The 1,153,433-nt window shown below is 43.2% G+C and overlaps 1 protein-coding gene across 2 annotated transcripts; it reads right to left on the reverse strand.

Moving 5' to 3' along the window:
• Window positions 1-271,867: 271,867 nt before the first annotated feature.
• WSCD2 (WSC domain containing 2) lies at window positions 271,868-845,323 on the reverse strand. 2 transcript variants are annotated; one of them, XM_040416044.1, is made up of 10 exons: window positions 844,943-845,323; window positions 741,116-741,205; window positions 626,215-627,170; window positions 459,711-459,825; window positions 433,430-433,614; window positions 405,515-405,636; window positions 367,953-368,127; window positions 357,010-357,174; window positions 350,679-350,879; window positions 271,868-272,802 (listed from the first exon to the last, which is right to left on the reverse strand). In XM_040416044.1, exons 3-10 carry the CDS (start codon window positions 626,594-626,596, stop codon window positions 272,450-272,452), a joined length of 1,698 nt encoding a protein of 565 aa, XP_040271978.1. In that variant the 5' UTR covers window positions 626,597-627,170; window positions 741,116-741,205; window positions 844,943-845,323; the 3' UTR covers window positions 271,868-272,449. The 2 variants fall into 2 exon arrangements, with proteins under 2 accessions (XP_040271978.1, XP_040271979.1); XM_040416045.1 differs by lacking the exons at window positions 741,116-741,205; window positions 844,943-845,323 and adding an exon at window positions 676,176-676,257.
• Between the last annotated feature and the right edge of the window lie 308,110 nt (window positions 845,324-1,153,433).

A 1,153,433-nucleotide genomic window follows, 5' to 3' on the forward strand; every position in this document is an offset into this window, starting at 1 on the left:
GGACACAGTACAGTCTGTGAGCCTGCAGCCTCTCACTGTCTGGCAACTGCGATTATATCACAGAGAAAAAATAAATTGGCTTTTTTTTATCTGCAAGGTATTGTGACACCCTGTAACGGTATGAGTGGTGGCGTGGCCAGTGGACACAGTACAGTCTGTGAGCCTGCAGCCTCTCACTATCTGGCAACTGCGATTATATCACAGAGAAAAAATAAATTGGCTTTTTTTTATCTGAAAGGTATTGTGACACCCTGTAACGGTATGAGTGGTGGCCTGGCCAGTGGACACAGTACAGTCTGTGAGCCTGCAGCCTCTCACTGTCTGGCAACTGCGATTATATCACAGAGAAAAAATAAATTGGCTTTTTTTTATCTGCAAGGTATTGTGACACCCTGTAACGGTATGAGTGGTGGCCTGGCCAGTGGACACAGTACAGTCTGTGGGCCAGATACTCACTGTCTGGCAACTGCGATTATATCACAGAGAAAAAATAAATTGAGACACCCTGTATGAATGGTGTGCACACAGTACAGTCTGTAAGCGTGCAGCCTCTCACTGTCTGGCAACTGCGATTATATAAAAAAAAATAAAAAATACTTTTTTTATCTGCAAGGTACTGTCTGTGACACCCTATATGAATGGTGTGCACACAGTACAGTCTGTGAGCCTGCAGCCTCTCACACACGGGCAGGCAACTGCAATATACACTCACCTAAAGAATTATTAGAAACACCTGTTCTATTTCTCATTAATGCAATTATCTAGTCAACCAATCACATGGCAGTTGCTTCAATGCATTTAGGGGGGTGGTCCTGGTCAAGACAATCTCCTGAACTCCAAACTGAATGTCAGAATTGGAAACAAAGGTGATTTAAGCAATTTTGAGCATGGCATGGTTGTTGGTGCCAGACGGGCCGGTCTGAGTATTTCACAATCTGCTCAGTTACTGGGATTTTCACGCACAACCATTTCTAGGGTTTACAAAGAATGGTGTGAAAAGAGAAAAAACATCCAGTATGCGACAGTCCTGTGGGCAAAAATGCCTTGTGGATGCTAGAGGTCAGAGGAGAATGGGCCGACTGATTCAAGCTGATAGAAGAGCAACGTTGACTGAAATAACCACTCGTTACAACCGAGGTATGCAGCAAAGCATTTGTGAAGCCACAACACGCACAACCTTGAGGCGGATGGGCTACAACAGCAGAGGACCCCACCGGGTACCACTCATCTCCACTACAAATAGGAAAAAGAGGCTACAATTTGCACGAGCTCACCAAAATTGGACTGTTGAAGACTGGAAAAATGTTGCCTGGTCTGATGAGTCTCGATTTCTGTTGAGACATTCAAATGGTAGAGTCCGAATTTGGCGTAAACAGAATGAGAACATGTATCCATCCTCTGATGGCTACTTCCAACAGGATAATGCACCATGTCACAAAGCTCTAATAATTTCAAATTGGTTTCTTGAACATGACAATGAGTTCACTGTACTAAAATGGCCCCCACAGTCACCAGATCTCAACCCAATAGAGCATCTTTGGGATGTGGTGGAACGGGAGCTTCGTGCCCTGGATGTGCATCCCTCAAATCTCCATCAACTGCAAGATGCTATCCTATCAATATGGGCCAACATTTCTAAAGAATGCTATCAGCACCTTGTTGAATCAATGCCACGTAGAATTAAGGCAGTTCTGAAGGCAAAAGAAGGTCCAACACCGTATTAGTATGGTGTTCCTAATAATTCTTTAGGTGAGTGTATATATATATATATATATATATATATATACAACAACAAAAAAAAGCAGACTGATGTACCAGCCCTCAAACGTGCCTTTTGGGGTGCTGTCAGGACGCTGTCCTTACAGCAGATGAGTCTGTGGACACAGAACACTGCCCTAGCTAACGCTTTCCCTATTAAATCAGCAGCACTGTCCCTCCTCTCACTAAGAATGCAACTTCCGAATGAATCTAAAATGGATGCTGTCCAGGAGGTGGGAGGGTCTGGGAGGGAGGGTATGCTGCTGATTGGCTGGAATGTGTCTGCTGACTGTGAGGTACAGGGTCAAAGTTTACACAATGATGACGAATAGGGGGCGGACCGAACATCGCATATGTTCGCCCGCCGCGGCGAACGCGAACAAGCTATGTTCGCCGGCGAATAGTTCGGGACATCACTAATAACCACCCTCTGTTTTCTATCATTGAGCCAGTTACTTACCCACATACAGACGTTTTCTCCCAGTCCGAGTATTCTCATTTTATATACTAACCTTTTGTGTGGTACAGTGTCAAATGCTTTGGAGAAGTAAAGATATACGACATCCATTGATTCGCCGCTGTCAAGTCTAGAACTTACCTCCTCATAGAAACTGATTAACCCCTTAAAGGGAACCTGTCACCGGGATTTTGTGTATAGAGCTGAGGACATGGGTTGCTAGATGGCCGCTATCACATCCGCAATACCCAGTCCCCATAGCTCTGTGTGCTTTTATTGTCTCAAAAAAACGATTTGATACATATGCAAATTAACCCGAGATGAGTCCTGTATGTGAGATGAGTCAAAGACGTGACTCACCTCAGGTTAATTTGCATATGTATCAAATCGGTTTTGTTACACAATAAAAGCACACGGAGCTATGGGGACTGGGTATTGCGGCCATGTGCTAGCGGCCATCTAGCAACCCATGTCCTCAGCTCTATACACAAAATCCCGGGGACAGGTTCCCTTTAAGGACTCAGCCCTATTTCACCTTAAGGACTTGGCCATTTTTTGCAAATCTGACCAGTGTCACTTTAAGTGCTGATAACTTTAAAACGCTTTTACTTACGCAGGCCGTTCTGAGATTGTTTTTTTTGTCACATATTGTACTTCATGACACTGCTAAAATTGGGTCAAAAAATGTAATTTTTTTTGCATAAAAAAATACAAAATTTACAAAAAAAATTGGAGAAATTTGCAAATTTCCAAGTTTCAATTTCTCTACTTCTATAATACATAGTAATACCTCCAAAAATAGTTATTACTTTACATTCCCCATATGTCTACTTCATGTTTGGATCATTTTGGGAATGATATTTATTTTTTGGGGATGTTACAAGGCTTAGAAGTTTAGAAGCAAATCTTAAAATTTTCCGAAATTTTCAAAAACCCAATTTTTAGGGACCAGTTCAGGTCTGAAGTCACTTTGCGAGGCTTACATAATAGAAACCACCCAAAAATGACCCCATTCTATAAACTACACCCCTCAAGGTATTCAAAACTGATTTTACAAACTTTGTTAATCCTTTAGGTGTTCCAAAAGAATTAATAGAAAATAGAGATACAATTTTAAAATTTCACTTTTTTGGCAGATTTTCCGTTTTAATAATTTTTTTCCAGTTACAAAGCAAGGGTTAACAGCCAAAACAAACTCAATATTTATGGCCCTGATTCTGTAGTTTACAGAAACACCCCATATGTGGTCGTAAACCGATGTACGGGCACACGGCAGGGCGCAGAAGGAAAGGAATGCCATACGGTTTTTGGAAGGCCGGTTTTGCTGAACTGTTTTTTTTTACACCATGTCCCATTTGAAACCCCCTGATGCACGCCAAGAGTAGAAACTCCATAAAAGTGACCCCATCTAAGAAACTACACCCCTCGCGGTATTCAAAACTGATTTTACAAACCTCGTTAACCCTTTAGGTGTTCCACAAGAATTAATGGAAAATAGAGATACAATTTCAAAATTTCACATTTTTGGCAGATTTTCCATTAAAAATTTTTTTGCCAGTTACAAAGCAAGGGTTAACAGCCAAACCAAACTCAATATTTATGGCCCTGATTCTGTAGTTTACAGAAACACCCCATATGTGGTCGTAAACCGCTGTTACGGGCACACGGCAGGGCGCAGAAGGAAAGGAATGCCATACGGTTTTTGGAAGGCCGGTTTTGCTGAACTGTTTTTTTTTACACCATGTCCCATTTTAAGCCCCCTGATGCACCCCAAGAGTAGAAACTCCAAAAAACTACGGGATAGGGTGGCAGTATTGTTGGTACTAGTTTAGGATACATATGATTTTTGGTTGCTCTATATTACACTTTTTGTGAAGCAAGATAACAAGAAATAGCTGTTTTGTCACCGTTTTTATTTTTTGTTATTTGCAACATTCATCTGACAGGTTAGATCATGTGATATTTTTATAGACCAGGTTGTCACGGATGCGGCGATACCTAATATGTATACTTTTTTATTTATGTAAGTTTTACACAATGATTTCATTTTTGAAGCAAAAAAAATAATGTTTTAGTGTTTCCATAGTCTGAGAGCCATAATTTTTTCAGTTTTTGGGCGATTACCTTGGGTAGGGTATGATTTTTGCAGGATGAGATGACGGCTTTATTGGCACTATTTTGGGGTGCGTGTGACTTTTTGATCGCTTGCTATTACACTTTTTGTGATGTAAGGTGACAAAAAATGGTTTATTTAGCACAGTTTTTATTTTAAATTTTTTACGGTGTTCATCTGAGGGGTTAGGTCATGTGATATTTTTATTGAGCCAGTCGATACGGACACGGCGATACCTAATATGTATACTTTTTTTTTATTTATGTAGGTTTTACACAATAAGAATTTTTGAAACAAAAGAAAAATCATGTATTTGTGTCTCCATTTTCTGAGAGCCATAGTTTTTTCAGTTTTTGGGCGATTATCTTAGGTAGGGTCTCATTTTTTGCGGGATGAGATGATGGTTTGATTAGCACTATTTTGGGGTGCATATGACTTTTTGATCGCTTTTTGTGATGTAAGGTGACAAAAAATGGTTTATTTAGCACAGTTTTTATTTTTTATTTTTTACGGTGTTTATCTGAGAGGTGAGGTAATGTGATATTTTTATAGAGCCGGTCTATACGAACGCGGCGATACCAATTATGTATACTTTAAAGTGTAACTTTCCATTAAAAACACTTTCTACATGTCATAGTCATGTCACCACATACCTCTTACATCCAGGGACATCTCCTGTCATGTGGACCTTCTCTTTCCTCTTCTCCTCCGTTTGACCCAGACCGCCATGACAAATTCTTTCAGCCGCATCTCGTCTTTACAGAGTTTGTACCACAGAAATGTTAGATTTCTCAATTTTTCGATCAACCTCCCCATCCTAGTGCTCCCACAGTGTCATCCTGCTGCCACCCCCAATACTGTGCCCATGGTGCTCCCCAATATTGATGGACGAACATCTGCCGGGACAGTTCGCGAACACGATCAAATGTTTGTGAACCGCAAGTTCCCATTCATTTTAATGGCAGGTGAACCTGAAAAACCTTCAGCTCATATTTGCAGCCAAGAAATAATTACTAGAAGTGCGCAAATAGTCCCACAACATGGACACTGACATACCAGATGTATTATTCGAATTTACGATCTCCATAATTTTTTTTTTTCAATGCAAAATATCGTCAATTCAATTTTCGTGTACGCGCATGTGCAAATGCACTATACAGTACCGAAATGCATTATAAAGAAAGTATATTGGTATATATCAACCCGCTTCAATCTGTTTTTTTGGGGGACGACTGGTATATCACACCAGTAGAAATTATTTGTTCCAATAACGCTTGTCCCTCTATATACATGCAGTATCGCAGCAGAACAGCACACAACTGCCGCACAATACAAATGCACTATAATATACTTTCTAACATAGAAAGTATATTATAACATTGTACAAGGAAGGCAATCCATTAGAATATACATGAAGATAAAACGTAACCTTTAATAATTTTACTATGAGGGTCCATTCACAGGTACGTAAGTGTTTTGCGGATCCGCAATGTGCATTCTGCAATTTGTGGACCGCACAACGCCGGCACTATAATGGAAAATGCCTAATCTTGTCTGCAATTGCGGACAAGAATAGGGCATGTTCTATTTTTTTACGGAAACGGAAGCACAGATGCGGAAGTTGCGGATCCGCAAATGCGGATGTGGATCCGCAAATGCAGATGTGGATACGGAAATGCGGACAGCACATTCCGGACCCATTTTACGGACGTGTGAATGGAAAAGATATCCCTCAAAATGAAAATATATTAAATTATTAAAATTAACCAAAAAGCATAGATGTGGTAGGCAATAACAAGTGCTCGGCGGCACTAAATCAGGTGCTCGGCGGCACCAAATCAGAAACCATATGTCCTACCACAATCCGGGGGGTTCCAGTGCACATCGATGAATCCAGAAGGGAAAGCAAAAAAACATCCATCCCTGGGCTAGATGATGATGTGGTATTGAAGGACAGGTTGGGCAAAGAACTGTCCCTGATATTGCCCTACAGGGGGGTGCTATTCTGGCCCTGATAGCCTAACCACAGACCACCCGCCCTGATAAGAGCGACGTCGTCCGGAACCTTACCCTATATAAAAATGGCCCTAATAAGCCCCTAGCCCCTAGGCCCCAGGTGATCACTATATAGATCTATGTGTTTTTGACTCATTATAAAAGTATATTATAAGTATATCGCACCCCTCTGTGTATCACACATATCGATAGCACACCTATACTAGTGCTTAAAATGACTTTTGTGGCCCTATTAGCTAGTGTTTGGTGTCCCTAACAGCCTGTCCCTGCTCCACACAGCAACCTCTCCCTACACTGGCAAAACACTGAATGTAAAATGGCGGCCAGATCAGGTTCATTTATAAAGTAGGGGGTACGTCCATGTGCTAAAATGTCTCAATTGGCTGTCCTGTACCACCTGATGGATGTGTCATGGGTCAAAGTTCTTCCCAATGTAAAATAATATGGCGGGCGCAAATTTCTCCATATGTTCGCATGTTCGGCGAATCACGAACACGGAAAGTTCACCGCAAAACGACCGACGGGCAATCCGCAAGGCCATCTCTACTCCCCAATGTCCCAGGTACTATACTGCTGATTAAATAGTGATCCTATTAGACATAATTAGGGTCATTTATCAAACTGGTGTAAAGTAGAACTGGATTTCCAAAAGAGATGTCAGAAATGAAAGGTGAGATCTGATTGGCTGCTATGGGCAACTAAGCCAGTTCTACTTACACCAGTTTGATGAATTACCCCAAATGTCCCTATACTGTCCACAGCAGCTATAATGTCCCCTAGAGTGCGCCCAGTAATAATAACACCCTATATTGTGCTCCAGGTAATAATCCCTATATAGTGTCCCCAGAAATAATAGAATTGCCCCTACAGTGCCTCCCCAATAGCAAGGCCCCCCCATGCTGCCCCCACATAGTAATGCCCCATAGTAATTTCCCCCACATAGTCATTTCCCCCGCACTGACCCCCATAGTAATTTGCCCCCCACACAGTATTATCCCCCACATAGTAATTTGCCCCACACTGCCCCACACAGTCATTTCCACCACACTGCTCCAATATAGTAGTTTGCCCCCACACAGTAGTTTACCCCACACTTCCCCCACACAGTAGTTTACCCCTCACTGCCCCCACCCGGTAGTTTTCCCCACACGGTAATTTACCCCACACTGCCCCCACACAGTAGTTTCCCCCACACTGCCCCACACAGTAGTTTACCCCACACTGCCCCCGCACAGTAGTTTATCCCACACTTCCCCCACACAGTAATTTACCCCACACTGCCCCCGCACAGTAGTTTCCCCCACATTGCCCCATATAGTAATTTGCCCCCACATAGTAATCCCTCCCATAATAATTTTTCCCCACATAGTAATCCCACCATAATATTTTCCCCCCACATATTAATTTGCCCCCATACTGCAATTTCCCCCCGATGTACTGTCTCTTCACATGTCCTCCTGTGTGTCCCCCCCATGTCCCCCAAAGTTGGCACATAAAATAAAAAAATAAAAATAGAAAATAAAAGCTAAATACTCACCTATGTCCGGGCGCGCACACTTCACTGTACTGCGTCCCGGCACAGGCACGCGCGATTACGTCATCGTGCATGCTTGCGCCGGGATTTCACTATCGCATAGGCCTCAGGCCTACTAGGCCTGAAGCCTATGGCAGTGATCGGGGGCGGGGCAGGGAACTATGCGCTCCCATGCCCTGCCGCAGTATGTGGGTGTTCAGGTCAGCATTGGGCACCCTAGCGCTGCTGGGCCTGGGGCTGCCGATCAGAATGTCATCCGCCATGGACTGGAAAAGGGCCCCTTTGGTGACGGGGCGCAGGGCAATTGCCCAGTTTGCCCCCCCTAATGCTGGCCCTGTGTACGGGTGTGGCTCTAAAGTGGCACATGGCAGCTACTCTAACGGAAAAGTCTATTCCCACCATCAGGGGCCCTAGTGAAGTCCAGGTAGCTGCCTAGTCATGCCCCTTCTGGGTACATACCATCAGTATTACAGTGGGTTTTCACTAGTGATGAGCGGCAGGGGCAATATTCGAATTTGCAATATTTCGTGAATATTTGGGCGAATATTTGCGAATTCATGATCTCTAGGCATTATTTTCTTGATTGCGAAAATTCGCATAAAATTCGCCTAAAGAATTCGCAGAAAAATTTGCATGAACTGGTATTATATAAAAAAATAGAATATTCGCGATTACGAATATATTTTCTGATATTCTAATATTCGCAAATTCTCAAAGTGCCGATATTCGCGATTAAAATTCACAATTCGAATATTCGTGATCAACACTAGTTTTCACCCGCTGATCTGTGCAGTACTCTGCGGCATGTCTGTCATTGTCATGTGTTTCTGTTACCTTGCATTAAAGTTTCTGTGTTCTATAGCCTGTTTTGCCCGTGTCCTGCCTTGTCTGACGTCTCGGGGGTTCCCCGCTGGATCCCCGGCACGTTACACATATAACTACACCGCTGAAAAGGAAAATAATATATTTTTTTCCACTAATACACACCAAAAAGGGCTTTAGAATATATAACTGCACTGTTGAATGGCAAATAGGCCCTTATTTTTTTCCAGTTAAAAACTCCACAGAAGGCTTTAGAACATATAACTGCACCACTGAACGGCAAATAATATATATTTTCTTGATACTAATACTCGCTAAAAAGGGCTTTAGAACATGTAATTGCACCGCTGAACAGCAAATATATTTTTTTGCCACTAATACACGCCAAAAGGGGCTGTAATTTTCTCACTTCACCACACAACTGCAAACACTTTTTTTTTGTGCCACTAATACACCAAAAAGGGCTTTAGACATATAACTGCACCACTGAACAGCAAATTATATATATTTTTTTGCCACTAATACACGCCAAAAAGGGCGTTAGAACATATGACTGCACTGCTGATAGCAAATAGACCCTTACTTTTTTCCACTTACAGGTGAAACTCGAAAAATTTGAATATCGTGCAAAGTTAATTTATTTCAGTAATGCAACTTAAAAGGTGAAACTAATATATGAGATAGACTCATTACATGCAAAGCGAGATATTTCAAGCCTTTATTTGTTATAATTTGGATGATTATGGCTTATAGCTTATGAAACCCCAAAGTCACAATTTTGAGGTACCCTTTGCTCAGGGGGTATGGATTAATTAGCTGACTAGAGTGTGACACTTTGAGCCTAGAATATTGAACCTTTCACAAAATTCTAACTTTAAGCTGCATTCATGCAATTCCTTTTAATTTGCATTACACTCCACAAAAGGCTTTAGAGCATATAACTGCACCGCTGAAATGCAAATATATATTTTTTTGCCACTAATACACACTAAAAAGGGCTGTAATTTTCAAACTTTACCATACAACGGCAAATACTTTCTTTGTGCCACTAATACATGCAAAAAAGCGCATTAACTGCACTGCTTACCGGCATTTATATATTTTTTTGCTACTAACAAGCCAAAAAGGGCTGTAATTTACTCACTTCACCACACAACGGCAAATAGGGCTTTAGAACATATAACTGCACTGCTGAACGACAAATAGGCCCTTATTTTTTTCCACTTATATACTCCTCAAAATGCTTTAGAACATATGACTGCACCGCTGAACGGCAAATAATATATATTTTTTTGCCACTAATACATGCCCAAAAAGGGCTTTAGAACATATAACTGCAGTGCTGAACGGCAAATAGGCCCTTATTTTTTTCCACTTATACATGCCACAAAAGGCTTTAGAACAGGGATGGCCAACCTGTGGCTCACCAGCTGTTGCAAAACTACAACTCCCAGCATGCCCAGACTGCCTACAGCTATCAGCCTACAGCAAGGCATGGTGGGAATTGTAGTTTTACAACAGCTGGAGAGCCACAGGTTAGCCATCCCTGCTTTAGAACATATAACTGCACCGCTAAACGGCAAATATATATATTATTTTGCCACTAATACACGCCAAAAAAGGGCTGTAATTTTCTACCTTCAAAGCACAACATCTAATAAGCCCTTTTTTCCCACTAATGCAAGCCAAAAAATGCTTTAGAACATATAACTGCACCGCACAAGGGCAAAAAAAGACAGAAATATTTCCTTGTAATAAACCCCACTAAGCACTTGCACCCCAATAACAAGAACAGTTGCTGGAATTACAGAGCTGTATAATGGCAATTTGGATCCATAGACAGTGCAGCAAGGTGTAATAGGATTGTTCTTATTACCTCGGTTGTAATCTCTCTACTGAACCCTGATCTGCTTTAATAATGTGTAATAATTCCTCCCTATCCTTTCCCTACACTAAGGCTTATTGCACATGACAGTATATTTTCACGGTCCGCAAAACGGGGTTCCGTTGTTCCGTGATCCGTGTCCGTTTTTTCTTCCGTTGTGCTTCCGTGTGTCCGCGTGTCCGTTTTTTTTGCGGTCCGTCTAAAAAAAAGTTATGGTGCAAAAAATGAAATTTGATTAGCTCCACCCAAGATACTGGTATAAATCAAGGACACCTGAGTGTGGTTTTGTGGCCATTTTCTGTAGTCTTTCCAGAGTATAGAGGTTATTTTGGCTGCTTTCTCTTTGCTGTATCACCATGTCGGATTCAGAGGAAGAGGCTTAGTGCATTGGCTTGTTTGTCGCCGATGGGCACAGCGCCCTCCTTTATTGGCTGAGGAACCTATTAGAAGGCGGCGATTTTGGGTCCATCCGATTGTTCTCAACGTTACCGGAAAGGACACTTCCATACCCTCTACAAAGATCTGCGGCTGCATCCAGAGAAGTTTTTTTCCTACTGTCGGATGTCACTCGCTACCTTTGATCACTTGCTGGCGTCTCTACGTACTGTCCTTACCTTCATGGACACCAATATGAGGCGCAGCATTTCTCCTGAGGAAAGGCTCATTGTCACGTTGAGGTAAGAAGTATTTTATGTTTAATTTTTCCAAAGTAATGTGCTGTGCTTCTGTCTGGAGGAACATGTGTTAGAAAATGGCTGGTGTTAGACATGTGCTCCTGTTTGCTGAAGAAACCTTTCTTTGGCCATAATTTTTGGTGTGGTGTTTGTTTTAATTTAAAAACGTAAATCCCTGACACATCACATCCCAATATGAAGATTGGTATATCATTTGTGCAATTTTTAAACTTTAGGGCAGCTAACGTCCTAGAGACACTCCAATAATCCTCAGCACTCTCCAGCGTTTGTGAAAAATGGTGTTTAAATTAGTCAGTCAGCCAGGTACAGCAGGCTGTAACCTGCCTGTCTGAGTGAATAACTCTAAATTTTACCAAACTACTGGTGAGTGCTGGGGATTATTGGAGTGTCATGGCCAAATTGGGACCCTCAGTCGGATCCCTATCTGCGTGCACCACCCGGCTTGAAGCCTATATACCGGTCAGTATCCTATTTTGGTGGACTGTGGTGCTGCCTACCCCTTCGTTTTTCAGCTAACATCATCATCAAGCATAAAGTTCACATAATTATGAAGTTGCACATAACTTTCAGCATTTCAAAGGGGCAAAACGCAGTTGTTGCCACTTAGTTGTGTTAGTACTGCCCACACCCCACTAGCTGTAAGTGTTTTGCTCTTATCCGGAAATTCTAGTTTTGGAATTTCGGTTTAGTCAACAATGGACAGAAGGCAGGGATGGCTTGGCCGTAACATAGTGAGTTTCAAAACTTCCACACTAAACCCACATATTTCGGACTAAACGGCAACAAGGCTATTTATCCAGAATGCTATAGTCCAATAGAGTTTCTCTGCCATGATATTTAACTCTAATAGTCTGTCTACATTCAGTGCTGCCTGTCCTGTTCATAGTGTGCCCTGTGCTGATGAATGGTATTAAAAGTCGAAGTTATATTGCTACACCTTAGACTTTTAATAGGGTGCGTGTGCCCACAGTCAGGGCCCTAAGTGCCGCCTCTGGCATCCATGACATAGGTTAACCACCACTGACATAGGGTGTTTGAATCAGTTGTTGTTTCCAACATTATATGTGACTGATGTATCTGTTGTTCCCTTTGTTTTTTGGCTGACTTTTTTATTTTATTTCCTTTTTACGCAGATTCCTTGCAACTGGGAACTCATTTTCATCCCTGCATTTTGAGTTTCTTTTAGGAACCTCAACGATTTGTCAGATTGTACGTCACACTTGTCAAGTCATCTGGCTGCAACTCCAAGAGACAGTGATGCCGCAGCCCAAGGCGGACGATTGGGTTCAGATTGCTGAGGGCTTTCAAATTTCTGCGCAGTTTCCAAACTGCATCGGGGCAATGGATGGCAATCACATCCGTGTGAAGAAGCCTCCTCACTCAGGGTCCCGATTCTTCAATTATAAACAATATTTTTCTATAGTGCTGATGGCTGTTGCTGACAGTAACTATAAGTTTATAATGGTTGATATCGGGGCCTATGGAAGCACTGCTGATGCTCGCATCTTTAGTGCTTTCTAGAATGGGTGAGCGGCTTCGTGCCAACAGCATGCCCTGCCTGAGGCCAGAAGACTGCCCGGATATGCAGGTCCGCGGCTCCATTTGTCATCGTGGCGGATGAAAGGGTTTGCATTAACTCCCCATGTTATGCGGCCCTTTCCAAAGCGTGGTTTGGATGTCAGGAGGTGTTATTTTCAACTACCGGTTGACTCGTGCCCGTCGGTATGTTGAGTGCGCTTTCGGGATACTCCTCTGGCAAGTGGAGGGTGTTTTTGTCATCCCTACAGATGAATCCGGAGAGAGAATGCTACCCTGGTGATTAAAGCATGTGTTGTTCTACACAACTTCACCAGGATTCACGAGGCTTCCTCTTCTGTTGAATGGATGATCTTCTACGTCATCAGAATTGGGTTTGGAAAAGGACCCTGCATAGACGACCTGGGACTGCAGGCATTGCAGTTCGGGAACTATATGCAGACTACTTTTACAGCCCAGAGGGGGTCCTTGCCATGGCAGAGGACGCTATTCGTGGCAGTTTTTGAAATCTTCTGACCTTTTTAGTTGTTATTATTTTGTAGATAGTTTATCAAATTTTACTGTGGTAGTTGAGTGTAGGGACTCGCAAGAGACTGAGGACCCTTGACGTGGGCTTGCGGGATGAGGTTTGTGGTTTGCAAATGTAAAAATCCATAATCGGAATATAATTTTTTTTAGGCTGGTCAACTTTTAGCAAACATTTTGCGGGATTTTTAAATATGCCTCCATTAACCTTCTAATACCTCTTTAAATATCAATTTGGCCGAAAATAAGGAGCCTAATAAAGTGTCTGTACTTTAATTATTGTGTGTTTATCTGTTGTGAATAAACTGGTTAGAAGTGATCCATGTGTTGTGTAATAAAAAGGCCAGAATTTTTTGCACTTGGTAAAATATTTACTGTAAAACAATAAACCATCTTTGTGAAAAAACTTGGTATGACACATTAATCCAAAAGCACAACCAACATTTGGATAACATTACAATAAAATTATAAAAAATTATAAATCAAACAAGTCTCTCGTGAAAGAGCCAGGGGCGTAAGAAGAACCATGACGAACTTGGGCGGGTTCTGGAGCACCAGCAGAAAACATGCCCACATTCATGGACTGGCAAGGGGAGTGCTGTGTTCTTGGGACCCCTGGAAAGATGGTCCAGCAGAAGGTGGCCCATGGGTTCGATGTGTCGCCTGTTGAAAGGTGGTAGTCGGTTGGGTTGAAGCCAATGTAAGTTTTTGCAGCAACTGGTTTACTTCAGAAAGAATGTCTCCCTGGTATTGGAGTGTAAACATTTTCAAAACCAGTGCAACGGAAGGCGATACAATGGTGATGGTTTTGGGGGGGAACATGCCTCATAAGTGGCGCAAGCCCTCTTAACATAGTTTCTTCTTGTCCATCAGTCCTCCTCTGAGCTAGGAACTGGATGAGTCGGGGCATCGATCATTTCCCGACTAACTTGCTCAGAGGCAGACTGACGGACATTCCTCCTTCTCCTGGGCTCCTGAGATGTTGGGGCCTTTCGTGTTCCCCGCCACCCGTTGCCATGGGTGGTTCTGTTGGCTCCACTGCTGTTGGTTCTTGGGGGCTTGACTCCGGGGAAAAAACAGCTGGCGTTTCTTGCCCCCCCAAATCGGACTCGTCAGTGTCCTCTAAATTGTCCTCACTCCTGTCGTTTTCCAAAAAAAAAGAGAATATATTAATGTTTGGCCAAATATCTTAAACAACATCCAACTTCCTATTAAATTGGATATAAAATGATATGCCTACTATATGTAAAGGCCATGCAACATATATCCAAAAAGGTGCCCGAAATCCCCCAAAAAAGTAACTAATAATACAAAAGGACACATGGCCTAATTTAACCATTGGCTAACCTTTTGTTTTGTACTGTGTGGCAATTGTTTTTTTTTTAAAAAAGGGGGGTGCTGGTTGGTAGGCTGCTTCGAAACTTGCAGGTTTTGAGCTAACCAACTGCCGATATTCAGTCCTTCTAGATGTGACCTACTCAAACAATGTGGCTCCATATTTTTGAACAATGTAACTCAAGCATGTGCTAATAGCAGGAACCACTCTAGACATGGTGGTAGTTTGTAGTTTTAAGGCAGCCTGAGTGCGGCAGGATGGATATCCCTGACGTCATTTAATCTGCCTCCACAAGAGCCAGGAGGAACTTTGATTTTTTATAAAAATAGAACAATGCTGGGAGTGCAACCCTGGTTGAATTTACAAATGGCTATTGATTTTTTCCTTTTTGGTGGGAGTACTTTTCAAATCTAATTTTGAATAATGTGTACATTTTGAATGGTGTGCCAAATTGAAAACCCTTATTTGAAAGAGTTAATCAGTAATGGAAAGATTTCCAAACTCTGTTATATGTTAAATAAATATCATCTCTGGTACATCTCCAATTGAACTTTCGAAATTAAAAAAGGTGTTTTAGAAAATACTCACACAATATCGCCTTATTGCTCGGATATTGGCACATTATCTGATTATTGTGTGTCCCCCATGCTCCAACATCAAAATATTTATGGTGGTCAGAGCACGGAGTCCCTGTTTTGGGCGGAAGACATATTTACAGGGGCCATTCACCACCATGCACTATTCCCCGCCTCGACCATAGAAGTGAATGGGAGGGTGGCGCACATGCACGACCCATGCCCCCCTTCATTTATATGGGTCAGACTCTGTAGTGGAACATGCAAACAACTATTTTAGGCCTCCCCTTGCAAAAAATACTGGGATTTTGCACAAGATCAATGTGGCCTCCTTCTCTTTGATGGCTACGGTTGAAATATAGGTGCAACTCCCAGCGGTTAGACGTGGACCTGAAAGACAATGGCTGCATATCCTATCAATCTGGTCCCATTTGATGAGATGAGTAAAACCCTTTGGCAAACGTCTTCAAATAACTTCCTACAATGTGTCTGCATCATTTGAACATTTGCCTCAAAAAAGGATTTACAACAAAGGTGAGTTGAGTTTCAGACATAATTTGCATATACATTGGTAGATCATGCCATACAGGCTAAAAGCCACCAAAACGAGCCGAAATACTCCAGCAACATCATATATAGCAGAACACACTTTGAATAAAGGTCTAATATATATATTTACATTGTGTGCAATGACATATACCGCTAAATAATTTTTGGACAAAATAAAGACGACTTACGGTCTCATGTCCATCACAGGACGTAAAAAACTGAGCTGTTCAGTATAAAGGTATGGCCTTTTTTGGGATGCCCCATCTCCACTGCGGCCCTTGACAGTAAGCTCCCTCCGGAACTGGTCCCTGCAGCTATTCCACCGAACTTTGAGGGTTTTAACTGAGAAAACAAACCAAAAAAGTTTAGATATGATTTCACTGTCCAAAAAAACCTAAGTGTTCCTAAAAATATCAGCAAAAAAAGTCAAAAGAATACTGGACAGGACAAGTGCAGTCGGGCAGTTGTGGGTGTAAGATAATGGTTGACAAATACTGGAAGGCGGATTTTGTTTGAATTATAGCTTAATAAATTGTTTTTTTTCGGATATTGGAAGTAGACAGATGTTTCATCATGTATTCCAACATGGCACATGTGTCCAAGCTTCCAAAAAAAAAACAGCCACAGTATACATTACAACCGATGGCCATAAGGAAAGGTCCGAACAGACATTAAAACATGTGTGTCCGTTGAAAAAAGGACATGGAATTTGCCCAAAACATAGACACAGTGGCATACAGAGAAATGACTGCCCACAATGACAACTGTTAAAAGGAGGCCCCCATACCACAGAAATTAGTTTGAAACACCTTAATTTCAAGCCTCCTCCAGTCCTGAGGCTAGTAAGGAGCACTCTCATATCTCAGGCCGCAGTTTCAACATGTTTACACACTGTGTATACTGTTAGTGTATATATAATTGTGCTAAAACTGTTGAGGGGTCCCTGTCCAAGTCTTTAAATCCTCCTCCTCCCGGATAGGGCACTTCAGGGTTCGTGGCCAAAAGCAGCTGCTTCACCTGCTTCCCCTATAGCATGTACATACCGCTAGAGCAGGGATGCTCAATGTGCGTCCCTTCACCTGGTTGCAAAATGACAACCTCCAGCAGGCCTACAGCTACAGCAGGGCATGGTGGTAGTTGATGATAAACAACAGCTGGAGGGCCACATGTTGAGCATCCCTGCAATACACAATTAAGCCTTGCCTCAAATGGAACATGATTCTGCAGTTTCTGAAGTAATTCACTATATCATAAGGGACAACACAACAACCAAACCACAAAACGACATTGCTTGCACGTACCTAGTTCTGCACGCCCTCGGTGATCCGCTCTATCCCATTCTCGTGTCTTTAAGCGACGGGCCACTTTCTCCCACAAAATTTCCTTCCGCACACGGTCCTGATACGCAGCGGACCGTGAGTCCCATAGCTCAGGCCTTTATGGACCAGAGAAATTAGTTTGTCAACATTCCATTTGGGCATTTTGAGCGTCACAGGCAACTTTCTAAAATATGTGCTGGGAAAATATGTCTGTGCCAAATCACCTCACATACGTAGGCTTGCCAATCGTCTAGTTTGAACTTCCTGTCTTTTTTTTTTTTATTGCTCAAAGGACTTGGAGACAGGTTTCCAGGCAACCGATCCGCAAAAAAAACGGACGCGGATGACCAACGGAAGGCTTTAAGATGTGCATCCGCTATTTTCGCGGACCCATTGACTTGAATGGTCCGTGAGCCGTTATCCGAGAAAAAAATAGGACAGGTCATATTTTTTTCACGGACTCAAACTACGGATCACGGTCCAAGGATGACAAACGGTGCCTTTTCCGAGTATTCCACGGACCCATTGAAAGTCAATGGGTCCCGCGAAAAAAAAAAAAAAACGGAACAACGGCCGCGGATGCACACAACGGTCGTAGTGAAAGAGGCCTAATGCTCTTTCACTGAACTTCGATTGAGCAAAATATACTTTTCAAGTCCTTTCCTAGCACGGTCCATAGCGCCTGCTGACGTCTCTCCCTGCACTGAGTACACTGGAAAATGCTGAATCCAAGATGGCTGAGGCTTTTATAGGGCTGTGACTAGAGTTGAGCGGACACCTGGATGTTCGGGTTCGACGGGTTCGGCCGAACTTCGGAAAAAAGTTCGAGTTCGGGACCGAACTTGACCCGAACTTGACCCCGAACACGAACCCCATTGAAGTCAATGGGGACCCGAACTTTTGAACACTAAAATGGCTGTAAAAATATCATGGAAAGGGCTAGAGGGCTTCAAATGCCGTCAAAATGTGGTTAAAAGCATGGCAAGTGCTCTGCAAACAAATGTGGATAGGGAAATGACTTTAAATAACATAGAATACGTAAAAAAAAAATCTTTATCTAGGAGGACCAGGTCCATATGGAGTAGGAGGGTGAGGAGGCAGTGGATGTGGCGGTGTGGGTGGAAGCGGCGGTGGAGGAGGAGGTAGCCTACACTGGTTTTTGGTTTTTGGTTTTAAATTTTATTTTTAAAATTATGGTACACCCCAAAACATTGGGAAATATAACCTGTGATAACCCCCTCCAGTCATGCTAAACACACATTCAGACAATACACTGGCTGCAGGGCAGGTCAGCATCTCCAAGGGGTAAAGAGCAAGCTCGGGCCATGTGCCCAATTTGGAGACCCAGAAGTTGCAGGGGCTGACCTCTGTCAGTCAGTTCTTGTAGGCGTGTGCACACTTACTGCCCCACCATGTCGCACGTTCTCGTGATGTTCACGATCCAATTTGATATCTGCTCTATCAACTTTTGATGTTCTTTTATGCGCCTACCATGGTGATCACGGGTGGCGGGGAATCAGGGTTCCAGGCCAGAGAGGAGCGTGAGAAAAGAGACAACATCCAAGGGAGGATTAAATTTTCAAATTTAAAATTAGAGTTGAAATATGGAGAAATTATTAAAGCATAAAAGTGTGACAACTTTTCAAAGTTTAAGCATTGAATGTAAGGATGTGGTGGCATTAATTACTTAATAATTTACAAAATTTTATTCCCTATTCACCTATGCATAGCAGCTTGTTTATTCACGTCTAAAATTGTATAATGTCAACCCAAGAATGTAACAGAAAAAATAATTGAAAATTTATTAAGCTGTCAGCTATTCCAGACAACAAACATCTGTTCCTCCTAGATTACAGCATAAGTTCCACCCCGATAGGCCTGTCCGCACTACAGACCATACAACGGTTATTACACCTAAAATGATTCCCCATCCAAGCTTAAGGTGAAGCCCTCCACCGTTACCAGTATTATTGATCCTAATGCCACTTCCCACAGATAGAGAGACCACAAACCTGTATCCAGATTGTGGATAGCAATGTAGGATCACCTCCGCTATCTCTCTCACCCCCGTCCGAGTATCATCAGCCAACAGGGTATCAGCGTTTTTTTTCCCTCTGTAACGGTAATGACGGAGAACCATCTAAAGGACCCCCAATGGAACACCCAGCAGATTCTACACTTAACTTCTCTATACACTCTACATCCACCACCCATGATGATCTTTTTTTAGCCCTCCCAAAAAACCTGTCAGAGAGCCCTTTCTTAGGGAAAATAACATCAGATACCACCTCACTTCCCCCGACACCACCGGCCAGACCCACATTGTGCAGTGTCCAACAACTCACTCCATTTCTTACACCAACAGGTCCATTACCCTACAGGGTGACATCCGATCTACAGAGTCACAAGATAACCCAATTCTTCACCCCGTTATCCCAAACCAGAAAAAGGCGAAACGTTCTAGAGGATGCCGTGGAGGCAAATCTAAATACACCCGAAAAGAAAAAAACTAAAAACAAAAACGAATTATCCATCGTCCCAATAGACACCCGGCACCATAGTGTGGCCATACTTTCACCTGATATTACTCCAATGGACCACAGTTCCCTCTCGCCTGAGTCTAGTATTGCTAAAGGTATTTTTAACCTCTCCAAATACAGTCTGTCGACCGATGAAACAAAATTGCTCAGTAAAGGGCTATCCTTCTGCCCATCCAATCCACCAGATCCCTTTGAACTCTTTGTGGACCTGAATAAATTCATTCGAAACCTCACCCTTAACCCTTCAGGACCGGGCTCATTTTCACCTTAAGGACCAGGCCATTTTTTGGAAATCTGACCAGTGTCACTTTAAGTGCTAATAACTTTAAAACGCTTTGACTTATCCAGGCCATTCTGAGATTGTTTTTTCGTCCCATATTGTACTTCATGACACTGGGTAAAATGAAGTCCAAAAAATTATTTTTTTTGCACAAAAAAATACCTAATTTACCAAAATTTGGAAAAATTAGCAAATTTCAAGTTTCAGTTTCTCTACTTCTGTAATACATAGTAATACCCCAAAAAATTGTGATGACTTTACATTCCCCATATGTCTACTTCATGCTTGAATTGTTTTGGGAATGATATTTTATTTTTTGGGGATGTTATAAGGCTTAGAAGTTTAGAAGCAAATCTGAAATTTTTCCGAAATTTACAAAAACTTTGTTTTTAGGGACCAGTTCAGGTCTGAAGTCACTTTGCGAGGCTTACATAATAGAAACCACCCAAAAATGACCCCATCTAAGAAACTACACCCCTCAAGGTATTCAAACTGATTTTGCATACATTGTTAACCCTTTAGGTGTTGCACAAAAGTTATTGGCAAATAGGGAGGAAATTTGGAATTTCATTTTTTTGTCTAATTTTTCATTTTAAACCCATTTTTTCCACTAACAAAGCAAGGGTTAACAGCCAAACAAGACTGTATCTTTATTTCCCTGACTCTGCCGTTTACAGAACACCCAATATGTGGCCGTAAACTACTGTACGGCCCACACAGCGGGGCGTAGAGTGAAAGGTGCGCCGTTTGGTTTTTGGAAAGGCTGATTTTTATGGATGGTTTATTTTACACCATGTCCCATTTGAAGCCCCCTGATGCACCCCTAGAGTAGAAACTCCCTAAAGTGACCCCATCTAGAAACTACACCCTCAAGGTATTCAAAACTGATTTACATACGTCATAACCCTTTAGGTGTTGCACAAGAGTTATTGGCAAATGGAGATGAAATTTGAGAATTTCATTTTTTTGCCTAATTTTCAATTATAACCCATTTTTTCCACTAACAAAGCCAAGGGTTAACAGCCAAACAAGACTGTATCTTTATTGCCCTGACTCTGATGTTCACAGAAACACCCCATATGTGGCCGTAAACTACTATACGGGCACACAGCGGGGCGTTAGAGTGAAAGGTGCGCCGTTTGGTTTCTGGAGGGCTAATTTTGCTGGACTGTTTTTTTTTACACTATGTCCCATTTGAAGCCCCCCTGATGCATCCCTAGAGTAGAAAACTCCATAAAAGTGACCCCATCTAAGAAACTACACCCCTCAAGTATTCAAAACTGATTTTACAAACTTTGTTAACCCTTTAGGTGTTGCACAAGATTTAATGGAAAATAGAGACACAATTTCAAAATTTCACATTTTTGGCAGATTTTACATTTTAATATTTTTTCCAGTTACAAAGCAAGGGTTAACAGCCAAACAAAACTCATTATTTATGGCCCTGATTCTGTAGTTTACAGAAGCACCCCATATGTGGTCGTAAACCGCTGTACGGGCACACGGCAGGGCGCAGAAGGAAAGGAATGCTATACGGTTTTTGGAAGGCAGGTTTTGCTGGACTGTTTTTTTTGACACCATGTCCCATTTGAAGCCCCCCTGATGCACCCCAAGAGTAGAAACTCCATAAAAGGGACACCATCTAAGAAACTACACCCCTCAAGGTATTCAAAACTGATTTTACAAACTTTGTTAACCCTTTAGGTGTTGCACAAGATTTAATGGAAAATAGAGACACAATTTCAAAATTTCAAATTTTTGGCAGATTTTCCATTTTAATATTTTTTTTCCAGTTACAAAAGCAAGGGTTAACAGCCAAACAAAACTCAATATTTATGGCCCTGATTCTGTAGTTTACAGAAGCACCCCATATGTGGTCGTAAACCGCTGTACGGGCACACGGCAGGGCGCAGAAGGAAAGGAATGCCATACGGTTTTTTTGGAAGGCAGGTTTGCTGGACTGTTTTTTTTTACACCATGTCCCATTTGAAGCCCCCCTGATGCACCCCCTAGAGTAGAACTCCATAAAAGGGACGCCATCTAAGAAACTACACCACTAAGGTATTCAAACTGATTTTACAAACGTTGTTAACCCTTTAGGTGTTCCACAAGAATAAATGAAAAATAGAGATTCAATTTCAAAATTTCACTTTTTCGGCAGATTTTCCATTTTTATATTTTTTTTTCCAGTAACAAAGCAAGGGTTAACAGCCAAACAAAACTCTTTATTTATGGCCCTGATTCTGTAGTTTACAGAAACACCCCATATGTGGTTGTAAACTGCTGTATGGCCACACGGCAGGGCGCAGAAGGAAAGGAACACCATATGGTTTCTGGAAGGCAGATTTTGCTGGATTGTTTTTAGACACCATGTCCCATTAAAGCCCCCTGATGCACCCCTAGGTTAGAAACTCCAAAAAAGTGGCCCCATTTTGGAAACTACGGGATAAGGTGGCAGTTTTGTTGGTACTATTTTAGGGTACATATGATTTTTGGTTGCTCTATATTACACTTTTTTGTGAGGCAAAGTAACAAAAAATAGAAATTCAGAAATTTCCTCTCCATTTGCCATTAACTCTTGTGGAACACTTAAAGGGTTAACAAAGTTTGTAAAATCAGTTTTGAATACCTTGAGGGGTGTAGTTTCCAAAATGGGGTCATTTTTTGGAGTTTATACTCTAGGGGTGCATCGGGGGGGGCTTCAAATGGGACATGGTGTCAAAAAACCAGTCCAGCAAAAACTGCCTTCCAAAAACCATATGGCGCTCCTTTCCTTCTGCGCCCTGCCGTGTGGCCATACAGCAGTTTACGACCACATATGGGGTATTTCTATAAACTAAAGAATCAGGGCAATAAATATTGAGTTTTGTTTGGCTGTTAACCCTTGCTTTGTTATGGGAAAAAAATGAATTAAAAATGGAAAATTTGCCAAAAAATAGCTGTTTTGGCACTGTTTTTATTTTTTATTATTTACAACGTTCATCTGACAGGTTAGATCATGTGCTATTTTTATAGAGAAGGTTTTACGGACGTGACGATACCTAATATGTATACTTTTTTATTTATTTAGGTTTTACACAATAATATCATTTTTGACACAAAAAAAAAACATGTTTAGTGTCTCCATAGTCTGAGAGCCATAGTTTTTTCAGTTTTTTGGCGATTGTCTCAGGTTGGGTATCATTTTTGCGGGATGAGATGGCGGTTAGATTGGCACTATTTTGGGGTGCACATGACTTTTTGATCGCTTGCTATTACACTTTTTGTGATGTAAGGTAACAAAAAATAGCTTTTTTGACACTGTTTTTATTTAATTTTTTTTACAGTGTTCACCTGAGGGGTTAGGTCATGTGGTATTTTTTTAGATCAGGTTCTTACGAACATGGCAATACCTAATATGTCTACCTTTTTATAATTTATCAGGGTTTTACACAATAATATTTTTGAAACAAACAAAAAATCATGTTTTAGTATCTCCATAGTCCTGAGACCCATAGTTTTTTTATTTTTTGGGCCATTGTCTTATGTAAGGGCTCATTTTTTGCGGGATGAGGTGACGGTTTGATTGGTACTTTTTTGGCGTACATGCGACTTTTTTGATCACTTTTATTACCTTTTTTGGGAAGTAAGGTGGGCAAAATTTCAATTTCTTATAGTTTTTATTTTTTTATTTTTATGGCGTTCACCGTGCGGGGAAAGTAACATGACTGTTTTATAGATCAGGTCGTTACGGACGCGGCGATAACTAATATTTACTTTTTTCACTTTTTTTAACTTTTTTTTTTTACCCAGACCCACTTGGTTCTTGAAGATCCAGTGGGTCTGATGTCTGTATAATACAGTACAGTACAATATATATTGCACTGTACTGTATTTTACTTACACTGAACAGATCTATGCTTTTAGCATAGATCTGTTCAGCACCATGGACAGCATGATGCCTGAGAGGCGTCCTGTTGCCATGGGAACCTTCCCCGTCTGCTCAGTACTGGTCAGAACTGCGCAGACGGGGAAGGGTAAGCACAGGGCTGAGGGGGGCTCTCCGGGGGCTCTCTCCCTCTCCCATCGGGGGGCTGCAAAGGCACAGCAGCCCCCCGATGGGAGAGGGAGGGAGCTCCCTGCGCTGTTAACCTTTTCCATACAGCGGTCCGTACGGACCGCTGTATGGAAAGGGTTAAACGGCTGACATCGCATCGCAGATGTCAGCCGTTTATACCAGGGTGCCAGCAATGTGCTGGCACCCTGGTATCCCCACTAGACACCAACGATCATTGAAGGGGAGGCGGGCGGGGGATCGCGATCCCGCCTGCCGCACCGCCCGCCTCTCGCAGCTTACCGCACCTCCTGCGACACCCCCCCTGCACCACCCGCCCACATAACATCATTCAGGGGTGCAGGGGGGTGAAACATCTTTATTTTGGGCATACTAAAGTTTCTGATCCCCGCGGTCAGGGACCGCGGGGATCAGAAACCGCAGAAAGCGCTACAAACCGCAGGTCTGAATTGACCTGCGGTTTGCAGCGATCGCCGACATGGGGGGGTCACAGGACCCCCCTCGGCATTGACCTAAGGTGCCCGGCTGTGTGTGACAGTCGGGATCTCGGCGCTGTCACCATGTCTGCAGACATGGTGACAGTTTATTCCATGACGTGTATACTCGTCATGGAGCGCTAAGTAGCAGTGCGCCATGACGAGTATACTCGTCATAGGTGGGGAATATTTTCACACTTTCTCCTTCTCTGATCGCTTCCCTGACAGGAATTGGGGCGATCAGAGAAGGAGAAGCACATAGTCCCTCCCTAACCCCCCCTTACCTGCCCCGATGCGCTGCGATTGGTCCCTCTGCAGTAATGGACCAATCACAGCGATCGTGGGCGGGTCAGAGCTCCAATACAGCTCCTGCCGGCTTCTCTGGTTGCCTAGCAACCCCAGCACGCCGGCTTCACTGGAGCTTCAGCGCTTCGCTCCCTGCGCTGACAGTGAAACCCGATCACGTACATGCACGAGGGGATGCGGTGAGGGCACCACATTCCCCCACGTACATGTACGTGATGTTGCGTGAAGGGGTTAAACGCCATTTTAAAATTAAAGAACTCACCAAAACAACCGTCAAAGCTACCACCACAGAAACTACACGGTCTATCTCTGACCCTCTCACCTCGATATCTGACAAACCAGCTGCCCACCCCCCTATAGGCCCCACCCCCATTCGGTCCAAACTTTCTATGAAATCCACCTTCTACCCATTAGAGAGTAAGGGTCCTCATCTCGAGAGCTATTACAATATGGTCCTCGATGAGTTCAAAACCCTTACTACTACCAGTAAGTTGTCCTCTGGCGCTAGACCACACAATTTGACCTTCAAGGAGAAAAAATCTCTAAAAAACCTTAGTAGTAATAATGGAATTGTCATTAAGAACGCTGACAAAGGAGGGGGAGTCGTAATCATGCATACTGATTATTATCTTAAAGAAGCCAATAAAATACTTACAGACCCAGAATACTATAGAACCCTAGATGACGACCCTACAGATGTTTTTAAAAAGTCACTTACATCATTAATAGAACAGGGTTATTCCTCTGGGATCATAGATAAAAAAGAAAAACAGTTTCTTATCCAATTCCATCAGGCCACTGCCATTTTTTATTTCTTACCAAAAATCCACAAAAACGACAAGAATTCCCCAGGCCGACCAATTATTTCAGGGATTGACTCCCTCACCCACCAACCTCTCAGCCTACGTGGATTCCTTTCTTCAAAAATATGTACAATTACTGCCGTCCTATCTAAGAGACTCATCCCACTTAATTAATCTCCTGAAGAATATAAAGTGGCAGGATAATTATATTTGGGTTACCCTCGATGTGACAGCACTGTATAGCAACATTAGACATGATTTAGGTCTAATGGCAGTCAAACATTACCTTGAAGGAGACCCATTACTACCTAATGAACAAAAGGAATTTATCTGCAAGGGGATTGATTTTATTTTACATCATAATTATTTTACCTTTAACGATAAATTTTATATCCAACGGAAAGGAACCGCGATGGGGACGAAATTTGCGCCATCCTACGCTAACCTCCTTATGGGCCGCTTTGAAGAATTACACAACCTTCTACATAATCCTAAGATTAAATTTTACCGTCGTTATATAGACGACATCATTTTTATTTGGGAGGGTACTGATGTCGAACTTTTATCTTTTTTTAATGTTCTTAATACCAATGACTGGGGCTTATGTTTTAGCATTGACCACCACCCATTAGAAGCCATATTCCTAGATATCCACCTCAATTCCATCAATACGACCATCCATACAAAAACCTTCTTTAAGAAGGTGGATGCAAATAGTTTTCTTGATTTTACTAGCTGCCACTATCTGAAATGGAAAAGAAATATTCCTTTCAGTCAAATGAAACGCTTGAGAAGAAACTGTTCTGACAATCAGATCCTTAAAAGACAACTAACCCTTCTGAAAAATCGTTTCAGAGAAAAAGGTTACCCTAAACCACTTATAGCAGGATCCGAAAAACGGGTACTTTCACTTGACCAAGTAGAGTCACTAAAGCCTAAGAATATTGTTAAAAATGATCGCTGCACTGAAAGGATGGAAACCCAATCCTATCTGGTTACCAGATAAAATACCGAACACAAAAAAATTAGGGAAATTTTAGTCAAACACTGGCCCATCCTACAGAAGGACCCTATACTGGGCAAAACCCTTCCACCTATCCCATCACTTACCTTCAGAAGAGCGCCTACCTTAAAAAACATATTGGCCCCCTCGTGTCCTAAATTGAAACACAAACGTACTCCAACGTCCATCTTTGGAGACCCACTAACATCTATGATAGCCGATAGTCCGGGCATCTCCAAATGCTATAAAACCAGATGTAAATGCTGTAAGATGATTGCACATGGTAGGAAGACAATAAATATCCCAGGTACAGATGAAATGTTCACCCTGAGACATCATTTAAGCTGCAGCTCCACAAACGTGATATACCTGCTGGAATGTACGTGTCAATTAAAATACATAGGTCGGACCACCCAAACGATCAGAGAGCGCATGAATGACCATCGGTCGAACATTAAAAGAAAGGTATTAACACACAGTGTTTCCAGACACTTCTCAGAGATTCATGATGGAAACCCACAATTTCTCTCTGTCACCCCACTTGAATGGGTCCCATCCTCATTTCAGAACCTGGCCAGGAAAGAGATGTATTGGATTTACCGTATGAATACACTAACACCCTTTGGCCTCAATGAGAGCCTTGAGTACACAAAATACAGATTTTTGTGTACCCATATTTATTTATTTATTATATTTATTGTATTTTTAGACATTCTATTTCCCACATACATTTGTTTGTCTGTGTATGTGTGTGTATGTATATATATATATATATATATATATACATGTGTGTGTATATATATATATATATATGTATATATGTGTGTATAATTCTTGTATTATTATTATTTTTTTTATATATATTTTTAATATATATATATATTTTATTTTGTAATATTTTACATTGTTTCAATTTTTACTTCCATTCCCTTTTTTCATATATTTATTATATCTTTGTTATGTATTTATTATATACTTTTTCCTTCTCCTAAGGGCCTCCTCACTGATTTTTACCCCGCTTGACATAATCATAATTATATTTGCTATTATTATCATTATATTCTTCTAATGGGTATATATATCTATATGTACAGGTATTTATTACATCATATGTCCCATTTACTAAGCCCTGGCTCTCTTAGTCCACAATTTATTGACATGTAGGCAGCTCATTTCCCCTAGCACGATCCCCTGTGGTGATGCGTTCCTGGCACCGGAACTTCCGCTTTGTACATTTTCCATATTTCGCCCCGATTCGTCCATTTTCACTTCCCCCCTACCTCTATAGTCCCCATCTACACCCCATCACTCGTTATATCTTTTGTTGTACTGTTATTTTCGGCCCCGACCTGTCTCGTATGACGGGCTCCTGGAACGCACTTCCGGTTGTTGCGTTCCATACACCGGAAGTTCCTTCTGCTGGGCCCGCATCCATTCGGTGATCCTCTTAGGGCCGTCCACACTCGTACCAGACACCATTAAGACTACGTGAGACGGTCACACAATATTATAATTATACACTTGTGTCTCTCCATGTTTCTAATATTTGTATTATTTATATGTTGTGTATTTGTTACTATTGAGGTCACTTTCGGAAGTGACACCCACTACTCCTTTGGCGCCAAACACGCCCTTTTCTCTATTATGACTCTACTATTTATAGTTGTCTGTTCATTCTAATCCTCTGTATAAGCCTATTACTTACTCAGCTCCTGAGGAAGGGGTTTATATAACCCTGAAACGCGTTGAGCCCACCTGATTTATTTACCTATTAAAGGGATTATACCAGAAGACCCTCGGTGTGGACTGCCGTATTTTCCTACTATTCTACATACGAACCAGGCGAGGGAGGTGGTTGTATTGGGTGTCTTAAGCTTTATCCCTCTACACCCCTCCCTGGTGAAGTGAGTTTTGGTGTTATTTCACCTTTTACTTCATGTTTTTATGTATTTTACCTTATATATACTAACTGCTCTTTGTAGCCCCATAGGGGCTTTTAATTTATATACATAGCAGCCGGTATACATACATCTATATAAATATTTTTTCAGTTTTTTTACACTGTATCACCTACTACATTTGAATAGCGGTAGGCGCCATTTGGTGATTATTTTTCTTTTTTACCTCTCTCCTGCTTGACTATACTGCTCCTTGCAGATAGTTTATCACCAAGGCTGCCCTGCTTGTTGTACTTTATTCTTCCTTGTTTAGCAGAACCTATACCTAACTATCCATACTTTTTTTTTTTTTTTTCCCTCCCCATTCCACTGTGTTCCTCTACCTCTGGCGCCCTGTGTGTTCATCCCATATCTCCTATCCTAGGAGTACAGGATTAACCCTCTCTTTTTTCTCCCTAACTAGGTAGAGGAGGGGTATATTACACCCAAAAATTGGTGAATTTCACCCAAAAATGTAACTGACATATTTTTTTTTTTTGGTCTACTAGGTATAGGAGTGGTACATCACACCCAAAAATTGGTGAATTTCACCAGAATATATGTGACAATTTTTTATTTATTTTTTAACCTGTCTACTAGGTATAGCAGTGGTACTATACACCCAAAAATTTGTTTATTTCGCCAGAAAATTTAACTGACAATTTTGTTTATTTTTTTTTTACAGTTCCACTAGGTATAGCAGTGGTACTAAACACACCAAAATTGGTGAATTTCACCCGAAAATGTTAATGACAAAGTAGTGAAATGATATAAAATAAAACACGTACAAAAAAAAAAAGCATTTATGAGGTGGAGTTCCATATGGAGTAGGAGTTTGAGGAGGCTGTGGACGTAGTGGAGTAGGTGGAAGCGGCGGTGGAGGAGGACGGGATAGCCAACACAGGTTTTTGGTTTTAATTAAATTTTGTAAAATTAAGGTACACTCCAAAAGCGTGTGAAATATCCAAAATACAAACATGAGCAATTGCGCTGCAGTATAACAATTGCTGCTTAGTGCCGGTATACATGTCTATTCTGCACAAGGTACGGACAAGTCCTGAGGGATCCATGCCTGGTTCATTTTAATGAACGTGAGCTTGTCCACATTGGCTGTAGACAGGCAGCTGCGCTTGTCTGTGATGACGCCCCCTGCCGTGCTAAACACATGTTCAGATAATACACTGGCTGCAGGGCAGGCCAGCACCTCCAAGCCTAAAGGGCAAGCTCAGGCCATGTGCCCAATTTGGAGACCCAGAAGTTGAAGGGGGCAGACCCGTCATTCAGTACGTGTAGGCGTGTGCACACATACTGCTCTTCCATGTTGGTGAAATGCTGTCTCCTGCTAAGACGTTCCATATCAGCTGGTTGTGCTGGTTGTTGTCTCGTGCTGACAAAGCTTTTCAACATTTCTGCCATGCTAACCCTGCCTTCTGAGGTGCTGGCAGTGCCCCAGCTGCGTTGGCGACCTCTTCCTCGTCCTCTGCCTTCGCCTTGTGCTTCCACTGTGCCCCCGCTGTCAGGTGGGAATGCCACCAGCAGCGCGTCTACCAGCGTGTGCTTGTACTCGCGCATCTTACGATCACGCTACAGTGATGGAATTAAGGACGGTACGTTCTCCTTGTAACAGGGTTCCAGCAGTGTGGCCACCCAGTAATAAGCACAAGTTAGAATGTGGGCAACTCAGCGGTCATTGCGGAGACACTGCAGCATGTAATCGCTCATGTGTGCCAGGCTGCCCAGAGGCAATGAAAAGCTGTCCTCTGTGGGAAGTGTATCGTCTGTGTCCTCTGTATTACCCCATCCACGCACCAGTGATGGCCATGAGCTGGTCTGGGTGTCACCCTGCTGTGAACATGGTTCCTCCTCCTGCATCTCCTCCTCCTCATCCTCCACCTCCTCATCCTCCAGAACTGTGCCCTGGCTGGACAATTGTGTACCTTGGGTTTGTGGGTGCAGGAACCCACCCTCGGAGCCACTTGGAGATGACTGGCCGGAAACCCTACAAAATGATCCCTCTTCCTCCTCCTCCTCCTGTGCTACATCCTCTTCCATCATCGCCAGGAGCGTTTTTTCAAGGAGGCATAGAAGTGGGATAGTAACACTGAGAACGGCGGTTATCGGCACTGGCCATGTTGGTGGAGTACTCGAAACCGCGCAACAAGGAACACAGGTCTCGCATGGAGGCCCAGTCATTGGTGGTGAAGTGGTGCTGTTCCGCCGAGCGACTCACCCGTTCGTGCTGCAGCTGAAACTCCACTATCGCCTGCTGCTGCTCGCCCAGTCTGGCCAGCATGTGCAAGGTGGAGTTCCACCTTGTGGGCACATCGCATATGAGGCAGTGAGCGGGAAGACCGAAGTTAAGCTGCAGCGCTGACAGGCGAGCAGCAGCAGGGTGAGAACGCTGAACGCACAGACGGCCCGCACTTTATGCAGCAGCTCTGACATATCGGGGTAATTTTTAAGGAATCTCTGCACCACCAAATTCAGCACATGCGCCAGGCAAGGGATGTGCGTCAAACCGGCTAGTCCCAGAGCTGCTACGAGATTTCGCCCATTATCGCACACCACCAGGCCGGGCTTGAGGCTGACTGGCACAAAGCACTCATCGGTCTGTTGTTCAAGGCCGTCCACAGCTCCTGCGCAGTGTGGGGTTTGTCCCCTAAAAAGATAAGTTTTAAAACTGCCTGCTGTCTTTTACCCCTGGCTGTGCTGAAGTTGGTGGTGAAGGTGTTACCCTGACCGGATGAGGAGCTGGTAGAGGATGAGGAAGCAGAGTAGGAGGAGGAAGCAACAGGAGGCAAACTGAAGCGCCCTGCAATCCTTGGTGGTGGAAGGACATGCGCCAAACTGCTATCCGCCTCAGGCCCAGCCGCCACTGCATTTACCCAATGTGCTGTTATGGAGATATAACGGCCCTGACCGTGCTTACTGGTCCACGTATCTGTAGTCAGGTGCACCTTGCCAGTTGGCACCTGTGTTTTGTCATCATCCGAGACATGCTGCGATGGTCCTCCCATGTACTCATTTTGAAAGATAAGTGGTTGGGTATCGGTGCACTCAATCTCTTCCACTTCTGGGGCAGGGCTAGGTGGATGGCCCTGGGAAACCATGCTAACAGAGTCATCAAAAAGCAAAAGAGACTGCTGCATGACTTGGGGCTCAGACTGCTTGGCTGATTTGCAAGGGGGTGAGGTGAAAGACTGATGGACATCGGCTGCAGGTGCCAACTGTGGTCTTTCAGCAGGAGACTGGGTCGGAGACAATGTCTTTCAAATGCCTGATTCAAAACCCTGTATGTAGAGGGAGTATCTCAAACGGTCTGAACCACTGTAGGCCTGAAGTAAATATATCTTTGCACAAAATGGCTGTATTTCAAATGGCTGTATTTCAAATGCCTGATTCAAACCCCTGTATGTAGAGGGGGTATCTCACACTGTTTGAACCACTGTAGGCCTGAAGTAAATATATCTTTGCCCAAAATTGCTGTATTTCAAATGGCTGTACTTCAAATGGCTGAATCAAACCCCTGTATGTATAGGGGGGATCTCACACACCCTGAATCAATGTAGGCCTGAATTAAAGATTTCTTTGCACAAAATGGCTGTATTTCAAATGGCTGTATTTCAAATGGCTGAATCAAACCCCTGTATGTATAGGGGGGATCTCACATGCCCTGAATCAGTGTAGGCCTGAATTAAAGATTTATTTGCACAAAATGGCTGTATTTAAAATGGCTGCATTTCAAATGGCTATTCAAACCCCTGTATGTAGAGGGGTTATCTCACACGGTCTGAACCACTGTAGACCTGAATTAAATATATCTTTGCACAAAATGGCTGTATTTCAAATGGCTGTATTTCAAATGCCTGATTCAAACCCCTGTATGTAGAGGGGGTATCTCACACGGTCTGAACCACTGTAGGCCTGAAGTAAATATATCTTTGCACAAAATGTCTGCCTTTCAAATGTCTGTATTTCAAATTCCTGAATCAAACCCCTCTATGTAGAGGGAGTATCTCACACGGTCTGAACCACTGTAGGCCTGAAGTAAATATATCTTTGCCCAAAATTGCTGTATTTCAAATGGCTGTACTTCAAATGGCTGAATTTAACCCCTTTATGTATAGGGGGGATCTCACACGCCCTGAATCAGTGTAGGCCTGAATTAAAGATTTCTTTGCACAAAATGGCTGTATTTCAAATGGCTGTATTTCAAATGGCTGAATCAAACCCCTGTATGTATAGGGGGGATCTCACACGCCCTGAATCAGTGTAGGCCTGAATAAAGATTTATTTGCACAAAATGGCTGTATTTTAAATGGCTGTATTTAAAATGGCTGAATCAAACCCCTGTATGTAGAGGCGGTATTTAAAATCTCAGAATGTAACCCAAATGTATTAAGGGTTTATCTCACAATGACATCTACATCAAAGGCTGCCAACTTAATTTTTTGTACCCAAACGAGTGTTTGTTTAACAACTGAATTTGACAGCAGTATATAAGCCTGTCATTTTTACACGTGCTGATGCTGCAAGGCCTGAATAAAGTGTTTTTTGTCAAAAAAGTGTATTTTTCAAACCCCAAAAAATGATGGGTGTATTTCTAGCTTAAATTGCACACTGACTAATACAGATGTTGTAGATTGCCAAAAAAGTATTTTTTTGGTAACAGAATATGAAAGCTGTATATATTAAACTTGAATTTAACAGTTGCAGATCTGGAAAATACTGTTTTTTGAATAAAAAAGTGTGTTTTTCAAACCACAGAAAATGATGGGTGAATTTCTACCTTAAATTGCACACTGACTAATCCAGACAGGGCCTGGCCGACACAGAGGCTGGGGAGGCTCCAGCCTCAGGGCGCAGGCCAGCTCCCCAGCCTCTGGGCGGCAGGCAGGCCACTGAGTTAGAAGATCCGATGGTATATTCTAACCCCCAGGCGTTCCCATGGTGGCAGGGACGCTTGCCTGGGGGTTAGAATATACAGGGTCACGCTGCCCCCAGGAGCACATATATATCAGTAACTTTAACTTTATTAAAGTTGCTGATCTCTTTATTAAAGTTGCTGATCTAATCATCGATGATCTCTTTACTTGAATATCTTACTCTGTCTTAGCTCCGGTAATAGCAGGCAGTGCAGGGGGCGGCGCTCACTCACTGACGTCACGCGCCTGCTCCTCCCACTAGGCGGCGCAGGCACGTGACGTCAGTGAGTGAGTGCCGCCCGCACGTACTTACTGCTGTTACCGGAGCTAAGACAGAGTAAGGTATCCAAGTAAAGAGATCAGCAATGATTAAAGTTACTGATTAGTTTATAAATGTACCCCTGGGGGCGTCGTGGAGGGGGATCTGTGGAGGGCACTGCTATGGGAGGGGGATCTGTGTATGGCACTGCTATGGGGAGGGGGATCTGTGTATGGCACTGTTTAGGGGAGGGGGATCTGTGGATGGCACTGTTTAGGGGAGGGGGGATCTGTGGATGGAACTATTTAAGGGAGGGGGGATCTGTGGATGGCACTATTTAGGGGAGGGGGATCTGTGGATGTCACTGTTTAGGGGAGGGGGATCTGTGGATGTTACTGTTTAGGGGAGGGGGATCTGTGGATGGCACTGTTTAGGGGAGGGGGATCTGTGGATGGCACTATTTAGGGGAGGAGGGATCTGTGGATGGCACTGTTTAGGGGAGGGGGATCTGTGGATCGCACTATTTAGGGGAGGGGGGATCTGTGGATGGCACTGTTTAGGGGAGGGGGATCTGTGGATGACACTATTTAGGGGAGGGGGATCTGTGGATGGCACTATTTAGGGGAGGGGGATCTGTGGATGGCACTGTTTAGGGGAGGGGGATCTGTGGATGGCACTATTTAGGGGAGGGGGATCTGTGGATGGCACTATTTAGGGGAGGGGGATCTGTGGATGGCACTGTTTAGTGGAGGGGGATCTGTGGATGGCACTGTTTAGGGGAGGGGGATCTGTGGATTTCACTATTTAGGGGAGGGGGAATCTGTGGATGGCACTGTTTAGGGGAGAGGGATATGTGGATGGCACTGTTTAGGGGAGGGGGATATGTGGATGGCACTGTTTAGGGGAGGGGGATCTGTGGATGGCACTGTTTAGGGGAGGGGGATCTGTGGATGGCACTGTTTAGGGGAGGGGGATCTGTGGATGGCACTATTTAGGGGAGGGGGATCTGTGGATGGCACTGTTTAGGGGAGGGGGATATGTGGATGGCACTGTTTAGGGGAGGGGGATCTGTGGATGGCACTGTTTAGGGGAGGGGGATCTGTGGATGGCACTATTTAGGGGAGGGGGATCTGTGGATGGCACTATTTAGGGGAGGGAGATCTGTGGATGGCACTATTTAGGGGAGGGGGATCTGTGGATGGCACTGTTTAGGGGAGGGGGATCTGTGGACGGCACTATTTAGGGGAGGGGGATCTGTGGATGGCACTGTATAGGGGAGGGGGATCTGTGGATGGCACTGTTTAGGGGAGGGGAATCTGGATGATGATTAATAACAAACATACATATCTAAATGGCGGCGACGGAGGGGGGGGGCGCACTTGGGCAGCTCAGCCTCTGTTGGTGGTGGACCTTGTCCCAGCCCTGAATCCAGATGTTGTAGATTGCCAAAAAAGTATTTTTTTGGTAACAGAATATGAAAGCTGTATATGTCAAACTTGAATTTAACACTTGCAGATCTTTAAAATATTGTTTTGTTTTTTTAAATAGTGTGTTTTTAAAACCCCATTTAAAAAACACACTACCTTAAATTGCACACTGACTAATGCAGATGTTGTAGTTTGCCCAAAAAAAATGGTGATTTGCAATGTCCCAAAAGCTCAGATGCAGTGCTGGTGCACTGAGCTTGCATGAAATGGCCGCCACCGCCACCCACCTAACTAACAGAATTATAAAAGTTTTTTTTTGGTCAATGGCCTCAGGGCAGGGTAAAACGATTGTGTCCTGCACCCACACAACTATTTCTAGGTAGATCGCTGAGTTAGATTCTCTCCTATTCTCTCCCTGAAATCACAAGTCCAGCAGCATCCTCTCCCTACACTTGTAACAGCAGAGTGACGTGCAGCGCTATGTGACTCAAGCTTATATAGAGCCTGGGTCACATACTGCTCTGGCCAATCACAGCTATGCCATTAGTAGGTATGGCTGTGATGGCCTCTTGGGGCAAGTAGTATGATGCTTGTTAATTGGCTGCTGTGCAGCCTTTCAAAAAGCCCCAAGAAAGCGCCGAACACCGAACCCGAACCCAAACTTTTACGGAAATGTTCGGGTTCGAGTCCGGGGTCCAAAAATCCTAAAGTTCGGTACGAACCCGAACTTTACAGTTCGGGTTCGCTCAACCCTAGCTGTGACATCACAGGGCTGGCTGGCTGCTGATTGGCTGCATGCATGACATGTGGGTGATCCCTCATTCCCAGAGTTCCTTGCTTCATGTCCTAACAAGTGCAGAAGCCATTTTAGGCTGCTTTGCAATAGTTCGATGCGATTCGTTACCACGAAGAGTGAGGAAATTCGGATTCGGTGAAAATTGAATTTTTCCTGAAATTCGAATCGAATTCCACTTCATCAACTTCGATTCGCTCATCTCTAACTACAATGTATTCTATGCCTACAGACAGGAATAATTTGGTTATGTATTTGAGTTATCATGACCTACATACATTCAAGGGCTTACCTAAAAGTCAATTTATACGTGCATGATGTTAGCCTGGATCAAGACTATGAAAAACTTAGTGAAAAATTTGTCATTTGAGGGTATTTCCAAGGATTAGTAAAAAATATTGTAAAAGAATCAGTTCCCCCAAAAAATCTTCTTTTCAATAGACCAAAAAAAGAGAGCAAAATGCATCATGTATATAGGCACCTATGACATGCTCCGCTAGTGAAAAGAACTATTTTAAAATATTGTGAAAAATTTAATTTGCACACAATAAAAGAAAAACAATAGATACCATTATGCTACATGTGCAACCAAAAATTGTAATTTATGGTGATTGTGTATTTTTTTAAAAACAACCGTTTAATTTTATTACAAAAATTCAATTTAGCACAAACTAATATACCTAAACTTACGTATTGGTCTGCATCACAACTTCCATATGTCATAATAGTGGACTGCTGTTAGTGCAGTTTGAAAATGTATATCAGAACTAGGGCAAGCTCAGGTGGTGGGAATGGTCCTGAGGTCCCATGTGGTCATTTGTCTCCAGAATACTGGAGTTGATTGTATTGTCCAAGTGCCATATTTTTTCTAAAACATTAATAAAAATTGTCTACCAAAAAGTATGTATCAGTGTCTTGTGTTTGACCCCTAATGTACATTGTGTTGGATTCTGTCCAAATGGCTTTTGTTTCTAAAACATTGAAGGGGTTCTCCAGGAATTAAGAAAATTAAAATACTTAAATATTACTTTATTAAAAATATATTCCCAAATACCTTTAATTAGTTATAATGGCTCGTTTTGTCTATGGAGCAATCATTAGGAGAAATAAAATGGTCGTCGTCCTATTAATACACACAAAACCTGTCCTAGTCACACAGCAGGTGTATGAACAAGACAGACTGTGGTAATGTGGGGCTGTGGTAATGGAGACTGCATACAAGTGCTGCTCCTCATTATCCACATCCCCACCTCTTCTCTGTACTTTATTTCTCCTCATAAACTCTATTCCTACAGAGATTCAGCTGAGGATCTTATGACTTATACTCAGGTCCATAATCCTTGAGAAGTAGGAGAGGAGGATTATGCATCTCTTTATCTTAGTGTTGTGAAGTAACTTGTCCTGTTGTGTGATTAGGACAGGTTTTGTGTGTACTAATAGGACAGCGGCCATTTTATTTCCCATAATGATTGCTCCCCAGACAAAACAAGCCATTATAACTAATGAAAGGCATTTGGGAATATATTTATAATAAAGTGATATTTAAGTATTTTTATTTTCTTAATTCCTGAAGAACCCATTTAATGAAAATCGTCTACCAAAAAGTCCTTGTATCAGAGTTATGTACCTGACCTGACACATATTGTGTTGGACTCTGTCCAAGTTTTCTAAAGAAGTAATGGAAATTGTCTTCCAAAAACACCATGCATCAGTCGTGTACCTGACTCCTAACATACAATGTATTGAACTCTGTCTGATTCCAATTTTTTTTTCAAACAAAATAATGAGAATTGTATTCCAAAAAACCATGCATCAGAGCCATGTGCTTGACCTATTGTACCTATTGTGCCTGACATATTGTACTAGCCTTTGTCCAATTGTGAATATTTTTTTCTAAAAAGTGTTGAAAATTGTCTTGTTTTCCAAAAAATGTAAATGCCTACATACCAAGTCATTGCCAAATCATCACCATCTGCAAGATCTGCATCCAGAAAACAAGACATATCCATTTAGGCACAAATATTGGTACTATGGCTCTCTAACACGAGTGAGCATCACAGGCTCACATGGGAAAATCTATCAGAGTTGTGTGCCTGACCTAACGTACAATGTATTTGACTCTTTCGAATAGAAATTTGTTTTTCTAAAAAAAAAAAAAATGTCTTTCTAGTCATCTAAAAATTGATAAAAATTGTCTTCAACTTCAAGGTTTTCACAAGTTATTTTGAATTGTCTTTCTTGTCCTTTAAAAATTGATGAATGGTAGGTTCATGTGTGACTGATTAGCTGTAGAATTTCAGACTGCAACTCATGCAGCCATGTGTGGATATAGTGGGAGATTGTCTGTGAGTTCCTTGTCTACACCAAAATTTATAAAAATTATCTTGTATATAAAAAAAAATCTATTCTCTCTAGTGAGCTTGCATATACCAAACCATCGCTGACTGCAAGTTCTATTTTGTCCAATTAAGAATCTTTTTTTGAAAAATAAATGTACTTGTCTTGTCCAGCCTCCGGTGAACCGTCAGAGAGGGTATTTAGAACTTCAGGTGGTGTCGTCACACCAAAGCAGACAAAATTGTGCTATGGATCCATGAGGATTTTAACATACTGAGGCCAAAGGATAGATCTACCATTGCTGACAGTGGCTATTTATCACTGACCAAATCATGCCACAGATACTGTTTGCCTGTCCATCATTTTCCATACTGTATTGCTGCAGCTGTTGCTCCCTCTTCTGCTATTGCTACTACCCCTACACAACTGTACATCTTCATGAGGTATCACATTCACACTGTACTGCTGCTGCTCCCCCCCAAAATTAACCACCTCAGCTCCCCTAGCTTAAACACCCTTAATGACCAGGCCACTTTTTAGACTTCTGCACTACACTACTTTCACTGTTTATTGCTCGGTCATACAACTACCACCCCAAATGAATTTTACCTCCTTTTCTTCTCACTAATAGAGCTTTCATTTGGTGGTATTTCATTGCTGCTGACATTTTACTTTTTTGTTATTAATCGAAATTTAATGAAATTTTTGCAAATAAATGACATTTTTCACTTTCAGTTGTAAAATTAAAAAAAAAAAAAACGACATCCATATATAAATTTTTCTCGAAATTTATTGTTCTACATGTCTTTGATAAAAAAAAAAAAATGTTTGGGTAGAAAAAAAATGGTTTGGGTAAAAGTTATAGCGTTTACAAACTATGGTACAAAAATGCGAATTTCCGCTTTTTGAAGCAACTCTGACTTTCTGAGCACCTGTCATGTTTCCTGAGGTTCTACAATGGCCAGACAGTACAAACACCCGACAAATGACCCCATTTCGTAAAGTAGACACCCTAAGGTATTCGCTGATGGGCATAGTGAGTTCATAGAAGTTTTTATTTTTTGTCACAAGTTAGCAGAAAATGATGATTTTTTTAATTTATTTTTCTTACAAAGTCTCATATTCCACTAACTTGTGACAAAAAATAAAAACTTCCATGAACTCACTATCCCCATCACGAAAAAATACCTTGAAGTGTCTTCTTTCCAAAATGGGGTCACTTGTGGGGTAGTTATACTCCCCTGGCATTTTAGGGGCCCAAATGCGTGCGAAGTAGTTTGAAATCAAAATCTGTAAAAAATGGCCGGTGAAATCCAAAAGGTGCTCTTTGGAATGTGGGCCCCTTTGCCCACCGAGGCTGCAAAAAAGTGTCACACATCTGGTATTGCCGTACTCAGGAGAATTTGGGCAATGTGTTTTGGGGTGTCATTTTACATATACCCATGCTGGGTGAGATAAATATCTCGGTCAAATGCCAACTTTGTATAAAAAAAATGGGAAAAGTTGTCTTTTGCCAAGATATTTCTCTCACCCAGCATAAGTATATGTAAAAAGACACCCCAAAACACATTGCCCAACTTCTCCTGAGTACGGTGATACCAGATGTGTGACACTTTTTTGCAGCCTAGGTGGGCAAAGGGGCCCACATTCCAAAGAGCACCTTTCGGATTTCACCGGCCATTTTTTACAGATTTTGATTTCAAACCACTTCTCACGCATTCGGGCCCCTAAAATGCCAGGGCAGTATAACTACCCCACAAGTGACCCCATTTTGGAAAGAAGACACCCCAAGGTATTTCGTGATGGGCATAGTGAGTTCATGGAAGTTTTTATTTTTTGTCACAAGTTAGTGGAATATGAGACTTTGTAAGAAAAAAAAACAAAAACAAAAAAAACATCATTTTCCGCTAACTTGTGACAAAAAATAAAAAATTCTAGAAACTCGCCATGCCCCTCACGGAATACATTGGAGTGTCTTCTTTCCAAAATGGGGTCACTTGTGGGGTAGTTATACTGCCCTGGCATTCTAGGGGCATGTGTAAAAAGACACCCCAAAACACATTGCCTAACTTCTCCTGAGTACGGCGATACCAGATGTGTGACACTTTTTTGCAGCCTAGATGCGCAAAGGGGCCCACATTCCTTTTATGAGGGCATTTTTTGACATTTGGATCCCAGACTTCTTCTCACGCTTTAGGGCCCCTAAAATGCCAGGGCAGTATAAATACCCCACATGTGACCCCATTTTGGAAAGAAGACACCCCAAGGTATTCAATGAGGGGCATGGCGAGTTCATAGAATTTTTTTTTTTTTGGCACAAGTTAGCAGAAATTGTTTTTTTTGTTTTTTTTCTCACAAAGTCTCCCTTTCCGCTAACTTGGGACAAAAATTTAAATCTTTCATGGACTCAATATGCCCCTCACGGAATACCTTGGGGTGTCTTCTTTCCGAAATGGGGTCTCATGTGGGGTATTTATACTGCCCTGGCATTTTAGGAGCCCTAAAGCGTGAGAAAAAGTCTGGAATATAAATGTCTAAAAAATTTTACTCATTTGGATTCTGTGAGGGGTATGGTGAGTTCATGTGAGGCTATAAGGCTCCATTCAGATGTCCGTATGTGTTTTGCGGATCCGATCCATGTATCCGTGGATCCGTAAAAAACATACGGACGTTTGAATGGAGCCTTACAGGGGGGTGATCAATGACAGGGGGGTGATTAATGACAGGGGGGTGATCAGGGAGTCTATATGGGGTGATCACCCCCCTGTCATTGATCACCCCCCTATAAGGCTCCATTCAATGTCCGTATGTGTTTTGCGGATCCGATCCATGTATCCGTGGATCCGTAAAAAACATACGGACGTTTGAATGGAGCTTTAGAGGGGGGTGATCAATGACAGGGGGGTGATCAATGACAGGGGGGTGATCAGGGAGTCTATATGGGGTGATCACCCCCCTGTCATTGATCACCCCCTATAAGGCTCCATTCAGATATCCGTATGTGTTTTGCGTATCCGATCCATGTATCCGTTGATCCATAAAAAACATACGGACGTTTGAATGGAGCCTTACAGGGCGGTGATCAATGACAGGGGGGTGATCAGGGAGTCTATATGGGGTGATCACCCCCCTGTAAGGCTCCATTCAGACGTCCATATGTGTTTTGCGGATCCGATCCATGTATCAGTTGATCCGTAAAAATCATACGGATGTCTGAATGGAGCCTTACAGGGGGGTGATCAATGACAGGGGGGTGATCAATGACAGGGGGTGATCAGGGAGTCTATATGGGGTGATCACCCCAGTCATTGACCACCCCCCTGTAAGGCTCCATTCAGACGTCCGCATGTGTTTTTGTTGATCCGATCCATGTATCAGTGGATCCGTAAAAATCATACGGACGTCTGAATGAAGCCTTACAAGGGGGTGATCAATGACAGGGGGGTGATCAATGACAGTGGGGTGATCAGGGAGTCTATATGGGGTGATCAGGGGTTAATAAGTGACAGGGGGGGTGTAGTGTAGTGGTGTTTGGTGCTACTTATTACTGAGCTGCCTGTGTCCTCTGGTGGTCGATCCAAGCAAAAGGGACCACCAGAGGACCAGGTAGCAGGTATATTAGACGCTGTTATCAAAACAGCGTCTAATATACCTGTTAGGGGTTAAAAAAATCGCATCTCCAGCCTGCCAGCGAACGATCGCCGCTGGTAGGCTGGAGATCCACTCGCTTACCTTCCGATCCTGTGTGCGCGCGTTCACAGGAAATCTCGCGTCTCGCGAGATGACGCACGGATGCGTCCAGGAGGAATGAATCGACCGCCTCTAGGACGCATCCGTGCGTTAGGCGGTCGGGAGGTGGTTACGAATGTTTAAAGGCTTGTTCAGAGCAAGCTACTGCTTCTTCTGATATTACTGTGTGTGTGAATAAATATAGGCAGGCACCTGCTCCTGTTATAGCATACTTTTTTAAATTCTTGCTTGCTCTGAACAAGCCACAGCTTCTTCCAATACTACTGTGTGTGTATAAACATAGTCAGTCATCTGCCCCTGTTAATGCATACATTATGGACTGCTTGTTTAGGACAAGCCACTGCTTTTTCCAATACTACTTTGTGTGTATAAATATGGACAGACGTATGTCCCCAATACCGGACAACTTTTGACAGTGAAGTGTGTTTTCCAACATGTTGTTTGTTAATACTGTCAGCCATGCATTTACCAAAAGTGTTACTCTGACATTATTACTATTGCTGTCATTGCATTAAAGAGCTTGAAAAGGTAAAGACAGAGAGAAAACTATTCAAAAAAGAGAGAAAGACAATATTCAGAAAATAGGAGATCTCTGAGTATTATACACCAATTTCCAGGCGAATTGAGGCAGTATTAATTTTTTCTTATTTAAAATTGTAAATCAACCAACTATTTATTTTTAATGAAGGCGTTTGGTTTAAGGTCTCATTATGAAGGGATCTTCTCCGGAGTCTGATAATTTATGCACCTAAATTATAAACCCCACATAATTATCCTCCAAATAATTTTTGGGCCTGGAGTCTGATAATTTAGAGGTCAGCTTTGGGATCTGATAATTTAGAGATCTGGGTTAGGATCTGAAATGTATCTTAGGGGTCTGTTAAGGGTCTTATAATGATGACATTTGTGGTCTAACAATTTTGAAGTCTAGGGTCTGATGAATTTAGGATTCTCAACTTTTTTGGTTTTAAACAGGATCTGTTCTGACAAGTCTCTTTTAGTAACTACCTGCAGTCCCCATGTAATAACAATTTTGCTATAACTGTACATGAAATGTATGAATTAATTACAGTTTACAATAAAGGTCACCAGATGGGGTGTGTCCCTGCATACTTTGACACTCTCAACTTTCACACGTCCGTGGAACACGGTCCGTGTGATACCGACCTGGATTTGTTGCTATGACGCCATGCGCTCCCTGCTGCTGCCGCAGTACAGTAATACACTGGTACGATCTATACCAGTCTATCACTGTACAGCGGCGGCAGCAGGAAGCGCACGGCGTCATAGCAACCAATGACGCCGTGCGCTCTTGCACTCTGAAGAAATCCAGGCCGGTATCACACGGTCCGTGTTCCACGGACGTGTAAATGCAGCCTTAGTGCTGCCAGTGGCAGACTGTGCAGGGCATACACCCAACTGGTAACACTTGTTTATTGCACTCTGCTGACACCTCATTCATAAACTTGTTGTAGGGATAATTTAGGAAAGCTACAACCATGAGTTATAGCAAAATATACTCCAGCATTGGGGAATTCAAGTAGATACAAAGATAGACGAGTCAGGAAAGGTAACAGGTCCTTTGTTCATCATTGGAGCTAGAAAATGGTCTTGCTTGAAAGGGGAGTCATTTAAAAGTTGGCTATGGGGCAAACCTTTTTCTAGTTAGAGTACATCCCTGCCCTTTTTTCAGAACAAGACAAAGAATCACAGAATATTTTAAAATTACAACTTGGTGTTGCTGATATTTTACCAGCTTCACATTTGCATAAACATGACAACTTCTTTCTTATAGACAGGAAGCCTGTAGCCTGAAGATAAAGTTTTACCTGATTTTTTTTTCTGGCTATGATTGATATATAATGGAGAGCAGCTTCCTAGCTATTCTTTAAGTCATAATCAGTGAAAAAATAAGGCACAGAAATGCAATACACAAGCTAATTCTCATTTCTCATAGAAGCGGACTGTTAGAAGTAGGACAGTTTCAACATGCGCTTTTATTTCTTCTTCTTAAATAAACTATGTTAGACAAGCCAAGATAAGGGAAATACTTGCTCCAAAGTAGAGGGATATAATATAGCCTGTGAATTGGTAAATTACAGGATTTTTTTTTTCCAAAGTAATTGCACTTGTTTAATCTTAGATAACAGAAAGCTTATTGTTTATCTACATGAAATGATGTGACACAAATGCATTTCTCTGGTTATTTACAGTAGTTTACATTTGATCATCTTTCATTGCAATTTAAGCCATAATGACAGACACAGTTGTAATCTGAAGCTTCGGTGTCACAATCCAAATTTTATAACTCCCCCCTCCCACATGTCACTTTTAATCCCTTGACGACCTGTGTCATATGGTTGAAGTGGTCACTTTAAATATGGTGCCTGCTGGCAAGTGCTTGGACGTCATAGTCATAGAGTTTCTGCTGTTTTAGACAGCAGAAGTCTGGGGCTATTGTCTAAGTTTAAATAACCGAACCCCAAAAAATAAAAATAAATAAACAATTTAAAAAAAACAATCATAGGCATCAATGAGTCCAATAAACACCTGTACTATTAAAATATAAAATATTTATCCCGTATGAATAGTATAATGTTGTCCAGCTATTCTCTCTATTTTCTAGTATATATCACCGTCTCACTCATTTTCTAATACACTCACCTAAAGAATTATTAGGAACACCTGTTCTATTTCTCATTAATGCAATTATCTAGTCAACCAATCACATGGCAGTTTCTTCAATGCATTTAGGGGTGTGCTCCTGGTCAAGACAATCTCCTGAACTCCAAACTGAATGTCAGAATGGGAAAGAAAGGTGAGTTAAGCAATTTTGAGCGTGGCATGGTTGTTGGTGCCAGACGGGCCGGTCTGAGTATTTCACAATCTGCTCAATTACTGGGATTTTCACGCACAACCATTTCTAGGGTTTACAAAGAATGGTGTGAAAAGGGAAAAACATCCAGTATCCGGCAGTCCTGTGGGCAAAAATGCCTTGTGGATGCTAGAGGTCAGAGGAGAATGGGCCGACTGATTCAAGCTGATAGAAGAGCAACGTTGACTGAAATAACCACTCGTTACAACCGAGGTATGCAGCAAAGCATTTGTGAAGCCACAAAACGCACATCCTTGAGGCGGATGGGCTACAACAGCAGAAGACCCCACCGGGTACCACTCATCTCCACTACAAATAGGAAAAAGAGGCTACAATTTGCACGAGCTCACCAAAATTGGACTGTTGAAGACTGGAAAAATGTTGCCTGGTCTGATGAGTCTCGATTTCTGTTGAGACATTCAAATGGTAGAGTCCGAATTTGGCGTAAACAGAATGAGAACATGTATCCATCCTCTGATGGCTACTTCCAGCAGGATAATGCACCATGTCACAAAGCTTGAATCATTTCAAATTGGTTTCTTGAACATGACAATGAGTTCACTGTACTAAAATGGCCCCCACAGATCTCAACCCAATAGAGCATCTTTGGGATGTGGTGGAACGGGAGCTTTGTGCCCTGGATGTGCATCCCTCAAATCTCCATCAACTGCAAGATGCTATCCTATCAATATGGGCCAACATTTCTAAAGAATGCTATCAGCACCTTGTTGAATCAATGCCACGTAGAATTAAGGCAGTTTTGAAGGCAAAAGGGGGTCCAACACTGTATTAGTATGGTGTTCCTAATAATTCTTTAGGTGAGTGTATAATGTAATTATCTATATGGCCCCTATCTTCAGACCATGAAGCCAGTCACATTACTCTTGTATTTATACCCCTTGAATTTTTCCACATATTTTCCCTTTAGACCAACAACCCTCTCTGCTTCTTCTGATGATTTTGTGTTTACTGGCTTGCTTCTGCATTTTCATGTTTTTTATTGGTCCCAGCTGCATCCCCACTCATCTAATTTACATGGATGGAAAGTAGGTGACATCATCAGATCTCCAGTGCTGGCACCAGATAATGCATGAGATCTGTTAATGCTGCCTATTCCCTGCCAATGTAAGCAAACCAATGGCATCCCCAGAAGAAACACAGAGAACTACGGACAGGGTCAAGTGACTAGCATCGTGATCTAAAGAGGCCATACAAGTAATAACATTATATTAGAAGTTACAATATTAATTGGTTCCAGGACAACTATTGTATGTTGAAACCATTGTAAGTTGAGTAATCGGTTCCAACGCCCCAAAATGTCATCCAAGATAAGAGAAAATGAAGATTTAAGAAAAATAAGCAGATTACTAACACAGATAAAACAAGTCCTTACATACAGGTGAAACTCGAAAAATTTGAATATTGTGTAAAGTTAATTTATTTCAGTAATGCAACTTAAAAGGTGAAACTAATATATGAGATAGACTCATTACATGCAAAGCAAGATATTTCAAGCCTTTATTTGTTATAATTTGGATGATTATGGTTTACAGCTTATGAAACCCCGAAGTCACAATTTTGAGGTACCCTTTGCTCAGGGGGTATGGATTAATTAGCTGACTAGAGTGTGACACTTTGAGCCTAGAATATTGAACCTTTTCACAAAATTCTAATTTTAAGTTGCATTAATGCAATTCCTTTTAATTTGCATTACTGAAATGAATGGACTTTTGCACAATATTCAAATTTTTCGAGTTTGACCTGTATAACAGTCAGAAATAGCTGCTAACTAGCAACTAATCCAGCAATTTTACCAGAGAAGAGGCCTTGATTGGTCGGAACTTAGTCTGAGACATTGTATGTTGAGTCTAGTTTCAACTTACAATGGGTCAGAAAATACCATTGTATGTTGAAAATATTGTATCCTGAGGCCATTGTATCTTGAGCGGTCACTGTATATGAGAAAAGATTGCAAAAAAACTTTACAAACTCTTTCATACAGCACTTCCCCATGCCAGCTGAAGATGCCACAATCACCATAGACTGTATTATTGCATAGCATGGTATAAGCAATCCAATGACTGCATGTTCAAGTTCCCTAAAAACAGAAGTAGAAGAAAAAACGTGTTTAAAAAATATAAAGTCTTAAAAAATAAAAATCACCACTTTACCAATTTTACATGAGGGACATTTACTAACCTTTACACCATTATTATGACTTAAAAAAGTGGCAAATTATGGTCATATGTGCACCATATTTTTAAACTTTTTAAGCTTCTGGACACTTTTTTAATGTGGTGAGAAAAGGGTGCACAGCTTTGCAGCAGGGGCCAAGGCTTAGCATGGCCCCCGGATTTACTATAACTTATGCCAGAAACTGGCATGAGCTACAGCTGTACTTAAAGACAGCCCTAGGTGGCTTAGTCCTCAGTTTCTGGCACATGGCAGGGTGGTGTCACGAGGGTATCGAGAACCACGCCTGACTCCGTTATACCCGGGGTCAGGAAGTCGCAGCGGTTGGCTGCACGCTCTATTTAAGATAGGGCTGTTTTCCTTATGGTAGCTTTCTGGGTTTGCTTTGCAAACCCTTTTGGCTCACTCAGGGATCCGTAACTCCTTCTCCTCAGCTGTTCCTTGTCCAGCACTCCCAGACCTCCTTATAATTCTCTCTCACACTTCTCTGGTTGCCAGAGATAGAGCTTCCTGCCTGGACATCTATTCTGACCTTCTAGAGCTGTGTTGCTGCGTTCTCTGGTAGTTGGTCCAGAACGCTACCCTCCGGATCCCTGTTGGACCTTTTTGGTCTATTGTGGTCGCCCACCTGGGTGTATGTGTTTGTCTGTTTTGTCTGTCCTCTCCCTGGTGTTTCCCTCTTAGTGATAGTGGTGCGGACTAGCGATCCCACCGGCCCGTTCACTATCTAGGGCTCATATTAGGGAAAGCCAGGGTTTAGGCACGTGATCGCCGCACGGGTGAGGAACCCGTCTAGGGACGTCAGGGCAGTCAGGTGCCAGCCGCAAGGTGAGTTAGGGGTCACCACCTTTCCCTCTCCTTTGGGCAAGGCTTTCCCTGTTTTCCTCCCTGTGCGTGACGTCGGTCATTACAGGTGGAGATGTGCCTAATTTATTAAGAGACATCTCCCTCTTAATAAATTAGCTGCATCTCACTCCAGTGCAGGTACATCAAGAATGGTGTATGTAGGGGTGGATTGGGAGTTTAAAGTGGCCCTGAAAAAAAAAAAAAAACAGTGGCCCCGTGTTGTAAGCGGGTCTAATTTAATAGAAGGCAGGGCCCAAATTAGTAGACAGGGCCAGTAAGGCTGTAGTGCCATTCCGGCATAAAGACCTTATCTCTGCTAGGTGAGTCCATGTGTGTGGAGTACATCGCCCAGACTGGTTGTCTGTTTGTCATGATACTAGGCTATGTTTAACTTGTGGATAGGTTGGTATACATTTCATCTATAGTATTCTCTGTACTTTACATGAGGACCTTTGTTGGTCCACCCCGTCCCTCCTCTCATGCCATTGGTGCTAAGGTCTCACCCCAGAATCTATATAGATGGTATACATCTGATTGATGAATTTCTGACTATACATGTATTTTATTGATGTTAACTTGTTCTCTGTAATGCCAAGATGGTGTTTTTTCTGCCCCTTCCCCCCTTTCTTACGGCAATATATGCAATTATTATTTTGCAACAATAAAGCATTTTTTATAATTAGTTGTTTAGCAGCTCAAGTCCTTTTCTTGTCTTTCTAACTAAATATACAGTGCAGCACAAAACTACCACAGCATTAAAACTCTATGACTATCCTGAGGACGGCAATACAGTTGAATGCAGCAGTGCCATTTCTTCTGCCAGCCAAGTGCATAATCACCAGACAGTCCTAGAATTTATTAATGCTCAGAGCATCAGATTGTTATGTACCCGACCAGCTGCCATAAAAATGGCTTGGGTGGACCCCTGTGCATCAACCCACCAGGAAATTTCCCTATGGGGTCTATGGCCAGTCCACCCCTGGGTGTATGGGTACGTCAGTCTTGATAAATGTCCTTCATTGTCATTTTTAGCTCACAGTGAATGCTGTCAAAATGAAATGGCAGAATTGCATTTTTTTTCTTTCAGTTTTGCCCACAAATAATCTTTTTTCCAATTTTTCTATAGTATGGTAAATTAAATGTCACATCAGTGCAACAGGAAGGAAGAGACCAGAGGGGGATTTAAATGGTGGGTTCTCTAGATTCAGCATTGCCAGATACTGATGCCTGCCTGCCAGACCGCATTAACTAAAATGAGATCCAGCAGAAATCTGCCCACTACCTAGCAAATATACAACTAATAAATCTACATCCCCATAACAATGTCAGGCATGACATACTTTGGGGGACATGATGATGTATTATCCTCAATTTATCATTTTTATGCTACTGCCAAGACAGGTTTTCCTGCCTTGGCTTTCTAGATAGCTTGGATAGATTTTTTGCGACTGTTGTGTCACAGTCGCAGCATGTCGCAATGCGACACCATTAGCTATTATTATAAAAAATGTTGTGCAACTTTTCTGCCACGAGAATATGTGGACTATGTCACAATGTAGCCCTAGCCTTATATCTATCTGTGTCACAAACCAGTGGGTGTGAACCTACTGTGCCACATGTCCCACCTCCTCTAAGGGCGTTGTCTAAGTGTACCCCTGGATTCTTCACAGTAACCCTGATGGTGGGGATAGAGTTTCCTGAGGGGAACACCAGGTCGCTATCTCTTGAGGAGGGAAGGCACACGAGGCAGCTGGTCCAGGCGGACCAGGAGATACCTGGGTAGGTACTGGAAGTACAAGCGTAGTCAGGCAGGCAGGGTCGTTACCAGGAGCAACAGTGCAGGACCGAAGGATGAGTCAGATGCATAGTCAGACAGGCAAAAGGTCAAGGCAGGCAGCATAGGAACAGGTCAGGCAATCCAGATCGGCAACAGGAGAGTCAAGTCAAGCAGGCAGGGATCAGACGAGTAACAGAATCCAGGAACAATGTATAAGTCAGGAGCACATGCGAGTATCAGGAGCTAGCAAAGACAAGGACATTGACACTGAGGCATCTGGGAAGGGGGGCTGAGCCACTTAAGTACCTGCAGGAAAGCCTGGGTTGGTCAGCGAGGTCACATGACCCAACCTATACAGAGTAGGGAGTAATGCGCACAGCCCCTAGGGCAGTGTAACACGGAACCAGCAGCAAGCATGCTGTGGCCAGGGCTGAGTGGAACCTGTGGAGTGGAATCCTCAGCACCACAGCACGTACAGCGACAGAGCCCAGGACTGCAGCAGTGAACGGAAGGATCACAGCTGAGCACAGCGCCCAAGACCATGGCGGTAATCAGGGGAACAAAGGCGTACAGCAGCCGCTGTTACAATCTGAAACTTAGAGACAACCCCCATAGGCCTTTAAAGGTGTTGTCCGGGTTCAGAGCTGAACCCGGAAAAAATTCCATCTGCGCTCAATCACCATGAATCAGTGGAGCAGCTCCCCCTTTCCCTGTGCTGAATCATGCAGGGTAAGTGAATTTTTGTGAGATCTGATGACCTACCTGGCTCTTCATGGGCATGCTAGGCAGAGGCATCCACCTAGCAGTGAGCCTGGAGTCGTCACCTCTGGGCGGGATTTAGCACTGCCCTAGCCTGTTTTTACAGGCTAGGGCAGCGCTATATCCTGTCCATTAAAGCCGGTAACGTCACCGGGAACACTGCTAGGCAGAAGTCTCCACCTAGCAGTTTCGAAAAGGAAACAAACAGCCCTTGCCCTGTACTATTTAGCATAGGGCAAGGGAGAGCATTGGAGCTTAAAAAGCTCTGATGCTCCACTCATTCATGGCGAAAGAATGCCAAAAGTTTTGTAACCCCTTTAAAAAAGACCTTTCATGAGATTATGTGTTAGCCCTCCGTTCCAGTGGTGTGTCCCCTGCTGTTTTTGGCGCCTTAAATGTTAATTTATACCATCGGTACAGGGAGAAGGAGACATTTGGCTTTCTCAATAGGTGTCTCCTTCTCCCTGGCTGTAGCGCGGTTCAATTGCAGCGGAGAGCGTCACAGCCAGGAAGAAGGTGAGCTGTTTTTTCTCCCTGGCTGTGACACAATCCACGTGGACCACGCTACAGCGCCCATTGAAAAAAACAAATGCCTCCTCCTCCCTGTACCGATGATCTAAAATAAAAGCGGGGGACACAGCCCTGGGAACGGAGGGGTATTTTAGAAAAATGTTTTAAAAAGTGCTTGCATTTGTAGGGGCCACCATATCTGGTAAGCATACCAGTTTGTAACACATAATCCTCAAGCACATGAACGTATATAATTTCCGTGTCCATTTCTTTTTTTTGCGGACCATATTTGAAACCAATCATTTCAATAAAAAAAACGGAAGTTACTCCGTGTGCATTCCGTTTCTGTATGTCTGTATTTCCGTTCCGCAAAAAAATAGAACATTTCCTATTATTGTCCGCATTACAGACAAGGATAGTACTGCACACGGACGTCATCCATATTTTTTGCGGACCGCAAAATACATACTGTCGTGTGCATGAGGCCTAAACCTGTAATCTGTTCTGGATGGAAGGAGTCTAAACATTGTGATGACTAGTGCCAAAAGAATGAAACCTTAAGGATGTATAGTAGAAGAGTCTGCAGTCTTCCCTCATTCTCTGAGAGCTAAAGGAGGTACTCAGGACTAACATAAGGTGCATCAGGCTGCAAGCTGTAGAAGTTTCTAAATGACACAGCTGGTCTGAATGTAAATAGGCTGCATCTTTCATTACGCCTGGCCCAAGATTTTTGTGTCATTATCTGTAGATGCTCTAGGCCAGGGATGCTCAACCTGCGGCCCACCAGCTGTTGCAAAACTACAACTCCCAGCATGCCCTAATAGCTGTAAGCTGTGCAGGGGGGGCCGCAGATTGGGCATCCCTGCTCTAGGCACTCTTGTGCTTTTACTGATTCTGTGCATAAACAGCTGGCATAGTAATATTTAGAGTGCAGGAGAATTGTGCTGCATTTAACCTTGCATTCCAACTTCATTCTTTTCTTCAAAAGTATGGACAACTCTCCTGTTCTTGCCTCTGCTCTCTCTTGCACACTGAACTATAAAATGGCTTTGTAGAACACACTGTATATAGTATAAATGAATTAGTACTCAAAATTACATTCAGCCATTAAAGATTATGGCAAAAATATGACCCCAAAATATCGGACTGGGCTGCCTAGGGCCCACCAGTAAAATTTATTTTGGGGGCCCACAGTATGGATACATTCAAATATAATAAATAATCTAACAAGGTGGAGGAGCTGTACACAGAATATGTGTATGTAGTGCAACAAGTGTAATGTTATGTGCCAAGTGTGCAGGGGGTGGGGGGCTAGGGGCCCACCTTGCTCAGGGACCCACCGGGGGATTCCCCTGTACCCCTGTGGACCAGTCCGAGCCTGTATATTAAGGTTAAAAAGATTCCTCTTGCTGAAAAGGAAAATTATTTCCTCTTTGGCTATACAGAAAAAAGATTTATTTAAATTGGAAAAAAAAAGCACAAAGAAACAATTTTGGGTGAACTTTACCTTAAAGGGGTTTTCCAGAATTACTATGGTTTTTAATAGATCTGCTCATGTAGTTGCTTACCTTATGCACATCTTCCCCATACATTTTTTTTCTCAATTTGGACAATCCTGACCTGTTTTCACCATGTAAGCCTGGTTTGTTCTCATCCTGTATGTAGAGCTTTCTGTTGCTATATCCAACCAAGCCCATGATGCACTTCCAGGGCCGTCTTTAATATTGATTGGACCCTGGGCAAAAATTTACTTGGGCCCCCTGGATCCCGCCTTCCCACACCTTAGCAGGCAATCACGGCCTCCACCACAACACACACACAAAAAATCCACACATCTGGTAGAGTACAGTGAATGACTGTAAATACTTCCAGTTCTGAAGACTCCAGCGGCTCAGGATCAGTGCTCTGGGCAGCTGGGCTCAGGCTGGAAGTGGACACTGCTCTGCAGGAAGGAGACCAGGGCTCGGCTCACCCTAGTGTTACAGTGCACCCCAGCACCCCACAGTATGCAGTATAGCACCCTATAGTATACAGCACCACACAGTATGCAGTATAGCACCCCACACTATACAGTACCCCACAGTATATAGTACAGCAGTATAGCAGCCCACAGTATACAGCACCCCACAGTATACAACACCTCACAGTATACAGTAGAGCAGTATAGAACCTTACCGTATACAGCACCCCAAACTATACACGATACAGCACCCTACACTATACAGCCCCCCACAGTATACAGTACAGCAGTATAGCACTACACAATATACAGCACCCACAGTATACAGTATACAGCCCCCCACAGTATACAGTACAGAAGTATAGCACTCCACAATATACAGCACCCACAGTATACAGTATACAGCCCCCCACACTGTACAGCCCCCCACAGTATACAGGCCCCCACACTATACAGCACCCCACTATACAGCACCCCACTATACAGTAGTTTACAGTATATTAGCATAACATCCCCGTCACCTTTTTCTGATGTAATCTTCACAAAAAAAGCTCCCCAGTTAAAGGATAACTGTCACACTTAGACCCTAATTTCAATTTTCATATATGTAGTTACTAATAACATGATATTCCAGAATCATTTACTATTAGACTGACTTACCCCATATTTAATAAGATTCAGCCCTTAGGAACCAGTCTGCATAAAACTGCAATCTCACTATTCAGTTAAGATGGCAGCCACTGCCCTCACCCTGAGGCTAATCCCGCCTGCCCTCACTAGCCAGTAACAATAGCCCCCCAAAAGTGTCAGTAACCAGAGCCCTCCCCCCTAAAGGGTTAATCTCCTGCAGCACAAAGGGGTCCTCTTACCACATGTTGCTTTCATTTAAACACTGAGCAGATGGCAGATCTCCCTTCCCTGCTCTGCTGCTTCAACTCTACTTCTCCAGCTCTGCTGAGTGAGGGAGCGTCTGCCAAGCGCAGGGACAGGGAGAAGTGCACACAGCCCAGGCACTGTTATCAGCTGCTGGGGAGGACCTGGCTTTAATCATTTACTTACAGTCCCTGGCTGCCAGTAATGTGACCTTGCACGCAGCCTGCTTCTGCGTCCTCCGTCCTTCAACAGATAGACAGACCATGCCTAGCAACCCTATTTTAAGAACAGGTAAAAGTAGGCAGTACAGGGAACAAAAATGTGGAATTAAGGGGTAATTGAATACACAGTGAAAAGTTGAAATAGGGCCACCAAGGAGATATTAATCACCACAATCCAATACTCCAAAAAATATATATACGACAGTTATACTTTAAGGCAAACTTCAACTGCAACACTCCTGGTAGGACCTTGATGACCTCATAGCCATGTGACCAGTAATAGTAATAGTAGGTTACTGGTCACATGGTGATGATGTCATCTAAGGTCTTAGAGAATCACAGCTCTCACAGTATGCTGCCTGGAGTGTCGGCAGGCATGGCATGGCAGCAGCCCCTGTGTAGCTGACAGCCTGACACCCGGGGCAGTGGCTAGCAGGGCTCAAGAGGCAGCTGCCTTGGGCCCCCCAGGAGCAACTAGGCCCGGGGCAGCTGCCCCTTTTGCCCCTTGTTAAAGACGGCCCTGTGCACTTCTCTTTTCTCACCCAAAGCTCCATCACTGTCCCTAACAACACACAGCTAGTTTATAGCTCCTCCCACCCAGCTAGTTACATAGACACTCCACTATCACTGCCCCTAACAACACCCAGCTAGTTTATAGCTCCTCCCACTGAGCTAGTTACATAGACACTCCCTTATCATTGCCCTTGTATGGAAATCACAGGAAATAAGAAAGAGCTACATGGACACGGTCATGTGACCACTATACAGAATGGAAGACAGGGGCAATAAAGGTAAAAAAATATGCATTGCAAAATTCCAGCTAGCTTCAAAAATAATTATTTTAAAGGATGTTGATGCACACTGTAAAATCTCTTTAGGCCTCATGCACATGAATGTATTTTATTTCCGTGTCTGTTCCGTTTTTTTTTTTGCAGACCGGATACGGAACCATTCATTTGAATGGGTCCGCAAAAATTTACTCTGTGTGCATTCCGTTATTCCGTTTCTGTATATATTTATGTCTGTTCGTTCTGCAAACAGAACATGTCCTATTATCATCCACATTACAGATAAGGATGGGACTGTTCTATTAGGGGCCAGCTGTTCCGTTCCGCAAAATATGAAATGCACACGGATGTCATCCGTATTTTTTGCGGATCCATTTTTTGCGCACTGTAAAATACATACAATCGTGTGCATGAGGCCTAAGGTGTATCAAACTCTCAGCCAGAAGTTACCATATTTTTGCCCTATAAGTCACACTTTTTTCCCTCCATTTTGAAAGTGCTCATTAGTACAGTAGGACTGGAGGACAGAGGGAAGCTTTGAATGCAGCACTTCCCGGACTCTGTACTTACCTCTTCCTGGTCCACTCGTTATGCTGCAGCGGTGTCTGTAATGACCCGGAGTGCCATTACCACTTCTGTTGGTGCCTTGCTACCATTTCCATGTGCTAATTTATAACACCTAATGTATTTCCTATAATGTGCATATTTATTCCTACAACCGTTATGTTCAAGTGTAATAACTTGGTCCACCAGCAGATGGTGGCAACAACATTGGTAGTATTACTTCCCTGGAGAGGAACCTTTTGGGTTCCTCCCAGCCCTCTGTAGCTAGAGGGAGGAGTTTTAGTTAGTTAGAGTCAGTGTCTAGCCACCCTCTTTAGGGAGAGGTTGTGTGCTGGCTAGTAGAGCACTGCCTGCTCTGCTAGGCCCAGAGGCCCTGCCTGTAAAGTCTACATGGTTGCTTGTCCCCTCCTGGGCTTGTCTCCTTCCAAGCTGGGCCGAAGCTTGAGGTACTCTAAAGCCAGGACAAGAAGTTCATAGGACTATAAGTAAGAGATAGAGCTGAGATTGTTGCAGAGGAGCATTTGCCTGCCAAAGTTAAGCCAATACCTGCTGATGACCAAGATAACGCTTGAAAGCTGTTTGGATTACCAATTTATGCCAAGTAAAAGCAACTGTTCAACGTTACTACAAAGTCTGGACTTCATTTATTCCACTTGCTCATCATTCATGTGATCTGAGGTCTAATTGGGGGTCTTATGAACATTAGGGGTCTGAGCTAAGGTCTGATTAACATTGGGGTCTGATTGTGGCTCTAAACTGAGGTCTGATTAACACTGGAGGTCTGATTGGGCTCTGAGCTGAGCTCTGATGAAATTATTTTTTTTTTCTTATTTTCCTCCTTATTTTCTTATCTTTTTTAGGTTTTGAAAATGTAGAGTTTTTACAGGATGCAAGATGCAAGGGGGACTTTCTTTCCTAACATGGGAAACTCAAAGTGAGATAGATATGTCTTTTGTCAAAGAGGCCTCAAGGTGGCACTGGGGATTCCCTTCATACCATACAGAAAACAGCTAGCCCAAACACAGCACAAAGGAGAAGAAGGAAACATTTATTTCTCCTTATATGCCTACAGATCAAAATTGAAATTTCCCAATGTTTTTATAGACGATTCTACAAATACAGTAACTCGGTCGATACCATAGAAAAAAGATGACTTTGAGGTAAAATATATATTGTACAAACTGAGTAGCAGAACAAGGCTGCTTTCACACAGTCTGAATATGGCTGCATTTCTGTGTCCTTATTATGACCACAATACACTAACCTACAATTGTTCTACACAGAGGTATAACTAAAAGATCCATGACCTCAATGCAAAATCTGCAGCACCCCCACCCCTACTATGTGCCATTTAGAATACTGGTGTCCTTATATGGCAGAGGGACATATGGGCCCAGGTGAGACTGCTACCTTTGCACCCCTTATAGCGACACCTCTATTCCTATTGAAGCAGACTTAGGCCTATTGCACACGACTGTATGGCTTTTTCAGTGTTTTGCGATCCGTTTTTCACGGATCCGTTGTTCCGTTTTTTGTTTCCGTTGTGTTTCCGTTTCTGTTCCGTTTTTCCGTTCCGTTTTTCCGTATGGCATATACAGTATACAGTAATTGCATAGATAAAATTGGGCTGGGCATAACATTTTATAGATGGTTCAGCAAAAAACGGAACGGAAACGGAAGACATACGGATGCATTTCCGTATGTGTTCCGTTTTATTTGCGGACCCATTGACTTGAATGGAGCCACGGACTGTGATTTGCGGGCAATAATAGGACATGTTCTATGTTAAAACGGAACGGAAAAACGGAAATACGGAAACGGAATGCATACGGAGTACATTCCGGTTTTTTTGCGGACCCATTGAAATGAATGGTTTCGTATACGGCCCTTATACGGAACGGAAAAAACGTCCAGTAAACGGGAAAAAATGTGGTCCCACAATAATTGTGCCAAGTGCTTCATTTTTCGCAAATACCAAAATCAAGTGTGTCTGCACTGAATAAATCAATATGTACATAGACCAGTGGATCTACTTGACATACGGAAGTTGAGTCACTATTTTATTACTCGGGAGCAAAAATATCATTGGTGACCAGCGCTAGGGATGAGTAAATCAATTCTAAATTAAACGAATTCTCAGTGAAAAAATTTCTCAAAATTTAAGTCAAATCCGAGTTTTTGGTGATTTCATTTACGCTTATTTCTAAACATTGTGTCAGTCATTTTTTCAGATCAGAAGACAGGAAAGATGAAGAAGGAGATTCACATGACCCTAGGAAGTATTTGTATATAAACACCAGAAAGCAGGCTTGGAGTGATCAGGGGATTCACCTGTTCCCCTGTGGGCCCCTGAGCAAGGTGGGCCCCTGGTCTCACACCCCCTGCAGAAGTAGAACACAACACAGTAGACTGACTATACTACATATAGATAGGCAGTGTACAGCACCTTAAGAAGCTACCCAGTGTTTTATTATAGACACATCATGGGTACAATTTATTTATAAGTACAGAGGCAGGACAGCCAGTATCCTCATTTTCCAGGGACCTGCCTTTCAAAGTTGCTGCAAGGGACCACATATTCAATCACCTTGTAGTGTCTTGCTGCTGTGTGAGCAGGTAATATTTGTATGTATCCGTATGGTGGCCCTCCAAAATAAATTTTATTGGTGGGCCCTAGACAGTCCAGTCCAACACTGCCAGGAGGCATTTGCTGCCAAAAAGCAAACATTTCTACAGTGCAGTGTGTTATTAACCACCTGCCATCTGGGCCATTTGCCCCCTTCCTGACCAGGCCAAATTTTGCAAAACTGACATATCTCACATTATGTGGTAATAACTTTGGAACGCCTTTATTTATCCAAGTCATTCAGAGATTGTTTTCTCGTGACACATTGTACTCCATGATAGTCATAAATTTGAGTAAAAATATTTCACCTTTATTTATGAGAAAATCCCAAATTTACCCAAAAATGTGAAAAATTCACAATTTTCTAAATTTCAATTTCTCTGCTTTTAAAACAGAAAGTGATACCTCATAAAATATTTATTACTTAACATTCCCCATATGTCTACTTTATGTTGGCATCATTTTGGAAATGTCATTTTATTTTTTTAGGACGTTAGAAGGCTTAGAAGTTTAGAAGCAATTCTTCAAATTTTTAAGAAAATTGCCAAAACCCACTTTTTAAGGACCAGTTCAGGTCTGAAGTCACTTTGTGGGGCCTACATAGTGGATACCCCCATAAAATGACCCCATTGTAGAAACTACACCCCTCAAGGTATTCAAAACCGATTTTACAAACTTTGTTAACCCTTTAGGCGTTCCACAAGAATTAAAGGAAAATGGAGATCAAATTTTTAAATTTCACTTTTTTGGCAGATTTTCCATTTTAATCAATTTTTTTCTTTAACACATCGATGGTTAACAGCCAAACAAAACTCAATATTTATTACCCAGATTCTGCGGTTTACAGAAACACCCCACATGTGGTGATAAACTGCTGTATGGGCACACGGCAGGGCGCAGAAGAAAAGGAACTTTACATGGTTTTTAGATGCAATGTCCCATTTGAAGCCCCCTGATGCACCCTTACAGTAGAAAATCCCAAGAAGTGACCCCATTTTGGAAACTAGGGGATAAGGTGCCAGTTTTATTAGAACTATTTTTGGGTACATATGATTTTTTGATCATTCATTATAACACTTTATGGGGCAAGGTGACCAAAGAATTGGTTGTTTTAGCACAGTTTCTATTTATTTATTTTTACAGCGTTCACCTGAGGGGTTCAGTCAAGTGACATTTTTATAGAGCAGATTGTTACGGACGTGGCGATACCTAATATGTATACTTTTTCTTATTTATTAAAGTTTTACACAATAATAGCATTTTTGAAACCAAAAAATTATGTTTTAATGTGTCCATGTTCTGAGAGCTATAGTTTTTTTATTTTTTGAGAGATTTTCTTATGTAGGGGCTCATTTTTTGTGGGATGAGGTGACGGTTTTATTGGTACTATTTTGTGGGACATACGCATTTTTGATCACTTGGTGTTGCACCTTTTGTGATGCAAGGTGACAAAAATTGCTTGCTTTGACACAGTTTTTTTTTTTTTTTTTTTACGGTGTTCACCTGAGGGGTTAGCTCATGTGATATTTTTATAGAGCTGGTTTTTACGGACGCGGCAATACCTAATATGTATACTTTTTTTTATTTGTTTCACTTTAACACAATAATAGCATTTTTGAAACCCAAAAAATGATGTTTTAGTGTCTCCATGTTCTAAGAGCTATAGTTTTTTTTATTTTTTGAGAGATTTTCTTATGTAGGGGCTCATTTTTTGCGGGATGAGGTGATGGTTTTATTGGTACCATTTTGTGGGACATACGCGTTTTTGATCACTTGGTGTTGAACTTTTTGTGATGCAAGGTGACAAAAATTGCTTGTTTTGAAACATTTTTTTTTTTTTTTTACGGTGTTCACCCGAGGGGTTAGGTCATGTGATATTTTTATAGAGCTGGTTTTTACGGACGCGGCAATACCAAATATGTCTATTTTATTTTATTTTTTCTATTTAAAAATTTTTTTTTTCATTCCTTACTTGGGGACTTTTTTTTTTACATGTGAAACTTTTTTTTATTTTTTTATTTTTTCATTTTCAACCTTTTTTTACATTTTTTTTTATTTTACACTTTTCGTCCCCCATAAGGTCATACAAGACCTCTGGGGGACATTTACCTTACTTTTTCTTTTTTTTTTCACTGTTGATTTCTCCTGTAACTGGGGCTGACATAGTAGCCCCAGTTACAGAAGAAATGCACCCCCTAGAGAGGCTGTACAGCGTAATTCTGCGCTGTACAGCCTCAGAGCAGGGCTGATCGAGGTCTGTGAAAGACCTCACACAGCTCCTGCACTCTCCGGTCACAGCGGTCACATGACCGCCAGGCCGGAACAGGAAGCGCATAGCGCTTCCTGCTCTGCATACACAGCGCTCGGTGAGCGCTGTGTCTGCAGCGATCTACAAGGAAGGGACACCTGGGCACTGTCCCTGCCTTCTCTAAGGGTTGCCCTGCTGTCACTGACAGCGGGCAACCCGATCAGCAGCTGCAAGATTAGCGTGCAGCTGCGATTTCTGAAAGGACGTTTTAAAACGTGATTTCAGAAATAGAGGTCCACTCATAGGACGTTTATATCCTATGGGCGGTCGGAAAGTGGTTAAACAAGTTGTTTGTTACTACCAGCAGCCATGCATTATCCATAGTCATATACTGCATGTAACTGTTTCTTTAAGATCACTAATGCTTGTTACAATAGCGTTTTTTGGCCAAAACAGTCTGTCTTATGCTCACAGACACCGGCTTTCTGTAAGTGAATTAGGGCTATTGTTCATGTATACTCACAGAAATAATATAAAATAATTTCTATTTCTATTGATAATCAATTTACCTTAGACAAAACTTAATTTTAAAGGACATACTTATCATAAAAATTGGCCTGAACTACCAGGTCTATTTTTTGTCTCTAATAATAAGTATGCAGACATCTACATGGAGAGGCAATATGTCCAAGACTGTATGTCATTTTTGACTAAATAAGGGCTCATTTAGAACACCGTATTTATGTGCCCGCATCCCTTCAGACCTATTTATTTTAATGGTGCCTCAAAAGATGCGTACAGCACACCGCACACTTATGACCAACATCACAATAAATTAACCCTTAGGTTAGTAAATCTTCATATTCTCAAGGCGTTTCCCCAATACTATTGGTTCATCAGGGGTAAATAGGTGCAGATTGCCAAATATAACTGCCATTAGCAGAGTTTAGACAATCTAGAATAGGGGTGCTCAACCTTTTCTGGTTGGGGGCCACATTGTCAGCCTGAACCAATTCCAAGGGCCGAAAATAAAACTTAAAGGAGGTATTACCAACTGAAATACTGTATTTATGGCATATTAACCACCTCAGCCCCCAGTGCTTAAACACCCTGAAAGACCAGGCCACTTTTTACACTTCTGACCTACACTACTTTCACCGTTTATTGCTCGGTCATGCAACTTACCACCCAAATGAATTTTACCTCCTTTTCTTCTCACTAATAGAGCTTTCATTTGGTGGTATTTCATTGCTGCTGACATTTTTACTTTTTTTGTTATTAATCGAAATTTAACGATTTTTTTGCAAAAAAATGACATTTTTCACTTTCAGTTGTAAAATTTTGCAAAAAAAAACGAGATCCATATAGAAATTTTGCTCTAAATTTATAGTTCTACATGTCTTTGATAAAAAAAAATGTTTGGGTAAAAAAAAAATGGTTTGGGTAAAAGTTATAGCGTTTACAAACTATGGTACAAAAATGTGAATTTCCGCTTTTTGAAGCAGCTCTGACTTTCTGAGCACCTGTCATGTTTCCTGAGGTTCTACAATGGCCAGACAGTACAAACACCCCACAAATGACCCCATTTCGGAAAGTACACACCCTAAGGTATTCGCTGATGGGCATAGTGAGTTCATAGAACTTTTTATTTTTTGTCACAAGTTAGCGGAAAATGCTGATTTTTTTTTTTTTTTTTTCTTACAAAGTCTCATATTCCACTAACTTGTGACAAAAAATAAAAACTTCTATGAACTCACTATGCCCATAACGAAATACCTTGGGGTCTCTTCTTTCCAAAATGGGGTCACTTGTGGGGTAGTTATACTGCCCTGGCATTCTAGGGGCCCAAATGTGTGGTAAGGAGTTTGAAATCAAATTCTGAAAAAAATGACCTGTCAAATCCGAAAGGTGCTCTTTGGAATATGGGCCCCTTTGCCCACCTAGGCTGCAAAAAAGTGTCACACATCTGGTATCTCCGTACTCAGGAGAAGGTGGGGAATGTGTTTTGGGGTGTCATTTTATATATACCCATGCTGGGTGAGAGAAATATCTTGGCAAAAGACAACTTTTCCCATTTTTTTATACAAAGTTGGCATTTCACCAAGATATTTATCTCACCCAGCATGGGTATATATAAAATGATACCCCAAAACACATTCCCCACCTTCTCCTGAGTACGGAGATACCAGATGTGTGACACTTTTTTGCAGCCTAGGTGGGCAAAGGGGCCCATATTCCAAAGAGCACCTTTCGGATTTGACAGGTCATTTTTTTCAGAATTTGATTTCAAACTCCTTACCACACATTTGGGCCCCTAGAATGACAGGGCAGTATAACTACCCCACAAGTGACCCCATTTTGGAAAGAAGACACCCCAAGGTATTCCGTGAGGGGCATGGCGAGTTCCTAGAATTTTTTATTTTTTGTCACAAGTTAGTGGAAAATTATGATTTTTTTTTTTTTTTTTTTTCATACAAAGTCTCATATTCCACTAACTTGTGACAAAAAATAAAAACTTCCATGAACTCACTATGCCCATCAGCGAATACCTTGGGGTCTCTTCTTTCCAAAATGGGGTCACTTGTGGGGTAGTTATACTGCCCTGGCATTCTAGGGGCCCAAATGTGTGGTAAGGAGTTTGAAATCTAATTCAGTAAAAAATGACCTATGAAATCCAAAAGGTGCTCTTTGGAATGTGGGCCCCTTTGCCCACCTAGGCTGCAAAAAAGTGTCACACATCTGGTATCCCCGTACTCAGGAGAAGTTGAGGAATGTGTTTTGGGGTGTCTTTTTACATATACCCATGCTGGGTGAGATAAATATCTTGGTCAAATGCCAACTTTGTATAAAAAAATGGGAAAAGTTGTCTTTTGCCAAGATATTTCTCTCACCCAGCATGGGTATATGTAAAATGACACCCCAAAACACATTCCCCACCTTCTCCTGAGTACGGAGATACCAGATGTGTGACACTTTTTTGCAGCCTAGGTGGGCAAAGGGGCCCATATTCCAAAGAGCACCTTTCGGATTTGACAGGTCATTTTTTTCAGAATTTGATTTCAAACTCCTTACCACACATTTGGGCCCCTAGAATGCCAGGGCAGTATAACTACCCCACAAGTGACCCCATTTTGGAAAGAAGACACCCCAAGGTATTCGCTGATGGGCATAGTGAGTTCATGGAAATTTGTATTTTTTGTCACAAGTTAGTGGAATATGAGACTTTGTATGAAAAAAAAAAAAAAAAAAAAATCATCATTTTCCACTAACTTGTGACAAAAAATAAAAAATTCTAGGAACTTGCCATGCCCCTCACGGAATACCTTGGGGTGTCTTCTTTCCAAAATGGGGTCACTTGTGGGGTAGTTATACTGCCCTGGCATTCTAGGGGCCCAAATGTGTGGTAAGGAGTTTGAAATCAAATTCTGAAAAAAATGACCTGTCAAATCCGAAAGGTGCTCTTTGGAATATGGGCCCCTTTGCCCACCTAGGCTGCAAAAAAGTGTCACACATCTGGTATCTCCGTACTCAGGAGAAGGTGGGGAATGTGTTTTGGGGTGTCATTTTACATATACCCATGCTGGGTGAGAGAAATATCTTGGCAAAAGACAACTTTTCCCATTTTTTTATACAAAGTTGGCATTTGACCAAGATATTTATCTCACCCAGCATGGGTATATGTAAAAAGACACCCCAAAACACATTCCTCAACTTCTCCTGAGTACGGGGATACCAGATGTGTGACACTTTTTTGCAGCCTAGGTGGGCAAAGGGGCCCACATTCCAAAGAGCACCTTTTGGATTTCATAGGTCATTTTTTACTGAATTTGATTTCAAACTCCTTACCACACATTTGGGCCCCTAGAATGCCAGGGCAGTATAACTACCCCACAAGTGACCCCATTTTGGAAAGAAGAGACCCCAAGGTATTCGCTGATAGGCATAGTGAGTTCATGGAAATTTTTATTTTTTGTCACAAGTTAGTGGAATATGAGACTTTGTATGAAAAAAAAAAAAAAAAAAAAAATCATCATTTTCCACTAACTTGTGACAAAAAATAAAAAATTCTAGGAACTTGCCATGCCCCTCACGGAATACCTTGGGGTGTCTTCTTTCCAAAATGGGGTCACTTGTGGGGTAGTTATACTGCCCTGGCATTTTCCAGGGGCCCTAATGTCTGGTAAGTAGGTAAATGACCTGTGAAATCCGAAAGGTGCTCTTTGGAATGTGGGCCCCTTTGCCCACCTAGGCTGCAAAAAAGTGTCACACATCTGGTATCTCCGTACTCAGGAGAAGTTGAGGAATGTGTTTTGGGGTGTCTTTTTACATATACCCATGCTGGGTGAGATAAATATCTTGGTCAAATGCCAACTTTGTATAAAAAAATGGGAAAAGTTGTCTTTTGCCAAGATATTTCTCTCACCCAGCATGGGTATATGTAAAATGACACCCCAAAACACATTTCCCACCTTCTCCTGAGTACGGAGATACCAGATGTGTGACACTTTTTTGCAGCCTAGGTGGGCAAAGGGGCCCATATTCCAAAGAGCACCTTTCGGATTTGACAGGTCATTTTTTTCAGAATTTGATTTCAAACTCCTTACCACACATTTGGGCCCCTAGAATGCCAGGGCAGTATAACTACCCCACAAGTGACCCCATTTTGGAAAGAAGACACCCCAAGGTATTCGCTGATGGGCATAGTGAGTTCATGGAAATTTTTATTTTTTGTCACAAGTTAGTGGAATATGAGACTTTGTATGAAAAAAAAAAAAAAAATCATCATTTTCCACTAACTTGTGACAAAAAATAAAAAATTCTAGGAACTTGCCATGCCCCTCACGGAATACCTTGGGGTGTCTTCTTTCCAAAATGGGGTCACTTGTGGGGTAGTTATACTGCCCTGGCATTCTAGGGGCCCAAATGTGTGGTAAGGAGTTTGAAATCAAATTCTGAAAAAAATGACCTGTCAAATCCGAAAGGTGCTCTTTGGAATATGGGCCCCTTTGCCCACCTAGGCTGCAAAAAAGTGTCACACATCTGGTATCTCCGTACTCAGGAGAAGGTGGGGAATGTGTTTTGGGGTGTCATTTTACATATACCCATGCTGGGTGAGAGAAATATCTTGGCAAAAGACAACTTTTCCCATTTTTTTATACAAAGTTGGCATTTGACCAAGATATTTATCTCACCCAGCATGGGTATATGTAAAAAGACACCCCAAAACACATTCCTCAACTTCTCCTGAGTACGGGGATACCAGATGTGTGACACTTTTTTGCAGCCTAGGTGGGCAAAGGGGCCCACATTCCAAAGAGCACCTTTTGGATTTCATAGGTCATTTTTTACTGAATTTGATTTCAAACTCCTTACCACACATTTGGGCCCCTAGAATGCCAGGGCAGTATAACTACCCCACAAGTGACCCCATTTTGGAAAGAAGAGACCCCAAGGTATTCGCTGATAGGCATAGTGAGTTCATGGAAATTTTTATTTTTTGTCACAAGTTAGTGGAATATGAGACTTTGTATGAAAAAAAAAAAAAAAAAAAAAATCATCATTTTCCACTAACTTGTGACAAAAAATAAAAAATTCTAGGAACTTGCCATGCCCCTCACGGAATACCTTGGGGTGTCTTCTTTCCAAAATGGGGTCACTTGTGGGGTAGTTATACTGCCCTGGCATTTTCCAGGGGCCCTAATGTCTGGTAAGTAGGTAAATGACCTGTGAAATCCGAAAGGTGCTCTTTGGAATGTGGGCCCCTTTGCCCACCTAGGCTGCAAAAAAGTGTCACACATCTGGTATCTCCGTACTCAGGAGAAGGTGGGGAATGTGTTTTGGGGTGTCTTTTTACATATACCCATGCTGGGTGAGAGAAATATCTTGGCAAAAGACAACTTTTCCCATTTTTTTTATACAAAGTTGGCATTTGACCAAGATATTTATCTCACCCAGCATGGGTATATGTAAAATGACACCCCAAAACATATTCCCCAACTTCTGCTGAATACGGAGATACCACATGTGTGACACTTTTTTGCAGCCTAGGTGGGCAAAGGTGCCCAAATTCCTTTTAGGAGGGCATTTTTAGACATTTGGATACCAGACTTCTTCTCACGCTTTGGGGCCCCTAAAATGCCAGGGCAGTATAAATACCCCACATGTGACCCCATTTTGGAAAGAAGACACCCCAAGGTATTCAATGAGGGGCATGGCGAGTTCATTGAAAAAAAAAAAATTTGGCACAAGTTAGCGGAAATTGATTTTTTTGATTTTGTTCTCACAAAGTCTCCCTTTCCGCTAACTTGGGACAAAAATTTCAATCTTTCATGGACTCAATATGCCCCTCAGCGAATACCTTGGGGTGTCTTCTTTCCAAAATGGTGTTATTTGTGGGGTGTTTGTACTGCCCTGGCATTTGAGGGTCTCCGCAATCATTACATGTATGCCCAGCATTAGGAGTTTCTGCTATTCTCCTTATATTGAGCATACGGGTAATGAGATTTTTTTTTTCCGTTCAGCCTCTGGGCTGAAAGAAAAAAATGAACGGCACAGATTTCTTCATTCGCATCGATCAATGTGGATGAAAAAATCTCTGCCAAAAAAAGAAAAAGGAGGGGAAAGGCGTCTGCCAGGACATAGGAGCTCCGCCCAACATCCATACCCACTTCAGCTCGTATGCCCTGGCAAACCAGATTTCTCCATTCACATCAATCGATGTGGATGAATAAATCATTGCCGGGATTTTTTTTTTTATATATACAAAGTGTTTGCCAAAGTATATGAACACCGCCACCTCCTCAGCTCATATGCCTCGGCAAACGTATCTTTTACTGCAGAGGAGAAATCTCGTCTTGCAGCGCCGCATACACCGACTTGCGTGTAATCTGACAGCAGCGCAATGCTTCTGTCCGAATGCACATCAGTGCTGCAGCTAGTCGATCGGTTGGTCCACCTGAAAGGTAAAAAAAACAAAACAAAAAAGAAAAAACCAGGCCGCAAAGCAATAACTTTATTAACTGTTGAACAGAACATAGAAACTTTTTTTAAACTTTTTTAACTGAACATTTAACTTTTTTACTTACCGGTATTTTTTTTTTTGTTTAGTTTTTTTTACCTTTTATAGAACAAACCTCTCCTTCCCCATGGGACAATGTGCAAAGCGCAAATCGCCCAAAGATGTGGCGAAGTACATTATGCACTTTATCCCAGGTGAAAGGAGAGGTTTGCAGCAGCTGTGAGTGAATGGGCCCTAATAGCCCTGTGTGCCTGTCCTGTGAGATGTGATCCCTATGCTAAGTGTACCTGTGTGTGGTACTTCCGGAAACACTCTCCATAGCATAGGGCAGGGTGGTCAGCACAGTCAGGACAGAAATAGCGGGTGTCACGCCTTATTCCACTCCTGCTACAGACACGACATCTTTTTCGGGGTGACGGTTGGGTTGAGGTACCAGGAACGACACTGGGGAAATGTCGCTCGTGTAGACGGCTAACTACACTGGTGGATGGGGCCACGGAACCTCCTGGGTAAAGGAGGTTCTCGATGATCTCTTCCTGGAATTTGAGGAAGGATCCTGTTCTCCCAGCCTTACTGTAGAGAACAAAACTATTGTAGAGCGCCAATTGAATTAAATATACAGACACCTTCTTATACCAGCGTCTGGTTCTGCGGGAAACTAAATACGGAGACAACATCTGGTCATTGAAGTCCACCCCTCCCATGAGCGCATTATAGTCGTGGACACAGAGGGGCTTTTCAATGACACGGGTTGCTCGCTCAATTTGGATTGTCGTGTCTGCGTGAATGGAGGAGAGCATGTAAACGTCACGCTTGTCTCTCCATTTCACCGCGAGCAGTTCTTCGTTACACAAGGCAGCCCTCTGCCCCCTTGCAAGACGGGTGGTTACAAGCCGTTGGGGGAAGCCCACGCGACTAGTTCGCATGGTGCCACAGGCGCAAATCCGTTCTAGAAACAAATGCCTAAAGAGGGCCACACTTGTGTAGAAATTGTCCACATAAAGATGGTACCCCTTGCCGAATAAGGGTGACACCAAGTCCCAGACTGTCTTCCCACTGCTCCCCAGGTAGTCAGGGCAACCGACCGGCTCCAGGGTCTGATCTTTTCCCTCATAGATCCGAAATTTGTGGGTATAGCCTGTGGCCCTTTCACAGAGCTTATACAATTTGACCCCATACCGGGCACGCTTGCTTGGGATGTATTGTTTGAAGCCAAGGCGCCCGGTAAAATGTATTAGGGACTCGTCTACGCAGATGTTTTGCTCAGGGGTATACAAATCTGCAAATTTCAGGTTGAAATGGTCTATGAGGGGCCGAATTTTGTGGAGCCGGTCAAAAGCAGGGTGGCCTCTGGGACGGGAGGTGGTATTGTCGCTAAAATGCAGAAAACGTAGGATGGTCTCAAATCGTGTCCTGGACATAGCAGCAGAGAACATGGGCATGTGATGAATTGGGTGCGTTGACCAATATGACCGCAATTCATGCTTTTTTGTCAGGCCCATGTTGAGGAGAAGGCCCAAAAAAATTTTAAGCTCGGAAACTTGGACTGGTTTCCACCGGAAAGGCTGGGCATAATAGCTTCCCGGGTTAGCGGTTATAAATTGTGTGGCATACTGGTTGGTCTCTGCCACGACTAAGTCCAAGAGCTCCGCAGTCAAGAACAGCTCAAAAAATCCCAGGGCCGAACCGATTTGAGCCGTCTCAACCCGAACTCCAGACTGGGCGGTGAAAGGGGGAACTACTGGTGCGGCTGAAGTTGGTGACTGCCAATCAGGATTTGCCAGCACCTCAGGGACTCTAGGGGCTCTACGGGCCCGTCTTTGCGGTGGCTGCGACGGGGTAACTATTGCACGTGCCACCGTACCAGCTTCAACTGCCCTTCTGGTGCTCGCTACTTCACCAGGTTGTACGGCAGTGCTGGTACTAGGTCCAGGAAGGGCTGCGCTGCTGGTGTATGCCTCACCACGTGATCCGGCAGCGACAGCCCCACTCTGCTGCTCTTGAAGCGGATCCTGCGTAACCTGTGGTCTAGCGACATGGGGCCGGGTACGCCTGGTGCTGCCAGGGACCTCCACCTCCTCGTCCGAACTTTGGGTCAGAGAGCCACTGCTTTCCACAGGTTCATATTCTGACCCGCTAGATTCGTCAGATGAGGGTTCCCACTCCTCATCCGACTGGGTCAGAATCCTGTAGGCCTCTTCAGAAGAATACCCCCTGTTTGACATTTTGGACTACTAAATTTAGGGGTATTCCCTGAGACTACCCAAGAAAAAAAGCAAACCTGTCTTACAAAGGGGAGGCTAGCGAAGTACCGGAGGCTGCTGCGGTTGATAAAAAATATCAAAACTGATTTTTTTATCGCCGCAGTGCGTGTAAAATGAATGTGCAGTGATCAAAAAATAATAATTTTTTGTCACTGCGGTGGGGCGGGCGTGGGTGAACGCACGTGTGGGCGACCGATCAGGCCTGATCGGGCAAACACTGCGTTTTGGGTGGAGGGCGAGCTAAGGTGACACTAATACTATTATAGATCTGACCGTGATCAGTTTTGATCACTTACAGATACTATAAAAGTACAAATGCTGATTAGCGATACGCTAATCAGAGAATCAGTGACTGCGGTGCGGTGGGCTTGGCGCTAACTGACGCTAACTACCTAACCAAGGGGCCTAAACTATCCCTAAAACCTAACAGCCAATACCAGTGAAAAAAAAAAAGTGACAGTTTACACTGATCACTTTTTTTCCTTTCACTAGTGATTGACAGGGGCGATCAAAGGGGTGATCAAAGGGTTAATTGGGGTGCAGGTGGGTGATCTGGGGCTAAGGTGTAGTGTTGGTGTACTCACAGTTCAGTCTGCTCCTGTGCTGGATCCAACCGACGAAAAGGACCAGCACAGGAGCAGACAAGCCATATAACAGATCATATTTACTAATATGATCTGTTATATGACTTTGGATTGGATTTTTTGAAAATCGCCAGCCTGCCAGCCAATGATCGTTGCTGGCAGGCTGGTGACGAACTTGTTCTTTGAATTTTGCCGGCCTGCGATGCGCATGCGCGGGCCGGCTTGGAGCGAAATCTCGCGTCTCGCGAGATGACGCGTATATGCGTGACTCTGCGCAGCGCTGCCACCTCCGGAACGCAATCCTGCGTTAGGCGGTCCGGAGGTGGTTAAACATACAGTATATATCATTAATGTCTGGTTACACTTCTAGTACTCCCAGCTAATAGGAAAATACATGAAAGATACATGTGAGCAGACACAAGACATAGACATACATATCTGTTACCAGATGGTTGGCGGCCGCAAAGAATGGTATCGAGGGCCGCATGTGGCCCCTGGGCCGCAGGTTGTGCACCTCTGATCTAGAACATACAAAAAAGAAACAAAGAAACAAAACAAAAACAAAAAAGACATCTCAATATGACCCAAAGTAATAGTATAGTTTGATTCGTAGTTCATAGCTTGCATCATTCTCAAAGTGCAGCATTTCTAAGTGCACTTGAGATATTCAGGAGACTAGATGTGCCAAATGGTTCTTATCTGCCGACACATTCTATGTTTCTATGTTTCTAGGTTGTGATAAATATTCAACCTTAACATAACTCTTCAGTACATCAGAGAATATGTATACAAGCAGGATATGCAGTAAATATACAGTAGGTGCTACCAGGGCCGGACTGGGGATAAAAACCAGCCCTGGAAAAAGTTGCATACCAGCCCCACAGCATTGCGTGGTTATTTACTTGTTTATAATAGGAGAAAGCATTTATTTTAAAACACGTGTGTAAACACGAATATGAACTTTGCCCCACGATAGCTCTTTTGTAGAACCCCAATTGTTCATATTATCACAGTGTTTTTCCAACCAGGATGCCTCCAAGTGTTGCAAAACTACAACTCTCAGCATGCTCAGACAGTGTTTTACCACGCCCTTTGACCCACCTCTTTTTTGTTGGCCACCTATTTAATGATTGTTGCATGGAACATTTTACTTGACCAGCTATTTTAGATATTCTACGGCAGTTCTGTTACAATCCCCCCTCCCCCCAATGAGCCTTTCGACCAAATAATAAAAATTGTTATAAAATCTCACCCATATGCTGCAAAAAAAATATTAAAATCTGCAATGTAAAATCGATAATAAAGATCAACTACAAACATAAACATATTTCACATGAAAACTTACAATTACTTGGCTTGGCCCTTGGGGATATCGGACAACACTTCAACACTTTGGCCGTGGGCTCGGCGGAGCTGATGTTGTGCTTTATCCTAATGAGAAAGATTTCATAATAAGGATTTAGAGAAGGGACAGAGGGATAGCAGAGCAGGGAGAGGCTGTGCTGCTACTAGGGGGTCATACCATGGGGGAGTAATAAAACCCACCATAATCCCCTCCACCCAGTAGTAATAATTCTCCTTATAATGTGCAAAATATACCCCCTTGTAATGCCCCAGTTGAGCTAATGTTCCCATAATGTGCCAATATAAAATACCCCTTCTCAGTGTCCCCGTAGATGACCCCATAGTGCTCCTCCCCCCCTTCCCCATAGTACCCACCATAATGTGTCCTAGTAGAAAATGCCCCTATACAGAGCCTCCCATATAAAATACCACTTCTTTTTAGCCTCAGTAGATGCCCCTATAGTGCCACCCAATAATCTGCCAGTAATACGTGCCCCAATAGATGCCCCCAATCATGTGCCAGTAAGATGTGCCCCCATAGATGCCCCCCAATCATGTGCCAGTAAGATGTGCCCCCATAGATGCCCCCCAATCATGTGCCAGTAAGATGCCCCCCATAGATGCCCCCCAATTATGTGCCAGTAATAAGAGCCCCCCAACCATCATGTGTCAGCAGCCAGAGCCCCCCCATATCATGGGGCAGAGTGTCCCCCCTATCATGTGCCAGTAACCCCCCTTATTATGTGCCAGTAGTCCCCCTTATGTGCCAGTAGCCCCCCTTATCATGTGCCAGTAGCCCCCTTATCACGTGCCAGTTGCCCCCTTATGTGCCAGTAGCCCCCCCTTATGTGCCAGTAGCCCCCCCATCATGTGCCAGTAGCCCCCCATCATGTGCCATGCCAGTAGCCCACCCATCATGTGCAAGTAGACCCCCTTATCATGTGCCAATAGCCCCCCCTTATCATGTGCCAGTAGCCCCCCCATCATGATCCAGTATTGTACCTATATATAAATAAACTGGATTTTAAGTGCCGGTCCGGGTTTTGGCAGCATCTGGCTGTCCTTAAAAGACAGCTGGGCTCAGCAGCAATGTCTGTGCTGGGATCTGAGGCTTGTGCCAGGCTGGAGGGCTGAGATCCGTGTGTAGGGGAAACAGGCCCCCTAAAGCCTGCTATAGACTGCTAGAGGCAGAACTGCCAACAAGGTGATTTTTGCTGTATGCACTTCCCATTGTGTGTGATTTAACACCAAGACTTCAAAGTGAAGTTTTTGTTGTATGAACTTGTCTCATGTGTGAATAAACACTGAAGTTTGATTTAAGAACTGGTAATTTGCCTCTGTACTGCGTCCGCTTACCCTGCCTACCAGAGCGAATCCCCACAATTGGAGGAGGATGCAGGCAAACGCAGTGAGGCTAGCATAAACACTGAAGTATTTTTGTCTTTGCATTTTCTCTGTGCACGGTTGTATGTCCTGGATCAAACCAGCTTAATTCCAACTCGTGTCACTCGGCAAAATGGAAGCAGTAATGAATGCCCTCGTGAGGCTAACCTGCAACAGTGGGAGTCTAATAAGCAGCAGCAAGAAACAAACCAGCTGCCGTTACAACATGTGATGGCTTTACAGGCTGCAGGAGTGTCCCAGAGCGTCAGCGATGCCCGGAAACCGGTCCATTCTGCGATCCCCAAGATGACCTCCTCGGATGACATTGAAACCTATATGGCGGTGTTCGAGAAGGTAGTCGTGAGTGATAAACTACCCCATGATCAATGGGCTGAGGTCTTCACTCCGTTCTTGGCATCCGGACCCCAGCAGGTGTATTTTGACTTACTGGACGAGCAAGCGGCAGATTACGAGAATGTTTTGGTCCGGGCCCAGTGGGTGCCTCAGTGGGAGTTTAACCTGGCTGAGCCGGCAAGACCCCAGTATTATAATTTGCCTATAGTCCTAAAACAGTTTTTTCCTTATCTTGATATATGCCTTTCACTCCCATAAAACTTAAGTTTTATTACAGCTGGATCATTACTGACCATTAAATCTACCCATTTAAAAACTATCAGTTGTGTTGCCTATTTTTTGTTAATGGATCAATTTATACTCAGTTCACTATCTGGACTGTAATTCAATAAGAGGCTGGAAGCAGGGCCAGCAGTAGGAGTGCCACTTCGGTAGAAGAGGGGAGACAACCTCCCTAAGTGTGTTGGTGAGAGACATGTAGGACTTGCCGCCGGGTCCTGAACTGGCAGACCTCAATGTCTCCGGGGAAAATTTCGGTATAGCACAACATCGGGATCCAACACTATCCCGAGCCTGGGAGAATGTATTACTAATCGATGGTGAACCACAAAAACCTGGGGCCGAGTCGGTGTTTCCCCATTTTGTGGTTCATCAGAATATGTTATATCAGGTAAACCCACTACAGGGTGAGCATGTTGAACAGTTGGTGGTGCCCCAGGCTTATTGCAAACTCGTGTTATAACTAGCCCACAACAACACGTTTTTAGGGGTCACCTGGGGTTGCAGAAAACACAGGACCGTATACTACAGCAGTTTTACTGGCCCAGTATATTCAGAGAGATGGGCGAGTTTTGTAAGTCTTGCCTGACCTGCCAGGTAATTAGCCCCCAGCCCCATTTCCGTAGTCCCCTAGTACCGCTCCCAATCATCAAGGTTCCGTTTGATCAAATAGCTATGGATCTCATAGGCCCAGTGCCAATGTCCGCCAAAGGCACCAACACATCTAAGTCATCCTAGACTACGTCACTCAGTACCAGGAGGCGGTGCCACTGCGACATACATTGGCCAAACTCTTAGCTAAAGAGTTAATGGAGATGTTTTCCCGAGCAGGACTAACTAAAGAGGTTCTGACTGACCAGGGGACCCCTTTTATATCCAAGGTTATGAGGGAACTCTAAATTACTGTACATAAAACAGCTAGGGACGTCTGTTTATCATCTGCAAACAGACGGTCTGGTAGAGAGGTTTAACAAAACTTTAAAAAACATGTTAAAAAGAGTGTTGTCTAAAGACGGGAAGGACTGGGACCTTTTTCTGCCCTATCTCCTGTTCGCTGTGCTTGAGGTGCCCCAGGCCTCTACTGGGTTCTCGCCCTTCAAACTGCTATATGGCAGACATCCTAGCGGTTTGTTCAACGTAGCCAAAGAGGCATAGGAACAGCAACCCACTCGGCATAAAAGTGTCCTTGAGTACGTTACCCAGATGCAAGAATGGATAGAGACAGTATTACCTCTTGTTAGGGAGCATATGGAGGCAGCTCAGCAAGCACAAAGTCGGGTCTATAATCGGGAGGCTTGGCTCCGGATCTTTAACACGGGTGATTGGGTTTTGGTTCTGGTACCGACGGTGGACAATAAGTTCCTGGCTAGGTGGCAGGGGCCCTACGAGGTACTCGACAAAGTTGGAGAAGTAAATTACAAGGTACACCAGCCAGGGCGGCGAAATCCGGAGCAGGTTTACCATGTTAATTTCTAAAACCTTGGAAATGTAGGGAGTCCTATACTGAAGACAGCCCGCAATCCGTTTTTCTAGGGGTAGAGGTTCCGGCCCCTCTGTCTGATGCAAGGGAAGCGGTTGCCACAGTAAAAATTGCTGACGGCCTTTCCTCTAAACAGGCTCAGGAGGCCAGGGAGTTCATTAGTCGGAACACGGATGTGTTCTTGGACCTCCCTGGACACACTTCCACAATCCAACATGACATTGTCACTGAGCCACAGGCGAAAGTCAGGTTAAAATCATACTGGCTGCCCGAGACTCAGCGATAGGCCATCTCAGAGGAGATGCAGCTAATGCTGTGAATAGACGTCACTGAGGAGTCTAAAAGTGAGTGGGCTAGTCCTATAGTATAATGATTTTCGTAAGCTGAACGAGATATCTAAATTCGATGCATATCCCATGCCCCGGGTGGATGAGCTAATCGAGAAGTTAGGACAAGCGTAGTATTTTTCTGTTTTGGACCTCACAAAAGGGTACTGGCAGGTGCCCTTAACGGAGGCTGCCAAAGAGAAAACTACCTTCATCACGCCTGAGTGGCTATATCCGCCACTTTTCAACGTCTAATGGACATTGTGCTTCATCCACATCGGCGGTATGCTTCAGCTTACCTGGACGATATTGTCATTCACAGTACCGAAAGTCAGCTGCCCAAAGTTAAGGCCGTAGTGGACTCCCTTCGGAAGGCTGGATTAACCGCTAACCCAAAGAAATGTGTGATAGGGTTAGAGGAGACTAAATACCTAGGGTATGTCATTGGGCACGGAGTCATCAAACCCCAAGTAAACAATATAGAGGCGATACGGAATTGGCCCTGACTTGTCACCTCTAGGCAAGTAAAGTCCTGGGGATGGTGGGTTATTACATGAGGCTTGTCCCCCACTTTGCTACGATAGCCGCGCCATTGATAGTGCTCTTGAAGGGACATAAGTCAGTGATGGTTCACTAGGATGATCGGGCAGAAGAGAGGTTCTCTGCTTTGAAGTTGGCCCTGTGTGGGTCCCTGGTTTTGGTGATGCCTGACTTCAAGCTGGAATTTATAGTACATACAGAAGCATCCGAAGAAGGCCTCAGTGCTGTACTATCCCAGGAAGTCAACGGGGAGGAGCATCCCATTGTCTTCCTCAGCCGTAAGCTCACCCCAGCCGAGACCAGGTACAGTATAGTAGAGAGAGAGTGCCTGGCTATCAAGTGGGCACTTCTAGTCTCTCCGCTACTATTTGTTGGGGAGAAAATTCTGCTTGGTGACCGAGCACTCCCTTCTCAAGTGGATGAGCCAGGCCAAAGACAGACTGGGTCACCCGATGGTTCCTTTCCCTACAGAACTTTAAATTTACAGTGGAACACAGCTGATGTGTGACCATATACACATACACATATAGAGGATCTATAGTATATGCAGTTAATAATCCCTCAAGTGCCACACAGTTTATAGTGCCTCAGTTGCCAAAAGGAATGTTAAATGTCCTAGGTACTGTAAGGGATCAGCTCTTTTTCGGCGGTCATTCTCACATTCTCATTAGCTTCACCACAGCCGGATTGCAGGTTCAAACGTGAGATTTATTTTTCAGGCTGTAACAGAGTCCAGTACCTTTGGGGGATTGTGGCCTAGATGTCCGCCTGACTCTGGCCTAGCGTCCGTCAATTCCCAGACCTCGCTGAGTCCCCCAAAGCTCAGGCTACCACCTAGCCCGGTGGCCCCTCAGCCAGCCCGGCTAAGACCATGCTTCCAGAACCTCCAGCAGGCCTCTGTTGCACCAAGACTCTCTCTTTGACTTAGAGTCTTGGCTGGGCTCTTATCCCATACTGATTGTGTCACCTGGTGTGCCTCAGACCTGACGACTGAGGAGGAAGCCACAAACTCCTGCCATGAATCTCCCCTAGCAGCAATGAGGCTTGTCACTGCATCACATACCCTTCCCTCTTTGTTCAAGCCTGTAGGGGTAAACACTAGCATCAAATCCAGATGCTTGTGAATGGGCATCGACCTGGCATACAGTCTTCCCCTTATTCTGCCAGAACCAGGACAACAGTGCTTGGTTTGTCACCCTCATGAGTTTATTACAGAGCCGATAAGACCTATGCGATTTTCTTGCCCATCTCATGAGCAGGTACTCTCTTTCCCGGGTGAGTGTGATGCTTTCGCATCCTGGTCTCTCTCTTTTCTTTTTTCTGTTCCTCTCCACATATGGCATTCGGTTTCTAGAACTTCTCCCACGAAGATGTTTTTTTACGACCCAAACCCTAACCTACAACCAGGCATGAATGTGTCATGGCCATAACTTGGTGGCAGCTTTGGAGCTTGGCAAGCTGACACACATCCCATGCCTAACCCACGCCTTAAACTTAGTGGTTCAGCGGTTTCTCAAAACCTACCCCAATTTGCCTGAGCTACTGGTGAAGGTGCGCCACATATGTGCACATTTCCGCAAGTCATCAACAGCTTCAGCCGGTCTGTCAGCGCTGCAGCAGCACTTGAAACAGATGGTGAGCGGCGATAACGCTATTATCAGCGTAACCATCCCACTTTTGTGTCTACTCAAACGCTCGCTGCTTACAATTAAGGACAATGCTTTACATGTGGAAGAGGTGGAAATGGGGGAAGACATTAGACAGGGTGATGTTAGACCACCCTCAGTTCATCTTCTCAGCGCAAATTGGACAATGAAGAGTAGTAGGAGGAGGAGCAGGAGATGATTGCCGCCGCTACAGAGGGTAGTACCCATGGAAGTTTAATTCCATCTGTTCTGAGTGGGTGGGCAGAAGATGAGGATGAGGAGATTGAGAGTGATCCTCCCGATGACGACAGTGAAGTCTTGCCTGTACGTACTCTGGCACACATCGCTGACTTTATGTTAGGCTGCCTTACTCACGACCCGCGCATTATACGCATTTTAGACAACACGGATTATTGGTTGTTCACCCTTCTTGACCCCTGCTACAAAGAGAACTTCTCATCTCTCATTCTTCTGGTGGAGAGGACGAGCTAAACGGTGCAATACCAGAAGGTCCTTGTTGAAAAATTGCTCCAAAAATTTCTGACAATGCTGGCGGCAAAGTCCGTAGTTTCTTGGGCAACCAAGGATGGGGGACAAGGCGAACACATAGCAGTTCCAACAGAGGCAGGGCAACACTACATTCGCCTACATTCACAAGGAGGGAAAAATTTGGTGAAGGTGTACATAGCAGACCGTGTTAGCGTCCTCAATGATCCCTCAGTGCCTTACAACTACTGGGTGTCCAAGCTGGACACGTGGCACGAACTGGCGCTCTACGCCTTGGAGGTGCTGTCCTGCTGCCAGTGTTTTGTCTGAGTGGGTATTTAGTGCTGCTGATGGCATTATAACCGATAAGCGTATCCACCTGTCAACTGAAAATGCTGACAAGTTAACTTTTATAAAAATGAACAAGGCCTGGATTGCCCCTGACTTCTCGACTCCACCAGAGGAAAGCGGCTGAACATAAAGGCTCTTTAAACATGTTTTTTATAATGTACTGAATACACTGTATTCCCATGCACCCCTTCCACCACAAATAAGGGTATATGGTTGAATCTTCCTATTCTCATCCTCCTCTGCCTCTTCCATCATATCAACATGCTTATTCGTCGCATATAATGCCCTCGCATATATACCCTCGCATCTAATGTTTTACGGGGTCAGCTCACAGGCAGGCCCTCGCATATCATTTTTTAGAGGGTCAGCTCACCAGCAGGCCCTCAACTACAATCTTTTACAGGGTCAGCTCACCTGCAGGTCCACGCATATAATGTTTTACAGTGTCAGCTCACCTGTAGGCCCTCCCATATAATTTTTTAGATGGTCAGCTCACCAGCAGGCCCTCACCTACAAATCCAGTCTCACTATCCAAGAGTCTGGTCAACACAATCCTCTCCACTGGGGGTCGCGTAACTAGTTATCACGGAGGAGTCTAGTTCGTTATCGGAATTAACCAGACAAATCGCTCCACCAACTAAGAATGTCTATGCACCACCACCCACAGAATTGAGAAAGAGCTATCACTCTTTCAATCCTTTCCGTGTCGGGGCCGGGTGAGGTTTCCTGTGTTGAATCAGATTAAACCACAGGCTCCACTCCTGTTGGTGCCCTTCTGTCAATTCCTTTAAGTTTAAGCTTTGCAACCATACTCCCCCCGATACCATGGGAATAATGCCGCCGAATCACCAGTCGGCATCGTTTATGGTCGTAACTATGACGGTATGTGATCGTCTTCGAACCTCCGACTTTCATTTTTGATTAATGAAAACATTCTTGGCAAATGCTTTTGCTTTGGTTCTTCTTGCACCGGTCCAAGAATTTCACCTATAGCGGCGCAATATGGATGTCCCCATCCGTTTCTCTTAATCATGGCCTCAGTTCCGAAAACCAAACCAACAAAATAAAACCGGAGTCCTATTCCATTATTCCTCGCTGAAGTATTCAGGCGACCCGGCCTGCTTTGAACACTGTAAATTTTTTCAATGGTCAGCTAAGCAGCAGGCACTCTCCCATCATTTTTTAAAATTGTCAGCTCAGCAGCAGGACCTCAAACATAATGTTTTAGAGGTTCAGCTCAGCAGCAGGCCCTCGCCCCTAATGTTTTAGATGGTCAGATCAGCAGGCCCTTGCTCCAAATGTTTTAGAGGGTTACCAGCAGGCCATCACTCATAATTTTTCAAGGGTATGTATTATGCCCTTCTTTATGTTTAACAATGGGTGGGAGTGCAGGTTCCTTGTAATTTTTGTCAGCCCTTTCTCTTAGTGCATAGGCTTTATGAATGTAGGAGTCCCACTACCTGAACAATTGTACCACAATGTGAATAAGGCCCTCCTTTATGTGATATACAGGTTGTATCGGAGAGCCTCTTCCTTGTAATTTTTGGTAGAACTTGCACTTTATATACAAGTTAATACAAACCGGATTCCAAAAAAGTTGGGACACTATACAAATCGTGAATAAAAACTGAATGCAATGATGTGGAGGTGCCAACTTCTAATATTTTATTCAGAATAGAACATAAATCACGGAACAAAAGTTTAAACTGAGAAAATGTACCATTTTAAGGGAAAAATATGTTGAATCAGAATTTCATGGTGTCAACAAATCCCCAAAAAGTTGGGACAAGGCCATTTTCACCACTGTGTGGCATCTCCCCTTCTTCTTACAACACTCAACAGACGTCTGGGGACCGAGGAGTCCAGTTTCTCAAGTTTAGAAATAGGGATGCTCTCCCATTCTTGTCTAATACAGGCCTCTAACTGTTCAATCGTCTTGGGCGTTCTTTGTTGCACCTTCCTCTTTATGATGCGCCAAATGTTCTCTATAGGTGAAAGATCTGGACTGCAGACTGGCCATTTCAGTACACGGATCCTTCTCCTACGCAGCCATGATGTTGTGATTGTTGCAGAGTATGGTCTGGCATTATCTTGTTGAAAAATGCAGGGTCTTCCCTGAAAGAGATGACGTCTGGATGGGAGCATGTGTTGTTCTAGAACCGGAATATATTTTTCTGCATTGATGGTGCCTTTCCAGACATGCAAGCTGCCCATGCCACACGCACTCATGCAACCCCATACCATCAGAGATGCAGACTTCTGAACTGAGCGTTGATAACAACTTGGGTTGTCCTTGTCCTCTTTGGTCCGGATGACATAGCGTCCCAGATTTCCAAAAAGAACTTCGAATCGTGAATCGTCTTCCATTTTGCCACACTCCATGATTTCCCCTCATGATTTCCATGATTTCCTTTACAGTAGCATTCCTGTTTGTGGTGCAGTTTCCTTTAAGGGCCCGGAGATCACGGGCATCCAGTATGGTTTTACGGCCTTGACCCTTACGCACAGAGATTGTTCCAGATTCTCTGAATCTTCGGATGATGTTATGCACAGTTGATGATGATAGATGCAAAGTCTTTGCAATTTTTCGCTGGGTAACACCTTTCTGATATTGCTCCACTCTCTTTCTGCGCAACATTGTGGGAATTGGTGTTCCTCTACCCATCTTGGCTTCTGAGAGACACTGCCACTCTGAGAAGCTCTTTTTATACCCAATCATGTTGCCAATTGACCTAATTAGTGTTAATTGGTCTTCCAGCTGTTCGTTATGCTCAAATTTACTTTTTCCAGCCTCTTATTGCTACTTGTCCCAACTTTTTTGGGATTTGTTTACACCGTGAAATTTTGAATCAACGTATTTTTCCTTTAAAATGATACATTTACTCGGATTAAACGTTTGATCTGTCATCTACGTTCTATTACAAATAAAATATTGACATTTGCCATCTCCACATCATTGCATTCAGTTTTTATTCACAATTTGTTTAGTGTCCCAACTTTTTTGGAATCCGGTTTGCATACACGAAAGAATGTTTCTTAACAATTTTTCTTCTAAAATCTATTTTATCTTTGGTTTAGTGCATTTTATCGTCAGTCTGTAAAAGTGGCGTACTACTTGGACAACATTGTTCCCAGCAGCGACCTGGGAGTCCAAGATGCATCCAGACATCCTCCCCAATTCAGTGGTGTTTCCATCAATTTCTGACCTTTTCCTATGAACCAGGCACCCTCCCCTCTTCAGAGCAAGGGGTGCCTGGTTTAATGCTCTGGTTCTCCCATGGACTTCCATTAAACTTGGGTGCTCGGTAGAGCACCAGAGCATCCCGATGTGTTCAGCCAGCAAACCCGAGCACTTTGGTGCTCGATCAAAACTACTCAACACTAGCTTCTACCAACAAAACTAAATAAAAAAAATTACCTTTGATATAAATACACGTAAAATGTATATTAGTAGCTCATCCTGAGTGTCCATCTAATATTTCATCACCCTATAAAATCCATCTAGTCATCTGATGACAAATTCATGCAATGTCCTGTGCTAGAGATGAGAGGATCGGTTCTAAATTTATTCAATTTGAACAAACTTTTGTAAAGATTCAAGTTGCTTTATTTGAACCAACTTTTGCAAAGATTCAAGCTGCTTTTGGTTGCAAACTTTTCATCATTTGAATTGGGCGAATTGTGAAGAGAAAGAGATTTTCAGGCAGATTGGAGCACTCTTGATTCGGGTAGAATCAATTCGGACCTCAATTAATCAGTTAACGACTAGTGTTGGGCGCGAATATTCGAATAGCGAATATTAATCGCAAATAACGTCACTTTGAGAATTCGCCAATTTTTTTAATAAAGTGATATATATTCGTAATTTCAAATATTCTAGATTTTTATTTCATCAGTAACCTCCCTTCTTGCTTGTGGGCCAATGAGAAGGCTTCAATGTTTTTGTCTGAGCTTAGCAACATCCCTAGCAATCAATAGGAAAGTTGCCTACCACTTACTGTATAAGAACCTCCCCAGCAGCCCTTGTATGCAGTATTTTGCAGATCTGAGAGAGACAGCAGTGTTATAGCTGTGCTCTCTGCTTTCCTGTGTCATTACATTAGATAGTTAGTTAGTTAGTTAGTTAGCTAGTTAGTTAGTTAGTTAGCTTATATACAATACAGACCAAAAGTTTGGACACACCTTCTCATTCAAAGAGTTTTCTTTATTTTCATGACTAATCAAATTGTAGATTCACACTGAAGGCATCAAAACTATGGCATCCACACATGTGGAATTATATACATAACAAACAAGTGTGAAACAACTGAAAATATGTCATATTCTAGGTTCTTCAAAGTAGCCACCTTTTGCTTTGATTACTGCTTTGCACACTCTTGGCATTCTCTTGATGAGCTTCAAGAGGTAGTGTCCTGAAATGGTTTTCACTTCACAGGTGTGCCCTGTCAGGTTTAATAAATGGGATTTCTTGCCTTATAAATGGGGTTGGGACCATCAGTTGCGTTGAGAAGTCAGGTGGATACACAGCTGATAGTCCTACTGAATAGACTGTTAGAATTTGTATTATGGCAAGAAAAAAGCAGCTAAGTAAAGAAAAACGAGTGGCCATCATTACTTTAAGAAATGAAGGTCAGTCAGCCAGCCAAAAAATTGGGAAAACTTTGAAAGTAAGGCTATTTGACCATGAAAGAGAGTGATGGGGTGCTGCGCCAGATGACCTGGCCTCCACAGTCACCGGACCTTAACCCAATCGAGATGGTTTGGGGTGAGCTGGACCGCAGCGTGAAGGCAAAAGGGCCAACAAGTGCTAAGCATCTCTGGGAACTCCTTCAAGACTGTTGGAAGACCATTTCAGGGGAGTACCCCCTTGAAGCTCATCAAGAGAATGCCAAGAGTGTGCAAAGCAGTAATCAAAGCAAAAGTTGGCTACGTTGAAGAACCTAGAATATGACATATTTTCAGTTGTTTCACACTTGTTTGTTATGTATATAATTCCACATGTGTTAATTCATAGTTTTGATGCCTTCATAGTCATGAAAATAAAGAAAACTCTTTGAATGAGAAGGTGTGTCCAAACTTTTGGTCTGTACTGTATATAATACAGATAGTGGGTAGAGTTGAGCGAACCCGAACTGTAAAGTTCGGGTTCGTACCGAACTTTAGGTTTTTCGGCACCCGGACCCGAACACGAACATTTACATAAAAGTTTGGGTTCGGGTTCGGTGTTCGGTGCTTTCTTAGCACTTTTTAAAAGGCAGCCAATCAACAAGCGTCATACTACTTGCCCCAAAAGGCCATCACAGCCATGCCTACTATTGGTATGGCTGTGATTGGCCAACTGCTGCATGTGACCAAGCCTCTAATTAAGCTGGAGTCACGTAGCGCCACCCGTCACTCTGCTCGGATTAGTATAGGGAGAGGCTGCAGCTGCTGTGAGGGAGAGATCAGGGAGAAATCTTATGAAGAACTGCTTTTTTACTCAGCGATCTACAGCAAATGTGTTTAGTGGGTGCAGTGCACAATTTTTTAAAGCCTGCCCTGAGCCAACTTCTTCTGAAAACAAACTTTTTTTTACTTCAGTTTGTCAATATCAATACATAATCGGCAGCCATTTTATGCAACAATAGTGCACCAGCACAGGATATCTGCAAGTCCAGAAATACGGCTTTTTGCTTACTGGGATTAGATGTGCATAAGTGAGTGTCGCATTAAGGCCAGATATACAGCTTTTTGCTTACTGGGGTGAAAAAAAAAACCATCTGTTTCATATAGTGCACATCTGGGATTAGACATGCATAAGTGACTGTGAAATTTAGGCCACAAATACAGCTTTCTCATAGTGGGGCATACTGAAGTGAAAAAAAACCCATCTGTTTCATATAGTGCACATCTAGGATTAGACGTGCATAAGTGAGTGTCACATTTAGGCCAGAAATACAGCTTTTTGCTTACTGGGGTGAAAAAAACCCATCTGTTTCAAATAGTGCACATCTGGGATTAGACGTGCATAAGTGAGTGTCACATTTAGGCCAGAATTACAGCTTTTTGCTTACTGGGGTAAAAAATACATCTGTTTTATATAGAGCACATCTAGGATTAGACGTGCATAAGTGAGTATCACATTTAGGCCAGATATACAGATTTTTGCTTACTGGGGTGAAAAAAGAAACATCTGTTTCATATAGTGCACATCTAGGATTAGACATGCATAAGTGAGTGTCACATTTAGGCCAGAAATACAGCTTTTTGCTTATTGGGGTGAACAAACCCTCTAATATACTGCACATCTGGGAATAGACGTGCATAAATGACTGTGAAATTTAGGCCACAAATACAGCTTTCTCATACTGGGGCATACCAGGGTAAAAAAAAACATCTGTTTCATATAGTGCACATCTAAGATTAGACATGCATAAGTGAGTGTCACATTTAGGCCAGAAATATAGCTTTTTGCTTACTGGGGTGAAAAAACCCTCTGATATACTGCACATCCTGGATTAGACGTGCATAAGTGACTGTGAAATTTAGGCCACAAATACGTCTGTCTCATACTGGGCATACTGGGGTGAAAAAAAAAACATCTGTTTCATATAGTGCACATCTAGGATTAGACGTGCATAAGTGAGTGTCACATTTAGGCCAGAAATACAGCTTTTTGCTTACTGGGGTGAAAAAAAAAATCTGTTTCGTATAGTGCACATCTAGGATTAGACATGCATAAGTAAGTGTCACATTTAGGCCAGAAATACAGCTTTTTGCTTACTGGGGTGAAAAAACCCTCTGATATACTGCACATCTGGGATTAGACGTGCATAAGTGACTGTGAAATTTAGGCCACAAGTACGGATTACTCATACTTGGGCATACTGGGGTAAAAAAAAACATCTGTTTTTATATTGTGCACATCTAAAATTAGACGTGCATAAGTTAGTGTCACATTTAGGCCAGAAATACAGCTTTTTGTCTACTGGGGTGAAAAAAAACCATCTGTTTCAAATAGTGCACATCTGGGATTAGACGTGCATAAGTGAGTGTCACATTTAGGCCAGAATTACAGCTTTTTGCTTACTGGGGTAAAAAAAACATCTGTTTTATATAGAGCACATCTAGGATTAGACGTGCATAAGTGAGTGTCACATTTAGGCCAGATATACAGATTTTTGCTTACTGGGGTGAAAAAAGAAACATCTGTTTCATATAGTGCACATCTAGGATTAGACATGCATAAGTGAGTGTCACATTTAGGCCAGAAATATAGCTTTTTGCTTACTGGGGTGAAAAAACCCTCTGATATACTGCACATCTAGGATTAGACGTGCATAAGTGACTGTGAAATTTAGGCCACAAATACGTCTGTCTCATACTGGGCATACTGGGGTGAAAAAAAAAACATCTGTTTCATATAGTGCACATCTAGGATTAGACGTGCATAAGTGAGTGTCACATTTAGGCCAGAAATACAGCTTTTTGCTTACTGGGGTGAAAAAAAAAATCTGTTTCGTATAGTGCACATCTAGGATTAGACATGCATAAGTAAGTGTCACATTTAGGCCAGAAATACAGCTTTTTGCTTACTGGGGTGAAAAAACCCTCTGATATACTGCACATCTGGGATTAGAAGTGCATAAGTGACTGTGAAATTTAAGCCACAAGTACGGATTACTCATACTTGGGCATACTGGGGTAAAAAAAAACATCTGTTTTTATATAGTGCACATCTAAAATTAGACGTGCATAAGTTAGTGTCACATTTAGGCCAGAAATACAGCTTTTTGTCTACTGGGGTGAAAAAAAACCATCTGTTTCAAATAGTGCACATCTGGGATTAGACGTGCATAAGTGAGTGTCACATTTAGGCCAGAATTACAGCTTTTTGCTTACTGGGGTAAAAAAAACATCTGTTTTATATAGAGCACATCTAGGATTAGACGTGCATAAGTGAGTGTCACATTTAGGCCAGATATACAGATTTTTGCTTACTGGGGTGAAAAAATAAACATCTGTTTCATATAGTGCACATCTAGGATTAGACATGCATAAGTGAGTGTCACATTTAGGCCAGAAATACAGCTTTTTGCTTATTGGGGTGAACAAACCCTCTAATTTACTGCACATCTGGGATTAGACGTGCATAAGTGACTGTGAAATTTAGGCCACAAATACGGCTTTCTCATACTGGGGCATACCAGGGTAAAAAAAAACATCTGTTTCATATAGTGCACATCTAAGATTAGACATGCATAAGTGAGTGTCACATTTAGGCCAGAAATATAGCTTTTTGCTTACTGGGGTGAAAAAACCCTCTGATATACTGCACATCTAGGATTAGACGTGCATAAGTGACTGTGAAATTTAGGCCACAAATACGTCTGTCTCATACTGGGCATACTGGGGTGAAAAAAAAAACATCTGTTTCATATAGTGCACATCTAGGATTAGACGTGCATAAGTGAGAGTCACATTTAGGCCAGAAATACAGCTTTTTGCTTACTGGGGTGAAAAAAAAAATCGGTTTCGTATAGTGCACATCTAGGATTAGACATGCATAAGTAAGTGTCACATTTAGGCCAGAAATACAGCTTTTTGCTTACTGGGGTGAAAAAACCCTCTGATATACTGCACATCTGGGATTAGACGTGCATAAGTGACTGTGAAATTTACGCCACAAATACGGATTACTCATACTTGGGCATACTGGGGTAAAAAAAAACATCTGTTTTTATATAGTGCACATCTAAAATTAGACGTGCATAAGTTAGTGTCACATTTAGGCCAGAAATACAGCTTTTTGTCTACTGGGGTGAAAAAAAACTATCTGTTTTAAATAGTGCACATCTGGGATTAGACGTGCATAAGTGAGTGTCACATTTAGGCCAGAATTACAGCTTTTTGCTTACTGAAGTAAAAAAAACATCTGTTTTATATAGAGCACATCTAGGATTAGACGTGCATAAGTGAGTGTCACATTTAGGCCAGATATACAGATTTTTGCTTACTGGGGTGAAAAAAGAAACATCTGTTTCATATAGTGCACATCTAGGATTAGACATGCATAAGTGAGTGTCACATTTAGGCCAGAAATACAGCTTTTTGCTTATTGGGGTGAACAAACCCTCTAATATACTGCACATCTGGGATTAGACGTGCATAAGTGACTGTGAAATTTAGGCCACAAATACGGCTTTCTCATACTGGGGCATACCAGGGTAAAAAAAAACATCTGTTTCATATAGTGCACATCTAAGATTAGACATGCATAAGTGAGTGTCACATTTAGGCCAGAAATATAGCTTTTTGCTTACTGGGGTGAAAAAACCCTCTGATATACTGCACATCTAGGATTAGACGTGCATAAGTGACTGTGAAATTTAGGCCACAAATACGTCTGTCTCATACTGGGCATACTGGGGTGAAAAAAAAAACATCTGTTTTATATAGTGCACATCTAGTATTAGACGTGCATAACTGAGTGTCACATTTAGGCTTGATATACAGTTTTTTGCTTACTGGGGTGAAAAAAAACATCTATTTCATATAGTGCACATCTAGGATTAGACATGCATAAGTGAGTTTTGCATTTAGGCCAGAAATACAGCTTTTTGCTTAGTGGGGTGAAAAAACCCTCTGATATACTGCACATCTGGGATTAGACATGCATAAATGACTGTGAAATTTAGGACACAAATACGGCTTTCTCATAGAGGGGCATACTGGGGTAAAAAAAATATGTGTTTCATATAGTGCACATCTAGGATTAGACATGCATAAGTGAGTGTCACATTTAAACCAGAAATACAGCTTTTTACTTACTGGGGTGAAAAATAAAACCATCTGTTTCATATAGCGCACATCTAGGATTAGACATGCATAAGTGAGTGTCACATTTAGGCCAGAAATACGGCTTTGTGGTTACTGTAGTGAAAAAACTCTCTGATATACTACACATCTGGGATTAGACGTGCATAAGCGACTGTGAAATTTAGGCCACAAATCCGGCTTTCTCATACTGGGGCATACTGTGGTGGAAAAAAAACATATGATTCATATAGTGCACATCTAGGATTAGACTTGCATAAGTGGGTGTCACATTTAGGCCAGAAATACAGCTTTTTGCTTACTGGGGTGAAAAAAAACATCTTTTTTATATATAGTGCACATCTAGGATTAGACTTGCATAAGTGAGTGTTATATTTAGGCCAGAAATACAGCTTTTTGCTTACTCGGGTGAAAAAACCCTCTATTATACTGCACATCTGGGATTAGACGTGCATATGTGAGTGTTACATTTAGGCCAAAAATACAGCGTTGTGCTTACTGAGGAAAGAAAAAACATCTGTTTCATATAGTGCACATCTGGGATTAGACGTGCATAAGTGAGTGTCACATTTAGGCAAGAAATACGGCTTTGTTCTTACTGGGGTGAAAAAAATACATCTGTTTCATATAGTGCACATTTGGGATTAGACGTGCATAAGTGAGTGTAACATTTAGAACAGAAATACATCTTTGTGCTTACTGGGGTGAAAAAACCCTCTGATATACTGCAAAACTGAGATTAGACGTGCATAAGTTAGTGTCACATTTAGGCCAGAAATACGGCTCTTTGCTTACTGGGGTGAAAAAGCCCTCTGATATACTGCACATCTAGGATTAGACATGCATAAGTGAGTGTCACATTTAGGCCAGAAATACGGCTTTTTGCTTACTGGGGTGAAAAAACCCTCTGATATACTGCATATCTGGGATTAGATGTGCATAAGTGAGTGTCACATTTATGCCAGAAATACGGCTTTTTGGTTACTGGGGTGAAAAAAGCCTCTGATAAACTGCACTCTGGGATTATACTTGCATAAGTGACTGTGAAATTTAGGCCACAAATACGGCTTTTTGCTTACTGGGGTGAAAAAAACCCTGTGATATACTGCACATCTAGGATTAGACATGCATAAGTGAGTGTCACATTTAGGCCAGAAATACAGCTTTTTGCTTACTGGGGTGAAAAAACCCTCTATTATACTGCACATCTGGGATTAGACGTGCATATGTGAGTGCTACATTTAGGACAGAAATACCGCGTTGTGCTTACTGAGGAAAAAAAAACACATCTGTTTCATATAGTGCACATCTGGGATTAGACGTGCATAAGTGAGTGTCACATTTAGGCCAGAAATACGGCTTTGTTCTTACTGGGGTGAAAAAAATACATCTGTTTCATATAGTGCACATTTGGGATTAGACGTGCATAAGTGAGTGTCACATTTAGAACAGAAATACATATTTGGGCTTACTGGGGTGAAAAAACCCTCTGATATACTGCACATCTGAGATTAGACATGCTTAAGTGAGTGTCACATTTAGGCCAGAAATACAGCTTTTTGCCTATTGGGGTTAAAAAACCCTCTGATATACTGCACATCGAAGATTATACGTGCATAAGTGAGTGTCACATTTAGGCCAGAAATACGGCTTTGTGCTTACTGGGGTGAAAAAACCCTCTGATATTATGCACATCTAGGATTAGACATGCATAAGTGAGTGTCACATTTAGGCCAGAAATACTGCTTTTTGCTTACTGGGGTGAAAAAACCCTCTGATATACTGCACATCTGGGATTAGACTTGCATATGTGAGTGTTACATTTAGGCCAGAAATACCGCGTTGTGCTTACTGAGGAAAAAAAAAACCATCTGTTTCATATAGTGCACACCTGGGATTAGACGTGCATAAGTGAGTGTCACATTTTGGCCAGAAATATAGCTTTTTGCTTACTGGGGTGAAAAAACCCTCTGATATACTGCACATCTAGGATTAGACGTGCATAAGTGACTGTGAAATTTAGGCCACAAATAACGGCTGTCTCATACTGGGCATACTGGGGTGAAAAAAAAAACATCTGTTTCATATAGTGCACATCTAGGATTAGACGTGCATAAGTGAGTGTCACATTTAGGCCAGAAATACAGCTTTTTGCTTACTGGGGTGGAAAAAAAAATCAGTTTCGTATAGTGCACATCTAGGATTAGACATGCATAAGTAAGTGTCACATTTAGGCCAGAAATACAGCTTTTTGCTTACTGGGGTGAAAAAACCCTCTGATATACTGCACATCTGGGATTAGACGTGCATAAGTGACTGTGAAATTTAGGCCACAAATACGGATTACTCATACTTGGGCATACTGGGGTAAAAAGAAACATCTGTTTTTATATAGTGCACATCTAGAATTAGACGTGCATAAGTTAGTGTCACATTTAGGCCAGAAATACAGCTTTTTGTCTACTGGGGTGAAAAAAAAACATCTGTTTTAAATAGTGCACATCTGGGATTAGACCTGCATAAGTGAGTGTCACATTTAGGCCAGAATTACAGCTTTTTGCTTACTAGGGTGAAAAAAACCCATCTGTTTTATATAGTGCACATCTAGGATTAGACGTGCATAACTGAGTGTCACATTTAGGCCAGATATACAGTTTTTTGCTTACTGGGGTGAAAATAAAAATCTATTTCATATAGTGCACATCTAGGATTAGACATGCATAAGTGAGTTTTGCATTAAGGCCAGAAATACAGCTTTTTGCTTAGTGGGGTGAAAAAACCCTCTGATATACTGCACATCTGGAATTAGACATGCATAAATGACTGTGAAATTTCGGACACAAATACGGCTTTCTCGTAGAGGGGCATACTGGGGTAAAAAAAATATGTGTTTCATATAGTGCACATCTAGGATTAGACATGCATAAGTGAGTGTCACATTTAAACCAGAAATACAGCTTTTTACTTACTGGGGTGAAAAAAAACCATCTGTTTCATATAGTGCACATCTAGGATTAGACGTGCATAAGTGAGTGTCACATTTAGGCCAGAATTACAGCTTTTTGCTTACTGGGGTGAAAAAAAAACATCTGTTTTATATAGTGCACATCTAGCATTAGACGTGCATAACTGAGTGTCACATTTAGGCCAGATATACAGATTTTTGCTTACTGGGGTGAAAAAACCCTCTGATATAATGCATATCTGGGAATAGATGTGCATAAGTGAGTGTCACATTTAGGCCAGAAATACGGCTTTTTGGTTACTGGGGGAAAAAAAAACTTTGATATACTGCACATCTGGGATTAGACGTGCATAAATTAGTGTCACATTTAGGCCAGAAATACGGCTTTGTGGTTACTGTGGTGAAAAAACCCTCTGATATACTGCACATCTGGGATTAGACGTGCATAAGCGACTGTGAAATTTGGGCCACAAATCCGGCTTTCTCATCCTGAAGCATACTGTGGTGGAAAAAAAACATCTGATTCATACAGTGCACATCTAGGATTAGACTTGCATAAGTGGGTGTCACATTTAGGCCAGAAATACAGCTTTTTGCTTACTGGGGTGAGAAAAAATCCATCTATTTCATATAGTGCAAATCTAGGATTAGATGTGCATGAGTGAGTGACATATTTAGGCCATAAATACAGCTTTTTGCTTACTGGGGTGAAAAAACCCTCTATTATACTGCACATCTGGGATTAGACGTGCATATGTGAGTGTTACATTTAGGCCAAAAATACCGCGTTGTGCTTACTGAGGAAAAAAAAAACATCTGTTTTATATAGTGCACATCTGGGATTAGACGTGCATAAGTAAGTGTCACATTTAGGCAAGAAATACGGCTTTGTTCTTACTGGGGTGAAAAAAATACATCTGTTTCATATAGTGCACATTTGGGATTAGACGTGCATAAGTGAGTGTCACATTTAGAACAGAAATACATCTTCGTGCTTACTGGGGTGAACAAACCCTCTGATATACTGCACATCTGAGATTAGACGTGCATAAGTGAGTGTCACATTTAGGCCAGAAATACGGCTCTTTGCTTACTGGGGTGAAAAAGCCCTCTGATATACTGCACATCTGGGATTAGACGTGCATAAGTGAGTGTCACATTTAGGCCAGAAATACGGCTTTGTGCTTACTGGGGTGAAAAAAATACATCTGTTTCATATAGTGCACATCTGGGATTAGATTTGCATAAGTGAGTGTCACATTTAGGCCAGAAATACGGCTTTTTGCCTATTGGGGTTAAAAAACCCTCTGATATACTGCATATCTAAGATTAGACATGCATAAGTGAGTTTCACATTTAGGCCAGAAATACGGCTTTGTGCTTACTGGTGTGAAAAAACCCTCTGATATACTGCACATCTAGGATTAGACATGCATAAGTGAGTGTCACATTTAGGCCAGAAATACGGCTTTTTGCTTACTGGGGTGAAAAAACCCTCTATTATACTGCACATCTGGGATTAGATGTGCATAAGTGAGTGTCACATTTATGCCAGAAATACGGCTTTTTGGTTACTGGGGTGAAAAAACCCTCTGATAAACTGCACTCTGGGATTAGACTTGCATAAGTGACTGTGAAATTTAGGCCACAAATACGGCTTTTTGCTTACTGGGGTGAAAAAACCCTCTGATATACTTTACAGCTAGGACTAGACATGCATAAGTGAGTGTCACATTTAGGCCAGAAATACAGCTTTTTGCTTACTGGGGTGAAAAAACCCTCTATTATACTGCACATCTGGGATTAGACGTGCATAAGTGAGTGCTACATTTAGGCCAGAAATACCGCGTTGTGCTTATTGAGGAAAAAAAATACATCTGTTTCATATAGTGCACATCTGGGATTAGACGTGCATAAGTGAGTGTCACATTTAGGCCAGAAATACGGCTTTGTTCTTACTGGGGTGAAAAAAATACATCTGTTTCATATAGTGCACATTTGGGATTAGACGTGCTTAAGTGAGTGTCACATTTAGAACAGAAATACATCTTTGTGCTTACTGGGGTGAAAAAACCCTCTGATATACTGCACATCTGGGATTAGACGTGCATAAGTGAGTGCTACATTTAGGCCAGAAATACCGCGTTGTGCTTATTGAGGAAAAAAAATACATCTGTTTCATATAGTGCACATCTGGGATTAGACGTGCATAAGTGAGTGTCACATTTAGGCCAGAAATACGGCTTTGTTCTTACTGGGGTGAAAAAAATACATCTGTTTCATATAGTGCACATTTGGGATTAGACGTGCTTAAGTGAGTGTCACATTTAGAAGAGAAATACATCTTTGTGCTTACTGGGGTGAAAAAACCCTCTGATATACTGCACATCTGAGATTAGACATGCATAAGTGAGTGTCACATTTAGGCCAGAAATACGGCTTTTTGCTTACTGGGGTGAAAAAGCCCTCTGATATACTGCACATCTGGGATTAGACATGCATAAGTGAGTGTCACATTTAGGCCAGAAATACGGCTTTGTGCTTACTGGGGTGAAAAAAATACATCTGTTTCATATAGTGCACATCTGGGATTAGATGTGCATAAGTGAGTGTCACATTTAGGCCAGAAATACAGCTTTTTGCCTACTGGGGTTAAAAAACCCTCTGATATACTGCACATCTAAGATTATACGTGCATAAGTGAGTGTCACATTTAGGCCAGAAATACGGCTTTGTGCTTACTGGGGTGAAAAAACCCTCTGATATACTGCACATCTGGGATTAGACGTGCATATGTGAGTGTTACATTTAGGCCAGAAATACCGCTTTGTGCTTACTGAGGAAAAAAAACCCATCTGTTTTATATAGTGCACACCTGGGATTAGACGTGCATAAGGGAGTGTCACATTTAGGCCAGAAATACGGCTTTGTGCTTACTGGGGTGAAAAAACCCTCTGATATACTGCACATCTAGGATTAGGCATGCATAAGTGAGTGTCACATTTAGGCCAGAAATACGGCTTTTTGCCTATTGGGGTGAAAAAACCCTCTATTATACTGCACATCTGGGATTAGATGTGCCTAAGTGAGTGTCACATTTATGCCAGAAATACGGCTTTTTGGTTACTGTGGTGAAAAAACCCTCTGATAAACTGCACTCTGGGATTAGACTTGCATAAGTGACTGTGAAATTTAGGCCACAAATACGGCTTTTTGCTTACTGGCTTGAAAAAACCCTCTGATATACTGCACATCTAGGATTAGACATGCATAAGTGAGTGTCACATTTAAGCCAGAAATACAGCTTTTTGCTTACTGGGGTGAAAAAACCCTCTATTATACTGCACATCTGGGATTAGACGTGCATATGTGAGTGCTACATTTAGGCCAGAAATACCGCGTTGTGCTTACTGAGGAAAAAAAATACATCTGTTTCATATAGTGCACATCTGGGATTAGACGTGCATAAGTGAGTGTCACATTTAGGCCAGAAATACGGCTTTGTTCTTACTGGGGTGAAAAAAATACATCTGTTTCATATAGTGCACATTTGGGATTAGACGTGCATAAGTGAGTGTCACATTTAGAACAGAAATACATCTTTGTGCTTACTGGGGTGAAAAAACCCTCTGATATACTGCACATCTGAGATTAGACATGCATAAGTGAGTGTCACATTTAGGCCAGAAATACGGCTTTTTGCTTACTGGGGTGAAAAAGCCCTCTGATATACTGCACATCTGGGATTAGACATGCATAAGTGAGTGTCACATTTAGGCCAGAAATACGGCTTTGTGCTTACTGGGGTGAAAAAAATACATCTGTTTCATATAGTGCACATCTGGGATTAGATGTGCATAAGTGAGTGTCACATTTAGGCCAGAAATACAGCTTTTTGCCTACTGGGGTTAAAAAACCCTCTGATATACTGCACATCTAAGATTATACGTGCATAAGTGAGTGTCACATTTAGGCCAGAAATACGGCTTTGTGCTTACTGGGGTGAAAAAACCCTCTGATATACTGCACATCTGGGATTAGACGTGCATATGTGAGTGTTACATTTAGGCCAGAAATACCGCTTTGTGCTTACTGAGGAAAAAAAAACCATCTGTTTTATATAGTGCACACCTGGGATTAGACGTGCATAAGGGAGTGTCACATTTAGGCCAGAAATACGGCTTTGTGCTTACTGGGGTGAAAAAACCCTCTGATATACTGCACATCTAGGATTAGGCATGCATAAGTGAGTGTCACATTTAGGCCAGAAATATGGCTTTTTGCCTATTGGGGTGAAAAAACCCTCTATTATACTGCACATCTGGGATTAGATGTGCCTAAGTGAGTGTCACATTTATGCCAGAAATACGGCTTTTTGGTTACTGTGGTGAAAAAACCCTCTGATAAACTGCACTCTGGGATTAGACTTGCATAAGTGACTGTGAAATTTAGGCCACAAATACGGCTTTTTGCTTACTGGCTTGAAAAAACCCTCTGATATACTGCACATCTAGGATTAGACATGCATAAGTGAGTGTCACATTTAAGCCAGAAATACAGCTTTTTGCTTACTGGGGTGAAAAAACCCTCTATTATACTGCACATCTGGGATTAGACGTGCATATGTGAGTGCTACATTTAGGCCAGAAATACCGCGTTGTGCTTACTGAGGAAAAAAAATACATCTGTTTCATATAGTGCACATTTGGGATTAGACGTGCATAAGTGAGTGTCACATTTAGAACAGAAATACATCTTTGTGCTTACTGGGGTGAAAAAACCCTCTGATATACTGCACATCTGAGATTAGACATGCATAAGCGAGTGTCACATTTAGGCCAGAAATACAGCTTTTTGCCTACTGGGGTTAAAAAACCCTCTGATATACTGCACATCTAAGATTATACGTGCATAAGTGAGTGTCACATTTAGGCCAGAAATACGGCTTTGTGCTTACTGGGGTGAAAAAACCCTCTGATATACTGCACATCTGGGATTAGACGTGCATATGTGAGTGTTACATTTAGGCCAGAAATACCGCTTTGTGCTTACTGAGGAAAAAAAAAACATCTGTTTTATATAGTGCACACCTGGGATTAGACGTGCATAAGTGAGTGTCACATTTAGGCCAGAAATACGGCTTTGTGCTTACTGGGGTGAAAAAAATACATCTGTTTCATATAGTGCACATCTGGGATTAGACGTGCATATGTGAGTGTTACATTTAGGCCAGAAATACGGCTTTTTGCTTACTGGGGTGAAAAAAACCTCTGATATACTGCACTTCTGGGATTAGACATGCATAAGTGAGTGTCACATTTAGGTCAGAAATACAGCTTTTTGCTTACTGGGGTTATAAAAACCCTCTGATATGGTGCACATCTGGGATTAGACGTGCATAAGTTAATGTTAAATTTAGGCTGTCATATAGAGTTTAAAAACAAATAAATGAGTGAAATACTCTACATCAGGGTTTTTATTGGCGGTTAATTATTTTTAACAGACTTAACCACATTTTACTTTGTTTGGTAATCTCTAACTATGAGGCAAACATCTAATAAGAGACGCGGTCATAGTCGTGATGGTGGTGTTGGTGGAGCCTCTGGTGCAGGGAGAGGAAGTGGCCGTTCTGCCACAGCTACACATCCTACTGAACCTTCTACGTCAGGTCCCAATTGCCGCCAGAATCTACAGCGATATTTGGTTGGGCCTAATGCCGTTCTAAGGATGGTAAGGCCTGAGCAAGTACAGGTGCTAGTCAATTGCCCATCAGTCTGTCACATCACCCCCGTGCATATCGGTGAACCTGTCTGAGCCTCAAGTCCTGCAGCAGTCTCTTATGCTGTTTGAAGATTCTGCTGGCAGTGTTTTCCAAGGACATCCACCTAGCCCTTTCCCAGGGGTGGAAGATATAGAATGCACTGACGCACAACCACTTATGTTTCCTGATGAGGACATGGGAATACCACCTCAGCACGTCTCTGATGATGACGAAACACAGGTGCCAACTGCTGCGTCTTTCTGCAGTGTGCAGACCGAAATGAAGGTCAGGGAGACAGACTGGGTGGAAGACGATGCAGGGGACGGTGAGGTCCTAGACCCCACATGGAATGAAGGTCGTTCCACTGACTTTCAGAGTTCGTAGGAAGAGGCAGTGGTGAGACCGAGCCAACAGCGTAGCAAAAGCGGGAGCAGGGAGCAAAAGCAGAGCAGCCATCGCCAAAAAAGTTTGCCTGCTACTGGTCACCATGGACCGAGCACACCAAAGGCAGCTTCAAGGAGTTCCCTGGCATGGCACTTCTTCACACAATGTGCTGACGACAAGACCCGAGTGGTTTGCACGCTGTGTCATCAGAGCCTGAAGCGAGGCATTAACATTCTGAACCTTTGCACAACCTGCATAACAAGGCATCTACATGCGAGACACGGGCTGCAGTGGAGTAAGCACCTTCTTCTGCTGCTGCCTCGGCCTATTCCTCCGCCTCTGGAGGAACGTTGGCACCTGCCGCCCTGCAAACAGAGGATGTGCCACTAACAACACCACCTCCGTCACCAAGCATCTCCACCATGTCACACGGAAACGTTCAGCTCTCCATCTCACAAACTTTTGATAGAAAGCGTAAATTCTCACCTAGCCATCCTGAATGCCAGCATTTCTAAACTACTGGCCATTGAAATGCTGTCATTCAGGCTGGTGGAGACGGACAGCTTTAAACAGCTCATGTCGCTTGCTGTCCCACAGTACGTCGTTCCCAGCCGCCACTACTTCTCCAGTAGAGCCGTGCCCTCCCTGCACAACCAAGTATCGGATAAAATCAAGTGTGCACTGCGCAACGCCATCTGTGGCAAGGTCCACCTAACCACAGATACGTGGACCAGTAAGCATGGCCAGGGACGCTATATCTCCCTAACTGCACACTGGGTAAATGTAGTGGCGGCTGGGCCCCAGGCGGAGAGGTGGGGTGAGAAAAAAAACATCTGTTTCCTATAGTGCACATCTAGGATTAGACGTGCATGAGTGAGTGTTATATTTAGGCCAGAAATATAGCTTTTTGCTTACTGGGGTGAAAAAAACATTTTTTTTATATATTGTGCACATCTAGGATTAGACGTGCATAAGTGAGTGTCACATTTAGGCCAAAAATACAGCTTTTTGCTTACTGGGGTGAAAAAACCCTCTGATATAATGCACATCTGGAAATAGATGTGCATAAGTGAGTGTCACATTTAGGCCAGAAATACGGCTTTTTGGTTACTGGGGGGAAAACACCCTTTGATATACTGCACATCTGGGATTAGACTTGCATAAGTGACTGTGAAATTTAGGCCACAAATACGGCTTTTTGCTTACTGGGGTGCAAAAACCCTCTGATATACTGCACATCTGGGATTAGTCATGAATAAGTGACTGTGAAATTTAGGCCACAAATACGGCTTTTTGCTTACTCGGGTCAAAAAACCCTCTGATATACTGCACATCTTGAATTTGACATGCATAAGTGAGTGTCACATTTAGGCCAGAAATACGGCTTTGTGCTTAGTGGGGTGAAAAACATACATCTGTTTTAAATACTGCACATCATTGATTAGACATGCATAAGTTAGTGTCACATTTAGGCCAGAAATACGGCTTTGTGGTTACTGGGGTGAAAAAACCCTCTGATATACTGCACATCTGGGATTAGACATGCATAAGTGACTGTGAAATTTAGGCCACAGATACAGCTTTCTCATACTGGGGCATACTGTGGTGAAAAAAAAACATCTGATTCATATATTGCACATCTAGGATTAGACTTGCATAAGTGGGTGTCACATTTAGGCCAGAAATACAGCTTTTTGCTTACTGGGGTGAGAAAAAATCCATCTGTTTCATATAGTGCAAATCTAGGATTAGATGTGCATGAGTGAGTGTCATTTTTATGCCATAAATACAGCTTTTTGCTTACTGGGGTGAAAAAAAACATATTTTTTATATATAGTGCACATCTAGGATTAGACTTGCATAAGTGAGTTTCACATTTAGGCCAGAAATACAGCTTTTTGCTTACTGGGCTGAAAAAACCCTCTCATATACTGCATATCTGGGATTAGATGTGCATAAGTGAGTGTCACATTTAGGCCAGAAATACGGCTTTTTGGTTACTGGTGTGAAAAAACCCTCTGATAAACTGCACTCTGGGATTAGACTTGCATAAGTGACTGTGAAATTTATGCCACAAATACTGCTTTTTGCTTACTGGGTTGAAAAAACCCTCTGATATACTCCACATCTAGGATTAGACATTTATAAGTGAGTGTCACATTTAGGCCAGAAATACAGCTTTTTGCTTACTGGGGTGAAAAAACCCTCCATTATACTGCACATCTGGGATTAGACGTGCATAAGAGAGTGTCACATTTAGGCCAGAAATACCGCTTTGTGCTTACTGAGGAAAAAAAAAACATCTTTTTCATATAGTGCACATCTGGGATTAGACGTGCATAAGTGAGTGTCACATTTAGGCCAGAAATACGGCTTTGTGTTTACTGGAGTGAAAAAAATACATCTGTTTCATATAGTGCACATTTGGGATTAGATGTGCATAAGTGAGTGTCACATTTTGAACAGAAATACATCTTTTTGCTTACTGGGGTGAAAAAAACCCTCTGATATACTGCACATCTGAGATTAGACGTGCATAAGTGAGTGTCACATTTAGGCCAGAAATACGGCTCTTTGCTTACTGGGGTGAAAAAGCCCTTTGATATACTGCACATCTGGGATTAGACGTGCATAAGTGAGTGTCACATTTAGGCCAGAAATACGGCTTTGTGCTTACTGGGGTGAAAAAAATACATCTGTTTTATATAGTGCACATCTGGGATTAGATGTGCATAAGTGAGTGTCACATTTAGGCCAGAAACACGGCTTTTTCTCTATTGGGGTTAAAAAACCCTCTGATATACTGCACATCTAAGATTAGACATGCATAAGTGAGTGTCACATTTAGGCCATAAATACGGCTTTGTGCTTACTGGGGTGAAAAAACCCTCTGATATACTGCACATCTGGGATTAGACATGCATAAGTGAGTGTCACATTTAGGCCAGAAATACGGCTTTTTGCTTACTGGGGTGAAAGAAACCCTCTGATATACTGCACATCTGGGATTAGACATGCATAAGTGAGTGTTACATGTAGGCCAGAAATACCGCTTTGTGCTTACTGAGGAAAAAAAAAACATCTGTTTCATATAGTGCACATTTGGGATTAGACGTGCATAAGTGAGTGTCACATTTAGGCCAGAAATACGGCTTTGTGCTTACTGGGGTGAAAAAAATACATCTGTTTCATATAGTGCACATCTGGGAGACGGACAGCTTTAAACAGCTCATGTCGCTTGCTGTCCCACAGTACGTCGCAAGGCAAGGTCCACCTAACCACAGATACGTGGACCAGTAAGCATGGCCAGGGACGCTATATCTCCCTAACTGCACACTGGGTAAATGTAGTGGCGGCTGGGCCCCAGGCGGAGAGCTGTTTGGCGCACGTCCTTCCGCCGCCAAGGATCGCAGGGCATCATTCTTTGCCTCCTGTTGCCTCCTCTTCCTATTCGGCTTCCATCTCTTCTTCTACCACCTCCTTATCCGGTCAGCGACAAACCTTCACCACCAACTTCAGCACAGTCAGGGGTAAAAGTCAGCAGGCCGTTCTGAAACTGATGTGTTTGGGGGACAGGCCCCACACCGCGCAGGAGTTGTGGCGGGGTATAGAACAACAGACCAACGAGTGGTTGCTGCCAGTGAGCCTCAAGCCCGGCCTGGTGGTGTGCAATAATGGGCGAAATCTCGTTGCAGCTCTGGAACAAGCCGGTTTGACGCACATCCCTTTCCTTGCGCATGTGTTGAATTTGGTGGTTCAGAAATTCATTCACAACTACCCCGACATGTCAGAGCTGCTGCATAAAGTGCTGGTCGTCTGTGCGCGCTTCCGGCGTTCTCATCCTAACCCCGCTCGGCTGTCTGCTCTACAGCGTAACTTCGGCCTTCCCGCTCACCGCCTCACATGCGACGTGTCCACCAGGTGGAACTCCACCTTGCACATGCTGGAGAGACTGTGCGAGCAGCAGCAGGCCATAGTGGAGTTTCAGCTGCAGCATGCACGGGTGAGTCGCACTGCAGAACAGCACCCCTTCACCACCAATGACTGGGCCTCCATGCGAGACCTGTGTGCTCTGTTGCGCTGCTTCGAGTACTCCACCAACATGGCAAGTGACCATGACGCCTTTATCAGCGTTACAATACCACTTCTATGTCTCCTTGAGAAAACACTTAGGGCGATAATGGAAGAGGATGTGGCCCAGGACGAGGAGGAGGAAGAGTAGTCATCGCTAACACTTTCAGGCCAGTCTTTTAGAAGTGGCTCAGAAAGAGGATTTTTGCAACAGCAGAGGCCAGGTACAAATTTGGCCAGCCAGGGCCCACTACTGGAGGACAATGAGGAGGAGGATGAGGAGGAGGATGGGGATTAAGCATGTTCACAGCGGGGTTGCATCCAACGCAGCTCGGGCCCATTACTGGTGCGTGACTAGGGAGATACGGAGGACGCAGACGATACGCCTCCCACAGAGGACAGCTTGTCCTAACCTCTGGGCAGCCTGGCACACATGAGCAGCGTGAGCAGCAGAGTTGCCCACATTTTAACGTGTGCTGACTACTGGGTGGCCACCCTGCTGGATCCCCATTACAAAGACAATGTGCCGTCCTTAATTCCCTCACTGGAGCATGATCGGAAGATGCACGACTACAGGCGCATGCTGGTAGACGCGCTTCTGAGAGCATTCCTGACTGACGCCGGGGGACAAGTGGAAGCACAAGGCGAAGGCAGGGGAGGAGGAAGAGGTCGCCAATGCAGCTGTGTCAGCGCCAGCACCTCAGAAGGCAGGGTTAGCATGGCTGACATGTGGAAAAGCTTTGTCACCTCGCCGCAACAACCAGCCCCAACTGCTGATATGGTGCGTATTAGCAGGAGGTAGCATTTGAACAACATGGTGGAACAGTACCTGTGCACAAGACTACACGTATTGACTGATGGTTCTGCCCCATTCAACTTCTGGGTCACCAAATTGTCCACATGGCCAGAGCTTGCCCTGTATGCCTTGGAGGTGCTGGCCTGCCCTGCAGTCAGTGTACTCTCTGAACGTGTACTTAGCATGGCAGGAGGCGTCATTACAGACAGACGCAGCCGCCTGTCTACAGCCAACGTGGACAAGCTCACGTTCATTAAAATGAACCAGGCATGGATCCCTCAGGACTTGTCTGTACCTTGTGCAGAATAGCCAGTTCTAACATCCTCAACCATCCATCCTTGTACTCAAGTGCACTTATTCCTTTTTATTTATTTTTATATGTCCTAATATTTTGGGGGATACCCCTATGTAAAAATGCATAATAACACACATCTGTGTTGGCTACCTATTCCTCCTTCGCCGCCGCTTCCTCCTAGACCGCCACGTCAGCCTACACGGCCACATCCACCCATTCACCGCCTCCTCAACCTCTTCCTCCTACATCATTCCTAATTTTTTAATTTTTAAGGTCTTTTATGTTTTTTTTTATTAATTTCCCTATTCGCATTTGTTTGCAGAGCATTTGCCATGCTCTTAAGCACATTTTGCTGCCTTTTTCAGCCCTCTAGCTCTTTTCATGACATTTTTACAGCCATTTTAGTGCTCGAAAGTTCGGGTCCCCATTAACTTCAATGGGGTTCGGGTTCGGGGTCAAATTCGGGTCCGAATTTTTTTTTCAAGTTCGGTCGAACCTGCTGAACCCGAACATCCAGGTGTCCGCTCAACTCTATTAGTGTGAGATAGTCAGTGTAGGTTAGATATTGATATAGTGTAGCTGATAGGTTCTGCTGTCCATACATACATGCTACATACATAGTGCTGTATGTATGTATGTATGTATGTATGTATGCTACATACATACATACATAGTGCTGGGATGTCACAAGTTCACAACAATACTTAGTGCACCAATCACTAATAAGTAGTCAGACCTGTTAAAATGTGAAGTTGCACGTATTGTGCCAAAATATTCGCATCATTAGTGACGATTTCGCAATTGCGAATATATTGGAGCACTCTATCTACATATAAAGCTATTGTAATGTTCTGCTGTGCCAACCATTTTCTCCAGTCTCAGGAAACTTCTAGCAGCTTGAAAAATTTAGCTATAGTGACCCACGCCAGTATTTTGCACGCATGATGCAAATATTCAGTATGACAGGAAGATGCGCATTAAGGAATTCAATGTATGGCTTGGTGAATGGTGTCTGAACCAAGGGTTTGGCTTTGTGTCTCATGTTAGCTCTTGTTGGAATGAAAAAGAACTGTACAAGAAAGATGGTTTGCATCTTTCTCTCAAGGGAACGAATGTCCTCGGTGAACAGTTCCAAGTATATGCTAAGGAGCATTTAAACTAAGAAAGGGGGGCAAAAGAGTGATAACCTAGTAGTCCAACTGCCCCCCGGAACAATGCCAAAAGATGCCAGTAGCACAAAGGTTAAGAAATGACAAACTCAGATTCTTGTCTACAAATGCTCGCAGTTTAGGGAATAAGATCAATGAACTTGAGGCTATAATGGCATCTGAGAATATAGATGTAGTGGCTGTTACTGAGACGTGGTTCAAGGGGAGTAATGACTGGGATATAACAATACCAGGGTCCCTGGTCCCTATCAGATTGGAACAGTTTCATTGGAGTCCAGGAGAAATGGGACTACTTAAAAGTGGCACTATTGAAGGCAACAGAAAATTGCATTAGGCTTGTCAGTAAAAGCAAAAAAAGGAAGAGACCACTGTGGTACTCAGCAGAAGTGGTCAAAATCATTAAAAACAAAAAGATAGCATTTAGGAATTATAAAAAAAAAAACATAACGAGGATGACAGGCAAATTTAGAAGATTAGGCAGAGAGAGGCCAAACAAGTTATAAGAGCTTCTAAAGCACAGGCAGAAGAGAAATTAGCTCAGTCAGGAAAAAAAGGCGATAAGGCATTCTTCAGATACATAAATGAAAAAAGGAAATTAAAACAAGGAATTACTAAATTAAAAACAAAAGAAGTAAGGTATATGGAAGAAGATAAAGAACTAGCTGGCTGCCTCAATAAATACTTCTGTTCAGTTTTTACAAAGGAAAATGAAGGAAAAGGACCTCAGTTAGGAAAGAAGACTAATCAATCTTTTGATGCATGTGTCTTTACAGAGGAAGAGGTTCTAAGTCAGCTGTCTAAAATTAATACAAATAAGTCACAGGGGCCTGATGGGATACACCCAAAGCTATTAAAAGAGCTCAGCGGTGAACTAGCAAAACCATTAACAGATTTATTTAACCAATCACTGGTAAAAGGAGTCGTCCCAGAAGATTGGAAATTAGAAAATGTTGTGCCCATTCACAAGAAAGGTAGTAGGGAGGAATAGGGCAGCTATAGGCCAGTAAGCCTGAAATCAATAGTAGGGAAATTAATGGGAACCATACTTAAGGAGAGGATTGTGGAACATCTAAAATCCCATGGATTGAAAGATAAAAAACAGCATGGGTTTACTTCAGGGAGATCATGTCAAACTAATCTTATTGATTGTTTTGAATGGGTGACTAAAATAATAGATGGCGGAGGTGCAGTAGACATCGCTTATCTAGACATCAGTAAGGCTTTTGATACTGTCCCACATAGAAGGCTTATTAATAAATTGCAGTCTGTGGGCTTGGACTCCCATATTGTTGAATAGATTAGGCAGTGGCTGAGGGACAGACAACAGAGGGTTGTAGTCAATGGAGTATATTCAGACCATGGTATTGTTACCAGTGGGGTACCTCAGGGATCTGTTCTGGGACCCATATTGTTTAATATCTTTATCAGCGAAATTGCAGAAGGCCTCGATGGTAAGGTGTGTCTTTTTGCTGATGACAAAGATTTGTAACCGGGTTGATGTTCCTGGAGGGATACACCAAATGGAAAAGGATTTCGGAAAACTAGAGGAATGGTCAAAAATCTGGCAACTAAAATGTATTGTTGATAAGTGCAAGATAATGCACCTGGGGCATAAAAACCCAAGAGCAGAATATAAAATCAGTGATACAGTCCTAACCTCAGTATCTGAGGAAAGGGATTTAGGGGTCATTATTTCAGAAGACTTAAAGGTAGGCAGACAATGTCATAGAGCAGCAGGAAATGCTAGCAGAATGCTTGGGTGTATGGGGAGAGGAATTACCAGTAGAAAGAGGGAAGTGCTCATGCCGCTCTACAGAGCACTAGTGAGACCTCATTTGGAGTATTGTGCTCAGTACTGGAGACCATATCTCCAGAAGGATATTGATACTTTGGAGAGCGTCAGAGAAGAGCTACTAAACTGGTACATGGATTGCAGGATAAAACTTACCAGGAAAGATTAAAGGACCTTAACATGTATAGCTTGGAAGAAAGACGAGACAGGGGGATATGATAGAAACTTTTAAATACATAAAGGGAATCAACAAGGTAAAAGAGGAGAGAATATTTAAAAGAAGAAAAACTTCTTCAAGAGGACATAGTTTTAAATTAGAGGGGCAAAGGTTTAAAAGTAATATCAGGAAGTATTACTTTACTGAGAGAGTAGTGGATGCATGGAATAGCCTTCCTGCAGAAGTGGTAGCTGCAAATACAGTGAAGGAGTTTAAGCATGCATGGGATAGGCATAAGGACATCCTTCATATAAGATAGGGCCAGGGGCTATTCATAGTGTTCAGTATATTGAGCAGACTAGATGGGCCAAATGGTTCTTATCTGCCGACACATTCTATGTTTCTATGTTTCTATTACATTGCCGATTTTTTGCCATTAAGAAAATAATCTCGAATTTGCGAATATATGACGAATATTCTACCAAATATTCATGAAATATTGCGAATTCGAATATTGCCCCTGCCACTCATCACTATTAACGACTTCGGCCGAATTGAACCCAAATAAAAATTTTAGCGGTTCACTCATCTCTATTCCGTAAAAATGATGTAAAAGTCCATATATACAAATCACGGAGGATATTATTCAAGCTTTTTAAAATCTTTTCAAACTATGTAGAAAGTTACCTAATAATATTTGAGCTAATGAATGGTTGCCATTTTTTGTGAAAATAACTTGATCTGTAGGTCAACTAATGTTGGTGGCTTAGTAATAAGCACCGCTGCAGTTCTGGAGCCTTAATATTGATTCTGACCTACAATGATCTCCTCCGTATGATGTTGTATTCTCTTGAGATCCAAAAAGTACAAGTAGATAGACTCACTCCTAATTTAGCCTCGCCTTCGGTGTATTTAAGTGGCAGTAATTAACTGCATAAGCAGCAGGTGTGCATCATTTACACTATGCAGTTATCTTTGCTGCATATGATCACACTAGAGGTTGCATGCTGTATTAAATATTTAGCTATTTTTTTCATTTTGAAAATATAGTTTTTCTTATTTCACAATTTTACTGGGAAGTTGTATAAGTGCCCAGGGATTGTATGGAATAGCAGAGGTTAAAACTCAGACTTTAATCATACGTACGTATGTATCCAGGGTACAGATGTTCTGAGCTAAGTTGTGGCAAATTTATTATTTGACAATGGATTCAGATCTGACAGTTTTTTGTCAGGTATTGAAGGCAACAGGATTTAATTTGCAATTTTGCTTCATGAATCATAAGTAGGAATAATAGATAAGGTGCTTCATACCATATTTTATGCAGTGACCTGTCACGCTACCTGATGAGTCCGCAGAAGTCCCAGCGCTATCTAGTAATACTGCTCCGGAAACACTCAATGCAGATGCCTTTTTGACAAGACACCTACATTTAGTTTGCAATGAATTTATTAGCGTTATCAGCATAATGGCAAATGTATAAATTAGTAACAAAAGGACAGTTCAAAAAGAAAGTCACCGCTGGCCATGTCTGTGTCTACATTTAGCACATGTGCTGCATTTATTTTTAATGTACAGTGCACAGACAATAATTGTGGTGACAGGTAAGATGACATGTAAGAACTGCTTTTAAAGATTATAGTACTGTTACATCACTGTCACAGCAACAAAAAACACAACTGCAAATACATATTAACCGCATCTGGACCGCCTAACGCAGGATCGCGTTCCAGAGGCGGCAGCTCCAGGCAGAGTCACGCATCTATGCGTCATCTCGCGAGACGCGAGATTTCCTGTGAACGCGCGCACACAGGCGCGCGTGTTCCAGGATCGGAAGGTAAGCGAGTGGATCTCCAGCCTGCCAGCGGCGATCGTTCGCTGGCAGGCTGTAGATGCGATTTTTGATAACAGCGTCTAATATACCTGCTACCTGGTCCTCTGGTGGTCCCTTTTGCTTGGATCGACCACCAGAGGACACAGGCAGCTCAGTAATAAGTAGCACCAAACACCACTACACTACACCCCCCCTGTCACTTATTAACCCCTTATTAACCCCTGATCACCCATATAGACTCCCTGATCACCCCCCTGTCATTGATCACCCCCCTGTCATTGGTCACCCCCTTGTAAGGCTCCATTCAGACGTCCGTATGTTTTTTACGGATCCACGGATACATGGATCGGATCCGCAAAACACATACGGACGTCTGAATGGAGCCTTACAGGGGGGTGATCAATGACAGGGGGGTGATCACCCCATATAGACTCCCTGATCACCCCCCTGTCATTGATCACCCCCCTGTAAGGCTCCATTCAGACGTCCGTATGTTTTTTACGGATCCACAGATACATGGATCAGATCCGCAAAACACATACAGACGTCTGAATGGAGCCTTACAGGGAGGTGATCACCCCATATAGACTCCCTGATCACCCCCCTGTCATTGATCACCCCCCTGTAAGGCTCCATTCAGACGTCCGTATGTTTTTTACGGATCCACGGATACATGGATCGGATCCGCAAAACCCATACGGACGTCTGAATGGAGCCTTACAGGGGGGTGATCAATGACAGGGGGGTGATCACCCCATATAGACTCCCTGATCACCCCACTGTCATTGATCACCCCCCTGGAAGGCTCCATTCAGACGTCCGTATGTTTTTTACGGATCCACGGATACATGGATCGGATCCGCAAAACACATACAGACGTCTGAATGGAGCCTTACAGGGGGGTGATCACCCCATATAGACTCCCTGATCACCCCCCTGTCATTGATCACCCCCCTGTAAGGTTCCATTCAGACATCCGTATGTTTTTTACGGATCCACGGATACATGGATCGGATCCGCAAAACACATACGGACGTCTGAATGGAGCCTTACAGGGGGGTGATCAATGACAGGAGGGTGATCACCCTATATAGACTCCCTGATCACCCCCCTGTCATTGATCACCCCCCTGTCATTGATCACCCCCCTGTAAGGCTCCATTCAGACGTCCGTATGTGTTTTGCGGATCCGTGGATCTGCAAAACACGGACACGCAGATTTTTTTTTTCGTACAAAGTCTCATATTCCACTAACTTGTGTCAAAAAATAAAATCTCACATGAACTCACTATACCCCTCACGGAATCCAAATGCGTCAAATTTTTTAGACATTTATATTCCAGACTTCTTCTCACGCTTTAGGGCCCCTAAAATGCCAGGGCATTATAAATACCCCACATGTGACCCCATTTCGGAAAGAAAACACCCCAAGGTATTCCGTGAGGGGCATATGGAGTCCATGAAAGATTGAAATTTTTGTCCCAAGTTAGCGGAAAGGGAGACTTTGTGAGAAAAAACAAAAAAAATCAATTTCCGCCAACTTCTGCCCAAAAATTTTTTATGAACTCGCCATGCCCCTCATTGAATACTTTGGGGTGTCTTCTTTCCAAAATGGGGTCACATGTGGGGTATTTATACTGCCCTGGCATTTTAGGGGCCCTAAAGCGTGAGAAGAAGTCTGGGATCCAAATGTCTAAAAATGCCCTCATAAAAGGAATTTGGCCCCCTTTGCGCATCTAGGCTGCAAAAAAGTGTCACACATGTGGTATCTCCCATGCTGGGTGAGATAAATATCTCGGTCAAATGCCAACTTTGTATAAAAAAAAATGGGAAAAGTTGTCTTTTGCCGAGATATTTATCTCACCCAGCATGGGTATATGTAAAATGACACCCGAAAACACTTTGCCCAACTTCTCCTGAGTACGGCGATACCAGATGTGTGACACTTTTTTGCAGCCTAGGTGGGCAAAGGGGCCCACATTCCAAAGAGCACCTTTAGGATTTCACAGGTCATTTTTTACACATTTTGATTTCAAACTACTTACCACACATTAGGGCCCCTAGAATGGCAGGGCAGTATAACTACCCCACAAGTGACCCTATTTTGGAAAGAAGACACCCCAAGGTATTTCGTGATGGGCATAGTGAGTTCATGGAAGTTTTTATTTTTTGTCACAAGTTAGTGGAATATAAGACTTTGTAAGGAAAAAAAAAATAAATCATCATTTTACGCTAACTTGTGACAAAAAATAAAAAGTTCTATGAACTCACTATGCCCATCAGCGAATACCTTAGGGTGTCTACTTTCTGAAATGGGGTCATTTGTGGGGTGTTTGTACTGTCTGGCCATTGTAGAACCTCAGGAAACATGACAGGTGCTCAGAAAGTCAGAGCTGCTTCAAAAAGCGGAAATTCACATTTTTGTACCATAGTTTGTAAACGCTATAACTTTTACCCAAACCATTTTTTTTCTACCCAAACATTATTATTTTTTATCAAAGACATGTAGAACAATAAATTTAGAGAAAAATTTATATATGGATGTCTTTTTTTTTTTTAAATTTTACAACTGAAAGTGAAAAATGTCATTTATTTGCAAAAATTTCATTAAATTTCGATTAATAACAAAAAAAGTTAAAATGTCAGCAGCAATGAAATACCACCAAATGAAAGCTCTATTAGTGAGAAGAAAATGAGGTAAAATTCATTTGGGTGGTAGTTGTATGACCGAGCAATAAACGGTGAAAGTAGTGTAGTGCAGAAGTCTAAAAAGTGGCCTGGTCATTAAGAGTGTTTAAGCTAGGGGGGCTGAGGTGGTTAAATATACAAATGCTCCAAAATGCAATCTTTTTGGAGAGAGGTTTTTGGTTCTCTAAGTGTAGAGTCCCTAGTATCCCTCCCAATGAAACCAGAAGTGGCTGTTTTGGGCAGTATCCCATTGTTAATTAGGGGGAAAAGGAAAAAAAGGGTCTGGATGAGAGGTCTTATGGCGGCAAGAGTGATTATCGCAAGAGAGTGGTGCTCCAAAAGAGCACCCAATATTATTGAGTGGAAAAATTTAATGGCAAGGATTGAGAGATTTGAGGAATATGCAATGAGTAGTGCAGTTAGTCGCTGATGAGCGGCGCCGTTGCTCATTGGAGGGGGGTGGTGGTGGGGAGAGGGGAGAGAGATGAAAAGGTGCCAACCGAGATAACCATCATGGGGTGGGGGGACTGGGGGGGGGTTATATTAAGGTTGGGGATCAATTGAATAGACAATGTGAGGTCTGAGTACAAGCAATATGGTGCTTAGAGGGGAGTCTGGTAGCCCCCCCTAAGTAGAACAGATTATTTACAATTTTTGTATTGTTTTTGTATATAATGATCTATAGTGTATTGTAATGATTGTTCTTGCAGATGACTTATTGATGTGCTCAGATTTTGTATTGCCAAACTGTATTGAAAATTTTGTATTGTGAATGTAAGCAAATAATAAAACATAAAAAAAAATATACAAATGTATTTACACTGAATAATGTGTACCATAAATTATACAAAAAAAGGCAAAGACAAACACCTACCAGTATGTGAAGCAATGTTTAACTTTTGCATAAGACCTGTGCTGTTTCCACCATTTAAGTCCTCTTTCCCACAAAAATGTTAATGATGATGCCCATTAAAGCAGACCTGTCACTAAGGAATGCAGTACAATCTTCATGAAGCATGTTATAGAGCAGGAGGAGCTGAGAAAATAAATCTATATATTTTTGAAATATTCAGTAAAACTTATAATTTATACATTTAAACCTCTGATCTTTCGATATTTAAGACCACCACTGTATACAACTATCAGTGACAGCTATCTATATATACACACTTGTATAGGGAAGGCTCATAATCACTGATAACACCTCCCCTGTGTACAACTGTCAGTGACTGACAGGTATGTATACACAATTACACAGAGAATGCCATCAATCACTGATAATACCTCCCTGTGTGCAGCTATCAGTGACTGACAGCTATCTCTGTATACACACTTACACAGAGAATGCTATCAATCACTGATAATACCTCCCCTGTGTATAACTATCAGTGACTGACAGCTATCTATCTATACACAGTTACACAGAGAATGCCATCAATCACTGATAACGCCTCCCTGTTTACAGCTATCAGTGACTGACAGCTATGTATACACACTTACACAGAGAATGCCATCAATTACTCATAACACCTCCCCGTGTACAACTATCAGTGACTGACAGCTATCTATATATACACACTTACACAAGGAATGCTTTCAATCACTGATAACACTTTCCCTGTGTACAGCTATCAGTGACTGACAGCTATCTCTGTATACACACTTACACAGAGAATGCTATCAATCACTGATAACACCTCCCCTGTGTACAGGTATCAGTGACTGACAGCTATCTATATATACACACTTACACAGAAAATACTATCAATCACTGATAACACCTCTCTGTGTACAACTATCAGTGACTAACAGCTATCTATGTATTCATACTTACACAAAGAATACTATCAATCACTGATAACACCTCATCCATATACAGCTATCGGTGACTGACAGCTATCTATATTTACACGCTTACTGTACACAGAGAATACTATCAATCACTTTTAACACCTCCCCCATGTACAGCTATCAGTGACTGACTCTATATATATATATATATATATATATATATATATATATATATACATACACAAACTTACATAGAGAATGCTATCAATCACTGATAACACTTCCCCTATGTACAACTGAAGTTAGAGCACAGATTTAACCAAATTCGGTGCAAACGTTTCTATTTTTTGGACGACAGTCGAACGACAATTTGGAAAATGGAAGCTGGCCGCTGACACATTGCGTGTGTTATAATGAGGGATATCAGACACAGGTTTTCTGATTCTAGATTTAATTTGTTTCGTCGTGCAACCAACATATTGCAATTTACAGTACCGGCAAGTAATAACATAAATGGTATGTTCATGTATTGCAGTTCATGTATTGCTGTATTAAGTAGCTAGATCCATTTGCTGTAGAAGTGACGGTTTGTGAGGGGATGTGAGCAATTTAATTAATTGGCTTGGTCTTTATCCTTGCTTATAAGAAGGGGACTCAGTCCTTTATTTGTATGTCATGATGAAGGACCTATATATTAACAGAGAAATTGGGCGATACGCACCAGTCTCGCTTTCATCCTTATCTTTTTTTAAGACAAGGGTGATCACTGCTTCAGACAGAGATGAGGAGAGTTCCCCAGTCTGGTACGTATTATTTAACACCTGTAATAGCATTGGCAAAATTATCTCTCCATGTTGGCGATAAATTTCAAACGGGAACCCGTCAGTCCCTGGAGATGAGTTTCCCCGAATAGTCCTGACGACCTCAAATAGTTCCTTTAAGTCTATTGGACGATTTAGTATTTCCGGCTACCTTAACAGAGACCTCCACAGCGACTGCCCCTTTAACAGTGACTGCCACACTACCCCAATCCCTTAACAGTGAACTCATAGTACCCCACTGCCTTAATAGTGACCTCACAGTACCCCGATGCCCCTTTAATAGTGGCCTCCACAGTCCCCTCCTCCCTTAACAGTGACCTCCACAGTGCCCCCCCACTTAACAGTACCATCCACAGCGCCCTCCGCTTTTACAGTGACCTCCACAGCGGCCGCTCCTTTATTAGTGACCTTCACAGTACCCCGTCTCATTAACAGTGATTTACACAATAACTCACCCCCTTAACAGTGACCTCCACAGAGCTCCGTTACCTTAAAATGTGACCTCTATAACACCCCACCCCTTAACACTGACCTCCACTGTTCCCTGCATCCTTAACAGAGTCCTCCATAGCACCCACCTATTTAACAGTGACCTCCACAGCATCCTCTCCCCATAACAGTGACCTACACAGCGACCTGCTCTTTTAACAGTGACCTCCACAACGGCCGTCCCTTTTTTAATGACCTCCACAGTACCCAGTCTCCTTAACAGTGATTTCCACAACACCCCGCCCCCTTAACAGTGGCCTCTACAGCAATCTGCCCCTTAACAATGACCTCCACAGCGGACCGTTTCCTTAATTGTGGCCTCCAGAGCAGCCTTCCCCTAGGGTGGCTAGAGGTACAGTTTTAGGCAGGACAGTCCGGTTTTCAGACTCCTTGTCCTACGTCCGGTGCAGGGCCTGGACGGACACAGGGATGTCCTTTTGAACAGCTCACTTTCAGACAGCAGCACTGTGCTGTCTAAGAGTAAGCTGCAGGGAGAAAGTCACTCTCGCACCCACCCCTGCAGCTGACAGAAGTTGATTTTTACCTTCATTTTTTCAATCCGCGTCAGCTGTGGAGTGGGAGAGGGCATGGCCTATCTGCATCAGGCGCGAGGCTCAGCGGGACCTAAGGGAGGAGTTTTTAAGTCTGTCTTTTGAGAGTGGTCTGAATGACCACCCTACCTGCCCCCTGAACTCTGAGCTAGACAGAACTTCACTCCCTTAACAGTGTCATCCACAGCACCCTGCCCCTTTAACACCTTAAGGACCCTTGCCGTACATGTACGTCACAGCTGGACGTGAATTAAGGACCAGTGATATACATGTAATGTGGGCTGATCGGGTGGGTGCAGAAGCTATGCCTGCCCGATCAGCGGCACGGACCCGGCAGTCACTGACAATGGCAGAGAAGGCAAGCCCGATGCCTTCCATAGGCATCGGGGCTTGCCTCCTTTGGAAACCTGTGAGATCCAGCCCTTAGACTGAGTGTCACAGGCAGGCTGTCAGCATAAAAGCCAATACATTAAAATATAGGTTGTATTGTAATACATTGCAGAGGGGACAAAAATAAAAAGTAAAAAAAAAGTGTTTTTCATAATAAAAATAATAAAGTTTCAGGAAAAAAAAAAAAAAAACTCCCCCTAAAAAACACAAAATTGTGAAAAAAAAGAAAAACAGACAAATTAGGTATTGCCGCATCCGAACGACAGGCTCTATAAAAATATCACATGATCCACCCCCTCACCTGAAGACCGTAAAAAAATTAAAATAAAAACTGTGCTAAAACAACCATTTTTTGTCACCTTACATCACAAAAAGTGCAATACCAAGAGATCAAAAAGGCATATTCCCCCTAAAATAATACCAACCAAACCGTCACCTCATCCCACAAAAAATGAGCCCCTACATTAAACAATCGGGCAAAATAATAAAAAAACTTTGGCTCTCAGTATATGGAGACACTAAAACATGATATTTTTGTTTCAAAAATGCTTTTATTGTGTTAAAATTGAAAAAAATAAATAAAATTGACATATTAGGTATCGCCGTGTCCATAACAACCAGGTCTATTAAAATAAAATAAAAAATTAAAATGGTATCAAAAAAGCCATTTTTTGTCACCTTACATCACAAAAAGTGTAATACCAAGCGATCAAAAAGTCATATGCACCCTGAAATAGTACCAATCAAACCATCATCTCATACCGAAAAAAATCAGCCCCTACATAAGACAGTCACCCAAAAAAAGAAAAAAATATGGCTTTCAGAATATGGAGACACAAAAAAATCATAAAAAAAAAATAATCCTGTATTATTTATAACTGAAACAAACAACCCAAAAAAGTAGTCTTGGTATTGTCGTGTCCGTAACAACCTGCTCTATAAAAATAGCACATGACATGATCATGTCAGATGAACATTGCAAAAAACAAAAAATAAAAAAACGGCGCCAAAACAGCTATTTAGTTTATACTTTACCTCACAAAAAGTGGAATATAGAGCAACTAAAAATCATATGTACCCTAAAATAGTACCAACAAAACTGCCACCTTATCCCGTAGTTAGCAAAATGGGGTAACTTTTTTGGAGTTTCTACTCTAGGGGTGCATCAGGAGATCTTCAAATGTGACATGGCAACTTAAAATTATCCCAGTGAAATCTGCCCTCCATAAAGCATATGGCGTTCCCTTCCTTCCATGTGCCCGTACAGCAGTTTATAACCACATATGGGGTGTTTCTATAAACTACAGAATCAGGGTAATAAATATTGAGTTTTGTTTGGCTGTTAACCCTTGCTTTGTTACTGGAAAAAATGTATTAAAATGGAAAATCTAACAAAAAAGTGAAATTCTGAAATTTAATCTCCATTTTTCTTTAATTCTTTTGGAACACTTAAAGGGTTAACAAAGTTTGTAAAATCAGTTTTGAATACCTTGAGGGGTGTAGTTTCTAAAATGGGGCAATTTTTGGGTGGTTTCTATTATGTAAGCCTCACAAAGTGACTTTAGATCTGAACTGGTCCTTAAAAATTGGGTTTTGGAAATTGTCTTAAACATTTTAAGATTTGCTTTTAAACTTCTAAGCCTTCTAACTTCCCAAAAAAAAGAAAATGTAATTTACAAAATGATCTGAACATGAAGTAGACATATGGGAAATGTAAATTAATAACTATTTTAGGAGTTATCACTATCTGTTTTAAAAGCAGAGAAATATAAATTTATAAAATTGCGAATTCTTCCAAATTTCTTGTAAATTTGGTACTTTTTAATAAATAAAAATGAACTATTATTACTCAAATTTACCACTGTCATGAACTACAATATGTGACGAGAAAACAATCTCAGAATTGCTTCGATAAATAAAAGCGTTTTAAAGTTATCACCACATATAGTGATACATGTCAGATATGCAAAAAATTGCCAAGGTGAAAAATGACAGGGTCCTGAAGTGGTTAAAGGAAATCTGTTGCCAGGATAATCACTATTGAAGTAAAGCCATAGTCTAATAGCACTTAGTACCTTATTTCTATATGTGCCTTTGTTTCAGCAATAGATGTTTTCTATCTTCTGAAAATCCAGTTTATTTGGAATGCAAATGAGCCAGTAAGGTGCCCAGAGGGGCGTCACTCTTGCAGGAAGGAGCCCAGGCACGCCTCTTGCTAGTGCCCAAGCTCGCCCTCATGCTGGGAGCAGGAAAAAGAGGAGCAGAGTTATAACTTGAATGTGATGTAGGAGGGGTGGGTGGACACATTGTGGCAGGGGGCGTGCCTGGGCTCCTTCCTGCAAGAATGATGCCCCTTTGGGCACCTTACTGGCTCATTTGCATACCAAATAAACTGGATTTTCAGAAGATAGAAAACATCTATTGCTGAAAAAAGGCACATCTAGAAATAAGGTACTAAGTGCTATTAGGCTATGGCTTTACTTCAATAGCAATTATCCTGGGACAGATTTCCTTTAAAGGAATTCTGTCAGCCAGATTTTCGATACAGAGCTGTTCATATCATCATAACAGTCATTTTTTCTGCAGAAAGCTGGCGCATGCACGATTCCCCTGGATGAGGCTGCTGCCAGGACACTGCGCGGGCCCGGACTTGTGTAACATTGGCGCATGCGCGATATTACGGAGCACTGAGGAAAAAAAAAGCTGAGGAGAGGAGTGAATATTTAACAGCGGGGTTGCACTGGGCTCCAAGATAAGGGGCGCGGCTGGACTCCAACGGCCAGAGGGACAGTCCCTTGGGCATCTTATGAAGGTAATTAACATATAAATAAAAGCAATTTTTATCAAAAATGAAAGGACAGGTGGGTGTGAAGCTAGTATATTTTTATTTAGATAAAGGAGACTGATATGATGATATGAACAGCTCAGTATCGAAAATCTGGCTGACAGAATCCCTTTAAAGATGACCTACAGCAGTGAAGAAAAATGGCTCGGTTGTTATGGAAACCTGGTGTAAAACTGTGTGTATGTGGAAAATAGGCGCCCGTGAGCTTCTATTGTCTGATAAGGGTCATGTGACCAGGCTTCTATTGGCTATGCATTTTTTGGAAATATCTCAGGAACGATACATGCTAGAATGCTGATACCCTGAGACTGCAGCAATACCCACGGTGTGGCAGCAAATTGAGCATCACGCCTTAATTGTCCATTTACGTATTTTCAGTTTCCACATGGTCATCACAATTAAATTTTTTATTTTATTTGGGAGGTGTTTTCAGTTTTATTAAACAGCATATATATGATTACTGCAGCAATACCCATGGTGTGGCAGCAATCTACCTGTGTGTGTTAAGTTGAAGTTGAGCGTGAAGCCTCAATCATCCGTTTACATATTCTCAGTTTCTATGTGGTTGGAATTAAAAAAGAAATTGGGGATTGTTAAATGTTATTAAACCTACAAATATACCTGTATGTGACTACAAGAAACCAGGTATATCAAAAATAACATAAAAAGATACAAAACATTATGCACAATATAATAACTAAATATGCGGATGTACATGGCTACATTTATAAGGGAAAAAATCATGGAAAATAATGTACTGACACAATAGATGCAAACATTATATATAGACTAAGCCATCATTCTGGTATGATAAAGACTCTCAGACAATATATTTTGATTTAAACACATCTGTGCCCACCTACCCACGCCAAGGTGGCAGGTCCTACTGTAAACATACCTATGCCATTGGGCATCTATATTCAGAAGAGCATTTGGAAAATGAAAGGTAGAATCTGATTGGTTGCTATGGTGCTTTTCACTAGTTTGATAAATGACCCTCCATGAGTCATAGGAGGCTAAAGGGGGTTATATACCAACTTTCAGGGCAATTGGAGCAACTTTGGTTTGGCCTGAATCGATTCGGGTCTGAACTGAACTTTTTTTTAAATTCGGCAAACTAGACCCGAAACCAATCTCGACTGGTTCGCCCATCTCTAATTCATACTAAGAAAACTGTTACCTAAAGAGGTTTAGATAAGAGGTCTATCAGTATTTAATACCAGTTAACAAATATTTCCAACATGTGAATATTCTCTTATAAACTATGTTCTATGAAACTACACTCACCTAAAGAATTATTAGGAACACCTGTTCTATTTCTCATTAATGCAATTATCTAGTCAACCAATCACATGGCAGTTGCTTCAATGCATTTAGGGGTGTGGTCCTGGTCAAGACAATCTCCTGAACTCCAAACTGAATGTCAGAATGGGAAAGAAAGGTGATTTAAGCAATTTTGAGCGTGGCATGGTTGTTGGTGCCAGACGGGCCGGTCTGAGTATTTCACAATCTGCTCAGTTACTGGGATTTTCACGCACAACCATTTCTAGGGTTTACAAAGAATGGTGTGAAAAGGGAAAAACATCCAGTATGCGGCAGTCCTGTGGGCAAAAATGCCTTGTGGATGCTAGAGGTCAGAGGAGAATGGGCAGACTGATTCAAGGTGATAGAAGAGCAACGTTGACTGAAATAACCACTCATTACAACCGAGGTATGCAGCAAAGCATTTGTGAAGCCACAACACGCACAACCTTGAGGCGGATGGGCTACAACAGCAGAAGACCCCACCGGGTACCACTCAGCTCCACTACAAATAGGAAAAAGAGGCTACAATTTGCACGAGCTCACCAAAATTGGACTGTTGAAGACTGGAAAAATGTTGCCTGGTCTGATGAGTCTCGATTTCTGTTGAGACATTCAAATGGTAGAGTCAGAATTTGGCGTAAACAGAATGAGAACATGTATCCATCCTCTGATGGCTACTTCTAGCAGGATAATGCACCATGCCACAAAGCTCGAATAATTTCAAATTGGTTTCTTGAACATGACAATGAGTTCACTGTACTAAAATGGCCCCCACATTGACCAGATCTCAACCCAATAGAGCATCTTTGGGATGTGGTGGAAAGGGAGCTTTGTGCCCTGGATGTGCATCCCTCAAATCTCCATCAACTGCAAGATGCTATCCTATCAATATGGGCCAACATTTCTAAAGAATGCTATCAGCACCTTGTTGAATCAATGCCACGTAGAATTAAGGCAGTTCTGAAGGCAAAAGGGGGTCCAACACCGTATTAGTATGGTATTCCTAATAATTCTTTAGGTGAGTGTATATTGGAATACAAGAAAATTGTTACCAAAAAGTTCCTCTACAAATAACGCTTGCTATGTGGATCAAGTAATTATTTGTAAAGCAGTCTTAATATGTCAGGTTCTCAAGACATGCTATTTTGAAAAACTCTTTCCGCTTGCTGTCACTTGCAAAACAGATCTGTGCTACCAAACCCAGATAACTTACCACCTGAGCTTGGATCGAAGGATAAATATATCCTCTTACTAAATCTTTTTGCAGCAAAGGTGTCTTTTAAGATGACATTTCCATTGCTACTTTCAGTAAAGATGAAAAATTGATTTACACTGAAAAAAAAAAAAAAAAGAAATGTGATAAACGTGCCATTTATATAAGAGTAAAATAAAAATGGTCCAATCACTCAAACACCGTTTTAAGGAAGCAAATTCCAGATTGTGGTTATTAACTCATAACAAAACAAGGTTTTTCCATTAGTTTTACCTTTCATTTTCTTGAAAGCAGAGAAGTCATTTAACACTGGCAATGATAATGCACATGGAGCATTTAAGATAAAAAATAAAAGTAATGTCTGCTTCTCTTTTCTATTTAAAAGGAACCTGTCCTTATGAAAATACAGTGCAATATGTGGACATGTAATAGAGCAGGAGATGATGAGATGAGCAAATTGATATATAGTTATAGTTTCTACTTTGCACACTGCAAATAACTTACCGTGCAGTAAAAGTAAACTCTCGAAAAAAAAACAAGACTTTTCTAACAATCTATAATTATTCACTGGGGAGTTCATCAGACACATGCATATTTACTTTATCCACTGCATGTGCTGGAGGTGAGTACTGATTGGGTTAAAGATGAAGAGCAGGTAAAATAGGCAACTGATGAGGGTGCCTTTAAAGCAAGGTTTTTAATTGGTCTTTCTCCTTTAATTCTGAACAAATGTAAATAGTTAGAGATGTCCGATGCCTGGCCGCATTTCTGCAGTATTAGGTAACTGTTCATGAGTAGAGATGTCGCGAATGCGAATTTCCGCAAATGTTTGCGAACGGGCGAACCGCCATAGACTTCAATAGACAGGCGAATTTTAAAACCCACAGGGACTCTTTCTGGCCACAATAGTGATGGAAAAGTTGTTTCAAGGGGACTAACACCTGGACTGTGGCATGCCGGAGGAGGATCCATGGCAAAACTCCCATGGAAAATTACGTAGTTAACGCAGAGTGTGGTTGAATTCGCAATGTGATTAATATAACCTGTATTAATCGCTTTGCGATTACAACTTAGATCTGAGTTCCTAATGGTTGTATTGCTAGAATTGACGAATATAACGAATATAGCACTATATTCTCAATCTTCGTTATATTCTAGCAATACAACCATTAGGAACTCAGATCTAAGTTGTAATCGCAATGAGATTAATACAGGTTATATTAATCGAATTGCGATTACAACTTAGATCTGAGTTCCTAATGGTTGTATTGCTAGAATTGACGAATATAACAAATATATATTCTCAATCTTCGTTATATTCTAGCAATACAACCATTAGGAACTCAGATCTAAGTTGTAATCACAATGCGATTAATACAGGTTATATTAATCGCATTGCGATTACAACTTAGATCTGAGTTCCTAATGGTTGTATTGCTAGAATTGACGAATATAACGAATATAGCACTATATTCTCAATCTTCGTTATATTCTAGCAATACAACCATTAGGAACCCAGCTCTAAGTTGAATTCGCAATGCGATTAATATAACCTGTATTAATCGCATTGCGATTACAACTTAGTCAAATTTGTGATACTGCAGCTTGAGAATGAATCTAAGATGGATGCTGTCCTTGCTTTTTGATAGGAGGTGGGAGGGTCTGGGAGGGAGGGTATGCTGATTGGCTGGAATGTGCCTGCTGACTGTGAGGTACAGGGTCAAAGTTTGCTCAATGATGATGTATAGGGGGCGGACCGAACATCGCATATGTTCGCCCGCCGCGGCGAACGCGAACAAGCTATGTTCGCTGGGAACTGTTCGCCAGCGAATAGTTCGGGACATCTCTATTCATGAGTACTGACCTTTAGGTGGGCCTAGGAGGGGCAAGGAAACTGGAAAACACTTACTGTAGCTTTGGAACAGAGAGCTCGGCTCCATTGAACACATTGTCAGGATAAGACTATCACCTCTCTTTGTATCATATGGGCATCGACTGAGAGCAATGTTGGGCGCTGGTCGAAGTGGAGCTCGCTCATTTGTTTGATGGCTCTGACTGCTACTTACTTTCTCAAACTTCAGATACAATGGTAATACAGTGCTGTTCATCAGGAACTGAGAGGGGTGCACAATTTATGGATAAAAAACAAAATAACTCATCCTTAAACTTTCTGCAACTAATCAGATGTAGTATCTGAGCTCCTGATTTTGCTATGCATGCTAGTATTTGATAAACCTTTCTTTTCAATGTAATGGTAAGGGAAAGGTGACTGCTACACAGGTGGCTAAAATAGTCAGTCAGTGCTTTCCTAAATCGGGAAGCAGCTGATTGAAGTCAGTGAACACTGGACAGCACTTAGCCACCCATCCTTGCATTGGGAACTGCATATGTGTGGACAGGATGTGGCTAGAGGGAAATTGAGAGTATCTACTACAATTAAAATTCTCACGATTGATAATGTGTAAAGACATGGTACAATGAAAGGAATGATATTCCATCTGACAGCTATACAGCTCTACATAAAGGACAGAGGTGTGGGTAGGTGTATTCTGAAGTTCCTGCCTTGGGCATCATAAGGGCTTGCCATTGAAGTAATACTTTTCTGTAGACTTTCTAACGGAGCACCAGGAAGATGGATAAAACTTGCTAGTGATGGACAGGGGCATTGTTAGGTCAAAACATTCGGGACTTGAGCCCCGGATATTTTGTCCAGTGCCCCGAATGTTATGCTGGTAGCATTTTAATTTTTTGGGCTATTCCAGGGCCCTTTAATATTGATTGGACCTGGGCAACCCACCACAGATCATCCCCCCACCCCCCTTGTACTTGTTCAGTTGATCTGCTACTTGCGGGCAGCGCGGGCATGAGTTCAGTCACTTCGGTGCGCAATTCCGTCCTGCGACGTGTGATTCCACGAGACCCATCACGGGAGGTCACAGTGGTGAGGAAACAAAACATAACAGATATTGGAAAGTTACCGAATGTTGTATTATGTAATAACTGTAGTCTGCAGTACTGCACTTCATTTGCATAAACAAGAACACCCCTTTAAGCATGCCTTTAATGTGCAATTTTAACACAGTGGGCCTGTGCCCCGGAGGTTTTCAGACCCTAGCAACACCTCTGGTGATGGAATAAGGATATTTTAGTCAGAAAGTTCTTTTTTTCCACCATGTCTGGGGATTGATCTGACATGAAGCATTATGCTAATTACCTACTTAATTTATGGTACATGGAACCATTTATTTTTTTGGATAAAATGCCACTCAGACAATATACTTTTCTTATATCAGTGAAGCATATCCCTGTCCGTGCCTCAGTTCAATTGGTGTAGTCCATAGATGTCTGTTATGGACTCAATATGATGGCAGTATCATGACACCCACCTCATGCAACCTTGGTTCATACAAAAGATGCATCTCTAGGATAACAGACTAGGTAAACCATGGAGCCGATCCTTGCATATTATGTGACCTCAGAATTTGTTCAGAAACAGGATTAAATGACATAGGATGTGCAGGGTCAAGCGTGGTGCCATGTTTAGAGCTATTCATATAGCCCATATGTGCATCCTGCAGTTTAGTTGAGTTGCATCTGTATCACCATCGGCTTCTTTAATTATCTAAGTTTGAGGTCAGGTAGTTAGAGCTAAAATGCAGTCGTAATGCAGCCATCTGTAGCTGGCTGATATGAGATGGAGAGGAGCAGACTATTTAAACTTCATTCCTGTTGGTTTCGTTGCTGGCTTTTCTAGGCTTCATCTCCACTGTTTCATTGCATAGTTATTTGATTACTGTTTGACTTCTCGTTTGCTTTTTACCTCTGCACTGCCTACTTGACTCTCCTACATCATCATTACAGACCCTAGGCTCACTTGACTTCTACTGCTCTACCACATAATCAATACTGTTTGACTCCTGTATCCCAACCCTTGGCTTCCCAACCATGTTTACATCTTACCACTCCTACTGCATCCATGTCTGCTTGACTCCCAATGTATGGTAATTTCTGACCATTATTCAGTTCTCCATGTTATATCCTTTCACAAACATTTAAAAAGGCTTACATTTGCTGTGCCTCTTATTACACTAATATATTTATGGTTCCAGAAAAGTGAAGATTATCAGGAGAATTAACCTCAAGAGGCACAGAGTCCTGGGGCAAGCCAAGAACTATTAACCTAACCAAATTTGTGGGAAAGAGGGGTTACATAGGAAATCAAACTAACACAGAGAATAAAATTATCATGCAAATTATTCCATACAGTGAACACAGTTATAAAAAGCTATTAAAAAAAAACACACAATGACCGAATTGTTGTTTTGGCTTATCTGCCACAAAAAAAATGGAATAAAAAGCAATCAAAAAGGTTATAGGTCTTGAGATGTGATGCTGCAAAAACATTTTCTTCTTTTTATAAAGTGGTTTTATTGTGCATAAGTAGCAAAACTTAAAAAGCAAAACTATGCAAAATTGATATCGCTGTAATTGTACTGACCCACAGAACAAAATTATTATGTTATGTATGTTGCAAAGTGAAGATCGCAAAAGTTAAAATGTAAAAGTAAGGAAGTGCTGTTTTTTTGCTATTCTCTGCCATAAAGAGTTAATAAAAGTTGATCAATGAGTTATGTGTACCCCAAAATTTTGCCTTTAAAAGATAACCTGTCCCACAAAAAACAAGCCATCTACATCAATGGAGAAATAAAAAAAGATATATCTGGGAATGGGAAAATGCAAATAATTGCTTGGTCCCTAAGCCCCAAAACAGGCTAGCCACTAAGGGGTTAAATTATCAGTAATGAGAAAAGGCATTCAGTATTCTACTAAAGTTCTCAGACTTTTATTTCAGAGTTGGATCCTTTTATTTACACCTCTATTAAATTACTCTTCCAGTGACTAAGATGCATCAGCAACTATCTGACAGACAGAAATGTTTTTGAGCATTTATCAGCATTCTTCATATTGAATTTATTGATTATATTGCTGACAGCTGCTTCTCTTAGTAACTTCACTTCCCTTGTAGTTGTCCATTGTCGATTAAAATCTTTATTGAAAAATGCTTTAGTCCGCCGTATGACCTAACAGATATAAGAATGTTTCTTGAATAACAAGAGAAGCTTTTTTACATCTGGGTAAGGCACTCCTTCCAAAGTACGGGCTTATGAAAACTGCCAAATCAGTGTACGGACTCTGTACAGAAGCGCACAGAATCCCAATGGGCTTGTATTACAAGAAGAGTAGGCACTCTGTGTGCTGCCATTGGAAGCCTCCATGAGCATTGCCTCTAGGGGAGAATACGTGTGTGAAGCAACATTCGATGGAGCATGGCAAAAAAAAATAAAAAATTACTGTACATCGGTACAAAAATAGGCAAATAGAGGTATAGCATGGTTCTATAGCAGAATATTGCCATGAAAACTGCCCAGGTTGACCATTTTTTGCTAAACGCTTGGTTGATAAATAAGTACAGAAATGTCTGGTGGGACTGCAGACATACCAAATATAGTGGCAGAGCGGTGTATATAAAGCAAATACTAATGAGCACTTCCATTATGGAAGTGCTGATTAGTATGCAGGAGCCACTGGGAGCTGTGAGTATAGTGCTGGCTGTTTTCTTCTGGTCTGATCTGTGTCCTGACTGAGAATAGCGTCAGGACGTAGTGCATGTGGACATGCACTATGACCTGGCACTGTGCAACGTCAAGTCACAGTGCAGCGCTGGCAGACTAGGGAGCGGTAAGTGCAGGAAGAGCAAACCATCCAGAGCAGAAGAGATAAATTATTTTATTTATTTTACTATCTGATCTGATGACGATTGGAGGTCAGATTAGGGGGTCTGATGTGGGGTCTGATAAAGATTAGGGCTCTGATGAATATTAGGGGTCTGAACTGAGGTCTTATGAAGATGGAGGGTCTGATCTGAGGTTGAATAAAGATTGGGGTTCAAATTTGGGGATTTGATGAAGATTTGGGGTGAGATTTGAGGTCTGATAAAGATTGGGTGTCTGATCTAAAGTGGTATAAAAGTTTGGAGTCTGATTTGGGGGTGTAATCTGAGGTTTGATAAAAATTGGGGGTCTGATTGTGAGGTTTGATCTGAGGACTAATAAAGATTGTGAATCTGGAGGGTCTGATCTGAGGTCTTATAAAAATTAGCGGTCTGATTGGGGGCATGATGAAGATAGGGGATCTAATCTGATGAAGATTGGAGGTCTAGATTGGAGGTCTGATAGAGATTGGGGGCTGATTTGGGGGTCAAATGAAGATTGGGGGTTTGATTGAGGGCCTAATCTGAGGTCTGATGAAGACTGGGTGTCTGAACTGAGGTCTGATGAAAAATATATACACACCGGATTCCAAAAAAGTTGGGACACTATACAAATCGTGAATAAAAACTGAATGCAATGATGTGGAAGTGCCAACTTCTAATATTTTATTCAGAATAGAACATAAATCACGGAACAAAAGTTTAAACTTAGAAAATGTACCATTTTAAGGGAAAAATATGTTGAATCAGAATTTCATGGTGTCAACAAATCCCCAAAAAGTTGGGACAAGGCCATTTTCACCACTGTGTGGCATCTCCCCTTCTTCTTACAAAACTCAACAGACGTCTGGGGACCGAGGAGACCAGTTTCTCAAGTTTAGAAATAGGAATGCTCTCCCATTCTTGTCTAATACAGGCCTCTAACTGTTCAATCGTCTTGGGCCTTCTTTGTTGCACCTTCCTCTTTATGATGCGCCAAATGTTCGCTATAGGTGAAAGATCTGGACTGCAGACTGGCCGTTTCAGTACCCGGATCCTTCTCCTACGCAGCCATGATGTTGTGATTGATGCAGAATGTGGTCTGGCATTATCTTGTTGAAAAATGCAGGGTCTTCCCTGAAAGAGATGACGTCTGGATGGGAGCATATGTTATTCTAGAACCTGAATATATTTTTCTGCATTGATGGTGCCTTTCCAGACATGCAAGCTGCCCATGCCACACGCACTCATGCAACCCCATACCATCAGAGATGCAGGCTTCTGAACTGAGCGTTGATAACAACTTGGGTTGTCCTTGTCCTCTTTGGTCCGGATGACATGGCGTCCCAGATTTTCAAAAAGAACTTCGAATCGTGACTCGTCTGACCACAGAACAGTCTTCCATTTTGCCACACTCCATTTTAAATGATCCCTGGCCCAGTGAAAACGCCTGAGCTTGTGGATCTTGCTTAGAAATGGCTTCTTCTTTGCACTGTAGAGTTTCAGCTGGCAATGGCGGATGGCACGGTGGATTGTGTTCACTGACAATGGTTTCTGGAAGTATTCCTGAGCCCATTCTGTGATTTCCTTTACAGTAGCATTCCTGTTTGTGGTGCAGTGTCGTTTAAGGGCCCGGAGATCACGGGCATCCAGTATGGTTTTACGGCCTTGACCCTTACGCACAGAGATTGTTCCAGATTCTCTGAATCTTCGGATGATGTTATGCACAGTTGATGATGATAGATGCAAAGTCTTTGTAATTTTTCACTGGGTAACACCTTTCTGATATTACTCCACTATCTTTCTGCGCAACACTGTGGGATTTGGTGATCCTCTACCCATCTTGGCTTCTGAGAGACACTGCCACTCTGAGAAGCTCATTTTATACCCAATCATGTTGCCAATTGACCTAATTAGTGTTAATTGGTCTTCCAGCTGTTCGTTATTGTCACGTACCGGCAGGACAGGTAGTGGATCCTCTGGACCAGAGAGGCGATGGCGCGGGTTGTACTAGAGGACCGGTTCTAAGCAGTTACTGGTCTTCACCAGAGCCCGCCGCAAAGCGGGATGGATTTGCTGCGGCGGTAACTACCAGGTCGTGTCCCCTAGTAACAACTCGACCTCTCTGGCTGGTGATATGGCGTGGTACACAGGGAGAAGGCAAGAGCGAAGTCGGACGTAGCAGCGGTCAGGGCAGGCGGCAAAGGTTCAAAGGCGAGTGGACGGTAGCAACAGGTACGGCAACAGGTAAGGCAAACTAACATAGAAAGGAACGCTTTCTCTGAGGCACAAGGCACAAAGATCCGGCAGAAAGCTGTGGGAGGAGAAGGTATAAATGGGCAGTGCACTGGTGCAGCCTAATTAAGTCAGCACTGCCTCTCACAACCTTAACCCTTAATAACCCCTTTGGACCAGGCACCAATCACCGGTGCACTGGTCCTTTGAATCTAAGAGTCCCGGCGCGCGCCCCCTAGAGAGCGAGGACGCACACGCCGAGACGCTGGAGTGCTGCCTGGGGGCATACGCTGTGAGCGCTCCGAGGCCAGCAGGGGACCCGGAGCGCTCAGCGTAACAGTAACCCCCCCCCTTTGGTCTCCCTCCCTTTTTGGTACCGAAGAATTTGCGGATGAGACTGCGGTCCAGGATGTTCTCCTCCGGCTCCCATGACCTCTCCTCAGGACCGCAGCCCTCCCAGTCGACCAAAAAAAATCTTTTCCCCCGGGAGATCTTGGTCGCCAAGATCTCCTTGACAGAGAATATATCGGAGGGACCAGCGACAGGGGTGGGAGAAACAAGCTTGGGAGAAAAACGGTTAAAGACAGCAGGTTTAAGAAGGGAGACATGGAAGGAGTTATGAATTCGGAGGGAGGGAGGAAGATGGAGCTGATAAGAAACTTGATTGATACGACTCTTAATTTTATAGGGTCCCAAGAAACGAGGGCCCAACTTGTAACTTGGGACCCTAAATCGGATGTACCTAGAGGAGAGCCACACCTTGTCACCCGGGCGAAATTCCGGTGGAGATCTGCGTCTCTTGTCAGCTTGAACCTTCATACGGGCGGAAGCTCTGAGGAGAGCAGCATGGGTTTCTCGCCAGATGGAGGAAAAATCCTGTACAAGACTGTCAATGGCAGGTACAGAAGAAGGAGTGGGAGACTGCGGCAGAGGTGGAAGAGGATGACGGCCGAAAACTACAAAGAAAGGAGACTTGTTAGAGGCAGAGGATTGTTTGTAGTTGTAGGAGAACTCCGCCCAGGGAAGTAGATCAGCCCAGTCGTCATGGCGTGAGGATACAAAGTGACGCAGATAGTCACCCAAAATCTGGTTCACCCGTTCTACTTGGCCGTTAGACTAAGGATGGTACGAAGAAGAAAAGTCCAATTTGATCCCGAGCTGAGCACATAGAGCCCTCCAGAATTTGGAGACAAATTGTACCCCACGATCCGAGACAATATGTTTGGGAAGGCCATGGAGACGGAAGATGTGTTGGAAAAATTGTTTGGCCAACATGGGTGCAGAGGGTAGACTGGGCAGGGGTACAAAGTGAGCCATCTTGGAGAAGCGATCCACCACGACCCAAATAACGGACTTGCCATGGGAGGAGGGAAGATCTGTAATAAAGTCCATGGCGATGTGAGACCAGGGAACTTCAGGAACAGGTAGAGGCAAGAGGAGACCCGCTGGTTTCTAGCGAGGCGATTTATACAGGCCTGGACGAAGTCCGAGACATCTTTCTCCAGAGAACGCCACCAGTACCTTTGGGAGACTAGTTGGAGAGACTTTAGCACCCCTGGATGACCGGCAAAAGGGGAGGCGTGGCCTCACTTGAGGATTCGCAGCCGCTGACGTGGAGATACGTAGGATTTGCCAGGAGGAAGAAGGCGCAGGTCCACGGGAGCGACTGTAATAAGGCGTTCTGGAGGGATAATATATCGAGGTGTTAACTCGTCGCCCACCACATCAGAGGAGCGAGACAGAGCATCTGCCCTAATGTTCTTACAAGCCGGACGGAAATAGATCTCAAAGTTAAAGCGGGCGAAGAACAGAGACCAACGAGCCTGACGGGGATTTAATCTCTGAACAGACTGGAGATAAGCCAGGTTCTTGTGGTCCGTGAAGATGTACACAGGATGTGTGGCCCCCTGGAGTAAATGTCTCCATTTCTCCAGTGCCAATTTAATAGCCAGCAGTTCCCTGTCCCCAATGGAGTAATTTCTCTCTGCGGAAGAGAATGTTTTTGAAAAGAAGCCACAAGTTGAAGTTTTGCCCCGGGAAGACTTCTGGGTGAGGACAGCTCCGGCTCCCACCGAGGAGGCATCCACTTCAAGAGAGAAGGGCTTGGTGGAATCTGGTCTAGAGAGAACGGGTGCAGAGGCAAAGGCGGATTTCAGGGACTGGAAGGCTTCCTCGGCTTGGGAAGGCCAGGATTTGGCGTTAGCTCCTTTTCTAGTGAGAGCCACGATAGGAGCTACCAGAGTGGAATAGTGAGGGATGAATTGCCTGTAGTAATTCGCAAAGCCCAGAAATCTTTGTATGGCTCGGAGGCCAGAGGGACGTGGCCAATCCAGAACCGCCGAGAGTTTGGCTGGGTCCATTTGAAGTCCTTGGGCTGAGATAATGTATCCCAGGAAAGGCAGGGAGGTCCGTTCAAAAAGACATTTTTCAAGTTTAGCGTACAGGCGATTTCTCCTAAGACGAGCAAGAACTTGTTGCACATGGACCCGGTGTTGATCCAAATTGGAGGAAAAGATGAGGATATCATCCAGGTATACGACCACGCAGGTGTAAAGTAAGTCCCTGAAAATGTCATTGACGAATTCCTGGAAGACAGCAGGTGCGTTGCAGAGGCCGAAGGGCATCACCAAATACTCAAAATGGCCGTCCCTTGTGTTAAAGGCGGTCTTCCATTCGTCTCCCTCACGGATACGGATCAGATTATAGGCCCCTAGAAGGTCCAATTTAGTAAAGATCTTAGCCCCTCGGAGACGATCAAATAGCTCAGAGATTAGAGGCAGAGGGTAACGGTTCTTGATGGTAATTTTATTAAGACCTCTGTAGTCAATGCAGTGGCGGAGGGAGCAGTCTTTTTTTGTCACGAAGAAAAAACCGGCCCCAGCAGGAGAAGAAGATTTTCTTATGAATCCTCTCTGTAGGTTCTCACGTATATAGTCGGACATGGCAAGAGTCTCAGGAGGAGAGAGAGGATAAATTCTGCCCCGAGGTAGAGTAGAACCGGGTATCAGGTCGATCGGGCAATCATAGGATCGGTGAGGAGGAAGAACCTCAGCTTGTTTCTTGCAGAAGACATCTGTGAAGGAATGGTATGGCTTGGGCAGCCCAGAAGGCGGAGAAACTTACGGGTTCTGTTTGACCAGAGCAGGCTTGAGACAGCGGACCGAACAGGAGGAGCCCCAACGCAGGATCTCACCGGTGGACCAATTCAGGACAGGACTATGACGTTGAAGCCACGGCAGACCCAGGAGGAGTTCGGAGGAACAGAAGGGAAGGACAAAGAACTCTAAAGTCTCGGTATGAAATATTCCGATGTCCATCTGCAGAGGCTGGGTACGGAACTGCACGGTGGCAGAGAGTCTCTCACCGTTAACAGTAGAGATGAAAAACGGCTTGGGTAGATGGATTACTGGAATACGGTACTTGTCAACCAAGGAGGCGTGAATGAAGTTGCCAGCTGAACCGGAATCCAAGAAGGCGGCTGCAGAGAAAGAGGACTTGGAAGAGATGATCAGCTGCACGGGTATGATGAGACGTGGAGAGGAAGAATCCACACCTAGCAACGCCTCTCCCACGCTTACTAGGTGCGAGCGTTTCCCGAACGCGGTGGACGGAGAGGACAATCTCTAAGGAAGTGCTCGGTACTGGCACAGTACAGACACAGGTTCTCGTTTCTGCAGCGGCTTCGTTCTTGCGGAGTCAGGCGTGACCGATCCACCTGCATGGCTTCCGCGGCCGAAAACCCAGTAGCGGGTTGAGGTGGATGTGGAAAAACGGGAGCCAGACGAGGAAAGCGTCTAGGACGAGCTTTTTCCTTTTCAAGGAGGAGTTCCTCTTGTCTTTCGGCGAAACGTTTGTCTATCCTAGTGGCCAGCAAGATGAGGTCACTAAGAGGAAGGAAGCTCACGTGCAGCCAGAACGTCCTTTACTTCACTGTTAAGTCCTTTCTTGAAGGTGGCGCAAAGGGCTTCATTGTTCCAGTTCAGCTCAGAGGCCAGGGTGCGGAACTGAATGGCATAGTCTCCCACGGAAGAACCTCCTTGGGTCAAATTTAGCAAGGCAGTCTCTGCGGAGGTAACCCGGGCAGGCTCTTCAAGAACATTCCGGAACTCTAGGCAGAAGCTCTGGACGGAAGTGGTGGCAGGATCTGCGCGGTCCCATAGTGGTGTAGCCCACCCGGACAGTAAACTGAGAATAAAGGCTACCTTGGCTCGCTCAGAAGGAAACTGGTCGGACAGGAGCTCGAGGTGGAGAGAGCACTGCGACAAGAACCCACGGCACTGCTTAGGATCTCCGTCATATTTGTCTGGTAGGGACAAACAGATTCTGGAACCGCTGGTAACTGCAGGCGGAGGTGATGCAGCAGGAGCAGACGGAGGAGCTGGCTGACGCAGAGAAGGCAGGAGCTGCTGCAACATAGCGGTCAACTGGGCCAGCTGTTGACCCTGCTGGGCCACAATGGTGGTGAGGTCCTCCAGGCTTGGCAGGGGAACATCACCGGGATCCATGGCCGGGTCTTACTGTCACGTACCGGCAGGACAGGTAGTGGATCCTCTGGACCAGAGAGGCGATGGCGCGGGTTGTACTAGAGGACCGGTTCTAAGCAGTTATCTTCACCAGAGCCCGCCGCAAAGCGGGATGGATTTGCTGCGGCGGTAACTACCAGGTCGTGTCCCCTAGTAACAACTCGACCTTTCTGGCTGGTGATATGGCGTGGTACACAGGGAGAAGGCAAGAGCGAAGTCGGACGTAGCAGCGGTCAGGGCAGGCGGCAAAGGTTCAAAGGCGAGTGGACGGTAGCAACAGGTACGGCAACAGGTAAGGCAAACTAACATAGAAAGGAACGCTTTCTCTGAGGCACAAGGCACAAAGATCCGGCAGAAAGCTGTGGGAGGAGAAGGTATAAATGGGCAGTGCACAGGTGCAGCCTAATTAAGTCAGCACTGCCTCTCACAACCTTAACCCTTAATAACCCCTTTGGACAAGGCACCAATCACCGGTGCACTGGTCCTTTGAATCTAAGAGTCCCGGCGCGCGCGCCCCCTAGAGAGCGAGGACGCACACGCCGAGACGCTGGAGTGCTGCCTGGGGGCATACGCTGTGAGCGCTCCGAGGCCAGCAGGGGACCCGGAGCGCTCAGCGTAACAGTTATGCTCAAATTTACTTTTTCCAGCCTCTTATTGCTACTTGTCCCAACTTTTTGGGGATTTGTTGACACCGTGAAAATTGGAATCAACGTATTTTTCCTTTAAAATGATACATTTACTCGGATTAAACGATTGATCTGTGATCTACGTTCTATTACAAATAAAATATTGACATTTGCCATCTCCACATCATTGCATTCAGTTTTTATTCACAATTTGTTTAGTGTCCCAACTATTTTGGAATCCGGTTTGTATATATTTTTTATTTTCCTCTTCTAAAGTGGTGCATATCATGATCAAGTGCATCTTATAAGTGGAAAATACAGTAATTGTGACTTACTGTAGCAAGCACAAATTATATGAATTATTATTGTAGCCCAAGAATGTATGATCACTTTCATATGATGATAATCTATAGTGTTGATCAAGCACCAAAGTGCTTGGGTGCTCTGGCCGAACACATCGGGATGCTCGGGTGCTCTACCGAGCACCCAACTATAATGGAAGTCAATGGGAGAACCCGAGCATTAAACCAGGCACCCCCTGCTCTGAAGAGAGGAGGGTGCCTGGTTCATAAGACAAGATCAGAAATTGAAGGGAACACCACCAAAATGGTTTGGGAACAGCATGGGGATGATGTCTTGATGCATCTTAGACTCCCAGGTCGCTGCTGGGAACCATGTTGTCCACGTAGTATGCCACGTTTACAAACTGACAATACGCACAAAAAAATTGTTACAAAACATTCTTTCCTGTATATTTACTTTTATATAAAGTGCAAGTGCTGCCAAAAATTACAAGGAAGAGGTACTCCGATACAACCTGTATATCACATAATGGAGGGCCTCATTCACATTGTGGTACAATACTTCAGGTAGTGGGACTCCTAAACTCATAAAGCCTATGCACTAAGTGAAAGGGCTGCCAAAAATTACAAGGAACCGACACTCCAAAACACCCTTTGGTACACATAAAGGAGGGCATCATACACACCCTTGAAAAATTATGATGGCCTGGAGCAGGGGCCTGCTGATCTGACCATTTAAAACATTAGGGGCGAGGGTCTGCTGCTGCATTGCTGACTCTAGAGGGGCGATCCATTTGGATGTCTGCCCTATCAACTTTCGATGTTCTTTTCTGCGCCTACAATGGTGATCACGGGGAATCAGGGTTCGATGCCAGAGACGGAGCCTGAGAAATGGCTACCACATCCAAGAAAGGTCAATGGCTAAAATCTGATTGGCTGTTGTTGCCTTGACCCTTTTTTTTCCTAATTGTAAACCACCCAGAGAGGGTGGGTCAAGTTATTAAAGCACAAGCGTCCAAGGAAGGCACCAGGCACACTGCAATTACCCACTCCCGACTCGGGGAGGTAGTGACGATAAATAACAAGAGTCCCTGTTATTGGAATGAGTGCACCCATTTTGCCATCATGGTGAGGATTGTGTTGAAAAGACTCTTGGCTACTGAGACTGGACTTGTAGGTGAGGTCCTGCTGCCGCTTTGTTGACTCTATATAACTTCTAGGCGATCGGACGTCCGTGTGACGGCGACGATCCATTTTGATTTCTGCCCTATCAATTTTGGAGCAATTTTTCAACAAGGACCTTCAGATATAGTACCGTTCTACGTGTCCTTTCCACCAGAAAAATGAGAGATGAGAAGTTATTTTTGTAGAGGGGGTCGAGAAGGGTGAACAACCAGTAATCTGTGTTGTCTAAAATGCATATAACGCGCGGGTCGTGAGAAAGGCAGCCTAACATGAAGTCAGCCATGTGTGCCAGAGTACCAAGAGGTAAGACTTTTCTGTCGTCATCAGAAGGTGAGCTGACCCTGTAAAAGATTGTAGGTGAGGGCCTGCAGTTGAGCTGACCCTGTAAAACATTATATGCAAGGGCCTGCAGTTGAGCTGACCCTGTAAAACATTATATGCGAGGGCCTTCAGTTGAGCTGACCCTGGAAAACATTATATGCGAGGGCCTGCAGTTGAGCTGACCCTGTAAAACATTATATGCGAGGGCCTACAGGTGGGCTGACCCTGTAAAACATTATATGCGAGGGCCTGCAGGTGACCTGACCTTGTAAAACATTATATGCGAGGGCCTGCAGGTGAGCTGACCCTGTAAAACATTATATGCAAGGGCATATATGCGAGGGCATTATATGTGACAAATAAGCACGTTGATATGATGGAAGAGGAGGAGAAGGATGAGAAAAGGAAGATTTAACTATATACCCTTTTTTGTGGTGGAAGGGGTGCATGGGAATACAGTGTATTGAGTACATTAAACAACACATTTAAAGTATCTTTGTTCTATCGATTTCCTCTGGTGGAGTCGAGCAGTCAGGAGCAATCCAGGCCTTGTTCATTTTTATAAGAGTCAACCTGTCAGCATTTTTAGTTGACAGGCGGATACGCTTATCTGTTATAATGCCACCAGCAGCACTAAATACCCGCTCAGACAAAACGCTGGTGGCAGGGCAGGCCAGCACTTCCAAGGCGTAGAGCGCCAGTTCGTGCCACATGTCCAGCTTGGACACCCAGTAGTTGTAAGGCACTGAGGGATCACTGAGGACGCTAACACGGTCTGCTACGTACTCCTTCACCATCTTCCAAAACTTTTCCCTCCTTGTGACACTAGACCGCGCATCAGGGTGAGGGTGCTGGCGGGGTGTCATTTAACTGTCCCAGGCCTTGGAGAGTGTTGCCCTGCCTCTGTTGGAACTGCTGTGTGTTCCCCTTGTCTCCCCTCCTCGGTTTCCCAAGGAAGTACGGACTCTGCAGCCAGCATTGTCAGATGGAAATTCTTGGAGCAATTTTTTAGCAAGGACCTTCTGGTATTACACCGTTTTGCTAGTCCTCTCCACCTGAGGAATGAGAGATGAGAAGTTCTCTTTGTAGCGGGGGTCGAAAATGGTGAACACCCAGTAATCCGTGTTGTCTAAAATGCGTATAACGCGCGGGTCGCGGGAAAGGCAGCCTAACATGAAGTCAGTCATGTGTGCCAGAGTACCAACAGGTAAGACTTTGCTGTCATCATCAGGAGGATGATTGTCCATCTCCTCATCCTCTTCCTCCTCTTCTTCCCACCCACGCTGAACAGATGGAATTAAACTTCCATGGGTACTACCCTCTGTAGCGGAGGCAACCGTCTCCTACTCCTCCTCTTCATTGTCCAATTTGCACTGAGAAGACGGATGGAGGGTGGTCTGGCTATCACCCTGTGTAATGTCTTCTTCCCCCATTTCCACCTCTTGCACATGCAAAGCATTGGCTTTAATTGTGAGCAGCGAGCGTTTGAGTAAGCACAGAAGTGGGATGGTTACGCTGGTAATCGCGTTATCACCGCTCACCATCTGTGTTGATTCCTCAAAGTTTCTTAAAACCCCACAGAGGTCAGACATCCATGCCCACTGCTCGCTTTTGATTAGCAGAAGCTGACTGGAAGGGCAACAACCATGTTGCAGCTGGTATTCCACTACTGCCCTCTGTTGCTCACAAAGCCTGGCCAACATGTGGAACAGAGCGTTGACAGACCGGCTGAAGCTGTGGATGACTTGCGGAAATGTACACACACGCGGCGCACCTTCACCAGTAGCTCAGGCAAATTGGGGTAGGATTTGAGAAACCACTGAACCACTAAGTTTAGGACGTGGGCTAGGCATGGGATGTGTGTGAGATTCCTGAGCTCCAAAGCCGCCACCAAGTTACGGCCATTATTACACACAACCATGCCTGGTTGTAGGTTGAGTGGCGAGAGCCACAGCTCAGTCTGGTCCATTATCCCCTGCAACAGCTCTGCGGTGGTGTGCTGTTTGTCCCCTAAGCATATCAGCTTCAGCACGCACTTTTGACGCTTCCCCACTGCAGTGCTATACTGCTTCCAGCTACCGACTGATGGCTGACTGGTGCTGCACACGGATAATTTGGAGGTGGAAGTGGAGGAGGAGGTGGAGGAGGAGTGTCACGAGTTGGAGGTCCCAGGAGAGACCTCCACGTGTTCAAGCAAAAACATACAGCAATACGGTACAGTCACAACAGAGTTTATTGCACAAACAGAATCCAAGGAGGGAAACACAGGAAAATTGAGAGGTCTATGTACCGTCCGCACAGTGGGAGGAAACCCCCCACTGCGCCACTGTCTAGCAATACTCCAGAGGGGCGTGACTAAGCAACTCCTGGTATTCACTAGGGCCCCAGATGGTAGGGTTAGGCTTTGCCAAAGGGAGTTGCCAGGGTCCACTCTGGAGCGTGAACTAGACAGTGACAACAGGAGCAAACGGACAACAGGTAACATAGTAACATAGTACATAAGGCCGAAAAAAGACATTTGTCCATCCAGTTCGGCCTGTTATCTTGCAAGTTGATCCAGAGGTAGAAGCCAATTTTCCTCACTTTAGGGGAATAAAAAATTCCTTCCCGACTCCAATCAGGCAATCAGAATAACTCCCTGGATCAACGACCCCTCTCTAGTAGCTATAGCCTGTAATATTATTACTCTCCAGAAACACATCCAGGCCCCTCTTGAATTCCTTTATTGTACTCACCATCACAACCTCCTCAGGCAGAGAGTTCCATAGTCTCACTGCTCTTACCGTAAAGAATCCTTTTCTATGTTTGTGTACAAACCTTCTTTCCTCCAAACGCAGAGGATGTCCCCTCGTCACAGTCACAGTCCTGGGGATAAATAGATGATGGGATAGATCTCTGTACTGACCCCTGATATATTTATACATAGTAATTAGATCTCCCCTCAGTCGTCTTTTTTCTAACGTGAATAACCCTAATTTTGATAATCTTTCAGGGTACTGTAGTTGCCCCATTCCAGTTATTACTTTAGTTGCCCTCCTCTGGACCCTCTACAGCTCTGCTATGTCTGCCTTGTTCACTGGAGCCCAGAACTGTACACAGTACTCCATGTGTGGTCTGACTGATGATTTGTAAAGTAGTAGGAATATGTTCTCATCACGGGCATCTATGCCCCTTTTGAAGCAACCCATTATCTTATTGGCCTTGGCAGCAGCTGCCTGACACTGTTTTTTGCAGCTTAGTTTGCTGTTTATTAAAATTCCTAGATCCTTTTCCATGTCAGTGTTACCGAGTGTTTTACCATTTAGTATGTACGGGTTACTTGCATTATTCCTTCCCATGTGCATAACTTTACATTTGTCAGTGTTAAACCTCATCTGCCACTTATCTGCCCAAGCCTCCAATCTATCCAGATCCCTCTGTAGTAGTATACTGTCCTCTTCAGTGTTAATTACTTTACACTGTTTAGTGTCATCTGTTAAAATTGATATTTTACTATGCAAGCCTTCTACAAGATCATTAATAAATATATTGAAGAGAATAGGGCCCAATACTGACCCCTGAGGTACTCCACTAGTGACAGTGCCCCAATCTGAGTATGTACCGTTAATAACCACCCTCTGTTTTCTATCATTACTTACCCACTTACAGACGTTTTCTCCCAGTCCGAGCATTCTCATTTTATATACTAACCTTTGATGTGGTACAGTGTCAAATGCTTTGGAGAAGTCCAGATATACGACATCCATTGATTCGCCGCTGTTAAGTCTAGAACTTACCTCCTCAGAGACACTGATTAAATTATTTTGACATGACCGATCCCTCACGAATTTATTTCACCATTCAGCATTTCATCTGACAGTTTATATTCCTCAGTGAATACACTGGAGAAAAAATTATTTAACAACTTTGCTTTCTCCTCGTCGCTCTCTGCGACTCCCCCCTCATTACTCTTTAAAGGGCCGACACCTTCAGATTTATACTTTTTAACATTTATATAATTGAAGAACATTTTAGGGTTAGTTTTACTCTCTTTGGCAATTAATCTCTCAGTCTCTAGTTTGGCCGCTTTTATTTGTTTTTTACATGTTCTGTTTTTTTCCTTATAGTTTTTCAGTGCTTCCGTGCTACCCTCCTGTTTTAGTGTTTTATACACTGCGTGCAGAATTATTAGGCAAATGAGTATTTTGACCACATCATCCTCTTTATGCATGTTGTCTTACTCCAAGCTGTATAGGCTCGAAAGCCTACTACCAATTAAGCATATTAGGTGATGTGCATCTCTGTAATGAGAAGGGGTGTGGTCTAATGACATCAACACCCTATATTAGGTGTGCATAATTATTAGGCAACTTCCTTTCCTTTGGCAAAATGGGTCAAAAGAAGGACTTGACAGGCTCAGAAAAGTCAAAAATAGTGAGATATCTTGCAGAGGGATGCAGCACTCTTAAAATTGCAAAGCTTCTGAAGCGTGATCATCGAACAATCAAGCGTTTCATTCAAAATAGTCAACAGGGTCGCAAGAAGCGTGTGGAAAAACCAAGGCGCAAAATAACTGCCCATGAACTGAGAAAAGTCAAGCGTGCAGCTGCCAAGATGCCACTTGCCACCAGTTTGGCCATATTTCAGAGCTGCAACATCACTGGAGTGCCCAAAAGCACAAGGTGTGCAATACTCAGAGACATGGCCAAGGTAAGAAAGGCTGAAAGACGACCACCACTGAACAAGACACACAAGCTGAAACGTCAAGACTGGGCCAAGAAATATCTCAAGACTGATTTTTCTAAGGTTTTATGGACTGATGAAATGAGAGTGAGTCTTGATGGGCCAGATGGATGGGCCCGTGGCTGGATTGGTAAAGGGCAGAGAGCTCCAGTCCGACTCAGACGCCAGCAAGGTGGAGGTGGAGTACTGGTTTGGGCTGGTATCATCAAAGATGAGCTTGTGGGGCCTTTTCGGGTTGAGGATGGAGTCAAGCTCAACTCCCAGTCCTACTGCCAGTTTCTGGAAGACACCTTCTTCAAGCAGTGGTACAGGAAGAAGTCTGCATCCTTCAAGAAAAACATGATTTTCATGCAGGACAATGCTCCATCACACGCGTCCAAGTACTCCACAGCGTGGCTGGCAAGAAAGGGTATAAAAGAAGAAAATCTAATGACATGGCCTCCTTGTTCACCTGATCTGAACCCCATTGAGAACCTGTGGTCCATCATCAAATGTGAGATTTACAAGGAGGGAAAACAGTACACCTCTCTGAACAGTGTCTGGGAGGCTGTGGTTGCTGCTGCACGCAATGTTGATGGTGAACAGATCAAAAGACTGACAGAATCCATGGATGGCAGGCTTTTGAGTGTCCTTGCAAAGAAAGGTGGCTATATTGGTCACTGATTTGTTTTTGTTTTGTTTTTGAATGTCAGAAATGTATATTTGTGAATGTTGAGATGTTATATTGGTTTCACTGGTAAAAATAAATAATTGAAATGGGTATATATTTGTTTTTTGTTAAGTTGCCTAATAATTATGCACAGTAATAGTCACCTGCACACACAGATATCCCCCTAAAATAGCTAAAACTAAAAACAAACTAAAAACTACTTCCAAAAATATTCAGCTTTGATATTAATGAGTTTTTTGGGTTCATTGAGAACATGGTTGTTGTTCAATAATAAAATTAATCCTCAAAAATACAACTTGCCTAATAATTCTGCACTCCCTGTATGCTTTCTTTTTGTCATTTATTGCTTTCTTTACAGTTCTGTTTATCCACATTGGTTTATTTTTGTTCCTTAACCTTTTATTCCCATATGGTATGTACCTCTCACAATGAGATTTTAGGATGTTTTTTAAAGATATCCCATTTTGTGGCTGTATTTTTATTTTTGAGGACTTTGTCCCAGTTAGTTAGGCCTATGGCCTCTCTTAGTTTGCTAAATTTAGCTTTTTTGAAGTTTGGTATTTTTGTTCCTCCCTGTAGAAACGCTCTTTTGAATGATAATTGGAAGGTTATTACTTTATGGTCACTATTTCCCAGGTGTCCCCCAACCTGCACGTCTGTTGTTCTGTCAGGTCTATCGGTTAATATTAAGTCCAGTATGGCCGTCCCTCTAGTCGGGTCCTGAACCAGTTGGGAGAGATAATTGTCTTTGGTTATTGCCAAGAATCTGTTTCCTTTATGAGATATACAAGTTTCAGTTTCCCAGTCTATATCTGGGTAGTTGAAGTCCCCCATAATAACCACCTCATTATGATTTGCCGCCTTGTCTATCTCATTTAGTAGTAGATTTTCTGTGGACTCTGGTATATTAGGTGGTTTATAGTAAACTCCTATTAGTAATTTATTGTTGTTTTTAGCTGCATGTATCTCTACCCACAGTGACTCCACATGTTCATGTCCCTCACTTATATCTTCACGGAGTGTGGGCTTTAGACAGGACTTTACATAAAGGCAAACCCCTCCCCCTCTCCGGTTTTGACGATCCTTTCTAAACAGACTGTAACCTTGTACATTAACCGCCCAGTCATAGCTATCATCCAGCCATGTCTCAGTTATTCCCACTATGTCATAGTCCTCCTCACACATCACTAATTCCAGTTCACCAGTTTTATTAGTCAGGCTTCTGGCATTAGTATACATACATTTGAGAGGTTTATGTATATTTTTTACCCTACACCTTTCCTTCTGAACTGTTCTAGTCCCTCCTTCCATTCCTCCCCCAGTCCCACTACCTTGCCCCCGGTCTCTATCTGCACTATCTTCCCCTTCTATAGTGTAATTACCCTCCCCCCCAGTCCCTAGTTTAAACACTCCTCCAACCTTCTAGCCATCTTCTTCCCCAACACAGCTGCCCCTTCCCCATTGAGGTGCAGCCCGTCCCTACGATAGAGCCTGTAGCCGACAGAGAAGTCGGCCCAGTTCTCCAGGAACCCAAACCCCTCCATCCTACACCAGTTCTTGAGCCACTTGTTAATTTCCCTAATCTCCCACTGCCTTTCTTGTGTGGCCCGTGGTACAGGTAGTATTTCGGAAAATACTACCTTTGATGTCCTTGCCCTAAGCTTTTGACCTAAATCCCTGAAATCATTTTTAAGGACTCTCCACCTACCCCTAACTTTGTCATTGGTTCCGATATGGACCATGACCGCTGGATCTTCTCCAGCCCCTCCCAGTAATCTGCCAACCCGATCCGCGATGTGTCGAACTCCAGCGCCAGGAAGACAGCACACTGTTCGGCGATCACGGTCTTAGTGACAGATTTCCCTATCTGTTCCCCTAATAATTGAGTCTCCCACTACCAGCACCTGTCTGGCCTGCCCTGCTCTCCTGGTCCCCTGCTTACCGGAGCTGACATTCCCCTGACTGGCAGAGGAAGTGTCCGGCTGCGGCAGTGCCGTCCCTGGACTGACATCCCACTCATCTTCCAAACGTGCAAACTTGTTGGGGTGTGTCAGATCAGGGCTAGCCTGCCTGGCACTCTTCCCTCTACCCCGCTTTCTAACTGTTACCCAGCTAGCTACCTCACTTTCCTCAGCCTCCTCTCTGTCACCCTCCCCCTCATCTACCCCAAAGAGTGCTTGCTCGGTGAGAAGCAAACTTTTTTGCAAATTGTCAATGCCTCTCAGTGTTGCAACTTGCCCATTTAGAGACTCGATTAGCGATTCCAAACGGGTAATTTGAACGAAGATATACACCCTTGAACGGCTGTTCCAGGACTGCATACATCATGCAAGATGTGCACTGGACTGCGTTGTCAATTGTGCAACTCATACTAAATGGGGATTACACCACAAAAGCAAAAAATACAATACAATGTAGTAATAAGATACAGGCTAATTGCAGTCCCCTACTGAAGTCCCTGAATCTAAAGTTACTTAATCTTAAGTCACACACTTACGCAACCACACTTAATCAACCACGCGTCGCGGTCAAACTCGCGTTATATTTCTCCTTATATAAATATAAATGCAGCTCACTACACCAGCCTGGTATGTTTCCCCTCTGGATTCAAAAAGGCTGTGCTGCTCTTACTGCTGAGTTTTTATAGTCTCCTAATTAAACAGCCACACCCTAATTGCTCACCTGTGCAACCCCTGGAGAAGAAAAAAAAAAAATAGTGTTATCACAGCACACAATACAGTCAAACACAGCCACTCATCAATGTTCACAAATAATTTAGCTCTCAGATACTCCCTCACTTAATCTTAAGTCACACACTTACGCAACCACACTTAATCAACCACGCGTCGCGGTCAAACTCGCGTTATATATCTCCTTATATAAATATAAATGCAGCTCACTACACCAGCCTGGTATGTTTCCCCTCCGGTACCAGAAGGTACCGATGGTACATAGGCAAACATAACAAACAGGCAAATACAAGCAGGCAACTAAAAACACAAGCAGGAGTTCACGCAAGGGAACAGGAGTGGCAATGAGCAGAGAAGGACTAGCTCCACCAGTGGTATACTGCGTGGCCTTGCCCATAGCACTCTGCAGCAAGGCACGCTACAGCAAGGGCTTGCTGAACAGAGACATATGGATACACATAAGGTGACTCAAACATAACTGGCAGAACAGATAACAGAAACACAGGAAAGAGGACAGCATTGAACAAGTAGGAAACCCACAGATCACAGACAGACACGGATCCCATGGGTCAGAAGCATGGGAGAGTGAGTACAAACAAGGAGCAGGACAAGACAACACACACCAGGAGAGCTGACCCAGAACTGAGAAAACCTCAGCCTTATATACAGGTTCCATGGGTGCAGCAGAGAGGCCACACCCATGGAGCAGACAGAAAGGATTAACTCCAGATAGGAACACAGGGGAGTTAACCCAAAAAGAATTACAAAGAACACAGAGAAACAAAACTGCAGCGAGGAGCGCCGAACGAGCAAGGACGGAAGGTCACAGCCAGAGATAGTGGCTGTGACAAGGAGAAGTGGGGGTTGGAGCCTAACGTAGGTGCTGGCTGAAATCCTGATGGAATTAGGGCCCACAATCCTCTGCGTCGATAGCACCTGCGCCATCCCAGGGTATGACTAACTCCCTGCCTCCACATTGTTCACCCAGTGTGCCATCAGGGAAATGTAGGTATTTGCGCTTGCGTTCAAAGCCTGAGGTAATGACAATTTGGACGCTGCGCTAGGACAGGTAAGTGTATGTGGTCGCTGATGGTTGCATGTGAAGGTCCAGGTGCAGGGCGGGAGGCATCCTCGCCTGCGCCTTCGACAGCCGATTGCCAGCATGTACCATAGGGGAAGAGAGTGGTGTGACCCGCAGTACACAGTATTGTGGACCCAGGTGTTCGTCCCACTTATTACGGTGCTTGGATGCCATGTGGTGGATCATGCTGGTGGTGGTGAGGTTGCTAGTGTGCACGCCCCGGCTGACGCTTTGCATGTGGAAGAGGTGGAAATGGGGGGAAGAAGACATTACACAGGGTGATAGCTAGACCACCCTCCATTCATCTTCTCAGAACGACTGGACGATGAAGAGGAGGGAGGAGCAGGAGACGGTTGCCTCCGCTACAAAGGGTAGTACCCATGGAAGTTTAATTCCATCTGTTCAGCGTGGTTTGGCAGAAGAGGAGGAAGAGGATGAAGAGATGGACAGTCATCCTCCTGATGATGACAGCAAAGTCTTTCCTGTTTGTATTCTGGCACACATGGCTGACTTCATGTTAGGCTGCCTTTCCCACGACCCGCGCGTTATACGCATTTTAGACAACAAAGATTACTGGTTGTTCACCCTTCTCGACCCCTGCTACAAAGAGAATTTCTCATCTCTCATTCTCTGGTGGAGAGGTCAAGCAAAACGGTGCTATACCAGAAGGTCTTTGTTGAAAAATTGCTCCAAAGTTGATAGGGCAGACATCTAAATGGATAGTTGCCATCACAGGGACATGCGATCACCTAGAAGCTATCTAGAGTCAACAAATCGGCAGCAGGCCCTCACCTACAAGTCCAGTCTCAGTAGCCAAGAGTCTGGTCAACACTATCCTCACCATGATGGCACACTGGGTGACGTTGTGGAGGCCGGGAGCAGGTTGGCTGCTGGCACCAGACTTGCCCTCCAATAGGATCCTCGTAACGGGAGTGTACTCATTACCAATAACAGGGCCCTTAACAGTGCTGTTTTGTCATTTATCGTCACTACCTCCCCGAGTCAGGAGTGGGTAATTGCAGCTCGCCTGCTGCCTTCCTTGGACACTTGTGCTTTGATAACTTGACCCACCCTCTCTGGGTGGTTCACAATTAGGAAAAAAAAAGGTCACAACAGACAATCAGATTTCAGCCATTGACCTCCCTTGGATGTGGTAGTCACACCCTCTCCGGCACCCTCTCCGGCATCGAACCCTGATTCCCGTTACCCATGATCACCCATGGTAGGCGCTGAAAAGAACATCGAAAGTTGATAGGACAGACATCCGAATAAGATCTTCGCCATCATGGGGACGTGCAATCGCCAGAGGTTATCTAGAGTCACGAATGCGGCAGCAGGCACTCGCCCCTAATGTTTTAGATGGTTAGATCAGCAGGCCCCTGCTCCAGGCCAGCAATCATAATTTTTTAAGGGTCTGTATGATGCCCTCTTTTATGTGTAAAAAAGGGTGTTTTTGAGTGCCGGTTCCTTGTAATTTTTGGCAGCCCTTTCACTTAATTCATAGGCTTTATGAGTGTAGGAGTCCCACTAACTGAACTATTGTACCACAATGTGAATGAAGCCCTCCATTATGTGATATACAGGTTGTATCGGAGTACCTCTTCCTTGTAATTTTTGGAAGCACTTGCACTTTATATACAAGTAAATATATAGGAAAAAATGTTTCTTAACAATTTTTCCTTTAAAATAGATTTTTTTTTGTTTGTTTTGTGCGTATTATTGTCAGTCTGTAAAAGTGGCGTACTACTTGGACAACATGGTTCCCAGCAGCGACCTGGGAGTCCAAGATGCATCGAGACATTCTCCCCATGCTGTTCCCGAACCATTTTGGTGATGTTTCCATCAATTTCTGATCTTTTCCAATGAACCAGGCACCCTCCCTTATTCAGAGCAGGGGGTGCCTGGTTTAATGCTCGGGTTCTCCCATTGACTTCCATTATACTCGGGTGCTCGGTAGAGCACCCGAGCATCCCGATGTATTCGGCCAGAGCACCTTAGCACTTTGGTGCTCGATCAACACTAATAGGGATATTACGGATTGTACTAGCTAATGACAGACATTTTTAATACTAAATAATAAGCCAACAGTTTAAGAAGGACTATGAATATTGAGAATTGTCATAGACATCTATCAGAATAAATTTGCATTCCTTACCATTGGGTTTCCACATGTCTTTCCAACATAGGCAAAGTATTTCAGGTAATAAAACTCGGCAAGTAATCTCTAATATTAGTCTCATTCTTTCTTAGTCTAATATTTTAGAAATGAATTTGTTGCTAAATATTTCTGAGCATTTCACATGTTAAAAGTAGGCATAAACAATGGGTTACGATGGGGGCGTGGCCGTGACGCCGAGGAGTATGGCTGCTTGATTCCAGAGCTCCCGCTCCAGTTCAGCGTTTCAGCCCAGCAGAACCTTAATTTAGCACTTTATCCACTCCTTCTGGTGCGGTTTGGCATCGGAACCATCCCCGATGATGACTAGGGGGAAAAAAAGCATAAAAAACCAGGGGAAACTGGAGTTTTTCTTCGGCCCTGAGCAGAGCAAAGATGGCGCCGACGCACGAGGCAGACATACAGGGCCTGGCTCCAGTCCGGTATCCACAAGTAGCGGAGGATCTCCCCGTGCTTCAGAAGATGGATGCTCGCAACAGAGCCTTCGTGGATCCCCACAACTACCCCGGTCGGGTAAGAACCAACTTAATAATAAAGGGGACTTAACTGAATGCGACTCGGTACCTCTGAGGGCCGCGGCGCCACAGCAATCGCCCGGTACAAGTCCGTCTAATCAAAGACCCAGAATGGAGGAACAAGGGGTGAATGCCCAGGAAGCAAGCGGCAGCCACGGCTTGGCAGAAGCCGACACCTTGTCTGACACGCTAGGCAACTTCCCCATAGATGACAAACCAGCGTCTAGCTTGTTGCTGAAGGACATGCTTTTAGCATTCAATCAGTCAGTTACCAGCCATATATCGCACGTAATTGCGCCGATTCAGGTGTCAGTAACAGCCCTGGGCAAGAGAGTTCAACATGTGGAGCAAAAAATGGGCGAATTTGCGGATTCGCATAATAACCTAATAGACTCTCATGGCTCTCAATCGGAGGAAATCGCTTACCTCCGGGCGAAAGTGGCGGACCTGGAGGACCGATCCCGCAGAAACAACTTAAAGCTGCGCGGGGTGCCAGAATCGGTCTCAGCGGCAGATCTGCAAACATACATCAAAAATATGATTAACTGCTTCTGCCGGACTGTACCGAGCAAGACCTCATCATTGACCGGGCTCACAGGATTGCCAAGCCAAAGCAATCTGCCTGATGAATGTGCTCGAGACGTACTAGCCCGCCTGCATTTCTTTCAGGCTAAAGATGACACCCTAGCCGGCAGCAAGAAAGCTAGGTACATTACCAGAGTCCCATATCAATCTCTGTAAAGCTTTTTCGCGATCCTCTCTATAAGCTACCCTGCAACCTCAGACGCCACGTAGGCCCCGATCACCATGGCCTTTGAGAATCACAGTCAGTACCCATACCCGTTGGGGTTACCCTATAAAGCTACTTGTGCAGAGGGACGGGACAATGTCTGTCATTCATCACAGTCGAAGGAGGGCCATAGCTGTTCTAGCAACCTGCGGGCATCAAGGTGTCGGTGGTTTATACAGAAAAGCATCAGCAACACCCTGGAAGAAGATGGAGAGTGGCAGCAAGTGGAGAGACGACGCCAGAGAAAACATCGGCTGAAGGTTCTTCCAGAGTGTCCTGCGTCTAATAGGAGCGGGATTACGCTCTTACTGTGAATCCTCATGGTGGTAGCAAGACTGTCTTCCCCCAAAAAGATCACAAGGGGATATGCGATCTAACCCTTGTGCTATTCCTTTACGTCCCTTTCCCAGGGCGGTCAGTTCTGGTTTATATTGATAATGTTTTTTCCTTTTTGCATTTATTTTCTTTTTGTGCCATGTCTGTATCTAACCATTTATCTGATCGAAATGCAGGGTATCGGTGAGTGTCTCCTTCCACGTGGTCCGAGTGAGTTCCTATATGCAGCCTCTTATGTGACAAGATGGTGCTGACAATTTGTTCGCTAAATGCAAGAGGTTTGAACAGTCCATACAAGAGGCGGATGATGTGGAGGGAGGCACTCTCGAACAAATGTGACATATTTTGCGCACAAGAGACACACATATTGGAGGCTGACATAGGGAGATTGAAACACCCTTCCCTTTCCGACCCTAATACACTCCCATAGTACTGGTAAAAAGAGGGGGGGTTTTATTAGCAATAAGAAGTTCGGTAGCACACACAGAAAGAGAACGATTATTGATTCAGGGGGCAGGTATGTTATTCACATATGCTCTATAAATAATATAATCTATACCTTAGTGGGGTGTACGCTTCCGAATTTTCGTCCGGTTAAGATTCTCAATAAGCTCTTTAACAAAATAAAGACCTTGAAGGAAGGCAGAGTGATCATCTGCGGTGACTTCAACGTAACACCTGACCCGTCACAAGACTCTTCCTCTGTATCGAGATCAAATGCAATACCCCTCATACCATCCTTATTAGCCATTCCCTATTTGATGTATGGCGCATTCACCATGCGTCGGAGAAGGGATTTTACATATTTTTCTCCAGCACATAGAACGTACTCCCATATAGATCTGTTCCTTGTAGATAGAACGTCACTGAGTGTTTCTACAAAATCCTCAATTGGGACGATTACCTGGTCGGACCACGCCCCGGTGACCTTGGAAATTAGGGAGGACTTCACAACTCCCCCTAAACCCTCTTATGGAGAGCCAATGATTTCATATTGGCTAATACCAAATACCAGGCTGAAATATCTGCAGCACTACAGGAATACTTCCAATTTAACGCTGACTCTGTTTCAGACCCCACCATAGTATGGATAGCTCATAAAGCGTTCATAAGGGGAGTTCTGTTAAAAATAGGCCATAAACATAAAAGGCAAAGGGAAAAACTTCAAAATGATCTTATATTGCAAATACAAACTATAGATGCACTGAATAAATCTTCCCCATCTTTGGAATTATCGGAGAAGCTGAAAGTTCTCAGATCACAACTCAGAGAAAGCTTTTTGCACACATATGAGTTAGCATTGAAAAAGACTAAAGCTACATACTACTCTCAAGCTAACAAAGCAGGGAAACTGCTGGCAAGTCGGGTTAAATCAAGAGCTGTGAAATCAAAAATAGTGTTTCTCTGGGATTCTTCCAAATCTTATAAGCTGTTTGATCCAAAAGCTATAGCCAATCAATTTAGATCTTACTACTCTCAATTATATAATCTACAGGAAGAACCTGGCTTTGTTCCTGCTTCCTCTGGCGGCATTGAGGAATTCCTGGGATCCCTAACGATACCCTCTTTAGATAAGAGTCAAAGTGATTCCCTTAGTGCTCCTGTTACTCAAGCTGAAATTTCTAAGGTAATAAAAGGTTTGCCATATCATAAAAGCCCTGGTCCAGATGGACTTTCGAACTCTTACTACAAGACCTTTTCCGAATATTTGTTGCCACATCTCCACGCGTCCCTGTCCCGTGCCATGGAAAAGGGCAGTATGCCTAATGAAATGTTGGAAGCGGTCATAGTGACTTTACCTAAGCCTGGAAAGGATCCTTCCATTCCTCAAAATTTCCGCCCCATCTCCTTACTTAACACAGACCTTAAAATTTATGAGAAAATTTTAGCTTCCCGCCTAGCGAGCATAATTCCAGCTTTGGTGGCCCCTGACCAAGTGGGCTTTGTCCAGGGGCGCCAAATCACAGACAACTCAAGAAGGGTTTTGAATTTAGTTGATTTTGTAAATAGAGCCAGAATCCCAACAGTCATGGTTACCCTGGATGCAGAGAAGGCTTTCGACCGAGTTAACTGGTCGTTTGTCTTCTCTGTACTCCGCAAGATGGGGTTCCCAGAGACTACTATACAAGCGATAAAGGTCCTTTATTCTAACCCATCAGCCCGAACGGTGTATTGTCAGACCCATTTAAGCTTTCTAATGGCACGAGACAGGGATGTCCCCTTTCTCCCTTAATATTTATCTTATCATTGGAACCATTGGCACAGGCGATCCGTCAGTCGACTGAAGTAACGGGAGTAAAAATCGGAAATAGGCAACATTGTATATCTCTATATGCGGATGATATTATTCTGTCCCTTACAAATCCCAGGAAGTCCTTAAAGGCAGTGATGGACATCATTCGCTCTTATGGGGCCTTATCGTACTATAAGATAAACGAAAGTAAGTCCCAGGCTCTATCGTTGGGGATCCCAGGAGCATGCTTGTCCCAGATGAAAACAGAATTCTCCTTAGATTGGCAAGAGTCTATGGTTCAATATCAAGGTTTTAAAGTGACAGTCACCCCACAGGGTCTATATAAGGCTAATTTCCCTCCCCTTTTGCTTTCACTCCAACCGGAATTAGATAGTATGGCAAAAACAGAGCTATCTTGGTTAGGACGTATTGCTGCGTTTCAACAACATGTACTGCCAAAATTATTATATTTATTCCGCACTATCCCTATTCCAGTTCCAATTTCCTTTTTTAACCAAGCTAACAAGATGCTAAACGCTTTCATTTGGAACAAAGCTAAACCTAGAATAGCGAGAAGCATCATGTGTAGACATAAGAAATGTGGGGGCCTGGGTATGCCTAACTTGTTCGATTACTATTAAGCCTCCAGAGTTAATCAACTTAATGGCTGGTGGAGAGGGGAAGTCGAAAAACATTGGGTGCATATTGAACAATCACAAATTCCAGGGAGGAATCTACATGCCCTACTCATGGCAGCGTTGCACGATGGCTATTCAGGACTCCACCCTGCTTTTTATGTCTATACATCAGTGGCCCTGTGGAAGAGGTATCATGACTTAAGCCGAGCAGCCCCATCATCAGTGGCACACCTAACACCTATAGATTCTCTTCAATATCTGGTTCCTGATTTAAATGTTAGGGTATGGAAAAATAGCGGTCTTTCCACTGTGGCAGACCTGTTGTCGGGTTCAGTATTAAAAACCTTTAAAGTTATTGAGCATTCTCACAACATCCCTCAACAGGAAGTGTTTTCATATATCAAGATAAGACACATATTGTCAAATAACCCGTCGTTTGTTCTCAAGAACCATACTCAACTGATGGTTCAATGGTCTATCCGAGGTTCCGCTCACAAAGGGATTAAACCTTTATATATGTTTCTGGGGGACAAGGATAGGTTTTCAAAAACTACTCCATTTCTAGCATGGGAAAATGAGCTTAAAACAACCTTCTCCATAGCCCAATGGTCAGTAGCAAATAAGATAGCTATCTCCACTCTTAAATGCTCCTCACACCTAGAAACTTTTCTCAAAACAACGTTGAGGTGGTACTACACCCCTGTTAGGTTACATACGTTTTTTCCAAACACTAATATAAACTGTTGGAGGAATTGTGGACATAAAGGTACACTGTTGCACATACTTTGGCAATGTCCTGGAATTTACTCCCTCTGGGATCAGGTGTTTTCTAAAGTGTCAGAGATAGTGGGACATTCAATCCCTCCAGATCCAGCTCTAGCTTTGCTTTTGGTGGAGCTAGATAAAATTCCAATTAAATATAGAACTGTTGTTCTACACCTGCTAATAGCTACTAAATTCGCAATCACAAGAAATTGGAAAAACACTAAGATCCCGGATCTGCAAGAGATCGTTAATGCGGTTAATACCACTAAATCATATGAATATATACTAGCTCATAGAACGTTTCAGGTTGAAAAACACAATTTGAAGTGGGATGTCTGGAGGGATCAAGGTCCGGAGGCCCGGAATAATGTTATTGGTAGAATGTGAGTGGATACACACATGTAGAATGGATTGTCTCTGTAACAAATTGCAAATGCATACTAAGGTATAATGAAGACGTGGCACAGATTACTGTATGATTTATGATATGATTTATTGTATGATTATAAGTTTGTTAAATTTTCTTTTTAAGACAAGATTTTGCTATTGGAATTTTTCCTGTATGTATAGCTTCATTTTGTATTTAAACAAAATAGGAGTACTGTGCTCAGTGACTCATTGTCACGGATGGTGTACAGGAAACAATATGATACAAATAACAAACGATGACTAACTGGATCCACAACTAAGGAACAAAAGGGAGACCCCTGCAATCGACCTGCCGCTCTCCCTTATTGCTCAGCCTATGCGACCACTCTAAAGGTGAATGGGCGCATATCCACGTACCTCGGCTATCTTAACCTGAAGGCCCTACAATAGTGAGGGGACACGACCACCGGCTCCCTACACAGACACGGAGGGAGTCAGGGTCACCTGGATCCAGACAACAGAAAATCATAAATACTAAAACAGCACTTATCTGCAGACGACTGTGAACTGAGAACTGGTAGCTGGAAACTGGGAGCTGATCTGCAGACGACTGTGAACTGAGAACTGGTAGCTGGTAGCTGGGAGCTGAAGACAGCATGCACACTCATTCCAGGAAGTTGTATCAGCCACACCCAACTACCTTATGGGGGAGAATATAAAGGGAGGTAATGAGTCTGACTGCATGACAGCTGAGATAGCCTAACGAGGTGAGGAGCAGAAACCAAAACAAAGAAACTCAAGGGGGAGGATCTGAACGGCTCCTGTCAGAGCTTCTCAGCTGTCTGCTTGTGACACTCATATTACTGCTTGTAATTCACATGTTGTTTCATTTTTGGCATGAGCCAATACTCTGACAATAAAAAACTATTGAAAGTAAACAATGGGTTACTTACAGGGCCGGGCCGACACAGAGGCTGGGGAAGCTCCAGCCTCAGGGCGCAGCCTGGGGTGGGTGGAAAAACAAACCTCTTTTTTTTTTTTTTTTATCACTTACTTGCTGCCGGGCGCCCTCCCCTCCCCGCCTGCTGAGCGGAGCGGAGGACAAACAGAGCCAGACTGATTCATTCTGAGCGGATCCGCATCCACTCAGAATGCATTAGGACTGGACGGATCAGTTCGGGGCCGCTTGTGAGAGCCTTCAAACGGAACTCACAAGCGGAGCCCCGAACGCTAGTGTGAAAGTAGCCTAACACCTAAAGGGATTTTTTTTAAAGCCTGCTGTTTCTCTAGGTGACCTTATGCTGATAGTAGTGTTAATAGAGTCTCAAAGGTCTGTAAAAATAGGGTAACTGCTTTTATAGACCCTTGAGACTCTATTAACACTACTATAAACATAAGGTCACCTAGAGAAAGAGCAAGTTTTTTAAATTATCTTTTTCCTTTAGGTGTTAAAACATAACTTATTTGATTGCTTGAACACCTAAAGGAAATCAAATAAAAAACCTGCTGTTTCTCAAGATGACCTTATGTTGATAGCAGTGGTAATAGAGTCTGAAAGGTCTATAGAAGCAGTTACCCTATTTTTACAGACCTTTGAGGCTCTATTAACACTACTGTCAACATAAGGTCATCTAGAGACACACGGCAGGTTTTTAAAATGATTTTTCCTTTAGGTGTTACAGCAATCAAATAAAAGTTATGTTTTAACACCTAAAGGAAAAACATAATTAAAAAAACATGCTGTTTCTCTAAATGACCTGATGTTGATAGTAGTGTTAATAGAGTCTCAAAGGTTTGTAAAAATATTGTACCTGCTTCTATAGACCTTTGAGACTCTATTACCATGACTTTTAGCATAAGATCATCTGGAGAAACATCAGGTTTAAAAAAAAAAAAAAAATTATTTAGGTGTTAGAGCAATCAAATGGAGGGGGAGAAATGTGACATGGGTGAGGATGGGGTTACATGATGGGCCGGAGACAATGTCTGTAGTCTGTCTGTGCCATGGACGGGGAGAAATATGACATGGAGGGCTGATGGCTGACATGGGGGTCTGATCTGAGGCATTGGGGCTGTGCTTGTGAGCTGGGGTCTGATGGCTGGTCTGACCTGAGGTGGAATGAAAAATATTGTTTCCTATTATCCTCCTTTAAAACCTAGGTGCGTCTTATGGGACAAACCTACATTTTGGCGCACCCCCCCCCTTCCCCCAGGTGAGCTGAAGGGGGAGGGGGGGTCGGGGGCGCCAAAATGTAGGTTCGCTTGTGTTGGTAAAAAACCTTGCACCGGCCCTGGGCGCAGGCAAGGGGTGGGGGGGAGCACTTGGGCAGCTCAGCCTCTGTTGGTGGTGGACCTTGTCCCAGCCCTGGTTACTTACCTTGCTGCAAAAAATGTACCCCTCCTTGCATGGCTGCTAACGTGCTGCCTCTTGTAGGGCTGGAATGTACTAGGTTTAATTATGCTCAAACTATAGCTGAGCACATATTAGTATTTAAACCTACCTTTGACACTCTAATAGTATGGCCACACATTCAGGATCCTTGATGTCATTTTGGAAGCCCAAACCAGGAATGAATTGAAAGGAGAGAAGTGGTATCTCTTATTTATACTTTCTCCACTTTTATGATTCACTCCTGATTTTTGCTTCTAAAACTACATCAGGAAACTTGACCATGTGGTGGTATCCTAACCTACCTGAGCAAAAGGATTTCTTGGTGCATATTGGTGTGTAAAGGTTTTATTATGTTTGCCACTTTTTAAATTGACCAACCTGTCTCAAACTCTATCTTTGTCGCGATCTGCACATACTCTGCCAGCTCTGACCTCGCTCTGACCTGCCTGCTCTGACCGACCCTACGATCATGCTTCTGTCTGATGATCCTGGTACCCAGCCATCATTCTTTACTATTGGAGACTATCTTAGGATTCCTTTTGCAAATTCTATACTCAAGTGAGGGGTATTTTAAAGTGAAAATCAAATGTTGCCTTAGGCTCATATCTTGGTTTTAGCCAGAAGCCGTATGAAATAATGATTCAGTGGGTTCATTGTCTGTCCAGAGACTTGACGATGACAGGCATTTGTAGACAACAAGGTCTGCCTACATGAGTGCACATAATGAACAGATTTGCTTTTTTTAGATTAAAATAAAAATAAAAAAACAGACAAATGAAAGGGATAAAGTCAAATCGCAATTTATAATTTGTACCCAAGACAAGACTTCGGAGACATGATACAGTCAAGTCACATTTTGCTGCATGAATTGTGAGAAGTATGAGGTTAAAGGCGAATTCTGTAATTTGTCGTTAGTCACTGGAAAGCAGAATGGAGAGTGATAAAAGTATAAGTAAGTGTGTAGCTTCTTGGTGTTAAATATTTATTTTTCCAGTTCAGTAATTCATATGTCATACAGTGTAGATAGCATGGCACAGGAATAGCAGAGCTCTTTTCTTAATATTATAAACCACATTTCTATGTCACTGTAAGATGACACATGTAGCTGACAGGATGCAGTCTATCCTTATGTTTTTTTGATCTCACAGGTCAAATTGATGTAGAATCCCTCTCAAATTGTAAAATACATTGCGTTTGGTGAGAGTAATGTTCAATGACAGCATATATAGAAGTGACAACTACATTTATCATGAATGAAGGACAAAGACCCTGCTGCATCATGCTATTATTTTTTACATTTTGTCCCCAATAAAATAAAATAAATAACAATATAGAGATGAGCGAACCAGACAAGATTTGTTAAAATTCAACAAATATTTTGAGGGGTGGGGGCCTGGGGGGGTATTGGTTGAAAGAGAGTGTAGCATCTGTTCTTATGCATCTAGAAGGTTTAGTCTGGGCCTTAGGATATTGAGTAGAGAACTAGTGTTGAGCGCGAATATTCGAATCACAAATTTTAAGCGCGAATATCGCCACTTCAAGTATTCGTGAATATTTTGAATATAGTGCTATATATTCGTATTCACGAATATTCTAATCGTGAATTCATCGCAAATTTATTGTGAATTTATCGCAAATATCGGCACTTAGCAACATCCCTAGCGACCAATAGGAAAGTTGCCTATAGGAGTAGTGTTGATCGCAAATTTTCGTATCGTGAATTTTAGCGCAAATTTATATACGGTTGTGTGTAGTGTTGAGAGAAGTTTAAAAAACTTCGATTCAGCTGCTTCACCAAATTTCAGAAAGAAATTCGCTTCATGACGAATTACTTAATCAAAAAGTGCATTTCTTTGTAAGTAACAGGCGTAATGACAGGGAAAGACGATTGCACAGCCCCTTCTTATTGAACCCCTTCATCACTGAACGCGGCATCTGAGATAAAACTTTCAGAGGGCTTTCAGAGGTTAAAAAAAAATGAAATAATACTCACTTTATTCATTTGAGCAAGAAGAGATTGCCGTGGCCATCTTGGTTGAAGATCCCGTGCGAATTCTCGCACAGTGTGTGATGACGTCATCGCTCTGGCCAGCATTGTGACATCATATGTACATCACTGTGGGCAAGATTTCGCATTGGGATCTTCAATCAAGATGGCCGTGGTGGCCTCTTCGAGCTCAAATGGATGAGATGAGTATGTTTTTTTTTTATCTACCATTTCAGGGAAAATTGATTAGTTACCAACAAGGAAATTTGGCTTCGCAAATCCGGATCAAATTCCACTTTGGATACTTTGATTCGCTCAACCCTAGTTGTGTCATATACTGTATAACAATAAACTTAATGATAGCAAAAGTATTAATGTAATCTTTTTGTAGTTATGTGTAGAGAGCTATATGAGGGCTCTTTTTTTTTCAGGGTGATCAGAATTTTGAAGTGTGTGACTTTTTGATAACTTTTTATACATTTTTTGGATGTTAGGTGAAGTGACAAAAAATGGCGAATTGGCCATTAAAAAAAAAAATTCTGTATCGCCATTCACTATAAATATTGTTAGATTTTTATAGTACGGAGCATTTTCCCATGTATTTTAATTTTGATTTAAACTTTTTATTTATTTTTTATTTTTGGGGTGACTATAACTGGCATTCATTATATTGCCCATTGTGTTCTGTGATGGCTATATAGCCATCATTGAACACTTATTTTAAGATACCAATGCAGTGATGCCTCCTGCTGACCTCTATTGGTATATTGTAGTAATAGTTATGGCACATAACAGCTAGCATTTAGTGTTAGGTTCCCGTCTTAGGCCTCATGCACACGGCCGTTGCTTTGGTCCGCATCTGAGCCGCAGTTTTTGCGGCTCGGATGCGGACCTATTCACTTCAATGGGGCCGCAAAAGGTGCGGAGGACTCCGTGTGCTGTCCACATCCGTTGCTCTGTTTTGTAGTCCGCAAAAAAAATATATCCTGTCCTATTCTTGTCCGAGCTTTGTGGACAAGAATAAACTGTTATATTAACCCCTTAGGGACCCATGACGTACCGGTACGGCATGGTTCCCAAGTCCTTAAGGACCCATGACGTACTGGTACGTCACCTATAGTTCCGATCACCGCCGCCCGGCGGTGATCGGAACATGGTGCCTGCTCAAATCATTGAGCAGGCACCACGGCTAAATGCGCGGGGGGGTTCCGTGACCCCCCGTGTCGGCGATCGCCGCAAACCGCAGGTCAATTCAGACCTGCGGTTTGCGGCTTTTACCTGGTGCAGCGGCGGTGGTCGGCGGTGCCATCGGGTCCCCATGGGGCTGTGGGGGGGACCCGATGGATCTCACAGGCCGGAAGCTGTATGAGTAATACACACAGTATAAGGCCTCATGCACACGACCGTATTTTTTCACAGTCCGCAAAACGGGGTTCCGTTGGTCCGTAATCGGTGACTGTTTTTTCGTCCGTGGGTCTTCCTTGATTTTTGGAGGATCCACGGACATACCATCGGATAAGAGTTTTCTCCAATCCGATGCTATATTTTAACTTGAAGCGTCCCCATCACCATGGGAACGCCTCTATGTTAGAATATACTGTCGGATATGAGTTAGATCGTGAAACTAATATCCGACAGTACATTCTAAGACAGAGGCGTTCCCATAGTGATGGGGACGCTTCTAGTTAGAATATACTACGAACTGTGTACATGACTGCCCCCTGCTGCCTGGCAGCACCCGATCTCTTACAGGGGGCTGTGATCCGCACAATTAACCCCTCAGGTGCTGCACCTGAGGGGTTAATTGTGCATATCATAGCCCCCTGTAAGAGATCAGGGGGTGCCAGGCAGCAGGGGGCAGACCCCCTCCCTCCCCAGTTTGAATATCATTGGTATTGAATATCATTGGCCCCCACCCCCGGCCCCCCTCCCTTCCTCTATTGTATTATCATTGGTGGCCAGTGTGCGGCACCCCCCGCCCCCCTTCCCTCCCTCCCTCTATTGTATTATCATTGGTGGCCAGTGTGCGGCCTCCCCCGGGCCCCCCTCCCATCCGCTATTGTAATATCATTGGTGGCCAGTGTGCGGCCTCCCCCGGCCCCCCTCCCTCCATTTATTGTATTATCATTAATGGCCAGTGTGCGGCCCCCCTGGCCCCTCCTCCCTCTATTGTAATATCATTGGTGGCCAGTGGGCGGCCTCCCCTCTCCCCCCCCTTCCGATCATTGGTGGCAGCAGAGAGTTCCGATCGGAGTCCCAGTTTAATCGCTGGGGCTCCGATCGGTAACCATGTCAACCAGGACGCTACTGCAGGCCTGGTTGCCATGGTTACTTAGCAATATTACAATATTAGAAGCATCATACTTACCTGCTGCGCTGTCTGTGACCGGCCGGGAGGTCCTCCTACTGGTAAGTGACAGGTCTGTGCGGCGCATTGCTTAATGATCTGTCACTTACCAGTAGGAGGAGCTCCCGGCCCGGTCACAGACAGCGCAGCAGGTAAGTATGATGCTTCTAATAAAGTAACCTACGGCCACGGATCACGAACGCGGATGCCAATCTTGTGTGCATCTGTATTCTTTCACGGACCCATTGACTTGAATGGGTCCGTGAACCGTTGTCCGTCCAAAAAATAGGACAGGTCATATTTTTTTGACGGACAGGAAACACGGATCACGGATGCGGCTGCAAAACGGTGCATTTTCCGATTTTTCCACCGACCCATTGAAAGTCAATGGGTCTGCGAAAAAGAACGGAAAACGGCACAACGGACACAGATGCACACAACTGTCGTGTGCATGAGGCCTTACTCATACAGCCAATGCATTCCAATACAGAAGTATTGGAATGCATTGCAAAGGATTAGACCCCCAAAAGTTCAAGTCCCAAAGTGGGACAAAAAATAAAGTGAAAAAAAAGTTGAAAAAAATAAAGTTTTCCCCCAAAAAATTAAAAGTTTCAAGTAAAAATAAACAAAAACGTAATTTTCCCCAAATAAAGTTAAAAAAAATTGGTAAAAAATAGGATTTTTTTAAAATATATATTAGGTATCGCCGCGTTTATATCGACTGGCTCTATAAACATATCACATGACCTAACCCCTCAGATGAACACCGTAAAAAATAAAAACTGTGCTAAATAAACTATTTTTTGTCACCTTACATCACAAAAAGTGTAATAGCAAGCGATCAAAAAGTCATATGCACCCCAAAATAGTGCCAATCAAACCGTCATCTCATCTCTCAAAAAATAAGATCCTACCTAAGATAATCGCCCAAAAACTGAAAAAACTATGCCTCTCAGAATATGGAGACACTAAAACATGATTTTTTTTTTTGTTTCAAAAATGATATTATTGTGTAAAACCAAAAAAAAGTATACATATTAGCTAGCACCGCGTCCGTATCGACTGGCTCTATAAAAATATCACATGACCTAACCCCTCAGATGTACACTGTCATCTCATCCTGCAAAAATCATACCCTACCCAAGGTAATCGCCCAAAAACTGAAAACATTATGGCTCTCAGACTATGGAAACACTAAAACATGATTTTTTTTGCTTAAAAAAGGAAATCATTGTGTAAAACTTACATAAATAAAAAAAAGTATACATATTAGGTATCGCCGCGTCCATATAGACCGGCTCTATAAAAATATCACATGACCTAACCCCTCAGATGAACACTGTAAAAAATTAAAAATAAAAACTGTGCTAAATAAACCATTTTTTGTCACTTTACATCACAAAAAGTGTAATAGCAAGCGATCAAAAAGTCACACGCACCCCAAAATAGTGCCAATAAAACCGTCATCTCACCCCGCAAAAATCATACCCTACTTAAGGTAATCGCCCAAAAAATGAAAAAATTATGGCTCTCAGACTATGGAAACACTAAAACATGATTTTTTTTTTCTTCAAAAAAGAAATCATTGTGTAAAACTTACATAAATAAAAAAAAGTATACATATTAGGTATCGCCGCATCCGTGACAACCTGGTCTATAAAAATATCACATGATCTAACCTGTCAGATGAATGTTGTAAATAACAAAAAATAAAAACGGTGCCAAAACAGCTATTTATTGTTATATTGCCTCACAAAAAGTGTAATATAGAGCAACCAAAAATCATATGTACCCTAAACTAGTACCAACAATACTGCCACCCTATCCCGTAGTTTCTAAAATGGGGCCACTTTTTTGGAGTTTCTACTCTAGGGGTGCATCAGGGGGGCTTCAAATGGGACATGGTGTCAAAAAAAACAGTCCAGCAAAATCTGCCTTCCAAAAACCGTATGGCATTCCTTTCCTTCTGCGCCCTGCCGTGTGCCCGTACAGCTGTTTACGACCACATATGGGGTGTTTCTGTAAACTACAGAATCAGGGCCATAAATATTGAGTTTTGTTTGGCTGTTAACCCTTGCTTTGTTACTGGGAAAAATGGATTAAAATGGAAAATTTGCCAAAAAATCGAAATTCTGAAATTTCATCTCCATTTGCCAATAACTCTTGTGGAACACCTAAAGAGTTAACAACGTTAGTAAAATCTGTTTTGGATACCTTGAGGGGTGTAGTTTCTTAGATGGGGTCACTTTTATGGAGTTTCTACTCTAGGGTTGCATCAGGGGGGCTTCAAATGGGACATGGTGTCAAAAAAACCATTCCAGCAAAATCTGCCTTCCAAAAACCGTATGGCATTCCTTTCTTCTGCGCCCTGCCGTGTGCCCGTACAGTAGTTTACGACCGCATATGGGGTGTTTCTGTAAACTACAGAATCAGGGCCATAAATATTGAGTTTTGTTTGGCTGATAACCCTTGCTTTGTTACTAGGAAAAATGGATTAAAATGGAAAATTTGCCCAAAAAATTTAAATTCTGAAATTTCATCTCCATTTGCCAATAACTCTTGTGGAACACCTAAAGGGTTAACGACATTTTTAAAATCCGTTTTGAATACCTTGACAGGTGTAGTTTCTTAGATGGGATCACTTTTATGGAGTTTCTACTCTAGGGGTGCATCAGGGGGGCTTCAAATGGGACATGGTGTCAAAAAAAACAGTCCAGCAAAATCTGCCTTCTAAAAACCGTATGGCATTCCTTTCCTTCTGCGCCCTGCCGTGTGCCAGTACAGTAGTTTACGACCACATATGGGGTGTTTCTGTGAGCTACAGAATCAGGGCCATAAATATAGAGTTTGGTTTGGCTGTTAACCCTTGCTTTGTAACTGGAAAAAAATTATTAAAATGGAAAATCTGCCAAGAAGTGAAATTTTGAAATTGTATCTCTATTTTCCATTTATTCTTGTGGAACACCTAAAGGGTTAACAAAGTTTCTAAAATCTGTTTTGAATACCTTGAGGGGTGTAGTTTATAGAATGGGGTCATTTTTGGGTGTTTTCTATTATGTAAGCCTTGCAAAGGGACTTCAGACCTGAACTGGTCCCTAAAAATTGGGTTTTTGAAACTTTCTGAAAAATTCAAAATTTGGTTCTAAACTTCAAAGCCTTGTAACATCCCCCAAAAATAAAATATAATTCCCAAAATGATCCAAACATGAAGTAGACATATGGGGAATGTAAAGTAATAACTATTTTTGGAGGTATTACTATGTATTATAGAAGTAGAGAAATTGAAACTTGGAAATTTGCAATTTTAAAAAAATTTTATAAATAAAAATGATTTTTTTTTACTTCATCTTACCAGTGTCATGAAGTACAATATGTGACGAAAAAACAATCTCAGAATGGCCTGGATAAGTCAAAGCGTTTTAAAGTTATCAGCAATTAAAGTGACACTGGTCAGATTTGCAAAAAATGGCCAAGTTCCTAAGGTGAAATAGGGCCGAGTCCTTAAGGGGTTAAAGGCTTTCTGTGCCGTTCCGCAAATTGTGGAACGCACATAGACGCCATCAGTGTTTTACAGATCCGCGGTTTGCGGACCGCTAAACACACAACGGTCATGTGCATGAGGCCTTACAGAGATCGCCTTGACGTGTGGCAGACAGGCCCAAATAATTTTGTGCAAAATTTATTTGCCAAGAATTGCAGATTTACTAAATAAGTGTAGCATAAGCACCAAAATATTTTCTATTACTACAAAATGAAGCTTATTGCCAAAAAAAGCCAGAAAATGATTGAAGTTTTTAAAACTTGTTTTTAACAATCACAGATGCATCAAGGGCTGCAATATTAAGTATTTTGCAAAAAAAGGGTGTTTTTTTTACAGAACAGAATATGAAAGGTGTTTTTAAAAACCCAGAAAATTATAGCTGTATTTCTAGCTTAAATTGCACACTGACTAATCCTGCAAAGGCACCAGATGTTGGATATTCCCAAAAATGGGTGTTTTTTCAAAGCCAGAAAATTATTGAAGTATTTAAAATTTGTTTATAACAATCACAGATGCAGCAAGGGCTGCAATATTAAGTATTTTGCAAAAAAGGTTTTGTTTTTTTTACTAACAGAATATAAAAGCTTTATATAACGCTTGAATTTCACACGTGCAGATGCAGCAAGGGCTGTAAAATTGTGTATTTTGCCCAAAAAGGGTGTTTTATTTATAGCAGAATAGAACCACAGTATCTAAAGCGTGTATCTCACACGTACAGATCCAGACTAGGCCGTAATTAAAGATTTTTGTGCAAAATTATCGTTTTTCTAACAGCAGAATAAAACGACAGTATGTAAAGGGTGTATCTCACATGTACAGATGTAGACTAGGCCACAATTCAATTTTTTTGTCCAAAATTGTTGTTTTTCAAATAACAGAATAGAACCACAGTATCTAAAGTGTGTATCTCACACGTACAGATGCAAACTAGGCCGCAATTAAAGATTTTTGGCCACAATTGGTGTTTTTTTTAATTACAGAATATGACAGCAGTATATTACGCTTGAATTTCACACGTGCAGATGCAGTAAGGGCTGTAAAATTGTGTATTTTGCACAAAAAGGGTGTTTTTAAAAACCCAGAAAATGATGGCTGTATTTCTAGCTTAAATTGCACACTGACTAATGAGGCAGAGTCCCAAAATGAAGGTTATTGCCAAAAATAGGTGTTTTTTCAAACCCAGAAAATTATTGAAGTTTTTAAAACTTGTTTTTAACAATCACAGATGCAGCAAGGGCTGCAATATTAAGTATTTTGCAAAAAAAAAAGGTGCTTTTTTACTAAAAGAATATGAAAGCGGTATATAATGCTTCGATTTCACTCGTGCAGATGCAGCAAGGGCTGTACAATTGTGCATTTTGCCAAAAAAGGGTGTTTTTAAAAACCCAGAAAATTATGGCTGTATTTATAGTTTAAATTGCACACTGACTAATCCTGCAAAGGCACCAGATGTTGGATATTGCCCAAAAAGCTTTTTTTTTTAAAAAAACCATATTATTATTGCCGTATTTCAAGCTTGGATTTGAATGTCACAAATATATGCAGTGCTGGTGCACTGAGCTTGCATGAAATGGCCGCCGCCGCCCCCTAACTAACAGACGGATAAAAGTTATTTTTCTCTGTCACTGGGCTTAGGGCAGGGTAAAAAGATTGTGCACTGCACCCACACAACTAAATCTATGTAGATCGCTGAGTTCAATTGGAGTTCTTATAACAGATTCTGTTCTGGTCTCTCCCTCACAGAGGCATCCTCTCCCTACACTGAGCACAGCAGAGTGACGTGCAGCGCTACATGACTCCAGCTTATATAGAGGTGGGGTCACATGCTGCACTGGCCAATCACAGCCATGCCATTAGTAGGCATGGCTGTGATGGCTTCTAAGGTCACACAGTTAAACACTTGTAGATTGGCTGCTCTGTAGCCTTTCAAAAAGCTCCAAAGAAAGCGCCGAAAACCGAATCCGAACACAAACTTTTACTGAAATGTTCAGGTTCTGGTCCGGGTCCAAAAAACCGAAAGTTCAATACAAACCCGAACTTTACAGTTCAGGTTCGCTCAACCCTCGTATAGAGTGGACTCAGCATGCATGTTGGTACCTGCATCCCCTGAATTTAATGGAGGCCATTTTGGCACCAAAAATGATAAAAAGCAGAGTGGACCCAGCATGCATGTGGAACCTGCACTCCCTGAATTTTATGGTGGTCATTATAGTGTTAAGTTCCCGTCTTACAGAGATCGCTTTGACGTGTGGCAGACGGGCCCAAATAATTTTGTAATTATCTGCCATTGGGATGTGCTGACTGACCCCCTTTACCTTTGCGATTACAATACAGATGTATTGTAATGCATTGCAGAGGGGATCAGACCCCCCTAAAGTTAAAGTCCCAGAGTGGGACAGAAATAAAGTTAAAAAAAAAGCAAAAAAAAGTGTTTTTAATAAAAAAAATTAAGTTTCAAGTGAAAAAAAAACACCCCTTTCCCCTGATTTTATAATAAAAATAGGAAAAAAACATATTATATATCACCGCGTCCATAACGACTGGCTCTATAAATATATCACATGATCGACCCATCCGAAAAACACCATAAAAAATATATAAAAACTGTGTAAAAAAAGAAATTTTTGTCACCTTACATCACAAAAAGTGCAAAACCAAGCGATCAAAAAGGCATACTTCCCACAAAATGGTACCAATAAAACCATCACCTCATCCTGCAAAAAATGATCCTCTACATAAGAAAATCGCTTTAAAAAATAAAAATAAAACTATAGCTTTCAGAACATGGAGACACTAAAACATAATTTTTTGTTTCAAATATGCTATTATTGTGTTAAAGTGAAAAAAAGAAATATACATATTAGGTATTGCCGCATCCATAACAACCAGCTCTCTAAAAATATCACATGACCTAACCCCTCAGCTGAACACTGTAAAAAATAAAAATAAAAACTGTTCCAAAAAAGGTTTTTTTGGCACCTTATCACAAAAATTGCAACACCAAGCGATCAAAAAGGTGTATGCTACCCAAAATATTACCAATCAAACTGTCACCTCATCCCGCAAAAAATGAGACCCTACCTAAGATAATCAGTCAAAAAATAAAAAAACTGACTTTCAGATAATGGAGACACTAAAATTCGATTTTTTTTGTTTCAAAACTGCTATTGTTTTAAAGTGAAATAGATAAAAATATTAGTTATTTCTGCGTCCATAACAACGAGCTCTATAAAAATGTCACATGACCTTACCCCTCAGATAAACACTGTGAAAAAATAAAATAAAAACAGTGCCAAAATATTTTTTTTTTGTCACCTAACATCACAAAGTGCAGCACCAAGCGATCAAAAAGGCATATGCCCCCCAAAATAATACCAATCAATTTGTCACCTCATCCTACAAAAATGAGACCCTCCCTCAGACAATCGTCAAAAAATAAAAAAGCTATAGATCTCAGAATATAGAGACACTAAAACATCATTTTTTTGGTTTAAAAAATGCTATTATGTAACTTAAATAAATAAGAAAAAGTATACATATTAGGTATTGCCACGTCCATAACGATTTGCTCTATAAAAATGTCACACGACTTAACCCCTCAGGTGAACGCTGTGAAATAAATAAATAAAAACTGTGCCAAAACAACCACATATTTGGTCACCTTGCCCCATAAAGTGTAATAATGCATGATCAAAAAATAATATGTACCCAAAAATGGTACCAATAAAAACAAACTCTTCCTGCAAAAAAACTGCCCCTGCACAAGAAAATGGAAAAACAAAAGCATTTTTTTTTTAAATGCTTTATTATGTAAAACTGAAACAAACAAACAAATAAAGTATAGACATATTTGATATCATGGCATCCATAATAACCTGCTCTATAAAAATAGCACACAAAGTAATATAGAGCAATTGAAAATCATATGTACCCCAAAATGGTAGCAATAAAACTGTCACCTTATCCCCTAATTTCCAAAATGGGGTCACTTTTTGGGAGTTGCTACTGTAAGGGTGCCACAGGGGGCTTCAAATGGGACATGGCATCTAAAAACCAGTCCAGCAGAATCTGCCTTCCAAAAACCTTATGGCGCTACTTTTCTTCTGCGCCCTGCCATGTGCCCTTACATCAGTTTACGACCACATGTGGGGTGTTTCTGTAAACCGCAGAATCAGGGTAATAAATATAGAATTTTCTTTGGCTGTTAACACTCGATGTGTTAAAGAAAGAAATTTATTAAGATGGAAAAAATGCCAAAAAAGTGAAATTTAGAAATGTAATCTCCATCTTCCTTTAATTCTTGTGGGGTTAACAAAGTTTGTAAAATCAGTTTTGAATAACTTGAGGGGTGTAGTTTCTACAATTAGGTCATTTATGGGGGGTTTCCACTATGTAAGCCCCACAAAGTAACTTCAGACCTGAGCTGGTCCTTAAAAAGTGGGTTTTGGAAATGTTCTTAAAAATTTTAAGAATTGCTTCTAAAATTCTAAGCCTTCTAACTAAAAAAATAAAATAACTAGAGATGGGACGGGGGATTTGTCGAATCCACGAATCCATCGAATCTTGCTGGATTCGTGGACTCGAATCCCGACGTCATTTCCGTAATTTGAATCCGACAAATCCCGCCGAATAGGGCTGAAACGATTATTCGAATAACTCCATTAAATCGAGTCAAAAAAAATAATTAATCGATGCAGTTTCCCTGCGGGAGTGAAATTAAGCGTCTCACTCACCGCTTCCGTGTCCTCCGGAGGCCAGAGAGGCAGGACTTTGCGTAATGCGCAGTTGCGCTCATACATCGTCATCACGCCGGCTAACGATGTGTGTCTGACGTCACGTAAGGTCCCAGTGCATGCTGGGATGAAGACGGTCTCGGACGCCATGTGTCTGTGGCTGCGCCCTCCTCACTAGTGCCAGTGCCATTAGGTAATTTAAGTTAACAGCACTTGAGGCACGCCAGGGGGGAATCGGGGGCACTGAGTCACTGTAAATTGTTATTGAAATGAAAGGCAGATGGAGAGAGAGTGGTTAATGGAGGCTGCAGGCACCACCTTGGCATATATAAAGTTATTGCTTTAGAGAGGGGTTAATGAACGCACCTCCAAGGTGCTTTCATTAACCCCTACAAACCAATAACTTTATACATGCCTAATGCCAAGGTGCTTCCATTAACCTCTCCAAACCCAATGGGCATGTATAAAGTTATTGGTTTGGAGGGGTTAATGGAAGCACCTTGGCATTAGGCTGGCATGTATAAAGTTATTGGTTTGGAGAGGGGTTAATGGAAGAACCTTGGCAATAGGCATGTATAAAGTTATTGGTTTGGAGGGGTTAATGGAAACACCTTGGCATTAGGCATGTATAAAGTTATTGGTTAGAGGGGTTAATGGAAGCACCTTGGCAATGGGCATGTATAAAGTTATTAACCCCTTCAAACCAATAACTTTATACATGCCTATTGCCAAGGTGTTTCCATTAACCCCTCCAAACCAATAACTTTATACATGCCTAATGCCAAGGTAGGATTCGTAGGATTCGAGAATCAAAAGATTCAAAAGATTCGAGAACCTTTTCAGATTCGGATTTCAAAAAAATTGGATTCGTCCCACCTCTAAAAATAACATTTACAAAATAATGCCAACATAAAGTAGACATGTGGGGAATGTTAAGTAATAAATATTTTATGAGGTATCTTTTTCTGTTTTAAAAGCAGAGAAATAGAAATTTTGAAAATTGTTAATTTCTCAAATTTTTGGGTAAATTTGAGATTTTTTCATAAATAAAGGTGAATTATATTGACTCAAATTTATGACTATCATGAAGTACAATGTGTCACGAGAAAACAATATCAGAATGCCTTGGATAAATTAAAGGGTACCAAAGCTATTTAGTCGTTACTTATTTTTCTTTTTCTTAACTGATTACCCCCTGAAAGCTCTCATTTTTCATCTCAGATGCCGCGATCAGCGATGAACGCGGCATCTGAGGTGTTCAATGATGGGGGCACAGGTATGTAAACCTCTTTTATGTGTACAGTGCTCTGGTATTATTGGTGCTTTAAAATAAATTATAAGTGTTATAATTGAGAATAATAATAAGAATAACAAAACTGCATACACCTGACTTTGACATGACTTTTGGTTAGAGATTGGCAGTAGGTTTCGGATTTTGGAAAGTCAAGACAATACTGTAGCTGTGTAAATAGAAAATGATGGGGGACTAGGGGCAGACTGGGAACTTAAAGGCTTTGCACACCTTTAGAGACAATATTTTTATGATTGCATTTTACTCATTTGGGGCTAAAAAAATATTTTTTTTAATTGGTCTTTATTTTAAATATTGAGCCGTTCTATCACAAGTGATAAACTGTTTTTCTAGCTGTGTGCATCCTACATTTACCTTCATTTTGTGCCGGTCATCTAATAACACTTATTTCTAATTTACAAAAAGGTCATAAACACTTATTTACGCCACATACTTATCATTAAGATAAGGACTGAGCTTTGATGAGTGTTTATAAGGTTTGAGAGCAGAGATAAGGAGCCCCTTAGCTCGGAGCATAGAGAAAATTCTGATCCTGCTAGTAGAGCATGTCAGCTTTGTACAGAGAAATGGACTCCATATTTTTTTTTATAAAAACTAATTCAAAAATATATATTTTTAGCTCATAATAAGTATACTGCACTAATAAAAAAATTGCCTCCAAAAGATGTACATAGCCTAAAAGTGTCCCCAAGTTGTAGGCGAGTCCAAATTGACAGGTAGGCGGGGCCAGCAATGCCGTAGATAAGCACAAAATACCACCCCAACATAACCAAATACCACAGTGCAGCATAAAATACTGAGGATGATGAATTCAGGATGGCAACTGCATCTGCTGGGCAGGCGCATGAGTACCTGATGCTCCTAGCATTAATTAATGCTGAGAGCATCAGATCATTATGTACCAGGCTTACGACTCGAGTGCCCCCTTGGACATCGGCTCACTGGGAAATTTCCCTGTAGTATACATCCCACCAATATGGGGGACCACCAAACTAGAGAAACCGGATTGGCAAGGGATTTAATTGGTGAGTAGGCTGCTTTTTGTCATTTCTTTATGTAAGCAGTTGCAATTTTTGGAACATTGTCGTATACACTGGGGATTTTCCCAGCTTACGTGCCAAATGTGTATTATAGATGTATGAATTAGGCATGACCATGAAATGAGCGTTTCTGATGATATTGTCATGCCCCGGTTATTATTTGAAGGGAAGACTGGCACTATACCTGATAAATGAATAATCCTATGGAAATGTATGAAAATTGTCTTTTTTGCTCATAGCAGCCAATTACAATGCAGGTTCCATTTCTTATAGTGCTGTGGTTGGTTGCAGTTTTCATATAACACCTTGTGTGTGTGTGTCTTTATCAACATATTTTCCAATGAACAGTACTGAGCAGCCATTTGTCCTTTCTGAACAGATAACCACATGAAATCTACTTTGTTTATTCTCATAAAATGGGGAATATTAGCAACATCTGAGTCCATCTGAGCTCCACTGACTAGTTCCTATGGAAAGCTTTTGTCTTTCTGTGTGCAAACTATATGGAAGAAGAAGAATAGAACACACAGGCTGTTGTAAATATAGAAAACATTTCCAATAATGAAACAAAAGCATAATACACACACTGCGGAAGAAAGAAGAGCCTGGAGTCTTTGTAAATATGCTGGCACTTGAACTTTGCAAAGCTAAGCTCGTCAAACACTTCTGTTTCATAGACCTCACAAACAAATAGCATCTGGCCTCACTGAGGGTTTTGTAAAAAGACAATAGCATTGCAGCTTTATTTTATCTCCCAAAGAGAGCAAACTGCATTTCAAGGTAGCATCACAAAAAGATTTGACTTGTCCTTAAAGAATATCGGTACGGGCAGATGAAACATGTCACTGTCTTTATTCATATAACCTGACTGTCACAATGAATAAGAAAACACAATTATCACTTATTAAAAAAATAACTGGGTAGATGATAGTTTGTGTGACTACTGTATAACTTATGTAATCTAGATATTTACTTTCTCAATTGCACTAGAACCGCAGTCAAATCTAGAAGTCGGTCTAGATTCCATGTATAGGGTACAAGTTACCCTCTCTCTGGTTGTCTAGGACTTAAATTTTCTCTGTTATTTAAAGGACATAAGAGTGTTCTATACCAATTTACAGGGCAATTGGAACATATTTGATTTGGGTAGAATTGATTCAAACCTAAATCAAAGATGATATCGTTAGTCCTATGCTATCTACGAAGAAGTGGTTTGAACAGGTAAAAATTATTTTAATGCCTAGGAAGTCAAATGTGAATGCACTTACTAATATACAGTCCTGATCAAAAGTTTAAGACCACTTGAAAAATGGCAAAAAATAATATTTAGCATGGCTGGATCTTAACAAGGTTCCAAGTAGAGCTTCAACATGCAACAAGAACAAATGGGAGTGAGACAAAACATTTTTTGATCATTCAATTTAATGAAAACAAATTAAGGCCCTTACTGGTGCTGACTGCAGCCCCATAACCATCAGACGGCTTCTGAGACTGAAGGGCTTCAAAAACAAAAAACGTCTTCAAAGACCTCGTCTCCCTGAACGCCACAGAACTGCTCGTTTGGACTTTGCAAGAGAGCACCAAACATGGGACATTCAAAGGTGGAAGAAAGTTTTATTCTCTGATGAGAAAAAATGTAACCTTGATGGTCCTGATGGTTTCCAATGTTACTGGCATGACAAGCAGATCCCACCTGAGATGTTTTCTACGCGCCACAGTGGAGGGGGTGCCATAATGGTCTGGGGTGCTTTTTCCTTCAGTGGAACAATAGAGCTTCAGGAAGTGCAGGGGTGTCAAACGGCCGCTGGCTATGTCCAGATGTTGCAGAGAGTATTCCTCATGACTGAGGGCCCTCATCTGTGTGGTAACGACTGGGTTTTTCAACAGGACAACGCTACAGTACACAATGCCCGCAGGACAAGGGACTACTTCCAGGAGAATAACATCACTCTTTTGGCCCATCCTGCGTGTTCCCCTGATCTAAATCCAATTGAGAACCTTTGGGGATGGATGGCAAGGGAAGTTTACAAAAATGGACAACAGTTCCAGACAGTAGATGGCCTTTGTGCGGCCGTCTTCACCACTTGGAGAAATGTTCCCACTCACCTCATGGAAACGCTTGCATCAAGCATGCCAAAACAAATTTTTGAAGTGATAAACAATAACAGCGGAGCTACTCATTACTGAGTTCATGTTTGGAAGTTGGATTTCTGTTTTGGGGGGTTTAGTTCTTTTTTGGAGGTGTGGTCCTAAACTTTTGATCAGCTGAAAAACAGCCTGTTTCAGTTTATTCGTTGTTTTCATTAAATTGAATGCTCAAAAAATGTTTTGTCTCACTCCCATTTCTTCTTGTTGCATGTTGAAGCTCTACGTGGAACCTTGTTAAGATCCAACCATGCTAAATATGATTTTTTTGCCATTTTTCAAGTGGTCTTAAACTTTTGATCAGGACTGTATATTAGACCCAATGTCCAATTTCAAGCGGTAGTCCCACCACACTTCCAGTTTTGTTCTGACAAAGAAAGAGAAAGCTTTTTTCCCCTCTCTGCACTGCCACATCACTCTAGTTATATGATTGAAGGGGTGACTCAGTGCAATAGCTAAGTCAGCCCCCTTCTGTCTCTGTGTCAACTGAGCATGCCGTAGGACCAGCTCTCCCAGAAGGACATCTGGGCACCTATGCAAGTTTTTATGACATATTCTCTGGATATCCCATTTATGTGTGATATGAGCCCAGGAGAGAAGGGAGAGGATGGGAAAAGTAGTTGTAAATACCCTGGCACTTTTCCGGGACAATGCAGTGATGAGGAAGGGCACATCTTACTTAGGGGCACTCCCTGTTGGTGTTTAGGGGTGCCCTTGGTGTTAACAGTTTCTGCGACATGCAAGGCAGGGCCCTTCTTGTCCTTTAGCTATGATGGGGAACCTGAAGCTTGTTTCCACCACATGCAGAAAAAACTATAGCCAGAGTGTAGGCAGTTACCTTCTCTGACAAATGCTTTGCAATTTATGCCTATGAAGGAAGAAACTCTTGAAGGTGTCCACATCTGATATGGTAAAAAAAAATGTTGTCATTAGCAGTGTGATAATACATTTCTTGCTAACATGCTTTAAGAAATGTCCACAGGTAGGGACAAATTGTGTCTGTCCATGGGCTAAATCCTTTCAGTGTGTCATCACATAGCTGCAATATTAACTCTTTCCTGACCTCTGCCATAATAGTACAGCGGAAGTCAGGTCTTTAAAGATGGTGCCTGCTCCAGAGAGCAATGGGCACTATAGCCACTGAGTTTCTTTTGTTTCACACAGAAGAAATATGGGACTAATATCTGAGATTGGTGATAATGCCAGTCTCAGGCATTTAACCCCTCAGGTGCCATGGTCACTTCCAGGCCTGGAACGGCTTTTCCATGAGGCAATTGGGGAAGCCGTTCATTGTTTGTGAAAGGCTACAGCCTGCTGGAGGCTCTGATGCCTTTCACAAGTATATGACAATGTAGGCCTGCAGGGACCCACACCTATAAAACAATAGGGGCATATCCTAGTAATATGCCCCCATTGTCTGAGGGTCGTGTAGGCAATATACATGAATTACCTATCCTCAGGATAGGTCATCGATTTCCGATCGGTGGGCATCTGACACCTGGAACCCTTGCCAATCAATTGTTTGAAGAGGAGGTGGTGCTTCAGGCATGCACTGCTTCCTCTTCATTACATTGCCTGTCGCCTCCCTTGCAGCGACAGCGTAGTGCAATTACTAGTACTCACTCCATTAATTTGTAATTACACTGCGCTTTCGAGATGACGGGCAGTGTAATAAAGAGGAAGTAACACTCGCATTGAGAGCCTCTGCCTCTTCAAACAGCTGATCGACAGGAGTGCTGTGTGTCGGACCACCATCGATCAGATATTGATGACCTTTCCTGAGGATATTGCCTACACAACCCATTTAAAACATTCGCCCCACTATAACAAGGTATCACCTATCCACAGAATAGTTAGTGTTTGATCGCAGAGGATCTATAGCCCATTGGTAGGACACACTTTAGATCATAAAGATAGGGGTCCTAAGTCCTCTAATTAAATGCAGTGATGGTTATGATGCATCCTGCCATTTCATTCATTCTTAAAATCAATAAACATGAGCAAATTTCTTAACATTTTATTTTAGTCTGATTTGGCTGAATAAATTCTACCCACACTAAAAATCCTATGATTTCTTGGAAAACTCTCTTTCTCTTCTTTTCCCTTTCTCATTCTCTCTCTCTCTGTCTCTTTGTTGATTCCCCTAAACTGACTTTCAGGTCAAATATCTGAATTTCAGAATTGATTCTCTCTTCTCTAATAGTCAAACATTTGCTATCTCCAGCAGTCTCATAGAGAATGAACAGAGTAGCAGTGCATCTGTGACCATCGCTTCATTTAAACGTGGGACTCAGGAGCCTGATTGTCGTGGTAATCAGTGGAGGTCACAGCAGTGGGCCCACAAGCGATCACATACTTATCATTTATACTCTGGTTAGGTGATACATTGTTATGCTCTGACTCCTTCAAAAGGTATAAGCATAATTTGCTGTCAGATAATGTCCCTAATCCCTACATTCTGGGAAAGCTTGGATTGATTTGTTTGAATAAAATATTAATGACATGAGCTGAGGAATTGTGATGGACGGCTGAAGGCTCTTTAGATCTCTATAAACGAACTTCAGGTAGGCAGGGTCATATCAAGATATGACCATATCCAAAAGATTAATTTAACAATTTGAAAGACTACACAATGCACACTTGAATTGAGACTTATGTCATTTTATGGCATCATGCACATTTACTGACCCACTGCCTCATTACTGGACAATCTTCTATAATGGAAGGCTATATGTTTCAACCAGCTTTACAGTATAAATGCCTCCTGAACATTATAAGTCAGTCCAACCTTTGTACTTGCCTGATGAAAAATGATATCCTGCATTTGACTTTTTTTTATTTGATTAAACCTCCCCAAAGTTTACTTGGGAAGCTTTATTAATTTATAATACCTGAACCAAACTTGCAATATAGGTAAATCCAGTGCTTAGAATTAGAGATTTTAGACCAGATCTCAGCTCTCTAGGACATACTGTTCTTGAGATATTCACACAAAAAAGCAAATATGGAACCATCGCATGATCTGTGTTAAAGCCAATAGAAGCTCACAGGTCCTTCATTCTTTCACTAACTGACATACAGTCGCATGACCAATATTGGCCAATAGAATTTCACAGGTAGGCTTTAGCAAATCGACCTTTATAGATCCAAAGTTGATTTGTTCGTCCTTTAAAATGTATTGGCTTTGTGGTGCCAAAGTTTGTTTCACCTTAAGTCGTGCATGACTTCAGTGAATTACTACTGCATTCATATCTGTGTATTGAAAAAAAAAAATCACTGTATTTTTTGCCCTATAAGATGCACCAGCCCATACAACACACCTAGGTTTTAGAGGAGGACAATAATAAAAAATATTTTTCATTAGATCTCAGATCAGACTAGCAATCAGACAACAAATGTTAATAAGGCCCTCAATCAGACCTCAGATCAGACCCCCAATGTTAATAAGACCCAAATAAGACCTAAGATCAGACCCACAATCACACCTCAGACCCATAATCAGACCTAAAGTCATGCATGACTTTGGTGAATTACTACTGTATTCATATCTGTGTATTGAAAAACAATGTACCATATTTTTTAACCTATAAGATGCACTGGCCCATAAGATGCACCAGTGTATTGGCTTTGTGGGGCCAAAGTTTGTTTAATCTGAAGTTGTGCATGACTTTGGTGAATTACTACTGTATTCATATCTGTGTATTGAAAAACAATTTACCGTATTTTTCGCACTATAAGATGAACTGGCCCATAAGACGCATCTAGATTTTAAAGGAGGACAATAAGAAAAAAATATTTTTCATTAGACCTCAGATCACAAATTACTACTGTATTCATATCTGTGTATTGAAAAACAATTTACCGCATTTTTCACCCTATAAGACGCACTGGCCAATAAGGTGTGTCTAGGTTTTAGAGGAGGACAATAAGAAAACAATTTTTTTCATTAGACCTCAGATCAGACCAGCAATCAGACCCCCAATATTAATACGGTCCTCAATCAGACCTCAGATCAGACCCCCAATGTTAATAAGACCCCAATAAGACCTCAGATCAGACCTACAATCAGACCTCAGCTTAGACCCCAATGTAAATGACCCCCAATCAGACCTCAGATATAAATAAGACCCTCCATTCAGACCTCCAATCAGCCCCCCAATCAGCCCCCCCATGCCTCCAGCCATAGATCAGCTGTCAGGAATCATCCTGCTACGTCTGTTTAGTTCAGATTGTCTTGCCTTCAAGATCTCCCTCAGTTAAGATGGTGGATTGTGTCTCAGCTGGGTGCCATCTTACTTCCTGTTTCACATTTAAACCTCTCAAGCCTGTTACTAATTTCTTGAGTATTGTGTTTAGCTTCTGCTCGTGCAGTCCTCTTGCTTGGAACTAGCTCTCTGGTTTGTTCCTCCTATTTGCGGTTTACCCTGCTACTTTGTGAGATCCTGCTACCTCCTGTTGCCGTCCCGGATTGCTTGACTACGTTCCTGTGCCACCTGCCCTGACCCATTGCTCGTCTGACCTCGGCTCTGCTGCATTCTTCAGTCCTGCACCGTTACTACCGGTAATGGCTCCGCCTGCCTGGCTCTGCTGCATCCTTCAGTCCTGCACCGTTGCTACCGGTAACGGCTCTGCCTGCCTGGCTCTGCTGCTTTCTTCAGTCCTGCACTGTTGCTACTGGTAACAGCTCTGCCTGTCTGGCTCTGCTGCATCCTTCAGTCCTGCACCGTTGCTACCGGTTACGGCTCCGCTTGCTTGGCTCTGCTACATCCTTCAGTCCTGCACCGTTGCTACCGGTTATGGCTCCGCTTGCTTGGCTCTGCTACATTCTTCAGTCCTGCAACCTCCTATTCACGACTCCAGTGTTTCCTGTGTACAGGCCTTGTCCCTGCCATTGGATTCCAGCAGTATTCCACTAGTATCGTGACAGAATACTCAAGCCAAAAATGGAATCCGCCATGACTGGGAGTTCAGAGGATCGCATTAAACAACTGCAGACTGCTATGGCTAATATGCGCACCGAGATGCAGACTTTAAAAAATAAATATGACGCCTTTGAAGGACAGACTTCCCACAACATCCAAATTTATGGACAAACGATTCATGAGCTACGTGGTACAGTGCAGACATTATCCGACCGGATAGTCCACTTGGAGAATCAAGTTTCTGTACCACCCGCTATAGTGCCTGCAATGACCCCTAAGTTACCATCATTCAGATTTGGCGAAGACCGCAACAAGTTCCGGGGGTTCCTTAATCAATGTAGGCTATATTTTGATGCAAATTCAACTCAGTTTCCTACTGATAGATCTAAAGTATTATGTATTATTATGCTGCTGACACATAAAGCCAATGCCTGGGCTAGTCCATTTATTGAGACTCAAGATGCCTGGCTAAATCACTTACAGGACTTTATAGATGCCATGAGTCAAATGTTTGATGATCCCAATCAAGGTGCTACAGCTGAAGCAACATTACTAGCATTGCACCAGGGCAGACGCCCTGTCACAGAGTATGCAATGGAGTTCAAGAGGTGGGCTGTCGACACCAATTAGAACGACGCAGCGAAAATGTATTTTTTTAGGAAAGGACAATGCAGCGCATTAAAAGATGAACTAGCTCGTGCAGAGGCCCCTTTGGGTTTGGATGGTTTTATTAACCATTGTATTCGAATCGATACCCGGCTTTCTGAACGACGACAAGAGAAATGGGCTACCTTGAATTATGATACTAAGCAGTCTCCATCTTTTCCTGTCTCCACTTCCAAGGAACCCCAAGGAAAGATTTATAGAGAATCAGGAAGTAAGCCTATGCAAGTAGATTCCATACTAAGACGTGAAAACGTTGATTGAAGGGAGCACAGGCTTCGGGAAAGTCTATGCTTTTACTGTGGAAAGTCTGACCACTTCCTTATCAACTGGCCTAGCCATCCGCGGAGGTTGGTGGCAGCCATTACAGATCCTGACTTTTCAGATGGAGAATCAATTGCTTTGGAAACAGAATTATCTGAGAAAGCAATCATCCATTCCATTTCATCTGTGGCCCCTCATATTAAGAAAGAGAATAAAGACTCCCATTGCTTCCTTCCCATTAAATTCTTGATTAACTCTCAGTGGATATCCACCTCTGCTATGGTGGACTCTGGGGCTACTGGCAATTTCATGGACCTTTCTTTTGTGCAAAGGCATGGGGTTAAATTTCAGAAAAATACTCTCACCTGTGGTAATGGAGACCATAGATGGATCCCCACTGAGCTCAGGGCCGGTGGATCAAGAGACAGAACCACTTGAAATCATTATAACACCTTATCACCATGAAATCCTATCGTTTCTATTGATTTCTTTTCCACATTTTCCTGTTATTCTTGGCCTACCCTGGTTGCAAGCACAGAACCCTGTTATCAATTGGTTGACCAAAGAAATAAGCTTCCCAGCCAAGGATGTTCTTGTGACAGCTCAGTCTGAACAAGGCTCGGAAAATCCGGCTCAAGATAACAAGGCAGTAGAGTTACCCTCTGCATATAAGGAATTTGCGGACATTGCGATAAACGAAATACGGAAAAGCTTCCCCCACACCGACCCTACAATTGTCCTATAAAATTACTTCCTGGTGCACCTATACCTTTTGGAAACATCTACCCTTTAGCCGGCCCTGAACTAAAAGCCCTTAAGGACTACATAGAAAAAAATCGGGCTAAGGGGTTTATCCGCCCATCTTCCTCACCGGCCGGGGCTCCCATATTCTTTGTTAAGAAGAAGGACTGTTCTCTAAGACCTTGCCTTGACTACCAAGAACTTAACAAAATTACAATCAAAAATCTTTATCCTTTGCCATTGATCCCTGAGCTTTTGGAGAGAGTGCGACATGCAAAATTTTTTACCAAGTTAGACCTGCCTATAACCTGGTCCGTATCAGATCTGGAGACGAATGGAAGACAGCTTTTAGGTCATGATATGGACATTTTGAATATCTCGTTATGCCTTTTGGTCTAGAAATGCCCCAGCCACTTTTCAACATCTTGTCAATGATATCTTCAGAGATCTTCTGGACCAGTTCGTAGTCATCTATTTTGACGATATCTTGATCTTCTCTAACTCTATGGAAGAACATCAGAGACATGTGAGACTTATTTTGGAACGTCTAAGGAAGAATCAACTTTACATTAAGATTGAAAAATGTGAATTTCACCAGACTGAGATCCAATTCCTTGGCTATATAATTTCACCTCATGGTCTACACATGGAATCTAGCAAAATTAAAACAATAGTAGACTGGCCTACCCCAAGGAGCATAAAAGATTTTCAATGTTTCATAGGATTTGCCAATTTTTATAGACGCTTCATTAACCCCTTAAGGACTTAGGACGTATCGGTACGGCATGGGTCCCGAGTCCTTAAGGACCCATGACGTACCGGTACGTCATAACTTGAAATCGGTATTCCGGCGCCCCAGGGGTTAATCGGAACGGGATTTCGGCTGAAATCATTCAGCCGGCATCCCGTAACAATGCAGGGGGGGGGTCATTTGACCCCCCCGCATTGGCGATCGCAGAAAATCGCAGGTCAATTCAGACCTGCGGTTTGCTGCGCTTTCTGCAGTTTCTGATCCCCGCGGGCCCTGACCGCGGGGATCAGAAGCTTTAGTGTCCCTAAAATATATATTTTACACCCCCCCTGCACCCCTGCATGATTTTTTGCCGGTGAGTGGTGCAGGGGGGGAAGTTGTGGGCGATGGGGGCGGTGCGGGAGGCGGGCGGTGCGGCAGGCGGGATCGCGATCCCCCGCCCGCCTCCCCTTGAATAATCGTTGGTGTTCAGTGGGTATACCAGGGTGCCAGCAATGTGCGATGATGCGATGTCAGCCGTTTAACCCTTTCCATACAGCGGTCCGTACGGACCGCTGTATGGAAAAAGTTAACAGTAAGAGGGAGCTCCCTCCCTCTCCCATCGGGGGGCTGCTGTGCCTATGCAGCCCCCCGATGGAGAGGGAGAGAGCTCCCAGACAGCCCCCCGACAGATCCCCTCCTTACCCTTCACGTCTGCGAAGTTCTGACAACTACTGAGCAGACGGGGAAGGTTCCCATGGCAACAGGACGCCGTCTCAGGCATCCTGCTGTCCATGGTGCTGAACAGATCTGTGCTAAAGGCAGAGATCTGTTCAGACAAAGTGTAAGTAAAATACAGTACAGTACAATATATATTGTACAGTACTGTATTATACAGACATCAGACCCACTGGATCTTCAAGAACCAAGTGGGTCTGGGTCAAAAAAAAGTGAAAAAAAGTAAAAATCAAAAAACACATTTATCACTGATTAAAAATGAAAAAAATAAAATTCCCTACACATATTTGGTATCGCCGCGTCCGTAACGACCTGATCTATAAAACGCATGACGTTACTTTCCCCGCATGGTGAACGCCATAAAAATAAAAAAATAAAAACTATTAGGAAATTGAAATTTTGCCCACCTTACTTCCCAAAAAAGGTAATAAAAGTGATCAAAAAAGTCGCATGTACGCCAAAATAGTGCCAATCAAACCGTCATCTCATCCCGCAAAAATCATACCCTACCCAAGATAATCGCCCAAAAACTGAAAAAACTATGGCTCTTAGACTATGGAAACACTAAAACATGATTTTTTTTGTTTCAAAAATGAAATCATTGTGTAAAACTTAAATAAATAAAAAAAAAGTATACATATTAGGTATTGCCGCGTCCGTATCGACCGGCTCTATAAAAATATCACATGACCTAACCCCTAAGATGACCACCGTAAAAAAAATTAAAATAAAAATGGTGTAAAAAAAGCTATTTTTTGTCATCTTACGTCACAAAAAGTGTAATAGCAAGTGATCAAAAAGTCATATGCACCCCAAAATAGTGCAACTCAAACCTTCATCTCATCCCGCAAAAAATGAGACCCTACTTAAGATAATCGCCCAAAAACTGAAAAAACTATGGCTCTTAGACTATGGAGACACTAAAACATTTCTTTTTTTTTTAAATGAAATCATTGTGTAAAACTTACATAAATAAAAAAATTGTATACATATTAGGTATCGCCGCATCTGTGACAACCTGCTCTATAAAATTACCACATGATCTAACCTGTCAGATGAATGTTGTAAATAACAAAAAAAAAAAGTGCCAAAAAATCTATTTCTTGTTACCTTGCCGCACAAAAAAGTGTAATATAGAGCAACCAAAAATCATATGTACCCTAAACTAGTACCAACAAAACTGCCACCCTATACCGTTGTTTTTAAAATGGGGTCACTTTTTTGGAGTTTCTACTCTAGGGGTGCATCAGGGGGGCTTCAAATGGGACATGGTGTCAAAAAAAACAGTCCAGCAAAATCTGCCTTCCAAAAACCGTATGGCATTCCTTTCCTTCTGCGCCCTGCCGTGTGCCCGTACAGCGGTTTACGACCACATATGGGGTGTTTCTGTAAACTACAGAATCAGGGCCATAATATATGAGTTTGGTTTGGCTGTTAACCCTTGCTTTGTAACTGGAAAAAAAATATTAAAATGGAAAATCTGCCAAAAAAGTGAAATTTTGAAATTGTATCTCTATTTTCCATTAAATCTTGTGCAACACCTAAAGGGTTAACAAAGTTTGTAAAATCAGTTTTGAATACCTTGAGGGGTGTAGTTTATAGAATGGGGTCATTTTTGGGCGGTTTCTATTATGTAAGCCTCGCAAAGTGACTTCAGACCTGTAGTGGTCCCTAAAAATTGGGTTTTTGTAAATTTCTGAAAAATTTCAAGATTTGCTTCTAAACTTCTAAGCCTTGTAACATCCCCAAAAAATAAAATATCATTCCCAAAATGCTATAAACATGATGTAGACATATGGGGAATGTAAAGTCATCACAATTTTTGGGGGTATTACTATGTATTACAGAAGTAGAGAAACTGAAACTTTGAAATTTGCTAATTTTTAAAAAAATTTGGTAAATATGGCATTTTTTTATGCAAAAAAATTTACTTTTTTGACCCAATTTTAGCAGTGTCATGAAGTACAATATGTGACGAAAAAACAATTTCAGAACGGCCTGGATAAGTCAATGCGTTTTAAAGTTATGAGCACTTAAAGTGACACTGGTCAGATTTGCAAAAAATGCCCAAGTCCTTAAGGTGAAATAGGGCTGAGTCCTTAAGGGGTTAAAAATTTCTCAGGAATAATTACTCCTATTACACAGTTGACTAAGACAAAAAATGCTTTTGTCTGGTCTCCCCAAACACAGGAATCATTTTGTCTCCTAAAACCCAAGTTCACTACAGCCCCTATATTACTAGTTCATCCTGACCCAGAACTCGCCTTCATTGTGGAAATAGATGCTTCAGACTGTGCTATAGGGGCTATTCTGTCTCAAAGAACAGGAGAGAAGGGTTTATTGCATCCATGTCCTTTTTTCTCCCAACGTTTATCCCCTGCTGAGAAGAATTATGATGTGGGGAATAAAGAACTGTTCGCTATCATTGCAGCTTTTAAGGAATGGAGACATCATCTTCAAGGAACCTCACAGCAAATAATAGTTCTGACTGATAACCATAATTTGGAATTAGTTAGATCTGCCAAATGTCTATCCCCTCTATAATAAGGACTTGCTTGAAGAGATAAAAGAGGCTTATGACACCGACTCCTTGCTGTCTCGACCACCTGATGATGTGCATTTGGTGCTTAAGAACAAGGTGTGGACCTAAGGGCAGCAGCTATATATACCCGAAACAATAAGACTGAAAATTCTAAAATTAGTCCATGAGTCTAAGATTGCGGGTCACAAAGGAGTGCAGAAGACACAGGAATTTTTATCCCGTTTCTTTTGGTGGCCCAGTTATCAACAGGATGTAAAGAAATATGTCATGTCATGTGACCTTTGTGCTAGATGTAAGACTCCACGTTCTTCACCCATGGGTTTATTACAGCCTTTGTCTGCCCCCTCTCGTCCCTTTTTTGGTAGTAGTTGACCGGCTCTCCAAGGCTGCACATTTCATTCCATGTACCAGCCTACCCTCTGCTAAGAATACTGCTGACCTTGTAGTTCAGAATGTGTTTCGTTTTCATGGAGTCCCTGATGAAGTAATCTCGGATCGTGGGGTGCAGTTTACATAAAAATTTTGGTGTCGTTTTTGCATAGCACTTGAGATTGATATTAATCTATCAACCGCCTTTCACCCACAATCTAATGGACAAACTGAACGCACAAATCAGACTCTGGAACAGTATCTTCGATGCTACATCTGCCATTTACAAGATGATTGGGTCGATCTGCTTCCTGTGGCTGAGTTCTCTTACAATAACTCCCAAAATGCTTCCACCATGCGAACTCCTTTCTTTGCAAATTTAGGGTATCATCCAAATATTCTTCGCGGAAAGGATCTCTGACTTACAGAAAAATTTTGAGGTACTAAAAGGAGCATTAGAGAGGGCTCAAGAAAATTACAAGAAGGTGGCAGATACATTTCGTAGACCAGCACCAATGTTTAAAATAGGCGATAAAGTATGGCTTTCCACTAGGAATTTGAAACTTAAGGTTCCTTCACCAAAACTTGGACAGAAATTTATTGGGCCTTATAAGATCATCCGGATAATTAGTCCAGTAGCTGTTCGGCTCAAGCTTCCACGATCTATGAAGATTCAGCCTGTTTTTCATGTGTCCCTACTTAAGCCTGCCATACCCAATCCTTTTCCGGAAGGTATCCGTCCTCCTCCCGATGCTGTGGAGATAGATGGGCAACAACAATTTGTTATAGAGAAAATCCTGGACTCTATAATTTCCCGGAACCATCTACAATACCTCATTAAGTGGCAGGGTTATGGGTCTGAAGAGAATTCTTGGGAACTGGTGGATAATATTAATGCTCCCCGACTGATCAAACAGTTTCATCAAAGACATCCTGGGAGACCAAGTCAGGTCTCGTCCGGAGGCCGCTGTTGAGGTGTGAGTAATGTCAGGAATCATCCTGCTACGTCTGTTTAGTTCAGATTGTCTTGCCCTCAAGTTCTCCCTCATTTAAGATGGTGGATTGTGTCTCAGCTGGGTGCCATCTTACTTCCTGTTTCACATTTAAACCTCTCAAGCCTGTTACTAATTGCTTGAGTATTGTGTTTAGCTTCTGCAGTCCTCTTGCTTGGAACTAGCTCTCTGGTTTGTTCCTCCTACTTGCGGTTTACCCTACTACTTTGTGAAATCCTGCTACCTCCTGTTGCCGACCCCGATTGCTTGACTACGTTCCTGTGCCACCTGCCCTGACCCATTGCTCGTCTGACCTCGGCTCTGCTGCATTCTTCAGTCCTGCACCGTTGCTACCGGTAATGGATCCACCTGCCTGTCTCTGCTGCATCCTTCAGTCCTGCACCGTTGCTACCGGTAACAGCTCCGCCTGTCTGGCTCTGCTGCATCCTTCAGTCCTGCACCGTTGCTACCGGTTACAGCTCCGCTTGCTTGGCTCTGCTACATCCTTCAGTCCTGCAACCTCCTATTCACGACTCCAGTGTTTCCTGTGTACAGGCCTTGTCCCTGCAATTGGATTCCAGCAGTATTCCACTAGTATCGTGACATCAGCCCCCCATGCCTCCAGCCATAGATCAGCCCCCATGCCTAAGATCACATAAAAATAAAAATAAATGTCAGTGTTATGGGCTACTGTGGATGTCCGAGTTATGTGGGTGCTGTGGATGTCACTGTTATGGGAGCTCTGTAGATATCACTGTAATGGTTGAACTTTGGATATCACTGTTATGGGGCACTGTAGAGGTGACAGTTATGGAGCACTAATAATGTCACTCATGGGGCACTGTAGATGTCACTGTTATGGGGGAACTATAGATGTCACCATTATTGGGACAATGGATGTAACTGTTATGGGAGCACTGTAGATGTAATGGGGAGCACTGTGGATGTGACTCATGGGGCACTGTAAATATCACATATCACTGTTATGGGGACACTGCAGATGTTATGGGAGCGCTTTGTATGTTATGGTTATGGGGCACTGTAGATGTAATTCTTATGGGAATAGTGTGAATGCCACTGTTATTGGGGGGCACTGAGAGTGACTGTTAAGGGAGCATCTTGGATTCGCTATTATAAGAACACTGTGGAGGTCACTGTTATGGGGGACGCTGTGAATAAAATGTAACCACATACACAAACTACAAACCTGTGCAAAGCTAGGTAATTATGCTAGTTCTTTTTATAAAATAACACTTATTTCTTTAATGATGCTATGTATGGATCCTGATGTAGTTATCAATATGTCCTTATGTAAGAGGGGGGGGGGGGGAATCCATCTTGGCTCAATTCATGTCAATCAACCGTAAGTGTTTTGTGGTCCACAAATTGCGGATCAGCAAAACACAGATACTGGACAAGAATTTGGTAGATATGTGCATCTGACTCAAAGACGCAGAATTTACTTCTTTGAAATGTGAATAAACCTAGTGTCTGTTAGAGTACATTTAATGTATACGTCAACCTTGCTTTCAAGGTAATCTTCTAAATTATGAGCTGTGAAGCAATGATGCCATAAAAAATGAATTACTAATCAATGTGGATCTATGCCATGCAGAATCAGCACAGATACGTTTGGGTTATAGCAAAACATGCATTGAATAGCTGATTTCTATATTGTAAAGTGCAAATCTTCCTTTTAACCGCATGTAATAATTAGTATTTTGGATTATTTGCTCACTTACCTAGTGTTATATCCACCTTCGCAGATATTTGTATTTTCTCAGTGCATATAAAATGCATGGGAAGCAACTTTGTCATAGGTGTTAAAGGGCTTGTGCCACCATTAAATGTCATTTTAATATAATTCAGCAGGAACTGCTATATTTTTTGCTTTATAAAACTCACTTCCCCCCCCCAAAAGTGGGGAAAAAATAGCTGTGCGTCTTATAAAGTGAATACTAGAGAGCGCTTCCATATGGAAGCACTCACTAGTATCCATTGGGAGCGGGGAGCGAAGCGCCGCAAGCGCTTGTGATACTCACCCTCCCGGTCTTCATTCATGGGGCCAGCGCTTCACTGTTCTGCCCGGGTACAGTATAACGATGTAGTCCGCCTACTATGACCTGACACTGCACGCAGTCAGGTGACAGAGCTGTGCAGGCCAGGAAGACAGGGGAGCATGACTTCTGCCGGCGGTGGAGAGGAGCTGCGGCACAGGACAGATGAGAGAAGTTTTTTATTTTAATATGATCTGAGGTCTGATGGGGTCTCTCTATGGGCTGATATAAGGTCTGATGTGGGTCTCACTATGTGGGCTGATCTGAGGTCTGATGGGGTCTTACTATGGGCTGAAATAAGGTCTAGATGGGGGTCTCACTATGTGGTCTGATCTGAGGTCTGATGGGGGTCTCACTATGGGCTGATATAAGGTCTGATGGGGGTCTCACTATGTGGGCTGATCTGAGGTCTGATGGGGTCTTACTATGCGCTGAAATAAGGTCTAGATGGGGGTCTCACTATGTAGGCTGATCTGAGGTCTGATGGGGGTCTCACTATGGGCTGATATAAGGTCTAGATGGGGGTCTCACTATGAGGGCTGATATACGGTCTGATGGGGTTTTGACATGAAGGGCTGATGTGATGTCCTGATAAGGGGGTCAGATGTGATGTCCTGATATTTATGGGGGTCTGAGCTGATGTCCTGATATTTATGGGGGTCTGATCTGAGGATCTGATAAGAGGTCTGATGAAAAAAACATTTTTTCTTATTTTCCTCCTCTTAAACCTGGGGTGCGTCTTATTATTGGATGCGTCTTATAAAGGGAAAAATACAATAGTTACTTTCATAATTTACTTTCTGTTCCAAAAATGCTCCAGTTGAAAGATATTCTACTAACTTCATTATAATAGTTCCCCCTGTTGTTTAATACGTATAGTAATGTGCACGTCCACCTACTGAGGTGGTCACAAATGCTCAGTTCCATCCTTTAACTGCCACCAGCCGTATCTACTGTTAGATGCTGTGAGAATTACAGGGTTTGAACTGCAACAGAAAGGACACGTCCCTGACAAAGTGCCTGAGCTTTCAACCTGAAGAGAATCATGTAGAGCAGGGATGGCCAACCTGTGGCTCTCCAGCTGTTGTAAAACTACAACTCCCACCATGCCCTGCTGTAGGCTGATAGCTGTAGGCAGTCTGAGCATGCTGGGAGTTGTAGTTTTGCAACAGCTGGAGAGCCTCAGGTTGGCCATCCCTGACGTAGAGTCAGGGGCGTACATAGAAATCACTGGGCCCCATAGCAAGAATCTAAATTGGGCCCCCATTCCCCTTTTATAGCCCCTCCCACTACCCATTCCAGGCCTCTCTCTTTGTTCCATGAACTATGTTCGCTGCTGTTTTATAATTTATGCCATCAGGGCCAGATTGGGATTACAAAACAGGCCTGGCAGACAAAAGAGGTATAATAGATGCAGTGTGTACAGATGTATAGTGTATACAGCAGTGTACTGATATGTGAGGAACATGGTATAATATATGCAGTGTGTACAGGTATATAGTATATACAGCAGTGTATTGATATGTGCAGTACAGGGTATATTATATGCAGTCTGTACAGATATATAGTATATACAGTAGTGTAATGTGAGGTACGAGGTAAAATAGATGCAGTGTGTACAGATATATTGTATATATAGCAGTGGACTAAAAAAACCTGACATGCAGTAATTTTAGTCCGGCGGCCTTTCGCCGTGCACCGCCGTGCTGCGCCGGAGCTCCGCCGGAGCTCCGCCGGAGCTCCGCCCCCGTCCCCGTCCCCATTATAGTCAATGGGGACGGAGCAGCGGCCCGGGGGCACGGCGAAATAGCCGCAGGACGGATCTGACATGGTGAAGAGCATGTCGGATCCGTCCTGCCGCAAGTGTGAAAGTACCCTAAGACAATCGTCCAAAAACTAAAAAAATATGGATTTCAGAAAGTGGAGACACAAAAACATTTTTTTTCAAAAGTGCTTTTATTATGTAAAACCAAAATTAAAAAAATGCCCATATTGGGTATTGCCGCATCTGTAACAACCTGCCATATAAAAATATCACATGATGCAACCCGTCTGGTGAACGCCATAAAAAAATAAGCCATTTTTTATAACCTTACATCACATAAAGTGTAATACCAAGTGTTCATAAAGTCATATGTGCTCCAAAATGGTACCAATGAAACTGTCATCTTATCCCACAAAAAATGAGACCCTACTTAAGACATACATCCAAAAAAATATATATATATATGGCTTTCAGAAAATGGAGACAAAAAAACATGATTTTTTTTCCCCAAAATTATTTTATTGTGTAAAACCAACATAAAATAATTTTTTTTTTTTACATATTAGGTATTGCCGTGTCTGTATGACCTGCTCTATAGAAATATTGCATGATCTACCCTGTCAGGTGAACATTGTAAAAAACCAAAAAATAAAAACTGTCCCAGAACAGCCATTTTTTGGTTACCTTGCCTCACAAAAAGCGTAATATATATATATATATATATATATATATATATATATATATATATATATATGAGATCCAACAACAAATCCAGGACAATGTAAGAATAAAAAAAATTTCAGCACTTTCACAAAAAATGAGTGAAAAGAAAAAAACTTTATTCACTCCTGTGGTCACAAACTGTTGTGCGAACTTGTGTTTTAGTGTTGATCAAGCATATTTGGCTGAAAACCAGTTCGGCTCAAGCATCTCGATGCTCGGCACATGGCGGTATTCGGCCGAATACCGCATGTGCTCAAGCGCAATGCTCACGTGACACGTGTTTCGCTCAGTGTTAGTCAGGGAGAGCTGTGCTGAAGAAGGGAAAGATAGTTTAGGGAGTGAAATTTTCTTTTTTTTCAATAGAAAAACTTGTCAGAGACCCAAAAGTCCTTTTAAGGACTACTGTTATGTGTGGCAGCAGCAATATATATTTTTAGCGCAACCTGTACTAAATTGCTAAAACTTTACAGACCCAAAAGTCCTTTTAAGGACTGTTGTGTGTGGCAGCAATATCTATTTTTAGCACATCCTGTGCTAAATAGCGTGCAATAGTTAGGCCGCTGCAAACAGCGGCATTACCTGTGCTACATCTCCTGTGTAATGTGTGCACATCCAAAAAAATATCAGTGACATCCAATGTACTTTTTCCGTAGACGGTATCCGCTGCGGACAGTGACATTATCTGGGGTACATCTCCTGTGTAACGTTTCCACTTCCCAAATACCTGTGATATTCCCTGTAATTTTATATTAGCCACTGCTGAAATCAGCAATAGTTAGGCCTCTGCAGACAGCGACATTATTTGCACTACATCTCCTGTGTAACTTGCGCGCATCCCAAAAATATATGTGACATCTAGTGTACTTTTTATGTAGGCTGTGTCCGCTGCGGACAGTGACAATACCTGGGGTACATCCAGTGGCATAACTAGGGGGGAGGGGGGGTCCACACCAGGTGTCAAGCTGTCAGCTATACATGGGCGTGCTACCGTGACTGCCTGCCTCCAGGCAGGGAACTCTGAGCAGCCTCTGACTGAGAGTCTAGCGGTGCAAGCGCATCCTGCCAGGAAGGAAAGCAAGGAAGGAGAGCTGTGATTCTCTTAGGAAAAATGAACTTTGATGACATCATCACCATGTTACTGGTCACATGGCTATGAGGTAATCAAAGGTTCTTTCTCTTTACCAGGAGTGTTGCTGCAGAAGTTTGCCATAACTGTGGAGCTTTTTTTGTGTGTGAAGATTTCATCAGGAAATGGTGACAGGGGCTGTTATGCTATTATACTGTGAGCTACTGTATAGTGGGGTGCTGTGTAGTGTGGGGTGCTGTATACTGTGGGGTGCTGTATACTGTGGGGTGCTATACTGCTCTACTGTATACTGTGGGGTGCTGTATACTGTGGAGTGTTGTATACTGTATATTGTGCGGTGCTATATACTGTGGGGTGCTGTATATTGTGGGGTACTGTATACTGTGGGGTACTGTACACTGTATACTGTGGGGTGCTGTATATTGTGGGGAAGTGTATACTGTGGAGTGCTGTATACTGTATATTGTGGGGTGCTATATACTGTGGGGTGATGTATATTGTGGGGTTCTGTATACTGTGGGGTACTGTATACTGTATACTGTGGGGTGCTGTATATTGTGGGGTAGTGTATACTGTGGGGTGCTGTATACTGTTGGGTGCTGTATAGTGTGGGGTACTGTATACTGTGGGGTGCTGTATACTGTGGGGTACTGTATACTGTGGGGTGCTGTATACTGTGGATTGCTGTATACTGTGGGGTGCTGTAAACTGTGGGGTACTGTATACGGTGAGGTGCTGTATTTTGTGAGGTGCTATACTGCTCTACTGTATACTGTGGGATGCTGTATACTGTATACTGTGGGGTGCTATACTGCTCTACTGTATACTGTGGGGTGCTGTATACTGTGAGGTGCTATACTGTATGCTATAGGATGCTATACAGCATACTGTGGGGTGTTATATTATGTATTGTATACTGTGGAGTACTATATACTGTGGAGTACTATTTACTGTGTGGCGCTGTACACTGTGGGGTGCTATACTACACTCACCTAAAGAATTATTAGGAACACCATACTAATACGGTGTTGGACCCCCTTTTGCCTTCAGAACTGCCTTAATTCTATGTGGCATTGATTCAACAAGGTGCTGATAGCATTCTTTAGAAATGTTGGCCCATATTGATAGGATAGCATCTTGCAGTTGATGGAGATTCGAGGAATGCACATCCAGGGCACGAAGCTGCCGTTCCACCACATCCCAAAGATGCTCTATTGGATTGAGATCTGGTGACTGTGGGGGCCATTTTAGTACAGTGAACTCATTGTCATGTTCAAGAAACCAATTTGAAATGATTCGAGCTTTGTGACATGGTGCATTATCCTGCTGGAAGTAGCCATCAGAGGATGGATACATGTTCTCATTCTGTTTACGCCAAATTCGGACGCTACCATTTGAATGTCTCAACAGAAATCGAGACTCATCAGACCAGGCAACATTTTTCCAGTCTTCAACAGTCCAATTTTGGTGAGCTTGTGCAAATTGTAGCCTCTTTTTCATATTTTGTAGTGGAGATGAGTGGTACCCGGTGGGGTCTTCTGCTGTTGTAGCCCATCCGCCTCAAGGTTGTGCGTGTTGTGGCTTCACAAATGCTTTGCTGCATACCTCGGTTGTAACGAGTGGTTATTTCAGTCAACGTTGCTCTTCTATCAGCTTGAATCAGTCGGCCCATTCTCCTCTGACCTCTAGCATCCACAAGGCATTTTTGCCCACAGGACTGCTGCATACTGGATGTTTTTCCCTTTTCACACCATTCTTTGTAAACCCTAGAAATGGTTGTGCGTGAAAATCCCAGTAACTGAGCAGATTGTGAAATACTCAGACCGGCCCGTCTGGCACCAACAACCATGCCACGCTCAAAATTGCTTAAATCACCTTTCTTTCCCATTCTGACATTCAGTTTGGAGTTCAGGAGATTGTCTTGACCAGGACCACACCCCTGAATGCATTGAAGCAACTGCCATGTGATTGGTTGACTAGATAATTGCATTAATGAGAAATAGAACAGGTGTTCCTAATAATTCTTTAGGTGAGTGTATATACTGCATACTGTGGGGTGCAGTGTATACTATAGGGTGCTATACTGTATGCTATAGGATGCTATACTGCATACTGTGGGGTGTTATATTATGTATTGCATACTGTTGGGTACTATATATTGTGGGGTACTATATACTGTGGGGCACTGTATACCGTGGGGTGCTATACTATATATATTTTTTTCTGCCACTCAATATATACCACAGCATGTACCATACACACACACTATATATATAGATTATATTTTATGTCCATGAGCTTTCTTTGTCTGACCGTAAATATTTGCTGGTTCATTTAGCGTTTCCCAAGGTGCACCACAGGGAGGCTAACCAGCATTGCACGCCATACCGTACCGTCATTTCACTAGACAGGTACATCTCTGCTTAGCTGGCCAATATCTGATTGCTCAGACCGTACATAGAAACATAGAAACATAGAAACATAGAATGTGTCGGCAGATAAGAACCATTTGGCCCATCTAGTCTGCCCAATATACTGAATACTATGGATAGCCCCCGGCCCTATCTTATATGAAGGATGGCCTTATGCCTATCCCATGCATGCTTAAACCCCTTCACTGTATTTGCAGCTACCACTTCTGCAGGAAGGCTATTCCATGCATCCACTACTCTCTCAGTAAAGTAATACTTCCTTATATTACTTTTAAACCTTTGCCCCTCTAATTTAAAACTGTGTCCTCTTGTGGTAGTTTTTCTTCTTTTAAATATGCTCTCTTCCTTTACCGAGTTGATTCCCTTTATGTATTTAAAAGTTTCTATCATATCCCCTCTGTCTCTTCTTTCTTCCAAGCTATACATATTAAGGTCCTTTAACCTTTCCTGGTAAGTTTTATCCTGCAATCCATGTACTAGTTTAGTAGCTCTTCTCTGAACTCTCTCTAGAGTATCTATATCCTTCTGGAGATATGGCCTCCAGTACTGCGCACAATACTCCAAGTGAGGTCTCACCAGTGTTCTGTACAGCGGCATAAGCACTTCACTCTTTCTACTGCTTATACCTCTCCCTATACATCCAAGCATTCTGCTGGCATTTCGTGCTGCTCTATTACATTGTCTTCCCACCTTTAAGTCTTCTGAAATAATTACTCCTAAATCCCTTTCCTCAGATACTGAGGTCAGGACTGTGTCAAATATTCTATATTCTGCCCTTGGGTTTTTACGCCCCAGGTGCATTATCTTGCACTTATCCACATTAAATTTCAGTTTCCAGAGTTCTGACCATTCTTCTAGTTTTCCTAAATCCTTTTCCATTTGGCGTTTCCCTCCAGGAACATCAACCCTGTTACATATCTTTGTGTCATCAGCAAAAAGACAAACCTTACCAGCGAGGCCTTTTGCAATATCACTTATGAAGATATTAAACAAAATGGGTCCCAGTACAGATCCCTGTGGAACCCCACTGGTAACATTACCTTGTTTTGAATGTTCTCCATTGACTACAACCCTCTGTTGTCTGTCACTCAGCCACTGCCTAATCCACTCAACAATATGGGAGTCCATGCTCAATGACTGCAGTTTATTGATAAGTCTTCGCAATACAATACGATTTTATAACGGTAACATTAAATCTAATATTTCCCCTTCAAAGACGTAACTACTTTTTGCTGTTTTGTTGAGGATTTTTTTTTGAAAACTTGTATTTAAAAAAATTTGGATTATATGCTTGCATCTTTATTCTGCAGCGAATGTTGGTTCGGGGGTATGACATGAAAAGAGAGGAGAAGCAGGCCATCATCAGGGCTCTCCGTTTTGAATTATGTCAAAAATTTGAACTGAGGCACAGAAAGAACGCCGTCCAGAAGTGGTGTGATCGTAAGCGCTTTCATTCTGATCGGATTAGAGAGATGAGTCAAAGATTATGCCCAGGTACAATGCTTACATGACTTTCATATCTCTCTCTACAACACTCTGTAATGTATATATTCAGTTATGCTGCTAATCCGTACAGATGTAGTAGGGTTAACACACAACCTCTTAACTCATCGCGTTATCTTGAAACAAAGGCCCTTTAAAAAAAAAATAGCTTAACGCATTTAGTTGCATTTAGTGTACATAACACGTCTCATAAATCATGTGTGTTAACCCTGCTACATCCGTATTTCATCCCTTTAAAAATGATTACTTAATACCTGGTGTGACACGTACAAAATCATCCGGTTACATCATACATCTCTACCTCGTTGTGAGTGTATATATTAGATTTTATATATATATATATATATATATATTAGGGATCGGCCGATTATCTTTTTTACCAATATTATTGGCCAATTTTCAGGATTTTTAGAGTAATCGGCATCTATTTAGCTGATATGCCGATAACAAATCGGGAACAAGGATTGCGCTGCTGTCAGTGCGATCCCTGTTCCCTCAGCAGCACAGGGGAGAAGGAAGCAGTGTCTCCCTGCCCCCTGTGCCGTTGCCACCAATGAAAGGAGAGAGGAGAAGAGGAGGGGAGGGGCTGTGGTCACTGCGCCACCAATGATGTTAACTCACATTATTCAAATTCAACAGGAGGCGAGTGCTGGCTGCAGAATCACATAGCCGCACCCGACCTCTATGACAAGTAGCTGCGATTTGCGGCAGTTAATCTCTGCCGCACCTGAGGGGTTAACTGCCGCGGATCGCAGCTTCTGCTCATAGAGGTCGGTGCGGCTATGTGATTCTGCAGCCAGCACTCGCCTCCTGTATATGAATTAATGGGCGAGTTATCTTCATTGATGGCGCAATTATCTTCACCGCTAAATCCCCCGCATGCGCTGTTCAACATAATCCTCGGAACTGCATTACCCACTACAGGCAGAGGCAGGCGAGCGTTTATTGCACATGCGCAGGCGCGGGATTTAGCAGTGAAGAGATGATGGAAACAGAAGAACCTAGGGCGGGCCAGAGGGGTGAAAGGGGAGTGGTTTGCTTTGAAAAGCGCTGAGGGCATGGACACCGGATGCATCAACTCCACCCCTGGGAACCTATAGAAGCAAATTAGCATATGAAATAAAAGCGTTTTTCACAGAATACAGGCGATGGACAGCAATATGAAAGGTAAGACTGTAATAGGAGGAAGGTAAGGGAGATCATGATGTTAGTGGTGTAAAATGATGATTTTACGTGAAAGACTCCCTTTAACCACTGAATAGACCAGCGATAAACTCTGCCTAAATAGCATATAAAAATCTAGTCCGCTCGCCACCTATTGGCAAGCGACTTTACCCCTCCTTCTAATAATAAAGTGACCGTGACAACTAAAATCAACAGGGAGGGAGAGCGGGCTGGCAGCAAATCTTGAAAATGCAGTTTGGCAGACAGAATAATGCTCGCAGCCACAAAAAATGATATACCCAACAAAACACCATCTAATAACCCCTTATCTAAGTTCCGATCTGTTGCTTGCTTTCCCTAAACGTCAATAACCTAGCCACATTACCCTATAGAACACCTTCCTAACAAATCCCCTGTTACCTTATCCTACCTTGTAATTTAGGCTACAGTTGTTTTCAAAATTATTCAACCCCCACTGAAATTGAGTGTTTTGGCCAGTTTGACATTGATTTTGATCATCTCAGTCATCTTGTTTACAATTAAATCAAAGAGGCACTTGTAAGTCAGACAAATATAACATAACATTTATAATGAAATAACCACAAATGTCTTTTCTGTGCTCACATCATTATCAGTTTTATTCAACCCCCAAGTGACATTCAATCTTAGTACTTAGTACAACATCCTTTTCCAGTTATAACAGCTTTTAAACGTGAAGCATAGCTTGACACAAGTGTCTTGCAGCGATCTACGGGTATCTTCGCCCATTCTTCATGGGCAAAAGCCTCCAGTTCAGTCACATTCTTAGGCTTGCGCGCTGTAACTGCTTTCTTTAAGTCCCACCAGAGGTTCTCAATCGGATTTAAGTCTGGTGACTGCGATGACCACTTCAAAATGTTCCAGCCTTTAATCTGCAACCATGCTTTAGTGGACTTGGAGGTATGCTTGGGATCATTGTCCTGTTGAAAGGTCCAACGTCTCCCAAGCCTCAGGTTTGTGACGGACTGCATCACATTTTCATCCAATATCTCCTGGTACTGAAGAGAATTCATGGTACCATGCTTCACAGTAGGCAAGGTGTTCATTTCTTCATAGGCCTTGTTCTTCCTCCTCCAAACATAGCGTTGATCCATGGGCCCAAACAGTTCTAATTTTGTTTCATCAGTCCACAGAACACTATCCCAAAACTTTTGTGGTTTGTCCACATGACTTTTGGCATACTGCAGTCGACTCTTCTTATTCTTTGGAGACAGCAAGGGGGTGCGCCTGGGAGTTCTGGCATGGAGGCCTTCATTACGCAGTGTGCGCCTTATTGTCTGAGCTGAAACTTCAGTACCCACATCTGACAAATCTTTTTTCAGTTCCTCAGCAGTCACACAGGGACTTTTCTCCACTTTGCGCTTCAGGTAGCGCACAGCAGTCAAAGTCAGCATCTTCTTTCTGCCACGACCAGGTAGCGTTTCAACAGTGCCCTTTGCCTTGAATTTGCGAATGATGCTTCCTATGGTGTCTCTTGGTATGTTTAACATCTTTGCAATCTTCTTATAGCCATTGCCCTTCCTGTGAAGAAATCACCTCTTCTCTTGTCTTCCTGGACCATTCTCTTGACTTCACCATGTTTGTAAACACACCAGTAAATGTCTAGAAGGAGCTGAGTATCACAGTCCTTTTAAATCTGCCTAATTGGTGCTTATTATGCTTGATTGCTGCTCCTTGACATCCACAGGTGTTTTCAATACCTGATCGAAAACACTTGAATGAACCTCTGTTCTTAAGAGTGGTAGTCTTTAAGGGGTTGAATAATTGTGTCAATGAAGAAATCACAAAAAAAAACATTTAATACTGTATTACAAAAACAATTGATGTCATTTTAGTTGCATTTGGTTCTTTAAAAAGTCCTTGTGAGATTTCATTCTGAACACAATTACAAATGTACACTAAATTCCCTAAAACCCTTTACAGCATTGGGGGTTGAATAATTTGGAACACAACTGTAGTTTTACCCATCTGTAACATTGGTTTTGGCATGTTATTTAACACCAAAATGAGGCAAATACACCATGGTGATAATCATAATCCGATGCAGATCCCTCCATATACAAATTTTTGGATCTTTACCTTTGTTATGATTTCTGAGTTGTTTGTCTAAATTCTTAACATTGTGTGATTACAGGTGTTACCGTTCCATCGGTCAGCCACTGAAGATCCAAAAAGGATTTGAACGTGGTGGAGGTCTGCACGCATGAGGAGGAGTCGGAGGAGCAGGCGGAGGGAGAGCAGCCCGTCCCTCCGATAATGTTGCAGCCCCTCCCCCACCTGATGTTGGCGAAATGGTGAAGGTACAGACAGAGCAGCCCAGACCCTCCCAGCCACGGGATACCCTCCCACCACCTCCAGAAGAGGAGGAGGATGTCTACAACCCCCTCCAGGAGTGTAAATATGTGCACACATCAATATAATTCGGTATACATAACATATTCACAAACATCCCATGATCCCCCCATCACCCTGCATCTCCAGAGCTGCAAAGCACATGTGTAAGGAATCCAAACAATAGCAATCCTTAGTTAACATGTCTGCCTGTTTAGCTGAGCAGCCTTTGCACCCCGGTTCCCAAGTCATTATGCCTGGGGGCCGGGTGTTTGTTGGTCCATAATAGTACGTCCCTGTGCGTCAAGACAACAGAAACTACAGTACTAGAAAACAATAAAACTGCACCCTAACTTTGTAAACTACCTAAAAACTATTTACTAACCAAATAATTAATATTATACTCTATCCGAACTATCACTAAGCAAACAACACTATAATTAACATAAAGATCTATAACTACTGAATTTAGATGTAAATCGGTAGTGTTTAAACACATACTCCACGCAATGCACTAATTGTCTTGTAACCTAAATTGCAATCATTTTTTTTTTTTTACAAACAGTACTCAAGAAATGCATCAAACACCTGGCCCAGTTGCAGCGTGACCACCTAAATGCCATGCAGGATGTTAACAAGCTGCTAATGCGGGTTAACAAGAAGGTGAAGCACATTAATAAAATGCACCTTCAAGTGATGCAGGAAATGGGGGAGCTACTTGGAAAACTGAAAAAGTTGACCTAGAGGCTTTTTTTTTTAATTTATTTTGTTAATAAATAGTTTTTGATGTGTTATAATGCATGCTTTCGTTTTTTTATAATGTTATGTTATGGTGTAATTTTAACTGATAACTTAGTTGTAAGGCCCCTTTAGTCCAGGGTCAAACTTATCTGGATCAGGATAGACAGCAGTAGGTACATGGTTACACTGTTGTATATGGCCCACACATAACTTGTAATGGTATAAAGCCCACACATAAGTCATCAGGGTCAGGACAGACAGCAGCAGCAGGTAGATGGTAACGGTCGAGTATAAGGCCTACACATAGCTTGGCATAACTCAGCAGGACAGGCAGCTGCAGGTTCTAAGTGTGCACTGTGCAGCAGGAATGTGGGAATGGGCCCCCACCAGACCAGGGCAACAACAAAAATAAACTAAGATACCTCTGACATCAGCAGGTTCTAAGTGTGCAGCAGAAAATGTGTTCCCAGGAATGAGCCCCCATCAGACCAGGGCAAAACCATAAATAAATTAAGACACCTCTGACAGTAGCATGCTGTAAGTGTGCAGCAGGAATGTGTTAACATGCCCAAAAAAAGCACAATTTGACATTATAAGAACATTTTTACATTATTTTTACTTTTTGAAACCACATTAAAAATGAGTGCTAAATTAGCTAGACACGCCACCTGCATCGGTCTGCTATCAGTTTCCATATCGGGCACATTGAGTCTGTGGCAGAACTCTACGGTAGGGCAGACAGCCTCACTGTGTGCTGATTCCTGCAAGCCAGAGGGCAGTAGGAGTGGCGGTGCTTTGCAGCGGCTCTCTCATTCTCCTTCTGTCTTTGAGGAGGAATGGGTACCGCCACTCTCCCCACCCATACACAATCAGCACAGCACACACGCTGTGCTCTGGCCAACGGCAAAACCCATCTGTCCTGTTGTCCTGTGCTCGTCTGAGCACAAAAGGCAGTCATGAGCCAGCTTGCCTCGGCCAGAGTGTGGAAGTGTTCCCTGCTCATGTTGTGGAATAAGCCTTTAAATGCGAGGCTTGTCTACACCCGGGGGGGGGGGGGGGGGGGGGGGTTTGTAGTGTCACACAGCCTGGGGCAGACTTCACCAGGAAGGGGCTGACAGGCAAAGTGGAGCACCTACACTGTCATTCTGCAGAGCAGAGTATGAAGTCTGTTCTGAAGGCACCATGCATGTGTTCTTGATTTACATAGAACTGCCGGTAAAATGTCCCCACGAATGAAGTTGTGCTTCATTTTGGTTGACTTGAAATAGAAATTCATAATTTTTTTTTTTTTTTACATAGTACACATCATTGTGATGTGTACTGTGTAAAAAAATAAAAAGGAATATTCGTCATTACGCATATACTGTATAGCACTATATTCAATGAATATAGTGCTATACTGTATATTCGTAATGATGAATATTGCTTTTTTTTTTTAACAGTACACAGGCAGACACTGATCCCTCCCTTCTTTTAACTTGTGGGCGAATATGTAGAATATAGTATATTCTACATATTTGCCCACAAGCAAAAAGAAGGGAGGGATCAGTGTCCGGCACTATCTAATATATAAAACTGAGTGTGTGTATGTCCGCTAAAGGAATCCGCACCGTCGCATTTACAATCATCAAATTTGGCATACAGGTACATCAGGTGTCCGGGAAGGTTTTAGAGCAGGTCTCAGCTCTCTGAGACGTACCGTTCCTGAGATATTACAATTTTTTTTTTTAATGCATTAGCCAATAGAAGCTTGGTCACATGACCATTATCAGCCAATAGAAGCTCGCAGGTCCTTCAGCCTCCACATACAGTTTTACTCCAGGTTTCCTTAACAACCCAGCCATTTATCTTCACTGCTGTAGGTCAGCTTTAAAAGAAATCTGTCACCAGAATAATCACTATTGAAGTAAAGCCATGGCCTAATAGCACTTAGTACCTTATTTCAAGATTTGCCTTTGTTCCAGCAATAGATGTTTTTATCCTCGGAAAATCCAGTTTATTTGGTATGCAAATGAGCCAGTAAGGTGCCCAGAGGGGCGTCACTCTTGCAGGAAGGAGCCCAGACACGCCCCCTGCCACAATGTGTCCACTCTCAAAAGACGAACTTAAAACCCTGCCCCCAGGTCCCGCTAAACCATGCCCCTGATCCTGTTAGGCCACACCCACTCCTTAGCCGACAGGGATTGAAAAAATGAAGTTAAAAATCAACTTCTGTCAGCTGCAGGGGTGGGAGGGAGGGTGATTTTCTCCCTGCAGCTCACACTCAGACAGCACAGTGCTGCTTTATGAGAATGAGCTGTTCAAAAGGACATCATTGTATCCATCTAGGCCCTCTGCCAGACGGAGGACAGAGAGTCTGAAAGCCGGACTGTCCGGCCTAAAACTGGTCCTATGGCCACCCTAGGGGCAGACTGCTGTGGAGGTCACAGTTAAGGGGATGGTCCGCTATGGAGGTCAGTGTTAAGGGGCAGATTGCTGTAACGGCAACTGTTAAGGGGGTGGGCCCCTGTGGAGGTCACTGTCAAAGGGGTGGTATGCTGTGAAAGTCACTGTTAAAGGGGAAGGCTGCTGTAAAGGCCAAGGTTAAGGGGGTAGGCTGCTGTTGAGGTCCAATTTTAAGGGACAGAGCACTGGGGGGGGGGTCAGTGTGAAGGGGTTGGGGGCTGTGGAGGTCACTGTTTTGGGGGTGGGGTGCTGTAGGTGTCACTGTTATACTGGATAGTGTTGATATCTTTTAACGACACACACAAACATAAAATTAAATAGATTAAATATACCTGAGCAAAGCCGGGTCCTTCAGATAGTCTAATATATAAAGCTGAGTGTATGTGTGTGTGTATGTCCGCTAAATAATTCCACACCGTTGCATTTACAATCACGAAATATGGCACACAGATACATCAGGTGTCCGGGAAGGTTTTAGAGCAGGTCTCAGCTCTCTAGCATGTACCGTTCCTGAAATATTCCCAAAAAATGCATTAGCCAATAGAAGCTTGGTCACATGACCCTTATCAGCCAATAGAAGCTCGCAGGTCCTTCAGCCTCCACATACAGTTTTACTTCAGATTTCCATAACAACCCAGCCATTTATCTTCACTGCTGTAGGTGAGCTTTAAAGGAAATCTGTCACCAGGATAATTGCTATTGAAGTAAAGCCATGGCCTAATAGCACTCAGTACCTTATTTCAAGAAGTGCCTTTGTTCCAGCAATAAATGTTTTTATCCTCTGAAAATCCAATTTATTTGATATGCAAATGAGCCAGTAAGGTGCCCAGAGGGGCGTCACTCTTGCAGGAAGGAGCCCAGACACGCCCCCTGCCACATTGTGTCCACCCTCAAAAGACTTAAAACCTCGCCCCCAGGTCCCGCTAAGCCACGCCCCTGATCTGGTTAGGCCACCCCACCTCCCACTCCTGAGCCGACAGGGAGTGAAAAAATGAAGGCAAAAACTTCAACTTCTGTCAGCTGCAGGAGTGGGTGACTTTCTCCCTGCAGCTCACACTCACTTAGGCTCCACTACACTTAGGCTCCATTCAGACGTCCGCAAATTGCGGATCTGCAATACACCCAGCTGGCACCCCCATATAAATGCCTATTCTTGTCCGCAATTACGAACAAGAATAGGACATGCTCTATTTTTTTCCGGAGCTGCAGACCGGAAGAGCGGGGCTGCGCTCCGGGAATGTGGATGTGGACAGCACACTATGTGCTGTCCGCATCTCTTTTGGCCCCATAGAGAATGAATGGGTCTGCACCTGTTCTGCATAATTGCGGAATGAATGCGGACCCATTCTACGGACGTGTGAATAGACCCTTAGAGTGAGCTGTTCGAAAGGACACGCCCCCGATCTGGTTAGGCCACGCCCTCTCCCACTCCTCAGCCGACTGAGATTGAAAAAATGAAGTTAAAAATCAACTTCTAGGTCACGCCCATATCCGGTTAGGCCATGCCCTCTTCCACTCCTCAGCCGACTGAGATTGAAAAAATGAAGGTAAAAATCAACTTCTGTCAGCTGCAGAGGTTGGGAGGGAGGGTGATTTTTCCCCTGCAGATCACACTTAGACTGTACAGTGCTGCTGTCTTAGAGTGAGCTGTTCAAAAGGCCATGCCCCTGATCCAGTAAAGGCCACTGTTAAGGGGGCGGGCCCCTGTGGAGGTCACTGTCAAGGGTGTGGTATGCTGTGAAAGTCACTGTTAAAGGGGAAGGCTGCTGTTGAGGTCAAAGTTAAGGGGGGGGGGGCTGCTGTAGAGGTCCAATTTTAAGGGCGGGGTACTGTGGGGGGGTCAGTGTTAAGGGGTGGGGGGCTGTGGAGGTCACTGTTATAGTGGATAGTGTTGATATCTTTTAACAACACACACAAACATTAAATGAAATAGATTAAATATACCTGAGCGAAGGCGGGTCCTTCAGCTAGTATTACTATATATTCGTTTTTTAGAATATTCAGAATATTCTAAAAAATTTATATATACCAATATATAGCGAATATTCTAAAAAAACTAATATATAATATAGTGAATATAGTGCTGTATTCGTTTTTTAGAATAGTCTTTTTTTTCCCCATCTCAACATGAACACCTGATTCCTCCCTGCTTCTTGCTTGTGGGCCAATCAGTCATTGGCCCACAAGTAAGAAGCAGGGAGGAATCATGTTCAGATGGAAAAAAAAGATGAATATTCGTCATTACGAATATACAGCACTATATTCTAAATATTCGCGAATTCTCGAAGTGCCGATATTCGAGATTTAAATTTGTAATTCGAATATTCGCGCTCAACACTATAGCATACAAGTAGCTGAGAGCTGTGCTATGTAAGGCTGCGTTCACACGGGCGAGTATGCCGCGCGGGTGCAATGCGGTAGGTGAACGTATTGCACCCGCACTGAATCCTGACCCATTCATTTCTATGGGGCTGTTCAGATGAGCGGTGATTTTCACGCATCAATTGTGCGTTGCGTGAAAATCGCAGCATGCTCTATATTCTGCGTTTTTCACGCAACGCAGGCCCCATAGAAGTGAATGGGGTTGCATGAAAATCGCAAGCATCCGCAAGCAAGTGCGGATGCGGTGCGATTTTCACGCATGGTTGCTAGGTGACAGTCTATTCACTATATTATTTTCCCTTATAACATGGTTATAAAGGGAAAATAATAGCATTCTGAAAACAGAATGCTTAGTAGGTGATCAATTGAGGGTTAAAAAAAATAAAAAAAATTAACTCACCTTCTCCTCTTGTTCGCGTAGGTCCCGGTCTCTTCTTTACTTCTTTAAAAGATGAACTATGGGCTAAAGGACCTTTGGTGACATCAGATCACATGCTCCAATCACATGGTCCATCACCGCAGACCATGTGGAGAAGGTGAGTTAATTTTTTTTAATTTTTTTTAACCCTCAATTGATCACCTACTAAGCATTCTGTTTTTAGAATGCTATTATTTTCCCTTATAACCATGTTATAAGGGAAAATAATAACATCTACACAACACCGAACCCAAACCTGAACTTCTGTGAAGAAGTTCGCGTCTGGGTACCACAGTCGGTTTTTTATCATGCGCGTGCAAAACACATTGCACCCGCGCGATAAAAACTGAACATCGGAACGCAATCGCAGTCAAAACTGACTGCAATTGCATTCCTACTCGCGCGGGTTTGCCGCAACATACCGGGATGCATCCGGAACTAATCCGGACACGCTCGTGTGAACCCAGCCTAACAGGATATGGGGCGGGGCAGCAGATCTTGTGCTGGTGCATGTGAAATCAACAGGAACGCTCACAGAGCCTCAGTAGAGATAAAAGTAGTGAGCAAAAATAATATCAGAGCATTTCTGAGAGCACATGAAGCAAAGCTGATACCAGTAAAGAAACAAGGGCAATTTTATTATGTGCTGCATTACGGTAAGATATGGGGTTATTGATTTTTAGTGCACAAAGGTGTCCATAGCCTTTAGGCCTCATGAACACAACCGTTTTTCGGGTCCGCATCCGAGCTGCAGTTTTTGCGGCTCGGGTGCCGGACCCATTCACTTCAATGGGGCCGCAAAAGATGCGGACAGCACTCCATTTGCTGTCCGCATCCTTTGCTCTGTTCCGTGGCCCCGCAAAAAAATATAGCATGTCCTATTCTTGTCCTTTTTGTGGACAAATATAGGCATTTCTACAATGGGCCGCCCGTTCCGCAAATTGCGGAAAGCACACGGGCGGCTTCCATTTATTGCGGATCCGTGGTTAGCGGACTGCAAAAAACGGAACGGTCGTGTGCATGAGGGCTTAAGCTCAGTTTAGTTATTTGGTCAGTTATTCTCATCATTTATTTGTGAGCCAAAAGCAGGAGCGGGTCAAACCACAGAAAAGGTGTAAATCTATTTATGATACCTAATCCAAGAGTAGGCTTGGCTCACAAAAGCTGATGGAAATAACTGACCTAATACCTGAAGTGTGAACTAAGCCTTATAGAGCAATGTTAGCGTCAGGTCTAATTTATCACCATGGAATGAACCGTGCAGTGGTCCAAGATTCAAGTAGTGGCCCCGTGACAGATTGGGGATAGTAGTTAGGTTGTGTTGATGTCACTGTTCATTTTCCCTTCTTCTGATCCGTCAGAAGAACAGCCAAAAAAAAGCAGATCCTGTATTTTGAACATCCGCCTTCACACGGTCAGTATTTGGTCAGCATTTGATCAGTATTTGTAAGGCAAAAACAGGAGTAGGTCCAAAGTAGAGATAAAATCTGATGGAAATATTTCCATGTGTTCTGTGTTTTGGACCCACTCCTGCTTTTGGATTCCAAATCATGATCAAATCCTGCTGCAAATTACTGACCGTGTGATAGAGGCCTTATGGATACTTAAACGACTGGACTCGTTTATTTATTTATTTTTTTAAGTTCTTCTGACGCTTAAAGGGTTTCTGCCACCTCATTTGGACCTAATTAGCTGTCAGACACTAGCGATCTGCTAGTGTCTGCTCTACCTAACCATGCTATTCTAAGACCTTTGTGTGCAGCCGTTACACTAAAAAACCAACTTTTATTGCTATGCAAATGAGCCTCTAGGTGCTATGGGGGCGTCTTTTCAGCACCTAGAGGCTCCGTCTACTCACCCTGTATTCCGCCCCTCTCGTCCATCCAGCCCGCCCATCTCTAGATTGCCAGCCTCCATCTCATTCATCGGCCTTATTCTCGCGCCTGCACCGTGTGCGTCTGTATTCGGCGCAGGCGCAGTGACTGTCTGATCGGCCGGGCATCATCTAATCGGGAGCGGTCAGACAGTCACTGCGCCTGCGCCGAATACAGACGCACACAGCGCAGGCGCGAGAATAAGGCCGATGGATGAGATGGAGGCTGGCAATCTAGAGATGGGCGGGCTGGAGGGACGAGCGGGGCGGAATACAGGGTGAGTAGACGGAGCCTCTAGGTGCTGAAAAGACGCCCCCATAGCACCTAGAGGCTCATTTGCATAGCAATAAAAGTTGTTTTTTTAGTGTAACGGCTGCACACAAAGGTCTTAGAATAGCATGGTTAGGTAGAGCAGACACTAGCAGATCGCTAGTGTCTGACAGCTAATTAGGTCCAAATGAGGTGGTAGAAACCCTTTAAGAAGAATGGAAAAGTAAACATTTATGTCAATGTGGCCAAACATGGACACTAGTGGCCTCGTAACAGACTGGTTAGGGTTTTAACAACATTAAGGCCTCTTTCAGACGGGCGAGATTTCCGCGCGGGTGCAATGCGTGAGGTGAACGCCTTGCACCCGCATTGAATCCGGACCCATTCACTTCGCAGGCCCCATAGAAATGAATGGGACTGCGTGAAAATCGCAAGCATCCGCAAGCAAGTGCGGATGCGGTGCGATTTTCACGCACGGTTGCTAGGAGATGATCGGGATGGGGACCCTATCATTATATTATTTTCCCTTATAACATGGTTATAAGGGAAAATAATAGCATTCTTAATACAGAATGTTTACTAAAATAGGGCTGGAGGGGTTAAAAAAAACTAAAAAATAACTTAACTCACCTTAATCCACTTGTTCGCGCAGCCCGGCTTCTCTTCTTTCTTCTTCTTTGCTGTGCAGTGGGAAAATGACCTGTGGTGACGTCACTGCGCTCATCACATGGTCCGTCACATGATCCATCACCATGGTGATGGATAATGTGATGGACCATGTGATGAGCGCAGTGATGTCATCAAAGGTCCTTTACCCAGGTCCTGAAGAAAGAAGACAGAAGAGAAGCCGGGCTGCGCGAACAAGTGGATTAAGGTGAGTTAAATTATATATTTTTTTTTTAACCCCTCCAGCCCTAATTTACTAAGCATTCTGTATTAAGAATGCTATTATTTTCCCTTATAACCATGTTATAAGGGAAAATAATTACATCTACACAACCTTGAACCCAAACCTGAACTTCAGTGAAGAAGTTCGGGTCTGGGTACCACATTCAGTTTTTTATCACGCGCGTGCAAAACACATTGCACCCGCGCAATAAAAACTGAACAACGGAACGCAATCGCAGTCAAAACTGACTGCAATTGCGTACCTACTCACGTGGGTTTGCCGCAATGCACCCGGGACGCATCCTGAGCCAAAACGTGACGCCTGTGTGAAAGAGGCCTAAGAGTCACAAAAGTGGTCCCGGAAGAGAGTGGGGAGGGCAGTAACAGCACAAGATTGTGGCAGATCACAGTAGGAGCAGATGGCATCAGACGGGTGGCAACATCAGAATAGTGGTAGCACCACGTGGCCAGAACTAACGGGCCATTTGTCACAATGTTCCAGTGTGGCAGCACACTACAGTCAGATCATTACTGTTAGAATGATCTAGTTTGTTGCATCAGGAACCAGTGTGTGGAAACCCTGATTGATACACAGCTGATTCATCTTTATAAAGGTTAGTCTCTCAACATTTTGTGTTGAAAGGCGAGTTCTTTTTGGGGTAACTATGCCATTCGCCACCCTAAACTCCCACTTTGATGCCACACTACTGGCCCAGGGCAAACTCAGCCAGTTGCGGCCATAATTAAAGCTTGGCTGCCAAGTAGACCAGGGGATCTTGGATCTGAGGTGACAGGCTGTAGTCCAAGTATACCACAATCTGCTGGTTAAGGTTCTGCTCCATGTCCTGCTGCTGGTGGGTGGTTTCTTCAGTAGGCAGGTGAAGAAAACTGCTTATCAGAGATTCAAGACTTAAGTTGCTGCTGATGGAGTTGGTACTGCAACTGCTTCCCCCAGCAGTCATGGGAGTGGAGCGTTTTCTTAGGTGGTCCCCCCAGGTAGAATTTGTGAGGATGGATAATGGCACACTCACACTAATCAGCTAATCAGCAACCAACTGACTACAAAGGATATCTTGATAGTAGTTGAGTTCCCCCCCCCCCTCAGAAGGTGTAAAAAAGGCCCGCTTTTTGGACTGGTAGTGAAGGTCTAACATTGTGGAGAGCCAGTAGTAATCCCTTTGCCGAATGGTGATAATGCGGCCATCACTATACACGCAACTCATGCTTCTGGCCATTTGCACAATGGACTCAAAGGGACTCCCTGCCTCCATCTCCACTGCATACTGACATGGTCTGCATACGGACATGGTCTGTAGGGTCATCTGCGTCATCTTCGTTGTAACCCTATAGCTCCTCCTGCTCCTCTTCTGCTGCTTGGGCAGATAAACTACCTGGTTGTGCTTAGAATTCCTGGGTGTTTATGTCCTCATCTTTATCCTCTGTCTGTGCCAGTTCAGCCTCCACAGGGCTCAGGTGGCCGTGAGATGTAGGCACCACGTCTTCTGTCCCGTCGCTGTAGTTTTGGCAACTGACAAATAAAGTCACCTACTCAAAGGGCCTCAGCAAACGACAGGTGTCAAGCATGAGCTGATACTGTCTAACGTTGAAGTTACACTGGAGAGTAGTCCTGTCTGTCTGCATCATCAATAAATCGGTCATGGGTTTCCTTTGCTCATACAATCGGTCTAACATGTGGAGTGTGGAGTTCCAATGTGTGGAAAAGTTGCATATGAGGCGATGTAGAGGAACACCATCCTGCCTTTGCAGCTCAAGGAGCATGTGTTTTGAATGGTAAGAGTGGCTGAAGTGCATGCACAGTTTCCTTGACATTTTCAAAGACATCTTGCAGTTCGGTGGAAGACTTAGGGACCGGGTGACAATCAGATTGAAGATGTGTACCATGCAGGGTGCATGGATCAGTCCTTCCTGCTGCACCGCAGACAGAATATTCTTCCCATTATCAATGACCATGGTTCCTGTTTCCAGTTGGCGAGGAGACAGTCAGGATTCAATTTCTTGGTTGATGATGGAGAGCAGTTCCTCCCCTGTATGACTCTATTCACCCTGGATGATCAGGTGTCGAACTGTGTGACAACGATGTGCTTTGCATAGGTGGTATGCTGGAAGACCACTCTTAATTGTGCCTACAGTGGAGGCTGAGAACAAGGTGGAGAATGAGAAGGCAGAGGGGGACATTGGTGCAGAAATCCCACAATTATAACGCCTAGGTGGCATTGCCAACACCTGACCAAGTTGCTAGTATGCCTTGGCCACAACCACATTTACTTAGTGGGCTGTAAAAGAGATATATTATTCTTTACCATAGTTACAGCTCCACAGATCAGTGCTGGCATGAACTGTACCAGACTGCGACAGGCTCAAGGACTGGTCCACCTTTTGTTCAACATACGTACGTGTGCAGAGCTAGTACAGCCTTTTTAGAGAAGTAATAATGGCTTGGGACTCTCCACCTTGAATGGGAACAAGCCATCAGTTCTCTGAAATGTTTAGAGTCCACAATATGGAAAGGGAGGGACAGTAGTAGCAGAAACTTGGCAGGTTCAGCTTCTGTACCATTGGATAAGTGCATGCATTCTGTTGTTTTTTTTCAATCGCCTCAGTGATCAATTGCTGGTGAAACACGTGATGAGGAGGAGCATGAAGAGCAATAGATGAAGGGTTCTGCTGAGGTTAAGGAGCCCTGACTGCTGGAGAAGGGGTGCAGGCCGCTGGGAGATGCAGCGGTTCCTGTGTCAGGCTGTACTCCACTATAATAGTGCTATGGTTTCCCAGGCCACTTTACGGTGATGCTCCATGTTTTGATGTAGGGCTGTGGTGCCAACATTAGCACCCTGACCGCACTTCACCTTCTGCCCAAATATCCTGCATACTGCCATGCTAACATCCTCAAGTGAGTTGATAAAAAAATTACCACATTGCTGAGTACAGCATTTTACCCCCACCATTCCGTGCTGACTGCCTGTTGCTTCCATTATGAACCTGTGCACCGCTAGTTGTTTCCTGACAGGTACAGTAGGCTCCTGAGTAGCAGACAGTCGCATTTGGCTACAGATCTATTACTGCTTCCAGTCTGCTGTCTCATTGGCACGCTGCCACCCTGCTGCTGTTTCACATGCCTCCTGCCACCCTCACCCCCGATGATGAAGCCCTCTCTTCATATGGCTCCCACGTGTGATTGGCTACATCATCATCCACTACTGTCTGGTCGACACTTATGTCACCCTCACCAGTCTCATGGCCACGTCCCTGATCACTCGCAACACATGCTCCCACCGGACTGTCATTATCATTAGTTGCATGCCTAAAGGAGGATGCAACAGACCTCTCCTCCAAGTCTGTGCTGGCCTGTAGCTGCTGACTGTCCTCACTAAGCTCGTCCTTGCTGAAATTCTGAGCAGAGCGGCAGCATACATTACTTCCCAAGTAGACGGAGAAGGAAAAGAAAGAGTCAGTTGCAGGACAGGTGAGGGCACAAAGGTTGTTCCTGGGCCATGCCAAGTAAGTGTTGTGTCAGAGGAACCCAACGATTCCTGGCTGTGTGTATCTGACGTCACTTATGATTATGTTGAAGAGCGAGTCAACCATTTCAGTACAGCTGGATTGTTGGTCAAAACACAACCACTGGATGACAGTGGCAGCTCTGGACTGTTGCTGTGGCTGCTGCTACTTGTGCTGGCTACAGCAACATTTTTGCCACTGCCCATTCCTTTTGATGGCCCAGGCAACTGTCTTCTGGCCATAGTGTATACTAAATGAATAACTAATGTAACTATCCAACTATTTATGAATGGGGCAGCAGGTGAACAAGATAAATACGCCTACTGTATATATTAGACCACCTGTTGACACTGAGTCTGACGCACAATAAGTGTATGTCCAACAGAACAGATTAAGTATGGATGGTGCAGCAGTTGAACTAGATAAATTTGCCTATATATTAGACCGCTGGTTGACACTGAGTCTGACACACAGTGGGGGAGATTTATCAAACTGGTGTAAAGTAGACCTGGCTTAGCTGCCCATAGAAACCAATCAGATTCCTCATTTCATTTTCCACCTTCCTTGCAGGCTTAAATTTAGACTATTTTCTACACCTAAAACAGGCATAGAAAATGATGAATGTAGGTCGCAGATCGTGGAGAAAATAAATTTTGTGCCACAATCTACGCCTGAGATATGCCTAACATAGCCATATTTCTGTATAGTAAATGACCCCCTAAGTATCAATGACACAACAGGTGAACAAGATGCAAAGGGTGATTTCACTCAGTCTGCACTGTTGTTGCCACCAAGCGCAAGTAAATTCAGATTTGCTGCTAATAAAAATTTTCCTAAACTAGTACACAGAGAACAGAGGCGGATGTGCACTGCCACATCGACACATGGCCCTAGATACACGAACACAATGTTCAGCAACTAGCCAACATAGTATACAGGGGCGAACAGTGAACAGACATGTAACAGTGGCCCTAGATACACAACCACAATATTCAGAAACAAGCCCACACAGTATACAATGACAAACAGTGTACAGAACAGACATATAATAGTTCTCCCTCCTCACGGCCCTTCCTCTGGATGACTGACACATGCAAGCCCCCAAATCACGGTGGGCCAAAAGCATGCTACAATCTCTTACCAAAGGTTATGAACAGGGAACTAGGCAATGGAATAACAGGAAACCCCTGAGGCCACCAATCTTCAAAGGTAGAACACAGGGCCGAAGGGTTGAGACAACCCACAGACCCAGAACAACAGGAAAACCCCTGAACCCACCCACCTCCACGAGTAGCCCATAGGGCAAAAGTCGTTGAAACAATCCACAGACTCAGGGCTCATTCAGACGCTTGTATGCTGTCCGCAAAAATGTGGATCAGTTTTTTTGCGGATTAGATACTGTCCCATTCACTTCTATGGGACAGCTCAGCAAAAAAATGAAACATGTCCTATACTTGTCAGTGAAAATCAGGACATGGCCCTATTGAAGTCTATGGATCAGCAAAAAAACTGAATGCAATCCGTTTTTTTGCGGACATGCTGAACTGTCCGCAAAAAAAACAGATCTGCATTTTTTTTTTGCGGACAGCATACGGCCGTCTGAATGAGCCCTCGGAAGCAGTAATGCACTGCAAGGCACAATTCACACACTGCAAAACATAGACTAAGACACCATGGTACACAAAGGTACAGTGAGTTCCATTTGCTATGCAGACACAGATACAGATTTTATGGAACCATTGTGCCTCAAACTAGAAATAAAATCAAACCAGGGTTGAATCCAAATTGAAGGCAGCTGACCTACAGGACAGGACAAACAGAGACATAGGGTCTCATTTATCAAAACTGTCTAAAGCCTCATTCACAGGTCCGTGTCCGTGCTCAGATCCGTGAGCAGGTGGTCAATGATGCATCCGTGAGGCTGTCTGTGAAGAATCCGTGTTGGGTCCGTGTGTCCGTTTTTTGCTGTCCGTGTTGCATCCGTGTTTCACTGACACTGAACAGCTGAAAAATAATTTTCAAAGAATCTCTTCTTAATGATCCATGAAACACGGATGCAATACGGATGGCATCTGTGGTTTTCACGGACCCATAGACTATAATTGGCGTGATGGATCCGTGAACACGGACAAAATAGGGCATCTGTGCTAAAAAAAAACTGACCCACAGACCCTGCTAAAACACTGATGTGTGAATACACACATTAAAATTAATGGGGACATGTGCTGTCCGTGGAGAACACGTGCAACACACGTCCGTTAAACGCTTAACAGGAAAACTGTCTTAGTTGCCTTTTGCAACCAATCAGAGCATAACTTTCATTTTTTCAGAGCCCTTTGGAAAATGAAAGGGGAGCTCTGATTGGTTGCTATGGGCAATTAAGACAGTTTTCCTGTTAGACAGTTTTGATAAATGGAGCCTATAGACATGGAACTTGTTCACACTTGGATCACGTCTTCTGGAGCCAAGACATACATAGACATGGAATTTTAACCTGTTCACACTTGGATCAAGACTAGAACACAGATATACAGAAACATGGAGAGAAATTTATTAAGCTAATTACGCCACTATTGTGGCGTAAAAAAAGTTAAACATTACGGCGCATGCCACATGTGTGCCATAATTTGTGAGTTTTTAGGCTTCTCCCCACTTTAGAAAAGAGGATGGGGCCCACCGCATTTACTATAACTTTCGCCAGAAAGTGGCAGAAGTTATAGCTGAAGTCTACACAGTCTGTAGCTGGCATAGACTTCAATTTCTGGCAAAAGGCAGGTCAGGGATGCTCCTGATTCGTTAACAGGGTTCTGCCTCTTAATAAATTAGTCACCTCTCTCACCTGTGCAGAGAGATCAAGACTGGCATATGGATGTGCCAATCTTGATATTTCTCCCCCATAGTCTTGGAACTTGTTCAGACCTGGATCAAGATTTCAGAAACCCAGAAAAATGGAAGACCAGTAACAATTGCAGGAACCAGTTCACACATGGCAGTAACTTCTGGAACCCAAACATACCAGAAATAGCAAGCAGACATGAAAATGACTTCTGGAACCTAGACACACTAGGCAAGAATGGGGAGAAACAAGACAAAGCTTAAAGGGGTTCTACAGGAGATAGATCATTAGCATCTGATCGGCGGGGATCCAAAACCCGGGACCCCCGCTGATCAGCTGTTTGAGAAGGCAGCGGCACTCCAGCAGCGCCGCGGCCTTCTCACTGTTTACCGCTGGCCCAGTGACGTCACGACTAGTATCAACTGGCCTGGGCAGGGCTAAGCTCCATTCAAGTGAAAGGACCTTTTATGACGTAATCGCGCTCGGTGACGTCAGAGCAGGTCCTGCTGAATGAAGATAGAAGATCCTTCTATCTTCATTCAGCAGGACCTGCGCTGACGTCACCGCGCTCACCACTTGGTGAGTGCGATTACGTCATGAAAGGTCCTTTGGCAGGTTCTGAAAGAAGAAGAAAGAAGAAGATGCCGGCTGCGTGAACAAGTAGATGAGGTGGGTTATTTTTTTTCTTTTTTAACACCTCATGCCACATTTTAGTAAGCATTCTGTATTAAGACTTTATTCAATTTACTAACATCATCTCCTAGCAACCATTCGTGAAAATTGCATTGCATCCGCACTTGCTTGCGGATGCTTGCCATTTTAATGCATCCCCATTCATTTCTATGGGGCCTGAAAACCGCAGAATATAGAACATGTTGCGATCTTCATGCAACATACAAGTGATGCGTGAAAATCACCGCTCATCTGCACAGCCCCATTGAAGTGAATGGGTCCGGATTCAGTGCGGGTGAAATGCGTTTACGTCACGCATTGCACCCGTGTGGAATTCTCGCCCGTGTGAAAGGGGCCTTAATGCATTTTGCATGCGCGTGATAAAAAACAGAATGTTTGCAAACTTCTTAGCAACCATTTGCTTGCGGATGCGATGTGATTTTCACGCAGCCCCATTCACTTCTATCGGGCCAGCTTTGCGTGAAAATCGCAGAAGATAGCACATGCAGAGATTTTCACGCAACACACAAGTGATGCGTGAAAACCAACGCTTATGTACACGGACCCATTGAAATGAATGGGTCCGGATTCTGTGGGGGCGCAATGCGTTCGCATCACGCATTGCACCCGCGCGGAATACTCGCTCATGTGCAAGGTTCCTTACTTTGAATGAAAGTTGAAAGCGAGCTCAGTTTACTTAAAATGTTAGTAACAAGGGGAACTTTTGACTGTCTGTGTTGTGCTGAAAGTAACTACTAGACAATTGGGTGTGATATAAAAATGGCTGAGTTGTCAGCCTGAGTGCTATAAATGGCACTTATTGCTGCCAATGCTTTTAATATAGAAATGCTTAATGGCTGAAAAGTCCGTAGGTATGCTCCACAGAAATCTTTCATACTGTATTTCACTCATGTAATCGCCATAAACTCAATGGGCCAGATTTATTATTAGCTAAAGTCAGAATGATGGAGTGAAAAAGTCGCAAATTTTTGCGCAATCGCTAAAACTGCACAAAAATGTACGACTTTTATTGGCTCTGCGCTATGCTCGCCAGTTTTCTGAAAGTGGGCGTGTTTTCTTATGTAAATTAATCTCTAGACAGATTTACTATTGCAACAATTTAAAAAGTCCATGTACAGTCATGTATCATCCATACAAGCATACATAACTGTATATTGTCCTATCAGAGGCCCCAGCTGGCATACGGTCAGTGACGTATGGCCTGAAAGATGGCACTTCCCCTGGCTGCTCCTGTGAATCTTGTATTGAATGGCAAATTGATGTGTCAGGCGCATGTGCAGATACAGGCAGCAGAATCCCAAGTATCTGCACATGTCCCAGATGCATCCATTTGCATTCAGTGCATGTGAAGAATACAAGGTTCCCAAGAGCGAGCAGAGGAAGCAGTCACCACCATTTTGCAAGCCATGAACACAGTGGGTGACAGGTAAGTATGGGGGCATCTACCAGGTCACCTGGGAGTGTTATATGCTGTCATGTATATTTATATGGAGCATGCATGACTATATATGATATTTTGACAAATGACATTAGAAATTGGAAAATGCAAATGTGATCGCACACTACATCCAGCACTCTGCCCTCCATGCTGGATGAGACATTGGTTTATATTTTGGCCAAAGCATAGTAAGCCACTCACCGCGTCAAGGTCGTCTCACTTGAGTGGTCCCTAACTCTTGTTCCTACCTGTTTATGGGCCATGACAGCCACATAAAATCCAGGGAATGCAGGTCAGCATGCAAGCCAAGTACACTTTGCTTGTAACCCCGTCCGGTGCCATTACAGCTTTCATCGGATCCAGGGATGCAAGTACCAACATGCATGCTGAACCCACTATATACTTCTCCTGGAGCCAGATGGCTAATGGTAGGTTCTATATAAGCAGACTCAGTTTTATACTGACTTTAAAACCAGCCTCCAGGACAGATTAACTGGTCAGGTGTGCAATGACTCCAAGGAGATCGCCACGCCTCCAATATATACTACAAAGAAAAAAATAAGGGGTTGGGTCAGCACAACCTGCCTGTAGGTGCAGATCGCTATGGCGAAATACATATACAAACGGAAAATGCAAATGTGATCGCACACTACATCCAGCACTCTGCCCTCCATGCTGGATGAGACATTGGTTTATATTTTGGCCAAAGCATAGTAAGCCACTCACCGCGTCAAGGTCGTCTCAATTGAGTGGTCCCTAACTCTGACATTAGAAATTGGTTGACCCTTTCAAACTGTTCTAATCAATTACAAATTTACAAAAACATCAGTGTAAAAAATATGCAACAATGGAAAAAAAGCTAATTATTGAATAAATGTAATTTTAAAATAATATCACTGAAGGTGACAGTTCTGATTCTGGGACTTGACACCCCTATTTAGTCAATTAGCAGTGTTAAAAAGAATTACAATGAAGTTAATGCAAAATGACAAAGATAATGGGAATTGAATGAGTCACATGTCAGATGCCATTTCAATACCTTAAAAAGAAAAAAAAAAAATACAAATCATTAACCTTCTGCAGGGTCAAAAATGAAATGTTAGCAACGTGTTTGTGTCCCCTGCTCTGGTTTATGAGCTCAGTGATGCATGTGTTGAGATGTATATTACTGGGGCAAGTATATAGCGGATTACTATGGATTCATGATTTATAAACTTCTACATGTTTTATAAAGCAAGAGCGATCAAAAATGAACCACTGGACTGGAAAATGTAACTGACCTTAATTTGATGGCGAACCCTTTCTGAGAACAATCAATTAACACCCAGACACATAAATTGCACCGCTAAAGTATCTGCCGGTAACACAGCCTTCAGCAGGTAGTTGAAATTACCAGTCTGTAAAATACATAATCAGAAGGGATCTCTCCTGTGTTGCAAATGTGACAGATGGATCGAGCATTTAAGCATATGGTCCATTCCCTTGAGAGCTCTGAGAAAAACGAAGGAATTCCACGTGCGCACTGTGGTGAACGTGCACATTATCCACCCTGGGTACAAAGCAGCCCATATTTACTAAGCAGTTTTCTACTTCAATGCTTAGATATGATGATGAGCTATGATTAAAGTATTGTAATCTAATACAGAGAATCTTAATACAAATAGATGTATAGTTACTATGTAGCTACGTATATGTATTAGTGATGAGCGAATTGGTTGGTCCCACTACGGACAAATCCGATTCAATCATCACATTATCTTTAGTGTGGCCGAGGGACTGTCTTTATAGCAATTTTAATGTTTCTGATAAGTTTACATTAGGCCACCGGTCTTCCGAGACCATCTTAATCTTGCGTATGCACCGTTACTCTGGATAGCGAGCCAAAATCAATTTAAAATCCAGGTTCAGATTCGTTATTGAGTACATCCGCGCACGCACCACTATTCACAGTAACAGCGCATGTACAAAATTAAGATGGCCTTGCGAGATCAGTGGCCATCTCAATCTGGCCTCATCAGAAACAATACATTTTAACAAGATTATAAAGACAGTCCCTCAGGCACAGTAAAGATATGTTTGAAAAAGACTTGTGCTCGAGCCCAAAACGTGTCACATGCACTCACACCGATGCATTGTTAAAGCTTTAGATTGCATGGAGCATGTGTCGGTCTTTTTTTTCTTCATACAAGTGGAATTGGGATGTCTTCCTTAGGCTACTTTCACACTTGCGTTGTTCTTTTCCGGCATAGGGCTCTTTCATACTTGCGTTATTGTCTTCCGGCATAGAGTTCCGTCGTCGGGGCTCTATGCCGGAAGAATCCTGATCAGTTTTATCCTAATGCATTCTGAATGGAGAGAAATCCGTTCAGGATGCATCAGGATGTCTTCAGTTCCGGAACGGAACGTTTGTTGGCCGGAGAAAATACCGCAGCATGCTGCGCTTTTTGCTCCGGCCAAAAATCCGGAACACTTGCCGCAAGGCCGGATCCGGAATTAATGCCCATTGGAAGGCATTGATCCGGATCCGGCCTTAAGCTAAATGTCGTTTCGGCGCATTGCCGGAGCCGACATTTAGCTTTTTCAGAGTGGTTACCATGGCTGCCGGGACGCTAAAGTCCTGACAGCCATGGTAAAGTGTAGCGGGGAGCGGGGGAGCAGCATACTTACCGTCCGTGCGGCTCCCCGGGCGCTCCAGAGTGACGTCAGGGCGCCCCAAGCGCATGGATCATGTGATCGCATGGATCACGTGATCCATGCGCATGGGGCGCTCTGACGTCTTTCTGGAGCGCCCCAGGAGCCGCATGGACTGTAAGTACACTGCTCCCCCGCTCCCCGCTCCTACTATGGCAACCAGGACTTTAATAGCGTCCTGGGTGCCATAGTAACACTGAAAGCATTTGGAAGACGGTTCCGTCTTCAAATGCTTTCAGTACACTTGCGTTTTTCCGGATCCGGCGGGCACCTCCGGCAACGGAAGTGCATGCCGGATCCCAACAACACAAGTGTGAAAGAGGCCATAGAGTTCCGTCACAGGGGCTCTATACCGGAAAAGAACTGATCAGTTTTATCCCCATGCATTCTGAATGGAGAGTAATCCGTTCAGTTTGCATCAGGATGTCTTCAGTTCAGTCGTTTTGACTGATCAGGCAAAAGAGAAAACCGTAGCATGCTACGGTTTTATCTCCGGCTAAAAAAACTGAAGACTTGCCTGAATGCCGGATCAGGCATTTTTTCCCATAGGAATGTATTAGTGCCGGATCCGGCATTCAGAATACCGGAATGCCGGATCCGTCCTTCCGGTATGCGCAGACTGAAAAAAAGGTGAAAAAATAAATGCCGGATCCGTTTTTGCCGGATGACACCGGAAAGACGGATCCGGAATTTCAATGCATTTTTTCGACTGATCAGGCATTTTTAAGACTGATCAGGATCCTGATCAGTCTTACTAATGCCATCAGTTAGCATACATTTTGCCTGATCCGGCAGGCAGTTCCGGCGACGAACTGCTTGCCGGATCTCTCTGCCGCAAGTGTGAAAGTAGCCTTAGACAAGGACACAGCACAAGGTATATCGTAGTGCCGACTGGAATACAACACGAGCGTTGCGGGTGAGGGCCGGTTGCGTTGCGGGAAACCCGCGCGAGTGCGCACGCAATTTCAGTCAGTTTTGTCTGCGATTGCGTTGCGTTATTCCGTTTTTTCCATGCGAGTGCAAAGCGTTTTAATGTGTTTTGCATGCACATGATAAAAAACTGAATGTGGTACCCAGACCCGAACCCGGACTTCTTCACTGAAGTTCGGGTTTGGGTTCGGTGTTCTGTAGATTTTATTATTTTCCATTATACATTATATCATGGATATAATGGAAAATAATGGCATTCTTTAATACAGAATGTTAAGTAAAATGTCCATTAAGGGTTAAAAAATAATAAAAAAATTACTCACCTCATCCACTTGATCGCGCAGCCATTATCGTCTTCTTTCTTCTTCTCGCAAACCTGCAAAAGGACCTGCCCTGACGTCGGCTCAGGTCCTGCTGAATGAAGATAGAAGGCCCTTCTATCTTCATTCAGCAGGACCTGCGCTGACGTCACCGCGCTCACCACGTGGTGAGTGCAATGACGTCAGCGCAGATCCTTTTGCAGGTCCTGCAAGAAGAAGACGATAACAGCTGCGCGATGGAGTGGATGAGGTAAATAATTTTTATATTTTTTTTAACCCTTAATGGACATTTTACTTTGCATTCTGTATTAAAGAATGCTATTATTTAATATTCTAGCCATGTTATAATGGAAAATAATACAGTAAGTGGACTTCAATGGGGTCCCGGGGCTTATCTCATCATCTCCTAGCAACCATCCGCGAAAATTGCATTGCTTCCGTACTTGCTTGTGGATGCAATGCGATTTGCACGTAGTCCCATTCACTTCTATGGGGCCTGCGTTGTGTGAAAAACGCAGAATATGACCTCATGCACACGACCGTTTTTTTTTGCGGTCCGCAAAAACGGGGTACGTAGGTCCGTGTCCGTTTTTTCTTTCATGGGTCTTCCTTGATTTTTGGAGGATCCACGGACATGAAGGAAAAAGTAGTTTTGGTGTCCGCCTGGCCAAACGGATCCGTCCTGACTTACAATGCAAGTGAATGGGGACGGATCCGTTTGACGTTGACACAATATGGTGCAATTGCAAACGGATCCGTCCCCCATTGACTTTCAATGTAAAGTCAGGAGTCCCTATTATACCATCGGATCAGAGTTTTCTCCAATCCGATGGTATATTTTAACTTGAAGTGTCCCCATCACCATGGGAACGCCTCTATGTTAGAAAATACCATCGGATTTGAGTTAGATCGTGATGGGGACGCTTCAAGTTAGAATATACTACGAACTGTGTACATGACTGCCCCCTGCTGCCTGGCAGCACCCGATCTCTTACAGCGGGCTGTGATCCGCACAATTAACCTCTCAGGTGCCGCACCTGAGGGGTTAATTGTGCGTATCATAGCCCCCTGTAAGAGATCGGGTGCTGCCACCTGCAGAACCACTCCTTTATTGGGGGTGTCTTGCTAATTGCCTATAATTTCCAACTGTTGTCTATCCTATTTGCACAACAGCATGTGAAATTGATTGTCACTCAGTGTTGCTTCCTAAGTGGACAGTTTGATTTCACATTGTTTGATTGACAGAATTGTGTTGTTTAAGTGTTCCCTTTATTTTTTTTGAGCAGTGTATATATAGTAAGCTGCGAGAGCTCCGCATGATTTTATAACTGTATTGTTCTTATATTGCTACTTGGCACATCCATGTCAGTACGGTATATGAGAATGTATTATTATATACATGAGTGGCTAAATACCAGGCAAGTCAAGGCCTTATGGATGCTCCAAAGACCGGATCCATTTTCATTTTTCGGTTCTACTGACGGATCAGAAGAACGGTAAAATAAACTGTGATGTCAACAAGGCCAAACAGGGACACTAGTGGCACCAGAACAGACTGCTGAGGGTAGCAACAACATGAAGTAATCAACATAGTTGCCCAGTTACATGGTGGAGAGGGTGTCAATAGTATGAGGAGTCAACATAGTGGCCCAGTCACAGAGTGGGGGTGAGCGACAGCAGTGGCAGTAACAGCACAAGATGGTGCCAGTAAGAGAAAATGGCAGCCGAGGCTGCAGGTGTGTTGCATTAGGAGGCTGGCAGCATCAGAACAATGGCTGAAGAATGTGGCTAGAAGTAACAGGCCATATTCCACAATGTTCTGGTGTGGCAGCACACTGCAGTGAGAACATTACTGCCAGAATGTGTGTGGAAATCCTGGCTGATCCATGCTTGATTAATCTTTATAAAGGTTAATCTCTCAACATTTTGTGTTAAAAGGAGAGTTATCTTTGGGGCAACTATGCCCACCGCCGCACTAAATACCTGCTCTGATGGCACACTACTGGGCGGGCAGGGATGCTTGTCCAGGACAAACTCCACAAATTGTGGCCACAATTCAAGTTTGGCTGGCCAGTAGTCCAGGGAATCTTGGATCTTGGGTGAGAAGGTGCAGTCCAAGTATGCCACCAATTGCTGGTTCAGGTTAAGCTCCATGTCCTGCTGCTGCTGGCTGTTTTTTTCTGTAGGCGGGTGAAGAAACGTGCTCATCAGACACTCGAAACTCAAGTTACCGCTAATGGAGCTAGCTGGTGCTGCTCCTGCTCCCTACCCCCACTCCTCCTCCAGAAGTCATCCCTCTACAGAATTGTGATAATGCGGCTGTCACTAAGCAAGCAACTCGGCATGCATCTGCCCATTTGCGCAAGGGAATCTGAAGGAATCCCTACCTAAATCTCTACTGCTTAATGCAATGGTCTGTTGAGCTCATCTGTGTCGTCTTACTCATTGCCATCCAGCTCCTCATGCTCCTCCTGTTCCTATCCTGTCACTTGAGCAGATAAACCGCCTATATCTGTATACTATTTCTGTGTGTTAATGTCCTCCTCCTTATCCTCCACCAGAGCTAAGGTGGTTATGAGATGTAGACGCCACGTCTCCTGTCCCCTGGCCAGCAAAATTTATAAACATCTGCTCCGGGACGTGAAATAGTGGAATGACATCATTCATCCCGTAGTCCTGGCGACTGACAAATAAAGTGGCCTCCTCGAAGTGCCTGAGAAAATGGCAGGTGTCAAACATGAGCTGCCACTGGCTACCGTCAAAGTTACACAGGGGAGCACTCCTGTCCACTTGCATCATCAAGAAATTGTTCACGGCCTCCCTCTGCTCATATAGTCGTTCCAACATGTGGAGGGTAGAGTTCTAACATGTGGAAACATCACATATGAGGTGATGTTGGGGAATACCATTCTGCCTTTGCAGTTCAAGAAGGGTGTGTTTTACAGTGTAAGAGTGGCTGAAGTGCATGCAAAGTTTCCTGTTCATTTTCAAGAGGTCTTGAAGTTGGGTGGAATACTTCAGGAACTGGGTTACAACCAGATTAAAGACATGTGCCATGCAGGGCGCATAGGTCAGCCCTCCTTGACACAGCACCGATCTTCAGTTGTGTCACGGGGAGCCAAAGGCCCACTCGTCTCCCATCAGCCGCAGACCTGCTGCTTAGCTTCGGGAGCGAGGATCTGTGTTTGGCCTTGTTCCCAGGGCGGCTTTGCTAGCTGGGAGGCTCCCTGCTCCTAGGTCTGCCTTGAGCGCCGAGCTGATCACTCGGTGCTCGACTTGTCTGTCTGTCGGTCATGTGACGCTGGCCACGTCACATGACCCTCAGACCCCACTATAAATACAGGCAGCCTGCTGGCCACAGGTTGCCTGTTAATTCTAGGTTCCTGGCTATTTGTTGGACTACTGAATACTCACCTGATCCTGTTCCCTGACGATCCTTTGCCGGCTCCTCCTGTACTGCGCATCCCTCCTGGTATTGTGACCTCGGCTCCCACCTGACTACTCTTTGCGGACTCCTCTGGTACTTCTCTACTCTACTGGTATTTGACCCCAGCTTCTCCTGACCATTCTTTGCTTAACCCTTTGTACTGCGTAGCTCTCTTGGTTCTGACCCGGTCCGTTCACGTTCCGTATTTTGTCTTGTCTGTCTTCCCTGCACATATCCTAAGTAAGGGACTGTCGTCTAGTTGTCCCCTGTCATCAGGACTTGTGAGGCAAGTAGGTAGGGGTGAGGGTGGAGCGCAGTGGTCACTATCCTTCCCCCTGTGTGTGTGTGGACGTGACCGTTACAAGTTGCCAAGGAGACAGCCAGGATTCAATTTCTTGATGAAGGACACAGCGCAGTTCCTCCCCAGTGTGACTCCGTTCACCCAGGCTGGCCAGGTGCAGAACAGCCTGACACCGCTGTGCTCTGAGGCAGAGGAGGATATTGGTGCCGGAATCACAGCATGAGAATGCGGAATTGCCATCACCGGGCCAAGTTCCTGGTGTGCCTGGATCAGAACCACATTTACCCAGTGGGCTGTAAAAGACATTTATTGTCCTTGACCATACTTCACAATTTGGAGCTACCATGAACTGTACCAGACACTGACAAGCTCAAGGATTGGCTCACCTTCTGCTTTATTTACACATGAAGGGCTGGCACAACTTTTTTTTAGAGAAGTAATGGGACTCTCCACCTTGGCTCAGCACAATCCATCAGTTCTCTGAAATATACAGAGTCAACCACATGAAAAGGAAGGGACTGTAGTACCAGCAACTTCGTCAGGAGCACATTCAGCTTCTGTACCGTTGGATGATTGCACTCATATTGTTGATTCTTTGCAATCGCCTCAGTGATCGATTGCTGGCGAAACGCGTGACGAAGAGGAGGAGCATCAGGACCAGCAGACGATGGGATGGAAACACTGCTTACTTTTTCTGAGGTGGTAGAGCCTTGATGGCTGGAGAAGGGGTGGGAGCCGCTGGGAGATGCCTCCAGCTGTCCCACAGCATTAGCACCACCTAGGCCACTTTATGGTGACACTCCATGACGCTCGTGTTGACGTAGGGCCGTGGACCAAACATTGGCACCATGGCCGCACTTCACCTTCTGCCCACAGATCCTACATATGGCCACGTTCAAGTCCTCAAGTAACTTGATGAAAAATTCCCACGTCAGCGAGTATGGCATTTTACCCCCACTACTGAGTGATGACTGCCTGCCGCTGTTTCCAGATAGGTAGGCTCCTGAGTAGCAGACGGTCTACCCGGGGAAAATTTGGCTCCAGATCTCCCACAGTTGCCACCCTGCTGGCTCACGGCCATGCTTACACCCTGCTGACTCAGCCGCGTGCTGTCACCATGCCCCTGTCTCATAAGCAAGCTGTCACCCTCACCCCCTGATGATAATGATGATGCCCCCTTTCCATCCGGCTCCCACGTGCGATCGGTTACATTATTATCTACCACTGTCCTCACTTATGTCACCCTCACCAGTCTCATTGCAGCGTCCCTGACCGCTGGCAGCACATGTGCCCATGCGACTGTCATTGTGGCAACTTGCTTGCCTACAGGAGGAAGCAACGGACCTCTCCTCCAAATATTGAATGGCCAGTAGTTGATTGTACTCATTAATATCTTACTCACTGTAAAGCGGAGCAGAGCCAGCAGCATACATTACTTGACTTGGCAGAAGGGACAGCAAAGGAAAGAGGCAGTTGCAGGACAGGTGAGGGCACACAGCTTGTTCCTGTGCAAGGGCTATGGGGGGGATCGTTATACTATATGTGGGGCCACTGATGTTCATTATACTGTATTGGGGACAATGGGGCTCATTATACTATATAGGGAGCGCTAAGGGTCATTATACTCTATGGGGGAAGCAAAGGAGGTCATTTTAATGTATGGGGTGTAAGGGATTACACTCTCAGGCAGGGCGGCGATAACAGATTCTCTTGCAGACCATAGGGTTAAAGTCCAAATGTTGCTTTACGGTATTTTGTTTTTATAACACTCCGACAATACAGGCAAACCCAGTTATAACTCACTGGGTAAGGTGAAGGTCCAGCACCACAAAACATAAACCAAACAAAATAAACAGTTGCCCGTCCGGGCTTTACGTAATACACAACGGATATCCCTGGCTCACCTATTAAACGCAATTCACATCTTTAATATGACCTTCTCTAGCCAGCAGGGCAGCCAGTTTCCTAGACTTTTCCCAGGCATCACTCTCCCCAGACCGACAACCTGGACTGTGTTTTATTTCCCCTTAACGATCCCAGCTGAAAACCTGCCCCGGAATGGGGTGAACTGGGGAGGTCCCTGCAACCAGTCCAATAAAATCCAGCCCATAAACGTAACAAAACTGTCTCAGCAACATACACATTGCTGAGACCATTTTAACCTTCTGGATTTTATTTACCTCACCCAGTTGAGGAAGCTGGTTGGGATATACACCCCTTCCAGGACTTTACCATATACTTTTCTGTTCACCTTACCACAGGGGGACATATAAATGTAAAAATATTTTCGTTTTGTATTGGGGAAGGGTGATGTGCCAAAGAAAAGATCCACCCTGGGTGTAGAATACCCTAGGTACACCACTGCTTGTTATTTAAATGTTACACATTGTTCTGATGTATGTATTTCAACCTACATACAGTGGGGGAAATAATTATTTGACCCCTCACTGATTTTGTAAGTTTGTCCAATGACAAAGAAATGAAAAGTCTCAGAACAGTATCATTTCAATGGTAGGTTTATTGTAACAGTGGCAGATAGCACATCAAAAGGAAAATCGAAAAAATAACTTTAAATAAAAGATAGCAACTGATTTGCATTTCATTGAGTGAAATAAGTATTTGAACCCCTACCAACCATTAAGAGTTCTGGCTCCCACAGAGTGGTTAGACACTTCTACTCAATTAGTCACCCTCATTAAGGACACCTGTCTTAACTAGTCACCTGTATAAAAGACACCTGTCCACAGAATCAATCAATCAAGCAGACTCCAAACTCTCCAACATGGGAAAGACCAAAGAGCTGTCCAAGGATGTCAGAGACAAAATTGTAGACCTGCACAAGGCTGGAATGGGCTACAAAACCATTAGCAAGAAGCTGGGAGAGAAGGTGACAACTGTTGGTGCGATTGTTCGAAAATGGAAGGAGCACAAAATGACCATCAATCGACCTCGCTCTGGGGCTCCACGCAAGATCTCACCTCGTGGGGTGTCAATGGTTCTGAGAAAGGTGAAAAAGCATCCTAGAACTACACGGGAGGAGTTAGTTAATGACCTCAAATTAGCAGGGACCACAGTCACCAAGAAAACCATTGGAAACACATTACACCGCAATGGATTAAAATCCTGCAGGGCTCGCAAGGTCCCCCTGCTCAGGAAGGCACATGTGCAGGCCCGTCTGAAGTTTGCCAATGAACACCTGAATGATTCAGAGAGTGACTGGGAGAAGGTGCTGTGGTCTGATGAGACCAAAATAGAGCTCTTTGGCATTAACTCAACTCGCTGTGTTTGGAGGAAGAAAAATGCTGCCTATGACCCCCAAAACACCGTCCCCACCGTCAAGCATGGGGGTGGAAACATTTTGCTTTGGGGGTGTTTTTCTGCTAAGGGCACAGGACAACTTATTCGCATAAACGGGAAAATGGACGGAGCCATGTATCGTGAAATCCTGAGCGACAACCTCCTTCCCTCTGCCAGGAAACTGAAAATGGGTCGTGGATGGGTGTTCCAGCACGACAATGACCCAAAACATACAGCAAAGGCAACAAAGGAGTGGCTCAAGAAGAAGCACATTAAGGTCATGGAGTGGCCTAGTCAGTCTCCGGACCTTAATCCAATCGAAAACCTATGGAGGGAGCTCAAGCTCAGAGTTGCACAGAGACAGCCTCGAAACCTTAGGGATTTAGAGATGATCTGCAAAGAGGAGTGGACCAACATTCCTCCTAAAATGTGCGCAAACTTGGTCATCAATTACAAGAAACGTTTGACCTCTGTGCTTGCAAACAAGGGTTTTTCCACCAAGTATTAAGTCTTTTTTTGTTAGAGGGTTCAAATACTTATTTCACTCAATGAAATGCAAATCAGTTGCTATCTTTTATTTAAAGTTATTTTTTCGATTTTCCTTTTGATGTGCTATCTGCCACTGTTACAATAAACCTACCATTGAAATGATACTGTTCTGAGACTTTTCATTTCTTTGTCATTGGACAAACTTACAAAATCAGTGAGGGGTCAAATAATTATTTCCCCCACTGTAGCTTTGTATCGGTCAATTGGTCAATCCTGACTCTGCCCCTGTATGAAGCTTCATGATGGGCTTTGGTCTTCCCCTTGTTCAGTGCAGTGTGTTAGCTGAGGAATTGAGAGGAGCTACATGTGCTCACTCCTTGGAGCTATGCATCAAGAAAGCCATTTCTACTTTTACAGTACTCCAGAAAGAGAGGGGAAATAAAAAATGTACTCCAGTGCTCAGCCATGCAGATTCTGGACCTCCTATCAGTAAGGCATTCACTGTTTATGGCTGATAGAGATTTTACTGCAATGAGAGAAACATTGCTAATACACCCTTCCACACTTTGGCACAATGCTGACCAGCCAAATCTTAATCCAGTACCCCCTAGTTTCATGTTACAGTTTTCAAGAACCTTATTTCCAGCCTTAGATTCTGCAGAGAGAGACTTTGTAGAGATAGAGGAAGGGAGTTCTACAACTCCTTTCCTTGCTTACATCCATGCATTGATATCTGGGAAGATCTGCACTAGGAATTGCTTGGAACTGAGTTTGATACAGTTGGATGTACTACAACTCCCTTTCTGCACTTCAGTAAAGAGAGACTTATCTATTTTCTGCAACTGGCCTGGTTAGGCTACTTTCACACTGGCGTTTGGGTTCCGTTTGTGAGATCCGTTCAGGGATCTCACAAGCAGTCCAAAATGGATCAGTTTTGCCCTTAATGCATTCTGAATGGATAAGGATCCGCTCAGAATGCATCAGTTTGCCTCCGTTCTGCCTCCAATTCCGCTTTGAAGCGTTTTGGTGTCCGTCTGACAAAACTGAGCCAAACTAACACACAATGTAAGTCAATGGGGATGGATCCATTTTCGCTGACACAATGGATAGAAAATAGAAAACGGATCCGTCCCCCATTAACTTTCGATGGTGTTCAAGACAGAGCCGTTTTGGCTATGTTAAAGATAATACAAACGGATCCGTTCTGAACGGATGCCTGCGGTTGTATTATCTGAACGGGTGCATTTGTGCAGATCCATAACGGATCCGCACCAAATGCGAGTGTGAAAGTAGCCTAACTGTAAATTACTGATTCCTTTCTGACTGAGACAGCCTACATTTGATATTTGAAAGTAGCCTTAGTGAGTCCAGCACTTAAGTCTACTCCCTTGCACCCATTCAATACTCATAACACCAAGAGCACCCCAACTACTATCAGACAAGTGCCCGAACATCAAGGTGTGCCTTGATGGCTCCTGTCACTGCCTGGATAAGGATCCGCTCAGAATGCCTGGATCAGTGGCGTAACTACCGGGGAAGCAGTTTATTTTCAAGTTATTAAATATCGATTCTTGTCTTAATGTTCAGGGACCCTTCACAGCAGCGGCGACTGACCAGGCCCTCTCGCTAATGTGATCTAATCTTACTGTCTCCTGATGTGTCTGGGATTCGAACCAACAACCTCCAATGTATCAGTGTATCAGAGGCAAAGCATTTACCCACACAGCCATAAAAGCTGCATTACAACTGATTGAAAAAATATGAGACTTCTACTGTTATAGCTGGCTAAGTGTACATCTATTCACATGACAGCTGCCCCAACACACCCATCACTGCTATATCTCTATATGACAGCTGTCCCAGTACACTCAGCTCTGCTATATCTCCATATGTATAGATGTACACTTAGCCAGCTATAACAGTAGAAGTCTCATATTTTTTCAGTCAGCAGCAAGGCAACTCTTATGGTCTTGTGGTTAAGTGCTTTGCCTCTGATACAGAAGGTCGTGGGTTCAAATCCCAGCAGAAATTTTTCTGAAATACAAGCACTGACTCCATATATGGACATACAGGGCGGGACACAGGAAGAGGCTGCATCGCATCGCTGACATGGAGGTAAGTAGAAGTGTTTATTATTATTTTTTAATACCCGACTGTTACTGCCATGGGGGGAGCGGGAGGCACTTGATACTGGCACATGGGATGGGGGGGTTGGCACCTGATACTGGCACATGGGAGGGGGGGGTTGGCACCTGATACTGGCACATGGGGGGGAGAGAGGCACCTGATACTGGCATATGGGGGGGAGAGGGGTTGGCACCTAATACTGGCACCTGGGGGGGAGGGAGGGTTGGCACCTGATACTGGCACATGGGGGGGGAGGCACCTGATACTGGCACATGGGGGGGAGAGAGGCACTTGATACTGGCACTTTTTTTGTGGGGGGCGAGATGGCACTATGATACTGGGACATGGGGGGGAGGAGAGAGGCACTTGATACTGACACCTGGGGGGAGGGGGGTTGGCACCTGATACTGGCACATGGGGGGGAGAGAGGCACCTGATACTGGCACTTGGGGGGGAGGGGGGTTGGCACCTGATACTGGCACATGGGGGGGAAGAGAGGCATCTGATACTGGCACATAGGGGGGAGAGAGGCACCTGATACTGGCACATGGGGGGGGGGGAGAGAGGCACTTGATACTGGCACTTTTTTTGGGGGGGGGGGGAGATGGCACTATGATACTGGGACATGGGGGGGAGGAGAGAGGCACTTTATACTGGCATGTGCGGGGGTTGGCACTTGATACTGGCACATGGGTGGGTTTGGCACTATGATACTGGCACATGGGGGGGAGAGGAACTTGATACTGCCACTTTTTTTGGGGGGGAGATGGCACTATGATACTGGGACATGGGGGGAAGAGAGAGGCACTTGATACTGGCACATGGGGGGGTTTGGCACTATGATACTGGCACATGGGGGGTGACTTCTACTGTTATAGCTGGCTAAGTGTACATCTATACACATGACAGCTGCCCCAACACACCCAGCACTGCTATATCTCTATATGACAGCTGTCCCAGCACACTCAGCTCTGCTATATCTCTATATGTATAGATGTACACTTAGCCAGCTATAACAGTAGAAGTCTCATATTTTTTCACTCAGCAGCAAGGCAACTCTTATGGTCTTGTGGTTAAGTGCTTTGCCTCTGATACAGAAGGTCGTGCCTTCGAATCCCAGCAGAAACTTCTCTGAAATACAAGCACTGACTCCATACATGGACATACAGGGCGGGACACAATACAGGGTGGGACACAGGAAGAGGCTGCATCGCATCGCTGACATGGAGGTAAGTAGAAGTGTTTATTATTTTTTTTTAATACCCTGCCATGGGGGGAGCGGGAGGCACTTGATACTGGCACATGGGAGGGGGGGTTGGCACCTGATACTGGCACAATGGAGGGTGGGGGTTGGCACCTGATACTGGCACCTGGGGGGGGAGGGAGGGTTGGCACCTGATACTGGCACATGGGGGGGGGGGGGGGAGAGAGGCACCTGATACTGGCACATGGGGGGGGAGAGAGGCACTTGATACTGGCACTTTTTTTTGTGGGGGGCACTATGGCACTATGATACTGGGACATGGGGGGAGGAGAGAGGCACTTGATACTGACACCTGGGGGGGAGGGGGGGTTGGCAATTGATACTGGCACATGGGGGGAGAGAGATACCTGATACTGGCACCTGGGGGGAGGGGTGTTGGCACCTGATACTGGCACATGGGGGGGAGAGAGGCACCTGATACTGGCACATGGGGGGGAGGGAGAGAGGCACTTGATACTGGCACTTTTTTTGTAGGGGGGGAGATGGCACTATGATACTGGGACATGGGGGAGGAGAGAGGCACTTGATACTGGCATGTGGGTGGGGGTTGGCACTTGATACTGGCACATGGGTGGGTTTGGCACTATGATACTGGCACATGGGGGGAGAGGCACTTGATACTGCCACTTTTTTGGGGGGGAGATGGCACTATGATACTGGGACATGGGGGGGGGAGAGAGAGGCTCTTGATACTGGCACATGGGGGGGTTTGGCACTATGATACTGGCACATGGGGGTGGGAAGGAGAGAGGCACTTGATACTGGCACATGGGGGGGAGATGGCACTATGATACTGGGACATGTGGGGGGGAGGAGAGAGGCACTTGATACTGGCACATGATGGGGGGGCATCTATGGGGACACTTACTGGCACATTATTGGGGGGCATTATGGGGGACACTAGGCAGGCAGACTATCAGAGGCCGGACACTGAGGGGCATCTACTGGGGCACTATATATGGGGCATTTTATACTGGTACATTATGGGGGGCACTAGCAGGAAGGGGGGAGAGGAGCACTATGGGGGAATTTACTGGGGGCACTATATAGGGGTATTTTATACTGGGACATTATGGGGGCACTATGGGGACATTAGCTCAACTGGTGGCATTACAAGGGGGTATTTTTGCACTGTCACATTATAAGGAGAATTATTACTACTGGGGGGGCATTATAGTGGGATTTATTACTCCCCCATGGTATGACCCCCTAGTAGCAGCACCAGCCTCTCCCTGCTCTGCTATCCCTCTGCCCCTTCTCCAAATCCTTATTATGAAATCTTTCTCATTAGGATAAAGCACAACATCAGCTCCGCCGAGCCCCCCAGCCAAGTGTTGAAGTGGTGTCCGAGATCCCCAAGGGTCAAGTAACTGTAAGTTTTCATATGAAATATGTTTATGTTATACACATATAGCATCCACTGTGCCACACAATATACAGTATACCACTACACTGTGCCCCACAATATACAGTATGCCGCTACACTGTGCCAAAGGAGTGGGGTTTACACAGGAGGAGGGAGGTGCGAAGCGCGCTGGAGGGGCCCTTACAAATATTTGCTGTGGGGCCCAGTCACTTCTAGTTACGCCCCTGGCCTGGACCTAGGTAGTATGTGAAGATTGCCACTGTGAATTACTGTTCCAGCCAGAGCCACTACCACTCCTGTCCTCCACTCTACTCTTCCAGGGCTTGTGGAACATCCACCACAAGTGGGGTCAAGGTCAGGTTCCAGATCAGAGGAATATAGTCAGCAAACATTTGCTGACGAAGGCTGGATGGGCCGAAACGCGTCCAATTACTGTAAATATTGATGGAATAAATATCAAGCATATGAATTGAAGAAGCCGTTGTCCGCTGGGATTCCTTAGTTATTAACTTGGAGTTCGCTCTTTCCCGTGCGGAGGATAAGTCGAGTGCCGATCTTTCCCTCTTATTCTGCTCATGTGGGCACAGGATTTGTACCCACACAATCAACTTGGCATCCTTGCTGTACCTGACAGTGGAGACTCCACTGCAACCGATAATAATTGTTCATTTAATTCCTTAGCATCTGCAGCATATAAGGGGTTGTGAGAGTAACACTACCATTGCCCCATTATGTTGTCATTTGTGCTGAAGCCTAGTAAAGGCTTCAGGTCTGCCATTTACAGAAGTCTAATGGGACTAAGGAAACTGAAAATGTTAAAAAGTAGTAAAAAACAAAACACAAACATTCCCTCTTCCTTCATTGAAAATTCTTTGATATGTCACAAGAATGTGAACATGGGATGTTTGCATTGTGTGAAAACCCTTTTAACTATTATATCCTGTGTATACTGACTCTCTTTTTATTTGAGAGAATCAAACCTCTAGAAGACCATAGTTCACTAAATTTTTGGATAGTTATCTCAAGGAGATCTGTAGTTTCCTCACACATTAAAAAGGTTAGATAGGGAATTGAGATTGAGAGCCACATTGGGAAAGGGGATTGAGATTAATAGATATTTATTTTCCTTACATAATGCCAACATATTCCTCAGCACTTTACAGACATTATCATCATGCTGCCCCCAATTAAGCTCACAAATTAAATTCCCTATTAGTATGTCTTTGGAGTTTGGGAGGAAACCTACACAAACACAGGGAGAACAAACAAATGCCTTGCAGATGTTGTCTTTGGTCTGATTCAGACCTAGGACCCAGCGCTGCAAGGCACCAGGGCTAACTACTGAGTCACCATACCTGCTAGATAGGTCTGATCTGAGGGATGGGGTTTGATCTGAGGCATGGGGTTCTGATCTGAGGCATGGGTCTGATCTGAGGCATGGGTCTGATCTGAGACATGGGGGTCTGAATTGAGGCATGGGGGTCTCATCTGAGGTCTAAATGGGGGGTCTTATTTATATCGGACCTCTTATATCTGAGCACTGATTGGGGGTCATTCACATTGAAGTCTGAGCCGAGGTCTGATTGTGGGTCTGATCTGTGGTCTTATTGAGATCTTATTAACATTGGGGGTCTGACTTAAGGTCTGATTAAGGGTCTTATTAACATTGGGGGTCTGACTTAAGGTCTGATTAAGGGTCTTATTAATATTGGGGGTCTGATTGGGGCTGTGAGCTGAGGTCTGATTGACATTGGGGTCTTAATGATGGTCTGATCTGAGGTCTAATGGAAATATTTTTTTTCTTATTGTCCTCGTCTAAAACCTAGGTGCGTATATTGTACAGTATATTGTACAGTATATTATACAGTATATTGTTTAAATAAATTTGTATTGCTTTAACTATAGCAACCTTGATGGCATTTTCAGTATAAAATTATTAAAAATAATTACAGCTGTTTCCTTATGCTGACTGCTATTGAGAACTGTTTCTTTTTCTTTTGCTCTATTTTTTATTTTTTTTATAAGCCTCTCCAAATGTATTTTTAACCAATAAACATATAATTTGACAAGCAGAGACACTGTCCTAATTTTCTTGCAAGGTTTTTCTCTTTGTAGCACAGTAGGTAGAAAGTTGAAAGACTCTGCTGTGGTTTATTTATAGGAATTCTTTCCACACCTTATGTAACCTACAGTTTTACTGAAGGTTAAATGTCTCAACAAAAGAATAATAAAACTCTGAGTGTTTGAAGTAGTTTAAAGTCTGTGGTATCTCTAATAACAAAGAGGTTAATCCAGCAAGAGCCGAGGGACCTAAAGCACATGGCTCTGTAGTGTATTGCAGATCCCTTATGGCCATGACGGTTTAATAAAAATGACTCAAGATCTTCTTAGCTGATATATAAAATGAATGGAAAACTGGGAAACGAGTGCTGAATGAAACTGGCTGATTAACATCCCAATGACCTTTCAAGGGCCAATGTACACAAAATCCACCAAAATATATTTTGCTATATTTGGAGAAATGAATAATATAGGTAGACATGAATACACAATTTATAACATATAATAACAGTAATAATAATACACAATATATAGTACCGTGCAAATGTTTTAGGCAGGTGTGGAAAATAATTTATAGCTTATTTTTATCAATTAACAAAATGCGAAGTGGGTAAATAAAAGAGAAATCAAATCAATATTTGGCGTGACCACTAGAGTTGAGCGGACACCTGGATGTTCGGGTTCGACGGGTTCGGCCAAACTTCGGAAAAAAGTTCGAGTTTGGGACCCGAACTTGACCCAAACATGACCCGAACCCGAACCCCATTGAAGTCAATGGGGACCCGAACTTTTGAGCACTAAAATGGCTGTAAAAATGTCATGGAAAGGAAACAAATATGGATAGGGAAATGACTTAAAATAACAAAATACGTAAAAATAAAAAAATAATAATCTTGATCTAGGAGGACCAGGTCCATATGGAGTAGGAGGTTGAGGAGGCGGCGGATGTGGCGGTGTAGGTGGAAGTGGCGGTGGAGGAGGAGGTAGCCTACACTGCTTTTTGGTTTAAAATTTATTTTTATTTTTTTAAATTACGGTACACCCCAAAACATTGGGAAATATAACCCTCCAGTCGTGCTAAACACACGTTCAGACAATACACTGGCTGCAGGGCAGGCCAGCACCTCTAAGGGGTAAAGGGCAAGCTCAGGCCATGTGCCCAATTTGGAGACCCAGAAGTTGCAGGGGCTGACCCCTGTCAGTCAGTTCGTGTAGGCGTGTGCACACTTACTGCCCCACCATGTCGCACGTCCCCGTGATGTCCACGATCCAATTTGATATATGCTCTATCAACTTTCAATGTTCTTTTATGCGCCTACCATGGTGATCACGGGTGGTGGGGAATCAGGGTTCCAGGCCAGAGAGGGAGTGTAAGAAAGAGAGACCACATCTAAAATTAGAGTTGAAATATGAGAGAAATTATTAAAGCATAAAAGTGTGACAACTTTTCAAAGTTTAAGCATTGAATGAAAGGATGTGGTGCGCATTAATTACTGAATAATGTATTACATTTTATTCCCTGTCACCTATGCACCAATAAACACGTGTTTATTCACGTCTAAAATTGTATAATGTCAACCCAAGAATGTAACAGAAAAATTATTGAAATTTATTAAGCTGTCAACTAGGTAGAGGAGGGGTACGCCCCGTTGAGGACATTGAGGTCTAGTAACTCTGCGAATTTTAACATCCCGCAAGTTAACAAGATCAGACGTGGAGGTAGATCCTTTTCGGCTCAATGGGCCAGATTTTGGAACCACCTACCTCTGGCCCTGAAAATGATTCCCAGTCTTCTCTCATTCAGACGTGCACTGAAAACCGTACTTTTCAAACAGGCGTTTGATCTTTCTATATGACACTTATTTGGTTTATATAATTGTAGGGTTTTTCTTAAATCTTAGTCTATAAATTCACAGTAGGTAATGTTCTTTTATTTTAAAGATACTTTTTCCTCACGTTTTATTAAATTGTTTTCTTCACATTCTCTATATCTCGTCTGAACCCTTTGAACCTTGAGATCCCTCTTCCTTCCTCCCCTTTTTCTTGACTCTTCATTTGATAAGTGCTAGGAAATTGAACTCTGGAATAGGTGCCTTATTCTCTGCCTTTGTGGCCCATGGTATTCTTTTTTTCCTCCCTGTTGAATTAGTCAGCTAAGCGCATCGAGGTCCGAAGGGTAAGACTGCGTGTACACAAAACTATACATCATCATCATCATATTACACCCCAAAAATTTGTGAATTTCACCCAAAAATGTAACTGACAATTATTATTTTTTTCGGTCTACTAGGTATAGGAGTGGTACATCACATCCAAAAATTGGTGAATTTCACCAGAATATATAACTGACAATTTTTCTTTTTTAACCTGTCTACTAGGTATAGCAGTGGTACTATACACCCACAAATTTGTTAATTTCACCATAAAATATAACTGACATTTTTTTATTTTTTACCAGTCCACTAGGTATAGCAGTGGTACAATACACACCAAAATTGGTGAATTTCACCCTAAAATGTAAATGACAATTTATTTATTTTTTAACCGGCCTACTAGGTATAGCAGTGGTACTATACACCCAAAAATTTGTTTATTTCGCCAGAAAATGTAACTGATAATTATTTTTTTTGTTTAACCTGTCTACTAGGTATAGCAGTGGTACTATACACCCAAAAATTTGTTAATTTCACCATAAAATGTAACTGACAATTTTTTTTTTTTACCAGTCCACTAGGTATAGCAGTGGTACTATACACACCAAAATTGGTGAATTTCACCCGAAAATGTAAATGATAAAGTAGTGAAATTATATGAAATAAAACACATACAAAAAAAAAATAGATTTATGAGGTGGAGTTCCATATGGAGTAGGAGTTTGAGGAGGCGGTGGACGTAGCGGAATAGGTGGAAGCGGCGGTGGAGGAGGACGAGATAGCCAACACAGGTTTTTGGTTTTAATTGAATTTTGTAAAATTAATGTACACTCCAAAAGAGTGTAAAATATCCAAAATACAAACATGAGCAATTGCGCTGCAGTATAACAATGGCTGCTTAGTGCCAGTATACATTTCTAATCTTCACAAGGTACGGACAAGTCCTGAGGGATCCATGCCTGCTTCATTTTAATGAACGTGAGCTTGTCCACATTGGCTGTGGACAGGCGGCTGCGCTTGTCTGTGATGACGCCCCCTGCCGTGCTAAACACACGTTCAAATAATACACTGGCTGCAGGGCAGGCCAGCACCTCCGAGGAGTAAAGGGCAAGCTCAGGCCATGTGCCCAATTTGGAGACCCAGAAGCTGAAGGGGGCAGACCCGTCATTCAGTACGTGTAGGCGTGTGCACACATACTGCTCCACCATGTTGCTGAAATGCTGCCTCCTGCTAAGACGTTCCATATCAGCTGGTGGTGCTGGTTGTTGTGGCATGCTGACAAAGCTTTTCCACATTTCGGCCATGCTAACCCTGCCTTCTGAGGTGCTAGCGGTGCCCCAGCTGCGTTGGCGACCTCTTCCTAGTCCTCTGCCTTTGCCTTGTGCTTCCACTGTGCCCCCGCTGTCAGGTGGGAATGCCACCAGCAGCGCGTCTACCAGCGTGCGCTTGTACTCGCGCATCTTACGATCACGCTCCAGTGAGGGAACTAACGATGGTACGTTGTCCTTGTAACGGGGATCCAGCGCAGTGGCCACCCAGTAATCAGCACAAGTTAGAATGTGGCCAACTCAGCAGTCGTTCCGGAGACACTGCAGCATGTAATCGCTCATGTGTGCCAGGCTGCCCAGAGGCAACGAAAAGCTGTCCTCTGTGGGAGGTGTATCGTCTGTGTCCTCTGAATCCCCCCATCCACGCACCAGTGATGGCCATGAGCTGGTCTGGGTGCCACCCTGCTGTGAACATGGTTCCTCCTCCTCCATCTCCTCATCCTCCACCTCGTCATCCTCCAGAACTGTGCCCTGGCTGGACAATTGTGTACCTTGGGTTTGTGGGTGCAGGAACCCACCCTCGGAGCCACTTAGGAATGACTGGCCGGAAACCCTACGAAATGATCCCTCTTCCTCCTCCTCCTCCTCCTCCTGTGCCACATCCTCTTCCATCATTGCCAGGAGCGTTTTTTCAAGGAGGCATAGAAGTAGTATAGTAACGCTGAGAACGGCGTTATCGGCACTGGCCATGTTGGTGGAGTACTCAAAACAGCGCAACAAGGAACACAGGTCTCGCATGGAGGCCCAGTCATTGGTGGTGAAGTGGTGCTGTTCCGCCGATTGACTCACCCGTGCGTGCTGCAGCTGAAACTCCACTATCGCCTGCTGCTACTCGCACAGTCTGGCCAGCATGTGCAAGGGGAAGTTCCACCTTGTAGGCACGTTGCATATGAGGTGGTGAGCGGGAAGGCCGAAGTTACGCTGCATCGCTGACAGGCAAGCAGCAGGGTGAGAACGCTGAAAGCAAGTACAGACGGCCTGCACTTTATGCAGCAGCTCTGACATATCGGCGTAAGTTTTAAGGAATCTCTGCACCACCAAATTCAGCAAATGCGCCAGGCAAGGGATGTGCATCAAACCGGCTAGTCCCAGAGCTGCTACAAGATTTCGCCCATTATCGCACACCACCAGACCGGGCTTGAGGCTGACTGGCACAAACCACTCATCGGTCTGTTGTTCAAGGCCCGTCCACAGCTCCTGCGCTGTGTGGGGTTTGTCCCCCAAACAGATAAGTTTTAAAACTGCCTGCTGTCATTTACCCCTGGCTGTGCTGAAGTTGGTGGTGAAGGTGTTATGCTGACCGAATGAGGAGGTAGTCGAGGATGAGGAAGCAAAGTAGGAGGAGGAACCAACAGGAGGCAAACTGAAGTGCCCTGCAATCCTCGGTGGTGGAAGGACATGTGCTATCCGCCTCAGGCCCAGCCGCCACTGCATTTACCTAGTGTGCTGTTATGGAGATATAACGGCCCCGACCGTGTTTACTGGTCCACGTATCCATAGTCAGGTGCACCTTGCCACAGATGGTGTTGCGCAGTGCACACCTGATTTTGCCCCCTACTTGGTTGTGAAGGGAAGGGATGGCTTGCCTTGAAAAGTAGTAACTGCTGGGCACGACGTACTGTGGGACAGCCACCGCCATAAGGCCTTTAAAACTATCCGTCTCCACCAGATGGAATGACAGCATTTCAAAGGCCAGTAATTTTAAAATGCTGGCATTCAGGGCTAGGGATCGCGGGTGGGTAGGGGGGTACTTCCTCTTTCTCTCCAGCATTTGGGATATGGAGAGCTGAACGCTTCTGTGGGACATTGTGGAGATGCTTGGTGAACCAGGTGTTGGTGTTGCTGGCAGATCCTCTGTTTCCGGGGTGCCAGGTGGCACTGTCACTTCAGAGGTGGATGAAGAGGCTGCGACTGCAGCAGAAGAGGAAGCAGGAGGAGCCAGAGACCTTTCTTGGTTTTTGAGGTGTCTATTCCACTGCAGCTCGTGCTTTGCACTTAAATGCCTGGTCATGCAGGTTGTGCTCAGGTTGAGAACGTTTATGCCTCCCTTCAGGCTCTGATTGCACAGCGTGCAAACCACTTGTGTCTTGTCGTCAGCACATTGTCTGAAGAACTGCTACACCAAGGAACTCCTTGGAGCTGTCTTTGGTGTGCTCGGTCCCTTGCTGCGGTGGGCAGTAGCAGGCGTACTGTCTGGAGGACGGCCGCTCCGCTTTTGCACCCTGCTCCCTCTTCTGCTGTGCTGGTGGCTCTGTACGACCACCGCCTCTTCCTCCGAACTACATCGGTCACTCGCATGACCTTGATTCCATGTTGGGTCGAGGACCTCATTGTCCTGCACATCATCTTCCACCCAGTCTTCTCCCCTGCCTTCCTTGTCGGTCTGCACACTTTTGAAAGCCCCAGCAGTTGGCACCTGTGTTTCGTCATCATCCAAGACGCGCTGCTATGGTCCTCCCATGTACTCATCCTGAAAGATAAGTGGTTGGGCATTGGTGCACTTCCACTTCTGGGGCAGGGCTAGGTGGATTGCCCTGGGAAACCCTGCTAACAGAGTCATCAAAAAGCAGAAGAGACTGCTGCATGACTTGGGGCTCAGACTGCTTGGCTAATTTGCAAGGGGGTGAGGTGAAAGACTGATGGACATCGGCTGCAGGTGCCAACTGTGGTCTTTCAGCAGGAGACTGGGTAGGAGACAATGTGAAGGAACTGGATCCACTGTCAGCAACCCAATCTACTATAGTGTGTACTTGTTCAGGCCTCACCATTCGTAGACCAGCATTAGGCCCGACCAAATACCGCTGCAGGTTTTGTCGCCTACTCGCACCTGAGAAAGGGGTTTCACTTGTGCGTGTAGCTGGCACAGATCGACCACGTCCTCTCCCTGCACCTGGGCCACATTCCTTATTTGACGCTCTCCTTATATTTTTCGAATTTAGGATCTTGCCCTTAATGGGTGTTTAATTAATAGTAGAATAGAACGACAGTATGTAAAGGGTGTATTTTACACGGTCTGAACCAGTGTAGGCCTAAAGTAAATATTTCTTTGCTCAAAATGGCTGTATTTAAAATGGCTGTATTTCAAATCCCTGAATCAAACCCCTGTATGTAGAAGTAAATATATCTTTGCACAAAATGGCTGTATTTCAAATGGCTGTATTTCAAATCCCTGAATCAAACCATTGTATGTAGAGGGAGTATCTCACAGGGCCTGAATCAGTGTAGGCCTGAAGTAAATATTTCTTTTCCCAAAATGGCTGTATTTCAAATGGCTGTATTTCAAATCCCTGAATCAAACCCCTGTATGTAGAGGGAGTATCTCACAGGGCCTGAACCAGTGTAGGCCTAAAGTAAATATATCTTTGCACAAAATGGCTGTATTTCAAATGGCTGTATTTCAAATCCCTGATTCAAACCCCTGTATGTAGAGGGGGTATCTCACACGGTCTGAACCAGTGTAGGCCTGAAGTAAATATATCTTTGCACAAAATGGCTGTATTTCAAATCCCTGAATCAAACCCCTGTATGTAGAGGGGGTATCTCACACGGTCTGAACCAGTGTAGGCCTGAAGTAAATATATCTTTGCACAAAATTGCTGTATTTCAAATGGCTGTATTTCAAATCCCTGATTCAAACCCCTGTATGTAGAGGGCGTATCTCACAGGGCCTGAACCAGTGTAGGCCTGAAGTAAATATATCTTTGCACAAAATGGCTGTATTTCAAATGGCTGTATTTAAAATCCCTGAATCAAACCCCTGTATGTAGAGGGAGAATCTCACAGGGCCTGAACCAGTGTAGGCCTGAAGTAAATATATCTTTGCACAAAATGGCTGTATTTCAAATGGCTGTATTTCAAATGGCTGTATTTCAAATGCCTGATTCAAACCCCTGTATGTAGAGGGGGTATCTCACATGGTCTGAACCAGTGTAGGCCTGAAGTAAATATTTCTTTGACAAAATGACTTTATTTCAAATGGCTGTATTTCAAATCCCTGATTCAAACCCCTGTATGCAGAGGGGGTATCTCAGATGGTCTGAACCAGTGTAGGCCTGAAGTAAATATTTCTTTGCACAAAATGGCTGTATTTCAAATGGCTGTATTTCAAATGCCTGATTCAAACCCCTGTATGTAGAGGGGGTATATCACATGGTCTGAACCAGTGTAGGCCTGAAGTAAATATTTCTTTGACAAAATGGCTGTATTTCAAATGGCTGTATTTCAAATCCCTGATTCAAACCCCTGTATGCAGAGGGGGTATCTCACATGGTCTGAACCAGTGTAGGCCTGAAGTAAATATTTCTTTGCACAAAATGGCTGTATTTCAAATGGCTGTATTTCAAATGCCTGATTCAAACCCCTGTATGTAGAGGGGGTATCTCACATGGTCTGAACCAGTGTAGGCCTGAAGTAAATATTTCTTTGACAAAATGGCTGTATTTCAAATGGCTGTATTTCAAATCCCTGATTCAAACCCCTGTATGTAGAGGGGGTATCTCACATGGTCTGAACCAGTGTAGGCCTGAAGTAAATATTTCTTTGACAAAATGGCTGTATTTCAAATGGCTGTATTTCAAATCCCTGATTCAAACCCCTGTATGTAGAGGCCAGTGTAGGCCTGAATTCAATATTGGTGCACCAAATGGCGGTATTTAAAATCTCTCACAATGACATCTGCATCAAAGGATGCCAACTACATTTTTTGTGCCCAAACGAGTGTTTGTTTAACAACTGAATTTGACAGCAGTATATAAGCCTGTAATTTCACACGTGCTGATGCCGCAAGGCCTTAAAATAGTGTTTTTGTCAAAAAAGTGTTTTTTTTTCAAACCACAGAAAATGATGGGTGTATTTCTACCTTAAATTGCACACTGACTAATCCAGATGTTGTAGATTGCCAAAAAAGTCTTTATTTGATAACAGAATATGAAAGCTGTATATATGAAACTTGAATTTAACACTTGCAGATCTGGAAAATACTGTTTTTTGAAAAAAAAAATGTGTGTTTTTCAAAGCCCAGAAAATGATGGGTGTATTTCTAGCTTAACCACTTCAGCCCCCAGTGCTTAAACACCCTGAAAGACCAGGCCACTTTTTACACTTCTGACCTACACTACTTTCACCGTTTATTGCTCGGTCATGCAACTTACCACCCAAATGAATTTTACCTCCTTTTCTTCTCACTAATAGAGCTTTCATTTGGTGGTATTTCGTTGCTGCTGACATTTTTACTTTTTTTGTTATTAATCGAAATTTAACGATTTTTTTGGAAAAAAATGACATTTTTCACTTTCAGTTGTAAAATTTTGCAAAAAAAACGAGATCCATATAGAAATTTTGCTCTAAATTTATAGTTCTACATGTCTTTGATAAAAAAAAAATGTTTGGGTAAAAAAAAAATGGTTTGGGTAAAAGTTATAGCGTTTACAAACTATGGTACAAAAATGTGAATTTCCGCTTTTTGAAGCCGCTCTGACTTTCTGAGCACCTGTCATGTTTCCTGAGGTTCTACAATGGCCAGACAGTACAAACACCCCACAAATGACCCCATTTCGGAAAGTACACACCCTAAGGTATTCGCTGATGGGTATAGTGAGTTCATAGAACTTTTTATTTTTTGTCACAAGTTAGCGGAAAATTATGATTTTTTTTTTTTTTCTTACAAAGTCTCATATTCCACTAACTTGTGACAAAAAATAAAAACTTCTATGAACTCACTATGCCCATCACGAAATACCTTGGGGTCTCTTCTTTCCAAAATGGGGTCACTTGTGGGGTAGTTATACTGCCCTGGCATTCTAGGGGCCCAAATGTGTGGTAAGGAGTTTGAAATCAAATTCTGTAAAAAATGACCTGTGAAATCCGAAAGGTGCTCTTTGGAATATGGGCCCCTTTGCCCACCTAGGCTGCAAAAAAGTGTCACACATCTGGTATCTCCGTACTCAGGAGAAGGTGGGGAATGTGTTTTGGGGTGTCTTTTTACATATACCCATGCTGGGTGAGATAAATATCTTGGTCAAATGCGAACTTTGTATAAAAAAATGGGAAAAGTTGTCTTTTGCCAAGATATTTCTCTCACCCAGCATGGGTATATGTAAAATGACACCCCAAAACACATTCCCCACCTTCTCCTGAGTACGGCAATACCAGATGTGTGACACTTTTTTGCAGCCTAGGTGGGCAAAGGGGCCCATATTCCAAAGAGCACCTTTCGGATTTCACAGGTCATTTTTTACAGAATTTGATTTCAAACTCCTTACCACACATTTGGGCCCCTAGAATGCCAGGGCAGTATAACTACCCCACAAGTGACCCCATTTTGGAAAGAAGACACCCCAAGGTATTCCGTGAGGGGCATGGCAAGTTAATAGAATTTTTTATTTTTTGTCACAAGTTAGTGGAAAATGATGATTTTTTTTTTTTTTTCATACAAAGTCTCATATTCCACTAACTTGTGACAAAAAATAAAAACTTCCATGAACTCACTATGCCCATCAGCGAATACGTTGGGGTCTCTTCTTTCCAAAATGGGGTCACTTGTGGGGTAGTTATACTGCCCTGGCATTCTAGGGGCCCAAATGTGTGGTAAGGAGTTTGAAATCAAATTCTGTAAAAAATGACCTGTGAAATCCGAAAGGTGCTCTTTGGAATATGGGCCCATTTGCCCACCTAGGCTGCAAAAAAGTGTCACACATCTGGTATTGCCGTACTCAGGAGAAGGTGGGGAATGTTTTTTGGGGTGTCATTTTACATATACCCATGCTGGGTGAGATAAATATCTTGGTCAAATGCCAACTTTGTATAAAAAAATGGGAAAAGTTGTCTTTTGCCAAGATATTTCTCTCACCCAGCATGGTTGATCAATGACAGGGGTGTAATCAATGACAGGGGGGTGATCAGGGAGTCTATATGGGGTGATAACCACAGTCATTGATCACGCCCCTGTAAGGCTTCATTCAGACGCCCGGATGCGTTTTGCGGATCGGATCCATCTATCAGTGCATCTGTAAAAATCATGCGGACATCTGAATGGAGCTTTACAGGGGGTTGATCAATGACAGGGGTGTAATCAATGACAGGGGGGTGATCAGGGAGTCTATATGGGGTGATCACCACAGTCATTGATCATGCCCCTGTAAGGCTTCATTCAGACGTCCGGATGCGTTTTGCGGATCGGTTCCATCTATCAGTGCATCCGTAAAAATCATGCGGACATCTGAATGGAGCTTTACAGGGGGTTGATCAATGACAGGGGTGTAATCAATGACAGGGGGTGATCAGGGAGTCTATATGGGGTGATAACCACAGTCATTGATCACGCCCCTGTAAGGCTTCATTCAGACGTCCGGATGCGTTTTGCGGATCCGATCCATCTATCAGTGGATCCGTAAAAATCATGCGGACGTCTGAATGGAGCTTTACAGGGGGTTGATCAATGACAGGGGGGTAATCAATGACAGGGGGGTGATCAGGGAGTCTATATGGGGTGATCAGGGGCTAATAAGGGGTTAATAAGTGACGGGGGGGGGTGTAGTGTAGTGGTGCTTGGTGCTACTTTACTGAGCTACCTGTGTCCTCTGGTGGTCGATCCAAACAAAGGGGACCACCAGAGGACCAGGTAGCAGGTATATTAGACGCTGTTATCAAAACAGCGTCTAATATACCTGTTAGGGGTTAAAAAAAACACATCTCCAGCCTGCCAGCGAACGATCGCCGCTGGCAGGCTGGAGATCAACTCTCTTACCTTCCGTTCCTGTGAGCGCGCGCGCCTGTGTGCGCGCGTTCACAGGAAATCTCGGCCATCGCGAGATGACGCATATATGCGTGACTCTGTGCAGGGCTGCCACCTCCGGAACGCGATCCTGAGTTAGGCGGTCCGGAGGTGGTTAAATTGCACACTGACTAATACAGTTGTTGTAGATTGGCAAAAAAGTATTTTTTTGGTAACAGAATATAAAGCTGTATATATTAAACTTTAATTTAACACTTGCAGATCTGGAAAATACTCTTTTTTGAAAAAAGTGTGTTTTTCAAATTACAGAAAATGATGGGTGTATTTCTAGCTTAACCCCTTAAGGACACAGCCCTATTTTACCTTAAGGACCAGGCCATTTTTTGCAAATCTGATTAGTGTCACTTTAAGTGCTGATAACTTTAAAACGCTTTTACTTACCCAGGCCGTTTTGAGAATGTTTTTTCGTAACATATTGTACTTCATGACACTGCTAAAATTGGGTCAAAAAATTAAATTATTTTTGCTCAAGAAAATACCAAATTTACCCAAAATTTGGAAAAATTTGCAAATTTCAAAGTTTCAGTTTCTCTACTTCTGTAATGCATAGTAATACCCCCATATGTCTACTTAATGTTTGTATAATTTTGGGAATGATATTTTATTTTTTGTGGATGTTATATAGCTTAGAAGTTTATAAGCAAATTTTGAAATTTTTTATGGACCAGTTCATTTCTGAAGTCACTTTGTGAGGCTTACGTAATAGAAACCATCCAATAATGACCCCATTTTAGAAACTACACCCCTCAAGGTATTCAAAACTGATTTTACAAACTTTGTTAACCCTTTAGGTCTTCCACAAGACTTCATGGCAAATGGACATAAAATTTAAGAATTTCGATTTTTTTGGAAAATTTTCCAATATAATCAATTTTTTCCAGGAACAAAGCAAGGGTTAACTGCCAAACAAAACTCAATATGGGTTGCCCTGATTCTTTAGTTTGCAGAAACACCCCATATGTGGTCGTAAACTACTGTTTGGCCAAACGAGAGGACATAGAAGGAGGGGAACGCCATGTGGTTTTTGCAAGGCAGATTTTGCAGGACTGGTTTTGTTTATACCATGTCCCATTTCAAGCCCCCTGTTGCCCCCCTAGAATAGAAATTTCAAAAAGTGACTCCATTTAAGAAAGTGCACCCCTCAAGGTATTCAAAACTGGGTTTACAAACTTTGTTAACACTTTAGGTGTTTTACAAGAGTTAATGGCAGATGGAGATACAATTTTGGAATTTAAATTTTTGGGAAAATTTGCCAGTTTAACCCATTTTTTCCAGTAATAAAGTAAGGGTTAACTGCCAAACAAAACTCAATATGGGTTGCCCTGATTCTGTAGTTTGCAGAAACACCCCATATGTGGTTGTAAACTACTATTTGGCTAAACGGCAGGACATAGAAGAAGGGGAACGCCATATGGTTTTTGGAAGGCAGATTTTGCTGGTCTGGTTTATTTACACCATGTACCCTTTCAAGCACCCTGATGCACCCCTAGAGTAGAAACTCCATAAAAGTGACCCCATCTAGGAAACTACAGGATAAGGTGGTTGTTGTTTCGGGACTATTTTAGGGTAAATATGATTTTTGGTTGCTCTATACTACACTTTTTTGAGGCAAGGTAACAAAAAATGTAAATTCTAAAATTGTTTCTACATTCGCTATTTAGTTTTGTGGAACACCTAAAGGGTTAACAAAGTTTGTAAAGTAACTTTTGAATACCTTGAGGGGTGTAGTTTCTTAGATGGGGTCACTTTTTTGGAGTTTCTAGTCTAGGCTACATCAGGGGGGGCTTCTAATGGGACATGGTGTAAAAAAAAACAGTCCATCAAAATCTGCCTTCCGGAATCCATATGGCATTCCCTTCGTTCTATGCCCTGCCGTGTGGCTATATAGCCATTTACGACCACATATGGGGTGTTTCTGCAAACTACAGCATCAGGGCAATAAATATTTAGTTTTGTTTGGCTGTTAACCCTTGCTTTATTATCAGAAAAAAAGGATTCAAATGGAAATTTTGCCAAAAAATAGGTGTTTTGGCACCGTTTTTATTTTATATTTTTAACGCTATTCATCCGTGGGGTTTGGTCAAATGTTATTTTTATAGGGCAGATTCTTACAGACGCGGCAATACCAAATATGTCTACATTTTAAGATTTATTTAGATTTTACACTATATTATCATTTTAGGAACCCCAAAAAATTATTTTAGTATCTCCATAGCCTGGGAGCTACAGTTTTTTTTATTTTTATTGGGCGACTATCTAATGTAGGGGCTCATTTTTTGCGGCATGAGATGGCAGTTTTATTGGCACTAATTGGGGGTGCATATGACATTTTGATCGCTCGCTATTACACTTTTTGTGATGTTAGGTGACAAAAAATGGCTTTTTTTACACTTTTTTTTTTTAACGCTGTTCATCCGGGGGGGTTGGTTTAAATGTTATTTTTATAGAGAAGATTTTTACAGACGCGGCGATGCCCAATATGTATGGCTCTCAGACTTTGGAGACACTAAGCAGGCATCCTCAAACTGCGGCCCTCTAGATGTTGTAAAACTACAATTCCCACCATGCCCTGCTGATGGCTGTAGGTTGTCTGGGTATGCTGGGAGTTATAGTTTTACAACATCTGGAGGGCCGCAGTTTGAGGATGCCCTCACTAAAACTAATATTTTTGAAAAAAAAAATTGTTTCCGTGTCTCCAAAGTCTGAGAGCCATCGTTTTTTATGTTCTCTAAGGGACTGTTGGGGATTATAAAAATTTTGTACTCCATGGAAGTGTGATACTCCCTGAAGCAATCGATAATGCAGAGGCCCGGATGATCGGGGCAAGTGTCACATTGAGTGGTGGTGTCCTTCCGTATCCCCCTTTTGTGACACACTCTGCATCTTTTTTGGGTTCGTCCCTTCTTTCCAGTATGGGGGACCACACCTAGAAAATGTTGGCCAGGGACGATCCGGGTGCCTCCAATTTCCGAGGTACTCCGGCCTGCTCTATCCCGGTCTGAAAAAATCAGGTCCTTGAGGACTGCCTCATAAAATTGGAGGAATGTCCTTGTGCTGCCAGCGCTTCGGAATAGTACAAAAGCGTTGTACAAGGTAACCTGTACCAACTTTTTGTACCATGCCCGGGTTTTGCGCATGGCATTATATGGCTTGAGGACTTGATCAGAGAGATCAACTCCTCCCATATACCGATTGTAGTCGACGATACAATCGGGCTTGAGGACCATTGCCACGGTACCTCGCACAGGGACAGGGGTGATGCCATTACCGTGGATTGTGGACAGTACAAGGACATCCCTCTTGTCCTTATACCTGACCAGCAACAGGTTTCCACTGGTAAGGGCACGGGTCTCACCCCTGGGGATAGGTACCTGGAGGGGGGAGGCAGGGAGGCCGCGCTGATTTTTCCGCACGGTCCCACAAGCGAACGTGGATCTGGCGGCAAGGGACCTGAACAATGGAGTGGCGGGGGGGGGGGGGGGGTCTAGGGTCTCAAAGCTAAAAAAACTATAAATTTAGATAAAGTGTTTTTTTTTTTTCCTAACTAACTTTTCCCTTCTATCCCTGCCTAATGGTGCCTCTCCCTCACTGACCCTAACCTACCTGGAGGGTGATGGGTGCAGGAGAGTGATGGGTGCCGATGGGGGGATCGCAGGAGCCTGGTGAGGACGGTGCTGGACGGTGCAGGTGCTGAAACAGGAAGAGGATGTAATGACCGGCGTCACGCAAAGGGAGGAAAATGGGAAGGCCCTGTCCAAGGGAGAGGGAAAGGTGGTGACCCCTGACTCACCTTGCGGCTGGCACCTGACTGCCCTGACGTCCCTAGACGGGTTCCTCACCCGTACGCCGATCACGTGCCTAAACCCTGGCTTTCCCTAAGATGAGCCCTATGTAGTGAACGGGGCGGTGGGATCACTAGTCCACACCACTGACACTAAGAGGAAAACACCAAGGAGAGAACAGACAATACAGACAAACATATAATCCCAGGTGGGCGACAACAGCAGACCACCAAGGCCCAACACGGATCCGGAGGGTAATGTTCTGGAACAACAACCAGGGAACACGGCTACACAGCTCCAGTGGGTCAGTATAGAAGTCCAGGCAGGAAGCTCTATATCTGGCAACCAGAGAAGTGAGAGATGGGAATATAAGGAGGTTGGGATTGCTGGACAAGAAACAGCTGAGGAGGAGAAGCTACGGATCCCTGAGTGACCCAAAAAGGATTGCAAGGCAAACCCAGAAAGCTACCATTAATAAACAGCACTGTTTTTAGACATAGAGCGCGCAGCCACCCGCTGCGACTTCCTGACCCCGGGTATAACGGAGTCAGGCGTGGCTCTTGACACCCTCGTGACAGAGGAGAAGAGAGAGGAGCGCCGGGAGTTTGAATCTCCCGCCTCTCTCCAGCACCAATCAGCACCCTGGACAGCAGTCATCAGCACCACGGCCAGCACCGCCTCTCCCAAATGCTCGGACTGTGATTGGTTGTGTGTAATCACACCACCGATCACAGTCCTTTTCCGGTTCATCGGGTCACCGGAGACCCGAATGGACCGGACCTGAGGTTTGCTGCGATCGCCGATCCGGGGTGGTCACATAACCCCCCCCCGGCGTTGTGACAGGATGCCCGCTGAATGATTTCAGCGGGCATCCTGTTCCGATTAACCCTCGCCGCGCCGCAATCGCGTTTTAAACCCATGACGTACCAGTACGTCATGTGTCCTTAAGGACTCCGGAAACATGCCGTACCGGTACATCATGTGTCCGTAAGGGGTTAAATTGCACACTGACTACTACAGATGTTGTAGATTGCCCAAAAAATCTTTTTCTGGTAACAGAATATGAAAGCTGTATATATTAAACTTGAATTTAACACTTGCAGATATGGAAATACCTGCAAGTGTTTTAAAAGTGTGCTTTTCAAAGCCCAGAAAATGATGGGTGTATTTCTAGCTTAAATTGCACACTGACTAATACAGATGTTGTAGTTTGCCCAAAAAAATTGTGATTTGCAATGTCCCAAAAGCTCAGATGCAGTGCTGGTGCACTGAGCTTGCATAAAATGGCCGCCGCCACCCACCTAACTAACAGAATTATAAAATTTATATTTTTTTTTGGTCAATGGCCTCAGAGCAGGGTAAAACGATTGTGTCCTGCACACACACAACTATTTCTCTGTAGATCGCTGAGTTAGATTCTCTCCTATTCTCTCCCTGAAATCACAAGTCCAGCAGCATACTCTCCCTACACTTGTAACAGCAGAGTGACGTGCAGCGCTACGTGACTCAAGCTTATATAGAGCCTGGGTCACATGCTGCTCTGGCCAATCACAGCCATGCCATTAGTAGGCATGGCTGTGATGGCCTCTTGGGGCAAGTAGTATGACACTTGTTGATTGGCTGCTGGGCAGCCTTTTAAAAAGCGCCAAGAAAGCGCCGAACACCGAACCCGAGCTTTTACGGAAATGTTCGGGTTCGGGTCCGGGGTCCTAAAATCCAAAAGTTCGGTACGAACCCGAACTTTACAGTTCGGGTTCGCTCAACCCTAGTGACCACCTTTTAATTTCAGTCCTTAAGGACTCATGCACCTGAACGTGTGCAGGCCGGGACATGGCTGCGGACCGCTAATTGCTTGAATGGGGTCCGCGATCTGCATCCGACTGTCCGCACCACAAAAAAGAAGTGAATGCACAACTTTTTTTTGGTGCGGAGGCATGGACAGAAAACCCACAGATGCACTCCTTAGTGCTTCCGTGGACTTCCGATCTGTGCCTCTGTTCCGCACGACACTGCATCTCCCAGATTGCGGACCCATTAAAGTGAATGGGTCCGCATCCATGATGCGGGGTGCACACTGCCGGTGCCTGTGTATTGCGGACCCGCTGTTTGCGGGCCGCAATACGGCCATGGCCTAAGGCTGAGAAATGCAAGAAGATACTTACCCTTCATGCAGTACCATCAGGGAATCATCTGGGTGACTCGAAATTAATTCTGCAGCAGGATAATGACTTCAAACATACAGGCAATGGCATTATGAACTATCTTCAGCGTAAAGAACAACAAGTCCTTGAAGTGATGATATGCCCCCTACAGAACCCTGATCTCAATGCCATAGAGTCTGTCTGGGATTACATGAAGATACAGAAGGATATAAGCAAGCCTACATCCACAGAAGTTCTGTGCTTAGTTCTAGAGATGGCCTTGCGGTTCGCCCCCGGCGGTCGTTTTGCGGCAAACTTTTCTCGTTCGTGGTTCGCCGAACAGGCGAACATATGGCGATATCTGCCGGCGCCATATTCTTTTGCATTGTGCAGAACTTTGACCCATGACACATCCATCAGGAGGGACAGGACAGCCAGTTGAGATGTTTCAGCACATGGACACCCCTCCATCCTATAATTAAACCCAATCTGGCCGCCATTTTACATTCAATATTTTTCCAGTGTAGGGAGAGGTTGCTGTGTGAAGCAGGGACAGACTGTAAGGGACACCAAACGCTAGCTAACAGGGCCATAAAAGTCCTTTTAAGGACTAGTATAAGAGTGCTATTGATAGGTGTCACATACTGAGGGGTGTGATATACTTATAATATACTTTCTAACATAGAAAGTATATTATAGTGCATTTGTATTTTGCAGCAGTTGTGTGCGGTTCTGCTGCGATACCGCAGCTATACAGAGGGACAAACGCTATTGGAACAACTAATTGCAACTAGTGTGATATACCAGTTGCACCCCAAAAAAACTGATTGAGGCAGGGGTGTAATATACCTATAATATACTTTCTATATAGTGCATTTGTATTGTGCAGCAGTTGTGTGCGGTTCTGCTGAGGTACCGCAGCTATACAGAGGGACAATCGCTATTGGAACAACTAATTGCAACTGGTGTGATATACCGGTTGCCCCCCCAAAAAACAAATACTGCTCTTCTATAGAGACTTTGTCACAGAGTCATTTTGAAAAAGACAGGCAGAGGAAGAGGCAGGCCATTCCTCAGGGGTCGGGCAGGTGCACCAGGCCAGAGCCTGTGGGAAGTTGGAGAGGGCGCGTGAGATTACGTCAAAGGATGCACCATAGTTGGTTGAGTGGCCCACTCAGCCTTCTGCTACTGCACCCTCCTCATCCTCTGTATCAGCCATTCTTGGCATCGGATGAGGAAGAGGAGGTAGCAACGGCCTCCATCCAGCGATCTGACGACAGTACCCAGATCAGCCCAAGGAGGGTGGTTCCCGCTGTTTCTGCCTACTCTGAGATCCCGCTGTTTCTGCCTACTCTGAGATCTCTAATGTCAGTGGTGGTGAAGGTGATGATGATGACGTGTCTATGGACGTCATGTGGGTGCCCACAAGAGAGGGAGAGGAGGGGAGTTCAGAGGAAGAGAGGGAGCAGCAGATAGGGAGGAGAAGCAGGCAGAACTTGCAGTGCACAGGAGGCAAAAAGCAGACTGCAAATGTATCTGGAGCGAGCCATCCACCATGCACGGTCACATCTGGTGCTCCCAGGACGCAGGCACATGGCTCCGCAGTGTGGGATTATTTGAAATGTGTCAGCTGCTGACAATAGTGTTGCCATCGGCAGCCTGTGCTGTCAACGCATAAGTTGCGGTAAGCCCAACAATCACCTAGGGGTGACCACCTTAAGAAGGCACCTGACCTCCCATCACCGAGCCCAGTGGGAGCAACACTGTCAGAACCCACAAAGCCACACTCCCGGCGCTCCACGTCCTGCCTCTTCTCCTTGTCCTCTCTCCTCCCATTTGTCCCCTCCACCGTGCCATCGTCGTTAATCTGGCAAAAGGCCCAAATGTTCGAACGTAAAAAGTTGATGATGCCGGATAACCCTCTTGCCCAACGGCTGACCGACAGCTTGTTGGAACTGCTAGCCCACCAACTATTGCCATATTCACTGCTGGACTCGGAAGCCTTAAGAAAATGTGTGGCCATTGGCACATCGCAATGGAAGGTCCAAGGAAGGAAATATTTCTCCCAGAAGGGCATCCCAGAGCTACATGGTCATGTTCAGCAGCAAGTGAATGTATCTCTGGCACACAGTGTGGGTTCCAAGATACATCTGACCACAGACACGTGGTCTAGCAAACACGGGCAGGGAAGGTACATAACTTTTACTGCCCACTGTGTAAGCCTTCTGACGACTGTCAAGCATGCAACCGGTGGCAGCCCTGTGGATTTGGTGTTACCTCCACGGATTACATGCAGGCCTGCCTCTTCTTCTCCTCCTCCTACTCCATCCTCCGTCTGCTCCTAGGCTGACTCCTCCTTTTCCACTGCTACCGCCTCTTCCACTGCACCCCCGAGCTCCCCAGAACCTATTTGACGTGCCAGGTGAGACGTTGACATGCTGTGCTGCGGCTGTTGTGCCTGGAAGCCAAGAGCCACAACATTCCTGCACTGCTTTCAGCTCTGCGGTCACAGGCCGATCAGTGGCTAACCCCGCTCAATTTGACAGTTGGTAAAGTGGTGTGCGACAGCTGTGCCAATCTGCTGAGCACACTGAAACAGGGCAAAATGACACGTGTCATGCATGGCACATGTCCTGAACTTAGTCGTGCAGCGATTCGTTGCCAAATACCCCGGGGTCCAGGACGTCTTTCGGCAGGTCAGTAAAATCTCTGCCCATTTTAGAAGATCTTACACGGCCATGGCTCGCCTTGCTGACGTTCAGTGGCGACACCATTCGCCCATCAGACGTCTTATTTGTGACTGCCCTACGCGCTGGAACTATATGCTTGATAGGCTGCTTCAGCTGCAACGTGTCGTTAACGACTACCTGTATGAACTCTGCAGCAGGACAGGCTCTGGGAGCTTGGTTTTTTTTCACCACGCCAGTGGCTGCTCATGCGAAACGCATGCAGACTGCTCCAGCCATTTAATCAGATCACCAAACTGGTCAGTCGCTTCCAGGGCGCCATCAGTGACATTGTACCTTACACCTTCTTTCTGGAGAGTGCATTGTGTTGTGTCATTGATTAAGCCGTCGAGGAGCAGGAGCAGGATGATGAGGAAGTCGCAATTCTGAATGAATTTCTAGGGAGGGCTACTCCATCTGAGACAAGTCAGCAGGAGTCTGAAGAGGAGTCTGAGGAGGATGGTGCCTCCTCTTACTCCTCTTCAGAGTTAGAGGGGGAGGGTGCCTGGGGGCAGGAGGAGAAGCAAGAAGAGCAGGCTTTAAACTTTTCTGGGATCCCTGGTGTTGTCAGTGGATGGGGGGTGGAGACTGAGGACGACATTCTCCTGGTTGATGAGCAGGAGCCAGGCCGCTCCACCGATTCCAATTTAGTGAAAATGGGGGCCTTCATGCTCCATCGTTTGAAGAGGGACCCCCGTATAAAAAGCATAAAAAGCATAAAAAGCAAGGACCAGTACTGGGTGGCAATGTACTTAGACCCCCGGTACAAACACAAAATGGCGGACATGTTAACAGCATCACAGAGGTCTGTCAGAATGCAGCATTTCCAGGCCTTGCTTCGAGAGATGCTGTATTCTGCTGTTGCGGGCGATGGCAGAGGAATTTCAACCCACAGAGAAACAGCTGCGGGTACCAATTCTACATCGCATGCAAGAAGAGAACGGTTTGAAGATGTGTTGGTCACTAAGGATATGAGATCATTCTTGCAGCCAACCCATCGACAGCCGCCCTCCGGATCCAGCCTCAGGGAACGCCCAGACCGACAGGTGTTCGACTACATCAGGTTAAAGGCCGATGTGGGTGCTTGGAGAAACGAGGAACCCCTTGACTACTGGGTGTGCAGGATTGACCTATGGCCAGAGCTAGCACAATCTGCCATGGAACTCTTGGCTTGCCCTTCGTCGAGTGTCCTGTCCGAAAGGACGTTCAGCGCAGCAGGGGGGATCGCGACCGATAAGCGCACTTGCCTAGATCACGACAGTGTGGACTACCTCAAATTTAAAAAAATGAATGAGGCATGGATCTCGGAGGAATTCAACACCGCCATCACCCAGAACAAAGAATGGTCCTTGTCTTATGTATATACAGCGGCATAAAAGGCCTTTTCTGTCAGGTGAATGCCTAATGTTTGGGGCCTATACTGGCCTACAGTAAAATTGTTATCCATTGACCGCCTAATATACCTTCAGCCACATAATCACTTGTTATTTTCTGTCCGGTGAATGTCTAATGTTTGGGGCCTGTACTCCACTGGCCTTCAGTAAAATTGTTATCCACTGACCGCCTAATATACCTCCAGAGACATAATCACTTGTTCTTTTCTGTTCGGTGAATGCGTAATGTTTGGCGCCGATACTCCACTGGCCTGCAGTAAAGTTTTTATCCACTGACCGCCTAATATACCTCCAGCCACATAATCACTTGTTCTTTTCTGTCCAGTAAATGCATAATTTTTGAGGCCTGTACTCCACTGGCCTACAGTAATATTATTATGTACTGACCGTCTAATAGACCTCCAGCCACATAATCACTTGTTCATTTCTGTCCAGTGAATGCATAATTTTTGGGGCCTGTACTACACTGGCCTACAGTAAAATTGTTATGCACTGATCGTCTAATATACCTCCAGCCACATAATCACTTGTTCTTTTCTGTCCGGTGAATGCCTAATTTGTGAGGCCTGTACTACACTGGCCTGCAGTAAAATTGTTATCCACTGACCAACTAATATACCTCCAGCTACATAATCACTTGTTCTTTTCTGTCCAGTGAATGCATAATTTTTGGGGCCTGTACTCCACTAGCCTACAGTAAAATTGTTATCCACTGACCGTCTAATATACTGTACCTCCAGCCACATAATCATTTGTTCTTTTCTGTCAGATGAATGCATAATTTTTGGGGCCTGTACTCAACTGGCCTACAGTAAAATTGTTATACACTGACCGTCTAATATACTGTACCTCCAGCCACATAATCACTTGTTCTTTTCTGTCAGGTGAATGCCTAATTTTTGGGGCCCGTACTCCCGTGGCCTAAAATATTTTTTTTCTAGGCTCCAGTAGGGCTCATTTTTGAGAGCTTCCCTTTAACCCCTTAAGGACCGGGCTCATTTTCACCTTAAGGACCAGGCCATTTTTTGGAAATCTGACCAGTGTCACTTTAAGTGCTAATAACTTTAAAATGCTTTGACTTATCCAGGCCATTCTGAGATTGTTTTTTCGTCACATATTGTACTTCATGACACTGGTAAAATGAAGTCAAAAAAATTATTTTTTTTGCACAAAAAAATACCTAATTTACCAAAAATTTGGAAAAATTAGCAAATTTCAAAGTTTCAGTTTCTCTACTTCTGTAATACATAGTAATACCCCAAAAAATTGTGATGACTTTACATTCCCCATATGTCTACTTCATGCTTGAATTGTTTTGGGAATGATATTTTATTTTTTGGGGATGTTATAAGGCTTAGAAGTTTAGAAGCAAATCTTGAAATTTTTCCGAAATTTACAAAAACTCAATTTTTAGGGACCAGTTCAGGTTTGAAGTCACTTTGCGAGGCTTACATAATAGAAACCACCCAAAAATGACCCCATCTAAGAAACTACACCCCTCAAGGTATTCAAAACTGATTTTGCATACATTGTTAACCCTTTAGGTGTTGCACAAGAGTTATTGGCAAATGGGGAGGAAATTTGAGAATTTGATTTTTTTGTCTAATTTTTCATTTTAACCCATTTTTTCCACTAACAAAGCAAGGGTTAACAGCCAAACAAGACTGTATCTTTATTGCCCTGACTCTGCTGTTTACAGAAACACCCAATATGTGGCCGTAAACTACTGTACGGCCTCACAGCGGGGCGTAGAGTGAAAGGTGCGCCGTATGGTTTTTGGAGGGCTGATTTTTATGGACTGGTTTATTTACACCATGTCCCATTTGAAGCCCCCTGATGCACCCCTAGAGTAGAAACTCCCTAAAAGTGACCCCATCTAAGAAACTACACCCCTCAAGGTATTCAAAACTGATTTTACATACGTCGTTAACACTTTAGGTGTTGCACAAGAGTTATTGGCAAATGGAGATGAAATTTGAGAATTTCATTTTTTTGCCTAATTTTCAATTTTAACCCATTTTTTTCACTAACAAAGCAAGGGTTAACAGCCAAACAAAACTGTATCTTTATTGCCCTGACTCTGCCGTTCACAGAAACACCCCATATGTGGCTGTAAACTACTGTATGGCCACACAGCGGGGCGTAGAGTGAAAGGTGCGCCGACTGTTTTTTTGACACCATGTCCCATTTGAAGCCCCCCTGATGCACCCCTAGAGTAGAAACTCCATAAAAGTGACCCCATCTAAGAAACTACACCCCTCAAGGTATTCAAAACTGATTTTACAAACTTTGTTAACCCTTTAGGTGTTGCACAAGATTTAATGGAAAATAGAGACACAATTTCAAAATTTCACATTTTTGGCAGATTTTCCATTTTAATATTTTTTTTCCAGTTACAAAGCAAGGGTTAACAGCCAAACAAAACTCATTATTTATGGCCCTGATTCTGTAGTTTACAGAAACACCCCATATGTGGTCGTAAACCGCTGTACGGGCACACGGCAGGGCGCAGAAGGAAAGGAATGCCATACGGTTTTTGGAAGGCAGGTTTTGCTGGACTGTTTTTTTGACACCATGTCCCATTTGAAGCCCCCCTGATGCACCCCTAGAGTAGAAACTCCAGAAAAGTGACCCCATTTTAGAAACTACGGGATAGGGTGGCAGTATTGTTGGTACTAGTTTAGGGTACATATGATTTTTGGTTGCTCTATATTACACTTTTTGTGCGGCAAGGTAACAAGAATTAGCTTTTTTGGCACCGTTTTTTTTTTTTGTTATTTACAACATTCATCTGACAGGTTAGATCATGTGGTAATTTTATAGAGCAGGTTGTCACGGACGCGGCGATGCCTAATATGTATTACATTTTTTTAATTTATGTAAGTTTTACCCAATGATTTCATTTTTAAAACAAAAAAAAGTTTTAGTGTCTCCATAGTCTAAGAGTCATAGTTTTTTCAGTTTTTGGGCGATTATCTTAAGTAGGGTCTCATTTTTTGCGGGAGGAGATGACGGTTTGATTGGCACTATTTTGGGGTGCATATGACTTTTTGATCGCTTGCTATTACACTTTTTGCGATGTAAGATGACAAAAAATTGCTTTTTTTACACAGTTTTTTTTTTTTTTTTTTACGGTGGTCACCTGAGGGGTTAGGTCATGTGATATTTTTATAGAGTCGATCGATACGGACGCGGCAATACCTAATATGTGTACTTTTTTTTTATTTATGTAAGTTTTACACAATGATTTCATTTTTGAAACAAAAAAAATTATGTTTTAGTGTCTCCATAGTCTAAGAGCCATAGTTTTTTCAGTTTTTGGGTGATTATCTTAAGTAGGGTCTCATTTTTTGCGGGATGAGATGACGGTTTGATTGCTACAATTTTGGCGTACATGCGACTTTTTTGATCACTTTTATTACCTTTTTTTGGGAAGTAAGGTGAGCAAAATTTCAATTTCATCATAGTTTTTTATTTTTTATTTTTATGGCGTTCACCGTTCGGGTAAAGTAACATGACCGTTTTATAGATCAGGTCGTTACGGACGCGGCGATACCAAACATGTGTAGGGAATGTTATTTTTTTAATTTTTAATCAGTGATAAATGTGTTTTTTGATTTTTACTTTTTTTTCACTTTTTTTCACTTTTTTTTTTACCCAGATCCACTTGGTTCTTGAAGATCCAGTGGGTCTGATGTCTGTATAATACAGTACAGTACAATATATATTGTTCTGTACTGTATTTTACTTACACTGAACAGATCTATGCTTTCACCACAGATCTGTTCAGCACCATGGACAGCAGGACGCCTGAGAGGCGTCCTGTTGCCATGGGAACCTTCCCCGTCTGCTCAGAACTGCGCAGACGGGGAAGGGTAAGGATGGGATCTGGCGGGGGGCTCTCTGGGGGCTCTCTCCCTCCCCATCGGGGGGCTGCAAAGGCACAGCAGCCCCCCGATCGGAGAGGGAGGGAGCTCCCTCTTACTGTTAACTTTTTCCATACAGCGGTCCGTACGGACCGCTGTATGGAAAGGGTTAAACGGCTGACATCGCATCACTGATGTCAGCCGTTTATACCAGGGTGCCAGCAATGTGCTGGCACCCTGGTATACCCACTCTACACCAACGATTATTCAATGGGAGGCGGGCGGGGGATCGCGATCCCGCCTGCCGCACCGCCCGCCTCCCGCACCGCCCCCACCGCCCGCAACACCCCCCCTGCACCTCCCACCGGGCTAAAATCATTCAGAGGTGCAGGGGGGGTGATAAAAATATATTTTCGGCACACTAAAGTTTCTGATCGCCGCGGTCAGGGACCGCAGCGATCAGAAACAGCAGAAAGCGCAACAAACCGCAGGTCTGAATTGACCTGCGGTTTGTTGCGATCGCGGACATGGGGGGGTCACGGGACCCCCCCGCGCATTTAGCCGAGGTGCCTGCTCAATGATTTGAGCAGGCACCTTGTTCCGATCACAGCCGGCCGGGCGGCAGTGATCGGAACAACACATGACGTACCGGTACGTCATGTGTCCTTAAGGACTCGGGAAACATGCCGTACCCATACGTCATGTGTCCTTAAGGGGTTAAGACGCATAAAAATGGCCCCTGATTAAAATACATATTTTTTGTGGGAATTTTTGCCATTGATCCCCCTCTGTTATGTTGCTGTGCATGTTGTGGGACTATTTGTACACTTCTAGTAAGTATTTGATGGCTGCAAATATGACCTGAAGGTTTTTCAAGTTGGCCTACTATTAAAGTGAATGGGGCTCGCCGCGAACATGCGGTTCGCGAACACGTCCCGGCCGATGTTCGTCCATCACTAGTTATATGTTCTAAAGCCCTTTTTGGCGTAAATTAGCGGCAAAAAAATATATATTACTTGCCATTGAGCGGTAAAGATATATGTTCTAAAACCCTTTTTGCCATGGCACAAAAAAAGTATTTGCCGTTGTGTGGTGAAGTGAGAAAATTACAGCCCTTTTTGGCGTGTATTAGTGGCAAAAAAATATATATTTGCCGTTCAGCAGTGCAGTTCTATGTTCTAAAACCCTTTTTGGCGTGTATTAGTGGCACCAAAAAAAGTATTTGCTGTTGTGTGGTGAAATGAGAAAATTACAGCCCTTTTTGGCGTGTACTAGTGGCAAAAAATATATATTACCCGTTCAGCGGTGTAGTTATATGTTCTATAGCCCTTTTTTGGGGGTATTAGTGGAAAAAAATTATATTTGCCGTTCAACGGTACAGTTATATGTTCTAAAGCCCTTTTTGGCGTGTATTAGTGGCAAAGAAAATATATTTGCAGTTCAGCAGTGCAGTTATATGTTCTAGCCTTTTGTGGCGTGTATTAGTGGAAAAAATAAATCCTAAAAATGGCCAGGAAAACTTTGCATGCACTTCAGCCACTCGTACACCGCAAAGCACACCCTCCTTGAGCTGCAGCGGCAGAACGGCATCCCCCAACATAGGCTGATATGCGACGTTTCCACCTTTTGGAATTCCACCCTCCATATGTTGGACTGACTATACGAACAGAGAAAGGCCATAAACAATTTCTTGTTGATCCAAGCGGACAGTACTCCCCTTTGTAACTTCGATGTCAGCCAGTGACAGCTCATGCGTGACACCTGCCGTTTGCTCAGGAACTTTGAAGAGGCTGCGTTCTTTGTCAGTTGCCAGACTATGGGATGAACGTCATTCCACTGCTTCATGTCCTGGAACAGATGCTGGTAAATCTGGCTGGTCAGCGGACTGGAGACGTGGCGCTTAGATATCATAGCCACATGAGCCCTGTGTGGGCTGAACTGGAGGAGGAGGACATTGGAGCACAAGCAATGTGTAGCAAAATGGTTGGTTTTTCTACACAGGTGACAGGAGAGGAGGAGCAGGAGGAGCTACAGGGCGATGAGGAAGATGAGGCAGAGGACCCAGACACAGTGTGGCAGTATGCAGTGGAGATTGAGGCAGGATGTCCCTCCGAGTCACTTGCACAATTGGCCCGATTCATGCTCACTTGCTTCCGTAGTGACAGCCGAATTGTCACCATTCGGCAGAGGGATAACTTCTGGCTCTCCACCTTGTTGGACCCTCGCTACCGGTCCAAAATGGGGGGCTTTTTTACACCCGGTGAGAGGTAGGATAAACTGAACTACTATAGAGACATACTATGTAGTCAGTAGGCCGCTGCCTATCTGCACCATCGTCCATTCTCTCGCAGGTCTGACCGGTGTGGCCCCCTGTGCTCATGTTGCTTTGCTATGGCTGCTGTGGCAGGGTGGGGTGGCAGGAGCAGTACCAGCTCCATCAGCAGTAGCCTGAGTTTAGAGGCGCTGATGAGCAGCTTTCTTCACCTAGTGAAGAAACTACTCACCAGAAGCAGCATCTAGACCTGGAGAACCACCTGAACCAGCAGGTGGTGGCATACTTGGACAGCCCCCTGCCATCCCACATTGAAGATCCGCTAGACTACTGGGCAGCCAAACTAGATTTGTGGCCGTGACAGAGTTTTCCTTGGAAAAGCTGTCGTGCCCAGACAGTAGTGTGGCATCATAGTGGGTGTTTAGTGCGGCGGGGGTTATAGTTACCCCAAGAAGAACTCGCCTGTCCACCCAAAATGTGGAGAGACTGACCTTTGTCCAGATGAATCAGGTCTGGATCAGCCAGGATTTCCACCCTTCAATGTCTAATGCATTAGACTAGATCATCCATGGTGCCACACCAACACTTTCACAAAAGAGACCTGCTACCTGCCTACCTTCAGGCTACCTGCCTCAGCTACTATTCTGATGCTGCCACCTGCCTGATACCACACATCTGATGCCAAGTGCTTCTTTCACCCACCATCTTTAGCTAGTACTGGAATTGCCACCTACCTCCCCACTCTGTCACCGGGTCACTCTGTGGTCTCCTGATGCTGCTGCCACCCCCACACTATGTTGCCTTGCAACTTTGTGGTCTCTTGATGCTGCTGCCACCTCTACACTATGTCACCTTGCCACTCTGTGGTCTCCTGATGCTGCTGCCACCTCCACACTATGTCACCTTGCCACTCTGTGGTCTCCTGATGCTGCTTCTACCTCATTAGGCTGCTTACACCTCCACACTGTCACATTGCCTCTCTCTGGTCTCCTGATGCTGCTGCCACCTTCACACTATGTCACCCTGCCACTCTGTGGTCTCTTGATGCTGCTGCCACCTCTACACTATGTCACCTTGCCACTTTGTGGTCTCCTAATGCTGCTGCTGCCTCCACACTATGTCACCTTGCCACTCTGTGGTCTTCTGATGCTGCTTCAACCTCAACGTTATGTCACCTTGCCACTCTGTGACCTCCTGATGCTGCTGCTGCCACCTCCACTCTGTCATTGTACCACCGTTTCGCCTCCTTCTGATGCTGCTGCCGCCGCCAACATACTCTGTCATTGTGCCACTCTTTGGCCTCCTGATGCTGCTGCTGCCACCTCCCCACTCTGTCATTGTGCAACTCTGTGGTCTTCTCATGCTGCTGCCACCTCCACATTCTATTATTGTGCGACCCTGTGGCCTCTTCCTGATGATCCTTCTGCTGCCACGTCCACACTGTCATTGTGCCACTCTGTGGTCTCCTCATGCTGCTGCGGCCACCTCCACACTTTCATTGTGCCACCATGTGGCCTCCTCCTGATGCTGCCGCCACCTCCACACTCTGTCATTGTGCCACTCTGTGGCCTCCTGATGCTGCTGCTGCCACCTCCATACTCTGCCATTGTGCCAATCTGTGGCCTCCTCCTGATGCTGATACAACCTCGAGACTTTGTCAATGGGCGACTGTGGTCTCCTCATGCTGTTCCCACCCTTCCCACTTCATGACTGGGCCACTATTTTGCCTTCGTAGGTCCAAAGTTGCTTCAGTAAAAACTTAATTTGAATGATTTATGGATATCCATCTCCGTACAGCATTCAAATGTATGAGCTGTGCCGAGGCGAAATTTATCTCTGAAGTCTCTGAGGTAACAGATGGTACCAAAGCTGACTTTGGTTTCAAGTTTTAAAATGGTTTTCAAGTTTAAAAATTGATGGCTGAGGTTATTCAGCAAAGTCTCACATGACTTCGGAGATCACGAATTTCACCTCACCGGAGCCCATACTTTTGAATGCTGTATCGAGACGGATCTCCATACAGCATTCCTTCAAGGTTTTGACCAAAGTGACTTTGGATCTATGATCCGAAGCTCGCTTTGCTCAACTATTATGATTTTAACAATGTATCCATTTTTGTTTTCTTTATAATGAGGAAGAACAGGAACCACAATCTCACACAAGTTTTAATTTAACTTTATTTTGACTTTTGAACAATAAAATTGGAAAGAAAAACTCAACATTGTTTAGAAAAACACTAAAATATCCAACAGGCATTTCCAGTGTTCCTTAAAAAAAACTAAATACTTCAATCTTCTCCCACAGACATTTTAGAGCTCCATTCTAAGTACTGAGTTGAAAGCTATAAAAATTATAACAATCATAATGAAACATCTTCTTTGTTGTCCATTCCTATCTTGATTTATTAGACCATAGAAAAATAAACCATTTTCTTTTTTGTTTTGTTTTGTTTTTTCAATTTTTTTACTAATCATGTTTGATTTTCCTTTGCTTTCAGTTCAATATATATTCTAGGTGTGTGTACTTTTTCCTTCAAGCTTTAAAAGCCTACAAGAAATCACTATATAAAATAGGCTGTTCACAATTTATGGCTTTAACTTCTATGTCTAGAGAATGTGCAGCTTTTTGTTGATTGCACTGGCTGTAGCCAAGGACTGATCAAATGGAAATGAATCAATATCATAATTCAAACTCTGCAAAGTGCTATGAAGATCTTCCCACAATGTCAATGTCACAGAAGAGTAGTCCAAACACAGATAGTCCGCATAACAGGACAAATATGGAATTTGGTTAGTAAATATACTACATATTTTTTTATTTTACTATTTGTTGTAGGTTTGACCTATCTAATATTTGAAAACCAGTCATTTGACATAATTAAATATGGCGTACCACTGAAGCTTTAAAGGGGTAATCCAAGAATGAATAATAATGACATATCTTCAGGATAGATCATCATTATCACATCGGAGGGGGTCCAAATCCCGGCACCCCTTCATATCATTTGATTCAGGGAGTTGCCATGCTCACCAGAACTCTGGTGAGCACAGCTGTCTCCCGGCAGTTTTCCAAGCACAGTGCCATACGTTGTATAGTGGCAGTGCTTGGTATTGCCGCTCATCCCCATTGACTTGATAGGGGCTGAGCTGCAACTAGGCCTTGTGACCGATATACAGTGGTATCACATGGCCTAGGAAGAGGCCACAGTGCTGACAGACCGCCAGCCTCTTCCAACAGCTGATTGATGGGGGTCCCAGGAGTCAGACCCCCACCAATCTGATATTAATGACCTATCCAGAGGATAAGTCATCAATATAAATTCACAGATAACCCCTTTAATCTAGAGGGTTATCCTTAGGGGAAACAGATTATTTTTTTTGTTTTGTTTTGTTTTATATCAATATCAAAATATCAATCTTAATGCTGAATTCAGAATATGATTTTGTAAAAAAAAAATGCTGCTTTCCAATAACATACAGAGAGGATTTTAATAGCTTAAGGCTACATGCACACGACCGTATGTGTTTTTCGGTCCGCAAATTGCGGATACGCAAAAAAAAAAAAAGATGACATCCGTATGCCATCCGTTTTTTTTTGCGGATCCATTGTAACAATGCTTAAAACGGACAAGAATAGAACATGTTCTATATTTTTTGCGTGGCTACGGAACTGACATACGGATGCAGATAGCACACGGTGTGCTGTCTGCATTTTTTTCAGACCCGTTGAAATGAATGGGTCCGCACGCAAAGAAAACGGAACAGACACGGAAACAAAATACGTTCGTGTGCATGAGGCCTTACTGTGCCTCCAAGTTCACCTGTGAAAGACGCATATATTCTAGCGCTCATTTTATACAATTGTCCTTGCAGTTGAAGCCCAGAGAATAAAAAGAACTGCCTGCTCATTGGTGATCTTACAAGCAAAATTGTGCAAAAGTTTTAATATAACGTATAATCTAAAATAATATATACCACTGTGTGATTTCTGCTATTCCTTCTTAATTTATAATCTACAATGTAAACCATTTTATAAGGACCTTTCTTACATAACATTTCTCCTAGGCTCCTAAATTCTGACATTATACCTTCACATTTGCTTGAGGTAATGTAAGACCTGGTATAATAAACCACTGCATAAAGTATAATAGAAGAACTGAAAAATTTTAGTCATATCTAAAGGCAAAACAATGCCATGCAACTGTAAGTATAATTACAAAATCTAAGATCACTGAGTTACACATATTTAAACATTTTTTTATTTTTTATATTTAACATATTTGAACTCATGTTTTATAAAGTGGATGTTTGGGGTTTAGTGTATGAGGTTTAACCTGTAGGAATAAGGCTATGCTTAGGTAAAGCTCAGGTCCTCTTTGATATTTCCTTTTAGATTTCTTGCGTATTATCAAAATTGTGTACTATCAATGGAGGAGATTTATCAATACTGTCAAAAGATGTATGAATAGTACAGCTGGTACAGCTTCCTTGGTTTGCTAGACAAAATTCTGTTCTTAAAGTTACTTCCTAGTTGGCATACATTATACTTTGCCAAAAATATAATACATTTAATGAACTGTATAACTTCTTTTAGCTTTTTGCTAGCAGTTGTTGAGGTTGGGTCAAAAAGAGTCTAAAATGCATAATTAATGTGGGGCATACTTTGTACTTAAATATTAGAGCACACAATGTACTGCTATTTTTACAATGTATTTTTAGTTTACTATTAGAGATGAGTGAATCAATTCTAAGCAAATCAAAATCTGACTTGCGTTTTCCAAAAATTCAGGTCATCTGAATCCCAATTTTTGGTGATTCAATTTAGGTGAATTTCTCAAAAAGGTTTCAGCCATTTTTCATATCAGAAGACAGAAAAGATGAAGGAGGATCACATGATCCCAGGCAGTGTGTGTGTGTATACACACCAGCAGGCATTTGTCGGCAAAAGCAAATGTTTTTCAGACCATTTAAAAAAAAAAAAACACATAAAAAATACTTCAGTCCAGTGTGCTCATAAATAGGCTCTTTGTTACCACCAGCACCCATATGTTTAGCCAAATGTGTCACAGTCACTTTAGGATTACTAATGCTGGTTAAATAGCTTGAAATGAGTTGTATAGGGCAATTGGAACACTTTAGGTTCGAGTTGAGTTTATTCAGACCTGAAGACAATCCAAATCGAGTTTCAAGAAATCCACTCATTGCTATGTATTAGAATTAGGGCTCATTCAGATGGCCGTATGCTGTCAGAAAAAATGCGGATCATATGCTATCCCATTCACTTCTATGGGGCCTTTTCTTCCATTGCACAGGTCATCAAAACAAATTAAACATGTCCTATACTTGTCAGTGAAAATCAGGACATGGCCCCATTTAAGGCCTCCTGCACACGGGCGTTTTTTTTTCCTGTTTACTGGCCGTTTTTTGCGTTCCGTATACGGTCCGTATACGGAGCCATTCATTTCAATGGTTCCGCAAAAAAAAAGGAATGTACTCCGTATGCATTCCGTTTCCGTATTTCCGTTTTTCCGTTCCGTTTTAACATAGAACATGTCCTATTATTGCCCTCAAATCACTTTCCGTGGCTCCATTCAAGTCAATGGGTCCGCAAAAAAAACGGAACACATACGGAAATGCATCCGTATGTCTTCCATTTCCTTTCCGTTTTTTGCTGAACCATGTATTGAAAATGTTATGCCCAGCCCAATTTTATCTATGTAATTACTGTATACTGTATATGCCATACGGAAAAACGGAACAGAAAAACGGAATAGAAACGGAAACACAACGGAAACAAAAAAACGGAACAACGGATCCGTGAAAAAAAACGGACCGCAAAACACTGAAAAAGCCATAAGGTCGTGTGCAATAGGCTTAAGTCTATGGTTCAGCAAAAAAACGGAATGCAATCCGTTTTTTTGCCGACATGCTGAACTATCCGCAAAAAAACGGATCCTAATTTTTGCAGACAGCATACGGCCGTCTGAATGAGCCCTTAGTGTGACAATACTTTCAATAAAAATAATGTATTTCTATGGAAATTAAGATCACTGCTGAGTGAATAATTTTTTAGGGTATTTGTATATATTATTGTGGCAGACCTCTCTGCCTTTGGATTACTATATAAAACCTGATTCGTCTGATTGTTCAGCGGTTGCTGATTGTTCGCCCAGATCAGCGCTATCCAGCGATGTATAATTTATGGGGGATATATGTTGTGTTTTTGGGGTGTTTTCTGTGTTTTGGAAAAATGTGTGTTCTCTGTCTGAGAGTAATTAAACTAGCTCATTGTGTTTGTTAATGGTATCACAGGCAGATGGAAAATGTGGGTTCTCTGTCCGTGAGTAATTAAGTTAGCCCATTGTGGTTGTTAAGTGTATCACAGGCAGAGAGGGTGTTTGTGTACATTTACTGGGAGTGTCCCTTGCTGGAAGACCTGCATAAAAGGCTGAAATGTAGCCCCATTAAAGTGTTCCTGTTTTACTCTCAATACAGAGCCTCGTCTCTTACTTGGGGGGGGGGGGGGGGGATAATTCGTATGATTCCTGTTCGACGCCTAGGAGTGTTCGTTAGCTGACGTCATATTCGGGTATAAGAACAGCTTTGGCGGTGTTATCCCGCCATAACAATTATAGAATCTTATTTTGTGAAAGCTGTTGCCCTGAAGTGTATATTTAATGATGTAAAAGGTCTTATGTGGCAGATGAGGGTGATCACAAAGTTTTTACTTATATATTACTAAAGATTACAATGGGTCAAAGCCTCAAAGAAGATACTGGTGACTAGAAGAAATCTGACCACAATTTGGAGCCCATAATATATCAACAGATATTTAATATGGACATCAGTAAATGTCAAAATTGTTAACTTTTTACAATTGTGTGTCTATTATTTTAAAACATGAATTATAGGCACTAATTACTACATGAGTTAGACATACTACAGTGTATTAACACACAGCATGTAGAATAACGTACAGAAACATACATTAGATAAATTGGCCAAAGTTTGTTTTTGCTTGTGGCAGTAAATTATGTAAGTAAATTTATGTTATTATTCCAGAGGAATCTATATGTTTTTCACAGTGGTTTAGCTTAGGCCTCATGCACACGACCGTTGTTTTATTCCGTGTCCGTTGTTCCGTTTTTCGTGATTTTCTGCGGACCCATTGATTTTCAATGGGTCCGTTGAAAACTCGGCTAATGCATCGTTTGTCATCCGCGTCCGTGATCCGTGGTTCCAGTCTGTCAAAAAAATATAACCTGTTCTATTTCTTTCACGGAAAACGGTTCGTGGACCCATTCAAGTCAATGGGACCATGAAAAAACGCAGAGGCACACAAGATTGTCGTCCGCGTCCGTTTTTTTCCTATTATTTGCATGGCAAACTTGACTTAGACTTTTTTTTACTTTCCTTCATGTCTGGTGATCCTCCAAAAATAAAGGAAGACACACGGAAACAAAAACGGAAATGGATCACGGAACAACGGAACCCCATTTTGCGGAACGGAACACAACAATGGTCGTGTGCATGAGGCCTTAACCAGGTATTTCTGCAATGTACAGTGTGAGCTTAAATTCAGGACCTAGGAGAGCTTCACAATGTCTGCTATAAGGTAGACAGTGATCTCTTTTCTGATGACATGAGCTCATTATAGTTTACACAGAAAATAATAGATTTATGAATCTATTTAAAGGTGGCCTGGTCCTTAACACATGTCAGTGTTTGAGGAAAATTTAAGGGCCATTTCATATATGTAGAGAATAGTAGTAAACTCTCAGAGAAGCCAGTTCTGTTTTATAATTGCATATTACTCACTTTGGGCTGAAAATATATATTTTTAATTATTCTTTATACCAATTTTTCAACATGATCAACATTTTTGTTCTACAAGGTTACATTTTAGTCTGCAGAGAATCTTGTTTTCAGTTTCCCTCTGAACTGATCAGGTTTCTACTCTGATGGCTCAATGGATAGTCCTTATCGCTGAAGTCCTGACAGCTCATAAACACTTATTTAAGCCAAATTCTTAAGCCATCAGAGCAAGAACCTGATCGGTTCAGTGTCAAACTGAGAGCAAGATACTCACAGACAGACTAAAATATAACCCTGTAGAACTGAAACTGTTGAAAATTCCTAATAAAGACCAATTGAATATTTTTTAGCAGAAAAAGTGAGTAAAATGCGATCATAAAAAAATTGTCTCCAAAGATATTCATAGCCTTGATAAAATTATATGGTTATGAACTTTGATATTGATATATTTATAAATAAAACAATATCAAATGTATAAATATCTCTAATAATAGCCAGCATGCTGCATATTGGAAACTATGTCATGAGGACACCAGAAAAACTCGACAAACAAGCGCAAACCTGGAGCAAAAGAAAAGTTGAATAGTTTTGGTAAATCTCCTTCATTGTGTGTGCAGAGTTTTTAATCTTCTGTTGACTAGCAACAAACATTTGGCCTCTGTTTTTGCAGCAACAGTCAAAACACAGCAAAAAATGTCATGAAAACCTGCTCTAGCGGTTGTGTGTGAATTCAGCCTACCTCTTATCTTTTTTATGCAATTGTCTTTTCCTAACAATGTGATTAGCTAAAGCTAATTTATTCCCCTTGTCTTATTTCCAGTCCATATTTCTCGCAATTTCTAGAATAATTTGTCTAAAAATGCCATGTACTTTCATGCATGCATGTAAGATGACTTTATCCTGTCCCCAAGCTCTCCTAATGGCCCGATGATTTCTCAAGTGTCAGTAAAGTAGGCATATAATCTGTCCCACCCACACATCCATGGCCTGCAAGAAGGAGCCAACCACTTCTTCCAGCTGCTCCGAGAAGCTTCTATTATGCACAGGCACTGAATGGTAAATAGATATGTCTGGAGAATGTGCAGATAAAGGCAACAGAATTCCCTGTGTCTGCACATGTGGCATTCGTATCCACTTGCAGTTTAGAGCCTGACCAAAACAGATAGTTCTCAGGAGAAGCAGCCAGAGGAAACGATCAACTACCATCTTGCAGCCCATGGACGTGCTGGGTGACAGCTAAGTATGTTTACTTCACTGACCACGGGGCAACTGGGGGCTTCCTGTAGATTAGCTGACGGACAGTTTAGTGATGTAAGCTTGTAAGGAGAATACATGACTGGATATGGCTTTTCAACAAATCACATTATAAATTGGCCAACCCCTGGAAGCTTTTAAAGGATTTTTTTTATGTATCTGGTTTAGGCCAGTTTCACCCAATGACTTTTATGCACCCATATTACAGCCGAGTTACCCGGAATGACAGCAGGTCTACTGATCCAAACTGGACTCAGCATAGTTATCAAAAGTGCTCTCATAACTATTATAAAATTATAAACTATTCTGATACTGTATTTAGAACTTCTAACAACTATAATAAAAATAATAATAACATAAAATTTTATTTTTTATTTTACTAGTATAGATTTATTTTTATTTTTTTGACAATTAATTATCAAAACTACATTTACATCTAGGCAATGGAAATGTATGTGCAATAGGGGCCCATGACCATAGTAATTATAATCTTCAATGTTCAGAGCTATCAAGGAAATGTGGAGAGGAATGTAGAATGATGGCCAGTTTGGCATTACTAAAATATTTCTAGGTAACTGTGACTTTGGTTCAATAATTAATTTGCTAATTCATTCAGGTACTTAAAAGGATTGTTCCATAACTAGATATAAGTATGTGATCACTGAGGGTCTAACTGCTGGGACACCCACCAATCACAAGTGTGGGGGCCTCATGTCCCCTGTTTGAATGTTCTAGCATTTGTGTAAGCATGCTACCAATCTATTCAAAGTCTATGGGATTGACAGAGATAGAGTACAGAACCAGTTCAAGTGGCTTTGAATGGAATTGCAGGGCAAATGTACAGCTGCCCCTCTATTTAAATTTAAATGAAGGTGATTGTGGTAGGTCCCAGTAGTCAGATACCCAGTAATCTGACACCTATCCTGTAGATAAGCAAGTGTTGATTATGGGAAAACCTGTTTAGTCCATCAATTTCATGTTGAACTATAAAATATATAAAGAAGCTTCATACTGTGCACATCTCCAGAGCCTTTTGAAATTTTCAGTGGGATAACTTACCTGGAACAATTCAGTTACTGCTCTTTATAACCTAAAAACCGTACCTCAAAAGAAAGTGGTAAATGTTCCAAGAGCTTAGTTTTCTCTGTATACAATATTTTATTCAAATTCTTCTTAAATACTTCATATAATCTAAAAATATGTCCCATTTATAATAGTGCAATCCTATATTTCAGTTCTGTATTTTAAGTAAGTCTAAAAAAAATCTTATCACAGTTCTAGCTTCTTAAGGAGATAACAATGCTGAATTGCATGAAAACTCTCAAAAAAATAATAGAAAACTGGGATTGGTAAAAGTTGTAATTTAGAACTCTACAGCACAACTGGGTGTTTTCCTTCCCCACAGAGAAGTCAAACTTTCAGAAGTTAATTGGATCTGGAGGGAGGACAGTGAGTAGTTATTCGCTTAGGCAAGCCTAGGGCAGCAGTACTCAGTAGGGAGCAGAGATATGTTTTTGCTGTTGGCTTGTCTTATACCCATTTATCTTTTTACAACCTATTGCTCACGATAACAACTGTGTAGACATTTATGTTTTTAGGCATTTAAATTTATTCAGTAAATCTCATTGCCTAAGAATCAAGCAAATGTAAATACAAATTTGGGACCCCACCAGAAGTATATGAGCTCAGGCTCAGGTTTCTTTATACATAAATTATAATACTATAAAATACAACTTACGGTACTCTCTGTAATGAGGCCAGCTATGTATGGAAACTAAGTGAAAATGGTCCATGGAAAAATAACATGAAAACAGGCATCTCCCAGGGAAAGAGAACCATCTCGTTAGCGGCACCTTTTGGAAGTGGGTCCCTGAAACAGCTGTCTGCAGATGAATACTTGGCTTGGCTATTTTCCTTTATCATGTTCCAGGTCTTGTTAAAAAGCCACTTCCAAAAGATGGTGCTAGCAAGATAGTTCTCTTTCCCTGGCAGATATCTCTTTGCAACAGTTAGAACGCAAAATGGAGAAATGCTCTTCCTCTTCCAAATTGCCTTTAAATGATGTATGTTAGGAAACCTAAAAGGCACATGCTTACCAAATTATCCTTTCTCCAGGTCTGGGCAGAAAGTACCAGCAAGAAGTATCACACATCTTTCACAAAGGTGTAGATAGAGAACAGGACGAGTCTCCCACAGGCCATGCCTACATTTCTTAAACAGTAATCTGGATACACGCAAGCTGTTTTTACAGACATTAGGGCAACACAAAGATTTAATCAGTGAACAATTTGCAAATAATTAACTGCAATAAGAAACTCAGTCTTACCAATTTCTTAGTCAAGTTCATTTAATAGTGTCTGTAAATCAAAGGCTGCTACTGAAATGTATAAATCTATGAATTGTGGCTCTAAATTGCAAAATAATAAGCTCTGCAACATATTTACTTTACCGATTCTGTCTCCTCACTACTGGTCTTGTGCATCTCCAGTCTTGGAGTACAGCCCAACTCCATTGACACTACATCCAAGAGGACATCATTATTGTCACTAATATGCACTTATTTGATGTATCGGCACTATGGACGTCACATCATTGCACAAGAAGGAGCAACAGGAGACCACATGAGACAAGCAGTAGAAGAATCATCAATTTGGTATATTGAGCAAATGTGTTACTTTACAATTTTGAGCCCAAATTGCTGCAAACCTATTTAACCCTCTATTGCCAGCTAACTGTATGATAAAGGTGTATTGGCAATTGTGACATCACAGCAGTCATTCATTGCCAGTGACATCATTATGAAAGCTATAACTAGAAAAAAATGGATTTTAATAAATAAACCATGAAACCAGTATAGTCATTTTTCATTGCAGGCTTTGTGCTTTCAGTCTAAGAAAAGTCAGAAACATCACTTATATGCTCTAGTCAATTCTTTGCTTTGGCATTTTATGAGATTGATTAAAAATTATTTTTAAGGGGACCAGCAATGAACATCTTTTCTTAGAACTCAACATTTTATAGTTCCAGTTAACACCCAGTTGTACCACGAAAAAGTAGTTGTGAGAAGAAATTGTTAATTGAATCATACATTTCCAGGAAAAATAACCCAATAGTAACACAAAGTACAGTTTGGATCAATCAGGTTTGCTAATCTAGCCTCTCTGGTCCCTTTAAGAATAAGGGAAGACACAACACAGTGTGCTAAGAAAATATGGCCCTGCACTGTTATTTCATAGGGAGTACACACATACAGTATACTCAACAAGACATGCCAGGATTGCTGACATATATCCTTAGGGTACACTCACACGTCAATTTACACGGCCATTTTTTTTCATGGCCCATAAATTATGGGCATCCAAAAATTGGATATATTCCATTTTGTCCGTTTAACAGACAGACAGCCCCCATACAATGCAGGGGGGAGGCTGTTTTTTTATGGCCATTTTTATAATTAAACATTTACCATTTTTCTTGTTTTAACAGTTTTTTTACATAGTTGTGTGAATGTAGCCTAAAGAATAGCAGAATCAGGTGAGTTGGATGTTGTATGCTTTCTTACTTATCAGATCTGTGTCTAGTCTAGATAATCTTGGGGTAACCTATACGTTGTAGATTTGGTACTGTTTGGAACATATCTCATCTCTTTTGTCATGTAAACCAGTATTTAATTTAGTTGTAAAGGAGGAAAAAAATGTATAAAGAGCATGTTAGGCAAGATTTTCAGGCTTCAGCACACATCGGTCATTCAGCAAGACCGAGGATTGGACTTTCACACCCTTTCTCATGCATACAGTTTGGGTAAAAATCTGTTGTGCATGGGCTATTATTCAGAGGCACTAATACATTTTTCTTTTAGCTCTAACTGTGCAATCATTATTTTCTATAACAATGGAGTGCTCAAGTTGTTCATAATAACAGCAGAAACTGCCAAATGACGAGTAGGAAAAAACTTTGCTGACTTTAAAGTTGTATGTCTTGGAATTTCCAATTGTATCAATCAGAATGTACTTTAATCCATGCAGAAAATCTGCATTAAGAAGACAATAACTGAACATGTCTAAACTTCTTGCCAAATATTTGAAGCGCTGTTTGTTGCTCATATTTCATGCACATAAGAATCTTTAACAGTTAATAGCAGCAGAAAGTCTTCAAGCCACCCACTGGGTGGAAGTAGCCATCAGCTGGGAACCACTGCCCCAGAAATATTCTCGACAGAGCAGTGTCATCATCTTGGATAGTAGTCTTCTGGAACTCCACTGAGATTTCTTTGCTTCAGGGCTGCATCTACTGTCCTAATGTAATTGCTAATCATTTTTCTCATATCTGCAGTGTAAGGGTCATACTCCAGCTTTCTGAGACCTGAGCGCTTGAAGTTTCCATCCTTTTGGCCTTCAACACACAGGAGTCTATCCGCTAAGACTGGGAGTCCCAGGAGGTTAATCATTCTCTTGAGTTGAAAGAATAAATCTTGTTTAAGTTCTTCAAAATGTACAACCAGCACATTTTTTCCATACTTTAGCCAGTCTAGTGTATGTGTAGCCCACCACGGTGCATAGTTACTAACAAATTCAGGCCACTCTGTAAAGAAACAAAAAACATTAGTAACAGCTAATATAGAAATAGTTTAAGCAAATACATGATAATGTTAACAATTTCAAATTTACTGCATAATATTCTGTAATTTCTAAAGGTGGGTTCACATAACGTTTTATGCCTCTGTTTGATGTATATGTTTAAAAAAAAAGGATACAAAAACATAGCACAATACTTTCTTGTATCCTGCACAGTCCCGTAAAAAAAGTATGTTTTTTTACAATGGCAAAAAAAAGTATACGTTTTTATTTACAATAGAACTCTATGGTGAACGGATGTGACTGTATGCATCAGTGTGAGGCATCCATTTAATGTGTACGTTTTTTGTATACATTAAACAGATGGGAAAAACAAGATGTGAACTCAGCCTAACATGTTTCTAATAGTTGAAATATATCAAAATACCTTACTTTACCAATCATATAGTAACATGGGCCAAAAAGTACATTACTGGTCATCATAGTTCACTTATTATTGTCTTGTGCACAGATGTCCAAAACTGTACAATAAAGGGATATTCCAGTGACAAGCCCTTATCCAGATATACTTTTAGCTCATACACCTTGATTTAAAATTTCAAAGCATTCGCTGTCTTTTGGTACCCTAGCCTCGAGACCAGAAGTTGTGCAGTTATTTGTTTCTCAATACAGCAGAAAACAGCTTTTTTTCCCTTCGTGTTGAGACGTCATCTAATCAGTTGACCAAAGGCCCCTTTGGTCCTTCCCCTCATGTTATTTCTTTTTACTTCCCCCAGCTGCATCACATATCATGTGACTGCAGTTATCAGAGACTATCCACACCTCTTGCTGGTGTCTAAAACACATCTTTAGGGTGCATTCACAAGACCGTAAGTGTTTTGCGGTCCGCAAATTGCGGATCCGCCAAACACGGACACCGGCAATTTGCGGACTGCACATGGCCAGCGCTATATAGAGAATGCCTAAGTTGTCCACACCTGTTTTGCAAATTTGCGGAATGGATGCAGATCCATTTATACGGTCGTGGTGTGAATGCACCCTTATTCTAACATGAAAAAAGAAGCATAGATCGCACATCCACATGCTATGCATTGATCTATTGCTTCTCAGCATAATTCATTAAGAGTACATGAGGTACTTTCAATACCTTTTAATCAAGAATGCATAAGCTCACTCAGATCTTGAAAGTGGTTGGATACAGTAGTAGACCCCAAAGTGTCATATACAACCTTTTAGGACAATTAGGGCACTTTCAATTCAGGTCAAATTTATTAGAACTAGAGATGACCAAATCAAAGCTGACGAAGTGGAATTCAATCCGAATTTCAGGAAAAATTTGATTCGCACTGAAGCTGAATTTCCTCGTGCTTCGTGTAAACAAATCAATTTATCTTGAGGTAGTGTAAAAAAACTAAAAATTCTAACTTACCGCCTCCATTTGCGTGCGACGGGCCGACAGTCACCATCTTGCTTGAAGATCTCGGCCTAAATCCCATGCAGCGTGAGATTTTAACATCATGCCGGCCGGTGTGATGACGTCATATGTCACCACGGCAGCCGACGTGAGGACATAATCTCGCGCCGCACGGAATTTTGGCCGAGATCTTCAAGCAAGATGGCGGCGGCCGACCCGTCGGTCAAATGGAGGCGGTAAGTTTGATGTAATAGTTTTTTTTGTGTTAAAAACAGTATAAAATTACACTCAGATGCCGCAATCATGTATGAATGCAGCATCTGAGGGGTACAATGACGGGGGCTGCGCTATCGCAGCTCCCTGTTATTGCAACCACTACGGTACTTACAAAAAAATGCGCTTCGTGACAAAGTAATTTGTCACGAAGCAAATTTTTTTGTAAAATTCGGTGAAGCAGCCAAATCGAATTTTTAAGAAATTCCCTCATCTCTAATTAGAACAAAATAAACTTTGTTAGCTGATTTGACCAAATTAGACCAGTAACGGCACATTTATCTTCATTTGTGCCAGCTTTCTGCCATAGATTTCATTCTGGCACACAGACTGCCATTGGATGTGTCTATATTATCACAAGGCATGCGTTTTGATAAATCTTCCCCAATACATTCATGCTTTACTATCGGAACATACTGATGTGCAAGTTCAGTGGAAGAAATGACTCCCTCATGGGCGTCCGCAATGGGGGGCAAGTGCCCCCCCCTGGGGCCCTGGAAATCTGTGAACTTAGTTCTGCCTCTGCTCTGCAGCACTGGCGGATCCAGGGGGGGAAACGGGGCAATTTCCCCCCCCCCAAACTGCTCAGAAGTGGGGGGGCGGCGGCGGGGCACAAGGAGATGAACGCTCCCATTGTGGAAGCGTTCATCTCCATAGTCATCTATATCGCCGTCCTCAGGACAGCGATACAGATGACTGTGCTGAGGCAGGGGAGGGAGAGGCGTGTCCATTTCCCTTCCTCTGATAGGCTGCAGGCACTAGGCCGGTAGCCTATCAGAGGCCGCCTGAGCCGTACAGCGTGGGACACAGGCCGGAAGAGGCCTGCATCGCATCGCTGCCAAGGAGGTAAGTATAAGTGTTTATTTTTTTTTGTGTACAATACTGGTGGCTACTGGCACATAATGGGGGTCTCTGGCTACTGGCACATAATGGGGATCTCTGGTTACTGGCACATAATGGGGGTCTCTGGCTACTGGCACATAATGGGGGTCTCTGGCTACTGACACATAATGGGTGTCTCTGGCTACTGGCACATAATGGGGGGGCTGTCATTACTGGCACATAATGGGGGGGCTGTCATTACTGGCACATGATGGGGGGGCTGGTATTACTGGCACATGATGGGGGGGGCTGGTATTACTGGCACATGATGGGGGGGCTGTTATTACTGGCCCATGATGGGGGCTGTTATTACTGGCACATTATTGGGGGCACTATAGGGGCATCTACTGAGGCCACAAAGAAGGGGGGTTTTATATGGGGGCTCTGTACAGTAGAATTTTATACTGGGACACATTATGGTGGGTACTATGAGGAAGAGGGGAGAGGAGTACTATGGGGTCATCTACGGGGGGGCACTAAGAAGGGGTATTTTATACTTGCAAATTATGGGGGACACTGAGGGCATCTACTGGGGCATTTTATATTGGTATATTATGGGGGGCACTAGGAGGAAGGGGGGTGAGGAGGCATTTACTGGGGGCACTATATAGGGGTATTTTATACTGGCACATTATGGGAGCACTATGGGGACATTAGCTCAACTGGGTGCATTACAAGGGGGTAATTATTGCACTGTCACATTATAAGGAGAATTATTTCTACTGGGGGGCATTATGGTGGGCTTTATTACTTCCACATGGTATGACCCCCTAGTAACAGCACCATCCTCTCCCTGATCTGCTATTCCTCTGCCCCTTCTCCAAATCCTTATTATGAAATTTTTCTCATTAGGATAAAACACAACATCAGCTCCGCCGAGCCCCCCAGCCAAGTGTTGAAGTGGTGTCCGAGATCCCCAAGGGCCAAGCCAAGTAATGTAAGTTTTTATGTGAAATATGTTTATGTTATACACATATAGCATACACTGTGCCTCACAATATACAGTATACCTCTACACTGTGTAGTCTGTTCTATAAGCACCATTGTTTTGTGGCGGCGGACAGAAAATAATCTGGAAGTGCCCATCCCGAGACCAGGCTCTGGATCCGCCACTGCACAGCTTATGCGTTATTATACTTTGTGATAATGAATATGCCCCTCCCCTTCATTACATTCTCAGAAACAAGCAGAGCATGGATGTCAATAAAATTATGCCCCCACGGAAACATTTCTGCGGACGCCCATGGACTCCCTCTGCTCTCTCTCTGTCCTGCTCCCTTTGACTATCATATCTCTTCCTATACACAGAAAGGGCAGAAATTATTGTAAAGACATATCAGTATATCAGATGAAACACTACAAAAATGAAACAATAGAGCATGTTGAAAGCAGAAACACAACATGCAACATTTTCCCTATGTACTGTAGGTGGTACTAAGGATCATTTTAAATGATAACAGAATATTATACCACAATACAGTGCCTTAAAGGGAGTCTGCCACCTCAATTAAGCTCTTTAAACTGCATTACTGCAGGAGTAGTACTGCTGACACAGATTCCGGAGATCAATGCTTTTTATGTCTATTTACTCCTCTGTTCCCCCATGGTGCTACCACAAAGCTCCCCTGCAGCACATTTAAGAGTAGAGATGAGCTAATCGAATCCCACAAAGTGGAATTCGATCCAAATTTCAGGATAAATTTGATTCTCCCAGAAGCTGGATTTCGTCGTGCTTCGTGTCAGCGAATCGATTTAACCTGAAATAGTATAAAAAAACAAAAAAAAATCAAACTTACCGCCTCCATTTGCTCTTGACAGGCCGCCAGCCTCCATCTTCCTTAAAGATCTCGGCTGAAATCCCGTGTGACGCGAGATTACATCATCACGCCGGCCGTATAGTCTGCATACAAAGTCTTTAGAACCCGTATTCACACTTTCTGTCTGGAAGAAATTGTGTGTGTATGGGGGACGTAGAAGAGAAAATTTACATCAGAGGAACAGAGGCTGGAAGTAAGCCGATCAGAAAGAGCATTAGAAGCCAGAAGCTCTTGCTGGTTCACTGCAATGTTGTAAAATGTGAGGAGGTTCTAGAGGTTCTCTGACTGTTCCCCTTTGCCAGTGCAGCACAGAAAAGAAAGAAAGTTTTAGGGAAGAAAGAAGAGGTAAAGGGGGAGAAAGTGTATGGCGCTCCAGTGCATAATATTAAGTATATAGTATACATCTCAACATGACCATTATCCATGACCACCCTGGCAAATTAGCATTTAATATTCACAGGCCTGACAAGAGTACAATACCAAAAACCTCAGTGTTCTTTCAGTGGATCGCTGGGATCCTCATGGTGAGGGGATCGTGTAGACCCAGTTACGGCCACACAGTCCTGCCTTGCTCACCTCCAAGGACCCCAAAGTTTAAGGAATTTGGAATGATTCCTGGATTCCCAACTAGCAAGCTCCTCTATTAGGCAGATCTGATCAACATTGGCACACCACAAATCAATGGTGGGTGGTGTGTCGTTTAATAATAGTTGCTGTCTTAAAAAAAAAATTTGTTTTACAAATCAATAGTAAAGGTGACTATAACAAACTTTGTAATATATGTTATCAAATAAAAATGTTTTCTCCCTTTATCAGATTTCTTTCTTCCTTCCCCTGCATCACCATCAATGCAATTTTCAAATCCATCTTCTGTAAAAATGAGTTAATAGTTCATATAATTGGTCAGAATACATCTGCAGCCCTTATAAATCTATGGAAGCAGGAGGGGTATGGCAAAAAGTGAAGAGCTGCTTGAGAAAGGCAGAGACAGAGAGCCACACATACCATGCTGCTGGCTAATAAGTGTTTTACTGTCTTAGTTCTGCTGTGTAATGCCCTCCATTACTGCCTATAAAGGTGAATATAAACCTATAAACAAACTGCATCAGACAACACACTCAGAAATGATATTAAAATGTAAATCTTTATTGTTAACAAATAGTTAAAATGCAGAATATGCAAATATGGAAGCAGCATTATCCAAAGGGTGGGACAAGATCCGTTTATACAAATAATTATACCATCCATAATTATATGAAACACCTTTGAAGAAAGCAATGGATAAAACGTGCATTGGGGCTGGTGGCATCCTAGTGGTGGGAGACATTATGAGTTATATTGGCTATTCCAGCAATTGGGAACAATATGATCTATTTATATGGTTTTGTGGACCCAGGTATCTATAATATAGATGGTATATATGGGGCATTGGCAGAGATTCCTTAACCGCACTTTATGTATCTGCAGCTTTGTATAATCATTGAAATAATTGGCTTCACATTACCATGGGCGGTGTCATTATTGGTATAGACAAATCTTGTCTCGCCCACCCCTTTGGTGATGTCACTTCCATCTTTGCATGTTCTGTTTTTGAAGTTTTTGATTTTTTAACTATTTGGCAACAATAATTAATGATATTTATTATAACTTATCACTGTGTTGTATCGTACAGTTTGTAGGTTTATATATACTTGTGAGGCGCTATACTACATATGGAATAATATGTTGTATATGTCCCAATTAGAGATGAGCGAATTTCCACTTATGAAATTCATTTGCGATTCGTTTACTGGTAATAATAAAAGTCTATGGGGAGTCCTCCCCTGCATAACGGAAATTGGACGGATCCGTTATGTAGCCCATAGACTTCTATTATGACAGAATGAATAATGGAATGCCTCTAAAGGAATGCCTCAGTTCTATGCATTCCGTCATAAAATTGCCTTATGGTCTGTGGTAACGGAATCCATAACGCAATTCTGCTTTTACCAGTAAACGAATGCAAACTAATTTCAAAATATGAAATTCGCTCATCTCTAGTCCCAATTAATATGTTGTACTCCACAGTGAGTTTACTTTTACTTAGTGTAGGGGCATATTATCTTGTGGGTAATAATCATAAAGGTGTGCACCTGAGGGATAGGGGGCAGAATCACCCGTCTTCTCCATGTGTAGTCTGTGGGAGGTATCAACACAACCAGTTTGTACCCACTAGGTCAGGAAAAACTAGTAATTAGAGATAGAGCCTGAAGAGGGGAAAACTGCTAAAATGCAGATTACAAATCATATAATAGCCAGTTATAGTGTTATTTCTCAGGTACCCATGATAGCTTATCCTGAAAAGTCACCTGAAACATCATTTGTACTTCATATACCTCTTATTATAAATCTAGAACATTTTTTTATTACAGGAACATTGCAGTAAATGTATGCAAAAATATTGAAATTAAGAAAAAAAAAAAAACAGGTACATTACTATTGACCTAATCTGATGTTTTCTAGGCTTTTCCTTCAATTAGGGTCATTATTGTTCACTTTCGGCAGTCAAGTTATATCATACATAAAAAACTGATTGACTGAAAACTTGCAGAACTGTAAAACTCAATACTAGAAGTAAAGGCTTTTGTATCTAAAAAAAGTTAGAGGACATTAGCAGCAGACAATGTGAGTCAGCGTCTGTAATTTGTGAATTGCCTGATTAATGTTTCTGTTCTCTGCAGGGAATAAGTCAATTGGGAGATTTAGCCAAATGGAAGTTTGAAGTCTGCTCATTTATTAGGGCTGATAGGGGACAGGCTAAAGATGCTTCTCTGTGCTGGAACACATTTAACCCTCAGCACAAGAAAATGTCAAACCACCAAACCACAAGTTGTAGCAATGCAAATATAGATATGCCCACTATTGCCTTAGTTCTAATTTTGTTGAGGACTTCAATGTCTCAGAAAACAATGCAATATAATATTGAGACAAGCTAGCTTGTCAGGCTGCAATTCATAGGACAACCACTGGGTGGCCACAACTAAACACATGTTGTTTTAAAAAGATGGCGATCTCATGAGGAAGGAAGGACACATCTGTACCATATAGTTATTCATATTTTTATCCACTTTATTTAGTTGCAAATAAAGATTTGTACTGTGCAGCTGGCCAAACCATCTGCTCTAATCTTCCAATAGGATGTCTAAACACAGTGGAAAAAATTATCCATACACACCATGGTTAAAAGTATCAGCCCTTTTATTGACTCATATTGCATTGAACTCACACTGCCAGGCTCCATCCACCCATGGAAGCCAATGACAACACAAATGACCATTTGCATTTGAATTGCACAGCGGTTGGCCACTGCTGGTGGGCAGGGCTTGGCCATGTGTATTCAACTGTACTGTATGGTCATATCCTTATTGTTAACAAGTGCATACAAACAAGTATTTAGCAAACAATGAGCATTAAAAAGGATCAAGGGCTTAGCGACGTTCAATGTGGCACTGTTAAAAATGCCAACTTTCCAACAAATCCTATGAAATGTATTGCAGTGTAGTATGTAAGCATTCCAACAGTCACATGAGCAAGTGCCTTAGTAGACTTTCTAATCCAGTGGTGCCCAACCATTTTTCGTCTGAGGGCCGCACTAGACTTGGTATTAATTTTTTTGCGGGCCGGAACCAGGTAGCTTTGCCAGAAAGAAATGCAAACGCTGTGAGGGGGCACATGTGAGCATTACTACTGTGAAGAGGGCACATATCTGGCATAACTACTGTGAGGGGGCACATATCTGGGCCTAACTACTGTGAGGAGGGCACATATCAGGGTATAACTACTGTGAGGAGGGAACATATCAGGGCATAACTACTGTGAAGGGGCACGAGTGAGAATTACTACTGTGAAGATGGCACATATCTGGGCATAACTACTGTGAGGGGGCACATATCTGGGCATAACTACTGTGAGGGGGCATGTGTGAGTATTACGTCTGTGAAGAGGGCACATATCTTGGCATTATTACTGTGAGGGGGCATGTGATGTATACATGTGTGTAATGTATGTAGTGCCGTATGTGATGATCACACACTGCACTACATACATTACACACATGTATACATCACATACTGCGCTGTCACCTTCTTCTGCAGGTCTACCTTGATGTCTGGTCTTTAGGCTTCAGTCAGATCCTCCACCGCCATGCTTGCGCCATGTGCCCCACACCACCAGGAGCTGGCCCCTCCTCCTTTCATCTCCCGCTGACTTCTCCTAGAGCAGGGCGCTCTATCGCTCCAGTGCCCGCCCAATCTTACCAATCAGGGGCGTAGCTAGAAATGACTGGGCCCAATAGCAAAAAAAATTATGCCCCCCCCCGGACCTCCCACCCCTTCCAGAGCTCCCACCCAAACACCCCTCCAGGACCTCCCAACCCAACATCCCCACACCCCTCCCTAGATCCCCCTTCAGTGTCTTCCACAGATCCCCCCTTCAGTGTCGTCCACAGATCCCCCCTTCAGTGTCGTCCACAGATCCCCCTTCAGTGTCGTCCACAGATCCCCCCTTCAGTGTCATCCACAGATCCCCCCTTCAGTGTCGTCTACAGATCCCCCTTCAGTGTCGTCTACAGATCCCCCCTTCAGTGTCGTCCACAGATATTCCCCTTCAGTGTCATCCACAGATATCCCCCTTCAGTGTCGTCCACAGATATCCCCCTTCAGTGTCGTCCACAGATATCCCCCTCAGTGTCGTCCACAGATATCCCCCTCAGTGTCGTCCACAGATATCTCCCTCAGTGTCGTCCACAGATATCCCCCCCAGTGTCGTCCAAAGATATCCCCCCCAGTGTCGTCCACAGATATCCCCCAGTGTCGTCCACAGATATCCCCCTCAGTGTCGTCCACAGATACCCCCCTCAGTGTCGTCCACAGATATCTCCCTCAGTGTCGTCCACAGATATCCCCCCCAGTGTCGTCCACAGATATCCCCCCCAGTGTCGTCCACAGATATCCCCCAGTGTCGTCCACAGATATCCCCCCCAGTGTCGTCCACAGATATCCCCCAGTGTCGTCCACAGATATCCCCCCTTAGTGTCGTCCACAGATATCCCCCCTCAGTGTCGTCCACAGATTTTCCCCCCACAGTGTCGTCCACAGATATCCCCCCTCAGTGTCGTCCACAGATATCCCCCCCACCCAGAGCCACTTCCTAGCTAATTTATTCACTGCACTTGCCTCTGTGAAATTGAAGAGAAGCGCCGTAATCTCGCACAGGCGCACTGGCAGAGGCCAGGAAGACGGTGCATGCACACTTCTGCCAGTGCGCATGTGCGAGATTACGGCGCTTCTCTGTAATTTCACAGAGGCAAGTGCAGTGAATAAATTAGCTAGGAGGCGGCGCTGGGCGGGGAGATTGCAGGCACAGGCAGCATCGCTTTGCTGCCTGTGCCGTTCACAGCGCTCCCTGCGCTAATAAAGTCCTGTCACTGCGCGGGCCGCATGACACTGCTTCGCGGGCTGCATTTGGCCCGCGGGCCGTAGGTTGGGCATCACTGTTCTAAACTATAAAAAAGTTAAAGATTTAATAAATATATAACGAAAGTAAACAAAAGAAAAAAAAAACATAAAGAAACTCTTTAACCCAATACAAATAGCTTCATTAAGGAAAATAAGATTAAAAAGAAGTATCACCCCAATTGTAATGCCCCAAACTATAAAATTAATATGTTATTTATCCTGCACAGTGAGACCAATAAAGGAATAAAAGCTAGTCAAAAAACTCCTTCCACCCAAAACAATACCACTGAAATTATATAACTTATGAATGGATTATGAAGCTCCACTAACGTTAAGAAAAAAAGTTTAAGAGAGATTGTGTGCAAAATTAGTAAAACAAAAAAAATACATGCAATAAAGATATCATGTCATATATACAGCATGAAAAAGGCAATAAAAGTAATAATAATAATTTAAAAATTATGGTGGAAACGGAAAAAAAAAGGCACTTCCTAAAGACCCAACCTAACTGTATTCTAAATGAGGAAAAAAGAGTTGTGTGTCTTTTTTTAGTAAACCATTACCTTTATACTAATAAAGAAGGTCCTATCAGCATGACATACACATTACTGACACAATATATCAGAAATCTAAATTCATAGACTAAATGGCATTATTGAACATTACATTAGTAATCATTTTTTATGTCATTTAAAGAGTTCAGAAACATGAAGACATACTGAAAAAAATCCAAATTTGAGCGTCAGATAAAAAAGAAAACAGCTGCTCATTTCTATCTTATTTGGCAACGTTGTTGAAAGGAGATGGTATTTCGTACAAATCTTTTTGGCTTCCAACTGCTATTAATCTCTGCCTGTTCTATTCCATGCAGGTATTCATCAATCAATATTGTGGGTGTCCTCATCTATCCATAGTTCTCACATACATAATCCCTTTGCTTTCTTTAGCAGCTTGTTAACAGAATCAATTTCTCTCAAGGGCACATATGGCGTAGGGGTTTCAGCTCCATAAGCCATTCTCACATTGATACATTTCAGCAGCAACTGCATTTCTGTAGGACATGGTCGTAAATTCACAGTCATTTTGCTTGAGTCATTATTTTTGTCTGGCATTATGACTTGGCTGTAATTGTATGTTTTATTACATTAACTATGAACTGTTTACATAATGTCATTTTCACGTTGTTCTTTAAAAAATTTAATCTACCCTCGGATTATGACACTTCACGCACCCTGCTGCCATCTGTAAGGATCAGCACAATATCTCAAATTTATACTCAAATGCACAATTTTGCATGGATCCACATTAACACATCAAAGTCATTCATACTGAAATGTATAATTTTGCATGGATCCACATTGACACATCCAAGAGGAATAAATAATTGGTGACATGACACTGATTCAGCTCATACTTTCTATCACCCTCCACATACAGCTGTTTACAGCATCCCTTTAGTAACACTTGAGGCATTTTAGGAAGTGTAGATGACTTATGCACTTAACATGTAGTATCTTCATGTATAAGGATTTAGCACTTCTAGGCCTTCCAATGACTTTATTATAATGAGTTATTTTTCAGAGTAATGCTGGCCTTAGATCTACACCACTGCTAAAGTTCAGAATGGGATGAAAGCTTCTGCTCCTGAATTCTAGCAGGATCATGTTTGGTCCTGGACCCTATGAGTAGACAGAAGTAGCTTATAACAGCTTCTGTATTCTTTTATTCTAGCCTACAAAGTACTCAATGAAAACTACTGTATGTAAGGCAGTGGATGTGGACCTACTGTGCCACTGAATAGAATTTGGTCTGCTCGTGAGGGCATTGCCATGGTAGTCCCTTGGTATTTGTGTTTTTCTTCCATATGGGGAACTGGCCTTTGCTGCCAGCCAGGGCCCACCAGGCTGTTACCTCTAGGAGTAGCCTCCATTTAGAGGCTGCGGACCCAGGTGGGTGAAGAGACAACAATACGTGGCCTTAAAGGGGACAAGCAGAAATGTGGTCAGAGGGCAAGCTGAGATGAAGACAGGCAGAATTTGTGCAATGTGTAAAATAGGCAATAGGTTAGGGTTGTAGGCACAGAATCAGTCAGGCAGCAGTGAAGCAAAGGAGGTCAGAACACACAATGGCAGCACATCTAGATAAGCTAGAAATATAAGAAGAGATGCTGGTGGGCACAGACTGTGAATAGAGGTAATGCCAAAACAACTGTTTTTTTATTAGATGCGGTATTCAAATGATTACCGGGTTCCCTCTGCTTGGCAGAGATCTGTTTCTTGGCAGGCCCAGCTTGGCTACTAATGTCACTACTGATATATATATACTGCCTGGCCCAAACAAGTCACCACCTGGATTTAAATAATCAAAGAAGTAAGAGCTTCCTAGTTGGTCAGGTCTAGGTTCAGCAACGTTATGTGCCCAAAGAGGTCAGCTGACTACCTGAATATACTGATCAACCAGGTTATTACATCAGTGGGTTTATTCTTCTCTAATGGCATGGGCATATGCCAAGATGACAATACCAGGATTCATCGGGCTCAAATTCTGAAAGAGTGGTTCAGGGAGCATGAGACATCATTTTCACACATGGATTGGCCAACAGAGTCTAAACCTGACCCCATTGAGAATCTTTGGGATGTGCTGGTGGTACGCAGTGGTATAAAATCTCCCAATACAAGATCTTGGGGAATAATTTATGCAACGCTAGACAGAAATAAATGTGATATTGCAGAAGCTTGTGGAAACAATGCCACATTGAATGTGTGCCGTAATCAAAGCTCGAGGCGGTCCAACGTAATATTAGAGTTTGTGACTTTTTATTTTTGGCCAGGTAGTGTGTGTATATATATATATAATTATTATATATATATTAGAGAGAGAGTGTTTAAGAGAGAGAGAATGTCCCTCAGAGGTCTTTTATAACCCCTGAAAAAAAACCATATTTGCTAAAATATATATATACAAAAATAAGTAATAAAGTCTAATTACAAATAAAGAAAAACACAATACTGCCCATGCCCAAGGCAAAGCTGCTGCCATAGCTGCTTTTTTGTAATCCGAGACTGTAAATTCTATATATCAAAGCAACAAAAACAAAATAGGAAACAGTCTTATACTTTATTGCGGAATAAATTTTGCTAATGTAAAAAATAAGTAATTAGAGATGAGCAAATTCAAAAAAATTCGATTCGGTCGGTTCACCGCAATTTCCACAAAGATTTGATTAGATCCGAATTTTTTTTGTGGTGAATCGTATTAAAAAACAGCTACAGTTGCAAGAAAAAGTATGTGAACCCTTTGGAATGATATGCATTTCTGCACAAATTGGTCATAAAATGTGATCTGATATTCATCTAAGTCACAACAATAGACAATCACAGTCTGCTTAAACTAATAACAAACAAAGGAATTAAATGTTACAATTTTTTTTTTAACACACAATGTAAAACATTCACAGTGCAGGTGGAAAAAGTATGTGAACTCTTGGATTTAATAACTGGTTGAACCCTCCTTTGGCAGCAATAACTTCAACCAAACGTTTCCTGAGTTTGCAGATCAGACGTGCACAACGGTCAGGAGTAATTCTTGACCATTCCTCTTTACAGAACTGTTTCAGTTCAGCAATATTCTTGTGATGTCTGGTGTGAATCGCTTTCTTGAGGTCATGTCACAGCATCTCAATTGGGTTGAGGTCAGGACTCTGACTGGGCCACTCCAGAAGGCGTATTTTCTTCTGTTTAAGCCATTCTGTTGTTGATTTACTTCTATTCTTTGGGTTGTTGTCCTGTTGCAACACCCATCTCTGTTGAGCTTCAGCTGGTGGACAGATGGCCTTAAGGTCTCCTGCAAAATGTATTGATAAACTTGGGAATTCAATTTCCTTCGATGATAGCAATCCGTCCAGGCCCTGACGCAGCAAAGCAGCCCCCAACCATGATGCCCCCCACCACCATACTTCACAGTTGGGATGAGGTTTTTCGATGTTGGTGTGCTGTGCCTCTTTTTCTCCACACATAGTGTTGTGTGTTTCTTCCAAAACAACCTCAACTTTGGTTTCATCTGTCCACAGAATATTTTGCCAGTACTGCCTGTGGAACATCCAGGTGCTCTTGTGCAAACTGTAAAAGTGCAGCAATGTTTTTTTTTGGACAGCAATGGCTTCCTCTGTGGTATCCTCCCATGAAATCCATTCTTGTTTAGTGTTTTAAGTATTGTAGATTCACTAACAGGGATGTTAGCATATGCCAGAGACTTTTGTAAGTCTTTAGCTGACACTCTATGATTCTTCTTCACCTCATTGGATCAGTCTGCGCTGTGCTCTTGCAGTCATCTTTACAGGACGGCCACTCCTAGGGAGAGTAGCAGCAGTGCTGAACTTTCTACTGTACATTTATAGACAATTTGTCTTACCGTGGACTGATGAACAGCAAGGCTTTTGGAGATACTTTTATAACCTTTTTCCAACTTTATGAAAGTCAACAATTCTTAATCGTAGGTCTTCTGAGAGCTCTTTTGTGTGAGGGCATCATTCACATCAGGCAATGATTCTTGTGAAAAGCAAACTCAGAACTGGTGTCTGTTTGTTATAGGGCAGGACAGCAGTAACCAACACCTCCAATCTCATCTCATTGATTGTGACTCAGTTGGCTGACACCTCACCTCCAATTAGCTCTTGGAAGATGTCATTAGTCTAGAAGTTCACCTACTTTTTCCACCTGCACTGTGAATGTTTACATGGTGTGTTCAATAAAAACATGGTAACATTTAATTCTTTGTGTGTTATTAGTTTAAGCAGACTGTGATTGTCTATTGTTGTGACTTAGATGAAGATCAGATCACATTTTATGACAATTTTGTGCAGAAATGCATATCATTCCAAAGGGTCACATACTTTTTATTGCAACTGTATTTCCTGGCTGCAGAGAGCCTGTATAGTAGTGTAGAACACTGTGAAATGCAGAAACATGCATTGGGAGCCCACTGTTAGAATCACTTCACACTTCACTTATTTGGTCAGTTCCGGGGCCAAAACTGACCAAATAACTCAAGTGTGAACTTATCATTACAGGTCAATGTTATTTCCAGGTATAAAGAACTGTGCAGAGGCCCAAGATCCTACTATAGCGTGAAAGAGCGTACTCCTTTTACATAGTCTTCAGCTGATTCCACATAGATTTCTACAGAACGTGTTCTATTAAACGTTTATACAAGTAGAGCCCCCCCCCCCCCCGAAAGAGTGGAGAGGGTGTGCAGCAGTAAGTTTGTGTTGACGTCACAGATTATTTTGCCCTTCCTCTCATCCGTCAGAAAAAAAAAACCTCAAAAAAATTGATCCTGTCTGTCAGTAATGCTAAAGCAAAAAAAAAAACAGGAGTGGATCCAGAACAGAGATGACACGTGAATGGAATATTTGCATGTCTTCAGTGTTTTGTACCACTCCTGCTTTTGGCTACAAAATCATAAGCCAATTCTGATGCTAAATAGGGAACATGTCATACAGTCCTTACAGCTGCTACATGGATCAGTTGTGCGTCTCATTTTACTTTCCTTCTGACAAGATCAGAAGAAGGGTCAAATAAATGATGATTAAGTGGTGAGGGTGGGAACAGCATGAGAAGTCCAAAGAGTGCCCCAATGACAGAGTGTTGAGGAGGCAGCAGCATGAGGAGACCACAGAGTGTCACTGCGACATAGTGGTCAAGTGCAGCAGCATGAGGAGACCACAGAGCGGCCCAGTGACATAGTGGTGAGCTGGCAGCAGCATACCAAGACCACAGAGTGGCCCAATGACAGAGTAGGGATGTGGCAGTAGCTTGAGGAGACCACAGAGTGGCCCAGTGACATAGTGGTGAGCAGTGTTGATTGCGAATATTCTAATCGTGAATTTTTATCGTGAATATTGGCACTTTGAAAATTCACAAAGATGTAGAATATAGTGCTCTATATATTCGTAATCACGAATATTAAAGATTATTTTTTTTTCATCAGTACCCTCCCTTCTTGCTTGTGGGCCAATTGAGAATGCTACAAAATCTTTGTCAGAGGTTAGCAACATTCCTAGCAACCAATAGGAAAAATTGCCTACCCTTACTATATAAGAAACTCCCCAGCAGCCATATTCTGCTGTTTTTTTGCAGTTCTGAGAGAGAGAGAGCAATGTCATTGCTGGGCTCTATGATTTCATCTGGATCCTATTCCTTATCCAATTACATTAGATAGTTAGCTCATATATATAATACAGATAGTTAGTGGGAGATAATCAGTGTAGGTTAGATAGTGATATACAGTCCTGATCAAAATTTTAAGACCATTTGAAAAATGGCAAAAAATCATATTTTACATTGTTGGATCTTAACAAGGTTCCAAGTAGAGCTTCAACATGCAACAAGAAGAAATGAGAGTGAGACAAAACATTTTTTGAGCATTCAATTAATTGAAAATAACGATTAAACTGAAACAGGCTGTTTTTTTAGCTGATCAAAATTTTAGGACCACATTCCTTTAACCCCTTAAGGACTCAGCCCTATTTCACCTTAAGGACTTGGCCATTTTTTGCAAATCTGACCAGTGTCACTTTATGTGGTGATAACTTTAAAACGCTTTTACTTATTTAGGCATTCTGAGATAGTTTTTTTTGTCACATATTGTACTTCATAACACTGGTAAAATGGAGTAAAAAAAAAATCATTTTTATTTATAAAAAAATACCAAATTTACAAAAATTTTGGAAAAATTTGCAAATTTCCAAGTTTCAATTTCTCTACTTCTATAATACATAGTAATACCTCTAAAAATAGCTATTAGTTTACATTCCCCATATGTCTACTTCATGTTTGGATCATTTTAGGAATGCCATTTTATTTTTTGGGGACGTTACAAGGCTTAGAAGTTTAGATGCAAATCTTGAAAATGTTCTGAAATTTTCAAAAACCCACTTTTTAGGGACCAGTTCAGGTCTGAAGTCACTTTGTGAGGCTTACATAATATAAACCACCCAAAAGTGACCCCATTCTAGAAACTACACCCCTCAAGGTATTCAAAACTGATTTTACAAACATTATTAACCCTTTAGGTGTTCCCCAAGAGTTAATGGCAAATGGAGATGACATTTCAGAATTTCAATTTTTTGCCAAATTTTCCATTTTAATCAATTTTTTTCCACTAACAAAGCAAGCGTTAACAGCCAAACAAAACTCTATATTTATTGCCCTGACTCTGCGGTTTACAGAAACACCCGATATGTGGTCGTACACCACTCTACGGCCCCACGTCAGGGCGTAGAGGGAAAGGAATGCTGTGTGGTTTTTGGAAGGCAGATTTCGCTGGACTGGTTTATTTACACCATGTCCCATTTGAAGCCCCCTGATGCACCCCTAGAGTAGAAACTCCAAAAATGTGACCCCATTTTGGAAACTACGTGATAAGGTGGCAGTTTTTTTGGTACTATTTTAGGGTACATATAATTTTTGGTTGCTCTATATCTTTTGTGAAGCAAAGTAACAAAAAATAGAAATTCTGAAATTTCATCTCCATTTGCCATTGACTCTTGTGGAAAACTTTAAAGGGTTAACAAAGTTTGTAAAATCAGTTTTAAATATCTTGAAGGGTGTAGTTTCTTAAATGGGGTCACATTTTGGAGTTTCTACTCTAGGGGTGCATCAGAGGGGCTTCAAATGGGACATGGTGTCAAAAAACAAGTCCAGCAAAAACTGCCTTCCAAAATCCATATGGCATTCCTTTCCTTCTGCACCCTGCTGTGTGCCCGTACAGAGGTTTACGACCACATATGGGATGTTTCTGTAAACTAAGAATCAGGGCATAAATATTGAGTTTTGTTTGGCTGTTAACCCTTGCTTTGTTACGGGAAACAATTGATAAAAATGGAAAAATTTGCCAAAAATACCTGTTTTGGCACCGTTTTTATTTTTTAGTATTTGCAACGTTCATCTGACAGATTATATCATGTACTATTTTTATAGAGCAGGTTGTTACGGACGCAGGGATACCTAATATGTTTACTTTTTTAAATTTATTTAAGTTTTACACAATAATATAATTTTTTGAAACAAAAAAAATAATTTTAGTGTCTCCATAGTCTGAGAGCCATAGTTTTTTTATTTTTTGGGCGATTGTCTTAGTTAGGGTCTCATTTTTTGCAGGATGAGATGACTGTTTTAATGGTATGATTTTGGGGTACATACAAATTTTTTGATCACTTTTATTACCTTTTTTTGGAAAAAAGGTGACAAAATTATGGTTTTTTTTACACCATTTTTATTTTTTATTTTTACGTTGTTCATCTGAGGGGTTAGATCATGTGATATTTTTATAGAGCAGGTTCTTACAGACACGGCAATACCTAATATGTGTACCTTTTTTATTTATTAAGGTTTTACACAATAATGTCATTTTTTAAACCAAAAAAACTTGTTTTAGTGTCTCCATAGTCTGAGAGCCATATTTTTTATATTTTTTGGGCCATTGTCTCATGTAGGGGCTCATTTTTTACGGGATGAGACAACAGTTTAAATGGTACTATTTTTGGCATACATACGACTTTTTTTATCACTTTTATTACATTTTTTCTTTGGTAGTAAGGTGAGCAAAATTTAAATTTCATCATAGTTTTTATTTTTTATGGCGTTCACCGTGCGGGGAATATAATATGACAGTTTTATAGATCGGGTCGTTACGGACGCAGTAATATATAACATGTGTAGGGAATTATATATATTTTTTAATCAGGGATAAATGTGTTTTTTTTATTTTTACTTTTTTAAACTTTAAATTTTTTTTTTTTTTACCCAGACCCACTTGGTTCTTGAAGATCAAGTGGGTCTGATGTCTGTATAATACAGTACAGTACACTATATAGTGTACTGCACTGTATTTCACTCACACTTTGTCTGAACAGATCTCTGCCTTTAGCACAGATCTGTTCAGCACCATGGACAGCAGGATGCCTGAGAAGGCGACCTGTTGCCATGGGAACCTTCCCCGTCTGCCACAACTGAGCAGACAGGGAAGGGGAGGGAGGAGGGCTCCCTCCCTCTGTCACCCCATCCTGTTCGGGGGCTGCAAAGGCACAGCAGCCCCCCGATGGGAGAGGAAGGGAGCTCCCTACCTCTTCACCTCTTCCATACAGCGGTCCCTACGGACTGCGGCATGGAAGGGTTAAAATGGCAGACATCTGCACAGATGTCAGACGTTTGAATCGGAGTGTCAGCAATGAGCTGACACTCTGATTCAACCGCTCGGCCATCCTGAAAATAAATGGGGGGCGGGCGGAAGATCGTGCACCCGCCCCCCACACTGCCGCATGCTTCCCGCACCGCCCGCAATCCTCCCCCCCGCTGCGCCCGCAGGCACAAAAACACAGAGGGCTGCAGGGGGGGTTAACTTTAAAAAATATGGGCACTTTGAGGTTTCTGATCTCTGCGGTCACGGACCGCAGGGATCAGAACCTTGCATAAGCAATAAAAACCGCAGGTCTGAATTGACCTGTGGTTTGCAGCAATCGGCAATGCGGGGGGGTCACAGGACCCCCCAAGGCATTGTCACAGGGTGACACAGGAGGTACCGGTACGTCCTGGGTCCTTAAGGACTCGGGAAACAGGGCATACCGGTACGTCCTAAGTCCTTAAGGGGTTAAAAGGCCAAATCTGTGCAAAGATGTGGATTCATTGTCATTTTCTGTCAGGTAGTCACACGTTGTGATTGCAAAGGCAAAAAAACTCCCTTTTTGAACGTGGTCGGGTCGTTGAACTGCATAAGCAGCGTCTCTCACAGCGCACCATCGCTGCTGAGGTGGGACGCAGTAAGAATTTCTTAAATGATCCTGAGGGTTATGGAACAAAAAAGTCAAGTGGAAGACCCAAAAAAATGTCATCAGCACTGAGCCGGAGGATCCAATTGGCTGTCCGTCAAGACACTGAACGATCCTCGACCCAAATTAAGGCCCTTTCTGGTGCTGACTGCAGCCCCATAACCATCAGATGCAATCTGAGACTGAAGGGCTTCAAAAACAAAAAACGTCTTCAAAGACCTCGTCTCTTTGAACGCCACAGAACTTCTCGTTTGGACTTTGCAAGAGAGCACCAAACATCGGGCATTCGAAGGTGGAAGAAAGTTTTATTCTCTGATGAGAAAAAAATTTAACCTTGATGGTCCTGATGGTTTCCAACGTTACTGGCATGACAAGCAGATCCCACCTGAGATGTTTTCTACGCGCCACAGTGAGGGGATGCCATAATGGTCTGGGGTGCTTTTTCCTTCAGTGGAACAATGGAGTTTCAGGAAGTGCAGGGGCGTCAAACGGCCGCTGGCTATGTCCAGATGTAGCATTCCTCATGACTTAGGGCCCTCGTCTATGTGGTAACGACTGGGTTTTTCAACAGGACAACCCTACAGTACACAATGCCCGCAGGACAAGGGACTTCTTCCAAAAGAATAACATCACTCTTTTGGCCCATCCTGTGTCTTCCCCTGATCTAAATCCAATTGAGAACCTTTGGGGATGGATGGCTAGGGAAGTTTACAAAAATGGACATCAGTTCCAGACAGTAGATGGCCTTTGTGCGGCCGTCTTCACCACTTGGAGAAATGTTCCCACTCACCTCATGGAAACGCTTGCATCAAGCATGCCGAAATGAATTTTTGAAGTGATAAACAATAAACGGCGGAGCTACTCATTACTGAGTACATGTTTGGAAGTTGGATTTCTGTTTTGGGGGGTTTAGTTTTTTTTTGGAGGTGTGGTCTTAAACTTTTGATCAGCTGAAAAACAGCCTGTTTCAGTTTATTTGTTGTTTTCATTAAATTGAATGCTCAAATTTTTTTTTTGTCTCACTCCCATTTCTTCTTGTTGCATGTTGAAGCTCTACTTGGAACCTTGTTGGGGTCCAGCCATGCTAAATATGATTTTTTGCAATTTTTCAAGTGGTCTTAAACTTTTGATCAGGACTGTAGTGTATCAGGACTGGGTCCAGTGCAGGGTGTTAGGTAGTGTGATAGGAAGAGTTTCTCTGCTGTCCATACATAAATGCTACAGACATAGTGCTGTGATGTCACAACAATACTTAGTGCACCAATCAGTAATATCTACTCAGACCTGATAAAATGTGAAGTTGCATGTATTGCGCAAAAAATATGCGGATTATTAGTGCCGATTTGCGCAATCGCGAAAATAATGACTGAAGATCACGAATTCTAGAATTCACAAATTTATTGCGATTATGCGAAAAATTAACGAAATATAGCGAAAACGAATATTGCCTATGCCGCTCATTACTAGTGTTGAGGTGGCAGCAGCATGAGGAGATCACAGAGTGGTGATGTGGCTACAGTAAGAGGAGACCACAGAGTGGCCCAATGACAGAGTGTTGAGGTGGCAGCAGCATGAGGAGACCACAGAGTGGCCCAGTGACATAGTAATGAGGTGGCAGCAGCATGAGGAGACGACAGAGTGGCCCAGTGACATAGTGAAGAGATGGCAGCAGCATGAGGAGACCACAGAGTGTTGATGTGGCAGCTGGAGGCATATTTCCTATTAATACACCTCGTAAATAACTGAAGTACAATGTAACTTCCCCGCAGAACGGCAATTAAGACTTATTCTTTTTTCTAAACCATAAATATTGTGACATCAACACAATTCTACGATTTTTGGCTCTATACACCACCACAATGGATTTGAAATGACACAAACTAGATGTGCTTTAACTGCAGAGTGTCAGCTTTAATTTGAGGGTATTAACATCCAAATCAGGTGAACGGTGTAAGAATTACAACAGTTTGCATATGTGCTTCCCACTTGTTAAGGGACCAAAAGTAATGGGACGATTGGCTTCTCAGTTGTTCCATGGCCATGTTTGTGTTATTCCCTCATTATCCCAATTACAATGAGCAGATAAAAGGTCCAGAGTTCATTTCAAGTGTGCTATTTGCATTTGGAATCTGTTGCTGTCAACCGTCAAGATGAGATCCAAAGAGCTGTCACTATCAGTGAAGCAAGCCATCATTAGGCTGTAAAAACAAAACAAACCCATCAGAGAGATAGCAAAAACATTAGGCGTGGCCAAAACAATTGTTTGGAACATCCTTAAAAAAAGAAACGCACCGGTGAGCTCAGCAACACCAAAAGACCCGGAAGACCACTGAAAACAACTGTGGTGGATGACCGAAAAATTCTTTCCCTGGTGAAGAAAACACCCTTCACAACAGTTGTCCAGATCAAGAACACTCTCCAGGAGGTAGGTGTATGTGTGTCAAAGTCAACAATCAAGAGAAGACTTCACCAGAGTGAATACAGAGGATTCACCACAAGATGTAAACCATTGGTGAGCCTCAAAAACAGGAAGGCCAGATTAGAGTTTGCCAAACGACATCTAAAAAAGCCTTCACAGTTCTGGAACAACATCCTATGGACAGATGAGACCAAGATCAACTTGTACCAGGGTGATGGGAAGCGAAGAGTATGGAGAAGGAAAGGAACTGCTCATGATCCTAAGCATACCACCTCATTAGTGAAGCATGGTGGTGGTAGTGTCATGGCGTGGGCATGTATGGCTGCCAATGGAACTGGTTCTCCTATATTTATTGATGATGTGACTGCTGAAAAAAAAACAGCAGGATAAAGTGTTTTGGGCAATATTATCTGCTCATATTTAGCTAAATGCTTCAGAACTCATTGGACGGCGCTTCACAGTGCATATGGACAATGACCCAAAGCATACTGCAAAAGCAACCAAAGAGTTCTTTAAGGGAAAGAAGTGGAATGTTATGCAATGGCCAAGTTAATCACCTGACCTGAATCCGATTGAGCATGCATTTCACTTGCTGAAGACAATACTGAAGGGAAAATGCCCCAAGAACAAGCAGGAACTGAAGACAGTTGCAGTAGAGGCCTGGCAGAGCATCACCAGGGATGAAACCCAACGTCTGGGGTGATGTCTATGCATTCCAAACTTCAGGCTGTAATTGACTGCAAAGGATTTGCAACCAAGTATTAAAAAGTGAAAGTTTAATTTATAATTATTAGTCTCTCCCATTACTATTGTTCCTTTACCAAGTGGGGGGCACATATGCAAACTGTTGTAATTCCTACACCGTTCACCTGATTTGGATCCAAATACCCTCAACTTAAAGCTGATAGTCTGCAGTTAAAGCATATCTAGTTCGTTTCATTTAAAATCCATTGTGGTGGTGTATAGAGCCAAAAATCTTAGAATTGTGTCGATGTCCCAATATTTATGGTCCTGGCTGTATTATTAAACCCCCCCCAAAAAAGTAAAACAATCAAAATTCAAAGCAGAATGGCTAATAGGATGTACTTATCTTTCCTATTAATACATCCCGTAAATCTCTGTAGTACAATGTAACTTCACCTCTGAATGGCAATTATGACATTTTTTTTCCTTTTTTTTTTCCTATTAATATACCCCTCCAAAAAAATTAAAAATAAATAAACAATCAAAATTCACCGCAGAACAGCTACTAGGACAGAAGTACATTTAATAGTAAAACACCCAGTAAATAACTGTAGTACAATGTAACTTCACCGCAGAATGACAATTAAGATGCATTCTTTTGACTATTAATGACCCCTTAAAAAAGTATAGCATTCAAAATTCCCCACAAAATAGTGATGGACGAACATCTGCTGGGACGGTTCGCAAACGCAATCAAATGTTCGCGAACCGCAAGATCGCAGCGGGGTCCTATTCATTTTAATGGCAGGCGAACCTGAAAAACCTTCAGCTTATATTTGCAGCCAAGAAATAATTACTAGAAGTGCACAAATAGTTCCACAACATGGACAGTGACATACCAGATGTATTATTCGAATTTGCGATCTCCATTCATTATTTTTTTCAATGCGAAATATCGGCAATATAATTTTCGCGTACGCGCATGTGCAAATGCACTATACAGTACCCAAATGCACTATACAGTACCCAAATGCACTATAAAGAAAGTATATTGGTATATAACACCCCGCTTCAATCAGTTTTTTTTGTGGGGGACTGGTATATCACACCAGTAGAAATTATTTGTTCCAATAACGCTTGACCCTCTATATACCTGCAGTATCGCAGCAGAACCGCACACAACTGCCGCACAATACAAATGAACTATAATATACTTTCTAACATAGAAAGTATATTATAACATTGTACAAGGAAGGCAATCCATTAGAATATACATAAAGATAAAAGGTAACCTTTAATAATTTTACTATGAGGGTCCATTCACCCGTCCATAAGTGTTTTGCGGATCGGCAAAACACGGACACCGGCAATGTGCATTCCGCAATTTGTGGACCGCACATTGCCGGCACTATAGTAGAAAATGCCTATTCTTGTCTGCAATTGCGGACAAGAATAGGACATGTTCTATTTTTATGCGGAAATGGAAGCACAGATGCGGAAGTGCGGATCTGAAAATGCGGATGTAGATCCGCAAATGCGGATGCGGACAGCACATTCCGCCCCCATTGAAAATGAACGGGTCTGCACCCGTTCCGCAAAATTGCGGAACAGATGCAGACCCATTTTGCGGACGTGTGAATGGAAAAGATATCCCTCAAAATGAAAATAAATGAAATTATTAAAGTTAAGCAAAAAGCATAGATGTGGTAGGCAATAACAAGTGCTCGGCGGCACTAAATCAGGTGCTCGGTGGCACCAAATCAGAAACCATATGTCCTACCACAATCTGGTGGGTTCCAGTGCACATCCATAAATCCCGGAGGGAAAGCAAAAAACATCTATTCCTGGGCTAGATGATGATGTGGTATTGAAGAAGGACAGGGTCCCTGATATTGCCCTACAGGGGGGTGCTATTTTGGCCCTGATAGCCTAACCACTGACCACCCACCCTGATAAGAGCGACCTCGTCCGGAACCTTACCCTATATAAAAATGGCCCTAGTAAGCCCCTAGCCCCTAGGCCCCTGACTTCCAGGTGATCACTATATAGATCTATGTGTTTTTGACTCATTATAAAAGTATAAGTATATCGCACCCCTCTGTGTATGGCACATATCAATAGCACACCTATACTAGTCCTTAAAATGACTTTTGTGGCCCTATTAGCTAGCGTTTGGTGTCCCGAACAGCCTGTCCCTGCTCCACACAGCAACTTCTCTCTACACTGGCAAAACACTGAATGTAAAATGGCGGCCAGATCAGGTTTATTTATAAGGTAGGGGGTATGTCCTTGTGCTGAAATGTCTCAATTGGCTGTCCTGTACCACCTGATGGATGTGTCATGGGTCAAAGTTCTTCATAATGTAAAAGAATATGGCGGGCGCGAATTTCTCCATATGTTCGCATGTTTGGCGAATCGCGAACACGCAAAGTTTGCCGCGAAACGACCGCCGGGCGAACCGCAAGGCCATCTCTAATGGCTAATAGGACGTATGTATCTTTCCTATTGATACACCTCGTAAATGGCTGTATCACACAGAACTTGAACCCCAATAACAAGCAAGGTTTGCAGGAATTACTGAGCTATCATATAGTGCAAACAACCTAAAAGCAGCAGTATGACACCAATTTGGATCCGCAGTCAGTGCAGCAAGGTGTAATAGAATCGCTCCTATTACCCAGGCTGTACACTCTCCTATTGCACCTTGTTCTCCTTTCATAGTGTAGATAATGCTTCCCTATCCTTTCCCTACACCATGAATAATCTTTCCCTGAACTACTAAATCGATTTTTCAGCACAATGAAGTCTTTCCTAACACTGTCCCTAGCGCCTGCTTACGTCTCTCCCTGCACTAAGCACACAAGATGGCTGAGGCTATTTATAGGGCTCTGACATCACAGGGGCTGGCTGGCTGCTGATTGGCTGCATGCATGGCATTGTGGGTGATCCCTCGTTCCCAGAGTTGTTTGCTCCACGTGCAGCAGCCATTTTAGGAAAAAATGTGATTCGTTACTATGAAGCGTGAGGAAATTCGGCTTCAGTACGAATTAAATTTTTCCTGAAATTCAGATCGAATTCTACTTTGTCAACTTCGATTTGCTCTTCTCTATAAGTAATGATATGGTTTATTATAATATTTATTTTGTACCTTTTTATATACTTTATCCCTAACAAAATAAGTTTCTATAAAAACATTAAAACAGTCTTAAGTCTCACTTAAAAAAAGCTCCAGAAATTTTTGGGGGTACCCAAAGAAATTAAAAAAAAATCTGGACTATTAAACCACATGCTCACAAAATCGCTAACTGGTGTCTGGTCATTTAGAGCCAAGACACGCTGATCATTAAGGAGTTAAACTGCTACTACGTTGTATAGTAAGTTCACCAGTTTTATTAACTATAGTCATTCATGTTCCTGTGCACTGCAGGCATTGTAAAATATGTTCTCCAAGTGCTCCTTTACAACTTTCAATCAACCAAGCATCTTCTCTAGACTACAGCTTGGCATCTCTCAGCAGTATGAGTTACGTCTGCTAACGGCAAAACAACCATTTCCCTGTGGCCGTCATCTCAAAATCTTCCCCTTCTGAGGTTCAAGACATATCCTGTATGACAGATACTGTCCTTGGCACCACGAGCAAACATTATATGAATGATGTATGATGTAAGTCAAGAACAAGACCCCACATTGATTGTATTAGTATTGGTTTTCAAAGATAAAGCCCATGTTTACTAAGTGTGCTGTCTGCCAGGAAGCCATTCATCAAATTAATGTTTTTTTTCATGAAACATGATTTAAGAATATATCCCAAATAATTCAAGCAACTTGTTCTCAAAGTTAATACACCAATGTAGTCAAGAATATTTCTTCCTATATTAATTTTAAACTTTATAACAAGTCCAAAAGTTGCTCACAATTTGTAATGTATAGTAGTTGCTTAACCACCACAATACAGATAAAGGGTGTTCGTGCATTTCAATACAAGGCATATCTCAAAGCCGGCCCGTACCCTGCTCTGTAATGAACCATAAAACAGCTGCCTATAGGCAAGTCACTCATTTTTTTTAGAAGAGTTTCTGGTTTGGCTGCTATGAGCTAATGCATACATCCATGTAGCAAAGATATATACATTTTGGCAATATTCACAATGTGTCCTGATATCGTGATATGTGTCCTAATATCTTGACATGTTCTGCTATCTTGAGATATTTTTCAGGATGAACACATGACCACACTTTAAATGTTCATTGGCCTGTTATGGAATATTGAGACAAAATGGATACTTGCTTGTTGAGAACTATACTTTAGCTAAAATGGCGGCCAGGCACCCAGCCAACGCCTAGAACAAGAATCTTACTTTCATGCTTCATTATGTACCTCAAGACAGTTTCTGTTCATCTCAAGCAAGCAGCTTCTCCCATCTAGAAGGGGGAGGTGGGGGGAACTTCCTCTTGCACATAAGATGTGACAGAAAATACAGAGTTTATAGCCAATAGAAAAGATATTAGCCACCTTACACCCACCACTCCTTCCTGTTCTATATTTGCTGTCTTATATACTGTCTGCTGTTCCGCAATAAACCAGAGATCTTGCTTTGACTCCCAGCTGTGTGTGTCGCAGTTAGATTTTTCCGTGCACGTATTCATTTAACATTGATTTGTACTGGCAGTTTGACCAAATCGAAAACAGGCCAAACCAGTTGACATTTGTCAGGTAAGACAACCATCTAATGTGTATGATAGCCTCTTGATTCTCCCAAACAGCTGAAATTAAGGGGAGAAAAGGATCAGCACTAGTGTTGATTGAGCATGCTCGGCCGAACACCAGTTCAGCTCGGGCATCGCGATGCTCGGCACATCACGGTGTTTAGTCGAATACCGCATGTGCTCGAGCTTGATGCTCGAGTCTCCTCCCCACACATTTGTTGGCTGCTACACAGCCAATAAACATGTGGCCGAGTACTGCCACTTACTGTAATGCCGTAGACATGTTGGTTACTGGCATTACAGTGATTAGCTGGCCGGGAACACTTTATAGCACCCGATGACACGTGGTTTGTCCAGTCTTAGTCAGGGAAAAAAAATATCTGTGACATCCAGTGTACTTTTTCAGTAGACGCTGCGGACAGCGACATTATCTGCGATACATCTCCTGTTTAACGTGTGCGCATACTAAAAATATCTGTGACATCCAGTGTACTTTTTCCGTAGATGGTGTCCGCTGTGGACAGTTACATTACCTGCGCTACATCTCCTGTATAACGTTTGCGCTTCATAAATATCAGTGATATTCCCTGTAATTTTTTATTAGCTACTGGTGACAGCAGGGAAATTACCTGCGCTACATCTCCAGTATAACATCTACGCATCCCAAAATATCTATGACGTCTAGTGTACTTTTTCCGTAGACGCTGCAGACAGCGACATTATCTGCGATACATCTCCTGTTTAACGTGTGCGCATACTAAAAATATCTGTGACATCCAGTGTACTTTTTCCATAGATGGTGTCCGCTGCGGACAGTTACATTACCTGCGCTACATCTCCTGTATAACGTTTGCGCTTCATAAATATCAGTGATATTCCCTGTAATTTTTTATTAGCTGCTAGTGACAGCAGCGACATTACCTGTGCTACATCTCCTGTATAACTTTTGCGCATCATAAATATCTGTGATATTCCCTGTAATTATTTATTAGCCGCTGGTGACAGCAGCGACATTACCTGCGCTACATCTCCAGTATAACGTTTGCACATCCCAAATAGCTGTGACATTCCCTGTAATTTTTTATTAGCTGCTGGTCACAGCGACATTACCTGTGCTACATCTGTATAATGTTTGTGCATCCTAAATATCATTGACATTCAGTCAAATTTATTTCTCTGCTGGTGGAAGCAAAATTATCTGTGCTACATCTCCTGTATAACGTTTGCACATCCTAAATATCAGTGACATTCAGTTTAATTAATTAACACTTACAAAACCTGCGCTACTGTACGTGTGACATAATTGCAAGCATATATACCATTTAATATGCAGAAAGCGAGTAGTAATGGACGGGGAAGTGGCCGTGCTGCTGATGGTGCACTCAGAGGTCATGGCCCTGGGCGCAGTGAAACTGTGCCTGATGCAAGAGCACAAGAAACACACTCATCCACGATACCTAGCTTCATGTCCCAGTTTGCAGGGCGGCGCAGGACACCACTCTCAAAGTCAGACCAGTGCGACCGGGTGGTCGGTTGGATTGCAATAGATAATGCATCCTGTCAGTTAAGCACCACCCTATCTTCCACAAAGTCCAGTCTCAGTAGCCAAGAGTCTGGTCAACACAATCCTCACCCTGATCCTCCTTCCTCTTGGCAAACAAGTGATTCCACACTTGGATATTCTGAGGAGCTCCTTTCATTGCCAATCCTTGATTTGGGCCTCTCGCCAAGCACGTTTGAAGAAGGACATGAGGAGATCGTGTGCACCGATGCCCAAACTTTTGAGCATCCACAGTCACAAGAAGATGACGGTGGGGAACGGCAATTAGTGTTTCACAAGGTGGATGATAATGATGAGACACAGATGCCAATAAGTCAACAGCAATTAGTGTCTCAAGAGGTTGATGATGAGGATGAGACACAGTTGTCAATAAGTGAGGTTCTTATTAGGTCAACAAGTCAGGAGGATTAACAGAGTGAGGAAGTGGAAGAGGAGGTGGTGTACGATGAAATCACTGACCCAACCTGGGAAGGTGGCAAGCTGAGCGAGGACAGCAGTACAGAGGGGGAGGGATCCGCATCACCGCAACAGGCTGGAAGAGGCAGTGGGGTGGCAAAAGAGAGAAGGTGGACCACACCAAACAGGCCTGCAACTGTTCCCCGGAGCACACCCTTGCGCCAATATCCCTTGTCAAGTGGTAGGTGTTCCGCAGTCTGCTGCTTTTTTGAGGAAAGTGCGGACGATAGAAGAATTGTCATTTGCAACCTGTGCTGTACCAAAATGAGTAGGGGCGTGAACAGCACCCGAATAGGTGGGCCGAAAGACTAAGTCCACAATCAGTGTCTGCGGTCACACCACTGCCTCCTCTTCCCCTGTGTTACGTGCTGGCCAATCCCCTGTCCAAGACGCAGGCCTGGATGATGGCTCCCGCCCTGCACCTGGACCTTCACAAGCACCATCAGCTAGCACATCCTCTTCTGTGTCCCAGTGCAGCATACAGATGTCCATACCCCAGGCCTTAGAATAAAAGCGCAAATACCCAGCCACCCACCCACAGGCCATAACACTAAATGCACTCCTTTCCAAGTTTCTGGCCCTGGAAATGTTGCCATTTAGGCTTGTGGACACTGTGGCTTTCCGCAGCCTGATGGCGTCGGCAGTCCCTCATTACTCAGTCCGCAGCCGCCACTATTTTTTCCAGTGTGCCATCCCCGCCTTACACCAGCATGTGTCCTGAAACATCACCCGTGCCCTGACCAACGCATTTATTGGGAATGTCCACTTAATGACTGACACATGGACAAGTGCTTGTGGCCAGGGACGCTACATTTCCCTGATGGCACACTCGGTGAATGTTGTGGAGGCCGGGAGCGAGTCGTACCCTGGGATAGCACAGTTGCTACCGAAGCGAAGTATTGCGGGGCCTACTTTCATCAGGATTTCGACCACCACCTACATTAGTGGCTGCAACCCCCCCCCCATTCTCCTCCTCCACCTCTTCCTCCACTTCCTCTGAATTATCATCTTGCAGCACCAGTCAGCCATCAGTCAGTAGCTGGAAGCAGTGTAGCACTGCAGTGGGGAAGCAGCAACAGGCCGTGGTAAAAATAATATGTTTAGGTGACAAACAGCATACCGCCGCAGAGCTGTGGCAGGGTATAAGGGACCAGACTGAGCTGTGGCTCTCGCCACTCAACCTAGAACCAAGTATGGTTGTGTCTGATAATGGTCGTAACTTGGTGGCAGCTTTGGAGCCTGGCAAGCTCACACACATCCCATGCCTAGCCCACGTGTTCAACTTAGTGGTTCAGTGGTTTCTAAAAACCTACCCCAATTTGCCTCAACTACTGGAGAAGGTGCGCTGCGTGTGTGCCCATTTCCGAAAGTCATCTACAGCTGCGGACGGTCTGGCAATGCTGCAGCAGCGCTTGCAATTTCCAGCTCACCGACTCCACGTTCCACATGTTGGCTTTGTGAGCAGCAGAGGGCAGTAGTGGAATACCAGCTTCAACAGTCTTTCAGTCAGCTTCCGCCCTTCGCAATCGACGAGTGGGCATGGATGTCTGACCTTTGTGAGGTTTTAAGCAACTTTGAGGAATCAACACAGATGGTGAGTGGCGATGCCGCTATTATCAGCGTAACCATCCCACTATTGTCTACTGAAACGCTCGCTGCTCATAATGAAGGAGGACGCTTTGCATGTGGAAGAGTTGGAAATGGGGGAAGACAGTACACAGAGTGATAGCCAGACCACCCTCCGTTTGTCCTCAGAATGAATTGGATGATGATAATGAGGAGGAGGAGGAGCAAGAGACAGTTGCCTCCGCTACAGAGGGTAGTACCCACAACAGGTTTATTCTATCTGTTCAGCGTGGATGGGCCGCAGAGGAGGAAAAGGAAGAGGAGATTGAGAGTCATCCTCCTGATGAGGACAGCGAAGTCTTGTCTGTTGGGACTCTGGCACACATGGCTGACTATATGTTATGCTGCCTTTAATGCAACCCTCCCGTTATACGCATTTTGGCCAACACTGATTATTGGTTGTTCACCCTTTTTGACCCCTGCTACCAAGAAAACTTCTCATCTTTCATTCCTGTGGTGGAGAGGACTAGCAAAATGGTGCAATACCAATTTCCAGCTGACAATGCTGGCAGCAGAGTACGTAGTTCCTTGGGCAACCGAGGAGGGGAGACGAGGGGAACACACAGCAGTTTCAACAGAGGCAATGCAACACTCTCCCAGGCCTGGGACAGTTTCATGACACCCAGCCAGCAACCTCACCCTGATGTGTGGCCTAATGTCACAAGGAGAGAAATGTTTTGGAAGATGGTGAAGGAGTAAGTAGCAGACCGTGTCAGCGTCCTCAATGATCCCTCTGTGTTTAACAACTATTGGGTGTCCAAGCTGGACACGTGGCACGAACTGGCGCTCTATGTTTTGGAGGTGCTGACCTGCCCTGCCGCCAGTGTCTTGTCATAGCGGGTATTTAGTGCTGCTGGGGGCACAATAACTGGTAAGTGCATCCAACTGTCAACTGAAAATGCTGACAAGTTGACTCTTATCAAAATGAGCAAGGCCTGGATTGCCCCTGATTTCTCTACTCCAGGGGCAATCCAGGCTGAACATAAAGGCACTTTAAATGTGGCTTTTATGATGTATTGAATCCACTGTATTCCCATGCACTCCTTCCACCATAAAAAAGGGTACAGTATATGGTTCAATCTTACTTTTCTCATCCTCCTCCTGCATCATATCAACATGCTTATTAGGCTGCCCTCGCTCCTAATGTTTTAGAGGGTCAGCTCAGCAGCAGGCCCTCGCTAATAATGTTTTAGAGGGTCAGCTCAGCAGCAGACCCTCAACCATAATTTTTTCGATGGTCAGCTCAGCAGCAGGCCCTCAACCATAATTTTTTCGATGGTTAGCTCAGCAACAGGCCCTCGCCCATAATGTTTTAGATGGTCAAATCAGCAGCAGGCACTAGCCGCTAATGTTCTAGAGAGTCAGCTCAGCAGCAGACCCTCACCACTAATGTTTTAGATGGTCAGCTCGGCAGCAGACTCTCACCTCTAATGTTTTATATGGTCAGCTCAGCAGCAGGCCCTCGCCCCTAATGTTTTAGATAGTCAGCTCGGCAGCAGACCCTCGCTCCTAATGTTTTAGAGAGTCAGCTCACCAGCAGACCCTAAACCATAATTTTTTCGATGGTTAGCTCAGGAGCAGACCCTCAACCATAATTTTTTCAATGGTCAGATCAGCAGCAGGCACTCGCTCCTAATGTTTTAGAGAGTCAGCTCAGCAGCAGGCCCTCAACCATAATTTTTTCGATGGTCAGCTCAGCAGCAGACCCTCGCCCCTAATGTTTTAGAGGGTCACCAGCAGGCCCTTGCTCCTAATTTTTTTGAGGGTCACCAGCAGGCCAGCAATCATAATTTTTTAAGGGTGTGTATGATGCTCTCCTTTATGTGTAATAAAGGGTGTATTGGAGTGCCGATTCCTTGTAATTTTGGGCAGCCCTTACACTTAGTGCATAGGCTTTAGGAGTCCCTCTACCAGAACAATTGTACCATAATGTGAATGAGGCCCTCCTTTATGTGATATACAGGTTGTATCGGAGTACCTCTTCCTTGTAATTTTTGGCAGCAATTGCACTTTATATACAAGTAAATATACTGAAAAGAATGTTTCCTAACAATTTTTCCTCTATAATCGATTTTATCTTTGGTTTTGTGTGTATTATTGTCAGTCAGTAAAATTGGCGTACTACTCGGACAGCATCGTTCCCAGCAGCGATCTGGGAGTCCAAGATGCATCGAGACATCCTCCCCATGCTGTTCCTGAACCATTTCAGTGGTGTTTCCATCAATTTCTGACCTTTTCATGTGAACCAGACACCCTCCCCTCTTCAGAGCAGGGGGTGCCTGGTTTAATGCTCGGGTTCTCCCATTGACTTCCATTGTGCTCGGGTGCTCAGTGGAGCACCAGAGCATCCTGAGGTGTTCTACTCGAGCACCCGAGCACCTTGTGTGCTCAATGAATCACTCAGTGCTCAATCAACACTATTCAGCACGTTAGAATCAACCGATGCCAGAGGAGTCTTGCAGCAGCCTTCTGCCCTCTCCTCATTCGCTACATATGAATGCTTAGCCAAGCCGAGCATGTATATTTATGGAAGGATCGGGAAAGGCAACCGTCAGCCAAAAGATTATTCAGCCAACATCTATCTAATGTGTACTGCCAGCTTAACTGAGAACTACAAAGCTTCATTAAAAGGGTTATGCCATTAATTGATGTAAAAAATAAAAAGCAGACATCATATAAAACATGACAATACCTTTCTAACAAAGCTAGAACCAGCCCTGTAGCTCACATGGGTCCAGAGATCTCCCCATTCACTGCTCCAATTATCTTCAGATTATCTTCAGCCGGGCAGCTCAATGAGCATGTCCTTTTTGCTGCAGTTCTCTCCCTGTCACTGTCAAGGCTTCTAAAAGAACATATGGTTGGTGATAGTTGAAGATTTAAACTGAGCACGTTCGACCAGCCCAGTGAGACAAAAAATAAGGAAAAGAACAAACAGCAGGTGGCGCTATACAGATACATTTTCTTGAATAGCTCAATGGCTATGTTAAATTTTTTATTATAGCCCAAAAGTATAACCCAAAAGTATTCCGATCCAGGTGCTGGTTTGAACAATGTAGCATATGCTTTGTGACACAACACTTTTAAGTCTGAGGGTCTCTTGCCAAAAGATACAACCATACTTGAATGAATACATATATTATAATGTTGGTCTTAGTGGCTTTGAGTGAAAGTTTAGTAACCAACCAATTATCCTTTTTCACTTACAATTTCTGTCCAAAGTGATCTTCATTTAGTCCTTTAATTGACATACAGGTAGTAAAGTATGATTAGACGCCACTAATATTTACCATGCACTTTTTTTAAAACCTTTTCATGCCAAGTCCCCCTAGTCACCTAGTGACATGAAGTTCGAACCGAGTACCCCCAAGGAAGTGAACAGGGATGAATGTTAACAAAAGAAGGCTATTCTCACGCCACTATAAAAGGTACTGTTGGCAGTTCCTTAAGATTTGACAAAAAATAAATAAAAAAATAGAACAGTAAAGACGGCAATGCAGTTTAATTTGGAGTGGCCCTAACATTCAGCAATTAAATATTGCTGGCTGTAAAGCCATTTCTGCGTACCCCTTGACTCCTTGGGGTACGTGTACCACAGGTTTAAAAACACTGATACAAAGCATATTACAATAAGGCATATGTCAGGTCATGTGTTGCTTTATGAATGATCTATGCTGGGATCATTGCAACTCCCTCCGCTGGGTCTCAGGCAGCTCAATGATGTCATATTGCCAGGACGAGGTGAGTTGACTGCAATGGGACTCAGGCAACGCAGGCCGTAAGAGGTTTGCTTTGCAGATGGAAGCATTGAGTGTGAGAACATTTTACTGGGGGGTTGGCACTGTGGGGTAGGTATAAGTACAGGAGGCATTATAAGTACTGGGTCAATATAGGAGTAATTATTACTACTGAGAGAACAATAGGGGGCATCATAACTACTGGGGGCACTACTGGGGAGCATTATAACTACTGGAACATTATAGAGGGCATTATAACTATTATGGGCACAGCCAGGGGACATTATAACTACTGGGAGCGCTACAGGAGCATTACTACTAGGATCATTTTAAGTGGCTTTATTACTGCTAGGGGGCACTACAGAAGAGCCTTATTACCACTGTGCTCACTATAAGGGAACATTATAAATACTAGTGACCACTACGGGTGAATTACCTCTAAGAGCACTTCAGGGGACCTTACTACTGGGGGCACTACAGAAAAGCCTGATTATTAGGAGGGCACAATTGAAGGGCCTACTGGGTGCACTATAAAGGGGCCTTATTATTACTGGTGGGGGGCTTATTACTTATGGGGACACTTTAAGGGTCCTTATTACTACCGAAAGCACTTTAGGGGGGCTTATTACTACTGGGGACAATTTAAAGTATTAATTACTACTGGGAGAATGTTAGTGGGCAATATTAATACTGGGATCTACAGTGGGGCCTTATGGAGGGGCCTTATTACTTCTGGTGCACATTAATGGCCTTATTACTCCTGGGGGCACTTAAAGAGGCCTCATTACTATTGGGGGTGCTTTGTGAATCTTTATCACTACTGAGGGCACTAAGGGGCATTATTACTAATGCGGATACTGTGGGGGCCATTATTATTATTGGGCACAATATGTAGAGTACTACTGCTTACGGGCACACTAATATATAGCATTATCACTGTAGTAGGCACTATAAGTAATGAGGGTACTCTGGGAGAGAATTAAAATTGGTGGGATTTTTAGGAGCACTATTATTATTGGATGTGGGGGGACTATCTGTATGGTACTGTTGTTTCTTTGGTATAGTTTTTGGGGAGCATTAAGAAGCACAGCGGGAAAGATATTGAGAGTAGCAGCAGGATAACACTGTTGGGACACCAGGAGGGGGAGGATGATGGAAAAGTGAGGAACCTAAGATATCTGTGTTGCACACTCTGCAGAGACGAGATATTTCACATTCACCAAACAGCACGTGGGCCTGTCTGATTAAAAATTCCAAGGCTGAATTTCAGTCCCAGCCCTACCCTACAGGGTGCCCAATATAAATGGAGCAGCGGTCAACTGTACATGCTATTATTCCATTCATCTCCATGGGATGGCTAAACAGAAGCTACAGATGTAGCAGGGTTAGCACTCAAACTCTTAACTCAAATTTCTTAAATCTTTGTGTTATCTTGAAACAAAAGCCATTGAAAAGCAATTGAAGGTGTTTGCTTAGTTTAGATAACACATCTCAGAAATCTCAGAAAGCATGAGGGTAAACTCTACTACATCGGGGTAAGTACAGCACTCAACAATCTCCACGAAGATACAGAGACTCATTTTTTGTGATCTATAGGAGTCCTAGTGTTTGGACCCCACAGATTAGACTCCACAGTATAAGGGATAAATATGAAACATCCAACTGACCTTTACGTTTAGCTAAAAGGGTTTTCCAAGTTAAAGAAAAACTTGGACAGCTCCTGTAAATGTGCTAAATTAATGAACAAAGTCATACTTATCCCTTTACTCCCTTGCCGTTTCCAGTGATGTCCACCCCGCTTCTACACAGGTCATCATGCAGTCAATCACTGGCCTCAGTAGTACACAGGATGTCACTGCTGAGATCAATGATTGGCTGCAGCTAAAATCTGTGTGCATGGAGCATCACTGCCGCAGACGCAAAATTAAACAACTGGAGAGCAGTGCAGAAAGGGATAGGGGAGAAAATAGGTAAGTAACAATTATTTTGTTATTTTAGATGATTTACAGGGGCTGTCCGAATTGTTAACTCGGACAACCCTTTTAACAATGTACCTTCATGTCTCTTTGCTTATGCATTGTACTGTCTGTCATTATGAAACAGAAAGATGCCACTATACTATCACTATTGACCACAGCAACAAACAGGCTAAATGATTGGGATTGGAGCTGGTAATCAGGCAGATGGAACTCATTCATAGCATCATATACGTACATTAACTTTATTACACTCACATCATAAATATATGGCATCAACATGGGGTTAAAGAACAAAATGGCAGTCTTCAGAGTTAAAGTCTGGAAAAAATAGGCAACCCCCATAGCAGCCGCAACGATAGCTGTAATTTCCTTCTGTCAGGTAGAGTAGGTTTTAGAGAATTAAAAAAATGAAGGATGAGAATAATTTCAGGGCATGTATAATACACAATTACTGACAATTTATTCTTTTATTTCAGGTAGAATTTTTCTGTAAAACAGCAAGCAATGAACACTAGACAACATCTTTCCGATCACACGGAGCCTTATTCAAAAATGCGCTTAACAATAGCATATCTACCAAATGGATGGTTTCTAACTGTACAAATCTTCCAGTAGGCACACAGTATAATAGCAGAGAGATGTTGTCACTGTCTGATCTCCATTCCGGATTTAAATTAACAATGTCTTTTCTAAGGCAGTATAATAATGAGGTCTGAATTCTAAAATACTTTTGATGGGGAATTTAGATAGATGAGAGATTTTAGATCATAGAAGTCCATAATTCAACAGCTTCACAGAGCCGCATTTGATTTGTGGGTATTTTTTGGAAATGTAATGGTACAGTGCTGTGTGATGGATTAATTTAATATCGGAACACAGTGTCTGGGTTATGCCCTTGTACACTGCAATAAAAGCAGTTCACTTCCTGTTTAACAGGGTATATGAGTTAATTATACTACCGGCTTCCAACTAATTGTTCTCTATAATAAAAATCATGCAATAAGAATGTGAATGGAACATAAATAATCAGCGGCGATCTGACGAAGCTACGACATCTACAACCTATTATGAGAGGAGAGAGCGTGGAATGTGAACTTCTTATACTTAGAGGGCCATGCCTAATTAATAGTCTAAATCCACTGAATTCTCTAAAGAACCATTAAATAAAGTATCTATTTCATTTAACAGATATTATACCATTCACCTTGTGTAATCATACTACATAAAGCTTTGCTTTGGAACCACTCCAAGCAAATCATAAAACTAATGCCATGGAACAAAATATAGATTTTTAGCAAAAGATATCCAAGAAGCAAAAGTGCAGCGGAGCTCAGAATCGTACATATCTTGATATATTGCATATACATGTACTACAATGTAGCCACTGTGGGGATTTGCTCTAGTAGACAGGCTAGCGGACGCAGTATAGAGGCAACCACAAAGTCTTTAATAGAGGTGGGATGACAAATTTGTCGAATCCACAAATCCCTTGAATCTTGCTGGATTCGTGGGATTCGTGGACTCGAATCCCGTCATTTGGTAACGGGATTCGTTGTCGACGAATCCCGTTATCGAATAATCGGCCGATTCGTTGCTATGCGGGCGGGCGGGAGCGGGCGGTTTACTTTAACTTTAAATCAGCGCATCTTTATTACCTTAGCATAAAGCTCCAGTAACAGGCAGAGCGGGCGGCGGCGTAACGTCACTTACTCACGTGACGCGCCTGCTCCGCCTACTTCATTCATAAAGCGGGAGAAGCAGGCGCGTCACGTGAGTGAGTGACGTTACGCCGCCGCCCGCTTTGCTTGTTACTGGAGCTTCATTGTAAGGTAATAAAGATGCGCTGAACCTGATTTAAAGTTAAAGTAAAAGTTACTGCCGGGCCGGGGCTTTTATGTGGAGGGGGATCTGTGGCTTTCACTGTTATGGGGGATCTGTGGATGGCGCTGTTATGGGGGGGATCTGTGGATGGTGCTGTTATGGGGAGGGGCATCTGTGGATGGCGCTGTTATGGGAAGGAGGATCTGTGGATGGTGTTGTTATTGGGGATCTGTAGATGGCGCTGTTATGGGGGGGATCTGTGGATGACAGATATAGCATAAGATGCTATATAATGTCATCCATAGATCCCCCCATAGCATGGTCATCCACAGATCCCCTCCATAATAGTGTCATCCACAGATCCCCCTCCCCATAACAGTGCCATCCACAGATCCCCTCCATAACAGCGCCATCCACAGATCCCTCTCCCCATAACAGTGCCATCCACAGATCCCCTCCATAACAATGCCATCCACAGATCCCCCATAACAGTGTCATCCACAGATCCCCCATAACAGTGTCATCAACAGATCCCTCCCATAACAGCGCCATCAACAGATCCCCCATAACCGTGTCTTCCACAGATCACTTTGTTTCTTACACCGTTCACACAATTCTTATGTACAGGATTGGTAGGATTGGTAAGGCTGAAAAATGACATCTGTCCATCCAGTTCAGCCTGTTAACACAGACCAACATAGCCCAACGGGAGCATCAGAGCTGTAGCCCTGGGATGGTGAGGGATTGAGCAGATGAGTAAGTCTTCTATTTTTATTTTAAAACATTCCTGGCCTTTACCACAATTTATGAGGTCTCGCGAAACCTTCTTTAAGAAGTAAATTAGTTGCTTTTAGAATACAAAAACCTGTTAGGGTGAGAAACTTCAAAGAAAATAGAAATAATTTAGCCAGTACAAAACAAAGAAGAATAATAACATGTCTACAAATATAAGTAAATAGCAAAAATAAAAATGCAATGCATTAGAAAGATACATTGTGGGAAACATTTTATTGTAACTGCACATTCCTGAATAGACCACAATGAACTTAGTTGACTCAGGCAGCCATAAGAAAGATCCTGCAGTACTTAAAATGCTGCACAGGCAAGAGCTTACATTGCTGGCGTCTTACAACTGACATCCCACTGCAATGGCCAGGATCACAAGCACCTCTTTACATGGGCAGACTTCCTGCGTGGAACTAGTGCTGATCAAGGATATGGCAAGTTAATCAGAGCTCATTTTACTTTATTAACATGAAGCAATCATTGTGACCATATGTGACTGAATGATGGTTAATGCGATAAGATGTCCCCATACAACTTAATTCTTGGCAGCACATCCCCTTAAATGAAGTGATGTGATGCTAGCAGTTAGTGATGGACAAACATCTGCCGGGACGGTTCGCGGCGGGTGCCATTCATTTTAATGGCAGGAGAACCTGAAAAACCTTCAGCTCAGATTTGCAGCCAAGAAATAATTACTAGAAGTGCACAAATAGTCCCACAACATGGACAGTGACATACCAGATGTATTATTTAAATTTGCGATCTCCATTTATAAATTTTTTCAATGCGAAATATCGGCAATATAATTTTTGCGTACGCGCATGCGCAAATGCACTATACAGTACCCAAATGCACTATAAAGAAAGTATATTGGTATAAAACACCCCGCTTCAATCAGTTTTTTGGGGGATGACTGGTATATCACACCAGTAGAAATTATTTGTTCCAAAAACGCTTGTCCCTCTATATACCTGCAGTATCGCAGCAGAACCGCACACAACTGCCGCACAATACAAATGCACTATAATATACTTTCTAATATAGACAGTATATTATAACATTGTACAAGGAAGGCAATCCATTAGAATATACATGAAGATAAAACATAACCTTTAATAATGTTACAATGAGGGTCCGTAAGTGTTTTGTGGATCTGCAAAACACGGACACCGGCAATGTGCATTCCGCAATTTGCGGACCGCACATCGCCGGCACTGTAATAGAAAATGCCTAATCTTGTCTGCAATTGTGGACAAGAATGTGGAAGTGCAGATCCGCAAATGCGGATCCGGACAGCACATTCCGGCCCCATTGAAAGTGAATGGGTCTGCACCCGTTCGGCAAAATTGCGGAACAGATGCGGACCCATTTTGCGGACGTGTGAATGGAAAAGATATCCCTCAAAATAAAAATAAATAAAATTATTAAAGTTAAGCAAAAAGCATATATGTGGTAGGCAATAACAAGTGCTCGGCGGCACTAAATCAGGTGCTCGGCGGCACCAAATCAGAAACCATATGTCCTACCACAATCCAGGGGGGTTCCACTGCACATCCATGAATCCTGGAGGGAAAGCAAAAAACATCCATCCCTGGGCTAGATGATGATGTGGTATTGAAGGACAGGGTGGACAAAGAACTGTCCCTGATATTGCCCTACAGGGGGTGCTATTCTGGCCCTGATAGCCTAACCACAGACCACCCACCCTGATAAGAGCAACCTCGTCCGGAACCTTACCCTATATAAAAAATGGCCCTAGTAAGCCCCTAGCCCCTAGGCCCCTGACTTCCAGGTGATCACTATATAGATCTATGTGTTTTTGACTCATTATAAAAGTATAAGTATATCGCACCCCTCTGTGTATCACACCTATTGATAGCACACCTATACTAGTCCTTAAAAACACTTTTGTGGCCCTATTAGCTAGCATATGGTGTCCCTAACAGCCTGTCCCTGCTCCACACAGCAACCTCTCCCTACACTGGCAAAACACTGAATGTAAAATGGCGGCCAGATCAGGTTTATTTATAAGGTAGGGGGTATGTCCATGTTCTGAAACATCTCAATTGGCTGTCCTGTACCACCTGATGGATGTGTCATGGGTCAAAGTTCTTCACAATGTAAAAAAAATATGGTGGGCGCGAATATTTCCATATGTTCGCATGTTCGGCGAATCGTGAACAAGCAAAGTTCGCCGGGAAACGATCACCGGGCGAACTGCAAGGCCATCTCTACTAGCAGTGTCCACACAAAAGATTCGATCAATGATGAGTTTTTGCTCATTTGTTGGTTGACCAGCGACATGTTCACTCAGGGCAATAATCAGGAATGAATGTTTGTTATTCCAATCATCAACCCTTGTAAAAGGGTCTTAACACCTTAAGACTGCCATTAGATATTTCAAAGCATTATAAAAGTGATGGAGTTGCAGCCTTCAGCCCTTAGTACAATAAAAAGAAAATAATTATGTTCCACAATATTTAATAGAATGGAGAAAAAAACTTCATTCAAGAAAAAATGTAAACATTTAATGAAAAAAATTGAAGTGTCTGTGGCCTCCTCACAACATACCAAGCACAGCACCATACATTATATGGCAGCTGTGCTTGGTATTGTAGCTGTGCCTCCACCATGTAAATGATGAACAAGACATCAGTGGTATAGGGAGAGGGCGTGGTGCTCACAGAAAAGCCATGGCCTCTTCAAACTACTGATCGGCAGGGGTGCCAGAAGTTGGGCCCCCAATAATCAGATATTGTAGACCTATCCTGAGGATAGCTATAGGGCCCTGGAACAAAGGTGCTTTGGATTATAGGCATTTATGGGCATTTTCCCCTATTGCTACTATGCAAGGCCATCAACTAACTACTTTATTGCACTTTGAAGGGATTTGCACTCTGATGTATGCTGTTGTATGTATTTATGCTGTTTCATATTGCTCAATTGCATTTATATGTTTATTGCAATATATCCATTTGCATTGTTATTAAACTGTAGCTGCACTGTGGAAAGGGTTAATGCACAGACAAATTATACTGAGAGACTTATGACTTTCTACTTATACAAAGAATAGGAGGGGGGAAAAAACAGGCACGCTGACCTTCTGACTGGTTTAGCTCTGTTCATTATGTCTAAAGCCTTGTTTATGCCTGGAAAAAAAGCTTATTCATTCCCATATCACTTGCATTGAAGCTCATTACAAGTCTATGATAGTGTAACGGTCCCTCCCATGACAGAGGTGAGAAGATCTGAGAGACTGGCAGCATGTGAGGTTATCTGACAGTCCCTCTGTTCTCACCTTGAAGTGTTGTTGTTTAGTAATTACCACACCTCTTGTCAGGTGCAACTTGTGGTCATCACTGAGGCTATTTAGTCCTGACTCACACTGCTTACCATGCGGTTGATATTTCCTGCTTGGTGTTGGTTGAGCTGGTATGTTGTTCCTTTGGATCTCCTGCTCCTCCATTCTTCTTTAAAGATAAGTGCATTTAGTTTTGCATTTTGTTGTTTGCTTGAGTGTTTGGTTTTCTAGGCCTCAAGGAGATGCTGGTTCCCTCATCTGGGAAGGAACCAGTAGTCTCATTCCCTGCCACAGTTCCTAGGGCTTCCAGGGTCTTCAGGGCTAAGGTTCCGGTGTATGAGTATTTCCACCTTCAGGGTCTACTCATACTGGCAGGAGTCAGGGAGAGGTCTAGGGATTCCTAGGAGGCCACCATCCCTCTTCCTTAGCTTTGAGGCCTAGACTCTGGTCTATTCCCTTCTGTGATTATTCTGGTGTTATCCCCTCCCCATTACGTGTGACAGATAGACAGAAATTGTAACAATGTTTCTGTTTAGCTGCGCTTCTCCACTCCACCCCTCTAACTTGAAGGTTCTAGTTCAGCTAGAAACTGTATATGAGGAGAACAGTCAGAGCTCCTAGTTGGCAACAGTGCTTACTAGGAGAGACTCTGCTGCTCTGCAGATAGGGGCCAATGCTTAGTAGGAGAAACTTTGCCAGACTTCATGAGTAACCAGAGGAAGACGCCGGGATCGGGATACTGAGTCACAGAACTTGGATTTTTTCTTCCGTGGGTCTTCCTTGATTTTTGGAGGATCCACGGACATGAAAACTGAAAAAAAAAACTAAGTCAAGTTTGCATTGAAAATGATAGGAAAAACGGACACGGATCACGGACACGGATCACGGACGCGGATGACTATCTTGTGTGCATCTGTGATTTTTCACGGACCCATTGACTTGAATGGGTCCGTGAACCGTTGTCCGTGAAAAAACAGGTCATATTTTTTTCACGGACTGGAAAAACAGATCACGGACGCGGAAGCCAAACGGTGCATTTTCAGATTTTTCCACGGACCCATTGAAAGTCAGTGGGTCCGCAAAAAAAAAACGGAAAACGGAACAACGGCCGCGGATGCACACAACGGTCGTGTGCATGAGGCCTTAGTGAGAGGAGGGACAGTGTAGCTGCTGCTGATTTAATAGGGAAATCGATAGATAGGCTAGTGTATTCAGTATCCACTCCAGTCCTGAAAGACTCATCTGATCTCTGCTGTAAGGATAGCGTCCTGACAGCACCCCAAAAAGCCCTTTTTAGGGCTCGTACATCAGTCTGCTTTTTTTTCCCTGTGTAATCTAATTGAAGTTGCCTGCCAGCGTGTGTGTCAGGCTCACAGCGTATACTGTGCCCACTTGCCGAGTGCCACCACTCATATCTGGTGTAACAGTAGCTTGCATTTAAAAAATAAAAAAAACTTTTTGGACTGTAATATAATAGCAGTCAGTTGCCTGCACGCGTGTGTGTTTCAGGCATGCTGTTGCCACCACCAGAATGCCGTCATTGCAGAGCTCAGCAGTGTGGCATTTTTTTTGTGTGTCTGCCTCTGACAACAGCGATGCCATTTGCAACCTGTGCCAAAAGAAACTGAGTTGTGGGAAGTCCAACACCCACCTAGGTACAACTGCTTTGCGAAGGCACATGATCTCAAATCACAAATGCCTATGGGATCAACACATGAGTACAAGCAGCACACAAACTTAAAGCCGCCATCATCCTCCTGGTCCAGCATCTTCAGCCATGTCAACCACTGTTGTCCTCCTTGCCCCCTCTCAACCATCCGCCACTCAGTCTCTCGCCTTGAGCAGTTCCTGCTCATCTGCCTACAGTCAGGTGTCTGTCAAGGACAAGTTTGAGCGTAAGAAGCCAATGTCACAAAGTCAACCCCTTGCCCGGCGTCTGACAGCTGGCTTGTCGGAACTCTTAGCCCGCCAGCTTTTACCATACAAGCTGGTGGAGTCTGAGGCCTTCAAAAAATTTGTAGCTATTGGGACACCACAGTGGAAGGTACCCGGCCGAAATTTCTTTGCACAAAAGGCAATCCCCAACCTGTACTCGATTGTGGAAAAGGAAGTCATGGCATGTCTGGCACACAGTGTTGGGGCAAGGGTCCATCTGACCACTGATACCTGGTCTGCAAAGCTTGGTCAGGGCAGGTATATCACGTACACTGCGCATTGGGTAAACCTGCTGACGGCTGCCAAGCATGGAATGCGTGGCTCTGCAGCGAAGTTGGTGACACCGCCACGACTTGCAGGCAGGCCTGCTGCCACCTCCTCTACTCCTCCTACTCCATCCTCTTCTCTAACCTCCTCATCTGAGTCCTCTTCTGCTGCTGCGTCTTGCTCCACATCAACTGCACCCCCCCCCCCCCCAGCTCCCCAGGGGCTATTCCACATCCCGGATACGACAGTGTCACGCTGTCTTGGGGTTGACTTGCCTGAAAGCAAGAAAGTCACACTGGACCAGCACTCCTGTCCGCCCTGAACGCACAGGTGGATCAGTGGCTGACCCCGCACCAACTGGAGATCGGTAAAGTGGTGTGTGACAATGGAAGAAATCTGTTTGCGGCATTGAATTTGGGCAAGTTGACACATGTGCCGTACATGGCACATGTGTTGAATCTGATCGTACAACGCTTTGTGCATAAGTACCCAGGCTTACAGGACGTCCTTAAGCAGGCCAGGAAGGTGTGTGGCCATTTCAGGCGTTCCTACACGGCCATGGCGCACTTTTCCGATATTCAGCGGCGAAACAACATGCCAGTGAGGCGCTTGCTTTGTGACAGCCCGACATGTTGGAATTCAGCACTCCTAATGTTCGACCGCCTGCTACAACAAGAAAAAGCCATCAACGAGTATTTGTATGACCGGGGTGCCAGGACAGCCTCTGCGGAGCTGGGTATTTTTTTGCCACGTTACTGGACGCTCACGCGCAATGCCAGTAGGCTCATGCGTCCTTTTGAGGAGGTGACAAACCTAGTCAGTCGCACCGAAGGCACCATCAGCAACATCATCCCATTTGTTTTCTTCCTGGAGCGTGCCCTGCGAAGAGTGCTGGATCAGGCCGCAGATGAGCGTGAAGAGGAAGAGTAAGAGTTGTGGTCACCATCACCACCAGAAACAGCCTTATCATCATCGCTTGCTGGACCTGCGGCAACGCTGGAAGAGGAGTCTGAGGAAGAGGAGTCTGAGGAAGAGGAGTCTGAGGAGGAATGTGGCTTTGAGGAGGAGGAAGACCAACCACAGCAGGCATCCCAGGGTGCTCGTTGGCACCTATCTGGGACACGTGGTGTTGTACGTGGCTGGGGGAAGAACAGACCTTCAATAAGATCAGTGAGAACGAGGAACGGGACACGAGTAGCTCGGCATCCAACCTTGTGCAAATGGGGTCTTTCATGCTGTCATGCCTGTTGAGGGACCCTCGTATAAAAAGGCTGAAGGAGAACAACCTGTACTGGGTGGCCACGCTACTAGTCCTCCGGTATAAGCAGAAAGTGGCTGAAATGTTACCGAATTACAGGAAGTCGGAAAGGATGCAGCAGTTCCAAAACAAGTTAAAAAGTATGCTTTACACAGCGTATAAGGGTGATGTCACAGCACAACGGGAATCTAACAGGGGAAGAGGTGAAAGTAATCCTCCTCCTACCACGACCACACCGGCAAGGACAGGACGCTTTACAGACGTGTTGTTGATGGAGGACATGCAAAGCTTTTTAAGTCCTACGCATCACCACAGCCCCTCGGGGTCCACCCTCAGAGAACGACTCGACCGACAGGTAGCAGACTACCTCGCCTTAACTGCAGATATTGACACTCTGAGGAGCGATGAACCCCTTGACTACCGGGTGTGCAGGCTTGACCTGTGGCCTGAGCTATCCCAATTTGCGATAGAACTTCTGGCCTGCCCCGCTTCAAGTGTCCTGTCAAAGGACCTTCAGTGCAGCAGGAGGTATTGTCACTGAGAAGAGAAGTCGCCTAGGTCAAAAAAGTCTAGATTACCTCAACCTTTATTAAGATGAATGAGGCATGGATCCCGAAGGGACTGACAGTGGGGGATACATTTGACTAAAAAAAGCCTGATGAGATGCCTTAGGCTAAAAATGGTCCCCACGCTGCTGTATTTAATCTCTGCATGCCGGATGACTTGTGTGACTTCTCCGTCACCAACTAGGGTTCAAGCCGCAATGTTTTAGTACACTTTCTGCCTGGAAAACATAAATTTTTCCGGCCGCTGCTACAGCAGCTGCTGCAACAATACCTAATTTTTCAGGCATGTGTACATGCCAAATTTTTCTGGCCTCTGGTGCTGCACTGTGGCTGCAAAAACAAAACAAAATAAAAGGCACATACATGTGTCAATTCCCCTTCGTGATCGTTACATTGTTGTGGTGAAGGGGGTTGCGTATCACAATGAAGCGATCACCTCTATGAGTGTGTTGGCAATGTTGGCACACCCCAGATGATAAGGTCGTTGCTTGATTGTGAACAGACCAAAAGCGATCGGCTGGATAATTTTTCGGAGAAAAGACATTAATTTTCTTTGTGATCATCTAAGGTGATCATTAAAGCCTACTAGGCCAACAATGGGCCCACACTGCAGAATCATTGTTTTCTGGGTCACTTAACTGTCACTGAACTACCTCAGCATGACCATAGGCTTTGAAAAACCGCCATCGCCTGCAATCTCCCGAACGTGCGCACGAGCACAGTCATCACTACACCAAGATTGACGCATAGAGGAATGAAATTTATGTCATGAGTGTGTCAACTATTGACAAATCTTTGCAGTTGTTTGTGGTGCGTTGAACGGGGAGTTTGGTCTGTCAGAGTTTGGTCTGTCACTGTGAAGCGGACGTAACCCTTACATTACCTGATCGATACAACATCATACCTGATCGTATACACGCACTGGATGTTTTAAAGCACGTTATTCCAAACAATTTAGGAATGTTAGGTGATTTATGCCCTTTATGGATTAAAACCTGACTCTGCGTCAACTACGTAATTTTCCATGGGAGTTTTGCCATGGATCCCCCTCCGGCATGCCACAGTCCAGGTGTTAGTCCCCTTGAAACAACTTTTCCATCACTATTGTGGCCAGAAAGAGTCCCTGTGGGTCTTAAAATTCACCTGCCTATTGACGTCTATGGCGGTTCGCCCTTTCGCGAACATTTGCGGAAATTCGCTTTCTCCCTTCGCGAACTGAAAATTTTATGTTCGCGACATCTCTAATACTAGGCATCAAATATAGAAAATACACTAGACCACTATAAGGGGTTTCACAAAAGGTAAACTGCACCGAGATGTTTTGCCAAATGAAATCAGTAAATAAAGTCAACTAATTTAATTAAGTGGTTCCATCTGCTTATTACAGAATATATACTGTCAAAAATGAACTTATAAGAAGAGGAACTCTGAAAACTACTGTATATGCTGATAGATATGCAGCATTCTCCCTTCCTCCTCTTCTTATTCATTTTCTGTACTGCAGTGATCATGAAAAAAGATTAATAGACCACACCTGAATGCCAATCGCAATGAAAGCAGTCTTTCTTCACAGCACAGTTTCATAGTTATTGACAGAGCGATAACTCTGTAATATTAGGTTCTATATATCTCAGCCTTGTGGGGCCATAAAGTACATTTTCCAATTTTGCAGCAACATCACACTTGTGATGTTATGTTCAAGCTCATGGTTATACGAAAGCATTTAGAAAAGCCTTTCCTGAATCTCCATTATTTGCTCTGTATCAAGTCACAAATAGGTTTCAACATTTTAGAGAAAATTGTATGGATATGCTGTACATCATTAATTGATCCACAAAGTGCTAAACGTGCACAACATATACTTAAAGGCTATGTACACCTTTAGGGGCAATTTTTTTAATTATTGCATTGCACTCATTTACAGCTAAAAAAATAAATAAAAAATTTGTCTTTATTTCATACATGGAGCCCTTTTTCTGTACAGGGCTGAGATGCTCTAATAAAGTGATCAGAATTTTCTCTCTGCTCTGTCAGCAGTCTAATCTGACAGGCTACTTATCTCTGCTCCTTAAACACTTATTTTAGCTCAGTTCTTAACTAAGTGTTTATGACTTCTTAGTAATTCAGAGATAAGGCTTATTAGACGACCAGCACAAAGTGAAAGTAAAAAGTACAATTCACACAGCTAGAAAAATAGTTAACCCTTTGTGACATAATGGTTCAATAATTTTTTAATAAAGACTAAATGATAAAATTTATTTTTAGCCCAAAATGAGTAAAATGCAATCATAAAAAATTGGCTACGAAGGTATGCATAGCCTTTAATAGTCAGTCCATATAAATAGTAATCTTTATTTCTGGCCCCCAAAAAGTTTGTAATTTTCAATTTTTTGGCTTATTTTTCAATCTCAGTAAATTATATATTTTTTTTATCTTAATTTATTTTACATCATAAAATATTTGGTCAGCTCAATGCATTATTACCGTATATGCATTTCATAAAGTATGTCATAAGATGCATTGCCCTAGAGTGATTTGGCCTATCTACGCAAGAAAAACGCCTGCAATTGTATACTATGGTTCTTGTTATAAAGTACTGATACAAGTCTATTGATCTTCAGTCTACCTCAATATGTTTTTAATTTCATACTGAGATTTTTCTATTGGATTCTGTATAACTATGAAAGAAAAAGACTGACATTTTTCATAAGATGTTATATCATAGATCTCTTCTGCCCTGGAAATTTTGCTTCTAAAGCAGTATAACATCTAGAGCTCTATATGGTGGAACACAGAGACCTAATAGTTGGATCCACAGGGCGTGCAGATCAATGACCCTAATTTATACCAGATTTGTAGGTTAACTTTCCATAGTATAAGTACATTCAGAAGTATTTATTGGATGCTTTAGGAAATCTTGCAGAAGACATGTCCCATAACACCACCACCTATAACTTCTCAAGTCGAAGTGAAATCTTGTGTGTGCACAATTGTTCATTTTGCCCTGCTTTTAATGATGTTTGTTCCCTGTTCTGAGGAATGTCAATCAAACCAGAAGGAATGGGATTTGGGTATAGAAGGTCTTGATTTCTCTCGGCTCCATCACTTTAGAGACTTGTTTTGCATACAATGCATCCATGTTATTTTATACTATAAAAATACATCTCTTTGGGCCAATAAATACATACATGGAGTCTAGGAGTTACCTTAAAATAGTATTTTTTATTAAGTAACACAAAAAATAACAATAAAAGGTGCCTGAAGAAAACATACCCTACATGAAAACTATTGTGTATCTTTTACTTATGCTTTGTAGTCTGTCACAGACAGTAGACAATTTTAAAGGGAGCCTATAGACTATGAACATCACCAACTAGCTACAGTATAATTCATTACCAGAATAACATCTACCAGTTGTTCCATATAGAAAAGACAACAACAGCTCTTAAGTGGAGTTCATTTCACAACATTAAGTAACAGCAGTAATAAGGGATTTCTCCTGTACACAAAGAGCATTCATAATGTGCATCCGAAAAAAAAGCTAATATAGTGAACAGAGGCCCACTGACAGATCACCTTTAAAATGGGCTATATAGGGCGATATTTATCTAGATCTGTTGTCTTGTGGTCAGGATGTAACACGTTTATTGGATTTGTATTTGTGTACAGAAAAGGGCATAATCTCACTACCGCACAAAGCAGATCCTTAAATATTAAATGATGTGGAAATTATAATCAATGTCTTAGCTACACAAGTCGATGCTTTGCTTATTAACCTTGTGTTTCAGCAGCTGGGCTCAGCTGCTAAGCAGAGAAGTACATGAAAACTTTCAGTGCAGTGATAGTTTTGTTAAAATAACATGATTGAATTATATAATCATGTTCCACATGAAATATGTTATTTTCATCATATGTTCACAACACTAGTCGTCCTGTGTCTCTGAATATTAAAGGGATATTCTTGTTGTTTAAAGTCATCCCTATTCACAGAATAGGGTATAACTATGACATCAATGGGTGTCCTACCACTGGGACCCTCACCGATCACGAGAATGGGGGCCTGTACCCCATGCAGCTCCCCTGAATACCATGGAGTGGCTAGTCTTACATGCAGGCGGCTCCATTAATTTCTATAGGAGTTCCGGAGATAGTCAAGTACAGCGCTCAGCTATCTCCATAACTCCATTAGAAATTAATAGAGAGGCTGCGTACATGTGTGACCAGCCACTCCATTCTTTTCAAGGGAGCTGCAGCGGGTACAGGGCCCCCATTGTTGTGATCGGTGGCAATCCCAGCATTAGGACCCCCACCCATCTGATAGTTATGTCCTATCCTGTGGATAGCAGATAACTTTAACTAACCAGAATACCGCTTTAAGTGTAGTGCAGTGGGTATGGACCTACTGTGTCACTGAACAGAAATAACTTAGGGCACTGCAGGGGAACCACCAGGTCACTACCTCTTCAAGTAATTTTTGTTCAGTGACAGATGACCCAAGTGGGTTTAAAAACATGAGTGCACAGCACCAAGAGGACAGAGAATACAAGGAGAATACAAAGGACAAGCCAATGTAAGATTATGCATAGTAAGTTCAATTCGATAAACAGGCAGAAGGTCAGGGCTGGTAGCACAGGCTCAGTAGGGATAATAGGGATGTCAGACAGGAGTCAGGGCAGGCAGCACAGGATCAATATGGTAAACAGCAAGAAGTATGACACGTGGGGTCAGAACTTACACAATAGACCACTGGCTGCGGACCAATTAGGCTGCAGGCTGGCCCTTTAAGAGCTAGGGAAGCATACAGTGGCATGCAAAAATTTGACCCCTGGTCAAAATTACTGTTATTGTGAACAGCTAAGCAAGTTGAAGATGAAATGATCTCCAGAAGGCATAATGTCAAAGAAGATGTATTCCCTTTGTATTTTAAACACAAACTTTTTTTTTTTCATCTTTTACATTTTCATAACAACAAAAAAGCAAAAAGGCCCGAAGCAAATGTTTGTGCACCCTGCATGGTTAGTACCTAGTAGCACTCCCTTTGACAAGTATCACAGCCTGAAACACTTTTTGTTGTCAGCCAAGAGTCTTTCAATTCTTGTTTGAGGGATTTTTATCCTTTCTTCCTTGCAAAAGTCTTCCAGTTCTGTGAGATTCCTGGGCCGTCTTGCATACACTGCTCTTTTGAGGTCTATCTACAGATTTTAAATGATGTTCAGATCAGAAGACTGTGAGGGCCATGGTAAAACATTCATCTTGTGCCTTTTGAGGTAGTATATTGTGGATTTTGAGTTGTGTTTAGAATCATTATCCATTTGTAGAAGTCATCCTCTTTTCAACTTCAGCTCTTTTATAGTTGGTGTTATGTTTGCTTCCAGAATTTCCTGGAATTTCATTGTATCCATTCTTCCCTCCCCCTGTGAAATGTTCTCTTGCCATTGGCTGAAACACAACCCCAAAGCATGTTTGAGCCACCCACATGATTAAAAGGGTTGTCCGAGTTATTTTTTTATTCTTTGAATGTTTCTATCTAAACAAAAGTAATAGATTTCCAGTTAATTAACTTCTTCTACAGTGGCAGCTCATATTTCAGAGTGTCACTTGGCCTGTCATATCAGCTTCTTTGCCTGCTTTGATGACGTTCTGTAGACCAGCCTAGGGATGCAGGAGAGAATGTCACTGAAATCTGATCTGTGAGCTGTGCTTGCTGAAGAGACAAGCCATATCAACAACTTATCCCAAATTCACAGACATCCAACATTTCTTTACGGACAAACTGGTAAACCATAATGAATGATAAAGATTACAATAATAAATGTTTATAGCTCAATATATGGTAGCACCTTGTTAGTGGTTTTCTTCAGGCAGGTTTATGCTGGTATAAGATGAGGCATCAGACCTCCAACCCGTGAATATTTCCCTGTGCAACGAATATCCCTTTGCTTCTGATCAGAGAGATAAATATCAGCCCAGACCAAACTTAGGTTGTTAAATATCTGACATCTTTATTTTTCATCACATACTTATAGGGCTTTTTGGGGGTGGGCGCATATTGTTTCTCAAGGTCCAATTGGAACAATCCTGGTATTTCTAAAGAGGCTCTGGGAACATGTGTCACCAAATTACAGTTGAAACTTTGTTAAACAATGCTGGTATCTGCTGTATACAATACTTGCAAAAGAGCTATTTTACATTCAACAGGTTTCCCTCTATATGCTAACAAGGTGCATAGGCTATCTTAGTTTGTTTCATTGTATGTGAGGTGAGATGTTAAATAGCTCCTTTGTTCAGAGATGCTGCTATTGTGTCCAGCACTGGCAGAGGGTGTGTTACGTGCTAATTTGATGTGCTGCATGCATCAGAGATGAGGCTTGTATAATATATGTCTTATCTGTAATGTATCAAACGATTTATGAAAAATCCCTTTCACACCTGATAACCAGCATTTAGTGTGACCTGTAAAATGATAATAATTGCCACCAAAATAATCTATTCAAGTTCCACCAGTCTCAAAAAAAAAAAAGAACGGACATGTCTATTTTTTTCACGGACACAGGAAAAAAGTCTCCTATTTTTACGGACTGTCCAGAACTTTCTAGACAGTTGGCAACCGTGTGCACGGGTCATAACTACTGATATCTAGAGGCTTATCTGTCTCATGCTGGTTCCATCCTTAGCTGAGAGCTGTCAGGCATGTCCAGTCCATTTAGAAGTCATCATCATAGAGACTTGATTGTCTGCTGCAGGCAGAGCTTGTCAGCACGAAGCCATACCCCCTGCACATTACTGGAGGCAGAATGGCTTAGCATTAGCTTTTATAACCCAATAAGCAGAAGAGGAATTCCAGGCACAGTGAAAGTTAACGATGGGGGGATGGTTTACTTGACTGGAACTGGTGAAATACTTTGCCTGTATCAAATGGAAGAAGCAGCAAGATGTAAATGGCCAGGAGAACAACCAGAAGAAAGAATGTCTGTGTGAGGTCAGTGACTACTGGGAAGAGCTGCAGCATGAGAAGAGCCATCTGTGTCAGCTAAGAGAACCAAGACAGTGCTGGGAGAAGTAAAAGGCAGTCTTAGCTGACACCCACAAACATTCATGAGAAGAACTTCCCAAAATGTTGTTTCACGCCCCCACAGCTCTGCAACTGCATGTAAACAAAGGGGCCAGAGCAGTACTAGGCATGTGTGTAAATAGCATTTTTATTTTGCTAGACCTCACTTATCTAATGTGTATATTCCTGATGCAGGAGAGGTTTTCTTCGGCTGACTCTTTCATGGAGGCCATATTTGTACAGGTGTCACTGAATAGTAAAACAATCTACCACTACTCCAGAGAATCTACTTCAAGGTGGGGGGGGGGGGGGGGGTTAATTGCTTTTCTAGCAATCCCACAAGCAGCTTTGAAATTTGCATCACCTGGCCTTTCCTTATGATCACTGTGAAGTTTTAACTCTAAGAGGCAGTTTAATGTCCTTGGTCAAAGTTATCTGAGTGCACAAATCTCCCAAACTTTTTCATGTTACTCCTTTAATTTTTTCACTCTTTATGCCTTTTGGAGATCATTTCATCTTCAACTTGCTTAACTGTTCACAGTAACATTAATTTATGAATGTCACTGTATGCAAGAGAAATATGTAATGAGTGGTCAAAATTAAAACTTAACATTTAATTTGAAAATTTTTGAAAATAGGTCCCATAATAGTAAATATATAAACATATAAACAAGAAGCAACGCAGCGGTTTGCCACACAGGTGGTAATAGTGCACAAAACCAAGTCATAAAATGGAAAACGGTGCTCGGCGGCACCAGAAAATAACCAGGTGGTCCTACCGCTCTGATGAGATGCTCCTAAGACAACAATTGTCTAGCCGGTGTTGATAGATGAGCACACCGTTGCTAGCGACAATCGTATGAGACAGAGTAGTATGTAGTGCTGGCTGGCCCTAGTGATACCCTAGAGCCCTACAATGGCCTATGTGACCGGATAACGGTGACCCGCCACCAGTCACCTACAGGAACCTCACCCTGGAATTAGTGCGCCCTAGAAAACCCTCGCTTACCTGGTCCCTACACGCATGTTTCGCTAGAGGAGATGAGAAACAAGCTCATCAGGGGAAACACGGGAGCTTGGGCTGGACCTGTGCAGGGTGCACTGACAATGATGTCAGATGTGCGCTTTGCACAGAGACAAAGTTTCACCACGATCCAGATATAGATCCACGTGGGCAGACTAGCTAAAAGGGAAGAAGGGGATTAGGATAAACAGCCCCTCTCCTAATAACCAACTCAGACGCATGGGCTGATGTAGCCTAGGTAGCGCAAGAAAAACGCTACCTTTTAAAGAAGGAGCCAGCCTCAGAATGAGGCTTGGCTAAGACACTCCTACCTAACTCGAAGAGAGCGGTGCACGCCCGCGCATGCCCGGAGCGGTAAATCGCATAGAGAGAGGGAGGTCAGTGGGCGGACGTGAATGATAGAGGTGACGTCACCGCGTCCTGTCTCGCTGATATACGCGAGATCACGCGACGGTTGCCAAGCAAACGGGATGCTGTTCCCAGGCACCGTCGGACCGCGAAGCTCCAGATTTGTGGCTGTGCTCAATATAAATATGGTATTTAATGGCGAAAAATGAAGCAATATTAGAATCAAGAATATGTTGGCAGTCTATGAACACATATGAAGAGGAGAAGGGATGATGTTAACAAAGGAAGGGGCAGGAAGGCAGGGGGGAGAGGGAGAATAGGAATTAAGGGAGACAAAAAGGGGAACAGCATGGAGACAAAAAATGAATTAAGAAGTACATAGGCGAACTGATTGACTAAATGAAACAGCTATAATTGAGCTGCTCATTAAGTCCCGTGGGTGAGACTGTACCTAGTGTGTAGATCCAGCGGGATTCTCTCTGGAGTAACACACGGTCCCAGTCTCCACCACGGGTTGAACGCACGACTTTCTCAATTCCCATTGCCTTAAGGCAATTTGGATTCCCCTGATGATGGTCATGAACGTGCTTTGACACTGCTGTGTCCCTTTTATTGGCAATATCGCCAAGATGCTCACCAAGGCGCCTGCGCAGCTCACGTCTAGTTTTTCCCACATATTCCAAACCGCAGTCGCAGGTGATCTTGTAAATAACGCCCTGCGTCTTGCAATTAATAAAATCCTTAATTGGGAACGTTTTTGACAGATTAGAGCTGAAGAAGGTTTTGCCTGTTTGAATAAAACCACAGGCTACACAACCACTGCACCTAAAACAGCCCGTGGGCCTACGGTCAAGCCTCATTCTGAGGCTGGCTCCTTCTTTAAAAGGTAGCGTTTTTCTTGCGCTACCTAGGCTACATCAGCCCATGCGTCTGAGTTGGTTATTAGTAGTGTTGAGCGCGAATATTCGAATATCGAATTTTTTTTGCGAATATCGGCACTTCGCTAATTCGCGAATATTTCGAATATAGTGATATAAATTCGATATTTCGAATATTCGTTATTTTTTTTTTTTTTTTTTTATTGTTATATTTTTTTATTTTCCACTTCCCTAAAGTTGTTCTTACCTGTCCTTTGGATTCCTGGCTGCTCCAGTCAGTGCCCGTTGCCGCTTCTGCCGACTTCCGTGCTCATGGAGCGTCCCCATCACCATGGGAACGTCTCCATATACTAGAATGTACTGTCGGATTTGAGAATTACGTGAAAAATCGCAATTCGATTATTTCAAGTTATAATAATCGAATTTCGATTTTAACTTAGCACTGCTATATTCCATATTAGGCTATAGAATATAGCAGTGCTAAGTTAAAATCGAAATTCGATTATTATAACTTGAATATTATTATTTTTTTTTTTATTGTTATATTTTTTTCTTTTCCACTTCCCTAAAGTTGTTCTTACCTGTCCTTTGGATTCCTGGCTTCCTGGCTGCTCCAGTCAGTGCCCGTTGCCGCTTCTGCCGACTTCCGTGCTCATGGAGCGTCCCCATCACCATGGGAACGTCTCCATATACTAGAATGTACTGTCGGATTTGAGAATTACGTGAAAAATCGCAATTCGATTATTTCAAGTTATAATAATCGAATTTCGATTTTAACTTAGCACTGCTATATTCCATATTAGGCTATTATATTAGGCTATTCGATTATTATAACTTGAATTAATCGAATTGCGATTTCAACTTGGACCTAGTTTACTATGGTTGGCTTGGTAGAATTAGCGAATATGACGAATATATTCGTTATATTCCACAAAACGAATATAACTAATGTATTCGTCATATTCCACAAAACGAAGATAATGAAGTATTCTGCATCTTCGTTTTAGCTACCTATTCATCAACTTCGCTAATTCTAGCAATCATATAGGAAACTTTACTATAGAGACAGCTAAGTTTAATTCGCTATGCGATTATATTACTTTGCTTTTTTTTTATAAATAGAATAATTATAATAATTATCAGGTATTATAATTATTCTATTTTTTTATTTAAAAAAAGCAGTCATATAATCGCATAGCGAATTAAACTTAGCTGTCTCTATAGTAAACTTTCCTATATGATTGCTAGAATTAGCGAAGTTGATGAATAGGTAGCTAAAACGAAGATGCAGAATACTTTGTTATCTTCGTTTTGTGGAATATGACGAATACATTCGTTATATTCGTTTTGTGGAATATGTTGAATACATTCGTCATATTCGCTAATTCTACCAAGCCAACCATAGTAAACCAGGTCCAAGTTCAAATCGCAATTCGATTAATTCAAGTTATAATAATCGAATTTCGATTTTAACTTAGCACTGCTATATTCCATAGCCTAATATGGAATATAGCAGTGCTAAGTTAAAATCGAAATTTGATTATTATAACTTGAAATAATCGAATTGCGATTTTTCACGTAATTCTCAAATCCGACAGTACATTCTAGTATATGGAGACGTTCCCATGGTGATGGGGACGCTCCATGAGCACGGAAGTCGGCAGAAGCGGCAACGGGCACTGACTGGAGCAGCCAGGAAGCCAGGAATCCAAAGGACAGGTAAGAACAACTTTAGGGAAGTGAGAAAGAAAAAAATATAACAATAAAAAAAATAAAAAAATAAAAATTATTTTTATAATAATCGAATTTCGATTTTAACTTAGCACTGCTATATTCCATATTAAGCTAGAATTAACGAATATGGAATATAGCAGTGCTAAGTTAAAATCGAAATTCGATTATTATAACTTGAATTAATCGCATTGCTATTTCAATAGGAGAGTAGCCTTTTAAGTTAAAATCGCAATACGCGATTATTTAAATCGCATATTAATCGTGACAACAAGAATAATGACGAATATTCGATTTCGACGAATATAAAACGAATATTCTATCGAATATTCGCGAATTTCGTCGAAATCGAATATGGCACCTGCCGCTCATCACTAGTTATTAGGAGAGGGGCTGTTTATCCTAATCATCTTCTTCCCTTTTAGCTAGTCTGCCCACGTGGATCTATATCTGGATCGTGGTGAAACTTTGTCTCTGTGCAAAGCGCACATCTGACATCATTGTCAGTGCACCCTGCACAGGTCCAGCCCAAGCTCCCGTGTTTCCCCTGATGAGCTTGTTTCTCATCTCCTCTAGCGAAACATGCGTGTAGGGACCAGGTAAGCGAGGGTTTTCTAGGGCGCACTAATTCCAGGGTGAGGTTCCTGTAGGTGACTGGTGGCGGGTCACCGTTATCCGGTCACATAGGCCATTGTAGGGCTCTAGGGTATCACTAGGGCCAGCCAGCACTACATACTACCCTGTCTCATACGATTGTCACTAGCAACGGTGTGCTCATCTATCAACACCGGCTAGACAATTGTTGTCTTAGGAGCATCTCATCAGAGCGGTAGGACCACCTGGTTATTTTCTGGTGCCGCCGAGCACCGTTTTCCATTTTATGACTTGGTTTTGTGCACTATTACCACCTGTGTGGAAAACCGCCGCGTTGCTTCTTGTTTATATGTTTATATATTTACTATTATGGGACCTATTTTCTAAAATTTTCAAATTAAATGTTAAGTTTTAATTTTGACCACTCATTACATATTTCTCTTGTCTGACTTAGGTGGTCATCCATTATTATCTAATTTGTCATTAGTGTCACTGTATGCACCCTACAGATTCAGAGATTAGCGAGCAGGAGGCAGGGAGGCCAAAAGAGACATACAGCATGGAACAAGAAGAACCACGCACACACTTCAGTGGCCAAGCCAGTCCGGGAAGGAGCAGAGGGAAGCCCCAGCCACTTACTGCAGGCAACATAGCAGTGCAAAGGGCTTGAGTATTTCAGTGGTTGTGCCTGTGGGCACAAACTGCTGATGCTATATCCAGATGTATGGTTTTTGAAAAAGCATTAGATATATTAACAATTCATGTTTCAGTAAGCCATTTTGACCATTTTAATAGCATAATACCTCTGGGTGTAACAAAAAGCCAATCTGGAATTTAAAATGATTTTTGGGCCACTTAAGGGAACATAAATTATACCATATAAATGAGTCTAGATTATGTGCTGTGGTGAATAATAAATGAGGAAAGAGTTGTAATGGCAGGTGTGAAACGTAGTAAAATGTAGTTTATAATCAATTTTGCATGCATAATAACTGTAATTTTCCATTAATACCATTGCTAATTCTGAGTTATATTAAAATTGTATCAAAACATACTAATTCAACATAGATTTTATTAATTTTCTCCCAGCAATAATCATGATAAATTAGAATTCGCTTGTCATCTGAGACATAAAGAGATGACAGTCTAAAATTGTACAAAAAGTGCAATTCCCTGAAAAACATGTGTCTCAATAGAGCTCCTGTAGAGCTACTCATGTTACTCCTACATTGCAAGATAGATATAGGGCTCTCCACACAATATTAATCAGTTGCATTCACAGATGAAGCTTCATACTTATTACAAGCCCCGTTCTGTAGGAAAAGAGATTTCTATCTGCCAGTAATGCATCCAGCCGGTTGGTGGGCAAAATAGTTATGGTTTGGTGGGACAAGAAGATAAAACAATGGCCATTAGGTTCAACCAGTAATATTTTAACCACTGTATTTTCTAGAGGTTTTACCAATGTTCAGCAAAGTATTTTGCATAAACTAGAAAAGCCTCAGCGAAAATTTAAATTTCTAATGTGAATTATCACCATTTATCATGATGCCTGATTTCACTGCTATGCATGTAAACTTGTGCAAAATTTAAATTTCAGATAGAATTTACCTCGGCTGTTTCATAGCGACAATACAGGAATGCACTAAATGACAATCTCAAATTTGCTGCACATTCTCCTGTTGTCACTGAATTCCCCTAGATTCTTTCCAATGCCTTAGGCTAGGGGCCATTTGAAATGATCTTCATAGTAAAAGCGCCTACTAACTATAATATAGGGTGAAGGAACGAAAAAAAAAAAAAAACGGCCGCGCTGTCACCTTAGAAAACTCCAAGGGACCTTAGCATCTAGTCCATTATTGTAAAGTGTTTCTGGGATGTCAAAATCCTCCTCTTCAGAAAATGATAGAGGATACAAAACAATGGAAGAGTATACAAAACAATTTAAATACATACAAAGGTGCAACACCCACTCCTCAACAGGGGGGGGGGAGTGGACTGCTAGTAGTCAATGTGAAAAAAGGTTGAAGGTTATCTCTACTCATCAATAAACAAGATTAAAGGGGTTGGCTCATCTGAGACAATGGGGGTATATCGCTAGGATATGCCCCCATTGTCTGATAGGTGCGGGTCCCAGCTATATTGAGAACAGAGCCAGCCAAAGTGGTGGCTGGAAGATTCCGGTCCAGCCAGCACCAAGCGCTCTCCCTATAATAGTGAATGGGGAAACACTGTGCATGACCGACCACCGCTCCCATTCACTTCTGTGGGCTCGACAGATATAGCTGGGCCAGCGCTTGGCTATTTTTGGCTGCCCCATAGAAATGAATGGAGAACGTCTGCGCATGTGCAGTGTGCCCTCCACTACTTTCGGGGTTCCGTTAAGAAGACAGGTGTGGGGACTTGCACCTATCATAGAAACATAGAAACATAGAATATGTCGGCAGATAAGAACCATTTGGCCCATCTAGTCTGCCCAATATACTGAATACTATGGATAGCCCCTGGCCCTATCTTATATGAAGGATGGCCTTATGCCTATCCCATGCATGTATTCACTGTATTTGCAGCTACCACTTCTGAAGGAAGGCTATTCCATGCATCCACTACTCTCTCAGTAAAGTAATACTTCCTGATATTACTTTTAAACCTTTGCCCCTCTAATTTAAAACTATGTCCTCTTGTAGCAGTTTTTCTTCTTTTAAATATTCTCTCCTCTTTTACCTTGTTGATTCCCTTTATGTATTTAAAAGTTTCTATCATATCCCCTCTGTCTCGTCTTTCTTCCAAGCTATACATGTTAAGGTCCTTTAATCTTTCCTGGTATGTTTTATCCTGCAATCCATATAACAGTTTAGTAGCTCTTCTCTGAACTCTCTCCAAAGTATAAATATCATTCTGGAGATATGGTCTCCAGTACTAAGCACAATACTCCAAATGAGGTCTTACTAGTGCTCTGTAGAGCGGCATGAGCACCTCCATCTTTCTACTGGTAATTCCTCTCCCTATACACCCAAGCATTCTGCTAGCATTTCCTGCTGCTCTATGACATTGTCTGCCTACCTTTAAGTCTTCTGAAATAATGACCCCTAAATCCCTTTCCTTAGATACTGAGGTTAGGACTGTATCACTGATTTTATATTCTGCTCTTGGCTTTTTACGCCCCAGGTGCATTATCTCGCACTTATCAACATTAAATTTTAGTTGCCAGATTTTTGACCATTCCTCTAGTTTTCCTAAATCTTTTTCCATTTGGTGTATCCCTCCAGGAACATCAACCCTGTTACAAATCTTTGTGTCATCAGCAAAAAGACACACCTTACCATCGAGGCCTTCTGCAATTTTGCTGATAAAGATATTACACAATATGGGTCCCAGAACAGATCCCTGAGGTACCCCACTGGTAACAAGACCTTGGTCTGAATATACTCCATTGACTACAACCCTCTGTTGTCTGTCCCTCAGCCACTGCCTAATCCATTCAACAATATGGGAGTCCAAGCCCAAAGATTGCAATTTATTGATAAGCCTTCTATGTGGGACAATATCAAAAGCCTTACTAAAGTCTAGATAAGCGATGTCTACTGCACCTCCTCCATCTATTATTTTAGTCACCCAATCAAAAAAATGAATAAGATTAGTTTGACATGATCTCCCTGAAGTAAACCCATGCTGTTTTTCATCTTTCAATCCATGGGATTTTAGATGTTCCACAATCCTCTCCTTAAGTATGGTTTCCATTAATTTCCCCACTATTGATGTCAGGCTTACTGGCCTAAAGTTGCCCGATTCCTCCCTTCTACCTTTCTTGTGACTGGGCACAACATTTGCTAATTTCCAATCCTGTTGCCAGTGATTGGTTAAATAAATCTGTTAATGGTTTTGCTAGTTCACCGCTGAGCTCTTTTAATAGCTTTAGGTGTATCCCATCAGGCCCCTGTGACTTATTTGTATTAATTTTAGACAGCTGACTTAGAACCTCTTCCTCTGTAAAGACACATGCATCAAAAGATTCATTAGTCTTCTTTCCTAACTGAGGTCCTTTTCCTTCATTTTCCTTTGTAAAAACTGAACAGAAGTATTCATTGAGGCAGTCAGCTAGTTCTTTATCTTCTTCCATATACCTTCCTTCTTTTGTTTTTAATTTGGTAATTCCTTGTTTTAGTTTCCTTTTTTCATTTATATATCTGAAGAATGCCTTATCGCCTTTTTTCCCTAACTGAGCTAATTTCTCTTCTGCCTGTGCTTTAGAAGCTCTTATAACTTGTTTGGCCTCTCTCTGCCTAATCTTATAAATTTGCCTGTCATCCTCGTTTTTTTTTTTTTTTTAGAATTCCTAAATGCTATCTTTTTGTTTTAAATGATTTTGGCCACTTCTGCTGAGTACCACAGTGGTCTCTTCCTTTTTTTGCTTTTACTGACAAGCCTAATGCAATTTTCTGTTGCCTTCAATAGTGCCACTTTTAAGTAGTCCCATTTCTCCTGGACTCCAATGAAACTGTTCCAATCTGATAGGGACTCTTATACCACTAATTTAATTTTAGAAAAGTCAATTTTTCTAAAATCTAAAACTTTTGTTTTTGGGTGGTGTGACTCAGTCACTGCACTTATAGTAAACCACACTGACTGGTGATCACTAGAAACATAGAAACATAGAAACATAGAATGTGTCGGCAGATAAGAACCATTTGGCCCATCTAGTCTGCCCAATATACTGAATACTATGGATAGCCCCCGGCCCTATCTTATATGAAGGATGGCCTTATGCCTATCCCATGCATGCTTAAACCCCTTCACTGTATTTGCAGCTACCACTTCTGCAGGAAGGCTATTCCATGCATCCACTACTCTCTCAGTAAAGTAATACTTCCTTATATTACTTTTAAACCTTTGCCCCTCTAATTTAAAACTGTGTCCTCTTGTGGTAGTTTTTCTTCTTTTAAATATGCTCTCTTCCTTTACCGAGTTGATTCCCTTTATGTATTTAAAAGTTTCTATCATATCCCCTCTGTCTCTTCTTTCTTCCAAGCTATACATATTAAGGTCCTTTAACCTTTCCTGGTAAGTTTTATCCTGCAATCCATGTACTAGTTTAGTAGCTCTTCTCTGAACTCTCTCTAGAGTATCTATATCCTTCTGGAGATATGGCCTCCAGTACTGCGCACAATACTCCAAGTGAGGTCTCACCAGTGTTCTGTACAGCGGCATAAGCACTTCACTCTTTCTACTGCTTATACCTCTCCCTATACATCCAAGCATTCTGCTGGCATTTCGTGCTGCTCTATTACATTGTCTTCCCACCTTTAAGTCTTCTGAAATAATTACCCCTAAATCCCTTACCTCAGATACTGAGGTCAGGACTGTGTCAAATATTCTATATTCTGCCCTTGGGTTTTTACGCCCCAGGTGCATTATCTTGCACTTATCCACATTAAATTTCAGTTTCCAGAGTTCTGACCATTCTTCTAGTTTTCCTAAATCCTTTTCCATTTGGCGTTTCCCTCCAGGAACATCAACCCTGTTACATATCTTTGTGTCATCAGCAAAAAGACAAACCTTACCAGCGAGGCCTTTTGCAATATCACTTATGAAGATATTAAACAAAATCGGTCCCAGTACAGATCCCTGTGGAACCCCACTGGTAACATTACCTTGTTTTGAATGTTCTCCATTGACTACAACCCTCTGTTGTCTGTCACTCAGCCACTGCCTAATCCACTCAACAATATGGGAGTCCATGCTCAATGACTGCAGTTTATTGATAAGTCTTCTATGTGGGACAGTGTCAAAAGCCTTACTAAAATCTAGATATGCGATGTCTACTGCACCTCCACCGTCTATTATTTTATTCACCCAGTCAAAAAAATCTATAAGATTTGTTTGACATGATCTCCCTGAAGTAAACCCATGTTGTTTTTCATCTTGCAATCCATGGGATTTTAGATGTTCCACAATCCTATCCTTTAATAGGGTTTCCATTAATTTGCCTACTATTGATGTCAGACTCACTGGTCTATAGTTGCTCGATTCCTCCCTACTACCTTTCTTGTGAATGGGCACGACATTTGCCAATTTCCAATCTTCCTGGACGACTCCTGTTACTAATGATTGGTTAAATAAATCTGTTAACGGTTTTGCCAGCTCACCACTAAGCTCTTTTAATAATTTTGGGTGTATCTCATCAGGCCCCTGTGACTTATCTGTCTTCACCTTAGACAGCAAACTTAGAACATCTTCCTCTGTAAAGATACATGCATCAAACGATTTAATAGTCATTCTTTCTAGTGGAGGTCCTTCTCCTTTTTCTTTTGTAAAAACTGAACAGAAGTATTCATTAAGGCAGTCGGCTAGCCCTTTATTCTCTTCTACATACCTTCCGTCCTTTGTTTTTAATTTAGTTATTCCTTGTTTTAATTTCCTTTTTTCATTTATATATCTGAAGAATGTCTTATCCCCTTTTTTCATAGACTGAGCTAGTTTTTCTTCTGCCTGCGCTTTAGAAGTTCTTATAACTTGCTTGGCCTCTCTCTGCCTAATCTTGTAGATTTCCTTATCTTCATTGCTCTGGTTTTTTTTTTATAATTACAAAATGCTAGCTTTTTATTTTTAATGATTTGGGCCACTTCTGCTGAGTACCACATTGGTCTCCTCCTTTTTTTGCTTTTACTGACGAGTCTAATGCAATTTTCTGTTGCCTTCAATAATGCACCTTTTAAGTAGTCCCATTTCTCCTGGACTCCATGTAATCCGTTCCAGTCTGATAAGGACTCATTTATGACTAATTTCATTTTTGAAAAGTCTGTTTTTCTAAAATCTAAAACTTTTGTTTTTGTGTGGTGGGACTCTTTCACAGTTCTTATATTAAACCACACTGACTGGTGATCACTAGATCCCAAGGTTTTGCCTACAATGACATCATATACCGAATCCCCGTTTGTGAATACCAAATCCAAAATGGCCTCCCTCCGGGTTGGCTCCTCAACCACTTGTTGTAGAGATAACCCCAGTAGGGAATTTAGAATATCTGTACTCCTGGTAGAACTTGCTATTTTGGTTTTCCAGTTTATATCTGGAAGATTGAAATCTCCCATAATGATAACTTCTCCTTTCATTGTCATTTTAGCTATTTCTTCAACTAGTAGATCATCTAGTTCTTTAACTTGACCAGGTGGTCTATATATCACACCTACACGAGTTACTGCATGGTTAGCAAACTGCAACGTAACCCAAACTGACTCTATGTTGGCCTCACCAACTTGTATTAGGTTAGATTTAATGCTATCTTTCACATACAGGGCCACTCCTCCTCCTTTCTTGCCTTCTCTGTCTCTTCTGTATAAAGAGTACCCTGGTATGGTTATGTCCCAGTCATTTCTTTCATTAAACCATGTCTCCGTAACAGCCACTAAATCTACATTCTCAGATGCCATTATTGACCCAAGTTCATTGATTTTTTTACCTAAACTGCGAGCATTTGTAGACAGGACTCTGAGCTTATCATTTCTTAACCTCAGTGCTTCTGGCCTGTTCTGGCATTGTTTCGGGGGGCAATTGGACTCTTTTATTTTCACTCTTTTGCCCCCCCTTCCTAGTTTAAATACTCTTTCGCAAATTCTTGGAGTTGTTCACTAAGTACATTTGTTCCTTTGAGAGAAAGATGCAAACCATCTTTTTTGTACAGTTCCTTTCTATTCCAAGTAGAGCTATCATGAGAAACAAAGCCAAATCCTTGCTCTTGACACCATTTACCAAGCCATATGTTGAACTCCTTTATGCGCCTCTGCCTATCATTCTGAACATTATGCACAGGCAGAACTTCAGAAAATGAAATGGTGGATGCAAAATCCTGTACGTCATTACCAAGTGTGATAAAAGATTTTTTCACCTCTGACACTTCATTGCAAGCCAGGTCATTTGTCCCTAGATGGACAAGAACATCCACGTCCCCTTCCTGCTTTGCTTGCTTAACAATATTAATAATACGTCTTCTATCTCTTCTAGCAGTAGCCCCAGGGAGACATCTCACAAAACCATTTTCTTTAAGCTCCACACTTCTTATGATTGAATCACCCAGCAACAGCTGCATCCTTTGAGACTTCACTTTATCTTTTTTGTTGCATACATTAGACATAGGAGTCGATGGTTTCTCACCCTCTGTGCTTGAGTCCATATCCATGTTGTCCTTACATTCTGAGAGTGCTGCAAATGAATTATGGAGAACCACCGACTGTGGGACATGTCTTCTATCCACCACTCTAAGACTTCCAGAACCTACATTAACCCATCTGCCATTTCTGGGGGTCCTCTGTGGCAGTGGCATTGCAGCAGTCCTAGCTGGAGTTTGTTTAACAGATAATTTAAATATTTCAGCTTTCAAAAATGCAATTTCCTGCTGCAGTAAGGAGAACTGTCTACAGATCTGACAGCATCCGAATCTCCAAAGAGTGGAACATGAAATAAATGCACAACAATTCCTGCACTGAACCAAGTCTGCCATTTTAAAGAGGAGAAAAAAATAAAAAAATAAATTTGTAACTTTAAATCAAACAAATCTTAGATCCCAAGCTTTCCCCTACAGTAATATCATATACCAAATTCCTATTTGTGTACACTAAATCTAAATTGGCCTCCTTCCGGGTTGGCTCCTCAACTACTTGCTGTAGAGATAATCCCAGTAGGCAATTTAGAATATCTGTACTCCTGGCAGAACTAGCTATTTTGGTTTTCCAGTTTACATCAGGAAGATTGAAGTCTCCCATAATGATAACTTCCCCCTTCAATGTCATTTTAGCTATTTCCTCAACTAGTAGATCATCTAATTCTTTGACTTGGCTAGGTGGTCTATATATCACACGTACACGAGTTACCTTATGATTATTAAGCTGCAAGGTAACCCAAACTGACTCTAAATTGTTCTCGCTAACTTGTATCAAATTAGATTTTATGCTATCTTTCACATACAGGGCCAGCCCTCCCCCTTCTTGCCTTCTCTGTCTTTCCTGTATAGAGAGAACCCTGGTATTGTTATATCCCAGTCATTACTCCCCTTGAGCCACGTCTCAGTAACAGCCTCTACATCTATATTCTCAGATGCCATTATAGCCTCAAGTTCAACGATCTTATTCCCTAAACTGCGAGCATTTGTAGACAAGAATCTGAGCTTGTCATTTCTTAACCTTTGTGCTACTGGCATCTTCTGGCATTGTTCCGGGGGGCAGTTGGACTGCTGGATTATCACTCTTTTGCCCCCCTTTCCTAGTTTAAATGCTCCTTAGCAAATACTTGGAACTGTTCACCGAGGACATTCGTTCCCTTGAGAGAAAGATGCAAACCATTTTTCTTGTACAGTTCTTTTCCACTCCTCCTACTCCTCCTCATCCTTTTCCACTGCTACTGCCTCTTCCACTGTACACCCCAAGCTCCCCAGAACCTTTTTGACGTGCCAAGTGAGATGTTGCCATGCTGTGCTGCGGCTGTTGTGCCTGAAAGCCTAGAGCCACAACGGTCCTGCACTGCTTTCAGCTCTGCGGTCACAGGCCGATCAGTGGCTAACCCCGCCCAATTTGACAGTTGATAAAGTGGTATGTGACAATGTTGCCAATCTGCTGAGCGCGCTAAAACAGGGCAAAATGACACATGAGCCGTGCATGGCACACGTCCTAAATTTTTATCCAGTGGCCGCCTAATGTACCTCCAGCTACATAATCACTAGTTCTTTTCTGTCAGGTGAATGCCTAATTTTTGGGACTGTACTGGCCTACAGTAAAATTGTTATCCAGTGACCGTCTAATATATCTCCAGCCACATAATCACTTGTTCTTTTCTGTCAGGAGAATGCCTAATTTTGGGGGCCTGTGCTCTACTGGCCTACAGTAAAATTGTTATTCAGTGACCGCCTAATGTACCTCCAGCCACATAATCACTAGTTCTTTTCTGTCAGGTGATTGCCTATTTTTGGGGGCCTGTACTCCCGTGGCATAAAATAAAATCTCTTGGGCTCCAGCAGGGCACATTTTTGAGAGTTTCCCTTTAAGACACATAAAAATGGCCCCTGATTAAAATACATATTTTTTGTGGAAATTTTTGCCATTGATCCCCCTCGTCCATCACTACTTATTAATAAAAAATAAAACCACATAACATATTTTTCGCCCCGTAAGACGCACTTTCCCCCCCCAAAAGTGGGGGGGAAATGGCAGTGCATCTTATGGGGCGAATGCTGACATTTTTACATCGCTAATGCTGATACATCGCCAACTGCGATGCTGCACAGCGCAGCGATGTATCAGCGGGGAAGGAGGAGGGGCTGGAGGCCGGCAACTCACGGCAGGGCACTGTACTCTTACTCCGGGCCCCCGCCCTCACAGCAGTATATATATCTATACAGTAATCCTTAACCTTTAGTAACTTTAACTTTAAAGCAGGGCTATCCTGTTTACTACCTAACAATCAAGCTCCGGTAACTGGCAGAGCGGGCGGAGGCGTAATGTCACTCACTTACGTCACGTGACTGCTCCTCCCACTTTATGAATAAAGCAGGTAGAGCAGGCGCGTGACGTGAATGAGTGACGTTACGCTGCCAGCCGCTCTACCTGCTACGGGAGCTTGATTGTAAGGTAGTAAACAGGATAGCGCTGCTTTAAAGTTAAAGTTGCCATACTCAAGATTAAGGATTACTGTTTAGATATGAATACTGCTGTGAGCGGAGGGGCCTGGTGTAGTGGTGGAAACTGTTATGGGGGGGATCTGTGGGTGACACATATAGCATAAAATGCTATATAGTGACATGCACAGATCCCCCCATAGCATGGTCATCCACAGATCCCTCTCCCTATAACAGTGTCATCCAAAGATCCAACTCCCCATAACAGTGTCATCCACAGATCCTCCTCCCCATAACAGTGCCACCCCCCTCCCCATAACAGTGCCATCCACAGATCCCCCATAACAGTGCCATCCAAAGATCCCCCCCATACCAGTGCCATCCACAGATCCCGCCCATAACAGTGCCATCCACAGATCCCCCCATAACAGTGTCATCCACATATCCCCTCCATAACAGTGTCATCTACAGATCCCCTCCATAACAGTGTCATCCACAGATCCCCCATAATAATGTCATCCACAGACCACCATTAGTTTAAAACCCACCGAAAGCACACCTTTTGGTTCAAAATATATATTTTTCTTATTTTCCTCCTCAAAAACCTAGGTGCATCTTATGGGCAGGTGTGTCTTATAGGGTGAAAAATACGGTATATGCCAATACAATTGGCATGTATGAATATTGCAATGGATATGAAATAAAAAAAACTGGAACTTTAAAAAAATATGTGCCAACCTGAATCTCTCTCTGAGACCAGCATGAAAAATAATCTGTTCCTTTAGTATTTCCTAGCTTCCCCTAAAAGTCTGCACTATCTCTTAGAACTAGAGATGAGCACATTTTTCAAAAATTAGATTCGGCCGGTTCGCCTTTTTAGTGGTGTATAGCACTGTGCCTTGCAGTAACACGCATAGGGAGTCTGCTGTGGTACTGAAATAATACTGTGAGTCAGTATGACATGCAGATGACAGGTGTCGCTCTTAGAATCACTGCACACTTCACTTATTTGGGCAGTCACGGGGCCAAAACTGACCAAATAACTCAAGTATGAACTCAGGTTTACAGGTCGATGTTAGCGCTAAGGAGAATCGCAGTCAATTTACACCGTTGTCAGCTGATTGCACATAGATGTCTACAGAACCTGTTCTATTAACTGCTTATACAAGTAGAGCCCTACAACAGAGTGGAGAGGGTGTCAGAAGTAAGTTTGTGTTGACTTCACTGATTATTTTGCCCTTCCTCTGATCTGTCAGAACAATAACCCCCCAAAAAATCGGATCTTGTCTGTTGAGCATCCGCCTTCACTCGGTCAACATTTGGTCATTAATTCATCAGTATTGCTAATGCCAAAAACAACAGGAGTGGATCCAAAACAGAGATGACACGTGAATGGAATATTTGCATGTCTTCTGTGTTTTGTACCCACTCCTTTTGGCTACCAAATCACAATCCAATTCTGAATGGAACATACAGGCCTTATAGCTGCTACACAGACATGATCCATTTTGCGTCTCATTTTTCCTTCCTTCTGACAGATCAGAAGAAGGGTCAAATAAATGATGATGTCAGCCAGGCCGAAACACAAAATAGTGATCCAGTCATGAAGTGAGGAGATTGGGAAGAGCATTAAAAGACCACAGTGTGGCCAAATGACAGAGTCTGGAGGTGGCAGCAGCATCAGGAGGCCACAGAGTGGCAAGGTGACATAGTGTTGAGGTGGCAGCAGCATGAGGAGACCACAGAGTGGCAAGGTGACATAGTGTGGAGGTGGCAGAAGCATGAGGAGACCACAGAGTGGAAAGTTGACATAGTGTGGAGGTGGAAGCAGCATCGGGAGGAGGCCACAGAGTGGCACAATGACAGGGTGGAGGTGGCAGCAGCAGGATCAGGAGGCCACCGAGTGGCACAATGACAGAGCGTAGAGGTGGCGGCAGCAGCATCAGGAGGAGGCCACAGAGTGACATAATGACAGTGTGGAGGTGGCGGCAGCATCAGGAGGCCACAGAGTGGCAAGGTGACATAGTGTTGAGGTGGCATCAGCATGAGGAGACCACAGAGTGGCAAGGTGACATAGTGTGGAGGTGGCAGCAGCATGAGGAGACCACAGAGTGGAAAGTTGACATAGTGTGGAGGTGGAAGAGGCATCGGGAGGAGGCCACAGAGTGGCACAATGACAGGGTGGAGGTGGCAGCAGCAGGATCAGGAGGCCACCGAGTGGCACAATGACAGAGCGTAGAGGTGGCGGCAGCAGCATCAGGAGGAGGCCACAGAGTGACATAAAGACAGTGTGGAGGTGGCGGCAGCATCAGGAGGCCACAGAGTGGCAATGTGACATAGTGTGGAGGTGGCAGCAGCATCAGAAGACCACAGAGTGACCCGGTGACAGAGTGGGGAGGTGGGTGGCAATATCAGTGCCAGCTGAAGATGGTGGGTGAAAGAAGGAGCACTTGGCATCAGATGTGTGGCATCAGGCGAGTGGCAGCATCAGAATAGTAGCTGAGGCTGGTAGCCAGAATAAACCAGTCTCTTTTGTGAAAGTGTTAGTGTGGCATCATGGATGATCTAGTCAGATGCAACAGGCATTGGTGGGTGGAAATCCTGGCTGATCCACGCCTGATTCATCTTGACAAAGGTCAGTCTCTCCACATTTTGAGTGGACAGACGAGTTCTTCTTGGAGTATTTATGGCCCCCACCTCACTAATCACCTGCTCTGATGCCACACTACTGGCTGGGCAGGACAGCTTTTCCAGGGCAAACTCGGCCAGCTGCAGCCACGAATCCAGTTTGGCTGCCCAGTAGTCCAGCGGATCTTCAATGTGGGGTAGCAGGGTACTGTCCAAGTATGCCATGACCTGCTGTCTTAGGCCCTTCTCCCGGTTCCAGCTGCTGCTGCTGGTGGTGAGTAGTGTCTTCACTAGGCGGGTGAAGAAAGCTGCTCATCAGCGACTCTAGACTCAAGTTGCTGCTGATGTCGCAGATAGGCAGCGGCCAACTGACTACATAGGATGTCTCTATAGTAGTTCAGTTTGTCCTCCCTCTCAGCGGATGTATAAAAGGCCCCTATTTTGGACCGGTAGCGAGGGTCCAACAAGGTGGAGAGCCAGAAGTCATCCCTCTGCCGAATGGTGACAATTTGGCTGTCACTACGCAAGCAAGTGAGCATGCATCGGGCCATTTGTGCAAGTGACTCAGAGGGACTCCCTGCCTCCATCTCCACTGCATACTGCCACAGTGTGTCTGGGTCCTCTGCCTCGTCTTACTCATCGCCCTGTAGCTCCTCTGGCTGCTCCTGCTCCTCCTCTCCTATCACCTGTGTAGAAAAACCACCCATTTAGTTACACATTGCTTGTGCTCCAATGTCTATCTCCTCCTCCAGTTCAGCCCCCACAGGGCTCATGTGGCCATAAGATGTAAGCGCCACGTCTCCAGTCCCCTGACCAGTCATATTTACCAGTATCTGTTCCAGGACATGGAGCAGTGAAATGACATTGTTCATCCAGTAGTCCTGGTGACTGACAAATAACGTGGCCTCCTCAAAGGTCCTCATCAAACGGCAGGTGTCACACATGAGCTGCCTTTCATGCCCCACTCTGACGATGTGCGGAGGTCAGCCAGGATTGCAGCACGAGTCTAGTATTTGTTTTGATGCTGTGCTGGATCCGCCTCGCATCAGGTGCACTGGGTGGAGTCATTAGTTTAAATAGTCTCCAGCCAAGGTGCTCTGAGCGGATTATACTCTTCATTGTGGTCTTGGAAGGAAGGTTGGCTGTTTGTTCCTGCTCTCAGCAGATAAGTGTATTTTCTTGTTTGGTTGTTTATGTCATCTATCCCATCCAGGTTCTGTGCGAGCTGGCAGCTCCTTTCTCCCCACTTCACCATCTCAGGGAGTTCAGGGTTCTGTTAGCATAGGCTGGTGGACACAGCAAATCTACCATCAAGATTTGGTCTGTGGGCTGAGCATTGTAGGGAAAGAGGTCAGGGATAAATTAGGAGGTGACCCTTTCCCCGTCTCTCGTCCAGAGCCTGGTTGGTGTGTTATCTGTTTAACTGTGCACGTCCGTCGTGACACTGCCACTGGCTGACATTGAAGTTACACAGGGGAGTACTCCTGTCCGCTTGGATCATCCAAAATCATTTATGGCCTTTTACTGTTTCTACAGTCGGTCCAACATATGGAGGGTGAAATTCCAACGGGTGGAAACGTCGCATATCAGCCTATGTTGGGGGATGCCGTTCTGCCGCTGCAGCTCAAGGAGGGTGTGCTTTGCGATGTACGAGTGGCTGAAGTGCATGCAAAGTTTCCTGGACATTTTTAGGATGTTTTGCAGATAGGTTAAAGACTTGACAACCAGATTGAACACATGTGCCATGCAGGGCGCATGGCTCAGCCCTCCTTGACGCAGCGTCGACACCCTGTTCTTCCCGTTGTTATCGGTCACCATGGTTCAGATTTTCAGTTGTCAAGGAGAAAGCCAGGATTCGATTTCTTGATGAAGGACACGGGGCAGTTTCTCCCCAGTGTGACTCCGTTCGCCCAGGCAAACGAGGTGCAGAACAGCATGACACTGCTGTCCGACGCACATATGGTATGCTGGAGCGGCACTGTGAATTGTCCCTGCAGTGGAGGCTGAGGACACAGTAGAGGATGAGGAGGCAGAGGCGGATATTGTTGCAGGACCAATGGTGTGAGGATGTGGGGGCGGAAGCGGCGTCACCTGGCCAAGTTGCTGGTGTGGCTGTGCAGTAACCACATTCACCCAGTGGGCCGTAAAGGACATGTATTGTTCCTGACCGTGCACTTTGGCAGACACCGACAGGCTCAAGGACTGGCCCACCTTCTGTTCTACATGAGTGTGCAGGGCTGGTACTGCCTTTTTGGCAAAGAAATGACGGCTTGGAACTCTCCACCTCTGCTTGGCACAAGCCATTCGTTCTCTGAAAGGTGCAGAGTCCACCACTTGGAAAGGGAGGGACTGCAGCACCAGAAACTTGGACAGGAGCACTTTCAGCTTCTGCGCCGTAGGATGAGTGCACTCATACTGTTGTCTCTTGGAAATCGCTTCGATGATCGATTGCTGACAGAATGAGTGACGAGAAGTAGGAGGACAAGGAGCAGGAGCATCAGGACCGGTAGATGATGGGAAGGACAGACAGTTCCCTTCGGATGAGGTGGTGGAGCCTTGATTGCCTGAAATCGGGTGCATACCACTGGGTGATGCAGCGGTTGCTGCAGCAGGCTGTACCACCACATCAGAGCCACTGTTCTCACAGGCCACTTTAGGTTGATGCTGCATATGTTGACGCAGGGCCGTGGTGCCAACATTGGCACCCTGGCCACGCTTCACCTTCTGCCCACAGATTCTACAAATGGCCATGTTCACCTCCTCTGGCGGCTTAACAAAAAAACTGCCACACTGCCGAGTAGGTGATTTTACCCCCAACACTATGCACTGACTGACTGCTACCGCCGCTGCCTCCGTGAACCTGTGCACCGCTACTTCCCAGGTAGGTAGACTGCAAAGTGGGTGGTCTACCCCGGGCACATTTGGCTACCGACCTCCCACTGCTACCACCCTGCTGACTCCCGGCCACGCTAGCGACTTGCTTGCTCCACCGCTGCCTCACGGTCAAGCTGCCACCTCTCTTCTCCCGATGATGAAACCCGTTCGTCACCCGGCTACCAAGTGCAATCAGCTTCATCATCATCATCATCAACGAGTACTGTTTGCACGTCACTGATGTCCTCCTCAACCATCTCTGGGTCAGGAGCCTGACCGCTCGCAACACCAGCTCCCATGCCACTCTACTCATCACTACTTGCCCGCCTAGTGGAGGAAGCGGCGGATGTCTCCTTTACATCTTGGCTTGCCAGTAGCTGCTGACTGTATAGTGGAGCTGAGCCCACAGCATACAATACTTCTCTGGCTGAGGGAAAAGAAAAGGTCAGGCAGGTTGAGGACAGGTGAGGGCACAGGGCATTCTCCCGGGACATGCCAACTAAGGGTTGTGTCTGACTAACCCACTGAATCTTGGCTGGGGGTCTCTGATGTCACTTGCGACAAAGTCGAAGTCAACCATTCAAGAACCACTGGGTTGATGGTCAAGACACCACCACTAGCTGACACTGGGAGCTCAGGCCTCTCGAAGTGACCCCTGCTGCCACGAGCCCTTACTCTGCTGTGACTTGTGCATGCACCAGAAACATTTAGGCCTCTGCCACTCCTCTGTGCAGGGCCTAGCACTTCTCTGTCTGACATACTGTTAGATCAAATAAATAAATAAAAAGGAAATTAAAACACCCCAAAAAAGTCTGTAATTTCCTCACTTCACGACAGAACGGCTAATGAGCCCTCCCCCCCCCCACTAATACACACAAAAAAGGGCTTTAGAACATATAACTGCACTGCTGAACGGCAAATATATTTTACTTTTGCCACTAATACATGGCAAAAAGGGCTTTAAAACATATAACTGCACCACTGAACGGCAAATAGGCCCTTATTTTTTTCCACTTATACACGCCACAGAAGGCTTTAGAACATATAACTGCACCGCTGAATGGCAAATATATTTTACTTTTGCAACTAATACATGGCAAAAAGGGCTTTAGAACATATAACTGCACTGCTGAATGGCAAATATATTTTTCTTTTGCCACTAATACACGCCAAAAAGGGTTTTAGAACATATAACTGCACCGCTGAACGGCAAATATATTTTTCTTTTGTCACTAATACACGACAAAAACAAAAACATATAACTGCACCGCACAAGGGCAAATAAGACGTAGAAATATTTCCTCGGAATAAACTCTGTAATGGCTGTATCAAGCAGCACTTGCACCCCAATACCAAAAACGGTTTGCTGGAATTATAGAGCAGTATAATGGCAATTTGGATCCCCAGTCAGTGCAGCAAGGTGTAATAGGATTGTTCCGATTACCCATGCTGTAACCTTCCCTACTGAACCCTGTTCAATATAAATGCTGTGGAATGATTTCTCCCTATACTTTCCCTACACCTTTAATAATCTTTCCCTGCACTTGTAAATAGTTTTTTTAGCACAATTTTATTTTTTATAGCACGGTCCCTAGCGTCTGCTAACGTCTCTTCCTGCACTAAGTACACTGGAAAATTCCCAGAGTTCCTTGTTCTATGTTCTTACACGTGCATTAGCCATTTTAAGAAAAAATGTGATTCGTTACCACAAAGCGTGAGGAAATTTGGATTCGGTGCGAATCGAATTTTTCCTGAAATTCGGATCAAATTCCACTTCGTCAACTTCGATTCGCTCATCTCTACTCAGAACCAAGTGCTGGAATCTTTAGTTTGTGTCCTATTTACATCGCAGCAGTTGATACATGCTTGAGAGCATAGTGCTGCCTGTCGGCCCATAGAAGGTGACTGAGAGCAGACGAGAGCAGCTCTATGCCCTTTCTATCGTGAGCCCGTCACACCACGTATTGATGGTTCGCAGACTTTCATCTTTCATTCAAGGGTTTATGCAGACAAACATACATAGGGGGATCATTTTTATCAGATATACACCATTTATTTGACATATATCTGTTGCAGATTGCAGCACAAGTTATTTGCGCCGCAGTTTGCAACTTTTTCCCGCTCACGCCAGGTCTAAAAAAGGGTGTGTGATGTGGGTGGGGAAGGGGATGGGCTGGCAGGCCTATCTCATTTATCATTTTTGACGCCTGTTTTTGTTGTAGAAAATGGTCTAAATTGAAGCCAGCAAGGAAACTGTCTTACATTTAGAGTGGCGGTATATGCACCAAAATGATGTAGAGTCGCCGTCCTCTACTTATCTTTGGCAGATCCACTGCCAGTGCAAAGGGTTAATAAGACCAGCGTCTAAAATGCCTGTCTTAATAAATGACCCCCATACTGTCTCCTCTTTGACAGACATAATGATATAAGAATTTTTTTAATACTTTAGTGCAAATCATTTGCCATCAATTATAGCTAAAACCCATGGACATCACCAAATACTTCCAAGTTTTCTTCCTTGCAATGTTCTGCCAGGCCTTTATTGCAGCTGCCAATATTTGCTGCCGTTTAGTCTTCAGTAAGTGTAAAGCATGTTTAATTGAACTGAGATGAAGTGATCCACTCAACAGTTGAAAAATATTCATTTTTTCCCCCTTAAACAGCTCTTAGGTTGCTTTTGCAGTATGTTGTAGGTCATTATCTATCTGTAATACAATGTGCTGTCTTATCAGTTTGATAGCAATTAAGTCCAGAAATGCACTAGTCTTCAAAATTTATCCTGCTACATCTATCCACAGTCATATATCCACATGTCGGTAAACACAAGTGACCTAGTTCTACTGGCAGCCATTAACTCCACCATGTTTGACAGATGATATAGTATGCTGTGAATCATGAGCTCTTTCTTCCCTCCCCTACAGGGAAATTTCCCGGTGGGTCGATGCCCCAGGGGGCCACCCAAGTCCTCCTCTCTTCCGCTGACCTGGTACATAATGAGCTCTCAACAGAAATTAACGCTCAGAGAATCAGGTACTCATGTACCCAGCCACTGTTGCCTGCACCTTACCTGCTCAGCCCCCTGCTCCATAGACAACTGGTTACACTGTGTTATTTGGTTCTGCTGGCGTGGTATTTTGCACTGTGGTATTGTTGACCCTGTCTACTTGTGTTGCCCCGCCTTCTGTTAATTTGGACCTGTCTACAACATGGGGCCTCTTTTAGTTTTGTTTTTCCAGGGCCACTTTAAATTCCCAGTCTGCCCTTGCTTCCCTGGTATTAGAAACATATGGCTTGCATGCACTGTGTATTTTCAGTCTTAGTAGAAAAAAAAATAAACCATTACCTTTTCCCTTCCAATGAGCCTGTGATGCAAATCCAATATGTCCACCATATTTCCTGTTGAATTCTGCCATTAACGCTTTGTATGGGTTCCGAATAAGCAAAACCGCCGCATCAAAAGATTCAATTTCCTTCCTTCCACTTTCATGAGTTTTGATGCAAATGGTACGCCCATTTCTCCAGTGGTCTCGCTCCCCTTTAAAGCCTGCACAATATACAGAGAAAAAAAAACTCTTGCCAAAACTTTTGTTAAATTATAAAATGGTCTAATAGTAGACAATGTCATATTAAATTAATCAACTACACAACTACTGTTTTATGGCAGTGCTTTAATATGTTACTTTGCCATCAAAGTTTATGTTTGATACATAATACAAAATCTAAATAACTACTTCTATTGATAAATTTTCAATGCATCACAAAGCATAACATAATAGATCCTAGGGGTGGCACCACAAAACTATTTGGACATGAATACAGTTGTTTGACTATGCAGAATCCCCCATTACTATTTGCTCTTCTGCTTCTTTATTTACTGATAATAGAGTAGAGCATTTGTAAAATTGGCCTGGATATTGTATTGTATTTTTAATCATGAGTCTACTTTATATGTGTGGGTGATTATTTTCCAATAATTATTATTTAAGGTATATTAGGCTGTATATGTTGGTCAGCCCCACATGTCACAATAGTCATATGGCATAGTATCCTAAGATGGATGTATTACTTTAACATACTGTATAGTTAGGTAATATAAATGATACAGAGAACTGTTCTCAGAACCATGGATAGGCCTTGATTTGATGGAATTTTTGGAGCTCAGTCATCAGTAGAGTTATAGATGCTTTGCATATGTATTCGCATGTAGTTTTTTGTGTAATTCATATTATGATGGGCGGTCCAAATCCCTGCACTATAGCATATTAATGGTATGGGATTTAGCCAGCTGGCCAAGCTATTGGGCATTCAAATATTGGATCTCCTGCTGACAAAGGCAGTCAAGGGACGCAGAGAGGAGGCAGAAGCTGTTTTCACTGCTTCTGTCTTCTCTATTGTTGAATACACATCACTAAAAATATAAGAAATACAGAAAAAATATAAGAAATATATAGAAAATAATAAATATATAATAAATATATAATAAATACAAGATTTTTTTTTATAAACAAGTACACAAATAAATGAACCTATTCCAAATTACCATTCCCACCCAAATCACTGTTGAAATGCTAACGGAACCTGGATTTACAAAACAGGGCAACAATATATCAAGATTTATAGTAGACAACAGCAAATAAAAGTGTATTTTTAGGGTAATACTAAATTATCCCCAGCAAATAAAAAATAAAAAAATTTAATTAAGCATATTTTTTTTTTTTTTTAGGCTATAAACGTTAAAATTCTAAAAAAAAAAAAAAACATGCATGGGGGATGTTTATCAAGACTGGCGTTTTCTTTTGCTGGTCTTGATTCCCCTGCGCAGCTGGCGGATGCACTAAATTTATGCAGAGGTGCAGGACTCTCATAGATTTGGCGCATCCTCCCACTGGTCATGCGACAGACTTAAACCTACGGCAGCCTGCTAACTGCCATAGAGTTCTGTCTTAATTTACAACAGTGAGACCTGGCCCTCCCGCCCTCATCACGTCCCCTTGTCTTACATCTTCTGACAAGTTTCCAGAAGGGGGAAAATAAAATTTTGCCACAAATATGGTGTGCGACAAAATATGCGACTTTTTGACTCCACAATAGTGATATAAATCCTAAAATACATGTCTCCCAATGTGTTTAAAAATGCTATTTAAAAAGTCACAAAAAATCTATTAAACTGACGCATGAGAAGAACAGATAATGCTTTGCCTGACCCTTAAGATTAAAATTACGCTGGTTCTGAACGGCTTAATTAAAATCAGTTTCCGTATAAACTTTTTTGTATGTGCTGTAGAAAATGCCCTGTCCAGATAATGTTTGTCTAAAGGTGGATTTACATGAACCAGATTATCGGGAATGATCGTTCCTGTAAACACTAGTTCCGATAATCTGGCAGTGTAAATTTGCCGCCAATCACCCGATGAACACTCATTCATCGGGTGAGCCTGTCGTTCGTGCAGGCACCATCAATCATTGTTTGTGGGCAGCAGATCGGATGGCTTAAACAGCGATCTGCTGCCCATGATTCTGTATGAGGACGAGCAATCACAATAGCCATCCCTCGTCCTCATACTGTGAAGGGGATCACAGCATGTAAATGCAGCGCTTCACCTCCACTGAACGAGCAGCCGACTGTCGGGAAGGAACGCTTTTTTCCCGACAATCAGTTGTCTACACCCGCCTTAAGTTTTTGTCTGATGTGCCTTCTATTGTTCTTTTAAAGGGGAGCAGGCAATTGCATTTATTGTATTATTTGTTTTTCAAGCTCATTTTCTTCATAACCATTTATGCTAGAAATGAAATGGTCTGCGCTGACAGATTCCAATTCTATATCAATGACCCCAAGTCCTTAGTGAGACAAAGAGAGAGGAGAACTATGAGCAAATAAACAAACAATCTTTAAGCAAATGATTCTAGCCAGAGGAAAGAAATGATGTAAGTAGCGGTATTACATCAATTATGGATGTGTAATTTGTTTTCCTGAGTTATGCCAGGCAGCAGAGTAGCATGGTGGCTAATCTAATAGTTGCCTGGATACATTGTTGCTTAGTCAAATGTGCAAAAAAAAAAAGCCCAGAATACACATCCAATGCTGCTTGACATTTGTAAAGTACAAGGAAATATTTCTAATGATATTCTCAAAAAGAAATAGCACGCATGAGGAAAAGACTTGACATGAATAGATCTAATCAAGGCTGAAGATTCCTTGGAAGATTGCAGATAAATATCTGTGAGTAGAACAAGTTCTGTATATCCTTGTGATTGATTGCGAAGCAGATCATATGAGTTTAGAACTGCATGACCCAGCTTATCTTTCTGCTGGAGGATCGCAAGCTGTTCCTCTTAAGAGTGCGGGTTTATTGGAGCCAGTAATACAGTAATCCCTGGCCATTGGTCTACAATCAGATTATTTTTATTCAATGTAATGCTGGATTTATGCTGTCCAATCGTCAGAAAGATTATTGGGAATGAACATTACTGTGAACGGGCATTCCCAATAATTGGCCCATGTAAATGTTCCGCCAATAAGATATTCATTTATGCTGCACATGAAATCGTTTCTGGGTAGCAGATCGTGCTCTCTAAACGACACTTTCTGCCCAGACTCAAAGGATCTGTATGGGGCCGAGTGATGGCAGTGGTGATCGTTGCTCCTCATACGGTGGAGGTGGTCACTGCATGTAAATTCAGCTCTTCACCTCCACTGACGAGCAGGTAGTTATCCAAAAAGGACACTTTCTTCCTGATAACTGCCTGCTCATTGGTACTTAAAAATGCACCTTTAGCATTTATTGGTAGTGATCTTACAGAGTAAGCAACCACTGATCATTTAGATGCCACAGGCAGACATTATTCGGACCACATTATCGGGGCAAGATTGTTATTTTTGAAAAAAATGCTATAGTTCACATATGAAATGAATATAAATATAATAATGACTTTAATTCACAGCCAGAATTTATATAATTACCATTTTAACCTATTCTGTACATTTCCAAGTGACATATCAGATTTCCATGGAACTGGTTCTTATTATTATAGATACATGTAAGGATCATTACAATAAATATCTATTCTGTATTGTTTTTGGCTGCATGATTTGCCCCTTAGTTAATGATGGGGTTACTAGTTCATGCACTTTTATTGACTTTCCCCTTGCTAGAACAAGGACATGTCTCCCTGACCAAAGTTAGAACCTTATAACTTTTTTGTTGCTCCTCCTATTTAGATTGTAAGGATGGTCATACACGAGAAATCTTATAGCTCATTCAGATGACAGCCAGGGCCGGTGCTATAATAAGGCAGACCAAGCGGCTGCCTTAGGGCGCAGAGATGGGGTGGTGGAAAAATGAAACTTTTATTTTTATTTTTTAAATACCCTGTATTTTTCGCCCCTGCACCTTATGGGGCGAATACTAATAAGGAGCTTCCATTTTGAAAGTGCTTCATTAGTACCGGAGGACCGGGAAGCGGTGAAGGATCTGTACCCGCCGCTGCCTGGTCCCCCGCTCGGCTGTCTGCTGTAAAGGGCTGCACACCATGTGATCTCAATGTGTGCAGTCTTCACAGCTGACAGTCGAGAACCAGGAAGAAGAACGAGAGCACTGGTGTTGAGTAGCGGCTGCATCCAGGAGCAGGAGAGGTAAGTTATTTTATTTTATATGCACTGATGGCTGACATGGGGGGGGCATGAGGGCTGACACTGGGGCATAATGGCTGATATGGGCGCATGATGGCTGATATGGGGGCACGATGGCTGACATGGGGGCACAATGGCTGACATGGGGGCTGATGGCTGTCATGGGGGGCTGATGGCTGTCATGGGGGGCTGATGGCTGACATGGGGGCATGATGACTGACATGGGGGCATGATGGCTGACATTGGGGGCTGATGGATGGGAGCTAATGGCTGACATGGGGGCTGATGGCTGACATGGGGGACTGATGGCTGACATGGGAGGCTGATGGCTGACATGGGGGGCTGATCTGAGGCATTGGGGGTCTGTTCTGAGGTCTGATTAACACTGGGGGTCTGATTGCTGGTCTAACCTGAGGTGCAATATTTTTTTCTTATTATCCTCCTCTAAAACATAGGTAAGTCTTATAGGCCGGTGCGTCAAACCAGCGATTGTCTGCAGCAGACAGAAGATACCAGGACCACACAGAGGAGAAGCCAGCTGCTGCAGACGGGACCAGGGCCAGGTGAGTTGCAAGGGGGGGAGGGGGGGGGGCGCCAAAATGTAGCTTTGCTTGTGTTGGCAAAAATCCTTGCACCGGCCCTGATGACAGCCATTTCTCCCATACATATGCAGACTTGGCTTGACCAAGAACGCATGTGTTGTGAATCGGTAGAGGGAGGAAAGCCTCTGCCAGGCACTTCTGGCAGTGAATTAAGGCTACTTTCACACTAGCAGGGTTCCGCAAAAACTCTTCCGTTACTGATAATACAACTGTCTGCATCCGTTATGAACGGATCAGGTTGTATTATCTTTAACATTGCCAAGACGGATCCGTCATGAACTCCATTGAAAGTCAATGGAAGACGGATCTGTTTTCTATTGTGGCAGATTCTGGCAGAGAAAACGGACCTTGCATTGGGGGTCATGCCGGATCTGTCTTGCTCCGCATCCCAGGATGGAAAGCAAACTACAACATGTTGCGGTTTGCTCTCCGGTATGGAAATGCAAATAAACGGAACGGAATGCATTTTGGAGAATTCCGTTCTGTTCAGTTCAGTTTTGTCCCCATTGACAATGAATGGGGACAAAACTGAAGCATTTTTTTCCGGTATTGAGCCCCTATGACGGATGTCACTACTGGAAAACTAAAACGCTAGTGTGAAAGTAGCCTAAGTCCCTGAGAACAAAAGAATTGGAGGAGAGTCGGGAGGCTTCATGTACACATTTGATGGTTGGCTAAACCCGCCAAATTCAGTGGGTTAGACCATTATAGATCTAATGAAATTGGCCTGCTTATCTCTTTCTAACAAAACTGGAAGCAGTCCTGTACTTCGCATGGATTCAGAGCTCCCCCTATTCATTGCTCTGCTAGATTTATTTCAAGCTGTCAGCTTAATGGATCTCAATGGATATGTCCTTTCTCAGTGGAGGAGCATGCCCTATAACTGGGACAGCCTCTGAAGATATGGCAGGTGAAGGATGGAGCTGAGCATGTGGGGCTACTTCAGAGAAGTGAATAGATAGATAGATTGATAGATAGATAGATAGATAGATAGATAGATAGATAGATAGATAGATAGGAGACAGAGGGATAGAAAGATAGATATCAGATAGACTAAAACTGTACTTGTTCAATAATATGAAATCTATATTGCTATTGATGGATTTGCCCCACCCACCATATTACTATGAATATTTGTGTATGGCACCAAGTATAATTTTATCCTTGCCAGTTTTTCTCCAGCGCATATGCAGAAATGTGCCTATTATGTTTCTTTTCACAACAAGTACAGTAGTCGATTATTTTCTCTCCGCTAAAGATCTTGTAAATGACGTTTATGTGAACAGACTGCTGACGCTTCGCTCGTTGTCTGGGTAGCTTTACAGTGCGCAGCTGCTGACCTTTCCTGAGCACCAGCACTTAACAGCACAGCTGGAAAAGCGGACGCTGCCATCAGAGTCTTACAATCTGTTTAGGTACTTACACTTTATGCCTCAACCCACCTTTATTATACAGTGATCCATCAAAGTAATAGCTTCCAGTATAGAAGCCTGTAGCCAGTTCTATTAGATGTCGGGCCCAGGTATTTCCTGCACCAGGAAAGCTTGCCAAGGCAATAAGTTGTTTAGCACGATTTGGTAAAAATCTCCTGTCCATACACCGGTTATCTAAAAAAAATATATGATTAATGTCAATATAATCCAGCTGATTAGATCTTTTAAACAGATATTGTACTATAGCAGCATCAATTTTTGTAAACTTCATTTCACAGATAGGGTGTATGAAGTAGCATCCACAGTTATCAGTTATAACACATAGATTTGATTACCAGAGAAATAAGTCAAGTAATACTTTATGTGAATAGATACTGTGTAAATGCAAACTGACGGTACTTTCACACTTGCGGCAGAGGATCCCGGTAGGCAGTTTGGTCGCCGGAACTGCCTGCCAGATCCGGCAATCCGGACGCAAACTGATGGCATTTGTCAGACGGAAAAACGGATCCGGTATTCATTTTTTTTTAATTATTAAAGGTCTGCGCATGCGTCGATCGGAAAGCCGGATCCGTTTTGCCAAAACACTTAATGCCGGATCCAGCACTAATACACTTCAATTTAAATTAAAGCTGCATCCGGCATTCCGGCAAGTGATCAGTATTTTTGACCGGAGAGAAAACTGCAGCATGCTGCAGTATTTTCTCCATCCAAAAAACGTAAGAGGGACTGAACTGATGCATCCTGAACGGAATGCTCTCTATTCAGAATGCATTAGGATAAAACTAATCAGTTTTTTTCCGGTATTGAGCTCCTGCGACGGAACTCAATACCATTAAACAGAAAGTACCGCTAGTGTGAAAGTACCCTAAAGGAGGCATATCTTAGGCACATGTGTCTCACTTCTCTTGATCTTTAACTCTCAACATGCAATATCCCAATAGCTAGGGAGTAGGGATGAGCGAACCCGAACTGTATAGTTCGGGTTCGTACCGAATTTTGGGGTGTCCGTGACACGGACCCGAACCCGAACATTTTCGTAAAAGTCCGGGTTCGGGTTCGGTGTTCGGCGCTTTCTTGGCGCTTTTTGAAAGGCTGCAAAGCAGCCAATCAACAAGCGTCATACTACTTGGCCCAAGAGGCCATCACAGCCATGCCTACTATTGGCATGGCTGTGATTGGCCAGTGCACCATGTGACCCAGCCTCTATTTAAGCTGGAGTCACGTAGCGCCGCACGTCACTCTGCTATGATCAGTATAGGGAGAGGTTGCAGCTGCGACGTTAGGGCGAGATTAGGCAGATTAACTCCTCCAAAAGACTTCATTCTGTGATCGATCTGCAGCTGTGGATCATTGAAGTGCTATTATTGACTTGCTCACTTTTTTGAGGGTGCCCAGAGCGCTTTTAGATCACTTTTTTTCTGGGGTGATCGGCGGCCATTTTGTGACTTGTGGTGCGCCAGCACGAGCTATCACCAAGTGTATTTAACCATCGATAGTGTGGTTATTTTGTGCTATATCCTACATCAGCTGCAGGCTGAGCCTGTGTCACCGAAGTGCATTTAACCATCAACAGTCTGATTATTTTTTGGCCATATACTACATCAGCTGCAGGCTGAGCCTGTGTCACCCAAGTGCATTTAACCATCAACAGTGTGGTTATTTTTTGGCCATATATTACATCAGGGGCAAGTTGAGCCTGTCACCCAGCGCCTAAAAAATAGACCTGACATTTCTATTCAACCAAATCTGCACAGTTTTAGCTGGTCAAGTTATTTGTAGTGACCGTAAAAGCAGACTTTTTGTTCTGGGTTGAAAAAGCATTCCCAAATTTGCCATTCTGAAAATAACTAGTTTGTGGTATTTGAGGCCTACTTGAAATCTATCCCAAAAAGAAAATCTTACATTGAAGGTATTGATAGTGTCATTCAGAAAAACCTAAGACACACGCTAGCGTGCTGATAGAAGTGTCATTCTGTGATTAAACCTATAACTGTCACACAGCGCAAAAAAAAACAGGTCTCACATCTCTATTCAACCAAATCTGCACAGTTTTAGCTGGTCAAGTTATTTGTAGTGACCGTAAAAGCAGACTTTTTGTTCTGGGTTGAAAAAGCATTCCCAAATTTCCCATTCTGAAAATAACTAGTTTGTGGTATTTGAGGCCTACTTGAAATCTATCCCAAAAAGAAAATCTTACATTGAAGGTATTGATAGTGTCATTCAGAAAAACCTAAGACACACGCTAGCGTGCTGATAGAAGTGTCATTCTGTGATTAAACCTATAACTGTCACACAGCGCAAAAAAAAACAGGTCTCACATCTCTATTCAACCAAATCTGCACAGTTTTAGCTGGTCAAGTTATTTGTAGTGACCGTAAAAGCAGACTTTTTGTTCTGGGTTGAAAAAGCATTCCCAAATTTGCCATTCTGAAAATAACTAGTTTGTGGTATTTGAGGCCTACTTGAAATCTATCCCAAAAAGAAAATCTTACATTGAAGGTATTGATAGTGTCATTCAGAAAAACCTAAGACACACGCTAGCGTGCTGATAGAAGTGTCATTCTGTGATTAAACCTATAACTGTCACACAGCGCAAAAAAAAACAGGTCTCACATCTCTATTCAACCAAATCTGCACAGTTTTAGCTGGTCAAGTTATTTGTAGTGACCGTAAAAGCAGACTTTTTGTTCTGGGTTGAAAAAGCATTCCCAAATTTGCCATTCTCAAAATAACTAGTTTGTGGTATTTGAGGCCTACTTGAAATCTATCCCAAAAAGAAAATCTTACATTGAAGGTATTGATAGTGTCATTTAGAAAAACCTAAGACACACGCTAGCGTGCTGATAGAAGTGTCATTCTGTGATTAAACCTATAACTGTCACATAGCGCAAAAAAAAACAGGTCTCACATCTCTATTCAACCAAATCTGCACAGTTTTAGCTGGTCAAGTTATTTGTAGTGACCGTAAAAGCAGACTTTTTGTTCTGGGTTGAAAAAGCATTCCCAAATTTGCCATTCTCAAAATAACTAGTTTGTGGTATTTGAGGCCTACTTGAAATCTATCCCAAAAAGAAAATCTTACATTGAAGGTATTGATAGTGTCATTCAGAAAAACCTAAGACACACGCTAGCGTGCTGATAGAAGTGTCATTCTGTGATTAAACCTATAACTGTCACACAGCGCAAAAAAAAACAGGTCTCACATCTCTATTCAACCAAATCTGCACAGTTTTAGCTGGTCAAGTTATTTGTAGTGACCGTAAAAGCAGACTTTTTCTTCTGGCTTGAAAAAGCATTCCCAAATTTGCCATTCTCAAAATTGTGGTGAACGGGAACAATGAGGAAAACATCTAATAAGGGACGTGGACGCGGACGTGGACATGGTCGTGGTGGTGTTAGTGGACCCTCTGGTGCTGGGAGAGGACGTGGCCGTTCTGCCACAGCCACACGTCCTAGTGAACCAACTACCTCAGGTCCCAGTAGCCAGCAGAATTTACAGCGATATTTGGTGGGGCCCAATGCCGTTCTAAGGATGGTAAGGCCTGAGCAGGTACAGGCATTAGTCAATTGGGTGCCCGACAGTGGATCCAGCACGTTCACATTATCTCCCACCCAGTCTTCTGCAGAAAGCGCACAGATGGCGCATGAAAACCAAGCCCATCGGTCTGTCACATCACCCCCATGCATATCAGGGAAACTGTCTGAGCCTCAAGTTATGCAGCAGTCTCTTATGCTGTTTGAAGACTCTGCTGCCAGGGTTTCCCAAGGGCATCCACCTAGCCCTTCCCCAGGGGTGGAAGAGATAGAATGCACTAACGCACAACCACTTATTTTTCCTGATGATGAGGACATGGGAATACCACCTCAGCACGTCTCTGATGATGACGAAACACAGGTGCCAACTGCTGCGTCTTTCTCCAGTGTGCAGACTGAACAGGAGGTCAGGGATCAAGACTGGGTGGAAGACGATGCAGGGGACGATGAGGTCCTAGACCCCACATGGAATGAAGTTCGTGCCACTGACTTTCACAGTTCGGAGGAAGAGGCAGTGGTGAGACCGAGCCAACAGCGTAGCAAAAGAGGGAGCAGTGGGCAAAATCAGAACACCCGCCGCCAAGAGACTCCGCCTGCTACTGACCGCCGCCATCTGGGACCGAGCACCCCAAAGGCAGCTTCAAGGAGTTCCCTGGCATGGCACTTCTTCAAACAATGTGCTGACGACAAGACCCGAGTGGTTTGCACGCTGTGCCATCAGAGCCTGAAGCGAGGCATTAACGTTCTGAACCTTAGCACAACCTGCATGACCAGGCACCTGCATGCAAAGCATGAACTGCAGTGTAGTAAACACCTTAAAAACAAGGAAGTCACTCAGGCTCCCCCTGCTACCTCTTCTGCTGCTGCCGCCTCGGCCTCTTCTGTGCTGCTGCCGCCGCCTCGGCCTCTTCCTCCGCCTCTGGAGGAACGTTGGCACCTGCCGCCCAGCAAACATGGGATGTACCACCAACACCACCACCTGCGTCACCAAGCATCTCAACCATGTCACACGGCAGCGTTCAGCTCTCCATCTCACAAACATTTGAGAGAAAGTGTAAATTCTCACCTAGCCACCCTCGATCCCTGGCCCTGAATGCCAGCATTTCTAAACTACTTGCCTATGAAATGCTGTCATTTAGGCTGGTGGACACACACAGCTTCAAACAGCTCATGTCACTTGCTGTCCCACAGTATGTTGTTCCCAGCCGCCACTACTTCTCCAAGAGAGCCGTGCCTTCCCTGCAGAAACAAGTGTCCGATAAAATCAAGTGTGCACTGTGCAACGCTATCTGTGGCAAGGTCCACCTAACCACAGATACGTGGACCAGTAAGCACGGCCAGGGACGCTATATCTCCCTAACTGCACACTGGGTAAATGTAGTGGCGGCTGGTCCCCAGGCGGAGAGCTATTTGGCGCACGTCATTCCGCCACCAAGGATCGCAGGGCAACATTCTTTGCCTCCTGTCTCCTCCTCCTCTTACTCAGCTTCCTCCTCCTCTTCTTCCACATGCTCATCCAGTCAGCCACACACCTTCACCACCAACTTCAGCACAGCATGGGGTAAACGTCAGCAGGCCATTCTGAAACTCATATGTTTGGGGGACAGGCCCCACACCGCACAGGAGTTGTGGCGGGGTATAGAACAACAGACCGACGAGTGGTTGCTGCCGGTGAGCCTCAAGCCCGGCCTGGTGGTGTGCGATAATGGGCGAAATCTCGTTGCAGCTCTGGGACTAGCCGGTTTGACGCACATCCCTTGCCTGGCGCATGTGCTGAATTTGGTGGTGCAGAAGTTCATTCGCAACTACCCCGACATGTCAGAGCTGCTGCATAAAGTGCGGGCCGTCTGTTCGCGCTTCCGGCATTCACACCCTGCCGCTGCTCGCCTGTCTGCGCTACAGCGTAACTTCGGCCTTCCCGCTCACCGCCTCATATGCGATGTGCCCACCAGGTGGAACTCCACCTTGCATATGCTGGACAGACTGTGCGAGCAGCAGCAAGCCATAGTGGAGTTTCAGCTGCAGCACGCACGGGTCAGTCGCACTGCGGATCAGACCCACTTCACCACCAATGACTGGGCCTCCATGCGAGACCTGTGTGCCCTGTTGCGCTGTTTCGAGTACTCCACCAACATGGCCAGTGGCGATGACGCCGTTATCAGCGTTACAATACCACTTCTATGTCTCCTTGAGAAAACACTTAGGGCGATGATGGAAGAGGAGGTGGCCCAGGAGGAAGAGGAGGAAGAGGGGTCATTTTTAGCACTTTCAGGCCAGTCTCTTCGAAGTGACTCAGAGGGAGGTTTTTTGCAACACCAGAGGCCAGGTACAAATGTGGCCAGACAGGGCCCACTACTGGAGGACAAGGAGGACGAGGATGAGGAGGAGGTGGAGGAGGATGAGGATGAAGCATGTTCACAGCGGGGTGGCACCCAAAGCAGCTCGGGCCCATCACTGGTGCGTGGCTGGGGGGAAACACAGGACGATGACGATACGCCTCCCACAGAGGACAGCTTGTCCTTACCTCTGGGCAGCCTGGCACACATGAGAGACTACATGCTGCAGTGCCTGCGCAACGACAGCAGAGTTGCCCAAATTTTAACGTGTGCGGACTACTGGGTTGCCACCCTGCTGGATCCCCGGTACAAAGACAATGTGCCCACCTTACTTCCTACACTGGAGCGTGATAGGAAGATGCGCGAGTACAAGCGCACGTTGGTAGACGCGCTACTGAGAGCATTCCCAAATGTCACAGGGGAGCCAGTGGAAGCCCAAGGTGAAGGCAGAGGAGGAGCAAGAGGTCGCCAACGCAGCTGTGTCACGCCCAGCTCCTCTGAGGGCAGGGTTAGCATGGCAGAGATGTGGAAAAGTTTTGTCAACACGCCACAGCTAAGTGCACCACCACCTGATACGGAACGTGTTAGCAGGAGGCAACATTTCACTAACATGGTGGAACAGTACCTGTGCACACCCCTCCACGTACTGACTGATGGTTCGGCCCCATTCAACTTCTGGGTCTCCAAATTGTCCACGTGGCCAGAGCTAGCCTTTTATGCCTTGGAGGTGCTGGCCTGCCCGGCGGCCAGCGTTTTGTCTGAACGTGTATTCAGCACGGCAGGGGGCGTCATTGCAGACAAACGCAGCCACCTGTCTACAGCCAATGTGGACAAGCTGACGTTCAAAAAAATGAACCAGGCATGGATCCCACAGGACCTGTCCATCCCTTGTGCAGATTAGATATTAACTACCTCCCCTTAACAATATATTATTCTACTCCAGGGCACTTCCTCATTCAATACTATTTTTAATTTCATTTTACCATTATATTGCGGGGCAACCCAAAGTTGAATGAACCTCTCCTCTGTCTGGGTGCCGGGGCCTAAATGTGTGACAGTGGCCTGTTCCAGTGGTGGGTGACGTGAAGCCTGATTCTCTGCTATGACATGAATACAGATTCTGCGCTGACATAAGGCCAGATTCTCTGTTACGGGACTGCTCTCCTCTGCCTGGGTGCCTGGGCCTAAATGTGTGACAGTGGCCTGTTCCAGTGGTGGCTGACGTGAAGCCTGATTCTCTGCTATGACATGAAGACAGATTCTGCGCTGACATAAGGCCAGATTCTCTGTTACGGGACCGCTCTCCTCTGTCTGGGTGCCGGGGCCTAAATGTGTGACAGTGGCCTGTTCCAGTGGTGGGTGACGTGAAGCCTGATTCTCTGCTATGACATGAAGACAGATTCTGCGCTGACATAAGGCCAGATTCTCTGTTACGGAACCGCTCTCCTCTGTCTGGGTGCCGGGGCCTAAATGTGTGACAGTGGCCTGTTCCAGTGGTGGGTGACGTGAAGCCTGATTCTCTGCTATGACATGAAGACTGATTCTGCGCTGACATGAAGCCAGATTCTCTGCTATGGCATGAAGAGACTGATTCTCTGCTGACATGAAGCCAGATTCTTTGCTATGGCATGAAGAGACTGATTATCTGCTGACGTGAAGCCAGATTCTCTGCTATGGGACCTCTGTCCAATTGATATTGGTTCATTTTTATTTTTTTAATTTTAATTTTAATTCATTTCCCTATCCACATTTGTTTGCAGTGTATTTACCTACATGTTGCTGCCTTTTGCAGCCCTCTAGCTCTTTCCTGGGCTGTTTTACAGCCTTTTTAGTGCCCAAAAGTTCGGGTCCCCATTGACTTCAATGGGGTTCGGGTTCGGGACGAAGTTCGGTTCGGGTTCGGATCCCGAACCCGAACATTTATGGGAAGTTCGGCCGAACTTCTCGATCCCGAACATCCAGGTGTTCGCTCAACTCTACTAGGGAGTAGTTAGCACTATACCCTATACTATTTCTATATCATTCCTTTTATTATTATTTGCAATTATTTATCAGCTCCAGGACATATCAGCGCTCAATCCACTGTTTTTACTGGTGCCTGTCTTCTTACCCGTCCCACCACCAAATTACTGTCATACTGAAGTGCAATGGAAAACAGCACTCTATAGTTGTTTTGGTTCATTACATGTTAAATGTATTCTTTATCCAGCCACCAAAGTGCATCATAGGCCTAGCAATGCTTTGAGCTATCAATGTAAGAGCTAGTTTATGTGCACACATTGCCTGTCAGCAGTTATGTATAATCAGCAAAAACAGGTTGACCTGCAAGTAGTGTTTAGATGATTATTTATTTTAGTATTATGATTTCTGCTATTATTAAAGAGAACCAGACCGCACCCTACAAAATGCATGATATCATATGACCTTTGTTCCTCTGTTACCCCTTTTTTTTTTCAAGAGTTGCCCCTTTTCCCCTCTATTCCTGCATTCGATTCGGCTGCTTTGCTGAATTTCACAAAGAAATTTGCTTTGTGGTGAATTACTTTGTCACAAAGCTAATTTCTCTGTGAGTAGCGGATGCAATGAGGAGGAGCGGCGATGGTGACCCCACCCGTCATTGAACCTCTCAGATGCCGCGTCTGAGATGACCATTGAGGGCTGTCAGTAGTTAATCTGTTTAAAAAAATTATTAAAAATACTCACTTTATCCATTTGCTCATGAAAAGTCTGCCATAGCCATCTTGATTGAAGATCCATCGTGAAATCTCGCGCGGTGCGTAATGACGTCATCACGCTGGACGGCATGGTGACGTCATACATCACTGCGCAGGAGATTTAGCTCGGCATCTTCAATTAAGATGGCCATGGCAGACTCTTGGCGTGCAAATGGATGAGGTAAGTATGATTTTTTTTTTACTGTTATTTGAGGGAAAAATTGATTAGTTACCATAAATCATGAGGAAATTCAGCTTTGAGGCGAATCAAATTTTCCCTGAAATGTGGATCGACTTTGTGAACTTAACACTATCTGGCACCCAATATGCAAATTAGACTATTGGTATGCTACTTTTATCTACTAGGTGGCCCTAGCCGTCCATTGTTCACTGTATATGAACTTTCGCTGCTCTGATACTGCACAAAGACAGAGAAGTGTGACAGAGCAGCTTGAGTAACAAGATCCAGCGATATCTCTAAGACACCAGGGGGAGATTTATCATCACCCATGCACCTCAAAAGGGGTGTTAAAAACTATGCTGCCTCGCCAATTTTCTGAAAGTAGGGACAAATTTCTCTTCATTTACGCCAGTTTTCTGGTGCAAATGAAGCCAGCAATCTATGGCATCTCCGAAAATGTGTGCAAATTTGGGTCTCACTCCCTTTTTTCTAAAATTAACATCCACAACTCTCCCTTGGTTGAACTTGATGGACTTATTTCTTATTTCAACTGTATTAGGCTACTTTCACATCAGCATTTTGGCTTTCCAGTGTTGAGGTCCGGCAGAGGATCTCAAAAGCAGGCCAGAATGGTTTCGTTTTTTTCCCCATTCATTGTCAATGGGGACAAAACTGATCAGGATGCATCAGCTTGTATCAGTTCCATTTTGCTGCATGTTGTGACCGGGCACAAAACCACAGCAAGCTGCGATTTTGGGTTTGGTCTGCGAAACGGAACAAACTGGATCCGTTTTTTTTTATATGGTTTGTTCCATTTTGAATTAATACAGCTGCATACAAATGGAACAGATGCATAGTGTTGTATTAAATGAAACAGATTTGTTTTATTCAGGTTTTGAAATCCTCTGCCGGATCTCAAAACCTGAATAAAAAATGCAAATGTGAAAGTAGCCTTAACTATATAACTATTGTCCTACAGTATTTTCTTGGAAAGGGTTGAAGCATGGAAAGTTCACACCCAGTGGACATAATTACCATGAAATAGCCTATTTTGGAAAATCGAAGGAAAAAAATATTGGCGAAAATAGTGCAGGGAGGGAGGAACTCTTGGAAAAAAGCAAAGTGGCTACAGTAAAAGGGGAACTAGAGGAACAAAGGTAGTGTAATGTGGTCTTTCAGGTTTTCCTTTTTAAGCTACTTTCATTAGCCACTTCATCTTTCTTTGTTTTACCTACCAATATTGTCCATATTTCACAGAGGCAGCAAGCCATGGAAGTTTTAAATAATAATTTAAAGTGACTTCCACCTATTTTTTTGCCTATGGCCCTCCTAGGGGGATTTATCAAGTCCTGCACCCCAAAATGTTGGCTTAAAAAGATTGCAAGTAAGGGCTTTCCGACTTTTTGGAGAATTTGCTACTTTTTGAACACTGTGTCTTCCAGTGCCACCTACTTATTTGAAGTGAAAATTTGGCCAGAATTTCAGAGTAGATAACATTTGTGACATATTTAAAAAGTTGCAAATCCATGTCCGGCATTCCCCAGGCAACCTTTTACTGAAACAGGCACAACCACGTTGCAAATTTATTATTACTGTATGCCATTTTCAAAAATTTGGTGCAGAAGTGCAAAGCAACTCCAGTCTAAAAATTATCCTCAAATACACCCCCCCCCCCTCACTATGTGTTGATACCTAGTGCAGGGCCTAGAATGTACACAACACAAGGATTCAAAAACATCTAAAAGGGAATCCCTGTGTCGAGTACCACTTCTTTAGACCCCAGACTAGGCATGATAAAAATGCATCAGTCTTACCCCAAACTGGTCCTTTAATTCATATTCCATTGGTTAACCTAAAATATCAACTAATGTATGTACTTATTTGGTTTGATTGACATACATCTATATTTTTGTCTATGTAAGGTGCAAGCTAACCTTCAATATTATTTACTATTTGAAAAATCATTCATAAACTTTACATATTTGGTATTTATGTCTGAAATCAAACTAGGTGTTAGATGTAGCATTCACTTGTCTTAATGCCCTGCAATTACTTCAGGCAGCCACACAATATTTTCTTGAAAGGGTTATGAAAATATGACATAGCCAATGTGCAAGACATAAGTACTCCAGGGACCAAAACGATCCATTACATTTAGAGAGATTTACAGGAACGTAGTCCTACCTTGTACTTGTGTTTGATACACTACGAAGTAATCCGGTGTGCCACAACTCTCAAATTCCTCTCCGATACATTTCTGAGCACACAGCTGCTCATCTTCCCGCTCGTGAAGTGTGAAATAAGTTGTGGGAAAAGCACAGTGACAGACTGTTCCTGCAAGTGCTGCCAATGGATATTCCTGTGGGAAGTCAATGAGAACAGTAACTTAGTGTAATGGAAGAAGAAGGCAGAATGTCATATATTTCCACTGATGTCACTCAATCTTTCACATTTTCTTTTTAAACATTTATTAACTAATTTACACTTTGTATCTTTATTTTAATTTATTAAAAAGAGGTATTAGCATTACAGGGTTAATAAGAGCCAGTAGCAGTTAGGGTACCTAGTAAAAATTTGACAAGTCTACACAAAAGCAAGAATGCTCTTATATTGTCAATTTCTTTTGTTAATTTATAGCACCCCAAAACCCGATTAATAGCCACATGATTTCATTTATTTCTTGGACAAGGTTTTCCCAGCATTCCTGGTATGCTGGCAGATATGTGGCATGGAGGGGGCAGCACAATTGGGATCTGAAATGGATTTTACCATGGAGTGTACAAATACATAGTATAAGTACAGATGAGTACACTCTAATTATTTTAGCTTGCTACGTAATTAGTGATACAGTGTTTGTGTTAGAGTAAACAGACTTTATCTGTCCCCTCTAGGATCAGTAAGGCTACTTTAGCATCTCCGGTGAAAATATCACCGGATCCAGCATTGCCGGATACTACAGTTCACTGCCGGATCCCCATTGACTATAATGGGATCTGATAGTGATACGCCCCCTTTGCCGACTTTCATCTCGGCAAATGCCGCAGTGGTTTCTATGTGGCTGACAGCCAACATTTACACCAGAACAGCCCATCGGACCAAACATGCCAGCAATGGGAAAGTAGTCTAACAGGGGAGAGTGGCAGGTTGGCACATTTTGCATAGCGCACTACAAAATATGATGAGCTCTTAACAGCCGAATAATTAAAGGTTTTCAGCAATTAGGGCATATCGCTAGGACCACCTCTAGGATCTGCACTTGTGCTTAGAATGTAGCCGACAAAGTGCTTGAGGGCACATTGCGCATTCGCAGCTACCCTCCATTCATTCCTGTGAGAGTGCCGAAAGTAGCCGAGTGGCTGCTCAGAAATCCTATTGAAATGAATGAAGTCCTATTGAAATTCAGAAATCCAGCTAATCTAAAGTGTTCCAGCAAAATAGACCCCTATAAAACGTAACTTTTATTCATAAACAATTGATATGACGAACCCACCACAGTGGTTCACCAGCCGTTGAGACGGTCATGCAGATGAGCGTAACAAGGGGAAAAATTGGGGAGTGTCAGAAGTCTCACCTGTCCCTGCACTCTCCCTAAGTTAGATCTCAGCCCAGGGATGTCCCCTGATGGTGGGGACTCCATGTCCTCGAACCTGGACTGACTGCCCTTAGCACACCCTGCTGCTAACATGTGATATAGAGGTACCCTATGATAAGACAGAAACCGTATCACGGGTTCACAATGTCACCCGTAATAAACAACAGCCCATGTAGATAAATAAAAAAGGTGCTGGGGTGTATAGTCTCACCTACAGCACCATATACAAGCCCCTAACAGGGCGCCAAGGTATCTAATATCTCCCTCGGCTTAGTAAACACAACCCCGACGTGTTTCCCCTATTCATAGGTTCGTCAGGGGGTAGGTACATAACCAGTCATGGGTGAAAAACTGTAAAAAAGCAATCAAATGAGATATACTCATGATACAAACGGAGGATCCGCAGCCAGATAGTGAGGATACTGGTGTAAACACAGGACCAAGGGGAACAACAGATAAGTCCAACCTGTGAATAGAAGGTACACATGTATCAGGGGGAGAGATCTTAGAGATAATTACCACTGATTACCCCCGTTACAGCACTTACTTAGCTCAAAGCATGAGGTCATATAAACCAGAAACCCACAAGGATAAGGGGCCAACAGTCTGCCCAAAGCTGTAAAGGAATAATGAATCACTCCAATGTCGACATGAGATACACCTTGCTACACCAAGTAAAGGTCCAGTACTCACAGTGCCTCGCGTTCTAGTGCAATCCTGCTCCCCGAGATCGTCACACAATGTAGTGTCTACTTGATCTCTATAAATATCCCCATGTTCAGGTGTTCAATTTGCGCGCTGGGACGCCGGAAGAGTCACTTCCGGTCATGTGGTGTCCCCTAGTGCGTCACTTCCGGTCCATGGAACACAAATGCTCGTCATATCCGGTCTGTGGAACACAGTACTCTTAACTGTTGTTGTTCTCATCGCTAAGACAACGGAAACGTCACTTCCGGTCCATGACGCCTCACAATGCGTCACACACGGTCATTGGAACGCAAGACTTGGGTACAGGTAAATAACTACACCGCAGCAATGAAAAACAACGCACACTGCGCTATGATGTCCCAAAACATTCAGATTAATGGGCATCCTGTCAAAATAACCAAACAGCACCTTGGGACTCCACCATGGATCTCATTTACATGTGACGCGAACAGTGTAATGTTCTTTTTCACAACGTCATTAACATGTTCGCAAATTCTCTGCCTAACTTCTCTAATTGTCTTTCCTATGTAGTCCATAGGGCATGGACACTGACAAATATATATAGCTCCTCTGCTCCTACAGTTATAAAAGTCTCTGATCTTAAAAACCTGTTTAGTTACCGAGCATGTGATAACTTTGGCTGTAGATACATATTCACATGCCTAACAGAATCCGCACCTGAACATACCAAAGGGTTTCCGGTCCAGACACGTGTCTACTCCAATCGGTGGTGTATAGTGGCTGTAAACAAGACGATCTTTGAGGCTCCTCCCCGTCTATAAGTGACACTGGGCTGTGTTGTCAGCACATCACTAAGGTCAGAGTCCATATGAAGAATGGGCCAGTATCTCTTAAGGATCTAAACAACCTGGGCGTTTGCTGAATCGAAGGTTGAAATAAGTTGCACAGCAGAAGCTGTTGTCCATCCAGTTTCCTTGATCTAGGAACAAGGAGTTCCGTCTGATCCTTCTCCAAGGCATTCTTGAAGGCTCCATTAAGGATTGATTGAGGATACCCCCTGTCTCTAAATCTGGTCTGAAGTTTCCTCGCCTCACCATAAAATGCCTCTTTCTCTGAGCAATTCCTCTGAGTACAGATGTACTGTCCCCTAGGTATGCCGCGTTTAAGTGGTGTGGGATGATGACTCTCCCAATGTAGCAGCGAGTTTGTCACGGTCTCCTTCCTATATATGCCTGCTGTTAATTTCTCTCCCTCCTTAGTGACACGGACATCCAAGAAAGGGATAGTATGCAAATCAAGTTCAAATGTAAATCGTAGGCCTATATCGTTATTGTTCAAAGCCGCAACAAACTTTCGAAAGCCCTCTGACCCACCATTCCAGACCACAAAAATATCTTCTATATAACGTGTCTAAAAAAGGATCCTATCGGACCACTATGTAGTTTGGTCTGGAAACACGTAAACGTCCTCCCACCAGCCCAGGAAGAGATTGGCGTACGTGGGGGCACACAGGCTCCCCATCGCCGTCCCCCTGAGCTGGTGGTAGAAGCGTGAGTTACATAGAAAGAAATTGTGGGTCAGAGTAAACTCGAGGAGTTTGAGAACAAAGTCATTATGGGTTATGCAGTGTATATCCCTGGTTTTAAGGAAATATTCCACCGCTTGTATGCCCTTATTGTGCGGAATAGAGCTATACAGTGACTCAACGTCCACACTAGCTAAAAGACAGCCAGAGTCCACGTTGATTGCTTCAATTTTGCTGAGGAAGTCCATTGTGTCCCCCGTGTAGGCTGGTAGGGACACAACAAACTGCCTCAGCACTCGGTCAATATACAGTACAGACCAAAAGTTTGGACACACCTTCTCATTCAAAGAGTTTTCTTTATTTTCATGACTATGAAGGCACCAAAACTATGAATTAACACATGTGGAATTATATACATAACAAACAAGTGTGAAACAACTGAAAATATGTCATATTCTAGGTTCTTCAAAGTAGCCACCTTTTGCTTTGATTACTGCTTTGCACACTCTTGGCATTCTCTTGATGAGCTTCAAGAGGTAGTCCCCTGAAATGGTCTTCAAACAGTCTTGAAGGAGTTCCCAGAGATGCTTAGCATATTTTGGTTTCAGCAGTATTCCATTTATTCGACCTGGTCAGCGTTCTACACGTGCCTCTGCAGACGAGCCGTGACATCCCTCCAGCTTTCCGGCTCAGACTTGATAAAGGGGACCCTAGCACCCCGAAACGCGTTGTTTTACGAATAAATGGAATACTGCTCAAACCAAAATATTGTCTTTGACCGGTTGTTTTGTGCGCCCTCTGTGGTCCACACGCTCTACCTAAGGTCCAGCGTACTCTTCTTCGTACCGTTACCCAAGTGGTAGGGTGGCTCCTGCCCAAGGCGATCGGACAAATCTAGGCTGCACCAACCGTCATTTATCTACACTTGATCTCCATTGCAGTTGCATCCAATTGATGCAACCACAATAGGTGAGCAAACCATTTCTTTCATTAGAAATCTGATTTGCTGAATTTACTTACCCTATGAGCGCCTTCTCTATCCTATTGGCCATTATCTTCTTATTAAACCTGACAGGGCACACCTGTGAAGTGAAAACCATTTCAGTGGACTACCTCTTGAAGCTCATCAAGAGAATGCCAAGAGTGTGCAAAGCAGTAATCAAAGCAAAAGGTGGCTACTTTGAAGAACCTAGAATATGACATATTTTCAGTTGTTTCACACTTGGTTGTTATGAATATAATTCCACATGTGTTAATTCATAGTTTTGATGCCTTCAGTGTGAATCTACAATTTTCATAGTCATGAAAATAAAGAAAACTCTTTGAATGAGAAGGTGTGTCCAAACTTTTGGTCTGTACTGTATATACCGTAATTTTGGGTAAGTGAATTAACTCCAGACACAATTGGTCGACTTCTAAGGGGTGTGGTATCTTTGTGGACCTTCGGTAGTCCATAAAAGGTGGCTATAGTGGGATGTGCAGGAAGGAGGAAGTCGTATTCTGCCGAGGAAATAACTTTCTCCCGTAGGCCTCCATCTAGAATGGTTTTGAGTTCATCAGAGAAAGAGGAAGATGGATTAGATGACATCACTCTATAACCCTACCTATCTTTAAGGAGGTCCAAACACATACACTGATACATCTCATGGTCAAGAAAGACCAGATTACACCCTTTGTCGGAAGGTTTGATGGAGTAGCCCGCTCCCCCTGCCTGGCCTCTCCTGCCACCCCCCCCCCCTCTTTGCCATCGTCTACCACGCCTTCTTGTATAGGAGGGACCTCTACCCCCATATACACTAAACGGTGGCTCAGTGTCAGATGAGTCCACCTCTGATATGGATACCTCAGATGTCACCAGTACACTGTTAGACTGTTGGCCCCTTATCCTTGTGGGTTTCTGGTTTATCTGACCTCATACTTTGAGCTATAAAAGTGCTGTACCAGGGGTAATCAGTGGTAATTATCGCTAAGATCTCTCCCCCTGATACATGTGCAACCTTCTATTTGCAGGTGGGACTTATCTGTTGTTCCCCTTGGTCCTGTGTTCACACCAGTATCCTCGCTATCTGGCTGCGGATCCTCCATTTGTATCATGAGTATATCTCATTTGATTGTTTTTTGACAGTTTTTCACCCATGACTGGTTATGTACCTACCCCCTGATGAACCTATGAATAGGGGAAACACGTCGGGGTTGTGTTTACTAAGCCGAGGGAGATATTAGATACCTTGGCGCCCTGTTAGGGGCTTGTATATGGTGCTGTAGGTGAGACTATACACCCCAGCACCTTTTTTATTTATCTTCCAAGGGCTGTTGTTTATTACGGGTGACATTGTGAACCCGTGATACAGTTTCTGTCTTATCATAGGGTACCTCTATATCGCATGTTAGCAGCAGGGTGTGCTAAGGGCAGTCAGTCCAGGTTCGAGGACAGGGAGTCAACATCCCACACCACTTAAACGCGGCAAACCTAAGTGACAGTACCTCTGTACTCGGAGGAATTGCTCAGAGAAAGAGGCATTTTATGGTGAGGCGAGAAAACTTCAGACCAGATTTAGAGACGGGGTATCCTCAAACATGCCTTAAGGGAGCCTTCAAGAATGCCTTGGAGAAGGATCGGACGGAACTCCTGGTTCCTAGATCAAGGACACTGGATGGACAACAGCCTGTGCGACTTATTTCAACCTTCGATTCAGCAAAAGCCCAGGTTGTTTTGATCCTTAAGAGATACTGGCCCATTCTTCATATGGACCCTGACCTTAGTGATGTGCTGACAACACAGCCCAGTGTCACTTATAGACGGGGGAGGAGCCTCAAAGATCGTCTTGTTCAAAGCCACTATACACCACCGATTGGAGTAGGCACGTGGCTGGACCGGAAACCCTTTGGTATGTTCAGGTGCGGATCCTGTAAGGCGTGTGAATATGTATCTACAGCCAAAGTTATCACATGCTCAGTAACTAAACAGGTTTTTAAGATCAGAGACTTTTATAACTGTAGGAGCAGAGGAGCTATATATATTTGTCAGTGTCCATGCCCTATGGACTAAATAGGAAAGACAATTAGAGAAGTTAGGCGTAGAATTTGCGAACATGTTAATGACGTTGTGAAAAAGAACATTACACCGGTCGCGTCACATGTAAATGAGATCCATGGTGGAGACCCAAGGTGTCTGAAATTTTCAATCCTAGAGACTATTCCACCTTCTCCAAGGGGTGGTGACTGGGACCGGAAAATCCTTTAGAAAGAATGTGTCTGGATTCATCGGTTTAAATCCCAGGCACCCCTTGGCATTAATGAGAGACTCACTTTCTCTTGCTTTTTATAGTCTGATGGTTTGGATGAGCTCAACTTGATCACCCTGGTTCATGACTAGCCTACTTGGTAACGTTGTAGAGTCTGGGTAATTGGCTGGATACGGGAAGTATCCGAATATTGACTGGTTTGAGCTGATCAGGTCCACAAATATTGGGACATCAACACAATTCTAACATTTTTGGCTCTATACACCACCACAATGGATTTTAAATGACACGAACTAGATGTGCTTTAACTGCAGACTGTCAGCTTTAATTTGAGGGTATTTACATCCAAATCAGGTGAATGGTGTAGGAATTACAACAGTTTGCATATGTGCCTCCCACTTGTTAAGGGACCAAAAGTAATGGGACAATTGGCTTGTCAGCTGTTCGACGGCCAGGTGTGTGTTATTCCCTCATTATCTCAATTACAATGAGCAGATAAAAGGTCCAGAGTTAATTTCAAGTGTTCTATTTGCATTTGGAATCTATTGCTGTCAACTCTCAAGATGAGATCCAAAGAGCTGTCACTATCAGTGAAGCAAGCCATCATTAGGCTTAAAAAAACAAAACAAACCCATTAGAGAGATAGCAAAAACATTAGCCATGGCCAAAACAACTGTTTGGAACATTCTTAAAAAGAAGGAACGCACCGGTGAGCTCAGTAACACCAAAAGACCCGGAAGACCACGGAAAACAACTGTGGTGGATGACCGAAGAATTATTTCCCTGGTGAAGAAAAACACCCTTCACAAAAGTTGGCCAGACCAAGAACACTCTCCAGGAGGTAGGTGTATGTGTGTCAAAGTCAACAATCAAGAGAAGACTTCACCAGAGTGAATACAGAAGGTTCACCACAAGATGTAAACCATTGGTGAGCCTCAAAAACAGGAAGGCCAGATTAGAGTTTGTCAAACGACATCTAAAAAAGCCTTCACAGTTCTGGAACAACATCCTGTTGACAGATGAGACCAAGATCAAGTTGTACCAGAGTGATGGGAAGAGAAAAGTATGGAGAAGGAAAAGAACTGCTCATGATCCTAAGCATACCACTTCATCAGTGAAGCATGGCGGTGGTAGTGTCATGGCGTGGGCATGTAGGGCTGCCAATGGAACTGGTTCTCTTGTATTTATTGATGATGTGACTGCTGACAAAAGCAGAAGGATAAATTCTGAAGTGTTTCGGGCAATATTATATGCTCATTTTCAGCCAAATGCTTCAGAAGTCATTGGACGGCGCTTCACAGTGCCGATGGACTTGGACCCAAAGCATACTGCAAAAGCAACCAAAGAGTTTTTTAAGGGAAAGAAGTGGAATGTTATGCACTGGTAAAGTCAATCACCTGACCTGAATCCGATTCAGCATGCATTTCACTTGCTGAAGACAAAACTGAAGGGAAAATGCCCTAAGAACAAGCAGGAACTGAAGACAGTTGCAGTAGAGGCCTGGTAGAGCATTACCAGGGATGAAACCCAGCGTCTGGTGATGTCTATGCGTTCCAGACTTCAGGCTGTAATTGACTGCAAAGGATTTGCAACCAAGTATTAAAAAGTGAAAGTTTGATTTATGATTATTATTCTGTCCCATTACTTTTGGTCCCTTAACAAGTGGGAGGCACATATGCAAACTGTTGTAATTCCTACACCGTTCACCTGATTTGGATGTAAATACCCTCAATTTAAAGCTGACAGTCTGCAGTTAAAGCACATCTTGTTCGTTTCATTTCAAATCCATTGTGGTGGTGTATAGAGCCAAAAATGTTAGAATTGTGTCGATGTCCCAATATTTATGGACCTGACTGTAACAGACGCTTGGTGCTGCCTATGATCTAAGGCTTGCACCTAAGTGAAATTGTGTGTAGGATGTTTTCATTATTTTGGGTCACACTTAACTACCTAATCCCTCTTGCTATAGCTCCTTTTACTGCTGTTTGGTTATTTTGACAGGATGCCCTTTAATCTGAATGTTTCATTGCTGCGGTGTAGTTATTTACCTGTACCCAAGTCTTGCGTTCCAATGACCGGGTGTGACGCATTGTGAGGCACCATGGACCGGAAGTGACGTTTCCGTTGTCTTAGCGATGAAAACAACAGCAGTTAAGAGTTAAGAGTACTATGTTCCACAGACCGGATATGACGAGCATTTGCGTTCCATAGACCGGAAGTGACGCACTAGGGGACACCACATGACTGGAAGTGACTCTTCCGGCGTCCTTGCGCGCAAATTGAACACCTGAACATGGGGATATTTATAGGGATTAAGTAGACACTACATTGTGTGACGATCTGGAGGAGCAGGATGGCACTAGAACGCGAGGCACTGTGAGTACTGGACCTTTACTTGGTGTAGCAAGGTGTATCTCATGTCGACATTGGAGTGATTCATTATTCCTTTGGGCAGACTGTTGGCCCCTTATCCTTGTGGGTTTCTGGTTTATCTGACCTCATGCTTTGAGCTAAGCAAGTTTTGTACCGGGGGTAATCAGTGGTAATTATCGCTAAGATCTCTCCCCCCTGATACATGTGTACCTTCTATTCACAGGTGGGACTTATCTGTTGTTCCCCTTGGCCCTGTGTTCACACCAGTATCCTCGCTATCTGGCTGCGGATCCTCCGTTTGTATCATGAGTATATCTCATTTGATTGTTTTTTGACAGTTTTTCGCCCATGACTGGTTATGTACCTACCCCCTGATGAACCTATGAATAGGGGAAACACATCGGGCTTGTGTTTACTAAGCCGAGGGAGATATTAGATACCTTGGCGCCCTGTTAGGGGCTTGTATATGGTGCTGTAGGTGAGACTATACACCCCAGCACCTTTTTTTATTTTTCTACATGGGCTGTTGTTTATTACGGGTGACATTGTGAACCCCTGATGCGGTTTCTGTCTTATCATAGGGTACCTCTATATCGCATGTTAGCAGCAGGGTGTGCTAAGGGCAGTAAGTCCAGGTTCGTGGACAGGGAGTCCCCACCATCAAGGGACGTCCCTGGGGTGAGATCTAACTTAGGGAGAGTGCAGGGACAGGTGAGACTTCTGACACTCCCCAATTTTTGCCCTTGTTACGCTCATCTGCATGACCATCTCAACGGCTGGGTACCGTATGTAGATATCTATTTCATCTGAGCACTATCTTCCCTTCACAGATTCCACTGGTGAACCACTGTGGTGGGTTTGTCGTATCAATTGTTTATGAATAAAAGTTAAGTTTTATAGGGGTCTATTTTGCTGGAACCCTATTGAAATTCACATTTCTCCTGAATGTTGGTACCTACAGTAAAAAGAAAGGTACAATTTTAATCAGCTTCATCAATCCTACCAGGCTAAATGTCTGATTGTATAGGGTTGATCCTGGTGATCAATGCAATGCAAAGATATTAACAACCCATCCTCAGGATAGGTCATTAATATCAGATCATCGGCACATTTTTAGGAAACTTGACATTGATCTAATCTGAATGTCTAGTGCTTACAAAGTCATCCGCTGGATCAAACAGTTATCTAAATGCAATTGTTCATATTAAAAGTAGGGTGGCTCATTATAAAACGATTTTTTCTGCACATTAATCACTTAAAAAATCTAGCAGACTTCAATGAAATCATCCCCTTTGATGCTGAACTTTTAACTTTTATTACCTACAGAGTGATTACCAGACAGAATCTCCGGCAACATTATCTAGATATGAAAGTGCAGAAATATGAGGGAGAATTTATAAAACTGACAGACAATTTAACACCATGCGCCGAGTTACAGCAGAGCTAATCAAATGGGACTAAGATCACAGATTTTATTTACAAGCTGCTTCCTCAGGGAGAAATTGTGGAAGTGCCTAAAATGTGAGACATCAAAAACACTGCACAATATAATTTATATATCTATTCCTTATTACGTATTATTTCTATATATACAGTGTATTAATGTAGTCTTCTTTATAAATAACAGCCGTTCTGCTACAAGTCAATTTGTTCTTGTCACTTTCTTCCCCCAAAAAGAGCGTATCATATCTGTACTTAAGGCTGTAACACACTAAGGACATTTTGATGGCATGCCTGATGAGCACAGAATGACATCTGTCACACTTGGAATACTGTGCAATCTATGGAAATTGTGTTGAAAAGGAGAAGACAAACAGATTGATATATTTTATTCATGGAAAAAGAAAAATTTATAAATAATTTTAAAAACTTGAGAAACAATGGGAAAAATTCTAGGAGATTTCAGAGTACGAATCGGAGTACTTTCAGTAGAATTGATTCAGACCTGAATCGTATCGACCAACAAATTTTTGCCTAATCAAACCAAAATTATGGGGGTCATTTATTATATTGAAATATGCCTAAATGATGTGTATTTCAGGTGTGACTTTTCCCCACTCATACCAGGTATAAAACTGTGGGCGTGGCGTGGACGGGGAAGGGGCTGTCCGGCAGTAGAAAATGGTCTAAACGTAAGACAGCTTGGAAGCTGTCTTACATTTAGAACTGGCGCTGGATGCACCAAAGTTATGGAGAGGCCGGCGCCTCTTCATCACTTCGGCAGAACCACCGCCAGTTTAATACTTTATTAAGACTGATGTCTAAAATGGCGGTTTTAATAAATATGCCTTAAATTTTTGAGCGATTTGCTCATTTCTACTTAGGAATCCAGTGAGTAGTCCTACTAAGTGATTGACACAGCCTTACCTGTATCGCTGTTCACACAGGGAAAACCGCTACATGATAATCACTGAGAAGGACAACCCACTGGACTCCTAAGCCTAGAATGGGCAGAGATTTTAATGAATAACTGACAAGGTGTGCTGAATTCTTGTCACAAAACTATATATCTGCTCAGCTCCTTCTGCTGTAACCATGCCACCTGCAGATTACACTGACTGTTCATAGTGACAAGTTCCCTTTAAGGCTCATGCACACAACTATATACCAGCTTTCTATACAACCTACCAGTTATGGAACTGTAATATGATAGCCATAGAGGTTTATAGGATCCTACTGCACCCCCATATGCCTCAAATTAAGGCCTTATGCACACAGTTGTATCTAATTTTCAGTATGCAAAAAAATTGGGCAGCTTTCACACACATTCCCTTTCGTCCTAACCAGCAGCACAAGTGGGGTATTTGCCCCTGTGAAGCTGGTCAGGACAGGCGGAATTTTTAATGAACACAAAAATTTCTGCCTAAGTATCCTAATTAATCAATTAAGCCTCTACCCCATATAACCCGGCCCCTAACTGGACGGGGTTGCTTTTTTATTGTCCTGTGGACTCCAGGACAGGCTTGACTCCTTTCTGGAGTCTCCCATTGTTATCCATAGTGTTATTATATGGTTATTATAATCTTTAATTCTGCCTTTTTTGTTTTTTCTAGGTATCCTGGACCTGCCCTCTCCTACCTCTGTGGGAGCGTGCCTCCGGTGGATCACTTCGGAGCCCATCTGTGTGTATCAGATGCAGGGGGGTGATGGCGGCGGTTTGGCTCCTGCCTCTCACCTCATGTGCCGCTGAAGCGGTTGCTTCGCTCCTCCGGCGTCTCGCGAGTACCGGAAGTGCGTCATTGTCGTCACTTCCGGTCCGCGGCTCCGACCTCCAGCGCTGTGCTCAGCGCTTCCCCTGTTAAAAATACATCTTAAGTTTGTGCCTCAGTTTTGCTGGGGCACCTAACGGGGGAATTAGGAAGGTTATGTTATATTTATTAAAATTGTACCTTTTGACCGGGAATCCACCCCCTGGGTGGGGGAGTGATTACAATCTCCTCCCCCTTGCTCTATTTAAGGCACCTGTGTGAGGCAGGTCAATGTTGCTCTCAGTTTTCTGAGCTCAACTGACTTCTGCTGTTGATTACTCCTGCGCTCTGGAAGTTTTCCTTGAAGTCACCTTGCTTTCTTCTAAGATGTCATCGCCACCTCACGGTAAGGTACTGCTCTCCCTTTTTGTACCATTTTGGGTCCAAATTCTTATTCTGTTGTCTGTGTTTTAGGCAAATCTGCCCAGAAGCAGAAACATCTCGCCTGCTCCAGCTGCAGCACCCCATTGCCGGATTCGTACGAATTCCACCGATGCCCAGGCTGCCGTCCCAGACCAGCAGACCCAGAACCAACGGTGGTGGATATGTTTTCATGGATGAAACAGTTCATGGATACGTCCATTGCCGAGATCAAGGGAGCAGTCTCTAGCAAGAGGCCCAGACAGGCTTCTCCGGCTCCTGTACCTATGTCTGAAGACATCGTCTCCATTGAGGATAATTCTTCCTCTGAGGAAGAGAGTTCGGCCTTCCTTTTTCCGGCCGAAAAAACTCAAAGACTGTTACGCTCCATCAGGTCGAGGGACCATGCTGTTGAGCAAGGGGAAGCTCCACAGTCCACCTCTAGGGGGCCAAGGGCCTTTAAAGTGGACGAGTCTTTAAAGAAGTTAATGGCGACCGAGTGGAAACACCCGGAGAAGGGGCCAGTATTAACAAAAAGATTTAAACTAATGTTCCCTCTACAGGATGCGGATTCCTTAGTTTGGGTTCCACCTCCAAAGGTGGATATGGCCATATCAAAGCTCTCTAGAAGGACTCTAGTCCCCTCTGACGATGGCAGCAACCTAAAGGATCCCCTAGACAGACGAGCAGAGTGCACGCTTAGACGCAACTACTCGGCTGCCTCCGCCTCTGCCTCGGTTGCTATAGCGTGCTCTGAGGTATCAGAGTTCATCCGTGCACGCACTCTCAGAATCCAATCAGACTTGGATTCTGGGGTTGGCCGGGACGACATCCTGGACCAATTTAAAACTCTCCTACTGGGCATTGATTTCCTATCAGATTCCTCCCAACAGCAATTAAAATTAGCGGCCAAGTCTATGGCGCTCTCCTCAGCCAGCAGACGCCCACTCTGGTTAAAACCATGGGCGGCGGACAACACGTCCAAATTTAACCTTTGCTCCCTTCCTTATGAACCGGGTAGATTGTTCGGTTCTGAGTTAGATTCTCTCATGGAGAACCTAGCAGACAAAAAAGGTAAATCCCTCCCCCAGCAGTCCTTTCGGGGTCGAGGAAGAGGTAGAGGAGGAGGAGGAGGAAGATTTCAAGGGGGAGATAGAACCCAGAGGCGTTCTGAAGGTAGTAAGAGAGGTAGGGGTCGCGGTCGTGGGAACCGCAGGGCTGACCTATGACTCTCTACAGCCCGTCAATTCCCCTTCCCCACCCCCCGGGGTCCCAGAAGAAGGACCAGTTTTCAGTCCCCCAGTCGGTGGACGTTTGAGGCTATTCAAAAATTTTTGGATGCAAAAAATTCCAGACCCTTGGGTGCTACAAGTGATAGCATCAGGGTACACAATAGATTTAATTTCCCTTCCTCGGGACAAGTTCGTCCTAACAAGGACTTTAGCACCCGACAAACAATTAATCCTGGAAGACTCGGTTCTCCAGTATATACAGAAAGGAGCATTAGAGGAGGTTCCTCCTCGCGAGTGGCGGCAGGGGGTTTATTCCCCCATTTTTCTGGTACCAAAACCATCAGGAGACTGGCGGATGATCATCGATTTACGTTACCTAAATCGTTTCATCAGGAAGAAGCGTTTCCGGATGGAAACCATCCGCTCTGTAATAAACATCCTGAACCCAGGAGATGTGATGGTAACTATAGACCTGAAGGATGCCTACCTTCATGTTCCCATCTGCCCAGCACACAGGAAATATCTCAGAGTTGCTGTGGCCTTGCAAGGGGTAGTGAAGCACTACCAGTTTGCTGTATTGCCCTTCGGCATATCCTCAGCTCCGCACACCTTCACAAAGGTAGTGGCTCCTGTGGTCGCCCATTTAAGACTTCTTGGGCTAGAGGTCGTACCGTACTTGGACGATTGGCTTTTAAAAGCCGCAAACGCAGACGTCCTGCAGAGTCAGCTTCAACAAGCTCTCCAGATTCTCCACGGTCTGGGTTGGTTGATAAATTGGGACAAGTCGCACTTAGTCCCCTCAACCACGAGAACGTTCTTGGGGTTTGTGATCGATTCACAACTGATGACCCTGTACCTGTCCCCACAGAGGAGGGACAGAGTAATAAAAGCCGCACAGTCTCTTATACCGCCCAAACGAGTCTCCATAAGGGTTCTTATGAGGATGTTAGGCCACATGTCAGCATCTGCAGAGGCAGTTCCTTGGGCCTTATGGCACTTACGCCCTCTTCAGGAGGAGGTCTTAGCAGCTTGGAGTCGCAAGCCCAAAGACCTAGACAGAATGCACTCCCTGTCGGTAGAAGTCCGTTCTTCGCTCAAGTGGTGGAAGAACCTAAAAGATGGGAGGTCTCTGATCCAACCCCGTTGGGTCACGTTGACCACGGACGCTTCACTGCTGGGCTGGGGGGCCCATCTGGAGGACAACCCAGTACGAGGTACTTGGAATCCCCAGGAGAAAATCCTCTCATCCAATTGGAGAGAGCTGAGAGCGGTCAAACTAGCCCTCCTTCATTTTGCTCCTCTCATTCGCAGTCAGGCGGTGAGAGTCCGGACAGACAACACAACTGTGGTCGCTTACCTGAACAGACAGGGAGGGACGAAATCCCAGACCCTCCTGAGGGAGGTGGGTTCTATTCTCTCTTGGGCAGAGGTCAACCTGTCCCACCTAATGGCAGTCCATATCAAAGGGGATCTCAATGTGGTCGCAGATCGCCTGAGTCGGGGTCTACCAGTTCCAGGGGAGTGGTCCCTGAACAAGAGTATCTTCTCCACGATTGTCCAGCGGTGGGGCACCCCGGAAATCGACCTGATGGCTACCCGATTGAATGCCAAGGTGAGCAAGTTCTGTTCCCTTTACAGGGAGGACAACCCAGTAGCAATAGACGCTCTGTCCATAACTTGGAGGTTCAGGCTGGCATACATCTTCCCTCCAATTTCCATGATACCAAGGGTATTGATGAAGATCAAGCAAGACCAGACCTCGGTGATCGCCATCATGCCATTCTGGCCAAAGAGGTCTTGGTTCACCCAGCTCATGCAGATGAGTCAGGGCAATTATTGGAGACTTCCCCTAATACAGGACCTTGTGTATCAGGACACAGGTCCCTGTCTAGATCTGAGGAGGCTCAATCTGACAGCCTGGAGATTGACAGGTCCCTTCTAGAAGCTAGAGGGTTATCTGTGGAGGTCCTGAGAACAATTTCTCACTCCAGAGCGGAATCTACAAGCAAGAAGTATTCTAGAATCTACAGAATATTCCTGCAATGGTGTAATGTCAGAGAGGTAGTTGCCTCAGACCCTCCTCTCTCCGCTATTCTACAATTCCTCCAGGATGGTCTAGACAAGGGTCTAAGCCCATCTACACTCAGAGCTCACGTCTCTGCCTTATCGGCATGCCTTAGCAGACCGATTTCTCAGGACCCCCTAATCAAAAGGTTCCTGAAGGGAGCCGAGAGGCTTAAACCCAGAATCCTGAGACCAGTCCCACAGTGGGACTTAACAGTGGTTCTAAAAGGGTTATGTGTTTCCCCCTTTGAGCCTTTGAATGAGGTAGACTTGAGGTTCCTATCCCTAAAGATCACCTTCTTACTAGCTATCACATCAGCTAAGAGAGTTGGGGAACTTCAGGCTCTGGGGGCTTCTGAGCCCTATTTAAAATTCCTTCAGGACAAGGTCCTGTTAAGGTTTTTGCCAACCTTTTTACCAAAGGTTCCTACTTTCTCTAATATCAATCAGACGATATGTCTGCCCACTTTTTCACCGGCTGCGACTTCTCCCGAGGAGGAAAAGCTCCGTACATTGGACATCTCAAGAGGTCTTAGGATATATTTGGACAGAACAAGTGAATTCAGAAGGTCGGAAAACCTCCTTCTGACCTATTCAGGGAAGAACAGGGGTCTGAAAGCCTCCAAACCCACTCTGAGCAGGTGGATTAAAGAAGCAATCCGTCTGGCCTTTCTGTCCCAAGATTTGACACCTCCTTTTGTCTCCGCCCATTCTACCAGGGCTGTATCCACCTCTTATGCGGAGAAGAAACTGATCCCCCTGGATCAGATTTGTGCAGCCGCTTCTTGGAGTTCTCTGAACACCTTCATCTCGCATTATCGTCTAGAGGCTAGACAGGCGGAGGGAATGGCCTTTGGACAATCCGTTTTAAGTGCCGCCCTCTCCTGAGAGGGGAGTAGGGAGCCCTCCCAATTTGGGTGAGGTTTCTTGCTACTTCCCCACTTGTGCTGCTGGTTAGGACGAAAGGGAAGCGTCAATTTTGACGTAAATTTGTTTTCCCTTAGTCCTAACAGCAGCACACAAATTTCCCTCCCCTTGTGTGATTATTATCATTTACTTGTTATAAAGCAACCCCGTCCAGTTAGGGGCCGGGTTATATGGGGTAGAGGCTTAATTGATTAATTAGGATACTTAGGCAGAAATTTTTGTGTTCATTAAAAATTCCGCCTGTCCTGACCAGCTTCACAGGGGCAAATACCCCACTTGTGCTGCTGTTAGGACTAAGGGAAAACAAATTTACGTCAAAATTGACGCTTCTGTTTTTTCTCATTCCCAACAATAGCAATTGCTAGTCTCATCTTCAAAAACAGACAAGAATAGAACATGCACTGGGGGTCATTTACTAAAAAATGGCGTTTCACACACCAGTGTTAGTAAAAATCATTTTAGTGGAAGATCACATGCATCTTAATAAATAAGTTGCATCTTCTGCTGTCCATGCTCCAGAACATAAATTTCCTCCATCCATCTGCTGGTAAATGTGCCTCCTCCTCCTGCCCACATCCCATCCACTTTTTTGAAAAATCAAACAAAAATCAAACAAAACAATAGATGATCCTAGGTAGACCAACCACAAAAAACACTGTGGCACCTCATTTAGCACAGCAATCCAAAGTGTAAAGCTCCCTGGGAAACAGTAATATGCAAAATAACCGTGGAGCCCCATTTACGGGTCTTCAACACAGTGAAAGCCAGATATCCCTCAAAGGAAGGAAAAACAAGCAAAGGTGTGTCCCCATTATAGTGATCTCTATAATGGGGGAATCCCTTTGCTTGTTTTTCCTTCCTTTGAGGGATATCTGGATTTTACTGCGTTGAAGACCCATAACAGGGGCTCGACAGTTATTTTGCATATTACTTTTTGGAAAAGTGGCAAAGGTGTCAGAAATAAATAAAAAGCAGATTTTGTTGAAAACATTTGTGACAAAATTTGTGACTTTTCTAGCCAAAAAACTGGTGTGCAATGTTACTACATAACCCCCAGTTTATCGGATAAGGCACACAGGTTTGTAGAAAAAAATAAATTGTCCCATTGATTATTTTTCATTTCATTGAAAATTAAAGGTGGAATTTGACTGGTTGCTATGGGCAGCTAAGCCAGTTTTCATTTGCACTAGTTTTGATAAATCTCCCCCAGGCTGCCCTTGATCCAATATGAAAACTAATCTTTGCAAACAAACATTCGATAGAATACCCCGGTGGCGTATGGTAAATGACTATGCCCAGATGGAATTCCTAAACCAATGTATTTATCTTTATCAAGAAAGTTACAGCCATCTCCTGTACAATTAACACATAGAATAAAATTAATAACATTTTAATGTAACTGCATAAAAGTAGAGAAAGCAAATATGATAAAATATGTTAGCCACTGACGTTCGAATGACCTGAAATATTTAACGCTCAGACGGCGAAGGGAAAGCAGTGCAGGATTTGATGCATCGCATAAATGTCCCATTTTACACTGGCTGTAAAACTGCATATTCCTTTTTATCTTTTCAATTTAGAAAACTGCACCAAATTTCAGATAGATGTCTGTGATCATGATAAAGCAGTAAAATCTAAATAAAAAGAAATAAAAAGAAATCTATGCAGTATGTGTATATTCGCACACTTTTTTCTAATTCCATTGCTGCATTCTGATATCCAACATCAAAGTTAAAGGAAATGTGTCACCAAAACTTAAAAAGAGGTAGTAGCACATCTTCTTATTTCTAAACGTTTTATTTTCTGATTGCAGATTTATTTATTCTGTTTCCTGAACATGATTACAGGGGCTGCCACTTTGCCTGAGTTGTTCTTAACAGCATTTAGAAGGCATTAAGAAAGTTGCCTTACAGCAGCCCCATGGGCCATAGACACAATGATCAGGAGGGAACCTCATTGACTTCTATTGGAGAGTTTTCTAGGCTCTATGACCTGTGCAGAGGTCACTGTACAAGGACAGACTAGATAAGCTTTGACAATCACCTATTGTGAATGGTGGCTGCTGTCTTATCTGTCATTCTAATGCTGCCTGTAATTATATCACTTCTGTGTATAGATAAGCAGGTAACTACAGTAAAGCGCCTATTATTATACTTAGTGGCCAGTGGGAAAACGGCAAGATTCTATGGTTTTTGTTTAGATATTGACATGGAAAATTAAAAATAACATCATCAAAGGGTCATTAAAAATATTTTAAACATAAAAATGTGATTTTCTTTAAGAGAAAAAGTAATCTAGTAAGGAATTAATGTTGACTTTACATTGAAGTTTTTCCATATAGGACACCATTGCCATTATCTGTACACAGAAGACATATTCATACAGAGGAATGTACATGTTCCATCTAAACATAACAACTTGTATAGATGAGCCAGCCAGAGCACAGATCAGAATGGGTTAAATAAAAAAAGGAGTATTACTCACCGGTGGTGTGACTAGACTCCTATAGGGCTCCAATGCAAACTTTGGGCTGGGTCTCCATTATTACACTCAAAATATTTGCTGCCTTTACTATCCACCAGCCCTCCAGGCAACACTTGGGCCAAGCACTGCCTGGAGGGCCCATGGAGAGAGAAGACAGCATCCAGTTTCCTCACTCTCCTCTCTTCATGGGTGCTGCCTACAGGGGAGAGGAACCCCAAGGTACATCACAGCTTTGTGCTGTCTTCACTCTTCAAAGGTTCTCAAGGCAGTTCTTGTCTGGAGAGCCTGTGGAGAGTGAAGAAAGCGCACATGTGTGATGTCACTCTGGCCACCTTCCCTCTCTATGCCCAGTTCTGGTTGCACTGCCTTGTTACTCCCCTGTAACGCATCTCCACTGATCCCCTGCTGCAGCCATTCTGATGCTTGTCTGGTCCATGCTGCTCTCCACTTTCTGTCCTGGCTCGCTTTGCTGGAAATGCCTCCTCAGCAAATCACTGGCCTTAATGGTGACCCGCCTCAGCTAATGAGTGTCTGAGTGGCCTTTCGTAGCATTACCAGTGTGTTGAGCTATGACAGGAAGTTAAAAAAAATTAATAAAAAGAGCTCTCCCTTCCCTAATTTCTATTTTTCTGTTTAAAATTTGTAAGTCATGGAAAAATAGTTTAATGGCAAGGATAAGCGAATAGATTCTACAGGTTCACGATTCCCTCTGAATTCCTCAAAAAGTTTGGATTGTCACGAGAGAGAGAGAGAGATAGCGCCCAGTATGCTAATCTGTGTTCCTCGACAATATATATGCAATGTCTAGGGGGTACTCTTTATCATTATGGAGAACGTCTAGTATGCGGAGCACACATACTTAGAGAGTAGCATACTGGGCTCTCTCTCTACTAAATTTTTCAAAATGGCGAACCTGAAATGAACAGAATCTTGAAAGGTTCGCTCATCTATATTTCATGGTATTGGCACAACTATAGTTATCTGTAAAATAAAGATACCATATTATTTAAGGTGCATAACATAAAACTTACTTTTTACCATTCCTTCTCATTTTTTCTCAAAGTTGATCAATACATTACTTGCATGGTAATGATACCAATCAAAAGAAAAAAAAAACTTTTCCTTTAAACAAAAGAGACGTAACAAGGCTATGTTGAATGAGAATTGAAAAAGTTATATTTAATAAAGTAAAAAAAAGTATATTCCACATTTAAAGTTTTATGTAGAATGGTGGACTGCATGAGATTTGAAGCAATCATTACACCTAGCCAAGCAAAATCATTTTCTCATTGCATTACTAAATTCACGTGCAAATTTCTGCTTCTGTTTTTCGTCAGACGTTCAGCAAGCAGACATTTGATTAATGTAGCTCAATTAACAAACATTTTTAGACATATTGCTTTCCTGTCGATGTAACTATTCATTTTTCCCGGTTTAATGATGTTTCCGGGTAACTTTTTACACATGATTGAAGCAATTCTGGTGATGATAGTGGACATAGAATATTGCTGAGAAGCTTTATTGAGTTTCTATGCATTTGTTGAGAACACTGTTCCATCAAGTTTATCTGATGGGAAATCCATACTGATGCGTCTCAACTACTATCCATACCCAGTATATCAACAGTCAATAAACTACAACTGAACAGCACTTTCCTACAAATTAATGGGCTGGAGTGATAATATAATCTATGAAGAGCACTGCTCTGTGTCTCTATGAAGTAAACAGAAAAATGTAAATGAAATCAAGATCAAGGAAAAAGTAGTTTGGAAATAAAGCAATGTTGTCATTAAGATTAACAAATTAGACACCTGATAGCAAAAAAGAAAGTGTAGAAAATCTAACTATTTGCCTCTAGTCTTGGCTCTCATGAAAAATGACTATTTTGCTTACCCAAATGAATGATTTCTTACAGTCTTGTTTCCATTTTAATTTGAAAGTATCATTTAGAGGGAACAACTGGTTATTACATCTACAGATATTAAATCCTGCAGTTCTGATATACAGAAATAAATCCATTTAATAGGGCGAAAGCAGGTCAAAGTCTATGCTATATAATATACAGTGGATATAAAAAGTCTACACACCCCTGTTAAAATGTCAGGTTTCTGTGATGTAAAAAAATGAGACAAAGATAAATCATTTCAGAACTTTTTCCACCTTCAATGTGACCTATAAACTGTACCACTCAATTGAAAAACAAACTGAAATCTTTTAGGTAGAGGAAAGAAAAAATATAAAAATAAAATAATATAGTTGCATAAGTGTGCACACCTTTAAACTAATACTTTGTTGAAGCACCTTTTGATTTTATTACAGCACTTTCAGGTGTGGGCTCTGGCTGGGCCATTCCAAAACTTTAATCTTCTTCTGGTGAAGCCATTCCTTTGTTGATTTTGGATGTATGCTTTGGGTCATTGTCTTGCTGAAAGATGAAGTTCTTCTTCATGTTCAGCTTTCTAGCAGAAGCCTGAAGGTTTTGTGCCAATATTGACTGGCATTTGGAACTGTTCATAATTCTCTCTAGCTTACCTAAAGCCCCAGTTCCAGCTGAAGAAAAACAGCCCCTTGGCATGATGCTGCCACCACCATGCTTCACTGTGGGTATGGTGTTCTTTTGGTGATGTGCAGTGTTGTTTTTGCGCCAAACATATCTTTTGGAATTATGGCCAAAAAGTTCAACCTTGGTTTCATCAGACCATAACAACTTTTCCCACATGCTTTTGGGAGACTTCAGATGTGTTTTTGCAAAATATAGCCTGGCTTGGATGTTTTTCTTTGTAAAAGGCTTTCATCTTGACACTCTACCCCATAGCCCAGACATATGAAGAATACCGGAGATTGTTGTCACATGTACCACATAGCCAGTACTTGCCAGATAGTCATGCAGCTCCTTTACTGTTGCTGTAGGCCTCTTGGTAGCCTCCCAGACCAGTTTTCTTCTTGTCTTTTCATCAATTTTGGAGGGACGTCCAGTTCTTGGTAATGTCACTGTTGTGCCATATTTTCTCCACTTGATCACTGTCTTCACTGTGTTCCATGGTATATCTATCTAATGCCTTGGAAATTCTTTTGTACCCTTCTCCTGACATTTAAACAATGAGATCCCTCTGATGCTTTGGACGCTCTCTGTGGACCATGGCTTTTGCTGTGGGATGCGACTAAGAAAACTTCAGGAAAGACCAACTAGAGCAGCTGAACTTTATTTGGGGTTAATCAGAGGCACTTTAAATGATGGCAGATGTATGCTGACTCCTATTTAATATGATTTTGAATGTGATTGCTTAATTCTGAACACAGCTACATCTCCAGTTATAAGAGGATGTGCACACATATGCAACCACATTATTTTATTTTATTTTTTTTTGTTTTCTTCCCTCCACCTAAAATATTTCAGTTTGTTTTTCAATTGAATGGTACAGTTTATAGGGCACATTAAAGGTGGAAAAAGTTCTGAAATGATTTATCTTTTTCTAATTTTTTTACATCACAGAAACCTGACATTTTAACAGGGGTGTGTAGAATTTTTATATCCACTGTATCTATTAGATCTACAGTATTACATTTATTTGCAAACAGCATTATGATGTGTCATTCATAGAGATGACAGGTCATAAAGATGTGAAGTCAAATGTACAGTAGTATGTGACTTCACCAAGGAAGATATATCTTCACAGTATGCCGTTACAGTATTATTAAAGGGTATCTGTCACCAGGGAAATCTTTAATAAACCAGGCAGAATGCCTGGATGCCTTTGTTAATTACATGTCTACCCCTCTCTCTCCAATCAGTTGTAGAGTTCTTCTTCTAATCCTTATGCAAATTAGCTCTGGGAACAGTGCATTGAGGATGACCCTGAGGCCACTTTGTGCACCCTACCCATTCCTCTTTCACTTGATTGACAGGGTCAGCCATCTGAATTTTTTATTTCACCCAGTCCTCTTAATGAAATGGAAGGGGGAGTGGCTAGGAAAACAAGCGAAAAGCTAGGGTGCACTGAGTGGCTCGGGCCATTCTCAATGCACTTAAAGGGTTTTTCTGTTATATAATATGTGGATAGGGGATAACTATTATATCAGTGGGACTGATACAGTTGGGACCTCCAGCTATCACAAGAACGGGGGCCCTTTACCCCATAGAGCCCACCAAAATAAACAGGATCGTTATCATGGGGGTTCCAGCAGCAGGACCACCACTGATCGAATAGTTATCCTCTATCCTGTGGATAGGGGATAGCTTCATATAACTGTAATACTCTTTTAAGAACTAATTTGCTTAAGAATTAAAAAGTGTTTTTCTCACAATCATGACAACGGCTTGGAGAGAGAACGATAGAAATAAAATTAGCAAAGACAACTCTACCAGGCACTGATAATAATTTCTCTAGTGACTTTAGTCCTTTAATCATATTGAAAAAAAATTATGCCTAAGGGAATTGTCTCGTTTCAGGAAGAAGTTCTTACCTAAAAGATCCTGTGCCATTGCTGTGGTTTTCTTAGCTGGGCTCTATTTACCTGGCTGCAGCGTTGACATTACCACTAAGGCCAGTTATTAGCTGCAACAGTCATACGTTGTCAATGTTAAAGCTGCAGTAAATAGAACCTGGCATGGAGAACTGTTGAAGGATCTGGATCTGTCAGATAAGTACTTACCACTTTACTGGAGGAGAATCCTGGGGGTTGTGTGGTTTCCTCCTCAAACCGGAAAATTCCTTCAAAGGAAGGTAAACCCTTTAAAACCAAGAACCCTGTTAAGAATCTTTAATATTTAGGTGGTTCCTGTTTAAACCAGTAGTTATTCAATATCTCCAGTTAACTGATGAGCCAGCCAAACTAAGGTGGACAGATAGCAATCTAGTTATCAGAAAACCACTAGAGATGAGGGAAATTTCTAAAATTAATTTCAGTCGATTCACCAAACTTCTATAAGAAATTTGGTTCATTATGAATGAATTAATAAATCAGGAATCGCTATAGGTCAGGTATACCCAGGCCTCTTAATGTGAAGGCTTGGAAGTTAACCCTTTCCCAACCGCTAGCAGTATATTTACTTCTGCTGTGTTAAAGAGCAGACACCCAGCACTAATGTCTGCGATCGGTGGTAATGGAGGTGGAAGACTTTTAACCCTTCAGATGCCTTTACCCATACCAGCAACAGCTCCTGTTCGGTCACCATATTATATGGCAGCTAGTTTTCAGGCTGTTTGATCCATTCACCAAGTTCAGCCCATCTGGTTTTAATCCTAATACATTTTGAACGCAACCATTAGGATCATAGTATGGAGGGATCCCGGACCACATGGGTTAAAATTTAGTTGCACTGCGCAGTGATGTAGAATTTGTTTAAAATTTGCCATGGCTGTCAGAGTGACACAGAATAACATTTTTGCTAACAGAACGTGTTAGCTAGGAATTATGAATTTGGGTCCAGTTGGAGCGATTTGTCTGTAATACCATCATAGGTCTTACCATAAACGATTGCAATAACAATGCACAAAATTTTTTTTGCTAAAAGAACGTGCTAGCTACAATGAATTTATGTCGAGTTGGTGCAGTGACTTGTGTGGCTGATTCCAATAACCAATGAGAATCTTCCTTGCTAAGTAGCTATTTGACTCCAGGCGGTCCGTGTCCAAAATCTTCGAAGGATAAGTGGCGTTCAGCAATTACAAGTCTGCGATGCCCTTAGATGTCCGGGGATGCACAGTGCTACACTGAAGGGATCAACGTGTGTCTACTTTTCGCCGATAGGTGCAGGTAACCTGCTCAATACCGTTTGTTATAGGGATCGGGGATTGCAATACGGAAGGAGAATAATTTTTTTGCTAACAGATCGTATTAGCGATAATGAATTTAGGTCCACTGCACACTTGTACAGAGCAAAATATTTAACTAACTGTATCATTAAAATAATGGACTAACTCTGAATATCGGTACAGTAGAACGTGATGCACACAGCGATATATTACACCTTCAGCCACAGAGTGTATTAAAGATTCATGAAGTTAAGAAACTTGTAGTTGTATCTTTAAGTGGTGGCCTAATACTGCCGCTGTGTAACGCAACAGCTAACAGAATGCATTCGCTATGACACACTTGGCTCCGCTGCACAGTTGAACATGGCGAAATATTCAAGAGGATGCAGATGGCGATATATTAGACTGCCCTTTAATACTGAGGCACATTAATTCTGTATATAAAATAAGAGATTAACTGCAAATGTGTCAGCAATTCAACAAGATGCAGACTGCGGTTTATTAGACTGACTTTTAATACTGCAGCACATAATTCTATATATAAAATAAGACATTAACTGCGAATGTGTCAGAAGTTCAACAAGATGCACATGGCGATATATTAGACCACCCTTTAATACTGCAGCACAGTAATTCTATATAAACTAACAGATTAACTGGTATTAAGGCAGCAGGTGAACAAGATGCACATGGAGAGTATACTCAACCTGCGCTCTCCCTACGATCTCCCTGCACTTTCCCTGCAATTTCCCTATCCAAAATTCTACAATTAAAAGCTTATGAGCTTCGTACAGTATTAGAATTAGATATGAGCGAATTTTTAAAAAGTTTGATTCATCGGTTCGCCGAATTTTTTGGGAAAAATTTGATTCGATCTAAATATAATCGCTGCGGGTTACATGAAAAAACTGCTATTTCCTGGCTGCTGACAGCCTTTATAGTGGTGTAAAACACTGTGCCTTGCAGTAACACGCATAGGGACTCTGCTTTGGTATTGAAATAATACTGTGAGTCAGTATGACATGCAAATGACAGGCGTCGTTCTTAGAATTACTGCACACTTCACTTATTTGGGACCAAATAACTCAAGTATTAACTCAGCCTTACAGGTCAATGTTAGCGACAAGAAGAAGCGCACTCCTTTTACACCGTCGCCAGCTGATTGTGCATCAATGTAAACAGAACCTGTTCTATTAAGAACGCATATACAAGTAGAGCCCCCCGACATAGTGGAGACGGTTGGATTAGTAGAACTACAGGTAACAGCACTCTGCTAGTCAATTGCACAAAGATATAAGCAAACACTGAAAAAATAACTGCTTGGTGGCCATACTTACTGCAAATGCAGCTAGAAGCTCTTTGCGAATATAATTGATCAAAAATATTTCGGGCCCATCTACCAGATGACATGGTAGCTTCTAATCAGATGGGTCCTACTCTAACATGCCTCTCCTGGGCTTACAGCCTACAATCTGGGCAAAGTAGTACCAAGCTGTATCCTACACATGCCTCTCCCAGGCTGTGAGCCTGCAGTATGGGCTAAGTAGAATACAGCTGTACAAGCTATCTAATTAAAAGCACATGATAAATGGGCTGGTGGTGCACGGTTCAAACTCACCACCAGTGGGCGCGACCCCCCAGTGGCAGTGACAATAGGAAAGAAAAACAGACAAACCAGCACCTACATAATAAGTAAATATGAGAACGCAGGAGCACGCTTCCTTGGCTGAAACACAATTGTATTAGTAGAACTACAGGTAACAGCACTCTGCTAGTCAATTGCACAAAGATATAAGCAAACACTGAAAAAATAACTGCTTGGAGGCCATACTGGTGCCCCCTGGTGGTGAGTTTGAACTGTGCACCACTAGCCCATTTACCATGTGCTTTTATTAGATAGCTTGTACAGCTGTATTCTACTTAGCCCATACAGCAGGTATGTGTAGGATACAGCTTGGTACTACTTTGCCCAGATTGTAGGCTGTAAGCCCAGGAGAGGCATGTTAGAGTAGGACCCATCTGATTAGAAGCTACCTTGTCGTCTGGTAGATGGGCCTGAAATATTATTGATCAATTATATTCGCAAAGAGCTTCTAGCTGCCTTTGCAGTAAGTATGGCCACCAAGCAGTTATTTTTTCAGTGTTTGCTTATATCTTTGTGCAATTGACTAGCAGAGTGCTGTTACCTGTAGTTCTACTAATACAATTGTGTTTCAGCCAAGGTAGCGTGCACCTGCGTTCTCATATTTACTTATTATGGAGGTGCTGGTTCGTCTGTTTTTCTTCCATAGTGGAGACGGTGTCAGTAGAAGTTTGTGGTGACGTCACTGATTAATTTTCCCTTCCTCTGATCCGTCAGAACAATATCCCACAAAAAACGGATCCTGTCTGTTGAGCATACGCCTTCACTCAGTCAGCATTTGCTCAATAATCCATCAGTATTGCTGATGCCTAAAATAACAGGAGAGGATCTTGAACAGAGATGACACGTGAATGGAATATTTGCATGTCTTCTGTGTTTTGTACCCACTCCTGCAGAGTAGAGAAAGTGTCAGCAGTACGTTTGTGTTGACGTCAATGATTATTTTGCCCATCCTCTGATCCGACAGAACAATAACCCCCAAAAAACGGATCCAGTCCGTTGAGCATCTGACTTCACTCGGTCAGCATTTGATCAGTAATCCATCAGTATTGCTAATGCCAAAAAAAACAGGAGTGGATCCAAAACAGAGATGACACGTGAATGGAATATTTGCCTGTCTTATGTGTTTTGTACGCACTCCTGCTTTTGGCTACCAAATCACAAGCCAATTCTGATGGGACCATACAGGGCTTACAGCTGCTACACAGACAAGATCCGTTGTGCGTCTAATTTTTCCTTCCTTCTGACAGATCAGAAGAAAGATCAAATAAATGATGATATCATCCAGGCCGAAAGGCAAAATAGTGGCCCAGTCATGAAGTGGCGAAGGTGGGGGCAGCATGAGAAGTCCACAGAGTGGCCCTATGACATAGTGGTGAGGTGGAAGCAGCATGAGGAGGACACAGAGTGGCACAATGACAGTGTGGAGGTGGCAGCAGCATCCAGAGGCCACAGAGTGGCACAATGACAGCGTGTGGAGGTTGCGGCAGCAGCAGCAGCATCAGAAGGAGGCCACAGAGTGGCACAATGACAGTGTGGAGGTGGTGGCATCAGAAGGCCACAGAGTGCCAAGGTGACAAAGTGTGGACGTCCCAGCAGCATCAGGAGACAACAAAGTGGCAAGGTGACATAGTGTGGAGGTGGTAGCAGCATCAGGAGGCCACAGAGTTGCAAGGTGACATAATGTGAAGGTGGCAGCAGCATGAGGAGACCACAGAGTGGCAATGTGACATAGTTTGGAGGTGTCAGCAGCATGAGGAGACAACAGAGTGGCAAGGTAACATAGTGTGGAGGTGGTAGCAGCATTAGGAGACTACAGAGTGGCAAGTTGACATAGTGTGGAGGTGACGGCAGAATGAGGAGGCCACAGAGTGGCAAGGTGACATAGTGTGGAGGTGGCAGCAGCATCAAGAGACCACAGAGTGGCAAGGTGACATAGTGAGGTAGTGGCAGCAGCATCAGGAGACTACAGAGTGACTCTGTGACTGAGTGGGGAGGTGTGTGGCGATATGAGTACCAGCTAAAGATGGTGGGTGAAAGAAGGAGCACTTGGCATCAGATGTGTGGCATCAGGTAGGTGGCAGTATCTGAGGCAGGTAGCCAGATGAAACCTGTATTTTTTGTCAAAGTGTTGCTGTGGCACTGTGGATGACCTAGTCTGATACATCAGACATTGGTGGGTGGAAATCCTGGCTGATCCACACCTGATTTCTGTTTAAATTAGGGTACACCCCAAAACATTGGGAAATATAACCTGTGATAACCCCCTCCAGTCGTGCTAAACAAACATTCAGACAATACACTGGCTGCAGGGCAGGCCAGCACCTCCAAGGCGTAAAGGGCAAGCTCAGGCCATATGCCCAATTTGTAGACCCAGAAGTTGAAGGGGGCAGACCCATCAGTCAGTATGTGTAGACGTGTGCACACATAGTGCTCCACTATGTTGCACGTCCCCGTGATGTCCACGATCCAATTGGATATCTGCTCTATCAACTTTCGATGTTCTTTTCTGCGCTTACCATGTTGATCACGGTTAGTGGCGAATCAGGGTTCCACGCCGGAGAGGGAGCATGAGAAAGGGATACCACATCCAAGAGACGTCAATGTATGAAATTAAATGTGATCAAGCGGAAATGTGGGAGAAGTTATCAAAGCGGAAGAATCAAATGAAAGAAGGGGGCGCACGGCAATTGCCCACTCCCGACTCGGGGAGGTAGTGACGATAAATAACAATACAGGAGTAGGACTCTTAAGATGCCCTGTTATTTGAATGATTAATAAAAACTTATAGGGAATGTCACTGGGGTATTTTGGATTTGGAAACGTTAGACAGAAGAGGCCCTGCTGCCGCTTTGTTAACTCTAGATAACTTCTGCCTGATCGCACGTCCCCGTGACGTCCACCATCCAATTGGATATCTTCTCTATCGACTTTCGATGTTCTTTTATGCGCCTACCATGTTGATCACGGTTAGCGGCAAATCAGGGTTCCACGCCGGAGAGAGAGCGTGAGAAAGGGAGACCACATCCAAGGTAGACCAATGGCTGCAATGTGATCGAGCGGAAATGTGGGACAAGTTATTAAAGCAGAAGGATCGAATAAAAGGGCCAATTAAAGACAAATTTTAGAAATTTAAGTCCCTGTCATCTATGCAGAGCAGGGTTTTTTCATCGCCAGACATGGGTTAATGTCACCCACCAATGGAACAGATGATTTTTAAAAATTTCGGTCCCTGTCACCTATGCAGAGCAGGGGTTTATTCAAGGCAAAAATGGTAAAATGTCACCCAAGAATGTACCAGAAAAATTTGTGAAATTTATTAACCTGTCTGCTAGGTAGAGAAGGGGTATATCACAGCCAAAAATTGGTGAATGTCACCCAACTATGTAACAGAAAAATTAGTGAAATTTATTAACCTGTCAACTAGGTAGAGCAGGGGTATATCACAGCCAAAAATTGGTGAATGTCACCCGACAATGTAACAGAAATATTTGTGAAATTTATTAACCTGTCTACTAGGTAGAGCAGGGGTATATCACAGCCAAAAATTGGTGAATGTCACCCGACAATGTAACAGATACATTTTTGAAATTTATTAACCTGTCTACTAGGTAGAGTAGGGGTATATCACAGCCAAAAATTGGTGAATTTCCCCAGAAAATGTAACAGACAAATTAGTGAAATTTGTTTACCTGTCTACTAGGTAGAGCAGGGATATATCACAGCCAAAAATTGGTGAATGTCACCCGAAAATATAACAGACAAATTAGTAAAAATTTGTTTACCTGTCTACTAGGTATAGCAGGGGTATATCATAGCCACAAATTTGTGAATTTCACCAAAAATGTAACAGACAAATTAGGGAAATTTGTTTACCTGTCTACTAGGTAGAGCAGGGGTATGTCACAGCCAAAAATTGGTGAATTTCACCCAAAAATGTAACAGACAAATTAGTGAAATGACATGAAATAAAATAAAATACGTACAAATTCAAAGAAAATAATCTTGATGTATTAGGTGTAGGTCCATATGGAGTAGGAGGTTGAGGAGGAGATAGACGTAGCAGTGTAGGTGGAAGCGGGGATGGAGGAGGACGAGGTAGCCAACACTGGTTTTTGGTTTTAATTTTCTTTATTAATTTTTTTTAATTTGGGTACACCCCAAAAGAGTGGGAAATATAAAAAATACAACAATGAGCAATTGTGCTGTAGTATAACAATGGCTGGGTAAGGCCGGTATACATGTCTATTCTGCAGAAGGTACGGACAAGTCCTGTGGGATCCATCCCTGGTTTATTTTAATGAACGTGAGCTTGTCCACATTGGCTGTGGACAGGCGGCTGCGCTTGTCTGTGATAACGCCCCCTGCCGTGCTAAACACACATTTATATAATACACTGGCTGCAGGGCAGGCCAGCACCTCCAAGGCGTAAAGGGCAAGCTCAGGCCATGTGCCCAATTTGGAGACCCAGAAGTTGAAGGGGGCAGACCCGTCATTCAGTACGTGTAGGCGTGTGCACACATTCTGCTCCACCATGTTGGTGAAATGCTGCCTCCTGCTAAGACGTTCCATATCAGCTGGTGGTGCTGGTTGTTGTGGCGTGCTGACAAAGCTTTTCCACATTTCAGCCATGCTAATCCTGCCTTCTGAGGTGCTAGTGGTGCCCCAGCTGCATTGGCGACTTCTTCCTTCTCCTCTGCCTTTGCCTTGTGCTTCCATTGTGCCCCCGCTGTCAGGTGGGAATGCCACCAGCAGCGCGTCTACCAGCGTGCGCTTGTACTCTCGCATCTTATGATCACGCTCCAGTGATGGAATTAAGGACGGTACATTGTCCATGTAACGGGGATCCAGCAGCATGGCCACCCAGTAATCAGCACAAGTTAGAATGTGGGCAACTCGGCGGTCGTTGTGGTGACACTGCAGCATGTAATCGCTCATGTGTGCCAGGCTGCCCAGAGGCAATGACAATCTGTCCTCTGTGGGAGGTGTATCGTCTGTGTCCTCTGTATCCCCCCAGCCACGCACCAATGATGGCCATGAGCTGGTTTGGGTGCCACCCTGCTGTGAACACGGTTCCTCCACCTCCATCTCCTCCTTCTCTTCCTCCACCTCATCATCCGCCAGAACTGTGCCCTGGCCGGACAATTGTGTACCTGGCGTTTGTGGGTGCAGGAACACACCCTCGGAGCCACTTGTGAATTACTGGCCGGAAACCCTATGAAATGATCCCTCTTCCTCCTCCTCTTGTGCCACATCCTCTTCCATCATCGCCAGAAACATTTTTTAAAGGAGGCATAGAAGTGGGATAGTAAAGCTGAGAACGGCGTTATCTGCTCTGGCCATGTTGGTGGAGTACTCGAAACAGCGCAACAAGGAACACAGGTCTCGCATGGAGGCCCAGTCATTGGTGGTGAAGTAGTGCTGTTTGCAGAGCGACTCACCCGTGCGTGCTGCAGCTGAAAGTCCACTATCGCCTGCTGCTGCTCGCGCAGTCTGGCCAACATGTGCAAGGTGGAGTTCCACCTTGTGGACACGTCGCATATGAGGCAGTGAGCGGGAAGGCCAAAGTTACGCTGCAGCGCTGACAGGCGAGCAGCAGCAAGGTGAGAACACCGAAAGCGCGCACAGACGGCCCGCACTTTCTGCAGCAGCTCTAACATATCAGGGTAATTTTTAAGGAACCTCTGCACCACCAAATTCAGCACATGCGCCAGGCAAGGGATGTGCGTCAAACCGGCTAGTCCCAGAGCTGCTACAAGATTTCGCCCATTATCGCACATCACCATGCCGGGCTTGAGGCTCACTGGCACCAACCACTCGTCGGTCTATTGTTCAAGGCCCGTCCACAGCTCCTGCACGGTGTGGGTTTTGTCTCCCATACGTTTTAAAACTGCCTGCTGTCGTTTACCCCTGGCTGTGCTGAAGTTGGTGGTGAAGGTGTTACGCTGACCGGATGACGAGGCGTTAGAGGATGAGGAAGTGGAGTAGGAAGCAACAGGAGGCAAACTGAAGCGCCCTGCAATCCTCGGTGGTGGAAGGACATGCGCCAAACTGCTATCCGCCTCAGGCCCAGCCGCCACTGCATTTACCCAGTGTGCTGTTAGGGAGATATAACGTCCCTGACCGTGCTTAGTGGTCCACGTATCCGTAGTTAGGTGGACCTTTGCACAGATGGCGTTGCACAGTGCACACCTGATTTTGCCCCCCACTTGGTTGTGCAGGAAAGGGATGACTCGCCTGGAAAAGTAGTGACGGCTGGGCACGACGTACTGTGGGACAGCCACCGCCATAAGGCTTTTAAAACTCTCCGTCTCCACCAGATGGAATGACACCTTTTAAAAGGCCAGTAATTTTTAAATGCTGGCATTCAGGGCCAGGGATCGCGGGTGGGTATGGGGTACTTCCTCTTCAGCTCCAGTGTTTGGGAGATGGAGAGCTGAACGCTTCTGTGGGATATTGTGGAGATGTTTGGTGACCCAGGTGGTGGTGTGTGCGAGGTCGCAGGTGCCACTGTCACTCCAGAGGCGGACAAAGAGGCAGAGACTGCAGCATAAGATGAAGCAGGAGGAGCCAGAGACCTTTCTTGGTTTTTGAGGTGTCTACTCCACTGCAGCTCGTGCTTTGCACTTAGATGCCTGGTCATGCAGGTTGTGCTCAGGTTGAGAACGTTTATGCCTCGCTTCAGGCTCTCATTGCACAGCGTGCAAACCACTCATGTCTTGTCGTCAGCACATTGTCTGAAGAACTGCCACGCCAGGGAACTCCTCGGAGCTGGCTTTGGTATGCTCGGTCCCTTGCTGCGTTGGGCAGTAGCAGGCGTACTGTCTAGGGGACAGCCGTTCCGCTTTTGTACCCTGCTCCCTCTTCTGCTGTGTTGGTGGCTCTGTGTGACCACCGGCTCTTCCTCTGAACTACACAGCAGTATCTAACGCATGTATTTGACACACTGACAGATGCAGCAAAGGCCCCAAATTTAGTATTTGGCCCAAAATGGGTGTTTTTTTTTAAATAACAGAAGATAACAGCAGTATCTAAAGCGTGTATTTCACACTGACAGATGCAGCAAAGGCCACAAATTTAGTATTTGGCCCAAAATGGGTGTTTTTTTAATAGCAGAAGATAACAGCAGTATCTAATGCGTGTATTTCACACTGACAGATGCAGCATAGGCCCCAGATGTAGGGTATTGCCAAAAATGGGTGCTTTTTTTAAACCCAGAAAATTATTGCAGTATTTCAAGATTATATTTCAAACTGACAAATGCAGCATAGGCCCCAGATGTAGGGTATTGCCAAAAATGGGTGCTTTTTTAAACCCAGAAAATTATTGCAGTATTTCAAGCTTGTATTTAACAATGACAGATGCAGCAAATGCCGCAAATTTAGTATTTTGCCCAAAATGGGTGTTTTTTAATAGAAGAATATAACAGTAGTATCTAACGCTTGTATTTCACACTGACAGATGCAGCAAAGGCTGCAAATTTTGTATTTTGCCCAAAAATGTTTTTTTTTTTAAAACACATAAAATTATTGCAGTATTTCAAGATTATATTTCACACTGACAGATGCAGCATAGGCCCCAGATGTAGGGTATTGCCAAAAAGGGGGGCTTTTTTAAACCCAGGAAATTATTGCGGTCTTTCAAGCTTGAATTTAACAATGACAGATGCAGCAAACGCCGCAAAATTAGGATTTTGCCCAAAATTGGTGTTTTTTAATAACAGAATATGACAGCAGTATCTAACGCTTGTATTTCACACTGACAGATGCAGAAAGGGCTGTAAAATTTAGTATTTTGCCCAAAAAGGGTGTTTTTTAAAACCCAGAAAATTATTGCAGTATTTCAAGCTTAAATTTCACACTTACAAATGCTGCATAGGCCCCAGATGGAGGGTATTGCCAAAAAGGGGTGCTTTTTTAAACCCAGAAAATTATTGCAGTCTTTCAAGCTTGTATTTAACAATGTCAAATGCTGCAAAGGCCACAGATGTAGGGTCTTGCCAAAAATGGGTGATTTTTTTTAAACCTAGAATATAATTGCAGTATTTCAAGCTTCTATTTGACTGTCACAAATGCACATATGCTGTGCTGGTGCACTGAACTTGCATAAAATGGATGCCGCCGGCCACCTAACTAACAGACGGATAAAAGGGCAGGGTAAAAAGATTGTGCACTGCACCCACAAAACAAAATCTAAGTAGATCGCTGAGTTAACAAGCACTTCAGATTAAATATTCTTTCCTATTCTCTCCCTCACAGCAGCAGCATCCTATCCCTACACTAATCAGAGCAGAGTGACGTGCAGCACTATGTGACTCCAGCTTATATAGAGGCTGGGTCACATGCTGCACTGGCCAATCACAGCCATGCCATTAGTAGGCATGGCTGTGATGGCTTCTAAGGGCACACAAGTTAAACGCTTGTTGATTGGCTGCTCTGCAGCCTTTCAAAAAACACCATTAACTCACCGAACAGCGAACCTGAACCCGAACTTTTACTGAAAAATCCTAAAGTTCTACACAAATCCGAACTTTACAGTTCGGGTTCACTCAACCCTATTTAGAACATATAATTGCACTGTTGAACGGCAAATATATTTTTATTTTTCCACTTTTACATGCCACAAAAGGCTTTAGAACATATAACTGCACCGCTGAACAGCAAATATATTTTTCTTTTGCCACTAATACACTCCACAAAAGGCTTTATAGCATATAACTGTACTGCTGAATGGCAAATATATTTTTATTTTGCCACTAATAGTTCCTGAAATTCTGATCGAATTCCACTTCGTCAGCTTCGATTCGCTCATCTCTACAAGTGACCTATCCTCAGAATCTGATCAATCAGCTGTTTGAGAAGGCAACAGTGATCGCAATAGTGCCACGGCCTCTGGCAGCTTAGCCTAAGCCATGTGATGTCATGTTTATTGGTCACATGACCTAGGCGCAACTTAGCCCCACTGAAGTGCCTTCTGAAATAACTGATCGGTGGGGGTCCCAGGTGTCAGACAGGTACTGATAACCAATGCAGAGAATTGGTCATCAGTATAAAAGTCTTGGAAAACCCCTTTAATAATAGTTATTCTAGAAGCTGAATTATAAAAAAAAACACAATTTCAGGTTTTAAACTTTATTTAAAGTTGAAAGTGCTATTAGCTTACAGTAGGAAACAGGGCCGGTGCTACCATAAGGCTGAACAAGCGGCTGCCTTAGGGCGCACCCTGGGGGAGGGCGGAAAAATGAACCTTCTTTTTTGATTTTTATAAATCACTTACTTATGAGTTGCACCGCAGCGCCGCTGGCTGCCCGCCCCAGCCTGCGTGCGCCGTGTGGCCCCGGCCCTCACTGACAGAGCGGCACGGGCCCGGCAGCATGGCAACACAGTCATGGGGTCAAGCCAGGAGGGTGTGACTGGCGACTGACTGTCTGTGAGTCTGACTCACACACAGCTAGATTGCCGTAGCAGCAGGACAGGTGGGTAGGTGATCACTGATGAGCGCACTAGCGCCATAGTGCACGGCATAAATGTGTTTTAAAAAAATTATTACACAAACAACAATCATAAATGGAGGGGGAATGATGGTGACCGTGACATGATGGGAGGGGGGACAATGTCTGTAGTCTGTGACATGGGGATGGGGCCAGGGCCGGCCGGGGGGGATGATGTGCCATGGGGGGGACTGAAATGTGACACAATTGGGGGTAATGATGTGATCATGATGTGACACGAAGTGAGTGATGTGACATGGTTTGGAGGGGGAGAAATGTGACATGGATGGAGGGGGAGAAATGTGACATGGAGGGCTGGTGTGACATAGGTGATTTGACATGGAGGGGGAAAAATGTGACATTGAGGCCTTGAGGGGGAGAAATGTGACATTGAGGGGTGAAATGTGACATGGAGGGGGAGAAATGTGACATGGGGAGAAATGTGACATGGGGGTAATGTGATAGAGGGGATTATGTAAAAAGGAGGGAGAGAAATGTGAAATGGAGGGCTAATGTGACATAGGGGGGTGATTTGACATGGAGGGGGAGAATTGTGACATGGGGCATGATGGCTTACATGGGGGCATGATGGCTTACATGGGGGCATGATGGCTTACATGGGGGGCTGATGGCTGACATGGGGTCTGATCTGAGGTCTGATTAACATTGGGGGTCTGATTGGGGCTGTGAGCTGAGGTCTGAATAACATTGGGGGTCTGATTGCTGGTCTGACCTGAGGTGTAATGGAAAATATTTTTTCTTATTATCCTCCTCTAAAACCTATGTGCGTCTTAGAGGGCGAAAAATACGGTCCTCAAACCAGCGATTATCTGAAGCAGAGTGAAGATACCAGGACCACACAGAGGAGAAGCCAGCTGCTGCAGACGGGACCAGGGCCAGGTGAGCTGCGAGGGAAGGGGGGGGCACCAAAATGTAGCTTCGCTTGTGTTGGCAAAAATCCTTGCACAGGCCCTGTTAGGAGACATGCAAACCTAAAGCGCAGACCCATGAGGATTGTAAATACTCTGCAGGACCAGTCTATTGCCTGTGTAACATTATGCTGTCATACAGGTTATAGACCTCTTGCTCTAGGTACATTTGAAATAAATTAATAATGTAAAGTTAAAAAATACACTGACCTTTTCTGTGCAGAAATCAACACATTTGTCCACCGACATATTTAACATAATGTTGCTCACTGGGAGTGCCAGAGATGTATTATCGGGTCGTCGGAAGCATCCACGAAATATGGCACTGCCATCTGTAATCAACAGAAAATAGACACATATATTAAAGGAAGAATCAGCACCAATTCAAATAATTTGAATTGACTATCACTAGTGCGATATATCACTTCCAGTTCTGCTGCTCAGATTTTCATCTTCAGTTTCTGTTTACAGGCTGCAGCAATGATGCAGCAGCATACAGTGCATGACTGCTCCAGCCAATCATTGGCCTTTGTGGTCTTGTGTTACAAACCGCTAAGTCCAGTGATTGGCTGCAGTGGTCATGTACCATACACTACTATGTCACTGCTGCAGTCTACAAACAAAAACTGGAGATGAAGACTGGAGCTGCAAGCTGGAAACGCTGGGGAATTAATGAATATGTGTTCTTTATTTTGTCACATTTGAGGGATGCTGAGTTTTATTATAACAATACTGATAACCTATCTTTATCAGATCGATGGAGAGCCGAATCCTGGCACCTGTGCCATACCAATCACATGTTGCCATCTAATATATAAAACTGAGTGTATGTATGTATGTGTGTATGTCCGTTAAAGGAATCCGCACCATCGCATTTACAATCACGAAATTTTGCACAGCTGCCTCCCGTAACTTGGGGAACGTCATAGACTATGTTTTAAGTGAAAATTTTCACCCCGATCTTTCCAATGATTTGCCAAAAAATAGTCTTAGTAACCTAATCGCCAAACTACAGGAGCCATTGTCTGTTGGCTGTTGTGGCAGTTAGCCTGGATATTCATCAGGTTGCATATAGCAACCAATCACAGCTCAGCTTCTATTTTGCTACAGGTCATTAATATGAGCTTTTATTAGTTGCTGTAGGCAACAAGAACATTCTTAGCACAAGACAGCTTATGTGTGAGTTAATATGATTTTGATTGTGATGCTTAGCCAATATTGTTGTAGAGGCTGATGTAACTCACATAACTAATTTAACAGTTATCCCCTATCTAGTGGATCAGGCAGAACTCGGAACTGGAATAGCTATTTAAGGGGTTTTTCAGCAGTGATAAAATGCAACTTGTAATGTAGAATTATATATGTGGAATTATGCTTCACCCATGTCACAGATGGAAAATTTGGAAGACAAAAAATTCTCAATGTTTTAGCTGGGCTGTGTCACAAGTTAAAAAATTTTGGAATATTGGAATATACACTCCTGAATACATTTGTTGCATCTTGTCCTGTTTTTGCACCAAAAGTGAAAGCTATGGGCTAGCGCATTGTGGTTGTGTATAGATTATTTATTTCCAGCATTTTATGAAATCACTAAAAGTTCTCAAATTCTTCCCAATCAAATAAGAAATTACTAAATTATACATTTTAGAAAGTATAATCAAAAGTACATAAATATGTCAGTGACTTTTTGTGCTTGTTTTTGTCATAAAATTAATGTTTGTGATTTTGACTGAAAAGGATTGTTTTTTTCAAAGATGGGCTCAATGCACAATTCATTATGGAGTGACTAAAGTGATTTAAAAAAAGTGAAAAAGTTGTTCCTTTTTCCTGACATACCACAGTAATTTTACTATGTACTATGATGTAAACATTTTACGATCTGCTCTCTGAATCATTCAGGATACTGTTTTACACTCAAGTTAAATAAAAGATACAGGTGAAACTCGAAAAATTTGAATATCGTGCAAAAGTCCATTTATTTCAGTAATGCAAATTAAAAGGAATTGCGTTAATGCATCTTAAAATTAGAATTTTGTGAAAACGTTCAATATTCTAGGCTCAAAGTGTCACACTCTAGTCAGCTAATTAGTCCATACCCCCTGAGCAAAGGGGACCTCAAAATTGTGACTTTGGGGTTTTCATAAACTGTAAGCCATAATCATCCAAATTACAGTCCTGATCAAAAGTTTAAGACCACTTGAAAAATGGCAAAAAAATCATATTTAGCATGGCTGGATCTTAACAAGGTTCCAAGTAGAGCTTCAACATGCAACAAGAAGAAATGGGAGTGAGACAAAACATTTTTTGAGCATTCAATTTAATGAAAACAATGAATAAACTGAAACAAACTGTTTTCCAGCTGATCAAAAGTTTAGGACCACACCTCCAAAAAAAAACTAAACCCCCCCAAAACAGAAATCCAACTTCCAAACATGAACTCAGTAATAAGTAGCTCCGCCGTTATTGTTTCTCACTTCAAAAATTTGTTTTGGCATGCTTGATGCAAGCGTTTCCATGAGGTGAGTGGGAACATTTCTCCAAGTAGTGAAGACGGCCGCACGAGGGCCATCTACTGTCTGGAACTGTTGTCCATTTTTGTAAACTTCCCTTGCCATCCATCCCCAAAGGTTCTCAATTGGATTTAGATCAAGGGAACATGCAGGATGGGCCAAAAAAGTGATGTTATTCTCCTGGAAGAAGTCCCTTGTCCTGCGGGCATTGTGTACTGTAGTGTTGTCCTGTTGAAACCCAGTCGTTACCACAAAGACGAGGGCCCTCAGTCATGAGGAATGCCCTCTGCAACATCTGGACATAGCCAGCGGCCGTTTGACGCCCCTGCACTTCCTGAAGCTCCATTGTTCCACTGAAGGAAAAAGCACCCCAGACCGTTATGGCGCCCACTCCACTGTGGCGCGTAGAAAACATCTCAGGTGGGATCTGCTTGTCATGCCAGTAACGTTGGAAACCATCAGGACCATCAAGGTAAAAAAAAATCACATCAGAGAATAAAACTTTCTTCCACCTTTGAATGCTCTCTTGCAAAGTCCAAATGAGCAGTTCTGTGGCGTTCAAGGAGACGAGGTCTTTGAAGACGTTTTTTGATTTTGAAGCCCTTCAGTCTCAGATGCCGTCTGATGGTTATGGGGCTGCAGTCAGCACCAGTAAGGGCCTTAATTTGGGTCGAGGATTGTCCAGTGTCTTGACGGACAGCCAACTGGATCCTCCGGCTCAGTGCTGATTAAATTTTTTTGGGTCTTCCACTTGACTTTTTTGTTCCATAACCCTCAGGATCAGTTAAGAAATTCCAAATGACTGTCTTACTGCGTCCCACCTCAGCAGAGATGGCGCGCTATGAGAGACCCTGCTTATGCAGTTCAACAACCCTACCACGTTCAAAAAGGGAGAGTTTTTTTGCCTTTGCCATCACAACGTGTGACTACCTGACAGAAAATGACAATGAATCCACATCTTTGCACAGATTTGGCCTTTTAAAGGCATGTGGTCCTAAAATTTTGATCAGCTGAAAAACAGCCTGTTTCAGTTTAATCGTTATTTTCAATTAATTGAATGCTCAAAAAATGTTTTGTCTCACTCTCATTTCTTCTTGTTGCATGTTAAAGCTCTACTTGGAACCTTGTTAAGATCCAACAATGTAAAATATGATTTTTTGCCATTTTTCAAGTGGTCTTAAACTTTTGATCAGGACTGTATAACAAATAAAGGCTTGAAATATCTCACTTTGCATGTAATGAGTCTATCTCATATGTTAGTTTCACCTTTTAAGTTGCATTACTGAAATAAATGAACTTTGCACAATATTCAAATTTTTCGAGTTTAACCTGTATATGGCTGAAAAAAACATATAACACACAAAATAGCCACTCATCTTTTTTAACCACTTATATAAAATTTCAATGCAAAAGAAAAAGTTGTGAGGGAATGACCAATATGGCTGCCTATAACAATCGCACTTAAATGCAGGAAACTGAATGACTAGTCATATACAGCAGCAGCGCAGTGGCTCTTTGGTTAGCACTGGTGCCTTGCTGGGGTCCTGGGTTTGAGTCCAACCAGCGACAACATCTGCATGAAGTTCTCCCCATGTTTGCTTAAGTTTCCTCTGGGTACTCCGTTTTCCTCCCACAGTACAAAAGTATACATATAAGCATATTTGCTTCCTACGAAAGTAAACCTGTGTGTTGGGGTACAGTGCCTATGGTGCATATATGGTAACCACCAACTTCCCAGGGAGTTGTTCTACCTAAGTAACTTTCCCTGCATCTTGAGCCCATGTGAGAAAAGTCATTGTAAGGGGAAAACATTTCTTCATCTCTTCAAAAATGGCATTAAAAGTATCTTTCACCAATCAGTTAAAGAAATAGGGCTCATTTTAGTCACCAAATAAACCCTACCAGTCAGTATGCCTAGTTTAATAGGGTTGATTATGGTGATAGATGCTCTTTAAGAATATTTTCCTGGAACATATATCCAGCAGTCTAGTGCAGATATAATATATCTTTTAAAGAAGGCTGCAATGGTTATATTATGTATTTTACTTATAGTTTTTCTTAAAACAATATATTTTAAGGAAGCCATGGATTGTTCTCAATTGACTGATATTGTCAAGAGCATTTGTGGAATTTCTTGCTTTCATAATGTGTTTGAGATGATTAGTTGTGTTGTGCAGTGGTAGGATTGGTACACATTTCCATCCAGTATTTTGCCCTATTCCATATATATTATTGATTTGCTCCTATTCGGTCAAATCAGCAATGAGATTTGATTTGGTCCGAATAAGTTTGGCCCAAATCAAAAGAGCCCCAACTGTCCTAAAAAATTTGGTATGATACTGTTATGTCTCTAAAGGACTGTATCCAAACCCTTTCAAACTCTTGAAAACCAAAACAGCATTAATAAGTCACATAAACATATATAACTATGGGGGAATGTATGGTAGCTGCACTGCCAGACTTTTTATGCTTTTTAAAATTGAAAAAGCAGCCCAAAAAGTATCCCTTTTTGGTGGCGGATGCCTTCTTCTCTGTCTTCTGATCTGTAAAGTAGAGTAGTGGAAGGCCAACTTGGATTCACAAAAGCTTCAGATTTGCAGAAATGTGAATACTTTGGGAAATTAATAACACACTTGAATCTTGTAGACTCAATTCTATAGGAATTTTAGGTGATTTGATTTGGGATAATTTTTCAGAGTGAGAGAATGTCATCCCCAGCTTTTCAGGGCAATTAAACAACTTTCAAGTCAGGTTTGAGCCAAATAAAATGGTTGAATCAGATTCTACTTGGGTTTACAGAAATATGCTCATCTCTAATCATCAGCTATATTTTCTTTAAAAAAAAAACAGATGCTGATACATATTCCTTTGTTCTAAACATTTTTTAATTTATGATTGTAATAATTTTTAATTTGTTTTCTTACAAGATTATGGGGTGACCATCTTGACTGAGCTGTTGATATTTATAGCCTTCAGAGATTTGCTATACAACAGCCCCATATATGTAGGAAACTGTAGTCTGGAGATGACTTAATGACTTCTATTGGACAGTGTTCTGGCCATGCTCTGTGAGCGGTCCGGGTCCTCTAGCTTTATAATAAAGGTGTTACTAACATTGCAACCTTGCCTGTGATGATAATGAGATGTCTGCTGAAAAGGGATATCTACAGAACATGAAGAGTCAGTCTATTGTGAGATTTAGCAGCCAGTGTGAAAACTGCACAGTGTGTAACCGAAATTTAGCAAAAACACCATCAACGCAGAAGTTTCTTTAAACCCAATTTTACTAATACTTTTTAAAAAATAGCGTTAAAAATAGCTATTTCCTGGCTGCAGAGAGCCTGTATAGTGGTTTAGAACACTGTGCCTTGCAGTAACACGCATAGGGAGTCTGCTGTGGTAGTGAAACAATACTGTGAGTCAGTATGACATGCACATGACGGGCGTCGCTCTTAGAATCACTGCAAACTTCACTTATTCGGGCAGTTCAAGTGTGAACTCAGCCTTACAGGTCGATGTTAGCGCCAGGTATAAAGCATGCAGAGGCCCAAGATCCTACTGTAGCTTGAAAAGGCGCACTCCTTTTACACCGTTGTCAGCTGATTCCACATAGATGTCTACATAACCTGTTCTATTAAACGCTTATACAAATAGAGCATTCCCTGACAGAGTAGAGAGGGAGTCAGCAGTAAGTTTGTGTTGACGTCACTGATTATTTTGCCCTTCCTCTGATCCATCAGAACAATAACCCCCAAAAAACTAATCCTGATTGTTGAGCATCCGCCTTCACTCGGTCAGCATTTGGTCAGTAATCCATCAGTATTGCTAAAGCAAAAAAAAAAACAGGAGTGGATCCAAAACAGAAATATATGAAATATTTGCATGTTTTCTGTGTTTTGTACCCATTCCTGCTTTTGGCTACCAAATCATAAGCCAATTCTGATGGGACCATACAGGCCTTACAGCTGCTACACAGAAAGGATCCGTTGTTTATCTTATTTTTCCTTCCTTCTGACAGATTAGAAGGGTCAAAAAAATGATGATGTCTGCCAGGCCAAAAAGGCAAAATAGTGGCCCAGTCATGGAGTGGGGAGGGTGGGAGAACAGCTTGAGAAGTCCACAGAGTGACCCAATGACATAGTGCTGAGGTAGCAGCAGCATAAGGAGACCACAGAGTGGCAAGGTGACATAGTGTTGAGTTGCAGCAGAATGAGGAGGCCAAAGACTGGCAAGGTGACATAGTGTGGAGGTGGCAGCAGCAGCAGCATGAGGAGGCCACATACTGGCAAGGTGACATAGTGTGGAGGTGACAACAGCAGTATGAGGAGACCACAGAGTGGCACAATGACAGAGTGTGGAGATGGCAGCAACATGAGGAGACCACAGAGTGGCACAATGACAGAGTGTGAAGGTGGCAGCAGCAGCATGAGGAGGCCATAGACTAGCAAGGTGACATAGTGTGGAGGTGGCAGCAGCAGCATGAGGAGGTCACAGACTGGCAAGGGCACATAGTGTGGAGGTGGCAGCAGCATCAGGAGACCACAGAGTGGCAAGGTGACATAGTGTGGAGGTGGGTGGCAATACCAGTAACGGCTGAAGATGGTGGGTGAAAGAAGGAGCACTTGGCATCTGATGTGTGGTATCAGGTGGGTGGCAGCATCAGAAAAGTAGCTGAGGCAGGTAGACAGAAGAAACCAGTCTCTTTTGTCAAAGTGTTGGAGTGGCACCATGGATGATCTAGTCAGATGCATCAGACATTGGTGGGTGGAAAGCTTGGCTCATCCATGCCTGATTCATCTTGACAAAGGTCAGTCACTCCACATTTTGTGTGGACAGGCGAGTTTTTCTTTGAGTAACTATGGCGCCCACCTCACTAAACACCCGCTCGGATGCCATACTACTGGCCGGGCAGGACAGCTTTTCCAGGGCAAACTCGGCCAGTTGCGGCCACAAATCCAGTTTGGCTGCCCAGTAGTCCAGTGGATCTTCAATGTGGGGTGGCAGGGTGCTGTCCAAGTATGCCACCACCTGCTGGTTCAAGTTCTGCTCTAGGTCTAGCTGCTGCTGCTGGTGAGTAGTTTCTTCACTAGGCGGGTTAAGAAAGCTGCTCATCAGCAACTATAGACTCAAGCTGCTGCTGATGGAGCTGGTACTGCTCCTACCCCCCACCCTGCCACAGCAGCCATGGCAGTGTAACAAGAGCGCAGAGGGCCCCCCCCGGTCAGACCTGAGAGAGGATGGACGATGGCGCAGATAGGCAGCGGCCAACTAACTACATATGATGTCTCTATAGTAGTTCAGTTTGTCCTACCTCTCAGCGGGTGAAAAAAGGAACCTATTTTAGACCAGTAGCGACGGTCCAACAAGGTGGAGACCCAGAAGTCATCCCTCTGCCGAATGGTGACAATTCGGCTGTCAGTACCCAAACAAGTGAGCATGCAACGGGCCATTTGCGAAAGTGATTTGGAGGGACTCCCTGCCTCCATCTCCACTGCATACTGCCACGGTGTGTCTGGGTCCTCTGCCTCGTCTTCCTCATCTCCCTCTTGCTCCTCCAGCTGCTCCTGCTCTTCCTCCCCTGTCACCTGTGCAGAAAAACTAGTCAACAGAACCAGGGATTCCCAACCAGTCTCCCAAGCTTGTAATTGCGCGGCCTTAAGCTGTTTATCTTCTGCGATCTGACGAGTGCAGGTATGTCCAGCTTAGAATAACCATTGACGTCAATGGTTTTTCTAAGCTGAACGTACCTGCACTCGCCATATCGCAAAAGATAAACAGCTTAAGGCCGGGCAAGTTCCAGCTTGGGAGACTGGTTGGAAATCCCTGGATCCGTTGACTAAGTCAACGGTTATTCTAAGCTGAACGTACCTGCACTCAGATTGCAGAAGATAAACAACTTAAGGCCAGGCAAGTACCAGCTTGGGAGACTGGTTGGGAATCCCTGGTTCCGTTGACTAAGTCAACGGTTATTCTAAGCTGGATGTACCTGCACTCATCAGATTACAGAAGATAAACAGCTTAAGGCTGGGCAAGTAGACTGGCTGGGAATCCCTGGTTCCGTTGACTAAGTCAACGGTTATTATAAACTGAAAGTACCTGCACTGTGTAGAAAAACCACCCATTTCACTACACATTGCTTGTGGTCCAATGTTCTCCTCCTCCTGCAGTTCACCCCCCCCCCCCCCAGGGCTCATGTGGCCGTGAGATGTAGGCGCCATGTCTCCAGTCCACTGACCAGCCAGATTTACCAGCATCTGTTCCAAGGTACTGAAGCAGTGGAATGACGTTCATCCCGTAGTCCTGGTGACAAATAACATGGCATCCGCAAAGGGCCTGAGCTAACGGCAGGCCCCTGGCTAACATTGAAGTTAAACAGGAGAGTACTCCTGTCTGCTTGGATCATCAAAAGATCGTTTATGACCTTTCTCTGTTCGTACAGTCAGTCCAACATATGGAGGGGGGAATTCCAACAGGTGGAAACATTGAATATCAGCTATGTTGGGGGATGCCGTTCTGCCACTGCAGCTGAAGGAGTGTGTGCTTGGTGGTGTACAAGTGGCTGAAGTGCATGCAGAGTTTCCTGCCCATTTTTTTAGGATGTCTTGCAGGTGGGTGGAAGACTTCAGGGACCGCTTGACGACCATATTGAACACGTGCGCCATGCAGGGCGCATGGCTCAGCCCTCCTTGACGCAGCACCGAAACCACGTTATTTCCATTGTCAGTCACCATGGTTCCGATTTTGAGTTGTCATGGAGAAAGCCAGGATTCAATTTCTTGATGAAGGACATGGAGCAGTTCCTCCCTTGTGTGACTCAGTTCTCCCAGGCAAACGAGGTGTACAACAGCATGACACCACCATACCCTGCACATATGGTATGCTGGAGAAGCACTGTGAAATGTCCCTGCAGTGGAGGCTGAGGACACAGTGGAGGATGAGGAAGCAGAGGCGAACATTGTCGCAGGACAAACAGTGTGAGAACGTGGAGGCAGAAGCGGCATCACCTGGCCAAGTTGCTGGTGTGGCTGTGCAGGTACCACATTCACCCAGTGGCCAGTAAAAGAACATGTATTGTCCCTGACCATAGCTACAGCTCCACACGTCGGCGCTGCCATGCACTTTGGCAGACACCTACAGGCTCAAGGACTGGCCCACCTTCTGTTCTACATAACTGTGCAGGGCTTGCACTGCCTTTTTGGTAAAGAAATTACGGCTTGGGACTCTCCACCTTGGCTCGGCACAAGCCATCAGTTCTCTGAAAGGTGCAGGATCCACCACTTGGAAAGGGAGGGACTGCAGCACCAGCAACTTGGCCAGAAGCAAGTTCAGCTTCTGCACCGTTGGATGAGTGCACGCATACTATTGTCTCTTGGCAATCGCTTCGGGGATCGATTGCTGAAAGAATGACTGACGAGGAGTAGGAGGGCGAGGAGCAGGAGCGTCAAGACCGGTAGATGATAGGAAGGACAGACAGCTCTCTTCAGTTGAGGTGGTGGAGCCTTGCCTTTCTGAAATCGGGTGCATGCCACTGGGTGATGCAGCGGTTGCTGAAGCAGGCTGGACCACCACATTGGAGCCACGGTTCTCCCAGGCCACTTTATGGTGCCGCTGCATTTGTTGACGCAGGGCCGTGGTGCCAAGATTGGCACCCAGGCCATGCTTAACCTTCTGCCCACAGATTCGGCGAGTAGGTGATTTTACCCCCAACACTCTGCACTGACTGAATGTTACCGCCGCTGCCTCCGTGAACCCCTGCACCACTGCATTCTGGGCAGGTAGGCTCCTCCATAGCAGGAGGTCTACCCCGGGCACGTTTGGCTCCCGACCTTCCACTGCTGCCACCCTGCTGACTCCTGGCAAAGCTAACGACTTGCTGGCTCCGCCGCTGCCTCACGCAAAAGCTCCCAACCTCTTCTCCCTATGATGATAAAGCCCCTTCGTCACTTGGCTCAATTCGAGAACTGTCTGCACGTCACTGATGCCCTCCTCAACGGTCTCTGAGCCAGGAGCCTGACCGCTCGTAACACCATTCTCCTCCTCATACTTGCCCGCCTTCCGGAGGAAGCGGCGGATGTCTCCTTCAGATTTTGGCTGAGGAGTAGCTGCTGACTGTCTTCTAGTAGATCATCCTCACTGTATAGTTGAGCTGAGCCCACAGCATATAATACTTCTCTGGCTGGGGGAACAGAAAAGGACAGAGGCAGGTTGAGAACAGGTGAGGGCACAGGGTCTGCTTCCGGGCCATGCTAACTAAGGGTTGTGTCTGACGAACCCACCGACTCTTAGCTGGGGGTGTCTGATGTCACTTGGGACGAAGTGGATGACCGAGTCAATTATTCAAGAACTGGTCAAGACACGACCGCTAGATGACTCCTGCTGCCACACCCCCTTACTCTGCTGTGACCTGTGCCTGCGCCAGAAACATTTAGGCCTGTGTCCCTCCCCTGTGCAGGGCCTGTCACTTCTCTGTCTGACATACTGTTAGATCAAATAAATAAATAAAGAGGAAATTAATACACCCCAAAAAAGGCTATAAATTTGTCACTTCACCACACAACGGCAAATAATACTTTTTTGCCACTAATACACACCAAAAAAGGCTATAGAATATAAACTGTACAGCTGAACGACAAATATTTTTTTTTTGCCATTAATACATGCCAAAAAGGTCTGTAATTTGGTCAATTCACCACACAAAGGCAAATAAGCCCTTTTTTCCCACTAATACAAGCCAAAAAAGGCTTTAGAACATATAACTGCACCGCTGAATGGCAAATAATACTTTTTTTGCCACTAATACACGCCAAAAAGGGCTGTCATTTTCTCACTTCACCACACAACAGCTAATAAGCACTGTTTTCCCACTACTACACGCCAAAAAAGCTTTAGATCATATAACTGCACTGCTGAACAGCAAATAATACTTTTTTTTTGCCACTAATACACGCCAAAAAGGGCTGTAATTTTCTCACTTCACCACACAATCGATAATAAGTCTTTTTTTTTCACTTATACACGCCAAAAAAGGCTTTAGAACATATAACTGCACTGTTGAACGGCAAATAATACTTTTTTTTGCCACTAATACCCGCCAAAAAGGGCTTTTATTTTCTCACTTCACTACACAACGGCTAATAAGCACTTTTTTTCCCCACTAATACACGCCAAAAAAGCTTTAGAACATATAACTGCACTGCTGAACGGCCACAAAAGCTTTAGAACATACGGTATAACTGCACTGCTAAACAGCAAATAATACTTTTTTTTTTTGGCCACTAATATACGCCAAAAAAGTCTGTAATTTTCTCACTTAACCACACAACGGCTAATAAGCCATTTTTTTCTTTTTCCCTACTAATACACGCCAAAAAAAGGCTTTAGAACATATAACTGCGGCCGTGAAATGCAAATAAAGTTTTTTTTCGCCACTAATACACGCCAAAAAGGGCTTTAATTTTCTCACTTCAACACACAACGGCTAATAATCCCCTTTTTTCCCTCCCACTAATACACAACAAGAAAAGGATTTAGAACATACAGGGAGTGCAGAATTATTAGGCAAGTTGTATTTTTGAGGATTAATTTTATTATTGAACAACAACCATGTTCTCAATGAACCCAAAAAACTCATTAATATCAAAGCTGAATATTTTTGGAAGTAGTTTTTAGTTTGTTTTTAGTTTTAGCTATTTTAGGGGGATATCTGTGTGTGCAGGTGACTATTACTGTGCATAATTATTAGGCAACTTAACAAAAAACAAATATATACCCATTTCAATTATTTATTTTTACCAGTGAAACCAATATAACATCTCAACATTCACAAATATACATTTCTGACATTCAAAAACAAAACAAAAACAAATCAGTGACCAATATAGCCACCTTTCTTTGCAAGGACACTCAAAAGCCTGCCATCCATGGATTCTGTCAGTGTTTTGATCTGTTCACCATCAACATTGCGTGCAGCAGCAACCACAGCCTCCCAGACACTGTTCAGAGAGGTGTACTGTTTTCCCTCCTTGTAAATCTCACATTTGATGATGGACCACAGGTTCTCAATGGGGTTCAGATCAGGTAAACAAGGAGGCCATGTCATTAGATTTTCTTCTTTTATACCCTTTTTTGCCAGCCACGCTGTGGAGTACTTGGACGCGTGTGATGGAGCATTGTCCTGCATGAAAATCATGTTTTTCTTGAAGGATGCAGACTTCTTCCTGTACCACTGCTTGAAGAAGGTGTCTTCCAGAAACTGGCAGTAGGACTGGGAGTTGAGCTTGACTCCATCCTCAACCCGAAAAGGCCCCACAAGCTCATCTTTGATGATACCAGCCCAAACCAGTACTCCACCTCCACCTTGCTGGCGTCTGAGTCGGACTGGAGCTCTCTGCCCTTTACCAATCCAGCCACGGGCCCATCCATCTGGCCCATCAAGACTCACTCTCATTTCATCAGTCCATAAAACCTTAGAAAAATCAGTCTTGAGATATTTCTTGGCCCAGTCTTGACGTTTCAGCTTGTGTGTCTTGTTCAGTGGTGGTCGTCTTTCAGCCTTTCTTACCTTGGCCATGTCTCTGAGTATTGCACACCTTGTGCTTTTGGGCACTCCAGTGATGTTACAGCTCTGAAATATGGCCAAACTGGTGGCAAGTGGCATCTTGGCAGCTGCACACTTGACTTTTCTCAGTTCATGGGCAGTTATTTTGCGCCTTGGTTTTTCCACACGCTTCTTGCGACCCTGTTGACTATTTTGAATGAAACGCTTGATTGTTCGATGATCACGCTTCAGAAGCTTTGCAATTTTAAGAGTGCTGCATCCCTCTGCAAGATATCTCACTATTTTTGACTTTTCTGAGCCTGTCAAGTCCTTCTTTTGACCCATTTTGCCAAAGGAAAGGAAAGTTGCCTAATAATTATGCACACCTAATATAGGGTGTTGATGTCATTAGACCACACCCCTTCTCATTACAGAGATGCACATCACCTAATATGCTTAATTGGTAGTAGGCTTTCGAGCCTATACAGCTTGGAGTAAGACAACATGCATAAAGAGGATGATGTGGTCAAAATACTAATTTGCCTAATAATTCTGCACGCAGTGTATATATAACTGCACTGTACAAGGGCTAATAAGACCCCAATAACAAGAGCGGTTTGCTGGAATTACAGAGGAATCCTGAAATGAGCAGCAATATAATGGCAATTTGGATCCACAGTCAGTGTAGCAAGGTGTAATAGGATTGTTCCTATTACCCAGGCTGTAAACACCCCTATTGAACCCTGTTCTGCTTCAATACTGTGGAATGATTCCTCCCTATCCTTTCCCTTAAGTTTTCAAGTCTTTCCTAGCACTGTCCCTAGCGCCTGCTAACGTCTCTCCCTGCACTAAGTACACTGGAAAATGGCTGAATCCAAGATGGCTGATGCTATTTATAGGGATTCTGTCAGTGTTTTGACATCACAGGGCTGGCTGGCTTCTGATTGGCTGCATGCATGGCATTGTGGGTGATCCTTTGTTCCCAGAGTTCCATGCTCCATGTCCTAACATGTGCAGCAGCCATTTTAGGAAAAAATTAGATTCGTTACCACGAAGCGTGAGGAAATTTGGATTTGGTGCGAATCAAATAATTCCTGAAATTCGGATCGAATTCCACTTAGTCAACTTTGATTTATCATCTCTAATAGCCATCTTTTTGGTTGATACTGGTCATATTGGTGGAGATCGGAATATTAAAGTGAATTTTTAAGTGAATGGGAGTAGTGCTGAAGTAAGCAGGTTCCAGCATCAGAAAACTGTTGATTGCCGTGTTTGCCAGGAGTTAGACCCCCACCGATAATGACCTATCCTAAGAGTAGATCCCACTACTACAAGATCCTGAAAACCCCTTCAAATAATACATTTGTCCAGTTCACTACATGGACAAAGAAACATTTAATTCTGCTGATTATAGAAGCCCTTATAAACATACTAGCATATGAACTAGTGTAAATTTTTTTATCTTCTGCTTTTTCTCCTTATCTTAGCAGTTTCCAGATAAATTACAACACATCAACAGAAAATTGTCCTTGTTAGAAAGATATTTCTTTGTGTCATATTATACTGAGATGAACCAAACGAGAAAGAATAATCTTTCAAACAGACAGTTGCTACTCTGTCGCACCCAGAAAAAAAATCAAACTTGTGATGACAGCAAGTTTTGATGAACAATTGTTCCGTGAAGATGATTAGCAAGCATGTTATAGATCTGTTAATCTGCACAAGTCAAGGTAGTCGAGTTATCAGCAGAAACTCACTCTATCTAGCAAGTATAAAGCTTTAGTGAGATATGATGATATCTGGCTGAGGTCTAGAAGTGGATATTACATCTTTCTCTGAACGTCCTCGTGTACTTGAATAAAACATCATCCGCACAAAGACACCTCATAAGTCATATAACTGACAGATCTTGTAGAAGACTTACGCCAATTTCACAGTAATCCCATGGCCATGAAGATAACTGGAAATTGTGTTAATAAGTGTCATTGCTCCACAACTACATTTAATGTAGCGCTCACCTTTCTTTTCAGCTTCTTCCTTTAATGGTGACATGCGAGCCGTTCATGCAAGCAAATTCTGCTGAATTTGTAAGAACTGTATATACAGTGTCAGAGCAATTAGTCAATATACTCTATCTATCTATCTATCTACTATCCTAAATAAGTTACTCTGATCAATGTCATAACACTTATCAATATCCAATTGTCTGAAATTAGACAGACTAAAATTTATGGTAGAGAATTTTGAGTGCAAATAAAAAGTTAACTTGATAGTAATACTATACCATTACCATAAATAAATTGCTAATATGTAAAAAGGCTATATGCCTAACATTTTCTTAAAAAAAAGAAGATATGAGAATAAACCTCAATTTTTCAGGAAAAATTAAATCTGAAAAAAATAACACCACTAGCCCAACAAAAACAGTAGCTGTTTAAAAAGGTATTTCCGCCAAATAAAATAAGAGGTATTTCCTGCTGTCTTGATATGTGCGCTCCAATTCCTGCTGACGCCCGACACAGCAGGAAATATTTACATAGTTGGAAAATAGACAACTGTCCATCAATTTCAACCAAGATATAAGAGAAGATGTGGTTGAAGTGAAGTAGTATGGGAAACAGGAGTTCTACTCATTTCCATAAGTACTAATGTTATTTAAGAAATTATCAAAGCCTTTTTTGAAGCCATTATTTAAAAAAAAATAAAGGATACTGGATAACAATTAGATTAGTGGGGGTCCTACCATTGGAGCCTCCATTTATCACAAGAACAGGTACTCTGTACTCCTTGGAGCCACCCGAAATGAACAGAGCAGAAGGTCAGGCGTACGAACTGCCACTGCATTCATATGTATGGGAGTTTCAGAAATAGTGGAGTGCTGTACTCTCTGGGAACCCCTGTAGAGATGAATGGAGTGGCAGTGCACATGTTCTACCTGCTGCTCAGTTCATTTCAGGGAAGGGGTCACCAAGGGTACCCATTATTATGCTCGGTGGGGGTCCCAGCTATGGGCAACTGTTTGTTCACAACAAGTGCATGCTCATCAAAGGAGGTGAAAGCTGCATTTACATGAATTAATTTTCCTTGCAGCGACCATGACAGTAATTGCTTGTACTCGTTCAGATTCATTGTTTCTGGGCAGCAGATCGCCGGGCAATGATTTTTCCTAGGAACGATTCTTCCTTATAACTGCCACTATCACTGCTTGTGTAATAAAGTCTTAAGACCCTCCATGGTTGCTTCTTGTGTCCTATCTAAATTGGATTACTAGTATGAGACAGTTTTCCTTTCTGCAAGCAATAGATCAAAATATCTTATTATGAATAAGCAGTAATTAAACTATTTTAATCTACAGTACCAACAAAAACTTATGGAGTCATCAAACTGGTGTAAAGTAGAATTGGCTTAGTTGCCCATAGCAACCAATCAGATTCCACCTTTCATTTTTGACAGCTCCTTTGAAAAATGAAAGGTGGAATCTGATTGGTTGATATGGGCAAATAAGCCAATTCTACTTTACACCAGTTTGATAAATGACCCCATTCATGGATAAAAAAAATAGGAAAAATAATCTTTGAAGCACAAGAATGGCAATAAAAAATCTTATTATGAAAAAGCGGTGATTGAACAGTTTGAAGTTACCACCAAAAATGTAGGCAATATGAATAAATATATATACTAGAAAAATATGGATTCTATCAAATATATATATACATATATTATTTTGCAATTCATTTCAGGCAAAGAAAGTTTGCTTAACTGCCTGAAAGGCTTTCGTTGGGGTACTATTTCTGGTTACAGAGGGCACTGATTATGCATGAGGTGTAGTGTTGAGCAAAGCGAAGCATACAAAACGGAATTCAGGAATTCAGTCCGAAGTTTAGGAAAACTTTGACCCGCAACAAATTTCCTTGCGCTTTGTGGTAACTAATCAGTTTTTCCTAAAATGGCGGCTGCACTTGTTACAAAGTGAAAGTAAGAAGCCCAGGAACTCAAGATCACCCATAGTGCTGTGCAGCCAGCCAATCCGCAGATTACCATCCCCTGTGATTTCACAGCTCTATAAAACTCTCATCCTGCACGGTCACCACCATTGTCCTGTGAGCTGAGCATAGGGAGAGAAGGGGCAAGCACTTATGTGCTAGGGACAGTGTGGCTGAAAACGATTAATAGAATATTGGAGAGGGAGAGTGCAGGGAGACTTATGCTATGTCAGTTTTATTTATTTATTGCTACATTTACTTATTCCTACTCCATATTCTCATTGATAATAGATGATGTGGAAAAGCAGGGGGCAGAAGAAGGGCTCACACCTGTAGGACAGGGGAGCGCTGGGGTTAGAGAAGTGGGTATGCCATAGCTGATTCATATTCTGTGTGTACTGTCAAATAACCTGCAGAAGATTGCTGGAAAGAACAGCAATAATATGCATATTGTCCCCCCACCTAACCAGTAAAACCCCATATTGGCAACGGCCCCTGTTTAAAGGTGCCTTGTCGCTATTAAAACTGCTACAAGAGGACATCGTTTTAAATTAGAGGGGCAAAGGTTGAAAAGTAATATCAGGAAGTATTACTTTACTGAGAGAGTAGTGGATGCATGGAATAGCCTTCCTGCAGAAGTGGTAGCTGCAAATACAGTGAAGGAGTTTAAGCATGCATGGGATAGGCATAAGGCCATCCTTCATATAAGATAAAGCCAGGGGCTATTCATAGTACTCAGTATATTGGGCAGACTAGATGGGCCAAATGGTTCTTATCTGCTGACACATTCTATGTTTCTATGTTTCTATGTTTCTATTCCATTAACAATGAAGATCAACTATACAGTGCAGTCTTCATTATTAAATGAAAGGCAGCTGCTGGCTAATTGACTGCCGCGTGGCCGTATAATAAGGCAGAGTGGCCTGGGAATACTTGATTTTTAACAATTCACAACAAATTAAATCGTAACAAATCAAATTTTTGGGCAAACTTTCAGAATTGAATTTTTCAAAACTTCGCTCATCTCTGACAAGGATTATTGTAAGCTAGTCAACTCTCCTCTGGGTTTCTGGGGAAAATAAAAGAAATTATCACATCTTACATCTCCTCACATCAGATAGGCTTTTCAATGTAAATTTGAATATTCTCCCAGAAAACCAGAGGGACATTGACTGGCCTACAATACTCCTCAAACATACTATGAATATTAGGCAGCCCCCCACGCAATGCATATATATATATTGTCCAGAAACCTAGAGTAGCATACTAGTCAGTCCGGTGCCTTTACAGTGAGATGAGCAGCAGAGCATTGTGAAAGAGAGGACCTAAGTCAGACTTCTTGCTCACCTTTTATAAATTTTGGGGGGCAAGGAAACAAAACAATAGGTGATTTGTGAATGTGTTTTTTTTTTTTTTCTTTCTGTTACAGCATTCACTGTCCATGATAAATATTTTAATAGTTTGTACATTTTCAGACATGGCTTTACCAATGAGGGCATGGCTTATCAGAAATGTGTTGGCTTCATGGGAAAGGGAAATGGCCTAAGATGGGACAGTTTGTGCCAAAATTGTACCACAATTCCATTGTAAAATTCGGTCATAAAGTAAGCCAACCAATTGTTGATATTAATTTAGACAAAACTGTCTATCCCTTCACCAGATTTATCATCCAGCTTGAACCACTGCAATAAGTCTGCTGTTGGTACAGACAGCCCCAGTATATGCCATCTACAAGATTAGTAAATTTTCCCCAGTGTTTTATATTCTCACAAGTAGATGATTCCGCTGAAGTGAATTAATAGAAGAGAACATTATACGTGTGGACAAAGAAGAGTGAAACATTGTTAAGAAAAGATAGTATTTCAGAAACAAACTCCTGTCTCAAGTTTTCGCTGACATTTCAAATTCAAAGAAGTCCATTTAACATACTATTAGGGTATGAACACTGTGATAGTGCTGTTCACTTGACCTGAAAAATTTGCAAGATACCAAGGTACAGTACACAATATGCAATAATAACAGGAATTTTATGCTGAGTTAAACTTGTGATTTTGTTAAATACTGTAGACAGTTGCAGCAAACTTTAACTTGACTTTTTCAGTTTTTATATATAATATAAGTATGGTATGAAAGGCTCAATACTTAATGCAAATGCAATACTCCAGTCCAAGTGCCATGGTTTGATACAATGGTTTTGTGTCTAAGGCCTTAGCTATTTTAAATGGAACAAGGCAGGGCTTTCCGCTATTGCCCATTATTTTCAACCTAGATATCAAACCATTAGCAGTTGCAGTGAAAAATAATAAATACAGCATGTTTCAAGAGTTTATTTTGGGGATCAGGACCACCTTATAACATTATATGAAGATGACATTCTAATAATTGCTGAGATATATAAAAGAAACAATTAATAATTACTCCAAAATTGTGTGGTATAAGCTAAATAAGTCCCAACTTCTGTAGAACTGTGAGATCAAATTAAAGAATGCTGCACCTTTACATGGGCTGAAAAACATATAAGATATCTGAGAATATCAATAGCTGATACGACAGCTCAGATTGTACTGTAAGTATTAACAAGGTGAATCTTTTGGTGACAGTTAAAACAGATCTGAGCCGCTTGATCAAACTGAGGTTAACATGGATTGCAAATCATAACGCATTTAAATTGTGACCTCTACAGCACCCCACCCCTATAACAGTGAATTCCACAGTCCCCCACCCCTTAACACTGACCCCGCCACAGTGCCCCGCCACTTTAAAATGGGACCTCCACATCAGCAGATCCCCTTAACTTTGACCTTAATAGCAGGCTGCCCCTATAACAGTGAGTTTCACAGCACCCCACACCCTTGACAGTGACCTCCTCAGGGGACCGCCCCCTTAAGAGTGACCTCCACTGTACCCTGCTGCCCTAAAGGGTTTCTACCACCACATTTTCACCTATTTAGCTGTCAGACACTAGCGATCTGCTAGTGTCTGCCCTACCTAACCATGCTATTGTAATCCCTTTCTGTGCAGCGGTTAACAAGGGCTGCCCCCTTAACAGTGACCTCCACAGCAGTTGCCCCTTTAATAGTGGCCCCTGCCACCTTAACAGTGACCTCCACAGCGCCCTGTCCCTTTAAAGCTAGGGCTACATGACGAAATGTGTCGCGCGACATTTTGTCGCACCAATGTTGCGCAACAATTTTTATAATGATAGGCTATGGTGTCGCACTGCGGCATGCGACATGCTGCGACACAACAGTCGCAAAAAAATTATGGATTTTTCGGTGACTGTCGCGTCACAGTCGCAGCATGTCGCAGTGCAACACCATAGACTATCATTATAAAAATTTCCGTGCAACATAAATGTCGCAGTGTAGTTGTGCCCTATGTGTCGTGCGACACATGTCGTCGTGTAGCCCTAGCCTAAAGTTGACCTACAGCAGTGAAGAAAAATGGCTGGGTTGTTATGGAAACCTGAAGTAAAACTGTATGCATGTGGAGACTAAGGTCCTGCGAGCTTCTATTGGCTGATAAAGGACATGTGACCGTGTGTATGGCAGTTGGGATATGAAGAGAAAGACTTGCAGGCTTGTATTGACTAATGCAGGTCATTTTTGGGGAATATCTCAGGAACGGTACCTCCTAGACAGCTGTGACCCCCACAAGATTTCTTTCCAGGTAGCAAGGGATGTGTATACCAAGTTTCGTTGAAATCACTGGTTGCATTTTTGAGTGATCGCGTAACATACATACATACACACATATATATGTCCTTCTTTATATATATAGAAGATGATGATGACAGGGGAGTGGAACTGTCAGGACTGGTTAAACCTTGGAATTAAAACTTTAGAGGATGTATACCAAAATACCCATCCCCCCGACCCTTGAACAATTTTATTAAGAAATATGCAATTGACTGGGGAATTGATTTTCCATAAGCAATGCGATAGAATAGCATGATAGTTAATTATAAAATTTTAGATAAGCTTACCAGACCTGACAGCAATCACTCTAGAATAGCTATTATGACACTTTAGTTATGAAAAAATTGAGGATTATCATTTGTTTGCAAGGAAATTGCCTGGCTTTCTAAAAATATCATTTGTATCAATCACATACCTATGGCTAAAAACATATTCAAGCAGGGGTGTTGCTAGGTAAAAACATTCAGGGCCTGGGCCCCTGATGTTTTGTCCCAGGCCCCGAATGTCCTGCCTGCCTGCCTGCTAGATCCAGCTGTTTGCTAGCCTGAGGATGGCAATACAATTAAATCAAATGCCCTGCTAGAGCTGAAGGACCTGTGATGACATCACAGTCCATGTGATCAGTTCTAAATGCAGTAGCTGAAAAGGACCTGCGATGATGTCACCATCCTGTGACCAGTGCAGGAGAGGATGGCTCAGCAGTGAAGAGAATTCCTGTGAAGAAGCTGTGGTGAGGTCTGCTACATGAGGAGAGGTAAATGAAGGGAGAGGAAAAGCAATGTTGGGAGTTGAAGTTATTTAACTGGGACTGTATGTTAGGGCTGAAGGGAGGGAAGTTATTTACATGGGACAGTGGGGTCATGTTATTTACATGGGACTGAAAGTTGAGGGTGTGATGTTATTTACATGGGAATGCATGTTGGAGGTTGCTGGGGCAGGGTGATGTTATTTACATGGGACTATATGTTGAAGGTGGCTGTGGAAGGCAGTGATATTATTTACATGGGACTGAATGTTGAGAAGTAATGTTATTTACATGGGGCTATATGTTGAAGGCGGCTGGGGAGGGGGTGATGTTATTTACGTGGGACTATATATTGGAGGGGGCAGGAGAGATGGCGTGATGTTATTTACATGGGACTGTATTTTGAAGGGGGCTGTAGGTAGAGAGGGATGTTATTTACATGGGACTGTATATTGGAGGGGGCTGGAGAGATGGTGTGATGATATTTACATGGGACTGTATGGCAGAGGGAGTGAAATAATGTTATTTACATGGGACTGTATGGTGGAGGGGCTTAGGAATTATAATTTCTAAGGACACTAAACGGAGGAATATAACTACAAGGGGCCCTAAAAGGGGCATTATTAATACTGGGAGCGTTTCAGGGTAAGGATTATAACAGTAGGGGGCAATATAAATACTGGGGGCACTGTAGGGGCATTATAACAGTAGGGGGCAATATAAATACTGGGGCACTTCAGGGTGAGCATTATAAAGTAGGGTAGGATGTAACGGATCTCCTGGCACCCCGACCGGGTACCTCCGTCGATGGATGCTCCTAGCGCTTCCCGAGGACTCCAAGCACTCCACTTGACACCATAACCGCCAGAGACCCCACGAACCGCCGAAGCTTGGTTGAGGTCTCGCCGTCTCCTACCCACCCTGGACCTACGACAAGGCTCCAGGCTCCAGTGGGTGAACCTCTCCTAAATTCAGAGAGCAGGAACAGCTCTTGCAAGAGCTAGTAGTTATAGCCAGGGGAGTATAGCAAATCTTCAGCGTATAGCAATCCCCAGTGTCGATCAGTTACCCAAACACCAGCCTCAACATGATGAAGGGTAAAACAGGACTCTTTATTGAACACACAAGCATTGACACATTTTCCAACAAGGTTACCACCCACAGGGTTTTGCAAAAACAACCAATAAACACGTACAATACAGTAAAACACTCCCACACAAAATCCTCCCCTCTGCCTGTGATACAATTACTTTACACGGGTTAATGTAATCATCACAGGCAGGAGAATACACAATGTCTTCTGTCCTGGAGACAACCGAGGAGTAATTCAATTATCTCTCAGGACAAAGGGAAATTGCCAATACACACGTGGAGACAATAGGACAGACATCACTACTCAAATATACAATGTCCCACCCTTTACAGTACACATAGACATTTAACATATCCCAAAATGGCACGAATTAGACCAGGGGTTCAAAAGTTTAGCATGGGCTGATGAGAGGGCCCATAATCCTGGGGCAAGAGGCTGGCAAACAGGCCCCTCCAAAACCCAGTGGCGAGGTAGGTTTCGCCACAGGCGATATAAATATGGGGGCACTGTGGGGTGCATTTTAAATCCAGGGGACATTAGGCGCTCTTATTACTACTGGGGGCTCTATAGGAGGGAATTATAGATCAGCCTTATTTCTACTAAGAGCACTATGGGGGGGCCTTATTACTACTGAGGGGTCTGTAGAGAGCTTTATTACCACTGGGGGAACAATAGGGGGCCTTATTTCTACTGGGGGCTCTGGAGGGCTCTTGTACTAATGGAGACACTCTTGGCGAGCAGTATGACTGTTGGGGGCACTGTACGGGGCAGTATTACTAATTTGGGCATTCTAGAAGGGAATTACTATTGGTGGGACTATGAGGAGCACTATTACTATGGGGAAGATTTATTTTTTATAGTATTTATTTATTCACTTTGTAATTCAACATACATCAGCATCCAAACCGGGATGAATGAAAACAAGAAAGAACATTGGACATTATTGGAGACCTCAAGTCCAAGTATCGCAGTAATCAACAAAGAGGGGATCTAAACAAAATTACATGCGTGTCTTTTTATGGCCGTATCCCCCGAGACATATTGAGCAGTCTCTGGACTTCATTCACACCACACACACATACACACCTGAGCACCCCGTTGCCCCACGGGCGTGTTTTGCGCATGCAGCCAAACACCCAAAATCTTATCAAAGAGATCTGGAGTTCCTCTAGCAGTGTATTTTATCTTATACATGTTGAGATCAGCATTTATGAGTTGTATCCACTGTTCAAGAGTAGGGGCCTTAGGTGGTTTCCAGTTTAGGAGAATAGTCTTTCTCCCATAAAACATTAATAAGCGGAGCAATCTTCTGCCATATTTAGTAGGGATTACGTCTACCACAAGTCCCAATAAGCATACCATAGGGGAACAAATCCCCGGGAGCCCCAGCTCCGTATTAATGAAAGTGCATATCCGACCCCAGTACAGCTGCATAATGGGACACGCCCATATCATATGGTACAAGGATCCTCTCGACTCCCTGCATCTCGAACATGAAGGATCCGGAAGTCTACACATGTGAAACAGTCGCAGCGGGGTCAGATACACCCTGTGTATCCACTTAATCTGAATGAGCTACTTTCGGGCACCAATTACCATGGTTCTCCATACAGAGTTCAACTCCTCCAAGTGAGACACCTCCAGGCCAGGAATATCCACAGACCAACACGAAAACGATCGCCGCAGTGGAGAATCTTGCATTTTCATTATCTCCTCATAGAAAGAGGAAACTGGTTTATAGGGCTACGTTCGCCTAGCAATAGAATCGAGGGGCCCACATTTCAACTGTAGGGGCGAAGTTTTAAACTGCATCTGGCAGGCATGTCTCAAGTGGAGGTATCGCTAAAAACCCATACGGGGAAGGTTGTATTCTCTTTTGAGACTGTCGAAAGTACAGAAAACACTGTTTTCATATAATTGAATAAGGTATCTTACCCCTTTCTGGGGCAAAAATTCTAAGTCAGGGAAATGGAGAAGCTCTTTAAGATGCTTATTTCTTTAACCTCCCCCAGTCGCCTCTCCACCTCTGCTGTTCTGTCTCGTATCTTATCAATGTCATGGCGTATAAAGTTAGATCTGCTTAAAGGTAGTCTATTTTAGCTGTAAGTGCGGACTGGCAATTCATAATTGCTGTCATTCTTTTACTCAGATCTATCTCCATTTGGTCCGGAGAACCACCCTCCCCTATCTCTTCTGTTTGGCTCATGGCATCCACCAGCGCGTTAGGTGTAGGGGTAGTAGTATTTGAGGCCTGGGGTAGTGTGTTGTAGGGGGGTCGCACACCACGTTTCTTTGCACATCTTACTGTAGCTTTCCAGGGGTATCTCTCACCTCTTGTTTTTCCCCTTTCAATGACAGATCTAGGCAGCTGCTGGATAGCAGGGCAGAAACACTCCTCTCCACCTAGAAGGGGATCCAAGATGGTGGTGCCACGTGTCTAGCTCGGCCCCCAGTAGTGAAATTTCTCTTCCCCTCTCAGATTAGCCTCCTCACAGCCCCCCTCTGAAGCACTCCCTGCTCCAATGTCCTGTGGAGCAGCACAGCAGTTGTCAGGCGGTATGCTGATCTTTTCCAGTGCAGTGTATGACTGTGGGGCTGCCCTTCTCCCGCCGAGTATCTCCCCGCTCGTCCTGCCGCTGTGTCAAGCTGACCGGACTACAGGGGTTAGCGCAGAGTCACCAAAGGTCGGGTAGGTCCAAAGAGCCTCCCAGCGGCTCACCTCAGAATCGTGCAGTTCAGGAGGCGGCAGCTCCCGGTGGCAGCCAGCGGGGGATGTGCCACTCGTCTCAGTGCAGTCTCAAGGCCAGAGGCCACACCCGACCAGCAGAGTCGGAGTGAAGGGCTGAGGAAAGCCCAAACAGGTCCACCCCGTCAGGTAACACTCCTTGGGGTCCAACGCAGCGGTCCTGGTAACAATGGTCGCTAGATGGCCAGGATAAACTCAGGATACTGGAGGAGCTGATGTGCCGAGCGTCCTCACTCCATGACAGTGAGGTCACGCCCTACACTATGGGGAAGATCTGTATGGCACTTATTTTTCTTCAGGATAGTATTTGGGGGTACAGAAAAGTGAGGAAGCTAAGATGTCTGTGTGTCACACTCTGCAGAGACGAGGCAGCTGAGAGAAGTTGTCCGGACTGAATGTAGAAGATGATGACAGAGAAGATCTACATCAGAGGAGACGTCACATGGGAGGCCCTAGATATGAGAGGTACATGCTGCTGTATAGTTATATAGCAAGTACAGTAAAATGTCTTCAGGACTAGTGTTTGTGGGGGGGGGGGGGTCAGTTGGTCAACTTAGAGAACTGGGCAGTATGGATTGGGGCCTGGACCCCAGATCTTTTGAGACCCTAGCAACACCCCTGTATTCAAGCTTATCTTCCACTGACACATATAGCAAACTTTAACCTACACACCAAGGGTCTTTGTTGGAGGCAATGTGGGGAGGAAAGGGATTTGTTATACATGTTCTGAGGTTGTAGAATAATTAAGTATTTTTGAGGTCAGGCTACTATTTTGATTTAGCAAAGGAATCAATCAAGAGATAGTGTTGAAACGAGAACTTGCCATTTTAAGTTTAAGGATCAAGCAGATCCCAAGAGAAAGGAGTTGGATTGTCTCCTGTGTACTGGAATAAATATTTTTTGTGGCCTGTTTTGTTCAGAGTGACTAACTATATTTTGAATGTTGCATTTTTTGCATATAAATAGAAGGTTTTCATTTTTTAATCACTGTATAATAAGGGGCTTTACCTAAGATACCAAATATTCTTTGGTTCTTGACACATGGATACATTTCTACATATTACAATAAGCTACCGAAAAACAAACTCAGCGACCCTTTAAACTATAAGCTGGTATATGAGAAATTCATAATCCATAATCCAATAAATATTAAGTCATCATATTCTAAATACTAAACTTGAGCAACAAGTGTCACATACTATTTAAAGTATAGTTGACATAGTTTTTAGTTTGCATAGTTTTAATATATACAGTACAGACCAAAAGTTTGGACACACCTTCTCATTCAAAGAGTTTTCTTTATTTTCATGACTATGAAGGCATCAAAACTATGAATTAACACATGTGGAATTATATACATAACAAACAAGTGTGAAACAACTGAAAATATGTCATATTCTAGGTTCTTCAAAGTAGCCACCTTTTGCTTTGATTACTGCTTTGCACACTCTTGGCATTCTCTTGATGAGCTTCAAGAGGTAGTCCCCTGAAATGGTCTTCCATTAGTCTTGAAGGAGTTCCCAGAGATGCTTAGCACTTGTTGGCCCTTTTGCCTTCACTCTGCGGTCCAGCTCACCCAAAACCATCTCGATTGGGTTCAGGTCCGGTGACTGTGGAGGCCAGGTCATCTGGCGCAGCACCCCATCACTCTCCTTCATGGTCAAATAACCCTTACTTTCAAAGTTTTCCCATTTTTTCGGCTGACTGACTGACCTTCATTTCTTAAAGTAATGATGGCCACTCGTTTCTCTTTACTTAGCTGCTTTTGTCTTGCCATAATACAAATTCTAACAGTCTATTCAGTAGGACTATCAGCTGTGTATCCACCTGACTTCTCCTCAACGCCATTGATGGTCCCAACCCCATTTATAAGGCAAGAAATCCCACTTATTAAACCTGACAGGGCACACCTGTGAAGTGAAAACCATTTCAGGGGACTACCTCTTGAAGCTCATCAAGAGAATGCCAAGAGTGTGCAAAGCAGTAATCAAAGCAAAAGGTGGCTACTTTGAAGAACCTAGAATATGACATATTTTCAGTTGTTTCACACTTGTTTGTTATGTATATAATTCCACATGTGTTAATTCATAGTTTTGATGCCTTCGGTGTGAATCTACAATTTTCATAGTCATGAAAATAAAGAAAACTCTTTGAATGAGAAGGTGTGTCCAAACTTTTGGTCTGTACTGTATACAGGAAGGCCTTTGCACAAAAAATATTAGGAAACTTTTTCATGTTTCTTGAACTTACATTTTTTAATAAATTAATATACATAAATTTTAGCAGCAAAGCATAAATGATTACAATTGGAGGATCATAACGATGCTCAATGGTAGATGTATGGATTTAGAAAATTCACTATATTAAACATGCAAAATGTAAATCTCTAAAGCCATTCAGTAACTGTGGAAACCTTAAAGTGCATCTGTCAGAAGATTTTTACCTATGAAACTGGCTGACCTGTTGTATATGCGCTTGGCAGCTGAAGACATCTGTATTGGTCTCATGTTCATATGTGCCGGCATTGCTGAGGAAAATGATTTAATACATTCAAATGAGGAGCAATGGGGGCGTTGTCGTTACACCTAGAGGCTGTGCTCTCTCTGCAACAGCCATGCCCTCTGCACTTTGAAATCATTTTCTCAGCAATGTGGGCACATATGAACATGGGACCAACACAGATGCCAAGCTGCCAAGTGCACATGTAACAGGTCAGCCACTTTGATAGGTACAAATCTGCTGCCCTTTAAAAATAGTATATTTTAAGGGGAGACTAAAAATAAAAAAAATAATGCAATGGACACAATACTCACACCTCCTTGCAGACTCCTGTGTGAGCTCCAGTCTGTAGATGGACAAACGATTTACTCCACCACACATGTTGCTTTTTTCTCCCTTGCATTCCATGTTACATTCCGACTCACTGACGTTTAAGGCTTTAATTTTGTGACCACAGTAACATTCAGCACCAAATTCAAGCCCAGCATACATGTAACCCCTGCAGTGAAACAATGTGAATAGGAATAAACAATAGAAGACAACATTTGCAAACCACAATTATGGTGGCCATTATTATATTACAGTATCATAAATCCAAAACCACATAAATCCAAAACCAAGGTGAACAACACTTTTGTTCTCACATGCTTCAGTATGCAGAAAGTGAAATAAATCAGTGTTTGTAAGCATGTCCACCCTTTACCCTTGATTAAATCTGAGAGCCACAGTAAATTGGTTAAAGGCTGACTCACATGGCCGTGGTCGGAAGCTCGTGTTGCCCGTGTTTCCCAGACTCTCCAGACCTGAACTAACTGCATCATATTATTTTATGAATCAGTCAGTTTCTATCTGATAGCGGGTGTAATGTACTCTACTCACATGATGATGCGACCTGTTGATGATATGAATTTTTAGACCCACAATCAGATAGGAATGGACTGTATCATAAAACACTATGATGCAGTCAGTTTGGGTCTATGGAGCTGCAATCAGTTGGGGAGATGCAGCCCAACACACAGATCGTGTTCCCCGGACTGAAAACTAGTTCCTAGCAGTGGTTCCTAACAGCATGACCCAGCATGATTAGCAAGTCTCTGGGGGACCCATCATCCAGATTAGAAAGTCGAAAAAGGAAGACCCTCTTTAACCCCTTGAGGACCCTGTGATTTTCCTTTTTTGCGCTTTCGTTTTTCACTCCCCGCCTTCCCATAGTCCTAACTTTTTTTATTTTTTTATTCACATAGCCTTATAGGGGCTAACTTTTTGCAGGACAAGTCGTACTTTCTCATGGCAATCTTTTACGGTTGCATACCATGTAGTGGGAAGCGGAAAAAAAAATCCAAATAAAGTAGAATTGGGAAAAAACACAATTTTGATAAAGTTTTTTATTTTTTTACACTGTACATTATGCGGTAAAATTGACCAGTTATCTTCATTCTCCAGATCAGTACGGTTATAACGATACCACACTTGTATAATATTTCTTGCATTTTAATACTGAAACAAAAAATTCAACCTTTGAGGAAAAAAAAATATTATTACCATATTCTGATCCCTATAACTTTTTTGTAGTTATGTGTACGGGGCTGTGTGAGGGCTAATTTTTTGCGGGACGATCTGTACTTTTCAATGATACCAATTTAAAGTGTGTGCGACTTTTTGATCACTTTTTATAAAAAAAAAATTATTGGGTACTGAGGAAAATAAACTGTCAGATGAAATGTTGAATGTAAAAATAAATTCCCAATTAAAAGTGTCCTGTCTGACCCAGGAAGAAGTACAACAGCAACTTAAAAAGATTAAAATAGACAAATCGCCAGGACCGGATGGCATACACCCCCGTATCCTAAGGGAATTAAGTAATGTCATAGCCAGACCCTTATTTCTGATATTTGCGGACTCTATACTGACAGGGAATGTCCCACAGGATTGGCGCATTGCAAATGTGGTGCCAATATTCAAAAAGGGTCCAAAAACAAAGCCTGGAAACTATAGGTCGGTAAGTTTAACATCTGTTGTGGGTAAACTGTTGGAAGGTTTTCTAAGAGATGCTATCTTAGAGCATCTCAATGGAAATAAGCAAATAACGCCATATCAGCATTGCTTCATAAGGGATCGGTCATGCCAAACTAATTTAATCAGTTTCTATGAGGAGGTACGTTCTAGACTTGACAGCGGCGAATGAATGGATGTCGTATATCTGGACTTCTCCAAAGCATTTGACACTGTACCACATAAAAGGTTAGTATATAAAATGAGAATGCTCGGACTGGGAGAAAATGTCTGTATGTGGGTAAGTAAGTGGCTAAGTGATAGAAAACAGAGGGTGGTTATTAACGGTACAAACTCAGATTGGGTCACTGTCACTAATGGGGTAACTCAGGGGTCAGTATTGGGCCCTATTTTTTTCAATATATTTATTAATGATCTTGTAGAAGGCTTGCATAGTAAAATATCAATTTTCGCAGATGACACTAAACTGTGTAAAGTAATTAACACTGAAGAGGACAGTATACTACTACAGAGGGATCTGGATAGATTGGAGGCTTGGGCAGATAAGTGCCCGATGAGGTTTAACACTGACAAATATAAAGTTATGCACATGGGAAGGAATAATGCAAGTCACCCGTACATACTAAATGGTAAAACACTTGGTAACACTGACATGGAAAAGGATCTAGGAATTTTAATAAACAGCAAACTAAGCTGCAAAAACCAGTGTCAGGCAGCTGCTGCCAAGGCCAATAAGATAATGGGTTGCATCAAAAGGGGCATAGATGCCCGTGATAAGAACATAGTCCTACCACTTTACAAATCGCTAGTCAGACCACACATGGAGTACTGTGTACAGTTCTGGGCTCCAGTGAACAAGGCAGACATAGCAAAGCTTGAGAGGGTCCAGAGGAAGGCAACTAAAGTAATAACTGGAATGGGGCAACTACAGTACCCTGAAAGATTATCAAAATTAGGGTTATTCACTTTAGAAAAAAGCAGACTGAGGGGAGATCTAATTACTATGTATAAATATATCAGTGGTCAGTACAGAGATCTATCCCATCATCTATTTATCCCCAGGACTGTGACTGTGACGAGGGGACATCCTCTGCGTCTGGAGGAAAGAAGGTTTGTACACAAACATAGAAGAGTATTCTTTACGGTAAGAGGAGTGAGACTATGGAACTCTCTGCCTGAGGAGGTGGTGATGGTGAGTACAATAAAGGAATTCAAGAGGGGCCTGGATGTATTTCTGGAGTGTAATAATATTACAGGCTATAGCTACTAGAGAGGGGTCGCTGATCAAGGGAGTTATTCTGATTGCCTGATTGGTGTCGGGAAGGAATTTTTTATTACCCTAAAGTGGGGAAAATTGGCTTCTGCCTCACAGGGTTTTTTTTTTTTTTTGCCTTCCTCTGGATCAACTTGCAGAATGACAGGCCGAACTGGATGGACAGATGTCTTTTTTTGGCCTTATGTACTATGTTACTATGTTACTTGAAGTGACAAAAAATGGCGAATTGGCTGTTTGTATTTCTTTTCCCGTTACGCTATTTGGCGTATACCATTAATATTGTTATATTTTAATTTTATGGGCATTTTCACACGGCGATGCCCATGATGTTTATTTTTTTTATTGGTTAAGTATTTTTTTTTTAAGGAAAGTGGGGTGAGTTGAACTTTTATATTTTTTAATTTTCATTTTTATTTGTAAAAATTTGTAACCTTTTTTTAAGTCACCTTGGGTGACAATAAATGGTAATCATTAGATTGCCCATTGTGTTCATTGATGGCTATATAGCCATCATTGAACACTTCATTTGCAATATAACAATACAATGCTCCATCTAGTGGCCTGTATTGGTATATTCCTGAAATAGACTACAAAGCCTGCTTGAGGCTTCGGGCTATTTTAGCAATGTAACAGGTTCCCCCATCTCAGTCGGGGAATGCTGTTACCAGAGCAAAAGCGTGCAGCTTCCGCTTCCGGCCTGCCCAAAAGCTGTGGTCAGCCTTATAGTTGATAGCATACATGTGCCGTGGGTCTCTGATATTTAACCCCTTAAGGACTCGACCCTATTTCACCTTCTGGAATTGGCCATTTTTTGCAAATCTGACCAGTGTCACTTTAAGTGCTGATAACTTTAAAACGCTTTGACTTATCCAGGCCATTCTGAGATAGTTTTTTCGTCACATATTAAACTTCATGACACTGGTAAAATGAAGTTAAAAAATTATTATTTTTATTTATTAAAAAATTACCAAATTTACCAAAAATTTGAAAAAAATAGAAAATTTCCAAGTTTCAATTTCTCTACTTCTATAATACATAGTAATACCTCCAAAAATAGTTATTACTTTACATTCCCCATATGTCTGCTTCATGTTTGGATCATTTTAGGAATGATATTTTTTTGGGGGGGATGTTACAAGGCTTAGAAGTTTAGAAGCAAATCTTGAAATTTTTCCGAAATTTTCAAAAACCTAATTTTTAGGGACCAGTTCAGGTCTGAAGTCACTTTGCGAGGCTTACATAATAGAGACCACCCAAAAATGACCCCATTCTATAAACTACACCCCTCAAGGTATTCAAAACTGATTTTACAAACTTTGTTAACCCTTTAGGTGTTCCACAAGAATTAATGAAAAATAGAGATATAATCCCAAAATTTCCTTTTTTTGGCAGATTTTCCATTTTAATAATTTTTTTCCAGTTACAAAGCAAGGGTTAACAGCCAAACCAAACTCAATATTTATGGCCCTGATTCTGTAGTTTACAGAAACACCCCATATGTGGTCGTAAACTACTGTACGGGCACACGGCAGGGCGCAGAAGGAAAGGAATGCCATACGGTTCCTGGAAGGCAGATTTTGTTGGACTGTTTTTTTTTTACACCATGTCCCTTTTGAAGCCCCCCTGATGCACCCCTAGAGTAGAAACTCCATAAAAGTGACCCTATCTAAGGAACTACACCCCTCAAGGTATTCAAAACTGATTTTACGAACGTTGTTAACCCTTTAGGTGTTCCACAAGAATTAATGGAAAATAGAGATACAATTTCAAAATTTCACTTTTTTGGCAAATTTTCCATTTTAATATTTTTTTTACTTTAACAAAGTAAGGGTTAACAACCAAACAAAACTCAATATTTATGGCCCTGATTCTGTAGTTTACAGTCTGAGAGCCATAATTTTTTCAGTTTTTGGGCGATTAACTTGGGTAGGGTATGATTTTTGCGGGATGAGATGACGGTTTTATTGGCACTATTTTGGGGTGCGTGTGACTTTTTGATCGCTTGCTATTACACTTTTTGTGATGTAAGGTGACAAAAAATGGTTTATTTAGCACAGTTTTTATTTAAATTTTTTTACGGTGTTCATCTAAGGGATTAGGTCATGTTATATTTTTATAGAGCCGGTCGATACGGACGCGGTGATACCTAATATGTATACTTTTATTTATTTATGTAAGTTTTACACAATAATATTTTTGAAACTAAAAAAAAAACTAAAAAAAAATCATGTTTTAGTGTCTCCATATTCTGAGAGCCATAGTTTTTTAATTTTTTTGGCGATTATGTTAGGTAGGGTCTCATTTTTTGCGGGATGAGATGACGGTTTAATTGGCACTATTTTGGGCAACATATGACTTTTTGATCGCTTGCTATTACACTTTTTGAGGGGTTAGGTCATGTGATATTTTTATAGAGCCGGTCGATACGAATGCGGAGATACCAAATATGTATACTTTTTTTTTATTTATGTAAGTTTTACACAATAACAGCTTTTTTTAAACAAAAAAAATGATGTTTTAGTGTCTCCATATTCTGAGCCATAGTTTTTTTCTTTTTTGGGCAATTGCCTCAGGTAGGGGCTCATTTTTTGCGGGATGAGGTGATGGTTAGATTGGCACTATTTTGGTGGGCAAACGCCTTTTTTTTTTTTTTTTTTTTTACGGTATTCATCTGAGGGGTTAGGTCATGTGATATGTTTATAGAGCCGGTCGATACGGACGCGGCGATACCTAATATGTATACTTTTTTTTTTTTTCCCTATTTTTTACCAATTTTTTTTACTTTATTTGGGGAAAATGACGTTTTTGTTTATTTTTACTTGAAACTTTTAATTTTTTGGGGGAAAACTTTATTTTTTCAACTTATTTTTTCACTTTATTTTTTTTCCACTTTGGGACTTGAACTTTTGGGGGTCTAATCCATTACAATGCATTCCAATACTTCTGTATTGGATTGCATTGGCTGTATGAGTAATACTGTGTGTATCACTCATACAGCTTCCGGCCTGTGAGATCCAGGGGGGCTGGATCTCACAGGCTCGTCACCGGAAGGCAGCGCAGATGCCTCAGGAAGGCATTGTGCTGCCTTCCATTTCATCGGGTCCCCCCCACAGCCCCATGGGGACCCGATGGCCCCACCGCAGCCACCGCTGCACCAGGTAAAAGCCGCAAACCGCAGGTCTGAATTGACCTGCAGTTTGCAGCGATCGCCAACACGGGGGGGTAACGGGACCGGGGGGGTCCCATTACCCCCCCGTGTTGGCGATCGCTGCAAACTGCAGGTCAATTCAGACCTGCGGTTTGCGGCTTTTACCTGGTGCGGCGGTGGCTGCGGTGGGGCCATCGGTGCCTGCTGAGGTGCCTGCTCAATGATTTGAGCAGGCACCGGGTTCCGATCACCGCTTGCCGGGCGGCGATAGGAACAACACATGACGTACCAGTACGTCATGGGTCCTTAAGGCCTCGGGAACCATGCCGTACTGGTACGTCATGGGTCCCTAAGGGGTTAAAATAGCAGAAACCCAGCAGCTATGGCGCCCGCTGCACGTGTGAGCGGGTGCCATGTTTAAAGACCGGACTTCTGTGGTAAATGTACGGCGGAGATCCTGAAGGGGTTAAAGGGAATTAGATCACAATTTTTTGCCCCTCATTGCCCCCCGCTGTCAGCTCTTAAAGCTGCACTGAAATACACAGTTCGGACTGCTGTGCACTACTAACATAATTAAGAGGACTCATGTGCGCATGCACAGCAGTCCGTACTGTTTTAGTGCTACTTTGAGAGTAATGTTGAGCGGGAATATTTGAATAGCGAATTTTTATCTCAAATATCACAACTTCGAGAAATTGCGAATATTTCGAATATAGTGCTGTATATTCGTTATAGTGAATATTTGTCATTTTTCCCATCTGAACACATGATTCCTCCCTGCTTCTTGCTTGTGGGCCAATGAATTATTGGCCCACAAGATACTTAAGCAGGGAGGAATCATGACTTTAGATGGGAAAAATGCCGAATATTCTAAAAAACTAATATATAGCACTATATCGCATATATTAGTTTTTTTTTATATATATATATTTTTTTCAATCTGTACAGTTGTTCCACTTCGGCATACTCCTCCCCGACAAGCGTCCCCGTCACCATGAGAACGCCTGGGGGTAAAAATATACCATTGGATCTGAGTTTTCACAATCTCACTGAGATCCTCTGCTGCAAGTGTTGAAGTACCCTTATGGAAGCGCTTTTGCTGATCCCTGCCGGATCCAGCAAAAATGCTAGTGTAAAAGTAGCCTTACAGTTCATTCACAGAGTTATGGTTTTGGTAGATTAATAATTTGTAGAATATTTTGATTCTAGCTTTATACACATATCTGAATCTCTAAAATGACACAAGAATAAAGATGTTTGTGCAGGTTTCCAGAAACAAGACAATTACACAGTATGTGCTACAGTGAAAATCCATCACCGTAAGCCTGAAATACAGAACGGAAATGACAATTCTCTCTGGTCATGTATACGTTTCTATTTCTGTATACTTATGTCTTTGTTCTGGGTCAAATTTATGGTCCCTGATGCTTTTGGCCAATTCATTGCCAGCTGATATGTATGCTAGTACAAATTCATCTGTGACAATTCCCTATACAGTAATTAGAAGAAACAATTGCGACCTAGTATATATTTAAGTCAGGTGGTCTGGTGCAGTGGGATTCAATGATTGTGTTATTTTTTTCCTATATTTTAATTTACACCATTGACAGACGCACATTAAGATCACATATGGTATCTTTTTCTTTAGAGCTTTTATTATTGTAGATAATAAACTACTGAGTTCAGATACAATTGTATTTATTAATGTGAAAGCTAAGAAGTCCTCATTTACATGTCAATGTCTGTAACAACGTCCGTGACAAGGCGGTCAGTGTTTGATCCATGAAGATATTCATAAAGGATCCGTTGTTGCTTCATGTGTCCATTTTTTTGTCCTTGCAGTGAGCTCCTAAGGATTCAAAGCAGAGAATGGGAGTAGAGTTGAGCGAACACCTGGATGTTCGGGTTCGACGAGTTCGGCCGAACTTTCTAAAAATGTTCGGGTTCGGGATCCGAACTCGACCCGAACTTCATCCCGAACCCGAACCCCATAGAAGTCAATGGGGACCCGAACTTTTGGGCACTAAAAAGGCTGTAAAACACACCCGGAAAGGGCTAGAGGGCTGCAAAAGGCAGCAAAATGTAGTTAAATCCCCTGCAAACAAATGTAGATAGGGAAATGATGAGTTAACATAAAATAAATAAAAATTAAACAATATTAATTGGAGTGAGGTCCCATAGCACAGAATCAGGCTTCAAGTCACCCACCAATGGAGAAGGTCACTTACTATTATTTTGACCACAGCACCCAGACAAAGGAGAGAGGTCCCACAGCAGAGAACCAGGCATCATATCACCCACCACAGGAGTAGGCCACCATTTAGTTACTTTGACCCCTACACCCAGACGGAGGAGAGAGGTTACACAGCAGAGAATCAGGCATTTAGATCACCCACCACAGGAGTAGGCCACCATTGAATCAGACCCCGGCAACCATGTCAGATGGCACAAGCATAAGCTTTATATCAATCAGCACAGGAGAAGGCGACTTTGACAGACTTTGACCCCTACACCCGGACGGAGGAGAGAGGTTTCAAAGCAGAGAATCAGGCATTTAGATCACCCACCACAGAAGTAGGCCCCAATTTAATGGGACCCCGGCAACCATGTCAGATGGCACAACCATCAGCTTCATATCAATCAGCACAGGAGAAGGCGACTTTGAAAGACTTTGACCCCTACACCCAGACGGAGGAGAGAGGTTTCACAGCAGAGAATCAGGCATTTAGATCACCCACCACAGGAGTAGGCCCCCATTGAATCAGACCCTGGCAACCATGTCAGATGGCACAACCATCAGCTTTATATCAATCAGCACAGGAGAAGGCGACTTTGAAAGACTTTGACCCCTACACCCAGATGGAGGAGAGAGGTTTCACAGCAGAGAATCAGGCATCATATCAACCACCACAGGAGAAGCCACCATTTAGTTACTTTGACCCCTGCACCCAGGAAGAGGAGAGAGGCACCACAGCACATATTCTGGCATCATATCAGCCACCACAGGAGAAGCCACCATTGAGTTACTTTGACCCCCGCACCCAGGAAGAGGAGAGAGGCACCACAGCACATATTCTGGCATCATATCAGCCACCACAGGAGAAGCCACCATTGAGTTACTTTGACCCCCGCACCCAGGAAGAGGAGAGAGGCACCACAACACATATTCTGGCATCATATCAGCCACCACAGGAGAAGCCACCATTGAGTTACTTTGACCCCTGCACCCAGGAAGAGGAGAGAGGCCCCACAGCACATATTCTGGCATCATATCAGCCACCACAGGAGAAGCCACCATTTAGTTACTTTGACCCCTTCACCCAAACAGAGGAGAGAGGTTCCACATCAGAGAATCAGGCATCATATCAACCACCACAGGAGTAGGCCACAATTTAATGGGACCCCGGCAACCATGTCAGATGGCACAACCATCAGCTTCATATCAATCAGCACAGGAGAAGGCGACTTTGAAAGACTTTGACCCCTACACCCAGACGGAGGAGAGAGGTTTCACAGCAGAGAATCAGGCATTTAGATCACCCACCACAGGAGTAGGCCCCCATTGAATCAGACCCTGGCAACCATGTCAGATGGCACAACCATCAGCTTTATATCAATCAGCACAGGAGAAGCCACCATTGAGTTACTTTGACCCCTGCACCCAGGAAGAGGAGAGAGGCCCCACAGCACATATTCTGGCATCATATCAGCCACCACAGGAGAAGCCACCATTGAGTTACTTTGACCCCCGCACCCAGGAAGAGGAGAGAGGCACCACAGCACATATTCTGGCATCATATCAGCCACCACAGGAGAAGCCACCATTGAGTTATTTTGACCCCTGCACCCAGGAAGAGGAGAGAGGCCCCACAGCACATATTCTGGCATCATACTAACCACCACAGGAGAAGCCACCATTGAGTTACTTTGACCCCTGCACCCAGGAAGAGGAGAGAGGCCCCACAACACATATTCTGGCATCATATCAGCCACCACAGGAGAAGCCACCATTTAGTTACTTTGACCCCTGCACCCAGGAAGAGGAGAGTGGCACCACAGCACATATTCTGGCATCATATCAGCCACCACAGGAGAAGCCACCATTTAGTTACTTTGACCCCTTCACCCAAACAGAGGAGAGAGGTTCCACATCAGAGAATCAGGCATCATATCAACCACCACAGGAGTAGGCCACAATTTAGTTTATTTGACCCCTGCACCCAGGAAGAGGAGAGAGGCCCCACAGCACATATTCTGGCATCATATCACACACCACAGGAGAAGGCCTCTTTCAGTGATTTAGGCCTTTGGACCCAGACAGAGGAGAGAGGTCAGAGATTAGCTTCATATCCCCCAGCACAGCAGAAGACCGCTTTATTTGACTTAGGCCTCAGCACCTAGACAGAAGACAGAGGTAGCATGGCAGAGGTTATGGCTTCATGTCACCCGTTAGTTTAACCGGCCACTTTCATCTGGTTAGGCCCCGGCGCCCAGACAGAGAAGAGTTTCATTCAACTGTGGGTTTCATAAAATTTGTATCAAATAAAGAAGTGGCCCGTAGCACAACAAGACATGTTTTAGGCAGTTAATAAGGACTACTCTGCACAAGGGAGGGACAGGTCCTGTGGGATCCATGCCTGGTTCATCTTTATGAAGGTCAGCTTGTCCACGTTGGCTGTGGACAGGCGGCTGCGCTTGTCAGTAATGACGCCCCCTGCCGTGCTGAATACGCGTTCAGATAAAACGCTGGCCGCCGGGCAGGAAAGCACCTCCAAGGCATAACATGCTAACTCTGGCCACGTGGACAATTTCGAAACCCAGTAGTTGAATGGGGCCGAACCATCCGTCAGGATGTGGAGGGGTGTGCAGACATACTGTTCAACCATGTTAGTGAAATGCTGCCTCCTGCTAACACGTTCCGTATCAGGTGTCGGTGCAGATAGCTGTGGCGTGGAGACAAAACTTTTCCACATTTCTGCCATGCTAACCCTGCCCTCAGATGAGCTGGCCGTGACACAGCTGCGTTGGCGACCTCTTGCCACTCCTCTGCCTTCACCTTCCACCTGTTCCCCTGTGACATGTGGGAATGCTCTCAAGAGCGCCTCTATCAGCGTGCGCTTGTACTCGCGCATCTTACGGTCGCGCTCCAGTTCAGGAATTAAAGTGGGCACATTGTCTTTATACCGGGGATCCAGCAGGGTGGCCACCCAGTAGTCTGCACACGTTAAAACGTGGGCAACTCTGCTGTCGTTGCGCAGGCATTGGAGCATATATTCGCTCATGTGGGCCAGGCTACCCATGGGTAAGGACAAGCTGTCCTCTGTGGGAGGCGTATCGTCATCGTCCACCGTATCCCCCCAGCCACGCACCAGTGATGGGCCTGGGCTGCCACCCCGCTGTGAACTTGCGTCATCCTCGTCCCCCTCCACCTCCTCCTCCTCATCCTCCTCGTCCTCCAGTACAGTGCCTTGGCTGGCGACTTGTGAACCTGTCCTCTGCTGCTTAAACAAACCTCCCTCTGAGCCACTTCGAACAGACTGGCCCGAAAGTGTTAGAAACGAGCCCTCATCCTCCTCCTCCTCCTCCACCTGGGCCACCTCCTCTAACATCATTGCCCTAAGTGTTTTCTCAAGGAGACATAGAAGTGGTATTGTAACGCTGATAACAGTGTCATCGCCACTGGCCATGTTGGTGGAGTACTCGAAACAGCGCAGCAGGGCACACAGGTCTCGCATGGAGGCCCAATCATTGGTGGTGAAGTGGTGCTCGCACAGTCTCTCCAGCATGTGCAAGGTGGAGTTCCACCGGGTGGGCACGTCGCATATGAGGCGGTGAGCGGGAAGGCCGAAGTTCCGCTGTAGCGCAGACAGGCGAGCAGCGGCAGGATGTGAACGGCGGAAGCCCGCACAGACGGCCCGCACTTTATGCAGCAGCTCTGACATGTTGGGGTAGTGGTGAATGAACCTCTGCACCACCAAGTTCAGCACATGCGCCAGGCAAGGGATGTGCGTCAAACCGGCTAGTCCCAGAGCTGCCACGAGATTTCGCCCATTATCGCATACCACCAGGCCTGGCTTGAGGCCCACCGGCAGAAACCACTCGTCGGTCTGTTGTTCAATACCCCGCCACAACTCCTTTGCGCTGTGGGGCCTGTCCCCCAAACATATGAGTTTCAGAATGGCCTGCTGACGTTTACCCCGGGCTGTGCTGAAGTTGGTGGTGAAGGTGTGTGGCTGACCGGATGAGCTGGTGGAAGCAGTGGAGGAGGAAGCCGAGTAGGAGGAGGAGGCTACAGGAGGCAGAGAATGATGCCCTGCGATCCTAGGGGGCGGAAGGACGTGCGCCAAGGAACTGTCCGCCGGGGGCCCAGCCGCCACTACATTCATCCAGTGTGCAGTTAGTGAGATATAGCGTCCCTGGCCGTGCTTACTGGTCCACGTATCTGTGGTTAGGTGGACCTTGCCACAAATGGCGTTGCGCAGTGCACACTTGATTTTATCGGACACTTGCATGTGCAGGGAAGGCACGGCTGTCTTGGAGAAGTAGTGGCGGCTGGGAACCACATACTGCGGGACAGCCATGGCCATCAGCTGTTTGAAGCTGTCTGTGTCCACCAGCCGGAATGACAGCATTTCAAAGGCCAGCAGTTTAGAAATGCTGGCGTTCAGGCCAAGGGCTCGAGGGTGACTCGGGGGGAATTTGCGCTTCCTCTCTAAGGTTTGAGATATTGAGAGCTGAACGCTGCTGTGTGATATAGTGGAGACGCTAGTTGACGGTGGCGGTGGTGGTGGTGTCGGTGGCACATCCTCTGTTTGCTGCTCGGCAGGTGGCAACATTCCTCTCGAGGCGGAAGCCGAGGCAGCAGCGGTAGAGGGAGCAGGGGGAGCCTCAGCGAGTGCCTGGTTTTTAAGGTGTGTACCCCACTGCAGTTCATGCTTTGCATGTAGATGCCTGGTCATGCAGGTTGTGCTGAGGTTCAGAACGTTAATGCCTCGCCTCAGGCTCTGATGGCAGAGCGTGCAAGTCACTCGGGTCTTGTCGGTAGGACATTGTTTAAAGAAGTGCCATGCCAGGGAACTCTTTGAAGCTGCCTTTGTGGGGCTGGGTCCCTGTTGGCGATGTCCAGTAGCAGGCGAACTCTGGGGGCGGCGGCTCGTCTGCTTTGGCCCCCTGCTCCCTCTTTGGCTTCGCTGTTGTCTCGGTCTCACCACTACCTCTTCCTCTGAACTGTGAAAGTCATCGCCACGACCTTCAGTCCATGTGGGGTCTAAGACCTCATCGTCCTCTGCATCGTCTTCCACCCAGTCTCCCTCCCTGACCTCCTCCTGTTCAGTCTGCACACTGCAAAAAGACGCGGCAGTGTGCACCTGTGTTTCGTCATCATCAGAGAGTCGGTGACTCTGCTGTGGTGGTATTCCCATGTCCTCTTCATCTGGAGACATAAGTGGTTGTGCGTCAGTGCATGGTATGTCTTCCTCCACTGGGGAAGGGCTAGGTGGACGCCCCTGGGAAACCCTGGAAGCAGAGTCTTCAAACAGAAGAAGAGACTGCTGCATAACTTGTGGCTCAGACCGTTTCCCTGATATGCTTGGGGGTGATGTGACAGACTGATGGGCTTGGTTTTCAGGTGCCACCTGTGCGCTTTCCGCAGAAGACTGGGTGGAAGACCATGTGGTGAACGTGCTGGAAGCACTGTCGGCCACCCAATCGATTAATGCCTGTACCTGCTCAGGCCTTACCATCCTAAGAGCGGCATTGGGCCCCACGAGATATTGCGGTACATTCTGCCGGCTAGTTGAGGGAGTTCGTTCCCTACTGTGTGCGCCTGGGGCCGAACGGCCACGTCCTCTACCAGCAACAGAGGCTCCACGGACACCACCACGACCGCGTCCTCGTCCCTTAATAGTATTTTTCTTCATTGTTGCGATTCAACTCGCACCACAATGAAATATATTATTTTTTATAAGCAAAATCCCCTCACTGGAATACTTTCAGTCTTTTGACTGTATGGATTACAGATGGAATGACTGTTATATGTGAGTACCGCTTTCTTTGACAGATTCTAGTATGGGTACATATATGTTTTCCCAACCCCAGCACATTAGTTTGCTAATTCCAGATGTATGAAACGCAGGCCTAACTGTATCTAGTATATTGAACGCCAGATAAACTAACTTGGCCTTTTTTAAATAAAAAAAATCCCCTCACTGGAATACTTTCAGTCTTTTGACTGTATGGATTACAGATGGAATGACTGTTATATGTGAGTACCGCTTTCTTTGACAGATTCTAGTATGGGTACATATATGTTTTCCCAACCCCAGCACATTAGTTTGCTAATTCCAGATGTATGAAACGCAGGCCTAACTGTATCTAGTATATTGAACGCCAGATAAACTAACTTGGCCTTTTTTAAATAAAAAAAATCCCCTCACTGGAATACTTTCAGTCTTTTGACTGTATGGATTACAGATGGAATGACTGTTATATGTGAGTACCGCTTTCTTTGACAGATTCTAGTATGGGTACATATATGTTTTCCCAACCCCAGCACATTAGTTTGCTAATTCCAGATGTATGAAACGCAGGCCTAACTGTATCTAGTATATTGAACGCCAGATAAACTAACTTGGCCTTTTTTAAATAAAAAAAATTCCCTCACTGGAATACTTTCAGTCTTTTGACTGTATGGATTACAGATGGAATGACTGTTATATGTGAGTACCGCTTTCTTTGACAGATTCTAGTATGGGTACATATATGTTTTCCCAACCCCAGCACATTAGTTTGCTAATTCCAGATGTATGAAACGCAGGCCTAACTGTATCTAGTATATTGAACGCCAGATAAACTAACTTGGCCTTTTTTAAATAAAAAAAATTCCCTCACTGGAATACTTTCAGTCTTTTGACTGTATGGATTACAGATGGAATGACTGTTATATGTGAGTACCGCTTTCTTTGACAGATTCTAGTATGGGTACATATATGTTTTCCCAACCCCAGCACATTAGTTTGCTAATTCCAGATGTATGAAACGCAGGCCTAACTGTATCTAGTATATTGAACGCCAGATAAACTAACTTGGCCTTTTTTAAATAAAAAAAATCCCCTCACTGGAATACTTTCAGTCTTTTGACTGTATGGATTACAGATGGAATGACTGTTATATGTGAGTACCGCTTTCTTTGACAGATTCTAGTATGGGTACATATATGTTTTCCCAACCCCAGCACATTAGTTTGCTAATTCCAGATGTATGAAACGCAGGCCTAACTGTATCTAGTATATTGAACGCCAGATAAACTAACTTGGCCTTTTTTAAATAAAAAAAATCCCCTCACTGGAATACTTTCAGTCTTTTGACTGTATGGATTACAGGTGGAATGACTGTTATATGTGAGTACCGCTTTCTTTGACAGATTCTAGTATGGGTACATATATGTTTTCCCAACCCCAGCACATTAGTTTGCTAATTCCAGATGTATGAAACGCAGGCCTAACTGTATCTAGTATATTGAACGCCAGATAAACTAACTTGGCCTTTTTTAAATAAAAAAAATTCCCTCACTGGAATACTTTCAGTCTTTTGACTGTATGGATTACAGATGGAATGACTGTTATATGTGAGTACCGCTTTCTTTGACAGATTCTAGTATGGGTACATATATGTTTTCCCAACCCCAGCACATTAGTTTGCTAATTCCAGATGTATGAAACGCAGGCCTAACTGTATCTAGTATATTGAACGCCAGATAAACTAACTTGGCCTTTTTTAAATAAAAAAAATTCCCTCACTGGAATACTTTCAGTCTTTTGACTGTATGGATTACAGATGGAATGACTGTTATATGTGAGTACCGCTTTCTTTGACAGATTCTAGTATGGGTACATATATGTTTTCCCAACCCCAGCACATTAGTTTGCTAATTCCAGATGTATGAAACGCAGGCCTAACTGTATCTAGTATATTGAACGCCAGATAAACTAACTTGGCCTTTTTTAAATAAAAAAAATTCCCTCACTGGAATACTTTCAGTCTTTTGACTGTATGGATTACAGATGGAATGACTGTTATATGTGAGTACCGCTTTCTTTGACAGATTCTAGTATGGGTACATATATGTTTTCCCAACCCCAGCACATTAGTTTGCTAATTCCAGATGTATGAAACGCAGGCCTAACTGTATCTAGTATATTGAACGCCAGATAAACTAACTTGGCCTTTTTTAAATAAAAAAAATCCCCTCACTGGAATACTTTCAGTCTTTTGACTGTATGGATTACAGATGGAATGACTGTTATATGTGAGTACCGCTTTCTTTGACAGATTCTAGTATGGGTACATATATGTTTTCCCAACCCCAGCACATTAGTTTGCTAATTCCAGATGTATGAAACACAGGCCTAACTGTATCTAGTATATTGAACGCCAGATAAACTAACTTGGCCTTTTTTAAATAAAAAAAATTCCCTCACTGGAATACTTTCAGTCTTTTGACTGTATGGATTACAGATGGAATGACTGTTATATGTGAGTACCGCTTTCTTTGACAGATTCTAGTATGGGTACATATATGTTTTCCCAACCCCAGCACATTAGTTTGCTAATTCCAGATGTATGAAACGCAGGCCTAACTGTATCTAGTATATTGAACGCCAGATAAACTAACTTGGCCTTTTTTAAATAAAAAAAAAATTCCCTCACTGGAATACTTTCAGTCTTTTGACTGTATGGATTACAGATGGAATGACTGTTATATGTGAGTACCGCTTTCTTTGACAGATTCTAGTATGGGTACATATATGTTTTCCCAACCCCAGCACATTAGTTTGCTAATTCCAGATGTATGAAACGCAGGCCTAACTGTATCTAGTATATTGAACGCCAGATAAACTAACTTGGCCTTTTTTAAATAAAAAAAAATTCCCTCACTGGAATACTTTCAGTCTTTTGACTGTATGGATTACAGATGGAATGACTGTTATATGTGAGTACCGCTTTCTTTGACAGATTCTAGTATGGGTACATATATGTTTTCCCAACCCCAGCACATTAGTTTGCTAATTCCAGATGTATGAAACGCAGGCCTAACTGTATCTAGTATATTGAACGCCAGATAAACTAACTTGGCCTTTTTTAAATAAAAAAAAAATTCCCTCACTGGAATACTTTATGGCTTTTCACTGTATGGATTACAGGTGGACTGGTATTAGTAGGGGTGACACAAGCACACCCAAGTCCCTGATGTAGGATTTCTATGGCACAGACCACTATTACAAGTGATTAATGGACGTTGGGAGAGATTGTGCTGCAGCACTAGTCCCAAGATGGCCGCCGCCTATCAGCCCAGTAACATGTGCCACAAAATGGTCTGCACAACCTTTAAAAAAAATAGCCTTGGACTGTGCTGCTAAATCGCTATTGGTCTGAATCCCAGGTGTAGATGTCTGACTTGTTTGGAGCTTTGGAATGCACACTGTGGCAGCTTCTGCTGCAGCACTACAAGTCGCAAAATGGCGGCCGGCGGTCAGCCCAGGTACATGTGGATGGAAAAATCACTCTGGCCACTCTAAAAATAGCCAATCCCTATCAAAAAAGCAGCTCAGCTGCAGTTGTTCAGATGAATCACAGGTGGAGGAGAGAAATTTGCTTCCAGTTATTCAATTATCCCTGCCTATTCTCGCCCTAGCATCAGCTGCGTCTATCCCTGTTCTATTCACATCGGGAGTGAGCACGTCCCGACGTGCGCACAAGCTTATAAAGAGGCTGAGTCACATGCTGCACTTGGCCAATCACAGCCTTGCCAATAGTAGGCATGGCTGCGATGGCATCTTAGGGCAAGTAGTATGATGCATGTTGATTGGCTGCTTTGCAGCCTTTCAAAATGCGCCAAAATACATGCCGAACGACGAACCCGAACTTTTACGAAAAAGTTCGGGTTCGGGTCCGTGTCACGAACACCCCAAAATTCGGGACGGACCCGAACTATGCTCGAACTGTTCGCTCAACACTAAATGGGAGGTGTTGAGGTGTTGTGTAACAGTGTACTCCCCCATTGCTCCCTGGGGTTTGGTGCAGTGGAAATGCAGTTTGAAGAATCAGGCAGAAGTGAAAATATAATATTTTTTTACTCAGTAGAGAATACAACTTGCGGTACATCCAGCAGTACCAAATTCAAATTGTAGTTTCTGGCACCAGTTGAGGAGGCATGGTGGCAGGTTGGATAACTATTAGAGTTGAGCGAACCCGAACTGCAAAGTTCGGGTTCGTACCGATCTTTATGAGTTCGGGTTTGGGTTCGGTGTTCGGGTGATTTTATTATTTCCCATTATAACATGGTTATAACGGAAAATAATAGAATTTTTAAGACAGAATGCTAAATAAAATGGCCATTGAGAGGATAAAAATAGTAAAAAAAACTCACCTCATCCACTTGGTCGCGCAGCCGGTATCCTCTTCTTTCTTCTTTCTGCAGGACCTGCAAAAGGACCTGCAATTACGTCACCGCGCTCACCACATGGTGAGCGTGGTGACGTCATTGCAGGTCCTGCTGAATGAAGATAGAAGGACCTGCGGTGAATACCGGCTGCACGATCAAGTGGATGAGGTGAGTTTTTTTAAATTATTTTTAACCCCTCAATGGCCATTTTATTTAGCATTCTGTCTTAAGAATGCTATTATTTTCCGTTATAACCATGTTATAACGGAAAATAATAAAGTGAAGTTCGGGTCCCCATTGACTTTAATAGGGTCCGGGTTCGGGGTTTAAGTTCGGGTCCCGAACCCGAACTTTGGCTTGAAGTTCTGCCTAACCCGGCAAACTCGAACTTTCACGGGTTCACTCATCCCTAATAACTATATATTAGCACTTGTTGGTATAGTTTTCCACTGTAAGTTTGAGACTTGAGCTTTATCTGGCTTAGTGGTAGTTTAGTTGATGGGTGTCTGAGAATTAGTGCCTCACCTTGTAGCAGTGCTTGTAACGCTGTATTTTGGTGCTCACTCTGCTGTCTTGTTATATAGATGCTTTCTTAAAGCTAAATGTTATAGGTGTCTCTGAAAAATCATATATTGTTCCCAGGAGTAGGAGCTCTAGCCACTGATTCCTCTCCCCTCTGTATCTACAAAAAAACTCCCTCTCCTGGCATGGAGCAGGGCCAGCCCACTCCTACTTAGAGGGGAGGAACAGGCTAGTAAGCCCTGTTCCTTACCAATCATACCTTCTCCTGCTGGTAGATATGCCCAACAAATTACAAATACATAAAATAACCAAAAATAACTATTTACAATTGCAGATGCCCTTAGGTCTGGGGTACTGCATTTACTGTGTCCTCAGTGTTCCATGTGCACTGCTGAGCTGAAAACAAATTCCCAGAGAATTTCCTACCAACGGTCAGTGTAAATCCATGATAGAACACTAATGGCATCTGTGTTCTGTCAGTGGTTTTAACAAGCCTATAACTTCTGTGTTTGGGCTTCATCACCAACCAAAGTAGTGCAAGTCTCTGTCGATTTTCCACTGACTCATAGTCAGAGGAAAAACACACAAAAATCCATGGATCAGGGGCGCAGATAGAACTGACTGGGCTCCACAGTAAATTTTTATATGCCCTTTCCCCCCCATACACACACTTCTTCACAACCTCCTCCTCCCGTGCTAACCCCACTCATGTGGCTATTTTGTGCCTTTTTTAAAAAACAAATTTTATGGTAATCTTTAGCATCAATTTTGATGAGGGCCCCAGTGGTGATGTGTCACCTGTGTGGCATGTGACCCAGTGAGATGCTACATGGATGATACATCACTGCTGCAGCCAGTCATTGGCTGCCGTGGTCACATGCCCCTAGACCTACAGAGATATCAGTAAAACCTCTGCCCACTCCTTCCTCTGTCAGCCTTCTGTACTATAGCATGTAGTACAGGGCAGCCTCCCCTCTCTGACCAATATTCCACCATTTACTAGTGCTTATTTTGGCACACTTACATATACACACATGCGATGCCAGGACAATAACAATACATTGGTAAGTGCTGTATATTCAGTTTCTCTGCATGACAAATGCCATATGAAATTTATTATCATCAAGTACTGGAAATACATGTAAAAGGCAGAATGGAGCTGACAGACACCCTTTAAGGGTATACCTAGTTCTGCAACTTCTTTTTCTCTCCATAGAGGTATGACGTATTGTTTGTACTGTAGTTTAGCCTCTGATCTTACAATAAAGATGCTGTGCCGCCACCCTTAAATGATATTTTAATATAATTCACCAGGAAAAGATAGTTACTTTTGCAATTTACTTTCTATTACAAAATTGCTCCAGCTGTGAGATATTCTCTTTATTTCATTTTAACAATACCCTCTGCTTTTCACTCTCTATAGTAATGCACAAGACCATCTACTAAGGTGGTCGCACATGCTCAGTTGCACCCTTCAACTGCCACCACTCATCAATTTTTAAAGCTGTGACAGTTACAGTCAGAAAGCTGCTTTAGAAAGGACACACTGCCAGCCTGGAGAGAATCTAGCAGAACAACTGGAGGAATTGAATGGTGTGAGCTCTGAATCCATGTGAGGTACAGAGCTTGTTCCAGCTTGCTTTGTTTGACATATACTGGCATGTACTATATTGTGGCGAAAGACAGTTCGCCACAGTATTTTGGAGGGGGCTGTTTGCCAGCCTCTTGCCTCAGGATTATGGCCCATACTAACTTTGAAGGAGAAGACAGACTGGCCGCACAGCTTAAATCTGTGGAACTGTTTTGGGCAGGAAAGCCATGCTTGCGGCCGGCCAAATGTGACTTCCATGGAATTCTGGAACCCCTGCTCGGATCTGGGTGATTTTTGGATATGTTGTTCACCCAGATCAGAGCTATCCATGGATGTATACATTATGGGGATATGTGGGGTTTTGGGGTGTTTTCTGTGTTTGGGGGAAAAATGTGTGTTTTCTTTCTGTGAGTGATTAAGTTAGCCCATTACGTTTGGTAATTGTATTTTGTTGTTTGCGTCGCAGACAATGCCAATGTGTTAGTTAATTGCGTCACAGACAATGCTCATTGTATTTTGTTGATTGCGTTACAGACAGAGGGAAGGGGATTTTGTGTACAATTGCTGGGAAGGTTTCAAATACTGTAAATGCATGTGATAGGCTAAAATATAAACTGTCACAGTCTTTTACAAGGGCCCCAGGGGGAGTGTCCCTTGCTAGGAGACCTGCATAAAAGGCTGGAAAATAACCCATTAAAGTGTTCTGCTTGACCTCAAAACGAAGTGTCGTCTCGTTATTGGGGGAATTGGATTGTATGCTGATTGCCAGGAGTGTAAGCTGATTGTATGCTTTTCCTGTTCAGCTGTTTCCAGTGTTCGGGTGTTTCCTGTTCCAGAGTTGAAGGATTCGTGTAGTTTGCAGTTCGGCAGACTGGTGCTTGCAGTAGCTGCCTGTCAATCTGAAAGGAGGATATCGTCTGAATGGAGTTGTGTGCTGAACGGTCCGTTACAATTGGTGGCAAGCAACGGGATCATTCTCACTGCCGAGAAGGACAGCTACAAGGCAACACCAGTTCCTTGATTACAAATTGAGGGCAACGCTAGTACCCGTACAGCTCCCCAATCTACAAAGGAATCAAAATCAGCAGACCAAGCATGGAGCCCTGCTACACTCAGGAGGAGTTTGATAGAGAGGTTAATGGGGTGCTGTCTCTCTTGGGACCCAACCCCGCGGAAAACCTTGTACAGATTGTGAAGTGGAGGATCAGAGAGTATCTGCAGGCCATGGCAGCGGTAGACAGGAGGAAGATACCCCAGCGGCCGAGCAAATTCCCAGGAGCTGAAGGTGCCGTCCTACTTCCCAGAGGCAGTGTGAGTTACAGGGAGATGAAGGTGCCGTCCTTCCTCCCCAACAGCCGAGTATTGTATTGGGAGCAGAGACAACCGGTCTCTCTCTCCAGTGGCAGTGTGTACCCTTAGGAGAGGAGACAGTTAGTCCCTCTCGACAGCAGCTAAGTGATCCACAGGGAGCTGAAGGTGCTGTCCTTCCTCCCTAGTGGCAGTGTGTCCTGCAGGGAGCAGAGATAGTTGGTCTCTCTCCCCAGCAACCAAGTGAGTGCCAGGGAGCTGAAGGTACCGCCCTCGCTCCCCAGCGGTAGTGTGAGTTACAGGGAGAGAAAGGTGCCGTCCTTACTCCCCAGCGCCAGTGTGTATTCATGGGAGAAGAGACAGTCGGTCCTCTCCCCCAACAGGAACCAGAAGTACCGGAGGTCGCGGACCTCATAGACTGGTCCTGGGAGGACTCCCAGCAGGCAGGGGGAGATGGGACCGAAGTCTCTCTACCGGCACTACAGGGATGCTGGGCAGTCGGCCCAGATCTCCAGAGGCAGTGTGAGTACCAGGAGGAGGAGGTAAGCGATCCCTACCCTCCACAGCTAACCCCTACTGAGGTCAGTAAAGGAGCCGTTAGCTTCCTCTGACCCCCTCCCAGTAGAAGAGCTGGCATCTGGGCAGAGCGCCGCTGGCCTCTGCCCTAACTTTCCCTTTGTCACCGGGCAGGACTATACCCCGGTTGCTCCAGCGGAAGTGCTGGCAACTGGGCAGAGCACAGTTGGCCTCTGCCCTCCTTTGTCCCCTTGTCCCAGGCTTGTCTATCTGCAGGTCCCCCCAGCTGAAGCGCTGGCACCAGGGCAGATTACCGCCAGTCTCTGCTCACTCAGTGACCCACATTACCAATCCCCATCACAGCACAGTAATTCCTATTACACTACCTAACACCCTGCACTGGGGATCAGCTACACTATATCACTATCTAACCTACACTGACTATCTCCCACTAACTATCTGTATTATATATATGAGCTAACTATCTAATGTAATTGAATAAGGATCCAGATGACTCAGCAAAGCACAGAGCACAGTAATGATACTGTTCTCTCTCTCAGAACTTCAAAAAACAGCAGAAAATGGCTGCTGGGGAGTTTCTTATATAGTAAAGGGGTAGGCAACTTTCCTATTGGTTGCTAAGGATGTTGCTAAGCTCAGGCAAAGATATTGCAGCCTTCTCATTGGCCCACAACCAAGAAGGGAGGGTACTGATGAAAAGAAATCTAGAATATTTGTAATTACGAAGATATAGCACTATATTCTATATCTTCGCAAATTCTCGAAGCGCCAATATTCATGATAAAAATTCCCGATTAGAATATTCACGATCAACAACACTACTAGCATGTTGAAATTATTTAAAAAGCAGTTCACACAAAAAAATATATTCTTTGGCTAGTTAGAAAGTGTCACGGGCAATGCGTGTGGAACCACTTCACCAACCAACCAGTTTGACTTTGGGCTAGGCCTGAAGGTGTTATCCAGGCAGTGCCTTGGTTTTCTCCCTTTAAGTCTTACACAAAGATCTGGACTTCGCTGCAGGAGAGCCACCAGGCTGCTACCTTTTGGAATAGTTCAGGTGTGGTGCTGCATAACTTTTAGTCATGGAACAGGCAGAAGTCAGGGCAACCAGAGTACGTGCAAATCCGTGAAACAGTCCAAAGGCCAAGACAGGCCACACAGGGTCAGTATGGTAAACAGGCACAAGTCAGGTCAGGTAGCGGAGAGTCATAATCCGGGAATCAGGCAGAGGTTGGCATACAGTTAGACATGCAGATTGTAGCACCTTTGTAGGATCTAGCAAGCTAGTGAAACCTATTGCTCAGGCACATATGGAGTTGATTAGCATATTTGTCAAACAGCTGCACACCGAGCTAGAAATAATTAACCCTTGCAGTACTTCTGGGTGATTTGAGTTTCAGTTACTAATATCTCTGATACACACACAGGAAACCGGCATCCGGGACTGCTGCACCAGGGATGGAAATGCAACACACAGAGTGAATAGAATGGCGCCCGTGCCTACCCAGGACAGCCAGGCAGCAGCAGCCATGATCTACCATTGTAACAGAAAGGCACATGGTGTAAATTCCAATGACAGTAATCTTATTGCTAGTGAGTGTAGTTGTGAGTTATCCTCTCCTTGGTCCTCAACTGTGTCATATGACTAATACTCTTTAACTAGCACAGCATCTTATGTGTGGATAGGAAGAAACTTTCTGCATTCATTTGAGACTCACATTGTGATTCCCATGTCCAGACATAAAACACTATGGGGGTCATTTACAATCAGAAATAGGCCTATATTAGGTATATTTCTGGCGCAGACTGTGGCACAAATGTTATTTGCGCCGCAATCTGGGACTTTTTTCCGCTCACGCCAGGTCTAAAAAAGTGGGTGTGGCCTGGGCAGGGAAGGGGATGGGCCAGCAGGCACGTCTCATTCATCATTTTCTATACCTGTTTTAGGCGTAGAACATGGTCTAAATGTAAGACAGCAAGGAAGCTGGCTTACATTTAGACCGAGTCTAGATATTCTGAAGTTATGTAGAGGCTGGCGCCTGTACATAACTTCAACGGATCCACCGCCAGCGCAGGCTTATGAAGACCGGCGTCTAAAACTTCAGCATTCTGAGTGCTTGAGAACACTCCTGTATATTTAAATTTTATTACAAATTTTTTTTCCAGATTGTTTCTACTTGGCCTTGTACCTAGGATCTGCTGTACCCCTACTAGTTATCAGTATTTACAAGATTTTCTCTGACTACAAACCTGAATAGTATTCTTCCCATACACAATGCTGGTATCTACAGACATCTATATATCTATATATATACCAGTGCATTGTATGGGCTTTTTTTTTAGAGGATAACAGAAAAAGTATAATTTATTTAGTAATTTTAAAGAATGTAATGGTGCAAAGTAAAGAAAATAAAAAAAATCCACTATTTTATGTGGGTGTGTCCAAGTGTGTGTATAATATATAAATATATATATATATATATACACACTCTAAAATAATTACGATAAAGTGCTCAAAGCAACACACAAATAGGTGTTTCGAAGCAACAAATCTCCTCTGTCAACTTCTCACTCCTCTACAGTATAGACAAGAGGGAATTAGGGTAATTGGATTTCAACAACAGTTAAGTGTTCATTGAATCTATGACTAATGTAAAACCTTATGGGAGTCAGTATGGACAATAGCTATGTATCCTATAACTACAAATTTCCCCAAGTAATTCCCCACAAGACCCTGACACAGCTAAGCTATCCATACAAAAATAGAGCAGTTTTCCAGGGCCGGCTATCTATTTATGCTCTCAGGGGAAAACACATGTCTATTAAACTGCCAAGTACTGCTGCTGATTGCCAGTGTCCTGTCCAAAACGTACAGTAATTCCTATTTTTTAAAACATTTTATTTACTTCCTTATCATTTTAATATTCAGTATACAACTTTTTCTCCATTATTTGAATTGAATCTGTCACCACATACCTGCATCTAAATCCAAATGACTTTGTAGATGTGCTCTTGGCAGCTGAAAACAATGCAGCTTTCCCCATCTTGATTGTTGGGCCCATTCCCGAGATATTTGCATCTTTATTTTATGGGCCCCTTGGTGCAACTAGGGTGTTATTTTTGCACCTGGTTGCACACATAGCTCAATTTACTTTCCCTGCTGGCCGGGCCTCCCCCTTCCCTGCTGCCAGACAGAGTACAGTAGTCATGCCTGGCCCTAAACTCTTTGCCTCTGCAATTGGCGCATGCGCAGTTCAAGCTCGTAGCTTGTCCAGCCTGCTTCAGACCTGTACTGCGCATGCACCGATCGCAAAGGTATGAGAGTTCAATGCCAGGCATAATTTCGCCTATGCTGCCTGACCCTGTCTCTCAAAGTAGGGGGTGAGACCAGCAGGGAAAGTGACTTGAGCTTTAGGTGCAACAAGGTGCACCAGCGACGCCCCTGTTGCACCGACATAAAATAAACATGCAAATATATCAGTAATGTGTCTAAGGGTAAAAATTGGGCACAGTGTGCTGGATGCAACTGCCAAGCACACATCTACAAAGTCATTTGGATTTATATGCAGGTATGTGGTGACAGATTCCCTTTAAGTCTTATGGAGGATTCCGCTTAGCATAAATGCTGCATAAATCTTACAGTTCAACACGGGGAATTAAATCATAAAATAGGGATCGGGTTTTGGCAAGAGAAAAGAATTTGTTGATGTGCACAAACTAATAAAGCTCTATTCGTTCAGCAATCACCACCCTACCGTTCAGCACAGTTGTCCTGGCAACGGAACACTGTCATCTTTTTGTAGTCAAAAAAGGACACTCCACGGAGCGCTCTCTGCCGCGTGTCATCCATGTAGCATCCAATATACTTTGCTGCAAAAAAAAACAACAGAAACACGACATGTTAAAGACAGTCTGCAAGAGGAACTCATGCGGTACATTGTTAGAAACCTCCATGTGAATATTGATCTCTGAAAATTGCTTTGTATAATATTTCTGAAGATCTTGTATTGTACTGTAGGTTATTCATCTAGCCGTACGACTGAATATGCCAACAGTGATATGGGAAGCTGTTACTGTACAATTAACCACTTGCACGCTAAGTTGCCAGAAATTGGCCCTTTCTATATGTTTTGCTTGTTTTGTCCTTTTCTGACTACAAATTGCAACTGACAACACATGAGTAATGATGAGTGAAGTATTGCAAAACTCGATTTGGCTGCTTCGACTAATTTTAGAGAAAAAATGTGCTTTGTGATTAATTACTTTGTCACGAAGCGCATTTCTTTGCGATTGCGCCACCCCCGTCATTGTACCCCTCAGATGCCGCATTCATAGCTGATCACGGCATTTGACAGTAATAATACAGTGTAAAAAATAAATAAAAATCATTTAATAAATCTTAATTGAAGACCTAGCGCAAAATCTAGCAGGGCCCGTGATGACATCATTACATCGGCTGGCGTGGTGACCTTATACGCTCAAACGGAGGAGGTAAGTATTACTTTTTTTATTTTTTACTGCCATTCAGGGAAAATCGATTCGCTACCATGAAGCAAAAGGAAATTCGGCTTCACAGCAAATCGAATTTTCCCTGAAATTCGGATAACAGTCCACTTTGTGGACTTCAATTCGCTCAACATTAATGATGAGAAAGTGGCCCTATGTATTCAGATTCTGAGCGCCAATTGTAAGGCTATTTTCACACTTGCATTACAGCTTCCGTTTAAGACAGAAGCTTTGACACTGTCAGATCCACTGGATAACGGATCTGAATGGCAACATATCTATCACAGGGTCTGTTGGACTCTCGTCTCCATTGTTTTAATCGCAAGAAAATCAAAATGGGATTCTCTTCATAAGTGAGATTAGTGCCATCGAAACCCCCGACATAGACAAAGCTTGCATATAGCCTAAGAAATGTAAATGTCATTGTGGCGAAAGACACTTCGCCACAGTGTTTTGGAGGGGGCTGTTTGCCAGCCTCCTGCCCCTGGATTATGGCCCTTTAAGATACTTTTACTAACTTTTAAACCCCTGAACCTATTCAAGTGAATTTTGGATAGGTTTGTCCCCAAGTTATACTGGTTAAATTGATATAAGTTATATGTATGGACAATGTAAACTCACAAAGTTGTAACAATTTATAAGAAGAGTAACTTTTCAGCTTAGGAAATAGTTGAGTAGATACAGAAATTGACTCAATTATCTCCTAGACAGAGGGGAGGAATATGCTGGGTGTGTTTCTATTGTCCCATTGTGCCATTGTCCCATTGTGTCCGATTGGCTGCTGTACTTACATTGTATGTGTTGTAATATATTGATTGGTTGTATTTCAAAACCCTGTGGGCAGTACTATGTTTGTGGATTGTGAATAAAAGAGGCTGTACGTGCCAGTACAGTCAGTTCTGCTTAACCCTCAAGCGAAGTGTCGTCTCGTTCTTGGGGGAATTGGATTGTATGCTGATTGCCAGGAGTGTAAGCCGATTGTATGCTTTTCCTGTTCAGCTGTTTCCAGTGTTCGTGTGTTTCCTGTTCCGGAGTTGAAGGATTCATGTAGTTTGCAGTTCGGCAGACTGGTGCTTGCAGTAGCTGCCTGTGCATTGGAAAGGGGAATATCGTCTGAACGGAGCTGTGTGCTGAACGGTCCGTTACAGTCATGAGGCATAACTCAAAAAAGGAGGACTGCACAAGCAATACACTTTACATTGGAAGAGACATTTTATAGGTGATATGTCTTCAAGTTAGGGTCCATTCACACGTCCGCAAAACACGGACACCGGCCGTGTGCGTTCCGCATTTTGCGGACCGCACATGGTCGGCCTTATTATAGAAATGTTTTTTTTTTTGTGGGGCCGCGGAACGGAAATGTGGATGTATCCTCACCCGTTCTGTAAAGTTTAGACCCTTACTCTTACATAATAGTAAATCACAGCAATGTAAAAATCTTAAAGATTAGGTCCACCATTGCAAATAAATATACCGTATTTTCTGGTGTATAAGACTACTTTCTAACACTAGAAATTATTTTCAAAAGTCGGGTACGCCAGGTATACTCAGATCCGATGGTATATTCCCATGTTGACGGGGACACTTGCCTGGGGGTTAGAATATACAGGGTCCTGCCGCTTACAGGAGTATACATTTATTAACTGTAATCCATAACTTTAAATCAGTGCTCATCTCTTTACTAGGGTACCTTACTCTTAGCTCCGGTAACAGGCAGTGTGGGCGGCGCTCACTCACTAACGTCACGTGCCTGCGCCGCCTGGTGGGAGGAGCAGGCACGTGACGTCAGTGAGTGCGCACCGCCCGTACGCCCGAGCGCTGATTTAAAGTTAAAGTTATGGATTACAGTTAATAAATGTACACTCCTGTGAGCGTCGGGGAGGGGGATCTGTGGATGGCACTGTTATGGGGAGGTGGATCTGTGGATGGCAGTGTCATGGGGGGATCTGTGGATGACACTGTTATGGGGAGGGGGATATGTGGATGGCACTGTTATGGGGAGGGGGATCTGTGGATGGCACTGTTTAGGGGGGATCTGTTGATGGCACTGTTTAGGGGGGGATCTGTGGATGACACTGTTATGGGAGGGGGATCTGTGGATGGCACTGTCATTGGGGGGATCTGTGGATGGCACTGTTATGGGGAGGGGGATCTGTGGATGGCACTGTCATGGGGGGATCTGTGAATGGCACTGTTATGGAGAGGTGGATCTGTGAATGGCACTGTCATGGGGGGATCTGTGGATGACACTGTTATAGGGAGGGGTATCTGTGAATGACACTGTCATGGGGTGGATCTGTGGATGACACATATAGCATAAGATGCTATATAGTGTCATCCATAGATCCCCCTCATAGCAGTGTCATCCACTGATCTCCCTCCCCATAACAGTGTCATCCACTGATCCCCCTCCCCATAACGATGCCATCCACAGATCCCCCTCCCCATAACAGTGCCATTCACAGATCCCCCTCCTCATAACAGTGCCATCCACAGATCCCAGTCAGTTCTCTGGATTGGAGAATATCGTCTTGAAGACAGAGAGGGCTGGGCATTCAGGGGTAGTCTTATACGGCGAGTATAGCCCAAACCCTATATTTTAAATGGAGAAGTTGGGGGTCGTCTTATACGCCAAGTCGTCTTATACGACGGAAAATACGGTAAGTCATCTTAAAGGGGTTGTCTGAGTGTTTAATACTGATCTAGTACTTATCTACAAGATAGGTTATCAGTATCTGATCAGTTGGGGTCTGACTCTCTGCACCCCTGCCTCTTCCAAGGCCAGTGACATCACGTTCATCAGTCACATGGCCTAGCCGCAGCTTACTCCTGTTCAAGTGAATGGGCCTGAGCTGTAATACCAAGCACACAACCACTATATGGTGGACAGCTCTGTGCTTGGTAAGGTTCGAGGATCGACGGGGGATCAAACACTGACCAGAGGATAGGTCATTAGTATTTAACACAAAGAAAATCCCTTTAATTAAAAATTGTAAATATAAAATTTTAATACTTTTGTCCTATTTTGTGTTCTATATAGACTTGTGCTCTAAGTGTCTCCATGGTTACTCAATACAAACAAAACCCCTGTAGTCTGATTCTGTATTAATACAAAATCCATTGAATTAATGCACTGTGTTTCACACATTGGGGTTAATAAATTCCCCTCCCCCTAAGTTTTATTAGAAAGCACTGATGCCTTTGATTTCTGCAACACTTATTATTGACCAACAGCTATTATCAGATTGTCAATAAGGCTGGGGCTTCATGGCGGCAGCCAAATCAAAGCTCCAAAAATAGTTGTGCAACAGTAAGTAACAGAGAGAAGTCCCAAAAATATTTTTGGTTGCACAATTTTCTATGACCTGCTGATGCAGTGACCCACTAAGCCACTGTTAGGGGTTGGAACATAACTATCTTAAGAGAATGTATGTTATATGCTGTTGTAATATTTTGTTTTATGCCGTTTATTCGGACTGTAAGCTTTTCGGATGCTGTCTTCTAGAAGGGAGGCAGAGCTTGAGCCTCTGGGCTTGGCTTCTCCTCTACCAGTTGTCAGAGGCAGTTGTGTGTTTCTGCCTGACCCCAATACTCGGCATTGTAGATTCTGAACACTCTAGCTTCTTTGTCTCTCTCTGGAGTACTTTAATGCAGCAATTGTTCTTTAGCTGCAGAAGTCTCAGAGATGGTGTTTCTCCAGAACGGAAGGTGTTTGTCTGCAGAGCATTTACACACGGCTGTCCTCTTCCTCTGCCAGTAGACTTCTCTGGGGGTCGAACCGGTTACGAACATCAACACTACTACCAGGCAAATGGTAGAAATGTCACAGGCAAGTCACAGTCACACGCTAATTGCATTGTGCTCTATGATGACAAAGTCAGGTGCGACATGTGACTTGTGACCAAAAATCCAACCCTGTTGAATTTTTTGCAACTGTCCCAGTTGCAGTTGCATCATGTCTTGTGTTTGATTGCAACCTCCATTGACAATCATTATGTAGCACCACACTTGCCACCGTGTGGCCCAGCCCAAAAGGGTTGTCCGAGTTAAGAATTTTTTTTTATAGCACTGTAAATCTGATGGTCAGCAATAAATAACTAAGGCTACTTTCACATTAGCGGCAGCCTTCTCCGGCCGGTGAACATTGTAGTGAATGGTGCCGCAGTGGACTTCCGGCGGCACGCGTGCACTAGCGGCAGCATGGATCTGGCAGGCTGTTCACCCGCCGGAACAGCCTGCCGGAGAAGGCTGCCGCTAATGTGAAAGTAGCCTAAGCTAAGCAAGTTTTAGACAAAAAATATATATATTTCCTTATTGCACTGGTTTTCTTCTGCCCCCTTGTTTACCTGCAGTAGCAACAATCTCTGGAGTTTCCTCATGAATATTTGTGCCCCTCCCCCTGCTCTGCAAAGGGCTTGAATAACAGTGCAGCCTTGAGTGACATGTCTGACTGCTGGGATACTCAGAAGCATGTTGTATGTGTAGGACTACAAGTCCCAGCTGTACATTGATACACTGATACACTCAATATCTTCCACCTCCCTGTTCTTGTGCAATGCTCTGCAGACCTCCCAAGTGTCCCTCTTTTGGAGGGACATTCCCTTTTTTTAAGCCAAGCCCCTCTCTCCCTCTTTGCTCCTTAAATGTCCCTCTTTTTGATCTGAGGTATAGATTTGCATTATTACATTTACAATATTGACCCAGAAAGTGTGTCTCTGGTTCCTCTATGTATATTAGAGCCCATCTTTTATATATTATTTATATTTTGTTATTTAATGCAGTTGGCATTTTTGAAATTTCTATATTCAGATTATTTTTGCACTATTTTGCAAGAGAAAACTATTAAAGTGTATAGATATGAAGGAAAAATTGATTTTTCACCCTTCATACTGTACATGTTAAGGGTCTTGATAAATATGGTAGTTGCATTAATAAATGAGGAGCTCACAAATATTTTCAGTGCACTTTCCTGTCTCATTATGTTCTCATGCAGTTTGCCACTTTACACTGCATATTTTAGAACCACATGTACATTTTTTGTGTTAGATTTTTAGAGTTAGAGTCTTCTTTCTTTATTTAACGTGTACCTGTACTTTAGAAATAACTTTTGATATATCAAAGGTTTTGATCATTGGGGGTCTAAATGCTGAGACCGCTGCTAATCGTTATAACCAGGAGAAAAGAGCGCTCACACAGAGTGCTCCCCTCACTGGAGGGGACAGACTGAGATGACCCTGATTTATCATGCCTTCACTCCAGAATTCTGGTGTCAAAATGTTGCAAAATGGGACTTTTTTGACTTTTTTGCCTCACTTTTACACCACTCCGTCCAGTTTTGAAATATGGGTGGGAAAGTGGGTGAGGTTAGCCATCTTACTGTGTTTCATTCCAGACATAGGGACATACGCCAGTTTCACACTAGCGGTAAATTCTTCCAGCAGGCTGTTCCAGCACACAGACAGCCTGCCGGAAGACATTGAGGGACATTTATGAAGATAATTATGCCCCTATTTTGGAGTAATTATCTTAATAAGAGGCAAAACAAAGGGGCATGGCTTAGCAGAAGTTGCAGGGCTTCATGCCGCACGCTGTATTTACTATAAATTTCGCCAGAAAAGTTATAGTAGAATTCAGTATTTGGCTAATGGAAGGGAAGAGATGCCCCTGATTTGTTAAGAGGAATCTGCCTCTTAACAAATTTGGTGCATCTCACGCTAGTGCAGGGAGATAAAGACTGGCGTATGGATGCACCAGTCTTGATATATCTTCCACATTGTATCTGGCATAGCCATGAGACTCGGGGATCCGCCCTGTTTCCGACATTAGTTGTAATTATCTAGCTGAATCCCGACACTAATGGCGGAAACAGGCCTGATCCCCAAGTCTCATTACGGTCAATGGGGCCTTTTCGGGGTGTGTCAGATACAATGTCTTCTGAAAGGCTCTTACTCTGTCGGAACAGCCTGCTAGAAGAATTTATTGCTGGTGTGAAACTTGCTTTATCTAAAAAGTCACTAAAAAGTCACAGTCTCACTCCAGTAGGTGCTTGGAGTAGGAAAACTGGATTAGCTTTTCAAGACAAAAATATTCATAGAGGAACGTTATAGTCAATCTGGCGATAACAGCAAGTGAGGGAACAATAGTACTCTTCTAATTAGAAGTGAACGCCATTTTGGTGGAAAGGAAAACATGGGTTATAACCATCCGACCTCTAAGGGGTATGCTGTCTATATCAATAAATAGGAGGGCTAATGCGGGAGAAGGTGGTAGAGTACTACTTAATAGTTCTGAGGCTAGTGAGAAGACCTCCAACCACAGTGATCTGAGAAGCAGGCAATCCCACAAAATGTGGAAAAGCATTCCTCTTTGGCCGCAAGCTCTCCAACATAAATGCGTGACCCCAGAAAACATAAAACTTAGCCTCTCTGGGGTAAAATACCAACTAAATGTTGTTTTTACAAAAGATTCATAGTGGGTCGCACATGTTATATTCTTTGACATAAACCGTAGAGCACCTTGCCACTGGGTTGTTGAGAATGTGGTGCCTAGTTCTCTTTCCCATGTGAGGAAGGGAGTATATTTGACAAATGTGTTTTTGTTGTTTAGCATGGTATACACTGGGCGGAGGGGAGCTAGAGAGAAGGTGGGTTTGAACCACAGTTCAAATATCTTTTGGTTAGCTTTGATCTGTAGGAGGAAGGTGGAAAGAAGTTGCCTGAGTTTGGGATATGGAAGGCATTATGGAGGCATTCAAAGGAGCTTAGTTCTCTCCCTTCATGTACTAAGTCTACCCCATATTCCTTCCATTTTCCCACGCAGAGGTCTGAGGTGAGGGGAAGCAGGATTTTGTGCTGCCCTGTGGTATTTGGTTCTGATGAGGCGGTACTCTATACTGCACTATTGCATTACAGGCCCTGCCTATTTCTATTATCTCTGCTTACTTGTTTTGGCCCATCTTCTGTCAATTTTCGACCGGCCTACAACATGGGGCCACTTTTAGTTTTTTTTTCCTGGACCACTTTAACTTCCCAATCCGCCCCTGTAATTCCCCCCCACAAACTTTCTACTGAGCTTGTCTCCTACAAGTCTATGTGAGTGCATCTTTCTCCGGGTTTTAGCGATCAGTTGGGGTCTCAGCACTCGGACTCCAATAATAAAAGTTTTGATATGTTACCATGACATATCAAAAGGTTTTTGAAATTTCAGGGACCCCTTAATGTCTTAGCACATAAAAATTGGAGTGGAGACTTCTCAGGGAAAACTGGCTTAGTTGCCCACAACAATTAGATTCCGCCTTTCATTTTCCAAAGGAGCTCTGAAAAATTTAAGATGTAATCTGCTATGGGCAACTAAGCCAGTTTTCTTTTACAACAGTTTTGAGAAATCCTCTCCTGTGTGCTTTTCTCAGTCACCTTTGTGAGTCATCAGTTCTGTTAAGGGTACTTTGGTCAGGTATTAAGACTGAGACTTTGTTGCCAAAGCTTGTTGAAGTCCGTACTCTCTGTATCAGGCCCAGAATTTATATTCACACCGCACCTTTTTTCCCATTACACCCATCTGCCATAAGTACCTGTGGGCTGCAGTTTTCAGTGCCTCCTGTTCTTGCAATAAAATAAAAATGGGCAGCTGCACATTGCCAGCATATGTCACAACTGATTTTAAAATAATATAAAATATTACTGAGATAAAAATCAGAAGATACATATGGCATTTAAGGTCTATAGGGACTCACCTGGTGCAACAATAAAAAAAATAAAAATAAACATCTGTCAGTCCTGTAAAACACATGTCTTTTAAAAGTGGATGCCTTCAGCATCCCCAATTCAAACGGCATTCATCAAAGTGATGCATAATTTCATGAAGACAAATCTGAAAGACATGTATGCTATGACTCACTTCATCTTTTACAATGGGGGATAAACAATGTGCACACCTAGTAAACCCATATGTAGCACAAGGTAAATCAAGAAACAATAAATGTAATGTTCATAATAGAAGTGGAACAGACAGTCAGAACATTTCAAGATATCAGGGGCAAAAAGCCTGTCCATTTTCTGCATCACAGATCCTGATGACATATTTTGTAGTTCAAGAGAACAAACAGTGCAGCAGTTCTAAAATTTCCAGGTAATTAAACCTAGCAAGGGACAAGGTGACATCACAGGCACAAAGCCGTGCTTTGTCAGAAGTGCTCTGAATCTGATATCATTGATTTGGAAGGTGAACAGATTGACATACAATTACAGACCACACAAGCAGTTGGTATGGAACCTAAATGGATATCTGACTGCTATTTCATGACTCAAAGGCTGGTTCACTAAAGGCTGATGAAGTTACTGATTGTGGTTTTTAGCAGGTTTTATCATTATCATAGCACATTGCTATTATCATTATTACTATGTCCTGTTATTATATGAAAAATGGAAACATGGAACCTACTCCCTTAGAAAGTCTCACATTTAGATTTATGAAATTGGAGGTAGAATGATTATGTATGCTTGGTATGGTTGCCTATACTTGATAGATACAAAAATATCAGTTCCTAGTCAATACAGCAAGTTCTCCATGAAAAGTGAGCCTGCTGATACCACCACCTGTTTGTTCAGCTTCATATGGTTATATGCTGCAGATATTCCAATGCAATTGTGTGCAAAAAAAAATACTAAATCCAAAGCATTTACAGTAGCAGCATAGTGGATGAGATTTTTTTAAAGTTTCATCCATTTACTGCAAAATTTTTCACAATGGAATTCATACATAAGAAGCGGTGCAGATTTTAAATCCATAGCATGTCAAATTGTACTGTGGATTTTAGTAGCACTCCAAAAGTTCAAAAAAGTGAGGATTTTATTTAGCCCATGTACAACATTTCAGTCCATAAAACAAGCAAGGATTTTTCTCAAAAAGTTGCACATGGGCTAAATACTTTTTTGGTATTTTTGAAGTGTGACCTATATTTCTACTTTGTATATGAAGGCTTTATCTAGTTATCGTGAGCATTTGCACCCATATTACTGCTACATCCAAACAGTGCAGCTCTTTTTTCTTTCCTGAATTCGAGCATGGTACTATAAATAGGATGCCACCGATACAATAACTCAATTCACCTTTCTTTCCTCCTAGGTATTCAAACATCAGCTGGGAGTAGCATTATTGCAACGTGTTTAGGAACCACAGCAACCCAGCCACAAAGTGGCAGACCACTTATTGTTAAGGTGCTGCAGAGTACCAAACCTCCTCTGACTTTAACACTGGCACAAAAACTGTGCACCAGCAGCTTCATGGCATGAGTTTCCATGGCTAAGCAGCTGTATGCAGGTCTTATATCACCATGCACCATAGAGTCATGTAACGAATGCCGCCACTGGTCTGTTTGGTATAGAGGAATTCATTTTATGGGTTTGTTTTTTTAGGATTTGGCTCAGGCCTCTTAGTTCCAGTGATGGGAAATCTTAATGCTTCAGCATACTAAGACATGTTGAACAATTGTATTCATCCAATTTGGTGGGAACAGTTTGGTAGCACCCTTTTCTGTTCTAGCCTGACTGTGCTCCAGTGCACAAAGCAAGTTCCAAAAGGCGAGGTTGGGTGAGATTGGTGTGGAAGAATTTGACTAGCCCACATAGAGGCAAAACTTCAACCCCCTTTGTTATGCTTTCAGAAGCAGTAATATCTGATTTATTGTGTGTAGGGTTGAGCAAACCCGAACTGCAAAGTTCGGGTTCGTACCGAACTTTGCGAGTTTGGGTACCCGGACCCGAACCCGGACTTTTTCACTGAAGTTCGGGTTCGGTGTTCACATGATTTTATTATTTTCTGTTATAACATGGTTATAACGGAAAATAATAGCATTCTTAAGACAGAATGCAAAAAAAATGGCCATGGATGGGTTAAAAAATAATTTTGAAAAACTCACCTCATCCACTTGATCATGCAGCCTTGATCACGTAGGTCTTCTTTCTTCAGGACCTGCAAAAGGACCTGCGATGACGTCGCCGCAGGTCCTGCTGAATGAAGATAGATCAAGTGGATGAGGTGAGTTTTTTTTTACTATTTTTAACCCTCCATGGCCATTTTATTTAGCATTCTGTCTTAAGAATGCTATTATTTTTGGTTATAACCATGTTATAACAGAATATAATAAAGTGAAATTTGGGTCCCCATTGACTTTAATGGGGTCTAAGTTCGGGTCAAGTTTGGGTCCCGCTCATCCCTAATTGTGTGCACTGTTGCCTGCAAACAACGCCATCTACTGTTGTAATCACATTGCAGCCTGTTTTATATATATTAGGTAATTAGCTCCTATTGAGCTCTCATAATTTTAGCTTTTTCCACCACCACTAGTTTCCCATCTGGCCCTGGTTCCTAGTCCATGCCCTTATTTTAGCAGTAGCCATCTTGTCTTCATGGAACACATGCTGTCTGTTTCTCACTACCATTTATCTTCATCTTGCTGTTTAATCTCACCCATAGAACTGTTGTTGAGTCCTAATTACCTTTCTCATCATCCCACATGCCTTTAGCTGTTCCCATGTTACTACTATGTGGTCAGCTTTCCTCATGGTTAGTCAGCCATCTTACCCTCATTCGCCACACACAGCCTATATGTTATTCAACCCCATATGTATTTCAATATGTTTGTATATTACATATGCTCTTGCTATGTTATGTCATTTATACTGTGATATGTATATATTTGCCTCATAGAAAGCATTGTTATTTCTTGTTGTAGTTTTACACTGATCCTTTCAATAAAAGCTGTAAAGGACCCTAGGGGCAGACTGGGAACTTAAAGTGGCCCTAGAAAGAAAATAAAAGTGGCCCTATTTTGCAGCCGGGGCCAATTTGACAGAGGGCAGGACCAATACAAGTGAAGGGGAGGTGCCGCACATGATACCACTCCTGTAGATCCAAATACCACAGTATGGCGCAAAATACCTCCCTAAAAACTGCTCCTCTGTGGTTGCCAGTGCCAGCTGCCACATTCTGTTTTCCTGCTCCAGTTGCCTCAGGATGCCAATACAGTTGAATTCAGGAGTTAGGAGGGGAATGTTAGATCATTACTTACCTAGCTGATGGCCATGAGGAGGGCTCAGGCAAACATTGGCCCACCGAGAAATTTCCCTGGAGGGTTTATGGTCAATCCACCCCTGAAGGACCCTCAGCATCTACCTCAGTGCATTGTTTGGAAAGAGTTTAGCTACCTGTCAACTCATTCTCCTGTCAATGTGTGAGGGTGGCAGGACACCCTTTTTATATAACCTGGAATGGAGATTGTGAACCGGGTCCTCTAGTCCAGTATCAGTGTGTGATCTTAAAAATGTTCTTCTCGATGAATGGGCAAAAATTCTGATAAACTCACTCCAAACTCTTGTAGAAAACCTTCCCAGAAGAGTGGAAGCTGTTTTAGCGAAAAGTAGGAGGGGGTGGGGGAACCAAATCTATATCAATGCCTATGGATTTAGAATGGGTTGTCATAAAGGCTCCTGTAGGTATAACATATATGTCAGGTATATGGTACACACTTTTATCTTGTAACTGTATGATCCTTGGGTTATATCTATTGTAGCATTGAAAGTAAAGTTCTTTCAACTGTATTTCAAGGGACCAGCTGCACTAACCCCATAGATCAGCTGTTCTCTGGCTGACCATAATTTGTCCTGTAGTCTTACATGCTGGATTATCAAATGAATGGGCAATCTTGTAATACAGTACAAGGCTAGGTTAATCACATCAGAAGCCACTCATTGATAGGAACAGTAACAGATAAAAAGAAATGGATCGCACATCTGCATACTATTAAATGCTCTATTGCTGCTAAGCACAATTAATAAACATGAGACAGTTTGTATATGTTTTGGTCAAAATACATACTGTAGGTCCATATCATGGTGGCCTCTTATGAGTGGGTCACTACACTGATTTGACAGACACCACATGGCCACCACCAAAACACAGCACCTGCAGGTGGCAAGACCCAGCAGCCCAACAGTAGCCTCTACACTTTGTCCTTCATTGTTAGTAAATTCTGGCCCAAGTACGGACACCCCTCTATGGTATCCATGTGCCTTAATAGGTAATATGGAATGGGGTTGTATTTGTGAAACTCATAAGTATCCTAATATACATATGCTTTTAGCCACTACCATTTAAACTTTTTTTAAGGTATGGCAGTAGTAAATTGCTCAACGGGTGCCTCCCCCTAGGGCCCTCTATAACGCGACCCAGGTGAAGGAATGCCAAGTGGTATAATGCGGCCTAAAATGTCTCTTAATTGAAGGATAAAAAAATAACTGGAGTCCAGACCTTGAGAGGAAGTTCAATGGCAGCTTTACTTTGCATAAACATTCTCCAAAATGGTTTACAAGCTTTATCTTGGTTCAAGCAGGCTTTAGCATGAAACTGGCAGGCAAACTCCACTCTGCTATATCTGTGTCACGACCGCTACCCCAGCAGCAGTCGTGTCGCACCAAACGGAGGGGAAGGGGGACCCTTATCTACGGATGGGAAATAGAATGGCCACCCCTGACTAACCCTAAGCTGGCACCTGTCTGCCCTGATACCCTAGACGGGGTGAGAACCCGTGCGGCGAGCAGGATGCCTAAACCCTCAGTCACCCTAAAGCCTAGAGTGGGGAAAGGCCGATGGGAGCACTAGTCACCATCACTCATGTCTAGGAGAACAGCAGGGGAAGACAGCAACAAACAAACTATATCAGAGATAGACTTATCCAGTCACGAGCGGAGAAGGCGATCCCAAATGCGACAGACTACGCCGGACGAGAGCTCCACAGCAACACCATCAAACGATCTCCTTCAAAGGTCAGAATAGAACTGAAAGTAAGGACTATATCTGGCAATGACTGCAAGTGAAAGTGAAACTAATATAGTAACTGGGAGTGGCAGACAGGACTCACCTGAGAAGGATGCCTACAAACTCCCAGTCAGGACAAAAAGGTTCACAAGGCAAAACCCAGATGACATACCCTGAACCACGGAGCAAACTCACAAGCTATCGCGAGTAGCAAGTCGCTGCGACCTTCTCCTCCCAGACCTGTCTGGATCAGTCACAGTCGTGACAGTACCCCCTTTCTACGAGGGGCCCCTGGACCCTCAAGACCAGGCCTCTCCGGATGGGAGCTATGAAAAGCCCGAATGAGTCTGTCCGCTTTTATCTCTGATGCTGGAACCCACATTCTCTCTTCGGAACCATAACCTTTCCAGTACACCAGGTACTGAAGAGAGCGGCGAACATATCGTGAATCAACAATCTTTTCTACCTGAAACTCAAGACTGCCATCAACAACCACCGGTGGAGGCGGTAGTGGCAATGGTTCAGGAGGTTCTACATATCTCTTAAGCAGAGATCTGTGGAAGACATTATGGATCCTTAGAGTCTGAGGTAGCTCCAGACGAAAAGCCACCGGGTTAATGATCTTAATTACCCTATAAGGACCAATAAATCTCGGACCTAATTTCCACGAGGGAACCTTCAACTTGATATTTCTGGTAGACAACCACACCAAGTCATTCACCCCAAGGTCCGGACCTTCAGAGCGCTTCCTATCAGCCGCACGTTTGTATCTACCACCAATTCTCTTCAAACTTTCTTGCACACTCTGCCACACTGAAGAAAGTGAAGACGCAAATCGTTCCTCCTCGGGAATCCCAGACGGCCCTCCCTCACTAAAAGTACAAAACTGAGGATGGAAACCATACGCACCAAAAAATGGTGACTTATCGGTGGATTCTTGACGACGATTATTAATGGCAAACTCGGCTAACGGTAAATAAGATGACCATTCCTCCTGATTTTCGGAAACAAAGCATCTCAAATATATCTCTAGGTTTTGATTGGTACGTTCAGTCTGACCGTTGGACTGTGGATGGAAAGATGAAGAAAACGACAGATGAACCCCTAAACGAGAACAAAAAGCTTTCCAAAATTTAGAAACGAATTGGGTACCACGATCCGAAACAATATCGGAAGGGACCCCGTGAAGCTTCACGATGTGGTCAATAAAAACCTGAGCCAGTGTGTTAGCATTAGGCAATGCGGCAAGAGCAATAAAGTGCACCATTTTACTGAATCTGTCAACAACTACAAGGATAACAGTCTTCCCCGCTGATACTGGTAGATCCGTAATGAAATCCATTGACAGGTGCGTCCAAGGCCTGTTGGGGATGGCCAGAGGTAAAAGACGCCCTGCCGGACGAGTATGATCTACCTTAGAACGAGCACAGGTAGCACATGCAGACACAAAATTCAACACCTCCTGGCGCCATTTAGGCCACCAGAACCGACGAGACACTAACTCACAGGTTACCCTACTACCTGGGTGTCCTGCCAGTGTGGAGTTATGGTGTTCTTTTAGTATCTCCAGTCGTAAATTTTCTGGCACAAACAGTTTACCCGAGGGGCAGGAGGCCGGGGCGTCCCCCTGAGCTTCCAACACCCTCCCCTCCAAACCTGAGTGTAATGCAGAGACCACCACCTCCTTTTGCAAAATGGGCTCTGGTACCTCAACATCACCCCCTCCAGGAAAACTTCGAGACAATGCATCCGCCTTAGTATTTTTTGCCCCCGGGCGATAGGTTATTACAAAATTAAACCTAGTAAAAAATAACGACCACCGAGCCTGTCTAGCGGTGAGACGTTTAGCAGACTCCAGATATAATAAGTTTTTGTGATCAGTAATCACCGTGACGGGATGAACCGCCCCCTCCAAAAAATGACGCCACTCCTCAAAAGCCAACTTAATAGCCAAAAGTTCCCTGTTGCCAATATCATAGTTCCTTTCTGCAGTAGACAATTTCTTCGAAAAGAAAGCACACGGACGCCATTCACCAGGGGACGGGCCCTGAGATAGTACCGCTCCCACCCCCACCTCTGATGCGTCAACCTCTACAATAAAAGGAAGCGAGACATCTGGCTGTACGAGAATAGGGGCCGAGGTGAATCTCTCCTTCAGAGATGCAAAGGCAGTTTTGGCTGCATGTGACCATTTGGAAAAATCGGATCCCTTTCGGGTCATGTCCGTCAGTGGTTTGACCACCAAGGAATAGTTCTTTATAAACTTTCTATAAAAATTGGCAAACCCCAGGAAGCGTTGCAATGCCTTCAGGTTCTCAGGCAGATCCCAGTCTATAATCGCCCGGACTTTCTCTGGATCCATGCGGAAACCTGAATCTGACAACACATACCCCAGAAATGGCAGTTCTTTTACGGCGAACACACATTTTTCTAACTTAGCAAACAATTTGTTGGCCCTTAATATCTGCAGCACTTGTCTCACATGGATCTTATGTGTATCCAGATCCGGGGAATAGACCAGGATGTCATCAAGATATATCACAACAAATCTCCCGATAAGGTGACTAAAAATATCGTTGACAAAATGTTGGAATACCGCAGGCGCATTAGTAAGACCAAATGGCATGACCAGATTTTCATAATGCCCTTCCGGAGTATTAAAAGCCGTCTTCCACTCATCCCCCTCTTTGATGCGAACCAGGTTATAGGCTCCTCTGAGATCCATTTTGGAGAACCATTTAGCACCAGCAACCTGATTAAAGAGGTCGGGAATGAGAGGAAGAGGTTAGGGATCTCGGATAGTTATCCGGTTTAATTCCCGGAAATCCAGGCAAGGACGTAGGCCCCCATCTTTCTATTTAACGAAAAAGAACCCTGCAGCCACAGGTGAAGAAGAGGGTCTGATGTGTCCCTTAGCCAAACTCTCCGAAATATAATCTTTCATAGCCTTCCTCTCCGGGCCGGAAAGATTGTATAACCGGGTTTTAGGTAGTTTGGCCCCAGGTAGTAGATTAATCGGGCAATCATATGGACGATGAGGTGGTAACCCCTGACAACCCTTCTCAGAGAACACATCCATAAAATCTGACAGAAAGGCAGGTAAAGATGTTACAGAGAGTGTAGAGCACCTACTACTCAAGCAGTTGTCCTTACAATGTTCACTCCACTCCACAATCTCCCCGGCCTGCCAATCCACCACTGGATTGTGAGTCACCAGCCAGGGAAGCCCCAATACCATAGGAGCCGGAAGACCGTCCAGGACATAACACGAGATATGCTCTTTATGGAGGTCCCCTACCTGCAGATGGATATTATGAATGATCTGAGTTAACTCTTTCTGAGTAAGAAGGGAGGAGTCGATGGCAAAAACAGGAATAGTTCTGCGTATCGGTTCTGGAGTAAAACCCAGAGCCTGAGCAAACCGTGAATCCACCAAGTTGACCCCCGCCCCACTGTCCAAAAAGACGGAACAGATCTCAGTCTTATTGCCCGCCTCAACGGTAGCGGACAACAAAAACTGAGACATGCGTATGGAGGAAACGAATACGCCCAGACTGTTATCCTCCGCACAATCTGGGGACTCTAGTTTTCCCGGCGGCTCCTTTGTTTGTGGTCTCTTGGGTTCTGAGGGACAAACCTTTACAAAATGACCCCTCCCCCCACAACGAAAACAAACCTCTGACCTACAGCGGAACTTAGGAGGATTCACCCGTCTAGTGGCGCCCCCTATTTGCATTGGTTCGACTGGATCATAACAAACCGATCCCTGCCTATAGAGGCCTCCGTAAAATTTAATAGTCTCTCCCTGAGTCGTCTGTCGATTCTTATGGACAGAGACATAGCAGCCTCCAGAGACCCAGGGACCTCGTATACCGCCAGCGCGTCTTTTAATTTTTCAGACAACCCCTGGCAGAACTGACTCCTAAGGGCCGAGTCGTTCCATAACGTATCAGTAGCCCACCTACGGAGACCGGTTCTCCTGCCGAAGTCCACGTAGCTTAGACTCAGCCAGTGAGACCCTGTCCGGGTCATCATATACGAGACCCAGGGCTTCAAAAAACTCCTCCACTGATCGTAAGGCCAGAGAGTCTGATGGTAGGGAGAAAGCCCAAGCCTGCGGATCTCCTTGCAGGAGAGAAATTACAATACCCACCCGTTGTTCCTCACCGCCGGAGGATCTAGGGCGTAACCTGAAGAACAATTTGCAAGCTTCTCTGAAGGTTACAAATTGGTCTCTCCCTCCTGAGAACCTATCAGGTAAAGCCACTTTTGGCTGAGGAGTACCTTGGTTTCCCGTAGCAACGGTGGAACCAAAGGATGGCTGCTGCTGCTGCAGCACTGCTGCTTCCAATCCTGCCACTTCAAGGGACAATCCCCGTAATTGTCCCGCCAAAACCGTAACCGGATCCATAGTGGAACAGAAAAATACAAAGCAAAACAGCAAGCCAAAAAAAAAAAGAAATGTCACTTTTTTTTTTTTTTTAAAAGGCCAGATATACTGTCACGACCGCTACCCCAGCAGCAGTCGTGTCGCACCAGACGGAGGGGAAGGGGGACCTGATACCCTAGACGGGGTGTGAACCCGTGCGGCGAGCAGGATGCCTAAACCCTCAGTCACCCTAAAGCCTAGAGTGGGGAAAGGCCGATGGGAGCACTAGTCACCATCACTCATGTCTAGGAGAACAGCAGGGGAAGACAGCAACAAACAAACTATATCAGAGATAGACTTATCCAGTCACGAGCAGAGAAGGCGATCCCAAACACGACAGTCCACGCTGGACAAGAGCTCCACAGCAACACCATCAAACGATCTCCTTCAAAGGTCAGAATAGAACTGGAAGTAAGGACTATATCTGGCAATGACTGCAAGTGAAAGTGAAACTAATATAGTAGCTGGGAGTGGCAGACAGGACTCACCTGAGAAGGATGCCTACAAACTCCCAGTCAGGACAAAAAGGTTCACAAGGCAAAACCCAGATGACATACCCTGAACCACGGAGCAAACTCACAAGCTATCGCGAGTAGCAAGTCGCTGCGACCTTCTCCTCCCAGACCTGTCTGGATCAGTCACAGTCGTGACAATCTGTTTCTCTCTAAATATGCTGTACTGACAGGCTGGCTGTATAACTCAGCTTCTTCTGTATGCTGCACTTCACTTTGTAGTCTGAGTCTGGGTTATGACAGGGAACTTTCCTCCTGGCTCCTGAGGCTTCAAGCTTAGCGTGCTCTGGCTGGCGTTCACCCTTTCCTTAGCTGGGGGTGAACTAGACTGGAACGAACTGGTCCCTACCCTTCCTAAAGAGGGGGGGGGGGTAAGTTCCATTCTCTCTAACTATAGTTCTGCCATATTTGCTTCCACCTGCTGGTGATCCAGGCACATTACATGAACAGTTACATAACATTAGAAATGCACATTGTGGGGGACCTGGAATAAATGCATAAGATGACATGAGGTTAGACCAATAAAGACAGTAGCAAGGTGCAGAAGTGGTAACACTACTACTGGGGTGTTACAATTGTCCCCTGTAAGCAGTAATATGCATTCATGCTAGACCACCTTCAACTGAAGATTTGTCTTCTTTACATTCATACAATTTCATATTAAAAGAAAATGAATTGCATGTATCATCTATGTCACATGTGTCTGCTTTAAAAACCTAATTGTGTTTCTTTAATCTAGACAGGAACTAAATGTTAAGCTGTCTACACTGCCTAGAGTGAAGATGGATTTCTGACAAATTGTGCTAATATTGTAAATTGTGCATTCAAGATTTGTCCTCAGGGGGGGGCGGAGTTAGCGCCAGACTGAGATGGCAGCTTAGTCAGGAGCTCTCCGTTACAGATCCTATAAAGCACCAGCATACTTCAGCTGACAACCGGAGAGATGGTCAAGATAGGCCAAGCAAAGTATGGAGACTCGTCCAGCTCTAATAGGAACACAATTCCGAGCGGAGACATGGACAAATTTATAAAAAAAGCAGCCGCCACAGTCGCGGCCCGGGAGCCCAAGATGGCGCCTACTCCTTCACTTAAGGTCAGTGAGCGCGCAACAGATATCTCTGAAGGAGAGTCGGATGCCGAAGACCCCCAAAACAGAGCAGCACTCCCGATCACGCGCCGGTTCTTGAAACAGACGCTTAGCAAAGCGATGGAGCCTGTACTGACAGAACTAACGGCCATGCGCCAAGACATCCAACATGTCGGAGACAGAGTGGTTTCTTTAGAATCCCACCAAGCCACGATTCTAGCCCATCAGTCAGCCACAGCATCCTCCTTACAAAAATGTCATACTCACCTGAATGACCTACACAGCGCTATGGAGGACCAAGAGAACCGTGGTCGGAGGAACAATCTCCGCTTCAGGGGGATACCCGAATCTGTCCAAGCTGCAGATATACCAGCCTCTGTCATGGAGATATGTAAATCATTACTAGGCCCGAAGCATCAGATAGATATTATCATCGAACGTGCCCACAGAGCACTGAGGCCTAAACCGAAGCCATCCGAACCACCCAGGGACGTGATATGCCGATTTCTAAATTTTCAAGTCAAAGCTGCGGTGCTAGAGATGGCCAGAAACCATGATTCATTATCATGTGAGGGATCACCTATCACGATTTTCCAGGACCTCGCTCCCTCAACTCTGAGAAAACGACGAGCCCTGAAACCTCTAACCGACTGGCTTCGGTCCAATAAGATTTTGTACCGGTGGAACTTTCCATTTGGACTCACCTTCACACATGAGGGCCGTCGCCTCACAATCTCAACGTTCACTGATCTAGCTGGAATTTTTGACCATCTTCAGATTCCACGCATGGACATTGAGAACTGGGAATTATACCAAGACATCCTGGAATTACCGGAGCTGCCTGTGATCACCCCGTTTGAACACCCTCGCACTCCAAAATCGCAGAAGTCCAGGAGGAGAAACATACAGTTCACCCCATAAAGACCCTACATAGTGAATCTCTATCTACTTACTATATGTGAATTAACATACCTGTTTGAATTCTCGCATAACTATTCTTCTTATACGAGTCTCACATGTTTTTATGTTTTCATACTCTTAACCCTTTATTGCTTGCCTTTTTCTTTCTCATACCATGCAACCTCTCATACTTACTTATATTGAACATATATAATAAGAGGACACTCATGATCATTTCTCACGTGTTTGTCTGGTAACCTCACTTACGAGGCTGGATATGGTGCATTGGGATCATTAATGGTTATTTAACCTTTTCCCCCTAACCCATTCTGTGATGGATCGTCCCTTAGGGTCAATGTCACAGACAGTTTTACTTTTCGTTTTGCTTTTCGTTATTTATTCTGTTAACTGTTGTTTTATTCTTTATGTTATGAAGGTACATGTACTCTGTGCTTTGAAGTCTCTTCAGAAACAAAAACTCCCTCTGGACCTCACTCTGCTTACCCAGATCTCGCCAGGTGTGTTTCTTGGAGCTGCATTCTCCTGGAGGGGGAGGGACATTCTGCAAGGTAATACACCATACATCAAACAAAATGGCTGACCTATTCTTTGCGTCCTACAATGTCAAAGGCTTTAATTCTCCTTCTAAACGGAGTCAGGTTTTCTCATTGTTACGCAAACAAGGAGCCACTGTCCTTCTCCTCCAGGAGACGCACTTCAAATTCAACCAGTACCCCAATCTCTCATACGGCCACTACTCACAGTGGTACCACTGTGGAGGTAACTCATCTGCATCAGGGGGGGTGAGTATTGGGTTCCAGAGGAGAGTACCTTTCCAATACAAGTCACACATACAGGACCCTGAAGGTCGTTACATTCTAGTTAAGGGCACCATTGGCCCTCAGATATATACTATCATCAACCTCTATGCACCTAATACTGGTCACCACAGCTGGTTTTCAAAGGTTTTCCCTATCATTAATTCCTTCATTGAAGGCCTGATCATAGTAGGAGGAGACCTCAATGCTACGTTATACCCTCAATTGGATTCCTCTACTTTAAAATCGGCCCTATCCCTTAAAACTTTGCGATACATCAGAGAGGGTTTTTGGAACCTTCACCTTATAGACGTCTGGCGTACGCTACATCCTACTACTTCAGATTACACTTTTTACTCGAATGTTCACGGCTCATATCAACGCCTGGACTACTTATTTGTATCCAAAGAGCACCTTCAATATTGTAGTAACCCTCAAATAGGCTCTATACATTTATCTGACCACGCACCTATCTCCCTATTACTCTCTACACCGATCCCCAGACAATATAAATTTAAATGGCGCCTGAACGAATCCCTATTGGGAAACCAGTGTACTAGAAATAAGATTGCTGAACTCCTTGAGGAATACTTTACTTTAAACAAAAACCCTGACATCTCTGCTTTATCCTTATGGGATGCCCACAAACCCTTTATTAGGGGACATTTCATAAGCATGGGAGCTCACCAAAAAAAAGAAAGAACCAAAAAATTAGATCTTATTTGCCAGAAAATACAGGCCCTGGAATCTTTGCATAAACGCTCATTGTCAGCACTACAACTTAATGAACTATCCGGCTACAGAGCTGAATTGAAATCCATGCTGCAACAATCTACAGCTAAGCTATTTCTAAACTCGCAACATAAGTTTTTTGCTCATGGTGACAAGACATCAAAATTTATGATGAGTAGGATAAAAAAGAGGAGAGCAGCAAATTATATCCATCAAATATCATCCCCCCAAGGTTCCCCCCTATATTCCTCTAAAGAAATAGGTGCACAATTTAGAGAGTTTTATAAAGCTCTATATAATCTACCCCAAACATCTTCCCCTGAGGCCCATACATTCATCCTATCCTCCTTTTTAGACTCAATATCAATTCCGACTATCCCTGAAGATCAGAGGCAAAAGCTGGCATCCCCATTCACTATTAGTGAGCTCAAAACTGCTTTAAAACAAACGCCTTCTGGCAAAAGCCCAGGCCCTGACGGCCTTCCAGTACAATACTACAGAACATACCAACAATGCTTACTCCCTCATCTACTTGAGGTTTGTAACCTAGCTTTACAAGGGAAGAAATTATCTAGAGACATGACACAAGCCCATATTACTCTCATTCCTAAAGAAGGGAAAGACCCAAAGCAATGTGCCAACTACAGGCCCATATCCCTCCTCAATATAGATCTTAAGCTGCTTGCGAAGTTATTGGCTAATAGATTGTCGATTTTCCTTCCTTCAATAATACATGGGGATCAGGTGGGCTTTATCAGGGGCAGAGAGGGGAGAGACAATACGGCTAGAGTACTGAACATTGTACATTTTTCTGCTAATTGCTCCAGACCTCTCCTATTGTTAAGCACAGATGCGGAAAAAGCATTTGATAGAATAAATTGGCTTTTTCTGAAGCACGTCCTTCATCGGTTTGGCCTACCTGATCCCTTTGTACAAGCTACTTTCGCAATGTATGCTCAAGCCTCAGCATCTATATTGATTAATGGAGATCTTTCTGACCCCTTCACTATCCAAAATGGCACTAGGCAAGGCTGCCCCTTGTCACCTATGCTATTCGTTCTGGCCTTGGAACCACTCCTTTTGAAACTGAGAGCGGACAAAAATATTAGAGGGGTGTTCCTGGGAGGCAAAGACCATAAAATAGGCGCATTTGCGGATGATATCATGATTATGACATCCAACCCTATAGACTCACTACATATCATCCAAAAACACCTAGATTGCTACAGCTCTTTCTCCAATTTTAAAATCAACAAGCAAAAATCTCTAGTAGTATGTATAGGGATTCCTCAATCGACCCAAAATAGCTTAAAAAGAGACTCTCCCTTCAATTGGTCATCCCCTTATATAACATACCTAGGAATTAAAATTAGCTCAAACGCCAAAGATCTGTTTACACTAAACTATACCCCATTATTAAAAGAAATATCCTCTAGCATAGATAAATTAGATATTCCAACCATATCTTGGTTTGGACGAAAGAATTTACTAATGTCATTAATACTCCCCCGCCTAACATATTTACAGCAGGTTCTACCCATTCCAGTTCCCAAAGCCTACTACAACTCCTTAAGGAAACTTTTCCGCACATTTATTTGGAAAGGGAAAAAACCAAGACTGTCTTACGAACTCCTGTCCCGTCCTAAAAGTTTCGGAGGTATAGCCTTACCAGACCCAGAGTTATATGGAAAGGCAGTATTACTGTCTAGAATAATAGAATGGCTTAGACCTAATAGCACAAAACCCTGGATAGCAATGGAGCAGGAGTTGGTAAACAAACCACTTAGATCCCTACTATTAGGTAACAAAAGCACATGTAACTTACCCTCCTCACCGTATCCTATCATTCAAGCCACTTTAAACGTGTGGAAATGGTTTCAATCTTCCCACTGTTCTATACCCTTCCCCTCCCCTCTTCTTTCCATTAGAGATATCCTGGGAACAGCACTGCCCGAAGTAAGAGATTGTACCCCAAGGGACTCGAGGGACTCAACACATTCAATTTTATCATTTTTTGATGCCAATGGTTCCTTAGTCAGACTCAGGGAGTTCCAAGCGCTCTTAGATACTGACCGCATACACATCTCCTCCACATCATATATACATGCATTCATTTCTCAACATGTAACAATGAGTGACATCCTTCGACCCCTACTTTGGTCTGAAGCTTTAATCTCCAATCCTATCCCCCCAAAGAAACTAATATCACAACTCTTCAGAAGGCTAAACATTCCAGCAATCTCCATTAAACCAGCGTTTGTTCGCCATTGGGAAAGGGATTTGGGACAGGAAATTTCAAACTCCATATTGTTGAATGTACTGTCTTCTCCACATTGCTCCTCCAGATGTGTACGAATACAGGAAAATGGATACAAGATACTAACTAGGTGGTACAAAACCCCTGATATCACCTCACTATACTCAGCATCAGCATCCGACACATGCTGGAGGTGCGGTGATAGTAGGGGAACATTTTTCCATATTTGGTGGGATTGCCCGATTATAAAAACTTGGTGGGAAGAAATATTCAAAATCAGCAACTTAATATGTAAAACTAGAATTCAAATGTCAGCAAGTAAAGCCCTACTTAACTTGGATTTGGATTTAGATAAGGCAGACCTCCCAATGCCTTTCCTTTTCAAGCAGCTTCTGATGGCAGCTCGATTATTAATTCCAAAATGTTGGCTGTCATCCATCCCTCCCTCTATAGAGCAATGGAAACTGAAAGTAGACCAAATCTTTTGCTTTGAGGAACTCTCCGCATGGGAAGCTAGGAACCACCCAAAGTTTCAACGTCAGTGGCATCTATGGCAAAAATTTAGACACCCGAGCTATATATAAAACATAACCCCATATTCCGCTAGCTGAAGTCTAATGATATGAGTCTATTTGGGAAAGAAAAATACTGTCCGATTACAATCCACTTACCATCCCCTCTATATTGCCCTTACCTGGTGCATCCACCATTGATGTTCATGATACCATATTACTTATAGCTAAAATATTGAAGTAGAAGCAACTGTAAACCTGTGATAATGAGAGACTCAAACCTGTATTCATGAGACTTTAATTATATTGCTGTATATGATACATATCATATGTAATGTCATTTGTCATATTTTGCTACACACCTTTGCAAGGTGTAAAGCACACATTGATGTACCTTGTTAAAGTTATAAAAAATAAAAAATTTAAATATAAAAAAAAAAAAAAAAAAAAAAAAAAAAAAAGATTTGTCCTCAGTCTGTTTGCACAAGAGCACGACTATACTTCAGTTGGAAGAGTGTATTGACTTGTTACAAATTTTCTTTTTCAGGTAATGAAAAGAAAGAAAGACAATAATGTGTTTTAAGGTTTTGAAATTACATATTTTTAGGATAGTAAAATGCACAGGAAAGCTGGCATGGAGATTACAGCTGTCTGGAATTCCACTTTTCGGACAAAAAATGTTCATTCGTCTGTGTAATCTTTTGAGAAAGGCTGTTCCACTGACATTTTAGCACCACAGTAGCCCACCCTCAAAATCTCTTTTCTAAGTTTGATTATAGTCTATTTTTCTATGTCTCAACTCATTTATCATCATACAGAGAATATATGTTCAGTTCCAAAAGGTTGAAAACATAAAAAAGGAAAGCAACTTGCAAAACGCTTATGATTTGTATTTGCTTTGTCTACACTAACTAACTAATTACCAAGGCCCCATGACAAAACCTTATATCTATCTAGCTTTTACCATGCCTGGCAACAGATATTCCATGTATGGTATCATTTAGTGTTGGTCGAGCACCAAAGTGCTCGGGTGCTCGAGTAGAACACTGCAGGAAGTCAATAGGAGAACTTGAGCATTAAACCAGGCACGCCCTGCTCTGAAGAGGGGAGGGTGTCTGGTTCACAGGAAAAGGTCAGAAATTGATGGAAACACCACTGAAATGGTTCGGGAACAGCATGGGGAGGATGTCTGGATGCATTTTGGACTTCCAGGTCGGTGCTGAGAATGATGTTGTCTGAGTAGTACGCCACTTTTACAGATTGACAATAATACGCACAAAACCGTAGATAAAATCGATTTTAGAGGAAAAATTGTTAGGAAACATTCTTTCCTGTATATATTTATTATATTCTTTACTTGTATATAAAGTGCCATTGCTGCCAAAAATTAGGAAGATGCCCTCCGATACAACCTGTATATCACATAAAGGAGGGCTTCATTCACATTGTGGTACAATTGTTCAGGTAGTGGGACTCCGACACTCATAAAGCCTATGCACTAAGTGAAAGGGCTGCCAAAAATTACAAGGAACTGGCACTCCAATACACCCTTTATTACACATAAAGGAGGGCATCATACACCCTTGAAAAATTATGATTGATGGCCTGCTGGTGTCACGGTGGGGAGTGGGGGAAACCCCCACCTTATAATGGGAACTGTTACTAGGCCAGACAACAATGAAGGGAGCAGGCCACAACCTACAGCTGCCCTAATCCTGACCCTGATCTCTTGACCGCATGAGCAAACCCTGAAGGTGGGAGGGCTCATGCACTGGAACCTGGATCCTGCTGACCCTGACGGTCCCTGGCATAGGGGTCAGGAATAGGAGACAACCGGTTCCTCAGAGTCTCCAGCTGCCTAGTAACAGGTGGAAGGGAAAGGACCATGGGAGTGTCACGGTCAAATTGGTGTTTGACCGTGACGCGGTGGCTGTGCAGACTAGTTGCCAGGGGTAACGTGTAGTTTGTGGTTTGCACGTGCACTTCCCCTTTAAGGTGTGCCTCCCTGCTGTTTGGTGAGCAAGGGGTTAATCTTCTGGCTAGTGGGGATTAACATGTTTCCTGGGTGTGGCCGCAAGCTTGATAAAAACATGTGGCTTGCTGGCTGGGTACAGTTGTACTACAGCCTTGATTGGTGTTGGAGCATTGCTCCTTGCCTGGGTGTTCCAGCCCAGTCCTTGAGGGCCACCTTATGGTACATAAATTGTCCTCCCTTTTGTACTCTCCTTGTAACTTTACCCTCACTTGTTGTATGTGTGGTGTGGGTTTGTGTTCTGGGTGTGTGTAGCGTTTTGTTGGTTGTTACATGTCTGGGCTTTTGTTGGTGTTGGTCCCTGCATGTATGCTATACATCACCCGGTATGTTGATACCTCCGTGAGGGGGCTGGTTTCCCGGAGGGGTTAACCATTAGTCTGTATGCAGTGCTGCCTTGGGCTGCTGTGCTCCTTGCGGCATGGGGTCCAGGCAGTATCTGGAGTGCTGGATACCTGTGTGTGTGTGTGTTGTCTGTACGGTGTCCTATTTGGTGTGTGGGCACCTGTACTTATGCATGGGTTACAGTCGTGGTGGCTGCGGCAGGTAAGTGTGTTTCCGGTGTTCTTACCTGCCGATCCAGATGCTTCATATGGTCATTTCCCTTCCACCTGTTACTAGGCTGCTGGAGACTCCGATTCATCTGAGTCCCTGAGGAACTGGTTGTCTCCTATTCCTGACCTATGCCAGGGACCGTCAGGGTCAGAAGGATCCAGTTTCCAGTGCATGAGCCCTCCCACCTTCAGGGTTTGCTCATGCGGTCAGGAGATCAGGGTCAGGATTAGGGCGGCTGTAGGTTGTGGCCTGCTCCCTTCATTGTTGTCTGGCCTAATAACAGTTCCCATTATACAGTTTCCCCCACTGTGACAGTTGGTGACCCTCAAAAACTATTGGAGCAAGGGCCTGCTGATCTGACCATCTAAAACATCAGGGGAGAGGGCCTGCTGCTGAGCGGACCCTCTAAAACATTAGGGACAAGTGTCTGCTGCTGATCTGACCTTCTAAAACATTAGGGGCGAGGGCCTGCTGCTTATGTGACAGTCTAAAATATTAGGGGTGATAGTCTGCTGCTGAGCTGACCCTCTAAAACATTAGGGGCGAGTGCCTGCTGCTGATCTTATCATCTAAAACATTGTGGGATCACTTGTTTGCCAAGACTCTCCATGGTGGGAGGAAGGAGTATCAGGGTAAGGATTCTGTTGACCAGACTCTTGGCTACTGAGGCTGGACTTTGTGGAAGACAGGGTGGTGTTTAACTGACTGGAAGCATTATCTGCTGCAATCCAACCGACCACCTGGTCGCACTGGTCTGACTTCGAAAGTGGTGTCCTGCGCCGCCCTGCAAACTGGGACATGAAGCTAGGTATCGTGGATTAGTGTGTTTCCTGTGCTCTGGAAGCAGGCACAGTTTCACCGTGTCCAGGGCCACGGCCTCTGCGTGCACCATCAACAGCACGGCTTCTTCTCCGTCCCTTACTGCTCGCCTTGCGCATATTAAATGGTATATATGCTTGCAAGTATGTCACACGTACAGTAGCACAGGTTTTATAAGTGCATGAGCAAATAAAGTACAAAAAATGTCACAGATATTTTTAGGATGCGCACACGTTAAACAGGATATGTAGCACAGATAATGTCGCTGTCCCCAGCGTCTATGAAAAAAGTACACTGATTGTCACAGATAATTTTAGGATGCGCCACTGAATTAATGTCACTGATATTTAGGATGGGCAAACGTTATACAGTAGATGTAGCACAGGTAATGTCACTGTCACCAGCGGCAAATAAAAAATTAGACTGAATATTACTGATATTTAGGATACACAAACGTTATACAGGAGATGTAGCGCAGGTAATGTAACTGTCCGCAGCAGACACCGTCTACAGAAAAAGTACACTGGATGTCACAGATATTTTTATCACAGAAGATGTAGTGCTGATAATGTCACTGTCACCAGTGGCGAAAAAAATTAGACTGAATGTCACTGATATTTCAGATTTGCTAACGTTATACTGGAGATGTAACGCGGGAAATTTCGCTGCCACCAGCAGCAAAAAAATTTGACTAAGGCCTCATTCAGACGACCGTGTGTGTCTTGCGGATCCGCAAATATGCGGATCCGTTCTTCCGTGAAAAACCGGAACGGATGATGTCTTTGTAAATTTTTAAATAAAGATTTCTGTGCAGAAAAAAAAAGTTATATAAATAATTCCTGTCAGATTGCTTGAGCGCCATTTTGTCTGGCTTTGATTGCACCGAGAGCTTAGTGTGAGACTTGTGCTTGGTCGGCATCTGTTTCGTGCTATATTTCTGGTCTATCATGGCTAATCATCGAGAGGTTCTTCTGTACTGGCTAATTTCTCGCAGATTTGAACAGCAGCCAGCAATGCTGTCTGAAGAACCGAGGAGGAGGCTGGCTGGGTTCATCCCATTGTCTCGCAGCGTCTACAGAAGGGCCACTTTCACAAATTATACTTTGACTTACGGCAGCACCCTGATAAATTCCAGGGTTACTGCCGTATGTCTGTACAGACATTTGATATGTTGCTCGCGTCTCTCCGTTCTGGGCTCACTTTCCAGGACACCAACATGAGGCGCAGCATCTCACCTGAAGAAAGACTTCTAGTCACGTTGAGGTAAGTTTACTAGTCTATCCTATATTATTTATTGAAAATAATAAAAATAAAAAAAACTTAATAATGTCATTTTTCTCTTCACAGATTCCTTGCGACTGGGAACTCTTTTGCATCTTTGCGTTATGAGTATCTGCTGGGAATCTCAACGATATCTGGGATCGTCTGTCACACATGTCAACTTATCTGGCAGCGACTCAGAGATGCGGTGATGCCCCAACCCAAGGCAGAAGATTGGCTTAGAATTGCTGATGGGTTTTATCAATCTACGCAGTTTCCAAACTGCATAGGGGCATTGGATGGCAAACACATACGTGTTAAGAAACCGCCTCACTCAGGGTCCCAGTATTTTAATTTTAAACAATATTTTTCTATAGTGCTGTTGGCATTAGTTGACAGTAATTATAGATTTATTATTGTTGATATTGGGGCCTATGGAAGCACAGCAGACGCCCGCATCTTCTGTTCTTCCCGAATGGTGGAACGGCTTCGCGCCAACCAACTTGCCTTGCCAGAGCCCAGACAACTACCCGGATCTTCTGCTTCAGCCGCTCCATTTGTAATCGTGGCAGACGAAGGGTTTGCATTATCTCCACATGTAATGCGACCTTTTCCTAGACGTGATTTGGATGACCGAAAGCGCATATTTAATTATCGTCTGTCTCGTGCACGTCGATATGTAGAATGTGCTTTTGGGATACTGTCCAATAAATGGAGAGTGTTCTTGTCATCCTTGCAAATGAGTCCGCAAAATGCCACCCTGGTGATACAGGCATGTGTGATTTTACACAACTTCACCAGGATTCATGATGCACCCTTTGAACCTGCAGTGGCCCCTTTTCCAACAACCACATCTGTTGGATTAGACCATAATTCGCATGGAAGACCTGGATCTGCTGGACTAGCAGTTCGAGAACTCTTTGCCGATTACTTCATTAGTAGAGAGGGTGCATTATCATGGCAGCTGAACAGCATCCGTGGTACTCGTCGTTAATTTTTGGGTTATGGTTATCTAAATTAATTTAAAATAATTTTCTAGTTAGTTAGTTCCCATATTGTTAGATTAGATTAGGGACTCGCAATATAATGAGGAGCCTTGACATTGGCTTGCGAGCTAAGGTATTTTGGAGAATCATTAAAACATTTAATCAATGATTTATCCAAAAACTGACTAATACATCATTGGGATATAGAATCAAATTTTATGCTATATCACAGCTGAATGTAGTCAGGCACAGCCATGGCTGCCCAATGGCCGTGTGTAATTAGAGGCCATAAAATTATTGAATGGCTACCAGGGATGGCCAAACTCGACCCTCCAGCTGTTTCAAAACTACAACTCCCATACTGCCTACAGCTATCAGCCTACTACATGGCATGGTGGGAGTTGTAGTTTTCCAACAGCTGAAGGGCCGCAGTTAGATGAATCCTGTTATTAACGAAACTACAGTGTGTAAGGTGCAACCTCTTCCAATCTAGTTGTGTATTTCATCTAGAGTTACCTGAATTAATAAAACAATATGAAAAAGACATAAATGTGTTTGAATCAAATAAATTTTATAAAAAAATAAAAATCATAACTCATACAGGTCTTGGGTAAAAGAGTAACCCTCACATGTTGAGGAGGTAGAGGCGGGGGGGTAAACTCGTGTGACCCTTTGAGGCTGGCTCAATACTGGCTCAAACGTTGGCTGGTCAGACGTTACATGCAGTTTTTTTCTCGCCTCATTTAAAGAATTAAAAATATTCATGGGCATTATTGGCCCAGCAAATAATTCCAGGACAGCAGTCAATGACGACACGCACATATGCTGCCTTAACCGTGGTACTCTTTGCAGAAATGGTCCCAGTCCTAGCATTATAGAGTCCTCCTGGCACTCCGGCCTGTTTCGGGATAAATACTCGAGAACGTGAGTATCCACCAGTTCTCGAGTATTTGATCCCGAAATAGGCTGCGGAGTGGGACTCTGTCGTCTCCTCTTCCTGGATGCTCTGTTAGTCTGGGGTTCATCCGGAAGGTCAGCTGGTGGAGTAGAAGGCTGCGGTGGTGTACGCGCTGGAGAGCAGGGGTCCAGAGGTGACATCACCTGATTACTGTCCACAGACCGTGTTTCAGATGGGCCTTCATCCAGACTGTCGACAGTTCTTAATAAGGAATAAAATAAGAATTTTTAATTAATAATTTTAAATTTATATTTTTAAAAAAAAAAAAATTTAAATACCATAAATAAACTTACGGCCGCATTTCAAAAATGGGCTTCAGGAACTGAAGTTGCTGGGTGTATAGATATGTTTTTTTTTTTTTTCCACCACTATCGCCACTACGTCCTTTTTTGGACGTCTCCTCCCGCCGAAATTGATCACGGCAAGAGTGCCATCTTGTCTTCAAGTTTTTGACTGTATTTAAATAAAATTAATTAAAGAAAAAAAATAATATAGTGTGAATTTTTTAATGTAACAATACAATTTCAAAATGTATTACATAAAGTACCTGCAAGTGCACTTTAAAAAATGACATGATGCACGTGCACTTATATAATATGATGTGGATGCTCAGGGAAGTTTGCAAAGTTCTCTGAGCATGCAGATCATGCTAGATAGTACCTGCAAGTGCACTTTAAAAAATGACATGATGCATGTGCACTTATATAATATGATGTGGATGCTCAGGGAAGTTTGCAAAGTTCTCTTAGCATGCAGATCATGCTAGATAGTACCTGTAAGTGCACTTTAAAAAATGACATGATGCACGTGCACTTATATAATATGATGTGGAAGCTCAGGGAAGTTTGCAAAGTTCTCTGAACATGCTACACTACAATAAAACCTATACAACTTTTAATTTTTATCTTTTTTTATGCATTTTTAGTTTACTTACCAAGTTTCTTGTGCACCTTGCCATCGCCCTTCGCCCACTCCTCAGGCATAAGCTCCTCAGCAATTTCGTACCACGACCTATCCTTACGGACACGGTTGTGGTACAAATCAGAGCGTGTATCCCACAGCTCTGGCTTTTCTTGAATTAAGACTATTAAGCGCTCCACAAAGACATCTTTGCTGTCAGACAAATATGGCTCTTTTATCTGATTTTTGTGAGGGGCACATAGACATGTCTGATAAATGTATCTATTTTTACTGGGGGCAGGGATATGTAAATTGCGGACATTCATCCGTTTTTTAACTGATAACATATGGAAGCTCTTCCGTATGATCCGTTTTTTTGCGGAACCATAGACTTGAATGGGGCAACGGAACGTTTAATGCGGACAACTATAGGACATGTGAGTTTATTTTAGCGGATCCGCGGAACGGAACTACGGATGCGGACAGCACACGGAGTGCTGTCCGCATCTTTTCAGAGCCCATAGAAATGAATGGATCCGCATACCATCCGCGAAAATGCGGAACGGATGCGGATCCGTTCATACGGTCGTGTGAATGGGCCCTAAATGTAACTGATATTTCGGATACGCAAATGTTATACAGGAGATTTAGCTCAGGTAATGTAACTGTCCGCAGTGGACATCGTCAGCGCCCAAACAATTGCAAGCTATTTAGCACATGTTGCGCTAAAAATATTGCTGCCAGATACAACAATAGTGCTTAAAAGGACTTTTGGGTCTCTAACAAGTTTTTTCAATAAAATATTACTATTTCACTCTCTACACTATCTGTCCCTTCATAAGCACAGCTCTTCCTGACTAAGACTGAGCTGTACACGTGTCATCGGGTGCTATATAGCACCCGATGACACGTTACGGCCAGTCAATGACTGTAATGCCAGTAGCCAACATGGCTACAGCATTACAGTGAATGGCAGTACTCAGTCGCACATTTATTGGCTGCGTAGCAGCCAACAAACATGCGGGGAGGAGACTTGAGCATCGCGCTCGAGCACACACGGTGTTCGGCCGAAGTGAAATTGGTGTTCGGCTGAGCATGCTCGCCAAACACAAGTATCTTTACTTCACTAGATTTAAAATTAGTTTGAATTGACTCAATCACTGGCAGATGCGCATCATGTCTGAGTGGTGTATGGTTAGATGTTTGAAAAGATGAGCAGAGAAAGGGCTTTTATTAGAGATGAGCAAATCGATTCTATATAAGCAAATTTTTACCCAACTTTTTTTATCTGATTTGTGAGAATTCCTGGAGGGAGAGAAAAAGTGATGAAATGTGTAAGAGAGAGAGAGAAGGAAAGAAGAAAGAAAGAAAGAGACAAAGAGAGACACAGAGTGTCATCCATAGCTTTTCTGGGCATTTGAAGCATTTTTGCATTAGAATGAATTTAGGCTAGGCATACTGGTATACCTGCTATGAATAAAACAGACTAACTTTCAGAAAGCTAATGGTAAGAGGTATGGTTACAGTGGGTAGTGCAGTGAAACATCTCCACACTGTAGGTCATGTGCCTCAGGTTGAGTTTTGCACATCCAAATTGTTGCTTATTCTTAAATTGCCATTCCCATCTTCTAAAGTAATCATGTATGATATGCCATCACTTTATGAAAGTGGGTGCACAAACACTGGGATTCCCACTGTTCATTAGAATGAAGGATTCACTTGCTGCGCTGATTTAGGACTGTGCCCACCTCACTTTTTTCCATGCACAGTGATGCCTCAGCCATCGTCTGTACAGCCCCATTCAATCGAGTGACTGGGAGCACCACTGTTAGGAAAACAGTGCTAAATTGACAACAAGGTCCCTTCATTCTCAGTATCTGTAAGAGTCTCAGTGCCAATATGCCATCACTTTATACGGTGGAATAGTTCTTTAATATAAGTGGACCATTAGGCCACAGTAATCCAAATAATACTTCAACTCCAAATACATTAAACAAACTTATGGCAACAGTGAATGGCAGTGGTAGCTCTAAAACTTCAAATGTAAAGGGCACAGCAGAACTGGATAACTTATTGTGGTATAAAGACTGGGCTGTAAACATAAGTAAATACATCCACAAACTACAGCAGAAACAAATGTATAAAGGTTTCAAAACTTTAATAAATTAATTGTACATTCACCAAAATATTTAAATGTCACATTGTGTTTGGTAATTCATGAGAAATTATTGGTTTGTTTGACAAGGCGCCCATGCTCATTCTTGGCTATCCTTTCATGCTGCCTCTTGGATACCTCTTAATGATCCCTCTTGGCTATAGTTTCATGAACTTCACACTTATTCAGTCTTCTCTAATGTCATTCAGTGCATTTCCCATTATAACATGGTACTCATCCATCGATATAGCTTTGGACTACACATACCTGCAATTTCTTGCCTCATATTGTACAATACTTCTCAGATATCAGCAAGTGAAATAAAACCTCGAATTAAGGATGAGCAAATTGATCAGTAACAAACCGGGTTTGTTCTGGATTTTACAAAAATGTATCTGCCAAATTAACCCAAAGTTATTTAGGTTTGCTTTGGATGAATCTAGTAAAGCAGGCAGAGACATTTTACTACAAATGTTGGCGGTCCAAACCACAAGGGAGAAGGACGAAGGATACTCATATGCCCCTGAAAGGAAGTACGGAGGTCTTGCCCTGATTGGCTAAAAGGCTGAAAAACAGCCTCATCAGCCAATCAGGGGTGGCAGCAGGCAGGGACATGACTGTGCACAACAAGCAGATGTCATTCTATGTTAAATTGTTGATGAGGGTGGATGGGTCTATTCAGTGTCTGACTGAAAATTTCAACAGTATACAGAGGCACTAACATGTACAGTATCTATTCTAGGGTAACAGGGACAGTGTAGGGAAAAAATAGAAAGGGATTGAGGGACTTTGATCAGGGAAAGCTTTGAGGGATTGATGGGCTGTGTGGGTAGTAGTAAATGCGGTGGTGGCCTAGGGGCAGTGGTAGTGACAGTGGCACTCTGGGCAGATGCAGAGCAGGGAATAGGGAGAGAGCCAAGGAGCCGACCATAATATATCAAAGTCTGATGATAGTGTCAGGGAGGGTAAGGACTGCCGATGATTGCGTATTAGAAAGGACCTGGGAGCCGAATCTGCTAAGGAGGAGACATCATAAGAGAAGGGTGGTGACTGCGGTGGCAATAAAGAGTGGAGGCAATGTTCAACTAAAACCTCTAAAAGAACTGACTGGACAAGATCTGCTTATATTGTGGTCTGCTCTGGAACTGGTGATGCCACTGGATACTGTGGGCCCAGGCTTAAAACATCCCAGACCTAGGCCAAGCTCTAGCTCTGTGTGAGCAATTCTGCTATAGTGTTTTTTCTCCACAAGACCTGCATACAAAACTACAGCTGTGTGCAAGATCTACAGGATTAAAATAAGCTGTGGGAGTTCAAACACAAACATAGGTACTAAGGCTCTATTGCGGTACATGAGGCAGCATCACTAGTTCTTTTGTTAAAATAGAACTGGCCAGCATTCCCTATCAGTAAGAAAATCTGTCCAGTAAGGTGTCCTTGTCATCATCATCATCAGCTGCTTCTTCTCCTGCTCAGACTCCTCCTACTTGTCCTCCACTCCATTGTGAGACATCAGTAACAGAATATATGGCCTTGAGAAAACTATTTGTGACCATAATTACCTTTTGTGCAAGCTGAACTCAAACCTAGCCAAGTTGCTAGTGGTTTAGTTGTTGCCATAATACTTAGTTGTTGTAACTGTGGCGCACTTTGTGCCTGCTCAAAATTAATTTTTCTGTGCTCTCGTCTGGGCGGTGTGGTGAGACTTTTCACCAAGCAGGCAGGAGTACTGACACATTGGCTCATTCCAAAAAATTCACTTTCGTTGGTCTACAAATGTCGTACACTTCCCCACCTTCACTCAAATTTTATTATTCTGGACTCTGACTTGGGCAGTGTGGTCAGTCTTTTCTCCAAGCAAGCAAGAACACCACCTCATTGGCTAATTCTAAAAAACTGACTGTGGTCGGTCTGCAAATGTGGTGTACATCTGTGCCTTCACCCAAAAAAATTTCACCTCTTTCCAGCTGTCTCTGTTACAACAAGTAGCAGAAGCCGAAGCAGCCAGTTCAGTATAGTTGTTACACGATGGAATTTTTTTTTCCACTGCTGTGCCCCTTACCACTTGACGAGACAATGTGGAAATGTTGCTCACTTCGACGCCTTCACCAAAATTGAATTCTACTGTATGATATTCAAATGTCTGGCCAAATGTCCATTTTATTTATCAAAAAATTGTTTAAAATGATCTTGTTTTAGAAATGACTGTGGCCTTTTCCAGCCCATTCCCCATTCCCTGACCCCAGAGACTTTTGAGCTCTCAGACTGGAACCGTGGCCCAAACTGGCCACCATGCTCTCTCTCTGTTCTCTCTTGTCCTGTCTCCAGTGTCATCTCAGAAAGGGTTTTTAGTGCCACAGGGGGCTCGGTGACACCCTAACGGACCAAGCTGTCCTACATCAGTGTTCAACACACCACATTTGTCAAAATGAACGAGGCATGGATCTGGAAGAATTTTAACATTTTCCCAGCTGAGGCCAATGAATAGATATGGTCTTGCAGACAGTGTCTCATCTTTCCACTGCTTCTGTCTGCCTGCCTTCCATCATGATGCGGCCACCATGCCACTACCAATGTCTGCTTCTGACCATCATGTTCCATACAATATGGCTACTGCTGCCACTTTTGCCATCATGCTCATGCTGCTATCGTGCCATTGTGGCATTCTGCCTGCCTGCCATGTTCTATGCAATATGGTTGCTGCTTCTGCCATTGCTGCAGATTTTACTCTTTGCTGCTAATCCCTTACTGCCACAACTATTAATTCTACACTGTTGCCACTACTACCCCTAAACAGCCGATCTACTGCCTTGTCTATTCCATGCTGTCCTGCTACTGCTGCACTACTCTTGTGGCGACATGCCACAATTACGCTACCCTTCAACCACTGTACTCCGGTTGCTCCATTCTTTCTTATGACAATTATCACTTGTGCTTGTATGAATAAGGGGCAAGCATTCTGCCCCAGTTAAGACATAATTTTTCCATGCTTATTTCCCCCAAAAAACATTGTTTCTTTGCCATAGCACTGTGTGCTTAAACATCATCTACCCATGATAAGGTACAATTTATGGAAGCTTTGTTTTATGAAAAAGCATAACCTATGCAACGGTAAGTGTGTTTTTAAACATGCTGTTTGTTTATGCCATCAACCATGCCTTTACTCATAGCTATATGCTATATATGTCACTGTACACTGACATTATTTGCTATTGCTGTTCAAGATTTTTGTGGAGTTGAAATTCAAAAATTCATTAAAAAACATTGACAAGAGAGATAACATTTCTGTTCTGAAACCTTCTGAGTCCTAGGAGACTAGAGAGAATTATTTACCAATTTTCAGGGCATTTGGAGCATCTTTGGTTTGGGTAGAATCGATTTGGGGCCGAACTGAACTTAAAAAAAATATATCAGGAACCTTCAATTCAAACTGCTTAAAGGTATTCATATTTGTTCTTTTGACATACCAAGGCAATGTACCATATGGATGATACAATAAGAAAATGCCCTTAATTAGCAGTACCTCAATAAATATGATGGAAAGTACAGGGCCTGACTAGTTTTACATATATCATATTTATCATATACTACTAGATGTTTCAAACTTGAAGATTAGAAACATGGACACATATGATATTAATAGTCCACCACAGGCAGATTTTAAAAGGAGGGTAACATGACATTAAAAAACTAGAGTCTGTAGAATAGCCATTAAAAACCTATTTTATGGAAGATATAGTATGATAGTGGTTAGAAACACTGTAGAAATGGCTATTACTTTTCCTTTGTCCGTGCCTCATCTGCCAGTATTGTACTTGAGGAAGATCACTGAACAATGATGCCAAGAGGCCAGGATGAAATAGCTCTGAAATCTGCCATTTATAGTAAAGTAAAAAAGGGTAAAATTTACCCGACAGTATACTATTCTTTCTAAAGAAAAATTTTCTTGTTAAAAAAATGTTTTATGTCATCATGACTAGGAGTGATTTCCTTTTTTTGTGTACCTTTTTACTTTTATTAAAACTGATGTTCCTTGATATATATGCCCTTTAGAAAACATTTGAACATGCTAATTGATGTTCATACATATATTTTTTTTCTCTTATTCCCCTTTTTTCATTATTATGTGATTTGCATTATTTATATATCTGCTTCCTTATATTTTTTTTGAGAGTGACGTAACGAAAAGTCCTTTACCCTAACCTCTTCCTCTTCAATACCTTTATGCTTGTTCTATTTATGTTATGCTCTGTTTCTATGTTATATAGATCACTTTTTTATATGCAATATTTAGCTTCTAAGTATTAGATGTATCTCTCAATTAATAGCTTCCATACTTTGTACATTATATTGCCATTGCATTCTATCTTCCTGTAAATTCTCATGTTTTTTGGACTGATGTCTCTTTATGTCCTGAAAACGGTTTTGCTGGTTTTGCTTAATTTGTGAAATGCAATAAAAAGAAGTTTGAAAAAGAAAAGGAAAAGGTATGAGTAATTTGCATTATCATATATGAGAATTATTGTAGATTGTAGAATATCATAACTGAAAATTATTTACGCAGGTTCTACTCCTAAATGCATCTTTCAAAAAAGGAGATTGAAAAAACTATAGAATTTGCATTGACATACTTTTCTGCTTGTTCTCTGCACTTGGCTCAGTGCCATTGTCATTTTCAGCTAAATACATGAATAGTCTTAGAGCAAGTCCTTATGCATTGCTATATTATACACTTGTATTGTGTGGATTTATTATACTGTTGTCATAGCTTGATATGGGCCCTTATTGTATTTCTGTGCTCCTATTAAATTATATGGAAGGAAGCAAAGGATTCTTTTCTTTTATATATTACACGTGCATTTCCAAGGAACTAAGTAACTCTCTATGTGTATGAGCCCCAGGTTTAGGAGTGGCTGTGTTTAGTTGGGTGAAAAAGAGTTGCCCTTTTCATTCTAGTTACATGTATTTGTAGAAGGGGTTAAAGGGTTTTCAGAGATTTTCATATTGATGACCAATACTCAGAAAAGGTCATCAATATCATATCCTGATGATAGGTCATCAATATAGGAAACCTCTTTAAGACTCATTTGCACAATAATTAGTGACATGGTTGTTTTCCTTCGCAAATTGAGCATGACTTAGTGGGATTGGCATTGCTAAAAACTGGTATAAATTATGGTGCTTATAGCTTATAACTTATAGCTGGCATGGATTTGACTTTTGGATGCACGGACAGGCAAAGATGTGACAAGGTTTTCAATTGTTGTGTGCCTTTATATCAATTTGTTGTATCTTACTTTAACACACTTTAGCTTTTTATAAAACTTTTAAACTGTGTACTCATCGAAAATATATATTATAAAAATGAATGTGGATATCACCAGAAGACTGTAGCACAATCAGTATGGCACTATCTCTAGCTACAGGTACAATGTCTCCATCTCATAGGCAACCATATTGGATCTAGTGGCGTAGCAGGGAGGATTGCCTGATGGGGTGGTTGCATCATCAGTGCAATTTGGATGCTTAGAAAGCTAAAGAACCTGTAATGACATCATCACAGGTCCTAAACCATCTAATAGTAAAGGAACTGCACTGACAATGCTGTAATTCCGAGTTAACAGTGCAGCACCTGTGATGACATCAACAAAGGTCTTTCACTCTCTGATGTCTATAGAAGAATGGTTGTATCTAAACTCTATGCACCATAAGGACCTTGTGACGATACAGGGTAATGTGATATTTGAAGCCTCAATCACAAAGTGATCACGCTACTAATATTTATGACTATAGCACATACCGTATGGTACATCATGTGGCTGCTATAAATCCACGTGATTTAGCATGTGACCTTGTGTCTGTAGGAGAAACTCCCTCTTTCCATCTCCAAACTCCCTGCTCCTGTTCTGCAAGTCTCCAAAAGAGGTGAGAGATTTAAATGGGAACAATGCCGCTGCCAGTGGTGGAGGGGGCTGTTTTGTATTCAAAGTCCAGCCCTGACTATGTCTTAGGCAGTTCCCGCTATTGCCATTCAGTAAATGAGTCACTGAATGGTGATTGCAGGATGCACGCAGTACACTTCCTGTGACAGAGTGCATGGCATTCACCGAGTCGCATGCCACAGTGCGCACAGACTGGATCAGGCCTACGGCCTAAAGAACATTAGTCATCAGAGCATGCGTACCTGGTTCTCTCATAGGCTGAGTGCCACTCCAGTCCACAGTCTTGGGACACTGCTAGTAGCAAGGTATTACCTGTTATTTGTTTTTTTTCTATGGAAATTTTAGAGAGTAGAGAGTGTGTGTGTTGTGTGTGTGTTTGTGAGTGTGGGAAGGGGGATAAATAATGATTGGAACTATCCTTATAACGGAGGATTATTACTCTGGGGGCTTCAGTAATGTCTGCAGCTCAGGCCCATATGAATTTTACTAGTACTACTCATTAGTAAAATTTAAGCCAGAGCTTGGGATTTAAACTCCTTCAATCCATCAAGAGCAGGTCAGTAACAGCCGGGAATGCCGAGGAAAAGACAGAAGCGGTTTGTGGTCATAATATGAGCACAAAAATGGCGTCTATTACAACAGTGTAAAATCGACCTTTGTCTGGTGCAGTCTCCAGGGTCTAAAGATTCTAATTGAAGTTTTGTACATCTTTATATGTCAGTAGCAGTTTACTAGAGGTTACTACAAGCAGCACTTTACTAGATAATTCTATATGAGAAGGTACAGTGGAGTGGTTGCCAACAACAACAACAATCTGATTATTACTTTCATTTTCAAAGGGGCCTTGGAAAGATAAGTGCTGAAGTCTGATTGGTTGTAATAGGCGACTGCTTTGCTTTTTTATTACACCAGTTTAGATAATCCCTCATTGCATCTTATGCTTTTATGGGCATATATTAACTGTTCAGCCACCGCAACATACTTGTACGTCATAATAGCTGAGGGAATGTATGGAGCCTGCTGCACATGTGGCGGGTGGCCGCTTCATAATACAACAGACACCTGGCCACAATGATTGGGATCGGCGATGACGTCGAACCCAGTAGTTTAATAACTTTACCTTCCTATCAGAGCTTCTGCAGTGAAATCTCAGTTGTTTTTGATTGGTAACCATGACAGCCTGGGGCCTGCTGAAGGTTCCAAGGCCTGTCATGGTCATTTACCTGCAAAGCTGTGCACAAGGCATGGCAGAGCAGCAGGATCTAATTCTGTATAAAGGTGAATAGGACAAGGGATCAAAAGATCCCAGGTTCTAGACCCATAAGGGGGCTAAAAGTTATTAAAAAAAAAGATATATAGTTTAAATCACTCCCCTTTCCCAATTTTACATATAAAATAAAATATACAATTAAAAAAAATAAACATAACAAATATGACCACGTGTGAACTATTAAAATATTTATCCCCCCCCAAAAAAAAAAAAATAACAGTGATCAAAAAGTTGTATGTACCACTAGAGTGGTGCCAATAAAAACTACAGTTTGTCCCACAAAAAAACAAGCCCTTATACAGCTCTGTAGACAGAAATATAAAAAGTTATGGCAGAAAATGGTAATGCAAAGAAAATTTATATTTTTTCAAATTTTTTTTTTTTTAAACTTGTATAGACAAAAACTATAAAAGTTTGGTATCTCCATAATCATATGAATAAGGATGTAATTTTTAGTGCACAGTGAACACCGTAATATCTAGAGATGAGCGAATCGAATCCCACAAAGTGGAATTTGATCCGAATTTCAGGATAAATTTGATTCGCCTAGAAGCCGAATTTCCTTTTGCTTCATGTCAGAGAATCAATTTAACCTGAATTAGTATAAAAACAAAAATGACATAATCTCGCGCCGCACAGGATTTCGGCCAAGATCTTCAAGCAAGATGGCGGCTGGCCTGTCGCGAGCAAATGGGAGGCGGTAAGTTTGAATACATTTTTTTCTTTATTGTTAATTTTACACTCAGATGCCACGATCATGTATGAACGCAGCATCTGAGGGGTACAATGACGGGGGCAGCGCTATCGCAGCTCCCTGTCATTGCACCCGCTACTTTTAAAAAAATGCGCTTCGTGACAAAGTAATTAGTCACAAAGTGATTTTTTTATTTTATTTGGCGAATCAGCCGAATCGAACTTTTAAGAAATTCACTCATCTCTAGTAATATCAAATCCCAAGAAAACTTGTGTTTTTTTTATCAATTTCACCCCCACAAAGAATTTTTCCAATACAAGAGATGGTAAATTAAATGGTACCATTAAAAAATACAACTTAGGCCTCATTCACATGACAGTAAGCTGTCCGTGCCCTTATTACAGACTGCAAACCCATTGACTTGAATGGGTCCGCAATCTGCAATCTGCTGAAGGCATGGATCAGAAGCCCACGGAAACACTCAGAGGTGCTACTATGGGTTTATGGGTCCGCACTTTAGTACCACAAAAGATTGGACATCATTTGACATATATTGCGGATCGTGGACCCATTCAAGTCAATAGGTCAGCACCGCAATACAGGATTCATGTGGCTGGTCCTCTTGCATTGCGGGCCGCAATTTGAGGTCTGCAGCACTGGCATGGACAGCTTAGATTCATGTTAATGAGTCCTTATCCCATAAAAAAATAAGCCCTTATATGGCTTTAAGAGCAGAAAATGAAAAAGTTATGGCTTTTGAAATGCGGGGAGGAAAATAACTAAAATTCGAAAATGGGCCCGGTACTTAAGAGGTAAAAGCTTTCAATCACAACTCTTAAAGGCGAAGCAAATGCTAGTTGACCTTCCTGACTTCAGTGGTATATTTTGGACCCACTAAGAAGCCTTGAAAAGTAAAACCAAGGCAAATGGATTCTTAAATCCATTCTGGCCGTGAGATTTTGAATTCACATTTTGAAATTGTATTGGACTTGATTTCTGAGCCACAAATGGAAATCTGAGATGCAGACAGAAATATTCAGTATTTTTCGCCCCATAAGACGCACTCCCCCCCCCCCCAAAGTGGGGGGAAAATGCCCCTGCGTCTTATGGGGCGAATGCTGCCATTTTACATTGCAGTCTGTGATGCATCAGCTGGAGGGGGGAGGGAGGAGGGGCCGGTGTCATGCAAATGCGGCGGGGCCGGTGCTGTCACTATACTCCGGCACCGCCGCTCACTCACTCTTCCTTAATGCCTAAACCTTTTATAATAAGAACTTTAATTGAAGTTCCGATCCCCAGCCCTATCTGTACTACTTACTAAATGTCCTGTAGCAGGCAGAGCAGGGCGGGCGGCCGGCCGGAACTCACTGGTGTCACGTGCCTGCGCCGCCTACTTCATTCATAAAGTAGGCGGCGCAGGCACGTGACATTGACAGTGACAGTGAGTTACGGCCGCCTGCCCTGCTCTGCCTGCTACAGGACATTTAGTAAGTAGTACAGATGGGGCTGGGGATCGGAACTTCAATTAAAGTTATTATTATAAAAGGTTTAGGCAATAAAGCAGTGAGTGAGCGACAGGGCCGGAGTACAGTGACCGCACCGGCCCCTCCTCCCTCCCACAGGTTTAGCTCCGGTATATTAGGGCATCTGTGGATGCCACTATTATAGGGTGGGGGATATGTGGATGGCACTGTTATGGGGTGGGGGATCTGTGGGTGACACATATATAGCAGTGCCATTCACAGATCCCCCTCCATAACAGTGCCATCCACAGATCACCCCCCCCATAACAGTGCCATCCACAGATCACCCCATAACAGTGCCATCCACAGAACCCCCCAATAACAGTGCCATCCACAGATCCCCCATAGTAGTGTCATACACAGACCACAATTAGTTCAAAACCCACCAAAAGCACACCTTTTGATTAAAAATATTTTTTTTCTTATTTTCCTCCTCAAACACCTAGGTGCATCTTATGGGCCGGTGCGTCTTATAGGGCGAAAAATACGGCACTTATTGCTGATTTCTGCAGGGCTGTAGAGTCAACGGAGCACCTCAAAAGAGAATTGTTCCCTGACATTGGCCCTTAACATGACTATTTTGGCTCCAAGAAATGATGTGGTAAATGCAATCAACTTGCTCATTGTTAAAAAGGATTGGCAACTTTCTCGTTATTGTTGACCGATGTGTATGTAAGATAACTATATGGCACTTACTAATATAGTCTTTGTTGAAATTCTGTGCCATTTTATATATTTCATGAGGTATGCTCCCTTGTTTACAAAGTCTTTTGTGCTGTCCACAAAGAGGTCCTGTCCATAAGATGGCTGCTGATGGACGGTAATTTTACCAGAAGGCTAAAAATGAGATAAGCAGAGTGTAACTGCCAGGTACATAGGGCTTGACCTCCTGGGCTAAATCCAAAGAACATACAAACAGACAGACCAATGTATTTGCGACTTTTTAAGCTCCACTATGACAAAACATTGTTGCAAGTGGCATTTGTACTCTACCCTTACTACTTTTTAAAAAGAGAGTGTGGTGAGTAGGGGTGGGGCCAGTGGCTTATCTTCAATTACGCTATTAATGAAGACGGAAATCTTCAGAAGCTCAGAGCTGCCGCAGATTTCTGTTTAGGCATTGGGACTGTTGGAGGATGCGCCTAATTTATGATGAGGCCTGCTCCTCATCATAAATTAGCTGCATCCTCTGGCAGTGCAGGGGATATCATAGACTAGCGAAAAATGCCAGTCTATGATAAATACCCCCCAAAGTCTTTAAATAATTTAACAGGCCAAAATACATGTGCTTCATACAATGAAATAAAATTTTGTCTTAATAATAAGCTAGTGGTTGGGGTAGTATCTTCTATGAGTCTAGGAGCTGATGTGGCATTTATGTATGTAGGACTATCACAAGGATATAAATATAATTATGTCAGCATTTGTACGACTTAAAATGAGTCGGTAAATCTATGGCGAGGCAGGGAAGGCTCGCTGAAGTTATTTATTATTCGTGACTACACTAGTCTCTTGAAAGTAATTTTTCTATCATACAAGCCCAGGATGAGTACATTGGTATTCATAAGCCATAATGTAGCTGAAGTAGCACACTGATAAAATCTCAGGAAGGCAAATGATATGCCTGTGACTTTATACATACAATTTTTCAGGAGCATTTGACTATGATCTGAGCACTTTATTGAATTCAGACTTCATCTACTCTGCATCCATGTGTACCCTATTGTCAAATCTGATCCTCAGAACATATTGCTTAGCCATACGATGATATAAATGCACCCCGTCCCAGTGAGGTGACCTTATAGGAGGTAGTGAACCATTTATTGATTTCTTTATATTAGGAAATAGCAGTGATAAGGACAGTATTAATACAAACATATAGATGTGCAACCCATACAGCTGCACAGGAGCCCAATTGGTAATGGGTTCTACTGTCACCCTTAAAACAGTTAAAAGCTTCCTACTATCTGTTAGATTCTATGGAAGGAACTGATCAAAGGAATGGCATGCTTCAAGCTAATTAGTAAAAAAGACATAAGGCGGTACTCTTATTAGCAATAATGTGCGTATTGGAGAGCAATAAGCCTATATTCAGTTGTCATAATGGTTGTTCATAGCCGCCGCTGTCCTGTATGCACAGGTACTGACTTCCTGTGTGTTCATTGTATCTGACCTCAGTTGCAGTGCTGCAGGGGTTAACCTTCTCTTGCTTTGTGTTCAGCTGTTTACTAATGAGCTCATCAGCTATCCTTTATAACTGTGTGGTTTGTTTCTCCCCTTGGTCTGAGCAACACGTTCTTTCTGGTGTTTCTAGTCAGCTGTATCCTGTAAAGAGTCGCAATCAGTTTGTCTGCCTGTGCACCAACCTTTGCCTGTTTCCTGGATCCTGACCTTCTGTCGCCTGACCTGACCTGTGCTTATTCACCATTCTGATCCTGTGCAATCTGCCCTGACCTTTGTTTTTTTTCATATTTGCATGTATTCTTCCAGTGCTGACCTCTGTCTGTTTCCTGACTGCAAGTATTGCCTGATCCCTTGGTGTTTGGCATTGGTTTCTCTGACCCTTGTGGGTCAGCTGCAATTTACACTGGGATGATTCCAAGAGGTAGTGGTCCTGCAGTGAAGACCAGATCCTTGTATAGGGGTTGAAGGGTGAAAACTAGGGGGCCACCAAGACAACATCCTCAAGAATAACCCAAAGTCTAACCTGTTAGTGTGCACAGTGGTTCCACAACCATTGTGCATAACTTCAGTTTTGACATAAGGACCCTCTGCTGTATGCATCCATCCTTGGAAAGTATCAGAATGTAAATGTATAGGAACATGCCAATTCAGCACAGTTTGAGTGGTAAAACCTGAATAGTTTGTGTTTTGGACACTGGTATACTCTTTTCAAACCATCTAACTACAGATAATATTACAGAACATGATTGGGACAGTGTGATGGACTAGAGACTCTTTCGGGTGTAGCATCAGAACAACTTGCTTGAAGGAAGAACTCGGGACTGTATCAAGAAATTCACAAGGTAAACACCTTGCAAAAACAAAAGTAATCCTAACTTGAACTGATCAGAGATACAGTACCTTAATGGTACACCTACATGAGACTGAAATGCTGTAAATTTGCTGCTGCTGCACACCCAAATTTATAGCAGAGATTGACCTGCAGTGTGCACTTTAAATCTACAGCATGTCACTGATGGATGGAGCTGCGCTTGGTATCCTGAGGAAAGATCATCAATATCAGGATCTTGGAAAACCTGCTTAAAGGTACAATTGATACACTGCGTGCAGAATTATTAGGCAAATGAGTATTTTGACCACATCATCCTCTTTATGCATGTTGTCTTACTCCAAGCTGTATAGGCTCGAAAGCCTACTACCAATTAAGCATATTAGGTGATGTGCATCTCTGTAATGAGAAGGGGTGTGGTCTAATGACATCAACACCCTATATTAGGTGTGCATAATTATTAGGCAACTTCCTTTCCTTTGGCAAAATGGGTCAAAAGAAGGACTTGACAGGCTCAGAAAAGTCAAAAATAGTGAGATATCTTGCAGAGGGATGCAGCACTCTTAAAATTGCAAAGCTTCTGAAGCGTGATCATCGAACAATCAAGCGTTTCATTCAAAATAGTCAACAGGGTCGCAAGAAGCGTGTGGAAAAACCAAGGCGCAAAATAACTGCCCATGAACTGAGAAAAGTCACGCGTGCAGCTGCCAAGATGCCACTTGCCACCAGTTTGGCCATATTTCAGAGCTGCAACATCACTGGAGTGCCCAAAAGCACAAGATGTGCAATACTCAGAGACATGGCCAAGGTAAGAAAGGCTGAAAGACGACCACCACTGAACAAGACACACAAGCTGAAACGTCAAGACTGGGCCAAGAAATATCTCAAGACTGATTTTTCTAAGGTTTTATGGACTGATGAAATGAGAGTGAGTCTTGATGGGCCAGATGGATGGGCCCGTGGCTGGATTGGTAAAGGGCAGAGAGCTCCAGTCCGACTCAGACGCCAGCAAGGTGGAGGTGGAGTACTGGTTTGGGCTGGTATCATCAAAGATGAGCTTGTGGGGCCTTTTCGGGTTGAGGATGGAGTCAAGCTCAACTCCCAGTCCTACTGCCAGTTTCTGGAAGACACCTTCTTCAAGCAGTGGTACAGGAAGAAGTCTGCATCCTTCAAGAAAAACATGATTTTCATGCAGGACAATGCTCCATCACACGCGTCCAAGTACTCCACAGCGTGGCTGGCAAGAAAGGGTATAAAAGAAGAAAATCTAATGACATGGCCTCCTTGTTCACCTGATCTGAACCCCATTGAGAACCTGTGGTCCATCATCAAATGTGAGATTTACAAGGAGGGAAAACAGTACACCTCTCTGAACAGTGTCTGGGAGGCTGTGGTTGCTGCTGCACGCAATGTTGATGGTGAACAGATCAAAACACTGACAGAATCCATGGATGGCAGGCTTTTGAGTGTCCTTGCAAAGAAAGGTGGGTATATTGGTCACTGATTTGTTTTTGTTTTGTTTTTGAATGTCAGAAATGTATATTTGTGAATGTTGAGATGTTATATTGGTTTCACTGGTAAAAATAAATAATTGAAATGGGTATATATTTGTTTTTTGTTTAGTTGCCTAATAATTATGCACAGTAATTGTCACCTGCACACACAGATATCCCCCTAAAATAGCTAAAACTAAAAACAAACTAAAAACTACTTCCAAAAATATTCAGCTTTGATATTAATGAGTTTTTTGGGTTCATTGAGAACATGGTTGTTGTTCAATAATAAAATTAATCCTCAAAAATACAACTTGCCTAATAATTCTGCACTCCCTGTATACTAAAACCAATCAGTATTTCAGGATAAAGGCAAATAAAAGGGAGCAAACCAAGACATTGACTTGTAGGGAATATTTTAGTGGCAATACTTTCTATCCTACTTGTTATTCACTATTGTTAGTGAAGTTTATGCAATAATAATTTAAAAAACTACAAATACTTCACTGTGACAAATCTGCAGAAATAGACTCTGAACTGTGGTTGAATACAAGCCATTAATAAGAAAATAGGTGCTTGCACTCACTGAATGTGTAGTACCCTAGTCCGGGGGGTACTGCTATTGTAAATGGTTTGTAGTGTAGTGTAATATAATATCATGCTACACACCTTGTTCACCAGCAGATGAAGTATGGTTGGCAGTGTATGGCAAAAGGAATGGGACTTAGGAAGGAGTGAGCTGGTCCGGCTCCCTGCCAAGGGAGGAGCAGAGCTAGTTAGAGGGAGTAGTAGAAGGAAAAGTGAAGAGTGAGACAGCATTTGATCCATCTCCCGCTCCTCCGGGACATAAGGACCACAGAGTCAGCTCATCTAGAAGGACCACTGCTCCAGAGAGCCTGCAGGGTCCCAGGCTCTAGAAGATTTGTAAAAAAAATGGCGTATTTGTGTCAGCAGAGTGATCAAGCAATCACGCTATCAAGACTGATGCAAGGTGGTGGGAAACACATTAAGACACCATTACCACAGTTCAGGACAGGTATAGATACAAGTAAAGCTGTAGGGAAGGGCATCAGGAGAGAGACATTAACAGCTAACAAATGTCTGAGTGTCATCTTCAGCCACATTGTTATCTACCATAACTTATTATCTGGGAGAAGAACATTGCACTTTGTATGAACTGCTGCTGCTATTTGTTTTTTGCAGTCAGTAAAGAAAGATGTTCTTTTCTCTACAATCTCTGCTCGGTTACTTCATATGACCTTTTTCACTGTCCCAAACCCCAGGGAGAGAAGGCCTGAAGTAGGACACCATGACACAACAGTTCATCAGGGCCACTACCACTCCCATCGTTTGTAGAAGCTCCTCGGAGATACTGCAAATGTTATTTTGTTTGAGGGTTAGGAAGGAAAATCCTTTTTAGGGCAGATCGGTTCATGGATAGAAACAAGTTTCTAAAGTTTAGACATACACTTTCCCTTCATTCACATCCTCTCTCATCCATTGGTTGCACTTGATGGATCTAAGTTTTTTTTCAACAGTATATTATATGATTCTGGAATTTAAGGGTAAGCAATGCAAAAATGTGTTGGTCTCTGCCTATTTACTGATTTTACTAATCGCCAACAAACTCAATCTCAGGTTTGACTTTGGAGTTCTGCTAGATTGTTATCCCTTGCAATTATAAGACAACTCTTTGGAACAAAGTCAAAGAATGTACTTGCCAATGGCAATAAATACTTTAAGCAGCTATGAATGAGGAACGATTAAAGAATAATTTGTGCAGAACATAGAATTCAATACCTTTTAGAAGGGTATTTAGACTTTTAGGGGGTCATTTATCAAACTGGTGTAAAGTAGAACTGCCTTAGTTGCCCATAGTAACCAATCAGATCCCACCTTTCATTCTCCAAAGGAATTGTCAAATATGAAAGGTGGAATCTGATTGGTTGCTATGGGTAACTAGGCCAGTTCTACTTTACAGCAGTTTGATGACCCCACTAATTTTCAGATTTTGAATCTATTTTTAAAGTCCCTTATTTTGCTGCAGTTTTATATATGTCCTGTCTGTTGTAGTATTCTTGCATATTCGATGTGCTCCTCTAAATATAAATGCCACATTTGCTGCATTGTTTTCTTCAGTGAAGAGTTGGTACCCCCAATTTTTTTCTCTCATGTACAGTTAAGCAATAAATAAGAAAGTTTAGACACATAAGAAAAAGGCTTTCAGCAAATTAAAGTATTTCAATAAAAGCTGTCCTTCATTTTCATAATAATAACTATAAAGCTCAATGAAACAGAAGTAACACATAAAGTTTACATAAAAGATGCAGATCATGAAATGGAAGGAGACAAAAATTTATGTTTTTATAATCGTATTGTAATATTATATTACTGTACATCCTCCCTGTAGTGGTCACTGTGTGGTACCCTGATACCTGGGAAAATGCCATGTGAAAAAGACGGGGAAGTACAACACTGTACCCCTAAATCAGAAGGTGTTTTCATGTCACAAATAAAAAAAACATGAACACCATTCATAATCTTATTATAGTTTCAGTATACAGAGTTGTAAATTATTCTGGTTCACCCCTGTGATAGTAGAACCAGAGCTGTATTACATATATGCCAAATTAAACTCAAATCCTTTATTTCAAATTGACTGGAAATCTAACAACTCTATTAAACTGCATATGCCCTTAGCTTGCAGTCAGTGTCGCACTGGAGTGCCTAGGGCCCACCAGTACAATTTATTTTGGGGGCCCACCGTACGGATACATTCAAATGTTACCTGCTCTCACAGCAACAAGATGCTACCAGATGATTGAATATGGGGGTTCCTGCAGTGACTTTGAGAAGGTAGGTTCTGGGGAGAAGAGGACACTGGTAGCCTTCCTCTGTACCTAGACGTCATCTCAGCTCTGATCGTGTCTGTAATAATAAACTGGGGAATTTCTTTAAAAATCTATCAAGTCTTTTATATGAACATAAGCTGGTTAAGGTTCTGTACATTGAATATATGTATGTAATGCAGTAAGTCTACTGTATTATGTGCCACTTGTTCAGGGGGTGGGAGACTAGGGGCCCACCTTGCTCAGGGGCCCACAGGGGGATTCACCCTTTACCCCTGTGGGCCAGTCCAAGCCTGCTTGCAGTGCTATTTTTCCTATAAAAGACATCTGCTATGGAGGCTCCGAAACTACAGACAGCATTAGTACTGTCTGTCGGGAGCTTTACTGATTGACATTCCATGAGCACGCTGTTACACATGAACTTGAGATCATGATGTGTAACTCCAAGTGTTAGCAGGCATGGTGTAAAACACACAGCTATTGGACCCTGAAGTGATATGTCCTCTGGATTGATGGAAGACATGTTTGCCCCAGTATAGATGTGAATAGTGTGTTGAGCGAAGTGAAGCAGCCGGAGCGGAATTCAGTCCAAAGTTTAGGAAAACTTCAATTCGCAATGAATTTTCTCACGCTTCGTGGTAATGAATCAGGTGGCTGTTACAAAGCAAAACTAAGTGTAGAGAAGACAAGCCTGAAAATGCAATATCACCAGTTTTGGGCGAAAAATTTGATTTGCCATGAAGGCGAATTTCCTCGTGCTTCGTGGTAACGAATCGATTTTCCCTGAAATGGTGGTAAAAATAAAAACAATCATACTTACCTCATCTATTTGAGCACAAACAGACCGCTGCGGCCATCTTGCTTGACGATCCCACACAAAATATTGCGTACGGTGATGTCTGACGTCACCACGCCAGCGTAATGACATCATCAAATGCTGCACGAGATTTTGCGCTGGATCTTCAAGCAAGATGGCCGCTGTGGCTTCTTTGCAATCAAATGGATGAGGTAAGTACAATTTAATAATTTTGTTTTTTTATTGCAAATACTAAAATGCTTTAATATGGATTTCAGATGCTGCGATCAGCGATAAACGCGGAATCTGATGGGTTCAATCAGGGGTTCAATGAAGGGGGCAGTGCAATTGCCGTTCCTGTCATTGCACGCGCTATTTACAAAGAAATGTGCATTGTGACGAAGTAATTTGTTAAATTCATTGAAGCTGCCAATTCGAATTTTAGAGAACTTCACTCATCTCTAAAGACTACCCATAATACCGTGCAGCCAGCCAATCCACAGATAGCCATCCCCTATGATGCCACAGCCCTATAAAACCCTCATCCCACGCGGTCTCCGCCATTGTCATGTGAGCTCAGCATAAGGAGAGACGTGGCAAGCGCTCATGTGCTAGGGACAATGTTGCTGAAAATGATTATTAGAAGAATATTGGAGAGGGACAGTTCAGGGAGACTTATTCTGGGTCAGTTTTATTTATTTATTCCTACATTTACTTATTCCTCCCCATCAGCTGTAAATGTAATTCAATACCAATAAGATGGAAGCCTTTATTATTCTGGTGCCAGTGTGCCAACCAATACCATCCAGTCTGCACCCCTTAGGCTCCATTCACACGTCCGCAACGTGTTTTGCGGATCCGCAAAACACAGAAAGCGGCAATGTGCGTTCCGCATTTTGCGGACCGCACATTGCCGGCACTAATAGAATATGCCTATTCTAGGACATGTTCTATTTTTTTGCGGAAGGGAAGTGCGGGTCCGCAATTCCGTGTCCGGGCAGCACTGAATGGGACCGCAATTCCGTTCCGCAAAATGCGGAACAAAATTGCGGACGTATGAATGAAGCCTTAGAGGGGTCAGTTCTTAATTATAACTATCCTCATCTTTTGCTGGCTTTAATTCTTCCAAATCATCCTTCAAAGTCTCCATGTCCTAGAAAAGTCAGCAAGATGTGACATATTCTCATCGATATTAGATGATGTGGAAAAGGAGATGACAGAAGAAGGGCTCCCACCTGTAGGGCAGGAGAGCGCTGGGGTTGGAAAAGTGGGTACAGCCCCTGTTTAAAGGGCTTCTGTCACCCCACTAAACTCTTTATATTTTTTTTTTGGGTACTTATAATCCCTAGAAAAAGACACAAATGCAATAGCACTCTGCAACCAGCATTCTGCCCTGCCTCTATGCTGGATGAGGCATTGGTGTACATTTTGGCCAAAGTGTAATAAGCCACTCACCACGTCAAGGTCGCCTCTATAGAGTGGTCCCTAACACTAGTTCCTACCTGTTTGTGGGCCATGACAGCCACACAAAGTCCAGGGAATGCAGGTGCAGCATGCACGCCAAGCACACTCTGCTTTTAACCCCGTCCGGTGCCATTACAGCTTTCATCGAATCCAGGGATGCAAGTACCAACATGCATGCTGAGCCCACTATATACTTCTCCTGTCATGGCCCACAAACAGGTAGAAACTAGTGTTAGGGACCACTCCATAGAGGCGACCTTGACGTGGTGAGTGGCTTATTACACTTTGGCCAAAATGTACACCAATGCCTCAGGGCAGGGCAGAATGCTGGTTGCAGAGTGCTATTGCATCTGTGTCTTTTTCTTTGTATATGTATTTCGCCATAGCAATGTGCACCTGCATATAGGGTTGTGCTGATTGAATCCCACACATTTTTTCTTTGTAGTATATATTGGAGGCGTGGTGATCTCCATGCAGTCATGCACACCTGACCAGTCAATCTGTCCTGGAGGCTGGTTTTAAAGTCAGTATAAAACTGAGTCTGCATATATAGCACCTACCAGTAGCCATTTGGCTCCAGGAGAAGTATATAGTGGGCTCAGCATGCATGTTGGTACTTGCATCCCTGGATCCGATGAAAGCTGTAATGGTACCGGACGGGGTTAAAAGCAGAGTATGCTTGGCGTGCATGCTGCAAATGCATTCCCTGGACTTTGTGTGGCTGTCATGGCCCATAAACAGGTAGGAACTAGTGTTAGGGACCCCTCCATAGAGGCAACCTTGACGTGGTGAGTGGCTTATTACACTTTGGCCAAAATGTACACCAATGCCTCATCCAGCATGGAGGCAGGGCAGAGTGCTGGATGTAGAGTGCTATTGCATTTGTGTCTTTTTCTTTGTATATGTATTTCGCCATAGCGATGTGCACCTGCATATAGGGTTGTGCTGATTGAATCCCCCACTTATAATCCCTATACTGCGATTTATCCATACATAATGTAATTAATCATTTTGGTTCAGTAGATACGGCAAAAAACTTACTTTTATAATATGCAAATTACCTGTCTACCAGCAACTAGGGCGGCTACTTGCTGGTAGCAGTCGCATCCTCCTCTCATAAAGACGCCCCCTCCTCATGTTGATTGACAGGGCCAGCGGACCCGCTCGTTCTCTGCTGGCCCTGTCTGCATTCAAAATCTGGCGCCAGCGCCGTACCTGTCTTGAGTCGGCGCAGGCGCACTGAGGGGAAGACGCTCGCTCGGCCGCTCCTTCCTCAGTGCGCCTGCGCCGGGTGTAGATGTGACGTCACCGGTGCAGGTGCATTGAGGATGGAGCAGCCGAGCGAGCGTCCTCCCCTCGGTGCGCCTGCGCCGACTCAAGACAGGTACAACGCCGGCGCCAGATTTTGAATGCAGACAGGGCCAGCAGAGAACGAGCGCGTCCGCTGGCCCTGTCAATCAACATGAGGAGGGGGCGTCTTTATGAGAGGAGGATGCGGCTGCTACCAGCGAGTAGCCGCCCTACTTGCTGGTAGACAGGTAATTTGCATATTATAAAAGTACGTTTTTTGCAGTATCTACTGAACCAAAATGATTAATTACATTATGTATGGATAAATCGCAGTATAGGGATTATAAGTACTCAAAAAAAAAAAAAAGTTTAGTGGGGTGACAGAAGCCCTTTAAAGGTGCTGCACAGCCATTAACAATGAAGATCAACTATACAGTGTGGTCTTCATTATTAAATGAAAAGCATCTGCAGGTAAATTGGCTGCGCGGTTCTTCACCACAGCATGGCCGCAACCCACCCACAGCACAGCCGCTCCGTGTGGCCATACCTTAAGACAGAGAGGCCTGGGTATATGTGATTTATAGCGATTTGTGACAAATTCATTCATAACAAATCAATTGTCTTGTCGAACTTGTAAAACTTCACTCATCTCTGAACATGTAGATGAAATTCATCTTTACCTCACCATACATTATAATCATTCTGCCTCTGTTTAAGGTAGAATGTGACACTCGTGTCCTGTATGTTCAGGTGCTATAGTTGTAGGGTCCCAACCCCATTAGACAATAAAATAAAATAAACTTAGGCACTCTTTCAGTTTTGTTTAAAGTATTGTGTTGATTTTTGTTTGGTTTTCATATGCAAGGCAACTTGTCATGTACATGTGACGTTTCGGTCCTATCCAGACCTTTTTCAAACACTAGTTGCCATATGGTGAGAATTCACCTTCCTCAAACCTCTATTCTCTCTTCTCTTCTTACAATGGCAACTAGTGTTTGAAAAAGGTCTGGATAGGACGAAAACGTCACATGTACACGACAAGTTACCTTGCATATGAAAACCAAATAAAAATCAAAACTGAAGGAGTGCCTAAGTTTATTTTATTTTATTATCCTTCTGCCTCTGTTTTTTTGGATATCAGCTCTCCATACAGTCTTCCTGGTGAGTCTATAATAGTGTCACGAGGGTATCAAGAGCCACGTCTGACTCCGTTATACCCGGGGTCAGGAAGTCGCAGCGGGTGGCTGCGCGCTCTATATCTAAAGATCACTGTGTTTCTTAGTTATTGTTTTCTGTGTTTGCCTTGCTATCCTTTTTGTCTCTCTCAGGGATCCGTAGCTTCTCCTCCTCAGCTGTTTCTTGTCTGCCACTCCCTACCTCCTTATATTCTCCCCTCACACTTCTCTAGTTGCCAGTTATAGAGCTTCCTGCCTGGACATCTATACTGACCCACTGGAGTGGTTAATCCTGGTTGTTGTTCCTGTGTGCTACCCTCCGGATCCCTGTTTGGCTTATTGTTGTCTCCTGTTGTCGCCCACCTGGGAATATATGTTGAGTCTGTGTTGTCTGTCCTCCCCTTGGTGTTTTCCCTTAGAGTTAGTGGTGCGGACTAGTGTTCCCATCGCCCTGTTCACTATCTAGGGCTCAGCTCAGGGAAAGCCAGGGCTTTAGGCACGTGATCGGCGTACGGGTGAGGAACCCGTCTAGGGACGTCAGGGCAGCCAGGTGCCAGCCGCCAGGTGAGTCAGGGGTCACCATCTTCCCTCTCACTTGGGCAGGGCCTTCCTCGTTCCCTCCCTCTGTTTCACATATGTGATAGCCACGCCGACCGTGATAAATAGACATGTTAATAGAAAGCAGCCAATACCAGAAGGCAGAACTGCAGGGGGAGCGGGAGAGCTTGAACCGATGATGAGGCAGAAGGTGGATTTCGGACTACCTCAGATTCCCTGTAGACACTGTATTAAAACTGTAGTCACAAATCACAGCTTTGCTTTCAAGGGGATTTCTGAGGGGATATTTTTTTTTTTAAGTCCACAATTGCTTAGAAAAATAAATAAATAAACCATTACTCTCACTCACTGAACCTCAGGTGTTGCCATTCCTAGACACATCTGGTCTCGGCTCCTCTTCACTTTCTGGTCTCAAACTGACAGGCTGGAAATGCCAGGAAAGGCCCACTCAGCCGGTCACTGGCTGTAGCGGTTACCCACTTCAGCCAGTGATCACTTCAGAGGGTCTCTGCTGGTGTTTCCAATGTGCCAAGCTGTGACAAGGAAATGAAGAGCACCTGGGGAACAGACTAGGGTTAAAATAGGAGTGACCAGGGTCAATGTGGGTGAGTATGGTTTGTTTTTATTTTCAACCCTTTGTGGGGGTTTTTTCTCTAAGGAAGTCCTTTAACATAAATTAGATATCAAACATCCGAATAGGAGCTCATGCACACGAACGCGCCACGTTTTGATGCAAAACAAGGATGCAGCCATGTGCCTTCTGTGGCCCATAATAGAAATGCCTATTATTGTCCACATATTTTGAGGCCCCATTGAAGTGAATGGGTCCGCATCCGAGTCGCAAAAAATGCAGATGCGGAATAAAACCACGTTCGTGTGAATGCGCCCTAAGAAGTGGAAACCCTCTCCAAACAGCTCAGTCATAACTGTATGGTCTTTATGCTAATGCTCAGGCTTGGACTGGCCCACCGGGGAGTCGGAAGATTCCTCGGTGGGCCCCCAGTCTCCTGCGCCTGAGATAACATGGAGGAGTAAATATTTCTCCTTTCTCAGGAGAAATAATTATTGTAACCACTAGGTGGAAGTTTTGCACAGTGATGCAGCCTCTTACTGGTGTACATTGTACAGGAGGCCCCGCAGTATCTTCTAGACTTCTGGGGCTGCTGGCTGTGAAGGAGGAGAGAAGGTGTCTGCCTCCTCCTGCCCTCTCTGCTGTCAGGAAACTTCATATCTAAGGCTAGTTTCACACTAGCGACAAGGAACTCCGGAAGGCTGTTCCGGCAGGTGAACAGCCATTCGGATCCGTGCTGCCGCTAGTGCACGTGTGCCCCCGGACTACCGCTCTGGCCCCATTGACTATAATGGGGGCGGGCCGGAATAAAACTATTTATTCTGGCTGCCTCTCGGCATGTTTGCCCTTCTGCCTCCGAAACTCCGGCCCGCCCCCATTATAGTCAATGGGGCCGGAGCGGTAGTCCGGGGAACGCGTGCACTAGGGGCAGCATGGTTCCAACAGGCTGTTCACCCGCCGGAACAGCCTGCCGGAGTTGCTTGCCACTAGTGTGAAAGTACCCTAAAAGATTATAAAGACACTATTGTCAGGCTGCAGGAAATACATATCAATGAATACACTGATAGCCAGTATAAATTAGGTATTAAGGCAGTAGAGTCATTTCTCAACACAAAAGGCACACAATATCATGAGCACAATAATTTTGTCAACACTTTTGCATTTCTATTAACACAATTATTTCACATTTGATGGCAAATATTATCTACAGATTAACGGGACGGCAATAGGTATGGTTTGTGCACCGAGTTTGGCTAATTTGTTTTAAGGGTGGTGGGAGGATCGTATTGTATTCACTGAACAAAATGCACATTACACTAATCACTATTCATTTTGGGGCCGTTATATATAGATGATATTTAGATTTTTTGGATGGCACTGAAACAGAATTCTTTCATTTCACGAAGAGTCGAAATGAGAATGAGATAGGCCTAAAGTTTATAGCAGAAATACAACGTGAGAACCTTAACTTTCTAGATCTAAAAATTGTCCTGCAGCCTGACGGCAGTGTCACAACAGATATTTATAGAAAACCGACAGCGACAAACAACTTCCTACATTAAAAAAGCTTCCATCCGACATCACTTAAAAAAGGCATCCCAGTGGGAAAGTATTTGAGAGCCAGATGGAATTGTACAGATGAAACTGCCTTTGAACAAGAGCGTAATCAACTATATCGGAGATTTCTGGCCAGAGATTATCCTAAAAAAGTCCTTCATAAAGTTTATAATACAGCAAAAAATACTGAGAGAAATAATCTACTTCAAAAAATAAAAAAATAAAGAAGAAAATAATACGCTGTATAGGCACTTTTTACATACAGCACAAAACGATTTATAGGATCCTGAAACGGCACTGGCATGTCCTGCGGGCAGATAGGAACCTGGTAAAAGTGATTTCTACTAACCGCACAATCACTTACAGGACAGGGAGGAATCTAAAAGAAATGTTGGTGCACAGTCACTTCCAACAAAAACGAAGAATTGAAACATGGCAAACCACTAAGGGATCATACCCCTGTGGGAGTTGTACCTTCTGCACACTCATGAGTCCCATAAAGGAATTCTTAAATCCAGTCGATGGGAAAAGATATGAAATAAAAGACTATATAAATTGTAAGACCACAGGGGTAGTATATGCTATCCAATGTAACTGTCCCAAAGTGTATATTGGAAAAACGATTCAAGAGCTGAGGAGACGTATCTCTAAACATCTGAGTAGTATCAATACTAAAGATGACACACCCCTCTCTAGACATGTATTGAACTATCATCAATGAAATCCTCCCAGTCTGAAAATATGCAGAATACAGAAAATTAAAGCAGGTCCGAGACAAGGGGATATTGATGGGAAATTGCAACAAGAAGAAGCAAAATTGATCTATCGCCTGAAATCCCTATAACCATTGGGACTCAATGAAGGCTTTACATTTTCATCTTTTTTGTACGTCTTTTTTTATGTGAACTGACACCATCTATAGCTGCCTAAATGAAATTAAAAAAACTGAATATAGAGCTAAAAGGAAAATAACACAGTGAGATAAATACCACCTTAAAGGGCTTCTGTCACCCCACTAAACAGTTTTTTTTTTTTGTGTACTTATAATCCCTATCCTGCGATATTGCTATACCTTATGTTATTAATAATTTTCGTTCAGTAGATTTTGCAAAAAACTTACTTTTATGATATGCTAATTACCTTTCTACCAGCAAGTAGGGCGTCTACTTGCTGGTAGCAGATACAGAAAACCGCCCCCTCCTTCTATTGATTGACAGGGCCAGCCGCGATCTCCTCCTCCGGCCAGCCCTGTCAGCATTTCAAAAATCGCGCGCCTGTATTGATTCGGCGCAGGCCCTCTGAGATAAGGAGGCTCGGCTCCTCAGCACTCCCTCAGTGCGCCTGCGCCAAAGATGACGTCACCGAAAGAGAAGACGTCATCGGCGCAGGTGCACTGAGGGAGTGCTGAGGAGGCGAGCCTCCTTATCTCAGAGCGCCTGCGCCGAATCAACACAGGCGTGCGATTTTTGAAATGCTGACAGGGCTAGCCGGAGGAGGAGATCCCGGCTGGCCCTGTCAATTAACAGAAGGAGGGGGCAGTTTTCTGCGGCTGCTACCAGCAAGTAGACGCCCTACTTGCTGGTAGAAAGGTAATTAGCATATCATAAAAGTAATTTTTTTGCAAAATCTACTGAACGAAAATTATTAATAACATAAGGTTTAGCAATATTGCAGGATAGGGATAATAAGTACCCCAAAAAAAAAAAATCAGTTTAGTGTGGTGACAGAAGCCCTTTAAATATTTGATGCAACAAAACATATACGAGATCTAAAATCATGAAAGATCCCAAAAGTAAAAAACAATTAAAAGAAAAAGAAAATAAGATAAGAGCGGTTATTATTCATAACATAAGAAGAAGATATAACCACAAGTTAATTGTTCCTATTTAGTGTAAATATATATATTTTTGGGTTATCTTTCATTTCAGATTTTTAACTTTTTGTAATTGTCTACAATGAGGTGATGTAATAAATAGGAGGGTACCTATCGACATATCAAGTCTTCTCAAAAAAATGTATAAGTATGGTATTAATTCTTTAACGAAGGTACAGTATGGAATATCATTTACATTCATGTACACCAGCTATGTAGGTCTTTTAAAATGTAATCAATTGATAATAATAAATAACAGAATAAAAAGTGAAAAGAATGAAGTCATATAAAAAACTATTCTGAGATTATTAAGTCAATTGATTCCATGGTATCTGTCAACATGATAATGATAAATTAATTTCATAGTTATTTCCATTTTGAATCTCATTTTTATGTGTAAAATAATCATGATTTATAATAATAGAGTAACTAGTGGTCTAAAATAAAAATCAAAATAATGGCATTTTTTAATCATGATTAGCACATGTGAATGAGTCTAAAGATAAGAGTATTAGGATCATTATGATCATGATTTTAATATATAATAATGAATGAATAAAAAGAAGCAATGGTATGAATATACAGTATATGAAACAGCAGGCATCACCATCAGATCAAATGCTAGTGGCAGTGAAAAGAAACAAAGTCCTCGTACATGGGCTGTATTGCCTCATCTGTGAAGACAATTTCAAAGTCGGCGAAACTCCGTCACAGGTGAAACAGCCGGAGCGATGTTGTTATGGGGGTTTGGGTGGGCGGTGCACGGAGAGGAGGTGGCCAACCACCGCTAGCTTTATACCTTCCTGAGCCTGAGATAGGTAAGAGATCCTTCTACACAGGACCTCCGTGGTGTAACGTTATCTACCAACTTAATAAAAAGTGGTCCCTGCCTGCAGAGACGTACCTGCCCGATCCCCCGAGGAAGCCGGTTTGCCGACGAAACATGTCGGGAGGCAGAAAGCGTGTTTGTGTTTTTTAATTATAGCAGTAGGGACAGACAAGACAGCCCGCACTATGAATTTATATATAGGGAAAGAGCAGAAAACAAGACTTATTTGTAGCCAGTGGCGGCGCGCAATAAGCTGACTACATTGTTGGTCGTATATTAAGCTGCTTTACAGAAACAAACAGCAACTGAATTAACCCTTTATGTATCAGTTAAAATATGGGGCATATGTCTGCCAACTACTGAGATTTTTAATTAGTCTCACATTGGATGTTCACTTATAGGTTTCAAATGTAATATAAAAATAAAAGTTATGTTTTAATTACTGGAGCACGTGAAAAAAGACGTTGTATAGTCAGATGACTAAGTGTAATTAAATTTACAATATTGTAAAAGTCATACACGTTGCTGAGAGGTCCCCCATTCTGTATTTATGCTGGAGAGAAGGACTCCTCTGCGATGCTGAGCCGATTTCTCAGGTGTGTGACAGTAATGAGCTGTAGGAGACTGTAAGGGGGAAATAGGGGATTTGTTTATAGCAGACACAGATCTATGAATGTGTGCAGCTCTCTGCAGAGTTCAGAGTGGCATTGGGGGGACTCTGCCCTAGGTCCCCCCAATGCCTCTGCTTTAGGTGCCCCCCTATAAGTGTCCCAGCTCCAGATGCACCCCCAATGCCCCCAATCTAAAAGCACCCCTAATATTGAATCTTCTCCAGTTTCCCCCCTAATACCCCTGCAGCTGCTACAGGATCCCCACTATTACCCTGCCTCAGGTGACACTAATGCCTCTGCTTTGGGTGCAACCCCATAAGTGTCCCAGCTCCAGATGCCCCACCAAAGCTCCCAACTCTAAAAGCACTCCTAATATTGAATCTTCTCCAGCTGTCCCCCTATTACCCCTGCAGCTGCTTCAGGATCCCCACTATTACCCTGCCTCAGGTGACCCTAATGTCTCTGCTTTGGGTGCAACCCCATAAGTGCCCCAGCTTTAGAGCTTCAGAGGCCTCCACTCTAAATGCACCACTAATATTGCCTCTTCTCCAGTTACCCCTGCTCCAGGATCCCCACTTTTACCCTGCCTTAGGTGACCCTAATGCCTCTGCTTTAGGTGCACCCCCATTAGTGCCCCAGCTCCAGATGCCCCCACTCTAAATGCACCACTAATATTGCCTCTTCTCCAGTTACCCCTGCCCCAGGATCCTCACTATTACCCTGCCTCAGGTGACCCTAATGCCTCTGCTTCAGTTATCACCCTCCGTTTGTGCCCTTTGCTCACGTTGCTCCTCTAGCACCTTTGCTCGGGCTTTGTTAAAGGTTGTGACCTGCAAAGGGGGTTGGACTTATGACTGAAAAATTCTGCACAGTGCGTCATATTCTCCAGTATTGACACGTATGGTTTACATGGCGGCAGTGATGATATTCCGTATTTACAGGCATCACTCATGCCATGTAAAGAGATACTGGTGGTGGAGTGGTGGAGGATTTAAAGGGGTTGTGCAGGTTTTCAAGTTATCCTCTCCACACCATAGGGCATAACTATATGAATAGTGGGGTCCGATTCTGCAACCCCCACTGATTCCAGGAACGGGTCCTGTTCACCCTTTTTATGATGTGACGGGCTATACATACGCCCTGCTGCTCTACTCATTCTCTTTGGGACCACTGGAATTAGCCAGCGCTTTACTCCGCCATCTCCGGCGACTCCATAGAGAATGGATGGAGAGGCAGGGCATATGCTCGACCTGACACTCAGTCAAGAAGGGGGATCAGTGGGGGCTCCAGCGTTCAGACCACCACGGATGACTTAGTTATCCCCAATCCTGTGAATAGAGAATAACTAGAAAAGTGGACACTGGTCCTTCAACAGGCGAGCATTTCTATTTTAGTCTGACACATATTTTGGGACAGATTTTAAATTTTTATAATTATTTTTTTTTACACCCAAAGAAAACCTTTAAGGATAGGGAATGTGAAAAGGTGAAACAGCTATGACACGACAGGTGATAAGTGTCTGATTGGTGGGGGTCTGACTGCTGGGACCCCCATGATCAAGGGAACGTGGTCTTAAAGGGATTGTCTCACTTCAGTAAGTCGGATTTATCATGTAGAGAAATTTAATACAAGCCACTTACTAATATATTGTTATTGTCCATATTGCTTCCTTTGCTGGTTGGATTCATTTTTCCATCACATTATACACTGCTTGTTTCCATGGTTACGACCACCCTGCAATCCATCAGTGGTGGTCGTGCTTGCACACTAGGCCAACACCTTTACCCATACTGTGCAAGCACGGCCACCACTGCTGGATTGCAGAGTGGTCAAAACCATGGATACGAGCAGTGTATAATGTGATGGAAAAGAGCCAATATGGAGAATCAGAATACATTAGTAAGTGCCTTGTATTAACTTTCTCTACATAATAAATGTCATTTGTTGAAGTGAAGTGCTACACTTCATAGGGTTAGGCAAAAAATGTCATGCATGTTTCCTATGTGTGATAGGAACTGCATGTGTCTTGTTTCTGACTGACTTAACAGCAGGATATCTATATATGTGTAAGGCTACTTTCGCACTTGCAGTAGCAGGGTCCGGCTGGCTATTCCAGTGGGGGAACAGCCTGCCAGATCCGTGATTACGCTAGCCCACCGTGCCGCCAGAGGTCTGTCCAGCTCCATTCACTATAATGAGGGCAGGCTGGAGGTCCGTTCGCAGCACGGGAACATGCCGAGAGGCGGCCGGACAAAAACTACAGCGGACTTCCGGCGGCACAGTGGGCTAGCGTTAGCACAAATGCGGCAGGCTGTTCCCCCGCTGGAACATCCTGCCGGACCCTGCTACTGCAAGTGTGAAAGTAACGTAAATTCTGCCACATGTATGTTTGTGGATTTTGCCGTCAGTGTCTACCATCATACTTCATCTTTAATGTTTCTGTTATCACTGTAAGGGCTCAGGAACACGATTGTTGGATGTTTTGCAGTCCGCAAATTGCAGATCTGCAAAACATGGATACTGGATGTGTGCAGTCCACATTATGCGGAACAGAACAGCCGGCCTCTAATAGAACAGTCCTATCCTTGTCTGTAATGCCGACCATAATAGGACATGTTCTATCATTTTGCATATCGGCCATGAGGACATACAGACACGGAATGCACATGAAGTCATTTCCGTTTTTGCGCGGCCCCATTGAAGTGAATGGTTTCACATACAGGCCACAAAAAAAAAGGGAACGGACACGAAAAAAAATAAGTTTGTGTGCAGGAGCCCTAAGGTGGGCCCCCAGAATCAGTTACACTGGTGGGCCCTAGGTACCCCAGTCCGACACTGCTAATGCTTGTCTCATTGCCTTGTCAAATTGCCTGGTTCGCTCCAGGGTGATCAAGGCGGGTTGTCTAATTTTGTCTTTGTTTGGCCTTACATATACTTATTTTGGTTCTGGTAACAGGCTTAAGCAGGGGCGTAGCTATAGGGGGTGCAGAGGTAGCAGTCGCTACCGGGCCCAGGAGCCTGAGGGGGCCCAAAAACCCTTGTGCCACATAAGACACTGACATTATAGAAAGTGCATGCTTTTCAATTTACACCTCTGGCTGGAGGGAAAGGGTTAGGTCAAGAATTTGGCATGAGGGGGTGCCCTTTCAATGTTTGCCTCTGGCAGCAGGAAGGCTATGTGCTCACCTGCCCCTTGCCAACAAGCACTAAAGGAATGGGGGCCCAAGCTGAACTCTTGCACCAGGGCCCGTGAGCCTTTAGCTACGCCCCTGGGCTTAAGATGATGGACATCATACAATTAAAATACAGTCAATCCTAATGAAGCAGAAGGCACTTTTGGGGAATTAGAACATGAGCTGTGCAATCACATGTATAGAATTCTCTATTATGTTCAGGAAAAAAGCTGAGCCAGCAAGCTTACAGTATAATTATTTGGAAGTTATGTAAGAGATACTTGTGGTGTATTTAATGCATAACTAATCAGTGTTACTTAGAAATGTAGCGCATAATTACTCTTTATTATATCCTAAAGATTAAAGAATGTGCTTTGTTGGTAAAAATACATTATAATGTCCCAGTGAAGGGATAACTGTATACATAAGTTGTATAGGATTTAAAAGTATTATCTTCTCACGTTCTGAAACCTATAAAGTGTACCTGACGGTTTTGGTGCTTCATTTTGACGTAAGAAATTTACCGTCTAATAGTATATGTATGTGGGGACTGGACAAAGGGGCAATTGTTTTAATGATGATGATCCAATTATGCATTCCTGCAGGAGTATACACTGATCTGACAGGACCCCATAGTAAAACTCAGCATGCCCCCTCCCCCACGTACTCATCACACATTCCCAGGCCACATGGAACACAAAGTGCGACTCCCCAGATTTATTTCCCTTTTTTTTATTTTTTATTATTTCTTTTTGTTATGGGACTTTAACCAACTTCTATGTCAGAAAAAGTGGAAAGAATGTGCTTCCTAAATATGGTGCAGACAATTGGTATAAAGAGATTGATACATCCCCTGCTTTCCTTACACAAGAACTTATGCATTCTGAGGGTGGCAGCCTTGAAGCAGCATACTTGCTATATCCCTTTGAGGCCTTGTTAACACTTGATTGGGTGCTGCCCTAACCTAAAAAGATAGTATTAAACTCATTGGCCACCACACTCATTGGCCACCACAAAAAATACACATATGTGTGTTGTCTAGGGTTGAGCGAACCCGAACTGTAAAGTTCGGGTTCGTAACGAACTTTAGGATTTTTGGACCCCGGACCCTTTCAGTAAAAGTTCGGGTTCAGGTTCGGTGTTCGGCGCTTTCTTGGCGCTTTTTGAAAGGCTGCAGAGCAGCCAATTAACAAGCGGTTAACTGTCTGACCTTAGAAGCCATCACAGCCATGCCTACTAATGGCATAGCTGTGATTGGCCAGAGCAGTATGTGACCCAGGCTCTTTATAAGCTTGAGTCACGTAGCGCTGCACGTCACTCTGCTGTTACAAGTGTAGGGAGAGTATGCTGCTGGACTTGTGATTTCAGGGAGAGAATAGGAGAGAATCTAACTCAGCGATCTACAGAGAAATAGTTGTGTGGGTGCAGGGCACAATCGTTTTACCCTGCCCTAAGCTCATTGACCAAAAAAAATAACTTTTATAATTCTGTTAGTTAGGTGGGCAGCGGCGGCCATTTTATGCAAGCTCAGTGCACCAGCACTGCATCTGAGCTTTTGGGACATTGCAAATCACAATTTTTTTGGCAATCTACAACATCTGGATTAGTCAGTGTGCAATTTAAGGTAGAAATACACCCATCATTTTCTGGGGTTTTAAAAACACACTTTTGTTGCCAAAAAACTGTATTTTCCTGATCTGCAAGTGTTAAATTCAAGTTTAATATATACAGCTTTCATATTCTGTTACCAAAAAAAAAACACTTATTTTGGCACTCTACAACATCTGGATTAGTCAGTGTGCAATTTAAGGTAGAAATACACCCATCATTTTCTGGGGTTTTAAAAACACACTTTTTTGCTAAAAAACTGTATTTTCCTGATCTGCAAGTGTTAAATTCAAGTTTAATATATACAGCTTTCATATTCTGTTACCAAAAAAACACTTTTTTGGCAATCTACAACATCTGGATTAGTCAGTGTGCAATTTAAGCTAGAAATACACCCATCATTTTCTGGGGTTTTAAAAACACACTTTTTTGCCAAAAACCAAAATTTTTCAGGCCTTGCAGCATCAGCACGTGTTAAATTACAGGCTTATATACTGCTGTCAAATTCAGTTGTTAAACAAACACTCGTTTGGGCAAAAAACATTTAGTTCGCAGCCTTTGATGCAGATGTCATTGTGAGATACACCCTTAATACATTTGGGTTAGATTCAGAGATTTTAAATACCGCCATTTGGGGCACAAATATTGAATTCAGGCCTTCACTGGTTCAGGCCCTGTGAGATATACCCTCTACATACAGGGGTTTGATTCAGGCATTTGAAATACAGCCATTTTGGTCAAATAAATCTTTAATTCAGGCCTACACTGGTTCAGACCGTGTGAGATACACCCTCTACATAAAGGGGTTTGATTCAGGCATTTGAAATACAGCGATTTGAAATACAGCCATTTTGGCCAAAGAAATATTTAATTCAGGCCTACACTGGTTCAGACCGTGTGAGATACACCCTCTACATACAGGGGTTTGATTCAGGTATTTGAAATACAGCCATTTTGGGCAAAAATCTTTATTTCAGGCCTACACTGGTTAAAGCCGTGTGAGATACACCCTCTACATACAGGGGTTTGATTCAGGAATTTGAAATACAGCCATTTTGTGAAAATAAATCTTTAATTCAGGCCTACACTGGTTCAGGCCGTGTGAGATACACCCTCTACATACAGGGGTTTGATTCAGGCATTTGAAATAAAGCCATTTTGTGCAAAGAAATCTTTAATTCAGGCCTACACTGGTTCAGGCCGTGTGAGATACACCCTCTACATACAGGGGTTTGATTCAGGCATTTGAAATACAGCCATTTTGTGAAAATAAATCTTTAATTCAGGCCTACACTGGTTCAGGCCCTGTGAGATACACCCTCTACATACAGGGGTTTGATTCAGGCATTTGAAATACAGCCATTTTGGGCAAATAAATATTTAATTCAGGCCTAGTCTTGTTCAGGCCATGTGAGATACACCCTTTACATACTGTCGTTCTATTCTACTATTAATTAAACACCCATTTCGGGCAAGATCCTAAATTCGAAAAATATGAGGAGAGTGTCAAATAAGGGATGTGGCCCAGGTCGTGGTGCTGCTGGTGAAGCTCCTGTTGCAGGGAGAGGACGTGGTCGATCTGTGCCAGCTACACGCACAAGTGAAACCCCTTCCTCAGGTGCGAGTAGGTGACAAAACCTGCAGCAGTATTTGGTCGGGCCTAATGCTGCTCTACGAATGGTGAGGCCTGAACAAGTACAGGAGATAGTAGATTGGGTTGCTGACAGTGGATCCAGTTCCTTCACATTGTCTCCCACCCAGTCTCCTGCTGAAAGACCACAGTTGGCTCCTGCAGCCGATGTCCATCAGTCTTTCACCTCACCCCCTTGCAAATCAGCCAAGCAGTCTGATCCCCAAGTCATGCAGCAGTCTCTTCTGCTTTTTGATGACTCTGTTAGCAGGGTTTCCCAGGGCCATCCACCTAGCTCTGCCCCAGAAGTGGAAGAGATTGAGTGCACCGATGCTTAACCACTTATCTTTCAAGATGAGTACATGGGAGTACCATCGCAGCACGTCTCGGATGATGACGAAACACAGGTGCCAACTGCTGGGGCTTTCGAAAGTTTGCAGACCGACAAGGAAGTCAGGGGTGAAGACTGGGTGGAAAATGATGTGGAGGACGATGAGGTCCTCAACCCCACATGGAATCAAGGTCATGCGAGTGACCTATGTAGTTCGGAGGAAGAGGCGGTGGTAGCACAAAGCCACCAGCACAGCAGAAGAGGGAGCAGGGTGCAAAAGCGGAGAGGCCGTCCTCTAGACAGTACGCCTCCTACTGCCCACCACAGCAAGGGACCGAGCACACCAAAGCCAGCTCCAAGGAGTTCCCTGGCATGGCAGTTCTTCAGACAATGTGCTGACGACAAGACACGAGTGGTTTGCACGCTGTGCAATCAGAGCCTGAAGCGAGGCATAAACGTTCTCAACCTGAGCACAACCTGCATGACCAGGCATTTCAGTGCAAAGCACGAGCTGCAGTGGAGTAGACACCTCAAAAACCAAGAAAGGTCTCTGGCTCCTCCTGCTTCCTCTTCTGCTGCAGTCACGGCCTCTTCATCCACCTCTGGAGTGACAGTGCCACCTGGCACCCCGCAAACAGAGGATTTGCCAGCAACACCAACACCTGGGTCACCAAGCATCTCCACAATGTCCCACGGAAGTGTTCAGCTCTCCATCTCCCAAACGCTGGAGAGGAAGAGGAAGTGCCCCCCTACCCACCCGCGATCCCTAGCCCTGAATGCCAGCATTTCTAAATTACTGGCCTTTGAAATGCTGTCATTCCTTCTGGATAAGACGGATAGTAAAGGCCTTATGGCAGTGGCTGTCCCACAGTACGTCATGCCCAGCCGCCACTACTTTTCAAGGCGAGCCATCCCTTCCCTGCACAACCAAGTAGGGGACAAAATCAGGTGTGCACTGTGCAACGCCATCTGTGGCAAGGTGCACCTGACTACGGATACGTGGACCAGTAAGCATGGTCCGGGCTGTTATATCTCCATAACAGCACACTGGGTAAATGCAGTGGCGGCTGGGCCTGAGGCAGATAGCAGTTTGGCTCATGTCCTTCCACCACCGAGGATTGCAGGGTGCTTCAGTTTGCTTCCTGTTGCTTCCTCCTCCTATTCTGCTTCCTCATCCTCTACCAGCTCCTCATCAGGTTAGCGTAACACCTTCACCACCAACTTCAGCACAGCCAGGGGTAAACGACAGCATGCAGTTTTAAAACGTATCTGTTTGGGGGACAACCCCCACACCACGCAGGAGCTGTGGACGGTCAGCTTCAAGACCGGCCTGGCGGTGTGCGATAATGGGCGAAATCTCGTAGCAGCTATCGGACTAGCCGATTTGACGCACATTCCTTGCCTGGCGCATGTGCTGAATTTGGTGGTGCAGAGATTCCTTAAAACTTACCCCGATATGTCAGAGCTGAAACATAAAGTGCGGGCCGTCTGTGCGCGCTTTTCTCATCTGCTGCTGCTCTCCTATCTGAACGTGTGTTTAGCACGGCAGGGGGCGTCATCACAGACAAGCGCAGCCGCCTGTCCACAGCCAATGTGGACAAGCTCATGTTCATTAAAATGAACCAGCATGATTCCCACAGGACTTGTCCATACCTTGTGCAGAATAGACATGTATATCGGCACTAACCAGCCATTGTTATACTGCAGCGCAATTGCTCATTCTTGTATTTTGGATACTTCACACTCTTTTAGAGTGTAGCCTAATTTTAAAAAATAAAATTAAAACCAAAAACCTGTGTTGGATACCTCGTCCTCCTCCACCTACACCGCTTCCACCTACACCGCTACGTCCACCGCCTCCTCAAACTCCTACTCCATATGGAACTCCACCTCATAAATCAATTTTTTAATTTTTTTTTGTACCTATTTTGTTTTATATCATTTCACTACCTTGTCAGTTACATTTTCTGGTTAAATTAACAAATTTTTGGGTGTATAGTACCACTGCTATACCTAGTAGGCCGGTTAAAAAAAAAAATTGTCATTTACATTTTAGGGTGAAATTCACCTATTTTGGTGTGTATAGTACCACTGCTATACCTAGTGGAACCGGTAAAAGAAAAAAAAATTGTCAGTTACATTTTCAGGCGAAATTAACAAATTTTTGGGTGTATAGTACCACTGCTATACCTGGTAGACAGGTTAAACAAAAAAAAATTGTCAGCTATATATTCTGGTGAAATTCACCAATTTTTGGGTGTGATGTACCACTCCTATACCTAGTAGACCGAAAAAAATTGATAAATTTGTCAGTTGGATTTTCGAAAGTTGATAGAGCAGATATCAAATTGGATCGTGAACATCACTGGGACATGCGACATGGTGGGGCACTAAGTGTGCACACGCCTACACGAACTGATTGACAGGGGTCAGCCCCTGCAACTTCTGGGTCTCCAAATTGGGCACATGGCCTGAGCTTGCCCTTTACCCTTTGGAGGTGCTGGCCTGTCCTGCAGCCAGTGTATTGTCTGAATGTGTGTTTAGCTTGACTGGAAGGGGTTATCACAGGTTATATTTCCCAATGTTTTGGGGTGTACCCTAATTTTAAAAATAAAATGTAAAACCAAAAAGCAGTGTAGGCTACCTCCTCCTCCTCCACCGCCGCTTCCACCTACACCGCCACATCCACCGCCTCCTCAACCTCCTACTCCATATAGACCTCATCCTCCTAGATCAAGATTATTATTTTTTATTTTTACCTATTTTATGTTATTTAAAGTCATTTCCCTATCCACATTTGTTTTCAGGGCAATTTCCATTCTAGTAACCACATTTTGATGCCATTTGCAGCCCTCTAGCCCTTTCCATTACATTTTTACAGCCATTTTAATGCTAAAAAGTTTGGGTCCCCATTGACTTCAATGGGGTTCGGGTTCCGGGTCAAGTTCGGGTCCCGAACTCAAACTTTTTTCTCAAGTTCGGCCGAACCCGTCGAACCCGAACATCCAGGTGTCCGCTTAACTCTAGTGTTGTCTAATAAACCAATCATCTAAGATCCGGCCATTAATTACTGTATTGTTCATACTTTAACATGAACCTGACTATAAGACGAACCTGAGGCTTAGACAACACAAAATTTGAAATACAATATTTTCTACTTAATAAACCCTATCTGGTGGTTTAATGAAGTGGAGAGGTCAAGGTGACTTTTGGGTCTAGCTTAGAGGGGTTAATAGTTTTGGCCAGCTCCCGTTAACCTTATAACAATCAGCAATAGTGCATGTGGTTACCTCATTAAATGTATCTGTCAAAGTAGGTAAATGTGTCTCCTGTCATTGCTCTGCAGGGTCCTGCTTGTTCTGCTAGATAATTTATTCTTATTTAGTTTTTTCTTTCCATGATCATGACTAATGTTGAGCGAAGTTTGGAAAAATTGGCTGCTTCGCTGAATTTCCCCCAAAAATTTGCAATTCGTCACAAAGTGCGGACGTAATAATGGGGAACGGTAATTTCACTGTCCCCTGTTATTGAACCCCTCAGATGCTGCGTTCATCGCTGATCACGGCATCTGAGAATAATAGTGAGGGCTTTCAATGGTTAATCCGGCAAAAAATAAAAAATACTACTACTACTCAACTTATCCATTTGAGCTCGAAGAGGCCACCCCGGCCATCTTGACTGAAGACAACGCGCAAAATCTTGCGTGGTAAGTGATGACTTCATCACCCAGGCTAACGTGATGATGTCATACATCACTGTGCATGAGATTTCGCATGGAATCTTCGATTAAGATGGCCGAGGCGGCCTCTTCGTGCTCAAATGGAGGAAGTGAGTATGTTTGTTTGTTTTTAACGCCATTTCAGGGAAAATTGATTCATTACCACGAAGCACGAAAAAATTCAGCTTTGTGGCAAATAAATTTTTTACTGAAATTCGGATCGATTTGCTCAACCCTAATCATGACATTGTACAAATACACACATTATACACACATAGCAGTGCAGTACGCACATTATACACACACACACAGCAGTGCAGTACACACATTATACACACAGCAGTGCTGTACACACATTATACACACACAACAGTGCAGTACACACATTATACACACGCAACAGTGCAGTACACACATTATACAAGCACACAGCAGTGCAGTACACACATTATACACACACAGCAGTGCAGTACGCACATTATGCACACACAACAGTGCAGTACACACATTATACACACAGCAGTGCAGTACACACATAATACACACATAGCAGTGCAGTACGCACATTATGCACACACAACAGTGCAGTACACACATTATACACACAGCAGTGCAGTACGCACATTATACACACATAGCAGTGCAGTACGCACATTATACAAGCACACAGCAGTGCTGTACACACATTATACACACAGCAGTGCTGTACACACATTATACACATAGCAGTGCGGTACGCACATTATACACATAGCAGTGCAGTACACACATTATACACATAGCAGTGCGGTACACACATTATACACATAGCAGTGCAGTACACACATTATGCACACATAGCAGTGCAGTACGCACATTATACAAGCACATAGCAGTGCAGTACATACATTATACACACACAGCAGTGCAGTACATACATTATACACACACAGCAGTGCTGTACACACATTATACACACAGCAGTGCAGTACGCACATTATACACACATAGCAGTGCAGTACACACATTATATACACACAGCAGTGCAGTACACACATTATACACTCACCTAAAGAATTATTAGGAACACCATACTAATACGGTGTTGGACCCCCTTTTGCCTTCAGAACTGCCTTAATTCTACGTGGCATTGATTCAACAAGGTGCTGATAGCATTCTTTAGAAATGTTGGCCCATATTGATAGGATAGCATCTTGCAGTTGATGGAGATTTGAGGGATGCACATCCAGGGCACGAAGCGCCCGTTCCACCACATCCCAAAGATGCTCTATTGGGTTCAGATCTGGTGACTGTGGGGGCCATTTTAGTACAGTGAACTCATTGTCATGTTCAAGAAACCAATTTGAAATGATTAGAGCTTTGTGACATGGTGCATTATCCTGCTGGAAGTAGCCATCAGAGGATGGATACATGTTCTCATTCTGTTTACGCCAAATTCGGACTCTACCATTTGAATGTCTCAACAGAAATCGAGACTCATCAGACCAGGCAACATTTTTCCAGTCTTCAACAGTCCAATTTTGGTGAGCTCGTGCAAATTGCAGCCTCTTTTTCCTATTTGTAGTGGAGATGAGTGGTACCCGGTGGGGTCTTCTGCTGTTGTAGCCCATCCGCCTCAAGGTTGTTGCGTGTTGTGGCTTCACAAATGCTTTGCTGCATACCTCGGTCTTAACGAGTGGTTATTTCAGGCAACGTTGCTCTTCTATCAGCTTGAATCAGTCGGCCCATTCTCCTCTGACCTCTAGCATCCACAAGGCATTTTTGCCCACAGGACTGCCGCATACTGGATGTTTTTCCCTTTTCACACCATTCTTTGTAAACCCTAGAAATGGTTGTTCGTGAAAATCCCAGTAACTGAGCAGATTGTGAAATACTCATACCGGCCCATCTGGCACCAACAACCATGCCACGCTCAAAATTGCTTAAATCACCTTTCTTTCCCATTCTGACATTCAGTTTGGAGTTCAGGAGATTTTCTTGACCAGGAGCACCCCCCTAAATGCATTGAAGCAACTGCCATGTGATTGGTTGACTAGATAATTGCATTAATGAGAAATAGAACAGGTGTTCCTAATAATTCTTTAGGTGAGTGTATACACACAGCTCTGTTGCATACATACACCCAAATTTGCTACATAGTGTACGCACACAGCTCTGCAGTATGCATATTATACATACTTATAAAAACACACACATATACATCTTTAATTTAAAATATTTCTCTATTCTATTCTTAATCTTAATCAACAGTTGTACCTAAAATATATGGGCTTCTGGGAGAATATAGCGCCACCCCCGAATCAATGTCCATCGAAACAACCCTTAGGGTGCATTCACATGACTGTATGTAGTTTTCGGTGCGCTAAATGCGGATCCACAAAAAATATGGATGATATCTAAATGCAGACTAAAAATATGGTTGTGTGAATGGGGCCTTACTCTAAACCTATCCCTAATCCTACATACACACAATAAACCACAGAGAACATGTAGAAAAAAGTCCCACTGCACCCTAAAAACAGAGCAATTAAGAGCAATAACGGTACATAATTGCTTTTGTTCACCACTACATTCTTCTCTTCCTGGTTTGGCGCCATCCATTCCATGACATCATGTCCTTCAGCTACAAATAATCAGAGTTTTCATCTCCTTTTACTGCAGTTTGGGACCTCCCTCTCCATGAGCTGAATGATCTTTAAGCCTCCTCTCCTGCCTGCACTGATAACACAGATCGAAGTCGGGCAGGGAGAGAGAGAAATGTGGAGATGTACACCTTTCTCATTGATGTGGCAAAGCCCTGTATAAGTGCTCTGCTGGATCATTAAGGAAGCAGTCAGGGAGGTCTGGCACTACTGGACCACCCTGACTGCGGACTATAAGAAGTAGGCACTTTTAGCAAGATTTTTTCTTGTTAAAAAGTGTGTCTTATAGTCCAAAAATATGGTGTATAAAATGTACTTTATTTCTATGTGTTTTGCTCTCATGGACTGTACAGTAATTTTCCCTGATTGCAAAGTGCTGAATTCTTTTAGCACCAGTTGAATAAAAAAAAAAAAATTTTACAATTGAAAAATAGGCTCTACACCTCTAGCTCTATACAGTCCATGATTTTCTACTAGCGAATTGTAATGACATTTTAGTCAAAAGGAAAATTTCAGAGGAGCCCTCTGTCTGGTCACTCTGGAGCAATTGTGTAACCCTCCAGAGCAAACACATCATGTGGTACAATTATATCTACGGAAAGGATTTGTACAGTATAAGCAGTCTGTATAAAACAATGGCTCCGTCCGTTTCCATTCATTAAATGCCTCAATTATACTCAGTACGAAAACTTGCTGCAACATTTTGGGGATTTCTAATTAATTTGCTATGAAAAGATTTTAAGCTCCTTAGGCAATGTCTATAAAATATCTTTCAGGGTTGCTGAGTTTCCATCTAACACACTGGTCTACAGATGCTGTGTACTTCTATTATTCATTCCCGGATAAATATATTATATGGTAAAAATGCCATAGAAACAAAGCACAAAGCAACTGATTTTTATTTGATGGAGGGAAAATGAAGCATGGATCACTGCATATTCACCTACATAAATGTACAGCTTCCTCCCTCCCTCCAGAAGCCTACAGACAATGGAAGTATCGCTTCTGTTTTAAACAACGCCAGGGGAGTGGAGACATGGATAGGAAGAGCATTGGAAGTATATGCAGTAAATACACAGCTAGGATTCATACAGAAAAATAACACAGAGAGAATGTTAATTCACATAAAGTGTAAATTTTCTCCCATTCTTCAAAGCATAGTAGCTGAGAGATATGCTAGTGTTAAAGGCTTAGCTGGCTACCCTACCTGCCCCCTGAACTGTGAGCTCCACAGCACTCCACTCCCTTAACAGCGTCACCCATAGTGTCCTGCCCCTTTAAAGCTGACCTGCAGCAGTGAAGAAAAATGGCTGGGTTGTTATGGAAACCTGGTGTAAAACTGTGTGTATGTGGAGACTAAGGACCTGTGAGCTTCTATTGGCTGATAAGGAACATGTGTCCGTGTGTATGGCAGTTGGGATATGAAGCGAAAGACCTGCAGGCTTCTATTGGTTAAAGTAGGTCATGTGATGTGCCATATCTGCATTTTTTTGGGGTATTTTCTCAGGAACAGTATGTGCTAGAGAGCTGAGACCCGGTCTAAAACCTTCCCAAACACCTGATGTACCTGTGTGCCAAATTTCATGATTGTAAATACGACGGAGCGGATTCCCTTAGCGGACATACATGCACACACACACATACACACATATATAAATTAGATTATAGGAATAAATGCTGAAAAGTATTGCTGCACATGGTTTATTCGTGTTAACTACCACTCATGGTTATATATGGTGCCAGAAGTCCAGATGCTTGACATTTTATAACTGCTATGGAAGTGGTCCACTGCTAAAGGGGTTAAACATGTGCATTATTTTGTGCCTATGCATTTCCTGTGTAATGGACAGAAAAGAGCTAGCTGGTGGTAGCAACCAGTTGTTAGCGGTGGTTATTGTTCCCCTCTCCATTAGTTAGGTCAGAGTAGTCAGAGTCTAGACACTGAAGTTAAAGGAAGCATAACATGGATCTGGATAGTGAACCAGCCATAGAGAATCAAAGATGTAGTGAAAGTGAGAAAAGGTGGAGAAAAAGAGAACTTGAAAACATTGAGTGGAAGTGTGACGGAAACTAAAGACTATGAACATAAGCTGTCTAAAAGACCTTATAGACTCCATAGCCACATTTTCTGGGAGAATGGAAACTTCAAGAGCCTGGACATGTTCTAATGAAAGACTGAGCGTGTCTGCAAAGGACCCCCATCCTACAAAGGGTATTGCAGATTCAAATGTGAACCTAATGGATCATGAGGGGGGGGGGGGCGCTCCATGGTTGCATAGTGGAGAGAACTGTGCAGCTGAATAGTTTTAGTTGGACAGTCTTCTATTTCCCATCTGCACTCATCTGTATGAATAGTGCCAGGAGGAAGCAGGAAGCTGACATTAGTTCTTCATCATATTGTCTAGTATTGATCCTTGCTGTAGCGGGAGCCTAGCAGTACAATATGCTATCATCCCTTTACATCAGGATAAAGAGAGTTTGCCATCAAGTGCAACTTTGTGAGTACAATAAACCTTGTACAGTGCTTTATGCTTATACTGTATGTACAGTGCTTCCTGCATATTCTGTATGTACAGTGTGTTATGCATATACTGTGTACAGTGCTTTATGCTTATACTGTATGTACAGTGCTTCCTGCATATTCTGTATGTACAGTGTATCATGCATATACTGTATATACAGTGCTTCGTGCATATACTGTATATACAGTGCTTCGTGCATATACTGTATGTACAGTGCTTCGTGCATATACCATATGTACAGTGCTTTCTTCTTATACTGTATGTACAATGCTTCATCCATATACTGTATGTACAGTGCATTGTGCATATACTGTATGTACAGTGCTTTATGCTCATACTGTATGTACAGTGCTTCCTGCTTATACTGTATGTACAGTGCTTCCTGTGTGTACTGTATGTACAGTGCTTCCTGCTTATACTGTATGTACAGTGCTTCATGCATATACTGCATGTACAGTGCTTCATGCATATACTGTATGTACAGTGCATCGTGCATATACAGTATGTACAGTGCATCCTGCTTATACTGTATGTACAGTGCTTCGTGCATATACTGTATGTACATTGCTTTCTTCTTATACTGTATGTACAGTCGTGGCCAAAAGTTTTGAGAATTACATAAATATTGGAAATTGGAAAAGTTGCTGCTTAAGTTTTTATAATAGCAATTTGCATATACTCCAGAATGTTATGAAGAGTGATCAGATGAATTGCATAGTCCTTCTTTGCCATGAAAATTAACTTAATCCCAAAAAAAACTTTCCACTGCATTTCATTGCTGTCATTAAAGGACCTGCTGAGATCATTTCAGTAATCGTCTTGTTAACTCAGGTGAAAATGTTGACGAGCACAAGGCTGGAGATCATTATGTCAGGCTGATTGGGTTAAAATGGCAGACTTGACATGTTAAAAGGAGGGTGATGCTTGAAATCATTGTTCTTCCATTGTTAACCATGGTGACCTGCAAAGAAACGCGTGCAGCCATCATTGCGTTGCATAAAAATGGCTTCACAGGCTAGGATATTGTGGCTACTAAGATTGCACCTCAATCAACAATTTATAGGATCATCATGAACTTCAAGGAAAGAGGTTCAATTCTTGTTAAGAAGGCTTCAGGGCGTCCAAGAAAGTCCAGCAAGCGCCAGGATCGTCTCCTAAAGAGGATTCAGCTGAGGGATCGGAGTGCCACAAGTGCAGAGCTTGCTAAAGAATGGCAGCAGGCAGGTGTGAGCGCATCTGCACGCACAGTGAGGCGAAGACATTTGGAAGATGGCCTGGTGTCAAGAAGGGCAGCAAAGAAGCCACTTCTTCTCCAAAAAAACCCCATCAGGGACAGATTGATCTTCTGCAGAAAGTATGGTGAATAGACTGCTGAGGACTGGGGCAAAGTCATATTCTCCGATGAAGCCTCTTTCCGATTGTTTGGGGCATCTGGAAAAAGGCTTGTCCGGAGAAGAAAAGGTGAGCGCTACCATCAGTCCTGTGTCATGCCAACAGTAAAGCATCCTGAGACCATTCATGTGTGGGGTTGCTTCTCATCCAAGGGAATGGGCTCACTCACAATTTTTCCCAAAAACACAGCCATGAATAAAGAATGGTACCAAAACACCCTCCAACAGCAACTTCTTCCAACAATCCAACAACAGTTTGGTGAAGAACAATGCATTTTCCAGCACGATGGAGCACCGTGCCATAAGGCAAAAGTGATAACTAAGTGGCTCAGGGACCAAAACGTTGACATTTTGGGTCCATGACCTGGAAACTCCCCAGATCTTAATCCCATTGAGAACTTGTGGTCAATCCTCAAGAGGCGGGTGGACAAACAAAAACCCACTAATTCTGACAAACTCCAAGAAGTGATTATGAAAGAATGGGTTGCTATCAGTCAGGAATTGGCCCGGAAGTTGATTGAGAGCATGCCCAGTCGAATTGCAGAGGTCCTGAAAAAGAAGGGCCAACACTGCAAATACTGACTCTTTGCATAAAATTTCATGTAATTGTCGATAAAAGCCTTTGAAACGCATGAAGTGCGTGTAATTATATTTCACTACATCACAGAAACAACTGAAACAAAGATTTAAAAGTAGATTAGCAGCAAACTTTGTGAAAACTAATATTTGTGTCATTCTCAAAACTTTTGGCCACGACTGTACAATGCTTCATCCATATACTGTATGTACAGTGCTTTATGCTTATACTGTATGTACAGTGCTTCCTGCGTATACTGTATGTACAGTGCTTCCTGCTTATACTGTATGTACAGTACTTCGTGCATATACTGTATGTACAGTACTTCGTGCATATACTGTATGTACAGTGCTTCATGCATATACTGTATGTACAGTGCATCGTGCATATACAGTATGTACAGTGCATCATGCATATACTGTATGTACAGTGCTTCCTGCTTATACTGTATGTACAGTGCTTCCTGTGTATACTGTATGTACCGTGCTTCATGCATATACAGTATGTACAGTGCACCCTGCTTATACTGTATGTACAGGCAGAATAGGCAGGGTTATTTCTATTTTTGCTATGGGTCCCATCTACTATCTATAGATCTGCAAATGAAACTAATTCAGTGTATATGATATGAACTTGAGGATTTATTATACTTAAAAACAGTTATCCTGCAAATTAAAGTACATACTGAATAAATACAAATATCTGGAGTAATACACACTAGTGCACATTGACTATAATTATACAAATATTTTTTGTATCTTCTCATTCATATTATCTGGAGGACTCTCTTCCTTTTCTGTTGGTGGGCAGCAGCTCCTTAAGCATCTGCAACCCCCAGGAGTCCATTGCAATGAACTCTTATAAACCCCTTCCTCCCCTGCAGAGAAAATAGCCCCTCACATAGCACCAATGATCCTACTAATACATAGCACTATGGTATGCAATACAAATTTTTTTCTCCACTGTCTAGGGAAAGTTATACTTCTATGAATTTAGACACAAGTAGGGACAAATGAATGAAAAGTGTTTGGGCCACTTCACTATAAGATCTCTACGCTGGCCCTGAAAGGAAGAAGGGAGCAGGTAGGCGACTGAGCATATCAGTCCTCCCCTGAATGCAGGAGGACCAAAGGTTTGTCCACATGAGAAACAGCAGGAAATGAACATTGGGGGAGAGTTATCAAACCGGAGTAAAGTGGAACTGGCTTAGTTGCCCATAGCAACCAATCAAATTCCACCTTTCATTTTCCAAAGGAGCTGTGAAAAATGAAAGGTGGAATCTGATTGGTTGCTATGGGCAACTAAGCCAGTTCTACTTCCCACCAGTTTGACAAATTCCCCTCATTATTTTTATTGCATGTACGTTGCAATAGTACTTCATTTGACATGCTCTACTTTTTGAGGGATAACCCCTTTAATAATAAAATGCCTTAGGTAAAGTTTTTAATTAAATCGAGGGGGGACTGGAATGTGCCTTCCATCTAGGCTATGGCAAACATAGGGAGGGAGTAACTGGTGGTGAGGGAAATGATTAGTGTCCTGTCAATAATAAAAATAATGATCATAGGATATGCTTTTCGTGTTCAGAATGTACAGAGCAGCCATGGGCTTCAATGTGACACCAGTAAATATATTGAAGCATGTGCTGAAGAAGTACGTTGAAACAAAATACATGCATTAGTATTTTGTTTCCATAGCAACTACAAGGAATGCATATTTGTCCATATATTAAGATTTTCTCTCCAAGGACAATATGGCAGATACAGATTATTCACACAATAGCCACTATTTTATATGGTTGTTAAAACCCATTGAAAAAAGCCATCATTTAAAGCGAGTCTGTCCCGTAAATTTCACTAATATAACTACCAGCATTGGCCCTCAGAACACTGTAAAAGCGTTATAACCATACCTATATGTTATCTGGGTGTACAGTCAATGTCCAGGAAAAGCACTTTTAATCCTATGAAAAATGGCTCCTAAGTGCCCAGCTGGAAGGGCTTTCCTTTTTTAAAGTGCCCAAGCCGACCACCCTTTTCACCGTCTACTTCTCCCCTAACCTTCCAAGGCTTCCTCTCCTGTATAGTCATGATATCGTGAGGGGCGAACGAGATGGATCCCCTGCATCTCCCCAATAGTATTTTAAGGAACTGCTGTGAATTACCTGTAAGTGAGCGGTACCTACAGATGAAGCTTCACAACTGTGGAAAAATAGACATACATTTGCAGACGCCACAATTGCTGTTGTTGTATTATCAAGGTACTTTGTATCCAGATTACTCTACAGGTCTAAACAGATTACTCTGTGATCTTTACTATGTATAATGTTTCAGAATGTATTAAAACGGCTCCGTCACTAGGATCAACTCTATTAAACCAGACATATTGGCTAGTAGGAAGAATAAAGAAAAAATGGTCTCTGATATGCTGCCTGGACTTTTCGCGCTGCAGATCCTAGTGTAGTGATGTGGGTCAAGTTCCCTTTAAATCCAAATTGTAAAACAGGATCGTGCTGCAGATATTCCTGAGGTCCTCTTTCACACCATGCGGTTTTACACCATCATATCCAAGCACGGGATGAAATGTAAGTACTCATAAAATTCCTCCCCTCATCCAAACCTATAAAAACAAAGGGGTCGCAGAATAGTGAAGCACATTCACATATATGTCCCGTAAAAAGGTTTATTGTACTCACAAAGTTGCACTTGTAATCAGCATATCAGAATTAAAAATCTCCACGCTGCCTGACCCGGGTTTCGCTGCTTGAGCTTCGTCAGGGGCGCCAGGTGTGACCTCAGGAATATCTGCAGCGCGATCCTATTTTCGTACATATTGTCTGGTAGGGACCATCATTCTGATTAAAACAATGCCTTTCTTTTGTCTGTATGCTAAACAGCTGCAGCGATATCTATGTTTTTATTCATTGGCAGATGAGCAAGTTGGAGCACCAGGAGGCGGGGCAGAATCCTTTGAACGCTGCTTTGTAACACCACTTGTTCCATGAGTGCTTGTCAACTGTAGGCATCTGTGTTGGTCCCATGTTCATATGTGCCTCATCTCTGAATTTAAAAAAAAAATATATACAAATGAGCATCTAGGGGCAACAGGGGCATTGTGGTTACACCAAGAGGCTCTGCTCTCTCTGCAACTGCCATGCCCTCTCCACTTTGATTGACAGGAACAGGCATTATGATGTTTTTATTGCCTCGCCCTGTCAATCAAAGTAGAGAGGGTGCAGCAGTTGCAGAGAGAGCAGAGGGTCTGGTAGAAGGGTAACACCCCCGTTGCTCCTAGAGGCTCATGTGCATATATTAAAACGTCATTTTTCTCAGCAGTGCAGGCACATATGAACATGGGACCAACACAGATCGCAATAGGTCAGCCAGTTTCATAGGTACAAATATGCTGACAGATGCCCTTTAAAATGTAAAAACATAAAAAAAAAAAAACATTTGAAATGCATGGTATTTTTAAAGTGTTTTAAAATACGGAAACAAAGGTGTCCATGCAAAGGAATATGTCCCCAATGAACTGGTTGCAATTGGAAAATGCCAAATTTTTCTTGGTACGTGTTTTATTATATGTATTGTGTATGCATGTAAGCATCTACACATTTGTAAAAATCATGTGCAGTAACTTCTACAAGTGTGCTGATAGCTGCTGGCTGGATCCACAAGTATTAATCTCCCTGAATCTTCTCATCAACAGTCAGAACATCCTGTTTTCTATTTTCATGATCTCTTTGTAAATGAACAAACTTTTCCATCTTTATGTACTTGTTACTTGAGCAACTTCACATAGCGCACAGAACATCTACTAATTCCAGTTGCCTTCTCGCTTGCCTTCTCTATTTCTGTACCAGGATGACACTAGATACATGCAAACGCAATACAGTACATTAATATGACATTATTTTTTTATAAATCTTGATTAGATTGCTACATTAAAGGGGTTATCTGATTTCTGAAAGATCCCCCCCATGTGCTGGGCCCCTCAAAGGTAATATACTTACCTTGCTCCCCGCACCGCTCCTGATCCCAGCACCGCCGCTGCTGCTGCTTCTCCCTGTGCGTGAATTAAAACATCCAGTGTCAGGGGGGAGCAGCCAAGGGCAGACAGGGACGAGACTCCTTAGCATCGCTGGTGATGCTAGGGAGGCTCGACCTTTTCCCCGCCTGCCATTGCCTGCTCCCCCCCCCCCCCAACACCGAAAGTTCAGTGAGAAGCAACAGCGGCAGTGCAGGGACCAAGAGCGGCGCCGGGAGCGGGGTAAGTAAATTACCTGTGAGGGGCCCGGCACATGGGGGGAGGATATTTCTGAAATCAGATAACCCCTTTGAATGATGATTTAAAAATTTTCTGCGTGGTCAGTACCTATGCTGAATACACATTTTTTTATGGTGAAGAGTAGAGATGAGCGAATTTCTCAAAAATTTGATTTGGCCATTTCGCCTAAATTTTTGAAAAAATTTGGTTTGATCTGAATTTATTTGTGGCGAATCACGATAAAAACTTCTATACCTGGCTGCAGAGAGCCTTTATAGTGCTGTAGAATAGTGTTGATCACGAATATTCGAATTTCGAATTTTTATCGCGAATATAGGTACTTCGAAAATTCGCGAAAATTTTGAATATAGTTATATATATTCGTAATTTCGAATATTCAATTTTTTTTTAATTTTTTTTATCAGTACACATGATCCCTCACTGCTTCTAGCTTGTGGGCCAATAAGAAGGCTGCAATATACTTGACTTTAGGAGTAGTAGTGTTTGCAAATTTTGCTCTATATTCGTTTTTTTTTTATATTCGCTCTATTGCTATATATTCTTGTTTTAGAATATTACGAACATTCGAAAAAACGAAGTTATAGCAATATAGAGAATATTCGAAAAAAATCGAATAGAGCAATTTAGCTAATATAGTGATATAATCTTCTTTGTCTAATAGTTGTAAATTGAAAAATTTGCAATCAAAAATTCGAATCCGAAAATTTGCGAATTTTCGACGAATATTCTACAAAATATTTGCGAAATATCTCGAATCCGAATATGACCCCTGCCGCTCATCACTACTGTAGAACACTGTGCCTTGCAGTAACACACATAAGGACTCTGCTGTGGTAGTAAAAAACAATACTGTGAGTCAGTATGACATGCAGATGACAGGCATCGCTCTTAGAATCACTGCAAACTTCACAGTTACGGGGCCAAAACTGACCAAATAATTCAAGACTGAACTCAGCCTTACAGGTCAATGTTAGCACCAAAAAAACGTGCACTCCTTTTACACTGTCGGCAGCTGATACCACATAGATGTCTACAGAACCTGTTCTATTAAACGCTTATACAAGTAAAGCCCCCCAACAGAGTGGAGAGGGTGTCAGCAGTAAGTTTGTGTTGACGTCACTGATTATTTTGCCCTTCCTCAGAACAATAACCTCCTGTCTGTGGAACATCTGCCTTCACTCAGTCAGCATTTGGTCAGTAATCCATCAGTATTGCTAAAGCCAAATAAAACAGGAGTGGATCCAAAACAGAGATGACACATGAATGGAATATTTGCATGTATTCCGTATTTTGTACCCAAATCATAAGTCAATTCTGATACAAAATAGGGACCATGTCATTCAGGCCTTACAGCTGTTACATAGACAGGATCCGTTGTGTGTGTCATTTTTCCTTCCTTCTGACAGATCAGAAGAAGGGTCAAATAAATGATGATGTCAGCCTGGCCGAAAGGCGAAATAGTAACCCAGTCATGAAGTGTGGAGGGTGGGAACAGCATGAGAAGTCCACAGAGTGGCCCAATGACAGAGTCTGGAGGTGGCAGCATCATCAGGAGGAGGCCACAGAGTGTCAAAATGAAAGTGTGAAGGTGGCAGCAGCATCAGGAGGCCACAGAGTGGCACAATGACAGTGTGGAGGTAGCGGCAGCAGCATCAGAGTGGCACAATGACAGTGTGGAGGTGGCGGCAGCATCAGGAGGCCACACAGCGGCACAATGACAGCGTGTGGAGGTGGCTGCAGCAGCAGCATCAGGAGGAGACCACAGAGTGGCACAATGACATTGTGAAGGTGGCAGAAGCAGCATGAAGAGACCACATAGTAACAAAATGACAGAGTGTGGAGGTGGCAGCAGCATCATCAGGATGCCACAGAGTGGCCCAATGACAGAGTGTGGAGGTGATGGCAGCAGCATCAGGAGGAGGCCACAGGGTGGCACAATGACAGTGTGGAGGTCGCAGCAGCATCAGGAGCATCAGGAGGCCACAGAGCAGCAAAATGACAGAGTGTGCGGGTGGCTGCAGAATTAGCATCAGGAGGGGGCCACAGGGTGGCAAAATGACAGTGTGAAGGTGGCAGCAGTAGCAGCATTAGGAGACCACAGAGTGGCACAATGACAGAGTGTGGAGGTGGAAGCAGCAGCAGCATCAGGAGGAGGCCACAGGGTAGCACAATGACAGAGTGTGGAGATGGTAGCAGCATCAGGAGGAGGCCACAGGGTGGCACAATGACAGTGTGGAGGTGGCAGCAGCATCAGGAGCATCAGGAGGCCACAAAGCAGCAAAATGACAGAGTGTGCAGGTGGCTGCAGAATTAGCATCAGGAGGGGGCCACAGGGTGGCACAATGACAGTGTGAAGGTGGCAGCAGTAGCAGCATTAGGAGACCACAGAGTGGCACAATGACAGAGTGTGGAGGTGGAAGCAGCATCAGGAGGAGGCCACAGGGTAGCACAATGACAGAGTGTGGAGGTGGTAGCAGCATCAGGAGGAGGCCACAGGGTGGTACAATGACAGCGTGGAGGTGGCAGCAGCATTAGGAGGAAGCCACAGAGTAGCACAATGAAAGTGTGGAGGTGGCAGCAGCAGCATCAGGAGGCTACAGAGTGGCAAGGTGACATAGTGTTAAGGTAGCATCAAAAAACCACAGAGTGGCAAGGTGACATAGTGTGGAGGTGGCAGCATCAGGACACCACAGAGTGGCAAGGTGACATAGTGTGGAGGTGACAGCAGCATCAGATGACCACAGAGTGACCCGAGGACAGAGTGGGGAGGTGGGTGGCAATAACAGTACCCGCTGAAGATGGTGGGTAAAAGAAGGAGCACTTGGCATCAGATGCGTGGCATCAGGCGGGTGGCAGCATCAGAATAGTAGCTGAGGCAGGTAGCCAGTAGTGATGAGCGGCATAGGCAATATTCAAATTCACAATATTTTGCAAATTTTGGGCCGAATATTCTCCATGAATTCACAAATTCGAGAATTTGTGATCTCCAGTCATTGTTTACTTGATTACGAAAATCAGCAATGTAATATATTTGTGATAAATTTGTGATAAATTAAAATTTTCAACACTATTCGCTAATACGAATATATAGCACTATATTCGAAATATTCGCAAATTCTCGAAGTGGCGATGTTCGCAATTAAAATTCGTAATTCAAATATCCACGCTCAACACTAGTAGCCAGAAGAAACCGGTCTTTTTTGTCAAAGTGTTGGTGTGGCACCATGGATGATCTAGTCTGATGCATCAGGAATTGGTGGATGGAAATCCTGGCTGATCCACGGCTGATTCATCTTGACAAAGGTCAGTCTCTCCACATTTTGGGTGGACAGGCGAGTTCTTCTTGGGGTAACTATGGCTGCGCCGCACTAAACACCCACTCTGATGCCACACTATTGGCGGGCAGGACAGCTTTTCCAGGGCAAACTCGGCCAGTTGCGGCCACAAATCCAGTTTGGCTGCCCAGTAGTCTGCATCTTTAATGTGGGGTGGCAGGGTGCTGTCCAAGTATGCCACCACCTGCTGTATCAGGTCCTGCTCCAGGTCTAGCTGCTGCTAGTGAGTAGTTATTTCACTAGGCGGGTGAAGAAAGCTGCTCATCAGCGACTCTAGACTCAAGTTGCTGCTGATGAAGCTGGAACTGCTCCTAACCGTTCCCCCCCCCCACCCTGCCACAACATCCATGGCAGAGGAATGTGAGCGCAGAGGGTCCCCTCAGTCAGACTTGCGAGAGGATCGACAATGGCGCAGATAGGCAGCGACCAACTGACTACATAGGATGGCTCTATAGTAGTTCAGTTTGTCCTACCTCTCAGCGGGTGTAAAAAAGGCCCACATTTTGGACCAATAGCGAGGGTCCAAGAAGATGGAGAGCCAGAAGTCATCCCTCTGCCGAATGGTGACAATTCAGCTGTCACTACGCAAGCAAGTGATCATGCATTGGGCCATTTGTGCAAGTGACTTGGAGGGACTCCCTGACTTCATCTCCACTGCATACTTCCATGGTGTGTCTGGGTCCTCTGCCGCATCTTCCTTATCGCCCTGTAGCTCCTCTGGCTGCTCCTGTTCCTCCTCTTCTGTCACCTGTGTAGAAAAACCACCCATTTCGCACCACATTGCTTGTGCTCCAATGTCCTCCTCCTCCTGCTCCAGTTCAGCCCCCACAGGGCTCATGTGGACGTGAGATCTAGGCACCACGTCTCCAGTCCCCTGACCAGCCACATTTACCAGCATCTGTTCCAGGACATGAAACAATAGAATGATGTTATTCATCATGTAGTCCTGGCGACTGACAAATAACATGGCCTCCTCAAAGAGCCTGAGCAAACGACAGGTGTAACGCATGAGCTGCCACTGGCTGACATCGAAGTTACACAGGGGAGTACTCCTGTCCATTTGGATCATCAAGAAATCATTTATGGCCTTTCTATGTTCGTATAGTCAGTCCAACATATGGAGGGTGGAATTCCAACGGGTGGAAACGTTGCATATCAGCCTATGTTGGGGGATGCCATGCTACATACATGTGCATGACTAGTACTGCCTTTTTGGCAAATGAATGACAGCTTGGGTCTCTCCACCTTGTCTCAGCACAAGCCATAAGTTCTCTGAAAGGTGCAGGCATACTGTTGTCTCTTGGCAATCGCTTCAGTGATCAATTGCTGACAAAATGACAAAATGAAGATGATGGGAAGGACAGACAGCTCTCTTCGGCTGAGGTGGTGGAGCCTTGACTGCCTGAAATCGGGTGCGTGCCACTGGGTGATGCAGCGGTTGCTGCGGCAGGCTGGACCACCACATCGGAGCCACGGTTCTCCCAGTCCACTTTATGGTGACACTGAATATGTTGATTCAGGGCCGTGGTGCCAATCACGCTTCACCTTCTTCCCACAGATTCTACAAATGGGCATGTTCACCTCCTCCAGCGGCTTAACAAAAAACTGCCACACCACCGAGTAGGTGATTTTACCTCGAACACTCTGCACTGACTGACTGCTATTGCCGCTGCTTCATTGAACCCCTGCACCACTACTTTCCAGGCAGATAGAATAATGCGAAGCGGGTGGTCTACCCCGGACACGTTTGGCTTCCGACCTCCCACTGCTACCACTCTGCTGACTCCCAGCCACGCTAGCTTCTTGCTGGCTCTGTCGCTGCCTCACAGGCAAGCTGCCACCCTCTTCTCCCGATGATGATGAAGCCCCTTCGTCACCCAGCTCCCAAGTGCGATCAGTTACATCATCATCATCGAGTACTGTCTGCACGTCACTGATGTCCTCCTTAACGGTCTCTGGGTCAGGAGCCTAAACGCTCGCAACACCAGCTCCCACCCAACTCTCCTCATCACTACTTGCCTCCCTACTGGAGGAAGCGGCGGATGTCTCCTCCACATCTTGGTTGGCCAGTAGCTGTTGACTGTCTTCTAGTAGCTGCCCTCGCTGTATAGTGGAGCTGAGCCCACAGCATATAATACTGCTCTGGCTGAGGGAGCAGAAAAGGACAGAGGCAGGTTGAGGACAGGTGAGGGCACAGGACCTGCTCCCCAGTCATGGCAACAATTCTCTCTGACGAACCCACCGACTCTTGGCTGTGGGTGTCTGATGTCACGTGGGACGAAGTGGATGACCGAGTCAACCATTCAATAATCGCTGGGTTGCTGGTCAAGACACGACCGGGAGCTCAGGCCTCTCGCTGCGACTCCTGCTGCCACACACCCTTACTTTGCTGTGACCTGTGCCTGTGCCAGAAACATTTAGTCCTCTGCAACTCCCCTGTGCAGGGCCTGGCACTTCTCTTTCTGACATACTGTTAGACCAAAAAAATTAATAAAACGGAAATTAAAACTCTCCCAAAAAGTCTGTAATTTTCTCACTTTACCACACAATGGCTAATAAGCCCTAAATAATGCCAAAAAAGGGCTTTAGAACATATAACTGCACCGCTAAATGGCAAATAGGCCCTTATTTTTGTGCCACTAATACACGCCAAAAAGGGCTTTAGAACATATAACTGCACCGCTAAACTGCAAATAATATATATTTTTGTGCTACTAATACATGCCAAAAAGGGCTTTAGAACATATAACTGCACCACGTTGCATGGGTGAATAAAGGATCCCACTACTTTTCACCTATTGGAAGTGCTGCGGTGTATTTATTCTTACTTATTGTTTGTCACTGCGGTAAAGTGCAACACCGCTGGCACCCATCGCTATAAGTTTCTCTACCAGGTGTGCTGCCCTGAACTTTCAACGTTTATATATATATTTGCCATTAATACACGCCAAAAAGGGCTGGAATTTTCTCACTTCACCACACAACGGCAAATCCTTTTTTTCTGCCACTAATACACGCTAAAAAGGGCTTTAGAACATATAACTGCACCGCTGAATGACAAAAATATATTTTTTGTGCCACTAATACACACCAAAAAGGGTTTTAAAACATATAACTGCACTTCTGAATAATGGCAAATAGGCCCTTATTTTTTTCCACTTATACACAGCACAAAAGACTTTAGAACATATAACTGCACTGCTGAATGGCAAATAGGACCTTTTATTTTTCCACTTATACACACCACAAAAGGCTTTGGAACATATAACTACACTGCTGAACAGCAACTAATATATTTTTTTTGCCACTAATACAAGCCAAAAAGAGCTTAGAACATATAACTGCACCGCTGAATTTCAAATAGTTCCTTATTTTTATCCACTTATACACGCCAGAAAAGGCTTTAGAACATATAACATATAAATTTGAAAAGTATCCTAAAGAATAACAAAGGCCGGTGAAAATCCATTCGACCACTTCTTCCAGTAAAGAACAGTTCAAAAATTATTTTCTTATTTATTAATTCATGAGTCCTCCCAACCACCTTCTCCCTCTTCCTGACAGCTAGTATGGGTTCAATGTAGGTGACGATGTTAGATCTCCAAAAGATTGAGTTATTTCACCAATGTCACCTGCTAATCATGTTCACTGTTAGAGGTAAAGAGTAAGGCTAAGACAGTGACTATTAATAAGGACAATGATTGGCTGCAGTGGTGATGTTCCGAACACCTGCATGTCATAGTGTTAGTGACATGCAGGTGTATAACAGCCAATTACTGTCCTCAATCTTAAAGTAACAGCGACATATACATCTATGGGTACTCACATGGCTGCCAGTGGTAACAAACAGCCTCTTTAAAAACATACTGCACAGAAAAATCTTTTACACTTTTTCTTTAAAAATAGTCCAACAAATCTAGGTTTTTGGTGACAAAAGCCTGCCGATGTGACACTTCCTGGGGTCATGTGATCCCCTTCTTCGTTTTTCCTGTTTTCTAATCTAAAAAATGGCTGACACCATTTTGAGAAATTCATACGAATCAAATCACCAAAAATTTTGATCATCTCTAGTCCTGAGTTCAAATAGGACCATGGACAACGTCTGTATGTTCTCTCAATATTTGTGAGGGTTTTCTCACCGTTCAAAAACCATACTGATAAGTTAATTGGATTCCTGTTAAATTTGCCATAGCTTGAATCTGGGTTTTAGATGGTGAGCCGCATTGAGGAATGGAACTAGTGTCAGAGATGATAATTTCTGTACAGCAGTGTAAAATATGTTAGTACTATTTAATAGTGATGAGCGGCAGGGGTCATATTTGAATTTGTGATATTTCACGAATATTTTGTAGAATATTCATCATATATTCGCGAATTCGTATATTTGTTATATTCTACATTCTTTTTTTTTTACACAAAAATCGGCAAGGTTATGATTGCGTAATATGCGAATATTGCATGCTCAATACAGGCGTGGGTCAAAAACGAATATATAGCACTATAGAATATAGTGCTATATATTCATTTTTAGAATATTCGTAATTTTTTCCATCTGAAGTAATGATTCCTCCCTGCTTAAATTGCTTTTGGGCCAATGACTCATGGACCACATGCTTTAAAAGGCCAAATCTGTGCAAAGATGTGGATTCATTGTCATTTTCTGTCAGGTAGTCACACGTTGTGATGGCAAAGGCAAAAAAACTCTCCCTTTTTGAACGTGGTCGGGTTGTTGAACTGCATAAGCAGGGTCTCTCGCAGCGCGCCATCGCTGCTGAGGTGGGGCGCAGTAAGACAGTCATTTGGAATTTCTTAAATGATCCTGAGGGGTATGGAACAAAAAAGTCAAGTGGAAGACTCAAAAAAATTTCATCAACACTGAGCCGGAGGATCCAATTGGCTGTCCGCCAAGACACTGGACAATCCTCGACCCAAATGAAGGCCCTTACTGGTGCTGACTGCAGCCCCATAACCATCAGACGGCATCTGAGACTGAAGGGCTTCAAAAACAAAAAACGTCTTCAAAGACCTCGTCTCCTTGAACGCCACAGAACTGCTCGTTTGGACTTTGTAAAAGAGAAAGTTTTATTCTCTGATGAGAAAAAATGTAACCTTGATGGTCCTGATGGTTTCCAACGTTACTGGCATGACAAGCAGATCCCACCTGAGATGTTTTCTACGCGCCACAGTGGAAGGGGCACCATAATGGTTTAGGGTGCTTTTTCCTTCAGTGGAACAATGGAGCTTCAGGAAGTGCAGGGGCGTCAAACGGCCGCTGGCTATGTCCAGATGTTGCAGAGAGCATTCCTCATGACTGAGGGCCCTCGTCTGTGTGGTAACGACTGGGTTTTTCAACAGGACAACGCTACAGTACACAATGCCCGCAGGACAAGGGACTTCTTCCAGGAGAATAACATCACTCTTTTGGCCCATCCTGCGTGTTCCCCTGATCTAAATCCAATTGAGAACCTTTGGGGATGGATGGCAAGGGAAGTTTACAAAAATGGACAACAGTTCCAGACAGTAGATGGGCTTCGTGCGGCCGTCTTCACCACTTGGAGAAATGTTCCCACTCACCTCATGGAAACGCTTGCATCAAGCATGCCGAAACGAATTTTTGAAGTGATAAACAATAACGGCGGAGCTTCTCATTACTGAGTTCGTGTTTGGAAGTTGGATTTCTGTTTTGAGGGGGTTTAGTTTTTTTTTGGAGGTGTGGTCCTAACCTTTTGATCAGCTGAAAAACAGCCTGTTTCAGTTTATTCGTTGTTTTTATTAAATTGAATGCTCAAAAAATGTTTTGTCTCACTCCCATTTCTTCTTGTTGCATGTTGAAGCTCTACTTGGAACCTTGTTAAGATCCAGCCCTGCTAAATATGATTTTTTTGCAATTTTTCAAGTGGTCTTAAACTTTTGATCAGGACTGTATATAGCACTATAATCTAAATATTCGCAAATTCTCAAAGTGGCGATATTCGCGATAAAAATTTGCTTTTCGAATATTCGTGCTCAACACTACTATTTAAGTAGAGAATAAAACATAGAAATTTAGTTTGTAGAGATTGTAAGACTTTAGACTGTGAGAGAATTAATTATATTATGAGAGTAAGCGCTCATAAAGCCTGATTATTTTTTTTCTTTCTTACATTGCAAACAGCCAAAAAATCTGTGCATTATTGATAACAAGATAATCCTACCAAGTCACCTTAGATATCCATCTTAAGGAATTAGAAAACATTTTATCAGAGGTTAATTGCTGTAGACACTTAACATATGCCCATACAGAAATGCTGCATGTTTTATCCGTGATTGGCTGCTTATTCTCAGTGACCATCTGCTAACAAATCTTTACATGTCAATTTAAATCAATCTAATGAATTAAAGCAGCTCATCTTAAGAATCGGTTATAATGTCCCCTCTGTGTTGAGTCTGACCAACCTTCTCTAAACCTAAAGAAACTCATTATATTGTCTTTAGAGATGAGCGAAGTTATCAAAAATTATATTCAGCTGCTTTGCCGAATTTCACAAGAAATTTGATTTGTTAAGAATTACTTAGTCATGAATCGCATTCCATTGTATATATCAAGCGTAAGAATGGGGAATGGCAATTTCGCCGCCCCCCATCATTGAACCCCTCGTGGCATCTGACATTAACAATGAGGTCTTTCAGGGGTTAATGAGGGGTTAAAAAAATACATACTCACCTCATCCATTTGTTTGCGGACAGGCCATCGTGGCCATCTTAATTGAAGAAACCAAGCAAAATCTTGTGCGGTGACATGATGATGTCATCACTGATGACTTCACCACGCCCAGGCAGCATGCCAACTTGGTGACGTCACACGTCACCATGCACAAGATTTCACATAGTTTCTTTAATCAACATGGCCACGACGGCCACAGCGGCCTCTCCACACGAGCAAATAGGTGAGGTAATTTATTTATTTTTTATCGTCATTTCAGGAAAAATTGATTCGTTACCACGAAAATCTAATTTTGCCTGAAATTCTGATCATAGTATACTTCATTAACTCAGATTCACTTAACACTAATTGTCTTCAATGCAGAATGCTTATGCAACTGCTTTGCATGTATTGTTTTCTCAGGTTTCCATTCTTTACAGTTTCTGATTATTCAGATGCGACATTCATCACTGATCGCAGCATCTGAGATTGAAATTTAGGCCTTTCAGGGGCTAAACCAGTTAAAAAAAACAAAACAAAAAAACATACTAATCTTATCCATTTGATCATGGAGAGACCATCACGGCCATCTTGATTGAAGACACCACGTGAAATCTTACATGGTGGCGTGATGATGTCATCTCTCTGGACAGGCGTCGTGATGTCATTACTTATGACGTCACCGTGTCTGGCCAGCATGGTGACGCACACATTACCTGGCGTGAGATTTTGCATGGCTTCTGTAATCAAGATGGCCATGATGGTCTCTTTGAGGCGCGCCAATGGATTTTTTTTTACCTCCATTCAGGAAAAATAGATTTGCTACCATGAGCATGAGGAAATTCAGCTTTGCGGCGAGTCAAATCTTTCCTGAAATTCGGACTGAGGTCCACTTCGGATACTTTGATTCGCTCAACACTATTATAAACATTTCTTTTATATTTCTTTCTTGGGAGATATACAGCTCTAACTCCAACCACCAAAGAAGGTATTTTATTAGCCACAATTTAGCTATAGTTTCTCTAGTTGTGAAAAGAGCACAATATACTGTATTTCTACTAGGGATACAACTAATATTCTAAATGCATAGGACCCAATGCAAATTGGTATCGCCTTAAATGGTAATGTCCCAGACTTTGTAGCTATCGGAATGATGAACTTAAAGCGTCACTAACTTTTCACAAAACTTTTGATACGTCATAGAGACCTATCAAAAGTTTAGATTAGTGGTGGTCTGAGCACTGAGACACTCATGAACGAGGGGAGAGAAGTGCGTGCATATTACACTCACTCCTCGCTGCTTAGGAAGGAATTGAGATGGGCCCATAAACTTCTATGGAGCCCATCTCATGCGACGACGAGAGAGAGAGCGTGCTATGGGTGCAGTTCTCTCCTCTTGTTCTAGGGATCAGTGGGGGTCTCAGCACTGAGAGCCCCACTGATCTAAACTTTTGATATGTCTTTATACCATATCAAATGTTTTGTAATAGGTTAGTGACTCTAATTTTCTTACAATAGGTCTTTGGTAGTGATGAGCGAGCATGCTCAGCCGAATACCTGTTCAGCTTGAGCATCGCTATGCTTGGTAGAGCTCAGCTGAAAAATGTGGGTGCTCAAATACAATGGAAGTCAATGGGAGAAAACCAGGCACCCCCTTCTCAGTAGACAAGAGGGTGGTCTGGTTCATATAAAAAAAGGTTATAAATTGATAGAAACCCCTTTAAAATGGTTTGGCAACAGCATTCAAAGGATAGCTGGATGCGTCTTGGACTCCTATTAAGTATGACATACAATTGACAACCACTCAAAGGCTACATGCCAAAAACCAGGTATGTGCCCAATCTACCCATGAGACCTATAACAGCCAGCATACCTTACAATGGCAGCCTTGTGCACTATGATATATTCCAAACCAACTCTGATCTGACTGAGAACCAGTAAACCTCAAAGTTATTTAGAAAATGTTGGATGGCTTGGGTGGACCTGCACACCTAGAATAATATCATTAGGGCGACAAAAAGTTTTCCGATTATCCTAACATAATATTCAATAACTTTTCTATACAGTTTTGTTATGTACAAACTCATTTGCATAAACATGGGCTTATGGGAAAAACATGCAAATGAGCAGAATCTGCCTTGTTTTTCAGCTGTCATAAGACTAGGAAAACCAATAGATGGCGCTATGGAGTTATGAACAGCGCCCTCTATTGGTTTTACAGTCTTATGACAAGACAAATATTCTTGTCAGAAGACTATGAAACCAATAGAGGGTGCTATTGAGTTATGAACAGCGCCCTCTATTAGTTTTACAGTCTTATGACAAGTCTAATATTCTTGTCAGAAGACTATGAAACCAATAGAGGGCACTGTTCATAACTCAATAGCGCCCTCTATTGGTTTCATAGTCTTCTGACAAGAATATTAGACAGAATTCTTATGACAAGCTTATTAGCCTTTTGTATTAAAAATTTGAATATTCTAAAAAACGAATATATAGCAAGATAGTTAATATTATGTAATAATTATGTAGTAAGTCAGTGATAATATCTGACTCTGGAAAGCTGGGTAATAACTCAGTGTAGATTGCAAGTTATTACCCAGCTTTCCCAGTGTCAGATATCATCCTAGTGTAGATCGCAAATATTGTAATCGCAAATTTTCCATGCAAAAGGCTAATAAGCTTGTCATAAGAATACAGTCTAATATTCTTGTCAGAAGACAATGAAACCAATAGAGGGCACTATTGAGTTATGAACAGCGCCCTCTATTGGTTTCATAGTCTTCTGACAGGAATATTAGACTTGTCATAAGACTGTAAAACCAATAGAGGGCGCTGTTTATAACTCCATAGCGCCCTCTATTGGTTTTCATAGTCTTATGACAGCAGAAAAACAAGGCAGATTCTGCTCATTTGCATGTCTTTCCCATAAGCCCATGTTTATGCAAATGAGTTTTTACATGACAAAACTGTATGGAAAGGTTATTGAATATTATGTTAGGACAATCGAAAAACTTTTTGTCGCCCAAATGATATTGATCTACGTGTGCAGGTCCACCCAAGCCATCCAACAGATTAAAAAAAAAAAAAAAAAAAAACTTTGAGGTTTACTGGTTCTCAGTCAGATGAGAGCTGGTTTGGAAAATCTCAGAGTGTACAAGGCTGCCATTGTAAGGTATGCTGATTGTTATCTGTCTCATTGATAGATTGTATGTTGCATGTAATAGGAGTGTAAGATGCATCCAGCCATCTTTGTAATGCTGTTTCCAAACCAGTTTGATCCATCAATTTCTAACCTTTTATTATGAACCAGACACCCTCTTCTCTTCCAAGCAGGGGGTGCCTGGTTGTCTCCTATTGACTTCCATTACACTCAGGTGCTCAGCCGAGCACACAAATAGCAATGTGTTTGTGCCGAATACTTAGAGGCTCGCTCATCACTAGTCTTTGGGTGTGCTGTTCCCCTGGACCCAAGGCTGTGATCCTTCACTATTACCTACAACAAATACAATGAAGTATACATTTAGACAGGAAGCCAAACTTTGGGAAACAGAGAAAAGGAAGAACCAATGTTCAGAGACTTGTAAATTGCTTCTTTCTCGCCCTAGTGGCCAATTATGCAACCTGAATGTTTGGTTGTAGCACATATACAGTAAAAAAAAAAAAGCAAATATGAAAACATTTGATTCAGTTCTGATTCGTCAGTTTCAATCGATTCCTAATTAATGCTACTCACAAAAGTACTTTGATTGCTTGGAAAAGTTCACTCACCCTCTTTGTCTCTGTCTCTTATAGAATTGGTTCGCTTATCTATAATATACAGCATAATAAGTGTTGAACTATTTATTACTATTTGCAAACAGCTGTTTTAGGCTTATTAGACTTCATAAGTGCAAGATATGAAAACCATGGATCTATGGGAGTAGGGCTTAGTAGATCCTAATACTAAGCAAGTAGCAGCAGCAAGGTTAGAACGAGAAAGGCTACAAAGCTTTGACATCCTTTTATAATGTAATATTCTATTTGACTTTTTCTTCACTTTTACATTTTCTTTTCTTTTTTACATTTTTAAAAAATTTTAACAGTGAATGAAGAAACATTTTTTTGGTGGTACAGAGTCTGGCTGCATATACATACAAAGTTATGAACACTTCATATGATGTGATCACTGTGTGGCCATCAGTCAAGATCTGAAGAATGCGAGCAGAAAAAGAATATTTGAGAACAGAAGAACAAACATATAGAACTATTCTGAACAGTCCATTAAATATGAATAGTGGGAGGGTGCAGATCTTGAAAGGAAACAAGATAGTTCTGGTCTATGATTTAAACCCTGGTAGTTAACAACATGTAAGGGAAAATCACTGAAATTGTGATCATTTATAGTGAATAGCAACAGCAGTAGAATTCAAGTCCTCCGGGGTATCTGTAACCTTGGTGGTGTCTTAACTAGATTTTTAGGCAGTTTTCTATTTATTAAAATTGTAAGTATTGAATTAGAACCAGTGGGACCATATTTTTGGGAACATGTAATAGTTACTTTGACCCTACCTAGTTCTCACATATAGAATATGTGGCTGACATTTTGGATAACTGAAAGTAGCAAATATTAATGACAACCATTACATGATACCCTCAAATATGGTAAGAGAATCTTCTCCAGAGGAAACAATCTGATGATATCACATAGGTGCAATGGGTCAAATAAGCTGTAGCTTTGCTATATCTGCTGAACGGGGAGGGGGGGGGGGGGGTTATGGATCTTGGGAGGAGAGAAGATAATTCTGGTGTATTATATTTAAACCCTGGACGTTAAAAACATGTAAGGGATCATCCCTGACATTGTGATTATTTATAGTGAATAGCAACAGCAGTAGAATTTAAGTCCACAAGGGTATCTGTATCCTGGGTGGTGGGTGAACTAGATAAAGGAAACAAGCTGGAGATTTCTAGGCAGTCTTCTCTTTATTATGGTGTCAGTCGTATTGCTTTGGAACCAGGGGGACCATATTTGTTGGAACATGGAATGGTTCCTGTATGTGGGTGACATTTTGGATAACTGAAAGTAACAGCCATTAAAGTCCATCTTTACATGATATCCTCAGATATGGTAATAGAATAAAAACTTCTCCAGAAGAAATGATCTGATGATTCACATAGGTACAACTGGCCAAATAAGCTGTAGCTTTGCTACATCTGTTGAACAGTTGAAACATATGATGAAAGATATTGAAAACTCAGCAAATTATTAAACTGATACATGTTGTATGATATCTTGCGACCTGCAAATACGAATCCTGTTTCTAAATAGCACTAGAAAATAAAGATTTCTGTACAAGTTAGAAACTCTCAAATACAAATCTACTGACAGACCTTCAGCTCCTCAGGAAATTGACATTTAACGAACACACTTCAGAGTACTCCAAATTATACTGTATATCGTTCTGCTGCTGCGGCTGAAAAGAGTAGACAGGTAATGAATTCTAATTAGATGCTACAGTAATCATTCCCAAACAGATTCTTTACAAATTTTAATTGTTCTGCAAATGTCTAAAGCAAGAAAATGTATAATCTCAGAAATAACATTTCTTTTTTATTTCCTCAGCATTAACTTCTGATGCAATGCACTAAAGCAAGCTAAGTCCTGACCTTGAGGCAGAATCATCCTAATTCCTATATCATTGATGAGGCTATCTTCACACACACTTATGTTTATAGCAGCAGACTAAAGGTACAATTTCTGCATAGATAAAACAAATGGTAGTATATGCAATATGTTCTATAGATGATCACTGAACTATATTATAGTACAGATAACTGCACTGGGTGTAGATTAAAAGCACATCCTATGTTGTGGTATATGATGTGCCATCTTTTCCAGGAAGATTTTTTTTTAAATGTGATGGACAACTCTTATATGGTTGATTAAAGAGGTGTTCTAGGGAGATTTTTATATATTTTTTTTTTACCAAAAAAGGGGCACAGAAGTAGAGATAAGTTCATTGATTCTAAAATTCATGAATGTTCCAAAACAGTTCTGAATGTATGAGAATGCATTTTGCATGATATTTGTAACGGACCATTTCAGCAGACAAGGGGTTAAAATCCGTTTAGGCGATAGGCCCCTTTCTGAGAGACAGGCACAGCTACTGCAGAACACCAAACTCCCGAACTGGATACAAAATAGCACTCCAAACTGGAACCTCACGAATAGCTGCTAGCAGACGAACAGGAATCAGCTTACACTCCTGGCAATCAGTCTCTAACAGCATACAGGGGATCCCCCCAATAATGAGACAAGGCTCCGTGTTGAGGGTCAGGCAGTGGTCTGAAGTGCTGGCACACCCAGCCTGGTTTTTATTACAGTTGTTGCAAATACAGGTCCGCCCACAGGGTTTTGAAATACAACCAATCAATATGTTACAACACATACAATGTAAGTACAGCAACCAATCGTTCATGCCCCTAGGGGACCAGAAGGGAGACTGCGACACAGGACAGATATGTAGCAATTCAGGATACACAGAGACAATACATCCCCACAATGCATCATGGTTTCCTCCTCTCTGCCCTGGAGACACCCGAGGAGTAATCCAATTATCTCTCAAGACAAAGAGAAATCACCAATACACATGTGGGGACAACAGAACAGAAATCACCATTTAAACATATAATGTCACAAAACTTTTCAATACACAGACATTTAACATCCCAAAATGGCACGAATTAGACCAGGAGTTCAAGTTAGTTCAAGTCCTTTGTGAACAAATGAGGCCTGGCTGATGAGAGAGCCCATAATCCTGGGGCAAGAGGCCAGCAGCTATGCCCCTCCAAAACCCAGTGGCGAGGTTGGTTTCGCCACAATATTATTCAGGAGAATAAAGGAGATTAAGGGACACTTTTCCAGGTTATTACAGCACTTTTGATTCCTTCACATTTATTGGGACCATAATGGAATTGGATGGGTTGATTTGACCTAATTGGACCTGAATTGAATTTAAAAAAAATTTGCTCATCTCTAGCCAGAGACCATTCCGCCACTGCTCTGCACCTTCTGTTTTGGCTCAACACAGTTGGAAACACAAAAAAATGCCCACTCAGCCAATCACTGAAAGATCAGTGGAGGGGAGTTCTGATTCTTTGTTATTTTGAATAACTTATGGCCTGTTCCTTTTTTTAAATCACCCCTTCAATCATTTGGAACATTCCATAAATGAGTTGCTCCATCACAATAACCCAATTCCACGTGCAGTGACCAAGTGGATCTCTGCAAAGGGTTAATTTAATGCTAAAGAGTGAACCTTATACTAAAAAGTTAAATGTTAAATGACTTGTTAAAGTACTCTTTTTTTTAACGTACTATGTGTATCCCTAATGGCTATGTATAGGCAACACATAGTTAACACTGGATTTCCTTGTTAGGTTGCCAGAACACAGGCTGGATCTTCCCCTCTTGGCTAGAGTAGAGATAAACAGTGTCTAGTCAAAGATGGAGGAAAAACGTTCATGTATGAGCTCCTGAGACAGAGGCCTGGAGAGAAGCCTGGTCCAGCGAATTGTCATCCCTTAGGCTGAAAGCTGCCAGAGCAACTGACAGACTTTTTTTGATGGGTGAGAATGACTTCAAAGGCCATGCCTGGAAAGACAGTAAGGTACCGCATGTTTATGGCTATAAGACTTTATTGCTTATGGAAAGGATATATTGCTTTGGCGCCCACCACACTTTGAGATGGTCTGGCTATCCATGAAAGATTCTGCACCATACAAATATGGGAATTGCAGAAAGATCCCAGTTATTAGAGATGCGCAAACCAGGCAAGATTTATACTGAACCTTGGAGAGGGACAGACTAGTACAAAAGTGTATGATTCTCAACAATATATATGCGTTGTCCAAGGGGTACTCTTTCTCATTATGAAGAGCCCATGGTATGCGAAATGTGGAGTATTATTGGCCAGGTAATTCCCCTGGTATGCTGAGGATGTGTACACAGGTATGCAGTATTGTAGGCCAGGCGATGCGCCTGGTATGCAGATTACATCTGAGTCTCACTCTAAGTTAATTTTTCAATCTTCCTAAATAACCATTGGTGTGCAATTCCTTTCTCATTAAAGGGATATTCTGGTTATATTAAGTTATTCCCTATTCACAGGATAGGGGATAACTGTAAGATTGGTGACTATCTCTAGAAATGAATGGAGCAGCCACACACATGCCCAACCAGCTGCTCTGATTCATTTAAGGGGGTTCCAAGGGGTAATGGGGATCTTGTGATCAAGGGAGGGGGGGTCCCAGTGGTGGGGAACTATCACAATCTAATAGTTATAACTATTATAAGGATAAATTAATAAGTGGGAAGGATGAGCAAACTAGTTCTACCAGACAAACCCACATTTTTTGTGATTCGTTTCAGGAAATACAGAGAGAGAGAGAGAGAGAGAGAGAGAGAGAAAGAGAGCACCCTGGCCACTGTTAGGTAGGAGCCCAAGTTCATGGTGTGCCCCTAGGGAAAAAAGGGGTAAATTCACTGCATGGCTCCAGGGAATGTTGGAGTGAGAAGAGCCCCGTGAACCACCAACATTCCGATCAGTGACAGAACTACTACTTCTGCCTCCCAGCACTTCCCGTAGGTCTCTGCACATGCACCATATTAGGCACAACATGGTGTAGCAAAAGTAAATGAGCACCTACAATTAGCTTCCACTGGCAATAACACCTGATAACTGCAGTTACATCAGTCGATTGCTGTGTGACTTCTTTCTAAGAGAGAATGTCTAGATGGGTCAACCTCTATACAGTTAAAATGCTGGGTATGCAGAAAAAATCCATGCCAGAGTGCAATGATCAGGGACCCATATCACACAGAATCACAATCAGACTCCACATTAAATTATCTTCTAGAATGCATCTGTTTCTGCTCCTCTTTGAAGTGGGTTACGCTATTTCAACTGACTGTAAGAACCAAGATTCTAAGACACCAGTGGTCTTTCTAAAATGTAGCTTTTATCTTTAACCCAGCATAAAAAAAAAAGATTTTTCAGTCTCAAATCTATATACCCAAGTGATATCACCTACAGTGCCTTGCAAAAGTATTCACCCCCATTGACTTTTTTCATATTTTGTACATTACAGCCTTAAGTTCAATGTTTTGTTAATCTGAATTGTATGTGATGGATAAGAACACAATAGTCTAAGTTGGGGGGTGCCACTCACAAGGGGGGTGCCATGACGGAGTCACCCCTCCATCCACTGCTGCACCGCTACGCGACTCCGCCAGGCGCCGGCTTGGAAGGAACCAGGATTTTTGCGGCGGCAGCGGCACGCAACATGACGTCACGACGCTGAGCACGTCCAGCGTCAGGCCATGCATGCCATAGAAATACAGCCTCATCCATGGCAGGGGCACTGCAGGAACCTTCACCCGGGCTCTCGCCACCTGCCGCCTCCTGCCCATACTGCCCAGTGTCAGAGCCGCATAGTGCTACCCGGCGCCTGGCACTGCATTCAGCGCTCCTCCTCATAGGAAGCCCACCCCCCACCACAGTCACCTTGAGCCCAGCCAGGATCTGCCATCAGACCACCCTGCTTTGTTCTCAGTCTCTGCCTCTTACTGCATCTGGGATCATGTTGCAGGTTGACCTACAGCAGCCTGAGAAGCTAATTAAAGGGATGTGACATGCTAGTGTCACCTAATGGTACCAGCGGTCGAACAGGGCCTGAGGCAATAGGCATCATCAAAATGTGAGTAAATAATTGTGTAATTAAGGGGTGTGTGTGTGTGTAATTAAGTGGGGGTTTGTAATTAAGGGGGGGGGGTGTAATTAAGGGATGTGTGTGTGTAATTAAGGGAGGGGGTGTAATTAAGGTGGGGAGGGAGGGGGTGTAATTAAGGTGGGGAGGGAGGGGGTGTAATTAAGGGAGGAGGTGACGTGTAATTAAGGGAGGGGGTGTAATTAAGGGGAGAAGAGAGGGGGTGTAATTAAGGGGGGGTGTAATTAAGGGAGGGGGTGTGTAATTAAGGTGGGGAGGGAGGGGGTGTAATTAAGGGGGGTGTAATTAAGGGAGGAGGTGTAATTAAGGGGAGAAGAGAGGGGGTGTAATTAAGGGGGGGGTGTAATTAAGGTGGGGAGGGAGGGGGTGTAATTAAGGGGGGGTGTTATTAAGGGAGGGGGTGTAATTAAGGGGGGGTGCAGGATTTGTTCATTTTATTGATGGGGATTTGGATTTTTTTTCTTTTTGGTGCAGATGGAAAGTGATTTTTTTAAGGGGGTGCAGGTTTTTATTTTTATTAAGGAAGGGTTAAGGGGTCTATTAAGGGGTGGTTAATGGGTTTTATTAAGGGGGGTTAATGGGTTTATTTCGTTAAGGGGGTGTGCAGAGGTTTATTTTATTAAGGGGTTTTATTTTTATTTATAAATATTATTGAAAACATTGAAAAAAGTTTGTGCATGTTTTCTTAACTTTCTTGGGGAAGGGGGGGGTGCCAAACAAAGGGTTCGCCCCGGGTGCCAAATGCTCTAGGTACGCCCCTGGGAGCAGGTAAGTATAAAATCCTCAGCTTAGTGAGGCAGGCTGCTGGCAATTGCTAAAATGTCAATATTCCCGGAGAACCCTTTTAGTGCTTTCAATGTGTACTTTCATATGGAATCCTCCCTTGTTAAAGCTATAGTAAAACTATTTTGGTAATCCTTATGAATGACTTATAAATGGCTACTAAATTTGAATATATACAATTATAGATTTGCATGTGAATGAGCTGGTCATTTTACTTGGATTGTTAGCCTGTCTTCTGTTCTTTGTATGCTTGGCAGTGGTCACACGTACAGCAAGGAGCAATTATCAATGTCTTTATAAATTAAAATGCCACAATTTATGGCGCACACCATATTTGCACCATAATTTGTGACTTTTTGAGCTTCTCGGCACTTTTCTAAAATTATGAGGAAAAAGGCGGGACTTATCAAGAGTAGTAGGGCCTATCACAGCCTTCTAAATTTACTGCATAAATTGTAGCTCGATCTCCTGGATGGCGTAAATTTGAGTTTCTTGCTCATAAAGGGTCAGTGGTGAGATTAATTTATTATGAGGCATCTGCTTCTTAATAAATTAGGTGCATCTTACTCCAGCACACAATAGATCAAGACTGGTGTATGGGAACACCATTCTTTATAGATGTCCCCCATTATGTTTTCTTTTACACTTTTTGGCATAATTGTATATGTGCAGGATTGAAGTATTCTGTTTGTTCTGTTATTTCTTAATTTCTCTTATTTTCCCTCACAAAAACGTATTGATTTTGTAAGTCCCTCAAAAGAAATATGATACATGTTTTGACCTATGGCCCTTCTCACAGGGCAATTATATACAACTTAAGGTTGAAAAAAAGGTCGAAAAATCTATATATTTGAACTTTAAAAGGGTTTTCCCATCTCACACAATGGGGGCATATCGTTAGGATATGCCCCCATTGTCTGATAGGTGTGGGTACCAAGAACAGAGCCCTGAAAGTGGTGGGGGCACTTCGAATGCGCAGCCGCTCTGTACGGGGCTGCTGAAAATAGCAGAGCACTGGCTCGGTTATTTCTGTCAGCCCTATAAAAATAAATGGGAGTGGTGGCCGTGCAAGCTCAGTGCTCTCCCATTCACTTTTAGGGGAGAGCGCTTGGTGGTGGCCAGACCCAGGGAAATCCATGGTCCTCCAGCCACCACCTTCCTCACACCTGGGACCTGTACCTCTCAGACAATGGGGACATATCCTAGCGATATGCCCCATTGTCTCAGATAGGAATGCCCCTTTAAGGTAGTGTAGCAATGTTACAATGATACATGTGCGTAGACTTTTTTGTAAGGCGCATTTACATGCATCAACCAAGCAGACAATTATCAGGAAGGGATAATTACTTCCCGATAATTGCCTGCTCGTCAGTGGAGGAAAGAGCTGCATTTACATGCAGCGATCATTTCCATTGTATGAGGCAGTAGCCATTGCTCGTCCTTATACAGATTTAATATTCCTGGGTAGCAGATTGCTGTTCACTCAGCACGATTTGCTGCCTAGAAAAAATATTTCAGGCGTCCGCATAAACAATGATTTGATCTGAGGCACTTTTTCATGGGCAGACTATTGGGAAAGAGCATTTAAAGTTCCCGATATTTGTTCCCAATAATCCGAACAACTGTGTGGCAGAAATCTTCCATTAGTGTGTTCTTAGTTTGCCTTTGCAGTCATTTTAAATAGTTCTCATTGCAGATGCAAGATTCCTTCTACAGAGGGATTTCTACATCAATCAATAATACAATTTGGTCTAATTGTTATCTAAGTCACAATTGCAGACAAACACAGTCTAATTAAACTAATAACACACAAACAGTTCATGTCTTTTATTGAGCACATTGAGTAGGCATTCACAGTGCTGGCCGAAAAATTAAGTGAACCTGTAGGTTAATGACTTCCCTAAGAGCTAATTGAAAAAAGGGTGCTTCAATTAAAGATGTCAGATTGTCAGTGTAGGTTTCATAGGTGCAAAAATAAAGGCACACAAAGCCTGGTTATTGACAAATCAATTCTTCTCAGCAAAGATTGGTTAGTGTGAACCATGACTTGTTGCAAACAACTTTCTGAAGAGCTCAGAAGATGTTTTATAGAGAAATATGAAGCTGGAAAAGGCAACTAAAGCATTGCTCAAGACCTAGGTCTCCATAAATATATGATTACACAAATTATCTGCAAATAGAAAAATTTCGAACTGTTGCTAAGCTCTCTAGGAGTGGGTGTCCTGTTAAGATAAATCCATAACTGCAAAAAAAAACCTCTACAAACAGCAACAATCGCTATTCATAAGTCCAATGTTAGAAAAAAAGGAACAAGAACAGTGTTCATGAAAGGACAACATGGAGGAAGTCCCTAATGTCCAAAAGAAAACATTTCAGACTGTATGCAGTTTGCCTGAGACCATCTGGATGTTTTACAATTCTTCTGGAAAAATATTTGAAGGACAGAAGTAGACCGTTTTACACAAATACTATAATGGGAGAAAAAAAGAACACTGCACATCATCCCAACTATGATGAATGGTGGAGAGAGCACAATGTTGTGGGGCTGCTTTACTGCAAGTCATCTTACAGGAGAATATAAGGGTATCGTCCATGACCTAAAATTGAAGAGATATTGGGTGATATCCCAAGACAATGACCAAAAGCATACAAGTAAATAAACTAAAAATGGTTGAAAAAGAAAATTTGCTTTGTAGTGTTGATCGAGCACCAAAGTGCTCGGGTGCTCGAGTAGAACACTTTGGGCTGCTCGGGTGCTCTACAGAGCACAAGAGCACAATGGAAGTCAATGGGAGAACCAGAGCATTAAACCAGGCACCCCCTGCTCTGAAGAGGGGAGGGTGTCTGATTCACAGGAAAAGGTCAGAAATTGATGGAAACACCACTGAAATGGTTCGGGAACAGCATGGGGAGGATGTCTGTATGCATCTTGGACTCCCAGGTCGCTTCTGGGAACGATGTTGTCCGAGAAGTACGCCACTTTTACAGACTGACAATAATACGCACAAAACCGAAGATAAATCCGATTTTAGAGGAAAAATTGTTAGGAAACATTCTTTCCTGTATATTTACTTGCATATAAAGTGCAAGTGCTGCAAAAAATTACAAGGAAGAGGCAATCCGATAAAACCTGTATATCACATAAAGGAGGGCCTCATTCACATTGTGGTACAATTGTTCAGGTAATGGGACTCCTACACTCATGAAGCCTATGCAGTAAGTGAAAGGGCTGCCAAAAATTACAAGGAACTGGCACTCCGATACACCCTTGAAAAAGTATGATTGATGGTCTGCTGGTGACCCTCAAAAACATTAGGGGCGAGGGCCTGCTGCTCATCTGACCCTCTAAAACATTAGGGGCAAGGGCCTGCTGCTGATCTGACCCTCTAAAACATTAGGGGCAAGGGCCTGCTAGTGATCTGACCCTCTAAAACATTAGGAGCGAGGGCAGCCTAATAAAGCATGTTTATATGATAGAGGAGAAGGAGGACGAGAAAAGGAAGATTGAACCATATACCCTTTATTGTGGTGGAAGGGGTGCATGGGAATATAGTGTATTCAATACACCATAAAAGACACATTTAAAGTGCCTTTATGTTAAAGGGGTTGTCCGAGTTATTTTTTTGTTCTTTCTATGTTCCTAACTGGGCAAATATAACAGCTTTCCAATTAACTCACTTTATTTCCAGTGGCTGGTTTCTCAAATTTCACTGAGGGTCACATGACCTGTGATGTCAGCTTCTCTCCCTGCTCTGATAAAGGTCGTTTACAAGCCGTCACTGTGCTGGCCACGCCCCCCCTTCCTTCACTGCCGTCTGCTCTCTCTCCTAAGATTCTTAACCCCTTCAGCTGCACATACTGGCTAGCTGCAGCAGTGACAATTCTGGGCACAGGATCTGACAGACTAGAGAGAGCATTGCACAAGAAGGTAGGGGGAAGATCCTGTGTGTATTAGCAGTGTCATTATACAGGTGGGACTTGTAGTTCTACACTTACAAGTTGCTGTTGATTCTCCCAGCACTCAGGGCAGCTCTTGTATCCACTCCCTTAGCAGTGTCATTATACAGTTTGGATTTGTAGTCCTACACATACAACATGCTGCTGAGTCTCCCAGCAGGCAGACTTGTCACTCAGGGCAGCTCTTGTATCCATTCCCTTAGCAGTGCAGGGGGAGGGACAGAGATTGTTTTTATTGCATGTAATCAAAGGGCCAAAAAAAAACCCAGGGAAATGAGGAAATATATATATATTTTTTTAGCATAAAACTTGCTTAGCTTAGTTATATATTGCTGCCCATCAAATTTTCAGTGCAATATAATTTTTTTTCATAACTCGGACAACCCCTTTAAGCTGCTTTCCTCTTGTGGAGTAGAGAAGTCAGGGGCAATCCAGGCCTTGTTCATTTTGATAAGAGTCAACCTGTCAGCATTTTCAGTTGACAGACGGATGTGCTTATCAGTTAATATCCCCCCAGAAACACTAAATACATGCTCTGACAAAACGCTGCTGGCAGGGCAGGCCAGCAGCTACAAGGCGTAGAGCGCCAGTTCGTGCCACATGTCCAGCTTGAACGCCCAATAGTTGTAAGGCACAGAGGGATCACTGAAGACGCTGACATGGTTTGCTACGTACTCCTTCACCCTCTTCCAAATTTTTTCCCTCCTTGTGACACTAGGCTGTGCATCAGGGTGAGGGTGCTGGCAGGGTGTCCTGAAACTGTCCCAGGCCTTGGAGAGTGTTGCCCTGCCTCTGTTGGAACTGCTGTGTGTTCCCCTCGTCTCCCCTCCTTAGTTGCCCAACCAACTACGTACTCTGCCGCCAGCGTTGTCAGCTGAAAATTTTTGGAGCAATTTTTTACACATGGACCTTCTGTATTGTACAATTTTGCTAGTCCTCTCCACCACAGGAATGAGAGATGAGAAGTTCTCTTTGTAGCGGGGGTAGAGAAGGGTGAACAACCAGTAATCGGTGTTGGCCAAAATGCATATAACGCGAGGGTCACGGGAAAGGCAGCATAAAATAAAGTCAGCCATGTGTGCCAGAGTTCGTTATCTTCATCAGGAGAATGACTCTCAATCACCTCATCCACTTCCTCCTCTTCTGCACATCAACGCTGAACAGATGGAATAAAACTGCTATGGGTACTACCCTCTTTAACGGAGGCAACCGTCTCCTGCTCCTCCTTCTCCTCCTCATCATCATCCAATTCGCGCTGAGAAGACGAACTGAGGGTGGTCTGGGTATCACCCTTTGTACTGTCTTCCCCCATTTCCACCTCTTCCACATGCAAAGCGTTTGTCTTCATTGTGAGCAGCGAGTGTTTCAGTAGATACAGAATGGGGATGGTTATGCTGATAATAGTGACATCGCCGCTCACCATCTGTGTTGATTCCTCAAAGTTGCATAAAACTTCACAGAGGTCAGACATCCATGCCCACTTGTCGCTTGTGAAGAGCGGAGGATGACTGGAAAGACGACGACCATGTTGCAGCTGGTATTCCACTACTACCCTCTGCTGCTCACAAAGCCGCTTCCCCACTGCAGTGCTACACTGCTTCCAGCTACTGACTGATGGCTGACTGGTGCTGCAAGATGAGAGATTCAGAGGGGGAAGTGGAGGAGGAGGTGGACGAGTCGAAGGGGGGGTTGCAGCCACTAATGTACGTGGTGGCGGAAATCCTGATGGAAGTAGGGCCCATAATCCTTGGCGTTGGTAGCACCTGTACCATCCCACGCTAGGACTCGCTCCCGGCCTCCACAACGTTCACCCAGTGTGCCGTCAGGTTAATGTAGCATCCCTGGCCAAAAGCACATGTGTCAGTCGTTAAGTGGACCTTTCCAATAACCGCATTGGTCAGGGCACGGGTGATGTTACAGAATACATGCTGGTGTAAGGTGGGGACAGCACATTGGGAAAAATAGTGGCGGCTGGGGACTGAGTAACAAGGGTCGTCAGAAAGCCTCAGTGTCCACAAGCCTAAATGGCAACATTTCCAGGGCCAGCAATTTAGAAAGGTGCGCATTTAGTGCTATGGCCTGTGGGTGGGTGGCTGGGTATTTGCGCTTTCGTTCAAAGGCCTGGGGTATGGACATCTGTAAGCTGCGCTGGGACACAGAAATGGATCCAGGTGCAGGGCAGGAGGCATCCAGGCCTGCGTCTTGGACAGGGGATTGGCCAGCATGTAACACAGGGGAAGAGGAGGCAGTGGTGTGACACTGATTGTGGACCCAGACGTTTGGCCCACCTATTAGGGTGCTTTGATGCCATGTGACAGATCATGCTGGTGGTGGTGAGGTTGCTAGTGTTCACTCCCCTGCTCATTTTGGTACGGTACAGGTTGCAAATTACAATTCTTTTCTCATCCGCACTATCCTCAAAAAAGCACCAGACTGCAGAACACCTACACCTTGGCAAGGGAGATTGCTGCAAGGGGGTGCTCCGGAGAACAGTTGCGGGCCTGTGTGGTGTGGCCCGCCTTCTCCCTTTTGCCACCCCACTGCCTCTTCCAGCCTGTTGCAGTGCTGCGGATCCCTCCCCATCTGTACTGCTCTCCTCGCTCGGCTTGCCACCTTCCCAGATTGGGTCAGTGATTTCATCATCCATCACCTCCACTTCCTCACTCTGGTCATCCTTCTGAATTGTTGACCTAACAAGAACCTCAGTTATTTACAACTGTGTCTCATCCTCATCATCAACCTCTTGAGACACTAATTGCCGTTGACTTATTGGCAACTGTGTCTCATCATCATCATCCACCTTGTGAAACACTAATTGCCATTCCCCCCCATCATCATCTTCTGACTGTGGATGCTCAAGAGTTTGGGAATCAGGGCACAAGATCTCCTCATGTCCCTCTTCAAGCGGGCTTGGCGAGAGGCCCAAATCAAGGAATGGCGATGAAAAGAACTCCTCGGAAGATCTGAGTGTGGGATCACTTGTTTGCCAAGACTCTCCATGGTGGGAGGAGGGAGGAAGGAGGATCAGGGGGAGGATTCTGTTGACCAGACTCTTGTCTACTGAGACTGGACTTTGTGGAAGACAGGGTGGTGCTTAACCGACTGGAAGCATTATCTGCTGAAATCCAACCGACCACCTGGTCGCACTGGTGTGACTTTGAGAATGTGGTCCTGCGCCGCCCTGCAAACTGGGACATAAAGCTAGGCATCGTGGATGAGTGTGTTTCTTGTGCTCTGGCAACAGGCACAGTTTCACTGCGCCCAGGGCTAAGGCCTCTGCGTGCACCATCAGCAGCACGGCCACTTCACCGTCCCTTACTGCTCGCCTTGAGCATATTAAATGGTATATATGCTTGCAAGTATGTCACACGTACAGTAGCGTAGGTTTTGTAATTGTATGCGCAAATAAATTACACTGAATGTCACAGATATTTAGGATGCGCAAACGTTATACAGGAGATGTAGCACAGGTATTGTCACTGTCAGCAGCGGCCAAACAATTGTGCTGAATGTCACTGATATTTAGGATGCGCAAATGTAACACAATAGATGTAGCAGAGGTTCTGTCACTGTCAGCGGCGGCCAAACAATTGCACGCAATTTAGCGCAGGTTGCGCTAATAATATACAGGGAGCGCAGAATTATTAGGCAAGTTGTATTTTTGAGGATTAATTTTATTATTGAACAACAACCATGTTCTCAATGAACCCAAAAAACTCATTAATATCAAAGCTGAATATTTTCGGAAGTAGTTTTTAGTTTGTTTTTAGTTTTAGCTATTTTAGGGGGATATCTGTGTGTGCAGGTGACTATTACTGTGCATAATTATTAGGCAACTTAACAAAAAACAAATATATACCCATTTCAATTATTTATTTTTACCAGTGAAACCAATATAACATCTCAACATTCACAAATATACATTTCTGACATTCAAAAACAAAACAAAAACAAATCAGTGACCAATATAGGCACTTTTCTTTGCAAGGACACTCAAAAGCCTGCCATCCATGGATTCTGTCAGTGTTTTGATCTGTTCACCATCAACATTGCGTGCAGCAGCAACCACAGCCTCCCAGACACTGTTCAGAGAGGTGTACTGTTTTCCCTCCTTGTAAATCTCACTTTTGATGATGGACCACAGGTTCTCAATGGGGTTCAGATCAGGTGAACAAGGAGGCCATGTCATTAGATTTTCTTCTTTTATACCCTTTCTTGCCAGCCACGCTGTGGAGTACTTGGACGCGTGTGATGGAGCATTGTCCTGCATGAAAATCATGTTTTTCTTGAAAGATGTAGACTTCTTCCTGTACCACTGCTTGAAGAAGGTGTCTTCCAGAAACTGGCAGTAGGACTGGGAGTTGAGCTTGACTCCATCCTCAACCTGAAAAGGCCCCACAAGCTCATCTTTGATGATACCAGCCCAAACCAGTACTCCACCTCCACCTTGCTGGCGTCTGAGTCGGACTGGAGCTCTCTGCCCTTTACCAATCCAGCCACGGGCCCATCCATCTGGCCCATCAAGACTCACTCTCATTTCATCAGTCCATAAAACCTTAGAAAAATCAGTCTTGAGATATTTCTTGGCCCAGTCTTGACGTTTCAGCTTGTGTGTCTTGTTCAGTGGTGGTCGTCTTTCAGCCTTTCTTACCTTGGCCATGTCTCTGAGTATTGCACACCTTGTGCTTTTGGGCACTCCAGTGATGTTGCAGCTCTGAAATATGGCCAAACTGGTGGCAAGTGGCATCTTGGCAGCTGCACGCTTGACTTTTCTCAGTTCATGGGCAGTTATTTTGCGCCTTGGTTTTTCCACACGCTTCTTGCGACCCTGTTGACTATTTTGAATGAAACGCTTGATTGTTCGATGATCACGCTTCAGAAGCTTTGCAATTTTAAGAGTGCTGCATCCCTCTGCAAGATATCTCACTATTTTTTACTTTTCTGAGCCTGTCAAGTCCTTCTTTTGACCCATTTTGCCAAAGGAAAGGAAGTTGCCTAATAATTATGCACACCTAATATAGGGTGTTGATGTCATTAGACCACACCCCTTCTCATTACAGAGATACACATCACCTAATATGCTTAATTGGTAGTAGGCTTTCGAGCCTATACAGCTTGGAGTAAGACAACATGCATAAAGAGGATGATGTGGTCAAAATACTCATTTGCCTAATAATTCTGCACGCAGTGTATATTGGAGCCAGATAAAACAATAGTCCTTAAAAGGACTTTTGTGTCTCTAACACCTTTCAACACTAAACCTTGACAAAAAAATAAATAAATTCCTGTCCCTACACTATCTGTCCCTTCTGCTGCAGCTCGCCCTGACTAAGACTGAGCCAAACCACATGTCATCGGGTGCTATATAGCAGGGAGAGACAGAGCATTGCACACTGTTACTATGGATGCCATTGCATCACTAGGAGTCGTGGCACAGCACGACTCCTAGTGCCTCTTCCGGGGCAGCGATTTAGAAGCTGAGGATTGCACCACTGAAGCCCGGGCAGGTAAGATTATTGCACTATAATTGTGATTTATAGAGCAATTGTACCACTTTTTTTTTTATTAGTGATCAGTTTAATAATCCAGGCAATTCCAAGGGGTTTAAGTTTTTTTGTAATTGTACACTTGTTTTATTTTATTTCTTACATTAAAACAAAAGTTTTATTTTGAGATTTTAGCAAAGTGCAAAATTCAGCTCCTTAGTTATGATGGTTTCTTCCATTTCAGAGTAAAATTATTTCTTTATCTTTTTTTCTAGCATTGTCCCTAACATGTGGCTCACCATCTCTTAAAAAACTACAACTTACAGCATGCTTTGACAGTTACAGTCTGTCAGGTCATGCTGGAAAATGCACCTTTGTAACAGCCAGAGAGCAACTGGATGGAGATGTTCGAGAATACATTCAAATACATTAATCTATCAGAATATTTCTGGAGTTTGAGACAAAACTGAAGTACACATCAACACGAGGAGAATAGGCTTAAGACAAACTTTGTAGGGGTTTTAGAAGTTTAACACAATACATAGCTGTTGAATAGACATTCATTCATTTAAAGGGCTATTCCCATCTGCAACGTTTAAGGCATTTTCACAGGTTATGCCATAAATGTCTTATAAGTGTGCTTCTATCTCCAAAACTATCCCATCACACCCAGCAAGGAATGGGGAGGTTGCCACACAAATACAGCTCTCTCCCTTCAATTCAATAGCACTTCTCAAAATATCTATGCTGACTCAACTATTTTTTCGAGGTGCTATTGAAGTGAATGGAGAGAACTGCACGTGAATGCCACCTCGCTATTGCCAACAGGGTCTGGAGACAGGGTCAGGGATGGGTATGGCATAAATCTCCCAGATGCAATAACCCCTTTAACTGCCAAAAGCCACTGTGGCCAACCAATCCTTAGCATTCTCATTTGTAAAGCAAATGTAAATCATTCTTATTTTATTTACACCCTCTAACATGTAGACTTCTCAATGTAGGACTGCCGCACTACCATGTATCTGTAGTAGAGTCTGCTGAATCCTGACTCAATGATCAGATTTAGGACTCATGCACATGACCTTATCCATTTTGCGATCTGCAAATTGTGGATCTGCAAAATAAAGATGTGGCACGTGTGCCATCCACATGGAGCCGATGGGCCCATGGTTTGCATTTTGCAGACATATTACATTTTTTTGCAGAACGAACGTACAAATGCAGAAAGTACACAATGATCCATATGCTTTCCGCATCCGTACATTGGCATGCAAAAGTGTGGGCACCCCTGGTCAAAGTTACTGTGAACAGGTAACCAAGTTGAAGATGAAATGATCTCCAAAAGTTAAAGGCGACACATACCAGTGTCACTTTAAATGCTGATAACTTTAAAACGCTTTTACTTTCCCAGGCGTTTCTGAGAAAGTTTTTTCGTCACATATTGTACTTCATGACACTGCTAAAATTGGGTCAAAAAAGTAAAATTTTTTGCATAAAAAAATACAAAATTTGCGAAAAATTTGGAAAAATTAGCAAATTTCAAAGTTTCAGTTTCTCTACTTCTGTAATACATAGTAATACCCCCAAAAATTGTGATGACTTTACATTCAACATATGTCTACTTCATGTTTGTATCATTTTGGGAATGATATTTTATTTTTTGGGGATGTTACGTAGCTTAGAAGTTTAGAAGCAAATTTAGAAATTTTTCAGAAATTTTCCAAATCCCACTTTTTATGGACCAGTTCAGGTCTGAAGTCACTTTGTGAAGCTTACGTAATGGAAACCATCCTAAAATGACCCATTTTAGAAACTACACCCCTCAAGGTATTCAAAACAGATTTTACTAACTTTGTTAACACTTTAGGTCTTCCACAAGACTTCATGGGAAATGGACATAAAATGTAAGAATTTAAATTTTTGGGAAATTTTTCCAATATAATCAATTTTTTCCAGGAACAAAGCAAGAGTTAACTGCCAAACAAAACTCAATATGAGTTGCCCTGATTCTGTAGTTTGCAGAAACACCCCATATGTGGTCGTAAACTACTGTTTGGCCAAACGGAAAAACATAGAAGGAGGGGAACGCCATATGTTTTTTGCAAGGCAGATTTTGCAGGACTCGTTTTGTTTATACCAAGTCCCATTTCAAGCCCCCCTTTGCACCCCTAGAATAGAAATTTCAAAAAAGTGACTCCATCTAAGAAAGTACACCCCTCAAGATATTCAAAACTGGGTTTACAAACTTTGTTAACCCTTTAGGTGTTCCACAAGAGTTAATGGCAGATGGAGAAACAATTTTGGAATAAAATGTTTTTGGAAACTTTTCCATTTTAACCCATCTTTTCCAGTAATAAAGTAAGGGTTTACTGCCAAACAAAACTCAATATGGGTTGCCCTGATTCTGTAGTTTGCAAAAACACCCCATATGTGGTCCTAAACTACTGTTTGGCCAAACAGGAGGACATAGAAGGAGGGGAACTCCATATGGGTTTTGGAAGGCAGATTTTGCAGGACTGGTTTTGTTTATACCATGTCACATTTCAAGCCCCCCGTTGCACCCCTAGAATAGAAATTCCAAAAAAGTGACTCCATCTAAGAAAGTCCACCCCTCAAGGTATTCAAAACTGGGTTTACAAACTTTTTAACACTTTAGGTGTTCCACAAGAGTTAATGGAAGATGGAGAAACAATTTTGGAATTTCAATTTTTTGGAATATTTTCCATTTTAACCCATTTTTTCCAGTAATAAAGTAAGGGTTAACTGCCAAACAAAACTCAATATGGGTTGCCCTGATTCTGTAGTTTGCAAAAACACCCCATATGTGGCCCTAAACTACTGTTTGGCCAAACGGGAGGACATAGAAAGAGGGGAACGCCATATGGGTTTTGGAAGGCAGATTTTGCAGGACTGGTTTTGTTTATACCATGTCCCATTTCAAGCCCCCCGTTGCACCCCTAGAATAGAAATTCCAAAAAAGTGACTCCATCTAAGAAAGTACACCCCTCAAGGTATTCAAAACTGGGTTTACAAACTTTGTTGACCCTTTAGATGTTCCACAAGAGTTAATAACACCCCATATGTGGTTGTAAACTACTATTTGGCTAAACGGCAGGACATAGAAGAAGGGGAACGCCATATGGTTTTTGGAAGGCAGATTTTGCTGTACTGGTTTATTTACACCATGTACCCTTTCAAGCCCCCTGATGCACCCCTAGAGTACAAACTCCATAAAAGTGACCCCATCTAAGAAACTACGGGATAAGGTAGTTGTTGTTTTGGGACTATTTTAGGGTAAATATGATTTTTGGTTGCTGTATATTATACTTTTTTGAGGCAAGGTAACAAAACATTTTAATTCTAAAATTGTTTCTACATACGCTATTTAGTTTTGTGGAACACCTAAAGGGTTAACAAAGTTTGTAAAGTAACTTTTGAATACCTTGAGGGGTGTAGTTTCTTAGATGGGGGTCACTTTTTTGGAGTTTCTAGTCTAGGCTACATCAGGGGGTGCTTCTAATGGGACATGGTGTAAATAAACCAGTCCATCAAAATCTGCCTTCCAGAAACCATATGGCGTTCCCTTCGTTCTATGCCCTGCTGTGTGGCTATATAGCCATTTACGACCACATATGGGGTGTTTCTGCAAACTACAGAATCAGGGGAAATAAATATTTAGTTTTGTTTGGCTGTTAACCCTTGCTTTATTACCGGAAAAAAAGGATTCAAATGGAAATTTTGCCCAAATTTTTTTGTTTTGGTACTGTTTTTATTTTATATTTTTAACGCTGTTCATCCGAGGGGTTTGGTCAAATGTTATTTTTATAGGGCAGATTCTTACGGACGCGGCAATACCTAATATGTCTACATTTTAAAATGTATTTAGATTTTACACTATATTATCATTTTAGGAACCAAAAAAAAATATTTTAGTATCTCCATAGCCTGGGAGCTACAGTTTTTTTTTTTTTTTTTGGGTGACTATCTAATGTAGGGCCTTATTTTTTGCGGGATGAGATGGCGGTTTTATTGGCACTAATTGGGGGTGCATATGACATTTTGATCGCTCGCTATTACACTTTTTGTGATGTTAGGTGACAAAAAATGTAATTTTATTACATGTTTTTTTTTTTTTTTTTAACGCTGTTTATCCGGGGGGGTTGGGTTAAATGTTATTTTTATAGAGAAGATTTTTACGGACGCGGCTATGCCCAATATGTATGGCTCTCATACTTTGGAAACACTAAGCAGGCATCCTCAAACTGCGGCCCTCCAGATGTTGTAAAACTACAATTCTAACCATGCCCTGCTGATGGCTGTAGGTTGTCTGGGCATGCTGGGAGTTATAGGGCCGCAGTTTGAGGATGCCTGCACTAAAACTAATATTTTTTGAAATATTAGTTTATTAATTATAAAAATTTTGTACTCCATGGAAATGTGATACTGAAGCAATCGATAACGCAGAGGCCCGGATGATCGGGGCAAGTGTCACAATGAGTGGTGGTGTCCTTACGTATCCCCCTCTTCTGACACACACTGCATCTTTTTTGGGTTCGTCCCTTGTTTCCAATATGGGGGACCACACTTGGAAAATGTTGGCCAGGGACGATCCGGGCGCATCCAGTTCCCGAGGTACTCCGGCATGCACTTTCCCGGTCCGAAAAAATCAGGTCCTTGTGGACTGCCTCATAGAATTGGAGGAATGTCCCTGTGCTGCCAGCACTTCGGAATAGTACAAAACAGTTGTACAAGGCAACCTGTACCAAGTAGACCGCAACTTTTTTGTACCATGCCCGGGTTTTGCGCATGGCATTATATGGCTTGAGGACTTGATCAGAGAGATCAACTCCTCCCATATACCGATTGTAGTCGACGATACAATCGGGCTTGAGGACCGTTGCCGCGGTACCTCGCACAGGGACAGGGGTGATGCCATTACCGTGGATTGTGGACAGTACAAGGACATCCCTCTTGTCCTTATACCTGACCAGCAATAGGTTTCCACTGGTAAGGGCACGGGTCTCACCCCTGGGGATAGGTACCTGGAGGGGGTGGGCAGGGAGGCCGCACAGATTTTTCCGCACGGTCCCACAAGCGAACGTGGATCTGGCGGCAAGGGACCTGTACAAGGGAATGCTAGTATAAAAGTTATCCACGTACAAGTGGTAACCCTTATCTAGCAGTGGGTACATAAGGTCCCACACGAGTTTCCCGCTAACACCCAGAGTGGGGGGACATTCTGGGGGTTGAATACGGGAATCTCGCCCCTCGTACACATGAAATTTGGGGCTGGTGGTGGGGGGCTGGGGGGGCAAGTGGCGGGGGGGGTCTAGGGTCTCAAAGCTAAAAAACAATAAATTTAGATTATTTTTTTTTGTTTTTTTTTTCCTAACTAACTTTTCCCTTCTATCCCTGCCTAACGGTGCCTCTCCCTCACTGACCCTAACCTACCTGGAGGGTGATGGGTGCCGACGGGGGGGATCGCAGGAGCCTGGTGAGGACGGTGCTGGACGGTGCAGGTGCTGAAACAGGAAGAGGAGGGGAGAAAGGAGCGCCGGGAGTTTGAATCTCCCGCCTCTCTCCAGCACCAATCAGCACCCTGGACAGCGGCCATCAGCACCACGGCCAGCACCACCTCTCCCAAATGCTCAGACTCACACCACCGATCACAGTCCTTTTCCGGTTCATCGGGTCACCGGAGACCCGAATGGACCTGAATGGACCTGAAACGCAGCAAACCGCAGATCTGAATTGACCTGCGGTTTGCTGCGATCGCCGATACGGGGGGTCACATGACCCCCCCCGGCGTTGTGACAGGAGGCCCGCTGAATGATTTCAGTGGGCATCCTGTTCCGATTAACCTCCGCCGCAATCGCGTTTTAAACCCATGACGTACCGGTACGTCATGTGTCCGTAAGGGGTTTACGCAAAAATTTCTGTATGTTTTTATTTATTTTTTATCTTTTACATTGTCTGATTGGAGTTAGGAAGAATTTTTTTCCCTAAAGTGGGGAAATTGGCTTTTACCTCACAGGTTTTTTTTTGCCTTCCTCTGGATCAACTTGCAGGATAACAGGCTGAACTAGATGGACAGATGTCTTTTTTCAGTTTTATAAACTATGTTACTATGTTACATTTTCAAAGTAACAAAAAATGAAAAGGGCCTGAACCAAAACTTTTGGCACCATGCATAGTTAGTACCTTTTAGCTCCCTCCACCCCCTTTTGGCAAGTATCACAGTTTGCAAACACTTTTTGTAGCCAGCCAAGAGTCTTTTAATTCTTGTTTGAGGGATTTTCATCCATTTTTCCTTGCAAAAGTCTTCCAGTTCTGTGAGATTCCTGGGCCGTCTTGCAAGCACTGCTCTTTTAAGGTCTACCCATAGATTTACAATGATGTTCAGATCAGGGGACTGTGAGGGCCACTGTATGTCTATTCTGCAAAAAGGTGTCCTATACCTAGCTGCACATTGCAGACCACGTACCCATTGTGTTGCAGAAGCAACGCGGACGGTATCTGCAATGGCGTGCTAAGATGTTTGGCACCTGGGGTGGCTTCTTTCTCTGGCACTCCCCCAAATACTTTTAAACACTGTTCCTCTTCAATCTAGTTATGTCCTGATTGTGCCGCCCTCACAGTAATAATGCCCTCATTGCATTCCTTCACAGTAGTTATGCTCATATTGTGCCCCTTCACAGTAGTTATGCCCTCATTGCACCCCTTCACATTAGTTATGCTCACATTGTGCCCCTTCACAGTAGTTATGCCCCAAATGCACCCCATCACAGTAATTATGCCTTCATTGCACCACTTCACAGTAGTTATGCCAAAATTGTGCCCCCTTCACAGTAGTTATGCCCACATTGTGCCTTCCTCACAATAGTTATCCTCATTGTGAACCCTTCACAGTAGTTATGCCCTCAATGTTCCCCCCTCACAGCAGTCATGCCCTCATTGTGCCCCTCACAGTAGTTCACAGTAGTTATGCCCTTTCTGTGCCCCTTCACAGTAGCTATGCCCTCATTTTGCCCCCCTTACAGTAGTTCTGCCCTCTCTGTGTCCTCTTAAGAGTAGTTATGCTGTCACTGCGTCCCCTCCTTGCAGTAGACATGCCCTCTTTTTGCCCCTATAACAGTTGGTATGCCCCTTCAAAGTAGTAATGCCCTATCTGTGCCCCCTTTACAGTAGTAATGCTGTCTCTGTGCCCTCTTCACAGCAGTAATGCCCTTTCTGTGGCCCATTCACAGTAGTACTGCCCTCCCTCTGTCCAGTGGCAGATTCCCCGGCTCCTCCTACACAGTCCGACAGCACGATCTGTGCATGCAGAGCTCAATGGTGAAGCAGGTAGCAGATGTCTCTCTGATCAGGGGCGTAACTAGAAGTGACTGGGCCCCACAGCAAATATTTGTAAGGGCCCCTCCAGAGCGCTTCGCACCTCCCTCTTCCTGTGTAAACCCCACTCCTTTGGCACAGTGTAGCGGTATACTGTATATTGTGTGGCACAGTGGATGCTATATGTGTATAACATAAACATATTTCATATGAAAACTTACAGTTACTTGACCCTTGGGGATCTCGGACACCACTTCAACACTTGGCCGGGGGCTCGGCGGAGCTGATTTTGTGCTTTATCCTAATGAGAAAGATTTCATAATAAGGATTTGGAGAAGGGGCAGAGGGATAGCAGAGCAGGGAGAGGCTGGTGCTGCTACTAGGGGCTCATACCATGGGGGAGTAATAAAGCCCACTATAATGCCCCCCCCCAGTAGTAATAATTCTCCTTATAATGTGACAGTGCAAAAATACCCCCTTGTAATGCCCCCAGTTGAGCTAATGTCCCCATAGTGCCCCCATAGTGCCCCCATAATGTCCCAGTATAAAATACCCCTATATAGTGCCCCTAGTAAATTCCCCCATAGTGCTCCTCTCCCCCCTTCCTGCTAGTGCCCCCCATAATGTACCAGTATAAAATGCCCCATATATAGTGCCCCAGTAGATGCCCCTCAGTGTCCGGCCTCTGATAGGCTGCCAGCCTATTGTCCCCCATAATGTCCCCCAATCATGTGCCGGTAAGTGTCCCCATAGATGCCCCCCCATCATGTGCCAGTATCAAGTGCCTCTCTCCTCCCCCCCACATGTCTCAGTATCATACTGCCACCCCCCCCCCCCAATGTGCCAGTATCAAGTGCCTCTCTCCTTCCCACCCACCATGTGCCAGTATCATAGTGCCAAACCCCCCCATGTGCCAGTATCAAGTGCCTCTCTCTTCCCCCCCATGTCCCAGTATCTTAGTGCCATCTCCCCCCCCAAAAAAGTGCCAGTATCAAGTGCCTCTCTCCCCCCCATGTGCCAGTATCATAGTGCCAAACCTACCCATGTGCCAGTATCAAGTGCCAACCCCCCCACATGCCAGTATCAAGTGCCTCTCTCCTCCCCCCATGTCCCAGTATCATAGTGCCACCCCCCCCCCCCCACAAAAAAAGTGACAGGATCAAGTGCCTCTCTCCCTCCCCCCCCATGTGCCAGTATCAGGTGCCAACCCCTCTCCCCCCCATGTGCCAGTATCAGGTGCCAACCCCCCTCCCCCCCAGGTGCCAGTATCAGGTGCCTCTCTCCCCCCCCATGTGCCAGTATCAGGTGCCAACCCCCCCCAGGTGTCAGTGTCAAGTGCCTCTCTCCCCCCCCATGTCCCAGTATCATAGTGCCATCTCCCCCCCCCCACAAAAAAAGTGCCAGTATCAAGTGCCTCTCTCCCCCCCATGTGCCAGTATCAGGTGCCTCTCTCCCCCCCATGTGCCAGGATCAAGTGCCTCTCTCCCTCCCCCCCCATGTGCCAGTATCAGGTGCCAACCCCCCCTCCCCCCAGGTGCCAGTATCAGGTGCCAACCCCTCTCCCACCCCATGTGCCAGTATCAGGTGCCTCTCTCCCCCCAGGTGCCAGTATCAGGTGCCAACCCCCCCCAGGTGCCAGTATCAGGTGCCAACCCCCCTCCCCCCATGTGCCAGTATCAAGTGCCCCCCGCTCCCCCCATGGCAGTAACAGTCGGGTATTAAAAAATAATAATAAACACTTCTACTTACCTCCATGTCAGCGATGCGATGCAGCCTCTTCCTGTGTCCCACCCTGTATGTCCATATATGGAGTCAGTGCTTGTATTTCAGAAAAGTTTCTGCTGGGATTCGAACCCACGACCTTCTGTATCAGAGGCAAAGCACTTAACCACAAGACCATAAGAGCTGCCTTCCTGCTGACTGAAAAAATATGAGACTTCTACTGTTATAGCTGGCTAAGTGTACATCTATACACATGACAGCTGCTCATATATAGAGATATAGCAGTGCTGGGTGTGTCGGGGCAGCTGCCATGTGTATAGATGTACACTTAGCCAGCTATAACAGTAGAAGTCTCATATTTTTTCAATCAGTTGTAATGCAGCCTTTATGGCTGTGTGGGTAAATGCTTTGCCACTGATACATTGGAGGTTGTGGGTTTGAATCCCAGACACATCAAGAGACTTTAGGAGACAGTAAGATTAGAACACATTAGCGAGGGGGCCTGGTCAGCCGCTGCTGCTGTGAAGGGGCCCTGAACATTAAGACAAGAATCGATATTTAACTAACTTGAAAATAAACTGTCACACACGCTGTTGCTATGGCGATCCCTACGCCACTGTCTCTGATTTACCATTTAGTGTGCCGGTCTGGAGGAAGGAAGGAGCACAGGGAGCTGAGAAGTCAGTAAGTAAAAGGGCCGCTTCCTGATGCTCTAACAATAAGCACTTCCATCTGTATTGCTTGAAGTGCTCATTGCATCCGGCACCCCCTGACAGCTGGCATTCATATTATTTGTAAACTCATGAACTGTGTTCACAGTGACCACATTGCTCATGTACTGATGCACAATACGTACTGCACTGATATACAATTAGTTATTAGGCTACATTTCAGTACAATGAGCCTATGAGGTTTTTTGCCGAGGCACAAAATATATTAAAAGTTCAAATATTAATATTTAATTGATGACTTCTGGTAGAGTTTTTTTTTTTTTTTTTACCACAAAGCCTATTACATTTTTATTCTTCATTCACATGCAGAAATCCACTTATGCTTCCATTCCCCCAGGAATGAAAAACCTGGACATCTCATAATCACACTCTAACTGCTGTCATTAGCTTCATTTTGTAGGTGATATTAGACATGCTAATTCACTTTAGTGCAAGAGGAGCCTTCCAAATACTTCAATCTCTCTAGGCAACAGGCATTATTAATGTGCTCAGCACATATTTAAGTCATTCTGAATGAGTGTAGCTTTGCAAAAACAATTTGCATATAAATCTTTCAAGTACATTAAGGGAATTTCCCTTCAGTTGGCTTAACATCAGAAGGCTATAATGTCATATGAAGCCACTTTGAAGGTAAGAGAGGTGAATATGTGTATATGACACTTTGGAACAGGTAAGGATACAACAAAGTGGAAAAAAATTGTGAATATTTTACAACCTTTTCACATCCACATAAAAATATTCTTACCATGTCAAAGAGCAATACATTCCAATTTCCTACATAGATATCTTGCCATATTTAATACATTAAAAATAATATTTCATTTGATATCTTTAAAGGGTGGTGCCACAAATAACACTTACCTGTATTCCCTATTCACAGGATAGGAAATAAGTGTTTGATCACTGGGGGCTGACCGTTGAGACACTCAACAATCACGAGAATAGAGGTATGCACAGCGGTGCCGCATTCACTGCTCCATTCACTTCAATGGGACTTCTAGTAACTGAATGGAGCTCTAGACACCGCCCTGTTGCATTCTCATGGGCTAGTTCAGTGGGCACTTGCCACTCCCGGCACCCCCCGCTGATCTCATACCCTAAAGGATAGGTCATCAATGTCAGAAACTGGAAAACCCCTTTAACTAGCAGAACTGTAGTCAGGAGAGGGAGAGCTGTTTCGTAGAACTGTAATGTGAGGCTCTAAAACAGGGAAACAGAACACTGGAGCAGATTTACTAATCCTTAAAATTTAAGCACTGTAAATTTAGCCTGGGCAGTCTAATGATGCAGCAGATTTATTACAGTAACTCATGTTGGATAATACAGTATATCTGGTATAACTTTAGACTGTCTGGCCTGTTAATACTACCTATTAAAGGGAATCTGTCACCCCAATTTCAGACCATTATCTACATTAATACATGAGTAGTACTGCAGATAAGGAGTCCCGGGCCAGACATTTTTATTTTCCTACTGCCTCGGTTCCCCAACTGCCAACATTCAAAGCTGCATTGAAATACACAGTCAGGACTGCTGTACTGTTCTAGCATAATGAAATAGGGCAGAGGACTCTTGTGTGCGTGTACAGAAGTCCTGACAATGTAGTTTAACGCAGCTCTAAAAGATGACAACGGGGAAATGGGGTGCAGTAGGAAAATAAAAAATTGTGATCTGCCCTCCATATCTGCAGTACTATGCATGCATTACTGTAGATAATGGTCCAAAATCAGGGTGACTGATTCATTTTAAATGGATTACTCTGCGGCAGAATTTTACAACAAATTACTAATGCAATTTTGGCGCAATGTCCAAACGTAAGCCACTTAATCCCGATAAGGTGCAAAACCTGTCTAAGGGCTTATGCACATGGCCTTTGGTTGGCCGCTCCGTGCATTGGGGATGGACCGCAATTTGCGGTCCCCAATGCACGGACATCATTCTTGCAGATTCTGCAGACGGATCCAGACCCATTCGGTTTAAATGTGTCCATGATCTACCCACACCGCAGAAAAATAGAATATGTTCTATTTTTTGCAGTGCGGAGGCACGGAGAGAAACCCAGCGGAAGCACTACGTAGTGCTTCTGTGGGGTTCCATGCCTCCGTTCCGCACCAGACCTTCCGGATTGCAGACCCATTTAAGTGAATACGCAATACTGACATGAGCCCTACAACAGTTAGTAAATCTGGAGCAGAGCATCAGCATATGTCAGAATTCTGGTGTGGTTTCAGTAGTAAATCTGCTCCGGTGATCTCCAAATATATGATATATCATATGGCATTTATTTAAAAAATGCATGGTCTGTTTGTACATGTGGAAGCAGTGGTTACTTTCAGGAAGGCATGGTTTGCTTTGTTTTTCTATTTAGTTTTTTAGATGTAATAATTTTAAAACATACATATTTCATCCATCCACTTCAGGATCATAGTAGCACAATAAGGTTGAAATTAGTTTAGAAACAGAGTCCCTTTCTGTAGATGGGCAACAGCTCATTAAGGACCTGCATCTCCCAGGAGGCATTGCAATTGTCTCTTGTTAACCCCTTCCTCCCCTGCATAGAAGATAGTCCCTCACATGTAGCCCCAGAGATACATATGGTATGTAATGTCCCCTTCAATTTTTCTTTTACAGAGATACATAACTGTATATCTCTATGAATTTAGAAGTAGGGATGAATGAATGAACGAATGAATAAATGAACTAAAGGACGCTTCACCAGCTTCAATATGAGATCACTATGTCAGCACTTAAAGAAGAAAGATAGGAGCTACTGGAATAGAAGGATTAAAGAGCAGGGGGCACTACCAAGTTCAAAATGTAATGTACAAATACCTTATAATATTTGATTGCATATGTACTACAGTAATATTTCATTTGCAATGCCCTATTCATTTCATAGTAATCATTTTCATGGGATAGCCCCCTTTAATTTAGGGACCACTTTTCACTGATATGCTATGACCTATGGGTGCCATAAAAATACGCTCTAAATATAAATTCACGAAATAAAAACATAAACGTTAAACCTGCATAAATGAAAATAAACCATGTGATTACGGTTGAAATACGCTGTTTATTAAGGAGTTAAACAAGTAATAGCCAGTAATATGTTTTATATGCTGAAATAAGTATGTTCTTTTTCTGGATTCTGTTATTCTGATTAAAATTAGCAAGAAATTGAAATAGTTGATGACATTTCCCATACCCTCCTCCTTACTCTAGTTCTCTCTCATTTTCCACAAAAGCTTAATTAAGCATCTGAAGAGGAGCTGAATTACTGCAGAATCAAAGTACAGCTCAAGCATTTAGCGTACAAAAACATGTGGCACAATCAAGCTGACAGACAGGGACCAGACTCTCATCTGTGCTCAGCCTTGAAGCTTTACATTAACTATACTCTCAATCACTTGTCTTTGTACCTATATAATTTAAATTGTGAATACCTTGGGTGACTAGCATCCACTGTACTGTCCATTCTTTTAGTGTCCATGAGAACAGAAAGGCACCAAATTATCAATATCTACAAATTGTGAAAATAATGGCAAAAAAAAAGAAATGGTAAGGAAAACAGAAAAAAAGTTATATATTATAATTAATGCCAGATAATGTTAGCGGCACAGCGGTAAGGTAGTTATGATGTGCCAGCGGCTGTGGAAGCGATCCAACATCCGATAAAATAAACTTGAAAAAATTCCACAGCACTCCCAAGAAGTAAATCAAAAGTAGTGTTCTTTAATCACCAAAGCAACAAAGTGCTTGTACACTATAAATAGGGCAACTTCCTTAAACTTAACTTTTAATCTACATACAGTATAAAATACAAGAATTAATAAATATGGTCACCAACTGGACCATGAAATCCGTAGTACATAAAGTTGTCAGTACAATGGACGGCTAGCAAGGATACTCAGTGGATGGCAAGACAATCAAAACAAAATACCTTAGGAAGGATAATCAAAATACTGTATGATATATCTATCCCTGATCTTGCCCTTACCACCACTGCTCTTCCAACAGATACACCTTGATGGTAAGTGTACTCTGTCCATGTACCTAGGCTAACCTGTCATTATTCAACTCTATCAATTACTGACACAACGTACAACGTCCTAGACCAGACCATGATATCTAGTGCAATAAGCTGTCAATACACTGGACGGTTAGCAAACAATCAGGTGCATTTGGGACAGAAAAATGGAGATATCAAATATCTATCCCTATTCTTGCCCTTACCAACATTGCTCAGCCCAGAGATACACCTTGAAGGTAGGTGTACTCTGTCCACGTACCTGGGCTAACCTGTCCTTATACAGCCCTCTCACTTTCTGACACAACATACAATATCCCAACGAGTTTCCCCTTATAGATGATCAAAGGTTCATCAGGGGACCTATAGTATCAGTATGGTAATAGGATGTCATATAGAAAAATAGTCAATAGATAAATAATAAATCACTGGAGCGCCCCAGAAAAAATGCATCTGTGATGAGATAAAGAAGACACATGGATAAAATACTTGCAGTGTGTGAATACCAACGTATACTTCATATAAATCGTATGCTGGTTTTATAGTTTAACATCACTGTATTACACCCAAAAAACTTAGCTAATTTAAGTTGATGTGAAAATAAATCCCGTCCTCACAGATGCAGGATGAGTAGCTGGGGGGCTCCAGGGGGCCAAAAAACAACTCCATTCTGCCAGGGAGATGGGCTTTCATTTAAATGATAGAGTACTGGGCGGGCTCCAACTTGATTGGTGAGCCCTCCCCTAGAATCCACCCCTCATACTTTCGTGATCGGGTCTAATAGCCACTGTTGGGTGAAAACAAACAGAACTCCTCCTCATCCCCACCAATAGTCTTCAGACGCCATGCATCCCAGGACTCACTTACAGGTAAGGACTCCTTCCCTTATGCTCTCCGTGCCTCGTTCTGAGCGAGCAACGGGACGAAGCAGGTGGTGTGCTCCTCATACGCCCATCGTGGAGTTCACGGTCACATGACACAAAATGCTGTGCACTCCACGTACAGCGATCACGGACCGCAAGATGACTCAATCCAAGATGGCTGTGCGTACCACGTACATCGATCATAGAACGCACAGATCCAGCCCTCAGTAGGAGGTAATGTGCACATGTTGGCGGCACAAAGCACATGCAAAAACGGGGCAAAGGAGGCCAAACAACAACATTCCCCCTAGTATCCCCACCCCCTGCTACACCATAACAGGGGGGGAATTATTTAGGGAGGCATTATACAGCTAATGATATTATATATTGGCGAATATGGGAAATAGCATATGGGGTTAATTGCGAAGAAAAGAGGTTTGTTCAGCCCGTCTTGGTGGTAATCCAAAGGCACTTTATTGAGTATTCAATATAAAAACATCCAGGTACAGAATGCAAGGTCTACGCGTTTCAGGCAGAAAACAATTTAGCCCTTACTCATGACTGCTTCAGATACACTGAGAGATTTACCTTTATAGGGGGAAGGGGGAACCACACCTGAGGTAATCAAGTATGAAAAGGCCCCTCCCTCCTATAGCAGTACACAGAGGTAAAAACATACTAAAAATAAAATATATAAATCATTCTAGGTGACTTGAAGAAGTAGGGAAAATAGATGTTAATATTGCAAGATTAGGTCCAATCTTTTATTTAGACCTTGGGGCTGGTGACTTTCCAACTAGAAAATCCAATAGGATTCTCTGTTTAAAAGTTTCCTTTTTCTATCGCCGCCTCTCACTGGTCTGTTAACCTTTTCAATGCCTTGCACAGACATATCAGAGGTATCGCCACCATGAATAATCGCAAAGTGAAGACTTGCCGCAGAAATGCTTTCATGGTGTGGCACATCTGATATGTGTTTTCTAATTCGTGTTTTTATTGCATTGGTGGTACATCCTACGTATTGCAACTTATCAAATAAATAGCATAGGTTGTGTTGCAATTCAAGAAGGATTTTATCACAAAACTCTGACCATTAGCACTGGACTCAAAGGTTCGGGAGATTTTCATATATCTGCAACAGGTGCATAGAGAGTGCCCACATTTGTAATTTCCTTTTGTCGACAGCCATAAACCTTGTGATGTCCGAGACTTCCTACTTTGAAAGAGGCTCGGACTCACAATATTGGCTATGGTGGGAGCTTTTCGTGCTGCACATTTGACACCATTTTGTGCTACTGTTGCCCAATTTTTGTCACATGCTAAAACTGAAAAGTGTTTTTTGACAATGTTGCAGATTTGTGTATATTCACTGCTATATTGTGTGACAAAAACATTTTTCTTTTTATATTTTGTATCACAATCTATCTCATGTCTTGTTGCTTTCCATTTTTTGGGGTTAACTGAGATTAATTCATCCCTATTCCTACCCAGGACATCTTTATTATGTTTTGTCATTATTTGTTCGGGATATGCTCTATGTGTCAACCTCTTAATAATGTCTTGCGCCTCAATTTCATAGGTTGCTTTCTGGCTACAGTTTCTCCTAGCCCTGATGAATTCTCCCTTAGGTACATTCCTGATTGTATGGGTAGGATGACATGACATAGCATGTAATAATGTATTGCCCGCAGTGGGTTTTCTATAAGTACTTATGTATATGGAGGCTGTGGAGGAGTCCCCCCTGAGACGGAGGTCCAGGAACTCAATATTCGAGGTATCATGCTGAACAGTAAATTGGATACTGTTCACACATGAATTCAGATAGTGAGCAAAGGACGGTATGGCCGCCACATCCCCTGACCAGATAAGGATCAGGTCATCGATGTAACGGCCATACCACCTTATGCTATCTGCAAAGGGGTTGGTGTCGATGAGGAGAAAGCTTCTCTCCCACCATGCCATAAAAATATTGGCTATGGAGGGAGAGAACTTAGCCCCCATCGACACCCCCGATGTCTGTAGAAAGAACATCTCATCAAACATAAAAATATTGGGGTTAATATTATGACAGATCCATGGTCTAAATCGCCAAAATCAAATCGGACCATGTTATGTGCATTTAAACCACCACAAGATTAATGAAGAACGCAGTAATACCATTAAAGATATATACTGATTGTTAATAATTAAGTGATACATAAGATAAACTGGAGGCGACTGTAGTATGTACATAGACCACTCCTAGGACAAAACGCATGACTACAGTCTTGATTCTATATGATACTACAGTAACGGTCAGATAAAGGACCGTATATTTATAATGATAAAATGACGCTTCAGACAAAAGGAGCACCCTCAGATGTAACAAGAGAAAGTAAGTCTCTCATTGAGTCTCTTAGGTGACTGGGACCGGAACCTACATATCCACTCCATTTCTTTTTGGAGGATTCTGGGGTCCCAGTCACCTTTTCTGGGGGAAGGTCTGATCAGTTCCAGTGCTGAAAATGACAGGGATCCAAGATCTCCTTCATTACATTCCCAGATGTGTTTGGCCACGGGAGAATTATTCTTTTTATTGATATCATTGACATGCTCAAGAATTCAACAACGAAATTCCCTAAATGTTTTTCCCACATAATCCAAGGGGCAGGAGCACTGACAGAGATATACCACCCCTTTGCTTCTACAATTAATGAAGTCCCTCACAGTATAACTTATATTTGTAAACCTACAAAAACCTCTCTGTCTATAGTAGACAGTGCAACACTCCACCTGGGACAACACACAATGTCATAACAAATAAGCCAGTGGAAATAATGTATCAAAAATAATATCAATTTTATTGCATATAAAAATATGAAGAAAAAAAGGGCAAGATGGAAAAGGTATACAGAGAAGCTAAGCACTTACCGGGTACTAGGCCATACGCTGTGTCTCACAACAGCCCAAGTTATGTACCACAAAAGATGATACCATGTGCCAAGCACCCACAATAGGGAATTATACACCGTGGTGCAGTTGTATCAAAAAATAATCCCTGGACATTTGTGAGATCCACAGCCTACACCCCTGGTAATCATAGACAACATACAGTACAGACCAAAAGTTTGGACACACCTTCTCATTCAAAGAGTTTTCTTTATTTTCATGACTATGAAGGCATCAAAACTATGAATTAACACATGTGGAATTATATACATAACAAACAAGTGTGAAACAACTGAAAATATGTCATATTCTAGGTTCTTCAAAGTAGCCACCTTTTGTTTTGATTACTGCTTTGCACACTCTTGGCATTCTCTTGATGAGCTTCAAGAGGTAGTCACCTGAAATGGTCTTCCAACAGTCTTGAAGGAGTTCCCAGAGATGCTTAGCACTTGTTGTCCCTTTTGCCTTCACTCTGCGGTCCAGCTCACCCCAAACCATCTCGATTGGGTTCAGGTCCGGTGACTGTGGAGGCCAGGTCATCTGGCGCAGCACCCCATCACTCTCCTTCATGGTCAAATAGCCCTTACTTTCAAAGTTTTCCCAATTTTTCGGCTGACTGACTGACCTTCATTTCTTAAAGTAATGATGGCCACTCGTTTTTCTTTACTTAGCTGCTTTTTTCTTGCCATAATACAAATTCTAACAGTCTATTCAGTAGGACTATCAGCTGTGTATCCACCTGACTTCTCCTCAACGCAACTGATGGTCCCAACCCCATTTATAAGGCAAGAAATCCCACTTATTAAACCTGACAGGGCACACCTGTGAAGTGAAAACCATTTCAGGGGACTACCTCTTGAAGCTCATCAAGAGAATGCCAAGAGTGTGCAAAGCAGTAATCAAAGCAAAAGGTGTCTACTTTGAAGAACCTAGAATATGACATATTTTCAGTTGTTTCACACTTGTTTGTTATGTATATAATTCCACATGTGTTAATTCATAGTTTTGATGCCTTCAGTGTGAATCTACAATTTTCATAGTCATGAAAATAAAGAAAACTCTTTGAATGAGAAGGTGTGTCCAAACTTTTGGTCTGTACTGTATATGTAAATAGCATGATAGTGATATATTCACAGCCTAGTCTATGAACACAGCAAAGTGATGGTATATTCACAGCCTAGTCGATATCATAGGCCTAATATGGATACTGTATGTAGCGGTGTCTTAATAAACACACCTAACCGGGGACGTACCTGAAGACATGGTCTAGCCCAGGAGAGATGAGAAAGCCCTAAGCGCAAGACCTCGACGCGCGTTTCACCTCAGCAGCTTCGTCAGGAGGTATGAAAGTGTGAAGAAGCAGGGTATATATACGGGTAACATTAGTGGGTAAAATACCTGGATTGCGGACATCTGTGCTCCAACCAAACGGGCGTGCCGCCGCCATGATGCATGGCGCCATCTATCAGCGTGTCCGCGCCACCACACTGCGCTTGGGCAGAGCGTGATGACGTCAAGGAGCACGTCGAGATGGAGCCGGGCAGCGCATACGAGGAATCGCGACCCAGTGGAACGCAAGTGACCCGCAAAATCATGGCCATAATACAAGGAGCTCACATAAACAGAACAGCTAAAATTACATCTCGGCGGTTACTGGTAATACACAGCATAATTAATACATCTATATATAACAGTTCTCCATATTAGACACACAATCGACATAATTAATGAAACCTACTAACCAAAACGTGCTAAGATCCAGACTACCGTCCATACTAATATATAAAGGGATAGCAATAATAACAATTATTGTACAATTTGTCTATCCCAAATCTGGAAAAATTTTGTAAAATGCCAGTGCATATATTAACACAGTTGTCATACCCAGTTGAAACATGGTAACAAACACAATCCGCATTACAAGTGTATTAAAAAAATTTATTATTAAAGAAAATCGTTACATGATTTTGCTATACTACATCAATACCTAAGGTCCCATGATAATAAGTGCAATTAATAATAAAAAATAAAAAAATACAATTCATATAAAAAAAAAACATTACATAATTCATAATGTGCTGGGTCCACATACGGGCCCAAACAGGTGATACTCAGTGTGTAGTGATATAAAGTGCATAAAGTGGCAATTGTAAGACATCAGTGCCAAAGGTGACCCTGTATGTGTCAGGACATCCCTGCTTACAGTCGGGGCAGTGGCCAGTCCGTCATAAGGACTAGAACAGAAACACGACCAGATTTTTCCCCATACAGTCACCTGTGGCACTAATGACCCATCCCCCATAGGGTTGGTTGTTGGCCCATGGGTCACCGTCCATCACATCTATATAGCGGTGACCTACTACAAACCCCCCGGAGAAAAAGGGCCCATCCCGTATAGACAATAATTTATGAAATACGTCCACGTATATACAGTCCTGATCAAAAGTTTAAGACCCTTTGAAAAATGGCAAAAAATAATATTTTACATTGTTGGATCTTAACAAGGTTCCAAGTAGAGCTTCAACATGCAACAAGAAGAAATGAGAGTGAGACAAAACATTTTTTGAGCATTCAATTAATTGAAAATAACAATTAAACTGAAAGAGGCAGTTTTTCAGCCGGACCAAATTTTAGGACCACATGCCTTTAAAAGGCCAAATCTGTGCAAAGATGTGGATTCATTGTCATTTTCTGTCAGGTAGTCACACGTTGTGATGGCAAAGGCAAAAAAACTCTCCCTTTTTAAACGTGGTCGGGTTGTTGAACTGCATAAGCAGGGTCTCTCGCAGCGCGCCATCGGTGCTGAGGTGGGACGCAGTAAGACAGTCATTTGGAATTTCTTAAATGATCCTGAGGGTTATGGAACAAAAAAGTCAAGTGGAAGACCCCAAAAAATTTCACCAGCACTGAGCCGGAGTATGCAATTGGCTGTCCGTCAATACACTGGACGATCCTCGACCCAAAGCAAGGCCCTTACTGGTGCTGACTGCAGCCCCATAACCATCAGATGGCATCTGAGACTGAAGGGCTTAAAAAACAAAAAACATCTTCAAAGACCTCGTCTCCTTGAACGCCACAGAACTGCTCGTTTGGACTTTGCAAGAGAGCACCAAACATGGGACATTCAAAGGTGGAAGAAAATGTTATTCTCTGATGAGAAAAAAATGTAACCTTGATTGTCCTGATGGTTTCCAACGTTACTGGCATGACAAGCAGATCACACCTGAGATGTTTTCGCCATAATGGTCTGGGGTGCTTTTTTCTTCAGTGGAACAATGGAGCTTCAGGAAGTGCAGGGGCGTCAAACAGCCACTGGCTATGTCCAGATGTTGCAGAGAGCATTCCTCATGACTGAGGGCCCTCATCTGTGTGGTAACGACTGGGTTTTTCAACAGGACAACGCTACAGTACACAATGCCCGCAGGACAAGGGACTTCTTCCAAGAGAATAACATCACTCTTTTGGCCCATCCTGTGTGTTCCCCTGATCTAAATCCAATTGAGAACCTTTGGGGATGGAAGGCAAGGGAAGTTTACAAAAATGGACAACAGTTCCAGACTGTAGATGGCCTTCTGTCACGAACCTTGGCTAGGTCGTGACTCTGTGTCTGCACGTGTGGTTGCCTTTGGCAACGTGGTTTGCATGTGGGGCACTTTTCCTTGGATGTGGTGTTTCCCCATTTGGGTATGCACGGGGTTAAGGTGTATCTTCTAGGTGTGGTGGGTGTGACCTCAGGCCTCCTTATATGTTGGTGTGGTGGAGCTTGAGGTCAGATTGATTTTGTTGTCAGTCTGTGAAGCAGCTCCCTGGCTGAATGTCTTGATCTGTGTGAGCCACCCTTATTTGTTATATTGTTTCCCTTACTTTGTCTGTGTGTCCCCGCCAGTCTGTTTCAGTTTTCCCTCCCCCACCTGGTGTACATTGTTATGGTGTGGGCCTTGTTTGGAGGTTTGTGTTGTGGTGTGTCTGCTCCGGAAAGGGCTTGCTTTCCCGGAGGGGTTTAAGCAAAATGCAAGACTGTGTGCTTCCTAGCCTGGTGCCTCCCTGCATCTGGTAGCCCCAGGGAGGTCTGGGTTGTCATCTGTGCTGTCCTTCCATCTCGGCTGCGGCAGGTAAGTGTTTATAGCATTTGTTCTGTTGCTGTGCTATTTACCTGCCGTACCATTTTCTCCTAAAGTCTTGCACACTGCCAGCTACTGGGCCTCTGGAGACACCATTCATCCGTGGTGTTGGATGAATGGGTGGTCTCTGCCTTGTCTTCAGTCTTAGGGCATAGCAGGGATACCTAGGGTCCTAGGTTGGTGAGCATGAGCCCCCTTACCTTCTGAGGTGGCTCATGCACTAGGAGTCTAGGGAGATTTCAGGGTTGCGTTAGGTGGTGACCTGCTCCCTGTTCCCTGCTATCTGGCGAAACTGGCACTGACATTGTACGGTGGGGGGTTTCTCCTACTCCCCTCAATGACATTATAACAAATAAAGGCTCCGCAGTCTTGGGCCTTCGAAAGAGGGTGCAGCATGTATTGCCTTCCGTTTTCGGCATACATGCGCGTTCTCCAGAGCGTTAAGGGGTACACCGTTAACGGCGCAGTTGGTGGCTTTTTCCCCGCCACCTTGCTAACCGTTGTCCATGTTGGTATCCCCTCGTCCCTCTCAGGCTTCCTTACTCCGGTCAGCTGTTGTCAGCATTCCTGTCAGTATACCTGCTTTGTGCTGGTTTGGGAATATCTGCTGGCAGCGACCTGGAGTAGGAACGTTCTCCTGAGTCGGACGCAGTGTCCAGTGTTCCTCCAGACTGCTTTGGTGGCTGGCTGCCTGGGACCTAGGTGTCGGTCCAGGGAGGTTGGCGGCAATTCTGGAGGGAGATATGGGCACCTGTCTGGCAGTGCCTCCAGTTGTTCTTTCCTCCAGTCTGCTTTGGTGGCTGGCGACCTGGGACCTTTGTGACAGTCCAGGTTTGATGGCAGCATTTCTGGAAGGAGACACTGGCGGTTATCAAGCATTGCCCCACCCCCCTTCCTGTTGTTTGGCCCCACCAGCTTCCTCTTTTTAGTTGGAGGGGACTTTGAGGGGTGGGAGTGTCACGACCCTTGGCTAGGTCGTGACTCTGTGTCTGCACGTGCGGTTGCCTTTGGCCTAGGTTGGTGAGCATGAGCCCCCTTACCTTCTGAGGCGGCTCATGCACTAGGAGTCTAGGGAGATTTCAGGGTTGCATTAGGTGGTGACCTGATCCCTGTTCCCTGCTATCTGGCGAAACTGCCACTGACATTGTACGGTGGGGGGTTTCCCCATACTCCCCACCGTGACACCTTTGTGCGGCCGTCTTCACCACTTGGAGAAATGTTCCCACTCACCTCATGGAAACGCTTGCATCAAGCATGCCAATTTTTTTTTTTAAGTGATCAACAATAACGGCGGAGCTACTCATTACTGAGTTCATGTTTGAAAGTTGGATTTCTGTTTTGGGGGGGTTTATTTTTTTTTTGGAGGTGTGGTCCTAAACTTTTGATCAGCTGAAAAACAGCCTGTTTCAGTTTATTTGTTGTTTTCATTAAATTGAATGCTCAAAAAATGTTTTGTCTCACTCCCATTTCTTCGTGTTGCATGTTGAAGCTCTACTTGAGAGACCTCGAGAGACTCTTTGTTGGTAAGCAAAGTTAGACGAGAAAATAGCAGAGATCCAGGGGTGAGGTTCATCACTCCATTTAGTAATAAATGGCGATTCATTCAAAACATTATATGAAACCATTGGCCGGTCCTCCAAACAGATGGTGATTTGGCAGCTTGCTTGACCCCTTACCCCCAGATTACATGGAGGAGATTGCGTAATTTAAGTGACCTCCTGACCAACAGCCACTATGTAGCACAAACATCAGGAAATATTTTTGGTAGCAGGGGTCCTAGATGGGGATCATTTTCATGTGGATCATGCGTGGCATGCAAGTTTATGGTTCGTTCCTAACATCACATGTAACACAGAAGCAGTGATATTCCTGATTACATGCCAGTGCGATCTTATCTATATTGGGATGACCACCAGGGCCCTAAAGGTCCGGATGTTAGAACACATAAGTAAGATTCATGCAGCCTCTGAGGTACCGGAGAAAGATCTTGACACACTACAAGCAGTTCCACGGCATTTCCGTAGGTATCATGCGTCGGACCCATGGGGTTTTAAAGTAAGAGGCATAGACAGAATCAGTCTGGGGTCTAGGGGCGGGAACATTAAACAAGCCCTGCTTCATAGAGAAACTAGGTGGATAGTTATTCTGGACACCGTAGCGCCATGTGGTCTGAATAAATCCAATAGCTTCTCCTCCTTTCTATAAAATAGGGAGAATTTTAATTGCAGGGTATAGTATCTATTTTTATTATGTATTATTTCTGTCATATAATTTATTTTTTCTTTCTCTTTATTGAGGTTACTTCACTCTACATTTTCATTTGGGGCAAGGTGGGAACGGATCTATTAAGTGGCCATAAGAAGATGATCTTCGAATAAGATAAAGACGATTTGGAGCCAATATGAACACATATATACGTGGACGTATTTCATAAATTATTTTCTATACGGGATGGGCCCTTTCTCTCCGAGGGGTTGTAGCCCATAACTCTCCTATATGGAATTGTTTAGGGGAGGACCTATATATACATATTAGTAGGTCACTGCTATATAGATGTGATGGACGGTGACCCGTGGGCCAACAACCAACCCTATTGGGGATAGGTCATTAGTGCCACAGGTGACTGTATGGGGAAATATCTGGTCATGTTTCTGTCCTAGTCCTTATGACGGATTGGCCACTGCCCCGACTGTAAGCTGGGATGTCCCGACACATACAGGGTCACCTTTGGCACTGATGTCCCACAATTGAGACTTTATGCACTTTATATCACTACGCACTGAGTATCACCTGTTTGGGCCCGTATGTGGACCCAGCACATTATGAATTATGTAATATTTTTTTTAATATGAATTGTATTTTTAAATTTAAAATTTTTAAATTTATAATTTTTAATTGCACTTATCATCACGGGACCTTAGGTCTTGATGTAGTATAGCAAAATCATGTAACAATTTTCTTTAATAATACATTTTTTTAATACACTTGTGATGCGGATTGTGTTTGTTACCATGTTTCAACTGGGTATGACAACTGCGTCAATAAATGCACTGGCACTTTAAGAAAATTTTCCAGATTTGGGATAGACAAATGGTACAATAATTGTTATTATTGCTTTCCCTTTATATATTAGTAGGGTCTAATATGGAGTACTGTTATTTATAGATGTATTAATTATGCTGTGTATTACCAGTAACCCCCGAGATTTAATTTTAGCCGTTCTGTGTATGTGAGCTCCTTTGATTATGGCCATGACTTTGCGGGTCACATGCGTTCCACTGGGTCGCGATTCCTTGTATGCGCTGCCCGGTCCATCTCGATGTGCTCCTTGACGTCATCACGCTCTGCGCAAGCGCAGACATGCTGGTAGATGGCGCCATGCATCATGGCGGTGGCGCGCCCGTTTGGTTGGAGCACAGATGTCCGCAATCCCTGCTTCTTCACACTTTCATACCTCCTGACGAAGCCACTGAGGTGAAACATGCGTCGAGGTCTTGCGCTTAGGGCTTTCTCATCTCTCCTGGGGTAGACCATGTCTTCAGGTACGTCCCCGGTTAGGTGTGTCTATTAAGACACCGCTACATACAGTATCCATATTAGGCCTATGATATCGACTAGGCTGTGAATATACCATCACTTTGCTGTGTTCATAGACTAGGCTGTAAATATATATCACTATCATGCTATTTACATATATTTTGTCTATGATTACTAGGGGTGTAGGCTGTGGATCTCACAAATGTCCAGGGATTAATTTTTGATACAACTGCACCACGGTGTATAATCCCCTATTGGGGTGCTTGACACATGGTATCATCTTTTGTGGTACATAACTTGGGCTGTTATGAGACACAGTGTATGGCCTAGTACCCGGTAAGTGCTTACTAGCTCTGTGGGGATACATGGTTGTCCAGTTGAGGGAATGCCCTTCGCTTCTCTGTATACCTTTTCTATCTTGCCCTTTTTTTCTTCATATTTTTATATGCAATAAAATAGATATTTTTGATACATTATTTCCACTGGCTTTTTTGTTATAACTTATATTTGTGGCTGATCAGATATTAACTTTCAAATTTCTAACAAAACGATATGCCAAGCACGGCCCACAGCGAAAAGTGCCCATTGGTTTTCTGTCTAACCATGTCCCTGCTGGAACTGAATGCGAAAAGTGGCTATGGACTAGACAGGCCCGCAGGCTTCTACCACATCTAAAGGTGATACTTGGATGGGGTAGCACTACATCCGCCATGTCCGGATCCATCAGGAGGATTGGCCTATCGATTATCTCCCTTACTCTTTGGTTTTCAACGTCATAAGTGGTTATAATTCGAATGACTCCCCCCCCAGGATCAGATTCCTTAGGGACCAAAAGGGTACTTAGTTCCCGTCCTTCAGCATTCTGGAAAGAACGTCTTAGGACCTGTTGGGGATAGCCTCTTGCCCTAAAGCGGTCCTGAAGCCTCCTTGATTCACTGTAAAATCTCTCTGGATCTGAACAGTTTCTTTTCATTCTCAAATACTGGCCACGGGGTATCCCTTTCTTAAGGTTCAAAGGGAAATTGCTCGTAGCAGTGGTCTTCCTGAAGGTGGTTGTGACCAATCTGTCCATCTCCTTGGTGACCCTGACATATAGAAACGTGAGTGTATCTGGATGAAATTCAAAGGTAAATGTCAGACTTAACTCATTTGTATTCAGCATCCTTACAAAGGACTTAAATTCACCATTCCAGATGACAAAGACATCGTCTATATAACATGTCCAAAAGACGATTTTGTCACACACCACCACGCTTGATTGTCAGGAAAGACCACTTTATCCTCCCACCAGCCCAGGAGCAGATTAGCATAGATAGGAGCACAGGGGCTGCCCATAGCGATCCCCTGAGCTGGTGGAGGAAGCGTGAATCGAACAAGAAAAAATTATGCGTAAGAACAAACTCAAGAAGAGTCAGCACAAAATCATTATGATAACGATAACAGAATGCCCTTGTCTTTAGAAATTCTGTTACCGCCATCAGCCCTTTAGAGTAAGCAATATAACTATATAATGATTCTACATCAATGCTTGCAAGAGAGCATGACGGTTCTAGATTGATGGTTTCAATTTTCCTCAGGAAGTCCATTGTGTCTCTCGTGAAAGACGGAAGCGCTGAAACAAAACCCTTGAGAATCTTATCAATGTAAATGCCACTATTCTGTGTTATCGAGTTCACCCCAGATACAATAGGATGACCCTTCAAGGGAGATAGAGCCTTATGGATCTTTGGTAATCCATAAAACTTAGCTATCTGGAGTAAACTCGGTCTCAGAAAGCAGTATTCAGCCTCACTGATGACACCTTTTGTAAGGCCTTCATCAAGGATAGACACTAATTGTTTAAGAAAGACCTCCGCAGGGTCAGATGGTAAGATACGGTAGCAGTCACGATAGCTGAGCAAGCGTTCACACATTTGTCTGTATTGGTTGCAGTCCATGATCACAAGGTTACCCCCATTGTCGGCAGATTTAATAACTATTGAGGAGTCTTTTTCTACACCCATCAGGGCCTCTGTTTCAGAGCCAGAGAGATTACGATATGATGGTACAGATGAGGATAACTTCTCAATGTCCGCTATAACCATTTGTAGAAAAATCTCTATATGGTCATAATTCATAGGGGGAGGGAGTTTAGTGCTCTTTGGACGAAGGTCCATGAATGGTCCGTGTCCTGGTTTGCGTGTTCCTTCCTAAATATTTTAAGGTCTGCAAATTCACCATCCTTAATATTAAGTTGCTCACAAGTAAATTTATTATTATGTTTAATACATTTATGTCATTTCAATTTCCTTGAAAACAAATCAAGATCTTTAAGTCATATAAAAGGGTCAAACTTAGTTGTTGGGACAAATGATAGTCCTATTTTAGCAAATTAATCTCGGTCTCACTGAGAATACGGGAATAGAGATTCATTGTTTGTAACTCATCACAACTATTTTTTTTTATCTCACTGAAGATTTTTCGAAGAAGACTTTTTCTTCTTTAAGAAGTAAGGTCATAAGCCTGAGGGAAATATTAGTCAGTTCCTGTTCCCACTGTACCAGTAATCCTGGTGACCGTATACGCGATGCTGGAAAAACAGGGATATGGAGTCCTTTAGGGATGATTTTATGTACTATGATGAAAACAAACCCTATCTTACTGGGTCAAAAGTAATAAATGTTGGGCACCCCTCTCAACAGAATATATTACAAGAAAAGTGGGTGACATTGTTAAAGCTTAACTTTTAATCAACACTAGATATAAAATAATAGCCCATAAGTACAATAATAGACAAGAATATGTGCTGCACGAGTATGCCTAAATGTCCAGTGCATAGTAAAAGAGTAACAGTCTTACCACAGTCTTTCAAAGTGGTGCCACATGGTCTCCATGATTCCAGTGCTGGGTCTCTGACCCTATTGAGGGTGACCCTAGTGGATAAATAAAACTCACCTATCTGGGTATCCCTACCAATTCCCCTATGCAGCCTAGAGACTGCCCAGCTTCGTCAATAGAGGTGGGGGGAGACCCCAGTGTCGGTGCTGTTCATCCCTACGTGTTTCACTGGCCATCGCCAGATCATCAGAGGACCATCAATCCAGGCTAAGTCTAAGTAGTAAGAGCATCAGACGCATAGTGCAGGATTTGGAAACCGGCACCAGACATAGGTTCGCCTGGTGTCACTAGCAGAAGTTAGAGGTGCGTATTTATCCACGGGGGTCACCCTCAATAGGGTGATTGTGGTGCTCCTCTGACAGGTATAATCCCAGGTCAAGTAGGGTAAGATAAGGGTGAGAGACCCAGCACTAGAATCATGGAGACCCCAGTGGTGGCACCACTTTGAAAGATTGTGCTAAGACTGTTCCTCTTTTACTGAGCACTGGTAATTTAGGCACACTCGTGCAGCACATATTCTTGTCTATTATTGTACTTATGGGCTATTATTTTATATCTAGTGTTGATTAAAAGTTAAGCTTTAACAAGGTCACCCATTTTTGTTGTAATATATGATTTTATGTTCTAAATAACTCTGTAATGATTTAATTTCACACCATGATTTAATAAATTTATTTTTTCATCATACAAATCAGTGAAAGTGAGTTTACAGGTTTCTGAACTTGACAGACCGGGTAACTCCTTGTCCAAAAATACATCTTGTGCTTCCTTGATAAGTGCCTCCGTAAACAATGTACCTGACAGAAATCCAGCCATAGGAAAACAACAAAATCACTGAATGTCAGGATATTCCAAAGACAGTTGTTGAATCAACATAAATATTACTGAGGGCAACTTCCTTTAACTTAACTTTTAATCTACATACAGTATAGAATTAATAAATACGGTCACCAACTGGACCATGATATCCGTAGTACATAAAGCTGTCAATACAATGGATGGCTAGCAAGGATACTCAGAGGATAGCAAGACAATCAAAACGAAATACCTTAAGAAAGATAATCAAAATATGCACTAATAGCAGTTAAAAAAAAAGCTTGTGAGCTGCGCTCACGAGAGCTGTAGTTCTGTGTTTTTACTCTTCTCTTGCTACTTGGAAATTTCAATCATTTACTTGGAGATGTCAATCACTTTGTAGCATAGGTTTTACTACATCAACAAAATAAAAAATTGGTGAAGATTTACTAAGCAAAATGTTCCAGAATTATGGTCTAATTTGTGCAAAAAAAATTAAAATAAAATGGCGTACATGCTTTGTGACACATTTTAGTGTTTTAGACACTTTTTTTTACTAGCCCAACAACGGGGCATGATCTGTCAGAAACGAGGTGGGACTTTTTGGAGATGGGCATAGTTTACATTGCAGCATCAGGTGCCACAAATGCATCAATTTTGGTGCAAAATTCAGACCTAAAGTAGGGCTACCAATAGGTGGTGTAAACTTAAACTAGGCAGTCTAAAGATGCGCAAGTGTTGGTTCCAACAGTAAGTAAGGTCTATAGGCTTGGAAAGAATAGTCTGTAATTGGATTGAAAACTGGCTGAAGGACCGTGTCCAGAGAATTGTGGTCAATGATTTCTATTCTGAATGGTCCCAGGTTATAAGTGGTGTACCCCAAGGTTCATTGCTAGGTCCTCTATTATTAAATTTATTTATTGATGATATCGAGGACAGGATTAATAGCACCATTTCTATTTTTGCAGATGACACTAAGCTATGTAATACTGTGCAGTCTATGGAAGATGACTTGAACACTCTGAGTGATTGGGCATCAACTTGGCAAATGAGGTTCAATGTAGATAAAGGTAAAGTTATGCATCTTGGTAGTAATAATCTCTGTTTTTCATATGTCCTAGGGGATGTAATACTGAGGGAATCACTTGTATAGAAGGATTTGAGTGTCCTTGTAGATCTTAGATTAAATAACAGCATACAATGTCAACCAGCTGCTTCTAAGGCCACCAGGATATTGTCATGCATTAAACGAGGCATGTAATTCGTGGGGGAGGGATGTAATACTACCACTTTACAAAGCGTTGGCGCGGCCTCATCTGGAATATGCAGTTCAGTTCTGGGCACCAGTCCATGGAAAGAATGCACTGCAACTGGATAAAGTACAGAGGAGAGCGACTAAACTGATAAGGGGCATGGAGGGTCTTAGGAAGAAAGATTAAAATAATTGAATTTATTTAGTCTTGAGAAGAGACGGCAAAGGGGGGACATGATAAACCTATACAAATATATAAATGGGCCATACAAAAAATACAGAGAAAAACTGTACCATGTAAAATGCCCTCACAAGGGCAAGTTCAGTCACCAGAAGCGTCAAAACTTCTTTACTGTAAGAACTGTGAATCTGTGGAATAGACTTGCTCAGGACGTGGTCACAGAAGGAACAGTGGACAGTTTTAAAAGGGTTTAGATGAATTCTTTAAAGTAAACAACATTAATGCTTATGAAAATGTGCCTTACTTCCTTCTGGGATTCGAGTCCCCACCTATCCCTTGGATGAACTTGAGGGACTTATGTCTTTTTTCAACCGTATTAACTATGTAACTATATGTAACTTCTGGGACCTACTACTACCTCCAGAACGTGACTCGTTGTGCCCAGCCTGGGATGTAGAAGTGGCCTTACAAGGGAATCTCTCTCCATTCACTTTAATAGCACTTCTGAAAGTAGCCAAGCCATGGCCCTCATTTATCTTCTGAACTTCTACTGAAGTGAACAAAGAGAACCGGTCATGAGCGGCCACTTCTTCTTTTCCAGCTGGGCACAACAGGACCCCATTTTGGGCAGTTCAAAGGGAGTGTCCTTTCTGCTGCAGCTCAGGGGATGTGTCCTATCACAGCTCAGGAGGCAGTTGAAGGATGAAACTGAGCATGTGCGGCCTTCTCAGTGAGCCGGAAAAAGAAATAAAAACCAAACAAACAGAAGGTGGTGCTATACAGATGCATTTTGTTGATTGCCTCAGCGGCTATGCTAAATTTTTGCTTGTTTGAAAACTGTATAATATTTTTTTTGTAGGACAACCCCTTTAAGATAACATTGGGAGAGGAATTATATGGGACACAAGGAGGGGGAAATGGGAACTACCTTCTATGAGGTTAGGAAAAAAAGTCTACTTTCTATTCCCCCACAACAGAGCCACTTTAGCTTATGGGATGTATCTCAGCACCTTTCAAGTTTAAAAAGACACACTATAATATCTGACACAGCCAGTGGATAATACTTTAGCACTATTTCTGGGGAATAAAATTGAATTTTTATTTTATTTCATACAACCCTCTTAATTGTGGGAAATTAAACTACTTATTGACAGATTCACGCAGAGATTTTCCACAAGGACATTTCTTTTTTTTTTTTTCAGTTGCTATTTAGCAACAGCTCACAAAGTGCCTTTAACAAGTGCCACTACACTGTAAATATAAACTATCCTTCTGCTAAGAGTTTGCATAATCTTAAAGGGGTTGTCCAGCCTCAGCATAGTCCAGCATTAGCTCATCAGCAGGGGTCTGACAACCTGCAGCCCCCACCACTACAAGGTTGATACACCAGAACAGCTGACTGACGGGGTGCAGGGTGTTGGACCCCCACCGACCAACTAGTGATGGCCTATCCTGAGGATAAGCCATCAATTAGCAAACACTGGACATCCCCTATTCATGTTTTTTTGTATCATGCAGCAAATTTTACTGTACCATGGAAATAATATATGTGTGAAAAACACTTACAGTAAGTCATGCATTTTTTCATTTATATACATTTTTGATACTTTGGTAAGAATGTGCTTATTTCATACTGTGTGTCTGCTTACTAAGGGCTATGAAAATGGAACCTAGCCATTGTATGGGTTCAATTTATACAGACCAAGTAAATATATCCTCGCTATTTTATTTACTACTTTCAGTGAAATGTAGGCTAACAGAATTATTGTAAGAAAATGCATAATACATGCATATACGCTCAACACAATATACCGTATGCATAATGCTATAAGAAATGTAACTGTGTATAGACCATATGTTTCTGTGTTTTATTGTATAGCTTGTATACACTTATATTTTCTCAGACAGCATATAATTAAATAATAGACAATACATAAATCACAAAGAACAGTATATCTTCAGTGGTCTTTACTGCTTCTGATTTTGTGTTCATATTGCAGGAACAGCAACCACTATTTCCCTAAATACCAGAGTAATTCATTATTCAACTGTCGTGGGAGCATTGTTCTGTAGCAATATGTTATACTGCTTCTTTCTACCAGCCCACTTCATCACTGCCAACACAAATCCAGCTACATACTTTTTGTAGAAATCAATCTCTTGTGTTTATTTTATATCAGTATGAAGTATACTGTCTATACACACATACAGACACACAAACATATATGCATATATATATATATATATATATATATATACATATACCAATCAGTCTTAGCACTACACTAAAATCACTGGTAGCTGAAGGGAATAATTGGTTATCTTGCTATAATGGATTTATTAGGACTTATTTAGATAAACAAGTTTCCCATTCTTTGTGTAAAATGGACAGCACCCAGACTGAAAACCGACGCATTAAAATCAATGGACCAATTCATATGTTATTATTTTTTTAATGACCATCAGTCCCCGTTTCTTAGGCCTCTTGCACACGAACGTTGTGCATCCGTTCCGTGCATTGGGGACCGCAATTTGCAGTCCCCAATACACGGGCAACGTCCGTGCGGCGGCCGGGATGGATCGAGACCTATTCAACTTGAATGGGTCTGTGATCCGTCCACACCGCAAAAAAATAGAACAAGTTCTATTTTTTTGCGGTGCGGAGGCACGGACAGAAACACCACGGAAGCACTCTGTAGTGCTTCCGTGGGGTTCCGATCCGTGCTTCCGTTCCGCATCTCTGTGATTGCGGACCCATTCAAGTGAATGGGTCCGCATCCGTGATGCAGAGTGCACACCCGCCGTATGCGGGCCACAATACGGCCACGGGCGCACAACATTCGTGTGCATGGGCCCTTGTGCTGGAGCGGCCCATTAAAGTTAACAGGACAGTGAAAAAAAGCTGACAGCACACAGGCACCTGTGTGCAGTTCGTTTCCACTGAGGGTTGATAGGAGATACCGGGTGTGCTTTCTTCATTTTTTTACCATTGATGTGAAGACAAGATAACATAATTAGAGATCAGCGAATCGAAGTTGACGAAGTGGAATTCGATCCGAATTTCAGGAAAAATTAGATACGCACCAGATCCAAATTTCCTCACATTTCGTGGTAACGATTAGCATTTTTTCCTAAACTGCCCGCTGCACGTTTTAGGACATGGTGCAAGGATCTCTGGGAACAAGGGATCACACACAATGCATGCAGCCAATCAGCAGCCAGCCTGCCCCTGTGATGTCACAGGCCTATAAATAACTTCAGCCATTTTGGATTCTGCCATTTTCCAGTGTACTTAGTGCAGGGATAGACGTCAGCAGGCGGTAGGGACAGTAGTGGCATTGGCTGGTGACGTCATAGTTATTAACGTCCTGGGTGTGTGCGCATGTGTAGGTGCGCATAAGTTAACCACTTCAGCCCCCCTACCTTAAACACCCTTAATGACCAGGCCACTTTTTACACTTCTGACCTACACTACTTTCACCGTTTATTGCTCGGTCATGCAACTTACCACCCAAATGAATTTTACCTCCTTTTCTTCTCACTAATAGAGCTTTCATTTGGTGGTATTTCATTGCTGCTGACATTTTTACTTTTTTTGTTATTAATCGAAATTTAACGATTTTTTTGCAAAAAAATGAAATTTTTCACTTTCAGTTGTAAAATTTTGCAAAAAAAACAACATCCATATATAAATTTTTCTCTAAATTTATTGTTCTACATGTCTTTGATAAAAAAAATGTTTGGGTAAAAGTTATAGCGTTTACAAACTATGGTACAAAAATGTGAATTTCCGCTTTTTGAAGCAGCTCTGACTTTCTGAGCACCTGTCATGTTTCCTGAGGTTCTACAATGGCCAGACAGTACAAACACCCCACAAATGACCCTATTTCAGAAAGTAGACACCCTAAGGTATTCGCTGATGGGCATAGTGAGTTCATTGAACTTTTTATTTTTTGTCACAAGTTAGCGGAAAATGATGATTTTTTTTTTCTTACAAAGTCTCATATTCCACTAACTTATGACAAAAAAAAAAAACTTCTATGAACTCACTATGCCCATCACGAAATACCTTGGGGTGTCTTCTTCCAAAATGGGGTCACTTGTGGGGTAATTATACTGCCCTGGCATTCTAGGGGCCCTAATGTGTGGTAAGTAGTTTGAAATCAAAATCTGTAAAAAATGGCCAGTGAAATCCGAAAGGTGCTCTTTGGAATGTGTGCCCCTTTGCCCACCTAGGCTGCAAAAAAGTGTCACACATGTGGTATCTCCGTACTCAGGAGAAGTTGGGGAATGTGTTTTGTGGTGTCATTTTACATATACCCATGCTGGGTGAGATAAATATCTTGGTCAAATGCCAACTTTGTATAAAAAAAATGGGAAAAGTTGTCTTTTGCCAAGATATTTCTCTCACCCAGCATGGGTATATGTAAAATGACACCCCAAAACACATTGCCCAACTTCTCCTGAGTACGGAAATACCACATGTGTGACACTTTTTTGCAGCCTAGGTGGGCAAAGGGGCCCACATTCCAAAGAGCACCTTTCGGATTTCACCAGCCATTTTTTACAGATTTTGATTTCAAACTACTTACCACACATTAGGGCCCTTAGAATGCCAGGGCAGTATAACTACCCCAGAAGTGACCCCATTTTGGAAAGAAGACACCCCAAGGTATTCGCTGATGGGCATAGTGAGTTCATGGAAGTTTTTATTTTTTGTCACAAGTTAGTGGAATATGAGACTTTGTAAGAAAAAAATAGATAAATAAAAAATCATCATTTTCCGCTAACTTGTGACAAAAAATAAAAAATTCTAGGAACTCGCCATGCCCCTCACGGAATACCTTGGGGTGTCTTCTTTCCAAAATGGGGTCACTTGTGGGGTAGTTATACTGCCCTGGCATTCTAGGGGCCCTAATGTAAGGGTAAGTAGTTTGAAATCAAAATCTGTAAAAAATGGCTGGTGAAATCCGAAAGGTGCTCTTTGGAATGTGGGCCCCTTTGCCCACCTAGGCTGCAAAAAAGTGTCACACATGTGGTATCTCCGTACTCAGGAGAAGTTGGGCAATGTGTTTTGGGGTGTCATTTTACATATACCCATGCTTGGTGAGATAAATATCTCGGCAAAAGACAACTTTTCCCATTTTTTTATACAAAGTTGGAATTTGACCGAGATATTTCTCTCACCCAGCATGGGTATATGTAAAATGACACCCCAAAACACATTTCCCAACTTCTCCTGAGTACGGAGATACCAGATGTGTGACACTTTTTTGCAGCCTAGGTGGGCAAAGGGGCCCACATTCCTTTTATGAGGGCATTTTTAGACATTTGGATCCCAGACTTCTTCTCACGCTTTAGGGCCCCTAAAATGCCAGGGAAGTATAAATACCCCACATGTGACCCCATTTTGGAAAGAAGACAAGGTATTCAATGAGGGGCATGGCGAGTTCATAGAATTTTTTTTTTTTTGGCACAAGTCAGCGGAAATTGATTTTTTTTTTTATCACAAAGTCTCGCTTTCCGCTTACTTGGGACAAAAATTTCAATCTTTCATGGACTCAATATGACCCTCACGAAATACCTTGGGGTGTCTTCTTTCCGAAATGGGGTCACATGTGGGTTATTTATACTGCCCTGGCATTCTAGGGGCCCTAAAGCGTGAGAAGAAGTCTGGAATATAAATGTCTAAAAATTTGGATTCCGTGAGGGGTATGGTGAGTTCACGTGAGATTTTATTTTTTGACACAAGTTAGTGGAATACGAGACTTTGTAAGAAAAAAATAATAATTTCCGCTAACTTGGGCCAAAAAAATGTCTGAATGGAGCCTTACAGGGGGGTGATCAATGACAGGGGGGTGATCAATGACAGGGGGGTGATCAGGGAGTCTATATGGGGTGATCACCCCCTGTCATTGATCACCCCCCTGTAAGGCTCCATTCAGATGTCCGTATGTGTTTTGCGGATCCGATCCATGTATCCGTGGATCCGTAAAAAACATACGGACGTTTGAATGGAGCCTTACAGGGGGGTGATCAATAACAGGGGGGTGATCAATGACAGGGGGGTGATCAGGGAGTCTATATGGGGTGATCACGCCCCTGTCATTGATCACCCCCCTGTAAGGCTCCATTCAGATGTCCGTATGTGTTTTGCGGATCCGATCCATGTATCCGTGGATCCGTAAAAAAACATACGGACGTTTGAATGGAGCCTTACAGGGGGGTGATAAATGACAGGGGGGTGATCAATGACAGGGGGGTGATCAGGGAGTCTATATGGGGTGATCACGCCCCTGTCATTGATCACCCCCCTGTAAGGCTCCATTTAGATGTCCGTATGTGTTTTGCGGATCCGAATTATGTATCCGTGGATCCGTAAAAAACATACGGACATTTGAATGGAGCCTTACAGGGGAGTGATCAATGACAAAGGGGTGATCAATGACAGGGGGGTGATCAGGGAGTCTATATGGGGTGATCACCCCCCTGTCATTGATCACCCCCCTATAAGGCTCCATTCAGATGTCCGTATGTGTTTTTCGGATCCGATCCATGTATCCGTGGATCCGTAAAAAACATACGGACGTTTGAATGGAGCCTTACAGGGGGTGATCAATGACAGAGGGGTGATCAGGAAGTCTATATGGGGTGATCACCCCCCTGTAAGGCTCCATTCAGAAGTCTGTATGTGTTTTGCGGATCTGATCCATGTATCCGTGGATCCGTAAAAATCATACGGACGTCTGAATGGAGCCTTACAGGGGGGTGATCAATGACAGAGGGGTGATCAGGAAGTCTATATGGGGTGATCACCCCCCTGTAAGGCTCCATTCAGAAGTCTGTATGTGTTTTGCGGATCCGATCCATGTATCCGTGGATCCGTAAAAATCATACGGACGTCTGAATGGAGCCTTACAGGGGGGTGATCAATGACAGGGGGGTGATCAATGACAGGGGGATGATCAGGGAGTCTATATGGGGTGATCACCCCCGTCATTGATCACCCCCCTGTAAGGCTCCATTCAGACGTCCGTATGTGTTTTGCGGATCCGATCCATGTATCCGTGGATCCGTAAAAAAACATACGGACGTTTGAATGGAGCCTTACAGGGGGGTGATAAATGACAGGGGGGTGATCAATGACAGGGGGGTGATCAGGGAGTCTATATGGGGTGATCACCCCCCTGTCATTGATCACCCCCCTATAAGGCTCCATTCAGATGTCCGTATGTGTTTTTCGGATCCGATCCATGTATCCGTGGATCCGTAAAAAACATACGGACGTTTGAATGGAGCCTTACAGGGGGTGATCAATGACAGAGGGGTGATCAGGAAGTCTATATGGGGTGATCACCCCCCTGTAAGGCTCCATTCAGAAGTCTGTATGTGTTTTGCGGATCTGATCCATGTATCCGTGGATCCGTAAAAATCATACGGACATCTGAATGGAGCCTTACAGGGGGGTGATCAATGACAGAGGGGTGATCAGGAAGTCTATATGGGGTGATCACCCCCCTGTAAGGCTCCATTCAGAAGTCTGTATGTGTTTTGCGGATCCGATCCATGTATCCGTGGATCCGTAAAAATCATACGGACGTCTGAATGGAGCCTTACAGGGGGGTGATCAATGACAGGGGGGTGATCAATGACAGGGGGATGATCAGGGAGTCTATATGGGGTGATCACCCCCGTCATTGATCACCCCCCTGTAAGGCTCCATTCAGACGTCCGTATGTGTTTTGCGGATCCGATCCATGTATCCGTGGATCCGTAAAAAAACATACGGACGTTTGAATGGAGCCTTACAGGGGGGTGATAAATGACAGGGGGGTGATCAATGACAGGGGGGTGATCAGGGAGTCTATATGGGGTGATCACGCCCCTGTCATTGATCACCCCCCTGTAAGGCTCCATTTAGATGTCCGTATGTGTTTTGCGGATCCGAATTATGTATCCGTGGATCCGTAAAAAACATACGGACATTTGAATGGAGCCTTACAGGGGGGTGATCAATGACAAAGGGGTGATCAATGACAGGGGGGTGATCAGGGAGTCTATATGGGGTGATCACCCCCCTGTCATTGATCACCCCCCTATAAGGCTCCATTCAGATGTCCGTATGTGTTTTTCGGATCCGATCCATGTATCCGTGGATCCGTAAAAAACATACGGACGTTTGAATGGAGCCTTACAGGGGGTGATCAATGACAGAGGGGTGATCAGGAAGTCTATATGGGGTGATCACCCCCCTGTAAGGCTCCATTCAGAAGTCTGTATGTGTTTTGCGGATCTGATCCATGTATCCGTGGATCCGTAAAAATCATACGGACGTCTGAATGGATCCTTACAGGGGGGTGATCAATGACAGAGGGGTGATCAGGAAGTCTATATGGCGTGATCACCCCCCTGTAAGGCTCCATTCAGAAGTCTGTATGTGTTTTTCGGATCCGATCCATGTATCCGTGGATCCGTAAAAATCATACGGACGTCTGAATGGAGCCTTACAGGGGGGTGATCAATGACAGGGGGGTGATCAATGACAGGGGGATGATCAGGGAGTCTATATGGGGTGATCACCCCCGTCATTGATCACCCCCCTGTAAGGCTCCATTCAGACGTCCGTATGTGTTTTGCGGATCCGATCCATGTATCCGTGGATCCGTAAAAAACATACGGACGTTTGAATGGAGCCTTACAGGGGGGTGATCAATGACAGGGGGGTGATCAGGGAGTCTATATGGGTGATCACCCCCCTGTAAGGCTCCATTCAGATGTCTGTATGTGTTTTGCGGATCCGATCCATGTATCCGTGGATCCGTAAAAATCATACGGACATCTAAATGGAGCCTTACAGGGGGGTGATCAATGACAGGGGGGTGATCAATGACAGGGGGGTGATCAGGGAGTCTATATGGGGTGATCAGGGGTTAATAAGGGGTTAATAAGTGACAGGGGGGGTGTAGTGTAGTGGTGCTTGGTGCTACTTATTACTGAGCTGCCTGTGTCCTCTGGTGGTCGATCCAAACAAAAGGGACCACCAGAGGACCAAGTAGCAGGTATATTAGACGCTGTTATCAGCGTCTAATATACCTGTTAGGGGTTAAAAAAATCGCATCTCCAGCCTGCCAGCGAACGATCGCCGCTGGCAGGCTGGAGATCCACTCGCTTACCTTCCGATCCTGTGAACGCGCGCGCCTATGTGCGCGCGTTCACAGGAGATCTCACGTCTCGCGAGAGGACGCGTATATGCGTCCACTCAGAAGAGCAGGGCTGCCGCCAGGACGCAATCCTGCGTACGGCGGTCCTGAGGCGGTTAATGAGCGGCTGGTGGCCAATGCGATACAACATGAGATTGAAGATGTGCGCATGGCAAATGCAAAGAATATGTGTAGTGAAGGACTGGCAGTGTGGGCGAGACTGGAGCTCGATGTGTGTGTGTGTGTGAGGAAATGAAGTAGAGTGGCTAGTGGGCGCGAGATATGAAAGGGGAAAAGAATGGTGCCAATAAATAAGGGATGAATTAGTAAATGAATTAAATAATATGAATGAATAAATATGAAGCAATATGAAATATTATGAAATGTGTAAAGGCATAGGAGGACTATATTCTGAAAACACAATATTACATACTGTACATCAATTAACTTATCTCAATTGACATGAATTTAAAAAAATGAGCACAAATCAATATGAAAAAATATGAAAAAAAATACATAAAGAAAAAATGTAAAACCAATAAATAGGCAAAAAGCATAGAAAAAATATTTTTCCAACAGTAAAGAGGAAAAAATTATTTTAAACATAGTGAGTTACAGCATTAACCCTTTATTTCTGGACTTTTGCCTAATTAGATTTGCCTTTATTCATTCCCTCACTCATTTATTTTCTGTACGTTGTATACCAGTTTTAACTTAAGAAACTATGTATTAATTACAGATCCCACTTAAAAAGGTGTAATGACAGACCAAAACATCTGGGGAACACAATGTGGCTAATATACTTTGTCTATTCCTGGATATAAACAACACTGAATGGAAAACTAAGTGATGTGTACATCCTTTTGACTATTAAAAATAATTGCATATACTCTAACTGGAGTGCCGTGGATATTCCAAATCTCAGATTATTTTTTTCTCTCATGAGCACCTGGAACATATAATAGGAGTGCAGATCACATGCCTCCATAATTTCACCACTCTGTGGTCTCCTCATGCTGCTGCCACATCACCACTTTCTGGTTTCCTCATGCTGCTGCTACCTCAACACTATGTCACTGGGTCACTCTGTGGCCTCTTCATGCTGCTGCCACTTCACCACTCTGTGCTCTCCTCATGCTGGTGCCACATCACTACTCTCTGGTCTCCTCATGCTGATGCTACCTCAACACTATTTCACTTCACCACTCTGTGGTCTCCTCATGCTGCTGCCACTTCACCACTCTGTGGTCTCCTCATGCTGCTGTCACCTCAACACTATGTCACTGGGTCACTCTTTGGTCTCCTCATGCTGCTGCCACCTTACCATTCTGTCATTGGGCCACTCTGTGGACTTCTCGCGCTGTTCCCACCCTCCCCACTCCATGACTGGGCCACTATTTTGCCTTTTTGGCCTAGTTGACATCATAATTTATTTGACCCTTCTTCTGATCTGTCAAAAGTTAGGAAAAATGAGATGCACAACGGATCCTGTCTATGTAGCTGTAAGGCCTGTATGACATGGTCCCTATTTTGAATCAGAATTGGCTTATGATTTGATAGCCAAAAGCAGGATTGGGTGCAAAACATGCAAATATTTTTAAATACTGATGGATTATTGACCAAATGCTGACCGAGTGAAGGCGGATGCCAAATATTTGTTCTGATGGATTAGAGGAAGGGCAAAATAATCAGTGACGTCAACACAAACTAACTGCTGAAACCCTCTCCACTCTGTCGGGGGGCTCTACTTGTATTAGTATATAATAGAACAGGTTCTGTAGACATCTATGTGGAATCAGCTGACGACGGTGTTAGGGATGAGCGAACCCGAACTGTATAGTTCGGGTTCGTACCGAATTTTGGGGTGTCCGGCGCTTTCTTGGCGCTTTTTGAAAGGCTGCAAAGCAGCCAATCAACAAGCATCATACTACTTGCCCAAGAGGCCATCACAGCCTTGCCTACTATTGGCATGGCTGTGATTGGCCAGTGCAGCATGTGACCCAGCCTCTATATAAGCTTGGGTCACGTAGCGCTGCACGTCACTCTGCTGATACAAATGTAGGGAGAGGTTGCAGCTGCGACGTTAGGGCGAGATTAGGCAGATTAACTCCTCCAAAAGACTTCATTCTGTGATCGATCTACAACTGTGGATCATTGAACTGCTTCTATTCAATTGCTCACTGTTTTTAGGCTGCCCAGAGCGTTTTTCAGTCACTTTTTTCTGGGGTGATCGGCGGCCATTTTGTGGCTTGTGGTGCGCCAGCACAAGCTGCCACCAAGTACATTTAACCATCAATAGTGTGGTTATTTTTTTGCTATATCCTACATCAGGGTCAAGCTGTCATCAAGTGCATTTAACCATCAATAGTGTGGTTATTTTTTGGCCATATACTACATCAGGGGCAAGCTGAGCCTGTCCCCCAAGTGCATTTAACCATCAATAGTGTGGTTATTTGTTGCTATATCCTACATCAGGGTCAAGCTTTCATCAAGTGCATTTAACCATCAATAGTGTGGTTATTTTTTGGCCATATACTACATCAGGGGCAAGCTCAGCCTGTCCCCCAAGTTCATTTAACCATCAATAGTGTGGTTATTTTTTGCTATATCCTACATCAGGGTCAAGCTTTCATCAAGTGCATTTAACCATCAATAGTGTGGTTATTTTTTGGCCATATACTACATCAGGGGCAAGCTCAGCCTGTCCCCCAAGTTCATTTAACCATCAATAGTGTGGTTATTTTTTGCTATATCCTACATCAGGGTCAAGCTTTCATCAAGTGCATTTAACCATCAATAGTGTGGTTATTTTTTGGCCATATACTACATCAGGGGCAAGTTGAGCCTGTCACAAAGTGCATTTAACCATCAATAGTGTGGTTATTTTTTGGCCATATACTACATCAGGGGCAAGTTGAGCCTGTCACCCAGCGCCTAAAAAATAGGCCTCACATTTATATTCATCCAAATCTGTCATTACTGTTTTAGCTGGTCAAGGTTTTTTTAGTGTCCGTCAAAGCACAGTTTTTGTTCTGGGTTGAAAAACAATTCCCAATTTTGCAATTCTCAAAATTAGTGGTTTCTGGTGTATCAGGCCTACTTTAAATCTATCCCTAAAAGGGTAGATTAGATTCAAGGTGCTGATAGGGTCATTCTCAAGAACTTCACACACACGCTACAGTGCAGATCCAAGTCTAATTCTGTGATTAAACGTATACCTGTCACCCAGCGCCTAAAAATAGGCCTCACATTTATATTCATCCAAATCTGTCATTACTGTTTTAGCTGGTCAAGTTATTTAGTGTCCGTCAAAGCACAGTTTTTGTTCTGGGTTGAAAAACAATTCCCAATTTTGCAATTCTCAAAATTAGTGGTTTCTGCTGTATCAGGCCTACTTTAAATCTATCCCTAAAAGGGTAGATTAGATTCAAGGTGCTGATAGGGTAATTCTCAAGAACTTCACACACACGCTACAGTCCAGATCCAAGTCTAATTCTGTGATTAAACGTATACCTGTCACCTAGCGCCTAAAAAATAGGCCTCACATTTATATTCATGCAAATCTGTCATTACTGTTTTAGCTGGTCAAGTTATTTAGTGTCCGTCAAAGCACAATTTTTGTTCTGGGTTGAAAAACAATTCCCAATTTTGCAATTCTCAAAATTAGTGGTTTCTGCTGTATCAGGCCTACTTTAAATCTATCCCTAAAAGGGTAGATTAGATTCAAGGTGCTGATAGGGTAATTCTCAAGAACTTCACACACACGCTACAGTCCAGATCCAAGTCTAATTCTGTGATTAAACGTATACCTGTCACCCAGCGCCAAAAAAATAGGCCTCACATTTATATTCATCCAAATCTGTCATTACTGTTTTAGCTGGTCAAGTTATTTAATGTCCATCAAAGCACAGTTTTTGTTCTGGGTTGAAAAACAATTCCCAATTTTGCAATTCTCAAAATTAGTGGTTTCTGCTGTATCAGGCCTACTTTAAATCTATCCCTAAAAGGGTAGATTAGATTCAAGGTGCTGATAGGGTCATTCTCAAGAACTTCACACACACGCTACAGTGCAGATCCAAGTCTAATTCTGTGATTAAACGTATACCTGTCACCCAGCGCCAAAAAAATAGGCCTCACATTTATATTCATCCAAATTTGTCATTACTGTTTTAGCTGGTCAAGTTATTTAATGTCCAACAAAGCACAGTTTTTGTTCTGGGTTGAAAAACAATTCCCAATTTTGCAATTCTCAAAATTAGTGGTTTCTGCTGTATCAGGCCTACTTTAAATCTATCCCTAAAAGGGTAGATTAGATTCAAGGAGCTGATAGGGTAATTCTCAAGAACTTCACACACACGCTACAGTGCAGATCCAAGTCTAATTCTGTCCGTAAACGTATACCTGTCACCCAGCGCCTAAATAATAGGCCTCAAATTTGTATTCAGCTAAATCTGTCATTACTGGTGTGCCTGTATTAGTGTAATACGGTACCTAAATAGATAGCCAGATAGTGTTAGGTGTCTGTAAAAAAAGGCCTGATTTTGAATTCAATACATTGGCCCGAATAATATTTTTCTTATTGTGGTGAACGGTAACAATGAGGAAAACATCTAGTAAGGGACGCGGATGCGGGACGCGGACATGGTCGTGGTGGTGTTAGTGGACCCTCTGGTGCTGGGAGAGGAAGTGGCCATTCTGCCACAGCCACACATCCTAGTGTACCAACTACCTCAGGTCCCAGTAGCCGCCAGAATTTACAGCCATATTTGGTTGGGCCCAATGCCGTTCTAAGGATGGTAAGGCCTGAGCAGGTACAGGCATTAGTCAATTGGGTGTCCGACAGTGCATCCAGCACGTTCACATTATCTCCCACCCAGTCTTCTGCAGAAAGCGCACAGATGGCGCATGAAAACCAAGCCCATCAGTCTGTCACATCACCCCCATGCATATCAGGGAAACTGTCTGAGCCTCAAGTTATGCAGCAGTCTCTTATGCTGTTTGAAGACTCTGCTGGCAGGGTTTCCCAAGGGCATCAACCTAGCCCTTCCCCAGGGGTGAAAGAGATAGAATGCACTAACGCACAACCACTTATGTTTCCTGATGATGAGGACATGGGAATACCACCTCAGCACGTCTCTGATGATGACGAAACACAGGTGCCAACTGCTGCGTCTTTCTGCAGTGTGTAGACTGAACAGGAGGTCAGGGATCAAGACTGGGTGGAAGACGATTCAGGGGACGATGAGGTCCTAGACCCCACATGGAATAAAGGTCGTGCCACTGACTTTCACAGTTCGGAGGAAGAGGCAGTGGTGAGACCGAGCCAACAGCGTAGCAAAAGACAAAGAGGGAGCAGTGGGCAAAAGCAGAACACCCGCCGCCAAGAGACTCCGCCTGCTACTGACCGCCGCCATCTGGGACCGAGCACCCCAAAGGCAGCTTCAAGGAGTTCCCTGGCATGGCACTTCTTCAAACAATGTGCTGACGACAAGACCCGAGTGGTTTGCACGCTGTGCCATCAGAGCCTGAAGCAAGGCATTAACGTTCTGAACCTTAGCACAACCTTCATGACCAGGCACCTGCATGCAAAGCATGAACTGCAGTGGAGTAAACACCTTAAAAACAAGGAAGTCACTCAGGCTCCCCCTGCTACCTCTTCTGCTGCTGCCGCCTCGGCCTCTTCTGCTGCTGCCGCCTCGGCCTCTTCCTCCGCCTCTGGAGGAACGTTGGCACCTGCCGCCCAGCAAACATGGGATGTACCACCAACACCACCACCTGCGTCACCAAGCATCTCAACTATGTCACACGGCAGCGTTCAGCTCTCCATCTCACAAACATTTAAGAGAAAGCGTTAATTCCCACCTAGCCACCCTCGATCCCTGGCCCTGAATGCCAGCATTTCTAAACTACTGGCCTATGAAATGCTGTCATTTAGGCAGGTGGACACAGACAGCTTCAAACAGCTCATGTCGCTTGCTGTCCCACAGTATTTTGTTCCCAGCCGGCACTACTTCTCCAAGAGAGCCGTGCCTTCCCAGCACAACCAAGTATCCGATAAAATCAAGTGTGCACTGCGCAACGCCATCTGTGGCAAGGTCCACCTAACCACAGATACGTGGATCAGTAAGCATGGCCAGGGACGCTATATCTCCCTAACTGCACACTGGGTAAATGTAGTGGCGGCTGGGCCCCAGGCGGAGAGCTGCTTGGCGCACGTCCTTCCGCCGCCAAGGATCGCAGGGCAACATTTTTTGCCTCCTGTCTCCTCCTCCTCCTACTCAGCTTCCTCCTCCTCTTCTTCCACCTGCTCATCCAGTCAGCCACACACCTTCACCACCAACTTCAGCACAGCCCGGGGTAAACGTCAGCAGGCCGTTCTGAAACTCATATGTTTGGGGGACAGGCCCCACACCGCACAGGAGTTGTGAAGGGGTATAGAACAACAGACCGACGAGTGGTTGCTGCCGGTGAGCCTCAAGCCCGGTGGTGTGCGATAATGGGCGAAATCTCGTTGCAGCTCTGGGACTAGCCGGTTTGACGCACATCCCTTGCCTGGCGCATTTGCTGAATTTGGGGGTGCAGAAGTTCATTCGCAACTACCCCGACATGTCAGAGCTGCTGCATAAAGTGCGGGCCGTCTGTTCGCGCTTCCGGCATTCACATCCTGCCGCTGCTCGCCTGTCTGCGCTACAGCGTAACTTCGGCCTTCCCACTCACCGCCTCATATGCGATGTGCCCACCAGGTGGAACTCCACCTTGCACATGCTGGGCAGACTGTGCGAGCAGCAGCAGGCCATAGTGGAGTTTTAGCTGCAGCACGCACGGGTCAGTCGCACTGCGGAACAGCACCACTTCACCACCAATGACTGGGCCTCCATGCGAGACCTGTGTGCCCTGTTGCGCTGTTTCGAGTACTCCACCAACATGGCCAGTGGCGATGACGCCATTATCAGCGTTACAATACCACTTCTATGTCTCCTTGAGAAAACACTTAGGGCGATGATGGAAGAGGAGTTGGCCCAGGAGGAGGAGGAGGAAGAGGGGTCATTTTTAGCACTTTTAGGCCAGTCTCTTCGAAGTGACTCAGAGGGAGGTTTTTTGCAACAGCAGAGGCCAGGTACAAATGTGGCCAGACAGGGCCCACTACTGGAGGACGAGGAGGACGAGGATGAGGAGGAGGTGGAGGAGGATGAGGATGAAGCATGTTCACAGCGGGCTGGCACCCAACGCAGCTCGGGCCCATCACTGGTGCGTGGCTGGGGGGAAACGCAGGACGATGACGATACGCCGCCCACAGAGGACAGCTTGTCCTTACCTCTGGGCAGCCTGGCACACATGAGCGACTACATGCTGCAGTGCCTGCGCAACGACAGCAGAGTTGCCCACATTTTAACGTGTGCGGACTACTTGGTTGCCACCCTGCTGGATCCACGGTTCAAAGACAATGTGCCCACCTTACTTCATGCACTAAAGCGTGATAGTAAGATGCGCGAGTACAAGCGCACGTTGGTAGACGCGCTACTGAGAGCATTCCCAAATGTCACAGGTGAACAAGTGGAAGCCCAAGGCGAAGGCAGAGGAGGAGCAAGAGGTCGCCAACGCAGCTGTGTCACGGCCAGCTCCTCTGAGGGCAGGGTTAGCATGGCAGATATGTGGAAAAGTTTTGTCACCACGCCACAGCTAACTGCACCACCACCTGATACGAAACGTGTTAGCAGGAGGCAACATTTCAATAACATGGTGGAACAGTACCTGTGCACACCCCTCCACGTACTGACTGATGGTTCGGCCCCATTCAACTTCTGGGTCTCCAAATTGTCCACGTGGCCAGAGCTAGCCTTTTATGCCTTGGAGGTGCTGGCCTGCCCGGCGGCCAGCGTTTTGTCTGAACGTGTATTCAGCACGGCAGGGGGCGTCATTACAGACAAACGCAGCCGCCTGTCTACAGCCAATGTGGACAAGCTGACGTTCATAAAAATGAACCAGGCATGGATCCCACAGGACCTGTCCATCCCTTGTGCAGATTAGACATTAACTACCTCCCCTTAACAATATATTATTGTACTCCAGGGCACTTCCTCATTCAATCCTATTTTTATTTTCATTTTACCATTATATTGCGGGGCAACCCAAAGTTGAATGAACCTCTCCTCTGTCTGGGCCTAAAAATATCTGACAGTGGCCTGTTCCAGTGGTGGGTGACATGAAGCCTGATTCTCTGCTATGACATGAAGACTGATTCTCTGCTGACATGAAGCCAGATTCTCTGTTATGGGACCTCTCTCCTCTGCCTGGGTGCCTGGGCCTAAATATCTGACAATGGACTGTTCCAGTGTTGGGTGACGTAAAGCATGATTTTCTGCTAGGACATGCAGACTGATTATCTGCTGACATGAAGCCAGATTCTCTGTTACGGGACCTCTCTCCTCTGCCTGGGTGCCTGGGCCTAAATATCTGACAATGGACTGTTCCAGTGTTGGGTGACGTAAAGCATGATTCTCTGCTATGACATGCAGACTGATTCTCTGCTGACATGATGCCTGAATCTCTGTTATGGGACCTCTCTCCTCTGTCTGGGTGCCGGGGCCTAAAAATATCTGACAGTGGCCTGTTCCAGTGGTGGGTGACGTGAAGCCTGATTCTCTGCTATGACATGAAGACTGATTCTCTGCTGACATGAAGCCAGATTCTCTGTTACGGGACCTCTCTCCTCTGCCTAGGTGCCTGGGCCTAAATATCTGACAATGGACTGTTCCAGTGTTGGGTGACGTAAAGCATGATTCTCTGCTAGGACATGCAGACTGATTCTCTGCTGACATGAAGCCAGATTTTCTGTTACGGGACCTCTCTCCTCTGCCTGGGTGCCTGGGCCTAAATATCTGACAATGGACTGTTCCAGTGTTGGGTGACGTAAAGCATGATTCTCTGCTATGACATGCAGACTGATTCTCTGCTGACATGAAGCCTGAATCTCTGTTATGGGACCTCTCTCCTCTGTCTGGGTGCCGGGTCCTAAAAATATCTGACAGTGGCCTGTTCCAGTGGTGGGTGACGTGAAGCCTGATTCTCTGCTATGACATGAAGACTGATTCTCTGCTGACATGAAGCCAGATTCTCTGTTACGGGACCTCTCTCCTCTGCCTGGGTGCCTGGGCCTAAATATCTGACAATGGACTGTTCCAGTGTTGGGTGACGTAAAGCATGATTCTCAGCTATGACATGCAGACTGATTCTCTGCTGACATGAAGCCTGAATCTCTGTTATGGGACCTCTCTCCTCTGTCTGGGTCCCTGGGCCTAAATATCTGACAATGGACTGTTACAGTGGTGGGTGACGTTAAGCCAGATTCTCTGCTATGGCATGAAGAGACTGATTCTCTGCTGACGTGAAGCCAGATTCTCTGCTATGGGACCTCTCTCCAATTGATATTGGTTAATTTTTATTTATTTTATTTTTATTTTAATTCATTTCCCTATCCACATTTGTTTGCAGGGGATTTACCTACATGTTGCTGCCTTTTGCAGCCCTCTAGCTCTTTCCTGGGCTGTTTTACAGCCTTTTTAGTGCCGAAAAGTTCGGATCCTCATTGACTTCAATGGGGTTCGGGTTCGGGACGAAGTTCGGGTCGGGTTTGGATCCCGAACCCGAACATTTCCGGGAAGTTCGGCCGAACTTCTCGAACCCGAACAACCAGGTGTTCGCTCAACTCTAGACGGTGTAAAAGGAGTGCGCTTCTTCTTGATGCAAACATCGACCTGTAAGACTGAGTTCATACTTTAGTTATTTGGTCAATTTTGACCCCATAACTGCCCAAATAAGTGAAGTGTGCAGTGATTCTAAGAGCATTGCCTGTCATCTGCATGTCATACAGACTAACAATATTTTTTTACTACCACAGCAGTCTCCCTATGCGTGTTACTGCAAGACACAGTGTTCTACACCACTATACAGTCTCTCTGCAGCCAGGAAATAGCTGTTTTTTAATGCCATGAATAAATTCAGATCGAATCAAATCCTTTTGGAAAATTCGGCGAACCTCATCTCTAGACATAATGATGCCACACAGATCAGTATGACAAACTGAATGCAGTTTCAATTCAACAAGGATGAGAAAACATCAGTTTTTCACAGACAGAACATGGACAACTTTTACGTTGTTTTTCTGAGTAAGTCCTTAGGCCAGTTACACACTAGCGCGTTCACTATAGAAGGTATGGTCTATAGGATGACCATATTTCTTATACAGACTGATGCTTGTCTGATTCAAAGTCACTGCACCATAGTGATTTATGATGCTGTGAGTTTCTGCCCAACCGCAGGTACACTGTATGTACAAACAGTATGGGACAGTAGACTTGAGCTAGGGTTAGAACTCACAGCATTATAAATGACTGTAATGCAGTGACTTTGGTATTACATTGAATGTAAAAATCTTAAAAAATATCTGATCATTAGAAATGGGCAACTGGGGTTTGGGTCTTCCGAATCGGTCGACTGATTCTATTTGGGCCCTATTCAATTCTGACTGGATTGAAAGTGCTCCAGTAATGACTGTAATGCAGTTAGTTTGGGTCAGACAAGCAGTGGTCGGTCTGAAAAATGTGGCCCTCATACAGACCGCTTTTTCTGGACCAATGATGCTAGTGTGTAGCTAGCCTTAGGCAGCAAGTGAACAGTTAGTTATTGAACCTTTGTTGGAAATAGTAAAATGGTCAAACTTAAGGATATTAGCAATTCTGACAAGGGAGAAATTGTGATGGCTAGACAACTGGCTGGACTTGTGGGGTGTTTTCTGTATGCAGTGGTACCTTCTAACAGTGGACAGAGAACTGGTGAACTGGGACAAGTTCAAGGGTACCCGAGACTTACTGAACAAAGAACAATGACCAGTATTTAACTATTGATGGCCTATGCTCAGTATAGGACACCAAAATATAAAACCACACCCCTGCCGTTTTTTGGGTTAGCGTCAGCATTAAACTTTTACTTTGGAAGTGAGAGCTGGTCTTCTATCCTATCCTTTCTCCAAATAATGTTATTCTGTCATGCTTGTATAGTATTTATGATATTCTTAAAATGTTTAAAGGTAAAACATAAATTATTACTAAATTAGTTTACTTGCACATTTTTTAGGCATGTGAAAATAAATATGGTATAATAATGCATGAAAGAGGAAACATGATCAAGCACAAGAATCTCGCTAATTTAAAATCAATCATTTATCTAGTCCACGAAACACACAGTTAGAAATGGGATGATTTAGAAGCTACAGACATATTTTTATTAAAAATATTTAGCCATAGAATAGCATTCTGAAATTCAAATCCATTTAAATAACTTGGTCAAGATCACATGATGACATTCCCATCAACCTGCAGTAAAAACTACAGGTTAAACCTGTAGTAAAAACTATAATTATAAAGCTAGAAAAGTGGTCTTATTAATTTAAATCCCCAAAAAGAAGACATGTACACCAAATTGAATCATAAATGTGAAAAGAGCATCACAGTACTCCAACTTTTCTGCTCCTCCATGGAGTTTTCCTTAATGAAAATACAAACTATATTCGTATTGCTTAGACTAGAATCTGCATTTCTTTCTCTTGAGGTGCTTTGAAACATTTTGTTTGAAATTGCGCAAATACATTTTGCTTTATGCACCAGCAATTTTGCTGCAGCAAAGAATATAACATATTAGATTGTGTATGGTATCATATTAAATATAAATAAAATAAAAAAAAATCTGATCATTAGAAATGAGCAACTGGGGTTTGGGTCTTCCGAATCGGTTGACTGATTCTATTTGGGTCCTAATCAATTCTGCCTGAATTGAAAGTGCTCCAGTTGGTCTGAAAATTTATGTATGAAAATGTATGTATGACATTCTGAGGTCTCCTATGCCAGGTATTTTTTCTCTCTAGTCTTTAATTTTTTTCACAATTTTTTATTAATTTTTCTTCCCCCTTCCTCCCGCAAGTTCAACCCAATCGAATCACCAAAAATTCTGATTTGGATGCAAGTTCAGGTCGAATTTGATTTATTTAGAATCAATTTGCTCATATCTACTGATCATTGGTCAATGTCATAAAGTTAGATAACTTTATAACTGTTACTATAGGGCTGTACAAAGTAAAAAAAAAAAAAAGTTCTTTGCAGTGCCACAGTTGTTTTGGTAGTCCAAAGACAGACATTGGCCGACATTTACTAATTCTGTCTAAAAGTAAGACAGAGTAAACTCCAGATTTATCACAGTGATTTATGCTGGATGATAGACCAGGCACAACTATATACTGTCCAGTCTAATTTTACTCTACCTGTTTGTTGGCATAATTTACTAATAAAGCTGTGCCAATATTTTGGCTGCATTTTCTGGTGCATGGTGCTACATTTTAGCCGGTCCCCTTCTCTCTAAGTCAGGTCCCTTTGTCTGATAAGTCAAAGAAATTTGTCCCAAACAGGTTAAGAAATTTGGTACAAACAATTTATAACAGTTGGCAGAATTCTGTTGCATTTTGATAAGTAAATTCCCCTCATTGTTTTCTAATATTTTACCACCCCTTTAAAAGGGTTGTCAAGCCAGGACAAAATGTTTAAAAACAGCTCAGAATATTCTAAAATAACAAAATAAATCATTCTCCCCTTATCAATATTCCAACTCCCCAGGTCCAACATTGTCTGGGTCTCCTGCCTGTCTCTACTCCCTGCTTCCTTTCCATATGGACATTTGACTGTAGTGGCCAATCACTGATCACAGTGGTGACCTGTTAAAGCCAGCAATTGTCTGCAGTAGTGAAATGTCCATGCTGAGAGAGCAGAAAGCAGAGATTGACATGGGACCCAGGAAGTACTGGAACGGGAGCAGCAGAGAATCTGTAAAGTGATCCTGACTTATATTGTTGGTACAAACATTAATGGCTGTTTTAAAAAAAAAAACTATGTCAGCTGGGAAGATACCTTGGAATGTTCTAAAGTCATCAGCTGGTATAATCTTTTTTTGGAGTTTTAAAATTGTATAAAAACAAAGAACAGTTGTAACACAGATCGGAGGCTTATGTTACTTACCTCTTCCTTCTTCTTGTTCTCTCATAGTTCTCCCTTTAAGAGCTCTGTTCCATGTACCTCCAAAGTCTCCTTGCTTACTCCTCTCCAGAGACTCTTTTCCTGATGTTTTGAACCATGGTCCATATCTCCGTGGCATGCTTGGTGACTCTGGGGCTTCCTTAAACACCCTACTTAACTGGGCTGTTCCAGGTTCCTGGAGATCTCCTCGATCACTGATGCCATTAATCAAGGTCTTTTCGCTATCTGACACAATATGTTCCCCTTCAAAAGTTGCGTGCAAAAATACAACACTTCCAGCCGTTAAATATAAGATTATGAATGTGAAAAAGCGTACAGGCTTCCGTCGAAAATACCTCTGAAATTTTGCAATTATCTTGGCCATATCTTGTACATTATCTGAGTTTATTTTAAAAGCCTTTTTAGTAGTTTAATTAATCACAATATTCAACTTCCATTTCTGCCAGATTCCATTTACAACATCCTCTTTTATAGACACAAGCAGAATATTTAAGCAGAAATAAGCTGTTTATGAAAATATATTGCAATTTCAAAATTATCTGGAGGAGAAAACACATCTTCGCACTAAAAAGCAGCGTGCTGTAAAAATAGGAACAGATTTCTTTTCAAGTGACTGCGCTGTGTATTCCATCTCTGCTCAGTCAACTCCTAGCCAATAAAGGTTCCAAAGAGGGACCCTAGAGATGCCATTGATGGACAGATCATTTTAAGAAAATTGAGAATATGAAGCTGGTTTGAAAGCTGATCAGCTGACACAGCTCTCTCTCATTCTCTCTGCTTTCAGTTCCTGAGCACAGATTCTTGGAAGCATCGCTTTAATGGAAATGACACCACTTCTTTTTCTGTAAAGAAGAAAGGTCCCTGGATACAAAATACTCAGAGGAACCCTTTGTTAAATAAACTGTCATTCACTTTGGTCCAAGATGAAAATGCTGCACCTACAAGGCAAATGGAAAACAACCTCATTAGCCATTTGGGACATTTCAGCTTAAAAACAGGAGAAAGAAAAAACTGAATATTTTGTACAACAACAAATTGAGATCTAAAACAAGAAAATGTAAAAACATATTCATGTATCTAGGTTAACACTATATGATACTTGAATGAATATATTGAATGAATCTATCTATCATATATCTTTCTATCTACCTATGTCATTGTAAAATATGACCCTATATTTAATGGTGTTTTATCATGAAGTTCAGTCTTCAGTATAGCTAACTATCTTCATATGAACATGAACCTGTGGCACAGAATGTTCTCTCTGATCTGCAGGCAACACATTAAAAAGAAGAGCTGACTAGATTGAAACAAATCAGTAACTTGTGGTTTATTGATTTACATCCCTGTTTCTCATGGACATAAGAGTCCAGTGGGCTTTATTGACAGTATTCCTTGTGTGGATGTTCATACAGAGACAGTTGTTGAATCTTTATTAGGACTACAAGTCAAAAATTCTACTGAATCTTTTCCTACAACTCTAAAACTAATGTTCAATACTGAAAGAGGGTTCTGCTTCTGTACTAATGACAGCCACATCAGGTTTCACAGAAGGACTGGGGAGCACCTACTGCCATCATGCATAGTGTGGTGACACATATAACCAATATTAGGTGTCATGGTTTAGGGTGCTATTAGTTACCATGGCTGTTTCCGTCTAATATTCATGAAGGAAACATTGACAGCCTTCAGTGTGCCCAGGACATTGTGGAACCAGTCCTACTGCCTTATTTGACTCAGTTAGGATATGTGGTGTTCCAACTAGATAACATCTGCCCACACACTGCCTGTGCTGCACCAAGGTGCTCTTCAAGGTATCTAGCATTGCCTCTGGCCAGCTCGATCGCCAGATCTCTCCCCCATTGAGAATGTCTGGGTATGGTTGGGGATACAGGGCTCCAATCCAGAGCAGCCAACAACCGTCCAAGTTGAAAGAGCTTGGAATGACATACCACAGGCGGATATACAACATGTGTATAATTGTTACCATGTCAGAGTGGCAGCTTGTATTGCAGCACGGTAAGATGCCACCGAGTACTATTGTGAGCCTGTCTCAACACATACCCTGCTGTAGAACTCAAAATAAAGTGTGTACCACCTTGGCTATGTGACCATTGACCAAGCACCATTAGTAGTTTACATGATGTCAATCTCGACCACATCAAGTTTTCCAGGTACTCTTTTTTCATTTTCAGGTAGTGTATATTATCTGCCTAGTTGATACCGCTCTATAACATGCTTCCTGCATATTGTACAGTATGTTTAATGAGACAAGTACCAAAACTAGTGATTGCCATGCAAATCCTCACAAACACAAGCTCTTAGCTTGTAATCTGCAGTGGTTTCAAGATAATTTTCCGTATCATGATTGATCTCTCTATGTATCTACAATGTTTACTAGATAATAACATGTAAGGGTACTTTCACACTTGCGTTCTGAAGATCGCCAGAACTGCCTGCCGGATCCGGAAATCCATATGCAAACTGATATCATTTGTAGACTGATCCAGATGCGGATCCATCTGACAAATGCATTGAAATACCGGATCCGTCTCTCCGGTGTCATCCGGAAAAACCGAGCCAGTATTTATTGTTTTCAAGTTTTTAAAGTCTACGCATGCGCAGACCGAAAGACCGGATCCGTCAATGCAGCAATTTTAATGCCGGATCCGGCACTAATACATTTCAATGGAAATTAATGCAAGTGTTTCGGAATTTTGGACGGAGAAAATAGTGCAGCATGCTGCGGTATTTTCTCCGGCCAAATACCGTAAGAGGGACTGAACTGATGCATCCTGATGCATACGGAACGGAATGCTCTCCATTGAGAATGCATTAGGATTAAACTGGGACGGAACTCAATACCGGAAAAGAATAACGGTTGTGTGAAAGTACCCTAAGAATGCTACAAATAGCAAAATAGCAAAATAGAAGAAGGTCAGAGTCTTCCCCATGGCCAACTTTGGCAGCAAGTAAAGTCAGAATTTGAAAATAATGAGGGAGATTTACTAACGAAAGTGCACCAAAATTCTGCCACAATGTGGGCAGAAAAACTAGCATACATGTCTTGCACCATATATGCTACATATTTTAGACTATTTTTTTTAACTTGTGTGTTAAGGGGGCATGGCTTTGCTGAAAAGAAGAAGTGGCCTAGCAGAAAAGGGGAATGGCTTAACATGCGACAAAATTTTGGTGCATAATTCTGATATAAAGTAACTCTAATAGGTGATAAAAACCTACACTAGGCAGCCTAGAGATGCACCAGATTTATCATCCAGCAGCGGTAAAAGCGATAAACCTGGTGCCTTTTATGACTTTCTAGTTTATGCTAAGTTTAGTTTAAATATTAGACAACTACACCACTCTGTCCTATGTTCTGCTAGAGGAGGTGGTTATAGTGAATTCACTAAAAGAATTCAAGAAGGGCATTGATGAATTTCTGGAGTGTAATCATATTACAGGTTATAGTTGTTAGATTTCTAGAGAGGTTGTTGATCCAGGGAGTTATTCTGATTGCCTGACTGGAGTCAGGAAGTTTTTTTCCCCCTAAAATGGGGAAAATTGGCTTTCACCTCATAGGTTTTTTGCCTTCCTCTGGATCAACTTGCAGGATAACAGGCTGAACTGGATGAACAGATGTCTTTTTTCAACTTTACAAACTATGGCCTAGTTCACACAAACGTATGGCTTTTATAGTTTTTTGCGGTCCGTTTTTCACGAATCCGTTGCTCCGTTTTTGAGTTCCGTTGTGTTTCCGTTTCCGTTCTGTTTTTCCGTTTCACTTTTCAGTATGGCAAATACAGTATACAGTAATTAAATAGAAAAAATTGGGCTGGGCATAACATTTTCAATAGATGGTTCCGCAAAACGGAACGGATACGGAAGACATACGGATGCATTTCCGTATGTGTTCCTTTTTTTTGCGGACCCGTTGACTTTAATGTAGCCACGGAACATGAATGGACATATTCTATCTTTCAACGGAACGGAAAAACGGAAATACGGAAATGGAATGCTTACGGAGCACATTCTGTTTTTAATGCGGACCCATTGAAATGGATGGTTCCGTATACGGACCGTATACGGAACACAAAAAAACTGCCCGTACACTCGTAAAAAAAACGTTTGTGTGAACTAGGCCTATGTTACTAGGGTATGTTACTATGTCCCTTCCTTTCTTGATATTGCAGTTAACTGCCTTCAATTTACTAGTATCCCTTTCACTTTCCTTTTCCATCCGTACACCCCACCAGTGAGTGTAAATGGACCTCTTAAGTTCTGGCCAATAGCATATACAGTACTACATCTAGTTACATCTATTGTGAAATTGACCCTGTGGGGGAAATTTATCATGGCTAATACACCCAAATTCTGGAATTACGACTTTTTGGAGTTATTCATGCAAACATGTGACTTTTTGAATTTTCACATCACTCACTCCAGTTTTGAAAAGTGGATTGAAATGGGGTGTGGCTTGCCCAAGAGATCCAGCCCTAGGCAACCTGTTAGTGTATTACTCTGTTGTGCAATACACTAACAAGCAATGCATTGAAATTCAGATGTATTGTAATGCATTGCAGAGGGGATCAGACCCCCAAAAGTTAAATTCAGAAATAATGTAAAAAAAAAGTAAAAAAAGTGTTTTTAATAAGAAAAATAAAGAAAAAAACGCCCCTTTGACCTGATTTTATAATAAAAAATAGAAAAAGAAAGAAAAACACACATATTAGGTATCGCCGCATCCGTAACGACCGGCTCTATAAATATATCACATGATCGACCCCGTCCGATAAATACCATCAAAAAATAAAAATAAAAAACTGTGTAAAAAAAGCCATTTTTGTCACCTTACATCACAAAAAGTGCAGCACCAAGCGATCAAAAAGGCATATGTCCCACAAAATGATACCAATAAAACCGTCACCTCATCCCTCAAAAAATTAACTCTTTATTTTTTTTTGTTTCAAATAAGCTATTATTGTGTTAAAGTGAAATAAATAAAAAAAAGTATAAATATTAGGTATCGCCGCATCCGCAACAACCAGCTCTATAAAAATATCACATAACCTAACCTCTCAGGTGAACACCATAAATAAATAAAAACTGCATCAAAAAAAATCCATTTTTGTCACATTACATCCCAAAAATTGCAATATCAAGCAATCAAAAAGGCGTATGCCATCCAAAATAGTACCAATGAAACCGTCACCTTAGCCCACCAAAAATGAGACCCTAACTAAGACAATCGGTCAAAAAGTTAAAAAGCTATCACTCTCTGACAATGGAGACACTAAAATATGATTCCCTTACGTCCTACCAGCAGCACAGATGGGGGGGTTAACCACCCCCCATGGACTGGTAGGACCGGCGGAATTTTAATGAGCCCAAGTAATAATTAAACACTTAACCCTCCCCTATAAAGGAGGGAATCGCCTCCAGCCCATTGTGTTTTTTTCTGTCCTCCGGACAGGTGGACTGTGCGGTGATTCCCCCTCTCTTAGGGAGGAATCTTTTTTTCATTTTATTTGCGGGCTTTGCCTTCGCTTTTACTAGATGGCTTGTCCGGCAGCTTACCTGCTGCCGGCGCTGCGCAGCAGTGCTTCGCTGCGGTGCGTTTTTCGGCGTCCTCAGTCCTTTTCCTTGCGGCCGCTGGGCGCCGCCATCTTCCGGAAGTGATGTTGGAATCTGACGTCACTTCCGGAATTTTTCCTTGCTACACGATTTCGCATCATTATTGCGATTTTTTTATATATAATTCGCGATTTTTCCTCCTGTTGGAGGTTTTATTGTATTCCTTCCTGGGGGGAAACCTTTTTATTTACTGATTTGAAAATCTGCCTCCTGGATCTCTGAATCAACATTCATCTCCCATTATAGACTAGATGTCAGATTAGCTGAGTACTCGGCCTTTGGGCAGACTATTCTTAGTTCTGCCAGGCATGATGGCCCTCCCTAGGGGTTTTTCTTGCTATCTCCCCATCTGTGCTGCTGGTAGGACGTAAGGGAATCATTAATTTCTAACGATAATTTGTTTTCCCTTAGTCCTAACAGCAGCACACAAATTTCCCACCCTAGTAAGACTAGTTTTTTCATGCTATAACACAATGGGCTGGAGGTGATTCCCTCCTTTATAGGGGAGGGTTAAGTGTTTAATTATTACTTGGGCTCATTAAAATTCCGCCGGTCCTACCAGTTCATGGGGGGTGGTTAACCCCCTATCTGTGCTGCTGTTAGGACTAAGGGAAAACAAATTATCGTTAGAAATTAACGATTTTTTTTGCTTCATAACTGCTATTATTGTGCTAAAGTGAAATAAATAAAAAAAAGTAGACCTATTAGGTATTGCCGCTTCCGCAAAAACCTGCTCTATAAAAATGTCACATGACCTAACCCCTCAGGTGAACTCTGTAAAAATAAATAAACAAAAACTGTGCCAAAACAACCAAATTTTTGGTCACCTTGCCCCATAAAGTGTAATAATGAATGATCAAAAAATCATACTTACTCAAAAATGGTACCATTAAAAACATCAACTCTTCCTGTAAAAAACATCCTCTGCACAAGAAAATGGAAACACAAAAACATATTTTTTTCTCCAAAAATGCTTTATTATGTCAAACTTAAACAAACAAACAAAATAGACATATTTGATATCATAGCGTCCGTAACAACCTGCTCTATAAAAATAGCACATGATCTACCCTGTCAGATGAATGTTGCAAAAAAAAAAACGGTGCCAAAACAGCTATTTTTTGGTTACCTTGCCTCACTAAAAAAAGTAATATAGAGCAATTAAAAATTATATGTAACTGAAAATATTACCAATAAAACTGCCATCTTATCTCCTAGTTTTCAAAATGGGGTCACTTTTTGGGAGTTTCTACTGTAAGCTGTGCCCGCCTGATCAGCTGCAGGGGACCGGCTGTTCCATTTAGCCGGACCCCTGCTGTATGCGCCGGCATTGGTGAAAATACCGATGCCGGCACACTAACCCCTTCTATGCCACGGTAAGCAATGAGCACAACATAGAAGGGGTTTGCTGCGGGTGTTATCCAATACATTCCAGAACTGTAAGGGTTACATAGCATCATAAATCAATATAATGCTATGTGAATCCTGTCAGCGCTGGGAGGTCAGACCGGGAGCTCCGCTGCGGACTCGCTGCGGGAGGAACGCTCGTCTGCAAGGTGCCTAAGGGTGCATCAGGGGGGCTAAAAATGGGACATGGCATCTAAAAACCAATCCAGCAAAATCTGCCTTCCAAAAACCATATGGCGCTCCTTTCCTTCTGCGCCCTGACATGTGCCCTTACATCAGTTTACGACCACATGTGGGGTGTTTCTGTAGACCTCAGAATCAGGGTGATAAATATTGAGTTTTGTTTGGCTGTTAACCCTCGATGTGTTAAAGAAAAAAATGGATTAATATCGAAAATCTGCCCAAAAAGTGAAATTTTTAAATTTTATCTTCATTTTCCTTTAATTCTTGTGGAACACCTAAAGGGTTAACAACGTTTGTAAAATCAGTTTTGAGTAGCTTGAAGGGTTTAGTTTCTACAATGGGGTCATTTATTGGGGGTTTCCACTATGCAAGCCCCACAAAGTGACTTCAGACCTGAACTGGTCCTTAAAAAGTGGGCTTTGGAAATTTTCTTAAAAATTTCAAGAATAGTTTCTAAAATTCTAAGACCCCTTTCACACGAGCGAGTATTCTGCGCGGATGCGATGCGTGAGGTAAACGCATTGCACCCGCACTGAATACCGACCCATTCATTTCTATGGGGCTGTTCACATGAGCGGGGATTTTCACGCATCACTTGTGCGCTGCGTGAAAATCACAGCATGCTCTATATTCTGCGTTTTTTACGCAACGCAGGCCCCATAGAAGTGAATGGGGCTGCGTGAAAATCGCAAGCATCCGCAAGCAAGTGCGGATGCGGTGCGATTTTCACGCACGGTTGCTAGGAGACGATCGGGATGGAGACACGATCATTATTATTTTTCCTTATAACATGGTTATAAGGGAAAATAATAGCATTCTGAATACAGAATGCATAGTAAAACAGCGCTGGAGGGGAAAAAAAAAATAAAATAAAATTTAACTCACCTTAGTCCACTTGATCGCTGCCGGCATCTCCTTCTGTCTCCTTTGCTGAACAGGACCTGTGGTGAGCATTAATTACAGGTAAAGGACCTTTGGTGACGTCACTCCGGTCATCACATGATCCATTACATGATCTTTTACCATGGTGATGGATCATGTGATGACCGGAGTGACGTCACCAAAGGTCCTTTACCTGTAATTAATGCTCACCACAGGTCCTGTTTAGCAAAGGAGACAGAAGGAGATGCCGGGCTACGCGATCAAGTGGACTAAGGTGAGTTAAATTATTATTTATTTATTTTTAACTCCTCCAGCGCTAGTTTACTATGCAGTCTGTATTCAGAATGCTATTATGTTCCCTTATAACTATGTTATAAGAGGAAATAATACAATCTACAGAACACCGATCCCAAGCCCGAACTTCTGTGAAGAAGTTCGGGTTTGGGTACCAAACATGCGCGATTTTTCTCACGCGAGTGCAAAACGCATTACAATGTTTTGCACTCGCGCGGAAAAATCGCGGGTGTTCCCGCAACGCACCCGCACATTTTCCCGCAATGCCCGTGTGAAAGAGGCCTAAGCCTTCTAACGTCGTAAAAAAATATTATGACATTTACAAAATGATGCCAACATAAAGTAGACATATGGGGAATGTTAATTAATAAATATTTTATGAGGTATCACTTTCTGTTTTAAAAGCAGAGAAATTGAAATTTTGAACATTGTGAATTTTTCTAAATTTTTGGTAAATTTGGGATTTTTTCATAAGTAAAGGTGAAATATATTGACTCAAATTTATGACTATCATGAAGTACAATGTGTCACGAGAAAACAATCTCAGAATGGCTTGGATAAATAAAAGTGTTCAAAAGCTATTACCACATAAAGTGACACATGTCAGATTTGCGAAAAATGGCCTGGGCAGGAAGGTGAAAACTGGCCCGAGGTTGAAAGAGTTAAGAGTCTAAAAACAAAGATATCCACATAAATAAAAAAGGAATAAAGGTTTTATCTAAAGAGCCCGAAAAGAAAGGTTCTTTACTATAATGAAGGAGAAAGGGTGATAATCCAGTGCTGTTTTATGAATATACATTGTATTTATCTTTAATTGATTTTCACTGAGCCATTAACATTGATAATTGCATGCTCAGCGGTAATTCCACAGATTTCCTTTGATTTTCAATTACATTTTATAGGACAGTCACACATCTTGGCTCATCTTTAATTAGTGACTTTTCTCTTTGTAAAGGCGTCTTTTTCCAGCAGAAAACTGGTTTTGGCCAATAAAGAAGGCTTCAAAAGTGGCTGGCTGAGTAAGGCTCTTTTCACATGTTTGAGGCTTATGATTGCCATATACTCTGGGAAAACCAACAATGTATACATAAAACATATCCATGGGGCTCCATTTACCCCAATTGAGGCCAAAAGAACACTTTTCTGTCAGGCTGGTATATGTCGGTATACTTTTTTTTGCTCAAAAACACCACAGTATTCTATGTTAAACATAAATCCAGTAAAAATATATATCACACTGTACACATTTTCTTACAATGACCAAAGAAAAAAAGTATAAAAGACAAAAATACAGTTAGATAGATAGACGGATGGATGGATGGACCAACGGACGGACAGACAGAATGATAGATAGATAGATAGATAGATACATACATAGATAGATAGATAGATAGATATTAGATAGATACATAGCTAGATAGATAGATAGATAGATATTAGATAGATACATAGCTAGATAGATAGATATGCTAATTCTGCACTGCTAATTGTAGTACTTTCAGAATAGAATGAATCGTATTATTAAATGCAGGCTTTTAAAGCATATAATTAAATTTAATGATCAAGTGCACAGTTAGCGATAAAAATATATATAGTTAGCAACAGAAAATGTATATATCTTGTAGCAAAGATTTGTATTATTATGTGATATACAAAATCAATAAAACAATTAATCCCCTGAAAAAAATATACAAATCACCTGGAAAAAATAAGAAACATAGAAGATCTCTGAGTAGTCCAGACCAAGTCCTGCGGTTCCTACAATGAAATTGTCCCACTAGTCTAAGGCTTCATGCACACGACCGTTGTGTGCATCCGCGGCCGTTGTTCCGGAAAATGCATTGTTTGGCTTCCGCATCCGTGATCCGTTTTTCCAGTCTGTGAAAAAAATAGGACCAGTCCTATTTTTTTTCACGGACAACGGTTCACGGACCCATTCAAGTCAATGGGTCCGTGAAAAATCACGGATGCACACAAGATAGTCATCCGCGTCCGTGATCCGTGTCTGTGATCCATGTCCATTTTTCCTATCATTTTCAATGGAAACTTGACTTAGTTTTTTTTTCACTTTTCATGTCCATGGATCCTCCAAAAATCAAGGAAGACCCACGGAAGAAAAAACGGTCATGCATCACGGAACAACGGAAATCCGTTTTGCGGACCGCAAAAAAAACGGTCATGTGCATGAGGCCTAACACAGTCGGCCTTATTTAAACAGTCTTCTATATAATCGAATAGATAAAAAATACTGTCCAAAACACACTGCAGTGTACTTAAAATTGGTCCCTACTTTGAAATACCAAAAATTAGCCCTCTTCAGTAAACAATGAGATCTTTTCTCTGCGGCTCCATTCTTCCAATATATAAATAAGTACTTTCCAATAACAAAGTAGGTGAAATTATAGCACTAACAGTAGATTGGGACTATAGTGTCTGTGCTCATGGAACTTGGCATCCTGAGAATTGTTGCAACATACAGGAAGTTCAGTGCTCTAGGTTTACCTACAGCTCACTGCGCCGTTTAGTTCCATAGGTCTTGTATGAAGTGCGCTCCAGGTATTCCTGTTGGAGTCTAGATCTCAAGTCCTTCTGTCAGGCATATGGACAGTCCTAAAGTGCTGATTGTGGAATAAACAATAAATCATATATAGAAAGAATTCATATCTGTGAATGATACACCGGATTTACACAAACAGTGGGATTCCACATATCAGGCTGTATACGTTTTAGACATATCAATACTCACTGTTTGGCCTCATGCACACGACCGTTTTTTTTTAAGGTCCGCAAAAACGGGGTCCGTAGGTTCGTGATCCGTGACCGTTTTTTCATCCGTGGGTCTTCCTTGATTTTTGAAGGATCCACGGACATGAAAAAAAAGTCGTTTTGGTGTCCACCTGGCCGTGCGGAGCCAAACGGATCCGTCCTGAATTACAATGCAAGTCAATGGGGACGGATCTGTTTGACGTTGACACAATATGGTGCAATTGCAAACGGATCCGTCCCCTATTGACTTTCAATGTAAAGTCAGGAGTCCCTTATACCATCGGATCGGAGTTTTCTCCAATCCGATGGTATATTTTAACTTGAAGCGTCCCTATCACCATGGGAACGCCTCTATGTTAGAATATACTGTCGGATATGAGTTAGATCGTGAAACTCAGATCCGACAGTATATTCTAACATAGAGGCGTTCCCATGGTGATGGGGACGCTTCAAGTTAGAATATACTAAGAACTGTGTACATGACTGCCCCCTGCTGCCTGGCAGCACCTGATCTCTTACAGGGGGCTGTGATCCGCACAATTAACCCCTCAGGTGCCGCACAGGTCATATTTTTTTGACGGAGAGGAAACACGGATCACGGATGCGGCTGCAAAACGGTGCATTTTCCGATTTTTCCACTGACCCATTGAAAGTCAATGGGTCCACGAAAAAAAAAAACGGAAAACGGCACAACGGCCACGGATGCACACAACGGTCGTGTGCATGAGGCCTTTGGCTAAGGCTACTTTCACACTTGCGTTAATATTTTCCATTATTGAGATACGTCATAAGGTCTCAATACCGGAAAAAAACACTTCCGTTTTGTCTCCATTCATTGTCAATGAGGACAAAACGTAACTGAACAGAATGGAATGCTCCAAAAAGCATTCCTTTCCGTTCTCATACCGGAGAGCAAACCGCAACATGCTGCGGATGGATCGTCATGACCCACAATGCAAGTCAATGGGGACTGATCCATTTTCCTGATACAATAGAAAACGGATCCGTCCCCCATTGACTTTTGATTAAGTTCATTAAGGATCCGTCATGGCTATGTGAGAGAAAATACAACCAGATCTGATCATAACGGATGCAGATGGTTGTATTATCAGTAACGGAAGCGTTATTTTGAGAAGCGTTAGATGAGTTCTTTCTATATATGTGGCTATTCCACTATTAGCACTTTGGTACTGTCTATATATGCCTGAAAGAAGCACTTGAGATCTGGATGTATATGTCTAACAGATGTATATGTCGATGTATATGTCTAACAGAAGGTTCAGACATGATGTGAGCAAACCCTAAGAGGCCTTCTACATATATGGGGAGGAAGCGACCAAATTGTGAATCAGCCACTTTTTTTCCATTTCATCAATTGCTGTATGGGATAAATATTTTAATATTTTAATAGAAGGGGCATTTTCGCATGCGGCAATGCCCTTCAAGGTTTACTTTTTAATTGTTTATGCATTTTTATTTTTATTTTGGGGAAGAGGAATTATTATTTTTTTTTTTACTTTTTAACCACCTCCGGACCGCTGTACGCACAGACGCGTCCTGGAGGTGGTTGTTTCATTCCGAGTGGACGCGAGATTTCGGTCACAGCCGGCCCGCGCATGCGCATCGCGGGCCGGCAAAAGTTCGAGGAGAGTTGCATCAGCAACCTGCCAGCCAATGATCGTCGCTGGCAGGTTGCTGATTTTTAAAAAATCGAATCACAAACCAGATAACAGATCATATTAGTAAATATGATCTGTTATATGGCTTCTCTGCTCCTGAGCTGGTCCTTTTCGTCGGTTGGATCCAGCACAGGAGCAGACTTCACAGTGAGTACACCAAACAGCACACCTTAGCCCCAGATCACCCCCCTGCACCCCAATTAACCCTTTGATCACCCCTTTGATCGCCCCTGTCAATCACTAGTGAAAGGAAAAAAAGTGATCAGTGTAAACTGTCACTTTTTTTTTTCCACTGGTATTGGCTGTTAGGTTTTAGGGATAGTTTAGGCCCCTTGGTTAGGTAGTTAGCGTCAGTTAGCGCCCACCCCACCGCACCGCAGTCACTTTTATTCGCTGATTAGCGTATCGCTAATCAGCATTTGTACTTTTATAGTATCTGTAAGTGATCAAAACTGATCACGGTCAGATCTATAATAGTATTAGTGTCACTTTAGTTTGCCCTCCACCCAAAACGCAGTGTTTGCCCGATCAGGCCTGATCGGTCGCCCACACGTGCGTTCACCCACGCCCGCCCCACCGCAGTGGCAAAAAATTATTATTTTTTGATCACTGCACATTCACTTTACACGCACTGCGGCGATAAAAAAATCTGTTTTGCTATTTTTTATCAACCGCAGCGGCCTCCGGTACTTCGCTAGCCTCCCCTTTGTAAGACAGGTTTGCTTTTTTTCTTGGGTAGTCTCAGGGAATACCCCTAAATTTAGTAGTCCAAAATGTCAAACAGGGGGTATTCTTCTGAAGAGGCCTACAGGATTCTGACCCAGTCGGATGAGGAGTGGGAACCCTCATCTGACGAATCTAGCGGGTCAGAATATGAACCTGTAGAAAGCAGTGGCTCTCTGACCCAAAGTTCGGACGAGGAGGTTGAGGTCCCTGGCAGCACCAGGCATACCCGGCCCCATGTCGCTAGACCACAGGTTACGCAGGATCCGCTTCAAGAGCAGCAGAGTGGGGCTGTCGCTGCCGGATCACGTGGTGAGGCATACACCAGCAGCGCAGCCCTTCCTGGACCTAGTACCAGCACTGCCGTACAACCTGGTGAAGTAGCGAGCACCAGAAGGGCAGTTGAAGCTGGTACGGTGGCACGTGCAGTAGTTACCCCGTCGCAGCCACCGCGCAGACAGGCCCGTAGACCCCCTAGAGTCCCTGAGGTGCTGGCAAACCCTGATTGGCAGTCACCAACTTCAGCCGCACCTGTAGTTCCCCCTTTCACCGCCCAGTCTGGAGTTCGGGTTGAGACGGCTCAAATCGCTTCGGCCCTGGGATTTTTTGAGCTGTTCTTGACTGCGGAGCTCTTGGACTTAGTCGTGGCAGAGACCAACCAATATGCCACACAATTTATAACCGCAAACCCGGAAAGCTATTATGCCCAGCCTTTCTGGTGGAAACCAGTCCAAGTTTCCGAACTTAAAATTTTTCTGGGCCTTCTCCTCAACATGGGCCTGACAAAAAAGCATGAATTGCGGTCATATTGGTCCACGAACCCAATTCATCACATGCCCATGTTCTCTGCTGCTATGTCCAGGACACGATTTGAGACCATCCTGCGTTTTCTGCATTTTAGCGACAACACCACCTCCCGTCCCAGAGGCCACCCAGCTTTTGACCGGCTCCACAAAATTCGGCCCCTCATAGACCATTTCAACCAGAAATTTGCAGATTTGTATACCCCTGAGCAAAACATCTGCGTAGACGAGTCCCTAATACATTTTACCGGGCGCCTTGGCTTCAAACAATACATCCCAAGCAAGCGTGCCCGGTATGGGGTCAAATTGTATAAGCTCTGTGAAAGGGCCACAGGCTATACCCACAAATTTCGGATCTATGAGGGAAAAGATCAGACCCTGGAGCCGGTCGGTTGCCCTGACTACCTGGGGAGCAGTGGGAAGACAGTCTGGGACTTGGTGTCACCCTTATTCGGCAAGGGGTACCATCTTTATGTGGACAATTTTTACACAAGTGTGGCCCTCTTTAGGCATTTGTTTCTAGAACGGATTTGCGCCTGTGGCACCGCGCGAACTAGTCGCGTGGGCTTCCCCCAACGGCTTGTAACCACCCGTCTTGCAAGGGGGGAGAGGGCTGCCTTGTGTAACGAAGAACTGCTCGCGGTGAAATGGAGAGACAAGCGTGACGTTTACATGCTCTCCTCCATTCACGCAGACACGACAATCCAAATTGAAAGGGCAACCCGTGTCATTGAAAAGCCCCTCTCAGTCCACGACTATAATGCGCTCATGGGAGGTGTGGACTTCAATGACCAGATGTTGGCTCCCTATTTAGTTTCCCGCAGAACCAGACGCTGGTATAAGAAGGTGTCTGTATATTTAATTCAATTGGCGCTGTACAATAGTTTTGTTCTCTACAGTAAGGCTGGGAGAACAGGATCCTTCCTCAAATTCCAGGAAGAGATCATCGCGAACCTCCTTTACCCAGGAGGTTCCGTGGCCCCATCCACCAGTGTAGTTAGCCGTCTACACGAGCGACATTTCCCCAGTGTCGTTGCTGGTACCTCAACCCAACCGCCACCCCGAAAAAAATGTCGTGTCTGTAGCAGGAGTGGAATAAGGCGTGACACCCGCTATTTCTGTCCTGACTGCCCTGACCACCCTGCCCTATGCTTAGGTGAGTGTTTCCGGAAGTACCACACACAGGTACACCTAGCATAGGGATTGCATCTCACAGGACAGGCACACAGGGCTATTAGGGCCCTTTTACTCACAGCTGCTGCAAACCTCTCCTTTCACCTGGGATAAAGTGCATAACGTACTTCGCCACATCTTTGGGCGATTTGCGCTTTGCACATTGTCCCATGGGGAAGGAGAGGTTTGTTCTATAAAGGTAAAAAAAACTAAACAAAAAAAAAATTACCGGTAAGTAAAAAAGTTACAAAAGTTAAAAAAAGTTAATATGTTCTGTTCTAAAGTTAATAAAGTTATTGCTTTGCGGCCTGGTTTTTTCTTTTTTTTTTTTTTTTTTTTTTACCTTTCAGGTGGACCAACCGATCGACTAGCTGCAGCACTGATGTGCATTCGGACAGAAGCATTGCGCTGCTGTCAGATTACACGCAAGTCGGTGTATGCGGCGCTGCAAGACGAGATTTCTCCTCTGCAGTAAAAGATACGTTTGCCGAGGCATATGAGCTGAGGAGGTGGCGGTGTTCATATACTTTGGCAAACACTTTGTATATATAAAAAAAAAAATCCCGGCAATGATTTATTCATCCACATCGATTGATGTGAATGGAGAAATCGGGTTTGCCAGGGCATACGAGCTAAGTGGGCATGGATGTTGGGCGGAGCTCCTATGTCCTGGCAGACGCCTTTCCCCTCCTTTTACTTTTTTTGGCAGAGATTTTTTCATCCACATTGATTGATGCGAATGAAGAAATCTGTGCCGTTCATTTTTTTCTTTCAGCCCAGCGGCTGAACGGAAAAAAAAAATCTCATTACCTGTATGCTCAATATAAGGAGAATAGCAGAAACTCCTAATGCTGGGCATACATGTAATGATTGCGGAGACCCTCAAATGCCAGGGCAGTACAAACACCCCACAAATAACACCATTTTGGAAACACCCCAAGGTATTCGCTGAGGGGCATATTGAGTCCATGAAAGATTGAAATTTTTGTCCCAAGTTAGCGGAAAGGGAGACTTTGTGAGAAAAAAAAAAAAAAAAAATCAATTTCCGCTAACTTGTGCCAAAATTTTTTTTTTTCTATGAACTCGCCATGCCCCTCATTGAATACCTTGGGGTGTCTTCTTTCCAAAATGGGGTCACATGTGGGATATTTATACTGCCCTGGCATTCTAGGGGCCCCAAAGCGTGAGAAGAAGTCTGGTATCCAAATGTCTAAAAATGCCCTCCTAAAAGGAATTTGGGCCCCTTTGCCCACCTAGGCTGCAAAAAAGTGTCACACATCTGGTATCTCCGTATTCAGTAGAAGTTGGTGAATGTGTTTTGGGGTGTCATTTTAAATATACCCATGCTGGGTGAGATAAATATCTTGGTCAAATGCCAACTTTGTATAAAAAAATGGGAAAAGTTGTCTTTTGCCAAGATATTTCTCTCACCCAGCATGGGTATATGTAAAATGACACCACAAAACACATTCCCCACCTTCTCCTGAGTACGGCGATACCAGATTTGTGACACTTTTTTGCAGCCTAGGTGGGCAAAGGGGCCCACATTCCAAAGAGCACCTTTCGGATTTCACAGGTCATTTACCTACTTACCACACATTAGGGCCCCTGGAAAATGCCAGGGCAGTATAACTACCCCACAAGTGACCCTATTTTGGAAAGAAGACACCCCAAGGTATTCCGTGAGGGGCATGGCGAGTTCCTAGAATTTTTTATTTTTTGTCACAAGTTAGTGGAAAATTATGATTTTTTTTTTTTTTTTTTTTTTACATACAAAGTCTCATATTCCACTAACTTGTGACAAAAAATAAAAACTTCCATGAACTCACTATGCCCATCAGCGAATACCTTGGGGTCTCTTCTTTCCAAAATGGGGTCACTTGTGGGGTAGTTATACTGCCCTGGCAAGTTGGGGAATGTGTTTTGGGGTGTCTTTTTACATATACCCATGCTGGGTGAGATAAATATCTTGGTCAAATGCCAACTTTGTATAAAAAAATGGGAAAAGTTGTCTTTTGCCAAGATATTTCTCTCACCCAGCATGGGTATATGTAAAATGACACCCCAAAACACATTCCCCAACTTCTACTGAATACGGAGATACCAGATGTGTGACACTTTTTTGAAGCCTAGGTGGGCAAAGGGGCCCATATTCCAAAGAGCACCTTTCGGATTTCACTCGTCATTTTTTACAGAATTTGATTTCAAACTCCTTACCACACATTTGGGCCCCTAGAATGCCAGGGCAGTATAACTACCCCACAAGTGACCCCATTTTGGAAAGAAGAGACCCCAAGGTATTCGCTGATGGGCATGGCGAGTTCATGGAAGTTTTTATTTTTTGTCACAAGTTAGTGAAATATGAGACTTTGTATGAAAAAAAAAAAAAACATCATTTTCCACTAACTTGTGACATAAAATAAAAAATTCTAGGAACTCGCCATACCCCTCACGGAATACCTTGGGGTGTCTTCTTTCCAAAATGGGGTCACTTGCGGGGTAGTTATACTGCCCTGGCATTCTAGGGGCCCAAATGTGTGGTAAGGAGTTTGAAATCAAATTCTGTAAAAAATGACGAGTGTAATCCGAAAGGTGCTCTTTGGAATATGGGCCCCTTTGCCCACCTAGGCTGCAAAAAAGTGTCACACATCTGGTATCTCCGTACTCAGTAGAAGTTGGGGAATGTGTTTTGGGGTGTCATTTTACATATACCCATGCTGGGTGAGAGAAATATCTTGGCAAAAGACAACTTTTCCCATTTTTTTATACAAAGTTGGCATTTGACCAAGATATTTATCTCACCCAGCATGGGTATATGTAAAAAGACACCCCAAAACACATTCCCCAACTTCTACTGAATAAGGAGATACCAGATGTGTGACACTTTTTTGCAGCCTAGATGGGCAAAGGGGCCCATATTCCAAAGAGCACCTTTCGGATTTCACTCGTCATTTTTTACAGAATTTGATTTCAAACTCCTTACCACACATTTGGGCCCCTAGAATGCCAGGGCAGTATAACTACCCCACAAGTGACCCCATTTTGGAAAGAAGACACCCCAAGGTATTTCGTGAGGGGCATGGCGAGTTCCTAGAATTTTTTATTTTTTGTCACAAGTTAGTGGAAAATGATGATTTTTTTTTTTTTTTTTTTTTTCATACAAAGTCTCATATTCCACTAACTTGTGACAAAAAATAAAAACTTCCATGAACTCGCCATGCCCATCAGTGAATACCTTGGGGTCTCTTCTTTCCAAAATGGGGTCACTTGTGGGGTAGTTATACTGCCCTGGCATTCTAGGGGCCCAAATGTGTGGTAAGGAGTTTGAAATCAAATTCTGTAAAAAATGACGAGTGAAATCCGAAAGGTGCTCTTTGGAATATGGGCCCCTTTGCCCACCTAGGCTGCAAAAAAGTGTCACACATCTGGTATCTCCGTACTCAGTAGAAGTTGGGGAATGTGTTTTGGGGTGTCATTTTACATATACCCATGCTGGGTGAGAGAAATATCTTGGCAAAAGACAACTTTTCCCATTTTTTTATACAAAGTTGGCATTTGACCAAGATATTTCTCTCACCCAGCATGGGTATATGTAAAAAGACACCCCAAAACACATTCCCCAACTTCTACTGAATACGGAGATACCAGATGTGTGACACTTTTTTGCAGCCTAGGTGGGCAAAGGGGCCCATATTCCAAAGAGCACCTTTCGGATTTCACTCGTCATTTTTTACAGAATTTGATTTCAAACTCCTTACCACACATTTGGGCCCCTAGAATGCCAGGGCAGTATAACTACCCCACAAGTGACCCCATTTTGGAAAGAAGAGACCCCAAGGTATTCGCTGATGGGCATAATGAGTTCATAGAACTATTTATTTTTTGTCACAAGTTAGTGGAATATGAGACTTTGTAATAAAAAAAAAAAAAAAAAAAAATCATCATTTTCCGCTAACTTGTGACAAAAAATAAAAAGTTCTATGAACTCACTATGCCCATCAGTGAATACCTTAGGGTGTGTACTTTCCGAAATGGGGTCATTTGTGGGGTGTTTGTACTGTCTGGCCATTGTAGAACCTCAGGAAACATGACAGGTGCTCAGAAAGTCAGAGCTGCTTCAAAAAGCGGAAATTCACATTTTTGTACCATAGTTTGTAAACGCTATAACTTTTACCCAAACCATTTTTTTTTTACCCAAACATTTTTTTTTTATCAAAGACATGTAGGACAATAAATTTAGAGCAAAATTTATATATGAATCTTGTTTTTTTTGCAAAATTTTACAACTGAAAGTGAAAAATGTCATTTTTTTGCAAAAAAATCGTTAAATTTCGATTAATAACAAAAAAAGTAAAAATGTCAGCAGCAATGAAATACCACCAAATGAAAGCTCTATTAGTGAGAAGAAAAGGAGGCAAAATTCATTTGGGTGGTAAGTTGCATGACCGAGCAATAAATGGTGAAAGTAGTGTAGGTCAGAAGTGTAAAAAGTGGCCTGGTCTTTCAGGGTGTTTAAGCACTGGGGGCTTAGGTGGTTAATTGTTCCTATGGGTAACTATAACAAGCAATCATTAGATTTATTTTCTCATAAACCCCCACGCATTATCATTGCAGTCTATGAGAAATACACTATGGGGGTCATTTATTAAGACCAGCGTTTTAGATGACAGTCTTAATAACCCCTATATCTGACGGTGGATCCGCCAAAGTTATGAAAAGGTGCAGGCCTCCACGTAACTTCCACACATCCAGCGCCAGTCTAAATATAAGCCAGCTTCCTAGCTGGCCTACATTTAGAACATTTTCTATGTTTTCGGCATGGAAAATAGTGATTGAGACGTGCCTGCCGGCCCATCCCCGCCTACACTACGCCCACTTTTTTAAACCTTGCTTGAGCGGGAAAAAGTCACAGATTGTGGCACAACTAACCATTCTGCAACTGAACTACCCTGTGTTCCTGTGGAGCCCTGTCACAGGCAGGGGCTCCATAGGAACTAATGTGTGGCATCCTCATATCATTCAGGTATACAGAGGATGCCGCACACTCTGGCTCACCCGATCCTTGCTAGGGGGAGCTAGTGCACGTCTGGGAGTGCACCCTCCCGGATAGTGTCCTCCCACATGCTATGGTCACATTTTACCAGAGCATCTAAGAGATTTAATGTGTGTGATCGATGCACCCTGCGTCTATGGTGCATTCTGTGCAAGCGGGCGCTATTTTTAAATACCCAACAGCCAACATCAATTTTCGTGAGGCGGACAAGAAGATGTTAAGGGCTCCTTCTTTACTGCTCATTGCTTGAACAACAGTTTTTTTATCTTTCTGTAGTGCTTGGATTGACTACATTTCCCCTGACTTTGAAGTTCTGCTGCTTGCTTTTAACACTGTCTGCTTGGATTATCATTAGGACTGAGCAAAGTTAACTTCCCTTCCGACTAGTACCTCGGAACCGAAACCAAGTTCGGTTACAAGTATTAAAGTGGATTGCCACTTTAAAAATCAAGTACTGAATAGTGTTGATCAAGCACCAAAGTGCTCTGGTGCTCGAATAGAACACTTTGGGATGCTCGGGTGCTCTACAGAGCACCAGAGCACAATGGAAGTCAATGGGAGAACCAGAGCATTAAACCAGGCACCCCCTGCCCTGAAGAGGGGAGGGTGTCTGGTTCCCAGGACAAGGTCAGAAATTGAAGGAAATACCACTGAAATGGTTCAGGAAAAGCATAGGGAGGATGTCTGGATGCATCTTGGACTCCCAGGTCGATGCTGGGAACAATGTTGTCCGAGTAGTACGCCACTTTTACAGACTGACAATAATACGCACAAAACCGAAGAAAAAAATCGATTTTAGAGGAAAAATTGTTAGGAAACATTCTTTTCTGTATATTTACTTGTATATAAAGTGCAAGTGCTGCCAAAAATTACAAGGAAGAGGCACTCTGATACAACCTGTATATCACATAAAGGAGGGCCTCATTCTCATTGTGGTACAATTGTTCAGGTAGTGGGACTCCTACACTCATAAAGCCTATGCACAAGTGAAAGGGCTGCCAAAAAATACAAGGAATCGGCACTCCAATACACCCTTTATTACACATAAAGGAGGGCATCATACACACCCTTGAAAAATTATTATTGATGGCCTGCTGGTATACTCAAAAACATTAGGAGCAAGGGCCTGCTGGTGACCCTCTAAAACATTAGTGGCGAGGGCCTGCTGCTGATCTGACCATCTAAAACATTAGGGGTGAGGGTCTGCTGCTGAGCTGACCCTCTAAAACATTAGGGGCGAGGGCCTGCTGCTGAGCTGACCCTCTAAAACATTAGGGGAGAGGGCCTGCTGCTGATCTGACCATCTAAAACATTAGGGGTGACGGACTGCTGCTGAGCTGACCCTCTAAAACATTAGGGGCGAGGGCCTGCTGCTGATCTGACCATCTAAAACATTAGGGGTGAGGGTCTGCTGCTGTGCTGACCCTCTGAAACATTAGAGGCGAGTGCCTGCTGCTGATCTGACCATCTAAAACATTAGGGGCGAGGGCCTGCTGCTGATCTGACCATCTAAAACATTATTGGTGAGGGCCTGCTGGTGACCCTCTAAAACATTAGGGGTGAGGGTCTGCTGCTGAACTGACTCTCTAAAACATTAGGAGCGAGGGCAGCCTAATAAGTATGTTGATATGATGGAGGAGGAGGACGAGAAAAGGAAGATTGAACCATATACCCATTATTGTGGTTGAAGGGGTGCATGGGAATACAGTGTATTCAATACACCATAAAAGACACATTTAAAGTGCCTTTATGTTTAGCCGCTTTCCTCTGGTGGAGTAGAGAAGTCAGGGGCAATCCAGGCGTTGTTCATTTTGAAAAGAGTCAACCCGTCAGCATTTTCAGTTGACAGGCGAATGCGCTTATCAGTTATTATGCCCCCAGCAGCACTAAATACCTGCTCTGACAAAATGCTGGCGGCAGGGCAGGCCAGCACCTCCAAGTCGTAGAGTCCAGTTCGTGCCATGTGTCCAGCTTGGACCCCCAATAGTTGTAAGGCACAGAGGGATCACTGAGGACGCTGACACGGTCTGCTATGTACTCCACCATTTTCCAAAACTTTTCTCTCCTTGTAACACTAGGCCACGCATCAGGGGGAGAGTGCTGGTGTCATGAAACTGTCCCAGACCTTGGAGAGTGTTGCCCTGCCTCTGTAGGAACTGCTGTGTGTTCCCCTCGTCTCCCCGGTTGGCCAAGGAACTACGTACTCTGTCGCCAGTGTTATCAGCTGGAAATTGTTGGAGCAATTTTTCCACAAGGACCTTCTGGTATTGCACCGTTTTGCTAGTCCTCTTCTAGTCCTCTTTTGGCCAAAATACGTATAACACAAGGGTCACGGGAAAGGTAGCATAACATAAAGTCATCCATGTGTGCCAGAGTCCCAACAGACAAGACTTCGCTGTCCTCATCATGAGTATGACTCTCATCCTCTTCCTCCTCTTCGGCCCACCCACGCTGAACAGATGGAATAAACCTGCTATGGGTACTACCCTCTGTAGCGGAGGCAACCATCTCCTCCTCCTCCTCGTCATCATCCAATTTGTGCTGAGAAGACGAACTGAGGGTGGTTTGGCTATCACCCTGTGTACTGTCTTCCCCAATTTCCACCTCTTCCACATGCAAAGCGTCAGTCTTCATTGTGAGCAGCGAGCCGTTTCAGTAGACACAGAAGTGGGATGGTGATGCTGATGATAGCGGTATCGCTGCTCACCATCTGTGTTGATTCCTCAAAGTTGCGTAAAACTTCACAGAGGTCAGACATCCATGCACACTCGTCGCTTGTGAAGAGCAGAAGCTGACTGGAAAGACGACGACCATGTTGCAGCTGGTATTCCACTACTGCCCTCTGCTGCTCACAAAGCTTGGCCAACATGTGGCATGTGGAATTCCAGCGTGTGCTCACGTCGCACAACACAGTTGGTGAGCTGGCAATTGCAAGCGCTGCTGCAGCGTTGCAATACCGGCGGCAGCTGTAGCTGACTTTTGGAAATGGGCACACACGCGGCACACCTTAACCAGTAGCTCAGGAAAATTGGGGTAGGTTTTGAGAAACCGCTGAACCACTAAGTTGAACACATGGCCTAGGCATGGCATGTTTGTGAGCTTGCCAAACTCCAAAGCCGCTACCAAGTTACGGCCATTATCAGACACAACCATGCCTGGTTGTAGGTTGAGTGGCGAGAACCACAGCTCAGTCTGGTCCCTTATACCCTGCCACAGCTCTGCGGTGGTGTGCTGTTTGTCACCTAAGCAAATTCGTTTTAGCAGGCCTGTTGCCGCTTCCCCACTGCAGTGCTACACTGTTTCCAGCTACTGACTGATGGCTGACTGGTGCTGCAAGATGAGAATTCAGAGGTGGAATTGGAGGACGTGGAGGAGAAGAGGGGGTGGCAGCCACTAATGTAGATGGTGGCGGAAATCCTAATGGAAGTAGGGCTCGCAATCCTTGACTTCGGTAGCACCTGTGCCATCCCAGGGTGCGACTCGGTCCGGCCTCCACAACGTTCACCCAGTTGCCGTCAGGGAAAAGCACTTGTCCATGTGTCAGTCGTTAAGTGGACCTTCCCAATAACTGCGTTGGTCAGGGCACGGGTGATGTTACGGGACACATGCTGGTGTAAGGCGGGGACTGCACTACAGGAAAAATAGTGGCGGCTGGGGACTGAGTAACGAGGGACAGTCGCCGCCATTAAGCTGCGGAAAGCCTCAGTGTCCACAAGCCTAAATGGCAACATTTGCAGGGCCAGCAATTTGGAAAGGTCTGGGTATTTGCGCTTTCATTCAAAGGCCTGGGGTATGTACATTTGTACGCTGCGCTGGGACATAGAAGTGGATGTGCTAGCTGATGGTGCTTGCGAAGGTCCAGATGCAGGGCGGGAGTCATCTGGGCCTGCATCTTGGACAGGGGATTGGCCAGCACGTAACACAGGGGAAAAGGAGGCAGTGGTGTGAACCGCAGACACAGATTGTGGACCCAGGCGTTCAGCCCACCTATTAGGGTGTTATGATGACATGTGGCAGATCATGCTGGTGGTGGTGAGGCTATTAGTCTTCACTCCCCTGCTTATTTTGGTATGGCACAGGTTGCAAATGACAATTCTTTTATCGTCCGTACTTTTCTCAAAAAGCGCCAGACTGCGGAACACCTACCATTTTGCAAGGGCGATTGCCGCAAGGGGGTGCACCGGAGAACAGTTGCGGGCCTGTTTGGTGTTGCCCTTTTTCTGCCTTTTGCCACCCCACTGCCTCTTCCAGCCTGTTGCGGTGCTGCGGATACCCCCCCCCCCCCCTCTGTACTATTGTCCTCGCTCAGCTTGCCACCTTCCCAGGTTGGGTCAGTGATTTCATCATCCACCACCTCCTCTTTCACTTCCTCTGGTCATCCTCCTGACTTGTTGACCTAGCAAGAACCTCACTTATTGACAACTGTGTCTCATCCTCATCATCAACCTCTTGAGACACTAATTGCCATTGACTTATTGGCAACTGTGTCTGATCATCATCATCCATCTTGTGAAACACTAATTGCCGTTCCCCACCATCATCTTCTTCTGACTGTGGATGCTCAAGTGTTTGGGAATCAGTGCACAAGATCTCCTCATGTCCCTCTTCAAGCGGGCTTGGCGAGAGGCCCAAATCAATGAATGGCTATGAAAAGAGCTCCTCAGAAGATCCGAGTGTGGGATCACTTGTGTTTGCCAAGACTCTCCATGGTGGGAGGAAGGAGGATCAGGGTGAGGATTCTGTTGACCAGACTCTTTGCTACTGAGACTGGACTTTGTGGAAGAAAGGGTGGTGCTCAACCGACTGGAAGCATTATTTGCTGCAATCCAACCGACCACCTGGTCGCACTGGTGTGACTTCTAGAGTGGTGTCCTGCGCCGCCTTGCAAACTGGGACATGAAGGTAGGTATTGTGGATGAGTGTGTTTCTTGTGCTCTGGCAGCAGGCACTGTTTCACCACGCCCAGGGCCACTGCCTGTGTGTGCACCATCAGCAGTACGGCCACTTTACCATCCCTTACTGCTCGCCTTGCGCATATTAAATGGTATATATGCTTGCAAATATGTCACACGTACAGTAGCGTAGGTTTTGTAAGTGTATGCGCAAATAAATTACATTGAATTTCACAGATATTTAGTATGCGCAAACGTTACACAGGAGATGTAGTGCAGGTAATGTCGCTGTCACTAGCGGTGAAAAAATGACACTTAATGTCACAGATATTTAGGATGCACAAACATTATACAGGAGATGCAGCACAGGTAATGTCGCGGTCACTGTCGTCAAAAAAATTACACTGAATGTCACAGATATTTAGTATGCACAAACATTACACAGGAGATGTAGCGCAGGTAATGTCGCAGCGACCACACAATTGCGCTGAATGTCGTAGATATTTAGGATGCACAAATGTAACACAACAGATGTAGCAGAGGTTGTGTCACTGTCAGTAGCGGCCAAACAACTGCACGCAATTTAGTGCAGGTTGTGCTAATAATACATATTGTAGCCAACAAATGTGAGGGAAGGAGACTTGAGCATCGCGATGCTCGAGTCAAAATGGTATTCAGCCGAGCATGCTCGCCCAACACTAGTACTAAGGTTATTCAACAAAGTCTCCCACAACTTTATGAATAACTACCTTCACCTCATCAGGGGCTGTACATTTTAATGCTGTATGGAGATGATCTCCATACAGCATAAAAAAAAGTTTTTAGCAATGCAACTTTGGATGTAGCATCTGAAGCTCACTTCGCTCTTCACTAATTATCATATTGCATCAGCTCTGCCTGCAATGATCTTTTGCTTGATTAATTATTTCTCTTGATTTTGTCACTATAATCTACATTCATCCATGACAACAGAGAAGATCCACTATCCAGTTGGACCTCATGTCCAAATGCATTCGACATGCATGCGTTCAAAGATAGAACATGTCCTATTATTGTCCGTATAACGAACAAGGATAGTACAAATCTATTAGGGGCCAGATGTTCCGTTCCGCAAAAAACGGAATGCACACGGATGTCATCCGTATTTTTTGCGGATCGTTTTTTTGCGGACCGCAAAATACTGAAAAAGCCATACAGTCGTGTGCAATAGGCCTTACTATACAAAGCTATACAGTCACAGAAGACATTTCTCTATCTGGTTTAACTCTCTTTAGACATAACTTGAATCCAGAGGAGGACATATCAAAACTCCTTAGTAAACAAATGATCCAGAGAAATCTTCCTATTACAGCATGAAATGAAGCACTACCCCTCATGGTCCAGAGATGTTATCCTACTGCTGTATAAAATAAAGCCCTACCCCACGTCCCTGCCTCAAGGTGGGAAGGTGGAGTTAGGGCTACATTTTATACTGCAGTAGGACCAGTTCTCTGGATCAAGAGAACATAATGAATTTCTATTTTATTTTTAGAAATATGGAGCTTATAGGGCTATTTAACATACCATGGCTATTATTTTACTTTAGCTCCTTTAGTTGTAAGTTTCCTATTTTATTTAGTCTAGCTTTTCACATACATTTTAGCTTCTGTATTCTATTTCTCAAGTACACTATTTAAAAAAGTGCGCACCACCTAAGAGTTCTGCTATTAGGGATTTAAAGAACATATTACACTGCTCAAAAAAATAAAGGGAACACAAAAATAACACATCCTAGATCTGAATTAATTAAATATTCTTCTGAAATACTTTGTTCTTTACATAGTTGAATGTGCTGACAACAAAATCACACAAAAAAAAAAAAATGGAAATCAAATTTTTTAACCCATGGAGGTCTGGATTTGGAGTCACCCTCAAAATTAAAGTGGAAAAACACACTACAGGCTGATCCAACTTTGATGTAATGTCCTTAAAACAAGTCAAAATGAGGCTCAGTAGTGTGTGTGGCCTCCACGTACCTGTATGACCTCCCTACAACGCCTGTGCATGCTCCTGATGAGGTGGCGGACGGTCTCCTGAGGGATCTCCTCCCAGACCTGGACTAAAGCATCTGCCAACTCCTGGACAGTCTGTGGTGGATAGAGCGAGACGTGATGTCCCAGATGTGCTCAATTGGATTCAGGTCTGGGGAACGGGCGGGCCAGTCCATAGCATCAATGCCTTCGTCTTGCAGGAACTGCTGACACACTCCAGCCACATGAGGTCTAGCATTGTCTTGCATTAGGAGGAACCCAGGGCCAACCGCACCAGCATATGGTCTCACAAGGGGTCTGAGGATCTCATCTCGGTACCTAATGGCAGTCAGGTTACCTCTGGCGAGCACATGGAGGGCTGTGCGGCCCTCCAAAGAAATGCCACCCCACACCATTACTGACCCAATGCCAAACCGGTCATGCTGGAGGATGTTGCAGGCAGCAGAACGTTCTCCACGGCGTCTCCAGACTGTGTCACGTCTGTCACATGTGCTCAGTGTGAACCTGCTTTCATCTGTGAAGAGCACAGGGCGCCAGTGGCGAATTTGCCAATCTTGGTGTTTTCTGGCAAATGCCAAACGTCCTGCACGGTGTTGGGCTGTAAGCACAACCCCCACCTGTGGACGTCGGACCCTCATATCACCCTCATGGAGTCTGTTTCTGACCGTTTGAGCAGACACATGCACATTTGTGGCCTGCTGGAGGTCATTTTGCAGGGCTCTGGTAGTGCTCCTCCTGTTCCTCCTTGCACAAAGGCGGAGGTAGCGGTCCTGCTGCTGGGTTGTTGCCCTCCTACGGCCTCCTCCACGTCTCCTGATGTACTGGCCTGTCTCCTGGTAGCGCCTCCATGCTCTGGACACTACGCTGACAGACACAGCAAACCTTCTTGCCACAGCTCGCATTGATGTGCCATCCTGGATAAGCTGCACTACCTGAGCCACTTGTGTGGGTTGTAGACTCCGTCTCATGCTACCACTAGAGTGAAAGCACCGCCAGCATTCAAAAGTGACCAAAACATCAGCCAGGAAGCATAGGAACTGAGAAGTGGTCAGGTCACCACCTGCAGAACCACTCCTTTATTGGGGGTGTCTTGCTAATTGCCTATAATTTCCACCTGTTGTCTATCCCATTTGCACAACAGCATGTGAAATTGATTGTCACTCAGTGTTGCTTCCTAAGTGGACAGTTTGATTTCACAGAAGTGTGATTGACTTGGAGTTACATTGTGTTGCTTAAGTGTTCCCTTTATTTTTTTGAGCAGTGTACATTACATAGTACACACTGTTAATACATCAATTACATTGGCATGACATGTATATGTCAGTCAATTCTATTGTATCTAACAAGTACAGCATCAGAAAAAGTAATAACTAGAGTTGAGCGAACACCTGGATGTTCGGGTTCGAGAAGTTCGGCCAAACTTCCCGTAAATGTTCGGGTTCGGGATCCGAACCCGAACAGAACTTCGTCCCGAACCCCATTGAAGTCAATGGGGACCCGAACTTTTGGGCACTAAAAAGGCTGTAAAACAGCCCAGGAAAGAGCTAGAGGGCTGCAAAAGGCAGCAACATGTAGGTAAATCCCCTGCAAACAAATGTGGATAGGGAAATGAATTAAAATTAAAATTAAAAAATAAATAAATGAACCAATATCAATTGGACAGAGGTCCCATAACAGAGAATCTGGCTTCACGTCAGCAGAGAATCAGTCTCTTCATGCCATAGCAAAGAATCTGGCTTCATGTCAGCAGAGAATCAGTCTCTTCATGCCATAGCAGAGAATCTGGCTTCATGTCAGCGCAGAATCAGTCTTCATGTCATAGCAGAGAATCAGGCTTCACGTCACCCACCACTGGAACAGGCCACTGTCACACATTTAGGCCCCGGCACCCAGACAGAGGAGAGCGGTCCCGTAACAGAGAATCTGGCCTTATGTCAGCGCAGAATCTGTCTTCATGTCATAGCAGAGAATCAGGCTTCACGTCACCCACCACTGGAACAGGCCACTGTCACACATTTAGGCCCCGGCACCCAGACAGAGGAGAGCGGTCCCGTAACAGAGAATCTGGCCTTATGTCAGCGCAGAATCTGTCTTCATGTCATAGCAGAGAATCAGGCTTCACGTCACCCACCACTGGAACAGGCCACTGTCACACATTTAGGCCCAGGCACCCAGGCAGAGGAGAGAGGTCCCGTAACAGAGAATCTGGCCTTATGTCAGCGCAGAATCTGTCTTCATGTCATAGCAGAGAATCAGGCTTCACGTCACCCACCACTGGAACAGGCCACTGTCACACATTTAGGCCCAGGCACCCAGGCAGAGGAGAGAGGTCCCGTAACAGAGAATCTGGCCTTATAGCAGCGCAGAATCTGTCTTCATGTCATAGCAGAGAATCAGGCTTCACGTCACCCACCACTGGAACAGGCCACTGTCACACATTTAGGCTCAGGCACCCAGGCAGAGGAGAGAGGTCCCGTAACAGAGAATCTGGCCTTATGTCAGCGCAGAATCTGTCTTCATGTCATAGCAGAGAATCAGGCTTCACGTCACCCACCACTGGAACAGGCCACTGTCACACATTTAGGCCCCGGCACCCAGACAGAGGAGAGCGGTCCCGTAACAGAGAATCTGGCCTTATGTCAGCGCAGAATCTGTATTCATGTCATAGCAGAGAATCAGGCTTCACGTCACCCACCACTGGAACAGGCCACTGTCACACATTTAGGCCCAGGCACCCAGGCAGAGGAGAGAGGTCCCGTAACAGAGAATCTGGCCTTATGTCAGCGCAGAATCTGTATTCATATCAGAGCAGAGAATCAGGCTTCACGTCACCCACCACTGGAACAGGCCACTGTCACACATTTAGGCCCCGGCACCCAGACAGAGGAGAGGTTCATTCAACTTTGGGTTGCCCCGCAATATAATGGTAAAATGAAATTAAAAATAGTATTGAATGAGGAAGTGCCCTGGAGTAGAATAATATATTGTTAAGGGGAGGTAGTTAATATCTAATCTGCACAAGGGATGGACAGGTCCTGTGGGATCCATGCCTGGTTCATTTTTATGAACGTCAGCTTGTCCACATTGGCTGTAGACAGGCGGCTGCGTTTGTCTGTAATGACGCCCCCTGCCGTGCTGAATACACGTTCAGACAAAACGCTGGCCGCCGGGCAGGCCAGCACCTCCAAGGCATAAATGGCTAGCTCTGGCCACGTGGACAATTTGGAGACCCAGAAGTTGAATGGGGCCGAACCATCAGTTAGTACGTGGAGGGGTGTGCACAGGTACTGTTCCACCATGTTAGTAATATGTTGCCTCCTGCTAACACGTTCCGTATCAGGTGGTGGTGCACTTAGCTGTGGCGTGTTGACAAAACTTTTCCACATCTCTGCCATGCTAACCCTGCCCTCAGAGGAGCTGGGCATGACACAGCTGCGTTGGCGACCTCTTGCTCCTCCTCTGCCTTCGCCTTGGGCTTCCACTGGTTCCCCTGTGACATTTGGGAATGCTCTCAGTAGCGCGTCTACCAACGTGCGCTTGTACTCGCGCATCTTCCTATCACGCTCCAGTGTAGGAAGTAAGGTGGGCACATTGTCTTTGTACCGGGGATCCAGCAGGGTGGCAACCCAGTAGTCCGCACACGTTAAAATGTGGGCAACTCTGCTGTCGTTGCGCAGGCACTGCAGCATGTAGTCGCTCATGTGTGCCAGGCTGCCCAGAGGTAAGGACAAGCTGTCCTCTGTGGGAGGCGTATCGTCATCGTCCTGTGTTTCCCCCCAGCCACGCACCAGTGATGGGCCCGAGCTGCTTTGGGTGCCACCCCGCTGTGAACATGCTTCATCCTCATCTTCCTCCACCTCCTCCTCATCCTCGTCCTTCTCGTCCTCCAGTAGTGGGCCCTGTCTGGCCACATTTGTACCTGGCCTCTGGTGTTGCAAAAAACCTCCCTCTGAGTCACTTCGAAGAGACTGGCCTGAAAGTGCTAAAAATGACCCCTCTTCCTCCTCTTCCTCCTGGGCCACCTCCTCTTCCATCATCGCCCTAAGTGTTTTCTCAAGGAGACATAGAAGTGGTATTGTAACGCTGATAACGGCGTCATCGCCACTGGCCATGTTGGTGGAGTACTCGAAACAGCGCAACAGGGCACACAGGTCTCGCATGGAGGCCCAGTCATTGGTGGTGAAGTGGGTGTGATCCGCAGTGCGACTGACCCGTGCGTGCTGCAGCTGAAACTCCACTATGGCCTGCTGCTGCTCGCACAGTCTGTCCAGCATGTGCAAGGTGGAGTTCCACCTGGTGGGCACGTTTCATATGAGGCGGTGAGCGGGAAGGCCGAAGTTACGCTGTAGCGCAGACAGGCGAGCAGCGGCAGGGTGTGAACGCCGGAAGCGCGAACAGACGGCCCGCACTTTATGCAGCAGCTCTGACATGTCGGGGTAGTTGCGAATGAACTTCTGCACCACCAAATTCAGCACATGCGCCAGGCAAGGGATGTGCGTCAAACCGGCTAGTCCCAGAGCTGCAACGAGATTTCGCCCATTATCGCACACCACCAGGCCGGGCTTGAGGCTCACCGGCAGCAACCACTCGTCGGTCTGTTGTTCTATACCCCGCCACAACTCCTGTGCGGTGTGGGGCCTGTCCCCCAAACATATGAGTTTCAGAATGGCCTGCTGACGTTTACCCCGTGCTGTGCTGAAGTTGGTGGTGAAGGTGTGTGGCTGACTGGATGAGCAGGTGGAAGAAGAGGAGGAGGAAGCTGAGTAGGAGGAGGAGGAGGAGACAGGAGGCAAAGAATGTTGCCCTGCGATCCTTGGCGGCGGAAGGACGTGCGCCAAATAGCTCTCCGCCTGGGGCCCAGCCGCCACTACATTTACCCAGTGTGCAGTTAGGGAGATATAGCGTCCCTGGCCGTGCTTACTGGTCCACGTATCTGTGGTTAGGTGGACCTTGCCACAGATGGCGTTGCGCAGTGCACACTTGATTTTATCGGACACTTGTTTGTGCAGGGAAGGCACGGCTCTCTTGGAGAAGTAGTGGCGGCTGGGAACAACATACTGTGGGACAGCAAGTGACATGAGCTGTTTGAAGCTGTGTGTGTCCACCAGCCTAAATGACAGCATTTCATAGGCCAGTAGTTTAGAAATGCTGGCATTCAGGGCCAGGGATCGAGGGTGGCTAGGTGAGAAGTTACGCTTTCTCTCAAATGTTTGTGAGATGGAGAGCTGAACGCTGCCGTGTGACATGGTTGAGATGCTTGGTGACGCAGGTGGTGGTGTTGGTGGTACATCCCATGTTTGCTGGGCGGCAGGTGCCAACGTTCCTCCAGAGGCGGAGGAAGAGGCCGAGGCGGCGGCAGCAGCAGCAGAAGAGGCCGAGGCGGCAGCAGCAGAAGAGGTAGCAGGGGGAGCCTGAGTGACTTCCTTGTTTTTAAGGTGTTTACTCCACTGCAGTTCATGCTTTGCATGCAGGTGCCTGGTCATGGAGGTTGTGCTAAGGTTCAGAACGTTAATGCCTCGCTTCAGGCTCTGATGGCACAGCGTGCAAACCACTCGGGTCTTGTCGTCAGCACATTGTTTGAAGAAGTGCCATGCCAGGGAACTCCTTGAAGCTGCCTTTGGGGTGCTCGGTCCCAGATGGCGGCGGTCAGTAGCAGGCGGAGTCTCTTGGCGGCGGGTGTTCTGATTTTGCCCACTGCTCCCTCTTTTGCTACGCTGTTGGCTCGGTCTCACCACTGCCTCTTCCTCCGAACTGTGAAAGTCAGTGGCACGACCTTCATTCCATGTGGGGTCTAGGACCTCATCGTCCCCTGCATCGTCTTCCACCCAGTCTTGATCCCTGACCTCCTGTTCAGTCTGCACACTGCAGAAAGACGCAGCAGTTGGCACCTGTGTTTCGTCATCATCAGAGACGTGCTGAGGTGGTATTCCCATGTCCTCATCATCAGGAAAAATAAGTGGTCGTGCATTCTATCTCTTCCACCCCTGGGGAAGGGCTAGGTGGATGCCCTTGGGAAACCCTGGCAGCAGAGTCTTCAAACAGCATAAGAGACTGCTGCATAACTTGAGGCTCAGACAGTTTCCCTGATATGCATGGGGGTGATGTGACAGACCGATGGGCTTGGTTTTCATGCGCCATCTGTGCGCTTTCTGCAGAAGACTGGGTGGGAGATAATGTGAACGTGCTGGATCCACTGTCGGCCACCCAATTGACTAATGCCTGTACCTGCTCAGGCCTTACCATCCTTAGAACGGCATTGGGCCCCACCAAATATCGCTGTAAATTCTGCTGGCTACTGGGACCTGAGGTAGTTGGTTCACTAGGACGTGTGGCTGTGGCAGAACGGCCACGTCCTCTCCCAGCACCAGAGGGTCCACTAACACCACCACGACCATGTCCACGTCCGCGTCCCTTATTAGATGTTTTCCTCATTGTTCCCGTTCACCACAATTTTGAGAATGGCAAATTTGGGAATGCTTTTTCAACCCAGAACAAAAAGTCTGCTTTTACGGTCACTACAAATAACTTGACCAGCTAAAACTGTGCAGATTTGGTTGAATAGAGATGTGAGACCTGTTTTTTTTTTGTGCTGTGTGACAGTTATAGGTTTAATCACAGAATGACACTTCTATCAGCACGCTAGCGTGTGTCTTAGGTTTTTCTGAATGACACTATCAATACCTTCAATGTAAGATTTTCTTTTTGGGATAGATTTCAAGTAGGCCTCAAATACCACAAACTAGTTATTTTGAGAATGGCAAATTTGGGAATGCTTTTTCAACCCAGAACAAAAAGTCTGCTTTTACGGTCACTACAAATAACTTGACCAGCTAAAACTGTGCAGATTTGGTTGAATAGAGATGTGAGACCTGTTTTTTTTTGCGCTGTGTGACAGTTATAGGTTTAATCACAGAATGACACTTCTATCAGCACGCTAGCGTGTGTCTTAGGTGTTTCTGAATGACACTATCAATACCTTCAATGTAAGATTTTCTTTTTGGGATAGATTTCAAGTAGGCCTCAAATACCACAAACTAGTTATTTTGAGAATGGCAAATTTGGGAATGCTTTTTCAACCCAGAACAAAAAGTCTGCTTTTACGGTCACTACAAATAACTTGACCAGCTAAAACTGTGCAGATTTGGTTGAATAGAGATGTGAGACCTGTTTTTTTTTGCGCTGTGTGACAGTTATAGGTTTAATCACAGAATGACACTTCTATCAGCACGCTAGCGTGTGTCTTAGGTTTTTCTGAATGACACTATCAATACCTTCAATGTAAGATTTTCTTTTTGGGATAGATTTCAAGTAGGCCTCAAATACCACAAACTAGTTATTTTGAGAATGGCAAATTTGGGAATGCTTTTTCAACCCAGAACAAAAAGTCTGCTTTTACGGTCACTACAAATAACTTGACCAGCTAAAACTGTGCAGATTTGGTTGAATAGAGATGTGAGACCTGTTTTTTTTTGCGCTGTGTGACAGTTATAGGTTTAATCACAGAATGACACTTCTATCAGCACGCTAGCGTGTGTCTTAGGTTTTTCTGAATGACACTATCAATACCTTCAATGTAAGATTTTCTTTTTGGGATAGATTTCAAGTAGGCCTCAAATACCACAAACTAGTTATTTTGAGAATGGCAAATTTGGGAATGCTTTTTCAACCCAGAACAAAAAGTCTGCTTTTACGGTCACTACAAATAACTTGACCAGCTAAAACTGTGCAGATTTGGTTGAATAGAGATGTGAGACCTGTTTTTTTTTTGCGCTGTGTGACAGTTATAGGTTTAATCACAGAATGACACTTCTATCAGCACGCTAGCGTGTGTCTTAGGTTTTTCTGAATGACACTATCAATACCTTCAATGTAAGATTTTCTTTTTGGGATAGATTTCAAGTAGGCCTCAAATACCACAAACTAGTTATTTTGAGAATGGCAAATTTGGGAATGCTTTTTCAACCCAGAACAAAAAGTCTGCTTTTACGGTCACTACAAATAACTTGACCAGCTAAAACTGTGCAGATTTGGTTGAATAGAGATGTAAGACCTGTTTTTTTTTGCGCTGTGTGACAGTTATAGGTTTAATCACAGAATGACACTTCTATCAGCACGCTAGCGTGTGTCTTAGGTTTTTCTGAATGACACTATCAATACCTTCAATGTAAGATTTTCTTTTTGGGATAGATTTCAAGTAGGCCTCAAATACCACAAACTAGTTATTTTCAGAATGGCAAATTTGGGAATGCTTTTTCAACCCACAACAAAAAGTCTGCTTTTACGGTCACTACAAATAACTTGACCAGCTAAAACTGTGCAGATTTGGTTGAATAGAGATGTGAGACCTGTTTTTTTTTGCGCTGTGTGACAGTTATAGGTTTAATCACAGAATGACACTTCTATCAGCACTCTAGCGTGTGTCTTAGGTTTTTCTGAATGACACTATCAATACCTTTAATGTAAGATTTTCTTTTTGGGATAGATTTCAAGTAGGCCTCAAATACCACAAACTAGTTATTTTGAGAATGGCAAATTTGGGAATGCTTTTTCAACCCAGAACAAAAAGTCTGCTTTTACGGTCACTACAAATAACTTGACCAGCTAAAACTGTGCAGATTTGGTTGAATAGAGATGTGAGACCTGTTTTTTTTTGCGCTGTGTGACAGTTATAGGTTTAATCACAGAATGACACTTCTATCAGCACGCTAGCGTGTGTCTTAGGTTTTTCTGAATGACACTATCAATACCTTCAATGTAAGATTTTCTTTTTGGGATAGATTTCAAGTAGGCCTCAAATACCACAAACTAGTTATTTTGAGAATGGCAAATTTGGGAATGCTTTTTCAACCCAGAACAAAAAGTCTGCTTTTACGGTCACTACAAATAACTTGACCAGCTAAAACTGTGCAGATTTGGTTGAATAGAGATGTGAGACCTGTTTTTTTTTGCGCTGTGTGACAGTTATAGGTTTAATCACAGAATGACACTTCTATCAGCACGCTAGCGTGTGTCTTAGGTTTTTCTGAATGACACTATCAATACCTTCAATGTAAGATTTTCTTTTTGGGATAGATTTCAAGTAGGCCTCAAATACCACAAACTAGTTATTTTGAGAATGGCAAATTTGGGAATGCTTTTTCAACCCAGAACAAAAAGTCTGCTTTTACGGTCACTACAAATAACTTGACCAGCTAAAACTGTGCAGATTTGGTTGAATAGAGATGTGAGACCTGTTTTTTTTTGCGCTGTGTGACAGTTATAGGTTTAATCACAGAATGACACTTCTATCAGCACGCTAGCGTGTGTCTTAGGTTTTTCTGAATGACACTATCAATACCTTCAATGTAAGATTTTCTTTTTGGGATAGATTTCAAGTAGGCCTCAAATACCACAAACTAGTTATTTTGAGAATGGCAAATTTGGGAATGCTTTTTCAACCCAGAACAAAAAGTCTGCTTTTACGGTCACTACAAATAACTTGACCAGCTAAAACTGTGCAGATTTGGTTGAATAGAGATGTGAGACCTGTTTTTTTTTTGCGCTGTGTGACAGTTATAGGTTTAATCACAGAATGACACTTCTATCAGCACGCTAGCGTGTGTCTTAGGTTTTTCTGAATGACACTATCAATACCTTCAATGTAAGATTTTCTTTTTGGGATAGATTTCAAGTAGGCCTCAAATACCACAAACTAGTTATTTTGAGAATGGCAAATTTGGGAATGCTTTTTCAACCCAGAACAAAAAGTCTGCTTTTACGGTCACTACAAATAACTTGACCAGCTAAAACTGTGCAGATTTGGTTGAATAGAGATGTAAGACCTGTTTTTTTTTGCGCTGTGTGACAGTTATAGGTTTAATCACAGAATGACACTTCTATCAGCACGCTAGCGTGTGTCTTAGGTTTTTCTGAATGACACTATCAATACCTTCAATGTAAGATTTTCTTTTTGGGATAGATTTCAAGTAGGCCTCAAATACCACAAACTAGTTATTTTCAGAATGGCAAATTTGGGAATGCTTTTTCAACCCACAACAAAAAGTCTGCTTTTACGGTCACTACAAATAACTTGACCAGCTAAAACTGTGCAGATTTGGTTGAATAGAGATGTGAGACCTGTTTTTTTTTGCGCTGTGTGACAGTTATAGGTTTAATCACAGAATGACACTTCTATCAGCACGCTAGCGTGTGTCTTAGGTTTTTCTGAATGACACTATCAATACCTTCAATGTAAGATTTTCTTTTTGGGATAGATTTCAAGTAGGCCTCAAATACCACAAACTAGTTATTTTGAGAATGGCAAATTTGGGAATGCTTTTTCAACCCAGAACAAAAAGTCTGCTTTTACGGTCACTACAAATAACTTGACCAGCTAAAACTGTGCAGATTTGGTTGAATAGAGATGTGAGACCTGTTTTTTTTTGCGCTGTGTGACAGTTATAGGTTTAATCACAGAATGCCACTTCTATCAGCACTCTAGCGTGTGTCTTAGGTTTTTCTGAATGACACTATCAATACCTTTAATGTAAGATTTTCTTTTTGGGATAGATTTCAAGTAGGCCTCAAATACCACAAACTAGTTATTTTGAGAATGGCAAATTTGGGAATGCTTTTTCAACCCAGAACAAAAAGTCTGCTTTTACGGTCACTACAAATAACTTGACCAGCTAAAACTGTGCAGATTTGGTTGAATAGAGATGTGAGACCTGTTTTTTTTTGCGCTGTGTGACAGTTATAGGTTTAATCACAGAATGACACTTCTATCAGCACGCTAGCGTGTGTCTTAGGTTTTTCTGAATGACACTATCAATACCTTCAATGTAAGATTTTCTTTTTGGGATAGATTTCAAGTAGGCCTCAAATACCACAAACTAGTTATTTTGAGAATGGCAAATTTGGGAATGCTTTTTCAACCCAGAACAAAAAGTCTGCTTTTACGGTCACTACAAATAACTTGACCAGCTAAAACTGTGCAGATTTGGTTGAATAGAGATGTGAGACCTGTTTTTTTTTGCGCTGTGTGACAGTTATAGGTTTAATCACAGAATGACACTTCTATCAGCACGCTAGCGTGTGTCTTAGGTTTTTCTGAATGACACTATCAATACCTTCAATGTAAGATTTTCTTTTTGGGATAGATTTCAAGTAGGCCTCAAATACCACAAACTAGTTATTTTCAGAATGGCAAATTTGGGAATGCTTTTTCAACCCAGAACAAAAAGTCTGCTTTTACGGTCACTACAAATAACTTGACCAGCTAAAACTTCGCAGATTTGGTTGAATAGAAATGTCAGGTCTATTTTTTAGGCGCTGGGTGACACAGGCTCAGCCTGCAGCTGATGTAGTATATGGCCAAAAAATAACCACACTGTTGATGGTTAAATGCACTTGGGTGACACAGGCTCAGCCTGCAGCTGATGTAGTATATGGCCAAAAAAAAACCAGACTGTTGATGGTTAAATGCACTTCGGTGACACAGGCTCAGCCTGCAGCTGATGTAGGATATGGCACAAAATAACCACACTATCGATGGTTAAATACACTTGGTGATAGCTCGTGCTGGCGCACCACAAGTCACGAAATGGCCGCCGATCACCCCAGAAAAAAAGTGATCTAAAAACGCTCTGGGCAGCCTCAAAAAAGTGAGCAAGTCAATAATAGCACTTCAATTATCCACAGCTGCAGATCGATCACAGAATGAAGTCTTTTGGAGGAGTTAATCTGCCTAATCTCGCCCTAACGTCGCAGCTGCAACCTCTCCCTATACTGATCATAGCCGAGTGACGTGCAGCGCTACGTGACTCCAGCTTAAATAGAGGCTGGGTCACATGGTGCACTGGCCAATCACAGCCATGCCAATAGTAGGCATGGCTGTGATGGCCTCTTGGGCCAAGTAGTATGACGCTTGTTGATTGGCTGCTTTGCAGCCTTTCAAAAAGCGCCAAGAAAGCGCCGAACACCGAACCCGAACCCGGACTTTTACGAAAATGTTCGGGTTCGGGTCCGTGTCACGGACACCCCAAAATTCGGTACGAACCCGAACTATACAGTTCGGGTTCGCTCATCCCTAGTAATAACCACTTACCGTGAAAGTGCTTAACACTGTGATTGCTAAAACAGTTTTTCTGGATTACAGTTTATGACTATATCTCATGGTTGCTTTACATTGCACGTATTTTCTACATTGACAGTGCATTTTAAAAGTAGTCTATTGCAATTACAAAGTAAATTATTGGAGACAATCTAATTTTTTTTTTTCATTTTCTCTAAAATGTGTTTTGTCTGGTTTGATCATCTCAAGCTGTGTTGAAAGCACTGCTATGCAAGATTAAGTCCAAGGTGATACAAGATCATGTCTCCCAATTTCTGTAATAGCAGTAGCTCTACTTCATAACCCTAACCTAACTCTATTAAACATGGAATCCCTGCAAAAGGCTTAATGTAAAGAAAATGTCTTGGCATGATGTAATGAACCTAAAGAGGACCTTTCATCAGTTTTGACATAAGCTAATTATGGTATTACCTTGTAGAGAGGCCCCCACTGATGCCATGGGTGTTTTATTTTTTAAAAAGCCCCCCCCCCCCCACGTTCGTCCGCTGTTGCCCCCCCGATGATTCGGCACTCTGTATTATAATGAGCAGTAAACTCGCAACGGGGAGGAGACGCAGTCTTCTGCTGTGGGAGTCTCCTTTTCCCTGGCTGTGAGCGCAGTCCAATCAGAGCGGACCGCTCACAGCCAGGGAGAAGGAATCTCGGTCTTTCTCCATGGCTGTGAGCGGTCCACTCTGATTAGATCGCGCTCACAGCCAGGGAAAAGGAGACGCCCACAGCAAAAGACTGCGTCTCCTCACCATTGCGAGTTTACTGCTCATTATAATACAAATTATCGAGGGGGCCACAGCAAACAAAGGGGGGGGGGCGGGGGCGGCTTTTGAAAAAAATAAAATAAAAAAATTGCATCAGTGGGTGCCGCCTTACAAGGTAATACCATAATTAGCTTATGTCAAACTTGATGAAAGGTCCTCTTTAAATGGGTATTCTAGTTTCAGTAAACCAGTTCTACAATTTTCTGAATGCTACGTTCTCATTTGTGCCAGGGGCTCCACTGGGAGAGTCCATCACAGATTCTGTCACATTTGATGGGAAAAAAATAGCACTGCATGAAGCACTATTTTTGCCAGTGAAGTGACCGACGTCATGACATAACCCAACCCAACCCATTATAAATCAATAGGGTCAGTTGGACATAGTTAGTGCCCACCGTATGATGAAACCCTCACAGCTTAAATTCAATTTTTTACTTTTATGACAGAGCTGAAAAGTGGAATCGTTTTCACTGTCTCTGGTTGCTCTCCTTTAAATAGTAACCATTGTTTACTTTTAATGGATAGCAAAAGGTTATGATCATTTAGTTGCTTCATAATTACAAAAGAGACCTCTGATAACTGTACCGTAAGAGCTCTTTTACACAGGCCAAGAATCGGTGCAAATATTGGGAAGGAGTTTTCCTAGAAATACCCTTTCCTGAAAATTTCCCATCTTCTGTTGATTACTGGATAAATGAACAACCCCTCTTTTATTGGACGATCGTATCTTTGATGCACTACCAAAAATTGTTTGCCGGCAGGGCATATGGGTAATAAACAAACTCAGTAATGCTCTCTCAAGATATGCAATTATCGTGAATGACACATTCATTCCCAATAATTGCCTTGCCTGTTGGCCCATGTAAAAGGTCTTAAATAGTGCTGAGAAAACCCAAAGTACAAAGTTTAATAAAGCTGCAGGGCAGCCGATCAACAAGCTTTAAAGCTGTGGGCACTTAGAAGCCATCACAGCCATGCCTAGTAATGGCATGGCTGTGATTGGCTCTATATAAGCTGGATCACGTGTATAACCGCCCATCAGCTCTGAGTAGTGCAGGGATAGGAGCAGCTGAAGTGAGGGAGAGTCTTAGGAATCTCATCTGGCTATTTATTCTGTGGGTGACCTATAGTGATTTTTTTGTGGGTGCAATACACCAGCTTTGCACCCCTGACACAGAAATATAATAATATAGCTGTTATTTCTGTGGGTGATCTATAGCGATCTTTTGTGGGTGCAATACACCAGCTTTGCACCCCTGACACAGAAATATAATAATATAGCTGTTATTTCTGTGGGTGATCTATAGCGATCTTTTGTGGGTGCAATGCACCATCCTTGCACCCCTGACACAGAAATATAATAATTAATCTGGCTGTAAATTCTGTGGGTGATCTATAGCGATTTTTTTTGTGGGTACAATGCACCATCTTTGTACCCGACACAAAAATATAATAGTTAATCTGTCTGTTAGTTTGGTGGGTAAAATATAACCATTTTTGGTGTGAGGTACACATGCACTGCATCCGTGACAGGGAAATTAATATAGTTAATCCGTCTGTTAGATCGGTGGGTGCCATATACCCATTTTTGGTGTCAGGTACACCTGCACTGCATCGGTAACAGGGAAATTAATATAGTTAATCCGTCTGTTAGTTCAGTGGGTGACTTCAAAGAATGAGGAGAGCATCAAATAAGGGACATGGCCCTTGTCGTGGTGCTGCTGGGGTTGGTGGAGCTCCTGTTGCATGGAGAGGACGTGGTCGATCTTTGCCAACTACACGCCCAAATGAAACACCTTCCTCAGGTGCACATAGGCGACAGAACGTTCAGCATTATTTTGTAGTCCCGAATACTGCTGTACGAATGGTGAGGCCAGAACAGGTAGAGGCAGTAGTAGATTGGGTGGCTGACAGTGCCTCCAGTTCCTTCATATTGTCTTCCATCCGGTCCCCTGCTGGAAGCACAAAGTTGGCACCTGCAGCCCATGGGCATCTGTCTTTCACCTCAACCCCTTGCAAATCAGCCAAGAAGTCTGAGCCCCTAGTCATGCAGCAGTCTCTTATGCTTTTTGATGAATCTGCTGGCAGGGTTTCCGTGGGCCATCCACCTAGCCCTGCCCCAGATGTGGAAGAGATTGAGTGCACGGATGCCCAACCACTTATGTTTCAGGATGTGGACATGGGAGGACCACCGCAGCATGTCTCTCATGATGACGAATCACAGGTGCCAACTGCTGCGGCTGTCTGCAGTGTGCAGACCGGCAAGTAGGGCAGAGGTGAAGAGTGGGTGGAAGATGATGTGGAGGATGATGAGGTCCTAGAACCCACATGGAATCAAGGTCATGCGAGTGACGTGTGTAGTTTGGAGGAAGAGGTGTTGGTCACACAGCGCCATCCGCACAGCAAAAGAGGGAGCAGGGTGCAAAAGCAGAGTGGCCATCCCCTAGCCAGTACGCCTGCTATTGCCCACCGAATCCAGGGACTGAGCACACCAAAGCCAGCTCCAAGGAGTTCCCTGGCGTGGCAGTTCTTCAGACAATGTGTTGACGACAAGATGCGAGTGGTTTGCAGGCTGTGCAATCGGAAGGCATACATGTTCTAAAATGCAAAGCACAAGCTGCAGTGGAGTACACACCTCAAAAACCACAAAGCATCTCAGGCTCCTCCTGGTCCCTCTTCTGCTGCAGTCTTGGCCTATTCCTCCCCCTCTGGAGTGACAGTGGCACCTGCCACCCCGCAAACAGAGGATGTGGCAGCATCACCACCACCTCCACCACCGTCACCAAGCATCTCCACACGTTCAGCTGTCCATCCCCCAAACATTGGAGAGAAAGAGGAAGTACTCCCCTACCCACCAGCGATCCCTGGTTCTGAATGCCAGCATTTCAAAATTCCTGGCCTTTGAAATGCTGTCATTCCGTCTGGTGGAGATGGAGACTTTGAAAAAAAACTTATGGCGGTGGCTGTCCCACAGTACGTGGTTAACAGCTGTCACTACTTTTCCGGGTGAGCCATCCCTGCCCTGCACAACCAAGTGGCGGACAAAATCAGATATGCACTGTGCAACGCCATCTGTGGCAAGGTCCACATAACCACCGATACGTGGACCAGTAAGCATGGGCAGGGATGTTATATCTCCCTAACGGCACACTCGGTAAATGCAGTGGCGGCTGGGCCTGAGGCGGATAGCAGTTTAGCACATGTCCTTCCACCACTGAGGATTGCAGGATGTTTCTCGTTGCCTCCTGTTGCCTCCTCCTCCACTTCCTCTTCTACTGCTTCCTCATCCGGTCAGCGTAACACCTGCACCGCCAACTTCAGCACAGCCAGGGGCAAATGACAGCAGGCTGTTCTGAAACTTATCTGTTTGGGGGAAAAGCCCCACACCGTGCAGGAGCTGTGGACGCGCATAGAACCACAGACCAATGAGTGGTTGGTGCCACTGAGCCTCAAGCCCAGCCTGGTGGTATGCGATAACGGACAAAATCTGGTAGCAGCTCTGGGACTAGTTGATTTGATGGACATTTCTTGCCTGGCGCATGAGTTGAATTTGGGGGCAAAATCTCGTAGCAGCTCTGGGACTAGTTGATTTGATGGACATTTCTTGCCTGGCGCATGAGTTGAATTTGGTGGTGCAGAGGTTCCTGAAAAATTACCCCGAGATGTCAGAGCTGCTGCAGAAAGTGCAGGCCATTTGTGCGTGCTTTCGGCGTTCTTACCCAGCTGTTGCTCGCCTGTCTGCGCTTTAGCCTAACTTCGGCCTTCCCGCTCACCACCTCATATGCGACGTACCCACAAGGTGGAACTCTACCTTGCACATGCTGGAGAGACTGTGCGAGCAGAAGCAGGTGATAGTGAAGTTTCAGCTGCAGCACGCACGGGTGAGTCGCTCTGAGGAACAGCACCACTTCACCACCAACGAGTGGGCCTCCATGCGGGACGCATGTGCCGTGTTGCGCTTTTTCGAGTACTCCACCAACATGGCCAGTGCCGATGATGCAGTCCTCAGTGTTACTATCCCACTTCTATGTCTCCTTGAAAAAACGCTTCGGGCGATGATGGAAGAGGATGTGGCACAGGAGGAAGAGGAGGAGTAAGAGGGATCATTTCCAAGGTTATCAGGCCAGTCATTCACAAGTGGCTTGGAGGGTGGATTCCTGCACCAACAGAGGCCAGGTACACAAATGTCTAGCCAAGACACAGTTCTGGAGGATGAGGAGGAGGAGTATGATAAGGAGGAGAAACCATGTTCACAGCAGGGTGGCACTCAAAGCAGCTCATGGGCATCACTGGAGCGTGGCTGGAGGGATACAGAGGACACAGATGATACACCCCCACAGAGGACAGCTTGTCATTGCCTGTGGGCAGCCTGGCACACATGAGAGACTACATGCTGCAGTGCCTGCGCAATGACCGACAAGTTGCCCACATTCTAACCAGGTCTTATTACTGGGTGGCCACCCTGCTAGATCCCCACTGCAAGGACAACGTGCCGTCCTTAATTTCATCACTGGAGGGTGATCGTAAGATACGTGAGTACAAGCGCACGCTGGTAGACGCGCTGCTGATGGCATTCCCACCTGACAGCGGGGGCTCAGTGGAAGCACAAGGCGAAGGCAGAGGAGGAGGAGGAAGAAGTTGCCAACACAGCTGGGGCACTGCCAGCACCTCAGAAGGGAGGGTTAGCATGGCCGAAATATGGAAAAGCTTTGTCAGCATGCCACAACAACCAGAACCACCAGCTGATACGGAACGTCTTAGCAGGAGGCAGCATTTCAGCAACATGGTGAAACAGTACGTGTGCACACGCCTACACATACTGACTGATGAATATGCCCCATTCAACTTCTGGATCTCCAAATTGGACACATGGCCTGAGCTTGCCCTTTACGCCTTGGATGTGCTGGCCTGCCCTGCAGCCAGTGTATTGTCTGAACGTGTGTTTAGCATGGCGGGGGAAGGGGGAGTAAACACAGACAAGCACAGCCGCCTATCCATGGACAAGCTCATGTTCATTAAAATGAAATAGGCATGGATCTCACAAGACTTGCCCGTACCTTGTGCTGAGTAGACAAGTATACCGGCCGCACCCAGCCATTATTATACTCCAGCGCACTTTCTCTTTGCATTCTCTTTTCCATTTCCCAATGTTTTGGGATCTTCCCAAATTTATAAAAAATAAATAAAATAAAATAAAAGAATAAAGGAAAAAAATATTAAAAAATAGTGTTGGCTACCTCCTCCTCCTCCACCGCCGCTTCCACCTACACCGTCACGTCCACCGCCTCCTCATCCTCCTACTCCACTTTGACCTCTGCCTCCTAGTTTAAGATTATTATTATTTTTTTTCTAGTCTATTTTATTTTAGGTCATTTCCCTATCCACATTTGTTTGCAGGGCAACTGTCCTGCCCTTACCCGCATTTTGCTTCCTTTTGCAGCCATTTTAGTGCACCAAAGTTCTGGTCCCTATTGACTTCAATAGGGTTCGAATTCGGGTCAAGTTCGGGTCCCGAAACGTCCCGAACATCCACAGGTCCGCTTATCCCTAGTCTTTAACCTAACTAGCCCAGCACCTGTGTGATTACAAGGCCATTTAATAAATACGAAGAGAAAACTTTAAGAATGTATGGAATTGATATGCAAAATATACATACACACATAAGTATACATTACAAAGTATACAAAATTATACAACTTTCATTACAGCTACTACACAGACTTGTATTATGTCCATTGCCACAGGCTTCGAACAAACCCTGTGTAGTCTGCTATTGTAGTCCTTACCCTATGATCCCTCTTTTTACTAACCTGAAGACAGTAGAAGAAAAAGTAGAGGAAATGAAATAACAAATGACCACCATTAGACCACTTGTAGTTTTGTGTTTCGGGTGTAACGACAAGATATATGCACTATATAGACAAAACCAATGAGACCCCTCTTATTCATTGAATACAGATGTTTCATTCAGTCCGATTACCACAGGTATATATAATCCAGCACCTATTAATGCATTCTGCCTTTACAAAAATTTCTGAAATAATGATTTGTTCTAAAAAGTCCACTGAATTTGAGCATGATATTGTAATAGGATGTCAGTGTTGTAACAAGTTACTTCACACAGACACACTCTGGGGGAACCAACTCCATATTAATGCCTATGGGTTTAGAAGAAGTTGTCATAGTGTCTTAGACTCATAATACTTTTGTCCATATAGTGTAAGTCTCCATAAGAGCTGTATATGCAACATGGTTTTATTTTAGATGAGATGTAGAATATAACTAATATTTCTTACAGGTGTAAAAATAAATGTGAATATACATTGAATACAATGGGACAAACACCCAAATAAGCCATAACCAACAACTTTCCATTGTAGCCAGTTTATGCTGCTCATAATCATCTCGTTACTATCTTTTCCATCTCTGGCAAAGAAGCTTATCCTTTTCAAGCTATGACAATAGCAGTTGTGCATATTGCAATATTACACCAATAAAGACAGAGCTAAGTTATCTACTTCTCAGTAATCCCTAAGGAATTTGTGTGGGCAACATATATGCGAACAACCCCAAAAATGTATTCTATCTTTTCTTTAATGGTACTGTCTGACTTGGACAATCCTTTATTTTTTGCTCAGTCACTCAAAAATAAGCTGACCACTGGAGTCCCTCTGCTGCAAGCCCCAGCAATCAGCTATAATATGTAACAGATTCTGGCAGCAGGTGTTCAAATTCCCTACAGTGACACCATAGGAAAATGAAGCATTACACAATCCTAATTAAAATTAATGGGCTGTTTATGCAGTGAACTGATGTAATGGGCCCCCCACAAAAGAGAAGGTGGAAGAGATGGTCTTTGTAGCCACTCACCAATTTGTCTAACTGATGGAAGTCGTGAATTATTCTTCTAAACCAGTCAACCTGGGTTTTATGAACGACAAAGTTGTCTCTAGTATTGTTGTGTAATCACTTTATGGCACATTTGTCTCTACTTTCTAACCACACGACAAACTTCCCTTTGACTCTATGTACTAGAAGGCAAATGGACACTTAGGGACTTTTTAGATGTCCATAACTGTGTACTGCAGATAATGATAATAATGGGCTACTGAAATCATAACACCTTGCAGTGCAATTCAAAGCATTAGTTGAATTATTAGTTCCATAGCTGCTCAACAGCCACAGGTTTCTCCACTGTCTATAGTATATAAAGTATGCCCATTCATCAAGCAGAGTTCTGTTTAGACATTTTCATGAGTCATGCTCATAGAACAGCATAGGATGATCATTCATTTGATTAATAGGTCCTCTTGTGATATATAATTCTTCTCTAGCAAGTAACTGCCTTGCTATGTGAAGCCTCTTGCTTTTATTCTGCATGTCAAGATGAAGTCCTCCCAAAAGAAAAGCACTATGTTACAATATTACTTTGCTGGTGATAAGGAATAATAAAGACTCTTAACGCTTGCAGGAGAGAATTTCAAGCGTCAAACTTTTTTTTCTTTGATGAACAAAGGCCCTCTGGATGCACATTTCCATCCCGCATCAAACTGCTTTATTAGAAAATTGTGAAGGAACTGCCCAGGGGGGTTTGGCTGAGAAATGCATTAAGTCCACTTTCATGTACGGTTTAGTCATTATGACTCACAATTTTAGGCAGGTTGCTTCTTACATGCAGGATATATTAATATATTACATTAATAATTTTCTTCACTGTCTAATGGGATTGTCAATGTTAAGTCTGGACTTAATCGAAAGAGCTCACATCAAACTATAAATATTAATTAACAGGAGGTATTTTCAGCAGTATTTATACTTATTTTTAGCCCAAAATTAACTGAAACTGATTTGTAAAGGGGATTTTATCGGTACAAATGACATGTTTGGATATGCAATGACGTGAAAACGTCTGGGTTGTCGGGATCTGTAGACATCAGCGTGCTCAGCTTAGCTTTCTACAAATCTGAAATGTATGTAATTTCCTAATGATATACTAAAACTATATATGACCATCTTATAGCCATAAGAGATTCCTATGTATTTTAATGAAGACAATGCAATAGTATGCCACCAAAATAGAAGCTACTATTGGAGAAACTGGCAAAAAAAGAAACCAAAATATGTGCATATAGTTTATGGTGATATTCACCATTTGTATGTCTTACTTAACTGACAACCCCACCGATGATATTGGAAGAGGACAGCCTGCTTGTTTCTAAACCGTACAATTTACTGGCATGAAAGGAGTCTGTCAACAGTTTAAGCCCTGCAAAACTGCTGACAGTGACAGAACGGGCCATGAAGAGCAGGGTAAAAATACCTTTATCAGACCTTTCATTATCTGCATTACTATGAAGATTAACTTTTATTCCACCAGGTGTATCTTCTCAAGTATCCACCAATCATAAGACAGCTACAGCTTTCACTTTGAGAAGAACACAGGAGTTATGAAGCAGCTTCCTGTAGAGAGCACTGTGGCAAAAATAACCTCGCTACTCGGTTTTGGAGGGGCCTGTTTGCCAGCCTCTTGCCTCAGAATTATGGCCCATATACTAATTTTGAAGGAGGAGATAGACCGGACGCACAGCCTAAATCTGTGGAACTGTTTTGGGCAGGAAAGCCATGATTGCGGTCGGTAAAATATGACTTCCATGGAATTCAGGAACCCCTGCTAGGATCTGGGTGATTTTTTGATATGTTATTTCCCAGATCAGAGCTATCCATGGATGCAATTTATGGGGATATGTGGGGTTTTGAGGTGTTTTTTGTGTTTTGGGAAAAATGTGTGTTTTCTGCCTGTGAGTTATTAAGTTAATTGTGTTTGGCAATTGTGTCACAGGCAATGCCTATTGTATTTGTTGATTGCGTCACAGACAATGCCCATTGTATTTTGTTGATTGCGTCACATACAATGCCCATTGTATTTTGTTAATTGTATCACAGGCAGAGGGGGGTTTGTTTACATTAGCTGGGAGTGTCTAACTGTACAATACTGTGTTGATTGGCTGTTGTGACTTTGTGTCCAATGCTCCACAAGGTCCACATGGGTGGTAACCTTTTGGGGAAAACTGTATATAATAAATGACTTTGTGCTCATTAAAGAGACCTGCTTTACCCCTTCAAGAAGTCTTGGCATGTTTGGGGGATGGGATAACTACACTCTTGGGGAATGCTATATCACAATACTCCCCTGAGTATAAGCTCTTGTAAGAGCTTGTTCCTGGTTCCTGCTCTCTGGATTTAGGAGAGGTTCACCCACTGGAAGCTGAAGCCCGGTCTTGGGTCCAGAGTGGGTGGTGGACTGCGAGACCCCAACAAATCTGCGGCAGTTCGTGGGGTCTATGGTGGTTACAGTGTCAAGTGGAGTGCTTGCAGCCCTTGGGAAGCACTAGGAGCATCCATCAACAGAGGTACCCAGTCGGGGTGCCAGGCATTCCATTGCAAGCACTTTAAAATGAGGGAACAATTTTGTGGCTCTTGCAGAAATGGAGCCCTGTGGAATAAAAGTTCACAGCGAGGCATCTATTAAAAGAGTATGCTTACTCTGCCTTCCTTACCTAGAGCTATCAGTAGTTTTGCAGGGTCAAAATTGTAGCTAAACTGTCTTGAAGTAAGTTAGAGGGTGCCCAATTCCTGGCTGAAAATACTGAATTATAATAGTTTACGTAATAGTTCTGTCTCCTGATCATCAAATGTTGGACTACTAATACATTCCTATAAACATGATTTAAGTCCAAATGAGTTTTCTGTTCATCATATATATGTTTTTTTAAAAGGTTCTGTTCATAATGTAAACTACAATAATTAGGTGACACCACCAGCCCATGACAGCACCCATTGATTTACAAGGGGGTCTATCAGCATATTGTCAAGGCTGAGGATGGGAAAAACCCTCAGCCGTGCGATGACAGAAGATGGTGGTCACTGCTAGACCAGGACAGGAATCAGGAAGCAGGTCACCTCCTAATACGTCCCTAATTCTGACCCTGTCTCCTAGCCGTATGAGCCGACCCTGATGGTGGGAGAACTCATACTCTGGAACCTATAATCCCTACTAGCCCTCAGGGTGGCCCTGGACTAGGAGCAGGGTAAGACGATCTGTTCCTCCAAGACACGGACGAACAGGTGTCTCACTGGCCAGACTGCAAAGGAAGGGGGACATAAACAGCAAATGGCACAAACGGACACAGCACACACCAACATAACACAGGAACCCAGGAAACCATAGCTGCAATAAACAACGAGACCACAGAAACATCTTCAAAACATCATACATAAACTTATGACCACAAGGGTGGCCCTCACTGGCAGATGGTATATAACCAGGAGGATGACTCCAGCTAACCATGGCTGAAATAACCCTCAGAGTCTGGCATCCAGCCACACCCAGTGTTCACACACAAAGAAGGGAGTTAACCCTTCCTACACCAGGCAAGGGAAAAAGCCACTTAAAGGGAAAGTGTACAATAAACAATTACACTGCAGCTGTTACCGCCGGCAACAACATGCGTGGCAACCATGTCCTGGGAAACAGCCAGAAGGCCGAGACACTGCCACCACATGTACACAAACCACACGTTGCCACAGGCAACCGCAGGTGACAAAAAGTGTCTCAATACACACATACAAAACCTCGTGCACCACAAACAAGGAAAGTGCACACATACAAACACACCAAAACAGGTGCAACCGCATGCCGTGACAGCGAGCGCCTAGCAGCCGCTCAGGCCGCTCCACTGCCAATGACCTTATGTTGCCAACGGCAACCACACGTGAGGCAACATATTAACAGCACTCACCAGTGGTTGAACAATAAGACCAGACCGCAGGCAACAGCTTGCGGGGGAGTCACGACCATGACCATGGTCGTGACAATCCACGCATGCAGTTGCCTGCGGTTTGGTCTTATTGTTCAACCACTGGTGAGTGCTGTTAACATGGCCTCTGTCAGCTTAACTTCATTTGGTAAAGAAGCTATGAGATCATTACATTTTATGCATAACAGCTTCTTCTCTAAACGAAGTCAAGCGATCCACTTTTACTTTCTCCTTAACTATACCTCAAAGAACATGGTCTTGTTTGTTGCTCAGCTAATGTGGATTTTGAACCGGAGGGTCGCTTTATGAATCCTGCACTTTTTTATTTGGAAAATATCCATTTATAGTAAAAGTCTCATGATTAACCATCCAAGAGCTCCAGAAGTCTTCTACTAAAAAAGGTTAAACTTTTCCAGATACTTTTCCTACCACTTTCCATGTTACTTTTTTCTTGTCAGTTTACAGGGCTTGTAGTGATGGTATTCAAGTCTTGGCGTTTAAAAAGTGAACTTTATTTATTTTCCAGGCCTATGAGCTAACAAAGCATATATATTAACCCCTTCCCGACCAGCGCCGTAATAGTATGGCGCAGGGGGACGTGACTTTCTGCCCAGAGCCGTACTATTATGGCCCGCTGATCCAACGGGTGCAGGAGCTGCGCCCGCCTGATCACCTGCAGGGGACCGGCTGTTCCATTTAGCCGGACCCCTGCTGTATGCGCCGGCAATGGTGAAAATACCGATGCCGGCGCACTAACCCCTTCTATGCCACGGTCAACAATGAGCACGACATAGAAGGGGTTTGCTGCAGGTGTTATCCAATACATTCCAGAACTGAAAGGGTTACAAAGCATCATAAATAAATATAATGGTATGTGAATCCTGTCAGCGCTGGGAGGTCAGACTGGGAGCTGTGTTGCGGACTCGCTGCGGGAGGAACGCTCGTCTGCAAGGTGCCTAAGGGTGCATCAGGGAGGCTTAAAATGGGACATGGCATCTAAAAACCAGTCCAGCAAAATCTGCCTTCCAAAAACCATATGGCGTTCCTTTATTTCTGCACCCTGCCGTGTGCCCTAACATCAGTTTACAACCACATATGGGGTGTTTCTGTAAACCGCAGAATCAGGAGAATAAATATTAAGTTTTGTTTGGCTGTTAACCCTCGATTGATTAAAATGGAAAATCTGCCAAAAAAGTGAAATTTTAAAATGTTATCTCCATTTTCCTTTAATTCTTCTGGAACAGCTAAAGGGTTAACAAAGTTTGTAAAATCCGTTTTGAGAAGCTTGAGGGGTGTGGTTTCTACAATGGGGTAATTTTTCTGTGGTTTCAACGATGTAAGCCACAAATAGAGACTTAAGACCTGAACTGGTCCTTAAAAAGTGGGTTTTGGAAATTTTCTTAAACATTTTAAGAATTGCTTCTAAAATTCTAAGCCTTCTAACGTGCTAAAAAAATAAAATGACATTTTCAAAATGGTGCCAACATAAAGTAGACATATAGGGAATGTCAAGTAATAAATATTTTATGAGGTATCACTTTCTGTTTTAAAAGCAGAGAAATTGAAATTTTGAACATTGCGAATTTTTCAAAATTTTGGGTAAATTTGGGATTTTTTTCATAAATAAAGGTGAAATATATTGACTCAAATTTTTGACTATCATTATATACAATGTGTCACAAGAAAATAATCTCAGAATGGCTTGGATAAATAAAAGTGTTCCAAAGTTATTACCACATAAAGTGACATATGTCGGATTTGCAAAAATTGGCCTGGGCAGGAAGATGAAGACTGGCCCAGGGTTGAAAGGGTTAATCAAAATCAAATAAAAATACTGTAGCAAAATGAGAACAAACACTGAAATAATGATCTAAAAACATTTCTATTTGTTAAGACTGTTGATTTTAGTGGTAAAATAGCATATCTGTGGATATAAAGTCAAAAAGCCCCTCAAGTGATTAAATTTGACCTTTCCAAGGAATGACTAGACCCAAATATTCCCTGAAAGTTGACCTTTAAGAAATTAATTACAATTTAAAAAGTACTGAAAGAAGGAAAAAATGTGCATATATTTATGAGGTGGAATACTTTATGAGTCTATTTGAGCTGTAGTTTGGTCCTGGAGCAATGTATGGGTATTTGCAAGTAAGGAAAGTGTAATAATGTATAAAATCTTATTGATTTTATGGATTACAGTATGTTTTATATTTATTATTATATTTTTTTTTAGATAAGCATCATAAAATGTATCCACTTACAAATTTCCATACATGTGGGCCAAAAACAATCACAATGGACAATGCAACACAAAAAATATATATATATATACAGTGCAGACCAAAAGTTTGGACACACCTTCTCATTCAAAGAGTTTTCTTTATTTTCATGACTATGAAAATTGTAGATTCACACTGAAGGCATCAAAACTATGAATTAACACATGTGGAATTATATACATACAGTAGGTGTTTCTGACATTGTGTTTTTAGCACGACAGCGTCGCGCTGATACTCGGCAACATGGTGCCGAGATCTCGCACTCACTGGGATAGTGACAGCACATCCCAGCAAGCGCGTCATAGAAGCGACGGGAGATCCGACTTGGATTCCCGCCAATTCTACACGTGTGCGGCGTTTGTTATGAATCCTGAGGGGGAAGTCCCCGCCGGATTTTAAATAAAAATCCGGCCTGGGTCCCGCCCTCAGGAGCATACCGGGCCCTTAGGTCTGTTATGGGTTGTAAGGAGAGCCCCCCCCTACGCCGAAAAAAACGGCGTAGGGGGTCCCCCTACAATCCATACCAGACCCGTATCCAAAGCACGCTACCCGGCCAGCCAGGAAGGGAGTGGGGACGAGCGAGCGCCCCCCCCCCCCCCCCTCCTGAGCCGTACCAGGCTGCATGCCCTCAACATGGGGGGTTGGGTGCTCTGGGGCAGGGGGCGCACTGCGGCCCCCCCACCTCAGAGCACCCTGTCCCCATGTTGATGAGGACAGGGCCCCTTCCCGACAACCCTGGCCGTTGGTTGTCGGGGTATGCGGGCGGGAGGCTTATCGGAATCTGGGAGCCCCCTTTAATAAGGGGGCCCCCAGATACCGGCCCCCCACCCTAAGTGAATGAGTATGGGGTACATCGTACCCCTACCCATTCACCTGCAAGAAAAGTGGTAAAAACACAAATAAACCACACAGTGTATTAAAATATTTTATTTTTCTGCTCCGGAGGCCGCCCCCTGTCTTCTTTATTAGCTCTTTTACCAGGGGGGGGCTCTTCTTCTTCCGATATCCCGACGGGTCTTCTCCGCTATCCGGGGGGGTCTTCTCAACTCTCCGGGGTTCTCCTTCTGTCTTCTCCTTCTGTCTTGTTGTCTCCTTCTGTCTTCTCCTTCTGTCTTGTTGTCTCCTTCTGTCTTCTGTCTCCGGGGTTCTCCTTCTGTTTTCGCCTCTCTCTGTTGTTGACTCGGCGCACCCCGGTTCTTCGTCTCGCGAGACGTCTCGCGAGACGAAGAATCGGGGTGCGCCGAGTCTCGCGAGACGAAGAACCGGGGTGCGCCGAGTCAACAACAGAGAGAGGCGAAAACAGAAGGAGAACCCCGGAGACAGAAGACAGAAGGAGACAACAAGACAGAAGGAGAAGACAGAAGGAGACAACAAGACAGAAGGAGAAGACAGAAGGAGAACCCCGGAGAGTTGAGAAGACCCCCCCGGATAGCGGAGAAGACAGAAGGAGAACCCCGGAGACAGAAGACAGAAGGAGACAACAAGACAGAAGGAGAAGACAGAAGGAGAACCCCGGAGACAGAAGACAGAAGGAGACAACAAGACAGAAGGAGAAGACAGAAGGAGAACCCCGGAGAGTTGAGAAGACCCCCCCGGATAGCGGAGAAGACCCGTCGGGATATCGGAAGAAGAAGAGCCCCCCCCTGGTAAAAGAGCTAATAAAGAAGACAGGGGGCGGCCTCCGGAGCAGAAAAATAAAATATTTTAATACACTGTGTGGTTTATTTGTGTTTTTACCACTTTTCTTGCAGGTGAATGGGTAGGGGTACGATGTACCCCATACTCATTCACTTAGGGTGGGGGGCCGGTATCTGGGGGCCCCCTTATTAAAGGGGGCTCCCAGATTCCGATAAGCCTCCCGCCCGCATACCCCGACAACCAACGGCCAGGGTTGTCGGGAAGGGGCCCTGTCCTCATCAACATGGGGACAGGGTGCTCTGAGGTGGGGGGGCCGCAGTGCGCCCCCTGCCCCAGAGCACCCAACCCCCCATGTTGAGGGCATGCAGCCTGGTACGGCTCAGGAGGGGGGGGGGGGGCGCTCGCTCGTCCCCACTCCCTTCCTGGCTGGCCGGGTAGCGTGCTTTGGATACGGGTCTGGTATGGATTGTAGGGGGACCCCCTACGCCGTTTTTTTCGGCGTAGGGGGGGCTCTCCTTACAACCCATAACAGACCTAAGGGCCCGGTATGCTCCTGAGGGCGGGACCCAGGCCGGATTTTTATTTAAAATCCGGCGGGGACTTCCCCCTCAGGATTCATAACAAACGCCGCACACGTGTAGAATTGGCGGGAATCCAAGTCGGATCTCCCGTCGCTTCTATGACGGCTCTGTCTCCATCGCGGCAAGCCAGCTCGGCGCTGGCTCCCGCGATGGGGCTCGTATGTGCTCAATCTCGCCGAGAAATACAGCGAGATTGACACAAAATCGGGTTCACCTACTGTAACAAACAAGTGTGAAACAACTGAAAATATGTCATATTCTAGGTTCTTCAAAGTAGCCACCTTTTGCTTTGATTACTGCTTTGCACACTCTTGGCATTCTCTTGATGAGCTTCAAGAGGTAGTCGCAAATGATTATACTGTATAAATGCCAGATTCTTGGCAAATACATTTTGTACAAAATCATTTGTACCTGTCCAGCATGATAAGGTATTCTCTTTTGGACAAGAACCTTCTTTAAATGCTACCTCTTTTCACATGTACAGTTTCAAGAAAAAGTATGTGAACCCTTTGGAATGATATGGATTTCTGCACAAATTGGTCATAAAATGTGATCTGATCTTCATCTAAGTCACAACAATAGACAATCACAGTCTGCTTAAACTAATAACACACAAAGAATTAAATGGTACCATGTTTTTATTGAAAACACCCCGTAAACATTCACAGTGCAGGTGGAAAAAGTATGTGAACCCCTAGACTAATGACATCTCCAAGAGCTAATTGGAGTGAGGTGTCAGCCAGCAGGAGTTCAATCAACGAGATGAGATTGGAGGTGTTGGTTACAGCTGCCCTGCCCTATAAAAAACACACACCAGCAGTGATGGCCAGTTCGCATTGTTCGCCCGCGAACATATGCGGGCTGCCATCTTTTTTCACAAGCTCGGCGAGGCACAGGTAAGCCCTTACCTGTGCCTGTGCGCGAGCCGGTCTGAAAACAAGTGCGGTCAGCGGGAGCAGGTAGTTCCGAGAACAGCCCGATGAAGGCCCCCGGTGGCTGTTCTCGGAACTGCTCAATGAGGTGAAGAAGAATCCTAGAGTGTCAGCTAAAGACTTACAAAAGTCACTGGCATATGCTAACATCCCTGTTAGTGAATCTACGATACGTAAAACACTAAACAAGAATGAATTTCATGGAAGGATACCACAGAGGAAGCCACTGCTGTCCAAAAAAAAACATTGTTGCAGATTTACAGTTTGCACAAGAGCACCTGGATGTTCCACAGCAGTACTGGCAAAATATTCTGTGAACAGATGAAACCAAAGTTGAGTTGTTTGGAAGAAACACACAACACTATGTGTGGAGAAAAAGAGGCACAGCACACCAACATCAAAACCTCATCCCAACTGTGAAGTTTGAGGTGGGGGCATCATGGTTTGGGACTGCTTTGCTGCGTCAGGGCATGGACGGATTGCTATCATCGAAGGAAAAATGAATTCCCATGTTTATCAAGACATTTTGCAGGAGAACTTAAGGCCATCTGTCCACCAGCTGAAGCTCAACAGAAGATGGGTGTTGCAACAGGAAAACGACCCAAAGCACAGAAGTAAATCAACAACAGAATGGCTTAAACAGAAGAAACTAGGCCTTCTGGAGTGGCCCAGTCAGAGTCCTGACCTCAACCCGATTGAGATGCTGTGGCATGACCTCAAGGAAACGTTTCACACCAGACATCCCAAGAATATTGCTGAACTGAAACAGTTCTGTAAAGAGGAATGGTCCAGAATTACTCCTGACCGTTGTGCACGTCTGATCTGCAACTACAGGAAACGTTTGGTTGAAGTTATTGCTGCCAAAGGAGGTTCAACCAGTTATTAAATCCAAGGGTTCACATACTTTTTCAACCTACATCGTGAATGTTTACATGGTGTGTTCAATAAAAACATGGTAACATTTAATTCTTTGTGTGTTATTAGTTTAAGCAGACTGTGATTGTCTATTGTTGTGACTTAGATGAAGATCAGATCACATTTTATGACCAATTTGTGCAGAAATCCATATCATTCCAAAGGGTTCACATACTTTTTCTTGCAACTGTATATGCTGAGCCCACTCTGTATATTACATGTTCTATTAGCAAATGGCCTCCAATAAATACAAGAAGAGAAGGTTTCAGCTTTATACTTGCATTAATTAAAATTAGCCTAAGGGGAGAGTCAGACAGCCAGAGCCCCAAGTGCAGACTGCAAAGAAAATAGCACATCCCAATGTGTAGGTGCCCGACGCGGCTGAAAATACAAAAAATAAACAAAATGCAACAGCACTCTGCAAACACAAAAAAAATAAAAAATATATCAAATAGTGCCATACTCGCTATAGAATATATACTAGTGCTAATGCTATACTCGTTATATACAGTTGTGTTCAAAATTATTCAACCCCCACTGAAATTGAGTGTTTTGGCCAGTTTGACATTGATTTTGATCATTTCAGTCATCTTGTTTACAATTAAATCAAAGAGGCACTTGTAAGTCAGACAAATATAACATAACATTCATAATGAAATAACCACAAATCTCTTTTCTGTGCTCACATCATTATCAGTTTTATTCAACCCCCAAGTGACATTCAATCTTAGTAATTAGTACAACATCCTTTTCCAGTTATAACAGCTTTTATACGTGAAGCATAGCTTGACACAAGTGTCTTGCAGCGATCTACGGGTATCTTCGCCCATTCTTCATGGGCAAAAGCCTCCAGTTCAGTCACATTCTTAGGCTTGCGCGCTGCAACTGCTTTCTTTAAGTGCCACCAGAGGTTCTCAATCGGATTTAAGTCTGGTGACTGCGATGGCCACTTCAAAATGTTCCAGCTTTTAATCTGCAACCATGCTCTAGTGGACTTGGAGGTATGCTTGGGATCATTGTCCTGTTGAAAGGTCCAACGTCTCCCAAGCCTCAGGTTTGTGACGTACTGCATCACATTTTCATCCAATATCTCCTGGTACTGAAGAGAATTCATGGTACCTTGCACACGCTGAAGCTTCCCTGTACCTGTAGAAGCAAAACAGCCCCAAAGCATGATTGACCCCCCGCCATGCTTCACAGTAGGCAAGGTGTTCTTTTCTTCATAGGCCTTGTTCTTCCTCCTCCAAACATAGCATTGATCCATGGGCCTAAACAGTTCTAATTTTGTTTCATCAGTCCATAGAACACTATCCCAAAACTTTTGTGGTTTGTCCACATGACTTTTGGCATACTGCAGTCGACTCTTCTTATTCTTTGGAGACAGCAAGGGGGTGCGCCTGGGAGTTCTGGCATGGAGGCCTTCATTACGCAGTGTGCGCCTTATTGTCTGAGCTGAAACTTCAGTACCCACATCTGACAAATCTTTTTTCAGTTCCTCAGCAGTCACACGGGGACTTTTCTCCACTTTGCGCTTCAGGTAGCGCACAGCAGTCGAAGTCAGCATCTTCTTTCTGCCACGACCAGGTAGCGTTTCAACAGTGCCCTTTGCCTTGAATTTGCGAATGATGCTTCCTATGGTGTCTCTTGGTATGTTTAACATCTTTGCAATCTTCTTATAGCCATTGCCCTTCCTGTGAAGAGAAATCACCTCTTCTCTTGTCTTCCTGGACCATTCTCTTGACTTCACCATGTTTGTAAACACACCAGTAAATGTCTAGAAGGAGCTGAGTATCACAGTCCTTTTAAATCTGCCTAATTGGTGCTTATTATGCTTGATTGCTGCTCCTTGACATCCACAGGTGTTTTCAATACCTGATCGAAAACACTTGAATGAACCTCTGTTCTTATGAGTGGTAGTCTTTAAGGGGTTGAATAATTGTTTCAATGAAGAAATCACAAAAAAAAAACATTTAATACTGTATTACAAAAACAATTGATGTCATTTTAGTTGCATTTGGTTCTTTAAAAAGTCCTTGTAAGATTTCATTCTGAACACAATTACAAATGTACACTAAATTCCCTAAAACCCTTTACAGCATTGGGGGTTGAATAATTTTGAACACTACTGTAAATGTGATATCCTTGACAAATACATTTTGTACAAAATCATTTGTGCCTGTCCACCATGGCAAAGTAATCTCTTTGGACAGGAACCTTTGCTAAATTCTACCTGCAACATGCATTGTGTTTGTTTTTGCATTTTCAGCCACAGAGACTTGCAACTGTGCATTGAAATGTGCTGACTAAATTATTTATTTTTATTTTGCCGACTTGTTAAGGGTTGTCATTTTCAGAGCTTGTTAAGAGCTAATTTGCATCCCTTTCTTCCCAGAATTCCAGAGGAGCATGTATATCCTGTAAGTCTCCTCACGCCCACTAAGGCACTCTCTGCCCATGGAGAGATAGTACCCCGCAAATTCTGACTTAGGCCTCTCACCCAGTTAAGCCAGTTCTCTCTGCTCTACACTGTTTGGGGGAGAGAGATAGAGATAGAGACAATCACCCCCAAAAAGATGTCTGCAGATGAGGCGCTGGCTTACTTAATACCCGAGTCATTTCTCAAGGCCTATTTAAAGGGTTAAACATCGACTTATAGGATAGCTGCCTTACATCTGGTAGCATTAGAGGCAGAGCTTGCCAAGAGCTCATCCCTTTTTGCAGACTTTAATGAGTCAATATTCAGTCTATGTCTTCAGGTCACTCTGCAGTTCATTTATACATGGTCATGAAAATTGCTCACCTGAATTAGATCTTACATATTACTGACATTTAGGCAAGCAATAAAAAAGAGAAATACCATGACTCAATAAAACAAAAAGCATACTTTTGATATTTTTGATGCTTAAATGAATATAGCTATACACTACATTCAGAATCTTTTTACCTATAAAACTGAAAAAGTACAAAGCTTTTATTCAATGCATTTTTATCTGATTCTAGTTCTACCTCTTCCATGTTTTATGATGTGGATAATTATTCTTTTATTTCTTCTTTGAAGGGAATGTAATCTTTTTATATTTTTCTTTTTTATATATAACAAAGTTAGAAATGTTTAAATGGAAAAAATGCTTTGATTTAGTTATGGATGGAAATTTTGGATTATGTTCTACGAGGTTGAATGTGAAGTGTCAACACTTGAAAAAGATGTGGAAAGCAAAGACGGCAGAGAATGGGTCATATGAGATGTTGACACAAATGTAACATAACATGAAGAAAAGCAGATTTGTTTATAACCATGTAAAATGTTAGCTTTTTCCTTGTGTCAATCATATGAAAGTACATGAAATTGTTATTATAAGAATGTCCTGAGGAGGTAAATATGTGATAAGAGGTTAATGGTAGGGACTAAACATGCTGGGAGACTGTGCAGTATACAAATATCAAGCATAAAAAAGAGAGATGTGATTAAACCCTTCAGTCAGCATAGGAGCTCTTACAAGTGTCATTTTTACCACTGTCACAGAACCTAGTTAATCAATCAACAATCAGATTGTTTGTTTTTTTGCTAACAACTTTTTCTTAAAAGCAAAATATGCAGATTTCTGAAATGCACAAAATTAAATATAGGAGTGTGATTAACCTTTTAGTAGTATCTTTAGGTATGTGCAGAAAATGAAGAATGCTTGTCAACAGGGAACAAAGCAATGTGGTTTGAATGGTTCATCAGAATATCTGAGGATCCTCTGAGAAGTCAAGCACTTATAAAATAATAAGTCACAAAGGTCCAGAGAAAGACCTTTGGAGATAATTCCTTGACATGAGGATCTAATTCTTATATTTCTTAAGATTTCTTAAAGGGGTTGTCCCATGAAAAATATTGTACAATATTCAAAAAGGTGGCTGAATCTGAATACTTTTATAATTGTATGGAACTGCTGTTTGTTCTTTTCCTTATTTCACTGTCCACCTGCTGTTGTGGTCGCACATGCTCAGTTCTATTCTATTCAAATGCCACCAGTAATACCTACTGTTAGAAGTTGGGATAGGCATAGAAAGGACACAATTCCTGAAAAAGGACATAACACCTGAGCTGCCAGTTTGAAATAATTGTAGCAGAGTAATTGGAGCAATGAATGAGGGGACATTTGGATCCATGTGAGGTACAGGACTGGTTCTAGCTTTGTTAGAAAGATATTGTCATGTAATATATGATGTCTGATTCTAAATATTTTTTACATTATGGGATATCTCCTTAATGGTATACAGCTTTGAAAACAGCAGGGGCAGCAGACAATACCCTAATATGTAAAGGGTACTTTTAGAGTTTATTCTAAAATAACTTGTCTGACCTTAACCCCTTCCCGACCTATGACGTACTACTACTGCATTCCCACAATTTGATGTAATAGTACGTCATGGTGATCGCACGGGCACCATAGCGGTGGGCGTGCGATCCCTGCAGGGGCCCGGCAGTCCCTGGTAGCCGGGCCTCTGCCGTATCCACCGGCATCGCTGTAAAAGCCGATGCCAGTGAATTTAACCCCTTCTATGCCACGGTCTGTGCTGACCGAAACATAGAAGGGGTTTGTGTCGGATGAGTGATCACATCGAGTCCCCGTGCTGCTGTGGTGGTGACCTGATGCGTGACAAGGAGCCCGATGCCGTGCAGAGGCTCCTAGGCAACCTGTTAGTGTATGACTCAGTGTCATGCACTAACAGGCAATGCATTACAATATAGATGTATTGTAATGTATTGCAGAGGGGATCAGACCCCCAAAAGTAAACATCAGAAATAAAGTAAAGAAAAAAAAGTTAAAAAGAAGTGTTTTTTATAAAATTAATAAAGTAATAAAAATAATAAAGTAAAAAATAAAAAACGCCCCTTTCCCCTTATTTTATAATAAAAAACAGAAAAAAACACACATATTAGGTATCGCCGTGTCCGTAATGACCATCTCTATAAATATATCACATGATCCACCCTGTCTGATAAACACCATAAAAAAAACCTGTGTAAATAAAAGCCATTTTTGTCACCTTACATCACAAAAAGTGCAACACCAAGCGATCAAAAGGGCGTATGTCCCACAAAATGGTATCAATAAAACCGTCACCTCATCCCACAAAAAATGAACCCCTACCTAAAACAATCGCCCAAAAATTTAAAAAACTATAGCTCTTAGAACATGGAGACACTAAAACATAATTTTTTTTGTTTCAAAACTGCTATTATTGTGCTAAAGTGAAATACACAAAAAACTATATACATATTAGGTATCGCCACGTCAGTAACAACCAGATCTATAAAAATATTACATGACCTAACTCCTCAGGTGAACACCGTAACAAAAAAAACTGCAAAAAAAAATGCCAGTTTTGTCACACAAAAATTGCAACAGCCAGTGACGAAAAAGGCGTATGCCGCCCAAAATAGTACCAATCAGACCGTAAGCTCATCCATCAAAAAATTTGACCCTACCTAAGAGAATCGGTCTAAAAATAAAAAAAGCTATCACTCTCAGACAATAGAGAGACTCAAATATGATTATTTTTTGCTTCAAAACTGCTATTATTGTGCTAAAGTGAAAAAAAAAAGTATACATATTAGGTATCGCCACATCCATAACAACCAGCTCTTTAAAAATATCACATGACCTAACCACTCAGGTGAACACCGTTAAAAGAAAAAACAGTGTAAAAAAAGCCATTTTTGTCACATTACATCACAAAAATTGCAACAGCAAGTGATCAAAAAGGCGTATGCCGCCCAAAATAGCACCAATCAGACCGTCACCTCATCCCGCAAAAAAAATTAGACCCTACCTAAGAGAATCTGTCAAAAAAAAATTTTTTAATCTATGGCTCTTAGACTATGGATACACTAAAATATCATTATTTGGGTTTCAAAAATGCTATTATTGTGTAAAACTTAAATAAATAAGAAAAAGTAGACATAATAGGTATTGCCATGTCCGTAACGATCTGCTCTATAAAAAAGTAAAATGACCTAATCCCTCAGGTAAACGCTGTAAAAATAAATGAATAATAAACTGAGCCAAAACAACCAATTTTTTGGTCACCTTGCTCCATAAAGTGTAATAATGAATGATCAAAAATCATATGTACTCGTAATTGGTACCAAACGTCAACTCTTCCTGCAAAAAACGAGCCCCTGCAAAAGACGATCAGTAGAAAAAAATAAAATAAAATAGAGCGTTCAGAAAATGGAGACACAAAAACATAATTTGTTTTCAAAAATGCTTTATTATGGAAAAACTGAAACAAACATCATAGAAAGTAGACATATTTTGATATCATTGCGTCCGCAACAACCTGCTCTATAAAAATAGCACACGATTTAACCTATCAGATGAATGTTGTTAAAAATAAAAAATAAAAACTGTGCCAAAACATCCATTTTTTGGTTACCTTGCCTCATTAAAAACGTAATATAGAATTAAAAATCATATGTACCCCAAAATAGTACCAATAAAACTGGCACCTTATTCCGTAGTTTCTAAAATGTGGTCACTTTTTTGAGTTTCTACTGTATGGGTACATCAGGGGGGCTTCAAATGGGACATGGCATCTAAAAACCAGTTCAGCTAAATCTGCCTTCCGAAAACCATATGGTGCTCCTTTCCTACTGCACCCTGCCGTGTGCCCGTACAGCAGTTTACGATCACATGTGGGGTGTTTCTGTAAACCGCAGAATCAGGGTAATGAATATACTGAGTTTTTTTGGGCTGTTAACCCTTGATTTGCTGTTGGAAAAAAGGATTAAATGTAAAATCTGCCAAAAAAGTGAAATTTTGAAATTTCCTCTCCATTTTCCATAAATTCTTGTGGAACACCTAAAGGGTTAACAAAGTTTGTATAATCAGTTTTGTATACCTTGAGGGGTGTAGTTTCTAAAGGGTCATTTTGGGTGGTTTCTATTATGTAAGCCTCACAAAGTGACTTCAGACCTGAATTGGTCTTTAAAAAGTGGGTTTTGGAAATTTTCTAATAAAATTTCAAGATTTGCTTCCAAACTTCTAAGCCTTCTAACGTCCCCAAAAAATAAAATGTCATTTTCAGAATGATCCAAACATGAAGTAGACATATGGGGAATGTAAAGTAATTACTATTTTTGGAGGTATTACTATCTATAATAAAATTAGAGACATTTTTTCCAAATCTTTGGTAAATTTGGTATTTTTTTATGAATAAAAATACATTTTTTTTATACTTATTTTTACCACTGTCATGAAGTACGTATTTCATGATCAGAAGGGGCCCCAGCGGGCAATCCCCTTGTGATCAAAAACTCATTGCCTATCCTCTGTATAGGGGATAATTTGCCTTAATTGACAACTTCAATAAGGTGCAATTTAAAATGTGCCCCCTGCTCAAATTAAAGATGACAGGGATAAAGCACATGGGGCACAGAAGTCTTTTCATAGACTACTCTAGTCACACCTCTTTAAACCAGTGCTGGCGATAAACTCCTGACAATACAGCCATAATTCATTGTGATGCCCACAGACAGCAGTTCCCACAGCATTTGATTAATTGTAGAAGCCATTGTGACTGCTCACCTCCCATCGTAAGTGATTGACATATCACAGAAGTAAATAAACGGTAAAGCCTCTTTCAATTCCATTTCCAAAATAAATAGGTCCATCAAGTTCAACGTATCTCAGATCAATTTTAAAACATTGTTAGATTCATTATAACCTTCAGTGCATGTTGCTATTAGATAAGCATCTAGACCTTTTCTAAATGCTGACATGGTATCTGCCATCACTACCTCTTGATGTAGGGCATTCCACAGTTTGACTGCTCTAACTGTAAAAAAAAATCCTTTCCTGTATTAATATCTAAGTCACTTTTTCTCCACATGTAGTGAAAGTCCTTTGTAAAGTCCTCGGAATGAATAAATCCAGTGCCAGTTCTTTTTAATGACCACAGATATTTCTACATATACATGAGATCACCCCTAAGGCCTCTTTTTGAAATCTTAACAAGCTCAATTTGTTTAGCCTCTCATTATGAGAGACCTCCGACCTCATTTAACAACCTGGTTGCCCACCTCTGTATCCTTTCTAGCTCACCTATTTCTTTTATAGCAATTGTTGCAAAAAACTGAACCCCATGTTTAAGATCTGGCCTTACAAGTAATTTATAAGGGGGTAATATTACATTGAGATCACAAGTTTTATACCACTTTTTTATACACCCTAAAATCATATGTGCTTTTCATTTGATATAAGGGTTTATATATGGGCGGAAAACCTGGAAACATGTTTTTACCATTCCTAGAGCTATATTAAATGAATCTCACCTGGATTTTATCTTTTTTTTTTCTTTCTACAATTCGTACTGATTGTCTAGTAAAATATTTAGAAAAAAAAAACTGAATGGAAGCAAAGATCCCAGCTGTTATATGTATTAATTTCTCTTTGCCATTCACGTGGAGTTCAATTATAAAGAATAGCCGATTAACATACAGGTTTTCTTTAACAATTGCTGTCAGGGGTTTGTTGAGAAGAATCCAAATCAAATACCACAAGGCTATTAATTGCATATTTCTTACGGGGTTATATTAATCCTGAGGGAGCAAAGGCAAGAAAAATGCATCTAAGTGGTTTGTAAACTAAGACTGCATGCTGATGAAGCTTCCTTAAGGGAAATAAGAAATACAATCTGCTTGTTCTCACCTAGTTTTGCTTCCTTTGTTTTTAATATATGGCAGTTCTCTTCTCTGCTCAGAGATCGTGGCTCACTTATTATAAATTGTGCTTCAAAAGGGGTATTAAGTGTATATAGCCAAATGTACTGCTCTGTGTATGTTAGCACTCATTGGAAAAATTCCATTAATGTCCATTTCAACATTTTATTATGAGACATTTATATTATATTAATTTGACATGGCACATATGTATTATTAGGGTATGCCCTCGGCACATCTGTTTCAATTCATGGGCACAGCAGTTAGGGTTACCAGTGGGACAGCAGTGCCTCCCCTGCACTAATAGCCAGGATTTGGAGAAATGTCCAACCTTGGCCTTTCAGGCATTAAAACACTGTGATCAATGATCAGAGTCAGAGTGTTAACAATGGGAAGGATTGATTTATGGCTGCCAAGGTTCTTCACAGATAACCTAGGGGCTTAATTAAGGTCCCCAGGCCAATCCTATGGCATTTTTGATGTTCACTGCAGTAGACAGGGGTCCACATAGGCACTTTATAGCTAAGCAGTCCTGTACGCAGCAAACTACAGTCAGCATTAAAGTGTTCGGCCACTTTCTGTTTATTGTTGACCAATGCGTTTGTAAGATGATTATCTGGCACTTACTAATATAGACTTTTTATGAAATTATGCGCCATTTTCTATATTTCATAAGGGATGCCCCTTTGTTTGCCAAGTCTTTTGTGCTGTCCCCATTGATGGAGGGTTTTGACCAGGGAAATCTTCTTCATGTGATGTCTTCTCTATTCAAATATCCTCTACACACTGTAAATTTGTACTTGCACTGTTGGAAGTTTAGTGCAGGTGCAGCCTATTTAAATGGAGGAGACAATGATGAGTCGGCTCATAAGACCCCCCCTTCCCCCATCAGCAGCCATTTGCCTAAAAAAATTATGAAATATAGAAAATGGTACAGAATATCAACAAAGTATGTATTGGTTAGAGCCATATAGTCATCTCACATACACATTGGTCACAAGTAGCTAGAAAGTGGCCAACCCATTTAATTTATTCATGAGTTTATGATAGAATAACTTGTATGTGGGATCAGACCAGTAATGCTAGCCTTCGCTCCCCGTGCACATCAATAAGACTCAGAAGGCTGACCCTGTTACCAGTACACTGATTGTCCTTTCTTAGACCACTTTGGGTAGGTACTAACCACTGCATCCTGATGAAACCCCTTAGGCCCTGCAATTTTGGAGATGCTCTGATCCAGGCATCTATACTTCACAATTTGTTCCTTGTCAAAGTTGCTCAAATCCTTATGTTTGTACTTTTTGTCTCCTGGCCACATACCAACTTCAAGAACTCAAGTACTAACATATCCCACCATGTGCCACTCTACTGTTTTAATGTTATGGCTAATTAGTGTATGTCTATAAGATATGTTGTAAGTTGTATAATGTGAGAACTATAAGCTCTAAGTGTATAGACAGCTACTTAACCCCTTATGGACCGGGCTCATTTTCACCTTAAGGACCAGACCATTTTTTGCAAATCTGACCAGTGTCACTTTATGTGTGAATAACTTTAAAACACTTTTACTTACCCAGGCCAATCTGAGATTGTTTTTCATCACATATTGTACTTCAGGACACTGGTAAAATGGAGTAAAAAAATAATAATTTTTATTTATAAAAAAATACCAAATTTACCCAAAAATGTGGAAACATTAGCAAATTTCCAAGTTTCAATTTCTCTACTTCTATAATACATAGTAATACCTCAAAAATAGTTATTACTTTGCATTCCCCGTATGTCTACTTTATGTTTGGATCATTTTGGGAATTCCATTTTATTTTTTGGGGATGTTACAAGGTTTAGAAGTTTAGAAGCGAATCTTGAAATTTTTCAGAAATTTTCAAAAACCCACTTTTTAACCCCTTAAGGACTCGGCCCTATTTCACCTTACGGACTTGGCCATTTTTTGCAAATCTAACCAGTGTCACTTTAAGTGCTGATAACTTTAAAACGCTTTGACTTATCCAGGCCATTCTGAGATTATTTTTTCATTACATATTGTACTTCATGCCCCTGGTAAAATGAAGTAAAAAAAATGTATTTTTATTTATAAAAAAATACCAAATTTACAAAAATTTGTAAACAAAATGCAAATTTACAAGTTTCAATTTCTCTACTTCTATAATACATAGTAATACCTCCAAAAATAGTTATTACTTCACATTCCCCAAATGTCTACTTCATGTTTGGATCATTTTGGGAATGATATTTTATTTTTTGGGGATGTTACAAGGCTTAGAAGTTTAGAAGCAAATCTTGAAATTTTTCAGAACTTTTCAAAAACCCAATTTTTAGGGACCAGTTCAGGTCTAAAGTCACTTTGCGAGTCTTACATAATAGAAACCACCCAAAAATTACCCCAGTCTAAAAACTACACCCCTCAAAGTATTCAAAACTTTGTTATCCCTTTAGGTGTTCCACAAGAATTAATGGAAAATAGAGATACAATTCCAAAATTTCCCTTTTTTGGCAGATTTTCCATTTTAATATTTTTTTTCCAGTTACAAAGCAAGGATTAACAGCCAAACCATACTCAATATTTATGGCCCTGATTCTGTAGTTTACAGAAACACCCCATATGTGGTCGTAAACTACTGTAAGGGGCACACGGCAGGGCGCAGAAGGAAAGGAATGCCATACGGTTTTTGGAAGGCAGATTTTGCTGGACTGTTTTTTTTTTTACACCATGTCCCATTTGAAGCCCCCCTGATGCAACCCTAGAGTAGAAACTCCATAAAAGTGACCCCATCTAAGAAACTACACACCTCAAGGTATTCAAAACAGATTTTACAAACGTCGTTAACCCTTTAGGTGTTCCACAAGAGTTAATGGAACATGGAGATAACATTTCAGAATTTTGATTTTTTTGTCAAATTTACCAATTTAATAAAAAAAAATTCCAGTAAAAAAGCAAGGGTTAACAGCCAAACAAAACAATATTTATTGCCCTGATTCTGTAGTTTGCAGAAACACCCCATATGTGGTCGTAAACTACTGAACGGGCACACGGTAGGGCGTAGAGAGAAAGGAGCTCCGTGTGGTTTTTGGAAGGCAGATTTTGCTGGACTGGTTTATTTACACCATGTCCCATTTAAAGCCCTCCTGATGCACCCCTAGAGTAGAAACTCCATAAAAGTGACCCCATTTTGGAAACTATGGGATAAGGTGGCAGTTTTGTTGGGACTATTTTTAGGGTACATATGATTTTTGGTTGCTCTAAATTACATTTTTGTGAGGCAAGGTTACCAAAAATAGAAATTCTGAAATTTCATCTCCATTTGCCATAAACTGTTGAGGAACACCTAAAGGGTTAAACATTTTAATATCTCCATAGTCTAAGAGTCAGTTTTTTTTTAGTTTTTAGCCGATTATCTTAGGTAGGGGCTCATTTTTTGTGGGATGATTTTATTGACACTATTTTGGGGGGCATATGACTTTTTGATCACTTGCTATTACACTTTTTGTGATGTAAGGTTTTTGCACAGTTTTTTTACCATGTTCATCTTATTGGTTAGGTCACGGGGTATTTTCATAGAGCAGATTCTTATGGATGTGGCGATACCTAATATGTCTACTTTTTTATTTAATTTAGTTTTACAAAATAATATTTTTTTGTTTTAGTGTCTCAAGGGGATTATACATTTAGTACTCCATGGAAGTGTGGTACTCCCTGAAGTAACCAATAATGCAGAGGCCCAGATGATCGGGGCACGTGTCACACTGAGTGGTGGTGTCCTTCCGTATCCCCCTCCTGTGACACACTCTGCACCTTTTTTTTTTGGGCCCGTCCCTTCTTTCCAGTATGGGGGACCACACCTGGAAAGTGTTGGCCAAGGATGATCCGGGCGCCTCCAGTTCCCAAGGTACTCCGGCCTGCTCTTTTCCGGTCAGAAAAGATCAGGGCCTTGAGGACTGCCTCATAGAACTGGAGGAATTTCCCTGTGTTGCCAGCACTCTGGGACAGCAAAAAAGAGTTGTACAAGGCAACCTGTACCAAGTAGACCGCAACTTTTTTGTACCATGCCGGGTTTTGCGCATGGCGTTATATGGCTTGAGGACTTGATCAGAGAGATCAACTCCTCCCATATACCGAGTCAATACAATCAGGCTTGAGGACCGTTGCCGCAGTACCTCGCACAGGGACTGGGGTGATGCCGTTACCGTGAATTATGGACAGTACAAGGACATCCCTCTTGTCCTTATATCGGACCAGCAACAGGTTTCCACTGGTAAGGGCACAGGTCTCACCCCTGGGGATAGGTACCTGGAGGGGGTGGGTAGGGAGGCCGCGTTGATTTTTCCACATGGTCCACCAAGCGGATGTGGATCTGGCGGCGAGGAACTGGAACAAGGGGATACTAGTATAAAATTCATCCACGTGCAGGTGGTAACCCTTATCTAGCAGTGGGTGCATAAGGTCCCACAAAAGTTTCCCGCTAACACCCAGAGTGGAGGGACATTCTGGGGGTTCAATACGGGAATCTCGCCCCCTCGTACACACAAAACTTGCAAGTGTACCCTGAGGTACTCTCACAAAGTTTGTACAGCTTTACGCTATCCCTCACCTGCTTAGAGGGAACATACTGGCGGAAAATGAGTCTCCCCTTGAAAGCAATGAGAGACTTAAGTGATCGATGACCGGCCTGATTTTGTACAGGCGGTCATAGGGGGATCACCTTGGGGGGGACATGCTTCATTATCTGCATAATGCAGGCATTTCCGAATGGAAACGGGAACGTGTCATGGCCGTACTGTAAAGTGGGGTATGGTAGAGGACGTCCCCACTCCAGTAATGCCTGACACTGGGTTTTTGACTAGGCCCATGTGCAGCACGAGGCCCCAAAACGTCCTCATCTCGGCTTCACTGACTGGAGCCCTAGCCAAAAAGGAGCCGGGGTGTTGAGCAATGAACTGTTAGGCATACAAGTTTGTTTGCTTCACCATCAGGTTCACAAAGTGGTCACTGAAAAAAAGACTAAAATAGTCATATTCAGTGAAGCCCACTGTGGGAATCTGGATTCCTGGTTGGCCAACAAAATCAGGAATCACAGGCTCAAAATCCTCTGGGGTACACCATGCAAGTTCACCGGTAGGGGGCTCAGGTGTAATTATCTGGTGGGCCGGAAAACTAGTACGAGCCCCAGAGCTGCTCATACTAGTGTGGGCCACAGGGTCCCTGACACGGTGGTCCCCTTGCTCCACCTGGCCTTGGGGGCTCATCATCATCGCTAGATGATTAGGAGGATGCGGATGAAAAGAGGAAAGTGGGGTCATCCTCGTCTTCACTGGGGCTCTCGGACTCAGAGGCAAGCAGGGAGTATGCCTCCTCGGCCAAGAATGTCCGGCGGGCCATAGGGGAGTGTGTGTGTGCGTGTATGTGTGCGTGCGTAGAAAACTATATAGTGTGCGTGTGTGTGGGGGCACGGGTGTTCGCGGACTTTGCCCTAAGCCTAACAGAAAAAAAAACTAAATAAAAAAAGTGATAACCCCAAAAAAAGTAAAAAAAGAAAAATAAAAGATTCAAACTCGCTGATCAGCCATCTGAAGCTGATGATCAGCGGTGGGGTGGCCAGACGCTTAGAGTGCCAGCCACAGTCAGCTTACGCAAAATAAAAAATAAAAACTGCTTGCGCCCCCAAAAATGTGTGTGGGGGGCAAGCTGCAGCACCCCTGGGGGGTCTAGGGTCACACAGCTGTGCTGTGGACCCCTGACACCCGATCAGGGTGATGCAACAGTTAAACTTTTTTTTTTTTTCCTAAACTTTCCCTGAATATCCCTGCCTAACCTAACATTTCCCTAACCTGTCCCAATGTACCTGGGCAGAGATGGGGGTTGTTGGGCACAGATCTTACGCTGCTCCTTTCTCCACGGCCTCCGGACACAGAAAGGGAGATGAGGCAGAGCCGCAGTAAGTTTAAACCTCTCGCCTGCCTTGCAGCCAATCAGAAGCGATCCTGAGAGGTGATGTCACCATCACCTCTCAGGATTGCAGGATGGTGATTGGTGGTGTATTATCACACCACCAATCACCATCCTGTTCCGGGTTATCGGGTCACCAGAGACCCGAATAAACCAGAAACACAGCAAACCGCAGGTCTGAATTGACCTGCGGTTTGCCGCAATCGCCTATACGGGGAAGGGGGGTCACAGGACCCCCCCCCCCGCATTGTCCCAGGGTGCCTGCTGATTGATTTTAGCAGGCACCTAGTTCCGATCATCGCTGTGAAATACACGTGGCGTACCAGTACGTCATGTGTCCTTAAGTACCAGGGCATCATGATGTAACGGTACGTCATGTGTCCCCAACAGGTTATAGGGATTCTCCGGGAATTAAGAAAATACAATTACTGAAAATACATAAATATTACTTCATTATAAACACTTTCCCAAATAGCTTTCATTATTTATAATGTCTTGTTTTCTCTAGGGAACAAGCTTTAGGAGAAATAATATGGTGGCTCCTCTACTGGCACAGACAAAGCCCATTCTCGTAGCACAGCTGGGACTTGATACATCAAAGGTTCAGTACAGTTAGCTAATGAGCTCTCTCAGCCCTCCTAACCAGTCTGGCTGTGATAAATTACCATCTTACATACAGCTGATATCAGCCCTGTGTAGTAATGGAGAGAAGTAAAAGTACGGAGAGGAGGACAGAGAGGAAGATAGACGGATGGGGGATATGGTTAATGAGTAGCACAGTCTGCTACATTACCACAGTCCCACAACAGACTGTCGTGTCCATCCTGCTCTCCTTACTTTCAATTCGCTCCATTATCACATACATTTGTATGCGCTATTTGTATGTGTGTGCAACTGTGCATGTATGTAGTATGTATGTGTTATGTGTAGTTAGTGAGTGTGCAAATGTGAGCAGTAAATGTGTATATATCTTCCATCATACTTCTTGTCACTTTTCAAAGAGATCTATGTTTTAGAAGTTTTGTGTTTTCTGTAGGTGCATTTATTTGCGACATTCGCAAATTCTGTACACCAAGCAACCCACTGGTGTACTTTTACAGAGACGTACAAAACATTGCACTTGGGCCAATTATATTATTACTGTGTGCCATTCCATAAATTTGTCGCAAACTCACATAGCACAGACAGAATTAAAACTTACACCAAAACCACAGCAAATGATAAATTACAAGTAGGCAAACATGAAAAATGCTCTTTGCCCAAGGTTGAAATTGACCTCCTCCTTTTACAAGTGAAGGCTGTCTCTACCTGATCAGTGGGGGGTCCAATTTGTAGTGGATGGAGCTGGTTACTGCAACACCGCTACCAAATGGGAGCCAGCTGCGTCCGTGGACAACCTCTTTAAAGGATTGCTGCATCTCATTCTATTAAATGTTTGTAAAGCAGAGACCATGTACAGATTTTATACTAAATAGGTCCAAATAGTTCTTTTATACTTTATGCTTTCCAAGTAGAACAGGGAGCATTGTTAGAAATTCCAATTGTTTTACTGATTTAAGAGTAAAGGTTTCTTAAGTAAAACAAAAACTGATATCAAAGGTCTTCATTTCCAGGGTTCAGCATGAAAAAGAATTTTGTACACAGGTCAAAATTACTTTATTTGTTTTTCTCACTCTTGGTATCTTTGGCTTTCAGAAGCACCAACACACTACACTGATGAATGAACTGATTAATGGGTACATTTTCTTTAGTAAACCATATAGAATCTGTATTGTAATGGAATTTACCCCTGGTGGGATAAGTACACAATACCAATGCAATAACAAATGAAAGAAAACAATCTACTTCATAAAGCACTTATTTAAAAAGGTTTGCCAAAGACTGAAAGTTATTACCTGTTCACAGGATAGGTGATAAGCATCTGAACATTGGGGAACACAATGGTCCACCACTGGTACTCCATTCAAACTCTATGGAGCTGCCAGAGATATCTGAGAAAAGTGCTTGATTATTTATGGCAGTCCCGTTGACTTTCAGTTGAGTAGAAGTGCACAAGCTTGATCACCACACTAATGAATAAAGAACAGGGGATCACCGGTCTTTAATCAGTGGGGTTCGAGCAGTCAGATTCCCCAGACACATCAACTATTATAAAATTATCTAGTGGCATGATCTGTACCGCTTGGATAATTGTTCCTTTAGAACATAAATCTTCCAAATACTCAGTAGTGAAACTGTCTGACTGTAGTTTTACTCTGCTTGTGCTAAACATAACAACTATAATTCAAGCTAGACATTCAGACTTGGTTTCCTAAGACTTCAAAATCCTTTCCTGTAAAGTATATCAAGGAGCTATCATTGTGATTGCTGTCAAACTCGAGAGGATTTTTCATGATGACATAGGGAAGGGGTTGGCAACCTCGTGCAGTCCATCTGTTGTGAAATGTATTTTCCATTCATTTCTATTGGAGTTCTAAGAACAGCCGAGCATATGTGCATGCTGGGAGTTGTAGTTTTACAACAGCTGGACTGTCGTTGGTTGCTGACCCCTGACATCAGGAATAAGGTTAAGGACATGTTGCAGCATCCGTATATGCCAGAAACTCTTATGTGGCACAATTTTGGAGGTATTAAAATACTGCCATCAAAATGGTGGGGCTTATGGCTGCTACATGTTCAGCCACATGGAGATGCAAAAAAATGTACCCTTATTGGGGAAAGATTGGGAATGTAAAGTGACTCTGGAAAAAAAAAATCAAAGAGTGGCCTCATATTGTAGGTGGGTCACAATTGGCAGCAGATGGGGCCAGCAAAATGTTAGTCATAGCCAAATTAGTGTTAGGTGGTGCCAATGCAAAAGTACAATGACCTATTATGACAAAATGATAGAGCTCCTGACCCTTATATGCAACTCTATAGTCAAATATGGAGCACCATTTTCCATACAGCCCTATAGTAATATACAGTATGGAGCACTATTATTACATGCACAGCACTAGTAGACATAGTACATGGCACCCTACATGTAAAAGGAGGAGCATTAGTATATTATATTATGTAACCAACAGAGATTGTGAATCATACGTAGACTGTGCCCATTCTTATTGCAACTGTATATAAATAATGTAATGACTGTACAGCTGAGTAGCAGTACTAGTGTATTGGCTTATGGGCCTTCAGTAACACACAGAATTCGAAGCTACTGAATAATTTTCTGGGGGCCTTTTTTGGGCATTTGGCCTTATAAATGTCATAAACTGATTGGATTTCTACTATAGAGTCAATGGTCAATCCACCCCCTGGTTCTTACCACACATACAACGAACATTTCCTTTTAATTGCTTAGCTTTAATTGCCTTGTAAACAGTGTCCTCCCACTGGCATGCTAGCCTGTAACAAGAACCTTCTAGTGGTCTACAAGAAAATACCTTTCAAATAAGAAAGCGGTTAGTCTATGGATTATGGAAAAAATTTATGATGACCAATCTTTCTTGGGTTTTAAGAATCTTACATTTATTACAAATCTAGTATCCTTATTTTCCAGTTAGAAATACAGTACATCATTTATTTTAAATTAATAGAATCTTACCCAAGTGCAAATGAACATATCTCCAACCACTTGTATAAGTTATAAAAGTTAATATTAGCAATGGTGCTGACTACAGAAAAAATTCTAAAATTGTTGTCTACTCAATTGCAGTCAATAGAATACATAGTTCAATCATTTCATAGCTAGCTACAATTTTTTTTAATTATTATTATTTTAGAAAGCTTTTTCTCTCTAGCTGCTAAATGAATGTATGGACTTGCTAAATGCCAAGTAAAATTCTGTTCTGTTAAAGAGGTTGCCCAGGTTCAAAATACTAATGACCTAAAATTAGGATAGGTGGACCTCTGACACCCATCACCCTCATTGATCAGCTTTTCACAGCAGCCGCTGGCTCTGGAAATACAGCTCCGTCCACTGCGTAGTGGCCATGCTGGGTTCCTGCAGCTCAGCTCCCATTTTTCCATATGATCTATTTAACAGGACATCAATATCTAGAACCTGGGCAACCACTTTTAGCAAGAACTGTTGCTTCTATACATCTAAAGAAAATATTCAAAATGGCGATACAATAGATAATTGTGTAACAGTCCTATAGTGCAGGAGGTCATGGTCACAGGGTAATGACATGAAACCAATTACATAATTCAGGGGTAACGATCCTGTGTAAAATAACTGCTTTACTGCATGCTTTAGCTGAATTCTAAAAAGTAAAGTGAATGCTGCTTGTGTAATCTAAATAATATCTTTGTACTGTGTTAGCCAGTAAATAGAAGATATAAAACTGACATTACTTAGTGGTTGATACCTTTTAATGGTTAACTAAAAATATAATGACAAAATTGCAAGCTTTCGAGACTACTCAGATCTTTTCCCCAGGCACTGTACTATAACCTAAGGAAGAGACCTGAGTAGTCTCAAAATCTTGCACTCTTATCATATTTTCAGTTAGCCATTAATCGGTATCAGTCATTAAGAAAGCTTGTGTAATGTACAAATCTAGATGCAGGAAAGCATTATACGGAACATTTATAGATTTAGAGACAGAAAAAGAGATAGATAGAAGATATAGATAAAATAGATATATTGATAGATACATCATTATCGACTATGCTGGCAGTTTATCCTTTGCTCACATGGGCATATTCAAAGGTATAAATCTGACACATGCAACTGTATCCAAATAGCTAGAAATATATATTTTCGACTCTTACTGTACAAAAATGTAAACTCTGCAGTATGTGTTTTTGTCAGATCCCTTTAAGTAGAAAAGCATATTGAACAACAAGCTTCAATAAATTAACTCATGTTTATATATACTGACCAGGCATTTTACAAGAGGACTATCCTTTTAGTATACATCAGGTAGTTTTACCCTATTGCTAAGTTCACATATGTGGCACAAACTCCGACTACCAGATTTTACCGTATCTGGTATGGCCAGATACTGTTGCATATTGCCGAAACCCCATTGACCATAATGCAATCCAACAGGGATCTGGCCAATTTCTGCCATAAATAACATCTTTCAGCTGGACAAATACTGCTGCATGAAGTATTTTTTTTGCAGCTGAAAGCCAGCATTATATTTAAAGGGGATTCAGAGGTATGCGGCAGTATCCGGTTATGCCAGATAAAATAAAGTCCGTGGAACCACGGATCCACAAAAGACAGGCACCGTGACAGGTTTTAATTGACAGAAAAAAAATAAAAGTGACACATTCCATTAAATGGTTAAGGATGGAGGTAGCTATATGTATTAAATTAACATTTAATTGAGTTGATAGAAAAAGATCTATTATTCCCAGACAAAGATTACACATTCCCTTACTATGTTCACTCCAGAACTGTAGAACTGTGACTTAGAATGGTGTGACATGTTGCTCCAGTAGGTTATATATTGACTGTAGGATGGTGTTCTTCTGTCACATGTACTGCTAATCACTAAATATAACATAAAACGTGTGCGATGGAGTGCATCTTTAAATTAAATAACAGCAAAAATAATTTTTATAGTTTTTTTTATATATATATTTTTAATAAGAATCAAACATTAATTTTCAATACATATTATATAACATCATTGTTACTTTTCTCAATTTTTGTTTTTTTAACCCACCCAAATACCCTCCCTACCCACCTCCCCTTTTGCAATGAGTAAAAGAAAAAAAGAAAATGGCCATTATTTCCACATAGCCCATATCATAGTCCAGGGAAAATGGACCAACAATTCTTTTAAAAAAAAGTTTAACATAAAAACTTTGATTTAAAAATAGGTAATTTTTTAATGACACGTTCCCTTTATGCAATCATGCAAGCTTACACTGCAGGATGCATCGATTCTATGATTATGTATTCTCTAGTAGCAAATTGAGCAAAGTCCTTAATTCCTATAAAGTTACTAAATGATGTACAGTTGCAAGAAAAAGTATGTGAACCCTTTGGAACGATATGGATTTCTGCACAAATTGGTCATAAAATGTGATCTGATCTTCATCTAAGTCACAACAATAGACAATCACAGTCTGCTTAAACTAATAACACACAAAGAATTAAATGTTACCATGTTTTTATTGAACACACCATGCAAACATTCACAGTGCAGGTGGAAAAAGTATGTGAACCCTTGGATTTAATAACTGGTTGAACCTCCTTTGGCAGCAATAACTTCAACCAAACGTTTCCTGTAGTTGCAGATCAGACGTGCACAACGGTCAGGAGTAATTCTTGACCATTCCTCTTTACAGAACTGTTTCAGTTCAGCAATATTCTTGGGATGTCTGGTGTGAAACGCTTTCTTGAGGTCATGCCACAGCATCTCAATCGGGTTGAGGTCAGGACTCTGACTGGGCCACTCCAGAAGGCGTATTTTCTTCTGTTTAAGCCATTCTGTTGTTGATTTACTTCTATGCTTTGGGTCGTTGTCCTGTTGCAACAGCCATCTTCTGTTGAGCTTCAGCTGGTGGACAGATGGCTTTAACTTTTCCTGCAAAATGTCTTGATAAACTTGGGAATTCATTTTTCCTTCAATGATAGCAATCCGTCCAGGCCCTGACATGGCAAAGCAGCCCCAAACCATGATGCCCCCACCACCATACTCCTCAGTTGGGATGAGGTTTTGATGTTGGTGTGCTGTGCCTCTTTTTCTCCAAACATAGTGTTGTGTGTTTCTTCCAAACAACTCAACTTTGGTTTCATCTGTCCACAGAATATTTTGCCAGTACTGCTGTGGAACATCCAGGTGCTCTTGTGCAAACTGTAAACGTGCAGCAATGTTTTTTTTGGACAGCAGTGGCTTCCTCTGTGGTATCCTCCCATGAAATCCATTCTTGTTTAGTGTTTTACGCATCGTAGATTCGCTAACAGGGATGTTAGCATATGCCAGAGACTTTTGTAAGTCTTTAGCTGACACTCTAGTATTCTTCTTCACCTCATTGAGCAGTCTGCGCTGTGCTCTTGCAGTCATCTTTACAGGACGGCCACTCCTAGGGAGAGTAGCAGCAGTGCTGAACTTTCTCCATTTATAGACAATTTGTCTTACCGTGGACTGATGAACAGCAAGGCTTTTGGAGATACTTTTATAACCCTTTCCAGCTTTATGTAAGTCAACAATTCTTAATCATAGGTCTTCTGAGAGGTCTTTTGTGTGAGGCATCATTCACATCAGGCAAGGCTTCTTGTGAAAAGCAAACCCAGAACTGGTGTGTGTTTTTTATAGGGCAGGGCAGCTGTAACCAACACCTCCAATCTCATCTCATTGATTGGACTCCAGTTGGCTGACACCTCACTCCAATTAGCTCTCGGAGATGTCATTAGTCTAGGGGTTCACATACTTTTTCCACCTGCACTGTGAATGTTTACATGGTGTGTTCAATAAAAACATGGTAACATTTAATTCTTTGTGTGTTATTAGTTTAAGCAGACTGTGATTGTCTATTGTTGTGACTTAGATGAAGATCAGATCACATTTTATGACAAATTTGTGCAGAAATCCATATCATTCCAAAGGGTTCACATACTTTTTCTTGCAACTGTAAGTAACAATAGTATAAGGAATGGAACATGTACTCATTTCTCACTACAAGCAAGGTGAAAACAAAGCAATAGTCAAGATAATCACAAGGTCATTCTGGAGCAGTTGATACAGAGGACAAAAAGTTCTACTGCCCAGCATCAAACGCTACCTAGACTAGGGTTGGGCGCGAATATCCGAATCGCAAATTTCAATTGCGAATATCGGTACTTCGAGAATTTGCAAAGATTTTGAATATAGTGCTATGTATTGGTATTTGCGAATATTCTAGATTTTTTTTCCATCAGTAACCTCCCTTCTTGCTTGTGGGCCAATGAGAAGACTGCAATGTCTTTGTCTGAGCTTAGCAACATCCCTAGCAACCAATAGGAAAGTTGCCTACCCCTTACTATATAAGAACCTCTCGAGCAGCCATTTTATGAGGTTATATGGAGTTCTGAGAGAGGCAGCAGTGTCATTGCTGTGCTCTGTGCTTTACTGTTTAATTACATTAGATAGTTAGTTAGTTAGTTAGTTAGTTAGTTAGTTAGTTAGCTTATATATAAAATACAGATAGTTAGTGGGAGATAGTCAGTGTAGGTTAGATAGTGATAGTGTAGCTGATAGGTTCCAGTGCAGGGTGTTAGGTAGTGTGATAGGTTCTGCTGTCCATATATACATGCTACAGACATAGTGCTGTGATGTCACAAGTTCACAACAATAGTTATGCACCAATCAGTAATATGTAGTCAGACCTGCTCAAATGTGAAACTGCATCATTAATTGCCGATTTGCGCAATCGCAAATCGATTGGAGCACTCTATCTACATATAAAGCTATTGTAATGTTCTGCCGTGCCAACCATTTTCTCCAGTCTCAGGAAACTTCTAGCAGCTTCAAAAATGTAGCAACAGTAACAAACACGCTTGTATTGCGTGCAAAATACACCATATTACATTGCCAATTTTCACAATCAAGAAAATAATCGCAAATTCTCGAGTTTGCGAATATATGATGAATATTTGCCCAAATATTCGCAAAACATCGCAAATTCGAATATTGCCCCTGCTACTCATCACTAACCTAGACAAGACATGGCAGTATATATGTGCCTCTAAAAATTTCAACATTTGAATATGTGGCAGAAGAAGAAGGTTCTGAAGCGTTTTACTGATATAAATTACTAGCATTTGAGTTCCCTTCTCCTTGTTCAAAGCTCTGATGCCCCATCCGCCTGCACTGATAACTAAAAGAAATATTATTGTCAGTCTCTCATGCCTGTTTCAATACTTTTCACCACAATAGAGATAAGCTGCAATGTTGACCCCAAATGGACATCATTGATGTTAAAAATTGAGAGCATGTTTATTTTCTAAATGTGACACCCCCCTCCAAATAAACCCTTTTTAAAACCCTTAAAACACTCTGAAGTTAGCCACACATTATATGGCATAGGAGAATGCCCCTACCAAATGTTTTCCCTCTGCCAACCTTTCTCTAGCCCTGAGAGTATATTACAATTTTTCTGTGGATTTATCTTTCTTTTTTTTCTGATAAAATTATAATAAATTAAACTAGTGACCTTTCTATGCCAAAGTCGATTTGTATTCCTAGATAAAGATGAGCGGATCGAATCAGACGAAGTGTAATTCGATCCGAATTTCATGAAAATTTGATTCGCAATGAATGCGAATTTCCTTGTGCTTCGTGGTAACGAATCATAATTTTTCCTACAATGGGGGCTACAATGGCGGCTACACGTGTGAGGACATGGGCCAAGGAACTCTGGGAAGTCAGGATGACCCATAATGCCATGCATGCAGCTAATCAGTAGTCAGCCAGCCCTGTGATGTCACAGCCCTATAAATACAGCGGCCATCTTAGAGTCAGACATTTTCCAGCGTTCTGAGTGCAGGGACAGATGCGAGAAGGCGCTAGGGACAGCAATAGGAAAAATCTCTTTGTGGAAAAAAAAAACTGAAAAAAATTTTTATAAATGGAGGAAAAGGATAGGGAGAAATAATTTCACAGCATCCTAGAGCAGGGAGAGAGGTCAGAAGGCGCTAGGGACAGTGCCAGAAAAGCGATTTATAAGTGCAGGGAAAGGATAGGGAGGAATCATTTCACAGCATCTTAGTGCAGGGAAAGACGTCTGAAGTCGCTAGGGACACTGATAGAAAAACCTCATTGTGAAAAAAAAAAGCGATTTACAAGTGCAGGGAAACATTATTTGGGGATTCAAATAGCCATTATACAGCTCTGGTATTCCAACATTGTGTTCTTGTTCTAGGAATGCAAGTGCTATGTTGAAAAGCCTTTAGTGGCTTACCGTATATCTGTGGAAAAAGAAAAATATATATGCATTTCACTTCTGCAGTTATTTGTGTTAAAAGCGTTTACTGGCCTAGTTCAGTACAAAAAGAAAAATATATTCTCAGTTCACTTCTGCAGTTGTGTTGAAAGCATTTACTGGCCTATTTCAGTACAGAAAGAAAAATATATAGGCCCTTTACTGGTGCATTTATTTCTGCTAAAAGCAATTACTGACCTATTTCAGTACAAAAAGAAAAAATACAGTATATTTTCAGTTCACTTCTGCAGTTATATGTGTTGAAAGCATTTACTGGCCTATTTCAGTACAGAAATAAAAATAAATACGCACTTTACTGGTGCAATAATTTCTGCAAAAAGCGTTTACTGGTATATTTCAGTACAAAAAGAAAAAAATATTCTCATTTCCCTTCTGCAGTTATATGTGTTAAAAATGTACAGAAAGAAAAAAATATAAGCACTTCATTGGTGCACTCTTTTGTTGCAAAAACGTTTACTGTCCTATTTCAGTACAGAAAGAAAAATATATTCTCAGCTCACCTCTGGAGTTATATGTGTTGAAAGCATTTACTGGCCTATTTCAGTAAAGAAGGAAAAATATATGCGCACTTCACTGGTGCATTTACTTCTGCTAAAGGTGTTTACTGGCCTATTTCAGTACAGAAAGAAAAATATATTCTCAGTTCACTTCTGCAGTTATATGTGTTGAAAGCGTTTATTGACCTACTTCAGTACAGAAAGAAAAATATATGCGCACTTCACTGGTGCATTTATTTCTGCTAAAAGTGTTTACTGGCCTATTTCAGTACAAAAATGAAAATATATTCTCAGTTCACTTCTGAAGTTATATGTGTTGAAAGTGTTTACTAGCCTATTGAAACAGCAACATGAATGAAGCAGGCGGCACGGGCGTGTGACATGGTGAGTGACGCGCCGCCCGCCCTCCCGGCCTGCCTCCTCCCTCCTCTCTGCTACGGAACTTAATGTTGTAAGTAATACAGATAAATTACACATGATTATTATATCTTAACAATGCCTACAGGTTAGTTAAGATTATACAACAGTGAGCGGGGCCGGTGCATTAAAATACAGGGACTGCACCGGTCCCCGCTGTCATTCCTAATCCAGATGTCGGCCCACAGCCCCTGTATTGGGGGTCATTCACACTGCAGAGACACTGTTATGGGGGGGATATGTGGATGGCACATAGCATAAGATGCTATATATGTGTCATACACAGATCCCCCCCATAGCGGTGTCATCCACAGATGTCGCCATAGCGGTGTCATCCACAGATGTCCCCATAGCGGTGTCATCCACAGATGTCCCCATAGCGGTGTCATCCACAGATGTCCCCATAGCGGTGTGTCATCCACAGATGTCCCCATAACGGTGTCATCCACAGATGTCCCCATAGCGGTGTCATCCACAGATGTCCCCATAGCGGTGTCATCTACAGATGTCCCCATAGCGGTGTCATACACAGATCATTAGTTCAAAACCCGCCAAAAGCACACCTATTGGTTACATTTTTTTTTTCTTATTTTCCTCCTCAAAAACCTAGGTGCGTCTTATAGGGCGAAAAATACGGTATACACACTTCACTTGTGCATTTATTTCTGCTAAAAGCGTTTTCTGGCCTATTTCAGTACAAAAATAAAAATATATTCTCAATTCACTTCTGCAGTTATATGTGTTGAAAGCATTTACTGGCCTATTTCAGTACAGAAAGAAAAATATTTTTGTTGTTTTTGAGGGTGTTTTAATTTGCTTTTAAATTATTTAGTTCAGCTTAAAGTATGTCAGATAGAGATGTGCCAGGAAATGCACAGAGGAGTTTCAGAGGCATAAATGTTTCTTGCGCAGGCAGAGGTCGCAGCAGAGTAAGTGGGCATGGCATCAGGAGTCTCAGCGAGAGGCCTGAACTCCCGGTGTGATCTAGTGGTTGTTTCTTGACCAGTAAACCAGCGGTTCTTGATTGGTTAACTCGGTCATCCACTTCATCCCAAGTAAAATCAGACACACCCAGCCAACAGTTAGTGGGTGCTTCAGACACAACCCTTAGTTGGCATGGCCCGGGAGCAGGCCCTGTGCCCTCACCTGTCTTTAATAGGGATGAGCGTCAAGGGCAATATTCGAAGTTGTGATATTTTGCGAATATTTTAGCAAATATTCGCCATATATTCGCAAATTCGAGAATTAGTTTTCTCCAGACATTATTTTCTTGATTGCGGAAATCGGCAATTGAAAAATTTGTGATAAAAATTAGCATTCCGAAAATTCGCAATCAACACTACTCCTAAAGTCAAAGATATTGAAGCCTTCTCATTGGCCCACAAGCTAGAAGCAGGGAGGGATCATGTGTACTGACTAAAAAAAATCTTGAATATTCGAAATTACGAATATATATCACTATATTCTAAATATTCGCAATTTCTCGAAGTGCCGATATTCGCAATAACAATTTGCAATTCAAATATTCGTGATCAACACTAGTCTTCAACCTGCCTCTGTCCTTTTCTGTTCCCTCACCACGAAAAGTATTATGTGCTGTAGGCTCAGCTCCACTATACAGCGAGGGCGAGCTACTAGAGGACAGTCAGCAGCTACTGACCAGCCAAGATCTGGAGGAGACATCCGCCGCTTCCTCCGCTAGGCGGGCAAGTAGTTAGGTGAAAGTGGCGTGAGAGGTGGTGTTGCGAGCGGTTAGGCTCCTGACCCAGAGACCGTTGAGGAGGACATCAGTGACGTGCAGACACTGGTCGATGATGATGAAGCCGATCGCACTTAGAAACAGGGTGCAGAAGGGACTTTATCATCTTTAGGAGAAGAGGGTGGCAGTTTGCCTGTGAGGCAGCTGCTGATCGAGCAAGGTGGTAGCGTTGCTGGGAGTCAGCAGGGTGGCAGCAGTTTCAGGTTGGAAGCCAAAAGTTCCCAGGGTAGACCACCTGCTTCTCAGCAGCCTACCTGCCCGGGAAGTAGTGGTGCAGAGGTTCACGGTGGCAGCGGCGGTAGCAGTCAGTCAGTGTGGACTGTTGGGGGGAAAATCACCTACTCGGCAGTGTGGCAGTTTTTTGTTAAGCCGCCGGAGGAGGTTTACATGGCCATATGTAGAAAATGTGGGCAGAAGGTGAAGCGTTGCCAGGGTGCCAATGTTGGCACCACGACCCTGCGTCAACATATGCAGTGTCACCATAAAGTGGCATGGGAGAACTGTGGCTCCGATATGGTGGTCCAGCCTGCAGTTGCTGCATCACCCAGTGGCACGAACTCGGTTTCAGCCAGTCAAGGCTCCACCACCTCAGCCGAAGGGAGCTGTCTGTCATTCCCATCTTCTGCTAGTCCAGATGCTCCTCCTCCTCCTACTTCTCATCAGTCATTCCGTCAGCAATCGATCACCAAAGCGATTGCCAAGAGACAGCAGTATGCGTGCACGCATCCAATAGCGCAAAAGCTGAACGTGCTCCTGTCCTCCCTTTCCAAGTGGTGGACTCTGCACATTTTAAAGAACTGATGGCTTGTGCCGAGCCGAGTTGGAGAGTCCCAAGCCGTCATTTCTTTGCCAAAAAGGCAGTACCAGCCCTGCACAAATATGTAGAACAGAAGGTGGGCCAGTCCTTGAGCCTGTCGGTGTCTGCCAAAGTGCACGACGGCGCCGACGTGTGGAGCTTTAACTACAGACAGGGACAGTACATGTCCTTTACGGCCCACTGGGTGAATGCGGTTCCTGCACAACCACACCAGCAACTTGGCCAGGTCACGCCGCTTCCTCCTCCACATTGTCACGCCGTTGGTCCTGCGAAAATGTCCGCCTCTGTGTCCTCATCCTCCACCATGTCCTCAGCCTCCACTGCAGGGACAAGTCACAGTGCCCCTCCAGCATACCACATGTGCAGGTCACGGCGGTGTCATGATGTTCTGCACCTCATTTCCCTGGGCGAACGGAGTCACACAGGGGAGGACCTGCTGTGTGTCCGACGTCAAGAAATCGAATCCTGGTTTTCTCCCTGACCATTTAAAACGGGAAGAACATTGTGAGTCTACAGTCGCTGATGAGTAGCTTTCTTCACCCGCATAGTGAAGAAACTACTCACCAGCAGCTGCAGCAGGTAAACCTGGAGCAGGACCTGAACCAGCAGGTGGTGGCGTACTTGGACAGCACCCTGCCAATCCACATTGAAGATCCGCTGGACTACTGGGCAGCCAAACTGGATTTTTTGCCGCAACTAGCAGAGTTTGCCCTGGAAAAGCTGTCCTGCCCGGCCAGTAGTGTGGCATCAGAGCGGGTGTTTAGTGCGGAGGGGGCCATAGTTACCCCAAGGAGAACTCGCCTGTCCACCCAAAATGTGGAGAGACTGACCTTTGTCAAGATGAATCAGGCATGGATCAGCCAGAATTTCCAACCACCAATTCCTGATGCATCAGACTATATCATTCATGGTGCCTCACCAACACTTTGATAAAAGAAACCGGTTTCTTCTGACTTCCTGCCTCAGCTACTACTCTGATGCTGCAACCCGTCTGATGCCACACTTCTAATGCCAAGGGCTCCTTCTTTCACCCACCTTAGTCAGCGGGTACTGGTATTGCCACCCACCGCCCCACTCTGTCACTGTGTCACTTTGTGGTCTCCTGATGCAGCTGTTGCTGCCATCTCCATGCTATGTCAACTTGCAACTCTGTGGTATCCTCCTGCTGCTGCTGCCACTGCCATCTCCACACTGTCACCTTGCCACTCTGTGGTCTCCTGATGCTGCTGCTGCTACTGCCATCTCCACACTATGTCACCTTGCCACTCTGTGGTCTCCTGATGCTGCTGCTACTGCCATCCCCACACTGTCACCTTGTCACTCTGTGGTATCTTGATGCTGCTGCCGCCATCCCCACACTATGTCACCTTGCCACTCTGTGGTCTCCTGATGCATGCAGGACCTCTCACATACACAGACTGTCATACATGCAGGCACTCTCACATACACAGACTGTCATACATGCAGGCACTCTCACATACACACACTGTCATACATGCAGGCACTCTCACATACACACACTGTCATACATGCAGGCACTCTCACATACACACACTGTCATACATGCAGGAACTCTCACATACACACACTGTCATACATGCAGGGCAGGCACTCTTTTACACTACATTACATATAGATCCCTTCCTCACCTCCTGGCTCTGTATTGCTGGTTCTTGTGTCCTCGGCCAGGCTCCTCCCCCTCTCAGTAGCAGGCTCAGGCTCCTTCCCCTCTCAGTAGCAGGGCTCGGTCTACACACAGCAGCAGCCCTTCCTTCCTTCTAGCAGAGCTGACTCATTGGAGGAGAGGCTGTCAGTGCTTTTGAGTGATAGTTTGTAGACCAATCAGCTCTCCATCTCCTGGTCAGTAAGGTTGGGTCCACAAGGTCCTATTTTTGATAAAATCGTGGCAAAATGCAATGTTTATTTGCCGCGATTTGTAAAAAATCTGACCCTGTGGATCCAGCTTTACTGACCAGAAGTGCTGATTACACTAAAACCTACCAGCCCTCCTATGAATCAGCGCTGCTACTCAGCCCCTGACCAGCAGATCATCTCTCAGTCCCTCTGAAGTTTAGGAAGGGGGCCCAACTGCAGCCAGTCCAGGCTGGGCCCCCTTACACTCTGGGCCCCTGTGCAGCTGAACCAGCTGCACAGGCGGTATGTCTGTCCCTGACCTTGCCACTCTGGTATTCTGATGCTGCTGCCATCTCCACACTATGCCACCTTGCCACTCTTTGGTATCCTCCTGCTCCTGTTGTTGCTGCCATCCCCACACTATTTCACCTTGCCACTCAGTGGTCTCCTGATGCTGCTGATGCTACTGCCATCTCCACACTATGTCACCTTGCCACTCTGTGGTATCCTGATGCAGCTGCTGCTGCCGCCATCTCCACACTATGTCACCTTGCAACTCTGTGGCATCCTCCTGATGCTGCTGCTACCATCTCCACACTATGTCACCTTGCCACTCTGTGGTATCCTGATGCTGCTGCTGCTACTGCCATCTCCACACTATAGCACATTGCCACTCTGTGGTATCCTGATGCTGCTTCTGCTGCTGCCACCTCCACACTATGTCACCTTGCTACTCTGTGGTATCCTGATGCTGCTGCTGCTGCTACTGCCATCTCCCCACTATGTCACCTTGCCACTCTGTGGTATCCTAATGCAGCTTCTGCTGCCGACATATCCACACTGTGTCACCTTGCCACTCTGTGGTATCCTCCTAATGCTGCTGCTACTACCATCTCCACTCTATGTCACCTTGCCACTCTGTGGTATCCTGATGCTGCTGCTGCTACTGCCATCTCCACACTATGGCACCTTGCCACTCTGTGGTATCCTTATGCTGCTTCTGCCACCTCCACACTATGTCACCTTGCCACTCTGTGGTGTCCTCATGCTGCTGCTGCTACTTCCATCTTCACACTATGTCACCTTGCCACTCTGTGGTATTCTCATGCTGCTGCTGTTGCCACCTTTAGACTCTGTCATTGGGCCACTCTGTGGCCTCCTCCTGATGCCCTGCTGCTGTCACTAACTCCACACGTTGTCATTGGGCCACTCTGCAGTCTCCTCATGCTGCTGCCAACTCTAGACTCTCTCATTGTGCCACTCTGTGGCCTCCTCCTTATGCTGCTGCGGCCTTCACCTCCAGAATTTCTCATTGGACCACTCTGTGGTCTCCTCATGCTGCTTCCACCTCATCAATATGTCATAGGTCCACTCTGTGGACCTCCCATGCTGTTACAACCCTCCCCACTTCATGACTGGGCCACTATTTTGCCTTTCAGCCTGGCTGACCATCATTTATTTGACCTTTCTTCTGATCTGTCAGAAGGAAGGAAAAATGAGACACACAATGGATCCTGTCTGTGTAGCAGCTGTAAGGCCTGTATGGTCCCACCAGAATTGGCTTATGAGTTGTTAGCCAAAAGCAGGAGTGGGTACAAAACACAGAAGACATGCAAATATTCCATTCACGTGTCATCTCTGTTTTATATCCACTCCTGTTTTCTTTTGGCATTAGCAATACTGATGGATTATTGAGAAAATGCTGAACGAGTGAAGGGGTATGCTCCAGAGACCGGATCCTTTTTTTGTGGGTTATTGTTCTGACGGATCAGAAGAAGGGCAAAATAATCAGTGGCGTCAACACAAACTTACTGCTGACACCCTCTCCTCTCTTTCGGGGGCGGGGGGGAGGGGGCTCTACTTGTATATGTGTTTAATAGAACAGGTTCTGATAACATCTATGTGGAATCATCTGGCGACGGTGTAAAAGGAGTGCGCTTCTTCTTCTTGGCGCTAACATCGACCTGTAATGCTGATTACAAACTTGAGTTATTTGGTCAGTTTTGGCCCTGTGACTGCCCTAATAAGTGAAGTTTTCAGTGATTCTAAGAGCGACGCCTGTCATCTGCATGTCATACGGACTCACAGTAATATTTCACTACCAAAGCAGACTTCCTACAAGGCACAGTGTTCTACAACACTATAAAGGCTCTCAGAAGACAGGAAATAGCCGTTTTTTAACATAATTTGCCGCAAATATATTTGGATCAAAACAAATTTTTCACGAAAAATTTGGCAAACCGGCAAATCGAATTTTTGAAAAATTTGCTCATCTCTATTCCTAGTCCAATCCTCCTTGTGTACCCAGAGTTGTTACAGATGGAGAAGTGACTACAGTGTTGAAGGTCACTCGCACACTGCAGTACCATATTCATGTATATTTTTGGATGTAAATGTGTACAAAATATTTACTTTAATGCTGTAATCTACATAGAGATTTTCTGTTCTTCATTCTTCTGCCAGCATCTAACAAAGGGCAAATATCTGAGACACATATGACTGCCAAGAGTTTCTTGGACTTTCTACCTCCTCCATAAATCAGTAGAGCTGTCATTACCATCTTGCTTTACTATTCTCACTTTGTTCCTAGAGGCCTGACATTTCTGCTGTTCTAAATATAAATATATCTAGGCAGATTCAAGATTAAGAGTAGTTATTCCTTGTTATTTCATGAATCCCGCAACAAACGTTCAGCAGAAATTCCTTGAAAGCTTGTTGCCACAGCTGGTGAGATATAGAATTGGAGGGTCCAGCAGAAAGACATAATAAGTTAATAATAAGTACTCACTCTTGCTGCCTCAAAGAAAATTGAACAAGCTACAAAAAGCTTTTGATCATTTTTCAAACTTGTATTTTATTTTGCAAAATAATAAACTGTATCAAACATATTTGGGGAGACAAAGGGAGGTATACTTTTTAGATATTGCTGATCTATCCTCCAGAATAGATTAGTAGGGGGTCTGACAACCAAAACCCCCACCTATAAGCTGTTTATTAGAGCCCAGCAAAAGGTTCTATTCACTCTGTGTCATGCCAGCCCCCCCCCCCCCCCTCCCCGGCGCTGCTGCCTCTGTGCGGCAGCAACGTCTGGTTGCTGGGTTAACCAGGATAATAAGGAGGTCCTTGCTAACATCAGAGCCCCGGGCCAATGAGGATGTTCACTGGGGCTCCCGAATATCAGGCCGCACGGGAGGCAGCAGCACCCGGCGTGAAGGCACACCAACGTGAGCTGTCTTTCTTTCAGTATAAAGGCTGGCACCTGCAGTGTGCAGGTGCTGTTGAATTTCTGTCCTCTCGCTCCCCCTACTGGTTCCTGCATTATTAGAAGACTCGCCTGGCTTTGGAATACTGGTTTTGGCTTTGTGGACTCTTGGTTTTTGGTTCTGGTTTCCTCATTTGCCTATGGCGTAACTTGACCAACTGGCTTTTGACCTCTTTTCTGTATGACTACTCCCTCAGTGTTTGCCCTGTTTGTGTCGTCCTTAACATATCGCAGTATAGAGACTGTAGTCCAGTTATGGGTCACTTCCTAGGGTGATCAAGTAGGTAAGGATAGTGGGTTCGGGCAGTTTAGGGCTGCACTTGAGTGTGACGGTAATCATTATCTGACAGTTTGTAGTGGCCATGCTGGTATACTAAAACTCAGCTCCCATTCAAGTTAATGAACTGCTACAGCAATTAACCCTTTAACACATAATCATGTACATGTACAGTATGTCACTATGCGTAAGGGGTTGTATGGAGCTGGCTGCTGCACTGAGCCCACTCCATAGGCAGTGGGTGCTGGCTGTATTATACAGCAGGCACCCAGCTGCAATGACCGGGATTGGTGATAAAGCTGAAATTTTTCATTTAACCCCTCATATGCCGCAGTCAAAAGAGATAGTGCCATCTATTGGGTTAGGCAGAGGTAGAGGGCTCCCTCTGCCTTCCGAGTCCCCGCAGTAAAATCATGGGGCTCCGATTGGTTACCATGACAGCCCTGAGCCTTCTGAGCTGTCATGCTTAACTGCTTGTAAAGCTGTGTGAGGCACGGCTCAGGCGGCAGAGTGTCTCAATCTCATAGAACAGAATCATATTTTAATACTATTCTATTGTGGTCTATCAGACAAAATATCAGAGGACTGCACACTCAAACCCCCGTAAGGGGGTGAGAGAAAAAAAAACATAACAATATGAAAAATTAAAATCACCCTATTTCCCAATTTTACATATAAAAATAAATAAACAATAAAAAATAAACATGATAGCATCCCAAAATACCCAAACTATTAAAATATAAAAATATTTGTAGGTCCAAAATTGATTAACAGTGATCAATAAGTCATATGTACCCTAAAGATGGTACAAAAAAACTACAGTTCAACCTGCAAAAAGCAAGCCCTCATAGAGCTCTGTGTACAAAAACATTAAAAAGTAGCAAAACAAAACCTATATAAATTTGGTATTGTCAAAATCATATTGACCCAAAGAGTAAGGATGTTATATAATTTTTACCACACTGTGAACACCGTAATATCAAAACAAAAAAAACTTGAATTGTGAATTTTTTTTTTTGTTTCACCCTACAAATTTTTTTTCCCCATTTTTCCAATACAGGACATTGTAAATTAATTAGTGCTATTATATAAAAACGACTTGTCTTGCAAAAAATGTGTGAATGTAAAATGTAAAAAGTTATGGCTCTTGGAATGTGGCCACTGCATCCAATGAGCACAAAAAATGGATAGTGTTAAAAACAAGATAAGAATTTATGTTCCATCATATCGATATTAATTAGACCTTTATTGTTAGAGCTCAAGTATTAATATGAAAGGTGTCATTTGGCATAGTTATTCTGAAAAACAAAGTAATGAAAGGTAACTTTGAAAAAAAAAATTGTTTAAAATTTTAATGTCTATGTACATATATAAAATTTTAATCTGACAACATACTCACCGCCTCCTCTGTTCTGGGGAGCCTTGTAGAATGGACTGGGTAAACAGCTAAAACTGGCAAAAACCTTTATTGGCACCAGGGCCCCAGAGACAAATGTTAAAATGGGATGGCCTTCTATAGGTGGTACCCTTCTGTTTCTAATGTCTGTTAATATGGTGGTACACTGTGTTAAGAGGAACTATGTTTCATATGTGGTAGAATTGATCTGTAACACTTTCAGTTTATTATTCTCCAAATCATGTGGCTCTTTATTGTCCTTATGACTTAATTCACTTATCACATGTCCTCTCTTGCCATTTGTCAAAACAGTCATCCCTTTCCAAATAACGTCTGTGGTTTCCTCACTGTGCAAGATTGGTTTGGCTCTTTGTTAAAACTCCCGAGGAGTCCAACATTTTCTTCCCAACTCCCTTTTTTCATTCCTCCCCAATCACCCCCACATTTTCCTCCCAACTCCCCTTGCATCACTCCCCCACCATGTCTCCAGCAGCTGGTGCTCCCTAACTGCAAAGTGCCCCTGGATAATATCCAGTTAGTCATTTTTGTCAGAGTTGCTGACTGAGGTGTCCTTGATTTATATTCAGGTGCCTATGCATCTGGTGCTTAACCCCTTAAGGACGCAGGGCGTATCGGTACGCCCTATTTCCCGAGTCCTTAAGGACTCAGGGCGTACCGGTACGTCCTAACTTGAAATCGGCATTCCGGCGCCCCAGGGGTTAATCGGAACGGGATTTCGGCTGAAATCATTCAGCCGGCATCCCGTAACAATGCAGGGGGGGGTCATTTGACCCCCCCCCGCATCGACGATCGCAGAAAACCGCAGGTCAATTCAGACCTGCGGTTTTCTGCGTTTCCGGTCCATTCGGGTGTCCTGTGACCCGATGAACCGGAAAAAGACTGCGATCGGTGGCGTAATTATACACCACCTATCGCAGTCCGAGGATTTGAAGAGGCGGTGCTGGCCCTGGTGCTGAATGCTGCTGTCCAGGGTGCTGATTGGTGCAGGGGAGAGAGGCGCGAGATTCAAACTTCCTGCGCTCCTCTCTCCCCTCCTCTTCCTGTCCAGCACCCTGACCGTGCAGCACCGTCCAGAACGAGCTCCTGTGTCCCCACAATCGGCATCCATCACACTCCTGCACCCATCGCCACCCAGGTAGGTTAGGGTCAGTGAGGGAGAGGCACCGTTAGGCAGGGAAAGAAGGGAAAAGTTATTTAGGAAAAATAAAAAAACACTTTTATTTCCAAACTTTCTTTGATCCATCCATCAGACCCCAGATCCCCCCCTGCCACTTGCCCCCCCCACCAGACCCCCCCACCCCCCTTCCCCACCACCAGCCCCCCCCCTCCCCTGACCACCAGCCCCCTTACCACCACTTTTTTTTTTTTCTGCGTGCGCTGACTGGCCGGCACTTTTTAGCGTCCGTCCTGTGTTAGCGCATCGCCCGCCCCACCACCCCACCGCGTTGTACCGCTGATCAGCAAGTTTGAACTTTTTTTTTCCTAACACTTGCCCTTTCTTTTTTTGCCTTTTTTAGTACGCGAACACCCGTTGCCCCCACACACACGCACATATAATAAAGGTTTCCACACACGCACACATACACGCACACACACCCATGGCCCGCCGGATGTTCTCGGCCGAGGAGGCATACGCCCAGATTGCCTCCGACTCTGAGAGCCCCAGTGAGGATGAGGATGACCCCACGTTCCTTTTATCATCCGCATCCTCCTCATCATCATCTGATGACGATGAGCCACCAAGGCTGCGGAGACGCCGCCAGGCGGAGCCAGGGGCCCCACATGCTAGGGATCCTGTGGCCCACCCTAGTACGAGCCGCCCTGGGGTTCGTACTGGTTTCCCGGCCCACCAAATAAGTCCACCGGAGTCCCCTGCCGATGAACTTAGCTGGTGTCCCCCAGTGGACTTTGAGCCTGAGATTCCGGATTTTGCTGGCAATCCTGGAATCCAGATTCCCACAGTGGGGTTTACTGAAATAGACTATTTTAGTTTTTTTTCAATAACCCACTGGTGAATCTGATGGTGGAGCAGACGAATCTGTACGCCCAACAGTTTGTCGCTCAAACCCAGGCTCATTTTTGGCTAGACCCGGTGGCTGGACGCCGGTCAGTGCAGCCGAGATGAGGACATTTTGGGGCCTCGTGCTGCATATGGGTCTAGTCCAAAAACCCAGTGTCAGGCAATACTGGAGTGGGGACGTCCTATACCAGACCCCACTGTACAGTATGGTCATGACACGTCCCCGGTTTGAGGCCATCCGGAAATGTCTGCATTATTCCGATAATGCAGCATGTCCCCCCCGAAGTGATCCTGCCTATGACCGGCTGTACAAGATACGGCCGGTCATCGATCACTTTGGGGCCACATTTCAGCAGGCCTACGTACCTGGAAGGGAGGTCGCGGTTGATGAGTCTCTCGTTGCGTTCAAGGGGAGACTCAGTTTCCGCCAATATATTCCCACAAAGCGGGCGAGGTATGGCGTGAAGCTATACAAAATTTGTGAGAGTACCTCAGGGTACACTTACAAATTTCGTGTGTACGAGGGGCGAGATTCCCGGATTCAACCCCCAGAATGTCCCCCCACTCTGGATGTTACCGGGAAACTCGTGTGGGACATTATGTACCCACTGCTGGATAAGGGTTACAACTTGTACGTGGACAACTTTTATACCAGCATTCCCTTGTTCAGGTCCCTTGCCGCCAGATCCACGTTCGCTTGTGGGACCGTGCGGAAAAATCAACGCGGCCTCCCTGCCTACCCCCTACAGGTACCTATCCCCAGGGGTGAGACCCGTGCACTTACCAGTGGAAACCTGTTGCTGGTCAGGTATAAGGACAAGAGGGATGTCCTTATGCTGTCCACAATCCACGGTAACAGCACCACCCCTGTCCCTGTGCGAGGTACCGCGGCAACGGTCCTCAAGCCCGATTGTATCGTCGCCTACAATCGGTATATGGGAGGAGTTGATCTCTCGGATCAAGTCCTCAAGCCATATAACGCCATGCGCAAAACCCGGGCATGGTACAAAAAAGTTGCGGTCTACTTGGTGCAGGTTGCCATGTACAACTCTTTTGTACTATCCCGAAGCGCTGGCAGCACAGTGACATTCCTCCAATTCTATGAGGCAGTCCTCAAGGACCTGATGTTTTCGGACCGGGAAAGAGCAGGCCGGAGTACCTCGGGAATTGGAGGCGCCCGGATCGTCCCTGGCCAACACTTTCCAGGTGTGGTCCCCCATACTGGAAAGAAGGGACGAACCCAAAATAAGTGCAGAGTGTGTCGCAGGAGGGGGATGCGGAAGGACACCACCACTCAGTGCGACACTTGCCCCGATCATCCGGGCCTCTGCGTTATCGATTGCTTCAGGGAGTATCACACTTCCATAGAGTACTAAATTTTTATAATCCCCAACAGTCCACTAGAGAACATAAAAAACTATGGCTCTCAGACTTTGGAGACACGGAAACATTTTTTTTTTCCCAAAAAAATATTAGTTTTAGTGCAGGCATCCTCAAACTGCGGCCCTCCAGATGTTGTAAAACTATAACTCCCAGCATGCCCAGACAACCTACAGCCATCAGCAGGGCATGGTGGGAATTGTAGTTTTACAACATCTGGAGGGCCGCAGTTTTTAGGATGCCTGCTTAGTGTCTCCAAAGTCTGAGAACCATACATATTGGGCATCGTCGCGTGCGTAAAAGTCGTCGCTATAAAAATAACTTTTGCCCAAACGCCTCGGATGAACGGTGTTAAAAATATAAAATAAAAACGGTGCCAAAACACCCATTTTTGGGCAAAATTTCCATTTGAATCCTTTTTGCCGGTAATAAAGCAAGGGTTAACCGCCAAACAAAACTCAATATTTATGGCCCTGATTCTGTAGTTTGCAGAAACACCCCATATGTGGTCGTAAATGGCTATATAGCCGCACGGCAGGGCATAGAACGAAGGGAACTCCATATGGTTTCTAGAAGGCAGATTTTGATGGACAGTTTTTTTTTTGACACCATGTCCCATTAGAAGCCCCCCCTTATGTAGCCTAGACTAGAAACTCCAAAAAAGTGACCCCATCTAAGAAACTGCACCCCTCAAGGTATTCAAAAGTTACTTTACAAACTATGTTAACCCTTTAGGTGTTCCACAAAACTAAATAGCGAATGTAGAAACAATTTTAGAATTTTTTTTTTGTTACATTGCCTCAAAAAGAGTAATATAGAGCAACCAAAAATCATATTTACCCCTAAAATAGTCCCAAAACAACAACCACCTTATCCCGTAGTTTCCTAGATGGGGTCACTTTTGTGGAGTTTCTACTCTAGGGGTGCATCAGGGGGCTTGAAAGGGTACATGGTGTAAATAAACCAGTCAGCAAAATCTGCCTTCCAAAAACCATATGACGTTCCCCTTCTTCTATGTCCTGCCGTTTAGCCAAATAGTAGTTTACGACACATATGGGGTGTTTCTGCAAACTACAGCATCGGGGCAACCCATTTTGAGTTTTGTTTGGCAGTTAACCCTTGTTTTACTCCTGGAAAAAAATTATTATATAGGAAAATTTTCCAAAAATAGAAATTTCAAAATTGTTTCTCCATCTGCCATCAACTCTTGTGGAACACCTAAAGGGTTTAAAAAAGTTTGTAAACCCAGTTTTGAATACCTTGAGGGGTGTACTTTCTTAGATGGAGTCACTTTTTTGAAATTTCTATTCTAGGGGTGCAACAGGGGGCTTCAAATGGGACATGGTATAAACAAAACCAGTCCTGCAAAATCTGCCTTCCAAAACCCATATGGTGTTCCCCTCCTTCTATGTGCTCCCGTTCGGCCAAACAGTAGTTTACGACCACATATGGGGTGTTTCTGCAAACTACAGAATCGGGGCAACCCATTTTGAGTTTTGTTTGGCAGTTAACCCTTGTTTTACTCCTGGAAAAAATTGATTATATTGGAAATTTTCCAAAAAATAGAAATTTCAAAATTGTTTCTATATCTGCCATCAACTCTTGTGGAACACCTAAAGGGTTAACAAAGTTTGTAAACCCAGTTTTGAATACCTTGAGGGGTGTACTTTCTTAGATGGAGTCACTTTTTGAAATTTCTATTCTAGGGGTGCAACAGGGGGCTTCAAATGGACATGGTATAAACAAAACCAGTCCTGCAAAATCTGCCTTCCAAAACCCATATGGTGTTCCCCTCCTTCTATGTGCTCCCGTTCGGCCAAACAGTAGTTTACGACCAGATATGGGGTGTTTCTGCAAACTACAGAATCGGGGCAACCCATTTTGAGTTTTGTTAGGCAGTTAACCCATGTTTTACACCTGGAAAAAATTGATTATATTGGAAAATTTTCCAAAAAATAGAAATTTCAAAATTGTTTCTCCATCTGCCATCAACTCTTGTGGAAGACCTAAAGGGTTAATAAAGTTTGAAAAACAGTTTTGAATACCTTGAGGGGTGTAGTTTCTAGAATGGGGAGGTTTCTATTATCTAAGCCTCACAATATGACTTCAAACCTGAACTGGTCCATAAAAAGTGGGATTTTGAAGATTTCTGAAAATTTCAAAATTTGCTTCTAAACTTCTAAGCCTTGTAGCATCCCCAAAAAATAAAATATCATTCCCAAAATGCTACAAACATGAAGTAGACATATGGGGAATGTAAAGTCATCACAATTTTTGGGGGTATTACTATGTATTACAGAGGTAGAGAAACTGAAACTTTGAAATTTGCTAATTTTTCAAAATTTTCGGTAAAAATTGTATTTTTTTATGCAAAAAAATTAACTTTTTTGACCCAATTTTAGCAGTGTCATGAAGTACAATATGTGACGAAAAAACAATCTCCGAACGGCCTGGGTAAGTCAAAGCGTTTTAAAGTTATCAGCACTTAAAGTGACAGTGGTCAGATTTGCAAAAAATGGCCAAGTCCTTAAGGTGAAATAGGGCCGAGTCCTTAAGGGGTTAAAATATCAAAACCTTTCTTCAACTGAAAGGCTTTGCCTATGGCTCTCCATTCTTTTGCATTTTCTATACCTTACAATGTATGTAACGTTTATCCGTATTTTATTCTGAAAATTGCTAAAAATTGTTTGTCTAAATTTCCATTTCCTTGGTTTGATCTTCTAAAATTCTAGAAAACGGAGCCATATTTTCTCCACTTTGGGTTTATCCTGGATGAAGGGAATATGTTCCTGTAACATATTTCTGTCAAGGGCAAAATTAAACTAGTGAACTTATTTGTTTGTGCTTTTTCCCTTATAAATGTGACATACTTTATTTAGAAGTGACTTGAATTACTATCATTCTGCCATCTGGAGATCATTCTTCTTTACTATGAACTTAATGCATGTTAGGTCCATTACAGAGTATTTGCATATATCCTTCATTAATATGCTTTCTGGTAGCCTCAAATAGATCATTTGTTTCCCTTATTGCTCCCAGCTAGCAAATGTTTGCAAAGAAAATTTCAGAACAGCTTAGCCGAACAGCTCATTTCAACTCCTAATAAAGCATTAGAACAGAATGTCCAGACTCCATGTTGAATGAAATGATATCTTTTAGCTCCATCAGATGTGCTATTTGCAGTTGTAAACATATCAATGGGACCTTTCAACTTTGTCTCCTGCTGCTAAACAGTCTCCAACATATAACACAATCTAACAATGAGAAACTGTGATGAATCAGACTTAAGCATTAGCTCTTAAAGCAATTAAGTACATTTCCCAGCTGGAAATGTATTATGCGAGTTCCTGTTTCCAAATCTGCTCTATCAGCTGTCAAAAAGTAACACATACAGTGGCTGCAGCACAAGAGAAGCTGTAACAACATACTCCAATGCAGTATACATTTGTAGCACAAAAATGTTTTGCTGAAAGGGAGTAATTCGCTATGATAAGTAATCATATGCCTTGACATGCGCTTGACATGCCGATCATATTTAAATTTTTTAAATTTTCATTTTGTTTCCTTTTCTCTACTGTTATTTATATATTGTTATATCTTAATATTAGCTTTATTGGGTTTTAAAAATTGGACTTTATAGGCATAACATTTTGCAACACTTGGCAGACACTAATCCATGTAGGATTAAGGTCGCCATACACATTAGCGCATTGTTGGCGGAACAGTGGGTTCGGCGGGAACTCTTGTATGTGTATGATGAGCTCCCGACTCTCCCCCAACAATGTAGGGAGAGAAAAGGATCGCACAAAATGAATTTTCGTCAGATTCTTTTGTTCTATTGAGAGATCACTCGCCGCCAGTGGTGTCTGGCAACGGCATTCTCCCCTCTCCTCATAGAATACACATACACACTGAGCCGAGCATATTTGTGTCAGGAGCAAGTCGGAAAGGATAGCTTTCAGCTGAATGATCGTTCAGGCAACAGCAACAGCTTTATTAACAGGAAGTGATAACACACCATGCATACAGATTGCATGGGAACGGTGTGAAATCTTCAAAGGGGTTGTCTGAGATATTTTAAAAGAAGACTACATATCTTCTAAAATAATTAATCAATATATACCTTTCAAATGTCCCAAGACTCTAGCCCCGGTGCTTCAATCCCTATCATTCGGAAGTGATCACATCCTGTTTGTCTTCATTAATGTGACTGCTGAGGCCAGTGACAGGCTATAGTAGACATGTCATGGCTTATAGACATTGGGAACCAGAAATGGAAGGGGACTGAATTGGAAGCAATGGAGCGGCAGGACATTTTTGAGGTGAATATACTTTATACTGTTACCTGCTCATAGATATTTTTATTACCTCAGACAAACGCTAAAAGTTAAGGTTCAACTTTTTTTGTTAATTTTATGCATATTCTACTCAATTTTGTAAACCTGGGAAACCCATGTACGAGAAGATGTAACTTTACATACACAGTAATTATAATTTGTTATATTAGTGGGACTCTTGTTTGCTGCCAAGGGGAGGTAAAGACGCCATATTATTTCTAATATCTTAGCACAATACTGACTTGTGGATAGCTAGCCTTGGGACTGTGTATTGTGACTGGGAGATGGATAATAAATGGTTCCTAGAACTCACAGCTATATGGTGTCATTTAAATAATCACAGAATTATGAATGCTCAATTCCATCAGACTTTCTGATATTTTCAGGTTATCTAGTGCATGTTTGGTAATATGTTATAAAGATGCATTCTATTTTCATGGCAGTCTTCTTCAAAGAGGGGTCTCTATTTTATGTACTGACTCAAGTAGGAGATCAGGCTCCCTTTTGAATACTAATCATTCATTAGTGAATGTTATGCCTTCCTCACCTAACAGTATTATAAGTGGTCCAACGTGTATTACAATTCAAGAAGTTGTTGACCATTGTGCAATAATTAAAGCAACATACATAATAAACATACAAGACACAATATTCCAACACTGTGTAATGTGTCTGGAGTCTGAAATTATTTCCTAATAAAACCACAGCAACTAATCTACTTTATTCTATTGGTATTCCATATAACTTTTGTGACTGTATATTCTACAGTGTGGAGAATTTTTTGAGTTGAGTAGACCTCAGCATGTCAATAAACAAATTATATGGCCTATTGGATCACTTTCAAGTTTTAGTAGAATCTATTCAGACCAGAATATGACCAATTCTTCTAAATCATGCCTGAATCAAATTTTGAGCAAATTATGAATTTCTTATTGAGAACTGTTTCATGTGACCTCTTGCTATGTTGCCTTTAGCTAACAGCTACATCACATCCAGCCTTATGTTTGATTCTATTTTTCACCATTTTGCCAGATCAGCATTTGAATGACCACATGATTGGCCTTCTTTACTGGGCATTCTCTTGTGAACATGTATAATTAGAGCCTGTGGAGTACAACTCCATGCAGATCATAACACATATGCCAAGTATGATCTTTCCTCTATGTGGTTGTGTGGGTAAAAATGCATGAGGATGTTGGGTCTCTTGTTCCAGTGATTGGTGGTGTCCCCAGCAGTATTACACTTGTTATCTAACTTTTGGAAAAGTTATAAATATATATGGGAAACCCCCTTGATTTTTCATCAACCACTGTCAGTTATGTTTCCATAAATTACGAAGACGACCTAAAAAGGTAACTAATGGTGCACAGAATACATTCTCAGACCTTTTTCCAAACCTGATATATCAGTAAATTGTAAACAGTATCATTAGCATATATTAAGTTGTAGCCTAGTGCTTACTTCCTAACACACATTCTTGTAACCATAGTGATATGTTCATACCTACTGTTCATGAATCCAGAATATTCCCATCTAACAGTAAAATTCTGCTGCAGCGTTATACATTTTATTTTTCTTATAAAGTGAGACATTGTCAGGAAGACTGCATAGTCCCTAGAACTCCATTAGAAAAGCTATCCGACAACCCACATAAAAAGTCAATATTTAATTAACAAAACTACTGTTCAGGACAATAATGGTGATTACTTATGGGGAAGATTGGTATATCCAAGATTAGTTTTGCCTGGATCTCTAAAAAAACTAACAGTATATTTAAATGGTGTTTCTGCTGTGATCTTAAAATGATGCACATGTTTTTTTGTTTGTTGTTTAGCTTAGCTGGAATTGTGTTCTATAGCTATATTGTCATCATGATTACATGATTTCAGGCAATCCATCTTAACTATGTTTGTTACATTCTATGTACACTAATGTGTTCTACTCCCATCTAAGTTTAGTCTCTTATTAAGCACAAAACAGGTACAGGTGACCCCTATACCCAACATTTTGATTTTTGTAGCCCAAAGATTAGTACAGATTTGTGCTTATAGCTTTGAGGGTATTTTCTGATAATGCATACTCCTGAAAAATGAATAGTTATAATATCAGCTAAGTATTATTTTAATCAACTTGCTTCTCCTGGCTTCAGCAGTGCATTGCTGTTCTTCCAGCAGTGACAGACAGGATAAAGATTCTGGGCTGCTACTTTGCAGTGTGTATAGACATTTGGCTATCCAAAAGCTAAAGTACTATATATCAAGTAGCTCCTATATCAATGAGCTCCATATTGAACAAGGTGATACCTGTATGTAGAACTCCCTTGTTTTGGCTTGTGTTTGTTTGCTGTTGAATCTATACTTGAACTTGATCTTGCTTGTTGTGACCCAGCTTCCCTTATTGTTTTTTAGATGCTCCACTGTACTTTGGCTTGGATCTACATAACCTCAATTTCCCAACCCTTGAGTACACTCCAGTTTTCCTTACTTATCGTGGCACCCGCACCAGTACAGTTTTATATTGACTTTCTGTTGTTATTGACTCTAGTAAGCATATCTCCAAACTGTCCCACTGGAAACTTATTCAGGAAATCAAAAACCAGACTTTATCAGGACACCAAATTCCAGATGAGTACAGTACCTTAGCTCAAAGTGCAGTCATGGGTAGTGATGAGCAAAGTTTTGAAGCATTTGATTCGGCAGCATTGCCGAAATTTGGCCAAAAATGCGATTTAAAAAATATATATATTTTTTTCATTGTATGGAGCGGGTGCAATGACGGGGAACGGTGATCTCGCTACCCCTCGTCATTTAACCCCTCATATGCCACGTTCAACTCTGATGGCACCTGATACTTACATTCAGGTGCTCAGGGGCTTAATCCAGGGTTAAAAATATATTATACTCACCTTATCTTGCTCGCAGAAAGGCTGTCCGCTCCAATCTTGATTGAAGAAAACCCTCACCACATGAAGTTATCACTTATGACATCACCACATGTGGCCAGTGTGATCACGTGGTGACATCACACCATGATCTAGTGGATGAGGTGAGTATAATATATTTTTATTTTCAGCCACCATTTTAGGAAAAATTTATTTGTTACCACAAAGGGCAAGGAAATTCGGCTTCATTGCAAAATAAATTTTTCCTAAACAAGCAATCAAATCAAATGGGTGAGGTGAGATCTTATAGTCAAATAGTGTTGTCCAACTATTTGTATCCCTGTAAGCCATATCATTTCAATATGCTTCAAATGACTCTGGCTGGATAATTAGCAAAGATCAGACTACTGGAATCCATACTAATCCTCGGATTTAAGTGCCTGGTTCTTATTCCCACTGGACTAAATTTCATAGAAACAATAAAGTTAGTCAAGGGAAGAGAAAGATAAACAATGGGCTTGGAGAATAAATCACAGAGGAAGGGAAAAATGCTTGTGGTGTTGAGGATCACTTTATTGAGTCTAAAAATAATGTGTTTCTAGATGTCAGATTCAAGAAATAATCAGTTTGTCATGGATAAACCACTGAGGGATATTTCTACATCACAAGTGCATGAGGAGGTGTGCAAATATGTATTAATGTGCAAATATGTATTAAATGGTAAAAAATGTGCAAATATGTATTAAATGGTAAAAAACTGGGCAAAACTGACACTGAAAAAGACTTAGAGTTTAGAGATGAGAGAATTGATTCTACTGATTCTGAATTTGTCCCCATTTTACTAAAACATTAGTATTCTAACAAATCCAAATTTCTTGTGATTTGTTTCAGCCATTCAGATATGTTCCAAATTCCCTGAAAGTTGGTATATAACACTCTCTGGTCTTATATGTTGAGAGAGAGCGAAAGAGAGCAGGAAGCCTGTTTAAAAGTCTGAACAATGGTAGGATGGATACTCCGTATCTGTTGAACATTCAGCTTTTTTAATCCTTTTGGAAAGAAGGCTTAATTGCACATGATTTTGTGTGCAAATCTTTCTCTTGATTTGCCGGAAATGAATCACAAAGTATTTGGGTTTGTTAGAATTATATACACTGCTCAAAAAAATAAAGGGAACACTTAAACAACACAATGTAACTCCAAGTCAATCACACTTCTGTGAAATCAAACTGTCCACTTAGGAAGCAACACTGAGTGACAATCAATTTCACATGCTGTTGTGCAAATGGGATAGACAACAGGTGGAAATTATAGGCAATTAGCAAGACACCCCCAATAAAAGAGTGGTTCTGCAGGTGGTAACCACAGACCACTTCTCAGTTCCTATGCTTCCTGGCTGATGTTTTGGTCACTTTTGAATGCTGGCGGTGCTTTCACTCTAGTGGTAGCATGAGACGGAGTCTACAACCCACACAAGTGGCTCAGGTAGTGCAGCTTATCCAGGATGGCACATCAATGCGAGCTGTGGCCAAGAAGGTTTGCTGTGTCTGTCAGCGTAGTGTCCAGAGCATGGAGGCGCTACCAGGAGACAGGCAGTACATCAGGAGACGTGGAGGAGGCCGTTAGGAGGGCAACAACCCAGCAGCAGGACCGCTACCTCCGCCTTTGTGCAAGGAGAACAGGAGGAGCACTGCCAGAGCCCTGCAAAATGACCTCCAGCAGGCACAATGTGCATGTGTCTGCTCAAACGGTCAGAAACAGACTCCATGAGGGTGATATGAGGGCCCGACGTCCACGGGTGGGGGTTGTGCTTACAGCCCAACACCGTGCAGGACGTTTGGCATTTGCCAGAGAACACCAAAATTGGCAATTCGCCACTGGCGCCCCTGTGCTCTTCACAGATGAAAGCAGGTTCACACTGAGCACATGTGACAGACGTGACAGAGTCTGGAGACGCCGTGGAGAACGTTCTGCTGCCTGCAACATCCTCCAGCATGACCGGTTTGGCATTGGGTCAGTAATGGTGTGGGGTGGCATTTCTTTGGAGGGCCGCCACAGCCCATCCATGTGCTCGCCAGAGGTAGCCTGACTGCCATTAGGTACCGAGATGAGATCCTCAGACCCCTTGTGAGACCATATGCTGGTGCGGTTGGCCCTGGGTTCCTCCCTAATGCAAGACAATGCTAGACCTCTTGTGGCTGGAGTGTGTCAGCAGTTTCTGCAAGACGAAGGCATTGATGCTATGGACTGGCCCGCCCCGTTCCCCAGACCTGAATCCAATTGAGCACATCTGGGACATCATGTCTCGCTCTATCCACCAACGTCACGTTTGCACCACAGACTGTCAGGAGTTGTCAGATGCTTTAGTCCAGGTCTGGGAGGAGATCATCAGGAGACTGTCCGCCACCTCATCAGGAGCATGCACAGGCGTTTGTAGGGAGGTCATACAGGCACGTGGAGGCCACACACACTACTGAGCCTCCATTTTGACTTGTTTTAAGGACATTACATCAAAGTTGGATCAGCCCTGTAGTGTGTTTTTCCACTTTAATTTTGAGTGTGACTCCAAATCCAGACCTCCATGGGTCTAAAAAATTAGATTACCATTTTTTATTTTTGTGTTATTTTGTTTGTCAGCACATTCAACTTTGTAAAGAACAAAGTATTTCAGAAAAATATTAAAATTAATTCAGATCTAGGATGTGTTATTTTTGTGTTCCCTTTATTTCTTTTGAGCAGTTGTATATATTTATTTTTTATTTTTTGGGGGGGATTTTGGAATGGATTCCGAATTATAGAATCTATTTGCTCATCTCTAGTATGTATATTTATTATTATTTACATACTTCCTTGTTCTTCATAGATACATATTCCTTCTTTTTTTACCCACTAAGTTTTTGGTGGTAGCCTTGAACTAATCGATGAGTGATTTTCAATAATAAGATGTTTTATCTGTTGAAGTGCTTATGTTCCCACATACTGATTTTCTGGAAAAGAGACATGCAAGTCCACCTCCTTTCCAAAAAGGAAAGGAAAATTTACCTATACCAGGAACCCAGCTTTTTCTGGGTAGCTACCCTTTGACAGAGCAAAGCAAAGAAACCGTGCTTGGCTGCCTGAGATGCCTTTGCTGCGATATTATTTCTCCCTATAGAGAACACTGAGTTCACATGAGGAGTATTGAAAGCCAGTCAATGCTTCTTTTGACTTTCTGTGAAAACATATATGAAAATTTGCATATTTTACATCTGCAGGCATGAGATCGGTTTAGCTAATTTGACAACTAACTTGAATATCTTTCTTTCTCTATCTCTCATAAAAGACTAAAGGGTGTTATATACCCTCGCACCCCTCCAATCTATCCTCAACTCTGCTGCCTGACAAATCCACCTCTCACCCTATTACTCCTCTGCCTCTCCCCTCTGCCAATCCCTTCACTGGCTCCTCATTGCCCAGCGAATTCACTTCAAAGTACTAACAAATACATACAAGGGCGTCCACAACCTGTCCCCTCCCTACATCTCTGAGCTACTTTCCAGATACATCCCCACACGCACTCTCCGATCCTTACAAGACCTCCTTCTCTCCTCTCCTCTTATCACCTCTTCCCACAATCGCCTCCAGGATTTCTCCCGCGCATCCCCATACTCTGGAACTCGCTGCCCCAACATATCAGACTCTCACCTACAAGTGGAATCCTTCAAAAGAAACCTGAAAACCCACCTCTTCAGACAAGCCTATAACAGTGACCCTGCTGCCTCTATACCGCCATGACCAACTTAACCCGCACCTACTGTGTCCTTCTCCTATACCATGTAGATTGTAAGCCCTCACGGGCAGGGCCCTCTCTCCTTCTGTACCAGTTTGTAACTCGGCTTGTTTATGATTAGTGCAATTGTCTGTATTATGTATGTATACCCCTTTTCATATGTACAGCGCTATGAAATGAATGGGGTTTTAATAATAAATAATAATAACAATAATAATAATATACCAATTTTAAGGGCAATTGAAGCATATCTGATTAAGGTAGAATCCATTTTTTTAAAATAATTTTTAAAAGATTTTCAGCATTGGACATGAATTTTAGGAAATGCAATTATATTTGGGATATTGGTAGCTAGTTAACTTTTGTGAACAATACCAGGAAGCTGCTGCCAAGGCAAATAAATTAATGGGACACATCAAAAGAGACATACACTAGAACATAGTTTTGCCTCTATACTTAGTCACTAGTAAAACTACACATAGAATACCATGTAAAGTTTTGGGCACCTATGTATAGCAAGGACATAGCTGAACTAGAGTGGGTGCAGAGGAGGGGGACCAAGTGTCACGGCCTATGGTGTGCGCTGTGACACTGTTGCTACACTTGATGTTGCCTGCGGCAACGTGTAGCTTTCCATGCTTGTGTGTGTACTTCCCCTTTTACCCCTTAAGGACTCAGCCCTATTTCACCTTAAGGACTTGGCCATTTTTTGCAAATCTGACCAGTGTCACTTTAAGTGCTCATAACTTTAAAACGCATTGACATATCCAGGCCGTTCTGAGATTGTTTTTTCGTCACATATTGTACTTCATGACACTGCTAAAATTGGGTCACAAAAAGTTAATTTTTTTGCATAAAAAAATACCATATTTACCAAAAATTTAGAAAAATTAGCAAATTTCAAACTTTCAGTTTCTCTACTTCAGTAATACATAGTAATACCCCCAAAAATTGTGATTACTTTACATTCCCCATATGTCTACTTCATGTTTTGTAGCATTTTGGGAATGATATTTTATTTTTTGGGGATGTTATAAGGCTTAGAAGTTAGAAGCAAATCTTGAAATTTTTCAGAAATTTACAAAAACCCAATTTTTAGGGACCACTACAGGTCTGAAGTCACTTTGCGAGGCTTACATAATAGAAACCGCCCAAAAATGACCCCATTCTATAAACTACACCCCTCAAGGTATTCAAAACTGATTTGACAAACTTCGTTAACACTTTAGGTGTTGCACAAGAGTTATTGGCAAATGGGGATGAAATTTGCGAATTTCTTTTTTTTGCCTAATTTTCCATTTTAACCCATTTTTTCCACTAACAAAGCAAGGGTTAACAGCCAAACAAGACTGTATCTTTATTGCCCTGACTCTGCCGTTTACAGAAACACCCCATATGTGACCGTAAACTACTGTACGGGCACACAGCGGGGCGCAGAGTGAAAGGTGCGCCGTATGGTTTTTGGAAGCCAGATTTTGCTGGACTGTTTTTTTGACACCATGTCCATTTGAAGCCCCCTGATGCACCCTAGAGTAGAAACTCCATAAAAGTGACCCCATCTAAGAAACTACACTCCTCAAGGTATTCAAAACTGATTTTACAAACTTTGTTAACCCTTTAGGTGTTGCACAAGATTTAATGGAAAATAGAGATACAATTTCAAAAATTTCACTTTTTTGGCACATTTTCCATTTTAATATTTTTTTTCCAGTTACAAAGCAAGGGTTAACAGCCAAACAAAAACTCATTATTTATGGCCCTGATTCTGTAGTTTACAGAAACACCCCATATGTGGCCGGTAAACTACTGTACGGGCACACAGTAGGGCGCAGAGTGAAAGGTGCGCCGTATGGTTTTTGGAAGCCAGATTTTGCTGGACTGGTTTTTTTGACACCATGTCCCATTTGAAGCCCCCCTGATGCACCCCTAGAGTAGAAACTCCATAAAAGTGACCCCATCTAAGAACTACACCCCTCAAGGTATTCAAAACAGATTTTACAAACTTTGTTAACCCTTTAGGTGTTGCACAAGATTTAATGGAAAATAGAGATACAATTTCAAAATTTTTTGGCAGATTTTCCATTTTAATATTTTTTTTCCAGTTACAAAGCAAGGGTTAACAGCCAAACAAAACTTATTATTTATGGCCCTGATTCTGTAGTTTACAGAAACACCCCATATGTGGTCGTAAACCGCTGTACGGGCACACGGCAGGGCGCAGAAGGAAAGGAATGCCATTCGGTTTTTGGAAGGCAGATTTTGCTGGACTGGTTTTTTTTGACACCATGTCCATTTGAAGCCCCCCCTGATGCACCCCTAGAGTAGAAACTCCAAAAAAGTGACCCCATTTTAGAAACTACGGATAGGGTGGCAGTTTTGTTGGTACTAGTTTAGGGTACATATGATTTTTGGTTGCTCTATATTACACTTTTTTGTGCGGCAAGGTAACAAGAAATAGATTTTTTTGGCACGTTTTTTTTTTTTGTTATTTACAACATTCATCTGACAGGTTAGATTATGTGGTAATTTTATAGAGCAGGTTGTCACGGACGCGGCGATACCTAATATGTATACAATTTTTTTTATTTATGTAAGTTTTACACAATGATTTCATTTTTAAAACAAAAAAAATGTTTTAGTGTCTCCATAGTCTAAGAGCCATAGTTTTTTTCAGTTTTTGGGCGATTATCTTAAGTAGGGTCTCATTTTTTGCGGGATGAGATGACGGTTTGAGTGGCACTATTTTGGGGTGCATATGACTTTTTGATCACTTGCTATTACACTTTTTGTGACGTAAGATGACAAAAAATGCTTTTTTTTACACCGTTTTTATTTTTATTTTTTTACGGTGGTCACCTGAGGGGTTAGGTCATGTGATATTTTTATAGAGCCGGTCGATACGGATGCGGCAATACCTAATATGTATACTTTTTATTTATTTATTTAAGTTTTACCCAATGATTTCATTTTTGAAACCAAAAGAATCATGTTTTAGTGTTTCCATAGTCTAAGAGCCATAGTTTTTTCAGTTTTTGGGCGATTATCTTGGGTAGGGTATGATTTTTGCGGGATGAGATGACGGTTTGATTGGTACTATTTTGGCATACATGCGACTTTTTTGATCACTTTTATTACCTTTTTTGGGAAGTAAGGTGGGCAAAATTTCAATTTCCTAATAGTTTTTATTTTTTTATTTTTATGGCGTTCACCGTGCGGGGAAAGTAACATGACCGTTTTATAGATCAGGTCGTTACGGACGCGGCGATACCAAACATGTGTAGGGAATTTTATTTTTTTCATTTTTAATCTGTGATAAATGTGTTTTTGGATTTTTACTTTTTTTTCACTTTTTTTTTGACCCAGACCCACTTGGTTCTTGAAGATCCAGTGGGTCTGATGTCTGTATAATACAGTACAGAACAATATATATTGTTCTGTACTGTATTTTACTTACACTTTGTCTGAACAGATCTCTGCCTTTAGCACAGATCTGTTCAGCACCATGGACAGCAGGATGCCTGAGAGGCGTCCTGTTGCCATGGGAACCTTTCCCGTCTGCTCAGAACTTCGCAGACGGGGAAGGGTAAGGAGGGAATCTGTCGGGGGGCTGTCTGGGGGCTCTCTCCCTCTCCATCGGGGGGCTGCAAAGGCACAGCAGCCCCCCGATGGGAGAGGGAGGGAGCTCCCTCTTACTGTTAACTTTTTCCATACAGCGGTCTGTACGGACCGCTGTATGGAAAGGGTTAAACGGCTGACATCGCATCATCGATGTCAGCCGTTTATACCAGGGTGCCAGCAATGTGCTGGCACCCTGGTATACCCACTAGAGACCAACGATTATACAAGGGGAGGCGGGCGGGGGATCGCGATCCCGCCTGCCGCACCGCCCGCCTCCCGCACCGCCCCCACCGCCCACAACTCCCCCCCTGCACCACCCGCCGGCAAAAAATCATGCAGGGGTGCAGGGGGGGGTGTAAAATATTTATTTTAGGGACACTAAAGCTTCTGATCCCCGCGGTCAGGGCCCGCGGGGATCAGAAACTGCACAAAGCGCAGCAAACCGCAGGTCTGAATTGACCTGCGGTTTTCTGCGATCGCCGATGCGGGGGGGGTCAATGACCCCCCCTGCATTGTTACGGGATGCCGGCTGAATGATTTCAGCCGAAATCCCGTTCCGATTAACCCCTCGGGCGCCGGAATACAGATTTCAAGTTATGACGTACCGGTACGTCATGGGTCCTTAAGGACTCGGGATCCATGCCGTACCGATACGTCCTAAGTCCTTAAGGGGTTAAGTGGCTTCCTCCCCTTGTCTGGTGTTGGAAGGGTTAACTCCCTTCCTAGTGTTTTAACACTGGGTTTATATGTGTGTGGATGTGGCTGCTTGGGCTATTTATCCTCTGCTGGATGCCTGAAGCTGGGGGGTACTCCAGCCATGGTGCATGCTGGAGTTATCCTCCTGGTCTTCATATGCCATCTGTCCAGTGAGGGACACTCTTGTGGTCATAGAAGATAGAAGATGTTTAGATTATGTTCTTGTGGTGTCTCACGTTATTGCAGCCCTGGGTTCCTGTGTGGTTTGTGGTGTGTGCTGTGTCCTTTTATGTTGGTGTGGACATCAGCACTTGTGCACGGGTTCCAGTCAGTGTGTCTGTGGCAGGTAGGTGTGGTACTGGTTTCGCTTACTTGCCATTTCCTTATGCTGTATGTGTTCCCCTCTCCTTGCAGCCTGGCCTCAGATAGAGACTCCTGTTCCTCCATTACTGGGATGAACAGGTTGTCTCTTCCCTGCTCCTTGGTGAGGGATTACCAGGGCGACTTAGGGTCTTTAGGTATCCTGAGTATGAGTCGTCCTACGATAGGATTAGGGATATTGTAGGAGGTGACCTGCTCCCTTATTACTCCTTTTGGCCAGGCTGATCCCCTTTATCCTCTGACACCGCACGGTGGGGGGTTTCCCCCATTCTCCGCCGTGACACCAAGGTAAATAAGCTATGCAAACAAAAATAGAACAAAGCGGCACTGCATATATCAGGTAAATCAAGCCGGTCCTGGATGCTGGCTCAGATAACGGCACTGCAGCGAAACATACACTCCATGTGTGGTGCTCAGCATGAAAAAGGAGAAGCTGAATCGATTGCAACAGTGTAGGGGTAACAAGAAGAATATGCGTCACTCACCGGAGTATTCAAAAAGTGTTGCTCTTAATTGATCCTTCATACAGGACGGATGAGTGGGGTGCTGGGGCGGACGGGCTCCTGCAGATGAATGGCGGCTACGGCCGTTTCACGCAGTGGATCGCGCTTCTTCTGGCCACACTACTTGTCAGAGCGCAATATTGCGCCATATATACGCGACGCCCCACAGCTGGCATCATGTGCAGCAGCTGTGCGCCGCCAGTAAGTGACGTAAAAACATATGACAGAGGGAACAAACGAAACACACAAACATATAAAATAAGCAGACGAAGGTTGAATAGGTCACGCTGGCACAGCAGCTGTTCAACATGCAATAATCATTATTATAAGTAACAATATTATTCAATGCAGCGCTGAGAAGAGAAGGACAGGGCATGGAGCGACTAACTCGCTGCTTCACCAGACCAGCTTCCACCCGCCATCGGTGAAGAAAGCCGTCCCATACGGACAATTTGTCCGCCTGAGGAGGATTAACGACACTGATGCCGGGTTCCACAGGCAAGCTGATGAGCTTAGTAACCGCCTTATGGATCGGGGCTACCCACCGGGAATAGTCTCAGCAGCCTTACGGAAAGCTGCCGCACTTGACCGTAACACATTGCTGGTGGAAAAGAACAGAAACATTGAGCGACCCCGTTTTGCTTTTGCATTTAGGTACAGTCCTGCCGCAGATATCATCAAGCGGGTAATATATGAGAATTGGGATCTTCTAAAGGGGGACCCAGCCTTGAGTAACCTCTCTAGTCAACGACCACTAGTCACATTTAGAAAATGCGCAACTCTTAAAGATAAATTGGTGAATAGCGTATTCCGCACGTCTCAGGCGGAGACGTGGCTCACTGGCAAAAAACCTGCAGGCAATCATAAATGTGGGCATTGCTCTTTTTGGGCATTAAATATATGCAGCAAGTGGCTACAAATAGGAGGGGTACAACGTGCAGTACGGGATTTTATAACATGTCAGACGCCCTATGTTGTGTACGCCGTGTTTTGTCCATGCAATAGATATTATATCGGCAAAACGATTCGCCCACTCTTTGAGCGAATACGAGAGCATGTGAGTTCCATTCGTTCAGGTAGAGGATGTCCCCGCCTGATTGAACATGTCAGGGCCGCGCATGGTGGCCGCCCACGTTGTCTTTCCTTTGCGGGAGTGGAACAGGTCCGATCCATCCCTAGGGGAGGGGATCGTCACCGACTGCTCCTGCAGAGGGAAGCAAGGTGGATTCTTCTCACCAAAGCCACTGGCGCGGCAGGACTGAACGTTAGGAACGACATGTCCGTGTTCCTTTAAGAGTGGGATGTCAAGCAATCCAGCTGCAGGTGTGAGCCAGCTTTTTTGTCAATAGGCCCTAGGTCCCTTTAAGAGATTAAACCCTCCATGCCCTGTCCTTCTCTTCTCAGCGCTGCATTGAATAATATTGTTACTTATAATAATGATTATTGCATGGTGAACAGCTGCTGTGCCAGCGTGACCTATTCAACCTTTGTCTGCTTATTTTATATGTTCAAGTGTTTCGTTTGTTCCCTCTGTCATATGTTTTTACGTCACTTACTGGCGGCGCACAGCTGCTGCACATGATGCCGGCTGTGGGGCGTCGCGTATATATGGCGCAATATTGCGCTCTGACGAGTAGTGCGGCCAGAAGAAGCGCGATCCACTGCGCGAAACGGCCGTAGCCGCCATTCATCTGCAGGAGCGCGTCCGCCCCAGCACCCCACTCATCCGTCCTGTATGAAGGATCAATAAAGAGCAACACTTTTTGAATACTCCGGTGAGTGCTGCATATTCTTCTTGTTACCCCTACACCAGGGTAAATAAGGGCATGGGTTGATTGCAGTACCAAGCATGTTAACTAAATGCCAAATGTAATTACAATGTACAAATACTGTACATGAATGGATAGTAAAGAGATCTTGCTGATGACATTGACATACCTAGGTCTGTAACCATGACAAGAGGGCCTCCTGTAATTCTAGAAGAAACAAGGGTTCATCATCAACATAGATGGGAATTTTTTTATCGGAAGAGCCGTGAGACTGTGGAACTCTCTTCAAGAGGAGGTTGTGATAGCTGATTCACTGAACATTCTGCATTTATGCGCTCGCCCCTACCTTGCAAACATTTATGTGTTCAACTTCTAGGTCCCTTGAATGATTCACTCTTATAAGTCCAATCAATCTAGGGGAACCCTCTTCTAGTTTGGTGGAGATGTAATGTTCTCTAAATTGCTTAAAGAGGCAGCATATAGTTCTTCCCACATAAAAATGACCATGAGGGCAAAAAATTACATATACCACATAATCTGTTACATGAGCTGCTTGATAATGGTGGTTCATTCACCCTATAGACACAGGTTTTGCTTGTAGACCTCATCTGCAATAGGAAAAATTACCACATTTAAACCAACCTCGTGGAGTCACATTATGGAGCCAGGAGATGTTCATTTCTTCAAATAGACCACTTACTAAAGTTTGTGTTTTTTTTATAATGATAAAAGGATATCATTGGGTTACATTCAGCAACTTCTCTCTATCATGTATCAAACTCATATTTTCTGCATGGGACTGAATTTAAAGGAGAACACAAATCATTGTTATTTAACAGACTTTTCCCCCTATTCAATATTTCAGTGCTTTCAATATCATTAGCTTTTTCAAAATCTTCATTTAGTAATTTTTCAGAATAACCTCTAAATAAAAATGTTTAGTGCACTAGCTTGTACTTCAATTGACTTATTATCATCATTGATCCTTTTTAAAAACAGTATGTCATCTAAATCACTATACAAAGATCTACATTAAAGATGGTTATGATATATAATAAAAATATACCTATAATTACCTTTTGGGATCAAGTTCTGTACTTTCTGTTTCAATATTTCCACTTGGATGTCATTAATGTTCTATTTGTGAACCCATCTATGGATCCCTGCTAAAACAATCAAAACATTGATGTGGTTAAAATGGTGAACAATGGTGTACAGTAAACATAAATCATGGTATTTATCAAGTACACAGTGCACTCCAGAATTCTAGCTTTAAAAAGTCACAAAATAAGTCTATGTGACTTCTAGGGGTTAGTTGCACAATATTTTGTGACTTGATGCACTTTTATATCATTGCAGTTTTGAAAACTGGATGGGAAAGTGTGTGTGATTAGCAATGGTAATTAGCTTCACTCTAGATTTATCACTGTGAACCTAATAAACCTACAAAGACATAATAACTGTTACATTAGTATTATGGGCATCCCCTCAATACAATGTTATCTTTAGAAATGTTTGCCCTGAAGGCACCGACAGTAGAACCCAGGCCCAGTTTACTACTGGCTGCTAGCATATTGTGACATTTATCTATCATTCTATCTCCTATCTTATTAGCTATCTCTCATTCTACAGGGTGGGCCATTTATATGGATACACCTTAATAAAATGGGAATGGTTGGTGATATTAACTTCCTGTTTGTGGCACATTAGTATATGTGAGGGGGGAAACTTTTCAAGATGGGTAGTGACCATGGCGGCCATTTTGAAGTTGGCCATTTTGAATCCAATTTTTGTTTTTTCAATAGGAAGAGGGTCATTTGACACATCAAACTTATTGGGAATTTCACAAGAAAAACAATGGTGTGCTTGGTTTTAACGCAACTTTATTCTTTCATGAGTTATTTACAAGTTTCTGTCCACTTATAAAATGTGTTCAATGTGCTGCCCATTGTGTTGGATTGTCAATGCAACCCTTTTATCCCACTCTTCACACACTGATAGCAACACCGCAGGAGAAATGCTAGCACAGGCTTCCAGTATTCGTAGTTTCAGGTGCTGCACATCTCGTATCATCTGAAGGCAATCGTCTATGCTGTGAAGATACGAGATGTGCAGCACCTGAAACTACGGATACTGGAAGCCTGTGCTAGCATTTCTCCTGCGGTGTTGCTATCAGTGTGTGAAGAGTGGGAGAAGAGGGTTGCATTGACAATCCAACACAATGGGCAGCACATTGAACACATTTTATAAGTGGTCAGAAACTTGTAAATAACTCATGAAAGAATAAAGTTACGTTAAAGCCAAGCACACCATTGTTTTTCTTGTGAAATTCCCAATTAGTTTGATGTGTCACATGACCCTCTTCCTATTGAAAAAACAAAAGTTGGATTCAAATTGGCCGACTTCAAAATGGCCACCATGGTCACCACCCATCTTGAAAAGTTTCCCCCCTCACATATACTAATGTGCCACAAACAGGAAGTTAATATCACCAACCATTCTCATTTTAGTAAGGTGTATCCATATAAATGGCCCACCCTGTACATTCTGTCTTAAGATGAGTGAATTGATTCTACTGGATTGGGATTCCAAATTTCCCCAAAAAGTTTGGATAGACTAGTATGCCACTCTGGGTTTCTCAGTAATATATATGTATTGTCTCAAGGTATTCTTTCTCATTACGCAGAGCGCCAAGTATGAGTAGTACGTGTGCAGAGAATTGTAGGCCAGGCAATGACCCTCTGTGTTTCCTAAGCCTATCTGAAGCCTATGTGTATTAATACTATACATCTACGGGCACTACGGGAAGGGGTGGTGGGGTCGGAGGACCATTATGTATACTGGCACTACGGGGGGAAGGGTTATATTCTGGCATTACAGGGAGGCATTATATACTTATACCGTGGGGTAGAGGAGCATTATATACTGTATAATGGCACTATAGGGGGAGCATTACATTTACTGCCACTACACTTGGGAACAAGGGAGCATTATATGGTGGTAATATGGGGGAAGGGGGGTGGGAAGGAGCATTTTATATTCTGTTACTACTAAGCAGTGAAATAGTAGAGAAGTATATGTTTGTACTACAGGATAGGGGTGGAGAAGCATTCCATATACTGGCACTACAAAATGAGGAACCTAAGACATCTGTATGGCAAACACTGCAAAGAAGAAACATGGCTGAAAGAACTTTTCATGGCAGTCCGCTCCTAGTGAAGAAGATGATGAAAGAGAACATCTAAATCAGAGGAGACATCACTGAGTATTTGGTACCGCAGAATGTAATGTCCATCTAAAAATTTATTTAGCAGTAGGGCTGGGGCAGCCATTTCAATTTTCACTTCAGATAACCTAAAATCGGCCTTGGCCTTTCTCCAATACTAGCAGGCTAAGGCTACTTTCACACTCGCGTTTTGTGCGTCATGGACAGATTTGTTCAGATAATACAACCGTCTACATCCGTTCTGAACGGATCCGTTTGTATTACCTTTAACATAGCCAAGGCAGATCCGGATTATGTCTTCTATAGCCATGACGGATCCATCTTTAACACCATTGAAAGTCAATGGAGGACGGATCAGTTTTCTATTGTGCCAGATTGTGTCAGTGAAAACGGATCCGTCCCCACTGACTTACATTGTGTGTCAGGACGGATCCGTTTGGCTCAGTTTCATCAGACGGACTACAAAACGATGTAAGCAGCGTTTTGGTGTCTGTCTCCAAAGCGGAATGGAGACTGAACTGATGCAAACTGATGCATTCTGAGCGGATCCTTTTCTATTCAGAATGCATTAGAATGCAAACTGATGCATTTTGTACCGCTTGTGAGAGCCCTGAATGGATCTCACAAACGGAAAGCCAAAACGCGAGTGTGAAAGTAGACTCATTCTGAAGTGCTCTCAGATTTCCATAGTATGCGCTTCACAGCCTCTAACATCCACCCAGGAGTCTTTTACAGCCTTCACTCAGGAACAGCGAGAGGGTTTACTGCAAAAGGCATTTAACGGTATCAATGGTAACATCTTTGTACTGTTATTTTGCGCCATTTCAGTATGGAGGCTGGGCTAAATCGACCCTTCTTTTTTTTCAACAATATCAACTATGTAATTAATGTTTAATCACTGTATAGTGGTAATATTTGGTCTTTGTATAGTGATATATATATATATATATTATTTTTTTTTTTTTTTTTTTTTTTTGGGGGGGGGTGGGGGGGCTTGAGACTTTTTCCCCTAGTCTTTTAAGACCTTAGCAATTCTCTGGCATGCCACTATTGAACTGACAAAATATTTAATTTGGGGCCCCAATTAAAATTTTGGCCTTGACCACATATTGTCTAAAACAGGCTGCATGTTTATTCATATTTAAATCCAAAAAAATGTAATTGATGCACCGTCATTATAGTTGTGCTATCCTCTATGACTGAGTGCCCAAACTGTAACCCAAAACGCACATATTTATCGAAAAGTGGCAACATGGCAATTTAACCTGAATACTACAGTCCAATATAGTATACTATATCTATACTATTACTTTATCATTTAGCTATAATAGCCTACCTACATTCAATGTGCTGCCCTTGCCGTTCACATCGTGCCCTGCACTGATGAATGGCAGGAAAAGTCTAAGGCATATTGGTACACCATAGACTTTTTTCAGGGCGTGGGTGCCCACAGAGAGGGCTCTGAGTGCCGCCTCTGGCACCCGTGCCATAGGTTCGCCACCACTGCTCTATGAGATACATATTCCCTTCCTCTCTATTACAGGAAAAGACTGTGTGACTTCAGCACCTGAACTGCTAATAAATCATAGTGAAATCTTATCTTCAAATTACTCTTCCCTTATTAAGTGGCACAATTGAGAAGCTTTCAATCACCATTTATTATGTGGTTAATGCAAAGTAAATGGTACTGGATGTGGTTTATTTTAGACCGAAGACCATTATCCATACTAAGAATTTTCATTTACAGCCTTCATTCTAGAATTCTGCAGTAGCTACAGCTGTTCAAGATATGTGCAAGGAATGAAAAGCTACATGCGCAAAATGGCATAGTAAATCCTATATTTAAAAGCATACTTTATTTTTAGCTGGTGAAAAATATAATTTGAAGATATGCCTTTGGAGAAGAGTGATTGAAATTTCTGCTCCTTAAAGACCTGTCCAAAAGTTTTTTACTCTAAGCGTTCACGCTCAGTTTGCCTTAGCTTGCAGTATGCAGCTGCAGACAGCTCAGGCCTTGGCATATCATGAGGGACAATTGTAAGTCGTTCAAAATACCCAAGTATGCCTATAGTTATTCATCCTAAGAGGGTATCTAATGGAGAGCACAGTTTTGATTAATCCGTCAGAAACCAGCTAAATCAAGAACCAGAATGTTTTCTGCCAAATATACAGACATTGACGTCCCTTAAGTTTCAATATTAATTCCATGAAAGTATTGTAACTTCAGAGTGTTATTCAGTGAAAAAATGCACAGTCAAGTCACATTATTATGACCACCACTTCCTACTTTCGAAGTCGGCAGAGTGTAGCTCGTGTAGAAGTCATGTGTTGTGAGCTGGCTTGGTGGGTCGGTGTACAGAAGGGGGCCCCCTCATGTCTGGGGCTCCAATAATTTTACCTGGCTTATGTGGTGGTAACTAGTTTGTTCTGCAATATTAAAAATGTCAACCAATTGTTTATTTTTTTAAAAATAAAGTATAAAAACACAAATGAAATAAAACCTAATATAAACAGCACATCCTTGCATATATGAGAGAGTTGACTAAAGCTAGTGAATCCTTTTTTATGTTGAGGATAGGGTCTTCTTCATGGTTCTCGTAACATACAGTGTGAATTAAAAAAAGAAAGGTAGCTGCTCTCCCCTGATGATTAAAAGAGCAACGTATCATGTCCGAGTTAGATAGTGATATACAGTATAGTACATGAAGCACAAGTAGATAGTAGTACAGGGATGGCCAACCTGCGGCTCTCCAGCTGTTGCAAAACTACAACTCCCAGCATGCCCAGACAGCCTACAGCTATCAGCTTACAGCAGGGCATGGTGGGAATTGTAGTTTTACAACAGCTGGAAAGCCAAAGGTTGGCCAGCCCTGTAGTAGTACAATAAAAGAAAATAAAAATACCAGGGGTATAGTTATCAGGGGTTCAGAGGTAGCAACTTCACTCAGACTCTAGGGCCTGAGGGAGCCCAAAAGCACCTCTGCTACATAACACTAGTATTATAAATGGCACATGATAGGCGGGGATCCTGTTACAGATCTTGCATCTTGCATTGGGGCCCAGGAGATTCAAGTTACAATTCTAACCAGTACAATTTATGTGGAACTGTATGGCATCTCAGAGAGATACAATGAGAAGGCAATTTATCTGTTACTTGCTCCTGGTCCTGATTTATTTTACTAGTGACTGATTAGATCTTTCAGCCACCAACATCCACTGCAGATTGGCACCACTTGTAGACTTGTATTGTGACGTTATGATTATAGATGAGCGAATTGAAGCTGACAAAGTGGAATTTGATCCGAATTACAGGAATTATTCGATTTGCACCGAATCCGAATTTCCTCACGCTTCTTGGTAACGAATCACATTTTTTTCCTAAAATGGCTGCTACACTGGGAACGGAAGGAACTCTGGGAACGAGGGATCACCCACAATGCCATGCATTCAGCCAATCAGCAGCCATGCCAGCCCTGTGATGTCACAGCCCTATATATAAACTCAGCCATTTTGGATTCAGCCATTTTCAAGTGTACTTAGTGCAGGGAGAGACGTTAGCAGGCGCTAAGGACAGTGCTAGGAAAGACTGGAAAACTTGTATTTTGATAAATAGAAGTTCAGGGAAAGAGCATTAGAAGTGTAGGGAAAGGATAGGGGGTAATTATTCCACAGTATTGAAGCAGGGTTCAATAGGGGTGTTTACAGCCTGGGTAATAGGAACAATCCTATTACACCTTGCTGCACTGACTGCGGATCCAAATTGCCATTATACTGCTGCTCATTTCAGGTTTGTAAGTAATTTACAGAACCGTATTTCAGCGGGTCAGGCTACAATCACTAAATAGCGAGCTAAACCCTTTTAATCTAGAGCGAATTAACAGGTTATGGGTAGCTTATTTCATTTGGTTTAAAACTTAACATTTAATTAATGTCAATCATAAAAAGATAGGCCCTTAAATATAGACACTCAAAAAGAGAAATGTATCTGTAACCACTGGTTACACTAGTCTCCTGAAAGAATGAACGGAGACGGGGAGGGACCATAAACAGGGATAGTGTAAAGAATAGATAGGGTGAAGGGTACGTAAGTACCAAGACAGAGGGACACACTGCTGGGACTATACCCTAGATGTCCCAAATCTGTCTAAGTCACGCCACTATCTAATGCAAAATACCTGCATTCGCCCTCCCTAATGATGGACTGCCCAGCTTGGCCCGATAGACAGAATAGATGGTCCTGTGATGAAATGAATTGCTGTATCGGGTATGGGCACAAAAGTTGGCAAAAGGAACGTAGTGATTGGAGTCCAGGTAGAAAGGCAATACCGTTGTAGGGGGTCGCAAAGCCTGGTCAGTGTCAACCACAAACAGATGTTATAATCAGAAAAGATACAGTGTCCCGACGCGTTTCCTCAATGATGTCTGATTCATCAGGGAACAAAATTATATATAAGAGGCTCCCTGATATAAGGATACCTCTTCCAACCAAAGCACGTGGCACAGGATGGTATCTAGTTCATAGTCTTGAGTCCTGTGTAGACCCCGACTATATACCACCCACCATCCGGTTATATATCACAATCCGGATAGTGAGTCAAGAGCGATCCTGTGTCACTTAATCACGGCAGTTATAAGGATACATAAACTGCTGTGACTTAAATCCAAGTATAGTGAATACACCACATATAAGGTTACATATAGATCACAATAAGTCAAAGTGTCAATTTCGTTTGCAGTGTAGCAGATCCATGCTAGTTGTAACCCCCAGCATAGGTTAGTGATCTGTACAGTGCTAAATACGAGCCATACTGAATCACTATGATGAATAGGTATGTCAACGTGGTACACTTATCTGTCCAGTTCTAAATGACAACCGTTCCCAGATATCGCTAGGTGGAAGGTGCTCCTTGGCGTCCCGCGTGTAGCAGTGGCAATGAAGCCGCGTTCGCGGGTTGTTTAAAAAGGCCAGGTAGCTCCGCCCCTACTCTACGCCCCCTCAGCGTCATGCGGTGCCGTCATCATGTGATGTCTCAGCTGTTCGGCTTTAACTCACATGACCGCACCTCTTCCTATGATGCGGTGTATAGAGGCGTGTACTGTCGCCAGGCAACCATCCGGCTAACCAGCTTCCTTGATGAAGCCGAGATCCAAACAAAACAGGTAACCAGCAAGCGGCCGTCTGACTAGTAGCTGATCCTACGACGAGCACTCTATCTTGCGCATGTGTGAGGCGGGTGTGTTATGGTGCAAAGATCGGGTCAAAGGGCAAGTTTGCCCTAACCTTTGCTACCACCTAAGTACAATATAGTTTCCACCTGTATGCCTAGTTTGCAGTTTACATAGTGGAGTCTTGAAGTTTCTAAGATAGTTCCTCAAAATTATTAACGTTGCCAGCAGTGGCTATCGCACCCCTTTAAAGGAAAAGGGGCTCATCCTCCGTAGGTGACCAAACCAAGTTGAAGATAAAGGAAACTTATTTTATCCTACAATGCATATATGTTGTACAAGAGGTGGAAGATATGGTCGGGTGGCATATCCCAATTGTCAGGGAGAGACACTATGGATCTATGTAGCAACTGAATGACAATTGTTCGTTCAGACCCGTAGGGCACCACTGTTTTAAGATGGAAGATCCACCATGTCTCTCTCCGCAAAATCCTCCGATCCCAATCTCCCCCCCTGGGTTGTCTTGCAATGGTCTCAATTCCCATAAATTTCAGAACTGACACATCACCTCCGTGCATCATGTTGACATGTTTTGCCAGGGACGTGTCTCTGTCATTCCTCACGTCACCAAGATGTTCACCTACCCTTCTTCGAGTTCGCGGGTGGTCTTCCCTATATACTCAAGGCCGCATCTGCAGTTCGCTCTATAGATTACTCCCTGAATGCGGCAATTAATGAAATGTTTAATTTGGTAGGTTTTACCAGTGACGTTAGCACGGAATGACCGTCCCTGTGTAACGTATCGACATGCCACACAGCCACTACAGTGAAAGCAACCGATCGGGCGCTGAAGCGATGTCCCTTTAAGATCACGTGCCTCACTGTAGTGGCTGTGCACTAGGTGGTCCTTGAGGCTAAGGCCTCTACGGTATGTGACCTGTACCCTCTCAGGAAGCACCTTTTTGATGTCCGGATCAATTAAGAGGACCTCCCAGTGATTCCTCAATATCTGTTTGACTTCATTTGAGGCATCATCAAACGTGCCTATAAGGCGTATATAACCGTCCCCAGTTTTTTTCGGTTTCGGGTAAAGGAGATCCTCTCGCTTACTTTCACATGCTCTTTTGAAGGCAAGTTTAAGCACTTTGTCAGGGTAACCCCTCTCCCGAAAACGACTTCTCAAGTCATTTGCCTGTTCTTTAAAGGCTTCCCAGGTGGAACAGTTCCTCCTGATGCGCAGGTACTGTCCCACCGGTATTCCCTTCTTCAGGGGAAAGGGATGATGGCTACTCCAATGTAAGAGTGAGTTAGTGGAGGTGGGTTTCCTAAAAGTGCTTGTTTGTAGCGCGTCTTCCTTATCTCTTGAGATCAATATATCAAGAAAGGGTAGGGTGTCCTTTTCAATGACTGAAGTAAATCTCATGTTGATGTCATTCACGTTTAGATTTTTAACGAAATCACAGAAATCTTGCTCTCCCCCTTTCCAGACAACAAAGACATCGTCGATAAACCTTGCCCAAGTAACGATGCATGGGGTGTGTATATTGGGAGTGTCACCGAAGACCAATGTCCTCTCCCACCAGCCCAGGAACAAATTTGCATACGACGGGGCACATGAACTCCCCATCGCGGTGCCCCTGAGCTGGTGGGAGAGGACCCCGTCAAACAAGAAATAGTTCCTTGTCAGGACAAAGTTTAACAGTCGCAGGACAAAGCCATTGTGTGGATAGAACTGTTGTCCCCTCTTCAATTGGGTTAGAGATATCCATCTCTTTGCTCGTAAACTTAGATGGCGGAAACACTTTGCGCTCATCGCAAAGCGGGAGAGCAAGGAGATGGGTATCTCACCTGATATACTTCAAGATGTCCGTCTCTTGTTCAGTTTGAGCGAGAGTACCCCTCACGGGGGTAAGGGTCCCTTCACTGGGCTCAAAAACAAAAGCATTAAGATGCCTCCCCTGGGGGATCCCACATGCATAGACGTGTTCGTTAACCAAGTTTGTCGAGATCTATCTAGTCTTACCTCTTTGCAGGGGGGCTTTAATTGTAGCATCAGTGAAAATAAAGCATTGCTAGATCTTGAGAAGAAGAAAAATCTCACCATCAAACCCTCAGATAAGGGGGGCAATATTGTCCTGATGGACACTGATGACTATAGAAAGATGTGTAAGACCCTACTTGATGACAAGGAGACAAATGAGAGACTTGGTGGTGATCCTACAGCCGTCTATCAGAAAGATCTAATTGGTATATTGCGACAGGCAAAGACTGATAATTTGATATCTGGGGATGAACTTGATTTTCTCTATAAGAAACACCCCACGGTAGCCACATTTTACAGCTTGCCTAAAGTTCATAAGGGGGGTACCCCGGTCAAAGGGCGCCCAATTATGTCAGGCGTAAATAGCCTGACCCAAAATTTAGGGATCTATTTGGATCACATCCTGGCGCCTTTTGTGAAAGCACTGCCCTCATACCTGAGGGATACGAGTGACCTCCTTGGTCGATTAGAGGGAATTAGTCTAGAGGCGGATACATCACTAGCCTCAATTGACGTTGAAGCCCTCTACTCCTCAATACCCCATGACCTAGGTATGAGGGCAGTGCAATCATTTCTCCTCACTAGGGGACAACAGTTCTATCCACACAATGGCTTTGTCCTGCGACTGTTAAACTTTGTCCTGACAAGGAACTATTTCTTGTTTGACGGGGTCCTCTCCCACCAGCTCAGGGGCACCGCGATGGGGAGTTCATGTGCCCCGTCGTATGCAAATTTGTTCCTGGGCTGGTGGGAGAGGACATTGGTCTTCGGTGACACTCCCAATATACACACCCCATGCATCGTTACTTGGGCAAGGTTTATCGACGATGTCTTTGTTGTCTGGAAAGGGGGAGAGCAAGATTTCTGTGATTTCGTTAAAAATCTAAACGTGAATGACATCAACATGAGATTTACTTCAGTCATTGAAAAGGACACCCTACCCTTTCTTGATATATTGATCTCAAGAGATAAGGAAGACGCGCTACAAACAAGCACTTTTAGGAAACCCACCTCCACTAACTCACTCTTACATTGGAGTAGCCATCATCCCTTTCCCCCTGAAGAAGGGAATACCGGTGGGACAGTACCTGCGCATCAGGAGGAACTGTTCCACCTGGGAAGCCTTTAAAGAACAGGCAAATGACTTGAGAAGTCGTTTTCGGGAGAGGGGTTACCCTGACAAAGTGCTTAAACTTGCCTTCAAAAGAGCATGTGAAAGTAAGCGAGAGGATCTCCTTTACCCGAAACCGAAAAAAACTGGGGACGGTTATATACGCCTTATAGGCACGTTTGATGATGCCTCAAATGAAGTCAAACAGATATTGAGGAATCACTGGGAGGTCCTCTTAATTGATCCGGACATCAAAAAGGTGCTTCCTGAGAGGGTACAGGTCACATACCGTAGAGGCCTTAGCCTCAAGGACCACCTAGTGCACAGCCACTACAGTGAGGCACGTGATCTTAAAGGGACATCGCTTCAGCGCCCGATCGGTTGCTTTCACTGTAGTGGCTGTGTGGCATGTCGATACGTTACACAGGGACGGTCATTCCGTGCTAACGTCACTGGTAAAACCTACCAAATTAAACATTTCATTAATTGCCGCATTCAGGGAGTAATCTATAGAGCGAACTGCAGATGCGGCCTTGAGTATATAGGGAAGACCACCCGCGAACTCGAAGAAGGGTAGGTGAACATCTTGGTGACGTGAGGAATGACAGAGACACGTCCCTGGCAAAACATGTCAACATGATGCACGGAGGTGATGTGTCAGTTCTGAAATTTATGGGAATTGAGACCATTGCAAGACAACCCAGGGGGGGAGATTGGGATCGGAGGATTTTGCGGAGAGAGACATGGTGGATCTTCCATCTTAAAACAGTGGTGCCTACGGGTCTGAACGAACAATTGTCATTCAGTTGCTACATAGATCCATAGTGTCTCTCCCTGACAATTGGGATATGCCACCCGACCATATCTTCCACCTCTTGTACAACATATATGCATTGTAGGATAAAATAAGTTTCCTTTATCTTCAACTTGGTTTGGTCACCTACGGAGGATGAGCCCCTTTTCCTTTAAAGGGGTGCGATAGCCACTGCTGGCAACGTTAATAATTTTGAGGAACTATCTTAGAAACTTCAAGACTCCACTATGTAAACTGCAAACTAGGCATACAGGTGGAAACTATATTGTACTTAGGTGGTAGCAAAGGTTAGGGCAAACTTGCCCTTTGACCCGATCTTTGCACCATAACACACCCGCCTCACACATGCGCAAGATAGAGTGCTCGTCGTAGGATCAGCTACTAGTCAGACGGCCGCTTGCTGGGTTACCTGTTTTGTTTGGATCTCGGCTTCATCAAGGAAGCTGGTTAGCCGGATGGTTGCCTGGCGACAGTACACGCCTCTATACACCGCATCATAGGAAGAGGTGCGGTCATGTGAGTTAAAGCCGAACAGCTGAGACATCACATGATGACGGCACCGCATGACGCTGAGGGGGCGTAGAGTAGGGGCGGAGCTACCTGGCCTTTTTAAACAACCCGCGAACGCGGCTTCATTGCCACTGCTACACGCGGGACGCCAAGGAGCACCTTCCACCTAGCGATATCTGGGAACGGTTGTCATTTAGAACTGGACAGATAAGTGTACCACGTTGACATACCTATTCATCATAGTGATTCAGTATGGCTCGTATTTAGCACTGTACAGATCACTAACCTATGCTGGGGGTTACAACTAGCATGGATCTGCTACACTGCAAACGAAATTGACACTTTGACTTATTGTGATCTATATGTAACCTTATATGTGGTGTATTCACTATACTTGGATTTAAGTCACAGCAGTTTATGTATCCTTATAACTGCCGTGATTAAGTGACACAGGATCGCTCTTGACTCACTATCCGGATTGTGATATATAACCGGATGGTGGGTGGTATATAGTCGGGGTCTACACAGGACTCAAGACTATGAACTAGATACCATCCTGTGCCACGTGCTTTGGTTGTAAGAGGTATCCTTATATCAGGGAGCCTCTTATATATAATTTTGTCCCCTGATGAATCAGACATCATTGAGGAAACGCGTCGGGACACTGTATCTTTTCTGATTATAACATCTGTTTGTGGTTGACACTGACCAGGCTTTGCGACCCCCTACAACGGTATTGCCTTTCTACCTGGACTCCAATCACTACGTTCCTTTTGCCAACTTTTGTGCCCATACCCGATACAGCAATTCATTTCATCACAGGACCATCTATTCTGTCTATCGGGCCAAGCTGGGCAGTCCATCATTAGGGAGGGCGAATGCAGGTATTTTGCATTAGATAGTGGCGTGACTTAGACAGATTAGGGACATCTAGGGTATAGTCCCAGCAGTGTGTCCCTCTGTGTTGGTACTTACGTACCCTTCACCCTATCTATTCTTTACGCTATCCCTGTTTATGGTCCCTCCCCGTCTCCGTTCATTCTTTCAGGAGACTAGTGTAACCAGTGGTTACAGATACATTTCTCTTTTTGAGTGTCTATATTTAAGGGCCTATCTTTTTATGATTGACATTACTTAAATGTTAAGTTTTAAACCAAATGAAATAAGCTACCCATAACCTGTTAATTCGCTCATTTCAGGTTTGCAATCCCTCTGTAATTCCAGCAAACCGTTCTTGTTATTGGGGTCTTATTAGCCCTTTTGCGTTGCAGTTATATATATGTTCTAAAACCTTTTTTTGTCGTGTATTAGTGGGGAAAAAGAAAAAGGGCTTATTAGCCATTGTGTGGTGTAGTGAGAAAAATATAGCCCTTTTTGGCGTGCATTAGTGGCAAAAAAAACTTTATTTGCCGTTCACGGCCGCAGTTATATGTTCTAAAGCCTTTTTTAGCGTGTATTAGTGGGGAAAAAGAAATAGGGCTTATTAGCCGTTGTGTGGTGAAGTGAGAAATATAAAGCCTTTTTTGCTGTGTATTAGTGGCAAAAAAAAACGTTATTTACCGTTCACAGCCGCAGTTATAAGTTCGAAAGCCTTTTTTTTGTCGGGTATTAGTGGGGCGGAAAGGGGTTTATTAGCTGTTGTGTGGTGAAGCGAGAAAATTAAAGTGCTTTTTGGCGTGTATTAGTGGCAATAAAAAATATTATTTGCTGTTCACGACCGCAGTTATATGTTCTAAATCATCTTTTTGGTGTGTATTAGTGGGGAAAAAGAAAAAGGGCTTATTAGTCGTTGTGTGGTGAAGTGAGAAAAATAAAGCCCTTTTTGGCGTGTATTAGTGGCAAAAAAAAACTTTATTTGCTGTTCTCGGCCGCAGTTATATGCTCTAAAGCCTTTTTTTGGCGTGCATTAGTGGGGAAAAAGAAAAAGGGCTTATTAGCCGTTGTGTGGTAAAGTGAGAAAAATAAAGATCTTTTTGGCGTGTATTAGTGGCAAAAAAAAAAAGTATTTGCTGTTCTCGGCCGCAGTTATATGCTCTAAAGCCTTTTTTTGGCGTGCATTAGTGGGGAAAAAGAAAAAGGGCTTATTAGCCGTTGTGTGGTAAAGTGAGAAAATTAAAGATCTTTTTGGCGTGTATTAGTGGCAAAAATAAACTTTATTTGCCGTTCCTGGACGCAGTTATATGTTCTAAAGCCTTTTTTTGGCATGTATTAGTGGGGAAAAAGAAAAAGGGCTTATTAGCCATTGTGTGGTGAAGTGGGAAATTTACAGCCCTTTTTGGCGTGTATTAGTGGCAAAAAAAATAATTATTTGCCGTTCTGCAGTGAAGTTCCATTGTACTACAGCCATTTATAGGATAAATACATACGTCCTATTAGCTGTTCTGCGGTTAATTGTGATTGTTATATTTATTTTATTTGGGTATATTAATAGGAAAAAGAATACGTCTTATTAGCCGGTCTGCAGTGAACCAACATTGTTATACAGCTATTGTTGGGGGGTATTAATGGAAAAAATAAAGTATGTGTTATTAGCCGTTCTGCGGTGAATTTAGATTGTCATACAGCCATTGTTGGTGTTTATTAATATAATAAAGAGGTACTTCTTATTAGCCGTTCTGCAGTGAATTTACATTGTCATTCAGTGGTGATAAAGCATTTTTTGAGAAAATTGGTCGGTGAATGTAGACTTTCTTCTGTAGGGACTGAGTAATTGCGTCGATTAGCCATTCAATGGTGACTTTTTCAATGGTGACTTTTTTTGTGAAACAGCATTTTTTGGGAAAATTGATGGGTTATTGTAGAGTATCTTCCATAGGGACTAACAATTCATCGATTAGCCATTCAGTACTGAAATCTGTTTGTGATACAGCTTTTTTGGGGAAAATTGGTTGGTAGCTATAACTACGGTCAAGGACAATATATGTCCTTTACGGCCCACTGGGTAAATGTGGTTCCTGCCCAGCCACACCAGCAACTTGACCAGATGATGCCGCTACCGCCTCCACATTCTCGCGCCATTGGTCCTGCGACAATGTCAGCCTCTGCCTCCTTATCTTCCACTGTGTCCTCAGCCTCCACTGCAGGGACAATTCACAGTGCTCCTCCAGCATACCACATGTGCAGGGCATGGCGGTGTTACACGGTTCTGCACCTAGTTTGCCTGGGCGAACTGAGTCACATGGGAGGAATTGCTCCGCGTCGTTCAACAAGAAATCGAATCCTGGCTTTCTCCTCGACAACTCAAATTCAGAACCATGGTGACTGACGATGGGAAGACCATGGTGTCGGGAGGGCTGAGCTATGCGCCTTGCATGGCGCACGTGTTCAATCTGGTTGTAAAGCGGTTCCTGTAGTCTTCATCCCATCTGCAAGACAACCTGAAAATCTCTAATAAACTTTGCATGCACTTTAGACACTCGTACACGGCAAAGCACATTCTCCTTGAGCTGCAGAACGGTGTCCATCAACATAGGCTTATATGCGACTTTTCCACTCATTGGAAGGGAGTCCCTTCAGGTCACTTGCACAAATAGCCTGATGCATGCTTATTATTACCATTCTGCCGAGGGATGACTACTGGATCTCCACCATGTTAGACCCTTGCTACCGGTCCAAAATGAGGGCCTTTTTTTCACCCGCTGAGAGGGAGAACAAACTGAACTACTATAGAGATATCCTATGTAGTCAGTTGGCTGCTGTCTATCTGCGCCATCGTCCATCCTCTTGCAGGTCTGACCGGAGGGGTCCTCTGCGCTCACGTTCCACTGCCATGGCTGCGGGGGGGGGGGGTAGGGTGGCAGGAGCAGTACCAGCTCCATCAGCAGCAGCCTGAGTCTAGAGTCACTGATAAGCAGCTTTCTTCATCCGCATATTGAAAAAACTACTCTAGACATAGAGCAGAACCTGAACCAGCAGGTGGTGGCATAGTTGGAGTGCACCCTACCAGCTGTCATTAAAGATCTGATGGATTACTGGTTTGCCTAGATAAGCTGTCCTGTCCAGCCAGTATGTGGCATCCAAGCGGATGTTTAATGCGGCGGGGGCCATAGTTATCCCAAAGAGAACTCGCCTGTCCACCCAAAATGTGGAGAGACTGACCTTTGTCAAAATGAATCAGGCGTGGATCAGCCAGGTTTTCCACCCACCAATTCCTGATGCATCAGACTAGATCATCCATGCTGCCCCACCAACACTTTGACAAAAGAGACCGGTTTCTTCTGGCTACCTGCCTCAGCTACTTTTCTGATGCTGCCACTTACCTAATGACACACATCTGATGCCAAATACGCCTTCTTACACCCACCATCGTCAGTGGGTACTATTAGTTCTACACACCTCCCCACTCTGTCACCGGGTCACTCTGTGGTCTCCTGATCCTGCTGCCACCTCCACACTATGTCACCTTGCCACCCTGTGGTCTCCTGATGCTGCTGCTACCTCAACACTATGTCACTTAGCCACTCTGTGGCCTCCTCCTGATGCTGCTGCCACCTCCACACTCTGTCATTGTGCCATTCTGTGGTCTTCTGATGCTGCTGTTACCTTCACACTATGTCACTTTGCCACTCTTTGGTCTCTTAATGCTGCTGCCACCTACACACTATGTCATTGGGCCACTTTGTGGTCTCCTAATGCTGCTGCTACCTCCACACTATGTCACATTGCCACTCTGTGGTCTCCTAATGCTGCTGCCACCTACACACTATGTCATTGGGCCACTTTGTGGTCTCCTGATGCTGCTGCTACCTCAACACTATGTCACCTTGCCACTCTGTGGCCTCTCATGCTACTGCTGCCACCTCCACACTCTGTCATTGTGCCATTCTGTGGTCTTCTGATGCTGCTGTTACCTTCACACTATGTCACTTTGCCACTCTTTGGTCTCTTAATGCTGCTGCCACCTACACACTATGTCATTGGGCCACTTTGTGGTCTCCTAATGCTGCTGCTACCTCCACACTATGTCACCTTGCTACTCTGTGGTCTCCTGATGCGGCTGCTACCTCAATACTATGTCACCTTGCCATTCTGTGGCCTCCTCATGCTGCTGTTGCTGCCACCTCACCACTATGTCACTTGGCCACTCTGTGGTCTCCTCATGCTTCTTCCACTTCACCACTATGTAACTGGGCCACTCTGTGGTTTCCTCATGCTGCTTCCACTTCACCACTATGCCATTGGGCCACTCTGTGTACTTCTCAAGCTGTTCTTCCACCCTTCCCACTCCATGACTGGGCCACTATTTTACCTTTTTGGCCTGGATGACATCACCATTTATTTGAGCCTTCTTCTGATCTGTCACAACGGATCATGTCTGTGTAGCAGCTGTAAGGAGTGGGTATAAAACACAGAAGACATGCAAATATTCCATTCACGTGTCATCTCTGTTTTACATCCACTCCTGTTTTTTTTTTTCGCATTAGCAATACTGATAGATTACTGACCAAATGCTGACCGAGTGAAGGCGGATGCTCAACAGACAGGATCCGTTTTTGGGGGTAAATGTTCTGATGGATCAGAGGAAGGGCAAAATAATCAGTGTCAACACAAACTTACTGCTGACACCCTCTCCACTCTGTCGGGGGGCTCTACTTGTATAAGCGTTTAATAGAACAGGTTCTGTAGACATCTATGTGGAATCACCTGCCAACGGTGTAAAAGGAGTGTGCTTCTTCTTGACACTAACATTGACCTGTAAGGCTGAGTTCATACTTGAGTTATTTGGTCAGTTTTGGCCCCATGACTGCCTAAATAAGTGAAGTGTGCAATGATTCTAAGGCTGGGGTCACACCTGAGCGTTTTACAGCGCGTTCCTACGCGCTGTAAAACGCTCAACAGGCAGGAACCAATGTTTCCCTATGGGAAGGGTTCTCACCTGAGCGTTTTACAGCGCGTACGATCGCGCTGTAAAACGCCCGACGCCCCAAGAAGTACAGGAGCTTCTTTGGGGCGTCTTGTCGCGCGTTCCCGTACATAGACTTCAGCGGGAACGCGCGACAATGGGCGTTCGCTTGGTCCGGAGCCGCGTCTGTAAACGCGCATACAATCGCGCATACAGAGCGCTCCATCCCGAACGCTCAGGTCTGAACCCAGCCTAAGAGTGACGCCTACCATCTGCATGTCATACTGACTCACAGTATTGTTTTCCTACCACAGCAGACTCCCTATGCATGTTACTGCAAGGCACAGTGCTCTACGCCACTATACAGGCTCCCTGCAGCCAGGAAATAGCTGTTTTTTAACATAATTCGCCGCAAATAAATTCAGATCAAATCTAACTGTTTCGGAAAATTCGGCGAACCGGCCGAATCAATTTTTTTAAGTTGTGATGGACGTTCTAAGCTGAATATATTCTAACCTGATTCTATTGTAAAATTCTGAGACTGCTGCTGGGTATAGACAGTCTGTTTGGATTCTCCTGCTAATTTTTAGCCCTATATTGTAAATTACTCTGGATAATCCTTTATGCATTTTCAGATCAGTCCACATACAGTAAAATTCTGCTATATCAAAAATGAATGAATTAAAATTAGAAATAGGTAATTAAAAAACTGGTGGCATATTTTGCATTGATAATTTTGTAGTCATATCGAGCTACATAACAATTTACATCGGCCCTCTGGAGGATATCGACCTTCAAAAGTATTTTTAATGTGCAACCTTTTAATGTCATATGTCAAAACTATTTGATTCTATATGAATCTGAAGAGCAGTCAGCAGCTGAGAGAAAATTATTTTAATTTTAATTTTAAGGCAAACCAAATGCAGAATGTGTTTATACTATACATGCAAGCAAAGGTTGGAAGAAACAGGTGCATTTTGGAATGGTACAGTACCATACCCGCTAAGGACTAGGCAACCATCTGAGTATGACAAGCATTAGCTGAGTCATTATGTGCATCTGTTCATACATAATGCATTATGATATATTTGACCCACATTAAAAAGTTCTTTTACTTTGCCTTCAAACAAAATGCATGCATATTATAGGAAGTAAGGTAGGTCCTACTTTTTTTTAGGTTTAGAAAATAAGCCTCATTGTAGAAATTAATAGCTACACTTAGTGTTGGTTTTCCTGTTCAAGCTACTAGTCAAGAGCCTGTACTTTCATGAAAGAAATCATGTATTCTCCTTGGCTTTATTGTAACTGTAGAGCCTGAGCACAATTTGTTCTACTGATCATTACAATGACAGCAGCACAAAGACTTGTACTTTAAGGAAGAAATTTAAGAAAGGGCAGTACCAGCAACAGAAAATCACCAAAAAGAAGTCTGGAAACTGGAAAATCAGGCACGTTCAAATTTGAAGTTTATACACCTCCAGACATGGATATACAAATTGCATAATATAACGTGGTCTCAAAAGGCAGGATTTGCTCCCCTGGTTATAAATGCACAACTGCATATGGGGTTGAGCATTTCCTGCTTTTTGAGACCATGTTATATTATGCAATTTGTATACAGTATGTATGTCTGGAGGTGTATAAACTCCAAATTTTAATGTGCCTGAATTTTATCTATAGGTAGCATTCGGTGCACCTGTGAGGCGTGCATCATATCATTGAGCTCTAAGTGGGACTCACAGCCTCCTCCCTCCTTCCACTGCATATGTGGTTTCACACTGGAGGCAACTGGGAGCTGTTTGCTGTGAGTCAGACCTTACGCTTCTGTAATTCGCCCACTGGCCCCTGTTACTGCCCATATGGCACAGGTAGGTTAGCGTTAGGTCCCGTGCCACCTCAGATACTTTGACGTGGTGCGTGAGCTCCGGTATGTACTTCATATAAGGATATATTGGCTAAAGTCTCATTTTAACATCATTGTGAGGGTTTAGTCAGATTTTGTTTATTGCATCCACCACAGTAATGCACCTATTCTTCTAAATGTTTATTTCATTAATCGGAGAGTCAGCACAGAGACCTTACCCTGGAGGAGCTACACACTTCCACAGCAGAGACTGGAGTATCTGTACATAGGACGACAATAAGCTGTATGCTCCAGAGTTGGGCTTTATGGCAGAGTGGTCGGAAGAAAGCCATTACTTTCAGCAAAAAACAAAAAGACACATAATGAGTTTGCGAAAAGGCATGTGGGAGACTCCCAAAATGTATGGAGGAAGGTGCTCTGGTCGGATGAGACTAACATTTAACTTTTCGGCCATCAAAGAAAATGCTATGTCTGGTGAAAACCCAACACATCACATCATCCAAAGAACACCATCCCCACAGTGAAACATGGTGTTGGCAGCATCATGCCGTGGGGATGTTTTTCAGCAGCCAGGACTGGGAAACTGGTTAGATTTGAGGGAAAGATGGAAGGTGCTAAATACAGGGATATTCTCGAGCAAAACCTGTAGCACTCTGTGCGGAATTTGAGGCTAGGACGGAGGTTCCCCTTCCAGCAGGACAATGACCCCAATCACACTGCTAAAGCAACACTTGAGTGGTTTAAGGGGAAACATGTGTATGTGTTGGAATGGCCTAGTCAAAGCCCAGATCTCAATCCAATAGAAAATCTGTGGTCAGACTTAAAGATTGCTGTTCAAAAGCGCAAACCATCCACCTTGAAGTAGCTGGAGCAGTTTTGCAAGGAGGAATTGGCAAGAATCCGAGTGGTAAGATGTGGCAAGCTCATAGAGATTTATCCAAAGTGACTTGGATCTGTGATTGCCGCAAAAGATGGCTCTACAAAGTATTGACTTTAGGAGGCTGAATAGTTATGCACATTGACTTTTTCTGTTATTTTGTCCTATTTGTTGTTTGCTTCACAATAAAAAAAAAATAAAAAATCTTCAAAGTTGTGGGCATGTTCTGTAAATTAAATGATGCAAATCCTCAAACAATCCATGTTAATTCCAGGTTATGAGACACTAAAATACATAAAAAAGTCAAAGGGGGATGAATACTTTTGCAAGGCACTGTAAATATAATAAAGGGAAAGAAAAATTTAAATAACAAAAATGCCATATTTGAACATATTGACAGTGTTCAGTTTCCATACAGCAGTCCAGAATTTAAGTAGAGTAAAAAAAAGGCATGCAGAACTTTTTTTTCCCAATTTTTTAAAAAATTGAGTCTGGGATGGAGTCCCAGAATGGAGCCTCTGACGCAGATCTGAACGAACTCTTATATGTAAGATTTTGCATGCAACATTTATTTTTAAAAACATTACATTATATAAAAGACACTGTGTCTAGATTGATTTTAGAAAATGTTGGTCATATTAATATCAGTAAAATATCCAAAGCAACATCTGAACATGCTTCATATCGAGCATGTTGTTCTATCAATATGCAGTATAACTTCCTATGAGGCGCAATTTCTTGATTTTACAGAGAACGGTACACTGTGTGGGCAAACGTTGGCAGGGTAATAATAAAGCTGATCTGTGTTTTTTTTTACATACAACCAACCGATTATTCAGAATCTGATAGCTAAAACACAACTTTAAAATAATACTTCTGTTCCCCACTCATTCCTGTGGTAAGGCACATTGTTCCAGTGTCAGAAGGCAAAGTAGTCTGCATTGAATATTTTGAGTAGACAAAGGCATTCATTAATACCATTGAAATTCTATATTTATGGGGCGTGCAGAACACTACTTTATAATAAAACAGCTACATGCACAGCAGTACGACCATGGAGAAAATTTATCACTATCATTATTTTAATATTATTTTTGTATTTCAAAATTACAAAACTTTATAGGGCTTAACCCCAAATCCCTTACTTAGTCACCCAATTTAAGAGCGGATGAAGCAGCACTCCAAGTCCAAGCAAGTGAAAATGTATTCTCCCAATGTACAAGGTTGGTGGATTGTAAAAACTTGGGGGATAGTTACATAATTTTCAGTTAGCTCTCAGGCTATAACCTACTGGAGTATACACATCATACACATTCTTCACTTCTGCATTAGATTCATTTGCATCAGAGGATAGACTTCTCAGTGGAACCCAATGCACATATAAGTCAACTGAGTCCATCAGGTGCTGGTGGTTTCCATCAGGCAACAGATTTGGCAAAGCATTATGATCACAAATGTCAACAGAACCATACTTTGGTGTGGTCAATTCTGGAAGATGTAATGTTTACACCAGGTATCTCACCATTTTCAGATGTAATAATAGTTAAAAAGAGTGCAGCAGGGGCGAGACAAGCAACCATAGAGCACCATAGCAAAGTTTGGAATGGGGCCCCACTACACCATACCACCTTGAGCAGCTGATTCAAAATATGGAAGGCTTATGATTATTTTGGTCTCCCCAATGCACAAGAATAATGCACACAGTGATGTCTCACTACAGGGAAAGTGCACATAAAGAAAAAGTCACCATGTACCTGTGTCCTCACTGTGTAGAGGAAAAAAACATATAATGATGTACTGAAATATTTAAGAATACAGAGATAGCACAGGAATGATGCAAAAAGAAAAGGGATAACACACTCAGCAGGGGTAAGCATGAGGCACACCACTTGCATTTATATCTGAGTGCAATTAAGCCCCCCTAGTTATAGCAATTGCTGTCTTATGTTTAACATATAAAAAAAATATATATGTCAGGGCTCATGCACATGATTGTATGTATTTTGTGGTCCGCCAAAAATACAGATGACGTCTTTTTCTGTAATGTGGACAATAATTGGATCTTCTATTTTTTGGCGTAACAGACATACGGAAATGGAATGCACACGGAGTAACTTCAGTTTTTCTTGAAGACCCATTGAAATGAATAGTTCTGCATACGGTCCGCAAAAAAAAAACGGACACGGAAAGAAAATACGTTCATGTGCATGAGCTCTCAAACAGTTGTGTCTAACTGATGCCATATACTGGCATCTGTCACCATAGATCTCCATTGTAAAAAGACGTACCCATAGACTATAATTGGAAGTGCATACATTTGACTCCATTTATCATTGTTTACATTTCTGTACTTTTTTTTGCAGGACAGACTAATGTAGCATACTAAACCAAGTTTTTCTGTCCTGCAAAAGAAAAAAAATTGTTTGTCTTTTTTTTTTTTTGACAGAGGGATATCGTAAAACAATGTGTTTCCTTTTGTTAAACATATCCATTTATTTCAGATTATGCCTTCATATCTTTATTTAAAAAAAAGAAAGCTTTCACAAAAGCATATACATTTTTGTTTAAAAAACAGACAGAAACATTTTGATACATATGCACATCTGTCAAACATATACAATATATAAAAAAAGATAGGTAACCACAACATTTGCAATGTTTGTATACATTTTGTATAAGTATCCACTTGACTTACAGCAAAAACGAGATTTGAAGAGAGGTGCATCTCTAAGCAAATCAACGGTTCATTCCAATTGGTAGTCATTAGGCTGACATTTACATTTTCTCTCTAAAATTCCCAAAATTTCCACAAGAATTGGACCAGAACCTGAGGACTGTCCAACATTTCCCCGACATCTCTAATCAGAGGTTACAGTTATCTGACAGGTTAGGTTTTAATACAAAATAAAGAATCATAATATGTAGATTATATCAATGTTTTAACTGTAAAATAAAGTTTAAAGGGGAAACTATGCTTTAACAATATACTGTACAATGGGTTAAAAAGAGTTTCAGTCTACAGCTATTCCTTTCAGTCCCCCCATACCTTGGTTCATTCAGCATGCATGCTTTCTCAATAGGCAAAGGAGAATAAGCCACTTTCAAACACCTCTGGAGCTGGCGTATCTCCCTACAGAACATAGGAATCAGGCATGTTGACAACCATCTACCCGATCATTCTTTCCTCCATCATTTGTGGTCAGAAGACAGTCAGGACACCCCACACATATTAGACAGTCTACCTGATCCTTCAGAAATGTGGACAACATTCATACATTAATGGGCTGCATGGCCTTTAGAAAATACAACATATCAGAGAACTCAGCTCTGTAACATATGTAAATCACACAACAGAACAACTATACGTCAAATGTACTACATCTTCTGAAAAATGAATTGTTTAGGTGCTAGATCATGCCCAGGCACACACATTTTCATTCACATTCATGTTTGAATAACTCCCTCAAATGTCTTGCTGTGTTTCCATCAAGATTTATTGGTTAAAAAGCTGAAATGCAATATAATCTGAGTAGTTTGCATTATTTCATATAGGAAGATGACACTATCAACATCACTAACTGTAAAATACAGGACCATAAAGACAGACTTCACAAGCCAAGTGCTTATTTTTCTAACTCTTGAGCCATTAGAGGAAGAGCACATTGCTAGACAGTTCTTCTTGCATTTACGCAATCCATCTTATTCATCTATTCAACAAACAATTCAAGCACAAAGTATCTTCAATCTCATTATGTCAATGGCCAGAGAAATGAGCACAAGAACAAATGTCAATAGCTTCTTGGATGAGCATTATACACAGTCAAGGAAACCCAAAATGCCACGACTGTTAACTATAGATGTGCTAACTAAGGTAACCAGGTTTTCCTATGGTGAAGCCTCTTGACCTGGTACAATACACAAGAGGGTGCAGACCATCCCTCGGAAACAGTGTGTAATTGGAATGGTTGAGATTCAGGATTCATGCCTGCCCTACTACCTAGTGAAGGTCAAAATTTCATTCTATTTTTTATAGAAACTGATTGGGATAATTGCTTCATAAAATACCACAACAAAGGGATGCAGTATATTTTAATCTCCTTCCCGTGTCGAAGATTTAAAATTTGTATTTAATTTCAAGGTCCCATAGCCTTTCTGCAGTGTGCATGAATTAAAATGAAATCATTTAACAGTGAATAAATCTTTGAGCAGAGGCCAACTTGAGCAATGCATTTTGACAGTTGGGAAGATGAAGGGAATGCTTAAATATATAGGAGGTCATTTATTTTCCAGAGATACACCTATATTAGGAGTATTTCTGGTGCAGATTGAGGCGCAAAGCTTATTTGCACCACAATCTGTGACTTTTCTTCGCTCACACCAGGGAGCAATCAAGCAGGCTTACATTTAGACTGGTGCTGGACACATTTCTTCATAACTTCTGCCGATCCACCGCCAGATATGGGGGTTATTAAGACTAGCGTCTAAAACGCCAGTCTTAATAAATGACCCCCATAGAGTTCAATAGAGGAATCTAATGACAGTGAGATTCTGTCAAAACATAATTTTATTGTTATATAAGTGCACTGGCCACATGTTAGGAACGGGGAGGCTTTGACATCTGGAAGTTAGAATAGAATAAAAGTTATAAATAATGTTGAGCAAATACAAGTATCCGAAATGGAATTCAGTCTGAAGTTTAGGAAAACTTTGATTCAAAAAGAATCAGAATTTCCTCGCATTTCATGCTATCGCATCAGATTTTCCTAAAATGGCGGCTGCATATGTTACAAAGTGAAAATAACAAGCCCGGCAACATGATATCATATGACCCAAAATGCCGTGCAGCCAGCCAATACGATACCAAGTGGGAAGAATATGATTAGGCAGAGTGGCCTGGGGATGCCTGATTTATGACAATTTGTGACAAATTAATTTGCATAACTACGAATACCCCAATATACTATAGTTGACCATGTAGAGGTATATTTTCTCATCCCAATTGTTAGCCCAGCAGCCCGTGCCGGCGTCACTGCCCCTATATGCAGGCACAGGCTCCCTCTTTTCCCTCCTGCCACCCAGCTGACAAACACGGGCAGCAACTAACTTAACTCTGCTACATGTGATCCATGCCAGTGTTTCCTTGCTGCTAGAGACTTGCACTGCTGCTGAAGCTTACGTGGGTGTGTCTCTCTTTCCTATGGGGCAACACACACACACACCCTCTGTCTCAGCAGCCAATGGCCGGATTGCAGCAGGTATTTAAAGGCACTTCCTACTCAGTGTCTAGCTTATCTAGTTCATGTGCAAAGGTGTTTATCTTGTCTGCCTTCCTGTGTACCGAATCCTGCTATTGTACTCCTGGACTTTGCTTTCTGCCTCTGACCTCGGACTTCGTTTATGGACTTTGCCTGTTTGCCGCCTGCCCCTGACCTCGGATCCTGTTTGCTGACTTTGCTTGATTGCTGCCTGTCCTGACCCGTAACTCCAGGCCTCGTAAGTCCCCTTGGTGCTTGCACCAAGCACTCTGACTTAGGGAGTACTCTGGAGTGGCACCTGGCAGCTACCCTATGGCCATATTTGCTACTGATGATCAGAGGGACTTCATTGTACACAGAAGAGATTTATCGGCATGTAAAAGGATAAATTCAGTGATTTAACCTCTTTCTTGACTTTCCTGCCCTTAGTACAGTGCAGAAACGGCAAAACCTTACCAGTAATAGATGTCAGGGATTCAGTTACATGATGAAATCTGTCACTTATAAAAAAAAAAATTCTAAACTGCAAATCAAGGAAATATAAAAAAAAAAAGACTAAATATTGAGATCAGAAAAACTAAACACTCAATTCCTTAGTACAAAGCATAAAGAGTCAAAAGTGCTTGTATGGACATAAAAAGTCAGAACATCCAAATACCTATTAAACATTTAAAAAATAAATAGAAAAACAAAGAGGAATGGTGGAACGAAAAGAACACAAGAAAGAAAGAAAGTGGGGGAAACACAGAAAAGAGGAGGCTAATGCTGGATTTAGACAGTCCGACCTGGCAGGCAATTTTCGGAAAGGGACCGTTTCTGCCTGCACATTAGTGAAAGTGAAGAGCTGCATTTACATGCAGTGATTAGCTCTACTGTATGGAGGCAAGCGATGACATACAAATTCTTTGCTTCTGAGTAGCAGACCATCTGCTGCCCAGAAACGATGATTTAATGTGCTGCATAAAAGATCATTTTACTTGATTAATGATTGTTTTGCTCTTTCATCTGGGGATTGGCAGTCAATTCACATGGGCCTATTATTGGGAACGCGCATTCATAGGAACGTTTGTTCCCGATAATCTGCCTGAAAATTGGGCCGTGAAAATCCAGCTTAAATTGAAAAGTGGAGATGAGTGAGGCCACCACCACCCACTAAGCAGACATTACTGATATTCAAGGAAGGTAAAAAATGGTCTACCAATCACTAGTTGGATGTTAGTCATGAGAGAGTCCAGGGTCATGCTAGTTACCATCATAAAGGCACATTAGAAAAATAATTCAATGAGATAAACATTGTCAGTTTTGAAAATTACTGCATTTGAATTTATTATTCACATACAACTGCTAAGGTTCATTTTTAGCAGTCATTCCTTCTCAGTGTCTTAATGGCAGGATCTCTTAGCTCGTTGCAGCTAAAAATCATTATGCGTTCAATAAAGCAAGTGCATTGTCTTTTCTTAGGTTGAAATGTATGCAGTTGTCAGGAACCAGCGGGTGTGAACCCACTGTGCCACGTGTCCTAACTCCTCTAAGGGCGTTGTCTAAGTGAACCCCTCAATCTTCACAGTACCCCTGATGATGGGGATAGGCTTTCCCGAGGGGAACACCAGGTCGCTACCTCTTGAGGAAGCTACCGTATGCACACGAGGCAGCTGGTCCAAGCAGACAGGAGGTACCTAAGAAAGGTACCAGAGCTACAGGCGTTGTCAGCAGGTTGAGTCATTACCAGGAGCAACAGTACAGGAGTGAGGGATGAGGCAGAGGCAAAGTCAGACAGGCAATAGGTCAGGGCAGGCGGTACAGGTACAGGTCAGGCAATCCGGGTAGGCAACAGGAGAGTCAAGTCAAGCAGGCAGGGATCAAATGGGTAGCAGAATCCAGGAACACAAGTATGAGTCAGGAACACAGGCACACAAGTGGATATCAGGAACCATAGCAGGACACAAGGACCTTGACGCTGAGGCATCTGGAAAGGGGGCTAAGCCACGTATATATGTGCAGGAGGGCTAGGATTGGTTGGCGAGGTCACATGATAAAACCCATAAAACACAGGAAGTGATGCACGCCGGCCCCTAAGGAAATGCAGATAACAAGCAGCAAGCATGCTGTGGCCAGGGCTGAAAGGAAACACTGGCAGCAGATCACCGCTGAACATGGCGCCCGGGACCGCGGCAGTAAGCAGGGGAACAGCAGCACACAGCAGCCTCTGTTACAGCAGTACTATGGCATTTTTTCTGAAATGAGAAAAAATAAATAGGTTTCTCTAGGAATATATCAGTTTATTAAGATGGCTATTACATGTATCAGATTGACAAGAAACTGAAGATTTTGTACAAAAGTGTCTATAATGTCTGAAAGAAGGGGCATATTGGATGTAAAAGGATATGAAAAGATGTGAAAGGCCTAGATGAACAAAAGCTCAAGAGGATAACAGTCTGCAGTGTGAGAAACATGAAAGGAACATTAAACATGGAAAATGCACGAAAAATCCCAAACCATCTTCCCTTACTCTCCTACTTTTCCTTGATATTATTGTATCTCACATTACAAATGAAGCAACAATATATTAGAAATCTTCTCTATGTGCCCTAGGGGGTCAGCCATGTCACCTGCCTCCTCCTTATCATGTTTCTGGCTGTAGGGAAACTGCCTCGAGCATTAGCCTGCCTCTTCTGTCCTGTCTGTAGTAGGACAAAAAGAGTGTAAAGCCCTGTACCAGTGATTCACCCCCTGCTCTCTCAGTTGGCCACCAGCCAAAGTTGGAACAGCTCAACAAGAGATTAACCTGTGTTCTCTATAGCAGAGCTCCCCAACCATCGGGCCATGGACCAGTACCTGGCCGCAGATCATCTAGTAGTGGTCTGTGGGTAGTGTCAGTGTTGAACGGTGGGGACAAGAACTGTTGACTTCTGTGCCACGCCGTTTAGCCTGATAGGATGAAGGCCACTAGGCCTGAAGCCTATGAGGCAGTGCTAAGGTGCAGGATGGTCATGATGATGATGGTTAGAGTCAGCATGACAATGTTGTCACACCAACAGAGAGCCAGCACAGGAGGTCGCGATGATGTTCGTGACCACTTGTACTGTAATGCAGGGAGCCGGGGCAGCAGTCTAGAAGAGGCCTACATCACAAACAGAGGTATGGAGGTGAGTATTATGCTCTTTTAAATTTTTTCTGTTGTGAACAAAGGGGGGCACTAAGGAGGAGGCATTATATATATAGTGCCCCCCAGTAGTGCCTCTTTACATAAAGTCGCACTACTGGGGGGGCACTATATATCTAAAGAGGGACTACTGGAAAGCAGCACATTATATAAAAGTGCACTACTGAGGGCACACACACAAAATATATATACACTCACCTAAAGAATTATTAGGAACACCTGTTCTATTTCTCATTAATTCAATTATCTAGTCAACCAATCACATGGCAGTTGCTTCAATGCATTTAGGGGTGTGGTCCTGGTCAAGACAATCTCCTGAACTCCAAACTGAATGTCAGAATGGGAAAGAAAGGAGATTTAAGCAATTTTGAGCATGGCATGGTTGTTGGTGCCAGACGGGCCGGTCTGAGTATTTCACAATCTGCTCAGTTACTGGGATTTTCACGCACAACCATTTCTAGGGTTTACAAAGAATGGTGTGAAAAGGGAAAAACATCCAGTATGCGGCAGTCCTGTGGGCAAAAATGCCTTGTGGATACTAGAGGTCAGAGGAGAATGGGCCGACTGATTCAAGCTGATAGAAGAGCAACGTTGACTGAAATAACCACTCGTTACAACTGAGGTATGCAGCAAAGCATTTGTGAAGCCACAACACGCACAACCTTGAGGCGGATGGGCTACAACAGCAGAAGACCCCACCGGGTCTGCAAGATGCTATCCTATCAATATAGGCCAACATTTCTAAAGAATGCTATCAGCACCTTGTTGAATCAATGCCACGTAGAATTAAGGCAGTTCTGAAGGCAAAAGGGGGTCCAACACCGTATTAGTATGGTGTTCCTAATATTTCTTTAGGTGAGTGTATATATATATATATATATATATATATATATATATATTGTCGGAAGGCGCAAGGGACCATCGTTGATGGAAGGTATGTGTCACTGAGGTTCCTGGTCTTGGTGGGGTAAGAGCCAGTTTTCATGTATCTGCAGCAGTTGCTGTTTGACACCTTGCTATTTAGTATAGCTGTAATAGCTGATACGGGACGGCTCTTACTGGGAGTAGTCAAAGTGCTGGGTGGGTGACTACTCCCCACGTTCCAGGCCGGGTCTTGACTGGCCTATATATAAAAAAAAACAGCCAGCAGTGTCAGCTGGTGGTAATTACCTCTCTCTCTGACAGAGGAGCTCTGGCAATCGCTGGATTGGGATATGAGCCATATGCTAGGCTGTAGGCCTGAATTTGGGAGGTCTGCTCTGTCCTGAGCAATGACGATCGGGTGTGAACTTACACCTAGGATAACAGGTGACTCTTTTGCTGTATGAACTGTCTAGGTGTGAATGAACACCAAAACTGCAAATGGACTGTCGCAGTGATGGTCAGTTCGCAGTGTTCGCCATCGAACACATGCAAGCTGCCATCTTTACTCACTAGTCCGGCGATGCACAGGTAAGCCCTTACCTGTGCCGGGAGCCGGTCTGAAATCATATGCGATCACCGGGAAAAGGCAGTTCCTCGAACACCCCGATAAAGGCCCCCGGCGGCTGTTCTCGGAACTGCCTGCTCCCAGTGAGCGCATTTGATTTCAGACCGGCTCCCGGAACACTGAAGTTTTTGAGTTACAAACTGGTCTTTGCCTCTATACTGCGTCTGCTTGTCCTGTCTACCAGAGCGAATCCCCACAATTGGTGGAGGATGCAGGCAAGAGCAGTGAGGCTGGTGTGAATGCCAATATATTTTTTGGTTTGCATTTTTGGGCACGGTTGTATGTCATACATCAAACCAGTGGTATTACAACCCGTGTCCCACGACAAAATGAAGGGTGTTGTGAAGGCCCTCATGGAGGCTAAACTGCAGTAGCTAGAGACAAACCTGCAACAACGGGAGGCTAACAAGCAGCAGCAAGAGACCAACCAGTTTTTGCTACAACACGTGATGACTATGCAGACAGCAGGAGCAACCCCGAGCGTCCACGATTCCCATAACTTACAATACGAACTTATAATCGGGAGAGACTTCCCGGGTTTCCCAGCACTGTGGCCTGCTATGAAAATGACTGATACCCATGAGACAGGGCTAACCCCAGCAGAGTGGCCTTGCTCCGGGGGGAGGGCAGAACCCTGGGAACCCGAGGCCGAAGGGCCAGTGGTAGGGGTGACCGTCACTTCGGTGGAAGAGGGGGAGACAACCACACTTAGTGTAATGGTGGGATACATGAAGGAATTGCCACCGGGGCCAGAGCTGGTAGACCTCAATGTCTCTGGGGATAATTTTGGTACTGCACAACACCAGGACCCAACCCTATCCCGAGCCTGGGAAAATGTATTAATAGTAGAGGGTGAACAAGAACAAGCTGGGTCAGAGTTAGTGTTCCCCCATTTTGTGGTTTATCAGGATATGTTGTAGCAGGTAAACCAGCTGCGGGGTGAACCCATTGAACAGTTGGTGATGCCCAGGCTTATCGCAAACTCGTGTTTGAGTTAGCCCACCAACATGTTCTTGGGGGTCATCTGGGAATGCAGAAAACACAGGATTGGATACTACAACGGTTTTACTGGCCCAGTGTGTTTAGGGAAGTGGACAAATTCTGTAAGTCTTGCCCGACCTGCCAGGCAACTGGCCCCCAGCACTTTTTCTGCAGTCCCTTGGTACCTCCCTCAATCATCGAGGTACTGTTTGAGCGAATCGCTATGGACCTCGTAGGCCCAGTACCGAAGTCCGCTAGAGGACACCAACACATCTTGGTCGTCCAATAATACACCACTCGATACCCGGGGTCGGTGACACTGCGACATATATCGGCAAAACTTATAGCTAAGGAGCTAATGGAGATATTCTCCCGAGTGGGGCTACCTAAAGAGGTTCTGACTGACCAGGGGACCCCTTTTATGTCCAAGGTTATGAGGGAACTTTGTAAGTTGCTGCATATCAAACAGTTACGGACATCCGTGTACCATCTGCAAACGGACGGTCTGGTTAAAAGGTTTAACAAAACACTAAAAACCATGTTAAAAAGGGTGGTGTCTAAAGATGGGAAGGACTGGGACCTTCTTCTGCACTATCTCATGTTCACCTGCATAATGGAACTGTGAAGGTACCTTTACACGAGGCGATGATCGGTCGAACTGAGTGGCAAATGAATATTTTGTTGGTGTAGTGAACATTTTAACAATGACCCTTTACAAAAAGTTTGTAAAGCAGACCGTTGCATTGTATTGTTTGGTGTTGTGGACAAATTAATCATGCGTACAGTCATGGATTCATGTTAATATGTATGAAATAGTTTATGTCCAACAATGATTTTTGTGCCAACTCAAATGATCGAATCAACCAGAAATCTACTGATGGTTAGTTGTCACTCTATCTTTTATTGTTTTTACACTGCTCAATAACCGTGCAGTTTTGTTCGATTTAACGATAATTTACACGATAATTGACTCATGTAAAGGTACCTTAAAGCAACATTGCAAAGGAAAAGTAAATTTAAAACTGGAAAAATAATAGACAAAATAAAAAAAGAAATTGCATGTTGGATGACTGGAAAAAAAAACCATGGGAAAGATGATTGCAAAAGGATGGATAAGTCTTGAAGTGTTTGAGTCAGAGGATAATATGACAAATGAAAAGATACTGGAGGAGGTCAACTGTTCAATGAAGCATGTAGTGTTATAGGGCTTCTTAAAGAGGATTTGTCACCAATCCAAAAAAGTGAGATATTTATATATTCTATTTTGCCATACTTTTACTGATGAATATCCTCCCCCATTATACCTCCCACCCCCCGGTTTTACAGTAATCTCCCCCAAGATTTTTGGCACCACATATGTCAATCTGAAGTGACTAACCACATTGTTTTCTTTGATAGGGGTCTCCTATCAGCAGCCAACTGATGCAGTGTGATATTACAACTTCTCGTGAGACCTCTCTGTACCATAGCTTCCGACAGGACAGCATCACACTCAGCCCAAAGTGAGACACAACAACTGAGAAGAGTCCAACCACTGCAGAGAGTGCTTTGTCTATGTAACATCCTGAAGTATGTCACCAAAACTTCTTATCCCTGCTACAATAATGTCAGGTGTATATGTGTATTACCATCTTGTGTGATCTAACTGTGCATAGTCATGATATGTATTTTCCAGGCCTGTTTTATGTATCTGCTGTAATTTCCCTGTACACCAGCAGGTGGCAGCAATATGTAGCAGTCCATAGCCAGTTAGTATACCTAGCCTGGAATAGTCCATTCCAGGTTAGTCTCCCCTGTGTGAGCAGAAGTGGGATGTTCCCATGTCCTGTCTCATGAGGAGGAGAAGGAAGTAAGTGAGTGTGTACCAGCCCCCTCCTTGGGGAAGGCTGTGTTGGTAGGAGCTCCCAGACACAGGGATCCCAACCTAGGATCCAAGCCTCGGCTGAGGCCCAGGATCTCCTCTTCCCAGCCTGAGTCATCTACCTCAGCTGGTGGACAAAGCAAGCAGCCATCTACAGAACTATAGATCTCCAGGAAGAAGACACCATACCCTGCGAGCAGTCCTGTGAGTACAGATCCAAAGACCAAGAGAAACCAAGTACCTCCTCAGCTAGTCAGGCCCAAACTAAGCAGACTAAAGACAGAGCAGAAGATAAATACCTGCCATATTCTACTAGGCATATGTATAAGAAGCAGAATAGATATAAATTCCTGCCACATATTGCCACTACCTGCTGGGACACAAGGCTATTGCTGTAATTGTATGGATCAAAGCTGCCATTCAGTAAAGACAAGTTGGACCCTATTACCTGTTTGGATCTCAATTATTCCTCAATTACTCCTATTAGCAACACTCAACTTTATTGCATGTGAGCCAGGATACAGGAGTCCAGCCGTACCAAGGTAGGAGACACAGTTGACATACACAGAGACACTATTCCCCCTCTGGCATTCCTTACCTAGTACGTGAGCTATAACATCTTAAAGGGCCCTGCTACAGTACCTGCGCAAGCTGCAATTGGCGTCACGAACTACTACACATATATCCTGACCCACTGCATAGCTGACCCACTGTACCAGTGTCCTGCTCATTGCATCTGCACTAGTGTCTCACTCCAGTCTGAATGAGATGCTGTCCCGTCGGAAGCTATGGTACATTGTGGTCTTGCGACAAGTTGTGTGAATTTCTACCCTAGCAGAAAGGAGAAGTGACTAGCCACACCTCTCTGGCTAGTCACTTCATATTGACATATGTGATACTACAACTCTCAGGGGACATTACTGAAAGTTTACCATGCTCAGAAAGAAAGTAGTTACAGATACTCTAATTTTAGTAGTGTGTCATTCATGAGTGGCACTATAACAGGTAGTATTTAGTGTTAGGTTCCAGTCTTATAGAGATCGCCTAGACGCCGGCAAACGGGCCCAAATAATTTTGTACAAAATGTATTTGCCAAGAATCTCAACTTTACAAAATAAGCATAGCATTAACATCAGAATAATTTCTATAACTGTGGCATTATTTTACTTTATTTGTGTTTGCAGAGTGCTGTTGCATTGTGTTATTTTCTTTGTGTTTCTAGCCATGGCGACGTGCACCTACACATTCGGATGTGCTGACTGACTGACTGCCTTGCAGTTGTACTGAGCTGGAGGTGTGGCTGACTACAGTAAGTCTTGTACCCCTGATTAGCCTGTCTACCCCATAGGCTGATTTTAATTAGTGTAAGTAGAAAGCTGTAGCCTGCTCTTCCTGCATTCACTGGAAACTGTCTGGCACCAGAAGAGGTATAGAGTGGGCTCAGCATGCATGTTGGTATCGGCATTCCTTGGATTTAATGGAGGTCATTATAGCACTAAAAGTGGTAAAAGGCAGAGTGGACCCAGCAGGCATGTGGAAACTGCATTTCCTGTATTTTATGGCGGCCATTATGGCACTATAACAGGTAATATTTAGTGTTAGGTTCCTGTATTATAGAGATTGCCTTGATGCCAGAAGACAGGTCCAAATAATTTTGTACAAAATGTATTTGCCAAGAATCTCAAATTTATAAAATAAGCGTAGCACTAGCACCAGAATATTTTCTATAACTATGGCATTATTTTACTTTATTTGTGTTTGCAGAGTGCTGTTCTTTATTCATGAGGTTAAAGTAAGTAGTTGCTGAGAACCAGCATCATAATTAGAGATAAGAGCATTTTTTTAAAATTCCATTCGGCTAGTTCGAACCGAATTTATTTGCGGCGAATTGCGTTAAAAAAAACCTCCTGGCTGCAGATAGCCTTTATAGTGGTGTAGAACACTGTGCCTTGCAGTAACACGCATAGGGAGTCTGCTGTAGTAGTGAAATGATACTGTGAGTCAGTATGACATGCAGATGACAGGCATCGCTCTTAGAATCACTGCACACTTCACTTATTTGGGAAGTCACAGGGCCAAAACTGACCAAATAACTCAAGTATGAACTCAGCATTACAGGTTGATGTTAGCGCCAAGAAGAAGCGCACTCCTTTTACACCGTCATCAGCTGATTCCACATAGATGTCTACGGAACCTGTTCTATTAAATGCTTATACAAGTAGAGCCCCCCGACAGAGTGGAGAGGGTGTCAGCAGTAAGTTTGTGTTGACGTCACAGATTATTTTTACCTTCCTCTGATCCATCAAAACAATAACCCCCAAAAAACTGATTCTGTTTGTCGAGCATCTGCCTTCACTCGGTCAGCATTTGCTCAGTTATCCATCAGCATTCAATTGTCCCTGCAGTGGAGGCTGAGGACACGGTGGATGATGAGGAGGTAGAGGCGGATATTTTCACAGGACCAACGGCGTTAGAACGTGGAGGCACAAGTGGAGTCACCTGGCTAAATTGCTGGTGTGGCTAGGAAGGAACCACATTTATCCAGTGGGACGTAAAGGACATATATTGTTCTTGACCGTAGTTACAGCTACAGACCAATTTTCCCAAAAAAGGCTGTTTCACAAAAAAAATCACCACTGAATAGCTAATCAACGTAATTCGGTCCATACAGAAGAAAGACTCCAATCACAATCAGCAAATATTCGAATCACAAATTTTTATCATGAATATTGGCTCTTCGAAAATTCACGAATATCTAGAATATAGTGCTATATCGTCGTAATCTCGAATATTCTAGATTTTTTTCATCAGTATCCATGATCCCTCAATGTTTCTTGCTTGTGGGCCAATGAGAAGGCTGCAATATCTTTTACTTTAGGAGTAGTGTTGATCGCAAATTTTTGGATTGCAAATTTCTATTGCAAATTTTTATCTTAGATCTTCCGATTGACGATTTTCGCAATCAAGAAAATAATGACTAGGGATTACGAATTCTCGAATTCGCGAATATATGAAGAATATTCGCCCAAATAGTCGCGAAATATCGCAAATTCGAATATTGCCCCTGGTAATTCGGTCCGTACAGCAAAAGGAAGTCTACAATCACCCATCAATTTTCCCAAAAAGGCTGTTTCACCAAAAAATTTCCCAACAAATGGCTAATCAATGTAATTCAGTCCATACAGCAAAAAGATTTCTACAATCTCCCATCAATTTTCCCAAAAAAGCTGTTTCACAAATAAATTTCACCACTGAATGACAATGTAAATTCACTGCAGAACGGCTAATAACACATACTTATTTTTGCTATTAATACAGCACAACAATGTTTGGATGAGAATGTAAATTCACCGCAGGACGGCTAATAGCACTTACTTATTTTTTTCATTAATACACCTTAACAATGTCAGTATAACAATGTCGGTTCACTGCAGAGCGGCTAATAAAATGTATTCTTTTTCCTATTGATACACCCCAAAAAATAAATATAACAATCACAATTCATTGCAGAACGACTAATAGGACGTACATATCTATCCTATTAATACACCCTGTAAATGGCTGTAGTAGAATGGAACAGCTGAACGGCAAATATTTTTTTGCCACTAATACACACCAAAAGGGCTATAATTTTATCACTTCACCACACAACAGCTAATAAGCCCTTTTTCTTTTTCCCACATATACCTGCACCGCTGAACGGCAAATATATTTTTTTCTTTTGCCACTAATACACGCCACAAAAGACTTTAGAACATATAACTGTATCACTAAACGGCAAATACATTTTTTCTTTTGCCACTAATACACACCACAAAAGGCTTTAGAACATATACCTGCAAAGCCGAACGGCAAATATATTTTTTCTTTTTCCACTAATACACGCCACAAAAGGCTTTAGAACATATAACTGCATTGCTGAACGGCAAATATATTTTACTTTTGCAACTAATACATGACAAAAAGGGCTGTAATTTTTGCACTTCACCACACAATGGCTAATAAGCCCATTTTCCCACTAATACAAGACAAAAAATGCTTTAGAACATATAACTGCACCGCACAAGGGCAAATAAGACATATAATAATTTCCTTGTAATAAACCCTGCTAATGCCTGTATCAGACAGCACTTGCACCCTAATAAGAACCGTTTGCTGAAATTACAGAGGTATATAATGGCAATTTGGATCCCCAGTCAGTGCAGCAATGTGTAATAGGATTGTCCCTATTAGCCAGGCTGTAACCTCCCCTACTGAACCCTGTTCAACATAAATGCTGTGGAATGATTCCTCCCTATTCTTTCCTTATACCGTGAATAATCTTTCCCTGTACTTCTAAATCGTTATTTTTTGCACAATTAAGTTTTTTCTAGCACTGTCCCTAGCGCCTGCAGACGTCTCTTCCTGCACTAAGTACACGTGAAAATGGCAGAATCCAAGATGGCTGAGGCTATTTATAGGGCCTTGACATCATAGGGCTTGCTGGCTGCTTATTGGCTGCATGCATGGCATTATGGGTGATCTTGCCTTCCCAGAGTTCCTTTCTCCATGTCCACACATGTGCAGCAGCCATTTTAGGAAAACATTTTATTCATTACCACAAATTGCGAGGAAATTCGGCTTCTGTGTAAATCAAATTTTTCCTGAAATTCAGATCGAATTCCACTTTGTCAGCTTCAATTCGCTCATCTCTAATCATAATCATTGCAACCCGGGCCTTGAAAATAGTCACAGCTATGTGGGAAGAGGCATAATTATTCATGAGTTCCTGCTTTCCCTGCCCACCTGATGATGAATGGCAGTTTTATTCTTAGTGTTCTCCCTAGGAGAGAACTGCCAATCATCAGCATGTGCGCAGGGAGAGTGGGAACTCACAAATAACCATCACTCTTCTCATGAAGTAGTGACTGTTTTCCAGTGAGGACCAAAAGGGGTGTAGCTAGTGCAGGCCCAATATGACAGGGTTTGCAAGGGAGAGCAGGAAAGGAAGGGGTTAATAGTTTTAAAGAAGTGGTGTTAGGGCTGTGGGGGGTAGGGATTGGATCAAGAAGGGTCACATGGGCCTGGAAGGAGTGCGTAGGAGAGGTTTACATGACATCCGGCTAAAGGGTCAGAGTCATCTGGAGCAGGACCTACAAACGGCCTGCCTGCTCTCGCTCTTGTTACATGGCTTGTGGGTGTGGGTCTTTTGTTTATATTTGTGGAGCACTTTTGTCACGGCAGCTGGCAAGGAGGAGGTCATCCATTGAACAAATTGAGGTGGTAGTTGGGGAACCATTGGAGAGATGAAGCCCACAACGAGTGGTGTAAGGGATCGGTTTCCAGATACCGGAAGTTATCATCCCTGAGTCGGTGTGTAGTGACTGGGGATGTCAGGGGAACTATGACCTCCTCTCCTGACAACATCTCTTGGTTTATAGAATCTTCTTTAATAAAGTCTCTGCTGTGGTCAACCTTTTCCACTATCATACGGTGTCAAAAATGGTTATTTAACAGTTAGATAGATGCTCCTACTCTGCAATACCCTAGTCAAGGCCTTGACTGCAGTTGTTATGATGCTGGTTCTTGGCAACCACTTACGTTTAACTCATGAATGTATAATGTTGAGGGGTTGTCCGAGTTCAGAGCTGAACCCGGGCATACCTCCATTTTCACCCCGGCAGCCCCCCTGACTTGAGCATCGGAGAGGTTAATGCTCGAATGCTCTCCTTTGCCCTGCGCTAAATCGCGCAGGACAAAGGCGTTTTTTGGAGATCCTGTGATGTACCGGGGCTCTCTATGGGGCTGCCAGAAAGCCAGGTGACTTCACCGGCACTGATGGGTGAGATTCAGCACTGCCCTAAAACGGCTAGGGCAGCTCTAAAGCCCGCCCATCAGAGCCGGTGACTTCACCGAACCCACTGCCGAGCGGAAGTTTCCGCCCGGCAGTGTGTTATGATAAACAAAAGAGACCATGCCCTGTGTGATTTAGCGCAGGGCAAGGGAGCGCATCGGAGCATGAGATGCTCCAATGCTAGCCTCAAGGGGGCTACCTGGGTGAAAATAAGGGTGTGTCTGGGTTCAGCTCTAAACCTGGACAACTCCATTAACTTGTGGCATTTAGTGTATCAGTCTGGGGGAGAGAAAAGCTGAGGAGTGTGGTCTCAGCCAAGAAGGGCTGAGGGGCCACAACGCTTGGAAATCCTAAACTTTGGGGTACCCAGTGATGCCTGCTAAAATAGGGTCGCACAGCCAGAGTCAGTAGGACTTCTGGGCCACAATACCTCAAAGGTGCTCATTTTTTTCACAGCCTGGAGGCTGCTTGACAATTTGCTGAGGAAGCTGGACCTAAAACTGTGTCTGAACAGTCCTTTATAGGTGAGTCAGGGAAATGTATTATGTATTAGGTAGTGCATAGACAGGCAGGATTTATTTTGGTTGCTGTATTGTGCTAAAGTGCTAGGAGATAAAGCATCGTTTGGACTTCAATCCGGTTGTCTGTGAGAATTCTGTGATTTAGACCAGCTGAGAGAGAGCGATCCCTTACAATTGCTATATTATTCAACACAAAGCTTGCACTACATTAGACATATAAGGGCATATTTATTAAGACCGTCGTTTTAGAATCCAGTCTTAATAAACCCCTGCACTGGTGGTGGATCCTCCGAAGTTATGTAGAGGCGCCGGTCTCTTCATAACTTTGGTGGATCCACTGCCCCTTCTAAATGTAAAACAGCTTCCTATCTGTCTTACATTTAGACCATTTTCTATGCCTAAAACAGGCGCGGAAAATGGTAATGAGACATGCCTGCCGGCCCCTTCCCTGCCCATGCCTCATCCACTTTTTTAGACCTGGCGTGAGCAGGTAGGAGTCGCAGATTGCAGCGCAAAGAACCTTTGTGCCACAATCTGCGCCAAAAATACGCCTATGTTAGGCGTATTTCTGCTTAATAAATGACCCTCATAATTTTATAATGCAAGTTACTTCTATACCGGTGCATTTGCTTTTGCAAGTTTGAAAAATGAAAAAATTAACAAACTACAGTCTCTATATGCCTAGAACTTGGTGTGAAAGGAAGTTAACATATGCAAAAACTATTTGGCTGAGAAACAGAATATTTCTAGAATATTGTCTTTTTCATGGAATGTGCTGGGACAATGGCCAAATCTCAGTTCTTGTGGGTCAGGAAGAAATATTGCATTGGGAAAGCTACAGAGGTCACTGGTTAAAATTTCTTCTGATTAACTTTAGCTGAAATTGATGATTACTCAGCATTCTTGGTTGTATTGCAAAGTGAAGAATATAAGTTATAGTGCTATCATTTATTTTATCATCCTTAATTACAATTGTGTGCTTAGGTGTAGTCAGCTGATAGACTAAATATATTGGGATGGAATAGATCATGGGTTGCATCCACATAATTCACATTTACATTACTAGTATTAGTCTCCCAAGTACATTTTATTTACTTTTCGTTCCTCAGAAATCACTTTGCGCTTGGAATGTGGGAGGAAACCAAACCCACAAAGAGAACATACATCCTCCATGCCATGGTTAGATACAACCCAGGACCCCATACTTCAAGTACTAAGCACTGAACTAACATACCTCCAGTTTCATTACTATTAGTGTTGAGCGAATCGAAGTGTCTGAAATTCCTCGTGCTTTGTGGCAACGAATTGATTTTCCCTGAAGTGGGATAAAAAAAGAAATACAGGGAGTGGAGAATTATTAGGCAAATGAGTATTTTGACCACATCATCCTCTTTATGCATGTTGTCTTACTCCAAGCTGTATAGGCTCGAAAGCCTACTACCAATTAAGCATATTAGGTGATGTGCATCTCTGTAATGAGAAGGGGTGTGGTCTAATGACATCAACACCCTATATTAGGTGTGCATAATTATTAGGCAACTTCCTTTCCTTTGGCAAAATGGGTCAAAAGAAGAACTTGACAGGCTCAGAAAAGTCAAAAATAGTGAGATATCTTGCAGAGGGATGCAGCACTCTTAAAATTGCAAAGCTTCTGAAGCGTGATCATCGAACAATCAAGCGTTTCATTCAAAATAGTCAACAGGGTCGCAAGAAGCGTGTGGAAAAACCAAGGCGCAAAATAACTGCCCATGAACTGAGAAAAGTCAAGCGTGCAGCTGCCAAGATGCCACTTGCCACCAGTTTGGCCATATTTCAGAGCTGCAACATCACTGGAGTGCCCAAAAGCACAAGGTGTGCAATACTCAGAGACATGGCCAAGGTAAGAAAGGCTGAAAGACGACCACCACTGAACAAGACACACAAGCTGAAACGTCAAGACTGGGCCAAGAAATATCTCAAGACTGATTTTTCTAAGGTTTTATGGACTGATGAAATGAGAGTGAGTCTTGATGGGCCAGATGGATGGGCCCGTGGCTGGATTGGTAAAGGGCAGAGAGCTCCAGTCCGACTCAGACGCCAGCAAGGTGGAGGTGGAGTACTGGTTTGGGCTGGTATCATCAAAGATCAGCTTGTGGGGCCTTTTCGGGTTGAGGATGGAGTCAAGCTCAACTCCCAGTCCTACTGACAGTTTCTGGAAGACACCTTCTTCAAGCAGTGGTACAGGAAGAAGTCTGCATCCTTCAAGAAAAACATGATTTTCATGCAGGACAATGCTCCATCACACGCGTCCAAGTACTCCACAGCGTGGCTGGCAAGAAAGGGTATAAAAGAAGAAAATCTAATGACATGGCCTCCTTGTTCACCTGATCTGAACCCCATTGAGAACCTGTGGTCCATCATCAAATGTGAGATTTACAAGGAGGGAAAACAGTACACCTCTCTGAACAGTGTCTGGGAGGCTGTGGTTGCTGCTGCACGCAATGTTGATGGTGAACAGATCAAAACACTGACAGAATCCATGGATGGCAGGCTTTTGAGTGTCCTTGCAAAGAAAGGTGGCTATATTGGTCACTGATTTGTTTTTGTTTTATTTTTGAATGTCAGAAATGTATATTTGTGAATGTTGAGATGTTATATTGGTTTCACTGGTAAAAATAAATAATTGAAATGGGTATATATTTGTTTTTTGTTAAGTTGCCTAATAATTATGCACAGTAATAGTCACCTGCACACACAGATATCCCCCTAAAATAGCTAAAACTAAAAACAAACTAAAAACTACTTCCAAAAATATTCAGCTTTGATATTAATGAGTTTTTTGGGTTCATTGAGAACATGGTTGTTCAATAATAAAATTAATCCTCAAAAATACAACTTGCCTAATAATTATGCACTCCCTGTATATTCATCTTATCCGTTTGAGAACGAAGAGCCCACTGCCATCTTAATTCAAGATCCCACGCAAAATCTTGTACGTGGTGAAGTATGATCTCACCACGCTGGCTGACATGATGACATCATCAAGCGCCGCACAAGATTTTGTGCTGGATCTTCAATCAAGATGGTGGCAGCGGGCTCTTTGCAATCAAATGTAAGAAGTATGATTTTATTTAATTTTTTTTGTCATAGACCTTAATATTAATTAACGCAGCATCTGAGAGGTACAATGATGCGGAGCAGCGCAATTGCCGTTCCCTGTCATTGCAACCACTACTTACAAAGAAATGTGCTTTGTGACGAAGCACATTTTTTTGTAAAATTTAACATATAACATGGCTTGAAAAAATGCAGAAGAAAAACAATAGCACGGGTTAATTTCAAAAGCAGCATGTTGTAGCCAGCAAACAATATTGTGCCACAATAGGAAGCATCTGTTAATGGGGTTATATTATATATGGTTTATTTATGAAGGCCTAACACATTTTCAAATAGTGTGGTTTTTTTTCAAGGTTGTGCAACAGTCTGCTATAAATTAATTAGTTTATAATGAGATTTTGAAACTCCCAAGTATTGTTATCTTATAGCATGCCCCAAGGACATTTTTGTAAATTGAAATTTTAATCTATTAAATGAACTAGCTAGTACTTTTACTTTTATTTTCAGAGTTATTTTAATCAAGCATTTGTTTTCAGAAAATGAGAGCTCATTTAAAAAAAATAATAATAATACAGTATACCGTTTTGTGCAGTACTGAAGTTTTTTTAACCATACAAATCAATTAGCATTAAAAATCAGGAACAAACTTAGTAAGCCAAATTATCAAACAAAGAACAAGCTCTGTCAAGATCCTTTGATGTTGTATCCTGATAAGAGCATATTAAATGTTAATGAATTAATTAATTTGTCACTGGCTTCTACTACTGGAACACCATAGGGGTCAGGAGCTGACTACTATTCAGGTTATATAGGGGTCAAGGGTTGTGCATTAATTTGTAGTACAACAATATTAGCACATATGCATTGGGTCTGGGGCCATGGATCTTTTGATACCCTAGCAATACCCCTGCATTATACCTTGCTTAGCAGGTTATTAATGGACCCTATCTGTAATATAGATACAATGAAAGGCGAGGTTCCAGTTGCACCCAGGTCCTGAAGCCTGAGGAGACCACAATTAAAGACAAAATGATACAAATAACAGTTTTAGATTCAAGAACTTCAAGTTATGCATAAGAATAGAAATAAAGGAAATAAAAGCACTTTAAATGATAATCATAGTGTGTAGTCACAGAGTGTAGGGATCTAGTCGACAGGACTATTTTTTCCGTCATGCCTAACGGAAACTAACGGAACTGTTATATGCCTCCATAGACATGTATTAGAACGGAGCAAAACGGAATGCCTCTTAAAGGCTTCCGGTTTTTATTCCATCCTAGAATTCCGTTGTATTCCATTATAACTCTGTTAACGGAACCTACAACAGAATTCAATAACACCGATGTGAACCCGGCCTTAGGCTACTTTCACACTTGCGTCTTTGCTGGATCCACCAGGGTCCAGCAAAAACGCTATCGTTACTTATAATACAACCAACTTCATCAGATATGAAAGGATCAGGTTGTATTATCTTTAACATAGCCAAGACGGATCATTCATGAACTCCATTGTATGAACTCCATTAAAAGTCAATGGGGGACAGATATGTTTTCTTTTGTGTCAGATTGTGTCAGAAAAAACGGATCCGTTCCCATTGACTTGCATTGTGGGTCATGACGTCTTGCTCCGCATGCCATGAAGGAAAGCAAACCGCAGCATGCGCTTCTGTTTTGTCCCCATTCATTGTCAATAGGGACAAAACTGAACTAAAAAAAATAGAAGGCACCAAAATGCATTCTGTTCAGTTTGGCTGCGTCCCCATCGCAGACAGATTAACACTGCAAGCAGCGTTTTTATGTCCATGATGTGGTGCGGAGCAAGATGGATCTCTGACACAATAGAAAACAGATCCATCCCCCATTGACTTTCAATGGTGTTCAAGACAGCCATATTTGCAAACAGAAGTGCAACATGAAGTGTAGACATGAAGTGTAGCTATATTGACTTTATTACTGATTGTGAAGGCTGTCAAAATTGTAGTTTAACCTTATTTTTACAGAAGCTAATTAACAAAATGACAACCAATATGGTTCCCCTTTCTGTTTTCACTTGTAAAATGTCCCCCACGAAAAATACTCGAAATATAAGACAATTTTCAAAATGCGTGCAAATTTACTTCTGAACAGTTTTGTAGATAAAAACTTCTACTTTAAACAAAGGTGCGTGCCATTTTACATATAAAATTCAGTACATTAGAGAGGAAACAGGGCAGGGAAGATGATGATGGAGGATCATATGATGCTGAATGGGGCCTTGGCCAGTGGGCTTGCCCTTGATGCCTTGCAGTCAGCCTCACAGTCAATCATTCAAGAGGGATGGTATTGACTTGTTTATTAGGTACTTTCTAAGGTCCAAAGCAGAGACACCATTCTGAGCTCAGCCATTGATGTGATAGGATGTGTCTGCCAAAAACACAGCAAGCCGGTTTGGAGTCTTACAGGGACAGTGTTGTGGATTGGGAGCATATATTTAGCTAGTTAGATTGACAGAAATACGTTTTTAGTACTAGAGACTGGATAGGAATCGGATCAGTTAATGCACTGTGTGTTACAGAGCTTGGGCTGTTCACATACATAAGTATGGACTTCACATCAATTTTTTATGCGACAGCAAACTTTTCTTATGTGCAGAAACCAGCTAGTAGCCTAGATACTGTAATATGAAAAAAATATATATATATTATATATACGATATTTAAAGCATTATAGTTGCACTGGACACTGTGCAGTTGTTCCTTTGTTTCCAAAACCTGTTGCACATTTTCTACACTTATTAAGGCTCCTTTCACATGGGCGAGATTTTCTCGCCGATGCAATGCGTGAGGTGAACGCATTGCACCCGCACTGAATCCGGACCCATTCATTTCTATGGGGCTGAGCACATGAGCGGTCATTTTCACGCATCACTTGTGCGTTGCGTGAAAATCACAGCATGTTCTATATTGTGCGTTTTTCATGCAACGCAGGCCCCATAGAAGTGAATGGGGCTACGTGAAAATCGCAAGCATCTGCAAGCAAGTGCAGATGCGGTGCGATTTTCACGCACGGTTGCTAGGAGGCGATCAGGATGGGGACCCGATCTTTATTATTTTCCCTTATAACATGGTTATAAGGGAAAATAATAGCATTCTTAATACAGAATGCTTAGTACAATAGGGCTGGAGGGGTTAAAAATAAATAAATGGTGATGGATCATGTGATGGACCATGTGATGAGCGCAGTGACGTCATCAAAGGTCCTATTCCTCAAAGAAGAAAACAGAAGAGAAGCCGGGCTGCGCGAACAAGTGAATTAAGGTGAGTTAAATTATTATTTATTTATTTTAACCCCTCCATCGCTAATTTACTTAGCATTCTGTATTAAGAATGCTATTATTTTCCCTTATAACCATGTTATAAGGGAAAATAACACAATCTACACAGCATCTAACCCAAACCTGAACTTCTGTGAAGAAGTTCGGGTTTGGGTACCAAACATGCCGATTTTTCTCACGCGTGTGCAAAACGCATTACAATGTTTTGCACTCGCGCAGAAAAATCGCGCATTTTCCCGCGACGCACCCGCATCTTATCCGGGCCAAAAACATGATGCCCGTGTGAAAGAGGCCTAAGTGTAATCTTTAACAAGTGATGGGTGTACTTAATAAAACTTAGCTTTTAATAAATACTCAATATAAAATAGGCCCATAAAGTATACAACCAAATCAAACAAAAAATAGTACAAAACGCATGTATGCATCAATTGTGCCCGCATACAAAAAAAAAGAATAAAGGAATGAGAGGGGGATAGAAAAATGTCTTGAGGAGGAAAAGTTAGCGGGACACAGGTACTGGGTTTCTTCCTCTATGTTACCCTATAGCTTCCTCCAATCTCCACCTCTCTGCATGCCCCTGATTGTCCCTGTGTAACAGCGGTGACTGCCAAGCGTTAGTCAGGGAAACAAAAAATCAGGGGTACACTCATGCCAGCTCCACAAACCTTCCAAAGCATTTCAATGGCAAACTGCCAAATCATCAGGGGACTGATACAACATCTTTGGCAACAGAGTGCTCAATAGCCACAATGCATTAAACTTATTAAGTGTAAAAATAAGCATGTTTTACTGTGTCATTAGCAGGGTACATTGTGGTCATGGAGGTTCTCCAATTGTACCTTTTTTCTTAAAAACGTGTTGCAAATTATCCACAGTTAACAAGTGTATAAGTAAGTGTATTTTATGGCTTCACCAGCAGGGTATGTTTTGGTAGAGAAGGTTGTCCATTTGTACTTTTTTCCAAAAAACTGCTGCAAAATGTATTCAATTGATAATAATTATTATGCATACAATGATCATATATTTGTTTTTCCACAGAGTGTATTCAGAACAAAACATTGCTTCTTCTGATAAAAAGTTTTGAGTATATATATATATATATATATATATATATATACTGGCAAGCATCTGCCCCCAATAAGATACAATTATTGGGCAGGGTTTTTGTTAACATCAACCATGTGTTCAACCACAGCTACATGGTCACTCAGATATTACTTGTTTTTTCTTTGCATTAAAGATCATAAAAAGGGTATATACACTCACCTAAAGAATTATTAGGAACACCTGTTCTATTTCTCCTTAATGCAATTATCTAGTCAACCAATCACATGGCAGTTGCTTCAATGCATTTAGGGGGGTGGTCCTGGTCAAGACAATCTCCTGAACTCCAAACTGAATGTCAGAATGGGAAAGAAAGGTGATTTAAGCAATTTTGAGCGTGGCATGGTTGTTGGTGCCAGACGGGCCAGTCTGAGTATTTCACAATCTGCTCAGTTACTGGGATTTTCACGCACAACCATTTCTAGGGTTTACAAAGAATGATGTGAAAAGGGAAAAACATCCAGTATGCGGCAGTCCTGTGGGCAAAAATGCCTTGTGGATGCTAGAGGTCAGAGGAGAATGGGCCGACTGATTCAAGCTGATAGAAGAGCAACGTTGACTGAAATAACCACTCGTTACAACCGAGGTATGCAGCAAAGCATTTGTGTAGCCACAACACGCACAACCTTGAGGCGGATGGGCTACAACAGCAGAAGACCCCACCGGGTACCACTCATCTCCACTACAAATAGGAAAAAGAGGCTACAATTTGCACGAGCTCACCAAAATTGGACTGTTGAAGACTGGAAAAATGTTGCCTGGTCTGATGAGTCTCGATTTCTGTTGAGACATTCAAATGGTAGAGTCCGAATTTGGCGTAAACAGAATGAGAACATGTATCCATCCTCTGATGGCTACTTCCAGCAGGATAATGCACCATGTCACAAAGCTCGAATCATTTCAAATTGGTTTCTTGAACATGACAATGAGTTCACTGTACTAAAATGGCCCCCACAGTCACCAGATCTCAACCCAATAGAGCATCTTTGGGATGTAGTGGAACGGGAGCTTCATGCCCTGGATGTGCATCCCTCAAATCTCCATCAACTGCAAGATGCTATCCTATCAATATGGGCCAACATTTCTAAAGAATGCTATCAGCACCTTGTTGAATCAATGCCACGTAGAATTAAGGCAGTTCTGAAGGCAAAAGGGGGTCCAACACCGTATTAGTATGGTGTTCCTAATAATTCTTTAGGTGAGTGTGTATATATATATATATATATATATATAGAGAGAGAGGAGAAAAAAAGGCCCTAGGAGACCTTATAGTGGCATACATCAATTTTTGAATGTTCCCACCAATTAATTGCAATAGAAAATTTTGCTCATTTCTAAAAAAGACTGCGTTTAATATTGCAATGTAAGACATTTAAGATTAATATTTTGTTTTAAATGGGTTGGCCACTTTCTGGTTATTGTTGACCAATGTGTGTGGAAGATGATTACCGTATATGGCACTTACTAATTTAGTCTTTGTTGAAATTCTGCACCATTTTCTGTATTTCATAAGGTATTCCGCCTTGTTTATAAAGTCTTTTGTGCTGTCCATACAGAGTTCCTGTCCATAAGATGGCTGCTGATGTAGGGTCATGTGACCAGGCAAATTACCTCCATGTGATATCTCCTCCATTTAAATACACTGCACCTGTTTGAATGGAAGAGACATCACATGTCTCCCTTTAACATTACCGGTTTCTACCTGATTTATTATTTTTGTGTTTTTACACTGACAATAAAATTGTGGATCCGAATATGAACCGAATATTTTTCACTTTGTTTAAATTATACATTGCTCCAAGGATTTCTGTAAGTCATAAGAGCGAAATAATCCTTGATCTTGACATTGAGAGTGAATCTGCCCAAATGGCTTCCAGTGTAAATGTATATTAAATTGCAATGTCCTCCATTATCTGCACTATCCATCTGCTCTAAATCTCATAAAACAGTGTCATATAATCTCACAGAAGTAGACTCGAGTCCAGCTAGGGATATATACTTGTGACATGGGTATGCATTACAAATTGAATCAGAACTGCAAGATCAAGAATTCCCCTGGGGAGTTTGTGTTTTAGAAGATGCAGAGGAAATCCAAGAGCCTATTTCACACGTTTCTAGCTGATTCCTCCAGATTTGATTTTAAAAATAGAATCGTAAGCCTTTAAACTGAACTTTTTAAGAAGATGATGTGTCAAGTGCATAATTTAAATGACATTTTGAAAGATGTCCGGTTGTGGCCCATGAATAATAGTGACGGACCAAGGTTGAATATATCTGTATTCAAAACTACAGTAGCATATAACATACGATCTGTCACACTTAGTGGGTTGCAGCAAGGTAATCTATTTTAATAGCTGAAGGGAATACAAATAACATAATATACACTGATATTTACATGACATAATACATGAACATTTTATATGCAAATCTATTAACTTGTATGTATTAATTGACAGACATTAGATTAATTTGTCATTTTACCATAGGAAAGAGACTACGAAAAGACTATGGGGCACATTTATTAAAACCGGCGTTTTAGACCCTGCGCAGGCAATGGATGCACGCCGCTTCTAAATGTAAGGCAGCTACCTTGCTGTATTACATTTAGACTATTTTCTACGGCTAAAACAGGCATAGAAAATGCCTAACGGCCATCCCCTTCCCCACCCTCACCACACCCAGTTTTTTAGCCCTAAAGCAAGTGGGGAAAAGTCACAGATTTTGGCGCAAAGCACCTTTGGACCACAACCTGCAAGAGAAATAAGCCTAATATAGGCATATATCTGTTTAATAAATGACCCCTTAAGTGGGGAAAATTGGCTTGTTCCTCACAGGTTTTTTTTTTGCCTTCCTCTGGATCAACATGCAGGATAACAGGCCGAACTGGATGGACAAATGTCTTTTTTCGGCCTTATATACTATGTTACTATGTTACCCCCTATCTGTCTATTAATCTGTATTAACATTTATATTTTAGAATTTTAGTTTCCAAAGCTTTACTAGTATTTTTTAAATCAAATGACTAATTATGAAGCAAGTTCAATAAAGTTAGTAGAACAAATTTCCGCTGATTAGAACAATAGCTTATGTGTTACATCCTCCTCATTGGCTGGATTAGTAACCCTTTAATGACCAGGCCTAAAAAGACTTTAAAGGGGTTGTCCCATGAAAAATATTCTACATTTTCCAAACCAACACCTGGATCTGAATACCTCTATTATTGCATGTAATTAAAAATTTTGCATAAAGCGGAAAACCACTTTAAAGCTTGAAACCGAACCAGCTAGTACCTCGAAACTGAAGCCGAGTTCGGTTTCAAGTTTTAAAGTGGTTTTCCACTTTAAAAATCAACTACTGAAGTTATTCCACAAAGTCATGTGTGACTTCGTGAATAACTAACCTCGGCTCAACGGATCCCATACATTTTTATTGTGTGCGGAGATGTATCTCCATACAATATTATTCTGAAGTTTTGAACAAAGCAACTTCAGATGAAGCTTCCAAAGCTAGCTTCGCTCAATACTAATCAAGATTTACAGCTGGCAGCTCCTTTTTTCAATTGCCAAACAATGATGTCTCAGATGTGCTTGATGGTAGGCAAGTTCGGAGATGCTACAGGCCATGGTAAAACGTTTAGGTCACTCACATTAGCATGCGAGTTGGCATTGTCCTGTTGAAAAATGGCTCCTGGGACACTTTGCCAAAATGGCAGTATCACTGGCTCCAGACCTATCTTCAGCTATCAGTGCATCTGAGACAAAAGCGTGACTCATCACTGAAGAAGATAGACCTCTGTTCCAGCCTCCATTGCTGTCTTGCTATGATAGCATTTTACAGCAGCAGCATGAGGTCATTGGAACACCTGTAGAGAGATGTCTGAATTGTAGCCGAATATCATACAAATGCCTTCTGATGGTTTGTGTATACACAGTTTGCTGCCTTAGGCTTGGGATGTGATGTCCAATTCAGACAATCTGTCCGTGCAGAGGTTTGCTTCTGCACACCTCTTGCTCTCATTCCATTTTGTCATTGTTCTCCCAGCCCCAGGACACATGTTGAACAGTGCTGACATCTCAGACTAGGCAGGTAGCGATCTGCTGAAGGTCGTTCAGTTCAAGAATTCTGTCTCTCTCTGTTTGTGACAAGTAGTGAAAACTGGCACACTGACGAACAAGAGGCATCACACAGTCATACCAAATAACTTGATCCAATTTTTGAGGTTTCATGTGGCTAAAAACTTTGCTTTCAATCAGATTTTTATGCCCCTCACACATGCCACAGATTGGAGCTAGGTGCTTGAAAATTTAATCATTTGCAGATATTAGCACCACTTATCATAACAGTATTTGGAAACTGTGGATGTTGTTGCTTTACAACTAACAGAAACTGCAATAAAAGAGTAGGTAATGTTCTCCAACCCTTAAGGAGGACCAGTCACCACTTAAATAGATGTGAGCTTACTACAATTAGCAATTAAAATCAAACAAAAGGGTGAGCACCACCTATATATACCTACGTATGTCCACATGCAAAAAATATACAACACGAAAACACAGTTTCACATGCATCAAAGAACCTAAGCTCAGAGTTAATAAAATTAAATAACTTTTATTATTAAATACAGTATAAAAAGGGGCAAAACACTGAGGATTAAAAACTATTAAGAAGAACCAATCCAAAATATACAAAAACATCCCCAACATATGATATATGATAGGGTAGAGTCAGAGGATCCTACATGATCTAATACATATACTGCCCTCACATGGTTGCCAACATGCACTCAATATTAGCAAATATAAACAATTATGTAAAGACATAGTATACATGGAAAGAGTGGGTGACCCCAACAACGCAGAATAGCCTGAATATCTCTACATGAATCTGAATTGAAAAGAGGCCAAAATCAATATGGGGAAGAAGAATTTTGAGTACTGCCGTAATACACAGCTTCATTAGGGGTCCCCACTTTAAGTATTGTTTATTGTTATCCAGGTTCACACTGAGATATTGGGTTATACAGAATTTTGTTCCATCCACTTTCTACTTCATTGTATATACTGTACTTGCAAAGTTGTTTGGATTTGCTAATATTGTGAGCATGTTGACTGATGTGAGACTACTATCTGTAGTACATCATGTGGGGGGTCCCCTGGCGCTATCGTACGCTGGTGTTGCCTTGTTCCTTTTTTGATATTTAATAAAGTTGTTTTTCTAAACCCTGAGAGTGTTTGATACATGTGAACTTGTTTTTTGGTGTTGAATTTACTAAATCGATGCTGCCTCATTTAGTAGACAACTTTTAATTTTTTTTCTTCTAACCTCCCACTTGCCCAAGTTTGCCATGGGGCGGGAGACTACCAGGGGTTTTCACTGGAGGAGGAGTGAATTTCTTCCTTCTGACACTGTCCAATCACCACAGCTGCTGTGAACATAGGGACGGGGGAGCTAAAAGAAAAAAGAAAAATGCTGTACACTCAGCAATTTATTAAAGTGGTAAGAGTTCCTCTTTAATTTTATTCATAAAATGATCTTTGCATTGTACTGAAAAGATATTTGTGGGGCTGTATAACAAACATTTAAAACATGTAAATTTTTAACTGAAAACCCCAGTGTATGTCTATCCAGTATGTGAAAATTAAAGTGACATATTTCTCCTCTCGATATACACAATTGTTGGTGTGATGCATGTATATATATATATAAGCCGCTGCAGAAAACTAAGCATATAAATAATTCAATTAGAGACGCATAGTTTCATTTGCACACCAGATACAAAGACTGATGTGACAAATAAGGAACAGCTGCCCGTAGAAAGATACCACTGTGACAAAAATATATGGGGACACTGATTTGGAGATGTAGAAGGCTGTTGTGATTAAGACTGTAAATCAAGTATAGGAAAGTAGAAGTGCTGAGGGCACTTACTTCCCTGGCATACCAAAGCGGCTCATTTGCATGCCATGAGAGGCAAAGAAAGATCACTCTGTCTCAAGGTAGCAGAACCAGGAACATTTATCATTCCACATGCTAAAGTATAGATGGCAAGTTAAGGTGGCATAGCGGCACAATTACAATTCAATTAACCTGCTATAAATGAATCCCCATTTGTAAACTGGTTAGAAGTTTTGAGTTATGCACAAATTAAAACTATTTCCTCTATTCAGTAAATATAAAAGGAATATTTCAGCAAGGGCTCTGTGTAATGAGGTAAGCTGTGATGGATGCCTAAGGCAGAAAGTTAGAAAATTATTGATGGGAATTAGAAAACACTCATTTTGCAAAGACAAAATTCAAATTTTTTGTAGTTTTCCTTGTTTGCATTTTTAATTTCAAACCTTCAGGACTTATATCTTAAATGGAACCTGTCAGCGACAAAACCCATCCCAAACCCCCAGCAGTACCTTTAAGTAGCCGGCAGTGAGTTTCGAATGATGATTTTCTTACTGCATTCTGATGAGGCGTGACTGACAGCGCTTATGCCCGACAGCCGGCTGTCAGTCCCAGCGAAGGGGCAGGGAAGGGGGCGCGCTTACCTTGACTTGAAGCAAAGAGGCTGCTGCCCCCTTGACTTTAATCCTGACTGGAAAATAGCGCTGACGGAGGATAAAAGAACGTTTTTCATACTTCTGCCTCATCAGAATGCAGTAAGAAAATCATCATTCGAAACTCACTGCCGGCTACTTGAAGGTACTGCTGGCGGTTTGGGATGGGTTTTGCCGCTGACAGGTTCCATTTACAGTATACAATTCACATATAAGGAATAAAAAAGACATCACTCTTCACCTAAATATAACTTTCCATTCAGCACATGACCATACTCTCTTTACCCTAGGCTTTCCCTGTGCTGTTCTAAGGTTATGAGTTCCAAATGTCCTAACAATATAAATATTTAATTCTAATATATATATATTTATATATATATATATATATATATATATATATATCAGCAATAATGTGAACTTCCACACAGGAATGCACTCAACCTTGATTTGAATGTGCAGCCAGGGAATGAGTCACCTTTAGTTTTTTTTTCTGCAAATTAAATTCAGTGACAAATATTCAGTTTTTCTAATCTGTTTTCATTTTCTGATTGCATATGTTTTTTATTCTATTCTGTTTCCTGAACATTATTATGGAGGTTGCCACCTTGCCTGAGCGTTTAGAGATATGCTTTTTGGCCAGCCACATGGGCTGTATAGAAGGGAGTCTTTCACTGCTATGGAAAAGTTTTCAAGGTATGCTCTGTGACCAGTGCATGAGGGAAAAGTAGACAATATATGAAATCATCTATTGTGAAAGGTGTATCTTGTGGTGTTTATATAAATTGGAGTTATCTTCCATTGTAATCCTGTTTCTGATGATAATGAGATGACTGCTGAAAAGTGATCTGTACTGTACATGTCTTGACATATTAATAGGCTTAGTGGACAGTGAACTGGATTTTAGGATTAAATATATATATATATACAGGGAGTGCAGAATTATTAGGCAAATGAGTATTTTGACCACATCATCCTCTTTATGCATGTTGTCTTACTCCAAGCTGTATAGGCTCGAAAGCCTACTACCAATTAAGCACATTAGGTGATGTGCATCTCTGTAATGAGAAGGGGTGTGGTCTAATGACATCAACACCCTATATTAGGTGTGCATAATTATTAGGCAACTTCCTTTCCTTTGGCAAAATGGGTCAAAAGAAGGACTTGACAGGCTCAGAAAAGTCAAAAATAGTGAGATATCTTGCAGAGGGATGCAGCACTCTTAAAATTGCAAAGCTTCTGAAGCGTGATCATCGAACAATCAAGCGTTTCATTCAAAATAGTCAACAGGGTCGCAAGAAGCGTGTGGAAAAACCAAGGCGCAAAATAACTGCCCATGAACTGAGAAAAGTCAAGCGTGCAGCTGCCAAGATGCCACTTGCCACCAGTTTGGCCATATTTCAGAGCTGCAACATCACTGGAGTGCCCAAAAGCACAAGGTGTGCAATACTCAGAGACATGGCCAAGGTAAGAAAGGCTGAAAGACGACCACCACTGAACAAGACACACAAGCTGAAACGTCAAGACTGGGCCAAGAAATATCTCAAGACTGATTTTTCTAAGGTTTTATGAACTGATGAAATGAGAGTGAGTCTTGATGGGCCAGATAGATGGGCCCGTGGCTGGATTGGTAAAGGGCAGAGAGCTCCAGTCCGACTCAGACGCCAGCAAGGTGGAGGTGGAGTACTGGTTTGGGCTGGTATCATCAAAGATCAGCTTGTGGGGCCTTTTCAGGTTGAGGATGGAGTCAAGCTCAACTCCCAGTCCTACTGACAGTTTCTGGAAGACACCTTCTTCAAGCAGTGGTACAGGAAGAAGTCTGCATCCTTCAAGAAAAACATGATTTTCATGCAGGACAATGCTCCATCACACGCGTCCAAGTACTCCACAGCGTGGCTGGCAAGAAAGGGTATAAAAGAAGAAAATCTAATGACATGGCCTCCTTGTTCACCTGATCTGAACCCCATTGAGAACCTGTGGTCCTTTATCAAATGTGAGATTTACAAGGAGGGAAAACAGTACACCTCTCTGAACAGTGTCTGGGAGGCTGTGGTTGCTCCTGCACGCAATGTTGATGGTGAACAGATCAAAACACTGACAGAATCCATGGATGGCAGGCTTTTGAGTGTCCTTGCAATGAAAGGTGGCTATATTGGTCACTGATTTGTTTTTGTTTTGTTTTTGAATGTCAGAAATGTATATTAGTGAATGTTGAGATGTTATATTGGTTTTACTGGTAAAAATAAATAATTGAAATGGGTATATATTTGTTTTTTGTTAAGTTGCCTAATAATTATGCACAGTAATAGTCACCTGCACACACAGATATCCCCCTAAAATAGCTAAAACTAAAAACAAACTAAAAACTACTTCCAAAAATATTCAGCTTTGATATTAATGAGTTTTTGGGGTTCATTGAGAACATGGTTGTTGTTCAATAATAAAATTAATCCTCAAAAATACAACTTGCCTAATAATTCTGCACTCCCTGTATATATATATATATATATATATATATATATATATATATATATATAATAAAAAGTCTACACACCCCTGTTAAAATGTCAGGTTTCTGTGATGTAAAAAAAAAAGAGACAAAGATAAATCATTTCAGAACTTTTACCACCTTTAATGTGACCTATAAACTGTACAACTCAATTGAAAAACAAACCAAAATCTTTTAGGTAGAGGGAAGAAAAAAATATAAAAATAAAATAATATGGTTGCATAACTGTGCACACCCTTAAACTAATACTTTGTTGAAGCACCTTTTGATTTTATTACAGCACTCAGTCTTTTTGGGTGTGAGTCTATCAGCATGGCACATTTTGACTTGGCAAGATTTGCCCACTCTTCTTGGCAAAAACACTCCAAATCTGTCAGATTGCAAGGGCATCTCCTGTGCACAGCCCTCTTCAGATCACCCCACAGATTTTCAATCGGATTCAGGTCTGGGCTCTGGCTGGGCCATTCCAAAACTTTAATCTTATTCTGGTGAAGCCATTCCTTTGTCAATTTGGATGTATGCTTTGGGTCGTTGTCATGCTGAAAGATGAAGTTCCTCTTGATGTTCAGCTTTCTAGCAGAAGCCTGAAGGTTTTGTGCTAATATTGACTGGTATTTGGAACTGTTCAAAATTCCCTCTAGCTTAATTAAGGCCCCAGTTCCAGCTGAAGAAAAACAGCCCCAAAGCATGATGCTGCCACCACCATGCTTCACGGTGGGTATGGTGTTCTTTTGGTAATGTGCAGTGTTGTTTTTGTGCCAAACATATCTTTTGGAATTATGGCCAAAATGTTCAACCTTGGTTTCATTAGACCAAAACACCTTTTCCCACATGCTTTTGGGAGACTTCAGATGTGTTTTTTGCAAAATGTAGCCTGGCGTGGATGTTTTTCTTTGTAAGAAAAGGCTTTCGTCTTGCCACTCTACCCCATAGCCCAGACATATGAAGAATACAGGAGATTGTTGTCACATGTACCACATAGCCAGTACTTGCCAGATATTCCTGCAGCTCCTTTAATGTTGCTGTAGGCCTCTTGGTAGCCTCCAAGACCAGTTTATTTATTTCTTATAGTCTTTTCATCAATTTTGAAGGGACGTCCAGTTCTTGGTAATGTCACTGTTGTGCCATATTTTCTCCACTTGATGATGACTGTCTTCACTGTGTTCCATGGTATATCTAATGCCTTGGAAATTCTTTTGTACCTTTCTCCTGACTGATACTTTTTAACAATGAGATCAGATGCTTTGGATGCTCTCTGTGGACCAGGGCTTTTGCTGTGGAATGTGACTAAGAAAATTTCAGGAAAGACCAACTAGAGCAGCTGAACTTTTATTTGGGGTTAATCAGAGGCACTTTAAATGATGGCAGGTGTATGCTGACTCCTATTTAACATGATTTTGAATGTGATTGCTTAATTCTGAGAAGAAAAAGGGTAAGAAGAGAAGAAAAGAGAACACAGCTACATCCCCAGTTATAAGAGGGTGTGAACACTTATGCAACCACATTATTTCAGTTTGTTTTTCAATTGAGTGGGACAGTTTATAGGTCACATTAAAGGTGGAAAAAGTTCTGAAATTATTTATCTTTGTCTCATTTTTTTACAGCACAGAAACCTGACATTTTAACAGGGGTGTGTAGACTTTTTATATACACTGTATATAGTAACCTGGAAAATCAAAAGAAAATCAATGACAATTCAAAATAACTATGTGTAACCTAAACATTTTATACAATTTAAACAATATTTTAATAATAGGTAATTTTTTGGATGAAACATTCTGTTTAAGGACACAACTATTTTGAGATTTTGGGGATTTTTCCATATCACATCTAATATTTACATCAATGTTGCCATATTAGGACTTGTTTTTTATGGGATAAGTCATAGTTTAATTAAAGTTCAAACAAAAAATGTTTAATTTATCCTAAAATTAAACATTTTATTGATTTTGGGGTGATATTTTTTATTTTTGCACTTTGGTTTTGTGCTAAGTTTTTACAGCATTAATATTTGACATTTTAACTTTATTATGCAGGTTATTATGATTGTGGTGATACTACATTATTATATTTGTTCTATATTTTACTACTAATGGACAGTAAAATATTTTTTTATTTTTTATTTAGTCATATAACCTTTTTATTTTTATGTCAACAGGGTTAGGTGAGAGCTTCTTTATCATTGGTACTCTTTTGGGGTACATGTAATTTTATGCTAATATTAATTTTTTAAGCGTTCAGTGGCGGATAAATAACGTGATAACATCATAGTTTGGGTCAATAATGAGCTGGTCATTGCAGTAGACTCTTAGCTGTAAGCCACAGCTAGCACTCGCATCAAATGGCACAAGTTCAGCCCTTCAAATCTGGGTCATAAATGTAAAGCATGTGGTGAAAACGATCTGTTGGCAGTGTCATATATATGTACTGCAAAGTATATATGTACTGCAAATGTTGCCAAGGGGTTAAGAACAGGTATAAACCACAAACACAGTGCATCAGCATTACGTTCATTTTTATAGTTTGCTCTGCCTCTGTTTCACATATAAAAAAAAAAACTAAACAGTGCCCTGAAAAGCACTTGAAATATTGTGAATCAAGAAAATTTAAGTACATTTTACATTGCATGCCTTTGGCAGTGTGCAAATTAGGCCAGTCCAGGCCTGGAAATTGGTGGGACATGTCTAGGTTTGAGCTCAAATGCTTTAAATTTACAAACAAAATTGTAGACAAGTACAGATGGAAAAAAGAGTACTAGAGTGCTACAACATAGTGCACCAACATTAACAACTGAAAATACAAGGTAGCAGTATCAATGAGAGGCAAATGTGAACCCAGTCTAAGCCGAGTTCTGTTTTTATGTAATTTTCATGCAGCATACGATGCCATAGTGGGAATTATACAGAAGAGATGTGGCATGTACCATATGACAATTTTGGACACAAAAATCCTGATACATTGCTCAGATTAGTAAATTGCTTCGGTGAATTTCAATTTTGAATTTACTTTTCTGAAACCTCACTAGAAACTTATTTTTGAAGTGAAGGTTGAATCTGTCCAAATCCTTCTCACATTTCTACATGTTAATCACACTTCAATAAGTTAAATTTATTTATTAAATGCAGTGTGAATAGTAATTTTTAATATAGACACTGGGAAATTACAGAAGTCTTATAACAGTATTAAACCTAAGCTGGTCTTTCTATGTTAAAGCAACAACTCTGCACTTTACTGGAAGTTGCACAGGACAAGCGACAAGGGATAATTTATGAAGCTGCAATGCTGAAATCAATACGAGTGATGACTTATGATCCAGAGCAAATCTGAACTGCAAATAAAGCCAGTATTTGATGTAAAAGTAATAAAAATATGCGGCTTTCATTCCTTATATCTAAAATAAATTATAATGGTTGCATTAAATCTGGGTGATTCATTAATATGATTAGTATACTCTCATACATTGGATCATACAGTTTTTACAACCATCTGCTTTGGATCAAATGTCCAGAAGTAAAGCCAACTACAAAAGATGACCAGGGGTGCCAAGTGTCTGTAAAGTTACCGACCGTCACAAAATGGGTGTTACTTTCTGCCATCCATAGTATCCAGAAAAAATGAACACTGAGATCCTATTTACTAATCCTGTCAAAAAGTAAGACAGTGTAAACTTAAGCAGTCTTAAACTCTTCTTGACACAGTGATTTTCCATTTTTTGCTTCCCGGAGCTATATTTTATTTTTATTATTTTTATTTTTCCATTTACATCTTTTTTGAGGGACAAGTTGTACTTTCTAATGACACCATTTAATATGGCATACAATGTAGGGAAAAATTCCAAAAGGAGTGAAATTTGAAAAAAAAAGATATGCAATTCCATCAGTCTATGTTTACACTACCTACTTGTTGGCTTTACATAAAAAACAATGCGCCACAATTTTGGATGTATTTTTGGCACACAGAGGCATATTTAGGACAAACTCCTTCCCTTTTTTCACAATCTGCATTTATAGCCATGTTCCTTTCCAGACAAGCCATGAAAAAGTGTACAAAAGTGTCTAACAGGTTCATTAATCCTGTATAAAGCATGTACATCCGTTTGTTTGTTTTTTTGCACACATTGCACAAGAGTTCTGATAGACTTTCATTAGTAAATCTGCCCCACCATGATTTTATTCTTTCTTTATAAAAAGTTGCATTGCACAATGTGCCAATAGTGACATGTAGAAACATAACTCTAATGCCTCTTTCACACGAGCGTGACAGATTGGCTCCGGATGCATTGAGGGTAGTGTTGATCAAGCACCAAAGTGCTTGGGTGCTCTGGTGCTCGAGTAGAACACTTTGGGATGCTCAGGTGCTCTACAGAGCACCCGAGCACAATGGAAGTCAATGGGAGAACCAGAGCATTAAACCAGGCACCCCCTGCTCTGGTTCACAGAAAAAGGTCAGAAATTGATGGAGATACCACTGAAATGGTTTGGGGAACAGTATGGGGAGGATGTCTGGATGCATCTTAGACTCCCAAGTCGCTGCTGGGAACGATGTTGTCCGAGTAGTACGCCACTTTTACAGACTGACAATAATACGCACCAAACCGAAGATAAAATCGATTTTAGAGGACAAATTGTTAGGAAACAACCTGTATATCACATAAAGGGGGGCCTCATTAACTTTGTGGTACAATTGTTCAGGTAATGGGACTCCTACACTCATAAAGTGAAAGGGCTGCCAAAAAATTACAAGAAACCGGCACTCCAATACACCCTTTATTACACAAAAAGGAGGGCATCATACACACCCTTGAAAAATTATGATTGATGGCCTGCTGGTGACCTTCAAAAACATTAGGAACAATGGCCTGCTGGTGACCCTCTAAAACATTAGGGGCGAGGGCCTGCTGCTGATCTGACCATCTAAAACATTAGGGGTGAGGGTCTGCTGCTGAGCTGACCATCTAAAACATTAGGGGCGAGGGCCTACTGCTGATCTGACCATCTAAAACATTAGGGGTGAGGGTCTGCTGCTGAGCTGACCCTCTAAAACATTAGGGGGGAGGGCCTGCTGCTGATCTGACCATCTAAAACATTAGGGGCGAGAGCCTGCTGCTGATCTGACCATCTAAAACATTAGAGGTGAGGGTCTGCTGCTGAGCTGACCCTCTAAAACATTAGGAGCGAGGGCAGACAAATTAGCATGTTGATATGATGGTGGAGGAGGAGGAGGACGAGAAAAGGAAGATTGAACCATATACCCTTTTTTGTGGTGGAAGGGGTGCATGGGAATACAGTGTATTCAATACACCATAAAAGCCACACTTAAAGTGCCTTTATGTTCAGCCGCTTTCCTCTTGTGGAGTAGAGAAGTCAGGGGCAATCCAGGCATTGTTCATTTTGATAAGAGTCAACCTGTCAGCATTTTCAGTTGACAGGCAGATGCGCTTATCAGTTATTATGCCCCCAGCAGAACTAAATACCTGCTCTGACAAAATGCTGGCGGCAGGGCAGGCCAGCACCTCCAAGCCATAGAGCGCCAGTTCGTGCCACGTGTCCAGCTTGGACACCCAATAGTTGTAAGGCACAGAGGGATTACTGAGGAAGCTGACACGATCTGCTACCTACTCTTTCACCATCTTCCAAAACTTTTCCCTCCTTGTGATACTAGCCCGTGCATCAGGGTGAGGGTGCTGGCGGAGTGTCATGAAACTGTCCCATGCCTTGGAGAGTGTTGCCTTGTCTCTGTTGGAACTGATGTGTGTTCCCTTCGTCTCCCCTCCTCGGTTGCCCAAGGAACTACGTACTCTGCCGCCAGCGTTGTCAGCAATTTCTTCACAAGGACCTTCTGGTATTGCACCATTTTGCTAGTCCTCTCCACCACAGGAATGAGAGATGGGAAGTTCTCTTTGTAGCGGGAAGGGTAAACAACCAATAATCGGTGTTGGCCAAAATGCGTATAACGCGAGGGTCACGGGAAAGGCAGCATAACATAAAGTCATCCATGTGTGCCAGAGTCCCAACAGACAAGACTTCGCTGTCCTCATCAGGAGGATGACTCTCAATCTCCTCATCCTCTTCCTCCTCTTCAGCCCATCCACACTGAACAGATGGGATAAACCTTTTATGGGTACTACCCTCTGTAGCGGAGGCAATGGTCTCCTGCTCCTCCTCCTCCTCATCATCCAATTCGCGCTGAGAAGACAAACTGAGGGTGATCTGGCTATCACCATGTGTACTGTCTTCCCCCATTTCCACCTCTTCCACATGCAAAGTGTCTGCTTTCATTGTGAGCAGCGAGCGTTTCAGTAGACAAGATTCCTCAAAGTTGCGTAAAACCCCACAGAGATCAGACATAAGGATAAAAAGTATACTGGGCACACTCACTTATGCAGAATCATACATTTTATTGATAGACATATAAAGTAAAATACACTCAATAATACTAAGAACGCATATAAAATACAATCAATTAGTGTACATGAGCACAATAAAACCTATTAAACAGTAAATCGGGATGAGATAAATAAATGGCAATAAATAGATCTTAATAAATATAATAAATATAACCAGCCGCGGTGGTGCTGAAGATGTAATGTGATCAGTCCATGTACAGCGAAAAAACGGGATATCCCGACTGGTGGCTAAAGTTGATTTAATGACTAGCCTCTTAAAGTCATATGGAGTTCACAGTCCTAACTCGTTGGAGGAGAGTGACAAATATTGTGATCAGAACACTTTACTTAAGTGAGCGTACTCGCGGCGTCCCGCTTATACTCACTGTGCAGTGTAGTTCTTTTGTGCTGGTAGACTTGGAGGCCAATGACGTTCTAGGCTACTCCTGTAATGGCTGGATGATGCTGTGCCTTTCTTCCCATGTCCTTACAGTCCTCTGGCTATCGCTCCGTAGTGGCAAGGAGCCGGTAAGCACTGGGACTCGAAGTTGCTTTTTCCCCACGTCGGCTGATCTGCGACACACTCCTGTATGTCCTCGTGTGTTGCGCTTGTAACCGCCGGCGTGCCAGGGTTTGGTAAGACACGGAATCCTCGATAGGTTTGAATTACCGCACAGCTTTTGATGATTCCAGCATATACTTTCTGAGATTGCTCAGGGGGTCTTTCTTCACCATTACATCTTCAGCACCACCACGGCTGGTTATATTTATTATATTTATTAAGATCTATTTATTGCCATTTATTTATCTCATCCCGATTTACTGTTTAATAGGTTTTATTGTGCTCATGTACACTAATTGATTGTATTTTATATGCGTTCTTAGTATTATTGAGTGTATTTTACTTTATATGTCTATCAATAAAATGTATTGATGTATTGTACTGCATAAGTGAGTGTGCCCAGTATACTTTTTATCCTTATTTATTCACTTTTAGAGGAAGGGCGGATCCTCTTTACTGGCAGCACCTCCTCCTTATTTTTCTTCAGTCCTGTGCGTCTCACAAACCTCTCTTTTAGAGATCAGACATCACTTGTGAAGAGTGGAAGCTGACAAGAAAGGCGACAACAATGTTGCAGCTGGTATTCCACAATTGCCCTCTGCTGCTCACAAAGCCTGGCCAACATGTGAAATGTTGAGTTCCAGAGTGTGCTCGCGTCGCGCAACAATCGGTGAGCTGGCAATTGCAAGTGCTGCTGCAGCGTTGCCAGAATGGCGGCAGCTGTAGATGACTTTTGGAAACGGCCACACACGCGGCACACCTACACCAGTAGCTCAGGCAAATTGGGGTAGGTTTTGAGAAACTGCTGAACCACTAAGTTGGACACGTGGGCTAGGCTGAGCTTGCTGAGCTCCAAAGCCGCCACCAAGTTATGGTCATTATCAGACGCAACCATGCCTGGTTGTAGGTTGAGTGGCGAGAGCCACAGCTCAGTCTGGTCCCTTTTACCCTGCAACAGCTCTGTGTCCCTTTTACCCCTAAGGGTCCCTTTTACCCCTAAGCAAATTAGTGTCAGCACAGCCTGTTGCCGCTTTCCCACTGCAGTGCTACACTGCTTCCAGCTACTGACTGATGGCTGACTGGTGCTGAAAGATGAGAATTCAGAGGTGGAAGTGGAGGAGAAGGTGGAGGAGGAGAAGGGGGGTTGCAGCCACTAATGTAGGTGGTGGCGGAAATCCTAAATGGAAGTAGGGCCCGCAATCCTTGGTGTCGGTAGCACCTGTGAAATCCCAGGGTATGACTCTCTCCCAGCCTCCACAACGTTCACCCAGTGTACCGTCAGGGAAATGTAGTGTCCCTGGCAAAAAGCACTTGTCCATGTGTCAATCATAAAGTGGACCTTCCCAATAAGTGCGTTGGTCAGGGCAAGGGTGATGTTACAGGTCACATGCTGGTGTAAGGCGGGGACGGCACTCCGGGAAAAATAGTGGCGGCTGGGGACTAAGTAACGAGGGACGGCCGCTGCCATCAGGCTGCAGAAAGCCTCAGTGTCCACAAGCCTAAATGGCAACATTTCCAGGGCCAGCAATTTGGAAAGGTGCACATTTAGTGCTATGGCCTGTGGGTACCTGGGTATTTGCACTTTCGTTCAAAGGCCTGGGGTATGGACATCTGTACGCTGCGCTCGGAGGCACAGAAGTGGATGTGCTAGCTGATGGTGCTTGCGAAGGTCCAGGTACAGGGCAGGAGGCATCCGGGCCTGTGTCTTGGACAGGGGATTGGGCAGCACGTAACACAGGGGAAGAGGAGGCTGTGGTGTGAGCCGCGGACACTGGTTGTGGACCCAGGAATTCAGCCCACCTATTAGGGTGCTTTGATGCCATGTGGCGGATCATGCTGGTGGTGGTGAGGTTGCTAGTGTTCACGCCCCTTGCTCATTTTGGTACGGCACAGGTTGCAAATAAAAATTATTTTATCGTCCACACTTTTCTAAAAAAATCGCCAGACTGCGGAACACCTACCCCTTAGCAAGGGAGATTGACGCAAGGGGGTGCTCCGGGGAACAGTTGCGGGCTTGTTTGGTGTGGCCCACCTTCTCCCTTTTGCACCCCACTGCCTCTTCCAGCCTGTTGGGGTGCTGCGGATGCCTGCTTCTCTGTTCTGCTGTCCTTGCTCGGCTTGCCACCTTCCCAGGTTGGGTCAGCTGCAATCCAACTGACCACCTGGTCGCACTTGTGTGACGTTGAGAGTGCAAACTTGGACATGAAGCTAGGTATCGTGGATGAGTGTGCTTCTTGTGCTTTGGCAGCAGGCACAGTTTCACCGCGCCAAGGGCCACGCTTCTGCGTCCACCATCAACAGCACGCCCACTTCCCCGTTCCATACTGCTCAACTTGAGGTTATTAAATGGTATATATGCTTGAAAGTATGCCACACTTACAGTAGCGCAGGTTTTGTGAGTGTATGCACAAATAAATTACACTCAATGTCACAGATATTTAGTATGCGCAAACGTTATACAGGAGATGTGGCGCAGGTAATGTCGCTGTCAACAGCGGCTAAGAAAAAATTACACTGAATGACACAGATATTTAGGATGTGCAAACGTTATACAGGAGATGTAGCACAGATAATGTCGCTGTAACCAACGGCTAAGAAAAAATGACTTTGAATGTAACAGATATTTAGGATGCGCAAACGTTATGCAGACGATGTAGCGCAGGTAATGTCGCTGTCACTAGCGGCTAAGAAAAAATTACACTGAATGTCACAGATATTTAGGATGTGCAAACGTTATACAGGAGATGTAGCGCAGGCAATGTTGCTGTCACCAGCAGCTAAGAAAAAATTACACTGAATGTCACAGATATTTAGGATGCGCAAATGTTATTCAGGAGATGTAGCATGGGTAATTTTGCTGTCAGCAGTGGCCAAACAATTGAGCTGAATGTCACAGATATTTAGAATGCGCAAATGTAACACAACCGATGTAGCAGAAGTTGTGTCACTGTCAGCAGCAGCCAAAGAATTGCACGCAATTTAGCGCAGGTTGTGCTAATAATATATATTGCAGCCAGATAAAACAATAGTCCTTAAAAGGACTTTTGTGTCTCTAACACCTTTCAACAGTAAACCCTGCCTGAAAAAAAACCACAATTCCTGTCTCTACACTATCTTTCCCTTCTGCTGCAGCTCTCCCTGACTAAGACTGAGCCGGCCAATCACTAAAATGCCAGTAACCAACATGGCTACGGTATTACAGTGAGCGCCAGTACTTCCCTGCATGTTTATTGGCTGTATAGCAGCCAACAAATGTGCAGGGAGGAGACTCGAGCATCGCGCTCGAGCACACACAGAGTTTGGCCGAACACCACAATGCCACCAACGCCAATGGTGTTAGGCCGAGCATGCTCGCCCAACACTAGTTCAGGGTGCGTTCAGTGAAAATTGCACCATTTTGCAAGCAATTTCAGTCAGTTTTGTCTGCGATTGCGTTCAGGTTTTTTTTCCGCACGGGTGCAATGCGTTTTGATGCGTTTTTCACGCGCGTGATAAAAAACTGAAGGTTTACAAACAACATCTCTTAGCAACCATCAGTGAAATATGCTTTGCATCCGCACTTGCTTGTGGATGCAATGCGTTTTTAACTGAAGCCCCATTCACTTCTATCGGGCCAGGGCTGCGTGAAAAACGCAGAATATAGAACATGCTGCGTTTTTCACGCAATGCAGAACTGATGCGTGAAAAAAAATGCTCATGTGCACAGACCCATTGAAATGAATGGGTCAGGATTCAGTGCAGGTGCTATGCGCTCACATCCCGCGTTGCACCCGTGTGGAAAACTCGCTCGTGTGAAAGGAGCTTAAGGTCTCATGCACACGACAGTGAAAAAAAAGTCTGTTAAAAACGTACACACTGTCAGTTTTTCATGGCCATTTTGCTTCAGTGTGTGCATCCATTTTCTGGCCGTGTCTCCGGTTTTAATGTCCGTTTTGCATCAGTTTTTGATGTCCATTAAAAACGTGCATGAAAATTGGATTCATTTGATTGGCAGTTATTTCTAGACCCACCCTTCTGAGAACACCCACAGGATGGTAGGCCCCCAGCTAAAATAATGTCCCACATAGTGTAAGAATTTTTTTTTTTTGCTGCCCCAACTAAAATAATGTTCCCATGTAGGCCCCAGCTAAAATAATGTCCCCCATGTAGGTCCCCAGCTAAATAAATGTCCCCCATAGTGTATATAATTTTTTATAGTGCCCCCAGCGTTAATAATGCCCCCATGTACAGTACAGACCAAAAGTTTGGACACACCTTCTCATTCAAAGAGTTTTCTTTATTTTCATGACTATGAAGGCATCAAAACTATGAATTAACACATGTGGAATTATATACATAACAAAACAAGTGTGAAACAACTGAAAATATGTAATATTCTAGGTTCTTCAAAGTAGCCACCTTTTGCTTTGATTACTGCTTTGCACACTCTTGACATTCTCTTGATGAGCTTCAAGAGGTAGTCCCATGAAATGGTCTTCCTACAGTCTTGAAGGAGTTCCCAGAGATGCTTAGCACTTTTTGGCCCTTTTGCCTTCACTCTGCGGTCCAGCTCACCCCAAACCATCTCGATTGGGTTCTGGTCCGGTGACTGTGGAGGCCAGGTCATCTGGCGCAGCACCCCATCACTCTCCTTCATGGTCAAAGTTTCAAAGTTTTCCCAATTTTTCGGCTGACTGACTGACCTTCATTTCTTAAAGTAATGATGGCCACTCGTTTTTCTTTACTTAACTGCTTTTTTCTTGCCATAATACAAATTCTAACAGTCTATTCAGTAGGACTATCAGCTGTGTATCCACCAGACTTCTCCTCAACGCAACGGATGGTTCCAACCCCATTTATAAGGCAAGAAATCCCACTTATTAAACCTGACAGGGCACACCTGTGAAGTGAAAACCATTTCAGGGGACTACCTCTTGAAGCTCATCAAGAGAATGCCAAGAGTGTGCAAAGCAGTAATCAAAGCAAAAGGTGGCTACTTTGAAGAACCTAGAGTATGACATATTTTCAGTTGTTTCACACTTGTTTGTTATGTATATAATTCCACATGTGTTAATTCATAGTTTTGATGCCTTCAGTGTGAATTTTCATAGTCATGAAAATAAAGAAAACTCTTTGACTGAGAAGGTGTGTCCAAACTTTTGGTCTGTACTGTATGCCCCCAGCTAAATAAATGTCCCCCACAGTGTATATAGTTTTTTTTATAGTGTCCTCAGCTTTAATAATGCCCCCATATAGGCCCCCAGCTAAATAAATGTCCCCCACAGTGTATATAGTTTTTTTTATAGTGTCCTCAGCTTTAATAATGCCCCCATATAGGCCCCCAGCTAAATAAATGTCCCTCATGGTGTATATAATCTTTTTAACCGTCCCTAACTTTAATAATGCCCCCAATGTAGGGCCCCATCTTAAAAATGTCCCCCATAGTGTGTTTTTTTTTTTGCCCCCAGCATTATAATGTCCCCCATGGTTTATATAATGCCCCTATAGAGTCCCACAGCCCAAAAAAAAAACTAAAAAAACCTTTTCTTATCCACTTACTCGCGCTGCAGCAGTCTCTTCTCTCTTCACAGAACAGGACCAGCCGAAGGTACACGATGACGTCACTGCGCGCTCCCATGTGGTTACGTCACCACGCAGATCGCAGTTCCTTCGGCAGGCCCTGCTCAATGAAGAGAAAAGAGACTGCCGCTCGGCGAGCAAGTGGATGAGGTGAGGTTTCATTAGCCCCAAAATGGCCTGTGTACCCATTTTTAACAGCCGTTAGACGGGTGAACTGCTGTCAATTGGCCGTTAAAAACGGTCTCATTGATTTTAATGGGGTCCATCTGGCTGTGAAAGCGGCCAAAAATAGGACATGTCCTATTTTTGGACGGACGCTATTCACTGACCATTAAATGAACGGCCATGTGAATAGCCCCATAGACTTTCACTGGTGCTAAAAAAAAAAAACTGTCATGTGCATGTAGCCTAAGGCAGCCAGAGGTTGTCCTGCCCTCTTTTAGAACTGTGGCTGAGCATTCTGCAGCCAACAGGAGAATGAAGCCATACCCAGAGGAGGAATCTGGAGGACATAGAGAGCAGGTCTATCAGTAGCAGGTCCATCACTATCTGACACAAGGCTATCTCCTCTATGTGGTGCTTTGTAAGTGTGACCCCATCAGCGCTCTGTATCTGCCCACTATGCAGGAGGCTACGAGAAGGAAGAAGATCCCATCTAATTTTATTTGCTGTTATTATCACATCTGATATGGCAGGTAACAGACATGCAGAGCAGAGGGGAGGGAAGGAGGGTACCCTTTCACTAGGGAGACTGAGGAGTGGTGACTCCAAACTCACCTAGCACTGGCACATGACTGCCCTGACATCCCTAGACGGGCTGCTAACCCGTACGCCGATTACGTGCCTCATCCCTGGATTACCCTGAAATAAGCCCTAGCACTAGTCCTCACCACTGCCACCTAGGGTAACAACAGGGAAAGGACAAACAACACAAACACCACATACAATCCCCGAAGGGAGACAACAAACAGGAGAGAATCGGAGAATCGGAGATCTAACAGCACCAGTTCCAACAGCTCCACAGCTACTCCAACTCCACCAGAGGTCAGAATAGAAGATCTGGAAAGAAGGTCTATATCTGGCAACAAGGGATGCAGAAAGGGAGAATATATAGTAGCTGGGAGTGGCTGACAGAGAACAGCTGAAAGGAAAAGGTACAGATTCCTAAATGGGACAAAAACGATCGCAAACCTAAGCAGGAAAACCTGGAACAGAATTAATTCCCACCACTAGGTCATGGAGTGATGTCTTGAAACCGAGCGAGCAGCCACCCGCTGCGACCTTCTGACCCCAGGCACAACAGGGTCAGCGATAGGTCGTGACACCCTCATGACAGTTATGCACTATGTGGCTCACTTAGAGGGTGTGGGAAAACTTTCAGGATGACTATATGAACCCAATAATGATTTTGAGGGCTGCACAAGTGTTTCTGGGTGACTTGTTTAGGTTTAGGTTTAGATTGCAGTTGAATCTGGCAAAAAATTATAGTTCAAATCTACACCAGCTAATAAGCTATTATAGATTTGTTTTTCTGAAGCACATCAGATTTATTAAGAGGTACACTTTGGAGAATCTTGTTCCAATGGATATTAGACTAAGGGGGTATGTATCAAAGGTCTATGTCAAAGTCTTTGGAGTAAGTGGAAGTCCTGTTTTGCACAAAAATTTGCTACTTTTGTCTGTTTTACACTGCTCTGCTGGGGTGGTTTGCTATGGTAATTAATTACACTCCAGATTTACCAATGCAACTTTTTCAAAAATCACTCCAGTAAGACGTGACATATTAACCTGGAGTAACAATGCTGTACAACAGTGTTAGGCTTAAAGATGCTCCAAATTTATAAAAAAAAAATCAATATTTAATACTTCCCCTGCAAAGAACCTGAACACTGACTCAAGTTAGTTTAACTTTGTTTTTTGTTTGTCAATCAATGACTATATATTCTCCCTTTCTGCATCCCTTGTTGCCAGATATAGACCTTCTTTCCAGATCTTCTATTCTGACCTCTGGTGGAGTTGGAGTAGCTGTGGAGCTGTTGGAACTGGTGCTGTTAGATCTCCGATTCTCCGATTCTCTCCTGTTTGTTGTCTCCCTTCGGGGATTGTATGTGGTGTTTGTGTTGTTTGTCCTTTCCCTGTTGTTACCCTAGGTGGCAGTGGTGAGGACTAGTGCTAGGGCTTATTTCAGGGTAATCCAGGGATGAGGCACGTAATCGGCGTACGGGTTAGCAGCCCGTCTAGGGATGTCAGGGCAGTCATGTGCCAGTGCTAGCTGTCTAGAAATAATTGCTGAAAATGTTGGCAACCTTGAACATGACTGACTTGAGAACAACAAACCAATTTCCCCAGTCCAACAGTATAAAGAAAAAAATCTAATCCGAATATTCACAATTTAGCATCACCGACTTCCTATCCCCGGTTGATGTAAGAGACCAGATAGCCAGCATTGTCATCCATGGGGACAGTTCCTTGGAATGTGTGCATTCTGGAGATGAGTTAAATATTCCAGTCAGCATCTGGCTGCAATGACTGGTATCGTCAATAAGGCTCCATATGCCCACTGGTGTGTATATAAACACACACACACACAAAACACCTGCAGTCATGTAATTCTCCTTAATCTTCCCTATCCTCTGATCTGAAAAATGGCTGATGCCATTTTGAGAAATTCACGCAATTAGAATCATCGAAAATTCAGATTTGAAATTAACCAGGATTTTTGGAAAATTTGGGTGAAATTAAATTTGTTTACAATAGATTCACTCATCTCTATAAGTGTCTTCTGATATGGCATAGTGGGTTCCTAATGACACCAGGGCCTAATGTGACTACTATCTGAGAGCTACACCCATGACTGCTATATAAACTTGTCAGGGCCTACAGTATATCTTCTCTTTTAGCATCGTGATTGTCTGGGGTACCTCTTTAGAGATGTATTGTGTACCAGGTTAGCAAATAGAATATTCTGTAATTTGCTAATATAACATAGAGATACCCCAAAAAGTATGAGGTAGTAAAAGCAATGTGGTTTAACCCTTTGGCTACTGGAGGTTTTTTGTTTTTTGTTTGAATTTTTCTTCCTTATTTTCCGTGAGCCATAACTTTTTCATTTTTTCGGTCACATAGCTGAACAAGTTGTACTTTATAATCCCACCATTAATTATGCAATAAAATGTGGGAAGTGGTAAAAAAAAAATCCAAATCGGGTGGAATTGGAAAAAAAACACAATCCCTCCACCGTTTTACGGGTTTTGTTCCCACGGTGTTTTGTTTACGGCAAAACTAACCCATTCCCTTCATTCTCTGGGTCAGTATGAATGCAATGATACCCCATATGTATAAGTTCTTTATGTCTAAATAGTGTATAAATAAATGTAAACTTTGAGATTTTTTTTTTTATATCATCATATTCTGATCCCCATAACTTTTTTTAACTTATGTCTACTGAGCTGTTTAGAGGCTAATTTTTTGCAGAACAATCTGTACTTTTTATTGATACCATTTTGGAGTATGCGGGACTTTTTGATCACATTTTTTGGGGTAAGAGAAGCAATGAAAAAATGCCAATTTGGCCAATTTGACCCTTTTTTCCATTACGCCATTCGCCGTATTGGATTTTTTTTTCTTTTTTAATAGTATGGGCATTTTCAGTTGCGTTCATACCCATAATGTTTATATTTATCTTTATTTAGGTATTTATTTTTTAATTATACAGAAAGGGGGGTGATTTAAACTTTTATATATTTTTTATTTTTTATATATTTTTTTACATTTTTTTTATTTATTTTTTATCATTATGTGCCTCCTATATGAGCTTATTACATTTTTTTGTTATTTTTAATTTTGGTTTATCAGGAATTTATTATTAGCTTATTTTGCTCACTTTTGCTCATTTCTTATTCTGGCCTGCCATCTGGTGGCCAAAATAAGAATTGCAGTTTGAATACTGTTAGCCTACTCAGTAAGACTTACAGTATTCAGCACAACTACCTATGCCCGGATTGGACACACAGGGCATAGGTAGAAAGCACGGAAGCGCGAGCTTCCGGGTTTTTGAGCATTCAGGTGCTGTGATATCACTTGATCACGGCATCTAAAGCATTTAATTACCGCATTATTACAGGTCTCTGCTGCACGTGCGAGCGGGCGTCATATTTACACATCGCACCAGTACCGTACATGTATGGTGCTGGTAGCCTAAGGGTTAAACAGTGTAAGGAGTTTGACAAACGGATCTTTGCCACAAATTATTGAGCCTAGCTTGGAAGTGAATATGGAAATGAAATTTTCTTTCTATTAAACACTAATGGGATATGCATATTAAATACTGACCATAAGCACTGATGCAAACTTGTTAATTATATACAATAGTTAACAATATGAAATACTGTTTGATCAATACTTATTTCTCAGTATTTAGCAAGCATATTACTAAATCTACTTAAAAGTCTGTCTTTCATTATCTCGGGTAGAATATAGATTTTTCTCCTGTAATAGATATTCTTTCTGTAATGATCATTTTTCCCTTCCTTTTGAGTTCGACATGTTGTCATTTCCAATATAGTAATGTCTGAATAATGCATCAGCTTTGTTGTATTGTACTTCATTGATGAACATCTTTTTTTTTTTCTTCTGATTTGTGTAGAGAACATTAAAAATCTAAATCTGTAGTTTTACTGCAGACAGTCCCATCAATCTTTCTGGATAACTGTTAGGCCTCTTTTACAAGGGCGAGTTTTCTGCACTGAATCCGGACCCATTCATTTCTATGGGGCTGTGCACATGAGCGGTGATTTTCTCGCATCACTTGTGCGTTGCATGAAAATCGCAGCATGCTCCTATTTGTGCGTTTCTCACGCAATACAGGCCCCATAGAAGTGAATAGGGCTGCGTGAAAATCACAAGCATCCGCAAGCAAGTGCGGATGCGGTGCAATTTTCAAGCATGGTTGCTAGGAGACGATCGGGATGGGGAACTGATCTTTATTATTTTCCCTTATAACATGGTAAGTAAAATAGTAATGGAGGGGTTAAAAAAATAAATAAATTAAACTCACCTTATCCACTTGTTCGCGCAGCCCGGCTTCTCATCTTACTTCTTCTTTGATGAGCTGGTAGAAAAGGACCTGTGGTGACGTCACTGCTCTCATCACATGGTCCAACACATGATCCATCACCATAGTGATGGTCCATGTGATGGAATATATGATGAGCGCAGTGACGTCACCACAGGTCCTTTTCTACCAGTTCATCAAAGAAGAAGTAAGATGAGAAGACGGGCTGCGCGAACAAGCGGATGAGGTGAGTTTAATTTAAAAAAAATTAACCCCTCCATTACTATTTTACTTAGCATTCTGTATTAGGAATGCTATTATTTTCCCTTTTAACCATGTTATAAGGGAAAATAATAAAATCTACACAACACCTAACCCAAACCCGAACTTCTGTGAAGAAGTCCGGGTTCGGGTCTGGGTACCAAAAATGCCGATGCTTTGCACTCACACAGAAAAATCTTGCATTTTCCTGCGACGCACCCGCATCCTATCCGGCCCAAATCCATGACGCCCGTGTGAAAGAGGCCTTAGTCTCTGAGTGTTTTCTTAAATGTTTTTTTTTACCAAGTAATGTCGTCATCCATCCTCAACATTTGCCCATGATTCATAATTGAAAAAGTTGGCATGAGCCTGATAGTTTTCATAATAGATCAAAATATGTAATCTTGCCAAATATAATATAGCTATATAGTAAACTCCCCATGGACTAGACATTACTTAATACCGTTTTTCTAGTAAATCCCATGGTAAGTAGATGTTTGTAGAATAATTCTATTTCTAGGAATATCATTTCTAAGTGTTCTGCTTTTTAGCCATGTTTTCATCAGACAGAAAGACAAAAGGAAAAGAAAATGGCAATCTGATTTACTTCTTTTAACCTTCATTGTAGATCTAAAGATGACCAGAGCAAAAAAAGATAATTAACCACTTCATTAGCAGAGTGTTTATCCCACATCCTTAACAGGCCAATTTTTTTAGTTTTAGGAATAAGACTAACAGCAAACAACTATTTATTTTTAGAGCAAACCTACATATTAGACCTTTCTTTTGTATCATTAGCTGACTAATTACATATTTAAAAATATATATCTATAGCCACCGTACAGTCACACAATTTAATTTAATTTAATAGAGAATGGTGCAACTAGCAAATTTCGAAATCTCCTCATTTAATAAAATCTGACTGCATCTATCTGAAAGAAAAGCTGTAAAGTCATGGCCACTAGGGGTCTCACTTCACTTAAATTGCAGACCACTGCCTGTCAAGCAAGATCCATCCCTAACAACAGAAAATCGGAACACGGCTCAGAGGAAGTGGGGGGGGGGGGGTGTCACAGCTAGCAGAGATTTCGAGTCTGATAAAACAACTGCTTTTAAACATCACAGGTGCCTCCTGCTTTTCTGTAAGTGTGATTTATTCTTCGCTATAAGCTTTCTGAGCTCCCTAGAAGGAAACAAATATAGTGTGAAGTGAGGTCACTAAATACAGTACTGGCAGAAGAGAGACACCCATTGCTTCTGAGAGATATGCGTCTAGCTGTTCAGCTGAAACATAGAATAATATGGCTTAAAGAGACTTTTAGGAAGCCCAAACATAAATGTTCATTTACAGTGATGATTATACAAAGAAGCACAGCCATTATGCAAACTTTCTTTTTTTTAAAGTCAGGTATGCTTTAAGGAAAAACTGAAAATTATAAAAAATATATATATTTTTCCTTTCTCATGTTTTTTTGTTACAAAAGATTTTAAGAAAAACACGCTTGTAAACCATTGTCATATGTTTTGTACTGTGAAAACAGATGCTACTTATGCAATTTACTTATTGACTAGGCTTACTGTAAGACCTGAAATGAGTGTCTTGTATTATAGATTTTTGGAGGCCTACAGCACCAAAACATGGGAAACACCCACAAAGTTTTAAACTGTTGACCCCTTAAGTGGAAATTTGGACATTTTGTGCTTTTGGCTTTTTTTTTTTGAAAAACTGAATGGAAATAGGTAGAAAAAAAATGAAAATATAGTTTTTTATTTCTTTATTCAGTGGCCTACTTTTCACATCCACCATGTGGCCTTTAAAAAACACACACATTACCACAGGTTGTGATTTTTACATACAGGGAGTGCAGAATTATTAGGCAAGTTGTATTTTTGAGGATTAATTTTATTATTGAACAACAACCATGTTCTCAATGAACCCAAAAAACTCATTAATATCAAAGCTGAATATTTATGGAAGTAGTTTTTAGTTTGTTTTTAGTTTTAGCTATTTTAGGGGGATATCTGTGTGTGCAGGTGACTATTACTGTGCATAATTATTAGGCAACTTAACAAAAAACAAATATATACCCATTTCAATTATTTATTTTTACCAGTGAAACCAATATAACATCTCAACATTCACAAATATACATTTCTGACATTCAAAAACAAAACAAAAACAAATCAGTGACCAATATAGCCACCTTTCTTTGCAAGGACACTCAAAAGTCTGCCATCCATGGATTCTGTCAGTGTTTTGATCTGTTCACCATCACCATTGCGTGCAGCAGCAACCACAGCCTCCCAGACACTGTTCAGAGAGGTGTACTGTTTTCCCTCCTTGTAAATCTCACATTTGATGATGGACCACAGGTTCTCAATGGAGTTCAGATCAGGTGAACAAGGAGGCCATGTTATTAGATTTTCTTCTTTTATACCCTTTCTTGTCAGCCACGCTGTGGAGTACTTGGACGCGTGTGATGGAGCATTGTCCTGCATGAAAATCATGTTTTTCTTGAAGGATTCAGACTTCTTCCTGTACCACTGCTTGAAGAAGGTGTCTTCCAGAAACTGGCAGTAGGACTGGGAGTTGAGCTTGACTCCATCCTCAACCCGAAAAGGCCCCACAAGCCCATCTTTGATGATACCAGCCCAAACCAGTACTCCACCTCCACCTTGCTGGCGTCTGAGTCGGACTGGAGCTCTCTGCCCTTTACCAATCCAGCCACGGGCCCATCCATCTGGCCCATCAAGACTCACTCTCATTTCATCAGTCCATAAAACCTTAGAAAAATCTGTCTTGAGATATTTCTTGGCCCAGTCTTGACGTTTCAGCTTGTGTGTCTTGTTCAGTGGTGGTCGTCTTTCAGCCTTTCTTACCTTGGCCATGTCTCTGAGTATTGCACACCTTGTGCTTTTGGGCACTCCAGTGATGTTGCAGCTCTGAAATATGGCCAAACTGGTGGGAAGTGGCATCTTGGCAGCTGCACGCTTGACTTTTCTCAGTTCATGGGCAGTTATTTTGCACCTTGGTTTTTCCACACGCTTCTTGCGACCCTTTTGACTATTTTGAATGAAACGCTTGATTGTTCGATGATCACGCTTCAGAAGCTTTGCAATTTTAAGAGTGCTGCATCCCTCTGCAAGATATCTCACTATTTTTGACTTTTCTGAGCCTGTCAAGTCCTTCTTTTGACCCATTTTGCCAAAGGAAAGGAAGTTGCCTAATAATTATGCACACCTAATATAGGGTGTTGATGTCATTAGACCACACCCCTTCTCATTACAGAGATGCACATCACCTAATATGCTTAATTGGTAGTAGGCTTTCGAGGCTATACAGCTTGGAGTAAGACAACATGCATAAAGAGGATGATGTGGTCAAAATACTCATTTGCCTAATAATTCTGCACGCAGTGTATACTTTGGAGGCCTATTTTTCTATTGCTGCTTCTATGGCACCACACTGCCAGAACAGTACAATACCAATAAAAAAATATAAAGACCAATTGAAAAAATGATTTTTTGCCCAAAATCAATAAAATGCATGCAATCCTAAAAAAAAAAATTGCCCCTGAAGGTGTACATAGATTTTAATGATCATAAAGTATTGCAACTCTGTCTTTTAGCACTAGGGGGGAACGGTGGGGGAGGGGAGGCAGTGGTTTTAGAATAGGTCCCCTGATTCTCCTATACTTTTCTTTTCTTATACTTCAATGGTGGCCTTTTTTTTGTCTATGGTACCATTAACATGGGTCAGACAGAAAATGGCATCCTGTCGTTTTGCATTTCTACTAAACTGACTCCCCCTTAACTGTCTCCTCCCTAACTGTATCCTCTGAACTGTCAGTTCTGGTAGGAAACACTTTAAAGTTGTGTGCATATTTCTTCCCTTGCTGTGCTCCACTGTTCCTAACTTATGTGAACTAACAAAATAAATCCATGCAATGGATTATACAATTACAATATCACGTTTCAATTAGACTGTATGCATTCAACCAATAGTATCATTTTGTATAAGTATTAATAAGTATTAAAGCATTTTAAGTGGTCTTATAACTAGCAGTATTTTATAGGTGCGAAGGGCAGATGTCTAAATGTTAGAAGTTTAGGTTCCCATCTTACAGAGATCACCTTGACCTGTGGCAGACGGGCCCAATTAATTTTGTGCAAAATGTATTTGCCAAGAATCTCAAATTTACTTAATAAGCATAGCATTAGCATCAAAACTTTTTTGTACTTTATTTGGTTTGCGATGTGCTGTTGCGTTGTATTTTTTTTCTTTGTATATTAATGGCCACCTAGAAATATAGATTCATACAGTAGATGAAAATGGCTGTCTTTAAAAATATAACTATACATGCATAATGTGTAGATAGCACACCTGGTGTCCTCCTTTTTCACATTTCTGCTCTGTTTCATGCCATTCCCAGGACCAAGTTATGTACATAATATGTGAACCAGATTTTCAGACTACCCTATGCAAAGGGATGAACTGTAGTAGCAACATTTAAAAGGAGTGCACCGGGAATATCAAAGGGGTTGTCCAACCAATTAAAAGGTTTTAAAAAAGGGTCAGAATAGCATAAAATGGCACTGATCCCCCATCACTCCTTCTTCAATGCTAACCAAGTCCATGCTGGTCTCTATTTCCTGGTAGTTCTTGACACACAGGTAATGACCGCTCAGCCAATCATTGTTTTAGGAAGATCACAATACCTTTGTGTTGACAGATGCCAGAAAGTAGAATCTATAGTGACTTGGGAGGTGTTGGAATCAGAATGTCGGAGAATCTGTGAGATGAGTAGCTTGTTTTTTGTTTTTTTCTTGCCATTCTGAAAAATATGTATCACAGACCACCACCACTAAAACATAACCTTTATTAAATAAATCAAAAAATACCAGGACTTAGGACTTATGGGCACTGGGAGGGAAAAATATCCCTATTTGTCCCTAATTCTCTGGGCCCTGCCTATAAACAGAATAGCCTCCCTGATAGGGGCAATCCCGTGTCAGGAAACTCCTAATATCCCTAGGTTATCCCTGACACAGGAAATGTAGAGATTCCCACCATCAAAGTGTTCGTCAATTTGTTATGAAAATAAATATATCTCAGTAATTTATAAAAAAATATCCCTATAAACTAGTCCCTCCAATAAATTCAGTTGGTCAATTCATATATCAAAAAACAATGCCAAAAGATCAATTCATATATAATTCTGACACACTCTTTAAAGGGTTTTTCACTTTTTTTATATTGATGACCTATCCTCAGGATAGTTGATCAACATGAGATTGGCGGGAGCCATCTCCCAGCACACCCACTGATCAGCTGTTTGAAGGCTAATTGCTTGAATAAGAAGGAACTGTCCCATTGAAGTGAATGGGATGGCTTAGTAGTAATTACACCTTCTAACAGCTGCTGCTGCGACGGCGAACAGGTGAACAGTGAAGAGAAGGCAGCACTCATATCAGAGCGGTTTTCTCTTCAAACAGATGAGTCGCCCTCCCCCACCGTTCTGATATTTCTGACCTATCCTGAGGATAGGTCATCAGTATAGAAAAAAAGCAGACAACCCCTTTAACTATACATTCTGCATGTATATTAAAAGTATTACTGGGATCTACAGGGTCACTTTGAGTTCAATTTTGACTTGGATACAAGAACATTTCTGTTACCAAGTAATTCAGTTGTATAAATATGCAGACTTTCATATATTAGAACCTTTAGCTTCAAAAACCATCTGCTGTGATATAAAGATGGAAACAATTCAGTATTTTTAACGTTTTCAATCAAATGTCCAGTAAAGATAGTAAAGATAACTAGAAAACATGTAGTTTAATAAAATCTCACCCAAAAATTCACATTTGTTGTGTTCATGAATCAAAATAGTGGCATTTGAATGGAGGGACCATGCATATATGACCAATGTCATTACTTAGATTTATTTCATAATGAAGGAATTCAGAATCTCTGTACCTCAAATAGGTCTTACCGTACTGCACTCATTTTAATGAAAGGATATTTCATTTTGTTTCTATAACAGCAGTTCCAATGATTCCTTGGATACTAGGGATCTTTTTGGGACATAGATCTAAGCCAGGCATGCTTAACCTGCGGCCCTCCAGCTGTTGGAAAACTACAACTCCCATCATTCCCGGACAGCCCACAGCTATCAGCCTACAGAAGGGCATGGTGGGAGTTGTAGTTTTACAACAGCTGGAGGGCCGCAGGTTGGGCATCCCTGATCTAAGGGTTTTAATGTATTAACTGTCACTTTATATAAAGTCGTTTCTTTTAGCAGTGGAATAACTAGAAACATCAGGGTCCCACAGAATTTTTTTGAATGGGGCCCTCACCAGCAACTGCTTTTCAACCCCCTCCTCCTGTGAAACCTCCACTCATGTGGCTAGTCAAGATCGCTCTCTCAGATGAGGCCCGGCAGCCGTTCTGTCCATTTCTTACAGTGTCACTGTATATAATGTCATTGCAGAATACTGTTGAGGGGACCCTGACAATAAAATATTTTACTCCTCCTCTCGGGCCAGCCCTTTCTGAGTTTGGGCCCCAAAGAAGCCGCTTCCCCTGCTTGCCCTATAGCTACACCCCTGTATTTGAGGTATTTTATCTACATATGTTTGTAAAATAAATCACTGAGATTAGAGTAAAATTCATATCCAGTCTATTAAGACTCTGTACCAAAACCTAACTAGACTGTTCACATCCACATTAGGATTCTAGAACCATTCAAAACATTTTCTTTATTTATGAATATTCTCTACTTTGCAATAATTTCATGTAAAAAGCCAAGCTTTCTGTATGCTCAGAACTATTAGAGCCACAAAGACACGACCAATACCAAAGTAGTGCTGATACATTAGAACTTCAGTCATATAGTCATCTTTAATATACTTTTTCGCTATTTTCTAAGGAAGAAAGCTCCCCACTGGTAAAAGAAGATATCCATTATTGAGTCAGATTGTATTAATTGATTTGTCTGTTTGTCAGGCCTATCTATTACAAGAGAAGGCTCTAGATAATATTAGGGATTATACTGTCATATCATATTTGACGAGAGTTCATAGGATTATGATTCTGACATTATCAAATAGCATAATCAAACTATAAGGTACGGTAATTATGACGTATGTGATGTATATAACAACCTCTTGCTTTCCCAGCCTTATGAAAAATACCATTAAAGGGGTTTTCCAGGCACTAAATTTTAAATGCTGAAAAAAAAAAAAAATTATGCTCAATTGTTTTTTTACAGCATTTCGACACTTTTCAAATCATTTTTTTTATAACATAAAAAATGCCACATAGATTATGAAGATTAGCATATTACCATGCAATACTTTACTCTGAGTGTCCATTATGGAAAAATACTAACCTCTGGACAATCTGCCCACTCTCCTGCCTCAATCAAGTGAAAGGAAACATAGCAGCATTTTAGAGTGCATTTCACTTTCACATTTCAGGCACTTTGTGATCCATAAAGAATAGCGCTATGATGAAGAAGTACCTCAATTAACAGACTTGTCAATCCAGAAAGCATTCCTTAGTGCATGCTGATATTTGTGATGTTCTATTCAGCCTCCTTCTCTGTCCAGGTAGTGTCTGTAGACAACATGCAAAAATAGAAAAATACAGCAATGCAAAGGAGCTCTTCATCATAATATTCCTCTAGGCTGTTACTCTTACCCGCTCAGCTCCACTTTTCGTTTTATTATTTTACACATCATGTGTGTTATAAAAGGCAAGGGACATTTTGCTGCAAATGCAAGAAACGTCTCTAAACACGCTGTAGCATTCATTTCTATAAAATGCAGTAGACGTTTCCTCAACTGTCACATTTTGCACACTTGATCCTGCCTTTCCGGAGAAACACAGAGGGCAGACGTCTGCAATGACAGACAAGTTTTGTGCATTTTTATTTATTCCTTGAAATCCATGCATTATTGACATCTGTGTAATAGCTGGATGAAGAAAAATGACATAAGCTAAAATGTTCCTCCATTCTTCTCGGTATCTACTTCTGGTTTCATAGCACATTCTGCTCAATATAAATCTATTTGGCCCAATAACAAGTATATTCACCAACACAATCTTAACCTTGCCCATGGCAAAGATCTTGCAAATATTTCCATGGAGATGTACAGTAGCATACACTGAAAAGTGTATCTGTTGACTACACTAGGGACGAACTATAGAACTACTGTAAAGGAAGAGCAATATCGGTCTCCATATAAGGCTGCATTCGCATCACGTTTTTGACTTACATTTAACATATACTTTGGGAAAAAAAGGATGCAAAAGTATAGTACACTTCACTTTTCCATCCTGCAAAAAAATGTATCAATAGATACGTTGTTTTTTTTACAATGAAACTGTATGGTGACGGATGCCCCTGTATGGCGTTTAACATATTATGTTTTTTTATACTGTATGTTAAACCTTAGAGAATAACGTGATGTGAACCCAGCATAACTTCCATGGTAGCACTAAGCATAAGGTCCAGAACCAACAGAATGAGCTAATATGAATTGGCCTAGGCTGCAATACCAAGCACAGCCACTATACAATGTACGGCACTGTGCTTGGTATGCTGTGCAGAGTTCAAACACCTGATCACCTGGGGTGACAGGAGTCTGACCCAACTGATCTGATATTGATGGCCTATACTGTACTCCCAGAAAACCCCTTTAAGTTGCATTAACAGTAATAAAACTAGAGATCAGCAAAGTTTTGGAAATTTTGATTTGGCTGCTTAGCCAAATTTTACAAAAAAATTAGCATTTTTTTAAAAGTAGCCGGTACAATGACAGGGAGCTGCATAAGCGCTGCTTCCCATCATTGTACCCCTCAGATGCCATGTTCATACATGATTGCGACATCTGAGAGCAATAATACAGTGTAAAATTAACAGAATTTTTTTTTAAATCATACTTACCGCCTCCATTTGATCGCAACGGACTGGCCGCCACCATTTTGCTTGAAGATCATGCGCAAAATCTTTAACAGTGACCTCCAAATTACCCCCCACTTTAACAGTGACCTCCAAAGTGCCCGCCCCTTTAACAGTGACTTCCAAAGTGCCCGTCCATCTAACAGTGACCTCCACAGTGCCCATACCTTTAATAGTGACCTCCACAGAGCCCGCCCCTTTAACAGTGACCTCCACAGTGACCGCCCCCTTAACAGTGACCTCCACAGTGAGCGCCCCTTTAACAGAGACCTCCACAGTGCCCACCCCTTTAACAGTGAAGTCCACAGTGCCCGCCACTTTAACAGTGACCTCCACAGTGCCCGCCCCTTTAACAGTGACTTCCAAAGTGCCCACCCATTTAACAGTGACCTCCACAGTGCCCGTCCCTTTAACAGTGACCTCCACAGTGCCCGCCCCTTTAACAGTGACCTCCACAGTGACCGCCCCCTTAACAGTGACCTCCACAGTGACCGCCCCCTTAACAGTGACCTCCACAGTGAGCGCCCCTTTTACAGTGACCTCCACAGTGCCCACCCCTTTAACAGTGAAGTCCACAGTGCCCGCCACTTTAACAGTAACCTCCACAGTGCCCGCCCCTTTAACAGTGACTTCCAAAGTGCCCGCCCATTTAACATTGACCTCCACAGTGCCCGTCCCTTTAACAGTGACCTCCACAGTGCCCGCACTTTTAACAGTGACCTCCACAGTGACCGCCCCCTTAACAGTGACCCTCACAGTGAGCGCCCCTTTTACAGTGCTTAGCCAAATTTTACAAAAAAATTAGCATTTTTTAAAAAGTAGCGGGTACAATGACAGGGAGCTGCATAAGCGCTGCTTCCCATCATTGTACCCCTCAGATGCCATGTTCATACATGATTGCGACATCTGAGAGCAATAATACAGTGTAAAATTAGCAGAATTTTTTTTTAAATCATACTTACCGCCTCCATTTGATCGCAACGGGCTGGCCGCCACCATTTTGCTTGAAGATCATGCGCAAAATCTTTAACAGTGACCTCCAAATTACCCCCCACTTTAACAGTGACCTCCACAGTGCCCGCCCCTTTAACAGTGACTTCCAAAGTGCCCGTCCATCTAACAGTGACCTCCACAGTGCCCATCCCTTTAATAGTGACCTCCACAGAGCCCGCCCCTTTAACAGTGACCTCCACAGTGACCGCCCCCTTAACAGTGACCTCCACAGTGAGCGCCCCTTTAACAGTGACTTCCAAAGTGCCCGTCCATCTAACAGTGACCTCCACAGTGCCCATCCCTTTAATAGTGACCTCCACAGAGCCCGCCCCTTTAACAGTGACCTCCACAGTGACCGCCCCCTTAACAGTGACCTCCACAGTGAGCGCCCCTTTAACAGAGACCTCCACAGTGCCCACCCTTTTAACAGTGAAGTCCACAGTGCCCGCCACTTTAACAGTGACCTCCACAGTGCCCGCCCCTTTAACAGTGACTTCCAAAGTGCCCACCCATTTAACAGTGACCTCCACAGTGCCCGTCCCTTTAACAGTGACCTTCACAGTGCCCAGCCCTTTAACAGTGACCTCCACAGTGACCGCCCCCTTAACAGTGACCTCCACAGTGACCGCCCCCTTAACAGTGACCTCCACAGTGAGCGCCCCTTTTACAGTGACCTCCACAGTGCCCACCCCTTTAACAGTGAAGTCCACAGTGCCCGCCACTTTACCAGTAACCTCCACAGTGCCCGCCCCTTTAACAGTGACTTCCAAAGTGCCCGCCCATTTAACATTGACCTCCACAGTGCCCGTCCCTTTAACAGTGACCTCCACAGTGCCCGCACTTTTAACAGTGACCTCCACAGTGACCGCCCCCTTAACAGTGACCCTCACAGTGAGCGCCCCTTTTACAGTGACCTCCACAGTGTCCACCCCTTTAACAGCGAAATCCACAGTGCCCGCCCCTTTAACAGTAACCTCCACAGCAGTTGCCCCTTCAATAGTGGCCCCTGCCCCCTTAACAGTGACCTCGACAGCAGCTGCCCCTTTAATTGTGGCCCCTGCCAACTTAACAGTATCCTCCACAGCGCCCTGCCCCTTTAATATTGGCCCCACCCCATTTTAACAGTGACCTCCACAGTGCTCTTCCCCTTTAAGGCTAGGGCTACATGACGACAATTTTTATAATGATAGGCTATGGTGTTGCACTGTGACATGCAACATGCTGCTACTGCGATACGACAGTCGCAAAAAATCCATCCAAGTTGGACGCATGTAGCAGTGTAGTTGTGCCCTGTGTGTCATGCAGCCCTAGCCTAAATACCTACAGCAATGAAGAAAGATGGCTGGGTTGTTATGAAAACCTGGAGTAAAGCTGTGTGTATGTGGAGACTAAGGACCTGCGAGCTTCTATTGGATGATAAGGGACATGTGACTGTGTGTATGGCAGTTGGGATATCAAGAGAAAGACTTGCAGGCTTATATTGGCTAATGTAGGTCATGTGATGTGCCATATTTGCATTTTGTGGGAATATCTCAGGAACGGTACGTCCTAGAGATCTGAGACCCCCACAAGATTTCTTTCCAGGTAGCAAGGGATGTGTATACCACGTTCCGTTGAAATCTATGGTTGCGTTTTTGAGTGATCGCGGAACATACATACGTACATGCATTCGTCCTTCTTTGTATATATAGATGTCGATTTACCATTTTATCTTTCACACTAACCATTTTCAGCAGCTTCTAACCACATTAAAATACTCAATCACCAAAGTTACAAGCTGATCCATTTAACACACCACTGACAGCTATGCCCATGCACTTCAAGGCCTGCCAGCTATGCTTCTGTGTAATAATACCTCCATAATATAGCATGGGTTACTGTATACCCTGTGTGCCTCTACATAAGCTCACTAGGGCAATAGTCCATAGCGATGTTATATGGGTCAGTAAAACATGGATATGTAAGATGAAATTGTGCATGGTGTCTAAATGGAAAGCTAGTCAAAATGATCTTCCAATATGTAACAGGTAATATACATGAGAAGGTCACACTGACGAGGTCTTTGATCTCATACTACTACTGATTTCCAAATAAAATGGCTTCATAAAAGCTCATCTGACACTTCTCAGAGATTTCTGTTACCCTTTTGTCAGTTAGTCAATAACTAGAAATTAATACTAGCTCAGACTTAACCAATGTAATCTTTTCACAGGTACGGTATGTGACATTTCAGAATTTTACTTTGACAGGTCCTCCATTCATATTGCCATCAAGTTTTAGGGCTAGTTAGATTTCTTCCACATTTTTTCAGTTTGAATGCTGCAGACGCGCTCACGGTTTAGCCCCAGTGACTGGAGCCAGCACCCGCCATGTGGATACTGCGCCCTTTCTTGGAGCAGTGGTGCCTACAAACTGTGGCCTCATGAACTACAGCATGGCAACCCACCAAAAAAAAAAAAAAAGCTGTCGGTAGGTTTTTGGTGTGGAATCTGTGCCAAATTCTGCTGGGAAAAAGATTTTGTGTGAACAAGGCCCTACATATTCAGTTTTATGTTGAGTATTTCCTTATGCCAAGCAGTAACTCTTCCCCCCAAATTCCTCTGTTCTAGATGTCCCACTCTACCAGTCAGTAGGTACGACAGTCTTGCCTACTGTTGCGACTGATTAGAGGATTATTTAGTTACTGAACTGAGAGCTTCAGATTTACATTTTTTTTTTATTATTAAAAACGTTATCCGTTGGTAAACACAAGGAAGAATCTTGAAATATGAAGACATCTAGTATTAAGAGAGAAAGGCAGATTCGAGTTATACAAAATCAATTGCCTTCTTTTATCTGCAGAATGGCAGTGATGTTCATGCTGGGTTTATATCTTTCTGCAAACGTAAAATACTGATTATATTCTTATGTTGTTGAGCGCTATTCTATAACTTCCTTCATAACTGAATATTATTGAACTTTAAGATTGATCTCAGAATCCATATACGACCATATGCTGTCTGCTGTCTTCCCGCTGTATTTTTACTTGCTGAATATATTCTCTGCATGGACAGCTTAAATTATCTGTATGTATTCTGCCTTTCTATTTCCACCGTGCAGATTTTCATTTATTCCTTGAATTGATTTTTTTTCCCTCAATGTGTGATATATCTGTTCCTGCCACAAATTGTCTGCAGAAAGATGTTTTCCATAGATACATTTCCTCATTGTTGCTGATGTAGAACAAGAATATTTATATTCTAATGGGTTTAAGAAAATGAGATGTTGGTAATGATATACTGCCCTGTGAATATGCATGTGCTCCACAGTTTAATATCTGTTCATCCTGATGGAGAATTGTTTAAGATATGAATTAGCATATGGACAATTTATACTAAATGTATATTCTTTTTTTGATCTGCTTTAATAATCAAATTAAGATACAGTATAAAATCCTCCAACGAGCATTCTAAGCCAAAGTGATATACTATCTTATGCTCCAGTGCAGAACCTGTGGGGGTGATGCATGACGTCAGGATTGTTTATTTCTGTCTATGAATCATGCAGGCCCCACACAAGGAATAACATGGTTTGTATGTTTTTCCCTTCTTTAAAGGGAGTCTGCCAGTAGTAGTCAGACAGATCAGGGTAGAGTCTGCTTTTTTTTTTTTTTACAGAAGTAGCAAGAATATTAGGTTTTATTCTGTCAGGTCCTGCTCCTTCAATCGCACTGGAGGTGAGGATTCACTGTGAAGTGATCTCTAGATTGATCTACAGCCCCTCTGCTGAGTGACAGCTATAGAATCCAAAGAGGAGACCACTTCAAATGTCACTCATAGCAGAGGGGAAGAGTTGTAAAGACCCCTGGAGGAGATAATGGTGAAATCTACAACGCGGTAGCAAATGACACTATTTGCTTAGTATATCATACAAGTTATGCCTAATTACCTTACATCTGGTGGCATTAGAGGTTCAGCTTTCTTTTCTTTTTGGAAATAGGTTTAAATAGAAAACCTTTTTCTAGAGGAGCACTGTCTGTCCTACAAGACTCCTTATGCCTACTAGTTGCCCTTCATAAGGGAAAATAATACCTCTTGAATCCTGATGAAGGCCTCTCACCCATTTAAGCCAGTTCACTGCTCTGCACTGATAAGATGCATTTACCTTGAAACAGCTGTCTGCAGATGAGGTACTGGCTTAGCTATTAGTCAAGTCATGCCTCAAGACCTGTTTAAAAGGTGAACATTGACAGGATATCTAGTTTGCATCTTGTGGTATCAGTTTTTCAGATTTATTTTCTTTTTGGAAAAAAATAATTTGCATATATTTTTTCCAAGAGGAGCATTATCTGGCCTATACAACTTCTTACGCCTACTAAATGCTCTACATAAGGAGAAATAGTACCACCTGTATCCTTTTGGCAATGTGTTGTTATTTCTGCTATTAGTTGCTTCTTTGCAGGGAACCACAGCACAGCCATATTAGACTGAATAGAATAGTGAAGCAGTTCCCAGTGTACTGGATGACTAGCTGTGAAAGGTTTTGCAATACACTGCATTCAATCTACACAAATAAGGCTACTTTCACACTAGCGTCGGGGCCCTGCTTGTGAGTTCCGTTTGAAGGGTCTCACAAGCGGCCCCGAACGCATCCGTACTGCCCTAATGCATTCTGAGTGGATGCGGATCCGCTCAGAATGCATCAGTCTTTCAGCATTCAGCCTCCGCTCCGCTCAGCAAGCGGACACCTTAACGCTGCTTGCAGGTTTCAAAGTAAACCAACCAATAAAGTTAGACAAATGCATCTAGCCCTGCACCAAATGTATCATCTAGTGTGAACCACTGTGATAAATCTAGTGCAGATCTAAACAGCCTAAGTTCACGCCATTTATAAGATTAATAAATCTGCCCCAATATGTGCATATACACCCACAAAAACTTTGTATGCTTGATTTGCCACTCTCTTTGGATGACCATTAAATATTCCCATCCAAGCATAGCAGTAGAAGGCTGTGAAGAATACAAGTTGCAGAAAGACAGCGCTGTAATATTTCCACCTGTACTCATCGCTCAGGGCACATGCCCTGCCTATCCCCCCTGCTAGGCCCCTACATAAATAACTTTACATAATATTGGGATTCTACTAATACAATGTCACTCAAAAATGTGTTAAGCCATATAAATGCACAGTATATCTTTTAATGCATATCTACCAGATGATAATAAAGCTACTGAAAAACACAAACTCTCACACTCTATTTTATTTTTGTAACAATATTCACCAATTCAAGATCTTGTTTGTATGTATCACCAGAAATATATATTAAATTAAACATATTAAAAAACTTTTACTGGGAATTGCAAAAAGTGCTTGCCTTGGCCAATACCTTCCACACAAACTGAGGTTGATGATGATGTTACTGAATGTTGCCAGATTTGTGTACTCAAAAAATAGACATAGACTTACTAAATTCTCAATAGACAAGTGACTTACTAAATACTGTCCCCCTTCAATTGGGGCTTCAATTTCACTTTCGGAGCAGCAGTCATGTTGAAGATTTCTGCTTTCAACCTCCAAATCTTGGCTTTTAATGATCCTCTGCCAATCATATGATCTCCCCTCTCTGTTGCCATACCCCTCTTTGACGGAGTGCGCTGGCATGCTGGGAGTTGAAAGAAATAATTGCACATTCCATCTAAGGAGGCGAGATGACAAAGAGGGAAGATCACATGATCGGCAGCTGAGGCATCTTGTTGCCACAATGAAAGCCAGGATCTTCATGCCATGTGACTGACGTTCAGAAACGGGAGAGTATTTAGTAAGTCACTTGGTTCATAATGAAATAGTCTTAAAGCTGAAATTTTTGAATGTATGACCCCTTTAAGTTGCTGTACTTGATGATGTCTACAAAAGTACTATATTTATGTGCAATTGTCTTCATTTATCTCATTTTTTAAAACAAACTCAACCATAAATTTAATCTAACCATAAATTATTCTTTAGCTGTAACAGGCACTGTCAAAAGGGAATCGATTAAACATGCTGCAGAGTGACAGAGGTCATCCATTCCTGAGAAGCTAATTGAAAGAGTCAACCAACATGGCTGCACTTCCTGTTGTCAATTTGTAATATTCTTGCAGTCAAAAGAAACATAATAAGCTTGATTACTGCTCTAAATTCTGATTTACCAATATGTCAATTTTTATGTTCTGCATTACGAAATACACTTTAATAAATATGGTATTTAAACAGTTGCTTTGATGGGGCACCGTATAGATACTATACGTATATACTTATTCAGGGAGCAATGATTCAGTAATGTAATCAATACAAATCCTAAAATGTACTAGTGATTGAATTACTCATCCACAGCAGTGGTATATATATGTATGTATAACTTTCAGTATATAGTGCATGTGCATGCAACTCATAAAAGAACAGTTGGATTTATCATTAGGAATAGAAGGCATGTAAGAGCAGATGAGTTCAGAAGGTGAAAATAATGACTGATGCTTAACATAGGATGAATCAAATTCCTATAGTCTTGCACACAATGGTCAAAAAATCTCAACCAGTCTAGAAAAAATGATCTCAAGGGACCTTCTTTTCTTTTGTCTGGTATTGCCCTATTGTGCAATCATTTGGCTATCATTAGGCTACAGACATAGAGGACCATGGTGGACAGAAAGGTCGAGAACTAAGAAGTAATAAAATTTAATTAGAGGTTAAATTTCCTCAATAACCCAGAAAGTCTTCTAGTCTGGCACATATTGGACAAACTATTAGAAGCAAAGCCACTGTATCCTTCATTGATGTCTGTGTGACTATTGGGGTGATGTATATAGGTCTTCTAAGATAATATGCTTAAGGGCTATGATCAGCTGAGACAAAGGAATTTGTGATTTGAACAAATATTGATGACAGTATAGTGTTTTAAATCAGTTGGCTCTTGCATCGTCAATAAGACAAGTAAGTCCCATGTCAATCAATGGAATTTCAAGGAGTTAAAAATGTATGACTTGGTTGGTTATTTGTAGTGAATTGTACCATCCTTCGGATCCACTTAACATGTTATGGAAGATTATATAAGATTGGAGTTCAAGCTCTATGATGACTTCTTCCCTTCTGCATACAGGAAGAACAAGTTAAAATGTTTGGTGGGTTTTAAAGAAGTACTACTTTTATTTGTTTTACATAAATTGATCACTCACCACAATAATTCTATCAGTTTAATTTGTTACACCCTGCACCCTTGTTAGATCCTAACTCATACATTTTGAACTTATTCATTATGGGAACCTGGCCATGTGGCCTCAAGTCTGACCTGGAGCCCAGAACTTGTCCTAATGTATAAACTGAAACTCGGTCTCTCCTATGTGGCTGACTTCCTGTGAACTACAGAATGACATCATCACCAATAAAACCCCTCCTGACGGCCGTTAGAGATATAATGTCTCCCCTATATAGGATAGGAGTGCAGATATATAGTAGGTGAGTGTATACAGTGATTGGCTGCAGTTTTATAAACCTCTTGACTCACAATGCCTGTCTATCCCATCTCTGTGTGCTGACTCTCCAGTATAATTCTATGGATGTAGCTTCACGCATGTAAGAGCTGACAGGGAGAGAGATGGCAGTAGAGAGGTCAGACAGGCTCAAGCTGCATCATATAAGAAAACATGGAGATCCAGAAGTGTGAGGGGACAGCTGTGTCACTAATCTGTCATAGCTGCCCTCTAAAAGGAGTGTAATCTGGTGAGACGCTGTCCATTCTGTATCTGCAAAGCAAGACATGATAGAAATGTAGGATTCATTAGGAAACCATATCTGAGGGGAAGAAGTAATCAAGATGGCAAACAACCCACAAACTGAACATCAAATAACACAGGTATACACAAGGCATGCAAAAAAGCCTTTATCTTTTGTAATAGCTTATCCTACACTATAGTATGTAGGCAAAAAAAAAAAAGTGGGGTGCGACAACCTTACTGTTCTCCTGTCTCTGTTTCTCCCTCTCTCTGTCTTTCAAAATGCATCACAGAAATTTGAATTCTAATTTTCATTTTTGAGATTATTTGAATCAAGTTCCTTAATTTTAGAAATGACTTGCTCATCTCTACTCATAGCAAAATTGTTGTTATTGATTATATAAACGGGTATGTAATCTACTGAGCAGGAGGATAACTCCAGACAAACAATTTCTGTGACTATAGCATATTCTTCCTTGATGCAGAATTGGAACATAGAACTAAATATTACAGTATTGTGATATTTATTTATCTACCATATATTACATTAAAAATATTAAAACTGTTCCCACTCCTTAACATGACCTGCAGGGAAAAATGCAAAAGAAAATAGAACTTCAACCTTTGAACTGCCCACAAAACGACTGTACTTTTCAATCAGCCATAAGCAAGCATAAAAGCATGCAATAATAAAAGAAGTATCACAGCATGCAGCTCTGCAGACAACCATTAAAAGCATGAATAATGGTTCTCATAAAATATATTCTATAAACATAATTGCAAAAACAGGATTGTATCTCTATTCTCTAACTTTGATGTCTTTGCCCTTTTAAACATTTAATTGCCTAGATGCAGATGCCATATAATAAATGGGCATTTTGTGTCCACCAGAGTGGGAAGTATTTTTTGCACATCCACTCTCCTTTCAGGGTCATAGAGAGGGGCTCAAGCAAGATGGACACATTTTTTCATCTAGAGACAACACCTATGAAAGGGATCTGGGAGCACTTTAGTGTCTAGGACTACTGGAACATGATGAAATATGTCCCTTTTGCTTCTGACTGCATGTATTTAATTCAATTCTTTAAATAATATTTTTATGGGGCTATTGTTATGTGCTATGACTCCTTCAATTGGAACAGGTATTACCTCCCATAACCTGTTAACTTGTCCTATATGTATGTGATATCTAAAGTCACTAGTTGTATCAGTGATTCAGTAGTACTTGACAATATAGACCATGTAAAATGTGTCACTGTATGCCTTTCTTGATCTTGGGGATTATGAGTCGAGTAGAAAATATTGTCTGTTTTTATTGGTCATCCCTATATAAATGTGTAATGAATTCTTTATGGATTGAGAACTTGCTTTAAAGTATCCAAATTTATGCCCCAGTTAACATGGTAAAGAACACTGTAGTTTTTATTGGAAAGTGTACATCATCTATTAGTCTATTATGTAAGGTATATTCAAAGAACTTTAAGTTCTTCAAATATGGCGCCCACTCGCAAGGGTAGTGGGCACCATAGCCGACGGGTCTCTGCTGATTCAAAGAGCAGAGACCCGGGTCTAATGTCTGCGATAAGCAATAATGCCAATCACATACATTTAACCCTTTAGGTGCCATGGTCAAGCGTGTCCACATCATCTAAATGCCGAAAAAAAACAGAAGCGTGCAATTTCGGGTTAGGACCAGCTCCCCCATGCAGCAATCGGGGTAGCCATTCCTTCCTACTGAAGCACTGGGTCTATCTGAAGAAACCTAGTGCATCAGAGCTGCGGTGCCTATGGAGGCCTGCAGGTGTCAGTTCTATTGAACGATAGTCTAACCTGAAGCAAATCACAATGTTGCATACTGTAGCCTCCTAGGGGGTCTAAAAAAAAGTTTAATTTAAAAAATATATATAATAAAAAAAAATATATAATAATAAATAAAATATAATAAAAATATAATTAAAAAAATATAAAAATGTAAATCACTCCGTTTCCACGGAATAAAAATAAAAATAAAAAAATATAATGATCACCTTGTCCCAAAACACCTGTACCATTAAAATATTAAAAATGTATCCCATGTGGCACATTACGTAAAAGAGGAAACCATTAAAATAGCTGATTCATCATTTTTTCATTGCTTCACTTCTGGGAAGACATGGGAGAAAAATGGAAACACAAAAATGAAAAAAAAACTCTGGTATCCAAGGGATTAAGGCATGGTAGCATGGTGTCTCACTGGTTACCATTGTGCTTTGGAATGCCAATGTCCTAGGTGCAGATTTGCATGGTGTTTGTATGTTCTCCTTTTGGTTGTATAAGTATCCACCTTCACCCTCTAAAACACACTGATACAGTAGGTTGTCCTGCAACAAAACTTGTCATAATATTTTTTTATGCAGGGTTGTTAGAATTTGAGCCCTTCTGGGGGACAGACCGATGGGATGACAGTCTCTGTACAGTGCTGCAGAATATGTTGGCACTAATGAGAAATAAATAAGGTACTAAGACTTCATCATCTCTATGTTTTTCAAGTATTTTTGAATAAGAACGTTAAATAACAAATTTAATTAGGCGTTCTTGGAACAGATTTACAGAAAAGGACTGTATAAGTGTACTCCACAAAGTGTTTTATATTCATTACCATTACAAAACACTAAGTTACTACAAAAATATTCACTTCCTTCAAACTTTTATTAAGACAAGTCACATTTGGCAGCAATTAGAGCTTTGAGTTTGTATGCATCCATCAGCTTTGGAACAAGTAAAGCTGCATAGGAGAGAAAAGCTTTTTAAAGCACAGACAGAGGTCTAAACTTGGAACCTAGTTGACAACTTGACTTGGCCATTCAGGCTTGCTAATATTGCTTTTCAGTTGCCATCAATCAAGTATTGATTGTCTCCAAAGTGACAATTCTCTTGCAGACTGCAGCAGGGTTTTCTACATTTTGTTGCATGTGACCCCCGTAAGTAAATGATGAAATGCTTTTACCAGGAAACCGATCCATTGATGATTGAATCTTGTTTCTGTTATATTCATACTATAATCACTAGAAACTTGTTGACCTTTGTGTTTTGTTCCCTTTGAAGACATGTCAACTAATTATTGCCAGAAAGCATAATTAAACCATTTATGATTCAATGCGTCTGCACATGAAACCATTAAAAAGCATAAAGGTGAAAGGGGTGAACATTTTCAAAGGCAATATTAGTTAATTCTGAAAAACGTTAAGATTTTTTAACTAAAATAGATAAGTGAATGAAAAAGTAGTACATATTCTAATTTATAGAAGGTAAAATAATAGTTTATAAGAAACTTTACTTAAATGAGAAGGTCTCTTAAAATCAATGTTTTTAAAGGACTTTAAGAAAACTACTAGTGTTGATCAAGCACCAAAGTGCTCGTGTGCTCGAGTAGAACACTTTGCGATGCTCGAGTGTTCTACCGAGCACCCGATCACAATGGAAGTCAATGGTTTTGAAGAGGGGAGGGTGTCGGGACTCTAGTTGAGCTTAGGAGTCCCTGCTCTGACTCCATATATAGCTATGTCCATATATGGAGTCAATGCTTGGGGACACCCCAGTGTATTTAAATGTAATTTAGCCTGTATTTCAGAAAACTATATGCTGGGATTCAAACTCATTACACTTTAGATTAGAGGCAAGGCACTTAACCACTCAGCTATAATAGCTTTATCAAGTTCATAGGTTTTGGAACCGCGCTGCTGGGAGCTATGTATTCCCGTCACAGGTGGATGATACAAGGGTGTCAGCCCCTCTCCTCAACAACCAAAGGATATGGTCCTCCCAGACCTCCTCCTCTACAGGGTTTAAGGGGATAGGCAAGATAGTGAAGCACCCTTGAGAATGTTGTTCTAAAAGGTTTTATTCTACTTACAACAGGTCAGTAGACAAAAGGCATAAAAATACAAGATGATCGTCACGTTCCTGCCCGACCCGGGTTTCGCTACCTCGCTTCTTCAAGGGCGATGACTGAGCATGCTCACAAACGAGCCCTATAAATAGCCCAGCCCTCTCATTATTATTCAAGCAGGTGTGGTTCCCATCCGTATAGGACATTTTCAAAATAACAGTTTTACAACATATAACATAAAATCACACTGATGCAATCATTTTTAAAAATACAAACATAAGAATATAAAATTATACACGGGAGTGGATTGTTACTCCCTATTGCCAATTTGTGTAAAGGCCCTTTCGGGTTACCGCTGTTCTCAATAGTCAATATATACATTCAGCCTCTTAATAAGAATCTATCCCCCACTTAATCCTCTCTTGTCCTAGGTGTATCCCAACTCAATTTATTATAGTAGTTCTATCATCATATACATTCCATTCACTCCTCGGATATTATACCGGTATTCTCCACCTACTCCCGGAGCGTCATTCAGCTAATTTCCACTCCTCCTGGAACATCCCTCCACAGGACGCCATCCGATTCTGGGACGTCACACAGGTAATCTCCGCCCACTCTTAGAACGTCACTCAGTAGGGCGCCACCCACTCCGGTAGCGTCATTCAGGTGTTCTCGACCCCGCCTCCACCCCTGACGTTCCCATCACAAGGCATCATTATCCAATGGAGCAGCCAGGAAACCTGACGTCATCCAAAGGTCCTTAGGAGGCCAGGTAGAGAACAGCCGAACGTCGCCACCGGTGGGTCATTTTACAGTAAACATGGTTTAAGGTCAAATTCGATGTTAAGCCCATGGCTCAGGAACATTCCGAAAGGACAGTTCAAGAGGATGGCCCGTAATTGTACAGAGGTGGGTGAATACAGAACGCAATGTGGGGTGTTAAAAAATAGGTTTGTGGAGAGAGGATATGATGAGGCCAATTTAGATGAATGTATACAGAAAGTAGAGATGGAAACAAACGGAAAAAAGGAACATACAAAAAGAATAGTGGTAAAAGAAAATAGGGACTACAGATTTTCATTTGTGACCAAATTTTGCTCCATGTCAGATAACATTAAGAAAATGGTGAAAAAGAACTGGGGAGTTTTAAAAAACGATCCTACAATAGGAAAAATAATACCTGCAAATCCCTCTTTTATTTTTAAAAAAGCAACCAACATTAGAGAGAAACTCGTACGTAGTGCCATACCCCCAGTTAATGTGAAGGAGAAAAAAGAAGGAAAATTTACCTGGTGTGGCTTTTGTGCAGGCTGTAAAAATCGGAACTCCAGAGATCGACAGGTGAATATTAAACAGATAGTGTCTAAAAAGAATGGGGCTGAATTCCGTATAAAGAACAATTGTTTGTGCGAAAATGAGGGCATCATCTACGTACTGGAATGCCCTTGTGGGCTCCAGTACGTGGGACTGACAATTAGGAAGCTGAAAGTTAGGATACAAGAGCATCTACGGAACATCAAAAAAGGCTTAATGACCCATAGCGTATCAGCACACTTTAAACTATCACATGGAAAAAACCCACAAGGGTTATAATTCGCTGGAGTTGAAATTGTTAAGCCACACTGGCGTGGGGGGGACTCGCTGACACAAATCAATAGAAAGGAAGTGGAGTGGATTTACCAGCTAGGAACCCTACAACCCAGAGGGCTTAACATCGAATTTGACCTTAAACCATGTTTACTGTAAAATGACCCACCGGTGGCGACGTTCGGCTGTTCTCTACCTGGCCTCCTAAGGACCTTTGGATGACGTCAGGTTGCCTGGCTGCTCCATTGGATAATGATGCCTTGTGATGGGAACGTCAGGGGTGGAGGCGGGGTCGAGAACACCTGAATGACGCTACCGGAGTGGGTGGCGCCCTCCTGAGTGACGTTCTAAGAGTGGGCGGAGATTACCTGTGTGACGTCCCAGAATCGGATGGCGTCCTGTGGAGGGATGTTCCAGGAGGAGTGGAAATTAGCTGAATGACGCTCCGGGAGTAGGTGGAGAATACCGGTATAATATCCGAGGAGTGAATGGAATGTATATGATGATAGAACTACTATAATAAATTGAGTTGGGATACACCTAGGACAAGAGAGGATTAAGTGGGGGATAGATTCTTATTAAGAGGCTGAATGTATATATTGACTATTGAGAACAGCGGTAACCCGAAAGGGCCTTTACACAAATTGGCAATAGGGAGTAACAATCCACTCCCGTGTATAATTTTATATTCTTATGTTTGTATTTTTAAAAATGATTGCATCAGTGTGATTTTATGTTATATGTTGTAAAACTGTTATTTTGAAAATGTCCTATACGGATGGGAACCACACCCGCTTGAATAATAATGAGAGGGCTGGGCTATTTATAGGGCTCGTTTGTGAGCATGCTCAGTCATCGCCCTTGAAGAAGCGAGGTAGCGAAACCCGGGTCGGGCAGGAACGTGACGATCATCTTGTATTTTTATGCCTTTTGTCTACTGACCTGTTGTAAGTAGAATAAAACCTTTTAGAACAACATTCTCAAGGGTGCTTCACTATCTTGCCTATCCCCTTAAACCCTGTAGAGGAGGAGGTCTGGGAGGACCATATCCTTTGGTTGTTGAGGAGAGGGGCTGACACCCTTGTATCATCCACCTGTGACGGGAATACATAGCTCCCAGCAGCGCGGTTCCAAAACCTATGAACTTGACTTTGCCAGTGTGAAACCTACCACACGAACCCGGGACCAGCAGCAGCGCAAGTAACTGTCCGTGTTGAGACGCAGGACTGACTTTCTGTTTTATTTGTGTTTTACCTATAATAGCTTTATAGCTGTATAGCCAGTTACTTAAAAAAAAATTAAAAAATTTAGGCTTCTACAATATAAGTTTTTGGTCATAATATATTTACAGATATTATATATTTAGAATACATAATATATTATAATATATGTAAATATATTATGGCTAAAACATCAGTAGTAGTTTCCCACTTACTATGCATTCATATATATCAGAAGTATGATTATACAGTGGGATGCGAAAGTTTGGGCAACCTTGTTAATCGTCATGATTTTCCTCTATAAATCGTTGGTTGTTACGATAAAAAATGTCAGTTAAATATATCATATAGGAGACACACACAGTGATATTTGAGAAGTGAAATGAAGTTTATTGGATTTACAGAAAGTGTGCTATAATTGTTTAAACAAAATTAGGCAGGAGCATAAATTTGGGCACTGTTGTAATTTTATTGATTCCAAAACCTTTAGAACTAATTATTAGAACTCAAATTGGCTTGGTAAGCTCAGTGACCCCTGACCTACATACACAGGTGAATACAATTATGAGAAAGAGTTTTTAAGGGGGTGTATTGTAAGTTTCCCTCCTCTTTTAATTTTCTCTGAAGAGTAGCAACATAGGGGTCTCAAAACAACTCTCAAATGACCTGAAGACAAAGATTGTTCACCATCATGGTTTAGGGGAAGGATACAGAAAGCTGTCTCAGAGATTTCAGCTATCTGTTTTCACAGTTAGGAACATATTGAGGAAATGGAAGACCACAGGCTCAGTTCAAGTTAAGGCTCGAAGTGGCAGACCAAGAAAAATCTCGGATAGACAGAAGCGACGAATGGTGAGAACAGTCAGAGTCAACCCACAGACCAGCACCAAAGACCTACAACATCATCTTGCTGCAGATGGAGTCACTGTGCATCGTTCAACCATTTGGCGCACTTTACACAAGGAGATGCTGTATGCGAGAGTGATGCAGAGGAAGCCTTTTCTCTGCCCACAGCACAAAAAGTTCCGCTTGAGGTGGGCTAAAGCACATTTGGACAAGCCAGCTTCATTTTGGAATAAGGTGCTGTGGACTGATGAAACTAAAATTTAGTTATTTGACCATAACAAGGGGCGTTATGCATGGAGGAAAAAGAACACAGCATTCCAAGAAAAACACCTGCTACCTACAGTAAAATATGGTGGTGGTTCCATCATGCTGTGGGGCTGTGTGGCCAGTGCAGGGGCTGGGAATATTGTCAAAGTTGAGGGACGCATGGATTCCACTCAGTATCAGCAGATTCTGGAGACCAATGTCCAGGAATCAGTGACAAAGCTGAAGGTGCGCCGGGGCTGGATCTTTCAACAAGACAATGACCCTAAACACTGCTCAAAATCCACTAAGGCATTTATGCAGAGGAACAAGTACATGTTCTGCAATGGCCATCTCAGTCCCCAGACCTGAATACAATTGAAAATCTGTGGTGTGACTTAAAAAGAGCTGTCCATGCTCAGAAGCCATCAAACCTGAATGAACTAAAGATGTTTTGTTAAGAGGAATGGTCCAAAATACCTTCAACCAGAATCCAGACTCTCATTGGAACCTACAGGAAGCGTTTAGAGGCTGTAATTTCTGCAAAAGGAGGATCTACTAAATATTGATTTCATTTCTTTTTTGTGGTGCCCAAATTTATGCACCTGCCTAATTTTGTTTAAACAATTATAGCACACTTTCTGTAAATCCAATAAACTTCATTTCACTTCTCAAATATCACTATGTGTGTCCCCTATATGATATATTTAACTGACATTTTTTATCGTAACAACCAACGATTTATACAGGAAAATCATGACGATTAACAAGGTTGCCCAAACTTTCGCATCCCACTATATATATATATATATATATATATATATATTTTTTTTTTTGTAATTACACATTTATTTTGTGCCATACATTTTATGCAATTCCTAAAAACAATATAAAGTATATAAATCTAATTTAACCTCTATTTCTGAAAAAGTTAGTGACAGGATTTGAACTCACAGCTTCTGCATCATAGCCCAGAACTTTAACCACTACACTATATAGCTGCATAGCCACTCACAAAAAAAAAAAAAGAGACTTCTACTATATAGGCCTCAGTAGAAGTCTCTTTTTTATTTTTAAGTAACTGGCTATGCAGCTATTATAGCTGAGTGGTTAAGTGCCTTACCTCTCATGTAAAAGGTTGTGAGTTTGAATCCCGGCAGAAACTTTTCTGAAATACAGGCTAAATTAGATTTAAATACCCCAAGCACTGACTCCATATATGGACATAGCTATATATGGAGTCAGAGCAGGGACTCCTAAGCTGCATACTGACACTAAGGGATTCCCTCACTGTACAGCGATCTTCTGCATAGAAATAGAAGCTAAATTAGATTTAAATACACTGACTCGAGCAGACGCAGTGTTCGGCTGTACTCCGCGATGTGCCGAGCATAGCTATGCTTGAGCCGAACTGGTGTTTGGCCGAGAATGCTCGCTCAATACTAAAAACTACCACTGAGCTATTTCATACTCAATGGTGGTTTTCTTAAAGTCCTTTAAAATCTGTACATTTCACCGTGTTAAAAGGATAGTTGACAAAAAAATGTGCCTAGAAATCAAATTAACATTTTTATTTGGCTTTTACAGTATCCATATTATAACATGCCACAGTTACCAGTGGTAACAAATTATATATGGTGGCTTGGTTAGGATGACAGTATGGCACATTATTCATGATTCTGTCCAAAAAACTGCATTTCAGAAAAACCAACTACAGCTTCTTAATGACAGTGCCAGGTATACTCGACATTTCAATGTGTACGAAAACCATTGGTCAGCGCAATCAATAATTAATATCCACTAACACGTTTCCAGACAACCTTCCAGTGATCCAGCAGCCTGCTTTCAGAGGCAGTGCAGGTTGAAACTAGGCAGATCTCTAGTAGTAGCTGCTGTACTGTTTAAGCTCATCTGCTGTATTATCATGGGATGAAATAATGATGAATAGTAATGAAAGAAGACAAAGGCTCTATTAATATGACATTGTGACAGCTGTCAGTTACTACACTATTTTAATGATTTGGGTTTGATCTGAGATGGCAGCGTTCTTATCCATTCATTTCATTGTTTAAAGAAAAAAAGATTAAAAAACAATATTTCAATGGAAGAATCTTTGTAATATTTTTGTCTTAGGCAAACTCAAATTTATATCCAACTTTTTCTGCCATTTTTGTATATAGTGTGGAAACCTACAAAGTGTGTGTGTATGTATATAATATATATATATATATATATATATATTTATATATATATGAGGGGAAATCAGACAGCACTCCAAATTAAACAAAATGTATTCACCCATGTGGCAAAAAGAAGCGACCACATGGGTGAATACATTTTGTTTCATTTGGAGTGCTGTCCGATTTCCCTTTTTTATATGTGGGCTTTGAGCACATGCCCTGGGACATAGCACCCACCCTACGCTTGGTAAGTTCGGGGCCATCATTTTTTCCTATACCTATATTTATATGCAGATATATATATATATATATATATACACACACTCCTAAATGTGTCTATCTATGCCGTCAGCATACTATATATATATATATATATATATATATATATATATATATGCTGATATGGGATAGATAGATAGATAGATAGATAGATAGACAGATCGGTAAATAGGTAGATAACTCGGCAGAGATATAGAGATAAATAGATAAATAGATAGATAGATAGATAGATAGATAGATAGATAGATAGATAGATAGATGCGCTCAGGATAAGTATATGACATAGATCATTTTATACACCGGGAGATAATGACTAGACCTGCCAGCATAGACTTACCTCCATACATAATGAGGGAGGCAAAACTCTGCAAATGACAGGCATTATTGATGAGCATGCAGCACTTGCTAAATCCTGTCATATTATGGTATATCACGCGTAATCCTTTTCATATTATGCCAATAATCCACTTAGTGTTTGACCGCCACTGCCGCTAAAACTTGTAGAATTTGGCAATGCCACCTTTTCATTGCCCCTAGTACTTCTACTTTTAACTCTTGGTGGAGAGCTATACTAATAAATTAATCTTCGACCAGAAAGACATAAAGTTTGCAACACGCAACATGGCAGCTTCTTCATAAGAGAAGCCTTTCAAGAACAGTTTGTATATGTGAAGTATGATCTAGGGAGCTAGGATCTTATACCTGTAGGTGACACAGCACCACCTTCCTAGTATACAGCCGCTATGACCTGACCAAAGGCAGTTGCTTAACTAGAACCTATTTCTGAACCTTACATGTGTACTAATATGTAGGAGGAAGAATACATTTCTACCAATGCAGGAACCAGTCACTCTATGCATAAAAATATTTATGACATGTTAAGACCTACTGCACTGTATGCTATGTGATACTGATGTGAAAGGCTGCCCAGATGTTTAGATCATTCATATGTGCTCAGCAGATGAGACCACTGCTCCATGAATTCAGAAGGTTTTGGAAATGTTCAGGCTGCAGGAATACATTCAATCTAGCCTTGCTTAAACTACATTTTCTGCAAGGATCAGCTAGAAGCAGAGAGCACAGATTTATGAAAAGCAGTGGTGCATTAAGGAGCAATCTGCACACTGATGTGTACTGGAGCGTAGAAGACAAACTCTGGGTTGTAAGGATTTAACTGGTCGCAGTACTTGCCCTGCTCACCTGTCGTTCAACCATCTGCTTCACTCTGTGACACCGCTATAGATGCCATGGAGCTAACTAGCATGAAACTTGCCTGACATTTAACCAGTTTTCATGGTGCACACTACTGTAACACACATCAGGCTGCTGGATTACAATTCACTATGCAATAACCTTTCCAGAAAGGGTAATGGAATAGTCAGTTCCACTTCTAGGTCACTGTTGTAAGTTATAAACCTTTAGAAGCTTCAGTTTGAGAACACCAGGCATGGTTTATGAGGACAAAGGAGAGTGTCCCCTTTCAGATCCACACATTGCTTGAAATGAAGGCACAAAGAAGTAATTCACCCATTAGGATACCATAGACTTAGACGTCCATCAGTGATTGGGAGCCAAAATCAGGTGAGGATGAAAAGCAAAGAACAGATGCAAATATTTCCATTCTAACTTATCTGTGTGGAGACTTCTCTCCTGGTTTTGGCTCCCAATCCCTGATGGAAGTCATTGACCAAACACTGACAGTAAGGACTCACCCTTGGAGTTGATCACATTTTTTTCACAAATATGCTGCAAATCAGACACCTGGGGAATAATTCCTCTCATCTTCTATAGGGGAACACCTATTTGTGTCCTCTATATTTCTTCTTACAAGAATTAGGATCACCAAGACACTCATCCATAAGGAATAACCAACCCAGCTATACATCAGATGGGTTGTAAAGTTTGCCCAGACACAGTACTTGTCTTCTATTCTTAGTTACCCCATTTGGACATCCTGATTTCAACTAAGTCATTTCTACTGTACCTTCATAAATCTTTCACCAAGGTTAATTAGCAAAGCATGCACAGAAACACTATCTGTGCCACCTTACCTGTCAGGTTTTGCTGTCCAACTCCTCCACACAGGCTGCTTACTCAGCTAGCAGTTTCTATCTCCTTTCTCAAGAGGCATCCTGGACCTTTATCCTGTCAATTGCTGCATGGTAGTAGAGGTGAATGCCATAGGCTGTCCACAGGCTGGCTTCTTCATGTCTTATTCTGGGTGAGAGCAGAGCTAGACAGCAGCTTCAGCAGTTTGTGCTTCAGAGTAAGTCTAAGCTCGCAGAGGACGTGAAGGCAGCAAGTCTGCAGAAAGCTCTCCTAGAAATCCCCAGGTTTGGGTTCCAGCAAATAGCTGTCCATTCTTGCAGTGCTGAAGAGGGGTTTCCACCTCACCTTACATCCCCCAGGAAGCAGCTGGAGAAGCAGGAGGTCTCTCCTAGCCCCTGAATATAGTAGCCAGGGCTGTGTTCTAGCAGTACTGATAGGCTCTCTGATCTCCCTTAGTTAACATCTCTATCCAGATCTCTCCTTGCTGCAGCTCCACTCAGCTGCACTATATTCAAAGGCCCACAGCACTGCCTACTGCTTAACTCATTAACTGCCATTTGTGCTGGTGAGAATGGTATTGCTGCCATTGCTCCTCTCTTGGCATATACTGTACTTTATTGCTCCAATATTAATTGTTCAAATACTGTATGCACTTAATATTCACCACAAAACACCTATGCTATAGTACCATGCACATCACATAGAAAAGGAACAAGCATGACAATGTGATGGTCTTCTTAATCTACAATGTAGAGCCTTGTACACACACACAATCCTATGCTGTTGGTTTTTTATTCTGTTATATTTATTTATTTTCATTTTATTCCGCATTTTAGGATTTGCATGAACAATCCCAACCATATCTTGGCAAAAATGCAGCAGTAACTGATCCATTAACTTGTTTGCAGATCTTGGTTCTGTGACTGCCTCCAGTGAGTTCCGCTGCTGATGAAATTTGCTGCATATATTGTACTTTATTGTTTTACGATTAAATGTTTAAATACTGGATACACTTAATATTCAGAAAAAACACATATGCTATAGTACCATGAGCATCACATAGAAAAAGAACAATCATGAAAATGTGATGTTCTCAGTCTAGAATGTAGAGCCTTTTACACACACAACTCTGTGTTGTTGTTTTCTTTTCTTTTCTGTTCCTTTTTTGTTATGTATTATTATTTTTTTTTTTTCCCACTCTATTCTGCAGTTTAGGATTTGCATGAACAATCCCAAACATATCTTGGCAAAAATGTAGCAGTAACTGATCCATTAACTTGTTGGCAGATCTTGGTTCTGTGACTGCCTCCAGTGAGTTCCACTGCTGATGAAATTTGATGCATATATTGTACCTTATTGCTTCAGTAATATTGAATTAGTATTAAATGTTTAAATACTGAATTGAGTTAATATTCAGAAAAAAAAACACCTTTGCTATAGTGCCATGAACATCAGGACAATGTGATTTTTTTTTCCTACCTGCGTATTATGCACTTTTTTTCCATGTGCATTTTCGTGCAGGAAAAAAAATAATAATACAGTACCAGGAAAATGAGTGGGATTTGACAAATCTCATGTACAGTCGTGGCCAGAAGTTTTGAGAATGACACAAATATTAGTTTTCACAAAGTTTGCTGCTAAACTGCTTTTAGATCTTTGTTTCAGTTGTGTCTGTGATGTAGTGAAATATAATTACACACATTTCATACGTTTCAAAGGCTTTTATCGACAATTACATGACTTTTATGCAAAGAGTCAGTATTTGCAGTGTTGGCCCTTCTTTTTCAGGACCTCTGCAATTCGACTGGGCATGCTCTCAATCAACTTCTGGGCCAATTCCTGACTGATAGCAACCCATTCTTTCATAATGACTTCTTGGAGTTTGTCAGAATTAGTGGGTTTTTGTTTGTCCACCCGCCTCTTGAAGATTGACCACAAGTTCTCAATGGGATTAAGATCTGGGGATCTCTTTAGGAGACGATCCTGGTGCTTGCTGCACTTTCTTGGACGCCCTGAAGCCTTCTTAACAAGAATTGAACCTCTTTCCTTGAATTTCTTGATGATCCTATAAATTGTTGATTGAGGTGCAATCTTAGTAGCCACAATATCCTTGCCTGTGAAGCCATTTTTATGCAACGCAATGATGGCTGCACGCGTTTCTTTGCAGGTCACCATGGTTAACAATGGAAGAACTGATTTCAAGCATCACCCTCCTTTTAACATGTCAAGTCTGCCATTTTAACCCAATCAGCCTGACATAATGATCTCCAGCCTTGTGCTCGTCAACATTCTCACCTGAGTTAACAAGACAATTACTGAAATGATCTCAGCAGGTCCTTTAATGACAGCAATGAAATGCAGTGGAAAGTTTTTTTTGGGATTAAGTTAATTTTCATGGCAAAGAAGGACTATGCAATTCATCTGATCACTCTTCATAACATTCTGGAGTATATGCAAATTGCTATTATAAAAACTTAAGCAGCAACTTTTCCAATTTCCAATATTTATCTAATTCTCAAAACTTTTGGCCACGACTGTACACTTTGCTTTTTGTTATGTGGAAATTGACCTGCCATGTGGATTTAGAAATTGTTTGTGCATAGTTTTGGGTGCAATGCAAAGGGTAAGATCGCGGCAAGACCGCATAAAACTCCACAACAAAATCCAAAAGTAAGACTTGTGTGGATTTTGGTGCAAACTTTTTGTGGACACGCAGAGAAATCCACATGAAAATCTGAACCTATATTCAGGTACCCTTTATTTAAAATTTGGAGCCTTGTACACATGCAAAAGTACACATGCACACAAAGAAAATTCTATGTTGCTTTCTATTCTGCATCTTTGGGGTCTCTTCTCTACCACATGCTGGAGGACATTTAATAAGACTCATAAACTGCTTTGGAGTAAACCAGGTGACATTTTCAGTGCAGCGTGCACCATACTGTAGCATGCTTTCCAACATAAACAGATCGTCCTGTGGTAGGCAGGAGAGTGCGTCACAATTTTATTTTTTTTCAGGTGTGGACATGCCACCTTTCCCAAGACTCCTCCCCTTCCATGGCATTTACTCCATGTCCTGTCCTCTCGGAGTTCAGGAGTTCTCCCCTTTTTCCGGGAGCCTCCCAAATGTTTACAGGAGATTTAGCAAGCTTGTACTATAGACATAATAACATCTACATTATAAGCGTGGGCAGAAAATTCCCTTTGCACTGAGAGAAGCGGAAAAGATATACAGCTTGGACTGCAAAGTTTGCAGAATTCTTTTTCCACCCCCTAAATACAGGTGTTACTATTAGGCTGAGTTCAGCAGAGCGTTATCACTTTCCATTGTTCTGTTCTGATATTGGATTCGGCAGCTAACTAAATCAGACTAAGAAGAACATACTTCATTGACTACAAAGGGGTCCATTCTTTTTTCATTTGGGATGCTGTTTTTTTTACCAGACAAAAAATGTGGATAGTATCAGAAGTATAATATCAGATTCAAGGTTAACACAGAAATACAGGCCAGAATCAAGATCACTACATAATTACAACACCAGAACCAAGCTCATAAGTCAAGTGCAGCACCAGGAGCTCAAACCTTAAATATAATACCAGAATTAACTTCAGTACATATATACATCACCAGCTTAAAATGTTTAGTACAGATAGCATTTGAATACTCAGCTTAGCCCTTCTCGTGTAAGTTTGTACAGTGTGAAACTACAGCCCCCAATATGGCTTGAACAGTTTTAAAGGTATACTGGGAGTTGTTGTTTCACAAAACATAATGCTATCACCCATTATCAGCTGTACATGATCATACAAGTGACTACAGCACTGATCAGATACAGTCAGTGGCAGAATAAAACATTAGCATTTATTGCCTTATAGATGATGTCTCCTCCAGAGTTATTCTCCATCTAGTTCAGACCACCATTATGAATTCTCGTGGCCATAACTTGTCTTTGCAGATTTTGCTACCCAGACCTCTTCATCTTCTCAATTTGCCAACACGTCAGCACTCTATGTACTAAGATAAACTCCTTTCAGTGCCACATGCTGGGTCCTGAATATAACAGCAGCCTACCTGTGCCCCTGAATGTCACATACTATGCCCCCAGAAAATAGTGTAACACACAATGCCCATAACGGTAGTGCCACACACTGTGTACCCTCTGTAGTGCTACATGCTTATTGCCCCTATGGATAGTGATACACACTCATATATTGCCTCAAGCTTTGTACTCCCCCCCTTCCTGTGTATAGTGCATTTTCTCAGTACAGTCCGTGTATAGTGCTTCTTCTCTTCCCCTGTATATAGTGCCTCTTTATGGTGCACCAGGTGTATAGTGCCTCTTTTCTGCCCTCTGTATACAGTACTTCTTATATGTGCCCCAATTATAGATAGTGTCTCCTGGATGTGCTCCCTTTATATATACAGTTACTTTGACTGTGTCCCCTTTATGTTTAGTGTCTCTTGACTGTGCCCCCTGTATATACAGTTGCAAGAAAAAGTATGTGAACCCTTTGGAATGATATGGATTTTTGCGCAAATTGGTCATAAAATGTGATCTGATCTTCATCTAAGTCACAATAATAGACAATCACAGTCTGCTTAAACTAATAACACACAAAGAATTAAATGTTACCATGTTTTTATTGAACACACCATGTAAACATTCACAGTGCAGGTGGAAAAAGTATGTGAACCCTTGGATTTAATAACTGGTTGAACCTCCTTTGGCAGCAATAACTTCAACCAAACGTTTCCTGTAGTTGCAGATCAGACGTGCACAACGGTCAGGAGTAATTCTTGACCATTCATCTTTACAGAACTGTTTCAGTTCAGCAATATTCTTGTGATGTCTGGTGTGAATCGCTTTCTTGAGGTCATGCCACAGCATCTCAATCGGGTTGAGGTCAGGACTCTGACTAAGCCACTCCAGAAGGCGTATTTTCTTCTGTTTAAGCCATTCTGTTGTTGATTTACTTCTATGCTTTGGGTCGTTGTCCTGTTGCAACACCCATCTTCTGTTGAGCTTCAGCTGGTGGACAGATGGCCTTAAGTTCTCCTGCAAAATGTCTTGATAAACTTGGGAATTAATTTTTCCTTTGATGATAGCAATCCATCCAGGCCCTGATGCAGCAAAGCAGCCCCAAACCATGATGCCCCCACCACCATACTTCACAGTTGGGATGAGGTTTTGATGTTGGTGAACTGTGCCTCTTTTTCTCCACACATAGTGTTGTGTGTTTCTTCCAAACAACTCAACTTTGGTTTCATCTGTCCACAGAATATTTTGCCAGTACTGCTGTGGAACATCCAGGTGCTCTTGTGCAAACTGTAAACGTGCAGCGATGTTTTTTTTGGACAGCAGTGGCTTCCTCTGTGGTATCCTCCCATGAAATCAATTCTTGTTTAGTGTTTTACGTATCGTAGATTCGCTAACAGGGATGTTAGCATAGGCCAGAGACTTTTGTAAGTCTTTAGCTGACACTCTAGGATTCTTCTTCACCTCATTGAGCAGTCTGCGCTGTGCTCTTGCAGTCATCTTTACAGGACGGCCACTCCTAGGGAGAGTAGCGCAAGTGCTGAACTTTCTCCATTTATAGACAATTTGTCTTACCGTGGACTGATGAAAAGCAAGGCTTTGGAGTTACTTTTATAACCTTTTCCAGCTTTATGCAAGTCAACAATTCTTAATTGTAGGTCTTCTGAGAGCTCTTTTGTGCGAGGCATCATTCACATCAGGCAATGCTTTTTGTGAAAAGCAAACCCAGAACTGGTGTGTGCTTTTTATAAGGCAGGGCAGCTGTAACCATCACCTCTAATCTCATCTCATTAATTGGACTCCAGTTGGCTGACACCTCACTCCAATTAGCTCTTGGAGAAGTCGTTAGTCTAGGGGTTCACATACTTTTTCCACCCGCACTGTGAATGTTTACATGGTGTGTTCAATAAAAACATGGTAACATTTAATTCTTTGTGTGTTATTAGTTTAAGCAGACTGTGATTGTCTATTGTTGTGACTTGGATAAAGATCAGATCACATTTTATGACCAATTTGTGCAGAAATCCATATCATTCCAAAGGGTTCACATACTTTTTCTTGCAACTGTACAGTATATAGGGCTTTTGTCTGTGCCCTAATTATATATAGCACCTCTGACTGTGCCCCAATTATATATAGAACCTCTGACTTTCCCTCTTTACATATAGTGCCTCTTGGCTGTGACCAAATTATATAGAGTGCTAATGGCCATACCCCCTTTATATATAGTGTTCCTTGACTGTGCTTCCTTTATATATAGTGCTACTTGTCTGTGCCTCCTTTATATTTATAGTGCCTCTGACTGCGCTCCAATTATATATAGTACCTTTGACTGCGTCACCTGTATATATAGAGCCTCTTGTCTGTGCCCCCTTTATATTTAGTGTTTCTGGCTGTGCCCCCTTTATGTGTAGTGCCCCCTTTTTGCACCCTCTGTATACAGTGCACACACAGTGTATTATGTTACTCACCTGTCCCTGGTCCCACGATGCAACGATGCAAGCCTGGCCTCTTCTGGCTGGGTCTCCTCCTATGGAATGTGACAAGCGCCTACCTCAGAAAATCGCCAGGATAGCGAGACAGGGAACTAGTCAGTGCTTCGAGGGGCAAAATTGTATCTTTGTCCTGGAGACACAGACAGAGGTGGGCTGGGCCGGGGGGCAAGGAGGCAATTGCCCCCCAGGCCGCCCTAAAAAAACGGCCGCTGGGCCGTCTTTAACAAATAATTATATATATACAGTGGGATGCGAAAGTTTGGGCAACCTTGTTAATCGTCATGATTTTCCTGTATAAATCGATGGTTGTTACGATAAAAACGTCAGTTAAATATGTCATATAGGAGACACACACAGTGATATTTGAGAAGTGAAATAAAGTTTATTGGATTTACAGAAAGTGTCCTATAATTGTTTAAAGAAAATTAGGCAGGTGCATAAATTTGGGCACTGTTGTCATTTTATTGATTCTAAAACCATTAGAACTAATTATTGGAACTCAAATTGGCTTGGTAAGCTCAGTGACCCCTGACCTACATATACAGGTGAATCCAATTATGAGAAACAGTATTTAAGGGGGTCAATTGTAAGTTTCCCTCCTCTTTTAATTTTCTCTGAAGTGTAGCAACATGGGGGTCTCAAAACAACTCTCAAATGACCTGAAGGCAAAGATTGTTCACCATCATGGTTTAGGGGAAGGATACAGAAAGCTGTCTCAGAGATTTCAGCTGTCTGTTTCCACAGTTAGGAACATATTGAGGAAATGGAAGACCACAGGCTCAGTTCAAGTTAAGGCTCGAAGTGGCAGACCAAGAAAAATCTCAGATAGACAGAAGTGACGAATGGTGAGAACAGTCAGAGTCAACCCACAGACCAGCACCAAAGACCTACAACATCATCTTGCTGCAGATGGAGTCACTGTGCATCGTTCAACCATTCGGCGCACTTTAAACAAGGAGATGCTGTATGCGAGAGTGATGCCGAGGAAGCCTTTTCTCCGCCCACAGCACAAAAAATGCCGCTTGAGGTGGGCTAAAGCACATTTGGACAAGCCAGTTTTATTTTGGAATAAGGTGCAGTGGACTGATGAAACTAAAATTGAGTTATTTGGCCATAACAAGGGGCGTTATGCATGGAGGAAAAAGAACACAGCATTCCAAGAAAAACACCTGCTACCTGCAGTAAACTATGGTGGTGGTTCCATCATGCTGTGGGGCTGTGTGGCCAGCGCAGGGACTGGGAATCTTGTCAAAGTTGAGGGACGCATGGATTCCACTCAGTATCAGCAGATTCTGGAGACCAATGTCCAGGAATCAGTGACAAAGCTGAAGCTGCGCCGGGGCTGGATCTTTCAACAAGACAACGACCCTAAACACTGCTCAAAATCCACTAAGGCATTTATGCAGAGGAACAACTACAACGTTCTGGAATGGCCATCCCAGTCCCCAGACCTGAATATAATTGAAAATCTGTGGTGTGACTTAAAGAGAGCTGTCCATGCTCGGAAGTTATCAAACCTGAAGAAACTAAAGATGTTTTGTAAAGAGGAATGGTCCAAAATACCTTCAACCAGAATCCAGACTCTCATTGGAACCTACAGGAAGCGTTTAGAGGCTGTAATTTCTGCAAAAGGAGGATCTACTAAATATTGATTTCATTTCTTTTTTGTGGTGCCCAAATTTATGCACCTGCCTAATTTTGTTTAAACAATTATAGCGCACTTTCTGTAAATCCAATAAACTTCATTTCACTTCTCAAATATCACTGTGTGTGTCTCCTATATGATATATTTAACTGACATTTTTTATCGTAACAACCAACTATTTATACAGGAAAATCATGACAATTAACAGGGTTGCCCAAACTTTCGCATCCCACTGTATATATATATTTTTTTATTCCTCAGGACCGCACCGCCGATCACCACAGGCGGCGCGGCCCTGGATGTAATTGCGGGGGCGGTGGTGGCGGCGGGCAGCAGGAGATGAGCGCTTCCACTGTGGAAGCGCTCATCTCCATATTCATCTGTATCGCCGTCCTCAGGACAGCGATACAGATGGCTGTGGTGTGGGGCAGAGGAGGGAGAGGCGTGTCCCTCCCCTGTCCTTCTGATAGGCCGCAGGCACTAATGCCTGCAGCCTATCAGAGGCCGGCTCAGGCAGCGCAATGATGTCATTATCATCGCGCCGCCTGAGCCGAGCAGCACACAGCAGGGACACAGGCCGGAAGAGGCCTGCATTGCATCGCTGCTGATGGAGGTAAGTATTAGTGTTTTTTTTTTTTTTCTTTGCGGGGGGAGCTGTCACTATGGGGGGGGGAGCTGTCACTATGGATATGGGGGGGAGCTGGCACTATGGGGGGGCTGCCACAATAGGGGGGCTGGCACTATAGGGGGGCTGGCACTATGGGCGGCAGAACTGGCACTGTGGGGGAGCTGGCACTATGCACTATGGGGGGAGAACTGGCACTATGGGGGAGCTGGCACTATTGGGGGGCTGGCACTATTGGGGGGGCTGGCACTATGGGGGGGAGCTGGCACTATGGGGGAGCTGGCACTATGGGGGGCTGGCACTATGGGGGAGCTGGCACTATGGGGGAAGCTGGCACAATGGGGGGAAGCTGGCACTATGGGGGGAGCTGGCACTATGGGGGGAGCTGGCACTATGGGGGGGCTGGCACTATGGGGCAGCTGGCACTATGGGGGAAGCTGGCACTATGGGGGGGAGCTGGCACTATGGGGGGGAGCTGGCACTATGGGGGGAGCTGGCACTATGGGGAGGGCTGGCACTATTGGGGAAGCTGACACTATGGGGGGGCTGACACTATGGGAGGAGCTGGCACTATGGGGGGGCACTATAAGGGCATTTCTTACTGGCACATTATGGGGGGCACCATGGGGGAGAGGAGCACTATGGGGGTATCTGGGGGCTCTAAAGGGGCTTTTTGTAATTATTGGCACATTATGGGGGGCACTATAGGGGAGAGTGGCACTATGGGGCATCTGGTGTCACTATAGGGCATTATTTGGGGGCACCATGGGGAAGTGGGGGCTCTAAAGGGGCCTTTTTTATTGGCACATTATGGGGGTCACTATAGGGGAGAGCGGCACTATGGGGCATTATTTGGGGGCACTATGGGGGAGTGGAGCACTATTGGGGCATATGGTGGCACAAAGAAGGGGCATTTTTTACTAGCACATTGTGGGGGAGAGGAGCACTATAGGGGCATCTGCTGGGGGCACTAAAAAGGGGCATTTTTTTACTGGCATATTATGGGGGACACTATGGGGAAGGGGGAGAGGAGCACTATGAGGGCATTTACTGGGGCACTATATAGGGGTATTTTATACTGGCATACATTATGGGGACATTAGCTTAACTGAGGGCACTAAGCGGGGGTATTTCATGTACTGTCATATTATAGGGAGAATTATTACTACTAGGGGGTATTATGGGGAGCTTTACTACTACTGGGGGGCTATGAGGAACATGATTACTAGTATGGGCACTATAGGGGCATTATTACTACTAAGTGTGCTTTGGCAGAGAATTATTTCTATTAGTGGGATTTTGGGGAGCACTGTTACTTTGGGGGCACCCTGGCATAGTATCAGCTTAGCACAATTATTTTTGGGGGACATTATCTTTATACTATTAGTGTCTGGGCGCAGTTATTTCTTAGAGCACTGTGTGCCAATAGTTGTTGAAGGGGGCACTATCTGTGTGGTAGTAGCATTTACAGGGGGACTGTTTCTGCAGTATAGTATTGGGGGATGCAGGAAAGGGTGTTCAGAAGATGTGAAGATGATGGAAATGTGGGACACTAATGTCTGTTTGTTAATCTCTGCAGAGATGGGAGATGGCTGAAAAATCATCATGGCGGTCTGGTCTGAATGGAGAAGATGAGGAAAGAGAACGTCTACAACAAAGGTGACATCACAGGATGTAAGAGGTATGGGGTGATATGTAGGAGAGGAGATGCTCCGGCTCCCCCCCCTGCCATTTGCAGAAGGAGGATTCATAGCTGGGTGAGGACGGCCAATGGGGGCAGCAGGCCACGGGCGGGTGGCAGATAGTGGGAGGAACCACAGGCAATGAGCAGGATCTGGGGAGGGAGGAGAGCGGAGGAGCTTCCTGGCTGTAGCCTGCTGTTTATTGTATAATGTGAAGCAGGCAGTGCAGCCAGGACAGGTCCTCTCCGTATGATGTGTAGAGACAGGCCTCAACAATAGAATGTCAGCTGTACAGTGTTTGTTGGGAGTGGCCTATTATATGTAGGAGGGGCTTTTAATAATGGGCGGGGCTAAAATGGGCCACTTGACTGGATTTGCCTCTCAGGACTAAGGCTGCCAGCCCTCCCCTGGACACAGACACAATTGAGTACAGGGGAACCAGAAACCAGGTAAATTGACCCAGTGACTGGGGGAACCCCTGTAAAGGACAAGTGTTTCAACTGCACCAATGATGATCCAGCCCTGTGAATATCTGCAGTTTAGAATTTGCCTGAACAATCCCATAAACATTTTGGCAAAAAATGCAGCAGTAGATGATCCATTAACTTGTTGGCAGATCTTGGTTCTGTGACTGCCTGGAGGGAGTTCCACTGCTGATGAAATTTGATTCTGTGCTCCAAGTACTATTGAATACTGTACCTCTGCACTTTATATGAAAATATGAAAACATAATATCAAATCCACCACAATGTCCTGTGCTACATATGCATTTCTACACTTTTTTATTGTTTTTATAAATAGGATTCAATGATCCCACACCATTTTTTCTGGGTTATCTGTCGTACATGGCGGAAAAAGACATTTCATTAAAATCTAAAATGCAACAATATTTGGACACACAGAAATAAAATGTTTTCTCTTTTAACAATGTTTTCTCAAATGTTACCAAACACAGAAACTGTAGAATATCCTTAGAAATATAAACTTCTGTATTTATTTTCATTTTTGCAATTGCCATTTTAATATACATTTGGTACAGAAGTAATGAAGCCTTCTGTTGGTAACCTGCTTATTTACAGAAAATATTGTTTGAAACAATAAAACATATGTAACTTGTCAATCATGCAAATTGCTGGAAGTAACTAAAAGCATAAGCAGTACAAAAACCTACTGCAAAATTATCCGTAAATCTAAACGCAAGAGGGTCAGAAAAGGACATGAACCTGAATCCCATTGTTTTGGGTTTTGATGCAAAATATGTCCAAATGGTCCGTCATGTAATATAATTCTGAAAATGTTTTTTCATCACAACTGAGAGAAGAGTTTATCTACTAAAATCAATTTAAACATCTCTAGCCACAAATAGTCGAGGAAGCTGAGGTCTAGTATACAGCATGTAGGGTCAACACACCAGAAAGTTTCTTTAGCTGTGTGTCTCCCTACCATATGAAGGTAAAAAACAAAAAAGTAGTCATTAATTAATTCATTTCCATGCCCAACAAAATTGTGGTGATACAAGGTCCAGCAAGTCAGAGTACTTTTTTATAGAGCCTGCAGAGAAGCTCTTTTTTTAAGGTGAAAAAAAAACTGTGGTGATCTATTTGCTATCTACATGTTTCATGGAGGCACGGGAAGTAGTCACTGAGGCCAAGAATGATTCATACCACATAAAAAAGTCCAGAATCATCTACACTGAAACATTTCCCTTATCCAGACAAGGTTCATGTTGCTGATTTTCAGTTTTATCATATACTATGCATGCTGTTCTTCTTTCACAGGACCTCCAGTATGGAAGACAATTTTCAGTGCAAATGTAGTTGGTCAGGAGTGGATTGGGAACCGAAAGTGGCCCTGGAAAAAATACCTAAAAGTGGCCCCATATTGTAGGAGGGTCTAAATTGAAAGGAGGCAGGGCAACAAAAGTAGGGGGGTCAGCAATACTATAGCGCAAAATACCACATACCAAAGTTCTGCACAATATATTGCTGAAAAAGCTGTCACTCTAAGTTGGCCATCGATAGAGCCCAATTTCTCTCCTTCTCTTCCAGTTATCTCTGATTAAGATATGGAGCAGGGTGCTTAGCATTTGAGATGGGGGACATAGTTGAATTTAGGAGGTCATGTCGCTGGCTGGGTACATAATTACCTGATTCTGTTACCTGATAGCTTATTATGTACCAGGCCAGCGGCAGAGATGGGGGCTTGGGTGACCCCCTGGGCTTCGGCCCACTGGGAAATTTCCCTGTAAGGTCTATAGCCAATCCACCACTGTAGGTGGTTGTCATGGTACCTCCCGTGTCAGAGGTTAGAAGATCTGGGAGACTGGCTGCATGTGGGGTTAACTGACAGTCTCTTGATTCTCAGTGTTGTTTGGTACTTACCACACCTGTTGTCAGGTGCATCTTGTGGTCGTTACTGCATTCCCTATTTAGTTTGGTCTCACACTTTATTTCATGTGGTTGATATTCTCTTCTTGGATTTGGAAGAGTTGGTGTGTGGACCTTTTCTGTGTTCCTGATCATCCATTTTCTATAAGATAAGTTGTACTGCTCTTTGTATTTGGTTGTTCCCTTGTTGTTTACTAGGCTTCAGGGAGACGGTAGTTTATTCACCAGGGAAGAACCAGTTGTCTCATTCCCCGTCACTACCTTTAGGGCATTTCAGGGCTCCTAGGGTTTAGGTTCTGGCGTATGTATTTTCCCACCTTCAGGGTTTATACATACTGACAGGATTCAGGGCCAGGTTTAGGGGTTTCCTAGGAGGTGACCCTACCCCTCTCCCTAGCCTTGTGGCCTAGTTCTTTGTCTTTCCCCTTCTGTTGTTATTCTGGTGTCCATCCCCTTCCCATTATTCATGACAGCGGTCATCTCAAAGAAGTCTTGCTTGTACCTTGATTTATCTGTGTATGAATGAGAGTAATCATTTAAAGAGTAAGGCCCATGAACAACATTTATCACTAGAGATGAGCGAATTGAAGTCGACGAAGTGGAATTCGATCAGAATTTCAGGAAAAATATTTTCCTAAAATGGCTGCTGCATTTGTTAGGACATGGAGCAAAGAACTCTGGGAACAAGGAATCAACCACAATGCCATGCATGCAGCAAATAAGCAGCCAACCAGCCCCTATGTGTCTCAGACCTATAAATAGCCTCAGCCATTTTGTATTCTGCCATTTTCCAGTGTGCTTAGTGCGGGGAGAGACGTCAGCAGGCGCTATGGACAGTGCAAGGAAAGACTTTATTGTGCTGAAAAAACTATTTACAAGTTCAGGGAAAGATTATTCAAGCTTCAGGGAAAGGATAGGAAGGCATAATCTACACTATAAAAGGAGAACAGGGTGCAATAGGAGAGTGTACAGCCTGTAATAGGAGCAATCCTAGTACACCTTGCTGCACTAATTTGGGATCCAAATTGCAGTCATACTGCTGCTTTTAGGTTGTTTGCACTATACGATACATCACTAATTCCAGCAAACCTTGCTTGTTATTGGGGTGCAAGTGTGATATAGCCATTTACGGGGTGTATTAATAGGAAAGATACATATGTCCTATTAGCCATTCTGCGCTGATTTTACATTGTTTTACTTTTTGGGGGGGGTTCATTTATAGGAAAAAAAAAGGAAAGATATATGGCATAATTGCCGTTCAGCAGTAAAGTTTCATAGTACTACAGACATTTATGGGGTGTATTAATAGGATAGATATGTAAATCCTATTCGTCCTGCCGTCCTGCGCTAATTTTACATTGTTAAACTTTTTGGTTGGGGGGTGTATTAACAGGGGAAAAATAGGAAAAAATATTTGTCATAAGTGCCTTTTAGCGGTGAAGTTAAATTGTACTACAGCCCTTTACGGGGTGTATTAATAGGACAGATACTTACGTCCCATTAGCCGTTCTACGTTGATTTTACATAAAACTTTGTTCCAATACTGTACGGACCAGGAGTTCCATACAGTATTAGAATGTATTAGCTCCGATGATCCGAAGTTTTTGCTTTGCGAAGTCTCGCGAGACTTCTGGTAATAACTTCATACATTAATTTGTACTGTAAAAAGCCATTTCCCGAAGTCGGGTTCGGTTCCAATGTACGAGAACAAAGTTTTATCCGAATCGACTTTGGATGTTTTATCCGAAGTCGATTCACTCATCTATAATAGTTATATTTCTTATTTGGGGGTGTAGAAATAGGAAAAAGAATACGTCTTAATTGCCATTCTGCGGTGAATTGTAAATATTTTTTTTTGGGGGGGGAGTTTATTAATAAGAAAAAAAATTATAATTATATATATATATATATATTTGTGGTCACGGCTGCGGATGCGAGGACCTTGTGTAAGAAGAGGGGGACAGGCCTGCCCTGTTTACTTACCTCATACCTTGACTTAATGGCTGGTGGAGTGCCCTTAGCCATGAACGAGGCTAGGCCTATAAGGGGGCATACCCTGGTAGAAGTAGAAAATAAGGGAGGGTGGGAGGGGCACAGATAGCTCACGGGCAAGGAGGGACGCGCGCCCTGGCTATTTAAAGGCAGCTCCGCCCCTCCCACAAATACAGGCTGACATGTCAGCCTTAACTTCTTGTGGTCACGGCTGCGGATGCGAGGACCTTGTATAAGAAGACTGGGACAGGCCTGCCCTGTTTACTTACCTCATACCTGGACTTAATGTCTGGTGGTGTGCCCTTAGCCATGAACAAGGGTAGGCCTATAAGGGGGCAAAGAATAAGCCAGGTAGCGTAGAAAAGGGAGTTTATTATACATGCAGAACGTCATAAAACCAGACTACAGAAAGCCTCGGATATCTCTCGGTGTGGATTCGGAATATACCGCCCGTAGCATGCAGAGTGCCAGCGACCCATTTTTGGGATGATGTGAGCTGGGACATTATGCTTTGATGCTTTGATGCAGCCCCAATGCGGAAGGAATACCCCAAAATAGTTTTTAGATCATGACCTAAACCCGCCACTAGGGAACGGATGTGTGAAATGAACTGGGATGACGTGATGGATCTGACTTTGAAGAGAAGCAAAGGGCTGTCTTGGGCCAAATCGCCCAACACCACCAAAAGCTGCTGGAGGACCTGAACCGGGCACCATTCGTTGAAAGTGGGGAAGTACCTGATCCCCACTGGTGGACCGACTTGGGATGTCTTGGATGAAGCGAGGATGAACTGTTCGCCATGCCAGACCAGCTGGCCCCTAGTTAAACCTTTGGTTTTAGCAGAGGAGCTGGTGAACTCCCCTGGCCTTAAAAAAACATAAAAGCTGAGGTACATGGCCGCTTTGACCACGGTACTAGCAAGGAGCCCAAAAGGATTACCATCTAGGGAGGTGGATAACTTCCTGAAGAGTTCTCCTGACACCGGCTGTCTAAGAGAGCTTGCCCCCCCGCTACTTTTTTGAATGCCCCTAAGGGTGGCTTTTATCGGCTGCGACAGGAAAATCGACCTACAGTTCGGATCTTCCAAGGAGAGGAAATGCTGTACCCCGTCCAGGTATAGCTTTATGGAGTTGTAGGACAGTTTGAGCTCCAAATGGCAGTATGCCAAGAAAGCCATGATGTATGCAGTCTTGCCGGTATCATGTCTTGGGTGAAGGAGCGTGAACTTGTGGAACACATTCCAGCCTGTTCTATAGTTTCTGGACGTGTTGACTGACAAAGAATTTCTTACCAGACTTTTTGCTGAATCAATGTACGATTTTAATCCAAAATCAGAGTTTGGAACGCAGGAGGGGATAAACCCAATTGGTCCGCCTCCGGCATTGCCTGGAAAAAATTATGAAAATGAAATCGTGACAAGGCATCTGCGGCGATATTTTGTGTACCCTGGATATGCCTGCAAGTTACATGAAAATTGTGACGGAGGGAAAGCCAGACCAACCTACGGACAAATGACATGATGAACGGAGATTTAGATCTGCCTTTGGCGATTATGTCTACCACCGCCTGATTGTCGGTGACAAAAACTACAGATGAATTGGCCCAATGAATGCCCCAAACTTGAGCCGCCGCTACGATGGGGTACACCTCTAGTAAAGGGCAAGACCTTAAAGCTAGCTGCACCAAAGACACCTCTGTGGGCCAGGGACCAGCGAACCACTGATTCCCGCTGATTGCTGCGTAACCTGCAGAGGCCGCAGTGTCCATGAAGATCGTGGCCGATGTGGGACCCCATTGCGGAACAAACATGGAGACGCCGTTCCAGCTGGCGAGGAACGTGTTCCACATCGCCAAATCCGCGATCGCTTGACTGTTTAAGCAGATGAGACTATCCTGCTCAGGGGCTGATGGAAGCAGTTGTAACAACCGGGAGGTGAAAGCTCTGCCCTGTGGCATGATCCTAGTGGCAAAGTTCAACATACCCAGCAAGGATTGTAACTCTACTTTGGTGAAACGTCTGGAACCTGCTGCTTTGGAGATCTCTTCCCTGATTTTGGCGAGCTTCTCCTCCGGAAGCCTGGCTTGCATTTTTATGGAGTCCAAAACTATCTCTAGAAAGGTAATTACCTTCGAAGGGCCTTCTACCTTTGAAGAGGCAACGGGAACATTGAGCTCGGAGAAGACCGGAGATGGGACCTGAGCTTGCTGGGTCTGTTGCCTGGTGATTCAACCAACAGGAAATCATCTAGGTAATGGATAACCAGCGGGCAATCACAGCAGTTGACTAGAATCCAATGCAGGGCCTGCGCAAATTGGTCAAACAGCCAGGGACTGCTCTTGGATCCGAAGGTCAGATTGCTAGCAAAATAGTAAAGATTTTTCCATTTGATGCCATAAAACCTCCAGAGCTGCGGGTGAATGGGGAGCAATTTGAATGCGTCTGCTATGTCCGCCTTGGATAGCCAAGCACCTCTGCCTACCTGGAGAATGAGATGTATGGCTTCATCAACTGAGGAGTACCTCATGGAGAACTCTTCGGAGGGAATCAGAGAATTTAAACTCGGGATGTCGGAACCATGAGGCGCAGAAAGATCATATATGAGACGTTTTTTATTTGAAAACTTTTTTGCCACAATGCCGATAGGGCTGACCCTCCAAGAATCAAAGGGGACAGTAGAAAATGGCCATATGAGGAATCCCATTTCCAGCTCCGATTGTATGAGGACTCATACCGAGTCGGGATCCTTGGCTGCTGAGAGAAGATTAGGACCCTCCCAAGTGGACTGGGGAAGTGCGACCAGACCCGTGTGGAAACCTTCAACAAACCCGACTGTGAGAAACTGAACAAAACGGGGATTGGGATGGTTATGTAGGAGAGCTGCCAGGAGATACACGTTGACCCCGACTAGTCAGGAGGTCCTGGAGGAACGCTGTGGGCAGGTTGTAATGGGGTGGGCTCTAAAGCAACCAGAGCAAATGTGGAGGGCTCTACATTTATTATAATTACATATGGCCATGTTGTAATTGTTGCATAATTGACTATTACCCAGAAAAACTATAAGGCGGCCTATTTTGTCGGTGGATGGAGCGGGTCTTTGTGCGAAACCAAAGGAGCTGGGAAGGAACCTGCCCTGGGAGACGGGAGGGACCACGTTGGGGCACCAATCAGACGAGTGGAGGATGGAATTGCACGAAGCACATGCTGTTGTTAATTGTGGCATGTAACTGTGCCAATGATAGCTGAATAGTTGAGATGGGCACTTGATCCGCTGGAGGAGCCGTTGGCTCGGATACCAAGAGTTGGTATAGCTCCGCCTTCCGAGCCGACGCAGGGTAACAAATCCCTCGGCTGTTGAGTTCCTTGATCAATTTAGGAATTGTCCAACTCCTGAGTGACATGGAGCTGCCATGGGCGGAAGCGGAAGACTCAGCAATTGATAAGGATTCCTCGTGTTCTGATAGATGAGACATACTGTGGGAGTGAGAAATGATGACAGAGTTAAAGGTCGGAAGACCCTGGAGTAAATAGTGCCCCGTGACAGTGAAAATATATTTTTTTTTGTGCTGGTGCAGACCGGAGTGTGAGCGCTTACCTGTGTGGACCTGAAAGAAAGAGACAACTGGCGATGATGACGTGACTTAACCGTAGAGGGAGTGTACTGTGAAAAAGGTGCGCACCGAATTGATAATGACTAGACGGTACGTGAAGAATGACCCAGGAAAAACAAAGATGCAACAACAACTGGCCCCGTCCCTGAAGTGTACAGGACGATGATGTTAGTACACATGAGGCTGGGAGAGAAGTATCAAGAACATTGCATTTTTTATTTTTTTTGTTAAGGCAGAAAACATGACCACTACAACAGGCCATGGATACGTGACAAACAGAGAAAATATGGGCCCACGTGAACGGATAGATAATGGCGATTTAGAAAAAACGTAAGCCTGAAAAACGAACCAGGCAACAGAATTAATTAATTAAAAACGTAAGCCTGCTTGATGTGACAGGCAACATATTAAGTTAAAAACATAAGCCCGACAACGTAGCAGGCAACAGAAATTATCGAATTAAAAACGTAAACCTGCATAACGTAACAGGCAACAAAATTATAATCAGAGTAAAACGTAAACCTGGATGACGTTACAGGCTGCATATTTAAGTTAAAAACGTAAGCCCGAAGACGTGGCAGGCAACAGTAAATTATCGAATTAAATACGTAAGCCTGCATGACGTAACAGGCAACAAAATTACTCAGAGTACGAACGTAAACCTGGATGACGTTACAGGCAGCATATTTAAGTTAAAACGTAAGCCCGAAGACGTAGCAGGCAACAGAATTAAGCATAAATGGATGTATTAGAGACGTAACCTGGACGATGTCGCAGGCATTAACATGAAATAATTGCCAGTTAAAAACGTATGGCCGGGAAAAAAGTGACAGGCCACAAACATTTGCAAATAATTTGTTTAATTAAGAATTATTTATATATGAGCGTGAAAACATGAGCCCGAATGACGTACCAGACCAGGGTGCTATGATGGTGACCTATGGAGACGGTGGGCAGCAGCAGACCCCGGGGCAAACGAAAGCGACTGAGGATTGAAGACTGGCAGAGTTTTTTTTTCTTTTTTTTTTTTGGAACCCCATTAAATTTTTTTATTTATTTATTTTTATTCCCAGGTTTGGTGGTTTTATGTATTTATTAATAGTTATTTATTTATTATCAATTGTTTCTTCAATAATTATATTAAACTTTATTTTCCCATAGGTTGGGGTTTGTGTGAAACTTTAATTAACTTCCTCATGTTTCCTATGGTTGTCCTGATGTGTTTGGCCGTTTTTTTTTTTTTTTGTAACTTTAATTGACAACCTCGGGTAACTTATGGTTGTCCTTTGGCTTTTTTTTTTTTTTATAACTTTATTGTCCTCCTCGTGTCTCCATGCTGCCAGCCTGGGGAGGACTCTGAGCTGCAGCAGGAGTAAGAGGAAACGAAGGAGGACAAATAGTGACCGGGCAGAATGGGGAGGTGGTGCCGAGCTATTGCGGGACTTGCGGCACCTGAGAGAGAGAGCGAGGGACGCAGCGATGGGGGAGACAGAGCCTGGTATGAGGACCGACACCCAAGCTCAGCCGCATAACACAGGCGGGCAGCGCTGGAAGACGCAGACGGTGGCCAAGGTACAGGGGGCAGCAGGCAGGCACCGGAAAGCCTGAACCTGAAAAAAAAAGGGGGGGCGGCCATGTTACTTGAGCGTTCGGCTGCAGCGCACCAGAGCAGCTTGTCAGTTGTAGGGAGCAGCGGCCCCAGCATACTTATGGGTGGCTGTATGATCGCGTGTGTTGGCGACGTGAGCTCGGCGGGAAAACAGCAGTAAACTCCTCCAAGCACAGATAGCTCACGGGCAAGGAGGGACGCGTGCCCTGGCTATTTAAAGGCACCTCCGCCCCTCCCACAAATACAGGCTGACATGTCAGCCTTAACTACATATATATATATATACCTTAATTGCCGTTCAGCGGTGAAGTACCATTGTACTACAGCCATTTACATGGTGTAAAAAAAGGAAATATACGTATGTCTGATAAGCCGTTCTGCGGCGAATTGTGATTGTTATATATTTTTTTCGGGTATAGAAATAGGAATAAAAAAGAAAAAATATATGTCATTGCATTTAGCGGTGAAATTACATTGTACTACAGCCGTTTATGTGGTATAGAAAAAGGAAATATACGTACGTCCCATTAGCCGTTCTGCGGTGAATTGTGACTGTTATATTTCTTTTTTGGGGTTTAGAAATAGGAAAAAAAAAGGAAACAATATATGTAATAATTGGCATTCAGTGGTGAAGTAACATTGTACTACAACCTTCTTGGGGGGTATTATTTTAATTTAACTATTTTATTATACAGTATGTCAGACAGACAGGTGACAGGCCCTTCAAAGGAAATGGGCAGTGAGCAAAATTTTTCTGTCGCAGGCTCCTGCTACTCCTACTCCTCGCCAGTCATTCCGTGAGCAATCGTTTACCAAAACGATTACCAAGAGACAGCAGTATGCGTGCACTCATCCAATGGATGCGTGCACTCATCCAATGGCGCAGAAGCTGAATGTGCTCCTGGCCAAGTTGCTGGTGCTGCAGTCCCCCCTTTCCAAGTGATGGACTCTGCACCTTTCAGAGAACTGATGGCTTGTGCCAAACCGAGGTGGGGAGTCCCAAGCCGTCATTTATTTGCCAAAAGTACCAGCCCTGCATACACATGTAGAACAGAAGGTGGGCCAGTTCTTGAGCCTGTCGGTGTCTGCCAAAGTGCACGGCAGCGCTGACGTGTGGAGCTGTAACTACGGTCAAGGACAATATATTTACTTTACGGCCCACTGGGTAAATGTGGTTCCTGCCCAGCCACACCTGCAACTTTTTCAGGTGATTCCGCTTCCACCTCCACATTCTCACACCGTTGGTCCTGCGACAATGTCCACCTCTGCCTCTTCATCTTCCACCGTGTCCTCAGCCTCCACTGCAGGGACAATTCACTGTGCCCTTCCAGCATACCACATGTGCAGGGCACGGCGGTGTCACGCTGTTCTGCACCTAGTTTGCCTGGGCAAATGGAGTCACACAGGAGAGGAGCTGCTCCGCGTCCTTTATCAAGAAATCGAATCCTGTCTTTCTCCTCGACAGCTCAAAATCGTAACCATGGTGACCGACAATGGGAAGAACATGTTGTCTGCGCTGCGTCAAGGAGGGATGAGCCATGCGCCCTGCATGGTGCACGTGTTCAACCTGGTTGCAGTATCAGCTCCATCAGCAGCAACTTAAGTCTACAGTTGCTGATGAGCAGTTTTCTTCACCCGCCTACTGAAGAAATCCATTTTTTGGGGGTTATTGTTCTGACGGATCAGAGGAAGGTCAAAATAATCAGTGACATCAACACAAATTTACTTCTGACACCCTCTCTACTCTGTTGGGGGGCTCTACTTGTATGTGCGTTTAATAGAACAGGTTCTGTAGACATCTATGTGGAATCAGCTGACGACGATGTAAAAGGAATGTGCTTCTTCTTGACACTAACATCGACCTGTAAGGCTGAGTTCACACTTGAGTTATTTGGTTAGTTTTGGCCCCATTACTGCCCAAATAAGTGAAGTGTGCAGTGACACATCTGCGTGTCATACTGACTCACAGTATTGTTTTACTACCACAGCAGACTTCCTATTCGTGTTACTGCAAGGCACAGTGTTCTACACCACTATACAGTTTTCTGCAGCCAGGAAATTTTTCAACGCGATTCGCCACAAATAAATTTGGATCAAATCAAATCTTTTCGGAAAATTTGGCGAACAGACCAAATTAAATTTTTGAGAAATTTGTTCATCTCTATTTATCACCTATCCACAGGACATTGTCAGTGGTAAATGTATGATTCCCAACACTATCTCTACTGATCACAACAATGGGTGTCCTTTTTCCATTGTTTGAATGGAGCAGCTATCTAAATCAACCCAATAGAGATTGAATAGAGATTGTAGTCATCTCATAGAAGATGAACCTTATGTATAGTACAGTTCAAGATTGGGGGAATTTATTTTATCTTGTTATAAAGGGTCAGATAGGGTTGGAAAAGATAAGCATTACTTCACCAATGTACTGCTGCTGACGGATGTTTCCACATTCTATTCCCAGCTCAACACACATAAAGTAGTTGGAAATGTCTGGTCAGACACTCCTTGGCCACAGCTGATGATTAGCTGTGTGAGCGTTTTTCACCATTTCCTGTGTGTTGGGTCAGCACCAGCAAATGGAGAGCAGCACTGGGATTGCAGCAGGGGGTGAAGTAATATATTATTTTTTTTATTATTTAACTCTTTTTTTACTTAACAAAAAAATTCCCCTAGAGAATCCTTTATAGGGGTTCTCTGGGCATTAAGAAAATGAAAATATTAAATATTACTTTAGAAATATATTCCCATATACCTTTCGTTAGTTATAATGGCTCATTTTGTCTGGGGAGCAATCTTCAGAAAAAATTAAATGGCCGCCGTCCTATTAGCACACACAGAACCTGCCCTAATCACACAGGCACACACATTACTTCACAACACTGAGCTAAAGAGCCTTCTCATCCTCCACTCTGCTCTACTTGTCAGGGATTATGATCCTGAATACAGTTTAATATGATCTTCAGCTGAATCTCTGTAGAAATGGTGTCCATGAGGAGACATGAAGTACAGAGAGGATGGACAGGACAGACTGTGGTAATGTGGGTCTGTGGTAATGGAGACTGCATACAAGTGTTGCTGCTCATTATCCACATCCTCACCTCCTCTCTGTACTTCATGTCTCCTTATGAACTCCATTCCCACAGAGATTCAGCTAAAGATCTTATCATCTGTATTCAGGATCATAAACCCTGACAAGCAGAGAAGAGAGGAGGATGTGACAGCTCTTTAGCTCAGTGATGTGAAGTAACTTGTCCTGCTGTGTGATTAGGACAGGTTCTGTGTGTGTAAATAGGACAGCGGCCATTTTATTTCTCCTACTGATTGCTCCCCAGACAAAACGAGCCATTATAACTAATGAACGGTATTTGGGAATATATTTTAATAAAGTAATATATAAGTATTTTCATTTTCTGAATTCTTGGAGAACTCCTTTAAACTACATTTTGTAAATCTTATTGAAGGCAAAAAGGTTGCCCCAAAAAAAAAAAAAATACAAATTATTATACTAACCAATCCAAACGTTCTCCGTTGCAGGACCACCATTCCTCTGCTCCCTGCTGCTGCATAGAGTTTTGGCTGTAGCGATGACATACTGTATACTAGCACGTCACTGCCTCAGTCAGAACAACAAGGCCTGATTGGGAGGATGGAGCGGAGGCTCTGGAGTGGGGTTCTGAACTGTAAGTAATTGTTTTTTTTTAAAGTTATTTTAATGCTGTCCCGGACAATTTATTTATTTTTTTAAATGTTGGAATCCCTTTAAACTTTACTTTTTTTTTATTTCAAGGACAGTTAGTTGGTCCACCTCTAGCAATGCCATCAGCTTGTGGGAGATTCAGAGGAATGCTGCAAGGAGTAATTCTTCTCCAATCTGTACTGTGAATACCAAAAGTAATGCTGTTTGGAACAATGTAATTCATGACAACTGTTTTATGGATAAAGTCTGTGGGATGCAGAAACGCAGCACAGGCCATTTTATTATTTTATTTCACGACAATGACTCTGCATTGTGTTCATGCCAAGATCTCTAAATATGCCCCTATGTCTGATCCACCAGCTCTAAAATCTTACACTTCGCTGCAATATTGCCACTAAAAGTTAGTTGCAGTTCTCAATGTATGTTTCTCTTGAGTATAGTTATCTAAAAAACCCAACATGAAACCAATTTGTGTTTATTGTAAAATCTGGAATGGGAATTTAACACCAGCATTTTATTTTTGTCCTTACAAAAAGAACAGATTGTTTCGACAAATATCCATGAGGAATGTAATCTAGAGAAGATACACAGGAACAATGGTTTGAATCAGTGTGTACAACATAAATCAGCCCACGAGCTGTGTGAAGGCTGATGCTGTTTCAGGAAAACATTGGCTGAGGAATCTTTGATTATATCATTCAGACACATTTGATTTAGCTCAGTTCTGAGACTTGCAACTTACAAGCGTGGGATTGACCAAATTGAAAAAAGTGTAAAGTAGATCTGTTGTTAAAGAGCATCTGTTAGCAGGATCAACTCTATTAGATCAAGCACACTACCTGGTAGGGTTGACTCTGAATATTAAAATGATACCTGTCTTTTGAAAATTGTTTGTGGCGTTCTTGAAAAGAAAGGCTTTCATTCTGTATGCATTTGAGGGCTTCAGTGTACAGACGGGCATCCCCAACACCTGAAAACTGAAGCTGAGGTGCACTGAAGATCTTGGGCCCCACCCCTTGGTGCACTGAAGCCATCATTTGTATAAAGAATAAGATTATTTGCAAAAAATTTCCTAAGACAGTTATAATTTTAATTAGCAGGATCAAGCCTACCAAACAGTATGCCTGGTATATAGCGTTGATTTTGCTGACAGGGGCTCTTCACCTTACTGAAAATGAGCAAAAGAGGTACTGGAGCACTACTAGGAGTGGACATTGCAAGAGTGCAGCTGCACAGGGGCATATAGTCAGGTTGCACTCTCTTTGATGAAAAGATACATAGTTACATAGCTACATAGTACAGTTGCAAAAAGACATAAGTCTTTAAGGCTTCTACCTCACAGTTTTTTTTTTGCCTTCCTCTGGATGCAGGATAACAGGTCAAACTGGATGGACAAAATGCTTTTTTCGGCCTTATATACTATGTTACTATGTAACTAAGTTCAACCAAGGGATAGGATGGGATGTGAATTTTTGGAAAAAGGAGTGAGAACAAGACTTCTAAACATTTAGATAAACATAAATGTTATTTATTTTTTTGTATTCATCTAAGCCTTTTTTTTAAACTACCCTCTGTTCCTACTGCTACCACATCGTGAGGAAGACTATTTCACATATTTACAGTTCTTACAGTAAGTTTTTCTTCTACAGTCAGAGGCAGTGCCCCGTTGACTATTGACAGGATTTAGCATGGAACAATTTCACCATATTGTTTGTACAAGCCATTTATATATATATGTGTGTGTGTGTATATATATATATATATATATATATATATATAGGTTAATCATGTCCCCCCCCCTTATATACCTCTTTTCCAGACTAAATTTAATTATTTTAATATTTCTTCACAACTAAGACCCTCCATGACCCTTATCAGATTAGTCGCTCTCCTCTGTACTTTTTCCAGCTGCAAAGCATCCTTTCAATGGACTGGTGCCCAGAGCTAAACTGCATATTCCAGATGAGGCCGCACCAACGCTTTGTAAAGTGTTAGTATTACAGCATCTATCATCCTCTATCCCTCGTTTAATGCATGACAATATTCTGGTAGCCTTAGAAGCAGCTGATTGACATTGTATGCTGTTATTCAATCTACCATCTACAAGAACACCCAAATCCTTCTCTATAAGTGACTCTCCCAGTGTTACATCCCCTAGGACATATGATGCAGAGAGATTATTACTACCAAGATGCATAACTTTACATTTATACACATTGAACCTTATTTACCATGTGGATGCCCAAACACTCATAGTTTCCAGGTCAGCTTGTAGTTTATGGAAATCCGCGAAAACAGAAACAGTGTTATTAATCCCATAAATAGGTGAAATAATAGGGAAACCCAGCACTGAGCCTTGGGGTACACACCTTATAACTGGGAATTCTTAGCATATTTTCCAGGTTATGGCTAGAACTCCGAAGTTCCCCATTATAGTTAATGGGCCGTATGGCAATGCCGGATCCAGAGAGACCCAGCAGGCTGCTCCCTGCCAGAACAGCCTGCCGGATCTTAGAAACACTAGTGTGAAACTGGCCTTAGTTTGGATCATATCTACAGTTAGCCAATTTACGAATATATTATTGGATGCAGTAACAGCCCTGGTATCACCTAACTCCTTTTTCATTTGTATATACAGAGCTAAAATAAAAAATAAAATAAAAAAACATTTAGTAGCTTTGTTTTTTTCTGATCTTAAGTGATCATCTCCCCATTAACATTAATTTGGAGACCTACCTGCCTTGAACTATTTTTTTTTTAGCATTTATATATTTAAAGAATTTGGGTGGATTTGTTCAGCTTTTTTTGGCCACATGTCGTTCATTTAGTGTTTTTGCTGATTTTATCTATTTTTTACAGATTTTATTAAGCTCTTTATACATTTCAAAGACTACAGCTGTCCGCCCAGACAGTGGCGGGCCTAGGCTGTTTGGCACCCGGGGCGGATCCTTTCTCTGGCACCCCCCCCCCACAATACTTTTAAAAAAATCATACCCCCCTTACAGTAGTATTGCCCTCATTGTACAACCTTTACAGCAGTTCTGTACAGATGAGTGCCCCCTAACAGTAGTTATGCCCACATTGTGCCCCTTAACCCCTTAAGGACTCAGCCCTATTTCACCTTAAGGACTTGGCCATTTTTTGCAAATCTGACCACTGTCACTTGAAGTGCTGATAACTTTAAAACGCTTTGACTTACCCAGGCCATTATGAGATTGTTTTTTCGTCACATATTGTACTTCATGACACTGCTAAAATTGGGTCAAAAAGTTAATATTTTTGCATAAAAAAATACCAAATTTACCAAAAAATTTGAAAAATTAGCAAATTTCAAAGTTTCAGTTTCTCTACTTCTGTAATACATAGTAATACCCCCAAAAATTGTGATGACTTTACATTCCCCATATGTCTACTTCATGTTTGTATCATTTTGGGAATGGCATTTTATTTTTTGGGGATGTTACATAGCTTAGAAGTTTAGAAGCAAATTTAGAAATTTTTCAGAAATTTTCCAAATCCCACTTTTTATGGACCAGTCCAGGTCTGAAGTCACTTTGTGAGGCTTACGTAATAGAAACCACCCAAAAATGACCTCATTTTAGAAACTACACCCCTCAAGGTATTCAAAACTGATTTTACAAACTTTGTTAACCCTTTAGGTCTTCCACAAGACTTCATGGCAAACGGACATAAAATGTAAGAATTTCGATTTTTTGGAAAATTTTGAAATATAATCAATTTTTTCCAGGAACAAAGCAAGGGTTAACTGCCAAACAAAACTCAATATGGGTTACCCTGATTCTGTAGTTTGCAGAAACACCCCATATGTGGTCCTAAACTACTGTTTGGCCAAACGGGAGGACATAGAAGGAGGGGAACGCCATATGGTTTTTGCAAGGCAGATTTTGCAGGACTGGTTTTGTTTATACCATGTCCCATTTCAAGCCCCCCGTTGCACCCCTAGAATAGAAATTCCAAAAAAGTGACTCCATCTAAGAAAGTACACCTCTCAAGGTATTAAAAACTTGCCTTACAAACTTTGTTAACCCTTTAGGTGTTCCACAAGAGTAAATGGCAGATGGAGAAACAATTTTGGAATTTCTATTTTTTGGAAACTTTTCCATTTTAACCCATTTTTCCAGTAATAAAGTAAGGGTTAACTGCCAAACAAAACTCAATAAGGGTTGCCCTGATTCTGTAGTTTGCAAAAACACCCCATATGTGGTCCTAAACCACTTTGGCCAAACGAGAGGACATAGAAGGAGGGGAACGCCATATGGGTTTTGGAAGGCAGATTTTGCAGGACTGGTTTTGTTTATACCATGTCCCATTTCAAGCCCCCCGTTGCACCCCCTAGAATAGAAATTCCAAAAAAGTGACTCCATCTAAGAAATTACACCCCTCAAGGTATTCAAAACTGGGTTTACACACTTTGTTAACCCTTTAGGTGTTCCACAACAGTTAATGGCAGATGGAGAAACAATTTTGGAATTAATATTTTTTGGAAAATTTTCAATTTTAACCCTTACTTTATTACTGGAAAAAATGGGTTAACAGCCAAACAAAACTCAATATGGGTTGCCCTGATTCTGTAGTTTGCATAAACACCCCATATGTGGTCGTAAACTACTATTTGGCTAAACGGCAGGACATAGAAGAAGGGGAACGCCATATGGTTTTTGGCAGGCAGATTTTGCAGGACTGGTTTATTTACACCATGTACCCTTTAAAGCCCCCTGATGCACCCCTAGAGTAGAAACTCCATAAAAGTGACCCCATCTAGGAAACTTCGGGATAAGGTGGTTGTTGTTTTGGGACTATTTTAGGGTAAATATGATCTTTGGTTGCTCTATATTACACTTTTTTGAGGCAAGGTAACAAAAAATTTAAATTCTACAATTGTTTCTACATTCGCTATTAAGTTTTGTGGAACACCTAAAGGGTTAACAAAGTTTGTAAAGTAACTTTTGAATACCTTGAGGGGTGTAGTTTCTTAGTTGGGGAACTTTTTTGGAGTTTCTAGTCTAGGCTACATCAGGGGAGCTTCTAATGGGACATGGTGTAAATAAACCAGTCCATCAAAATCTGCCTTCCAGAAACCATATGGCGTTCCCTTCGTTCTATGCCCTGCCGTGTGGCTATATAGCCATTTACGACCACATATAGGGTGTTTCTGCAAACTACAGAATCAGGGCAATAAATATTTAGTTTTGTTTGGCTGTTAACCCTTGCTTTATTACCGGAAAAAAAGGATTCAAATGGAAATTTTGCCAAAAAATGGGTGTTTTGGCACAGTTTTTATTTTATATTTTTAACGCTGTTCATCCAAGGGGTTTCGTCAAATGTTAGTTTTATAGGGCAGATTCTTACAGACGCGGCTATACCTAATATGTTCCGATTAACCCCCGCCGCGCCGCAATCGCGTTTTAAAGTTAGGACGTACCGGTACGTCCTGAGTCCTTAAGGACTCGGCAAACGTGGCGTACCGGTACGTCCTAAGTCCCTAAGGGGTTAAAGTACTTATCCCTTCATTGTGCCCCCTTCACAGTAGTTATGCCCCCTCTGTGCCTCTTTCACAGTAGTAATGCCTTATCTGTGCCCCTTCACAGTTATAATGCCCTCTTTGTGCCCCTTCACAGTAATAATCCCCATTGTGCCCCTTCATAGTAATAATCCCCATTGTGCCTCCTTAACAGTAATAATGCCCCTTAATATTAGTAATGCCCATTATACCCCTTCACAGTAATAATGCCCTCTTTACCTCCTCCATAGTAGAAATGCCCATTGTGCCCCTTCTCATTTGCAATCCCCATTGTGCCTCCTCCAGAGTAGAAATGCCCATTGTGCCCCCTCTAGATTAGAAATGCCCATTGTGCCCCTTCACATTAGCAATGCCCATTGTGCCCCCTCCAGAGTAGAATTGCCCATTGTGCCCCCTTCAGAGTAGAAATGCCCAGTGTGCCCCTTCCAGAGTAGAAATGCCGATTGTGCCCCCTCCAGAGTAAAAAATGCCCATTGTGCCCCCTCCAGAGTAGAAATGCTCATTATGCCCCTTCACATTAGCAATGCCATTGTGCCCCTTCCAGAGTAGAAATGACCATTGTGCCCCCTCTTTTCAACATTGCCTTGTGCAACCCATATCAGGTAACCTTCACCAGAGAACAATTACTGAGCTTTCGGAACCTAGCGGTATCAAATCTACCCCTGGATATTTCGTCTACTCTTGACCTTCTGGGATTCTAACCAGTGGAGCCACGGTGCTGAATCAGGCAGTTAAGCTTGAAAGAAGAGACAAGCGCTCCGGGATCCAGGCTCGCTTTTGGCATAAGAGGACTGCGCTCTCCACTACCTGGAATCATACTCTCTAATTTCAGGTCGATATGCAACAAACTAGATGAGCTTCAACTACTGACCAGGACAAAGAAGGACTTTTATCTCTCTGCAGCTCTTTGCTTCACAGAATCCTTGCTGTCTGAGCTTATTCCAGACAATGCTCTGCAGATTAATGGATTTACACTCTACAGATCTGACCGGGACCCACTTATCTCTGGCAAAACCAAAGGTGGAGGACTCTGCTTCTATATTAATCATAAGTGGTGTATGGATGTTACAGTTATTAAGAGGACAAGCTCGGCTGGGCTGGAAACACTCTTCATAAACTACTATTCACCTTGTGAGTTTTCTTAATTTATTCTGGTTGCTGTGCACATCCCTCCACAAACATGCATGCAGCCTGTGCTCCAAGAACTCGCAGATCAAATCACTGAGGCAGAAAGGAGGTACCCTGATTCTTTTTTTATCATACTAGGGGATTTCAAGAGTGCTAACCTAAACAAAGAACTTCCTAAATACAGGCAACACGTCACAAGCACAACTAGAGAAGGTAAAACACTTCACCACTGTTACACTACGACTAAGAATTCGCATCACTCTGTCAGCAGAGCAGCTCTGGGGAACTCTGATCATGCTGTGATACAACTCATCCCAACATACAGACAAAGACTAAAAACTGCCAAACCTGTAGTGACCACAGTCAAGATATGGACTAGTGAAGCGGTAGAAAAACTACAGAGCTGCTTTGATTCAACAGACTGGAATATATTCAAAGAATCCACCAGTGACCTAAATTAATACACTGACGCTGTGACATCATATATTACCTTTTGCGAAGAGTCCTGCATCCCCATAAAAAAGTACAACAACGTTTACATAGCATCTTAGGAATCTGCGCCTCGATAAAGAAGGGGGGTATCGTACAGTCGATAAAGTCCTCTACAAAGCTGCCAGATACAAACTGCAGAAGGCCATCACTGCTTCAAAACGACTTGAAGAAAAATGTTCTACAATGGAGTCTTCCACAATATGGAAGTCTCTACATCAAATTACCAACTACAGAAGGAAAACCCCACAATCATTAGATAAACTGCAGCTTGCAAATGAGCTGAACACATTCTATTGTAGGTTTGATACAACCAACAATAGCCATCCACTCCTAGTCAATTCGCATAATTTGCATTTCTGTTTCAACAGGCAATCCGATCACTCCAGCCAGTCAACATCTCCACCACCTGCCTCAGCATCTATACAACACAGGATGTCAGCCACAATCTGCTGACCTGTCCCCAAAATGGAATCCACTATCATTATGCCAATTAGATGTAAACAATCTTTTCAAAGGACAAAATATTAAGAAAGCAGCCGGACCAGCCTCTGTGTCTGCAAAATGTTTGAAATTCAGTGCTGATCAGCTAGCCTTTTTGTCACAGACATATTTAAATCATCTCTGGAACTCTTAATGGTCCCTGCCTGTTTTAAACGCTCAACCATTGTTCCAGTTCCTAAAAAGTCAAAACCTATATGTCTAAATGACTATAGGCCTGTTGCCCTTACATCATTGGTCATGAAAGCATTTGAAAAACTGATAATGGCTTATCTGAAATCCATCACAGATCCCCTGCTGAACTCTCTGCAATTTGCCTACAGGTCTAATAGATCTGCAGATGATGCTGTAAACATGTTTATGCATTATGTACTAAAACATCTAGACTCCCTGGGAACCTATGCCAGAATTTTATTTGTGGATTTCATCTCTGCATTTATTACCATAATACCATTGCTGCTACAGAGCAAGCTCTTCCACCTACACATACCTGAATCCATCTGCAAATGAATAACCAATTTCTTAACAGACAGAAGACAGCAGGTTAGACTTGGGAAACACACCTCAAGCTCTTTGACAGTCAGTTCTGGAGCTCCCCGGCGATGTGTTCTTTCCCCACTGCTCTACTCACTGTACACCAATGACTGCATCACCACAGACCCATCTGTTAAGGTCCTGAAGTTTGCAGATGACACAACAGTAGTTGGTCTCATACAAAATGGAGATAAGTTTACATATAGGCATGAAGTGGGACAGCTTTTCTTCTGGTGCAGCAGCATCAACTAGGAACTTAATGCTCTTAAGACCATGGAAATGATAATAGACTTTAGGAGATCCCCCCCCCAGCACCTCCCCCTAATCATAAATGGATCTACCCGAGTAGAGTCATTCAAGTTTCTTGGGACCACAATTTCCAACAACCTAAAATGGAACAACAATACTGTCTCTATCATCAAGAAAGCGCCACAGAGGATGTACCACCTAAAGCAGCTGAAAAAGTTTGGCCTACCACAAAAATTAATTGTGCAGTTCTAAACCGTGATCATCAAATCCATCATGACATCATCCATGACTGTATGGTTCAGCTCATGCTTAGTATTAGAAAAGGTGAGACTGCAGCGCATCATCCGAACAGCGGAAAGGATAATTGGCTGTAGCTTACCTTCCCTGCAGGATCTTCACGCTAGCAGGTGTAGAAAGAGAGCGGCTAAGATTGCCTCAGACGCCTCTCACCCTGCTCACTCCATCTTCCAGCCTATGCCTTCAGGAGCGAGATACCGTTCAGTGGCTACTAAAACTTCCAGGCACAGGAACAGCTTTTTCCCTCAGGCAGTTGCCTTGCTTAATGCAGAACCACGCTAAAGCTGCCATGACTTGAAAGCATTACAGCATAGAACTGAAAACGAACACTTCTCCCTGTTTATTGCCACTAAAACTTGCATACTGTCCTTGTCCTGCTATCCATACTGTCTGTCAATGTACTGTTTTGTTTGTGTCTGTAAAGCAACTGCCAAGTCAAATTCCTTGTAAGTGCAAACTAATTTGGCCAAATAAATTAATTCTGATTCTGATATCAGAGTAGAAATGCCCATTGTGCTCCCTTAACTTTAGCAATGCCCTCTGTGCCCCTTCCAGAGTAGAAATGCCCATTGTGCCCCCTCTGTGTAAAACAAAACAAAACACAGTAACTACTCCCCTAGTCCCGTTCCTGAAGCTCACAGTCCTCTCTCCCCTGCAGGCACAGATCGCTCTGCAGCATGGTGTGGGCGGAGCTATTGCAGATTTCAGTGCAGCAGACTCCGCCCACACATGCCGGCAGCGCAATCCGTGCCTGCAGGCTGAATGGTGGAGCAGGGAGAAGTCTTCCTGCTTCATCATTCAGAGTGCCGCCGGCCTGAAGGAGGGGAGGAGCACGGGAGCTGAGTGGTTAGTAACAGGACCACAGCTCCCCGGCGCTCCAGCAATGAGCACTTCCATCTGTATTGATGGAAGCGCTCATTGCTTCTGGACTCTGTCACCCCCTGAGAGCCAGCACCCGGGGCGGACCGCCCCCCTTAGCACGCCATTGCGCCCAGATTTGTATTTCTTAAATGCTATTTGTTTGCTGGTGAATAAAAAGACAACTGGCACTCACTATGTGGGTCACATCAACAGCATTTAATAGCCACTAACTCAGCAATGGAGTATAAGCGGCAACAATAATACAACATATAGTAAAACGATCCAATAAAATACAAATAAAAATTTCCGGAAATCACAGTCACAAAAGACTTAAAAATATAAAAATATAAAATATAGACAGCAGTCCACTGGTAGTAGAACCCTATATGTAAAGAGTCCTTTAAATATTGCACGGCTTGGTAGATAGAATATCCGATAGCCTAAATGTGATTCCAATATCTGTATGGTCTTTCTATATAGATTTTTCTATATAGGTTCTGGGGTAGCGATATCCACAAAGTTCCTTTAAATATCAGATATGGGCATCCACTTAATGTTTGAGGCAGTGTCCCTTTAAGTGCAGGTAATGCTCTCGCAGAGTTTGTATATGAATAACCCTTACACCGCAATACATACAATTCAGACCTTATGGAGTATTGAGGGCCTTACTATCTTCAGGTGCACGCTGTTGTGGGAAAATTCGCTTACCGGTATATGGCCAAAATATCCGGCAGTCCCGTTGTTCAGCTTACCGCACCGCTCGGCTGTGTTTGCTTCCGGCGTCCTCACTCCTCGATGTCTGTCACATGATCTCTCCCGAAGTATCGTGGGACTTGGAATCTTTGTTGCGGTCTTTCACACTCAGATGAAGAAATGGAGCGCTCCAAATTCAATGCGATGGTTTAGATAATCTCATTCATATCCAGATTAACTTGATGCAGGGATATAACGCCAGACGCGTTTCGGGGACTTCACTCCCCTTCCTCAGTGGCTATATCCCTGCTGCCACATCACTTCCTTTTATATTACCACAGGTGCTTTTCAAAGCCTGGGCTGGAATATCTTTTCCATGCATTGCGATTTTAATGAGTTTTTTCGCATGCGATTTTTTCGCAGCACATGGGTTTTTTCTATATCTTCATCATATTCCTAACCACAGTACTGGCAATAAAGGAAAAATTGCTACCTGGTTGCTTTCCATTAATAAATATACATAATTTATACAAGATATATATAAAACTGATTTAAAATCACTAGTAAGACTTTTAGAGTCCTTTACGACTCAAACATATTCACATATTCTCCTTCACATTTCTCGCTGTTCAAAGCGATTTAATCTGGGTCGGAATGTGGAAGTGGGCCTGTGATCCCCTATTGGATGAAAGGCCCACCGCCCTAAAGGAAGCCAAAGATTTCTAGTTCTGAGTTCAGACCAGCTGGCATCAAACTCCCAAAATCATAAATTTGTTTGGATTCGGCTCTTGACATCCGCTCAATGTGATTTCCACCTCTCCAGTATTTATCAATCTTTTCTAAGGCCACAAAGATCAACCCTGTGGGGTCTTGTCCGTGGACTTCTTTAAAATACCTTGAGAGTGAGTGTTTGAGATATCCTTTTTTGATATTCGAAATGTGTTCGGATATTCTCACTCTCAAGGCTCTTTTTGTCCGTCCAATATATTGTCTTGAGCACGGACATTGGACGAGGTAAATCACACTGACCGAGTTGCATGTTAGGAAGTGGTCTATCTCCCACATAAAAGAATTCTGGGTCGAGGCTACCCTCTTAGTGTTTCTTGGGATTTTAGTAATTTTACAGCAGACACACTGTCCACATTTATAAAAGCCCTTTAAGTTGGTCAGCCTGCCAACACCTGATGGTTTGGTCTGTTTCATCCTAATTGACGGGGCCACTTTTATGCCCAAATTGGGCGCCCTCGTATATATTATTTGTGGTCTCGATAGCATTATTCTACCTATGACCTTATCCTGTAATAAATGGTGCCAATGGTGTTTAATTATCTCTTCCACTTTTTTCCTTTGTACCATATATGGGAGAATAATCCTAAATTGGGAATCTATTTCATTATTCTGTATTGTTTTTACTGTCAGTAATGAACTCCTCTGCAGTTTCCTTACTTTTTCTAGTGATCCATTGCACTGATTGGGTGATCAGTTTTCAACTAGAGCACCCTTGCCATACGGAGGAGGGTGGTGAGCTATCCACAACAATTTACTGCTATTTGTTTGCTGCCATTTTTTACAATAGCTGTAAGCCATATGGGGTTTAATTTTAGTGCTTTATACTTGTTACCTACAGGAATACATTTTGTAGTTTAATTATTCCACATATATTGAAAGGTCTCCTATTTATCCTCTATATTATTATGTGGCAATAACTGCTCCCCGTCTATTAAGAAATTTAGGAAGCAAGCAATTACTTCCGTTCATACACAAGTCCCGAGTCCTGACCTGTTTATAACCAAAAATCACACAGCTCCACAGTAAAACATGAAATACTTTGTTTACATTTCAAAATACTCTCTCGCTGGCAATAAGGGCAATCAGCAGAAAAAGAGCTGCCAGGGGTACACATACAGTAGTATGCTGGCCTGTTGTATTTTTTATATCTAGTTATTGCTGGTCAGTGGTACAGTCAGTAGTCATTGCATTGCCAGCCCATCAGTTGTGCAATCACTATGTAGTAAGTGCCTCTATTCTTTGCAGACAATTGTCCACATTCCCAGCGGCTAGATATGTTGTAATTGCCTATGGTACCTGTAATCACTGTATACAGCAGAACTGAGTCTGTAATCCCTCATGTCTAGTGGTGATAACATATGGTGATTCCTCTGCTTTGTGGCTATGGCTAAATAAGGAACGGCTCAGCACCAATAGCTGTTATCAATACTTCGAGTGATTAATGTAATTTACAGCTTCACAATTGAGAATCTACTGCTAGGCTTCAGCTTCCAGTTTTTTTTTTTTTTACCCCAATGCTGCTGTCATGTGCAGTCTCCCAATTAAACAGTGTCCCTAATATTGTCATACAGTTTCTCCATAAGTGGTGCATGCAGTACCAGATAAATAGTGCACAGATTGTTCAGAAAATACCAAATTTTGATCACATATATGGTGCGCACAGGTAGGGTCTCTGGCCAGTCCGTCCCTGGGCCGTACACAGCAACATCTACAATGGAATGGAGTTCAGCATACAATGAGACAAAAATTATCCCTATTTTAGTAGTAGTTTCGGGTTTGTTGTACTGTGCAGGGTAGGGTTTGATGGACAAGGCAGGAAATGTGTGGCTGTATACAGGTAGTAGCAGAAGCAGCAGTAGCTAAATATGGAAATTGATGGACAAGGATGGAGATGTGCAGATGTAGTAGTAGTAGCAGCATAGTATGGAGAATGATGGACAGGATATGTGAAGCTCTGTATGAGTAGTGGTAGCGGCAGCGCCGGCGTTTCCATAGAGGCAAGGGGGCCCCCAAGCCCACCACCCGACACCGGCAGGTCACAGGGAGATGAACGCTTCCATTGTGGAAGCGTTCATCTCCATAGTAATCTGTATAGCCGTCCTCAGGACAGCGATACAGATGGTTGTGCTGAGGGGCAGGGGAGGGAGAGGCGTCTCCCTTCCCTGTTCCTCTGATAGGCTGCGTGCTTTGTGCCGGCAGCCTATCAGAGGCCAGTGCAGGTGGCGCGATGACGTCATTGCGCCGCCTGAGCCCCACAGCGCGGGACACAGGTCGGAAGAGGCCTGCATCGCATCGCTGCCATGGAGGAAAGTATAAGTGTTTTTTATTTTGTTTTTAATACCGGACTTTTACTGCCACATGGGGGAGCACTTGTTACTGGCACATGGGGGGTTGGCACTTGATACTGGCACATGGAGGGGTTGGCACTTGATACTGGCACATGGGGGGGTTTGGCACTTGATACTGGCACATGGGAGGGTTGGCACTAGATACTGGCACATGGGGGGCTTTGGCACTTGATACTGGCACATGGGGGGGTTGGCACTTGATACTGGCACATGAGGGGGTTGGCACTTGATACTGGCACATGGGGGGGTTTGGCACTTGATACTGGCACATGGGAGGGTTGGCACTAGATACTGGCACATGGGGGGCTTTGGCACTTGATACTGGCACATGGGGGGGTTGGCACTTGATACTGGCACATGGGGGGTTTGGCACTTGTTACTGGCACATGGGGGATTGGCACTTGATAGTGACACATGGGGGGTTGGCACTTGATACTGGCACATGGGGGGGTTGGCACTTGATACTGGCACATGGGGGGTTGGCACTTGATACTGGCACACGGGGGTTGGCACTTGATACTGGCACATGGGGGAAGGCACTTGATACTGGCACATGGGGGGGCATGGAGAGGCCCTTGATACTGGCACATTATTATGGCCAGGAGAGGCTTCTACTGAGGCCACAAAGAAGGGGTATTTTATATGGGGGGCTCTGTGTAGTACTAGTATTATCAGGGGTATTATCTGTTTCTGCAGTATAGTTTCGGGGAGCACAGCGGCACAGTATTGGGGGTAGTAGGATGATTTGTCCAGAAGATGGGAGGATGATGGAAAAGTAGTAAACTAAGATTTTTTTTTTGTTGTCAAACTGCAGAAACGGAAAATGGCGACAAAATGGTGGTCTAGTCTGAAAGAAGAAGAAGACGAGGACAGAGAACATCTACATCAAAGGAGACATCACTGGATGTAAGAGGTATGGGGCGCTGTATTTCTGTAGTGATGGGGGGGATGTTAAAGTCAGCAAGTGTCGTGTGTGGGGGTGGGGCCCTTATTGTTTTTCACCCCAGGGCCCCATTTCACCGAGAATCGGCCCTGGGTAGCGGCAGCAGTAGCAGAGTATAGAACCTGATGGACAGGGCAGGAGATGTGTTGCAGTTATGTGTTGTGCTGTGTTACAGTTTAAAACACAATTTTATGTTTAACATATTGTTAAAGAATTTTTGATAATGTTATTTTAATTTTACATGTCAATACCTCTATTTAAACAAAAGCCATAAAATCATGCAGTTTTCACACTGGCCAATAAGCCTAAAAATTGACACCACTTCTTGATCTGTACAAATTACTTTAGTGCGGTTACCTGCTTATCTCTCATTCTAATCCTGCCTATAATGATATCACATCTGTGTATAGATAAACAGGATCCACCATTCACAATAGGTGATTGCCAAAGTTTATCTATTTTTTCCTTGAACAATGACCTCTGCACAGGTCACAGCGCATGTCTAGAAGGCTCTCCCATTAAAGAAGTCAATGAGGTCCCCTCCAGACAATTGTGTCTACAGCCCATGTGGCTGCTGTAAAGCAATTTTCTTAATGCTTTCTAAATGCTCTTAAAGAAATTGCTGAAGTTATTTTTTTGTTCCTTATATGTTTCTAACTTACTTCATCTACAGTGGCCCCTTTCACAGATTTAACTGAGTGTCACATGACCTATGATGTCCGCTTCTCTCCCTTCTCTGATGATGTTTTGTGCGCAAGCCTGGGGAGCAGGTCTATGTTTGTGCATGAAACATCACAGTGCGTTGCCATCCACTGCTGTCTGCTTTGTTTCTACCCTTCCCCTGGATGCTTTAGCTAAGTTTAACCTCTTATGCCATCAGCAGTACAGACTCAGGGTCTGAGGCTTTGCTGAGCAGCTGCAGGGCTTCCTCTTCTCTAGGCAGTGAATAGACAAATGCTGGGCACAGGATCTTCCCCCCTTACCCTGCAAACACAGATAGGAGGAGTTTTGGAGAGCATTGCACAAGAACAGGTGGGGGGATCCTATATGTTCTAATAAATGTCATTGCACTGAACAGCTGAAACTTATAGTCCCACACATACAACATGAGCATCCCAGCAATCAGACTGCAGACAGGGCAGCAATTTTATTCACTCCCTTTGCAGAGCAGGGGGAGGGGTAATGCAGACTTTGTTGAAACCCACAAATACTCATAAGGAAAACCTCAGAGATTGTTACACTCCCACACAGCTCTGCATCGGCATGTCAACAAAGGACCAGAACAGAACTAGGGAAATGAGGATATACATATATATATATATATATATATATATATGTACAAAGACTCCAGTTAGACCGTATTGGATGCAACTTGTTTATTTTGTTCATAGTCGGTTGCTGCGGCAAGGTAAGCGCTTCAAATCCTATAGCGGTACAACCGCTATAGGATTTGAAGGTCTCTTCTTTCCAAAATGGGGTCACTTGTGGGGTAGTTATACTGCCCTGGCATTCTAGGGGCCCAAATGTGTGGTAAAGAGTTTGAAATCAAATTCAGTAAAAAATGACCTGTGAAATCCGAAACGTGCTCTTTGGAATATGGGCCCCTTTGCCCACCTAGGCTGCAAAAAAGTGTCACACATCTGGTATCCCCGTACTCAGGAGAAGTTGAGGAATGTGTTTTGGGGTGTCTTTTTACATATACCCATGCTGGGTGAGATAAATATCTTGGTCAAATGACAACTTTGTATAAAAAAATGGGAAAAGTTGTCTTTTGCCAAGATATTTCTCTCACCCAGCATGGGTATATATAAATGACACCCCAAAACACATTCCCCACCTTCTCCTGAGTACGGAGATACCAGATGTGTGACACTTTTTTGCAGCCTAGGTGGGCAAAGGGGCCCATATTCCAAAGAGCACCTTTCGGATTTCACTCATCATTTTTTACAGAATTTGATTTCTAACTCCTTACCACACATTTGGGCCCCTAGAATGCCAGGGCAGTATAACTACCCCACAAGTGACCCCATTTTGGAAAGAAGACACCCCAAGCTATTCCGTGAGGGGCATGGCGAGTTCCTAGAATTTTTTATTTTTTGTCACAAGTTAGTGGAAAATGATGATTTTTTTTTTTTTTTTTTTTTTCATACAAAGTCTCATATTCCACTAACTTGTGACAAAAAATAAAAACTTCCATGAACTCACTATGCCCATCAGCGAATACCTTGGGGTCTCTTCTTTCCAAAATGGGGTCACTTGTGGGGTAGTTATACTGCCCTGGCATTCTAGGGGCCCAAATGTGTGGTAAGGAGTTTGAAATCAAATTCTGTAAAAAATGACGAGTGAAATCCGAAAGGTGCTCTTTGGAATATGGGCCCCTTTGCCCACCTAGGCTGCAAAAAAGTGTCACACATGTGGTATTGCCGTACTCAGGAGAAGTTGAGGAATGTGTTTTGGGGTGTCTTTTTACATATACCCATGCTGGGTGAGATAAATATCTTGGTCAAATGACAACTTTGTATAAAAAAATGGGAAAAGCTGTCTTTTGCCAAGATATTTCTCTCACCCAGCATGGGTATATATAAAATGACACCCCAAAACACATTCCCCACCTTCTCCTGAGTACGGAGATACCAGATGTGTGACACTTTTTTGCAGCCTAGGTGGGCAAAGGGGCCCATATTCCAAAGAGCACCTTTCGGATTTCACAGGTCATTTTTTACTGAATTTGATTTCAAACTCCTTACCACACATTTGGGCCCCTAGAATGCCAGGGCAGTATAACTACCCCACAAGTGACCCCATTTTGGAAAGAAGACACCCCAAGCTATTCCGTGAGGGGCATGGCGAGTTCCTAGAATTTTTTATTTTTTGTCACAAGTTAGTGGAAAATGATGATTTTTTTTTTTTTTTTTTTTCATACAAAGTCTCATATTCCACTAACTTGTGACAAAAAATAAAAACTTCCATGAACTCACTATGCCCATCAGCGAATACCTTGGGGTCTCTTCTTTCCAAAATGGGGTCACTTGTGGGGTAGTTATACTGCCCTGGCATTCTAGGGGCCCAAATGTGTGGTAAGGAGTTTGAAATCAAACTCTGTAAAAAATGACGAGTGAAATCCGAAAGGTGCTCTTTGGAATATGGGCCCCTTTGCCCACCTAGGCTGCAAAAAAGTGTCACACATCTGGTATCCCCATACTCAGGAGAAGTTGAGGAATGTGTTTTGGGGTGTCTTTTTACATATACCCATGCTGGGTGAGATAAATATCTTGGTCAAATGACAACTTTGTATAAAAAAATGGGAAAAGTTGTCTTTTGCCAAGATATTTCTCTCACCCAGCATGGGTATATATAAAATGACACCCCAAAACACATTCCCCACCTTCTCCTGAGTACGGAGATACCAGATGTGTGACACTTTTTTGCAGCTTAGGTGGGCAAAGGGGCCCATATTCCAAAGAGCACCTTTCGGATTTCACAGGTCATTTTTTACTGAATTTGATTTCAAACTCCTTACCACACATTTGGGCCCCTAGAATGCCAGGGCAGTATAACTACCCCACAAGTGACCCCATTTTGGAAAGAAGAGACCCCAAGGTATTCGCTGATGGGCATAGTGAGTTCATGGAAATTTTTTTTTTTTGTCACAAGTTAGTGGAATAGGAGACTTTGTATGAAAAAAAAAAAAAAAAAAAAAATCATCATTTTCCACTAACTTGTGACAAAAAATAAAAAATTCTAGGAACTTGCCATGCCCCTCACGGAATACCTTGGGGTGTCTTCTTTCCAAAATGGGGTCACTTGTGGGGCAGTTATACTGCCCTGGCATTTTCCAGGGGCCCTAATGTCTGGTAAGTAGGTAAATGACCTGTGAAATCTGAAAGGTGCTCTTTGGAATGTGGGCCCCTTTGCCCAGCTAGGCTGCAAAAAAGTGTCACACATCTGGTATCTCCGTACTCAGGAGAAGGTAAGGAATGTGTTTTGGGGTGTCATTTTACATATACCCATGCTGGGTGAGAGAAATATCTTGGCAAAAGACAACTTTTCCCATTTTTTTTATACAAAGTTGGCATTTGACCAAGATATTTATCTCACCCAGCATGGGTATATGTAAAATGACACCCCAAAACATATTCCCCAACTTCTGCTGAATACGGAGATACCACATATGTGACACTTTTTTGCAGCCTAGGTGGGCAAAGGGGCCCAAATTCCTTTTAGGAGGGCATTTTTAGACATTTGGATACCAGACTTCTTCTCACGCTTTGGGGCCCCTAGAATGCCAGGGCAGTATAAATACCCCACATGTGACCCCATTTTGGAAAGAAGACACCCCAAGGTATTCAATGAGGGGCATGGCGAGTTCATTGAAAAAAAAAAATTTTGGCACAAGTTAGCGGAAATTGATTTTTTGGATTTTGTTCTCACAAAGTCTCCCTTTCCGCTAACTTGGGACAAAAATTTCAATCTTTCATGGACTCAATATGCCCCTCAGCGAATACCTTGGGGTGTCTTCTTTCCAAAATGGTGTTATTTGTGGGGTGTTTGTACTGCCCTGGCATTTGAGGGTCTCCGCAATCATTACATGTATGCCCAGCATTAGGAGTTTCTGCTATTCTCCTTATATTGAGCATACGGGTAATGAGATTTTTTTTTTCCGTTCAGCCTCTGGGCTGAAAGAAAAAAATGAACGGCACAGATTTCTTCATTCGCATCGATCAATGTGGATGAAAAAATCTCTGCCAAAAAAAGAAAAAGGAGGGGAAAGGCGTCTGCCAGGACATAGGAGCGCCGCCCAACATCCATACCCACTTCAGCTCGTATGCCCTGGCAAACCAGATTTCTCCATTCACATCAATCGATGTGGATGAATAAATCATTGCCGGGATTTTTTTTTTTATATATACAAAGTGTTTGCCAAAGTATATGAACACCGCCACCTCCTCAGCTCATATGCCTCGGCAAACATATCTTTTACTGCAGAGGAGAAATCTCGTCTTGCAGCGCCGCATACACCGACTTGCGTGTAATCTGACAGCAGCACAATGCTTCTGTCCGAATGCACATCAGTGCTGCAGCTGGTCGATCGGTTGGTCCACCTGGAAGGTAAAAAAAACAAAACAAAAAAGAAAAAACCAGGCCGCAAAGCAATAACTTTATTAACTTTAGAACAGAACATATTAACTTTTTTAAACTTTTTTAACTTTTTTACTTACCGGTAATTTTTTTTTTGTTTAGTTTTTTTTACCTTTATAGAACAAACCTCTCCTTCCCCATGGGACAATGTGCAAAGCGCAAATCGCCCAAAGATGTGGCGAAGTACGTTATGCACTTTATCCCAGGTGAAAGGAGAGGTTTGCAGCAGCTGAGAGTAAAAGGGCCCTAATAGCCCTGTGTGCCTGTCCTGTGAGATGCAATCCCTATGCTAGGTGTACCTGTGTGTGGTACTTCCGGAAACACTCTCCATAGCATAGGGCAGGGTGGTCAGCACAGTCAGGACAGAAATAGCGGGTGTCACGCCTTATTCCACTCCTGCTACAGACACGACATCTTTTTCGGGGTGACGGTTGGGTTGAGGTACCAGGAACGACACTGGGGAAATGTCGCTCGTGTAGACGGCTAACTACACTGGGGGATGGGGCCACGGAACCTCCTGGGTAAAGGAGGTTCTCGATGATCTCTTCCTGGAATTTGAGGAAAGATCGTGTTCTCCCAGGCTTACTGTAGAGAACAAAACTATTGTACAGCGCCAATTGAATTAAATATACAGACACCTTCTTATACCAGCGTCTGGTTCTGCGGGAAACTAAATACGGAGACAACATCTGGTCATTGAAGTCCACCCCTCCCATGAGCGCATTATAGTCGTGGACACAGAGGGGCTTTTCAATGACACGGGTTGCTCGCTCAATTTGGATTGTCGTGTCTGCGTGAATGGAGGAGAGCATGTAAACGTCACGCTTGTCTCTCCATTTCACCGCGAGCAGGTGAAATGGAGGTGGTTAAATCGTTTGATGCATGTATCTTTACAGAGGAAGATGTTCTAAGTTTGCTGTCTAAGGTGAAGACAGATAAGTCACAGGGGCCTGATGAGATAAACCCAAAATTATTAAAAGAGCTTAGTGGTGAGCTGGCAAAACCGTTAACAGATTTATTTAACCAATCATTAGTAACAGGAGTCGTCCCGGAAGATTGGAAATTGGCAAATGTCGTGCCCATTCACAAGAAAGGTAGTAGGGAGGAATCGAGCAACTATAGACCAGTGAGTCTGACATCAATAGTAGGCAAATTAATGGAAACCCTATTAAAGGATAGGATTGTGGAACATCTAAAATCCCATGGATTGCAAGATGAAAAACAACATGGGTTTACTTCAGGGAGATCATGTCAAACAAATCTTATAGATTTTTTTGACTGGGTGAATAAAATAATAGACGGTGGAGGTGCAGTAGACATCGCATATCTAGATTTTAGTAAGGCTTTTGACACTGTCCCACATAGAAGACTTATCAATAAACTGCAGTCATTGAGCATGGACTCCCATATTGTTGAGTGGATTAGGCAGTGGCTGAGTGACAGACAACAGAGGGTTGTAGTCAATGGAGAACATTCAAAACAAGGTAATGTTACCAGTGGGGTTCCACAGGGATCTGTACTGGGACCGATTTTGTTTAATATCTTCATAAGTGATATTGCAAAAGGCCTCGCTGGTAAGGTTTGTCTTTTTGCTAATGACACAAAGATATGTAACAGGGTTGATGTTCCTGGAGGGAAACGCCAAATGGAAAAGGATTTAGGAAAACTAGAAGAATGGTCAGAACTCTGGAAACTGAAATTTAATGTGGATAAGTGCAAGATAATGCACCTGGGGCGTAAAAACCCAAGGGCAGAATATAGAATATTTGACACAGTCCTGACCTCAGTATCTGAGGAAAGGGATTTAGGAGTAATTATTTCAGAAGACTTAAAGGTGGGAAGACAATGTAATAGAGCAGCACGAAATGCCAGCAGAATGCTTGGATGTATAGGGAGAGGTATAAGCAGTAGAAAGAGTAAAGTGCTTATGCCGCTGTACAGAACACTAGTGAGACCTCACTTGGAGTATTGTGCGCAGTACTGGAGGCCATATCTCCAGAAGGATATAGATACTCTAGAGAGAGTTCAGAGAAGAGCTACTAAACTAGTACATGGATTGCAGGATAAAACTTACCAGGAAAGGTTAAAGGACCTTAATATGTATAGCTTGGAAGAAAGAAGAGACAGAGGGGATATGATAGAAACTTTTAAATACATAAAGGGAATCAACTCAGTAAAGGAAGAGAGCATATTTAAAAGAAGAAAAACTACCACAAGAGGACACAGTTTTAAATTAGAGGGGCAAAGGTTTAAAAGTAATATAAGGAAGTATTACTTTACTGAGAGAGTAGTGGATGCATGGAATAGCCTTCCTGCAGAAGTGGTAGCTGCAAATACAGTGAAGGGGTTTAAGCATGCATGGGATAGGCATAAGGCCATCCTTTATATAAGATAGGGCCGGGGGCTATCCATAGTATTCAGTATATTGGGCAGACTAGATGGGCCAAATGGTTCTTATCTGCCGACACATTCTATGTTTCTATGTTTCTATGTTTCTATGGAGACGCCGTGGAGAATGTTCTGCTGCCTGCAACATCCTCCAGCACAACCGGTTTGGCATTGGGTCAGTAATGGTGTGGGGTGGCATTTCTTTGGAGGGCCGCACAGCCCTCCATGTGTTCGCCAGAGGTAGCCTGACTGCCATTAGGTACCGAGATGAGATCCCCAGACCCCTTGTGAGACCATATGCTGGTGCGGTTGGCCGTGGGTTCCTCCTAATGCAAGACAATGCTAGACCTCATGTGGCTGGAGTGTGTCAGCAGTTCCTGCAAGACAAAGGCATTGATGCTATGGACTGGCCCGCCCGTTCCCCAGACCTGAATCCAATTGAGCACATCTGGGACATCATGTCTCGCTCTATCCACCAACGTCACGTTGCACCACAGACTGTCCAGGAGTTGGCAGATGCTTTAGTCCAGGTCTGGGAGGAGATCCCTCAGGAGACCGTCCGCCACCTCATCAGGAGCATGCACAGGTGTTGTAGGGAGGTCATACAGGCACGTGGAGGCCACACACACTACTGAGCCTCATTTTGACTTGTTTTAAGGACATTACATCAAAGTTGGATCAGCCTGTAGTGTGTTTTTCCACTTTAATTTTGAGGGTGACTCCAAATCCAGACCTCCATGGGTTGAAAAATTTGATTTCCATTTTTTTTTTTTGTGTGATTTTGTTGTCAGCACATTCAACTATGTAAAGAACAAAGTATTTCAGAAGAATATTTAATTAATTCAGTTCTAGGATGTGTTATTTTTGTGTTCCCTTTATTTTTTTGAGCAGTGTATATATATTGCTGACCATCAGATTTACAGTGCTTTATTTTTTATTTTATTTTTTTACATAAGTTGGACAACCCCTTTAAAAGGAAGTGGGGATTGGAGAAAGAGCAAAAAATTTATAGAAATATTTAAAAAGAAAAATGAAAAAATATAAACAATCTGAGACCTCAGAGTGTTATATACCAATGTCCAGGCCAGCTGGAGCATATTAGTAAATTAATTTTTTCAATGAATCAGACGCAAAATTAATTTTAATAAGTTCGCTCATCTATAATACACACATATACAAACTGTAACACATATATGAGCTTACCTTCTTTGCTGTATGTCTCTCACAGATGATGGTAGACACAACAGGACAGGCACTTGTAATGTAAACCTTTCACCACTAGATGGCAAACAGCATTGCATACAGACTGTAAATCTACATGAACTGTCAGAAGAAATGAAGGTATGAGGGGGAGGTTTTAACCTCAAAATCTGCCCCCCTTCTCCCCAGTTTGCATCCTATTAATAATTGAATGCAATTTTCCGTGTACTCTGTCCATATTTAACTACTTTAACCAAAACAGCAACGTCCTTTCCATTACATAAATTCCTTCAAGGTTGTCCAGGATTAGGTATGACTGAGTTGAACTGCAATACTAGACATAGGACATTGACAAGAGTGGCACTGTTTCTGTTCTGTTCTCTCATTCCAGACAATCCCTTGTAATGAGGTTCCTTATATTTGGCTGGCTTTAGCCATAAACTGTGCAGAGAGATAAAAGACATGTAAAAAGGTTATCAGCAGGTCAGATGAGGCGAAATCTGAAAAGAAGGAGGAATCAGCCTGAAAGATATGTAGCATTTCTGCAGTTGTCCCACTGATCTGAACTGGGCTTGCAGAAGGGAGCAAATTTTCAGTCGAAGAAATTTCTGCCACACGTGAAATAACTTTAGTGTTGTGCTGTGGTTCTTAACATGTGGTTTAGCACCACATACATTTATGGTTCTTGGCCACCTGGCAAAACAGCTGCTACATCTGATTATACCCTATAGGTATACTACACGGTGTGGTCATGACGTAAATGCGATGTGACCACATGGTGCTCAAGTACTGCGCAGCCATATGGGTCGCAGTAGGCTCCAATCAACTAATTAGGAGCACATGGTCTGCATTGTTAATGGCTGTGGGGCACTCGCAAGTCCCTGACAACCCCTTCAATACAAAAAATACAACTTGAGATTTAGTTATCCAATGCAGATAACAAACAAGAATTTATGTTGAAATTGCACTACTTCCCATACAGTGCAAGGCTTGATATTGGACCCTCCACAACACACACAAACTGAACATAAAAAAATGTAATTTTTGCTTCCTAATTTTCCATTGTAGATATTGTAATTTGTCAAAACACAAGGTACAGATTCCAGTTGATGTTGATTTAATTAAGTTGTGATAAAATACACCATTATTGTCTATTTAGCTCACTCTGGAATAATTATAGTTACAAAATTAGAGTCAAACATAGACACTGTCAATGCAGGTATTGCAGAGCAGACTATAAAATTTTATTATTTAGTCACATGATTGGAACATGTCAGTTTTTAGTTTTCGTTGCTATTAGTACAGTAAGTTCTCCTGTTGGCCTTGAAAACAGCTGTCCGTCTCTTCCGTCATAAAGACTCTTCTGGAATAAAGACTGTGGTGGTCATTTATCATTTTATGGCACTTTCACACTAGCGGCAGGGCACTCGGCAGGCTGTTCCGGCGGGTGAACAGCCTGTCGGATCCGTCCTGCCGCTAGTTCACGTGTGCCCCAGGACTGCCGCTCCGTCCCCATTGACTATAATGGGGGCGTGGACGGAGTTCCGGTGGAGGCAAGGCAGCGCACGCCGAGAGGCAGCCGGACTAAAAGTACTGCAAGCAGTACTTTTAGTCTGGCCGCCTCTCAGCGTGCGCTGCTGTGTTGCAGCCGAAACTACTCCCCCGCCCCCATTATAGTCAAAGGGGACGGAGCGGCAGTCCGGGGGCACACGTGAGCTAGCGGCAGGACGGATCCGACAGGCTGTTCACCTGCCGGAGCAGCCTGCCGGTGTCCCCTGCCGCTAGTGTGAAACTAGCCTTAGGCTGTTTTTGTGTCATTTTTAAGTCTACCTTTGCTTTGCGTGTCTGCATCAAAATTCTGGCACAGTTTGCTTAAAAAATTGGAGAACACATGATTTGCATCACTTTTAGGGCTCATGCACATGGCCGTTGCCCGTCTGTGGCCATATTGTGGCCCGCATACAGTGGGTCCGCAATAGACGAGCACCAGTCGTGTGCATTCCGCATCACGGATCGCGGACCAATTTGCTTCAATGGGTCAGCAATCCGGGAGATGTGGAACGAGTCACGTATCAGAAGCCCACGGAAGCACTATGGTATGCACTATGGTAGTGCATGCACAATTTTTTTGCGGTGCGGACAGATCACAGACCCATTCAAGTTGAATGGGTCTGGATCTGTCTGCGGCAGCCGCACGGATTTTGCCGTGCATTGGGGACCACAAATTGAGGTCCCCAATGCGTGGAACGGCCGCACAACAGCCGTGTGCATGAGCCCTTATTAAAGGGTTATTCTTATCTCAGACATTGATGGCATACTGCTAGGATATGCAATCAATGTCAGATAGTTTCAGTTCTTACTTCTAGGACCTGCTCCTATCTTTAAAACAGGTCTCCCAAAGTGAAAGAGAGCGCACTGTGAAAGCACAGCCACCTTCCATTCACTGCTATGAGAGTTCCAAAAATAGCCTAGCGCTGACTTGACTATTTCCGACAGTCCCATAGTGGTGAATGGACAGGCGGCTGTGCGTCCACATTCGGCTATTTTCAGGACTCCCATAGCAGTAGAAAGTGAGCACGCTGCTTGTGTACGGTGTGTTCTACTCACTTCGGGGGGCCCTGCAGTGATATGCCATCAATGTCTGAGATAGGCAAAACTCTTTAAGGCCTCATGCACACGACCTTAGGTGTCCCGTTGCCGTATTGCGGACCGTTCCGTGTGCATTCCGCATCACGGATGCGGACACATTCACTTCAACGGGTCCGCAAATCCGGAGATGCAGAATGGTGCGGAACAGAACCGTACGGAAGCACTACGGAGTGCTTCTGTGGGGTTTCGTCCCGTACTTTCGTTCCGCAAAAAAAATAGAACATGTCCTATCTTTTTTGCGGAACGGGCGGATCTCGGACCCATAAAATTGAATGGGTCCGCTATCCGCTGCGGCTGCCCCACAGTCGGTGTTCTTGCATTGTGGCCCGCAATTTGCAGCATGGCCACGGGGCGCACACGTTCGTGTCCAGGAGGCCTAAGTGTTTTAGACAAAGGAGCATTACTCTAGTGTTAAGAATGCCAAGTAAAAGCTGGTGTAAAATTAGACAATACAGTCTGAAGATATGCCAGATTTATAATCCAGAAGCAGCCACTGTGATAAATCTAGCACCTTTAGATTGTGTAGTCTAAGATTACACTGTCTAAAAATTAGGCAGTATTACATTCATTGACATGTATGGGAACTGTGCAATACTTTATTTCTCTTCCCCTGTGGGTATTCTGCAGGGGATTAGAATATTTTATGGCAGGTTTCCTCAACTCTTATCTCATGAACTGCAAACCTACCACTATGTATGTGCCCATGTATGTACATTATGGGCCAGATTTATCATTGAACTGGCGTGAAAAAGTTGCAAACGGCATATTTGTGACTTTTTAAACACTGCTTGCTTAAAAATGTTTGCACAAGTGGCATTTCTCCGCCGGCCTCAACACTTTCCCAAAAAGAGGTCGTAGCAAGGTTGGGGGTGGCAGCCCTGCCAAATTTATCATCTTCTACGTCAGCTTTTTGAAGTAGAAGAAGGGGCTGGCGTAGATATCAGTATAGGTGTACGGATTGGATGCTGTGCCTAATTTATAACAAGGTGTACACCTTATCATAAATTAGGCACAGAATCTGGCAGCTTGCCTGGCTATCATGGCCTGTCGTACACTGCCAGACTATGATAAATCTCCTCTATGTACAGTATGTGCTTCTGTGTGTATATTAGACTATGCATGTGCTTCTGTGGGTATATTAGACTATGCATGTGCTTCTGTGGGTATATTAGACTATGCATGTGCTTCTGTGGGTATATTAAACTATGCATGTGCTTCTGTGGGTATATTAGACTATGCATGTGTTTCTGTGGGTATATTAGACTATGCATGTGTTTCTGTGGGTATATTAGACTATGCATGTGCTTCTGTGTGTATATTAGACTATGCATGTGCTTCTGTGTGTATATTAGACTATGCACGTGCTTCTGTATGTATATTAGACTATGCACGTGCTTATCTGTGTATATTAGACTATACATGTGCTCATGTGTAAGTAAATATTTTATTATATTTTTATTATATAGGCTTCATGTAGGGTTTGTGATGTACTGTATGTTTAGCATTATCTCTCCTGGCTCCCTCCCGATTCCCCCATACACGATCGGTTTGTCTAAATGTGTATTTGTATTCAGTATGGAGAGAGGAGAACGCTGCAACCATACACTTCTGGTGGCGGCTTATCTTCTGGGATAAAAAAAGGATCAGACAAAAAATAATTTTTTTGTTGGATCTTAACAAGGTTCCAAGTAGAGCTTCAACATGCAACAAGAAGAAATGAGAGTGAGACAAAATATTTTTTGAGCATTCAATTAATTAAAAATAACGATTAAACTGAAACAGGCTGTTTTTCAGCTGATCCAAATTTTAGGACCACATGCCTTTAAAAGGCCAAATCTGTGCAAAGATGTGGATTCATTGTCATTTTCTGTCAGGTAGTCACACGTTGTGATGGCAAACGCAAAAAAACTCTCCCTTTTTGAACGTGGTCGGGTTGTTGACCTGCATAAGCAGGGTCTCTCACAGCGCGCCATCGCTGCTGAGGTGGGACGCAGTAAGACAGTCATTTGGAATTTTTTAAATGATCCTGAGGGTTATGGACCAAAAAAGTAAAGTGGAAGACCCAAAAAAATTTCATCAGCACTGAGCCGGAGGATCCAATTGGCTGTCCGTCAAGACACTGGAAATCTTCGACCCAAATTAAGGCCCTTACTGGTGCTGACTGCAGCCCCATAACCATCAGACGGCATCTGAGACTGAAGGGCTTCAAAAACAAAAAACGTCTTCAAAGACCTTGTCTCCTTGAACGCCACAGAACTGCTCGTTTGGACTTTGCAAGAGAGCACCAAACATGGGACATTCAAAAGGTGGAAGAAAGTTTTATTCTCTGATGAGAAAAAAATTTACCTTGATGGTCCTGATGGTTTCCAACGTTACTGGCATGACAAGCAGATCCCACCTGAGATGTTTTCTACGCGCCACAGTGGAAGGGGCGCCATAATGGTCTGGGGTGCTTTTTCCTTCACTGGAACAATTGAGCTTCAGGAAGTGCAGGGGCGTCAAACGGCCGCTGGCTATGTCCAGATGTTGCAGAGAGCATTCCTCATGACTGAGGGTCCTCGTCTGTGTGGTAACGACTGGGTTTTTCAACAGGACAACGCTACAGTACACAATGCCCGCAGAACAAGAGACTTCTTCCAGGAGAATAACATCACTCTTTTGGCCCATCCTGCGTGTTCCCCTGATCTAAATCCAATTCAGAACCTTTGGGGATGGATGGCAAGGGAAGTTTACAAAAATTGACAACAGTTCCAGACAGTAGATGGCCTTCGTGCGGCCGCCTTCACCACTTGGAGAAATGTTCCCACTCACCTCATGGAAACGCTTGCATAAAGCATGCCAAACCTAATTTTGGAAGTGATAAAGAATAACGGCGGAGCTACTCATTACTGAATTCATGTTTGGAAGTTGGATTTCTGTTTTGGGGAATTTAGTTTTTTTTGGAGGTGTGGTCCTAAACTTTTGATCAGCTGAAAAACAGCCTGTTTCAGTTTATTCGTTGTTTTCATTAAATTGAATGCTAAAAAAATGTTTTGTCTCACTCCCATTTCTTCTTGTTGCATGTTGAAGCTCTACTTGGAACCTTGTTAAGATCCAGCCATGCTAAATATGATTTTTTGCCATTTTTCAAGTGGTCTTAAACTTTTGATCAGGACTGTATGTCGGAGGAGGGTCATGAGCTCTGCTTATACATCTCAGCCAGAGATGAGCGAATTTCATATTTTGAAATTTGATCGCACTTCGTTTGTTGGTTAAAGGTGAATTGCGTTATGGATTTCGTTACCACGGGCCATAACGCAATTCTATGACGAAATGCATAACGGAATGCCTTTAGAGGCGTTCTGTTATTCATTCTGTCATAATATAAGTCTATGGGCCGTTTCCATTATGCAGGGGAGGACTCGGTCATCTCTAATCTCAGTAGGTTCAGTCAGCAGCACACTTATAAGTATGGGGGACTTTACTGTCAACTTATAATACTCAACTTATAATGAATGCTGTGAAAAAAGTGATTCTCTTGAAATCTCATTCAGACCTTTTATAAATCCCACATGTCAAAAGCATCTCTGTTTTTCAGTACATAAATAGCCTGCATTTTCACATCTACCTTTCCCAACTCTATTTTCTTTCTGCCGTGTCTGACAGGAGATCAGATGTTCTTGTATTATGGCTTACAAAGAGCTGTGCAGGTCATTTTCAGCTCTTGATGAAATGTTAAGCCTTACCACTGAGACGCAAGATGGTCACTGTGGCAGTGCTCTTGGATGAACCGATGCAAAATTCACAATGATAGCTGTATAGTTTAGTGTTTCTGCAGATGCCAGAGCTTTCAGGAGTACCTAAATTGTTTACTATTGTCTTAATATCCTGTTCCATAATACTTTGCGTAGAGATGAGCGCAACTAATTTGAAGGTTTTTTTTTATATGCTCTGGGCAAATTGTGTAAAAACGACACCCAGCGCCATTTCACTGGATCGGTAGGAAAACAGGAAGGAGGAAGAAGATGAAGGATCACATGACACTGGGAGCAACTGTGCGGGGGGGTGTCTTACACTGATCGGCTCAGGGGCTGACAGACAACCTCAACCTATTAAAGGACAGTATGCAGGCAGGCCTTTCTGCTCAGAAGAACTAAACACCATTATATTCCTAGATAGGGTTGTGAAATGATGTCTTGCGGCAGTGTTTGCCAAAAAATAATTGCAGAAACAGACCAATTACTAGGGACTCCATAGAGGCATTTTAGGAGCATTATAGGGAGAGAATACGAATATACACTCACCTAAAGAATTATCAGGAACACCTGTTCTATTTCTCATTAATACAATTATCTAGTCAACCAATCACATGGCAGTTGCTTCAATGCATTTAGGGGTGTGGTCCTGGTCAAGACAATCTCCTGAACTCCAAACTGAATGTCAGAATGGGAAAGAAAGGTGATTTAAGCAATTTTGAGCGTGACATGGTTGTTGGTGCCAGACGGGCCGGTCTGAGTATTTCACAATCTGCTCAGTTACTGGAATTTTCACACACAACCATTTCTAGGGTTTACTAAGAATGGTGTGAAAAGGGAAAAACATCCAGTATGCGGCAGTCCTGTGGGCAAAAATGCCTTGTGGATGCTAGAGGTCAGAGGAGAATGGGCTGACTGATTCAAGCTGATAGAAGAGCAACGTTGACTGAAATAACCACTCGTTACAACCGAGGTAGGCAGCAAAGCATTTGTGAAGCCACAACACGCACAACCTTGAGGCGGATGGGCTACTACAGCAGAAGACCCCACCGGGTATTACTCATCTCCACTACAAATAGAAAAAAGAGGCTACAATTTGCACGAGCTCACCAAAATTGGACTGTTGAAGACTGGAAAAATGTTGCCTGGTCTGATGAGTCTCGATTTCTGTTGAGACATTCAAATGGTAGAGTCCGAATTTGGCGTAAACAGAATGAGAACATGTATCCATCCTCTGATGGCTACTTCCAGCAGGATAATGCACCATGTCACAAAGCTCGAATCATTTTAAATTGGTCTCTTGAACATGACAATGAGTTCACTGTACTAAAATGGCCCCCACAGTCACCAGATCTCAACCCAATAGAGCATCTTTGGGATGTGGTGGAACGGGAGCTTCGTGCCCTGGATGTGCATCCCTCAAATCTCCATCAACTGCAAGATGCTATCCTATCAATATGGGCCAACATTTCTAAAGAATGCTATCAGCACCTTGTTGAATCAATGCCACGTAGAATTAAGGCAGTTCTGAAGGCAAAAGGGGGTCCAACACCGTATTAGTATGGTGTTCCTAATAATTCTTTAGGTGAGTGTATAATTGGATAGATTTTTATGAGGGAAAACTTACCTCAATAACATCATTATTATACCCATGCATATTGCTACAAGTAACCATTCTGTGTTATATCAAAAGAATTCTGCTGCAATAACACCATTATTAGACCTCATGCACAATCTGTATGCACACCGTATCACGCATGTGGACCCATTCACTTGAACATGCTCTATTTTTTTGCAGTGCAGATGGATCACAGTTGTATGGGTCTGCATCCATCTGAAGCAAATGCATCAGGATGCTTCAATGCACGGATGGTGCCTGTGAATTGGGGACCGCAAATGGCGGTCCCCAATGCACGGAATGGCCGGCACACGTTTGTGTGCATGATGCGTTACACCTGTGTTATTGAATGCATTGTATATTACTGCAAGATACTGTTCAGTTACCGTTCCTGTTCCCATTCATTGCAACCCCAAAAAAGTATTTTCAGTTGCATTATGTCTGTCTTCATTGCCCCCTCCTAGCCTTCTTTTTTCCCAAGAAGAGGAAAGAAAACGTTGTACTATAGAACATACTTAAGATAATATCATTGTTGATGACTTGTGTGAGAACAGTCAACTTTTGCACTATCATGAGGAGGAGGGTCAGGCAAAGAACCTCATGCATGACGCATGCATGTTTTGTTGTTGGTGGTGGTAGTACCACTTGTAGCCACAGTGGTGTTGATAGGAGCACTCAGGGTAAATACAGAACAGGGAATCAAAAAGGGGCTAAGGAGCCCATGGTGACATCTCATAGTCTGATAAAAAATGGCAAGGAGGACTCTGATGATGATTGTGTGTTGGACAGGACATGAGAGCTGGTTCGGGGGGCAGAGGAAGAGGTGACATCAGAGGGGGATAGTGGCCACGGCGAATGCAGTAAAGAGCAGAAGAAACCTTCCAAAAACTGCCAGGGGTAGATCTGCTTCTGCTATGGTCAGCTCGGGAACTGGTGCTGCTGCTGATAGTGTGGGTGCAGGCTCAAAATGTGCCACACATAAGCCAGTCTTGGCTGCTGCTAAGTCTGGCAGTTTTTCTCCACAGTGCTGGAAGACAAGATCAGCATCATGTGCAAGATCTGCAGGATTAAAATAAGGCACAGGCTGCATCCACATGCAATACAGTGTCCATGTCATCATCAGTTACTGCTTCTCCCACTCAAAATCCTCGTACTCCACCCCGTCATCAGCCATCATTAACAGAATGTGTAGTCGGAAAACAACTCTATGTGCCTAGCAGTATGCTGGTGCTCAAACTTAACCCCCACCCGGCCAAGTTACTGACAGTGCAATTACTGCCATATCACTTAGTGGATTCTGCTGTATTTAGGAAACAGATCATATGTGCTCAACCTTGCTGAAAGATACCTAACCACCATTTTTTCAACAAAAAAGCCACCCCTTCCTCGTACTGTCACCTAGCAGAGAACCTGGGCCACTCCTTGCAATTCTGGAGAAGCTACAGGCAGGGATAGTATATGTCTTTCATGGTCCACTGTGTTAATGTTTTTTTGTGGCAGTGGCGAAGCAGCTCCACAGCAACAGGGCCAGGTCCTATTGACACCTTCACAATTAGGTTGGTCTTGTTCCCACACCAGGTACTTATGTGCCTCCTCCATGTCCACCTCCATGGACATCCTCCTGTCTCCAAGAGAAGCAGGGCAGAGGTTTGCATCCATTCCCACTCCCTCCTTTCATTTGTCTAAAGTGAAGCATTGCCATGCCCTGTTAGTGCTGATCAGCATGAACAAGAGTAGCAACAAAGCTAATCAGTTACTAAAGTGTATCAAGCAGCAAACATCTTGCTTGTTGTCTCCTTGCCAATTCCAACTGAGCAGAAACATTGTGGTCACACTGCATTTGGAGGAAATAACATATGCTTCCTGCATGCATACATGATAAATTTAATCATGCAATGCTTTTTGAAAAAGTACCGTGGCTTGCATAGTGTGCAGGCCGTGTCTAGACGACAGTCCTTGCATTTCAGCCATTCTCATATGGCAAGAAAACCCCCTCCTAGACTTGCAGAGACAGACTGGTCTGCCATTGCACCACTTTATCTGCGACATTCCAATTCACTGAAATTCCAACTTGCATATGCGAGAGCAACTATATAAGCAGCATAAAGCGATAAATGATTTCGCCCTGCACCACACAACCTTAGCAGGGAGCATGTGTTGTTTTGTGATCAGGCAGTGGCAACTCATCAAAGATGCATATCAAAGCCTGGATGCCGCAAAGGTGACCAGGAGAAGGAGGACACTCTTGTGCTAGCTGGCAGACAGTATGAAGAAGTTACCAGATATGTCAGTAGTGACCACTATAGCATGAATGATATGATCCCCCTGATATTTATCTTAGAGCAGACGCTCACGCTGATTCAACAAGGAATGGCAGAACAAGAACTGGTTACGCATGTTGCTAGTTATTCTATAACTGTTGAGGACCCACACAGACAAAATCTCATGGAGGAGAAAGTGGAGCATAAGGATGAGGAGCTACCACTGGATCAGAAGGTGGAGGAGTCATTTGGGTAGGAGAATAAGGCTGTTGATGATGATGAGGATGAGGACACTGGCCACGAAGACCAATTATCTTAGTGAGGACACTGTCAACCATGCATTTACCCATAGATAGGAGGAAGGAAATAAGAGAAAGAGCAAAAATTTGTAAAAAAAAAAAAAAACATAAAATTTTTTTTAATTAACCCCTTCAACCCCGGGCCTGTTTTCACCTTCCTGCCCATGCCATTTTTTGCAAATCTGACATGTGTCACTTTATGTGGTAATAACTTTAAAACGCTTTTTCTTATACAGGCCATTCTGAGAGTGTTTTCTCATTACATATCGTACTTCATGACAGTGTGGTAAAAATGAGTAAAAAAAATCATTTTATTCATAATAAAATACCAAATTTCCAAATTTCAATTTCTCTACTTTTATAATAGATGCAATACCTCCAAAAATAGTAATTAGTTTACATATTCCCCATATGTCTACTTCATGTTTTGGATCATTTTGAAAATGACATTTTCTTTTTGGGGGATGTTAGAAGGCTTAGAAGTTTGGAATTAAATCTTGAAATTCTTCTGAAAATTTCCAAAATCCACTTTTTAAGGACCAGTTCAGATCTGAAGTCACTTTGTGAGGCTTACATAATAGAAACCACCCAAAAATGACCCCATTTTAGAAACTACACCCCTCAAGGTATACAAAACAGATTTTACTAACTTTGTTAACCCTTTAGGTGTTCCACAAGAAGTAATGGAAAATGGAGATCAAATTTCAGAATTTCACTTTGTTGGCAGATTTTGCATTTTAATCCATTATTTCCAGTAGCAAAGCAAGGGTTAACAGCCAAATAAAACTCAATATTTATTACCCTGATTCTGCGGTTTACAGAAACACCCCACATGTGATCGTAAACAGCTGTACGGGCACACGGCAAGGCGCAGTAGGAAAGGAACGCCATATGGTTTTTGGAAGGCAGATTTATCTGAACTGGTTTTAAGATGCCATGTCCCATTTGAAGCCCCCTTGATGTACCCCTACAGTAGAAACTCAAAAAAGTGACCACATTTTGGAAACTACGGGATAAGGTGTCAGTTTTATTGGTTAGATTTTGGGGTACATATGATTTTTAATTGCTCTATATTACGTTTTTTGTGAGGCAAGGTAACCAAGGTTTTGGCACCGTTTTTATTTTTACAGCGTTTACCTGAGGGATAAGGTCATGTGACTTTTTTTATAGAGCAGATCGTTACGGACATGGCAATACCTAATATGTCTACTTTTTCTTATTTATTTAAGTTTTACACAATAATAGCATCTTTGAAGAGAGCCATAGCTTTTTTATTTTTTGACTGATTCTCTTAGGTAGGGTCTAATTTTTTGCGGGATGAGGTGATGGTCTGATTAGTACTATTTTGGGGGGGCATACGCCTTTTTGATCACTTGCTGTTGCAATTTTTGTGATGTAAAGTGACAAAAATGGTTTTTTTTGCAAATTTTTTTTTTTTACTGTGTTCACCTGTGATATTTTTATAGAGCTGGTTGTTTCGGACGTGGCGATACCTAATATGTATATATTTTTTTATGTATTTCACTTTAGCACAATAATAGCAGTTCTGAGAGCTGTAGTTTTTTTTTATTTTTTGGGCGATTGTCTTAGGTAGGGGCTAATTTTTTGCGGGATGAGGTGACGGTTTTATTGGGGCTGGATCTCCTCGGCACCTGTAGAAGGCAGTTCCCGATGCCGTGCAAGGCATTGGGCAGGCTCTGCACGGCATCGGGCTGCCTTGTGACGCATCTGGTCCCCGCCACAGCAGTGCGGGGACTCGATGCGGTCACTCACCCGACACAAACCCCTGCTATGTCGCGGTCAGCGCGGACCGTGGAGCGGAAGAGGTTAATCTGCCAGCATCAGCTTTTACAGCGATGCCGGCGGATACAGCAAGGGCCCGGCTACCACAGACTGCCGGGCCCCTGCAGTGATCACTATGATGTACTATTACGTCAAATTGCGGGAACGCAGTGGTTCCCATGACGTAGTAGTACGTCATAGGTCGGGAAGGGGTTAAAATATATAAAAAATCAGAGTCATAGGAGGCCCCGTATACCAATTTTCTGGTTAATTGGGACATATTTGATTGTGCAGAATTGATTATGACATGAAACTAATTTCAAGAAGTTAATTTAGGGCGGGTTCTCACCAGCGTTAAGGATTCTATTATAGTATTTAATTATAACAGAGTTAGAACAGAACTTAACGAAATTTTAGGATGGAAAGCAAAACGGAACCCTTTAAGAGGCATTTTGTTTTGCTTTGTCCTAAGATATGTCTATGGGCACAAATAACAGTTCCGTTTTGTTTCGTTACACATGAAGGAAAAAGAAGTCCTGTTGGCAGGACTTCATTGATATGTGGGGCATATGGAATATTTATTGTTATGTTTTTACGTAGTATACAACATTATTGTACACTGAATTGCCTAAAGTCATGCAACCCTGCTCAGTACCAAGTTATCCTACATGACACTAACGAGAGGTTCCCACTGTATCTGGAGGACATTGGCGTATCTTCAATAATGGCAGACCACGCAACTGCTACAGGGTGGGGGCTAGTGCTGAACTCTTTCTTTTTTTCCCAACAAGAAAACACTATATTTTTGTTCAGCTTCCGTTCCAGAAAAGGGTAACTGTATAAATTCCTTAGTGGTGGCTGCAGGCAGCCAGCTTTGTAATAAAAAGGAAGCTGATTTATCAATGTATTTTAGCCAGTTTTCTGGTGTAAATACATTGAGAAATGTGGTGGTCAGAATGAGAGCCATATTAATGAAACACTTATTTTGCTTTTTCCAACATGGAAGTTGAATAAAGTGGGTAAGATTTAGGCAACTTTTTAATACAATTTTTTAAAAAAAACAATTATTTGGCATAAAATCTTTTTTTTTTGCAGAATCTTGTGCGATGCACTTTGTGTTGCCTAGGGGTAATTGTCATACATGTACTGGGAAATGGATGGAGCAAGTTTTGCTATGGGGACCTGTGAGGTCTGTGAATGCCCCTAGTCAAAGGCCTCCATCCTTCAACAGTAGTTCTGTTCAAGAACTGTTCATTCATTTCTGTGGGGTTTTCACAGCACATTAGGGGCATATGATTAAGTTATATGTTTTTGTCTTGTAAAGTTATTCACAAAATTGAATACAGATCTGTATGCATATAATAGCACAGATTCTGCTTGCTTTTTCCCCAGGCTGAAAGCATTGTGGGAAGAACTCTGATAATGAAGTGCTGACTTCTGATCAGCGAGGGTGCTGGGAGTTTGACCCCCCCCCCCCCACCCCCCCCCCAATCTAATAAGGTTTGCTTATCCTTAAGGATATTCCACAAGTTTTAATGAACTGGATGCCCACTTTAACATTTATAAGGTTTAAAGGGGTATTCCAGTTTTGCAATTTTCATCATCAATTAAAAGGAAACAACATGTTATCACCTACTAATAGTGATGTTTTATCTGTAATGCCTTTTTTCCTGCACTCCATTGTGGTCAAGTGACATTTTCCACTGTGTTGGTTCCCTATTCTGATGACATCATGTTTGGCAAGGTTCTGCCCTGTAGAAACAACATCATCAGTAACCTTGTTTGTCTGGAACCCTGCCCTGTGGACATGATGTCAGTCAGCAATGATGCTCAGTCTTAGGTCTGGATTTTTCAAGCCAGATTTTGTCAGCTTGGACCCAGCAATTTCAGGGTTCCATACAGGCATAACATGTGCCCCCTTTATTTATGCTGAACAATCGGGGTAATCTTTTTCATTATGGAGAGCCCATGGTACACCGAGTACTTGTGTGTCGTATTGTAGTCCAGGTGAAGCGCCTGGTATGCTGAGTATGTGTGTACAGTATTGTAGGTCAGGTGATGCCCGTCTAGGTTGCTGGGAAATATATTGAAATTAACTATCCTAAACCCATCTGACACCAACATATGTTAGACATGATAATTTGCATATAGTTTATCCAGAAATCCAGAGGAGTGCTGTCTAGTCTACAATAGCTGTTACATGTATCAATTGGTCTCCATAATAGAAATAGTACACATCCAGAAGTTCCCCCTAAGGTCTTGCAACTGGAAATGGGGTTCTCATCTGTTTTTTTTTTTTTTTGGCATCTCTGCCAATTTGCTGTGTGAAAATAATGCAGTGGTCATGTTCTTCTTACTGTTTACCTACTTGCTGTGCAGCAGCAAGTAGGTATAATTAAAGCTCCCTGCTGTTCACCTGAGCATACATCACCTGTATAGCAAAAACAGACAACACCTTTAGCAATTTAATTTCATCATTTTAATTCAACATCATATGAACCAGAGAGAACTCCAAAGAAACATTCAACTGAAAGTGAGACAAGAGCATTACAACATCCCACAAAACGTATACATCTCTCAATTAAACATGCAAGCTAGTTCTCTTTCTAGAAGAACAAGAGAATCAGAACGCCTCAAGAGAAACGTGTCTTACTTGGTTGACTTGCCTTGTGAGGTTCTCTTTGGATGCTCTTTATTATTAGGGAGACTAAAAATATGCATGAGTATGCCTGGTGACACCACTCTTGGTTTTTAGAAAGAGTATATTGCAAATCTCATATCTTAATTCTTCTGGCATTAGATAAGATATCCCCTCTTTTTTTTTTTTTGTCAGGCAAGCTAATTTGCATTCCTTTGGCTTTCTGGGGAAAAAAAAACTCAAATTAACATTTTTTTTTTTCAAAACAGAAATTAAGATATGTGATTTGCACTCTTCTTAGAAACCAAGAGGTATAAGCTTTGTAGGATGTAATTCTCTTTTTTCACTTTCAGTTGAAGGTTAGTTTGGAGGTGTCATTGTCTGATGTTGATCCAAAATAGTGAAAAATAAAGTTGCTGAAGTTGTTGTCTGTGTTTGCTATACTGATGATGTATCCTCAGGTGACTAGGAAGGAGCTGTCCTATTGAAGTGAGATGGCAGAAGCAATAATAAGCAAGTAGGTAAATAGTAAGAAGAACACGAGTGCTGCATTGTTTTCATACAGCAGATTGGCAGAGATATTTTCCTGTCTTTTGGACAGGCTTATGCAACATAGCTAGAAAAATAGCTAAGCCAGCCTCACATCCTGAACTAGCTCTTTCTAGACAAAAGTTTCAATCAGAGAAAAGCATATAAGAACAAAAATTCCAGTTGCAAGGCCTTAGGGGGAATCTCTGGGAGGGTACTATTTCTGTTATAGAGACGAGTTAATATACTTGATGACTATTGTAGGTAGAGATGGCCTTGCGGTTCGCCCAGCGGTCGTTTCGCGGCAAATTTTGCTCTTCTGCGATTGGCTGAACATGCGAACATATAGCGATGTTCGCATGCGCCATATTCTTTTGCATTGCACCGAACTTTGATCCATGACACATCCATCAGGTGGGACAAGACAGCCAATTGAGACGTAGAAAGTATATTATAGTGCATTTGTATTGTGCAGCAGTTGTGTGCAGTTCAGCTGCGATACTGCAGGTATATAGAGGGACAAGCGCTATTGGAACAACTATTTTCAACGGGTGTGATATAGCTGTTGCCACAAAAAAACTGATTAAGGGGTTTGATATACCTGCTTTCACCAAATATTGATTGAGGCCTGCGATATGCCTGCTTCCACAAAATACTGATTGAGGGGTGCAATATACCTGCTATCACAAAATATTGATTAAGGGGTTCTATATACCTGTTTCCACAAAATACTAATTGAGGGGTGCGATATACCGGCTTCCGCAAAGTACTGATTAAGTGGTTTAATATACCTGCTTCCACAAAATACAGATTGAGGGGTGCGATATACCTGCTTCTATCAAATTTTGATTAAGGGGTTCTATAAACTTGCTTCCACAAAATACTGATTAAGGGTATTGATATACCTGCTTCCACAAAATACTGATTAAGGGATTTGATATACCTGCTTCCACTAAATTCTGAGTGAGGGGTGTGATATAACTGCTTCCACAAAATTATGAATAAGGGGTTTGATATACCTACTTCCACAAAATACAGATTGAGGGTTGAGCTATACCTGCTTCTACCAAATATTGAGTAAGGTGTTCTATATACCTGCTTCCACAAAATACTGATTAAGGGTATTGATATTCCTGCTTCCACCAAATATTGATTGAGGCCTGCGACACACCTGCTTCCACAAAATACTGATTGAGGCCTGTGATGCACCTGCTTCTACCAAATATTGAGTAAGGTGTTCTATATACCTACTTCAACAAAATACTGATTAAGGGGATTGATATTCCTGCTTCCACCAAATATTGATTGAGGCCTGCGATATACCTGCTTCCACCAAATATTGATTAAGGGGTTCTATATACCTGCTTCCAAAAAATGCAGATTTTGGGGTGTGATATACCTGCTTTCACCAAATATCGATTTAGGCCTGCGATACACCTGCTTCCATAAAATAATGATTGAGGGGTGCGATATACCTGCTTCTACCAAATATTGATTAAGGGGTTCTATATATCTGTTTCCACAAAATACTGATTGAGGGTTGTGATATACCTGCTTCCACAAAATATTAATTGAGGCCTGCGATACACCTGCTTCCACAAAATACTGATTGAGGCCTGCGATACACCTGCGTCCACAAAATATTGATTGAGGGGTGCGATATACCTGCTTCCACCAAATATTGATTATGGGGTTCTATATACCTGTTTTGACAAAATAATGATTGAGGGGTGCGATATACCTGCTTTCACAAAATACAGATTAAGGGGATTGATATACCTGCTTCCACCAAATATTGATTGAGGCCTGCGATATATCTGCTTCCCACAAAATACTGATTAAGGGGATCAATATACCTGCTTCCACCAAATAGTGATTGAGGCCTGCGATACACCTGCTTCCACAAAATACTGATTAAGTTGATTAATATACCTGATTCCACTAAATATTGATTGAGTTCTTCAATACACCTGCTTCCACAATATACTGATTAAGGGGTTTGATACCAGCTTCTACCAAATACTGATTGAGGCCTGCGATATACCTGCTTCCACAAATACTGCTAATCTCTATGTACTTTGGCACAGGTTCATTTTGAAAATGACAGGCAGAGGAAGAGGCAGGCCATTCCGCAGGGGTGGTAGTGGTCGGGCAGATGCACCAGGCGGGAACCTAAGTGTGAAGCTGGAGAAGGTGTGTGCGATTATGTCAAAGGACGCATTAGAGTTGGTTGAGTGGCTCACTCAGCCATCCGCTTCTGCACCCTCCTTATCCTCTGTATCTGTACCCTCCTTATTCTATGCTGTGTGCACCCCAAAGACACCACCACCATGGCCCCTCCACTCGAGTCAGAGGAATTATTTTCTGTTCCATTCCCAGACCTTACCGATGCACAGCCATTCTTGGCATTGGATGAGGAAGAGAAGGTAGCAATGGCCGCCAACCAGTGGTCTGGCGTGACGACAGTACCCAGATCAGCCCAAGGAGAATGGTCCCCGCTGTTGCTGCCTAATCCGAGATCTCTAATGTCAGTGGTGGTGAAGGTGATGATTATGACATGTTGATGGAAGTCACGTGGGTGCCCACAAGAGAGGAAGAGGAGGGGAGTTCAGAGGGAGAGACGGAGCAGCAGATAAGTAGGAGAAGCAGGCAGAACACGCAGTGCATCAGAGGCAAAAAGCAGACTGCAAATGTATCTGGAGCGAGCCATCCAACATGCACGGTCACATCTTGCGCTCCCAGCCAGGACGCCGGCACATGGCTCTGCAGTGTGGGCTTTTTTTTTACATGTCAGCTGCTGACAATAGTGTTGCCATCTGCAGCCTATGCTGTCAATGCATAAGTCGCAGTAAGCCCAACACTCACCTAGGGACGACCGCCTTCAGAACCCACAAAGCCACACTCCCAGCACTCTACGTCCTGCCTCTTCTTCTCTCTCCTCCCATTTGTCCTCCAATGCACCTTCCACCGTGCCGTCGTTGCGTTCATCTGGCAGAAGGCAGGCTTCCGTGGCCCAAATGTTCGAGCGTAAAAAAATGATGACGCCGGATAACCTTCTTGCCCAACGGCTGACCGCTGGCTTGTCGGAACAACTAGCCCACCAACTACTGCCATATAAACTAGTGGACTCGGAGGCCTTTAGAAAATTTTTGACCATTGGCACACTACGATAGAATGTCCCCGGAAGGAAATATTTCTCCCAGAAGGGCATCCCAGAGCTATATGGCCACGTTCAGCGGCAAGTGAATATATCTCTGGCACACAGTGTCGATGCTAAGATACATCTGACTTCAGACACTCGGTCTAGCAAACACGAGCAGGAAGGGTACATACCTTTTACTGCCCACTTGGTGAACCTTCTGACGGCCGTCAAGCATGTAACCCGTGGCACCCGTGTGGATTTGGTATTACCTCCACGGATTGCATGCAGGCCTGCCTCTTCTTCTCCTCCTCCTACTTCATCCTCCATCTCCTCCTCAGCTGACTCCTCCTTTTCCACTGCTATAGCCTCTTCCGCTGCACCCCCCAAGCTCCCTAGAACCTATTTGACGTGCCAGGTGAGACGTTGCCATGCTGTGCTATGGCTGTTGTGCCTGGAAGCCAAGAGCCACACTGGTCCTGCACTGCTTTCAGCTCTGTGGTCGATCAGTGGCTAACCCCGCTCAATTTGACAGTTGGTAAAGTGGTGTGCGACAACGGTGCCAATCTGCTGAGCGTGCTGAAACAGGTCAAAATGACACACGTGCATGGCATTCGTCCTGAACTTAGTCATGCAGCAACTCGTTGCCAAATTCCCCGGGGTCCAGAACTAGAGTTGAGCGAACACCTGGATGTTAGGGGTTCGAGAAGTTCGGCCGAACTTCCCGGAAATGTTCGGGTTCGGGATCCGAACCCGAACCGAACTTCGTCCCGAACCCGAACCCCATTGAAGTCAATGGGGACCCGAACTTTTGGGAACTAAAAAGGCTGTAAAACAGCCCAGGAAAGAGCTAGAGGGCTGCAAAAGGCAGCAACATGTAGGTAAATCCCCTGCAAACAAATGTGGATAGGGAAATGAATTAAAATTAAAATTAAAAAAATAAAAATGAACCAATATCAATTGGACAAAGGTCCCATAGCAGAGAATCTGGCTTCACGTCAGCAGAGAATCAGTCTCTTCATGCCATAGCAAAGAATCTGGCTTCATGTCAGCACAGAATCAGTCTCTTCATGCCATAGCAGAGAATCTGGCTTCATGTCAGCACAGAATCAGTCTTCATGTCATAGCAGAGAATCAGGCTTCACGTCACCCACCACTGGAACAGGCCACTGTCACACATTTAGGCCCCGGCACCCAGACAGAGGAGAGAGGTCCCGTAACAGAGAATCTGGCCTTATGTCAGCACAGAATCTGTCTTCATGTCATAGCAGAGAATCAGGCTTCACGTCACCCACCACTGGAACAGGCCACTGTCACACATTTAGGCTCCGGCACCCAGACAGAGGAGAGCGGTCCCGTAACAGAGAATCTGGCCTTATGTCAGCGCACAATCTGTCTTCATGTCATAGCAGAGAATCAGGCTTCACGTCACCCACCACTGGAACAGGCCACTGTCACACATTTAGGCCCCGGCACCCAGACAGGGGAGAGCGGTCCCGTAACAGAGAATCTGGCCTTATGTCAGCACAGAATCTGTCTTCATGTCATAGCAGAGAATCAGGCTTCACGTCACCCACCACTGGAACAGGCCACTGTCACACATTTAGGCCCCGGCACCCAGACAGAGGAGAGCGGTCCCGTAACAGAGAATCTGGCCTTATGTCAGCGCAGAATCTGTCTTCATGTCATAGCAGAGAATCAGGCTTCACGTCACCCACCACTGGAACAGGCCACTGTCACACATTTAGGCTCCGGCACCCAGACAGAGGAGAGCGGTCCCGTAACAGAGAATCTGGCCTTATGTCAGCGCAGAATCTGTCTTCATGTCATAGCAGAGAATCAGACTTCACGTCACCCACCACTTGAACAGGCAACTGTCACACATTTAGGCCCCGGCACCCAGACAGAGGAGAGCGGTCCCGTAACAGAGAATCTGGCCTTATGTCAGCGCAGAATCTGTCTTCATGTCATAGCAGAGAATCAGGCTTCACGTCACCCACCACTGGAACAGGCCACTGTCACATATTTAGGCCCAGGCACCCAGGCAGAGGAGAGAGGTCGCGTAACAGAGAATCTGGCCTTATGTCAGCACAGAATCTGTCTTCATGTCATAGCAGAGAATCAGGCTTCACGTCACCCACCACTGGAACAGGCCACTGTTAGAGTTGAGTGAACACCTGGATGTTCGGGTTCGAGAAGTTCGGCCGAACTTCCCGTAAATGTTCGGGTTCGGGATCCGAACCCGATCCGAACTTCGTCCCGAACCCCATTGAAGTCAATGGGGACCCGAACTTTTGGGCACTAAAAAGGCTGTAAAACAGCCCAGGAAAGAGCTAGAGGGCTGCAAAAGGCAGCAACATGTAGGTAAATCCCCTGCAAACAAATGTGGATAGGGAAATGAATTTAAATAAAAATTAAAAAAATAAAAATTAACCAATATCAATTGGACAGAGGTCCCATAGCAGAGAATCTGGCTTCACGTCAGCAGAGAATCAGTCTCTTCATGCCATAGCAAAGAATCTGGCTTCATGTCAGCGCAGAATCAGTCTTCATGTCATAGCAGAGAATCAGGCTTCACATCACCCACCACTGGAACAGGCCACTGTCACACATTTAGGCCCAGGCACCCAGGCAGAGGAGAGGTCCCGTAACAGAGAATCTGGCCTTATGTCAGCGGAGAATCTGTCTTCATGTCATAGCAGAGAATCAGGCTTCACATCACCCACCACTGGAACAGGCCACTGTCACACATTTAGGCCCAGGCACCCAGGCAGAGGAGAGGTCCCGTAACAGAGAATCTGGCCTTATGTCAGCGGAGAATCTGTCTTCATGTCATAGCAGAGAATCAGGCTTCACGTCACCCACCACTGGAACAGGCCACTGTCACACATTTAGGCCCCGGCATCCAGACAGAGGAGAGCGGTCCCGTAACAGAGAATCTGGCCTTATGTCAGCACAGAATCAGTCTTCATGTCATAGCAGAGAATCAGGCTTCACGTCACCCACCACTGGAACAGGCCACTGTCACACATTTAGGCCCAGGCACCCAGGCAGAGGAGAGGTCCCGTAACAGAGAATCTGGCCTTATGTCAGCGCAGAATCTGTCTTCATGTCATAGCAGAGAATCAGGCTTCACGTCACCCACCACTATAACAGGCCACTGTCACACATTTAGGCCCCGGCACCCAGACAGAGGAGAGCGGTCCCGCAACAGAGAATCTGGCCTTATGTCAGCGCAGAATCTGTCTTCATGTCATAGCAGAGAATCAGGCTTCACGTCACCCACCACTGGAACAGGCCACTGTCACACATTTAGGCCCCGGCACCCAGACAGAGGAGAGCGGTCCCGTAACAGAGAATCTGGCCTTATGTCAGCGTAGAATCAGTCTTCATGTCATAGCAGAGAATCAGGCTTCACGTCACCCACCACTGGAACAGGCCACTGTCACACATTTAGGCCCAGGCACCCAGGCAGAGGAGAGGTCCCGTAACAGAGAATCTGGCCTTATGTCAGCGCAGAATCTGTCTTCATGTCATAGCAGAGAATCAGGCTTCACGTCACCCACCACTGGAACAGGCCACTGTCACACATTTAGGCCCCGGCACCCAGACAGAGGAGAGCGGTCCCGTAACAGAGAATCTGGCCTTATGTCAGCGCAGAATCTGTCTTCATGTCATAGCAGAGAATCAGGCTTCACGTCACCCACCACTGGAACAGGCCACTGTCACACATTTAGGCCCCGGCACCCAGACAGAGGAGAGAGGTCCCGTAACAGAGAATCTGGCCTTATGTCAGCGCAGAATCTGTCTTCATGTCATAGCAGAGAATCAGGCTTCACGTCACCCACCACTGGAACAGGCCACTGTCACACATTTAGGCCCAAGCACCCAGGCAGAGGAGAGAGGTCCCGTAACAGAGAATCTGGCCTTATGTCAGCGCAGAATCTGTCTTCATGTCATAGCAGAGAATCAGGCTTCACGTCACCCACCACTGGAACAGGCCACTGTCACACATTTAGGCCCCGGCACCCAGACAGAGGAGAGCGGTCCCGTAACAGAGAATCTGGCCTTATGTCAGCGCAGAATCTGTCTTCATGTCATAGCAGAGAATCAGGCTTCACGTCACCCACCACTGGAACAGGCCACTGTCACACATTTAGGCCCCGGCACCCAGACAGAGGAGAGGTTCATTCAACTTTGGGTTGTCCCGCAATATGATGGTAATTAAAATTAAAAATAGTATTGAATGAGGAAGTGCCCTGGAGTAGAATAATATATTGTTAAGGGGAGGTAGTTAATATCTAATCTGCACAAGGGATGGACAGGTCCTGTGGGATCCATGCCTGGTTCATTTTTATGAACGTCAGCTTGTCCACATTGGCTGTATATAGCTGCGTTTGTCTGTAATGACGCCCCCTGCCGTGCTGAATACACGTTCGGACAAAACGCTGGCCGCCGGGCAGGCCAGCACCTCCAAGGCATAAAAGGCTAGCTCTGGCCACGTGGACAATTTGGAGACCCAGAAGTTGAATGGGGCCGAACCATCAGTCAGTACGTGGAGGGGTGTGCACAGGTACTGTTCCACCATGTTAGTGAAATGTTGCCTCCTGCTAACACGTTCCGTATCAGGTGGTGGTGCACTTAGCTGTGGCGTGTTGACAAAACTTTTCCACATCTCTGCCATGCTAACCCTGCCCTCAGAGGAGCTGGGCGTGACACAGCTGCGTTGGCGACCTCTTGCTCCTCCTCTGCCTTCGCCTTGGGCTTCCACTGGTTCCCCTGTGACATTTGGGAATGCTCTCAGTAGCGCGTCTACCAACGTGCGCTTGTACTCGCGCATCTTCCTATCACGCTCCAGTGTAGGAAGTAAGGTGGGCACATTGTCTTTGTACCGGGGATCCAGCAGGGTGGCAACCCAGTAGTCCGCACACGTTAAAATGTGGGCAACTCTGCTGTCGTTGCGCAGGCACTGCAGCATGTAGTCGCTCATGTGTGCCAGGCTGCCCAGAGGTAAGGACAAGCTGTCCTCTGTGGGAGGCGTATCGTCATCGTCCTGTGTTTCCCCACAGCCACGCACCAGTGATGGGGCCGAGCTGCTTTGGGTGCCACCCCGCTGTGAGCATGCTTCATCCTCATCCACCTCCACCTCCTCCTCATCCTCGTCCTCCTCGTCCTCCAGTAGTGGGCCCTGTCTGGCCACATTTGTACCTGGCCTCTGGTGTTGCAAAAAACCTCCCTCTGAGTCACTTCGAAGAGACTAGCCTGAAAGTGCTAAAAATGACCCCTCTTCCTCCTCTTCCTCCTGGGCCATCTCCTCTTCCATCATCGCCCTAAGTGTTTTCTCAAGGAGACATAGAAGTGGTATTGTAACGCTGATAACGGCGTCATCGCCACTGGCCATGTTGGTGGAGTACTCGAAACAGCGCAACAGGGCACACAGGTCTCGCATGGAGGCCCAGTCATTGGTGGTGAAGTGGGTCTGATCCACAGTGCGACTGACCCGTGCGTGCTGCAGCTAAAACTCCACTATGGCCTGCTGCTGCTCGCACAGTCTGTCCAGCATATGCAAGGTGGAGTTCCACCTGGTGGGCACGTCGCATATGAGGCGGTGAGCGGGAAGGCCGAAGTTACGCTGTAGCGCAGACAGGCGAGCAGCGGCAGGGTGTGAACGCCGGAAGCGCGAACAGACGGCCCGCACTTTATGCAGCAGCTCTGACATGTCGGGGTAGTTGCGAATGAACTTCCGCACCACCAAATTCAGCACATGCGCCAGGCAAGGGATGTGCGTCAAACCGGCTAGTCCCAGAGCTGCAACGAGATTTCGCCCATTATCGCACACCACCAGGCCGGGCTTGAGGCTCACCGGCAGCAACCACTCGTCGGTCTGTTGTTCTATACCCCGCCACAACTCCTGTGCGGTGTGGGGCCTGTCCCCCAAACATATGAGTTTCAGAATGGCCTGCTGACGTTTACCCCGTGCTGTGCTGAAGTTGGTGGTGAAGGTGTGCGGCTGACTGGATGAGCAGGTGGAAGAAGAGGAGGAGGAAGCTGAGTAGGAGGAGGAGGAGACAGGAGGCAAAGAATGTTGCCCTGCGATCCTTGGCGGCGGAAGGACGTGCGCCAAACAGCTCTCCGCCTGGGGCCCAGCCGCCACTACATTTACCCAGTGTGCAATTAGGGAGATATAGCGTCCCTGGCCGTGCTTACTGGTCCACGTATCTGTGGTTAGGTGGACCTTGCCACAGATGGCGTTGCGCAGTGCACACTTGATTTTATCGGACACTTGTTTGTGCAGGGAAGGCTCGGCTCTCTTGGAGAAGTAGTGGCGGCTGGGAACAACATACTGTGGGACAGCAAGCGACATGAGCTGTTTGAAGCTGTGTGTGTCCACCAGCCTAAATGACAGCATTTCATAGGCCAGTAGTTTAGAAATGCTGGCATTCAGGGCCAGGGATCTGTCACGGAACCATGAACCAGACGTACAACAAGAGATAAGTGGAAATAAGAAGGCTTTATTGAAAATAAAGCTGTCAAGCAAAAGTCCAAACGAATGGTGAAACCGAAGCAGAGTCTTTGAGAGGCCAGAGATCAGGAACCAGAAGGGTAGTCAGACGAAGCCAGGATCAGGAACCAGCAGGGTAGTCAGACGAAGCCAGGATCAGGAACCAGCAGGGTAGTCAGACGAAGCCAGGATCAGGAACCAGAAGCAGCAGCAGTCTTAGAAGCATGTGAACACAGGAGGACCAAGCAAGGAACTGAAGCCACAGACCTCCTATATATATGAGCTAGGCATCCAGCTCCTCCCAGTGGGAAGGAGGAGCCGCAGGGTGGAAGGCTACAAGAAACCCAGAAACCAAGATGGCCGCCAGCACATGTCAAACGAAGGAGAACAGCAAGAAGGTAAGACCATGACAGTACCTCCCCCTCAAGGGCCCCTCCTCCGCGGAGCAAAAAACGGTTTCTGAGGGAAGCGTGCGTGGAAGGCTCGGAGCAAGGCAGGAGCATGGACATCTGCGGAGGGAACCCAGGAACGCTCCTCTGGACCATAACCACGCCAATGGACCAAAAACTGCACCCGACCGCGGACCAGGCGTGAGTCCAGGATATTGCTCACCTCATACTCCTCATGATTGCCCACTCGGACCGGACGAGGCCGAGGAACCGAGGAAGTGAAACGATTACACACCAGTGGCTTCAACAGGGAGACATGAAACACGTTAGAGATCCGCATGCCAGGAGGAAGCGCAAGGGCATAGGCTACCGGGTTTACCCTGCGAAGCACTCGGAAGGGACCAACAAAGCGAGGCGCCAGCTTGGGAGTGGGCACTCGAAGGTTGAGGTTGCGGGTGGACAACCATACACGGTCTCCGACCTGGTAGGAAGGAGCAGGCGCTCGTCTGCGATCAGCCTGGAGTCTCTGGCGCTGCGCAGAGGCCTCAAGGGACTTCTGGATCTGTACCCAAGAAGCACGTAGGACGGAAAGGTGATCCTCCACAGCCGGAATATCCTGGGGAGAGAATACCTCCGGTAACACGGCAGGTTGGAACCCATAATTGGCCATGAAGGGAGACGTCCCAGAGGAAGAGTTCACCGCCGTGTTCCTGGCAAACTCAGCCCAAGGCAGAAGGTCAACCCAATTGTCTTGGTGATCAGAGACATAGCAACGAAGGAATTGCTCCAAGGCCTGATTGGATCGTTCTGCGGCCCCATTGGACTGAGGGTGGTAGGCCGAGGAGAAGGAGAGATGAATCCCCAACTGGGAGCAAAAGGCGCGCCAGAACCTGGACACAAACTGACTCCCCCGATCCGACACAATCTCCTTGGGCAAACCGTGCAACCGGAAGACCTCCCTGGCAAAAATCGTGGCCAACTCTTGTGCAGAGGGTAACTTCTTGAGAGGAACACAGTGGCACATTTTGGAAAACCGATCCACAATCATGAGAATGACCGTATGGCCTCGGGATGCAGGGAGGTCCACAATGAAATCCATCCCCAGGTGTGACCATGGGCGCTCCCCGGTGGCTATGGGTTGCAGAAGGCCCAACGGAAGGTGCCGAGGGGACTTACTCTGGGCACAAACGGAGCATGCCGCTACATATGCGGCGATGTCGGAACGTAGGGAAGGCCACCAGAACAGACGTGAAACAGCCCAGGACAGCTGATTCTTTCCAGGATGCCCCGCGGTCTTGGAGTTATGGTAGGTTCGCAACAACCGAGTGCGCAACTCCTCAGGCACAAAACATCTGCCGTTGGGTCTCCCAGGGGGAGCACCAGATTAAGCCGCCAAAATCTGCTCACCCAGGGGAGAGGTCAGGCTGGTGCGAATGGCGGCCAGGATCTGATTCGGAGGTATGACCGAAGTCGGAATCGACTCCTCCCTGGACAGCTCGGAGTACTGCCGTGATAGGGCATCCGCCCTGATGTTCTTGGAACCGGGTAGGTAGGAGACCACGTAATTAAAACGTGACAAGAACAGAGCCCATCTGGCCTGACGTGGTGTCAATCTCTTGGCCTCAGAAAGGTAGGTCAGATTCTTATGGTCCGTCAGGATGAGAACCGGAACCACCGAACCCTCGAGCAAGTGCCTCCATTCTTTAAGGGCCTGCACGATGGCCAATAACTCCCTGTCACCAATCTGATAATTGCACTCCGCGGAAGACAGTTTCCGGGAGTAAAACCCACAAGGAAGCAGAGGACCCTCTGGTGTTCTACGCTGAGACAGAAGGGCGCCTACTCCCGTCTCAGACGCGTCCACCTCGAGGACAAAGGGCAACCCAGGGTTGGGATGCGACAGAATCGGAGCCGACACAAAAGCGGACTTTAGGGCCTCAAAAGCTCGGATGGCCTCGAGCGGCCAGACCTGGGAATTACTGCCCTTCCTGGTCAGATCCGTGAGAGGCTTGGCCAGCATGGAAAAGTCCCTGATGAACTTCCGATAATAATTGGCGAAGCCCAAAAAGCGCTGCAGGGAACGAAGACCACTGGGCTGGGGCCACTGTAAGACAGCCGAAACCTTCTCAGGATCCATGGAGAACCCCTCAGCGGAAATGATGTAACCTAAGAAGGTTACCTGGGATCGGTGAAATTCGCATTTCTCAAGCTTACCGAACAGCTTGTTCTCTCGTAACAGTTGCAACACTCGTCTGACATCCAGAATGTGGGCCTCCATGGATTCAGAATATACCAAGATGTCATCCAAATAGACCACCACACACTGCTGCAACAGGTCACGGAAAACATCGTTGATGAATTCCTGAAAGACTGCGGGCGCATTGCACAACCCAAAGGGCATAACCAAGGATTCATAATGACCGGTCCTGGTGTTAAACGCGGTCTTCCACTCATCGCCCGCCTTGATCCTTACCAGGTTATATGCCGCCCTCAGGTCGAGTTTGGTAAAGACCGTGGCCCCTTTAAGGCGATCGAACAGCTCGGAAATCAAGGGTATCGGGTAAGCGTTCTTGATCGTGATGCGATTGAGACCCCTGTAATCGATGCAAGGCCTCAACTCACCGCCCTTCTTTTTCACAAAGAAAAATCCAGCCCCTGCCGGGGACGAGGATTTGCGAATGTGTCCGCGTGAAAGCGCCTCCCTCACGTACTCCTCCATGGCCTCATTCTCCGCTACCGACAGTGGATAGACTTTGCCACGAGGAGGAACGGCACCAGGTTGTAACTCTATGGCACAATCGTATGGGCGGTGCGGAGGTAGGGCAACCGCGCGCACCTTATCGAATACATCCCGGTACTCCTCATATTCAGGAGGCAACAGAGAGTCCGAGGAAGTACACAGCAACTTGACAGACCCCTGGATGCAACTAGCCCCACACTGCGGTGACCACGAGAGGATCTCGGCCGATCTCCAATCGAAAGTCGGATTATGCTTCTGGAGCCAGGGGTACCCCAAGACCACCGAGTAGTGTGGAGACGAAATAACCTGGAGACAGACCGACTCTCTGTGAACGGCACCAATGGCTATCCCCACTGGAAGGGTCTCATGAGTCACGTGTGACGACAGAAGGGGTCTGCCGTCTATCGCCTCAAGAGCCAGTGGGGAACCTCGAGCCTGCAGAGGAATGGAATTGGCGGCAGCGAACACACTATCAATGAACAAACCACCAGCACCAGAGTCCACCAATGCCTGGGTCGTCACCGAGCCCCCGACCCAGGAGAGGACAACAGTGATCAGTGGTTTGTCAACACGGGAAACCGGGGTCGAGGAGACTCCACCCAAGATCTGCCCCCGACAGGATCTCAGGTACGAGCGTTTCCCGGACGGTTCGGACATGCCAACCGAAAATGCCCACCGAGACCACAGTACATGCATCGACCCTCGCGTCTCCGGAGTACCCTCTCCCCCTCGGACAGGCGAGCAAACCCCAGCTGCATGGGTTCACCCCCAGACAAGTCATCCCCAGGAGGCGTGGGAGGAGAGGGAGGCACGGGTGGGACAGCAAACGTAGGCGCCAATCTGTTAGAAGACCTCCGCAGGCTCTCCTTAAAGGAAGGTCTCTCCCTGAGTCTGGTGTCAATCAAAATCAGGAAAGAAATAAGAGAATCGAGCTCCACTGGTAGGTCCTTAGCTGCAACCTCATCCTTCAAGGCATCCGAGAGACCGTGAGAGAAAGCAGCGACCAGAGCCTCATTATTCCAGCCCACCTCTGCTGCCAGGGTACGAAACTCAATGGCGTATTCAGCTACGGATCGTGAACCCTGTCTGATGGACATAAGGAGCTTCGCAGCAGAGGCAGCACGAGCCGGCACATCGAATACCTTCCGAAGAGAAGCAACAAAACCGGAAAACTCGGCAACCACCGGATTGTTGTTCTACCATAAAGGGCTGGCCCAGGCCAAGGCCTTGTCCGAGAGCAGCGAGATCAAGAAGCCCACCTTTGATCTCTCAGTGGGAAAGGCATGTGGCAGCAACTCGAAATAAATGCCCACCTGGTTAAGGAAACCTCGGCACTGAGTTGGCTCTCCCCCAAAGCGCTGTGGAAGAGGGGCAGAACCGGTCATACCCCGAAACACCGCAGGCGCAACAACAGGTGTCGGGGTAGACTCTGGCGCAACAACCGGAGCGGCAGTAGGAGCGACAACCAACCCATCGGCAACGGGAGCGAAATGAGCCGTGCGTTCAAGCAGGGTTTGCAACGCCACAGCGAACCGACCCAACAGGTGATCCTGCTGATCAAGTCTGGCAACCAGCATGGGTAGCGAGAATGGCCCTGTACCGTCAGAACTCATGGCTTGGTCCTAATGTCACGGAACCATGAACCAGACGTACAACAAGAGATAAGTGGAAATAAGAAGGCTTTATTGAAAATAAAGCTGTCAAGCAAAAGTCCAAACGAATGGTGAAACCGAAGCAGAGTCTTTGAGAGGCCAGAGATCAGGAACCAGAAGGGTAGTCAGACGAAGCCAGGATCAGGAACCAGCAGGGTAGTCAGACGAAGCCAGGATCAGGAACCAGCAGGGTAGTCAGACGAAGCCAGGATCAGGAACCAGAAGCAGCAGCAGTCTTAGAAGCATGTGAACACAGGAGGACCAAGCAAGGAACTGAAGCCACAGACCTCCTATATATATGAGCTAGGCATCCAGCTCCTCCCAGTGGGAAGGAGGAGCCGCAGGGTGGAAGGCTACAAGAAACCCAGAAACCAAGATGGCCGCCAGCACATGTCAAACGAAGGAGAACAGCAAGAAGGTAAGACCATGACAGGATCGAGGGTGGCTAGGTGGGAATTTACGCTTTCTCTCAAATGTTTGTGAGATGGAGAGCTGAACGCTGCCGTGTGACATGGTTGAGATGCTTGGTGACGCAGGTGGTGGTGTTGGTGGTACATCCCATGTTTGCTGGGCGGCAGGTGCCAACGTTCCTCCAGAGGCGGAGGAAGAGGCCGAGGCGGCGGCAGCAGCAACAGAAGAGGCCGAGGCGGCGGCAGCAGCAGAAGAGGCCGAGGCGGCAGCAGCAGCAGAAGAGGCCGAGGCGGCAGCAGCAGAAGAGGTAGCAGGGGGAGCCTGAGTGACTTCCTTGTTTTTAAGTTGTTTACTCCACTGCAGTTCATGCTTTGCATGCAGGTGCCTGGTCATGCAGGTTATGCTAAGGTTCAGAACGTTAATGCCTCGCTTCAGGCTCTGATGGCACAGCGTGCAAACCACCCGGGTCTTGTCGTCAGCACATTGTTTGAAGAAGTGCCATGCCAGGGAACTCCTTGAAGCTGCCTTTGGGGTGCTCGGTCCCAGATGGCGGTGGTCAGTAGCAGGCGGAGTCTCTTGGCGACGGGTGTTCTGATTTTGCCCACTGCTCCCTCTTTTGCTACGCTGTTGGCTCGGTCTCACCACTGCCTCTTCCTCCGAACTGTGAAAGTCAGTGGCACGACCTTCATTCCATGTGGGGTCTAGGACCTCATCGTCCCCTGCATCGTCTTCCACCCAGTCTTGATCCCTGACCTCCTGTTCAGTCTGCACACTGCAGAAAGACGCAGCAGTTGGCACCTGTGTTTCGTCATCATCAGAGACATGCTTAGGTGGTATTCCCATATCCTCATCATCAGGAAACATAAGTGGTTGTGCGTTAGTGCATTCTATCTCTTCCACCCCTGGTGAAGAGCTAGGTGGATGCCCTTGGGAAACCCTGGCAGCAGAGTCTTCAAACAGCATAAGAGACTGCTGCATACCTTGAGGCTCAGACAGTTTCCCTGATATGCATGGGGGTGATGTGACAGACTGATGGGCTTGGTTTTCATGCACCATCTGTGCGCTTTCTGCAGAAGACTGGGTGGGAGATAATGTGAACGTGCTGGATCCACTGTCGGCCACCCAATTGACTAATGCCTGTACCTGCTCAGGCCTTACCATCCTTAGAACGGCATTGGGCCCCACCAAATATCGCTGTAAATTCTGCTGGCTACTAGGACCTGAGGTAGTTGGTTCACTAGGACGTGTGGCTGTGGCAGAACGGCCACGTCCTCTCCCAGCACCAGAGGGTCCACTAACACCACCACGACCATGTCCACGTCCGCGTCCGCGTCCCTTATTAGATGTTTTCCTCATTGTTCCCGTTCACCACAATTTTGAGAATGGCAAATTTGGGAATAGTTTTTCAACCCAGAAAAAAAAATATGCTTTTACGGTCGCTACAAATAACTTGACCAGCTAAAACAGTACAGATTTGCTTGAATAGAAATGTGAGACCTGTTTTTTTTTTGCACTGTGTGTGACAGGTTAAGGTTTAATCATAGAATCAGACTTCTATCTGCACGGTAGCGTGTGTCTTAGGTTTTTCTGAATGACACTATCAGTACCTTCAATGTAAGATATCCTTTTTGGGATAGATTTCAAGTAGGCCTCAAATACCAGAAACTAGTTATTTTGAGAATGGCAAATTTGGGAATAGTTTTTCAAACCAGAAAAAAAAAAGTGCTTTTAGGGTCACTACAAATAACTTAACCAGCTAAAACAGTACAGCGCAACGTGACCCAAGCTTATATAGAGGCTGGGTCACATGCTGCACTGGCCAATCACAGCCATGCCAATAGTAGCCAAGTGATGGCCTCTTGGGGCAAGTAGTATGACGCTTGTTGATTGGCTGCTTTGCAGCCTTTCAAAAAGCGCCAAGAAAGCACCGAACCCGAACACAGACTTTTACGAAAATGTTCGGGTTCGGGTCCGTGTCACGGACACCCCAAAATTCGGTACGAACCCGAACTATACAGTTCGGGTTCGCTCATCCCTATCCAGAACGTCTTGCAGCAGGCCAGGAAAATCTCTGGCCATTTTGAAAGATCTTGTATATGCTTGATAGGCTGCTCTAGCAGAAACGTGCAGTTAACGACTACCTGTACTAACTCTGCGGCAGGACAGGTTCTGGGAAGCTTGGTTATTTTTCACTGCGCCAGTGGCTGCTCATGCGCGACACAAGCAGACTTCTGCGGCCATTTGATGAGATCAGTTGCAGCCAGGGCGCCATCAGTGACATGTTACCTTAGGCCTTCTTTCTGGAGCGTGCATTGCGTTGTGTCATTGATCAAGCCGTCGAGGAGCAGGATCTATGATAAAATTGATATTCAGTGACCGCCTAATGTACCTTCAGCCACATAATCGCTTGTTCTTTTCTCTCAGGTAAATTCCTAATTTTTGGGGCCTGTACTGACCTACAGTAAAATTGTTATCCACTAACCGTCTAATATACCTCCAGCCACATAATCACTTGTTCTTTTCTGTCAGGTGAATGCCAAATTTTGGGGGCCTATACACCACTGGACTACAGTTAAATTGTTATTCAGTGACTGTCTAATGTACCTTCAGCCACATAATCACCTGTTCTTTTCTGTCAGGTGAATGCCTAATTTTTGGGGCCTGTACTCCACTTGCCTACAGTAAAATTGTTATTCAGTGAACGCCTAATATACCTCCAGCCACATAATGACTTGTTCTTTTCTGTCAGGTGAATGCATAATTTTTGGTTCTTGTACTGGCCTACAGTAAAATTGTTATGCACTGACCGTCTAATATACCTCCAGTCACATAATCGCTTGTTCTTTTCTGTAAGGTGAATGCCTAATTTTGGGGGCCTGTACTCCACTGGCCTACAGTAAAATTGGTATTCAGTGACCGCCTAATGTACCCCCAGCCACATAATCACTTGTTCTTTTCTGTCAGGTGAATGCCTAATTTTTGGGGCCTGTACTCCTGTGGCCTAAAATAAAAGTTTTCTAGGCTCCAGCAGGGCACATTTTTGAGAGTTTCCCTTTAAGATGCATAAAAATGGCCCCTGATTAACCCCTTAAGGACACATGACGTATGGGTACGGCATGTTTCCCGAGTCCTTAAAAGTGGCATGACAATGATCTCAAATCATACATGTCCTCCAGGGTGCAGATCACAAATCGCATTGACGCTGGAGGAGTCAAATGCATTCATAACTTCATCATATGATTTATATAATGCAGTAAGGTTCAATGCCATTGTTTTTAAATTTTGTGTGTAACTGGAAACCCCTTTAAGGAAATGAGAATCAAAGGGCAAAAGGGTCAATCAGGTATAAAACTGTGTTTTAATATTTATGTAGTGTTGACATATTCCACGGTGCTTTACAGACATTATCATCATTACTTGCTGTTCCCAATGGAGCTCGCAATCTAAGATTCCTATCAGCATGTTTTTGAAGTGTGGAAGGAAACAGGAGTGAGGAAAACTACGCAAACACAGGAAGGACATACAGACTCTCTGCGGATGTTGTCCTTGGTCAGATTCGAAGACCACAGCAGCGCAAGCCACCATGTTGCCCATTTGTATTGTATTTATAGTATTCATCAGTAAAGGTTACAAAAACTATTTTCTAATAACAGCACGCTTATTAAATGCACGTATCTGAAATAATTTCACTTTATATGTGAACTTACTTTAGCACTTTATCGTATACTGTTGTAACCCTTTGTCCTCAAAGCCTTGTTAAGGTAATATAAAAATTGGAAAGGAAAGACAACAGATGAGGAAAGCTAATGAGTTTGTTTTGGCAGGACTCTGTTTGATTTACATTTTGTATTGTTTGATAGCTAGCCTAGTGAACGGAAAGGTAATCAGAAATGGAGAAACTTGATCTTGCTTTCCACAGACCTGAATTAATAAAAAATTGGAAGCAGAGCAGTCAACGGTATGCAATCAGTTTTCAGAATCTACATGCTGGAACAACCATCATTACTTCTTATTTGCCTCTCTTCATAGGTAGTAAAGAGTGTTTTATCCAGTGGATTCAATGCCTATTGTATATATTGGTATATTTCTCGGAATTTTTGGAATTTCCTTACTTTTCAATGTAAAGATGGTTCCTTCTTGGTAGATTATGTAGAGATCGCTAGTCTCTGTAGCTTGATGCCTAGTACTAAGGAGTGAAAGATGTGGACTTTGTCCCCGCTCTCCTTCCCTGCTAATACTAGCTTCTCTTAGGCCTCTTGCACACGGGCGTCATGGATTTGGTCAGGATGCGTTGCGGATGCATTGCGGGAAACCAGTGCGAGTGCGCACGCAATTTCAGTCAGTTTTGTCTGCGATTGTGTTGCGTTGTTCAGTTTTTTCCCCGTGAGTGCAAAGCATTTTAATGCGTTTTGCACGCGCGTGATAAAAAACTGAATGTGGTACCCAGACCGGAACCGGAACTTCTTCACTGAAGTTAGGGCTTGGGTTCGGTGTTCTGTAGATTTTATTATTTTCCATTAAAACATGATTATAATGGAAAATAATAGCATTCTTTAATACAGAATGCTAAGTAAAATGTCCATTGAGGGTTAAAAAATTATAAAAAAAATTACTCACCTCATCCACTTGATCGCGCAGCTGTTATTGTCTTCTTTTTTCTTCTTGCAGGACCTGCAAAAGGACCTACGCTTCTATCTTCATTCACGTGGTGAGCGCAATGACGTCAGCGCAAAAGTCCTTTTTCAGGTCCTGCAAGAAGAAGAAAGAAGACGATAACGGCTGTGCGATCAAGTGGATGAGGTGAGTAATTTTTTTATAATTTTTTAACCCTCAATGGACATTTTACTTAGCATTCTGTATTAAATAATGCTATTATTTTCCATTATAACCATGTTATAATGGGAAATAATAAAGTGAATAGACCTCCACATCATCTCCTTAGCAACCATCCGTGAAAATCGCATAGCATTCGCACTTGCTTGTGGATGCTCTGCGATTTTCATGCAGCCCCATTCATTTCTATGGGGCCTGCATTGCATGAAAAATGCAGAATATAGAACATGCTGCGATTTTCACGCAGCGCAGAATTGATACATGAAAAACAACGCTCATCTACACAGCCCTATTGAAATTTATGGGTCAGGATTCAGTGCGGGTGCAATGCGTTCATGTCATGCATTGCACCCTCTCTGAATTCTCGCTCCTGTGAAAGGGGCCTTAGACTAGGCTGAGCTAGCAGTGAAGCTAACAGTGCACAACTCAGCTTCCTTAGGGGCCATGCCAGAATTGGTTACCCCATCACTCCAATATATTACCATTCTGGGAATTCAAAGTGTAAAATGACATAACATAAATAAACAAAACAATTTGCAAGTAGTCCCTGCTCTGGAGTACTGCACATGGTTCTAGAAATTGTCCGTTTTATGACACTGTTATCTTAATACTTTATGACATAAATATGTATGCACACTGGGACTGGCTGTCATTGTTACCACTGTAATACAAGCACTGTGGGCCACTGTAAATCCAGAAAACAGAGAGGTCTTGTCCCACAGTCTACTCCACATCCACCAGCAAACCCCCCATCCTTGGCCACTGCTCCACCCACCAGCTCCATCACTCCTCTTTGTCAGCCTTGGGAGTAGCATTCCCAGCATTCCTCTCCAAACTGTATTCTATAATGACTTTGCTGTTTCCCGATTAAATTATACAACATCCCTTTGCATGTGGAATAGAATGCAGCTAGTCTGAGTTGGTTAGCTGCACTGATTCTCTATTACGTTTTTGGCTGTTGTAGAATAGCACTCTCAGGAAATGCAGTCTTCAGTAAGAGTAAGGTTTATTACAACTAGTCGTATTTAACATTTTTAACACACAAAGGAAATTGCTCAAAATGAGGAAGGTCCACTGACAACTTATATACATCATCATCCTAAACTATACATACATGTTAAACTCTTTCATGACGGGGCTAAAAAAGCCTGAATGTCCAGGCAATTTTTTGTGATTTTGTGCATGTGGTGGTTTAGTGACCCTAACTTTTTTATTTATTTGACTAACAAAATAATGTTTGCAATGTTTTTTGCTTGACCCTTAGGACTTTTTATTAGCATGGTTTTTCGAGAGATTTTTATTTTCCTTTTTTAAGGTTTAATTTTGGGGAAAACCGATAATTTTTATTAAAAGGTATTTTTTTATTATAGCATTTTAGTTCTTAAATATTAGAACTGACACCAAAAATTGCAATGGGTTACCTACGTGTGATGATCGTTTCGATATATAACATGTTCAGGTTTGAGTGAACAGTTTCCGTTAGTGACGGTATTTTGAATATTTTTATTTGTATTTTTGATTTTTTTTTTAACTTATATTTTCATTTATTTTTGTCATATAATATGTCCCCCAGGACATGATTAAAAGACTTCTGGAGGACACTAACTTTTTTTTAACTGTTTCCACTGTAACTGGGGCATCCACTGAAGCCCCAGTTACAGGGGAAAACAGCCCCCTATGGGGGCATTACACACAGGCAGAGCTGATGAGGCACTCCTTAGACTCTACAGCCCTGAGGCACGCAGTGGTCACATGTCTGCCTGGACTAATAGAGGAAGCGGCTCGGCTGCATCCTGCTCTCATACCTGCTCTCATGCAGCGATCTCCCAGCACAGGAAAAGGCAGAAGCAGTAATAAACCACTCTTGTCTTCTCCTCAGGGCCCCCGCTGTGTCTGACAGCCAGGACCCGACCTGCTCCTGCTAGATTGCAGGAGCAGGAGCTTTAATGAAAGTGTTGCCTGATCGTTTATATACGTGCTATCTGCACGGGGTATGTACAGATAGGGCGTATTTAGCCAGTGGGCAGTCGGGAAGGGGTTAATATTCATTGGATGGGTTAGACTCTCTATGCTACCCCATTGGATACAATGATGCCTGTACAGCATATGATCACCTAGTGTTCTTCCTAGTAAACATATAGCCAACATCTGATATTCATTACAAGGTTTCCTTTGTCCTGTCCAGTCTAATTTCTGGCCCCTCTCCCAAGTGAGTGCTATTCTCCCAGCATTAAAAGGTGCCCATATATATATAGAACTTGAGAATGTAATATCTGGCAATAACAGGTGGCATTATACTTATACACTCACTTAAAGAATTATTAGGAACACCATACTAATACGTGTTGGACCCCCTTTTGCCTTCAGAACTGCCTTAATTCTACGTGGCATTGATTCAACAAGGTGCTGATAGCATTCTTTAGAAATGTTGGCCCATATTGATAGGATAGCATCTTGCAGTTGATGGAGATTTGAGGGATGCACATCCAGGACACGAAGCTCCCGTTCCACCACATCCCAAAGATGCTCTATTGGGTGGAGATCTGGTGACTGTGGGGGCCATTTTAGTACAGTGAACTCATTGTCATGTTCAAGAAACCAATTTGAAATGATTCGAGCTTTGTGACATGGTGCATTATCCTGCTGGAAGTAGCCATCAGAGGATGGATACATGTTCTCATTCTGTTTACGCCAAATTTGGACTCTACCATTTGAATGTCTCAACAGAAATCGAGACTCATCAGACCAGGCAACATTTTTCCAGTCTTCAACAGTCCAATTTTGGTGAGCTCGTGCAAATTGTAGCCTCTTTTTCCTATTTGTAGTGGAGATGAGTGGTACCCGTGGGGTCTTCTGCTGTTGTAGCCCATCCGCCTCAAGGTTGTGCGTGTTGTGGCTTCACAAATGCTTTGCTGCATACCTCAGTTGTAACGAGTGGTTATTTCAGTCAACGTTGCTCTTCTATCATCTTGAATCAGTCGGCCCATTCTCCTCTGACCTCTAGCATCCACAAGGCATTTTTGCCCACAGGACTGCCGCATACTGGATGTTTTTCCCTTTTCACACCATTCTTTGTAAACCCTAGAAATGGTTGTGCGTGAAAATCCCAGTAACTGAGCAGATTGTGAAATACTCAGACTGGCCTGTCTGGCACCAACCACCATGCCACGCTCAAAATTGCTTAAATCACCTTTCTTTCCCATTCTGACATTCAGTTTGGAGTTCAGGAGATTGTCTTGACCAGGACCACACCCCTAAATGCATTGAAGCAACTGCCATGTGATTGGTTGACTAGATAATTGCATTAATGAGAAATAGAACAGGTGTTCCTAATAATTCTTTAGGTGAGTGTATTTCTCCTTCATACCTAATAACATGACCATGTGACACATGCATTTCACATAACTATGAATGGGGTTATCCCATGAATAATGGAAAACATTGAAATCAGACATCATATAGTACATGAACCAGCCCAGTGCCTCACATGGACCCAGAGATCAACTTGTACATTGCTTCAATTACGCTATTTGATTTATTTCATGCTGGCAGTCCAGAAGGTGTGTCCTTACTCAGGGAGCATGTCCTTTCTGCTGCAGCTCTGTCCCTCTAATTGCCACAGCTACTAACAGTAGATGGGGCTGGTGGCAGTTGAATGATGGAACTAAGCGTGTGTGACCACCTCAGCAAGGTGGACAGAGAAATAAAGAAAAACACAAACAGCAAGTGGTGCTATAAAGATACCATTTATTGAACAGCTCATTGGCTATATTAAGTTTTTAATTCCATATAATCACAGGTATTCAGATCCAGGTGCTGGTTTGCAAAATGCACAATATTTTTCATACTTTAAAAGCATTTTTGGTCTTTACAATGTGGTTGTGAACATGTTAAGTGTCTGTGCTGCTGTCGGCTAATGATGCACATCATCCGACCCCACAACAGTAGTGTTTACTGCAATATCTGAATGTGTTTTCATTGCTTACTAACCAGTTCATCACAATCTCAGACGCTAGGTCAGCAGATTTTCTAATGAGAAATCAAGTCTAATGCTGACAAGGTTTTAAATAGTCACTGCACCATTTTCTTCCCTATCTAGAATTCGGTATTTCAATAACAAAACCCTTCATTGCACCAATTACGCGAGGGAAAACTATATTAAATGTAAATGTAGCATTTTTATTACTGATATTGAATGGTTAATGGTTAATGCATTTAATGTAACATTTTCATTTTCTTCTTTCCGTTAACTATTGCATAAATGACCTTCCTGCTTCATCGGCCCTGGAAGTATGCACTGCTGGAGAAATTGATCACCCTTGTTTCATTATAGTCTCTGGTGGTTATCTGTCTGACTTTTTCCCTTGTTCAGTTTCATAGTCATGCTCCAAAGCTCTTAGGTCTTACATTTTACTGATGCCAGCTCAGCAGGAGTGTGCAAGTAACCAGCAAAATGATGGTCACCCTTTTCCTCATGTCCCAGTGGAAAGCATTAGCAGTGGAACACTTAGCAAAGTGTCTAATAATAACAGTTATATGTCTTATCTCATACAGTGAGGATAATACAGAAAGCACTGCATGGAATATAATAACCGTTTCTTCACATCTTGTTTTGGAGACCTACAATCTTCATTTCTTGTTCCCTGCTGGACTCTGTAGCAAAGTTCTGCACAAATATCTTGTCATGCTTATTTCTTACAATAATAAACCCTGGCAGCACTATTCATATATCTACATACAAGATAGGTAGAGGCAGGAAAGTGCCATCCGAGATGGAAAACGAAACTGTGAACTTTTAAGTGGTTGAGTGACTTAAAGAAGGGAAAAGGAGAAGAAAAAAAAAATAATATCCCAGTTTGCTCCCGTCCAAAAGTAAACCACCTTAATATCTAAGAATTTAAGCTTCATACAATACAAGCATTGTGTGACAGTGTGGTCACTATTTGAGATGAGCAAATCGAAGTTGACAAACTGGAATTCGATCCAAATTTCAGGAAAAATTTGATTGGCACCGAATCCGAATTTCCTCACGCTTCAGGGTAACGAACCACATTTTTTCCTAAAATGGCTGCTGCATGTGTGAAGACATGGAGCAAGGAATTCTGGCAAGGTGGGATCACCCATAATGCCATGCATGGAGCCAATCAGCAGCCAGCCAGCCCTGTGATGTCACAGCCCTATAAATAGCCTCAGCCATCTTGGAATCTGCAATTTCCTAGTGTACTTAGTGCAGGGAGAGACGTCAGAAGGTGCTAGGGACAGTTCTAGGAAAAACTTCATTGTGCTAAAAAAATGATTTACAAGTGCAGGGAAAGATTATTCAAGGTGTAGGGAAAGGATAGGGATGAATCATTCCACAGCATTTATGTTGAACAGGGTTCAGTAGGGGAGGTTACAGCCTGGATAATAGGAACAATCCTATTACACCTTGCTGCACTGACTGGAGACCCAAATTGCCATTATATACCTCTGTAATTCCAGCAAACCATTCTTGTTATTGGGGTGCAAGTGCTGTTTGATACAGCCATTAACAGGGGTTATTACAAGGAAAAATGTCTGTCTTATTTGCCCTTGTGCGGTTCAGTTATATGTTATAAAGCATTTTTGGCTTGTATTAGCGCGTAAAAAAGCGCTTATTAGACGTTGTGTGGTGAAGTGCGAAAATTACAGCCCTTTTTGTCGTGTATTAGTAGCAAAATAAAAATATATTTGCCGTTCAGCGGTGCAGTTATATGTTCTAAAGCCCTTTTTGTTGTATATTAATGGTAAAATAAAAATATATTCGCCGTTCAGTGGTGCAGTTATATGTTCTAAAGCCTTCTGTGGCGTTTATAAGTGGAATAAAATAAGGGTCTATTTGCCGTTCAGCGGTGCAGTTATATGTTCTAAAGCCCTTTTTGTCGTGTATTAGTGGCAAAATAAAAATATATTTGCCGTTCAATGGTGTAGTTATATATTCTAAAACCTTCTGTGGCGTGTATAAGTGGAAAAAAATAAGGGCCTATTTGCCGTTCAGCGGTGCAGTTATATGTTCTAAAGCCCTTTTTGTTGTGTATTAGTGGCAAAATTAAATAAATATATATATATATATATATATATATACCCCGTATTTTCCGGCGTATAAGACGACTGGGCGTATAAGACGACCCCCTGCTTTTCCAGTTAAAATATAGGGTTTGGGGTATACTCGCTGTATAAGACTACCCCTCCAACGCTATTTACTTTGGCATCAAGATCTGCAGGTAATTATGCAATTTTCGCCTTTTGCCTCAGTACCATATTATGCCTTTCCAAGAATCTAGTACACCAGGATACAGTGGCCTTAAATCTGTTGCTGTGATCTGGGTTAGATTTGGCCCACTGAAGTGCAAACAAACGTATTTTATTTTGTGTCACTACATAACCGTTTTGGCGATGGTCATTCACCATGTCTGCTACATGTTTTTCGAGTTCTGGCCAATGTGGGGTGCCTCTTAATGCACACTTACCCCTTGGCATACTCTTTGATGCTTTTTCATTTGCTTTCCAGTCCCGAACCATCTTTTCTGTTACTCCATATAGTCTTGCACAGCGCAGTTATTATGTTCCATAGCAAAGTTTACAACTTTAAGTTTGAAACTGGCTTCATATTTCTTTCTTCTTGTAGAGCCATGATGGGGTCTTGACTGTTAGCCATTTGTATTCTGTACTGTATGTACTGGTGCTGTACTGTATGAACCGGTACAGATACTGGTGCTGTATTGTATGTACAGATATTGGTGCTTTACTGTATTCACCACCACATGTATCTGCTCCCCAGATAGACTCAGTTTTTTCACCACAGATAAGATGCACACCAAACTTCATTAGAGATCCGCCGTTCCAACATTAGAATTGGCTGAAGTGCAGATGCTCCTGCTTCCCCCTGCCTTCCCTCAGAATCGCCAATCCAACCCAGTATACAACAACCAGCCAATCACGGCAATCGATGTACCGGTATTTTCTGTGCACACTGCATACAAAGCCTGCTTGGATTAGGTGGGTCAGCTCTCCCTGTCTGCCGAGCCCTCCCTGTCGTCAAGACGATCTGAGCGGTAGTACGTAATGTGATACTGCTGGCATTCATTAGAAAACCACTGAGAGCAGGGAGAAGGGGCTGCTTCAGGAGCGGCTGGCCGGGATGCAGCGCACGTTGGCTCAGCTAGAGGGAGCCTGTCCTTGAAGCTGGAGAAGGACAGCTTCTCCAGTCCAGCTAGGAAGTAAGTTTCTGCACGCCGAATCCCGGATATATCAGATGACACCCAGTGTATAAGACGACCCCCAACTTTTGAGAAGATTTTCATGTGTTAAAAAGTAGTTTTATGCGCAGGAAAATACTGTATATATACAGTATATATTTTAATATCTTCATTAGAATAAGACATATACAGTCCATTTTTAATGCAAAATTACATTTTGAAAATTATTATACTTTATTTCCCCGATACACCACCTAGCTCCCACCCCCCTCTACCCTTGCGATGTGTCTCAAATCCCTCTATCATTCAGAAAAAAACAAGAGAGGAAAAAAAAAAGGACTAAGATGGTGAGAACAAAGAATAGAAAAAAAGGGGGAAAAGAATCGAACATAAAGATGAGGGAAGGAGGTTTAACACCTCCAAACCATATCTTCATCCACTTCTCTTGAGCATTTCTTTGCTTAGAAAGAATATTTTTATATATTTTTTTACCTTATTAACCAAGTTTATCCATGTGTTCAGCTCTGGAACATATCGTGAAAACCAAGCCCGAGTAATCAGGAGTCTAGCCAGAAACAGTATTTTACCTAAAAGAATCTTATATTTATGGGTACTTAACTTAGAAAGATCACTCAATATCCAACATTCTACCATAAAAGGGATCTGTAGTCTCAATTTATTAATAAGATAATTATTAATAGCACTCCAGTATTCTTTTAGTTTTAAACAAGACCAAAGCATATGAAGATAATCTGCACCAGGTTGATCACACCTTGGACACTTAGAACTATCCCTTAACCCACACTTATTAAGCCATAAGGGCATAACATATAATCTATGCAAAATATTAAATTGTACCAAAACATGATTAAAGTTGTGAGTTATAGAACTTAAATTCACAAAAATATTTCCCCATCCCTCTAATTAAATACCTGGACACAACGCCCCAGGCCCTTTGTCCTGGTGATTGTATTTTTAATAAAAAGTGCCTTGAGTAATAATTTAAAAATATGTGCAATCTTGCCTCTCCGTTCTAAATTCACTATTAAATCATTTACACAAGTAGAAGTGTCTATCTCAAATAGTGATTTATCCTTAGACTAGAAAGTGCTGATTGGAAATTTAAATATCTAAACCACGACAAATTATCCTGCTTTGTGCTAACTCAGAAAAAGATAATATCTCTCTATTATTCACCACCTATGTAACATATAAATATTATTTCTTTGCCAAAACTGATCTCTGGCAATTCCATCTAAAGCCTGTAGAGGGGTACATTGGAACGATCCTTTCATCCCCAGCCATGATCTAATAGTGTCCCAAGAGTCGTATAATAACTTTCTAGCCTCTTTCTACTCCTGTTGTACGTTATTCAATTGCCCAGATGCTAGCAAGGTAAACATATTATTATACGGGGATCTCCTCACCAGAGTCGTACACAATGCGCTTTTCTCCCATTCACGATTTAACCATAACTGCCCAGCTATAAAGTAGCCCCTGAAATAGGGAAGGTTCAAACCCTCCTGCTCCAGCAGCTTATATAAATATTCCAATTTAACCCTTACCTGCTTTCTTCCCCATAACAGGTCATTAATCATTCTCTCCATAAGTTTAAAAAATATCCTCTATCCATATTGGTGAATTCCTAAGGATATAGAGGAGTTGGGGTGGGATCATCATCTTAACCAGGGATACTCTATCAGCTCTAGATAGATGAGGTCGCAGCTAAACCCCAATTTTTTGCCTCAATTTGGTCAACAATGGGATCAGGTTAAGCTATAGAAAAATTTTCAGTCTTGGGGGATATAATCATGCCCAGATATTGAAAGGAATCAGAGGTATTCAACTTACTCAGGAGTCCCTCAGTAAAGAGTACAAAGGTATCCACTGGCATAAGAGTAGTTTTTGACCAGTTTATATGTAAGCCTGAGACCTTGCCAAATGAGTTAACTATTCGGATAAGTCTTGGAAGAGTATATTAGTATGCTCAATAAAGAATAGAACATCATCCGCGTATCAAGAAATACGGTCCTCTATCCCTAAAGTTCCGAACCCTTTCATTTTACTGCCTAACCGCCAAGGCTAAGGGCTCAATATAGATAAAAAATAACAATGGGGATAATGGGCAACCTTGGCGAGTGCCCTTATTCAAAGTAAAACTAAATGTCAAACTCCCATTAATGTACAGCCTCGCCGAGGTAGATCTATATAGCAATTTAATCATATCTATAAATCTATCTCCAAATCCCATCCTGCCCAAAACCTTCCAGAGGAATCTCCAACTCCACCCTGTTGAAGACCTTGGAGGCATCAAAAGACAGGATGGAACGAGAAACCCCCCAGGCGACTGAATTTTCGTGAAAAGTCGATTTAGGCTATGTTAGGACCCATTTTGGTCAGGGTGTAAAATTGAAGGGATAACCTTAGAGAGCCTTGTAGCCAGAATCCTTGAGAGAAGCTTTACATCCACATTCAATAGCGATATAGGTTGATATGACCCTAATTCTAGGGGGTCCTTACCTTTTTTCAGAATTAATATTTAGTAAAGGACGAACATCGGCCGGGACGGTTCGCGAACTGCAAGTTCGCGGCGGGCCCAATTCACTTTAAAAGCATTCAAGTCATTATTGCACCCACCAAATACTTGCAAGAAGTACACAAATCGTCCCACAACATGGACAGTGACATACCAGAGGGGGATCAATGGCAAAAATTCCCAACAAAAATATGTATTTTAATCAGGGGCCATTTTTATGTTTAAAAGAACTAAAAATATAAAATTGGATTAAAAACATGGCTAACGAAATCCCCACTCTTGAAAAAACCCATAATGATACTAGTTGAAATTCGATAACACGTGGTTGTCACTGGTGTTGAATTCCTCTAAGGCTGCAACGATTATGCATTCAGCGTACAGAAAAGAACAAGTAAGTATGTGGCTGGAGGTAGATTACATGGTCATTAAATATCAATTTTACAGCAGGCCAGTGTACTACAGGCCCCAAAAATGATGTACTACAGGCCCCAAAAATTTCTCTACTTCTATAATACAAAGAAATAACTACAAAAATAGTTATTACTTTACATTCCCCATATGTCTACTTTATGTTTGGATCATTTTGGGAATGAAATTTTATTTTTTGGGGATGTTACAAGGCTTAGAAGTTTATAAGCAAATCTTGAAATTTTTCAGAAATTTTCAAAAACCCACTTTTTAAGGACCAGTTCAGGTCTGAAGTCACTTTGTGAGGCTTACATAACAGAAACCACCACTCAAGGTATTCAAAACTGATTTTACAAATGTTGTTAACCCTTTAGGTGTTCCACAAAAGTTAATGGCAAATGGAGATAAAATTTAAGAATTTTGATTTTTTGGCAAATTTTCCATTTTAATCCATTTTTTCCTGTACGGGCACACGGTAGGGCGTAGAGGGAAAGGTGTGTCGTGTGGTTTTTGGAAGGCAGATTTTGCAGTACTGGTTTATTTACACCATGTCCCATTTGAAGCCCCTCTAATGCACTCCTAGAGTAGAAACTCCATAAAAGTGATCCAATCTAAGAAACTACACCCCTCAAGGTATTCAAAACTGATTTTACAAACGTTATTAACCCTTTAGGTGTTCCACAAGAGTTAGGCAAATGGAGATGAAATTTGCGAATTTCAATTTTTTGGCAAATTTTCCATTTTAATCCATTTTTTCCAGTAACAAAGCAAGGGTTAAAAACCAAACAAAATGCTATATTGATTGTTCTGATTCTGTAGTTTGCAGAAACTTATGTGGACGTAAACTACTGTACGGGCACACGGTAGGGCGTAGAGGGACAGGTGAGCCGTGTGGTTTTTGGAAGGCAGATTTTGCTGGACTGGTTTATTTTCACCATGTCACATTTGAAGCCCCCCTGATGCACGCCTAGAGTAGAAACTTCATAAAAGTGACCCCATTTTGGTAATGACGAGATAAGGTGGCAGTTTTGTTGGTGCTTTTTTAGGGTACATATGATTTTTGGTTGCTCTATATTACATTTTTTGGGGGGCATTTTTTGCACGGTTTTTATTTTATTTTTTTGACCGTGTTCATCTGAGGGGTTAGGTCATGGGGAATTTTTATAGAGCAGATTCTTACAGATGCGGCGATACCTAATATGTCTACTTTTTTAATTTATTTATGTCTTACACTATATTATCCTTTTATAAACAAAAACAAAAGTAAAACATTTTAGTATCTCCATAGTCTAAGAGTCAGTTTTTTTTGTTTTTTAGCCAATTATCTTAGGTAGGGGCTAATTTTTTGGTGAGATGAGAGGACGGTTTTATTGGCACTATTTTGGGGGGCATATAATTTTTTATCGCTTGCTATTACAATTTTTGTGATATAAGGTGACAAAAAACAATACCTTTTTTTGCACCGTTTTTATCTGAGGGGTTAGGTTATGGGGTACTTTTATAGAGCAGATTCTTACGGATGAGGCGATACCTAATATGTCTAATTTTTAATTTATTTTAGTTTTACAAAATAATATTTTTGAAAGAAAAAAATTTTTGTTTTAGTGTCTCAAGTCTGAGAACCATAGTTTTTTTCCGATTGTCAGTGGCTAAATGGAATTAAAATTGGGGAAGGGGATTATAAATTTAGGACTCCATGGAAGTGTGGTACTCCCTGAAGCAACCGTCAATGCAGAGGCCCGGATAATCGGGGCACGTGTCACACTGATTGGTGGTGTCCTTCCATATCCCCCTCCTGTGACACACTCTGCACTTTTTTTGGGACCGTCCCTTCTTTCCTGTATGGGGGACCACACATGGAAAGTGTTGGCCAGGGACGATCCGGGCGCCTCCAGTTCCCGAGGTACTCCGACCTGCTCTTTCACGGTCAGAAAACCTCAGGGCCTTGAGGAATTTCCCTGTGTTGCCAGTGCTCTGGGACAGCACAAAAAAGAGTTGTACAAGGCAACCTGTACCAAGTAGACCGCAACTTTTTTGTACCATGCCCGGGTTTTGCGCATGGCATTATATGGCTTGAGGACTTGATCAGAGAGATCAACTCCACCAATATACCGATTGTAGTCGGCGATACAATTGGGCTTGAGGACCGTTGCCGCGGTACCTCGCACAGGGACAGGGGTGATGCCGTAACCATGAATTGTGGACAGTACAAAGACATCCCTCTTGTCCTTATATCTGACCAGCAACAGGTTTCCACTGGTAAGGGCATGGGTCTCACCCCTGAGGATAGGTACCTGGAGGGGGTGGGTAGGGAGGCCGTGTTGATTTTTCCGCACGGTCTCACAAGTGGACGTGGATCTGGTGGCGAGGGACTGAACAAGGGGATACTAGTATAAAAGTTATCCACGTACAGGTGGTAACCTTTATCTAGCAGTATGTGCATAAGATCCCACACAAGTTTCCCGCTAACACCCTGTCACGGCTGAGGATGGGGGAAATCCTCAGCCGTGCGATGCAAGATGCTGTTGGCCTACTTGGCCAGGAGAACAGGATAGGGAGCAGGTCACCTCCTAACAGCGTCCCTACCCTGACCCTAACTCCTAACTGCATGGGCCGACCTTAAAGGTAGGAGGACCCATGCGCAGGAACCTCGGATCCCTAACTCACCCTCCGTCCGGTCCCTGCGCTAGGAGCCAGGGTAAGACGACCTACTCCTCCTAGGCACGGAGGAGCAGGAGTCTCACTGGCCAAGCTGTTGGGAAAAAGGGGAACCAAAACAGACTAACGGAAATGGCAGGTGAACTAAGTAGTTCAACCAACCTGCCACAGCCTTGCTGACTGGATCCCTGAGAACACACAGAATCCAGAACCATTAGCTGCACAAACCAAACGAAGGAAGGACCCAACAAAACATGAGATGGACATCTCACACAACATGACATAAAACATAAAGTGACATTTTCTTTATGACCACAGGGGTGGCTCTCACAGGCAGATAATAACACAGGAGGCTGCTCCAGCAAGCATGGCTGAAACAACCCACTGAGCCATGCTAACAGCGAGGCTATATAGGCCAGGAAGCCACTCCCCACAGTCGGACACACCCAGTGACACAAACACACTGGGAAGGGAGTTAACCCTTCCAGCACCACAGAAGGGAAAAACACCACTTAAAAGGGAAGTGCACATAATACATACAACGTGCATAACATACACACACACACCTAACATAAAGGTTGCTAGGTGTGACCGCATGCCAAAGGAGCAAGCTGCCTAGCAACCTTTATGTTAGGTGTGTGTGTGTATGTTACTGTCCTTTCCCCTGATGAAGCCACGCTATAGTGGTGAAACATGTTGGGGGAGCTCTAGCCTTTAATTTTTAGATTAGGTTAGGCAGGGATCCTGTCGCGGAGAGAAGTATCTGCAGACTCCTCCGAACCGCGACCACCAGTGGTGGAGAGATATATTTGAGACACATAAAGAAAATAATGATCGATAACCACTAGGTGACCCTTAAACATCAAATTCCATAAAAGGGAAATATACCGCCGAACCAAAGGTGGATGGATATATGCTAGGGTATGCAGAGTATATGGGTGAAATTAACCCTTCACTCTGCTCAGTGATCCTGCTAAACCTAGAATTTTAAAGTTTTCCTTCACTCTCCCGCTCTATGTTATATTTTAAATAATGAAATAAATAAATGTTATATTTTATAATGACCAGAAACGGGAGTCTATTAGTCTAGGTAACTAGACTATTTGAATTATACAAGCTGGGCGTATGCCTCCTCGGCCGAGAACATCTGGCGGGTCATAGGGGAGTGTGTGTGTGTGTGTAAATCTTTATTTAGTGTGCGTGGGGGCACGGGTGTTCGCGGACTTATCCCTAAAACTAAAAGAAAAAAAAAGAAAAAAGGCCCAAAAATGTGAAAAATAAAATAAAAAATCTAACTCGCTGATCAGCTGTCAGAAACTGATCAGCGGTGGGGTGTGCGATGCGCTAACAGTGGCCGGACGCTAAGAGTGCCGGCCACAGTCAGCTTACGCAGAAAAAAAATAACTTCTTGCGCCCCAAAAAATGGGGTTGGTGGAAGAGGGGCAAGCTGCAGCACCCCTGGGGGGGGGGTCTAGGGTCACACAGCTGTGCTGTGGACCCCAGAAACCCGATTAGGGTGATGCAACAGTTGAATTTTTTCCCACTAACTTTCCCTGAATATCCCTGCCTAACCTAACCTGTCCCTAACTTTTCCTTAAATACCTTTTAGTGCCAGATGGCACTGTGGAGGGTCAGAAGGGGGGTGCTGGGCAGATATAGGGGTGCTGGCTCTGGGAATCGAAAGGAGGAGGAGAGGTGCGCTGCAATAATTTTAACCGCCCGCCGCCCCTGCAGCCAATCAGAAGCGATCCTGAGAGGTGATAACACCCCTCTCTTGAAAAAACCCTAAGGATAATAGTTGAAACACGTGGTCGTCACAGGTGTTGAATTCTTCTGATGCCCAAAACATTAAGCATTCAACGGACAGAAAAGGCCTTTTATGCCGCTGTAATTACCTAAGACAGGGACCATTATTTTTTCTGGGTGGTGGCGTATATTTGTGGGCTGTCATGAGGAAATTCAATTAAACGTGGTCGACTTGTCACATTAATTTTTTGAAATGTAAGGAAGTCCTCACTGTCGTGAGCTAGGCGATTGCGCTTATCGGTCACGATCCCCACTGCTGCGCTGAACGTCCTTTCGGATAGGACACTGGATGAGGGGCAACCCAAGAGTTCCATGGCAAATTGTGCCAGCTCTGGCCGCAGGTCAAGCCTGTATACCCAGTAGTCCAGGGGTTCCTCACTTCTCAGAGCGTCCACATCGGCTATTAACCCGATGTAGTTGGACACCTGTCGGTCTACGCGTTCCCTGAGGCTGGATCCGTAGGGCGGCTGTCGATGGGTTGGCTGCAAGAATGATCTAATATCCGAAGTGACCAACACATCTTCAAACTGCCCTCTTCTTGCATGCGCTGTTAGATTGGTACCCGCAATGGTTTCTCTGGAAATTCCTCTGCCAGCGCCCGCAAAAGCAGAATGCAGCATTTCTCAAAGGAAGGCCTGGAAGTGCTGCATTCTGACAGCCCTATGTGATGCTGGTAACATGTCCGCCATTTTGTTTTTGTACCAGGGGTCTAAGTACGTTGCCACCCAGTACTGGTCCTTGCCCTTTATGCTTTTTATACGGGGGTCCCTCTTCAAACACTGGAGCATGAAGGCCCCTAATTGCACTAAACTGGAAGCGGTGGAGTGGCCTGGCTCCTGATCATTGTCCAGAATAATGATGTCCTCGGTCACCTCCCCCCAGCTACGGACAGCACCAAGGATCCCAGAAACGTTTAAAGCATGCTCTTCTTGCTCCTCCTCCGCCCTGGCACCATCCTCCTCTGACTCCTCTTCATACTCCTGTTGACTTGTCTCAGATGGAGTAGCCCACCCTGGGAATTCATCCAGCATTGCAACTTCCTCATCTTCCTGCTTCTGCTCCTCGACCACTTGATGAATGACACAACGCAATGCACGCTCCAGAAAGAAGGCGTAGGTACGATGTCACTGATGGTTCCCTGGATGCGACTGACCAGTTTGGTGATCTCATCAAATGGCTGCAGAAGTCTGCATGCATCCCCCATGAACAGCCATTGCCGTGGTGAAAAAAAACAAGCTCCCCAGAACCTGTCCTGCGCAGAGTTCATACAGGTAGTCGTTAACTGCACATTGCTGCTGGAGCAGCCTATCAAGCATATACAAGGTTGAGTGCCATCGCGTAGGGCAGTCACAAATCAGACATCTGACGGGCAGGTGGTGTCGCCGCTGAACGTCAGCAAGGCGAGCCATGGCCGTGTAAGATCTTCTAAAATGGCCAGAGATTTTCCTGGCCTGCCGCAAAATGTCCTGAACCCCGGGGTATTTGGAAACAAATCGCTGCACGACTAAGTTCAGGACGTGTGCCATGAACGGCACGTGTGTCATTTTCCCCTGTTTCAGCTTGCTCAGCAAATTGGCACCATTGTCACACACTACTTTGCCAACTGTCAAATTGAGTAGGGTGCAGGACCGGTGTGGCTCTTGGCTTCCAGGCACAACAGCCGCAGCACAGCATGGCAACGGCGATAGCAGTGGAAAAGGAGGAGTCAGCCTAGGAGGAGACAGAGGATGGAGTAGGAGGAGGAGAAGAAGAGGCAGGCCTGCATGCAATCTGTGGCGGTAACACTAAATCCACATGGGTGCCACGGGTTGCAGGCTTGAACACTGCGGAGCCATATGCCGGCGTCCTGGAAGTGCCAGATGTGGCCGTGCATGGTGGAAGGCTCGTTCCAGATACATTGGCAGTCTGCTTTTTGCCTCCTGTGCACTGTAAGTTCTGCCTGCTTCTCCTCCTTCTCCTCCCTATCTGCTGCTCCGTCTCTCCCTCTAAACTCCCCTCCTCCTCCTCTCTTGTGGGCACCCACGTGATGTCCATCGAAACATCATCATCGTCACCTTCATTACCACTGAGATTAGAGATCTCAGAGAAGGCAGCAACAGCGGGGACCACCCTCCTTGGACTGATCTGGGTACTGTTGTTAGACTGCTGGGTGGGACCGTTGATACCTCCTCTTCCTGATCCGATGCCAAGAATGGCTGCGCATCGGTAAGGTCTTGGAATAAATGGAAAAATTATTCCTCTGACTCGAGCGGAGGGGATATGGTGTTGGTGGTGGTGTCCTTGGGGGTGTACACAGCAGAGAGTGAAGAGGGAGCAGATAGAGAGGATGAGGAGGGTGCAGGAGCGGAATGCTGAGTCATTCAACCAAGTCTGGTGCATCCTTTGACGTAATCGCACGCACCTTCTGCAATTTCTCACTTAGGCTCCGGCCTGGTGCACCTGCCCGACCCCCACCACCATTGCGGAATGGCCTGCTTATTCCTCTGCCTGTCGTTTTCAAAATGACCCTTTGACAAAAGTCCCTATAATAGAGCAGAATTTGTGGAAGAAAGTATATCACACCCCTGCTTCAATCAGTTTTTTTGGGAGCAACTGGTATATCACACCAGTAGAAATATTTGTTCCAAGAGCGTTTGTCAGTCTGTGTAGCTGCGGTAATGCAGAAAAACCGCAAACAGATGTTGCACTACCAAAATGCACTATAAAGAAAATATATTATTGCTAAATCACACCCCTGCTTGAATCAGTTTAATTTGGAAGGAAACTGGTATATCACCAGTAGAAATTATTTGTTCCAGTAGCGTTTGTCACACTGTGTAGCTGCGGTAACGCAGCAAAACTGTAAACAAATACTGCACTACCTAAATGCACTATATAGAAAGTATGTTATTGGTATTTAACACCCCAGTGTCAATCAATTTTTTTGGTGGGGCAACTGGTATATCACACCAGTAGAAATGATTTGTTCCAATGGCATTTGTCACTAACAGCAGCTGGGCTAACGCAGCAAAACTGCAAACAAATGCTGCACTACCCAAATGCACTATATAGAAAGTATATTATTGGTATATCACACCCCTGCTTGAATCACTTTTTTTTTTGGGGGGGGGGGTGCAACTGGTATATCAATTATTTGTTCCAATAGCGTTTGGCCCTCTGTGTAGCTGCAGCATCTCAGCAGAACCGCACACAACTGCTATACAATATAAATGCACTATAATATACTTTCTATGTTAGAAAGTATAAGTATATTACACCCCTTAGTAAGTCACACATATCGATAGCACACCTATACCTTAAAAGGACTTCTTTTTAGAGATGTTGCGAATTTTCGCAAATGTTCGCGAACGGGCGAATCGCCATAGACTTCAATAGGCAGGCGAATTTTAAAACCCACAGGGACTCTTTCTGGCCACAATAGTGATGGAAAAGTTGTTTCAAGGGGACTAACACCTGGACTGTGGCATGCCGGAGGGGGATCCATGGCAAAACTCCCATGGAAAATTACGTAGTTGACGCAGAGTCGGGTTTTAATCCATAAAGGGCATAAATCACCTAACATTCCTAAATTGTTTGAAATAACGTGCTTTAAAACATCAGGTATGATGTTGTATTGATCAGGTAGTGTAAGGGTTACGCCCGCTTCACAGTGACAGACCAAAGTCCCCGTTTAACGCACCGCGAACAACCGCAAACAGTCCAATGCAAAACAACCGCAAACTCCCCATTTGCACAAGGTTGGATACCAAGCTAGCCATGTCCCGTTGTCACCGCCAGCTCTCTGAGAAGCTCTGGCAGACGTTCTTCTGTACCTCTTGCATGATGTTCTTTGTTTTGGTTTCACTTTGTCATCCCTTTTCCTTCTCCCAGCTGTCAGGTGGGCTCCGATGTGTTCCTGACAGGAATATATTGGCAAAAGTCTCAGCTTTTAATATCTGCTTGTATGACTAGCTGGTATAGTCAGTGGCATATCTGTTTGGTGCATTTTTTTCTGCGATTTATATTACTTGATTCTAGGTGACCCTGACTCGCTCAATATTAAGTGCAGGGAGCCGATGGTTGTGTCCCCTCACTATTATAGGGTTTTCAGGTGTCACACAGTCTAGGTATGAGGGCAAGCAATTTTCTATCATAAAGATCTTTGCATGGGCAGAGCAGTCAGGGAGAGCTCTAGGGGTTTTATAGGGCTCACCCATATGTTCCTTAGTTTGGGATCAAGTCAGTCGGATGTTTATTTATAACTTCCAGTTTTCTGCAACACCATCCGTGACATTATAAACCGCCGAAACATTCTTAAGCATGGATCCGGTTTCAGCCTTGATTGACCGCATGCAGGGTCTTTCACTGGAGGTGGCAGATCTCCGTAAAACTGTGTCTCAGTTTCAGGTGACCGGTTCTGCTTGCGTTCATGGAGTTTGTTCCGAGCCTAAGATCTCGCTTCCGGATACGTTCTCCGGGGATCGTGAGATCTTTGTTCATTTTAGAGAGGCTTGCAAACTCCATTTTCACCTACTTCCCCATTCCTCTGGTGATGAGGAGCAGAGGGTGGGGATCATCATCTCGCTGCTCAGGGATAACGCTCAGTCTTGGGCCTTTTACGCTGCCGGTGGGGGCACGGCCCCTCCGATCGGTGGATGAATTTTTTGTAGCCCTGGGTCAGATATATGATGACCCGGATCGTATTGCTCTGGCTGAATCTAAACTGCGTCTTTTATTCCAGGGTAAACAGTCCGCAGAGATATATTGTTCAGAATTTCGGAGATGGGCAGCTGATACTGGTTGGAATGATGCTGCACTCCGAAGTCAATTTTGCCATAGTCTTTCAGAGGGATTGAAAGATGCATTTGCCTTTCATGAGAGACCTGCCTCGTTGGAGTCTGCCATGTCTCGAGCTGTTCGTATTGACAGGCGTCTTAGAGAGAGAGGAGAGATCACTCCTTCCTGTCATATTCAATCCAAGGACAGTGGGGCGGTCTCATTCAATGTGCAGGGGCCTCAGTCTCTCTCAATCCCCTCTGAGCAGGAGGCCATGCAGCTTGGTTTGCTTGCCTCTGATAGTAGAGGATTCAGCTCTCAGAGGAGGGTTTGTTTCTGTTGTGGAGGTATAAATCATTTGGCAAATGTTTGCCCCTTTAGGAGATTCAGGGAGTTTTCTGAGGGTAATAAAGAAACAAAAAGAAAAAAACCCTCTAAAAACTTTCGATCTGTTACTATTGGCAAGGTTGATGCGGAAATTGAAGGTTTGCCGTTTGCTTGTAGTTCCCGTTTTGTCCTACCTGCCAGGGTGGCGCTAGATAGCAAGAACATTGTTTGTGAGATTTTTGTAGATAGTGGAGCTGCTGTCAATCTCATTGATAATCAATTTGCTATAACACATGGTTTGCAGGTATGCACTTTGGGAAAGGATATACCTGTTTTTGCTATCGATTCCGCTCCACAAAAATCGTTAAAGGGCATAGTTTCCAATTTTCCGTTTGACTGTGGGTGATGCTCATGTTGAGGATATTTCATGTTTCGTCCTAAGCGGATTACCTACTCCTCTAGTGTTGGGGCTACCCTGGTTCACTAAACATAACCCCACCATTGATTGGCAAGCAAGGCAAATAAATGGTTGGAGTGACTTTTGCAGAGAGAATTGCCTCACGGCGTCTCTTTCAGAGGTTTATACCAAGACTGTACCATCTTTTCTCTCTGAAAGTGGTGTCCAGGAGTTGCCCCCTCACCGGGAGTACAATTGTCCTATTAATCTCATCCCAGGCGCCAAGCTGCCAAAATCACGTTTATACAATCTCTCCCAACCTGGAAGGGTCGCTATGCGTACTTATATCTCTGAGAGCCTGAGAAAGGGACACATCCGACCCTCGAAGTCACCTGTTGCCGCTGTTTTTTTCTTTGTTAAGAAAAGAGATGGTTCTTTAAGACCATGTCTGGATTTCAGGGAGCTGAACTGTATCACAATTCGTGACCCTTATCCGCTTCCTCTGATCCCGGACCTGTTTAACCAAATTGTTGGGGCTAAAGTTTTTTCTAAGTTGGATTTAAGAGGGGCATACAACCTTGTCAGGGTCAGGGAAGGGGACGAATGGAAGACAGCCTTCAATACCCCTGAGGGCCATTTAGAGAATTCGGTTATGCCCTTTGGTTTGATAAATGCTCCAACCGTCTTCCAACATTTTGTGAACAGCATTTTATATCATTTAATGGGGAAATTTGTACTGGTGTATCTAGATGACATTTAGATTTTTTCTCCTGATTTCAAAACTCATAGGGACCACCTACGTCAGGTCTTGCTCATTCTGCGGGAGAATAAATTGTATGCTAAACTGGAAAAATGTGTGTTTGCGGTTCCAGAAATTCAATTTCTGGGTTTTCTTCTCTCCGCTTCTGGTTTTCGCATGGACCCTGAGAAGGTCCGTGTTGTGCTTGATTGGGAGCTTCCGGAAAATCAGAAGGCGCTGATGCGGTTTTTGGGTTTTGCCAATTATTACAGGAAGTTTATTTTGAATTATTCCTCTGTTGTTAAACCACTCACTGATATGACTAAAAAGGGGGTAGATTTTTCCTCCTGGTCGGTAGATGCGCTTAAGGCCTTTTCTAGTATCAAAGAGAGTTTTGCTTCCGCTCCCATCTTGGTACAACCTGATCTCTCTCTGCCTTTCATTGTTGAGGTGGACGCTTCTGAGGTGCGGATGCAGTCTTGTCTCAGGGTCCCTCTCCTGCCAAATGGCGACCGTGTGCCTTTTTCTCAAGGAAACTCTCCTCCGCAGAGAGAAATTACGATGTGGGAGATAGGGAGTTGTTGGCAATCAAATTAGCTTTTGAGGAATGGCGCCATTGGCTAGAGGGAGCCAGACACCCTATTACCGTGTTTACCGACCATAAGAATCTGGCCTCCATGGAATCAGCCAAGCGTCTGAACCCGAGACAGGCCAGATGGTCTTTATTCTTTTCTAGGTTTAATTTTGTTGTCACGTTCCGCCCTGGGGTTAAAAATGTGAAGGCTGATGCCCTGTCACGTTGTTTTCTGGGAGGGGGGAACTTTGAAGACCCTGGTCCCATTTTGGCTGAAGGGGTGGTCGTCTCTGCTCTTTATCCTGATTTGGAGGCAGAGGTTCAGGCAGCCCAGGCAGAGGCTCCTGATCTTTGTCCTCCTGGGAGGTTGTTTGTGCCTCTCGCTTTACGACACAAGGTTTTTAAGGAGCACCACAATACTGTCCTTGCTGGGCACCCATGGAGTAGAGACACAGTGGATCTCATTGCTCAGAGATTCTGGTGGCTGGCTCTTCGTAAGACGGTTGAGGGTTTTGTGGCAGCCTGCGAGACCTGCGCTCGTGCCAAGGTCCCTCATTCACGGCCATTGGGTTCTCTCCTCCTGTTACCCATTCCTTTCCGTCCTTGGACGCATCTGTCCACGGACTTCATTACGGACCTGCCTCGTTCCTCGGGGAAGACTGTGATTCTGGTAGTAGTGGACCGTTTTAGCAAAATGGCGCATTTCATTCCCTTTTCTGGGTTACCCAATGCTAAAACGCTGGCGCAAGCATTTGTTGATCACATTGTCAAATTGCATGGCATTCCTTCAGACATAGTTTCTGATAGGGGTACGCAGTTTGTTTCCAGATTCTGGAAGCCTTTCTATTCTCGCTTGGGGGTTCGGTTGTCGTTATCTTCTGCTTTTCACCCGCAGTCGAATGGCCAGACCGAACGTGTCAATCAGAATCTGGAGACCTATCTGCGCTGTTTTGTGGCAGAGAATCAGGAGGATTGGTGTTCTTTTTTGTCCCTTGCTGAGTTTGCTTTAAATAACCGTCGCCAGGAGTCCTCGGATAAGTCACCATTTTTTGGTGCATATGGGTTTTATCCGCAGTTTGGGACATTCTCTGGAGAGGGGTCTTCTGGTTTACCTGATGAGGAGAGATTTTCCTCGTCTTTGTCATATATTTGGCAAAAGATTCAGGGTAATCTGAAGAGGATGAGTGAGAGATATAAGCGTGTGGCGGATAAGAGACGTGTGCCTGGTCCGGACCTGAATGTGGGTGATCTGGTGTGGTTGTCTACAAAGAATATCAAACTGAACCCTCCTGGAAGTTGGGTCCTAAGTTTATTGGGCCTTACAAGATCTTGTCCATCATCAATCCCGTTGCCTTCCGTCTTGATCTTCCTCAGACTTGGAAGATTCATAATGTTTTTCACAAGTCCCTATTAAAACCTTATGTCCAACCCACTGTACCTTCCTCTTTGCCTCCTCCTCCGATTGTTGTTGATGGTAATCTTGAATTTCAGGTCTCTAGGATTGTGGATTCTCGCATTATCCGCGGTTCTCTCCAGTATCTGGTTTATTGGGAGGGTTATGGTCCTGAGGAGAGGATGTGGGTCCCAGTGGCGGACATTAAGGCCACTCATCTTATCAGGGCTTTCCATAGGTCCCATCCAGAGAAGGTGGGCTCTGAGTGTCCGGAGTCCACTCGTAGAGGGAGGGGTACTGTCACCGCCAGCTCTCTGAGAAGCTCTGGCAGACGTTCTTCTGTACCTCTTGCATGATGTTCTTTGTTTTGGTTTCACTTTGTCATCCCTTTTCCTTCTCCCAGCTGTCCTCTATTCACACTGATTGCCTCCCTTTATATCCCCTCCCATACTGCCTCACTTTGCGGTTTATACTACTTCCTGGATTGTGCTCACTGCTAGATGCTGCAACTGCTGGTTCCTCAGATAAGTCTTTTCCTTTATTTGTGTTTCCGTGCTGGCTTGATTCTAGGTGACTCTGACTTCCTGCGTATTAAGTGCAGGGAGCCGGTGGTCGTGTTCCCTCACAATTATAGGGTTTTCAGGTGTCACACAGTCTAGGTACGAGGGCATGCAATTTTTTATCATAAAGATCTTTGCATGGGCTTAGCAGTCAGGGAGAGCTCTAGGGGTTTTATAGGGCTCACCCATATGTTCCTTAGTTTGGGATCAAGTCAGTCGGATGTTTATTTATAACTTCCAGTTTTCTGCAACACCATCCGTGACACCCGTTCCTTGTCCTCACTGACGGTCTCTTCCTCCACCCAGCCACGTACAACACCAAGTGTCCCTGAAAGGTTACAACAAGCCCCCTGGGACGCCTGCTGTGGTTGGTCTTCCACCTCCTCAAAGCCACCTTCCTCCTTTGACTCCTCTTCTTCAGACTCCTCTCTCTGCTTTGCCTCAGGTCCAGCAATCAATGACGTCAAGGCTGCTTCTGGTGGTGATGGTGACCACAACTTTTCCTCTTCATGCTCATCTACGGCCTGATCCAGCACTCTTTGCAGGGCACGCTCCAGAAAAAACGCATATGGGATGAGGTCGACGATGTTGCCTTGGGTTTGACTGACCAGGTTTGTCACCTCCTCAAAAGGACGCATTAGCCTACAGTCATTGTGCATGAGCGTTCAGTAACGCGGCCAAAAAATTCCCAGCTCCGCAGATGCTGTCCTTTTTTTTTTAAATAAAAAAAAAATCTGTTCTTAACAGTTTAATCCCTGTTACGTCCCCTATCAGGGGACGTGTATGGAATAGATTTTAGACAACCGCAAAGAGTTGTCAATAGTTGACACACTCATGACATAAATTTTATTCCTCTATGCGACAATCTTGGTGTAGTGATGACTGTGCTCTTGCGCACGTTTGGGAGATTGCAGGCGATGGGGGTTTTTCAAAGCCTATTGTCATGCTGAGGTAGTTCAGTGACAGTTAAGTGACCCAGAAAACAATGATTCTGCAGTGTGGGCCCATTGTTGGCCTAGTAGGCTTTAATGATCACCTTAGATAATCACAAAGAAAATTAATGTTTTTTCTATGCAAAATTATCCAGCCGATCACTTTTGGTCTGTTCACAATGAAGCAACGACCTTATCATCTAGGGTATGCCAACATTGCCATTGCCAACAAACTCATAGAGGTGGTTGCTTCATTGAGATACGCAAGCCCCTTCACCACAACAAGGTAACGATCACGAAGGGGAATTGACACATGTATGTGCCTTTTTTTTTGTTTTGTTTTTGCAGCCACAGTGCAGCACCAGAGGCCAGAAAAATTAGGCATGTACACATGCCTGAAAAATTTGGTATTGTTGCAGCTGCTGCTGTAGCAGCGGCCAGAAAAATTGATGTTTTCCAGGCAGAAAGTGCACTAAAACATTGCAGCTTGAACCCTAGTTGATGGCGGATAAGTCACGCAAGTCATCTGGGATGCAGAGATAAAATACAGCAGCGCGTGGACCATTTTTAGCCCAAGGCAGCTCATCTCATCAGGCCTTTTTTAGTCAAATGTATTGCCCACTGTCAGTCCCTTCGGGATCCATGTCTCATTCATCTTAATAAAGGTGAGGTAATCTAGACTTTTTTGACCTAGGCGACTTCTCTTCTCAGTGACAATACCTCCTGCTGCACTGAAGGTCCTTTCTGACAGGACACTTGAAGCGGGGAAGGCCAGAAGTTCTATCACAAATTGGGATAGCTCAGGCCACAGGTCAAGCCTGCACACCCAGTAGTCAAGGGGTTTATCGCTCCTCAGAGTGTCGATATCTGCAGTTAAGGCGAGGTAGTCTGCTACCTGTTGGTCAAGTCGTTCTCTGATGGTGGACCCCGAAGGGCTGTGGCGATGCATAGGACTTAAAAAGCTCTGCATGTCCTCCATCAACAACACGTCTGTAAAGCGTCCTGTCCTTGCTGGCGTGGTCGTGCTAGGAGGAGGATTACTTTCACTTCTTCCCCTGTTAGATTCCCATTGTGCTGTGACATCACCCTTATACGCTGTGTAAAGCATACTTTTAAATTTATTTTGGAACTGCTGCATCCTTTCCGACTTCCGGTAATTCGGTAACATTTCAGCCACTTTCTGCTTATACCGGGGGCTCTAGTAGTGTGGCCACACAGTACAGGTCATTCTCCTTCAGCCTTTTTATACGAGGGTCCCTCAACAGGCACAACAGCATGAAAGACCCCATTTGCACAAGGTTGGATGCCGAGCTACTCAATTCCCGTTCCTCATCCTTACTGAAGGTCTGTTCTTCCCCCCAGCCACGTACAACACCACGGCTACCAGATAGGTGGCAACGAGCACCCTGGGATGCCTGCTGTCGTTGGTCTTCCTCCTGCTCAAAGCCATATTCCTCCTCTGACTCCTCTTCCTCAGACTCCTCTTCCAGCGTTGCCGCAGGTCCAGCAAGCAATGCTGATAAGGCTGTTTCTGGTGGGGATGGTGACCACAACTCTTCCTCTTCATGCTCATCTACGGCCTGATCCAGCACTCTTCGCAGGGCACGCTCCAGGAAGAAAACAAATGGGATGATGTCGCTAATGGTGCCTTCAGTGCGACTGACTAGGTTTGTCACCTCCTCAAAAGGACGCAAGAGCCTTCAGGCATTGCGCATGAGCGTCCAGTAACGTGGCAAAAAAATTCCCAGCTCCGCAGAGGCTGTCCCAGCACCCCGTCATACAAATACCCGTTGACGGCTTTTTCTTGTTGGAGCAGGCGGTCGAACATTAGGAATGTTGAATTCCAACGTGTCGGGCTGTCACAAATCAAGCGCCTCACTGGCATGTTGTTTCGCCGCTGAATATCTGAAAAGTGCGCCATGACTGTGTAGGAACGCCTGAAATGGCCACACACCTTCCTGGCCTGCTTGAGGACGTCCTGTAAGCCTGGGTACTTATGCACAAAGCGTTGTACAATCAGATTCAACACATGTGCCATGCACGGCAGAAGTGTCAACTTGGCCAAATTCAATGCCGCCAACAAATTGCTTCCGTTGTCACACACCACTTTGCTGATCTCCAGTTGGAGTCAGCCACTGATCCACCTGTGCGTTCAGGGTGGACATGAGTGCTGGTCCGGTGTGACTCTCTGCTTTCAGGCAAGTCAACCCCAAGATGGCGTGACACTGTCGTATCCGGGATGTGGAATAGCCCCTGGGGAGCTGGGGGGTGCAGTTGATGTGGAGAAAGACGCAGCAGCAGAAGAGGACTCAGCCGAGGTGGTTATCGCAGAGGATGGCATAGGAGGAGTAGAGGAGGTGGCAGCAGGCCTGCCTGCAAGTCGTGTCGGTGTCACCAACTCCTCTGCAGAGCCACGCATTCCATGCTTGGCAGCCGTCAGCAGGTTTTCCCAATGCGCAGTGTAGGTGATATACTTGCCCTGACCGTGCTTTGCAGACCAGGTATCAGTGGTCAGATGGACCCTTGCCCCAACACTGTGTGCCAGACATGCCATGACTTCCTTTTGCACAATAGAGTACAGGTTGGGGATTGCCTATTGTGAAAAGAAATCTCGGCCGGGTACCTTCCACTGCGGTGTCCCAATAGCTACAAATTTTTCGAAGGCCTCAGACTCCACCAGCTTGTATGGTAGAAGCTGGCGGGCTAAGAGTTCCGACAAGCCAGCTGTCAGACGCCGGGCAAGGGGGTGACTCTGTGACATTGGCTTCTTACGCTCAAACATTTCCTTGACAGACACCTGACTGTGGGCAGATGAGCAGGAACTGCTGAAGGCGAGAGGCGGGTGTTGGACTTCCCACGAAAAAATGCCACACTGCTGAGCTTTGCAATGACGGCATTCTGGTGGTGGCAACAGCATGCGTTGATTGGCGTGCTGTCTGGCTGATCCCGGGTGCCGATGCATGCTATCTGACTGTGCCACTAGCTCCATGTGATGACCTCCCCCTGCTTACAACTTGTCTCCTTCTCCTCTCTGTCTCCCCATCTGAACTATCCCCCTGTTCTTCTCTTCGATCGGGCACCCACGTGACATCCACGGACACATCGTTATCATCAACCGCTTCACTTTTATCTGACAACTCAGCAAAGGAAGCAGGAGCGGGTACAACATCATCATCATCACACCGTACGTCCATGTGTGTAATGCTGCCTGACTGAGACATATCCCTGTTATCTACATCCTCTGGCAATAATGGTTGCGCATCACTCATTTCTTCAAACTGATGTGTAAATAACTCCTCTGACAGATCAAGTGAAGCAGCTGTGGTGCTAGTGTTGGTAGTTGCGGCAGGTGGGCGAGTGGTAACTTGAGAGGTGCCGAAGCTGAGCTGGAGGAGGATGGTGCGTCAAGGTTCCGAGCGGAAGCTGTAGAAGATTGGGTGTCCTGTGTTAGCCAGTCAACTATGTCCTCAGAACTTTTCGAGTTCAGGGTACGTGGCCTCTCAACACTGGGCATTATTCTAGGGCCAAAGGGAATCACAGCACCACGACCACGACGGCCCCTGCGGGGTGGCCTGCCTCTGCCTGTCATTATTTTTTAGATTAGTTGTACTATGCGTGCAAGCTACTGTGACACCAGATATGAGTGGCACTGTGCACTGGCAGTAGTTGGCACAGTAGACGCTGTAGGCCTGACACACATGCTTGCAGGCAACTGACTGCTATTATATTACAGTCAAAAAATATATATATATTTTTTTTATGTAATCTACTGTGACACCAGATATGAGTTGCACTGGTGACACTCTGCACTGGCAGGGCCTGAAACACACACGCTTGCAAGCAACTGACTACTATTATATTACAGTCAAAAAATTATTATTATTTTTAAATGTAATCTACTGTGACACCAGATATGAGTGGCAATGGTGACATTTTGCACTGGCAGGGCCTGAAACACACACGCTTGCAGGCAACTGACTGCTATTATATTACAGTCAAAATTGTTGTTGTTTTTTAAGTGTAATCTACTGTGACACCAGATATGAGTTGCACTGGTGACACTGTGCACTTGCAGGGCTGAAACACACACGTTTGCAGGCAACTGACTGCTATTATATTACAGTCAAAATTATAATTTTTTTTTTAAAATGTAATCTACTGTGACACCAGATATGTATCATGACCGGCATGCCGATCACATACTTGACGAAAAGGGAGGGAAATGGGAAGGCCCTGTCCAAGGGAGAGGGAAAGGTGGTGACCCCTAACTCACCTTGAGGCTGGCACCTGAATGCCCTGACGTCCCTAGACGGGTTCATCACCCGTACGCCGATCACGTGCCTAAACCCTGGCTTTCCCTGAGATGAGCCCTACGTAGTGAATAGGGCAGTGGGAACACTAGTCCGCACCACTAACATTAAAGGAAAAAACCAAGGAGAGGACAGACAATACAGACAAAACATATAATCCCAGGTGGGCGACAACAGCGGACAACAAAAGCCCAACAGGGATCCGGAGGGTAACGCTCTGGAACAACAACCAGGAATCACAGCTACACAGTGGGTCAGTATAGAAGTCCAGGCAGGAAGCTCTATAGGAGAGGAGAAGAAGCTACGGATCCCTGAGTGAGCCAAAAAGGATTGCAAGGCAAACCCAGAAAGCTACCATTAGGAAACAGCACTATCTTTAGACATAGAGCGCGCAGCCACCCGCTGCGACTTTCTGCCCCCGGGTATAACGGAGTCAGACGTGGCTCTTGACACCTTCGTGACAGTACCCCCCTTTCCACGAGGGGCCTCTGGACACTCAGGACTAGGTCTCTCAGGATGAGAGGCATGAAAAGCCCGAACTAACCTGTCGGCGTTTACCTCAGACGCTGGAACCCACATTCTTTCCTCGGGACCGTAACCCCTCCAATGCACCAGATATTGAAGAGAGCGGCGGACCCGACGAGAATCAACAATTTTGGATATTTGAAACTCTAGATTACCATCCACAACAACAGGAGGGGGTGGCAGCGGTGACGGTTCTAGAGGTGGAACATACTTTTTGAGTAACGACTTAAAAAGTTTGAGGTAGCTCCAGGCGAAAAGCCACGGGTTTAATGATGGCTACTATCTTGTAAGGACCAATGAACCTAGGACCCAGTTTCCAAGAGGGAACCTTTAACTTAATATTCCTAGTAGATAACCACACATAGTCATTCACTCCTAGGTCCGGACCTGGCGACCGTTTCTTATCAGCCATGCATTTATATTTACCTCCCATATTTTTCAAGTTAGCTTGCACCTTCTGCCATACAGATGAAAGAGATGACGAAAACCGTTCCTCTTCGAGAACCCCAGAAGACCCCCCCTCTTTGAAAGTACAGAATTGGGGATGAAAACCATATGCACCAAGAAATGGTGACTTGCCAGTGGATTCCTGACGGCGATTATTTATAGCAAACTCGACTAAATGTAAATATGATGACCACACCTCTTGGTTTTCAGACACAAAACACCTTAGATATGTCTCAAGGTTTTGGTTGGTACGCTCAGTCTGTCCATTTGACTGAGGATGGAAAGCTGAGGAAAAGGACAAGTGTACCCCCAAACGGGAACAAAAAGCTTTCCAAAACTTAGAAATAAACTGGGTTCCCCAATCCGAAACAACATCGGAAGGGACCCCGTGAAGCTTCACGATTTCACTGATGAATACCTGAGCAAGAGTCTTAGCATTAGGTAGTGCGGGTAACGCAATGAAGTGTACCATTTTGCTAAACCTGTCTACTACTACCAAGATAACTGTTTTACCCGCAGACAAAGGTAAGTCAGTGATGAAATCCATTGACATGGCCTATTGGGAATGACAAGTGGCAATAAAGACCCTGCAGGACGTGTATGAGAGACTTTCGCGCGTGCACAAGTAGAACAAGTAGACACAAAATCCATTACATCCTGACGCAACCTTGGCCACCAAAAACGATGAGACAATAGCTCCAAGGTTGCTTTACTACCCGGGTGCCCAGCAAGTGCCGAATTATGATGTTCCTTTAATAATTCGAGACTCAGGTTTAACGGTACAAACAATTTCTCTGAGGGGCAAGAAACCGGGGCATCCCCCTGGGCCTCTAACACCTTCCCCTCCAGAACAGAGTGTGCAGCAGAGACAACCACTCCTCTTTGTAAAATGGGTACCGGATCACCCACATTACCCCCTCCAGGGAAACTACGAGATAATGCATCTAATAGAAACCAGTGGCTCAACCTATAGACCGAATGGAGATAGGTGCTCACCTCTCGGTCCACCCAGACCGCACGGTAGACAGAAATTGGTAATAGAAAAATGAGGGGCACTCCTTATAAGGGAACAAGAAACGGTAGTGAAGATAAAATATTTATCCAAATTAAAATTTAATGTAAATAACACGCATCACATCCAATTGTCATATACATAAAATCAATAACAATAAAAATGGAAAACCAAAGGTAGGGTCCTGAAGAGACCTGTTGAGAATAAAAGTTCAAAGGTTCATGGGACACTGCCCACAATGATAATCAGTCCCAGCAGGTCTACATGCACCTGGATACAATTCCAAAAGTGTGTGGTCAGTTTGTATCAAATGAAGGTATAGTTGCCACACATTGTCCAGCTTCAAACCTCCAGAGCAGGAGGATAGATAATAGTATCAAGTCCTGGAAATAATCGCTTTTCAGATGTAATGGCGAAATAATAGCAATAGATGTTTCTTACCATATGCCTTCAGTAAGCTCGCTGTGGTGAAGCGAAGTAGCAGCCAAACACAGCTAACGCGGCGTCCCACGTGGTATGGAGTCAGAGCGTGACGTCTCACGTGACTCACCAGCTGGAGCTGTGGTAGCGTATCTTGTTAAGCTTACAAACACCACCTCTATGCGAGAATGGCTCTGCAGATCACCCCGACCGACGTAGTCACTGCTCGGTCACTTGTGATACTTGGGGGAAAAGGCTCACTGTCCCGACTTGCCCAAACGCGTTTCAGGGTATACACCCCTTCCTCAGTGGTGGAGACAGTGAGCTCTGGACAGCTTTTTATATCCTCCCAGGAAGCCAGCCACAGGTGAGACTGCACTAATTGGGACCTCAGGAAAACCCGATGTGGGAATCAGTTATAGTCCATGTAAAACATCAGATCCTACAACATTCACAACATTGGTAAAATAAACGTATTAAAATATATTTACAAAATAATATGGGTGATATAACCGCATGAGGAGACGCATATATCAGCCCCTGCGTCTAAATGCACCTTCGTGCGTCCAATCACATACACAAACATCTATTTAGGGATCCAATAATAATATGGAAAAATACCCCACATTTAATAACCATAGAATATTTAATTACACATAAAATGTCTTAAAAGTTAATAAAACATCAAAATGACAATACCGATGCAATCATAATACCAATTGGAATACAAACGCATGAAAAACGCACATGTGGTCAGGTGCGTTTTCGATTCGTTTCTGATGCGTTTTTTCCAAAAACTATAAAAACAATAAAATCTACCTTTCAAAGGTTAAAAAAGCATACTAGATAATAAATTACATCAAATGAAACTCTGAAGAGAATATATACTCAAAGGGAGGCAGAAATATCCATCGAATTCTTAGGGAGACCTCTATGTGTCGGAAAGTGGAGGGGAGCAGGGCAGGGAGGAAGGAACAGAGTGCTGGAAAACAGCCAAACTCTGAATCAACATCACCACCCGGCTCACCACCCATTCCTCAGAGGAATCCAAACAGTTCCCATTCGGCATTCAAGCCCCTGGGGATCAGGGATTCAAATTCAAAAATCCGGCGGGATTCCTGCCTGGACATAGCAGCCACATGGTTACCACCTCTCCATAGTTTCTTGACTCTCTCTAATGCAAAGAATTGCAGGGACGAAGGATCGCAGTTGTGTATGTCTTTAAAATGTTTAGAGAGGGAGTGTAATAAATACCCCTTTTTAATATTGGCCAGATGTTCTGCCACTCTCTTCTTTAATGTCCTCTTTGTCCTTCCTATATATTGTTTTTGACAACTACACTGTAAGAGGTAGATGACATCCGTCGAATCACAGGTTAGACATTCATCAATGTCAAACCTGAAGGAATTCTGTGTAGAGGTGACACTTGTGGTTTTCCTCGCAAAGTTCGTCACCTTACAGTTCCCACACCGCCCACATCTATGGAAGCCACCAGTTAAAAGCCAATTATGGCCTTCACTTGGACCTATCTTACTCTTTTTCAGTGTGGGTGCTACCTTTGCTGCCAATGTAGTGGCTCTCGTATATGTAATTCTTGGATCTCTAATAAGAGAGGAGCCTATAGTCTTATCATCCAGGAGAAGATGCCAATGTTTCCTGATGATTTTTTTCACCTGTCGATGACGTGAATGATAAGGTAGAATCATCCTCAATATCTCATCTGTTGTAGATGTACATTTCGGGACGAAGAAATCCTGCCTGCTCATATCTCTGACTTTGTCTAAAGCTTTCTTGACTGTCTCGTCTGGGTATTCTCTATCCAGAAACTGTTGACCAAGGGTAGCAGCTTATTCTTCAAATTGCCTCTGGAACATTGGCATCTTGTCCTGGATGATAAGACTATAGGCTCATCTCTTACTAGAGATCCAAGAATTACATATACGAGAGCCACTACATTGGCAGCAAAGGTAGCACCCACACTGAAAAAGAGTAAGATAGGTCCAAGTGAAGGCCATAATTGGCTTTTAACTGGTGGCTTCCATAGATGTGGGCGGTGTGGGAACTGTAAGGTGACGAACTTTGCGAGGAAAACCACAAGTGTCACCTCTACTCAGAATTCCTTCAGGTTTGACATTGATGAATGTCTAACCTGTGATTCGACGGATGTCATCTACCTCTTACAGTGTAGTTGTCAAAAACAATATATAGGAAGGACAAAGAGGACATTAAAGAAGAGAGTGGCAGAACATCTGGCCAATATTAAAAAGGGGTATTTATTACACTCCCTCTCTAAACATTTTAAAGACATACACAACTGCGATCCTTCGTCCCTGCAATTCTTTGCATTAGAGAGAGTCAAGAAACCATGGAGAGGTGGTAACCATGTGGCTGCTATGTCCAGGCAGGAATCCCGCCGGATTTTTGAATTTGAATCCCTGATCCCCAGGGGCTTGAATGCCGAATGGGAACTGTTTGGATTCCTCTGAGGAATGGGTGGTGAGCCGGGTGGTGATGTTGATTCAGAGTTTGGCTGTTTTCCAGCACTCTGTTCCTTCCTCCCTACCCTGCTCCCCTCCCCTTTCCGACACATAGAGGTCTCCCTAAGAATTCGATGGATATTTCTGCCTCCCTTTGAGTATATATTCTCTTCAGAGTTTCATTTGATGTAATTTATTATCTAGTATGCTTTTTTAACCTTTTAAAGGTAGATTTTTTCTTGTTTTTATAGTTTTTGGAAAAAACGCATCAGAAACGCATCGAAAACGCACCTGACCGCATGTGCGTTTTTCATGCGTTTGTATTCCAATTGGTATTATGATTGCATCGGTATTGTCATTTTGATGTTTTATTAACTTTTAAGACATTTTATGTGTAATTAAATATTCTATGGTTATTAAATGTGGGGTATTTTTCCCATATTATTATTGGATCCCTAAATAGATGTTTGTGTATGTGATTGGACGCATGAAGGTGCATTTAGACGCAGGGGCTGATATATGCGTCTCCTCATGCGGTTATATCACCCATATTATTTTGTAAATATATTTTAATACGTTTATTTTACCAATGTTGTGAATGTTGTAGGATCTGATGTTTTACATGGACTATAACTGATTCCCACATCGGGTTTTTCTGAGGTCCCAATTAGTGCAGTCTCACCTGTGGCTGGCTTCCTGGGAGGATATAAAAAGCTGTCCAGAGCTCACTGTCTCCACCACTGAGGAAGGGGTGTATACCCTGAAACGCGTTTGGGCAAGTCGGGACAGTGAGCCTTTTCCCCCAAGTATCACAAGTGACCGAGCAGTGACTACGTCGGTCGGGGTGATCTGCAGAGCCAGTCTCGCATAGAGGTGGTGTTTGTAAGCTTAACAAGATAAGCTACCACAGCTCCAGCTGGTGAGTCACGTGAGACGTCACCCTCTGACTCCATACCACGTGGGACGCCGCGTTAGCTGTGTTTGGCTGCTACTTCGCTTCACCACAGCGAGCTTACTGAAGGCATATGGTAAGAAACATCTATTGCTATTATTTCGCCATTACATCTGAAAAGCGATTATTTCCAGGACTTGATACTATTATCTATCCTCCTGCTCTGGAGGTTTGAAGCTGGACAATGTGTGGCAACTATACCTTCATTTGATACAAACTAACCACACACTTTTGGAATTGTATCCAGGTGCATGTAGACCTGCTGGGACTGATTATCATTGTGGGCAGTGTCCCATGAACCTTTGAACTTTTATTCTCAACAGGTCTCTTCAGGACCCTACCTTTGGTTTTCCATTTTTATTGTTATTGATTTTATGTATATGACAATTGGATGTGATGCGTGTTATTTACATTAAATTTTAATTTGGATAAATATTTTATCTTCACTACCGTTTCTTGTTCCCTTATAAGGAGTGCCCCTCATTTTTCTATTACCGAGATAATGCATCTGCCTTGGTATTTTTTGTCCCAGGATGATAGGTGATGAAAAAGTTAAACCTGATAAAAAATAGCGACCACCTAGCTTGTCTAGGGGGGAGACGCTTATTTGATTCGAGGTACAGAAGGTTTTTGTGGTCCGTAATCACCGTGATGGGGTGGATTGACCCCTCTAAAAAGTGACGCCATTCTTCAAACGCTAGTTTAATAGCTAATAGTTCCCTATTGCCAATATCATAGTTTTTCTCCGCTGCAGATAGTTTTTTTTGAAAAGAAAGCGCAAGGATGCCATTTGCCAGGAGACGGACCCTGAGACAGTACAGCCCCCACTCCCACCTGTGACGCATCTACTTCAACAATAAAAGGCTGGGAGACATCAGGTTGGATTAGTACAGGTGCCGAGGTAAACCTCTCTTTTAGAGAGGAAAATGCCGTTTTAGCGGCGTCAGACCTTTTAGAAAAATCAGTCCCCTTCCTAGTCATGTCAGTAAGGGGTTTGACAATCACTGAATAATTTTTTATGAACTTTCTATAGAAATTTGCGAAACCCAAGAACCGTTGCAGTGCTTTAATGTTCTCAGGAAGATCCCAATCTAAAATTGCCTGGACCTTCTTAGGATCCATACGGAAACCTGAAGCAGATAATAGATATCCCAGGAACTGTATTTCCTGAACGGCGAAGACACACTTTTCAATTTTCGCATATAATTTATTCGTCCGTAGGACCTGCAGTACATGTCTGACTTGTACCTCATGTGTTTTCAGATCAGACGAATAAATTTAAATATCATCTAGGTATATCACCACAAACCTGCCGATAAGATGACTAAAAATGTCATTAACTAAATGTTGGAAGACAGCAGGAGCATTGGTCAGACCGAAAGGCGTGACTAGATTTTCATAATGCCCCTCAGGGGTGTTAAAAGCTGTCTTCCACTCATCCCCTTCCTTGATACGAATCAGATTGTAGGCCCCCCTAAGATCAAGTTTGGAGAACCACCTAGCACCCGCAATCTGATTAAACAGGTCAGGAATGAGAGGAAGAGGGTATGGTTTTCCAGTTTAGTTCGCGGAAATCTAGGCAAGGACGCAGGCCCCCATCTTTCTTTTTAACAAAGAAAAACCCTGCAGCCACGGGTGAAGAAGAGGGTCTGATGTGTCCCTTAGCCAGACTCTCGGAGATATAATCTTTTATGGCTTGTCTCTCGGGAACCGAAAGATTATATAACCTGGTCTTGGGTAATTTTGCACCGGGAATCAGGTTAACCGGGCAATCATAAGGATGGTGAGGTGGTAACTTCTGACAACCCTTTTCAGAAAAAACGTCCTCAAAGTCCGAAACAAATGTAGGTAGAGTAGCTATGGAGGTGACTAAGGAATTGCTATTTAAGCAATTTTCTCTGCAATGCTCACTCCACTCCAATATCTCCCTGGCCTGCCAATCCACCACTGGATTGTGCGCTACCAACCAGGGATGACCCAATACCACAGGAGAGGGAAGGCCCTCCAGAACGTAACATGAAAGACACTCATTATGGTGGTCCCCTACCAGAAGGTGTAAGTTATGGACAATGTGAGTGAGGTTTCTCTGAGACAGAGGAGCAGAATCAATAGCGAATATGGGAATAGGTCTCTGTAGCGTACAGAGAGACAAACCCATAGTGCGGGAAAAATGGGCATCTATCAAATTTACCCCTGCTCCACTGTCTAGAAAGAAAGAAATAGTCTCTGTCTTAACACCAAAAACAACTGCTGGCAGCACAAATTGAGATGTTCGTATGGAGGAAACGTATACCCCCTGGCTGACATCCTCCACACAGCCTGGGGTTAGTAGTTCCGACGGTCTTTTGTTTTTGAGAAAGAAAGGACAGACATTAATGAAAAGACCCCTCCCCCCACAGAAAAAACAAACCCCACGCCTATGGCAAGCCTCAGGAGGGTGGACCTGACGAGTAGTTCCTCCTATCTGCATAGGCTCGTCTAGGTCCGTACAGACTAACTGCTGCTTGGGAGGGGTTACCAATTGCTCAGGATTTTTCAATCTGTCCCTAAGACGTCTATCTATTCTGATAGAAAGGGACATAACAGCATCAAGGGAAAAGGGGGTCTCATACCGCGCAAGCGCATCCTTAACCCTTTCGGATAGCCCAGAGCAGAACTGACTCCTGAGAGCCGGGTCGTTCCACTGGGTATCGGTAGCCCACCTACGAAACTCTGAGCAATACTCCTCTGCTGGCCGCTCTCCCTGTAGGAGTCTCCGTAATTTCGACTCAGCCAAGGCGACTCGGTCAGGGTCATCATATATGAGACCCAAGGCCCCAAAAAATTCATCCACTGACCGGAGAACCTGGGAATCAGTGGGTAAAGAGAACGCCCAGGATTGCGGGTCCCCCTGAAGCAGGGAAGTAACAATCCCCACCCGCTGTTCTTCATTACCAGAGGATTAAGGGCGCAGCTTAAAATATAACTTACAGGCCTCACGGAACGTCACAAATTTGTCCCTTCCCCCAGAAAATCTGTCAGGAAGAACAACCTTGGGTTCTGCAGCAACCTGGTTACCCATAGCAACCGCTGGGCTTGCGGTCTGTAGCAATTGCTGCTGTTGCTGGAGGACCAATGCTTTCAATCCTGCCACCTCCAAAGACAGGCCTTGAAGTTGCTTTGTCAAAGCAGTAATAGGATCCATACTGGATTCTAAATAGGCAGAAAGAAAAAGTATTTCTTTTTTCTTTTTTTTTCTTTCTTTCTACCTACACAAAATAAGGGCCAGATATAATATCATGACCGGCGTGCCGATCACATACGTGACGCAAAGGGAGGGAAATGGGAAGGCCCTGTCCAAGGGAGAGGGAAAGGTGGTGACCCCTAACTCACCTTGAGGCTGGCACCTGACTGCTCTGACGTCCCTAGACGGGTTCCTCACCCGTACGCCGATCACGTGCCTAAACCCTGGCTTTCCCTGAGATGAGCCCTACGTAGTGAATAGGGCGGTGGGAACACTAGTCCGCACCACTAACACTAAAGGAAAACACCAAGGAGAGGACAGACAATACAGACAAAACATATAATCCCAGGTGGGTGACAACAGCGGATAACAAAACACACACGCTAGCAGGCAACTGACTGCTATTATATTACAGTCAAATTTTTTATATTTTTTTTAATGTAATCTACTGTGACACCAGATATGAGTTGCACTCGTGACACTGTGCACTGGCAGGGCCTGACACACGCGCTTGCAGGCAACTGACTGCTATTATATTACAGTCAAAATTATTATTATTTTTTAAATGTAATCTACTGTGACACCAGATATGAGTTGTACACTCGTGACACTGTGCACTGGCAGGGCCTGACACACACGCTGGCAGGCAACTGCAATTAGATTACAGAGGGAAAAAAAAGCTGTCTGATGCACTAGCCCTAAAAAATGCTTTTTGGGGTGCTGTCAGGATGCTGTCCTTAAAGCAGAGATCAGATGAGTCTTTCAGGACTGTAGTGGACACTAAATACACTGGCCTAGCTATCGATTCACCTATTAAATCAGCAGCAGCTACACTGTCCCTCCTCTCACTAAGACTGCAGCTTCCGAATGAATCTAAAATGGATGTTGTCCAGGAGGTGGGAGGGTCTGGGAGGGAGGGTATGCTGCTGATTGGCTGGAATGTGTCTGCTGACTGTGAGGTACAGGGTCAAAGTTTGCTCAATGATGACGAATAGGGGGCGGACCGAACATCGCATATGTTTGCCCACCGCGGCAAACGCGAACAAGCTATGTTCGCCGGGAACTGTTCGCCGGCGAATAGTTCGGGACATCTCTACTTCTGTTGCCCTATTAGCTAGCGTTTGGTGTCCCTAACAGTTTGTCCCTGCTCCATACAGCAACTTCTCCCTACACTGGCAAAAAAAATGAATTTAAAATGGTGGCCAGAGAGCGTTTATTTATAAGGTAGGGGGTATGTCCATGTGCTAAAACATCTCAATTGGCTGTCCTTTTACACCTGATGAATGTGTCATGGGTTAAAGTTCTTCACAATTTAAACGATTATGGCGGATATAGCCATATGTTCGCCCGTTCTGCGAACCGCAAACGAGTAAAGTTCGCTGCGAACCGCAATGCCATCTCTAATATTATTACAGCCTCTCTCATTGACTCCGGTAGACCCCAAACCTCCAATGAATCATCAAATACCTTCAACAGCCTAGGAAGAATAACTTCCCTATGTTTACGGTAAAATTCATATGGAAACCCATCTGATCCGGGGGAGGAGTTACCATAGCATGCTTTAATTGCCGCTTCCAGTTCCTGTATAGAAAAATCCACCTCAAGTGAATCCCTTTGGATGTCAGTAATGACTGGAAAGGAGATGGCGTCCAGATTGGAGTCCATCATTTATCCCGTAATATTGCTATCTGCCTTATATAGATCTGAGAAGTGGTTCAGAACCTAATAAGGTCCAGATCGTTAAGTATTTTACCCTCTGGGAACTAATGTTGGCTGTTTTTAACTATCCTGACCAAAACACCCCTCATGAATGCCTTAGGGTACTTTCACACTTGCGGCAGAGGATTCCGGCAGGCAGTTCAGTCGCTGGAACTCCCTGCCGGATCCGTCAAAACACATGCAACATGATGGCATTTGCCAGACGGATCAGGATCCTGAGCTGTCTGTCTGACAAATGAATTGAAATGCCAGATCCGTCTCTGCGGTGTCATCCGGAAAAACGGATCCGGCATTTATTTTTATCAAATTTTTAGCGGTCTGAGCATGCGCAGACCGCATAAACGGATCAGTTTTGCCAGAACACTCATGGCCGGATCCGGCATTAATGCATGTCAATGAGAAAAAATGCCGGATCTGGCATTCCGACAAGTGTTCCGGAATTTTCGACTGAGATAAAACTGCAGCATGCTGTGGTATTATCTCCGTCCTGAAAATGCAAAAAGACTGAACTGAAGACATCCTGATGCATCCTGAACGGATTGCTCTCCATTCAGAATACATTAGGATAAAACTGATCAGTTCTTTTCCAGTATTGAGTCCCTAGGATGGAACTCAATGCCGGAAAAGAATAACGCTAGTGTGAAAGTACCCTTAAGCGCTGAGTTGTAATTAATATCCCAAAAAATTATTATTTTTTATTAATTCATGATTCTCTATTACCAACAACCAGTGGGGATTTAATCTAAATGGGGGTTTCGCCATATCTTCATTGTCGGCCATACAGAGCTTGAGAGACAGAGGTACATGGTCCGAAAGAGACCTTTGCCTCATATTTCATCCGTTTTACATAACTCATACATTTTTCATTTATTAATGTCAGATCTATCCTAGACATGGATTTTGCGGATTTACTTATACAGTAGAAGACTCTTCTCCCATGTCGTAACCATCCCCAAACGTCCCCAAAGCCAACTTCCTGACAAAAGCTTGCCAAGAGAGACCCCTGAACAAATGTATAGCCTCCCCCCTCCCATTGAGATCCTGTCTATAGTAGTATTGATGACGCAGTTTAAATCCCCAATAACTAATGAGGGGCATTCAGGCCATTGTTCCATAAAAGTTAACAAGGAATTAATCACTTTTCGGGAAAAAGGAGGTGGGATTGGGATATAAACAAAGGCTAGAATACATACGGTAGTTTCCCAGCAAGTTTACCATACAAGAAAACAAATCTCCCTTGATTATCAACAGAGGATGCCTCGCAGACAAAGTCAATCCCTCTATGAATAAAAACTGTCACTCCTCTAAAGTAACTATTAAAGGTAGAATGAGTTTCAACCAAACAAACAATCGCTGGTAAATGTCTCTGCACAAGATCAAAAACCGATTGTCTCTTTAATTTAACCCCCAAACCCTTTCCAGGTTAAAATTCTAACTGACATTAGGTCAATTAATAAAACTCCCTAACTATGGAGATTTTCAATGATCCTATCCCCATCCCCCCATGCTATGAGACGCGTCGCAACCCTCCCCAAAAAACGAATTTACCCCCGCAATCCACTTGATCCACCACATTCTGCAACAGATCTCTCAACTAAGACCATCCCTCCCTCTCTCACTACCACATAACCCCACAACTGTTACCAAACAAGAAAAGGAAAATAAGGCTATTCAGATATTATTCCGGTCAAACCAATTCATGGCAAGATCCAGAGTATCAAAAAAGTAAGTTCCATCATTAAAAATAATCCGAAGTTTCGCTGGATAAACAAATGAATACTTAATATCCTTTTCCTGTAAACGTTTTTTAACTGCAGTAAAAGTATGTCTCTTTTCTTGAATCTCCTTGAAAAGTCAGGAAAAAAAAATCCAGTTTATTCCCGTTGTATAGAATAGGAGAACACTCCCTTGCCCTTCTCAATAACATATCTCTGTCTTGCGAGACTAGTATCTTCACCAGGAGTGTCCGTGGCTGCCTTCCAGGAATTGGTTTACCTCCGGGGATCCGATGTGCCCTTTCCACTAAGAACAAAGGAGAGAAAGGTTATTTTCCAAACTTCTCCAGAATCAACCTTTGTATCATTTGAGCAGAATTCTTTTCTTCAGCACCCTCGCGTAACCCCAGGATTCTCACGTTACATCTCCTTGAGCGGTCCTCCAAATCTACAACTTTTTTTCTAAGCATGTTAAGGTCCGCCTTTAAGGTAGAGATTTCAGTTTTTGATGTTTTAAATTTGTTCTGTAAGCATCCAAGGACTTTTCTACAGCATTAAGTCTATCCTGAATCTTTTAATACTTCATCCCTTATCAGGGCTACATCAGACTGGATTGACCAAGCTTCATTGACATATCATGTATTAATTCCCCATTTTTTTTTAAAGGCCAGCAATATTTCTTTTAAAGGGGAAGATTCAACATTGGATAGTTCTCATTCCTCCACTCTCTCCATCCCCTCAAAATAAAAATATATTTGCCGTTCAGCGGTGCAGTTATATGTTCTAAAGCCCTTTTTTGTGTGTATTAGTGGGAGAAAAAGGGCTTATTAACCGTTGTGTGGTGAAGTGAGAAAATTAAAGACTTTTTTGTGGTGTTTTAATTTCCTTTTTATTTCTTTATTTGATCTAACAGTATGTCAGACAGAGAAATAACAGGCCCTGCACAGGGGAGTGGCAGAGGCTTAAATGTTTCTGGCGCAGGCACAGGTCGCAGCAGAGTAAGGGGGCGTGGCATCAGTAGTCGCAGCGAGAGGCCTGATCTCCCGGTGTCATCTAGCGGTTGTGTCTTGACCAGCAACCCAGCGGTTCTTGAATGGTTGACTCGGTCATCCACTTCATCGCAAGTGACATCAGACACCCCCAGCCAAGAGTCGGTGGGTTCGTCAGACACAACCCTTAGTTAGCATGGCCCAGGAGCAGGCCCTGTGCACTCACCTGTCCTCAACCTGCCTCTGTCCTTTTCTGTTCCCTCAGCCAGAGAAGTATTGTATGCTGTGGGCTCAGTTCCACTATACAGTGAGGACGAGCTACTAGAAGACAGTCAGCAGCTACTGGCAAGCCAAGATGTGGAGGAGACATCCGTCGCTTCCTCCACTAGGCTGGCAAGTAGTGATGAGGAGAGTGGCGTGGGTGCTTGTGTTGCTAGCGGTGAGGCTCCTGACCCAGAAATGGTTGAGGAGGACATCAGTGACGTGCAGACAGTACTTGATAATGATGATGTAGCTGATCGCACTTGGTAGCCGGGTGACAAAGCGGCTTCATCATCATTGGGAGAAGAGGGTGGCAGCTTGCCGGTGAGGCAGCGCCGGGGCCAGCAAGTCGCTAGCGTGGACGGGAGTCAGCAGGGTGGCAGCAGCGGGAGGTCAGGAGCCAAATGTGCCCGGGGTAGACCACCTGCTTCGCAGGAGCCTTCCTGCCCGGGAAGTAGCGGTGCATGGGTTCACAGAGGCAGCGGTTATAGCAGTCAGTCAGTGCATAGTGTTGGGGGGAAAAATACCTACTCGGCAGTGTGGCAGTTTTTTGTCAAGCAGCCAGAGAAGGTGAACATGGCCATATGTAGAATCTATGTGGGGGATTCAATCAGCACAACCCTATATGTAGGTGCACATTGCTATGGCGAAATACATATACAAAGAAAAAGACACAAATGCAATGGCACTCTGCAACCAGCATTCTGCCCTGCCTTTATGCTGGATGAGGCATTGGTGTACATTTTGGCCAAAGCGTAATAAGCCACTCACCAATTACGCTTTGGCCAAAATGTACACCAATGCCTCATCCAGCATAGAGGCAGGGCAGAATGCTGGTTGCAGAGTGCCATTGCATTTGTGTCTTTTTCTTTGTATATGTATTTCGCCATAGCAATGTGCACCTACATATAGGGTTGTGCTGATTGAATCCCCCACATTTTTTCTTTGTAGTATATATTGGAGGCGTGGCGATCTCCATGCAGTCATGCACACCACAAACAGGTAGGAACTAGTGTTAGGGACCACTCCATAGAGGCGACCTTGACGTGGTGAGTGGCTTATTACGCTTTGGCCAAAATGTACACCAATGCCTCATCCAGCATAGAGGCAGGGCAGAATGCTGGCTGCAGAGTGCCATTGCATTTGTGTCTTTTTCTTTGCATATGTAGAATCTGTGGGCAGAAGGTAAAGTGTGACCAGGGTGCCAATGTTGGCACTCTGGCCCCGCATCAACATATGCAGCGTCACCATAAAGTGGCCTTGGAGAACCATGGCTCCGGTGTGGGGGTCCGGCCTGCTGCAGCAACCGCTGCATCATCCAGTGGAACGCACCCTTTTTTGGCAGTCAAAGCTCCACAACCTCAGCCGAAGGGAGCTGTCTGTCTTTCCTATCATCTGCTGGTCCTGATGCTCCTGCTCCTCGTCGTCAGTCATTCTGTCAGCAATCAATCACTGAAGCGATTTCCAAGAGACAACAGTATGCGTGCACTCAACCAACGGCGCAGAAGCTGAATGTGCTCCTGGACAAGTTGCTAGTTCTGCAGTCCCTCCCTTTCCAAGTGGTGGACTCTGCACATTTCAGAGAACTGATGGCTTGTGTCGAGCTGAGGTGGAGAGTCCCAAGCCGTAATTTATTTGCCAAAAAGGCAGTAACAGCCCTGCACACACATGTATAACAGAAGGCGGGCCAGTCCTCGAGCCTGTCGGTGTCCAGAAGCTCCGACATGTGGAGCTATAGCTACGGTCAGGGACAATACATGTCCTTTACGGCCCACTGGGTGAATGAGATTCCTGCACAGCCACACCAGCAACTTGGCCAGGTGACGCCGCTTCTGCCTCCACGTTGTCACGCCGTTGGTCCTGCGTCAATGTCTGCCTCTGCCTCCTCAACTTCCATCGTGTCCTCAGCCTCCACTGCAGGGACAATTCACAGTGCCCCCCCATACCACATGTGCAGGACACAGCGGCGTCATGATGTTCTGCACCTCGTTTGCCTGGGCGAACGGAGTCACACAGGGGAGGAACTGCTCCGTGTCCTTCATCAAGAAATCGAATCCTGACTTTCTCCGCAACAACTGAAAATTGGAACCATGGTGACCGACAACGGGAAGAACATGGTGCCGGCGCTGTGTCAAGAAGGGCTGAGCCATGCGCCCTGAATGCCACACGTCTTCCACCCATCTGCAAGACATCCTAAAAATAGGCAGGAAACTTTGTAAGCCCTTTAGCCACTTGTACACGGCAAAGCACACCCTCCTTAAGCTGCAGCGGCATTATGGCATCCCCCAACATGCTGATATGCAACGTTTTAACCCGTTGGAATTCCATCCTGTATGAACAGAGAAAGGGCAGCCCATGCGTGACACCTGCAGTTTGCTCAAGCCCTTTGAGGAAACCACGTTATTTGTCAGTTGCCAGGTCTATGGGATGAACAATGTCATTCCACTGCTTCATGTCCTGAAATAGATGCTGGTAAATCTGGCTGGTCAGGGGACTGGAGACATGGCACCTACATCTCATGTCCACATGAGCCCTGTGGGGACTGAACTGCACGTGATTCTATCTGACGGATTGCTTTGTTGTGGCTTTGGGCAGGATCCCACCCCCTCACAGGTTCTGCTCATTAGTTTGTTAGTGATGCTATTTATACCTGCCTCTCACTATAGCCCTTGCAGTTTATAGTTTCTCCTGGAGTTCGCTACTGGTGTTTTGTGGATCTCCTGCTCCCAGTTCGTCTTCCGATAAGTCCTCCTTTCTTTCCTTCTGTTGTTTGTACGGGCTAGGCCTTAGGTAGACACAGGTTCTTTCATCTGGTGCAAGGAACCTGTTGTCTTTTCTTCTGCTCCCTAGCTGAGGGTTTGTATCAGTTGCAGCAGGGCTTAGGTTCAAATGCATGAACACTTCTACCAGCAAGATTTGTTCTTGTTGGTAGCAGCCAGGGAAAGGCTCAGGGACTATCAGGTGGTGACCTTTCCCTGTTCCCTAGCTGTGGGGGCCTAGCCTGCTGTTTTATGTTATTTTGTTGTGTTTTGTTTGCTTGCCTTCCCTCACCTTCCGTGACATTATAAACTTCCCATACCGTCATTTTTTTTCCCTTGCTCCGTGGAAAATGGAAGCTGTTGATACTCTGGTTGATCGCATGCAGGAATTATCTTGGGAGGTAGCAGATCTCCGTAATTCAGTTGCACTGTGTCAGAGATCTCTGGCGTCTGGCGCCGCTGGTGGGAACCAGGTCAGCCTTGAATCAAAGGTCGCTCTCCCAGGTTTTCCGGGGGAAGTGATAACTTTGTTCGGTTCAGGGAGTCTTGTAAATTATATTTTCATCTGCGTCCGATTTCATCTGGGGACGAAAATTTAAAGAGTGAGAATTATCATTTCTCTGCTGAATGGTGATGCTCAGTCCTGGGCTTTTTCTCTGCCGAACGGTTCACAGTCCCTCCGATTGGTGGACGAGTTTTTCAGAGCCCCGGGCCTGATTTATGATGACCCGGACCACGTCTCTTTGGCCGAATATAAGCTGCTTAGCTTGTGTCAGGGGGAACATATGGCTGAGTCATATTGTGCTATTGTCATATTGTGCTGAGTTTAGAAGATGGGCGACTGACTCGGGGTGTAATGACCCTGCACTCCGTAGTCAGTTCTGTCACGGGCTGTCTGAGAAACTAAAATACGCCCTTGCGTTTCATGAAAATCACGATTCTTTGGAGGCAGCCATGGCTCTAGCTGTAAGGATTGATAGAGTTAGAGGTGTAGGGTTCCCCTCAGGCACGAGGCACTATCATTTGGAGAATCGGTCCCTGCTGTCCCTTGCGGTACAGTGGCACTTGAACCTGGGACTGGAGAGGAACCTATGCAGTTAGGTCAGGTGTCTTCTTGCCTTGGTAATAGGAACTCTAAAGTGCAGAGAAGACTGTGTAATTTCTGTGGTAAAGAAGGACATTTAGTTAATGTGTGTCCTTTTATTAAGCCTCATAATGGTACCAAAAAACAAAAGGAGGGTTCTTTAAAAAAAAAAAAGTTCCTTTACTCTTTGTAGCGTGAATGAGGAGTCAGAACAGGTATATGTGTATTCTACCTGCAGTACCCAATTCCTCCTGCCTTTTATGGTGGCGCTAGACTCTGAAAATATCGAATTACAAGTATTTGTTGACAGTGGTGCAGGGGTTAATCTTGTTGATTATCAATTTGTTCAGAGTCATGGTTTTAGAACTAGCGCATTAAGCAAAGAGATATCAGTGTTTGCTATAGATTCCGCTCCTCTCTCGCAAAAAAGTCTTACTCATATTGTGCAGGATATTCATTTGAGGGTGGGTGATTCTCATGTTGAATCTATTTCTTGTTTTGATCTTAAAGGTTTGCCTGTTCCGCTGGTTCTGGGTTTACCATGGTTGACCAAACATAATCCGACCATTGACTGGCAAACTAGACAAATCAGTAATTGGAGTGACTTTTTGTATGGACAACTGTCTCGGTGCATCTATTTCTGGGGTATCCACTAAGGTATTACCTCTGTTTCTTTCAGATTTTTCTGACGTATTCCCGGAGGGTGGAGATCAGGAGTTGCCCGCCCACTGAGAGTATGATTGTCCGATCAATCTTATTCCCAGAGCAAAATTGCCCAAATCTCGGTTATATAATCTTTCCCAACCCGAAAGAGTAGCTTTGCGGGAGTATATTGCAGAGAGTTTGGGAAAAGGACATATTAGACCTTCTAAATCACCTATGGCAGCGGGCTTTTTTTTTTGTAAAAAAAATAAAAAAGACAGGTCCCTTAGACCGTGCCTAGATTGCCGGGAACTGAATCTCATTACTGTCCGTGACCCTTATCCCCTTCCCTTTATTCCGGATCCATTTGATCAGATTGTCGGTGCCAAGGTGTTTTCTAAGTTGGATTTAAGAGGAGCTTATAATCTGATAAGAATCAGGGAAGGGGATGAATGGAAGATGGCCTTCAATACCCCTGAGGGTCACTTCGAGAACCTGGTTATGCCCTTTGGTTTAACTATTTGCCCCGACAGTCTTCCAGCACTTTATCAATGACATTTTTCATCATTTGGTGGGGAGGTTTATCGTTGTTTTCCTCGATGACATACTGATTTACTCACCGGATATGGAGACTCATCAGGATCATTTAAGACAAGTATTATTGATCTTTCGGGAGAATAAATTGTATGCTAAGTTTGAAAAATGTGTGTTTGCTGTTCAAGAACTGCAGTTCCTGGGTTACTTACTTTCTGCCTCAGGTTTTCGCATTGATCCTGAAAAGGTCCGTGCGGTACTTGAATGGGACCTGCCAGAGAATCAGAAAGCTCTAATGCGGTTTTTAGGTTTTACTAATTACTACAGGAAGTTCATCCTGAATTAGTCCACTATTGTCAAACTTTTGACCGATATGAGTAGGAAGGGTGCTGACTTCTCTGTCTGGTCGGAAGAGGCATTACAGGCTTTTTCTGAAATTAAGGAATGTTTTGCTTCTGCTCCCATTCTGATGCAACCCGATGTGTTTCAACGCTTCATTGTGGAGGTTGATGCATCAGAAGTGGGAGTCGGAGCAGTTTTGTTGCAGGACTCCTCTGCTAGCAAATGGCGTCCGTGTGCTTTTTTCTCTAAGAAACTTTCTGCTGCTAAAAGAAATTATGATGCTAGGAATAGAGAGTTGTTGGCCATCAAATTGGCCTTTGAGGAATGGCGTCATTAGCTAGAAGGAGCGATTCATCCGAATATGGTAATTACTGACCATAAGAATCTGGCTTACCTGCAATCAGCTAAGTGTCTGAACCCTAGGCAGGCCAGATGGTCATTGTTCCTTACCAGGTTTAATTTTGTGGTCACTTATCGTCCTGGGATCAAAAACGTCAAAATGGATGCTTTGTCACGTAGCTTTCCGAGGGGGGGGGGATTCTGAGGATCCCACTCTGATTTTGACTGATGGGGTGGTGGTATCCGCTCTTTATCCCGAGCTGGAAGTGGAAGTGCTGGGGGTTCAAGGTGAGGTACCTGATTCCTGTCCTCCAGGGAAGTTGATTGTTCCTTCAGAACTGAGACACAAGGTGTTCAAGGAACATCATGATACTGTCCTTGCGGGACACCCTGGGAGTAGATCCACGGTGGATCTTATTTCCCAGAGATTCTGGTGGCCGGGTTTGCGTAAATGTGTTGAGGGCTATGTAGCAGCTTGTGGGACCTGTACACGCGCTAAGGTAGCTCACACTCGGCCATCAGGATCTCTTCTTCCATTGTCCATTCCATCTCGTCCTTGGATGCATTTGTCCATGGACTTTATCACTGATTTACCAAGTTCCTCTGGGAACACTGTGACTTTGGTCGTGGTCGACCGCTTCAGTAAGATGGCTCACTTTGTACCATTATCAGGTTTGCCCAATGCTAAAACTCTCGCTCAGGTGTTTATTGATAACATTGTGAAATTACACAGATAGGGGGACACAATTTGTTTCCAGGTTTTGAAAGGCGTTTTGAACTCGTCTGGGTATTCAGTTGTCTTTCTCTTCGGCTTTCCATCCTCAGTCGAATGGACAAACTCCAGAACCTGGAGACTTATTTGAGGTGTTTTGTAGCTGAGAATCCTTGAAGATCCATAATGTGTTTCACAGGTCCTTGTTGAAGAAGTATGTTGAACCTGCTGAACCATCCCCTTTGCCTCCTCCTCCTGTCTTGGTAGATGGTAATCTGGAGTTTCAGATCTCCAGAATACTCAACTCGCGGGTTCTTCGGGGTTCCCTTCAGTACCTGGTGCATTGGAGGGGATACGGTCCTGAGGAAAGAATGTGGGTTCCGGGTACCGATGTCAATGCTAGCCGCCTTGTGAAAGCCTTTCACAGGGCACACCCGGATAAAGTTGGTCCTGGGTGCCCGGAGGTTAACCGTAGAGGGGACGGGGGTACTGTCACGCCCTGTCCTGTGAGTGATCTGAGAATATCTGTCAGAAGTAGCTTGAAGAAAGACGAGACAGAGGGGATATGATAGAAACTTTTAAATACATAAAGGGAATCAACAAGGTAAAAGAGGAGAGAATATTTAAAAGAAGAAAAACTGCTACAAGAGGACATCGTTTTAAATTAGAGGGGCAAAGGTTTAAAAGTAATATCAGGAAGTATTACTTTACTGAGAGAGTAGTGAATGCATGGAATAGCCTTCCTGCAGAAGTGGTAGCTGCAAATACAGTGAAGGAGTTTAAGCATGCATGGGATAGGCAAACGGCCATCCTTCATATAAGATAGGGCCAGGAGCTATTCATAGTATTTAGTATATTGGGCAGACTAGATGGGCCAAATGGTTCTTATCTGCCGACACATTCTATGTAAGTGCTGCACGTGATTCTATCTGACATATTGCATTGTTGTGGCTTTGGGCAGGATCCCACCCCCTCACAGGTTCTGCTCATTAGTTTGTTAGTGATGCTATTTATACCTGCTTCTCACTATAGCCCTTGCAGTTTATAGTTTCTCCTGGAGTTCGCTACTGGTGTTTTGTGGATCTCCTGCTCCCAGTTCGTCTTCCGATAAGTCCTCTTTCCTTCCCTTCTGTTGTTTGTATGGGCTAGGCCTTAGGTAGACACGGGTTCCTTCATCTGGTGCAAGAAACCTGTTGTCTTTTCTCCTGCTCCCTAGCTGAGGGTTTGTATTAGTTGCAGCAGGGCTTAGGTTCGAGTGCATCAGGTGGTGACCTTTCCCTGCTCCCTAGCTGTGGGAGCCTAGCCTGCTGTTTTGTGTTATTTTGTTGTGTTTCATTTTCTTCACTTCTCTCACCTTCCGTGACAGTTGCTTGCACATATGGCCCGAGGCATGTTCACTTGCTTGCATAGTGACAGCCGAATTGTCACCGAATTGTGACTTCTGGCTCTCCACCTTGTTGGACCCTCACTACTGGTCCAAAATGGGGGCCTTTTTTTTTACACCCGATGAGAGGGAGGACAAACTGAACTACTATAGAGACATACTATGTAGTGAGTTGGTCGCTGCCTATCTGTGCCATCTTGCAGGTCTGACTGGGGATGCCCTCTGCGCTCACGTTCCACTGCCATGGCTGCTGGGGAGGGGTGAGGTGGTAGGAGCAGTACCAGCTTCATCAGCAGCAGCCTGAGTCTAGAGTTGCTGATGAGCAGCTTTCTTCACCCGCCTAGTGAAAAAACTACTCACCAGCAGCAGCAGCTAGACCTGGAGCAGGACCTGAACCAGCAGGGGGTGGCATACTTGGACAGCACCCTGCCATCCCACATTGCAGATCTGCTGGTTTACTGGGCAGCCAAACTGGATTTGTGGCCGCAACTGGCCAAGTTTGCCCTGGAAAAGCTGTCCTGCCTGGCCAGTAGTGTGGCATCAGAGAGGGTGTTTAGTCCTGCGGGGGCCATAGTTACACCAAGAAGAACTCGCCTGTCCACTCAAAATGTGGAGAAACGGACCTTTGTCAAGATGAATCAGGCGTGGATCAGCCAGAATTTCCACCCACCAATGCCTGATGCATCAGACTAGATTATCCATGGTGCCACACCAACACTTTGACAAAAAAAATATGTTTTCTTCTGGCTACCTGCCTCAGCGACTATTCCGATGATGCCACACTTCTGATGCCAAGTGCTCCCTCTTTCACCCACCATCTTCAGCTGGTACTCGTATTGCCACCCACCTCCCTCACCGGGTCAATCTGTGGTCTCCTGATACTGCTGCCACCTCTACACTATGTCACCTTACCACTCTGTGGTCTTCTCATGCTGCTGCCACCTCCACACTATGTCTCCTTACCACTCTGTGTTCTCCTTATGCTGCTGCCATCTCCACACTATGTCACCTTACCACTCTGTGTTCTCCTCATGCTGCTGCCATCTCCACACTATGTCACCTTGCCACTCTGTGGCCAACTGATGCTGCCACCACCTCCACGCTTTGTCATTGGGCCACTCTGTGGTCTCCTCATGCTGCTTCCACCTCACCACTATGTCATAGGGCCACTTTGTGGACTTCTCATGCTGTTCCCAACCTCTCTACTTCATGACTGGGCCACTATTTTGCCTTTCGGCCTGGCTGACATCATCATTTATTTGACCTTTCTTCTGAAGGAAGGAAAAATGAGACGCACAACGGATCCTGTTGCATTAGCAATACTGATGGATTACTGACCAAATGCTGACCGAGTGGAGGCAGATGCTCCACAGACAGGATCCATTTTTGGGGGGGTTATTGTTCTGATGGATCAGAGGAGGGGCAAAATAATCAGTGATGTCAACACAAACTTACTGCTCCGCTCTGTCGGGGGGATTTACTTGTATAAGCGATTAATAGAACAGGTTCTGTAGACATCTATGTGGAATCAGCTGACTGCGAGGAACAGTGTTCTACACCACTATATAGGCTCTCTGCAGCCAGGAAATAGCAGTTTTTTAACGCAATTTGCAGTGAATAAATTCGGATCTAACCAAATTTTTATTTTTTATTTGGTGAACTGGCGGAATCGAATTTTTGAAAAATGCGGTCATCTCTAGTCACTGTGATATGGGTTGCCGTATTGGCTACGTTTGTGCTCTGGCGTATTGGCTGCGATGGATTCCGTGTAGGCTGGTTGCCAGGGGCAACGTGTAGTAACGGCAGCCTATGTGTGTATTTCTCTTTTGATGCATGCTCCCCTCTCTATTCGACTCTGGTGGGGTTAATAGTATAGTCTGGTTATGGTCACTAGGTGCTTTTCATTCCTGTTTGCTGTGGGCCTCATGGTTAGTCTGTCTCCAGCCTTGCAGGAGCTGGGTTATTCCATCTGCCCTGTCTGTGTGGCCACCTAGTAAGACATCAAGGCCACCTTGTCTGGTTCTGTGTCTAGTCTGTGACCGCCATGTGTCATTCTGCATGGGGTCCCAACTTCTGCCTGCCTGTGCAGCTCTGCCTGTGACCACCATGTGTCTTTCCGCATGGGGTCCAGACTTCTGCCAATCTGTGCCTTCTGTGCAGTTCTGTCTGTTCGCCAAAGGACTAAATCTGCATGGGGAACAGGTATCTGCTAGTCCTGTTTATGCCTTGGGTTCTCTGGAAGGATGACATCTACGTCTTATCTGTGTTTGTTTAGTGTCTAGGTCTATGTTAGCCTGGCAGTGCTTAACTGCTTCTGTTCCTGTCTTGTATGTTCTGCCTTTGGTGAGAGAGCTCCTGGGTTCTCCGGAGGGAGAACATTTAGTCTGTTTGCAGCTCTGCCTGTGACCACTATGTGTCATTACACATGGGGTCCAGGCATCTTCTTGTCTGCCTGTTTGGGAAGCTCTACCTGAGACCGCCATGTGTTGCTCCGCATGGGGTTCAGGAATCTGCTTGTCTGCCTGTTTAGGAAGCTCTTCCTGAGATTGTCATCTGTCGTTCTGCATGGGGTCCAGTGTGTCATTATGCATGGGGTCCAGGCATCTGGTTGTCTGCCTGTTTCATCAGCTCTGACTGAGACCACCATGCATCCGTTCCGCCTGGGGTCCGGCCAGCTGCTTGTGTGTTGGTTCCCTTTTGTCTTGTCTGTACTGTGTCGTGTGCGGTTTGTTTGGGTTCTAGTAGGTGTGCCTGGGTTCCAGTACTTGCTTGTGTAGACTGCTGGTGCTTGCACCATCAATCTCTGCAGGTAAGTGGCCAAGTGCACCGGAACCAGGGCTTTTTTTCTGGCGGAACGCACCGGAACGGCGTTCCGCCACCTTTTGACATCGCAGCCTGCGATGCGATGTATCAGCGGGGAGGGACTGGGAGGAGGAGCTGGGGGCCGGTGCGTTCATTGTGCTCCGGCCCCCAGCTCCAGTAGAGACTTATAAAATGTGTAATTAAATGAATAATGATTCCTGCTGCCCCTCAGTAAGATAACTTTCAATATATTGTACTCACAGCCGGCTACTGTTATCGTATGCAGACCGGCCGGGCAGACGAGCGGCAGCGTCACTGACTGACGTCACCTGCCTGGGCCGCCTGCTTCATTCATAAAGTAGGCGGCGCACGCACGTGACGTCAGTCAGTGACGCTGCCGCTCGTCTGCCCGGCCGCCTGCATTACAATAACAGTAGCCGGCTGTGAGTACAATATATTGAAAGTTATCTTACTGAGGGGCAGCAGGAATCATTATTCATTTAATTACACATTTTATAAGTCTCTACTGGAGCGGCAATGGGGGGTCTGTGGATGACACTGTTATGGGGTGGGGGGTCTGTGGATGGCACTGTTATGGGGTGGGGGGGGTCTGTGGATGGCACTGTTATGGGGTGGGGGGGTCTGTGGATGGCACTGTTAAGGGGGGTCTGTGGATGGCACTGTTATGGGGTGGGGGGTCTGTGGATGGCACTGTTATGGGGTGGGGGGTCTGTGGATGGCACTGTTATGGGGTGGGGGGGTTTGTGGATGGCACTGTTATGGGGTGGGGAGGTCTGTGGATGGCACTGTTATGGGGTGGGGGGGTTTGTGGATGGCACTGTTATGGGGTGGGGTGGTCTATGGATGGCACTGTTATGGGGGTGGGGGGGTTTGTGGATGGCACTGTTATGGGGTGGGGGGGCTGTGGATGGCACTGTTATGGGGTGGGGGGGGTCTGTGGATGGCACTGTTATGGGTGCGGCGGGGGTCTGTGGATGGCACTGTTATGGGGTGGGGGGGTCTGTGGATGGCACTGTTATAGGATGGGGGGTCTGTGGATGGCACTGTTATAGGATGGGGGATCTGTGGATGCCATCCCCAGATCCTCCACCCCATAACAGTGCCATCCTCAGATCCCCCCATTAACAGATTAACCCCTTAAGGACACAGCCTTTTTACACCTTAGGACCAGGCCATTTTTTGCAAATCTGACCAGTGTCACTTTAAGTGCTGATAACTTTAAAACGCTTTGACTTATCCAGGCCGTTCTGAGATAGTTTTTTCATCACATATTGTACTTCATGACACTGGTAAAATGAAGTAAAAAATTTTTTTTTTTTTGCACAAAATAATACCTAATTTACCAAAAAATTAAAAAAAATTTGCAAATTTCAAAGTTTCAGTTTCTCTACTTCTGTAATACATAGTAATACCCCCAAAAATTCCCCATATGTCTACTTCATGTTTGAATTGTTTTGGGAATGATATTTTATTTTTTGGGGATGTTATAAGGCTTAGAAGTTTAGAAGCAAATCTTGAAATTTTTCAGAAATTTACAAAAACTCAATTTTTAGGGACCAGTTCAGGTCTGAAGTCACTTTGCAAGGCTTACATAATAGAAACCACCCAAAAATGACCCCATCTAAGAAACTACACCCCTCAAGGCTGATTTTTATGGACCGGTTTATTTACACCGTGTCCTGTTTCAACCCCCCTGATGCACCCCTGGAGTCGAAACTCCCTAAAAGTGACCCCATCTAAGAAACTACACCCCTCAAGGTATTCAAAACTGATTTTACATACGTCGTTAACCCTTTAGGTGTTGCACAAGAGTTATTGGCAAATGGGGATGAAATTTGAAAATTTCATTTTTTTGCCAAATTTTCCATTTTGACCCATTTTTTCCACTGACAAAGCAAGGGTTAACAGCCAAACAAGACTGTATCTTTATTGCCCTGACTCTGCCGTTTACAGAAACACCCAATATGTGGCCGTAAACTACTGTACGGCCACACAGCGGGGCGTAGAGTGAAAGGTGCGCCGTTTGGTTTTTGGAGGGCTGATTTTTATGGACCGGTTTATTTACAACGTGTCCTGTTTCAACCCCCCTGATGCACCCCTGGAGTAGAAACTCCCTAAAAGTGACCCCATCTAAGAAACTACACCCCTCAAGGTATTCAAAACTGATTTTACATACGTTGTTAACCCTTTAGGTGTTGCACAAGAGTTATTGGCAAATGGGGATGAAATTTGAAAATTTCATTTTTTTGCCAAATTTTCCATTTTAACCCATTTTTTCCACTAACAAAGCAAGGGTTAACAGCCAAACAAGACTGTATCTTTATTGCCCTGACTCTGCCGTTTACAGAAACACCCAATATGTGGCCGTAAACTACTGTACGGCCACACAGCGGGGCGTAGAGTGAAAGGTGCGTCGTTTGGTTTTTGGAGGGCTGATTTTTATGGACCGGTTTATTTACAACGTGTCCTGTTTCAACCCCCCTGATGCACCCCTGGAGTAGAAACTCCCTAAAAGTGACCCCATTTTGGAAACTATGGGATAAGGTGGCATTTTTTGGGGGACTATTTTTAGGGTACATATGATTTTTGGTTGCTCTATATTACATTTTTGTGAGGCAAGGTTACCAAAAATTGAAATTCTGAAATTTCATCTCCATTTGCCATTAACTGTTGAGGAACACCTAAAGGGTTAATAAAGTTTGTATAATCAGTTTTGAATACCTTGAGGGGTGTAGTTTCTTAGATGGGGTCACTTTTAGGGAGTTTTTACTCTAGGGGGGCATCAGGGGGGCTTCAAAAGGGACATGGTGTCAATAAAAAGGCCATCAAAATCGGCCTTCCAGAAACCATGTCGGTCCTTTCCTTTTGCGGCCTTTGTGGCATTTCTGTAAACTTCAGTATCAGGGTAATAAATATTAACTTTTGTTTGGTTGTTAACCCTTGTTTTGTTACCGGAAAAAACGGATTGAAATGGAAAAGTGCCAAAAATTGCGTTTTTGGCACCGTTTTTTTTATTTTTTTTAACCGTGTTAATCTGGGGGGTTAGGTCATGGGATATTTTTATAGAGGAGATTCTTACGGACGCGGCGATACCTAATAAGTCTACTTTTTTTTTACAATTATTTAGGTTTTTGACTATATTATCCTTTTTGATACAAAAATAAAATTTTTGTATCTCTAAAGTCTAGGTGTCATTTTTTTATTTATTTTTTATCCGATTATCTTATGTGGCAGCTCATTTTTTGCGGGACGAGCAGACGGTTTTATTGACACTATTTTGGGGGCTATATGACTTTTTTATCGCTTGCTATTAAATTTTTTGTTATGTTTGGTGACAAAAAAAAATCGTTTTTTGCACTTTTTTTTTTTTTTTTTGACCGTGTTAATCTGGGGGGTTGGATCATGGGGTATTTTTATCGAGGAGATTCTTACGAACGCGGCGATACCTAATAAGTCTACTTTTTTTACAGTTATTTAGGTTTTAGACTATATTATCCTTATTGATACAAAAAAAAATTTTTGTATCTCTAAAGTCTAGGTGTCATTTTTTTATTTTTTTTTATCTGATTATCTTATGTGGGGGCTCATTTTTTGCGGGACGAGCGGACGGTTTTATTGGCACTATTTTGGGGGCTATATGACTTTATGATCGCTTGCTATTAAACTTTTTGTTTTGTAAGGTGACAAAAAAAAATCTTTTTTTGCACCTTTTTTTTTTTTTTTCCTTGACCGTGTTAATCTGGGGGGTCATGGGGTATTTTTATAGAGGAGATTATTACAGACGCGGCAATACCTAATATGTCTACTTTTAATAAATTATTTTCATTTTTTTGGGTGTCTCAAGTCTGAGAACCAGTTTTTTTTATCCGATGTCAGTGCTAAATTGGGATATAAATTTAGTACTCCATGGAAGTGTGATACTCCCTGAAGCAACCGTCAATGCAGAGGCCCGGATGATCGGGGCACGTGTCACATTGAGTAGTGGTGTCCTTCCGTATCCCCCTCCTGTGACACACTCTGCACCTTTTTTGGGTTCGTCCCTTCTTTCCAGTATGGGGGACCACACCTGGAAAGTGTTGGCCAGGGACGATCCGGCCAAGTGGCAGCACCCCTGGGGGGTCTAGGGTCACACAGCTGTGCTGTGGACCCCAGACACCCTAACTTAGGGTGATGCAATCAAAGTTCAGAAACTAACTTTCCCTTTATTTTCCCTGCCTAAACCAAACTTTCCCTGTGCTGTCCCTATGTACCTGATGGGGGGTGCTGGGGCACAGATCGGGTCCTGGGGGCAGAGATCGGGTCCTGGGGGTGCTGGCAGCGATGGCAGACACACGTGCAGGCAGTTCCTCTCTCCTCCGGCTCCGGAACACAAAAGGAGGAGGAGAGGAGCGCCTGCCTCTTTTGAATCTGCCGCCGGACCGCCCACAGACCAATCAGAAAGCGATCCTGAGTGGTGATGTCACCATCATCACTCAGGATCGCTGGATGGTGATTGGTGGAGTGAAATCACACCACCATCACCATCCTGTTCCGGGTTATCGGGTCTTCAGAGACCCGAATATCCCGGAAACGCAAAAAACCGCAGGTCTGAATTGACCTGCGGTTTTCTGCGATCGCTGACATGGGGGGTCACAGGACCCCCCGGCGCATTTGCCCCAGGTGCCTGATCAATGATTTGAGCAGGCACCGGGTTCTGATCACCGCCCGCCGAGCGGCAGTGATCGGAACCATTCATGACGTACCGGTACGTCATGTGTCCTTAAGAGGTTAACAGTGCCATCCCCAGATCCCCCATTAACAGTGTCATCCCCATCTGGGGGGTTTCTTTGCTGGGCTGGACTTTTATACCCCCCCCCCCCCCGGTCCTAGGGTTGGGTAGAGGGGGTGGTCCTAGGGGTGGGTAGGGGGCGGTCTTAGGGGCTGGTAGGGGGGGCGGTCCTAGGGTTGGGTAGGGGCGTGGCCAGGGGAGGGGGGTGAGTTCCACCACCTTTTCTCTGAGAAAAAAAGCCCTGACCGGAACCATCCCAGAGGTGCAATCAGTGAGCCCTCAGCTAAGTTCATCCCCACTAGATGGGGCTCTGTGAAGAATGGGGCTCACTGAGTCTCTGCTCTCTGGGTTTGGCTCTAAGTAAAACCAGTGCACTTGGTCCATGGTATTTCCTGCCACTGGTCCCTTACCTGCTGATCCAGTTTTCTGCAATGTCTGTATCTTGTTAATCAAGTATTCAGTTTTGGTCCTTGCCTTGTCTGTCTGTTTGCTAGATATATCCTAGATAGGCAATACCTTTTAAAGTGGTAGTGGATTTTGAGGTGAATCATTCTTGATTGGACTATATTAATTTCAAGATCTTTTGATTTTATCTGTGCTGAAATTTGAAAATTAATGGGGTCATTTATCAAACTGGTGTAAAGTAGAACTAGCTTAGTTGCCCATATCAACCAATCAGATTCCAACTTTCATTTTCCAACGGAGCTCTCAAAAATGAAAGGTAGAATCTGATTGGTTGCTATGGACAAATAAGCCAGTTTTACTTGATACTAGTTTGATAAATGACCCGATAAGTGTTCAAATCTGTCAGATATCTGGGATCTGGGAGTTAGCTACTATTATGTTGTTAGGAGTTATTTTATGAGTTGTAATGCCTTTAATATTGGGGTGTTGTCTAGAATTTCCATTACTAGCACAAAAGGTAGTGGAGAGATTGAGCAACCCTGTCTCATGTCCGTATTTATTCTTAATGGGGTTCTCCAGAAATGAAAAAAATGAAAATACTTAAATATTACTTTATTATAAATATATTCCTGAATACCTTTTATTACTTAGAATGGCTTGTTTTGTCTGGGGAGTAATCATTAGGACGGCAGCCATTTTATTTCTCCTATCAGTACAAATAAAACATGTCCTAATCACACAGCAGGACAAGTTACTTCACCACAATGAGGTATAGTGCTGACTCATCCTACTCTCTGCTCTGCTTGTCAGGAATCATGATCCTGAATACAAGTGAATCTCTTTGGGAATGGAGATGATGAGGAGACCTGAGAGGAGGGTGAGGTGTGGCTAATGAGCAGCAGCTCTTGTTTACAGTCTCCATTACCACAGTCTGTCCTGTCCGTCCTCTCTGTACTTCATCTCTCCTCACGAACTAAATTTCCCAGAGATTCGGCTAAAGTTCTTATCATCTGTATTCAGGATTAGTGATGAGCGGGCACCAAAGTATTCGGGTGTTCGGCCCATACACATTGCTATATTCGTGTGCTGGGCCGAGCACCCGAGTATAATGGAAGTCAATGGGAGAACCCCAGGCACCCCCTGCTCGGAAGAGAAGAGGGTGTCTGGTTCATAAAAAAAAAGTTAGAAATTGATGGAAACCCCATCAAAATGGTTTGGAAATAGCATTAGGAGGATAGCTGGATGTGTTTTACACTCCTATTATGTACAACATACAATAGACAACCACACAAAGGCTATATGCCAAAAGCAAGGTATGTGCAAGCCATCAATCTATCCATGAGACAGATAACAGCCAGCATACCTTACAATGGCAGCCTTGTGCACTATGAGATATTCCAAACCAGCTCTCATCTGACTGAGAACCAGTAAACCTCAAAGTTATTTTGCATCTGTTGGATGGCTTGGGTGGACCATCACACCTAGATCAATATCATTAGGGGGACAAAAAGTTTTTGTCCTAACATAATATTCAATAACCTTTCTATAGAGTTTTGTCATGTAAAAACCAGACACCCTCTTCTCTTCCAAGCAGGGGGTGCCTGGGGTTCTCCCATTGACTTCCATTATATTAATTTGTATTAATTGTATAATTTTTCGGCCGAGCACTTGGATCTGTCGAGCATAGCGATGCTCGAACTGAACAGGTATACGGCCGAGCATGCTCGCTCATCACTATTCAGGATCATAATCCATGACAAGTAGAGAGGAGGAGGAGGAGGCAGCTCTTTACCTCAGTGTTGTAAAGTAACTTGTCCTCATGTGTAATCAGGACAGGTTTTGTGTGAACTAATGGGACGGTGTCTATTTTGTTTTCACTGATGATTGTTCCCCAAAGCGATCCATTATAAATAATGAAAAGTATTTGAGAATATATTTATAATAAAGTTATATTTTATTATTTTCATTTTCGTAATTCCCGGAGAACCCCTTTAAGGTAGGAGTTGGAGTGTCATTATGGTTTATTTTGCAGTTAGTTACGTATACACTTCTATACCATTCTAAAAAATGCATCCTGCTTGCACTTGTACTTATTACCTTACATTACTTATCTAAAGCCAGAGTCAAGAATGTAATGCATAGTGGTTTTAGCATTATTGCAATGTTTGGATATGAAGAAATAAACAACCATACGTATATATTTATGTAGTTGGTAATTATGCCGCAAATGAATAGTGTTGTTCTGTATGATAACTAAATTACACTTCTGTATTTTGTTAGTCACATGGATATAGACAGAGAACATTTAAATCATTACAGAACATAAATGATGAATGATTCCCAGAATGAAGGGTAATACAAGGAACATAGGTGATTTATTAAAGGGGTTGTCCCAGTAAGACAACTTGTCCCCTATCCACAGGATAGGACATGCATGAGAAAAGATAAAAAAAATCTTGCATGATATGATAAATAAATATTTGGATGTACATGGCTACATTTAAAGAAGAAAAATCACTGAACATAATTGCACTCATATAATATATACAAAATAGACTAAACATTCAATCTGATATGATAAATCTAAGATTCTTAGCCAATATATCTGATCAAAACACATCTGTGCCCACCTTACGGGTATGGCAAGGTGATATCAGTCAGACAGGGACCTGCTCTATTTGATACCTGTCTCTATGCCATTGGGCACTGTGGGGATTCGCTCTGGTAGACAGGACAAGCGGGTGCAGTATAGAGGCAAAGACACATTTGTAACTCAAAAACTGCAGTGTTTATTCACACTAGTTGCAGGTTCACATTATGACAGTCCATTTTCAGTATTGGTGTTAGTTCACACCCAAAACTGTTCATACCGGAAAAATCTTCACCTTTGATCCTGGGTGTTTAATCCACACCCGGCTGAATGCTCAGCCTCAGAAAGTTCACCTGCAGGCTTTAGGCAGCCTACTCGCCCGACACACTGTCTTCAGCTTTCAGCCCACACACAGGCCTCAGATCTCAGCAGAGTTTCACACAGCTCAAGTGTCAGAGAGGAGTAATCCACCCACCTGACACTGCTGGCTGTTTTTTTATAGGCCTGTCAAAACCCGGCCTGGACCGTGGGGAGTAGTCACCCACCCAGCACTTTGACTACTCCCCGTAAGAGCCGTCCCGGATCAGCTATTTGAAGCCATACTAGATAGCAAGGTGTCACACAGCAACTGCTGCTGACACATGAAAACTGGCTCTTACTCCACCGAGGCCAGGAACCTCGGTGACACATAACTATCATCCACAATGATTCTTTGTATCTTCTTACATACCTACCCCCTTTGTTCAACCCTGAGGGAGTGAACACACGTCAGACAGTGCACTCAGGACAGGGCATCCACATTACCCTGCAAGCGGCCTTCCCTGTGTTCTATGGAGAACTTAAAGTTCTGTAAGGACAGGAACCACCTGGTGACTCGGGCATTTCTCTCTTTGACTTGGCTCATCCACTTGAGAGGGGAGTGGTCAGTCACCAGGTGGAACTTTCTCCCCAACAAATAGTAGCGGAGAGACTCGAGTGCAGACTTGATAGCCAGGCACTCTCTCTCCACTATACTGTACCTTGTTTTGGCTGGTATAAGCTTGCGGCTTAGGAAGACAATGGGATGCTCCTCCCCATTAACTTCCTGGGACAGTACAGCACCGAGGCCTACTTCGGAGGAGTTCGTCTGTACTATGAATTCCTACTTGAAGTCAGGAATTACCAAAATCGGGGACCCACACAGGGCTGACTTCAAAACTGAGAACGCCTCTTCCGCCAGATCATTCCAGCGAACCATCGCCGACCTGCGTCCCTTCAAGAGCCTGTCAGTGGCGTGGCCACTGTAGCAAAGTGGTGAACAAACCTCATATAATAGCCCACATTCCCAGGAACGACTTTACCTGCCTAGTGGTGACAGGTCGAGGCCAATTCCGAATCGCCTCTATTTTGTTCACTTGAGGTTTGATAACTCTGTGCCCAATTACACACCCCAGGTACTTAGTCTCTTCTAACCCTATTGCGCATTTTTTTGGGTTAGCGGTTAGCCTAGCCTTCCTAAGGAGTCCACTACAGCCTGTACTTTGGGTAGGTGACTTTCCCAGTCGGTACTGTGGATGACGATATTGTCTAGGTACGCTGAAGTGTACCGACTATGTGGACAAAGTACAATATCTATTAGCCTTTAAAAGGTGGTGGGGGCGCCATGCAAACCAAAGGGTAACACCTTGTACTGATATAGCCCCTCCGGTGTGATGAAGGCAGTTTTCTCTTTAGCAGCCACTATTAAGGGCACCTGCCAATACCCTTTTATGAGGTCCAAAACTGAAAAATATCGGGCTTGTCCTAACCTTTCAATTAGCTCGTCATCTCGGGGCATGGGATATGCATCGAACTTAGAAATCTTGATAAATTTTCTAAAGTCGTTACAAAACCGTAAGATTCTGTTCGGTTTGGCTGGCCCACTCACTTTTAGACTCCTCTATGACGTCTAGTTGCAGCATTAGTTGCACTTCCTCTGAGATGGCTTGTCACCTCGGGTACCTGGTATGGTTTTAACTGGACTTTCGCCTGAGGCTCAGTGACAATGTCATGCCGAATTGTGGAAGTGCATCCAGGGAGGTCCGAGAACAAATCCATGTTCCGGCTAATAAACTCCCTGGCCTCCTGAGCCTGTTTAGAGGAGAGGCTGTCAGCAATTCTTACTGTGGAAGCTGCTTCCCTTGCTTCAGTTCAGACAGAGGGGCTGAAACAGCTTTCCCTAGAAAACCTGGCAGCGAGCTGTCTTCAGTACAGGTTTCCCTATCTTTCCATGGTTTGAGTAAATTCACATGGTACACCTGTTCCGGCTTTCGCCTCCCTAGCTGGTGTACCTTGTAATTTACCTTTCCAATTTTCTCAAGTGGGGCCCCTGTGACCTGGCCAGAAACTTACTGTCCACAGTCGGCACCAGAACCAAAACCTGATCAACGGGTTAAAGCTCCGGACCCGAGCCTGACGATTATAGATCCCACTCTGGGCTCGCTGAGCGGCCTCTATACGCTCCCTGACAAGAGGAAAAACGGTTTCTATCCGCTGTTGCACATTGGTAATGTACTCAAGGACACTTTTATGCAGAGTGGGTTGCTGTTCCCACGCCTCTTTGGCTACGTCCAACAAACTGCTAGGATGTCTGTCATATAGCAATTCGAAGGGCAAGAACCCAGTAAAGGCCTGGGACACCTCTCACACAGCGAACATGAGATAGAGCAGAAGAAGATCCCAGTCCTTCCCATCTTTAGACACCACCCTTTTTAACATGGTTTTTATTGTTTTGTTAAACCTCTCAACGAGACTGTCCGTTTGTGGATGGTACACGGACGTCCGTAACTGTTTGATATGCAGCAACTTACAGAGTTCCCTCATGACCTTGGACATAAAAGGGGTCCCCTCGTCAGTCAGGACCTCTTTAGGTAGCCCCACTCGGGAGAACATTTCCATTAGCTCCTTAACTATAAGTTTAGCCAATGTATGTCGCAGTGGCACCACCTCCAGGTATCCAGTGGCATAGTCTAGGACGACCAAGATGCGTTGGTGTACTCTAGCGGACTTCGGTACTGGGCCTACAATTTAGAAAGTGATTCGCTCAAACAGTACTTCGATGATCGGGAGAGGTACCAAAGGACTGCGGAAAAGGTGCTTAACCCGCACAGGGTCAGAGGGTCCCGGCTCCCACAGGCCTTGACACAGCCGGATCCGGCATTCAGAATACCGGAATGCCGGATCCGTCGTTCCGGCATGCGCAGATCGGTAAAAATGTGAAAAAATGTACAAGACGGATCCGTCGGTCCGCATGACAAGCGGAGAGACGGATCCGTCCTTGCAATGCATTTGTGAGACGGATCCTCACCCGGATCCGTCTCACAAATGCTTTCAGTCAGCGGCAGATCAGCGGATCCGGCGGGCAGTTCCGACGATGGAACTGCCCGCCGGATCACACTGCCGCAAGTGTGAAAGTAGCCTAAGCCATATTTATCATGTGTAATGTTTCAAAATGTTGCAAAAAAGTCCTCTCCAGTCTCCTGGCGCTGTAGAAACTGCCTGAACCATTATAATAGATATCACAGGCAAAAATCCACAGCACCAAAATTGGTACTGGCATGCAACATCTCTTAAACATCTCTGATTTGTTAAATTCACCTCGAAAAAATGACAGCCAACTGCAGAAACGCTTAACCTTTTAATAAATTACCACCTTAAACTGAAGTTTGCTGAAATTAAATTATACACATTTTAAAGAGGCAACAATTGGTGCCTCTTTGGAAATCCTGAAGACAGTAAATTCAATGTACAGGGAGTGCAGAATTATTAGGCAAATGAGTATTTTGACCACATCATCCTCTTTATGCATGTTGTCTTACTCCAAGCTGTATAGGCTCGAAAGCCTACTACCAATTAAGCATATTAGGTGATGTGCATCTCTGTAATGAGAAGGGGTGTGGTCTAATGACATCAACACCCTATATTAGGTGTGCATAATTATTAGGCAACTTCCTTTCCTTTGGCAAAATGGGTCAAAAGAAGGACTTGACAGGCTCAGAAAAGTAAAAAATAGTGAGATATCTTGCAGAGGGATGCAGCACTCTTAAAATTGCAAAGCTTCTGAAGCGTGATCATCGAACAATCAAGCGTTTCATTCAAAATAGTCAACAGGGTCGCAAGAAGCGTGTGGAAAAACCAAGGCGCAAAATAACTGCCCATGAACTGAGAAAAGTCAAGCGTGCAGCTGCCAAGATGCCACTTGCCACCAGTTTGGCCATATTTCAGAGCTGAAACATCACTGGAGTGCCCAAAAGCACAAGGTGTGCAATACTCAGAGACATGGCCAAGGTAAGAAAGGCTGAAAGACGACCACCACTGAACAAGACACACAATCTGAAACGTCAAGACTGGGCCAAGAAATATCTCAAGACTGATTTTTCTAAGGTTTTATGGACTGATGAAATGAGAGTGAGTCTTGATGGGCCAGATGGATGGGCCCGTGGCTGGATTGGTAAAGGGCAGAGAGCTCCAGTCCGACTCAGATGCCAGCAAGGTGGAGGTGGAGTACTGGTTTGGGCTGGTATCATCAAAGATGAGCTTGTGGGGCTATTTCGGGTTGAGGATGGAGTCAAGCTCAACTCCCAGTCCTACTGACAGTTTCTGGAAGACACCTTCTTCAAGCAGTGGTACAGGAAGAAGTCTGCATCCTTCAAGAAAAACATGATTTTCATGCAGGACAATGCTCCATCACACGCGTCCAAGTACTCCACAGCGTGGCTGGTAAGAAAGTGTATAAAAGAAGAAAATCTAATGACATGGCCTCCTTGTTCACCTGATCTGAACCCCATTGAGAACCTGTGGTCCATCATCAAATGTGAGATTTACAAGGAGGGAAAACAGTACACCTCTCTGAACAGTGTCTGGGAGGCTGTGGTTGCTGCTGCACGCAATGTTGATGGTGAACAGATCAAAACACTGACAGAATTTATGGATGGCAGGCTTTTGAGTGTCCTTGCAAAGAAAGGTGGCTATATTGGTCACTGATTTGTTTTTGTTTTGTTTTTGAATGACCGAAATGTATATTTGTGAATGTTGAGATGTTATATAGTTTCACTGGTAAAAATAAATAATTGAAATGGGTATATATTTGTTTTTTGTTAAGTTGCCTAATAATTATGCACAGTAATAGTCACCTGCACACACAGATATCCCCCTAAAATAGCTAAAACTAAAAACAAACTAAAAACTACTTCCAAAAATATTCAGCTTTGATATTAATGAGTTTTTTTGGTTCATTGAGAACATGGTTGTTGTTCAATAATAAAATTAATCCTCAAAAATACAACTTGCCTAATAATTCTGCACTCCCTGTACACCTGCTATAAACCAATAAGTGCTTCAATATGCACTATTTCCTGTCTTTAATGATAGATCTGTCAGAAACTTACTGAGCCCACTCCCTCCCAATTTACCCCACCAATTTTTTTTACCACTTTTAAAAACCGGTGAGAAAAAAAAGGCATAGATTTTAAAGGGGTTTTGCCATCTCACAAAATGGGGGCATATCGCTAGGATATGCCCCCATTGTCTGAGAGGTGCGGTTCCCACCTCTGGGACCCGCACCTACAATGAAAACTGAGTGGGGAAATGAACGGAGGGCACACTGCGCATGCGCAGCCGCACTCCATTCATTTCTATGGGGCCACCGAAAATAGCCGAGCACTGGCTCGGCTATTTCCGTTTGCCCCATAGAAATAAGTGAGAGCAGGGGCCGCGCGTGCGCTCCTATTCACTTGTATGGGAGCAGCGCTTGGTGAATGGACCCCGGGTCCTCCAGCCACAGCTCTCCCCGCTCCGTTCTGCTTGTGGGTGCGGGTCCCAGAGGTGGGACCCACACCTATCAGACAATGGGAGCATATCCTAGCGATATTCCCCCATTGTATGTGATAGGAATACCCCTTTAATGCAAATATGGTGTTTGACAAAATTTGTAATACTATAGCTTGCACAAGATCATTAACATAGTAGCATAGTTTATAAGGCCAAAAAAAGACATCTGTCCATCCAGTTCTGCCTGTTATCCTGCAAGTTGATCCAGAGGAAGGCAAAAAAAAAAAACTGTGAGGTAGAAGCCAATTTTCCCCACTTAAGGGGAAAAAAATTCCTTCCCGACTCCAATCAGGCAATCAGTATAACTACCTGGTAGTGATGGACGAACATCTGCCGGGGCGGTTTGCGAACGCAGTCAAATGTTCGCGAACCGCAAGTTTGCGTCGGGTCCCATTCATTTTAATGGCAGGTGAACCTGAAAAACCTTTAGCTCATATTTGCACCCAAGAAATAATTACTAGAAGTGCACAAATAGTCCCACAGCATGGACAGTGACATGCCAGAGCTATTATTCGAATTTGCGATCTCCATTTATTTTTTTCAATGCGAAATATCGGCAATATAATTTTCGCATGCGCACACCAGTTATAATTATTTTTTCCAATTCCGTTTGTCACTGTGTGTAGCAGAGGAAACGCAGCAAAACCACAAACAAATGCTGCAGTACCCAAATACACTATATAGAAAGTATATTATTGGTATATAACACCCCGCTTCTATCAGTTTTTTTGGGGGGCGACTGGTATATCACACCAGTTATAATTATTATTATGTATGGTATAATTGCAAAATATAAAATACACCATACAGAAGAGCCATTGTAAATGTACTAATAAAAGTTATCTACAGTATTTTCTGCTACTCTAGTTAATTGAAGGACAAAAGGCAAAATAACTATTAATATGCCGGCATTTTCATTCATTGTACAAATGTAAGAGGAAGAAGCCATGGATTGTTATCAGAAGATTGCATCTGTTACACATATCAGCAGATGGTCTCTGCTTAACTGACATTTAATTATTATTAGTATGGATGGTCAGGATTATGAGGAATGGTCATAGTTTAGTTGCTTTTTTCAAGGCAGGATTTGTGGCGACTTAAGGGTTTAAGCTAATTTACAGCATGTGGCCACTAAATTTAGCTAAATGTTTCATGGAGTATTTATAGAGGCTCATAATACATGCAGAATTGTAGCACAGAAACTCTAATTTCAGGAAACATTGCTGCTCCGTGAGGCAGCATATTTCTCTCTGTTTTTAGAATATATGTGCACACAACCGTATTTTGTTTCCACATCCGATATGCATTTTTTGCAGCTAGAACATGGACCCATTCATTTTTATGTAATGTCTGCATCCATTATGTTCATTCCACAAATTATAGAACATGTCTTATTATTTTCCATATTTTGAAAATAGTCATTCCTAGTGATGGTAGTGCGAAATTCCAGATTGCACACGAAAGGTATCAGTATTTTGTGGTTCTGTGGTTTGCACACTTCAGTATGGTCCCGGTTGGGTGCATGAGGGCTAATACAGCTCTTCATTATAAAATCGGAGACACATGGAGTTACAGTCAATGCCTATGGAAGACTATGAGCTTCACTTTATAAATCTGTACAGTAAACAACTGTATTGTATCTAGGAAAAAAAAAACTTTTGGAGCATTCCTCACTGCACGCCACATTAAGGTAGCACTGAATACAAAAGAGTAGACAAACAAATACTTTTTGTATGCCTTCCTTCTGCATAGATTCAACTCCTGGTTTTAATTACAAAACATGCACCATGTGAACAAGGTTTTAAGAAAATAAGGCCACTAATACTTCAATTTCTGCAAGCACCACTACTTATGATCCTTTGTGAAAATGGCCTGGACTTATCAGATTTTTGACTTATAAATTATAATCTGTAAAATGTCAAATTTGAGCCATAACATGGCAACCACTTTATGTCCATAATACCTAGACCTTCTTTTGTTCTATTGAACCAGATGATCACATTTTTCTTTATAATACTATTTCTGTCTGATTTGCATGGATTCAAACAGAAAAAAAAAACTTTTTTTCAAACAGAAACAACTCTGTATAGTTCCATATATACATTAAGAGCCCAATTAAAGGGGCTTTTTTCCCACAGTATCCCTATCTACTACATAGGGGATAAGTATCTGATTGGATCCAATGACTTGGACTTGCAGCAATAATGAGAATTGAGTTCACTGCGAGAATGGACCAGTTGTGCGCATGTGTGACCACGGCTCTTTTAATTTCTATGGGATTGTCAGAGATAATGCTTGGGTCTATATGTATCGCTATCATTCCCATAGAAGTGGCAGTGGTCACACATATTCTAGTGATTGCTGTGAATTTCAGTGGTCACACCCCCAGCAATCAGACACTTACCAGGTATCCTGATGGGTAGGCGATAAGTAGTCTTTGTGGGAACCCTCTTGGATTCCCTACAAAATAGAGCAGCAATATTGCCTTATAATTAGGCTAGATTTATTTTTATTTTATTTTTTCATTTTAATTGTTTTTACTTTTTTTTCTTTTTCTCTTCTTTCTGATATCTGCCATACATGTATGACAGAAGTCAGGTCCTTAATGATGGTGCCAACTCAGGAGCTGAGCGAGCACTATAGCCATCAGATGCCTGCTGTTTTACACAGCTGACACCCACTACCAGTGTCTGTGATCAGAGACAATGCTTAATTGTGCCTACAACATCAGAGGGGTCATCTTGCTCCTAGTGACCAAAAAGACCTTCCATGGAAGGATTGCATGAGTCATTTGGTTGCTCTGGCAGCCGGGAACCTTGTAAAGGCTCTCAGGCCTGCCATAGTTAAGTTGCTGTTGAGCCCTGTCTCAGGCAGGGCGCAATAGAAACACAGCAATGTCCTCATAGACTGCACTGGTAAACCACTGCAGTCTATGGTACCAGTGATCTCATGATTGTATGTTCAAGGAGGAGAAAAAATTAATTATTCAACAAAAAGAGAAAAGCATGAGAATAATGTAAAACCATTTTTAAAAATATAACAAAAAACTAAAATAATTAGCATTTCAAAACAACCTCCTTTCCTTATTTTGCATTTAGAATAAACAACCTAAATATCACTGGTACTGCAGGATCAGAAAATGCATGAGTTATTAAAATATAAATGTATTTATCCCCTACTGTGAAGGCTGTAACAAAAAAGAAAAACAAATGAAACAATGAAAACCTACAGAGATCCATAGTCGGGAATATGAAAAAAGGTATGGGTGTCAGAATAAGGTGATGTAATGGGAAAAAAAATGTAATTTTTTTTATTTTTTAAAGTATTAAAACAAATGCAGTGACCGATTGGTTCACTGTTAAATGGGGATATTATGTCCCGCAGGCTGTGTATTGGAGAAATAGTTAATCCTTGGCCCCAGACTCAGTTGCTAGAATTTTCTGGCCCCACCCCTCTGATCTGGAAGCACAGTATAGTTTGGGTTATGCAGCTACCAGTTGCTGTGCAACCAGCAGCCAAACTGTGAGCAGCTAAAGTGCATAGCTGCCCACTGCAAGCAAAGAGGTACCAGAAAAATAATTGGAAATTTGTCAGCCTTGCAGAACGTTGAAGGCCATTACAAAGGGACAGTGATAGAACAAAATGTCAGTAAAAGGTAACGCGTATTGAGGCTGTGGACGTCACTTCATTTGGTTGGGGAGAATCTTCAGGCATCCTGCCATACTACTGAGACAGACTGGCCATATGTTAAAGGTTACACCACATAGCCCTTGGCCAAATTGGAAAGTCTGGATTAGCTGGAAAGAGGCTCAGAGATGTACTTATTTTATGGCCTGTATCCCCATATACAGCTTCTGAAAAACTTGTCATGTAATCTGAAAAGGCTAAGCTTACTCTGCAAATGCCTGTGCATCATCTGCCTAAATTGCTTAAGTAAACTACAGCGGACTGGTTACCCCCAAATCCGTCCTCATCGTTGCCTTGCAACACCACTATGCACTGTCTCACCATCAGTTCTTTCCAGTACACTGAAGAAGCCCCCTGCCTTGCATTCCTAAACCTACCTACACCAAGGACACTCCCCCTTACAGGCAGGTGCCCCCAAAGGAGTATGTCCTGAGGGAACGAAAGGGTGTGACCCTTTCATCACTGCACCAAACAAAATGAAACAACTGAAATTGCTTACAATGGGAAGGGGTTAAAGCTGATCTAAACTTATGGAATAATTGATAAATAAAATATCAGTTTGGATCACTTATTTAATAAGTGTTTTAGATCCAGTCTTTACAAGCCTTATGCATATAAAGTTGGTGAATCCAATTCTGTGACTATTTTTCTCGTTTAAAGCATTAACATATTTGAATTGGTTCTATCTTATCCTCTTACACAGGAGAAACTAAACCTTCTGCCACATCCCCAGGAGGAACATAAAGTGCTGTTTTTCACGTTTGCAGTGAAGGTTTCCCCTCTGGGTTGCACCTTGTGTGTCCTAATTTCCCTAATTAATTCAACTGATAAACCTGAAATAGTGGTGGAAGTCCTTAGGGAAATACTATTTCATGTGATACACACAGCCAGAGCCACAGACATTTTTTTACACCTGCGATTCACGACCTGCACTTATTTTGCTATTTCTTGGTATGCTTGCTTGCACATGGCATAATTGCTGTGCCCGTTATTTTATGGGGTCATCAAGAAAACTTCCTAGTTCGTGAAGGCTTTCATTGCCAACTCTAATTGCAGTTCATTCTCTAAATTTCTCCATATATTAGGCACTCCGGAAATCAGATAAGAGACCTAGCACAGTTAGCTCTTATTTTCCCCATGCCTCTTCCTTTGTTCTTTGCAGTGGTGAGCTGTCAGATATCATTGTTGTTTTCCTAGATTTTGAAGATGATTCCAATTTGCAGCTATAATGTCTGTGCCAAAGTGTCTGAAACATAACTTTTAAATTGATAATGTCATGGGCACGGCATCCAGAATGCAGATGAGTTCAGAGACAGCAAGCCTGGAAATTTAGCTTGTGCGAACATCTTTGTGGTCAAGAACATAATTACATAGTTACCGGTACATAGTTAATATGGTGGAAAAAAGACATAAGTCCATCAAGTTTAACGAAAAGTTACGGCAGTTCAAAGTGGGCAAGTCCTCTCTATTTTGCTCAAATATCCCCAGTGATCTGTTTAACATATTTTTTTTTATAATTTTTGACGTTATTTTTAATTTTCCATGTCACTTTTTATATTTAAACTAAAACCAAAAATCCAACAGTTTTCACACTGGCCACTAAGGATACTTTCACACTGGCGTTTTGAATTCTGTTTGTGAGATCCATTTCAGGGATCTCACAAACGGTTCAAAACGGATCAGTTCAGCCCCAATGCATTCTGAATGGATAAGGATCTCTTCAGAATGCATCAGTTTGGCTCCGTTGCACCTCCATTCCGCTCTGGATGCGGACACCAAAACGCTGCTTGCAGCGTTTTGGTGTCCGCCTGGCGATGCGGAGCCAAACGGATCCGTCCTGACTTACAGTGTAAGTCAATGGGGGCGGATCCGTTTTCACTGACACAATATGGTGCAATTGAAAACGGATCCGTCCCCCATTGACTTTCAATGCAACGGATCCGTTTTGACTTAGACTTTTTTTCTAAAGAATAATGCAAACGGATCCCTTCTGAACGGATACAAGCGTTTGCATTATAGGTGCGGATCCGTCTGTGCAGAAACCAGACGGATCCGCACCTAACGCAGGTGTGAAAGTAGCCTAAGGCACCACTTCTTGGTCTGTACAGATCACTTTACTGCAGTTACCTGCTTATCTGTCATTCTTATCCTGCCTATACTGATATCACCTCTGTGTATAGATAAGACAGGATCCAGCTGTCACGGCGCAGTGTGGGTGGTAAACTCCATACCGAACACAGGAGGGAAGGGAAGAGGTACTAGGCCTGGAAACTAGGGAATGGGGAAAGCTCATCACTTAGTGAATCCCTAAACTGAGCCCTAACAACTATCAGTATGAATAGACCTTGATGGAAGGAATGTTCATACGCAGGAACCTAGAGCCCAGTCTGACCCTAAAGTACCCTGGAAATAGTGTCAGGAGAAGAGATGACCTGTTCCTTCCAAGTTGAAAAAACAGGAGACTCCCTCAGGCCTAACACCAAAAGATAGGGGAATACAACACACTAGAAATAGGAAAAGACACTTAACTCCAAGGTAAGCGGTCGAGCAGGAACTCAGAGGAGAACCAAAACACCAGCACTTCCACAACCAGAAAGGAGCTATCAACTGCATAGCATGATGGGTGAGACCAGACTAAATAGAGGAGTTGGAATGACCACTTAAGCTACACCTGAGACTAGAGGTGTGGTCATAACCAACAAAAACACAGAAACAAGTGAAACCAAAGAGGATGTCAGATCACATCACGTGCAGCCAGTCTCTTAGATCTTCTGACCCCTGTCACGGGAGAGACCGTGACAACCACCATTCACAATAAGTGATTGTCAAATCTTATCTATTCTTTCCTTATACAATGACCTTTACAGGTCACACAGCATGCCTGGAAAACTCTCCCATAGAAGTTAATGAGGTCCCCTCCTGACAATTGTGTCTATGGTCCATGGGGCTGCTGGAAAGCAATTTTTTACGCTTTGTAAATACTGTTAAGAACAGCTCAGGCATGATAGTAGCCCCATAATCATGTTCAGGAAAAAAAAAATCTACAATCAGAAAATAAAAACAGATTAGAAAAAAGGAGATGTGATACTATCTGGCTTTAACTGGCAGATTTTTTTGGTGACACATTTCCTTTAAAAACGTACAACTAAAGCTACTTTCACACTAGCTTTTTAGTTTTCCGGTATTGAGATTCATCATAGGTAGGGATGAGCGAACCCGAACTGTATAGTTCGGGTTCGTACCGAATTTTGGGGTGTCCGTGACACGGACCCGAACCCGAACATTTTCGTAAAAGTCTGTGTTCGGGTTCGGTATTCGGCGCTTTCTTGGCGCTTTTTGAAAGGTTGCAAAGCAGCCAATCAACAAGCGTCATACTACTTGGCCCAAGAGGCCATCACAGCCATGCCTACTATTGGCATGGCTGTGATTGGCCAGTGCAGCATGTGACCCAGCCTCTATTTAAGCTGGAGTCACGTAGCGCCGCACGTCACTCTGCTATGATCAGTGTAGGGAGAGGTTGCAGCTGCGACGTTAGGGCGAGATTAGGCAGATTAACTCCTCCAAAAGACTTCATTCTGTGATCGATCTGCAGCTGTGGATCATTGAAGTGCTATTATTGACTTGCTCACTTTTTTGAGGCTGCCCAGAGCGTTTTTAGATCACTTTTTTTCTGGGGTGATCGGCGGCCATTTTGTGACTTGTGGTGCGCCAGCACAAGCTATCACCAAGTGTATTTAACCATCAACAGTCTGGTTATTTTTTGGCCATATACTACATCAGCTGCAGGCTGAGCCTGTGTCACCCAAGTGCATTTAACCATCAACAGTCTGATTATTTTTTGGCCATATACTACATCTGGTGCAGGCTGAGCCTGTGTCACCCAAGTGCATTTAACCATCAACAGTCTGATTATTTTTTGGCCATATACTACATCTGGTGCAGGCTGAGCCTGTGTCACCCAAGTGCATTTAACCATCAACAGTGTGGTTATTTTTTGGCCATATATTACATCAGGGGCAAGTTGAGCCTGTCACCCAGCGCCTAAAAAATAGACCTGACATTTCTATTCAACCAAATCTGTACTGTTTTAGCTGGTCAAGTTATTTGTAGTGACCGTAAAAGCACACTTTTTTTTCTGGGTTGAAAAACTATTCCCAAATTTGCCATTCTCAAAATAACTAGTTTCTGGTATTTGAGGCCTACTTGAAATCTATCCCAAAAAGGATATCTTAAATTGAAGGTACTGATAGTGTCATTCAGAAAAACCTAAGACACACGCTACCGTGCAGATAGAAGTCTGATTCTGAGATTAAACCTTAACCTGTCACACAGTGCAAAAAAAAAACAGGTCTCCCATTTCTATTCAAGCAAATCTGTACTGTTTAATCTGGTCAAGTTATTTGTAGCGACCGTAAAAGCACATTTTTTTTTCTGGTTTGAAAAACTATTCCCAAATTTGCCATTCTCAAAATAACTAGTTTCTGGTATTTGAGGCCTACTTGAAATCTATCCCAAAAAGGATATCTTGCATTGAAGGTACTGATAGTGTAATTCAGAAAAACCTAAGACACACGCTAGCGTGCTGATAGAAGTCTGATTCTGTGATTAAACCTATACCTGTCACACAGCGCAAAAAAAAACAGGCCTCACATCTCTATTTAACCAAATCTGTACTGTTTTAGCTGGTCAAGTTATTTGTAGTGACCGTAAAAGCACACTTTTTGTTCTGGGTTGAAAAACCATTCCCAAATTTGCCATTCTCAAAATAACTAGTTTCTGGTATTTGAGGCCTACTTGAAATCTATCCCAAAAAGAATATCTTACATTGAAGGTACTGATAGTGTCATTCAGAAAAACCTAAGACACACGCTAGCGTGCAGATAGAAGTCTGATTCTGAGATTAAACCTTAACCTGTCACACAGTGCAAAAAAAAACAGGTCTCACATTTCTATTCAAGCAAATCTGTACTGTTTTATCTGGTCAAGTTATTTGTAGCGACCGTAAAAGCCCTATTTTTTTTCTGGGTTGAAAAACTATTCCCAAATTTGCCATTCTCAAAATAACTAGTTTCTGGTATTTGAGGCCTACTTGAAATCTATCCCAAAAAGGATATCTTACATTGAAGGTACTGATAGTGTCATTCAGAAAAACCTAAGACACACGCTAACGTGCAGATAGAAGTCTGATTCTGTGATTAAACCTTAACCTGTCACACAGTGCAAAAAAAAAACAGGTCTCACATTTCTATTCAATGGTCTGCCGGGTGTTCACTCCAAGGTCATGGAAGTCACGCCTGCGGCCACCCTGTTCTCCGAGGGATATGTCCTGAAATCCAGCTGAAAGCTGCAGAACATCAGTCGGAGGTCTCTCCACTACTGGCGGGCCTCTCTGGCGCCCTCTTCCCACAAGCAAAGGCTCGGCTGGTGGCTGCTGGGGTCTTTCAATGCGTCTAGGTTCTTGAGCCTCTTGCTCCTGTCCAGGCTGTCCTTGGCTGGGCTGCCCCCTGGCACGTGCTCTCCCGCGGGCTCTGGCTCGTCCACTCATCTTCTATTCCTGAGAGGATATAAACCGCTAATAAGGTCAATCTGCCGCCTAGCAGCTCCGCCGTGGCACAATCACCTCAGAACTCGCACACTGGTGACTTTAGGTATCTTCACTGGTCACTTTGAGCAGAATGATGACATCCGAGTCACGGCACCAAATGTAACCCTCTTTTCCTTGCACCATCTGCGACACCTCCAGCTTTCACACTCACTCGGTCACCAGCTCCTCCAGGCATAAACTCTAAGTGGACTCTAAGGGACGACACTCAGGTCTTCTGTGGTTTAAAGCTTTATTGAGGTGGAGTGCACTTGGCTGGAGCCTGTAATACAACAGGGAAACACTGCCACTATGTGGTATACAGCCAGGTCACCAGCCCACCTATATCATAACAGGTAGTCATTATATTACATTCCCACATACATGTTACAGGATATAACAAAGCATACAGAAAAATGAACAAGAGAAAATCATTTACAAAGATATTGCAGCAGGGTGACCTGGAATACAGCATGTCTTGCAGCCATTTTAGGAAGAACACATGTCTCTTTAACTGTACATCATCTACTCAGCCTAGCATGTGCTGCAGGGTTTAAAGGCTGCTAAAAAACATACAGTCACCTCTTTACATTCTACAGAACTATTATGGGTATATATTATAACTTTTTACAATAGATAAATGAACTTTAGCTTTAGAGAACTTAGACAGAGATCCTACCTCCTTCACAGTAAATGTCTGCACTGAGGAGACCAAACCAAGTAGCAGAATATACACAGGGGGCTTTCTGGAAGAGTCCACTGTAAAGACTCTGTCTGTTAAAACTTTCCTCAGTTATCTAATAGCACATTTGAAGAGGTTTATTTAGCATGTCCTGACTCTCTGCTAACAGCTTATGAATATATGGAACTATATTTAACAAGTGATCATTGCTGCAGCTCCTGTATATTGGTATGACCCTATTGCAAACCTGCAGACTGGATATTTGGTGAAACTTCATGTGGTTTATATCGACTGTACTACACCACTGACTTGGTGCCTGGGCCTAAATATGTGACAGTGGCCTGTTCCAGTGGTGGGTGACGTGATGCCTGATTCTCTGCTTTGACATGAAGACAGATTCTGTGCTGACATAAGGCCAGATTCTCTGTTACAGGACCTCTCTCCTCTGTCTGGGTGCCGGGGCCTAAATGTGTGACAGTGGCCTGTTCCAGTGGTGGGTGACGTGAAGCCTGATTCTCTGCTATGACATGAAGACAGATTCTGTGCTGACATAAGGCCAGATTCTCTGTTACGGGACCTCTCTCCTCTGCCTGGGTGCCTGGGCCTAAATGTGTGACAGTGGCCTGTTCCAGTGGTGGGTGACGTGATGCCTGATTCTCTGCTATGACATGAAGACAGATTCTGTGCTGACATAAGGCCAGATTCTCTGTTACAGGACCTCTCTCCTCTGTCTGGGTGCCGGGGCCTAAATGTGTGACAGTGGCCTGTTCCAGTGGTGGGTGACGTGAAGCCTGATTCTCTGCTATGACATGAAGACTGATTCTGTGCTGACATGAGGCCAGATTCTCTGCTATGGCATGAAGAGACTGATTCTGTGCTGACATGAAGCCAGATTCTTTGCTATGGCATGAAGAGACTGATTCTCTGCTGACGTGAAGCCAGATTCTCTGCTATGGGACCTCTGTCCAATTGATATTGGTTCATTTTTATTTTTTTAATTTTTATTTTAATTCATTTCCCTATCCACATTTGTTTGCAGGGGATTTACCTACATGTTGCTGCCTTTTGCAGCCCTCTAGCTCTTTCCTGGGCTGTTTTACAGCCTTTTTAGTGCCGAAAAGTTCGGGTCCCCATTGACTTCAATGGGGTTCGGGACGAAGTTCGGGTCGGGTTCGGATCCCGAACCCTAACATTTCCGGGAAGTTCGGCCGAACTTCTCGAACCCGAACATCCAGGTGTTCGCTCAACTCTAATCATAGGGGCTCAATACCGGAAAAAAAAGCTTCAGTTTTGTCCCCATTCATTGTTAATGGGGACAAATCTGAACTGAACAGAACGGAATGCTCCAAAATGCATTTCGCTCCATTTAGTTGCGTTCCCATACCGGAGAGCAAACCGCAATATGTTGGAGTTTGCTTTCCTTCCTGGGATGCAGAGCAAGACGGATCCGGCATGACCCCCAATGCAAGTCAATGGGGACGGATCCGTTTTCTCTGCCACAATCTGCCACAATAGAAAACGGATCCGTCCTCCATTGACTTTCAATAGAGTTCATGACGGATCAGTCTTGACAATGTTAAAATAATACAACCTGATCCGCTCATAATGGATGCAGATGGTTGTATTATCAGTAACAAACGCGTTTTTGCTGAACCCTACCGGATTCAGCAAAAAAACTAGTGTGAAAGTAGCCTATGAGTAGGTAAATGTATACAAAGGTCACGTACAGAGGGAACATATATTGCACTGAAATTGAGTTCAATAGCATGCATTATCTATCTATAGAGTGAGCCATAAAATGATGATGATTAAAACCACAATGACCTGCTCAAGTACCACTAGCCTGTGGATACAATAGTTTTTTTTCACGGATGCTGGAATTTTTTTTTCCTATTTTTACTGAATGACCAGGAATTTCAGTACAGTTAGTAACTCTGTCCATGGTCTCAACTTCAACTGTAAAGGCATCCTCAGGACACAGATACAGGAGAATACAATGGTAAAGTAGCTCCATGCTCCACCATTCCCCTGATACCGGTGGTTTGGTGCACGCAGGCGAGATACAGTGATGTCATTGTGCCTGCTATGCCAAGCCCTAGTCAGAGCAGACCAGAAACTGAAGCAGACATGCAGCACCACATTCATCATGGGAATGTGGAATAGGTGAATTTCAATTTGAGGGTAATAAGGTGACATCACTGTGTATGGGGGACAGTTAAGGGGATGTCATACTGTATAGAGGACACCTAGGGGGATATCATAGTGGGTGGGGGCACTTAAAACGGCATCACTCTGTATGAGGGCACTTTAGGTGGCCTCATACTGTGTGGGGGCACCAGAAGGGCCTCATACTGTGTGGGGGCAATTAAGGAAGCCTTATATTGTGTGGGGCAATTAACAGGGTCTCAAACTTTATGGGGACACTTAAGGGGGCATTACTCAGTGTTGGGCCACTTAAGAGGATATTGTCACACTGTGCGGGTCACTCTGGAGTATCACACTGCATAAGGGAACTTAAGATAACATTACACAGTGTGGAAAGGGCCAGACATCTCGCCCAACCCTGACAATCTGGGCCCCAAACTACTGTTCTAAGTATAAATTCAGCTTCGGGAGAAGCAATTCTTCATGCTCTGCTACCCCTCACAAGTTAAGAACTCTTGCTAATGAGACAAATTAATTAATTAGAATTGATTTACTCATCCCTAATTGAGAGGTATGTGCCAAGTTCAGGGTAGTAATTTTTCTGAGGTGTTTTTTTTCTGCACCTCCTTTTTTGTGGTTAAAAGATCACATTGAGCACATGATGCTTACAAGAATGAAGATTTTTAGAAACATGACATTTCAAGGGGTTGCTATGGCTCTCTTTCATATGCATGTGGAATTGTTTCCTTCTAAAAACACAATATAAAAGATTTGGCCATAATTTTTGCCAATTGTTTGGCGCAATCTGAATATAGTGAATATGGTAACGGGCGTGTATTTTTTGTAAGATACAGTGGTCCCTCAAGTTACAAAATTTATTGGTTTCGGGATGACCATTATATTTTGAAAACATTGTAACTTGAGTCCATAACTCTATAGAAACTGCTTATTGGTTCCAAAACCTCAAAATAAAGGTTTAAGGAAAACAAACAGATAACTATGACAGGGTAAATCAAGTCCTTACTAGAGATGAGCGAATTTTTAGAATGTTCGATTTGGCTGCTTAGCCGAATAAAAAAATAAAAAATTACTAATTACTTCATCACGAAGCGCATTTTTTGTAGCAAGGTGCAATGACACGGAGCTGAGATAGCTCCGCCCCATCATTTTACCCCTCAGATGCCACGTTCATACATGATCGTGGCATCTGAGTGTAAAAAACGTGAAAAATTAACATATTTTCTTTTAAATCAAACTTACCATCTCCTTTTGCTTGCGACAGGCCATTGGCTGCGAAATCTCGGCTGAGATCTTCAATCAAGATGGCGGCTAGTGGCATGTCGCGAGCAAATGGAGATGGTAAGGTTAAATCAATTTGCTAGCACGAGGAAATTCGGCTTCGAGGCGAATCAAATTTATCCTGAAATTTGGCTCTAAATCCACTTCGTGGGTTTTGATTTGCTCATCTCTAGTCCTTACATACAACAGTCATGAATAGCTGCTGGAAGCTGTAAATTACTTTCTATGATGACATGAACTTCTTCAGGGCCCTGTACAGTATGCTGTACCAGAGAAGTAATATGGAGCCACCCTCACTTGACATCCAGAAGAACAGCTCATCCTAGTACAGACAGAGGGCAGTACAGGACATGTAGCACTGCACTGTACTGAAAAGAGTAGCTACTAGACATCCAATACAGGGGTTTTACCAGATAAATGGCCGTGTGGATTGGCTGGATCTGAGTCTAAAGCATTGTATGCTGAGTCTACTTTCAACTTGCGATGGCCCAGAAAAGACCAATGAAAATATTGTATCCTGAGGCCATTGTATCTTGATTATGAGCATGACTTAATGTCAGTTGCAACTGAACAACTGCCTAATAAGGAAACTGATGTTCATACAAACATCTGCTATAATGTAAAATGGATAAGTGACCCTCTCTGGAAATAGCTTTTTGTTTATTTAAGGTGCATTATTATGTATGAACTTTGACATGTTTTTCCCAGCCCACCGTAGGTTTGAAAGACAAAATGCTGCTATTTGTTTCAATTCAAAGTGGCAGTCTATGCTGATAACACCAAACTGTGTAACACCATACGTGAAAAGCAGTTTGATTGTCAAATATTACAGATAGACTTAGATAAGCTGGCAGCATGGGCAGAGCTGTGGCAGATTTTAATGTCCCTATATGTAAAGTAATGTATGTAAGCCACAATTATCGAATGGCTGCATACATGTTAAATGGAATGAAACTGGGGACAAAAGAACAAAACAAAGAACTTGGATATTATGTGTGATTATGTGTACAGTATAAGTGCTGGGAGGCGTGTATATATCACCCATATACCTCAGCTGGGTGATATAACTGAAATCCAGAAATCTGCAGTGGTTTTCAGCAAAGTGTAGTTTGCTAAGACATTTTTGTCTAGATGTTGTTCTGGGCTGGATTTCATGTGGACTGGGGAATAGGTTTGGTAGTGGGTTCTGCCAGTCCACACCATTCCACTATATGTGTTGTCTTTTGCCAGAGGTGATCACAGGTGAGGCCTGTTATTGTAATCACGGAGGGATAAAACAACCCTCTGTGTATGACTTGGAGGGAGAAAGGCTGAGGAAGCCTGAGAGAGAGGGGAGTCTATGTGTGGTCTCAGCCAGGAGGGCTGAGGGGCCATGAGGCTTTGTAAAGCCTGAAGTTTGGGAGTCGGGAGGACTTCTGGACCATCTCCCCCCAAGCGTGCTGGTGTGGTCCCAGCCTGGAGGCTGCTGGACCGTATATGGCTGAGGAAGCCAGATCTAATTTTGCATGTGAACGGCGCTGTATAGGTGAGGTAGAGACAACACGTGTATTAGGTAGAGCCTAGACGGGCAGGTGTTTATTTCATTATGTTTATGTGTGTGATGGTGCTAAAGTGCCAAAAAAAAGCACCTTTTGGACTTGAACCCCGTTGTCAGAGGAGAAGTCTGTGATTGCGACCCCCTGAGAGGGAACAATCCCTTAGCAAGGGGTCTGCAGCCCCCTGCCATATAAGTAGACACCAGTATTACTAAATGGCTACTTGGTAAATGGGGGCCTGTTATAGATTTTTCATTACAGATCAGGGCCTTACATTCTAATAAAGAGATGTACACATACAGGGAGTGCAGAATTATTAGGCAAGTTGTATTTTTGAGGATTAATTTTATTATTGAACAACAACCATGTTCTCAATGAACCCAAAAAACTCATTAATATCAAAGCTGAATATTTTTGGAAGTAGTTTTTAGTTTGTTTTTAGTTTTAGCTATTTTAGGGGGATATCTGTGTGTGCAGGTGACTATTACTGTGCATAATTATTAGGCAACTTAACAAAAAACAAATATATACCCATTTCAATTATTTATTTTTACCAGTGAAACCAATATAACATCTCAACATTCACAAATATACATTTCTGACATTCAAAAACAAAACAAAAACAAATCAGTGACCAATATAGCCACCTTTCTTTGCAAGGACACGCAAAAGCCTGCCATCCATGGATTTTGTCAGTGTTTTGATCTGTTCACCATCAACATTGCGTGCAGCAGCAACCACAGCCTCCCAGACACTGTTCAGAGAGGTGTACTGTTTTCCCTCCTTGTAAATCTCACATTTGATGATGGACCACAGGTTCTCAATGGGGTTCAGATCAGGTGAACAAGGAGGCCATGTCATTTGATTTTTTTCTTTTATACCCTTTCTTGCCAGCCACGCTGTGGAGTACTTGGACGCGTGTGATGGAGCATTGTCCTGCATGAAAATCATGTTTTTCTTGAAGGATGCAGACTTCTTCCTGTACCACTGCTTGAAGAAGGTGTCTTCCAGAAACTGGCAGTAGGACTGGGAGTTGAGCTTGACTCCATCCTCAACCCGAAAAGGCCCCACAAGCTCATCTTTGATGATACCAGCCCAAACCAGTACTCCACCTCCACCTTGCTGGCGTCTGAGTCGGACTGGAGCTCTCTGCCCTTTACCAATCCAGCCACGGGCCCATCCATCTGGCCCATCAAGACTCACTCTCATTTCATCAGTCCATAAAACCTTAGAAAAATCAGTCTTGAGATATTTCTTGGCCCAGTCTTGAGGTTTCAGCTTGTGTGTCTTGTTCAGTGGTGGTCGTCTTTCAGCCTTTCTTACCTTGGCCATGTCTCTGAGTATTGCACACCTTGTGCTTTTTGGCACTCCAGTGATGTTGCAGCTCTGAAATATGGCCAAACTGGTGGCAAGTGGCATCTTGGCAGCTGCACGCATGACTTTTCTCAGTTCATGGGCAGTTATTTTGCGCCTTGGTTTTTCAACACGCTTCTTGCGACCCTGTTGACTATTTTGAATGAAACACTTGATTGTTCGATGATCACGCTTCAGAAGCTTTGCAATTTTAAGAGTGCTGCATCCCTCTGCAAGATATCTCACTATTTTTGACTTTTCTGAGCCTGTCAAGTCCTTCTTTTGACCCATTTTGCCAAAGGAAAGGAAGTTGCCTAATAATTATGCACACCTAATATAGGGTGTTGATGTCATTAGACCACACCCCTTCTCATTACAGAGATGCACATCACCTAATATGCTTAATTGGTAGTAGGCTTTCGAGCCTATACAGCTTGGAGTAAGACAACATGCATAAAGAGGATGATGTGGTCAAAATACTCATTTGCCTAATAATTCTGCACGCAGTGTATTTTTAAAAGATTCAATTAGGGACAGAACAAATGCAAATCCACTGACATAGGTGATGTCTCCAAAAATTTGAGTTGTTCACTTTCCTTTCCTTCTCCATTTGGATAGACCTTTATGATGATTTCTCCTGAAGACTGCAGAATTTATGGCAAAAACATATTTGGTAGACACCATTATTAAAGGGGTTCTGCACTTTTTTTAAACTGATGATCTATCCTCTGGATAGATCATCAGCTTCTGATTGGCGGGGGAGTCCCGGGTGTCGGACCCCCGCCAATCAGAAGCTGATGATCTATCCAGAGGATAGATCATCAGTTTAAAGAAGACAGCGGCAGCTGTTTAAGAAGGCAGCGGCACTCCAGCAGCGCCGCGGCCTTCTCACTAGTTACCGCTGGCCGAGTGACGTCACGACTTGTATCAACTGGCCTGGGCGGGGCTAAGCTCCATTCAAGGGAATGGAGCTTAGCCATGCCCAGGCCAGTGATACTAGTCGTGACGTCACTGGGCCTGCGGTAAACAGTGAGAAGGCTGCGGTGCTGCTGGAGCGCCGCTGCCTTCTCAAACAGCTGATCAGTGGGGGTCCCAGGTGTCGGACCCCCGCCTATCAGATGCTAATGATCTATCCAGAGGATAGATCATCAGTTTAAACATAGTGCAGAACCCTTTTAATAAACGGCACATGGTACATGTGGGCCTATACAGATTTTACATTAGGGTTTAGGAGATTCAGGTTACACCTCTGTCTTTGACTCATTCCATCTATAGCAAAGAATCTCGCTATCCAGCTCCCACCTTAACACTACCATCCAGTTGCTCGCACCAATACTGTGCCTGCTACTACCCCATGTATCACTTTACTGATAGTGCTAACCAATGCACCCAAATACTGAATTACCAAAATAAAAGTGCCCAAGGGCACAGATACAGAACTTGAAAACTATGGAAACCAAAGCAGACTTTTGGCATTAAACCCCAGACCCCAAAATAGCCTCAAACGCCAGCTCAAAACTCAAATTTATCTCAAATAACTCAATTTAACTCAAAATTATCCAGGTCTTTTTTAAATACTTAAGGTGGATTTACACATACCAATGAACAGCAGGCTGCTCATTCAGTGAAGGTGAAGCACTGTGTTTACATGCAGGGATCACCTCCACAGTACTAATTCACCTGCACAGTACTCATACAGCTGCATTGTTTCTGCACAGCAGATCGCTGTTTAGATAGCATGATCTGCTGCACATAAACAATAATTTAGGTGCCTGCACGAGCGGCAGTTTCACCCGATGAACAAGCGTTTCGCTCGTTCATCGGGTGATCTGCTACACCTTTACACGGACAGATTGACCGGAACGAGCATTCACAGGAACATTTGTTCCCGATAATCTGCCTTAAGACTATGAAAAAAAATTAACGTAGCTGAAGTAAAGCAGCGAGGAATCTAAAAGGTTTTAGTAACTTTTATTGTTTTACGACCTTCTGATCAGTTGCCAATAATAGATTATACATGGCTGGGCAATCCCTTCCTAATACAAACCCCAGATAAGACCCCAAAACTAATAAAGACTCCTATACCAGAATCCAAAATCAATACAGCCTCCCAGACCAGATCCAAAATTAATACAGACTTCCGGAAAGACTGTAAAATGAACCAGATCTCCAGACAGACCCCAAGACCCTAGATCAGCTGCCAAATTGATACAGATCTCAGATAAGCCCCCAAATGTATACAGACCTGAAATTCAGACCCCAGATCAGACCCCACATCTTAATCAGACCCCAAATTCATGTTACCACCTGTAACAATACAGACATCAGACAAAGAAAAAACTCACCTCTACTGCTCCAAGAGTTGCCGCCACTCTGAGGTCCAGCGGCAAAGCACTGTGCCCTGACGTCACACTGTGTCAGGTCATAGTGCACTCCTACTAACAATACTTCTGGGAGCAGTACCCAGAGGAAACCCATGCAAGGCATGGGGAGAACATACAAATTCCATGCAGATGTGGTCCTTGCTCAGAATCGAACCTAAGACCCCAGTGCTGCAAGGTACCAGTGCTAAACACTGAGCCACCGTGCTCTTGACAACTGTTATTTATTTCAATAAACGGCAAATCATTATACAGATGAAGTCGATAAGTGAGTCTTATTTTTAAACAAATCATTAAAATAATAAACTAAAGAACCCTTAAAACTATAGATTTTATTGATACATTTAAAATGACCTAAACCGGTCAACCAATAAACATATACCCTAAATAGGATGGAAAAGGGTCCAGGATTAAGTAAACCAGAGGATATCAATAGTTAGGATAGGTACAAGTGACCCCCCCCCCCCCCCTGTCCTTGTACCTATCCTAGATTACCCTGGTTAGCCCTAAAGAAAGAACCCTATTATCCCGACGCGTTTCCCCCACTCGTTAGGTTCATCAGGGGGTACAAAAGACAGGTGCTCACGTAGAACAAAAGAATTGGGCTTGTAGATAAGGTGGGGCTGGTGAAAAATATATATATATATATACCTGTAGTAGGATGGTTCACTGATAAGATGATACCTAGAAAGAAAATGCCTTATTCAGCGTTACACTGAAAGGGAAAGAGACCAAGTCGAAAACAGTATGCAGGGAATAACCGACAGAAGCAATAATTACTTTCATTTAGATGTCCCACTGCCGGCGTCCAGCCCCACCGAGGTCCAGGTGTCTGCCGACCTGCGACGTGTCATGAGACGCCAGTTTTAATAGTGTTGCGCTGTTCCATAATGCGGCGGAACTAAGCAGGTCCCACTTCCTGTTGCGTTCCAGTGTTGGAACGCAATTAGTGTCACCTATAGAAAAGGCAGAAGTCTACAGGACCGCTTGGTCCGGAGCCATTATATGCCATACTGTTTTCGACTGGGTCTCTTTCCCTTTCAGTGTAACGCTGAGTAAAGCTTTTTTTTTCTAGGTATCATCTTATCAGTGAACCATCCTACTACAGGTATATATATATTTATATATATATATTTTATTTATATTTTTTCACAAGCCCCACCTTATTTATAAGCCCAATTTTTTTTTGTTCTACGTTAGCACCCGTCTTTTGTACCCCCTGATGAACCTAACGAGTGGGGGAAACGCGTCTGGGTGACAGGGTATTTTCTTCAGGGCTAACCAGGGTAATTTAGGATAGGTACGAGGACGGGGGGTCACCACCATCAGGTGATACCTCTGGGCTGAGGATTATTCAGGAATACTATAGGGATAGTACTGTCGCTGTAACATTTGATATCCTCTGGTTTACTTAATCCTGGACCCTTTTCCATCCTATTTAGGGTATATGTTTATTGGTTGACCGGTTTAGGTCATTTTAAATGTATCTATAAAATCTATAGTTTTAAGGGTTCTTTAGTTTATTATTATATTGATTTGTTATTTATTTCAGTATTTTTTCAGCACTGTACAGAAATGTTTATTAAGTAGAAGAAACTGCACCCTAACACCAACCAACTTTACTGTGCCATAATCACAGAAGCATAGATTATATATAGTTTCTAGCACATCTCTGATGTACATGTACTAGGCATATGGTACCCATGTGAGCAAATGTTTCCTTTTGTGATCTAGTTAAGATGCTAGTTAAAAAAAAAGTTAATATACCAGAAAGCAAACAAACTAAAATCCCATAAGGGTATGGTCACATGGTCAGGTTTCTGTATGCAGTTTTGAAAGCCAAAAGCAGGGGTGAATAAAAAAAAGAGATAAAGTTGTATCGGTCCTGTATACTATCTCTCTTTTTATGATCTACTAGAGATTTTGGCTTCCAAACCTGCATGCAGAAATCTGAAGGTGTGGTCGTACCCTTAACCAAATTTTAGGATACTTAATATTATTACTTATACTTAATAATTATAAAATGTTAATAGTTTCTGGCACCTTTTTCTTAAGGCAGTACCTAACAGTAATTTACAAGCTTTAATGTTGAGAGTACATAATACGCTTTACTGGCATATGGACAATGTCAAAACTGTTATACTTAAACTCAGTTTAAACATGTGCTCTAATCCCATTAAGCCCTTACAAAATTAAATATAATTAATGTGAAAAACCGATTTAGTGCAGCTCCTGATGGATAACAAATATTAAAAGATAATATGGCTGCAGTAAAGTGATCTGTTCCGGTCAAGTACAGAAAATGCAGTTAACTACATGTCATTCATATCATGTACAGATACTTATACATGTTAGCTATAATACTGTAGTAATTTAAACCCTTAAATGAAGCATTTTGGTATGATTTTTCATCATCAATTCTCTGTATACACTATATGGACAAAAGTATTGGGACACAGCTCTATATCCTTGAATTCAGGTGTTATATTCAGTCCAGGGGCCTACATAAAAATCACGGGGTCCCAAAGCAAGAATCTAAATTGGGCCCCCATTCCCCTTTCATAGCCCCTCCCACTACCCATTCCAGGCTTCTCCCTTTGTTCCATGAACTATTCTTGCTGCTGCGTTTTATAATTTATGCCATCAGGGCCGGATTGGGATTACAAAACAGCCCTGGTACACAAAAGAGCTATAATAGATGCAGTGTGTACAGATGTATAGTATATTCCGTAGTGTACTGATATGTGAGGTACTGGGTATAATATATGCAGTGTGTACAGGTATATAGTATATACTGTAGTGTAATATGTGAGGTACGAGGTATAATGGATGCAGGGTGTACAGATATATTGTATATACAGCCTGTACTGACATGTGAGGTATGAGGTATAATAGATGCAGTGTGTACAGGTATATAGTAAATTCAGCAGTGTATTGACAGCTCGTACCTCACATATCAGTACACTGCTGTGTATACAATATATCTGTACACACTGCATATATTATACCTCATACCTCACATATCAGTACACTGCTGTATATACAATATATCTGTACACACTTCATCTACAGGGAGTGCAGAATTATTAGGCAAATGAGTATTTTGACCACATCATCCTCTTTATGCATGTTGTCTTACTCCAAGCTGTATAGGCTCGAAAGCCTACTACCAATTAAGCATATTAGGTGATGTGCATCTCTGTAATGAGAAGGGGTGTGGTCTAATGACATCAACACCCTATATTAGGTGTGCAACTTCCTTTCCTTTGGAAAAATGGGTCAAAAGAAGGACTTGACAGGCTCAGAAAAGTCAAAAATAGTGAGATATCTTGCAGAGGGATGCAGCACTCTTAAAATTGCAAAGCTTCTGAAGCGTGATCATCGAACAATCAAGCGTTTCATTCAAAATAGTCAACAGGGTCGCAAGAAGCGTGTGGAAAAACCAAGGCGCAAAATAACTGCCCATGAACTGAGAAAAGTCAAGCGTGCAGCTGCCAAGATGCCACTTGCCACCAGTTTGGCCATATTTCAGAGCTGCAACATCACTGGAGTGCCCAAAAGCACAAGGTGTGCAATACTCAGAGACATGGCCAAGGTAAGAAAGGCTGAAAGACGACCACCACTGAACAAGACACACAAGCTGAAACGTCAAGACTGGGCCAAGAAATATCTCAAGACTGATTTTTCTAAGGTTTTATGGACTGATGAAATGAGAGTGAGTCTTGATGGGCCAGATGGATGGGCCCGTGGCTGGATTGGTAAAGGGCAGAGAGCTCCAGTCCGACTCAGACGCCAGCAAGGTGGAGGTGGAGTACTGGTTTGGGCTGGTATTATCAAAGATGAGCTTGTGGGGCTATTTCGGGTTGAGGATGGAGTCAAGCTCAACTCCCAGTCCTACTGCCAGTTTCTGGAAGACACCTTCTTCAAGCAGTGGTACAGAAAGAAGTCTGCATCCTTCAAGAAAAACATGATTTTCATGCAGGACAATGCTCCATCACACGCGTCCAAGTACTCCACAGCGTGGCTGGCAAGAAAGGGTATAAAAGAAGAAAATCTAATGACATGGCCTCCTTGTTCACCTGATCTGAACCCCATTGAGAACCTGTGGTCCATCATCAAATGTGAGATTTACAAGGAGGGAAAACAGTACACCTCTCTGAACAGTGTCTGGGAGGCTGTGGTTGCTGCTGCACGCAATGTTGATGGTGAACAGATCAAAACACTGACAGAATCCATGGATGGCAGGCTTTTGAGTGTCCTTGCAAAGAAAGGTGGCTATATTGGTCACTGATTTGTTTTTGTTTTGTTTTTGAATGTCAGAAATGTATATTTGTGAATGTTGAGATGTTATATTGGTTTCACTGGTAAAAATAAATAATTGAAATGGGTATATATTTGTTTTTTGTTAAGTTTCCTAATAATTATGCAGAGTAATAGTCACCTGCACACACAGATATCCCCCTAAAATAGCTAAAACTAAAAACAAACTAAAAACTACTTCCAAAAATATTCAGCTTTGATATTAATGAGTTTTTTGGGTTCATTGAGAACATGGTTGTTCAATAATAAAATTAATCCTCAAAAATACAACTTGCCTAATAATTATGCACTCCCTGTATTATACCTCATAACTAACATATCAGTACACTGCTGTGTATACTATATATCTGTATATACTGCATCTATTATACCTCATATCTCACATATCAGTACACTGCTGTATATACTATATATCTGTACATATTGCATCTATAATACTGTGTAATAAATGCAGTGTGTGTGTGTATATATATATATATATATATATATATATATACATATATATAGATAGATAGATATATCTTAGTGTATTAATGTGAGACATACAAGTTATAATACTGTAGATGCAGTGTGTACAGATATATGTGGTCAGTTATACAGTACATTATGGTCACTGTGTGTCAGGTACATGAGGTAGTGGTCACTGTGAAGTCTGAAGTATTATACATGAGTGAGCAATGAGTAAAAACAGGGCATGGGGGGGGGGGGGGTAAATGACGAGAAGTGGAGGACCTCCTCTTACCACTCCATTCCAGTCTGTATGGATCAATGCAGAGCTGATTGTGAACTTCTAATTCTTGCTGTTAGGGGTTGAAAGACCTGTCATCACAAGTCCTGGCAGATGCACTGTTCTAACCTGGGAACTACACTTTACACTGTGCAGTTCCCTTACAGGACCTGTGATGACATCATCAAATGTCCTTTAGCTTTAGAAAGATAGACAGGAGGAATTAGTGCCCAGGGCCGCTCCTCCACTTTGGGCCCCTCTTTCTCATGGGCCACATAACAGCTGCGTGGTCTGCCTATATGGTAGGTACGCCACTGATTCAGTCCTATAACCACAGGTGTATAAAAATCCAGCATCTAGCCATGCAGTTTGCCTTTACAAACATTTATGAAAACATGGATTATTCAAAAGAGCTCGCTAAATTCTATTCTTGGTACTGTAATAAGAATAGTGCCACGAGTCAGTTTGTGAAATTTCTTCCTTTCTTCTATAATCAAATGTGAGTGGTATTATTGCAAAGTGGAAGCATTTAGGAACCAGAGCAACTCAGAAGGAGCAGACCATGTAAAGTTACAGATTAAGGTCACCAAGTGCTGAGACCAGTGATCTGTTCATTGAGAAACTGCAGAGTTTCAAATCTCCTCTGGCATTAACAGCAGCACAAAAACTGCCCGGGGAGCTTCATGGGATGGGAAACCATGGCCAAGCATCTTCATTCAAGCCTTACTTCACCAAGTGCAGCAACCAGGCTGTAGAGGTGATTGTATGAGTGAATGGCCGGATGGTGTAGTTGTGTTCACAGTTGTGAAGGTTCCTGGGCAGGAGTGCAGTGATGGGGAGGACACACCTTTTCTTTCCTTGGGGGCCCACTCTGGTTCTGTAGTTCTGGTTGGTGGAGGTTATGAGGTGCCAGTCAGGGTCCTGCTTGTCAAGATGTCAACACTTTTAAGTGTAATAGTAGTGTGCTGTAAGCAAAGATGAGGCAGTAGTACAGCAGAACAGTTCTTTACTGAAAAATTCTAATGCAAAGTCACTCAATTTTGCATGCCCCATCACATAGGCTGCAAAATGAACATATATCAAACCCCTGCACAAACTTCCATGCACCCTGAAGCACACTGTCACCACCTATTGCATTCAAATTGATAAAATGAATTAATTGGAGACCAGTAGGAACCCCATCTTCGCTCCACTCGGAAGCATGCATGCATCAACACAACTGTACTTATATTCTAAACCTCTCACCAGCCTCTCACTATCTGTAGTATATTACTAGGTCATAAGTAGTAACCCTGGAGCTGTTGTACTGAGCTAGTGCCAAGGCTGCTAATGAAAATATATCACTAGCAGCATCAGGAATGTGCAGGCACAGGCATGATAATGTTATCAAAGCACCACTTGCCTGACAATGTCAATCTTCACAAAAGTACCCTCCAACCAGAAGAGGATGGAAGTGCCAAGCTTTGTGCCAGCGGTAGCCCCAAAGAGGTGAGATGTGAGATTCTTTGCCAAAACAGCAATAACCCTTTTAAGTAAGGAATAATGTTGGTAGTGGGAATAAGATGTTAGCAGTGATTTGACTTTCAGCTCACTTTATAATACATCTTTCAGTTTAATTAGTATTTTAAAACTATTTACCGGTTATGACATTTTATACAAACACCCATGATTAGTTACCAAATCAATTTCCCCATGGTATCAGGCTCAGATATCTGAACAGAATAATTGTTACTACAGTTTGACAATTGTTAAATTTTACTTGGAAAACACATTAAGAGCTTCTTATTAGAGATGAGCGAATTTCCTATTTACCACGGACCATAAAGCAATTCTATGATGGAATGCATAACGGAATACCTTTAGGGGCATTCCGTTATTCATTCCGTCATAATAGAAGTCTATGGGCTGCATAACGGATCCGTTCCGTTTCTGTTATGCAGGTGAGTCCTCTCCTGCATAAATGCTTAGTATAAATGCTTACAATCTGTTTCCAGCAGATGCTACTAATGTGCCACACAGTTTTATGTCCCATGTTGATGCAAGTTGAAAACAGAAATTAAACATGGAAAAAGGCACATCTTTAAAAACTATTCCTGGTCTTGAATCTTAAATAATATGGCAAATTGGTCAAGCTACAAATTAAGATGCCCAGCGACCATCTATAAATTTTGTATGCACATTGTTTATAACTCAGTTTTTTTACTAAGTCAAATATCTGATGTTTTAAATCTTGAAATTTGGTTCTGTAGTTCTAAAATTTTTCGAATACAATATAAGAAAACAAGATATCCAATGCTATAAAGATATATTATTGTGAATTAAATCAGCACGTAACTTCTCAGTACTACCTGCATTATGCGCAGAGTGTGTACAGGGGCACAACAATTTGCAGTTTCAGCTAACAGCTGCAGAGCACTAAGTGATGTCTTAGAAGTGGGCGTCATTGTGACAACCTTCCCTTTACAGCCCAGTAACATTCAGCCATGCAACAATTTTCTTATTGTCTGTGGTATAAGTACCTGTCATATCAAAAAGTCAATTTATGAATTATTGCTTCTAGAGATGAGCGAATTGAAGTTGGAAGTGGAATTTGATCCGAATTTCATAAAAATTTTTATTTGCACGGATCCAAATTTCATGACGCTTTGTGATAAAGAATCAAATTTTTTCCTAAAATGGTGGCTGCACATGTTAGGACATGGAGCAAAGAACTCTGGGAACGAGGGATCACCCACAATGCCATGCATGCAGCAAATCAGCAGCCATGCCAGCCCTGTGATGTCACAGCCCTATAAATAGCCTCAGTCATCTTGGATTGAGCCATTTTCCAGTGTACTTAGTGCAGGGAGAGACATTAGCAGGCGCTAGGGCAAGTGCTAGGAAAGACTTGAAAACTTTTATTTTGCTAAATAGAAGTTCAGCGAAAGATCATTAGAAGTGTAGGGAAAGGATAGGGAGAAATTATTCCACAATATAAATGGAGAACAGGATCCAATAGGGGAGTGTACAGCCTGGGTAATAGGAGCAATTCTATTATACCTTGCTGCACTGACTGGGGATCCAAATTGCCATTATACAGCTGCTTTTAGGTTTGCAATAGATGATACCTATGTATTTCCACCAAAACTTTCTTGTTATTGGGGTGCAAGTGCTGTGTGATACAGCTATTAACAGGGTGTATTACTAGAAAATATTTCTACGTCTTATTAGCCCTTGTGTAGTGCAGTTATACGAGCCAAAAAAGGCTTAAGAACATATAAGTTGAAAAAAATAAGGGCTTATTTGCCGTTCAGCGGTGCAGTTATATGTTCTAAAGCCTTTTTTGGGGTGTATTAGTGCAAAAAAGGGCTTATTAGCCATTGTGCGGTGAAGTGAGAAAATTAAAGCCTTTTTTGACGTGTATTAGTGGAAAATAAACAGTATTATTTGCCATTCAGCAGTGCAGTTATATGTTATAAAGCCTTTTTTGGCGTGTATAACTGAAGAAAAAAAAAGGCTTATTAGCTGTTGTGTGGTGAAGTGACAAAATGACAGCCTTTTATGGCTTGTATTATGGAAAAACAAAGTATTATTTGTCGTTTAGCGGTGCAGGCACAGGTCACAGCAGAGTAAGGGGGTGTGGCAGCAGGAGTCGCAGCAAGAGGCCTGAGCTCCCGGTGTCATCTACCGGTCGTGTCTTGACCAGCAACCCAGCTGTTCTTGAATGGTTGACTCGGTCATTCACTTCGTCCCAAGTGACATCAGACACCCCCAGCCAAGAGTAGGTGGGTTCGTCAGACACAACCCTTAGTTGGCATGGACCGGGAGCAGGCTCTGTGCCCTGACCTGTCCTCAACCTCCCTCTGTCCTTTTCTGTTCCCTCAGCCAGAGAACTATTATATGCTGTGGGCTCAGCTCCACTATACAGTGAGGGCGAGCTACTAGAGGACAGTCAGCAGCTACTGGCCAGCCAAGATGTGGAGGAGACATCCGCCGCTTCCTCCAGTAGGCGGGCAAGTAGTAATGAGGATAGTGGCGTGGGAGCTGGTGTTGTGAGTAGTCAGGCTAGGAGCTATAACTACGGTCAGGGACAATACATGTCCTTTACGGCCCACTGGGTGAATGTGGTTCCTGCCCAGCCACACCAGCAACTTGGCCAGGTGATGGCGCTTCCGCCTCCACGTTCTCACGCTGTTGGTCCTGTGACAATGTCTGCCTCTGCCTCCTCATCCTCCAACGTGTCCTAAGCCTCCATTGCAGGAAAAATTCACAGTGCCCCTCCGGCATACTGCATGTGCAGGGCACGGTGGTGTCAAGTTGTTCTGCACCTCGTTTGCCTGGGCGAATGGAGTCACACAGGGGAGGAACTGCTCAGTGTCATCAAGAAATCGAATCCTGGCTTTCTCCGCAACAACTCAAATTCGGAACCATGGTGACTGACAACGGGAAGAACATGGTGTCGGTGCTGTGTCAAAGAGGGCTTAGCCATGCGCCCTTAATGGCACACGTGTTCAATCTGGTAGTCAAGCGGTTCCTGAAGTCTTCCACCCATCTGCAAGACATCCTAAGAATGCCCAGGAAACTTTGCATGCACTTCAGCCAATCATACACCACAGAGCACACCCTCCTTACTCCTTAAGCTGCAGCGGCAGAATGGCATCCCCCAAAATAGGCTGATATGCGACGTTTCCACCAGTTGGAATTCCACCCTCCATATGTTGGACCGACTATACGAACAGAGAAAGGCCATAAACAATTTCTTGATGATCCAAGCGGACAGGAGTACTCCCCTGTGTAACTTCGATGTCAGTCTATGGCAGCTCATGCGTGACACCTGCTATTTGATCAGGCCTTTTGAGGAGGTTACGTTATTTGTCAGTCGCCTGAACAACGTTATTCCACTGCTTCATGTCCTAGAACAGATGCTGGTAAATCTGGCTGGTCAGGAAACTGGAGACGTGGCGCCTAGATCTCATGGCCACATGAGCCCTGTGGGGCTAAACTGGAGGAGGAGGAGAACATTGGAGCACAAGCAATATGTAGTAAAATTAGTGTTTTTTCTACAAAGGTCATAACAAAAAAAGCCAGTGGAGATAATATATCCAAATCCGTATCAATTTTATTATATATTAGAAAAAAGGCAAGATGGAAAAAAGTATACAGAGAAGTGAAGGGCATATATACGTCTCTGGTATATACATTGGGTGTCTGTGAGTCACAGTATTTGACCTGGTACCCGGTAAGTGCTTATCAGCCTTGTGGGGATACATGACAGTCCAGTAGTATATATGCCCTTTGCTTCTCTGTATACTTTTTTCCATCTTGCCTTTTTCTACATATTTTAATATACAGGGTGGGCCATTTATATGGATACACCTTAATAAAATGGGAATGGTTGGTGATATTAACTTCCTATTTATGGCACATTAGTATATGTGAGGGGGGAAACTTTTCAAGATGGGTGGTGACCATGGCGGCCATTTTGAAGTCCGCCATTTTGAATCCAACTTTTGTTTTTTCAATAGGAAGAGGGTCATGTGACACATCAAACTTATTGGGAATTTCACACGAAAAACAAACAATGGTGTGCTTGGTTTTAATGTAACTTTATTCTTTCATGAGTTATTTACAAGTTTCTCTTTGTTTACAGCCATTGACATGTCGCCGAGGTTAACACGTGAGGAGCGGATAGAAATTGTGTTGATGTCTGGTGAATGCAGTAACCGGGTCATTGCAGCAGATTTCAATGCAAGACACCCTACGAGACCACCCATCTCCCATGCTACAGTTAACAAACTGCTTGCTAAGTTTCGTGAAACTGGTTCAGTGTTGGATTTGCCAAAATATGGACGCATGAAATCTGTCTCTAATGAAGAAACATCAGTGGCTGTCCTAGCTTCATTCAGCAAGAGCCCACAGCGTAGCACTCGCCGCATGTCACTGGAGAGTGGCATTAGTCGAACATCCCATCGGCGGATATTAGCTACTCACAAATGGCACCCTTACAAACTCCAGCTACTGCAGCATCTCAACGAGGATGACCCAGATCGGCGCACTGAATTTGCAGAATGGGCAAAACAAAAATTGGAACAGGACCCTCAGTTTTCGCAGAAAATTTTGTTCAGTGATGAGGCAAACTTTTATGTGAATGGTGAAGTTAACAAACAAAACCACCGCTATTGGTCTGACACTAACCCACAATGGATAGATCCCTCCAAGACTGTTGGAACAAAAAAATTGATGGTATGGTGTGGTATATGGGGTACAAAGATAGTGGGGCCATTCTTCATCAATGGAAACCTCAAGGCCACTGGATATGCGAAATTGCTACATGATGATGTGTTTCCCTCTTTATGCACTGAAGCTGGCACGTTCCCTGAGTTTTTCCAGCAAGATGGTGCACCACCACATTATGGGTGTCAGGTCCGAGCATTCCTAGATGAACAGTTTCCTGGAAAGTGGATTGGTCGTCGTGGGCCAGTTGAATGGCCCCCAAGGTCTCCCAATCTGACCCCCTTAGACTTTTATCTTTGGGGTCATCTGAAGGCAATTGTCTATGCTGTGAAGATACGAGATGTGCAGCACCTGAAACTACGGATACTGGAAGCCTGTGCTAGCATTTCTCCTGCGGTGCTGCTATCAGTGTGTGAAGAGTGGGAGAAGAGGGTTGCATTGACAATCCAACACAATGGGCAGCACATTGAACACATTTTATAAGTGGTCAGAAACTTGTAAATAACTCATGAAAGAATAAAGTTACGTTAAAACCATTGTTTTTCTTGTGAAATTCCCAATAAGTTTGATGTGTCACATGACCCTCTTCCTATTGAAAAAACAAAATTTGGATTCAAAATGGCCGACTTCAAAATGGCCACCATGGTCACCACCCATCTTGAAAAGTTTCCCCCCTCACATATACTAATGTGCCACAAACAGGAAGTTAATATCACCAACCATTCCCATTTTATTAAGGTGTATCCATATAAATGGCCCACCCTGTACAATAAAATTTATACGGATTTGGATATATTATCTCCACTGGCTTTTTTTGTTATGACATTGGATGTTTTTCCAGGTGGAATGTTGTGCTGTCAATTATAGACAAAGAGGTTTTTTGTAGGTTTACAAGTATTATATATTTTTCTACACAGGTGTCAGGAGAGGAGGAGCAGCCACAGGAGCTACAGGGCATGAGGAAGACGAGGCAGAGGACACAGACAAACCGTGGCAGCATGTAGTGGAGATGGAGGCAGGGAGTCCCTCCGAGTCACTTGCACAAATGGCCCATTGCATGCTCACTTGCTTGCGTAGAAACAGCCATTTGGCAGAGGGATGACTTCTGGCTCTCCACCTTGTCCAAAATGGGGGCCTTTTGTACACCCACTGAGAGGGAGGACAAACTGAACTACTATAGAGACATCCTATGTAGTCAGCTGGCCGAAGCCGATCTGCGCCATCATCCATCCTCTTGCAGGTCTAACCGGGGGGGCCATCTGCACTCACGTTCCTCTGCCATGGCTGCTGTGGCAGGGTGGGGGGGGGGGGGTAGGAGCATTTCTAGCTCCATCAGCAGCAACTTGAGTCTAGAGTCGCTGATGAGCAGCTTTCTTTAACCGCCTAATGAAGAAACTACTCACCAGCAGCAGCAGCAGCCAGACCTGGAGCAGGACCTTTCAGAAAAACTGACCTTTTTGAAAATGAATCAGGCATGGATCAGCCAGGATTTTCAAACACCAATGCCTGATGCATCAGACTAGATCATCCATGGTGCCCCACCATAACTTTGACAAAAGAGCCCTGTTTCTTTTAGCTACCTGCTTCAGCTACTATTCTGATGCCGCCACCCGCCTGATGCCACATCTGCTGCCAGATGCTCCTACTGTCAGCCACAATCTTTAGCTGGTACTGGTATTTACCCCCACCTTCCCACTCTGTCACTGGGCCACTCTGTGGTCTCCTCATGCTGCTGCCACCTCACCACTCTTTGTTCTTCCCATGCTGCTGCTACCTCAACACTATGTCACTGGGCCACTCTGTGGTCTCCTCATGCTGCTGCTACTTCAGCACTCTGTGGTCTCCTCATGCTGCTGCCACATCACCGCTATGTCATTGGGCCACTCTAAGGTCTCCTCATGCTGCTGCCACTTCACCACTCTGTGGTTTCCTCATGCTGCTGACACATCACCACTCTGTGGTCTCCGTATGCTTCTGCCACTTCAATACTCTGTGATCTCCTGATGCTGCTGCCACCTCAACACTGTGTCTCTGGGCCACTCTGAGGTCTCCTCATGCTGCTGCCACCTCACCACTACGTCACTGGGCCACTCTGTGGTCTCCTCATGCTGCTGCCACTTCACCACTCTGTGGTCTCCTCATGCTGATGCCACATCACCACTATGTCACTGGGCCACTCTGTGGTCTCCTCATGCTGCTGCCACATCACCACTATGTCACTGGGCCACTCTGTGGTCTCCTCATGCTGCTGCAACCTCACCATTATGTCATTGGGCCACTCTGTGGACTTCTCATGCTGTTCAATTATTACTTTACTAAGAGATTAGTGGATGCATGGAATAGCCTTCCTGCAGGAGGGGTAGCTGCAAATACAGTGAAGGAGTTTAAGCATGCATGGGATAGGCATAAGGCCACCCTTCATATAAGATAGGGCCAAGGACTATTCATAGTATTCAGCATATTGGGCAGACTAGATGGGCCAAATGGTTCTTATCTGCCGACACATTCTGTGTTTCTATGTTTCTCACACTCCCCACTTCATGACTGGGCCTCTATTTTGTCTTTTTGGCCTGGTTGACATCATCATTTATTTCACCCTTCTTCTGATCTGTCAGAAGGAAGGAAAAATGAGACGCACAATGGATCCTGTCTATGTAGCAGCTGTAAGGCCTGTATGGTCCCATCAGAATTGGGTTATGATTTGGTAGTCAAAATCAGGAGTGGGTACAAAACACAGAAGACATGCAAATATTTTATTCACGTGTCATCTGTTTTGGATCCGCTCCTTTTTTTTTGGCTTTAGCAATACTGATATATTACTGACAAAATGCTGACCGAGTGAAGGTGGATGCTCCACAGACAGGATCAGTTTTTTGGGGGTTATTGTTCTGATGGATCAGAGGATGGGCAAAATATTCAGTGACGTGAACACAAACTTACTGCTGACACCCTCTTCACTCTGTCGGGGGCCTCTACTTGTATAAGCGTTTAATAGAACAGGTGCTGTAGACATCTATGTGGAATCAGCTGATGGTGTAAGAGGAGTCCGCTTCTTCTTGATGCTAACATTGACCTGTAAGTTCATACTTGAGTTATTTGGTCAGTTTTGGCACCGTAACTTCCTAAATAAGTGAAGTGTGCAGTGACTCTAAGAATGACGCCTGTCATGTGCGTGTCATACTGACTCACAGTATTATTTCACTACCACCGCAGACTCCCTATGCGTGTTACTGCAAGGCACAGTGTTCTACACCACTATAAAGGCTCTCTGCAGCCAGTAAATAGCTGTTTTTTAATGCAATTCGCCACAAATAATCAAATCAAATCTTTTCGGAAAATTTGGCTATCCGACCGATTAAAATTTTTGAGAAATTCACTCATCTGTAGATGTAGACTTTAACTGTCTGCATAGTCTCAGCTATATACAGCATGCTACAAGGGCACTTGATGAGTTATATTATGTTGTCAGTATCACAGGTAAAATATCCTTTTATTTTATGTGCCATACCCGTGTGTTGATGGTAAAAGTATTGGCGATTGACATGCAAACACTGAATGCAGTGTAGCCATGGAAATGTGCCTTTTTTTGGGTTGTAAGGGTTCTGTGTCTGATGCTTGTCTTTATATTACCCAGGTCCTTATGCACTAGCTGATCACGAAGATTGCTTAGGCACCCCAACAACTTCGCCAGCTCACAGCAATGCTGCCTCCACGCGTTGTAATCATGGAATTTCAGCGCTGATGTCCTCCTCTGCCTCCTTATCCTCCCAGTATACCGCTTATGCAAAGCACAACATTTTCATGCAGTTCTGCACCTTGTCAGCCTGGTCAAGTCACACCTGGAAGAAACTGCTTCACGCTATCAACCAAGAAATAGAATCCTGGCTGTCTCCTCATCAACTGGAGATAGGAAGCATGGTCACTGATAACGGGAAGAACATTCTGTCTGTGCTGCGTCAGGGGTGGCTGACCCATGTGCCCTGCATGGAGCACGCCTTCAATCTGGTTGTCAACCAGTTCCTGAAGTCTTCCACCCAACTGCAAGATGTCTTTAAAATGTCAAGAAAACTGTGCATGCACTTCAGCCACTCTTACTATGCAAAAAACACCCTTCTTGAGCTGAAAAGGCAGAATGGTGTTCCCCTACATTGCTTCATATGCAATGTTTCCACATGTTGGAACTCCACCCTCCACATGTTGGACTAACTGTGTCAGCAGAGGAAACCTGTGACCGATTTCTTGATGATGCAGATGGACAGGACTACTCCCCGGTGATGCCCCTGTCATTCAGACACACAAGCTGTTTTGCTAGCATAAAGGACTAGCTATGCATGTTGCTGCACTGCACAGTGATGTACACCAGGATACATTCTCCCTAAAGTTTAGCTGCAGGTTGGGATAGACCTGATTTAACGTGCTTCATGCCAAATTAATTCAGATCAAAGCAAATTTTTTTTAGACTTTGCTCATTTCTAATAAATACTATCCATTCAACATTGGCACATTCTTGGCAAATCCTACTCACAGGTAGAAGAATTTAAGAATCCACCATTAATCTGCAATAAACATTACAGCAATCTCCGTGATCAGCTAGTGCATGTGGACCTTGGTAGCATAAAAACAAGTATCAGGAAGAGAACCCCTGTTAACCCCACACAATGGCACATTTCTGTGGCACCCAGTGCTCCCATTCCATCAAGCACGAATACTTTCACAATCCACACACGACTAGGGCATTTAAAATAAATGGATATTTTATCTGTGATACTGCCGTTATATATACCTCCTCAAGTGCCCTTGGAGCTTGCTGTATATAACTGTACAGTCATGGATGAAAATGTTGGGACCCCAGAAATTTTTCCAGAAAATGAAGTATTTCTCCCAGAAAATTATTGCAATTACACATGTTTTGCTATGCACATGTTTATTTCTTTTGTGTGTGCTGGAACAACACAAAAAGACAGAGAAAAAAAAAGACAAATTGGACATAATTTCATACAAAACTCCAAAAATGGGCCGGACAAAATTGTTGGCACCTTTTCAAAATTGTGGGTAAAAAAAACTTTGTTTCAAACATGAGATGTTCATTCAAACTTACCCATGGCAAGTAACAGTTGTGGGCAATATAAAAAGCACACCTCAAACTAGATAAAAAGGCAAGAAGTTGACTCAATCTTTGCATTGTGTGACTGTGAGTGCCACACTAAGCATGGAAAACAGAAAGAGGAGAAAATAACTATCTGAGGACTTGAGAACCAAAATTGTGGAAATTTTTTAGCAATCTCAAGGTTACAAGTCCATATCCAAAGATGTTCATTTGTCCACTGTGCACAACATAATCAAGAAGTTTACAACCCATGGTACTGTAGCTAATCTCCTCGGACGTGGACGGAAGAGAAAAATTGATGAAAGGTTGCAAAGCAGGATAGTCCGGATGGTGGATAAGGAGCCCCAGTCAAGTTCCAAATAAATTCAAGCTGTCCTGCAGGCTCAGGGTACATCAGTGTCAGCACGAACAATCCATCGACATTTGAATGAAATAAAATGCTATGGAAGAAGACCTAGGAGGACCCCACTTCTGACACAGAGACATAAAAAAGACAAAATGTACGTGAGTAACCACAATGCTTCCGGGAAAACGTCTTGTGGACAGATGAGACCAAGATAGAGCTTTTTGGTAAACCACATCATTTTACTGTTTACCAAACATGGAATGAGGCCCACATAGAAAATAACACAGTACCTACAGTCAAATGTGGAGATTCAAAGATGTTTTGGGGTTGTTTTGCTGGCTCTGGCACTGGGAGCCTTAACTGTGTGCAAGGCATCATGAAATCTGAAGATTACCAAATGATTTTGGGTCTCAGTGTAGGGCACAGTGTCAGAAAGCTGGGATTGCATCCTAGGTCATAGGTCTTCCAGCAGGACAATGACCCCAAACTTGCTTCAAGAAGCACCCAGAAATGGATGGAAGCAAAGTGTTGGCCATTTCAGAACTCTCCAGCAATGAGTCCGGATCTAAATCTCATTGAATCCCATTGAACACCTGTAGAGAGAGGAGGCACCCAAAATTCCAGTTGAGAGATGTAAGAAGCTTGTTAATGGTTATAGGAAGCAATTGATTTCAGTTATTTCTTCTAAAGAGTGTGCAACAGAAATATTAAGTTGAGGGTGTCAGTAAATTTGCCTAGCCCATTTTTGGAGTTTTGCGTGAAATTATATTTTTTTTATGTTTTTTTTGTTGTGCCAATGCACACAAAGGAAATAAATGTGTATAAAAAAACAGGTGTAATTGCAATATTTTTCTGAGAGAAATACTTCATTTTCTGGAAAAACTTCAGGGGTTCCAACACTTTCAGCAATGACTGTAGGTTAGACCATGCAGACGGTTAAAGACCGCATCAGTAAACACAAATCAACCATTATGACTCAAAATCTGTTATTACCAATCCCTTATAATTTTGATCAACACAACCATTCCATTTCTCAATTTAAATACCAAGCGATAGAGCAAGTGAAACAACCCAGAAGAGGAGGTGACATAATAAACTGTTATTAAAAAGAAAAGCCTTCTGGATACACAATCTAGACACGTTACAACCCAATAGAGACTATGAGATACAGTAGCAAGTCTCACTGACTAAATTTTTTATTTTTTTTTGTCGCTAATTAAATTATGAAAATATTTCAACGAAAATGATTATCATATACTTTGTTATATTCAGCAAAAATGTACCAGTTTGTTTCTCTTTGTTGATTTGTTTTGTATCTTTTACTTTCATTTTGGTAATGACACCAGGTGAGGTGTATGACGTCACTTGCACGTGATCTGAATACCTGCATTAAATAATACCATTGTATGTTACACATCCCACTAGCTGATGAAGGCTGGAGGTGCCGAAACGCGCCCTAAGCATATATCTGAATTAATATAATAAAGAATACATCTAATTTAATCACAAGAGCTTGCTAGGCATGTAGAGTTGTTTTGGGGAGAACCCCTTCTTGTGTGCAGTGCTGACAGAAGACCTAGTTCTGGCTGATTATCACACATCTGAACCTGGATTTTGACCTCCTTTTTTGCGAGAGTAAAACATCCCCCCATTTTGCTTTGATAGCGAGGGTTTAAAAGCATGGCTACCCTGTAATTATCTTACTGCTTGACGTGAACAATGCACCTGTCACTGCATAAGCAAGCGAGCATACAGGTCACCTTTCTGGCTAGCGTGCCCAAGGAGCCAGTTTTTTCTGGCTCCGTTCCCAACTGAGATGATTGGGTGTCCTGGCTGGTGCCATCATCATCGTCCTCTTGATCCTCCACTTCCTCCTCCTTCTCTTGCATTTGCAGCTTCTCAAGGTCCTTCTCCTCCTTCTCCATGGCAGATTCCATTTGCGGGTCCCCAACAGCTACAGAGCGGACAGCAAGATACATCAGCAGTGTTTTTATTTATAAAACATTGCACCAGTAGGTTGAGGACATGTGCCATGCAGGGAGCATGTGTTATTTGCCGCAGGTGGCTAGGATTTTGCACCCATTGTCGCTGACAACATTGCTCAGTTGGAGTCGGTGGAGGGGCGGGGTGACAATCAGTGGGATGTTTGCTGCTTAATGTACTTTAGCAACTGCTCACTGGTGTGGCTACTCTCTTTCAGGCCAATCAGCTCCAACACGGTGTGTCAACGCTTGTCTTCATACATGTGATAGGAAGGAGGGGTACTGCGAATGACCCTGTGCCCTGCTGCTGTTGGGGATTTGCTAGCATCTGTGGAGAAGGAGGCAGATGAGTGCATGGTATGGGAGCCTTGCCGACACAATCGTGGGGGAAAGGGACCTGGCCCTGTTGCCAGGGTGCTGCCTCGCCACTGCCAGAAAAGACATTGACCCAGTGGGCCGTAAAAAACATGTACTGTCCCTATCCTATATGAGCTGCTCCAGGTGTCCACAATGGCATGAACCTTGCAGCACAGCGAGAATTGCAGGGAGTGGCCCACTTTCTTTGCCACATGAGAGTACAAGGCAGGGATGGCTTTTTGGGAGAAATAATGCCAGTTAGGTATCATCCAGCAAGGCTGAGTGCATGCCATTAGCTCCCTAAAAGCAGCAGACTCGACTAAATGGTACAGCAGCAACTGCACCGTCAGCAACTTTGCCAGACGGAAATTAAGCATCATCAGATTGCTAGGCATGTAGAGTTGTTTCCTGGTCACTCATTCCATTATTGATTGCTGACGATGGAGCAGAGGAGAAGTCTGAGCTGGAGATGCGGATAGAGATGATGGTGATATGAAAGACACAGTACTGGAACCAGGAGAAGGAGGAAGTTCCTGTTGCAGTAGCTGACTGCCACCTTTGCTTGCCCACAGGATGGGGTGATGCTGCTTCATATTGTTCAATAGAGCTGTGATGCCTATGTGTCACAAGGGTGTCAAGAGCCACGCCTGACTCCGTTATACCCGGGGTCAGGAAGTCGCAGCTAGTGGCTGCGCGCTCTATGTCTAAAGACAGTGCTGTTTATTAATGGTAGCTTTCTGGGTTTGCCTTGCAATCCTTTTTGGCTCACTCAGGGATCCGTAGCTTCTCCTCCTCAGCTGTTTCTTGTCCAGCAATCCCAACCTCCTTATATTCCCATCTCTCTCACTTCTCTGGTTGCCAGATATAGAGCTTCCTGCCTGGACTTCTATACTGACCCACTGGAGCTGTGTAGCTGTGTTCCCTGGTTGTTGTTCCAGAACGTTACCCTCCGGTCTGCTGTTGTCGCCCACCTGGGATTATATGTTTGTCTGTATTGTCTGTCCTCTCCTTGGTGTTTTCCTCTTAGTGTCAGTGGTGCGGACTAGTGATCCTACCGCCCCGTTCACTACATAGGGCTCATCTTAGGGAAAGGCAGGGTTTAGGCACGTGATCGGCGTACGGGTGAGGAACCCGTCTAGGGACGTCAGGGCAGTCAGGTGCCAGCCGCAAGGTGAGTCAGGGGTCACCATCTTTCCCTCTCCCTTGGACAGGGCCTTCCCATTTCCCTCCCTTTGCATGACGCCGGTCATTACATTATATCTGGCCGTTATTTTGTGTAGGTAAAAAAAAAAAAAACTTTTTCTTTCTACCTACTTAGAATTCAGTATGGATCCTATTGCTGCTTTGTCAAAGCAACTTCAAGGCCTGTCTTTGGAGGTGGCAGGATTGAAGGCGTCGGTCCTCCAGCAACAGCAGCAATTGCTACAGACCACAAGCCCAGCGGTTGCTACAGGTAACCAGGTTGTTGCGGAACCCAAGGTTGCTCTTCCTGACAGATTTTCTGGGGGAAGGGACAAATTTGTGACGTTCCGTGAGGCCTGTAAATTATATTTTAAACTGCGCCCTTACTCCTCTGGTAATGAAGAACAGCGGGTGGGGGTTGTTATTTCTCTGCTTCAGGGGGACCCGCAATCCTGGGCGTTCTCTTTACCCACTGATTCCTAGGCTCTCCGGTCAGTGGATGAATTTTTTGGGGCCTTGGGTCTCATATATGATGACCCTGACCGAATCGCACTGGCTGAATCAAGGTTACGGAGACTCCTACAGGGAGAGCGGCCAGTAGAGGAGTATTGCTCAGAGTTCCGTAGGTGGGCTACGGATACCCAGTGGAACGACCCGGCTCTCAGGAGACAGTTCTGCTCTGGGTTATCCGAAAGGATTAAGGATGCGCTTGCGCTGTATGAGACTCCCTTTTCCCTTGATGCGGTTATGTCCCTTTCTATCAGGATAGATAGACGTCTTAGGGACAGATTGAAAAATCCGGAGCAACTGGTAACCCCTCCCAAGCAGCAGTTAGTCTGTACGGACTTAGACGAGCCTATGCAACTACTCGTCAGGTCCGTCCTCCTGAGGCTCGCCGTAGGCGTGGGGTTTGTTTTTTCTGTGGGGAGAGGAGTCATTTCATTAATGTCTGTCCTTCCTTTCTCAAAAACAAAAGACCGTCGGAAAACTACTAATCCCAGGCTTTGTGGAGGATGTCAGCCAGGGGGTATACGTTTCCTCCATACGAACATCGCAATTTGTGTTGCCAGCGGTTGTTGTTGTTTTTGGTGTTAAGACGGAGACTATTTCTTTTTTTCTAGACAGTGGAGCAGGAGTAAATTTGATAGATGCCCATTTTGCCCACACTATGGGTTTGTCTCTCTGTACGCTACAGAGACCTATTCCCATATTCGCTATTGATTCTGCTCCTCTGTCTCAGAGAAACCTCACTCACATTGTCCATAACTTACACCTTCAGGTAGGGGACCACCATAACGAGTGGCTTTCATGTTATGTTCTGGAGGGGCTTCCCACTCCTGTGGTGTTGGGTCTTCCCTGGTTGGTAGCGCACAATCCAGTGGTGGATTGGCAGGCCAGGGAGATATTGCAGATACAATTGCTTAAATAGCAATTGCTTAGTCGCCTCCATAGCTACCCTACCTACATTTGTTTCGGACTTTGAGGACGTTTTTTCTGAAAAGTGTTGCCAGAAGTTACCACCTCACCATCTTTATGATTGCCCAGTTAGCCTGATTCCCGGTGCGAAATTACCCAAGACCAGATTATATAATCTTTCGGGTCCGGAGAGACAAGCCATGAAAGATTATATCTCCGAGAGCTTGGCTAAGGGACACATCAGACACTCTTCTTCACCCGTGGCTGCAGGGTTTTTCTTCGTTAAAAAGAAAGATGGGGGCCTGCGTCCTTGCCTAGATTTTCGCGAATTAAACCGGATAACCATCCGAGACCCATACCCTCTTCCTCTCATTCCTGACCTGTTTAATCAAATTGCGGGTGCTAGGTGGTTCTCCAAACTTGATCTTAGGGGGGCCTACAATCTGATTCGTATCAAGGAAGGAAATGAGTGGAAGACAGCTTTTAACACCCCTGAGGGGCATTATGAAAACCTAGTCATGCCTTTCGGTCTGACCAATGCTCCTGCTGTCTTCCAACATTTCGTTAATGACATTTTTAGTCATCTTATCGACAGGTTTGTGGTGATATACCTAGATGATATTTTAATTTATTCGTCTGATCTGAAAACACATGAGGTGCATGTCAGACAGGTACTGCAGGTCCTACGGACGAATAGATTATATGCTAAAATTGAAAAGTGTGTCTTCGCCGTTCAGGAAATACAGTTCCTAGGTTATTTATTATCTGCTTCAGGTTTCCGTATAGATCCTAGAAAGGTCCAGGCAATTTTAGATTGGGATCTTCCTGAGAACCTCAAGGCACTGCAACGGTTCTTGGGCTTTGCAAATTTCTATAGAAAGTTCATAAAAAATTATTCAGTGATTGTAAAACCCCTTACTGACATGACTAGGAAGGGGACTGTTTTTTCTAAATGGTCTGACGCCACTAAAATTGCTTTTTCCTTTCTAAAAGAGAGGTTTACCTCGGCACCTGTACTAATCCAACCTGATGTCTCCCAGCCTTTTATTGTTGAAGTTGATGCGTCAGAGGTGGGAGTGGGGGCTGTGCTGTCTCAGGGTCCGTCTCCTGGCAAATGGCGTCCTTGTGCGTTCTTTTCTAAAAAAAACTATCTGCAGCAGAGAAGAACTATGATATTGGCAATAGGGAACTATTAGCTATTAAACTAGCGTTTGAAGAATGGCGTCACTTTTTAGAGGGGGCAATCCACCCCATCACTGTGATTACGGACCACAAAAACCTTCTGTACCTCGAATCAGCTAAGCGTCTCACCCCTAGACAAGCTAGGTGGTCGCTATTTTTTACCAGGTTTAACTTTGTTATTACCTATCGTCCTGGGGCAAAAAATACCAAGGCAGAGGCACTATCTCATTGTTTCCCTGGAGGGGGTAATGTGAGTGATCCGGTACCCATTCTACAAAGAGGAGTGGTTGTCTCTGCGGTACACTCTGTTCTGGAGGGGAAGGTGTTAGAGGCCCAGGGGGACGCCCCGGACTCTTGCCCCTCAGAGAAATTGGTTGTACCGTTGAACCTGCGTCTCGAATTAATAAAGGAACATCATAATTCGGCACTTAATGGGCACCCGGGTAGCAAAGCAACCTTGGAGCTATTGTCTCGTCGTTTTTGGTGGCCAAGGTTGCGTCAGGATGTAATGGATTTTGTGTCTTCCTGTTCTACTTGTGCGCTCGCGAAAGTCTCTCATACACGTCCTGCAGGGTCTTTATTGCCACTTGTCATTCCCAATAGGCCATGGACACATCTGTCAATGGATTTTATCACTGACTTACCTTTGTCTGCGGTTAAAACAGTTATCTTGGTAGTAGTGGACAGGTTTAGCAAAATGGTACACTTCATTGCGTTACCCGCACTACCTTGCTCAGGTATTCATCAGTGAAATCGTGAAGCTTCACGGGGTCCCTTCCGATGTTGTTTCGGATAGGGGAACCCAGTTTATTTCTAAATTTTGGAAAGCTTTTTGTTCCCGTTTGGGGGTACACTTGTCCTTTTCCTCAGCTTTCCATCCTCAGTCGAATGGACAGACTGAGCGTACCAACCAAAACCTTGAGACATATCTAAGATGTTTTGTGTCTGAAAACCAAGAGGTGTGGTCATCATATTTACCGTTAGCCGAGTTTGCCATAAATAATCGCCGTCAGGAATCTACTGGCAAGTCACCATTTCTTGGTGCATATGGTTTTCATCCCCAATTCTGTACTTTCAAAGAGGGGGGGTCTTCTGGGGTTCCCGAAGAGGAACGGTTTTCGTCATCTCTTTCTTCTGTATGGCAGAAAGTGCAAGCTAATTTTATTAATATGGGAGGTAAATATAAATGCATGGCTGATAAGAGACAGTCGCCAGGTCCGGACCTAGGAGTGAATGATTATGTGTGGTTGTCTACTAGGAATATTAAATTAAAGGTTCCCTCTTGGAAACTGGGTCCTAGGTTCATTGGCCCTTACAAAATAGTAGCCATCATTAACCCCGTGACTTTTCGCCTGGAGCTACCTCAGACTTTTAAAATCCATAACGTCTTCCATAAGTCGTTACTCAAGAAGTATGTTCCACCTCTAGAACCGTCACCGCTGCCACCTCCTCCTGTTGTTGTGGATGGTAATCTAGAGTTTCAAATATCCAAAATTGTTGATTCTCGTCGGGTCCGCCGCTCCCTTCAATATCTGGTGCATTGGAGGGGTTAACGCCGACAGGTTAGTTCGGGCTTTTCATGCCTCTCATCCTGAGAGACCTAGTCCTGAGTGTCCGGAGGCCCCTCGTAGAGAGGGGGGTACTGTCACGAGGGTGTCAAGAGCCACGCCTGACTCCGTTATACCCGGGGTCAGGAAGTCGCAGCGAGTGGCTGCGCGCTCTATGTCTAAAGACAGTGCTGTTTATTAATGGTAGCTTTCTGGGTTTGCCTTGCAATCCTTTTTGGCTCACTCAGGGATCCGTAGCTTCTCCTCCCCAGCTGTTTCTTGTCCAGCAATCCCAACCTCCTTATATTCCCATCTCTCTCACTTCTCTGGTTGCCAGATATAGAGCTTCCTGCCTGGACTTCTATACTGACCCACTGGAGCTGTGTAGCTGTGTTCCCTGGTTGTTGTTCCAGAATGTTACCCTCCGGATCCCTGTTGGGCCTTGGTGGTCTGCTGTTGTCGCCCACCTGGGATTATATGTTTGTCTGTATTGTCTGTCCTCTCCTTGGTGTTTTCCTCTTAGTGTCAGTGGTGCGGACTAGTGATCCCACCGCCCCGTTCACTACATAGGGCTCATCTTAGGGAAAGCCAGGGTTTAAGCACGTGATCGGCGTACGGGTGAGGAACTTGTCTAGGGACGTCAGGGCAGTCAGGTGCCAGCCGCAAGGTGAGTCAGGGGTCACCATCTTTCCCTCTCCCTTGGACAGGGCCTTCCCATTTCCCTCCCTTTGCGTGACGCCGGTCATTACACTATGTTTGCATTTGCCTGCCCACATCTTATTTTGTTCTTGCACAGCTTGCACAGGGAAATGCTTCTGTCTTCTAGCAGCATGGAGAAAAGTGCCAGATGGAAGATACTTGCGCAGAGCTAGAGGCAGCAGAGCTCCTATGATGTTGCCTCCTCCTCATCAGCACCCTGTTCCGGCTCCCAGGTCTTGTCCACCACACAATCTTACCCTCCCTGCTGCTTCTATCAAACTGTAGGATATCATGGTGGACTCTTTTCCCCCACCCTCTACCACCCTTCTGCTCTGCAGTTGCCCAGACTGCCCCCAGCGGCTATGGGTGCCACTACTACCACCACCAACAAAGCTATGCCTGGGGATTTCAGCCTTTTTCTCAACCACCTCTTCAGGGTAGTACAAACGCTGACTGCTCTGACAGAAGTCGTCAATAGGGAGACTCTCTTGACTATCTGCCACAGGGCATGATGGGGTTTTCTTACCGCTTCTTAAGAAAAAGGAAGGCGTCTCACTAGGAAGGGGCAGTGCATACTGAGAGGATTCCACTAAAAGCATTCTCTGGGGCTGCAAGGAGGAGCAGGGGGAATACTGGGACGTCTGGCTCCTGACTCTGAAGTCACCTCCACATCATCATGCTGTGACTGACAGGAGGAGTGAACCATCCAATCCACAATCTCATCCTCTTTCTCCTCAAAGATAATGTTGTGCCTTTCCAAAGCCAGCAGGGACAACTGAGGATTACTACTACCACTTCTGACCGGATAGCTGGTGCTGTCACTACCCACCTTCTGGCTCTGGGTATTTCCTTTTGAACCCATCCGTAGCCCTGACAATTTTGAGCCACTCAGATAATATTGTGCACTAACCTGTGTATTGGTGTAGTAATAACATATATGCCGGTTTTAATAATTTCAACAACCCCCCAAAAGCAATTTGATTGGGAACTTGTTGAAACAGAAATAAATGGAAACAAATTTAGGCCTAAATTCATTATCACTCACATATAAATGTGTGCGATCCTATGAATTGATATAGTAATCACATATATGCTGGTTTGAATATATATTTAATAACTCCCCCTAAAACATTTACACTGTGTGGAGATTGTAATTAAGGGAAACTGATTTTGGCTTAAATTCTTTATCACAAATAAGTTGGTGCACTACCCTGCATATTGATGTACTGATCACCTATATGCTGGTTTAATAAATTCAATAACCCCCCAAAAATAGAATTCCAACCATGTGGTTATAGACTAAATGGAAACAGTAAAAATAATTAAGGGCCAGGCCTGATGCTTAATATAACACTCACAGATAATTTTTTTGCACTACCCAGTGTTTTCTTTTAGTGATCACTTATATGCTGGTTTAATTGAATAGAAGAACCCCAAAAAAATGTAATTCCAACCGTGTGGATATAGAATAAATGGAAACAAATGAGTAAAGGCCAGGCCTGACACTTAATATCACATTATCACTCACAGATAATTTGTTGAACTATCCAGTGTTTTGATGTAGTGATCATCCATATATACTGGTTTAATTTAATTAAATAACCCAATATCCCCCCCAAAAATGTGTGACCTTGTGGAGAAAAAAATTAACAGAAATGGATTATTGAGGCCTAATGCCTAAGATCACATTATCACTCACAGATAATTTGTTGCACTATTCAGTGTTTTGATGTAGTGATCACCTATATACTAGATTAATTCAATTGAACAACCCAATACCCACTCCAAAAAGATTTTGACCATGTGGAGAAATAAATAAATGGAAATGGATGATTGAGACCTGATGACTAAGATCATGTTATCACTCACAGATAATTTGTTAAACTATACAGTGTTTTGGTGTATTGATCACCTATATGCTGGTTCAATTCAATTAAACAACCCAATACCCCCCCCAAAAAAAAAAAATTGTGACCTTGTAAAGAAAGAAATAAACTGAAATGGATGATTGAGGCCTAATGCCTAAGATCACATTATCACTAAACTCACAGATAATTTGTTGCACTACCCAGTGTTTTGGTGTAGTGAACACCTATATGCTTGTTTAATTAATTCCAATGCCACCCTCGTCCCCATCCCCAACAAAGAAATAAAAATTGGAAACTGTGTGGAGATACAGAAATCAATCACACCAATCACTGATTTTTACAGTTTTATACCATGAGCCCTGACATGGAGTTCGCACTAGTATTCTATAGTCTATACTAGATTGATGGTAGAACACATGTTGTACATGTTTAAAGTAATGCAATTGTAGGTAGATGCAGTTGAGGTTTGCAGCAGCTGCAGTTGTGCTAGGAGGCAAAGCCAGCATCAGCACCTCAATTCCCATTCCCTGGCTGACAGCTTTCCCTGCCTGTCCCTATTCTACAAACACAATTCTTCTTCTTTTTAATTCTACCCTTTCCCTTCACTGTCCCTGGCAGTATAATACAAGCTTGATTGATTTTTTTACTCTCCCTAACTCCCTAGGATAATTTTTTTCTAGCAGACACTATAAGACCCATCTACCCTCATTGACAGCCCAGCACAGAATAACTTTAAAGGGGTTCTCTGGGAATTAAGAAAATGAAAATCCTTAAATATGACTTTATTATAAATATATTCCCAAATAACTTTCATTAGTTATAATGGCTCGTTTCCTCAAGGAAGCAATTATTAGGAGAAATATAATGGCCGCCGTCCTATTAGTACATATAAAACCTGTCCTAATCACACAGCAGGACAAGTTAATTCACAAAACTGAGCTAAAGAGCTGCCTCATCCTCCTCTCTGCTCATCAGGGACTGTGATCCTGAATACAGATAAGATCTTCAGCTGAATCTCGGAAGGAATGGAGTTCATGAGGAGACATAACGTACAGAGGATGGACAGGACAGAGTGTGCTAATGGAGACTCCATACAAGAGCTGCTGTTCATTACCCCCACCCTCCTCTCTTACTTCATGTCACCTCATGATCTCTATTCCTACAGAGATTCAGCTGAAGATCTTATCAGCTATATTCAGGATCATAATCCCTGACAAGCAGAGCAGAGAGGAGGCTGAGGCAGCTCTTTAGTTCAGTGCTCTGAAGTGACCTGTCCTACTGCCTGATACAATAATCATGATTTTTTTTTTTCCATATCAGTGATGGTTTGGCCAAACCCTTGTCTTTCCTTTTCTCATGATGTTTCCATTAAAAACGACAGGCAGAGCAGGATGAGGCAGCACTTTATCTCAGTGCTGTGAAGTAACTTGTGCTGCAGTGTGATTAGGACAGGTTTCGTGTTTACTAATAGAATGGTGGCCATTTTATTTCTCCTGATGATTGCTCCTTAGACAACATGATCTGTTCTAACTAATGAAAGGTATTTAAGAATATATTTATACTAAAGTAATATTTAACTATTTTCATTTTCTTAATTCCTGGAGAACCCCTTTAAGCTTGTTCTGCTAGGACACCCCCCAGCTTGCTTCAGCACTGATTGGCTCATCCAGGCTGTCTGTTGGCCTGGGAACCAATCAGGGTAAGCCCCTCCCACTTCCTCTCAGGGTCAGGTGAGCACCTTTCTTCTTTCTCCCTTGTGCTTTTTTCCCGCCGACATGTGCAGTAAAATGCGCCGTTTTACTCGATTCGTCTGAAAGGAACCTGAAAAGGTTCAGGTTTGTCTGCCATCCGATAAATTGCAAAGTTCGGTACAAACTGATTTACTCTCTTTAGTTGATACCAACATCAAACATTGACACACATTTTTATTGTCTGTAAATGTATTTTATCATGCTATGTAATCCAGGGGACAACCAGACATGACAATGCTTAGACTTCACCCAGTATGAAACTCTTGTTCAAGTTAAAGATTGCAAATAGATGTAGTGTGCAGACGATAAATTATGATATACTGTATGTCAAATACATTCATATGGTCTAAAGTATGATATGTGTGATAATACAGACCTGTATTGAACTTGCTGCTGACCTACTACTCTGTACAAGATTTATCAGAAGAGTACATAAATGTGTGTCTTTTAAATGGAGCTAAAGCTTTGTGTGTCAGCACGGCTTCTAATGAAACATCCTTTGAATAATCATAAGTATTTCGTGTTATGGTATTGTACTCATTATAACTTGGAGTGAGGGCATGAAAAAGCATGTGGATTAAAGCTGGAAAGCAAGAGGATTAAGGGATTAAAGGGGAAGTAAAGACAGCGCAGATACTGTCTGCTCATATTTCTTTCTTATTGCATCTATTTATTTTCGTACTGGTAGATTTCTATCAGATCTTTAAAAAATTCATGAGGTTTCTGTTTCGAGGTCTATTTGTTTAGGAGAATCACCTCATAAAATATTGCAGCTCATCTTTGCAGCAAATCCTTAGAGATTCCGCCTAGTTCACCCAGAGCCATAAATTATAGAAATGTCAACATGTCGCACAAGCTGCAGCTGGCTTTACCCCTCTCTAGGTAATGCTTTTTAATGCTGCTGGTAACAACATTGTGTTTTTGCCTTTCTTGATATGAAGACTTATCTACGCCCTGTCAGTAATGATGTGGCCAAAAATTTTTTACACTATAATATGTGACTGGAATTCTGGAACACAAATTGCTTTAGGCCAATGATTTCATTTCAGGAAAAAAAAAAATTTACACTTGGGGACGTATAAAAATGTCATTAGTGATTATAGATCACTAAAGAAAAAATAAAATCCACAAGCTGTCACTAAAATGTTAGGAAATGGCATTTTTCTATATTGAAACTTGACAAATAAAGGGCTCAACAATCTATGTGAGGACAAACAGGAATAAAACACACATACAGTACCCATCCACAGACTATGTATACCCACATGTAAGAGGGTTGGAAAACAACCTTGCCCCTTTTACAAATAAAACCATATGGTTTACAGCAGGCACCCTAAAACAGCGGCCCTCCAGCTGTTGCAAAACTGCAACTCCCAGCATGCCCGAACAGCCTACAGGTATCAGCCTACAGCAGGGCATTGTGGGAGTTGTAGTTTTACAACAGCTGGAGTGCCGCAGTTTGAGGATGCCTGGTTTACAGTAACTGTTGTTATGGGCCACTATTTGTCCCTCTTGCTGTGGCAATACCACCTAGCTGATTTGTAATATGACTGTTGCTTGGATATGCCAGCATTGCTATAATGTTATTTTTATGGGCCATCTTCCATCAGTTGTCTGAGTTAAATAAAAGTTTGGACAGCTCCTCTAAATGGTCTAAAATGACATCAGAATGGATACTCATGCAGCAACTGGGCCGCAGGGGAAATATTTGAGTGTTGGTGGGCCGATGGGAGAAGTAGTAATTTTACTCATGGTTAGCAGCGCTCCCTGGGCCGGCGTGCAGTGAATGGAAGGACGGCACCAGTTCCTTCGGGGCACACTCTGTTGTCCAGGGATTCCCGCCAAATGGTGTTTGAGGTGCCCTTGGTGGAATGAGTTTTTAGGTGCCTTGGAGGCAGGGTTCCTGGTTTACACAGCAATACATTGACATGCCATATACAGAAGTTTTAAGTGCCCACGAATATCACTGAGTAGGACACTGCATTCATCCCTTTTCTCCTCTGCTTCCTCTTATGCTGTTCTCCGCTCCTCATCACTTCTATTTGCTTTAATGGTTGCTTTCCTGTGCACATAGGTCACCACTGCAGCCAATCAGTGGCCTCAGTAGTCTTGTCACATGTATTGCTGAGGCCAGTGATTGACTGCAAGGTGACCTGTTAAACAGAAACTCAGACAGCCCCTGTAAATGGTCTAAAGTAACAAAAGAATGTATATTTATACCTTTTCTCCTCTGCTTCTTCCTGAGATGCTCTTTGGTTCTCATCACTACTGTTTGCTTTACTGGTTGTTTCCCTGTCACTAGGAAACTCAGGTATGCTTTAAGGGCATAATATATGGTAAATCACATATCACAACATGGCATATCATTATGGATGCACGTTACATGGCACACTTAATGGGGCTGTCTGAGTTCAATAAAAACTTAATTAGCCCATGTAATGGTTTAAACCAACAAATGAATGGATCCTTACTCCTTGTTTCCCATGCATTTCAGCATTGTCCACGCCTTCACCACTGTTGCCATCTTCCTGGCTGTAGCAGTGAATGTCCAAATACACAGGTCACCACTACAGCCAAACAGTGGCCTCACCAATGAAGTCCCATGTACTTCTGAGGCCAGTGATTGGCCAGATATTTTTGATTGCCATTTTATTTTATTTTTTATTGCTACATGCAACCAACTGAGTGATAGGGCTCATTTTAACTACCGTATGCACTCTGAGACATACGATCCATGAGCGGGCCATATGTCCAGGAGCGGCATACATCGTGCGCATGGGAGCGCACAGCATCATAGGTTACTATGATGCTGTGCGTATCGGGCCGCCCGCGGGACTATTGCCCCGCACTCATATGATATTATGAGTGCGGGACAATAGCCCCGCGGGTGGTCCGATGAGCACAGCATCATAGAAACCTATGATGCTGTGCACTCCCGTGCGCACGATGTATGCCGCTCCTGGACATATGGCCCGCTCATTGACCATATGTCTCGGAGGGCATATGGTCGTGTGCATGAGCCCATATACTGAATTGCTGTAAGTTGCAACTATATGATTAGTATAGAGGTGCAAATAACGCAAGGTGTGCACTTAATCAAATTAATGAAAGTGATAATTACTAAGAATATTACTAACAACCTCAAAATGTTTAAATATCTAGCGATCAGGTCTCTCTAGCAATATACAATTATTTGCCACTGAGGAAAGAACAGGACGTTCTGAAACGCGTCTGGTGGGCCTGGCTTGTCAGACATAGAAGGTGAAGGTCTGCAATAGAGGTCCGCTCATTGATTCCATCCACGCCTGTTTTAGCGTCTCGGGACTCCAAAAGCGCATGCACGGCAAAAATAATCCAAGCTGGCATTGAACCAAGCAGACTGTGGATATAACCATAGAAGGAAGACTGCTCTGTAATTGGAGCCATGAGTTAGAACTAATGAAGTTATTACCCAATTTATGAAGTTATTACCCAAAGTCTCGCGAGACTTCGCAAAGCAATAACTTCGGCTCATCTGAGCCAATACTTTCTAATACTGTACGGAGCTCCTGCTCCATACAGTTTTGGAACAAAGTTTTATGCGAATCGACTTCGAATGTTTCATTCGAAGTCGATTAGCTCATCCCTAGTTATAACCTCTAGAGTTGTAATGAGCATTCAAATAAAGAGTGATTTACCGGGCATCTACTACTGAGACAAACACAAGTGTCTGACACAAAATATTGGGGGCATAGTGGCACTGCATGTCATATAGTCAATATTGGAACGCCAACAGACTATATCGGAACCCAGTAAGAACAACATAAGGGTCACTATTGACTTATATGAAACAATGGAATAATCCAAATAAAACTTGAATTGCACCACAAGTCCCAGCATAAGAGCAATTGCGCTAATAAATTGGATTTCATCTAGAATTTACTAAAGCAACTGCATTTAACTATGGAATAACAAAGCCGTACCTTTTATCATTTAAAAAAAAATAATTGTGTGAGCATTAAGGGACCAAGTATATTTATTTTAATTTGTCTGTAATTGAATGTTGTTTTTATTGATACATTGTTTTAAGTATAGACGTTACATACAAATTTACTGTGAGCTAGCCATAATTTTTACATATAATATTTGGTCAGTAATTAATCAGTATTTGTAAAGCAAAAACAGGAGTGGGTCCAAAACTGAGATGAAATGTCATGGAAATATTTGCATGTCTTCTGTGTTTTGGACCCACTCCTGCTATTTGTATGATGAAATCCTGATGCAAAATACTGACCATGTGATGGAGGCCTTATGGATGCTCCAAAGACAGCATCCATTGTGTTTTTCATTTTTCAGTTCTTCTGATGGATAAAATAAACAATGATGTCAAGAAGGCCAAACGGGGACACTAGTGGCCCCAGAACAGAGTGGTGAGGGTGGCAACTGCATGAGGAGTGAACATAGTGGCCCAGTCACAGAGTGGGGAGGGTGGCAACAACATAGGGAGTCAACATAGTGACCTAGTCACAGACTGGCGAGGGGGGAGCAACAGCAGTGGCAGTAACAGCACACGATGCGGACAGTAGGAGAAGATGGCAGCAAAGGCAGCAGGTGTGTGGCATCAAAATAGTGGCTGAAGCACATGGCTAGAAGTAATGGGCCATATATCACAATGTTCTGGTGTGCCAGCACACTGAATTCAGAACATTACTGCCAGATTTAGTCTGTTGTATCAGGCACCAGTATGTGGAAATCCTTGCTAATCCACGCCTTATTCATCTTTTCAAAGCTTATTGTCTCTACATTTTGCGTTGAAAGGCGAATTCTCTTTAGGGTAGCTATGCCCCCCACTGCACTAAACCACACTACTGGCCGGGCAGGAAAGCAGGGTAAACGCAGCCAGATGCAGCCACAATTCAAGTTTGGCTGCCCATTATTCCAGGGGATTTTGGATCTGGGGTAACAGGGTACTCTCCAAGTATGCCACCACCTGCTGGTTCTGGTTCTGCCCCATGTACTGCTGCTGGCTGCTTTCTTCAGTAGGTGGGTGAACAAATTTGCTCATCAGAGACACAAAACTCAAGTTCCTGCTGATGGAGCTGGTTCTGCTTCTGCACCCCACCCCTCCTCCAGCAGTCATGGCAGTAGAGCATGAGTGCAGAGGTTCCCCCTGGTCAGACCTTCGTGAGGATGAGCAATGGCGCATATAGGCAGCAACACACCAACTACATAGGACGGCCTGATAGTAGTTGAGTTTATCATCCCTCTCACAAGGTCAAAAAAGGCCCCATTTTGGCCCAATAGCTAGGGTCTAACATCATGGAGAGCCAGTAGTCATCCCTCTGTCGAATGGTGATAATGCGGCTGTCATTACGAAAGCAACTCAGCATACATCTGGCCATTTGCGCACGGGACTCCCTGCCTCCATCCCCACTGCATACTGCGATGGTCTGTCGGGGTCATCTCCTTGGTCTTCCTCATCACCCTCATCTTATGTCGCTTGGGCAGATAGATGACTAATTTTTATATAGAATTCCTGGCCGTTAATGTCCTCCTCCTCTGCCAGTTCAGCCCCCACAGTTTAGCTCAGGTAGCTGTGAGATATAGGTGCTATGTCTCCTGTCCCAGACAGATTTATCAGCATCTGCTTCAGGATATGAAGGAGTGGAATGACATAATTCATCATTGCTTTCCTCTGCTCATATAGTCAGTCCAACTTGTGGAGGGTGGAGTTCCAATGTGTGGAAACGTCACACATGAGGCGATGTTGGGGAACACGATTCTGACTTTGTAGCTCATGGAGGGTGTGTTTTGCAGGGTAAGAGTGGCTGAAGTGCACACACAGTTTCCTGGCCATTTTCAGGATGTCTTGCAGTTAGGTGGAAGAGTTCAGGAACTAGGTTACAACCAGATTAAAGACGTGCACCATACAGGGTGCATGTGTCAGCCGCAGCACCTACGTCAGCCTCAGCACCTACACGATGTTCTTCCCGTTATCGATGACCATAGTTACGATCTTCATTTGGGGAGGAGACAGTCAGGATATGATTTCTACATAAAGGACGTGGAGAAGTTCCTCCCCAGTGTGACTCCATTCTCCCAGGCTGATCAGCTGCAGAACAGTGTGACACCGCCGTGCTCAGTAAACCGTAAAGGACATACATTGTCCTTGACCATAGTTACAGCTCCACACGTCGGCATTGCCATGAACTGTACCGGCACCGACAGGCTCAAGTACTCAAGGCCCACCTTCTGTTGTAAATACATATGCAGGGCTGGTAAAGCTCTTTTTAGAGAAATAGTGAAGGCTTGGGACTCTCCACTTTGACTCAGCATCAGCCATAAAATCTGCAATTTGCAGAGTCAGCCACATGGAAAGGGAGGGACTGTAGAACCAGCAACATGGCCAGGATCATGTTCAGCTTCTGCGCTGTTGGATGAGTGCACGCATACTGTTGTTTCCTTCCAATTGCCTTGGTGATCGATTGCAGGCAAACCGTGTGACGAGGAGGAGGAGCATCAGGATCAGTAGACAATGGGAAGGAAACAAATCTTCTTTCTGCTGCGGTGGTGAAGCCTTGACTGCTGGAGAAGCGGTGTGGACCGCTGGGAGATGCGTTAGACTATACCACTACATTAGCTCCATAGTTTTCCCAGGCCACTTTATGGTGTCAGTGGAACCCACCAACTCCTGGCTGTGGGTGGCTGAGGTCTGTTGAGATGATGTCAAAGACCATGTCAACAATTCCAAAACTGCGGGATTGGTTGTCAAAACACGAACACTGGATGAAATTGGCAGCTCTGTCCTGTTGCTGCTGCTGCTGCAGCTGCCATCCCCCCTGCCGACTCCAGCAAAATTTTTGCCACTGCCCATTCCTTTGGGGGGCCCTGGCAACTGTCTGTTGGATACACTGTACTGCAACACTAGCTGTGTGTATAAATTAAGTTATTCATTGTCAATGTGGACACCCCACTAGCAGTAGAAAAAGACAGGTTATTCAACCCAATTTGAGAATCAAGGCGTAATAGATTTTTCTATCTAATAAACAAGGTGGACACCCCAATGGCTGTAGAAATAGACAGGTTATTCACCCCAATCAGGACCTAAAAGAATTGCTTATGTAAGAAACAAGGTGGACACCCCAATAGCAGCAAAATTAGAAAGTTTATTCACCCCATTTGCGAATCAAGGCGTAAAAGAATTACTTATTTACTAAACAAGGTTTACACCCCCATAATAGAAAAATTTGACAGCTTATTAAGCTCAATTTGAAAATAAAGGCATAATAGAGTTGCTTATCTATTAAGCAAGGTAGACACTTTAATGAGAGTAGAACTAGACAGTAGTGTTGGGCAAGCATGCTCGGCCAGACACTAGTTCAGCTCGAGCATCGCGATGCTTTGCACATCGCAGTGTTTGGCCGAATGTCGGGTGTGATCGAGCGCGATGCTATGCAGCCAAGAAACGTGCAGATAAGTACTGCCATTCACTGTAATGCAGTAGTCATGTTGGCTGCTGGCAATACAGTGATTAGCTGGCCGGAATGCGTCATCAGGTGCTATATAGAACCTGATGACACGTGTTCGGCTCAGTATTAGTCAGGGAGAGGTGGAGAGCAGAAGAGAGAGATAGTGTAGGGATTGAAATAGTAATATTTTAGTTTTGTTATAGACCCAAAAGTCCTTTCAAAGACTATTGAGTGTTGCAGCAATATATATTTTTAGCGCAACCTGAGCTAAATTGCTAAAACTTGCTAGAGATCCAAAAGTCCTTTTAAGGACTTTTGTGTGTAGCAGCAATATATATTTTTAGTGCAAGCTGAGCTAAATTGCTAAAATTTGTTAGAGATCCAATAGTCCTTTTAAGGACAATAGTTGTATCTGGCAGCAATATATATTTTTAGCGCAAACTGCGCTACATAGCTTGCAATTGTTTGGCAGCTGCAGACAGCGACATTATCTGCGCTACATCTCCTGTCTAATGTGTGCGCAGCCTAAAAATATCCGTGACATCCAGTTACTTTTTCCGTAGAATGTTATATTACCTGCGCTACATCTCCTGTATGACGTTTGCGTATCCAAAATATCAGTGACATTCAGTCTAATTTTTTTGCTGCTGGTGGCAGCGACATTACCTGCGCTATATCTCCAGTATAACGTTAGCACATCCGAAATATCAGTGACATTCAGTGTAATTTTTTTCACCGCAGGTGACAGCGACATTATCTGCGCTACATCTCCTGTGTAACGTGTGCGCAGCCTAAAAATATCTGTGACATCCAGTGTACTTTTACTGTAGACGGTGTCCGTCTACTTTTACTGTAGACGATTGCCCATACGAAATATCAGTGACATTCATTCAGTGTAATTTTTTATTAGGCGGTGGTGAAGGCGACATTACTTGCGCTATACCCCCTGGCCCTGGGCGCGGTGAAACTGTGCCTGCTGCAGAGCACAAGAAACACACTCATCCATGATACCTAGCTTCATGTCCCAGTTTGCAGGGCGGCACAGGACACCACTCTCGAAGTCAGAACAGTGTGACCAGGTGGTCGGTTGGATTGCAGCAGATAATGCTTCCAGTTGGTTAAGCACCACCCTGTCTTCCACAAAGTCCAGTCTCAGTAGCTAAGAGTCTGGTCAACAGAATCCTCACCCTGATACTTCTTCCACCCACACTCAGATATTCAGAGGAGCTGTTTTCATCGCCATTCCTTAATTTGGGTCTCTCGACAAGCCCCCTTGAAGAGGGACATTAGGAGATCTTGTGCCCTGATTCCCAAACTCTGGAGCAACCACAGTCAGAAGAAGATGACGGTGGGGAATGGCAATTAGTGTTTCACGAGGTGGATGATAATGATGAGACACAGTTGCCAATAAGTCAACCGCAATTAGTGTCTCAAGAGGTTTGTGATGAGGATGAGACACAGTTGTCAATAACTGAGGTTGTTGTTAGGTCAACAAGTCAGGAGGATGACCAGAGTGAGGAAGTGGAAGAGGAGGTGCTAGACGATGAAGTCACTGATCCAACCTAAGAAGGTGGCAAGCGGAGCAAGGACAGCAGTACAGAGGAGTAGGGATCCACAGCACCGCAACAGGTTGGAAGAGGCAGTGGGTGGCAAAAGGGAGAAGGTGGGCCACACCAAACAGTCCCGCAAATGTTCCCCGAAGCACCCGCTTGCGGAATCTCCCTTGGCAAGGGTTAGGTGTTCCGCAGTCTGGCGCTATTTTGAGGAAAGTGCGGACGACAAAAGAATTGTAATTTGCAACCTGTGCTATACAAAAATGAGCAGGGGCGTGAACATTAGCAACCTCACCACCACCAGCATGATCCGCCACATGGCATCAAAGAACCCTAATAGGTGGGCTGAAAGCATGGGTCCACAACCAGTGTCTGAGGGTCACACCACTGCCTTCTCTTCCCCTGTGTTACTTGCTGTCCAATCCCCTGTCCAAGACGCAGTCCTGGATGCCTCCTGCCATGCACCTGGACCTTTGCAAGCACCATCAGCTAGCACATACACTTCTGTGTCCCAGAGCAGCATACAGATGTCTATATCCCAGGCCTTTAAACATAAGCGCAAATACCCAGCCACCCACCCACAGACCATAGCACTAAATGCGCACCTTTCCAAATTGCTGGCCCTGGAAATGTTGCCATTTAGGTTGTGGACAATGAGGATTTCCACAGTCTGATGGCGGCGGCTGTCCCGCGGTACTATGTTCCCAGCCGCCAATATTTTTCACGCTCTGCAGTCCCATCCTTACACCAACACGTGTCCTGTAACATCACCTGTGCCCCGACCAACACAGTTATTGGGAAGGTCCACTTAACGACCGACACATGGACAAGTGCTTTTGGCCAGGGATGCTACATTTCCGAGACAACACACTGGGTGAACGTTGTGGAGGCCAGGAGCTAGTCATACCCTGGGATGGTACAGGTGCTACCGACGCCAAGGATTGCAGGCCCTACTTCCATCAGGGTTTCCGCCACCACCTATGTTAGTGGCTGCAACCTCCACCGTCCTCCTCCTCCGCCTCCTCCTCCACTTCCACCTCTGAATTATCATCTTACAGCACCAGTCAGACATCAGTCAGTAGCTGGAAGCAATGTAGCACTACAGTGGGGAAGCGGCAACAGGCCTTGCTTAAACTGATCTGCTTAGGTGACAAACAGCACACCACTGCAGAGCTCTGGCAGGGGATAAGGGACTGGACTGAGCTGTGGCTCTCACCACTCAACCTACAACCAGGCATGGTTGTGTCTGATAATGGCCATAACTTGGTGGCGGCTTTGGAGATCGGCAAGCTCACACACATACCATGCCTAGCCAACGTGCTCAACCTAGTGGTTCAGCGGTTTCTCAAAACCTTCCCAAATTTGCCAGAGCTACTGGTGAAGGTGTGCCGCGTGTGTGCCCATTTCCGCAATTCATCGACAGCTTCCTCCAGTGTGTGAATGCTGCAGCAGCGCTTGCAATTGCCAGCTCACCGACTGTTGTGCGACGTGAGCACGCGCTGGATCTCCCCGTTCCACATGTTGGCCAGGCTTTGTGAGCAGCAGAGGGCAGTAATGGAATACCAGCTGCAACATGTTCATCGCCTTTCCAGTCAGCTTCCGCTCTTCAGAAGCGACGAATGGGCATTGATGTCTGACCTCTGTGAGGTTTTAAGCAACTTTGAGGAATCAACACAGATGGTGAGGGGCGATAACGCTATTATCAGCGTAACCATCCCACTTCTATGTCTACTCAAACGCTTGCTGCTCACAATTAAGGCGGACGCTTTGCATGTGGAAGAGGTGGAAATGGGGGAAGACATTACACAGGGTAATAGCCAGATCACCCTCCGTTCATCTTCTAAGCGCGTATTTGATGGTGATGAGAAGGAGCAGGAGACAGTTGCCTCCGCTACAGAGGGTAGTACCCATGGAAGTTTTATTTCATCTGTTCAGCGTGGATGGGTAGAAGAGGAGGAGGAGGATGAGGAGATTGAGAGTCATCCTCCTGATGAGGATAGCGAAGTCTTGTCTCTTGGGACTCTGGCACACATGGATGACTTTATGTTAGGCTGCCATTCCCGTGACCCTCGCGTTGTATTCATTTTGGCCAACACTGATTACTGGTTGTTCACCCTTCTCGACCCCCGCTACATAGAGATCTTCTCATCTCTCATTCCTGTGGTGGAGAGGACTAGCAAAATGGTGCAATACCAGAAGGTCCTTGTGGAAAAATTGCTCCAAAAATTTCCAGCTGACAACACTGGCTTCAGAGTACGCAGCTCCTTGGCCAACCAAGGAGGGGAGACAAGGGGAACACACAGCAGTTCCAACAGAGGCAGGGATACACTCTCCAAGGTCTGGGACAGTTTTATGACACCCCACCAGCACCCTCAACCTGATGCGCGGCCTAGTTTCACAAGGAGGGAAGAATTTTGGAAGATGGTGAACAAGTACGTAGCAGACCGTGTCAGCGTCCTCAGTGATCCCTGTGTGCCTTATAACTATTGGATGTCCAAGCTGGACACGTGGCACGAACTGGCGCTCTACGCCTTGGAGGTGCTGGCCTGCCCCGCTACCAGCGTTTTGTCAGAGCTTGTATTTAGTTCTGCTAGGAGCATAATAACTGATAAGCGCATCCACCTGTCAACTGAAAATTCTGACTGGTTGACTCTTATAAAAATGAACAAGGCCTGGATTGCCCCTGACTTCTCTACTCCACCAGAGGAAAGCGACTGAACATAAATCACTCTAAATGTGGCTTTTATGGTGTATTAAATACACTGTATTCCCATGCACCCCTTCCAACACTAAAAAGGGGTACATGGTTCAATCTCCCTTTTCTCGTCCTCCTCCTCCTCCATCACATCAACATGCTTATTAGGCTGCCCTCGCTCCTAATGTTTTAGAGGGTCAGCTCAGCAGTGGGCCCTCACTTATAATGTTTTAGAGGGTCACCAGCAGGCCCTGACCCATAACGTTTTTGAGGGTCACCAGCAGGCCCTCAACCATAATGTTTGAGAGGGTCAGCTCAGCAGCAGACCCTCACCCCTAAATTTTTACATGGTCAGCTCGGCAGCAAGCTCTCGCCCATAATGTTTTAGATGGTCAGCTCGGCAGCAGGCCCTCGCCCACAAAATATTTTAGATGGTCAGTTCGACAGCAGCCACCTGCCCCTATTGTTTTAGATGTTAAGCTGAGCAGCAAACCCTCACCCCTAATGTTTTAGATGGTCAGATCAGCAGCAGGCCCTCGCCCCTAATGTTTTTGAGGGTCACCAGCAGGTCATAAATCATAATTTTTTAAGGGTGCGTAATAAAGGGTGTATTGAAGTGCCAGTTCCTTTTAATTTTTGCCAGCCCTTTCCCTTAGTGCATAGGCTTTATGAGTGTAGGAGTCCCACTACCTGAATAATTGTACTACAATATGAATGAGGCCCTTCTTTATGTGATATACAGGTTGTATCGGAGTGCCGCTTCCTTGTAATTTTTGGCAGTACTTACACTTTATATACAAGTAAATCGATTTTATCTTCGGTTTGGTGCATATTATTGTCAGTCTGTAAAAGTGGCGTTCTACTCAGACAACATCGTTCCCAGCAGCAACCTGGGTGTCCAAGATGCATCCAGACATGCTCCCCATGCTTTTCCCGAACCATTTTAGTGGTGTTTCCATCAATTTCTGACCTTTTATTATGAACCAGACACCCTCCCCTCTTCAGAGCAGGGGGTGCCTGGTTTAATGCTCGGGTTATCCCATTGACTTCCATTGTGCTTGAGTGCTTGCGGTAGAGGAGGAACCAGTGAGGAGGCGGTAGAGGAGGAACCGGAGGAGGAAGCGGAGTAGGAGGCAACAGGAGGCACTGAGACTTGTCCAGCAATCCTCGGGTGCCGGTAAGACATGCGCCAAATCGCTTTCGCCTCAGGCCCAGCCGCCACTATATTTACCCAGTGGGCAGTTAGGGAGATATAATGTCCCTGCCCGTTCTTACTGATCCACGTGTTGGTGATTATGTGGACCTCGCACAGACGGCCCTTACTTTCTGCAGCAGCTCTGACATATCTGGGTACTTATTGAGGAACCTCTGCACCACCAAGTTCATCACATGCGTCAGGCAAGAGATGTGCATCAAACCGGCTAGCCCCAGAGCTCCTACGAGATTTTGCCTGTTGTCGCACACCACCAGGCCTGTTTTGAGTCTCAGCAGCACCAACCACTCATCAGTCTGTTCTTCCATGCCTGCCCACAACTCCTGCGCGGTGTGGGGTCTTTCCCTCAAACATATACGTTTCAGAACAGCCTGCTCTCTTTTCCCCCTGGCTGTGATGAGGAGGCAGTAGAGAAGGAACTGAAGGAGGAAGCGGAGTAGGAGGCAACAGGAGGCACCGAGACTTGTCCAGCAATCCTCGGGTGTCGGTAAGATATGCGCCAAATCGCTTTCGCCTCAGGCCCAGCTGCCACTACATTTACCCAGTGGGCAGTTAGGGAGATATAACGTCCCTGCCAGTTCTTACTGGTCCATGTGTCGGTGGTTATGTGGACCTTACCACTGATGGCGTTGCGCAGCGCACACCTGCTTTTTTTCCACCACTTGTTTGTCCAGGGCAGGGATAGCCCGCCCTGAAAAGTAGTGGGGGCTGGGAACCACGTTCCGCGGGACAGCTGCCGTCATTACATTTCTAAAACTGTCAGTCTCCACCAGACAGAATGGCAACATTTCAAAGGCCAGCAATTTTGAAATGCTGGCATTCAGGACCAGGGCTCACGGGTGGGTAGGTGGTACTTCCTCTTTCTCTCCAGTGTTTGTGGGATGGACAACTGAACGCTTCCATGGGACAGTGTGGACATGCTGGGTGACGGTGGTAGTGGTGTGACTGCCACATTGTCTGTTTGCGGGGAAGCATGTGCCCCTGTCACTCCAGAGGGGGAAAAAGAGGCCGAGACTGCAGTAGAAGAGGGAGCAGGAGGAGCCTGAGATCTTTTGTGGTTCTTGAGGTGTCTACTCCACTGCAGCTCGTGCTTTGCGGTTAGATGCCAGATCATGCAGGTTATGCTCAGGTTGAGAACATTTATGACTCGCTTCAGGCTCTGACTGCACAGCGTGCAAACAACCCGTGTCTTGCCATCAGCAGACTGCCTGAAGAACTGCCATGCCAGGGAACTCCTTTGCGCCGGCTTTGGTGTGCTATGTCTCTTTGCACGTTGGGCAGTAGCAGGTGTACTGGCTGGGAGACGGCCGCTCTGCTTTTGCACCCTGCTCCCTCTTTTGCTGTGCGGCTGGCGCTCCGTGACCCCATCCTCTTCCTCCGAACTGCATACATCACTGGAATGATCTGGATGCCATGTGAGGTCTAGGACCTGATCATCCTCCCCATCATCTTTCACCCACTCCTCATCCCTGATCTCCTGGTCAGTCTGCACACTGCAGAAAGCACCAGCAGTTGACACCTGTGTTTCATCATCAGAGTCATGCTGCAGTGGTTCTACCACGTCCTCATCTTCAAACATAAGTGGTTGGGCATCAGTGCACTCAATCTCTGTCACTTATGGGGCAGGGCTAGGTGGATGGCCAACGAAAACCCCACCAGCAGAGTTATCAAAAAGCATAAGTGACTGCTGCATGACTTGGGGCTTAGACTGCTTGGCTGATGTGCAAGGGGTTGAGGTGGAAAACAGATGCCCATGGACCGCCGGTGCCAACTCTGCGCTTTCAGCAGTGGACCGAGTTGAAGACAATGTAAAGGAACTGAAGGCACTCTCAGCTATCCAATCTACTACCACCTCTACTTGTTCTGACCTCACCATTCTTAGAGCGGTATTCGGGCCTACAAAATGTCGCATAACGTCCTGTCGCCTGCATGCACCAGAGGAAGGTGTTTAATTTGGGTGCATAGCTTGCACAGATCGACAACATCCTCTCCCTGCAGCTGGAGCTCCACCACAAGGAACACCACGACCATGGCCATGTCCCCTAGTTGATGCTCACTTCATTTTGTCACAGTCACCCAAAAAATTGCCTGACAGACGAATAATTGTGCATCCGTGTCACGGATGCAAAAGAGGTGTTTGGAAAAAAATTATTGGTAGGACACACTGATCCAATTAACCTGCTGAATAACTATTATATATTCCCTTTGACGGTGGCAAGTACAGTGTATTTTCAACCCAATATATAGGTAGGTTACACCGACCCAGTTAACCGGCTGAATAACTGTCATATATTTCCTTTGACGGTGGCAAGTACAGTGTATTTTAAACCCCCCCCCCCAAAAAAAAAAGTAGGACACACTGACCCAATTAACCGGCTGAATAACTATTATATATCCCTTTGACAGTGGCAAGTAAAGTTTTTTTCACCCAAAAAATAGGTATGTCTCACCCACACAACCCAACCCAACCCAACAGACTGATTAACTATATCTCCCTGTCACTGGTGCAATGGATTGGATTTGCACCGAAAAAAATGTCAACACGTCACCCTCAGAATGACCAGCACGATTAAGTATGGTATTTCTGTCTCATTGGTGCAAAGGAGCTGTATTGCACCCTTCAATAATGCCTACAGGTCACCAGCACACTTTTTAAAACTAATAAAATGCTAACACTCTCCCTGCTTGCAGCAGCGTCCTGTCCCTACACTAGTAAGAGCAGAATGATGCCACACCATGTGATCCAGCATTTATGCATGCATGCTCACATGATGCTTCGGCCATTCACAGCTATGCGAATACTACACATGACTGTGATAGCTTCCAAGTGCCCACAGCTTAATCTCTTGTTGATTTTGTTGAGCTTTATTTAAAGTACGAACAACAAACCCGGACACAGATTTTGGCGCCAAAATCTAGGTTTGGGTTCAGTACACAGACACCCAAATGTCCGGTACGGTCCAGAACGTGGCTGTCATGACACAGCAGTTTTTCCAGACGCAAACAAATTTCCAGACATAACAACAGAGCTAAATCAGACAGTCACAAGGTCTGGTTGTCTGGGTTTGGTGGTAAACAACGTCTGTTTTTTTCCTTCCAAAACATGATCTCCTTTAAACTCTGTGGCAGCTGTGGAAAATTGCAAGCCTCTCTCATTCAATGTCCTAACAGTCTCTCAGTGTTCATTAACTCTTTCCAAAGAGCCCTGCAAATACAGTAATAATGAACAGGATATATATTACAACATTAAAAAGTATAAGTTAACCCTTTCAAGAGATATAAAGTAAGAAGTTTATAACTTTAGAAATAGGCAAATGTCCACAAATGTCTAAATGTCAAAGTACCCCCTGCTCCAGGGCCCTACACAAATAGAATTGCTTATGTAATAAACAAGGTGGACACCCCAATAGCAGTAAAATTAGAACATTTATTCACCCCAATTTGAGAATCAAGGCGTAATAGAATTACTTATTGAAGAAGGTGGACACCCCCATAACAGTAAAATTTGGCAGCTTATTAACCCCAATTTGAGAATCAAGATATAATAGACTTGCTTATCTAATAACTAAGGTGGACACCTCAATAACAGTAGAACTAGACAGGTTATTTACCCCAATTTGAGAATCAAGATGTATGTAATAGAATTGCTTGTCTATTAAACAAGGTGGACATCACAATAACAGTAAAATCAGAAAGCTTAATCACCCCAATTTGAGAATTAAGGTCTAATAGAATTGCTTATCTATTAAATTAGGAGGACACTTTTAAAGTAGTTAGCTCTGTGCCCTACACAGAAATGGATGCAAACTGTGCTGTCTCCTATGGATCTCCTCAGCTTCAAATTACAGTTCATGCACTCTCCCTACAGTGTGTAAAAACTCTTCCTGCTGTCTCTCTACACTGTCCCTGCACTGTCCCTGCTCTATCCCTACCAATATTCCATCAAAATATTTTACGAACACTGTCCCTAGCACTTGTGACGTCCTCTTCCTATGCTTAGCTCACAGTAAAATGGTGGAGACCGCACGGGGTGAGGCTTTTATGACTGTGACATCACAGCGGCTGGCTAGCTGCTGATTGGCTGGCTGCACGGCATTATGATCTTACATTCCTGGGCTTCTTACTTTTACTTTTTAACATGTGTAGCCGCCATTTTAGGAAAGAAAATGATTTGTTACCAGGAAGTGCAAGGAAATTCAGATTCGTTGTAAATCAAATTTTTCCTTGACTTCGGATCAAATTCCAATTCAGATGCTTTGATTCGCTTAACACTAGTCACATTCATCAGTCATGTGAACTAGGTGCAGTTCAGTCCCAATGAATGGAAATGGGTCATAGCTGCAATACTAGGTATAGCCGCCATACAATGTATGATGCTGTGCCTGGTAAGCTGTGAGAGGGCTGGTCACCTCTTTAAACATCTGATTGTCAGGGGTTCTAAGTGTTAGACCTTCACCGATCAGATATTGATGACCCAACCTGAGGACAGATCACCATTTTTCTACTCCTGGAAAACCTCATTATCCTTCATGCCTTTACTTTTCAATGTTAATATTACAACGTAAACTAAGGTGCTTTTTTTTTTAAAGATATGGATTAAAGTGAAGAATATTAGGAACCCAAAATGTGTTTTATGGATAACTTCAATTAGAGGACACAGTTATTTAAAAACCAGTGCAGATAGAGGCCTTTTTGTTTGATTTGATATATATAAGGTTTATTATATTTGCTTGTACTATTGTTTTATGCAAAGTTTTTGAAAGGTTAGTGATCAAAAATAAAATTAACAAGCTGAAATAACAAGCTAAAATAACAAGCTTGCAAACTGCATTATTTCTCCTTCTTCAGCACTGGTTGTGTGCTACTTAGAGACTGACCTTTTTCCTTCTAGTTCTTCTAGGCATATCTACTAAAGCATATAATTCTTGATGCCTGACTAGTTAATGCCAGAAAGAGGAAACTACCTACCCCCCCAACCATTCAGGAAGTCACACCCTCTGTATCATATGCTAACTGGCTGGAACGTCTATATTCTGCCTGATACCCAAGCAGGAATTCAACTACCTTATCATCCCTCTCCTGGTCTCTGGTTTAAGATCTTGCTGATCCTTGCAGTATGCATTGTCACCTTTCTCTGATGGCTTCTGTACAGGCTTTGGTTCCATATACTTTCTACTCGGGGCGTAGCTATACTGGAAGCAGGGAAAGCGGCTGCTACGGGGCCCAAACTCAGAAGAGGCCCAGCCAGGAAGAGGACTAAAAATTTATATTTTCAGGGCCCCCACATCAGTATTATACAATGACATTACATTACATACAGTGACAGTATATACTGTGACATGACATACAGTTTATATGTGTTGTAAATATACAAAGTGGCTGCCAGGCCTGGTCTGATAGAGCTGTCTTGACTAGCCACAGAAGTGGGGGTAGCACGGGAGGAGGATGTTTCCAAAAAGTTGCTGCGGGGCTCATTCAAAAATTTGCTGTGGGGCTCAGTCATTTCTAGTCACGGCACTGTTTCTACTACATTGTGGTTATAAATATCAAGGATACCTATTTACAGGGGCGGACTGGAAACTTAAAGTGGTCCTGGAAAAAAAGGTGTTGTGGAAATTTTATTTAGATGTGTTTCTAATATATTGTGTATTGTCATCATGTCTCTCAGTGTCAGGGTAAACCATTGGAGTGGATATCTTCCTGTGCTGGGCGCAGAGGTCTCCGTCGGCGAATGGTCCATGTGCTAAGCACTGGGCTGTGGGCCGGGGGAGACTGATGTGTTCAGCAGAGCAGTGTTTTGTTGGCTGATGTGTGGACGCTGGCTAGGGCCCCCGCGCAAGACGCGGATTTATTGGCTTGGCGTGGATGCATTTGTTAAGAGAACAATATATGAAAGGAACGTGCATTTGTTGTCTCTAGTGAGCCTGATCAGCCGCTGGAGATAATGACGTTGTCCTGTAAATAAACATGCATGAGGATCATAGTAACTTTATCTGGCATTGATCACTGAGCAAGGCTGGATAAAGTTCACTCCAGTGGTTATAGGATAAATGTGTTTGTTAGCTGGCTATGTTATTCTAAATGATGGTGTCTTGTCTTCCTATGTCATCACTTCCTGTATGTCATCACTTCCTGCATCCTTGTTACATGAAGTAAGTGGTCGGGTGATGGGCCAACCCCTTTTCTATTGTTACTGTGACTAAATAAAAGGTGAGCAGACTGAGGAGGAGGGGCAGTTGCTCAGAAGAACTCAAAATGAAAACACCTTTGTCTGACTGCAGTTGAGAGATTTGCCTGTCCTTACACAAAGACATTTGAGAGCGGATTTCTAATATTAATATTTCTATAACAGTTGGCGAGCACAGTTAGGGAGATTATTTTTCCCCCCCGTTATCAGCAGAACTTAAAGGAGACACAGCTTACTTTTCAAAAAGCAAAAAAAGGCCACCATAAGGTAATATCCTTTTTCTTACTCTCATTTTTGAGAAAGTTTTGCTCTTTGTGAGATGAAATCTGTGTACACCAATCTGCTGATATCAGGAAAAAAATCTACTGAAAGAACCTTTTGGCGTATGTGGTTGATGTCTGCTGAATCAAGGGGTGTAAGGATAAGTGTTTTTCCGTTCTGTAATTTTTGGTGGATCTGTGTTGATTGTACAGAGATTGTATAATGAGATAGTGTGCTGAGTAGTACAGGGTATTGTGTTTTTTTGTTGTAACTTCTTCACTTTCATATTACTGTGATTTTGTAAAAGGCGATTTTATAGAGGTTTATATTGGCAGCAATTAGTTTTAGTGTTTGTACATTAGAGACAGCATTTAAAGAGTATTTTTATATTGTTAGGCTGTAAATCACCCGCAGAGTGGAGGTTTTGCTCTGCTTTCGGGGGTGGGGAACAGGGAATATAGAAACTGTTTTGTTTCATTTGGATTTTCTATTGCTGGATTTTATAGACACTATCTTGATTTCCTTTGTGTCAAGCCATGTGGGTTTGTCGGCCATCTTTGATTGTCCTTTGTGTGTGAAGACATGAGGTTTTGTCGGCCATCTTTGTTATTTTGGTGCTGCAGGTTTTAACAAGGAATTCATTTAGTTTTGCTGTCTATGGAAAGCGATTTGGTTGTTTTTGCCTCAAATGTCAGTTTTGTCCAGAATAATTATCTTGTCATTTTGTAACTTTCTATGTACAGTTTGATTTTGTTTTGGTAAGTTTTGTGCTGGATATCAGTATAGTGTTCGGTTATGGTATATCTCAGTGACCAGTCTGATACAGGAATCATTGTGTGAGCATTAGTGGCAGTTTAGCGGTGAAATTGTCCTATAGTTGATGATTCTGCTTAATGTTTGTATATTTGTGGCTGTTACACTGAATTGTAGAATTGTTTGGCAGAATTGGCAGAATTAATACGGGTACTACAGTGTAGAAAGGAGGTGCTTGTAGTTCTGTGCCAAAAGTATTGGGACAACTTCTAGAGATCGGTACCAGTGTTTTGTTTTTTTGTAGCAACCATTGTGTTTATATTCCTGTGCAATGGAAAGTATTTTTAAAGAAGTTGCAAAGTTGAAGGAAACGGTGGCCATTCTTCAAGCTATGCAGGGATTTACTGATCCATGGCTGCAGGCTCAGAATTGTGTAGCAAACCTGATCGGTACCAAAAAATGGCGCAAAAGGAAAGGCAAGTATGCTCTGATTTTTGCTGCTGGGTGGATAGCGGATAAATATCAGGAGTCTTGTAGGCTGAAGCTGAGTTTGAAAGGAGAAGTGGAAAATGTAAAAGTGGAAATTGTTAAATTGAGAACTCTTGTCCAGCAGGCAGCTGAAGCTAGCGCTAATTATGAATGTACTGTGAGGTCTAATACTGAGCTCCAAAACTAGAATGAATGGTTGTCTGAAAGCCTGACGCATGCACAGGGTGCTGTAAGGGAATTGTCGGCTCTCTGCAGGAGGACAGAAGATGAACATTCTCAGTGCTTAGTGCAGCCAGAGTCATTGAAGCAACCATTGGAGAGCAATGTGTCTGGGATCAGAGGAAATTTATGGGCTGTAAGCATGGAGAAGTCTGAGGACTGTGGGTCACATAGTGGATCCAACTCAGGGATCGAGATGGACAATGTTTCTGACCCTGGAGTTGGAAGTGTTAACACAATGCCAGAAGATCCCTCAGATGAGTCTGTGGTAAGTGGACTCAATACAGATAGTAGTGTGGGATCTAGTCATGCTAGGATGATTAATGTTGTCCAAGTCAAATCACCATGTGCCCAGACAAGGTATTGTGCAGGGAGACAAGCTATTTGTTGTTTTGCATGCAGGGAATACGGGCACATTGCACGATATTGTGATGTTGCTAATGGCAACAGACACAGGTATGTTAAGTACCCCAGAACCACACCTAGAAGTAAAGTGTTTTATTCAGCAAGGTGGGGTAATGGTCCCAGACATGGTTCTTTGCAAAGGCAGAGAACCCAGGGACAGCCAAGGTCATTGATCAATGAAGCAGATTTTAAATCCCAATATGAACGGTTAAAATGTGAAAATTTGAAGCTCAGAGAGGAAAGAGGTCGGTTCCTGGAATTCAGTAGAGTGTCTAATTTTTGTGTGCCAGAGAAGGGTAAATTAAGGTCTTTATAAACCATCTTACTGTTTGTATTTACAGAAAATGGAGGAACTCTTAGACCTAATTTAAATACAGTAGATTTTTCCCTTCCCCTAGAAAAAAAATACGGTTTTGGGATCTTGTAATGTTAAATCCTGCTTCTTTGGGAAAATGAATCTAAAGCTGGTTTGGGGCTGAGCAAATTAACATTTCAATGACTGGGTGGGTAGAAATTCTCCTGCTATTTTTCACGGTTTGAGGTGAACCCTCCAAAACATTGATGTGTTAATTCAGTCCTATACAGTTGTATGTGTTCCTAAGGTTTTTGTTTTTGTATTTGAGTTTCGGTTTTTAAGTTAAAATTTACTTTTTACTGAATCTTAATGTATATAGCAAGACTTTCTGTAACTAAAGTTTTCTATGTTGTTTTTTTCTCTCCTTTTTACAGGTCTTCTTTTACTAATCCATTTTTATTTTTTAGGTTTTTATTGATGTAATCCAGTTTTTTTCAGTTTTTCCTTTTTACTAACCCATTTTTATTTTCATATTATTAAGTTTTTCCTTTTTCATATTTTGGCGCTTTTCTCTTTCTTTTTCTCTTTCTTTCCCTCTCTCTTCTCTGTAGATTTGGTTAGGAGTACTGGGGGTCTCATGATATTGTGTGGGAACTACTGTCTGAATTCAAGGGTTGCTGCTGAGCGAGAGGTTTTTGACTGCAAAAAGGGCTTTGTGTGCTGTTCAGCTTGACTATATAGAATAATATAGGCAAAGGAAAGTGAGTTGATGAGCTTTTTTTTAAGGAGACAAGGTGATATATATCACCCGGGCATACCAATAGCTGTGTGAGTAACCCCTTTCCCCACAGAAGGTACTGTGTGTTCTCTGTGTGTACCCCGTCCCTACAGGAGTACTGTGTGTTTCCTGACCTGTGCGCACATTCCACTCCAGGTCAATTGGAAGCCCTATCCTGTGGTCAGGTCACTATTCAGAGCCAAAACCGAGGCTGGTATATCTCATTAGGAGACTCTGAGGGCCGCCGTGTGTCGGCGAGAGCTCTTTTCCTCACACTGCTACTCCTTTTCCTGAGGTCTAACTAGGGTGAACGGAGTCCGTGTGTCGGTGCCAAAAATCCTAGGGCAACTAACAGGCGAATGAAGGGAAGTAGCAGCCGTCCAGGCGTGTGTCACCGGACAGTCCAGACTCAATAACCAATGTTCATTCTAGTCAACCAGGTGATTGGGTCGTGCTAAAGAAACATCCGAGGATGGGACTAGAGCCAAGATATCTTGGGCCATTCAAGGTGCTGCTGATGACACCAACCTCTCTGAAGTTTGAGGGATGAGACAACTGGATCCACACCGGTCACTGCAAGAAGCTGCTCAACTAAGTCAAAGAATGAAAAGTATCACTTTTGTTTATTTATTAAGTTAAATTTTTAGGGGGGGAAACGCACATCAAACTAGCCAGGGCCACAAGGAGACATTTGTTGATAGCACTGATTTTCCATTTCTAGAGGGTAATATCAGCTATAGGTTTAATAATAGCTCTGACTCCTGCTCCTCGCTTGTTAATCCTGTATGGGTGTCCGGGCAGCTAGGCGACCCGTAGATGTGGTATGGTTATGCCTGGCTAGCAGACACCATTGACAAGGGTCAGGCCCATACTGACAGGAGCAGGGCAGAGGCGGAGCTATGACTAGTGAGGGTTGGAAACCTTTTTAAAACTATGGGAGGTTTTGGGCTCACTGATTTTCCATTGGATCCGGTCAAAAGGAAATAGGACATGTACTTATGTTTTTTTGTTTCCATTCCTTCTATAAGCCGTAGTGAGATGTTCGTGATGTCTAATTGACTGAGTAACTGAAGCCCGAACAGACAAGATGCCCTGAAGACCAAACCATGGACCAGATGCAGAGGATTCCAAACCAGCCGGCGACCAGCGCGAAACACCTCCTCCTGAGTCAGCTCCCAAAGAAAAGAATCTCCGAGTCAAGATTTGTTTTTGAGCTACATGTCAAGATTGACTTTCTGTTTTCCATCATCTGTTTTGTTTTATGGATACAGGACTTTTCGTAGACAAGACTGTTTTCTTCAAAGAAGATGATCGAGATTCGTCGAGGCACACTGGGGAGTAGAGTTGAGCGAACCCGAACTGTAAAGTTCAAGTTCGTACCGAACTTTAGGGTTTTCGGCACCCGGACCCTAACCCGAACATTTACGTAAAAGTTTGGGTTCGGGTTCGGTGTTCGGCGATTTTTATGGAGCTTTTTGAAAGGCTGCACAGCAGCCAATCAACAAGCATCTTACTACTTGCCTCAAAAGGCCATCACAGCCATGCCTACTATTGGCATGGCTGTGATTGGTCAACTGCAGCATGTGACCCAGCCTCTATTTAAACTGGAGTCACGTAGCGCCACCCATCACTCTCTTAGGATTAGTGTAGGGAGAGGCTGCAGGATTAGTGTAGGGAGAGATCAGGGAGAAATCTTATCAAGAACTGTTTTTTGTACTCAGCGATCTACAGCAAAAGTGTTTTGTGGGTGCAGTGCACAATTTATTTAAGCCTGCCCTGAGCCAACTACTGCTGAAAACAAACTTTTTTTTCTTCAGTTAGTCAATATCAATACATGATCGGCAGCCATTTTATGAAACGATAGTGCACCAGCACAGGCTATCTGCAAGTCCAGAAATACAGCTTTGGCATACTGGGGTAAAAAAAGCCCCTGATATACTGCACATCTGGGATTAGACAAGCATAAGTGACTGTCACATTTAGGACAGAAATACAGCTTTTTGGTTAGGGTGAAAAAGCCCTCTAATATACTGCACATCTGGGATTACACGTGCATAAGTGACTGTCACATTTAAGACAGAAATACGGCTTTTTGGTTACTGGGGTGAAAAAAGCCTCTAATATATTGCACATCTGGGATTAGACAAGCATAAGTGACTGTCAGATTTAGGACAGAAATACAGCTTTTGGTTAGGGTGAAAAAACCCTCTAATATACTGCACATCTGGGATTAGACAAGCATAAGTGACTGTCACATTTAGGACAGAAATACAGCTTTTGGTTAGGGTGAAAAAACCCTCTAATATACTGCACATCTGGGATTAGACAAGCATAAGTGACTGTCACATTTAGGACTGAAATACAGCTTTTTGGTTAGGGTGAAAAAACCCTCTAATATACTACACATCTGGGATTAGACAAGCATAAGTGACTGTCACATTTAGGACAGAAATACAGCTTTTGGTTAGGGTGAAAAAACCCTCTAATATACTGCACATCTGGGATTAGACAAGCATAAGCGACTGTCACATTTAGGACTGAAATACAGCTTTTTGGTTAGGGTGAAAAAACCCTCTAATATACTACACATCTGGGATTAGACAAGCATAAGTGACTGTCACATTTAGGACAGAAATACAGCTTTTTGGTTAGGGTGAAAAAACCCTCTAATATACTGCACATCTGGGATGAGACAAGCATAAGTGACTGTCACATTTAGGCCAGAAATACGGCTTTTTGGTTACTGGGGTGAAAAAACCCTCTAATATACTGCACATCTGGGATTACACGTGCATAAGTGACTGTCACATTTAGGCCAGAAATACGTTTTTTTTGTTATTGGGGTGAAAAAACCCTCTAATATACTGCACATCTGGGATTAGACAAGCATAAGTGACTGTCACATTTAGGACAGAAATACAGCTTTTTGGTTAGGGTGAAAAAAACCTCTAATATACTGCACATCTAGGATTAGACAAGCATAAGTGACTGTCACATTTAGGACAGAAATACAGCTTTTGGTTAGGGTGAAAAAACCCTCTAATATACTGCACATCTGGGATTAGACAAGCATAAGTGACTGTCACATTTAGGACTGAAATACAGCTTTTTGGTTAGGGTGAAAAAACCCTCTAATATACTACACATCTGGGATTAGACAAGCATAAGTGACTGTCACATTTAGGACAGAAATACAGCTTTATGGTTAGGGTGAAAAAACCCTCTAATATACTGCACATCTGGGATTAGACAAGCATAAGTGACTGTCACATTTAGGCCAGAAATACGGCTTTTTGGTTACTGGGGTGAAAAAACCCTCTAATATACTGCACATCTGGGATTACACGTGCATAAGTGACTGTCACATTTAGGCCAGAAATACGTTTTTTTTTGTTATTGGGGTGAAAAAACCCTCTAATATACTGCACATCTGGGATTACACGTGCATAAGTGACTGTCACATTTAGGCCAGAAATACGGCTTTTTGGTTACTGGGGTAAAAAAAACCCTTTCATAAACTGCACATCTAGGATTGCACGTGCATAATTGGCTGTCACATTTAGGACAGAAATACAGCTTTTTGGTTAGGGTGAAAAAATCCTCTAATATACTGCACATCTGGGATTACACGTGCATAAGTGACTGTCACATTTAGGCCAGAAATACGGCTTTTTGGTTACTGGGGTGAAAAAACCCTCTCATATGCTGCACATCTGGGATTACACGTGCATAAGTGACTGTCACATTTAGGACAGAAATACAGCTTTTTGGTTAGGGTGAAAAAAAACTCTAATATACTGCACATCTGGGATTACACGTGCATAAGTGACTGTCACATTTAGGCCACAAATAAGGCTTATAGGATACTGTGGTGAAAAAACCCTCTGATATAGTGCACATCTGTGATTACACGTGCAAAGGTGACTGTCACATTTAGGCCACAAATAAGGCTTTAAGGATACTGTGGTGAAAAATCCCTCTGATATACTGCACATCTAGGATTACACTTGCATAGGTGACTGTCACATTTAGGCCAGAAATACCGCTGTCATATAGAGTTAAAAAAATAATAATTGAGTGCAATACCCTACATTAGGGTTTATATTGGTGGGAAATTATTTTTAACATACTTAACCACTTTTTTACTTTGCTTTGTGAACGCTAACTATGAGGCAAACATCTAATAAGGGACGCGGTCATGGTCGTGGTGGTGGTGTTGGTTGAGCCTCTGGAGCAGGGAGAGGACGTGGCCGTTCTGCCACAGCTACACGTCCTACTGAACCTACTACCTCAGGTCCCAGTAGCCGCCAGAATCTACAGCGATATTTGGTCGGGCCTAATGCCGTTCTAAGGATGGTAAGGCCTGAGCAAGTACAGACGCTAGTCAATTGGGTGGCCGACAGTGGATCCAGCACGTTCACATTATCTCCCACCCGGTCTTCTGCAGAAAGCGCACAGATGGCACCTAAAACCCATGCCCATCAGTCTGTCACATCACCCCCGTGCATATCGGGGAATCTGTCTGAGCCTCAAGTCATGCAGCAGTCTCTTATGCTGTTTGAAGACTCTTCTGGCAGGGTTTCCCAAGGGCATCCACCTAGCCCTTCCCCAGGGGTGGAAGACATAGAATGCACTGACGCACAACCACTTATGTTTCCTGGTGAGGACATGGGAATACCACCTCAGCACGTCTCTGATGATGACGAAACACAGGTGCCAACTTCTGCGTCTTTCTGCAGTGTGCAGACCGAAAAGGAGGTCAGGGAGGAAGACTGGGTGGAAGACGATGCAGGGGACGATGAGGTCCTAGACCCCACAAGGAATGAAGGTCGTGCCACTGACTTTCAGAGATCGGAGGAAGAGGCAGTGGTGAGACCGAGCCAACAGCGTAGCAAAAGCAGGAGCAGGGTGCAAAAGCAGAGCAGCCGTCGCCAAAACAGTTCGCCTGCTACTGACCACCGTCAACAGGGACCGAGCACAACAAAGGCAACTTCAAGGAGTTCCCTGGCGTGGCAGTTCTTCACACAATGTGCTGACAACAAGATCCGAGTGGTTTGCACGCTGTGCCATCAGAGCCTGAAGCGAGGTATTAACTATCTGAACCTTAGCACAACCTGCATGACCAGGCATCTACATGCGAGACACGGGCTGCAGTGGAGTAAGCACCTTCAAAACCAAGAAGGGGCTCAGGCCCCTCCTGCTCCCTCTTCTGCTGCTGTCTCGGCCCCTCCTCCGCCTCTGGAGGAACGTTGGCACCTGCCGCCCAGCAAACAGAGGATGTGCCACCAACAACACCACCTCCGTCACCAAGCATCTCCACCATGTCACACGGAAGCGTTCAGCTCTCCATCTCACAAACCTTTGATAGAAAGCGTAAATTCCCACCTAGCCACCCTCGATCCCTGGCCCTGAATGCCAGCATTTCTAAACTGCTGGCCTTTGAAATGCTGTCATTCAGGCTGGTGAAGACGGACAGCTTCAAACAGCTCATGTCGCTTGCTGTCCCACAGTACGTCGTTCCCAGTCGCCACTACTTCTCCAGGAGAGCCGTGCCCTCCCTGCACAACCAAGTATCGGATAAAATCAAGTGTGCACTGCGCAGCGCCATCTGTGTCAAGGTCCACCTAACCACAGATACGTGGACCAGTAAGCACGGCCAGGGACGCTATATCTCCCTAACTGCACACTGGGTAAATGTAGTGGCGGCTGGGCCCCAGGCGGAGAGCTGTTTGGCGCACGTCCTTCCGCCGCCAAGGATCGCAGGGCATCATTCTTTGCCTCCTTTTGCCTCCTCTTCCTACTCAGCTTCCTCCTCCTCTTCTACCACCTCCTCATCCGGTCAGCGACAGACCTTCACCACCAACTTCAGCACAGCCAGGGGTAAACGTCAGCAGGCCGTTCTAAAACTGATGTGTTTGGGGGACAGGCCCCACACCGCGCAGGAGTTGTGGCGGGGTATAGAACAACAGACCGAAGAGTGGTTGCTGCCAGTGGGCCTCAAGCCCGGCCTGGTGGTGTGCGATAATGGGCGAAATCTCTTTGCAGCTCTGGGACTAGCCGGTTTGACGCACATCCCTTGCCTGGCGCATGTGCTGAATTTGGTGGTGCATAAATTCATTCACAACTACCCCGACATGTCAGAGCTGATGCATAAAGTGCGGGCCGTCTGTGCGAGCTTCCAACGTTCTCATCCTGCCGCCACTCGGCTGTCTGCTCTACAGCGTAACTTCGGCCTTCCCGCTCACCGCCTCATATGCGACGTGCCCACCAGTTGGAACTCCACCTTGCACATGCTGGAGAGACTGTGCGAGCAGCAGCAGGCCATAGTGGAGTTTCAGCTGCAGCACGCATGGGTGAGTCGCACTGCGGAACAGCACCACTTCACCACCAATGACTGGGCCTCCATGCGAGACCTGTGTGCCCTGTTGCGCTGTTTCGAGCACTCCACCAACATGGCCAGTGGCGATGACGCCATTATCAGCGTTACAATACCACTTCTATGTCTCCTTGAGAAAACACTTAGGGCGATGATGGAAGAAGATGTGGCACAGGACGAGGAGGAGGAAGAGGGGTCATCTCTAACACTTTCAGGCCAGTCTTTTAGAAGTGGCTCAGAAAGAGGATTTTTGCAACAGCAGAGGTCAGGTACAAATTTGGCCAGCCAGGGCCCACTACTGGAGGAAGATGAGGAGGAGGAAGAGGATGGGGATGAAGCATGTTCACAGCGGGGTGGCATCCAACGCAGCTCGGGCCCATCACTGGTGCGTGGCTGGGGGGATACGGAGGACGCAGACGATACGCCTCCCACAGAGGACAGCTTGTCCTTACCTCTGGGAAGCCTGGCACACATGAGCGACTACATGCTGCAGTGCCTGCGCAACGACTGCAGAGTTGCCGACATTTTAACGTGTGCTGACTACTGGGTGGCCACCCTGCTGGATCCCCGTTACAAAGACAATGTGCCGTCCTTAATTCCCTCACTGGAGCGTGATCGGAAGATGCGCGACTACAGACGCACGCTGGTAGAGGCGCTCATGAGAGCATTCCCGACTGACGCCGGGGGACAATGGAAGCACAAGGCGAAGGCAGGGGAGGAGGAAGAGGTCGCCAACACAGCTGTGTCAGCGCCAGCACCTCAAAAGGCAGGGTTAGCATGGTCGACATGTGGAAATGCTTTGTCACCACGCCGCAACAACCGGCCCCAACTGCTGATATGGAGCGTGTTTGCAGGAGGCAGCATTTGAACAACATGGTGGAACAGTACCTGTGCACACGCTTACACGTACTGACTGATGGTTCTGCCTCATTCAACTTCTGGGTCTCCAAATGGTCCACATGGCCAGAGCTTGCCCTGTATGCCTTGGAGGTGCTGGCCTGCCCTGCAGCTAGTGTACTCTCTGAACGTGTATTTAGCACGGCAGGAGGCGTCATTACAGACAGACGCAGCCGCCTGTCCACAGCCAACGTGGACAAGCTCACGGTTACTAAAATGAACCAGGCTTGGATCCCACAAGACTTGTCTGTACCTTGTGCAGAATAGACATTTATACCACCATCAAACATACATTCTTGTACTCAAGTCAAGTGCAATGATTCTTTGTTTTCTTTTTTTTTTATTTGTCCCAATATTTTGGAGGCTACCTACCCCAATAAAAAATTAAAAAAAAGCATTGTTGGCTACCTCCTCCTCCTCCATTGCTGCCTCCACCTACAACACAACATTCACCGCCTCCTCAACCTCCAACTTCATATCCACCTCCTTCTCTGAGTTGCAGTTAATAATTTGTAATTTTTAGTTATTTTATTTCATTTTAAATTATTTCCCTGTCCATATTTGTTTGCAGAGCAGTTGCCATGCTTTTAAGCACATTTTACTGCCTTTTACATCCCTCTAGCCTTTTCAAGGACTATTTTAGAGCCATTTTAATTAAAAAAAGTGCCAATTTTAGTTCCCTAAATTGAAAAAATTTGTATTTTCAATTGTCGGGTGACATTTTACACTTTATGGCGTATACAAACCCCTGCTGTGCCTGGGTGACAGGGTCCTAAATCTCTCAAAATCATCTGTTCTATTGCTGGGTGACATGAACCCTCTTTTGCCGTGATTGAACCCCTGCTGTGCCTGGGTGACAGGGGCCTAAATCTCTCAAAATCATCTGTTCTATTGCTGGGTGACATGAACCCCCTTTTGCTGTGATTGAACCCCTGCTGTGCCTGGGTGACAGGGGCCTAAATCTCTCAAAATCCTCAGTTGTATTGCTGGGTGACATAAACCCCCTTTTGCCGTGAATGAACCCCTGCTGTGCCTGGGTGACAGGGGCCTAAATCTCTAAAAATCCTCTGTTGTATTGCTGGGTGACATGAACCCACTTTTGCCGTGAATGAACCCCTGCTGTGCCTGGGTGACAGGGGCCTAAATCTCTAAAAATCCTCTGTTGTATTGCTGGGTGACATGAACCCACTTTTGCCGTGAATGAACCCCTGCTGTGCCTGGGTGACAGGGGCCTAAATCTCTCAAAATCGTCTGTTCTATTGCTGGGTGACATGAACCCCCTTTTGCCGTGAATCAACCCCTGCTGTGCCTGGGTGACAGGGGCCTAAATCTCTAAAAATCCTCTGTTGTATTGCTGGGTGACATGAACCCACTTTTGCCGTGAATGAACCCCTGCTGTGCCTGGGTGACAGGGGCCTAAATCTCTCAAAATCGTCTGTTCTATTGCTGGGTGACATGAACCCCCTTTTGCCGTGAATGAACCCCTGCTGTGCCTGGGTGACAGGGGCGTAAATCTCTCAAAATCCTCTGTTGTATTGCTGGGTAACAAGAACCCCCTTTTGCCGTGAATGAACCCCTGCTGTGCCTGGGTGACAGGGGCCAAAATCTCTCAAAATCCTCTGTTCTATTGCTAGGTGACATGAACCCCCTTTTGCCGTGAATGAACCCCTGCTGTGCCGGGGTGACAGGGGCCTAAATCTCTCAAAATCCTTTGTTGTATTGCTGGTGACATGAACCCCCTTTTGCCGTGAATGAACCCCTGCTGTGCCTGGGTGACAGGGGCCTAAATCTCTCAAAATCCTCTGTTCTATTGCTGGGTGACATGAACCCCCTTTTGCCGTGAATGAACTCCTGCTCTGCATTTCTGACAGGGAACTAAATTTTGTGAAAACATCTGTTACTGATCGGAAAATGCGCGACTACAAGCGCACGCTGATGATAGCATTCCCACCTGACAGCGGGGGCACAGTGGAAGCACAAGGCGAAGGCAGAGGAGGAGGAAGAGATCGCCAACGCAGCTGGGGTACCACCAGCACCTGAGAAGGCAGGGTTAGCATGGCCAAAATGAGGAAAAGCTTTGTCAGCCTTGGAGGTGCTGACCTGCCCTGCAGCCAGTGTATAGTGTGAACATGTGTTTAGCACGGCAGAGAGCATTATCACAGGCCACAGCCAATGTGGACAAGCTTCCATTTATTAAAATGAACCAGGCATGGATCCCACAGGACTTGTCCGTACCTTGTGCAGAATAGACATTTATACCAGCCTCAACCATCCATTCTTGTACTCAAGTGCACTTATTCTTTGTTTTATTTTGTTATATGTCCCAATATTTTGGGGGATACCCCAATTTAAAAATAAAAAATAAAACAAATCAGTGTTGGCTACCTATTCCTCCTTCACCGCCGCTTCCACCTACACCGCCACATCAACCTACACCACCACATCCACCCATCCACCGCCTTCTCAACCTCCTACTCCTCGATCCAGATTGTTATTTTAAATTTTTCTGTATTTTATGTTATTTTAAGTCATTTCCCTATCCACATTTGTTTGCAGAACAGTTGTCATGCTCTTAAGCACATTTTGATGCCTTTTGCAGCCCTCTAGCCCTTTCCAGGACTATTTTAGAGCCATTTTAGTGCCCAGAAGTTCAGGTCCCCATTTACTTCAATGGGTTGGGGTTGGGGTTGGGGTTGGGGTTCGGGGTCAAGTTCGGGTCCCAAACCCAAACTTTTTTTTCAAGTTCGGCCGAACCTGCCGAACCCGAACATCCAGGTGTCCGCTCAACTCTACTGGGGAGCATTTGACAAAGAGGAGGGACTGTTGTGGAAATTTTATTTAGATGTGTTTCTAATATATTGTGTATTGTCATCATGTCTCTCAGTGTCAGGGTAAACCATTGGAGTGGATATCTTCCTGTGTATGTCCTGGCACAGCTGCTGGGCGCAGAAGTCTCCGTCGGCGAATGGTCCATGTGCTAAGCACTGGGCTGTGGGCCGGGGGAGACTGATCAGCAGAGCAGTGTTTTGTTGGCTGATGTGTGGACGCCGGCTAGGGCCCCCTCGCAAGACGTGGATTTATTGGCTTGGCGTGGATGGATTTGTTAAAAGAACAATATATGAAAGGAACATGCATTTGTTGAAGAAAACCACAGAAATAGGATAATAATGCACTTAGTAAAGTAGATGCAAACATTATACATGGACAAAGTCCTCACTCTGATATAATAATATCTGAGACACTTAGTCAATATATTTTGTACAAAACACATCTAAGCCCGCCTAAAAAACGCCAAGGTGGTCTCAGGTCAGGCGGGTCCTACGCTAAACCTACCTAAGCCATTGGGCTTCTATGTTCAGGAGCGCGGACGCCGCACATATGGTGTGCTGCTCCTAGTCACCTCCATGTGCATCAAGCAACCAATAGCAGGAGGAGCCAGCACACCCATATGAACCACCTAATTAAGGCGCTCTATTGGATAGGAAGGGCAAAAGTGCAGAGGAATGCTACTCCCAAGATAAAATAGGTGCGCATTCACACTTGAAGGTGCCACTCCCTCAAGCAAATACTACATAGACAAAAAAATCCACAGAAAAAACTAAGATAAAAACATCCTGCACAATATGATATACAAATGTGCGGATGTCCCTGGCCATATTATTGAAGAAAACCACAGAAATAGGATAATAATGCACTTAGTAAAGTAGATGCAAACATTATACATGGACAAAGTCCTCACTCTGATATAATAATATCTGAAATAAATCAAAAAAAGGGGCCCGCTCACCTCTGTCCCCTCAGGGTAGGTGCTCTAGTCCAGAAATTGAGACACCCCTCAAAGAAAATTCTAAATGGAAAAAATGTATTAGACTGGCACTCATATATGGAATATGAACATGGTTTATTAGATAATATTAAATTATAAGTATTGTCACCTGTCACAAATAAATTTTCAATAAAATACAATATAAATACAATAAATCATATATTAAAATCTTAAAACATCAAGATATGGTGCAGGAACCGATGGCACTAGACGTCTCTGGACCTATATGGTCCTAGCTGTTAAATTCAATAGACAATAGTACCACTGGTTTCTGCAACCCTGAATGGTATTCCCTTCAAGCAACAATTTCCATGTTTATTCCAATTCTCACTGATTGGAGTCCCGTATATTGAAAATATCTCGGATACACAAAATTCTGTGCTTTCAATACGCTGATAATTATAATAGAGCAAATTTTCAACAAGACAGTGTATCTTTGTCAACAATGTCTTAACACTGTTGCAAACCAGCGTTAACAGTCCGCGCTTTGAATAGACCAATAGTTCCTCCACAGCAACTTTCCTAAAAGGACAGTGTAACAATCTCCACAGTTAACACTGTTGAAGGCTAATTGTCTGCTATTTGTAGTTGCCGGCAAAGTAAGTCCTTAATAGAGGGCTATTAGTTAATCCACTGTGTTTTATGTTATATAGTACAGCTTAATAGCTCAGTTCTTTGCTCATATAGCAACAGCAGTAATTGCCGTGATCGGTGTCACTTTTGTTAGAGGAATATTACTCCTCCTGTGTATTTCCCCACCAGTGTGGGCTTACCTCCGCCTGCGCTCTGCTCGATGGGACTCTTTTCCAATAGGTATCCAGGAAGTCCTTCTTTTTTTAAAAAGTGCACTTTTGCTCCAAATAGGATTCGGGGTCTCTAGTTCAGGATGTTACCCAGATGCTCACCAAACGCGTTTGGGGAGACGCTGTCCCTTTCCTCAGTGGTATTGCCCCGATTCCATTGTCCATGTGTTTTATAGTTGCTATCAGTATTTTTGAAAATCCGTTCCGGATCCCAGTTATATCCAAAATCCGGTCTGGATCTCCAAAATTTCATATTGTTCGCCTTTATTGCGGTTTCAGTTGTAATTGTGATGCGGTTTTTTCGCACTAGTTGGTGTTTTTTTTAATTCTATATCTACAATTATATATATATATATATACAGTATAGGACAGCACATTATAATACATTGTTTTAATATTTATATCAATGTATTTTTATACCATTTTCTAATATTAAAATTCATGATCTCCCCATGGACAAGGATTACTAACCATGTGAGACCACGCATGTGTGTTAATATACAAAAAAATCACTATAAAAATATAAATATAAATATTGTGCAGGTCAGAAATTTCCACGGATCTTTCTATTAATATGACTACATTTTTTGTCACATTATTTACATTAAAAACTGAGTAGAATTTATTAAGATACATCTGGTAGTATCGATTTTTGATCTGATTCCTTTTTTTCATGCTGTAGATTTTTTATGGGACCTCTTATTCGGATGTTTTTACGGATGCTTTTGTAGATAATTTTTGGATCATAGGAAGTAGAGTAAAGGGGGGTCACGTGTGGGGTAGAGGCAGAGTTGCAGTGCTGACAAACAGCCTGACATGCAACTCTGCGTCGACACCCAAACATACCACCCTACTGTATATGAAACCGAATATTTCTAACTCGGAATTTAAGCCCCTTGGTAGAAGACTACCAAATTCATATATTTTCCTAGATTCGGCTCTTGACAATCTCTCAATCTGGTTTCCTCCTCACCAATGTTTCTCTACCCTCTCCAGTGCCATGAACGAGAGACCCTTAGGCCTCTTTCACACTTGCGTTGTCCGGATCCGGCGTGTACTCCACTTGCCGGAATTACACTCCGGATCCGGAAAAACGCAAGTGTACTGAAAGCATTTGAAGACGGAACCGTCTTCCAAATGCTTTCAGTGTTACTATGGCACCCAGGACGCTATTAAAGTCCTGGTTGCCATAGTAGGAGCGGGGAGCGGGGGAGCGGTATACTTACAGTCCGTGCGGCTCCCGGGGCGCTCCAGAATGACGTCAGAGCGCCCCATGCGCATGGATGACGTGATCCATGCGATCACGTGATCCATGCGCTTGGGGCGCCCTGACGTCACTCTGGAGCGCCCGGGGAGCCGCACGGACGGTAAGTATGCTGCTCCCCCGCTCCCCGCTACACTTACCATGGCTGTCAGGACTTTAGCGTCCCGGCAGCCATGGTAACCACTCTGAAAAAGCTAAATGTCGGCTCCGGCAATGCGCCGAAACGACGTTTAGCTTAAGGCCGGATCCGGATCAATGCCTTCCAATGGGCATTAATTCCGGATCCGGCCTTGCGGCAAGTGTTCCGGATTTTTGGCCGGAGCAAAAAGCGCAGCATGCTGCGGTATTTTCTCCGGCCAACAAACGTTCCGTACCGGAACTGAAGACATCCTGATGCATCCTGAACGGATTTCTCTCCATTCAGAATGCATTAGGATAATCCTGATCAGGATTCTTCCGGCATAGAGCCCCGACGACGGAACTCTATGCCGGAAGACAATAACGCAGGTGTGAAAGAGCCCTTAGGGTCTTGATTGTGTAACTCCTTGAAATGTCTGGATAGCGAATATTTTTCATAGCCCTTGGCTATGTTATTCAGATGTTCCGCTATCCTGACTTTCAAGGTACGTTTGGTTCTTCCTATGTACTGCTTCGAACATGGACACTGGATTAGGTAGATAACATTGGTTGAATCGCATGTGAGGAAATTTTTGATGGTCATGGAGTGAGAGTTTTGCGTTGATATAGCCGTTGTTGTTTTCCTAGGGAATTTGGTTTTTCTACAGCCCAGACATTTGCCACATCTAAAAAAGCCTTTTAATTGAAGCCAATTTGATGTCTGGCCTCCCTTGTGTTGCTTTTTTACTGATGGGGCTATTAGGATCCCCAAATTTGGAGCCCTCGAATAAGTGATTCTGGGGATTGGAGGCAAGAGCATCCCTATTATCTTATCATTATGTAGGTGATGCCAATGTGCTTTAATGATAGATTCTATCTGCTTTGTCTGGGTGTTATATGGGAGAATGATTCTAAATTCTGGATTGTCTCCTTGCTTAGATTTCAGTGTCTGTTCAAAAAAATCCTTCCTATCTAAATTTCTTACTTTAATTAGGGCCTCATTGACTATTAATTCAGGATAATTTTTTTCTCTAAATTGATTGGTCATTAGGTTGGCCTCCTCCTCAAATTTGTTGTCTTCGGTACAGTTTCGAATAAGTCTGCGAAACTGTCCGAAGGGTACATTCGTCAGCCACCTTGGTAGGTGGCAACTTGAGAATGGAATATACCCATTTCTAGCCATGGGTTTTTGGAATGTATTACAAACATATTTGTTATTTTTTCGTATAATTTGGATATCTAAAAATTCTACCTTTTCTTCTCCAATGCTGGAGGTAAACTTCAAATTATTTGCATTGTCATTAATTTTGACAATGAATTTATCCAAATTTTATTGTGATCCATTCCAAATAAAAATGATGTCATCAATATACCGCCGCCATAGGACCAGGTCTCCCCCCAGTTCCGGGTCTATGTTGTTAACTTCCCATTGCGCCAAAAATAAATTGGCGTAACTGGGGGCAAACCTGGTACCCATGGCGGTTCCCCTTCTCTGTAAATAAAATTGATCAGAAAAGGAAAAATAATTGTGATGTAAAATATGATTAACTCCCTCCAATAGATAGTCAATTTGGTCCATGTTCCATATTGTATCCTTCATTAGTTGTTCCTTCAAGGCCAAGACGCCCTGATCATGATCAATAATGGTATAGAGGGACTGGACGTCCAAGGTACCCATAATCCAATGGTCCTGGACGTCCAGGCCTTCCAATTTTCCTACAATATCAGTAGTGTCACGTATATATGACCTTATTTTTTTCACTTGTGGTTGCAATAGTGTGTCAATATATTGTGCCAAATTTACTGTTAGCGATCCAATGCCCGAAATGATAGGCCGGCCTGGTGGGTCCACATTATTTTTGTGGACCTTAGGTAGGCAATAAAAAATGGGCCTTCTACCCGGTGTATCCACAATAAAATTATATTCTTGCTTTGTCAAGATTCCATCTTGGAGCCCTTTTTCACAGTAATGGGAGAGAGCATCTTTAAAATCTTCCATGGGGTCCTTTTTTAATGGGGTATACGTAGATAAATCTGATAGCTGTCTGAGGCATTCTTTATTATACTGATCTTCTCCCCAGATAACTATTGCCCCCCCTTTATCCGCAGGACGGATAACTACTTGATGGTTCTTCTGTAATTGTTTTATAGCTTTTATTTCCCCATTGGATAAGTTGTTTCTATATCCCTTTTTTATTTTTAATATTTCTGCTTCCACATTTTTTTGAAATGTGGCCATTTCAGGACCAATCTCCGCTCTAGGGAATTTTTTGGATTTGCTTTTTAATTGTGTGTGAATGAATGCATCTTTTTTCGGTTGTTCCATAACCGGTGGATTTTTAATAAAGTATTTTTTTAGGCAAATTTTGCGAATTAATTTCTGGATGCCTATATAAGTGTCAAATTTGTTCAGTGCAGATGAGGGTGCAAACTTCAAACCCTTGTTTAGTAGTGTGATTTGTGCATTAGTTAATTTTATTCCACTCAAATTAATGATATTGTCTGTAATCACTAATGGTGTTTTCTGTGTTCCCCTCTTTCTTTGTGATCTCTGTGTCTTCCGCTTTTTTGAGGATTTTCCCTGTAATGTGTCTCCCGTTTGTCCCTCCCTTTTTGATTGGTCTGTGTCTCTGGTGTCCAAATTTTGTATCTGTCCTGATCCAATCTTGGGTATGTCTGATTCCTTTCTACCTGTGGTGCCCTGTATCTCAAATTGTATGGTGTCCTGTGTATGTGAGCTACTGTCCTTCTGTGATCTGGTGTTGTCCTTCTGTGTTCTGGTGATTGTGGTTGTCTTTGTTTCAATCCTGGGGAATGGTGAGGGGGAGTTTGGTCTAAAAAAGAGTGATTAGCCAAAGTTTCATATCTATTTTGAGTTGGTATGTTATATCTTTTTGCTTCTCTCTGTTCTTCATATTTGGGATGGGAATTATTTTTTTGTGGTTGTTGTTCTTCCCTATTTTCTTTTCTGTCCTCTCTTCTATTTATATTTCTATGTTTTTTTTTTTTTTGGCTATAATTTCTTGTTCTGTTTTATCTAAACTCTTTTGTATTCTCTCTTGCCACATATCATATATTTGATCTTTCGGGAATTTGTCTAGTATTGTTTTTAATTTTGTTATTTTTTCAGATAGATTATCCAACATTATAATTCTCCTTTTAATAATGAGTTCAATAAGGGCTCTCGATTGTGTGTATAATAATTCCTCCCATTCTTTATTGAAATTATCTCCCATTAAATCTTGTGCGGGAATCTTGAATAATTGTAGGCCTTTTGGGATTTTGTTATGATTTAAATACAGCTGAAGAGAACGTATTTCCCAAATCTGCCTAAGTTTTTTGTGTAATAAATCTTCCAAGTTTCTGAAGGTCTCCGCCAGAGATCTTTCTTCTATTCTAATATCGTAATTTTCAGCCTTAAGCTGTTTAGTTTCCATGTAATTCCATATATCCATGATGGGGGCGAAGGGAGCTGGATCCTGAATCGGGTGAATTGTAAAGTCCAGAAATAAATAAAAAAAAGGGGCCCGCTCACCTCTGTCCCCTCAGGGTAGGTGCTCTAGTCCAGAAATTGAGACACCCCTCAAAGAAAATTCTAAATGGAAAAAATGTATTGGACTGGCACTCATATATGGAATATGAACATGGTTTATTAGATAATATTAAATTATAAGTATTGTCACCTGTTACAAAAAAAATTTCAATAAAATACAATATAAATACAATAAATCATATATTAAAATCTTAAAACATCAAGATATGGTGCAGGAACCGATGGCACTAGACGTCTCTGGACCTATATGGTCCTAGCTGTTAAATTCAATAGACAATAGTACCACTGGTTTCTGCAACCCTGAATGGTATTCCCTTCAAGCAACAATTTCCATGTATTATTCCAATTCTCACTGATTGGAGTCCCGTATATTGAAAATATCTCGGATACACAAAATTCAGTGCTTTCAATACGCTGATAATTATAATAGAGCAATTTTCAACAAGACAGTGTATCTTTGTCAACAATGTCTTAACACTGTTGCAAACCAGCGTTAACAGTCCGCGCTTTGAATAGACCAATAGTTCCTCCACAGCAACTTTCCTAAAAGGACAGTGTAACAATCTCCACAGTTAACACTGTTGCAGGCTAATTGTCTGCTATTTGTAGTTGCCGGCAAAGTAAGTCCTTAATAGAGGGCTATTAGTTAATCCACTGTGTTTTATGTTATATAGTACAGCTTAATAGCTCAGTTCTTTTCTCATATAGCAACAGCAGTAATTGCCGTGATCGGTGTCACTTTTGGTAGAGGAATATTACTCCTCCTGTGTATTTCCTCACCAGTGTGGGCTTACCTATAATAATATCTGAGACACTTAGTCAATATATTTTGATCAAAACACATCTAAGCCCGCCTACCAAGCGCCAAGGTGGTCTCAGGTCAGGCGGGTCCTACGCTAAACCTACCTAAGCCATTGGGCTTTTATGTTCAGGAGCGCGGATGCCGCACATATGGTGTGCTGCTTCTAGTCACCTCCATGTGCATCAATCAACCAATGGGAGGAGGAGCCAGCACACCCATATGTACCACCTAATTAAGGCTCTCTATTGGATAGGAAGGGCAAAAGTGCAGAGGAATGCTACTCCCAGGATAAAATAGGTGCACATTCACACTTGAAGGTGCCACTCCCTCAAGCAAATACTACATAGACAAAAAAATCCACAGAAAAAACGAAGATAAAAACATCCTGCACGATATGATATACAAATGTACGGATGTCCCTGGCCATATTATTGAAGAAAACCACAGAAATAGGATAATAATGCACTTAGTAAAGTAGATGCAAACATTATACATGGACAAAGTCCTCACTCTGATATAATAATATCTGAGACACTTAGTAAATATATTTTGATCAAAACACATCTAAGCCCACCTACCAAGCACCAAGGTGGTCTCAGGTCAGGCGGGTCCTACGCTAAACCTACCTAAGCCATTGGGCTTCTATGTTCAGGAGCGCGGACGCCGCACATATGGTGTGCTGCTCCTAGTCACCTCCATGTGCATCAAGCAACCAATGGGAGGAGGAGCCAGCACACCCATATGTACCACCTAATTAAGGCGCTCTATTGGATAGGAAGGGCAAAAGTGCAGAGGAATGCTACTCCCAAGATAAAATAGGTGCACATTCACACTTGAAGGTGCCACTCCCTCAAGCAAATACTACACTTTTGCCCTTCCTATCCAATAGAGCGCCTTAATTAGGTGGTACATATGGGTGTGCTGGCTCCTCCTCCCATTGGTTGCTTGATGCACATGGAGGTGACTAGGAGCAGCACACCATATGTGCGGCGTCCGCGATCCTGAACATAGAAGCGCAATGGCTTAGGTAGGTTTAGCGTAGGACCCGCCTGACCTGAGACCACCTTGGCGCTTGGTAGGCGGGCTTAGATGTGCTTTGATCAAAATATATTGACTAAGTGTCTCAGATATTATTATATCAGAGTGAGGACTTTGTCCATGTATAATGTTTGCATCTACTTTACTAAGTGCATTATTATCCTATTTCTCTGGTTTTCTTCAATAATATGGCCAGGAACATCCGCACATTTTTATATCATATTGTGTAGGATGTTTTTATCTTAGTTTTTTCTGTGAACGTGCATTTGTTGTCTCTAGTGCGATTGATCAGCCGCTGGAGATAATGACGTTGTCCTGTAAATAAAGATGCATGAGGATCATAGTAACTTTATCTGGCATTGATCACTGAGCAAGGCTGGATAAAGTTCACTCCAGTGGTTATAGGATAAATGTGTTTGTTAGCCTGGCTATGTTATTCTAAATGATGGTGTCTTTTCTTCCTATGTAGAGAGGTCCGGAACTATTCGCCGGCGAACAATTCCCGGCGAACATCGATTGTTCGCGTTCGCCGTGGCGGGCGAACATATGCGATGTTCGGTCTGCCCCTATATGTCATCATTGAGCAAACTTTGACCCTGTACCTCACAGTCAGCAGACACATTCCAGCCAATCATCATACCCTCCCTCCCAGACCCTCCCACCTCCTATCAAACAGCAAGGACAGCATCCATCTTAGATTCATTCGGAAGCTGCAGTGTTAGTTAGAGCAGGGACAGTGCAGCTGCTGCTGAATTAATAGGGAAATCGTTAGCTAGGCCAGTGTTCTGTGTCCACTCCAGTCCTCAAAGACTCATCTGCTGTAAGGACAGTGTTCTGACAGCACCCCAAAAACCCCTTTTTAGGGCTGGTACATCAGTCTGCTTTTTTATATTTTTATATATATATATATATATATATATATATATATATATTGCAGTTGCCTGCCCGTGTGTGAGAGGCCACAGGCCCACAGACTGTACTGTGTGCACACCACTCATATCGGGTGGCACAGTACCTTGCAGATAAAAAAGTCATTTAATTTTTTCTCTGTAATATAATTGCAGTTGCCTGCCAGTGTGTGTCAGGCCCACTGACTGTACTGTGCCCACTGCCAGTGCCCACCACTCATATTTGATGGCACAGTAGCTTGCAGATAAAACAGTAAAACATTTTTTTCTCTGTAATATAATTGCAGTTGCCTGCCAGTGTGTGTCAGGCCCACAGACTGTACTGTGCCCACTCCCCACCACTCATATTGGGTGGCACAGTACCTTGCAGATAAAAAAGTCATTGAATTTTTACCCTTTAATATAATTGCAGTTGCCTGCCAATGTGTGTCAGGCCCACTGACTGTACTGTGCCCACTGCCAGTGCCCACCACTCATATCAGGTGGCACAGTACCTTGCAGATGAAAAAGTCATAATTTTTTTTCTCTGTAATATAATTGCAGTTGCCTGCCAGTGTGTGTCAGGCCCACTGACTGTACTGTGCCCACTGCCAGTGCCCACCACTCATATTGGGTGTCACAGTACTTTGCAGATAAAAAAGTCATTTAATTTTTTCTATGTAATATAATTGCAGTTGCCTGCCAGTGTGTGTCAGGCCCACTGACTGTACTGTGCCCACTGCCAGTGCCCACCACTCATATCGGGTGGCACAGTACCTTGCAGATGAAAAAGTCATAATTTTTTTTTCTCTGTAATATAATTGCAGTTGCCTGCCAGTGTGTGTCAGGCCCACTGACTGTACTGTGCCCACTGCCAGTGCCCACCACTCATATCGGGTGGCACAGTACCTTGCAGATGAAAAAGTCATAATTTTTTTTTCTCTGTAATATAATTGCAGTTGCCTGCCAGTGTGTGTCAGGCCCATTGACTGTACTGTGCCCACTGCCAGTGCCCACCACTCATATCGGGTGGCACAGTACCTTGCAGATAAAAAAGTCATTAAATTTTTACCCTTTAATATAATTGCAGTTGCCTGCCAGTGTGTGTCAGGCCCACTGACTGTACTGTGCCCACTGCCAGTGCCCACCACTCATATCGGGTGGCACAGTGCCTTGCAGATAAAAAAGTCATAATTATTTTTCTCTGTAATATAATTGCAGTTGCCTGCCAGTGTGTGTCAGGCCCACTGACTGTACTGTGCCCACTGCCAGTGCCCACCACTCATATCGGGTGGCACAGTACCACTACCTTGCAGATGAAAAAGTCATTAAATTTTTTCTCTGTAATATAATTGCAGTTGCCTGCCAGTGTGTGTCAGGCCCATTGACTGTACTGTGCCCACTGCCAGTGCCCACCACTCATATCGGGTGGCACAGTACCTTGCAGATAAAAAAGTCATTGAATTTTTACCCTTTAATATAATTGCAGTTGCCTGCCAGTGTGTGTCAGGCCCACTGACTGTACTGTGCCCACTGCCAGTGCCCACCACTCATATCGGGTGGCACAGTACCTTGCAGATAAAAAAGTCATAAAAGTTTTTCTCTGTAATATAATTGCAGTTGCCTGCCAGTGAGTATCAGGCCCATAGACTGTACTATGCCCACTGCCCCCCACTTATATCGGGTGGCACAGTACCTTGCAGATAAAAAAGTCATAGAATTTTTACCCTTTAATATAATTGCAGTTGCCTGCCAGTGTGTGTCAGGCCCACTGACTTTACTGTGCCCACTGCCAGTGCCCACCACTCATATCGGATGGCACAGTACCTTGCAGATAAAAAAGTCATTTCATTTTTTCTCTGTAATATAATTGCAGTTGCCTGCCAGTGTGTGTCAGGCCCACTGACTGTACTGTGCCCACTGCCAGTGCCCACCACTCATATCGGGTGGCACAGTACCTTGCAGATAAAAAAGTCATAAAAGTTTTTCTCTGTAATATAATTGCAGTTGCCTGCCAGTGAGTATCAGGCCCATAGACTGTACTATGCCCACTGCCCCCCACTTATATCGGGTGGCACAGTACCTTGCAGATAAAAAAGTCATAGAATTTTTACCCTTTAATATAATTGCAGTTGCCTGCCAGTGTGTGTCAGGCCCACTGACTTTACTGTGCCCACTGCCAGTGCCCACCACTCATATCGGATGGCACAGTACCTTGCAGATAAAAAAGTCATTTCATTTTTTCTCTGTAATATAATTGCAGTTGCCTGCCAGTGTGTGTCAGGCCCACTGACTGTACTGTGCCCACTGCCAGTACCAGAGTTGGAAGCAGGGGGAAGTCATCGCAAGGAGCTAGTGGCACAGTCAGACAGCATGTATCGGCACCAGGGGTCAGCCAGACAGCACGCCAATCAACACATGCTGTTGCCACCACCAGAATGCCGTCATTGCAAAGCTCAGCAGTGTGGCATTTTTTTTGTGTGTCTGCCTCTGATAACAGCAATGCCATTTTCAACCTGTGCCAAAAGAAACTGAGTCGTGGGAAGTCCAACACCCACCTAGGTACAACTGCTTTGCGAAGGCACATGATCTCACATCACAAACGCCTATGGGATCAACACATGATGAGTACAAGCAGCACACAAACTCAAAGCCACCATCCTCCTCCTGGTCCAGAATCTTCAGCCACGTCAACCACTGCTGTCCTCCTTGCCCCCTCTCAACCACCCGCCACTCCGCCTCTCACCTTTAGCAGTTCCTGCTCATCTGCCCACAGTCAGGTGTCTGTCAAGGAAATGTTTGAGCATAAGAAGCCAATGTCACAGTCACCCCCTTGCCCGGCGTCTGACAGCTTGCTTGTCGGAACTCTTAGCCCGCCAGCTTTTACCATACAAGCTGGTGGAGTCTGAGGCCTTCAAAAAATTTGTAGCCATTGGGACACCGCAGTGGAAGGTACCCAGCCGAAAATTTTTTTCACAAAGGGCAATCCCCAACCTGTACTCTATTGTGGAAAAGGAAGTCATGGCATGTCTGGCACACAGTGTTGGGGCAAGGGTCCATCTGATCACTGATACCTGGTCTGCAAAGCACGGTCAGGGCAGGTATATCGCGTACACTGCGCATTGGGTCAACCTGCTGATGGTTGCCAAGCATGGAATGCGTGGCTCTGCAGAGGAGTTGGTGACACCGCCACGACTTGCAAGCAGGCCTGCTGCCACCTCCTCTACTCCTCCTACTCCATCCTCTTCGCTAACCTCCTCGGCTGAGTCCTCTTCTGCTGCTGCGTCTTGCTCCACATCAATTGCACCCCCCCCAGCTCCCCAGGGGCTATTCCACATCCCGGATACGACAGTGTCACGCCGTCTTGGGGTTGACTTGCCTGAAAGCAGAGAGTCACACCGGACCAGCACTCCTGTCCGTCCTGAACGCACAGGTGGATCAGTGGCTGACTCCACACCAACTGGAGATCGGCAAAGTGGTGTGTGACAACGGAAGCAATTTGTTGGCGGCATTGAATTTGGGCAAGTTGACACATGTGCCGTGCATGGCACATGTGTTGAATCTGATCATACAACGCTTTGTGCATAAGTACCCAGGCTTACAGGACGTCCTCAAGCAGGCCAGGAAGGTGTGTGGCCATTTCAGGCGTTCCTACACGGCCATGGCGCACTTTTCAGATATTCAGCGGCGAAACAACATGCCAGTGAGGCGCTTGATTTGCGAAAGCCCAACACGTTGGAATTCAACACTCCTAATGTTCGACCGCCTGCTCCAACAAGAAAAAGCCGTCAACGAGTATTTGTATGACCGAGGTGCTAGGACAGCCTCTGCAGAGCTGGGTATTTTTTTGCCATGTTACTGGGCGCTCATGCGCAATGCCTGTAGGCTCATGCATCCTTTTGAGGAGGTGACAAACCTAGTCAGTCGCACCGAAGGCACCATCAGCGATATCCAATGTATATCTAACTTTTGATGTTTTGTATTAAAAATGTAATAAGTGTTAAGCAAAGAAGTTTGCTGAATTTGTGGGAGGGGAGGGTCATTACAAGGCTACTTTCATGCACCTGTGAGCCCAGGCTGGCTGGTTACTAGGCTATTTATAGGCACCTGTGGGTCCAGACTGACGCCGATTCAGCTGATTTCACTAACTCTGGCTCAGCTCTAGGATACAGCAGCATGGTGTGGAGGCTCCTTACGGCTGGGCGATGGCAGGAGGGCGCTGGTATCCATGGTAGGATCGGAATTGGTTGTACGGGACCCACGCTGCGGCCCGCGATATGTTAGCGCTCTGGGATACAGAAGAGTATGGGCGCTAATGGTCAAACCATGGTTGTTTGTATTGTTTGTCTGGCTATTCAGAGGCCTGATGGGGCCATTGCATACAGTTATTGGGGTAGCATGTGCTTAGAGTGGGCATGGTTGTATGTTTTCTGATACCTGGTTTACATGCGGGGCGCGTGTCTGCAGTTGGTTCAAGCTACGCGTGCTGGGTTTAAGTGATGGTAAATATGGATCAATGGTCGCTGATTTAAAAAAACAAAAAAAAACCAAACACCTGCAGCATCATGTGGAGGTTCGGTTGCGCCTGGGCAATGGCAGAAGGTGCCAGGCAAGTGCTGGCATTCACGGTAGGATTGGACTTGGTTACACGGTCCGTGACTTGTAGCGCTCTGGGGCAAAGGGGGTTGGGCTTCAATGGTCAAATGATCGTGGTTAGGATTGTTACCTTCAAAGCTACGTCCGTGTGTCTGCATTTACATTTTGTCCTATACACCGTTCACTACTAGAGCTGCGTTCATACGTCCGCTGTTGCATTACATTAATACTCTGCTCACTTTCAGATTGCATTCATATGGCTACTCTATACCATGCTCCTCATATTCATACACAGAGCTGTGCCCATAACATGTTTTTAGGCACCACTAACATCCAGAGCTGCATTCACCCACTTGTTCTTACATCATGTGTCATACTCTGCTTCCACTTAAAGCTGCATTTCTTTTCATTGCTACATAATGGTTACTCAGTATTCTTACTAGGGCTATCAGCACACCGCTCTGATACTGCTCTTCCGATAAAGATAGCCGCTTTCTTTTCAGGCTTACGTTTTGATATCTGCTTAAAAAAAAAAAAAAAAAGTGTGGGGTTTCTGTTACCTGTTTTACATGTGGGGGCACATCCGCAGTTAACGCCAGACATGCTAGGTGTGGGGGTTTGTATATCAGTGGTCTGTATATGGGTACTCAAGCAGATCGGTCTAGGTGCCTGTATTTGAGTTCTGATGCTCTTGTATAGAAGTGTGTTTAATCTATAAACCGTATGTTATGGGCACGCATGTGTCAGCGGTTTTGTGCTAGGTCATAGGTGCACTATATGTTGATTAATTGGCGTTGCATCAGGGTTTACGTTCAAAACGCATTTATGTTTTCTTGGGTGGTGGTGATGTCCATTAAAAAAAAAAAAAAAACCTACAGCATTATGTGGAGGTTTCATTCGCACCTGGGTAATGGCAGAAGGTGCCAGGCGAGTACTAGCATTCACGATAGGATTGGACTTGGATACACCATGGGGGACTTGTAGCGCTCTGGGGCGAGGGGGGTGGGGCGCTAATGGTCGAATGATCATGGTTAGGTTCGTTACCTTCAAAAGCCACGTCCATGTGTCTGCATTAACAATGTTATACTCCATTTACTACTAGAGCTGCGTTTATGAGTTGCTGTTGCATCACATCAATACCCTGTCACTTCAGGTTGCATTCATACAGCTGCGTTATACCTTGCTCTTCATGCTCAGAGCTGGGCCCATACCATGTTTTTAGGCACTACTCACATCCAGAGCTGCATTCACCCACCTGTTCTTACATCAGTTGCTGCATATTCGGCTTCCACTTAAAGCTGCATTTTCCTTTTCGTTGCTACATCATGGTTACTGAGTATTTTCTCTAGGGCAGTCAGTGCACCGCTCTGATACCGTTCTCCCAATAAACATAGCTGCTTTCTTTCAGGTTTACGTTTCTTTCCTCACTGGTGGTTGTGTTATAGGCATACTTTTTCTGTTTCACTTCAGCAGGAAAAAAAAAAAAGTGTCCTGTTCTTTAGTCCTGGTTCGCATTCACTCGGATTGGCCTCCTGCCCCAGTTCACCATGCAGTCCTCAGCGGTTAGTGGGCTAATAGGAGTAAGATTCCTACTATGTTTCACAAGTAGTTCATTTGTTTTCACGATAAGGGTCTTCTCTTAGCGAACTGTAATGCCTTTGGCGCTTTTCTCCCATCTGTTTATTCACGGTTGGTTTAATGTTTTATTTAGGCACGTGGTTCGGTTCACTAACGTCGATGCATATCCCATCAGGTCTAGCTCACATTTTAATTACTTATCGTCACTGCAATGTCATCGAGTGCAGTCTTGGCTTCGGGAGCCTGATGATCTCTTCAGCCTCATGGCTCTGTGGGGCCTATGACCGATCTTCATGTTGTTAGAACATATATATATATTAAAAATAAATAATAATAATAAATCGCATTTGTTTCGCATTCATGGCTACGCCATTAGAGTCTCTGACGCATTGCTTCTCCGTTTAAGTTTGACGCGCATGGCCCGCCATTAGTGTCTCTTGCGCATGGCCCCGTCATTAGTGTCTCTTGCGCATGGCCCCGCCATTAGTGTCTCTTTTAGTGTCTCCATTAGTGTCTCTTGCGCATGGCCCCGCCATTAGTGTCTCTTGCGCATGGCCCCTTTCGCGCTTTGTTCCACCATTAGTGTCTTTAGTCCCTCTAGCGCTTGGTTCCACCATTAGTGTCTTTAGTCCCTCTAGCGCTTGGTTCCACCATTAGTGTCTTTAGTCCCTCTAGCGCTTTAGTCCCTTTCGCGCTTGGTTCCGCCATTAGTCTCTCACGCATGTCTTCAGTTTACATTTTACTCCCACAACTCCGCCATTCGAGGTTGGCTGCGTGGTCCCGCCACAGTATGTTCATGCCTTTTCTGCATTCAGGCCGCTCGCATGCCTCGGTCAGCTGTGGCTCGCGTTACAATTCTTCTCGTGGTGGCTCGTAGGCGCGGCTTTTCCATTAGAACCTCACTCACATTATTGTTGTAGGTCGTTGGGTCTTCATTGTTTCTTTTCAAGCAGTCATCCCAAGCCTTCCTTTCGGACATCACCTTCTCCCGGGTTTGCATTTTCTCACATTTAATCTCTCTAGGTTCTTGAATTATAGACCTATTCTCCCAGGGAGATGACCCTGGGGTCTCACAATTCCGCTTCTCAAGGGGTTGTTAAAAAAAAAAAAAAAAAAAAAAGGGAAACAACTATACTGTGGCATCAGGTTCGTCCACAGGGAGTCCGGTCACCACTACAGGTGATTACGAAGTCTGTCACGACTACAGACTAAGTCCTGTCACGACTACAGGCGATTTACGAAGTCTGTCACGACTACAGACTAATAAGTCCTGTCACGACTACAGGCGATTTACGAAGTCTGTCACGACTACAGACTAATAAGTCCTGTCACGACTACAGGCGATTTACGAAGACTGTCACGACTACAGACTAATAAGTCCTGTCACGACTACAAGCGATTTACGAAGTCTGTCACGTTTACTGACACGATAAGTCCTAGCACGACTACAGGCGCAGCATAGGTAGTCTATCATGACCTTAAGCTCGTCCTGTCATAGCAGTAGGCATTGTGTGTACATTATGTCTTCATTATAGGCACGCTTACTTCATCTTCAAACTCGGGCTGAGGGTGTTGGTGTTGCACCTTGCACCGGTCCATCTTCAAGTGGGAGGTACAACAATAAGGCGCAATATATATAGTCTGTCACGTCTACGGACACAAGTCCTATCACTATCACAGGCGCAGCATACATAGTTATCATGACTTTAAGCTTATTTCCTGTCACAACTGCTAGTATAGTGGGTATGTTTTTTCCTCAGTGCAGGCAACATTAGCCCGTTAATTTCAACCAGCCATGTATTCGTGCTTATGGTTCCCCAGGCCTGGTGAGTCTACACATTTCACTTGATCCATTACTAGAGTTAAACGGCATACGCCATCTTCTAACTTTTGGGTCCTTTATAAAATAATAATAATTAAAGCGGTCGCCTGGGGAATAAGTATAGGTGAAGTATTTGCCACCAGTAACAGTTGGTGTCCAAGCAGGACCCTTAGCGAATGGTTGGACTTAATTTAAGCCCTTCCATCAGATTCACCATTGTTTCAGTCTGCAGCTCTCGGGATTCAGACCTCCTCGTAATATGTTCATATGTTTGTCAACATAGGAGTAAATCGTTCCTGATTACCGACCACTCTTTCAAAAGCATCAACTTTAGTTACCTTCAAGAGCAATGTGCCGTCGCACGTGACAAAGAGGTAACATATATAGAAGTCTCTGATATGTACGGTATATTCCGCACCTTCATCATGTAGTGTCTTTTGAGTGCAAAGCGGGTGTCGTAATGGTATGTATATGTTTTACTCTAAACTAAGGTCTACGCTTTTTGGCCACTTTAGGCTGCCCTACCGCAGCAGTTATGGCACAATTCTACTGCTTGTTGTAGATGGGTGTACCCATCCTATCTAATCCTTTCTGATAGCCGATCCGACCACAAGTGTTAAGCAAAGAAGTTTGCTGAATTTGTGGGAGGGGAGGGTCATTACAAGGCTACTTTCATGCACCTGTGAGCCCAGGCTGGCTGGTTACTAGGCTATTTATAGGCACCTGTGGGTCCAGACTGACGCCGATTCAGCTGATTTCACCCACCCACCCACTCCATCTTACAGTCACTTCATACTAGGGTGGCCCACTTTAGGCTGCCCTACCGCAGCAGTTATGGCACAATTCTACTGCTTGTTGTAGATGGGTGTACCCATCCTATCTAACCCTTTCTGATAGCCGATCCGACCACAAATAATAATAAAAAATAAATAAATAAAAATAAATAATTAACATTGGCGACAAACTTTTACCCATTTTGTCTTGGTATATATTGGATGTATACATAAACAGGGACTAACCATAAAGAAACTGATACATCAAAAATTAATTTAATTAATATTCTAATTAAAGGGTTTCTCACAGATAATACGTCTCATCAGTGGGGGCCAGTATGATCACTAGAATGTAGGTCCCAAGCTTTCCATTTCTCTTCACTGCATAATGACATTGAAGAAGAGTCTGAATGGAGCAGTGGTTGAGCACATGTGCTGCTGCTCCACTTGTTGTCTATGGGGCTGATGGCAACATGAGTACTGAATGTCTCTGTCAGTCCCGTAGACTATGAATGAACTATGAATGAAGATGAGGGCACATCAATGACCACTGCTCCTCTTAATCTTGGCTTGGTGCACCATAGCATCTATTAAACAGTAGCAGAAATCATGATTTATTTAAAATAAACAAGTGGAAAAAGTGGTTTATTTTTAGTGTCTTCCAATTATACAAATTTTTATCATTTATTGTCTTTAATCTGACAATTTTCAGCTGATATACATTAACCACCTTATGAGCTATTGCTGTAATGAACAAACTTGGCATAGACTGTATTTATTTAATCTGTGTCAGAGAAATGACATTGAAATTTCTGAATTTCTCCAGCACATCTCATCAAGTTTCAATCAGGATCTCTTTTATGAATAATTAATACTTAAAAATAATTCTTCACAATTTGCATTTACAATGTATCTTACACATTCAAGATCTACCCTGTAACAGCAATGCAACAGGAAGCAGCAGAAAGCTAGTGTTTAATATTTAAACATGGATTATGTTATATGAATATTACATCGGTTCATATAAGGTACAGATTATGGAACACAATGTCATGTGATGAGTTGGATTAAAATGTTGTACATTGTCAACATAAAGTTAAAGGAGTTATTGCTGTGAGAGTACTGCAGTATAATGTGGTTCATAATGAGACACACATAACCGCAAAGGTAGGCTAAGGAAATGTTTATATGATAGGAAAATGACTCCTCAAGTCATGTACCAACAGAGCCATCTATATCAGGAATACCTACTTATAAGTGTTTTGTTCTTGTTTTACTGTTTACTACTACCTAATAACTAGATATATACTTTACTTTGATGTACAAATTAAAAATTTTTGCTTACTGTCTTGATATATCCAGTGTATATCTAACCTTTTTATGTTTTGCATTAAAACTTTAATAAAGACAAATTTTCTAATTTTGATTAATTCTGCTTTCATTTTATAACTTATAAAAAGGTTATCATTTTGTCAATAAACATTTGGTAAGTGTACTGGTTAAATGCTCTGAAATTTAAGAAATAAAATGATTTTTCACAAATAAAAACAAAAACAAAATGTAATTTATTCCTCTAGAACCACTGATACAGTCAGGTCCATAAATATTTGGACATCAACACAATTCTAACATTTTTGGCTCTACAGGGTGGGCCATTTATATGGATACACCTTAATAAAATGGGAATGGTTGATGATATTAACTTCCTGTTTGTGGCACATTAGTATATGTGAGGGGGGAAACTTTTCAAGATGGGTGGTGACCATGGCGGCCATTTTGAAGTCGGCCATTTTCAATAGGAAGAGGGTCATGTGACACATGAAACTTATTGGGAATTTCACAAGAAAAACAATGGTGTGCTTGGTTTTAACGTAACTTTATTCTTTCATGAGTTATTTACAAGTTTCTGACCACTTATAAAATGTGTTTAATGTGCTGCCCATTGTGTTGGATTGTCAATGCAACCCTCTTCTCCCACTCTTCACACACTGATAGCAACACTGCAGGAGAAATGCTAGCACAGGCTTCCAGTATCCGTAGTTTCAGGTGCTGCACATCTCGTATCTTCACAGCATAGACAATTGCCTTCAGATGACCCCAAAGATAAAAGTCTAAGGGGGTCAGATCGGGAGACCTTGGGGGCCATTCAACTGGCCCACGATGACCAATCCACTTTCCAGGAAACTATTCATCTAGGAATGCTCGGACCTGACACCCATAATGTGGTGGTGCACCATCTTGCTGGAAAAACTCAGGGAACGTGCCAGCTTCAGTGCATAAAGAGGAAAACACATCATCATGTAGCAATTTCACATATCCAGTGGCCTTGAGGTTTCCATTGATGAAGAATGGCCCCACTATCTTTGTACCCCATATACCACACCATACCATAAATTTTTTTGTTCCAACAGTCTTGGAGGGATCTATCTAATGTGGGTTAGTGTCAGACCAATAGCGGTGGTTTTGTTTGTTAACTTCACCATTCACATAAAAGTTTGCCTCATCACTGAACAAAATCTTCTGCGTAAACTGAGGGTCCTGTTCCAATTTTTGTTTTGCCCATTCTGCAAATTCAGTGCGCCGATCAGTGTCATCCTCGTTGAGATGCTGCAGTAGCTGGAGTTTGTAAGGGTGCCATTTGTGAGTAGCTAATATCCGCCAAAGGGATGTTCGACTAATGCCACTCTCCAGTGACATGCGACGAGTGCTACGCTGTGGGCTCTTGCTGAATGAAGCTAGGACAGCCACTGATGTTTCTTCATTAGAGACAGATTTCATGCGTCCACATTTTGGCAAATCCAACACTGAACCAGTTTCACGAAACTTAGCAAGCAGTTTGCTAACTGTAGCATGGGAGATGGGTGGTCGAGTAGGGTGTCTTGCATTGAAATCTGCTGCAATGACCCGGTTACTGCGTTCACCAGACATCAACACATGCTCCTCACGTGTTAACCTCAGCGACATGTCAATGGCTGTAAACAAAGAGAAACTTGTAAATAACTCATGAAAGAATAAAGTTACGTTAAAACCAAGCACACCATTGTTTTTCGTGTGAAATTCCCAATAAGTTTGATGTGTCACATGACCCTCTTCCTATTGAAAAAACAAAAGTTGGATTCAAAATGGCTGACTTCAAAATGGCCGCCATGGTCACCACCCATCTTGAAAAGTTTCCCCCCTCACATATACTAATGTGCCACAAACAGGAAGTTAATATCACCAATTTTATTAAGGTGTATCCATATAAATGGCCCACCCTGTATACACCACCACAATGGATTTGAAATGAAACGAACAAGATGTGCTTTAACTGCAGACTGTCAGCATTAATTTGAGGGTATTTATCCAAAATCAGGTGAACGGTGTAGGAATTACAACAGTTTGCATATGTGCCTCCCACTTGTTAAGGGACCAAAAGTAATGGGACAGAATAATAATCATAAATCAAACTTTCACTTTTTAATACTTGGTTGCAAATCCTTTGCAGTCAATTACAGCTTGAAGTCTGGAACGCATAGACATCACCAGACGCTGGGTTTCATCCCTGGTGATGCTCTGCCAGCCCTCTACTGCAACTGTCTTCAGTTCCTGCTTGTTCTTGGGGCATTTTCCCTTCAGTTTTGTCTTCAGCAAGTGAAATTCATGCTCAATCGGATTCAGGTCAGGTGATTTACTTGTCTATTGCATAACACTCCACTTCTTTCCTTTAAAAATCTCTTTAATTGCTTTTGCAGTATGTGTTTGGTCATTGTCCATCTGCACTGTGAAGCGCCGTCCAATGAGTTCTGAAGCATTTGGCTGAATATGGGCAGATAATATTGCCTGAAACACTTCAGAATTCATCCTGCTGCTTTTGTCAACAGTCACATCATCAATAAATACAAGAGAACCAGTTCCATTGGCATCCATACATGCCCACGCCATGACACTACCACCACCATGCTTCACTGATGAGGTGGTTTGCTTAGGATCATGAGCAGTTCCTTTCCGTCTCCATACTCTTCTCTTCCCATCACTCTAGTACAAGTTGATCTTGGTCTCATCTGTCCATAGGATGTTGTTCCAGAACTGTGAAGACTTTTTTAGATGTTGTTTGGCAAACTCTAATCTGGCCTTCCTGTTTTTGAGGCTCACCAATGGTTTACATCTTGTGGTGAACCCTTTGTATTCACTCTGGTGAAGTATTCTCTTGATTGTTGACTTTGACACACATACACCTACCTCCTGGAGAGTGTTCTTGATCTGGCCAACTGTTGTGAAGGGTGTTTTCTTCACCAGGGAAATAATTCTTCGGTCATCCACCACAGTTGTTTTCCGTGGTCTTCCGGGTCTATTGGTGTTGCTGAGCTCTCCGGTGCGTTCACTCTTTTTAAAAATGTTCTAAACAGTTGTTTTGGCCACGCCTAATGTTTTTGCTATCTCTCTGATGGGTTTGTTTGGTTTTTTCAGCTTAATGATGGCTTGCTTCACTGATAGTGACAGCTCTTTGGATCTCATCTTGAGAGTTGACAGCAACAGATTCCAAATGCAAATAGCACACTTGAAATGAACTCTGGACGATTTATCTGCTTATTGTAATTGGGATAATGAGGGAATAATACACACCTGGCCATGGAACGGCTGAGAAGCCAAATGTCCCATTACTTTTGGCCCTTAACAAGTGGGAGGCACATATGCAAACTGTTGTAAATCCTACACCGTTCAACTGATTTGGATGTAAATTTCCTCAGTCTGCAGTTAAAGCACATCTTGTTAGTTTCATTTAAAATCCATTGTGGTGGTGTATAGAGCCAAAAATGTTAGAATTGTTTTAATGTCCCAATATTTATGGACCTGACTGTATGTTTTAGAACAGTAAAGCAAAAATAAATCTGTAAGTATGTTCTTGATTTATGTTGTGTTTTACTATCCTGTTTAGATCTCTGTTATCTAGGTCTCTAATGGTCTTTAATTGCTAGGTTGCAACCACTAATCTCAGACATTAGAGCAGGCATCAGCAACCTTCGGCACTCCAGCTGCTGTGAAACTACAACTCCCAGAATGCACAGTTACTCTGCTGTTCTTGTAACTCCCACAGGAGTATAAAAAGGATTCTGGGAGTTGTAGTTTCAGAACAGCTGGAGTGACGGAGGTTGCTATTCCCTGCATTAGAGTAACACATAGTGGTGTATGGCTGTGATGCCTCCAAAAAAACCTCATTGATATGCATTGATATGCTACTTGTGGTCTTATTTTTACAGTGCTCATTGAGATTATCCATAATTCCTTCACTGAACATAGCACTCATGGGATAACCTGTGGCCAAATGTCCTTTTAAGGCATATTGTGTATTTGACAAACGGGAGAGCAACTGCAAAGCAAACCCTCTGCACTGCGGAACTGCAACCATGTCATTACAATGCTGGTGCAGTAATGAATCCTCATAGTCATTGGTACAGGCTAATCTGAGGTTTAGACTAAGGGATTATGGGGGTCATTTATTAACCACCTCAGCCCCCAGTGCTTAAACACCCTGAAAGACCAGGCCACTTTTTACACTTCTGACCTACACTACTTTCACCGTTTATTGCTCGGTCATGCAACTTACCACCCAAATGAATTTTACCTCCTTTTGTTCTTACTAATAGAGCTTTCATTTGGTGGTATTTCATTGCTGCTGACATTTTTACTTTTTTTGTTATTAATCGAAATTTAACGATTTTTTTGCAAAAAAATGACATTTTTCACTTTCAGTTGTAAAATTTTGCAAAAAAAACGAGATCCATATATAAATTTTGCTCTAAATTTATTGTTCTACATGTCTTTGATAAAAAAAAAATGTTTGGGTAAAAAAAATGGTTTGGGTAAAAGTTATAGCGTTTACAAACTATGGTACAAAAATGTGAATTTCCGCTTTTTGAAGCAGCTCTGACTTTCTGAGCGCCTGTCATGTTTCCTGAGGTTCTACAATGCCCAGACAGTACAAACACCCCACAAATGACCCCATTTCGGAAAGTACACACCCTAAGGTATTCGCTGATGGGCATAGTGAGTTCATAGAACTTTTTTTTTTTTGTCACAAGTTATCAGAAAATGATGATTTTTTATTTTTTTTTCTTACAAAGTCTCATATTCCACTAACTTGTGACAAAAAATAAAAAGTTCTATGAACTCACTATGCCCATCACGAAATACCTTTGGGTCTCTTCTTTCCAAAATGGGGTCACTTGTGGGGTAGTTATACTGCCCTGGCATTCTAGGGGCTCAAATGTGTGGTAAGCAGTTTGAAATCAAATTCTGTAAAAAATGACGAGTGAAATCCGAAAGGTGCTCTTTGGAATATGGGCCCCTTTGCCCACCTAGGCTGCAAAAAAGTGTCACACATCTGGTATCTCCGTATTCAGTAGAAGTTGGGGAATGTGTTTTGGGGTGTCTTTTTACATATACCCATGCTGGGTGAGATAAATATCTTGGTCAAATGCCAACTTTGTATAAAAAAAATGGGAAAAGTTGTCTTTTGCCAAGATATTTCTCTCACCCAGCATGGGTATATGTAAAAAGACACCCCAAAACACATTCCCCAACTTCTACTGAATACGGAGATACCAGATGTGTGACACTTTTTTGCAGCCTAGGTGGGCATAGGGGCCCATATTCCAAAGAGCACCTTTCGGATTTCACTCGTCATTTTTTACAGAATTTGATTTCAAACTCCTTACCACACATTTGGGCCCCTAGAATGCCAGGGCAGTATAACTACCCCACAAGTGACCCCATTTTGGAAAGAAGACACCCCAAGGTATTCCGTGAGGGGCATGGCGAGTTCCTTTTTTTTTTTATTTTTTGTCACAAGTTAGTGGAAAATGATGATTTTTTTTTTTTTTCATACAAAGTCTCATATTCCACTAACTTGTGACAAAAAATAAAAAATTCTAGGAACTCGCCATGCCCCTCACGGAATACCTTGGGGTGTCTTCTTTCCAAAATGGGGTCACTTGTGGGGTAGTTATACTGCCCTGGCATTCTAGGGGCCCAAATGTGTGGTAAGGAGTTTGAAATCAAATTCTGTAAAAAATGACGAGTGAAATCCGAAAGGTGCTCTTTGGAATATGGGCCCCTTTGCCCACCTAGGCTGCAAAAAAGTGTCACACATCTGGTATCTCCGTATTCAGTAGAAGTTGGGGAATGTGTTTTGGGGTGTCTTTTTACATATACCCATGCTGGGTGAGAGAAATATCTTGGCAAAAGACAACTTTTCCCATTTTTTTTTATACAAAGTTGGCATTTAACCAAGATATTTCTCTCACCCAGCATGGGTATATGTAAAATGACACCCCAAAACACATTCACCAACTTATCCTGAATACGGAGATACCACATGTGTGACACTTTTTTGCAGCCTAGGTGGGCAAAGGGGCCCAAATTCCTTTTAGGAGGGCATTTTTAGACATTTGGATACCAGACTTCTTCTCACGCTTTGGGGCCCCTAAAATGCCAGGGCAGTATAAATACCCCACATGTGACCCCATTTTGGAAAGAAGACACCCCAAGGTATTCAATGAGGGGCATGGCGAGTTCATAGAAAAAAAATAATTTTGGCACAAGTTAGCAGAAATTGATTTTTTTAATTTTTTTCTCACAAAGTCTCCCTTTCCGCTAACTTGGGACAAAAATTTCAATCTTTCATGGACTCAATATGCCCCTCAGCGAATACCTTGGGGTGTCTTCTTTCCAAAATGGTGTTATTTGTGGGGTGTTTGTACTGCCCTGGCATTTGAGGGTCTCCGCAATCATTACATGTATGCCCAGCATTAGGAGTTTCTGCTATTCTCCTTATATTGAGCATACAGGTAATGAGATTTTTTTTTTCCGTTCAGCCTCCGGACTGAAAGAAAAAAGTGAACGGCACAGATTTCTTCATTCGCATCGATCAATGTGGATGAAAAAATCTCTGCCAAAAAAAGAAAAAGGAGGGGAAAGGCGTCTGCCAGGACATAGGAGCTCCGCCCAACATCCATGCCCACTTAGCTCGTATGCCCTGGCAAACCAGATTTCTCCATTCACATCAATCGATGTGGATGAATAAATCATTGCCGGGATTTTTTTTTTTATATATATACAAAGTGTTTGCCAAAGTATATGAACACCGCCACCTCCTCAGCTCATATGCCTCGGCAAACGTATCTTTTACTGCAGAGGAGAAATCTCGTCTTGCAGCGCCGCATACACCGACTTGCGTGTAATCTGACAGCAGCGCAATGCTTCTGTCCGAATGCACATCAGTGCTGCAGCTAGTCGATCGGTTGGTCCACCTGAAAGGTAAAAAAAACAAAACAAAAAAGAAAAAACCAGGCCGCAACGCAATAAATTTATTAACTGTTGAACAGAACATAGAAACTTTTTTTAAACTTTTTTAACTGAACGTTTAACTTTTTTACTTACCGGTAATTTTTTTTTTGTTTAGTTTTTTTTACCTTTATAGAACAAACCTCTCCTTCCCCATGGGACAATGTGCAAAGCGCAAATCGCCCACAGATGTGGCGAAGTACGTTATGCACTTCATCCCAGGTGAAAGGAGAGGTTTGCAGCAGCTGTGAGTGAATGGGCCCTAATAGCCCTGTGTGCCTGTCCTGTGAGATGCAATCCCTATGCTAAGTGTACCTGTGTGTGGTACTTCCGGAAACACTCTCCATAGCATAGGGCAGGGTGGTCAGCACAGTCAGGACAGAAATAGCGGGTGTCACGCCTTATTCCACTCCTGCTACAGACACGACATCTTTTTCGGGGTGACGGTTGGGTTGAGGTACCAGGAACGACACTGGGGAAATGTCGCTCGTGTAGACGGCTAACTACACTGGTGGATGGGGCCACGGAACCTCCTGGGTAAAGGAGGTTCTCGATGATCTCTTCCTGGAATTTGAGGAAGGATCCTGTTCTCCCAGCCTTACTGTAGAGAACAAAACTATTGTACAGCGCCAATTGAATCAAATATACAGACACCTTCTTATACCAGCGTCTGGTTCTGCGGGAAACTAAATACGGAGACAACATCTGGTCATTGAAGTCCACCCCTCCCATGAGCGCATTATAGTCGTGGACACAGAGGGGCTTTTCAATGACACGGGTTGCTCGCTCAATTTGGATTGTCGTGTCTGCGTGAATGGAGGAGAGCATGTAAACGTCACGCTTGTCTCTCCATTTCACCGCGAGCAGTTCTTCGTTACACAAGGCAGCCCTCTCTCCCCTTGCAAGACCGGTAGTTACAAGCCGTTGGCGGAAGCCCACGCGACTAGTTCGCGCGGTGCCACAGGCGCAAATCCGTTCTAGAAACTAATGCCTAAAGAGGGTCACACTTGTGTAGAAATTGTCCACATAAAGATGGTACCCCTTGCCGAATAAGGGTGACACCAAGTCCCAGACTGTCTTCCCACTGCTCCCCAGGTAGTCAGGGCAACCGACCGGCTCCAGGGTCTGATCTTTTCCCTCATAGATCCGAAATTTGTGGGTATAGCCTGTGGCCCTTTCACAGAGCTTATACAATTTGACCCCATACCGGGCACGCTTGCTTGGGATGTATTGTTTGAAGCCAAGGCGCCCGGTAAAATGTATTAGGGACTCGTCTACGCAGATGTTTTGCTCAGGGGTATACAAATCTGCAAATTTCAGGTTGAAATGGTCTATGAGGGGCCGAATTTTGTGGAGCCGGTCAAAAGCAGGGTGGCCTCTGGGACGGGAGGTGGTGTTGTCGCTAAAATGCAGAAAACGGAGGATGGTCTCAAATCGTGTCCTGGACATAGCAGCAGAGAACATGGGCATGTGATGAATTGGGTGCGTGGACCAATATGACCGCAATTCATGCTTTTTTGTCAGGCCCATGTTGAGGAGAAGGCCCAGAAAAATTTTAAGTTCGGAAACTTGGACTGGTTTCCACCGGAAAGGCTGGGCATAATAGCTTCCCGGGTTTGCGGTTATAAATTGTGTGGCATACCGGTTTGTCTCTGCCACGACTAAGTCCAAGAGCTCCGCAGTCAAGAACAGCTCAAAAAATCCCAGGGCCGAACCGATTTGAGCCGTCTCAACCCGAACTCCAGACTGGGCGGTGAAAGGGGGAACTACTGGTGCGGCTGAAGTTGGTGACTGCCAATCAGGATTTGCCAGCACCTCAGGGACTCTAGGGGGTCTACGGGCCTGTCTGTGCGGTGGCTGCGACGGGGTAACTATTGCACGTGCCACCGTACCAGCTTCAACTGCCCTTCTGGTGCTCGCTACTTCACCAGGTTGTACGGCAGTGCTGGTACTAGGTCCAGGAAGGGCTGCGCTGCTGGTGTATGCCTCACCACGTGATCCGGCAGCGACAGCCCCACTCTGCTGCTCCTGAAGCGGATCCTGCGTAACCTGTGGTCTTGCGACACGGGGCCGGGTACACCTGGTGCTGCCAGGGACCTCAACCTCCTCGTCCGAACTTTGGGTCAGAGAGCCACTGCTTTCTACAGGTTCATATTCTGACCCGCTAGATTCGTCAGATGAGGGTTCCCACTCCTCATCCGACTGGGTCAGAATCCTGTAGGCCTCTTCAGAAGAATACCCCCTGTTTGACATTTTGGACTACTAAATTTAGGGGTATTCCCTGAGACTACCCAAGAAAAAAAGCAAACCTGTCTTACAAAGGGGAGGCTAGCGAAGTACCGGAGGCTGCTGCGGTTGATAAAAAATATCAAAACTGATTTTTTTATCGCCGCAGTGCGTGTAAAATGAATGTGCAGTGATCAAAAAAATATATATTTTGTGTCACTGCGGTGGGGCGGGCGTGGGTGAACGCACGTGTGGGCGACCGATCAGGCCTGATCGGGCAAACACTGCGTTTTGGGTGGAGGGCGAGCTAAGGTGACACTAATACAATTATAGATCTGACCGTGATCAGTTTTGATCACTTACAGATACTATAAAAGTACAAATGCTGATTAGCGATAAAAGTGACTGCGGTGCGGTGGGGTGGGCGCTAACTGACGCTAACTACCTAACCAAGGGGCCTAAACTATCCCTAAAACCTAACAGCCAATACCAGTGAAAAAAAAAAAGTGACAGTTTACACTGATCACTTTTTTTCCTTTCACTAGTGATTGACAGGGGCGATCAAAGGGGTGATCAAAGGGTTAATTGGGTGCAGGGGGGTGATCTGGGGCTAAGGTGTAGTGTTTGGTGCTACTCACAGTTCAGTCTGCTCCTGTGCTGGATCCAACCGACGAAAAGGACCAGCACAGGAGCAGACAAGCCATATAACAGATCATATTTACTAATATGATCTGTTATATGACTTTTGATTGTATTTTTTGAAAATCGCCAGCCTGCCAGCCAATGATCGTTGCTGGCAGGCTGGTGACGAAATACTTCTTTTAATTTTGCCGGCCCGCGATGCGCATGCGCGGGCCGGCTTTGAGCGAAATCTCGCGTCTCGCGAGATGACGCGTATATGCGTGACTCTGCGCAGCGCTGCCACCTCCGGAACGCGATCCTGCGTTAGGCGGTCCGGAGGTGGTTAAAGGATAACTGTCATATTTTCATCAAAAATTATATTTTAGCATATATTACTGCTGCAGCAGCAGCATTATGCATAAAGCAATCTTTATTTTCTTCACTTACCACTGTTTTCTTTGAGTTTTCCCCCTTAGTTACGGCTGTTTTGAATCCTACATTATGAGGATCTTCTCAAGATGGCTCCTCTGCCAGTTCTCTGAGGCCAAAACTACATTCCCTAAGGTCACATCCAAACTTGCTGTAGCCAGCAGCTTTCTGCCAGCCAATCAGATTGGATTACTGAGAGACACGCCTCCTCACTCTGAAGCCTAATGCAGGCATGCAGTGTGAATGACCGCCCCTCTGTCTTCCTAGCCGGAGACAGATGAGTCCTAGCAACGGTCTTTTAAGGGAGCAGGGGAAAGGGACAGGAGACATTCATGAAAGCTGTTATTATAAGGTAATTACAGATCTTTTGGCAATCATTGAAAGACATAGACTGGCATAGTTTATGACCATTTTCCACGCCAAAAACTGGTGTGGAGAATGATGAATGAGACGGACCAGCTGGCCAGCCCTCTTACCCGCCCTGTGTGAGCGGGGAAAAGTCACAGATTTTGCCTCAAAAACCCTTTGCATCAAACTCTGTGACAAAATACACCAAAAAGTGCTGTAAAAACAATAATAAATGATACCTATGTGTTTTTCAGATGTTCTTTACTCTATGCCTGCTTAAAGGAGAAATGCACTTTGCCCTAGTAAATCCTAGGGTTACAGTCATCCAGAGTAGTCTTGGATTGATGGCGCTGATTTAGTAGTACCAAATGTAGTCCATTAACTGGCAGATGTCAGAAACAAGAAGTCAACAGAAGTACCAGGGTCAAAGAGAACAGCAATGTCCAAAGCAAGTTGGCGTTAGAGCCATGGAATCACAAGTATCAGTAAGCCAAGGGCAAAGAGAAAAAAAAAGTCTTTAGTCAAACTCATGTAAGTACATCAGCAAAGCAGGAATAAAGCAATTGACAGGTCAGAGAGAATTCTGAGCCTCAGTGACAGTGAGTCAATTGGGAAAAGCATGGCTCAAAACAGAGACTAGCACTAAACCTATAATTTGGCAAAGTTTGCAGAACAGAAAGTGGTTTTAATCCTGCCATCTATGACATCATCACGTATTTCATCATAACATTATCTCTGGGCAGCTTTTGCTTTGGCTACTTGATGATGCAGTGCAGAAGAGTCAGACCAGAGTCTGGTACAGCCAGAAAACGTGGAAGAGCTGGCCCGGATCCTGGACAGATGAGTAACAAATTGTCATCCATTCTTTCTGACAGCTACGAGACAGCTCATACTTTCATAAATGATTATTTTAAAGGACGTTGATGCAAACGAGAAAACCCCTTTATTGTTGTGGCTGATCAGTGTATATTACAAGAAAATTTAGACTAACACATCAGAAGTCACAGGTGCACATCCATAAAGCTAGCATGCAGACAGCAAACAAAAATGTATGGCAGCACACTATTACACATGCAAACAACAGTACTAAGGATTAGGGATTATTCTAGATTAAAGTGGTACTATACCTACTATACATGAAAAATGGAAGGTCTTTGTGCACATTTTGGATCAAACGTGTGTCGTGTCCATCTACCGGCGTCACAGTGGCTTCTACAGATGGGTACCTAACACTAACCGAACTGACTCTCCTGGGCCTAACCTAAGCCTACAATGTTCAGGGCAGTGTGGAAACCAGCTATATTTATACTCTGCTCAAAAGCCCTGTGCAGATGTTTAGTGTTAGTTACCCACCTGTAGAAGCCACCTTGACGTTGGTAGATGGGCCTGACACACGTTTGATCAATGTATGTTATTTTTAGGGGTTCTCCAGTAATAACATTTTACAGTGTCAGCAGCCTGTCCCACTGAGCTAAGGATCTTACTTACCTGCTCCCTACCGCTCTGGTCCTCTGCAGTGTCACCATGTAACAAGCTTCACAGTGCTTACTTCCGGAACAGCATGGGCATGGTCTCATGCCTCATTGCAGCCAATAACTGGCTTCAGTGGTAAGTGGCTGCAGCGGAACATGTGACCATAAACATTGCAGAAACTGTAACATGGAGACACTGGAAGCAGCAGGGATGACCGGAGTGGCAAAGAGCAGGTAAGTATGAATCCTTAGTTTCGTGGGGCAGGCTGATGGCACTTAGTACAATGTCATTGTTACCAGAGAACCTCTAAAGGAAATTAGAAAATTTCCTTTTCATGTGTATTTAAAAATGAAACTACTTGAAAATAGGAGTTAATGCGCTGTTATAATTAGTTATATTGAAAACACCAGCATTGTTGTGAATATCAATTGCCATCACTTTGTTCTCCTTCCTATAAACTTATCTAAAAACATCAAAAGTAAATGACCACAGAGTAACAAGTGCTCAAGGTGCAGTAATTGCTTCTAGATGATACACCAGATTAACGCTAATCGAGAAATAAGGCTCTGGGCTGCAGGCAGGTGTGAAAAGAACTCGTCATTATTTTAATGCCACAGATAGATGAAAGATCCATGCTGCGCACAGTAATTGAAATAAAGGATGAAACAATATTGCTCTCCTCCATCATTTTATGCTATTATATTTATGTCACAAAATAGCATCTCGTTGAATAACCATTTTATGTCTTTTTGGTAAGTGTTTTCAAGGCCATATTTATTTGTAACAATTTGGTATAGGCTTTTTAAATAGATGAGCTAAATTACTTTCCTCCAGGTGGTATATACCTTATTTACTTTGTTCATAAAAGCACTAGCTGAATGTGATTGCTGCTGACTGTGAGTTTAGAACCAGCTTACTAAATTCACTTTAAAATGGTTAGCAGAGAGGAGCGAATTTCTCAAAATTTGTTCCAGGTCCGAATTGAGCATCAAAATTGATTCATGCCAAATCAATGGTGCTGTTCTGAATAGAAGTGTATATTTCTCAGAGGTCTCCTAGGACTGTATCCAACCCCTTTCAAGCTCTTTAGCCCCTTCCCGACTTCCAATGTACATGTACTTCAGATGTGGGGTCTTTAAAGATGACTTCTGCTTCGAAGCCGGATGAGCACCATAGCTACTGGGTGCTTGCCATTGTCCTGAGAGTTGAAACATGGCAAGCGATCATGCGCTAGAGACGGTGTTGCCGAAAACGATTAATAGAAAAATTCAATACCAATAAGAGGGAAGCCTTTAATGTTCCGGTGCCCAGCGTGCCAACCAATACCATCCAGTCTGCACCCCTTAGGGGGGCCAGGTCTTAATGATGACCAGGAGGAGGAGCAAAGAAAACGCTGTAAAACAAAACCCATAAAACTGTGGCGTAATTGTGTATTTTTATTTTTTAATTAAACCCCATTTGAAAAAAAATAATTCCAGCTTCCCACTACTTTGTATGCAACAGTAAATGGTGACATTAGAAAGTAAAACTTGTCCTGCAAAACAGCTATTTGAATGGAAAAATAAAAAAAAGTTATGGCTCTGGGAATACATGGAGTTAAAAATGTAAAAAATAAGTCAGAAAATGGACCAGTCCTGAAGAAGTTAAATGAATCACACCGCAGTCATTTTTAGTGTGAATTCCACTATTTTGTGCACAGAAGAAACCATAATTAATTAGATATTAATGTTTTCTGTTAATTGCACGGTTTTAGGGTCAGAATTACTGCATGCATTGTGATTTTTTAAATACTTTTTTTACTTATGATCTATCCTCTGTATCTGACAAACCCCAACTAATCAGCTGTTTGTGAAGGCAACAGTGCTCGCAGTAGCGCCGCGGCCATCTCTCAGCTTTTCCTATGCCTCTGAGAACACATTCATCAGTCACATGGCCTAGGAGCAGCTTATCCCCATTCAGGTGAATAAGGCTGAGTTGCAATACCAAGCACAAGCGCTATACAATGTTCTGCGCTGTGTTTGGTGAGCACGGAGAAGGCCACAGCTCTTAGAGGAGCACCAGTGCCTTCTTAAACAGCTGATCAGTGGGGGTCCCAGGTGTCAGAGTCCCACCAATTAGATACTGATCAGTTAGAAATTGTCAGAAAACCCTATTAACTCCAACGTGAGCTTTAATAGCAAACATAAGGTCTAACAGTTAGGCTACTTTCACACTTGCGGCATAGTGATCCGGCAAGCAGTTCCGTCGCCAGAACTGCCTGCCGGATCTGGCAATTTGCATGCAAACGGACAGCATTTGTAAACGGATCCAGATGCGGATCCGTCTTACAAATGCATTGCAAGAACGGATCAGTCTCTCTGGATATCATATATTTTGTTCACATTTTTAGGGATCCGGTATTGCGGATCCGGTATTGCGGTATTTATAATACATTTCAATGTAAATTTATGCCGGCAACTGACCCGGAATTTTGGACGGAGATAATACCGCAGCATGCTGCGATATGTCCTCAGTCCAAAACACCGTTCAGTGACTGAACTGATGACTAGGGATGAGCAAACCCGAACTGTATAGTTCGGGTTCGTACCGAATTTTGGGGTGTCCGTGACACGGACCCGAACCCGAACATTTTCGTAAAAGTCTGGGTTCGGGTTCGGTGTTCGGCGCTTTCTTGGCGCTTTTTGAAAGGTTGCAAAGCAGCCAATCAACAAGCGTCATACTACTTGCCCCAAGAGGCCATCACAGCCATGCCTACTATTGGCATGGCTGTAATTGGCATGGCTCTATTTAAGCTGGAGTCATGTAGCGCCGCACGTCACTCTGCTCTGATCAGTGTAGGGAGAGGTTGCAGCTGCTGTTAGGGCGAGATTAGACAGTGATTAACTCTGCAAAAACACTTAATTCAGTGATCGATCTACAGCTGTGATCAATTGAACTGCTGCTATTTAATTGCTCACTGTTTTTAGGCTGCCCAGAGCGTTTTTATGTCACTTTTTTCTTGGGTGATCGGCGGCCATTTTGTGTCTTGTGGTGCGCCAGCACAAGCTGCCACCAAGTCCATTTAACCATCAATAGTGTGGTTATTTTTTTGCTATATCCTACATCAGGGGCTTGGCTGTGCTTGCTATTTTATTGAGGGGTAAAATACAATTGCCAAAATAGCAGTACCGTAAATCTGGTGTTTCAGCTGTGGCTAGCCAATTGTAATACTGTCTGCTGTCTGCCGAAGCACAGTTTTTGTTCTGGGTTGAATACAATTCCCAACTTAGCAATTCCCTAAATATTTTTTTTCTGCTGTATCAGGCCAAGTTTAAATCGATCCATAAAAGGGTATATTAGATTTAAGGTGCGGATAGTGTCATCCTCAATAACTTCACACGATACCGTGCATTTCCAAGTTTAATTCTGTCCGTAAACGTATACCTGTCACCCAGCGCCTAAATAATAGGCCTAAAATTTATATTCAGCTAAATCTGTGTTTATTGCTGAGGCTGGTCAATTCATTTAGTGTCCGCCAAAGCACAGTTTTTGTTCTGGGTTGAATACAATTCCCAACTTAGCAATTCCCTAAATCATTTTTTTCTGCTGTATCAGGCCAAGTTTAAATCGATCCATAAAAGGGTATATTAGATTTAAGGTGCGGATAGTGTCATCCTCAATAACTTCACACGCTACCCTGCATTTCCAAGTTTAATTCTGTCCGTAAACGTATACCTGTCACCCAGCGCCTAAATAATAGGCCTAAAATTTATATTCAGCTAAATCTGTGTTTATTGCTGAGGCTGGTCAATTCATTTAGTGTCCGCCAAAGCACAGTTTTTGTTCTGGGTTGAATACAATTCCCAACTTAGCAATTCCCTAAATACATTTTTTCTGCTGTATCAGGCCAAGTTTAAATCGATCCATAAAAGGGTATATTAGATTTAAGGTGCGGATAGTGTCATCCTCAATAACTTCACACGCTACCGTGCATTTCCAAGTTTAATTCTGTCCGTAAACGTATACCTGTCACCCAGCGCCTAAATAATAGGCCTAAAATTTATATTCAGCTAAATCTGTGTTTATTGCTGAGGCTGGTCAATTCATTTAGTGTCCGCCAAAGCACAGTTTTTGTTCTGGGTTGAATACAATTCCCAACTTAGCAATTCCCTAAATAATTTTTTTCTGCTGTATCAGGCTAAGGTTAAATCTATCCATAAAAGGGTATATTAGATTGAAGGTGCGGATAGTGTCATCCTAAATAACTTCACACGCTACCGTGCATTTCCAAGTCTAATTCTGTCCGTAAACATATACCTGTCACCCAACGCCTAAAATAATAGGCCTAAAATTTATATTCAGCTAAATCTGTGTTTATTGCTGAGGCTGGTCAATTCATTTAGTGTCCGCCAAAGCACAGTTTTTGTTCTGGGTTGAATACAATTCCCAACTTAGCAATTCCCTAAATACATTTTTTCTGCTGTATCAGGCCAAGTTTAAATCGATCCATAAAAGGGTATATTAGATTTAAGGTGCGGATAGTGTCATCCTCAATAACTTCACACGCTACCGTGCATTTCCAAGTTTAATTCTGTCCGTAAACGTATACCTGTCACCCAGCGCCTAAATAATAGGCCTAAAATTTATATTCAGCTAAATCTGTGTTTATTGCTGAGGCTGGTCAATTCATTTAGTGTCCGCCAAAGCACAGTTTTTGTTCTGGGTTGAATACAATTCCCAACTTAGCAATTCCCTAAATACATTTTTTCTGCTGTATCAGGCCAAGTTTAAATCGATCCATAAAAGGGTATATTAGATTGAAGGTGCGGATATGGTCATTCTCAATAACTTCACACGCTACCGTGCATTTCCAAGTCTAATTCTGTCCGTAAACGTATACCTGTCACCCAGCGCCTAAATAATAGGCCTAAAATTTATATTCAGCTAAATCTGTTGATACTGCTGTGGCTGGTCAATCTATTTAGTGTCTGACAAAGCACAGTTTTTGTTCTGGGTTGAAATACAATTCCCAACTTAGAGCAGAAACCACAAATTTAGGGAATTACTATCAGGCCAAGGTTAAATCTATCCATAAAGGGTATATTAGATTGAAGGTGCGGATAGTGTCATCCTTAAATAACTTCACACGCTACCGTGCATTTCCAAGTTTAATTCTGTCCGTAAACGTATACCTGTCACCCAGCGCCTAAATAATAGGCCTAAAATTTATATTCAGCTAAGGCCTCCTGCACACGAACGTATTTTTTTGCGGTCCGCAAAAACGGGTCCCGTTTTTCCGTGATCCGTGCCCGTTTTTTCGTCCGTGGGTCTTCCTTGATTTTTGGAGGGTCCACGGACATGAAAAAAGTCGTTTTGGTGTCCGCCTGGCCGTGCGGAGCCAAACGGATCCGTCCTGAATTACAATGCAAGTCAATGGGGACGGATCCGTTTGACTTTGACACAATATGGTGCCATTTCAAACGGATCCGTCCCTATTGACTTTCAATGTAAAGTCTGGAGTCCCTTTTATACCATCGGATCAGAGTTTTCTCCAATCCGATGGTATATTTTAACTTGAAGGGTCCCCATCACCATGGGAACGCCCCTATGTTAGAATATACTGTCGGATATGAGTTAGATCGTGAAACCTCATTTCCGACAGTATATTCTAACACAGAGGCGTTCCCATGGTGATGGGGACGCTTCTAGTTAGAATATACTACAAACTGTGTACATGACTGCCCCCTGCTGCCTAGCAGCATCCGATCTCTTACAGGGGGCCGTGATCAGCACAATTAACCCCTCAAGTGCCGCACCTGAAGGGGTTAATTGTACTATCATATCCCCCTGTAAGAGATCAGGGCTGCCAGGCAGACCCTCCCCCCCTCCCCAGTTTGAATATCTATTGTAATAAATCATTGGTGGCACAGTGTGCGGCCCCCCCCCCCTTCCTCCCTCTATTGTAATAAATCGTTGGTGGCACAGTGTGCACCCCCCCGCCCCCCCTTCCTCCCTCTATTGTAATAAATCGTTGGTGGCACAGTGTGCGCCCCCCATCGGCCCCCCCCCTCCCTCTATAGCATTAACAACATTGGTGGCCAGTGTGCGGCCTCCCATCTCCCCCCCCCCCCCCCCGCCCCCGATCATTGATTCATATTTACCTGGGAGAGGCGATGTTCGTGTCCGGCCGGGAGCTCCTCCTACTGGTAAGTGACAGTAAGTGACAGACCTGAGGCTGTCACTTACCAGTAGGTGGAGCTCCCGGCCGGACACGAACATCGCAGCAGCCGGTAAGTATGAATCTTCTACTACTGTACTATTGCTATGTAACCATGGCAACCAGGACTGTAGTAGCGTCCTGGTTGCCATGGTTACCGATCGGAGCCCCAGCGATTAAACTGGGACTCCGATCGGAACTCCGCTGCCACCAATGATGATGGGGGGGGGGGAGATGGGAGGCCGCACACTGGCCACCAATGTTGTTAATGCTATAGAGGGAGGGGGGGCCGATGGGGGGCGCACACTGTGCCACTAACGAATTATTACAATAGAGGGAGGGAGGGGGTGGGGCGCACACTGTGCCACCAACGAATAATTACAATAGAGGGGGGGGGGGCGCACTGGCCATCAATGATATTCAAACTGGGGAGGTGGGGGGGGGTCTGCCCCCTGCTGCCTGGCAGCCCTGATCTCTTACAGGGGGATATGATAGTACAATTAACCCTTTCAGGTGCCGCACCTGAAGGGGTTAATTGTGCTGATCACGGCCCCCTGTAAGAGATCGGGTGCTGCCAGGCAGCAGGGGGCAGTCTTGTACACAGTTTGTAGTGTATTCTAACTAGAAGCGTCCCCATCACCATGGGAACGCTTCTGTGTTAGAATATACTGTCGGTTTTGAGTTTTCACGAAGTGAAAACTCAGCTTTGAAAAAGCTTTATGCAGACGGATCTTCGGATCCGTCTGTATAAAAAGTAACCTACGGCCACGGATCACGGACACGGATGCCAATCTTGTGTGCATCCGTGTTCTTTCACGGACCCATTGACTTGAATGGGTCCGTGAACCGTTGGCCGTGAAAAAAATAGGACAGGTCATATTTTTTTCACGGCCATGAAACACGGATCACGGATGCGGCTGCAAAACGGTGCATTTTCCGTTTTTTCCACGGACCCATTGAAAGTCAATGGGTCCGCGAAAAAAAACGGAAAACGGCACAATGGCCACGGGTGCACACAACGGTCGTGTGCAGGAGGCCAAAATCTGTGTTTATTGCTGAGGCTGGTCAATTCATTTAGTGTCCGCCAAAGCACATTTTTTTTTCTGGGTTGAAATACAATTCCCAACTTAGCAATTCTCTAAATCAGTGGTTTCTGCTGTATCAGGCCTACTTTAAATCTATCCATAAAAGGGTATATTAGATTGAAGGTGCAGATAGGGTCATCCTAGGTGGATGCCCTTGGGAAACCCTGCCAGCAGAGTCTTTAAACAGCATAAGAGACTGCTGCATAACTTGAGGCTCAGACAGTTTCCCTGATATGCATGGGGGTGATGTGATAGACTGATGGGCTTAGTTTTCATGCGTCATCTGTGCGCTTTCTGCAGAAGACTGGGTAGGAGATAATGTAAACGTGCTGGATCCACTGTCGGCCACCCAATTGACTAATGCCTGTACCTGCTCAGGCCTTACCATCCTTAGAACGGCATTGGGCCCCACCAAATATCGCTGTAAATTCTGCTGGCTACTGGGACCTGAGGTAGTTGGTTCACTAGGACGTGTGGCTGTGGCAGAACGGCCACATCCTCTCCCAGCACCAGAGGGTCCACTAACACCACCACGACCATGTCCGCGTCCCTTACTAGATGTTTTCCTCATTGTTACCGTTCACCACAATAAGAAAAAAATTATTTGGCCCAATGTATTGAATTCAAATTCAGGCCTTTTTTTACAGGCACCTAACACTATCCGGCTATCTATTTAGAGTATTACACTAATACAGGCACAACAGTAACGACAGATTTAGCTGAATATAAATTGTAGGCCTAGTATTTAGGCGCTGGATGACAGGTATCCCTTTTACGGACAGAATTAGACTTGGAGATGCACGGTAGCGTGTGAAGTTATTGAGCCCTTCCCCAGGGGTGGAAGAGATAGAATGCACTAACGCACAACCACGTATGTTTCCTAATGATGAGGACATGGGAAAACCACCTCAGCACATCTCTGATGATGACGAAACACAGGTGCCAACTGCTGCGTCTTTCTGCAGTGTGCAGACTGAACAGGAGGTCAGGGAAGAAGACTGGGTGGAAGACGATGCAGGGGACGATGAGGTCCTAGACCCCACATGGAATGAAGGTTGTGCCACTGACTTTCAGAATTCGGAGGAAGAGGCAGTGGTGAGACCGAGCCAACAGCGTAGCAAAAGAGGGAGCAGTGGGCAAAAGCAGAACACCCACCGCCAAGAGAGTTCGTCTGCTATTGGCCACCGCCATCTGGGACCCAGCACCCCAAAGGCAGCTTCAAGGAGTTCCCTGGCATGGCAGTTCTTTAAACAATGTGCTGACGACAAGACCCGAGTGGTTTGCACGCTGTGCCATCAGAGCCTGAAGCGAGGCATTAATGTTCTGAACCTTAGCACAACCTGCATGACTAGGCACCTGCATGCAAAGCATGAACTTCAGTGGAGTAAACACCTTAAAAACAAGGAACTCACTCAGGCTCCCCCTGCTACCTCTTCTGCTGCTGCCGCCTCGGCCTCTTCCTCCGCCTCTGGAGGAACGTTGGCACCTGCCGCCCAGCAAACAGAGGATGTACCACCAACACCACCACCACCTCCGTCACCAAGCATCTCAACCATGTCACACGGGAGCGTTCAGCTCTCCATCTCACAAACATTTGAGAGAAAGCGTAAATTCCCACCTAGCCACCCTCGATCCCTGGCCCTGAATGCCAGCATTTCTAAACTACTGGCCTATGAAATGCTGTCATTCAGGCTGGTGGACACAGACAGCTTCAAACAGCTCATGTCGCTTGCTGTCCCACAGTATGTTGTTCCCAGCCGCCACTACTTCTCCAAGAGAGCCGTGCCTTCCCTGCACAACCAAGTATCCGATAAAATCAAGTGTGCACTGCGCAACGCCATCTGTGGCAAGGTCCACCTAACCACAGATACGTGGACCAGTAAGCACGGCCAGGGACGCTATATCTCCCTAACTGCACACTGGGTAAATGTAGTGGCGGCTGGGCCCCAGGCGAAGAGCTGTTTGGCGCACGTCCTTCCGCCGCCAAGGATCGCAGAGCAACATTCTTTGCCTCCTGTTGCCTCCTCCTCCTACTCGGCTTCCTCCTCCTCTTCTTCCACCTGCTCATCCAGTCAGCCACACACCTTCACCACCAACTTCAGCACAGCCCGGAGTAAACGTCAGCAGGCCATTCTGAAACTCATATGTTTGGGGGACAGGCCCCACACCGCACAGGAGTTGTGGTGGGGTATAGAACAACAGACCGACGAGTGGTTGCTGCCGGTGAGCCTCAAGCCTGGCCTGGTGGTGTGCAATAATGGGCGAAATCTCGTTGCAGCTCTGGGACTAGCCGGTTTGACGCACATCCCTTGCCTGGCGCATGTGCTGAATTTGGTGGTGCAGAAGTTCATTCACAACTACCCCGACATGTCAGAGCTGCTGCATAAAGTGCGGGCCGTCTGTGCGCGCTTCCGGCGTTCACATCCTGCCGCTGCTCGCCTGTCTGCTCTACAGCGTAACTTCGGCCTTCCCGCTCACCGCCTCATATGCGACGTGCCCACCAGGTGTAACTCCACCTTGCACATGCTGGACAGACTGTGCGAGCAGCAGCAGGCCATAGTGGAGTTTCAGCTGCAGCACGCACGGGTCAGTCGCACTGCGGAACAGCACCACTTCACCACCAATGACTGGGCCACCATGCGAGACCTGTGTGCCCTGTTGCGCTGTTTCGAGTACTCCACCAACATGGCCAGTGGCGATGACGCCGTTATCAGCGTTACAATACCACTTCTATGTCTCCTTGAGAAAACACTTAGGGCGATGATGGAAGAGGAGGTGGCCCAGGAGGAGGAGGAGGAGGAGGAGGAGGAAAAGGGGTCATTTTTAGCACTTTCAGGCCAGTCTCTTCGAAGTGACTCAGAGGGAGGTTTTTTGCAACAGCAGAGGCCAGGTACAAATGTGGCCAGACAGGGCCCACTACTGGAGGACGAGGAGGACGAGGATGAGGAGGAGGTGGAGGAGGATGAGGATGAAGCAGGTTCACAGCGGGGTGGCACCCAACGCAGCTCGGGCCCATCACTGGTGCGTGGCTGGGGGGAAACGCAGGACGATGACGATATGCCTCCCACAGAGGACAGCTTGTCCTTACCTCTGGGCAGCCTGGCACACATGAGCGACTACATGCTGCAGTGCCTGCGCAACGACAGCAGAGTTGCACACATTTTAACGTGTGCGGACTACTGGGTTGCCACCCTGCTGGATCCCCGGTACAAAGACAATGTGCCCACCTTACTTCCTGCACTGGAGCATGATAGGAAGATGCGCGAGTACAAGCGCACATTGGTAGATGCGCTACTGAGAGCATTCCCAAATGTCACAGGGGAACAAGTGGAAGGCGAAGGCAGAGGAGGAGCAAGAGGTCGCCAACGCAGCTGTGTCACGGCCAGCTCCTCTGAGGGCAGGGTTAGCATGGCAGAGATGTGGAAAAGTTTTGTCAACACGCCACAGCTAACTGCACCACCACCTGATACGGAACGTGTTAGCAGGAGGCAACATTTCACTAACATGGTGGAACAGTACGTGTGCACACCCCTCCACGTACTGACTGATGGTTTGCCCCCATTCAACTTCTGGGTCTCCAAATTATCCACGTGGCCAGAGCTAGCCTTTTATGCCTTGGAGGTTCTGGCCTGCCCGGTGGCCAGCGTTTTGTCTGAACGTGTATTCAGCACGGCAGGGGGCGTCATTACAGACAAACGCAGCCGCCTATCTACAGCCAATGTGGACAAGCTGACGTTCATAAAAATGAACCAGGCATGGATTCCACAGGACCTGTCCATCCCTTGTGCAGATTAGACATTAACTACCTCCCCTTAACCATACATTATTTTACTCCAGGGCACTTCCTCATTCAATCCTTTTTTTATTTTCATTTTACCATTATATTGTGGGGCAACCCAAAGTTGAATGAACCTCTCCTCTGTCTGGGTGCCGGGGCCTAAAAATATCTGACAGTGGCCTGTTCCAGTGTTGGGTGACGTGAAGCATGATTCTCTGCTATGACATGAAGCCTAATTCTCTGCTATGGGACCTCTCTCCTCTGTCTGGGTGCCAGGGCCTAAATATCTGACAATGGACTGTTCCAGTTTTGGGTGACATGAAGCCTGACTCTCTGCTATGACATGAAGCCTGAATCTCTGCTATGGGACCTCTCTCCTCTGTCTGGGTGCCGGGGCCAAAATATCTGACAATGGACTGTTCCAGTTTTGGGTGACGTGAAGCCTGATTCTCTGCTATGACATGAAGCCTGAATCTCTGCTATGGGACATCTCTCCTCTTTCTGGGTGCCGGGGCCTAAATATCTGACAATGGACTGTTCCAGTTTTGGCTGACGTGAAGCCTGATTCTCTGCTATGACATGAAGACTGATTCTCTGCTGACATGAAGCCGGAATCTTTGTTATGGGACCTCTCTCCTCTGTCTGGGTGCCGGGGCCTAAATATATGACAATGGACTGTTCCAGTTTTGGCTGACGTGAAGCCTGATTCTCTGCTATGACATGAAGACTGATTCTCTGCTGACATGAAGCCGGAATCTCTGTTATGGGACCTCTCTCCTCTGTCTGGGTGCCGGGGCCTAAATATATGACAATGGACTGTTCCAGTTTTGGCTGACGTGAAGCCTGATTCTCTGCTATGAAATGAAGACTGATTCTCTGCTGACATGAAGCCTGAATCTCTGTTATGGGACCTCTCTCCTTTGTCTGTGTGCCGGGGCCTAAATATATGACAATGGACTGTTCCAGTTTTGGGTGACATGAAGCCTGATTCTCTGCTATGACATGAAGCCTGAATCTCTGCTATGGGACCTCTCTCCTCTGTCTGGGTGCCGGGGCCAAAATATCTGACAATGGACTGTTCCAGTTTTGGGTGACGTGAAGCATGATTCTCTGCTATGACATGAAGCCTGAATCTCTGCTATGGGACATCTCTCCTCTTTCTGGGTGACGGGGCCTAAATATCTGACAATGGACTGTTCCAGTTTTGGCTGACGTGAAGCCTGATTCTCTGCTATGACATGAAGACTGATTCTCTGCTGACATGAAGCCGGAATCTCTGTTATGGGACCTCTCTCCTCTGTCTGGGTGCCGGGGCCTAAATATATGACAACGGACTGTTCCAGTTTTGGCTGACGTGAAGCCTGATTCTCTGCTATGACATAAAGACTGATTCTCTGCTGACATGAAGCCGGAATCTCTGTTATGGGACCTCTCTCCTCTGTCTGGGTGCCGGGGCCTAAATATATGACAATGGACTGTTCCAGTTTTGGCTGACGTGAAGCCTGATTCTCTGCTATGACATGAAGACTGATTATCTGCTGACATGTGCAGCGTACTCAAGTTAGGTTTAGAAATGTTCCTGGGTGTTGTAGTGCAATAGACACTAACCTGAGACGGCTGACTCTCTGCAAGGGCAGGTGATGATGAGAAATGTTCGTGACGCCAGTGCCAATTAAACGGTGGCACGCCGTTTGCTGATAGCAGGAATAACTGAGGAACCACGTGATGTTAAAACAGAATTCAAACTTTAGTAGTCATCATTTAGGGACATTGACGGAAGCGCAGTTCCTTTGAAGACAGTTGATTTTCAATACAGTTGATGCAGGCAATATATATATATATAGCAAGGTGACTTTAGAGTGTTAAACACAGGACTTGCAGTACAGGCAGCTTGCACTCTATTCCTGACTGATCCTGGAACATAGAAACTCTTCTCCAAGGTCCAATGCCCTAGCTCTGGCGTATATCCTTGGTTTTATCTCTATCAAGTACCTCCTCTGTTGTCTTGAGTACCTCTTGCTTTTCTTGACTTGCCTCTGTCTCTCTCTCAGCTTCCTCAGGCTCTAGAAACTTCAGAACTCTCTCAGTGTCCTCAGGCTGATTAGCTGTGGTGTTCCTGCTTCTGCATATATATATTCAGGAGGGGAACCTTTTCCTTGGATCTGGAACCCGGTTACAGGGACTGCATTACCCTCTCCTGGTCCACAGGCTTCAGGCCTGGACTTGACTCTGACATAGCCTAATCTCTGGTTAGACTAGACTACAGACTTCAGACTCCAACCACAACTCCAACTCTAGACTGACTTTTCCTTCCCTGACTGGGCCTTATATAACCTAGGACTCCCTAGCTCCCTCTAGTGACTAAGAGCTAGAATGACACCCCTAGCAGGCCTGTACATGCACATTTTACAGTAACAGGGAAGTACATTGCATTACATTACATTACATTTTATGAAGATGACTTATACCAACTTCCCCATAAATAAGGGGGACGACAGCACACAAGTGACCCTTCTGTAGTGACGGGCATTACAGTCCCCGTACACTACACATGAAGCCTGAATCTCTGTTATGGGACCTCTCTCCTCTGTCTGGGTGCCGGGGCCTAAATATATGACAATGGACTGTTCCAGTTCTGGCTGACGCGAAGCCTGATTCTCTGCTATGACATGAAGACTGATTCTATGCTGACATGAAGCCGGAATCTCTGTTATGGGACCTCTCTCCTCTGTCTTGGGTGCCGGGGCCTAAATATATGACAATGGACTGTTCCAGTTTTGACTGACGTGAAGCCTGATTCTCTGCTATGACATGAATACTGATTCTCTGCTGACATGAAGCCGGAATCTCTGTTATGGGACCTCTCTCCTCTGTCTGGGTGCCGGGGCCTAAATATATGACAATGGACTGTTCCAGTTTTGGCTGACGTGAAGCCTGATTCTCTGCTATGACATTAAGACTGATTCTCTGCTGACATGAAGCCTGAATCTCTGTTATGGGACCTCTCTCCTCTGTCTGGGTGCCGGGGCCTAAATATATGACAATGGACTGTTCCAGTGGTAGGTGACGTGAAGCCTGATTCTCTGCTATGACATGAAGACTGATTCTCTGCTGACATGAAGCCTGATTCTCTGCTATGGGACCTCTCTCCAATTGATATTGGTTAATTATTTTATATATTTTTTAAATTAATTTCCCTATCCACATTTGTTTGCAGGGGATTTAACTACATTTTGCTGCCTTTTGCAGCCCTCTAGCCCTTTCCTGGGCTGTTTTACAGCCTTTTTAGTGCCGAAAAGTTCGGGTCCCCATTGACTTCAATGGGGTTCGGGATGAAGTTCGGGTCGGGTTCGGATCCCGAACCCGAACATTTCCGGGAAGTTCGGCCGAACTTCTCGAACCCGAACATCCAGGTGTTCGCTCAACTCTACTGATGACCAGTGATGGCCAGTTCGCAGTGTTCGCCAGCGGACACATGTGGGCTGCCATCTTAACTCGCAAGTCTGGCGATGCACAGATAAGCCCTTACCCTGTGCCGCGAGCTGGTCTGAAACAAATGCGGTCACCGGGAGCAGGCAGTTCCGAGAACAGCCCGATGAAGGACCCCGGCGGCTGTTCTCGGAACTGCCTGCTTCTGGTGACCACATTTGTTTCAGACCGGCTTGCGGCACAGGCATAGGGCTTACCTGTGCATCTCCGGACTTGTGAGTTAAGATGGCAGCCCGCATGTGTTCGCTGGCCATCACTGCAAACTGGCCATCACTGCTGATGACATCCTGATGCATCCTGAACAGATTTCCCTCCATTCAGAATGCATGGGGATAAAACTGATCAGTTTTTTTCCGGTATGTCACCACGCCAGTGGCTGCTCATGCGCGACGCATGCAGACTTCTGCGGCCATTTGATGAGATCATCAAACTGGTCAGTCACAGCCAGGGCGCCATCAGTGACATCGTACCTTACGCCTTCTTTCTGGAGCATGCATTGCGTCGTGTCATTGATCAAGCCGTCGAGGAGCAGGAAGATGAGGAAGTCGCGATGCTGAATTAATTCCCAGGGGGGACTACTCCATCTGAGACAAGTCAGCAGGAGTCTGAAGAAGAGTCAGAGGAGGATGGTGCCTGGGGGAGGAGGAGGAGATGGAGGAGCAAGAAGAGCAGGCTTTAAACTTTTCTAGGATCCCTGGTGTTGTCCGTGTATGGGGGAGGAGACCGAGGACAACATTCTCCTGGGCGATGAGCATGAGCCAGTCCGCTCCACCGCTTCCAATTTAGTGCAAATAGGGGCCTTCATGCTCCAGTGTTTGAATAGGGACCCCTGTATTAAAAGCAAAACGGGCAAGGACCAGTACTGGGTGGCAACGTACTTAGACCCCTGGTACAAACACAAAATGGCAGACATGTTACCAGCATCACAGAGGGTTGTCAGAATGCAGCATTTCCAGGCCTTGCTTCGAGAGATGCTGCATTCTGCTGTTGCGGGCGCTGGCAGAGGAATTTCCACCCACAGAGAAACAGTTGCGAGTACCAATCCTACAGCGCATGCAAAAAGAGGGCGGTTTGAAGATGTGTTGGTCATTTCGGATATTAGATCATTCTTGCAGCCAACCCATCGACAGCCGCCCTCAGGATCCAGCCTCAGGGAACGCCTAGACCGACAGGTGTCCGACTTCATTGGGTTAACGGCCGATGTGGAGGCTGTGAGAAGCGAGGAACCCCTGGACTACTGGGTGTGCAGGCTTGACCTGACGTTCAGCGCAGCAGGGGGGATCGTGACCGATAAGCGTACTTGCCTAGCTCATGACAGTGTGGACTACCTCACATTTCTAAAAATAAATGAGGCATGGATCTCGGAGGAATTGAACACCTGCGACGACCACGTTTAATTGAATTTTCCTCATGCCAGCCCACACATATCCGCAACCACCCAGAACAAATAATGGTCCCTGTCTTATGTAAATACAGCGGCATAAAAGGCCTTTTCTGTCCGGGGAATGCCTAATGTTTGGGACCTCGGAGGAATTCAACTCCTGAGACGACCACGTGTTATCAAATTTCAACTATCATTGGGGTTTTTTCAAGAGGGGGGATTTTGTTAGCCACGTTTTTAATCCAAATTTATATTTTTTGTTCTTTTAAACATATGTATTTGACATGTATTTTTACTGGCCTGCAGTAAAATTGATATCCAATGACAGTCTAATATACCTCCAGCCACATAATCACTTGATATTTTATGTACAGTGAATGCATCATTTTTGGGGCCTGTAATCTACTGGCCTGCAGTAAAATTAATATCTAATGACCATCTAATATACCTCCAGCCACATAATCACTTGATGTTTTCTGTCCGGTGAATTAATCATTTTTGGGGCAGTAAAATTGATATCCATCGACCGTCTAATATACCTCCAGCCACAAAATCACTTGATCTTTTAAGTACGGTGAATGCATAATTTTTGGGGCCTGTAATCTAAGTGGCCAACAGTAAAATAGTTATACGTACCTCTAGCCACATTATCAATTGTTCTTTTCTGTACGGTAAAAAAAAATTGGGGCCTGTAGTCCACTGGCTTGCAGAAAAATTTATATCCATTGACCGTCTAATATACCTCCAGCTACATAATCACTTGATCTTTTCTGTACAGTGAATGCCTAATTGTTGGGGCCTCGGAGGAATTCAACTATTGTGACGACCACGTGTTATCGAATTTCACCTATTATCATTTGGGGTTTATTCAAGAGGGGGGATTTCATTAGCCATATTTTTAATCAAATTTATATTTTTAGTTCTTTTAACCACCTCCCGTCCGCACGTTTACTATAAACGTCCGGGAGGTGGTTTTCTATCTCTGAATCTACGTTTCTGAACGTCCATTCAGAGATCGCAGCTGCACGCTAATTGTGCAGGTGCAGATCGGGTTGCCCGCTATCAGTGACTATGTCTAATACTATGTCAGCCCCAGTTACAGGAGAAATCAATAGTGGGGGGAAAAAAAAGGGAAGTTAAATGTCCCCCAGAGGTCTTGTAAAAATAAAGTGTTAAAATAAAAAAATACACATGTAAAAAAAAAAAATTCCCCAAGTAAGGAATAAAAAAAAAATAGACATATTTGGTAATGCCTCGTCCGTGATGGTCGGCTCTATAAATATATCACATGATCCACCCAGTCCGATAAACACCATAAGAAATAAAAAATAAAAGCTGTGTAAAAAAAAAATATTTTTTTGTCACTTTACATCACAAAAAGTGCAACACAAAGTGATCAAAAAGGCCCCACAAAATGGTACCAATAAAACCGTCACCTCATTCCACAAAAAATGAGCCACACATACAAACATTGCTAAAAAAGTAAAAAAACTATAGCTCTCAGAACATGGACACATTAAAACATAATTTTTTTGTTTCAAAAATGCTATTATTGTGTTAAAGTGAAATAAATAAAAAAAATGTATATATATTAGGTATCACCGCATCCGTAACAACCAGCTCTATAAAAATATCACACGACCTAACCCTTCGGGTGAACACCATAAAAAATAAAAAAATAAAAACTATGTCAAAAAAAGACATTTTTGTCACCTTACATCACAAAAAGTGCAACTCCAAGTGATCAAAAAGGCATATGTCCCACAAAATGGTACCAACAAACCGTCACCTCATCCCGCAAAAAATTTGCCCCTACATAAGAAAATCATTTAAAAAATAAAAAAAACACGTCTATAACGATCTGCTCTATAAAAATGTCACATGACCTAACCGCTCAGGTGAACGCTATAAAAATAAATAAATAAAAACTGCTAAAACAACACATTTTTTGGTTACCTTGCCCTATAAAGTGTTATAATGAATGATCAAAAAATCATATGTACCCAAAAATAGTACCAATAAAACTGGCACCTTATCCCCTAGTTTCCAAAATGGGGTCACTTTTTGGGAGTTTCTACTGTAAGGGTGCATCGGGGGGCTGCAAATGGGACATGGCATCTAAAAACCAGTTCAGCAAAATCTGCCTTCCAAAAACCATGTGGCGCTCCTTTTATTCTGTGCCCTGCCGTGTGCCCATATAGCAGTTTATGACCACATGTGGGGTGTTTCGGTAAACCGCAGAATCAGGGTAATAAATATTACGTTTTGTTTGGCTGTTAACCCTTGATGTGTTAAAATAAAATGGATTAAAATGGCAAATCTGCCAAAAAGTGAAATTTAAAAATTAGATCTCCATTTTCCTTTAATTCTTGTGTAACGCCTAAAGGGTTAACAAAGTTAGTAAAATCAGTTTTAAGTAACTTGAGTGTAGTTTCTACAATGGGGTCATTTATTGGGGTATCCACTATGTAAGCCACACAAAGTGACTTCAGACCTGAAATGGGTTTTGGCAATTTTCTTAAAAATTTTAAGAATTGCTTCTATAATTCTAAGCCTTCTAACGTCCTAAAAAAATAAAATGACATTTCCAAAATGATGCCAACATAAAGTAGACATATGGGGAATGTTAAGTAAAAAATATTTTATGAGGTATAACTTTCTGTTTTGAAACCAGACATAAAAATTTTGAAAATTGCTAATTTTTCTAAAGTTTTGGTAAATTTGGGATTTTTTCATAAATAAAGGTGAAATATATTGACCCAAATTTATGACTATCATGAAGTACAATGTGTCACGAGAAAACAATCTCTGAATGGCTTGGATAAGTAAAAGTGTTCCAGAGTTATTGCCACATAAAGTGAGATATGTCATATTTGCAAAATTAGACCTGGTCAGGAAGGGGGAAAATGGCCCAGATGTGAAGTGGTTAAACATAAGTATTTGACATTTATTTGTACTGGCCTACAGTAAAATTGATATCCAATGACTGTCTAATATACCTCCAGACACATAATTACTTGTTATTTTCTGTACATTGAATGAATAATTTTTGGGGCCTGTACTTCACTGGCCCGAAGTAAAATTGTTATCCAATGACTGTCTAATATACCTCCTTGCCAATGTTTGTCCATCACTATTCACCAGTGCATAGTGTCTTTACTTAGGGGTTTTTGCCCAACTGCGGCTGGTGTGCCCAACCACGAGCTGCCCTGCTATTTGACACCTGGGAAGGGCTCTGCCAAAGTCCCCCTTCCTGCTGGAGGCAGGTGAAGAGTACCCCAGTGTTCAGAGTGTGACGGCTTGCACAAAGTATGTTTGGTACGCCGCGTTTGCTGGCCGTCCGTTTGGCTTTATCATTTCATTAGCATTACAAAAATAAAAATAAAATGAAAGAAAAAAAATAAAACAAAATAAAACAAAACAAAACATAAAAACAGTGTTGGCTGCCTCCTCCTCTGCCTCTTCTACGTACACTGCCACGTCCACCGCCTCCTTAACCTCCTACTCCACTTGGATCTCTGCTTCCTGGTTCAAGAATATTATTTTTTATTTTTTTCTATTCTATGTTGGTTTCTACCACCTCATTTGGACCTAATTAGCTGTCAGACACTAGCGATCTGCTAGTGTCTGCTCTACCTAACCATGCTATTCTAAGACCTTTGTGTGCAGCCGTTACACTAAAAAACCAACTTTTATTGCTATGCAAATGAGCCTTTAGGTGCTATGGGGGCGTCTTTTCAGCACCTAGAGGCTCATACCCCGGAGCCTTGAAGTCCCTTCTAGCCCTCAGGGTGGCCCTGGACTAGGAGCAGGGTAAGACGACCTGTTCCTCCTAGATACGGAGGAACAGGAGTCTCACTGGTCAAGCTACAAAGAAAGGGGAACATGAACAGCTTATGGCAATGGCAGGTAAATGCAACAACACAACACCTACCTGCCACAGACACAGAGCCTGGAACCTATGTGTAAGTGCTGCTGTCCACAAGAACTCAAACGGACACAGCACACCCCACACCTCACACAGGAACTCAGGACCATAAGCTGCAATAACAAGGAGACCAAACACACACCTTCATAACACCATGTAACATAACTTATGACCACAAGGGTGGCCCTCACTGGCAGATGGGATATAAACCAGGAGGAAGACTCCAGCTAACCATGGCTGAAGTACCCCCCAGACTTCTGCTCTCAACTGAGGCTAAATAGCCCATGTAGCCACACCCACACAGACACACTCAGTGCACACACACTAGGAAGGGAATTAACCCTTCCCACACCAGGGAAGGGAAGACAGCCACTTAAAGGGGACGTGCACACATACAAAAACCTTGTGCACAACAAACAAACACAAGGCACACCTAAAAGACAGGTTGCCAGGTGCAACCGCATGCAATGACAGCGAGCAGCCTAGCAACTAGCTCCAGCTGCTCGACTGCCACATACCTAATGTTACCAGCGGCAACCACAGGCAACTGCATGCGGTTGAGGAGTCACGACCATACCATGGTCGTGACAGCAGGACTTCTTTTCCATCTGAATAATACCAATTTCAGATGCAAATGTCCAAAATGCATGAAAATTGACAGGCCTATTACAAGGTCAGTATTTTGCATCAGGATTTGATCAGTATTTGTAAGGCAAAAACAGAAGTGGGTCCAGGGCCGATGCTATAATAAGGCAGACCAAGCGGCTGCCTTAGGGCGCAGAGATGGGGGGGCGGAAAAAATGAAATATTTTTTTTTTTTTTTTTAAATACCCTGTATTTTTCGCCCCTGGGTCTTATAGGGCGAATACTAATGAAGCGATTCCATTTAGGAAGCGCTTCATTAGTACCGGAGGACCAGGAATCGGTGAAGGATCTGTACTCACCGCTTCCTGGTCCTCCGCTCAGCTGTCTTCTGTGCTTGGCTGCGCATCATGTGACCTCACTGTGCACAGCCTTCACAACTGACAGCTGCGAACCAGGAAGAAGAGAGAGAACGCTGGTAATGAGGAGTGGCGCTGATGGCTGACATGGGGTTGCATGATTGATGACGGGCATGATGGCTGACATGGGGGCATGATGGCTGACATGGGGGCATGATGGCTGACATGGGAGCATGATGGCTGACATGGGGGCATGACGGCTGACATGGGGGCATGATGGCTGACATGGGAGCATGATGGCTGACATGGGGGCATGACGGCTGACATGGGGGCATGATGCCTGACATGGGGGCATGATGCCTGACATGGGGGCATGATGGCTGACATGGGGGGCTGATGGCTGACATGGGGGGCTGATCTGAGGCACGGGGGTCTGATCTGAGGTCTTATTAACATTCAGGGTCTGATTGCTGGTCTGACCTGAGGTGCAAAGGAAAATATTTTTTTATTATTATCCTCTTCTAAAACCTAGGTGCGTCTTATGGGCCGGTGCACGGTCCTCAAACCAGCAATTTTATGAAGCAGAGAGAAGATATCAAGACCACACAGAGGAGAAGCCAGCTGCTGCAGATGGGACCAGGGCCAGGTGAGCTGCGAGGGGGAGGGCGCCAAAATGTAGCTTCGCTTGTGTTGGCAAAAATCCTTGCACCGGCCCTGAGTGGGTCCAAAATACAGAACAGATACAAAATATATTACATTTTATCTCTGTTTTTGACCCACTCCTGTTTTTGCCTTGCAAATACTGATCAAATGCTGACCAAATAATGAACGTGTAAAGAAGGATGCTCAAAATACAGGATCCAGTTTGTGTTTGGTGTACGGTTGATGGATCAGAAAAAGGGAAAAATAAACAATGACATCAACACAACCTTACTACTGAAACCCTTCCCACTCTGTCAAGGGACCCCTACTTGAATCTTGGGCCACTGCACGGTACAGTCCATGCAGATAAATTACACCTGACACTAACATTGACCTATAAGGCCTCATGCACACGACCGTTGTGTGCATCCGTGGCCGTTGTGCCGTTTTCCGTTTTTTTTCGCGGACCCATTGACTTTCAATGGGTCCGTGGAAAAAACGGAGAATGCACCGTTTGGCAGCCGCATCCGTGAGCCGTGTTTCCTGGCCGTGAAAAAAATATGACCTGTCCTATTTTTTTCACGGCCAACGGTTCACGGACCCATTCAAGTCAATGGGTCCGTGAAAGAACACAGATGCACACAAGATTGGCATCCTTGTCCGTGATCCGTGGCCGTAGGTTAGTTTTTATACAGACGGATTGGTGATGGGGACGCTTCTAGTTAGAATACACTACAAACTGTGTACAAGACTGCCCCCTGCTGCCTGGCAGCACCCGATCTCTTACAGGGGGCCGTGGCCACCAATGTTGTTAATGCTATAGAGGGAGGGGGGGCCAATGGGGGGCGCACACTGTGCCACCAACGATTTATTACAATAGAGGGAGGAAGGGGGGGGCGCACACTGTGCCACCAACGAATTATTACAATAGAGGGAGGAAGGGGGGGGGGGGCGCACACTGTGCCACCAACGAATTATTACAATAGAGGGAGGAAGGGGGGGGCACATTGTGCCACCAACGAATTATTACAATAGAGGGAGGAAGGGAGGGGGGGGCCGCACTGGCCACCAATGATATTCAAACTGAGGAGGGGGGGGTCTGCCCCCTGCTGCCTGGCAGCCCTGATCTCTTACAGGGGGATATGATAGTACAATTAACCCCTTCAGGTGCGGCACCTGAGGGGTTAATTGTGCTGATCACGGCCCCCTGTAAGAGATCGGATGCTGCTAGGCAGCAGGGGGCAGTCATGTACACAGTTTGTAGTATATTCTAACTAGAAGCGTCCCCATCACCATGGGAACGCCTCTGTGTTAGAATATACTGTCGGAAATGAGGTTTCACGATCTAACTCATATCCGACAGTATATTCTAACATAGAGGCGTTCCCATGGTGATGGGGACGCTTCAAGTTAAAATATACCATCGGATTGGAGAAAACTCCGATCTGATGGTATAAAAGGGACTCCAGACTTTACATTGAAAGTCAATGGGGACGGATCCGTTTGAAATTGCACCATATTGTGTCAACGTCAAACGGATCCGTCCCCATTGACTTGCATTGTAATTCAGGACGAATCCGTTTGGCTCCGCACGGCCAGGCGGACACCAAATGTCCATGGATCCTCCAAAAATCAAGGAAGACCCACGGACGAAAAAACGGTCACGGATCACGGGAAAACGGAACCCCGTTTTGCGGACCGCAAAAAAATACGGTCGTGTGCATGAGGCCTTAGGCTGAGTTCACACTTCAGTTATTTGGTCAGTCATTTCCATCAGTATTTGTAAGCCAAATTCAGGAGCCAAGCCTACTCTCAGATTAGGTATCATAAATAGATCTACACCTGTTTCTTCAGTTTAGTCACACCTGCTTTTCCCCCACATTATTTCACATTAAGGGTCCATTCAGACATCTGTAGTTCTGGGTCCGCGCCTGTTCGGCAAAATTCATTCATTTCAATGCAGACAACACACCGTGTGCTATCCGCATTCGTAGTTCCGTTATGTGACTCCCAAAAAATATAGAGCTTGACCTATTCTTGCCCGAAATCACAGACAAGAATAGGCATTTCTATCACAGGGCTGGCCATGTGCAGTCCACAAAATGCAGAAGGCAAATAGCCAGTATCTGTGTTTATCTGTGTTTTGCAGATCAGCAATTTGCAGACCGAAAAACACTTACTCATCTGAATGGACCCTAAAATGGCTGGGGCTGTTTCTTTGTGATCCTTCCAAAGCAAATCACAAAACTTCTAATTTGTTTCGCAGTAAATTCTTGTGAAATTCGTAACAAATCTAGTCCATTCAGAATTGATCCGCTCGTCTCTAATAGAATCTTATTGAGTCCACAGTGCAACATCTGCCTTTCACACATACACAGCACAGCTTTATGTAATTAATTAAAGCTCTGGGCACATAAATTGCCAGTTGAAGAGGAAAACCATTTAAAATAAAAGATAAACAAACGTCTCACTGCAGATAATTTCTTAACACATTCTCCTGTTATCCATATTCCCAAACATAATTTACCTGTGCTCTGTTGACCCAATAAAAGGACTATTCTAGAAGTTATAATTCCAGAGAAGCCCATACCTGCATTTATACGAGAGTTCAAGAAAATCCATTGTTGTAGGGGTTAAGATACTTTGCTGTATCATTTTTATACTTACTTTTTTGGAAAATATTTGACCTTATACCTCCTTACATATGCATAATATACCTACAGGAGCTTTTATGACTTCCAATTCTAAATCCATAGACATTAACCCCTTAGTGACCAGCCTGTTTTGGGCCTTATTGACCAAGTGTTTTTCTTCCTTTTTTCATCATCGCCTTCCAAGAGCTATAACTTTTTTATTTTTCCGTCTATGAAGCTGTTTGAGGGCTTGTTTTTTATGGGACAAGTTGTAGCTTTAAATGAGGTCAATTTGGGGTGCACATAACTTTATTTTTATTAACTCTTTCTGGGAGGGAGATGGGGAAAAACAGCAATACTTCCACTGGTTTTTTACGTTATAAATTGTATGGCGTTCATTTTTCGGTATATACACTGCTCAAAAAAATAAAGGGAACACTTAAACAATGTAACTCCAAGTCAATCACACTTCTGTGAAATCAAACTGTCCACTTAGGAAGCAACACTGAGTGACAATCAATTTCACATGCTGTTGTGCAAATGGGATAGACAACAGGTGGAAATTATAGGCAATTAGCAAGACACCCCCAATAAAGGAGTGGTTCTGCAGGTGGTGACCTGACCACTTCTCAGTTCCTATGCTTCCTGGCTGATGTTTTGGTCACTTTCGAATGCTGCAGATGCTTTCACTCTAGTGATAGCATGAGACGGAGTCTACAACCCACACAAGTGGCTCAGGTAGTGCAGCTTATCCAGGATGGCACATCAATGTGAGCTGTGGCAAGAAGGTTTGCTGTGTCTGTCAGCGTAGTGTCCAGAGCATGGAGGCTCTACCAGGAGACAGGCCAGTACATCAGGAGACGAGGAGGAGGCCGTAGGAGGGCAACAACCCAGCAGCAGGACCGCTACCTCAGCCTTTGTGCAAGGAGGAACAGGAGGAGCACTGCCAGAGCCCTGCAAAATGACCTCCAGCAGGCCACAAATGTGCATGTGTCTGCTCAAACGGTCAGAAACAGACTCCATGAGGGTGATATGAGGGCCCGACGTCCACAGGTGGGGGTTGTGCTTACAGCCCAACACCGTGCAGGACGTTTGGCATTTGCCAGAAAACACCAAGATTGGCAAATTCGCCACTGGCGCCCTGTGCTCTTCACAGATGAAAGCAGGTTCACACTGAGCACGTGACAGACGTGACAGAGTCTGGAGACGCCGTGGAAAACGTTCTGCTGCCTGCAACATCCTCCAGCATGACCGGTTTGGCATTGGGTCAGTAATGGTGTGGGGTTGCATTTCTTTGGAGGGCCGCATAGCCCTCCATGTGCTCGCCAGAGGTAGCCTGACTGCCATTAGGTACCGAGATGAGATCCTCAGACCCCTTGTGAGACCATATGCTGGTGCGGTTGGCCCTGGGTTCCTCCTAATGCAAGACAATGCTAGACCTCATGTGGCTGGAGTGTGTCAGCAGTTCCTGCAAGATGAAGGAATTGATGATATGGACTGGCCCGCCTGTTCCCCAGGCCTGAATCCAATTAAGCACATCTGGGACATCACGTCTCGCTCTATCCACCAACGTCACGTTGCACCACAGACTGTCCAGGAGTTGGCAGATGCTTTAGTCCAGGTCTGGGAGGAGATCCCTCAGGAGACCGTCTGCCACCTCATCAGGAGCATGCACAGGCGTTGTAGGGAGGTCATACAGGCACGTGGAGGCAACACACACTACTGAGCCTCATTTTGACTTGTTTTAAAGACATTACATCAAAGTTGGATCAGCCTGTAGTGTGTTTTTCCAATTTAATTTTGAGGGTGACTCCAAATCCAGACCTCCATGGGTTAAAAAATTTGATTTCCATATTTTTATTTTTGTGTGATTTTGTTGTCAGAACATTCAACTATGGAACAAAGTATTTCAGAAGAATATTTAATTAATTCAGATCTAGGATGTTTTATTTTTGTGTTCCCTTTATTTTTTTGAGCAGTGTATAATATATCTTTCTTCTCTGGATCAGTACGATTACAGTGATACCAAATAAATATATATATATATATATATATATATATATATATATATATATATAATACAGTACAGACCAAAAGTTTGGACACACCTTCTCATTCAAAGAGTTTTCTTTATTTTCATGACTATGAAAATTGTAGATTCACACTGAAGGCATCAAAACTATGAATTAACACATGTGGAATTATATACATAACAAACAAGTATGAAACAACTGAAAATATGTCATATTCTAGGTTCTTCAAAGTAGCCACCTTTTGCTTTGATTACTGCTTTGCACACTCTTGGCATTCTCTTGATGAGCTTCAAGAGGTAGTCCCCTGAAATGGTTTTCACTTCACAGGTGTGCCCTGTCAGGTTTAATAAGTGGGATTTCTTGCCTTATAAATGGGGTTGGGACCATCAGTGGCATTGAGGAGAAGTCAGGTGGATACACAGCTGATAGTCCTACTGAATAGACTGTTAGAATGTGTATTATGGCAAGAAAAAAGCAGCTAAGAAAAACGAGTGGCCATCATTACTTTAAGAAATGAAGGTCAGTCAGTCAGCCGAAAAATTGGGAAAACTTTGAAAGTAAGGGCTATTTGACCATGAAGGAGAGTGATGGGGTGCTGCACCAGATGACCTGGCCTCCACAGTCACCGGACCTGAACTCAATCGAGATGGTTTGGGGTGAGTTGAACCGCAGAGTGAAGGCAAAAGGGCCAACAAGTGCTAAGCATCTCTGGGAACTCCTTCAAGACTGTTGGAAGACCATTTCAGGGGACTACCTCTTGAAGCTCATCAAGAGAATGCCAATAGTGTGCAAAGCAGTAATCAAAGCAAAAGGTGGCCACTTTGAAGAACCTAAAATATGACATATTTTCAGTTGTTTCACACTTGTTTGTTATGTATATAATTCCACATGTGTTAATTCATAGTTTTGATGCCTTCATAGTCATGAAAATAAAGAAAACTCTATGAATGAGTAGGTGTGTCCAAAATTTTGGTCTGTACTGTATATGTGTGTAAAAAAGGCCAAGGCAGCATTTAAATATCCGTGAAAAAAAGGGTATTTTAATCACCCATGTGATAACTGCAACGTTTCAGCTCACTCCATGGAGCCTTTGTCAAGCCATAATACAGTCCTGATCAAAAGTTTAAGACCACTTGAAAAATTGAAAAAAATCATATTTAGCATGGCTGGATCTTAACAAGGTTCCAAGTAGAGCTTCAACATTCAACAAGAAGAAATGGGAGAGAGACAAAACATTTTTTGAGCATTAAATTTAATGAAAACAACGAATAAACTAAAACAGGCTGTTTTTCAGCTGATCAAAAGTTTAGGACCACACATCCAAAAAAAAACTAAACCCCCCCAAAACAGAAATCCAACTTCTAAACATGAACTCAGTAATGAGTAGCTCCGCCGTTATTGTTTATCACTTGAAAAATTAGTTTCGGCATGCTTGATGCAAGTGTTTCCATGAGGTGAGTGGGAACATTTCTCCAAGTGGTGAAGAAGGCCGCACAAAGGCCATCTACTGTCTGGAACTGTTGTCTATTTTTGTAAACTTCCCTTGCCATCCATCCCCAAAGGTTCTCAATTGGATTTAGATCAGGGGAACACGCAGGATGGGCCAAAAGAGTGATGTTATTCTCCTGGAAGAAGTCCCTTGTCCTGCGGGCATTGTGTACTGTAGCATTGTCCTGTTCAAAAACCCAGTCGTTACCACACAGACGAGGGCCCTTAGTCATGAGGAATGCTCTCTGCAACATCTGGACATAGCCAGCGGCCGTTTGACGCCCCTGCACTTCCTGAAGCTCCATTGTTCCACTGAAGGAAAAAGCACCCCAGACCATTATGGCGCCCCCTTCACTGTGGCGCGTAGAAAACATCACAGGTTGGATATGCTTGTCATGCCAGTAACAAATCATCAAGGTTAAATTTTTCTTATCAGAGAATAAAACTTTCTTCCACCTTTGAATGTCCCATTGGTGCTCTCTTGCAAAGTCCAAACGAGCAGTTCTGTGGCGTTCAAGGAGACAAGGTCTTTGAAGACTTTTTTTGTTTTTGAAGCCCTTCAGTCTCAGATGCCGTCTGATGGTTATGGGGCTGCAGTCAGCACCAGTAAGGGCCTTAATTTGGGTCGAGGATCATCCAGTGTCTTGACGGACAGCCAAATGGATCCTCCGGCTTAGTCCTGATGAATTTTTTTTGGGTCTTCCACTTGACTTTTTTGTTCCATAACACTCAGGATCATTTAAGAAATTCCAAATGACTGTCTTACTGCGTCCCACCTCAGCAGCGATGGCGCGCTGTGAGAGACCACGTTCAAAAAGGGAGAGTTTTTTTGCCTTTGCCATCACAACGTGTGACTACCTGACAGAAAATGACAATGAATCCCCATCTTTGCACAGATTTGGCCTTTTAAAGGCATGTGGTCTAAAATTTGGATCAGCTGAAAAACAGCCTGTTTCAGTTTAATCGTTATTTTTAATTAATTTAATGCTCAAAAATTTTTTTGTCTCACTCTCATTTCTTCTTGTTGCATGTTGAAGCTCTACTTGGAACCTTGTTAAGATCCAACAATGTAAAATATAATTTTTGGCCATTATTCAAGTGGTCTTAAACTTTTGATCAGGAGTGTACATAGTGCAAAATCAAGTGCTTATATAGCATACATGATTAACAAAGTGATTACTTGATTATACATCAATCTTTACAAAAACAATGTTAAAAACAATATATATCAAATGTGCATGATTACATCTCACTAAAAAAAGACAATAAGTCATAAAGTGCTATGTGCCAAAAATGTGTCTATAAATTCATATGATTACAGTGCATAGCATCATTACTCAATATCACAAATCAGGTGTACATAATCGTGTTTATTAAAAACAAATAATTCATCCAATCGAAAGTTCTTGAGACGGCAGGACCTGGTCGGCGTCCGGAATTGAGTAGTGCGCAGGTGTGAAGAACTCCTCATCCCGCGAGACTATCTCACATAGAAGACATAGGCGCCCACATTCAAGATGGCAACCTGGCACTGAACATCGACTGAGCATGCTCATTCCCAAAGTAGGGTGGAAACAGTCTGACACACACATCTCACATGACGAAGTCACATGACCGCCAGTCATACCAGCGGACCGATCATACTGCACCATTTCTTTAATAATTACTCAAAAGGAGGGAGTTAAGCAATGCAAACTGGGCTAATGGCATGCCGCCAATATCACCCTTATAAACATACTCCCATAACATCATATATCAATGGTTATATACAGTCAGGTCCATAAATATTGGGACATCGACACAATTCTAACATTTTGGGCTCTATACATCACCACAATGGATTTAAAAAGAAATGAACAAGATGTGCTTTAACTGCAGACTGTCAGCTTTAATTTGAGGGTATTTACATCCAAATCAGGTGAACAGTGTAGGAATTACAACAGTTTGCATATGTGTCTGCCACTTGTTAAGGAACCAAAAGTAATGGGACAGAATTATAATCATAAATCAAACTTTCGCTTTTTAATACTTGGTTGCAAATCATTTGCAGTCAATTACAGCCTGAAGTCTGGAATGCACAGACATCACCAGACGCTGGGTTTCATCCCAGGTGATGCTCTGCCAGGCCTCTACTGCAACTGTCTTCAGTTCCTGCTTGTTCTTGGGGCATTTTCCCTTCAGTTTTGTCTTCAGCAAGTAAAATGCATGCTCAATCGGATTCAGGTCAGGTGATTGACTTGGCCATTGCATAACATTCTACTTCTTTCCCTTAAAAAACTCTTTTGTTATTTTGCAGGATGCTTTGGGTCACTGTCCATATGCACTGTGACTCACCGTCTAATGAGTTCTAAAGCATTTGGCTGAATATGAGCAGATAATATTGCCCGAAACACTTCAGAATTCATCCTGCTGCTTTTGTCAGCAGTCACATTATCAATAAATACAAGAGAACCAGTTCCATTGGCAGCCATACATGCCCACGCCATGACAATACCACCACCATGCTTCACTGATGAGGTGGTATGCTTAGGATCATGAGCAGTTCCTGTCCTTCTCAATACTCTTCTCTTCCCATCACTCTGGTACAAGTTGATCTTGGTCTCATCTGTCCATAGGATGTTGTTCCAGAACTGTGAAGGCTTTTTTAGATGTCGTTTGGCAAACTCTAATCTGGCCTTCCTGTTTTTGAGGCTCACCAATGGTTTACATCTTGTGGTGAACCCTCTGTATTTACTCTGGTGAAGTCTTCTCTTGATTGTTGACTTTGACACACATACACTTACCTCCTGGAGAGTGTTCTTGATCGGGCCAACTGTTGTGAAGGGTGTTTTCTTCACCAGGGAAAGAAATCTTCAGTCATCCACCACAGTTGCTTTCCGTGGTCTTCCAGGTCTTTTGGTGTTGCTAAGCTCACCGGTGCGTTCCTTCTTTTTAAGGATGTTCCAAACAGTTGTTTTGGCCATGCCTAATGTTTTTGCTATCTCTCTGATTTTGTTTTGTTTTTTTCAGCCTAATAATGGCTTGCTTCACTGATAGTGACAGCTCTTTGGATCTGATCTAGAGAGTTGACAGCAACAGATTCCAAATGCAAATAGCACACTTGAAATGAACTCTAGACCTTTTATCTGCTCATTGTAATTGGGATAATGAGGTAATAACACACACCTGGCCATGGAACAGCTGAGAAGCCAATTGTCCCATTACTTTTGGTTCCTTAACAAGTGGGAGGCACATATGCAAACTGTTGTAATTCCTACACCGTTCAACTGATTTGGATGTAAATACCCTCAAATTAAAGCTGACAGTCTGCAGTTAAAGCACATCTTGTTCGTTTAATTTCAAATCCATTGTGGTGGTGTATTGAGCCAAACATTTTACAATTGTGTTGATGTCCCAATATTTATGGACCTGACTGTGTATATATATAAATATTTATTTTTTTGCATCCCCCCCTTCCCAAGACAAATAAAGTGGCCTCCTCAAAGGGCACTCGCAAAAGGCAGGTGTCACACATGAGCTGCGACTGGCTAACATCGAAGTTACACAGGGGAGTACCTCTGTCTGCTTGGATCATCAAGAAATTGTTTATGGCCTTTCTCTGTTCATATACTCTGTCCAACATATGGAGCGTGGAATTCCAACAGGTAGAAACATTGCATATCAACCTATGTTGGGGGATGCCATTCTGCCGCTGCAGCTCAAGGATTGTGTGCTTGGCGGTGTACAAGTGGCTAAAGTGCATGCAAAGTTTCCTGGCCATTTTTAGGATGTCTTGCAGATGGGTGGAAAACTTCAGGAACCGCTTTACTAACAGATTTAACACGTGCACCATGCAGGGCTCATGGCTCAGCCCTCCTTGACGCCGTGCCAACACCATGCTCTTCCCGTTGTCGGTCACCATGGTTCCAATTTTGAGTTGTTGCGGGGAAAGCCAGGATTTGATTTCTTGATCAAGGACACAGAGTAGTTCCTCCCCTGTGTGACTCCGTTCGCTTAGGCAAACGAGGTGTAGAACAGCGTGACACCGCCGTGCCCTGCACATTTGGTATGCTGGAGGAGTACTGTGAATTGTCCCTGCAGAGGCGGGCATTGTCACAGGACCAACGGCGTGAGAACATGTAGGTGCAAGCTGTGTCACCTGGCCAATTTGCTGGTGTGGCTGGGCAGGACATTTACCCAGTGGGACATAAAGGACTTATATTGTCCTTGAGCGTAGTTATAGTTATCGACCAATTTTCGCAAAAAAGACTGTATTACAAACAAATGTAAATTGGCAATGTAAATTAACCGCAGAACGGCTAATAACACGTACTTATTTTTGCTATTAATACAACGCAGCAATGTCTGTATGACAATGTAAATTCACCGCAGAACGGCTAATAACACGTACTTATTTTTCCCATTAATACACCCCAATAATGGCTGTATAACAATGTCGGTTCACTGCAGAGTGGCTAATAAGACTTATTCTTTGTCCTATTATTACACCCCAAAAAAATAAATATATCAATCACAATTCACTGCAGAACGGTCCAAGATTGGGGCCTTTTTTACACCCCCTGAGAGGGAGGACAAATTAAACTACAGTACTATAGAGACATCCTATGTAGTCAGTTAGCCGCTGCCTATCTGCGCCATTGTCCATCCTCTCGCAGGTATAACCGGGGGGCCCTCTGCGCTCATGTTCCATTGCCATGGCTGCTGGGGGGGGGGGGGGCGGCAGGAGCAGTACCAGCTCCATCAGCAGCAGCCTGAGTCTAGAGTCACTGATGAGCAGCTTTCTTCACTCGCATAGTGAAGAAACTACTCACCAGCAGCTAGACATAGAGCAGAACCTGAACCAGCGTTGGTGGCATACTTGGAATGCACCTTGCCACCCATTATTAAAGATCCGCTGGACTACTGGACAGCCAAACTGGATTTGTGGCCGCAACTGGCCAAGTTTGCCCTGGAAAAGCTGTCCTTCCCGGCCAGTAGTGTGGCATCAGAGCGGGTGTATAGTGCGGCGGGGGCCATAGTTACCCCAAGAACTTGCCTGTCCACACAAAATGTGGAGAGACTTACCTTTGTCAAGATTAATCAGTCGTGGATCAGCCAGGATTTCCACCCACCAATGCCTGATGCATCAGATTAGATCATCCATACTGCCTCTGGGTTTCTTCTGGCTACCTGCCTCAGCTACTATTCTGATGCTGCCTGATGCCACACATCTGATGCTAAGTGCTCCTTCTTACACCCACCATCATCAGTGGGTACTGTTATTGCCACCCACCTCCCCACTTTGTCACCGGGTCACTCTGTGGTCTCCTTATGCTGCTGCTGCCACCTTCACACTATGTCACCTTGCTACTCTGTGGTCTCCTCATGCTGCTACCTCCACACTCTGTCATTGGGCCACTCTGTGGCCTCCTCATGCTGCTGCTACCTCAACACTATGTCACCTTGCCACTCTGTGGCCTCCTCATGCTGCTGCCGCCACCTCCACACTCTGTCATTGTGCCACTCTGTGGCCCCCTCATGCTGCTGATACCTCAACACTACGTCATTGTGCCACTCTGTGGTCTCCTCATGCTGCTTCCACCTGACCACTATGTCATTGGGCCACTCTGTGGACTTCTCAAGCTGTTCTCCCTCCCTCCCCACTCCATGACTGGGCCACAATGATGCACAACGGATCCTGTCTGTGTAGCAGCTGTAAGGCCTGAATGATCCGATCAAAATTGGCTTATGATTTGGTAGCCAAAAGCAGGAGTGGGTACAAAACACAGAAGACATGCAAATATTCCATTCATCTCTGTTTTGGATCCACTCCTGTTTTTTTAGGCATTAGCAATACTGATGGATTACTGACCAAATGCTGACCGAGTGAAGGTGGATGCTCAACAGACAGGATATGTTTTTTGGGTGTTATTGTTCTGACGGATCAGAGGAAGGGCAAAATAATCAGTGAAGTCAACACAAACTTACTGCTGACACCCTCTCCACTCTGTCGGGGGGCTTTACTTGTATAAGCGTTTAATAGAACAGGTTCTGTAGATATATATGTGGAATCAGCTGACGACGGTGTAAAAAGAGTGCACTTATTTTTGACGCTAACATTAACCTGTAAGGTTGAGTTCATTTGGTCAGTTTTTGGCCCTATAACTGCCCAAATAAGTTAAGTGTTCAGTGATTCTAAGAGCGACGCCTGTCATACTGACTCGCAGTATTGTTTCACTACCACAGCAGACTCCCTATGCATGTTACTGCAAGGCACAGTGTTCTACACCACTGGGGGACGGATTTATTTCCTATTGTGTCAGAAAAAACTGATCCGTTCCCATTGACTTGCATTGTGGGTCATGCAGGTCCGTCTTGCTCCACATCTCAGGACGGAAAGCAAGCCGCAGCATGCTGCAGTTTGCTCTCCCGCATGAGAACAGAATGGAATGCTTTTTGGAGCAGTCTGTTCTGTTCAGAAACGTTTTGTCCCCATTGACAATGAATGGGGACAAAACGGAAGTGTTTTTTCCGGTATTTAGACCCTATGACGGATCTCAATAACGGAAAATATTAACGCTAGTGTGAAAGCAGCCTTAGATGGGAACCCAGCACTAACTTCTACCTGTTAGTTTCCATGACGTCTACTATAAAATTCAGGGAGTGCAGGTTCCACATGCATGCTGGGCCTACTCTGATTTTTATCATTTTTGGTGCCAAAATCTCCTCCATTAAAGGGGTTTCCGGGTTCAGAGCCCGGACATACCCTTATTTTCACCCAGGCAGCCCCCCTGAAGCTAGCATCGGACCATCTCATGCTCCGATGAGCTCCCTTGCCCTGCGCTAGATCGCACAGATCCCCATTTTCACCCAGGCAGCCCCCCTGGCTTGAGCATCGGAGAAGTTCATGCTCCGATGCTCTCCTTTGCCCTGCACTATATCGAGCAGGGCAAAGGCATCTTTAGGAGTTCCGATGACGTACTGGGGCTCTCTATGGGGTCGCCAGGAAGCCTGGTGATGTCACCGACACTGATGGGCGGGCTTTAGCGCTAAAACGTCTAGGGCAGCGCTTAAGCCCGCTAAAGGCCTTTAGCGGGCTTTAGCGCTGCCCTAGACGTTTTAGCGCTAAAGCCCGCCCATCAGTGTCGGTGACATCACCAGGCTTCCTGGCGACCCCATAGAGAGCCCCAGTACGTCATCGGAACTCCTAAAGATGCCTTTGCCCTGCTCGATATAGTGCAGGGCAAAGGAGAGCATCGGAGCATGAACTTCTCCGATGCTCAAGCCAGGGGGGCTGCCTGGGTGAAAATGGGGATCTGTCCGGGTTCAGCTCTGAACCCGGACAACCCCTTTAAATCCAGGGAATGCAGGAAGATGGGCCAAATAATTCTGTACAAAATGTATTTGCCAAGAATCTCAAATGTACTTAATAAGCGTAGCATTAGGATCAGAATGCTTTTTTGTACTTTATTTGGTTTGCAGAGTAATGTTGCATTGTATTTTTTTTTCTTTGTGTTTCTAGCCATGGCAACGTGCACCTGTGCATTGGGATGTGCTGACTGACCCCTTTTTTTCTTTGCAGTTGTGTGAGGGGTTTATTTTTGCGGGACAACTGGTAGTTTTCATTGGTATCTTTTTAGAGTAAATTATGCTTTTTGAACGCTTGTTATTAAGTTTTTTCGGCGACAACTGAGAATAAATTAGTAATACTGTAATTAAATATTTTTTTTTATGGCATTAACCATGGGGGATAATTTACATGATATTTATTTAGTGGCAGTCGTTACAGATGCAGCAATACCAAACATATAGGGGAGATTTTATTTTCAATGGGAAAAAAAGCATTTTTTTTACTGGAATTTTTTTATTTAATAAATGTGTGTTTTGTTTTTTACTTTTTTTTTACCACTCAAAAGTACCACAAGGGGACAATAACATACAATATTTTGATTGCTTTTAAATTACAATGCACTATCCCTATTGATGTGGGGCATAGACATGGACCTTCCCCAAACAGTTTCCTCAAAGTTGGAAGCATACAATTGTACAATATATCTTACTGTAAGCTGAAGCATGAAAGAATTTATCTCACTTTAGCAAATGGTGTTTATCGTATAGACAAAGTCTATACGGGCACTTACTAATGTATTGTTGCTGTCCTTATTGCCTCCTTTTTTCATCGCATTATACACTGCTTGTTTCCAGGAGTTACGACCATACTGCAATCCAGCAGCGGTGGCTGTGCTTGCACATTATATGACTGGGTTTTTATGGAAAGTGAGGAATGTTCGTGAGGCTAAGAATGCAGGACCTGTGAGCATTTACTGGCCAGTGGGGGTCATGTGACCATTTGTATGTCAGCTAGGATATGAATTTATATCAGTGAGAGTAATGTTATTAATGATAACTTCTATTGGCTAACAGAGGTCATAAATAGTTGGGTTGTTATGGAAACCTGGTGAAAAACTTTGTATGTCAGTGAGCTTTAAAGTGAAGGACCTGCAAGCTTCAATTGCCCAATAGAGGTCATATGATTGTGTGTATGCCAGTTATTTAAAGAATGAAGGACCTGCGTGCTTCTGTTGGCTAATATGGGCCATGTGATGTACCAGATTTGTTTTTGTTTTTTTTGTAAATATCTCAAGAATGGTAGGTTCTAGAGAGCTAAAACCTGGTCTAAATCCTTTCTCAGCATCTGATTTACCTATATGCCAGATCTGGTGCAAATTGGTCCAGTTGCTTTGCTGTGCAAAAAGAACAGACAGACAGCAGACATAAATTCATTAAGAGACTAGCAGAATGACTTGGCTTTACATGGGGATATTTTGACTATTTCATTTGTTTATGTGTGTGTGTCCCTTAACATTGACCTCCACAGTGGCCGACTCACTTAATAGTGACCTCTACAGAGTACCACCCCCTTTACAGTGACCTTCACAGCACCCCACCCCCTTAACACTAACTACACAGCACGCTGTCTTCTTAACACTGACCTCCACAGTGCTCTGCCCCCATAAAATGTGACCTCCACAGTGCTGTGTCACCTTAACAGTGACCTCCGCAGCTGCCTGCCCCTTAAAAGAGACCCCCACATCGCCCCGCCTGCTTAACAGTCACCTCCATAGCACCCCACCCCCTTGATAGTGACCTCCACAAGGTCCAGTCCCCTCAGCATTGACCTCCACAGCAGCCCCCCTTAAGAGTCACCCTCCAAAGTAGTCTACCCCCTTAAAATGTGTCCTCCACAACGTCCCACACCCTCAACAGTAACCTATAAAAAATGGCTGAGTTGTTATGGAAATCTGGTGTAAAACTGTGTGTATGTAAAGATTGAAGGACCTGCAAGCTTCTATTGGCTAATAAGGGTCCATGTGTATGGCAGTTAGGACGTGAGTGAAGCTGTGCTAGAGAACTGAGACCTTTATGGAAACCTTCCTGGACACATGATGTACCTATGTGCCAAATTTGATGCAGATTAGTCTAGTCATTTTGCCATGCATAAAGAGCAGACTGACAATAGACAACAGACAGAAATTTAGTTTTATATGTATAAGGGCTCATGCATAGAGATGTCCCGAACTATTCGCCGGCGAATAGTTCCCGGGGAATATCGCTTGTTCGCGTTCGCCGCGGCGGGCGAACATATGCGATGTTCGGTCCGCCCCCTATTCATCATCATTGTGTAAACTTTGACCCTGTACCTCTCAGTCAGCAGACACATTCCAGCCAATCAGCAGCATACCCTCCCTCCCAGACCCTCCCACCTCCTGGACAGCATCCATTTTAGATTCATTCTGAAGCTGCAGTGTCACAAATTTGACTAAGTTGTAATTGGAATGCGATTAATACAGGTTATATTAATCGCATTGCGAATTCAACTTAGAGCTGGGTTTCTAATGGTTGGCGTTGCTATGGCAGGTGTCACCCGGTGCGGTAGAAAATGGTGTCACCCCTGCCCCCCCCCCCCCCCCCCCCCCGAAGCCATAATAAAGAAATAAAGAGAAAAAAAAAGAAGTCAGCTCCAATCAGATATCTGCATAGACCCAGAGTCTTGGTCTATGTGCAGATATCTGATTGGACTGACTTCTTATTTTCTCTTTTGCACATAAACGTTTAAACTATATTCCTTAGTAAAAATGACCAGTCCACACCATGTGGGTCTATATTTATGAGGGCCCCCCTGAGCAAAGATTAGTAAATGTGGCCGGGTGGCCCCAGCCCACAGTTCAACCCAACCCCTTATGTCTCCTGGCCTGGGGCCGTCTCTATAATAATCCACCAGTAATTTATGAATGGGGTTAGGTTATTAACTTATTATTATTGGGGTATTATTAAAATAATTTGGTCTATAAAGTCAGAGCCGCTCTACCTACCTCCTCCTCCTGGAACCAGATCTAAGTTGTAATCGCAATGCGATTAATACAGGTTATATTAATCGCATTGCAAATTTTACTTACCACACTCTGCGTCAACTAAGTAATTTTCTATGGGAGTTTTGCCATTAATCCCCCTCCGGCATGCCACAGTCCAGATGTTAGTCCCCTTGAAACAACTTTTCCATCACTATTGTGGCCAGAAAGAGTCCCTGTGGGTTTTAAAATTCGCCTCTCTATTGAAGTCTATGGCGGTTCGCCCGGTTCTCCCATTCGCGAACATTTGTGGAAAATCGCGTTTGCCGTTCGCGAACGGAAAAATTTATATTCGCAACATCTCTACTCATGCACACGAATGTATTTTTTTTCCCAGTGTCCATTCCATTTTTTTGCAGCCTGTATGCGAAACCATTCACTTCAATGGAGCCGCAAAAAAAAAGGAAATGATTCCGTGTCCGCATGGCTGTTCCACAAAGAAATTGAACATCTCTCTTTATTGTCTGCATTACAGACAAGGATAGTACTGTTTAATTAGGGGCCAGCCCTAATTGCGCACGGACGTTTTTCAGATCACATGCATGAACCCTAAGAGATACTTAGCAGTAGTAGATGTGCAATCCATGTCTTTTTCTCCACAGTTTGGTAAAAAGTTAATATCATAAGTAGTTAAAAAATATTGTATAGTAACACACTAAAATTCTATTACAGTACAGTATTGTAAAAAATATATTTAATATAAATTCTTAAAAGTTTGAGAATGAATACAGCAAACAGCTGCATGCAGAATACCAATCAAATTTATATCTTCTGCAAAATGCATATAGGACATTATAAAGAAGGACCGAGCAGTATTGATGGAAATAAAGTACTTGGGTCTAGTACTGGCCTCTGTGTCTTTGTCTCTGTGTCTCACTGCAGTTCCCTCTTTCTCCCCCTCCCCTCTACATAAATGTCTAGGGACATCTGTAATTTGATCATTCAATGAGCTGATGGTCTCTTTTGTTCTTACAAGAATTCAGTAGAATATTCATAGTGCATGTTAGTTTAGAAAAGGGGAGAGCTAAGTGGAGAAAAAGGAATATTTATTTGATAAGATTACAAAGTTTCACTAAATTTCTTATATTCACCTATACTATTGATTTATGCAAATATGTGTGAAAGTTAATAATGATCATTTAAAGGAAATTTGTCAGCAGAAAATGACTCATTGTTTTAATCATGTTTTTATGTTTAACACAATTTAAAAAAAATTAAGTTATTTTTAATTTTTCATGGCAATATATACTGTATATTTAAAAAAAAAAAAAACGTTACCTGCTTGTCTGTCATTCTAATCCTGCCTGTAATGATATCACCTCTGTGTATAGATAAGACAGGATCCACCATTCACAATAGGTTATTGTCAAAGCTTATCTATTCTTTCCTTGTACAGGTCACAGAGCATGGCAATAAAACTCTCTCACAAAAGTCAACTAGGTCCCCTTGTAACCATTGTGTCTATAGACCATGGGGCTGCCGTAAAGCAATTTTCTTAATACCTACTAAATGCTGTTAAGAACAACTTGGGTGAGATGGCCGCCCCTGTAATCATGTTCAGGAAACAAAATAAATAAATATGCAGTTAGAAAATAAAAACAGATTAGAAAAAAAGGAGATGTGTCGCTATCTGGTTTTAACTGGCAACTACAATTTTTTGGACACATTTTCTTTAAAGGGGTTATCAGATATCTAAAATACCCCCCCCCCCCCCAGGGCCCATGCCCCTCTTATACATTATACCTATCTGCTCCCTGGCACCCGCATGCTCCGGATCCCTGCACGTTGCTGCTGCATCTCCCCGTCGCTCGGATCAAAACATATAGCGATGGGGGGGAGCAGCCAATAGCAGGCTGTGACGGGGATGAGCCCACTTGAGGCTGGTCACAGTCGCGGCCTGCTATTGGCTGCTCCCCCCTGTCAATGGATGTTTTGATCCGAGCAACGGTGAAACGCAGCGGCAGCCATGCAGGGATCTGGAGTGATGCAGATGCCGGGGAGCAGGTAAGTATAATCCATACATGGGGGCCCGGGCATTGGGGGGGATATGGTGGATACTCAGACACTGTGTTTCAAAACAGCAGAACTTCAGCAGGGTTTCTGGTGGATACTCAGACACTGTGTTTCAAAACAGGTAAGGAATTTGTTAGACAGGTTATCACTATTGTCTGATTGCAAATGAGCATAGGTGATTAAGGTGTTAAATTTGCTTTTGGGGGAGGAGCTTTTGTGGGAGTGTGTGTATATATAGCAACGTAGTATTAGCTTGCCCAATTATAGCTTGCTGAATTTTCCAAGTGCTGATTTTATAAGTGCATTGGAGATATTCAGGAGGTAATCTGGAGGTGGATACAATCTAAACAAGTAAGATTTGCTTGTTTAAAATCTTTCCCCTCTTTAAAATGACAGACATGGTTCTGTGCAGGAATTGTTGTGCTTTTATTTCAGGTTCCACTCTTCGTAGGTTTGGATGCTGTCTGATCTGTAGACAGCTCTCTATAATGCAGCAGGAAAATTGCATTTTTGAAATATGAGATTTGTAAATTAACTGTTAATCAAACTCAGGCTAAGAACGTTGCAATGCCACTGCCACAGAGGCCCCCTAGAAATGGAAGATGGGTTACTGCAGGTTCTGGTAGACTGAGAGTTATGGATAGAAGACATGTCCCACAGTCTGTGGCTCTCCATAATTTATTTGCAGCACTTTCAGAGTGCAAGAGCAACATGGAGGATGGCTCAAGCACAGTGGATATAGAACAATCACCTCCCATGCCTAAAGTATGCAAGACTGCAGCGAAAGATAAAAAGGAGAAGGTGAGGACTGATAGTAAGCAGCTGTTGGTGGGCAATTCCATCATAAGAGGTGTGAAGTTTGAGAAAAATGGTGTTGTGAGATGTCTCCCTGCTGCTACTGCTAGCAGGGATAGACGACGGATCCTTAATATTGTTAGGCAAGCAAAGCAGGAAAGGGAGGTGGATGTTATTGTCCATCTTGGGACAAATGATCTGGCTTGCAATGAGGTTTCAAAGGTGAAAGAAGCTTTTCACACACTTGGAAAGGATATACGGGAAGTTGCATCAACTGTTTCATTCTCTGCAGTTTTGCCTGTGCATAAACTTCAGCATGACAGGAAGATGCACATTAAGGAATTCAATGTATGGCTTGGTGAATGGTGTCTGAACCAAGGGTTTGGCTTTGCGTCTCATGTTAGCTCTCGTTGGAATAGAAAATAACTGTACAAGAAAGATGGTTTGCATCTTTCTCTCTAGGGAACGAATGTCCTCAGTAAACAGTTCCAAGTATTTGCTAAGGAGCATTTAAACTAGGAAAGGGGGGCAAAAGAGTGATAATCCAGCAGTCCAACTGCCCCCCGGAACAATGTCAGAAGATGCCAGTAGCACAAAGGTTAAGAAATGACAAGCTCAGATTCTTGTCTACAAATGCTCGCAGTTTAGGGAATCAATGAACTTGAGGCTATAATGGCATCTGAGAATGTAGATTTAGTGGCTGTTACTGAGACGTGGTTCAATGGGAGTAATGACTGGGATATAACAATACCAGGGTTCTCTCTATACAGGAAAGACAGAGAAGGCAAGAAGGGGGAGGGGGGCTGTATGAGAAAGATAGCATAAAATCAAATTTGATACAAGTTAGCGAGAACAATTTAGAGTCAGTTTGGGTTACCTTGCAGCTTGATAATCATAAGGTAACTCGTGTAGGTGTGATATATAGACCACCTGGCCAAGTCAAAGAATAAGATGATCTACTAGTTGAGGAAATAGCTAAAATGACATTGAAGGGGGAAGTTATCATTATGGGAGACTTCAATCTTCCTGATGTAAACTGGAAAACCAAAATAGCTAGTTCTGCCAGGAGTACAGATTCCCTACTGGGATTATCTCTACAGCAAGTAGTTGAGGAGCCAACCCGGAAGGAGGCCATTTTAGATTTAGTATTCACATATGGAAATTTGGTATCTGATATTACTGTAGGGGAAAGCATGGGATCTAGTGATCACCAGTCAGTGTGGTTTACTATAAGTACAGTGACTGAGTCGCACCACACAAAAACAAAAGTTTTAGATTTTAGAAAAACAGACTTTTCTAAAATTAGATTAGTGGTATATGAGTCCCTATCAGATTAGAACAGTTTCAATGGAGTCCAGGAGAATTGGGACTACTTAAAAGTGGCACTATTGAAGGCAACAGAAAATTGCATTAGGCTTGTCAGTAAAAGCAAAAAAAGGAAGAGACCACTGTGGTACTCAGCAGAAGTGGCCAAAATCATTAAAAACAAAAATATAGCATTTAGTAATTACAAAAAAATTACAAAAAAAAAAAAACGAGGATGACATGCAAATTTAGAAGATTAGGCAGAGAGAGGCCAAACAAGTTATAAGAGCTTCTAAAGCACAGGCAGAAGAGAAATTAGCTCAGTCAGTGAAAAAAGGCGATAAGACATTCTTCAGATACATAAATGAAAGAAGGAAACTAAAACAAGGAATTACCAAATAAAAAACAAAAGAAGGAAGGTATATGGAAGAAGATAAAGAACTAGCTGACTGTCAATGAATAGTGATGAGCGGCAGGGGTCATATTCGAATTCGCGATATTTCGCGAATATTTTGTAGAATATTCGTAAAAAATAGCAAATTCGAAAATTCGCGATTTTTTTTTTAATAAAAAAATCGGAAAGGTAATTTTTCAACTTACAACTATTAGACAAAGAAGATTATAGCACTATATTAGCTAAATTGCTCTTGTGGGGATGTGCTCGTGGTAGGCTACGGTAGCGGCGGCAGTATTGAGGCAATCACAGACAGTCTTTGTGGTACATCGTGACTTTATTCACACCAAAGGCATAACAGGCAATGTGCAGACCACACAGGTGCATATCCACAGTGCATAAAACAAAAGTCCTTCCATAGAAAATAAACAGCAGGTTTGAGTCACCTTGTTTTGGACAGACCACAGCAGTTCTGCAGGCTTGTAAGCTACCTGCCTTTGTCTCCCTCAGGCCAGAGCCCCTTCGGCTCGTAGCACCACAGGTCCCAGGACTATCCTTTAATGTGTGCTGCGCCCAGACTCTCCTTCACCAGCACTGACTCTGTCTGTGGAAATCTTCAGCACAGCAAGACACACCCCACCCCCATCATCAGCAGGCTGGGTTCTTTAAAGGCCCAGCTCCACCAAAAACCTGGGCTGGCCGTGGGGAACAGGCACCCCCCCAGCTCTTTACCTGTTCCCAGTAAAAACCGGCCCGGACACGCTGCACCAGCAGCATTCGCCGCTGTAACCGCAATGATCCGGTTCTTACTCCACCGAGGCCAGGACCTCTGGTGGCACGTATCGTCCGTCCATTATTATTCCGGGGACTCTCCTACACTCTATATTCAATTTTTTTCTAATATTCTCTATATTGCTATAACTTTGTTTTTTCGAATATTCGTAATATTCTAAAACAAGAATAATTAGCAATATAGCGAATATTCAAAAAAAAACGAATATAGAGCAAAATTCGCAAACACTACTACTCCTAAAGTCAAGTATATTGCAGCCTTCTTATTGGCCCACAAGCTAGAAGCAGTGAGGGATCATGTGTACTGATAAAAATAAAAAAAATAATCGAAAAAAAAAAAAGCGAAAAAATAAATTCGAATATTCGAAATTACGAATATATATAACTATATTCGAAATATTCGCGAATTTTCGAAGTACCTATATTCGCAATCAAAATTCGAAATTCGAATATTCGTGATCAACACTATCAATGAATACTTCTGTTCAGTTTTTACAAAGGAAAAGGACCTCAGTTAGGAAAGAAGACTAATGAATCTTTTGATGTATGTGTCTTTACAGAGGAAGAGGTTCTAAGTCAGCTGTCTAAAATTAATACAAATAAGTCAATAGGGGCCTGATGGGATACACCCAAAGCTATTAAAAGAGCTCAGCAGTGAACTAGCAAAACCATTAACAGATTTTTTTAACCAATTACTGGCAACAGGAGTCATCCCAGAAGATTAGAAATGAGCAAATGTTGTGCCCATTCACAAGAAAGGTAGTAGGGAGGAATCGGGCAACTATAGGCCAGTAAGCCTGACATCAATAGTGGGGAAATTAATGGAAACCATACTTAAGGAGAGGATTGTGGAACATCTAAAATCCCATGGATTGAAAGATGAAAAACAGCATGGGTTTACTTCAGGGAGATCATGTCAAACTAATCTTATTGATTTTTTTGATTGGGTGACTAAAATAATAGATGCCGGAGGTGCAGTAGACATCGCTTTTCTAGACTTTAGTAAGGCTTTTGATACTGTCCCACATAGAAGGCTTATCAATAAATTGCAGTCTTTGTGCGCGGACTCCCATATTGTTGAATGGATTAGGCAGTGGCTGAGGCACAGACAACAGAGGGTTGTAGTCAATGGAGTATATTCAGACCATGGTCTTGTTACCAGTGGGGTACCTCAGGGATCTGTTCTGGGACCCATATTGTTTAAAGAGGACCTTTCACTTGTAAAAACAATGTGAACTAAGTATGCTGACATGCAGAGTGGCGCCCGGGGATCTCAATGCACTTACTATTAATCCTAGGCACCGCTCCGTTCTCCCGTTATGCCCTCCGGTACCTTTGCTCTGTAAGTTATAGTAGGCGGTGTCTTCCCTTGTCCTGTGGGGGCGTCTCCTTCTCCTAGGCTGCAGCGCTGGCCAATCGCAGCTCACAGCTCACAGCCTGGGAGTTTTTTTTTCTCCCAGGCTGTGAGCTGTGCGCTGCGATTGGCCAGCGCTGCAGCCTAGGAGAAGGAGACGCCCACAGAACAAGGGCAGACACTGCCTACTATAACTTAGTGAGTGAAGATACCGGAGGGCATAACGGGAGAATGGAGCGGCGCCCGGGGATAATAGTAAGTGCATTGAGATCCCCGGGTGCCGCTCTCCATGTCAGCATACTTAGTTCACATTGTTTTTACAAGTGAAAGGTCCTCTTTAATATCTTTATCAGCAAAATTGCAGAAGGCCTCGATGGTAAGGTCTTTTTGCTGATGACACAAAGATTTGTAACAGGGTTGATGTTCCTGGAGGGATACACCAAATGGAAAAGGATTTAGGAAAACTAGAGGAATGGTCAAAAATCTGGCAACTAAAATTTTATGTTGATAAGTGCAAGATAATGCACCTGGGGTGTAAAAACCCAAGAGCAGAATATAAAATCTGTGATACAGTCCTAACCTCAGTATCTAAGGAAAGGGATTTAGGGGTCATTATTTCAAAAGACTTAAAGGTAGGCAGTCAATGTCATAGAGCAGCAGGAAATGCTAGCCGAATGCTTGGGTGTATAGGGAGAGGCATTACCAGTAGAAAGAGGGAGGTGCTTATGCTGCTCTACAGAGCACTAGTGAGACCTAATTTGGAGTATTGTGCTCAGTACTGGAGACCATATCTCCAGAAGGATATTGATACTTTGGAGACAGTTCATAGAAGAGCTACTAAACTAGTACATGGATTGCAGGATAAAACTTACCAGGAAAGATTAAAGGTTCTTAACATGTATAGCTTGGAAGAAAGACGAGACAGAGGGGATATGATAGAAACTTTTAAATACATAAAGGGAATCAACAAGGTAAAAGAGGAGAGAATATTTAAAAGAAAAAAAAATGCTACAAGAAGACATAGTTTTAAATTAGAGGGGCAAAGGTTTAAAAGTAATATCAGGAAGTATTACTTTACTGAGAGAGTAGTGGATGCATGGAATAGCCTTCCTGCAGAAGTGGTAGCTGCAAATACAGTGAAGGAGTTTAAGCATGCATGGGATAGGCATAAGGCCATCCTTCATATAAGATAGGGCCTGGATCTATTCATAGTATTCAGTATATTGGGCAGACTAGATGAGCCAAATGGTTCTTATCTGCCGACACATTCTATGTTTCTATATTTTCGATACTGGATAACCCCTTTAAGACAGAAGTTATAGCTCTATCCCCTCCCTCCCAATCTTCTATTTAATGTTTTAAACGGAAACAATTATTAACACAAAGAACAGTACACAGTAAAGTAGAAGCGCTATGTTCTGGAAGATGAAGTAGTTTCCAGTTTCCTTCAATAAGATATATTACAAGGTTTGATGCATTGACATATGCTACTGATTCACGAAAATAAAATTCTATTTTTAGGCCTGTTTTAACAGTCTGGGTCAATTTTTGGTGAATGTAGGGTTACAAAGAAACCACAGTGCATAGGTATCAGTGAATAAAAAAATGTAATTTCAGTTTATTAGATATTTTTCTAGCATGATATATGTGCTGTACATGACCACTTGGCTAGAATTTTTCTAGGCATTTCTCTAATTCACTATAGTGTCTTGATGTCTATTTTATTGCATAGTCATTAAAACAAATTACATCTTCTTATCCTTAAGACATTGTCAATATATTGACATAAGCTTTATTAATCTGTCTAAAGCCATTCAATGACTAAATCTCAAACTAATAGCTCATTCTGCAGTTAGGACCCATTGTATGCACTTGTCTACTTCCTTGGAACTTGTGTTCATGTGAGAGGAGGTCTAATAGTCTTTGTTAAAGCATTTTTTTATTTTATTTTTGTAAAACCACTGTTATCCAGTTCTTGTTTTTGTAAATGTATCAAAGTTCTATATAGGCAATCATGTTACATTGTTTTTCCAGGCAGATTTTTTCTACTTATTGAAAATATTTACTGATATATTATTATTCATACATGGTGTATAGCTATGTAGCTTTAATTTTATTATTTAATTTTATTATCAAAATAATCACATCAGTGGCTATTCTTCCTAGCTCAAGCACTCAATCCATTCATCATATTTTCTTCGGGATGCAAACATAAAAATTCAGGATGTGTAAATATGGTACTGGTCACATTCAGGACTCCAGAGATCCATGGGTGTCTGGTGGATGAGTAAATTTGCTTGACTCATGCTTAATTAATAAAGTAGTACAATCTTAGCAGAAGTTTAGCGTTGTAAGATTCCAAACCACAAACTCATAGCAATATCGTCCACATGCATTGTACTGTAAATAGCAGTTAATTTATCCCTTAACATTGCATAATAGGGTACATTGACGAGAAAGACTGTGATTTCTGCATTAGGAAGAGTTGCTAGCATGAAAAGGGCTTGTCCTATCATTATATGTATCATGTTCATTGTATAGGTCATGAAAAAGTGAAAACTAATTGCCATTATTGTCGCACCTGAAGGGGTTAATTGTGCGTATCATAGCCCCCTGTAAGAGATCAGGGGCTGCCAGGCAGCAGGGGGCAGACCCCCCTCCCTCCCCAGTTTGAATATCATTGGTGGCCAGTGTGCGGCCCCACCCCCGGCCCCCCCTCCCTCCCCAGTTTGAATATCATTGGTGGCCAGTGTGCGGCCCCCCCGGCCCCCCCTCCCTCCCTCTATTGTATTATCATTGGTGGCCAGTGTGCGGCCTCCCCCGACCCCCTCCCTCCCTCTATTGTATTATCATTGGTGGCCAGTGTGCGGCCTCCCCCCCTCTATTGTATTATCATTGGTGGCCAGTGTGCGGCCTCCCCTCTCCCCCCCCATCATTGGTGGCAGCGGAGAGTTCCGATCGGAGTCCCAGTTTAATCGCTGGGGCTCCGATTGGTAAACATGGCAACCAGGACGCTACTGCAGGCCTGGTTGCCATGGTTACTTATTAATATTACAATATTAGAAGCATCATACTTACCTGCTGCGCAGTCTGTGTCCGGCCGGGAGCTCCTCCTACTGGTAAGTGACAGGTCTGTGCGGCGCATTGCTCAATGATCTGTCACTTACCAGTAGGAGGAGCTCCCGGCCGGTCACAGACAGCGCAGCAGGTAAGTATGATGCTTCTAATATTGTAATATTGCTAAGTAACCATGGCAACCAGGCCTGCAGTAGCGTCCTGGTTCCCATGGTTACCGATCGGATCCCCAGCGATTAAACTGGGACTCCGATCGGAACTCTCCAGTGCCACCAATGATAATACAATAGAGGGAGTGTCACGGAACCATGAACCAGACGTATAACAAGAGATAAGTGAAAATAAGAAGGCTTTATTGAAAATAAAGCTGTAAAGCAAAAGTCCAAACGGATGGTGAAACCGAGCAGAGTCTTTGCGAAGCCAGAGGTCAGGAACCAGAAGGGTAGTCAGACGAAGCCAGGATCAGGAACCAGCAGGGTAGTCAGACGAAGCCAGGATCAGGAACCAGAAGCAGCAGCAGTCTTAGAAGCATGTGAACACAAGAGGACCAAGCAAGGAACTGAAGCCACAGACCTCCTATATATATGAGCTAGGCATCCAGCTCCTCCCAGTGGGAAGGAGGAGCCGCAGGGTGGAAGGCTACAAGAAACCCAGAAACCAAGATGGCCGCCAGCACATGTCAAACGAAGGAGAACAGCAAGAAGGTAAGACCATGACAGTACCTCCCCCTCA

Source organism: Bufo bufo, chromosome 2 (assembly GCF_905171765.1).
Source record: "Bufo bufo chromosome 2, aBufBuf1.1, whole genome shotgun sequence".
Lineage (NCBI taxonomy): Eukaryota > Metazoa > Chordata > Amphibia > Anura > Bufonidae > Bufo > Bufo bufo.

Coding starts and splice junctions, on each gene's coding strand:
- WSCD2 (XM_040416044.1), bottom strand. CDS start 626,596: ATGGCCAAGATAATTGCAAAATTTCAGAGGTATTTTCGACGGAAGCCT. Junction 433,615..459,710: donor CAGGACAACTGTGCTGAACG/GTAGGGTGGTGA, acceptor GTTTCACTGCAG/GGGTTACATGTATGCTGGGC. Junction 357,175..367,952: donor GTATCAAACACAAGTACAAG/GTAGGACTACGT, acceptor TATTTTTTTTAG/ATAACCGGTGTATGGACAGG.